The sequence below is a fragment of the Canis lupus genome, chromosome 3 (genome assembly GCF_048164855.1).
Source record: "Canis lupus baileyi chromosome 3, mCanLup2.hap1, whole genome shotgun sequence".
NCBI classification, from domain to species: domain Eukaryota; kingdom Metazoa; phylum Chordata; class Mammalia; order Carnivora; family Canidae; genus Canis; species Canis lupus.
Window position 1 is genome coordinate 52,678,994 of NC_132840.1, and position 1,146,508 is coordinate 53,825,501.

Genomic DNA, 1,146,508 nt, shown 5'->3' on the forward strand with positions numbered 1-1,146,508 from the left:
GACTGATTAGACTGCCTGTTCCACCTCCTGATGAGTATTTGATCAGAGGGAAATGACTGATAGCACTTCAGAAAGCCCAGCAGACAAGTGAAGACCAGAAGGCTGGGATGGGGTATGTTGGCAGCAGCAAGAGAACAGTCCTCCTGCTCCACATCAAAGGTGCTCATAAGGATGTATCTTGCAGCTGGTCTGCTGGATTTCTGCACTCCATATTTAGGAAAATTGTCCTCAGCAAAATATTTTTTATAAGAACAGTGCAGAGCCATAGGACATCCTTTACAAATTACTAGAGTAATACAAAATTAAGTGATGTAATTCTCCCCAGGAAATAAATGAGGGAGAAAGTCAAGATGGAAATGCACAGTCAGCACTGCACTGGGCTAGATACAGTATATTCAAAAGGTCGGCCAGGGAACTTTTGCCCTCAAGGAAGTTCTAACTCAGTGAAGAAGAGAAAGTACGAATTTAGACTCTACTGTAAGAAAAAAAATGTGATGTGATATGGTGAAGGAACAGGTTAAGTGTGGCTGGAAGAGAAAGACAGTGTCTCTGGGTGAAGCAGGTGCCATGTCAGCTATGTTGCAAAGGTTGATGGAGGGAAAAGCACTTCTGAGAACAGAGATACTGGCAGCTAATATGCAGAAACAAGGAATCCCTGAGTATGTGTGGCAAAGAAGGAACGTTCAGCATCACAGTAGCATAGAGTGCTAGAGCTTCAAAAGAGGGCTGGATCCTGACTATAAAGACTTCAGACATGGGCTGTAAAGACACTGATCATTCAGATGATGGTGTCCAATTAGAGTGATATCATGATCAAAGATCTGCCTCAGAGAGACTGCTAATCACATGTGGGATGAATGACTGAGTGAAGGCCTAAGTGTTAATACCAGTGTCAATAAGATGGTTTACAAGGTGATAGTCATGATGATGATAACTAGGTTGAGTGCAAAAGCAGTGGTAAGCAGCAAAAGGAAGATGAAAAAAGAAATTCAGGATCTTCGGGTCTCTTTTACTCTTCAAAAAGTTCTTTACAACTTTTGGAATAGATACTCTCCTTCCTGAGTCTTGGATTAAGAAAAAAACAACTGTATCATAAAAAGGGTTAAAATCTTGCAAAAAAAAAAAAATCACACAACTACTCAGTGGTAGGAGAGAAAAAGAAATTAGAAACTAGGTTCCACGGACTATAACTTACCCCTTATCATTTGTCATCTCCCTTCCCCCAAATCAACCGAAACGTCATCAAAGAAGCCACAGTTTTATGTTGTTTGTCCCAGAGAAAGTGTATTTGCATCCCTAGCATTGGCATCTACATTATCAGAACCATAAGGCCAAACCTCTCTGGAACAATATCCATTATCCAAATCCCCTTGTTCACTAATGTGGTGATGTGATTCGCATAACAGCAATTGGTTCTACCCAAGTATACCAGCCACCACCCTGCAACCTCCCGAAGGGCACCTGGCTTTGATTATTTGGGGACAAAAATAATCTCAGCTTGAAGAGAGTTCCCAATCACAACTTTCTAAATAACAGACACCAAAATATCCAATACTCTAAATAGATGGTATCCCCCCTTCTTTTTCTCCAAGAGGCAATGGACAAACGTCATAGTGCACCATGGTGCCAAGAACGTGTTATGCTTCCCAGATGCAGACTGACATACTACGCAAACTATTTATGAAATTTCTTTGGAAGAATCAAGGAAAATAACAGCCTTGCCCCCACGCCCACCATCACCACCAGAGTTAACTGGAGTAGCTCTGCTCAGAGTGACAGGGAGAGCAGACTTGAGTGCTAGGGTGTGGTTTGGTGCAAGGGGACTTGTTGTCTGTCATTAGCTGTGATTTTTCTTCCCCACGCTCCAAAATCTCCTTTTTTCCCATGTATCTTAAGTGATTATGCTATTGTTGCCAAATTGGATACAAGATTCCCTCTGACCTCCTCCCCCTCCCAGTAGCCACAAGGAGATATTACTCAGTGCAGGACCTAAGGGAACTACATATGGGGTCTTACCTCCCCCAGCCTCCCAACACACACACGTAAACATACACACACATACACAACACAGACACACACACACACACACACACACACACACTATGCCAGTGATAGACATTTAATAACTCATAGATGTTGTGGTCTCAGGAGAAAGAAGAAACTTAATCAAATACTATTTCATAAGAGATTTATTGATTCCATAAGTAACTGATCACTCGCTCCCTCACCACCAGCCTGACTCTCTGTAACCTCTTATGGCTGCTCTCAAGTAAAGGAATGGGGATGAGGTTATGATTTGGTATGATCTGCCCTTGGAACGCATCCTCCAAGGAAAGGTTTGTATGGACTCTGGGTATCTCAGGATCATCCTACCCCCACTTGCCAGTCACCCCTGGGAAACCAAACTGTCAGGTGAATGAAAGATAAGAGAGGAATCTAGGGTCAAGCAAAGGGATTTCCCAGGAGGAACTACTGCCAATGCTGTCCCCTTTCCATCACCTATACTGGACTTCCAAGGGAAGGGAGGCGATCTGAGCATTCTGTTTGGCTGGTTGCTTAGTTCCTATAGAAACTTTCCTGCCAAGGGCTTAAAATTAGTACCAAAAAAAGACCCCTACACAAACAAGAAACATTTCTTAATATGACAACAGTGACAATGAATATAAGGAATGGAAAGAAGAGAAATTTATCATCTCATCTGGGGCAGTCTTGTTCAACACTCCCTCTCTCCCACTGCCAGCATCATCACCAAACCTACGCTTTATTCTTTAAGAAGTGTGTGAGGTTCCTTTGAAGTAGTAAGAAAGTCAAGGGTAGATGGAGTTCAGATTCATTTCAGAAATGCTGTGTTATTTCACCCTTTCATATCTTGGAGAATCACAATACATATTTTAAACACACAAACTTATCTGAGAAGTGATCCAGTAAATAAACCTGGCTGTTTAACTCTGCTGTCTAAGCCAGAAGCCCTCCCTGCCCTGGCATCCCACACTCCATATCCTTGACATGTAACACATGAATCATGTCAACCATAAAAGTAGAGTCTATGAAATACTTAAGGAAACAATGCTCTAATAATTTTAAACTAATTAAAGTTAATCCCTAATTGGGGAACTAAATCCTAATCCTCAATCTACACAAAAACAGCAAGCCCCCTTTCGTCACCACGAATGGTGGTAACACACCATCTGATGCACACACTGCCACCAGAAATGCTCTTGTCTTTAACTTCTAACCTAACCAATTAATAATTATGATCCTATACAAAGAGAATCCATTTTTATGGACAAAGACATGTAAAGAATGTGGAATCTGATATTTTCACACAAAGAAACCCAAACTCAGAATTGAGCCTAAATAGGACATGACAGAGTCACTTTCAGCAACACATTCTCTCTTCCCACAGTTCTACATAAACCTATGTGACACATCTTTTTCCGTCAGCCTGTTATTTCCTACCTCATGCAGTATTGTGAAAGTGGCCACTTATCTCCACTAACAGAACCCACAAGACCCACAAAGATAACATAAAATTTTTAAACTACAGAGAAATTTGGTAAATATTAATAATTCTTTTCTTGTCATGGAAGATTGAAAACCACATCCCTTAAAGACTCCAAGTTAGGAGATTCCAGCAGGAGTGTCTTTAAAATTATTTCTGTGACTCCCTAAAAGATGGCCAATGAACTGCACAAGACAGGGAAATAAGTGTACCCTTATCTACCATATGTAACCTCCAGGAGTTTCTAGGACAAGGAAATGGGACTAAGTACACAAGGCTCATGTTTCTAAGAGACTAAAATGTCCACAGAAAGGGGTCTGATAACTCAAGGATGAAAGCTTCTAGAAAGATTCCTTCTCCTGACTATGACAAGTTACCTTATATCTGCCACTAATAACAACTAGAAATGCTAGGTTTGGTGGGGATGAGGAGGAGGGAGAAGTAATCTGTTAGCAGGATTCCAAGAGCTACCAAAGGGATGAGCCAAAATCACAAGGAGAAAAAAAAGACTCAATATATTTGATACTTTATAAGCATCATTGAGACGAAAAGCTAAGCAGTTAATTGGTTGAGGGGAAAGGGTGAAGATCTTATATAATTTTTCAAATGCAATGTCTACCAAACGGTCCAAAAAATCACATATGTGAGGACACAGAATTCAAAGACTAAAAAGAGGGGAAAAGGATAATAGAAACAGATTCACATCACACAGAAGAATCATCAGCTATGGCTTCTAAAATAACTAACATTAACATGGCCAGTAAAACATGAAAGCTGATGAACTTCAGTAGAAAACTGAAATCCGTGCGAAAGCAATCGAATGTAAATTCTAGAATTATAAAAGTCATTCCTGAAATTAATAACTCAATGTGGGTTTAACAGCAGGCTAAGCACAGCTGAAGAAAAAACACAGCTGTGCTCCCATCCTGACACAAGACAAGACCACAGAAAGTACAGAGAAGAGTATGAGACGTGTGGGTCATGAAGAAAGGTCACGTGTAACTGAAATCCCAGGAAGAAAGAGGAAATAAAATGGACCTGCAATGTTATTTAGAAAGTGAATAAAAGAAAAATTTTGAAAACTGGAGACAACAAGCCACAATTTCAAGAAACGTTATCATATCCAAGTAAATTACAACAAAGAAAGTTATTCCTTGGCTTGTCTTGGCAGAGCTGCTAAAAACCAACAAGAGACAGAAAAGATAATCTTTCCTGAACAGGATGAATAAGATTTACAGATGATTTTTGAACAGAAAAGAAAGAAGTCAGAAGACAACAGATGGCTGTGTCACAGATGACCTTGTACCAGCCACCAATCCCACAGAAACAAAGTACTGTGTTCCAATTACCAACCCCAGGGAAGCCTCTCAACACTTGGTATCAGAGTCTCTGAGGAACACAATGCTGCCAAGCCCTGGAGGGAGCAGCACTTTGCTGACACAGAATAGAGACGATAAGATCGGATTCAAAAGCAGTTATCAGTGCCCGATGGCCAGCAGGTTTCTTCCGACAGGTGACACGGGACACTGCTTCCACACGCTGCCCTCATGCCACAGTGGAGAGAGCTCTGTCCCTCCCTAAGGAGGAGAGATGTACACTGGAGTTGGTGAGGTGCCATATGATACATGTGCCTTAAGCAGAGTGAAGGGGCACCCCTTGAGAATAAAATGGAGAAAAATACAGCCCCACACAAGGCAAGAAGCCCAGCACAGGCTGCGTGGGCTCTTTATCTCTTGGAAAGGAAGGATGCCAAGCCGCAGGCCTACCCTGACACAGCTCGACAGCAGGGATGGCAACGTGAGAACACAGGACTGGCTTTCCCAACAAATATCATCCTTTAAGTGCTGAAGGAAAATAACTGCCAACCCAACAGATTACCCTGTGAAAATATTCTTACCCCCAAACACCAAAGATGAGGTGAAGAATATTACAATCATCTGTCACCAATGGGACTGTTTTAAAAGAAATACTGAAGGAAGTTCTTCAGGACAAAAGGAAACTAATCCCAGAAAGCAGGTAGGAATGAAGACCAACAGAAAGAGTATGTATATACATATATCTGGGTAAATCTAAATTAATATCTGCTGTATGATACAACAGTAACAAATCCTTCTGGAATTTTAAATGTGTGTAAATTACAATACATGAAAACAACATAAGAGGGGGGAGGAATCTTATGAAGAAAGCAGTGAAAGAATCTATCTTTTAATACACTTATACATCAAGGAAGTATGCTTTTGTCACTAAGTGTAAACAATAAAGAAAGAGTAAATATATATAATAATTATGATACATAATATATAATTAATAATTGATAAAGGAGAAAAATGGAATAAAAATGCTGATATGACCACAAATAGAAAACAAAGGAAAAATAACAAATCCAAATCAATGGGACATTTAAATACACCTCCTTCGGTAACTGATTAAACAGATTTAAGAAGTTAAAATACAGGAAATTTGAACAAGCTTGACTTATTTACATTTATAAAACACTGAATTCAACAACTGCAGAATGCGTATTTTTCCAAGTTCTCACAGAGTATTGTAAAGTTAACCTGTATGTGATCTGCTAGCCCATAAAAGAAGTTCCAATGAATTCCAGAAACCTGAAGCCATGCAGTATATGTCCTCTCAGTTCAGTGGAATCACATTAGAAATCAATATAGAGATACAGAATAATACCTCAAAGTCTTGGAAATTAAGCAATACTATTATAAATAATTAATGAATCAAGAAGAAATAGGAATAGAAATTAGGAAATACATGTAGTAGAAGATTATAAGGAAACAGTATGTCAAGAATAGGCTACTGCTAGAGTAGTCCTTGCTTGGAACCATAGCTTTGAAGACATATATCAGAAGAGAAAAGGGCTGAAAACCAGTGACTTATGTCACCATCTCAAGAACATAGGGATAGGAGCCTGGCTGACTCAGTTGGTAGAGCACACAACTTTTGATCTCCTAGTCGTGAATCTGAGCTGCACATTGGGCATGGAGCCTACTAAAAAAATAAAAATAAAATTAAAAAAAAAGTATATAGGGATAAGAAAGTATATTAAACTCAAGAAAGATAGAAAGAAAAATGTGTCTAGGATTAAAAAAAAAACTGATGAAATAGAAAACAAACATAATCAAATAAAGAAAGTCAAAAGCTGTTCCTTTGAAAAGATGAAAACAACTGACAAAGAAGCAATATAGCAAACACAATTGATCAAGAGTAGAGAAGGTATGAATTTTCCAATACCAGACCTCAAAAGGGGGGTCCTAGAGATCCTACAAATAATCAAGGAATGGTAAGTGAATATTTTTGAACAATTATGTGTAAATACACCTGAAATTTCAGACAAGGCACATTCCTAGAAAAAACAGTTTACAAACTGGCATAAGAAGAAACAGAAAATCTAAATAATCCTATATCTATTAAAGAAATTGAATCCATAATTTAAAACCTCTCCATAAAGAAAACTCCAGTCTCCTGAGAGCTTCATTGTCAAAATCCACCGAACGTTTAAAGGAAGAAATTAACAATTTTAAACAAAATTTCTAGAGACTAGAATAAAAAAGGGAACACTTCCCAACTGATTTTATGAGGCCAGTATAATCTTATTACCAAAAAACCTGGCAAGGAAACTACAAGTAAGGAAATCATAGGCCAAGATCTCTCATGAGCAAAGTTGCAAAAGTTCTAAACAAAAGGGTAGCAACTCAAATTCAGCAATATAAAAATAGTACACCGCAGCAAAATTGGTCATATTCCGACTCTTAAATGAGTCAGTTTAGCATTTCAAAGTCAATCAATGGAATTTTAAAAAATCATTTGATCAACTAAAAAGATAACAGAAAAATATTTTGGCAAATTGAATTTAAATAAAAAAATGAAAAAATAAAAAGATATAGAAAAATCATGTGATAAGTCTCAATATCCAAGGATGATAAAATGTGGTACACTGGAAATAGAACACAATTTTCTTAGTCTGCCGAAAGATATCTACAAGAGAAACTACATCAAACATAATACTTAATGACAAAATGCTTAAAGGTTTTCCCTTCATATCAAGAAGAAAGCAATGATGTCCTCTCTCGCCATTTCTCTTAAACATTGTACTAAAGATCCTAGCTAACACAACAAAAGAAATATTATTCACAGAGAGCAGGGCTGTCTGTGTGTATAAGAGATCCAAAAGAACCTACAGATATGTCATTAAAATCAGTAAACAATGGGATGGACAGCTGTGTGGCTCAGTGGTTACGTGTCTGCCTTCCACTCAGGTTGTGATCCCAGGGTCCTGGGATCAAGTCCCACATCGGGCTCCCCACAAGGAGCCTGCTTCTCTCACTGCCTATGTCTCTGCCTCTCTCTGTGTCTCTCATGAATAAATACGTAAAATCTTTTTTAAAAACCCAGTAAACAAACTTAGATGACTTAGATCATCAAGGTCACTAGATACAAATTCAATACACAAAAGCACATTGTATTTCTATTCACTAGCAGTGAAAATTAGAAAATTAAATGGTATGTATCATAACAGCACCAAAAAAAATCAAACACCTGCAAATAAACCAAATAGAAATGTAAAAAGCTACTCAGAAAAGTACAAAATATCACTGAGAGAAATTAAAGACAGTCTAAGTAGTAAGATAGAGGGATATACGATGTTCACGGATTTAAATGTTTAAAATTAACATGACAAATAAGTATATTCTCTCCAGACTGAGCTAAAGATTCAATATGCAATATACCAGCAGGTGTGGGTGACATGAACAAGGTGATTCTAATGTTAAAGGCCAAAACAGTCTCGAGGAAAAAGAACAGGGTTGGAGGATTTATACCACCAGATGTCAATGTGTGCTGTAAAGCTGCAATAAGTACAAGAATATGGTACAGGCATAAGGACAGATAGTACAATGGAATAAAAGAAATACACACAGATACATCATGCACATAGAGAGAAAAAAACTTGATTTATGATAGAAGTATCACTTCCTAGGAGTAGAGAAAGGGTAATCTTCTTATTAAACAGGCGCTGAGTCAATAGGATATCAATAAGAAAAAAATGCATACCAAGCATAAAAATATATTAGAGATGGATCATAGGTCTAAATATGAATAGTAAGAGTATAAGTGCTTCACATTACTTCAACCAAATGTAAAAATCTTAATTCCAAAAGAAAATAATCATAAATTGGATTACATTAAAATTAAGAATTTCTGTTCATTGTTAGGTATTTTAAGAGAGTAAAACGGCACATGGAGAGTGGGAGAAAATATTTGTATGCATATACCCCATAAAAGATTTGTCCAGAACACATATTTTTGTAAAAAACCTTCAAATCAATAAGAAAAACATAAGTGACCTCCAAAAATGGCCAAAAGATTTAAACAGGTGGGGCACCTTGGCGGCTTTGTCACTTAAGTGTCTGACTCTTGATTTTGACTCAGTTGTGATCTCATGGGTCTTGAGACTCCATGCTGAATGCATGGGGTTCTCTGCCTCTCCCTGTGCACCCACTCTCTAAATTAACCAATTAATTACTTTTTAAAAGATTTTATTTATTTATGCATGAGAGACAGAGAGAGAGAGAGTGAGAGAGAGGGAGAGACACAGGCAGAGGGAGAAGCAGGCTCCTTGCAGGGAGCCCGACGTGAGACTCGATCCTAGGTCTCCAGGATTACGCCCTGGGCTGAAGGTGACGCTAAACTGCTGAGCCACCCGGGCTGCCCACCAATTAGTTACTTTTAAACAGTTTCTTTACAAAGTAGGGTATTTAAATGGCCAATAAATATATCAGAAGTCCGTTCATTCATCTTCAGGGAAAATCAAATTACATCATGGTAAGGAATCACCACGCACCACCACAGTAGTGACACTGGAAAGACTGACACTGAAACAAACAGAAGTCTCGTATACAGTTGGGGTGAGCATAAATTCATGCAATGACATAAGAACTTCTACATTACCTCCTAACACTGAAAACATGCAAATCTTCTTACCTAGCAAATCTCCTCCTAGGATACATGTGTTTATGTTCCTGCCCCCAAAAAAATGTATAAAAATTTTTCTGGCAGTCATAGTTAAAAACAGAAATCTCAGGGTGGTGAGATTGAGCCCCACACTGGGCTCCCTGCTCAGCAGAGAGTCTGCTTGAGATATTTTTTTCTCCCTCTCCCTTTATCCCTCCCCCCCCAAAAAAATACATAAATCTTTAAAAAAATGTAAAATGTTGGAATTTAAATAAATAAAATTAAAAATAAAATTAAAAAAACAGAAAGTGTTCATCTATTGCAAAAGAGACAAATGCACTGAGTTGTGATATGTTTATACCGTAGACAAATAGCATGGAAAACGAATGAACTGCAAACATGTGTAGCAAAATGGATGACTCCTGCAAACATAATGTAGGCAAAAGTAGTAGACATTAAATATACATGTCATGATTTCATATAAACTTCATGAATTTGCATGTCATCCTTGTGCGGGGACCATGCTAATCTTCTCTGCGTCTTTCCAATTTTAGTATAGGTGCTGCCAAAGGCAGCACATATTCATATAAACTTAAAGCTGGGCAAAACCAATCAATGATGGCAGAAGTCAGGACAGTGGTTCGGTCACCTTTGGGGAGGAAATGGTAGCAGTGATTTAAAATGAAGCCAGTAAGGTTGGGCAGGGACAGTTGGAGTGAACAGCTGGAGAAAGGCTGGCTCCTGATGATAGAGCTGGAACCCTTCACCCAAGCACACCTGACTCTACTTCCCTCTACTGCTGGACCTCTCAATTCCATGAGACTTTAGTTTCAAATGAGTTGTTGCCTTTTTGTACCAGTCTTGACCTCTGACTGAAAGCCAGCTCCTGCCAGAAATGGAAACCTGGAAAGATGGTTTCTCTCCAAGTATGAAGGTGAGAACAAAGTGGTCTACAGATCACCTAACAGAGAGAACTTTCAATCCAACTGTGGGAAGGTTCTATGCTTCTATGGGCCTGAGTTTCCTTATCTTTGAAAGTAGAAGCTTGAATAGGGATGGGTCTAGTTTGGGATGTGGACCGGATTTGGTGTAGCTGCAGGAAGTTAATACTGCCTCCACCAATACCTCCAAACCTGCTCCGTATCTTACATCCTCCCCCTCGAATAACCAATTCGTGGGACCAACAGACTCCTCCAGGTTTAACAGAACAGCCTCATTTTTAGATATTAAAAGTCCAATCTGAACTAATATGAAAACACCTATTGTGCAGCTACATCAAAACATCTCCCCTTATGTAATGGGTTGAATTATGTTTTCCCAAAAAGAGATATGTTGAAGTCCTAACCTTCAATATTTCAGAATGCAGCATTATTTGGAAACAGAGTTGTTGTAGATGTTATTAGTTAAGATGCTGTCATGCTGAAAGATGATAGGCCCCTGATCCGATGTGACTGATGTCCTTATAAGACTATGTGAAGACACAGGGAGAGAACGCCATGTGGTTGTGTTGCAGAGAAGGCAAGGATGTGTCTACAAGCCAAGGTATGCCATGGATTGCTAGTGACATCAGAAGCTAAGACAAAGAAGGGAACAGATTCTCCACTGGAGCCTTGGAGAGAGCATGGCTCTGCAGACATCTCGTCTTCGGATTTCTGGTCTCCAGAACTGTGAGAGAATGGATTTTTGTTGCTTTAAACCACCCAGGTTGGTGGGTCTTATGAGGGCAGCCCTAGGAAAAGAATGCACCTCCCACCGCTCAGGCCTGTTCTGCTGTTCCTCAGACCAACAGTAGGGAAGGGGAAACGAGCACTTACAAATGAAAGTGGTCACCTGATGGATGTCTGAGCTTTCACTGCATGCCTTTCCACAGTACACCGCTCTGTCTCTAATGTACTCCTGCTCTCCTGCCCTGGCAGGCAGGTCCCTGACCAACGCCACTGGAAAGAGCACTGCCAGGGATCTGGACCACACAGGATCTGATAGATCTTGGGTGGTGGGGGCGGGGAGCAGTTACGTACTTTGTTCATTCTCCTGCTTGTTCTTTGGCTACTATTGGAGAAAGTGAGTTCCAAAGCATGGATGGGGTTAGAGAGTCTTAAAAGAGACAAGAGAAGGTGACTGTGCCGCTTACACAACACGAAGAACTCAAAAGCTCTTCGTCCATCCTGGCACTGTCTTATGGAGGGCCTGATATGCCCCCATTAGGTTAAATAGTTATATGGGCAGGGTGGAGGGAACATCTTATTGGATGACCTAGATGAGGGACTGGCTGGCGTTTTATTTTTTAATGGGGTGCGAGCTTTGGCTGTGGGACCCCAAGCAGACCGGAGGGGAAGGGGGAGAAGTCATGGGAGCAGCAGGCATCTTTGGTGGTGAGAATGATTCTGCAAAAGGAATCTAGAGAATCAGAATCCTGGCAGGGATCTGTTGGCAGATTAAGTTGGAGAACTTCACTTTTAGGTGAAAGAAAGGAGCAGGGAGGCTTGTTTTTCTGGAGTTTGCCAAATATGCTCTGGGTGGGGGCCGGGGGGCTTCAACTTAACTCAAAACACATTTCTTGAACTCCTAGTAAGCTCAAGATACTACACTGAGGTTTAGCTACTAAAGGATGATCCTAAAGGATGAGTAGATACGGCCCCTGCCCTTGAGATGACCCTTTCCATCCAGTAGGGGAGTGTGAGTCATATTTCTAACTCAGGATGTGAGGCAGAGTGAGAGAAGCACCACTGCAGAAGTACAGACAATAGCTCATGCTTACAGTGAGTGCTCAGCACGCACCAGGCACGAGGCTAAGCAGTTTACGCCTATTCATTCTTTTTACGCTCGCCACCACCTCCTTGTGTTATTATGATCCTCATTTTACAATGAGACCAGAGAGGTTAAGTTACCTGCCCAAAGAGCACAGTCAGCAGGCAATCTGGCGGAGATCTGAGTATCTATCGATCAGGAGACATCCTGAGCCCACATGCCACATGCTGAACTAACTCTTGCAGAGTATTGCTCCCAGCTGGCAGGAGTGGAGGAGCTGGGACAGCTCCAGTGGCAGAGCATGCCCCCCGAGAGGCGCTCTGAGGCAGGGGTAGGTAACACGGGCCCTCCAAACTATGCACAAGGGAGGGCCTCCCTCTTCATGCTGGGACCCTAAGTGTTACACAGCATCTAAACATAGCCTGCCTAAGACAACACCAGTAAATAAATGATCAATGGCCAAAGTCCCTTCTATCTCCAAGACCACAAATCCACAAAGCTTAGAAAGCAAAAGCCATAGGCCATCAAGGAGCCTGTGGTCCCTCTTCCACGACAAAGAAAGCTAAGAGGTCCACGGGGCCTCTGTGGAAGCTACTGTATGGATGAATCTGAAGATCAAATCATTGAAGTGATCAATCTGTGACTTCAAGTAATAACAGTCGACATAAAAAAATTGTTCATTTCTGACCCTTTGTCCAGTGTTAACCCTTCCAGGTAAGTGTTACACTAGCAATCTTTTTACGTTAGAGGATTTCATAAGGTGTGGGGGTGAGGAGAAATGCAACATCACCTGATTTTAAAAGTGTGGGTCAAATATCCAAAATGCATCGATGAAGATCATCGGGCAGAAGGAAAGACACAGAAAACCAGAGACTGTGACTCCTCTTCGGTGCCGTTTGGTCCAAGACCAGCTCTGGTTTGAGGAGGGGAAAGGAACTGTTAATTCCTTATTTTTCCTCCTGGGTCGAGGACCCAGTACCACCACAGGGCTGACATTAGCTCCAGCTCTTTATTTAGTAAAGTGAAAACTCCACGAACATTCTGGCACTAGGAGACAGGAGTTGGCTCCTCCAAACAGAGACCTCTGCTATTTAGGGACTCTACAAAACAGAAAAAATGTGTATTACCAAATAACTATTTAGAGAAAATATTGAAAAAAAAAAAGATCTAGAGAGAACTGTTTGTTTTAATATGGTCTGTTTACAATGCATTATTACTGGACTGCAGAGTATGTGCTAACGGAACAAAAATGCATTTGCATTTTTTCAGGGTCAAAATAGCCATGTTCAGACAGCATACAGCAATCTCTCTCACAGTTATTTTTCTTCTCTTTTTCTGGCATTTGATAGATTCTAGAAGTTCATCTAACTTGACCTCTGGCTAAACTGCCATTATTGCTGTGAAAATATATTCTCCCTCAAATGAGGCCTCCTTTTCAAGTAAGGAGTCAGTTTCTCCAAGCCAATGGTCCTCAAACTTTAATCTGCACCAGACATTCCCAGGTTTGGGAAAGCACACATAGGGTCCCATCCCTAGATTTTCTGATTTTGTAGGTCTGGGGTGGGGCCCAAGTATTTCCTGCCTTCCAAGTGCCCAGGTGATGCTGATGCTGGTGGTCCTAGGACCTCACCCTGAGACCCGCTGGTCATGGAGCGCTGAGATGATCCAGAGATGAGAGTGAGCAGGCTATCTGACTGTCCTTGGGAGAAATGGCCCTTCCTTTTCCTCCCCGTGATAACAAGGCAGAAGACAACTCTCTGGTGCCCATGAAAGGACAATGAATACTGCCAGAAAAACAGAACCAAGTTAGAGATGAAGAGAATCTGATTCTGCTGGCAACGTTGGCACCCCTGCATGGAGCTGAACCCCAGCCTTAGCAGTTATGCGAGTCAATGTATTTGCTTTTTTTTTGCTAAAGGAGGCTGGATTGTTTATTGTTTGAAAGAAAAGAATCCTGAATCGGTCACCTATTATCTGGATGTTTACAGCACAGGGTCCTTCCACTTCTTTCATTCTCCTATCCCTCACTGTTGCCAAGGGAAGACCTCTGGCACAAATAAGTTATGCTCCCAAGTCTACTATCTATTCACCTAGTTTTTTCAGTTATTAACCCAACTCAGGAACATCTTCCACTCATGCTCACGCTACCTGACTCCCAACTTCATTTTTCTGGCTTAAGCATAGATACAATTATACACTTCTCTGCTTCACTCCCTGGGTTGCTCTCACTCTGAAGCACAACATCATGCAAATATATGTCAAGGGCAGGAACACTGAATATCACTTTATCTTATTCCTATAAAGTTGAAGGGCTCTGACTACTATGCTTTGCACTCTTGATTCAATCTACTTGGTCAAAAACACTAGTGAAGTTAGCCTTTGAGTATCTCCGAGGTTTCTACAATAGCAAAGTTTCATGACTGATCCAGAGACCCGTCTAGCCAAACCCTATTGCTGAGAACATCCTGGTACATCCTAGAATTTGGGATAATTACCCTAGCAATCTTGCCACATGAATGGGTGTCCACAAAATGTGTAAGATCCCAAGCACAGTATGTTGTGTCCTGGAGGGACTTGATAAACATGAAATTTGATTGTCATTTAATCATTAAATAAGCATGTCCTTAGTGTCCACAAAATACACGGCATTCTAAATTCATAGTGGCATAAAAAACAAATACCATCCTTTATCTTAAGGAACAATGCAAATTAATATGAAAGATGACCAAAATACTAACTAAACAGCGAGGAAGCATGAACAAAGGCAAAACTATTAGTTTTTTAACAAAGTGCCAGAGCATATATCACCAAATCAATGCATTATTCAAATATCCTAAAGAGCCTCCCACTGTTTACTTTGTGATTCTTTTTTGGAACTGTCTGCACAGCCAACCTACACCATTCATATTTGTGGCAGACACAGCTGGTGACCTACCCCGTTCGCATTTTATCCCCACCATCAGAACCCCTATTTTGGAAGTGAATGTGCTCCTATGCAGGCTATAGATCATGACTGGCCCGATCCAGTTGTGACAAGCCTATCCCCTGCTTTCCCAGCATTCTTGCAGACGAGATGGCAGTATGACCTAGTTCTGACCAGCAACACTAGAGCAATTCTTGGTTTTCCTGTTAAACAAGGAACACTCTGACATAACTCCTTATTCTTCTGCTTTATTCCAGCCTGGAACATAGGAGTGATGCCTGAAGGTACCCCAGCCATCTTGTGACCCTGGGGCAGCACCCACTGAGTGAACAACCAAAAGAACTGTGCCCGATGCCAGCCCTGACGTCACAGAGCAAGTGAAAGCCATGCCAGCAGCCTGAAACTTCTTAACATGTCAGAAAAAAATGAATCCGTTTGCTTTAGCTACCCTAAGGGGATTTTTATATTACTTGAAGCTGAACACAATATTGTAAGTGATAGAATGATATAGTCTCATTATTTTTTCTAAAATAGGTTCCATGCCCAGTGCGGAGCCCAATGTGGGGCTTGCACTCACAACACTGAGATCACAACCTGAGCTGAGATCAAGAGACGGATGCTAAACCGACTGAGCCTTGCAGGCACCCCTGTAGTCTCATTTTTTATTAATCAGGTGGATCCAGCAAACACATTCCCCAAACTTTAGTCCAAATCTCTTTAGGCCGTTCCCAGAAAGTATACCCTCCCTCAAAGTATACTGAGGGCAGCAAAAGGAATATTGGCAGCACTTAATGCAATTTTACAAGAAATTTTGAGAGCTGTTTTAAACTATGGCAATTTTGTGACAGTGAGAGGCACCACTAAATGGAATGACACCCCTTTGGTTAATACATTTCATTTGAAAAAGAGTCATGTGAATCCCACCTTATATATGTTATAACTAAAACCAAACGCTGATTAAAGGCATAGTAGGAAGGTCAAGGAGTAGAATTGTTAATTACCTTCTTAGCTTTAGCTCAGCTTTCAAGAAAAATATTTAATTAGCTTAAAACCATCTGTGAGGGGTGTTGAGTTAAATTTGGACTCTGGTTCATTTTCATTCTCTCTCTTCACAGCAAACGTTGAAAATCATTTTGGGGTTAACATCCAGTATAACCTGTGTTTTAGGTTTTCACCAGGAGATTCTAAAACTTCACTAGATGAAGCTAGTTTGATGTTTTATATGCTTTGTCACACAATTTTATCCTAACCTTGTGGTTCTTTCTTTTTATTAGTGTGGAAATTGAATTATTTAGTCACAGATATTTTGGAAAATACAAAATGAATTTTGAGGATAGATCACTCCACATTCCCCTCAGAGCTATCACCAAGGAGTAATTTTTCAAATAACAAAACAGTAGAAAATTTAGAGTTCTGATGGCAAAGAATGGCCTTAAATAAATTCTGGGAGTGGTAGAGTCATATGGAAACCTTCAAATAACTAGAAAAAATATCAGAGTATTCATCTGATCTCAAAATGCAGGATAACTAAGCATAAAATTAAAAGAAGAAACTTTAGGGGCCCTGGATGGCTCAGTCGGTTGAGCAGCTGCCTTCAGCGCAGGGTCCTGGGATTGAGCCCCACATTGCGTTCCCTGCTCAGCAAGGAGTCTGCTTCTCCCTCTCACTCTACCCCTGCCCCTGCTTGTGCTCTTTTTCTCAAATAAATAAATAAATAAATAAATAAAATCTATAAGGTTAAAAAAAATGAACTTTGGAAGAAATTAATAAATATGACTGCATTATAAAAATATTTAAACTTCTATATAGCAAGAATTACAAAAATTAAGAATAATAACAAACTAGGAAAACAACTTGCAACAAATAAATTAGTTGGGAGAAAAAAACCCCACAATATGGTATTATAATCAAGGAAAGGACTAGGCAAGGCCATACATGTGAATTAGAGCTGAGAAGAAAAAATACAAGTTAGCAACAAGCACTTGTTTAATAAATGCCAAATACCGGGATAGGGCAGTGACCAAGAAGCTCCACCTCTGATAAAAGCAGGTGATAAATTTGCTTCGACGTGGATGGAACTGGAGGGTATTATGCTGAGTGAAATAAGTCAATCGGAGAAGGATACACATTATATGGTCTCATTCATTTGGGGAATATAAAAAATAGTGAAAGGGAATAAAGGGGAAAGGAGAAAAAATGAGTGGGAAATATCAGAAAGGGAGACAGAACATGAGAGGCTCCTAACTCTGGGAAACGAACTAGCGGTAGTGGAAGGTGGGGGTGACTGGGTGCTGGGCACTGAGGGGGGCACTTGACGGTATGAGCACTGGGTGTTATGCTATATGTTGGCAAATTGAACTCCAATAAAAAATTAATTTATAAAAATTTTTAAAAAGGAAAAAAAAAAGGCAGGTGATAAGAACAGGTGACAGGTAAGAAGTTTAGATGAGCACCAGCTGATGCATGGAAGTGTTGAGTTACTACATCGTGCCCCTGAGAGTGATAGAACACCGCATGTGAACTGGAATTACAATAAACACTTTAAAAAAAAAGTATGGGGGCATCTCGGTGGCACAGCAGTTGAGCATCTGCCTTCAGCTCAGGGCGTGACCCCGGGGTTCCGGGATGGAGCCCCACGTCGGTTCCCCGCAGTGAGACTGCTCCTCCCTCTGCCAGTGTCTCTGCCTCTCTCTGTGTTTCATGGCCTGGGGGCGGGGGGGTGGGGGGACTGTCCGCAGGAGGCAGGTGCCACCTGAGAAAGCGTGAATTAAATACACAATGTAAAGTTAGGTTCTAAGAACAAGCCACAGAGGAACAGAGCGATGGAGCTGAGTGATGGGAAGGATGACATACACTCCCAAATACGTGCAAAAACACGATTAAAAAGCAAGAGGTTTTTAAAGAGAAGTTACCCCATGGAGTTCCCTCCCTCCCTCTCCCGGTTCTCCCCTCTCCTCCTCTCCTCCTCCCCTTTTCTTTCCCCCTCCCTCCTTCTCTGTCTCTCTCCTCACTCTCACCCTCCCCTTCTCGCCTTCCGTCTCTCCCAGCCCCCTCCTCTTCTTCCTCCCTCCCTCTCCCCTCTCTTCCTCCCTCTCCCTATCCCACCCCTGCTCCCCTTCTTCTCTCTCCCTCTCTCTCCTTCCATCTCTCCCTCTGTCTCCCCCTCCCTCTCTCTGAATGTGTGCCCTTGGAAACCCCCATCACCATTCATCCCCCATTTACACCTCCTTGGCTACCAGCCCACTAGAATATATCGAGCTCGCTATAAGGGGCTCCTGTGCTTTCGCTCCGCAGTACTGTCCACGGTTTGGCATGGAGCAGCAATCACTTTGAGGCCTTAGGACATGCCTGAATCAAATCTGTCAGTTACTGAAATAAATTGTTTAGCCTGTCTCACCCTTAAGTTATGGCTGTGCAGAAACCTGTAAAGATGTCTTTTGTATCTCAAAATATCGTTCACTTGCAACAAGTTTCATTGTGTGAATTGTGATCCTCTTTGTATAAAACTGAAGAGGAAAGTTTGAAATTAAGTGAAATGATTTAGGGATCCCTGGGTGGCGCAGCGGTTTGGCGCCTGCCTTTGGCCCAGGGCGCGATCCTGGAGACCCGGGATCGAATCCCACGTCGGGCTCCCGGTGCATGGAGCCTGCTTCTCCCTCTGCCTGTGTCTCTGCCTCTCTCTCTCTCCTCTGTGACTATCATGAATAAATAAATAAAATCTTTAAAAAAAAAATAAGTGAAATGATTTAGGTAAAAACAGAAATCTGTAAAATCTGCTGTAACCACATTGGGTACATATGTATGCATGTTTGTGAATATGTATGTGAATGTTTGCTCCTTCATAACTTATGTACAGTATAGCCTTCAGGGGTAAATATTGTGTAATTAAAATATAATAGAGATTGGGCTAAGTTATCCAGATTTGTATTTAAAAAGGTAGTTTTTGAAGGGAAGGATATTTCGACTCCAATTAAACAAAAGAATTCACCAATTAAACAAGAGAAAGAGCAGAAATAAAAATTGATATAATACGATAAATAAAACCTCCTGCTCTCGATTTCAGGTCATGATCCCCAGAGCCATGGGATAGAGCCCTGTGTGGGACTCTATGCTGGGTGGGAGACTGCTTAGGATTGTCTCTGCCTCTCCCTCTGCCCCTCCTCCTTCACTACTGGGGTGCACACAATCTCTCTCTCTCTCTCTCTCTCTCTCTCTCTCTCTAAAAAAAGATTCTTAAAATAAAATGAGGGGCACCTGGGTGGGTGGCTCAGGGGTTAAACACCTGCCTTCGGCTCAGGGCGTCCTGGGATGGAGTCCTGTATCAGGCTCCCCAAAGGGAGCCTGCTTCTCCCTCTGCCTGTGTCTCTGCATCTCTCTGTGTGTCTCTCATGAATAAATAAATAAAATCTTTAAGAATTATTAAAAAAAATTAAAATGAGCAAATGCTATTAAGCAATATATACAAAATAATTTCTAAATCAAGCAAGTTTGAATTGAGGACAAAGAAAACACTGAACAAGACTAAGGAGGCCACTTTATATTTACAAAGAGTAAAGCTCTTCCACAGTAAGCTCTTCCAGTAATTAATAACTATGCATCAAATAAGAGAGCATTAAAATCATAAAGCTGAACCTATTAGGAATACAAGGAACAAATACATCTGGTAAAATATTTTAATTTACCTCCCTTAGTTCAGGACATATTAAATGGACAAAAGTAATTACTAAGGATAGTATAACAGTAACAACGAAAAGCTAAGATAGACCTAATTGCCAAATATCCAATTCCATAATGTAGAAACAGAAAATAGATATTTGGAAATGCTCACAAAAACTGATCCTAAAATAGCCCACATTGAAATCCTCATCAAATTCCAAAATGTATTGAAATTGTACTTAGTCCTCAGACCTCTCTGTGCAATGAAAGAAAACTTAACACAAAATGTTCACAGAATCTGAAAGAAGGACTTTGATGCACATAGTTTATTTGGGAAACAAGACAAATAGGAGGAAGTAGGGAAAGGGAGAGAAAAACTGCGTGGGAAATGAAGGAAACAGCAGATGTGAGTTTTCCTGGGGACCCTCTAAGGAATCATGAAGTGTGTACCTCAGAACTTTCCCATCTAGGGAAGAGGAAGCTGGGGGATTTATCCACTGACTTCTGTCCTTTGTCAGGTGCAGGGAGCTCCAGAGGCTATTTTATCTGGCATTGCCAACTGACCTACAAGACCTGAGCCACTAGAGAAATACCTTTAGGCAGAAGGGGAAAGTTGTAGCTGGCAGCCGAGAGGGGAGGCTGCTCACGTGCACACCTGTCCTCCAGCTAAATTACTACGTGCTGGGTACACCCTAAGCACCACCCCCCTCATACCTCTGCATAACTTCCTCCTACTCTTGAGTGCTGGTGGAACCAGAGACCACGCCAACCAACAGAATATGGCAAAGGGGATGGGAAGCCACTCCCATGTTGAGGTTTGCTTAGGTTACGTTTTATAGAAAAGGTGAAGGGGTTTTGCAGACATAATTAAAGTCCCAGACTGCTTGGATTTAGTCACGAGGGAAATTACCTTAGGTGGGTCGGACTTAGTAAGGTGAAAAATTCTTTTTTTTTTTTTTAGTTTTTTTATTTATTTGAGAGCGCCCACCCAGCAAGCAAGAACATGAGTAGGGAGAGAAGGAGAAGCAGACTCCATGCTGAGCAGGGAGCCGGATGCAGGGCTCAGTCCCAGGACCCCAAGATCATGACTGAAGGCAGATGCTTACCTGACTGGGCCACCCAGGTGCTCCTTAGTGAAAAATTCTTAAGAGTGACTGCACCATGCTGAAGTCAGAGAGATCCCTCCAGCTGACCTTGAAGAAACAAAAGTCATGTAAAGTGTGAGGTGAGCCCTCCACCAGCTGACTTAGTGACTGTGGCTTTGTGAGATCCAAACAGTGATCTAGGTCTGAACTCCTGAGCCACAAAGGCTGAAAGATAACAGTACCTGTTGTTTTACATTTGTGATGATTTATCACACAACACAGAAAACTAATATGGGATGTGAGGCATCAACAGTGTCTTTTTCACTGGAGAATAAGTCATAACACCTGATTCTCTGGTCTGAGCATCATCAAAGCTGGAAGCACAGATCATAGATGTTAACAGCAATGAAAACACTATGAAAACCCATGGGTCACACCTTCAGCAGTGCTCAGAGCAAAATTCACAACTTCATCGTCTTATGTTGATGAAAAATAAGAAACAAGGGATGCCTAGGTGGCTCAATCTGTTAAGCATCTGCCTACGGCTCAGGTCATGATCCCAGGGTCCTTGATTTGGGCTGGGATCATGACCTTAGGGTAATGAGATCAAGCCCCACATCATGCTCTGCACTGGGTGTGGAGTCTGCTTAACCTCTTTCACTCCCTCTGCCCCTCTCTTCCTCCCCTTCCTCTCCAAAAAGAAAAGAAAGAAAAAAGAAAAAAAAGAAAGAAAGAAAGAAAGAAAGAAAGAAAGAAAGAAAGAAAGAAAGAAAGAAAGAAAGAAGAAAGAGAGAGAGGAAGGAAGGAAGGAAGGAAGGAAGGAAGGAAGGAAGGAAGGAAGGAAGGAAGGAAGGAAGGAAGGAAGGAGAGAAACTAAATATATTAGGATTCAACTCAAGAAGTTAGGGAAAAAATAACAAAATTAATTTAAGAAAAGCAGAGAGAGGGAATTAGCAAGAAGGGGAGGGATATTGTAGAAAAATAAAATAAGGGGGGCCCTTGGGTGGCTCAGTCCAGATAAGTGGTTGCTTTTGGCTCAGGTCATGATCTCAGGGTCCTGGGATCAAGTTCCAGCTCAGGCTCCCTACACAGCTGGAGTCTGCTTCTCCCTTTCCCTCTGCCCCTCAGCCCTGCTCTTGCTTTTACTTTTTCTCTCAAATAAATAAATAAAATCTTATAAAAAATAAGGAAAAAGTGATAAAACTAAGAGGCAAATTTAGGAGGTAATTCCTTAAAAAGTAAAGGAAAATACAACTGGAAGTGATCCTAAGCAGGGGGAAAAAGAAAACCACATAAATGTACAAAAGATGAGAAATTCACTGAGTTTATTTTCATAAACACAAATGCAGAGAAAATAAAAAGAAGAAGAAACTATTGTCCTTTGCTTGACACAATGCAAATATATTTGAAAAGGTGAATTAAATGAAGTTCAGATAGGAAAATACAAATTACCAAATGTGACTCTAGAAAAGCGTTAGAAGGACACTTGGGTCTAAAGCTCATGTTGGAGCAGAAATGGGTTGATGGCAAGGGCAGCAGGAGGTGAATCTGGAAAGCAGGAAAGGACTCAGAACCACCTAGTAAGCCAGGTAAGCAACTTTAGATTTGACCTTGGTGAATTCAGATTTGACCTTGACCTTCAAGACCTAAAACCATGTGATGTGGAACTGAGCCACTTCCCAAGGAGGGAAGTGATGGGATCTGATTCTGCCCTTTCAAAGGATCACTCTGGTGAAGAAAAGAAAACAAAACAAAACACAAAAATCAAAATGGAACAATTACAGTGGGAAACAGACACAGTTAATAAATAGCCCCCTTCCTATCACAATAAAGTACTCAAGATAATTTCACAATATAATTGCGTTAATCCTTTAAAGTTGAGTTCCGTTTGCCATTTTAATTGTTCAAGACAAAGAAAACTAAGGCTTCCAATTATTTTTATGAGACTGGACGATTGAGAAATAAATACCACAAAGATAGATAAATTTCATTTGTGAACACTGATCTCAAAATCTTACATAAAATGTTAGGACACAATAGGATATTAAAAATTGATGCCCAAAATAAGGAGGGTACATGATGAGATGAGCACTGGGTGTTATAGTATATGTTGGCAAATTGAATTTAAATTAAATAAATAAAGAAAATAAAAAATTGATGCCCAAGGTCAAGTAATATCAGGAATAATAATCAGAAATAATCAAAGAATAATTTGATATTGGGAAATTATTAATATATTTCATTTTATTAATAGCTCATCATGAAAAATTATGTGATCCTCTTCAAAGATTCTTAGAATGGGATAGAAATAGGCAGATATGGATATGGTATGGACATAGATACAGATATAGAAAAGTACACCATGAAACCTGGAAAGAAGGAAGTAGGGGCACCTGAGTGGCTCAGTGGTTGAGCATCTGCCTTTGGCTCAGGTCATGACCGCAGGGTCCTGGGATGGAGTCCCACATTGGGCTCCCCACAGGGAGCCTGCTTCTCCTTCTGCCTGTGTCTCTGCCTCTCTCTCACACAAATAAATAAAATTCAGAAAATAAAAGAAGGAAGTAACTTTATCATTATTTGCAAATGATATGAGATTGCATGCCTAAAAAGCACAAAAGAATGAACTTCAAAACTATTTTTTAATTGAAGTATAATTAACAGTGTAGTGTTAGTTTGAGGTGTACACTATAGTGATTCAACAATTCTATCCATTGTTCCATTCACATCAAGATAAATGTACTATTAATCCCCTTTATTCACCCCTCCCCCTACCACCTCCCTTCTGGCAACCACCAATTTGTTCTAATTAAGAGTCTGGGTTTTTTGTTCGTTTGTTTGTCTCTGTTTTTGTTTGCTCATTTGTTTTGTTTCTTAAATTCCCCATATGAGTGAAATCATATGGTATTTGTTTTTCTCTGACTGACTTATTTCACATAGCATAACACTCCCTAGCTCCATCCACGTCATTCCAAATGGCAAGATTTCATTCTTTTTTATGGCTGAATAACGTCCATTATATATGTATACCACCTGTTCTTTATCCATTCATCTATGGATGGACACTTGGGCTATTTCCTTATCTTGGCTATTGTAAATAACACTGCAATAATAGGGATGCATATATCTTTTCAAATTTGTGGTTTTGTTTTCTTTGGGTAAAAACTCAGTAGTGGAATGACTAGATCATATGGTCATTCTATTTTTAATTTTCTGAGGAACCTCCATACCATTTCCACAGGGGCTGTACCAGTTTGCATTCCCACCAAAAGTGCACTGTTTTGTTTTGTTTTGTTTTGTTTTTCACATCTTTGCCAACACTTGTTATTTCCTGTGTGTGTGTGAGGGGGTTAAAGATTTTATTCATTTATTCATGAGAGACACAGAGAGAGGCAGAGTCATAAGCAGACTCCCTGCGGGGAGCCCGATGCAGGACTTGATCCCTGAACCCCAGGATCATGACCTGAGCCAAAGGCAGATGCTCAACCACTGAGCCACCCAGGTGCCCCTCTTGTGTTTTTTACTTTAGCCATGCTGACAGGTGTAAGATGGTCATTGTGGTTTTAATTTGCATTAAAAATAGTTTTACTATTGCATTAAAATAGTTTTTGTAAAACTATTACTAACAATAAAAAATAAAACGGTTAGATAAAAATTAATATAAATAATGGGTTTTTGTATATTAGCCACAAAAAAGTAGAAAACATAATTGAAAACGTATTTCACTTCTAGTAGTAATGAAAAGAATAAAGTAGCTAGAGAATGGTGTGATTTAAAATATGCAAGATCTAGAAGTGCCTTGCTGGCTCAGTCAGGGAGTGTGTGACTCTTGATCTTGGGATTGAGTTGGGACTCATGTTGGGTGTTCATTTTATTCAAAAATAAAAAAATAAAAATCTTGAAATATTTAAGATCTATATAAAGAAAAATTTTAAGTGAAACTGATGAAGTTTTTTAAAAATTGATTAATGGAAAGTTATTGAATAGGATTGCTCAATGTTACAAAGATTTCAAATGTCCCTAAATTAATCTATAATAAATGCAACAAATGTTAAAAGCAGCGTTTTAATAACACTAGAAAATATGTTCCAAAATTCATATAGAAAAATAAACATGCAATGGCAGCTGGAACACTTAAGCAAAAAAGAATGGGAACCAGGAAGGCCACACTGAAAAAAAAAAAAAATAAACCATGGTAATTGCAATTATGGGGGGCTCATACTTGAATACACAGGCAGATCAAAGGAAAAGATTGGGGAGTCTGTAAATCAACCCAAAACATACGTGAGTTTCATAAGTGACAAATATAACACAACAAATCAGGGCAGAAGAAAATGAACTCTTCACCAAATGGTCATCATAACCAATCGCAGAAAGAAAAGACATATCCCTACTTCACTAACACCAAAATCAATTTTAGATGATCACAGATTTAAACATTAAAAAACTAGAACGGACATGAGAAAAAACTTTAAATAATCCCAGAATGAGAAAGACTTTCCTAATTATGATCACCCCCCCTCCCAAAAGCCTGAAAGCGCTTAAAGAAAAGATGGAAAAATTTGACTAGCATCAAAATGAAAAGTTCTAAAAACAAAAAACTTAGGAATGCTGAGTGGAAAAATACCATAAACAAACTCAAAAGACATACGACATACTGGGGAAAAAACTTGTTCATGCTTATCACAAAGGGATCATTCCGTTTCTGTATAAACGGTACACACAAACTACAGAAAAAACATGTGTAACTTTACTTAGAATAATAAAAATGCAAAATTAGAAAACCAAGATACATTTACTTCCCTTGTATCAGAGAGGCAAAAATAAACTTTGGCCGCGCTCTGTGTTGGCGGGCATGGATGTTGGCATGGGGTCCAGCACAGGTGTGAGGAAACAGGTACACTCCAGCCTCGGCGGGTGGTGGTAAAATAAATCATGACCTCCATGGAGGGCAATATGGCCATAATCAACAAAATCACGACAAAATTACATTACCCCTGGGTCCAACTTGCATAGTAGGTACGAAATGATGCGATTGACTTATTCCATAGAATGAGTATTTGTTGAAAGCCTACGATGTATCAGTCCTATTCTAATTGTTGAAGATAAAGCAGGAAACAAAACAAAATCCTTCCTGTATTCAGGAAGGACATAATCCTTTTCTCTTTTTTTTAAGGAAGGAAATAATTCTTGGTGAAGGCATACCATAAACAAATAAAAGAGACCAATACAATAAATTCTGGTTCATGCACACAATGGAATACTCTAAAGCTATTTTAGAAAGTGAGGCAGCTCTGTATGTATTGATATGAAAGATATAGCAAGTGAAACAGGCAAGGTTAGAAGCATATGCACAGCATATTGCTATTTGTGTAAAAACAAGAACAAAAACCCTCCATACACACATACACAGAGGGACACACAAGAAGCTGGAAATTGTAGCTGTCTCTGGGTGCCAAGGAAATCAGGACTGGGAAAGAGACATATTTTGCTAGATATCCTTTTGTTCCTTTGAAATTATGTGCCATGGACATGTATTAAATATAAAATAATGCATGAAAATTGCTACCAAAAATATAAATAAATAGGAACGACTGAGCATACGTGCCCAAACAAGTGTTAATTCTGAGTATACTGTTATGCTAAATAATAGGACATTTTAAAACCATAAGGAAAAGAGAATGCAAACATACAAGTATAAAGTGTTCCATGTTTGTTTGTTTGTTTTAAGATTTTATTGACTTATTCATGAGAGACACACAGAGAGAGGCACGGAGACATAGGCAGAGGGAGAAGCAGGCTCCCTGTGGGGAGCCTGATATGGGACTTGATCCCAGGACCCCAGGATCATGCCCTGAGCCAAAGGCAGATGCTAACCACTGAGCTGCCCAGGTGTCCCTCCATGTTTCTTCTTAAATTCATGCTTGCAAAATTCCAGTTCAACTTCTAGTCACATGTTTTTGGTTGATTCTCTGCTCTTCTTTGAGTCAATGTATTTTCAGGGTCTGTGTGATGAAATGCTACCATAGCCTGCACGTGGTCACTTCATTGTCACCATGGCTCTGTCCACCAGCAGAACTCTCAATGCACTGGGCTCTTCATTTTCCCCTTGTGTCTCCAGATGACCAGAGTAGATGGAGGGGCTCCCTGGGTGCCTCAACTACTGCCCAAACCCTGTGGTTTATCTTTAGCCCCTTCCCTAGCTCTCTAATAATGTTTGAGCAATGTCATTAGGATTCTGCCAATCCCAGCTCTTTCTACTGAGTCCTTTATAGCCATCAGATAGATCACTGTTATGGAATGAGTGTTTGTGTCTCCCCGCAAATTCATAAGGTGAGTTACCCAAGAAGGTAAATAACCCTAATAAGGTGAAGAACCCAATGTGACGGTATTTGGAGATGGGGCTTTGGGGAGGTAGTTAGGGTTAGATGCAGTCATGAGGGTGAGGCCTGCACAATGGGAGTAGTGCCCTTATAAGAAAGACTGCCGAGAGCCTTCTCTCTTTCCCACAAAGAGGTCACATGATTACGCCGCAAGCCGGCAGGTGCCTACAGGCCAATGAAATTCTCAGAATGAAACCTACCTTGATCTTGTACTTCTCAGGCTCCAGAAGTGTGAGAAATGGGCTTCTGCTGTTTAATCCGCCCGCGCTGTGGTGTTACGTCGTGGCACTCTGAGCTGACAAATACAGTTTTCCCTAATTCAGCCGCATGACTGTTTCAAGGGGCCAGGCCATTCGAAACACCATCCACTCTGGAGAAGGAGGTGGTGATGTAAATGAATTTAACGCCGCTGAACTGTACCCTTAAAAATGACGAAAATGGTAAATGTTGCTATTTATTTTTGTACCACACGCACACAAAAAAGGCATCGAACTCATTTTCTCATTTTAAACTCAATTACCCCACCCCATCCCTTCCTTTCTTGCTCAAAAGACAGACGTGTCTACAGCCTCTCTGTGGAATAAGATACTATAGGAAAGATGCTCATCGCATAGTTATTTAACATTTGAAAATAGAACTTTAGGGGAAAAATGTAGGCATGGGGGTTGCAGGGTAAATGAACCGTCACACTGTAAGTTAATAACCCCCAGGAATCCTGAAAGCTATTTTAAAACATTGTATTAAGAGCCCTGGAAGAATTTGTGATGAAGATCAAATATACTAGACCCTTGGAAAACACAATTCCCAGTTTGTCAGCTCTCAAAGGCAAAGATGCTAGAGCAGCCACACTCTTCAGAAACGTAGGAGAGAGAGAGACAAAGGGAATGTCTGGAAATGGAGTAGAAATTAGAAAAGCAAGCAGGACATCAAATAAAAAGTCTCAGAAAGGGGCACCTGGGTGGCTCAGTGTTGAGCGTCTGCCTTTGGCTCAGGGCGTGACCCCGGGATTGAGTCCCTCATCGGTTCCCCGCAGGGAGCCTGCTTCTCCCTCTGCCTGTGTCTCTGCCTCTCTCTGTCTCTCTCATGAATAAATAAATAAAATCTTTAAAAGTGAGAGAGAGAGTCTCAGAAAGAAAACTCATCTCCTAGAATCTTAAGGCACCCCTGTGATACTAGTCACTGGGGTCCGCTTGAAATAAACTAGCCTTTGGCTAGGTGCTTGATCTTACAGGTGACTCACTGTAAAGTGTTCATAAGTTTAATATGTATGTTTCCCCATATTTTACGGCATTTAGGTGCCTGGATACCAGCAGATCCTAGCTCCCGGTGAAAATTTCCATTCTGCAATGTGTCCTCCTCTGTCTCACTACTTCAGGGAGGTAGACTGGAGAGGTATAGGGTCAGAGAGAAGTGGAGGATCACATGTGGTCTGCAGTCTCCAGAGGGCTGTGTGGCTAATGTGCAATTTGTATTGGGGAAATTCGGAATGCAAGTCACTGATTGGCGCTGTTATATCTGGCAGATATGTGACTTCTCTGCACCTCAGCATCCCCAGCTTTGAATTGTGGATAATATTAAATAATGCCCCACCCTGGTTGTGTGTGTATGAGGATCCCATACATGGGATGCACTTAGTGAGAGGATATCTTGAGATATTCACCTCTGTACCTTCCTTTCTCCCACACTCCTGCTCCCTGCAGTGGTCAGCCACCAAGGGAAGGAGCACTGTTACAAAAATGAGAACCAGGGATGCCTGGGTGGCTCAGTGGTTGAGCATCTGCCTTCAGCTCAGGTCGTGATCCTGGTATCCTGGGATCGAGTCCACATCGGGCTCCCTACAGGGAGCCTGCTTCTCCCTCTGCCTGTGTCTCTGCCTCTGTGTGTGTGTGTCTCATGAATAAATTTTTTAAAAATCTAAAAAAAAAAAGGAGAGAGAGAAAAAAACAGAAATGGTCAATGCTTGTAATTTTGACTTCCAGACATGTTGCTTTGGGAAGCCTGGCTTGGAGTGGGAGAGGTCAGTGGGAAGGAAGAGGGATATGTCCACGAGGGAACAGCCTCGTACTATGCCCTTTGCGATTGTAAAATACAGACATAAAATCATGGGATACAAATTATCTCACTTAGCACCAATGAAAATTAAAAGGTCTCTAAGTCTGTGACACCAGAAGACCAAAAAAGTTGAGCTATTAGCACAAGGCTTTGAAAATATCATGTACCAAGCCATTTTTATCTTGTTACACACATTACACATATAACAGTATTTGCAAGGCATTTACCTTGAACTTATGGGGAATTTAAACATTAAGCCAGTTCCTTTGAATATTCTTTTCTTGCCATATTTATACTTTATTCCGTGGCTTGTCATCATAAAATTCAGTAGTTCACTTACCAACAGCTTTCCTGCCAAATTCTACTGTAATCGCAGTGCTCACTTGTTACATTTGTGCTATTTATCCCTGAGTTCATACTATTCACTTACCTGTTTGAGATAGAAAGTTACATTGAATCATTAAATGAGTTAGAATTAATTCATCCAGTGTAAAAAAATAAATAAATAACTTGTCAGGTCCTCTTGGGGGGAGGGGGAATCTCATTTCTTCCAAGTTCAATTATAGTAGAAATAAATTTTAAAAGATTTTTATTTATTTATTTGAGAGAGAGAGAGAGCACAAGCAGCGGGGAACAGCAGAGGGAGAGGGAGAAGCAAGTTCCCCACTGAGCAGGAAGCCTGGATACAGGACTCGATCCCAGGACCCCAGGATCATGACCTGATCTGAAGGCAGGTGCTTAACCTACTGAGCCACCCAGGTGCCCCTAAAAGAAATATTTTTAGACACAACCCAGAATCTTGGTGTTTTCTTCAACAAATACACTGTATAAATAGTATTACCTATTTTAAAGTCAGTGACTTATCTGTAATACCCTTAGTAAAGCTTTTATAAGTTATTAAATTTATATAGGGTAGTGACCATCAGAATGAGACTTTACTGTTCAAAGAGCACATAAAAGTTCCATTATGAGCTAAGTTTTGACCTAAGAGTTAAGGAAGATGTGGGGCAAAAGAACTGGTTGAGAAAGAAAATAATTGGCAAAGTAATGTATGGAGGCAAATGTATGGAGGAGCCTGGGAAAGGAAACCAACCTAGGGGCACCTGGGTGGCTCAGTGGTTGAGCGTCTGCCTCTGGCTCAGGGCGTGATCCTGGGGTCCTGGGATAGAGTCCCGCATTGGGCTCCCCACAGGGAGCCTGCTTCTCCCTTTGCCTGTGTCTCTGCCTCTCTCTGTGTCTCTCATGAATAAATAAATAAAATCTTTAAAAAAAAAAAAAGAACTAAAGAAATGCAGACCTTGGCAGTTAAAAGTTCTCCCATTTCATAGGAAACTAGAGGGAATCAAGGGAACCACCAACCAGGCAAAAGAAACAGGCAAAGCTTCATGACCAACCAGGGAAACAAGCTTATTTTCAACCTTTTGTTTCCAACCGCATGTGGCAACTGAGTGCTCACAATAGCACGATGATTTGGGGCCCACTTTTCTCCCCTGTCCACTGAGGATGGAGACAAAGACTAGTTCTTCATTGTATGCCCCATGAGACAAATACAAGAAAGGAAAACAAACCCCAAAAAAGGCCAAACAAATTATTGCATTCATTCGATTAAATGTGAGGGAGCATCTACCACAATGAGATGGTACAAGAATTTACCATCTACACTGCAGTGTCTTAAGTATGTTAACAGATGCAAACACCCCAGACATGGAAGGACACAGAATGAGTGGGAGTCTTAGTGGGATGAGCATCCTGGGAAAGATGATCTTTGAGGAATTCTTGAAGATTTTGCAGGGGTTACACAGGTGGCTGGGGGGGGGGGGTGTCCATGCACCTGTGAATAAAATGCACTACACAATTTGGGAGGGAGATGACACCCAAAATATAGACTGGCCCAGAAGTTAGTTGACATGCCCTGGGTTTAAATCAATGAAAATTAAGCTATGAGAGTGGAGGAGCTGGTCGCTGAAAGATCTTGTACTTATTTGGCACTTCTGCAAGCCAAGCCTTGATTTCTCGAAGCAAAAAGATGTGCCCTAGGGTTTGGGGAAATTAGGTGTGCATGATGAATGCCCAAGTGAAGCCCTCTCTCGATGGACTCAGAAGCACAGAAGGGGTATCAGGACAGGGGGACCTTTGGAGCTGTCTGTTGCATCCATGCCCAGAGCAAATGCAATGATTCCAGAAGCGTGTTCAGAACCTCTCCTATATAAAGCAGTGGGTTCGATGACTTCCTGCCAGGAAAGCCCATGGCGCTCTTTAATGCACAAAAATGTTTCTGTGCACTGGTTGCAAATCATGAGCACTTCTCCCCAACTCACCCACCACCATGCCCAGCCCCGGGCAGCCTGCAACTGGGCACAGCCACGCTGATGGTAACGACCACACTGTCCCATAGAAGCCCCAAGTCAGACAGCGGGTAGGTAAATCTATTCGCTTTAAAATCTAAGGGTTCTTTTCTTGTTTTTAATCCTCTGCTAACTGCCCCGCAGGAACAGATGTTGTTATTCTGAGCCTGGCATATTATTGGAATGACTTAACAGCATCTTCTGTTGCCAGCTCATTGTGTTTAGGGTTCGAAGGCTTTGCACTGTTTCCTTTTCTTCTTTTGATTAAAACGATGTGCCAAAAACCATATAGAAATCAGAGACCGTGAGCCTTCCAAGACACGGCCTTTGCAGGAGCAGAGAAGTTTCTCTGAATAGCAGCACCCGCTCTCTCCCTCTTCTTTTTTTTTTTCTTTTCTTCTTTCCTTTCTTTTCTTTTCTTTTCCTTTCTTTTCTTTTTTTCCCTTCCCCTTCCTCCCCCTTCCTTAGAGCTGAGTCTTAACGCGTTCTCCTCTGGTGCAACTTGATGACATGCTGTGTGTAACTGGCAGTGACAGGGGGTCGCAGAAGTGGGGAAGGGACAGGCTGCCACCTGGCCACAGCCTGGAAGTTGCAGATCCCAGGTGCACTTCTCAGCTCTAAGCAAGTGAGCTTCTGTTTGTGTAGGAAGCACCCAGGATGACTCCTCACTTTATCTCACTCTGTGTGATCTCTGCTGTTTTCCTGAAACATTCAGCTCACTCAGGCCATCTTTGGCATTCCCAGTTTCAACACAGATGCAGGTGGTGTATTTCTCCACCAAAAGAAACAACAACAACAACAACAACAAGCATGCTGGCACAATGATAAGTGGCCACTGACAGCTCATCTGGGAGGGTGACAGCAGGGAACCGTGGGGACCATGCTGAATGGGAGTGAGCTTCCTGTCTGAAGTGGGCAACCGCCACCCTGCTTTAGCCAAGTTGTGTTTGGTGGCACTGGCATGTGGACACAGCTTGAGCAAACCTTCCCATTGTTTTTGGAGAGAAGCCAAAAATTCTTATTTCTAGGGGAAATACACTGGATTTTAAATATTGGGTGTTTTGGTTTTGTTTTTCTGTGTTGTTTCATTTTTATCTTGTTTTCTTGATGATGTTTTGGTTATAGCTAAGTCCACTACTGCTGAACAGTTTTTCCTACACATATATTACATATTCTTGCCCTATATTATAGGCCCCTTCACATATATATATTTTTTGTATCATCTATTGTTCCTAAAAGTGGTGTTAGGTACATAATACATGTTCAACTAATGCTTGGATGGTGGAGGGAAGGATGGATGAATGGGTGAGGAGAGATGGATAGACTGGCAAAATAAAGGAACAAAGGAATGAGCAATTTGCTAATGGTATCACTCAGCCGATGAAAATGGATGGACACAGGAATGGGGAACCCTAAATTCTGGCTTATTTTAGATTCCATTTAATTCAATCAAGTTAAGTGATATTCTTAGAGATTCATCAGAATCCATATCTGGACTACCCCCTATTCCTTTCCCCTACCCAATCAGGAAACTACTTTGATTCATTACTTTGTAAGATGATACGTACAGAAATGTTTACCATAGCAATGTTTAAGGGACAAAACTAGAAACAAAGTGAATGCAGCTCAAAAGAAAAATGGTCACGTACACCATCACTACATCTACGTGCTGGTGTATTCACACAACCAATGCAAATCATAAATTAGAGTGATCCCCTTGACTTGGAGGGGCTTCCATAAGGTATAACTAGCGGGGAAAAAAATCAAGATGCAAAAAAGTGTGCATAATAGTATACCAATTTTTTTTTTTTTTAGTATACCAATTTTTAAAAGTCTAACCCCCAATATATGTGTGTGTGTGGTTTGGTATATATGTAATCAGTTTTGAATTATATGGGTACAGAAAAAATATGACATACATATATTGATATTTTCATTTAGATTACCTTATTGTGGAAGGCTAATGAAGGCAAGCATGTGAGGTAAACATGAAAAAAAAAAATAGGGAGCTTCTTTTCCAGCCCATGAGGAAGAAAGGGAACCAGAAAAATGAGCTTTATTCCCAAGTATATAGAAATTTAGGTTGCTCCTGTTGTACAACTGAACAGAATGGTGCACACTTTGGCCTGGCGACACTTTGTATGTTCATGTAACCAACTACATTATTCTGTTTTACATTAAAGACACCATACAGAAGTCACATGGACAATGGGCCATGCCAGTAGGACTGTATCTTATGCGCATGTCATTTTTTTCAAACATAAATGCTCTACTGTGTCCCAAGGGTGCAGAAAATGCTAGTTGCTTGAAAAAGAAGATACTTTGTTTAATGCTTATTCCTTTACCCTGTAGAATTATGAGCTCCAGTCATATCGTCATGGTGGCGCTTGTTGGAACAACCCTGTGGCTGGGTTCCCTCTGTGTCTTACACTGTGCCATCCTCTTTCCCACCTGCAGAAACCTTTACTCTGGTCCATCCTTTGTTTCCCTGGTAACCACTCAAAATCCTCTTGTCACCCAAACATCCCTGACTTTATCAACTTGTGAGAAGTGAGATCTTCTCATTTTGTTTACCCACCTGAATCACAGTGCCCCCTCTATTTGGCTGGCAGGGAACTCAATCTTTGCTCTGAGTTAACCTAAATATTGTCTGATCAGCTTAAATCAGAGGTTCCCACAACTTCCTGCTTGGATTTGACTGATTGCTGATTCAGAACTTAAGAAACTCCTTTTCTCCCTGCATCACCGGTTTGTGATAAAAAGGATCGCAGAGAGCAGGTATAGGGAAAGGGCATGGAGTTCCACAGCCTCTTTGGGTGCACCACTGTCCCCAAACCTCCATGTGTTCACCAGCCTGGAGGTTTTCTATACCCTATCTTTTTTTTTTTTTTTTTTTAAGATTTTATTTATTTATTCATGAGAGAGAGAGAAAGAGGCAGAGAGGCAGAGACACAGACAGAGGGAGAAGCAGGCTCACGCAGGACCTATCCAGGGTCTCCAGGACCAGGCCCTGGGTTGAAGGCGGTGCTAAACCGCTGAGACACCTGGGCTGCCCCTCTTTTGGGTTTTTTAACAAAGCTTCATGACATAGGTACGATTGATTAAATCATTGACCAGAGAGGTTCAGGAGGAGGGGAATGAAAGTTCCAATCTTTTAATCACTTGGTTAGCTTCCCTGGCAAACAGCCCTCATCGTTGGGTGACCTGGGGGCTGTCCAAAAGTGGCCTCATTAACGTAACAAAAGACCCCTTTATCACTCATCACCTAAGCAATTCCCAGGGTTTTAGGAGTTGTGTGGCAGGGGCAGGGACGAAGACCAAATATATATTTGCTATTCTAAATCCCAGTAACATATCTCCATTTTCTGTTTTTAACATAAAATAGAATGATACAGTATATTACATCACACACACACACACACACACGCGCGCGCACACACACACACCATGTATGGCCTGGTTGAAGTATGCACAATACTAATCAGAGGTGTAAAAAAATGCATAAATAAAATAATCTAACTTTATGCTTTGGAATTTATTTCATTTTGCCATCAGGATGGCTGAGGATGGGGGTTTGTGGCATTGGGTATGGATTTTCCCAGAATTGACAGTTAGTATACTTTTGCTGCTAAGTCTTTACTTAGATCCCTATTGCTTTGTGGTTAGTTCCTTTTCAGATGCTCAGGTGGGTTCTCTCCCCTAAATTTTGGTTGCTTCTGGGCCCAGTTCAGTCTGCCAAGTATCTTTCTATCCCTAAAACTCAGTGGATTACCTGTCTGTATTCCCAGAGGGAATCCTCAAGCTCTATGTAAATGAGTCAAGGTGGCTCCACTAGCAGCAGCTCCACTGGGGTCAGAGGGATGGGGACCCTGGAAGACAAATAAAAGGAGATAACTTCCCTCCCCAGTAGCATGTACATCCCAGATCCTTCCCAGTTAAAATACCTGGTTACCCACCTCCATTCAAATTAGAATCTTCAATTGTACAAAAAAAGTCCCATTGGGATAAATATTCAAATTTTAGAAGGCTCATATTTGGGGATGATTATTATGTAATCCATACATATACAGTCCTAGTGAAGTGAGGGGGGCAGAACGAGGGAGGATGGGGCTCCAGATATGAAAATTCTCTGTATTATCAGTAGAAAGAGTAAGCTTTCCAGGGGCTTATACCCCTTCATGAGACCGTAGATGCCGTCCCATAAAATTGCACTCTCAAACACTTGGCCTATTGAGTAATACACACACTCATACATTTTACCCCAAATATTATGACCCTGTTTTTCACCAAAGGCCCTGAAATCATCTTAAACTATGCTGGAACATAAAAACATAACAAGATTACAACTGAGCAATATGGGAGTCCCAAGAGTTATTAATATGTCTAAAGAAGAACACCATATAATGAAAATAAAGTAAGAAGAACATAAATAAGGAATGTTTCTAGAGAATCAGGCACAGCTGAGCAGGGATAGTCATACAAAACATCACACACACCAGCCTGTAACCTCCCTGGGTCTAACCTACTTTCTCTGGAAACTACTTTTTGAAGCATCTTTGGAATTGCACCTTATGGCCTAGAATTCTCAGTTTAAACGGTGCATTAATGAATAATCAGAAAAGCCCCTGAGAAGCTGCCTGTGTGATCATTCACTGATAAAACTGGAAAAAGCCAAAACGTCCCTAAATGCGAAGATTCAAAATTCCTAAACGCCATATTCCTCAACTAGCCAGAGAAGACAGAGACAAGCTAGGAGGCAGATGTAATTCTTTGTTATGCAACTTTGGCCAAAGTATCCATTTTATAAACTGCTAACCTTCAGAGATAAGAGAGTTATGAGCAATAAAGAAGGCTGGGGAATCCCCGAGGAAATTATTTGCTAGATATCTCTCAGAAAATTGTAAAAGCAGCCAATGCACAGAATGTGAGGGAGCTATGTAGACGTGAGCAAAGCTCATGATGTTTCTTGAGAATGGAATGCCTCTCTGAATGTGACCTTGAGAATTCTTGGCCAAGACAGGGTTGCCCTGGGAAGTCCCTGGGCTGGGGACACACCTGCACTTGAGGCCTTGACAAATTTGTCATGCCAGCCTTCCCAACCCCTAGAAACCCAGCACTGCCTTCGTGAAAGCAAGTACATTTCCCCCATGCCTTTCTCCACCACCAAAGCTCATGCTGGCAACCCATCTAGATAGGGGGATGGATTTCACCATCTCTCTTACTGCTCTACTCTGCAATTGGGCTGGAAGGCAACCAAAGACATTTGGCCCACAGACTATAGTTGATGGACTTCTGAATGAGAGACAGAATAAATGTCCAGGTACTTAGCTTGGACTTGAAGATGACTGCCCACTCTCATACCCTTTCATAGTCTTCCAGACCATCATTCCTTTCAACAAACAGGAATCAAGTCCCCGTTATACTGCAGGCACTGTGCTAAACAGTGAGGACATGCAGGGGACAAGCCAAAGTCCCTGCACTAAGGGGTGAAAGTCCCTGTAGTCAAGTGCTTACTGTTATAAAAAATTAAAGACACTTTGTATGATAATAGTAGAAACATTTGTCTAAACCCATGAAATGTACAACCCCAAGAGTGAACCCTAATGTAAAATGTGGACTCTGGATGATGATATATCAATATAGGTTTATCAGTTGTAAGAAAGGTATCCGTCTGATGGGCATGCTGGTAACAGGGAGGTGATGCACGTGGAGGGGGGCTTTGGGGGTATATGAGAAATCTCTATACCTCCTGCTTAGTTTTACTGTGAACCTAAAAGTTTTTTTAAAATTACTTAAAATGTTTTTAAATTAAGATTATCAAAAAATTTTTAAATTAAGATTATCAACTATTCATTTCACTGATAATAAGTACTATAAAGAAGACACATGCTGAGCTATTTCTTTTAATTTAAATTCAATTAGCCAACATATAGTATACATCATTAGTTTCAGATGTAGTTTCCAGTAATTTGTCAGTTGCATATAATGCCCGGTGCTCATCACATCACATGCCCTCCTTCATGCCTGTCACCCAGTTATCCCATCCCCCCAGCCACCTCCACTCCAGCAACCCTCTGTTTGTTCCCCAGAGTTAAGAGTTTCTTATGGTTTGTCTTCCTCTCGGATTTTTCTCCATTCAGTTTCCCCTCCTTTCCTTATGGTCCTATGCTCTCTTATATTCTACATATGAGTGAAGCCATATGATAATTGTCTTTCTCCGATTGACTTATTTCACTCAGCATAATACCCTCCAGTTCTATCCACATCGATGTAAACAGTTGGTATTCATCCTTTCAGATAGCTGAGTAATATTATATACGTGTGTGTGTGTGTGTATACACACACACACACACACACACACACCACATCTTTATCCATTCATCTGTTGAAAGACATCGTGACTCCTTCCAGTTTGGCTGTTGTGGACATTGCTGCTATGAACACTGAGGTGCAGGTGCCCCTTTGTTTCACTACATCTGTATCTTTGCTTTAAATACTGGGTTATTTCTTATTATATCAGTCTACCTACCCAGAGTGCAATCTCCACTCCTCTGTTTTTTCCATTTTTACCTGTTCTTCAAGTCTCTACCAAAAGTCCCATTTCCAACCCAATTAGCATTTCCAAGCTAATTCAGGCTGAGGACAACCATAAACAAGCACATATTCTCCATCCTCATGGGCTCACTGTCCAGTCCCCAAGAATTCTCCTCCCTTGAGCTGCAAGAGTTCTGACTGTAATAGTAGTCATTGGGTCTACAGTATTAACTGATGCACGCTCTTTGCAAATAAATTTTGAGAGGTGGTTCGTTGCACATCACACTTTCTATCAGTGCCTGATAGAAGGGAGTAGAAAAGTAAGAGGGACAGCAAGCAGGAGCTTTGAATGTTCAAATGTAACAAATAGTTGACCAAAATTGGTGTCATAAATACAGATGGAGGGTAAATAAATTTTAAAAGTGGGTACAAGGAGATCCTGTTATTTAGACCAGGAGCTGGTGAACTTTTTCTGTAAAGGTTCAGGCCAACAGTTGAGACTGTGTGGACCACACAGGGTCTCTGTCCCATCTCCTTCCACTTCTTCCTCCTTTTTTGTTTTTTTTTTTGTTGTTTTTTTGGGTTTTTTTTGACAACCCTTTAAAAATGTAAAAACCATTCTTAGACTACAAAAAAGCAGGTTGTGGAGTTAGCTGTTTGCCAGCCCCTCATCTATGCAGATGAGTAATATAATGAAAAGCTGTTGGTTATTCCCACCTATTTAACCCGAGAGGGCTCCAGGGAGGAGGTGGTGGTGTTTCGAGCTCTTGAGTGAGAGCCGAGACTTGGCCTGACGGTGAGGTAGCAGGAGAGCAGAATGACCTAATGGAAAGGAGCCGGGCTGAGAATCACAGTGCTGGCTCTACTGCTATCTGTGTGGCATTGGCCAAGTCACCCCTGTGCCTCCAGTAACTTCTGTGAGTTATCGCCATGAAAAATGAGTAGAAAAGCAACTCATTGCAAGAATAAGATGAGATCATATCAGAGCCCTTTGGAAACTGACAAGCATCCCAGCAAGAGACCTTGATAAAATTAGTAAAAGCCAAAAATGTAAGCTACACTTGAAAATCTCAAATTCGAAATGTCACATTATTTAGCTTAGCGAGAGAGGAGGCAAAATGTGCGAGTCGGGTAGGGTTCTTTATTGTACAGCTTTGGACATGACAGCTATTTTATAAGCTGTGAGCCTTCAGAAGATAATAGAGTTGTGAGCAATCAAGACAGCTGGGGATCCTTGAAGAGGAAACACGGGGACCATCGGTATGACACCAGAAGTGTACAGAGAAGCTCTAACCCCACAGAAACTCCCCCTTGGCAGACTGCATAGAGGATGCCCTGCATCCTCGACTTGTTCTTTTCTCTCCCAGCACAGAGACAGGGCTGCTAAGAAGACTGATGGAGTGGACTCAGAAAGACAGCTGGTGGAGTACCCACTCAAATTTGCCGCATGACACAAAGTGTCATGGATCCAAATGATGGTGAGGATGCCCTTCTGACCTTCTACTGGCAGTCTTACTCAGTGTGATGGGTTGAATGGTGTCCCCCACCCCCAAAAAAGAATATGTCGCAATCCCAGGCCCTAGTACCTCAGAATGTGCCCTTACTTGGAAGCAGAGGGCCTACAGAGATTATCAAGTTCACATGAAGTCATTAGGATGGGCCCAAATCCAATACGACTGGTGTCCTTATAAAAGGAGAAATTTGGACACAGATGGACATGCGCAGAAGGAAAATGAAGTGAAGAGACACAGGGAAATGTCATGTGAAGATTAAGTTATGAAGTGATCCAGCTCTGAGCCAAAGATCGCCAGCAAAACAACCAAAAGCTGGGAGAGAGGCCTGGAACACAGCCTCCTCTGCAGCCCTCAAATGGAGTCAGTCCTGCCAATACCTTGACTTCAGATGTCTAGCCTCCAGAACCTTGAGACGATAACTATCTGTTGTTCATGCCGCCGAGTTTGTGGTACTTTGGATGGCAATCCAAGGAAATGAATATACTCGGGTACTCAAGACTCGTGACAATGGCAGCTCTCTCTTCATTGCATGAGGAACCCCCTTTTGAGGCAACCAGAGTACCCCTCTCCCAATGCCATTCACATACAGCGAGAGGAATTCTGAGGCAATACCAACCGGAACCAATCAGGCTGCTCACAATTTCCAGGTCCTTCACAGTGAATACCAGCAAGTTCCAATGGCTGGGAGTCCCTGAGGCTCCAGGTCTGCCTCCCACACTGATGCATGTTATGGTGAAAGCAAAAGTCTCAACTTAAATCCTAGCACACATGAGAATGCATATTGATGTGCAAAAGCAAAAGCAGATGTACAACTGAGTGAACTCTCAGCCCTCTGGGACTCCAGGCAAATTCTAAGATTCTAGAGGCAGAATTTGGCTAAAGACATACTCTGATCAGGAGATGGAAGCCTCCATCAAGGGATGGACTCAAATCTGAACCAAATCCGGGTCTGGAGGAACCACTGCAGAAGGGACTCCAGGAGCACAAAACCTGATCTGGAAAACAAACCCACCAAAGAAACTGCGGAAATTACTAAAGCATCACCTCCTGAAGAGATGTTCACACAGACAGTTTTGTTATCAAGTCAGTTGAAATTTTCAAGGAACAGATAATCCTCATGCAATATAAACTATGCCTAAATAGTAAAAATAAAAATTTAAATGGTCACTGCAAGTAAGGATCAGCTTGATACTAAAATCTCACAAAGATAGTACCAACAAAAAAGAGCTATAAACCAAACCCATTATGAAACAAACTTCAAGATGCTAAATAAAGTAGCAACCAATTGAATGAAACTGTATATTAAAAAAATCCTCCATCAGAATCAACTTGGGTTATTAAGGAATGCCGAAATCTTTTTTTTTTAAGTAGGCTCCACACCCAGCATGGAGCCCAACTCGAGGCTTGAACTCACAACTCTGAGATCAAGACCTGAACTGAGATCAAGACCCAGATGCTTAACCAACTGAGCCACCCAGGAGCTCCAGAATGCTGAAGTATTTTAATATCAGGAAAGCAATTAACAAAGTACATCAAATATAGATGTGCAATCATTTCAGCAGGCAGCAAATAGGCACTTATTAGAATGCAGCACATCTTCAGAATAAAAACTCAAAGAAAAGTAGAGACAGGAAATGCTCTTCTCAACATGGCAAAGATAATTTGTCTCAATAAGTCAGACCCTAAGAGTCAAACACTGGACACTTTCCTATCAGAATCAGAAGAAAGGCAAGAATGTTTGCTCTCACCATTATGATTTCACATTTTAATGGAAACCTGGCCAATTAAATGAGGTATATGATGGAAATTCATTATAATCATTACAAGGGAACAAAACTATTATTAGAAATATGGTCATAGAGACACCTGGGTGGCTCTCTGGCTCTCTGTGTCTCTCATGAATAAATAAATAAAATCTGTAAAAAAAGAAATATGATCATATGCATAGGAAATATAATGAATACTTAGCTATTAAAATGTAAGAGTCTTGGGTGCCTGGGTAGCTCAATCGGTTAAGCATCTGCTTTAGGCTCAGGTCATGATCTCAGGGTCTTGGGATCAAGCCCTGTGTCCAGCTCCCTGCTCAGTGGAAGCCTACTTTTCCCTCTCCCTCTCCTACTCCCCCTGCTTGTGATCTCTCTCTCTCTGTCAAATAAATGAATAAAACCTTAAAAATAAATAAATATAAGAGCCTAATAAAGTGCTCAGGTAATATATATAGACACAAAAATCTGTAGATTTCCCACAATCCAGCCATGTGTATTGCATAACATAATGAAAAGACTTATATTCACAGTGACAAAAAATGCAAAATGTTTTGCATAACAAAAAGTATAGAGATTCTATATGAAGAAAACTATCAGCTATTACTGAAACCTATGTAATCAGTGGCTTAACAGTACTCTCCACCTCCCCTAAGTGTCACAAGACAAGGGGCCATGTCTCTTTGGGATCTTAATTAGATCCTCAAATGGATAAAATGGGACACGTACATATTTGTCACTAAATTATGCTGAATTCACGAACAATGCCAAAATCTCAAAGGCCCCAACAAAGGTTTTTTGCCCATTCACATGATTATTTTTTGTTTTGTTTTTAAGATTTTATTTTTATTCATGACAGACACAGAGAGAGACAGAGAGGCAGAGACATAGGCAGAGGGAGAAGCAGGCTCCCTGCAGGGAGCCCGGTGCAGGACTTAATCCCAGGACACCGGGATCATGCCCTGAATCAAAGGCAGATGCTCAACCACTGAGCCACCCAGGTGCCCCCACATGACACATTCTTGACAGTTTGGTTGTGGTGATCCATGTTGACTCCCTCCAGGAACTTGGGATGAGGAGTAGCCCCTTATCTGGATGTGATTTTGTTACAACAGAAAATAAAGCAATGAGGTCTAAATAACAGCATTGATGTTGAGTTTAATAAGTTCTTTATAGATCTTGGAAACTAGCCCTTTATCTGATATGTCATTTGCAAATATCTTCTCCCATTCTGTAGGTTGTCTTTGAGTTTTGTTGACTGTATCCTTTGCTGTGCAAAAGCTTCTTACCTTGATGAAGTCCCAATAGTTCATTTTTGCTTTTGTTTCTTTTGCCTTCGTGGATGTATCTTGCAAGAAGTTACTATGGCCGAGTTCAAAGATACAAATGCAATGAAACGCCGGGACACCTGCACCCCGATGTTTATAGCAGCAATGGCCACGATAGCCAAACTGTGGAAGGAGCCTCGGTGTCCAACGAAAGATGAATGGATAAAGAAGATGTGGTTCATGTATACAATGGAATATTACTCAGCTATTAGAAATGACAAATACCCACCATTTGCTTCAACGTGGATGGAACTGGAGGGTATTATGCTGAGTGAAGTAAGCCAGTCGGAGAAGGACAAACATTATATGTTCTCATTCATTTGGGGAATATAAATAATAGTGAAAGGGAATAGAAGGGAAGGGAGAAGAAATGTGTGGGAAATATCAGAAAGGGAGACAGAACGTAAAGACTGCTAACTCTGGGAAACGAACTAGGGGTGGTAGAAGGGGAGGAGGGCGGGGGGTGGGAGTGAATGGGTGACAGGCACTGGGGGTTATTCTGTATGTTAGTAAATTGAACACCAATAAAAAATAAATTAAAAATAAATAAATAAATAAATAAATAAATAAATAAATAAATAACGGCATTGAAAGCATGGTGCTCAGATATGGCACATGGTGCTTCTGATCACATTCCATTAGCCAAAGCAAGTCAAGTAACACAAAGTGATCTCTTTGAGGTGGGAAGGACTATCTCCTCACAGGGAGAGGCACACATAATTTAAAACAATTCTCAATAAATACCTACTCAGTGTTCAATGGGGACCTATGGAAGGCGTCTTCAGTGAATATATACTGACTAATTAAATAAAGGAAGAAGCAAAACTCCAGTGTAACATACCTGCCCTTTGCAGCATCTAACAGAACACAACTAAAGAAGTATTGAAAGACACTTCACTGAGCCCAATGATGAAAACAGAGAAAAATGCTGTTGGAAATGCAAGGAGAAAGACAAAACCACCGTTATAAAGGGAGTCACCAATACAATATCTCCAGACTTGGTCACCACCTCAGATAGACCAAACACACATAGTCACAAATGTGGAAAAACGAAGTATAAAAAGATGTTTTCTACATCGGAAACTAATATGCCACTATATGTTAACTAATTGGAATTTATTTTATTTTATTTTATTTTATTTTATTTTATTTTATGTTAAGATTTTATTTATCTATTTGAGAGGGAGAGAGTACAAGCAAAGGGGAGGGGCAGAGAAGAGTGAGAAGCAGGCTCACCACTGAGCAGGGAGCCCAATGCAGGGCTCGATCCCAGGATCCTGGGACCATGACCCGAGCCAGATACCTAACTGACTGAGTCACCCAGGTGCCCCAAGAGTTTAAATGAAAACTTTAAACAAGATGTTTTTATATGATTGATTTAATAGGTATACATGGAGCTTCAAATAGATTCAGTAAATACATATTCTTTTCAAAAGCCTTATGACATTAACAAAAATTAATTATATAGTAGGCCATACAGAAAATCCTGATAGTTTTCAAAAAGTAGAAACAATGCAGACGGCATTCTCACACTCTGTAATCAGGAGATAATAAACCCAGAAATTTGTAACAGAAGAATTTTTTTAAAACACTAGACATATTAGACTCTCTTAAATAACTCTTGAGACAAAGAAAGAAACCAAAACTACAGGTATAGATGATTTTTAAAATTGTAACAGTAAGAACAGAATCGTAAAATATAGGGGCTGTGACCAAAGAAATACTAAGAAAAACTAGTAACATTGCGATTTCATAATTAAACAGAAAAGAATGTGAACTATCCAATTCAGGAAGTTGAAAGAGCCCAAGAAAATAAATCTAAAACATGTGAGAGGAAGAGAGAGACAAATATAAAAAGACTTTTAAAAATATATTTAGAAAACTAAAAAGCCTGTAAACGGATCAGTAGAGAACCTTGTAACTTTTTTAAAAATCAGCATAGAACCAGTTCTGGACAAGGCTAATTGCCCAAAAAGAAAATCATCCAAGCCCACTTGTTCAAGAGGCATATATCATTTCTATATCAGAAAAAAACAAATTTTTTAAAAAATCAAGAGCAACAACACAATTATGAAGCATCAAGAACATAAAAATCGGGATCCCTGGGTGGCGCAGCGGTTTGGCGCCTGCCTTTGGCCCAGGGCGCGATCCTGGAGACCCAGGATCGAATCCCACGTCAGGCTCCCGGTGCATGGAGCCTGCTTCTCCCTCTGCCTGTGTCTCTGCCTCTCTCTCTCTCTCTCTCTCTGTGACTATCCTAAATAAATAAATAAAATATTTAAAAAAAAAAAAAAAAAAAAGAACATAAAAATCAGCAGTACCTGGGTGACTTAGTGCTTGAGTGTCTGCCTTTGGCTCAAGGCGTGATCTCAGGGTCCTGGGTTCGAGTCTTGCATCGGGCTCCTCACAGGGAGCCTGCTTCTCTCTCTGCCTATGTCTCTGCCTCTCTCTCTGTGTCTCACATGAATAAATAAATTAAATTTAAAAAAAAAACATAAAAATCAATGATATCAAAATTGTGAAAAAGATTATTTAGAATGTGTATTATTAATAACTATATGCTATTAAATTTGAAAAGTAATCATTTTCTCAAAAAATTCTATTGAATTTCTAAAATTTTTTTCTATTAAATTTCTATTAAAAACTTCCTAATAAGAGGACAAAAAACTTCAACAAACCAGTAAAGATGAAAGAGGATGTGTGTGTGTGTGTGTGTGTGTGTGTGTTTAATAACTAGTCTCCAAGTGGCACCAGATGCAAATAATTTTACGGATGAAATGAACTTTCAAACTCTGTAAACGTTCAAGGAGCAAGGACTTTGTTCCAAAATATTACAAAATAAAATATGGTATGCCGCAATATTTACTTGATGGGATGGGCATGCCCATGTTACAAATTTATAGTCAAAGAAGTTCCCTGCATGACACAGAGAAGTGCTGAGCAGCTGTCAGAAACACAGAGATGTAGATGGGTCCTGAGCATAGAGGGCTTAATTTAAAAAACTAAAAAAAAAAAAAAAAAAAAAAAAAAAAGTTTGTGGTGCTAAGAAAAAAATAAAATTTAATTTAAAAATTATAAAAAATGAAAAGTAAAAAAGAGCATGAGATCCATTACAAAATAAATTAACAATACATATTGCATGATGGCAATATCCATTTTCAAGGGAGCCAGTCGAATAAATATACTTTTAAAGTCTCACAATATTTGTTTATGGGGAAGAGAGGGAGAGAACAGAAGGTGAGTAGAAGGTAGGGATAAATGAGAATAAACAGGCAGACAAATAAATAAATACACAGTGGCGTCTATCACAGAAAATAATATATCACCACATAAAATATGGTGTCTGAATGATTCAACCCTCTACACCAGAGATGATCTAAAAGGATGAAAAAAGAAAAGGAACAATCAAGAAAATCATAGATGAAATCTGCCTTATGAATATAGATGCAAAATGGTAAACACTGACCAACATAATACACAAAGGCAAGATAGAGTTTATAACAAAATTAAAGTATGGCTAAGTGTTTAAAATCTAGTAAGTTAAAAAAAGAGGAAAAAATATATATAATGTCCTTGATAGATTTAAATGAGCATTAAACTATTTTTCAACATTTCATGCTGTTTCAAACTTCTGGAAAAAGTGGGATATTTACTTAAAATGACAATATGACCTATCTTGGACCGATAGACAATATCACACAGAATAATAAAATACCAGAAAGATTTCCATTAAGCTCAGACACAACATTAATAATATATTCAATATGAAATCAGTGCATGTGTGGAAAACTAAAGAGAACCAGCTGAACATCTATTAGAATTAATAATAAGTAGTATAAAAAATCAAGTTATCAAAGTATTTAATAGTGTCAACATACAAGTTCTTCCAAATTTATGGCAATGCTAACTGCAAATTTCATGCAATTCTTTGAAGAATAGTATTGGAGGGAATTCATTTGGAAGATCACATAGAATCACAAATGGACAAGACTGGGCAAAACAAACATGATTTGTAATTGTACTTAAGTAAATTAAAATATTAAAAAATTATAAATATTCTAGACGCCAAACAAATTTTAACTCATAGCTATTGAAATAGTAATATGCTCCAAAATAGGTCAGTGCCAGAGAATAGAAAGCCCAGAAACAGCTAAGTAGAGAGTACAATTTGGTACACTCTTTCTTGACTGTAATATTTCTGATATCAGGATGTGACTCAAGAATTCCAGATTGCTCTGGTTTTAAATAAGAGGTGAATCTCACAATCGATTGCATCTGAGAATCAAGGAAATCAATTGTATGATATTCCAAATCAGTTGAGAAAGAAGGACTAGCAGACAAATGGCTCTGGGACAAAGGATTACATTTTTGGGGAAAACTATAAAAGTTAAAGTCTTTCCTTATGTCATATATCAAAAGAAATTCCATATGGTCTAAAAAATAACTTTGAAAAAAGAAAGAATAAAAGACAAAGAGAATGCAAATATCCTTATTTTCATCAAATGAAATTATGTACCTGAAGAGCCTGTAGTAGATATGAGCCATTTTTTGGCCTCCTAGCAACTACTCACACCCTCCAATGATGAGAAACTTTGTCTTTGCGATGGTTGGGTGGCTCAGAAGTTAAGTGTCTACCTTTGGCTCAGATCATGATCCCAGGGTCCTGGAATCGATCTCATATCGGGCTTCCCACAGGGAGCCTGCTTCTCCCTCTGCCTGTGTCTCTGCCTCTCTCTCTCTGTGCTTCTCATGAATAAATAAAAAGAAAGAAGAAAGAAAGAAGAAAGAAAGAAAGAAAGAAAGAAAGAAAGAAAGAAAGAAAGAAAGAAAGAAAAAGAAAAAGGAAGGAAGGAAGGAAGGAAGGAAGGAAGGAAGGAAGGAAGGAAGGAAGGAAGGAAGGAAAAGGAAGGAAGGAAGGAAGGAAGGAAGGAAGGAAGGAAGGAAGGAAGGAAGGAAGAAAGGAAGGAAAAGGAAGGAAGGAAGGAAAAGGAAGGAAGGAAGGAGGGAAGGAAAAGGAAGGAAGGAAGAAAGGAAGGAAGGAAGGAAGGAAGGAAGGAAGGAAGGAAGGAAGGAAGGAAGAAGAAAGAAAGAAGAAAGAAAGAAAGAAAGAAAGAAAGAAAGAGAAAAGAAAAGAAAAGAAAGAAAGAAACTTTGTCTTTATGTGACACTGAAAAAGAGTCCCTCTTCCCATTGCAGATACCATAAGGTGCTCAGTAACACCAGGATGGTGAAATCAAGTATTGGTATGCCCATAAAATGAACTATGGTACACCCTTACAAATCAGATTTTGGAAAGAGCTAAATGTGTAAGAAAATGTTCAGTATATAACATTTGGCTAAAAAAAAAAAAGAAGTGGGATGTGATCACATTGTAAAAATTTATAATTGCACATGCACACACATACACATGCAAGTATAAATGCGCATATCTTCGAAAAATGGGTAAAAGGAAAAATTGCAAAAACATAAACTGTGTATGATGGAATAACAGAGTTCGGGGTGATTTATATTGCCTTTTAATATTGTTTTCCAAATGTCACCTGAATCTCTTCCTCATCTGCCCGTCCCCAAATAGATCAGAGAAGTCACTGACCCAACTGGCCAGCAATTTATAATAGTGCCCATGTGCCAAGCTATACTCAAATGGAGATAAGAGTTATTAGCTGAATAAATCAGATTCTCTCTCTGAAAGCTTGGAACTGGGAAATGTCACACAAATGGTATGCATAAAGAAAGGCCCCAAAGGTAGAACAGGGCCATGTGTGAGTCACAGCAAGCCGAAATGAGAAACCACGTGTGAGAACAATGCTCATAGGTAAAAAAAAAAAAAAAAAAAAAAAAAAGGACGTTGGTAATCAGTTGTGGGAAGAAAAGAAGACATGGATTAAAGGGAACAACACAGACACTAGAGATCCATGAACTTCAGCTTCAGGTCCTATAGATGCTTTGGAGGTAACACTGGGGGCCTAAGACCCAATAAAATTGTGGCTATTGGTTTTAGATGCTTATGAAACATTTTTCTCCTTTTGATCTTTACAATTAGAAAACAAAATAGCATACAACAGAGGAAATGAGTACCTTTTGTACAAAAGATTAAAAAAAATCTATAAACCCACTAAAAAAGACAGGAAACCCTCAAATGTTAATGTTAATATTGGTTATCTCTAACACTGGTGATGGAATTACAAGTGATATATTTTTTCTTCTTTACACTTTTGGCATTTTTTGAGTTTTCTGCCATGAACATATAATACTTTTATAATCATTTGCTAAACAAATAAATGTTATTTTAAATGGCATGTGTGTGAATATGTTCTGTTGACCTTACTCTGATAAAAACCTTCATAAATTTCACCACTAGTTTCCTTGCTGAGCAAAGACCAAGACCTTTGCTGATATGCATCTATTTCCCACATTTTTTACATCTAAATAACCAAGTGTAATTGTTCTGGGCCAAAGTTTGTATCCAAGGTCAATAGATTTCCCCTGCTGTGCCTGAGTGGATCCAACATACTTAGAATGGTCACCCACTGACTCATCCAATAAGTATCAGTGTTCTGGAACAGGAAATATGTATCCATCTGAGCAGTGAAGGCATCTGTTTACAGAGTAATCAGCTTGCTCTAAGAATCTTTGCTAAATAATGCTGTAGAAATAGGGCTTTACATCAGAGTAGCCCATGTGACACTCTTCTGGCATCAGGCCCATTCCCTTCAGAGTTCCTTCTCACTCCCCCTCTTCCAAAGAGGAGAAGCAATACCAACAGACAATCTAAAAAGACAGAAACTCAAAGAGGGTACTCCACGCAGAATTAAGGGTTCAACCTCTTTCTCTTGCTCCAAAAAACAGCACGCTCCCCCTGCCCAGACCCATTCTCAAGTCCCCACAGTGTGTCCTTGATTTTTATCAAATATTCTCCTCTTTGGGATGCAATGGGCATAGAGGACGCTTGAGGAGGCTCTTAAACCAACGTGGGTGAGATCTTGGGCAAAGCATTGACTCTTGCTGACCTTCAATTTCATCTATAAAATGAGAGTGTTGGGGTGATCTGGAATGTTCCAGCAGCTCAAAGATCTATGTATAAGAGTCTATAAAAAGAAGCAGGGCCTACCAGGGAGGACACAGATGCCATGATGCTTCCCAGGCCTGCTGTCTCTGGGAATATTTGAAGCAACCCGGATGACATTCCTATAAACACAGATACCCCTTCTTCAACACTCAGGGAAGCATCTCCTTGTATACTCTCGACATCCTTTGCCTATGGATTTGCTGTGGAAAATGCACTGCTGTGGCTTGACAGTTCGCTGCATTCAGACAGCCCTCCAAACTCTGGGTTTTGATCTTAACGAAAATTTTTGATATGTGTTTTCAAGACACAGCTAGCAAAATAACTATCTGGTTCTAAAAGTCCTGAACTTTAAAAGGCTTCTCAAGTACCAACTCATGCTCCAAAGATAAATTTGAAAGGAGTGGAGTCGAAATGAATCATAAACATGTGGATTAAATTTCCCACAAATACCCAACCTTTTGAAAACTGAGAGAAATATGCTGGGAGGGAAAAAAAAAGTCTTAATTCTACAAAACTCAAAATCATCTCTAAAAGAATGAGACATTTGCCAAATGCTTGAGTAAAGGGGGCAACGCATCAAATTAATCTCCTTTGATCTGGTCGCAGTTGGGATAATCCAAGTGGCTATTTGCTGTGTTTTGCAGATCCTTGTGAGTGCCTGCCATCATGAGGCACAACCCTCGCATCCCTGATGATGTGTGAATACAGAGCTGCAATCCCACCCTGGTGCATGGCATCCCACTCTGTTCATCAACCCCAGAGCCCCACTCATCCTGGGGCAACTCTCAGAGCCATAAGGGTCAGATTGGGTCCAGATTTCCAAATCCAAGATCACTAGGGATGACATAAGAAGACGAAATAGCACTTTCAGGTTTGGGGATTTTTAGGAAATGCTTGCCATACCAATGCTGTGGACAAAAATGAACACGTTCAGAAGCTTAGCTCCCACTCTCATCGAGGCTCCAGCTCTCCAAAAATCTGGGCTTTCATTGCCACTGATATTTTCTGTTTTTACCTATAATTTTCCCCTGCAGACCTTATTCTCCCCCACATATACAAACTACCTACATAACTTTATTTTTTCCTTACTAGCAAACTACTCACAAGAACTTTCCAGAATCTGTTTCTACATTCTCTTCAAGCACTCACTACCAAACTTCTGAAATCAGGCTCTTGCCCCAGTATCTCTCTGTCATTCACGTCACCTCTTGGAAGCAGTGGACACGCTGGACCACTGTCTACACTGTGAAATCACACTGCTCGCTCCAACCATCCAGGGTCTCTGGCATCTTGCCCCAACCCATGTCTCACCCATGTCTCCTACCACACATATCACTCTTTCCCTACTGTAGTTTACTGTCTGAATAAATTGGACTTCCTCCTGCTTCCTTTCCATACCAGGGGAGTTCCTAGCATAGTAGGCTCGCCCTTACCTTCCACTGGCACTGGGTACAAATCCTACCAATTTACCCAGATCGCCCTCAAACGCCAAGAACCTGATGATCGTTATTAATTTGCACTCTCTCCCAACAAAGTGCTAACACCCAAACTCCAGCACACTGCATTTTGGTATTTTCCCTCATTTACAGCTCTTATCATATCATGTTAGTTATTTAAAATTTGTTTGAACTCCCATATCATTGAGAATGCTCCTGAGGACAAGACCATTGACCCTTATATTTTTATATCTCACCAACGGCCATGCATTGCGCTTTGCATGTAGTGGGGTCTGTTAAAAGAAGAGAGTCCCTTCTGGGCATCAGCCTCCTCATCAAAAATATTGCCAGGTTTAGTGAAATATGCTTTAAAGTCACTACCAGCATAAGAGTTCTAAGATTGAATCCAGCCATCCCTGCTGCAACTGGAAGCTGGGATTTCAAGTGGGAATGCGGATTTGAAATGACGTAACAAAGTAGGAAAAAAAAAAAAAACATTGAGATTTGAGGTCCACTAATAAATACTTCATTAGGGTTCCCCCTGTCCTTTCATACTGGCACAATAAAGCAGGCCTCCCTAAAATTAACTGTGCTGTTTTGTTGAATGAACAACACACCCCAAGTGGACAGGCAAGATAAGATGAGATGGATCCCATTCCCTGCAAAAGCAATGTCTCTAAATAGCCTCAAATCGATTTCCTAAGAATTAACCTATAAAAGTTGTTTTTTAAACCTTCCAGATAGACCCAGTCTATTTTATAAACACTTTCTCAGATTTATGTCTGGCCTATAAAAACCAGGCTGGGCCTTTGGTTGAGGGCAGGGAGAATCATATTTGGCTCCAATACCCTGGAGCTACACTATAATGCTATTTGCTAAGCCAATGCTGGGGGCTCTTCCTTCTAGGTAAAACTTCCTTATAAGGAGGTCTTTTTTTACACTTCAATAACTATCCCCACTTTGGAGACCATCCAAGATGGATTGTCCATATATACCTAGCTCTATAGCCAAGAGAGATATAGTGAGGTCCCAGTTTATTTAGACAAAGCTTTGATAACCAGAGTCAACTATTCTTTCTCAGCCCAAGGCTTACAGTGCAGCCAAAAGTCTGCAAGGAGCACATGCACTCATAAAACATCGAGTTTTGTGAGCACTTGCGAGAACTGTCACCTGTAAAACTGCACAGGTATATCCTGCCTGAGTCATCTGAGTTATAAGAATAAACTTGAGATCAGAGATGGGTAGCAAGTGTAAGGTCTCCTAATAAAGCCACAGTGAACACACTCAAGGTTTGAGGGGAAATAAGCCTGTCCCCGCTCATCCCGTAGGGATCAAGCCCACAGGGCATTTTAGGGGTGGGAAAACAGAGGACACGTAATTGCTAGAATGACAAACATAATGTAACTGAACTCCCTTCATCTAGAGACTCTTTCTTAAATTCTGGCCTGCCTTGTTCATTTAGAAAGCTTTAATCAGTAATCGTGAGTCCTGAAAAGACATGTTTTTTGAAGCAACTCAGCAGAGAGAACTTGAACCTCACAGTGGAAAATAGGGTCAAAATGGAAACTCTGGCTCCAGATTTAGGTGGCATGGTGAGCCCATGCCCCAACCTTCTCCTCCTGCTCCCAACCCTGGAATTGGGAGAAGAAAATAAAATCGTTCAAAATTATACTAAAATACAAGACCTCCATAGACCAGCAATTGCTAGAAAATATTCAGAGAAAAGGCAAGGACATTTAAGCAGCAAAAGGGGACAGGACAGGAAAAGTCTCCCACTCTCCACATCCACCGCCCCACCAACCCCCTCACTGTCTGGTTCAAGTGTTAAGACCATAGCTAAGCCTGATTTTTTCACCTGTTCTCACCCACCAGGAACAAACATGTCATGCCCACCTCCCTGTGGGTCAGAGTCCCCTTCACATGTCCGAGCTAACACAATCCATTAGCTCTGGGGCTTTCCCCCACATTCACCATTCTCTCCAGTCTGATCCAATCCACCAACTTTCTCCACATTCTCTCTGGAACTCCCGAATTTTAGTCAAAAGCTCTCCTGTGTCCTGAATCTCTTCTCTGAAAGCCCTTGCCCAGTTGAAACTCTGGTGTCTCTCTAGCTGATGCCGGTATACTTCTCTAACTCCCTCAAGTGGCTTTTCTCTCCCTAAATCCACATGTACCAAGACCCAAAAAATAGAGTAGGAGACTTCCTACTTCCATTGCCACTTTCAAAGCATGTTTCGTGCTTCAAAAATCCAAATTTTATGTATGGAAGGGCATGGCAACTCTTCTACCATCTTCGTCAAGATGATTTCTTATTGTTTTCTCTTTTGCTAACTGTATGAGTTGAATTATTAATTCATTCATTTTCCACCTTTCATGTTTTTTCCCATTATATAAATCCAAATCTCATATGTTTTGGCACATGTTGCAATGATTATTATGTGATTCTAATTATTTCAGAATTTTCAAAACAATCTCTTCTTTAACGACTTCTTGTAAAATGTATGTAGTTTTCAAAGAAAAAAAGATTTTTATTTTTACTTTTTAAAAAGTAAAGTATCCCTCTACTGCACTGCAGTATCCCTCTACTGCAAAAGTATTCCTCTACTGCACTGCAGTAGAGGGATATACTCTGTATGTTTTCCATTATGTGGTTTGTATAGTCAGTAAACATAAGGGTTCTGTGTGCTTTAAAAAAAAAATTGGGGAAATTTGTGTCCAGAAATATGTATTTTGACATTAAGTCATCTTTGTTAGTTACGTTTTTCATATCTGGTATAGCCTTCCTAATATTTTGTCTTCTTTTTCATTAGTGTCTGATAGAGATATTTAACATCTCTTACTATAACTGTGAATTTGTTAGGTTTTTTTGTGTGCTTCTGCAGATTTTTTTCCTTATGTATTTGAGTCTAGATCATTAGGCTAGGATTGCTGTATCTTACTGGTGATTTTTTTCACTTATCATTCAGTACAATCTTCTTTATCTACATCAACACATTTTGCGTTATAATTAATATTGTCTAAGAATATCACTAACAAAATTTCCTTTTGTTCAACGTTTTTCTGGTACATGTTTTACTTTTCTCCTCTTAATTTTCAATCTTTTTTTCTCCTCTACTGATTTTTATTAAATGGATTGTTTTTCATTTTCCTTTTCCCCTTTACTAGCTTGAAAATTGTACCTTATGTTTCATTCTTTCAAATACTTAAAATGCATATTTGACTTTAAAAAAAAGTCAGTCAAAATCTCTATCCTCCAGGTTATGAAACAGTTCAGTTCTGATCTCCCTCCTCTCGTTTGCCATCTTATTGTTTAGCATTTTAATTTCTCTTTGTTTTTAACCTTTTCCTCCAAATAAGTCTTGTTTATAAGTGAATACTTATTTAGAGTTACAGAAATGTTCACCAATTTCTTTCATTCCATTATAACTCAAGTCCCTCTCTAATGTTCAATTTTCTCCTTATTGATGAACACATTTTAGTGGTTATTTCAGGCAATAGTCAGTAAGCTTTCTTTTGAAAATGTTCTCATTTGGCTCTCACTCTTGAATGATACTTTTTGCTGGGTATAGAATTTTACATTGGTGGTTCTTTCCATTAGCCAACTGCAGGTGTAATTACATTGTAATCTCACATATATTGTTACTTATGAAAAGTCTACTGTCACTCTTGTAGTTGTTTCTTTGAGAATATTCTTTCATTCTCTGACCATATTTAGAATTTTTCAGTTTTACCTCAATGTGTCTATGTATAAATTGTTTTTTAATCCTACTTGGGACTCCATATATTATTTTAATCTGAAGATTCATATTTTGTTTTATCTTTCTTTTTTTTTCTTTTTTTTTCTTTTTCTTTTTTTTTAATTTATTTTTCATTGGTGTTCAATTTACTAACATACAGAATAACCCCCAGTGCCCGTCACCCATTCACTCCCACCCCCCGCCCTCCTCCCCTTCTACCACCCCTAGTTCGTTTCCCAGAGTTAGCAGTCTTTACGTTCTGTCTCCCTTTCTGATATTTCCCACACATTTCTTCTCCCTTCCCTTATTTTCCCTTTCACTATTATTTATATTCCCCAAATGAATGAGAACATATAATGTTTGTCCTTCTCCGACTGACTTACTTCACTCAGCATAATACCCTCCAGTTCCATCCACGTTGAAGCAAATGGTGGGTATTTGTCATTTCTAATAGCTGAGTAATATTCCATTGTATACATAAACCACATCTTCTTTATCCATTCATCTTTCGTTGGACACCGAGGCTCCTTCCACAGTTTGGCTATCGTGGCCATTGCTGCTATAAACATCGGGGTGCAGGTATCCCGGCGTTTCATTGCATTTGTATCTTTGGGGTAAATCCCCAACAGTGCAATTGCTGGGTCGTAGGGCAGGTCTATTTTTAACTGTTTGAGGAACCTCCACACAGTTTTCCAGAGTGGCTGCACCAGTTCACATTCCCACCAACAGTGTAAGAGGGTTCCCTTTTCTCCGCATCCTCTCCAACATTTGTTGTTTCCTGCCTTGTTAATTTTCCCCATTCTCACTGGTGTGAGGTGGTATCTCATTGTGGTTTTGATTTGTATTTCCCTGATGGCAAGTGATGCAGAGCATTTTCTCATGTGCATGTTGGCCATGTCTATGTCTTCCTCTGTGAGATTTCTGTTCATGTCTTTTGCCCATTTCATGATTGGATTGTTTGTTTCTTTGGTGTTGAGTTTAATAAGTTCTTTATAGATCTTGGAAACTAGCCCTTTATCTGATATGTCATTTGCAAATATCTTCTCCCATTCTGTAGGTTGTCTTTGAGTTTTGTTGACTGTATCCTTTGCTGTGCAAAAGCTTCTTATCTTGATGAAGTCCCAATAGTTCATTTTTGCTTTGTTTCTTTTGCCTTCGTGGATGTATCTTGCAAGAAGTTACTATGGCCGAGTTCAAAAAGGGTGTTGCCTGTGTTCTTCTCTAGGATTTTGATGGAATCTTGTCTCACATTTAGATCTTTCATCCATTTTGAGTTTATCTTTGTGTATGGTGAAAAAGAGTGGTCTAGTTTCATTCTTCTGCATGTGGATGTCCAATTTTCCCAGCACCATTTATTGAAGAGACTGTCTTTCTTCCAATGGATAGTCTTTCCTCCTTTATCGAATATTAGTTGCCCATAAAGTTCAGGGTCCACTTCTGGATTCTCTATTCTGTTCCACTGATCTATGTGTCTGTTTTTGTGCCAGTACCACACTGTCTTGATGACCACAGCTTTGTAGTACAACCTGAAATCTGGCATTGTGATGCCCCCAGATATGGTTTTCTTTTTTAAAATTCCCCTGGCTATTCGGGGTCTTTTCTGATTCCACACAAATCTTAAAATAATTTGTTCTAACTCTCTGAAGAAAGTCCATGGTATTTTGATAGGGATTGCATTAAACGTGTATATTGCCCTGGGTAACTTTGACATTTTCACAATATTAATTCTGCCAATCCATGAGCATGGAATATTTTTCCATCTCTTTGTGTCTTCCTCAATTTCTTTCAGAAGTGTTCTATAGTTTTGAGGGTATAGATCCTTTACATCTTTGGTTAGGTTTATTCCTAGGTATCTTATGCTTTTGGGTGCAATTGTAAATGGGATTGACTCCTTAATTTCTCTTTCTTCAGTCTCATTGTTAGTGTATAGAAATGCCACTGACTTCTGGGCATTGATTTTGTATCCTGCCACGCTACCGAATTGCTGTATGAGTTCTAGCAATCTTGGGGTGGAGACTTTTGGGTTTTCTATGTAGAGTATCATGTCATCGGCGAAGAGGGAGAGTTTGACTTCTTCTTTGCCAATTTGAATGCCTTTAATGTCTTTTTGTTGTCTGATTGCTGAGGCTAGGACTTCCAGTACTATGTTGAACAGCAGTGGTGAGAGTGGACATCCCTGTCTTGTTCCTGATCTTAGGGGAAAGGCTCCCAGTGCTTCCCCATTGAGAATGATATTTGCAGTGGGCTTTTCATAGATGGCTTTTAAGATGTCGAGGAATGTTCCCTCTATCCCTACACTCTGAAGAGTTTTGATCAGGAATGGATGCTGTATTTTGTCAAATGCTTTCTCTGCATCCAATGAGAGGATCATATGGTTCTTGGTTTTTCTCTTGCTGATATGATGAATCACATTGATTGTTTTACGGGTGTTGAACCAGCCTTGTGTCCCAGGGATAAATCCTACTTGGTCATGGTGAATAATTTTTTTAATGTATTGTTGGATCCTATTGGCCAGTATCTTGTTGAGAATTTTTGCATCCATGTTCATCAGGGATATTGGTCTGTAATTCTCCTTTTTGGTGGGGTCTTTGTCTGGTTTTGGAATTAAGGTGATGCTGGCCTCATAGAACGAATTTGGAAGTACTCCATCTCTTTCTATCTTTCCAAACAGCTTTAGGAGAATAGGTATGGTTTCTTCTTTAAACGTTTGATAAAATTCCCCTGGGAAGCCATCTGGCCCTGGACTCTTGTGTCTTGGGAGGTTTTTGATGACTGCTTCAATTTCCTCCCTGGTTATTGGCCTGTTCAGGTTTTCTATTTCTTCCTGTTCCAGTTTTGGTAGTTTGTGGCTTTCCAGGAATGCGTCCATTTCTTCTAAATTGCCTAATTTATTGGCGTATAGCTGTTCATAATATGTTTTTAAAATCGTTTGTATTTCCTTGGTGTTGGTAGTGATCTCTCCTTTCTCATTCATGATTTTATTAATTTGAGTCTTCTCTCTCTTCTTTTTAATAAGGCTGGCTAATGGTTTATCTATCTTATTAATTCTTTCAAAGAACCAACTCCTGGTTCTGTTGATCTGTTCCACAGTTCTTCTGGTCTCGATTTCGTTGAGTTCTGCTCAAATCTTTATTAACTCCCTTCTTCTCTTGGGTGTAGGATCTATTTGCTGTTTTTTCTCTAGCTCCTTTATGTGTAAGGTTAGCTTTTGTATTTGAGTTCTTTCCAGTTTTTGAATGGATGCTTGTATTGCGATGTATTTCCCCCTTAGGACTGCTTTTGCTGCATCCCAAAGATTTTGAACGGTTGTATCTTCATTCTCATTAGTTTCCATGAATCTTTTTAATTCTTCCTTAATTTCCTGGTTGACCCTTTTATCTTTTAGCAGGATGGTCCTTAACCTCCACGTGTTTGAGGTCCTTCCAAACTTCTTGTTGTGATTTAATTCTAATTTCAAGGCATTATGGTCTGAGAATATGCAGGGGACAATCCCAATCTTTTGGTATCGGTACAGACCCGATTTGTGACCCAGTATGTGGTCTATTCTGGAGAAAGTTCCATGTGCGCTTGAGAAGAATGTGTATTCAGTTGAGTTTGGATGTAAAGTTCTGTAGATATCTGTGAAATCCATCTGGTCCAGTGTATCATTTAAAGCTCTCGTTTCTTTGGAGATGTTGTGCTTAGAAGACCTATCGAGTATAGAAAGAGCTAGATTGAAGTCACCAAGTATAAGTGTATTATTATCTAAGTATTTCTTCACTTTGGTTAATAATTGATTGATATATTTGGCAGCTCCCACATTCGGGGCATATATATTGAGGATTGTTAAGTCCTCTTGTTGAATAGATCCTTTAAGTATGATATAGTGTCCCTCTTCATCTCTCACTACAGTCTTTGGGGTAAATTTTAGTTTATCTGATATAAGGATGGCTACCCCTGCTTTCTTTTGAGGACCATTCGAATGGTAAATGGTTCTTCAACCTTTTATTTTCAGGCTGTAGGTGTCCTTCTGTCTAAAATGAGTCTCTTGTAGACAGCAAATAGATGGGTCCTGCTTTTTTATCCAGTCTGAAACCCTGCGCCTTTTGATGGGGTCATTAAGCCCGTTCACATTCAGAGTTACTATTGAGAGATATGAGTTTAGTGTCATCATGATATCTATTCAGTCCTTGTTTTTGTGGACTGTTCCACTGAACTTCTTCTTAAAGGGGAATTTTAAGAGTCCCCCTTAAAATTTCTTGCAGAGCTGGTTTGGAGGTCACATATTCTTTCAGTTGCTGCCTGTCTTGGAAGCTCTTTATCTCTCCTTCCATTTTGAATGAGAGCCTTGCTGGATAAAGTATTCTTGGTTGCATGTTCTTCTCATTTAGGACCCTGAATATATCCTGCCAGCCCTTTCTGGCCTGCCAGGTCTCTGTGGAGAGGTCTGCTGTTACCCTAATACTCCTCCCCATAAAAGTCAGGGATTTCTTGTCTCTTGCTGCTTTAAGGATCTTCTCTTTATCTTTGGAATTTGCAAGCTTCACTATTAAATGTCGAGGTGTTGAACGGTTTTTATTGATTTTAGGGGGGGATCTCTCTATTTCCTGGATCTGAATGCCTTTTTCCCTTCCCAGATTAGGAAAGTTTTCAGCTAGAATTTGTTCAAATACATATTCTGGCCCTCTGTCCCTTTCGGCGCCCTCGGGAACCCCAATTAAACGTAGGTTTTTCTTTCTCAGGCTGTCGTTTATTTCCCTTAATCTATCTTCATGGTCTTTTAATTGTTTGTCTCTTTTTTCCTCAGTTTCCCTCTTTGCCATCAACTTGTCTTCTATGTCACTCACTCGTTCTTCCACCTCGTTAACCTTCGTCGTTAGGACTTCTAGTTTGGATTGCATCTCATTCAATTGATTTTTAATTTCTGCCTGATTAGCTCTAAATTCTGCAGTCATGAAGTCTCTTGAGTCCTTTATGCTTTTTTCTAGAGCCACCAGTAGCTGTATAATAGTGCTTCTGAATTGGCTTTCTGACATTGAATTGTAATCCAGATTTTGTAACTCTGTGGGAGAGAGGACTGTTTCTGATTCTTTCTTTTGAGGTGAGGTTTTCCTTCTAGTCATTTTGCTCAGTGCAGAGTGGCCAAAAGCAAGTTGTATTGGGAAAAAGAGAAAAAGAGAGGAGAGAAAGAAGGAAAGCAAAGAGAAAGAGAAAAAAAAGGGAAGAAAAAAAAAGAAAAAAAGAAGAAAAAGAGAAAGAAAAAGAAAGGAGAAAAAAAGGGGGTGGGGGAAGGAAACAAATCAAAAAGCAAAAAAAAAAAAAAAAAAAAAGAACCACGGGGGAGTATCTTCTGATTCTGTGTTCTTTAAGTCCCTTGGCTTCTCCTGGAAGTTGTCAGTCTAGCTGGTGTTCTGGGGGAGGGGCCTGTTGTGCTGATTTTCAGGTGTTAGCAGTTGGGGGAGCTGCTGTGCCCCTGCCTGGTGCAGGGCTCAGTGGGGGTTGTTTACCCCGTGAGGCCGCAGGAGGAACAGCCCCAGTGGCGGGGCAGCTCTGGAGCCCTGGATTCAGCTCCGGCAGGAACTCCGTCTGCAGGGCCTGGAGGCTCCGGGGCGGGGCCGCTGATCTGCTCAGCTGGGGCAGGAGCGTCCTTGCTGTCCTGGGCCCTCCCGGCCTCTGCCTGTCCCGGGGGAGGCGGGATCCTGGGCTGTGTCCCGGCGCCCTGTGCTCCGGAGCCTGCGCTGGTGGATTCGCGCTCCCGGGCGGCGCAACCCCCTCCGCGGAGCTGCTGCCCGAGCCCCCCGAGCTGCTCCAGGAACCGCGCAGCCCCCTCCGCACGGAGCCTCTTCCTCTGCCCGAGCCCCTCCGAGCTGCTCCCGGGGCCGTGCAGCCCCCTCCGCGGAGCCGCCGCCCGAGCCCCTCCGAGTGCGCGCTGCAGCCCTTAGGGAGCTCGGCGCACTCTCCTGGGCGCGCAGTTGCTCTGTTAGTGTCCCAGGGAGCCCGAGGGCATCCCCGCCCTCCTGGGTCCTGCTCCAACTCCCTGGAGCCCCTTTCCCCCGGGAAGGTCGGTGCAGCTCCTGCTCCTCCGGGACGGGGCTCTCCTGTCCTGGGGACACTCGCCCCGGCCTCAGCCCGGCTCCTCGCGGGGCCCCTCCCCCTTGGAGGCCTTTGTTTCTTTACTTCTTTTTCCCCGTCTTCCTACCTTGATAGAAGCGTGAACTCTTCTCACTGTTGCATTCCAGCTGGTCTCTCTTTAATTCTCAGGCCGAATTCATAGATTTTCAGGATGATTGGAAGGTTTTCTAGGTAATTTGGTGGGGACAGGTGATTTGGGGACCCTACTCTTCCGCCATCTTGCTCCTCCCCCCTTGTTTTATTTTTCTAATCTGAAAAAGTCTCCACCATAGTTTTGGGTTTTTTTAAAATCCTGCCTCTCTTTCACTGTCAGTAATTTCCCCTTGGGATACCTATTAAACACATGCCAGTCCTTCTCATTCCAAGTTTTAACTACCTTTTTATAATTTTCATCTAATCATATCTTTGTGCCCCATTCTGAGTGGTTTCCTCAGATTTGTCCTCTAAATCTTACCAATTCCTTATGTTTTGGAGTTTTTTTTTAAGTTGCTATATTCTTCATTTCTTAAGTGAAATCAGTTGTTTTCCAAATCTGCCTGATTTGAAGAATGTCTTGTTTTTTTTTTTTTAATGCTTCTCACTCCTTCACTTTTAATAGATTTAAACATTTTTATTTTATAGTTTCAAATTTTCCTGTGTTTTCCAAATATTATAATATTATGTCATCTGTTTAAGTATTTGCTTTTAAAAAAACACAAAAACATTTGAGTGCCTACTAGGTGCCAGGCATTTCTCTTGGGACGTGGAATGCATCAGTGAACAGAATCAACAAAATTCCCTGTCTTCATGGGACTCATATTCTAGTGGAAGGAGAGAGACAATGCATAAGATATATGAAATACATAGTATGTCAGATGATGATAAAGCTAGAGAGAAAATAAAGCAGGAAAGGTACCCCTTACTTACTTACTCCTTACCCCCAGGTAAGGAGTGAAGGCTACAATTTAAATAGGGCTTTCATGGAAGAGAAACATATAAGGTGGAGAACAAGAACAAAAGCCCTGCAGTTGTTAGAGAGGACAGTCCTGGCAGAGGAGACCATGAGAGTAAAAACCCTAATACAAGACTATTCCTTGCCTTTGGGGTAAAAATAATGATGCCAGTGTGGCTGGAGGAAAGGGAGCCAGGAGGACAGTAGGAGATGAGATCAGAAGAAGGGCAAAACTGGCATCAGAACCCCTGGAAGGACTTTGGCCTTTATCTTAGCTAATACTGGAAGCCATCAGAGGAATCTGGTTAGAAGAGTGATCTGATCTGATCTATAACATCAAAAGATAACTCTGGCCACTTCGTTGTGGAAAAACTGAAACCAGACAAGGTCAGAATCAGGGAGACCATTAGGAGCAATTGCAATAACCCATTCAAGACATGATCATGGCTTGGACCAGGACAGTATCTACGGAGAGGGTAAGAAGGAGTCAGATAATGCATATATTTTAAAGAGAGAGCCAACAGGGACTTGCTGAAAAATGGGATGTAGGATGTGAGAAACACAGAGACGACTCTCTACTTATCTCATCATCCAGAGATGACTCCAAAGGTTTTGGTCTGAGCTGTTGAAAGGACAAAGTTACCATTTATAGAGACAGGAAAGACTAGAGAAGGACAAGGTTTGGGGGAAGACAGGGAGTTCATTTTGGATGCACTGTATTCATTATCCATTGCTGCAGAACAAATTGCCCCCAAATTTAGCAGCTTGAACAATAAACCCTTATTATCTCACAGAGTCTGAAGTTTGAGAATCAGAGCTCAGCTTACATAGTTAGTTCTACTTCAGGATAGCTCATTAGAATGCAGTTAAGCTTTGACAGGGGCTGGAGGCACCACTGGGGCTGGAGAGTGTGCTCTCATGGTGATTCTATCACATAACTGTGAAGTTCATGCTGGCTGTTGTTCACAAAGCCTCCAGGCTTTGCTGCCTGAGCTGCCTGAGTGTCAATCTGGCTTCCTCTAGAGCAAGAGACCCAAGAGAGGGTAAGAGACAGCAAAAGGAACTCAAACAAAAAAAAAAAAAAAAAAAAAAAAAAAAAGGAACTCAAACAGAAGCCAAAGTGTTTTTACAACCTAGTCTCAAAAGTGAAATAACATCACTCCTGCCATCCTGCATCCATCACACTACCCAGCTCCTAGTGGGGTGTGTGTATGGGGGTGGGTATTGCTCAGGTTGCAAATGGTGGAAGCCTGGATCTTCAGGGCCATTCTGGAGGCCAGCTGTCTCACACACTTTTCACTCAGAGTTCTTCTCAGATGCCTTAGCGAAGTTGTCTTGAAGGTAATCTGGACTTGAGAACCATCCAGAGTTAAGAGGAGAGAAGGTCCAGGCTGATGTCATATGTGTGGAAGTTAGCAGCATAAAGGGAGTATTTAAATAATACCATATGATATCACCTAGAGAATGAGTAGGATTTATTTTCTTTAAGCATATGCAGACTCTCATAGTGTACCATTTTCCATTTCCCCTGTGGATATTGTGCCATGAATTGCAATACTATCCCCATGAAGCAGTATGGGGTTTGTTATGCCGTAACCTTGGAGGTTCCATTCCTTCTAGAAGAGTTTTTATGTTCATTACTTGGCTTAGTCTTCTCACATGAAGTGATCTTCTATAACTTCCATTTACATGGCGGTGCAAGCCTGGGGTTTGACCTTCAGGTACAGCCTCCTTGCTGCTTTCCCAGATAGTAGCTGGAGAAATTTTCACAAATGAGTAGACCCTGGATCTGGGCTCTATGCAGGAAGATCAGCTCCAGGCCCCCTTCAGTGAGTGCTGCCCATCTTACCTGCCCTGCACAGGCAATACACCAGCCCTCGGCCTGGGGCCTTGTATGTGGGGCTTGCTGCACCTGTCCACTCCCATGTAATGTTCTAGTCTAGATATCTTTTAATTTCTCTCATCTTGTGACTTCTTCCTCTTTCTTTCAACTTGGCTAGAGATTACAAAATATCTTTTATAATAATTTATTCAGAATTTCTATGGATTTGTGACACGAAATGGATGTCTTGTCTAAGTCAGGTAGATCTACCAATTTGTTGGCAAATGTTCCATGCACTGCTTTACTATTAGGAAAAAATAACAATGACAAATCTAAATTTTCTTTGTCAGAGGCTTGATAAAACACTATATTTCTCTCTATCAAAATTCTACTAACCACCATTCTCCCTATGTAATTCCCAGACACCATCCTAAGTGCTTCCCACCCTAAAAAGTCCCATTTCAAAAATTCTTTTCTCATAATCCCTTCCCTTTGCTAGTCTAGAATTAGTAGTGATTTGCTCCTCTGAAGTCACTTTAAAAAGAAGAAAGCTAAAAGCCTAGAAGAGATATTTCAGCCCTTCTATGAAGCAGACTTTGGTTCTTTTGTTTTTTTCTATTCAAGTCGTATATGTGTTGAAATTTCTTTCATAAACTATACTTACCCAAAACTCTACCTTTTTTTACATAGCTATAAATGGTAAGAAAGTTTCTTCTATCAAAGGTTTGAAGACAAAACACAATGAATAGGAGTTTAACCTTTTATTCAGCTGAGAAAACATTCTTTTAGTTTATCATTAGGGACAAATGATCTTTTATCTTCAAATCATGAAAAAAAGAATTGTGAATCTACTTGGGTAATTAGAGTCTCTTTGGATAATGGAATAAAATCTCAAAGCCCATTTACAAATGGCAGTAACCAAGCATCAGGCCTGATGCATAATGACCATGAGCTTATCTCCCAATCTAGCCAATCATTACTTTTCAACAAACTATCACAAACTATCTCATTTTAAACCAATCTCCAAAAAGGGGGCTCTCCTCCTCTTTGAGGCTGTGCCATGTCATATCTGCAGAACTTTGGGGTGTGCTGGCAACCTCCTTTTGTGGCCCTAACACACCTAGCACCAGACACAAAGGAGAGTCCCAGAGTTCAACTGTAACTTGAAGCCCTCTAGGCAGCAAAATACCAGAAGAAGAATGAAGCAAGGGTCCAGAGCCCACCCCCCTCCACTCCCCACCATGCATGCTCCTGACAAAAGTCTCACCATGGCCCCATGCTGCTCCAATGGACTCAGTATCACAGTCTGCCCTAGACTACTGCACATTGGCCTGTCTCTCCATTGAAGTCAGTCACTGCAGGAAGCCCAAGATTCTCCAGGGCTTCTTTATCCCTCATCACACCTCCTCTCTGGACATCCCTGAGCCCGCCCCCACCTCTCATGCTTCCCCACCTCCCTACACTCACCCAATGCAAGTAAACTCCCTACATCCTGAACCTTCTGAACATTCCCACCCCCTTCTTGCTGTAACTAAAACTTGGCTCACCCTTAAGGGCAGAGCTTTCCCTATGGACCTCCAAAGTGTTGACCATACTCTCGTTCATGGTGCTCATGCTGCTGGTCTTGAAGGTGGGCTTATATCCTTCCTGCTCCCCCAGACTGTTCCTAAGCCATTGTCCCTCCCTCTTCCCCAACACTCTCAACTGCAAAGCTCATGTCTTCAGATTTTACCACTGGACAGCCTCCATGCTTCAGTCATCCAGACTTCAAGAATTCCTGGGTATTATACCATCTAAGTTCATGGTCCTTCCAAAACCCTGGTCTCTCATATCCTTATTCTCCTTGTCTCCACGTACTGTCCCCTGCCTTTTATTAGCCACCCACTTTATGGCTATAGACATGGTTATTACCTAAAACTATACCCACTCTCCACAATGCTAAGTGGCTTGACTCTCTCATGACTGCCACTCACTTCCCATTGACCTGATGGCTCCCTCATGAATGGCACCTACTTCCCAGCTCATTCTTTCCAATTACCCACAACTCCAACAATCCTGAGACTCCACCAGAACCTTAGCTCATTCATCCAGTGAATTCTCTCTGTCCCTCACTCTATTCTTGTCCTTACTTTTACCTGACTTAGATCCTACAATCCTACAGCATAGAGGGAGTATTTAACTAATACCATATGATATCACCTAGAGAATGTATTTGTATATAACCTCAACTCCTTTTCTTCTTTTCTGTTTGCTAATTGCCCTCTTCCCCTTTTACCAATGCATCTGAACATGGCTGGAGGAAACACCCCATCATGATGACCAGAGTTACCTTCAATTAATGGCCACCTATTTCAGGTGGGTGCTCGGTACTGCTCAGCCATTCACCATACTCCTACTCCTGTAATCCAGACATGCTCCTGTGTACCTTGGGGACCCTTTCACATCATCACTCTGTCTTCTTCTTTCTTAAAAACAATATTTTATTTATTAATTTACAAGAGACACACAGGAGAGAGGCAGAGACACAGGCAAAGGGAGAAACAGGGTCCCTGAGGGGAGCCCGATGTGGGACTTGATCCCAGGACCCTAGCATCATGCCCTGAGCTGAAGGCAGATGCTCAACCACTGAGCCACCCAGGTGTCCCCATCACCCTGTCTTATTTTTTTTTAAGATTTTATTTTTTCTTTATTCATGAGAGACACAGGGAGAGAGAGGCAGAGACACAGGCAGAGGGAGAAGCAGACTCCATGCAGGGAGCCCGACGTGAGACTCGATCCCAGGACCCCAGGATCACACCTGGGTTAAAGGCAGACGCTAAACCGCTGAGCCACCCAGGGATCCCCGCATCACCCTATCTTCAAATCTTAAACATCCTCTTCCATTCTCTGCTAGTGTCCTTGCTTCTAATTTGTCTGACAAAATAAAAGAAACAACACACCCCCAAAAAAATTCTTCTATACACTTTTACCATCCCCTTTTCCAAACTACTTATGTCTGTACCCATCTAAACCTCCTTTCCTCACCTGCCTTCCTGTTAATAATGAACTAATTGTACCCTCCAATACAGCTAATCTTGATACTGATCCCACAACTTCTCACCTATTCAAAGCCATCACTTCAACAATTGTGCCATCTCTCCCCACCATTAATTTTTCCCTCTCTACTGCCATCATCTCCATCAGAATATAAAGTGCTATATTATCTTCCTTTAAAAAAAAAAAGAAAAGAAAAGAAAGAATCTCTCCCTTGACTGCATTCACCATCAGTTATGGCAAGTTTTCCATTTCCTATAAAGATAAATTCTTGAAGGAATTAGAGACACTAAGTATGGACAATCCCTCTCTCAGGCCCTGTTGAACCCACTATAACCTGACTTTTATTCTATTTACTCCCACAAATGCCTATATGACAGTCACTAGTGATTCTCACCTTGCCAAATCCCATGGCCAGTTTCCAGCAGCTGTCATACTGGCCACAGATTCCCCCACCCCATCCCCAAATACTCTTCACTTAACTTTATGGAATCCACTTTCTCTTGGTTTCCTCCTGCTCTGGTGGCCATGAATGTTCATCTCCTCTACTTGTTCTGCTCTAAATTCTGAAGGACCCAAGGGTTCATCCTGAAACAGAGCTGGAGGATAGGAAAGGTTCCACCATCAAATATGATGGTTCCACCATCAAATATGATGGTATATATAGCCATGGTTTGAGATTAAATCAATTAGAGAACAATCAGAGCTGGAGGAGAGGAAGGATGGTTCCCTAATTGATTTAATCTCAAACCATGGCTATATATACCATCATATTTGACAACTTCTTGAACACTAGGTTCATATCTCTCAACACCTACCTGCTACCTCTACTTGGACGCCCCAAATCATCTCAAATTCAACACGTCTTAAATCAAACTCTTATTTCTATCTCAGCAATACCTCTTCTGCCCACTTCAACAAATGACAAATCCAACCTTTCAACTGCATGAGCCAAAAGCTTAAGCATCTCTTTCAGCCTCTTCTTGCTCTCACATCCCATATCCTATTGCCTCCACAATCCTATTGGCTCTTCCTTGAAGATGTGTCCCAAATCTGACACCTCTCCCTCTGCTTCTATCACTCCAGCTCTGGTTCAGGCTGCCATCAATTCTCCCCTGAAATGGCCCCCCTCTTCCAACCTCACCCTCTCTATTTGCAACAGAATTGTTAGAAGGATGCTTACAAGATGTGCACCCAATATGATACATTGCTACTCCAATCCGCCAATGACTCTCCAGTTTACTTAGAGGGAAAACCCCATAATTTCTTGGATCCTATCTTCTGTTTCTCTCATTCTCTCTCTCAGTTGACTTCCATGACATGGGCTTCTGTTGTTTGTAGAACATGAAGAACATTCTCCCAATTCTAGTCTATGCCTGGAAAGTGGATATCTGCATGGCTCACTGCCTCAGTTACTTCAGGCTCATAGTCAAATGTCACTTTATCAGGTCTCACCTAACCATTCATATAAAATATCAGCTCACCAACTACTTAACTTTTGTTATGAGTTGAATTGTGTCTCCCAAAAATACATTCATTAAGTCCTAACCCTTAAGTGAATGTGACCTTATTTGGAAATAGGGTCTTTACAGATGATCGAGTTAAGATGAGGTCACCAGGGTGGGCCCTAATCCAATATGCAATACGACTGATGTCCTTATAAAGGGGGAAATTTGGATTTAGAGGCAGAGGAGGAGCACCATGTGGAGATTGGAGTCATGTTGCCACAAGCCACAGAATGAACAGAAGCTAGGAGAAACGCCTAGAACAGATCCTTCCCTAGCATCCTTAGAGGGACCAAGACACTGCCAACTCCTTGATCTTGGAATTTTGGCCTCCAGAAATATGAGAAGATAGATTTCTGTTGTTCAAGCCACTCAGTCTGTGGTACTTTGTTATGGCAATCTTAAAAACTAATGCAATCTCCTCAGATTTCTTTCTTTATCTAGACCACACAACCATCTGATTTTTAGTGAATTCCATTTGTTTACTGACTGCCTTCATCAAGAATTATTTCCTTATTGAAGACAGGAAGAACTATATTCTCTGATATATACATAAACATATACACATATATATGTATTCCCAGAGCCTAAAAAGTTGCTGGCTATGTTCCCAGAGCCTCAAAAATTGCTTACTGCCTAGACATGCTCAATAAATATTTGTTGAATGAATAAATATGGGAAGGAATAAATTCCTTAATCAAACATCAACTGCCTCTACTATGTGATGCGCTGAGCTGAACACCGTGACTTCTTTGTGAATAAGACAAGGGAAATGTGTTTGGAGACAGGCACACATTCTGTCTCATACTTCATTCCACCTCAGCTTCTGTATTTTTCTAAACTCCTTAGTAATTAACCTGAGGATTCTTCCCCCAAGCAGTCACGCCTCGATTATCTTTGCTTCCAGACTAGACCAATCATTTCCTTATGGTATGAAAGAGGATAAGACCCGAGAATTCTCTTATTTTTATTCTAAATTGTGTCCCAGGGCATTTGTGAGCAAATTAATCTCAACGAACTTCCTTTTCATTTCTGTTAAATCTTTAACTGACCATTCCCCAACCAGACTGCTACCCTCCCCACACATATTGTATGGGTTTAAAGTATTTTTCTCACTCCTTCCCCCCCTTTTTATAAAAGTTTAGCTTTGCCTGCAAATTCTCCAACCCCTTAGTTTCTGAAATCCCTGCAAGATTACTGGATTAAGATTCAAAGATGAGAATCTGGTAAAAAGAAATACTCTGATATAAACTTGATGAAGAGTAAGAGAAATGTTGCCAGCCTTTTTCCATAACTGTTTCTTCTCAACTGAACTGCAAGTTTGCAACTTGGTTCCTACCCTCCAAGAACTCTGGGAAAATCAAATCCTAAACCTAAAAAGACTTAGAAAGTCTCAAGTTTTAGGGATCCCTGGCTGACTCAGTTGGAAGAACATGTGACTCTTGACCTCAGAGTTGTGATTTGAGCCCCACGTTGGGGGTAGAGATTACTTTAAAAAAAAATCTTTTAAAAAAATCTCAAACTTTAAAGTCAAGACAGTGAATGTCAACTGCCATACCCCAGTTGTACCAGCAACTGGTGAGTCATATGTTACCATTTATTTTTTCTTTTCTTGGCTGAGAAATCATCAAAGTGTCTTTAACAAGGAAACATCCCAGTACAGACTCTGAGAAAGGCATTCCTTAGAATCCAAACAAAACATGTTCCCTTCTCCAAGCAGCTTTCCCAGATTGAATCTAAGGTAAAGAGCCCTCCCTCTGAAGTATACCAAAGCCACTGAATGTGAATACGTTGGACTCAATGACATCTGCCCTGGCCACCATTTTTCTCTATAGGCAGTACTGCTCTTTCTAAATAAGAAAAGCTTTGAAAGATGAAGTCATTATACTTTTAAATAATCTTCACAGTGCCTTTTACAGCATTCAATAGACTCCCCAAAAAAAGATCTGGTAAGTGAACCCAAGAATAGAAAAGGTAAGACTGAAGGAAACAGATCACCTGACTATCTCAGAAAAAAGGAAATTGTGTTCAGAACTTGGGGCTTCCTGAGGAGAGATATTCTCACTACTGCTCCAACACCTGCTCATTTCCCATAATCCATTGTGTTCTTGCTTGGCACATTTCACAGAGGTTAAATTCCACCACTGCAAATCCAGAAGACTCTCAAATATCTCTTATACTATAATTTTGAAGCAAAATGCCTAAGTTGCTCGAGTGCTATCACAAGCAGCCTCCAGTCACAAAGGGACACAGCTAAGCACCCCCTCCCCAAAGCAAGAACAACCATAGCTGAGGAATGAGAACATTCTAGGGTACCTGGACTCACCATGTGAGGTAAGGTGAGGGTTTCTAGAAGAAGAACCAGTCCCTGGCTCCCTCTCTCTTAATACCTTCGATTTCAATCTCACTTTTCTGACTGGGTAATGTTTCTTTTAGGAGAAAACATATCTACCCAACAAGACAGTGAAAAAATGTGTTCAGTAGCAGCACTATTTACAATAACCAAAAAGTGGAAGCAACTCAAATGTTCAACAGATTAATGAATAAGAAAAATGTGGTATTTACATATAACAGAATAGTACTCAGCCTTTAAAAAGAAAGGAAATCCAGACACCTGCTCCAACATGGATGAACTTTGGGACATAATGTTGAGTCACCAAAAGTCACAGAAGGAGAAATAATGCCTGATTCCATTCAGATGAAGACTACTCTACCTAAAATAGTCACATTCATAGAAATAGAAAGTAGAGTGGTGGTTCCAAGGGCTGGGGGTAGAGGGGAATGGGGACAGTTTCAGTTTTGCAGGATGAAATGAGCTCTGGAGGTAGATGATGGTAATGGTTGTACAACAATAAGAATATGCTTAATACCACTGAATTGTGCATGAAAATATGGTTACAATAGTAAGTTTTACATTTTATACATTTTGCCACAATTAAAAAAAATTTAAGTTGGGTTCAGAAAAAATCCCAATCATTTCTGATCAGGAAGCATATGAAAGATACCATGAATCCATGAATGAGCTTACATTTTGGCACCTCAACTGGACCTCCAAAGTCAAGTAGAAGTCCACCAGGTGGAAGTGTTAAGGAGAAGTACATCTCAGGAAGAGGGGGAAAGAGAAATAGAAAATGAAGCTGCTTAGGGATCCATGGGAGTCTACACAGCTAGTATGGATAGTCCATGTGAAGAGCTGATGGGAGGAAAGAATGGAAAAATGCACCCAAGCAAGAGTGTGGAAGACTTTTCATAGTAGAAGTTTGCACTTTCCTCTCTGAACTAGATTCTCCTCCAAACCTCAAAGGTGTACATGGCTCCCTATGTGAGCTCTCACAGCCGTTGAAGGGGTCATGCCTCCAGTTAGCTTAAGAGTGAATATGAATGAGGCCTAATGGAAAAAGCTGCTGCCCATAAAAGCCACAAAAGAGCCCTCGTTCAGCTCCCTGATTTCTCTCCTGCCTGGCCCTGCTCCAGACTTTTCCAAATTATCCCAAGTGACCCCTTACAAGAACTCCAAGTCTGGCAAAGAGTAAACGTGGTCCTGCTTAGACAACCAAAAGAAAAGCACTAATAGCAGATCTCTTGGCAGAGAGCATGGTTATCCACGGCCCAACCTATACAGGGAGAAGGGCAGCCTGCCCTCTGGAGAGAACTGATAAGGGGTCATTGTGGGGTGAAGGCCAGAGTTGCAGCACACCCAAATAGGCCAGGCCTTTAGTGCATACACTGTTTGGGATTCAATCTTTCCAAAAGCCTAGTGGAAAACCTGGCATTCTCCCCACTATACCACCATCTTTCTTAGCACATTTATTGATATTGCACTGATATTGATGGTTATTCAAGAACATTCATCTCCCCTTTTAGCCGGTGACTTCCTCAAGGACAGAGGCTATTTTGTTATCTTTCTATTGGTGGTACCTAGAAATGTGCTCAATAAATTCAATAAATGAATAAGTGAATGGATGAATGGAAGGGTGAATGGATGGATAGATGGATGAATAAATGGATGAGCTCCCAATCTTGAAGGTAGCTTTCTCTTGCTGATATCGCCCTCTCTGAATAAGACCTTACTTTACACAATAATGTAACTGTTGAAGTGAGAATATATGTGGACTTTCCAAGAGCTGATGCCCATTAGGTGAGAAACACTGGAGAATCCCAAATCACCTTGCCCAAGTACAATGGTAGTGAAGAGGTTAGTTCTAGAATGCTTGGGAAGTTCTGCAACAACTCAAAAGGTACCTTCCCCTACATAGAGTGCTTGGAATACTCTAGGGATCTTTAGGGTCTTCAACTATTATTGTTTCTTAAAGAGCTTCATTGTTTACATGTCAAATCTCAAAAAACAGCGCTCTTGTGTCTTAGTTGTACTGGCTTTTTGTTCTCATTTTTCTTCTTGCTTCCTGTTAAATGCAACAGCTGAAATGGAAATAGTGTTCACCGAATAATAATGATGACGATCTGTTGCTGCTGTAGCTGATGATGCTAGGGAGCATTTATTAAGCATTGGCTATATGCCAGGACTTTACAGTGTTTTATATGCATTATCTCATTTATGCCCCATAATACTTAAGAGCTGCTATTATTGTTCCTACTTTATAGATGAGAAAACAAGAATTAAATAATTTGCCCAATATCATACAGCTGGTAAGAAATGGATTTTTATCCAGTTTAGTATGGTTGAAAATTTTTCTAAGCTAGACTTCTTAAGTCGGATGGAAAGTGTCCCAAGAGCTATTAAGTCTTTCCAACAATATCATGTCCATCCCCTTTATATAAGGTTGCATCATTAACCAACACAGCAAAGATTAGTGATTAAAGATTGGTTGTGGAGTCATGTGCCCTGGGTTCAAGGCCTGACCCTGTTGTGGAGTAGCCTGTTAGGCTCTCAGGGATCCCATTCCCTTATCCATAAAATGAAGATTTAAATAAAAACTCATTTTAATGATTGAAAGTGATGATAAACGGAAAGTGCTTGGCATACAATAAACAATGATTACATGTTAACTGTTAACTTTACTCTCAATGGTACCAGGAATGTCACAGTAGACTCTGTCCAAGAGAAGCTCAAATAGGCAAGTCTCCAGGCCAGGCAGGTGGATGAAGTCAAGACACTGGTGAATGAAACACCTCAGTACAGCAGAGTGGTGGGCATCATTATTTACTAGGGTTCTGGTGATATAATTTATAACATTCAAAGATAGGAACGGATTGGATTATCCCTACTACACAGCCCCACAGTGCCGCACAACTCCGGAGGCACCATTCTCAGACTAGAGCGCGCCCTGTGAACTACACCTACCACACCTTCATCTACGTGGACCACACCTGCCGGACTTGCGCAATGTGGGGGGCCTTCCAAAAACCTTCGCTTCTCTCCTTGTGTGGCTCATTCATATCCAAAAGCCGATTGATTGCCTTGGAGAAATCAAGATGCACCAGCAACTAGGATTTGAGTCTCTAGTTCACCACGTTCTTTAACTTCTCTGGGCCTTGGATTATTTATCTTTACAAGACAGATGGTTGCAATTGTACAAGTCCCGTACAAGTAATAGGAGGATTCAGTGAAATGACTATGTAATATGACCCATAAAAGTTTGGTGATAGTACTAGTAGTTCCGTACGAGATTGTGTTGCTTGTTTCCCCACTGTTCAATACAAGATCCGTTAACCAGAAGGATTCTAAGCAAATGATGCTGAACTCAGAACGGGTCTTGTAAGTTGTACACCTTGATCTTACGAAAAGTTATCCTTGTAAGAGTCCATCTTTCCCTACCCAAAGTTACTCTCTTAATTATAATTAAATTATAAATAAAATAACATTATAAAACATTAAAATTATAATATGTAAAATTATAAATACATCTTAATGATAAATCTTAATTGTAAATAAAATAAAATTACAAAATGTATTAAATACAGGGATCCCTGGGTGGCTCAGCGGTTTAGCACCTGCCTTTGGCCCAGGGCGTGATCTTGGAGTCCCGGGATTGAGTCCTGCATTGGGCTCCCTGTATGGAGCCTGCTTCTCCCTCTGCCTGTGTCTCTGCCTCTCTCTGTGTGTCTCTCATGGATAAATAAATAAAAATAAAATCTTAAAAAAATAAAGCAGTAAAAAAATAAAAAATAAATAAAATAAATTTAAAAAACAGTAATTATTTTAAAAATATATATTAAATACAAATGTATTAGGGGTGCCTGGGTGGCTCAGTGGTTGACCATCTGCCTTTGGCTCAGGGTGTAATCCCGGGGTCCTGGGATTGATTCCCACATCGGGCTCCCCACAGGGAGCCTGCTTATCCCTCTGCCTGTGTCTCTGCCTCTCACTCTATGCCTCTCTCATGAATAAATAAATAAAATCTTTAAAAAGTAAAAATAAATAAATGCAAATGTATTAAAATTATATTAATATAAACATAGCATATAATAATATATAAATAATATATAAATGGTAATAAATAAATAATATATAGAATTATAAATAAATGAATCTTAATTATCAACAAAGCCATCCAGAGTGTTTCCTGTGATCAGGGTCTCCCACGTATCTAACACATAGTCATGTTTTCTTCCTATTAAGCAAAGAAGCGAGGTCCTTGGTCACCTTGAGGAACTTAAGTCACCTCCACTTCCATAAGACGAAATCAGAGAGGTAGACAAACCATAAGAGAGTCTTAATCATAGCAAACAAACTGAGGGTTGCTGGAGGGGAGGGTGGGGGGATGGGGTCACTGGGTGATGGGCATGAAGGAGGGCACCTGATGTGATGAGCACTGGGCGTTATACGCAACTGCTGAATCACTGAGCTCTACCTTTGAAACTAATAATACATTCTATGCTAATTAATTATTTTTAAATAAAATAAAAATAAATCATCCCCACTTCCAGCATCCTCACTGCTTTCTGACTTCCCACTAACCCTAGCTCAGAAGCTGGGCTTGTAATAAGGGTGGCATTAAGCAGCTCTGCCTCCCTACCCCTGCAGGAGCAAGCATCTCCCACGATAGGGGCCACAGGGAACATGTGCTCTGCCCAACCCCACAGGTCCTCCTCCCTGTCTGCTTGATTCTTCAAGATCCCTGGTCTTGCTGCTTCTCTGTTGGTATCTCCTTTGACACTCCCTTCAAATGCAAAACACAGCTTCATCTTTTGTGGTTATGATCTTTGTTACACAACCAAAGGAGCACGCACAGGGCCAAACACAGGCCTTTAGAGAAAGAAGGTGACCAGATTCCAAAGTCACCCCATTTCCTCTCAAATCCTACCAAACCACCCCTGCAGGTGGCATTCCCAGCTGATGTTTCCTGCACTTGCAGGTGTAGATTTTCTCAGAGGGAGAAGTACCCCCTTGTTTCTTTCAGAATTATATTTGTATTACTTTCTGGATGACTATAAAAGTTTACAAGGAACTCTTCCTTATGCACAGATTTTAAAAATTCTCAACGATGGGTTAAACCTGTCTAGTCACATACGCACACCTTATCTTAAACATTTAAAACATTCTTAGTAAGGGGGCACCTGGCTGGCTCAGTCATCATCATGACTGTTGATCTCGGGGTCATGTGTGTGAGCCCCACATTGGGTGTGGAGTCTACCTAAATAAATAAATAAATAAATAAATAAATAAATAAAACGGTCTTAATAAAACTTTTAATTTTTCTAATGAAAAGAAGCCCTTAAAAAAGGAAAGTGTGGTGGTAGTGTTGTTGCTGCTAGTGATTAATTTGCTGGCCTTTCTTCCTAAGATCCTCATAACTCCACTCTTCATCCATACGTAAAGGAAAATTAATACATGCTCTTCAGGGGAGTAGTGACATACCCAGAGAGGTTGACTGTACTAGAATCTCTGTCACTAAAATAGAATCTAGATATGAGCTGTTACTGTCACTTGGCTTCTGGTTTGTAATTTTAGCACTTATCAGGGTCCAGGCTCTCCTTGGCAAGGTCTTGTAATTGGGGTACACTGCCACCAAGTGGTGGTAAATGCCATGCTCACATGAAAAATAAACCTAATCTGTGCCTGTGACTAATGGGCCATCTATTCAACAAATACAGGATATGAACCATGCATTGTCCACCTCTGAATAGCAAAAATATGAGTCTTTATCAAAATAGTTGAATATTGGGACACTTGGGTGGCTCAGCGGTTGAGCATCTGCCTTTGGCTCAGGGCATGACCCCCGGGGTCCTGGAATTGAGTCCCACATTGGACTTCCCACAGGGAGCCTGCTTCTCCCCCTGCCTGTGTCTCTGCCTCTCTGTGTGTCTCTCATGAATCGATAAATAAAATCTTTTTTTAAAAAAATTGTTGAAAATTGTAAACATTTTTTCAAGATAATATAAGACAATTTCAGAAAGAAAGAAATATGTGTGGTAATGACTATCATTTAATTCCACACAGTTATTGAGCATCTACTGGTTTTAAGGACAGATACCAAAGACAAGCAAGACCACAGGCCCTGAGCATCAGTAATTATGTAGATATGTACCCAAATAACTCAACAAACATTACCAAGCACCTATGATATAAGGGCTATAAGACAGAGAAAGGTAAGATTGATTTGGACTGTGAAATGTAAAGCACCCCCCAAGAAGACAGAAAATGGTGCATGGCTTTGAGAAATGGGCAATCTTTTGAAAAGTCAAAGTGGCAGAGAAGGGCGCTGTTAACAGAGGTTCTGATACCACTGAGGCTCAGAAGTGGAAAGTAGTTTTGGAGAAGGTGAACCCGGACAAGTCAATTGGAGCAGGCATGGGGACAGCCTTGAGCGCACATTAGGAAATATGGATCGTCCACCATATGCAATGGGGAAGAGAGGAGTGCATCCTAATTTCACTAGGACTCTAAGCTTTTGCAGAGTCTTAGTTTTCTGGGTGCTCTGAGATGTGTGGAGAGGTAAGAAGAGAAGACCAGGAAGAGAGCAAAGGATGGAAAAAGGTGGGAAGGTGGATGACCCCCTCCCCAGCTGTCAGCTGCCTGGTTATTAATATCCAGGAGCCATTGATTCCAAGAGGCCAGGTGACAGTTTGAGCTGCCTCAGGTTGGAGTCCTCAGAATGGATTTCTGCAAGACAGCAAAGCCTGAACACACAATAGCACATTTTAAACTGCTTCCTTAAGTGGATTTTTGAGACTGGCTTCAGTAACCAGCTTTGCAAAAATGGCAATGGACATGATGTCATAAGGCTGATGGTTCAAAAAAAAAAATGGAGAAAAGCATTGTTCTCGTTGACATTATCCATGACTGCATTTGCTGCCCACAGTAGATGAAGGGGGCATGCTCTCTGGATGGCAGCTGGATGCCCTACGCAGTGAGGATGGCGCCTCTGGGGGCAAAGACACCAGATGGTATCTGAACATCTGCTCCCTCGCCCCACGGTGCCCCTGTGCAGCGGCGGTGCCTACAACCTGAGGCTTGATCAACACCCAGAAAAGTCAGTGTTGTTTCCTGAGAGTCTCCCCCCATGGGAGAGCTTGGGTGAGGTTGTTTTAGGTAACAGAACAGTCTTGAAATCAGAAGACCCCCCTCCCATTTCCTGTAGGATAACCTCAGCACAGGCGAGCCCCGCTGGAACCCCCAGGACCATCCCTTGTCCTGCACCCTCTTCCTGCAGAGATTCCTGCAAGAGCCATGCAGAACCCTTTGCTAAGGGAACTCAGGCTCTGGGAACTGGGCTGAAGGCATCCTGGAGGAGGAGGAAAAATGGGTGCATGCTTCTTAGGGGGATCATGTGCGGGTCCCTGGACGGGCTGCTGGGGAGGGACGGCTGTTGGCAGTCAGATGAGCTCCCTGAGCTGTGTGAGCTCTCAGCCTGTTTCCCCACCTGCTAAACTGAGGGCACGAATGTGACAGCTCATGGAGCAGGACAGGAAGGTGCCGCAGGAGATTCCGGTGAGCCCCGCATTAGTGTTCACTAGAACTTCGTTACATCCAAGGGACGTCACGGTGGAGGTATACTGGGGAAAGGTGGGCACACCTGCCGCCTTGCTGCCCCTCTGACGGGTAAGAACAGAAGAAACCACCAGGCTGGCATGAGTTTGTGGTACACATAATGTTTTCCACAACCTATATCTGCCCACGCTGTGCGTGTAAGGCAGGGGGAGGATGCAGCTATGGGGTGTATCCTTTATACTAATATCCCAGATTCTAGGATATTAGAATATATCCTACCTCAAGATCCCTGCAGGGAGGGTGCAGGGCTCTTGTACATCACCCCCTCCCCCATGCCACCCTGCTGGTGTTTCTGGGGGTCGCCAAGGGGTGTCCACCATGTGATGTGCCCAAGTTGTCAGCTAACACCTGCTGGGTCACCTTCTTCCCCTCCAGCGGGTGGCCAAGGGGGAGCTGCATCCAGGGACCCCACCTCCACCTGCTGCGTCCTACATAGGCAAGCTTCCTCAGCAGGGCACTGGCAAAGTAGTGACAGGTGCTCTCCCCAGAGCCCATGCTGGGGAGGGGCTGCCCCAAATTCCCTTGCAGGAGGAGGCAGCATGCCTCTAATGGCAGCTTAACCAGGACTGTGCAACCTTTAACCCTCCTGCAAAGCAGGGATGGGTCCCCTCCTTCACCCCTTGAATGTGGGCTGGACTGTGATTACTTGGCCCAAGAGAGTGTGTGAATGTGATGTCATTCGGGCCTGTGAGAGGACTAGCAGCTTCTGCCGTGGCCTTTCGGGCCCCTGAGCTCCTGCCATGTCACAGCATGACCATCCTGCTGGTACGACCACACAGAGAAGCCCCAGAGAAAGAGGGGGGCTCAGCTAAGCCAAGCCATCCAGTCACCCCTTGCTGACATGCTGGGGATGTGAATGAAGCCATCTCAGACCAGACGAGCATCGCATCCACATCCAGTAGACGCATGCCACTTGAAACACAAGCACCTCTATCCAGGCCCTGCCCAACCTCCAGACCCACACAGACCCTGAGAACTAATAAAACCTGGTCGTATGCAAGCACTGAGTTCTGGAAGAGCCTTCATCAGGTGGCAACAGATAATCGAGCCCACTTCTCTCCCTGCCTCATCATTCTGCTTCACACCAACAGTGAAGCGGTTTAGTTTGTGTCCTGACTTAACGACTTGATTTTAGGTAGCTAAGGTTTAATTTTATAGCCACAACCCCCACTAGAAACCCACACTTTGCCCCTGACACCCCAACCAGGGAGACAGTGGGCTAAGAAATCCTATGCTCAGAATCACCCCATTTCTCTAACAATGGAGAATCAAGGCCACAAAGAGTGTGGCCAACCCTGGCATTCCCTCAGGATCAATTTGCTTTCTCTCCAGAGGCCCCTCAGACTCTTACACAAAGGCTCGTACCAGTACGGGCTGCGTGGCTGCAGATTCCACAGCTCAGGGGTAAAGCTGAAGCCTTGCTACGTGTACTTTCCCGTCCACTGGCAAAAGGCAACATCTTAACAATGTCCCAGGCTTTCTCTGGATCCAGGGAGGCTCCAGCTCCCCACCACATCTCTTTGTAAGAAAAATTAGGCGCCTCTTAGGCCTCTTTCCTCCCGATGAGCCTGGATTTCAAGGACTTTAAAGGGTGCTGCTAGCACAGTCCAGGCCGAGGGTTTTCAATAGGTTTTGGCACGTCAGCTGAACACGTTGGAATATTGTCAACACAGATTCTGGAGCCGCTCAGGGCTGTGCACGGGGGCTGTAACAGGTCAGATAAGATCTGTCTGGCATGCATTCTGCATGCAGGGAAGCATGAAGTCCTCTTGATTCAATTCCTGTCCATTTTGAGATAAATAGGGGATCTGAGTAAATAAGATCTTTTACAGTCACTTAGAGTTTGGTGATGCAGAGATTGACAACTGTATATCAAGTTCACTCCGTTTGGGGTTCCTGGGCCTAGACACTTACTAGATTAGAACATGCTAGCATTTCTTATATGGGCCTTTTAAAGTTTTTTTTTTAATTTTTAAAAAGATATTTATTTGTTTATTCATGAGAGACAGAGAGAGAGAGGCAGAGACACAGGCAGAGGGAGAAGCAGGCTCCATGCAGGGAGCCTGATGCAGAACTCGATCCCAGGACACCAGGATCACACCCTGAGCCGAAGGCAGACGCTAAACCGCTGAGCCACCCAGGCGTCCCTTTTAAAGTTTTTATGCTTTACTATCAAGTCAGGGTGTGTATTCACTGAGAGGCCCTCAAGATCCACCCTCCCCTCAGTTTCCCAACCTCCAGCCAAGGGTTCTCTTCGTTGGACTCTGACTGCTGGATATTGAAAATGCCAGAGGAGATCTATGCCAACAATGGCACTGTGCTTTCGGGAGCTTGACAATACCTTTCCTTCTATGTGAGCAATTCTGTAACCAATCAACAAGTCATTTTTGTTTCTTTTAATCAGATGCCTGGGTACTGCTTGCTGCTTGCAACCCAAGAATTCAGAGGCAGAGCACCAGTCGAAAGTCCATCTGGGCATATGTTACTTCCATTTCTGATTCCTTCTGTTCCAGTGTGAAAGTTAGATAATATGAAATATGATGTGTTTTTCCGCTGATGGTTATGTAACAGGATGTTAGATGGGATATTTCCTGTTGTCTCGGAATTTAACAGACAGGACCCCAAACTGGAGTCAAAGAGGTATAAAATATTATGCATTCTAAAAAGAACCAAAAACAACCAGAAACCTCCCTCAGAGCCTGTTATGGGACAAAGCGGCCGTATTAACCATGTCTTTTATTTTCTGTATTCTGAGGCTTTGTCATCTTGGGGCTTTGCTGGCCATGCAGGGACTCAGTTCTTAGGGATACCAAACACTGTGCCCCTGAGTTGATCATTCAAATGCAAACCAACTCATCCACCCAGGGGCCACACTCCCAACTCTTTCTTCTTTTAGAGGCTCATGCTCTGGCCATGTCCACCTGCCCTAATCACCCCAGGGCCAGGTACGAGACAACTAGGGATAGTCCTTGTGCCCCAGAGGCAGCTGAAACTATTCAAACTGGCCAATCCTGAGCCTGCTCACCCTGCCTGATCTATTCCCTTCCATAGAAACCACAAGAATGGCTCCTGCCCACAGCTCCCCCTTCTCCCTCTGGCTCCTGACGGACCCTGGTGCTCCCAATATGGCCCCATGTGCCATGTCTTCTGTTTCTAGGGAATCTATGAGCAGGATAAGCTTCCAACTTCATGACAGTCATTTCTGGATCTGCATGCCTTACTGTGCCTAATTAAAGCAAGTCTCAGGTACCCTTAAAACACTGGCCTTGCTCCCCAGTGACTTGCCGCCCTCCACTCCCTTTAAAAAGAGAATGAGAAGAGAGAGGAGATATGTAGATATATGTGTCAACAGCCTCATAAAAAACAGAGAAGGGGAGAGAATCCAAGACAATCTCCTACAGTAATAATAGGAGACCCCAGGAAGGAGATCCACCATCCCATTCTCCAACTGGGGATCCCCAAACTTGACTTGTTAAGCTGCACATGTGTCTATCTGGATGAGATAAAAGAGACCTGGAGACAAATGGAGGAGAGAGATCACAGAGGAGGCCTCAGCCCACTGCTGGGCATGGCCAGGACACATGTTTCCCATGGGTTGAGTGGACACTGGAATGCAGCTGGGCTTGGGCCATCTTTCCGGTACCCCACCAAGAAGGCTGCCTGCCAGGCGAGCGGACTTTAATAATGGAGCTGATGAAGAATGGACATCAGTCCGGAGCCAGAATGCCTGTGTTAGGGAAACGGGCAGTAGGGGAGGCCCCACAGGGTGTTCCAAAGACTTCAAGCAACACCCCCAAGACAGCCAGCATTTGGACATCTGCCACCCACACAGAGCTCATAATTGGCTGGTCAGTGTCAACCAGAGGAGCAGCAGCAGAAGCCTGGAGAAGACTATAGATGGGCCCAGCTGAGGAAAGTATGGGGTAAGGGGAAAGGGGGCTGGGAGGAATTTAATGACAGAGGGGCAACAAAAAAGGAGCTTCTGGGAGCTTCCTATTTCTTCATCTGGTTTACACAGTGTGTTAGTGAAAACTCAATGAACACATTATAATGTGTACACACTTCTTTATGTAGGTTTTTCTCCAACTAAAAATCTACTTTAAAAAAAAAAAAAAAACTAAACATAGGACACCCAGAATATATGCTCTGCCCAAGGACCCAAGGACGAGTCTTCCACAACTCACTCCCTTAACCACGTCCTGTTGACTCTCCGTCTCTCTGCTTCAACCTGAACAGCTCTAACACTGCCCTCAAAGGTAAAACACAGGCATCACTTCCCCCAATCTTTCTGGGTGGTTCCTTCTCCAGCTTTGGGGGTGTTATTTCACATACCTGAGCTGCTGAGCCCTCACCTGAGACTCAGGGTGATTCACTGCTGGGAACTGACAGGGCTCACCAACTTTGTCTCCACCCTCATGACCCCTGTCCTCTGCTACCTGGTGTCTAATGTCTGAAAACCATTGCTTTCGCTATTTTGCCTTAATTTTTCATTGTTTCTATGGAAGGGTAAGCCTGGTACTCATTACTCCATCGTGGTCAAAGCCAAAGTCCCTGGATCTATGGTTAACCAAGTCATATCTAATTCAACGGCATTTTTAAGTGAATTGACTTTATCATATTCTTTGTAAAGCTTCTTAATATGGTTTTCACACATCAACAACCCTTCTTTTTCATATTTCATTATTTTGCATGATAAGTACTGGTGACATAACCAAGTGTGAGAGTAAGTGATTGACTCTGGTAGGAGCAGAAGTGTGCAGGTGCCACCTGAGCTCACCACCATTGTCACTGTGACTTCCAGAGAGGATGAGGACTATATGTGTATCCCAGGAGTCTCCTGTCATGAAATCATTTTTGTGCATGTTCTTTTTGAATCACCTGAGGAACATCCACAAGATGTTGAGTTTTATTTATTTTTTTAAAGATTTTATTTATTTATTCATGGAGACACAGAGAGAGAGAGAGGCAGAGACACAGTCAGAGGGAGACACAGGCTCCCTGGGGGGAGCCTGATGCAGGACTCTATCCCAGGACTCCAGGATCACGACCTGAGTCAAAGGCAGATGCTCAAACACTGAGCTACTCAGGTGCCCAAGATGTTGAGTTTTATATTCAAGAGAGATGTCTGGCCTGAAGACATTGATTTGGGCAGTTCTTTGCATACAGAATGTAGTTGAAGCTGAGTATAGAGGCAGCAGAAACAATGAAGAGGGTGGAGAATGAGGAAAAAGGAGACTAAAGGTAAAATCCATGGAGCACTGACATTTAAAAGACAGGCCAAGGGATGCCTGGGTTGCTCAGTGGTTGAGTGTCTGTCTTTGGCTGAGGTTGTGATCCCAGGGTGCTGGGATCGAGTTCCACATCAGGCTCCCCTCAGGGACCCTGCTTCTCCCTCTGCCTATGACTTTGCCTCTCTCTCTGTGTCTCTCATGAATAAATAAATAAAATATTTTAAAATTTTAAATTAAAAAAAGAATGAAGAAAAATCACTGAATATAGCAAAAATATCTATATTTATATAAAGAACTGACCAGTTCTCTTCTCTATCAAGAGAATCTATATCTCCAATTACAAATTGGAGAATCTATATCCCCTTGATAGAGAAGAGAACTGATAAGTTAAAAGCATGTGTTATTTCAGAAAATAAGAGAAAATTTCAGGAAAACCTCTAGAATGTCCTCAGTGAGCTTCAAGAGCACATTGCATGTATATAATTAGAGGAGAAACAGAAAAAAATCTCAAATCAGGAAAAAATACTTGGCAATAAAAGACATAAACATCAATTTAAAAATACAGTGGAGTAAGGAGCAACATATTACATGCTGAAGAAAACTAACCAGGGAATTAAAACCAGCTCAATAAATCCTCCCAGGATTTAAAGAAAAGGACAAAGAGAAGTTCTAGTTAATGTACTGAGGGGGGAAAAAGTATAAATACTGGAAAGGAGGAACAAATTACCATAACTTGAAGATTCCATAATTGTCTTCCCAGAAAATCTAAAAGCAATAGCTAAAGAATGATTCAACTGATAAGGTGATTCAATAAGTTAGCTATTCACAAAATGGTTTAAAAATATTTAAAAAACTGAAAAAGATGAAAAACCTATGAGGTAACAGTAAACATAAAAATATATATTCCCATCCCTTATCAAGTAAGTGCTTACCAAAACCACATAATGTTTATTACTCAGCAAATCAGCAAAAAATTAAATAACTCATCAGTGTTTGTCAAATGTGGTTGAAATCAGCCTTCTTACAGATTGGTGGCAGGAAGATAAATCTACATAGACTGTAGGCAATCAGATAACATGTTTATGTGTTTTAGAATTTTTCCATATCTTTTGATCCAGCAACCCAACTTCTAGGAATTTATCATAAGGAAATAATCATAATCATATACAAATATATAGCTACTATGACTGCCATCATGATATCATGGCCCTGGTAATAATGGTGAGTTACTGGAAACAACCTAAATTTCCAACAATAGAGCATGGATTCAATAAGTTATAGTATATCCATATGATGGAATAATGTTTACCCATTAAGCTATTATGGCAGAAAAAATTAAGAAAAGAAAAAAATATATCATAAACTATGTAAAAATGACTTCTAAGAAGCCATTCTAAATGACTCCATTGCTTACCTATCTCCTGGAATTGTATACACCAAAATGTTAAGGTCAAGATGGTGGACTCAAAGATGAGAGCATGAAAATATATGTCTGTGCAGATTGGAACTCACAGACTTAGGAGGAGCACAAAAATATGATTATCAATAAGATATTAGGGTTGAATATAAAACCTTTCAGAATCTTGCTGAATTTTTTTGTTTAAGATTTTATTTATTTATTCATGAGAGACACAGAAAGAGAGGCAGAGAAACAGGCAGAGGGAGAAGCAGGCTCCTTGTGGGGAGCCCGATGCGGGACTCAATCCCAGGACCCCACGATCACGACTTGAGCCAAAGGCAGATGCTCCACCACTGAGCCACCCTGGCATCCCTTTTGTTTTTTCTGTTTAAATATTGGTTGAATAAGTAAGTTGCTAGATAAGTTACCTGACCAGGAGAAATGTCCTACACTTTCATAGCAGATGAAAACATCCACAGAGCTTAGCCGAATGTAGGCCTAGGGAAGAGACCCTCAGTTCTCTGTGTTTTCTTGTGTTCTCTACCCACCCTGCTCCACTCTCACCCTCATTTCTCCTGAAAGCCACAGAAGCTAGATTATCTTCATTTGTACATGTAGATGCTGGGTGTAGGAGGATGATGGCATTTAGAGCTGATTTGTTTGGTACAGCTAATCTGCATCACCCTGAATGTCTGACAAGAGAAGCACGTTCTTAACTGAGTGCCTTTCACTTTCCTCGTTAGAAGTGGCACATTTTTTTTAAGGATTGTATTTATTTATTCATGAGAGATACAGAAATAGAGACAGACACACGGGCAGAGGGAGAAGCAGATTCCCTGCGGGAAGCCCAATGCAGGACTCGATCCCAGGACCCCAGGATCACGCAGTGAGCCGAAAGCAGACGCTCAACCACTGAACCACCCAGGTGCCCAAGAATTGACACACATTTTGCTAAAGGATCTGGATTTTATTTATGTGATATAGCCTCCACCCTGTCTTGCATACCTGGGGCAAAGCAGCATTCAGCATCAGTCAAGGTGTCTTAGCAAGGGCTGCAGGAAGACATAAAGCACCGCTTTAGAAAGCCACCAAAGGGCCACTTGGAAAGGATTTTACAAAGCACAGAGCACATTCTCAGAGGACTACCTCCTTTTACCTTTGCTTGTTTACTCTGGGTTTGCATGTGTACTAACTGGATGCTTCCACTCAAAGACAATTTATTTACCTCGTGGACAGAAGTTTAAGATGACTCCATTTGGGCCATCAGAAATCATTCGAGCAGTTGGTGCTGGAGGGAAAACCCGCATCTAGTTTGGGCTTCATGCCAGGAGCCCAGAATTTGGGGTCTAGGATCTGTTCCACTACAGTGTGATTCCACAGACAGATGGAATGCAGTAAGAACAAATCAACACACCCCTGGGTCTTAGAGGTCAAGAGGAGAACGAATAGTCTTTCCCTCATTAAATTTTTATCCCATAACAGGAGAGCATAACCTCAATTTGCTTTTGTGCTTCCCATAATAAGCCTTCTTGTGAAGAGTGAATTCAAATGGGCAGTGAACATACCCACTTGACTTGCAGGCAGGTCTGTTTGTGTTCTGCACAAAATTGTGGAAAGGGACATTTCCGAGCCAGGAGTCAGCCTGTTCTATCCCATCAGTGTCCAAGATAGAGCTGAACAGACTCTCCAACACTTGGCTTCTGCAAAAGGGCCATAATCAGGCCTGCTCCTCAGGAGTGCAGACAGACACAGCAGTAAGGCCCCTAGATCCAAGAACGGCTCTTTTCCACCAACGTCAAACACGTTTCACAGCTGACCTGCCAAGAATGTGGATCCTGCTTCAAGATACACAGTCTGAGACAGCACACGGCAGCCAAAAGAGAGAATCTCCATTGAGCCTGCATTCTGGTATATCCCCTACAGATGGACAGTGTGTATACGGACTGGCAAGGATCCCAGCCCTTGGCCTCAAACTAAAAGTTCAGGATTACTTCAGAAGTAGATGAAAGAGATAAAGCAATGCTTCCAAATATGCCTTTGTTTTCCATGGGGATTTGGAAAGTGCAGTTGAGGGAGATTCTCAGGTCAATTCCTTTATGAGCAGTTTGACCAGGACAGGTCCTGTGACAACCATATATTCACCACAAAGAGCACATAGACACCCAGGCTAGGGGAATCGCCCTGGAGTTCATGTGTTTAAACCTTTCTCTGACCATATGTATGTCCTCTAGATCTGCTCTGTCAAAAGGAAGGGCAGCGTGGCATATAGAAAGAACACTACACCAAGAGTTAAGAAATTTAGAATTTCTGTGTGCTTGGAAAGTTTATTTTGTCTTGCTTAAAGTCAGTCTTCATATCCTTAAAACAAGGGGAGAGAGGGATAGTTCTGAACCAGAGGTGTCCCACAAATGTGATGTCCTCTAGTTTTTCCTGCCTCAAGGATCCAAGAATAGGCATTCCCAGCAGACTGCAAAATGTGGTGCAAAATGGCACTAATCCTCAGGCTGGCGGAAAGCCCACTGGGGGTGGCATCCAGACCTTGTGTGACAACGGTTAGTAGAAAATCATTTGGGTGGTAGGCGATGGGGATGGGAAGCACATTCTGGTCCTTCTCCCTGGGTGCCACGTTCCCTCTCCACTCCCAAACTAGAATACCTGCCAAAATGAGCTAAGAGAATGAGGATAAACTTAGTCTTAAGTGTTAATGTGGCTCACCACCCTCACCATCATCTAGATCTACCCTAAGTAGCCAAGGATTTGCTCCTGGGCTCCAGCATTCTTTGCTCCAGTGAAGCTTCTTGCTCACTGTTTCTAGATATGAACCTCCTGATTTCCATTTCTGGGCTTTCCCACATTAGACTTCACAAATCTGCAATGCCTACCATTTCCTTCACCAACGAAATAACAGAAATAAGCACGCCTACTTATGAAAAGAAAATGCACACCCATGTTAATAATCAGAAAAAAAAAGGTATTAAACATACAGGAATAGAAAACGCAAAGGCAAACACTATCTAACAAATTTCAAAATCACAATGAAATGAATCATTTTAGGGGCACCTGAGTGGCTGAGTTGGTTAAACGTCTGCTTTCAAGTCAGGTCATGATCTCAGGGTCCTGGGATCGAGTCCCACATCTGGCTCCCTGCTCAGCGAAGAGTCTGCTTCTCCCTCTCCCTCTGCCCCTCACCCCACTCATGGGCATGCTCTCTCAAATAAATAAATAAAATCTTTTAAAAAAAGAAATGAATCATTTTACTTTTCTGCATTACCCAAAATTCTGACAATATAAGATGTAGAAGATCATTATAGACAAGTAATTGAAAAAATTTTTGGAAAAGTTTCTTAAAAATTTATCTTCAGGGGCATCTGAATGGCTTAGTAGAGCATGTGACTCTTAATCTTGGGGTCATGAGTTCAAGCCCCACATTGGGTGTAGATTATTTAAATAAATAAAACCTTAAAAAATGTATCTCCAAAAAGACATTAGGTCCAGGTGGGTTTTTTTGAGTGGATTCTTTAGAACTTTCCTAGAAAAAAGAAAAGAAAAAAAGAATTGTTCAAACCCTAGAGAATGGAATTATGAATTACAAATTGCTTAGCAATTTAATTCCAAAGAATAGAAAAGAGAAAGGGGAAAATAGGAACATTACAATGGAGGAACCTAGCAAACACATCTCCACCAAGTGATGAGGGTTCATATTTCCAGGAGTGTCATGTACCCCAATTGGGGGAAATTCTTCAGGATACTCAGCCAGTACTCTTCTAAACTTCCAAGGCCATTAAAAACAAGAAATGACTGAAAAATTATCACAGAGCACAGAATAATCACAGACCACAACTCCGTGGGAGACACAAAAACTCACTGCAATGTGGTACCATGAATTAGAAAGAGATCCTGAAATAGAGAACATTAATGGAAAAAGGTAGAAATTCAAACCATGACTGTAGTTTAGTTAATAGTAAGATTTCATTTTTTTTTTTTTAAGTAGGCTCCATACTCAGTGTGGGGCAAGAACTCACAACCCTGAAATCAAAACCTGAACTAAGATCAAGAGTCAGATGCTCAACTAACTGAGCCACCCCCGTGTCCCAACAGTAAGGTTTCTTAATTTTGACAAATTCACCACATTAATGAAAGAAACTGGCTAACAGGCATACAGGAACTTTCTGTATTTTTATAACTGCTATGCAATCTAAAATTATTCCAAAACTAAAAATGTAAAGGAAACATTAAAGGGGGAAATGGTTATGATTATATCCATAGACATGGGGGAGATTGAGGAAGAACTTCTACAGGCTGTGGCTTAGGTGCTCAAGAGATCTAGGAGGTACAACTATGCTCTACAGAACTCTGATCCATGACTTCAAGGTAGCAACTAAAGATGGAGGTGCGTAGTGAGGGTTATGAGGATAAAAGCACCATTTGGGCTTCCCCTATTAAAGAATGAAAACTCAGGAACATCAGACCAACATCAGTTCCAGTTTAGGAACTCAACATCTAATTAGTTCTAGTAAGTGTTTTTTCTTTTTCTTCCTCTGCCAATTTTCATCAAGGCCAATCCCAAGTCACTTACAAAACGTGTATGATTTCTGGCATGCTCATATCAAAACTGACATCTTACAGGCCCCCAGGTGGAAAACTGCAGCACTCTTCTGCCTCTACTGGTGCCAAATGCACCTCTGCCACAACTCCCTAGCTATAACTGCTAACCTGTTTGCTCCCACACACACACCTGCTAGCAGAAGCTCGCTTTAACACATTCAGAGAATAATACCCTTTATCCTCTCCCGCAAGCCATGCGATCCCTCTAATTACAGCCAACTCATTTTTCACCATAATCACCAGCCACTAAGAATATAGTTGCTTGGTTCCTGCCAGAAACCCACATTCTGCTTCAGCACATACATTCAACTGTCAGAAAAAATTGTGAGAGACCGTTGAAATAAGCAAATGAGTTTTGTGAGCATCCTTTCAATCAAACACTAAGTACAGCTTCCACTCCCTTCTACAAGAATCTGTGCCATTCATGATCACAGAGCTATTGTACCACTTGTGTAAGTACAGCAAGTGATCCTTTACCATAGAAAAACAAATGAATTTTGTCCGCTAAAGATGCCCTTGAAGGGCAGGTGGGTGGCTCAGTTGGTTAAGTGTCCCACTCTTGATTTTGGCTCAGGTCATGGTCTCAGCGTTGTAAGATCAAGCCCTGCATTGGGCTCCTCACTCAGCAAGGAGTGTGCTTCTCTCCCTCTCCCTCAGCCCCTCCTCACTCTCTATTAAAAAAAAAAAGTTTTTTGTTTTTTTTTAAGATGCCCTTCAGTATTACTCTAGGTATAATAGCCAGTTTGGCACCTATTAGAAAATTTATTTTACTATTTCCCATGCTTACATACGTGTGTGCTCTGAATACCCTCCTGAGCTGATTTAGTGCTCTTATTGGTTTGTTACTCACCACAAGCTCGTGGCATGATGAGCAATGACCTTGAACTGAAGTATGACTTGACACACCATGCCCTTCATTCTAGGCACGCAGTTCAATAATTAGCCCCAAAGAAATTATAGAGGGCTCACCTGGATTAATCCTGTTTCCACTACAGTGTGTTCTCTGGTTTGCACTTATCAGCCTGAAGGAGCTGAGTTTCGTATCAAACATGTGATCCCTGTGCATCTTCTCAGCGTGGTAAGTCATGATGTTTCAACATGCAACATGCCCTGAAGTCTGCTGAGGTGAAGAGCGTCACCTCTTTCCTTCACAGCTACAGTCCATTTTCTTAGCTTCCATAATACAAATCCTCTGCTGACTCTAAAAATGTCAAAGATTATTTGAATGTCAAATTAGATATTTTTGACAGTGCTTTTTTTAAAGATTATATTTATTTATTTATTCATGAGAGACACAGAGAGAGAGAGGCAGAGACACAGGCAGAGGGAGAAGCAGGCTTCATGCAGGAAGCCTGACGTGGGACTCGATTCCGGGTCTCCAGGATCACGACCTGGACTGAAGGCGGCACTAAACCGCTGAGCCCCCCGGGCTGCCCCTAACGGTGCTTTTTGAGATACAACACATTCACATGCAAAAAGCTTCTGGGTCGGGGCCCCTGAGTGACTCAGTTGATTGACCATCCAACTCTTGATTTTGGCTGAGGTCATTATCTCAGGGTCGTGAGATTGAGCCCTGAGTGGGGCTCTGTGCCCAGTGTGGAGTCTGCTTGAGTTTCTCTCCCTCTCTCTCTGCCCCTTACCCTGCTAATGAATGCACTCTCTCTCATTCAAAGAAAAAAAAAGTTTCAGGATCCATTATATCTCAATATGCCTTTTCACTACTTTAGAAAACTCTCATAAATTTCATGTGATGTCCCTTTTGGATTTTGGCCTTTCCCCCAACTGTCTGATTTTTTTCAAGGAAAGATATACACTTCTTTCTTAAAGGCACCACCATCAGTGCCTGGGGAGCAATCACTCACACTGGGATGTCATCACCCCACCAGGCTCTGTCTTTTCAATCCAATGAGACTCCCCTAATTACAGAGGGGCAGAGCCTGTCTTTACAATCCAGTGAGACTCCCCTAACCTGTGACCTCTCACCTCCCTGAGTCTCAGTCCCCTCCTCTGTAAAACAGGGCTAACAGTAGTACAAACCTTATAGAAGTTCTCAGATGTTTAAATGAGTTAATATACATACCAGATACACAGCTAACTCTTTAATAAAAGGTTAACCATTCTCATAGGAACTGCCATATGATACAATACCTCTAACTTTCCCATTTGAGTTGATTTTCTCTTACTAGAAAGACAGGTCAATGCAGCAAAGGGAAATCTTCCCATAGGCTGTCCCTAAGACTTCTGTCCCTAAGACTGCTTCCTGGTTGAGTGAAAAATAAATAAATTTTGTAGCTAAGACACCTCCTGACTGAGGCTTACACTTTTCAATCAACTATTTTTAGCAGAAACTTATTGATGAATCTGCCGGCAAAGCTTATATTGAAGACAGTAAAAAAATGCAGCCCCAAAGTGACTCAGTCAGCTGCCCAGCATCCACATCTACCTTGAAGCTGCCAATTATACCCCTGATGTTTTTTCTGGAAGATTCTTCTTTTGTTTAATAACTCCAAGTCTGACTATTTCCCTTGGCTTTTTAATCAATACTATGTATTTCCAGCTAATCTACCCCTACCTGCCAAAATTATCATCTTTAGGACCTCATTTCTCATTTCAGGACCTCACAGGGTGCCCTGATGCCAGGGACACTGCTGCTGAACTCCCTGCTGGGGCTCTGGGTCAGGGCCACTCCTAGACCAAGCCTGTCCCTCCGCCAGGCTCTCCACTTGCCTGTCATCCTCCTCTCCTGGGCCCACCTTCTCCGACCTGCTTGTCTGCTCACATCTGCCTCTAGAATGCTTGTGGTGCTGTCCTCAGGCCCTTACCCATCCCCTTCCTCTCTACCTATGCATCCAACCAAATCCAATGCAAATGCAACAACTCTCCAAACCAAATGCAACAACTCTCCCAGAAAGGGCAATGGGACTGAGGCAGACAGGAGGAACAGATGATACAAACAATTTGTTTTATCTTCTCTACTCATAACACTTCTGACACCAAATGCACGGGAGATCTCCCCATATCAACCAAGTCTCCTACTCTCCAGACACCAGCTGCGTGCCCAACGATTCAATTCATTTCTGACACTGACTATCCAGAATGAGCATGGACCCCCCAGGTCAATGGCATGACCCTGCAAGACTGCACCCCTCCCCCAACTCCGGATGCTGGCATAAGTCCCAGGTTGTCACCTATATTTAATGGCTGGCTATAAAATCAGCATTTCCTTGACTCCACCCTCAAGTTTGATAATTTGCTAGAGCAGCTCACAGAACTCAGGGAAACACTTATGTTAATGAACAGTCAGATGAAAAGGGTGAAGTGTGGAAGGGTCCTGAGCATAGGAGCTTCTAGCTCATGCCATTGGGGTGTAGCACATGGATGCATTCACCAACCCCAAGATCTCTGGAGCCTGGAGTTTAGGGATTTCTTAAAATGGAGGCTTCATCATGTAGGCAGGATCCATTATTGACTCAATCTGCAGTGCCTCTTCCCTCCCAGGATGACAGGGGTGAGGATGAAAGTCCTAAGCTTCAAATCATGGCTTGATCATCCTAGTGACCAGACCCCACCCTTAAGGCATCCAGGAGCCCACCCGGAGTCACCTCCTTAGAACAAAAGTCACTCCCAAGACATTCCAAGGGGTTTAGGAGCTCTGTATCAGGAACCAGGGTCAAAGACCAGATATCAGAACCAAAGATGCTCCCTAGCACCACATCACTCCAGAAATTGCCAGAGTTTTAGGAGCTCTGTGTCCGGGGGCAGAGACCAAAAATGTGTATTTCTTATTATGTCACAGAGGGTCAGCAACTGAGGCAGACTTCAGTGTAAGTTGTAAAAGAGCAGAGAAAAGATCCAGGCCACACAGCAAGGATCAACAGCCTGGGGGCTGAGGCCAAGAGAGAGACACCAACCATTTCAGCACTGACCCTAGAAGCACAGATCATGTGGTCATCATCAGTCATTAAGGTGGGGAACTCTTTCTATGGAATGTGTTCTGGTTGAGAACCGGGTGATGGATGGCAGGTCTGTGTGTTGGGTCAAGAGTCTACTTCAGAGGGGCAGAGCTCTGTCTTTACAACCCAATGAGACACCCCATCACCCACTAAATATTCCTTTCCTGTGTGCACAGAGCACTTTGGTTACTCTTCTAGGACATTTTATTGTACTGGGATATGCTATTTTTTCCTTCATCTGTCTAGGATTCTGTGAAAAAAAGAGACTACATTTTTGCTTACTTGGCCCCGTCAGTGAAAAATTCACTTAGCTGCAAGTGATAGAAAAGATGATTACAGTAGTTTGAGAAGTAGATGTTAATTTTCCTCATGTAATAAGAAGTCTGGAGGTAGGTGACCTGGGGGAGTTACTTGAATCCACCCTTCTGGCGACCTGCATTCTTTTTCTATCTTTGTTTTTTATCAACCTTAGCATCTTGACCTTTGTCCTCATGCTATGATCTCAGGGTCACCAAGTGGCCACTGTACCTCCAACCTTCCAGGCCAAAAGGCCTCTCTCTCTCTCTCTGTTAATCAAGAAAGTAGAAGATTTTCCAGAAGTCTCAGCAAGAAGGTATCTAGTCCTATCTCATTAGCTAGAACTCTGGGTTAAGGCTATCCCTAGACCAAGTGGTAGCCAAGGGGACGAAGATCATGGGTCACTTTGAGACCTGGAATGAGGCTCCCCTGCCATGACTCAGAATTGGTTTTATCCAACCATAATTCTGAATTTTACATCTTGGGACTGGATCCTGCCCTTTCTGAGATCAAATGATCTCTACCACCATGCATCCAAGTGGGACAGCTAACATTTATTATGTACTCACTACATGTCAGAGGTGGTTCTCAAGCAGTGACATGAATTCCTATGTCACCCTCACAATGACTCTCTGCAGGTCAATACTATCATTAATCCCTTCTTGCAAAGGAAAGAAATGGAGGTGCAGACATGCAGAGCAACTCCCCCAGGCTGGGCCACAGACCTAGGAATAGAAAGAACCCAGGCCAAGTGACTGGAGAGATGGTGCTTGTAGCTACTGTGCCCCACCACCCTTCATCCTCTCTCCCATGTGGCTCAGGGATCCATAAAGCTGGTTGAATGAATGAATGACTAATGAATCAATGGATATGCCTTTTCTCAGAAGAACCTCTAAGGTGCAAGGGGCTCCCAATGCTGTTTGAAGTCACTGTTCCCCATTCGTCTTCTTAACGGGGTCAGAGTGTTATTACATGCACAGGATTTATGTCAGTTCATTGTGCTCTGGGGGAGAACAAAAAATCTTGACTCTCTTGCTGGGTTTCCTGCATAATAGGAATGAAGAAAAAAGGAGTCTGCAGAAGTCTGAGCTTTATCAGCAGACTGAAGTAAAACAACTGTACTTACATGCACGACGTGGGCCAAAAAAATGAACAAAATGCAAAGCATGTCCAGACCTCAGCCGAATCCTTGAAAATTCTAGTAGCATGTCCCAGGCCCCATTGGAAAAGGAGGGGAGAGGGGACATGGGGTCATCGGAGATCAGAGAACTGAGTTTACAGACACTGTCCCAGCACAGGACAAACTCACAAGCTATAGATGTAGGATGCCAGACTTCCAAAGGACAATTGAGCGATCCTGCCAAACATCTCGATATTTTGTCTACCCGGTGCAAACATCTAGACTGTGAAGGACTGATTGAATTGTTCTGGTTTCACATCGAGATTTGGCACGACAGCAGATATAGTACAGTCTTCCTAAGAACTCCCAGAAAACACTCAGACTCTGCCTCTAAATGGGGACCCAGGACCAGTCTATGCATCCATCATTCAGTTTGATAGATATAAATAAATATGCAGTGAATTTCTTCTCCTGTAGGGTTGCCAGGTTTAGCAAATGTAAATGCAAGATGCCCTGTTCAATTAGAATTTCAGATAAACGGTGAATGGATATTTAGTATAAGTATGTCCCAAAAGGCTGGCTGGCTTGCTTGTTTTTTGTTTTGTTTTGTTTTGTTTTTGTTTTGTTTTGCAAATGCAGAAAACCAGATACACACAGCTGAGATGATCTAAATTCTTCTTTGGTGTAAATGACTTTTTACATGAAGATGAAAGGATGAAGGCCATTATGGGACCGTGATGTTCACTACAGCCTGGATTCAGCAGTGAGGTTGACCAGGTCTTCTGTCCATTTCAAAGAAATGTGGCTAGAAAGTGGCACAGCCACAACTCCCAACTGGATGTTCAGATTCTATGTCAAGGGCTGAACCCATTCCACCTCATTTCTGCTCACTTCCCTACAGGACAAGTAATGCCTTGAATATGTGACCACACGTGGCAGCTGACATCTGTACAGGCAAATGGCCACATGCAAGAAGCATTCACAACAGGGTAGTCGGGACAAGACCACAGGTACTTGGGGCACAGCTTGGCAGCTGAGCCAGGGAGGAGGTGCCCAGCAGGTACTTCCCAAGGACAACAGTGGGGCAGAGTGGGCTGTCAGAAGCACGCTGGCTCTGGGCAACTGCTTTCCACCGAAATAATTTTAACTTCTTAAAATCCAACTAGAGGCGAGAAAACACTCGACTCTTCACATCCTACAAGGTCCTCCTTGCTAGGAGAAGAGGGTGCGTTGGAAAGCATTATTCCCCCCAGGAAGCAGAATGCAGAGTCCAGCACAGGGCCCGTGTGTGTGTGTGTGCGTGTGCGTGTGCGTGTGTGTGTGTGTTAAATAGCCATGGACACCTGCATCACCTTCCTTGGGTCTTCCAGGCCCAAGTGCATCCCCTGGCTTAGAGGAGGAGCCACTGAGGTTGGCCAGTGGAGCAGAGCAATGCTCTCCCTCTGATAAGGAAGCACAGAGAGCCCACACACACACACACCGCCCCAAAGGAGGAGGCCCACCTTGGGGCTGAGATTAACCCTGAGAGCTGAGCTGGGAGGAGCGAGCTATTCTGGGAGTCTGATAAGGACAGGATTTTCCATTTTCTCAGTGTGAGCAGAAGCCAGGCCCCAGGTTTGAAAGTCCTCATACTTACCCATTGTTTCCTGTGCGATTAGATTTCATCACGAGAGAATTGTGTTACTTTCATTCAAAAGCCAGGTGGGGATGGCACCATGTCTGGTTTCTGCCCGCCCCTCATGGGGACATTTGCTGAGCATGCCCTGTGCATTGGACGCTGTGGCACCCTAGTGCATCCTCATGACACCCTCCCAGAGGGTGCAATGGACACAATGAAGCAGGAACCGCTCCCCCCTTCACCCCCACCCACAGTCCATGCCCCTCCTGCACGGGAGAGAAGAAACGGGCTTCTCCGAGTGCTGGGGAGAGCAGGATGGAGCACACTATGGGTCCCACCTGCTCAGGGATCTCGGCACACCCTGGAAACAGGAGGAGATTGGTGGGGGAGAATGAGGGGAACCAGCCTGTAGCTCCTTCAGAATGCACACGTAGGTCAGTGGACGGCAGGCAGGGTGCCTGCTTTCCGCATTAGCAAATCGTGGCCGTGAAAGCAAATGACATTCTCCCAAGAGGCCCACACCCTACAGAGAGCATTCTATTTCTATCATTTCTTTTTTTCCCCACTCTGGGTGAGTTTTGTGCACCCAGTTTATCCCTCCAGCCGCAGTGGTCTTGTTTTCCATTCCTGGAATATGCCAAATGCATTGCTGCCCAGGAACAACTGGCCTTGCAGCTCCCTTGGCCTTGAACACTCTGCCCAGATAGTTCAGAACGGTCACCTCTAGTCCTCTGAGTATCAGTGGCCTCCTCGGTGAGCCGTCCAGAAGCATCTATATTAAGGCACCAAAACACCCTGAGTCTCTCTCCATCTCATCCCGTAGTTTCATCCGTAGCATGCTCCACTCTCTGATCTTACTCTGGTAATTGATTTTATATTATTGCTTATTGACTGTCTGTCTTCACTCCTCAACTGGAACATAACTTCCGCTGGGAGGGAGTTGGTCTGTCTTGTCATCACTATGTCCCCAGTGCCTTGAACAGTGTATGGCACCAAGATGGCACTCGATAATTGTTAACTCAATGCTGTTTAATGAATGAGTAACTGAATACAAATACCCAGCTCCACCCACAAAAAAAAAAAAAAAAAAAAAAAAAAAGGAGGGGAAGAAGGAAGCACCCACAGTGATGGAGGTGCTGTTTTGGAAAGCAAAGAGCAGCTTTTCACCCTCAAAACATGACAAAAAGACAGGCAAGTGGTGATGGGGGCTCTTGGAAGACACCTGTGGGGAGCACAGGATGGGCAATCCCGGGAGGCCGGGCCCAGGAGTGGAAGGGGAAGACAGGAAGGATGGAAGGAGCCATCACTCCATCGAGAAGGATAGGACGGATTCTGTCCCCGTGGGCTGGGGGGCCGACCACCTGAGCCCAAGCACAGGTGGAAGCTAAGAGTCAGGAAGGCCAATGGCCACAGGAAAATTGGGTCCTCCTGGCACAGCCACTTGAACGTGGAAGCCAAAACCCAAATGTGCACTATGTCCCATATCTGCCAGTGGATTCTTCCTCCCCTTCTCTCTCCAGTCCTGGCCAAATATGACCCGTTGCTCTGAGCTCTGGAGACACAGGCTCCGCGTGAGTAGGAACATAGCAGCTATTAAAAACAAAGAGGTTCACTGTGACCAGGAATGCCATTTTCGCTGTGCAAATGCACCCCAGACATCACTCTGCAGCAGCTCTCTCTGACCGGGATCTGTGTCATTCTCCATGGAGTCCCGCCTGATTTACACCCCTAGGCCATCAGACACGGATGTCCCCCACCACCACCACCCCGAATGCATTATCCCCCTCGGAGCTATTTTTCTTTCAGGAGGTATGTCTCCACTCCTAGACTCGTATCATCATAGGATAAGCACTTCAATGCGTTAAAAAGCAAAGAGAAGAAAATATCGGAAATTTCAATGAGGGAGAAAAAAATGTTTGGAATCTTGGAAATACCACATGAGCTACCTACAGGTGGTGAGTGACTGCCACGGAATATGACTTGCATACAGAAGGAGCAGCTAGTTAATACAAATGAATCCAATGAGCAGGAGGTGGTCGCTGGGCACAGGCCAAAAGCCTGAACACCCCTGGCAGGGCCTGCTGCCCCTGCCACCTGTCCTAGAATAGTGGCTACCCCAGGAACACGTCCTGGCCCCGCCTCTCACTCCTCCCTGCTTCCCCATGACTGTGGCCCATCCCCCGACTGTCACACTGATGACTCACACATAAGCCTTGAACCCAGGCTCTGCTTCCAGGGCCCTGCAAGCTGAGACACCCAGGAAGGAGGAAAGGTTCCAGCTGGCTATCCTTGGGCACATCACCTCCTCCCTTCCCTGGCACCATTGTGTCCCCACGTCCTCCGGGCTTCCAGATCAGCATCCCAGTGCAGAATGTCCACCAGCACACAAGTCCCCATCACCAGCCCAGCTCTGTGTTTTCTGTTCCCAAAGTCATTTTTTTTTCTGCATCAATCCATTCTGTCTTCTTTGTCTTAGCGTCTAGTTGCTGCTGTAACCAATGACTTGGGCTCTGTGGCTCAAAACAACCAGAATGTACTATCTTATGGCTGCAGAAGTCAGAAGTCCAAAATGGGTTTCCTTGGACCAAAATAAAAGCGTCAGCAGTGCCATGCGACCTCCAGGGGCTTTAGGGGAGAATGTGTTTCCTTGTCCCTTCCTGGTTCTAGAGGGTTCTGAAGTCCTTGGCTAAAGTCCCTTCCAGAAGTTAAAACATCCCCAACCTCTGTTTCTGTTGTCACATTTTTTCTGGCCTTCCTGCCTCTCACTCTTCTTCCATCTCTAAGGACCCCTGTGATTACATCAGGCATATTTGAGTAATCCAAAATAAATGTAGCTCAACATCCTTAATCTCAGCTGCAAAAATCTCTAAGCCCCAGGAATTAACATATTCACACACTCCTGAGACTAGGACTTGGACATATTTTTTTTTTTTTTTTTTTTTTTAAAGATTTTATTTATTTATTCATAGAGACACAGCTAGAGAGAGAGACAGAGACACAGGCAGAGGGAGAAGCAGGCTCCATGCAAGGAGCCTGACGCGGAACTCGATGCCAGGTCTCCAGGATCAGGCCCTGGGCTGAAGGCAGCGCTAAACCGCTGAGCCACCCGGGCTGCCCACAAGAACCCTCCTTAAGAACTTAGAACCCAGTGGTTAGATTTCAACATATTAATTGCCACGCAATTCAAATTCATCTTTTTAGGGAGCAGCTTCTGGGGACTATCCCATTCCAGAAAACTAACAATATGTTATTTCTTTATATATTTGCAGGAATTGAGATTTCCTAATCTCCATTTTGCTCTCCTCAGGTTAAAACAGCTCTCAAGATCAAGACTCTTCACCTCAGGAGCGCCTGGGTGGCTCAGTTGGTTAAGTGTCTGCCTTTGATTCAGGTTGTGATCTGAGTCCTGAGATCGGGTCCGCTCCCTGCTCACTGCTTGTGCTCTCTCTCTCTCTCTCTCTCTGTCAAATAAAGAAAACCTTAAAAAAAAAAAAAAAAGACATTTCACCTCAGATCTCTTATTTTCTTCTCTTGCTGCAATGGAATTGAAAAACAGCCACCACCTCCTTATGCATAAACATTTTTCCTACATGTAAAAGTCATGCCCAGAATCACAGAGTTTAGGGCTCGAAGTCCCCATATGGATTGTATAGTTCATCTCCTTCATGTCTCAGAGGAGCAAATGGAAGCCCAGAGGAGAGAGGGTCTTCTTCCCCCAAATCAAGCTACTAAGTGAGTCGTCTGCTTTTGGAATCCTCTCCTCAAGGAGAAATAGTCCAAATTCTGTTCATGTTTTTTTGTTTGTTTGTTTTGCCCACCATTCCCACCATTGCCTTCATCTCTTTCGTTATTTTTTCTCCTTCTTCTAAGTTTCCTTGACCTGTTTGCAAAGGCCAGGTCTTCCACACAGGCTAACAACACCCGCGCTGTCCTGGCCCTCGCAGCACCACCCCGCACACAGCTGTGGAAATTCTTCTCTCCCAGACCACATTCCTTGGCAAGGCTGCGAGGCGGGGAAGCTGTAAGGTGAAAGTCTCTTTTCCCTCCTTCCAAGCAGACACCGGCTAAGGGTGAGTTGGGAAGCCTCTGTTTCTTGTCGGGATGCCCCCTGTGGTCAACTGCAGAAGCCTGACCATTGGTCCATGGATGTAAGACACCGCACAGGGGCTGCGGTCTCTGAGGCCGGGAGGGCTGTGAGGGCAGCAGGTGCACAGGGTCACATCCCAAGAAGTTAACGCGTCCGTGGGCTTCTGCTTAGGTTATCCAAGACGGTTCCCCATCATGCCCATCGCCTGACCCTACTTAATTCCCTTGCATGCTAACCTCGTTCACGTATTTATATTTACTGTTTTTCCCTGTTTCCATTCTCCCCATTAGATTCCTCCACACACACTCATATATTTTTTTTTTCATTTTGGTGCACCTCACCTTTATCCTCAGGTGTGCTTCCCTCATGATGGTAAAGCGGCTGCCAGCTGGGGCAATGGAGGCTTCGTGCTTCCTCCTTCACTTCCACAGAGGACCCGGTCCCCCCAAAAGGACAGGTGCTTGCACTCTGAACCAATCCCTGTGGCCGGAGGAAAGCGATTGGCCAATCGGTGGAGGGAGGGGGCGGGGTTTCCTAGACTTGCTAATTCCAAGAGGGGGCCCAGCCCTGCAGCAACAAGTGCAGGGTTTCCCAAAGGGCCACGGGGGCTGCTGACTGGCAGGGAGAGGAAGAGAAATGGATGCCAAACGCATAAGCAGTGAACATCCACAGCAACCTGCCAACGCCACCTGCCTCCTGACTACACCACTGTACCTCTGGTTACCCAATTGGCTGTACAGATTCCTGGCCAAATTAAGAGTCTATGCATACACATATTTTATCTTCAGTAGTATAATTTCTTCTTTTTTTTAAAGCAAAGAACTGATTTTGAGAGACCTCCAAACGCACCTAAACTAGTGTTACGAAAACTACTTTGGGGATGCTTGGGTGGCTCAGCAGTTGAGCATCTGCCTTCAGCTCAGGGAGTGATCCTGGGGCCCTGGAATTGAGTCTGGAATCGGGCTTCCCACAGGGAGCCTGCCTCTCCTTATGCCTATGTCTCTGCCTCTCTCTTTGTGTCTCTCATGAATAAATAAATAAAATCTTATTAAAAAAAAAAAAACCTACTTTGAATGGCCCTATCCATAGAGACCTACAATGATGCACAATCTTCAAAGAACTTTTCCCAGATTTGAACTGTAAGTTCATTAGGGCAAAAGAGAAAGGCAGTCTCAGGTAGGAATGGCTTTTGCAGTATTCAGAAACGCTTTCACCTTTAAAGCATTAACAAAGTTGATTTTGATTTAGTGGGGTGGGGGGAGAGAAACTTTTGGCCACGCTGCTCCACAAGAGGGATGGATCAAGACCCATCTGGACAATGTGTTCAGATGGAACAATTTTTAGACTGCCTGTGTGTTTGGGGGGGGGGGGGAAATGAAAATGTGAATTTTATCAAGTCTGAGGATTTTAAGTTTTCCAGGTTCATATAGTTTTATTTTTTTAATTTTCCATAACTAATTTGTAGATATGTTTCTGTCCTGGATTTGGAGTATTGGGATAGATAAAAAAAAAATCACTGGATTTTTCTCTGGCAACAAAAGTGTATAAATATTGAATTGAGGTACAGACATTTAAAAGGTTTGCGGTGTAGTGCACTTTAAAAGGTTTTGATTTAGGGGCACCTGGGTGTCTCAGATCTGCCTTCAGCTCAGGCTGTGATTCTGGGCTCCTGTGATCCGGTCCCACATCAGGTTCCCTGCAGGGAGCCTGCTTCTCCCTCAGCCTGTATCTCTACCTCTATCTCTCTGTCTCTCATGAAAAATAAAATCTAAAAATCAAAAAAATAAAACGTTTTGATTTTAGGGGTACCTGGGTAGTTCAGTGGTGGAGCCTTTGGCTCAGGGCATGATCCCAGGGTCCTGGGATCAAATCTCACATCCAGTTCCCCGAGGGAGCCTGTTTCTCCCTCTGCCTATGATTTTATAGTGCTGTTAAAAACTGTTATTTATGCTTTAAAAATAAAAAATAAAAGTTTTTATTTTTTTTTTATAATTAGAATGTTAGGGCTAAAAGGGCTTCATGAACAGGCTCACCTTTTCATATTGCAGATGAGAAACCTGAAATGAAGTGAGGTCTCCCCAACACCTGGCCCAAAGCTCTCAACCTCACCATCCTAATATACGCCTTCCTCCTCTGGGAGACATCTTCTCTGGGCAATACCATTGTAAGGAAGTTAATCTGTGCTCCTGGGTTAACCTGAGCTAAAAGCTTGACATAGTTTTTCTCTAACACACTGGGCACATATTCTACTAGTGACTTTGTAGAAACACAAAGGATTAATTTGGCAGGAAGTCTAAACTCTGGTCCCCAGTGGAATCTCAGACATTCCACACAGATATTTTCTAGCATGAGATGTTCCTCCAATGGTTCTACCTTTCCCCTCTATGAGCACAGCTCCCTGTGCTTTGGCGGGTGCATATCATTGCCATACTAGCCCTGACGGAAAATCATCAATGGTCTCAAGATCCACAGCGAGAACGCTCTCACTCCTGCAGTGTCCTTGGAGATCACAAGCTCCAAGACATGGAAGTGGGCCTCAAGCGGGTGGCGGGGGCCCAGCGTCCGACAGATGGTTTGATCAGAGAGGTCAGGGAGGAAGGGCACTAGAGGGCAAGACTTCTGGACATGTGAGGCTCACTATGTGCTGGGAAAGAAGCCAAGAGGCAGGATATGTATCCTGTTGGGAGAGGAAGGAGGGTCAGGGCTGTGACTTGTCTGTGTGCCCAGCCAAGGTGTGGGGCTGGGAGGGGAGGTAAGCAGGATTGCCCCTGGGGACCAGAGACACAATATGGGGGTGAGGGAGTGGGAGGCAGTCCTCAGTGATGGGGCACAGAATAAGGGACAAGGCTGGAGGATCAAGAGTCTTTGGAGAAGGAAGTTTATATCATAACTCTGATGAAACAGTAAGGACCTAGACTGAGGTAGGAGTTGCAGGAAGCAGAAGCTGAGAGATGAATTTCTCATCTGTTTGTGACTCCCCAAGTCCTTTACCATGTCTCCCTATGTTACAGGTTGAGTTGTGCCCCCCCCCCACCAAAAGATATTTTGAAGTCTTAACCCCCAATACACTGCATGACTTTACCTGGAAATAGGGTTGTTGCAGGTGTAACCGGTGAAGATGAGGTCAGTCTGGAGAATAGTGGGCCTATAATCCGGCAGGACTGGGGTCCTTATAAGAACATAGGAGTTTGCACAATGAGATATCCTTTTACACCAGTGAGAATGGCTAAAATTAACAAGAAAGGAAACAAATGTTGGCAAGGATGGGGAGAAAGGGGAATCCTCTTGCACTGTTGGTGGGAATGCAAGCTGTGGACCCACTCTAGAAAACAGTATGGAGGGTCTTCAAGAAGTTAAAAATAGAGCTACCCTACAACCCAGCAATTGAACTACTGGGTATTTACCCCAAAGATACAGACATAGTGATCTGAAGAGGCACCTGCACCACAATGTTCACAGCAACAATGTCCACAATAGCCAAACTGTGGGAGGAGCCAGATGTCCTTTGACGGATGAATGGATAGAGAAGATGTGGTCTATATACACAATGGAATATTACTCAGCCATCAGAAAGGACAGATACCTACCATTTACATCTACACAGATGGAACTGGAAGATATTATGCTGAGTGAAATAAGTCAATCAGAGAAAGAAAATTATCATATGGTTTCACTCATATGTGGAATATGAGATATAGTGAAAGGGATTATAAGGGAAAGGAGGGAAACTGAGAAAGGAAAAATTAGAGAGGGAGACAAACCATGAGAGACTCCTAACTCTGGGAAACAAACAAAGGGTTGCAGAAGGGTAGGTGGGCTGGGGGATGGGGTACCTGGGGGACGGGCACAGAGGAGGGCTGTGGGATGAGCACTGGCTGTTATACTATCTGTTGGCAAATTGAATTTAAATAAAATTAAAAATTAATAATAAAAAGGGGCGTTTGGATCTGGACTCACATGGAGAACAATATATAAAGACACAGACACAGGGCTGTATATATACAGCCACGTGAAGACATAGGCAGAGCTCGGAGTGATACTTCCCCCATGTCCAGGGAAGCTTGAGACCCCCCAGATGCTGGAAGAGACAAGGAGGACCCTTTGCCTGAGGCTTCAGAGGGATCACGGCCCTGCTGCCATCCTGAATTTGAGCTCCTGGACTCCAGAACTGTGACATAATACATTTCTGTCATTTCAAGGCACCAGCTTACAGTATTCTGTTACAGAAGCCCTGAAAAATGAACGCATGCTACTTCTATGAATGCTCCATCTCAGGCAGCTAAAGGAGAGAGAAACAAAATCAAGATATTTGCAACCAGCTTTTAAAGTAATTAACCAAATCGACCCAAATATCTGCTGCCCCCACAGGGCAGGCTTTACTCTGGCCCTTCAGCAACTCTGATACCCAAGTGCTTCAGTGCGAGACAGGATAGAGCTTTCAATATTCGATTTTCCTAAAGAGGTCTTTCTCCCTAAAATCTTTGCTCCTCTGCTCTCTTAATCCTTTTATACTCTCAAAGTAATTAAAAGCATCTAAATGTTGCAGAACAAGTTCTCAGAAATTCCTGATGAATATCTGCATATGGTGATTTGTCACCTCTGTTTGAAAGTTTCTATCTGTTCTATCTTGGTACTTAAACAAGACTTTATTTTAACAAATGTTGCAAGATTTAAAAACAACAGAGGCTTGCAAATATGATCAAGGAATGAGAATCTATTAAAAAAAATAACCAACCACAGAGATTTGGCTTGACCATCACAGGAAGAGATCTGACAATAATTCTGTAGGTTAAAAGAGATGGTGCTTTATTTCCCTCTTGCGTAATGGTCTGGTGTGAGCGCTCCAGGTTGGCAGGCAGTTCTATTCCAGGTAGTCATTCAGGGATATAGGTTCCTTCCTTTCTGTTGCTCAGCCCATCCCCTAGGACATTAACTTCATCTGACCACAGGCGCAGGTGACAGGACAGTTTTTCCCCCCCAACTCTTTTTGAACCATTACTTTTGTAAAACATAAAAAAAAGGAGAGGGAGGAAAAGGAGGAGCAGAAGGAGGAAGGAGGAGGGAGGAAGGAGGGGGGAGAAGAAGGGATGAGGGAGAAGGAAGGAAGAGAAGGGAGAAGGAAGGAAGAGAAGGGAGGAGGAGGGAAAGGAGGAAGGAGGAGTGAGGAAGGAGCAGGAAGGAGGGTGAGGGAAGAGGTGGAGGAAGGAAGAGGAGGGGTGAGGAAGGAGGAGGAGGGAGGAGGAGGGGTAGGAAGGAGCAGGAGAAGGAGAAAGGAGGGGTGAGGAAGGAGGAGGAGGGAGGAGGAGGGGTAGGAAGGAGCAGGAGAAGGAGAAAGGAGGGGTGAGGAAGGAGGGGGAGGAGGGGGAGGAAGGAGGGAGGAGGGATGAAGGAGGAAGAGGGAGGAGGAGGAAGAAAGGAGGAAGGAGGGGGGAACAGGGAGGAAGGAGGCAGGGAGGAAGGAGGAGGAGGGAGGAGGAAGAAGGAAGAGCATGGAGGAGGGAGAAGAAGAAGACGAATTATTGCCAGAATGCTCAGGTATAGCATTAGGGGACTGAATTGATATAAACATCTAAATGCTTTTCTATATTTTAACTAATCCCATCGCAAAGCGGTGACAGTTTATGCACCTGCTGTGTCCCACAGATAATGAACAACATTATCCCAGCTGTCAGGAAGGAGAAAAAGTGTGTCCCATGGTGCATACCGCCTCCACTCACATCCACTGAAGACTTAGTCCCGTGGCTACATCCAATGACAGAGGAGCGAGGGAACGGTCATATAGCTGAAGGGCCGTGTGTCCATCTGGGAGACTATTGACACAGAAGAAGAGGATGGATTACTGTGCACCACTGCTTGTCTCCACAAATCATCACAAAGCACCAAGACAGAGTACATTAGAAGCTCAGTGAACTGAAGGGTAGAACCAAGGAAATTATTCAGGGGACCCTCCAGAGACAAAGAGATGGAAATATAAAAGATGTGCTATGGGGCACCTGAGGGCTCAGTGTTTGAGCATCTGCCTTCAGCTCAGGTTGTGATCCTGGGGTCCTGGGATCGAGTCCCGCATCGGGCTCCCTACAAGGAGCCTGCTTCTCCCTCTGCCTGTGTCTCTGCCTCTCTCTCTCTCTCTCTGTGACTCTCATGAATAAATAAATAAAATCTAGAAAAAAATTAAAAATTAAAAAAAAGATGTACTATGAGTCCTGAGAAGGCCCCATTGAATGGAGAAGAGATAATATTTAAAGCAACGTAAACCAAGAATTTTCTAGAACCATTGACAGATACCCATGCTCAGATCCATAAATCACAATGCATCCTGCCCTGGGCCCTGTTGTAAGGCTTTATATAGCAACGCATGTGATCTGCACAGCGACCCCATATGTAAGGTATGGTTATCATCACTATTTTACAGAGGAGGAGATCCCAGGCACAGAGAGGGTAAGTGACTTACTTGCCCGACGTCGCACAGCTAGCACGGAGCAGAGCTTGGTTTCCATCCTCTTATCACAATACTATCCTGTATTATCTCTCAAAAAAAAAAAAAACTGTTTTAATTACAACCACAAAGGCAATGTTAAAAAAAAAAAAAACATGTAGAATGGTTTTATTTACATTTGATAATTTTTTTAGAAATGTTTTTCTAGGTCAATTAACCTAAGTAAGATTCCAACCTGAATATTAAATTCACACTGCTTGGAAATATCGTAGAATTGGTGCATCTTTCCAGAACTTACCACCCCCTCATCCCCCACTGCAGAAACCCACTCCAAGTGATAATAAACAAGAAAAAGGGAGAGAGAAACCTTTATGTATAGTGAAACTAGGAAGTGGCTCCGTCCCACACCACAGAGTCCAGACACTATGTGCTCTCACCCAGTTGTAAGGGAGACCACGGGCCAGGCCACGGTTGCACAGCTATTCTTTGTGACCACAGGGAAATACCATTTTCTGTGGCCCAAGAGGTATTTCAAAACACCCATCTTGCTTCACATACCGGAGACGGAAGCACAGTACTTCCCACTTCCTCGAGGCCTCTCAGGGCAGCTCCCTGCTTGGCTCTACGAAGAGCCAGGCCACAGGGAAAGGGCAAGGCTCCCGCCCAACCCCCCTTACCAAGAAGCTGGGCAACCCCAGGCAAACAGCTTGACCTCTTGGAACCTCAGCGCCCCCCAGATGTAAGTGAGAAGCCTGATGCAGACTTTCCCCGAGACTCAAACCTTTCTCTCCTCACACCTGGAGACAGAGATGGCTGGCACAGGAGGGAGAAGAGGACCAACCTCTGTAGCTGCATGGGAGGGGCTGGGGTGAAAGCTCTGCCCTCCAGGCTTTCATCCCTTCCCATAGACTGGCCCCGGCAACCCCTCAGACTCCTCAGAGCAGGATGAAAACCCTGTTTCTATGATTTCTGACATCCTCTCCAGCGGTGATAGCTGATGAGTCTCTCAGGAGCCAGACAACCAAACAGTGGTCTCTGCTCTACTCTTTAGTAAAAAGAATGTAAGGAGGATGGGGGGGAGGGAGGTGGGGGGTGAGAATGGGGAGGGGGAGGAGGGAGGAGAGAAAGGAGGATGGGGAGAAAGAGTGAAAAGGGAGAGGAGAGACAGGGAGGAGGGGGAGGAGAAAGGGGAGGAGGGAAAAGGGAGGGGGAGCAGAGAGGAGGAGCAGGGAGAGGAGGGGAGGGAGGAGGACACAGCAAACGAAGCACTCCAACAAGAGCCACAAGTCATTTTCAGGCTTGAGCCCAAACAAAATCTGACAGCTGTCTGTGTCAGTGAGTAATCAACACGAGGTAACTGACCAGCACATTCATTAACAAGAATTATGTAGCCCTATCCCTTTTATGCCCCATCCTATTAAAATGTCTTGCAAAGAAAGCAGCATTGCGGGGGGGGGGGGGGGGGGGGGGGGGGGGGGGGGGGGGCAGGTCTCACCTGGGGAACAGGCCCGGGGAAGTCAAGAGCCCATCGCTCTGAGGCCCGAGCAGGCCAGGCTGACAGCTCTGGCTCAGACCAAACAAACATGTCAGCAACTCGTCTCTTCCACCTGGAAATTTATACCGGCCTCTGCGTAAGCAAATCTGAAGAAGACCAGCAAACTGGAAACATGGAACAAGAGCAAAAACCTCTTTCATCCCGAGGGCAACAAAATAAAAAGGGCTGCTTTTTTTTTTTTTTTTTTTTTTCAGGGCCCTAAGGAAAGAATTACTCCCTCTAAGCGCTCAAGCTGACATTTTCATGAGAAAACAAACTGGGGCAATTCCACTTACTGCTAGCAAATGCTGAATGACCTGGAGGGACAGCTAACCGGGATCTGCACAGACGGCTCCCCTCCTCACCCCAATCCCATCCACAGACGTTCCCTCACCCTTCTCTTCCTCTTCCCTATGTAATCCCTAAGGGGTGCCTAGGACCTTCTGTTTATTTATTTGGGGTCATTTGGAGAGTGAGTTTTGTGTCTGCGTGCCATGTGTTTTTCCTCGATGTCAGTAGTAAATTAATTCCTACATTTAACTTCCACCAAGGGCTGTTTGGGGGACAGGCCACACTAGTGCAGCAGAGAACAGCTGGGCAGTTCCTCCCCGAGGCACCATCCTTTCCCGGAATACACCTGCCGGAGCCCCCACCCCCCCATTCCCCTACCACACCGGGTGCCCCTCACCACTTGTCCCCATCACCTGGCACTGTTCTCCACTCCCATAGCCATGCTCAGTTTCCTCCACTGCGTCCAATCCAAGATCTCACCCATTCTCAGATGTACGGGGCTTTGAGAAAGAAACCCCCTACCCATAAAAGGTTGACACTATGTTCTCTCTCTCTCTTTCTCTCTCTTTTAGATTTTATTTATTTGGCACAGAGAGAGAGAGAGTACGGACAAGCAGGGGGAGTGGCAGGCAGAGGCAGAGGGTGAAGCAGGCTCCCCATGGAGCAGGGACCCCCCCAGTGTGGGACTTGATCCCAGGACCCCAGGATCATGACCTGAGCCGAAGGCAGATACTTCACCGACTGAGCCACTCAGGCATCTACGTTCTAGACACTATGTTCTCTTAACATTCAGAAGTGCTCCAGAAAAGAGTTCTTGGAGAGACTGGGTGGCTCAGAAGGCTAAGCATCCAACAATTGATTTTGGCTCTGGTCATGATTTGGGGGTCATGGGATCAAGTCCTTTGGGGGGGTTCTACGTTCAGTAGGGAATCTGGGATTTTCTCTTTCCCTCTCTCTCTTTGTTTAAGAAATAAATCTTTAAGAAAAAAAAATAAAGAGTTCTTTTAAGGCTTATGTATACAGAGAACTAAAGCATTTATTGCTCTTGCACCTACATAAAAAGGAAACTATGTGCTAAATTAACTGATCATGGGGAACCTAGGTGGCTCCATGGTTAAGCATCTGCCTTTGGTTCAGGTCATGATCCTGGGGTCCTGGGGTTGAGTCCTGCACTGGGCTCACCACAGGGAGCCTGATTTTCCCTCTGCCTGTGTCTCTGTCTCTCTCTGTGTGCCTCTCATGAATAAATAAAATCTAAAAAAAAAAAAACAAACAAACAAAACCATTCATTCATTCATTAACTGATCATGCTCTTTCTAAAGTCTCTTTATGTTGAGAGTGTGGCACTTAGGAATCTCTTTTCAATTCTGAGTCCTCACTGTCCACGTTCCTTCACATAGTCCATCCTCCATGACCTCGAGAGCGTTGGTGACATGAGGTTTCTTTCTCAGTGGTCTCTGAGATTTTCTTGTGGCTATGGACATGCATCCTGCAATTTACAATGTAGGTTCTTTCTTGGTTGAGCCAGGTGTCAATGAAGGTTTGCAGAGGAAGATTGAGATTTATATTCCTTTCTCAAAGTGGCTCTCAAACTGTCCTTCCATACCATCATAAGCCAACAGTGTGATTCTCACATGGGCAGTGACACCAGGTCAGGACTACCACGTGGCCAGAAGTGACCATAAGATGCCCTCCATGCTAAGACTCATCCCAAATTCAGAAATGGGAGCGCGTGTGTCGCAGCAATGAGAAAGTATGGGGTACACGCTGTTTTCTCTGGATGTTCTCTCCCTACCCTTCCCTAGGCCAGCCCTCCTGATCTCAAGGGTGTCATTCTCCAGTGGCCTTCCTCCTGCACTCCACATTGCCCTGCCTCAGACCTTGTGTCTCAATCTGCAATTACACATCTACAAGTGTGATTACAATAACACAGGAAGAATAAATCATGTCTTGAAAGAACAAGTGCGTGAATTCCTGCAGGAATTTGCATGCAAAAGTCTAATTTGTGGTTCAGTTTTTTCCAGGTATAGAGAATGAACACAATCGTCATCATTTATTCATAGATGTTTGAGTCCCTTTATGCAGCGTGCATGGGCGGGGAGGCAGATAATAAGCAAAGATTGATATGATATATAGTAGGTAGTAACAAGCTGGGGCACCTGGATGGCTCAGTGGTTAAGCATCTGCCTTTGGCTCAGGTCATGATCCTGGGGTCCTGGGACTGAGTCCCACATCAGGCTCCCCACAGGGAGCCTGCTTCTCCCTCTGCCTATGTCTCTGCCTCTGTGTGTCTCTCATGAATAAATAAATAAAATCTTTTTAAAAATAGGTAGTAAGTTACATCGAAAGAGATGAAGCAGGCAGAGGGGCTGGAATTATAAAAAAGCTACCTGTGATGTGGTTACAGTAAGGCTTCTTAGTGGGTGATATTTGAACTAACCCCTAAAAGAGGAAAGAGGAAGTCCATGGAAGTCCCTGATTGGAAGAGCATCCAGGTCAGGGCGGGAAGGCAGGGGCCTGGAGTTAGGATGATCTGGCATGTCCAGCAGACTGCAAAGGGGCTGATGTGAGAGAAGCATCGTGGCAAGGAGGAGAGTGTCATGAACCATGCGAGCAGGGTAGCCAGAGGGCAGATTTTCAGAGCCTGGCTGGCCACCTAATGAGCACTTTGGACTGGTTAAACTGGCCAGGTGTCCTGGCATGTGCCCAAAGATCCCTATAACTCAACCGTGCTGGTTTCCTGTGGTGATATCCCCAATAGTAACATGAGTGAGCCTCCCTGCTCTCTTTTCATATCTCTTCATCATTGGCTTGGATCCCTACCTGCCCACAGCTCCTTGGGGTAAGAGGGTCTGTGCCTTGAGGTACCTTCTCGCAACCAACACCAAACAAGAGGCACATACAGGACACAATGACTACAAAGAAGGATTTTTTCTTTGTTGCCTTTTTCCTCCATGGAATCATGCCCTCGGGACTCCTTGTTCCCCTGGCCTTGGATGAAATTCAAGGGGAAGCCACAGATACTCATTCATTCCCACGTGTGGATGGAAGAGTGGCAAAGACACGACGTCCAAGAGCCTGAGGGATCGAAAGATTGCTGCAACTCATCACTGCCATCGATCGGCCAGAGGAGGCCTGATGGCAAACCTCTGAGAATGGCATTGTATCTAGGAGAGAAACCTCTTTCCTGCCCAGGTGACCTCAACAGCCTGCGAAGACTTTCAGACATGGACAACCTGTCCAATACTCCCACTGAAGAGCTGACAGCAGGGTTGGGGCTGCAGGGCAGACCCAGGTACAAGCTGATGAAGGGAAATCACACGAGCTATGCCTTTGGAAGAGTCAACCATGCTTGCACACTGGCTTATGTGTTCTTTCAGTTTTCAAATGATTCTAAACAAACCCAAATTTATATTTCTATATTTAGCAGCCCCCAGCTTGATTCTGATCCTGTCTGGAGACTGCATGGCCTCCTGCCAATGGTTAAATTAGTCTGTGGGACATCTATTGCTCTGAGCTAACCGATGACCATGCGATATTTTTAGCAACTGTAATATAATGTTGGTAGGACCGTGCATTTTTATGACTTTGTAAAGCAATCTCTAATGCGATTTAAAAGTGACGTCTTTTCTTAACCCGATGAAGGCCACAGCCCCTCTGTGAGAGGCGTGAGAGAAGTGGACTGGGTCCTTGCTTATTGAGAGAAGCAAGAGCAGAGGATGGCCCGGTCAGAAGTCCCTCCCACAACACATTGGGCTCAGGCGGGATTAATACATGGAGCAGTGTCTCTGCTCCTCCTGTTAAACCTTTCCATTGCCACACCTGCAAAAGAGACAAGGGAGATGTCCTCACGGATGAGAGCCCTCTCCAAAACAGCCATGCCTGCATGCCCTGAACAATGCACCGACTGCACTACAGCTGCCCGATCCATCACTCACATGCCTTCTCCAGCTCCACTGACCGCCGGTCCCTGCACAAGCCCAGCACCTTCGCCCAGCCTGGCTTCCCTCACACACTCTCTTCTGCTTGGATGCTGTCACCTCATCTCTGCCTTTCCAACCCAGCTCACTGCCTTCCCTGAGGAGGATCCCTAGCAGAACTCAACAATACCCCCGTCAACACTCTGATCCCAAGATGAAGTCTGCTCAGACTGGTGAAAAAAAAAAGATTTTGCATAAAGACCAAAAAGTGGGTGAAATTACATGAATGAATGGTGTGCAACGTCATGCTGAGCAGGGAATAATATGTCCTGTGATACTCCAAACAAACCAGGGTGACCGGGTGACAGGCACTAAGGAGGGCACTTGACAGGATGAACACCAGGTGTTGTACTGTACGTTGGCAAATTTAATTTAAATAAAAAACAAAACAAAAAAAGAACAAAAAAATGTACAAACCTTTTTGGAAAAGTGATATGCTGATAAGTAAGTTGAAGAGTATGCACACCCTTTGACAAAGCGCTTTTTCTTTGTGACTCAGCCTTTAAAACCAAATCGCAGCAGGCCATGGGAACATGCCAACTTGGGTCTCCACCGGCCACTGCTAGAAGGGGCACAGACGGGGCAGTGCCCTGTGTCAGGGAAATGGTTGCCTGACTGCGCAACAGGCATATTACCAAATCATACTGCAGTCCCTTAAGAGACTGAGTCCTTAGAACTGGAAGGATTTTTCTGATGTCTTTTTTTAAAAAAAATGTTATTTATTTCAGAAAGAGAGAAAGAGTCTGAGCAAGCATGAGTCATGGGGAGGGGCAGAGAGAGAAGCAGACTCCCCGCTGGGCAGGGAGCCCAACATGGGGCTCGATCTCAGGACCCTGAGATCATGACCTGAGCCACTCAGGCGCCACCCCCACCCCGATGTCTTGTTAAGTATGAAGAACAAGTCATAGAGGAGGAAATGAGGAATGATTGCTTATTGTGTACAGGCTTTCCTTTGGGGGGGGAGGGGAGATGATGAAAATATTCTGGAATTATGTAGTAATGGTAGTAATGGTAGTTGCATAACATGGTGAAGATACTAAAAGCCACTGCATTGTACTCTTTAAAATGACTGAAAGGGGGAATTTCATGTTCTGTGTATTTTATCTCAATAGGAAAATAGCTAGTAAATCCTACATATGTGTATCATTTTGAAAGTGCTGCTCTTGGGGTTCCTGGGTGGCTCAGTGGTTGAGCATCTGCCTTCAGCTCAGGTCATGATCCTGGGGTCCTGGGATGGAGTTCTGCATCAGGATCCCTGCAGGGATCCTGCTTCTCCCTCTGCCTATGTCTCTGCCTCTCTCTCTCGTCTCTTAAGAGAAGAAAGAAAAAGAAGAAAGAAAAAGAAAGAAAGAAAGAAAGAAAGAAAGAAAGAAAGAAAGAAAGAAAGAAAGAAAGAAAGAAAGAAAAGAAAAGAAAAGAAAAGAAAAGAAAAGAAAAGAAAAGAAAAGAAAAGAAAAGAAAAGAAAAGAAAAGAAAAAACAGAGAGAGGCAGAGACAAGTGCCACACCATTTTCTTTCTTTTCTCTTAAGAAAGAAAGAAAGAAAGAAAAAGAAAGAAAGAAAGAAAGAAAGAAAGAAAGAAAGAAAGAAAGAAGAAAGTGCTGCCCTCAGAATTCCTTCTTAGTAAAGAAGGCACTTGGTATTGATGAACGTGTTGCAAGAGGAGAACCAACCCTCTGGGGAGCCCAGGGTTTCAGTGGAAAGGAAGGAATCTCTCCGAGGGGAAAAAAAAAGAAGAGGGTGGATGGGCCTCCCAGCAGAGGCTGGATGGAGATTGGGGAGGAAACTAATCAAACAGGAATGTTTTAGGGAAATTCTAAAGGCTGAAGAATATAGTCCCTCTAGGTGCCTTCACAAACCCTCAGTAAAGCATCACAGGCTTACTAATTCTGATGCATACCTAACGTGTTGTTTTCTTGTGGGACCCAAGGAAGAGCACAAGGCTTAAATCAAGATCAAGGTGAAGCCAAAACCAAGTGAGCCCATGGAGACAGGGAGGACAAACTTCAATGGGTTGCGCTGCTCTAGAATCCTGTTCCTCTGCACCTCAGTTAACCAACCAGGGGCACACCTGTTCCATGACGACAGGGTTGGGGTCTCGTCCATCTTTACGGCCCCTGCAGTACTCAGTACAATGTCAGGCACATTATGAGCATTCAATAGGTGTTTATGGAATCAGATTAACTTGGATACTTTTAATTAAGATATAATTGACATATAGCATTGTGTAAGTTTAGGTGTATGTGTATTGATTTGATACATTTATGTATTGCAACATGATTACCACCACAGTGCCAGCTATCACCTCTCCTACAACACACAATTATTTCTTTTCTCTTTTCTTTTTTGTGGTGAGAACATTTAATCTATCCTCTTGACAAGTTGAGGTACATAATACAATATTGATGACTATAATCACTATGCTGTGCACGACAATCCCAACACTGATTCATCTTCTACCTGCAAGTTTGTATCTTTGACCAACACCTCAAAATCCCCCCTGCCCACCGCCAGCAACTACTATTTCATTCTCTATTGCGATGAGTTCAGCTTTTTTAGATTCCACATATTAGTGCGCAAGGCACACAGTATTTGTCCTCCCTGGTCTGATTTATCTCACTTATTGTAATGGCCCCAAGGTCACCCATGCTGCTGCAAATGGCAGGATCTCCTTCTTTTGCATGGCTGAATAATATTCTATAACATATACATCCTCTTCATTCATGAACAGATGCAGGTGGCTTCCATGTCTTGGCCATTGTAAAATAATGCTGCAAGAAACATGGGAGGGTAGATAGCTTCTCAAAATCCTGTTTTTATTTCCTTTGGATATATACCCAAAGTGGGATTTCTGGGTCTTACAGTATAGTTTTATTTTTTGAGCAATCTCCATATTTTTTTTCCATAGTGGCTGTACCAATTTGCTTTCCCACCAACAGAGCCCAGGGTTTCCTTTTATCTACATCCTCACCAACACTTGTTTCTTGTCTTTTTGATGATAGCCATTCTGACAGGTGTGAGGTGATATCTCATTGTGGTTTTGATATCCATTTCCCTGATGATGAATGATGCTGAGCATCTGTTCACGTGCCTGTTGGCCATTTGGATGTGTTCTTGGGGAAAACACCTATTCAGCTCCTCTGCCCATTTGTATTTTTTTAAATTTGATTTATTTATTCATGAGATACACAGAGAGAGGCAGAGACACAGGCAGAGGGAGAAGCAGGCTCCTTGTGGGGGAGCCTGATGTGGGACTCAATCCCACGACCCCAGGATCATGACCTGAGCCATAGGCAGACGCTCAACCACTGAGCCATGCAGGTGCCCTACCCCTGCCCATTTTTAATTGGATTATTTGCTTTCTTGTTATTGAGTTGAATGAGTTATCTGTTTTGAATATTCACCCCTTATTACATATATGGGTTGCAAATATTTTCTACCATTCTGCAGACTTCCTTTTTATTTCATTGCTTGTTTCTTCTGCTCTTGCAGAAGCTTTTTAGTTTGACATAGTCCTGCTTGTTCATTTTTCCTTTTGCTGCTTATGCTGCTTGTGTCACATCCAGAAACCACTATTGCCAACATCAATGTCAAGGAGCTTGTTTTCTTCTAGAAGTTTTTATGCTATCGGGTCTTAAGTTGAGGTCTTTAATCCATCCTGAGTCAATTTTTCTGAGTGATGTAAGAGTGATATGAGTGATACAAGTCCAATTTCACTGTTATGCATGTTATTGTCCAGTTTTCCCAACACTGTTTGTTTAAAGAGACTGTCATTTCCTCACTGAGTGTTCTTGGCTTAAGATGTATTTTTCTTTTCTTTTTTTTACATTTTTCTAATCCAGAGATAAGTCAAGAGCCTACTGTATTGACAGAGTTAATGCCCATCTCCCAAATCAAAGGACTTTAAAGTCTCTGTCCAGTATTGTCTCAATAAGTCTCCTTTGGGGACTTTTCTCTGCCCAGCTTTGTCCACTGCAGAACCAGGCACATCTGTGCAAACACAGACCTTCATCTTGTACATACCTGTGGGAAGAAGGTCTATTCAGGCCACAAACTGGCGTGTTTGGAAAACTGTCATGGCCCTGGCAGCCAGCATGGGATTGATCACTTTCCAGGCCAGATTCCTCTCCATCCTTGTGTCTCCTTCCATGCCATCCCAAGATTTGCTCTCTGCCACCCCAAGACAATGGCTGCAAACCACGCCTATACACAGATCACATTTGGCCTCACACCACCTAGAACAAGTTTAAAGTCAAGGTAACAGTCTCTGACATCTGCTTAGCTCTGTACATTTTACTGAATTCTTTCATGGGCAGCATCACTGTGATCTCACAGTAACCCTAAGAGGTACAGAGGGCAGGGTTTATTAGCCCCAGGCTTGGGTGATCAAACAAAAGGTTGGAAGGTTGAAGATGCAGCAAGCAGGCAAAGGAACTCTTACTCAGGATCTAAAGCATATGGAAAGTTTTTTCATGTGAAGTCAGTTGTCTGGGGAACAGAATCTACCAGTTCAAGCCGATGTACTTGTTCATCTGTTTAATTACTGTCCATTTCTTAATCTTCATATTTCTCCCATTTGGTACACTGTTTGACATAAGAGTAAGCCTTACTGAATATTTTAGAATTTTAATAAATGGCACATTTGCTTCCCCTCCCCCCAAAAAAGCATACTATCATTTTGTAACGATAAACAAGTAAACAATCAAAATACAGTTTTATAATTATGTTAATTTGATGAAAATTTGTTGGGCACTTATTATATGTCAGGAGCTGGAAAGAGAGAGAGAGAGGCAGTTATAGTGTGGAATTTAAGCAATGCATGAGAGCCTGAGCACATGGAATCCAATCCCCGCTCTGCTATTTTAGCTTTGGTACTTAGACAAATTATTGAATGTTACAGAGTTTCAGTTTCCTCCTCTGTAAAATGGAGACAAATAAAACATACTTCACAGTATAGTTGTGAGGATGATATTAGTTGCTACATGTAAAAGTTTCAGAGTGGTGTCAGGTCAATGGGAGTTTCTAAATAAATGTTAATATCACTATTATTACTAATAGGAATCCACCATGGAAAGGGCAGAGTCTGCAACTGGAGAAAAACTCAGATTTTTAAAATTACAAACTTAAATTCTGTGATTTTAAAAATAATTAAAACCCACATACATATTATGGTCAATTGGTTTTCAATAAAGGTGCAAAAGGAATTTGATGAGGAATTGAGAATCTTGGGCAGCCCTGGTGTTGCGCCGCCTGCAGCCTGGGGTGTGATCCTGGAGACCCAGGATTGAGTCCCACGTTGGGCTCCCTGCATGGAGCCTGCATCTCACTCTGCCTGTGTCTCTGCCTCTCTCTCTCTCTCTTTGAATAAATAAATAAAATATTTAAAAAAGGAATTGAGAATCTTTTCACAAACAGTGCTGGAAAAACTGGGCATATATATATGCCAAAAACAACAAACAAAAACCTACCTTGATCCTTACCTCCCACCATACAAAAAATTTACCTCATAATGGACCACAGACCTAAATGTAAGAGCTAACATGACAAAACTTCATCCTAAAATGATCCCTCATGCCCCTTTGCAGTCAACCCTCTCCCCCGACCCCCTCCCCATATCCTTGACAATCATCATCTGTTTGCTTCTGTCACTACAGTTTTGCTTCTTTTTAAGAATGCATGTAAAGTGGAATTACACAACATCGAGTTGAGTTTTTTGTGTCTAGCTTCTTGGTTTAGCAAAATGGTTTTGAGATTCATCCCATGTTCTTGCATATTTCTGAAGTTTGTTCATTTTTACTGCTGAGTGGTATTCCACAGTACGGATATAATGCAATTTGTTCATCTGTTCACACAAGAACACTTAGATTATTTGTATTTTACAGCTATTACAAATAAAGCTGCTGTGAACATCTGAGTGCAGGTCCTCGAATAAATGTGATCTTTTCATTTGGGTAAATACATGTTCGTCAGGTAGGTGACTGCTCATGAAAAACCGTTAACCCATTTTCCAAAGTGGAAAACAATTTTGCACTTCCATAGCCTCTAAGCCAAATTGGGAGGAAGATGAGGACAGGAAGGACCGCTTAGCTAACCTCCAAACTTCTGAGCAGGGGCACATACAATGTCAGACCAAGCAAAAGAGCAACCTTTATTCCTAAAACAAGACTTCAGGAAGACAGAGGCACAAGTAAAGTACAGAACAAACAAATACCCACTGTCTGAGGCCAAACCAAAGGCAGGGCCTCCTGTTGGCTGGATCTCAAAACATCTTAAACACAAGCTCACATTCTTCATTCATGCGCTCACCCTTTGGCATACAGAATTGCAAATATTTAGGGAACAAGAGGATGGGGACTATTGTATATACAGACCAAGGGCCCTCCTCCTGAACTATTTCCACTTCATGTGAGTATTTAATTCATATTTGCCTCATTTGTTTGAATTCATTAGACAGAGACTGAAGTTACAATGAAATCTAATAGTTCTATAAAATGCTAGAGGAAACACAAATAGCGGTGGAGCATTCTGTAAAAATGTCTCCTTGCAAGTCCTTCACTGACCACATCAGCCATAAGGCCACACAGACCTGCACACACAGGGCTATTTATCCACTCAGCAGAGGAAAGAGAGCACTGTGTGCTGGACAGGGCTGAGGGCAGGCAAAGGGACTCAGGCAGACCTGGACATCCTGCTGGATATACACATGGTTGCAGATTGTCAGGCCAGAATCTGCAGGTGGCAATAGGCTCAGAGTTTAGACAGACTCCACAGTCTAGGGTAGGGCTTTTTAAGTGACATCCTGCAGAACTTTGAGGTTCCTCAAAGTGAACATGAGGGGATAAAGGGCCACTGACTACACTTTCTGGCCTTCAACCAAAGTAGCTCTGCTTTTAGGTGTTTTATATATATTGAAGTTTGCACAAGATTTTGTTGTTTTATTAAGAAAAAAAAATCTTGCTTGAAACAATTTGAAAATGACTAATGCAGAGCAAGACCCAAAAAGAAAGCCTTTACAGAGGCAGAGAGGTAGCATACATGAGTAAAGCAGGCTATGAAGCATATCAAAGGGAGTGGTGGGGACGGTGGCTAATGTGAATCCTCTAATAAGCAGCTGCTACTTGACTCCAAAGAGGTAGATACTTCCATCCATGTCAGGGGCAGAGGTGCACGAGTGTGTCCATATGGATCAGACATGGGCCACAGGAGGGAGGGGACTTTCATAGCACCTCCTACATACTGTTCCAGAAACCTGCCTACAGAAGCATGAAGACCTTGGCCAGAGGTGGGTAGTTAAACCTGAATTCCTAAGAGCTGAGGAAGGAACCATGAGCAGCCGCTGAAGTAAACATAGCAGATGCACCACAAGGAGTATATTTGAATATTCTCAGTACAGACCTCAGAGAACCCACAAATGAACTTCAGGAAAATGAGTCAGCTTTGCTCATCTACTAACTTGCTACAGTTGGAAGTTTTCAACACTCGATTCCATGAATACCAGTCATGTTAGACCTTTCTGGCCACCATCTTTCCTCCATCCCCAATTCAGACCTGGAGGGTCTTCTGGAAACTTCAGCCAGGATGGTAGGGCAGGAGGAAGAGAAACGTTTCCCACTCACTCCCTACCCAATGTAGATACACACACACACACACACACACACACACACACACACACCTTTCATAACAGGCATGGCTGGGCTGGGAGAGAGGATGGAAAGTTTAACCTTGAATATATTTGGAGGCCTTTTATTTTTTTTCTCAAACACTGCATTGGTTTAGATATATTAATTATTAAAATAAAAATACTCTTGAAGCTAAAAATGATCAAAGGACTTTTCAATTCTTAAGAATGAGCTGGCTGACTCTGTTGGCCACCCAGGACTCCACCAAAGTGTGGAGGAGCCCACATCCCAAGGGAGCTGAGGGAGAAAGAATAAAGTTGTTAAAATAGTATTTTTTAAAAAAAATATGGGTTAAGGGAAGGGCATTCCAGACCTTGGAAATAGGATGCCCAGAGATATTAAAATGTGAGAGTTTGAAGAAGAGCAGGAGGGCTCAGGTGACCAAAGCTAAGAAGTGAAAAGGGGAGATGGGGCCAGCTTGCAGAGAAGACTTGTTGGTGTTCTGAAGTGTGTCCTTTATTCTGCTAAGGGAAGGAAGTTCTCTGAGGAAGCAGAGATACATTCTCTCAGGTACTTTGAGAAAAGGCACCTGGGGACAGTGTGGACAGACTAGAGATCCTCCCTCTGGAGGTCATTACAATAACCCAAATGAAAGATGAAGGCTTCAGTTATGACCCTTGTAGTGGGGATGGAAAGAGGACGGATCTGAGAACCTCTCAGGAGGCAGAATTGATGGGAGCCAGCCCCTCTTTGGACGGGAGGGGTGGAGGAAGAGAAGGCAAGGATGGCCAGTCCTTTGAGCCTGAGCAACAGGGAACTAATGGTGCCAATAATCTGGATATGAGACAGAGGAGGAGAAATGAAGCAGGAAATGATGAGCTCAGTTTCAGACGTGGTGAGACAGGACATTCTGGGGAGGACATGTGAGAACAGATGGAAATCCCAGTCTGGGAAATGCTGAGAGGTCAAGGCTGCAAGACCAGCTCTTCTCTCCCTGTTCCTCATCCTCCTCAAGGGGATAACTCCAGAATAAGGTGCTCGTCCACACTTGTAAAATTCTACCAATTATTTCTTAGCACATCTTAGGGGTAGAGGAGAAAAATGGATCTCCTCTTAGCATTTTCATTACATTCATTCTAAAATTATACTCTCCTGATTTCCAAGGACTTCCAGTGCTTGGTGTTGATATATAACCACATAACTTCACCCTCTGTATATAAGGCTGAATTACTTACGCCTCTTCCAGGGCTCACTCCTGACATGGGATGTCAAACAGAAATAGAACATGCATCTCCTGCATCTGGGGGTGAAACCTTACAGAGAATTCTATGGGCTGCAATAAATAATCCCTGATGTTCCTGGAAAGGAGCTTTGTGCGCAGACAAGGTAGGGTCACTGCAGATTTATGAGTGCGTCCTCAAGTCCGCAGGCTCTACACAGCTCAGGCCAAGGCCCTGACAGACAGTGGGAGGTCCGGGAGAAAAGCTACACAAGGACAGCTGGTCCCATGGCTGTGACACCTGGGCACCTCAAGAGCTATATTAACAGAGGTCCCCATGTTCTGGCTTTTTCACTGCTATGCTCACTGCCAGAAAAAGAGCTTGAGGTTTATACTGAAATCTGAGTGTCTTCGGACAGCCATTCAAGTCTGATACCAAGAACACTGGGATGCATGTGTACTGTTGCAAATCAATGTTTCTTGGCCACTCAGCATACCCAGAGCTGGCCTTGGATGAACTGGGTGTGGATGAAGATCACCTCCCCTCCCTGTCCTTGACCATTTTTCCTAACTGGTTTTCCTTCTCTCATTCACTTTCACTCTTTCCCCAAATTTTCCTATAAAAACCCCTTCCTTCCCCATGGGCATGGCTGGGCTACATTACTTTACCTCTGAAGACCTTCATTTTCTCACCTGCAAAATGAAGGTGTAAGACCAACTGCTCCTCAAACTTGAACATGCAAACTATTCCTCTGAGGCTGTTGATGAAAAACAGATTCTGATTTGGAATCAGAATCCTGTGGTAGGGCCCAAGATTCTGCGTTTCCAAAAAACTCACAGGTGATTTCAGGGCTGTTGACCTGCGAAGCTCACTCTAAGCAGGAAGAGGAATCATGATGGCAAAGAGTCCTCACCTGCAGGGCTCTCTTTGATTATGTCCACTCTGCACTTGTAAAGGCTGCTCATAGAACTGGGCTGGGAGTTCTGGGGATGCATCCAGCCCCAGAGGAGGAAAGGGAATGTGGTTAAAATGCATTCAAAGAATCCCATCGAACATTTGCCTTCAATGGAATAAATGATCTCTAAGTACCCTTACGAGTCAATGTTCTAGAACATCTGTGACTCTCTTCAACAGGGAGCATATCTTAAAAGTGGTCCATGTATGAAAGAGTCTAATGGACTCATTGGTGTCAATCATGGATCATGGAAGAAAAGCTTACAGAAATAAGGAGAACAGAAATCATAAAGACAAAGGTCAACAAAGTAGGACCAAAAAATTGATAGTTTTGTATAAACTAAGAAAAGTTAGTTTATATAAAAGGCTAATGAAAAAAAAAAGGCTAATGAAAGAACTAATATAAATTTATATATATATATAAATTTATATAAAAGGCTAATGAAAGAAAGGAGAAGTAACTATGGACATAGAAGATATTCTAGGAACTTTAAAATAATATGAACAGACACCAACAAATTTCAAAACTCAGAAACAATGGGCAACTTGTTTAAAAAGTATAAAATGCAACAACTTTAATATGAAAGACTGGAAAATTTATTTAGACCAATAATGCTTGAGAAATTAATAAAATTTTTAAAAAGCCTTCTCTCTAGCCTCACCCAGACACAACGCCAGGCCCCACAAGGATTGACAGGTAAGTGCTATCAAATGTTCAAGTAATAAATAATCTTCATATTATAAGTTGATCCTCCACAACAAAAAGATTGTGTTTTTTTAAGAGGGGAAAAATATAACCTTAATACCAAAACCAAACAGGGACAATACAAGGAAAGAAAATCATAGGCCAATTTCACTAATGAAAAGAGGTGAAAATCCTAAATTAAATATTGACTAACAGAATCCAACATATATTTCAAAATAATTCATCATAATCGATTTATTCCAGGTGTTGAAGGATGATTCAACATTAGAATAACTATCAATCTAATTCACAAAAATTAACACAGAAAAGTCAGCTGATTGTCTTAATCAACGAAAAAGCATTTCGTATGTGTCATACATTCTCATTACAAACATGCAGGGACCACCTGGGTTGCTCAGTGGTTGAGCGTCTGCCTTTGGCTCAGGGCGTGATCCCAGGGTCCTGGGATCAAGTCCCACATTGGGCTCCCCACAGGGAGCCTGCTTCTCCTGCCTATGTCTCTGCCTCTCTCGGTGTGTCTCTTATGAATAAATAAAAATCTTTTTTTAAAAAAGCAGAAAACAGTGATGTAAAGAGGCTCTCAAATTGATAAAGTTTACCTTTCAAAAACTATAGCAAACGAAACAGTTTATAACAAATACTATAGCAGAGCAAATGGAGGCTCTTTAGGAGGTAGAGAACAAAGCATATGTGTGTTGTCATCACTACTGTTTGCCATGGTTTGATAGGTCTTATCTAATTCAAAAAGATAAGAAAGAAGCAGAAGATTGGAAAAAGTAGGACTTCCTACTATTTGAAGAGGCTCTGCTCATTTACATAGAACACGCAAAGTAATTAAACTACTAACTGTTTACTGAACAGATAAGTAAATGAATGAATGGATGGGTGGATGCGATGGGATGGTTCAGCAGGATTCCCAGACATGAGCTCAACACATGAACACAACAGTGTTCAAAAAGCACCTTCCAGGATGGCAGTTTGAGAAGCTCCAATGTCTTAGTCTGTTGAGGCTGCTCTAACAATACTACAGACTGGGTAGTTTTTAAACAACAGAAATTGATTGCTCACCATTCTGGAGGCTGGAAGTTCAAGATTGTGGTGCCAGTGTGGTCAGGTGAGGGCCTCTACTCAGATTGCGGACTCCCTGTGGTACCCTCACATGATGGAAGGGGCTAAGGATCTCTCTGGAGCCTCTTTTATAAGGCGCTAATCCTCACTGTGAGGATCATGATTGGCAATTAGCCAACCCAATCACCTCATGGTTGGGATTAGCCAACCTAATCACCTCCAAAAGCCCCCCCATCCCCTTTGGGAGTTAGAATTCAACACATGGATTTGGAGGGGGGACAAGTTCAAACCTTAGCACTCTCCCCAGTAAAACAACCACAACTGGTGAAAATTATATAAACAATCATCGAAAGTCTCTGGAAATTGTCCTAAAGGCATATGGCAAATGGAGAGACATCTATTCAAAGAAATCTAAATCTCAGTAACACAGCGAGAGTCTGTATTTGAGCCATGACCCACTCCTTACATGCCCATCCCCTCTAGCCCAGTGGAAGAGAAGTTCTACTGTGGGAGCATGTGGCCAAGAAGACAGAGCTCCCTCTTGCCCAGCTCTCATTGTGAGGGTACAGTTTACCCCCAGGAGTCACAGATTGCCAGCACACAGCTCCTTGTTTCAGAAATTCCATTGCAGGAGGATGAAACCCAGAGGTCTGGGGGTTCCCTTCCTCCACCCAGCATAGCAGTGCTCCATCATCAAATGGAAGTGGTATGAGTAAGTTACATGAAAAAGTAGCCCAAATGCCCATGGCCCCTATTCCTGCTACACTACTTTCTCTAGATAGCCTTATGGGGGTGGGGGAGGGAGGAGTGAGGGGAAACCCCTATGATCAGCTAAGAGAGAGAAAACTCAGGCATGGTTTGCAGATGATTTTGCCTGATATATATACGCCCCAATCCAAAGTGGACAACAGGAGTTCCACTTCCTGAGACATCCCTGAAAGATGGTGGTGACGAGAAATCCTCTTGGTGGTCAGAACTTTGGGCAATGCATCTGACTGTTCATTTTTCTTGGAAGGAGAAATGGCCAGAGGTAAGAATCTATACTGATTCATGAGCTGTGACCAATGGTTCGGCTAGATGGCTAAGGACTTGGAAAGAACACGATTAGAAATTCGATGATAAGGATGTCTGAGGAAGAGGTATGCAGATATAGACTTTTCTAAGTGAGTAAATAGGTAAATAAATACATGCATGCATATAATACACACATAAAATGTATCTTATGTGACTGCTCACCAAAAGGTGACCTTGGCAAAAGGCTTTTAATAGCCGGATGGATGATGGATGGATGGATGGATGGATGGATGGATGGATGGATGAACTATTCTATGGACACCAGTCAGTCTCTTTCCTCAACCACTCTTATTATTGCCCAATGGACTCATGAGCAAAGTGGTGACAGGGATGGAGGTAATGCACTCAGTCAACAACAGGGACTTCAATTTGCCAATGCCAGCATGGCTACAGTCATCACTGGGTGCACAATATGCCAGGAGCAGAGACCAAACCTGAGTCCCTGATATGGCACCATTCCCTGGGGTAAGTCATTCATCAGCTTGATTGCATCGGACCATTCCCATCACGGAAGAGGAAGCATTTAGTTCTCAGTGTAATAAACACTATGGATATACGTTTGCCTTCACACAGTGCTTCTATAAAAGCCACCATCCTTGGACCTACAGAAGGCCTTATTCATCATCATGGTATTCCACACAGCATTGCTTCTGATCAAGGAACTCATTTCACAGCAAAAGAAGTAAAGGGTCCACGCTCATGGATTTGTTGGTCTTTTCATGATATTCTTTGTCCTGAAGCTGCTGACTTGATAAAATGGAGGAAGTCACCTTTGGAAGACTATTATGACACCAGTTAGGTCATGATTCCTTGCAGGGTTGAGGTATCCACATCTAATATACAGTGCTGTCTCTCTAATAGCCAACATTCATGGGCCCAGGAATCAAGGGGTGGAAATGGACATGGCAACACAACACTCACTCTTACCCCAACTTCTACACTAGCTAAAGTTTTGTTTCCTGTCCCCCTGATCTTACGCTCAGCTGGTCTAGAGGTCTTAGCTCCAAAGGAAGGAATGCTCTGACTAGGAACTATGACAGGGATTCACTGACCTGGAAGTTAAGACGACCAATCGACCACTTTGAGATCCTCATGCCTCTGAATCCACAGGTGAAGTGGGGAGTTACTATCCTGGCTGGGGTGATTGATCCTGTCTCCCAAGGATACATGATTTAAATGATTGGCTGTGGATATTAAGCAGAACATGAAGGAAACAAGACCATGAGAGGAGTAAGGGACAATAAAAAGATAAAAAGATGGTAAGATTAATGGGTTGAAGTCCCACGGGGTCAAAGTGTGGGACCAGAGCTCTGGTCCCACAAAGGACTTCACTGTTGCTGTCATTCTCACATTAGAATATCCTTATTTCCATTCTAAAGAGGAAGATCAAAATGAGTATTCAAATAAATACATCAGATGATGTCAGAGGGTGATAAGCACAAGCAAACAAATAAAGCAGGGTAAGGGAACAGTCCTGGCAAAGATGAGGGGCTGTTTCAAACTTGTTGGTCATGGAAGACCTCTGAGCAATGGAAGTGTACCCTATGCCCAACATCTCCCCTCTCTAGTAAGCCCCAAACCCACTTCTGCATCTTATCCCACCCCTGCCAGATAACTGTGCCTACTTGTTCACTGGGAAGTAGTACCTAGCAATAAGTACCTTTATTTTTCCTCAGTCGGCCTCCAAATGTTTTCTGTTTCTCCAGTCTGCCTGCATTTCCTCCAGGCTCCATGAATGGGAAGCCTCTCTCCTCATAAAGTACAACCTCGCCAATTTTGGTCCTTACCTATTATATTTGATCTTCTCCTGACTGCCCTGGTTCCTTCTCTCTTGCCTTCAAACAACCACAGATCTTCCCACGATAGAAATGAATATTTTCTGGAACTCTGGTGTGTCGCTTGGGAATACTCAGAAATGGACCTCAACCCGAAGTCTCCTCTCCTATAAAATGCCAAGAGTCCATAGTATGGACTGTTTGTATCCACCTGAAATTCATATGTTGAAACCCTAATTCCCAATGTGCTGGTATTGGGAGGTGGGCTTTTGGGAGGGAACTAGTTTTAGATCAGTTGACGAGGCTGGGTTTCTCACGGTCAGATTAGTGGAAGTGTAAGAGATACAATCTCTCTCTGTGTGCCCTGTGTCGACACAGCAAGAAGGTGGCTGTCTACAAGCCAGGAAGTGAGCCCTCACCAGAACCAGATCTGCTGGCACCTTGATCTTGAACTTTCCAGCCTCCAGAACCATAACAAATAAGTGCCTGTTGTCTAAGCCTTACAGTCTAAGTGGCCCACGCTGATGAAGACGGTCCATGAACCTGTCCCCCTCCTGTACAACCTAGCTTCTTCCCCGACTTCCTCTTTCTTCCTTCTATCCCTGATCTGTATACCTAAGTGAGTTTTCTCCCCTGCCTCTGCTTCTCTTCCAACTTTCTAGTTCCAAGACTCGTTCCATTTCCCCTCACAACATCTCTCAAATCTGTTCTCCCAATTCTAGTGCTACCGGCACCACGTTGGCCCCAGCCCTTATCATCTGAGGAATAAAAATCTCTGACAGCCTCCTAACTGGCCCCTGACCTCTGGCCCACCTTCCTCTAATCCATCCTGCATAAACTAATCTTTCTAAGCTCCTATCTGGATCCTTTCCTGCTCAAAATTTGCTTGTGTCCTGCCCATGAAATTCCAGACTAAGGAGTTTAGATTTGGGCCTGGAGACAAGTCCTTGCAAACACACCCTCAACCCACTTCTTAGATGTGTTTCCCATTACCCACCCCCTCCCAAGAACTCTTCTGTTATTGTCTGACCTTCCCCCCAACCACCTGCACACACACCCCGCGTGCGGGACGGCTGTCTGCCTCGTGACATCTGACCGCCTCAGGCACCGCCTCCTGCCTCATAATGGCTGTCAGACTTTGTGGTGTCTGAGTGCAATATGTCATCGTTTACAGGGTCTGAGCTCACATCAACATTTTGGACCAAAAAAAGCACCCCTGAATCCTCATATTTAAAATCAGGAACTGGGCTGACTGTTCCCTCCCAGAGGGAATCTGTAAGTTGCCCAAAGTCAAACAGGGATAAGCAGGTTCAAATCATTTTTACTCCTTTCCTAGCACCACTTGCCCCCCCATCTGCTAGCTGTTTTTTTTTTAACTATAATTAACATACAATGTTATTTTAGTTTCAGGTGTATGGTGTACTGATTGGATGATCCTATGTTTCTCAGTGCTGCCCATAACAAGAGCAGTCAGCATCTGTCCCTAAGCAACATATTGCAATCTTACTGCTGATGTTCCCTCTGCTGTTCATCTCTATGACTTATTTCATAACTGGGAGTTCATAGCTCTAATTCCCCTTTACCTCTTTCACCCATCCCTCCCGAACTCCCCTCTGCAACCACACTGACTTGCTTTTGATATCTGTGTCTTCCACTCCTGCAGAGTACTAAGCATCGTTCTATGCACTGGACGTGCAGCAATGAACAGAACACATGGAAAGCCCTGCCCTCACTGAGCTGACATTCTGGAAGGAGGAGGTGGTCAGTAAACAGAATAAGGAAGTAGAACACACAGAATGTTGGGTGGTGAGTGCTAGGCCAGGGGGGAGGAAGTGTGGGCAGGATGGTGCTGCAGTCTTTGAAAGAGAAGTGAGTTAAAGGTGCAAGGGTGTAGACGGGGAAGGAGGGGAGTGGGGAGCTCTGCAAGCTCAGGGGTCAGCACAGGGCAGGCAGGCAACATGGGAGGGAATCGGAGAGCATTCCCGGACTGCTCATGAACAGCAAGGAGGTCCACAAGGCCAAAGCTGCAGGGTCAGGCAGTAAAGGAGGAGTGGTCAGAGACCTCTCTGGGGACACCGCTGGGAAGGACAGCCCTCAGGACCTGAGGGAGAGGGGACACTCTGGAAGTCCTGCAGCCAAGGACCGGGTGGCACTCCTGGGACAAGCAGCAGCACTGCTCTGCCCCTCTGTGGAGAGTAAGCTGTGAAAGTGCAGGGGCGGGAGGTCAGTGGGAAGCATGGCAAGAACCAGAGAGAAGAGGATGATGGGCGGGACCATCACAGGAGCAGCAGAGGTGGGAAGTGGTGGGCTCCAGGATTTGGCTGGAAGGCAAGGCTAACTAACGGATTGGCTGATGAATGTGGACAATGAGAGACAGAGAGGGGTTCAGGGCAACTCAAAGGTTTTGGCCGAGCAGATGGAGACACGGAGTTGCCCTTCACCAAAATAAGAAAGTCTTTTGGAGAAACAAGTACAGGCCGGGGGGGGGGGGGGAGATAAGGAGCTCAATTTTAAATAACAGAACATGAGATGTTGCACAGGCTTCCAAGGGGAAATGTTGTGTAAGAAGTTAGATAAATGAGCCTCAGTCCAGGGGAACGATCCAGGTTGGAAATAGAAATGTGAGAATTGTCCATTTATAGGGGGTTCCTAGAGCTCTGAAACTGAATGAGATGATCCAGGGAGTACGCATGGGCACGTGTGTGTCCTTATTCTTCTGCATTAAGGAAAGTTTCTTGAAAGCAATGCCTGTCACCTGTATTTTATAAGAACTGTGTCTACGTCAGGGCAGGGTATATATTAAACAACACCTTTTAAGCTCCTGCTTTTTAAGTGAGAATAAAACGTGCAACACAAATTCTTTGGCCGAGAACTTGGGAAGACTGGGATTATTTTAAACTATACACAGACATGCAAGGAGGAGTAAATTCTGCCCTGCTTGGAAACTGACGGGCTTGTCACGAGTGCTGATGTTTATCAGGTGATTTGTTGATGATCTGGAAAATAAAACAAAAAGACCCTGGTGTTCAGATTACCAGGGACTTGCATGACTATGAGCAAATAGCTTCTCCTCTCTGCGCCTGTTTGCCCAAATGCAAAGAGGAGGAAATGGAACTAGACAACCCTTAACTCCTCCTTTGTCAGAAACTTAAAAATCTTAACCTTTCTGGGAAAGTTTGTTTTTTTGCTATCTGGCTCCCCCAAGCGGTCAATGGGGTGAATGCAGCTCGCATGTCAGACTATTAATTGGGCCCATGTACTGATCATTTAGACACTGTGGTTACTGTTTTAGATGCATTATCTCATTAAATCCACACCAAAGCATCATGAGGCAATCATGTTTTTATCCCCACCTGACTGAGGAGGACACTGGAACTCTGGATTCACGGGTGCCACAGTTAAGAGACGATCCAGGACTCACACCCAGGAAGACTGAGGGCACAGTGTGAACTCCCGACCACTGCGCCCTTCACGATCCATCGTATCCGAGGGTAAGAATGGATGAGCTGCCAAGACCAGAAAAGCTTTCTTGGTGTTGCCTCCTCACCAGGAGAGGTTATAAGTATCTACTTGCCTGTGGAGAAAGTTGAGGAGCCTTTCTGCTCCCCTCGCCTCGGGTCAGAAAGGATTTCACCAGCCTGCTGAGGCCTCTAGTGAACCCAGAGCCTTGCCCACATGATCAGCCACCTAACACAGGCCTCTTAAGCCATCAGGACTGGAAGGAGTATCATCTACTGCTGGTAGTTGCTTTGGATCAGTGTCTACACGGTTTTGATTAGAAAGTGCGCCAAGGGACACTCAGGAGGGACACTCGGAGGCTCAGTGGTTGAGCGTCTGCCTTCGGCTCTGGGGGGCGTGATCCCAGGGTCCTGGGATCGAGTCCTGCATCAGGCTCCTCTCAGGGAGCCCTCTGTGTCTCTGCCTCTCTGGGTCTCATGAATAAATAAATAAAATCTTTAAAAAAAAAAAAAAAGACCTTTGCTTTGCTTGCTTCTGGGTAGTTTTGGAGAATGTTTTTGAATTGAGGTTCAATTAAGTGACTGAGACCAAGCAACCAGAAAGGGGCTGAGCCTGGAGAAACCCAGGTCTTCTGAAGCCGTATCGCAGTCTTTGTCCTCTCATGTGCTGCTGCTTAAAAATTAGTTTTTTATTTCAGTAAAAATCACTCATTTGGGTATGCACTCCTCTGAGTTTTGACAAAGCACAGTCGTGTCTCCAACTTTCGACTCCTCTCCCCAGTGCACCTGCTCTTGTGTGCTTTCCAGAGTCTTTGGGTAGCTGCCTCTTGAATTCTGTCTGGCGCTCTTGGCTGTCATTGGAAGGAGAGATGAGCTGCAGTGGGCATCCTCCACGTTGCCGGCCAGAAGCCCTTGGGGTGGTTTTGGCATTTTGGAAGGAACAATGGATTTGCTCATCAGCTGGGCTGTGTAAAGAAGAGAGAACTCATCCTGCTGGCCCCAAAGCAGGTAGAGTATTGACCCTGGCAGGGCTCCCAGGGAAGAGGACACTTAGAAGCAGAAGCTTCGGTAGGACTGGGGCTCAGACATTAGCCCTGCAGGTTGCTTGGGGTCCGTGGCAGCTCTAGAACCATCAGACTGGGCTTGGAAGGAATTTCACCTTCTACCCCCTGCTTCTAGGCCATGGATTTCTGTTCCTCCACGAAGAAGAGCACGGGCTTTCTGTGTGGATACTCTCCACCTTGTAGCTCCTGCCCCTTGGACTCTGACTTGCCCACATTGTGCACAGCACACTTCCCCTAACGGGGACACCCCATCCCTGTGCTTCTGTTCAGCACTGGTTCCCACTGCCACCTGCTTCATCATCTCAGTATCTCCCTGTGCACACTCCTGACAAGGAACAAAACAATGGGTTTCCTCATCTTTCTACACCAGGCCCTGTCATGGGTTAGCCTAGGGCTGGGCTGACTTTCCATAGTCCGGGTAACTGTCACTCAGTGGGAGAGTGGAAAGTGGTGTTACTTTTGCTGTGGGCTGAAGGCATGTCATCTGGACGAAACACTTTGTCTAGCAAGACCAGGATTGCCAAAGTTCTTCCCCTCCTACTTTTGCATTACTGTCCCCTGGTATCTTTTAAAAATATGTTGTGAAATATTTCAGATAAACAAGTGTATATAAAATATGTGCCTTTTAAGGAATAAAGCATCAATGTATCTATCCCCTGTAATCCCACTTAAGAGACTGATTGTTAATACTATCTTAGAGTCATTGGTCCTTCTGTGTCTCCTTCCTCTCTGCCCAGAGAAAAATCAATATTCGATTTCTTTTTAAAGATTTTATTTACTTATTCATGAAAGACACAGAGAGTGAGGCAGAGACACAGAGGGAGAAGCAGGCTCCATGCAAGGAGCCCGATGTGGGACTCGATCCCAGGATCCCAGGATCACGCCCCGAGCTGAAGGCAGATGCTCAACCTCTGAGCCACCCAGGTGCCCCCAATATCCAATGTTTTTAATTAATCATCCTTTTGGTTTGCCTAAAAGTTTTCCCACATCTGAATGTATCCTTAAAATAGGTTTTCCTTGGTTTTATCTGGTTATGAACTTTATATAAGTAGATTTACAGTTGATATAACCTTCTGTGATCTGCTTCATACATTCAGTGTTAAACTTTTAAAATTCATCCTGTTGATACATGTGGGAGGCTTTCACTTTCAATTCTTTATAATATCCTATTATTATATACAGATATATCATAAAAGATTATATATAGCTGTAGCTATATGTATCTACAGATGCATGGTTATACATCTGCTACTGGTGGACACTTGAGGGTTTCTGGGTTTTGTTAGTATAAACAATATAGACATTCTTATATATTTCTCCCGGTGGATGCTGGCAGAGCTTCTCTGGAATATATGCTTAGGGAGGTTCTGCTAGATTGGAAGTTATCATCATACTCAAATTTACTAGGTTACAGCATTTTTTCCCCAAAGTGTTTATATCAATTTATACTCCCAACAGCAGCCAATGAGAATTCTCAGAGTTCCACATCCCCACCAATATTTGGCTTTGTCCAATTTAATTATGGACATTAAAATTTAAAAGTTTCTAAGGCCACAGAGCATGAAAATGGTATCTCTATGGTTTTAATCTACCATTCTTGAATACCAGTTACGATCAAGCTTCTTTGCATATGTCAATAATCTCCTGTTAAAACACCTGCTAATGCCTTTACACATTTTTTAAATTGGGTTGGTTGTACTTTCCTGATTGAGTCATAGGAGTTTTTATATATTATGGATGCCTCCAGTCATCAAAATATTATTTTCCATTGTCTTCTAAAGCTTTAAAACTCTGCATCTGGAATGGATGTTTGTGTACAATGTAAAATTAGGGCTCTAATTTCAGTTTTTTGTTTTCATCCTAAAGATCTATTCTCCTAGAGCCACAGTTTTACCTCTTGCCACAAGGAATCCCAACACCATGAAGATCAAGTTTTTGAATATGGATGAGTTTGGTCCTAAGGTCTCCATTCAGTTTCTCAAACAATGGAATGCAGAATGGCCCCCTCTTACTTACTCTGTTCTCTGGAAGATGTGACAAAGTTTGCAATTCTCTGTTCCATAAATATCTGGGAAAACTAACCCTAAAACCAGGTATCCAGTATGATGTGTTTTTGAAGATTTTTCAAACTAGGTTTCATTGACCTTAATGTATCAGAACTAATAATGATTTGTTTAATCTCCACATTAGGTCCAATGAAAACTATCACTCCCTCTTCAGTCCTTTTTTTTTTTTTCTCCAAGATTTTATTTATTTATTCATGAGAGACACACAGAGAGAGGCAGAGATACAGGCAGAGGGAGGAGCAGGCTCCCTGTGGGGAGCCTGATGTGGGACTCAATCCCTAGATGGAGTGGGGGGGGGGGGGATCACGACCTGAGCTCAACTGCTGAGCCACCCAGGTGTCCCTCCCTATTCAGTCCTAAGCCGATGTTCACCTTTTCTTTCTTTATACAGTAATCATGCTAGGGATTAACACTTTTGTTGCCTTTTTCAGAGAAGAAATGTCGCCTCTGTTGGTTCTCGCTACTGAATTTTGTCTGTAGATACTCCACATTCATTTCTGCTCTTCATTTTTTCTTTTCTTCTATTTTCTTTGGGTTTCCTCTGCTACTAAACAAACAAAAGTTGGCATACACATAGAAGACCTAAACAATGAAGTGAACAAGCTTGATCTAATGCACCTAGAGAATTCTGCACTCAATTACAGAATATATGTGTTTTTTTTTTTTTTGTTTTTCAAGTAAAGACTGACATTGAAAAGGAAATCACTGACTGGCTCTTTAAAAAAGTGTCAAATTTCAAATACATGCCACGTGTATCATCAACTGTAACTGCAGTGTAAATGAATTACAAGTTAATAAAGAAAAGATATGTGGAAATTTTAAAATATGCTGTTGAATAACTCCTTGAGTAAAACAGGAAATCATCATGGAAATGTAAAGAAAGCCTAAGACAAAACAATATAATGAAACCACCACATATCAAAATGCATGCAGCTCATCAGGAGCTGGTTTTAGAGGGAGGTACGGAGCCCAACACGCTTACGTTAAAAAGAATAAAGTCTCAGAATCACCAGTCTGATGCCTGTGTTAAGAGGTTAAGAGAGAAATAACATAAACCTAAAGACAAGAGGTATGAAAATAAGAGTGGAGGGGTGCTGGGTGGCTCAACTGGTTGAGTGTCCAACTCAGGTCATGATGTCAGGGCTGTGAGACTGAGCCCCAGTTGGTCTCCATCCTGAGTATGGAGCTTGCTTTAAAAAAAAAAAAAAGAAAGAAGAAGAAGAAAGAGAGAAAGAAGAAAGAAGAAGAAAGAACAAAGAAGAAAGAAGAAGAAAGAACAAAGAAGAAAGAAGAAGGAGGAGGAGGAGGAGAAGGAGGAGGAGGAGGAGAAGGAGGAGGAGGAGGAGGAAGAAGAAGAAGAAGAAGAAGAAGGAGGAGGAGGAGGAGGAAAGGAAGGAAGGAAGGAAGGAAGGAAGGAAGGAAGGAAGGAAGGAAGGAAGGAAGGGAGGGAAATAAAAGAGAGCAGTAATAATAATCACATGTTAACAAATGTAACAATATAGATAACACAGGAAAATCAAAACTTCCAAGAACTGATGCAAAAGAATTCTCATAAATTATCTTCTAAAGAAACTGATACAGTAATTAAAAATCCTAAGAAAACATCAAGCCAAGATAGTTTTATAGGAAAAGTTCTAAAAAGTTTTCACAGAATAGATTATCCCAATTTCATGTATAAAACTGGGGTGATCTCTTCCAGACAAAAGAGAGAGAAAAGCTCTAATTCATCCTACAAGGCAAACATAACTTGATTTAAAAAAAAAAAAAAAAGTTGCCTTACAAGAAAGGAAAATTATAAGCCTGTATCACTCAGGATTGTGGATGCAAGAATCTTAAACACCACCAAGCTGTGTTTATCCTAGTTATCAGAGCGGTTTCAAGGATGGTTGAGTATTAGAGAAACAAGTAGGTGTAATCCCCAGATGAACACGTTAATCAGGAACGCTGTTGGTGGTGTCCACGGTAGAATCCTGGCAGAGGGAAGCCACTGGCACTTTCTTAGCCATAGTTGCCTGCTTCTGCTCACATGGTACCTAAACTTTGGTTATTAACTATTGACTGTGTGTGGTCAGCTGAATCTATATCTGCCTCCTTGCTTTCAGCAGAAATACGCCACGGATATAGAAATCCAATTTATTTTGCATCGTTCTGGGGGAAAAAAATCATTGAGGCTCAAAAGAATGAAGTGCTATCTTCAACAAGTGTGAAAACATCAAGATTATATGGCTTTTTAAAAATTGTATTTATTCATGAGAGACACAGAAAGAGAGGCAGAGACACAGGCAGAGGGAGAAGCAGGCTCCCTTTGGGGAGCCCAATATGGGACTTGATCCCAGTATCCCAGGATCACAACCTGAGCTGAAGGCAGACGCTCAACCACTGAGCCCCCCAGGCATCCCATATGGATTTTTTTTTTTTTTTAAATAACAGAAGAGCACTATCACTGCATGATGGCTATGATGACCCTATCAGTGGGCCACAGGATGGCTGAGATTGGCTTCAGATAACTCACTGCCAAGTATGGGAAGAGATAACTGTAAGTGAACATGATTAATGCCGCACAGAGATTAGAAAAAAACAAAAGAAGTGGTTTGAGCTCAGAGTACAGAATTGGGAAGCCCTCCTAGAGGTTGTGCCATTTAACTCAGGTCTTAAAGAATGACTAGGTGCTCTCAACAGACAAGCGGAAAAAAAGGTTTCAAACAGGAGGAAGTAGCTTAGACAATAAGAAGGCACTGAAGAGCAGATAGCAGGTTTGGTGAATCATGAAAGGTCGTGCCTGGCACAACAGATCTGTAAAGCAAGCCCAGTCACCCAAGCCAGAAAACATCTGCCCAGGCTCCCCGACCTCATTCTTTACCCCACACATTTCACCAAGAACCATTGAGCTAAATCCTTTCCTCCATTTCCAATCCCTCCAACTTCTGCCTAGAATACTGCAAGTTTCTTTCTTCTTTCTCTTCCTTTCTTTTATTTCCTTCCTTTTTTCCTTTCTTTTTTAAGTAGGCTCCATGCCCAGCATAGAGTCTAATGTGGGGTTTGAACTCATGATCCTGTGATCAAGAGCTGAGCTGAGATCGAGAGTCAGATGCTTGACCAACTGAGCCACCCAGGCACCCTGATATTGCAAGTTTCTTAATTGGCCCTCAAATCTCCCCGAATCTTCCCCTACAAGGTCACTGAAGTGATTTTTCTGAAGTACAATCAGGCCAAACCATGTTGTCACTTAGAATCCCATATGGTTCTCCAGCACACAAGAGAAGAAATCCATCCTTGATGTGATGCACAATTTGAGGTATGATTAAGACCCTGTCCACCTTTTCAGATTCATGCCCTACTCCTGAGCCTTCCGGACTCTTCACTGGCTCTGTGATAGTGGACAGATCTAGTCCTAGTTACTAGGTTACCAATCACAGAGAGCCCACTTCCTTACCTTTAACATGGAGATGAGCGTTTCTACCCATGTGTTCAGGATTAAATAAAACTATACATCTAGAAACATAGAAGCTTGGCCTTCCTCTTGCATATTAAAGACTTGTAAACAGAAGAATGATGCTATTCTATCAGCACTCTAGAAAGACGAAGGGTAGTAGTGGGGATGGATTGAGGGAGAACAAAACCAGGGTGAGGAAGATCAGCCAGCAGGAGGAAATACACGGTGAGAAATGAGGGTGTCATGTCAATGAGAGTAGAAACAAAGGAACTAGAGCAAATTAAGGGACTTAATCTAAAGGACTTGGTTCCTAAATGGAAGTAGAAGGCAAAGAGAAAGATGTGAGAAAGCAGGTTTCAAAGAAAGGCCTTGACATATTCATGAACAGAAGCTGAATCTAATTAGTTCTTATGTTTTTTCTGCCCTCACTTGAAACAATGCTCCATGCTTTGACACTGGATTTACTTTTATAGAAAAGGGCAAAAGTGTGCTGGGATCCAGCCTGGCAAATCAAGAAACAAAGCTGGGAAATGCCATTTGGGATTAAAAGTGAGCAGGGATGATTGTGTAATGATGCTTCTAACCCAGATGCTTGAAAGGCATTTTTCCAAAGAAACAAAACGTTCTCACCAATGGTTTCATGGACTAGAGTTTATACAACTGGCAGGAATCTGAGATGTATGTAACACATCTTAGCTTTAAAAAGAAACAAAAAAACAAAGCCTAGCTACTTTATAAACACATCTTCCAATCTGTTGCATTATCAAATAGGAAACACATGGTTTCACCCGAAGATTCCACAATACATCAGGAGACCTACAGTTTCTTGAACACTGCTACCCTGCCTGTGGGACTGTCTCCCTCAAACACGTGTGTTCACATTACATCTGGGTAGAAGAGCTTAGAAAAAAAAAAAAAATAGAAGTCCTGTTTTGCAGCTCTTCAGCAAAACGTCCATGCAGATAGAAATTTCAAATGCAGATAGAAACTTGATTCCTTCTACGTTATCATTACTCAATTGTGACTTTACACCATGCTACTCAGGCTGACAATTTTAGATTGGCAGTCACATTTTACAGTTAAAAAATATAATACACTTTGGTATGTCCTCAGAAAAACAAAATTTAAAACTTGCTAACGCAGGAATTGCGTTACCTTGCAATGATTTCAAGGTTTGAGGTGAGAATTCCTGGATATTCGATTATCAAAGAATTCCTGGATACTCGTTTATCTGAAAGAAATACATCAATTTAGAAAATGTATGGAGGCTGATGGTTTACATACTAACAGTATTCCTTATACACACAGTCTCAAACCAACTTTTCATTACATGTGTTTCTAGGAATGTACTCTTAAGAGAGTCACTCAGGCTATTGGATTTTCCTTCAAACCACTTCATGAGGTATTTAAAGGAGTTAACAAGTTCAAGACCAACAATTTTTAGGTTTTCAAGCCCTCACATCCCAAGGAACAAGCACAGAGGCTATAGATATGGCTGGTGCCTCCAGCCGTGGCCAAGAGCTGGAGACACAAACCACTTTGCACCTCCGAGACAGAGCAACCAGTGCTCTGGGCCACTTTCGGGAACCTCTGTGTCCTGCGTCGACCCTTGTGCAGCTAAGATAGATGGACAGAACTAGGAAGTAAAAAGACACTTTAATACTAACTCAAAGCCATCTTTGGTTCCTCTCCTGCTGAATCCTCATTATCAGTGACTGCCCCTTGAGGTCATCATGCTAACAGGGACATGAAGGTGGCTATCCTGAATTCTCTGGTATGCTGTGCCTGAGGATTAGGATTTAGAACTTCTCTGGTTAGTTCCAAGGCACCCTCCTTCCTCACACCTGCCTTTATATGGGCCACGCAGCCCTAATGTGGCCCCCAGAACCTCTGATGTCAACTTATCCCCAAGACAACAAAGGTAGCCTTGGTCAGGTTTATGAACAGAGTAACTCCAACTGTAGCTGGAGACACTTGTACTTCTCAACTCCACTGTGTTTCTTTAATGGCAGTTTTTCAATTAATGTAATATTTCCTACATGTTATTGACTTGGATTTGAATCTTAGCCCCCTCCCCTACCTGCTACTATTATCAGAGTCAGAAGTTTATTTCTCTCAACCTTGTGTTTTCTCTATCTAAATGGGACCCTACAACCCGACTTTGGACAGCTACAGTCAGGATCAACAGAGATAAATGACACACGGAGTCTCACAGAGCATGAAGCACATAGTCTACCTATTTCTCATGACAGTCTTGCAGAGCTGGGCTCTAGAAGCACCACAGGGTAGCCTTTCCCCTGGTAGCTAAGTTGTCACTGGAGAGGTCAAGGAATCTACAGGCGGGTCCTTGGAGCATGTTTGATACTTACCGCAGCTGGTTCTGGAATGATTATCTCCTGCATCTCAGGTCAGGCTAGAAACAGGCACAGGGTGAGGTGCTGAATCTGCGTATGATCAATGAGCCAGGATTTGGTCAACAACGGAGAGGTGGTAGCGTTAATAGGTAAGTTCAGTGCTGGAGCTTCGAAGCCCTTCTTCAGGCTTCCAGAGTTTTTTGCTCAGCTCCATCTCTCCTCTTCCCCCTTACCCCCACAAACCTCCCAGGTCTGACCTCCTCAGATCTTTGACCCAGAAATCTCCTCCTCATCCTCTCTTAGATAGTGGGGACTGCAGTCTGAGCTGGTGTCTTGTGCCCAGCCAACAGCCACAGCACCAGGAGCAGAAAGCATGGCAGGAAGCCACACATCAGGCCAAGGCAGGCTGGGTTCTTGAGGTCGTGTAGCTCCATCGTGTCACAGGTTGAAGAGTGGTACCCTCTTCTTTTAGCATCCAGAAAGTTGGGGCAGCTGAGGACAACCAACAAAGGAACAAACTTGAAGAGACTGCATCACACCTGCTCAGGCAGAAAACAAAGCAGGTGCTTCGAGGTTACGTCTGTATGTATAGGGGAGGAATAAGCAAAGAGATACAACAACCACAAGACGGGGAGGAGAAAAAGAAAGGAGCCATAAACACTTCCAGAAGCAGAGAATTCTTCCCAATGTGAAATGCACAGATAATTTAATGGAATTTACTTGATTTTTCCCTCTCAGGGTCTGACTTCAGGAAATCAAATTACAAAGTCATCATCACATCCTAAATTTATTACAACTGACCTGCAGGCAAAAGGATAGAACTATTACATAAACACTTCGATTCCATGTATATATCTTAAATAGAGGAGGAATTCAAACAAGAATACAGGATAAAATATTCCAAAGCTCCAAGAAGCAGCTATGTTACTGAGCTCCATTTTTACAGACAAATAAGGCAATATCCCTGCACATTAGCTTTTTGATAATTTTTATACATTTTTCTATGGTACAAGAGAAAAATAACCAGAGCTCACAATGTACAGTTCTTACACTATTTTCACAGTTTGTGAACACTATACACCCTTTTATTTTAATAAAGATACATTGTAATAAACTCCTTGCCCTTAAGTTTATAGTTTATAATAATCTATGATTAATACACTAAAATTGCCTTTTGATGTGGTCATCCACACAACAGAACGGTCAGATTAGCTCCTGGACAGTCAGAATTGCTTTTATCCCCATGTATATGATGGCAAAGTGACTCTATGCTGAGCCAGACGGGAAGCTGACAGCAGAGCAACAGGTTTCCTCTTGAGTCCCCGGGAGCAATGGAGGATGATGGCTTGGTGTGGCCGAAGGAAAACGTGCAGCAACGCTTCCTTTCAGAACATGGGGAAGTCTAAGATTTAGGAAGTAGGGGATGGGGGAAAATGAGGGAAACTAGGCAAGTGGACCAAAGCGATCAATCATTTCTGCATTCTGAAGTTTACAGGGATGTAACTTGAAACAGCACCGTTCTCCCTCACCTGTTTTATAGCGTTTGTGACGGTTGCCTTGGGAGGAGGCACACAGCAACACCTGCCAGCACCCAGTTCTAATGGCACCACCTGCCTCTCAGCCCGTGGCTGCTTTCTATCCTGTGTGCTCGAACCACTCACAGTGCTGCTTAACTGTCACACAAAGCCAAATGCTTGGTGCTTGCGAGGCCACAGCGAAACCTAAAGGGAACCTAGCTAATGAGTACATGAAGAAGCATAGCAACAGGCAGCATATTTAAATGGCCTCATCACTATTCTGGGGTGGTCTGGGGGCTTGGGGTTTTGTGGTGGCTGTTGTTGTTTTAGTAGAATTCCTCTTCTACATTCCAAATGTACATTTAGAAATGTACATTCCAAAAATGACAGTGACCTGCCAGAGACTCTCACAGGCAATGAGCTTCTCTAAAGGACTGCCATTTCAGGCCCTCATCTGGTCAATGTGTCTCTAGAAGATGCATATTGATCACCTACCACATCAGTGGGGCCCCACATTTCTCAGCCTTTTAAATGTTATGGCATAGGGGGGATCTGGGGCTAAACATCCCTGGTAATTAAAAAGGGCTTTGACATAGGGAGGAAAAAAGGCAAAATATTGGGATTAAGCAAAAGTCACAGAATGGCAACAGACCAGACGGGCAGGCAGAGGGATTCAGAAACTGAAGATCTGGGCCAGTAAGGGCAAAAGACTGAGGTTTGGTCTTGTGCTGCCTACAAGCAATCTCTATGCAATCAGTCAAGGCACATCGCTTCTAGCTGCTTCTCCCTGTGAGTGAGTTATGATGGCTAAAGTATCAGGCTTGGGACCGAGGGGGAAGAAACATCTGTAAACTTTGCCTTCAGGACGTTTCTCTTCTTTCAGTCTGGGTGGTTTGTGGCAGACGGAACGTCAAGTTGGCAGCACACCGAATTTTGAGAATGAAGATTCTTAGGATCAGCACCTTCTTTGACAAGCGGCAGACTCCTGAGTCTTCCCGATGAAGAGCAGAAGGATCAGTAAAGGAGAAAAGAACACATTCTGTCCTGTCTCAATATTTCAATGTCCCGCCTCTTTGAACGTAACATGGTTTTTGGTAAAGATAAATTCATTCTAATTTAATGTGATTATTTCAAACAGGAAATTTGGCTAAGCAAATCGATCCCCGAACATCGACTGTGACGGTAAAGCAACAGAATATCAAATCAGTAAATCTATTGCACTTGGTGAAGAAAGTAAATTCCTCCTTTGTCTCCCAGCTCCAGAAGACCATGTGCCTCGTTGGCTGCGCCAGCTCTTCTCACTCAAGCCCAAGTCTCTATGTTCAGACACAGTACATCCATCACCGCGTTCTTCTGGCATTGGGAAGTCTGACAAAACACCATTCCAGTAGCTGCTTCTCCAGGTTTCGAGTCTAGAAATGAATTTAAGATGTGATCTAATCACAGTCGACAAATTGATCGTACTGACTTCCACATTTCATGAATATGTTCATCACAAAAGAGCAGGATGAGGTCTCTCTGACCAGCACTAACACTGCATGGTCACTCGGGTATCACGGGGATGCATGTTCTAGGTGACGGGAGTATACAGACATGATGGAAACGAACACCAATCTTATTGCACATGGTGTCTGGGCGAGCAATAAAAACACTGTGATACAGGATGAAAATTCTTTACGTCTTGCTTCCTCTCAGCCCTTTTTTCTCGAGTCTGACGTAGCAGCGAGATCAATCAACGTACATGGGAGAGCTGGGAGTAGCTGGCATTTGATCCAGGATTTTACAAACATAGCAGGCAACCTCTACGGTACGTTCTTCATACATCAAAATAAAGGGATGTTTCTGCAAGAAAATTGAACAGAGAAAAAGAAAAGTAAAAAATCAAAGTTCATATCAGAGCCCACACGGAACTTTGCCAATTGCGACAGGGCATAGAACCAGAGGCCCCAACCACATGGAGCCATACGATATCGTAGCACCAGTTCAGAGAGGCAAGCAGGGAGATGTGTTGGTGGGTGTGGGTATGCCTCATGTGGAAAAGCTGCCCTGGCAATGAAGTCGGGACACTTATCTCTACACCAGGGAGTATTTGTCGAGGCAGAGAGCAGAACTGATCCTCAGCCCAGAACACAGGTGGAGCCTCTGCCACCATCTGAGAGCCAAGAAGAGCTGCACGAATACTGGTCACCATTCCTCTTGGGACACAGACATAAGCTTCAACCTCCCCTTTGCCCACATATAGCAAGAGGAACTCCAGTTCTTGAGACCCCACTCCAAGAGGCTTAGCAGAATGGCATCCTACAAGCTTCTGCCCTGTTCCCTGCAAAGCGTCTTGCCCCATGTCTGAATCACAAAGCCACCCCTTCACATCCCTTCTCCATCAACAATTTTTATTCATGGCTTCTCTAAGTACGCTGCCTGGGTATCTTTAGTCATTGCTGGCACTGACCACAGGTTTGACCTAACACCCTGGACTGCTAGACAAGCGGGTCTTTCCTTAAAATATTCCCACAATATTAGATTACAGTATCTTCTTCACTGCCAAGACCGATGCCACATCTGGGACTGCTTACAACACCCAAGTCCCAGGGATGAGTGAACTATCAAAGAGACGGGAATTTGCTGTGTGATGTAAATTTGTGTAAGAGCATTTCACGAAGGTAGAAGCAGCACAATAAAGTCCTACGGGTATGTTATTCATACACAGACGGTGGTGGAAGGTGGCTCCTTAAAGAGAGTGTTACAATTCTCTGGTGTAATTTTTATGACCTGTTAAGGCCAAAATTTTTTCTGAGAATCCAGCTGGTAAATTGGTAGGAAAATTATAACTTCCAATTTTCTCTTTCCAAATATCTGTTTTGAACATTTTTTAAAAATTATTCAGTTAGGTCAACCTGTTTGTTTAGGATAGAGAGGACCGTTACTTGCTTAGTGAACTGGCATGGTAAGAGAATTCACAGTGAGGAAATACCTAAAGTTCCCCCCAAAGTAAAAAAATAAATAAAATATAAAATAAAATAAAACAAAATTCCCTAAGTCTCACACTCACCAGAAGTTCTTTATACTTTGGCCTTTTGGATTCATCCTTCGTAAGGCTAAAACAACATAAAAATACCATTATTAAAATGGAGACACAGTTACCCAAGTATTTTTCTTTTCACAAGTGAAATACTACAAAGAATCAAGCAGTTTTTTTCCTTCAGATACAAGAGTAACAATGAGGACAACCTGCCAAACATAAAAAACACAAAAAAATGAGACAAGTATCATCTAAGGATTTATCGTGAGGATATTCAGTGTAGAAGCATTAGTGAAAAATCAGAAACAAGTTGACTACTGAAAATCGGATAAATTATGGCACAGCCACTTGCTTTACAGAATACTACACAAATATATGAATGTGCAAGTATAAAATTGTGTGCATGTGCACACATGCATGCACACTTTCTAAATATATACAGGAGTATGTATAGAGACACTACCAAAGAGAAACCAGAGTCAAGTAAACTAGAGAAAAACCTTATAAATTTATCCTTAGATTTTTAAAATGTTTGTACTCTATCTCAAAATCCTGTGTTCTCTGGTCCAAAAGTTGACGACACTACAACCTCACTACGGACTATACTGATTTACTGAACCCTCTGCCTGATTATATTGCCCCTTGAATCCTACCTTGTCTAATAATGTTGCCAGAAGTATTTTTACGTTGTTTATATTTATCAGATTTGTCTTAGACCATATCTTAATCACCACTCTCCTCCAACCTCAACTAAATTCATTTTTTTTACTATCAAAAGTTAATTAGGGGCACCTGAATGGCTCAGTTGGTCAAGCGTCCAACTCATTGATTCTGGCTCAGGTCATGATCTCAGGGCCGTGAGACTGAGCCCCGCATCAGGCTCCACGCTCAGGGGAGAGTCTGTTTGAGATTCTCTCTCTCCCTCTGCCCTGACCCTCTTCTACTCAGGCTCACTCTCAAATAAATATATTTTTTAAAAACTTAATATTAGCAACATAGTTCACCTATTTCTAAACTAATTGCTGTGTTCTACACTCCGCACCTTCTGTGCTACAAAGAATTCCAGAATGCAGGGCTTCCCCCAGCAGATAGTTGCCAGCCTCTAAAGGCTGACCTCGGCAGAAAAGAGCCACCTTAGCTCCTCTGGGGCAGCTTGAGCTAATGACTGCTCCACAAAGGGGTGGAGAAATCAAGACCCTCATCCACGTGAGGCCAACCTGGGAGGGCCATCCCAGCGGCAAAGCTTGCTCTGGGGTCAGCGGAGGCCTTCACCGAGAAGGCAGTATAGCCCAATGTTGCCTCACTAGCTGCTGATCCCACAGTCACCACCACCTCATCAGCATCCTGTACACTGTTCTCTGCCTTCCAGGGAACCAACACGCAGCACTCTTCTGTTAGGTTCACTTTCCTTCTTGGCCATGTCTACCTTCTCAAATAATCTAGGAATGGGAAACTCTTTAGTCTTTCCATTCCTGAAAAAAAAAAAAAAAATCTGTATTTCCTCCTTATTCTGAAAAACTGAATGCCTCGGTCTAAAACTTTAAGACAAGGTTAACAATGATTTTTCCTCCATACTCTGGGGCTAGGACTCATTTTCTGGCAATTGTGGTTGCTGATAACAAGCTGGTGGCCGTCTAATTAACTACTCTCCCTCACAGACATTCTATCTTCCTGCTAATTTATACTTTATCATTGTTCTGCACTTTTATTTCAATGCATTTAGGTATAAATTTACCTTGATTTAATCCTACATCATACAGAGACTTTAGTTTCAGTCTGAGAACATATCTTAGATCACTTCTCAAATGCTTTTCACTACTGTCTCCCATATCACTTCTCCACTTCCAGAATTATCTCATCATTTTCACTACATTTTCACCTTAAAAGTCCCCATTCTATTCTCCTTGGTGCTTAACTGCTCTCTGCTACAGTCTAATCTGTGGCATGCTGGGAAATCCCTAGGCCTATCTGCCAACTTCCAATTCTGTCCTCAACTGTTTCTGGTCTAGAGTACATCAAATCTGCTGTCCTTTGTAAAGATAGCTATGTTTTCTCATTTCTAAAACTTCTATTTGTTTCATTGCCGTTTTACTTCTTCCTCAGTTTTAACAGAACGTACCCCTTCATTTCCCTTCATTTGTACATCTTAAAGATACTTATTTTATTTTGAACTGTATTTTAGACTATTCCATAAACTCAGCTTGATTTAAAGTACATTCACATTCTGTTTTACTAGTTGCTTTTCTTAGCATTAGACTCCATGTATTTTGGAATTTTGGTTTGTGAGGTATGCATGGTTATCTGTACATCAGTTTAACAATTCTCTGAGCGCCTACCAAGTACTATGAGCAGCTAGAGATACACAGAACAGTGTATCTGTGGCATTCACTGTGGCTGCTTATTTTCGGGTCCACCAATATAGAACAAGGTCCCATCACAGCTCCCTGAAGTTCCAGTCCCCTGCTGATATTAGGATTATTACAGACCTGGTCCTTTGGCTATCTATGTCCCCGCTGTTCCATAGCCCTGCAGCTTGCCAGGCCCAGGCAGCGGCTGACATGGGTATTTCTCTCACTCCCCAGATCCTGACTTCTAAACAGCTTGATGCTGTGGGTCCCCATCCAGAAAAGAGCACTTGTGGAACTTTGATGCTGCAGGAAGTAAGGCCCCAGCTGCCATTGACTGCTTCTAGACCTGGAGAGAGCAAGGGCAAAGCTGCAGACCTCCAGAGTACGTTTTACATACTTCCATCACATCTGCCATCGGTACCGATGTTTATTTTGTAAAGCTGCCACGACTTTTTGGTTTTCTATTTTTCCATGTCATTTAATGGAGCAAAAAGCTGTGCCAAAATAGAAACTCATAATGCCATGTGAGTAGAAATGGTTAGCCAAATTATTAACACTGTCTTCTGTTTCAGAACTGCTGTTGCCATTAGTAATCATATTAATCCCAAATTAAGCCCTGTGCTACCATTAAGATAGCCACCTACCAAATTCATTCCAATGAAATAACATTTTAAAATGTATTTCCTTAGCCACGTATCAGGTGCTATCATTACCACAATGGACAGGCAAACATTTCCATCATCTCCGAAAGTTCTGCTGGCAGCTTCAGAGCCACTTTTCGGTTTACTGCTCTTCCCTTCGATTTCACCGAATCTGCTTAATCCAGCTGCTGAGTTTTTTAGTTTATGCTTTTTATTTCTGGATGTTCAATTCATTGTTTTGTAAGTTTCTGTTCCTTGCTTGTATTTCCAAGCTTCTTCATTTCTCTTTAAATTTATGAAAAACTTTTTTGTTTCTAATTATTCCCATATCTGAAGTCCTCAGATATATTCCTGTGACCAGTCGTTTCTACTAATTCTCATTTCTTGTATGAATGTTGGAATTTCTTCTGAACAGCTCATATTGCACTTGACTTTATCTTTGAGAATTCTTGGGTACCAGCTTGAAAGATCTGGTCTTGCTCTGCCAACTGAGTCTGTCCAAGCAGCAACCTCTTACAATCCTTACCTCCCCTAATTCATTTTAAGCCACTTTATTTTTTAATTGAAGTAGCATTGACACACAATGTTACACTAGTGTCAGGGATACAACACAGTGATTGGACAAGTCTATACATCATTATGCCATGCTCTCACCTGTCACCATACAACACTATTACAGTATCACTATGTTCCCTATGCTGTACCTTTCATCTCCATGACTTATTCATTCTACGACTAGAAGCCTGGACCTCCGACTTCCCTCCACCCGTTTTACCTATTTCCCCACCCCCCTCCCCTCTAGGAACCATCAATTCTCAGTATTCATGGGTCTGCTTCTGCTTTTTATTTATTCATTTGTTTTAGATTTCACATATAAGTGAAATAATGGCATTTCTCTTTCTCTTATTTCATTTAGCATATCCTCTAGGGCCATCCATGTTGTAACAATGGTAAGATTTTCTTCTTTATATGGCCAAGTTACATTCCACTACATATATGTATGTGCCCATCCACACACACCATACACCTTTATCTACTCATCTATGGATGGACATAGATTGCTTCCATATCTTGGCTATTGTAAATAATGTTGCAATAAACACAGGGGTACATATATATTTTTGAATTAGTGTTTTCATTTTCTTTTCCTAAATAGTAGTAGAACTACTGGATTGTATGGTATTTCTATTTTTAATTTTTTGAGGAACTTCTATGCAGTTTCCACAGTGGATTCCTACCACTAGTGCATGCAGGTTTCCTTCTTCTCCACGTCCTTGCCAACACCTGTTATTCCTTGTCTTTTTAATTCTAGCTAGTCTGGCAGGTATGAAATGATATCTCCTTGTGGTTCTGATTTGCATTTCCCTGATGACAAGTGATGTTGAGCATCTTTTCATGTGCCTCTTGGCCATCTGGATGTGTTCTTTGGAAAATGTCTATGCAGGTCCTCTGCCCATTTTTTAACTGAATTATCTGCAGTTTTTTCGTGTTGAGCTGTATGAGTTCTTTATATATTGTGGATATTAACCCCTTATCAGTTATCTTACCTCCTGTAAGTCCTGATTTCACTTAGTTTTAGAACTCTGTTTTGTACAAACTGTTACATTTAAAAAGATACCATAATATTTTATCCAGTATTTTAGTAGTTTCGGTGCAATTATTGTCCAAGATTGATTCCACCCTAATAACCTGAAGTGGTCACACTTATCATTCTATAGCTGTTTCTTCACTCTTCGGGTATTGCTCTCATTTTGTATCTTTCTTCATTGGTGTGTACATTTATATGTGCCTGTGTTTTAAATGAAAGCTTATCAAGTTTTCTTTATCTCTGAAATGCATAGGAAAACAGCAAAATCTTACATCATGCCTAGACATGACTTTTTTTTTTTTCCTTTTGGTTAATTTGGTCTGGTATTTTAATTTAAGGACTCAAGTTTTTCTTCAAGTAAAGAAAAAGTTCATTTTAATTCTCTATTATCGGTTAAGTGGAATCTCCTGGATTTTTTTTCTCCAAATCTCTCATCAATTGTCTTTTATCTTTTTGTCCCTTTTATCTGCAAGATTAACTCAAGGGTATTGCCTACTTCATAGATTTGGTCAACCTTGCAATACTCAATATGCTATGTACCACCACTTCCTCCCCCTTCAATTCAGAAACCATGTTTTGCTACTTGAAAACTCTTCCTGAATTCAAATTAGTCTATTCTCACCAGTTTTTTCCCCCTGATTTCTTCAGTGGCACATTTTACAAGAGTTTATTTGAATTTTTCAGATTGATACAATTCTCATCTTCATTTTTGTTTCCTCATGCCCCAGGGACATCAATGCTGATCGGACACCACAAGCTGATCCTGGTCACAGACCTTGGTGACTGTGAGAAAATGGGGAGAGCTATCTCTAGAGCACCATCCCCTTGCCAAGGGATTCATTTCTTGGGTTTGTTAGAGCAGCTTCCACCGTGCTCCCCAGCCTCTAACCAACATAGTGTCTTCGCTATCTCTAGCAAAGGCAGGAATGAATACTGCCACAGAGTCCCAGCCATGTCTGAAACCCACTATGGACAACACTCCCTTCAAGATGTTTTTAGGAATCAAGATTTGATTCCTGGCGGCCTGTCCCCCAAGCTGCCTCCTGCTGCAGGGCCTCTGTGCTAAGCTGAGGAATTTCTGTGCCGGTCTTACACCCTCCCTGTAATGTTATCCCTCTGCATGTGGCAAATGTGAGACCAGTCACCCCATCCCTGAATTCAGCCTTATCTTTCCAATTTCACAAGAACTCAAGGATAGTACTTCTACCCTTTTTCAGAACAAATAAAGACTTTTTAAAAATTCCATTAATGACTTAAATAGGAAGTTAAAGCAGGGAGGAATGTAAACTGTGAGCTGGTATCATCACTTTGGCCTCTAAGCCCTCATCTCCTTTTTATTCCTTAAACAATCTTTTAATTGAAGCATGTATTCAGAAAAGAACACACGTCCTAAGTGTGGAACAAAAATAAGAGTAACAATATTTGACTCTATTACCTTTTATTCATTCTTGTCTGCTTTTTCAGTTTCATATCAATGAAACCATACATACTGTTTTATGTCCTCCTCCTCTTACTCAGTGCTGTCTGAGATTTACCCCTGGTGCTGAGTGCGGCGACAGTCCCATACCTGATGCCGTATACTGCCGTGTAAACATTGCGAGAACTTACAGTCTACTGTTGACAGATGCTCTTATTTCCAGCTAGAAGTTATTACAAATCTGCGGTTCTGGACATTATTATCATGTCTTGTAGTGTGCCTCTGTTGGTGGTCACCGAGTATACTAGAGACTTGAACTGTTGGAGCAAAACGTATGCGCCAGCTGTATTCCACCAACTCTGGGAGGTCCTGCCACAGCTTCTCAAAGAGACTGCGCCAATTTACATGTCTGTAAGTACTGTAAGGGACTTCCAGTTGCTTTAGACCCTCGCGGTACTTGAATTCTTTAAACTGAAGTCATTTCTGGTGACTAGCTGGCATTTCATCATAGTTTTGATTTGCGTTCCCCTGGCATCTAATAATGCCAAATGAATACCCTTTCATATGTTTACTGAACTCCTGGATATCATGTTTTTAAGCATCCTTTCACATATTTGGCCATTTTGGGTTGTCACTTTCTTGTTTATAAGTGTTTTCTACACATGAACACTCTCATTCTGAATGAAAATCCTTTTTCAAACATCTGTATGGAAAGGACACTGCATGGGTTGGCTGTTCATTCAATGGTATCTTCTTAATCAATGAACATTCTTAATTTTAATGAAATTGAATTTTATCTCTTCTTTTATGCATAGTTGCTTTCTGTGAACTGTTAAAGAAATCTTAATCTACCCAAAGGCCAAGAGAATATGTTCCCATATCATCCATACATGTTTAACTTACACAACTGAAGAAACTCAGTTTGGCTGAAAAACAGCTCAAGGGGAGGACTAAGAAATGTGGCTACAACAATAAACCCCAGCCAGATCATATTGGGTTTGGAAAGCCAGGTTAATTTAGATTTTATCTTTTTAGGGCCACACGTAGCCTTTGGACCAGGGCTTCCCAATCTTTTTTTCCTTGTTGCCCCTTCCTTCCTATGAAATTTAAACACTGTATACCTGTTTCTATTCCACAGTAGCCCTGTGGAGGGCTGCAAACCATTATGTTATCCAAGAGTATCCAAGAGTTTCTGCCTCTCCAACAAAGTTTTGCCCCCTATGGAGTGATGATATCACACTGTTAAAAATGCATGCTCTAGGACAGCTTTAAACAAAAAGTAACATGATCAGATGTGCATCACAAAAATACAACTCTGAAAAAAGAAGAATGGTTTGGAACAACATGATATTGGATTATGAGGAAAACCACTAGAAACCTGAACAATCCAGGTCAGAGAGGATAAAAAATGCCCCCAGGACAGTGGAAGGGAGAATGGACAAGTGTGGAGAGCTGACAGGAGCAGGTCATAAAAACAGATGTACTTCTGACTACAGACCCAGATGATCTGGGATGAGATGGAACTATGGACCTTCTCAGAGAAAACAATGCGACACTGATGTCTATACCCATTACCTGTAGGGGAGAATTGATACCAAGGGTCACAGAAATAAAAAAATACACAAGTACTAAACATATTTACAACAAAACCAGCAAAGAGATGAAGGGATTAAGAAGAAAGCAACTCTGGTGGTAGTGTCACAGGTGAGCATTTTAGAAACTACTATGCTCTATGACTCACATACATTACTTTAGCCAAATTGCTTCATTAAAATGGAATATATAAAATCACATGTAATTCTATAAATTGTAGATCTGTGTGCAAAGGAACAAAGAGCCAATCTGAGTCCTCCTAATGGCTTTCTAATAGAAAACCTTGAGGTATTCCTCTTCCCCCTGGAAAACCAAAAGGAGAATTTCATCACAGAAAATGAAATATTTTCTAATTATATTTTTTAATTACTTGAATATTTTCTAATTATTCCAAAAGAGGGCAATGTTCAACCATGAAATATAAGTCTTATAGGAAAAGAAGAGGGAGACACAGCAGTCCTGGCAAGAGAAAAAGAAAAGTATTTTCAAGAATAAACACATCCTGGGATGCCTGGATGGTTCAGTGGTTAAGCTCTGCTTTCAGCTCAGGGCATGATCCTGGAGTTCAAGGATCAAGTCCCACATCAGACTCCCTGAGGGGAGCCTGCTTCTCCCTCTGCCTGTGTCTCTGCCTCTCTCTCTCTCTCTGTGCCTCTCATGAATAAATAAATAAAATCTTTTTTTTAAAAAAAAGAAAAAGAATAAACACATCCTACTTTTACATCATGTTGGATAAATTATCAAAAATATTCAAATGATAAGAAAACAGGCTTCATTTAAAACACAGACTGAAATAGTACAAAGCACAACTGCATTCCTGTCATATCTGCACATATTTTTATGTTCTACACACAAAGGTGCACACATATACACACACCTGTGACAAGGTACACAAACACCACCAGGTGTTGGGTGCACATTTCCCATGGAATAAGGTTTCAGAGAGCCAACACACAGCCTACCAGCTGGGCTTTGGGCCTGGCTCTACTGCACATATCCCACCAGGTTACAAGCTATGTCAGAGTGGAGATCCAACCCTGCAATTACAGTCTGACCTGGTAGGGTCTTGACTTAGTAAAAGCTTCCACGTGATGCTAGTACAACTTCACTGTTAGAACCACATCAGACTAAGATGACTAGTCTCACCTGGGTTGTATTTCTAGTACAAGGCACTAGAAATCTGGAGGCAGCAGCCTCTCCACCACCTCACATCTGTTTTTCATCCAGTAAGAGTAGTAGAATAAAAGAGTGATGCTCTCCATGTCAGCTGGAACCTTCCAGACAGCCACAGTGACCCAGAGTCCCAGCTCAGAAGCAGAGTGATTAGAAGAAGCTCCACTTCCCCAACAAAAATGATCAATGCTGCTGAAATTAAGGAAGCTTTGCTGTACTCACTACATGGATTTTGAGAATCTGGAAATCGATTACTCACCACAAGTTGACAAAGTTGATGAAGCTTGGGGAGAATTCCCTTTCCTCAGAGTTACTCAGCTGTGGAGGGTCCCCTTTCACGACTTGTGTGAGTTGATCGAATACACTATTCCACTTTGGATAAGGAAACCGGCCTGTGGCTAACTCATACTAAAGAGAACACGGAGGGAAAAGCAAAATAGATGGCATTAGTTACTGCTCCTCACCAGAACGCCCACACTGAAAATCTGAATTCCAAGCAAAATTCTTGTAAAGCTTTGAATCGAACACAGATGAGGGTGAGGTAAAATTTTTGCAATTATTCAGGCTAAGTGGAAAGGGTATTTGGAAATCAAGATAATATGGAAAACTCTATATCAACTGAGTTCAAGACTGGGACTAAAAGGAAACACCAGATTTAAGCCCAGACGATGTCACCGCCGCACAAAGGCTAGGGTAGCCCTCGATTCTGATTCCTTTGTATGAACCATACTAGAAGGCTGGTTTTATTTTTTATTTTTTAAAAGATTTTTTATTTATTTATTCAGGGGGCGTGGGCAGAGAAGCAGTCTCCATGAAGGGAGCCTGACGTGGGATTTGATCCCGGGTCTCCAGGATCACACCCCAGGCTGCAGGCAGCACTAAACCACCTTGCCACCAGGGCTGCCCGTGGAAGGCTGGTTTTAGAACTTTCTTGGTACAAAGTATGTATAATCTGTAGTTATCTGAATGGAAGGCCATGGGCAGCTCCCATGGCGTAGCGGTTTAGCGCCGCCTGCAGCCTGGGGCGTGATCCTGGAGACCCGGGATCGAATCCCACGTTGGGCTCCCTTCATGGAGCCTGCTTCTCCCTCTGCCTAGGTCTCTGCCTCTCTGTGTGTGTCTCTCTATGAATAAATAAATAAAATCTTAAAAAAAAAAAAAGAATGGAAGGCCATATCCAGAATGGTAGCCAAATTCATTTTTAATGTAAGTGAACTTTCAACCAACAAAAGCCCAACCTGAGCTCAAAAGAAGCAACATGCAAATTCTGTTCTCCAGCATCCTGTGGTTACTACAATTTCAACAAGCAGATGTTACTATAACTGAAGAAATCAAGTTTGGGTCAAACCCCAAATGCTGACCCCCAGTAACAGTGTTCAGGACAGTATCTTTAAACCAGGCCAAATCATATCTGGAGAATCTTACAGAAGTATGTCCCAATGGGTCAAAGGTCAAACATATCTGTGGACTATATTCTCATCTTTCTCTCCCTCTGTTCTGAGGATAATGAGAACCGAGAATCTGTTGTTGTTGTTTTTTTTAAGATAGGTCTAAATATACAGCATGGCCCCGATGAGCCCCATTTTAGGGGCACTGACAGGTGATTGATATGGGATGGGGACACCCAAGTTCATCAGAAGAGACAGCATCCAAGAGATGCTGTCTGAGGACACTGTTGCGAAGCTTTTTCAGTTTAGGACTATTTGATGGTGTCGATGTGGTCAAATATTAAATTACTAGATTATACAGTGAAAAGAAAGCTGCCAAGCAAACCTAAGGGCTTCCTCCAATGGGAGACTGGGGTGGGAAGGCCTTCCTCACCCTAAGATGGCGCCCTCAGCTCACCACTGTCCCCATTTACACACACACACATACACACACACACACACGCCTTTGTGAGAGCAGGCAAGTGTGCTACACACACAGAGAAATTCCATCCTCTGGCTGAGGTTACTTTTTGATATAAATACAAATGCTTGGGACAAAGTAAACCTTATTGGTTATTCAAAACACTAGGAATACCTTCATCAGATTCATTCTTGAAAAGGGGTGTTAATAAGAAAAAGAAGCAGTAAAATGCACCATATAAGGTGAAGGACTGAGGAACTTAGACAAAATTTCATGCATTTCTTAATTTTTCTAACATTATCCATATGGAAAATAAATTATGAAGCAATTATAAGTACTGAATACCTTACTTCTAAACAAAGTTTAGCCAGATATACTAAAAGAACTTGCTGAAAATGTTTCTGCTAAAATTTTTCACAGAACAAAATTCTGTTTTTATGATGAAATAAATATGCTTTTGGGGATCCCTGGGTGGCGTAGCGGTTTGGCGCCTGCCTTTGGCCCAGGGCGCGATCCTGGAGACCCGGGATCGAATCCCACGTCGGGCTCCCGGTGCATGGAGCCTGCTTCTCCCTCTGCCTGTGTCTCTGCCTCTTTCTCTCTGTGTGACTATCATAAATAAATAAAAATTAAAAAAAAAAAAAAAAAAAAGAAATAAATATGCTTTTGAAACAGAACTGGCTTGAAACAGAATCTGTCTGTACAGGTGTTTCTGAATCATGAGTGTCCTTTATATGCACACAGCTGGGTGCCTCAGCAGGAAGGTACAGGTCATGCTATGGGTCTCTGGACCAGTCACCACACCTAAAAGATGTCTATGTTCCATGGTCTCTCTTAACTAAACAAAGGGATTACTTCTCTCCTTTGGTCAGTTGGCTTCACAATAAGAAAATACTCCAGGAGGTATCATCCATCCCACGTCATAAAGGAAACCAGATGGAGTCTTCTGCAGAGGAGAGCTATTAGCCTTCAAACTCTTTGTACAGAAAATTCATTAGGCCTTTCTAGGTGACTCACCAGGGGAACTATGGGTCTCATCCATAGGAAGATCTTAGGACCTCATAATGCCAATGAACAGATGGAGATCATTTAGGAAGTTACAAAAAAAACCTCTTTGCTCCAAACTGGTGTTACCTTCATGCTGTGGGACCTTATTAAAAATGGCAGGAAATGAAAAGTTTGGGGCTGCCTACCAAACAGGACACAGCCCCCTCTAGTAATGGGAAATTCACACAGTGTACCAGAAGATGTCCAAAGTCAGAAAAAGGCCACCAAGCTATGATAAAACACAGAAAGCACCAAAAAATAAATCTAAAATTTCAAAACAAAATTCAATAATAAGGAAGTAATAAGCAAACAAAGATACTTTTAAGACAGAAGGAAAATTTCAATACAGTCATAGGTGAGAAGTCTATTATATCTACTTTGTTGCAAATTAAGTAGCTTTCTCACTGTTCCTACTCAGTGTTGTTTTAAGGTAGAACTTTTACTAGGATGATCACCTAGGTAGTTTGTGTTCCTCCAGAACTGAATTACTTTCAGCTCACTCATTCATGACTTTTCTATTCAGTGAGCAGAAGATTCCAGGTAGAAACTATTTTCATGCACGTGAATTTATATACCTAATACACATGCTGCACAGAGTGTTACCACACACACCACCCACACCTGAGGTGGGAGGAGCCAGTCACTGCTGCACTGACTACAGGTGAGCTGCCCTCCCCCTGTCCTTGTCCCTGGTATGGTTGCTGACTCCTAATATCTCTGGCCAAGAGACCCAGAGTAACATCAAAGAGCATGCATAAAACCTTGAGGTACACTGCATAAAATCTTGAGGGGGACCATCAACTGGTTTGAACGTTAGAGTAAAACATATACTTTATTTCAACAACTAGAAGGCACAGTCCCTATGATTGTAACCATAGGAGAAAACTAAGTAAAAGTCAAAGATTAGAAGAGGAAGGGAAAAAAGCAGTTCTTACAAGGGGTGGAAAACTGATAAAATTTTCTTGTAATTTTAAATTTCCTACTACACTATGAAGACGAACATACCAATGTGATCCCCAAACTCCAGACATCAGAGCGGACGTCATATCCTTGTCGTGATGCACTCGGGTCTATTCTTTCAGGCTGGAACACAAAGAGAAGTCATGGTCATTAATTATGCATACTCTCAAGGAGCAGGATGGAAGCAACAGCTGGGTAGGGAGCTGAAATGCCGGCACACTCCTAGAAGAATCCACATCTAGAGTGAGACTTGGAGTAACAGGAAGCCATTATTATACTGAAAACCAACAACAACGACAAAACCCAACCCAATGGCCACCTCCATACAAGGAACACACAGCAACTCTTCTAATTTTTCCCCCTAAGGACTCACCAGCATTTACAAACCGGAAGCTGAGAACAAAGAAAAAAGGAAGAATACTGGAAAAGTGAAAAAAATAAAGAATTACAGGGTCAGATTAGTAAGCAAGTAGTGGTAAACAGATTAAAACAAAACACTAGGTCTTCTCCATTTCACTGAATAAGATCACACCACAATATATCTGAGATACAAGAGCAAACATGAGCTAAATTCATTATAATTATTCCATCCATTCTTCATCATAAAGCTAAATGCATCACTATGCATATCTTTAAGGATATCTATTAATCATTTTTAACCAAATTAAGGTACTGTCAAATATATTCTCCTATTATGCTAATAGCAAAATGTGTAATCTCTGTGAAGGGAGCATTCTTTACATTTCCTTGAAATAAGGATCATTATTTCCCTGAAATAAGGTATAGAGAAAAAGAGAACCAGTAGCACAGAGCTGAAAATGGTCCTTAGCTAAGCAAAAATTACTGCTATTGAAAGAAATGTCCAGAAGTATAAGCACTGACTGTGTTATAATCTCTGCCTCTCGGCAACAACTAGTTTGGAAACCTATTTTACATAATTTTTGTTTTGAACAGGGTACTGTGACTGCATAAATATTCACTGGAAGCTACTTAATTTTTAGTTGTAAAAATACATATTTACTTGATAAGATACATATTACATAAAAATTCCAGACAATCCACCAAGAAAGGAAAATACTCTGTACAGCAACAGAAAGACACACATTTTTCTCAAGCTCACGTGGAACATTCACTGATAGAGACCATGTGTGGGGCCATAAAACACACCTTATTTTTAAAAAGAGAAATCATACAAAGTATATTCTCAGATCACAAAGTCACTAAATTAGAAATCAGTAACAGAGTTATCTGGGAAATGCCCAAATATTTGGAGATTAAACATACTTCCAAGCAACACACCTATCACAGAGGAAGCTCAAGAAAAAGTGAATAAACAAAAACAAAACTCTGCACTAAATGAAAATGAAACAGACCTTATCAAACTTTGGGAAATGCAGTGGGAGTAGTATTCAGGGGGAAATTCATAGCACTGAATGCAAATACTAGAAGACAAAAGAGATCACAATCAATACCTCATTTTACAGCTTTAAGGAATTAGAAGAATAAGTAAAATAGACAAAAAAAAAACAAAAACAAACAACAAAACAAACACACCACACACACACACACACACACACACACACACACACACACACACACCAAAAAGACAACAAAAACCCGAAAGGATTCTTTGGAAAGATCAACAAATTTACAAACTCTCAGCTCCACTAACTGAACAGAAAGGACAGACAATCAGATGGCTAAAATCAGAGCAAAAGTGGGGATATGACTACTACTCTTCCAGAAATAGAGGAAATGGACACTTGAAAATGAAACCTATCAAAAATAAGAGAGAAATCTGAATGGCCTTAAAATTACTTTTTCAATGAATTTGTTATTAAGAACCTTCCCACGAAGAAAAGCTGAAACCCAGGGACACCTGGGTGGCTTAGTGGTTGAGAGTCTGCCTTTGGCTCAGGGCGTGATCCCGGGGTCCTGGGATTGAGTCCTGCATTGGGCTCCCTGCAGAGAGCCTGATTCTCCCTCTGCCTGTGTCTCTGCCTCTCTCTGTGTGTCTCTCATGAATAAATAAATAAAATCTAAAAAAAAAGTCAAAACCCAGATGGGTTCTGGTGAAAACTCTTTCAACCATACAAGGGAGAAATAACACCAGTCTTACACATATGTCTCTCAAAAAATGTTTTATGAGTCAACATAATAACTTACAGAAACCTAAGAAAAACATTACTACACAATTCATAACCCTCATAAACACAGACACAAAAATTGTTAACAAAAATATGAGGAAATCTAATCGACAACATGTGAAAAGAAAACAATCATGACCAAGTGGTGTTTATCTCAGGAATACAATACTGACTTAAAACTTGAAAAAAAAGTGATGTACCATATTTACAGAAAAATGAAGAAATATATCATCATCTCCATAAATGTAGGCATCTGACAAAATTCAAAACTCAGTTCTGAGCACACTAAGAGAAAAGAAGCAAGCTTCATTTCACAAAGGGCGTCCAAAAATCAGCAAGAGCAATCATATTGACCTGTGAAATCCAGAACATTCCCTTTCTAATTAAATATGGAACAAGGTACAACTTGTATTCAGCATTATTTTGGAGGTCCTAGCCAATACAAAAAGGTAAGGGGTGGGGGGAGCCACTACCTCCACTCACAGACACTTAAGTTTTTTTGTTTTTTATTTATTTATGATAGTCACACAGAGAGAGAGAGAGAGAGAGAGGCAGAGACATAGGCAGAGGGAGAAGCAGGCTCCATGCACCGGGAGCCCGACGTGGGATTCGATCCCGGGTCTCCAGGATCGCGCCCCGGGCCAAAGGCAGGCGCTAAACCGCTGCGCCACCCAGGGATCCCGACAGACACTTAAAGTTCAACTGTTTACACAGAAAATCACTACTAAAATTAATAGTGAAACTAGCAAGGACACAGGGCACAATGACAAAATAATGCAAATCGTCTGTATTTATCAACAAAAAAATACTGGAAGGGGCACCTGGGTGGCTTAGTCAATTAAGTATCTGACTCTTGATTTCAGCCCAGGTCATGATCTTGGGGTTCTGTGATCAAGGCCCACGTCAGGCTCTGTGCTCAGCATGGAGTCAGCTTCTCCTTCTCATCTGCTCCTCCCTTCTCTCTCAAATAAATAAAATAAATAAAATCTTTAAAAAAAGAGAGAGAGAGAGAGAAATACTGGAAAATACATTTTTAAATTCCATTTACAATAGTAGCATCAAGAAACATGAATTCCTTAGGAATAAATTTAAAAGGCACACAAGGGTTCCTATACTGAAAACTACAAACACTGCTGATAGCAAAATGACCGAGAAACAGAAACAGCAGGTACTGAAAAACTTGGTAATGCCAAAATATCCACTGGTGAATGGATGAATAAACTGTGGTCTATCAGTACAATGCAGAACTTCTCAGCAAAAAAAATAAAATAAATAAAAGAATGAACTAACACAACAGCATGGTTATCTCTTAGACATTATGCTGAGAGAAAGAAGGCAAGACACAAACCAGTATATAGTGTAAGATGACATTTAGATAAAACTGGGAAAAGCAAATCCAATTACACAGAAAATAAGACCAATGATCTTTTTTTGGTGACAGACATCAATCAATCTCTTGATTGATGAGGCAATTACATGAATAACTACATTTCCCAAAATCTGAAGTATATATGTAAAATGGATGCCTACCATTTGTGGTACTGGTGTTTATTCTGAAACTGCTGTATGTTTATGTCAAAGAGGTGGAATTTCTAGCATGTGTGTGCTAAGAAAACTTACCCAACTCCTGTAAATAAGTCAAAAAAGGATTCCACTTCTTTTCATTCATACTGGAGCACTGACAAGCCTACCCGAGGATTATTTATATGTCCTTTCATTTTGCTTGATATTTATTATTCATTAGGGCCAGATACTTAAGTTACGTGATTACCTGTATATTTTTGTCCATGAGGGATGCAAATGATTTCTGTCTAGAAACCCCAAAGTTACTTCCTTATGGACCTGGAGATGATTGGCAGAACTGTATTTGAATGAGCCAACCCATCCTGGCATTTCTTCCTCAGGGATCATAAATATTGAATTACACAAATGTTCTTGAGCTAGTCTCACTACCATCCTGTCTGTCCAGTGTTCTTATGAATGAGTTCAATGTATTTTAGACAACTTCTTTCTTTACTTGTATGTATAATATTTTTAACATTTTGAAAATTATTCTTTGATAGGAGTAGATATTTAAGATTCATGAAATTAATTAAAGACCCTGCATCCTAAATCTAAACCCAAAGTACAGGCTTGAAAAACAAAAAGCTTTTTAAAAATATTAAAGTTTAAAGGAAAACATCAACTCGGAGAATAGGGTATGTAACATTAACAAAAATAGCAAAAAAAAAAAAAAAGATTAAAACAATTTTATATCCAAATATGTATATATGTATATAAATAAATATATAACTCAAGTTACACTGTATTGGAATATATAAAATAAAAACCAAAAAATAAGGAGAAACTGACAATAGTAATAGTAATGTTTCTTGGATTAAAGAGACAAAAAAAGAAGTGTTGAATAAATGTAATTAATAATACAGAGCAGGCTTTTTCCAATATTTCATTTTTAATTGATCATTGATCATGCTAAAAAGAATCTCAGTATGTCCCAAAAGGTAGAAGTGTACAGGCTAAGAAGCTTTGAAAGGAATAAGAGATTTTTAAAAATCAGTGAAACACTTTGTAGTGGTTAGCTATGATGTGTAACAAATTATCCTAAAACTTAGTAGCTCAAAACAACAAACGTTTATTATCTCACAGTTTCTGTGAGTCAGGATTCAGGGATTATTTTTGATGTGTGGTTCTGACTCAGTGTCTCATGACTGTACTCAAAATGTTGGGTAGGGCTGACTTTACTGGGTCTGGAGATTTATCACCAAGTTCATTCACACGGTTCCTGGCAGGAAGCCACAGTTCCTCACCACATGAGTTTCTCATAAAACTGCTTATGTGTCTTTACAACATGGCAGCTGGCTCTCTCCAAAGTGAGCAATCCAAGAAAGAAAGCAAGCTACAATGCTTTTTTATGACCTACTCTCAGAAGGGACACAATGTCCTTTCTGCCATATGTTCTTCATTAGAAGTGACTTGCTAAGTTCAGTCCATGCGTCATGGTCTCCACCTTTTAAAGGGAGGTGTATTAAAGAAATAGACAAATTTTTAAACTACCCCACATTTGGATATTAAAAACATTCCAGTAAATAGTTCTTACATCTAAAATTAAAAGCAACTAAGAAGATAAAAATATGTATGTGTATACATGTACACAAGTACACGGCCTACAAGTATATGCTGATGCTGAGGAAACAGTAAAATTTCACAGGTTTTCAAGAATTCTCTATATTTCCTCAAAGACTCCTGGTTAAGATGGATTTCAATCTAAAAGAATGAAAACTATGCCAGCACTAACGTTATGAAGTCTTGGGAAACTGTTTTAAACTTGAGGTCAAAGATGTTTCGCTCATGAGATAATCATTAACTTTTTACCATATGAATAAAGATGGAAATTTTCCCAATTTGATTGTTTAAAGCCAGCATAGCCCATGTTAAACCTTCACAATGTGAACTATAAATCAATCCCACTTAAACACTGTCATGCAGATATTATAAATATTAACATACCAAATGTAAAAATATATTAAACATATAAACTATGAGCCAGGTAGGGACTATTTCTCCAACACCAGAATGGATCAACCACAGGAAATAGATGTTACTGTGATAGTCATATCAGCAGCAATGCAGGGAGAAACATTTCCTCATGGACTGAATGATACCAAAAAGGCATTTAATAAAATTTTAACAGCTGTTCCAGATTCATTCTGATCTCTCTCACACACATTCACACACAGAAATTCACACAGAGTTAAATCAGAAAAAAAGCATTTGCTTTCAAGACCAAGAAACCGCAAGAATCCTACTATCAATATTGTCATTCAACATTGATCTAGATGCTCTAAGCAAAGCAACAGAAGTGAATGTGAGAAAAGTAAATACACACACAGGTATGAGAAATATCAATAAATACAAGGAGGGTCAAGGCAAAATTATTTGCAGAATGGTACCTTGAGTACCATCTGAAACCTATTCAAAAGTGAGGTAGATTAGTAATTTGGCTGGTTATAAAATTAACATATCAATCTAAATAGCTTTCCTCTGTATATCAGCAATTATTAGGAAAACACATTACATTTAAAATAGCAACAAAAAATTGTCTTAGCACCCAAGAACACAGCAGGGAACAAACACTAGAGTCTCAAAGGGCTCACCATCTAGTCAGGAGGAGAGATACATAAACTAAAATAATCAGGTGGTGATAAGGGTTACGAAGCACAGCAGGGTCAAGGAGGGAAGACAGAAAGGGAGGGTATTATTCAGATGTGATGGTCCATGAAGGATTATCAGGCATGTGATATCTGCTCCAAGACCTAACTAAAGTGAAAAACTGGCACATTAAAAATATTCATAGGGGAAAGAGTTCAAAGCAGAAAGAAAAGACCCCGAGGTAGGAATATTCTTCCATATACATATGGAATAGAGGTCGGTGCCATGGCCAGAGCTGGGCAAATGAGGCTGAAGGTAATATGAGGGCAATTCAGAAAGATAGCTGAGGGCAAGATCACATAAAGCCTTAAAGGACCATTATGAGGATTTGGGGATGAGTGTTAAGCAGAGAGATGGCACAGTCTGACAATGCTTGGAAAGGACAACTGGCCACTATGTTGACCACAGACTGCGTAGTAGAACAAGGTTAAGCAGGGAGACCATTCTGGAGACTACAGAAATCAGGCAGGTGAGAAATGTAGGTGGCCGGACCAAGGAACATCCATAGTTTTTAAGAGGGTGGGTTCTATGCCTTGAAAGTAAAGCAGACAAATGTTTGTTTATGGGAAGGATGCAGAATATGGAAAATAAAAGGAAATGAAACTTCAAAGTCTGTGCCCTGAGCAACTGGAAAGAGGAGTTGATATTTACTGAGATACAGACCAACAGGGGTTGGCAGGGAGGGAGCCCCCAGATCTTGTAGGGGGCAGAGAGGTGATATGATGAGGTCAAGAGCTTGGCAACGGACTTCCTATATTAATCACTTCTATAGGATCTCAGAATGGTTATAAAGTAGGAAACCAGATACTTGACTTTGGAATTACAGGTGAGATGTGGGCAGGAAAGAAGTTATCACCATTCACCATACCTGAGGATCCACGATGTGACAGATGCTACACTTTGATGAACAAAAGAAGCAAAGTATTAATCCTAAGGATTGGATGAATTCTCTAAAAAAATTTCAGTAGTTAAGAGAAAAAAAAGAGATTGAATGCTCAGCCCTGGGGCATACCAGTGTAAGGAGACTGGGAAGATGAGAAAGCCCTAGAGAATCAGGAGAGATGGGCCAGGCAGGAAGGTAACCAAGAGCAAGTAATGTCAAGAAACTAAGTGACAAAAGTCCTTCAAGAATATAGTATTTCAAACATTACAGGAAAACTAAGGAAGATCATGACTCAGAATTCACCAGGGGCTTCAGCAACATAAAAGACAGTGTTCACTCTGATAACAGTAGTTAAAATGAGGTGATGGGACAAAAGGACCCACGAGAATGGGTTCAGAAAGAATTAAAGGAGAAAAAGGGGGCGGCTGGGTAGCTCAATGGGTTGAGCATCTGACTCTTGATTTTAGCTCAAATTTTGATTTCAAGGTCATGAGGTTAAGCCCTGCTTTGGACTTGAAAATAAAAAACGGAGATAAAGCACACACAGTGGGTATAAACAAGTATTCAGAAATGACAACAAAATTTGAAAGAACTTATTAATAAATGCATACAGCCTGTTGGAAGGAAAAATTAACAAGAAACATTAAGATAACTGGAGTGGATGGAGAAAAACAACATATTCTTCATTGAGAAGACTCAAGAACATAAAAATGAAATAACCAAAGGAATTTCTACATCTAATGAGATGCCAATAAAATTCCTGAGTTACTTTTAACAATGATACACCATTCATATGAAAAATACAGAAATATGACACAATGCAGTTCAGAAACACTCCCAAATCCAAGGATTTAGTGTAAGAGTATTAAGTCCCAACAATGGAGTTTGAATAAACAGATAATTAAAAAAAAAAAAAAAAAAAAAACTCTTATTCTATAGGTGAAAAGGATTAACAGGGCACTTGTTGCTATGATCCCTGAGTAAATGCATAGAATTGCTGAGTCATTATATTGTATACCTGAGACTAATACTACCATATGTTAATTATTCTTGAATTAAGAAAAAAAAATTAGAGCTGTCTGCATGGCACAGTGGGTTGAGTGACCAACTCTTGGTTTCAGTTGAGATCATGATCTCATGGTCATAGGACTGAGCCCCACATCGGGCTCTGCACTCAGTGCTAAGTCTGCCTCAGATCCTCTTTCCCCCTCTCTCTCCCTCCAGTTTATAGTCTCTCTCCCTCTCAAAGAAGAGGCTCCCCATGGGAGCACAATGCGGGACTATCTTCTTTTAAAGATAAATAAAATCTTTAAAAGAAAAGAATAAAAAACAAATTCAGAGTTTAAAAAAATTCTTAGCTGGTTAACCATTTATGGGCAGAAAAGTTATACTCTTCCCTTTGATAACACACCAATACCGATCACAGCAGGATTAGAAACCCAAAGCATAAAAAACAAGAGCCTAAACTTAGGTACTCAAATGTGACTCTGCAACCATGTCTAATCTTGGTATAAGAAAGATATTTCAAGATATGCTAACAGCCAGAAACCATAAAGGTAACACCAATAAACTCACCACATGGAATCTTTCTACTTCTGTAATTGAACCACAAAATTATGTAAAAGTTCAAGACAAGGAACAGCTTCTGGGAAAACATATGTAACCTAAACCTAATAAGAAAAGGGTTAAAATTCTCATATTTTACATCAGTACAAAAGATTGGCATCTTCATAGAAAAATGGGCAAAGGTTAATACATAAAAGTGGCCAAATGTAAGAAAAAATGGAGAAGTATCTTTCTCAATGATTTTAAAATACATAACAAAAATCCCAGCAAATTTTTCACAAATCTCATTCTGACCTATCAACTCAACAAAGATAAAACCGTAACCCAGAATGATACCTATTTAGAAAACACACCCTTTCAATCCTGCATTGTTTTCCCAAAGGTATCAAGAAGCATGCCCCTTTTATAGCCAAGGGAAAACAGAAAAGAGTTGTGTAAAGACACAGCTTAAAAATTTTGCAGCAGTATTTAGAATAACAAAACACTTAAAAAACCATATGCAGGCAAAAATAGAAAGCCAGTTCATTTTTAGTGGCTAAATTCATTATATATGAAGATGCATCGACCTGGAAACATGCCTGCAAAAGCCTACAGAGCAGATGAAAAGCATATGTGCAAGAGAAAAATACATTTACATAAAAATGTAGGAGGACATATGCTCACAGCAATTTTTTCTCTTTATGAATGAATGATGGGTAATTATTTCTCCATTTTACTAGTCTGCATTTTATCTTTTATATATTGAGCAGGGACATAATCTTCCAATAAAGAAACAGTTATAAAAAATACCACATCTATAATACTATCAATAGTAGAGTTCTCAAACGTTGAGTTATTTCATTTGACATTTTATTTATTTTTTTAAGATTTTATTTATTATTTATTTATTTATTCATGAGAGACACACACAGAGAGAGAGGCACAGGCAGAGGGAGAAGCAGGCTCTATGCAGGGAGCCTGACATGGGACTCGATCCCGGGACCCCAGGATCATGCCCTGGGCTGAAGGCGGTGCTAAACCGCTGAGCCACCCGGGCTGCCCTCATTTGACATTTTAAAAACAGGTATAATGCAATGGGATTTCAAAGTCACCAGGAAGGGAAAATATCAAGCCACTGAGGATAAGCTGTTCATCTCAAAGTTACGGGTACAAACTAAAACTTTTCTGTGTAAACTACACAGAAAAAGTGACACATGAGCATCATTTAAGAATGTGCATGTATACACATATGCACTCAAGAGAGAAAATAATCCAATCTGGAATCTTTCCCTGAATATTCCAAAATGTTTTACTAGGCAAAAAATATTAAGAATCTATAAAAAATTCAAAATTAAGGTAGAAAGCTCTTCTAGAAAAAAACCATCATGAAGGTGTCTGGGTGGCTCAGGTAGTTAAGCTTTTGCCTTTGGCTCAGGTCACAATCCTGGGATCCTGGGATGGAGCCAAGATCCTTGGACTCCCTGCTCAGTGGGAAGTCAGCTTGTGTTCTGCCCCTCCCCCATCTCATGTATTCTCTCACTCTCAAATAAATAAATAAGATCTTTATAAAAGAAAAAAAGAAAACCATCATGGACTTAATGCCCAAAATGGGGGTAGGGGAAGTCTGTTGTTTTCTAACATTCAGAAATAAGCATTCAAACTGCTAAACAAAGAAAGGATATTGGTTACTCACTCGCAAATCCCCATTTCCAAAGATGACAGCAGTGTTATCCATGGACAGTTGTTTCCTAAGCTTGATTTCTGTGAAGTTAAAATTCTCAGAGACTGTGCACCTCAAGCACAGTCGCATTACTGGCCCAAAGAAGGGTGGCCTCCAGTTGCTGTTCCTTTAAGGGCTTTCCTGAGATATAATCCACACATGATACAATTCACCCACTTGAAGCACTCAATTCACTGGCTTTTCCTATATTCTCAGAACTGGGCAACCATGATCAGAGTCAGTTCCAGAACCCTTTCCCCACCCTACACTTTTGGCCACACTATCTGCTGTACTGCAAACTCCCTCCACCATCAGATCTGCTCATCTACTTTCTATTGCTATAGGGAAACCTGGACTTTCATATGAATAGAATCATAGAGTATGTGATCTTTTATACCTGGTTTCTTCCACTTAGCATGTCTTCAAGGTTTACCTACATCATAGCATGAATCAGTACCTCATTTTTGTTTAAGGCTGAGTAATATTCCCTTGTACACAGACCACCTTTTGTTTGCCCATTCATCCACTGATGGACATCTGGGCTATTTCAACCTTTTGGCTATCACACATTCATGTAGCTGAGTGCTATAAACATTCATGCACAAGTTTTTGTATGGACATGTGTTTTTATTTTATGAAAAACATTTTTCTTGAAATAAAAACACATTATTTGGATTATTACATACTATACACTATATGTATTGTTTTTCTTTTATTTTTCTCATTTAAAAAATCTTTAAACCAAGAAGAACAGGGATCTAATTGATTGACAAAGCCGTAAAAGCAATAGCTAGCCACCCTGAAGAAAACTTATTTTTTCCCAGTTGAAAAGCCTGAGACAGTTACAGCATTTATGATACTACAGAATAAACTGTTTTCCATAGACTAGAAGCTCTTCCAGTTATTAATAAGCATGCCACAATATGAAGTGGGTCTCACTGACGAATATTTGGGGAACACTAGATTTAGAAAAGTTGTTCCTTATTGAGATTTTTCTCAGTACTTTTAATTCCTGTGCTGATATACACAATGTATCTATACCACTAAAAATGGCACATGGTAGCTCCCAGTTAACTGACCCTACAAAGTTTTCTTGACAAACCTATAACATGTCATCCAGAAATAAAAATTTTAAAAAGCCACTTCGTACACTATCTCCCAGTTATTTGAACAGGATTAGTGTGAAGCCATACTACCTTCATTAAAAGTGATATATAGAATGACACAGCAACAAAAGCAGAAGAGGTAACTCCAAGGGACCATCCCTCCAAAGAAACATGAAAAAAATAAGGAAAAAAACTGTCATAGCCAACTCTGTCAGAAATCTAAAAAAAAAAAAAAAAAAAACCAGAAGTTTCTAACAACCAAGCAAACAGTGAATCAAGAAAAAGCCAACTTAAAAGTGGTAAGTAACATTTGCAGCATTTTGACTTGACCTCATCCCAATCCCTGCTCCAGCTCAACAACAGTCTTGAAGATGGTAGCCAGCATTCCCGGGGTCGGACCCCAGACCCTGGGCCCAGAGGGAAGAGGAAACAGAGCATTAAGAATTGTGTTTGTTCCAACTTGTCTGAGGGCAATGAAGAAAATAGGTGGTGGTGCACCCGCCCCTCTTCTGCCTAACTTGGAACACACTCAAGGCAGAAAATCAAAGGACGTTTCTCGAAAATGTCATAAATGAATGACCCGTGGATGGCTAGTGTGGAAGATGAAGACAGAGATATATTAGAGAACCAGAGGTTAAGGCAGATTTGTAAACAGTTGAGTCAAGCAGGAGTGCCCAAGCATAGCCAATCTGCAAAGACTAGAATATTTGGTGTTTTTTTCCTTTTGTTTTGTTCATGTTTTTTTTTTCTTTTTAGGTCCTGGTACCCAAAAAAACCTAGGGAAACTAAAAACAAAACTGTCAAAACACTAGCTGAACACAAGCTAAGAAAACGGACATCAGAGACCACATAGGAGTAAGAATACAGCCTCTAAAAACAAGACGGTTGGAGGAAAAAAATCACTAGAGAAACAGCTAACATCTCACAGAAAGGAGCCAAACAAACCACAAATAGAAGAATCGTCACATTTTATTTCCAAAATTACAATTTAGTTCCAAAATCACATTTTATTTATTTATTTGAGAATCTCAATAGAGAGATTAGAATAGAGGGAGAATCTCAAGCAAACTTAAGGGGCTCACTCTCATGACCCTGAGATCATGGCCTGAGCCAAGAGAGTCGATTGCTCAACCAACTGAGCCCAAGCACCCCCAGAATCACCACATTCTAATACGCAAAATGTCCATTTCTCACACACACAAATACAAAGCGTGCAAAGAAACTAGAAAGTATGACCCATTCACTGGAGAAATGAACAGGAACAAGAAACTACCTGAGGAAACAGACATTGACAAAGTCAGATAACCCGGATGGAATAGAAAAATTCTTCAAAGCACACAAATTACCAAAACTGACTCAGAAGAACTAGAAAATCTGAACAGACTTGTAACAAGCAAAGAGACAGAGTTTGTAAGAGAAGCCTCTCAACAAAAATAAGTCTTATAGGGGCACCCGGGTGCTCAGTGGTTAAACATCTGCCTTTGGCTCAGGTCGTGATCCTGGGTTCCCAGGATCGAAACTCACATCGGGCTCCCCAACAGGGAGCCTGCTTCTCCCTCTGCCTATATCTCTGCTTCTCTCTGTGTGTCTCTCATGAATAAATAAACAAAATCTTTAAAAAAAAAAAAAAAAGAAAAAACTCTTATAGGGACTGGTTAATAAGTTCTTTACCAAACATTTTACCTGAATGGCCTTCCAAAGAGAAAAAAAGTGACCACCATTGTTTTAGTCTTATATACAAGTGGAAAATGAAAATTATATCCTGAAGAATCCAGCTTTTTGAAACCAAAGAGAGAAACAAATTACAGGTGAATGAATGTGTATTTCCAAATTTGTTGAATAGAGATCAAAGGAGGACACAAACATCAACAATTTCTTGATGTTGATGAGCTATAGCTTGGTCAGATTTTCAGGCCTAATAGGCTATATGTATTTTAAGAGGAGATTAAGCCAGGGTTTGAGAAATCCCCAAGATAAGTGAATTGACATATTTTAGAAAGAATTGCTATGAAATGAGTTCTTACTTCAACTATTAATTAAGACTAAGTATCTTACAAACTAATACAGATGGGCTCCTAGCACAGAAGAAAAGGTAGGTACAAGAGGAAATGCTCCTCAAAGACAGGGAAGCTGGTGTAACTTTTTAGAAGTCTCTTCATGTGTTGGAGGACTGCAGAGGGGAAGCATGTGAGGCTAGTGGGTGAAGGAATCCTTTGAGAATGAAAAGACCATCAATTACTCATCTGGAGAAGAGGAACAAAGAAAAAACTGTGAGAAAATGAATTTCTATTTTACAAATGTCTCAACTGCTTAAAAGAAAAAAAAATCATCTCTATAAGCATTACCATTAATGAAATAACCTAACAGGATGTGTTTTGTAATGTGACGCAATACGAAGTACCCATCATCTATGAAATATCCATGCTGAAAAAATTTATAGCCTGACATTACTCATGAGGGAACAATAATCAGACAAATCCAGAATGTGGGACATTCTTGGGAAATCTGTGTGTGAACAAGGTGATGTCATGAAATTCTTGTAATTATTTTAAGTTTCTGTTTTAGGTGTGGTGATGGTATTGTAGTTATGTAGAAGAGTGCCCTTTTTTATGAGAGAAACACACACCAAGTGTTTAGAATGACATTCGTGATATTTGCAACTTACTTTCTCATGGCGCAGAACACATACAGACACATACATCTGTGTGTTTATACACACACACCTCGATGAGGGAGGTGGGAAGGTCCCAAAACGTTAACATTGGCAATTGGTTTATGCAAACACTTGTGTTTCAACTCTACATTATTTATACACCATTATGTTAAATAATCCAAAAGAAATATCACAATTCCTAATTCCTATAGACTAAAGACAAATAATAAATCTTAAATAAAAGACAAGATACATTTCTGTGTTTTCTGTCAAGGTACATCAAGAAGAGTCAAGCCACCACAAGGCTGGTAATAAAATGAATGTCAATCACTCTTATCCATCTATAGGTCTCAGAAAGACTAGAATGGACAGAAGCATTTCATTTAGTTCAGTAAAGATTAGAGGTTGATTCCAAGGTTGAAGAAGCTTAGCAGGGAAAGAAAAGCCCTATACCACCTGGGCCTGTGAACCTTATTTCTACATAAAAATTGAAAGTCTACTTCTTTCTTAAAAGTTACCTGAATTCAAATATTCAGCTCTAGTTGGTCTGCAATTATATTTTTTAAACCTGCATAAATCAGGGACGCCTGGGTGGCTCAGTCAGTGGAACACCTGCCTTCAGCTCAAGTCATGATCTCAAGGTTCTGGGACTGAGTCCCCCCATCCTAATGGACTCCCTGCTCAGTGGGGTGCCTGCTTCTCCCTCTCTCTCTGCCTCTGCTCATGCTCTCTCACTCTGTCTCAAATAAACATAAAAATATATATATATTTATATATAATATATATGTCTTAATATATAAATATATTAAAATATATTATATATATAATGTAGATACATTATATATATCTTAAAAATATATATATGTATATATATCTTAAAAACCCTGCATAAATCAAACATAATTCTTAGTCAATGTCCCACTGCACAAACACCTGGTCACCCTTAATACTGTGATAAGCCCTACAAGTCCAGGTAACAGCTTCTAGTTCATTCTCAGGGTACATTTACTAAATGTGTAAATTATATGACTTCCCAAATGCTGCGTGTATAACATTTTTATTTCTTACTTTTGAAATTGTTGTTCCATTTAACCCTAATTATCATGATGAGCCCAAGGCCTTCCAAATTTTCCCAATAATCTGCCTGGACAGTCAACATCCACAAAGCCCAAACTTCATATGAAAGTTTCTTTTTGTACAAACATACACACATGCACAAGCACACACAAATCCATAAAGACCACAGCCAAAACTACTGACAGGAATGCCTCAATAGTCTGCACAGCCTATTTATCACCACTTAAGAGCTGTGTACTAGTCCCCAAAGAATCACAGCCACATTAAGGAAGACACCAACATCTAGGGGAAGCGCTTAAAATATAGACACTAAATTTCTAAATACAGAGATCAAAATCCAGCCTGTTGGAACAGCATATGTGTACGTGCTGGGGTAAGAGGAGTATGACGTGTAGAAGGCTAGGGTAAGTCTATCTCTCTGAGGGGAAACAGGCTCTAGGTTGGCAAATACCCAAGATTTCCACCCTTGAATCTTTCAGTGTGCTTCATCCACCTCTAAGGAAGGGACCAACAATATTCAGAACATAGCCTCAGATTCTGTAAGACATACTAATTCCACTAGGAACCCCGGAAACTCCAGTCTCCCATTCTTCTCCAACTAGAAAAGAAGCATCAGTGACTGGCCTATAGACCACATTATCCATGTGTTAATGGGTGATGTGGACGCATGATCCGTAGTGTCCATGATCCTACAATGTTATCTACAACAGTCAAGTGAGCATGTGGAGTGTTGGAAACACAGAGGCCTTCTGAAAATTAACCAACCATCTGGTGGATGAGTGGAATAAAGAAATACAATGAAACAGGAGTTCACTGGTGTAATATCAGAGTTTCACAGAGAAGCTAGAACCTAAGTTTGGTTTTTAGGACAGAGAAAAATATTTAGTATGGTGAAACTGCATGACCAGTGGTAGACCCCTTAGAAGGAAAGCACCAAAGGGCACAGGCTCTCTGGGCAAAGACTATCAACCAGGAAAGTCTGGCCTTTGCACTTACTGCCATATATGGCCTACACCCGGCATCTCTTGTCTTGGCAATGGAGTCCACCAGCTGTCCACTGATGCCAAAGTCACAGAGCTTAATATTCCCACTCCTGTCCAGAAGAATATTGGAAGGTTTGATATCTGCAAGAGAGAGAGAAATGTCATTTCAAGTACAAGTGATCGATGAAATGAGCTACATTCTGAAGCACGTTAAGCAAAAATACCAAAAAAACCTTAGACTAGATAAGTGATCAGGTCCTTAAAAATTCAGATATAAAAGAAGATGAGGAAAAATGAGAAAACAGTGGTCTGAACACCAATGTTTAAAAACTCAGTATCAAAAATGCTTCATAATAAATGTAAGCATTCTATAATGCTTTGTTTTCATGGAAAGATTTATATTCATTTACTTGCTTCAAATTCATTACTTACTGGCCAAAATATGAACAATGAATTTAATCTACAAGAGTATACCAAGCTACTTTAGAGTAGATCAAAGACTAGCCACCTAAATGCAAACTGTACAAATTATACATCCACAATTTAAAGTTGAGTTTTATCTAACTCAGGAAAGTATCCAACCCAGTACATCTACAAGACCACAGCTTTGGGATCAGAGAAGCAAAGGTTCAAAACCTGGGTCCCAAATCCACAGCGTGACCTGGGGCAAGCTCCTTGACTTTGACTCAGCAATCATAATTTCGTCATCTACAAAATGAAAATAATTGCTAATCCATAGGGCTCTGGAAATTAAAAGACCTAATAATACAGTATCAGACCTTTATTTGTATTCAATAAATCCATCCATTTAATAATTATTTCTCCTTGAGAGAGATTTTTCTGACATTAGATGACTTCATCAGGTTTCCCTAACCAGCCCTTTCTTCCAGTTGGCCTTGAGAAACCAGATTCATTTTCACACCTTCTAAAGTGTGTGTGCTTACTTTCCTGTCAATTTGAGAAAGCCGAAATCTCTTCCATTTGCTTCTCCAAGGTTTTATAGTCTTGATAAATTGGGCCCTAGGCTTTCACCCCTTCTTCACTGACAATGAACTCAATGCCACTATGTGTTAATCCACTGTCTGGCCCATTCTCTCTCTTTGCTTATGAAGCCTCTATCCTGGTCTCAATGCTTCTATCCATTTCATTGTCACTAGCATGGATCAGTGAATAAAAAGGATACAAATAGATACAAGATACAAAAATATCTGTAACTCAGAAGGGGATGTACAAAAAAAACCTGAAAAGGTCTCCTGCCATCACTGACAGGGCTGCTTATCAAGCATCTATCCTACCACCCACCCCACCCCTTCCAGTGGAACCTGTATTTGATTTTATGGAAGTATCCCCTTTCTTCTCTGTAGCTGCAACCATACCTCTCCAAATGAGGGACTGGCTGGTCCAATTATCAGGGTAGCCTGATGCTCCTTGCCCAGAACCAGTTTAGGGTAAGGGCATGAAGCAACTCTGGTGAATGAGGCAAGAGAATACACCAGAGCAATGTACAGAAGATGTCCCAGCTCCTATGACAGCCACACAGGAAGAGGAAGAGCTTCTCCAAGAGGTATCATGTCTACATGTGACACTGGGGACTTGCTTTGGTAGTTATCACCCTGAGGATGGAGCCAAAAAAAGGGTGCTTGAGCCCTGAACATACTGTCCTTAGAGCTACCCCATCCTTGGACTTGTTAGGACAGATAATCAATTTCCTTGAAGTTTAAGGCAGTTAACTATAAGGCAGTAACTCATGATCAAAAGGACTCTTCACTGTAGCAAAAGAGCTAACTGATCCTAATAAAAAAGACTGCTATATTGGGGCTCCTGGGTGGCTCAGCTGGTTAAACATCTGCCTTGGCTCAGGTCAGGAACTCAGAGTCCTGGGATTGAGTCCCATGTCAGGGCTCCCTGCTCAGCAGGGAGTCTACTCCTTTTCCCTCCTCCCCTCCCATCACTGGTACATGCTCTCTCCCTCTCAAATGAATTAAAAAAAAAAAAAAAAAAATCTTAAAAAAAAAAAAGACTGCTATAAACTCATGGTTTTTATTTTACTAATAGGAAAACCCAAGTTATTTTTGAAGCTTTTCCCTTTTATTCAGCTACTCCTCGGTCACTGTCTTAGTGCTTTACTGTGACTGGCAAGTATCTCTAAAGTAACTGTAAATGCCCTAAAGGTGATACTACTTTCATAAGTGCAAAACACAGCCAAAAAGGAAGGAAAATCCCAAAAGCAGAATGCAATGAACTACAAGAAGAACAAAATCATTTTGTTTATGGGCCTAACTCTACATGACTTTAAGCCAAAAGAGAAAAATAAGCCCACCTAAAATGATTTTTAACAAGCATCAGGGCAAAGTAAAATTAAGTGAAATATTCTGTGGTTCAAGGTTAACTCATTTCAGTAGTCCTGAGTCAACCCCAAACTAAAACTACTTAAATGTGCCAATTACTAATTTCTGTAACCATGTTTCTAATTTCTAGAAACCATGTTTCCTAGAATGTGAGTCTTTTCACTTCTGCGAATATAACCTTTTACTTTCTGCCCTATTTATTGTCAGGCTGAGTCTCACACTGTCACATATGGTCTTGGGTTTACCCATTACAAGTATCTTGAGGACCAGGAACCTGCAAACTTCTTCAAAGCCACCACCCCACTGCCCTGAGTCTAGCAGAGCAAGAAAGACAGCAACTATTTAATCTATTAGCTGTTTTAATTTCGTGATTCCCATTGACTTCCAATAAATCTACATCAAATACATCAAATCCTGACATTTGGACCTGTGCCCAACAAGGTCAAGATCACTGTTCTCACAAGTACAAATGCTTTAGAGGAATTTCAATGTACAATAATAATTAAAGCATCTCTATTTGCTAAATGTCCTCTTAAGCAAAGAAGAAACACCTGTCTTAAAATGCTCAAGGTACCACCCTCCAAACTCTTTCAATGTCCCCAGGATCACCTTCGTGCATATTTGTATACAAAGAGAAACATTATCTATTAAGCAAATAAATAATTATTTTTCAACTAAGAGTAATAAAAACCTTGCGGCAAAATCTATTTCAATTTGTAAACTTGATATACTAACAAGTTAAGCTGAAATTTATAGAATCTCAAAGGAAAAATACCCTAAATTAATAACAAAGTTTTACGGAGAAAAAAATAGTAATAGTGTCAGGGTACATATGTTTTACTAAAAATAGAAATATATCAGAAAAGCATACACAGGGACATTATAATTTTCAATAATGTTTTCCTATTAATGAAAAATATTAATCTCTTTAAGGAAAAATATTAATTTCCAACCTATAAAAAATAATTCATACCCACCTCTGTGAATGATTTTCAAGTTTTCTTTTAAGTGGTTTAGTGCTTTCACAGTCTAAGGACAAAAAGCAAAGATAGGATAAACAACCAATATCCTTTAATCCCACAGCACACAGTTCATCATAGGTTAACAGCCTTATAGCCGTTCACATTCTTGTAAGCTTAATTATGTCAATATTCTGTCCATTTTTTATGTTAACTAAAGATACTAATTATTTTAGATCTTCTGAAAATGCAGTTGTTTTTACATGCTATTACCTGACAGCTAAAAAGAACCCAATAACTTATAATTTTTTAATAAGTCATTACAAAGTTGTACATTACTTGCATCTTCAAATTTTTCAAGAATGGAAGTAATTCAGTACAAAAGAGTCCAGTCTGATTCCATTATCAATTCTATCAGCTAATAAGTCTTTCCAAATTTCCTCCGTTTCTCATAATTATTCATTCACCTTCACTCTGTGCTGAGTCTTCAAAGTAATTTTGGCAAAGTCAAAGTATCTGTTCAACAACTATGGGAATTTCTGCAGAATTTACATTGTTTAATCACTGCTTGTGGCCAGAAATTAGGCATTTCTTCAGAAATATAGGGAACAGGGGCTTGAATCGAAATTTCTACAATCTCAAAGAGAACTGAAGAACAAGCCAACCCTTTGCTATCAAATGGTCAAGTCTCTGCTCCATCAAGCTGCTGGGTGTCAGGAATGCTGAACTCGTAATTTTTCAAGTAGCTAAGGCCTTTTGTGTTTCTTTGGGTCATTAATTAGCAAAAAAGAGGTTTAGCACAAAGTAATTTTAAATGTTATGCTTAATAGAAAGGATGATCACCAAGTCTAGAAACATAGGCAAATATGTAACAAATGATTTATTTGTGTGTCTACATTACACTTACTGCAATACACAATAAAATAATTTTGTCTATGATTTCTAACTTCATGATCACCCTGGTTAGAAACAGGATTCTGGGGCAGCCCAGGTGGCTCAGCGGTTTAGCGCCGCCTTCAGTCCAGGCCATGATCCTGGAGATCCGGGATCGAGTCCCGTGTCAGGCTTCCTGCAGGGAGCCTGCTACTCCCTCTACCTGTGTCTCTGCCTCTCTCTCGCTGTCTCTCTCATGAATAAATAAAATCTTAAAAAAAAAAAAAAGAAAGAAAGAAACAGGATTCTGGGATCAGGTTGCCTGAGCTTAAATCATTTGCTACCTACAACTGTATGAAGTTCAAAGCAAATTAATTACTTAACCTCTCCATGCTCCAGATCTGTCATCTGTAAAAGGGGTTACTATTCACCACAGAGAGTTGCTATGAAGATAAAATGTCATAAGATCTTAGCCTGATGCAAGTAAACATTCAATAACCATTAGCTACTGTCATTATTCTACTATTGTTGCATTATAATTATCATGAATAGTAAAAGTTCCAAGATAATACTGGGTTTGGGATATTGGACAGAGAGAGAAGACAAAATTGACCAATATAAAATGTCATATATCTTCCCAAGAATAAACAAGTTTCTAGAATTACTCAGTTTCACTTTATAAAATCATATGAAAGGGTATATACTGTAATGTTAAGCTCATAAAATATTTAAATTTATGTACCAATCTGGCTAAATAAATTAAAATATTAACATAAATCTTAAGACCATTATGACTTTAATCTGATTTTTTAAAGTCCAGTTATACACACACACACACACACACACACAGACACACGTAAGTTTCACAACTAAAATACAGTTCAGAAACTGCCTATGGATTTTTATATTAACCCTTAATGATCAAATAGGATCAACTGGCAATCAGCAGACTATACTGGAGGTGAAGGATGTAAGAACAAAGAGGCAGGAACTTGCATGCAACCAGAATTTCTACTTTACGGCTTCCTATAAAACTTAGCTTATACATCTACTAACCTATGTCAATGTCATTAGCTCAGAGTCTCAAGGCTTTCTAAGAATCTTACTAATTTTACTCCATTGAAAGGATTTTTGTGAACAACCTTTGCAACTAAAAGATTCAGAGGAAGAAAAACGATCAGGAATTCACTTTGAAAACTACAAACACATGTGTAAAAGAGTACCTCTTTTGTTTTTGGTACTCTGGTAAAAGTGAACTGGCCAAATCAGCAGCAATGTTGGTTACTGAAACTGCCAGTCAAAAATTTCAATAGCTTAGAGTGGACCACTCAAATCTTAAACCACAGGAAAGACACCCTAAGAATTTCAGTGAAAGGACTTGAAGGGACTGCTGTGATTCTGATTAATTTAGAGATAATGGTGAGAACATAAGCAATTTAAAAGTAGTTAGAACAACAGGGCTAAAAGGAACAGAAAATTTCTTTTTCTGGTTTTGTTTACAGCACAATCTACTATGATTCATTGTGATTTTAATGAACAGAATATTGTAGTTTTTACATAGAACATATTTTGAAAACTGTTCTTATGACTTGTACTAATTACCCCACAGAAGTGATTTTTGTCTGTCTTCCTATTACAAATGATTTTCCAGGAAGGTCAGCAACATTCTGTGAAGGACATTCTGATAGGTGCATTCAAAACTCCAGAAGCATCTTTATATAAGTATATACAGAAGGAATAATTTGAAAACCAGGTACTTACTGCTAAAGTGATTTTGCCTAAAATTTCTTCTGGAATAACATCATCTAATACACTATATACATATTTGTAAAACTTATCAAACGAGGTAGACATGAGTTCCATACAGATCCAACAGTCACCCTATAAAATAACAAACAGCTGTTATTCCTTTACATCTTAGTATTAAGTACTATGTTTCCTTTACTTAAAATAGAAATACAATTAGAGAAAAAGCAATCTTCTTCATCTTTTTTTTTTTAATCTTGCATTAGAGGGAATTTTTGGTTTTTATTAAAGCCCTGGCCAGAAGAGTCTCCTCCTGTGTAAACACAAACTTATTTATTCAACTTCCCCACTCTTGACTGTAAAGTCAGGGATGGTCTTATTACATAGAAATTTTTGTGCTTTTAAAAATATATCAAATTTTGCCATAATCAAATACAAACATAGAAAATATGTGGGAAACTGTTTACTGTCACTAATAAAGAAAAGCAGATTACAGGAATCCAGAGGTTCTATATAAACTTCTGAAATTAGTAAGAAAGGAAGAAAAATACACAGAGCAAACCCAATGTCTCAAATCCTTGCACAAATGCCCCCTTCTCAGGTGGCTGACATTTAAAATGCAGGTCATTTCACTCTTAGCATCCCCTCACCCTGCTCTGTGCTGTCTTGCCCTGAAATTTTATAATAGAAAATATAACTTGTTATGTTTGTCATCCAGCTCCCTTAACTAACACACACTCCACCAGCACAGGGGCTCAATAAACATTCCCTAGATGAATGAATGCTTGCCATAATTAAACTGAATCATCCAAACACTGTTGGTAGCATCACAATGTGTTTTAAACCAGACAGAAGGCAATTTGACAATAAAACAAGAGAGACAGTATTTATACCCTTTGATACAGTCATCTCATGACTGGAAATCTAATTAAACAAATAGTTCACAAATTCCAGAAAAAAAGAAAAAAAAAAAAACAGAAACAAAACTCAAAAGCATGGAACGATCTCACAAGAAGGAATGGAGTACTATTAAAGGGATTATCTAATATTACTGTTACTTGGAAACTACATGGTTTGTGAGAGGTATGCATGAAAAAACACAGCATATGAGCAGATAGCCCAGTTACAACGCTCAGAAAGGATGAGTATGTATGAACAATCGCCACAAAGGACCTTACAAGCGTGAGAACAGATGCCAGGACTATGATAAAAATGATCTCAAAAGAGTTTGCATGTTGTTACTAATTTACAGGCCCAGCTGTATCCTTGGAGATTTTTGACCACTAATCTCCCACCTGGATAATCATGTAGGAGGTTAATGCCCATTAAGGTAAGAACGGCCTGTGTAGAATGACAATCCAATCAGCAGCAGAGCCATGAACAGAACAAAATCCAGTTGCTCCCAACAACACATACAAAGCCAGGACACTGTCTCACATGCAGGAAACACACGCTGCGCTGAATATGGAGACCAGCACTCTGAAGACAGGACGGACACCCGCTAGAGCATGCATGTAGCTACATGGCTTCACAGAATGCTTATATATTTGACACAGTGAACTTCTACTTATATTTAAGTCTGTGTTCTCTCTCTGTGGCTCCTTCTTCTGAGTGCTCTTGCAGATAGACACTCACAAAAGACTAGTAACATCCTTCACCCAACACAAACACTTGAATTTATTTGAAGCTAAAGACACCATCTCAATAGATGCACTAGAATTTTTTTATTAGAGCAAAAGAGAGTTGTGGGACCCCCTCAACTCCTCATCTAGGAAACATGGCTGCCCCACCATCCTCAACAGAGTAGGACAAAACTCAAATGAGTTAACACATAAAGTACAAAATAAAGGGTCTGGCAGGTACAGAAAATGAGGGTGGGGAGGAAGGATGGAAAACAGGAAGGCAACTAAAAAGAGAGAGACAGACATGGAAGAGGGGAAATAAAGGCAGGAACTAAGTAGAACTTGGGGGCAGGGGGGGAGACGGACAATGCTACAATCAGCTCCAGAGAGACCGAGAGAGATCTCTGTGGTTGCCAAGGCACATAGCCTAATGTGAACTTCTGATTTCATCTGGCAGTTCCTTTTGACCATAACTGAGAACAGACAGCAGCAGCAGTGAGCTGCTTTTGAAAAAAACAAGGGGGGTGGGGGTGGGATGGTTTGAACTGCCTCAAAAAGCAACAACAGCAACCTTATTTTCATGGTCGAGCACAAGAAGGGACACCCACACGACTGAAATATGCAAAAGCAGAAATCACTAAATACGGGTTTACTGAAAAGAAAGGTGGAGGATGATGAAAAACTGAACCAGTAAGATCAAGATAAGTGTTCCTAGAGACAAAAACCAGATAAAACCACTGGCTGCTTAGACATACCCACTCAGAAAATAAACTGTTTAAAAAGACACCACTCATGGAGCACCTGGGTGGCTCAGTGGTGAGCGTCTGCCTTTGGCTCAGGGCATGATCCCGGGGTCCTGGGATCGAGTCCCACATTGGGTTCCCCACAGGGAACCTGTTTCTCCCTCTGCCTATATCTCTGACTCTGTGTGTTTTATTTATTTATGAATAAATAACAAAATATTTTTAAAAAAAGACACCACTCACAATACAAAGAAAAATTGTAAAGCTCCTAGGAATGTATATAACAAAAGAAGCAAAACGCTCATGACAACATGTATAAGATATGACTAAAGACATAACAAGTGACCAAAGAAAGAGGCAAACAATGTGAAGACACAAGATCATAAAAGTGTCAGATTCCCCTAAATTAGCTTAAGAACTCAAGTAAATTCTAATCAAAATTATCATGTACCTGGACAAGCTGATCCTAAAACATATAGGAAAGTTGAGCCAGGGTGCACGGGTAGCTCAGTCAGCTGAGCATCTGACTCTTGATTTCAGTTCAAGTCATGATCTAAGGGTCGTGAGACTGAGCCCCACACATCTGGCTCCACATTCAGTATGGAATCGGCTTGGGATTTTTCTCTCTCTCCTCTGCCTCTGCGGCCACACTCACATGCACTCTCTCTCTCTCTCTCAAATAAAGCAATTAAATTTTTTAAAAGAAAAGTAGAGCCAAGAATGGCCAAGGCATTTTTTTTTTAAAGATTTTATTTATTTATTCATGAGAGACACAGAGAGAGGCAGAGACATGGGCAAAGGGAGAAGCAGGCTCCTCGCAGAGATCCCGATGCGGGACTCGATCCTGAACCCTAGGGATCACGTCCTGAGCCAAAGGCAGACACTCAACCACTGAGCCATCCAGGTGTACATAGCCAAGATGATTTTAAAGAAGGGAGCCTAGTCTACTAGACAAAGATTTTTTTATAAACCTGTCACAATAAAAGGCAGTGGTATAAAATAGAGAGGGAAGTAAAAATACCAACAGAACAGATTCAAAAGCTCATGCACACATGGAAATTTGAAAGATGATAAATATAGCAAAGCAAACAGTTGCAAAAGCATGGAATATTCAATGAATGTTGCTGGAACCACTGGCCTTCCAGATAGAAAAGAGTTAATTAGGTAAGTACCTCAGATCATTCACAAATAAAAATACCAAAAAAAAATCTCAAATGGATTTTTTTTTTAAAGTTAAGGCTTAAAACTTTTTTTAATAAGAGTTCTTCAGGGTAGGAGACTTATTTCTTCTCCAAATCACACATGAAAAGAATAAATCATGAAGAGTAAGATCCGCTAAATTGAACTCCATTATAATGGATATTTCCGTATGACAAAGGATACCATACTGTAAGTTCAAAAATAAAACAAAAGCACCTACTTGGATAATAATCAAGAATTAGTACCCTGAATACTAAAGCACTATGCTAAATTAATTAGGCAAAGACAAAACTTAACGGAATAATGGCAAAGGGATATTGATAGGCAATTTACAAAAGACCTGAACACATATGTAAAAAAATTATGTACCTTGTCAGTAGTAAAAAAAAAATGTCATTTTTAAAAATTTTTTTATTTATTCATGAGAGACACAGAGAGAGAGAGAGAGAGAGAGAGAGAGGCAGAGACCCAGGCAGAGGGAGAAGCAGGCTCCATGCAGGGAGCCTGACATGGAACTCAATCCCCAGTCTCCAGGATCATACCCTGGGCCAAAGGTGGCACTAAACCACTGAGCCACCCAGGCTGCCCGAAATGTCATTTTTAAAAGTAAGATACCACTTCAAACTCACCCAATTGGCAAAAATGAAACATTTAATAATACCAAACGTTAGCAATGAGATCTATGTCAATAAATGTTTCTGGGTTGCCCAACAACCACCTCCTCTTTGTTATTTACATCATGCCCAGCTGAAACTACATATCCCAATCTTATATAGAGAAGGGCAGCCAGTGAAATGTCAACACAGTCGGCTGATGATTGCAGAACAGCCTTTTTGGTTCTTCCCACTTCTCTTCCTTTGTGTGGACATTACAGCTGACCTACACGAGCCAACCTGGACCACCAGGGCAACCTTAACAATGTAAACCACAAACTCAGTAAGCCACTAACAGGTTCCAGTACTAACACCCAAATACTATTCCTGATATGGAAATCCTCATTCTTATTGGTAGAAACAGAAGTTAGCACAACTGCTGTGAAGAGGAATATGCCAATATAAAGTTGAAAACAATTCATATTACTTAACCCAGCAATTATATTTCTAGGCATATGCTATACAGAATCTGTAACCTATGTTGTTAAGGAGAAATGCAAAAAGAAGTTCATTTTTACATCCTTTATAACTGCAAAAATGAGAAATGACCTATATTAGGATTATTAAAGAAACATTAAAAAATGGTATATTTAATTATAGAATACTACACAACAGTTAAGATAAATTAACCAAATCAGGGGTGCCTGGCCAGCTCAGTCAGTAGAGCATCCAACTCTTGATCTCGGGGTCATGTGTGTGTTTACTGGGCATAGAATCTACTTTAAAAAGCCAACAAATAAAATGTTGGGTCCACTGTGATTCCCCTCTAAGTGTCTGTACGTTCAAACTACTTCACAGTTTAAAAAAAAAAAAAAGCAAGAACTACCTTAAGAAACTAAAAACAGATGAGCAAATTAAGCCAAAATATGCAGAAAACAAGAAGAGTGATCAGAATGAAAAAAAGAAAACTTTTCTTTAAAGATTTTATTTATTCATGAGAGAGACACAGAGAAAGAGGCAGAGACATAGGTAGAAGGAGAAGCAGGCTCCCCACATGGAGCCCGGTGTTGGACTTGATCCCAGGACCCTGGGATCACAACCTGAGCCAAAGGCAGATGCTCAACCACTGAGTCACCTAGGTGCCCTTGAAAAAAATTTTAAACAGAAAAATAATATAGAAAATTAATGCAACTAAAAGCTGGCTCACTGAATGATGGATAAAATTGATAAATCTCTAGCCGGACTCATCAAGTAAAAATAGAGGAGATGCAAATTACCTATTAAATTGTCAATTAGTTTGACAATTTAGATGAAAGAAACAAATTTCTTCAGAGAAACAAACCACCAAACTTTATTCCAGAAGAAACATAACTTGAATAGAAAACTCTGTCTTTGAAAGTAACTGAACTTGTAGTTGAAAAGCTTCCCATAAAGAAAAGTCCTAATTCAAATGGCTTCTTTGGTGAAGTCTACCAAACATTTACAAAAGAAGTAATACCAAGTCTATATAAATTTTCCCAGAAAGCTGCAAACAAGGGAGTATTTTCCTACTCATTCTATATGGCTAGCACTAATATACTGACATGAAAGCCAAACAAAAACATTATAAGAAAAATACGGATCAGTATCTCTGAAGAACACAGATATGAAACTTCCAAATAAGGGCACCTGGCTGGCTTAGTCAATAGAGCGCACAACTCTAGATCTCAGGGTCATGAGTTCAAGCAAGCCCTACAATTGGCATGGAGCTTATTCAAAAAAAATAAGTAATAAAATTTTAAAAACAGAACTTCAAAATAACATTTCAGCAAATTTAATCCAACAATATATTAGAGTGGTAATACATGATAATCAAGTAGATTTATCCCAGAAATGCAAGGTTGGTTTAACATATGAAAAGCAACCCATGTAACTTACAATATGAAAAAAAGAATTTAACATCATACAATCACCTTAAAGATGTAGAAAAAGAATGGGGGAAACTCTAACATCTATTCCTCATTAAAAAAAAAAAAAAAAAAAACCTCAGCAAATTAGGAATAGAAGGGCACTTCTTCAACCTGATAAAGAATATCTATGAAAAACTTACAGCAAAAAAAAAAAAAGAAAAAGAAAAAGAAAAAGAGAAGACTACAGCTAACATCGTCCTTCCTGATGAAACCCTAAAGATCTCCCTAGGATCAGAAACAAGACAGGATGGCCACTGTCACTGCTTCTATGTACTAGAGGATCTAACCAGCACAGTAAGATAAGACATAAGTAAATAAATGGAACCCAAACTGAAAAGAACTCTCTTTATTCACAGACAACATGATAATCTATACAGAAAATGTGATGGAATCTACAAAAAGCTACAAGAACTCATAAGTCAACTTGCACTAGAATGTCCTAGGGGCCCTCTGGGTGGCTCAGTCAGTGAATCATCTTCCTTCAGCTCAGGTCATGATCTTGGGGTCCTGGGATGGAGCCCCACACCAGGCTCGGCGGGGAGCCTACTTCTCCCTCTCCCTCTGCCCCTCCCCACTTATGTTCTAGCTCACTGGCTCACTCTCTAATAGATAAAAATCTCTAAAATTCTTTTTAAAAAATTAAAAGGGGGGATCCCTGGGTGGCTCAGCGGTTTAGTGCCTGCCTTCTGCCCAGGGCATGATCCTGGAAACCCGGGATTGAGTCCCACGTCTCAATCTAGGAGGACTGAGTCCTCCTGCAAGGAGCCTGCTTCTCCCTCTACCTGTGTCTTTGCCTCTCTCTCTCTGTCTCTCATGAATAAATAAATAAAATCTTAAAAAAAAAAATTAAAAGGAATCAAGTTTAAAGACCAGCACTACCTGATCTTAAGACTAGCTGGAGGACTCAAGACAGTGTGGAACTGATACAGAGACAGAACACAAACAAATCATTAGAAAAGACTAGCTAAAAAAAAAAATTAAAAAAAAAAAAAGGACTAGTCCAGAAACAGACCTACACACCTGGGGTCAACTAACTTCTGACAAAAGAGCAAAAGATATCCACATGTAAATAGTAAACATTAATCCATACCTCCCTACCATATAAAAACGAACTCCAAATGGATTATAAATATAAATGTTATCTGAAATTATAAAAGTCTATAAGAAAACATAGGAGAAAATCTGAGTGACTTTGAGTTAAGCAAAGATTCCTTCTTACATACAATATCAAAAGCACAATACATTTTTTCTTAAAAAAAAAAACCAACAACAACAAATTGGCCTACAACAGTATTAAGAACCTTCATTTTTCAAAAAAAAAAAATGTTGTTAAGAGTATAATGAATAAAGTCACACATGGGGGAGCAAATACTTGCAATCATATATCTGATAATAAACTTATATCCAGAATATGTTTTTTTTAAAAAAACTCCCAAGGGGCACCTGCGTGGCTCAGTCAATTAAGTGTCTGACTCTTGGTTTTGGCTCAGGTCATGATCTCAGGGTCATGAGATCCAGCCCCACATTGGGCTCCATGCTGAGTGAAGAGTCTGCTTGAGATTCTCTCCCTTTCCCACTATTCTTTTCCCCTGTGCTCTTTCTCTCTCTCTCAAATAAATAAATAATTTTTTTAAAAAATAAAAACTCCCAAAACTCAAAAAGAAACAAAAAAAGCTTTTTAAAAAATAAAGTTGGAAGAGGAACTTCATCAGAGAGGACATATGGTTGGTAAACAGGCACCTGAAAAGCTTTCAACGTCACAATCCATCAAAGAAACAAATTTAGGGGTGCCTGGGTGGCTCGGTCAGATAAGTAGCAAACTCTTAACTTGGGCTGAGGTCAAGATTTCAGGGTTCTGGGATCCAGCTCCTTGCGGGACTCTGGCTCAGTGGGAATCTGCTTCTCTTCCTCTCCCCTCTGCCCCTCTCCCCACTCATTCTCACACATGCATGTGTGCACCCTCTCTCTAAAATAAATAAATCCTTAAACAAAATTTTTTAAAGACAGTGAGATTCCAGTTTACACCAATGACAATGGCTAAAAATTGAAAAGACCATCCCAGGTATTAGAAAAGATGTGGAAGAAAGAGAAGTCTCATACATTACTGGTGAAGGTTGAAAATAGTACAACCACTTTGGAGAATAATTTTAAAAAGTTAAATATTCACCTACCATATGATCCAGCCATTCCACTACCAGCTATTTACCCAAGGGAAATGAGAGCACATGTCTACTCACACAGTTGTATACAAATGCTCACAACAGTGTTATTTGTAACAGACAAAAACCAGAGACAATCCAACAGTCCCTCAGCAGGAGAAGGAGTGAACCAATCGTACATAGCATATCCCCACCATGGAATACTACTTCCACTACTCAGCAATATAAATGAACAAACTATTGACACACACCACAGAAGGAATTAAAAAACAATTACATAGAGTAAGGAAGATAAAACATACATACTGTACTATTCCATTTACATAAAACTCTAAAAAATGCACATCCACCTACAGAGGCAGAAAGCAGCACGGTGGGAGCAGAGAGGACATGGGCACAGGGAGTGGGAGTGATGGAAATGTCCACCTTCTTGATTGGTGATAACTGTACAGGTGTACAACTTGTTCACACATATGGAACTGTACCCTCTCAATACGTGCGTTTTATCATATGTTGATGTTCCCTCAATAAGGCTGTGCTTAAACTATGCAAGAGGAAGGAAAGGAAAGAACATAAGCAGTAGCAGGGGGAGAAAGGGAAGAATGCACTAAATTCAGCTAATATCAGCGCCTTTTACATAACCCAATGACCAGCTTTAGTCACCAGTTACTCAGAATAGTATCTCCTACACTAGAATTTCTCCAACCTCCAAAGATACTCAAAGTAAGGGCTTCTGTGCTTTTAAATTCTGAAAATCTATATATTAAAGGACATTTTTAAAGTGATTCTAGGTTTCAGTTCTGATAAACGGAAGGTGCGGACCTTTAGGCAAGTTACAGGCTACAAGTTACGTTTATTGTTCAATATTGTGAAGCTCTTCATTTTTCTGTCTTCAAAGTCTGAAAATGAGTTTAGAAACCTGTGCAATTAGATGTCTTAATAACTTACCAACATCAAATCCAAGTTGTACTTTGGGCTTTTTATTTGAGTTCAGCTCCATTGTAGAAAGAAGTATAAATGGTTGGAGACAATCGCAAAAAACAAGTTTCCAACTTAGGTATTAAATATTATTCAGTCATTGCTCTGAGTAAAACTATGGAACTTGCAGAGGCTCAGTGATTACCCAAGAGCAAGATTCATCTCTCTACAGAGGAGCTGCCAGGGTAAGAAAACTAACATCTCATGAGCTCTCTGATTGATAGCTGACTGAAGCAAACCACAAGCTGATGTCTTACGGGCATACGTATGATAAAACGAAATGTCCTGGAGGGTTCCTCACAGGGACAGTAATTAAAAGTCATTTGTCTTCCTCATAGTGGTGATTAGGTGAGAGTCCAGATTACATATGTTCATCTCCAGTCTTTCCTTTCATAAACCCAGAATTGTGTGTCTATTACTAGAACTGAAGATCACGTTGCCAAAAAGATTCTTTTAAATGATCAATCTCAAAAGAAAAATGTTTCTCTAAACCCTTATTAAGTCTGTTTAATATTTTTAACCTTTGTAACCTCAGGAAACACACTCTGCCTATGCATTCTTTAAAGGTGAACTTTTGGCTTCTAAACTTTTTTTTTTTTTTTTAATCCAGAAAGTACCTATTACTTCTTGCAAGAGGGTGGAGAGAGTTCATGTTCACCTGTCAGGGCATTTTGCAACTTTATACAACTTAACTGTGCAGATCCTCAGCCTCCATCAGATCATACTCAAAAATTGTAGTCCTGTGAAAAAGTAATTATTATTTTTTATTTTTTTTGTAATTATTTTTTTAAATGAAGCTGAAAGTTCCTCATCCCTAGACCACTTGTTCTATAACAGAAAGAACAGTGAGATTTTTGTCCCTAAAGTCCCATCTCTGCTACTTCTTTATGTGACTTTGTGACTATACTGACTATGTGACTATAGTGACTATGTGACTATGTGACTCCCATCCAAACAGTCCTCAAACCTCAGCCTCCTCTCTAATTAATTTAGAGAGGGAGAAGGGGGATGATGCCCCCGAATGCCCTGAGACCATTACAAAGAGAATATATATGAAAACTGTAGAATAGTCGACAGATGTTTGTGCTTACAGCTGCATTATCTCAACTCCCTTCCACCTCCCTGAGATATTGACAATGCATTTTACCCTGCTTCTCAGAAGAAACAATGAAGACACTGTTCAGATACTACTCCAAGCTTTCTGTGTTGTTTCCAATATTTGCAATTCTGGGTGTCACTTACTCTGCCTTCTTTTCATAAAATCAGACTTCTACACTGAGTAGGCTGGGGTTATACATCTAATACTGCCTAAAGGAATGATTAAACAATGAACATGAGACATAGGCTGGAGTACCTGAGCTCAATGGAGTTGAAATACAGCTAAGATAGGGCCAGTAGGAGCCTCAAGTGGCAGAGCTAGAAAAGCAGACTGTGGAATCCAGTTGGGACAGACTGTAGTTCAATCCCTAAGTAAGTACTGCTCTGCATAAGCTCTGAAGAATAAAATGGCCAGAAGATTTAGTGATTATAAAGACTAAATCAATGGTTTGGGAGAAGGGAGGAGGAGATGGCAAGACTCTTGTGGAACATAAAGAAAAGTTCCAGATTCATGATCTTACAGACAGCACGACTTTATGATACACTTAGGTTCAGGACAGAGTATGTTCCTGAACATACGATGTATACTGTCACAACGTACTACTGGTGTGCTATGGTGAAGGAAGACAAATCCCGTGTACCCAGTCACAAAAACGAATATTCGAGTCATAACAAGTACAAGGACAGAAGTACAAAGAAACTAGAGGAGTCTAGAATTAACAGTAATTAATTACTGATTCAACAAAGCAATGGACCCTTCCACCTACTAGAGTCACCTCTTAAGAGCACAGAAAAACAAATCAATAAAAACAGATGTACTGAGTAGGGAATTAATTGACTAAGCTCAAAGGTCTTCTCCAATTTTAAGACTTCAAAAATTTCTAGTCAAGTTAAAGTCAGGTCTGTCTTACAACACAGTATTTTTTAAGTCAGGAAATAAAACAAAACCCCCAAGGCTACATCCCCGCTTTGTGATCCAGTCCCAGAAAAAAAGAAGGGAGGGGCTTCTCACCAGCTCATAACGGCCCCACTAGCACAAGCTCATCCTAACACTTTCAAAATGACAACGGTGTTTTATAAAGAGTATTAAAAGTGTGTAAGGGATCATTCAGCCGAAGTCCCACTCACCTAAGTAAATATCACAAATGTGTGAGGACTGGCCAGGATACCCGTAAGTGTCGGATTGGGGCCCAGCTCCAGCTCCAGCTCCACCCACACCCCCTGCCCTAAATCCCTTCCTTCCCTGCCTCGGGCAATGAGATGACTGGAAGGACTACACGGGTTTGACAGCCAGAGGCAGAAGTGATACCCTGTGTCAGGACACGGAATAACCAGGGGCCAAAAGAAGACACATGACCCTGAGACCATGCAGTCTCTACACAAAAATCCAGATAACAAGATTAGCTAGAAGAATTCCTAGTATAACTAGTGAATTTCCATATGGGTTGCACTGAGGGTTCTGATGAGGGTGAGTAAATGCTTCCATTAAAAGCAGATACAATTAATGACAGAAATAAAGATAAGTTTTTAAAGGGGGAGAGGGGACACTGAGGGAGTTCAAAGCCAAAACAGAGAAATCTCAACCTATGGCAAAGGGTTATTCAGAAGTTAGTGGATTTGTCAGGTTCTTAAAGAACAGAAACAATAAGTGAAGAAAGGAAATATGCGGATTCACAAATGACAGCCATAAATACGTATTTTAAAAGCCTGAGATTCACCCCTTAACCAAGGAATAATCAGTGCTGGAAATAAATGTGTGCAATCTCACACCTATATACTAAAATATTCAGAGATCAGCTTATTGCTAACGTCTGGCAATTAATGAAGATCAGAATCTAAGCCTGCCATCCTCTTATTTATTCCAATGAGATAGTTATTCATCAGCTAAAACCCCAAATTGTTTATTCCTACCTCTCTGAAGAGTGCACCATAAAACTGAACAATGTACGGGCAATCACTACTCCGCATTACTACATCCAAATCCATAAGAAGCTGTTTTTGTTCTTTTTCATCCACTGTTGACCGAATTCTCTGGAAAAGAATGACAAAAGATGTCACAAAAACATAAAACAATGTTAGAAACCCGAGAAAAACCACTACCACAAGACTGAAAAATTGCTAAGCAAATGTCATTAAATACTAACCAGACATAAAAATTATCATCTTCCTTAGACTTTTATGAGAACAGTTTTTATCACAGAAAAACAAAATAGCACTTAGTATCTTTAAAAAAAAAACAGCACTTAGGAATTTTTTAAAGGACACAGGGCTTTTTAACCACAAGCATCCACTGATGACGTTGGCAGTTATATAACAGAAGTTCCTAAGCAGTGAAAATTAACCCTCACATGCAAATATAAAGAGAGGCCTAACGAGCTATATTTGAAACAGTTTTTGTGTGAATAATCAGCTTCACAGATACCTTTACTGTATGGAATCTAGGTATTCAATGCAAGAACAGCTCTCCTCACTCCCTGGCAACCTTACCCCCCACCCACCCTCCAGCATCCTCATTCACTAGAGATGGAAAATGGTCCAGAACAGGTCAATGGGAATCAGTGCAGGAACAGCACACAGACTACATTCCCGGCCTCCCAAATCCTATGCTGGAATCTCCCCCATCACCACATTTTCTATAGTCAAGAATAAAAAGTTCTCCCTGACTCTCCACCCCAGGGGTCAGAATGGAGGGCAGTAAGAACATGGTGAAGAAACTCAACAAATGAGGAGAGAGAGGGCTTTTTGTCTATTTCTAAACTGATGAGGCTCCGTTCTCTGTAAACGGCAGACTTGGGGTTTACCCCTAACCCACCTGTACCACTTCTCTGCATGCTTCTAAAAGATTAACACAAAAAACTAGTACCTCCACCTCCCACAACCCACTGCTCCCGCCCCCAGCCCCAGGAACAGTAGAGCGCATGGAGACACTCAGAGGGACGGTTCCCACTGCACAAGAGAGAGAGGAAAGAATCAAGTTCAGAAAATATAAAACATGAATAATGAAGTTATAGTTTAACATCGAGGCATGCAAACAACTTTTTTCTCATAAAAAAAAGTTCACAATGTCACACCGCGCCACTGTGTACAACACATAGTACATACTTACAAGGCAAGTTAGTATATCAAAAAATACACAAGGTGGCATTTTGTCTTCCAAAGACTTCAAGGTATCTGTCCTCAATGTTCTTGAAAGGGATGAAGGCAGGCAATTAAATTCTTGGGCCCATTTTACAGAAGAGAAGCCAGAGGCACAGAGAGATACAAAAGATGTATTCCATGTAACATGACAATAAGCACTTGCAGAAGGAACAGAAGCAGGTTCTTTCATTTTCCTCTCTCCCCACAAAATGAGGCATTCCATATATTTCAAATACAAACACATTTAATTTTGCTACTTGAAATTTATAGCCTGCTAGCTATAGTACTTCATACCAAGTAAAATTTACTAATTAGCATCTGTCTTGTATGCACTGATTTAAGACTTTTACACTGAATATCACTAACCAGATAAACAAGAAATAAATAACAAATAAATAAAAAGAACAAAAAATAATGACAATATAAGACTAATCTTTTAAAGTTAAGAAAAATTTCCTTCTTTCTCTCATTTATATACTTTCATAGTTTGGAGATTAATGATCTTTCTTTTAAATCAACATCAGGCTAATATTTGCTCAAAAACTATATTTTTAAAAAGTTAAAATAGTCCAGAGATTTTAATTTGTTATTAGTTGAAAACCATGACATTGATAATTTTGGTAAGTATTTTAATTACATTTATTCCTGTTTTTAAAACAATAAGCTTAAAAGGATAACTGTGAAAATACTAGTTTGGGAAGGCAATTTTTTAAAGAAAAACTTAATCTTATATGTCTACATTTGAAAGACAAAGAGCTGGTGATTAGAGACAAATGGGAAAGAAAAAGGAAATGATACTCTGGAAAGATTTCCACCAACTGAAGAATTCTCACTATTAAAAGGTTTAAAAACTTTGTTTTTTTCTATTTTCACTTGTACAGATCTCTGGGCAAGTATAAATACACTAACATTCACACTCATAAGACACTATTATAAAAGATGTCCTCTTTCCTAGTTTGTTTCCCCAAACTGGTCATAGGGTTTTCTAAATTTCCATTTGTACAAATGCTTGTATTTTAACTACTGGAAAGCATATTACAGCCAAAACCTTAATAGTTAACATCAATAACTGACTCTTGAACCAATTCTTTAGAACGAATTTCTAAAAATATTACAGTAGCTACAGAAAAGACACATGCTACTATATGGACTAGAGGCCTGACTGGAAGTCCCAGTATTGGACTGGTATCTAATTCTCAATCCTGGGCCGGATTATCATGAGCCAGGATGGAGAGAATTCCTGCCACAGCTCAAACCTTTGAGCTCATCAATGTGGCAGTAAAATCTACTCATCTGTAAACTATTCTTTAAAGCCACTACTAGTACAAAACAGAACACCGGGCCACTGGATGACCTACTGGTCTACCAGGAAATTGATTCTGCTCTTGGATACTTGTCAATGGGTTAACACCTCTTCGTGCTCTCTGAGCATCTGGTCCAGGGGACAGGAAGTGTGTAGAAGAGAAGCTGCTGGGAAGGCACCAGCATTGTTTGGGACTGAGCAAGTAGCACTAACTCTTCATTATACAGAAGTTTTAGGGTTATATTGCAACATGTATTATATGTGAGCACTTATAAAATAAAGTAATTCAAAAGGCCTAAAGGATTCAAAAAGGGGATTAACCACAAGCACATGTCTACAGTAATGGTTACTTCAAATTAGTTATTTTAACTCAATTAATTCAATAAATGTTCAAACTGGAGAATACTTAACAATAATCAATAACTCGAAATAATTCTTAGTAGCATGAGTCACAGCCAGGGAAGTTTCTCTAATGGAACAAAACAATGTGTATGGATAAGATTTTTACACTGGAAATAAGTACAGCCAGGATTTTCTAATACTAAGGGAGAATAATCATATAACATGGAACACATGAACAAGAACAAATTTCCCTTCCCTTTATGAAACTGTTCTTGGGAGCTTCCCTTCTCCTGGCTAGATGAGATGCTGCCTGATTCATCAATCATTTCATAAAGCCAACTAAATCTTCAAATTAAAGAGAGAAAAAAAAATGCTTTCCTTAATAGAAAGAATGGAAAATTGAAGCCCAAAGGTGACACCAATTATACATAAAAATCTCTCATAATTAGAATGTTCAAAAGGCAAATGTATCGATAATGTCTCGAATCAAAGAAAACTTTTATTTATATCAATAAACTTGAAAATTAAATAAGACTTTGAGTTTGTGTTCAGAAACACTTTTTTTTCCTCATAAAGAATGGGGTTGAAAAACTCACACAAGATGACAAAATATTTAAGAAAATTATCTCAAGAACCTTAAGTTTTTTTAAAGTTTCATTTTCAACCAAATATCAGAACTCATTAAAATCACTAATTTTTTCATTATGGGATTATTGAGCTCTTTTATTTGTCACTATTTTATTTCCTTAGCTCCTATTATAACATGCCCTTGAGACAAATTATACTTTTTCAAAATCAATCCACACCTCTTTTCCAATAATATTTTCAAATTATCACAAATTTTACTTTATTGGAACAAAATATAGGGCAAACACTTAAAATCAAAACAAGACTTGATACCCCACATTAGAAGCTGTTTTCCACAGTGAAGAAATTGATATACTTGAATCTAAAATAATATTTTAAAAATTATTGTCCAAATTTGTATTCAAGGTTGCTTTATACTCCAAACAAAAGCAGGTAAATGCCAATAAAAACAGCATGTAGCTACAGATCAGCAATGCCAAAATAACTCCAATGAAAACTCTTTCAGACACAGAGGATAAACTGAATACCTGGTTCTCTGTTTTTATTAGTGTTATGCATGGTTCTTATGCAATTAAAAATAAAAAAAAATCCAGCTGCACCTGGGTGGCTCAGTTGGTTAACTGTCTGACTCTTGATTTCAGATCAGGTCATGATCTCAGAGTCATGAGATTGAGCCTCGCAGCAGGCTCTCCATGTAGGACATGAAACCTGCTTAAGATTCTCTTTCTCGATGAATGGATAAAGAAGATGTGGTTTATGTATACAATGGAATATTACTCAGCTATTAGAAATGACAAATACCCACCATTTGCTTCAACGTGGATGGAACTGGAGGGTATTATGCTGAGTGAAGTAAGTCAGTCGGAGAAGGACAAACATTATATGTTCTCATTCATTTGGGGAATATAAATAATAGTGAAAGGGAAAATAAGGGAAGGGAGAAGAAATGTGTGGGAAATATCAGAAAGGGAGACAGAACGTAAAGACTGCTAACTCTGGGAAACGAACTAGGGGTGGTAGAAGGGGAGGAGGGCGGGGGGTGGGAGTGAATGGGTGACGGGCACTGGGTGTTATTCTGTATGTTAGTAAATTGAACACCAATAAAAAAAAAAAAAAAAAAAAAGATTCTCTTTCTCCCTCTCCCTCTGTCCTTCCCTCATCCCACTTGCTCTCTCTCTCAAAATCATTAAACATTTTTAAAAATTAAAAAAATTTAGAAGTCCACAGAGCTTCACGTTTTTAAAACAGCCAATCCAACTCATGCCATTGGCTGGAGCAGCCACACACCCAGGTACTAGGAGTTCCGTATGGATTAAGCTACAGTGATAGAAAGTTGACAGATTCTATAAGACAAGCTCAAAATTTTAAGTTAGAAATTGTCCTCTTGCCCTCTCCTACCTCGTGCATAAAACAAAATGTCCACTCTAACAACAGTCCAAATCATGCAGACAAAATACCAATAAGTGGTTGAAAGGTTGCTTTCCTTCTCTCTGCACAACGTGGCATCTGGAAATCATTGGTAAATTTAAATGTTGGCAGCTTATACTTGGCCTTCATTTGGAATGCTCAATGTTTAACAATTTAAATTTAAAGCATAAATACTCCTTTACTGATAGTGAACAACTATTTAAATGTGGCGTAGTTCCAGATGGCCTCTAAATACATTGGGACCTTCACAATGAGATGATTCTTGCACATTATCTCCAAACCCTGCTAACCCAACCTCCCCCACACAATTTGTTGGTACTCATCAGGAATGAATGGATAGGGATAAAACTAACATAAGTAGGAAGAACTTTCCAGTAGATTAAGACCTGTTTTTCTAATGGAAAGGGATTGTGGGAACTATTCAAACTACATTCACTTAAGGACTGGAGGTAGGAAGGGCAGAGAAGCAAAGGAGATGAATGGAAACAGGTAGTGTACACCCTCAAAGAAACCATTCACCTCTTAAGAGATATCAGGACCGTATTAGCGTCACTGTTTATCTTCGTTTCCTAAATTGATTTTCAAGGGTCAGAAAAAACATTCGGGAAGGGATAAAAGGAAAGTGTCATGATGACCCAATCGAAGTTGGGAGATAAGGCCAAGATGGCTCAAATGTAGCAGAGAAAAAGAAGAAAGGCTGACAACACAATGGCTAAGGGACAAGCTGTAGGGGAAGCAAAATAAGACAGGCCCACAGGGTAGGTCCTTAGAAGCAGGTCAGCAAGGAACTTTTTGCCTAGGTGTTATATAAATATCCAGCTGCTACTGGTGCTCACCACTCACTCTGACTCAGAGGTAACCCTCCCATCTCCACATCAGAGTTCTCAAAGATATCTCAGTTGCTGGAGAGGCCAGGCATATACCAAAGCACTAGGGCGTACCTTGAAATGACCCAGTCTGGTCTGCCTGGGTCCTGGTGTGAGACCTTCTGATTCTCACCAAAAACTGAGAGATCCTCCTACCAACTCAAGATGTAAGAAAAGGTCAGACAGATGACAGGCTCTATGTCTTGGACAATGTGGGTGTGGGGAAGGCCCTCTGGGTTATCCGATTCCATTTCTGCTCAGAAAAGGGGAAAACAGCTCATCAGATGCTCAAAAGACTCAGAACAAGGCAAGACTGATGACAAATCATAGGTGCTCCTGATTAAAAACAGCAGTTCCACAATGTGTGTGACAGATGCAAGTTCTAGGATCAGATCATTCCAGGCAAAAAAAAAGATACAAGTCATCTGCAAACGGATCAGGAATCAAGACCTGGGGAGAGTCCAGGAATGAACTTTAGAAAGGCGGACTTCAAAACAATAACACAAAGACACTTACAAGATATCTACTAGTTCTAACTGATACTCGTGTTTTGCTTTTGTTTCGAAATAGAGAAAATATCTGGGAGGATGAGATGTGGGGAAACAGAAGAAATAGGGTAACTGATGTGGTAGGGCATGATCTCTAGTCCCAGCAGGTAAGAAGGTCTCTAAATTCTTGAAAATTCACATCAGGTTTGTGACGGGCTCAGCTGAGGGTCCAGAAGGCAGCAGAACAAGGTCATAAGAGCAAGGTTGGAGACTCATACCCCTGCTGTACATGCTTATCTTCAGCTACTTAGGGTACATTAGGAATAAGGTACAACTACTCAAAGTGAAGAGAAGTGAGTTTGCCAGTAAGAAATTAGGGCATGGATACAAGACTGAGCAAGCTGATGGGTTCAATGACCATACAGGAAATCTGTGGATACCTTTGAAGATTATCTAGGAACTTATTAAGACAATGTGACATCAGATAAAATGATGCCAGCTATTAGTATTTTGGCCCTTCTAATGGCAAAGTGTCACTCTCAACTTGCCACCAACCTACATGGGAGCCCCAGAAGGCATATACTCTTCAACAATACTGTGGGGGATCTGCATTACTGGCAGGTGGCTAAAACTCATCTCCCTGATTGTGGCTCATTCCTACCCATAAGCACCCATCAGCATCGAAAGTTACTAAAACATTAGGATTCCGTGTTTCAAGTAATTGCCAAATGTCTTGCCAGAGTGATATGATGGCTAGAACCACCACTCCCAGGACAAGAATGAAACCAAAAGCTCCCTGTGTTGACCTTTTGTACCAAGTGGACACTGATAAATATCACCCATGCAGAAATCCTAGAACTAGTACATGAGCAAACAGATCATGAGGGATCGCGGGTGGAACTCTTCTCCATAGGAACTATTTCATTTAAAATCAAAAGAGGAAAAAAAATAATAATAATAAAAAAAAATTAAAAAAATAAATAAATAAAATCAAAAGAGGAGGGGCATCTGGGCGGCTCAGTTGGTTAAGCATCTGATTCTTGATTTTTGGCTCAGGTCATGGTCTCAAGGTCCTGGGATCAAGCCCCATAGCAGGCTCCACGCTCAGCAGGCAGTCTGAGATTCTCTTTCACTCCCTCTTTGTCCCTCCCCCCTTAAAATAAATCTTTTTAAAAAAAATCAAAAGATGACAAGAACAAGGATTATCTTAACTGATACAGTTGTGAGAGTGATATTTTGAAAATGTGCCCTGTTCCTGGACTCTACAAACCCAATACTGTTATGCCAGAAGTACACCTGTTCATTAAGGATTCCTTGCTAAAGAACCCTCCTAAGGTTAGTATCTGTGAATAAAAGATGAAGGGGAGTCCACTGTCAATCAGTAGCTGACTTCAGGCCAACCTAAATCAGTGATGTGGGGGATAGGAGAGCAAGGATCACACTCAGATCCCCAAGTGCCCCCCAGTGGATCCTCACAAATATGCTGCTTTCCCAGAAGAAATGTGCAGAAGTCAGTTCTAATACAAAGCTGGAAAACCCCAGAAACCACTGCAGCACATCAGTATGCTATTATCGCCTTCCTCTGGGATGCAGGAAATCTCAGGCATTCTTATGTTCCTAAGTTCAAAACAAAGATTCTCTATCCCACAGATGCAGCAAGACTCATCCCTGCTACAGAGGTTCATCCTTAGCTGCTAGTCTTCTAGATAGATCACATACAAAAATGCTCACTGTTTCTGTCTCATAATGCCATCACTAATGAGGTCAAAGCAGATAGCAACATTAGCTGAAACAGTTTAAAAAGCCAAGTATTTGGAATGCTGATCACAGATGCAAAACCGGTTTTCATGTCAAAGAGTAGCAAATCAAAAGTGTCTGTTAAATCAATTGTTTTAAATTATGAAAACATGTTTCCACTACGGCAGGAAGAAAGAATACTGATTCTTAATTGCAAAATCATGCAGGTCTTTAGAATCAATTTAATGAATTCTCAATTGTATCTTAATCAAATTAATTAACAGTAGTACCTCTTATTCTCCTCACTGAGGATACTGAGGCCCATTTAATACCTTCTGCATAGGCTCTGTTATGCATCATCAGAAAGTTTGGGAGATCAGTCCCAAAACATATGGCGTATTTATTACATCATGGGCAGAGCTGCCTGAGGGCAAAGTTAATGGGACAAGCTTGATATGTCTTGATTAAGGATGGTATCATCATCTTCCTCTTTACTAATTACATCACCCATATACAAAGGGCACAATCTTAGCACTAACATTCTGCAAGGGCCTAAAGATCATAAACGACAAATCAGTACCCGTGACACTAAAGTGACATATGAGAAGACATCTGATGTATAACCAATTTTGGAGACATGGCGGGAAGACCACAACAAAAATCATATAAAATATGGAGTCAGATGATCCTCATCTAGAGTGAGGTGTAATAAGGTTTTTCTCCAAATTACTACTAGATAGGCTGAGGTATAGATCCCAAAGCTCTTCTTAGAGTTCATGTCCTATGAGCAGGCAAGGTTCCCATCTCCTATCCCTTACACCAACCAAAATAGTACTATTTTATTTATATTATTTATTAGGGTCTACATACAATTTCATTAACAGAAAGAGTCTTCAGTGTGAAAACAGGAGAAAAAAAAAAACGAAAACAAAAAAACCCCACACATATAGAGGAGTTCCAACTATAAACAAGAGACCTGACTTCAAAACCAAGGCTGACAGGAGGACAGCTCTGCCACATTCTTTGGCTCTGCCCAGTCCTGGAAGCATCCACTTAGACTTTTCATCTGCAACACCACAATGTTCAGGTGACTTTAGGAAGCATACAATAATATGGCTCAGCCAACTACGGATTTCTTAATGAAGCCACATGGTCTAGCCAATTAAATCAGAGCGGAAGGTGTTGGAATCCAGTCTCAATTCAAAACCAGACAGCCACGACTTCTGTGTCCCACAAGTGATCTGGAATATCAAACATGAGCGCTGTGGCCTTTCAAAACCCAACAAGATTGCCTAACAATACACTCTATACCATGAGAAAGGAGCTTTTCAAACTTAAGGCCACTCCTGTCGACTATCTTTCCAGTGTTTTCAGAACAATGTGCAAGACCAGTTTTAAGGACTCAAATGAACCTCATCCAATAAGGCTCACAGTTCCCACCAAAATCATTCAGTCATGGAACTTCTGGTAGAAATGGCAATGTGTCTGCAGTGGCAGGGAAAATGAGCAAGCTGTCCTTTGCCGACCCCTGCGTTCCTATACTTGCAGCACTGTCTGCCTCAAGATGGAAGCCCCCCACACTGCTCAGGCAAGGGCTGAGCTAGGGGCTGCTGGTATGGGTGGGCGGAGGGCTTGGAAACTTCTCCTCGGGGCAGGAGGATTAACCTAAGTCTCAACTGCAGATCAAGGACACGGTAGGCAAGATCCAAATACCAAGGAGAGGCAGGATTGCAGGAATCAAAATCAGGTTACCAGCCCAGGATGGATCAGGAGCCCTCAAATCAACACAACAGGAAAGTTAGAAGAGTAGAGAAAAACCCTTGAGGGTTGAAGTAATAAGACAAATTAGGGCCATCACCAAGAAAGGGAAATCACCTAAAACCCTTCACCCCGCTAACCAGGCTGACCAAGCACCTAGGCTGTCTCTTTGATTATCACACATGACTTCTCAAGTAGAAGACTGAAACCTCATCTGTAAATATCAATTGTGACAACCTCAATGTGACACCTGCCCATACCCACCCACCTGCCCAACATCAGTTCCGCTCGCCCGTGACATGACAGCTTCAATCCAGGGCCACCCCTCTAAATATCAATCCCACTGCCTTCCATCTGTAGGGGCATCCATTTCATTCCCTTCTATTCCCTTATTCCCTCTCATCTGCATTCTTTTCTTTTTTTTTTAAGATAGATTTATTTATTTATTTATTTATTTATTTATTTATTTATTTGAGAGAGAGAGAGAGAGAGGGGGGGGCAGAGACACAGGAGGGAGAAGCAGGGTCCATGCAGGGAGCCCGATGCGGGACTAGATCCCGGGACTCCAGGATCGCGCCCTGGGCCAAAGGCAGGCGCTAAACCGCTGAGCCACCCAGGGATCCCGCATTCTTTTCTACTCTCCCCTGCCTACAAGCCTACAGACAGACACATGCATATCTTCAAGAGTCAGTAGACATGGTCTTTGAGGAAACGACACGGAAGCTGGGAGTCTAGCATGGAGGCAGGATTTATGCCACAGGCAGGGTCAGGTGGAGGATACACTGTCAAGTCTTGAAGGCTCAGAGTCATTCCTCCCTCTGTTAGCAACCTGTGTCCATCATACCATTCCATTCCAGCCCAAGGGCCTGGACTGTGGCCTGGAGCCACTCTTTCTAATGCTTTTCTCCTGTGTCCCTGGACTTGCCCTGACATGCCAATTGTGATCATCTGTGGACCTGACTTTACCGGACATTACTTCCAGATCCTGAATTTCTCTGACCCTAGCCCAGAAATCTAATCCTGACACCTTCTTCAAACATTTGGTGTGAATGTTAGGCCTCTGCTCATTACAATAAACCCTGGCAGGGCGCAAACCAGACACCTATTTTACTCTTAGAGGATAGGGACTGTGCATGTCTAAATTTTTTCATTCGGTGGTTATTCTACCATCATGCAAAATGGGACATTAAATAAATGTTATTGGCATGGGATGCTGATCGAAGCCTGACATACCCAACCAGAGTCAAAGGTCATCCTTACTGCAGTTTTAGAAAATCCTATGGCAGGAATGGTTTTGTCCTCGGCAGCCCCGTGACTCAGTCCTTCAAGCACTTAGACAAGCCAGTCATAACACTCCCACTCGCAGAAGAGTCAGACCTGTTTCCCCAGGTGGGTGCATAATCTAAACCAAAAGGTCAGAATTTCCCACGTCTTGGGTCCTAATGCAGAGAACCTCACTGGCAGCTTGAAGAACTGTCCTCGGGCCAAAGGTCATGAGATCTTACATATGCTGTGTGTTATCTGGCTGAATCTGATTACATCCTGATTTTTAAATATGTCTTAGAGATCACTGTTTCTGGTAACTAACAAATCATCTTTCTAAGCCATTTCTCATGTGTGGCAAAATAAATTTGGGGAAGGGCTCCCTCAAAACTAAAAATGAGGAGGAATAATAATAATAAAAATCAGGCTGATACTGCAGTTCAGTTTTGTAGATACTGAAAGTAAATCTTAAGGGTAATTTATTTCCAAGGTAAGCTTAATATCTAATACAGTAATCCTTGACATTAAAGTGCACATTATAAAACACTATATAAAGGTGCATGCACTTCAAGTGCATTTCTCAGTTTACCAACAATTGGAAAACTCACAAGAGCATGAACCAGTCTCCCACCCTTAAATCTCTATAGTCCTTGTCTCAAAGCTAGACACGGCGAGTGCTTAGTCATCAAGCTGTCTACATGGAAAATATCAAATCGAACTCCTTAATCACACACTGACTCTGTGTGTGTGTACTTATCAATCTGGTCTGTGTGCCTACATGACAAAAGAACAAACTCTAGAGTGTGACAAAAGGCTAAGCCTTTTCAGAGAGATCAAGATACGCATTTAAAAATCGTAGTGGATGGCATTTATGAGTCACCAAATTGGTATCAAACTTTAATGTCAGGATGCCTGGGTGGCTCACTGGTTGAGTGTCTGTCTGCCTTTGGCTCAGGTCATGATCCCAAGGTCTGGGGATCGATCCCATATCAGGCTCCCCGCAGGGAACCTGGTTCTCCCTCTGCCAGTGTCTCTGCCTCTCTCTGTGTGTGTATCTCTCATGAATAAATAAAATCTTTAAAAAAAGAGAACTTTAATGTGTTTAACTTTAAGGAAAAAACCCTCTTCAAGTATTACATGATGTCATGGAATCCAATGCTATCATTACCCTCCCTGCGCTAAACTAAGATGCTGACTCAAGAAGTCAAGGTGATAGGGACACCTGGGTGGTTCAGCGGTTGAGTGACTGACTTCAGCCCAAGACGCAATCCTGGAGTCGCGGGATTGAGTCCCACATCGGGCTCCCTGCATGGAGCCTGCTTCTCTCTCTGTCTATGTCTCTGCCTCTCTCTGTGTCTCTCATGAATAAATAAATAAAATCTTAAAAAAAAGAAGATTTGGAATACTTATTACAAATTTATTTAAAAAAAAAATTCAAGGTGTTAAAGGTAGACAGTATCAACTGGCAGGCACAGATGTGACAGCTACCAATCCATAGGTCCCATGACCACCTCAGAAGTACTTCTGAAGAGCTGGGCTCTTTGAAGGCATTCCGACAGGACTCTCAAAATAAGGTCAAATTATAAGTGGCAGACAATAATTTCCTATTATTCACTCTTAAGTTCATTCAAATTTTGAGTCAGCATCACACAGTTCCAAACGTTATCAAATTAAGAAACACTTTTTTCATAAGGGAAGGGAGAGGAAATGTGTGGGAAATATCAGAAAGGGAGACAGAATGTAAAGACTGCTAACTCTGGGAAACGAACTAGGGGTGGTGGAAGGGGAGGAGGGCGGGGGGTGGGAGTGAATGGGTGACGGGCACTGGGTGTTATTATGTATGTTAGTAAATTGAACACCAATAAAAAAAAAAAAAAAAAAGAAACACTTTTTTCAAATCACAATGAAGTACCTTCTTTCTTTACCTGAAACCCTACTGACCACAGCTCAAGTCTATCCAGATTACTAAAACAGATTATGATGTTGATCAACATAGTCAAGCACAGACTGAAAAAACTAAGATGTAATTATTTAAAAGTTATTTCCCTAGTATCTGGAAGAAAGTTTAGAAGTTTAGTTATATATGCTACCTCTCCCTTAAGACCTAGCCAAGTAAAGGCAGATATTGCACCGATAGTACATTAGAGCAATGCAATCCTCATCCAAAAAAATCTCAATAAAGTGACTTTCCACTTACACTGCACTGGCACAAAATAAAAATGGAGGAATCATTTCACATTCCAAGAAAAACACTGTTTTATTTCAACAGACAATCTGAAGCAGAGGTCTTAGCCTGTGCTGCTTTAGAGATCCACCAGGTATATGCAAAATCTTATGTATGAATGCATCATCCTATGAAAAAAGGCTATTGGTATCAGCATATTGCAAAAAAAACTATGACCAACCACAAGGTTAAGAACCCATAAAGAGAAACATAAAATTTTTCCCCACCATTCATTTCTCATTAGGTTCATATGCCCCCAACAAACAGAAATGCTCAACAATGAAGGAAGCAAAAAGGGTCAGAGTAACATTTTGCACAGGATAAACTTCAATACAGATAGCATTTCATATTAATGTGATACAAATCTGCTCCCAAAAGTCAGTTATGAAACTAAGGCTCCTCCTCTATCAGGCCATTTGACAAACTCTCCAAATAGGGCACTGATGGGGAGAGGATTAGCTCTGATGGTCCACAGACCTGTTCTCAATTGGGTAAACTAAGGCATGACTAATGTACCCTGAGAATTTCAATTTGGATAAGGGAATGACCACATCTCATTCACCCTTTATCTTTTTTACACTGGCACCCCCAACGCTGTCGATTTTCCTGTGTCGTCGTACAAGCAGAAAACATCTGTTCAACATCTAAACACACAGATGAACACATTACAACCACATGGCCCCCATGAGCATTGGACATAAATCATTAGTTTGTAACAGGCACCAACTGTACCTGCCAGGTACAGTCTATAGGCCCATCTCCATTTCTGGCCATTCTCGATCTTTCTTTTCTTTCATGAACATATTAAGTGGCACGCACAGCACTCACAGCAAGGACAGAAGGCGACAACATTGTCACGAGGGAGGCATTTCGATACAGCGTTCAAACCAGGGAACAGGGCAGTACTGAGCGGAGATGAACTAAAGCAACAGGAGCCGAGCCGGTCAGGACCGAGTAAGGTTGAGGTTAGTGGCAACAGCATGTGTGTGGTTTCCAAGAAACCCTCAGTAAGACTGCTGTTAGCCCTAGCCCCGCACCCTGCCCAACCCAGTGTGCTGCCTCTTCTTCCAGCTCCCCGCCTGGCTCGGCGCAGCACTACCCTGATCCCAGGGCTGCAGCCGCCCAGCCCGAACTCACCTGGGCAGCAGCAGGGCCTGAAGTGTAAAACACGTTAAAGCATCATGCCGGACGTGCGGCCAACATGCGCGCTTCGGACACTTGTGTTTCCAGGGTGATAGAGGACGTGCCACTGACAAGACAACCTCGGTACGAAACACCCTCAGGGGGGTTGGAGAGACAGTTTTACAGACACCCGTATGTACCACACAAGCAAAAACAGAACGGCAGGGGTACCACTGCACCAAGAAACTGCCCCCAGTGGATGAAAGCACCAGAAAGAATGATGGGCATCACCTACTTTCACCGCCATTATTTGCCCACTTGGTTTGTGGACCATTTTGTTGACAGAACCATAAGCTCCTCGTCCAATTTCTCCAAGGTCTTTCAAGTCCTCCGCAGTGAAATCCCAGTGCTGCTCAGGGGAGATCTTCAGCTTTCCTGATGATTCAATGCTGTGTGTTCTCAGTCTCTCTCTGTTAAAATATCGGGAAGCAATTTTTCCACATTTTAAATAGGTTTTGACTTTTTTTTTCCTTATAGCTAGCACTGATGAATGCGTGAGAAAATGTCTTTTTCAAGTTGCTAACACAGTCTGACCTCGAGGTTTGGGGGGTTTGTTTACGTCGTCTTGGTTTTTTACACTCTGAACTAAGAAAGGCCTAAATTTAGGGAGGCAATAAATATAGCTTTAATGAGATTCAGAAAACCAAGTTTCCAGTCATTAAAAAAAGTGATTCCGTAGATAAGTTTTCATTGCCAAATACAAGATCTTTTTCAAACTCTGTAAAACTCCATTATCAAGTGCAAAGTCCCAAGAGCTACAAACCTCACATCCAAAAAGTTCTATCCTACCTGACCCAACATGAATGACTCTCTCGGTCTTCAATCCTTAGTACAGATGCTCCTGAACTTTGCTGCACGTCAGAATTACCTGGTGAGATTCTTAAAATCCAGATGGCCAGGTATCATCTCATGGCAATTAAATCAGAGTATTGGGGGACAGGAGTCAAAAAACAGTAGTTTTAAAGATTCTGGGTGATGATTTTAGTAAAGTTTGAGAACTGGCACCTTACCATGCTGCCCTGTTCCTGATAATGCCACGCTGAAGCAAGGGGACAATTAGATGAATAGCCAGCTGGCTTTAAGAGAAAAACTGTCATGTACTATTCAAATCTGAATCTTTCAGCCTAGATACGGCAATGAGGTGAAAAACAAATGATTCGTGGACAGAAATCTCGATACAGATTTTCATTAAATTAAAAAAAAAAAACATCTCTGGGCAGCCTGGGTGGCTCAGCAGTTTAGCGCCGCCTTCAGCCCAGGGTCTGATCCTAGAGACCCAGGATCAAGTCCCATGTCGGCCTCCCTACATGGAGCCTGCTTATCCCTCTGCCTGTGTCTCTGCCTCGCTCTATATATATCTCTCTCATGAATAAATAAATAAAATCGTAAAAAAAAAAAAAAAAAAGACAGTAAGTCTTAAAAAAATAAAAAAAATAAAAAAAAAAATCTCCAAAACTCCAACCTGGAGATCAAAGTATTAACTTGTAACTATGCTATGTTAAAAAAAAAAAAAAAAAAAAAAGCAAATCCAGTGAAGAATGTAAAGACAATCTCTTTTCTCTTTCTCTTCCTGCCCCCACCCCCAGACACCAATGTGTAGGAAAGAACTGTATCAAACTAGAGTACAAAATAGATAAAGAAAAAGATTCCACTGAAGATCATCTACATTTTGTCAGTTTCGTATTAAGTGGTCGGACTCTCTTTAAAATCTGATCTGGTAAGCAAGAAAATTTTAAATGCTTGGGTATTTTATTTTTCTTCTCCCAAAATTTAGAAATGTTTTTTCAGGTTAGTAGAACTGCTTTTTGTAGCTACTCTTAAGGTTCTCAAAATATGCAGAATTTTAAAATCATTTCCCCACAATTACAGTATATACCAGTATTAATAATAACCATGATTCAAGGTTATAGCTCAAAGACTAATAAACTTTATCTAAATAATCACGTAATGAACCAGCATTCCAAATGCCAGAGTCCCAGACCATAAGCCATAATATCAGCTTTTTTTCCACACAAGTTCTTTTCTGTTTATAACATACTTTCACCAGTCGAGCCCAGTAACTAATTTTCTTAGTAATCTTTTTCATGATGTAGAAACAGTTTAACACAAAGGAGCTCATTTGCAATAATTATTGTTCTATGATTGCTGGCAAGTAAACATTATCTCTATGGCTCACTCAACTTAATCACTGGTGAAACATGTAGCACCAGCCAATCGCTGAAGGTAGCTGAAAAAAAGTTAGTTAAAATTATGTGCAAATCAGAAGCAACATTTTTACATTATTCACGAATTTACAGCACGTAGCAGACAGGCTCTAAGATGATCCCCATGAGCTGCACTTCCCCAGGATTCACATCTCTGTGGAGGCTCTTCTCCCTGAGTGTGGACGGGACCTGCAACTTGCTTCTAACCAATAGAATATGACAAGGGATGTCACTCTCATGGATATACTGAGATAGCATTTGCTGCTAGCATTCCTGAGAAATGAAGTATTTCACTACTACATAAACCACGGAATAACAACAGTTAAAATATTGTCTATACCATGAGATCAATTTTTAGAATTATGGAATATCTTGTCTAATCATTTACCTTACTATAGCTTGCTGTGCAGTTTTTGGATGAGGTTCTTTTTTTTTTTTTTTTTTTTGAAAGTGAGTAGACTGACAGCAAAAGGATGCGAGTTATCTTCCTGGGCTAATGTAAATGTTCAAAACCTGAGTAAGGTGACAGACTCATAACTCTGAATATAGAAAAAGCAAATGAACTATACAGTACAGGGGTAAATTGTATGGTACATGAATTATATCACAATAAAGCTGCTAAAACAAAAGATGAACAGCAGAATGTGGCTATTACCCAGAGTCCATCTTCTCATTTAACAGAAAAAGTTGTGGAAACCACAGAAAAACATGCTATGGTTTTGCCATCATGAAGGCTTATTCACGGAGTCCCCACTCACACCAGGCTGGTAATCTTTCCTATGAAACTGAATCCAATTTCAGTTATTGTTTTAATGATCCAACCCTGATGGCTTCCAAAGAAGGACTGGACAGAGATGCAGCACTGTGGTGACCACACCAAGAAGCCTGAGCTGACCCTCTACCATTACACTAGAGCAGTCAATCACTGAGGCAACTGCAGCAAGTGCCCAAAACCTTGACCACAGTTTTTTATCTTGGGCCAAGTATGTCAAACAGAGTTTAAGTGCTACTTCTACTCCACAGGGTCAAAGATTCCCAGTCACTTCGTTATTACTTTCTTACCTGAAAATTAGTTCAGCACAACTCCACCAACCTGTAAATCAGCCCCAATGCCTCCGTCTCATCAGTAATTAAGTTCAGACTATGACCTTTTATTTACTCTTACATTCATCCCTCTAAAATGTATGTTAAGTGTTCCACATGAGCAATTCTTAACTCAGACATCTCTCCATTCAAGAAACAAGCAAGGGACTGAGGTTTCAAGTCTCAAATTCACCCAAATCTCATATAGGACAATCCTCAGACCCGTATCTAATCATGTACACAGAAAAGTCCCTACGAAAATCAGTAACATTCTACTCTGGATTTAGAGGTCTTTAATATGAAAACAAGTCTCTGTTGTAATAGGACTTGTAATTAGACTATCAAATTATACACATCCCAGTTAAAAAGTTAGTTATACATTTAGACTTTTTAATGCCTTACAGATCACAAATCTGATTGAAAGGGCACCTCTCTTGGACACAGTATTTCCAACAATAGCATTTGGGGATAGACATTACCAGGGAAGCTGTTCAGATAGACTGATGTCACAATTAAAATGTTTTCTCCTGTATAAAGGTAAGTAGAACTTTAGTGGCAATAATAAACTTTGGTGAACTCTACAAACACCAACACAAAGGATTAAAACCACAAAAAAAAAAAAAAAACACAATAGACTTAGTTAACTGACTGAAATCAAATTTGGAGAATCAATACTTGGACATGCTGCATCTTACTACCATATTCACTCATTAACATAAATAGGTTGGGTTCATGTCCCCTGTGGGTAGTATGCTCACGTTCCTCTTCTGAAGACTCTATTCCCTGGCTTTGTAAAGGGATGCCGCCTGAATGATTGAAAAAAAAAAAAAAAAAGAAAGAAAGATTTTAGGGATTACCTCTCTCAATTGTTTAAGGAAACACTTTCCCCTGCTCCATGCTTCATCTTTCCATGGAGAGAGATCGGGTCTCTCATCTGAGCCCTTACTGACTCACCAGCAAATATGTGAGAAGAAACTGAACACACACTTGGTTCAATTTCTGTCTTTTGAAGACAGCCTTCCTATAGAGAGCATACATATGCTCCAGCTGTCCCTCCACCATGCCTTGTAAGACGTTGCCACTAAAGGGATGGGTAAGCCTAATTATGTGAGGCCAAGAGGAGTTAGCAAACTATTCTGGCCTCAAATGCAGAGCTATATTTCCAATTTTATCAAGAATATGATAAATCTGGGGGTGCCTGAGTGGCTCAGTCAGTTAGGCATCTGACTCTAGGTTTTCAGCTCAGGCTCAGGTCATGTCTCCAAGTCATGGGATCGAGCCCTGCCTTGGGTTCCACCTCACGTGGGGAGTTGCTTGGCATTCTCTTCCTCTTCGTTCTCTGCCTCTCCACCACCCCCCGCACCCCCCCCCTGCCGTGTACATGAGCTCATTCTCTCTCTAAAATAAATAAATAAATTATTTGAAAAAGAAAAAAATAATACCATAAATCTTATAACCTGGGATCCCTGGGTGGTGCAGCGGTTTGGCGCCTGCCTTTGGCCCAGGGCGCGATCCTGGAGACCTGGGATCGAATCCCACGTCAGGCTCCCGGTGCATGGAGCCTGCTTCTCCCTCTGCCTGTGTCTCTGCCTCTCTCTCTCTCTCTCACTGTGTGCCTATCATAAATAAATAAACTTAAAAAAAAAATTAAAAAAAAAAAATCTTATAACCTCCCTATGTCTGGCTCCTGCATCTCTCAATTGGCGCCAAATTCAAATTGAAAGGAGGCTTCTTCATTTTTTACCAGACCTCCATATAACCAAAACCCAAGTTTCAAAAAATTTAACAAAGGATTGGATAGAGAAAATGAAATGCAATCATGCAATTCCTAGGGCTCAGAGAGAATAAAACGATTTCCATGTGACCTAAACACTTCCAGGTGCTTTCAGGCACCAAGAATTTCAGAGCTTTGCAACTGACCCTATAACCTATAATCAACTCCCTTTAAACCCCTTGCAGAAGTGCACAGAAGTACAAAAAAAACAAATATTTTTGGTGACCTGAGTTATACCTGTAGCTTCAAAGTCCTGGCTTATGCCACTTCTAGAAAAAGTTCACCAAGAGTCTCAAGGGCAATGAGGAGATCATGCAGTCTGCTGATGGCAATTTCTGTCCTAAGATACAAGTTCTGTCCTAAACTGAGTAGTTTTCTCTCTAGAGAAAAAAATATATGAACAGTAGAAAACACACTCATGTAGAAGGTTGGAGAAAAGTAAAAAGCAGCAATGTAAAACTGCCTGTAGCTATACTCTTTAGGATAAAAAAGGTCTCCTGATTTCTCATTGGGATATCACTTTCTTCAGAAGAGGGACTGTGTTTTCTCAGCAATAACTTCTAAATCTCTCATTTTCCCAGTTCTCTATGAATAATTTTATACAGAGTATCCCTAGCTGTATTCGACGAATGCTCCATAGGGTTCTAACTTCAAGGGCCTGATGATCCACCCAGGGAAATGAGTCAGCAGCCCCTCTGGCAATCACTGCCAGCTGTCACCCAACACTCTCGTCCTCTGCTCCTTGCTAAGATCTTCCTTTGCTGGGGCAGAAATATATCCATCTAAATACTATACTTCGCCACTGCTGTGGAATACATTATGTTCCCTCACCCCCCCCCACCCACCAAAATTCATGCCAAAGCCTTAACTCCCAGTGACTGTACTGGAGGCAGGGCCTATAAGGAGGCAGTTAAGGTTAAGTGAAGTCATAAGGATGAAGCTCTGATCTGACAGGATTAGTGTCCTTATAAGAAGGACACCACACAGCTGTTCCCAGTGGAGAGTCTCTCCCCCACATTCATGCTCACACAAGGAGGTCACCTGAGCACCTAGCAATATGGCGGCCACCTACAAGCCAAGAGAAGAATCCTCAGAATGAAACCCAGCTTGTGGGTACCATTGGAAATAAATTTCTGTTGTTTAAACCACCCAATCTGTAGTATTTTGTTATGATGGCTCAAGCAAAGAAACCAAACTTCTTTGCATTTAGAAGCAGTAATACAAATGGAATATTTAAAAGGAGCTGACTCAGTTGGAAGGAAGGTCTTTTTTTTCTTTCTCCCTCTTCTTCTTATTGCCTGGAATGTTGGTGATGACTAGAGTTCCAGCCACCCCCAAGGCCCTGCAGAAGGGAAACCATGTATTGAGAATGAAGGAGCAGAATATTAAAGGTCTCTAGTCTGATGATGGTTACAGCAACCCTAAGCCTGCCTACTGCCAGACTGCATCTACAGAAAGAGAAATAAACTGTTTTATTCAAGCGATTATTTGTCATGTTTGTTTATATGCAAACTGACTCATTTCCAGCTAACACAGCCCCTAACACTATTTTATTTCCCAGAGACAGTCATAGAAGGAGGATTCTAGCATCTGGAAGTGGTGTGGAGGGAGGAACAGGCAGTAGTTTGGTCACCATGATGACTGGGATGTGCTATGAGCATTTAGTGGCTAAGGGCCAATGATACTAATTGGCTTCAAATCCACAAGCCAGTTACAAACAAGCCAAAAACACTTCTCGAATAAAATCCTTAGCTCTGGTATCCTTGATTTCTTAGGCCCCATCTAAATCTCATACCTTGTCTTTCATGGTCCCAGAGACTAGCAGTTCCACACTTAGGCAAACAATACACACACAGAGACAGAAACAACTGACACAGATCCTATGGACATTGCAAATAAGTGGAAAAAGTGTGTTTTTTACAAAACACACAGGATGATGGGTGGAAAGCTTGGATCTACGTAATACAGACCTTATGAAATTACAATTTGATATAAAGAAATTACTTTTTGAACTCGGGATTATCTTGTTACATGAAAATCTGAAAAATCTGAAAACTGTAATTCCTGAGCCCACGTGCCTACACTGAAGTCCTTTGTGTACCTTCTTTGATGGCTGGATCCTCTGGATAGAAATGACTGACTTGCCCAGTTACTACTTAGCAAACACTGAATCATTGCCACTGCACTTAGCTATCATCCTTTCACTGACACAGACTAATTTATAAATTTCTGAAATCCTACAGATTCCCAAAAAACCCCCAGAAAGTTGTGACATAATGTTCCAGAGCATTCATCAGGCTGGGCACTGAGAAAGCTTTATTTCTATCTTAAGTGTCTAATAAAGCTGCCTGGGGCTTTGCACATACGTAAGTGGACCTGTTTTTTGAAGAATTACAGTTGGCACAGCCAAGGTTACCTGGGGTAGCTTTAGCCATACCTTCCACCCCCACTCTCTGCTAAATCCAGCATTTTGTTGTACTAAAATTCAGTAACAGGACAAGTACTCAAATCTTTTTCCAACCAGACCATGTCACCCTAAGTCCCTCCTAAAGCCACACAGGTAAAAGATAAAGGAAAAATGGAAAATTCAATCATAATCCAGAGAAAACCATTCTTTGCAATTGAGCATATGCCCTTTGTATCTTTCTGTACTACATGGATAGCTTATAAAAAGAGATCTCACATCTATTGCTTTATAGACTTCACTTCGTATGTTTTTGACCTATTAGCCATGACCTGGTTCACATGGTTACTGTCGTGCCACAGAGCCAGTCTGCCCTGAGTCAACAGGCAGCGAGTACTCAACAGTACGAGCAGCGAGTGCCCAGGGAGCCCAGGCAATAGCACCCTTTCCCTCATGCCAACCTGAAAGCAGAGAAGAGTGAGATCATTCTTTTCAGTTACATTTTGATTTCTTACCCTTAGAGTTGGACATTTTTTGCCATTTGATGAACAAGTGTTTCTTCCTTGGTTAACTGCCTGATGGAACAACCCTGAGTTCTCCTTGCCCAGCATTTGTTTTGCTATTGCTGCTTCTGATAGAAGTCCTTTATTAACCTATCAATCAACTCTTGGTCCAGCATTGTAAATATTTCTCCAAGGTGTCATCTACCTCCCCATTCTATTTATGAATTTATACATGTAAAAAATTCAAGGGGCACCTGGGTGGCTCAGTTGGTTAAGCACCAGATTCTTGACTTCAGCTCAGGTCACAATCCCAAGGTTGTAGGATTGAGTCCCATGTTGGGCTCCACACTCAGCCCAGGGTCTGCTTGAATTTCTCCCTCTCTCTCTGCCCCTCCCACATACTCTCTCTCTCAAATAATTTTCTTTTTTAATTCAGAAATTTGTATGCTTTCAAATCAATCATTCCGTTCCATTTTTTTCTCTTGCTGTCATGTAGTATCACTTAAGTTCACTTCGGAGTGTGATAATGACTTCATTCTACCACAGCATTTTCATTTTCCTGGCAATGTCTTCTTTTCTCATCTATCACCCTATCAGTAATCCTGTCCCCTATTTATCCACATTTGCTCTCTCCTCAAGATTTGCCAACCCTTTTTTTTTTTTTTTTTTACAAACACCGTGACATTTACTTCTACTCTATTAAGAATGCTGGAAAAATCATATTCAGAGATGCTCTTTCTCAAAGTCATGAAGATAGTGCTCCCTAGTTCCCTAATTTCTGCAGTCCCATCTCACAAGGAGAATCTGTGTGGTACTTGTGCCTGGGCTACTGCAGAGTATCAGCACACAGACTTATTCTCACACTTGAAACAACTAAAAAAAAAAAAAAAAAAGAAAAAGAAAAAAGACATGGACATCAGACAACAAAGGGCAGTGAACACTGAGACAGGAAATACACAAGGAGAGCCCTATAACTGCCCCCAGCTTCCTGTCTGAAAGGACTCACAAACTTTGATGGGGGTCAGGGGATCTAGGCACATCCTGGAAATATTCTTGTGTTGAGGAGATGAATCTGAGCATCTGAGGAGACCAAAGTAGATATAGTACGAGAGGCAGAGTACCGGGTAAGAGAGAGCCGCACAGAGAACCTCACAGATGTGCACAGAGCCGTCCTTGGTCAGCACACTCTTAAAAGAACTTACACAAGCCTAGGGGGAAGAAACATCCAAAAGGATTAGAGGAAAAATACCCAGGCTGGAGCAGTACTCAACACCCACCAAAACTCAAATGTGAGACCCAAAGAATCCAACTATTTCCAAATAACTTGACCAAAGACCGAAGCTTAAAAATATTTATAAGAATGCAAACAGAGGTGTCTAGGTGGCTCAGTTGGTGAAGCATTTGCCTTCGGCTCAGGTCATAATCCCAGGGTCCTGGGATTGAATCCCCATATGGGGCTTCCTGCTCAGCGGGGCCAGCGGGGCTTCTGCTTCTCACTCTCCCTCTGCTCCTCCTCCCACTCATTCGCTCCCCCACCCCCGCCCTCAAAAATAAATAAAGGGACACCTAGGTGGCTCAGTGGTTGAGCATCCGCCTTCGGCTCAGGGCCTGATCCCAGGATCCGGAATCAAGTCCCACATCAAGCTCCCTGCAAGTAGCCTGCTTCTCCCTCTGCCTATGTCTCTGCCTCTCTGTGTCTCTGTGTGTCTCTCGTGAATAAATAAATAAAATCTTTAAAAATAAATAAATAAATATCTTCAAAATTTAAAAAAAAATGCAGAAACATCCAGCACCCAACATCTGGCCTGCAATCTACAACTCACCCAATATGCAAAGAAGCAAAATAACATGACCTGAGCTGAATAGAAAAATCAATCACTTCTAACTGATTCAGAAATGACAGGGATGCTAGAATTATAGACAAGGACATTGAAACTGTGATGATTACTGCATTCTCAGTTGTTCAAGAAACTAAAGGACAGAGAGAATGTGTTAAACAGACATGGCATATACAAAAAAGAACCAAATCAAATATCTAGATAGAAAAGCTACAGCAGGGTAGGAGGAATCTTTGGGATGATGGATATGTTCACTATCTTGCATGTAGCCATGGTTTCACAGGTGTGTGCATGTAAAACTTGGCAACTGTACACTTCAACTATGCACAGTTTATTGTATGTCAATTATACCTCAATAAATTTGATAGGAAAGAGAAAAAAGAGAGAAAGGAATTGTCTTTGAGCCTCACTCTTCTCCTGTGAGAGGGATTTATCTATCACATGTCTATAGTTCAAACCATGTCCATACTTCTAGCCCCCAAGGCTCAGTCTATTACCCATCAGAGCACACACGACTCCAAAGGCAATTCTCTCTTGATCTCCTTGATCTGGAATACTGTATCTTCAACTGACAGTAGCAAATGTAAGAATGTAATCCTCAATCTATATTGCTGCCACGACTCTTCTCTGTGTCCACCCACAATGCTACTCAGAATGACCACACAGTCAGATAAAATGTGCCTGCATCCATCTCACCTCCCTCCTCCCATATCCTCTCCATAATTATCTTCTGGTAGTTATCAGTGAGGGGAGAGGGCACGAAAGGGGTAAAGGTGCTCCGTCTTTGAAACTAACAGCTCCGAAGAGGCCACATTTGTCCTGCAGTCTGCAGGAATGATGTACGAGAAACCCTCTGTAAATTTTTCTTCACTCCTATAGAGATCCTACATAGAGTTTAGCATCAAATTGTCTTAATTTTCTGTGTTTCATAGATTCATCCTTGTTTCTTAAAAAATATTTGAGCAGGATGCTGCTACTCTTACATCATTTTGTACTACAAATCTGAAAATGCTTTTACAAAGTCAGAACTTTAGTCCCTGAAGCAAAGAAGAAGGAAAAGTTTTAACTACTTTTCATTCACAACCTGTAACTATGGGAACTGTCACGTAACTATGAAACATTCTCCAGCTTACTTTTATTATTGGAGGGGGAGGATAATATTTATCCAAACAAGTGAATGAGAAAAAAAAGATTTAATAGAAATAAATTTTGTTAACAGACATTTAGGGACACATGCTATTTTATATAATATACTTACCTGAAACCGAGGGCATTATTTCAACATCTCATAATACTTAAGTTTTAGCTTGTATGAACTATGGTCAAACTAGCTTAATTTAACACCAGTCTAAGCTTTAACCTTAACTCATTCTATTTCCTTATGTATACTCTAGATGCCAAGAGAAAAATAAAAGGTTAAAATCTAACTGCAGTTGAATTGGAATCTTTCTGTGAAGCTATTTAAGCTGAAGCATACAATTCAACATGTGTGGTAGTTAATGCGCAAAATCTTCTATGAAAGGGAGCAAGAAGAAAACTTTCATCCCCACAGCTTCCAGATGTCTAAATCTGGTGTTCCAGATGTACCCAGTCACAGACTAACAATGCAATCAGAAAGGAAATAAAGTCTTCATCTAGTCTTGTCCTACAGAAAACTCGGCCTGAAAACTCTGGCTTGGGCCTAATGTTCCTCCTCGGTACCCAAGGATGCTGACATCAAGAAACACCCAGTCCACGGCAAATTCCTGAACACAAATTGCCTTTGTGTTTGTTTCTGTATTATATTAGGCCAGTTTGACACTGCTTATTCTTGGTGTACCCTAATGTGGATCCACTTCTAATCATTTTTGCTTAACTTTCTGATAATTACCTCCATAGGGTCTAAATCAGAGGTTTCCTTTAAGGGGCACAGGTGAGGATATGAACAATAGGCCAGGGTCCCTCAAATGACAGAACAAAGAGGGTTTTCTCTGCAGATCCGGCATCCATGCTGGAATCCTTTGTCTACTACTTGATTCTTCACCTTGGGCATGTATCACTTCTTAAACATTCCCCAATACACCCAGGTATGCTAAAGGAAACATCCCAGGGAAGCAAAGACAGAGGTCTACCCCCCATCACCCCAAGCTTACGAAGGCACTCAGCTCATAGAAGAACATCACAGACCTCTCCTGCCCAGGCCACCAATTTGTATTCTCCCACAATGACACAGATCCCTCCACCCAGAGTCAAGTCTCACATTCACAGCTCTGTCCACTTGTGTATCCAATCCTATGCTGCCACCCTTCCACAGCATACAAAGTCTACTTATTTTGAGTCACACATATAGTGCCCACTGTCGTAATCTAGACAAGAATCTAATCCCTCAAAACCCTGATTCCTTTGGCATCAACTGTCTTTCATTAGAATGCCTATTGGGTTTTGAGGGTAGGGGGTCAAGAGACACTGATATAAGGCATTAGACTCCACCCTTCATTAGTTTCCCATGAATATTTTGGTCCTTTTTCTCCTGCGATATTCTAGAACCACTCCTACTCTGCTACTTGTGTTCACATCACAGAGGCCATCTGCTCTGATTTTAACTGTGCCTGTCCCATTCTGTCCTTGAAAAGTGAGTGTGACACCCTCTCTAGCAGGTCATGTCTATTGGAGAGCAGGTGCTCCATAGGTTTCCAAAGGACACTTGCCAGGCGCTACCTACTGCTGACATAAGACCATGGTCTGAGAAGCCAAAACCCAGACCTTCAATACCACATGCAAAGGGCTGAACTGGGGACCACCCCCCCACCAATGCCCCTTAACAACAGATCTGTCCATTTGGCACCTCAGAAGGTGACCTTATCTTTACAGATATAATTAAGATAAGGATCTTGAGAAAAAGTCATCCTGAATTAGAGTAAGCTCTAAATACAACGGCAAGTGTCCTTTAAAAGACAGAAAAGAAGACGGAGACACAGGGGGAGACAGGCAGGGAGACACAGGCAGGGAGCCACAGGGAAGAAAGCCAAGCAAAGACAGAAGCAGTGACTGGAGTCATGCTACCACAACCCAAGGAATGCCAGGAGACACCAGAGCTGGAAGAGGGGAGGATCCTCCTTAGAACCTCTGGAAGAAGCATCGCCCCGCCAACACCCTGATTTCGGATTTCTGGCCTCGAAAACTGCAAAAGAAGAAATTTCTGTTGTTTTGAGCCACCAAATCTGTGATCATTTGTTATGGCAGCCGCAGGAATCCAATAACCATCTAAACCACGAGTCGTCAAACTTTTTCTGTAAAGAAACAGACAGTAAGTATTTTAGGCTTTGCCAGCCAACTAACTATACAACTCTGTAGCAACAACACAACCAAACAGGTATGGCCGTGTTCCAATAAAACTTTATTTACCAACACTAGCAGCAGGCCCTCTCTGGCTCCTGAGCTATAGTGTATGTACTACATGATCTAAATGACATCTATCATTTAAATGACCTATGTCACACCTATTCCTTTTTCATATCCCTCCTGTTTCAAATTTATAATTATTCTCTGGAAGATTAGAAACTCCAGCCAAGTACCCAAATCATGCAGTTTTATTTCCAGAATTTAATCTCGAGATGTATTTTGGGCTTTTTCTTAAGCACCACCCCCACCCCCACCCCCACCCCTACACACACACACACACACACACACACACACACACACATCAACAGGCAGTGGAATCAGGGGTCTGATAACACTCCTGAGACTGTCTCATCACATAGGTAAATAAATGCACTAAGGAGGTAGAAAAGCTCGAAGCCTTGGGCATCCCTCCCATCTACATATCCTTCAGCAAGTAACAGATAATTACTTTAACCCATTTCCTCTTCCTGGACATGAGAACTTGATTCCCCAAGCCTGCCTGTGCCTACCGATCTTCCTTTGATAAATAAGTATCTCCTTGTGCCCAGAACCTTCTATTATCTAATTAGCTAGACGTGTGTTTTCTCCCCTTCTTTTATTACCACATTCTTCTTCGTTTATCTTAATCTTGATTTTCTCCCAATGCTATCAAACAAGTCTCTCTCTCCAAATTATTTATTCCTCCTCCCTTTCCCCTAAGCATCCTTGATTTTATCAAGCCAGTACACTAAAATGCTTCAAGCTGCTGTACGTTCTCCTCAGCATATATCTATATATATAACTCGCAATCCTCCTTAGACAGGAAAATAAACAGAACACATACCCTGCACACCACTGCAACTGTTCTTCTGTGTCCGTACTGTTAGAATCTCTAGATGAATACTGCTTTATGCATCCTTCTGCAATGCAGCTCTGTTAATTCCGGAAATTTCCACAGTAAACCTGGTCTGTCAGTTGCCATGGAAACTGCCTGCTTCCTGGCACTACTCACAAACTGAGTATCTTTGCTAAGATTTAAGATGAGGCAAAAGGAAAAACTGAAAAAAAGGAAAGATGTCCAGAAGAATTGCTCAAATACCCCAAATATAAAATTTCAAATTCTGCTCTTTGTATTCAGTGAACAGAAGATACTAAATACATGAATCTGCAGTGCTCTGAAGCAGTACTGATTTATGAAGCAGAAAGCAATTTTTTACCACTAAGGAAAAGGGGAATATTTAGAGAGTGTAAGATAAGCTTCCTGTTTGTATCTTGCTGTTCCAGATGGCATATTTCCTACAAGCTGAACGTGTGTCAGCTGTACTGAGGGTTTACCGTTAGAACAGTTTTTCTGGGCTATGTTTCTTAGAATGAAAGTTAAGAAAACTGCCCAAAACCAACAGGTTATAGATTTTCTTAAGATCCTTTCCCTGTTTGGGCCCCAATCTCCACTGGTAGCTAAAACGCTCCCCACTAGTATATAAGAAATCAGATCCCTTAAAAGTGTATCTCAGGAGTAGGAATCAAGAAAGGCACCTTACCAGTACTCTCAGAATGTTAGATATAGCTGACCATCATCCCTCCCACCTGCCCTTGGAAACAAGGCTTGGTTTCTATGACATCACACCTAAGGATCTGCTTCCTACCTCTCCAGCATCTTTGTATTCTTTGCCTATAGCTCCTCTTCTACTCAACCTCTACATGTTAGATTTTGTGGCGGCTCAGCCCTGGATCCAATTCTCTCATCAAGATACACTCTCTTCCCAGCCAATGTTAGCATCTACATGCTGACAATTCTCAACACTTAATCTCCAATCTGCCCTGTCTCCTCTGGGTATCAGTCATATTGCCAACACCAGAGTGTGTGCTGTATTACCTCCTTAGCCTAACAGTATATTTCATGGGCATCTCAAATTTAATGTATCTCAAGCTGACCTCTTGCTCTTCTGCGTTCTCACCCACAAATGCTCCACACCCTGTGGTCTTCATTTAAGCAATGGCAACTAAACCCACCCATCATTCAACCCAGAATTCTGGAAGTCACTAAGAATACCTTTCCCTCTCTACCATCCACATTCAAATTGTTACTGACTTTTGTTAATACTACCTTCAAAATTCCTTTGAGACCTGTCCATTTCCCTCTACCGTCGCTGTCATCAACCTAATACCATTATCACCCAGCTACACTACTACCACATAGCCTTACAAGGACTCCTGAATTCCTTTCCTGCCTCCCTCCAATACATACTCTACATGGCACTCAGAATTACCATGCTGGGATGTATCAGATGGTGTCACTTGCCTGCTTATAATCCTTCCACAGCTTCCCACTCACTCTGAAAGCCACCTCAACTCATTACCTACAAGGCCCCATGTTATCTGGCCCACGACTACCTCTCCACGCCTAAATTCACTTTTCCTTCTCCTTCTCTTTATCAAATTGGGGCCTTTTCAGTTCCACAACAAGCTGAAGCTTTCCCACCTTGCTATCTTACAACTTCAAATACATGCTATTCCCTGCACTTGGAACATTCATCAGTCCCTTCCCCAAATCTAGTAAAAACTTGCTCCAGATTCAGAAGCCTTCAAGGACTGCCTCTTTACCACTGCCATTATAAATTATGGTCTCATAGCTGGCCCTCTTCCTTCAATAGCCTGTATAGTATTTATAATTATAAACACACACACATATTTACTGAATGTATCACCCCTAAACTGTAAGCTTCATGAAGTAGCAAACAGCATCTCTTTTTTTTTCAACATGGCATACACCCAGTGCCGACCACAATATCTAGCAGATGGTAGGCATTTAACAACACCTGCTGAATATATAACAGAATATGTAAGGGTTTGGTTTCTGACAGCTATCAAGTCAGTTGCTCCCAAAGTTTTGGTGTACCCCCTGGGCTCTAGGAGATATCCCTATAACTATCCCCGAAGGTCCCCCTTTTTTTGCATCCATTCAAGACCCAAGATATGGAGGAACACACCACTTACATATGACCTCAGCAGCTACCAGGTCAGGAGAAAAGGCAACAGTAACCATCTGTGTGAACCTGCAATGTTTCTCTGTATCAATGGTCCTCAGTCACAGGCAATTTTGCATTTCATGGGGTCCTGTGTCAGTGTCTGAGACAATTTTGGTTCTTACTACTCAGAGAGAATGCTGAAGGCATCTAATGAGTAGAGTCTAGAGATACCAGTAAGCATCCTCCAATGCAAAGGCCAAGCCTCCTATAACAAAAATTATCCAACCTAAATCTCAGTAGCGCCAAGGTTGAGAAGATAAAGCTATTTTCACAGTCTCCTAAAACAGGAGTAGGGCCAAAAACTGTCAATCTGATAAGGCTCAGACATTATGTAATCAGAGAAATGTAATATTTCATGGGGTGCCTGGCTGGCTCAGTTGGTAAAGTATAGAACTCTTGACCGCAGGGTTGTAAGTTCAAGCCCCAGGTTGGGTATAGAGATTATATAAAAATAAAATGGGGGCGGGGGGAAAGTGTGTGGGGGAAGTGCAGTCATTTCAACATCTAACTCTTGGTTTTGGCTCCTGAGATCCAGCTCTGAGTTAGGCTCTGTGCTCAGTGCAGAGTCTGCTTGAGTTTCTCTCCCTCTCTCCCTCTGCCCCTCCACTCCCTGAGCTCATGCTCTCTCTCAAATAAATAAATCTTTAAAATAAAGAAATAAATGGTTATCAGTAAAGAACTAATTAAATATATAGTACACTTACACAAATATAATGAAAAGATATATATAACTGACTTCTAAGAATGAGTAAGATACATGCTAATTTAGAAATATCATCAAGATCTACTAAGTGAAAAATCAAGCTACAAAGTAGTGTACTAAATAGGTTTTTGAATAAATATTTTCAAGGATTTATATCAATTATTATATATTTTTATTTTGAACAAGTTTTTCTCTAAGGACATATTACACTTAACAGGGTTTTTTATCTTTAGAGAGAAAATAGGGACAGCATGAAACTTACATTTTAGTTTATAACTTTCTATATCAATTAAATTATCTCACCAGAGCATATATTATTCATTTTTTAAAGGGTAACATGAGCTATCTGGATGGTAAGATTATAGGCAATTTTGGTTTTCTTCTTTAAACTTTTCTGTACTAGAAAAAGAAAGAAAAAAGGAAAGGAAAGGAGAGGCAGGGGGAGGGGCAGGGGCACTGAGTGGTTCAGTTAAATGTCTGCCTTTGGCTCATGTCATGATCCTGGGGTTCTGGGATCAAGTTCTGCATCAGGCTCCTTGCTCAGTGGGGAGTCTGCTTCTCCCTCTCCCTCTGCCCTCCTTCCCCCTCCTGCATGCATTCTTTTTTTCTCTCTCTCTCTCTTTCTCAAATATATAAAATCTTGAAAAGGGGGAAAAAAGAAAAGAAAGAAATACTAGTAAATTTTTTTTTAAGATTTTTTTTTTTTAAGTAATCTCTACATCCAACATGGGACTCGAACTTCCAACCCCAATATCAGGGGTTGCATGCTCTACCAGCTGAGCCAGCCAGATGCCCCCTTAAAGTACAATAAAGACAACATTTCCCCATACTTTTTCTAGGGGCCTCCAAATACTCTGGGGTCCACCACACCTGGTGTGACTCCACAGACGCTACAGATTAATCCTCAGATGGTATTTGATAACTTCTTAAGAATTTCCTCTAGGCTTATATCAAGCATCATGACAAGGGAAACCAAGTGGGCAGAAATATAATTTGTCACACTACTGTTATATGGGCCTAAGAGCTGAACTCATTAAAAACCATGTTCATATACTTATCAAGTGACTGTTGAAACATATAGGTGCTTTGACAATAAGTACAAAAAACCACAGGTACAATTCAATGAAAGTAAATGATATACACCTAATTTTTACTGTTATTCTTCTGGCTTTTTATTTGCAGAGATTCTTTTCTTTCTTTCTTTCTTTCTTTCTTTCTTTCTTTCTTTCTTTCTTTCTCTTTGCAGAGATTCTTTGCTTTTTCTTTTCTTTCTTTCTTTCTTTCCTTCCTTCCTTCCTTTCTTCCTTCCTTTCTTTCTTCCTTCAAGATAAAAAGAGAGCACATGTACAAGCAGGGGGGAGGGGCAGAAGGAGAGGGAAAGAGAATCCCAAGCAGGCTCCCAGCTAAGTGTGGAGCCCAACACAAGGTTCAATCTCACAGCCCTGAGATCATGACCTGAGCCAAAATCAAGAGTAAGATACTTAGAGTCAGACAGGCACCCCTCTGGCTTTTTTTAATTGAAGTGTCATTTTCGGGCAGCTCTAGTGGCGCAGCAGTTTAGCACCGCCTGCAGCCTGGGGTATGATCCTGGAGACCCGGGATGGAGTCCCACGTCAGGCTTCCTGTATGGAGCCTGCTTCACCCTCTGCTTGTGTCTCTGCCTCTCTCTCTGTCTCTACGAATAAATAAAATCTTTTAAAAAAAATGAAGTGTCATTTTCAAATAGTGAGATACACAAATCATAAGTATACAGTTGGCTGAGTCACCAACTATACACACCCTTGCACCTCAAACCCTAACAAGATGTAGAACATCCCATCACCCTGGAAAGTTCTCTTGAGCCATTCTTGTCTGTCCCCTCGAGACACTGTTCTGATTTTGATCACCAGAAGCTAGTTTTGTCTAGTATTTCATATAAAGTTTTCTCTTATGCCTGACTTCTGCTCACCATTTCTGGAGATTCGCCAATGCGATTGCAGGCATCAATATTTTGTTACTTTTTATTGTTGAAAAGTATTTCACTGAGTAATATGCCACAAGTTGTTCATCCATTCTTCCATCACTGGAAACCTGGGTTGTTTCTAGTTTGCGGGCTCTTATGAATTAAGTTTTCATGAACATTCATATACAAATCTTTATGAGGACATTTTTATCTTAGGTAAATATCAAGAAGTAGAATTGCGGAGTTATGGAATCAATGTACGTTTAATTTAGTAGGTAACTATCAACAATTTCTCCAAAGCGGTTACCATTGTCTGCTTCCCCAATAATATATGAGAAATCTGGTTATACCACATACTTGTTAAAAATACTGTGTGGCCTTCCAAATTTTATCCATTCTGGGGGGCGTGTAATAACGTCAGATTATAGAAAATACATATATTGGTCTCTGTCCCCCACTCCCAGCACAGAACTCCTAAAATCCTTGTAATTTCCTGAGTGCTAAGAATAGTAGCAGCTCTCTTGTTCTAAACAGGCAACCCTGGAAGGCTCCTGGGCTGGTCACCACAAAGACCAAGCAAGCCAGAATCAGAAGTTTGGAATTTTCAGTCCCATGCCCCAGGGAGGGGAGAGGGGCTGGAAATGGAGTTAATGATTCATCACACCTACGTGACAAAGTCTCCATAAAATTCTAACGGTAAGGAGTTCAAAGAGTTTCACGTTGGTGGATACATCAGCAACTGGAGGGTGAGACACCCCAACTCCCCAGATGTTCTGGGGCTTAGGACCCTTCCAGGCCTCACTACATTTATCTCTTCATCAGGCTGTTCATCTGTACCCTTTATCTTGTCCTCAAACTGGTAAAGCTAAGTGCTACCCTGAGTTCTGGGAACCACTTTAGCAAGTTATCAAACCCAAGTTGTTGGAACGTCTGATCTACAGTCAAGTTGCCAGCACAGGTGACAACATGGGCTTGGCTGGTGGCTAAAGTGAGGAGCAGGGGAGTCTTGTGGAACTGAGCCTGTCCCAATGGGATGAGATGCTGCCCTGGCACAGTGTCAGAACTGAGGCAAAGGGATCCCTGGGTGGCGCAGCGGTTTAGCGCCTGCCTTTGGCCCAGGGCGCGATCCTGAAGACCCGTGATCAAATCCCACGTCAGGCTCCCGGTGCATGGAGCCTGCTTCTCCCTCTGCCTCTCTCTCTCTCTCTCTCTCTCTCTCTGTGTGTGTGTGTGTGTGACTATCATAAATAAAAAAAAAATTTTTTAAAAATTTAAAAAAAACTGAGGCAAACTGTAGGACACCCAGCAAGTGCTGGAGACTTGCTTGCTGTTCTGGGGACAACCCCCACCCCCCGCCCCCATCTGGGAATAAGAAGTGTCAGAGTGAAGTGATCTGTGGGAGACACAAAGGAGACTCATGGGGGAAGAAACACACTGAACCAAGTTCTTCCCTTTACACAGGTGGAAAATCTGAGGTTTTTTCATTTGTAAATGTTATATCTCTTTGTGGTTTTAATTTGCATTCCCTAATTACCAATGTTGTAAAGAATATTTTTCATGTACTTATTATTTACTCCTAAACCTCCTCTGTGAAATGCTTTAAGTTAAAGCATTTAACTTAAACTTACTTGTATTTTTAATTGAGTTCTTTGTTCTGTGTTGTACTTCACTATATATGTTAAAGGCTTTTGTTGATATATAAACTATGAATATTTTTCTCCCAGTTTATAGCATGGCTACTTATTTTTTAAATTTCTGAAGAGCAAAAATTTCTAATTCTGGTTAAATCTAATTTATTGATTTTTAATGGTTATGTCTTTCTTTGTCCTGTGAAATAAATATTTGCCAGGGGCACCTGGGTGGCTCAGTTGGTTAAGTGTCTGCCTTCAGCTCAGGTCATGATCTCAGGGTCCTGGATCTAGGGCCAAGTAGAGCTCCCAGCTCAGTAGGGAGTCAGCTTCTCCCCTTCTCTCTGCCTCTCCCCCTGCTCATGGGTACTCTGTCTAAAAAATAAAATCTTTTAAAAAAAATTTTAAACAGAAACTTTTGAGGGAATCCCTGGGTGGCTCAGCGGTTTAGCACCTGCCTTTGGCCCAGGGTGTGATCCTGGAGACCCGAGACCGAGTTCCACATCAGGCTCCCTGCATGGAGCCTGCTTCTCCATCTGCCTGTGTCTCTGCCTCTCTGCCTCTCCGCCTCTCTCTCTCTCTCACGAATAAATAAATAAAATATTAAAAAAAAAAAAAAAGAAACATTTGGGATGCCTGGGTGGTTCAGCAGTTGGGCCATCTGCCTTCAGCTCAGGGCGTGATCCCAGGATCCAGGATCGAGTCCCACATTGGCTCCTTATGGGGAGCCTGCTTCTCCCTCTGCCTGTGCCTCTGTCTCCTTCTGTGTCTCTCATAAATAAATTAATTAAAAGAAAAAAAGAAATATTTGCCTATGCCAGATCACAAATGTATCTTGATGTTTTCTTTTAGAAGCTTTATGAATTTTTGCTTTTTAGGACTATGATCCACCTCAAACTAATTTTTGCATGTGGTATGAAATAGGAATCAAGATTTATTCTGTTCCACATCTTTTTCCAGTTGTTCTACTGCCATGAAAAGTCTATCCTTTTCTCCAGTAAACTATACAGACACCCTGGTCAAAACAACGGACTCTATGTATGTATCTATCAAACTTTCTTTCTGTTCCACTGATGTATCAATGTATCCTAACATCCCCCCACAAAGCCATTACTAAAGCTTTATAATAAACCTTGAAATCAGGTATAAGTCTTCCAATTTACTTTTTGTTGTACAAAATTGCTTTTGGATATTCTAGGTCTTCTGCATGTTCATATACATTTTAGAATCATTATATCAAATTACATATTTTTTTAAATTTGCTGGAATTTCTTTGGGATTTCAGTGAATCGGTAGATCCATTTGGGAAGAACAGATATTCTAGTAATGCTGTACTATCCAAGTCACAAGCATGGCATCATGATCCATATAGACATCAATTTCTCTCAGAAATGTTTTATACCTTTATAGAGAAGTCATGCAATTGTTAAATTGATCTGCAAGTACTTTATACTTGTTCACAGTACTACAATCATGTTTTACCAATTTCACTTTTCCAAGTATTTTTTGTAATTGATTTTGGAATAATGACCACATATCCTGTGACCTTGCTAAAGTCATTTAATTATTCTAATAATATTCTCTAATTAGGATCTTCTGCATTTACAATCATATCATCTAAACCAAAAGAGAGTGTTTGCTTCTCTTTCCCATCTTTATGTCTTTCTTTTTTTTTTTTTTAAGATTTTATTTTTTCAGGAGAGACACAGAGAGAGAGAGAGGCAGAGACACAGGCAAAGGGAGAAGCAGGCCTCATGCAGGGAGCCCAATGCGTGACTTGATCCCAAGACTTCAGGATCACGCCCTGGGCCAATGGCAGGCGCTAAATCGCTGAGCCACTCAGGGATCTTTCTTTATGTCTTTAATTATTGTTCTTACTTTATTGCACTGGGAAGGGCCTCCAGTCTAAGGTTGAATAACTTTGGTGAGTGCAGATGTTCTTGTCTTGTTAGCAATTTTATGGAAAGTATTAAATCTTTCATCATTAAGTATGATATTAGCTATAGGTGTTTCATAGATATCTTCTAAAAGGCTGAAAAATTCTCCTTTTCCTACTTTAAAGAGAATTTCTATAATGAATGAATATTGAATGTTGTCAAAGGCTTTTTCTGCATCTGCTGAAATGATTACATAATTTTTCTCCCTTATTTTGTTAATGCAGTAATACTGATAATTTTTCAATGCAAAATTAAAATGAATCCCATTTTGTTGTAATATATTGTCTTTTCTATATTATTGATGGATTCCATTTGCTAGTATCTTGTTAAAGATTTTTAAGTGTATGTTCATGAGGGATAGTGGTCTGTAGTATTCTTTTGTAGTAACATCCTTGTCTAGTTTTGATATCAGGGTTATGTTTGCCTCATAAAATAAGTTTGAAAATGTTCCCTACTCCTCTATTTCCCAAAAAACTTGTACAAGCTTAAGCTTAATCTTATTTCTTATTTTAACATTTGATAAAATTTAACAGGAAAACCATCTGGGGCCTCAAGTTTCTTTTGTGTGAAAGTTTTTAATCACAAATTCAATTGTTAAACAGACACAGAGATATTCAAGATTTTCTATTTCTTCTTGAGTCAGTTTTGATTACTTCTATCCTTCAAAGAATCTGTCTCCATCATTCAGGTTACTGAATTTTTGACATAAAACTACTTAAAATATTTCCTTATTATTCATTTATTGTAGTGATATCCCTTCTTTCATTTCTGACAGTGCTAACTTGAGCTTCCTCTTTTCTTTAATCAGTCCTGTTGGGGGATCATTACTTTTATTGATCTTTCCAAGAAATGACTTTTGAATTTACGCATTTCCTATTTCATTGCTCTCCATTCTTATCTTTATTATTTCCTTTCTTCTACTTATTTTGTATTTCATTTGCTCATCTTTTCCTAACTGCCGGATGTTTTTGCTACTCTTTCCAGTGATTCTGTGTTTATGCCTTGCCTAGGCATTTAAATATTTGGGAACAATATCATCACACTTTCTGTTTCTTTCTGATTCATTCAGAATCTGTAATCATTCCCTCAAATGAGTTTAATTCATGCTCATTTCTTTTTTTTAATGCCTAAATTAAGAAACAAAGATTTAGATGACTAGTTGTAAAAGAAGTAATGTTTGACATAATTCTTACTATGTCAAGAAGCTTAATTTTAAAAGCCTACTTAATGAAGAGATTTGCAGATAAACAGTCATTAGTCTCCCCTCCCGCCTCAGGCAACAATGAAGCAACAGAAAGGGATTTTTAAAATACTCAAAATTCACAATGTAAAAGAGACTAGAAAAGACCACACTAGATGAGAAGTTGCAACATATTTTTGGAAGATCAAAGGTAAATGAACATGTAACAAGGCAGAAAAAAGATGTAAAACTAAAAATTGCCTGCAAACATAGGATACCAAAAAAGTAAGGTGACTTGTACTGTGGAAACTCAGAAAAAAGTTCAAGAATGAAAAGCATCAGTTAAGGATGAGGGGTGGGGGCAATCCAAAGGCAATATTGAAATCTACATAAATGCAATTAGATCCCTGGATTCCCGAAACCAGGTGATAATCTGTCCTCTATGTCATTTGATAAACAAGGCTATATATATTCTAGAGAAACTACCAGAAAGGCACTGGGCACAAAAAAGAAATGTAAAGTGGATTAACTAAAGCCTATATGACAGAGATATACGTAGCCTCCTTTGCTTAGATCTACTGCAGAATTATAGCAGCCTAACATACATGCCTTCTCTCAGCAACCCAGGCTAATCCCCTCCTCACTCCACCCCCAACACGGGGAGGAAAAGGAGAGAGAATTGCCCATGAGAAAAGAGAAAAAAAACCTCTAGATCTGACATTTGGGGATCTTCCAAAGGAAACAACTGAACCTCTCTCTTTTACCGCACCATGAATTCCACCAATCAAATCACAAAGTTTCCAATCAACTTTTGGAGGTTGCCTCATTTTGTATGTGTGTGTGTGTGTGTGTGTGTGTGTGTGTGTGAGTGTGTGTGTGTGTGTGTGAGAGAGAGAGAGAGAGAGAGAGAAAGATACAAACAAGGATCAAAAAAGACAAGAACAAAAAAGTGAAAATACATAGAAAGTTGAAGGAGAGAAAAGTTTAAGAAAACTAAGGGCTCACACTAAGAGGTCCAAAGCCTATAGTGGGGTTCCAGTAGGAGAGCTCCTGGAAAAGGGAAAATGAATAGAATAAGAGAAGAATAAATCACACATTCTACAATGAAAGACAGTGGTTTAAAAGAGACCACACCAAGAGCTCAGTGGAAGGAAAGAATAAATGATGAAGAGAAAAGAAAAGGAGAATAAAACCAAAGCAGAAAAATGAGATTTCAACACAGAGGGAAAAAAACCAACACTACAGTCATCCACAAAGGGAAAAATAGGTCATATTCCAAAGTTCAGGAATCACAATGGCATATAACTTTTTTTTTTTTTTTAAGATTTTATTTGAGAGAGAGAAAGAGAAAAAGAGAAGAGGAGCAGAGACAGATAGAGGAACAAGCAGAATCCATGTTGAACACAGAGCCCAACACAGGGCTCGAGCCCACCACCCCAGATCATGACCTGAGCAGACATCAAGAATCAGACGCCCAACCAACTGAGCCACCCAGGTGCCCTGGCATAGAACTTTTTAATAGTAACCCTGAAAGGTTAAAACATAAGAGCAAGTAAAGCCTTGAAAACTCTGAAGAACAATTTCTACCCCAGAATTCCAAGGCCAAAAGTTATTAATGTATCAAAAGGGTTAAAGGCATTTTCAGACATGCAAAGCCCCCAAAACCATACTTACTAGGAAAGAATACTTATATCAAGAAGCCATTGGAAGAGATAATTCCTCAAAATGGAGGGAAACTAAAAACCAAAGAAAGACAGACATGACATCCCCAAGACAGGGAATCAAAGCCAGGAGAATAATACAGGCATTCACAAACCAATGCCAATAGGTATGAAACAGGCCTAACATGCAACCATTCCAGATTACAGTAAGATTATGGTTGGATAGACAACTCTTAAAAAAAAATAAATAAAAAAATAAAAAACCTGAGTGCTGATTTTCTTTTTTTTTTTTTTAAGATTTATTTATTTATTATAGACATAGAGAGAGAGAGAGAGAGAGAGAGAGAGAGAGAGAGAGAGGCAGAGACACAGGCAGAGGGAGAAGCAGGCTCCACGCCGGGAACCTAACGTGGGACTCGATCCCGGGACTCCAGGATCGCGCCCTGGGCCAAAGGCAGGCGCTAAACTGCTGAGCCACCCAGGGATTCCCTGCTAAGAGAAGATTTACAGTGACCCATTAAATGGGGCAATTATTAACTCTGAGGAAAATAAATTTGCTCAAGAACAGTAATGTAATCATACTTAGTCATAAGGGATAATAAAAAAGAACACTGAAAAGATATGCTGTCTCCTTTAAATAGTATAATTCCTTATTAACAAAGAAGTTTCCAGAAATATGCCTACAATACAAAGGCAAAGGACCTCTATAACATTCTGAACTAAATCGGAACTCAAAGTCTTGCTGCCAGAAACAGTTGAAAAGCTCATGAGAAACAAAGAAATCAGACATTTCTCTAAAGAACAGAGCTTTGCAGCTCTATAGGTTAAAGAATCAGGGACACCTTCCAATGTCAGCTTGTCTCTGATTCAAGAACAAAGATGCTTTAGAACATCACAACTAAATTCATTTTTAGTAGACAAGCAACTCAACAGCACTTACTATTAATTTCTTTAAATGTTCCAGAACTAGCATCAGTATCTCAGCTATAAACATCCATCTTGAGGAGAATTATACTAGTGAATCTCGGGGGGGGGAGGGGCCTACACAGATAATCAGTTCAACCACAGCTATTACCACTATGTTCTGTTGAGAATCCCATCTCCCATGAATCTCTAGCTTAAGAAATATACCACAACCATTAGGTGAACCAAGTTAGGATGTGGGACTGAGGAAAAGATTAAATACCTCTGAATTTTAAGAAGTAAAATAATGTAAGCTCTACAAAATGATCTCACTCAGCAGGATTATTCACTAGAGTCAAAATGTAGAAATACTCAAATATCCATCAACATATGAACAGATAAACAAAATGGAATATATAAATACGTTATTATTCAGCCTTAAAAAGGAAACTGTGATACATACTACACATGGAAGAGTGTGAAGACATAATGTTGAGTGAAGTAAGCCAGACACAAAAGAACAAACATTGTATAATTCTACTTGGATGAAGTGCCTAGAGTGACCAGATTCAGAGATGAAGTAGAACCAAGGCTGGCAGGAATAGGGATAGGGAGTTAGTGTTTAACAAATACACATTCAGTTGCAGAAAACAGTCCTGGAGGTAGATGGTAATGGTGGCTACACAATTAAGTGAATATACTTAATGCCACTCAGCTGCACACTTGGAAATGGTTAAGATGGTAAATGTTATGTTATATATACCTGGAACAGAGAGTCAGAAAGAAAAAGTTTGCAGCAGTAAATCTAAACCAGCCAAAAATTAAAAGATCCCATAGTATTTAACACATTTGGTGTTTTAAATTTTGGAGTACTAATTTGTAGCTACAAATATTTCTACCATGACTGCCATTTTGTGAAAGTGCTCTACCACAGAAGTATAGAGATTCCAAATTACTACCAATGCATTTAAAAACGTCAGAAATGGGGAAAAAAACTTTTAAGCTCATGTAGACTCATGGTTTTCACACTTAGGAGTTAACCAGAGATGTCCTGGGGGCTATTTTAGGGAATGAGGGCAGTCAAGACTACAGAGCCTTCTCCCACCTCAGAAACACTTAGCGTATGAGGCTTGTCCATAACATTTTATGGGAAGAAAGTAGCACAAAACCAGCTTAATTCTTTCTTTCCCTCCTTTAATTCACCATCTAAAATAATGAAAGTCATGGGGTGCCTGGGTGGCTCAGTCAGTCAAGCATCCAACTCTTGATCAGGTCATGATCTCAGGGCAATAAGATAGAGCCCCAAGTCGGGCTCTGCACTGGGCATGGAACCTGCTTAAGATTTTTTCTCACCCTGCCCCTCCCCTCCCACTCCCTCTCTCTTTCAAAAAAATAAAGAAAAGAATGAAAGTCACTATTCTAATTCAACACCTGAATTGACATCAAAGTGCTAAGTGATACACTCAAGGTCAGAGAGATGATGATGATAATGCTGAGCTAGAAACCAGGACTTCAAAAAAAAAAAAAAAAAAAAAGAAACCAGGACTTCAATATTAATTAAAATGGTTAATCCAAAAGAATAAGCTTTAAAATATAAGGTATCCATAATTTAACCAGGAACAATGGCTAGATAACTTGTAATTGCTATTCTATGCTTTACAATAAAGCTCTACTGAGTAGAGCTATCCTGAAATTAAGAACACCACTAGTTATTAACGGGGGACTTTAAAACTGTTTCCTAGATGTTCTATAGCACAACTGAGCCTTTCCGTGCTCGAATGTAATGAAGATAAAAGAGATCCCAGAGATCTTCTTGGTCTCAACAAAGAGATTCCTTTAAAGTTAGAATATATGGCTTCAAAATGTTTAGCTCAAGCCCCAAAATGCATCTGTCCTCATCGTTATTTATTTCAATTACCAGCATTTAAGCTAGTGTTTCTTCTTATATAATTCTGATATGTTGTAAAGATAAAACAGCTCTTCTTTCAGGATAACAGTTGTTATCCAGGATAACAGTTTGGTATATTCCCAATGATTCAGTGCACTGATGGCACTTGCACATTACCCAGCATGATGAAAGCACAGATCTAATAGTAGAATATCTAACTTCTGTTCCTGTCAAATTTATATAAAGAACACAACTGTAGCACAAGTCGGCCACATTTACAACAAAACCCCTGAGGCATCAGAGAGACCTAGAGCACCTACAATACGCAATCCTGACAGAAATCAAAAGGTGGCCACACATTTTTCCTTTAGCTTTGCCTTACACTCTTTATTGTTACAGCTTAATCTTTAATTTAAAGAGCCAAAGGACAAAATGTTAACACCTGCTACATCCAGGTAGTAGGTACAAGAGTCTCTATTACTTTTTTTTTTTAATGTGTAGGAAATATTTTATAATTTTAACCAGTGATAATTAAGAACCTGTGTTTCTGGTTCAGGTTATCTCATTCTCTAAGGACTCATGGGAAAAGAATGATGAAAAAAAGAAAAACAATGAAGAAACAGATTTTAGCAAACTTCTGAATGTCTAAAAGCAGACAAAAATGTGCAAAGCAAAACTAATCAACCCCCAAAGAAGGGACTCCAAAGTGTCAGACTTACCAGCCATCTGTACTAGAGGACCTTGTTTAGATCTTGCTTCAAACCATTTAAAAAATGGTTTTTATGAAGTAATCTACTTATATGATGATATTAAAGAATTTTTTTTAAAGATTTTATTTAGTTATTCGAGAGACAGCAAGAGAGGCAGAGACGCAGGCAGAGGGAGAAGCAGGCTCCATGCAGGAAGCTCAACGTGGAACTCGATCACGGGTCTCCAGGATCAGGCCGTGGGCTGAAGGCAGCACAAAACCGCTGAGCCACCCAGGCTGCCCAATATTAAAGAATTATTAATCTTACTTATTATTTAGATGTAATAATGGTATTGTGATTATGTTTTTAAAAAGGAGCTCTGAGGCACCTAGGTGGCTCAGTGATCAAGCATCTGCCTTTGGCTCAGGTCACAATCCTAGGGCCCTGAGATCAAGTCCTGCATCGGGGTCCCCAGGGGGAGCCTGCTTCTCCCTCTGCCATGTCTCTGCTTCTCTCTGTGTCTCTTATGAATAAATAAATAAAATCTAAAAAAATAAAAATAAATAAAAAGGAGTCCTTATCTTTTAGAAATACATATCAAAATATTTATAGGTAGAAAAATGTCTGAGGTTTGGTTAAAAAGAAGGAAGATAGAGGAACAGATAAAACCAATCCTGGCCACATTAACTACTGGAGCTTCTAAAGTTGATTGATAAATAGGTACAGAATCATCTATCACTGTCTAGTTCTGGATATATTTGCAACTTATCATAATAAGCAGTTAAAAAAAAAAAAGCAGTAATGGGGCACCTGGCTGGCTCAGTCAGTGGAGTATGCAACTCTTGATCTTGGAGTTGTGAGTTGGAGCCCCGCAGTGGATGCAGAGATTACTTAAAAATCAAATCTTAAAAAAACACAAAAATCACTTCATCTTCTTTAAACTTGAACCCTGCCCATCACTTAAAAAAAAGAGAGAGAGAGGGCAGCCCGGGTGGCTCAGCGGTTTAGCGCCGCCTTCAGCCCAGGGCTTTATCCTGGAGACCTGGGATCGAGTCCCATGTCAGGCTCCCTGCATGGAGCCTGCTTCTCCTTCTGCCTGTGTCTCTGCCTCTCTCTCTCTCATGAATAAATAAATAAAATCTTAAAAAAAAAAAGAGAGAGAGAGAGAGAGAGAGAGAATTTCCCTTAAAGGAAAAAAAGAAAAGAAAAGAAACAGTAATAGAGAAAGTCCTACCCATAACACATAGTACGAGGGGAACATGCAGCAGAGGCAGAACCATAGAGAGGATGCAAAGTCGAAAGCATGAATGTCCAGAAGCAGAAGTGTTCATTGAAATTCTTTCTGTAAGAAAGGTCTAGTAAGTTCTTCCCTTTCTCTCTACCTTTCCCCTAAAATAGAAAGAGAGCATGTCTTTAAGGAAAAGAAACATACTATCTAGATAAAAGAAGGCCTTCTAGGGTGAATGTTGGCCCTATTCCTCCTGGCATCTGAATATTCCTGGCCTAACAGCCAGCTCTCAAACCATTCACAGAGAAGTGGTCAAGTCCACCAGTTGACCACCTATACCAGAGCTACCAATCAGCCTTCTAATCTTCTTATCCTCAACTATCAATGGACAAGCAAGAATTAAAAGACACATGAAAAAAAATTATAAATTATAAATGAAGAAAGAAAAGATAAATGAAAAACTGACCCTTGAAGAAACAGATTGCCTAGCAGATAAAAAAGAACTTTAAAATTCTAGATTTTACATCCATAAGTTAAAATCGACTACCAAAATAGAATATTTCATTAAAGGATCAGAAAAAAAAAAAATGGACACCTAGGTGGCTCAGTTGGTTAAGCATCCAACTCTTGACTTTGGCTCAGGTCATGATCTTAGGGTCTTGAGACTGAGCATGGCATCATGCTCATCTGTCCTGGGTATGGAGCCTGCTTAATAAGATTCTATCTCCTTCTCATTCTGCCCCTCCCTCACCCCCCCCCCCACCCTAGTCACACAAGGGTTGAAAAGAAAAAAGAAAAGAAAAAAAAGAAAGAAAAAAGAAAAGAAAAGAAAAGAAAAGAAAAGAAAAGAAAAGAAAGAAAAGAAAAAGGAAGCAAGCAGACAGACCTAGGATATAGAAAACAGAGAGATAAAAAGTATGAAAAAAAAAAAAGTCAAAGACCCAAGAAATTTAGAACGTCCAATGTCCAAACAGAAGACTAGGAAAAACATGAAGGAATCAATCAAAAGCAGAAATTTTCTCAGAAACAGATACATAAATCTTCAAACTAAAATGGTTCTTCCGTGCACAGAAGGATGATCCAGACCTAGATCTATCTTCATATAACTACAGAACACCAAGAATAAAGAAAAAATTGCTGTTTCCAGGGATAGAAATTGGTAATCTGTAAGTAACATCTCTGCTATAATTAAACAGATCTACACACATAGTCCCCTAAACTTATCTTGTACTTCCACACACCAGAATGCTATTCTCCCTTCTCAAAGTGGCTTTCAAAATCCATTTCAAATCTTGTTCTTCTGTGAAATGTTTCACCCAAGTTATTTATCCTAAAGTGATCTTACCCCCGCCTGCACCATTCATTTGACATTCAATCTGTATTACCTTATGCCTCACTTCTTGAATTGCTATGCCCAACTGTTATTTCTTAGAATTTTATTTAAACTGTTGGTTCTCAGAAGATAAGACACAGTCTTAAAATTTTATTTTTTTTAAGATTTTTTTAGATTTTTTTAAATTTTTATTTATTTATGATAGTCACACAGAGAGAGAGAGAGAGAGGCAGAGATACAGGCAGAGGGAGAAGCAGGCTCCATGCACCGGGAGCCCGACGTGGGTCTCCAGGATCGCGCCCTGGGCCAAAGGCAGGCGCTAAACCGCTGCGCCACCCAGGTATCCCTAAAATTTTAAATTGTCTACAGAATCTGCACCCAGGAGACATCAAATGCTAGATGGATGTGAAAGTAGTTCCTGGGGCATATCTTAACTTCATTAGTTGCTTACATTCATCATATCTTTTCAAAATTTATGAGCAAGTTTTCTATTTATATCTCTAACTAAAGTTCAAGGAAATTTTAGAGGAAGGAAATACATATAAGTGACACAGAGGTATCTTTTTTTCAAACACTTACATACTGCAATACTGTTATATTTTCTAATTGCAAACTACCTACCCTAAACAGTGAATGACAGTGGTTTTTAGTGCCTGATGGTACAACTCAGAGGAAGAAGACAAAAAGATCCCTTTATGAAAGGGGGTAGGGAAGTAGAGGAGATATGCTGCCCTGAGTAGTGAAACAATTATCTTCAACCAATAGTTACCTGTCCCTGATACACATAGTAACAGACCAGTGCCATAAAATTCAAAGTCTAGGTCTAACATTTTAACATATCAAAATCAAAAGATTCTACCATAAAGTAAAAATGCTTATTACCATGTCCTCTCAAACTTTTAACATCTGCTGGGAATTGACAAAGGATAGGAAACCTAGCTGGTTATAGGAATATTATGAAGTGGTAGAATAAAAAAAAAAAAAAAGATCAACTCAAATTTTGGAAAAAAAGTTTTTTTTTAACCCAGTTTACTGTTCAGGAAAAAGAAAAAAAGATTTGTCCATGAATTCCCTAATACATGATACTCTCAAAGGAAGAGGGTACAAATGATATAAATGTTTTTGCAGTTCAGGTGTCCAAGGGGACTTTTAAAAAAAGAAAGAGAAGGAAGGAAGGAAGGAAGGAAGGAAGGAAGGAAGGAAGGAAGGAAGGAAGGAAGGAAGGAAGGAAGGAAGGAAGGAAGGAGAAAAGAGAAAGAAGAGCGAGCTACTAAGTTTGGCAATAACTACATATCCTTTATATGTGGTTCAGCTAGCAACCAAGGTAATAGACATGGACCATGTTCAAGAATTAGTTTTGTACTAGCTTTCACTAGAAATTCTAGGAAATGAGGAAGGAGGTTCTTTTAAGAATGTTTCCTTGCCACCAGAGCTTTGACTAATTAAGAGGTACTAAGAGTTTCCTTCCTAAAAAAAAAAAAAAAAAAAAAAAAAAGAGTTTCCTTCCTCAGTATAGCCCCCACTTGATGTTTCAGAGGAGGTAAAAAAGCTAGACTCTAAGCTGATGTCTGACAACAAATCTCATTATGAACACCAGTCTAATAAAATTAGCAAACACTATTCCCAGGCAAGTGAACTGTTACTTCAGTTTTTTATTGCTTTCAAGTTACAGGCGAAAGCCTAATCACATACACACACACCTCCACATTGCTCCCTTCTACACATCGATGTTTTAAAAATCACAATATATTTTCAGCATTCCTATTGTGAGACACACTGCCTTCTACAAATTTGTTACTGTTTGTAAATACAATGCATGTCAGACATCATGAGGAAAGGAAACAGCAAGAAGTGTGCCTTTGGGGGGAAGCATGAATATATTTGTAGTCTAATTAGGCTTGAATAAAAATTATTTTGTTATAATTATTAAAAACTACAAGATGATATATTCTGACCATTTTTTTAAAACACCTTCCACCATTTGCTTTATTGTTCTTGATACCAGAAGTAGGTAAAAATTATCTTTATGAACATGAGTATAAATGCAAACCCACTGGCTTTGACTTGTTTGTGTTCATGATAGGTTTTGGGGGGTAGTGGGGAGGCATCATTATTTAATACATCACTGCAGTTCAAGAGATCTACAAATATCATTCTGAAGGTATTATTTTAAAGTAACAGATGTTTCTAACACTTTGACCTTCAGCAAGATGCTAAAATATCATTTTTGTATTTTAATAAAAAATATTTAGGGAAAATACACACACACATAAATAAATATATATATATATATATAAAATACATTTTAAAAGTAATCACTGACACCTATACACCAACATGTACATGTACTCTCAATTTACTGTGACATGGAAATCTTACAGGAATGTCATTTATCCAGAAAGGGTAAATGACACTCTACTTTATCACCTGGTAAGTGGGGATGATTTGTGCAGATCTACAGAGGAGAGTAATGTTTCCTAATTACCACTTACAATTTAACTGGAGATCCAGAAGGACAGGTCTAAACAATATTCTCAGAGTTCAGCAAGAGAAAAATTGAAAAAATTGAGCTGGATCTTCAGCTCTTTTCCCCTTCAAGTAAACTTTAACAAAGAAAATTGTGTTCACCTACTTCAGACCACAGAATCAATAGCTTTCTAATTAAGTTCAAGTAGTAATTATTTCAAAAGGCCCATAAAAGATCTCTTCTCAGCCTTTTGGCTAAGACCAAGTGTCAAACGGCCCATAAGACAATGGAAATACCAATTCCTTGACTTGGAAAAATTCATAAAATACAATAACTTTAAAACTTCTGCTTGAGTTGAGCCTTTTAGTTGATTACCAGGAATACTCACATGTGTGGGTTTTGAACTCCTGTAGGGTTGGGATTCAGAGTAAACCTTGCTGTAGATTTGAAAGGTGGATTTGCAAAATTCAACTTCAGTGCTTTGCGTTTACCTAAGAAATAACAAATAAAAAGTAAAAGTTTCAAGTACTATAAAACAGACACTAATCTGAGGGCATAAGAAATTCACACCAAAAAGCAGAAAAAATTTGTTTTAACATATAGTTAATATCATATTTTGAAAGGCAACAAAGAATTTCTCAGCTTTAAGATAAAGTAAATAAAAAGGATCTAAAGTTATTATTAACCACAAATCACCCATTATCTTCCAAATCAATAGAAAACAATGGTTCAGGTTTATATCGTTCAGAGATGCTAACACTTTTGCAAAAGAAAACACCACTATAAAAATCATTCACTTTGGCAGATACACTGAAAAATACTAAAATATTACCACCTTTCCAGGGTTACACTTCAACATCTTTATTTAATAAAAATAATTTTCCCTAAAATACAATATTAACAACTGAGTAAAGAATCTGAAGCAGTCTGCAATCATAACTAAAAAAAAAAAAAAAAAAAAAAAAGTCACGGCACTGCCAACCAAGTTCATAACACAGGTATTTCAAATAATCATTTATTTGGAGCCATTTCTTTGGGATAGGGAGTAGGGAGGGAAGGTAACAGTGTTTTATATTATACAAACAAAACTTGCCCGGTATAGAAAAGCCAGAAAATTCAGAAAAGATAAAAGACAATATAAATATACAAAATATTGTATATACTTTTTTTTTTACATTTCTAAGTCCAATTATCCCCAAATAATCATTGTCTCCTAGAAACTACTTTCTATGCATACACATTTTTTTCTCTACAATTCAAATCAGACCACAATATGTTTTTTAACATGCTTTACTCACTGACCATGTTTCTTCTATGTCTATAAATCTTATAAAAACATTTCTTTGGGATTTTACTGAATAGAGACTTTGTAACAGAATTGGGTTTTTAAGCACTGTAGTATATCTTTTTCCAGAATACACTCTTCACAGTTTATTATGCCTAATTCTACCTTCTCCAACAACACCTCTGCAATCCAAATACTTTCCCATCCCAGTGGATTTGGAATATGTATGAAGGGACTCATTCTGCTCAGCCTGGTGCTTTCAATGAGATTTGCAAGTTTGAGTGTGCCAAACATACCAGTTGGACAGGACTGTAGGATAAGAGCAGAAAGCTCCTGGCTGTGACTCCCGGATCGGCTCTCAGGGATGGGCCTGTCTACAGGATAATGAGAATTCCCAAGAAGACCAGACACATCATTTTCAGAAGTAAGAATATTACAACATGAATTTTCCATGTAACCCGCCCAATTCAGGTACCAAATATTTATTTTAAACTAAGTTTTATTTGGCAGCAAGTAGAGGAAGGGCATTCAACCTATACATGCAAAAGGTACTCTTCTTAAACAGCAAATTTGGCTCTACAAAAAAGCAAACTTTCGTAGCAAATTTGGCTGTATTAAAAAGCAAACTGTATATTACCAAAAAACAAAATCTAAAAAAACAAATTTTAAGTGAAAGCTGGGGAAAATCCTTCCAATACAAAATGAGAAGAACTTTAAATATATAAAGACATCACACAAATCAAGAAAAATAGAAAAATTGGCAAGGGTATGAACAGTAAAGCAAAACTGAGAAAAAATTATGAAAGGCATTCACTAACAACAAAACAGTTTAAAGTTTTGTTCATGTGAGGGGCCTCCTGGGTGGTTCAGTCTAAGCGTCTGCCTTCGCCTCAGGTCATGATCCTAGGGGTCCTGGGATTGAGTCCCACATCAAGCTCCGCTCCCAAGTGGGGAGTCTGTTTGGGATTCTCTCTCTCTGCCTCTGCCCTTTCCCAACCCCCCTCCCAGGCACCCGTTCTCTCTCTCTCAAATAAATCCATAAAATCTTTTTTAAAAAGTTTTGTTCACGCAAAATTGGCAAAACTTAGGTCTCATTTTATACATACAACAATTTTTTTCCAATGATAATGTGACCAGGTAAAAAAAAATCACTAGTACAAAATGTTGCTGGTAAAAAAGGAAATAGCATAATTTTTTCTGATTGAAGGTTCAGCAATATACAAGAAAAAACTTTTCATGAAGATGCTCTTTCACTTCTTAGAAATTTGTCTTCAGGAAATATTGAAAGTGCCCCCCTCAGCACCTGTCACCCATTCACCCCCAATAGACGGGATGAGCACTGGGTGTTATTCTGTATGTTGGCAAATTGAACACCAATAAAAAATAAAATTTAAAAAAAAAAAGGAAGAGCAAGCAACAACAACAACAAAATAAAAGGAAATATTGAACAGCAGAAGACCGTCCCCAGGCCCTGCAACTGAAAGGAAACTGCCCTGCTGGATTTGGAAACTCCTTGGAACTGCTGCCTCCTTTCTTCCTTCATTGTTCTCCTGTTTTGAATGGGTATCTCTAGAACTGGTTTCCAATGCCTGACCCCTGTGTTTTGGAACCAAGTAACCCGGTCTTGTTTCCAGTACAGAGGGAGAGGAATTTTATGTCACAATGGATCATACTCTGTCTCACTCATACCCGACTTGGATGATTTTGATGAGCAGAACTGATGGTGTCTAGATCAGACCTGGATTCAAGCTGATGCTATAATGAGCTATGGCTCTGGGGGAACACTGGAGCAGGGTGAATGTACGTACTTGGTACACGGGACAGATATGTACTGTAAGTGAGATATAAGTGAAAATGGTGGCCTTCAAAGATACCAGGTCCTAATCAATCCCTGGGACCTATGAATGTTACTTTATAGGGCAGAGTTTCTAGAGATAAAATTAAGGTAAGGACCTTTGTAATCATAAACCTGAATGAACTCAATGCCCACAAATCCCCCAAATCAAAAGGTGACCACCTTTCACGTGGTGTGTGAAAGGATCGTGAAAACACCACGATCTCTATATGGTAAAAATCTGAAAACACACCAGGATCAAAGGCAGGACAATAACAGAACAAAGAATCACTGTAAAAATCATCCAAAGAAAAACACCAAAATTGGCCCTTTATTCTAAAGCTCAATTTTTTTTTAAGATTTTAACTATTCATGAGAAAGAGAGAGAGAGCTAGAGAGAGAACACAAGCAGAAGGAGGGGCAGAGGCAGAGGAAAAAGCAAAGCCTGTTGAGCCAGGAGCCCAACGTGGAGCTCTATCCCAAGACTCTGAATCATGACTGGAGCCAAAGGCAGACACTTCACCAACTGAGCTACCCTACCCAGGTGCCCCTAAAAGCTCAATCTGAGGGGACAGTGGCTCACTAACCTCTGCAGGCAGATAAAATCTATTATGACAATTAAAGCTTACTCAAACGGTTTCCTCGAAAATAAGTATTTATATAAACACACACACACACACAGATTCTCAGCACTGCCTTCACATTTAAACAAAAATAATTTGGGGCCTTTAAAGGACATTTCCTGCATAAATGAACAAGCACACAAATGCAACACAATGTGGCTTACATAAGTTAGGTGTGAACACACTCCACATTTCAAAAGCATCTGTGACTATCTTGAACACTGTCCAAGCATATATTCTGATCGTCCACCAACAACACACACTAAACAATTCTATAAAAGTTCACAGCCTAAGAAGAGATGACTCAGAGCCTAAAACTGGGGGTGTAGGGGGTGTAGGGTAAGATCAAGTTACATGGGCTCCTCCAGCAGGGCTCCCCAATCTCTGAAGGATGATCACTTTGAGATGAACTCCCAAGGCAGTCATGGGAGGAGAAGGAAGAGCCCAGAGAGTCAGTCAAGGGTGAGATTCAAGGAGAGACAGAAAGACTCAGCTTTTGCAATACTTCAGAGAAGCTACCTCTGGCTATTTGCAGATATGAGCATTTTCTTTCTTTCTTTTCTTCCCACGCCCCACCCCCTACCCCCAGCATTTCTTCTTCCTCCATTCACTTTCTCTAAGTAAGAACCTCTATTAGGACTAGTTCTTCTCATTTTACTTCTCTTTCTCAAGGGCCCCAGAAACCTAAACCCTAAAGGCAACTTGTCACTACACACTCAGTTATTTTTAATGACAAAACAACAGGCAAATGCTTGACATGAGAGCAATGTGGATTTTTTTCAAAACCCCGCAACAGCTTCCATGGGCAGTAAAGAGAAAGGGCAAAAGGAAGGAAGTGATACTATAAATGTCCTGTGGAGATTTTTAGAAGCTAAGAGATTAAAATATTGATCAAGATAGATTACAAATTTGTGATTATAATTTCCCCTTTGGTGAGACTGTCTACAAATAATCAATTCCTAACCAGTCAGCAGAGATAAACAGAGTCTCCCCTTTATCTACAGTATGATAGAAACCAGCCATGATCCAACATCTTAAACTATTCATATGGAAGGAGTTTCCTGTGAGAGAAGATTGTCTTTGTATACTTAAAAACTAAGGTCAGTGCCTGATACAGAAAATGCTTTCAAATGTAGTAGCTTGGTCCAAACAATCAATTTCACATGGATAGCCCCAGACATTCAGATGTGGGGTAAATTAGCTAGAATAAGTTTCTGCCATCTGTAACCCAAAACCCTGACTCTTAAGGACAACAGTATCTATCCTCATCCCATCATACTTCCAAGGTACTGCTATCTCCCTTAGGTAGGACTGCCCAACTTTTCTTAAGCTGTGGGCTCATACAGAATATAAGGATATCTGTTCAACACACTGGGAGGATCAGAATCACAGCTGGTTCAGAGGCTGAGCGAAGGGGCTCAGCAGCCTCATGCCCTGCTCTGCCACTCCAAGGACCGGGGGACTGACCTCTCTGCACTACCCTTGAAGTTCTGGTTTCAAAGCTGGGTCTTAAGAAAACATCTAGAAATTTTAAACAACCTTTCCCACATCACCCATATCCAACTTTTTCCTCAGACTTCTCATGAGAGAAGCAGTTCCATGGATGGGATCTTCAAGAATATTCCAAACTAGGATTCTGAAGAACAAGGATTTGTTCAAGCATATGCATACCCACTAAGGCCCGGGCATGTGTTTTGCTCTTATTCTGTCCAGCAAGCAGCTCACAAACTCATGGAAGGCTGAAGGTAGAAGGAAGACATCTTTCAACTTCATTTAACCTTAAGCAAGCAAAGAGCCCAGAATAATTCTCCCTCCACCAACTTCACAAGCAATACAAACCTTTAACCTCATTTTCCATAGTCAGCTAAGCTGACCCAATAGCTGAGTTCAACCTTTGTCAAAAATTCCATCCAAGGGCCACTGAAAGTCTACCTACCAATCAACTACGGAAGAAGACCACTCTCTGCAATCTAGGTTACCAAAAACATCCCACCCCAACCTTCCACAGATGAGGAAAAAGTAGCATTTCCTAAGCACTATTTCTCATTTCCAAAACATCAAAACCAGTCTGTCCTCAGAGAGACACTATGCTTACACGGGATCCACCTTGTCATCCTCTCCCATCCTTCTCAAGCCTGTTCCCATCACCAAATTGTGAACAATTTTCTGTCCTAAATGTTTAACTCTCATCTTTCAATTCTACAAATCACCTGTAATAGGGAGCTACAGCAAAATAGCAGTTCAACAAATACTTAGTGAAATCCTAAAAAGAAATAAATAAAATAAAATAAAATAAAATAAAATAAATAAAATAAAATAAAATAAAATAAAATAAAATAAAATAAAATAAAATAAAATAAAATAAAATAAAATAAAAGGCATGCCAGGTGGTGCAGCGGTTTGGTGCCGCCTGCAGCCTGGGGTGTGATCCTGGAGACCCAGGATGGAGTCCCACATCGGGCTCCCTACATAGAGCCTGCTTCTCCCTCTGTCTGTGTCTCTGCCTCTCTCTCTGTACCTATGAATAAATAAATAAAATCCTAAATAAATAAATAAATAAATAAACAAATATTTAGTGAATTAGAATTAGTCGTTTTGTTTTTTTGTTTTGTTGTTTTTTTGTTTTTTTGTTTTACGAACATTGCACTACCCACTCATATAACCTAGTGGGCTTAATTTCCTTTATATCATAGGAAAGCAAGATTCTGCTACCCTTACAGTCAGGATCTGAGAACCAGAGTCTTCCCACCCAACCTGTAAGAATGGAGACCATCACTAAAATATTGTAGCCAGTCTACATATCTTCAACACCAATGATTTCTCCAAATCTGAAAAAATAACAGTAAAATTTCTTATTGTTGAGGGCAATAATGATCCCTGAAGGATGTGCAATTGATGCATCTAGAAGGTGGCTTTTTTGATCTGTTAATGGATCACTATTGGGTTATGTGGTAGATTATCACCAAGATAGCCACCAATGAATCACCTCTTTACAATGTGACTTTGCTGACCCTCCTATCAAGAGATGGAGTCTATTTCCCTACTTCTTGAATAAAGCTGGCCTTCAGACTTGCTGTGATCCCAAGAATAGAATAGAAAGGTTGTTGTGGGACTTCTTGAGCTAGGCCTATGAGGCCTTACAACTTCCATGTTCACGCTCTTGGAAAGCACCCAAGTCTAAAGGTGAAGCACCTCAGGCTAGTTTCCTTGATGATGATAATCTACATCCAACAAGAGGTTCAGAGACCCGAGCCATCTCAACTGAGTGTAGTCTCCACCAACAAGACCTACTAGCCAAATGCAGACACATGACATAGCTCAAGTGAGACCAGTACAACTACCACCCAACTAACAAGCAAAATCATAAAAATTAAACAGTTGGTCTTTAAAGCCATTACTCACAAGCCAAAGGAGCTAGGGAGGAATCATCAAAATGCAGTAAGAATCATTCCCTCCTGGGGTGCTTGGGGGGCTCAGTCAGTTAAGTGTTTTGCCTTCTGCTCAGGTCATGATCTCAGGGTTCTGGAATCTCCTGTTGGGCTCCCTGTTCAGTGATGAGTAGGCCTCTCCCTCTCCATATGCCCCCTCCCCAGCTCATGTTCTCTCCCTCTCTCAAATAAATAAATAAATAAAAATCTTAAAAAAAAGAAAATAAAGAAAAAATCAGTTCCTCTTAAGGAACTGCCTCAGGAAATCCCTGCCCCCAGGAGGGATTTCCTAGAACCAGCATAGGAAAAAGTGAGAAGTGGCACTACAATGCTCAAGTTGCTCACAGAATACCTTCAAGAACAGGAGTGACTGACCTACCAGCATTCAGAGCATCCTACCAGGGGCAGAAGGAAAAAGACTGCCTGAAATTCTTATTTTCTCCTTTGGCTCTAATTCTTAGTACCTCATTTTCAAAACAGAGTATCCAAAGTCACTTGTTAAATTATCTGCAATCACTGGTTATAAAATGAGAAACACACAATTCCAACTATGCAACTTTCAATTCAACAATCTCAGACATGAGGAATTAAAGTGGTTAGACAATAACTTACCCTCATTCCCTTCTCTACCTCTATTATTAGAGTGGTGAGTGCCCTAACTTATTTGATAAGCTCAAGAGAATAAGACAGGAAGGATATTAGACTTGGAATCAGAAGAAATGAATGACTTTGTCCATTCCAGACTGGGATCTCAGACAATCTTAAGTATTAAATGGGTCACCGCCAGCTAATACTATATTGTCCCTCTCCTCTTCTAGTGTTTGATACAAAAGAGTAAATAAGTTTCAAAAATTTCTAAAAAAATCTCACTTAGAGCTTTAAACTCTTATCAATAAAACACTGTTACTCATCCATATAGCTAAACATGTTTGGAAACTGGATTGTTCTGCATTAAAGAAACAATAAATAAATAAATAAATAAATAAATAAATAAATAAATAAATAAATAACTGGATTGTTCTGAGTTAAAGAAACAGTAATATATATATGTATATATATATAATATGCCAGTAGATCCTTTTAGCACACAGTTCAACACTTTTGTGTGCAAGATGGATTTTAGGATAGTCCAATGTAATAACTGACATAGCCACAGATGCAGAAATATCACAGTTACATACAAGCTACAGATGAAAAGACAGATAAGGCAGCTGACCTATCCACAAAGACTATTTTGTTTGGTATCCTAGCAAAATTAAAAAGGAACGTGGTAGGAGGAGGCTAAATGGTAGAATTAGGGGAGGAAAATTACTTCTGCTGGACACTAAATGATTACCACTGAAATTACAATAAAGGTAAAACAGGGATATTGCTGTAGTCTGGTAATTGACACATCTATAAAACCAAGATAAAAACAGTCACTTATCTGGTGTGTGATGCTGTGGTGAGGATTCATATAGCTTAAAAATGCAATGGCTGGTAAATAGTAACTATGAAAAAATGGTAACTATTGTGATATTTATCTATATGTATTAAAACCTAATTGAAAATTTAAATTATTAAATTATCTAAAAAGGGGAAAACTGGGGGGGGGGGGGAATGTGTCTGATATCCTTTAAACCAACAAAACATCTGAGCAACAAAGAAAGAAATTCAGCTTGCTTGGTAGATTCCTTTTAACTCCTGTGCCAATAAAAATCCCTGTTCTAACCCAAAGCCAGCAGCCCAGTGGTGTACAATTAGAAGCTAGGAAAACCAAGATGGAGTGGTAAAGCCAGTCTACCAGTCTTGAACTCAGCTCCACTACTTATTACCTATATATTCTCGGGCACAATCCCATTTCTGCCACATAGGATTAACATATCTTCCTCAGAGGGGGACTGGCAGGGGTAAAGGAGTTTCTGTGTAGGACAGAGTTGGCCATCATTCCTTTTCCCTACCCTGTACTATCAATTGTGTCTGGGTTTACGGTGGCAAGGTCCTGAACCAGGGTGGCTGATCACTAATACCAGCACTTCTTAAACATTAAACATTTTACTCATCTGATATGCTTGGGCCTCAGAGGCTCCGCTGCCAAAAAAAGAACCTAAATAATTCACTCTCAACCTTGCCAACTCTGGCAGATGCCACGCACAGCTCTCCTCGGGTAGAAAGGTTTCTGCAACCTGGAATATCAAGGATTCTGTCATTCCTCTACCAACGCCTGAAGGGGCACTGCTCTGACCCAAAGGCCTAACAATTTCTAGCAGATGCCATGGACTCCAGGCAAAGGCAAGAGAAACATTTTACTTGTTGGAGACTGTATTTTACTATGAGACTTTGGTTAACAAAAGTCTTCAAGCAGAGTTGAAGGCTGAAAAGTCCCCAACTTGCTCCCAAAGTGATCATCCAACAAGGAAGAAAAAAAAAAATTTAATTCATTTTCAACATAGTAAAATGGGGAGTTTAACAAGTTTCATGGAATGGAGCACACAATATGCCCTAACATCCCAAACCTAACATTAGGAACTCATACTGATTCTTTATTCTGATTCATTAACCATCAACTCTGACACTGATTATATGCCCCTCTATGGTCACCAGGAATTTTGCCTCAATTATGCACAATGTCACTATTATGAGTTTCTATAGGAAGCCACACCTTTAAGCCAGCAACTACTTAAAGCCAGCAACACCACCCACTTGGATCAGACTCTGACCCGGATATCTACTACCAAGTAAAAAAATATAATTCCCCAGGCTAAACTTGCCAAGTCCTGATTAGTCCAAACTCTGCAAAAACACCAGCTAATTCAGGATTACCAACACAGCACAAATGCCAACGCTTTATTGAAATAAACAGGACATGAGATGCTCCTCCACACAATCATGCAGATGGAATCAACAGATTGTCAAGTAGAACCTGGGCTTTGGATTTCCATGGTCCTCCTTCTCCTGTGAGGTCCCCAGGTTTAGCCTTTGTCTAAACGACATAGCCCCAGCTGAAGTCACAACCTTCTGAAGTGACAAGGGTTGGGGGAAGGGGCGCGTGGATATAAAGGACTTGCTGATTGATCTGACAGCAAATATCCCAATTAGAAAATAAACAAAGAATATGAACAGGTAATTAACTAAAGGAAGGATACACATAGAATCCAAAAAAAAACCCATCCAATTCTTCTGGTCACCCACAAAATTAAAATTCAATTTTTGCCTCTAATACCACGTACAAATAAGGAGAATCCCAATATCAATGTTAACAAGGGTATGAAGAAGCAGGTAGTCTTTTCAGGACTTTTCACAGCAGTACTTTTACATCTATTTGTGGTTATATGATGTCTACCTTCCCCACTACACTCTACACTCCAAGAGCCCAGAAACTCTATACCTCACTTGCCTCCATGCCTACAATTATACCTGACACATAAATCCTTAATGTCTGTTCAGTAAACAAATGAATGGAGCCCAAAAAAGGAACAAATTATTGCTGTGAATATAAACTAGACCACTTTCTGGAGGACAGTATCTTCCAAACATCTTAGTATGTCCTTAACAATTAATTAATTCAGTAACTCCATTCCCTTAGAAGTCACCCTTTCAGAAGTTAAAGATTATGCAAAGAAAGTTAGATGAAAAATCACAACAGGTGATTTGGTGGAATACTATGCTACCATCAAAAAAATCATATACCAGGCAGCCCCCCGTGGCGCAGCGGTTTAGCGCCGCCTGCAGTCCGAGTTGTGATCCTGGAGACCCGGGATCGAGTCCCACGTCAGGCTCCCTGCATGTAGCCTGCTTCTCCCTCAGCCTGTGTCTCTGCCTCTCTCTCTCTCTCTGTGCGCGTGTGTGTGTGTGTGTCTATGATTAAATAAATAAAATCTTTTAAAAAATAATCATATGCCACCAAAAAAGAAAAAAAAAAAGACTACTGAAGAAATGTAATAGTAAGGATCCTTTTTTTAAACAAGCAATAAGTAATGCGTCTAATGAATTATTTTAGTAAAGTATATGTGCATATGATCATTTATAATGCACACATAGGTCATTCTCCAAAAGTATAACAGGTGATTAATTCAAGGTGCTAGAATTGTGGGGTGATTCTTTTTCCCACTTTTCTGTGTTTCTGGTTTTCTACATTAAGCATTTATTTTGTTTCAAGTATAATCTCCCTGCTACTTATACCAGAGGTTTCTAAAAAGAGATCTGGTCTCTAAGCCCAAAGGTACTAAAGCCTAGAGAACAAGTAAAATGGCCTTAAAAATACAAATACGTACTTTCATGTTATCTGCTCACACAACTTGGGATATTTCCATACCCCTAAAATCTGATAATGTTTCACAAATGATATCTTTAGAGATTTTTTTTTAAGGTGTCTGTAAAGGCTAAAGTTAACAATATTTTAATCTCCAACAAAACAGGAAACGGTTATCCAACACAATCCCCTCCCTCCAAAAGTCATGTGCCAATGATTTTGGAAGCACGGCCTCCATGGGAATCTGAGAGTGGGAATTCCAGTTACACATCCACCTTGAGAAGGTTCCAAATGGGTACCCAAAAGGTGTCATCCATTACTGCCAGTACCCCTCCACACCCAGTTTAGGGGAGAAGGGAAAGAATGTGCTAATAATTCTGAATTCTTCATTTGTCCCCAGCTTGTATAGAGTTCCCTTTTATACCACTGCCCTTCACAACTCTCTTCATAAGGCAGGCCTGACCTGGAGGATCCCTAGGTGGCTCAGCGGTTTAGTGCCTGCCTTCGGCCCAGGGCATAATCCTGGAGTCCTGGGATCGAGTCCCATGTCGGGCTCCCTGCATGGGGCCTGCTTCTCTCTCTTTCTCACTCTCATGAATAAATAAATAAAATCTTAAAAAAAAAAAAAAAAAAAAAAAGGCCTGACCTGGGGACACCTGGATGGCGCAGTTGGTTGAGTGTCCGACCCTTGGTTTGGACTCAGGTGATGAACTTGGGGTCCTGCGGTCAAGCTCTATGCTCAGCACAGTCTGCTTGAAACTATTTTTCCCTCTCACTCTGCCCGTCCCTCTTCTAAAATAAATAAAATCTTTAAAAAAGAAAAAAAGGAATGACCCACCACCCAAGTGCACTCCCTGCAGGGAGCCTACTTCTCACTCTACCTATGTCTCTGCCTCTGTATGTAACTCTCATGAATAAATAAAATCTAGAAAAAACTTTAATAATAATAAATCTATGTCATGCCTAAACCTAAAACTCAGCCAAATTCACAGGGCATGTTAAACCATAAGATAAGAACATATTAACAGGGGTCCCACAGAGACAAGTGAGATATAACTGCTAAGTTGATCAAACCAACAAAACTTGCTACACAGGATGGTCAATAATCCTTTCTTCTGTGATATGTAGGCCGTGTAGTGACCTCTGCCTCTGAATCAGAGTCCTTGACATTCTATTTACACTCTTCATCAGCTCCCCAAAGTTTCATATTACTATCCTACCATGCACCAGTAGCAAGGTATTAGGATTTCTGGAAAATCATTCACATGACAGACTCATACTTCCTGGTAGCCATCTTCCTAGTGGGACAAGGCACGTAACACACACACTTATGAAAACTGGGTCAAGGAAAGTCACAAGGCTTGTTCTGCTTGTCACCAATACCCCAGAGCCCATGCAATTAGCTTCCAGCCCACCTCACTGTCCGACAGAGACACACATCATAACACAGCAGATATTCTCAGAACGGCTGTCTTGAATTCTAACAAGGAACCAAAGGAACCCAATGGTGTCAGGCCATGTTTATGCTTCCTGCCTGGTAAACCCCACAACATCCTATCACTACCATTTTCACTTCCAGCCCCCCCATAAATGAAACAAGCACATCAACCATATTTTTTTTTTTTTTACTATGCCATCAGTATTGCTTCACTCAGTGCCTCAAATCTTTTCTGTATGCACCATAATGTGAAGGAAAGAACATTTGTGCAGCACAGTAACAGAAATACAAGTCTGTTCTTGGCTAAAGGCCACTGACTCCAGCTCTAGGCCACAGGCCAAGGCAAACTACATTTCAGCTGACAGGTAAGGTATTCACAGCAGCACCCAAATTGAGGAGCCACTAAAACAACCAGATTGGACTTCTCCTTTTTGAAGAGTTTACTTAGAATAATATTAACCATAAAAGAAGTCAGATTTTTGTCAAATGTTAACTTCTTTCCTTGTCTGCCTGAAATGCCAGTGAGAACTCCCACCAATCATAATTAACTTTTCCAGACTCAATGGTACATGAACTTCAATAACAAGTAGGGTAGGATAAAGAAAACTATAAGACATAGATAATTTAGCATCATAGTGAAGGTACACCTTTGGTCCTAGGAGATGGAGCATATTGATCTTTTTCACAACAGAAAGTCAACCATCTGCTGCCTTAATGGGACCAGTTCCCATTCTTCTTTATAGGTAAGTGTAGACTAGCCCTCCTAGAATACTTACAGATTCAAAGCTATGGGTCTATTATGTGCAAGGTAGAGTTGCTACAGTGTCTATGACATAATAAAAAATATACTTGGTACTTGTCCCAGGTACCTAGCACAGAGCTCTTACAACCATTGGAATAGTCCAAGTGATAGAAGAGTCTTTTGTTACTCATAACAAGCCCCTTTCAACCAAACCAGAGATTATGCCAATATGGTGACAGGGGAGGGGGACTCCCCAACAGGCACTACTGCTAACATAACTTTCAGGTCAGGGGGGCTGGGCTCCAGAAAAACCAACTTAGTGATAAGAATAACTTTTAGCCCCACCCCTCAACCTACAAGGAGAGGAGAAGGGCTAGAAATTGAATTCCCTCCCCCAATGGCCAATGATTTAATCAACTGTGCCTACAATGAAACTTCATAATCAACACCCCACCCATGACAAACAAGGACTTCCAGGAGCTTCCAGGTTGGTGAACACATCAAAGTACTAGGAGGATGACATACACAGAGAAGGCATGCAAGCTCTTCACTCTCTCTGTCTCCATACCTTGCCCTATGCATCTCTTCCACTTGGCTGTTCCTGAGTTGTTTCTTTTACAATAAAATGATAAACATAAGTAGTGTTTTCCTAAGCTCTGTGAGCCATTCTAGCAAATAACTGAACCTGGGGGTGGAATCCTGGGAGCCCTCTAATCCATGATTGGCCAAGCACAACTGGGTACCACATTTGCAGTTGGATCTGAAGTGGGACAATTTTGTGGGGCTGATCCCTTTAACTTGAGGGACCTGAAGCTAACTCCAGCTAGATACTGTCAGAATGGAACTGAATAGGTGGACACCCAGCTGACATTAGAAAATTTGAGAACTGCTTTGTGTCAGAAAACATTAATGTCAAAATTTGAAACAGAGAAGAATATTAAATCAGTTTCAAGGAATAAGTATTTTCTTATTTCCACTAATATTTATGGCATATTGGGATGCCTGGGTGGCTCAGCAGTTGAGCGTCTGTCTGCCTTTGGCTCAGCACATAATTCTAGGTCCGGGGATCGAGTCCCAATTCAGGCTCCCTGCTAGGAGCCTGCTTCTCTCTCTGCTTGTGTCTCTGCCTCTCTCTTTCTCAGGAATAAATAAATAAATCTTTAAAATATATATACCTGTGATTGATTTTTTATGCTATTCAAATCTATAACCAAGCTTAAAAAACAGTAAAAAAAGAAAAATACCCCAAATCAATTAGAGATAAAAAGTGGGAAAATATGGTTTACAAATATATTCTCTGTCATATATCAATAGTCAATTTATAAAATGAATGGACATGGACATAACATATTATCAATTTATTAAGTTGACTTAGGAAAGGTCTTATTAGAGCAAAGAATGAACATACACGACATTAGGCTAGCTCAGGAAAATCAGATAGAGGATCTTATTTACTTCTTTTCCTTTCTATTTGGCTCCACAATGGATCACAGTTAACTTTTTATTGCAAGTTGACTTCTCTCTGGTCTCCAGGAAACACTTGACTCCTTTACCCTATTGCCCAATTCACTTATCCCAAAGCAAAAAGTTCACACCATCGTACCAAATTTCACCTGTAATAACTTTTTTTATTATTATTATTCATGGGAGACACAGAGAGAGGGGCAGAGACATAGGCAGAGGGAAAAGCAGGGTCCCGAAGGGGAGCCTAATGTGGGACTCGATCCCAGGACTCTGGGATCACCTAAGCCACCCAGACGGTCAACCACTGAGCCACCCAGGTGCCCCTGTAATATAATTCTTTTTCACCATATGTCCTTAGGAATCCAGAAAGGCATAGGCAGGAATCAATTTTGTTCATATACATAATTTTGCACAGATTTTCATTCAATTAAGACAATTTGGAGAGCCCTCAAGTAATCTTTTACCACTAAATGGCACTCAAATGACAAGAAGTCTGACTTTTGCTGACCATTTGTATTGATGGAGAGACAACCTGCATCCCACATATGAGCTATTTACTGCTGCAAAGCAGTGGAACATAAGCCTTCTTCTTCTATTATGAAGCCTGCACTAACGCGGAAGTAAAGCCTTATTTCAAAGATAATCTCCCCAATTCTAAAATACCGTTAGTAGCTCAACAATAATTTAATAACTGCAGAGAAGGGGGAGAAATCACACAATATCATTTTTAACTAGTCATCATTTATTGATATGACAGCCTCTCTCTTCAGGATTATGGTCAACATTTGAATATACGCATTCTTCACATGCAGAACCTAAATATTCATCTGGATGACTTCCGACAACTGGTAATTAGATCTAACACTCCAGTGATTCAGTACTTCTCAGAACAGCACCTGGCACATCACAAGAATGGAAATATTGCTTGGATAAATGGGTTTCCCAAGCTCGAGTTTTGCTTCATTTTTTTTCTCATTAATCAAAATATGTATAACTATAAATTAAGTTCTCTGAGGAAGTTAGCCAGAAGCTTTAGCTAGAGAATTTCATGACACATAAATTAGTCCACCATCTTCTAGCTTTCGAAAAGATGTTTGGTGCTTTGTGGGGTTTTTTATTTTTACTTTTTTAAGATTTTTTTAAGTTAATCTCTACACCCAACGTGAGGCTGGAACTCAAAACTGCAAGATCAAGAGTCATGTGCTCTACTGACTGAGCCCACCAGGTGCCCCAGATATTTGGTGTTTTTGGTCTCAGGTTGCATGACATGTGACAATCTTCTGTATATTCAAATGATTTTTCCATTTCAGTACTGCATTATACTATATATGTATATTTCTAATTCTTAAATAATAATTTGTGATCTAAATCAAAGGTGGAAAATGAGTAGGCATCTTGGACACAAATCTAATACTATCCACGAACAAGCAATAACGATAACACTATTATATTCCTCTCATTGTTAGTATCTGCAGAGCTTCTTTGGATCCCACTGAATAATCCCTCCCAATTTAAAAAACATTAAGATGTGAGTAATACTTCTGTTTCTCAGCAAACATAATTAAATACTATTTGTAGCCTATAAATGTATTCTATAAATTGTGGTTTTCAAAAAGGTAGAATGAAGTAGGATTAATTGAGAGAGTGGCAAAGAGAATATGTTATATCCCTTCTGCTTCCTGAATATATGGTCCACAAGAGTATTTTGATGGCAATTTCTCCAACTGGTTATTTTTTTTTTTGGTATTTTTTTTTTATTGGAGTTCGTTTGCCAACATATAGCATAACACCCAATGCTCATCCCGTCGGCCCCCTCAGTGCCCATCACCCAGTCACCCCAATCCCCCACCCACCTCCCCTTCCACTACCCCTTGTTCATTTCCCAGATTTAGGAGTCTGTCATGTTCTGTCACTCTCTCTGATTTTTTCTACTCATTTTCTCTCCTTTCCCCTTTAATCCCTTTCATTATTTTTTTATATTCCCTGTATGAAGGAAACCATATGATGATTGTCCTTCTCCGACTGACTTACTTCATTCAGCATAATACCCTCCAGTTCCATCCACATCGAAGCAAATGGTGGGTATTCATCATTTCTAATGGCTGAGGAATATTCCATTATATATAGACCACATCTTCTTTATCCATTCATCTTTCGATGGACACCAAGGCTCCTTCCACAGTTTGGCTATTGTGGACATGGCTGCTATAAACATTGGAGTGCAGGTGTCCCGCGTTTCACTACATCTGTATCCTTGGGGTAAATCCCCAACAGTGCAATTGCTGGGTCGTAGGGTAGGTCCATTTTTAACTCTTTTGAGGAACCTCCACACATTTTTCCAGAGTGGCTGCACCATTTCACATTCCCACCAACAGTGCAAGAGGGTTCCCCTTTCTCCACATCCTCTCCAACATTTGTTGTTTCCTGTCTTGTTAATTTTCCCCATTCTCACTGGTGTGAGGTGGTATCTCATTGTGGTTTTGATTTGTATTTCCCTGATGGCAAGTGATGTGGAGCATTTTCTCATGAAATTGGGTGAGGCCAAATCAGCTGTAGAACATCATAAAGGGGAGACTGACAATTTAGTCAATTTAGTTGCCTATCTTGTAACTAAACAGGAACAGTGGAAAAGGAGAGCCAGTTAAGACACTGTTGCTACTGAAAGGTGAATAATGACACCTGTTGGACAAGACAATACTGTCACTGAAAAGATAATTGCTCACTGGAATGCAAGAAGTTCCCAGGTTTTTTTGTAAACTGGATGAGAACTCTTACTTACTTCTTTTTTTTTTTTTTTTTTTTTAATTTATGATAGTCACACAGAGAGAGAGAGAGAGAGAGAGGCAGAGACATAGGCAGAGGGAGAAGCAGGCTCCATGCACCGGGAGCCCGACGTGGGATTCGATCCCAGGTCTCCAGGATCACGCCCTGGGCCAAAGGCAGGCGCCAAACCGCTGCGCCACCCAGGGATCCCAACTCTTACTTACTTCTATTCTCACTAAACTCCCTTTTGATGACTAATGCTGGCTCCCAAGTAATCGGAAGGCAATGCCCTAGAGGATGTGATTCTAAGCACTGAAGAGAAATTAATAAGCAGAGCCGGACTCTGGTTTTGAATTATCTTAATTTTGCAGAACTGGTCTCACATATCCACTGATTCTTCAGCCTCACCAAAAAACGTCAATAATTAGTATTGGACATCTTTTTTAGTCACCTTCAGAGATGGAGAGATGTTAAAAAGTAAAAAAGAATCTCAATTAAAAAAGAGGCTGATTCATGTTCTAGGGTATGAAGAACAGATACATTTCCAGGCTCAATTCTCTCAAAGTACAGAAAAACACAATAAACATCTGGGTGTATGTGTGTGCTCATAGACACAGACGTTCATGTTCTTCAACATTGGTGAAGTTACGTCAGAGATGATTAATGCTTCATTTAATCAGCATTCAGTGGTAGGCCTAAAAACAAATGCTGGTTTTTTGGCTGAGTATAGCTACTATTTGCAGGGCCCACAAATGTTTGCCAGTATGAGTTAACCAGACTCTAACAAAATAATTTAGACAAAAATCAATGATCGTGGCCAAAACCATCAGGTGAAAAGCTGATGGGGACCTTTCTCACTGACAGCACCTAAGCCCAGTGATTAATCTCAATAAGAGCTACAATCAGAAATTCATATCCCTCCTGATGTGATGCAACAAGAAATACACAGTACCACCTATAAAGTGTTACTGCCAAAAACTTGAATCTTTATGTGATCAAGCCTCTATCTCCAACTGCCAATTAACAGGAGCCACAGGGCAAAGAGAAACCTGTAAAACACTAATTACTAAAAGGATGTAATCAGCCAAATCCAAAACGTGCAAAATGCTACAAAATGCATGACCCAATTTTTTTTCAAGGAATAAATGGCAAGGGGAAAAAAAGAGACAAGGGAACCACTATAGACTTAAAGAGACCTAAGAGACCTATCAACCAAATGCAGTATGTGTGGACCTCGCTGAGATCTAAACTTGGAACAAACAAATCAACTGTAAACAGGCACCTGAATGGCACTAAGGAGATATGAACACTGAGTGGCTCTCTGGTAATAGTGTTTTATTTACTTAACAGTGTGACAATCAACTGAGGTTACGCATTTAAGAATCCTTATCACTGAGAAGACATGGGACCGACACAGACTAAATCATGAAAATCAGAACCAGCTCTCAGATACTTCAGTGGACACAGGTGGAGGAAGGAGAACACAGGATAAGAGTGGCCACATGCTGGTAACCACTGATGCTATGCAATGGGTACGTGGGGGATTGGTGATACTATTTCATATTTGTGTATGATTAGAAACTTTCATCCAAAGTTTTCAAAAATTAAATTGTGTTAAAGATGGAAGAAAGAACACTGAGGGACATAAATCTTTGCCAATTGCATCAATGTGCTGTTAAAAGTCCGTATACAAATCCATCCTCACGCAGCGCGTGGCTACACCACCTTGTTCCCTGACTCTCATGTCTCATCTTGGTCGGCGGCTCCCTGGACACACAAAGTCATTTGAGAATCCTGAAGCAATTCATTCTCTGCATCTGTCTAGGCCAGAATAATATTTTTTTTTTCATTAAACAATTTTCTCCTAGTGGTAGATCCCCTATGTCCTAACTTCAGAGATAGAAGAGGGAATCTTTCCAAATAACATTCAGCCAGGCTTATTAGATAGCACTATGAAACTCTCCAGGGCCAGAAAATCAGAAATGATACACATGATGAGTCCAGATCTCATGGCTATTTGCAAAATACAAAAAAGCTTAAAAGACATTGGCTTAGAAAATCAATCTTATGAGCACCCCTGCTTTCTTTCAAGAAATAATAAAACACGATGGTTTATAGCATGTCGACTGTGACCAGAGCAAGGTCACACAGTTCTGTCACTCATTAGCTGGATGACTTCGGAAGATTTACTTATTAATCTTTCTGTGCTCCTGTTTCCTCCTCTATAATAGTTATTATACCTACCTCATGAGGTTTTAAGAATTAAAGGAGTGCTTGGAATGGGGTTTGACACATAGTAAATGGGTTACCTATTATTATTATCATTTCTGCCAGTCCATCTCTACACGTTCAATCTCTCAAAGAATATAAGCACCCTCAGAACAGGCTCTAGATTGAATTCATCTTTTAAAGACCTCAGTGCGCCTCTTATCATTAGCACCATCTGCTAAATGTTACATTTGTTCCTCTGTTTATTTACCATATACGAGGATCTCTACAGGGAAGGGAATATGCTTGTATGTACTTGATTTTCATTTCTGATTAATGTTCACTTAATTCTGCCTAATGAGAAGATGAAAACCAACCTGGGTGTTATAAAAGTGACTTCTAGGACGCCTTTTCATCTAGACACTTGTGTCTGGATTTTGAAAGCACCTCATAAAAATCATGTCGTGAGAATCTCAAGTAGTTGCTCCACCTTGTTTGAAAACCATCACCCTAAATTTATAAGCTAAATTGAAAATCACTTTAACTGGAGATTTAGTTAGGAATATGCAAAACTTTCACATCATTTCTGCCCTATAGCTGCCCAACCACAAAAGTTTTGTCAAACAGCCCAACACTGCTAGTAGAGAGAAGTTCTACAGGCAGATGAAGGCAAACTTTCTGCACAGTGGGATTATCACTCATTTTTTTTTTCTTGCTCAAAAATGTAACACATTAAGCTCTTCCAAAAGATTTTTAAGGTGCAACAGCTATTCAAAACCTTCCCTCTCCTAGCAACAAACACCATTCCTCAGGAGGAATTAATGTTCCCATTACTTTCAAGATCAAAGATAATTAGGCAACATTCCCCTTGGAATATTATAAGGCATAAAGGGATTACGTGAACCTTGACTCTGACTATACCACTACTGCAATTCTTGAGCCATTTATATAAAAGCTGTTTCCAAGCAGATGGATTTTCCACTGGCAGTTTATCATGGTCCACAAAGATAGTGATGAATATCCTAGATGCTAGTCAGGCTTATGGCAAATCCTATACAAGTCTCATTTTTCAACTAATTTCTGCATATAAATTTAAAATATAGACAAATAAAATATTAAGTCTATATAAATTTAAATAAAACTTGTAAACCTCCCATAGCAACATTCTGTTTCCTATGACTGCTGAAAAACTTAGCTGAGTTTAATAAATTCCAAATGAGGGCAGCCCAGGTAGCTCAGCAGTTTAGCGCCTGCCTTCAGCCCAGGACGTGATCCTGAAGACCTGGGATCGAGTCCCACGTCGGGCTCCCTGGGGGAGCCTGCTTCTCCCTCTGCCTGCGTCTCTGCCTCTCTCTCTGTATCTCTCATGAATAAATAAATCTTTAAAAAATAAATAAATAAATAAATAAATTCCAAATGATGAAATTTTAGCTGTTAGGGATAGATTTTTGCTACATAAAATAGAAAATTAGAAATTTAATCAGTTGAATTTTCCAAGTTCTTAATTTAATTGCAGGATAGCTTGACTCTCTCCCTCCACTTCTTCCTTTGCCTGATTTTCTACATGCTCTACCTCTAAATACACTCTTCCCGCCCACCCCCCTTAAATACACTCTTGTGCAAAACATCATCCTTTATAGATGCTTTTTACCAGGTCAATAAACTTATTAATGACTTCCTCAAATTTCTGGGAAGATTCACAAAACATCCTTCCTCCTCTTTATGGTTTCCTTTTTATTATTATCAACTTAAAAACAATTAGGGACACTTATTGTAAAAGAGTAGTTTCACAATTAATGAGAATCTGTCATTAGGATACCTCCAGTGTTTCTCCAAATACTCTGATGTGCAGTGTTATCAAAAGCAATCACTACCTGTAATCCAAATATTAGTGATTTCAAGAATAAAAGTCAGCTATGAAGCACATAAGTTTCTAAAAAAGATCCTGTTGTTTATGCAAAGTTTCCCAAGTAAAACAACTTTTGAAAGTCACTAGAAAAAGTTTTCAAAGCTACCAAAATAGTAAAGGCTACAGAAAAGCTACAAGGCTCTACTCAAACTTGTCTTTAGCATTCAAGAACTCTATAGCATGGGCTCCTTAATAAGTCATCATTGTCATCCAAATAGGAAAATCAGAACGCTAATACACTAGGGTACATCTGACACCTATAAAAGCACTTCTCAAAAAGTGTTTTCTAGGCATATCTCCCCCTGCCAAAAAAAAAAAAAAAAAAACAATTTTACAAAGCAAAGCAAATCATATTCTAAAGAACTGCCTTTAGGTTAGCTGATTAAAGCCATCAAGATATCATTCAAACTTGGTCAGAAGCCACCTAAACACCTTTAGAAGTACAAAATCATTATCTCTAAATGCTAAATGATGAATTAATCAATCTTCTCAATTTAGGCACTCTAAATAAGAATATTTTTTTCCTCAAGTACTCTTATATTCAGACATCAAAATAATTTGACAATCCAACAGTGTTAAATACAACACTGCTGTCTTTAATTATAACTTCATTTATTTACTTTTTATCTCAGATGTGTATTATCTTAAATGAATATATTTAGAAAGCCAAAAAGCAAATAAATGCAAATTATAATTGATTTTAAAAAGTCAACCATGAGGTGCAAAGTGGATTTTTATTGAATTTCCATAAAAATCTGGTTCCGAAGTTAAATATGCAATCTCACACTGTGTGTGTAAATACCCCCACACACGTTTCCAATAAAACTCCACTAACTTATAACAGGCAATTGTAATAAACTAATTGGAATAGTGATGTAACAATATAAACAAAAACTATGTGAAAGTCAAACAATGGAGAAAATTAATCCTTCAGAGCTTCCATTAGTCATCAGAATCATCTTACAATAAGTCTTTCTGATTTATGATAGAGAATTGAACATCTGAAGCAGTTGTACTCACTCACGTACTTTTAACAATAATCCAGTTTTGTGCTATTTGCACCCCATCCCCTCCTACAGCTACTATATAACAAATATTCTGTTTTATTAACATATAAATATTCTTAATTAAACATAAGTTCTGATGATTTTTGGAACACCCTTAAAATGAAACAGAAGATTCTGGCACTAGACCATGCCCTATTAGATGAGAAAAGACTATCTTAGCGATTTCAAGAACTTTATTTTTAAAGATATGATGACCACTTTTAACATAAAGTTAATGTCTCAATTTCAAATGTAAGACTGTCTATAAATGTTAGGAAAGCGTACTTTAATTTTTAAGGCAGGACCAATCTTGGAAAAAAGTTAATGTATGTAAGCAAGTGAAAACTTAAAGAGTTTAGTACAAAAATAAGTGCTGTCAACTTGGAGCTGGCCATACCTACCAACATCCCTGCTCCAACCCTGATATGGGTGCTCCTTCACTGGAGTGTTCCATTGAGGTTCCAGCTAGCAGACAGCTCTGCTTCATTCCAAAGTAGGGCAGGCCCACCATTGGATCTCCAAGCCACGTTCTCCAATCAGGAAAGCAGTCTCATGAGACCCACTGCAAACCACAACCCCATCCCCATGCTGTTCTTTCTCGTGACACAACAGCAGAGAAAAGGTGCCCAGGACACCTCTCCTACACTACCTCTTCTTGGGTTCAGCTGCCAATCAATCTATAGTATCGGCAGCTGAACGCTCAGAACCAACCCCAGATCAACTCAAGTCCACTACACTCTGAGCCCACTGAGGACAGGGACCTATTTATTTCTGAACTAATCATTTCCCCCTCTTTATGTACCAAGGGGTCCAAAAGGTGATTTGTAAAGGAATGTATCAAACTGTGCTGAATCCCAAAAGCTGGAAAACAAAGATAGAGGGGAATGAAAAAGGAGATGTGAGGAGTAGCCAATGTGAAGAGGTAGGGAAGACAACCAAAAGTGAGTATCAAAGTAGAAATGTATACACCTCCTTGTTTGACTCTTCCATGTGGACAGCACTGCAACTCTGCTGTTTCTGTAACAATGGTAAAGGGACAGAACCACTTAGTCTGAGGGCACCTTTAATCTAGCTACAGAGCTTTTCAAGGACACTGCTACATAATTTTAAACTTAATAAAATCAATACATTTCTCTTGCTTTGTGTCCACAACTGGGCTAAATTAGAAAAAAAGGGCAACAATGTGAACGCAGCTTTAAATTTTAAAAATCTCAGGAATTTTCTTAGATTTTGTCAAAACATAAAAAATTACATGAAACATTAAATATTTTGTTAAAATGTAAGTGAAAGCTAAAAATTATCACAGTAAGTGTATTAAAATTAAAAATAGCATAAAATAGAAGTTGTAACTTCATTATATATAGATGTATATCATATATGTAGATTTATCACTGGAAGGAAATCACATATTATTAGTTAAAGGTAAGAGAAGCATGATAGTAATGAAACAAAAAAATTTTTTAACAAAAAATATTTGTTTTTTTGTTAAAAAAAAATTTTAAGATTTTATTTGAGAGAGCGAGTGAGAGAGTGTGAGCACAAGCTGGGGGAGGGGCAGAGGGAGAGGGAGAAGCAGACTTCCTGCTGAGCAGGGAGCCGGATGTGGTGAAGCTCGATCCCAGGACCCTGAGATCATGACCTGAGATGAAGACAGACGCTTAACTGACTGAGCCACCCAGGTGTCCCTAAAAGAATAAACCTTAAATGATCTTAACACAAAAAGAAATAGTAACTATGTGAGGTGAGGGAGGCGTTAACTAACCTACTGTGATCATCATTTTGCAATATATAAGCATATGAAATCGTCATACTAAATACCTTAAACTTACGCAAATGTTATATATGTCAGTTATATCTCAATAAAGCTGGGGGGGTAGAATGATGTATATCAAAAGGTGGTCACCATTCTTCTTTACTCTGAATAAATAAGAAGATGAAACTAAGTTACATAATATTTTGGGATGCTTTTATGTTAACTGGAGAGTAGCCTCCTTGAGTAAGGATTTTTTTGAAACTGCATTTATACAAATGATATTTAAGTTTAAAATGCATTTGTTTTAGCTTTAAAATTTTGTTTTTTAATAGGAAACTTAGTCTATATTCTATAAATACTAGTGTCCTAAAATACAACATTAGTCTCTATTATGGAGTAGAGGGAGGCAGGAAGAAGAAACAAACTTTGTTTCAAAGAAAAAAGTAAAAGTGCTCTAAATGTATGGTTCAAATAAATGAATTTTAAAGTATTAAACCTCTGAGTACGGTTACAGACTTTTCACACCATGATATTAAAAGGGAACTTTCAGGGTGCCTACGTGGCTCAATTGGTTAAGCATCTGCCTTCGGCTCAGGTCATGGTGCCAGGGTCCTGGAATTGAGCCCCGCATCTGGCTCTCTGCTCAGTGGGGAGCCTGCTTCTCCCTTTCCCTCTGCCTGCTGTTCCCCCTGCTTGGGGACCTGCTCTTTCTTTCTGTCAGATAAATAAAATCTTTTTTAAAAATGTAAAAACAAAACAAACAAAAGAGAACTTTCCTCAATCTATAGTTTAAATTATGGTTAAAGTCCAAATACTTCTGTATATTTTTTATAACTAAGTCACATGAATATCTTTGTATACCTATAAACATGTTTCTAAACCTAGTCTGCTTACTGTACCTATGTACATCTCAAAACTATATACACTTGATATCTATACACGTTTCTCTATACCTACGTACGTTTGAATACCTGTATCTTTCTATTCCAATTTCAAGTGAAAACAAGAACAATTTACAATAAAAAATATAACACAAATTTTTTTTTTTTTTTTTTTTTTTGTATTTGAAAAAGAATGAGAAATGGAAGCTCTTTTAATGTAAAACTGCCATGGTTGGTTAGTTGAAACAATAGTGGACACATTCCCAATACCAAGATGAATATGGAAAAAAAAATAAGTAGCATAATATCATAAAATTTGTAGCTTACTTTGTGCCTTTTCACAGAAGTTTATCTGAAAGCCTAAAGTAAAAGAGATAAGTTCCAGTTCATTGACTGTAAACCAAACAAACCAAAATTAGAACATGACATTACATTTCTATATTACATTTGAATAAAACCAATTCAAGAACAGTTCAAATCACATAGCCCCCACCATCACAGTGATAATTGTAACATATGGCCTTTCTTTAAAAAGTCAGCTCTCTCTAGGGTAGAAGTACTTTATTAAGAGGAGTTGAAGTAAAGATTAAATTCTAAATTCTGCCATTACTTTAATTTTTCACATCTATTAGATAAATAGGACAGCTACTAGCCCCTGGAAGTCAAGAGTAATTTTTTTATAATCTTGTCAATTTTTTCGATCTACAAATTCAGAACATATTACAGGTTACTTTTATCAACTCAAATGAATGACTGAAAACTATTCATGATTAATTGCTATCCGTGATTCAAAATCTTCAAAAGAAGTTCATAGATTGTGAAGCCTAAACACTCAAAGCAACATTTTCTAATCAATTTGCTAACTTCAAGCATAATAAGACAATGAACTACTGAGGAGGAACTGCAACCCTCCTAAAGGAGGGCTGACAAGACTGTGTCCTCCCTAGGAATGAGAAGGCAGAGCAGGACCTTAGAAGTTACAGAAAGAAAACCTGTGAATTCTCCTTGGGAAGTAAACTCATGTCCTAAATCCTGCTGGACCTGGACCTGGTCCTACCTTATGCCTACATTCATACAGGTATAATTTCTTGTAAAATACACCCAGTAAAATAAGCTGTTTATGACAAAACCTTCTCAAAATATGCTCTCACTACTTCAGTTTAATTGGGTGAATGTCTGGTTTTCTTAGTCTACCTACACCTGCGTTTATTAATGCTTTAGGAACTACACGGAGCAACTCGGATCATTCAAACTTGTATTTACACAAATGCAATCAAAACTCAGAAGAAAAAAGCCAGGACTAAAGGGAGGATGTGTTTAAGTAGTCTTTCCCATCCAGTTACCAAAATGCTTAAGATGCTATGATAAAGGGGCACCTGGCTGGCTCAGTGGTTGAGTGTCTGCCTTTGGCTCACATTATGATCCCAGAGTCCTGGGATCGAGTCCTACATCGGGCTCCCTGCCTGGAGCCTGCTTCTCCCTCTGCCTATGTCTCTGCCTCTCTCTGTGTGTCTCTCATGAATAAATAAATAAAATCTTTTTTAAAAAGTAAAGAAATGCTAAGATAAAGATCTCACCTATAACGTGCAAAACCTGAAAAATCTTAATGTAGCTTCTTTGCCCAGAAGTGACCTACTGCTCACTATGTAGTCACACAAAAGACATCACAGGAGGGAGTGGGAATGGACACACTTTATGGGCAGAAGTCCAGGGGGCAAACCTGGAGGCAGCCACCCCTCAAGCTAAACTTGCTGCCCCATCAGATGCTCGGCAGGAAGACTTCAGAAAGAGAAAAGTCAGAGAGCCAGTAGTCTTAAAGGCCCAAAGCAACTAAAAGCCAGCAAACCTCCTGCTGGGCAAAATGAGGTGAGCACAGGTCCAGGAGCAAAGGAAACCCGCTCTCTGGAAGCAGCGATAATACACAGAGGGCACAGGGGAGCTTTAGCCATGGGTCAGAAGCCTCTCTCCCACTACCCACCACCACCACCAACCACCACCACCACCAACCACCACCACCCCACACACACACACCCTACTCCCAGGAGAAGGAAGGGAAAACTCCCGTGGACAATTGGGAAGGAAGCAGATGAAACGCTGAAACCAGTTAAGTCAACACTCTTCTTTTTCAGCTCACAGGTTGCTACTAGGTAGCAAAAATAAATGGTGGGAGGAGGGCAACAGAATAGCAATACCAAGGCAAAGGGAGCAAGGAAAATACACTTAAAGGTACAGGAAAAAGAAGGAAATCTGTCTGCACAATCGCAGCTTGATTCCTGAAAAACACATCGTTCCCCACCGCATGGAAAGATGATCGAAATAGGCACTTGCAGCAACTTTTTCAAGGCATGTTATGTTTCAGCTTACCAAAGATCATAAAATTTATAAAAGGGAGAAACAAGAAAAGTTACCAGTTATATCTGATATGCATTCATTGTCTGACTTTACTAAGAAGTGACATTAATTGGCTCCCCTGATGTTTGCCGGTATTCCTGAAATCTGGTTAGGTTCCTCCCAGGGAAAGTATCCACCTTCTTGGACACTGGGACACTAGGCTATGTCTGGGAAGGGCTGTGGTGGAATGTAGAGCCTGAGGTGGGGATCCCCATGCTGTCTGGAGTCCTTCCCTTTTACCTCTCTCAGGGGGACGTGGAATGAAAGGAGAGAGACTGGTTTTGTGTAGGTGAAGCTGGTCTGATGGGGAAGGTGCCACAATCATTGCTCACCTGACGGAGAGACCAGCAATAATCACTGTGGTAATAACAACCTGCATCATTCCAGGCTCTATGTTGGACATTTTAGATATTTTAATGGTCACAAAGCACTTTTGAGTATTGCTGTTCTGTTTTATAGATGAGAAAACGCTGCTCATAGAGGTTAGATACTTGCCCACAGTCACAGAGTTAATCAGCTGCACTCCCTGGATGTACTTGGGCTTCCCCCAAACAGGCTGGAGATGATAATATATAGCATTTAGTTATAGAGCCAACGAGTAAATGAGGTGGTCATTGGCCACAGGCAGGAAAAAGAAATGGCTTATGAGGACTGACAAGATCTCAAGTTAAAAACAACTATGGAAAGGATTTGATCTGTATTTATCAAATCACGAATGGTTTTGGATGATGCAAACAAGCTGTGATTAACTCAATTTAAGTGGCTCCCTTTTAAGTTTGAGAATGGTGAAGCAAGGAAAGTGAAAGGAAACACAGCAGGAGTGGAAACCACTCTAAGTACAATGCACACACAAATTTTGGGCAAGCCAAGATAAATCTTTAGATGTTAGAGCCATAATGATGTACTCTGAGTAACTTTGCAGTTGAGGCCACTTGCCACAATTTTGAGGTTGAACTTGGGAGGCAGCAAACAACTAGACTCTTCATGCTTGTGTCAGAAGGAAGACTTGGTAGCTTGCTCTATAGGCCTGACCCAGTAAGGCGGCTCTGATTTTCTTTGCACTAGGGTGGCTCCATACTGTAGTTCATCATGGTCCATTGGCAGCAGTACCCATGCTTAGGATGTCCGAGGAATTGGAAGGAGCTGCTGAGGAAGTGGGAAACCACTTAGGCCCCTGCCCTGCACCTTATACTATCGACCCAGAGAAGGGGACTGGGTATATGCAAAACCCACAGGAGCTGTTAGGCTGGCAAAGTAGGTGCAGACACACTGTTTTCAGATTATAAGATAAGATTACCTGATATTATCCTTTTTTTTTTTAAGATTTTATTTATTTATAAATAAATAAATAGGAGCAGAGGGAGAAGCAGGCTCCATGCATGGAGCCTGATATGGGATTCGATCCCAGGTCTCCAGGATCACACCTCGGGCTGAAGGCGGCGCTAAACTGCTGAGCCACCAGGGCTGCTCTTTTCTTTTCTTTTCTTTTTTCTTTTCTTTTCTTTTTCTCTTCTCTTCTTTTCTTCTCTTTCTCTCTTTTCTCTTTCTCTCCCTTCCTTCCTTCCTTCCTTTCTTTCCACGTAGATTTCCAATCCAAAACACCTCCTAATTCAAAATGCTACCGTCAACCCTCCAGCGAGTTTAGAACTCTATAACATAAAGGAGCATCAGGAAGCAACAAAGCTCCAAAATCAACCCAAACATGGCTGGCTGCTTAGAGCTTCCACCCCCTGGCTGCACCCTAAAATAATTTCCCCTTTCTATTCCTGAATCTGCATCACTTCTGGCAAAGATTCTTCCCTCAGACCTGAATGGCTGAAATGGCTTTGAGCTCAGAGAACCTGTGTGAACCTGTGTTACTGAGCAATAAGAAGAAAGGCTACCAGTCACATAAGTGGGTTAAAAGCCACCTCGTCTAGGGTAAATTACCTTATTGAATGTTAAATTCCCTAATCTATGAAAGGGGACTATGCCCACCTACCCTTACAGGGTGCTTATGAGCATCAAATTAGGTAACGGCAGTGAAAAAGAACTGTGTTAACTATTAATTTCCCTTCTTAATTTTAAATCTGAATTAAAGCTTCCCTGATTGTGTTACTTGGGCCAAAATCTCTATCTCCAAGAGATGGAAACTACAGAGGAAATGACCTGGGTTATGTATGAGAGTTTCTTACATTAGGTAAAAGAAATGGAAAGAAAATAAAGAACTTTACCAAAAAAAAGAAAATAGGACTCAAAATACAGGGTTAACTAATACTCCATCTCAAAACGAGTTTCAGTACACATTCACTCAAAGGTATGTGAGAACAAAAGGAAAGTATCAGGCAGCCCAGGTGGCTCCGCGGTCTAGCGCCGCCTTCGGCCCGGGGTGCAATCCTGGAGACCCTGGAGACCCGGGATCGAGTCCCACGTTGGGCTCCCTGCATGGAGCCTGCTTCTCCCTCTGCCTGTGTCTCTGCCTCTCTCTCTCTCTCTCTGTCTCTCATTAATAAATAAAATCTTTAAAAAAAAAAAAAAAAAGAAAGTATCTTGAAAGCATTGCTTTTGTACTTTTTCTCTCTTAATACTAGAGTTGCTCTCATTTTTAAGAGAACAGAGAAATGCAAGGTGCTTTGAGGGGGCCCAATTTGCTGAGCTGGACTTTGTATCAGGTTATGTGAAAAAAGTGTTAAAGGAATAGTACTGAGCACACTGGGGAGGGAAGGCAAGCAATTCTAGGGTTTGGAACTATATCAATTGTATGCACAATTCAGTTCTTTAAAATCCAGGTAAAGGCATCTTCCTATGGCTCTTAGAAACCACAGACTAAATGGCATGAAATAGTCAAACAGAATCGCAAATGGGGCATTTCACACATATTTTATATACTTAAATATTATTGAGAGAAAAAAAGTATATTGATATTAAATCTTCTTTTCCTAATAGACGTGTGTTATTACACCTGAAAGTTCTGTTTTTTGTTTTTTTGTTTTTGGATTTTGTTACTATTTTAGAATACCTAACGTACGTTACACATTACTTTCAGTATACAACTTAATGATTCGGTATTTGTACGTGTCACAAAATGATCACTATAATGAGTCTAGATAACATCCATCACCATACACAGGGGTGCCTGGGTGGCTCCGCAGGTTAAGCGTCTGCCTTCGGCTCAGCTCTTGATTTTGGGGTCCTGGGATTGACCCCCATGTCGGGGTCCCTGCCCAGTGGGGAGTCTGCTTCTTCCTCTCCCTTGGGCCACCCCCCCCCCCCGCTCTTTTCTGTCTCAAATAAAAATCTTTTTAAAAGGGACGCATGGGTGGCTCAGTGGTTAAGCATCTGCCTTAGGCTCAGGTCAAGATCCCAGGGTCCTAGGATCAAGTCCTGCCATCAGGCTCCCCACAAGGAGCCTGCTTCTCTCTCTGCGTATGTCTCTGTCTCTCATGAATTAATATCTTTTTTTTTTAACCTTTACAATAACTAATATCCATCACCATACACAAAGAACTTTTATTGTTGTAATGAGAACTTTCAAGATTTACTCTTTGGAACTTTCAAATATGCAATATAATATTAGTAACAATAGTCGCCATGTTGTACATTATTTTGTGTGTGTGTGTGTGTGTTATAAGCAGGCTACACTCCTAGGATGGAGCCCAACATGGGGCTGGAACTCATGGACCCAAGATCAAGACCTTAGTTGAAATCAAGAGCTGGAAGCCTAAAAGACTGAGCCACCCAGGCACTCCCATCTGAGTGTGTTTTTTAAGGAGATCAAACTATCATCTTTTTTTTTTAAGATTTTTTTATTTATTTATTAGAGAGAGAGAGAGAGAGAGAGGCAGAGAGAGGTAGAGACACAGGCAGAGGGAGAAGCAGGCTCCATGCAGGGAGCCTGATGCAGGACTCGATCCTGGGTCTCTAAGATCATGCCCTGGGCTGAAGGCGGCGCTAAACCGCTAAGCCACCAGGGCTGCCCAAAAACTATCATCTTTTTGCTTAAATTGATATTTATAAATTGTTCAGGTGGAGGTAAATAGGCAAGGACTAGACTAGCCCAGAAGTTCTGTTATACATCTACATCTGAGACCCTAGAAGAAAAAAGGAACGACTGCCTACCTAGAACAGCTCATTAAGAGAATCAGAGGTACCTACAATGTATAACTATTTCCTGTAACAAATACTTTACAAATGCCTTCATGTTTTTCAGAATCAGTTGTAGATTCTAACTATTCTAATCACATTTTAGATATTGTTTTAAAAACAATTTCTCGGGAAAAAAAAAAAAAAAACAATTTCTCGGGACTCCTGGGTGGTTCAGTGGTTGAGTGTCTGCCTTCAGCTCAGAGCATGATCCTGGGGTCCCGGGATCAAGTCCCACATCAGGCTCCTAGCGAGGAGCCTGATTCTACCTCTGCATATGTCTCTGCCTCTCCCTGCGTCTCTCATAAGTAAATAAATTTTTTAAAACTGACATTTCAGGACGCCTGGGTGGCTCAGCGGTCTGCCTTCAGCCCAGGGTGTGATCCTGGAGTCCCTGGATCGAGTCCCACGTTGGGCTCCCTGCATGGAGCCTGCTTCTCTCTCTGCCTGTGTCTCTGCCTGCCTCTCTCTCTCTCTCTCTCTCTCATGAATAAATAAATAAAATCTTTGAAAAAAAAAACCTGACATTTCTCAGCTACCCGAGTAAAGTTTATAGAAGTTTTATTTTCCCCCTAAGTATCTAAAATAAACTTCTTGTGTTTATGAGATCTTTAAAACCTGTACATTTTAAGCGACTAGTAACTCTAGCAAGTAAATAACCATGTCTATTAACGATCCTTATACACTTATAGTTTATAATTTTCCAAGCACTTCTGTATGCATTAATCAATAACGTGATCCTCATAACAGCATTGCCAGGTAAGTTTTATCACTATTTTAACAGATGAGAAACTCAGAGTTCAGAGAAGGTGAGTAATCGCCAAGTCACAGAGCTTGTACATGATTGAGCAGTTTACCTGAATCCAGGTAAAGACTCATCAGGAATATGCTTAAAGGAGAGGCTCCATAATGAAAAGTAGAAATCCACAGATTACTGAGAAGAGTAGGACCCAGCAATAATGAAGCTAAAGAAACTGTGTAGTGGATCATGAGGGGTTAGGGACACGTCTACTAATAATGAAAGAGACCATTAATGGCATCCTTACAAATAACAGCATTGTTGCTATTAACAATGGTGATGGCTGGCATGTATCACATCCTTACTATATGTCAGGCCCATGCTCTACATGCATCCTCAAAGAAGCTGTGACGTAAGCCTTATTCCTACACTCTAAATGAGAAACTGAGGTCGGGAGAGGTTAAGTATCTTGCCCTGGGTCACAAAAATTTTCAATCCTGATGAGGAGATTCAAATCCAGGACCCCAGAGCTATGACTCTTAAACATTATGGTATAAAGAAAAGAATGCCTCCTAACTTGGGCCACTCCTGAGCCACAAACCTCAAAGCTATGAAAAAAAGTATATGGGGTTATCCAGTGCCCAGCACAGGGCTCATCACACAGAAGGACCTGAAATGTATTCCATAATGCCCTACCACTAGCTGTTTGAAGGGGGAGGGGCCATTAACACCTCCCAGGAAGGCAGTGTGTTGGGGCGGCAAGGAGAAGCAGACTGAGGAAGGGGAGGGGGGATATCTACTAAACAGTCTAAGGATCTGAAGTCTGATCTAAACCTGAAGGTCTCTAGAGTAAATGAAGCATGAAAGGCCACGCTCTAACCATATAAAACAAACAAAAAGGATCCTAAATTGCTGGTAAGCTCACGGTCTATAACCTGGACTGTGCTAGACAACATCCTGAGACAACATCCTGCGACTTTCAAGTGCTTCTCTTCATTCTGAGTAAGCAAAACAGGCTAAAGAACGAGATATAACTAGCAGTTTCCTGTATCAATCAAGGCTAGACATAGTACTGGTAAAGGAAAAACTCATCAAGATTTCAAAGAGAAGACTTATGACCTCTTTCTCTCTTTGGAAATAGGTTCGGCTTGTTAGAAAGTTTAGTTTACTAGGCACTGAATCTCAGGGATGGCGGAGAAGAATAGAGAACGTCCGAATGATGCCCAGCCGCAAGGACTCTGTGCTCCTAGAACACTCCAAGCTCTTTCTTTCCCACTTTGGAACCTTCATATACACCCTTTCCCTCTGCCTTTAGCACAGGCGTCATCTTTGCACACAGGTCTTCTTAAACCATCTCATCGAAGCAGTCTACCTTTCCCCGTTATCTTCCATCACTAAACCCAGCTCGTTACCTTCGCAACACTTTTTCCTCCATTAGTAATCTTTCTTATTTACAAGCAGAGTGTCTTCCCTCCCCCATCCCGTCAGGAGTGTAAGCTCCACCAGGAATGAGACTGCCCGATTCACTTATTTCTCTATACCTAGTGCTACAGTCTATCCCAAGGCGCAGGCAGATGCTCAATAAAAAAATTTTCTGAACACCAACAAAATAAATGTATACAGCTTCTTCAAACTACCAATCTCCCTACCCCTCCTTCCTTGCCAAAACAAACACAAAACAAAAAATAATGCAAAAACTTGCATTATTTTTATAAACTTTGTAGGTCACCCATTTTGCACAAGCAATACGATCCTAAATTGTCATTTTGCTGTTTCATTTCCCCACCAGCAACTACTAGACTGGAAAGCTGTAAGATCAGGAAATCCATGTTTTACTTCGTCTGGATAGTGTGCCGTGCAACATAGCGGCATCCGATAACCAATTCAATTTTAATTAATTATGAAGGCCTGCACAGAAAGTGTCCTCCGAGCTCTGACATCATCCTGTCTATATATCACCATTCTTTATGTGTATTAAAATTATCTCACAGGGAGGGCAACCGGGATTTAAAAAAAAAAAAAAGAAAATAAAAGAAAAGAAAAGGCATAAAATCCTGTCTCTGCTTCCGGAACGCAGACACTCTCATAAACACGAAACAGCCAGTCGATGTGGAACCTCCCAAGTTGTGACACCCCTAGACACACGGGTCAGCCGGGCCAGAGAGCCCCTCCGGACAGCTTTCCATCAAGGGGTAACCATGGCGACGCTGACCACCGAGGGTACCCGAGCGGCTCTGCGAATCGTGTGACCCAAGCAGCGAGCGGAGGTCGGCGAGAGATTTCTGAGATTCCCGGTTTTAAAAATAACACTACTCCTCCAAATTCCACAGGAAACTTAAGGAAATGGCCCCCGACGGGCTGGGGCCTGGGGCCTGGAGCCGATCTCAACACCGCCCACCGCCACCGCCACCGCCCCCGCCACCGCACCCACCCGCGTCAGAGCCGCGCGGCTCCGCCAGCGCACCCCGGCGGCGACGGCCCCTCGCGAGCAAGCGGCGCGGCGGCGCCCGGACCCTGCACTGCCCCGCGGCGGCGGAGGCGGCGGAGGCGGCGGAGGCGGCGGAGGCGGCGGAGGCGGGTCGCGCGCCGCGCCGCCGTCCACCGCACCCCGGCACCTCGCAGGTGGCCCCGGCCGAGCGCCCCCCCCCCCCCGCCGAAAGTTCGGAGGCGCGGCTCCCGCAGGCGCCGGCCGGGAGGGCAGCTCCAGCTGCGCCCCCGCGGGGAGCCAAGATGGCCCTGCGCGGGCCCCGCTGCGGCGGCGGAGGCGGCGGAGGCGGAGGCGGAGGCGGCGGCGGAGGAGCGCCGGGGGCTGGGGCTGGGGCTGGGGCTGGGGCTGGGCTGGGCTGCGCGCGCCGCCGCCTCGCCGCCTACCTGCCGGCTCTGCTGGGCCCGGAACGGCGGGCGGGGCGGCGCCAGGTGAGGGCGGCGGCGGGGGCGGCGGGGGTGGGGGTGGGGGCGGGGGCGGGCCAGGTGGGCCGGGGCCGGGGCGCGGGGCGCGGGGCGGCCGGGCGCGGGCGGAGGCGGGGGCGGGGGCGGAGGCCGCGGCCCCGGGCCTGCGCGCGGGGCCCACCCGGGGCCGCCCGGGCGCGCGGCGGGAAGCGGGAAGCGGGAGCGAGGTCGGGCGCGGGCGCGGGCGCGGGCGGCTCGGGCGGCTTCCTCCGCGGGCTCCGGGGCGGCCGCGGGCGCGGGGACAGGCCGCGCCGGGGCGGGGGGGCGCCGGGGGGGGGGCCGGGGTCGCGGCGCTGGCGCGCTCCTTACCCTGCATGCTGCTGACGGCCGGGTGGCCCGGCGCCGGGGGCCCCGCGGGGCCCGGGGTGCCGCCGCCGCTGCCGCCCCCGGAGCCGCCGCCGCCGCCGCTCGGGCTCGGAGCCGCCATTGTTGGGAGTGAGGAGCCGAGCGGCGCCGCGGCGGCTGCAATGCAGCAAGCTCGGCCTCTCGCACGGCCGAGGGGCGTGGCCTGCGCCCGCCGTGGCCCCGCCCCCGGCCCGGCCCGGCCCCGCCCCCGGCACGCCCCCGCCCGCGCCTGACGCGGAGCCCGGGCCAGCTGCGGAGCCGCAGAACCGCCCCGAGCGCGGGCGCGGGCGCGGGTGCGCGACCCCGGGCGGCGGCGGGGGGCGGAGCGCGGGCGGTGTGCGGCCCGGGAGCGAGCGTGCGCGCGGCGCGGAGCCTCGTCGTTCCCGCAGAGGACCCCAGAGGCCGAAGAAGCCCGTGTTGGGGCGCCTGGGTGGCTCAGTGGCGGAGCGTCCGCCGTTGGCTCAGGCAGCGATCGTGGGGTCCTAGGATCGAGTCCCACATCGGGCTCCCCGCATGGGGCCTGCTTCTCCCTCCGCTTTTGTCTCTCTGTGTCCCGTGAATACGTAAATAAAATCTTCAAAAAAAAAAAAAAGAACCCCCATGTTGGGGGGCACTTGACTGGCTCAGATGGTGGAGCATGGGACTCTGGATCTCCGGGGTCGTGCGTTCCAGCTCCATGCTGAGCATGCAGCCTACTGAAAATAAAACAAAAACAAAAACACCCACCTCCCTGCTGGAAACCTCAGAACCCAAAATCAGGGCGGTAAAGCTGAAAACGATCCCAGGGGTCGGTCATGCTTCCTGTCTCGCCTCTGACGTGGCACGTCCACAGAGGAGTTGGCCTCCAGCTGTGATTCCCTGTGGAGCTCCTGTTAAGCTCTCCCTAACACCCCAACTCTCTATACTGGCCTGGGGACTGCCAAAATATGCTCTATGGACTCATCCTGAAACTATGAATCAGAAGCTACATTTTAATAACATCTCCCGGCAATTTGTATAGACCTTAAATTTGAAAAACAGTGTCTTTTTTTTTTATTTTTATTTATTATTTATGATAGTCACACAGAGAGAGAGAGAGAGGCAGAGACACAGGCAGAGGGAGAAGCAGGCTCCATGCACCGGGAGCCCGACGTGGGATTCGATCCCGGGTCTCCAGGATCACACCCTGGGCCAAAGGCAGGCGCTAAACCGCGGCGCCACCCAGGGATCCCCTGAAAAACAGTGTCTTAAGCACCCAACACTCCCTGGCCTCCCAAAATGCACTGTTTATGTCATCATCTTCCCCTTCACACACACTGGGTTCCCTCTCCCACTGCCTCTGCACCTTATAAGACCAGGTGTGGTCATTATTATGGACTGCATAAAACGACAACCTCCCCCCAAAATCAGGTTTCTTCCAGTGCTTTGCACAGAGACTTTGATTTTAGGAAGGAAGCAGCTAAAAGCAGAAAAATAGTCCTTGGTGAGGCTAAGAGTTTCCAAGCCAACGGAAATGTGATTGGGAAGATGGAGACCTGGGTCTCTGGGCAGAGGTAGGTCTTCCTATAATAGAATGACCAACAATACAACTTTGCAAGTAATCTAAACCGTGGAGTTGGATGTTCCTTGCCCTTTGGAAGCGTTGCACAATGTACACAACGTCCTCCTTCCATGTGGACCTTGTCTGTGCTGGAACTTCCTCAAAGCATGCTGTAAATGTGTCCTGGGTCAGAAGAGCCCTGCCTTCTTGCTGCAGACCCAACTTCACCCTCATCATGATTGCTCGGATGCTAATAGTGGCTGGAGAAAGGGCTTAGGAAAAGTAAATTGGGGAGGCAATAAAGAACAGTAAATAAATATTGAAGAGAGCAGGTAAATGTACTTAAGATGTACTTAAGGCTTTCAAATTCAACTCTGCCTCAGAACACCCCTTCTAAGGGAAGGGGTTTGGCTGAAGCAATATCTCCAAGTCTAAGTCATTATATGCACTGCTGAATCCCCATCTCAGAATCAGTAGCCCATCTTGCTCTTGTGGGTCCTGAGGAATCCAAAGGTGGGGTCCTTCCAGGGGAAATCTTATGAGAACTGGAAAGAAAAGGTTCCCATCCAGGCTGTCTGGTCCAGGTTACAAGCTAAATATTCTGTCTACGTCTTCTGCCTGGTGCTCATGGGAAGAGAACAAAATGACAAAGAAAAGGAGGATCTGTGGCTCCTTATCATTCTCTCCTTTGAAGGTGCAGATTGTAAGATGGCCCCCTCTTCTTTGGAGTTTATACTTTTGTGCCTGGAGGGGCTAGTATCAAAAAGCAAATGAAGAAAAAAAAAAAAAAAAAGCAAATGAAGTTCCTCTTTCAAACTATGATGACAACTTACCAACAATTAGAAAAGATTGATGCAGAAGAAGGAGGGACTGCCCTTCCCACGCAATTGTTTTGCATTTCCATTGGCTTGGCCTCTTTGGCATATTAAGAAAAGGCATCCACAGCCCTATAGTTTTGCTGACAAATGAACTAAATATAGTATCTTGTCATCATCAGGCTCCAGATGCAGCATGACCAGATACAAAATAGTTCTATTTGAGCAATTTTCAAACACTTTCTTCCAGTATCTGCCAGTAGGGTTCCCAACCAGTTTCTGTTGTCTAAACGTCATTGTTGTATGTGTGTGTCATCTCATTTCTCATTTCCAGCTCTTTGAAGATTGGAGTGGTGCCAAAAAAATAGCTTGGAGGACTTTTGGTCTCCCCATCCCCATAAATACCGTGAGAATCCCACTCCCATTCTTTGATGTGGGTAGTTGATTTATTTACAGTCTTACTATATAAAGTGCTACAGCCCTCTTTTCCAATTATACATATTTCTTTAATAAAGCTTGTTGTTTCTTTGATAGACATTCTAAAGGCAATACTAGTGATTATACAACTACTGGGAAGAGTTTTTTAAAACATACAGTTTTCCAGTATTATTTTAAATTATACATAAAAAGTTACATTTAGGATTATGCATACCATCAATTACGTCTGCATACTGGCAAAAACGAGGAACAATCTTGATTTGTTCAAACTGACACAGCTATAGGCTTTTTTAGTTTTTCTTTTTTTTTATTCTTTTTGGTAAAGATTTTATTTATTTATTTCAGAGAGAGAGCACTCAAGCTGGGGGGACAGACAGAGGAAGAGGGAGAAGCAGACTCCCCACTGAGCAGGGAGCCTGACACAGGGCTCAGTTGCAGGACTCTGGGATCACAACCTGAGCTGAAGGTAGACACTTAAAAGACTGAGCCACCCAAGTGCCCCTGCTTTTAACTTTTCCTTATGCTCATATTTTTCTTATATTTGTGTTTTATTGTTCATTATAGACTGAACTGTGTCCCCCCCCCCCCCCAGAGAAAATAAAACTATGTATAAGTGACTGTACTTGAAGACAAAGCCTTTAAAGAGGTGATTAGGGTAAAGTGAAGTCATATGGGTGTGCCCTAATGCCATATGTCTGATGTCCTTTAAAGAGAATAAGACACAAACACACACTGGGAAAACTGGGAAAATGCAGGGAAGAGGCAGTCATGCACAAACCACGGAGAGAGGCCTCAGAAGACACTGATCCTGCCTACAAGTTGACCTCAGACTTCCAGCCTCCAGGGCTGTGAGAAAATAAATTTCTGTTATTTGAGCCCCCCAGTCCGTGGTACGTGGTTATGACAGCCCTAACAAACTCATACATGGCTTAGAAAATTAATTCCTTAAAAAGATAACTCTTTAAGTAATAATAATAGTAGCTGGCACAATCTTTGGGGAGAAAACAAGCCCATTAGACGGTAACTATCAATAATTCAAGAAATTCATGGGGCACCTGGCTGGCTTGGTCAGAAGAGAATGTAACTCTTGATCTTGGGGTGCTGAGTTCAGGCCCCATGTTGGGTAGAGAGATAACTTTTAAAAATTAATTAATTTAAAAATAAATCTTTTTTACAGTTCACATTTAGAAGAGCTCCTTGAGAAAATCCCCACATGAGTTTGAAACTCTTGGCTCCTCCATGTAATGACATTTCTATGTCATTAAAAAGGATAGGAAATAACAGATTAAGACCATTGCTTGTCCTTCTCCCTCTGCTCCTCCCCTTGCTTGTGCTCTCTTTCTCTCAAATAAATAAAATCTTTTATTTAATTTTTTAAAGATTTTTATTTATTTATTCATGAAAGACAGAGAGAGACAGAGAGACAGAGAGAGAGAGAGAGACAGGCAGAGGGAGAAGCAGGCTCCATGCAGGGAGCCTGACACAGGACTGCATCCTGGGTCTCCAGGACCACACTCCGGGCTGAAGACGGCACTAAACCGCTGAGCCACCGGGGCTGCCCTATGTAAAATCTTTTAAAATAATAGTAATAAAAGAATGGAATCGGGCAGCCCGGGTAGCTCAGTGGTTTAGCGCTGCCTTCAGCCCAGGGCCTGATCTTGGAGATCTGGGATCGAGTCCCACGTCGGGCTCCCTGCATGGACCCTGCTTCTCCCTCTGCCTGTGTCTCTGCCTCTCTCTGTCTTTCTCTCATGAATAAATATATAAAATCTTAAAAAAAAAAAAAAAAAAAGGAGGGAATCACCTAGGGTACAGCCATGCATGGTCCTTACAAGCAATGACATATGTTGTTGTGGATTTACATGAGACTGCGCAGGCATCTCTAGCTAAGTCGAGATTTTAGGATTTAATAATTACTTAGGGGAGGACAGTGTTGTTTTTGTTTTTGAGATTAAGTAACAATATCTGGTTTGAATTTAATAACATTGTTTTGTTTCATTGTGTTTTCTTGTAACAGCTTTGAGCTGTAATTCACCATACCATATAATTCACCCCTTTGAAGTGTACAGTTCAGTAGTTTTTAGTATATTCAGAGTTGTATAGCCATCACCATCATCAAATTCAGAATATTTTCATCACCCCCAAAAGAAACTCCACACCCTATGCAGGTGCAGTCTCTTCCAATTGGCCCCCAACCTCCATCACTCCCTGGGCTTTAGACAACCACACTAATCTTTCTGTCTCTGTAGATTAGTATATTCTGAACATTTCATATAAATGAAATGATGCAATATGTGACCTTTTCTATCTGACTTCTTTCCCTCCACATAATGTCTTTAAGCTTTAGCCATGTTGGTAGCAAGTATCAGGACCTCATTCCTTTTCGTGGCTGGATGATATTCTGTATGAATATACTACATTTTGTTTGTCCATTTGTTTCTACTTTTGGACTATTGTGACCAATGCTGCTATGAACATTTGTGTATAATTTTTCTGTTTACATATGTTTTCAAATATAAAAGTATGCACCTAGGAGTGAAATTGTTGGGTCATACGCTAAATCTAACCATTAACCATTGAGGAACTGCCAGATTCTTTTTTCTTTTTTTAAGATTTTATTTATTTATTCATGAGAGACACAGAAAGAGAGAGAGAGAGAGGCAGAGACACAGGCAGTGAGAGAAGCAGGCTCCATGCAGGGAGCCTGACATGGGACTCGATCCCGGGACTCCAGAATCATGGCCTGGGCTGAAGGCGGTGCTAAACTGCTGAGCCACCCAGGCTGCCTGCCAGATTCTTTTCCAAACTGGTGGCACCATTTTACATTCCCTTTAACAGTGTATGAGAGTTCCAATTTCTCCACATCTTAGTCAACATTTATTATTATTATTGTTGTTGTTGTTGTCATTGTTGCTGTTATTAGTAGGTAACATTGATTTGAGTATACATCTGGAGCATCCACTGAAATGCATCTAGCAGACATTGTATATTTTATAAACTAGACTAAAAATAAAATCAGATGTTCATTTCAAGAAGAGCTATCACAACACAAACTCTTGTGATCACAGATCAGTTACTTTGGGTATAATCAGACCACATTAACTATATGACTCAAGCTCATGAAATTGTGCCTTTCTCCAAGAGGTGCATACAGAGCTGTTGACTTATTCTAACCATCAGAAATCAGTAACTAAACTCTATTAGTAGTTGATGAAGCAATTTATCAGCAACATAGATTAATTGAGAAATTATTGCTGGACACATAGGAAATTCTGTATTTTTGGAATGTTGAAAAAATCTAATTACCCAAAATACACTCTCCATGGCATAAAAATGTTAATGCGCAGGAGAGAAGGTGTCACAAGAATACAAAGTCTGAATTAGATTTTATAAAAAGACAAAGTAGACACTTTGGAAAAATGTAACTTACCTTATATCAGTCAGATATTTTGTTAACACTAAATACATCTATGAAAAGTACCCCCATTGAACCCCAGGAACAGTTTATATGTTTGTTTATAATAGCTAAATGCCAGACAAACTTTTATTTATTGTTTGTTATTTTTCTTAAACACTCTCTACCCCCAGCATAAGAGTTGAACTCACAACCCAGAAATCAAGAGTCACTTGCTCCTCTAACTGGGCCAGTCAGGTGCCCCAACTTTCATTTAATAGATAAAGAGCACATAAACTAATAAATGAGCGTCAACAATGCAATAGAAAAAAAAATGAGTAGGGATGCCCAGGTGGCTCAGTGGTTGAGCATCTGCCTTCAGCTCAGGTCATGATCTCGGGGTCCTGGGATTGAGTCCTGCATCGGGCTCCCTGAATGGAACCTGCTTCTACCTTTGCCTGTGTCTCTGCCTCTCTCTCTCTCTCTCTCTCTCTCTCTGTGTCTCTCATGAATAAGTAAGTAAAATCTTTTAAAAAATGAGTAAATGATAAATATAGATGGCTTATAAACCAATGATTCCAAGTCTCATTCACATACTAATATGCATTAAAATAATAATATATAATATTTCCTTAGAAATTTGACAAATATAAATACATCAGAGAATATGTTTTTCTATTTTTTAAAGATTTTATTTATGTATTTGAGAGAGAGAAAGAGCAAGCAAGAGAGAGTAGGGGCAGAGGGAGAGAATCTCAAGCAGATTTGGTACTGAGGGCAGAGCCCAACTTGGAGCTTGATCTCACAACCCTGATAGTTCATGAAACATATAGGTGCATTCTCATATCCGTTCAGAGTTGTAAGACTTTCACATGATGCTACATCAATATTTGTTATAAACAGCCAATTTGGGGGCACTGTACTGGGTCAGTGGAGAATGTGAAGTTTGATCTATGGGTCATGAGTTCGAGCCCCATTTTGGGTGTAGAGATGACTTAATAATTAAATCCAAAAAAACCCTAAAATTTCATAAACGACCAGAAGTTTTACTCCATTCTACCTCCTTTTATCACCTTCATGTCCTTTTATCATCCTTTTCCTTCCTAACAATCATCTCCATTTCCCCTTTCTTTGTATTTTCCTTTAAAAGAAACAAATCCTGGGGCACTTAGTTGGACTGGACTCTTGATTTTGGCTCAGGTCTTGATCTCAGGGTTGTTGAGATGGAGCCTCCCTCTCCTTCTCCCTCTGCCCATCCCCCACCTCATATAAATAAATAAATTTTCTAAAAAAATAAATACACATTCTAAAAATCCAGACTATCTCCTTCTTTCTCCAAACTGTGGTTTCTAAACCTCTGAATTTGTACTAGATGATTTGTTGTGAGTGCTGTGTTGTCCTGTGCAATATAGAATGTTTAGCAGCATCTCACCCTGCCCCCAACTTCTACCCAGTAGATGCCAGGAACACCAACATCCCCACATCCCCATTGTGACAATCAAAAATGTCATCAGACCCTATGTCTCCTGTGGACAAGATCTCCCCTGGTTGAGAAGCGCTTATTTAAGCTTTCTTTTTATAAAAAAATTTTTAAGATTTTATTTATTTATTCATGAGAGACACACAGAGAGAGGCAGAGACATAGGCAGAGGGAGAAGCAGGCTTCCTGTGGGGAACCCGATGCAGAACTCAATCCCAGGACCCTGGGGTCATGACCTGAGCTGAAGGCAGATGCTCAACCACTGAGCCACCCAGGTGCCCCTGATCTAAGCTTTCTTTAATGTGAATTTGAAGTACATTTTCTTAATTTATTATATTCAATAATGGGAATTTAATTGATCCACTTCTTTAACTCGGGAGGATGGAAATGAACATTTGTCATTATTATAAAATCTAAATAAAGTTACTTTTTTACTTTTTTTCATTAAACTTTTGTTTTAAAGGGTCTCAAAATTCTGTGATAGATTTTTGGTTAAGCTGTTTCCATTAAAAGGTACTGATTTTAAAAACTAATAACTTAAAACTGCCACACACGCACACAACAAAACAAATAGTCCACAAAACATTCTCCTTTCCTTCTGAAGATTTTATGATGCATTGTTATCATTAACCAGTCTTTTACTATTAAACTTAAATGGCCAATTGACACAAAGAGTTCTGAGACCGTTCTTCCACCACTGATTAAGACTAGGGTGGCAGGTATTGGGGATAATATTCATTTAGCCTTCTGAGCTTTCTGGGCAGACTTGGTGACTTTACCAGCTCCAGCTGCCTTCTTGTCCACTGCCTTGATGACACCCACAGCAACCGTCTGTCTCATGTCATGAACAGCAAAACAGCCCAGAGGAGGATAGTCAGAGAAGCTCTCAACACACATAGGTTTGCCAGGAACCATATCAACAATGGCAGCATCCCCAGATTTCAAGAACTTGGGACCATCTTCCAGCTTTCTTCCAGAACGGCGATCTATCTTCTTCAGCTCAGCAAGCTTGCAAGCAATGTGAACTGTATGACAATCCAGCACAGATGCATATCCAGCACTGATTTGGCCTGGATGGTTCAGGATAATCGCCTGAGCTATGAAGCCAGCTGCTTCCATTGGTGGCTCATTTTTGCTGTCACCAGCCACATTGCCATGACGAACATCTCTGACAGATACATCCTTGACATTGAGGCCCACATTGTCCCCAGGAAGAGCCTCACTCAAAGCTTCATGGTGCATTTCAACAGACTTTACTTCAGTTGTAACATTGACAGGAGCACAGGTGACCACCATGCCAGGCTTAAGAACACCAGTCTCCATTCGACCTACTGGGACAGTACCAATACCACCAACTTTGTAGACCTCCTGGAGAGGCAGATGCAAGGGCTTATCAGTTGGATGAGTTGGTGACAGACTGCAATCCAGAGCTTCATGCAGTGTGGTTCCGCTGGCATTCCCATCTTTACAGGTGACTTTCCATCCCTTGACCCAAGGCATGTTAGCAGTTGGCTTCAGCATGTTGTCACCATTCCAACCAGAAATTGTCACAAATGCTACTGTGTTGGGGTTGTAGCCAATTTTCTTAATGTAGGTGCTGACTTCCTTAATGATTTCCTCGTATCTCTTCTGGCTGTAGGGTGGCTCAGTGGAATCCATTTTGTTAACACCAACAATGAGTTGTTTTACACCCAGTGTGTAAGCCAGAAGGGCATGCTCATGGGTCTGCCCATTCTTGGAGATACCTACTTCAAATTCACCAACACCAGCAGCAACAATCAGGACAGCACAGTCAGCCTCAGATGTGCCTATAATCATGGTTTTTTTTTAAGATTTTATTTATTTATTCATAGAGACACACAGAGAGAGAGAGAGGCAGAGACACAGGCAGAGGGAGAAGGAGGCTCCATGCAGGGAGCCCGATGCGGGACTTGATCCCAGGTCTCCAGGATCACACCCTGGGCTGCAGGCAGTGCTAAACCACTGCGCCACCGGGGCTGCCCTATAATTATGTTTTTGATAAAGTCTCTGTGTCCTGGGGCATCAATGATGGTCATATAATACTTGCTGATCTCGAATTTCCACAGGGAGATATCAATGGTGATACCATGTTCATGTTCAGCTTTTAGTTTATCCAAGACCCAGGCATACTTGAAGGAGCCTTTTCCCATCTCAGCAGCCTCCTTCTCATATTTTTTTAATTAATTAATTTATTTATGATAGTCAGAGAGAGAGAGAGAGAGAGGCAGAGACACAGGCAGAGGGAGAAACAGGCTCCATGCACCAGGAGCCCGATGTGGGACTCGATCCTGGGTCTCCAGGATCACGCCCTGGGCCAAAGGCAGGCGCTAAACGGCTGCGCCACCCAGGGATTCCCCTCATATTTTTCGATAGTTCTTTTGTCAATCCCACCACATTTGTAGATCAGATAGCCAGTAGTGGTAGACTTGCCCAAATCTATGGGTCCAATGACAATGATGTTCATGTGAGTCTTCTCCATTCCCATTTTGGTTTAGATTTAGAGGTGGTTTTTACAACACCTGTGTTCTGGTGGCAAACCTGTTGTGAAAAAGCACTTTTTTACTTTTGACATGACCCACAATAATGTTTTTCTATGGGTTGGGGCCACACACTCCTAGACAAAGAAAAAGATTTCCTATTCATCATCTGAATGAAACTGGACAAGTTCATTAGCAAGTTCATATGGAAAAATAAACTGAAATAGTCCCCCACAAAAATCTGAAAAAGAAGAAAAATAAGGGAATTTAGCTCTGCAAGATATTAAAATCTTTTAAATCTACAACGAATAAAATTGTATGGAGCTGGCACATGAATAGACAAACAGATGGGACTAATTAGGAAGACCAGAAATAAACTCAAATGCTTATACAAATATAGTATAATTAGAGGCGCCTGGGTGGCTCAGTCGGTTAAGTGGTTAAGAGCCTGCCTTTAGCACCTCAGGGTCCTGGGATCAGGCCCCACGCCAGGCTCCCTGCTCAGCAGGGTGTCTGTTTCTCCCTCTCCCTCTGCCCATTTCCCTGCTCATGCTCTCTTTCTTTCATAAATAAAATTCTTTAAAAAAAAAATCACAAGGGGCACCTGTGTGGTACAATAGGTTGAGTCTAACTCTTGGTTTGGGCTCAAGTCGTAACTTCAAGGTCGTTGAATGGAGCTCTGCTTCAGCCTCCATGCTCAGTGCAGAGTTTACTTAGGACTCTCTCTTTCCCTCTCCCTCTGCCTCTCCCCACCTCTCCTCTTTTTCTGTCTCTAAAATAAATAAATAAATCTTTTTTTAAGGGGGGAAAAATCACAAGGAAAAGAAAATACATTTACAATACTGTACTTTATTGGGAAAAAAAATCAGGTATAAGTCAACCCGTGCATTTCAAATCCATGTTGTTCAAGGGTCGACTCTATGTTTTCAGGCACATGGAGGAAATCTTAGATCGTTGTTCAGTAGACTGCGAAAGAAGTCCAGATCCCACTTCAGGGTCAAGTACAACCCTGAATCCTTGTTTTCCGTCTCCCAGATGGGACTTGAGATTCTAACTCCCTCCATCCCTTCTTTTGCTCCCAGTCCACACCGGCTGTGATCTAAATAACTCTACTGCTCCTGTCATGTTTTCCAGGGCACTCAAAATTTCAAATACCATGTTCCCAATTTTGAACCATGAGATGTGAATTCTGGTTCTGGAAATATAGTTACAGTATACCTTGGCTCAATTTTGATCTATTGACCTTGACCAATTCCTTAGTATTTCTCTCTTGGGAGTTCCCACCACCATGAAATACATGAAAATGGAGAAGAAAAGTTCCTAGATGCCTACTTCCTCAGATGGATGAGCAAGATGTTAATGTATAAGGGTGCTGACCAGGAATAAGGCTCTGACAAGGCCAGTGCCCTGCCCAGTCTGCAAGTACTCACCCCTGCTTTTTCCCAGAGTACCCCCAGACCCTCTGGCCAGCAAAGCTCTCAGGCATCCCCAATGGGCTCTAAGACCCAGAATCTAAGGTGGGCATCATTAGCCTCTCATCTCTTGTATTATGGATGATATTCCTGAGCAATCCTGTGCAAATGTCTTCAGAGGTCAGGTAGTAAAGTACTGTGACTAGGTAGAGATTTGATTTAAAGGGATGATCAGGCTTACGGTGAGAGAGAAACATGCACCATAAAAGGCATTCACATTCAAAGAAAGAATTGTTAAAATTGTGCTTGCAACATGAAATACTGGCTGCCAGTTTGCAGCTCCTGGTTTGGAGGATCCACACTGGCATCAGAGAGAAGGGATCTTGGGTAGCATTCTAGAACCTATAAATAATGTATTCCAGGGGGGCCTGGGTGGTTCAGTTGGTTAAGCCTTTGGCTTAAGCCATGATCTGGGTCCTGGGATGGAGTCAGGCTCCCTGCCCATTGGGGAGTCTGCTTCTCCGTCTCCTCCTGCCCTTCCCCTCTCCACTCTCTGTTCTCTCTCTCTCCCTCTCTCTCTCTCTGTCTCAAATAATAAAATCTTTTTAAAAAAGAATACATTCCATGCCTACCTAATTATTGGTAACAATCTCCTTCCAAGATGGGCTCTTTTCTTTCTCGTGCCTTTGGCTACATGCTGTTTCTTCTGCATGTCTCCGTGGGCAACCCAAATCTCTCTGTGGTGACCCTCTTCAGGACTTTCTAAGACAGGCTACCACTGCTGATTAATTTCATTTTCTCTCTGTTCTCCTAGCACTGCATAATGAAGAGGCTACATTCGGCGGGGGGGGGGGGGGGGGGGGGGGGGGGAAGGGAAAGTCTTTTTTTTTTTTAAATTGAACCCTGGTGTTGGGTTAATCCCAACTCTTTTTTCTGTGTGTTCTCCACTGTTCAGACCCTTTAGGCTAATTTGCAGTGACAGATGAGTCACCTGTCTTGCTATCTCCCCAAGGGAAGAAAGAGCTTGCTTCTCTTATTGATCTAGGAGACCTTCAGGAGTCACCACATGCTCCTGGATGCTTCTGTCAGAGAGAGAAAAGTTCAATCTGGAAAACCCAGTGCAGACAGAAGCTCAGCATGGGCAGATGTCCAGCCATCCCTAGCATCAGACAGCAGGGACAGATGGGGCTTCCCACTGTTCAATGCTGATGGGATTTTTGGGAGTTCCAGCCATCAAGAAGAGGTAAATGTCACAGGCATAGCAAGGGCAAGGGCTGGTTGTCCAATGTTGGCAGGATCATCAGCTCAGCAAAAGGTCATGCAGCCTAAAGCAAAGGAAGAGCATGGGTGCCAACAAGCGACCATGCAAAAAGCAGAAGTCAGTGGGCAAGAGGTCAAGATGAGGCACTTTTGGAGACCTGAGAAGGAGAATTGTGGGTGGCGGAAGGTTTAAGGGGGTCTGAGTCCTCTTACTCAATCCTGAAGGTTGTTACCTGAATAGAACCCTCCAGGTTTTCAAGGGGCCGTGGTCAGTTAATGAGATGAAGAATCACTCATAGTTTTTCCAGATCTGCATTTTTTCAGAAAAAAAAAAAAAAAAAAGGCTGGAGTTCTTTTTCTGGCATGAACTGAAATTCAAAAAGGCATCAACATATATATAGAGTCTCCATCAGGTTTGAGTCCAACATTCAGTGAATTTTAGACCCAACTCTCTCTCTTCATGGCAGAAACTGGAATCTTAGTATCTACAGGGACACAGATTAAGCTCAGAAGCACCGGCTGACCCTAAACAAACAGAAACAAAATAAAATAAAGCTCGGGCCTGTCACAGGAAACTGCATTAGCAGGAGATAGATGGGTATCTCTGTGAGAGGACATCCACAGTTTTCTTTGGGAATTACTTGTAATCTTGAAGAAATAGACAATATTTATTACACAATGCAGATTGTCATATTTTACATAACTAAATTCATTTAGTTGAGACTTAACCTCATTTCTAATCATTCCAAAGTGTTTTTTTTTTCTTCTTCTCAGATATTTGGGCATTATGTAGAAACTCTGTGGCAAAAGGGCTTATGCTCAAATATAATAATTTTTTATTACCATTTTTTTCACAAATCCATTCTAAAATGGGTGGTGTATAAATATTAGGATACCAGTAACAGTGAGATTTTACTACATACCAACCAGGCATCATCATGGGCATTTTACATACATCATTTCAGTTAATTCTCTTAACAATCCTAAGAAAAGGGACACCTGGATCACTCAGTGGTTGAGTGTCTGCCTTTGGCTCAGGGTGTGATCCCAAAGTCCTGGGCTCGAGTCCCACATCGGGCTCCCTGCATGGAGCCTACTTCTCCCTCTGCCTGTGTCTCTGCCTGTCTCTCTCTGTCTCTTTCTCTCTCTCTGTGTTTCTCATGAATGTATAAATAAAAAATCTTTAAAAAATAAAAAATAAAAAAATCATATATCCAGGGACTCCTGGGTGGCTCAGTCAGTGAAGTGTCTGCCTTCAGCTGGGCTTATGATCCTGGGGTCCTGGGATCCAACCCCACATCATCCGGCTCCCTGCTTCTCCTTCCCACTGCTTGTGCTCTCTCTTTCTCTCAAATAAATAAATAAGATCTTTTAAAAAAAATCATATACCCAGAGGTGCCTGGGTGGCTCAGTGGTTAAGCGGCTGATTCTTGTTCTCAGATCAGGTCTTCATTTGAGAGTTCAAGCCCCACGATGGGCTTGAAGCCTACTTGAGGGGGAGAAAAATCAAATACCCAGGTCCCACCTGTCAGAGAATCAGATTATGGACAAAGGCAAGAAATCTGGACTTAACATGCCTTCTGTGTGAATCTCATGTGTGCAGCCAGGTTTAAGAAGCCTGATTTAGAGCAGTGGGCTTATGGGCTCTAGTCTTTTCTAATGAAGCACTCTTTACCAGTTAAAAAAAATTTGAGGATGAGGAAGCAACTATCTGTAGTTGCATTATTCATAAATAATAAACATGTGCTATTTTGCCTTTATATTCTATATTATAAAACATATGCAAAGTAAAGGTCAAGGAAGGCTGAGGTGAGAATACAAAATATTTGAAAAATATTTTTCTTATTGAGTAAAGTTCTCATAAAAATATAATGAACTGGCAGCCCTGGTGGCCTAGTGGTTTAGCGCTGCCTTTGGCCCCAGGGTGTGATCCTAGAGAGCCAGGATGGAGTCCCATGTCGGGCTCCCTGAATGGAGCCTGCTTCTCCCTCTGCCTGTGTCTCTGCCTCTCTCTCTCTCTCTCTGTGTCTGTGATGAATAAATAAAATCTTAAAAAAATAATGAACAATAAAATAAATATGCTGCATTCTCTGATCAAATCCTGGTTTATACTGTTGTTGTTGTTGTTGTTGTTTTAATGCTGTGTTGTACAGAGACTTGTCAGGTCTGGTTCTAAGTTTATTTTTGACATTAGTTTTAGTAGTTGCCATAAGTGAAAAACCGCACAAAACCTCCAAATGGAAAAAGTACATCACTGGCAGTACATACTCATTTTTCAGTACCATCTGCTAATTAAGCAAAAGTTTTTGATGAAATGGGGCAACTTGTTTCCATAGTCCCTGTTTTAAGTCAGTACTTCCTGCAAACTAATTGGAAGATACAATGCATTAAAAAAAATAAAAGAAAAAAAGATTTTATTTATTTATTTATTTATTTAGAGGGTGAGTGGGGGGTGGGGCAGAGCAAGAAGAAGAGAGAGGATCTCAAGCAGGCTCTAAGCTGAGCATGGAGCCTGCTGCAGGGCTTGATCTGACCTAAGCTGAAAGCAGGAGATGCTCAAATGACTGAGCCACCTAGGTGCCCCCAAAACATTTTTCATCAGACTTAGTACTTGATAGGATATTGTACAGCGTTGGGGGGCCTGGGTAGCTCAGTCAGTTAAGTGTCTGCCTTCAGCTCAGGTCATGATCCCAGGATCCTGGGATCAAGTCTCACGTTGGGCTCCTTGCTCAGTGGGAAGGCTGCTTCTCCCTCTGCTGCTCCCCCTGCTTGTGCTCTCTCTCTCTGTCAAATAAATAAATTTTTTTAAAAAGGATATTGTATGACCTTAAACATTGCTGAAAAACTATCTTCATGTTCTGGATATATATTTTTCCAGGATATATTATATATACATAGTTATATATATTATATATATGTTTGTGTATACAGCCTGTATGTAATCTCTATATATGTATAATTTATATATATTTAATAATATGTATATATACACTGTCACATTACATACATATTTACATAACATATATATACTTATATTTACCAGTGTAATTATATATACACATGTATATATATATATCCTTACATACAGCATATATAAGTAAACATATTTTTGTGTATATAAGCACATATAGTACATACAAGTATACATATATAGTTAAGGCAACATTCATCATGAATAATAGTGGATATAAATGTATATTTCTAGGGCACCTGGGTGGTATCCAGAGCATGGACCTTCTCTTCCCTCAGGGCACCTCCCACACTATGACCCAAGTTGCTCAGCATATGATAAATAAGGGGACAGTTCAGTCCATCGTATTCAATACTCATGGAACTGAGATTCTTTCTCATCTTTCTGGCTCTGTGGGTTTAGATGTTTAAAGACATCTGCCTAAGCATGCAATGACTTCTTTATTTTTATTTTTTAAAGATTTTATTTATTCACGAGAGACAGAGAGAGGCAGAGACACAGGCAGAGGGAGAAGCAGGCTCCCTGCGGGGAGCCTGATGGGGGACTCAATCCCAGGACCCCAGGATGGTGACCTGAGCTGAAGGCAGACGCTCAACCGCTGAGCCACCCAGGCGTCCCTGCAATGACTTTTTATACTTAAAAAAAAAAAATCATAGATCTATTTGATCTATTGACCTTGACCAATTCCATTTGCTCAGCGCAAATGGTCAGCATTTCCATGAAGCCTCCACTGGTGCCCTCTACTTCCTTAAACTCAAGTCAATGAATCTTCTGTTGTTGAAGTCAACATCCCTTTTCAAATCCCTGTTTCTAGGTTTTGGTAAATTGTTAATGAGATAACAACTGATCTGACCCACTACAATCTCATGCCATTTAACTTCACCATTACATTAATTGCAAATTTTTCTCATAAGTGAAAGAAGTCTCCAGAAAAATTCCCATACCTACAAATATCTGTGCTAAGCATTGGTCTTTGAAATCCTGAAGCTGCAGAATGAGAACCCCTTGTTTAAAGACATCTTATGTCCTCAGGAATGTGGTTTGGTTAGAGAAGCATTAGGATTCATCCGCAGATTTTTTTTTAGAAGGACTCAAATTTCTCCAATCAGGTCTGTGGTCCCTCGTGTCACCTGTAAGCACACAGGAAGTCCTCTTTAGCCCCACCTGAAGCTTTCTGAACATCTTAAAGACCTCTTTCAGGACACCCCCTATAACAAAAGTGATATGTTAGGATTTCTCACCAGGAAAAAAAAAAAAAGCAGTTAGCATTTTCTTAAATACTCTCTAAATAGCCCCTAGAAGACAATGTGGCTTCCGTTTGCCATGAGTTAAATCACTGTTTGCTCCAATGAAGTCAGTAGGTTACAGACCACATCTTGATGTCACAGGGAAAGCACTAAGACTGGTTTCCGTTCCAGCCTCCCTTCCTTGCTCAGTGCAAATGGTCAGCATTTCCATGAAGCCTCCACTGGTGCCCTCTACTTCCTTAAACTCAAGTCAATGAATCTTCTGTTGTTGAAGTCAACATCCCTTTTCAAATCCCTGTTTCTAGGTTTCAGTGAATTGTTAATGAGATAACAACTGATCTGACTCACTACAATCTCATGCCATTTAACTTCACCATTACATTAATCGCAAATTTTTCTCATAAGTGATCTCCCATAAGACTCCCAAACCTTACACGATCTCTTTGAGCAGTGTGTCCTGGTTGCCAGGCTCTAACCTGGGGCATCGTGCAGCAGAGAGAGGCAAGGGGGTGAAATTTTGAGTCAGAAAAATGTTTAAACGTAAGATCAGCAACTAAATGACTTTGTGGCTTTGAGTTAGGCACGGGCCCCTCCAGATCACAGTTTTCTTATTTCTACAGTGGGAGTGTTGTTGAAAACTAACCTCTGTGCTCTGGAGCCAAAATATGTAAAGTGAAGACAGAGTTTGGGTGTAAAGAAGGAAGATAATTTATTACTTTGCCAGGCACAGGAAGCTGCAGCTAAATAACACCTCCACGACGACAAACCTGCCCAGGGCAAAAGGCTGAGAGGTTTTATAGGAAAGTACAGGATCTGGGCAGTACCACAGGAATCTGGAACATGCTGCCAGCCGTGTGTCACGTCTTCCAGGGGATCTCATGACTAACACTGCCACCTGCCATCAGAATCTCTTTACTGAGTATACACTGAGGTCAGCGAGGTGTCAATAACAATACCGAGTTCCTAGAACAAAGGATTCTACAGAAAAATGAGTGAAGGGGATGTGAGGGAGGCTTCAAGAGTAGGGAAGACACAAACGTGTTCAGTTTAAAGTCAAGCCTTGATGAAGCACTAGTTGCTCCAGTTTTTTTCCATCTTTATTTCCATCCATCTTTACATTTCTATACTGGTTTCAGGAGCAAGAATATTTGCTGTGTCTGCTTGTCATGAGGACTGGGCTTTTCCTTTCAAAGTGAACATTTTTTAGTTTGTAAAAATCCTAATTGGCTCTGCAATTTTGTTGTATCCTTCCTTCCTTTTCTGCCCATAATGCTTTTCATTTTTTAAATAGTTTCTACTTCTTTTACTCTTTGAACAATCCAGAATTCTTTTTTCTTTTTTAATTTTTATTTATTTATGATAGTCACAGAGAGAGAGAGAGAGGCAGAGACACAGGCAGAGGGAGAAGCAGGCTCCATGCACCGGGAGCCCAAACGTGGGATTCGATTCCGGGTCTCCAGGATCGCGCCCTGGGCCAAAGGCAGGCGCCAAACTGCTGCGCCACCCAGGGATCCCACAGTCCAGAATTCTTATTTAGAAATTTCTTTCAGGGCAGCCCGGGTGGCGCAGCGGTTTAGCACCGCCTACAGCCCAGGGCATGATCCTGGAGACCCCGGATCGAGTCCCTCGTCAGGCTCTCTGTATGATGCCTGCTTCTCCCTCTGCCTGTGTCTCTGCCTCTCTCTCTCTCTCTCTGTCTCTATGAATAAATAAATAAAATCTTAAAAAAAAAGAAAACCCTCTTTAAAATAAATAAATAAATAAAAATAAATAAATAAAAAAATAAAAATAAATTAAAAAAAATAAAATAAATAAATAAATAAATAAATAATAAAAATTTCTTTCAAATTGAGGTGCTTGGCCTGCTCAGTCAGTGGAGCGTGCGACTCTTGTAAGTTCGAGCCCCACGTTGGGTGTAGAGATTACTTAAAAATAATTTAAAAATCATTGGCTGCTTGGGTGACTCAGTCAGTTAAACGTCTGCCTTCAGCTTAGGTTATGATGTTGGAGTCCCAAGATTGAGCCCCGCATCTGGCTCCCTGCTTGCCAGAGAGTCAGCCTGCCTCTCTCTCTCTCTCTCTCTCTCTCCTCCTGCCTCTGCTTGTAGTCTCTCTCCTAAATACATACATACATACATACAATCTTTTTAAAAAAAATCTCAGATTGGTCTATGATTTCTAATTTTTGGGGTGCAGTTTCTCTCATTTAAAAAAAAAACTGGTGACAGTCCTTTTTGATGGATTGCTTTTGGTGAAGCTTATAATTTATGACTTTAAGCTTCTCTTCAGTGAAGAATGTTTTCTGTGGGTGCTTCATGTGGCCTAAATTGGAGTACCCTGGGGTTTTATCATTCAAAGATCAACCTTTCCTCTGCTCAAGGATACTTGTTCAGTAGCTGTCTCTTCTCTCCCATGCACTGCAAGTTTGTCCTCCCTGCTGAATCATTCCGCTCAGCATATAAACATGCTGTAAATACCTCCTAATTTGTCTCATTTTTATATTTCCCTTTATAGCAAAACTTTTTGAATGACTTGTCTCTATTTGTTGCTCCAGTTTTTCTCTATTGAAGCGCTCCATTCGGGCTTTCTCCACCCTCAGCTACTCTTGTTAAGGTCACCAGTGATTCCCTTGTTGCTGAAACCAAGGGTCAATTATCAATCTTCATTGTACCTTCTATCACTAGCTTTTGATTCAGTTAATTTACTGACTCTTTCTCTTTTTTTGAACATTTTGTACACTTGGGCTCCAGGACATCACTCTTTGTTTTTCTCCTCAGTGCTCCTTGATCTCTCTCTCTCTCTCTTTGATGGGTCCTCCTTATCTTCTTGACCCAACATGTTAATGTGTCCCAGGATTCCTCATACCTCTTCTCTTATTTTCACTCATTGTCTCAGGGCTTGGGCATTTGCTATTTCCTGTGACTGGAAAACTCCTCCAGATATCCTCAAGCTTTGCTCCTTCAGTTCAGCTCTGGGTTCTGTGTTGTTTTATCAGTTGTCTTATCAGGTAACTCTTCCCTGATTGTTCTATTAAATTATATTCCATTCCTAACATTGTACATGCCCTCTCACATTGATTTAATTTTCTCCACAACACTTGCCATTATCCAACATGTTTATTATTACTTGTGTATCTAATTGTCCAACTCTTTCGCAAAACAGAAGTCTTCTGAGGGCAGGAACGTTATTTGTTTAGTTCACTGTTGGATAGCCAGGTGTTGGAATAGTGCTGGGCACAGGAGGCATCTGAAAAATATTTGCTGAATGAGCGAGTGAATAAATTAATGGAAATAGATTATATTTTTCCATAATTTCCTAAACTGAGGTAGATATCTCCCAACTTTTAATATATTTCGTTGTTCGGTCTGTTCAGAAAGAAGGGAAATTTCATGCTTCACCTCAAGTTGTCAGTTTATTTTTATTTTTTAAAAGATTTTTAAAATTTATTCATTAGAGAGAGAGAGAGAGAGAATATGAGTAGGGGGGAGGGTCAGAGAGAGAGGGAGAAGCAGACTCCCCACAGAGCAAGGAGCCTGATTCTGCACTTGATCTCAGGATTCTGGGATCATTCCCTGATTTGAAGTCAGACGCTGAATGGACTAAGTCACCCAGGAGCCCCTTAGGTTGCCAGTTTATAAAGAAATTGTTAAAGTACTGAGTGTCACTTCAATGTCAAGGAGCCATCTATCAGCATTAGAGTTTTTACTCTGAGTTTCATGGGTTCTGAGGGTGGGCTTCAGAGCTCTGGGAACTTCCTGAATTGGTGTGGAAAATGTCATATATGTGTATGGGCATTTCCTTGGGCAAGGATTTATAGCTTCCACCAGATTCACAAACTATCTGTGGCCCAAGGAAAGGTTTTGAATTTGAATTACTGTTATCTTCCTTGAGTACTGAACAGCTAAAAGCTTCAATGTTGAAGATGAGAGCACATCATCTCTTTCCAAATCAGCTTATCTCTTGACTTTCCTAAAAGTAATGCCCTTTGTGTCAGAAGAAAGAGCCACTGAGGTATCTCTTTAAATTATTCCTGATAGGGGCACCTGGTGGCTCTGTGGTTGAGCATCTGCCTTTGGCTCAGGGTGTGATCCTGGGATTCTGAGATCAAGTCCTACATTGGGCTCCCTGCAGGGAGCCTGCTTCTCCCTCTGCCTATGTCTCTGCCTCTCTGTGTCTTTCATGAATACATAAAAAAATAAATAAAAAATAAAATATTCCTGATAAATCGCCACCCTGCTGTTCAGGGACTCATAAAGTAGCATTGTTGACAAGTCAACTTTAGATAAATTTCCACTTGGGTTAAGCTGAAATAGTTTTCACATGCTGGGTCTTGTTCAGGCCCTGGGACCTAGAAGAACACGTTAAATCCCTTTTCCACTGGTTAGTATTTCAGATCCTCCTTCTTCCAAAGCCTTATTTCTTCAGAGGAGGTGTCTCCACTTCCTCTACATGATGTGAGCCAGGGCAGCTCTTGTTTCTGAGCGCTTCCCCAGTTTGCCAATCACCCAAGATTGAGCACACATATGATACACAGTAGGAGTCCCATCTCCCAGATTTGGATTTGATACTTGTATCAGTGCTGCTGAGTTTCAAAATGACAGCTGTGTCCACGTGCAGGATGGATGTGAAAAAGAGACAGAGGTGGAGAATGGGGGTGGTGTCTGAGAAATGAGGCAAAATCATAGCACTTCCAGACTTCTGATGACAGGAGGGGAGGGAGGATGATGACATTCTTGTCCAAGTAGAGCCTGGTGAGGAGGGAGACAGACGAAGGCAAAGTTGGGAAGACAGGTTAGCTAGTACCTCGCTGAATTCCAACATAGGGAAGTGGGAAGAAAGCGCCCAGGAAACGCAGAGTTGGTGTGAGTTAGAGCTGCAGGACAGAGGGAGACTGGGGAAGCCTGGGTGGCTCAGGTCGTGACCCCGGGGTCCTGGGATCAGTCTCGCAGGGAGCCTGCTTCTCCCTCTGCCTGTGTTTCTCACGAATAAATAAAAAAAATCCTGAAAAAAAAAGAGAGAGAGAGAGAGAGATGGAGGAAATGAAATGCCGCAGAGCCCAAAGGTAGGGGAGGGGAGGGAAGGGGGGAGGAAGGGCAGCCAGCGAGGCCCCTGCCTAAGCACCTGCCGTACCTGCAGGGTCGCAAAGGCGTGGGGCCGGCACAGCGTCTGCTACGGACCAGGGAATTACCCCGGTGGATCGTCGCAGCGCCTGGCCCAGAGGAGGGCCTCGCTAGCCCACCGCTCGCGGGCAGGCGGAGGAGCCAGCGCACCAGGCTGCAACCGAGGAGCCGAGGGCCGGCTGCGGGGACCAGGAGCCCGCGAGAGGGGCGGGGCGACGCGAGAGGGGCGGGGCGACGCGGGCGGCCAATCGGAGCCCGCGCCCCAGCGCCGGCCCCGCCCCGCCGCCCGACGCCGACGCCGCCGGCGCGCGCAGCTCCCCCCCTCCCGGAAGTGCCTCCGGAGCCGGCGCCGCGGGCCGAGGTGAGCGCGCCCGGGCTGGGCGGGTCTGGCTGCGGCCGCCCGGGGTCGAGCTTGGCGGGGCCCGCGTTTGCTCGGGGCTCGGCCGGCCCCCGGGGAGCGGCGGCGGGGCTGGAGGACGCGCCACCCACGGTCTCCGGGGGCGCGGGGACGCGGCGGGTGCGGAGGAGGGGCAGCGGGGCCCCTCCAGCCCCTCGACCCGGCTCCGCGGCCCGGAGCCTGAGGACCCCGCCGGACTCCCCGGGCACGCACGCCCCTGGACCCGCCCCGAGGCCGGCCGCGTCCTCCGCCTTCCGCGAAACGCTGGGACGGAGAAGGCCCTCCGTGGGCCGATGCGCGGAGCGTCTCTCCCCGGGGTGCGCGGGTGGAGGATGCCCGGGTGGGGAGCGCTGCCCCGGCCTCCGGGGCGCACAGTGCCGGGAGCGCCCCACCTCGGCGAGTGCGACAGCCCCACGGGCCCGCCCCCCCAAGCCCCCCAAAGTTGGCAGCTCGCCTTCCCGGAGCGCAGGCCTCGCTTGGAGCAACCTGGGTTCTCGCGCGGCCGCCCCTTGTGAGCCAGGGGGCCTCCTAATGGGTCCACGATGATGCTTGCCTTGCAGGGGCATCGTGAGGACTAGAAATGGCATGAGCAGGGCCTAATATGGAGCTGACACGTAGTGCTGGAGCAATAACTACTCAGACGCTCCTTGGAGACGGTAAGGCAGGAGTGTCTTCGGGGGCGGGGCTGCTGCGACGCGGTTTTGCAGGGGCAGGGAGCGGTTTGGGGGCTGCGGTCTGCAACAAGGAGTGGAGAATGCTAGCGGGGGAGCCCGGGGGCCGGGCCGGGCGGGAGGGGCCGTGGATGGAAATTGACATCACGGGTAGAGGGAAGAACCCTGAACCCACTGGACTGGGTTTTTTTTTTTTTTTTTTTTTTTCCTCTGAAGGCAGGCCTGGGTGAGAAAGCATTTGATCAGATATCCGGGCTGGTCAGATACCATGGTTGCTGTAGCATTTGGCCAGCTAATCAGAGGTGACGGACTTTCCCTAAACTGGACTCAGTCAGCCAGGATTCTTGCTAAAACGGGACTAGAAGGGCCAAAAGGCCAGGCCTCTGTGGGAGCCTGGCGAAAGTTTGCTTAAGGAAAGAGTGTTTGTCAGTAGTATGTACACAACAAAGAGCTACTCGTATGCATATGTATAGTAAGTATGCTTACCTGAGGGTGCATGTTGAGTTCACTCTCGTTTGTTATAGTTTTATTCTTTTAAGATTTTTTTTTAAATTTTTATTTATTGATGATAGTCACACAGAGAGAGAGAGAGAGGCAGAGACACAGGCAGAGGGAGAAGCAGGCTCCATGCACCGGGAGCCCGACGTGGGATTCGATCCCGGGTCTCCAGGATCGCGCCCTGGGCCAAAGGCAGGCGCCAAACCGCTGCGCCACCCAGGGATCCCCTCTTTTAAGATTTTTAATTAAAGATTTTATTTATTCATTTGAGAGAGAGAAAGATAGCGAGAGGGAGAAAGCATGAGCAGGGGGAAGAGGGAGAAGCAGGATCCCCGCTGAGCAGGGATCCTGCCTAGGGAGCCCAACTCAGGGCTCCATCCCACGACCCTGGGATCACAACGTGGGCCAAAGGCAGATGCCTCACCGACTAAGTCACCCAGGTGCCCCTATTTGTTATAGTTTTATTTATTTTATTTTATTTTATTTTTTTTTAAGATTTTATTTATCTGAGATCCCAGGGTGGCGCAGCGGTTTGGCGCCTGCCTTTGGCCCAGGGCGCAATCCCGGAGACCAGGGATCGAATCCCACGTCGGGCTCCCGGTGCATGGAGCCTGCTTCTCCCTCTGCCTGTGTCTCTGCCTCTCTCTCTCTCTGTGTGACTATCATAAATAATAAATAAAAATTAAAAAAAAAAGATTTTATTTATGCATGAGAGACACACAGAGAGAGGCAGAGGGCGAAGCAGACTCCCTGCGGGGAGCCCGATGTGGGACTCGATCCTGGGACCCCGCGATCATGCCCTGAGCCAAAGGCATACGCTCAACCACTGAGCCACCCGGGTGTCCCTGTCACAGTTTTAATCACAACTACACATTGGGGATCACTTGAAATGTTTTTTTCATAGTAGGAGCAGATACTCATGAAATCATGGACTCTAAACTATACCCTCTGTAAAGTAATTGGGGAATAATTGAGACTTTTTTTAAAAAAGATTTTATTCATTAATTCATGAGAATATTCAGAATATTCATATATTTTGTTCTGTTTTTCTGAAGAACTCTGGTTAATACATTGGGTCTTGCTTTATTTATTTATTTATTTATTATTTTAAAAAGATTTTATTTATTCATGAGAGGCACACAGAGAGAGAGAGAGAGGCAGAGACATAGGCAGAGGGAGAAGCAGGCTCCATGCAAAGAGCCTGACATGGGACTCGATCCTGGGACTCCAGGATCATGCCCTGGGCCAAAGGCAGGCGCCAAACCGCTGAGCCACCCAGGGATCCCCTTGAGACGTTTTTCTTAGCATTTTGTTTGGGTGGAATTACTGAAAGCAGATTTAAGTATTTTATATGATTTATAATTTTCCCTAAATGTTACCTGAACTGCTCTCTTAGTTCAGGAAGCAAAAACATTTGAGTAAGTCTACCCATCTGTCTCCTGCTATCTGAAATCTTTCTACTTGTTATTTGAAACTCAGGAAAATTGATTTAGATAATGAAAGATTTTTATTTATTTTAAATTTATTAAAGTTTTATTTATTTATCTTAGAGCATGAGGGAGGAAAGAAGGAAAGAGGGAGAGAGGGAGAGGGAGAGGGGGAGAGAACCCCAGGCAGACCTTGTGCTAAGCGCATAAAGCCAAAAGCAGGACCTGGTCCTAGGACTCCGAAATCACCACCTAAGCTGAAACCAAGAGTTGGCTGCCTAACCGACTTCACCACCCACGCACCTTATTTAAAAAAATTTTTAAAGTAGACTCTGTGCCCAGCAACTCGGGGTTTGAACTCACAATCCTGAGATCAAGAGTAGGACACTTGGGGCACCCAGTAGTTCAGTCAGTTAAATGTGTACCTTGGGCTCAGGTCATGATCTCAGGGTCCTGGGATTGAGCCCCACGTGGGGCTCCCTGCTAGTGGGGAGTCTGCTTCTCCCTCTCCCTCTATCCCTCCTCCCGTTCATTTTCTCTCCCTCTCTCTCAAATAAATACATAAAAATTATTTTTTTAATAAATAAAAATCTTAAAAAAAAAAAAGAGTAGGACACTTGACTGAGTCCCCCAGGTGCCCCTTGTTCAATTTTTTAACATATTTATTCAAAACTACATTTTTTTCTCTAGAGCTTTAGTGATCACCTATACATTTTGATAATGTGTTTTCACTATTAATATGAAAACATTTTAATTTTGTGGTGCCTGGGTGGCTCAGTTGGTTAAGTGTCTGCCTTCTGCTCAGATCGGGATCCCAGGATTCTGGGATCTAGCCCCACATCTGGCTCCCTGCTCAGTGGGGAGTCTGCTTCTCCCTCTACTCCTCCGTCTCCCCCTGCCACTCTCTTTGCTTGTGCTCTCTCAGTCAAATAAATAAATAAAATCTTTTAAAAAAAGGCAAAACATTTTAGTGTCCACTATGATTTTTTTCTTTGGCCGTACGTTGTATTAGTTATTTAATACATAGATGTATTAAATAACATCTAGATGTCTTACTGGTTTCTAATTTCATTGCACTGTGGTCAGAGCATACATTCTTTGGGATTCTAGTCTTTTGAAATTTATTTATGCATATGATCTGCTCTGGTGAATGTTTCATATGACCTTGAAATGAATGTGTATTCTGTGGTTGTTGTCTGAATGTCTGTTAGATTGCGTTGGTTTATAGTGTTCAGATTTTCTGTAGCCTTACTGATTTTGTTTGTTTGTTTGTTTGTTTTGGTCTTCTCATTGTATCAACTGTGAGGATTTGTCCCTTTAGACCTGATACTAGGTGTATATACTTTTAGGGTTTTGTGTTCTAAATGATTGGACCCATTTATCATAATGAAATGTTCCTTTTTCTTTTTTTCTTGAAGTCTCTTGCCTAGATACTAATAAAACCATACCAGGTTTTGTATGCTTGCTGTTTGCATAGGATATCTTTTCCCCATTGTTTTGTTTCTAAACTATCTGCATCTTTATGTATTAAATATCTCTTGTAGACACCGTATGGTTGGGCCATTTCTAAATCTGGCAATCTTTATTTTATAATTCAGTGTTTAATCCATTTACATTTAATGTGATTACTGATATGATTATTAGTCTATCACATTGTCTTTTTTGGTGTAGTCCCAGTGGCTTATTTTTGCTTTTATTTCCTTTGCCTGAGAAGATATATCTATAAATATGTTGCTAAGGGTGTCCAAGAGATTGCTGTCTGTGTTTTCCTTTAGGAGTTTTATGGTTTTGTGTCTCACATTTAGGTCTTTAATCTATTTTCAGCTAAATGTTGAGCATGGTATGAGAAAGTGGTCCAGTTTCATTCTTTTGTATGTAGCTGTCCAGTTTTCTTAGCACCATTTACTGAAAAGACCGTCTTTTCCCCATGGTATATTCTTGCCTCTTTTGTTGTAGATGAATTAACCACATAGATGTGGGTTTATTTTTAGGCTCTCTGTTGTGTTCCATTGATCTGTATGTCTATTTTCATGTCAGTACCATACAGGTGTTTTTTTTTTTTTTTAAGATTTTATTTATTCGTTCATGAGAGACACAGAGAAAGAGGCAGAGACACAGGCAGAGAGAGAAGCAGGCTCCCTGCAAGTCCAGATGTGGGACTTGATCCCGGGCCCTGAGATCACACCTGAGCTGAAGGCAGATGCTAAATCGCTGAGCCACCAGGCATCCTAGTACCATACTGTTTTAATTGCTATAACTTTGTAGTAGATCTTAAAATCCTGGGACAGAGATACCTCTAGTTGTGTTCTTTCTCAAAGATTGGCTTTGGTCATTTGTTGTCTTTTGTGGGTCCATGCACATTTTAGAATTATTTTAGTTGAAAAAAAATTTTTAAAAAATAAAAAAATAATTATTTTAGTTGGGTGGAAGTTACTATTATTATTTCCATAGGGATTACGTTGAATCTGTAGTTTGCTTTGGGTAGTATGGGCTTTTCAAACATATTCTTTCAGTCCATGAGCATGATATGGCTTTCCATTTGTGTTGTCTTCAGTTTCTTTCAAAAATGTCTTCTAGTTTTCAGAGTATAGGTCTTTCACCCCCTTGGTTAAATTTATTCCTAGGTATTTTATTCTTTTACACGCAATTGTAAATGGGATTATTTTCTTAATTTCTCTTTCTGCTATTTCATTATTAGTGTATAGAAACATAACAGTTTTCTATATGTTAATTTTGTATCCTGCAATCTTATTGAACTCATTTAACAGTTCTAATCATTTTTTTGATGGAGACTTAGGGTTTTCTGTGTATACTGTTATGTCATCTACGAATAGTGACAGTTTTACTTCTTCCTTACCAGTCTGAATGCTGTTTGTTTCTTTTTCTTGTCTGGTGAGTACAGCTAAGACTTCTAGTACTATGTTGAATAAAAGTGGTGAATGGACATCCTCGTCTTATTCCTGATCTTAAAGGAAAAGCTTTTAGTTTTTTTCCACTGAGTATGATGTTAGATTCAGGGTTTTCATATATGGCTTTTTAAAAAAAAAAAAAATGTGTGTTCTCTCTAAGTCTGCTTTGTTGAGAATTTTTATCATGAATGGATGCATTCTGTTGGATGCTTTTTCTGCATCTATTGTGATGATCATATGGGGTTTTTTCCTTGCTAAATGTGATGTGTTACATTGTTTTATGAATTGAGGTGAATGATTTTTTTAATATATTGTTGAATTTGGTTTGCAAATACCTTGTTGAGGGTTTTTGCATCAATGTTTATCAGAGATAATGGCCTGTAGTTTTCTTTTTTTGTGTCTCTGTGATTTTAGTATTAGGATAGTGCTGGTATTGTAGAATCTTGAAAGTTTTCCTCTTCCATGTTTTGGAATAGTTTGAAAAGAATAGTTATCAACTCTTTTTTAAATGTTTGTTAAAATTTGCCTGTGAAGCCATTTGATAACTGGACTTTTGTTTGTTGGGAGTGTTTTGATTACTAATTTCATTACTAGTAATTGTTTCATTCAAATTTTCTATTTTTGAATCAGCTTTAAAAGGTTGTATGTTTCTAGGAATTTATCCATTTTTCCCCCCTAGGTTGTCTAGTTTGTTGGTATATAATTGTTCATAATATTCTTTTGTAATCTTTTGTGTTTCTGTGATTTGAGTTGTTACTTTTCTTCTTTCATTTCTGATTTTGTTTGGGTTGCCTCTCTGTCTCTTTTTAATGAATCTGGTTAAAGGTTTATCAATTTTTTAAAAAGATTTATTTATTTTAGAGAGCACATGGGTATAAGTGGGGGAAGGATAGAGGGAGAGAATCTCCAGCAGACTCCCCCCTGAGTATGGAGCCCAATGCAGGGCTGGAGCTCAGGGCCCTTTAGACCTTGACCTGAGTTGAAACCAAGAGTTGGGTGTGTAGCTGATTGAGCCACCCAGGCACCCTAAGGTGTATCAATTTTGTTGATTTTTTTTCAAAGGACCAACTCCCGGTTTCATTGATCTATATTATTGGTTTTTTTTAGTTTCCATTTTATTTCTTTCCTTTTTTTTTTTTTTTAAGATTTCGTTTATTTATTTATTCATGAGAGAGACAGAGAGGCAGAGACACGGGCAGAGGGAGAAGCGGGCTCCCTGAAGAGAGCCTGATGTGGGACTTGATTCCAGGACCCCTGGGTCATGCCCTGAGCGGAAGGCAGATGCTCAACTGCTGAACCACCCAGGTGTCCCTCCATTTCATTTATTTCTGCTCTAATCTTTACTATTTCCTTTCTTCTACTGGTTTTGGGTTTTGTTCTTTTTCTAGCTCCTTTAGGTAAGGTTAGGTTGTTTAGTTGAGATTTTTGTTTTTTAAGTAGGACTGTATTGCTCTAACTTCCTTCTTAAGAACTGCTTTTCTACATCCCAAAGATTTGGATCCATTGTATTATTTTCATTTATCTCCATGTATTTATTTCCTCTCAGATTTCTATTTTTTAAATTAATTAATTAATTAATTAATTAATTAATTTATGAGAGACACACAGAGAGAGGCAGAGACACAGGCAGAGGGAGAAGCAGGTTTCATATGCAGGGAGCCTGATGTGGGACTCGATCCTGGGACAGGGATCATGCCCTGAGCTGAAGGCAGATGCTTAACCGCTGAGCCACCCAAGCGTCCCTCCTCTTTGATTTCTTGATTGACCTATTCGTTGTTTAATATCATGTTGTGGAATCATTAATCCAGATTTCCACATCCAGTAAAAACATCTTTCAATGTCCAATAGGACATTGTGGATGGCACATCGTAGATGCTAAGGATTCTGTTATCTCTCTCTGAAGAGTATTGAGTTTTGTTCTAGCAGGTAATTGAGTTACTGACACATCATCTTTGACTGGAATTAGCTTGGTTTTATACCTTGTTAGGACAGATCTCTAGAAAGCCCGAAGTGTATCCTGAGGCCTTCTAACTTGATCACACTAGACCAATAGGCTGGGTTTCCTCTGTCGATCTTGTTGAGGCTTGGCTTTAGGCTCTCTTAGGGCAGGTTTAGAGTAGGTCTTACTCTAGGGTGTGGTCTTTACTCCTGACATGTGGCCTTTCTGGTATCTCAGGATGCTTTGTGTATTAGTGAGGTCTCCTTTCTCAATGGTCAAAAAATCCAATATTTCTCATCACTGATTAGCATTTTATATTTCTTTTGCTCTTAACCCTGTAGCAAGTGTGTTTTTGCATAGTTTCACCATGCCCATGTGCAGTCCAGCCCTGGGCTTACAGGGAAACCCCACACAGACTTTCCATTTTGCTTGAAACCTTTTTTTTTTTTTTTAAGATTCTTTCTTTCTTTCTTTCTTTCTTTCTTTCTTTCTTTCTTTCTTTCTTTCTTTCTTTCTTTCTTTCTTTTTTTTTTTTTAATGAGAGATAGAGGCAGAGACACAGGCAGAGGGAGAAGCAGGCTCCCTGTGGAGAGCCTGATATGGAACTTGATCCCAGGACCCCAAGGTCACGCCCTGAGCCAAAGGCAGATGCTCAACCACTGAGCTACCGAGGCATCCCATGTTTTCTTCTTCTTTTAAAAAAAATTTTTGTTTATTTATTTATTATATATATATAGACAGAGCACAAGCAGTGGGGGAAGGGCACAGGGAGGAGTAGGCTGAGTAGGGAGCCTGAAGAGGGACTCAATCCCAGGACCCTAGGGTCATGACCTGAGCTGAAGGCAGATGCTTAACCAAGTGAGTCACCCAGGTGTCCTTTTTAAAATTTTAAATGATTTTCTGATACAGGATAAATTGTTTGAAGTGCTAAGGATGAAGACATTCCTTATTATACCTTAGGGAAAAATCAGCTTTTGTTTATTAATCATGTATTTATTAGAGAGAGGGAGCATGTGTGAGCAAGTGGGGGGAGGAGCAGAGGAAGAAGGAGAGAGAATCCCAAGTTGACTCCATACTGAGCACAGAGGCCAATGCAGGGCTCCATCTTATGACCCTGAGATCGTGACCTGAGCCAAAACCAAGAGTTGGATGCTTAACCACTGAGCCACCTAGGTGCCCGGAAAAAGTAACTTTTCTTTTTCTTTTTCTTTTTCATTTTTTAAATTTAAATTCAATTAATTAACATATACTATATTACTAGTTTCAGAGATAGAGGTCAGTGATCCATCAGTTGCATATAACACTCAGTGGTCATTATGTCACATGCCCTCCTTAATGCCTGTCACCCAGTGACCCTATTCCCCCCTGCCCTCAGAAAAGCAACTTTTAAAAGCTGGAGTGTTATACCATCTCTGATTAAGCCAGACAGATTAAGTGATCGGGTTTGTTTGCTTCCTCATTTTGTTTTTATTGTTACAGTTAGTGTCTTGGAGAAATGATGATCTGTTTGTAGCTCTTTAATAACATTCAAGGATGGACCCAGTGATCCACTATTAGGATCATATTCAAGAAAGTTAATTAGGGGATCCCTGGGTGGCTCAGAGGTTTAGTGCCTGCCTTCGGCTCAGGGCGTGATCCTGGAGTCCTGGGATGGAGTCCCACATCAGGTTCCCTGCCTGGAGCCTGCTTCTCCCTCTGCCTGTGTCTTTGCTTCTCTCTCTCTCTCTGTGTCTCTCATGAATAAATAAAATCTTAAAAAAAAAAGTTAATTATAAATAGTACATGTATGATAGTACAATAAACATTTGTAAATACTGTCACTTAATATTTCTTTTCACTTAGTTACTGTCTTCTAAATTTTTTTTTTAATTTTTATTTATTTATGATAGTCACAGAGAGAGAGAGAGAGAGAGGCAGAGGGAGAAGCAGGCTCCATGCACCGGGAGCCCGATGTGGGATTCGATCCTGGGTCTCCAGGATCGCGCCCTGGGCCAAAGGCAGGCGCCAAACCGCTGCGCCACCCAGGGATCCCTGTCTTCTAAATTTTTATACCAGTCACTGTAAAATAGTGCTCACTTAGTTCAAGGCCATAGGAATGTTTCTGAGGTAGTCACTCTTTGTTCTAAGTCTTCTGTAAGCCGAGGGTTGAAACTTTCAGTTGTGACAAGTTTTTCCTAAATTCCCAAATAGTCCAGTTTTCTTTTTTTATGTATAATTTTTTAAAAAAGATTTTATTTATTTGAAACAGGGAGAGTGCACAAGCAGGGGGAGCAACAGAGAGAGAGGGAGAAGCAGGCTCGCCACTGAGCAGGGAGCCAGATACGGGACTCAATCCCAGGACCCTGAGATCATGACCTGAGCTGAAGGCAGACGCTTAACCAACTGAGCCACCCAGGTGCTCTCCAAATAGTCCAGTTTTCCATGTGGCACTCAAAAGAGGTTACCTAGAAATTTCATTGCACCTTTTGGGGAAAAATTAATTTGTTCTCTTTAACCTCCTATTTATTATGGAAGCATCAGATTATTTCAACGTTAGCTTTTATTTCTAGGCTATGATATCTTTGTTCAGCTTTACTTTCTAGTCTATAGACTTCCATATGCAGGTAAGGAAGTGTTGTGCAGAAGAGCCATTTGCTTGTAAGCCAGTTAGTGAAAATGCTTCCACTGATGCATTTTATTTTTCTACTTGGTTGCGTGTTTGAAGAACGAGAGAGAGAGAGTGTTGTAAAGCAGTTAGCGTGAGGATGCCGGTTTAGATACCGTATGAGCTATTTGCATGGTGGCTTCAAGTTTATGATCTTTCTCAGGTGGGTCATGTGCATTTGTTCTTATTGATAACGTGTCCCTCTCCTCTCTCCAGTACTGGCTTTCATTCCCTCTCTAATGTACCTGTGAGAACCTCAGTGAAGACTTGGTCCTCCCCAGAGACAGCTCCATCCCGGAAACACTTCACCAAGAAGGACTTGCCAAGCCGGATGATGCCTGTCGAGCTGGGACAGGCCTTGCTCCTGCTGCCGCCGCCACTGGCAAAGGCCGAGGACTCCCCATTCTCTGGACCAGATGCCACTCCTCGAGGGGAGCTCTCTAACCCCGAGACTGCGCGCCAGCTCTTCAGGCAGTTTCGTTACCAGGTGATGTCTGGGCCCCACGAGACTCTGCGACAACTTCGGAAACTCTGTTTTCAGTGGCTGCAGCCAGAGGTTCACACAAAGGAGCAGATCCTAGAGATCCTCATGTTGGAGCAGTTCCTGACCATCTTGCCCGGGGAGATCCAGATGTGGGTGCGGAAACAGTGTCCAGGCAGCGGAGAGGAGGCAGTGACCCTTGTGGAGAGCTTGAGGGGAGACCCCCGGAGACTGTGGCAATGGGTAAGTGGAGGGTATAACTGCCAGTGGTGCGCAGGGCTCCTCTGGGGTCTTACCAGGTGGGCTGTCTTTTTTCTGACTTCTCAGTGCATGTGATTTTCCACACTAACAGTCGATTCTCCAATTTACCGATACCAGTTAGGTGTCTTAAAGTTCATTTCAAATCTGACACTGATATTCTGGGGTCGGCAGACCCAGTAGGATAAGGGTCAGCCACACAAGACTGCTCCCATTTCAGTCACACAGGCCAGATGTGCTTAAAACTGACTGGCTGTACATTTGGAGGTTCCCACCACCCCCTCCTCAGGTTTGTTAATTTACTAGAATGGCTCATAGAACTTGAAGCAAAAACCACTTATACTTACTGGTTTATGATGAAGGGCATGTTTCAGGAACAGTCAAAAGGAGGACATAGGGATGGCATAGGACTTTCATGGCATGTCGGGGCACACCATCCTCCCAGCACTTCTGTGTGGTCACCTACTCAGAAGCTCTCCAAACCCCATACTTGAAGGGATTTTATGGAGGTTTCATTACTTAGGCATGCTAGATCAACCATTGGCCATCGGTGATTGAAAATCTCCAGCTCTTCTCTCTTCCTCAGAGGTTGAGGGTTGGGGCTGCATGTTCAGTCCTCTGATGACCTGAATGGTTCCTCTGATGACCAGCCTCTCTCCTGAACTGTCTGGGGCCCTCTGAGTGTCACCCTCCTAGCCTAAACTCAGTGAGCCCCTAAGGGGGCTCACTATGAATAATGGAAGTTGTCCTGTCACTCCTGTCCCTGAGGCAATTCCAGGAACCTGGGACAAAGACCAAATACCTGTTTCTTATTATACCACATCAGTATATCCACATAGCTCACTGAGTTCTAAGACTCTCTGACTTAATGCTTTCTCATCATTGCAGATAGAAGATAAAGTCTCTTATCCATTCCATCTTTATACTAACATGTTTAAGAAGTTTGAATTTTAATTGACAGAGATTATCCTGTAGAAACACATGATTAATGGCATGTTCAGGGCCTCCCAGGCCTGATTCAGGCCTCAGCCGTTCTACATCTCTTAGGAGGTTTTCCTCACAGGTTCCTGCTGGTTTTCTATTTCCCTGCTCCATGTCCCTAAGGACTGCCTTCTTATATGCTATGGAGCATTAGCTTTGTTTCTTTTAGAGCTCCTCAGTCTGAATCTTTCTGTAATTCGTCATATGTGGTCTCTAGATCAGCATCCAGGTTCTAGGACAGGAAATCTTATCAGAGAAGATGGAATCTGCAAGCTGCCACGTGGGGGGAATGGAGCGCCATCTTGAAGTGATGCCTCCAGAGCTGGGACTTCATGACTCGACCTGCAGGCCTCTGGAGCCACCAGGCCATACTGTGAAAGAGGAGTGTGACGTGGAACAAGAATTAGGTGAGGGCCAGTTACTTGTCATGTGCCGTACTCTCTCGGGGAATTTTGGGGACTATGGTTTGTAGGCCTAAGAGTGAGTTGAAAATGACACACTGCTCAGATGACAGTATCTCTGGAAAGTTTGGAAACATGGTGGACCTACTGAATCCCTCTGATGTGGAGATTCAGTCTGTGAATCTCCTTTATGACTGGGCCAGACCAATTGAATTTTGGTTCTGAGGCAGGGGAAAGAAGGGAGGAGGAAAATACGGACAAGACTATTTGGAAGGTTGGGGGGAGTTGGAATTTGTTAGAGAGGTAGGTAAATACGAGTCTTGACATCATGGATGGTGGGACAGGCATCAGGTCAGTTCTCATTTGTGACGATTTTCATCTGTACCCTCTGGGGGTGGTTTGCAATGACTTCTAGAGTCTTCAAACTCTGTTCCTCACTTCAGTGATGGCTGCTGCCCCACCTCCTGCCCCACCCGAGGAAAGGCTCATCAGAGACCAGGACTTCGGAGCCTCCTTTCTCCAAGCAGCATCTCCGGTGAGCTGATTTCCCACCCTGCCTCTCTCACCCCAGACCTGGGCTGGAGGGTGTTGGTAGTTGGGAGGATGGAAGGGGTGCGTCCTTAGAAGCAGAGTAGAGGGCAGCCCAGGTGGCTCAGCGGTTTAGAGCTGCCTTCAGCTAGGGCCTGATCCTGGAGACTGGGGATTGAGTCCCATGTCAGGCTCCCTCTGCCTGTGTCTCTGCCTCTCTCTCTGTATGTCTCTCATGAATAAATAAATAAAATCTTTTTTTTAAAAAAAAAAAGCAGAGTAGAGGACAGCCTTGCAGGGACAAGAACAGTACCCACAGAATGAACCCTGAGTCTCGCAATTTCCCCTGGGGCAGAATGTTGAGTAATCATCTCGATGATGGATCTGGGTCCTGGAAGAAGTGCCCTCTTGTTTCTCCTTTTCCTGTTTTTCGGGTTATGCTGAGAAAAGGCTCTGTTTCATTTCCTGGTCTAGGCCTCGCCCATAGGAGTCCATCTGAGCTTTTGAATGGTTCTGTCTAATGTGGGGCAGGTGGCCTCCTCCAGCCACTTAATTCCACCATTATGGAAGCCTAATTGACAAACAGTAAACTACACGTATTTCGAGTGTACAATTTGGTAATTCTCTGACACAGACACACACGTGTGAAACCACAGCCACAGTCAGGATGATAAACATACTTGTTATGCCCAATGGTTTCCTTTTGCCCTTTTGTGGTCCCTCACTCCTTCCCCGATCTTGAGATCCTGAGGCCACCACAAGTTGCTTTCTTTTACATTTGTTAGTTTGCATTTTCCAGAATCTTACGTAACACAGAATCATGCCATCTCTGCTCTTACCTTTGTTCTTCTGCATGTATTGTATTTTTCTTGCTTTTCACGTTTTTTCAGTGGTTTTTAACCGTTGGACTATGATGGACCTTGGAGTCATTTTCTTCATGTTTCTTGCTTGGGATTCTTGGATCTGTGGGTACATGGTTTCCAACAGATTTGGGAAATTTTGGCCAGTATTTCTCCGACAGTTTTCTGTCTCCCTTCCTTCTCCTCTTCTTTGTGGACTTTGAGAATAACATCTCCACGGGCTGTATATAATGATAACGTGCAGATATATGTTAGCTCTCTTGAGGTTGTCTCAGTCTTTCCTACACTTTCTTGAACATGTAGGGTATGGCTGTACCATCTGTATTAATGTCCTTGTCTACTCATCTATCACCTGTATCATTTCTGAATCAGTTTTGATGGTTTGATCTCATTTTGAGATGTTTTCCTGCTACTTTTTATGTATGCCCAGCAACCTTTGATTGGCTCTTGGACTTTGTGAATTTTACCTTGTTGGGTGCTGGGTATTTTGACATTCCTATAAATGTTGTTGGGCTTCACTCTGGCATATGGTTGAGTTACTTGGACATAGTTTGTGTTATGGCACCAGCGAAGCCTTTAGTCTAGGTGAATTTCTCCCACTACTGAGGCAATACCCTTGTGTGTCTTCTACCTGTTGCTGCTTGATGTACAAGAGTTTCTACTCTGGCTGGTGGAAAATAACTGTTTTTAGCACTATGCAAGCTCTATTTCCTCTGCTGCTTTTGTGGGATCTTTCTCAGACTTGTGGGGGACCCTCTGCACATCTCTGGAGCTCTCTCTCTGTTTAGAAGACTCTGGTCTTCTGCCCTGTTAACTATAACTGCCTTCACCTCCCCAAACTCTGAGCTCCTTCTGCCAGCTTAAGGGGGAAGGGGCTGCCTGACTCCACCTGGCTCCCCTGCTTGTGCTTCTTGGGGTGCTCTCTCCAGGCAGCAGGTTTGTGGGCAGTGGCAGGGCTCACCTCATTTGTTTCCTCACTTTGAGGGATCTCTGCTTTGTTCTGCCTCTTAGGTGATGACTGCAAACCATTGTGTCATGTATTTTGTCCTATTTTTCAGTTGCTTGAGGCGAGAAGGTAAATCTGGTCTCTGTTACTCCCATCTTTGCTGTAAACAAGTTTGGAACAGGTTTATTTTGAACATGTAGTTAACAATTCTGAAAAGTTGCGTTTGATTAAAAATAAAGTTTTTCTGGAACGAACCTGTATACCTTGAGCACAGCATGTTTCAAACCTTTGGGGAAGCCTTCTTGGGACTTGCCTCCTGAGGTACTTTAGAGTGAAGGTAAAGGGAGGGAAGCCAGTAAGTAGGTGGTGTTTGATGTGATGCTCAAGCCAGGTCTGAGCCTCAGCTTCCCAGGCAGAGAAGGGTAGGAACCAGGATACCGACTTTACAGTTTGCCCTGAGGAGAGGGACAGGCGTGTCCAGGAGAGGCACAGATCTTTTTAATGACTCAAGGGTACCTGTCTTCCTACTTTCCAGATACCTGGCAACCAAACTGTTAGGTAGGGAGTTTTGTAGTCAAAGGATTTGGGTATTCTGTGAAATATTTCAAGCAGACATGGAGGCTTATTGTTGCTTCTGTAGAAAGTACAGAGTATCCGTATGAAAGGCATATACAATTTATGAACAGAGTATCCATATGAAAGGCATATACAATTTATGAACTGTGTTTTAACTAGGAGAATTAAGCATTGACTGTACAAAACATTTACTATGACTTGCTCTGGGTACTGTGCGTGTGTTTCCCTATATTGCACAGACAACTGATAGCCACTCAATCCAAACAAAGGTCATTCCTATCTAATCCCAGTATCCCTGCTCTGAACTGTAACAAAAGCAGTTTGCATCAGAAGGACCATGATATTTAATGGATGCTTTGATAATTGAAGGTGATATTGAAATAGATGTAATCATGTCCTCTGATCTCTTTTATAAGTTAGGAGCCTCGTGAATAATGCCAGAATAATGAAGTAGCATCCCTACACAGTGCTTCTTCATTGTTAGAACCCATGACTGAGTTAGAGCCTCACCAAGATTCAGGGACATATTTACTCACATTCCTGTGTTTTCAACCTGGAGAGGAATAGTGCAAACTTGGGCAAGTCAGTTGTGCAGTGTTTCACAGACCCACAAGGTGGTGCTGTCTTCACACAAAATCCGGATTGCTTTTTCATTAAATTCTATACTTCTGTCCTTCCAGAATAGGAACTGAGATTTTTTCCCCCTTTCTTAATATAAAAATGAGAAAAAGGCAAGATGGATGCAGTTGTGTCTTGTGTAGATGTTTATTCATGAATCCCTAGCTTCTTGGCAGGCAGTTCCTTGAGTGAGGTGGCTTCATGTGGAGGTATGCTGTTGAGAGCCCTCCAGAAGCATCTTTTCAGAGTTTTGAATGAGCTGATAGTGGCGCTTGGGGATTTTGGTAGCTGCACTCTTGGTTGACTTGTACCGTCCTTGGGAGCTCCTATTCTGGTGCCTACAGAACTGGCCGTGTGTCCAGCAGGCCAGGCAGCCGAGCAGTCACTGTGCTGGGCATGCCTGTTACTCTGCGGTGCGGTCCATGTTGTCTGATCAAAAAGACCGAGGGATCCCGTATTCAGCAGTGTTTGCTCAAACTGGTTATTTTCAGAAGGTTGTTAAAATCACTTCACTCACAGATTAACAAAATAAGCTCACAACTCAAGGAATTTCTTTAACAATCAAAAGTTCTAAATTAAAATTCAAATTAAAAGTGTAGTTATAGTTAATACTTAAGTATATGGTGAAATCTATTTAAGTCACTTTTCACATTTTTTTTTTTAAAGATTTTACTTACTTTACAGCGAGAGAGAAAGAGCTAGAGCATGAGCGGGGTGGGGAGAAGAGGGACAAAGAATCTCAACCAGACTTCCTGCAGAGCACAGAACCCTATGTGGGACCTGATCTCACACCTTGAGATCATGGCCTGAGCTGAAATCAACAGTTAGATGCTTAACTGATTGAGACACCCAGGCATCCCTGCTTTTCACATATTTATCCTAAAAAAAAATCCAAGCCATCTAGCTTTTAAAAATTTTTGCTTAGTATTTGCTCATTGCAGACTTTTTGGTATCTTTATTCTTTCTCAGGTCTTTCTGCTTCTCTTTGATGTGCAGTGGGGCAGGCTTGATTTAGGATGGAGAATGGTTTCCCTGAGTGTACCATGTGTCAGAAGAGGATCTCATTCTCGTCTTAGTTTTGCTCCTCATAGCTGTCTATTCATGATAATAATGGATGGCTATTGACTTTGAGGTTCCTAAAAGTGCACAGAACCCCTTAATTCCCTCCTCAAACCCCTTAGTGGGGAGTCTAGGAGACCTGTAGACCACTTGTAAGATAATAATAGTAATAAATATCACTTTCTGAGGAGTTATTTGCCAAGGGCTTTGTTTCCCCCAAACAACGTATCTGGTGCTTACTCTGTCTTGAGCATTGCCCTGGGGACTGAGAAAGTACAGTGGAGAGTCCTTTTCTCATGTAGCTCACATGCTAGTAGAGGCAGCTCTTAGATACTTGTGCATGTGTGCGTGCTATGAAAACAAGTGACGCTTGCATGATGTGTTCAGTTTTGAGTTTTGTACTATGATCAGGTGAGGATGAAGACTCAGAAAGGTTACATAACTTGCTTAAGATCACACAGGTAGCAGTGGCAGGGCTGGGACCTGAAACCCTGTGTGTCTGACTCCAAGGGCTGGGCTATTTATTAATTACACTGCTGCACAGACTGAGTCTAGTCAGCACCTCAGTAGAAAGATCGGGATTTGAATTCACTGGAGGAGACTCCAGTTAGGCAGTGTTCCTAGTTTCCTAGGAAAAGAAGGGCATGTTTTGGGGATCATTGAGGCATACCTTGCTCCAGAGAACCCATTGATTTTCTATTCAGTGGGAGGAAAAGTGGGCTAATGTTAGACCTTAAACTCAGAACTGTTGGGGGATTTCCAAATGTGCATGGGGGGCAGCATCTGCTCTGAGCCCACTGATCTGTGTCAGACAATGCAGCTAGCTTCCCTGTGGGTTCTTCCCACCTTTTTGCTGATTTGCATTTGCATTTCCAACAAATTCCCTTTTAATTTTTTTTCCCTCTTGAATTTCCAGATTTTAATGAGATATTGGGACTATCAGGCTCCTACCATTCAAAGATCTCTATTATAAGCACTGAGTTAAAAAAAAAAATACAGTGTAGAAAAGGCCTCTGTGTCCTTCACTCTTAAATATGTGCAAATGAAAATAATCCAGAACTTAAACCTAAATGTTTTCTAATGAGGGCAAGAAATAGTGACGAGGAGGCTATAGCTTTCCCCTTGGCCTCTTCTGGTGAGCCACCTCCCAAGATTCCTTAGATTGTTGTCTTTTTTTAAAGATTTTTATTTATTTGAGAGCAAGCAAGTGAGAGCACAACCAGTAGGGAGGGACAGAGGAAGAAGCAGACGCCCTGCTGAGCAGGGAGTGCATGTGGACTCAATCTCAGGACCTTGAGATCATGATCCAAGCCGAATGCAGATGCTTAACTGGCTGAGCCACCCAGGCACCCTTCCTTAGATCTTCTGATGACCAGGCTTCTAGGGCACATTACTGTTTTGCTCCAGTTCCCTCTAGGTGGGGAAGGCTGGCTCACAAACCTGCAGTGGAGTGATGGTATTGTGTGCTTTCTAGGAGCAGTGGAGGCACCTGGATTCCACTCAGAAGGAGCAGTACTGGGATCTCATGCTGGAGACCTATGGGAAAATGGTCTCAGGAGGTGAGGGCGTGCATTTGTCTGATGTCTGTCTGTTTAATTTACATTAAACATTTCCTGTGTCCCTCTAGAGGTAGCTGCTCCACTTGAAGTTCCCTGGATGAAGGGGAGGGCATTGGGCATGTTTAGTGAGAGCTTCCTTGTATTGGAAGGATTCCGTGTGCCTCGAACTGTTATGGGTGCATTCCATGTGGTAACTCCCTAAATCTACAAGATATATGATGGTTTTCCCGTGTTAGAGATGATCAAAGTGAGTGTCAGGTCAAACCATGTGCTCACTGTTACGTAGCTTGTAAGTGCTGAGTTACGACAACTCAGTGTGTCCTACTGAGTCCATGCTCCAGGCCGCTAACCTGCGCTGTCTCAGCCAACCTTTGGGGGGACTCATTCAAGAGCCTTGCACCAGCCTGCCAGGTGGTGTGGAAGGCAGACACCTCTTAACATAAGTGTTTTGAGGGATCTCCAGATCCTTCATCTTTCCCCGTCACAGTCAAGTTGCACCTTTGAAAGACACAGCTTGGTCCCCAGTTCTCCCCATTCATCTTCCTATTCTCTCTCTGTGCTAGGCATTTCCAGTTCCAAGTCTGATCTGACTAATTCCGCAGAGTATGGGGAAGAACTGGCAGGATTGCACCTTCATGTCAGCGAGAAGATCCCAAGACCCACCCTCATAGGTGAGCGATCTTTCGTTGGGTCTGAGCCGTTTCTGACCTCCTGTCATTGAATTGGAGGTGGCAGGGGATGTACTAGGAACTGAGGTTTGTGCCCTTGTCTGTGATTGGCCGTGATCTGGTTGGTCCAGTGAGAATGCTGAGGTTGAGTCTCCTCACGTCTGGTGTGGGGCCATTGATTCATACTAAGTCATCGTGGAACACAGACCACACATTGGACCTGCTGCCTGCAGTCTTGTGTGCCATGACAGCTTGCTTTCTCAGAGCGAGTTAAGGTTAGGATAGATTGATACTAATCCAGGTATGAGTTGAACAAAAAGGTGATGTGAAAAAGGCAGCAGTTACTGCTCTTCCTGACTCTTGTGTTTTTCTTCTTTCTTTATTCTGGTAGGAGTGAAATGAAGATTAATTAAGACAAACATGTTTAAAAAGAAAAACATGTTTAATTAATCTCTAAGCACTTAACATGCACTAGACAGCAGTGGTGACAAACACTTCCTATAAACCTTGTATTTTAAGATCCTAGAGGAAGAAATGTGTGACTTTGTTCTGTTGTAACATAGCAATCACCCTTTGTTCGTGGCACTCTGTTTAAAACATTGCAGTTATGTAACACCTACCTGTCATGCATACCTGCACACTCCATCCCACAACACACCCTTCTCCGTAGACAAAAGATCCTAGAATTAGAAGAAGAAAAGGACCAGGGATGACAATTTTATGACAAGTCATTCTTTCTCTCCAGTGGGATCAAATTAATTATGTTCCTTTGCTGATATGCTACAGAAACAGCAAGCATCAAATGAAACAGACGATTTTTAATTCTAACCGATGTGTTTATTGTACTACTATTTCACAAGGATTCCTTTGGAGCAATATTTTTCAAACTGCGTTTCATGGCCAGTGTATTGTGAAATCCTCTTCTAGGTTGCAACCAGCATTTAAAAAATTGCAATGATAAGACTGTAGAAAATGCCAGAATGCAGATAGACACTATCAGATGTCAGGATAGGTAGCATTTCAGGAAATTTTTGTTCCAAATATGTGTGTATGTTCTGTATTTCAGTATAAACATATTTCTTACAGTGGGTGGCAGACAAAAAAGTTTGAAAACACTGCTTTAGTGGTTGTTGCAGTAGGATTTTTGTTTTACTAGATTTTCTTTTCCAGAGCAGTTACAGGTTCATAGGGAAATTGAGTGGAAGGTACAGAGATTTCTCATATGCTCCTCTGCAGTGGGATTTTATTTGTGATATATAGTTCACATATCCCTACTCATTCTTTTTTTTTCCCCCTCCTCCTTCAATCCACCTGCCAGCATGGTCCCATTAGATCTTACCCTGAAAGAGACTGTGGATAGTCTATAAAGCTAGCCTGCTTTCATAGAGCAAAGAAATGCTACTCTTGGTTCTTGAAAGAGAGGATATATGGGAAGAGAGGCCAGGGAAGTAGGCATGTCCAGGCTGGATTGGAAGGGAGTGTGTGAGGAACCCTGTGGAAAGTTGATGCCAGAGCCAGGGGTACAGGGATGTGCCCTGGACTCCTGGGGGAACAAGTAACAGGACCAGAAAGGACTGGTCCTGTCTTAAAGACACAACAAGTTAGTGATGCCTGGGTGGCTTGGCCATTTGGTGCCTGCCTTCTGCCCAGAGTGTGGTCCTGGAGTCCTGGGATTGAGTCCCGGGATGGAGTCCCGCATCGGGCTCCCTGCATGGAGCCTGCTTCTCTGTCTCTGCTTCTCTCTCTGTCTCTCATGAATAAATAAATAAAATCTTAAAAAAAAAAAAAAGACACAACAGTTAGCCGGCCTGCCAGACCTGGACTCATATCAAGGGGGCAAAAGCATCAGGAGAGCACAGGTATACTGTTTGTTTGGCCATATGGAAGACTAGCTTATAGTTAAAGCAGGTCAGCAGGGGAATAAACCTCAAGAAGCCACGTACTCACTGCTGATCAAAAGTCCAAGGTATTAATAAAAAAAATAAATTGGGGGAAATGAATCATTATTACTTGTCTGGAAGAATACTGCAAGAATACAAGAGTCTTGGAAGAATGTTTCATCAGCATTAGATCTGTAAATGTTGAGAGTCTTACTTGAGTCTAGCTGGTTCAGTCAGTGGAACATGCCACCCAATCTCTGGGTCCTGAGTTCGAGCCCCATGTTGGGCGTGGAGCCTGGGTTAAAAAAAAAAGAATCTGTCATTTTAGAAAGTCAAAGTCAAGGATCCCTGGGTGGCTCAGCAGTTTAGTGCCTGCCTTTGGCCTAGAGCGTGATCCTGGAGTCCCGGGATCATGTCTCACATCGGGCTCCCTGCATGGAGCCTGCTTCTCCCTCTGCCTATATCTCTGCCTCTCTCTGTGTGTCTCATGAATAAATAAATAAAATCTTAAAAAAAAAAAAAAAGAAAGTCAAAGTCATTAAAATGATGGGATACTGATATAAAAATAGGCCCACAGACGGATGGAACACAAAAGGGAGTCTCAGAAGAGATGCTGGTCTATATGAGGGTTTAGCATGTGATGGAGGAAGAGGCAGCGCAGGCCCATGCATGGGAGGAGGGTTCTTCACAGAGCAGTACTCTTAAAGAATCAGTTTAAATTTGATGAAAAAGATATGAAATATGAAAGTCATAATAAGGAAGAGAGTGAATATTTGATCCTCATCTGGGGTGGGGAATATTTTATCAGTATAAAAGCCACAGATATGGAAACGACGAATACCCACCATTTTCTTCAGTATGGATGGAACTGGAGGGTATTATGCTGAGTGAAGTAAGTCAATTGGAGAAGGACAAATATTATATGGTCTCATTCATATGGAGAATATAAAAAATAATGAAAGGGACTATAGGGGAAAGGAGAGAAAATGAGTGGGAAATATCAGAGAGGGTGACAAAACATGAGAGACTCCTAACTCTGAGAAACGAACAAGGGGTGGTGGAAGGGAAGGTGGGCGGGGGGAAGGGGTGACTGGGTGACAGGCACTGAGGAGGGGCACTTGACAGGATGAGAACTGGGTGTTATACTGTATGTTAACAAATCGAACTCCAATAAAAAATATACAAAAAAAAAAAAAAAGCCACAGAAGAAAACTGTTAAGGAAAAGATCATAGTAGACTGGAGTATTTTTAAAAATACCTGCCCCCATGACTTACATTTATACATAAGTAACCCCAAGCAAAGTTAAGGTACCAAATTGGTGAAAAATATTGTTTATTAACATGTTGGGTAAATGATTATTTTTCTTAATATAGAGTTAGTGCAGGTTAATAAGAAAAAATGACTTTCCCAATAAAAAAAATGGACAGCAGTCTTAGGAAAAATAGCTCATAAATGTGAAAAAAAAATGCATCCCTTATTAACTAAGGAATTAACCCCTTTCTAACAGTGAAAAACTATTTCTTTGCACTGCTCTCAATGGCCAATATTTTAGAAATATTCAGGACTTAAGTATGGAACAGTCTGCTTCGCTCAGCCCAGGTGCTCACTCCAGGGGATGGTCCTCCTGGAGATGGATTCACCATTCAGCATCACGAGCCTCAGAAACAGCATTCAGGCCAGGTAACAGGGTAGCAACACTTCAAGGAACCTGGAGTGGTCAGAAATGTGGGCCGACATGTATGAAGAAAAATCGCAGCATTATCTATAGTAACAAAAACACAGCACACAACTTCAGTTTCCACAGTAGGAGAATTCCTTCAGTAAATCGTATGCTTAGTATTGTATGTTTATGGTGACATCTCCATGATGGACCATTATTCAGCTTTAAAATGATATTTATAAAGACTTCTCTAAAGACAACAGTGCCTTTGTCATTTGAGAGGAATGTGTTGTAAGACTCTGTGAATTAACAAGTCAAGATCTCCCTCATTAGCAGATTCCTGGGGTCTCTAGCAGATAATTTGAAGACCTTAGATCTGTGGGAAGAAAGTTTTTTATAAAAGTTGGAAACAAATTCAGCCACCAAAATAAAAGCCTTTACTATTTGTATCATGTAGTGGTAATAACCAAAAACTTACGTTATGAGAAGAACGACATTTCAACTGTTAACTCGAGTTAGTGAGGCACAGGTGGATGGATGCTGCATTCAGGCCCAGGCCAAGGGTCCACTTCAATGCGACAGCCTCTCTGTGCATTAAAGCCACAGTAAAGTGACATTGTAATGCATTTCCTAAGTTTTACGTTACCTGTAAATGGGAGAATCCATGTGGAATTCATAAATCTGGCCATTTACAATTTAAATGCCACAAAGTCAAGTGTGGAACTGTGTAGACAGTATGGTATCAATTATGTAAAGAAAAAATAAAACATTCACATACATACATATGTATAGTTTGAACAGACACCATAGGAGAAGTATAATCGTGGTTGCCACCTCTGAGTGGTTTGATTGAGGTTGATTTGGTTTTCTTTCTGTTTTTCTCTCCAAATTGTTTTTAGTGATCAAACTTAATGTTTTATGTATAAGCAGAAAAAAAATGACTCATTTTTCAAAGTAACACCCTTATATAATACACTTGTTTTTCTTGGGCCTCAAATGCACACTGCTGGGGTCGCCTGGCTGGCTCAGTTGGTGGAGTGTGCACATTGAACAATTTCAAATCTTCTTTCTTTCTTCCAGGAGACAGGCAGGAGAATGACAAAGAGAACCTGAATTTGGAAAATTGTAGGGGCCAGGAAACTTCCGACGTCTCCTGCCAAGTGTCAGGAGAGGCACCTTCGCAGGCTTCCTTGAGTGGCCTCCTCAGTGAGGATGAACCGAGATGCTTTGGAGAAGGGGACAGTCTCCCCGAGGCTCTGGAAAATCTTCAAGGTGAGGGGCCAGTGGGCCAGCTCTCGCCCCAAGGAAGGAATTCTGGGAAACAGCATTTGGCCAATCCCCATCCAGAAGAACTGTCCCTGTTGTGGCTGGAGGAGAAGAGAGAGGCCTCTCCGAAAGGGCAGCCAAGGGCCCCCATGGCCCAGAAACTCCCCACCTGCAGGGAGTGTGGGAAAACGTTTTACAGGAATTCTCAGCTTGTTTTTCACCAAAGAACTCACACCGGAGAGACATACTTTCAGTGCCCCACCTGCAAAAAAGCCTTTCTGCGGAGTTCAGACTTTGTGAAGCATCAGAGGATCCACACAGGAGAGAAGCCTTGTAAATGTGATTACTGTGGGAAAGGCTTTAGCGACTTCTCAGGATTGCGTCATCATGAGAAGATCCACACAGGGGAGAAACCCTATAAATGTCCCATCTGTGAGAAGAGTTTTATTCAGAGATCAAACTTTAATCGGCATCAGAGAGTTCACACAGGGGAGAAACCGTATAAGTGTTCCCGCTGCGGGAAGAGTTTCAGCTGGAGCTCGAGCCTTGATAAACATCAAAGATCCCATTTAGGAAAGAAGCCCTTTCCGTAGGCAGGCTCCCATAGCCCAGTTCTGGCCCTGGGCCGTTTAAAAATACTTTGTGCCATCTGGAGAAATTGCATCTCTTAAAGACCAGCCCTGTTCTCTCTCTCTCTCTCTCTCTCTCTCTCTCTCTCTTTTTCATGGATTAGAGAATTACCTGAACACGGCTTTGGACTGGAAGGACATGTTGGCCTCTGGGTTGGCTTTTGTGTTGGCTTAATTTCTTCTGCATCAGGAGAAAGAACAATCTTCATCTTTCAGCTCATCTCTTGTTTTGAACCCCTTGGGGAGAAAAACGTATCACTTGGAGTTCCTGTTTTACAAGTGCTGTCTGGGGAGTGTTTAACTGGATCAGCTACAGTTGCTGCTCTTGGGAGGGGCCTCAGGTCAGCACTTTGGGGATGGGGGTCCTAGAGCAGGTCTCCTGTTACAGTAGGGGCAGTGGACAGGGCCAGAGAGCTTGCACGTGTTGTCAGATGGGTGCAAAATTAACTTCAAATGTCCCTCGTTTTATAAATAAACTTCTTAAAGTCGCTCCCTGTCTTATTTGTGTCTATAGCGTCACTGTGTTTTAACTGTAACTCAAAGTGCATTTTCCCATAGAAGACTCTAAATGGTGGTTGAGCTCCTTCCTGATCATCCCGTACTCACCGAGTTTATCACTCAGTTGAAGAGTCAGGAAGTTGCTAACCTGGTGTCCAGGTGTGAGAGCTCGGTTAGTGCTGGGCATTCTTTCAGGTAAGTGTATCATCCCTGGTGTCTTTCTTTTTGTGTGTGTGAGGGGATTAATTTATTTGAAAGAGAGTGTGAGAGAGAGAGAAGGGGGGGGAGGGGCAGAGGGAGAAGCAGGCTCCCTCCCCACCTGAACAAGGAACCGGATGAGGGACCAGGACCCCCGGGTCAGGACCTGAGCGGAAGGCAGGCACTTCACCCAACTGAGCCATCCAGGCGTCCCTAACATGATCTTCATTATCTCATTTTGTCAGTAGATATTAGGAAGCGGTCAGTAGTATTGACCTACTTTCAGTTGTGTCAGGTGTGACGTGTACCTAACCTGCCCACCTGTCCTTTCTTGAAAATCACATGCCCCACAGTGTCCTGCTTTCAGAGTGGTTTCCACCTTCCTTCTGTCTTGTCTGCCCCCCCCCTTTTTTTAAATTTTATTTATTTGAGAGAGGGAATGAGCAGGAGAAGGTGGAGACTGAGCACAGAGCCCAGTGCGGGACTCGATCCCAGGACCCCGAAATCATGACCGGAGCTCAAGACAGACGCTTCACTGACTGAGCAACCCAGACGTCCTTCTTGCCCACTCTTATTTTACTCTTCTGAGGACCAGGAAGGATGAGGCTCATGAGGGCAGAGCTGTGTCCTTGCAAACAGATTAATATGTAGGCATGGAACCACAGGTTGTTGGCAAACCATGGCAAGTATGTTACAGGCTGATGAGAGACAAAAGTCAGATTGGAATTCCTGGGTTCCAGAGGAATTTGTTAACTGTCTTATGGCATGGAGGTGAGGAGGAAGCCCCTTGCTAGGGGGTATAGGAGCCACAGGCCAGAAAGTAGGAAAATCATGGAGGAATTAGCATTTGATCTTGTATTCAATAGAGTGTTGGGATTTTATGTTTTAGATCGCAGTTCTTCAAATGTGTTCCCTGGACCGGCAGCATTGGAAGTTGTAAGGGATATATGGGATTAAGGATTCTGGAAGGAGTACTGGGCCCTCCTGGACTCTTCTTAGCAAACAGACCTCCCTCTAAGAGCTCTTTACAGGAACTGTGGAACTCTTTGGGGTTCCGGGGAAAATTTGTTCCACCGAGAAAAATCTAGAAAATTGTTAGGTTAAAAAGCTTTAGGGGAAGGGTTTCTCCACGGATCCCTCTTAAATGATCTGAAGGATGATACAGGTACAAGGCGGCAACCTACCTTGCTCACAGTTGTGTTCTCAGGAGATTGATTAACTGATTGAAGGCATGTGTGAATTAATGAAGGATAAATATCATGTGTGTACTTCCCTTATCCTCGAGCCATGATCAGCAAAATATGGCCCACCATCTGTTTTTGCAAATACGTTTTACTGCAGCCCAGCCACACCCATTTATTTATGTGTTGTGGCTACTTTGAGGCTATAGTGGCAGCGCTGAGTCACTGCAACAGACACAGGCCCTGCAAAGCCTAAACTATTTGCTGTCTGGCCCTTTGCAGAAAAAGTTTGGTAATCCCACATCCAGAGTACTGTCTCCCAGACCATAGCGTGCATTCATATCCTTTCACCTCATATCATTTTCAGCTTGTCAAAATGCAGACTAACTCGGGGGTGGTGTTGATGTGGCTAATCCATGGAGTAGCTGGGAGCTAGAGCACAGAGTTTACCAGCATGAGGGCTCAAGCGTTTGTGGTTTGTTTCTCTTGGTCTTAGGATCGTTTATGACTCTGTCACTCTCAAAGCTGGGACCAGACACACTTGAAGAGTCAGTCACTTTATTAGGAAAGGTGCAGTGTTATGGAATGCTTCTCCCCTAGTTCCTGGGTCTATACTCTTCCAGCACCACCTTACTATAGGCACTTCTCTCCAGGTTCCCTGCAAGAATTCTACAGCATTGTGAGTACGTATGATTCCTTATCTTCATGTTTGTGTCTCCCCTCACCCACTTGTCCTTCTGGGCAGCCTCCAGCTCAGCCTTGTTGTCTCAGTGGTTCTGCAGAAAGCTAAGTCTGGAGAAGCAAAGCAACTCCAGCTAGCACCCACTTCGATGGTTTCTCCTTAGTCTTCAGGTTGAAAGTCCACACGTAGGTGGGTCCCCGCTGACAAGTCTTGTACACAGGACAAGGATAGACACTGCGGTGGTCCTGCTTATCTGCAGGAATGGCTTTGATGAACATCACAGGCATGGGCGGTGTCAGATCCTTCAGCTTTGCGTCTGTAATGATCCCAGCCTGAGGACAAGAACAGGAAAAGAGCCAGCTTAGATCAGACCCAGAGCCCGGCCAGCCAGCCTTCTGTCCAAAGACCCAATAGCTGAGAGGCTGGCAAGGCTGGCTGCCTTTATGCTTGCTGCCTTACAGGTTCGCTCAACAATCCAGGACAGAATGCGTCTGAGATGTAGAAAACATATTTCTACTGCTTTTCAGCCTAAATCACTTTTTGAAGGAAAGTTTTACAAGTTGTTATGTGTCACATACAAATTAATCCCTTTGAAAGTTGAGTCTTTTTAAATTTTTTCATCCATTCATTTCATAAGCATATTGAATGCAACCGTTTGCCAGATGTCATCATGCCAGGTGCTAGGGGTTTATTTTTTTTTTAAGATTTTATTCATGAGAGACAGAGGCAGAGACACAGGCAGAGGGAGAAGCAGGCTCCCCGCGGGGAACCCCATGTGGGACTTGATCCCAGGACCTCGGGAACACACCCTGACACTCAACCACTGAGCCACCAAGGCATCCCTCTGCTAGGGTTTTAAAGATAGATAAGGCACAGCTCCTGCCTGCAAATGCTTTAGATTTTTAAGAGTTTGGTTATGTCCTGTTCAGTTTTATATGGGACCTCATCCTCTCACAAGAGTGTTTTGACTTTTTGAGCAGGGCTATGTTCTATCCCTACTCATGTGATAGGGACCTAACTATTCTGTAGCTTTCTAGTTGGGGCCTCTGTGGTTTTCTGAGAGTCCCATTAGAGTAATCTAGGACAGTTTTTTTTTTAATTAATGAATGGATTTATTTATTATTAGTCCCGAGAAATGTTCTGAAGAACAAAAGGGTTCCTTCATCAAATAAACTTGGGAAAAGGTGTTTACCATACCCTAGGCTTGAAGCTTTATAGTGCACACTAGTACACTGAATATAGGAAATCCTAGCAATAACGGAAAGCGATGAACTTTATTTAACCTGGTGTTCCCCAAACTTGTTTGACCACAGGACTCTTTTCTTGGCAATCTATCTATTTCCCACGACAACATACTTTGGCAAATGTTGATACAGAGTGATTCACAAATTCCTTGCTTTTGTCCTGGTGATTCACAGCCCCTTCTACTATGGATAGGACTTGGCTCATTTTCCATGAAATTTGTTTATAGGGAGAGAATGTGCCTTTTTGGTTCTATTAGAAGCTGGTATGAGGCATGAAGAGTACTAGAACTTAAATGGTGGGGACCCCCTTAACCCCAGCAACTGAGTGTTTGTGGCAGGGAGTGGAAACAGGGGTAGAACTTTTTTTTTTTCCTCATATACCATAAACACCCCACACGTTTTTTTTATTTATTTATTTATTTATTTATTTATTTATTTATTTAAAAGATTTTATTTATTTATTCATGACAGAGAGAGAGAGAGGCAGAGACACAGGCAGAGGGAGAAGCAGGCTCCATGCAGATAGCCTGATGCAGAACTCGATCCTGGGACTCTAGGATCACGCCCTGGGCCAAAGGCAGGAGCAAAACTGCTGAGCCACCCAGGGATCCCCAACACCAAACCTTTTAAAATGTACAATTCAGTATTGTCTAATGTACAGTCATCACTTTGTAATTCTAGAACATTTTCATCACTCCCAAAAGAAGCTAATCATTAGCAGTCACTATTAGTAGTAGGGTATTAATATCTCCAGTTATTATGGTTGAATTCTCTATTTGAACAGCATATTTGTTTCCATCTCTTAATTTTCAGCCTATTGTGTCTTTGAATCTAAAGTGTATCTCTGGTAGACAGCCTATAGTTGTATCAAAAAAATCCATTCTGCCGTTCTCTGCCTTTCAACTGTAGTGTTCAATCTATTTACATTTAATGCCATTACTGATAAGGTAACGCTTACATCTGCCACTTGACTCTTTGTTTTCTATGTCCTCTTTTTTTTTTTTTGCTTCTCAATTTCTCTTTTGTTGCCTTCTTTTCCATTCAGTAGAGATCTATTTTAGTATACCATTTTAATTCCCTTGTCATTTCTTTTACTATATTAAAATTTATTTTTTTTGTGGTTTCCCTAGGGATTACAATCAACATCATTGTAAAAAAATCTACTTCAGGATAATACCAACTTAATTTCAGTAGTATACTAAAACTGTATTCCTATATAAGTTCCATTCCTTCTCCTTCCTATGCTCAAAACCTTGTGTTGTTTTCATTATACAAATAACATCTTTTATGCTTATCAGCACAGATTTATGGTTATTGCTTCTTGGACTTGTCCTTTGAATCAGATTAGGAAAGAAATAAAAGATACAAACTTTTTTATATTTACATATGTAATTATCTTTGCTGGTATACTGTTTCTTCATGTGGATTTGGATTATTGTCTTGTAACTTATTTCATCCTGAAGAACTCTCTTAAGTATTTCTTACAGGTCTCATCTGCTAGTGGTAAATTCTCTGTCTCTCTGTCTGTCTTTTTTAAATAGGCACCACATTCAGTGTGGAGCCCAGCGCAGGGCTTGAACTCATGACCCTGAGATTAAGACCTGAACTGAAATATAGAGTTGGATGCTTAACCAACTGAGCCACCCAGGCACCTCACCCTTCTCTTTTTCCTGAGAATGTCTTGATTTCTCCTTCATTTTTGAAAGATAGTTTTACTGAATATAGAACTGTTGGCTGCTCTTTCAGCACTTTGACCTTTCATTCTGCTGCCTTCTGGCCTTCATGGTTTCTTAGGAGAAATCAGCTGTTCATCCCATTGAGGACCCCTTGTATGTGATAAATTGCTTTTCTCTTGCAGCTTTCAAGATTCTCTCTTTATCTTATAATATGTCAGGTGTGGGTTTCCTTTCCTTTCCCTTTTTCCCTTTCCTTTCCTTTCCTTTTTTTCTGATGGGCTTGAACATATAGCCCTGAGATCTAGTCCAGAGCTGAGATCAAGAGTCGAATGCTTAACTGACTGCCTGAGCCACCCAAGTGCCCAAGGTATGAATTTCTAAGTTTATCCTGTTTGGATTTTGTTGAGATTCATGGATGTATAGATTATTATTTTTTTTTAATCAAATCTGGAAAGTGGCCATCACTGCTTCAAATAGTCTTTCTAGCTCTTTCTCTCTCTCCTCCTTTTGGGACTTCCACTATGGGGATGTTGGCTTTCTTGATTTTTCTCAGGTTTCTAAACTGTTCATTTGTCTTCATTCTTTTTATCTTCCTGCTTGTCAGATTGTATCATCTCAATTGATGTACTTCCAAGTTGGGTGATTCCTGCCTGCTCAAATCTTCTGTTGAATTTCCCTACTGAATTTTCATTTAAGGTATTAATACTTTTCAACTCCAGAGTTACTATTTGGTTTTTTAAAATGTATTTTCCTCCCATTATTAATATTCTCTATTCAGTGAGACATTGTTCACATACTTTGCTTTGGTTCTCTGAACATACTTAAAATGGCTGATTAAAAGGCTTTGTGTAGTATGTCCCACTTCTTTTTATTTTTTATTTTGTATTTATGATAGTCACAGAGAGAGAGAGAGAGAGAGAGAGGCAGAGACATAGGCAGAGGGAGAAGCAGGCTCCATGCACCGGGAGCCTGACGTGGGATTCGATCCCGGGTCTCCAGGATTGTGCCCTGGGCCAAAGGCAGGCGCTAAACCGCTGCGCCATCCAGGGATCCTCGTATGTCCCACTTCTGAACTTCAGGAACCATTTCTTTTTTTTTTTTTTAAGATTTTATTTATTTATTCATGAGAGAGAGAGAGAGAGAGAGGCAGAGACACAGGCAGAGGGAGAAGCAGGCTCCATACAGGGAGCCTGACGCGGGACTCGATCCTGGGTCTCTAGGATCATGCCCTGGGCTGAAGGTGGCGCTAAACTTGTTGAGCCACCTGGGCTTCCCAGGAACCATTTCTTTTGACTGCTCCCCACCCCCCCCCTTTGGTTTCTTTGAATGTCTCATGATTTTTTGTTGAAAACGTCAACATAGGGTTTGTTGTTGTTGTTTATTTAGTAACTTCTTTTCTGAACTGATTCTGTAAAGTCTGTCTTTGTCACATATGACTACTGAAGTGGCCTGCCCAGTTAGCTGAGTGGTTAGCAAGTAACAGGACAGAGATTTTCTTAAACACCTGCATCCAGTAAGTCTCTCAGTTTTTGCTCAGGGGCTCTGCGTATGAGTTGGGCATGCCTTCAGTGCTCAGCAGGGCGGTTTAACATTCTGGCTTAGTCTTAACTTCCTGCTTGTAAAGAGCCTCCAGGTCAGCCAGAGGTGAGTTTATAGCCTTCTTAGGTCTTTCTTGAGCCTGTGCACAGCCCGGCACATGGGTGTGGCCTTCTAGGTTTCCAGGGCCATGTTGGAGGTCATCTCATGCTCCAGCTTCTCTTTTTAAGCTTTTTGGTTAGCCTGTTATTTGCACTGTTATCTAAAGGATTAAACAGTTGTCTGACTGTTTTTAGACAGAAAACAGTAAATGGCCCTTGGGGGGGAAAGGCTGTTCCCTTGCGTGAGCTCTAACTCAGGTCAAATAGAGACAGACTTATAAATGGGGGTTTTCCATGAAATCAACAGGTAGGGGAAAATAATGACAGTTTTCTGGGAATGGAGCTTTGAAAGAACTACAACTCCATTTTGCCTCAAATGGCTGGGAGGCTGCTGTTTGCACTACGACTGTGGCATGTTGGTTCTCAAGGCCACCACAGAGTTGGTGGGGAAAGAATAGAAACAGAGCAAGTTAAAAGGCTGCCCAGTAGGGTGCCTGGGTGGATCAGTTGGTTAAGTATCTGTCTTCAGCTCAGGTCATGGTCCTGGGGTCCTGGGATTGAGCCTCACATTGGGCTCTCTGCCTAGTGGGAGTCTGCTTCTCCATCTCCCTTTGCCTGCCCCTCACCCTGCTCATGCTCTTTCTCTCTGTCAAAAAAAAACAAAAAACAAAAAACAAAACAAAACACCCCACAAAACTTTTCTTTAAAAAAAAGTCTGCCAAGTGTTTCTTCTTAGTGAGAGTTGGATGTTTTTCTTCACAAAACACTAAAAAGCTAAAAGCCTTTGGTTGATCTCTAGAGTTGTGTAAAAAAGTGGGTTCTGACAATTTTGGGCCAGTGTTATGATTTTATGGAGGATATTTTTGGACATTCTTACTCTTACCTTTGCTGATGTCTTTCTAGGAGCAGAAACAGAACAAGAGTTCTTGGTGGGCGAGTATTGCTTTTTGGGAAGTTATTATGAAGAAACAAGGTAATAAAATATTGGATAATTAGATGATTAGAATCGGTGTCCTTTCCCCTTTCTCCCACAGTGCCAGTGCTCTTTTGAACTTCTTCCCTAATTGCTCCAATTTTTTTTTTTTTGTATTCTAGTTCTGGCCACCCAAGGCCACCCTATACCTAATATAATCTGTGTGTGATCCCCACTGATGGAATCTTGGACAAATGTTAGCATAGAGAGGGGGAAGGTAGCTTCCTTCTCAAGTTTCAGGCTGTTTAAACACTGTCTTGCTTTACTGTCTTCTCTGTTGGCCCTCAGTTGGTTTCATAGGGCTGCTGTAACAAGTTACTATGAATTTGGTTGCTTTAAACAACAGAAATATATTTTTTCACACTGCTGAAGGCCTGAGTCTTAAATCAAGGTATACATAGGGTCTGCTCCTTCTGGAGGCTCTGAGGCAGAAACTATCCCATGCCTCTCTCTTAGCTTCTGGTGGCTGCTGGCCATCCTTGGCATTTCTTGGCTTACAGATGTATCACTCCAATTTCTGCCTCTGTCCTCACAGGACATTTGCTTCTGTGCTTCCAATATGGCCTTATAAGGATTCCAGTCCTTGGATTTAGGGCCTGCTCTGCCCTAAGTGTATAGTAGAGTATAACCTCATCTTAACTACTTATATCTGCAAAGACCCTATTTCTAGGTAGGGTCACATTCTGAGGTTCTGGTAGAATTTTGGGAGTCATTGTTTAATACAGCTCTATGTGTATTTATATGACCTTCTATGATATTATAGATCTTCTAACAGTTTTCTCCCATTAATTCGATACTGACTGCTAGGAACAGTTAAGTGTCACTTACCAAGCAGGGTATTTGATTAAGCACCTCTTCCAGGTCATGTGTATAACAAACATAAACTTGTTCTAGAGTTATCCATCCTTGCGCATGTCATTTATCCCAGCTAATCTTATTGTGACTCAAATTTTTATCAGGCTTCACTGAGGAATCCTTTCAGAATGCCCTGTAAAATAGCATCTACTGGACTCCCTTTGCAGACAGGGGCAATGTAAAAGGCAGAAGGGATGCTGGCCTTCCTAGAGCTCAGGAATGAGGAAGTGGCCGCGGGGGGTGAAATGATATCCCCCGGTCAGCCAGTAGCAGGGATAGCCAACTCCAACACCTTTGGAGCACTCTCTGTGTGCCAGGCACTATTCCAAGTGCCCCATATAGTAACTAATTTAATTTTTGCAGCCTATATATTTTCCCATTTAGCACTCGAAGAAACAGATTTGGAGAGGTAGAACCATGTTCCAAGGTCATAGCGGCAGTAGATGGAGATGCTGGGATCTAGATCCAGCTGTTCAGTTCTCGAGCCCTTGCCTTTAATTACTATACTCTACCCACTCTGTGAAGTCTGTGCTAGATGTGCCATCCCTGGCTGCATGAAAGTGGCTTGATGGCCTCAAGGGAAGGACACCTAGGTCAGAAGATCCCGGGACATGCCTTTTCGTGATCAGACTCAGTGGAGGCAACATGCAATTTAATCAGCCCACAGAGGGTGCCCTGAGGCTCACCCCAAGATTTACCTGTATGTCCCAGCGAGCGCCTTCCATGAAGAGGCCATGGATGTAGGCCCCTTCCCGAGGAGGGCTCTTGAAGTCCTCCCTGTTCTTCTTGGTCACATCACATTGCAGGGCCATCTTGTCCAGGGGCCACTCGTTCTTACGGGCCGTGGACTGCATGATGGCGGTCAGGAAGGACTGGGGGTTGAAGAAGCCTGTCAGCCACACCGTGGAGGGCATTGCAAAGTCTCCTATCCAAGCTTCCAACTCTTTGATTCGGTTGAGGAGGTCCAAAAACCAGGTTCCCAGGCCTGCTGTTGAAGGGTAGGCTCGCCTGGTCCAGGACTCTGGCACTGTGTCTAGGTATAGGGCGTTCTGTAAGGTCTCCATGTCACTGGTCATGGTCAGCTCCCCCTGTAGACAAAGAGCAAGAGGGCAAAGAGTGAGGGGGCAGGAAGTCCCTGGAAACAACTGGCCTTAGGGACCTCTGACTCATGGCACACAGGCAGACAGATGACAACTCCAGGAGTGGTGCTGACACAGTGACTGTCCCTAATACTTGACTTGCAGACTTTAAAACTTTCCCTGCTCCATGCAATCAGAGTCTACACCTGTCTACTGATAGGAGTCAACGTCCACTGTGGACCCCAGACCACCTGTGGGTTCCCTGCTGCTTCCACCAACCGTAAAGCATCGGTTCTCCTCCAGCCTTTGCAGCAGCCCTGCAGGCTTCTGTGCACAGCTCAGAAGCACAAGAGGCCCAAGCCTGGGAGATCTGTGTCCCCCCAAGTCAGGGATTTCCTCCAGAATCGAGGTATTGGATACAGGGTCACCTTGAAGGAGCCCTCTTCCAACTACTGGATGAACTTTGTAAAGAAGGGTTACGTTGAAAACCATTGTTAAATTTGATTTTGTAACTTTGGTTATGACAAGGATCTCTAGCAATTTCTTTAAGACCCCATTTCTAGTACAGTGGGTTCTGTACAGGGGTTAGAGTACTCGACAAGCCTCATGGTATGGACTGAATATATCCCTTCCCCATGCACCCAAATATGTATGTTGGAATCCTGACCCACAGTGTGATGGTATTAGGAGGTGATTGGGTCGTGACGTGGGGACCTCACGAATGGGATCAGTGCTCTTGCTATAAAGGAGACCCCAGAGAGAGCCCCCTCACCTCTTTTGTCTTGTGGGGGCCCAGTAAGATGATGGCTGGCAGTGAACCAGGAAGTGGGCCCTCACCAGACACCAGATCTGCCGATGCCTCTGGAACTGTGAGAAGTAAATTTGTATTGTTTTTAAGCCACCCAGTCTGGTGTTCAATTATAGCTGCCTATGTGGACTGAGGCCGCTCGGCTTGCCTAAAGTGCAGACTGCTAAAATGGAGAGACCTCAGTGGAGCCTCGAGTCACCTTGCCTGTGGGATGGGAGACTGCATTGTGTAGTGCTAGGCCCAAATCTTTCTCCTAACTCTTGGAACTGTTTAAAAAAAAAAAAAAAAAAAAAAAAACCTCTCTTTAAGAGGAACTTATTTCGGGTCCTAAGTGACAACTAGAAACTAACCTTCTGACCCCTGATTTATAGGAAATAGATGAATAACTTCTTTATGAAATTCACAGAGAGACTGTTGCTGTTGCATATATACTTCCTATACCATGGAGTCGAGTGGCTGGGCTATTTTCAGATATAAATGCTGTAATATTTTTTTAAAAAGGAAAACAGCCCCAGCTATTCATTGTTATGCGCAGTTTATAACTTAGGTTTAAATAAAGTTTCCCTAAAAATAGCTGATTTTTTAATAAAATAAGTATCAAAATTTAGTGCAAAGGGAAAAAAATGAATTCAAAGCCTCTTTTTTATGAGATCCTGTCTGTGTAACTATTTCTTGCCTTATACTATCTAGGAACTTCTTTACAATGATAAATGAGGGTGGACATTATTCTTGTTTCAAACTTAGAGGAAAAAAATTGTCTTTCATCATTAAATGTGGTCAGTTTTTCTTTGATGTCATTTATTTAGTTAAGTTCCTTTTCTTATTTTTCTGATATTTTAAGTCAAGGTTTGGTATTAAATTTTGTTAATTTTTTTTCATTTATGAAGATAATCCTATTTTTTTCTTATGTACATTCATGTTGTGAATTCCACTGATTGATTTAAAAAAAAAAAGATTTTGAGAGAGTGAGAGAGAGGAATGTGGATGGAGGGGCAGAGGGAGAGTCAGAGGATGAAGCAGACTCCTCACTGAGCAGGGCTTGTTCCCAGGACCCTGAGGTCATGACCTGAGTTGAAGGCAGATCCTTAACCAATTGAGCCACCCAGGTGCCCTAATCCTTTTTTTTTTTTTTTTGTTATTATGGTTAATCACATTGATTGTTTTGTGAATATTGAACCACTCTTGCATCCCTGGAATGAATCTCACTTGATTGAAGTGGATGATGTATATAATGTATTGTTGGATTGGTTTGCTAATATTTTGCTGAGGATTTTTAAATCTATGTTCATCAGAGATGTTGACTTTTTTTTTTTTTTTTTGTAGTGCCTGTCTAGGTTTTGGTATTAGGGTAATGCCATACTAGCTTTATAAATGATTGATCTATTACCTTTATGTTTGCTTCTACTCATGAAATTTAAATAATAACTTTTATTTCTAATTGTATCCTTTTCTGCTTAAGTCTCTTTACCATTTCTTATATGGGTGGTTTAGTGGTGATGAACTCCTTTAACTTTTGTCTGAGAAGCTCTTTATTGGTTTTTAAATTCCGAATGATAAACCTTACCAGGTAGAGTATCCTTGGTTGTAGGTTTTTTTCCTTTCAGCACTTTGAATATATCATGCCAGTCCCTTCTGGCTTGTAAAATTTTCCTCCCTCCTTCCCTCCCTGCCTTCCTCCCTTCCCTCCCTTCCTTCCACACAGGGTAGCTGGATGTGGGGCTCCATCCCATGACCATGTGATCATAACTTGAGCTGAAATCAAAGGTCGGATGCTTAACAGACTGAGCTACCCAGGTGCCCTCTGGCATGTAAAATTTATGTCAGAAACTCAGCTGATAGCCTCATGGGGTTTCCTTTGTATATAAATAGTTGTTCTCCTTTGGTACTTCTAAGATGCTCTCTTTATTTTCAATCTGTGACATTTTAATTATTATGTATCTTGGTGTGGACCACTCTGAATTCATCTTGTTAGAGACATTTTGTGATTCCTGGACCTGGATGCCTTTTTTCTTCCTAAGGTTAGGAGAGTTTTCAACTATTATTTCTTCAAATAAAATTTCTGTCTCTCTCTCTCTCCTTCTTCTGGGACCCTTATATTGTAAATGTTTGTATGCTTGATATTGTGCTAGAGATTGCTTAACCCACCCTTATTTTAAAAATTCTTTTTTCTTCTTTTTTTCTTCAGCTTTAGTACTTTCCATTACTCTGTCTTCCAGCTTGTGGTTCTGCTTTGACATCCTCTAACTTAATGTTGATTCCCTGTAGTGTATTTTTCATTTCAGTTATTGTGTTCTTCAACTCTGTTTTTCTTTCTTTCTTTTTTAAAGATTTTATTTATTTATTCATTCATGAGAGACACACAGAGAGAGAGGCAGAGGGAGAAGCAGGCTCCCTGCGGGGAGCCCAATGCAGGACTCAATCCCAGGACCCTGGGATAACAACCTAAGCTGAAGGCAGATGCTCAACCACTGAGCCGCCCAGGTGCCCCTGATTGTTTCTTTTTTAATAAATTCCATCTCTTTGTTGAAGTTCTCACTGAGTCTGTCCACTCCTCTATCAAGTCTGATCAGCATCTCTGTGATAATTACTTTGTACTCTTTATCAGGTAGATTGCTTTATCTCCATTTCATTTAGTTCTATTATCTGTGCCCCCAACCCCCCCCCCCCCGCCCCTGGCCCCAGTTTGGTTTTGTTTTCTCTTATTTGGAGCATATTCCTCTATCTCCTCATTACTGTCTGTGTTTGAGTCTGTGAATTAGTTGGAACAGCTACTTCTCCTAAACCTAAGGGAAGAATATTGTGTAGGGATGTCCCCTGTGTAGACTGCATGTGCTTAGTGATTTTGACTGGCTGACTGGAGCTGTAGTGGGTCGGGGTGCTCCAAGCTGGGCCCTCCCTGCTGAGGTGGCTAGAGCTGAAGTTAGGTGCAGGCTAGGAGCCCCTGGGGTGCAGCACCCAGGGGACGCCCTGGTGAGTCATCTAGAGTTGAAAGAGGTACAAGCCTGGGGTGTTCTGGGATGCTTTGTGCCCATGTTGCCTTGGTGAGCTGACTAGTAGTAGCTTCAGTAGATGCTGTCCAGGGGTGTCGTGGTGTGTGCCTTACGGGGGCTGCCTTGATGTGAGGACTAGACCTGTGTGACTGGAGGCCTGGAGCTCACTAAGGCAGCTGGCCATCTAGGGTCCCCAGACCTTGCTGTCATCTGTGCTGTCACAGTGGAGGAGATGGGCACTGGGTGGCTCAGTCAGTTGAGCGTCCAACTCTTGGTTTTGGCTCAGGTCATGGTCTTGTGGTCATGGGATGAAGCCTCATGTTGGGCTCTGCACTCAGCACAGAGTCTGCTTTATATTCTCTCTCTCTGTCTCCTCCACTCACTCTCTCAAGTTAATAAAATCTTTAATAAAAAAAAAAAAAAAAGGTGGATCATGAACAGTGGCACTCACCCAGGCCTCTGACGCTAGAAGAAATTTCCAGCAGTTCCCTCACCATTTGGTGGAGTAAAGCTGGTTCCTTTACATTCTATCTGCCCTTTTAAACTGTTTTTTTTTTTTTCTGTGCCACAGGGCAGACAAATCTGCCCCCAGGCCCTCAGTACTATTCCTTTCCACTGTACCAAGGCCCTCTATCCAGTCAGCCCTCACCACTTCTTCAGGAGGAATTGTTCTATATATAGGTATGGATTTGGTATGACCCTGGAGAGGGCTGAGTTCAGGATCTTACCATGTCACCATCTTGGATCCTTTCCTCCTCCCATCTTTTAGGGTTGGTGACAAATTCTGTTATGATTTTCCTTTATCTGAAAAGGTCTTGATTTCCCCTTCATTCCTAAAATATTTTCTCTGGATATAGGATCATACTCTATGTGATACCTCAGGAGAGGGAGATGGCATAAGAAGTCTGCATATGGATTTCTCTTGACTCTGCTGTGAATTTTCCCTTCATGATCCAGCCATATATATATATATATATATATATATATATATATATATATATATATATATATTCATTTATTTATTTATTTATTTATTTTTATTCTTTAAAAAAAAAAGATTTTATTTGAGAGAGAGCGAGCGAGTGCACATGAGCATGAACGGGGGAAGAGCAGAGGGAGAGGGAGAATTATACTCCCCACTGAGCAGGGAGCCCAATGCTTGGCTTGATCTCAGGACCCTGAGATCATGACCTGAGCTGAAGGCAGATGCTTAAGTGACTGAGCCACCCAGGTGTCCCTGTGCGTGTATTTTTACTGTCCCATTGTAACAGTCTCAGTCAAGTGTAGAATTGTGTGCTGAGATCCAATCTTCAAATGCAGAAGTGATCTGGGGACAGGATCTCTGACACAACAGTGTGTTAGATCTTGTTGGTTTGTTTATTCTGACAATTCTAATCAGTACTTTGGACACTTAGATCATTTATATTTAATGTAATTATCAGTATGACAGAGTTTAAATCTACTTTTTTTTTTTTTTTTTTTTTTACTTATTTCATTGGCTGCTCTGGGTAGGGGTTGGCACATTTTCAGCACAGTGTCAAATAGTAAATACTGTAGGCTTTAAAAAAAAATACTGTATGTGTGGGAAATATCAGAAAGGGAGACAGAACGTAAAGACTGCTAACTCTGGGAAACGAACTAGGGGGGGTAGAAGGGGAGGAGGGCGGGGGATGGGAGTGAATGGGTGACGGGCACTGGGGGTTATTCTGTATGTTAGTCAATTGAACACCAATAAAAAATAAATTAAAAAAAATACTGTAGGCTTTCGAGGCCGCATGGTCTCTGTTGTAGCTACTCACCTCGTCAGTCTTAGCACAAAAGCAGCCATACACAATGTGTAAATTAAATGATTGTGGCCTTAGTCCAGTAAATGCTTACAAAAACAGGTTGTGGGCTGGATTTGGCCTGCAGGCCATTAGTTTGCTGACCCCTCCTCTAGGATTTACGTATGTCTCTTTACTCACAGTCTACCTTCAAATAATATGCCACGTCACGTACAATGTAGCAGTTATATTCCTCCCTTTCATTTTTATGCTATTGTTGACATACATTTTGGTTCTACATATGTCATAAAAAGCCCATAGTAATTATTATTTTTGTTTTAATTTATTTATTCATGAAAGATCCAGAGAGAAAGATGTAGAGACACAGGCAGAGGGAGAAGCAGGCTCCATGCAGGGAGCCCAACGTGGGACTCAATCCTGGGACTCCAGGATTATGCCCTAGGCAGAAGGCAAGCGCTAAACCGCTGAGCCACTCAGGCTGCCCCTTATTTTTGTTTTAAAAAGTCAATTATTTTTTGAAGATTCTTAAGTGATAAAAAAATGTCTTTAATACTACTCACATATTTACCATCCATGGAGACAGTCATTTCTTTGTGTAGATCTGGATTTCCATATGGTATCATTTTCCTTCTGTCTGGAGCATTGCTTTTAACTTTTATTTTAGGCCTGTTGGATATGGATTCTCTTTGTTGTCTGAGAACATGCTTATAGCCATATCTCAGAGATATTGTGGATTTGGTTCTAGACCACTGCAAGAAGCTATATATTGCAATAAAGCAAGTCAAATGAATGTTTTGGGTTCCCAGTACGTGTGAAAGTTAATGTTTACACTGTAATCTATTAAGTGTGCATTAGTATTATATATGAAAAAACAATGTACATACCTTCACTTAAAAATAGCCATCATCAGGGATCCCTGGGTGGCGCAGCGGTTTGGCGCCTGCCTTTGGCCCAGGGCGCGATCCTGGAGACCCGGGATCGAATCCCACGTCGGGCTCCCGGTGCACGGAGCCTGCTTCTCCCTCTGCCTGTGTCTCTGAGCCTCTCTCTCTCTCTGTGACTATCATGAATAAATAAATAAAATCTTTAAAAAAAAATAGCCATCATCTGAGCTTTCAGCAAGTACTCATCTTTTTGCTGGTGGAGGGTCTTGTCTCATTGATGGCTGCTGAGTGTTCAGGGTGGTGGCTGCTGAAGGCTGGGGTGACAGTGGCAGTTTTTGAAAATAAGACAACAGTGACGTTTGTTGTATTGATTGACTCTTCCTTTCACAAACAATTTCTCTGTAGCTGCAATGCTGTTTGATAGCATTTGACCCAAATTGCAGTCCATCCTCTCAAACCCTGCTGCTGCTTTATCAGCTACATGTTTGGAATATTCTCAATCCTTTGTTGTCACTTCAAAAATTTCATAGCATCTTCACCAGAAGTAGATTCTATCTGAAGAAACCACGTTCTTTGCTCATCTATAAAAAACAACTACAGGGATCCCTGGGTGGCTCAGTGGTTTGGTGCCTGCCTTCGCCCCAGGGCATGATCCTGGAGTCCCGTGACACGTCAGGCTCCCTCCCTTCATGGAGCCTGCTTCTCCCTCTGCCTGTGTCTGCCTCTCTCTCTCTCTCTCTCTCTCATGAATAAATAAATAAAATCTTAAAAAAAAAATAGAAGCAACTCCTCATCCATTCAAGTTTTATCATGAGATTGTAGTGAATCAGTCCCATCTTCTGGCTCCACTTCTGATTCTAGTTCTTTTGCTTTTTGTACCACATCTGCAGTGACTTCCTCCACAGAAGTCTTGAACCTCTCAAAGTCATCCATAAGAGTTGGAATCAAGTTCTTCTAAACTCCTCCTATTCCTACTATATCCTATGGTTGATATTTTGACTTCTTCCCATGAATCACAAATGTTCTAAGTGGCATCTAGAAGGTGAATACTTTCCAAAAGTTATCAATTTACTTTGTCCACATCTATCAGAGGAATACAATCCATGGCAGCTAGAACCTTGTAAAATATATTTCACAAATAATAAGACTTGGAAGTTGAAATTCCTCCTTGATCCATAGGCTACAGAATGGATGTTGTGTTAGCAGTCATAAAACCAACATTAATTTCAGGTACATTTCCATCAGCACTCTTGGGTGACCAGGTGCATTGTCAATAGGCAGCCATATTTTGAAAGGATTCTGGTTTTTTTGAGCAGTGGGCTTAAAATATTCAGTAAACCATGTTGTCAACAGATGTGCTGCCATCCAGGCTTTATTGTTCCAGTGAAAGAACACAGACAGAGTAGATTAAGGACAATTCTGAAGGGCCCTGCAATTCTCAGAATGGTAAATGAGCATTGGCTTCAACTTAAAGTCACCAGCTGCATGAGCTCCTAACGAGAGAGTCGGCCTATTTAAAGCTTTGAAGTCAGGCATTGACTTCTCTCCAGCTGTCAGAGTTCTAGATGGCATCTTCTTCCAACAGAAGGCTGTTTCATCTACATTGAAGATCTGTTGCTGAGTGTAACCACTTTCATTAGCTCAATCTTTTGGAGAACCTGCAGCTTGCACCTTTATGTATGAAGATGATTTCTTTCCTTAAACCTCCTGAACCAACCTCTGATAGCTTCAGACTTTTATTCTGCAGCTTCCTCACCTCTCTCAGCCTTCATGGAATTGAAGAGTGCTCGGGCCTTGCTCTGGATTAGGCTTTTACTTAAGGGAATGTTGGGGCTGCTTTGACCTTCTATCCAGACCACTGACATTTATCCACATCAGTAAGACGGCTGTTTCACTTTCTTATCATGTGTGTGTCCACGGGACAAGCAGTTTAATTTCCTTCAAGAACTTTTCCTTTGCATTCACAACTGAGCTAACCATTTGGTGCAAGAGGCCTAGCTTTTGGTCTATCTTGTCTTTTAACATGCTTTCCTCACTAAGCTTAATTGTTTCCAGCTTTTGATTTCAAGTGAGAGACATGTGACTCTTCTTTTCACTTGAACACTTAGGAGCCACTGTCGGGGTTATTAATTGCCTAATTTCAATATTGTTGTGTCTCAGGGAAGAGGGTGGCCAATGAAGAGGGTGAGGGACAAAGGAATGGCCAGTCAATGGAACAGTCAGAACACATAAACATTTACCAATTACATTTGAAATATTGTGAGAATTACCAAAATGTGACACAGAGAAATGAAGTGAGCAAATGCTGTTGGAAAAAACGAGGCCTATAACTTGCTTGATGCAGGTTGCCACGATCTTTCTATTTGTAAAAAAAAAAAAAAAAAAAAAAAAAAAATGCAATTATCTGCAAAGCTCAGTAGAGTGAAATGCCACAAAGTGAGGTACGCCTTTATTTAGTTTTCTTTTTGTGCTAGTCAAAGGGTTCTGGGTTTATTATTATTTTTTAAAGATTTATTTATTTGAGAGATGGCGAGCAAGGTGGGGAGGGACCGAGGGAGAGAGAATCTCCAGCAGACTCCTCACTGAGCAAGGAGCCTGGCATGGGGCTTGATCCCATGATCCTGAGACCATGACCTGAGCTGAAATCAAGAATCAGATGCCCAACCGACTGAGCTGCCCTGGTACCTCTCGTTTTCTTTTTGGCACTTTTCTGTTAGCACATTCATGCTATCTCTCCACTGTCTCCAGTTTGCATAGCTCCTTATGAGAAATCTGCTCATTTCTTTCTTTGCTCCTTTGCATATACCCCGCCCCTATTCCCGCCCCTCACCCCGCCTTCTTTACCCTTGAGTTTCACTAAGGGTGAAGGGTACCTTTACATAGTTTTCATTAGGTATATTCTGCATAGGCTTATTGAGCTTCTTGCGCCTATGGGTTTATAGTTTTTGTCAAACTTGCAAAACTGTGGCATTTCTTCAAGTGTTTTTTCCTGACCCTTGCCCTCGCCTCCATCCTCCTGGGACTCTAATTACATATATTAAATCACTAGATATTATCCCACAGGTCCCTGATGGGCTGTCTACTTTTTTCCAGTATTTTGCTTTTCCCCTCACTTTGGATAGTTTCTTTTGCTATGTTTTCATCATCTGTAAATCTTCCAAACATCTCATTTTTCATTCAGCTATTATATTTTCCATCTCTGCACGTTCCATTTATATGTTCCATTTGTTCTTTATCAGGTTTGTATTTTCTTCTGTCTCCTAAACATATACAGCAAACTTACGATCATGTCCTAACCTCCTTGTCTGTGAATTCCATCATCCCTGCCATTTCTGGCTCCTTTCCAATAGGATCCACTTTTCTCCTGGATATAGATCATATATATTCCTGCTTCTTTACATGCTTGTAATTTGCTTAGCTTATGTCAGACACTATGAATTTTACATTTTTGAGTGCTGGATTTTGGTCTATTCCTTTTAACAGTGCTGGAATTTTTTTCCCCTGCAGTTAATTTACTTGAAATTAGAGGATCTGTTGGAAGTTTGTGTTTCAGCTTTGCTACAGTGGGAGTACAGACCAGTTTTAGTCTGAGTTCAGTTTAGCCTGCTACTAGGTTGATACTCTTCTGAGAATTCTCTTTGATATTTCCTGCTTTTTTAAATTTAAAAAAATTTTTATTTGTACTCCAGTTAGTGGGAACACAAACACATATTCCCAGCTCTATGTGAGCTCTGAGATTTGTTCTCTGTTCCTCATGGTTCCTTCTCAGCCTTGGATGGTTTTTTCCTCACTCACGTGTAGAGCAGTAGCCAGCCAGAGTCTCGAGGGGAACCCCTGTGCAGATGTTTGAGGCTTTTTGTCTGGGCGGCTCCCTGATGTAGGCACTCTGCTCTACAAACCCCGCTGCTTTGGCCTCCACAAGCTCTGCTCTGCACATCCTCAGTTCAGTAGAACTGTGGAGCTCTTTGCTGATCTGCAGCCCCGAAACTGCCTCCCCATAATAAGCTCGTACGATGAAGGGAGCAGCTCTCTCCTTCCTTTTCTGTCAAGTATCACAGTTGTGTCCTGACACATTTTTTTTTAAGATTTTATTTATTTATTCATAAGAGACACAGAGAGAGGCAGAGACACAGGGCAGAGGGAGAAGCAGGCTCCATGCAGGGAACTCAATGTGGGACTCAATCCTGGGTCTCCAGGATCATGCCCTGGGCTGAAGGCAGCGCTAAACAGCTGAGCCACCTGGGCTGCCCTGTCCTGACACATTTGTCCAGACCACTGGAATGTACAACACCAATAGGGAGCCCCAGTATAAACCACGGACTGTGGGTGATTGTGATGAGATGGTGTAGGCTCCTCAGTTGTAACAAATGGACCACTCTGGTAGGAGATGCGGATGAGGGGCAGGCTGTATGGGAGCTGGGAGTATGTGGGAAATCTCTGTACGTTCCTTTTGATTTTGCTATGAACCTAAAAACCACTCTAAAAAAATAAGATCTTAAAAAATATGCGATTCTGAATTTTAAACACTATTTGGAAATCTGAAATCATTTTGATAGAGAAACATAAAATGTGTAACTTGGCTTTCTTAAAACTTTCTCACATCTGCTTATAATCTGATGTTAATTCTTTCTGACAATGCTTTTACATTTGCTGATTGAATGTGGAAGTGACAGAGCCTTCGAGAATGTACTGTCTCTGAGGTTTTGCCAGTTTGAGAGTGAAGAACAGTTTAGGAAAAGAGGAAACCATTCACCTTGTAGTTAGGTGTCTGACGTCAGTATTCCCATGACCTTTAGATGAAGTAGAAATGACTCACATTCATTGTAGGGGCTGAGAGGGAATGAGAGAGAGCCCCACCACAAATTCACTAAGTCAGAGTTGTGTCCCTTCTTAGGAGAAGAGGAAAGCATAGATTCTAGGACAGCATTTCCTGGAAGCTGTTCAGAAAACATCAGTTTCTTGAGGTGTTTCCAGATCAGTGGAGGCTGGGGTGGGCAGACAGGAAATTTCTGGCCATGCTCTGGGCAAGTGGGCCCTTCTTAAAGGTCCAGCTATACTATCATACAGAAACCTGTTTACATTTGTTCAAGCCCAATCTTATCAAATTCCTCAGATTCGTAGGCTGCAGTCCACACCTAAGGACTCTAACCCCTGGAGGGCCAGGAACTTCCATTTGGAAAGGGTACCTCTGTTGGATCTGAAGCAGCTGGGTGCTCTGGGCTCACAGCCAGGCAACCAGCATTCAGTCCAGAGGGCGTCAGCAACACCCACATCCTCTTCCTCGAGGGGCTGCAGGCTGCACCCTGTCCTGATGGTCAGTTCCTATCTGCTTTTTCTTCCCAATGAAGGTGGCCTTTGCAGCCAGCTTTCATCTGTCTGTAACACAGGAGGGGAGGTGATGGGGACGGTGGTGGGAATGACATGAGCTGCACCCCTTCCAGTCTGACTTCCAGACCAAGGGTGACCACAGCCCATCCAGCTGGGTGTTCTGACGGTGCATTGGAAGACGGAAGGCACATGGGGCAGGGCGGCTGCCTGGTGAGCGGTGACTGTAAGTCGTCAAGAGGTTCAAAGCAAGGCCCTGTCAGACCTGTGCTATTAAGTCAGAACAATGGATCAGAGTAAAGAGTTGAAATGGTTAGTTCTCCAAATCAGCAAGCTGGACTTCAAGTTTGAGTATCCTTTACATATTTAGAAACAGAGTTTGTTAATTGCCACTGAAAGCCTAAGGGAGAAAAGAAAAGTCTGATGTCCTAAAACATTTGAATAATCAAAAACGATTCCCAGGGCACCTGGGTGACTCAGCTTAAATGTCTGACTCAGGTCATGATCTTGGGGTCCTGGGATGGAGCAGCGGGGAGTCTGCTTGTCCCTCTTGTTCTGCCCCTCCCTCTGCTTGTGCTCTCTGTCTCTCTCTCTCAAATAAATGAAGAAAATCTTAAAAAAAAAAAATTCCCAGCCCTGCCCAGTGTGTAGGCTGGCCAATCATTCCAACTAAGAGAGCACTAGCACTGCTCAAATGCGATATAATGCAAGCTGCAAATGTGAGTAACGTGTGTAATTTTAAATTTTCTTGTAGCCCCCTATAAAAAATTAAAAAGATGAACTTGATTTTCATAATATATTTCCATTGAACTCAATATATCTAAAATGTCAGATATCTTAATATGTAGGTAATAGAAAAATTAATAGGATATTTTATATGTTTTTGTCTTATTGAAATATGGTGTTTATTTTTACTGTTTCACAGAAATTTTTTCTTTTAATTCCTGTGTAGTTAATATACAGTGTTATATAGTTTCAAGTGCACAATATTGTGATTCAACAATTCCATACATTTCTCAGTGCTCATCACGGCAGGTGCCCTCCTTCATCCTTTTCACCTATTTCACCCATTCCCCCCACTCTGGTCACCATCAGTTTGTTCTTTATAAGTTAAGGGTCTGGCTTTTTGTCTCTTTTTTTCTTAAATTCCACATATCAGTGAAATCATATGGTATTTGTCTTTCTCTGACTTATTTCACCTAGTATTATTCTCTAGTGGCATCTATGTTGTTGCATAGACAACAACAATGGCAAGATTTCATTCTGTTTTATGGCTGGATAATATTCCATTGTATGTATACACCACACATTCTTTATTCATCAGCTGATGGACACTGGGGCTGTTTCCATAATTGGGTGTTACAAAATGATACTGGTCTAAACATAGGGGTGCATATATCCTTTTAAATTAGTGTTCTGGTTTTCTTTGGGTACATACTCACTACTATGATTACTGGATCATATAGCAGTTCTAGTTTAAATTTCTTGAGGCTCCTCCATACTGTTCTCACAGTGGCTGCACCAGTTTGCATTCCCACCAACAGGGCACGAGCGTTCCTTTTTCTCCATGTCCTCGCCAACATCTGTTGTTGCTTGTGTTGTTGATTTTAGCCATTTTGATAGGTGTGAGGTGACCATCTTATTGTTTTGGTTTGCATTTCCCTAATGGTAAGTGATGATGAACATCTTTTCATACGTCTGTTGGCTATCTGCATGTCTTCTTTGCAGAAATGTCTGTTCATGTCTCCTGCCCATTTTTAATTGGATTATTTAGATTTTGGGTGTTGAGTTGTATAAATTCTTTATATATTTTGGATACTAGCCTGTTATTGGATATGTCATTTGCAAATATCTTCTATTCAGTATGCTGTCTTTTAGTTTTATTGTTTCCTACCTTGTGCAGAAGAAGCTTTTTATTTTGATGAAGTCCTAATAGTTTATTTTTGCTTTTGTTTCCCTTGCCTCAGAAGACATATCTAGAAAGATGTTGTTATGGCTGATGTCCGAGATGTTATTGCCTGTGTTCTCTTCTAGGATTCTATGCTTTCAGGTCTCACATTTAGGTCCTTAATCCATTTTGAGTTTATTTTTGTGTATTGTGTAAGAGAATGGTGAAAGAAAGTGATCCAGCTTCATTCTTTTGCATGGAGATATCCAGTTTTCCCAACACCATTCGTTGAAGAGACTTTTTTCCAAAGTATAATTTTGGTTCTTTTGTTAAAGATTAATTGACCTTATAATGGTGGGTTTATTTCTGGGCTTTCTGTTCTGTTCTATTGATCTATGTTTCTGTATTTTTTGCCAGTACCATACTGTCTTGATCACTACTGTTTTGTAGTATATCTTGAAATTTGGGATTGTGATACTTCCAGCTTTTTCATTTTCTTGTGATTCTTTCCATACAAATTTTAGGATTGTTTTAGTTCTGTGAAAATGCTGTTGGTATTTTGATAGGGATTGCATTAAATCTGTAGATGGCTTTGGATAGTATGGACATATTAACAATATTCATCTTCCCAATCCATGAGCCATTTGTTTGTGTCATCTTCAATTTCTTTCATGAGTGTTTTATAGTTTTCAGAGTATAGGTCTTTCACCTCTTGGGTTAAGTTTATTTCTAGGTATCTTACTATTTTTGTGCAATTGTAAATGGGATTGTTTTCTCAAATTCTCTGCTGTTTCATTATTAATATGTAGAAATGCAGTGTATTTCTGTGCACTGGTTTTGTATCCTGTGACTTTACTGAATACCTCATTTACTGAATTTATCAGTTATAGTAGTTTTTTGGTGGAGTCTTTAGGGTTTTCTCTATATAGTATCACATTATCTGCAAATAGTGAACATTTTACTTCTTCTTTACCAATTTGGATGCCTTTTTAAAATTTTTGTCTGATTGCTGTGGTTAGGACTTCCAGTACTATGTTCAATAAAAGTGGTGAGTGAGCATTTTGTCATGTGCCTGATTCTAGGCGGAAAGCTGTCAGTTTTTCAGCATGGAGTATGTTAGCTCTGAGGTTTTCATATATGGCTTTTAGTATGTTGAGGTAGGTTTCCTGTAACTCTACTTGCGGAGAGTTTTTTTTTTTTTTTTTAATTGCAAATAGATGTTGTATTTTGTTGTGCTTTTCCTGCATTGGTTGAAATGATCATGTGGTCTTTATTCTTTCTCATATTTATGTGAGGTGTCATGTTGATTGATTTGTGAATATTGAACCACTCCTGCATCTCAGGAATAAAGCACACTTGATTGTGGTGAATGATTTATTTACTATATAGTTGGATTCAGTTTTCTAATATTTTGTTGAGAATTTTTGCATCTATGTTCATCAGAGATATTGGCCTATAGTTTTTTGTATGCACTGTCTTAATAATCTGGTTTTGGTATCAGGGTAATGCCAGCCTCACAGAGTGAATTTAGAAGTTTTCCTCTCTCTTCTACTTTTTGGAATAGTTTGAGAAGAATAGGTATTAACTCTTCTCTACTGTTTGATAGAATTCACCTATGAAACCATCTGGTCCTGCACTTTTGTTTTTTAGGAATTTTTTGATTAGTGGTTCAATTTCATTGCTGGTAATCGGTCTATTCAAATTTTCTATTCCTGATTCAGTTTTGGGAGGTTATATGCTTCTAGGAATTTATCCATTACTTCTAGATTATCCAGTTTATTGGCATATAATTTTTTATAATCTCTAACAATCCTTTGTATTATTGAAATGTTGGTTTTTAGTTCTTCTCTTTCATTTTTTTAAAGATTTATTTATTTATTTATGATAGACACAGAGAGAGAGAGAGAGAGAGAGGCAGAGACACAGGCAGAGGGAGAAGCAGGCTCCATGCCAGGAGCCCAATGCGGGACTTGATCCCGGGACTCCAGGATCGCGCCTGGGCCAAGGGCAGGCGCCTAACCGCTGAGCCACCCAGGGATCCCTTCTCTTTCATTTCTGATTGACTTTGAGTCCTCTCTCTGAGAGTGTGTGCATGAATGGGTTGAGGAGAGGGGGATGGAGAGAATCTTAAGCAGGCTCCATGGCTAGCATGGAGCCTGATGTGGGGCTTGATTCCATGACTCTGAGATCATGACCTGAGCTGAAATCAAGAATTGGATGCTCAACTGAGTCACCCAGGCACTCCCTCACTCTCTTTGTAATTCTACTAAAGGTTTATCAGTTTTGTTGATCTTTTCAAATAACCAGCTCCTGGTTTTATTGATCCATTGTATTGGGTTTTGTTTTGTTTTAGTTTCTATTTCATTTATTTCTGCTCTAATCTTTATTTCCTTCCTTCTAATGGTTTCTTCTTTTTCCAGCTCCTTCATGTGTAAGGTTAGGTTGTTTGAGATGTTTCTTGCTTCTTGTGGTAGGCCTGTATTGCTATAAACTCCCCACTTTGAATTGCTTTTGCTGTATTCCAAAGATTGTTTTTTGTGTGTTGTTGTGTTTTCATTTTCATTTGTCTCCATGTATTTTTTTGACTTCCTCTTTGATTTCTCAGTTGATCAATTCCTTGTTTAATAGCACATTTAACCTCCATATGTTTATGTTCTTTCCAGATTTTTTCTTGTGATTGATTTCAGTTTCATAGTGTTGTAGTCAGAAAAGATGCATGGTTATGACTTCGATCTTTTTCAATCTGTTGAGACTTGTTTTGTGGCCTAATACGTAACCTGTCCTGGAAAATGTTCCATGTGCACTTGAAAAGAATGTGCACTCTGCTGTTTTAGGATGGAATGTTCTGAACATATCTGTTAAATCCATCTGATCCAATGTGTCATTCAGAGCCACTGTTTCCTGGTTGATTTTCCGTTTGGATGGTCTGTCCATTGATGTACATAGTGTGTTAAAGGCCCCTACTATAGTTACTATTGATTACTTTTTTGTTATTAACTGTTTTACATATTTGGGTGTCCCCATGTTGAGTGCATAAATATTCACAATTGTTGGGGTGCCTGGGTGACTCAGTCCATTGAGCATCTGCCTTCGGCTCAGGTCATGGCCCTGGGGTCCTGAGATTGAGTCTCGCTTTGGGCTCCTTGCTCAGCAGGGAGTCTGCTTCTCCTGCTCATGCTCTCTCTCTCTCTCTCAAATAAATAAACAGAATCTTTAAAAAAATATTTACAATTGTTTTATCTTCTTGTTGGATTGTTCCTTTTATGAAGTGTCCTTCTTTGTCTCTTGTTACAGTTCATTTTAAAGTGTAATCTGTCCAATATAAGTATTGTTACCCCAGCTTTGTTTTCAGATCCATTTTCAGGATAAATGCTTCTCCATCCCTTCATTTTCAATCTCCATGCATCTTTAGGTCTGATATGAGTCTCTTGTATGCAGTGAATAGATGGGTCTTATTTTTTTACTCATCCTGTCACTCTGTGTCTTTTGAATGGAGGGTTTAGTCCATTTACATTCAAAAAATCATTCATAGGTATGTGTGTATTTATTGCCATTTTGTTACTTGTTTTATGGTTATATTTATTCTCTGTTCCTTTCTTCCTTGCTCTCTAACTGTAAGTGACTTTCTTTAGTGATATATTTGGATTCCTCTCTATTTTTTGCATATGTATTACTGGGTTTTGACTTGTTACTATTAGGTTGTTGTGCATCAGGCTATTGTGCATTTGGTTAGTGAGAGTCAGTACCTTTGAGCGGTCAGCTTGTGGTACTCAGAGGACCTGTCTTCACTGTGTAAGGCAAGGAGCCAGATGTCTTACTGTGGTGAATCTGTCTCTGTGGAAATGTGGTTGTGGCAAACCAACCTCTCTTCGGTGTCCATCCTGTCTTCTTCTACCACTTCTGTGTGCTTTGAGCTCCTACAAGTCTTTGGGCTTAGCATACTGTGCCTCTCAGTTCAGCTGGTTCTCTGTGGGTGGTAGCCTTATGGTTTCCCATGCAGCCAACTATGAACAGCTACACATAAAAGTTTATCATAAATGCTAAGGGTATTGACTTAATGATTTAAAAAGTTAGACGTCTCCTAACTTTGGTGCCCCTCTGGACAAAGTGTATAGGGGTCGTGTGAGTTGCCCCTGTCCGCTCCTAGAACTTTAACGTGGCTTTTTTTTTTTTTTAACGTGGCTTTTAAGGAGAACCAGAGTCAGAATGTCCCCCTGCCCCCTGCCCTCTGCCATGGGAGCTGCCATGGGAGCTGGTCAGCATAGCCAGCCACCCTGTCCCAGAAGCGGGCAGTTGCTGACCCCTGTCCCTCCCCTGCCAGGCTGTCCCCTCTGCTCCTTCCTCTCCTGTCTCTCTCCCTCCCCTGAACTCTGTTACCAACCTCTGCACACTCCTTTTCCCATCCTGTTCTTCCACCTACTTGTCTTAACCTCTGCTTCACAAACGACCTCTGGTCAGAATCACTTGGCTGCTGCTTAAAAATAACTGTTTCCAGGTCCCAGCAGTGGATCAGGGACATGTGCTGGGAGTCCCCCCCAGGAGTCCGATGAGCAGGCCTGTTTGGGGAGGGACCTATCCTAAAGAGACTGGGTGTAGACGGCACCGTTTCAAAATGCCTCTTCTCCAGCTCCCAGGGGCACTGGGAGAAAAAGGCCTCCTACAGCTGTCTTGACTGCTCGTGGGTGCCGTCCCCTCACCAGCTGTTGAAGCTCACCACATCACGCTCGCTCACCTGAGTGGACCTTCTGCTCCGGCCAGAGCAGGGTCAGGGTGCCTCTGCCGGCGCCTCGGGAAGATCCTTCTCCTTGTCCCCCCCTGCTGTAATCCCACCCTTCCTCCATGGCCAGTCTATGCCGCTTCTCCTCCAGGGCCTCCCCTGATGCTGCCCACTTGTTCCTTCCTTTCTCTTCCTGCATCTCCCTGCTGGCCTCGTATCATGCTCTGCCCGCGTGCTCGCTCTTCTGACACCGTCATCGTGGAGGTCACCAGAACGTCGCCTGCACCCTCCAGCATGGCTGCTCAGACCCGCCCATTTAGCACATCGGTCAGCTGTGCCTGAACTAGACCGAGAGCAAAGAGGAAGCTCCTTGCCCGCCCCCTTCGTCTTCGTCTGGGCATGCTCTGTGATGCGTGACACCCGAGCACAGCCTCGGCTCTTGGAAGAAAAAATGAGTGAATCAGAAGCCAGATGGTAACAAGCTGCACCAAAGAGCACAGACTTGATAAGATAAGGTTGCAGCAAACCTCCTCGAGGTCACTGCCAGTAGAGACCGTGCCTCTGGGATGGAGCCATGTGACCTGCAGACTCCTTCCTCCTTTACACGTGAGATGGTCCTGTGGCATTTTGTATTTCATTTGATTACAAGCTGGTACATAATTTGGAAACATTTCCATGTACTGTCTTCAACATCACTTCTGTTTGTCCTTCCTCCTTACTTCATCTATACTGGGGGGAGGACATTAATAGATTAAAAAAAATGCCTACCAACATAGGTTTTGCAGTCTGTTTTGTAGTTTCTGGACCTCGGGGCCTGGCTCGGCTTTCTGTGCCAGCTCCAGAAACTGGCCTCTCCCCTTCCCTCTGTCTGGGGCCACAGTTGTGTTAAGGAACATGCCCATGTCAGTGGACGACGGTCCCCTTCAGCTCCTGAAAGTCAGCGGGATCTCCCGTTTACCTGTCACTGGAGGCGTGGTGATACCACTGCTTCTCCACGAGGGTCTGGGCCAGGCACCTAACATAATTACCTCCTGGTCTTTAAGGTTCACTCATCCAAGGAACTGGTGGTCGAAATAGGCTCCTTCATTGCTCAAGAGCAACATAGAGTCTGTGCAGGATCTTGGACCTTTCCTACAACCCTGACGTAAGAGATTAAAATCCTTTCCCCTGATAGGGTGGTGATAATTATCAGCTCTACTTTGGGGTGTTTACTGTATGCTAGGCATCGCTCTAAACATACTATGTACATTATCTGACTTAATCCTTTGCCCATGCCTGATGAAGTAGGACTGTCATCCCTGTTTTACAGGTGAAGAAACGGAGACACTGAGACCTAAGCCACTTTAAGGCCACACAGCAAGGAAGTGCAGGGGCTGGCTGGTGACCCTGGGGGGCGTCCAGTTCTAGAACCTGAACCGCATCCAGCATTCTTTTGCCCCCACCCTCCCCACGAAAGCAACTTATCTTATGTCAGTAGAAGACACCAGGCTGTCACAATGTACTCTTGCTTGCTCCTCAGAGTACGGTGTCCTCAGGCAGTGTGCATATGCTGACCCGCCATTCTAGCATATTCTAACTTCAGTACAGCTTCCGATTTTATAGAACCTTGGGTCTTAGCCTCCCCACAGCCCAGCCAGACCCTGGTTTCTGGGAGTGACACCTTCTGGAGCATCCAGATTGCTGTAGGACAGCTGCCCAGCTCCCAAGTCCCTGGAAGCCCCCCTCCCCCAGGGGGTCCAGCCGTGTCCTCTGGCAGTGCCGCTTCCCACCCAGACCTCACACAACTCACCTTTAAGCCAAGATCCAGCTCTCTTAGTGAGCGCTGGATCTCCCTGGTGAGGATGTTCATCCGTTCACACTCCTGGAAGGCAACGACGATGTAGGGGGTGCGTTCCTCCACTTTGGCCATCAGCTCTGCCATGTTGAACTCATCTGTCACGCGCTCCAGGATTTCTTCCAGGAGGGCCTTGACCTGCCCCACAACAGGAAACACAGGGTTAAGAAAGGTTTCTGACTCTCCAGGACTCCATTCCCCTGTGATATGGTGATAAAGAGGCCAGTCATCCAACCCCTGGCCATACTCTTGCCTACTTGCTTAGGTCAGCTGGGTCAGGGCTTGAGCACTGCCCACAGAATGGCCTCTCCAGAGGGTGACCAGCTTAAAAAGAGAACATAGGTGTCTTCTCGAGAATCAGGAGTTGGGAAAATCCAGAGGCCGACCCAAATTAGCTGCGCAGATGAAACTGGAAAGGCATAGGATAGCCTAGGATGGTCATTTGGGACCATATGAACCTGAAGTGATGAGCAGTAGTGATGAATAAGTGTGTGTGTGTGCGTGTGTGTGTATATGTATTCCATGAGGCTGCACTGCAGTTTCTGTCCTTGGGTCCTGGAACAAGCATCCCCATCTATCATGTAAGCCTCCTCCCAGCCCCATGATTCCTTTTACTGCACAAACTATCAGCTAATTAGACCAGGGGAGCTAGAACCACCAGGGTGTCTTGCCTTGAAAACTGGAACTGAAGCACTGAGATCCTGGGTTATTTAGGGGCAAGTACTTGGAGGCTGAGTCTGCCATTTTGAAGCAAATGAGTAAGCCTGGGAGGTCTGTCAGCAGAGAAAGAAAAATGGAGCAAGTGCAGACATAATAGAACATGTGGCCAGCATGGAGGGGGGTGGCGCCTCCTGGATCATGAAAGCTTGGGCTCCAGGAGGACCTGATGGGATGGTTGTTGTTCTGCTCGTCATCTCCTATAACAGGTCCCCATCTCCACTTGTGAAATCCCTTCCCCATTGTTTTGGGGTACAGTCATGGGGCCCAATCCTCCCATGAGCAGAGTAGGCCAACAAGATCATCATTCCCAGGAGCACTAAAATTTGAATCTCAAGCCTGATTCAGGGACAGAAAGTGGCTGGAGCTACTGATGGAAGTGCCCTGAAAGGACATTCTTCTTTCTCCCTTGGATCCTAGAGCCCCTGGGATTTCTCCATCCTTTCTTAGGTTGATTCCTTTGACACAGTGGGCTATTTCTTGCCTATTTCAGCTAAATTAGTCTCTTGCTTGCAACCAAAACCCTTGGCTGAGTTAATACAGTTGTGATGTGTTAGCCACATGAGTGTAAGCAAGTCATCTAGGCCTCAATTTTTTTATCTATAAAAATTTCCAAGAGCGTCTTTCTCCACCTGCCCCCCCCTCCCCAACTCCCAGGGCTGTTGCAAAGATCAAATCAAGTGAGCTGATGGATGTGGTGGCATCTGAAAGCTATACAGAGCTACAGAAGGGATTATTAATATTCACTTTGCCTTGTATTGTTAACACACAATACACTCTCCAGGAAAAAGGCTGATATCTGAAAAAGGAAAGTAAAACCTCATCTCCCTGTCAGAAAGGGGTCTCTGGTGCTGTCACAGCAAAAACCAGAACAGAATTTTAACGGTACCTGAGAGGTGCTGCTGGGATAGAAGACTAATGGCTAAAATTATATCATCTTACTTTCTATGGAGCTGAATTTGAAGAAACAGCCCTACACCCATGAGCTGCCATTCGGACATTTGCACAAAGAGATGAAAAGATAGTCTGGAGGCACTCTCCCAAAATACACAGACCATGGAGAAACAGAACTCTGTCCTGATCAGGCTGAGCAGGATTTGGAGACCAAGTCTGAGGACATAGAGGACTGCCATGGAAGGGAGCAGGTGCACAGACACAGAGGAGCTGAAGATGAGGAGGACTGCCATGGAAGGGAGCAGGTGCACAGACAGGATGAGCCCTGGATAGGGGGGACTACCACGGAAGGGAGCAGTACACAGACAGGAGGAGCCCAGGATGGGAGGACTGCCTGGGAAGGGAGCAGATGCACAGACAGGAGGAGCCCAGGATGGGAGGACTGCCTGGGAAGGGAGCAGATGCAGACAGGAGGAGCCCAGGATGGGGAGGACTGCCAGGGAAGGGAGCAGGTGCATAGACAGGAGGAGCCCAGGATGGAGAGGACTGCCATGGAAGGGAGCAGGTGCAAAGACAGGATGAGCCCTGCATAGGGGGGACTACCACGGAAGGGAGCAGGTGCACAGACAGGAGGAGCCCAGGATGGGAGGACTGCCATGGAAGGGAGCAGGTGCACAGACAGGAGGAGCCCAGAATGGGAGAACTGCCTGGGAAGGGAGTAGATGCAGACAGGAGGAGCCCAGGATGGGGAGGACTGCCAGGGAAGGGAGCAGGTGCATAGACAGGAGGAGCCCAGGATGGAGAGGACTGCCATGGAAGGGAGCAGGTGCAAAGACAGGATGAGCCCTGCATAGGGGGGACTACCACGGAAGGGAGCAGGTGCACAGACAGGAGGAGCCCAGGATGGGAGGACTGCCAGGGAAGGGAGCAGCTGCACAGACAGGAGGAACCCAGGATGGGGAGGACTGCCATGGAACGGAGCACGTGCACAGACAGGGAGGAGCCCAGGATGGGGAGGACAGCCATGGAAGGGTGCAGGTGCACAGGCCGGGAGGAGCCCAGGATGGGAGGACTTCTATGGAAGGGAGCAGGTGCACAGACAGGAGGAGCCCAGGATGTGGAGGACTGCGGGCCGGAGCAGGTGCACAGTCAGGATAAGCCCAAGATGGGAAGGACTGCCCAGGGAAGGGAGCAAGTGAGCAGACCGGGAGAAGCCTCAGACAGGGAGCACTGCCAGGGAAGGGAGCAGGTATACCGACCTGCGGGAGCCTAAGGGCTCTTCAGGTGAAAGAATGGGCTGCAAGGAATGTGGTCTAATTATTTCCACAAGCAAACTGCTCTGCCTTTTTTTTTCCTGACAAATAAATGCTTACCCTAAAAATCTAAGCTTCACAGACAGTTGTAATATTAGGAACCAAATCCTGTTACAATCTTGCCTCTTCCCTCAAAGAGGAGCAAGTCACTGGTAACTGCTTCTGTCTTTGTTTAGAGTCCCCGCAGATATCCTCTGAGGCACAGAGCGGTGTCTGTCACCTGTCCTAACTACCTTCCTTGTCCCCGCTGCAGCCTTCCCCCTTCCTCTGCACCTCCCTCTCACTAATGCAGTCATACTACACTTGCTTTTCACCTTATAATAAATCCTGGACACATTTTCTTGTTAGAACCTAATTGACCTGCCTTTTTAAAACATTGCATATATTTTATATAAGTACTGTGATATATATACTACGTATCATGTATACACATATGATAGTATAGAATATATTATTTTTTTAATTTATTTACTTTTGATAGTTACAGAGAGAGAGAGAGGCAGAGACACAGGCAGAGGGAGAAGCAGGCTCCATGCACCGGGAGCCCGACGTGGGATTCGATCCCGGGTCTCCAGGATCGCGCCCTGGGCCAAAGGCAGGCACCAAACCACTGCGCCACCCAGGGATCCCTAGAATATATTATTTAACTGTTTGGGCATACCATAATTTGTGTCATTTCCCTTTTTGATGGATATTTGCCCTGTTTATCATTTGTACCAGTATAATTGATCCTGTAATAAATACAGCACAAAATCTGCACACTGTGGAGCGTTTCCACAGGTTGCATTCCTAGAAATAGAATTACGGTTAAAAAAAAAAAGGGGAACATTTTACATTTTAGTAGCTGTTGTTCTGGAATTGAAACCTTCATCCCCAGAGAGTGTGTTCTTACGCCCTCACCACTGGATGAGATCACTTTTAAAACTCTGTACCATCAAGTAAAAAAGGATATTTCACATACCTTCATGTAGTCGGGAGTACAGTGAGAACTGTGCTATTTTTACTGGCCTGTCATGTTATCGTGTGACTCTGTGTCCTTCTGTCCCCTTCTTCTGTCCTCTCTTCCTCTACCTGTCAGAACTCTTCATAGTTTAATAAGATCTGCCCACAGCCCAGTGTCTGTGTGGCAGAGATTCTCCTAGCTTGTCTTGGACTTTGTTCATGGTGTTTTTGGGTTTGCAGATCTTTTAAAGTTTCCCAGTCATCACATTTGTCAATCTTTATAGATTCTGAGTTGCTCTTTAAGAAGAGGTTTTACAATGCCTTCCTCTTTGTATGATCATAGAAGTATTCACCCAAGTTATCTTTCAGTACTTTTGATGTTTTCATGTAAAATTCATTAAAAATGCTTAAATGGCTCAGTGGTTGAGTGTCTGCCTCCAGCTCAGGGCATGATTCCAGGGTCCTGGGATTGAGTCCCACATCAGGCTCCCTGCAGGGAGCCTGCTTCTCCCTCTGCCTGCCTCTCTCTCTCTCTCTCTCTCATGAATAAATAAGTAAAATCTTAAAAAAAAAAAAAGCTTAAATGTAGCCATCTGAAAGGTACTGTGATGTAAGGAGTCAGGCACCTGTCTCACTTTCTTCCAGATGACCAGACACTCATTCAACACTAGCGAGATTCAGTAGTCAAGGACAAATGGGGGAGATGCTACTGCATCCCTAACACTGAAAGGGTGTATGTCTGAGGGGGGCCTGGAGCCAGTGTGATGGGCTGGGTCATGTCCCCCTAAAACTCACATATCCCCCAGTACCTTAGAATGTGACTGTGTTTGGAAACGGGACCTTTACAGAGATGATTACATTACAAGGAGGCTGTAATAACGTGGTCCTAACTCAATCTGACTGGTATCTTTAGGAAGAGGACATTTGCACGCACAGAGACAGCAAGGGCGCATGAGCCCAGAGGGAAGGTCTCAAGAGGCCACAGGAAGAAGACTGCCACCCACGAGCCAAACAGAGAAGCCTCAGGAGAAAAGCGACCCTGCTGACATCTTGATCTTGGACTTCCAGCCTCTGGAACAGTGAGAAAACACACTTTTGTTGTCCAAGCCTCCTGGTCTGTGGTACTTTGTGGTGGCAGCCTAGCAAACTAATATGGCCAGGTACCCCCCCAATAGCAGCAGGCTCATCTGCCTAAGAGAGGCATTTGGGGCTGCACAGCAGTTCCAGCTCAGGTCATCAGAGGAGCCCGTGGTGTCCTGGAACATCCAAGCTCCCCCCCACTTCTGTCTCTCCTTCCCAGGTGCCTGGCAGCCCAGGGGCGTGCTATGTCCCAGGTTCTCATCCAGATGCAAGCAGGCAGGGGAGCAGATTTGTGCAGGTGCCACCTCTGGGCTGCCGCCAGCTTGACAGTAAAACACGTTGTCTGCTCTGGCTCTCTGCCTGTCCACTGAGCGACTGTGCTGGGGAGAAGGCACACAGCACAGGACAAGGCGACCACACACCAGGCATACACACACACACACACACACACACACACACACACACACACGACGCCTGTCTGCACTGTGTGATGCCCATTCACTTCTGCAGCATCATTTCTGGAGCTGGACAAGGATGAGGCCCCGACGGGAACGAGAGGCTTCTTTAAACCCTGCCTGAAGAACCCTAAATCGATCCCGTATAGAGTCCTGGACTCGCTGTTCTTTTCTTTTCTTTTCTTTTCTTTTCTTTTCTTTTCTTTTCTTTTCTTTTCTTTCTTTTCTTTTCTTTCTTTTCTTTTCTTTTTTCTTTTCTTTTTCTTTTCTTTTTTCTTCTTTTCTTTTCTTTTCTTTTCTTTCTTTTCTTTTCTCTTTTCTTTCTTTCTTTCTTTCTTTCTTTCTTTCTTTCTTTCTTTCTTTCTTTCTTTTTCTTCTTTCTTTTCCTTCCTTCCTTCCTTCCTTCCTTCCTTCCTTCCTTCCTTCCTTCCTTCCTTCCTTCCTTCCTTCCTTTTTTTCTCTCTCTCTTTCTCTCTTTCTTTCTCCCTTCCTTCTTCCCTTCCTTCCCTTCCTCCCTTCCTTCCTTTCCTCCCTTCCTTTCCTTCTTCCCTTTCTCTCTTTCTGTATATTTTTTTATTGGAGTTCAATTTGCCAACATAGAGTATAACACCCAGTGTTCATCCTGTCAAGTGCCCCCCTCAGTGCCCGTCACTCAGTCACCCCAACCCCCGCCCACCTCCCCTTCCACTACCCCTTGTTCCTTTCCCAGAGTTATGCGTCTCTCATGTTTTGTCACCCTCTTTGATATTTCCCACTCATTTTCTCTTCTTTCCCCTATAATCCCTTTCACTATTTTTTATATCCTCCATATGAGTGAAACCGTATGATGATTGTCCTTCTCTGATGGACTTACTTCACTCAGCATAATACCCTCCAGTTCCACAATGTTACAACTAGAACAGCTTTTCATCCTAGCTGGCTTGGGGTCTGGGTGACATAACATGTCTTCTCTTCCTTTTTGTTCTCAAATTCTATCTTAGGCATCAAATAGTGGGATTGGCTGAGTAGTGTGATTTAGAGTAGCTTTCTGGGAGTACGCTCACCTGCAGCAAAATCACCAGGGTGCATATGCCTGCGCTTGACCCTGGACCCCAGAGTCAGAATTCCAAGCTTCTGGCCTAGTCCTGGGGCGTGTTAAGATCTGAGAGCAGGATGGCACACTTGACACCTTTGGATGGAAGGAAGTCCAGCTCCTTCAGTATGAAGTGGGTTGTCCTCCTAAAAGCAATCCCCGAAGCTTTCAATTTGGTAACTGCCCAGCTTCCTAACCTTTAATCTTCCAGGTAAATTTCCTTGTAAACCCAGTGGCAGCTCAGAGGAGGGAATCCAGGTGGTGCTGTGGATCAGAGGCAGGCGCCGGGGAGGTATCCTGTGGGAACCCAGGTGGCTTGTCCAGGGACAGATTTCACTGGGCCTCCTTCCTCTTCCATCCTGTGTGGTGCGTGGTCCAGGAGCAGAGCCCTCAGACCACCTGATCTCTAAGGTGGTGCCATCTCACCTCTGTCTGCCTTAACTACTCCATGGTTCCCCTCTGCCTTTCTGAAATTTCTGAAAGTCCTGCGCTCAGCAGCCCTTACCTGTGTGCTGGAGGACCTCTGATCCAATGTTGTTTGCACAGAAGGCATTTTCGTTTTAAAGAGTGACCAAACCAAATGAGCATCTGGTTGGTGCAGTGAGGGTGGCACTCATTAAGTACAGCTGCCCACTGGTCACCGCTCGGTTTGTCAAGGAATCGCTAGGTCCCTTTCTAGCTCCCCTGCCCCTCCACTGTTCGGCCCTGTCTTACTTCCCTTTGGCAGGCAAGTGGGATAGAAATAGTCTTTGGGGAACTAGAAAAGCAAACTGTGAAAGCCAGTGGCAGGGACCTCCTATGATTCACACAGACCCCTGGCCTGTGGGTCAAGGCTGCACCGGCCACAGGTGAGGGGAAGGTGTGCACCATGTGGTCTGTGCTGCCAATGTGGCCAGCGGGAGGAGCATCTCACTGTGCCATCCTTGGGTGCCCCAGAAGGATCTCTGGCAACTCCCCCTCCCCTCCACATACCTTTTCTTCTCTGGTGGCCCCTGCTCTGTCTCCAGCGTGGCTGTCCCGGGGCTGCAGCTCCAGCACGGTGCGGAAGAGCTTTTCCGACGTCTGGGTCAGGAAGCCGATCTCAGCGTTGGGGTGGAGGCCATAGAGGTAGGGCGATTCTGCAGGCAGCTGGGCATCGACGTACTGGAAGTCAAGGACAGGTGCACTTAAACACAAACCGGGATGAGTGGGCCACCCACTCTGGTTCGTCGTCTGGGATGGGGGGCTGTCTGGGGGCCGCAGCAGGCCTAAGGCACCTGCCTCCCTGCTCACTGGCACTGGCCGTCGTGGGCATGCTCTCCACCTGGCACACATCCTGTCTGCCAGTCTTGCCTTGGCAGCACCTGTCTTTGTGTGCCAGGCTGGCTTTCCAGAACTTCCACGCCCACACAGACATTGTCTTCTTCAGGAAGCTTAGAGGACTTTCTCCGTCTCCAGGCTCCCTACTCCCTGGTCTACACCTGTCCCTCCCTCCACACACAAGGAGGACTTCCCAAAGTGCTTGAGAAATACGGACGCCTACCTAGTGTCTTACTCAAGACACTCCTAGGATCCCAGGCCTCTCGCCCTTAAATTCCTTTTCTCTCTCCTCCATTTATCTAAATCAGAGGTGACAAACCTAGATGCAGAATAAATGTGTGAATCGAGCTTTGGGACAAGGCGAGTTTTGCTGTTAATCAGGAATTCCTACCTCTGGCAAAAAATTTTTTTTTTAAAAAAGATTTTTTTAAAGAAGCTTTTGGGGATCCCTGGGTGGTGCAGCGGTTTGGCGCCTGCCTTTGGCCCAGGGCGCGATCCTGGAGACCCGGGATCGAATCCCATGTTGGGCTCCCGGTGCATGGAGCCTGCTTCTCCCTCTGCCTATGTCTCTGCCTCTCTCTCTCTCTCTCTGTGTGACTATCATAAATAAATAAAAAAATTTAAAAAAAGAAGCTTTTGCACAGCAAAGGATACAGTCAACAAAGCTAAAAGACAACCTACAGAATGGGAGAAGATATTTGCAAATGACGTATCAGATAAAGGGCTAGTTTCCAAGATCTATAAAGAACTTCTTAAACTCAACACCAAAGAAACAAACAATCCAATCATGAAATGGGCAAAAGACATGAACAGAAATCTCACAGAGGAAGACATAGACATGGCCAACATGCACATGAGAAAAGGCTCTGCATCACTTGCCATCAGGGAAATACAAATCAAAACCACAATGAGATACCACCTCACACCAATGAGAATGGGGAAAATTAACAAGGCAGGAAACAACAAATGTTGGAGAGGATGTGGAGAAAAGGGAACCCTCTTACACTGTTGGTGGGAATGTGAACTGGTGCAGCCACTCTGGAAAACAGTGTGGAGGTTCCTCAAAGAGTTAAAAATAGACCTGCCCTACGACCCAGCAATTGCACTGCTGGGGATTTACCCCAAAGATACAGATGCAGTGAAACGCCGGGACACCTGCACCCCGATGTTTCTAGCAGCAATGTCCACAATAGCCAAACTGTGGAAGGAGCCTCGGTGTCCATCGAAAGATGAATGGATAAAGAAGATGTGGTTTATGTATACAATGGAATATTCCTCAGCCATTAGAAATGACAAATACCCCCATTTGCTTCGACGTGGATGGAACTGGAGGGCATTATGCTGAGTGAAGTAAGTCAATCGGAGAAGGACAAACATTATATGTTCTCATTCATTTGGGGAATATAAATAATAGTGAAAGGGAATAGAAGGGAAGGGAGAAGAAATGTGTGGGAAATATCAGAAAGGGAGACAGAACATAAAGACTCCTAACTCTGGGAAACGAACTAGGGGTGGTGGAAGGGGAGGAGGGCGGGGGGGTGGGGGTGACTGGGTGATGGGCACTGGGGGAGGCACTTGACGGGATGAGCACTGGGTGTTATTCTGTATGTTGGTAAATTGAACACCAATAAAAATTATTTTATTAAAAAATAAAAAAATAAAAAATGATTTTATTTATTTATTTGAGAGAGAGCATGTGTGCGCGCAAGAGAGAGCACGAGCACAAGCACAGGGGAGGGGCAGAGGGAGAAGCAGACTCCCTGCTGAGCAGGGAGCCTGACTTGAGATTTGATCTGAAGACCCTGAGACCATGACCTGAGCCGAAGGCAGATGCTTAAGCAACTGAGCTATCCAGGTGCCCCTGGCAAAAATTGTTTGAATTAAAAAATGTTTTTAATCGTGCCATCCAAACAACGCATCCCTATGGTCAGTCATGGCAGGCTGTCCCTAAAAAACCATCCCTCGCTTTCTTCTCCAAATGTTTTCTGAGGGCCCCTTCCAGGTCTTTCCATTACTGTGAGAAAGTGCCCCTCAAGGTCAGCTCCTAAATGGATGTTGATTTCTTGGTGTATCCTCTAGTCTAAGTAAAAGATGGCTCATTCCTCAAAGGCCAACTAGTGTGTTTATTCATGTATTGCTTCCAGCCTCCAGCACACTCCTGAACTCTTGGTAGGTGCCCTGGAACCATCCACTAACTGGCGGATTAAAGAGAGATGTAAAGAAGATGAAAATCTCTCAGTCCCTGGGAAGTGTGCCAGCCTCGCTGCTGCCCTTCCCACCTCGAGCCACTTGTCGGATTGTCCCGCAGACACTAGAGGGCGCTCTTGCACAAGTTTATCGGCTAAAACCCTGATGCCTTTTGGTCAAGCAATTTTTTTTTTTAATTTTTTTAAATTTTTATTTATTTATGATAGTCACACAGAGAGAGAGACAGAGAGAGGCAGAGACACAGGAAGAGGGAGAAGCAGGCTCCATGCACCGGGAGCCTGACGTGGGATTCGATCCTGGGTCTCCAGGATCGCGCCCTGGGCCAAAGGCAGACGCTAAACCGCTGCGCCACCCAGGGATCCCCTGGTCAAGCAATTTTTAAAAATTCCTTGTATTTTCTTTAAGTAGTCTTGCTGTTTGAAATTTCTTTTCATAGGTTCAAGTTTTTCTGGATTGAATGACTTTGGTAGTTTATCTTTTTCAATTTTATGGTTTTTTTAAATTTATTTTTATTTTATTTTTATTTTTTTTTAATTTTATGGTTTTTAAAGACATATTTAAGTAATCTCTACACCCAAAGTGTCGCTGAACTCAGGACCCTGATAGAAAGAGTCGCCTGCTCCTCCGACTGAGAGAGCCAGGCACCCCTCAGTTTAAATTTTATGAATTAAAGTTTAAAGCTTTTTTTTTTCAAGTTTATAGTTAATGTACCCATGACCAGTATTTCCCTTGAGTTTGGTATTCATATTTATTTTAGGCATGTTCAAAAGTCAAGCAATCATGAAGGTTTTTTAAAAATAATCATCTAGGGGCACGTGGGTGGCTTAGTGGTTGAGCATCTGCCTTTAGCTCAGGTCATGATCCTGGGGTCCTGGGATCAAGTCCCACATCGGGCTCCCCACAGGGAGCCTGCTTCTCCCTCTGCCTGTGTCTCTGTCTCTGTCTCTCTCTCATGAATAAATAAATAAAAATCTTTAAAAAAATCTCTTAATATATCTTCCATGGCAGGCTAAATAAGTAAAAATGAACACTTTAAAAATAGCTGCGGTCATAGTAAAATGAGAACTCAAAGTAATAGTACAGAAGAGCTCCATGGGAATGTGTGTGTGTGTGTGTGTGTGTGTACATGGGCGTGTATGCACGTAGTTTACTGCAGCCAAGAAAGAACAGGAGGGGCAAATGCTCTGTCTGCAAGGTCATGTCCCTCTGAAGATATTTGGAATCACTAATACAAACTTTACCCAAAGTTGGCTAAGTTCTTAACCTGGAATTTTGCTCCTAATGGCTTTGTCAATATCTTGGATGAAAGCAATCAAATGAATGCCCCAGCTATTATGTGTAGAAAAGAGCAACAAATAGAAATTATTGAACCAAACATCAAGAGTAGAAAGATCTCCAAAAAGCTCAATTGTATCACGAATTTGAGGCTAGGAATCCCACAGCTCTTAAATCGAACAGGACAAACTTGGGGCTGAGAACCACACTCCATCTAAGCTCTGTTCTGTAGGCCATTCTTCCCTGGCCCTGTGTGAGCATTCCTTGTTCTGCAGGGCAGACTTGAAGGAAGACCCAGGTATGAGAAGAGCCTTACCTGATGGTAGCCAGTATAGTCCAGGTTGCCCGGGAGTGGGAACCCTGGTGCCAGAGACAGCTCTCCTTCTAGCATTTCAGGTCTGATGAATTCCTCCAGATAGGTCCTGCAGAGCCTCCTGTCCCAGTCATCTGTGATATGGCCTCCGTACATGATCTCTCCAAAGAGGTAGCGCAGATCATCATAGGGGACCTGAGAGGGAAGAAAGACCTCCGCATAGACATCGGGTCTGCCCTGATGTGTGGGCAGAGTGTAAGCCACAAGATGGGATGCTTCTCAAAATTAGAAGCGATATTTTATTCATCTGCATAGCCCTCAAGTGCCCAGCAGAGTCAGGCACGCTTGGGAGCTTGTTAAATGCTTAAAAATTCCATCCCAGGGAGAGGAGAGGCAAGCTGCCAATCCCCTTGCACCTAAGCCTTTCCTCTTTCATGGTCATTAGCTTTGGCAATGAAGTCAGACTCTACTGACAAGTCCTTAGTCCTTTCCATGGGTCAATGTCAAATTGAACAAAGTAAGGACTAGGGTACTTTTCTGATTCCTACCATTACTTACCATGTGAATTTATGGTCTCCTTCCAAAGCTCAAAGTGAATTAAATAGAGCATGTAAAGTCAAGATACTGAAGTTAGGAGGGGAACCTCTTGGGGAAAGCCTTGACTCAGGGCAGAAAATGAAGAGGTGGTGTTATGGGGGTGAGCTTCCCAGGACCCTAGAACTGGAGGCAGAGCGATGACTTAGGCATCTGGGCCTGATTCATGTTTCCCACCAGGAAGAGGAGGGGGCCTTGCTGATGCTATATTTGGTCTATGAACTAAAAGAGCCTGGATGGTCTAAACATTCCCATAAATGGAAGAGCGTGGGTTGTTAATCTAAGTTTTCTTTGAAATGCACGTATCAGACAGAGAATGAGGGAGATAAGGTGTAGGAATAATTTGGCTTCTTCAACTTTGGTCAGATCATGGCTATGTGAGGAGCTGTGTGCTCCAAGAGAAGTTCTGTGTTCTTGGCTAAGTAAACTGGGAACTGGTATCAGGTGAGCATAGGGCCTCTTCTACCAATCCACAATGCCCTATAATGCTTCAAGTACACAGGGGTGATCTGGTGGCTTCTGGGACAAAGACTCAAGGGATGGACTCACACCAGTCATGAGTCACTGGTTTGCTTTGCTGAACTTTCTTGGCCCTAACCTCACCATGGTGTTCTTATTGGCCTCATGCTGGTCCTGGGCTGGCCTTTCCTTCCTGTTCTTGGAGAGGGTGTAGACTATCCCCAGCGTGTGCCTCTTCTCCCTGTGCTGATGCTACATCATCATCCCTCCTGGCCTATCCTCCCCCTCCCCCTGCCTTCCCTCCGCTGTGCTGGCAGGAAACTCTACCTTTGTGTTGGCCTCTAGGAAGTTGTAGAGCACATTCACAGAGATGGTGAGGTCCCCAGTGTTGAAGGGGTAAGAACGATTCCATCCTTGTGGCCCAAACTTCCGTCTCTCTGCCACCACCCCGTGAAAGTAACAAAGAGCAAAGAGGATGCTCTTAAACTCCATCTCCCGGGAACACATCTCCAGCGTGTCCTGAAAAGAAAGTGTTGCCTCCAATGTTAGCACAGATCTGCTGTTATGCAGTGTGGACCAGGGTGTGGGTTATGGTGCCTGGAAGTTATATCCTGGTTAGGTTTTAAGCTGCAATAGGACTATAGATTGCATTGTGGGTAGGCATGGGCTTAGGGTTTGTGGGGACCTGGCAGAGGGGTTGCGTTCTAGTTTAGAATCTGAGTTAAGGTTTAGATTCAGGTTATTACAGGGTTTGGTTTGCAGTTAATGTTTGTACCCATGAACATGCCAACTAAGTTCCCAAGCAGAACTAATGGAAAACACGGTTGTGGGTCATGAGAGTCGCATCTGTCATGAGTGTCATTTTGTGCTGAGGTGTGGGTGGGGACCCCTACAGCATTATTTCTGATTTCGCCCCTTCCTGCCACACCATGCTTTTCTTGCCCATCATGGACCAGAGTGGGTGTAATCAATGTGTGAGCCAGGAAGAAGATGAGCATCAGAGCCATGAGAGGAGGAGGAATACTGTGCCCTTCACCGTGCCAACTGCTCCACTAAACTTACACAGGGGTGACTGGCCATGTGGCTGCAGGAACAAGAGTGCAGAGAGGTCCTGGCTGTAGCATGTAAGGCAAGGGAAAAAGTGGGTCTCATCAAGAGGGATTAAAGAAAAGCCAGAAGGAAGAAATGGAAAGTGAGAGAGTGCAGAGGAAGGCAATGGGCTTGTATGTGGCAGATTTAAAGGGGGATGGTGGTGATAATGTGGCAGAGGGGGAAAGCCTGCATTTTGAAGGGGTGGTAGGACAAGAATCTCTAGATTGCCTGGAGTTAACAATAATTTCCTCTGAGTTAGACCCTTTTTGATCAGAAAGGAACAAGATGTTGCAACAGAGCCTGAGAGGAGCACTCAGAAAGCTCACGTGAATCAGATTGGGTTGAGTCCTGGCATTTTATCTGAGAATTGGTCCTTAGACTTTGCTCATATGGGCAGGAAAAGCAGAGGAGAACAGGACCAGTTAAACTTTTAGTAGATCTTATTTTTTTCCATAATGAACCCCAGGATGGTCTCTATCTCTCTCTAGATATATTAGAGTCACCCTGTGCCTTTGTTGGGTACCATTTTTGGCACAAAGCTATGGATGTGAAAGGTCAGAGGTGGTACAGAAGACAGAGTCACTGCCTGGTGCAGGTGACAACTTAATTGCTTTCTGGGTGGAGCTGTTCTCTACAGACAGGATGCTACCTTTGCTTCCTTTGTGACTTCCTTTTTTTATGAGAGAGATACTTTTTTATTTAAAGATTTTATTTATTTGGGGGTGGGGGGTAGAGAAAGAGAGGAGAGAGGAGAGAGGAGAGAGAGAGAGAGAGAAAGTGAGCACGAACAGGGAGTGCAGCAGGCAGAAGGAAAGGGGGAAGCAGACTCCCTGCAAAGCAGGACCCCAGGATCATGACCTGAGCCAAAGGCAGATGCTTAATCAACTGGGCCCCCCAGGCATCCCCCTTTTGTTACTTTTGACTTATTTGAAAAAATTGGGCCTTGATGAAAAATACCTCTAAGTACCAAGACAATGAGTCATACATCAAGATGCGGAGCCTGGTTGACAGTGGCCCACTCAGACAAAATCAGAATAAAATATTCATCCCCAAACAGCAAGGCCAGTGGGGATAAAAGAGCTCAGTTCTGCCATTTGTCCCTTAAATGGATAAAATAGGACTCTGAAGGAAGAGAGTGAATAATAGGAGGTATTAATCTGGCCTCTGTTCTAGGGCAGTTGTAAAAGCAGAATGGAACAATTAAAACACATGTGAGCAATGAATATACTCATAAATCTATCTCTCTTTCTCAGAATGAGTTACTGAAGATGGCTATAAATGGCCCAAAACCCAAGTGTGGTAGGGCTGGCATAACCAGAAAAAGCCTGCATCCCTTGGGATGTGTTTCCCTGGTTATCAGGGACAAAGGGCTTGCAAGGGACAGAAACCCATGAACAAGAGGCTGAGAAGTTGAAGCCAGAAGGTGGCTATAGATGATAATAATCCTACTGAGGCATAATATTGTAATATTAATTACTAGGAGACACAGCATCAGAGACATCTGCTGCCCTTCTCCCTTGATCTGTTCAAGACCTTCAAGGCAAAAGATCTGAGAGTGGTCTCTTCATTGTGTTCTTTGATAGAGCTAGAAGACTGAATCCCAGTGCCTTTTTTTTTTTTAAGATTTTATTTATTTGACAAAGAAGGCATGAACAGGGGAGAGGGGCAGAGGGAGAGGGAAAAGCAGACTCCACCAAGCAGGGAGCCTGACACAGGGCTCGATCCCAGGACCCTGAGATCATGACCTGAGCCAAAGGCAGACACTTAACATACTGGACCACAGAGGTACCCTCCAGTGCCTTTTACTTTTCAATTATGAATTAAAAAAATTCCTGGTAGAGTACACAACGAAAATTTATCTTATTAAGCATTTTTAACTGTACAGTTCAGTGGCATGACGTGCGTTCACACTGTTGGGCAGCCAGTGCCTTTTCAGGGCAGAAAAAATGGGTTTGCTTGGAACCAGCTACTGCCTTCTGGACAGAAGGCTGTAGATTTCAGAACTAAGAAGGTATTATTTCTCCTATGTGGAAAATAAAACATAGAAAATTTAGACGTTTTGACTGCTGGTACAGAGTACTTAGGAGCTTAGTGAAGGCCTACTTAGGAAAATAATTTTAAAGGAAAGGAAAAAAAAAAAGGCCCCTGGATAAGAAAGCCTACTTTCTACTCCATGTTGCAATAGGCAGGTTGCAGCTTAGTGTTCTCAGAGTTGACAGTACAATGGAATCTCCCGGAGGGCTTGTTAGAACACAGATTCCTGGGTTTCTAATTCAGTAGGCCTAGAGCAGGGCCTGAGAACTTGCATTTCTAACAAGTTTCCAGGTCCTGCTGCTGCTGCTCCTATTCCAGGGAACCACAATTTAAGATCCTATCATGTGGTTACGTTCCATGTCCAGATCCCACTTCTGACACCTGGGTTATCTGAACCCTGGACACTCAAGATGCATGCAGATGGCAGCAGGTCTCCTCTGAACATGAGAGTCAACCCCCTGCTTGAAGACAACATGCTTGGCCAGTAAGCGTGTGGCTAGTGTATCACACCAGGTAGATTTACAGCAATGCGTCCTCTCCATCGCGGACTCTCCCTGAGCAGTAGACTTGTGCAACATTTCCCCACACCTCTTGTCGAAGACAAACCCTAGGCTTGGCTCCCCCGGGTGTACCCAAGAACTGACAGCTGGGCTGTACTTAGAGGGCAGTGGGAAGAGGTCAGTCACAAAGGGGACACATTGTGCTGCAGCTCATCCCCCTCCCCCCTTGTGGTTGGATGCACTTCTACCCAGTTGGGTCAGCTAATTGTGAGGGGCAGTGCTCTTCTTCCCTCCCTCCCAGGGCTGTACCTGAGTGAAGTTGTCCAGGGCCTTGTGCAGGTTGGCATGCATGCCTGTGGGGGGCTCGTTGGTGATCTTAATGGAGTTCTCCAGGATGCCCTGTGGGATGATGTGGCCCTCAGGGGAGGGCGCAGGCTCCGCACTTATGAAGACCCTCAGTTCTGGGTGGCTGTTCTCACTGTGCTCTGCCAGCTTCTTCTCCAGAGTGCCGAGCCACTTGGCCACCAGGTGGATGTTCTAGTGGGAAGGAAGACCCCCCCCCCCCCAGTGCAGGCATCTACTTAGTTTCGTTAGTGGCAGACAGTTTCAGCAAGGTAGCTGCAGGAGGGACGTGGCCTTCTCTTCAAATAAAGCTCATCACAGCAGGTACCTTTGGGTTCCCAGTGATGAGACCTGCCAGTATCTTGCGGTTGGACCCTATCTCTTGTTCTCCCAAGTCTCTCGAGCACACAGTTGTTACACTTGACTCCTGTAGGGCTTCTTAAAACAAAGATTCCTGGGTCTAGGGTGGGGCCTAAGAATCTGCATTTTTAACAAGTCCCAGGCACTGTCCAAGATGCTGGTGTGTGGGCCATACTTGAAGAGTCAAACACACCATGCAGACACCCCAAATCCAGATCCCCATGCCTGGATGACGGAACCCTGGATACTCAAAACTGGGGCCCGTGGACCAGCAATGTGGGGACTACCTGGGCCCAGTTTAGAGATGCAGACTCTTTGACCCTACCCAGATTTCCTGATTCAATGCATTTTAATAGGATCCTTCAGTGATTTATATGTGTGTTGAAATTTGACAAGCACTGATTTAAACTTCTAGCTGGCTCTCTTGAGTCCTCTCTCCAAACCATTCTGTTCATTGTTGCCAAACTTATCTTCCTACAACAAACGGAGGCATTACTGCTCAGACACTGGGAAGGCTTCCTACTCCAAGCCCAGGTACCTCTGTCTCGTCTCTGAGCCCATTTCCCCACACCCCAACCTCCCCGTGATTCCTATCTATCTGTCTCTCTGTCCAAACCTACATTTATTTCTCAACAATACTCTGCAGAATGCACCATTCACTTTGGCAAGGACTGCTTCTTTTGCCATATGTTTCATTATGATGGACAGATAAAAAGCTCCTCGATAAATCTTTGAGGAAGCCTGCTCACAGAGCCTTAAGTACACTGATCAGCACTGAGCACAGTACTTGGCCACAGCAATCTGGTCTCTGGGTGCTTGCTGCTTTCTCTTCTATAAAAGGAGAAATAAAAGTAATATTGGCCATACTTATTTCACGGGGTTGCTGCAAATAACCAAAGGTAATGGATTTGCAAGGGCTTTGCAGACTGTAAAATGCTATGTAAGCGTTAGGAGTGGCTGTTGAAATGAACATTTGTTAAGGAATTCATTTATAATCACTCTGTGGGAGCCACGTCTTCAGTGGGCTGCCTGGAAAGTCAGGGCTCTGTTAGCGGGGTGGTGCTATCTCTTCTCTTGCGTTTCTGGAAAAAGAGTCCCGGGAAAAGGCAGGTTCGAGAGAATGACAGGAAAATGGAGGACGAAGGTCCCAAACCCTGGGTGGCTGTTCTCAGATGTGGCCCAGTGACTGGCTGGGATACAGACGAAGTTCTAGGTAATCAAAAACCGGGATGGGATGGGAGTGACCTTTCTTGCTTTGTTTGTTTTTCCTTGCATTGATTTCTTCATCGATTCTGTTCCCCAGCAGGCTTTTGTTGGGTGTTTACTCTGTTCGTGGTGTAGGTGGTGTGCTGGGTGCGGGAAGGGGACTAAGGAGCAGGCCTCTCCTTAAGGAAACGTAGCAAAGGACACAGTCATAACCTAAGTCACTGCAGCACAGCCAGGGCACCCTAACGGAGGTTGCTGTAGGCCATTTAGAGGAAAAGAGACGTGGGCCACTTGCTTTGCCCCAGCCCCAGCTGCCCTGCAAGTCACATAAAGCAGGGACATGGGGTGGTCAGTGAAGTTACCAGTGACATGTGTGCTGTTGTAGTCATGCGTGTAATGGAGAACGCAGAGGACAGCAGAAGGGCACAGCAGTGGGAGGTTCTGTGCTACGTGTGGGAAGAGGTCAGCCCGTGAACAAGACCCAGCTTCCGAGGTCTTCAGCTGGATACCCCCTCCCTGAGCAGGTGCCCAACAGGAATGTCAGTGGAGCTATTAAACTAGAGAGAGTGGCAGAGGCCTGCAAGGGGCGAGGAGTCGTGGGGAGGGGTGAGGATGTGAGGACCATGGAAGAGGGAAGGAGAGAAGATCATGCAGGGAGACGGGCAAGGGTGTGGAAGGACAGGAAGGAGAGGGGAAGAGAGGACGGAGGAGCCCTGCGATGGTTATGTGAGGTCCAGATGGGTGTGACCCCGATCAGGGCAGAGGGGGCCGTACCTGCAGAATAACCCAGTGACCCTTCTTAGCAGCCAGGTCCAGCGCAGCCTCCGCCACTACCTCCTGTCCTTGTCCCAGAGACACGTTGTGGAAGTTCCTGTTGTTGAAGGTGTATCCGAGCTTTTTACCTGAAAGGGGTATGGAGTTGTCCTTATTACCTCTCGTGTCCACGATCTGTGTTGGCCTGTGCTCATAAGGAGATGCCCGTCTCCACATCATCCTCCAACACAGGTGTACCTGAACCCACGAGCTGCGCACGTGAACCCTCTTCCTTTCAGGAGTATGTTGTGGGGTGGGGGATACATCTTCCAGCTTTGTGCTCCCAAACCAAAGGAGGCACTCGTTTGGGCTTCAACCCTCCTCCCTCACTAAATCCCCAAGGATGAGCACAAGTGCTGATGCCCTTCTGTGCAGCTTCCATCTGAAGCCTGGGCATCGGCCCACTACCCTAGAGGCCGAGATGGCCCCCAGATGAGCAAGCATGTGGGTTTGGTTCTTTCTGACTTGTTTTGTCCTCTGAATATGTATTGTACCCCCCAAACTCTACTGGGAGGTGTGGTTGGTAGAGGCAGGACTCAGGTAGTTCTGGCTTCCTGGACTCTTATTACCCCCCACCCTCTATTTTTCCCAACAAACAGAGATGTTTTATCTCACCATTATGCATGAGTGGGAGCAAAGAGAAGCAGAAGGTAAGACAAGAAAGGGCTTGGCTGTTCAGGTGTAGATGTTCTGCATCCTGGGAGGGGTGGCTGGTATTGGGGATGCAGCAAGGGAGCTGCTACAGCAACACACATCACAACCATCTCACTGGGTGTTCTGCATGCCCAGGAAAAACTTTACCCAATGCAATTAACCTTAATATAGAGACCAGCCCTCCTTGGACATCAGCTATGAGCCCCTTACAATAAAGTTTAGAGAAGTTACATATTATTCTTTAGACAAAGGATCATAAAAGTGTATGCTACCATGAAGGAATCGTCGAGCAATTTTTCTCTAGGAAAATAAAGTACAGGAGGGAAAAGAGAAGAAATAGAAGGATAGAAAAAAGATAAAAAATATGTCCTTAAACGTTTCTTTTCACAGGAACTGAAATTGAAAATGCAATTCGATACCTGTGCAAGAAAATTGAAACAAAGCTGTCAATACTGGATATTTCTTTTAAACACAAGAAAAGGTACAGAGTATCCTTTGCAACTCTGTATAAGACAAAGTGAGATGACTTTTTGTAGCGAGGAAGAGTTATTAGAGATTCAATTGAGATGAACCCAAGAAACACCCTTATTAAACTATAAATCCTTACTGGCAATAGATCTGATGTCAGCTTTGGAAACTGCAATATAAACAACTTATTCCAGAGAAAATACCAGGATAAATGCTGCCAGGATTATTAGATACTCTCAGTGAGGTTCCTACCCACAAAAGAGCCGATTTCTTTTCTTTGTCGGCGAGATGCAGGAGAAGAGGGCTCACTGAAGATTAGTTTGCAAACTGGGACTGCAAAGACTGTCCGGGGCAGAGTCTGGCTTGCTCAGGCTGGGATCAGCTTGCATTAGTCTAGGCTTGAGGTCTAGTCTAGTCTAGGCTGATGATGAGGCTGACGTGGAGATGTTGAGAAAGGGGAAGTGTTGATGGGACTTACAAGGACTGAACGCTCAGCCCTGTGATGTGCCAGGGCAACCTTGTGGGGTCCTTCCATTTCAACCCTGAGGTTCTCGGGATGCCCTGCCAGGTCATCAGCGAGCCCCTCTCACCAGCCACGTCCTCTTGGGTTCTCACCTTCATGCTGTTTTGCACCCTGGCTTCCATGCCCCCCACTCCCGCTACCTTTAACTCATCTTTCCTTTTCTGATCTTCTTTCCCACTCTCCACCACCAGCATGGTGCCCATTGTAAACCTCCTTCCACACCTCCCAAGTATGCTTCCTTGACCTCCTGTCTCTAAGGACATGGCACCTTCCGTGGCCCTCTCCCGAACTCCACGTACCTGTGGGGCTGGGGGGAAGGGGAATGTTTTTCTAGCTGACTCTTGCCACTTGCAGGTTATTTCTTCCCATCCCTGTCTGAAACCCCCTTTTCTTTTAAAGCATGTGCCACCTGGCTATATTATCTACTAACTTCTAGGTTCTCTGCCTTCCACCAACTTCCCAGTGAGATTCATTTCTATTAGGCTCTATGGAACTGGGTTCAAAATCTTGCGTACGTCCCATTTCATCATTTTTCAGGTAAACCTCAATGTCACAATGGAGGACTCAGGCAACCTCCAGCCTCATGCTTCATCATCTTCAAAGAACTGAACTCTATTCACTCTGTTACCCATTCCCTGTGGCTGCACCAGGACTTCACTATCATGGAGAACTGTCCCCCGTCAGACGCATTCTTCATTCACATCTACTCCTATCCCTTTCTACTTTCCAGGCTGTTCACTCTGTTTCTCGCTCCTTACCTGTTATTCTACCTGTGAAATGTCCAGTCCATTGGCTCTTCTATTTTTTCTAATCTTCACTTTTACTTCTTTCTTATTTTAATATGGATTCAAGAATCCTTAATCTTAATGCTGATCTTACAAAATCCTCAACTCCGGCGCCCTTTCTACTTCTGCACCACCCAACGTTTGCTGAAGTCTCCATCTTGGATGAATTAACAAGAGAGGATGGGAAAGAAACATTCAGTGAATTGGAACCACCCCAAGTTCATGATTCGCACCCTCAGCGCTGTTTGGCAATCTTTCCGTATGCCCAGAAGTTGGCTGTACTGCCCATTCCCTTCTTCTTTTAAATTTCTCAGGAGGTCCCACCCTACTTACTCCCAGCAGCTTTCTTCACTCCTTGGGAAACATATGCCATGAAGCGGGAACCCCTTCAATTCCTTACCATTTTATCTGCATGCCTGCACATCCTCATCTCAATGGAAGAGGTGTCCTCCCTCTGCCTTTCACTCTTCTGTTCCCTAAATCCCATCTCTCTTGTATCATCAACCTTTATCTCCTTATTCACTCTCCCACTCCCTGGCACATGAACAAATGAGTCTCTCCCAATAGGAAAAGTAATATTTCACACCAATCTTGAAGCTGTTCACCAAGACTGCACTTTCTCCAAACCTAACCAAGATCCAATGGACTGTTGAAGAACAGAGAATAGGACCAGGAACAATGAGAAAGAGGCTGCATGCAAAGTGTTGATAATCTGACCACAGGAACACTAAATTGAAAACTGTTCCTTTGGACACACCGGGTAGCAGGTTTGCAAAAAAAATCTAAGTGAGTGGGGCATCTGGGTGGCTCAGTGGTTGAGCGTCTGCTTTTGGCTAGGTTGTGATCCCAGGGTCCTGGGATTGAATCCTGCATCGGGCCCAGGGAGCCTGCTTCTCCCTCTGTCTGTGTCTCTGCCTCTCTCTCTATGTCTCTCATGAGTGAATGAATGAATGAATGAATGAATAAGGAAATAATCTTTAAAAGAAATTTAAGTGAGCTCATAGTCCTGACCAGTACTTTGGAGAGAGAAAAAGGAAGGAGTGGAAGGCAAAGGTGGTAGATATGGCTTCTTCTTGATCACAACATGGAAATGACAGAATTATTTGTTAAAGCCAGATAACTGAACAAAGGAAGAAAGAGACAGAGCAAGATCAGGCTAGAGTCAAGTGAAAGACCAGAGAAGATCCCTGTGAGTTTGGGTGGAAAGGGGAGTCCTGGTTTGGGAAGGCCAAGGATGAAGCTGTGCTTCGAAAGGACACAAAAAAAGGAGTAAGCTGAACTGCCCTCAAAGATCAGAGGAATTATCATCTTCTTTCGAATGCCACACAATTCTACTGTACTTTTAACATTTCAAAGCCTTTTCACGTCCGAGACTTCATTTCTATCCTACAGGAGCCCTAGGAAGCAGGTATTATGGGTGATTGGGAAAAAAATGGATGATTGCTTTTAAAAGAAGCAAAGACGAGAATAAATGTGCAAATAAGGGAGTATGGCTCATTCAGGAAGGAGGTGATGAGGAAAGAGAGAAGGAGGGCTACATTAAAGCACTTAAAGGGATTAATCTGAGAAGGGAAGATGGAAAGTGTGGGGAGGGGGTGGATGGTGCTAGGTTTTGTGTTAAAACAGAAGCCAAGGAGAGTGGATGGAGCTTCCTCTTGCTCCCTGCCTTCTCCTCCTCCTCCTCCTCCAAAATTGTTGAAGAAGGGAAATCCTGAAGGAGACTAAGAGACACAAAGGTGCCAGAAAAGCAGAGATTCTTGATCAAGGGTCAGTGGATGAGCTTTAAGGACTAGAGAACTCCTAGGATCTTAGACAGAACTTTGTGGGTTCACTGCATCTGGGTTGGGGGGTGTTGGTGGAATGAAGATGAAGCAACAAATCTTTCATTTGACTCGCAGGTAGGTAGATAGGTTGATTCATTCATTCATTTGGCTCCACGCCCAGCTTAGATTCCATCACGGGGCTCGAACTCACAACCCTGAGATCAAGACCTGACCTGATATCAAGTCAGGTGCTTAACCGACTGACCCACCCAGGTACTTCTGACTCTCAGGTTTTAAAACCCTACTCAATATTAAGAACTGCATGTTGAAAATTAAGGATAAAGAAATGAAGGGGTTAACATAAATCACAAACTAAAAAATGGGACAGCCACGCTTTGTAAGAGTCTACGTGGAGTAAAACAGTGAACTGCCTGATACACAGACTCTGCCCAAGCATAGAGACAGTAATTTTAGTTAATAAGTTGGTGCTTGGGAGAGAGGGGAAAGTGTGAGTCAGTCATGTAGATTCCAGACTTGAGAAGAGGAGCCCATCAGGCAATCTGATTTGATTCAAGATGCAGAAAGCATGGCTGTCACCAGAGTATATGTTCTAAATGGGCAAATTAGAAAATAAATCAAGCCATCAAGAAGGCAAGAAGGAAGGGAAGGGAGAAAAGGAGGCACAGGTGCCTAAGTAATCTGTAGTTGATGAACAGCCATATTACCTTTGGTAAGGAAATATGTGTTAAGATTAATAATGTATTCAGAGACAAATAACCAATATAGATCAGGGAAGGGTCAGCATCCCTGAAATGACAGAAAGCCTTAAAGTACATGATGGAATAGATGGAGGTCAATTGGCAAAGAACAGCAGGAAATTGCTCATAAACAGTGTATATGAAAGCTTCCAAAAAGGAAGACACTGAATCAAAATGAGGGAACTAGATTTTGCCAACATGAAAGGAATAAAACCTTTGGAAGATGGGAGGAATATAGAACTCTATAAAAGGGTGAAAATCAGGAAAAACTCAGCTACGACAATTTTTAAGATGTTCATTTGTTAATTCACTCAACAAATATTTCCTGAGCACCTTTTCTCTGCTAGTTATGCTTCTGGGTACTGATTAAAAAAATGATAAGGACACGGTCCTTGACCTGAAGGACCTTAGTGACAAGCAGGTATGCAAGTATAAGTTAAATTATGAAAGAAGTATTTAATTAGAAGTGTATGGAATGCTCTGAGGCACATACATGTATAAGAGGGAACCAATGGTCTTACAGGGAGAAGGTCAGGAGAGGCTGGTACCCACAGGATGAGCAGGTCCTGGACTCTCGAATCATTGGGGGGAAATATTTCAGATCAAAGAAATCTCTTGTGAAAATGCCCTAGGTCAGGGAGGCTCATGGTGTGGCTGAGGATCTAAAGGGACTATGTGGCTTGAGTAGAGTGAGTGTGGGAGAAGCTAAGATCCAAGGCTTGGCAGAAAGGCCAGGTCATGTAGGCTACATAGATCATGTCAGTGGTACTGGACTTTACCTTAAGAACAATGGGAAGCCACTAGACAGTTTTAAGTAGGAGAGTGATACAACTGGATTTGAGATTTAGCAAGATGTTTTGGGTGCAGAGTGGCAAAAGAATGCAGGTAGGGGGAGAAAATTGGGAAGTTGGGAGGCTACTGTGTCAGTCCAAATGAGATCACAGTGACTTACACCAGGGAGGCAACAATGCAGATAGAAACAACGAGACCAAAAAAAAAAAAAAAAAAAAAAAAAAAAAAAAAAAAAAAAAAAGAAACAACGAGACCAATCTGAAATGGATTTAGAAGGCAGAATTAATAGGACTAAATGTGGTGGGTGATAAAGGGAGGGTCTAAAGTTATTGATTCCAAGGTTTCAGGGATGAGCAACTTGGTGAATGGTAGAGGTAATTACCAAGAATAATAGAGCAAAAATTTCCGGAGATAAAGATATACCTTTTCCACTTAAAATGGCATGGTGAGTGCTGAGCAGATGTTCATTTATTTGTTAACTAACTCAACAAAGACCCACACCAACCAAACACAGCTCATGGTATTTCAGAACACAAGGTAGAGAGATGATCCTAAAGTTTCCAGATAACCAAAAAAGGAGGGAAAAACAGCATCCTACTGGCATGTGACCTCAACCCAACATGGCTTCTTGAAGACAGCCAAGCAATGTGGGCACATCCTGAGTAAAAACCATTTTGCACCTAGCAAAACTACTGAAAAAGTAGATGGGCAAAATTAAAACCCTTTTAGACACCCAAGGATTCAGAAATTCTACTTCCCATCATTCTTTTCTGGTGGTGCATGCTAGCAAAACTAGGGTGAAAATTGAAGATAAGAGACATAGGATCCAAAAATGATACTACTTAACTAGAATATAAAGAAAGCCCCAAGATGGCTAACGTGAAATTTATCTATTTCAGAGCAGAACATAAGTGGACTCTAGGTAGAACATTTTCAAGAAGGATAAAGTAGGTCCTAGTCAATACATACAATAAATAAGAAATGTGAAATATTAGTGATAATGGCAGAGGAGGCATTCATTTCTTCTCCCAAGAACAAGGAAAAGACATTCAGAAACTCCAGGAAAAACTAAAAGCTACATAAGAAAATCATTATCTAAATATGAAGCACAAAAAAAAATTAAAAAAAATAAATATGAAGCACACTGAAATTTGATATGACTTTGAAACTCCATACTGAGAACATTCTTCTTTATGAGAACATTCTTCTTTGAGAGACTCCTGAAGATAAAGACATTGGATCCATGAAGAAGGAAATGTAACCCTAGCATATTTATTTGCCTTTTCGGTGACTATAAGTGTATATCAATTATGACATAAATGCTATTGGTTTTCAAATATAGTTAACTTGTAGACTAGGCATGAATAAAATTAATGACAACAGAATAGAATGAATATATATTTATCCTTGCCTATGGAAAAAGTAAAGCACAGGTGATGCAAGTTGGAAAACTGAAGTCTCAGCTTACAGAGGGTGATGTCAAGTGAAATGATCTAGAATTCACAAAATAAAAAATGAAGTTTCACTAACACTGTTTAAGTTAACATAGCCAATAGAGGAAGTAAACCTTTTTTAAAGTTTTATTTACTTATTTATTTGTGAGAGAGAGAAAGCGCATGAGAGAGTTTGAGGGGAGGAGTAGAAGGAGAAGCAGGCTCCCCACTGAGCAGGGAGACCAACCTGGACTTGATCCCAGGATCATGACCTGAGCCAAAGGCAGATGCTTAACTGACTAAGCCACCCAGGTGCTTCTGCAAGGTTAGTTTAACTTCCAAAAATCAATTAATGTAATATGTCAACAGAATAAAGGACAAGATGATATCATCTCAATGGATACAGAAAAAGCATTTGACAAAATCCAACACCTTTTCATGATAAAGAAAAAAAAATTCAACAAACTAGAAGGCAACCTGGTGAAGGCAACCTGATTAATCTGATGAAGGGTAGCTATAAAAAACCCACAGCCAACATCACATTTAACAGTGAAGACTGAATGATTTTCCTCAAATATCTAGAACAGGCCAAGGATGTCCAAGATTGCCATTTCTACTTAGTAATGTGCTGGAAATTTTAGCCAGGTCAATTAGGCAAGAAAAAGAAAGAAAAAGGCACCCATACCAGAAAGGAAGAAGTGAAACTATTCATAGATCACATAAACTTGTATCTGCAAAAAACCTAAGGGATTTATGAAAATTATTGGAATAAACAAGTTCAGCAAGGTTGCAGGATAGAAGATCAATATACAAAAATATACAAAAATCACTAGGAGTGACTATTCCAAAAATGAAATGAAGGAAAGAATCCCACTTACAACAGAATCAAAAAGAACAAACCTCTCAGGAATAAATTTAAAGAAATGCAAGGGGATTAAGAGAACGCTTACTGTGATGAGCACTAAGCACTGTATAGAAATGCTGAATTGCTGTATTGTACACTTGAAACTAACATAACCCTGTATGTTAATCATACTTCAATTGAGAAAAAAGAAATGCAATACTTGTACACCCCAAACTATAAAATATCAATAAAAGAAACTAAAGAGATTAATAAATGGGAAGACATTTTATGCTGATGGATCAAAAGACTTAATACTGTTAAGATAATACTTCCTAGATTGATTTACAAGGAATATTATCCAGCCATAAAAAGGAATGACAATGATATATGCTACAGCTATAACATGGATGAACCTTGAAAATATGTTTTTTTAAGGATTTTATTTATTTGTTCGTGAGAGACACACAGAGAGAGGCAGAGACACAGGCAGAGAGAGAAGCAGTCTCCTTGCGGGGACCTGATGTGGGACTTGATCCCAGGACCCCAGGATCACGCCCTGAGCCGAAGGCAGATGCTCAACCACTGAGCCACCCAGGTGCCCCGAAACTTGAAAGTATTATGCTAAATGAAACATCAATGAAAGACCCTATAATATATGATTTTATTTATAGGAAGTGTCCAGAACAGGCAAATCTTTAGAGACAAAAAGTAAATTGGTGGTGGGTCAGGGAGGACACAGGATGGCATAGGAAATCTAGTTTTTTTGTTTTTGTTTTTTTCTGGGTTTTTTTTGGTGGTGCAGGGGTAGAGGGTGGGACTCAGAGAGACACAAATCTGCTAAAATTAGTTTGTGGTGGTAGTCACATAGCCCTGTGAAAATATTAGCAAGCTTTGAATCATGTACTTGAAATGGGTAAATTATATTGAATATGAATTACATCTCAATAAAGCTGTTAAAAAATGTGGCAGAAAGTAGACAGTCTTAGTGGGCGGTAATGGGGGTTAAATTCTTATTTTTTTATATCAGGGAATATAAATAGTTATCTAGAATTGAAAAATTTAAAACTAGTGATACAAAGGGCGCCTGGGTGGTATAGCTGGTTAGGCGTCCTATTTTTGGTTTCAGCTCATGACCGGAGGGTTGTAAGATGGAGCCCAGCATCAGGCTCCGTGCTAGGCATGAAGTTGGTTTGAGATTCTCTGCCCTCCCCCAATTGCTCATGCATGCTCTCTCTCTCTCTAGAGTAAATAAATCTTAAAAAAAAAAAAAAAACTAGTGATAATAAGATTAGTAGGAAATAGAGAAGCAACTACCAGGACTAAATTCAGAAATTGGCAAAAACAACCCTCCAAAACCCAAAGAACAAATGTCTGGAAAGGGGATAGGTTGGGAGGGTGCAGCTGGGCCAAGAACTGTTGCTTCTCATTTATAATTATTATCCATATTTTAAAAATATGCAAGTGTCACTTGAAATTACTAGGAGACTACAAAAATATACATAAAATTAGTAAAGAAGATAATTCTTTCCCCCCTATAGATCTTATCCCTTCTTTCTTTTCTTTTTCTTTTTCTTTTTTTTTTTTTTTAAAGAGTGTGGAGCCCCGCATGGGGCTCAATCTCATGACCCTGAGGTCAGGACCTGAGCCAAAACCAAGAGCCGTGGGCTTAAATGACTGAGACACCCAGGTGCCCTAATCTTATCCATTCTTTAGGACTGACTCAGCTCATCTCAACTACCCCCCAAGCACTAGGCACAGGCTGTGGAGTCCTTCCACTGCATAATGGAGAGACTGCTCTTAGAGCTGTATTACCTGGGTTGGGCTCTAACCCATCAGGTCTTTTTTCTTTCTTTCTTTCTTTCTTTCTTTCTTTCTTTCTTTCTTTCTTTCTTTCTTTCTTTCTTTCTTTTTTACCCATCAGGTCTTTATGTAACTTTGCAAAATGTCATTTTGCCAGTGTTATAAGTTTTGATTAGCCATTCATTCGCTCATTCCTCCATTTAATGTCTATATTTCTTGAGTACCCATCCCAGAGCTAGGAACTGGGGATACTCTGATAAAAAGATACCTGATTCCAAGGAAGCTCTCACTCTCTTAAGAAGACACAGTAGTCACTAGACAATTACAAAGTGATGGACATAAAGAAGGGCATTCTAGGAGCACATGGGAGAGGAGCCTAGAATCTTGGAGGTCAACAGGGCTTCCTGGATGTGGTGACACTGAAATCGGTATCTGAAGGATGAATAGAGGCTAGCCTGGTGAAGGGGATTCAGGAGGAGACATAGCAGGCTTGGGAGAATGGTTGCCATTTAGAAGGCAAAAGAGAGGATTAGGGGAATATAGGCAGAATAATAGACCCCCAAAGACGTCCATGTCTTACCCTTGGGACTTGTGAACATATGACTTTACAGGGCAAAGGGGACTCTGCAATGTGAGTAAATATAGGGCCTCAAGATGGGGACGTTATCCTGGATTATCTCAGTGTGCCCAATATAATCACAGGAGTCTTTCTAAGAAAAGAGGGAGGCAATAAGACCCATTTATGATTTCTTATCTCCAGAACGGTACAATACCAAGTTTGTGTTCTTTCAAGCCTCCAGATTTGTGGTAAACCATAATAATGGAAAGAAGGCTGGAGAAATAGGGAGGGGCGGGAGGATGAAGGTCCCTGTGAGACACAGTAAGGAGTTTGGACTTTATTTTTAGGGCAGTAGGAGCCTTGAAAGGTCATACTTGTGTTTCAGAAAGATCGCTTCAGCCAAAGTAAGGGGGAGAGGGTGGGTGGGCAGGCAGGTGGCAGGACAAGGTCTCCTCATGAATGTGCGAGTGTGGACTCTTCCCTGTACCCCTCTGAATGGTCCTTTCTCTGATGATGATCCCTGGTGTTGGTTCAGCAATGACCCTGACTTCTCTATGTCAGTAAATACCAAGCCCTGCATGCTGAACTTTGACCCAAGAAAAGAGAGACCAATGGACACAAAGAGTGACCATTCATGGTGCAGTCTCAGCTCCCAGAGGAATTTTTCTCACCGTGATTTTCCACATCCTTCAGGGGGTCCACCCCTGGAGACAGGATAAAAAACATGGGTGTGGCTGGTCCTGATTCCTCAAACGAGGTCACAAAGTCTGGTGCTCTTCCTGCCACATATTTGCTACCCAACTTCTCCTCAACAAAATCTCTGTGGGAAAAGTACATGCACATGTATCAATCACAAAACCACAACGCTTGAGAAATGGGGGCCTACAGAGATGGAGGGATGCACTCAAGGTCATGGCCTTGGTAGGTAGTTACAGAGCTGGGGCCAACTTCCGTTCCTGGGTTGTTAGGTCCACACTTAGCACCTGTGTCACTAATGCTGGCCTGCTGTCCTAGGTCAGGGGTCGTTCTGAATCCCCATCCAACTATGCCACTCCTCTGTGAAGCCTGCGTGTCCTGTCACATGACCATCATCCACCAGAAGAATGCCAGGATCAATGCTTTCTGAAAGTGCGCAGGCAGCTAAATCCTCCATGCTCCATATCCCTGTGGTGTTCCTTCCCTACTCAGGATTTAAGGCCTCCTGCCCTCCTATGCTCTCGCACCCTCATATTCATCTTATCCCACTTACCAACGTTCCTTTCCAAACTCTTCCATCTTCCATGTTATGCCAACTTTGCAGCTGCAACCTCTTATTGATCACCTGGCCCAACTCTTGGCTCTAACTCTTCCCCAAGGACACAGTTCTCTCTGTTATCTCTTCAGCTGATTTTTGGTATTTTTTAAAAAATCATCCCTTTACTCAGGGTGCTTGGGTAGCTCCATTAAACATCTGATTCTTAATTTTGGCTCAAGTAATGTTCTCTTAAGATTTTCTCTCTTCCCCTCTCCCTCTGCCTCTTACCTCCTTTCCTGCATGCACTCTCTCTCAAAAAAATTAAAATAAATAAAATATAACCATCCCCTTACTTTCTTTCACTTCTTTCCTATCCAGTATAGACTCCTATCCAGTAACCTTAAAAAAATGAAAAACAACTTCTTAAGGGACAGCTGACATGCCATAAAACCTATTTTAAGTATACTTTTCAATAATTTTTGATAAATTTACTGAATTGCACAGCCTTCACCATAATCTGGTTTCAGAACACTTTCATCATGCCAATCAGATTACTCCTGCCTACTTCAAGAATTCCTGTTCCTACCATCCAGCCCCAGGCAGTGACTAATCTGCTCTGTCTCTACAGATTGTATGACCTATGACTTCCAGTTATTATCTCCCCAATATCTTCCTCTCCCCTTGCTTAACTCCTGCCCCCACATGCCAACTTGAACTGAGCTATGCTCTGGACCAACTTAACTCTAAATCTACACTTGGGCTGTTGATGTTGCTGTGGAGAACCATCCTATGGTGAAGACTGGTACCATTATAAACACAGGATCTTAACTAGGTGGGATCTGGTTGGCCTTCTCTCCCACTTGTCACAGATTCTATTTAAAACTCTGCATTTTCCTCCAGTCTCCAACCCTGCCACCTCCTCTTGCACATGGCACAAGATGACCATGCTTCCTCAGAGAAAATAGAAGTCATCACATAAAGTCCTCCTCAATTTTCTGTCATCCTTTTACCACCTCAGCTATAGCCACAGCTCTTTCTCTCTCCTTTCTTTGTGGTTGGAGAGATGTTATTCCTCCTATGGATGACCCTTCCATTCATTATCTGGGTACCATCATCTCCCACCACTTCAGGTGTGACCAGCATCCTTCTCAATGCTGATATCGATGAGCACTTTTCCCCCAAATCATCTACTTAGATACTAAGAAAATACATGACAAACACAGAGCAATAGGCCTTATGGGATTTGTGATGTTGGTACAAATGCTCCTGTTACTATGAACACATGATCTTTGAGCTCAGTTCTGCTAATCAGGCCATGCTGAGACTGCCCCATGCACACTCAGGGGCTCCCCACTATCCTGTGTCCCGTACCGAATGGCGTAGGTCATCCGGTCTGATCGCATGGCTCTCATCATGCAGAGGCGCTGCAGGGCTGTCTTGTTCTTCCACTCCTGTGGAAACTTCTCCTTCTCAGGACATTCCGATTCCACAAACTTTTTCCAGCTCTTGGCAGATCCCTCAATGTCCCGATCCAGGTTATAGAACCCTTCCATTGATGAAAGTGCCTGAGAAATTTTAGAGAATCTTGTTTTGAAATGGAGTTTATCCAGAAAGCTATCATTTTCATTGCATTTGGTGGGGGGGGGGGTGTTCAAGGAACAAGATAACAGTATGGATAGGATTCTGTCTCCTTCATACTCTTGTCTGGAATCTTGGATCTTTCCCCCAGCTAAATTCAAGGAAGTAGAAGGGTATTGATTGTTACCTTCAGCAAATTGCACCACTAATGTGCAAGATTTAGCAAATAAAGTGTTTAGATTATTAGTAGCAGCAGAAATTGAGCAGCACCTGCCTGCAGGGCATTGAATGGAAGGAGGGACAAGAAGGGTTGCCATGAATTTTCTGGTCATGGAGCCCAGACATTTTAAATCTCTGACTCCTTCCTTTCATCTCAGTACTCATTCTGCTGGCAACTCCTGTCAAGATCTCTCTCGAGGTGTCCTTAGAATCATTGACTTTGTGTTAATGCCAATGCTAAAATTTACATGAGTTGCCTGTTTCCAGAAGAATAAAGCCCAAATGCATAACTTAGTAATCAGATGTCTTCATTTAGGAATTCCTTCCAAACCAGCCAATGAATCGGGTATCTTGCTTCCCTTCTACTCTGTCCAAGAGCATCTGTGGCCAATCCTAGAACTGTGCCAGACTCAATTCTAATTCAGCTCTGGGTTTGTGCTGCTTTCACCATCAAGAGGTCCTCATTCTTTCTTCCCCCAAATTCCACTCCTTCCTTTTCTTGTACTGGTCATTAGTATGTGTTAAGGCCCCAGAGGGTGTTAGAGTCCTGTTCATAATCAGCACCCTCTCTCAGGCTCATCCTCTTTAGCCTAGAATACAGAGCCTTCCCATCCTCCTTGTGGGCTACTTGGAACTATTTATAGAGTGGATCTCTTTAATAAAGGGTCTGACTCAATTTTTAGATGTTTGATTGCTGACAGCTTTAAAGTTTTATCCTTCTCTCTTCCTTTTCTGTTCCACATCTAGGCAAGCTGATAAATGAGTGTTGGCACTCCCTCCTCTGGTGCTGGAGGAAAGTTGTACCATGCAAGCCCTTGGGAATACTCACCCTGGCCCCAAACTTATACTACCAAAAAACTCCAAGGTGGTCTCCTTCCCTGGCTCTCTCAAGCGATTTTTAGACTGCTTGGGAGCTCCCTTGCTTTCTTGGAAAGACTCATTATGTGAGTAATAAACCTTTAATATTCTCTTGGTATGTGTGGCATCATCAATCTTGACATCAGAACTAAATTTTAATGGGGGTTCATCCCATCGCCTGTCTTCAGAATGCTCGCATAAACATTAGTCACTTGGACATGTACCTGCAATCTCTCCATTACTACTCAACTCTGCTTGAGTGTTTGGTCTCTTCAATGAGATGAAAAGCTAGACTATGTCCAAAGCACCTACCACAGTGCCATGAATTTTAAGTATCCTAATAGATTCTTGTTATTTGAATTCATCCATCCATCCATCCATCCATCCATCCATCCATTCATTCATTCATTCAACATTTATTGAATGTCTACTACATGCCAGGTACTTGGCAATACAAATGAAAACCAAAAAAGACACATGCTTTCAAGGTGCTAGCAATCCTAAGTTAAGGAGAAAGAGGAGATGAGGGAGGCCTTAGTGGGTATGTAGAATTCTGCTGGGCAGAGACAGAGGTAAAGAGAAGGGAAGGGCATTTTGTAGGGTGGGATCAACAAGAGTTGAAGTCTGGAAAGAGAAGAGTGTAGGACATGCCAGAGAGCAGTGTGACTGTAGGAGAGGAGTCCTCCGGGTAAACAGGGGCAGAGAGAATTGGTGAAGGACACATCCTTAACCTGGCTTGCCTAGGCTCGTTTCCCATGTGGATGAACCCATGTCTTGCCTTTACTTGCTCTTTCACAAGAAGTCCATGGCCCCCCAACTTCACTCTGGCCACTTTGCAAAGGATATGCATCACTCCTACTGAGAAGTGGGGAGGAGCCGGATGTAGGATGGAGGAGCGAGTGCCAAGAGTTGAAGGTTCTGGTCTCTGCACCCCCTCTTAGGAGCCTCTTGTGACTCAGAGACTGTTTTTAAACCTTTGTGGCCTTTGATTTTCTCATTTGGAAAATGAGGCCAAGCAATCCTTGTCTGCATAGCGCATATTCTAATGCAGATACAGTGCTTTGAAGACTATAAAGCCCTCCCTGGTGCTTTCTTGGGGTTCCTACAGTTATTCAATTGCAATTGCTGGTTTACAATCCTGCCAGTCACTTCCCACAAGACTGTGAGTTCCCTGCGGGCAAGAACTTTCTTAGGTGTCTTTGTATGCCTCAGGCTTTGCAGGCTGCCTGGCACTTAGAACGTGCTCAATTAATAAAGTTTGACATCTGCGTGGCCAGCAGGAGGGCTCTTGACAGGCTGAGAGAAGCTGCTGCTGCTGTAATTACTTCTCTCTGGGCTGAGGAACTGGCTCCCCATCTTCTTCCCAGCCTGTATCACCATTACCCCTTCTGCAGGCCCATTACCCCCTCTGGTGACACCACAAAACAGAGCAAATGACGCTCTGATGAGTGTTCCCAGCTGCCACAACTTGGGTCTGGGACACACTTTCTTAAAGCTCTGGGTTGAACACAATTGCAACATTTAATCTTCCAAATGAGGGAGAGGGATTTCTAGCCTTCTAATAAGCTAAGTGGAAATGACTAATTAACCTAATTACATTGGACTGCGTAGCAAAATACAACTGTGCGAAATTGGCATCCAGAGTGGTGGTGAGAGGTCCTTTTCAGAGGCTGACAGTGGCGTGCATCACAGATGAGATTTTTGTAATGAAGAAAGAGCATGCCTATTACCTTCAAGTTCAGCATTTGATGAGACTTTAAAAACAAAAATCCTTACAAAGGATAAGAATAAAAGCAATATTTTATCATAAAATTTCACTTATTACCTGCTTGTTAATTCCTTTGGGGGAAACATGGCAATCAACCTTCCTCATCAGATATAATTAAAAGAAAACCCATTTTTTTTTATCATGTCCTATTCAATCGTATTTGTTAATTTAGGCTAGAATCCAACCGAACACTTAAAATGAGCATTTATCAAAGGCTTCAGCGATGTGCTCTACACACTGTATTTTGTTTCAGCTGCTCACATCCAGTCCTGTGCTTGAGTTGGACGGGTCTGGACTTGGCCTCTCCACATAACACAACTCACAGAAAGAGAGAAAGCTTCATGCATTTGTAAAAGCCTTTGAATAGCCAGATGAGCCTCGCCCACAAAACCAATCAGAAAAAGCAAAGTAAAGCAAAGCAAAGCAAACAATATGTTTTGTGCAAAGAGAAATGGAACTCGGTGGCATAGTAGCTTTTGAGTGGAGTAACGTAAAATGAAAACAGTAGGGAGCGTCTTGGAATCATTTATCCTTTATGACTTTTGCTGCAGAGTGCTTTGTGGGGAAAAATAGAGAAAGGCAACTGGACTTGATCCAAACTCACAATTCCTCAACGTATTTCCTTCAGTGGACAAATTCCATCAGGCACAACGCAACCAAGGTGTACATATACCCCATGACTGCATAATTAATAAACATAACTCTTCTGGGGTGAGTTGTGTTCCCCTAACTTCCCATACCTGTGGATGTAATCTTATATTTGGAGATAGGGTCTTTGCAGGTGCAATCCACGTAACATGAGGTCACTAGAGTGGGCCCTAAGCCATCATGACTGGTGTTCTTATAAGGAGGGAAGATGCAAAGACACATAGAGGGATCACAAACCAAGGAATACCTTCCCACTGGAAGTGGGAAGAGGCAGTGGAGGATCCTCCCCTAAAGGCTCTGGAGGGAGAATGACCCTGCTGACACCTTAATTTCAGACTTCCAGACTCCAGAACTGTGAGAGTACCCAGCCTGTTGTTTCTGTCATGGCAGCTGTAGGAAACCAGTACAGTAGCCACAACCACTACTGCAATCCTCTACTGTCTCTTTGATGGAAACCTGTGAGGTGGGTATGATGACTGCTATTTTGCAGGTAAGGAAAAAAAAAGTTCAGAGGAATAAGATAATATGCCAGAGGCCACACACACTCAGACTTGAATGTGAACCCAGGAATGTCTGACTCCAGAGCCTGTGTTAACCAGTCCACCATTGCTCCAGTTCTGCAAAAGGGCTCCCTCAGAACTGATTTCCAGAACTGATTTTCTGTAAGGTCATTGGACTATGTATGAGTCACTCTTCTCAACTCTAGGTAGTCAATGAGCAAATGAACTATGGCTCATGTGACTGAAGAACTGCATTTTTTAAATTGCACTTAATTGTAATTATTTTAAAATTTAGATTTAGAAACTGGAACTTGCTTTAGCAACTGGAAAACTTTTAAGTATGTTTGGAGCGACTGAGGTATATGAATCAATGATTTTAAATCTAGGTTTTATGAAACCTAAATACATATCAAATAGGTTTTTTTTTTTAAGATTTTATTTATTTATTTATTTTTTGTTTTTGACTGTGTCCCAGTAAAACTTTATTTATGAAAACAGGGAGGTGGGCCAGATTTGGCCCATGGCTTACAATTGGCTCTCTGATGTATGCGGATTTCTTTATATATATATATATTTCTTTTTTATAAATTTATTTTATTGGTGTTCAATTTGCAAACATATAGAATAACACGCAGTGCTCATCCCATCAAGTGCCCCCTCAGTGCCTGTTACCCAGTCATCCCCACCCCCCGCCCACCTCCCCTTCCACCACCCCTAGTTCGTTTCCCAGATTTAGGAGTCTCTCATGTTCTGTCTCCCTCTCTGACATTTCCCACTCATTTTTTCTCCCTTCCCCTTTATTCCCTTTCACTATTTTTTATATTCCCCAAATGAATGAGACCATATAAAGATTTTATTTTTAAGCAATCTCTACACCCAAGGTGGGGCTCAGATTCACAATCCTGAGATCAAGAGTCACGTGCTCTACTGACTGAGCCAGTCAGGCTCCCCTTGAGAATTTCTGATGAAAATTCAACATCTGAACTGAAATGAACTATTAGTATAAAAAATACACATAGGAATTCAAATACAAAAATATAAAATATATCATTAATAATTTTTATAATAATTAGATATGAAATGGTAATTTGGCTACCCTACGTTAAAGAAAATACATTATTAAAATTAATTTATTTCTTTTTACATTTTTCAATGTGGCTACCAGAAGATTTTAAATTACATATGTGACAGGCACTATATTTCTTTTGGACAGTGCTACTCTAGAGTATATCAATTCATTCAGATCCTATGTAGCTTAGGAGAGTTAATGGTTTTCTACACATCTCCACAAATCTCTGCCTTTGTTATAGTTTTTCTTAGGCATTTTGGAACTTTGTTATTTTGGTTGTTATTGTGAAAGGAGTTCTTCCTTATTTCTTTTCCGATATATTGTTCCTCTTCTTACTTGCCAGATAGGGTCCAGAATGACAAATGCAGTTAATAAATGAAAGTCAAATCACACCTTTATATTTTGGCCAGGGATCAGCAAACTACGGCTTGTAGACCCAAATTGGCCCACCACCTGTGTTTGTAAATCAAGTTTTATTGGAACTCAGCCATTTCCATTTGCTTCTGTATTGTGTGTGACTTTGCCAGAGCTAAATAGTTGTGACACAGTCCGGCCCTCAAAACATAAATATTTACTGTGGGACCCTGTACAGGAAAAGTTTGATGAATCCTGATTTAGATACAGCCCCAAAGTTGCTTAAAAGATTAGCATCAGGCTCTGAAAAAGGAATTAGAAAAATATTTTGGGCAATGGCAGCATGAATAGAATTAGTCTTGAATTTCCTAAGATGGTCCCTTTGAAGAGAAGAGCATGCGTATAAATATTAAGTTCTGAGCTTCTGTTATAAAGTAAATCAAATTGAGTGGCTCTTAGGGGAATTATGCTCTCTGAACAAGCCAGTCTGCAAAGGTTACATGCTGTAGGATTCCATGTACATAACATCCTTGGGAGGATAAAATTATACAGAGAACCGATTAGTGGTTGCCAGGCATTAGGTGTTCGGGGAGGCAGCAGGTTGTTCTGATTATAAAGGGCAATATAAGGGATCCCTATAGTGGTGGAATTTTTGGTATCTTGACCAGAGTGGTGGTTACATAAATCTTCACATGTGAAAAACTAAACACACGTACATGCACACGCACACATAAAAACTAGTGATATCAGAGTAAGATTAGTAGATTGTATCAAAGGAAATTTCCTGGATAAGATGCTGCCTGATACAAATGCAAGATTTTATCACTGAGGGTCACAGGGTACAAGGGATAATTCTATTATTTATTATAACTGCATGGGAATTTATATTCTCTCAAAATTTAAAAAAAATTGGTAAGAAAATATAAGGAGGAAACGAACCAATCCTGTTACTTTAGACTCCATCCTCTGTTCTATGAACCATGTATAAAATGCAACAAACATGGAAGATCACGAACAGGTTTCATTTTGTGTAGATGCCAGTGCTCCCAAGGCACCAGCACCTGCTGCGTGTACTCATGCAGGTGTGGACTGACAGCTGCCCACGCGGACAGCAGGCCGGGGCTCTGCAGTGGGTGGTCACTTAGTGCTTGGCATCGTGTCACATTCCGTCAATGCAGGCATGCTCCCTCCAGAAAGAAGCTTATACTTTGTGATCTTTTCCTAGAATAATGTTCATAGGATCCCAAATAAACTAAGCTATACAACATGGCAGGAAAATGGGCTTTGCGTTCAATGAGAACAGATAACACCTACCTTCCAGGTGAACATGAGGATAAAACACATTTCTAAGGTGCTCAATAAATGTGAGCTAGTATTAACCACTGAGGATCCCAGGCTGGAATGCTTCCCCCACTTTGAAGCTGAGTTAGGACTCACCTGGACGTGCCTGAAGAGAGCTCTGGCATCTACCTGCTTCCTGGAGCCCCTCGCAGCACCCCCACGCCAGCCCCAGGGCCTCATGGAGGAGCCCACATTCCAGCCCTTTTGGCAGGTGAAAGGCAGCTCCACTGAGGTAGGGAAGCTTGTAGGATCTTACCATCCCTCCACATCCTGGAGAGGCAGAGCCCTCAACCCACACACACCTGCTCCTCTGCAGAGCCTTCCCAGTGGGCCCGGGAGGGGTGAGCTCTGCTGTGGGGAACCAGGTAAAGGCAGGCACCTATGTTGTTCCATGCTTGAACCCCCGAAGGGAGACCCGCTGACTTCCTGGGGACAAGTGTCAGTGGGAAAAACTCCAAGAGCTGAGAACTTGGCTTCTTTCTGGGGACCCTTTCTACTGACCTTGATGCTACCCCAGGCCTGATGGGAGAGGAAGCCCACGGGACTGGTGACGCCTGTCTGTCCTGGAGATCGAAGTAGGAAATCCAGCTCCGAAGCATCGATTTCCTGGTTCACGAGGAGGATCTGCAATGTGGAGGAGCGGTACCCGGTTTCTTTAGGTGTGGTAGTCACAGGGTTCTGGAGATCTTGGGGTTAGCACTCAGGGTAATTATTGCTACTTCGATTCCTGGAGCTTGCCCATCAGTTTCGGTTGTTAAAAGGGGGTAGAGTGGAAGAAAGTGCATATCCGTGCAAATCACTTCTGGGTGCATTTGTATTCGCTCCAAATATCAGGGTGACTTAAAATGCACACAGTCGGGGCACCTGGGTAGCTCAGTGGTTGAGCATCTGCCTTTGGCTCAGGTTGTGATCCTGGGCTCCCGGGATCGAGTCCACACTGGGCTACCTGTGAGGAGTCTGCTTCTCCCTCTGCCTCTCTCTGTGTCTCTCATGAATAAATAAATTAAATCTTTAAAAAAATGCACGCAGTGAATGACTAGGTACATTGGTTAGCAAGCATTTCATGTCAGTCCTAAATGCCATGGAGTATATCCCTGCAATCTAGTTGAGAAGATGACACATAGGAGAATGTCAAAGTCACATATGGATATACATAAAACAGAAATGCATAAGTGAATCAATAATGCCAAAGGGGTTCCAGAATGGAGTGGTTGGCAAGCTGGGGTGGGGAGATTCATTTGATTAAACTTTCTATGTGTGGTTTTGAATTGAGTGTCAGAGAAGCTAAAAGGTACGACTATCTAGGTAGGAAGGGAAGGTGCTCCAGGGAGGGGCCAAGGAATGGGCAGAGGCTTGGAGGGGAAAGTTAGTAAGGTGTGTGCAGGGGAGGGTAGAGTGTTCAGCTCGGCTGGAGCTAATGATTCACACTGAGAGGTTCTGGGGACATTGTCTTCCCCCTTTATTTTATTTATTTTTAAAAAGATTTTATTTATTCATGACACACACACACACACACACACACACAGAGGCAGAGGCACAGGCAGAGGGAGAAGCAGGCTCCACTCAGGGAGCCCAATGTGGGACTTGATCCCGGGACTCCAGGGTCACGCCCTGGACCAAAGGCAGGCGCTAAACTGCTGAACCACCCAGGGATCCCTGTCTTCTCCCTTTAAATGGTGTTTTGTGCTATGAGGTTACAGTATGGGAATGCTCACTAAGAAATAACAATTTGGAAAATTTGAGGAAAAGTCTCTAAAGGGGAAAAAGCCTATAAATAGCAGTCGAGGTGGAAAAACCCTGGTAAAATGAGCATAAAATATTTATGTTCTTCTCTCCAATCTTATATGGAGAGAAGAGCAAAAGCTAGAGTTGGAAGCTCCTTGGAGGCCTGGGGGCAATGAGTGGTAGGAGGGAAGATAGTTCATGCTGGAACTCAAGTTCTCTCTTTTTTTTTTAAGTAGGCTCTATGCCCAGCATGGAGACCAATGTGGAACTCGAACTCACGACCTTGAGATCAAAACCTGAGATCAAGAATCGGATGCTTAACTGACTGAGCCATCCAGGTGCCCCCCACCAAAATTAAGCAATCTCTGTGTCCAATTTGGGCTTGAACCCACAACCCCAAGATCAAGAGTTGCATGCTCTACTGACTCAGGTACCCCACATTCTTTCTATGATGCACACTCCTTTGGGCTGGAGAGGGAATACAGTGGTAAGGGGGGAACAAGCCACACTAACAGTCCCCCATGAATTCAGACTTTGGAACACACATAGGGAGTCAGCTCAGAAGTAATCACAGTCCATGTGGTGTTTACAATTGGAAGAGGCCTTAGAGATAATCTAGTGTATGCTCCTAATTAAATCATGGAAAAAATTCCCAATCCTAAATGATTAGAGGGATAAGTGCAAGAAAATAAGTTTTCGTGGCTTTTTGTTGTTGAGAATAGTGGAAGGTAAGGTTTTTAAAAAGTAATACTGGAAGCCCCTGCTGTACCTAGACCCTTGAGAATTAGAGTCCTTAAGGAACTTTTTCAAGGCAAAGGCTGCCATAGCTATGGAAAGACATTTGCAATTTCTTATTCCATGGGAAGTTTGGGACACTAAACTCGCATCTCTAAAGGTAAATAAATAATGAGGGATGCTGTAAATTTCTTATAGCATCTCAAAAAAATTTAGTTATTGGTATGACCATCGAGTTCCATCATTAGTGCCAGTTTGGATTGATGGGTAGTGGCTGCCGGAGGGCTATGCTAAGGCGGATCTTAGGTCATCCAAGGTAAATAAGAAGTACAAGAGTTGATGAGTCATGGCTGTCATGAGTGCGACAATGGCGAGGCAGCATGCATGCGCCATAGTGGACCTTCTTGTCCGATGCTCTGCTTAGAACCAAATAGTCTTCATATTCTCTGGCAAGCAATATGAAAAGAAGAAACTTTCTTTACGCCTGCTGTTTGGATACTGGAAAATGACCTCTTTTCTAGAAACGTCTTCAATGCACTTTTACCTGAAAGGTAAGCTGGGCAAGATAGGTCAGCTTATCGCACTCGAAGAGCCCACGGGTGGTGTACTGGTACACAGAGAAGGTGATGCTGTCTATCAGATTAGTCACGCGCTTCTTGAGGCTCTCATCTGGAGCAGCCTTCTCCACAGCTTTCTGGAAGACGATGCTGAATGCCTGGGGGCAGGAGGTTGGACACTGGTAATTAACACAGCTCTCTTGATATACAACTAGTAGACTTACCTGTGAAGAATATTGCAATCTGCCAGCCACAGACATGTTTTCCCAGCATATCCTGCCAAGAAGGGACTGTGGCAATAAGACAACATGTTATTAGCTCTCTTAGTTTGCTTATATGAATTATTATGTTGCAGGGAAGTGGGCAAAGCTATGGGGCATATTGACAAAGAGCCTACAGTTTTGACCAGTGAAAAGGAACTATCCAGTGGCCAAAATCATTAAATTAGATCCAGTATGTTTTGTTGGATAACAACCCTCAAAAAGCATAAACACAGCCAACAATAACCAGTTGGGATTAATGATCCTATCCAGTAAATTCCAGAATTCTTGATGGTAGAACCAAAATGTGTTGGACAAATTTGTTGTCCTAAAGAGACCCTTGTAAACATTGTAGGCACTCAGAATATTTTTAAATTAATTATTTTTCCTTTTAGGAATGATCAGAATCTTGCGTTTATTTTTTTAATCTTGCGTTAATTTTTTTCCTATTAACTGTGCAGTCATTTGAGAAGTCTGCTAACACATTTCTTATTTCTTGATAGACCCTTCCTGCAATCAGGGAGCAGGAAGCATAACCTGCTTTGGCTACATTTTCTTTTTTTTTTTTAACATAAAAAATATATTTTATTTATTTATTTGAGAGAGATAAGCAGGTTCCCCACTGAGCAGGGGAGGTGAAGCTTAATCTCAGAACCCTGAGATCATGACCTGAGCCGAAGGCAGACACCTAACCAACTGAGCCACCTAGGCGCCCCTTGGCCACATCTTCTAAATACTAAAGCTTTTGTATGAAATACAAATTTATATGAATCAATTTTTCATTATTTCAATCTTATATGGCATTTATAAAAATAAATACCAGGAATGCTGCATTTTGAATGTGATATGTATACAATGAATCATTAAAGACAATCAAAATCAAGATATAATTGGGCCTTTTCAATTCATGGCTGTGCAGATTTCCAGTCTTTTCTCTACTTTCCTTTGGTAGCTTCAAAAAGAAAAAATAAAAAGTCTTAGGTCTTTCTAACACCAGGTATTTGAACCTCAGTGGAAATCATATGAACTTTGTTGTCTCGATATTTCCTCATTTGCAAAATGGGGGGAAAATATGAATTCTATTTCATAGTTCCATGCTATTTCTCATAAGTGAAACCTTTGCAGGCTTCCTTCTTCATTCAGTTTTTTTTTTAAAGATTTATTTATTTATTCATTCAGAGAGAGCGAAGAGAGAGGCAGAGACACAGGCAGAGGGAGAAGCAGGCTCCCTGCAGGGAGCCCGATGTGGGACTCGATCCTGGGTCTCCAGGATCACACCCCAGGCTGCAGGCGGTGCTAAACCGCTGCGCCACCGGGGCTGCCCTCTTCATTCAGTTTTGATGATCAGAGCAACATCTTTGGACCACCCTCATCCCAATCCACTGGGATGTTTACCCGTACCTGGTAGGATGGGGGGATTGGAAGAACAGCTAGGTAGAGGCGGATCATGTCCCACAGCTCCATGCAGAGCAATTTGGGAACCTTTCATCTGCAGAGCAGGTCTGTAAAGACCACATGGGTAGCTTTCCTCTGGTGGTTAGAGTGGCTTTTTTCCCCCTAAAACTATCTTTATCCAAATGACAGCAATCAGTAAATAATTTCTAGTTACTAAGTTTAAACAAAGTGATTCACAAGTCAGGAAAAGATCTAAAGAAAATTTAAGGACCTAGGTACACTTAGCATTTTTTTTACACTCAGCTAACTTTGGCTTTCTTTTCCTTTCCATTCTCAAAGGGCCCTTGTCCTGCTCTTACTTCCAGCATCTGAAGAGCCTGGTGCTGTGCTGACCTCTGCTTCTACAACCCACTCCTGGGGTCTTCTGCTGTGCGCACAGTCTTATGCTGCCTCCAGCTACCCTTGATGCCTTTCTCCATCGCGCCTTGTGCCTTAGGTATGTTTCCTTTTTTTTTTTTTTAAGATTTTATTTATTTATTTATTCATGAAAGACAGAGAGAGAGAGAGAGAGAGGCAGAGACACAGGCAGAGGGAGAAGCAGGCTCCACGCAGGGAGCCTGACGTGGGACTCGATCCTGGGTCTCCAGGATCACACCCTGGGCTGAAGGCAGCACTAAACTGCTGAGCCACCCGGGCTGCCTGATATGTTTCATCTTGTCCTTTTTTTTTTTTTTATTTTTTTTTTTCATCTTGTCCTTTATCAGATTGTGGGCACCCTGGGGATGGAAGTCAGGCCTCAGCACCTTTCTTCTCTTCCCCAGAATCTAGCCCAGCTCTTCACCTGTGATGGGCACTGGAGAGATTTGTCAATGAATGCGTCCTACCTAGTGCCCTGGAGAGCTTAGGCAAATCATGAGAGATGCTCCAGACCAGGGATCTCAAACTCAAACTCCTCCAGGGGCCAGATGTGTAAGACCCAACAAGGAAGGGGTAGGGAACGTGGCAACATGGAGGTACACCACCATCTGGGAGCAGTCATCCCTCAGCTCCAGCAAATCCATGCCATGTGGAATGTGAGCTCAGGGCTGCCAGATCTTACAGACTATCAATGGAAGGCCAGATATCTGGTTTTATATGAAATCTCCTGACTTCAAGGAAGGTATATGAAAGCCCTCTGAAAATAGGCCAGGGGGCCTTCAGTTTGAGATCAGAGCTCTGTGCTCTTTGCTTCTATGTGATTCTTCCTTTCTCTGTCTCTCTGAGACATGTCATTCCTCCAGCTGTGTCCTTCCCACATAAGGCACAGGATGGAGGGAGCTGGGTCTTCCACCAGTCTGCAGGGAACACCAGAGAGGTGTGATCTTTCTTAGGACATCCTGAGCCCCTGGAAAGTGAAGTCTCATTAACCCTATTTTGGCTGAGGTTTGAAGAAGAATTATAATCACATGGGTTCCATCTTAACCATGTTATTCCAAACTTGTTCAAGACTGGCTCTTGAAGAGTTTTTGCTTGAGTAAAAGCAAAGAGACACATTGGAACATATTTGCACTCAAGACAATTTAGAAGACTGGGATGTGCAGCTCCTGCCGCATTGGGCCATCTGTGGTTTCCCTACTATGAGAACGCCTCTCCTTTCTCTGCCTAGAACAGCAGCTGTAAAATCCAACCTCAGACAAAAGCAAAGACCATGGAGACTCCTGTGGTTGGCTTTTCTTCAAATCACGCAAGGCTTCGAAGTGCACTCTTGTTTTGGTGCCTCTGAAGAGTGGCTCAGCGGTTTAGCGCTGCCTTCAGCCCAGGGTGTGATCCTGGAGACCTGGGATCGAGTCACAGGTCAGATTCCCTGCATGGAGCCTGCTTCTCCCTCTGCCTGTGTCTCTGCCTCTCTTGCTCTGTGTGTCTCTCATGAATAAGTAAATAAAATCTTAAAAAAAAATAGATCTGTTCTCAGTGATCAAGCTGGTTGGCAATTCTTAGTAACAGTATGGGGGCCCAAAATGCAACCCCCCCCCAAATAGCACTTCCAGTGATGAAACCAGCCTCTACTGGGATGCTTTTGCTGCAAAATTTACGTTTCAAAACACATATTTGCATGGGTTTCATTTTATTTCTTTTCAACTACTCTCAGTACTAGGGAGCGATCTTGCAGTTATTAGGCTTATCATGCTAACTTTCATATTGTTTAAAAATGTTTCATAATTCTTTCATCTGTTGAGAGAGGGAGAAAGAGAATCTTAAGCAGTTTCCACGCCCAGCTTGGAGCCCAATGCTGGGCTTGATCTCACGACCCTGAGATCGTGACCTGAGCCAAAATCAAGGTCAGACACTTAACTCACTAAGCCACCCAGGCACCTCCCAAACCATAAGATATTATAAACACTTTTTATGTAATCTGCGGAGACTCAGTTGAGGGAAGAGGACCCAGAAATGGTAAAATGGCATCTGCAATTGAATGGGCCCCAGGTCCTAGAGACCTTCTGATTTCTCACCTGCTCACCCCCATCTCCACACCTTGGCAAACCCCACATGGCAGTTTACCTTCACAGAATGAAGTGTGTGCTCTGAGTGTGTGTGTGTGTGTGTGTGTGTGTGTGTGTGTCCATCCTCTGTTAAGTCAAAGAGGTTGTTTAGAAATGCTCCCCTACCCCTAATGCCTCTTAGGGGCATTAGGTAAACTGTGGTCTTTTTGGGAACACCCTAGGGGAGAAAGATATACTTTTGACAATTCACTTAAAATTTACAGGGCTTTATTTTTTCATGAGTAAGTTAAGTTTAGTCAGCATTTACAATTTGCTAACGTCTTTGGTTCAGAAATATTTCAGCAAGCATAAAGCAGTAGCTTTGAGGATATTAGGATAATAAGAAAAGTCATTTAAGGTTGGACTGCTATTATTGCCTGCCATGGTCTTTATCCGGTATGAATGACATGCACATTTGATCATCCCTCTATCATATGTTAAGGTCTTTGGCAGCAGGGGTCACTTCTGATATTTCTTGGTCCCCTTCCTTGCATTCAGTAAGCTCACACCCACCATGTCATCTGTGCTGAGTGTGTGAGGCTGTGGCATCTCCCGTTCTAGCCAAAGTGACCCATGAGTCCTGAACGACCCAATTAAAGAGATGAGGACTGTAATGTGGGTCTGAAGGCACTGTAGCTACTCTCCTGGATTTGATCTGAAAGACCTGCCACAGCTAATGAAGCACACAGATAAGCTTTCACAGAGAGTTGTTGGCTCTATTACTATGATTATGCAAAGAACTGCAGGTGTAAGTCACCTTGAGAGAAAACTGGTACATGGGGTGGATCTTGCTGAGGTCATTCATGATGAAGTAGAGCAGAGAGGCACGGGCAGCTGCTGGCCGGTAGTGCTCTCGGGCCTCATTGATTTTCACTTCTGTTACCTTGGCCTCCTGGACCTGTTAGGGAAGGAAATAGTGGTCCATTGTTCTAACCAATCCATTGGCCTGGCCTCTCTGTGTCAATACGCAGGTGTCTGTGTGGAGGGCAGGGTGGGTCTGGGTAGGGGTAGCCGCTAGAAAGTTAGGAAGCTGGATGTTATTTTTTTAATCTAATTTTTTTCAGAGAGAGAGAGAAAGAGATAGATGATAGATAGATGATAGATAGATAGATAGATAGCAAGCTTGTGCATGTGTGTGGAGCTGGTGGGGAGGGGCAGAGGGAGAGGGAGAATCTCAAGCAGGCTCCACATCCAGCGAGGAGCCCAAATCTCACGACCCTAAGATCATGACTTAAGCCCAAATCAAGAGTTGGGCACTTAACCGAGAGAGGCACCCAGGTGCCCCATGCTGTGGTATTTTCTTAATAGCACTTGAGTGAGAAAGGAGGTGACATATTCCATCTTTGATGAGGGTGAGAGTGCCAGCTCTTCCAGTTGGGAAGTGTGGGCCATGTACACCTCTGAGCTCCATTTCAAATGAGAAAGATTTCATGGAAAAAATATGTAAATTGAAAATAAATAAACATATACATGTGTATGTAGGTGTGTGTGTGCGTACATATATATCAATCTGTTAGAAATAAAACAGAATTCCAGGCATGAAAATCCAGTGAAGACAGCATAATGGAATGTTCTATTTTAATTTTTATGAAAGAATTAATATGTAAATTCACAAAGAGGATCTTTCATTTTTTGAAAAAAATTTAATTCCAGTGTAGTAACATTCAGGGGCATATTAGTTTCAGTTGCACAGTATAGTGATTCCACAACTCTATATATCACCCAGGGCTCATCATGAAAAGTGTACTCTTAATCTTCATCACCCATTTCACTCATCCCCCTCCCCTACCTACACTCTGCTGACTATAAGTTTATTCTCTAAAGTTTAGAGTCTATTTTTTGGTTTCTTTCTTTCTTTCTTTGCTCATTTGCTTTGTTTCTTAAATTTCACGTATGAGTGAGATCATATGGCATTTGTCTTTCTCTGACGGGTTCACTTAGCATGAAAGTCTCTAGATCCATCCATGTTGCAAAAGGATCCTTTTCAATGGAATAGTTTGTTTTCAGAAAGTTTCTTATTACAGGGAAAAATGAGAAAAGAGACCTTAGTGTCAGAGAGGGATTCTGAAAGAACATGCCACTAAATACAAACCTTAATATGACCTGCCTTATACTTCAGAAGAATGAAACTAATTATTATTTGTGAGAATCTCAGAGGAAGAAAACCCAATGATTCCTTTTGAAGATGAGCTTATGATAAACAATTACAAATCTCAGAAGGAAGTGTTACCAAAGGGGACAATCAGAAACCTGAACCCCAGAAGGATTAGCATCCCAAGAGCTGAAGATCACTGAACAATCTATAACTCACTCTTAACTATTTCTGTTTAAAAGCAGTAGAGATGAAAGAAAGCATAAAATCAGGCCATTATAAACAGGAAGAGGTATTACTTGAAGAAAACACACACAACTAACTAGGACTTCTAAAAATAAGAATTCAGTTATTTAAGTGAAAAAACCAGTGCACGGGTTAAATAATGGACTAGTGTTAGAGAATATGCAAGCTAGAAGACAGATCTGAGAAAATTGGAATAAAAGCAGCTCAGAAGAAAAAAAAAAGCAGCTCAGAGAGAGAAAAAAAGATGAAAAATATATAAGAGGTTGTGAGAGATGGCAAACAGAATGAGAAGATTCAAAATACATCTAACAGAGATAAGTAGAGAATAGAGAAAGGCAACAGTTGGAACTCTAATTTTTTTTTAATTAAAAAAATTTTTTATTGAGTTCAATTTGCCAACATTTAGCATAAGCACCCAGTGCTCATCCCACTAAGTGCCCCCTCAGTGCCCGCCACCCAGTCACCCCCACCCCCCACCCTCCTCCCCTTCCACCACCCCTTGTTCGTTTTCCAGAGTTAGGAGTCTTCCATGTTCTGTCTCCTTCTCTGATATTTCCTACCCATTTCTTCTCCCTTCCCCTCTATTCCCTTTCACTATTATTTATATTCCCCAAATGACTGAGACCATATAATGTTTGTCCTCCGATTGACTTATTTCACTCAGCATAATACCCCCCAGTTCATCTACGTTGAAGCAAATGGTGGGTATTTGTCGTTTCTAATGGCTGAGGAATATTCCATTGTATACATAAACCACATCTTCTTTATCCATTCATCTTTCGATGGACACCGAGGCTCCTTCCACAGTTTGGCTATTGTGGACATTGCTGCTAGAAACATCGGGGTGCAGGTGTCCTGGCGTTTCATTGCATCTGTATCTTTGGGGTAAATCCCCAAAAGTGCAATTGCTGGGTCGTAGGGCAGATCTATTTTTAACTCTTTGAGGAACCTCCACACTGTTTTCCAGAGTGGCTGCACCAGTTCACATTCCCACCAACAGTGCAGGAGGGTTCCCTTTTCTCCGCATCCTCTCCAACATTTGTGGTTTCCTGCCTTGTTAATTTTCCCCATTCTCACTGGTGTAAGGCCTGGTTAGTACTTGGATGGGAACTCTAATATTTGAGAATTTCCCAAAATTGATGAAAGACCAGAGCTCTTCAAAGAAGCAATCAACATCAAAGAGAATTTACTATCAACAGGCCCTTGAAGAAATAATTATTTGCTTCAATTAGAAGATTGAATCCAAAAGGAAGAAATAAGGTCTGAAAATTTCTTAAATATATGGTTAATCTAAATAACAAAGGCCATAAACAATGGCCACCTTGGAAATAGTAGGTGGAACTTAAATATTATAAAACAGTAACAGAAGATGGAAAAGGATGATCAAAGTAAGTCTAAAGTCCTTATATTTGTTTTGGAAGAGGTGAGATATATCACTTTATAGACTTTGTTAACCAATGTATATATCATTACATCATATATAAAATGAAATATAGTTTATATGTTTATATATGTAACATTTTTATATTTATATATAAATGAATATATTCATGTATAAATGAAACAAGATTTACCAATAAAATAAGAAAAAGTAAATAACTTTAAAATCAGCAAAGGATAAAGAGGAGAATAAAGAAAAAGCAAGAAAGGAGAAAAAATACACATGGTTGATAGAAAACACAAATTAAGATGATAGAAAGAAAGTCACTCTATCAATCATGTTAATAAATGTAAATCGGTTAAATCCAGGAGTTGAAGACAGAGTCTCAGAAGGGGATGGACTGAACAAACATACAATTACTCAGAACGGTGTTATCATAGATCCATTCATTCAGGCTCACCTGGGTTCTTTTTTTTTTTTTTTTTTTTAATTTTTTTTTATTTATTTATGATAGTCACAGAGAGAGAGAGAGAGAGAGAGGCAGAGACACAGGCAGAGGGAGAAGCAGGCTCCATGCACCGGGAGCCCGACGTGGGATTCGATCCCGGGTCTCCAGGATCGCGCCCTGGGCCAAAGGCAGGCGCCAAACCGCTGCGCCACCCAGGGATCCCTCACCTGGGTTCTTAATGCCATCCATTCACTGTTTCCTGAGCCACCTTTCATTCCTATTTCAGCAATTGTAAACTTTCACCCCCCTCCCAGCTGCCTACCTCACCATCACTCATTTTATTCTCCGTGGATAAACGTGACCCATGCTTTCACCATTTAGACAGAGACCAGCAGGAAGAAATCTCCATTTCTGCTTCTCCTCTGATTCCTTTACGTTTCTGTCTTCCTAGATCTGTTGCTTACATGGATCCACAGAATGTGGATCTCATTTCTAGACTCAAGTTTGCCCCCAACCCCTATCATACTGAAACTAGCTCTCCATCTTTTTTTTTTTTTTTAAGATTTTATTTGAGAGAGAGAGAGAGAGAGTGAGAGAGAGCGCAATCAGGGGGAGTGGCAGAGAGAGAGGGAGAAGCAGACTCCCGCTGAGCAGGGAGCCTACTGTAGGACTCAATTCCAGGGCCCTGGGGTCATGATCTGAGCTGAAGGCAGATGCCTCACCCACTGAACCACCCAGGGTGTGATCTAGTTGACTCAGGAATCCCACCCCACTTGACTTTCTACAAGGAATTTGGGAACATGGTAAAGCTAACTAGGAATTCTGACTTTTTTTTTTTTTTTTCAAAAACTTGGGACTCAGAGACCAGGACGAGGGCCTTGCATCCCAACCTCAGCTGCCAGGGCAGTTTTACCTTCTTCTCAACTTCAGCGGCAGTCTGCTTGGTGGTCTCCAGGTTTTCCACTAAGACCGTGTCCCCCAGGAAGTTCCCTGATGCTGACGAGAGGCGAGACAGCAGGTTGTCTTCTAATGTTTTCAGGGTGATTTTGAACCCATTCTGCTGCTTCGTGAGATCTGACTGCAAACATCAAGTAAGGGGGAGTCAGGTGTAGAAGCCCAGAGCATCCTGAATAAATGCATGCTATGGGGTCAAGGTCCTACTTTGGAGGGATGAAGCAGGAAGCAGGATAGCGGGAGACCAGACAAGCAGGTGAGTTGAATCCCAAATGCACCATTTATTAGCCGTGTGACTCGGGGCCAAGTTGCCTTCTTTTTTTTTTTTTTTTTAAATTTATTTTTTATTGGTGTTCAATTTACTAACATACAGAATAACCCCCAGTGCCCGTCACCCATTCATTCCCACCCCCCGCCCTCCTCCCCTTCTACCACCCCTAGTTCGTTTCCCAGAGTTAGCAGTCTTTACGTTCTGTCTCCCTTTCTGATATTTCCCACACATTTCTTCTCCCTTCCCTTATATTCCCTTTCACTATTATTTATATTCCCCAAATGAATGAGAACATATAATGTTTGTCCTTCTCCGACTGGCTTACTTCACTCAGCATAATACCCTCCAGTTCCATCCACGTTGAAGCAAATGGTGGGTATTTGTCATTTCTAATAGCTGAGTAATATTCCATTGTATACATGAACCACATCTTCTTTATCCATTCATCTTTTGTTGGACACCGAGGCTCCTTCCACAGTTTGGCTATCGTGGCCACTGCTGCTAGAAACATCGGGGTGCAGGTGTCCCAGCATTGCATTTGTATCTTTGGGGTAAATCCCCAACAGTGCAATTGCTGGGTCGTAGGGCAGGTATATTTTTAACTGTTTGAGGAACCTCCACACAGTTTTCCAGAGTGGCTGCACCAGTTCACATTCCCACCAACAGTGTATGAGGGTTCCCTTTTCTCCGCATCCTCTCCAACATTTGTTGTTTCCTGCCTTGTTAATTTTCCCCATTCTCACTGGTGTGAGGTGGGATCTCATTGTGGTTTTGATTTGTATTTCCCTGATGGCAAGTGATGCAGAGCATTTTCTCATATGCATGTTGGCCATGTCTATGAGGAAGCTCTGTGAGATTTCTGTTCATGTCTTTTGCCCATTTCATGATTGGATTGTTTGTTTCTTTGGTGTTGAGTTTAATAAGTTCTTTCCCTCTTCGCCGATGACATGATACTCTACATAGAAAACCCAAAAGTCTCCACCCCAAGATTGCTAGAACTCATACAGCAATTCGGTAGCGTGGCAGGATACAAAATCAATGCCCAGAAGTCAGTGGCATTTCTATACACTAACAATGAGACTGAAGAAAGAGAAATTAAGGAGTCAATCCCATTTACAATTGCACCCAAAAGCATAAGATACCTAGGAATAAACCTAACCAAAGTTGTAAAGGATCTATACCCTCAAAACTATAGAACACTTCTGAAAGAAATTGAGGAAGACACAAAGAGATGGAAAAATACTCCATGCTCATGGATTGGCAGAATTAATATTGTGAAAATGTCAATGTTACCCAGGGCAATATACACGTTTAATGCAATCCCTATCAAAATACCATGGACTTTCTTCAGAGAGTTAGAACAAATTATTTTAAGATTTGTGTGGAATCAGAAAAGACCCGGAATAGCCAGGGGAATTTTAAAAAAGAAAACCATATCTGGGGGCATCACAATGCCAGATTTCAGGTTGTACTACAAAGCTGTGGTCATCAAGACAGTGTGGTACTGGCACAAAAACAGACACATAGATCAGTGGAACAGAATAGAGAATCCAGAAGTGGACCCTGAACTTTATGGGCAACTAATATTCGATAAAGGAGGAAAGACTATCCATTGGAAGAAAGACAGTCTCTTCAATAAATGGTGCTGGGAAAATTGGACATCCACATGCAGAAGAATGAAACTAGACCACTCTCTTTCACCATACACAAAGATAAACTCAAAATGGATGAAAGATCTAAATGTGAGACAAGATTCCATCAAAATCCTAGAGAAGAACACAGGCAACACCCTTTTTGAACTCGGCCATAGTAACTTCTTGCAAGATACATCCACGAAGGCAAAAGAAACAAAAGCAAAAATGAACTATTGGGACTTCATCAAGATAAGAAGCTTTTGCACAGCAAAGGATACAGTCAACAAAACTCAAAGACAACCTACAGAATGGGAGAAGATATTTGCAAATGATGTATCAGATAAAGGGCTAGTTTCCAAGTTGCCTTCTTAACACATCAGTGACCTGGGCTGGGTTAACCCCAATCCCTTCTCATAGAGGTGTCGTGCTACACTTAGCACAATGATAGTACACAGCGTGTTCACTAGATGGACACTATTTGTGTGCCTGGTCAGAGGGTAGAGTCAAGTTTTCCTTTTCTGGAGGGTCCCCTCTATTACCACTTTACTGCCCCCAAATGAATGGCTCTCCTGTAGATGATCTTTTCTTGGGAAAAAAAATCAACACAAAGTTTAGAAGTTTAGACAAGCTCATTGCAGGAGCCTCCTCAAGGTCAGAGTGGGGTTCTGGTGTCCAAGCTGACCTTCTCTCATCTTCTCTTCCTGGTGATTCCATATCCAAAAGCACGGGACACTAGTGGGAGGAAAATGTAACGTCAGGCAGCTGTGATTTCTTTGCCATTGTACTGCCTGGGATGATTGGTTTTGATCCCTGGAAAGAACACTCTTCCTGTTGGGAGCTCCAGCCATAGCCACTCTGGTCATCCTCTGTTTCTTAAAAACACCTATCACCTCAATCTTGCTTTTTGTCCAGGATTCACTGTTCCTTCTGCTGGGAATGCTCTGTGTCCAGAGGCTTTCAAGTCATTTAAGGAGGACCTCAAATGTCACCTCCACACAAACTTTTTCTTACTTCCCTGGTTTAAATTAGCCCCCTGGCTCCTGACTATCATGTTGCTTTATTTCCTTGAAAAGTCTTGTCACAATGTCAAATGACACCATTTTTGTTGGTTTACACTTATTTTTCATGATCTTTCATTAGACTGCAAGCTCCACAGGGGTGGGAACATGGCCCACCAGTCCATGGTGTTTTGCTATAGCAGCCAGAGTTGACTAAGACACTATCCTTGCATGGCTGTTACTTCTGGACTCCCTGTGTGGGCCCAAGCATGTACAGAGCCCTGGGCTCTCACCTCTGCTCTTGGTGACAAGGGTTTCTGTTCTCCCATCGGCCTTGTGCCTCTCTGTTCTTCATCTTGCTCTATTCTCTGTTTACCAACTTGACACTTGGGCAGCTAAATGATATTGGCCAACCCCTGCCACTCCCCCAAAGTCTAGCAAAGACCATGCTGTTCAGCTCCAGGAAAAGCCACCTGCATACCTCTCCCAGAACGGGGAGCGAGATCTAGTGGCAGAACATTTTCTGCCTTCCTTCCTTGATGGGTACCCCACGTACCTTCAGCTGCTCCAGGTCTGGCCTCTCCATGCTGACCACAGCTGCCAGCAGCTGGTCCTCCAGGCCATCCCGGGTCACCGTGAAGTTGATCAGGGTAGCCTGAGCCTGCATTTCGGGCTGGTAGTGAGGATTGGCCAGTTTGGTGTGAAGGATAAGCCGGAACTTGGGATTGTATTCACACTCTTTGTCTCCGATTTTAATGAATCTGGAACATGAAGGGTCATGTGAATGAAGTTGGGGTACCTTCCTGTGAGATATGGTCGGAGATAGAATTCTAGATTTTTTTTCTTGCAAGATCATAGCAAACAATATTGCCATATGCATATTCCTCCCAAGCATGTCCAGATTGAGCCCTAGGATCCCCGTTTGCCCTAATATGGGGAACAGGGATGGTGGATGTAGAGATTACTGGAGAGCCATTCACATTGTAGTCCAAGCAGGTTAGTATGCTATGAAACATTCCCAGCAGATGGCAGTAAAGTGTTTGCAGAAGAGGCCACCATCCGTTTGCACAAAGGTGCTGTACCACTAGCAAGAAGAGGGTGCATTTCTTTTTGGATCCAGGCTGAAGTGTGTGAAAATGGTTAATTCAGGAAATGAGTGCATGCTAAGGACACGGAAAGGCAATTGATGGCCTGGGCAGTGGGTGAAGCCCTGGGGTGAGGCAACCGTCCATGATAATACCCTCTGTCTCTCCCTCTCTCTCTTCTATGTGCCTGTTGCCTCTCTCTTTCCTCTCTCATCCCCTTCCTTCTGCCAGACACTGTCTGATCACCGGCCCCCAAAGCAATAGGAGCTCATCAAATGGACAGAGAACTCAGTTCTTGGAACCCAGAGGTCTAGCTTGGGTATAATGCTCATGCCTACAAGTTGGTGTGCATTTTGACCACTTCCTTTCTAAAATTCCTCCAAAATAGTGCACCATACCCATGCAGGAGGGAGTCACGGAGGACGTGACTGATGGGAGCAAAGTTATTCCGGGAAAATTTCTCTAGGAGTCAAGGGCAGCTAAATAGTCCCCATGTGGAAAAGAGAAGGGGGTTTGTGCTGCAGGGCGCCCCACAGCAGGAGTTGAGGGGGGATGTCTTGGGAAGAGTGGATCTGCTCACGGTCCTATGAGCCAGTTCCTCTGGAAGGTCAGCGAGGTGGCTGGGTCTTACCGTCCTTTCTTGATGACTTCTCTCCCGAGTAGGGGTCCCAGAACAGGATCAATGGACTCTTCCAGGTTTTCAATCAGCACCACATCTCCAGCTTCCAGGGCACGCTCTATGGTTTGGAGGTAGCTGGGGAGAGAGTTGGGCAGTATGAGCCTTTAGCAAGGTACGGATCCACAGGAATGTAACGGGATCCCCAGGAAGTGTAATGGGATCCACAGGGAGTGTAACGGGATCCCCAGGAGGTACAACAGGATCCCCAGGAAGTGTGACAGGTCCACAGGAAGTAAAATAGGTCCATAGGAAGTGTAATGGGATCCACAGAAAGTAAAACAGGATAACTGTGGCCTCTGTGGCCAATGTGGAGGTGCAGCTACCTGGGATGACTTCAGGGGTCTTGTTTGTCTCTATTTAAGATGAGATTTATGTGATCTTACACAGTTTCAGAAATAAGGAAAAATGACAAAATACAAAAAAGGATACAAGAATGAATGTGACCCTTCCATTGGTCATTTTGGTGTTTAATGGGTATGCTTGGATAGATGATATTTTCAAGTTGATTTTATTACATATGATTTATTTATAATTTAATTTGTATTTGTATTCATATTTATTTATTATTTGGAGGTTCCTACAGCACATTTGTTTTATGATTTGGTTCTTTTTTTTTTATGATAGTCACACACAGAGAGAGAGAGAGAGAGAGAGAGAGAGGCAGAGACACAGGCAGAGGGAGGAGCAGGCTCCATGCACCGGGAGCCCGATGTGGGATTCGATCCCAGGTCTCCAGGATCGCGCCCTGGGCCAAAGACAGGCGCTAAACCGCTGCGCCACCCAGGGATCCCTGATTTGGTTCTTATATGTAAAATGTGTGGGAAAAATTTGCCAGGTCATCAAATATTCTTCTGTAACAATTTTCTGTGACTGGATGTTAGGCTGTACTGATAGATCTTAATTTATTTAACAACTAATAATCAAACCCAGGTTGTTGAGAATTTTTCAATGTACCTAGAGTTTAATACATATGTTAAAAGGTTGACTTTCTCTAAACAGACTGGTAAGTTTGATATGACTCCAATTCAAATTATATATAACAGACTACAGAAATGGACCATAAATCTTAAAGTTTCTAAAATAATAAGGATGGAAAAAGAAGTAAAAGCTCCTGAAAAATAAGAGGAGGGACTCATGTTAGCTGATACTACAGTATTTTATATACTTTGAACAATACAGATATATAGGAAGAATCTGAAAAGACATCATCTACCAAAAGGTTAGGAGAGTTCTTTTCTGAATGATAAATTATAGGAGTTTAAATTTCTTTTATTTTGTAACACCCCCCCCCTTTTTTTTTACTGTAATACATTACTTTTTTTTTTTTGATGCACTACTTTTGTAATGAGAGATACCACAATAAATGTTGCTAAATATAAAGCTAGGTGATTAGAGGCTGGTGTAGTATTATATAAATGGAAAAGAAAAAAGACTGCTTAATGAAATAATGTAGAGTAAACTGTCATCTCTAATTAATTGAGGAAAGGACAGAGAATTTAATAAATGGTCTTAGAACAATGGCTAACCACTTGGAAGTGAAAATTAGGTCTGTATGTTCTGCAGTACCCTAAAATATATTTCAGGTGATTGGATTTCAATGTAAAAGGAAAAAAAAACCTACAGAAAAACCTAAAAAATCTAGGTGGATATTTATATGATTTCTGGAGAGAGAAAGACTTTTCTAAGCATTATCTATAGAAGAAATGGGTGACATATCTAGCTAAAAAAATCTCTCAAACGAAAAAACCCCCAAAACCATCATGTGTGAAACCCCACAAATAAAATCAAAAGGTAAATGACACACTTGAGCAAATTTCCATTGATATGATGGAGACCATACTTAACAATCTTAACACATATTGTGTGTAACGTTTACATTCAGATAATGGACAACAAATGTAGAAAATCATCCAAGAGAGAAGTGGATGGACAGAAACAAAGAATTAATTGAACACATACTTATTGTGGCCTTACTATGTATCAGGCACTGTTTTTGGTGCTAGGGATAGAGGATGAACAAAGAGGAAAATACACTCATATCCAAGATGCAGTTGTTGGCCAATTAGAAAGAATTTTTTTTGGAGAGAGAGTGACAATATGAGTGGGGGGGTGGGAGTGGCAGAGGGAGAAAGAGAGAATCTTGAACAGGTTCCATGCCCAGCACAGAGCCTGATGTAGGGCTCGATCTCACGACCCTGAGATCACGACCTGAGCTGAAATCAAGAGTCAGTTAACTGACTGAGTCAAGTGGGGGCCCCTAGAAAGGAATGTTTTGATCAAAGTGTGGGGAGAAGGCCAGGATGAGATTATTCTGACCATGACACAGATAAAAATATACCATGGCGGGCCCTGGGATTCATTTCTCCTCTTATCCTCTCTAGAAGAAAGGATCCATTCTGGTAGTTTAGATTCACTTTAACTATTTTGGTAGCACCGCGTGTTTGATTTAAACAATGCTTGCTGATCTGGACCTCTGGGCAGCTACGTTTGGGATGTGTCACCAGAGCAGCAAGCCTCACCTTGGCGGCTGTAATGCTGGAGCAGAGAAACCTTGCGTTTCTGAGGACCACCTGGTTCAAACACTGCCTCCATCAGTTTTTTAAAAAAAACTTTAATAAGTGCATAAAATCTCAAAAATATGGCACACTCTTGCAGATATTAGTTTGCTTCTGCAAACCTTAATTTCCCTGGATGTGAAATGGTACCAGTAACACTAACCTCATCAGTTGTGCGGGTTCAGGAAGGCATTTGGGACGAGGCCCCCAACACCAGGACTGGCACATATCAACCACCTCACCAATGATCTCTCTCCCCCCCACCATCCTATGCTCATGGAGCCTGGTGGCACAGAACAAGAATTAAGAACTGAAAATCCGAAGCTAAGTTCTAGCACAGTTAATGAGGCTAAGAGGTGGGAGATGCGGGGGCCTGGGGCCGTGAAGTGCGGTGGGTGCTGGATAGACAGTCTCAGTATCATTCATGTCCCTTTGGGTAGTAACTCCCCCACCGCGTACGTGGGAGGCCACATGGCAGGTGCAGGGGCTCCCGTGGGTTCGCAGCATAACTGCAGTGTCCAATCCTTCCCCAGGAGAGACAGTGTTTGTGTTTGTCCGATGGGGCTGTGGCCCAGAGGCAGGAATAATGGGTAGAGAAATGGACTCTAGGATGGGCTAAGACAGGCACTTTTTGGAGGGAGACTTTGCAAAACACAGAATTTTACCCCCCAGTGGAATGTGATGCCCGGGGAGGAAGCGTCCAAGGAGAGATGGGAAGGGGGATGCCAGATGGTGGAGGCAGGACTCCTGATGGGTCCGGGAGGCACATGCGCGCACACACACACGCACACACACACACACACACACAATTTCTCAAGACGAAGAAGAGCAGAGACTCCATACCCACGCATCTTTCACTGAGATTTTTCCTAAAATGGGAAGAGAATCAGGAGAAACCTCATGGAGGGAACAAGAGGGTAGAAACAACCCACTGGGGCTGAAGATCTGCTCAGGACTATTTTTTTTTGTTTCCCTCTGCACAACGGACAAAAGTGAGAAGTGATGTGCTCAGCCACCTACCCTTTCTGACCAATCTGGGTGACCCGGAGGTTTTCGCCGTATTTGGTCTTGATCCACCTGCTGCCTTGGAGCTGCGGGTCAACCATGAGCGGCCAGCGCTCGCAGTTGAGGAGGATGGTGGCATTCTCCGTGGACATGCGGTCTGCGGGGAGGCCCTCGTTGTGCCAGGTCGCCACGTCGGCATCGTCCGTCAGCATCCTCAGGGGATCCAGGGTGGGGGTGACTGGGATGGGGACCTGATGAGCCAGAAACATGGCACGTGCTCAGGGCAGAAGCCAGCTTTCTCAGCCAGGGGTGGAACACCCAGCAGCTCCCGAAGACACAGCACACCTCCTTCAAAAGCAAGATCAAAATCCCCCTGGAAGGTGCTTTTCTGGCTGTCTGATTATTTCTGGAAGCAGGTTTTATTTCTTAAAGTCCCGAGAGTCTTTTTCTCTCTTGATGGATGAACAACAGCAGAGCTCCAGCCTCTGTGACCCTTTGTTCCTTCGTATATTCACCTAAGTCGAGTTTCTAGCGTGGATTATACGTGTATTCCCAACAGCCTCCTCTCTGCCCTTGCTCATGTTAACAGGGTCACTTTGCTCCCGCGCTCTGATGCTCCTGCAGGCTTCCCGGAGGAGGCCCCGGGCCTGCTGGGCTTGCCCCTGCCTGCCCCAGCCCCAGCCTGCACCACCCTTTCTGTTCTGTACCACACACTGGCGGAGGCCCGGCCTGCCAAGAACTGGAGATGCTCACCTCCCTCCCAGCCCAGAACGCCCCTCGCTTCCAGGGTGGCCCGCAGGACCTCTCCCTGCAGGCTCGTCCGCTGGTGCCCTCTGGGAAGCCTGCCATGATAGCATCTCCAGGCCTGAGGATGCCTCTCTCCTGGTTCCCCTCCTGGCCCCTGTATGTGCCCCTGACCCCATCTTTTTCTGTTAACCTGTCACAGCTCATTCAATTCTTCTACAGCTACTATTTTTTTTTTTTTTTACTGGGGACACTTTTTTTTTTAAATTGGGGTAAAATTTGCATAACTTAAATGAACCATTTGAGAACACACGGTTCAAGGGCATTAAGTACCTCACAATGTGGGGCAACCATCAGCTCTCTCTGGCTCTAAAACATCTTCTTCACCCCAAAAGGAACCCCGTACCCTTTACTGATCACTCCTTGTCTCCCTCTACCCCTAGCTCCCAGGAACTTCTAATCTACTTTCTATGCATTTCCCTATTCTGAAAACTTCACATAAATGGAGTCGTTTGACATGTGGCCTTTGGTGTCTGGCTGCTTTCATTTCGTGTAATGTTTCCAAGGTTCACACACATGTAACCCCTGAACTTCTCCATCCCTCTCTCCTTTGTGGTTTGTCTACCTCATTACATCAGGAAAGCCTGTCCATTCCATCCCCTTTCCTTTCATCTCACTCACTAAGAGTGACGGACGGCAAGCCCTACACCATCAAACAAACCTTGAGGGGCACCTGGGTGGCTCCATGGTTGAGTGTCTGACTTCGGCTCAGGGCGTGATCCTTGGGTCCTGGGATTGAGTCCCTCATGGGGCTCCCCACAGGGAGCCTGCTTCTCCCTCTACCTGTGTCTCTGCCTCTCTCTCTGTGTCTCTCATGAATAAATAAATAAAATCTTTTTTTTTTTTTAAACCTTCAAAAGGAAGATCTGGAAGTTCTTACCCTGGGATCAGGAATGTATTTCAAGTTCATTTTAGGCGCTAAAAACCTTCTCATGAGAAGGAATCCATAGGTCTTACCAGAGTGCCAAAGGGGTCACGGCACAAAAGTGCTTATGAACCCCAAACAAAGCCAGAAAAATCTCCCTCAGGCTGCCACTGAGCTCCTCACCTTCATTCATGCAGCCAATGGCTGTCCTTGTAATAATTTCCTTTCCTACTGTGTTCAAGATAAACAACAGCTTTATTTTTATTTCCTAGTGCCATAATAGCATGTACGTATGTATTTACACAATAGCTTTTATTTTTATTTATTTATTGTCAAGATTTTATTTATTTATTCATCAGAGACAAAAGCTATTAGTCCTCTCTGATAGCTTTTGTATCACTATTCAACAAATCATCAAGTGCCTCAGATTTTGTGTGCTGATCTGTGGAACCAAGCACCAGCAGAGAATATGGGTTTTATGTTCTGAGGATCTACCTACAAACACATTCTAGAATACAACTCTTCCTGCATGTGGTGAACTCTTGGGGTGACTCTTAACAGCAGCCACTTTTCACGCATCTAACCCCCTCCACTGGCCTGTGACCTTCCTGTGGGCAGCCTGGTCCTAGACTCTTTTGTCCTCCTGTCTGGTGGAAAGGGAGGGCATGCGGAACCCTCAGTGAAGATTCGTCAATCGAGGACTACTAGTGATGGGAAAGTGGACAATGCGAAGGATTATTCTGGCTCTGGGCAACCACCCTGAACCCTTTTCAGCCAGGGACCAGCAGGGCCCCTACTTATTAATCTCAGGAGAGATGGAGGGGTTGGGAGCAAAACTCACCTACTTATACTAGGAGGACAAGCTGAGTACACTTGAGAGAAGTAGACAGAGCTGTTTGCATAAGGGGGTCTGTGAGCCACGGGCACAGAGTGTGTAGCTCCGGGGCCCCGTGACAAGGTCCAGCATCTGAGAAATGAGCCTTGGCCCCACTGCAGCTCTGAAGTTTGACTCAAGAGCAAGGAGACTGAGGAAACACACAGAGTGCCTCTCGGGTTTTATGGTTTCAGGACAGCTGGGAGGGCAGTGGACCAGGGGTGCCCATGGGAGCCCAGTTAAGGTGGCCCAGAAGACAGTGAATGGCAATGTGGTAGAGTAGCATGGAAGGACATGGTGCATATGTCACACTCCTAGATCCCAGAGATCCCTAGGGACACTCGGGTGGGAGGGAGTATGCAAGAAGGAAGAAGGAACTAGAAGGCCTGGATGGTTATTGACATGTGAGCTCACTGCTAGCCACACGCTGGGAGAGGGGAGTCAAGAGAAATTCAGCTGCACATACTTCCAGCTGGCTCAGGTAGGGTCTCCAGGTCCTGTCCATGAGGCTCTGCCGGTATCGCTTTGTAAAGAAGCCCAGGTATGAGACGAAAGCTGTGGTAAGTAAGATGTCTCCACATAATTTGCTCTCCTGTTGTCTGAAGTTCTGCACAGCTTCTGCCCACCTCACGTTTTCAGAGGCAAGTCCTCCCACCTACGATTTCAGAGACCAGAGAAGAGAGAAGGCTTATCATTCCACAGGCTATACAGAGACCCTTGGATTCAGTCATAGAGAATGCATGGTGTACGCTTGACACCAGAAGGCTGGAAACATCGTTTATGTGGCCCTTTGATCAACGGGGACTTGTACTGGCTGCACACACACTCGGTCAACAAGCCTCTGCTCTGTGCTATGCGTCATATGGGCCGTGGATGGATGACAGGTTTTGAGTGCAGGCTTCCAGGCTCTGCCCTTTATGGGTATAGAGGCAAATACTACCCACCTCGGAGGGCTGTGGAGAAAATTAAATAGGATCGTGTATGTTAATCACTTAGCACAGTGCCTGGGCTGCAGAACTTCCGAGAAAATTATGCGCCTCCCCCTTCTCCTCACCAAATGCTGGGGATAGGAAAATAAATAAAATCACTTCCATGTGCTATAAATAATTCACAATGAGTGGGCAGACAGACAGGGCAATTAAGACACAGAGTTAGAGGGACTGAAACACTGGTGTGCACAAAGTACCAAGATGGCGGAACCCATCCTGACCCTGCCCACACCACTATGGTGTGGCACATCTTTTTGTGGGGACTCTCCTCTCCGGGGAGGAGAGGCCTCCTTTCCAGAGAGGACTGTTAGGTAATGAGCTGAGTCTGTGTTAGGACTGACCCTTCTTTCTTCCTTGAAAGATGATATCATAGAATGTCTCAGCTGGAAGAGACCTTGAGGTTGGCCAACTGAACCATTCCCATGCCCGTTTTTAGATTACACAGAAAAACCCAAGAGAGTCGAAGTATCTCGCCGGAACCTTCAGGCCAGTGGAAACAGGGTTGGCTTCAGAGCCTGTAGACCCTGCCTGCTTTCCAAGAGGACCAATTCAGAAAATGCTTCGGCCAGGCAAAGAACGCTATGCTAAGTTCTGGAAACCACACAGAAAACTGCATGGAAGACAGACCAGCTAGGAGGCCTGGACATCTTGCACGTTTGCAGAGGAGCTGTCTCTAAATCACATTATTCGGTCCAAATGACCATTTCCAGGCTATGCAACAGTAAGTCCAACAACTGTAGAGACTCCTGTGGTAGAGACCTTTCCTCTCAAAAGCATGGCTCAGTTCAATCATTGTCGTGATTCCTTTCCTCTTAAACTAGAAAATCTGGCTCCATTTTAGAAACAAGTGGTGGCTGGAATCAAAGTACAAAGGTATTGAATCTACCTCCCTTCACTGGAGACAAAGGTGCTGGAAAGGCTTTCTATTGAAGAGAAATCATACCCAGTGGACACTGCTTTGCAGGATCTTAGATAATTTAGGACAAGAAATATAAGCCACGGGAGATTAAAAAAGGCTATGATTTCTTTGACATTCCTTTCATCAAGAGTTAGTGCCTGGGGGTGCCTAGGTGGCTCAGTGGGTTGGGCGTCCCATTCTTGGTTTCAGCTCAGGTCATGATGTCATGGTCTTGGGATCGAGCCCCACATTGGGCTCTGTGCTCAGCACAGAGTCTTCCTGGGATTCTCTCCCTCCCCCTCAGCCTCTCCTCCCATGCTCTCACTCTCTCTAAAATAAATAAAATCTTAAAAAAAAAAAAAAGAGTTGCTTCCTATATTCCCCCCTCCCTTATCCTGTGACCACTTTGGCCAACAGAACACAGAGCAAGGGATGTTGTGTTGGCTTTTGGTCCCAGGCCTTAAGAGACTGGGCTCTTCTACTTACTGTCTCTTGGAACACTTGCTCTTGGAGCCCAGAGTCCCTGTGTTAGATGTCTGCATACATTGCTGGAGAGGCCTCTCTACATGGAGAGAGCTCTGCCCTTCTGGAGGCTCCTGCCAAGGTGCATGTGACAAACCAGCCAGCTCCTGGCTGAAGAATGCTGAGTGGCCCCTGTAGGCACCATCCAGAGCAGAGGCTGTCAGGTGACACCCACATTCTTGACCCGCAAACTTGTAAGGGGCAACAGAATGGTTTTTGTGTTTAAATCACTAAGTTTCTGGGTAGTGTGATAGCAGACATCCACAAGACAAACACCCTCACATTTATTTTCTTAGGGAGGCCAGAGCCTGTGTGTATATGTTTGTGTGTGCACATGTGAGTATACGCACACGCATGTGGGCAAGGTCAGCTTACAAATGCTCAGAGTCCAGAGGTGTCATTCTTTACTGTCTCTGTTCCTGACCCTGGTCACACTATTATTATTAAACATCACACAGTAAAGAGCTGCAGAGCTTGCCTATCAAGTGGCTCATTTTGTCCTGTAGGGTTTCCTCTGGTTGATGTGTGTATATGCACATAAACATGTCACGTCTCACCCAGCTGTCTGATAGATCAAGGGCTCCCATCCTCCCAAACCTCTTTGTAGAAAAACTCTCTTGACCAGACCAGGGCATGCATTCACACTTCTCAGGATTCAGTCCCTACATCCCAGCACATTTTAATATCCACCCCCACCTCCGCCCGCCTCCTAGCACATTTTAATATTTTCCCCCAAGTCAAAGCGGCGCTAAGCTGTGCTCATCTATTTTGCACCTCACTGGCACTTGACAAGCTCAGCTAATATAATTAAGGCTCAGGCTGCAGAGTCTCACACTCACCAGACGATTTGCAAGGGAGATGGTGCCTGCGGTCACTTCAGCTTCTTGCTGACATTTGAGTTTGTCGGCTGTTGCTTTCTCAAACTTGGCTGTGAGTTTGGCCAGGTTTTCATTAAGGTGCTGTTTATGAAGGAACACAAGGTCTATCAGTAACTCCAGCCCCCTGGAGAAGGCAGGGCAGAGAAGGAAAGGCTGGCAAATTAGGAGTGATCTCAGGCAGAGCCCTGGTGGAAGCCCAGGCTGGTCCTGACCCAAGGGAGGTGAGCTGAGCTTTCCTACCTATGTCCTTGGTGCAGGGACAAGAGGGATGATGGACATGGATGGGGGTGCATAAATCCTCTCTCTCCTTATACTGGGGAAGAAGGGGCTGCAGGAACATGCCCCAAAAATGGCAGTGCTGCTATTAGAAGCAAAAGTGTACAGAAGCCTAGGGTGGCCTGAGAATGGTCAGAAGGATGCCAGGGTCCTGGGAGGGATGCAAAGTATGTCTACTGCAGCAGGTCTGTGGTTTGGGTTGGGCTGTGTGCAGTCTAAGACGGGCTGTGTGCAGTCTAAGACATCCCTTTGCTTTCAGATCCTAGGAGTACAGGTAACTATTGCTTAACCTCATCTGTTCTGTCCAATTACCCTAAAGTAGAGGGACATTTTGTAAGAAGACATGGTTTCAATGTTTTCTAAATTCATCAAGAGTTTAGAATTGAGGTATGTAGCTTGTGTTGCCTCCAGAATATATATTTTATACATCAAGACATAGGGATGCAGGGTAGATACCTCTGAATGTGTCTCTTGTCTATGCAATAACTGGAATTCAGGCTGCTTTGTTGGCCATTGCCATGTCCCAAGAGAAACAAATCAAGGGCCAAGTTCATATAGCCAAGCAGTTTGAAAAGCAGGTGGTGAGCCATCCAATTGATGATGGCAGACTGGCCACACTCATTTACCTCCTCTCTTTCCTGAGACTTTTCTAAAATAATTATGAAACAAGTGAAAACATCATAAATCCTTAACACTGAGCAACTGTTGAGGGTCATTGAAGAGTAAGAGATTCCAATCTATGTATGGCAGACTGGACTCATAGAGGAGTGGAAACTGCCAGAGTAGGGAACAGGAAGCTACAATACAGAGCGGGCCTCTGTTCACCAAAGAGGACATGCACTGGGGTTTTGGAAACATCAGGTGTGATGGAGGGGGATGATGAAAGTAAGGTTTGTTGGAAGCTGGCAGATCCTCTTCCCCCATCTCTACCCACGTGCCCAGTGTCCAAAGTCATCAGGCGTCCATGTCACCAGCAAGAGATTCAATAGTGGCAGAGAGAAAACACCACATTCTGGCAATAATGATGCATTCAACATAACTGACCCCAAAAACAAATTCTGCCAGTTAGTCAGCTCTGCTCCTGCCTGGGAAGCTATAACCAACTTTTGAGCACTGCTCTTATAAACATGAAAGGACAAGAAGCCATTTGATGAAGCCTAGATAAGGTAAATAAGGGGGGAGGAAAAAAACACCTTAGAAAAGATTACTTTAGTCAAAAGAGGGCAATAAAGCATAAAATCCTTCATGAGTAGGTTCTTAGGAAGATTGAAGATATTTCATTCATAAAACAAGAAGAGAATGCTAGCAAAAGGAGCAGAGAGCAAAAAAAAAAAAACAAAAAAAAACAAAAAAAAAAACCCTGTTGCAGAAATTATTATTCTTGTTAATGTAAAAAAATAATAAATTCAACAGAAGGGTTAAAAGATGACTTTGAGGAAATCTAGAAAGTATAAGAAGACATAGTTAGTGACTGAGGAAACAGGACTTATCAGAAAGTCCAATATCCAACGAATGTGCATTCTAGAAAATAAGATCAAAAAGGAAACAGAGGAAGACTACCAAAGAAATAACATACAATAATTTTCCAGAGTCAAGGAAAAGAAGTCTCCACATGCTGAACACAATGAATCTTAAAAATGGCAGCTAAGCACATCAGTACAAAGTTTCAGACACCAAGAATAAAGAAAAAGGAGCACCTGTGTGGCTCTGTTGGTTAAGTGTCAACTCTTGATATTGGCTCAGATCATGATCTCAGGGTCATGTGATCGACCCACATGTCAGGTTCTGTGCTGGGTATGGAGACTGCTTGGGATTCTTTCTCCCTCTGCCCCTTCCTCCACTCATGCTATCTCAAGGGGGAAAAAAAGGAATAAAGAAAAAAAATGGAGGGATCCCTGGGTGGCGCAGCGGTTTGGCGCCTGCCTTTGGCCCAGGGAGCGATCCTGGAGACCCGGGATCGAATCCCACATCGGGCTCCCTGCATGGAGCCCGCTTCTCCCTCTGCCTGTGTCTCTGCCTCTCTCTCTCTCTCTCTCTCTCTGTGACTATCATGAATAAATAAATAAAATCTTTAAAAAAAAAAAAAAAGAAAAGAAAAAGAATGGAAAGACTTCCAGAAAGGTAGAAACACAGTGCATTGACAAAGAAATGGGACCCTGACTGCTTATGAGACTACTCACTTAAGAAAAGGGTAAGGCATTCAGTGTCCTAAGGGGGAAAAATTAGCATCAGAATCCAGTACTCAGCAAAATTGTCAGGTCAGTTTAAAAATCAAATAAAGGCATTTCCAGACCAAAATCATTCAGAAAATTTACCTCTTACTTAACATTTCTGAGAAAGTTACTTAAGAGTGAGCTCCAGCAAGCTAGAGAAGAAATCAAGGAAGGAGAAAGCAAGTGATCCAGAAGTCACTGGAACCAACCTGAGACAGCAGTGAACATGTTCGCTCTCCAACACTGATTGGAGCTCTGAGTCTGGGACAAGAGAGGAAAGTCTTGGAGGCAAAAATGGAAGTGGCAGGATACTGAATTGCATGGAGAGTTTAAGAGTAATTGAGGCTAAGCAAAAGGAATTAATGGCAGAGAAAAAAAAAAAACGAAAGGCAAGTAGAAATCCCAGGGGGAGGGGGAAAGATTGCATTGAAAAAGGAAATGAATTAAAAGTAGAATTGTTTTAAATAAGAAGCAGAATCAGACCTATACAAACAGAGAATAAACTGATGGTTGCCAGAGGGGAGGAGGGAGTGGGCAAAATGGGTGAAGGGGAGTGGGAGGTCCAGGCTTCCAGTTATGGAATAAATGTCAGGGATGAAAGGCACAGCATAGGGAATATACAGTCAGTGATATTGTAATAGCGCTATGTGGTGACAGGTGGTAGCTACACTTGTGAGCATAGCAGAACATATAAGCTTGTCACATCACTGTGCTGCCCACCTGGAACTCATAGAACACTGTGTGTCAACTACCCCAAAATAAAAAAGAATTGTTTTCCTAATCACCTTTTTTGGATCATTCAATTGTTACGTATAAAAATAGTGATTTTTATGTGTTTATTGTATATCCTTCACGTTTTCAGAATTTGTTTATTAGCTCAAAGAGCATTTTGTGGATTGTTACCTAATAAATAATAAAGAGCAATTTTCATAAAAAAAAGGAAATTGTACTATTTAGGTCTCCTAAGAACAATACAGGCAGGTTCATAGAATGCAAATGGAATTGACTGATTTTTCACCCTTCCCCATCAGCCAGTGAACAGATCATGGGACACTTAATTTTGGTCACAGGACAGAATGAAGATGTTTTGAGTCTTGGTGATTCTAAAGCAAATGTAACAATCAGTATTGATAACTGAAGTTGGACTGTGGGAGGTTGGAGAAAGCTGAAGAAACAGGTAATAATCTTATCTTGAAAACAGGAAGTTCCAGGGAAGCTGCCTATGTGCTGGAGCAAGAAATACAAGTTACATTAACCTGAAGTAGTTGTTATGATGATATCGAGAAGACATGCATATGAACCTCTTAGAGCCCCATCCAGCAGAAAGTCAATCTTCCTGCATAAGGTACATCAAGAAACAGGGATGTCAACATAGTATGGGTGACATTCAGATGAGCAGGGGCTGCGGGGAGATGATGTGAGCTGGTCGGATGAGTCTGGCATTGGAAAAAGAAAACTGGCGTTGGTCGGGACCTATGACAAAACTGGATGGATAGGAAGGTGCTACTCAACTCTAGGGTCAGTTCATGATGTTTGGGAATCTTCTGATTTCTTTAAGACTGGCCAGAAATCAGATTTTTATGAAAATCTCCTGTTGATTTAAATACTGGCAGTTAATGAAATCATTTACAAAGACCATGTGTGTGCCAAATGAAACTCATTGAAGGCACTAGTATAAAGGCTCTGAGTAGCATGACCAGTCCTTTGAAACAGACACAAGCATGCAAAGGGTCAGAGACTGTTGTTTCTCATTAGATACCTTTCTCTGATACTTTACTTATGTGTCAGTATATGCTCCATGAAAATGCCTTGCTTGTTTTTATTACTATTATTTTTATAAATCATAACATTAATATATGCTCATGATAGAAAAAAAGAAGACACCTATAAGCACACCCATCCAAAATATACCACCCACATATAACAGCCACTACCACTACTCATGTTTCATGTATTTTATAATCTGTTTGGAAATATGCTTTTTTTTTTAACTTTATCTTGAATATAATATTCTTTCCTTGGAAGTATCCTAAAATCCTAAAAATAAGGCTTGAGGACTGGAGAAGGCCGGCGACGGCCTCCATGTCACAGAGGGAAGAATTTCCTCGCCTGGGTTGGCTTCCATGTTAGGGTTGGGTGTCAGCCCGTCTTCTCTGTCCTCAGTGGTGGAGTGTCCGAAACTCTCGGGATGCCGACGGGCATGTGGGTAAGCAAAGCATGGAGAGGAAGTTGTTCGAAGCAAGAATACATTTTTTCAAAAAACATTTTGGCAGAAAATAAGTGTCTTCCTAAGGTAGCCAAGTATTTGAAAGATATGCTTGTTGCTTTCACAGGTTGAGTGGGCCCATCATGTGAATGTTGGCTACTGAATAGGTATCAACATTTTGAAAACATTCCCTTTGCACCAAATGTTCCCTTAGTTAAAATAACTTGAGTAAAAAAAAAAAAAAGTCCTTGAAAATGCAGTTCTTAAAATGTTTTTTCTGGGAGAAACTGCAGAATACGAAAATTATCGGGAGGCTTTTTCCCTTAAAAATTAGTCATGGGGATGTGATGGTGCTCCTTGAAGAGGGCCAGTGCTACAGTGATTATCACCTGTTCTAGACTGACCCTCGGACATCTGGATTTATAAAGCAAGCATGCTGAGAGATTAGCTGCTTCACCAAAGTATCTTTTCTTTGGAGAGACATGGGTTGCAAGGTTCTTTGAACCAGCCACAGAATTCAATCTAGCAATCCATAAACCCATGTTGTGTGAAGCGTGCGGCATATCTGCAATTTTACTTCTAATTTGTAAAACCCTTTCTACCATCATGACTAATTTGCAGCAAGAATCTTATTTGCCTGGGATGCATGAGCGGGAAGGAAAGATCCAAGGAATGGTTTGGGATTGAACTTGATGACAGGAGTGCCTGGTCCCCAGGGCTTGTGCACACATGTGAGAGCATGTGTAGAGGGAAGAGGGGGACAGGGGTAGAGGTAGCGCAGCAGTGGTCATCGTGGCCATGGCAGTGGCCCCAGCGCCACGTGGGCTACGGGCCAGGATCTGCAAGTATGCCCTCCTTTTGTCCTCGCTGTGTTCTCATTAAGCGAGATGTTACTGTGTCCATTTTGCTTCGGGAAACTGAAGCTTGGGCATTTTATTTATTTATTTTTTTTTAAAAAAAGATTTTATTTATTCATGAGAGACACAGAGAGAGAGGCAGAGACACAGGCAGAGGGATAAGCAGGCTCCTGGTGGGGAGCCCGATGCAGGACTCGATCCCAGGTCTCCAGGATTATGCCCTGGGCTGAAGGCAGTGCTAAACCGCTGAGCCATCCGGGCTGCCCAGCTTGGGCATTTTAAAGACCTTTGTAAAGGTCACACGTCCATAAATGGTACAAGCTTGGATTCCATTTTCAACCACTCTGCTATCTCATGGGGTCCCGATTTCTAATCTTGCTTTGGTAGCACCTATTTTAAGGGCAAAGGTGAAGTTCAAGGGGACTCTCTCCTAAACAGGTGTAGGTCCACAAACACCCCATTCCTCAGCCCAGAGAGAGGCAGAGCTGATCAAACCATCACTGGGAGGTTAATAAAAGCTAATGACCCTCCTTGTTTTAGATTTATGGTCAAGGGACCACCCCCCAAACCATAATGTACTATTGCTTCTAAAAGCTTTCACAGAACAGTATAGAGAATATAAACCCAAAGGTCTGGTGGATTTATCTCGTATGGACTATACAGTATTCGAGGAAGAGGAAATGGTACCTCTCTTGAAAAATCAGGAGCTTTGGCATCCCACTTTGGTTTTCCTGCCTCTCTTTAAAAACCAGGATGCTGGGGCACCTGGGTGGCTCAGTGGTTGAGCATCTGCCTTTGGTTCAGGTCGTGACCCTGGGGTCCTGGGATCAAGTCCCGCATCGGGCTCCCCACAGGGAGCCTGCTTCTCTTCCTCTGCCTTTGTCTCTGCCTCTCTCTGTGTCTCTCATGAATAAATAAATAAAATCTTTAAAAAAATAAAATAAAAAACCATAAAACCTGGGCTGCTTAGGCGCTGGGAAATGGGGGAGTGTGTGGTTTGCACAGAGGCCACCTGGCAGGGCAGGGGTCGTGGTCAGGGCCCTCCAGCCTCACTTACAGCAATCTTGGCTTTTACGGCTGCCAGCTTCTCCTGGGCGGCAGTGAGGTCCGAGGTGGCCCTGCTCAGCGCCTGGCGCTTGGGTTCCACGTCACAGAACACTTCGTAGAAGCGCACGATGTTTACCACCCAGGAGCAGAGGCCCGCGGCCGCGTAGGACTTGGTGGCCACCAGCTCGGGGTTGAAGTCCGGGTCCTGCAGGTACGGCCGGATGGCCTTGAGGCAGCTCTCGTGAATGTGCTCCTTGTCAAAGTTGATGAGGGAGTCCAGGAAACCGTCCACCTTGGCCATGGTGACCTTCGCGGCCTTCCAGCTGCGGTCCTTGGGCACCCTGCCCCCGGGGGCCGTGAGGGTCATCACCGCGGCCGTGACGTTGCTGACAGCTGGAGGGGGGGCCCCGAACGACTTCAGCTCGGTCAGGTTGGTCTGAGGACAGAGGAGGAGGCTGTCAGGAAAAACACGAATGCGCCACGAAAGCACGTGGGTTCTAGAATGACCATTCTGAAAAGGCTGCCTTGAGGCCCATTAAGCCCTCTGAATTTTAAATGTCATGACTCATCAGAGGGAAACGAAAGCTACTCCCCCCAGTGGCTTCAGACGCGCCCCATGGCGAGCCCAAGACTCGGCTCCGTTTGTTCAGCTCTTTAGCGGACTCGCTGCCCATTAGAAACACACAATTATTTCACATTCAACAGAAAAATAGCAGGATGCCAACATACTCTGAAACAGGCAGCATGCCCTGAATAAAAGATAAGGTTATTATAAATTAATTTCCCATCTTGGATCGAAGAGAATAGCCCTGTAACCCAACAAATTTTGTTTTTTTCTTTAATTAAACTTCTTTGTTCCATGAGCCTGTTCTAACTACACTTGACTGTCCTGACGTTTTCTGCCAAGAAATAATTCAGCCTGGAAGCCGGGCATAGTCACTGCCCCTGCTTGGATGTGGGTTTGTCCTCTGCTCCAATCACCATTTGCACTAGGAAAATAGGGCCAAAAGGGTTGGCCTTGGCATGTCACTTCGACTTCCCAGGCCTCTGTGTTTCCATCTGTAAATTGGGAGTAGGGGCACCCTGGATCTATGAGTGAAGCTGTGTCATACATGCACGTACAGTTGATTTCAGGTTTATTGCGACCATCAGTGAGTACCATGTGACCTCAAAAGCACTTGCTTTTTGGGAATGATTTTATGGGGGGGGAGAATTTTTTTTAAAAGATTTTATTTATTTGAGAGAGAGAGCACAAGCAGTGGGGAGCATCAGGCAGAGGGAGAGGGAGAAGCAGACTCCCCACTGAGCAAAGAGCCTGATGTGGGACTCAATCCCAGGACCCTTGATCATGACCTGAGCCAAAGGCAGATGCTCAACTGACTGGGCCACCCAGGGGCCCCAAGTGGGGGAAGATCTTGATTTTAAGGATTAGGTCGCCTGTGCCAAATGGATTTGGGGTGCCCTTGGGCCTGGAAATCTACAAATGAGGGGGATTACTTCCTGCACCTAATGGAGGCACCTGGGAAGATGCTCCATTTGCTTCTGAAACTATTTCCACATTTGGTCGTGAAAACCTGTTGGGTGACATGGGCAGTGGTGGATAGAAGGACACTATACATAGGATGGTGTGCTAGCATACCTGCCGTGGTGGCCTCCACTGGGGCACAGGGCGCAGGGTCAGAAAATATAATCAGAAACAAAACCCCATGACTTTAAACCAGTAGAAGTTCAGCATGAATTAAGAAGATATAAAAATGTACGGAGATGAAATGGAATTCTACAACCCAGATACGTCACTGTTAATATTTCAGTGTGATTCCTTCCAGTCTTTTTTATATTTATCGCTCCCGATAAATTAATCATAACTTTTTGGTAGTAGTGACCAAAGACCAAGTACAGAGGGGACTTTCTCGCTCATGTCTGTGATGGGGATGAGCTTGGAGCTGGCTGTAAGGACGAGTGGAGCTGTGTTTGGAGTGTCTACGGGCTTTCTGGATCTTCTCTTGTGGCTGCTTCTCCCTGTGTGTGCTTCTCTTTCGTGTAGAAGCTTCCTCGCGTTGCAAGGCATACGACCTACCTCTCTGCCCTCACTCTGTGCTACTTTCTCCATGTGTCACCAAGCTCCAGCTACGGTCACCTCCTCCCAGCACATTGACTGCCAAGCTCATCCCCAACTCAGGACCCCTACCTGGACCACTTCTTGCTAAGCTTTTTGCATGGCCCGTCCCTTCTCATCTGTCAAGATCTCAATTTAGAGTTCAGATGTCTCCCACTCGGAAAGACTTCCCCTTCTCATCATTTCCTAGCAGCACCCTGATGACCTGCAGAGAACCTGGGGCCATCAGAAATGATCACTACTCTTTCCTTATTGAATTTCCATCTCCTCTCCTTCGTGACAACAGGGATGGTCTCATCTATCTTGTTAACCACTGTCGCTCTGGTCCCAGGAATCGGCATGCAGCAGGTGTTCATCAACACGGGTGTCCAACAATCGCCTGGAATTAGTGGGGGTCAGCAGCTCAAGGTCATGGCCATCACTTTGCACCCAGGAGGGACTGAGACCTTTTCTCCAATGCAAGTGGAAATAAAAATGTCCATGGGACAGGGTGGGGGTGGGGTTGCCTGGGTGGCTTAGTTGATTAAGTGGCTGCCCCTTGGTTTTGGCTCAGGTCATGATCCCAGGGTCCTGAGATCGTGTCCCATATTGGGTTCCCTGCTCAGCCAAGAGTCTGCTTGAAATTCTCTCTCTCCTTCTCCTTTTGCCCCTCCTCCCACTTGCACACTTACTCTAAATCAATCAATCTTTGAAAAAGGGGGAGGAGCAAGATGGCGGAGGAGTAGGGTCTCCAAATCACCTGTCTCCACCAAACTACCTAGAAAACCTTCAAATTATCCTGAAAATCTATGAATTCGGCCTGAGATTTAAAGAGAGACCAGCTGGAATGCGACAGTGAGAAGAGTTCGCGCTTCTATCAAGGTAGGAAGACGGGGAAAAAGAAATAAAGACACAAAGGCCTCCAAGGGGGAGGGGCCCTGTGAGGAGCCGGGCTGAGGCCGGGGCGAGTGTCCCCAGGACAGGAGAGCCCCGTCCCGGAGGAGCAGGAGCTGCACCGACCTTCCCGGGGGAAAGGGGCTCGCGGGGAGGTGGAGCAGGACCCAGGAGGGCGAGGATGCCCTCGGGCTCCCGGGGACAGTAACAGAGCAACTGCGCGCCCAGGAGAGTGCGCCGAGCTCCCTAAGGGCTGCAGCGCGCACGGCGGGACCCGGAGCAGCTCAGGGGGCTCGGGCGGCGGCTCCGCGGAGGGGGCTGCGCGGCCCCGGGAGCAGCTCGGAGGGGCTCGGGCAGAGGAAGAGGCTCCGTGCGGAGGGGGCTGCGCGGTTCCAGGAGCAGCTCGGAGGGGCTCGGGCGGCGGCTCCGCGGAGGGGGCTGCGCGGCCCCGGGAGCAGCTCGGAGGGGCTCGGGCAGAGGAGGAGGCTCCGTGCGGAGGGGGCTGCGCGGTTCCAGGAGCAGCTCGGAGGGGCTCGGGCGGCGGCTCCGCGGAGGGGGTTGCGAGGCCCGGGAGCGCGAATCCACCAGCGCAGGCTCCGGAGCACAGGGCGCCGGGACACAGCCCAGGATCCCGCCTCCCCCGGGACAGGCAGAGGCCGGGAGGGCCCAGGACAGCAAGGACGCTCCTGCCCCAGCTGAGCACATCAGCGGCCCCGCCCCGGAGCCTCCAGGCCCTGCAGACGGAGTTCCTGCCGGAGCTGAATCCAGGTTTCCAGAGCTGCCCCGTCACTGGGGCTGTTGCTCCTGGGGCCTCACGGGATAAACAACCCCCACTGAGCCCTGCACCAGGCAGGGGCACAGCAGCTCCCCCAACTGCTAACACCTGAAAATCAGCACAACAGGCCCCTCCCCCAGAAGACCAGCTAGACGGACAACTTCCAGGAGAAGCCAAGGGACTTAAAGTACACAGAATCAGAAGATACTCCCCGGTGGTTCTTTTTTTGTTTGTTTGTTTTTGTTTTTGTTTTTGTTTTTGTTTTGTTTTGCTTTTTGATTTGTTTCCTTCCCCCACCCCCTTTTTTTTCTCCTTTCTTTTTCTTTCTCTTTTTCTTCTTTTTTTTTTTTTTTCGTTTTTTTTTTCTTTTTCTTCCCTTTTTTTTTCTCTTTCTCTTTTCTTTCCTTCTTTCTCTCCTCTCTTTTTCTCTTTTTCCCAATACAACTTGCTTTTGGCCACTCTGCACTGAGCAAAATGACTAGAAGGAAAACCTCACCTCAAAAGAAAGAATCAGAAACAGTCCTCTCTCCCACAGAGTTACAAAATCTGGATTGCAATTCAATGTCAGAAAGCCAATTCAGAAGCACTATTATACAGCTACTGGTGGCTCTAGAAAAAAGTATAAAGGACTCAAGAGACTTCATGACTGCAGAATTTAGAGCTAATCAGGCAGAAATTAAAAATCAATTGAATGAGATGCAATCCAAACTAGAAGTCCTAACGACGAGGGTTAACGAGGTGGAAGAACGAGTGAGTGACCTAGAAGACAAGTTGATAGCAAAGAGGGAAACTGAGGAAAAAAGAGACAAACAATTAAAAGACCATGAAGATAGATTAAGGGAAATAAACGACAGCCTGAGGAAGAAAAACCTACGTTTAATTGGGGTTCCTGAGGGCGCCGAAAGGGACAGAGGGCCAGAATATGTATTTGAACAAATTCTAGCTGAAAACTTTCCTAATCTGGGAAGGGAAACAGGCATTCAGATCCAGGAAATAGAGAGATCCCCCCCTAAAATCAATAAAAACCGTTCAACACCTCGACATTTAATTGTGAAGCTTGCAAATTCCAAAGATAAGGAGAAGATCCTTAAAGCAGCAAGAGACAAGAAATCCCTGACTTTTATGGGGAGGAGTATTAGGGTAACAGCAGACCTCTCCACAGAGACCTGGCAGGCCAGAAAGGGCTGGCAGGATATATTCAGGGTCCTAAATGAGAAGAACATGCAACCAAGAATACTTTATCCAGCAAGGCTCTCATTCAAAATGGAAGGAGAGATAAAGAGCTTCCAAGACAGGCAGCAACTAAAAGAATATGTGACCTCCAAACCAGCTCTGCAAGAAATTTTAAGGGGGCCTCTTAAAATTACCCTTTAAGAAGAAGTTCAGTGGAACAGTCCACAAAAACAAAGACTGAATAGATATCATGATGACACTAAACTCATATCTCTCAATAGTAACTCTGAATGTGAACGGGCTTAATGACCCCATCAAAAGGCGCAGGGTTTCAGACTGGATAAAAAAGCAGGACCCATCTATTTGCTGTCTACAAGAGACTCATTTTAGACAGAAGGACACCTACAGCCTGAAAATAAAAGGTTGGAGAACCATTTACCATTCGAATGGTCCTCAAAAGAAAGCAGGGGTAGCCATCCTTATATCAGATAAACTAAAATTTACCCCAAAGACTGTAGTGAGAGATGAAGAGGGACACTATATCATACTTAAAGGATCTATTCAACAAGAGGACTTAACAATCCTCAATATATATGCTCCGAATGTGGGAGCTGCCAAATATATAAATCAATTATTAACCAAAGTGAAGAAATACTTAGATAATAATACACTTATACTTGGTGACTTCAATCTAGCTCTTTCTATACTCGATAGGTCTTCTAAGCAAAACATCTCCAAAGAAACGAGAGCTTTAAATGATACACTGGACCAGATGGATTTCACAGATATCTACAGAACTTTACATCCAAACTCAACTGAATACACATTCTTCTCAAGCGCACATGGAACTTTCTCCAGAATAGACCACATATTGGGTCACAAATCGGGTCTGAACCGATACCAAAAGATTGGGATTGTCCCCTGCATATTCTCGGACCATAATGCCTTGAAATTAGAACTAAATCACAACAAGAAGTTTGGAAGGACCTCAAACACATGGAGGTTAAGGACCATCCTGCTAAAAGATAAAAGGGTCAACCAGGAAATTAAGGAAGAATTAAAAAGATTCATGGAAACTAATGAGAATGAAGATACAACTGTTCAAAATCTTTGGGATGCAGCAAAAGCAGTCCTAAGGGGGAAATACATCGCAATACAAGCATCCATTCAAAAACTGGAAAGAACTCAAATACAAAAGCTAACCTTACACATAAAGGAGCTAGAGAAAAAACAGCAAATAGATCCTACACCCAAGAGAAGAAGGGAGTTAATAAAGATTCGAGCAGAACTTAACGAAATCGAGACCAGAAGAACTGTGGAACAGATCAACAGAACCAGGAGTTGGTTCTTTGAAAGAATTAATAAGATAGATAAACCATTAGCCAGCCTTATTAAAAAGAAGAGAGAGAAGACTCAAATTAATAAAATCATGAATGAGAAAGGAGAGATCACTACCAACACCAAGGAAATACAAACGATTTTAAAAACATATTATGAAAAGCTATACGCCAATAAATTAGGCAATCTAGAAGAAATGGACGCATTCCTGGAAAGCCACAAACTACCAAAACTGGAACAGGAAGAAATAGAAAACCTGAACAGGCCAATAACCAGGGAGGAAATTGAAGCAGTCATCAAAAACCTCCCAAGACACAAGAGTCCAGGGCCAGATGGCTTCCCAGGAGAATTTTATCAAACGTTTAAAGAAGAAATCATACCTATTCTCCTAAAGCTGTTTGGAAAGATAGAAAGAGATGGAGTACTTCCAAATTCGTTCTATGAAGCCAGCATCACCTTAATTCCAAAGCCAGACAAAGACCCCGCCAAAAAGGAGAATTACAGACCAATATCCCTGATGAACATGGATGCAAAAATTCTCAACAAGATACTGGCCAATAGGATCCAACAGTACATTAAGAAAATTATTCACCATGACCAAGTAGGATTTATCCCTGGGACACAAGGCTGGTTCAACACCCGTAAAACAATCAATGTGATTCATCATATCAGCAAGAGAAAAACCAAGAACCATATGATCCTCTCATTGGATGCAGAGAAAGCATTTGACAAAATACAGCATCCATTCCTGATTAAAACTCTTCAGAGTGTAGGGATAGAGGGAACATTCCTCGACATCTTAAAAGCCATCTATGAAAAGCCCACAGCAAATATCATTCTCAATGGGGAAGCACTGGGAGCCTTTCCCCTAAGATCAGGAACAAGACAGGGATGTCCACTCTCACCACTGCTATTCAACATAGTACTGGAAGTCCTAGCCTCAGCAATCAGACAACAAAAAGACATTAAAGGCATTCAAATTGGCAAAGAAGAAGTCAAACTCTCTCTCTTCGCCGATGACATGATACTCTACATAGAAAACCCAAAAGTCTCCACCCCAAGATTGCTAGAACTCATACAGCAATTCGGTAGCGTGGCAGGATACAAAATCAATGCCCAGAAGTCAGTGGCATTTCTATACACTAACAATGAGACTGAAGAAAGAGAAATTAAGGAGTCAATCCCATTTACAATTGCACCCAAAAGCATAAGATACCTAGGAATAAACCTCACCAAAGAGGTAAAGGATCTATACCCTCAAAACTATAGAACACTTCTGAAAGAAATTGAGGAAGACACAAAGAGATGGAAAAATATTCCATGCTCATGGATTGGCAGAATTAATATTGTGAAAATGTCAATGTTACCCAGGGCAATATACACGTTTAATGCAATCCCTATCAAAATACCATGGACTTTCTTCAGAGAGTTAGAACAAATTATTTTAAGATTTGTGTGGAATCAGAAAAGACCCCGAATAGCCAGGGGAATTTTAAAAAAGAAAACCATATCTGGGGGCATCACAATGCCAGATTTCAGGTTGTACTACAAAGCTGTGGTCATCAAGACAGTGTGGTACTGGCACAAAAACAGACACATAGATCAGTGGAACAGAATAGAGAATCCAGAAGTGGACCCTGAACTTTATGGGCAACTAATATTCGATAAAGGAGGAAAGACTATCCATTGGAAGAAAGACAGTCTCTTCAATAAATGGTGCTGGGAAAATTGGACATCCACATGCAGAAGAATGAAACTAGACCACTCTCTTGCACCATACACAAAGATAAACTCAAAATGGATGAAAGATCTAAATGTGAGACAAGATTCCATCAAAATCCTAGAGAAGAACACAGGCAACACCCTTTTTGAACTCGGCCATAGTAACTTCTTGCAAGATACATCCACAAAGGCAAAAGAAACAAAAGCAAAAATGAACTATTGGGACTTCATCAAGATAAGAAGCTTTTGCACAGCAAAGGATACAGTCAACAAAACTCAAAGACAACCTACAGAATGGGAGAAGATATTTGCAAATGACATATCAGATAAAGGGCTAGTTTCCAAGATCTATAAAGAACTTATTAAACTCAACACCAAAGAAACAAACAATCCAATCATGAAATGGGCAAAAGACATGAACAGAAATCTCACAGAGGAAGACATAGACATGGCCAACATGCATATGAGAAAATGCTCTGCATCACTTGCCATCAGGGAAATACAAATCAAAACTACAATGAGATACCACCTCACGCCAGTGAGAATGGGGAAAATTAACAAGGCAGGAAACAACAAATGTTGGAGAGGATGCGGAGAAAAGGGAACCCTCTTACACTGTTGGTGGGAATGTGAACTGGTGCAGCCACTCTGGAAAACTGTGTGGAGGTTCCTCAAACAGTTAAAAATAGACCTGCCCTATGACCCAGCAATTGCACTGTTGGGGATTTACCCCAAAGATACAAATGCAATGAAACGCCGGGACACCTGCACCCCGATGTTTCTAGCAGCAATGGCCACTATAGCCAAACTGTGGAAGGAGCCTCGGTGTCCAACGAAAGATGAATGGATAAAGAAGATGTGGTTTATGTATACAATGGAATATTACTCAGCTATTAGAAATGACAAATACCCACCATTTGCTTCAACGTGGATGGAACTGGAGGGTATTATGCTGAGTGAAGTAAGTCAGTCGGAGAAGGACAAACATTATATGTTCTCATTCATTTGGGGAATATAAATAATAGTGAAAGGGAAAATAAGGGAAGGGAGAAGAAATGTGTGGGAAATATCAGAAAGGGAGACAGAACGTAAAGACTGCTAACTCTGGGAAACGAACTAGGGGTGGTAGAAGGGGAGGAGGGCGGGGGGTGGGAGTGAATGGGTGACGGGCACTGGGTGTTATTCTGTATGTTAGTAAATTGAACACCAATAAAAAAAAAAATAAAAAAAATAAAAAAATAAAAAAAAAATCTTTGAAAAAAAAAATGTCCTAGGAAATGACCTTTTTTAGTTAGACGGGGCTCCTGTAGCCAATGGCTACAGGGCAGGCAGATATGGTTCTACTAGGAGGAACACAGGATGGAAGAAACAGTTCCCAGTTGGCAGACAGAATTTTGAGCGAGCAAATATCAGGCTCGCACTCTTGGTTTCTCTACCCCACTCCTGCTATCAGGCCCCTGTGGAGGCCCTTTGCTGCCTTGACCTTGACCACTCTCCCAGGTGTCTGCCTGAGGAATTTGCTTCTTCTTCCAGTTTCCACCCAAACTTCTCATCTCGAGGCTCATGCTGATCCCCTTCCTTAAAACTGCAACCTCCCGCCTCCTCCAGGGCTCCTCCTTGCTCTGTGCTTCCTTTACCTCTGTCCTCCAGCATCTGACATGTTCTGACACATTGTACAATAAAGAACTCTGTCATCATGCTTGTCTCTCACCCCTCACTTGCGCTAGGATGTAGTCTTCACAGGGGCAGGATCTTTGTTCACGGATGCATCATGTGCACCCAGAACAGCCGATGAGTCCTGGCTGGGTGAACAGATGAAGGACTAAAGGTTCACGTCATTGTGCATTTGGCAAATGGGGGTGCAGTGGGAACAAGACAGGCAAAGCCCTTCTGCTCATTCAGGTGGAGAGACAGGCAACATACAGGGATCCACCTTTGGTGTTTGGGATAGCGAGAAAGTGCTTAACCCCCCCCCCCCCCAAAATGGAAACAAGGCTAATAGGATAGAAGATTCTTGAGGATTGATTTTACCCCTTGAGGTCTGGGAAGGCCACTTTGGCAGGCTGACATTTGAGCTGGGGCATCTGCAAAGGGGCTGCTCCAAGCATGGGGATCTGCAAACTTGGCCACTCTATAGAGTGTGATCAGGAGGGTGATAGAGGTGGGAGAGGAGAGCTGGTCAGGATCCAGACAAAAAAAGGGAGCAGTTTGATTTCATTCTAACATCAAGGGGAAGCCACTGGAGGGTTTTAAGCAGGGGGTGAAATGATGTGGTTTTGCTTTGAGAGCTTGTTGTGGCAGGGCAGGCTGCACAGTTGTTCAGGCAGGAGACTGAGCCCGGGGCCAGGGCTGTCCAGTGGAGGTGATGAGAGGTGATTGGGTTTGGGACATATTTCAGAGCTAGTGTAGGCATAAGTTTTAAAAAGAGGCATGAGGGAAAGTTGCTAGTTATTTTCGAACAGAATTTTTAAATTCAGCATATCACCAGATGGATGAAACAATTGATATCAAATATCAAAATCACTATGAAGCTTTTCATCTTTGATCTAGGGTTTCATATAGTTACGTGAATAGTCTTACATAGGGAAAACTAGCCAGTTGGCAGTATGGTAAATTTTATTTACTAGTATTTTATATAGGCGTCTTACACCACTATTCATAAGTTAGATTCACCTGAGGTTTTATTTTCTCATGCTCTATCACCTTTTAGTACCAGGCTTATCACATAACACAGGCCTTAACAAGTCCTGTAGGAAAGAAGTCTATTTAACTTGGAAACACTAGAATTTTCCCAATTATTTGATTATAAAATCTCCTTGCTAATACTGAAAGTCAAATGATAAGGAGGAAAGATTTATGATATATATACCAGGAGATTAATAGTAAAAATTTATAAAGTAGTAATAATTTATAAAGTAAATCATTTACTATGATTTAATAAGAAAAGAGGGAAACTCTCTTACAAGAAAACGAACAACAAAAGTCTGAATAAGCAATGGGCAAGAGAAATCTAAATATTTGAAAAGATGCCCAAATCTCATTAGAATGAAACCAACCATAATTTGAAAAAAAAAGTGAAAAATGTTTTGCTCTTTTATTTAGACAAGTTAAAATGATTGAAAATGTCTAAGAATGTCAAGGATATAGGAAAGGTGATATTCAAAACTATAGACAAGAATCACCTTTTTGGACAGAGACTGGTTATTATTTATTTAAAAAAAGAGCATATTGTTCTAATAATAAATCTTTAAAAAAGGAGGTAGGGGGTGCCTGAGTGGCTCAGTTGGTTAAATGTCTGACTTGATTTTGGCTCAGGTCGTGATCTCAGGATCGTGAGATTGAGCCCCATTTTGGGGAATCTGCTGAAGATTCTCTCTCTCCTCCCTCCATACCTCCCTCGCTCGTGCTCTCTCTCAAATAATACATAAATCTTTAGAAAAAAGAGCATATTGTTGATAAGAGCTTCCTATTGCTTCTGTAACAAATTAACACAAAGTTGGAGACTTGAAACAACACGGATGTCTTAGCTCCCAGCTGTGGAGGCCAGAAGACCTCAAGTCAAGCTGTGGGCAGGGATGGTTCCTCCTGGAACCTGCTGCGTGCCTCTTCCAGCGACTGTAGGTTGGCCTCATTCCTTGGCTTGTGTCCCCACATCATATCCACTTTTGCCCCTACTCTGCTTCCCCCATCACATTGTATTTGGGGCCCAGCTGGATAATCTCCCCACCTCAGTACCCTTAACTCAACCACACCTATAAAGTCACTTGTGCCATAAGGAGCAAAATTCACAGGTTCCAGAGATTAGGATGTGAATCTCTCTGAGGTGGAGGATGCATTATTCAAGTCTGCCATGTCATTCTACCAAACAACTGTACTTCTTATTGGCCCAGAGAAATAGTTGTGTATGCAACAAAGATCTATGCACAGGGATATTTATACTGGAAAAAAAACAATTAAACACTCAACAATGGATAAATAGCAAAAAAAAAAAAATGGGTAAAATTATAGCATGGAGTCCTATGAAGCATTCAAATTCAGTGTATGTACTGGCATGAAATGGTCTTACTTCATGAGAGAAAGTAAGTTGGCGTTACCCATTCATATTTAAAATATGACATATTTTATATGTGCATTTGCACAACTAAAAATGCATAGAAAAATTGCTGGAATGGATATGCCCCAGATGATGATGATGATGATGATTATTATTATATTATTATTTTTGATTTTTACTTATTTATTCATAAGACACAGAGAGAGAGAGAGGCAGAGACACAGGCAGAGGGAGAAGCAGACTCCCTGTGGGGAATCCAATGCGGGACGTGATCCTAGGACCCTGGGATCATGACCTGAGCTGAAGGCAGCTCAATCACTGAGCCACCCAACCATTCCATGTCCCATATTATTCCAGGAGTTCTCTTGGGAGAGAAATGGGGCTATAGTGTAGAAGAGGGTTGACTTTATATCCTACTCCATGTATTCTACACTATCTGAATAATTTTTTAGAAGATTTTACTTTTTTATTTGAGAGAGAGTGCATGTGCGATTGAGCAAGGGGAGGGGCAGAGGGAGAGGGGGAGAAAGAGAGATAGAGAGAGAGAGGGAATCTCAAGTAGACTCTCCACTAAGCACAGAGCCTGACGTGGGGCTTGACCCCACAACCCTGGGATCATGACCTGAGTTGAAACCAAGAGTCAGACGCTTAAGCGACTAAGTCACCCAGGTACCCCATGAATAATTTTTAATAATGAAAATGCCATTATATATTATTTGTAAAATAAAGTAGCAAGCTCATGGTAAGAAATACATAGGGAACAAATAGAATATTCTAGCTAAATTTGTCAAGGGGAAGAGGCCATGAAATTGCAAGCAAAACCATTCCTCCACTAAGGCAGGAAAAGTTACACTGGATTTATTTCAGTTTAGCTATAAAAGTGAAATAAGACTGCCAAAGCAAAGACTTACTACCAAGCTCAGATTTACAGGTGTTCTTTATGCATTAACTACAGATTTATTTTTAAGCTTGAAAACTATAAGAAAACAGGGAAGTGGTCAGGAAATACAGGGTCCTGTGAATGCGGACGGTTTGAGGATACTTCAGGGGTCCTTGGGTCCATGAAGCAACAGCGCCCTCACCACGTGCAGTACAGGCTGATCCATTCCACTTCACCAGGTGTGGGGCGAGGGGGACGGGTGAGATGGGTGGAAGGCGTCAAAAGGTACAGTTGTAAAAGAAATAAGTCCTGGGGTGACTACAGCTAACGATATTGTGCCGTAGATTTGATAGGAGAGGAAATCATAAAAGTTCTCATTGCACACACAAAAATCTATTAACTATGTGTGGTGATGATGGATGTTAACCTGACTTACTATAGCAATGATATACCATGACTATTACATGTCACTTATACCACAATTAAAAAAAAATGCTGTCTGAGGCCCCCCTCACGCATCCTGTGATCTGTAGACTGTAAACAATGGTCCACAGGTAAACTGTGCAGTGATGCCATGGGCTGTTAACGATCTCGGTCAACCCACCTGGAAAGACTCATGGTCAGATCACTTTTGGAGGAGCCCACTCGTGCACCATGGCTCAGAGACTCTGCACCTTTCTGCACATCCAGGTCTCTGCAAACACTGCTTCCTTCTGGGATGCTCTTCTCTACTCCCTCCTCCATCCAGTAAAATTCTCTTCCTTATAGTCCTTGCTTCATGGGCTTTCTCTTCCCTAGTTCCTACCTGGCCAGCCAGTTAGCCATGTCATCTTCTGAGCTCTTGAGCCACTGAAATTTTAGTATATTTCTTCTCATGTAATGCATGCAGGGAGTTTACAAACTCTGAGAGGGCTGCAGGTCTTGGAACAAAGCACATGCCTGATAGACTCCAACTCCAGCTTTCCAGAAGCCATGCTTACAATTTCTTCTGCTTCTTCTAGATTTCACTCCTTATTGATAAAGAACATGCCTATGTTGCTATATTTTTTCCCATTTTATTTGCAGTGGCAAGGAGCAGAGGAGGAGAGAGAGAGAGAGAGAGAGAGAGAGAGAGAGAATCTCAAGTAGGCTCCTTGCTGAATGAGGAGCCTGATGTGGGGCTTGATCTCATGACCCATGAGATCATGACCTGAGCCAAAATCAAGAATCAGATGCTTAACAGACTGAGCCACCCAGGCACCTTCTTTTCATTTTAGACTTTAGCAAGTGTCTTCCTACTTAGAGTATGAATATTTAGCTATGTTTACTGTCCTCTTTTCCCTCCTAATTATTATGGTTATATCGAATTTTTAGTTAATGTTCAGTATGATTATGACATGATTGTAAATATTGTTCACCTTGGGTTACATTTTCTTTCTTGTATATTCTGAGGGTTTTTTTATCTGAAATTAGTTAAGTGCTTTTATTACTTGTTCTTTGTGGGAGTAAGTTTTGGGCAAACACCTGACGGAACAGGGTGGGGGTCTTCTTGGGGGAAGAGCACTTCACATAGTGCCGACTGCTTGTTCAGAGGCCTTGGAGTGGGATTGTGCTGGAGTGTCTGAGACACAGCAAGGCCAGTGCAGAGGAGGTGGTCAGGGTGACAGGAGGAAGACAATCATGTTGTACCCAGAAGGGAACTGGGCAAAATTGTAGGGTCTCGTGGGCCACTTTGGATTTTATTCTGAGTAGGATGGGAAGCCAATGGAAGATTCTGAACAGAGGGGTGATGTGGTCCAACTGCTCTTTTAAAAAGATTACTCAGGTGGGGGCACCTGAGTGGCTTGGTAGGTTAAACCCCCGACTCTGGATTTTGGCTCAGGTCATGATCTCAGGGTCCTGAGATCAAGCCCCGTGTAGGGCTCTTCTCAGTGGGGAGTCTGCTTCTCCCTCTCCCTCTGCTCCTTCCCCTGCTCTATGTCTTAAGTAAATAAATAAAATATTTTTTAAAATGACTCAGGTGGGTCACCTCTGAGCTACTTTTCATACATTCTGTCATTTTATCCCTATGATAACCTAATGGGAGTTGTGTCACTGTTACCACCCTTGCATAGATGAGGAAACAGGCTGAGCAGAGAGAAAATCATGCCCAGAGATACATCCAGTGAACAGCACAGCCAGTATTTGGACTCAGCTTATTTTAGGAAATCTAACCTCCTGTGTCAAAAGATGTTATGAAAGGCACCTGCCTTATTAGTAAGACACGGTCAGCAGACAATTCACATGTGTGCGTCAGTGAAGTTGTCTTGTGGTGCATGATCAAAGAATCAGAAAAGGGTGACACTGATCTAGAATGTAAGTTTGAGCTTTAAACACAGAGAGGGTTGAGGCAGGAGGAAGGGTGGTGGCATGGAGGGGTACACAGCCTCACCAGTGTCCAGGAGGTGCAAGCGGATGCCACCGTCCAGGGATGGGAGAAGACTGGCCTGGCCCTGCTACCAGGTTCAGGCTGAGAAGTGGTGGCATAACTGGGCAAGCCCTGCAATCCTAGTCCATCCCTCACAGTACCCAGTTTCCTAGTAGGAAATCTGGTGATTTCTCCTGATGGGGGGTCTCTTTAGGGCCGCTTAGGCCCTCAGTGCCTTAGCCTTTAGAGCATAAAAAATAAAAAGCCCAGAATGCATAATTCTAGAGTTCTTCATAAAAAATCCTTGAACGTGGGACACCTGGATGGCTCACTAGTTCAACATCTGCCTTCGGCTCAGGTCATAATCCTGGGGTCCTGGGATCGAGTCCTGCTTCGGGCTCCCCGCAGGGAGGCTGCTTCTCCCCCTGCCGGTGTCTCTGCCTCTCTCTCTCTCTCTCTCTCTCTCTCTCTGTGTCTCTCATGAATAAATAAATAAAATCTTAAGAATCCTAGAATGCAATCATCTCAAATTACAATTTATATGTAACTGTATGCCACAGGCTTCTACAGCGTTCCTAATTCCGTTTTAGATTTGCTGAAGCCCGAAACTGCTAGATGTTACCTTCCAGGGTGACGCAGGAGAAGAAAGTTTCAGAAGGCTCGTGTTTGCATCTCAAATGTCTCACCTGCACTAAATATGTCAAAGCATCAGGCAGGTGGAGATGAAGAGAGGCCCACTGGTGAGTGCCACCCACCCCACCTATAAGGGAGGATGTAGGGGTAAAGTTTGCGTGACACAGTGGCCTGGGGTCTAGCTCATACCCCAGAAATTGAGAATGCGGGAGAAAAGCTGGCTAGTTGCCCCCACCACGGAGCGAGGGAGATGGTGCTGCAGGGGTGGCTGATGCCCTCAGTGCATTTGCGGGAAAGGAGGCACAGGTGACCCCATGGATCAGAGGTGAGCTCTTGCTCAGGGGAGCCAGCACAGGTTGTCTTAGATCTCGGCCAAGGGGCAAGTGAACCGCCAGACTCCCAGGAGGAGAAGTCACCATGTGAGCATCCTAACACAGACAGGGTCAGCTTTTGGGGCCCCCTCTGAAGCTTGCTCCCTGTGATTGGAGTCTGCTCCTTTCTCTTCCCTCCTTCCCCCTGCCCTTCAGCCATGGTTATCCAAAAGGGAGAGAAGCTTAATCTGTGAAAAATAAAAGAAGCAGCTAATTACCATCCCCCTAGTACACACAGACAGGGATACATCTCAAGGGAACCCAAATAAAAGTACCCCGTGAATACATCTCAAAGGTCACGCTTGTTGTACCAGATGGTTACATATAGGACTTTAACTGACACATGGCTACATATTGTTGATATTTGAATATCTGCTAATTTTGTTTACATAGCGTTTTTTTTTTTTTTTCTTTTCATATTTTGGAGCCAACATGTGTTTGAGTCTCAGGTCTTAAGAATTTTCTCAGGGCTTTATAAGGCTCGTGTGTCCTGTCGTATGTAATGGGTAAAATGACCATGGGCTACGGAGCTGAGTGTTTCTGGAGCTGGACTGTGAGGGTGTGAGTTTAAGCCTGGCTCTAATAGCGAGTCTATGACTCTGGGTAAGCCGATCTTCCCCTCAGGGCCCAGGCTTTGTCATCTGTGAAGTGGAAGGTCTGGAACACTGGGCATCTCCTGTTCTGACTGGTTCTCAGACTCAAAGGCCTGGGATGTCGTTGGTACTCTGTAAAAGCCTGATAGATCGTCAGTGTAAATGAATGTTTGCAGGGGTACCTGGGGGGCTCAGTGGGTTAAGCGTCTGCCTTTGGCTCAGGTCATGATCCTGAGGTCCTGGGATCGAGACCTGCATCAGGCTCCCTGCTCAGTGAGGAGTCTGCTTCTCCCTCTCCCTCTGCCCCTCCCCTTAATTCATTCTCACTCTCTCTCTCTCTCTCAAATGAGTAAATAAAGAAAAATCTTTAAAGAAAATAAGCGAATGTTTGCTTAATGAATAAAGCAGTGACAGCTGGATCCTACCTTAAGCCTCCAACTTTGCCCTTGGATCTTTTTAGGGCACCAGGGTACCAAGCTGTCTTTGGGTCACAGGGGCTACTTCCTGCCACCCCCACCACTGTGAGAGGTAAGCAGCAGGACAGATGATCCTCTTACCTTATTGAGGGTGTTGAGAGCTGCCTGGGCGGCTGCAAGTGCTGGCTCTGCTTTGGCCAGGTCCTCCTCACAGTCCTTCTGCTTCTGCTTCACCTCCAGCATGATGACAGCCACCTTCCGCTCCTCCTCGTCTGCAATGGCTTTCTCTCGGCTCACCTTTTCTGTCTCTATGCCGACCACCTGAATCAGCTTGTCCGCATCCTCATTCTTTTGCTTCAGCTCTACTTCCTGGGCAGCCAGCTTGGCCTTCAGGTCATCCACCTGCAGCAGAAAAGCACCAGGTGGTCCTGGGGCTCTGACCCTGCAGAGAAACATGCCAACTCCCGACAGGAAGGGGCAAAGCTGAGCTCTCATCTGGGACCAAGAGCCCTGGGACCAAGGCACACTGGACTCCCTCTTCCTCCTCCCTCTACAGTAGACATGGTAAGAGATTCTAGGCAACACATGCCTTGACTTCTCTTTCCCCTTGATGCTTACATGACCTAGGCTGCTTCTCACTGACATTGCACTTGTATCTTATAAAACTCCATGTGTCTCTCATGATGCTTTGCTCATAGTGGGCATGTTATAAAAAAAAAAATCAGTCATTATTTAATTGAAAGTGGGCAATGTCTGGTATGCCAAGAATTTTGCAAGCTATAAAAAGTGAGTTATCTACTGCACATCCTGAGAGATCGAATGTGTGGACAGACAATGGTCAGTAAATGGTAAAAGTAGAACTCTGACCCACAACCGTGACCCTCCTGGTGCCCAGGAGACCAACAATAACTACAATAACTAGCTCAGGAAGCCAGCCTGCTGTCTGTAAGTCAGATGAGCAGGAAGTTAGATGCCCACCTCCAGAACAATCCAGGAAGACAGACAAAAACCTCAGTAACAGTGGCTCCAATGGCCAGAACTCAATTAATAGTCGACAACTTCCTTAATTCTTTTCTCTGGTTCCAACGTAGGACCAACCCGAGAAAGTCGAACACGCTCCCCTGACTGCTCACATAGGGCACCCCATTTCCTAGTGCCCACCCCCAGCTTCTGCAGGCCACCAGCCTTCCTCAGGACACACCCGATACCCTTCCCTTTCTCCCCACCATGAAGCTCTCCCAGGCCTCTGCGGCCTTTGAGTCTCGGCCAAAACTGGGTGCTGATGGCTGCCTCTTTTGCTAGAATGAGCTCTGAAGAGAGAGCATTTGTTGCTTCTTATTTGGTTGGTCTTTGTTTATGTCTACAATCCCAACAAGACAGATGTTGGCCAAGTAAAAAGGGGACTGCAAGAGTCCCAGTGGCCCAGACCAGAACAGAACTGGCTCTCCATCCAGCTTCCATATTCCATATTCATAGTCTTTTTGGAGGAAATACTAAAGTGATAGTAATACCAGCATGTCAGAAATCACCTATTTCTCGAGGAGGGATGGTTTTCTCTGTACATTCAGGTCAGTGGAGGGTGGTGGTTCTCAGAGTGTGTTTCCCAGACCACCAGCAGCAGCATCACCTGAGTAATTGCTAGAAATGTGAATTCTCTGGCCCACTCCAGACCTCCTGAACCAGAAATTCTGGAGGTGGGTCTGGCGATCTGTGTTTTAACAGGTCCTCTGGGTGATGCTGATGCAAATAGCCACCTGGGTTTGATAGTCACTGGCCTGGTTTTATGGCCCTTTTACATGCAAAGAGAAGACTCAGATTTGTTTATTTCTTGGAAGTAAAAAAGCCACTTGTATTTGCAATATGGCCCATAAACTTTACATGGCAGGATGACCTTCTATCTCTCATTTTTCTGCAGTCTATTTTCATACAACAACCAAAGATTACTTCAGAGCTCCTGGAACACGTTAAAGAGATTCAAATGCTTTATGATGCAAAATGCATAAAGGGAAAAATAAAACAGAGGCTTAGATGCTGCTGATAATTCCCTTTTCGCGGCAGATCAGAAGAAAAGGAAAGCAGAGGGAGAAGAAAAAGAAAGCTCTTTAATTTTGTTGTATTCATGGAAACTGGAGACTTTTTGTTAACCTCAAATGAAGGCCTGCTCCCTAGAACGAGTCTTATATGCCCGTGCTGGAAGGTTAATCCATTTCTATCTCCCGTCGTTCAGCTGCAGGGAGTTATTTCTACAAGGACAAAGATGCAATTGTAAATCAAAATGATTGAACCACATAATCACTGCAGTCAGCAAACACACCAGTAACTTTTTGTTCCTTTTTAAATCTTGGGAGATTTGAGAAAATTGGAGAGTTGGTTTTGGGTTTTTTTTTTCCTGTTGTCATTTGTTTGTTTGTTTGTTTTGCTGATTGCAGATAGGGTCTATGACCTCAGGTCCAAGGTCACCAGCATTGTGGAAGGGAGCTTGATAGCTCTTCAGCTGTGACTTGGAGGGTCCCTCCAAGACATAATGGGGCCGCTCCCCAGAGAGGGCGTAAGTCAGGCTCATTTTATGGCTCTTCTTCAATAGAACAGGACGTTGAAATAGGTCACGCTAAAATTTCCTCTTCCTTTTTTCCTTATTCAAAGCATTCGAGCCCCTCTTTGGCTTTCTTCCTCTTTAGGCACCCCACCCCCTACCCCTGGGATAGGAGGATCAAGAGGGAGAGCATCACAAACAACAGAGGAACCCTTTCCACCATCTTGTCAGCACCATGAGTGTTTTTGGGTGGGGGTGATGTCAGCTGAGTGGGGTGACAAAAGGCTGGTGGTGAGACACTCTCCCTTCTTCAAGGACCAGGAATATGATGCTAAAGAGAAAAGCGAAACTTCCTAGGCCTTTCCCCCTCAGAACCACAGAAAGAGGAGAGAGAACCCAGGATAATCAAGAGCCATCCCTAGTGTGCAGAAGGCTGGAGGCCCAGAGATATTTTCCTTCCTACTCTGAGTCCCTCTGGTCACCTACCATGTTCTCATATGAATTCACACCTCACATAGGCTATTCTCTTAGAGTTTTCCCATCTGCCTGCCTAATAAAACCTTCTCATCCCTGTTCTGGATACAGAGTTTGAATTTCCTCTGGGGAACATTCCCTTCCCAAGTCCTCATAGTTTGGGTGGAGCCGACTCCAGTGGTTGGCCTTGGAACCTCACTTGGTCAAGAGAATGTCCAAGTCACAGAGGACGGTTCAAGTATGGGCAAACCAATGATCTGAAGGGGCCAATCAATCAGAGCCACTGAACATTTATCCAGGAATTTGGCAGAAAATCCAGGGAAAGACAAACTCCTTCTTACAATAGGGTTGCAAAGCAAAGAGAGTGTAGGTCTGTGGTTGCCAGGGCCATGGGGGTTGCTTCCCTGAACAGGGATGCTTACTGAGGATCTAGCTCCAGCCCTGTCTAAATTAAGCTCTGTCTCTGAATTTCCAGTTATCTGAACCAACTTGTTTTGACTAAACCAACTTCAGTTGGATTTTGGTCAGCTGCCATCAAAAGGATCCTGATAAATATATCACATAATCTCAAAAAAAATTTTTTTTCTCTCTCTCTTCCCTTCTCCTCCTGTCTTTTCATTTCCTTCCTTCCTTCCTTCCTTCCTTCCTTCCTTCCTTCCTTCCTTCCTTCCTTCCTTCCTTCCTTCCTTCTTCCTCTCTCTCTCTCTTTCTTTCTCTCTCTCTCTCTCCCTCCCTCCTTCTCTCTCTTTTTAAATGTTAAGTGAACTTGAATTCTTTTTTTTTTTTTTTCACTTGCAACCAAGAGTATTGATGAGCATATCATGGTAAATTATTGAACCTGTCGACTTTAGGTAAGTTTGGTGGCCTGAGATTATTTGAAACCCCAAAATAAATCGAAGAATCTCCAGACAGACTTGAAGAGTAAATTGTAAAGGCAGGGAATTTGTAACAACATGTAGGCCTTTTATGAACATTTCTTCAACCCAATAGCCCCCCTTCCTCATGAGGACTCCTAATCCAGAAGTGAAGCTGAGAGTGGGTTCTGAAGATGCCAGGAGGGGACAGAGTGAGACCCCCAAGTCAGAGCTGGGAGTTCTGACTGTGTCAAGAGAAGGAAGAGAACAGAAGTGATGCCAGCTGTGAAGCTTTCATCTGAGGCAGCAGCAAAGACAGACCGTGCCACCCAAAGACCCAGCAGAATCAGCCACTGTCAGCAGAGCCAGTGAAGGGCTCACCATACCATGTGGCTTCATTAGCTGCTTCTTGAAACCACCACCACCACCACCCAGATGGGAAGGAGCAAAGGATCCTTCACAGGGAAATAGTTCTGGACCAGAAAAGTGGCATGCTCTGATTTATATTTTGAAAGGATCACTCTGACTGCTCTGTTGATGATAGACCAAAGATGGGCAAAAGGAGAAGCAGACAAATGAGTTAGAAAGGTACTATGGCTGCCTGGGTTAAAGACGCCAATGGCCCAGATCAAGGGAGTAGTAGCATAGAAGGTGCACGGTGGTGGGATTCTGGGCGTATCTGAAGATAGGGCCAACAGCGAATTTGTGTTTGGATACAGGGCATGTGAGAGAGAGAAATTAGGAGAGTCAAGGACAACCCTAAGTATTTGGCCTGATGGGCTATGCGAGAGGTTGCAGTGAAGCAGGTTCAGGTTGGGGGAGACATTGTAGAGTTAAGTGTATTAAAACAATCTAAGTGAGAAGTGTCTAAATCAAGGCATTGAAAACAGGCTTACAGCAAGAGAGGTACATGTGAGAGATAAATAGAAAAGTACAGAATTTGTTAATTCTTAAATGAGACAAGGAGAGGAATGTAAGGTAACCCCCCGGTTTCTAGGTAAGTGGGTAGATGAAAGCACTACTCACTGAAGTAGAGAATCTTGAAGGAGAAGAAACCAAAATTGATGCCAGGACTGGTAGAGCTTGGTTCACCTACGGTATAACCAGTCTTCTTCTGGGATGATCGATAATTGCCAGAGAATAGGGGAGAGGAGGGAGAACAGGGGCTGCTAGGGGTGACAGTATTCTGAGGGTACCATAGGTGGGGGGAGACTGGAAGAGGAAAAAAGTGACAGATGTTAAAAATAATCTGGTAGGACTGCATTCTGGGATTCTATCTTATGCTGTTTCCTAGAAGTTCAGAGATTGAGAGTACTAAAAAGCACTGGGAGAGAAGATGCTACCTTTCTACAAGATGCCAGGTAAACTGCTAGGGCCTTGGCTGTTTGCATCTGTGTCCCTCCATCTGCCCTGAACTTCAGCTCTGGGAAGGGGTGCGGTCACAGCACACAAGGAAACGGAGGAGCTTCGTGGACAATTGTTACCTGTCATCAGTAGACAAATACCAAGTTTGAACAGATCTCACCACACCTGAGGGTAAATGAAGAAAAGGAAAGGGTCTTTGTAGAAATACGGAACAAGGAAGAGAAAAGCATCTAGAAGACTAAGAACAGAGCTCTGAAAATGATGCATTACTGAATCTAGAAAAAACATCAGGGAAGCAGTCTGCCATCATTGGTAGGATGATTTCTGTGACACAGTGGCAGGAAAACAGGCCGGAAGAAAAGAGCAATAGGATGTGTTTGAAGGGAAAAAGGATGAGATGAGGAAGGGCTGTTAGGATATTAAAAATGTAAGAACATAACTAAAGTCTTCACTGGATGCACAAGCAGCAGAAACAATATTACGCACTATTAAATTAGAATTGTTGAGGATAAACGTGAGAAGCTTTCCTAGAACAAAGAGGAAAAAAGCCAAAAGGATGAGATCAATGAGTGAGAACATAATAGATACAGGTTGCAGAGAAGCCATCTAGCAAATCATTGCTCTTTGGAGGAGAGGCTAGAGCAGATGAACAAAACCTGATAACAGAAGAAAAATGGCCTGAGTAGAAGAATTCTATGTGAACAGATTGCAAGGGCTCATTGCATCCCATGAAATGAACTGAAATCCTCTGGACATATTACAGCTATGATTCAAGACATTCAAGTGGGGAGAGAGGACAAGTCAGAAGAAGCAAATTCAACAGTTATTGCAAAGGTAAAGCTCTGAAGCAATGATGACAAGCAAAAGGCTTAGAGATTGACAGGAATGTGTGATGCCTAAGAATTGATAATGATTTTAGTTTTGTGGTGCAAATGCAGCAAAACTACACCCCCTTCCTGACAGGCTGGCTCTGCTAAAAGCAAACAAAGCACAGAAGGGAGCCATGAAGGGACTGGCAATGTTTGATAGGCATGAGCAGGGGCAGAGAAGTTGCTAGAATCATCCCCCAATTCTCAAGGGAAGAATGGGAAATTGAAATAAACTTGTTCCCTTTGGAAGAGTAAGTAGAAAAATATTAGGAGGACAGGCCCATGGGGGCCTTCTTTCAACGGCCTACCACTTAGGAATATAAGAAGAAATGCAAGAAATGAGACAGGATTTCAGAAATCAGGTTCCAGTGGTGCTTTGATGGATGACACAGCAAGACACAAAGAAGCAAAAGAAAATTGGGATATCTCTACAACATCTCTCCCAACCATGTATCTCTTTTGGTTTTGAAGATGGAAGGGAAGCAGACTGGAGAGGAAAGGATGTAGCAGAAGAGAAGAGGGGTAACAAGCAAGAGGGAAGGGGTGCTCCAGAGGATTCCATCAGTATGTGGGAGCAGACCAGATTGGAAGCTGGCAGTGTGCCCTTCTGCAGGGAGAGCTTGGCCTTAACTTTTGGAATGGTTTCTGATGACACCATTGGAAAACCATACATGATTTTCAGGCCTGGACTGTGATGTCTTTGGTTCCCTGGAAGGGGGTGCTCTCCCCCGCTGCCCCCCAGTGCCCTGCAGGCAGGAGCGAGGAGAGACCATCACCCACCTGGGCAGAGGTGCTGTGAAGCTTCAGCAGCCCGTTCTCAAGACGCTCCATTTTGGACTTGAGCTCTTTTCTGTTTCTGTGCAGCAAGCTCTGGTAGAGTCTGATGAACTCCAGGAACGATTTGGGAGTTGTATAGTTGTAGCGCTGCTCATTGCTCAGATAAGATTGGGATGTCTGGTTGACACTTGTGTGGACAAAAGCCATGAACTTGCTAATCGACTGCTTGACTGTGGGCTAAGATTGAAGAGTGGGAAATAAAAAGACTGTCTGGACATGAAGACTGGAGGTGATGTTTGCCTCACCTCACTCATCCCCTCCCTACATGGAAAGTTTTGCTCCAACAACTCTCTCCAAGCCCAAACTGGAACCCTGAAACTCTGGACATGGAATTCTTTGTACCTGAGGTGGTGAGGACCCCTTGAGGAGTGTCTTCTTTGCCCTCTCACCTCAATGCCTTCTGTGTTCTGCAAGAAGCGGAGGCTGACAGACTCCAGTGCCTGCTGGGGCCACTCATGGAACCAGTTGATGGCCGTGCAGTTCACAATGGCTGGGAACTTCCTGCTGCGGACTCTCAGCTTGTTCCCCACAGGGGAGAAACAAAGAGTCACCTGAGAAACAGAAGGGCAGGAGAACCAAGAAGGTATCAGAGAAGTACTCACAGAGAGACAGATATGGCTTTGGGTTTTTTATTTCCCAGAAAGTTGGGAAACACATCCAGCAGAGGAAAAGTATTGTCAATAATAGCCAGGCTTCTAGCCAAGAAATTAAGAATGCTGGGACTGCATGAGGCAAGAGGGAACTACTGCCCTTGGAGCAGATGAGAAGGGCAGCCTTGCAAAATTGCTCAGGCTGAGAAGGGCACTCCACCCTCCCTGCCCACTCCCAGTATAATCAATAAGGATGACTGTGTCCAAAATATCATTAGAGGCTCTCAGGAACCATCTTTGGTCCGCCTACCCCGGGCAGTAAATCCTTCTATACCTTCAGTTGTCGTCGGACCCGATTTATAAAGAACTTCCAGCAGTTCTCTCTGTTGTCAACCAGACCTTGGCTCTTGACCTCATTCTTCACACTGCTTATGATATTTTCAACTTCATCATCAGAGTAGAGGTCTGGGATCTCTCCTGAGAGAAATGGAACACAGATGGGCAGCTTTGGCATCTCTCTGCATGATGCAATTGGACACAAGAGGTTATCCAACCTTGAGACACAGAGCCTGTGATTTTTTGGCCATGTCCCACCACTCTTGCTGGTGGAATGGACAAACACCACATCTACTCCAAACCCAAGGCAGGGGGAGGGACGATACTTTAAAGAATGGGACAGGGTACATGGTATCCTTTTGTCCTGGGCCAGCAGCTGGTAGCACAAGAGCTTTCAACTCTCTTTACTTCTTTTGCCTAAACTATTTATTTACTAACTACTATTGGTAAAAATTTTGCCTCTGAGGAGCTTAATATTTAGTAGGAGAAATAAAACAGATGTAAAATACCTAGAAGACCACAAGTGAAAAGAGCCATGAGAAAAATACAGATAAATCCACATATCGATGAAGAATGAGCTATCCCTTTCTATTAGAAAAGAAAAGGAGAGAATAAGATTCAGGGAATCTAGTATATGATAAATATGGCATCTTTAATCAGCGGCGAAAAAATGAACATTTAATACATGTATTAGGAAAGCTAGGATCTGGAAAAAAACTATTTGGATAAATTCCAAATGGATCAATACTTAACTATATATATAAAAAAAGAACTATAAAAATGGCAGAAGAAATGAGGAAAATACTTTTATAACCTTTGAGTGGGGAAGGCCTTCTTAAGTGTAACTCAAAATTGGTTCTACACAAATCTTAAGATTATTTGTTCCAACGCTCTGAAGAAAGACCCCAAATAGCCAGGGGAATATTGAAAAAGAAAACCAGAGCCGGGGGCATCACAATGCCAGATTTCAAGTTGTACTACAAAGCTGTGATCATCAAGTGTGGTACTGGCACAAAACAGACACACAGATCAATGGAACAGATTAGAGAATCCAGAAATGGGCCCTCAACTCTATGGTCAACTAATATTCGACAAGGCAGGAAAGACTTTCCATTTGGAAAAAGGATAGTCTCTTCAATAAATGGTACTGGGAAAATTGGACAGCCACATGCAGAAGAATGAAATTAGACTATTCCCTTACACCATACACAAAGATAAACTCAACATGGATTGAAGGTCTAAATGTGAGATAAGAATCCATCAAAGTCCTAGAGGAGAACACAGGCAACACCCTTTTTGAACTTGGCTACAGCAACTTCTTGCAAGATACATCCATGAAGGCAAGGGAAACAAAAGCAAAAATGAACTATTGGGACTTCATCAAGATAAGAAGCTTCTGCACAGCAAAAGAAATAGTTAACAAAACTAAAAGACAACCTACAGAATGGGAGAAGATATTTGCAAATGACGTATCAGATAAAGGGCTAGTATCCAAGATCTATAAAGAACTTATGAAACTCAACAGCAAAGAAACAAACAATCCAATCATGAAATGGGCAAAAGACAGGAACAGAAATCTCACAGAGGAAGACACAGACATGGCCAACAAGCACATGAGGAAATGCTCCGCATCACGTGCCATCAGGGAAACACAAATCAAAACCACAATGAGATCCCACCTCACACCAGTAAGAATGGGGAAAATTAACAAGGCAGGAAACCACAAATGTTGGAGAGGATGTGGAGAAAGGGGAACCCTCTTGCACTGTTGGTGGGAATGTGAACTGGTGCAGCCACTCTGGAAAACTGTGTGGAGGTTCCTCAAACAGTTAAAAATAGATTTTTCCTGTGACCCAGCATTTATACTGCTGGGGATTTACCCCAAAGATACTGATGCAGTGAAATGTCAGGACACCTGCACCCCGATGTTTATAATAGCATGTTCACAATAGCCAAACTGTGGAAGGAGCCTTGGTGTCCATCGAAAGATGAATGGATAAAGAAGATGTGGTCTATGTATACAATGGAATATTCCTCAGCCATTAGAAATGATGAATACCCACCATTTGCTTCAACATGGATGGAACTAGAGGGTATTAGGCTGAGTGAAATAAGTCAGTCAGAGAAGGACAAACATTATATGGTCTCATTCATACGGGGAATATAAAAAATAGTGAAAGATTAAAGGAGAAAGGAGAGAAAATGAGTGGGAAATATCAGTGAGGGAGACAGAACATGAGAGACACCTAACTCTGGGAAATGAACAAGGAGTAGTGGAAGGGGAGATGGGCGGGGGCATGGGGTGACTGGGTGACGGGCACTGAGCGGGGCACTTGACAGGATGAGCACTGGGTGTTACACTATATGTTGGCAAATCAAACTCCAATAAAAAATATACAAAAAATGTGTTCAGAACACTTATATTAGTTCACAGTTGGGCAAAATCGTCTATTTTATATGCCGATTTTATAGTATTTAATATCTCATGTAATTGATTAAATACTGTACTAAAAGTGAAAAAAAGAATAACTCAAAATTGGCATATTTTTAAAAAAGATAAATTAGATACATATAAATGGATACATTTTATGTACAAATATAAATTTTATGTAAAATTCTTTTATATATATATAAATATTATCCAAGCTTTAAAAAAAGGAAATCCTGTCATTTGCAATAGCATGGTGGACTCAGAGGGCATTACATTAAGTGAAATAAGCCACAAAGAAAGAAAAACACTGCATATCACTTACATGTGGAATCTTAAGAAAGAAAAAAAAGTCAAACTCATAGAAACAGAGTAGAAAGTAGTTGCTGGGGGCTGGGGGTTGGAAGAAATTGTCTGATAAAAAGGCACAAACTTTCAGTTATCAGATGAATAAGGTCTTAGGATCTAAAGTATAACATGGAGGTTATAGCTGATAACACCAAACTGTATGATTGAAATTTGCTAAGATATAGAACTTAAAGTTCTCATCCAAAAATTTTGAACAGGTGAAAAAAAGAAAAAAAATTTCCTCTGATTACAGTTAAATACTTAATTTCTTTAATATGTAAAGAAATTCTCCACAAATAAAGGAAAAAGTTAACAATACAATTGTAAGATGTGGTGACAGATACGAAAAGAGAGCTCATGGTATGGAAATATAAATCTCTCTTAAATATTTGAACAAATTCTTTATCTCACTTGTAATAACAGGAATGTACATCAAAACTATGTTTACTTTTTGGTTTGTACAAATGAGACTGGCAAATATGAACACTCAACCTCACTTGTAGTAATAGAAATGTACTTTAAAACCATGCCTTATTATTTTTACAAGATTGGCCAAGTTCTGAAAGTTAAATAAAATCCCGTGTTAGTGAGGCACTATATGATGGATATATCTTTTAAAAGATCCTAACTAAATATGTAAAAATAAATATATGATAATCAAGTAACATTTGTCCTAGAAATGCAATGATGGTCACGTCTTAGAGAAATCTATGAAAATAATCCACTAAATACACTAAAGAGGTAATACAATATTACCATTACAAAGACACATAAAATTTCCAAATACTGTGAGCAAACTAGGAATAAATAAGAGTTCTCTTAATCTATAATAGATGTCTATTGCAGACCCAAAGCAAACATACCAAATGATGAAATACTAGAATATTCTCTTTCAAATCAGGACCAAGACAAGTATAACTGTTATGTTTTCTATTCAACATTACACAAGAGGTCCTAGACTATGCAAAAAAATCAAGGAAAAGAAAATGTATAAGAATATTTAAGGCAATAATTAAATTACTATTGTTCAAAATCTAATTTTCTACACAGAAAATCTAAGAGAATATACACATAAACCATCAGGACTCACAAGCATGTGTTCAACAACAAGCTTGCTTGATACAAATCAATGTTGGAAATAAAAGGGAATTTCTGTACTTAAGACAAAGAAAGTTACTTTACTTTTTATATCTTTTTAATTGTTTAACAAAATATTTATTGGGGATCCCTGGGTGGCTCAGCAGCTTAGCACCTGCCTTCGGCCCAGGGTGTGATCTTGGAGTCCCAGGATCGAGTCCCACGTCGGGCTCCCTGCATGGAGCCTGCTTCTCCCTCTGCCTGTGTCTCTGCCTCTCTCTCTCTCTCTCTCTCTGTGTCTCTCTTAAGGAATAAATAAAAAATATAAAAATATTTATTTTAGAGGATAGGGGAGAGAGAGAACACAAGTGGGAGAGGCAAAGAAAGAAAGAATTCAAGTGGATTCCCCACTGACCATGGAGCCTGATGTGAGGCTCAATCCAAGGACCCTAAGATCATGACCTGAACTGAAACCAAGAGTCAGATGCTTAACCAACTATGCTACCTAGGTGCCCCTTTCATATTTTTTTAAAAATATTTAATTATTTTTAAGTAATCTCTATACCCAACATTGGGCTTAAGCTCATAAGCCTAAGATCAAGAGTCACACATACTACTAACTGAGCCAGCTAGGCAACCCCCAAAAATGTTACTTTAAAAGTTAGGATACAAACAGAAACTATGAGATAGGTAGTAATATATGAAAATATGTGCAAGATCTTGGTATAAGAAGTGTAACATACCCCTGAAGGGCATAAACAAAACCCTAAATAAATGGAAAGAAAAATTGTGCTCAGGGGAGGATGACTCAATATTACCCCCATCATAAAGATGCAATTCCAATAAATAAAAATCAGATGGTTTTCTTTCTTGATCCTGACAAGCATACTCTAAAATTGTATACAGAGGAGCAAAGGATAAAAAACAGCCATGACATTTCTGAAGAAGAACCAGAGGGATGGACTTGCTGTACCAGAAGTCGAGTCTCCTTATAAAACTATGTTATATAAAACCATGTAAAATTGGTATGGGCCAAATGAATAGAACACTGAGGGTAATAACTTAGAAATAGTCCCAATTATAAACAAGAAACTGATGTTAAATACTGGTGTGCAGCCATGAGATGGATTAATCAATATGTGATGTTAGGATAATCCATTATTAAGATTAAAAGTTAAAGGAACGCTATATAGAAATAAATTTTAGGGGCACCTCGGTGGCTCAGTTGGTTAAGTGTCAGACTCTTGATTTTGGGTCAAGTCATGATCTTAGGGTCGTGAGACTGAGCCGCAAGTTGGGCTCTGTGCTCGGTGGGGAGTCTGCTTGAGATTCTCTCTGTCCCTCCCCCCTCCTACTCCCCTACTTCTCTCTCTTTCTCTCCCTAATAAATAAATTAAAAATAAATTTTAGGTGGATTCAAGACATAAATATGAAAAGTAAAACAGTAACAATTTATATTTTTAAAGATTTCTCCATATATTTTAAAGAGAGAGAAAGAGAAAGAGTGGGTAGAGTGGCAGAGGGAGAGAATCTGGAAACAGACCCCCATTGAACATGGAACCTGACACAGGGCTCGATCCCACCACCAATGAATGGAAATCAAGAGTCACTCAACTGACTGAGTCACCCAGGTGCCCCCAAAACAGTAATCATTTAGAAACAAAATGCAGGAGATAACTTTTATCATGTTGGATAGAACAAAATTTCTTTTTTTTTTAAAGATTTTATTTATTTATTCATGGAGAGAGAGAGAGAGAGAGAGAAAGAGAGGCAGAGACACAGGCAGAGGGAGAAGCAGGCTCCATGCCGGAAGCCCGATGTGGGACTCGATCCCAGGTCTCCAGGATCACGCCCTGGACTGAAGGCAGCGCTAAACCGCTGAGCCACCAGGGCTGCCCCTAGAACAAAATTTCTGAAACACCACAGAGCATTAAAAAGAACTGTTAAGTTTTACAGCATTTAAACTAAATCAGCATGACAAAAGTCAGATGCAGACTTCAAAAGGTACTTACAACCCATGTAATGAACAAAGGGTTAGTATCCAGAATATACAAGGAACTCTAATCCATAGGAAAAAGAAAACAAAAACAAAAAACAAAAACGAAAAACAAAAAAACCAACATAAAACCCCAAGAGCAAAAGGGCAAACCACATAAACAGGGAACTCACAGAAGATGAATAGATAGTAAACCCTTGAAAAGATGCTCAAGATCACAAGGAAAAAGGGAAAGAAGATAGTGAGATTTCATTTCACGCCCATTGGCAAAAACCAGTAGGTCAGGGAAAGCAGTTGCTGGCGATATTGGGAGGAAACAGGTGTTCATGCACTATTGGTCAGAGAGGAACTGTACACAGTCACTCTGGACAGCATCCTGGCACTTTTTATAAAGTTGAAATGCACATACCAGACAAAAGAGCAATCTATGTTTTGGGTACCTATCGTAGAGAAACTCTTGCCCACGCACACTGGAAGTTTCTACTTTGCAACATCATTCATAACTACACAGGGGTGGGGATTATTGCTTTCTGTGTGGCTGGAAGAATTTGTAAGGAAATCTAGAAAACCGTAAAGGGGAGAAAGTAAATGTGGGTGGTGAGAGCATGAAAACTATGAAGGAGAGTCAGAAATTGGGAAAAAAGAAGGGACAGAGCAGGGTTCTGAATCAGAGGCTGTGGGGCGGGGACTCCTGGCTCAAATGGAAGAGTTGGTCTTGGGGAGGAGAGATGGTTATCTCAGAGGAGAGGAAAAACTTATACAGACATGGAGAGGGGCTGTGGGGTCTAAGGACAGTTGTGAGGATCACACTAAGCAACCAGGTCTTTTTTTATAAAAAAAATTTATTTATTCATAAGAGACACAGAAAGAGAGGCAGAGACATAGGCAGAGGGAGAAGCGGGCTCCCTGAGGTGAGCCCAGTGCGGGACTAGATCCCAGAACCCCAGGATCATGACCTGAGCCAAAGGCAGATGTTCAACCACCAAGTCATCCAGGTGTCCTGGAACTGGGTCTTCTCAATGAGAGAAATTCCCCCATAACTGACACAGAAATGGGAACATCATAGAAATGCAGGAGGTTGAAGAAGCTACTGGGGCCACCCTACCCATGTTACCTCCTTGTGGACTTGGATGAGGTCCTCAAAGGTGGGTGGCTTGGCAAACGGTCTATAACTAATTAGAGTGACGGGAATTCTGATTTTATATCACTGCAGCTGTGGCACTTCCTTGAACTACTTTATCTGAAGGAAACTCATGCCAGCTTCCAATACATTTCTGGCCTTCATAGTCTGACCACACTAACCCAGGCAGGAGTTCAGTAAGGATTTTATACTAATTAGACTTAATCGTTTCAAAGGTCAAAATGAAAAAAAAAAAAAGGATTATCATGAAAGCGATCACTTACTTTCTTCCCTTAATTGGACAAACTTGATTTAACTCCCATTCATTAAGCTATTTTGTAGCATGCATATAAAACACTCTGAGCTATAACTTGTTAAAACTAAGGTCTTATTAATGGAACAACCCCATTCTGTCTCATTTGATAAAAACAGAGGTCAGAGGAAACTCTAAGAAAATGAAATAGTATTTAGCATGTGTTGGGAATTAAGGAGTTCAGAGAAGTTTTAAAAAGAGCAACAACACTCAGATGGAGTTGACATGACCCATACTCATCCAGGTTCAGGAGTTGACTGTATTCCTTCTTCCTTCATGTCTACGCTGGTCTGTATTCTTTTTTTTTTTTTTCCCTCACGTCTCTGATAATCTGCATTCCTGTCTCTGTTAACTTTAGAGCCCTCCTGCGAGGACTTCCATTCTTTCTTTCTTTCTTTTTTTTTTTTTTTTAAGATTTTACTTATTTATTCATGAGAGACAGACAGAGAGAGAGAGAGAGACAGAGACAGAGACACAGAGATACAGGCAGAGGGAGAAGCAGACTTCATGCAGGGAGCCTGATCCTGGAACTCAGGATCACGCCCGAGCCAAAGGCAGACACCCAACCGCTGAGCCACCCAGGCATCCCCTCTTTGGTTTTAGAACATCTGTAATAGCACGGTCTGTATCCTTTGCCTTTCTATTATTCAAAATATGGGAGACCTAGGTTCTTTTTTTTTTTTTTTTTAAGATTTCATTTATTTGAGAGAGAGAGAGTGAGAGAGAGTGAGAATGAGCAGTGACTCCCTACTGAGCAGGAAACACGATTCTGGGACTCGATCCCAGTTCCCTGGGATCATGACCTTAGCCAAAGCAGACACTTAACCTACTGAGCTACCCAGGTGCTCCAGTTCTGTTGATGTTTTATGTATAACATACTTGAAATGGAAAGTCCAACTATAGTCTATAGGCTAATCTGGCCTGCTGCCTCTATGTGCACGGCCTGGAAGCTAAGAATGATTCTTACAATTTTAAATGGTTGAAAAAATTAAAATAATAACGCTTAATGACTTGTAAAAATTATAGGAGATTCGAATTTTACTGTCCATAAATAAAGTTTTATTGGTCACAGCAGCAATCACTCATTTACATATTGTCTATGGCTGTTTTCCCAATAAAACAACAGAGTTGCATAGCTGTGACAGAGACTATCTGGTCTATAAAACTGAGGATATTAACTTTCTGACCCTGGATAGAAAAACAAATTTGCTACTCTGGTTTATGTGATACCCATAGGGCTGAGAGGCTGAAAGCACCAGGCCATTGGAGACTTTCTCTGTGCTCTAAGGATGTTGCTGTCTGCCACTAGGTCCCAAGAGCCCTTAAGAAGAAGGTCCCCAGATGGAACGTAGTGCCTCTGATTTGGGAGCAAAGTCTGTATCTTCAAGTTGTTCCTCCAATTTCTCCTGACAATATAGCTGTCATTTATTGTGTGACATAGGTAGTTACTAAAAGCAGGGGATTGAACTGTGGAGGGGATTTGGAGACGTGAATAGAGGCAGAGCCTATTTAAATATTTGAAAAGTTTCCTCCTAAGGCCAAAATTTGGGAAACATTATTTCTGCCTCCAATTTGTGCCATCATTATTGTGCCCTGATACTTTCCAAGTCAGACTCATCTTCTCTGTGCTCCTGTGGGATTTTCAGAGGCCATAACTGCTTCTGGAGGAGGAGATCCTTATAGTTTTAAATGCTTCTGTTAGTTGGAGCTTGATGACAAAACAGATGACGCTAAGGTAAGGCTCTGGCCTCATTTTTCCAGAACATTTCTCTGGCCTCAAGGGAAAGAGAGAAGGGGAGTGTGGTGGCTGTTTCAGGACCTGTGCACCTCACTCTGCATGCCTGAAAGCCATCTCAAAGCACATGTGCAACAGTGATATCTAATACATAAGACAGCACATCATTCTCATGATATCACACACCTTAGTTCAACAAATTCCTCCTGAATACTAATTATGGGACCAGAGATGTGGTAACTATTGACAATATGAATGATGGAGGGTTATAATTCTATCAGCATTGTTTTATTTCCTAAATTGGGCAGTAGTTACTTAATCATTTTCCTTTTGTATCCCTACGTTATTTAATAACAAAAAAAAATCGGGATCCCTGGGTGGCGCAGCGGTTTGGCGCCTGCCTTTGGCCCAGGGTGTGATCCTGGAGACCCGGGATCGAATCCCACGTTGGGCTCCCGGTGCATGGAGCCTGCTTCTCCCTCTGCCTGTGTCTCTGCCTCTCTCTCTCTTTCTCTCTCTCTGCGTGACTATCATAAAAAAAAAATCAACCAATGACAGACAATATAGTCTCTGCCTTTTGTAAATTTACAATGCTGTTTCAGTACAATGGTGGTGTGTGCAGGCATGGAGTGCTGTAGAAATGTGGAGGGGTTTTTCTCACTCTTAGGGGTGACAGTGATCAGTGAAGATGTTCTAGAGAGAGAATGCTCAAGATAAATTTTGTGCTATGGATAGAAGTTAATCCGGACAAAGGAGGAGAGGGCATAAAGCTCAAAAGAAATAGTATAAGGATGTTAAGGAAGTATAGTGTGTTATTTCAGAGAGTTAGGAATTACTAGATCATAGAGCAGGTCAACAGCAGGGTATTTTCTTGGATTTTTCTCCTGCGTTTAGTTAGAAACCAATGAAGAAACTATTTTAGAAAGACCTTTTGGAAGCAGTGAGGAGAATGGATTAGAGGAAGTACTGCCTAGGAGGTGGGGGATGAGTTAAGAAGTGTCTATATTTATTGGAGTGTCTGGGTAACTCCGTTGGTTGAGCATTTGACTCTCAATTTTGGTTCAGATAATGATCTCAGTATCTTGGGATTGAGCCCCGCTTCAGGCTCTGTGTTCAGCAGGGAATCTGCTTGAGGATTTCTCTTCCTGTCTCTCTGATCCTTCCCCCATTTGTGCTCTCCTTCTCTCTCTCAAGTAAATAAATAGATCTTTAAAAAAAAAAAAAGAAGTGTCTACATTTGTTGAAACAACAGATGAAAAGATCAGTGGTGTAGTTACGATAGCTATGATTTGGATTCAGGAATGGCTAGCTAAGGGGTAAAATGGGTGGCAGTTGATTATCTCTTGGGTAGAGATGATAATGGAGAGGTCAGTAATATAGGAGAATGCACAGGGACATAGTCTCAAAAACTTATGTGGAAATTTAGCACCATGTGAAGGAAAGGAAAGAATGATTATTCATATCCTTTGGCATTTCTGTTTGGTAGCCGGAGAGCCAACCAGGTGCTGATTTAAATTTCCACATCTGTGGTTTGAGGACACATCTGGTGGAGATCATAAGTATTTTCAGGGGATCTGGTGCATGCTGGATGGCTTCTCTTTTTGTCCCACACTTTGTCTTTTCTCTTTCCAGGGAGACTGGGCCAGATCTCCATATATGTAAAGCAAAAGTGGCCCATCAGGATATGTAGTTCTGGGTCTTATGGGAGAATAACAATCCAATAGCAAGTCTGTTATGAATATTTCCAGACTCCAAATTTTCTTTTCTTTTTTTAGAAAGAGAGTGAGTGAGCACACATATGAGTGGGGGGAGGAGCAGAGGGAGATGGAGAGAATCGTGAGCAAGCTCCATGCTCAGTGCAGAGCCCAATGTGGTGCTTGATCTCACAGCCCTGAGATCATGACCTGAGTTGAAATCAAGTCAACTGCTCAATTCACTGAGCCACCATGCACCCCCCACATTCCAAATTTTTATGTGATGGGTGAAGATTACTAACACATCAACTCTGGATCTAATCATTTTAGGATTCCGGATGATGAGGTGATCTTTTCATGTTCTATATACTGACAGGATACTGGCTCACATATGAAAAGGACAATTTGGTTCAGACATGGAGAGGCACAGGACTTTTTAACAAGGGAGCCCCAGCTGGTTATAAACTATTTTGATGCGCCACATAAAGAGTGTATGATACTCATCTTTGAGTGCATCACTTACCGACTGGAACACGGGAGCTTAATAAGTGGATCCTGAATATATGAAGAAATGGAAAGTGATTTAGTTTGGGCCAGGGAAGAGAAATGTTAACTTTGGAGGGAAATTTAAACCTTTTGAAAAGCAGAAGGAAAATCCCAACATAAGATCCCAAAATAAAATAAAGTATGAAACCTGGCAGAGTTTGGAAAGGAAGAGACACCACACCTGGAGCAGATGAGGTTGTCTCAGCTTAGACTGCAGTAAAATGGACTTTCTGGAATGTGTGAAAGTTGGAGACAGTTGTGCTGTACTAAAAAGCCAGGGAATGATTCCATTTCCTCCCTTGAGATTAGGATTGGGCCTTGCTGGTTCTGAGTTTGGTTTAAGAATGAAGAGAAGACATATTTTATAAGAATTTCTTAAATACTTGGGTTTGATGGCCAGTGTGCATTCTTCAGGAATTATTATAAAATAGGGCAATAAGGATATAGCAAAATCTGGACTTATCAGATTCAGGAAGGACTAGATTTTCACACGTAGTTTCACCAGCAGCTACATGATGCCAAGGTGGGGCTCTGGCAGCCGAGAGAAGTGATTCAAAGATGTTTCCTTTGTTTCTGATCTGTATGGCCACCCAACTTCTTAGGCAATTATGTACCTTTTGCTAATTAAGCTAAGAACTATACTTAATTTTTAAACTTTGCATGGAGGATTTCTTCCTGTCAATCTGTAATCCAACTGAGATGCAACTGGCATAATGATAGGTTCTGAAATGTTTGGTTAGTGTCAGAAGTGGGATTCAAGCACTGAATTACCATTAGAGTTTGATTTTGGAAATGGCATCAGGAAATCAAGGAATAAAACAATGAGCTAAAGGAGTGTGAGAGGAAGCCAGAGAGCCTATGGCATCATATTAGTAGGATATGGAGGAGGATATTTTGGGGGGAGAGTTGAATCAGTGGAATACACTCACTGTACCTCTATCTCTAAACTAATAGGACTTATGGATAACTAGAGAGGGATGAGCTCATGGCAAGGTAGCCTGACACAGTGTCACAGTCTGCCCTGTGTTATCCAAGAGTGGAGGGATTGCACAACCCCACAAAATTGAAAAATGAAGGGGGTGTGGAGGTCCTGAGGAATTCCTGAAGCCCTCTCTGGACTGGCAGTCAATTAATTTCTAGCAAATTATTTATTTGACAGGGAAAATTAGAACTAAGATATGCTCTAGTTCTCCCTGTCAAAGTGGCTAAGAACAAAGAGAGGAATATCAGAGAAGTATTACTTCTAAGTTCACCTCCATTTTAATGGGTGTATGTAAATCTTATTTTTATATAGAAGATTTAAAGGAGGAATATGAACTTGAAACTTCATGACCTTGGAGCAAGCTGATTACATTATGCTCTCACTGGGCAGGGCTTCAGAAATTCATTTAAACTTGAGAAAGTTGTCTTCTAAATGAAAAATTAAAAATACTTAATTGATAAATAAAATTTCAATTGGTGAATGCATATAAATTTCTGTGTCTCAGACATTATTTTAGGAGAAGGTGACCTGGCTGGAATGAAGCCAACCAAAATACAGAGTGAGGCTGGCAACATGTCTGGTTTTTCCAAGGCCATAAGTTTTTGGAAACACAATTTTTTACCTTTTTGGATTGTTTTAGAAATTAAACTTTAGGGCACAAGGTGGGAGCACTGTTGGACACCTCATTATTTAGTAAAATAAAAGATGAGGCAACATTGTAATAAAATACTGCTGAGGAGGGATCCCTGGGTGGCGCAGCGGTTTGGCGCCTGCCTTTGGCTCAGGGCGCGATCCTGGAAACCCGGGATCGAATCCCACGTCGGGCTCCCGGTGCATGGAGCCTGCTTCTCTCTCTGCCTGTGTCTCTGCCTCTCTCTCTCTCTCTCTCTCTGTGTGACTATCGTAAATAAAAATAAAATAAAAAAAATACTGCTGAGGAAAGTGGTAGGATGTTAAGACAGTATTTAGATTGAAGAAAATGTATTGGGTTGGAGAAGAAAAGGAATAGGAGCTAGTAAGGTAAACTTCCGTATATAAAGTAACTTTGTAGTAGAAATCAGTATAATGCTTACAGACAGCACAGTAAGGACCTTGGGACTCTAATCCTCATCAGAAGCAATCCAAAGATTGCACATAGAGCCTGTTAGTACATGATCAGGACAAGGGACCAGCGGCTCTTCATGGGTGATGGCAAAATGACCTAGAGTATAAGCAAACAAAATTTGAAGCAGACAATGATTAGAAGCAGTGACATTGCTAGGGATTGCATGGGATAGACTATGGAGAAATATGCTGTGATCACAGTTCTGGATTTCATAAACTAAAAAGAATTCAGTTAGCCAGTCGAGGGGGTGGACTGTGGATACCAGGGCTTTCAAACGCTGAAAAGCTAGAGGCAGAAATTTTGTTCTGGAACATCTGTGCATTGACTCTGTTCTTAATCCAGATGAAGAGGTAGTTTTGCAGATGCCAAATTTGGTTTAAGAGCCAGGAAAGCATATTCTAGGTTTAATGAATATAAATGCAAAAACACACACCTCCCATTTCTGTAAATGCATTAATTCAAGTCCTCTATTGTCTTGTACTCTTGGGTATATATACTTATATATATATCAGGTTATGTTTATATATATGCATGTGTGTGTGTGTGTGTGTGTGTGTGTGTGTAATTTTTTTTTACCCAGAATGGTTGACATAATTCCTAAATAAATAAGGATAGTAAAGTATCACAACTGAACTTTCCAATGAAGTCCTATATTTTACTGACAGAGCCCCAGGATGGTTGACAGATTTTTGGAAACCAAGGAAAACCATTTTAGAGATATTCTACATTTTCTATTGCTTCTACTTTGCTTGCATCAGGTTCTGAATCCTTGACTAAATTAGTAGCCTAATATTGCCCTATTGTGTGCAAATTCTCTGTGTATCTTCTTGCCAATATCTAATATACCTGAAATACTGCACACATTCTAGTTTCTCTCTGTCTTGAATATGGGAAGGGAACAGCACCTTCTCTCTGGGCTCAGCAGACCCTTAACATGTTTTTTTCCCAATGATCAGATCTAGTTCCAGTAAGAGAGCCCCGAGATTACTGTCTGTTTGCAATGAAAGGATAAGGCACATCACTGACCCTAGAAGGGTCTTAAAGAACCAGTCCTCTATCAGGACCTAGTTCTCTGGATCTTGGAGCACTTTGGAATGACTCTGACTCCAGGGGGAATCTACATTCAAGTGCAAAGGGTTTCTTACCAGATGCCAGGAGATCATTGATGAGCACAAGGAACTTCTCATCAGCCACTTGGGCGTCGGTCATGAGAAACACTGTGCTGAGATTTTTCAACCCAGTTTTCAGACACAAACTGGCCAGGTCCATCTGTAGAAATTATCAATATTAGAGATCTTTGGGAAGATGGACTTATTGAAAGAGGTCCCAAACCCACTCTTTAGGAATGGGATCATTTCCTCATCTACTTTAATGGGAAACAAAGCAAAACAGCAATGGAAAGTTAGGAAGGAGTGCTATTTTGTACTGACAAGTAGGGAAATATGGTCTCAATCCCAATAGAGGTGGACAAGTAAAATTAAACATTGTGATCTTTAAATCATACAAACACTGTGGCTCCTGTATGAGCTTTTGGAGCTCCTGCTTTGTGCAAAGAGGTAACAGATTTCCAAAGGGACAGAGATAGTCCCTGTTCATCTGTGTTACTTATATCATCATATAAGTGAATTACCTGCCCCAGAAGGCAAGCAATTGCTCTTGGTCTTGACAGGAGAGTCACGTATTTGGGGCTACTGATCCGGATGATGAATGTGTCTTATGCTAACAGTGTCTTGTGTTCTCATGACTCGCTCCAGCAAAAGCTTTGTTTTGGAATAAAATATACTAGGGAACACGCACACACACACAAGATCATCTGTTAGGAAATTATATCCATTCAAAATTGCAGGTGGATGAAGTTTTAGGCTTGGATGCCAAGCCCCGAATTTTTCCAGCTTAGTCAATCTTGGTTCAATCTCTCTATCCCTCTCACAAAGCTCAGCCATCAGTCCCTGATCTTGCTCTTCTCGTTTGTACCACTCAAAGCTCATTTTGAGAGCCTCATGCATTTCCTTACAGCAAAGCTTTTTTCATGTCCTATATATAATTCCCCTTTAAAGTTAGTGAACTTCTTTTAATATCAACCGTTCTCAACCTTATGCATTTACAGAATTAGCTAAGATAACGTTTCTCAACTCTCACCGGAACCATCTGGGAGATGCTTTGAAAAGTCTTGATGCCCGGGCCATTTCTCAGACTAGTTAAGCCCAAATTTCTGGAGGGTGATGCAGGTGTCAGCATTATTTGAAGGGGATTCTGGTGTATAGCTGAGGTTGAGAACCTAATACACTAATGTCTTAGATCATTCTGTAAGTAGGTAATTCTCATATGCACTATCTTGTTTACTCCTTTTTTTTTTGACCACTGAAGATTGATCTAACATGAAATTCGCATATGACCTTAGATCCAGCCAGTCATTGAGAGGCTGAGCTGTGGTTTCAGAGCAGTGAGCACCCCTGGCTGAGAGATTATTAAGCAAGTGGGTAGGTCTGGCTCCATGCTGGCTGGAATTCTCCTAGGGACAGCAAGTGCAGCATCCTGGTGGAAATTACATCAGGACTCCTGACCTTGCCACAGCTATAGGCAGGCACAAAAGGGAGGGGACTTCAGTGACCTCTGAAGATCGTATAAATCCGTTCCCCCCTTTCCAGAGCATGCAGCATGGCTGCTAAGTGCTTAATGTCTAGAACCAGGAAATGTCAGCTCCCACTACCTGGTGGTTACTGGAACTGTCTTCTAAAATACGAATTTCTTACAGAACTTGGGCAGACTGTCAGAATTCCTTCAAAGCCTACCACAGCTGTGAGGGAGCTGGGTGCTAAATTTGACAGAGATGTGCCTCTGATCTAGTGAAAGCCAAGGCTATGCAGATGGAGCTGAAGTAGCAGAGGTTTTACAAATGCATGCCTGGGTCTAATGAGAAAAGAGCCCCTTGTGTCACCAGCCCAAAACTGAAGAAGGGAATGGCCAGTCCCTCATGGGGGGGTTCTGAGCAAGGGGAGTGAAGAGCTAATGAAGGGTGACAGGGAGCTGTGGGTGATTGGAGGGGGAGCTGTTTCTTACCTTGAAGTCCTGGATCTGGTAGCCTTTCCGCAGCGTGATCTGGAATACATCCATGGAGCTGATGAAAGCCGCAAGCCTTGTCAGACTCTGCTTGCCGCTCCCACCCACACCGACCAGCAGAGCATTTCCCCGTGGGGACTCCAAGATGCGGTTGATGTGACAGCTGCAGAGAAGGAGCAGAGGCACGTGGCTTTGATCAGACTTTCCTCTATGAGGAGCAGGTGCCATGGTCCAAGTGAGAACTAGAACCTTGTTTGGAGGCATGTCATGGGCTGAGCAGCAGGAAACAGGAGTTAAATTGTCCCCACACCTGGCCTCACCTTCTTGCCCAAATGGGTGGAAGTCCCTCCTGCTTTTTGCTAAAAGCCAAAGCTGGTGGCAAGTGAACTAGTGATAGTGGAGGAAGAGTTCATGGCAGCCAGGCAGGACTGGAGGGGACCCCGACTCACCCTCTAGCCTCTCCTCCAGCTGAGCCTGACTCTGTCATACCTCCCACAGCACTTTGCCTCACCTACTTGTGCTTTTAGGCAAGACAAGGGGGCAAGAAAGAGAGAAAAGTGAAGAAAAAATTCAAGGGAGGCCAAAGAACCAGCAGGAACAGAACTATTTGTTCCTCTAAAGAGAGAAGTAAAATTCAAGTCAGCAGAATAACAGAGAACCCTGGACATTGATGCCCTTGTAATGAATGTAGGTTCTTGGTGTCAACCTACAAGACACCCACTACCTTGGCTTCTGGATTCATCCCCTTTTAGCTATATTTGGCTCTCTCAGTACCCATATTCCTGCCCAGCAATGAGGAAAGATTCCCAGGCTCTGGGCTTAGACTACATCCTGCAGAAGACCCTCCACCCCCTGTCTCACCAAGCCTTCAAATGCTGTTCCTACATCAGGCTGTCCATAGACTCTTCTCCAGGTTCTTCATTCCTCTTAGAGCTATGTATGTACCTTATGTAAAGTAACTACATTCTTTATAAAAATAACTCCTACTCTCGTTCTTTTCTCATCTTAAAAACAATAACTGGGCACCTGGGTGGCTCAGTGGTTGAGTGTCTGCCTTTGGCTCAGGTCATGATCCCAGAGTCCTGGGATTGAGTCCCACATTGGCTCCCCGCAGGGGTTCTGCTTCTCCCTCTGCCTATGTCTCTGCCTCTCTCTGTGTGTCTCTCATGAATAAATAAATAAATAAATAAATAAACCTTTAAAAAAACAATAACTACTCATCGCACAAAATACAGAAATACTTATGATTCTACTTACTGGACAGCAATGAACACAACTGACATTAACTCTATGCCCTTCTGGACTTTTTTCTAGAGTCTGTGTGTTTACAAGTGTGTATATGTGGGTATATACACTTATTACATCTGAAAGTTTGATATATATCTATCCTATTTTCAAAACTGTGTTCACATTGTATACTAACCAGTGTTTTGAAATCACTTTTCCATTTAGCAATATTTAATATTTTCCTACACCACTGAGTACTCGCTAAGCCATGCTTTTAATGTGGAACAACAGAATAAATTCCTTGTCTGCAATAGCCTGCTATTGGATATTTAGGTTGTTTCCAACATTTTCCAGTAATAAATAATGCTATGTAAATATTTTTCGTTCTCTCTGTCATCACGTCCACAGGACAGATTCCTAAAAGAAAAACTGCCAAGTCAAACAGTAAGACAATTTTTATGGCTCTTGAAACATATTGAAAAGCTACCTCCCAGAATGATGGCACCAATTTATCAACTTCTTGGGTAGAATTGATCAAATGGCAGGTCTAGTATTTTTTTTTCTTTTTTTTTTTTTCGGGTCTAGTATTTTGAAGGGTAAGACCATGTTAGATTGTGTGAGTTTAATTAGAATGTGTTAAGTCAGAAAACTTGGGAACACATAGCACAGTGATCAAGCCACTGTGAAGAAATGGATAAGGGGGACGAAATTACAGGTGTCAGTGACCTTGGAATTGAAGAAATGAGCAGAACAAGAATGCAGGTGGAGTCAAACAATCAGAGTAGAGCATACATCTGAGATTAAACTGTGTAGGCTACAGTCCTGTGTCTGCCTTGTGTTAATGGTATTATGATGACAAATAACACATTCACATTAAGCAAAAGGCAATTGGTGGATAGAACAACTTAAGGGCAGTTATACCAATTTAGAGGAAGGGCTGGGGTGGGGTGGGGAGAGTTTGGATGAGTGGGACTTGACACATCAACAAAATATGAGCATGTAGGTTGTTACAGGGCTCCTCTTGACCTGTGGCTTGAGTTTTCTTACTATTGCACATTTCTGACATACACTGGGTCTGATATGACTGGGTCATAAGCAGAATCAGTAAACTAAATGTTTGTGGGTCCTCGATGCCTCTTCTCTCCTGTGAGATATATTTGCTACTAAGAAGGAAACCCTAGCAGGAGTGCAGGTTAAGTCAATAATGCCCACCTACTAGCAGGTAGGAAGAGTCTGGGCCCCACTCTTGTTAACACTGTGTTTTATATATATATTTTTAATTTTTTGCCAATTGAATGGTTGAAAATATGATTTCAAATTTTATTTCTTTGATATCTAGGGAATTAAACACATTCATGATTAAGTATATATTTTTTATTTTATTAATTTCCTTTTCATGTCCATTGCCCTCTTTTTAAAAAAGTTTTATTTATTTAAGTAATCTCTATACTCAGCATGGGACTTGAGCTCATGACCCTGAGGTCAAGAGTCACATGCTCCTCTCTGTGCCACCTAGGTGCCCTGAACGCCCACTTCTTAACTGAACTGTTCTAGATTTGTAAGACCCCTTTAGGTGTGTTCTGAAACATCCCTCCAATTTGTCACTTTCACCTCTCAGTTTTAATGTGTTTTTGGATGTGTAGAAAATTCTGGCTTTCTGGATTTAAAATTGTAAGTCACTAACTTTTTGTAGTGAAAATTAATTCCCCTAAGTATTTAGGCATTATTTATTGACCTATGCTTAGTTCCTTTATGGTTTTGCTTTTCCCCTTTATAATTATTTAATTGGGATACTTTGACTCTGTCTCGTATCAGATAGATTTACACTTTCTCTGGCTCCCTTATTAAATCCTAGTTTTGAGGCATCAGGAGAGTGTGTATACTCATCTTGTATCCTCTATAGTCCCATCACATTGAAGGTAGTCAATAAATTTTGGTTAAACTGAAACAGAACACGTACCTTATAGTCAGCATCACATCTGGGAGGATGTACACAATTACACATTATGCTAGGAGAAGGACTCAGCAGTTTTGTGTCTATATTAGGGGGTGCTGGACTCCAAGGATAAAAGAGAAACTGAGGTGCTAAGGCATCCGGGTTCTCTTTGGAGGAGAAGTTCACCTGGGTTCTCTGGGCCACCCCACACCCTCTCTATTCTGGAAGGCCTGAACTCAGTTTAACACGGTTCCTGCTATTCAATATCTAAATGGGAAATGCATCATTAGTTCTTAAGTTCCCAGAGAAGAATGGTTCAGTCTGCAACTGTCAGCACTGGACTCCAGCTGGGGATTCATTAACAACCTCTGATGAGGGCAAAGGACTCTGCATTCAAATTACAAAATTTTAAAAAAAGATCAATATTCTGAAGGGCTCCTGGGCGAGAAAACCAGTGCAGTCTAAGTTAAGCCCATTACTGAATTCCTGTGAGATTAAAAACAAAAGCTAAAGATGTACCACAGCACAGCTGGAGGAAGGAGGCTTATTGAGGGCTACAAAAGCACACACATATGCACGCACAATGCATACATGTGTACAAACATGTATGTATGCACACACATATGTGCATACATATGCATATGTACGTGTGTACATATGCACACACATGTGCACACACATGCCCTAGAGAATGGATAAGATACACAAAGGAAGGGGCACAAGATAAGGACATCTAATGTTCCTTTTTTGTTAAGTGACGCTAAGAGAACAAAAAAGGCAGAATCTCTGTGGGAGCCAATAAACAAAGCAAAAAGATAAGGATTATGCCAAAAGCAGGGGAAAAGAGTTGGTGTGAAACTTTAAGGAAACGCAGAATAAAAATTTGCTGGAATGGTGAAGAAAATCAGCAAGAGAGCAAAATGGTACCATGAAGGACACAACAGCACAAAGAAAAAGCCTAGCATCTATGGACTGCTCGTTAAGCATGAAGTACTGTGCACACATAGCAACAACCCTACAACATAGACATTCTCATTATCCTCACTTCCCAGAGGAGGAAACTGCAGCTCAGGGAAGTTCAGTGTCCTCTGCCGAACACCACAGCCAATGAGTGGCAGACCCAGGATTTGAATGTGGGTCTGGCTCTGTCTCTAGAACCTGTGCCCATAACCCCTACTCAGTGCTCCATGGTTGGGTTCAGCATAAAAGCAGCAGGAAAAATTAGCAGACCAGAGAGCTGGCTAAGAACTCATGTGGTAAGAAGAAAGAGCTAGATGATAAAATCAAAATGAGAAAATGAGTGAAAATATCAGTGAGGGTGACAAAACATGAGAGACACCTAACTCTGGGAAATGAACAAAGGGTAGTGGAAAGGGAGGTGGGTGGGGGGTTGGGGTGACTGGGTGACAGGCACTGAGGGGGGCACTTGGTGGGATGAGCACTGGGTGTTATGCTATATGTTGGCAAATTGAACTCCAATAATAATAATAAAAAAAAAACCCAGTGAAAATATAGAATTGTAAAAAAAAAAAAAAAAAAAGAGCATAAGCCTCATTGCACCTATGAACATATACCCTTATCTTGGCCCCTCGACCAGCCCTGTGGGTTCCTGAGGGGTGCTACAGCCTCCATCCTGCTCTGCCTCACCCTGCTCCCACCCTGGGTATCAGAAGTTGGACCTCCCTGGAAAGAATCCTCTCTTCCTCGGGCATCGTGGGCAGTGACATGAGGCCACGAATCTTCTGTCACTCTTAGGTCTTATGTTTCTCACTGTTGGTAGACATTCCATTTTCTGGCATAAGGGGGGTGTTTCTGCTCTATGTGTCTGGTAGAGGTAGCAGAGGGTCAAGAGGCCCCAGGGGACAGGAGTGGGGGGGAGGGGAAGAGAAAGGACAGAAGGGGGCAGAAGGGGATAGATGGGGAGGGGAGAGGAAGGCAATGCAAAGACAATGTCATGGGGAACTGATGTTTTTAAACAAGCGTACATGAAATTATATGCCCAAATATACTTTAATCTTGAGAACTGCCTCCCCTTATTTTTCCATTGCTAATGCAGCTCAGGCTTCTCTCTGAAAACCATCTTCAGGGCCTGTTAAGGAGCCTTGGGAGACAAGCCAGTCTTTACAGCCTTATTTTTTCCTACAAACAGTATTAGTCTGATCACCCATGTTGGAAAATGCATTGACCAAATCACTTGCTCTTCTCCCAAATTTAATTTATCCTGAAAGGACAGAGATTTGTCTCAATTCCAAGACTATGACACAGGGTCTGATAGCTGTTTAAAAGGAAGGAAAGTGCTCACTGAAATTTTCTGAGGTTCATGAACAGATGTCCCCAGATGCTGGTCCTGGCCACCTAGTATGCACCAGACACTGTTTTGGGGATTCAGCGGTGGGCAAGACCGAGTCTGCACACAAGGAGCTCACACTGGATCGGGAAAGATGGAAATGCAGACAAGGAAGCACCACAGTGTGATGGCTGAGGGCGAACCCACTGGAGCCACAGTGTGCAAGTATAAGCTTTGGCTTGTCTATTTCTGGGGTGTGTGGTGCTAGGCAACTTCTTCCATATCTCTGGGTTATAGCCTCCTCATTTGTAATATAGGGATAAGAGCAGACTCTACTTTCTTCAGGGTTTTTGTAAAGGCTAAATGAAGTGATGTGTGCAAAGGTCTACACACCAGGCCCATAGTGAGTTCTGTGTTCAGGGTAGCCTGCATGCCACATCGAATGCTGCCCTTCCGGAGAGGTCTTCCTGACTGCCCTATTTAGAATTGCAATCAACACCCTCCCCACTCTCAACCAGCACCCTTCCACCCTTCCTTCTCTGTTTTTCCTCTACGTCATTTACCCTAAATGACATGCTAAGAATTTTTGTTAAGTACCTGCTATGTTCCAGACACTGTCCTAGGTATTAGGGATCTAGCAGTGAATAAAACAAAGGTCCCTGCACTCATAGTATGCCTAATCCATAGATATTTGTTGGTTGGATGGATGGATGGATGGATGGATGGATGGATGGATGGGTGGATTGGTGGGTGGGTGGATGAATGGGGGGATGTATGTAAACAGAGTGATTAATCATGACAAATGCAGCAGAGCAGTCAAGTTATATAAGGTGAGGACCCAGCGTGACAACTGACTTTAGCAAGAAGGGGCTCTGTGGTGACTGGAAAAAAAAGCTTCTTTGTTCAATTGGTAAGAAATAGATCAATAAGAGAATGAGAAGTGAGAAAGCATGACAAGTATAGACAACAATTTTGATGAGTTTGCTGTGAACAGAAGCAAAAAAGAAATGGTGTAGGAGATGAAGATGATGTGAGAGTGAAGGAATTGTTTATTACCTTTGATAATAATAATATGGCAGGTTTGTAGGTAGATACATATGATAGAAATTACTCAAGTAATGATGATGGGACAAGAGGGGAAAGAAAGGAGGAGGGAGGCAGGAGGGAGAATGAATAATTTAACTTCAGGAAGGAGTCAAGTCACTAAGAAGATGCTAAGAGATCAGATCCAGGATGTACATGGAGGGATTGGCCTTAGGTAGGAACAGGGAAGGTTCATGTACTGAAATAGTAGAGAAGATACAACTTGTGGGTGGCATGCAGGTGGGATGCAGATGGGCTGTTAGATTTGATGGCAGGGAAAGAGAATTCTCTTCTGGCTGCTTTCACGACCTCAGTGAAGTAAGAGATGTGCTCATTAACGGGAAAAAGAGAGATGGGAACTAGAAGCTTGATAAAAGAAGAAAAATGTGGGATGCAATCACCACAGGCAGGGTAAGAGAGCAAACTGCCCACGGTAGTGGAGGTGGGTTTCCAGCCAAGTCAAGGGCCCATGTGATATACGTGGCTGAAAATCTGAAGCACACCAAGCCCAAATGGTGGTGGTTTTTCTGCAACAATCTTCAGAGGGTTGGGACCAGGTGTGGAATAAGACAGTTGGGATTAACTAGAATGGGGTTAAGTCACATGAACATAAGGCCAGGAAAGTTAGCGGAGCTTGTACCAGGATGACGAAGTTTATGGTGGTTGAGGATAGCAAAACCATGGTAGGTAGAAGGGTGAAGGAGTCTGAGAAAGTGGTTGGCTCCATGAAATGAAGTCTTGATGAAGTTTAAGAGTAACTGGAGTATTTTTATTTGGGAAAATATGGAAGGACCTTGAAGTGAGATAGTCATAGATGGAGAAAGTCAGACAGAGAAAGACGAATACTATATGGATCTTACTTATATGTGGAATCCAAAAAAAAAAAAAAAAAAAAGAAAAGAAAAAGAAAAAAGAAACACAACAAACACACACATAGAAACAGAGATCATATTTTTAGTTGCCAGAGGTGGGGGAATGGGGCTGAAGAATTACATAAAGGTGGTCAAAAGGTACAAAATACGAGATATAAGATAAATAAGTTCTGGGGATGTAATGTAGAACACAATGACTATAGTTAACAATACCATATCATATATTTGAAAGTTGCTACAAGAACATATCTTAAAATTCTCATCCCAATGGAAAACAAACAAACCCCGTAACCTGTGAATGACTGTTAATCTTACTGTGGTAACCATTTTGTATTTTACACCTATGTCAGATCATGATGTTGTCCACCTTAAACTAATACAATGTTAGATGCCAATTCTATCTCAATAAAACCAGATAAAGAAAGAATATCTGGAATTAAAAAAACAGAGCAGATGAGTGGAAGGGTAGGAGGTACATGTCAGAGAGTAGGCTTGTGGAGATGGGTTCATCACTGATGACAGAAATTCTAGGGTAGGAACATGCGAGTGTGTGCCTGAGAGGGAATAGAGGAAATGACCCCTGGAGCTAATGAGGCCAGGGAGCAGAAGGACCAGGTGATACAAAGATGCCCACCATGAAGAAAGATATAGTTGAGGAGGGAAGCTGGTCCAAGCACTCAGGAGAGTTGGTAAATGTTGGGGAAGCAGTCAATGTCAGTAGATGGCAGTGACAAGGCGAGATGGTGAGTATGAAAGTCCAGTTACTCGGGCTTTTGAAGAACTGGGGTTTGTGAAGGATAAGGGAGGGGGGTGGTTTAAATGGGCCAACGAAATGAGATGGGATAGAAGGAAGGTACTTAGCTCTTTCTAGGTTCTGGGGTATACCGAATGGAGAAGAAAAAAGAGTTTTCCTCAACTCAGGGGTCAGGGAGGTTTCACTTAGAATCATCAATGAAGGGGAAGCTCAGAGAAATTGAAGATGAGGTGGGTTGTGCTGCTGAAGTGCATGGGAACCAGGGGACAGAGTGGAAAGATTCTAGAAGGCAGAGAGGGGTGGTAGACATGACTCAGTTGGGAAATGTAAGGAGCTGTTTTGGGACAGCATCGGTGTGAGTATAAATCATCTGAGAGGCTTGGTGACTACTCTCAGTGACTCAATGATCCTTAAAAGGGTATTTAATTTTTGACATATGTGAGCATTTAAACAAAAATCTTCAATCTCATTAATGTAAAGTTGGCCCTCAGACTCGTATGAGGTAGGGATGCAGGTCCTGAGCTGTTCTGATATCTCTTTTATGATCTCAAAATTTCCCTTGGTGTCACTGTGGTCATGCTTAGTGATGGTAAATGACAGGGAAATAAATCCAGTTCTGCCTCAGTTCAGCAGCCTGCTGCCCCCCAGGGCCGGTGGTAGAAGCTGTGACTGCTGCTCTATGAGTCGCCATCTTGATTTTCATGGCAGGAGCAGCTCTGCCTTCCTGGTTTTATCAAGGTTGGGACATCTGACATTGGGAAGAAGACATCTGATGTTGGGAAGAAGAGACAGTTGAGGAAAGGCAAGAACAGAAGCACACTTACACATGGCGCATGGCATCCTCAAAGAGAACCAGATCCATGACTGTGTTGACTTCATTGTGGTTCTCTAGGGCTTCCACCAGAGTTTGGGTCAAAAGTCCCCACGACTGAACAGGCATGTACTTTGGTTCACCAATACCACTGGCAAAATGGCAATACATGTTCAGGCTTTGGGTCTGCTCCACAGTCTCATCAATATCCTGGGGGTGGAACACAGACATAAGGATCCTCCCTGCTGAATCAATTCTGATTCCATACAGAATGAAGACCCTCATTTGCTTTTTTCTCTCTGAACATTTCTTGCAAATTAAATATCAGTGATGCTTCTAATACTTCCTTTTTCCTGAGAAGCTCTTAAAAAGTAGATGTTTAACATTCATTTACTAGCTCCATGAAGTCATGGGTGATGTTTGTTATTCCTTGCAGGCTGAGGATGGGAAATGGAAGGTACTTTTCCCATATGCATAGTAAGAGCCCATGTCTGGATAGAGGAGCAGATGGGGACATACGGATAGATTTCCCTAAGCAAGGGCTCTTTCACCACTGCTGGGTGAAGGGATCCATGTCCCAATGGCCTCATCTCCTCCACAACCATTCCAACAGGTCTTGGTTCCCAATCCACAGCAGCATCATAACATCCTTTTCTTTTTTCTGTGAGATAGACACTATAGGCTGCCAGTGTCTGTCAGTGTTCTATGGCTCATCCCATAGAACTTGATTTCTAAAAAAAACATGTCATGAGCCATCCTTAGATGGCTGGTTTGTTTATGGGGATACTGATAATCTGAAAACATTCACACTAAAGCCCCCTACATATAATATTTTCATAAATATATGAACCATGTGTGTTAATTCTTGCCACAGGGCAGACCTTAATATGTTTAATAAAAACCTAGTACAACTCAATTAATTTAAGAGATAGGGTGTCTGTGTCTCTTTACTACGAATACACCCTCTAAGTATCAAAGAGATCAAAAGCTAATCTCTTTTTTACTTTAGAAAGGAACTATTTACTTATCAAGACCCAATCCTGGGGGCACTTGGGTGGCTCAGAGGTTGAGCGTTGGCCTTTGGTTCAGGTCATGATCCCAGAGTCCTGGGATCAAGTCCCACATGGGGCTCCCCACAGGGAGCCTGCTTATCCCTCCGCCCATGTCTCTGTGTCTCTCATGAATAAATAAATAAAATATTTTTTAAAAGACCCAATCCTGGAGACTTCAAAAGGAAGAAAAGTGGTAGAGGAAGTAAGTCCAAGAACTAGCATGTTTTCTAGTGCCTAAGTAGGAATTTATACCAGTATGAGCAACTGTCCCCATCTGCCATTTTTTCTTCCAAAGTTCTGACTGAGAGAGACACCTGGGAAAGAGTAATCCACATGCTATTTATCAGCAGGGGCATTAGTCACTGTAGGGTTAGCTCTGTAAGCCCATGGGACAAGATTCATCAAACCTAATGGAGGGTAAGTAAGGATGACAGTCCTATCTATAGACAGACCAGGATTGCTATCTGGTTTATAAGAATGAAATAGAAAGAGTTAAATATCAAAGAGTTATATAGTTTGAAGGTGATCTCAGGGCCATGGAAAGCCATTAAACTATTCTGGTTTTGCCACACATTAACCATAAATGTCTGGAGACCTGGATAAGATTTAATGCAAGGCAAGAGATCCATTCTTGCTTGCTGCAGAAAGCATGTGGGGAAGTGATGTGGGAATCCATTTACCTAGTTTGAAAATGGGCTAATATATTGGGAATGGGTCCTGATAGAATTTAATTTACACTAATGAGCTAGCAGAGGAATGACTGAAGATAGTTCTGAAAAGCCTGCTCTACAAAGACTCTTTGATGAACAAAACAACGTGTCTCAGATTTTATGATCAGAGCCAGGCTGTGCAGGAGGGAGACAGAAAACCAACCCGTGCAATGAATCAAAGATTTCTTAATAGCGACACCACATCATACAAGGGCCACTTCTCAGAGAACTTTAAGATTTAGTGGTGGAAACAGGATTGTATCATTTCCTTGGTGAAAACTTGGCAACTTTTCTTTAATACCGATATCAAGATTCAATGCAGTCAAAGGTACTTATGGCTGGCACTTCAAATATTGTTGGGGAAGGATGAGGTCAGTATTAATTATATCTGGGTCTATGAGCAAAAGAATGTGTTCTTAGGATACAAATGCACATAGAACCTCTATTTCAAAGGCTGAGTGTTGTTACTCTAAATTGCCAGCTCAGATAGATGGGAGAAGATAGTCAAGGTTCGTTTGCAGATCTAACAATGAATGAATGAGTTGGCAAATTCTACAATGCTCATAGGGCATCTAAGATGTGGGAGTACTTAACATTGGGGCAGAGAAAAATGATAAGTGGAGGAATTTCAGGGTGTTCATACTAATAAAGAGCAGATTGAGATGTTACTTAAAAGTGCTGCCAAGGGGTGCCTGGTAGTGCAGTCGGTTGGGTGTCTGACTCTGGATTTTGGCTCATGTCATGATCTCATGGTGGTGAGATTGAGCCCTGCATCAGGCTCCATGCTCAGTGTTGAGTCTGCTTGGGATTCTCTCTCTCTGATCCTCCTGCTCATGCCCTCTCTCTCTGTCTCTGAAATAAATAAATCTTTAAAAAGAAATGCTGTCCATCCAGAAATACATCCAGAAGGCTGTCATGTAGGTTGGGATGGACTGTAAATATCTTCACAGGTAGACACAGGATGGTATCAGAAAAAAATATGGAGTGAGACCTAGCAAGGTGAGCATTGGGACAACATCATGCATTTAAATAAAAGTTTTAATTATTTCTAAGTTCAAGAGAGGATAAGTGGTATGTGTGGAAAACATGGAGGTTTGGCCAACTTTTGGAAAGCTCAGTGCTAGTTGTGGGGTAATTTTGACACAAAGAAGTGTAATATGATCTTAGGCTGTGTTAATGTATCAGTGCTTCCCAAGGCATATGGAATATTTGTTCTGCAAATTATTAATAGGTTTTATCAAGGGAAAAGAGTTTTTGGGTTTCATACATTTGAGAAATGATAAATGAATTAGGGTTATTCAAGATTTTTAGGGCTTTAATGTGCTGAAAACACTGTGAATTCCCAAGGGATGGGTAGAATATGAAATATTTCTCAATTTATTTTATCATGGATATTTTCTTTTCAAGAAGTATATTGTAGTGCAACGAGTTAGTAGGGCAATTTTGGGAAATGGTAACAAAATTATAGTATATATAAGAGGCAATGATGATCTTGCTTTTTGTCAGACCCCAGTTAGGTTGTGTAATGAAAGTCAGACACCATGATTTCAGATTGGGGAACTAATGGAAAAGCAATCAAAATGATAGCAAATTTCTCTGGGTTTTAAAACAAGTGATATCAGAACTGGCTAAAAAAACAGAGGCTATTTGGTCTGAAGAAAAGAAGACCTAGGAAGGACAAGGCAAATGGTCTTAAAATATGTGAAAGTTTTTCATGTAGACCTAAAATTACTGGGCAAGGAAATAAATTTTAGATCACTATTAGAAAAAAGTTCCAGCCTTTAAAATTGTTCAAAAGTTTCCAAATTTCAAAATTGTTCCAAATTTCCAGTCACGAATAGCTCCAAAATGGAACCCTTGGGAAAGATGAGGGTGGGCAATTTCAAGGACATTGGAGTGTCCACTGGAATGACCAATCTGAGAGATGTTACCAAAAGGAGTCAGTATATATTGAGGAATTGCAGGGTGCCTGGGTGGCTCAGTGGTTGAGCCTCTGGCTTTGGCTCAGGTTGTGATCCTGCGGTCCTGGGGTCAAGTCCTTTATCAGGCTCCTTGCAGGGAGCCTGCTTCTTCTTCCTCTGCCTATATCTCTGCCTCTATGTCTCTCATGAATAAATAAATAAATAAATCTTTAAAAAAATAATGAGGAATTGGATCAGATGATCCCCACAGACCTTCTTAACCCTGAGATCTTATGATTAATTGGTGCTTTTACTTGTCTTAGCATTTTTCTTTTTTTTTTTTCTTAAGATTTTATTTATTTATTCATGAGAGACCCAGAGAGAGAGAGAGAGAGAGGCAGAGACACAGGCAGAGAGAGAAGCAGGCTCCATGCAGGAAGCCTGATCTGGGACTCGATTCCAGGACTCCAGGATCACACCTTAGGCCAAAGGCAGGCGCTAAACTGCTGAGCCACCCAGGGAGCCCCCCTAGCATTTTTCACCTCAGCAAAATAATGATAGATTTTCTTTCCCTAATCTAATCTGTAATTTACCCCTCCATTTCATGAGCTAGATTTTATCATTTGGGTGATTATCTGCATAATAATTATTTTCAAATGTAAAAAAAAAATTGGCAGGGTAATACTCACATCATAAATTTTCTTGACCACTTCTGTCTGGATTTTATCAAAAAGATCAAAGTCCTTTTCTTCCACCATCTTATCCCGATAAACTCGATTTGATTCATGCAGATAGAGCTTTACTAGGTCCTGTGTGGATTTTACACATTCCACTGAGGAGAACAGGATGCCCTTTAAAGAGAACAGACAAAATGTAATGTGAATTACAATTATCAAAAAGGGGGCTATCTTGAAAAACCCCAAGGGAACCCCTCAAATGGTTATACGCCAAGAGTATGAGTGAATCACAAATCTATTTTGTCCTCACAGAAACTGGAGCCCAATTTCAATTTCCTCAACCCCTGGTAACTGCTTACCAGAAGCAGAGGCAGAAGTATGTAATCTCTGAAAGAGAACAGCATCATCCAAACACTCAAATTATCTGCACATTTAAAAACTCCTCATGTCTGGCAAGCAAACAAAAATTACTGGGAGTACCAGAAGATACAACCAAATCAAGAAAAAACTGACCCACAGGAGATCTAGGTATTGGAGTTATCAGACATAAACTTTAACAAAACTATGATTAAAATGACCAAGATATTAGAGGACATCAAGTAAAGAATTTCATCAGAAAACTGGAGTCCTTAAAAATTAATCAAATGGAAATTCTCAAATTAAAAATTATCCTAATTACAGTTACTGAAATTAAGAACTAATCAGTGGGGTTAACAGCAGAATAGACGGAGCTGAAAATAGAATTAGTTTACAGGAAGAGAGAGTAGCACAAAATATTCAGCTTGAATCACAAATAGAAAAAAAAGAAACAGCATAAGGGACATATAAGACACAGTGAAAAGTTCTCATATACATGTATTAGAATACTAGAAGAAGAGAGTGAAGCAGAAGGAATATTTGGAAAGATATTGGCTGGGACTTCTCTAAAACTGGGGGGAAAAAGGCAACTGAAAAGATATCCACCCAGATTCAAAAGTGTTATAAACACTAAGCAGGATAAATACAAAAATAGCACATCTTGGGCATAATAGTGAAATTTCTGAAAATCAAAGACAAACCAAATCTTAAAAGTAAAGAAGTAAAAGAAAAAATGTGTGTACTGCATCAAAGGAACAGTAAGACTTGAGAATTTCTCAACAGAAACAATGGAAACCAGAGGACAATAAAAGGACACCTTCAAAATACTGAAAGAAATAGCTGCCGACCTAGACTAGCAACCTTGCTGCTAAACCCTCTTCCCAAAATTCTTTAAAAAAATAAGAAACAAATATACTTTCAGTTAAACAAAAACTGAGAGATTATTTTCTGGTAGATAGAAGCTACACTAAAGGAGTTCTTCAGGCAGAATGAAAATGATTCCAAATGGAAGAATCAGAAATGCAACAGGAATAAGAACAATGAGAAGAGTAATATGTGAGCAAACCTAAGTAAATATTGATTTGGGCACCTGGATGGCTTAGTCAGTTAAGCATTTGCCTTCAGCTCAGGTCATGATCCCAGGATCCTGGGATCAGGTCCTGCATCGGGCTCTCTGCTCAGCGGGGAGCCTGCTTCCCCCTTTGCCTCTGCTGCCAGCTTGCACTTGCTCTCTTTAGTGCTCTCTCTGTCTCAAATAAATAAAATCTTTAAAACATAAATATTGACTAAGACAGAAATATTAGTGTATTATAATTTAATACACATATAATTATATATATAATAGTGCATTGTATTTATAGCTTAAGTTTCAATATACATTGAATTTTAAAAGTAACAATAGAATAAAATTATTCTAAGACCCCTGCAATATATGGCAATTGAGAATGTACTAATTTATAAAAGAAAAAGGGATAAAATGATGCATTTGGTAACCATTAGATGAATGCTAAGATGTATGCTAAAAGAGGGAGAAAATAAAAGAATAAAAAATGACTAGTTTGATGCAATACAAAACATGAGAGGAAAGGAAACATAGAGTATGGTAGAACATACTGAAAACAAATAGTATGAAGTAGATTTAATCCTAAATATATTATATAAAATAACATCAAATATAAATGAACTAAATATTTTAATTAAAAGACTATGATTATTAGGCAAGATTTTAAAAATCCAACTATATGTTGCTTATAGGAGATATACCTTAAACATAAGAAAGAAGAGGCTGAAATAAGAAATTGGAAAACACTATAGCATGAAGGAATTGGAAAAAATAGAGCATGAAGATACTGACTAAAATAATGTGGAATAGCCACATAGCTCCACAAAACTGACTTTGAAGCAAGAGCCAGTTTTAGAAATAAAAAAGTATAATCATTTCTCGGCCTTTTGGCTAAGATCAAGTGTAGAAATAAACAAGTATATTTAATAAGAAAAAGGTCAGTCCATTAGGAAGATATACTAATTCAAAATGTGTGTGCCCCTAATAACATAGTTTCAAAATACATAAAGCAAATATGACATAAACAAAAGGAAGAATGGACATGTCCACAAATGCAGTGGGAGGTTTCAGCATATTCTTTCTTAGAAACTGACAGAACAAGTAGTCAAAAAAAAAAATCAGTAATGATGTAAAATATTTCAATGGCATGATTTACAAGCTTGACTTAATTGACATGTTGATTCAACTACACTCAGCATTTGAAGAATGCCCTATTTAAGAAGTGCACATTGGTCAGATCTTGGGACATAACATGGATCTCAACAAATTTCAAAGGAATAAAGTAATTGAGTATATTTTCTGACAACAGTGGAATTAAGCTGAGCATCAACAAGAGAAAGAGAACTAGAAAATCTCTCAATTTAAAAAAATAGAGCAATATACTTCCAAATATCCCATGGGTTAAAGGAGAAATCATAGGGGGAATTAAGGAATATTGTGGAGTGAATGATAATAAAAATACAACATATAAAAGTTTGCATAGTAGAGTGTAGGGCACAGTTAGTGATAAAGTCATAGCCTTAAAATGAATATTTTAGAAGAGCTGAAAGGCTGATGATTGATGACACAAGTAGCCATGTCAAGAAGTTAGAAAAAGGAGAACCACAACCCTAAAAGTGTAGAGAGATTATAAAGAAGAGAATGATTATTAATAATATAAAAGCGGATATCAAATAGAGACAGCAAATAAAGCTAAAAAATCTTATAATATTGATATACTTTTCAGTGTCTTTGAAAAGATTAGCACAATTGATAATTCCATAGTAAGGCTGATAAAAAGAGAAAAAGAAAAAATCAGAAATGGCACAAATAATATCCAATAAGAGGACATAATGTCAGACACACAAGCATCTAAAAGATAATCACAGGATGTTATAAATGATTGTATGCCAATAAATTAAAAATTAAGAACATCAATAACATCACAAATGACATGGAGAAATAGAAAATCTGAATTGTCTAATGTGTACAAAAGAAATTAAACTCATAACTTAAGCTCTTCCACAAAAAAACTCCAGATGGTTTCAGCAGTAAATTCTTCTGACATTTAAGAATGTTTTACAAAGGGATTCCTGGGTGGCACAGCAGTTTGGTGCCTGCCTTTGGCCCAGAGCACGATCCTGGAGACCCGGGATCGAATCCCACGTCGGGCTCCCGGTACATGGAGCCTGCTTCTCCCTCTGCCTATGTCTCTGCCTCTCTCTCTCTCTCTCTCTGTGACTATCATAAAAAAAAAAAAAGAATGTTTTACAAAGTCTTCCAGAGAGTAGGAAAAGAAAGACCACTTTCCAAAGCATTCTATGAGGAAAGGAAAATTATAGGACAATCTTATTAACTGAGGTGCAAAAAGTATATTAAAAAATAGCAAATGGAATCTAGCAAAATATAAAAGGCTCAACATGCAGCAATTAAGTTAGGTTGATCATAGGAATGCAAGGGTGATCTAAGATTCAAAAATACTGTAATTTATCACATTTCCAGAAACAATGAGAAAAAAATTATATAATTATTTTAAGAGCTACAGAAAAATCGTTTGTTAAGTTTCAGCATACATTCAGAGTTAAAATTCTTAGGAGACTATAAACTGGTAGAAATTTTATTAATCTGGCAAAGAGCATCCACAAAAAGTAAGCATCACTCTTAATGGTCAACTATTAAAAGCTCTTCCCCCTAAAATTAGGAACCCAGCAAAAGGCCACTCTCATGACTTCTCTTCAACCTTGCATTGGCAGTCATAGCCGGCACAATAAGGCAAGAAAAAGAAATTATAAGATTAAAGGATTGGAAAGAAAGAAATTATTATCACCAGTATTTATTTAACCAATTTAACATGATTGTATATGTAAGTATAAACATCATATTGAACGAAGTTACAAAATAATATTTGTCATGGAATTCCATTCTGATAACATCCAAAAATAGGCCCAAAGAACTTAGGGTGTTAGAAATCCAGGTAGTATTTACCTCTTGGAGGGGAGAAAAAAAGAAAAAAGAAAAAACACAGATGAAAGGGGGAAAGAAGAGAGAGAGAGCTTTAGGGATATGGGAATGTTCTATTTCTTGATCTGAAGATCTTATTTTATTTCTCGTGGCTAAGTAGGTGGGATGACTTTGTGATAATTAACCAAGCTGTGAGCTTATGACTTGTGTACTTTCCTATATGTATGTTACACTCGATAAAAGTTTATTTTTCAAAAAGAAATTCCATTAGGTCCCTGTGGCCCGATCCACACCCATATCTCAGCCTCCCTTGTTCTCACTCTCCTAGGTGTCAGGCATGTACGAGATGCAGTGGGTAGGAAGAAGTACCATCCAGGAACCCTGACTTCTTGGAACCCTGACACCGTGAGGTGTGCTATGACTTGGAGTTTGTAACCTGGGGAAAGCCAAATGCTCAGTTAAGGACTGAGTCGATGTGAGCACGTCAAGCAAAAACTCTGCATCACCTTGGTTACGAGTTGCATGGAGATGGGAGCGGTTAATAAATTCTGCTACTCGGAGCTCTATCAGATTGTGTCCTGATCAGGACAGTGAGGGATGTATGGAGAAGGTCTGAATTACTGAGCCTCGAGTCAAGCCGGGTAAAGGAAAGCAGCTTGTTCTCTAGGCAATGCCTGTCTTCCAGCAGGCATTCAACTACCCCCCTCAGTGCTTCCATCAGGACTTCAGACAAGTAGGCAGGGAGGCAGGCAGCGGAGGCCATGGTCAAGCTGTAAGCCTGAAACTCCCTCTGGAGAAGGGCGGTGGGCCGTGTGGTTGCAGGGAGGCAGGGGCTCCAGTGGGGGATGCACTTTCCCACCGTTGTGGCAGGTGGCTGACAGCTGGCAGGCTGCAGCGAGGCCTGGATGGCACATGGTGCTCAGGGTGAACAAGAGACCTCCCTCCATGCCAATACCTCCCTTCCTGGCTCTCCCTTGACATTGCAGGGTCGCCACTGAAACAAGGTTGGAATATCACGGTGAGCATTTTGTAATGTATATAAAAGCTGAATCACTGTGTTCTACACTTGAAACTAATAAAATAATATGGCATGTCAACTACACTTTAATGAAAAAAATTAAAAACAAAAACAAGGCTGGAATAGAGCCGTCCTTCCTCAGAGAGCCTTTGCCGCTCAATTCCCTGCAGCGTAGAGTGGAACATTCTCGCTTTGGATGTCAGTGCTGCTGTTTATCACTTATGTGATCATATTCAAGGTACTCAGTGTGTCTATGGCATAATGTTGTCATTTCCAAGTTGGAAATCATTGGTTTTTGACCCTGCACAATTATTCCGAGGATTATTAGCTACTAGACGTGCAAGGTCTAGGACTGCGCTCAGTAAATGCTAGCTATCATTACAGACCAGTGTCAGACTTTGTGAGGGCCCACTGTGGCCTCAAATAATCTTTCCAGTCTCCCCTCTCAGCGACCCCCTCCACCGGACTCTCCATTCCCACTGAGCTGGATGCTTGCTATTGATTGGTATAGACATTGTCTATACCTTTCCGTCTTCATGACCATTCATGCTGTCATCCAGCTGGTGACTTCCCTGAGCCTACCTTAAATTTGGATAATAATGTGCATCCCAAAGTGTTGACATGAGTATACATCTCAGAGGGTGCAGGTGACAAGGTGTCTGTCCAGGTAGGAGCTGCGTGCTTCTGGTAAAAGAGACTTAATGCCCTCCCCACTTCAGCTTCTGCCCTATGAGCAATGTAGATTTGATCCAATGATGTTAACTCCCTTTTCTGCATTTGGGAAATGTAGAGGGTGACACCCCCACCTCACCAAGCTGCAGTGAGATTTAAGGGAGGGGGTGTGTGATAAAAAGGTCTTTCTCAATTAATATTTAACATATGAGAAATGAGAGTGGGCATGCACAAGCTTTGTTATCGTCCTGGCCTCACGGCTACAATCTGCAGGCTTCACAGGCTTGCAGGGAGTCTTTTTGCTACCTTAACTATCTTATACTTGTTCTCCTCCTCAGAAGTGCAGATGAGAGGGACAGAATGGTGTGGAAGATAGAGGGCCTGGCCATGAACCCAAAGACCCAGATTCTTGTTCCCATTCTTCACCTGCTAGCTGTATGCTCTCAGGAAAATATATAGAATCCCTGGGGGGTCCTGTGTCCCCTCATTTTGAGCAGTTAATGTTTATGAGGTCCATGACTGGGAGGGCTTTCCTGAGCCAGTTTAGGGGTGTTCTCAAAGACCTGCCCTCATGTGGGGCTTAGTGTCTCTACCTTTAGGATCGGCCATTCTGGAGCACAGTTGCTAGATCTCTGAACTCATGTTTAGGAGATTTCTGCATTTTACAACCCAAAGTCCTGGCTGGACCATGCAGACTCTATGCCCTCCGGGTCTGGACCTTTGCTAATCTGAGCTTCCCCAGAATCCTACCTGCACATTTAGTGCCCTGGGAAATTAATTCCAAATACTCCCTATGGAAGGTCATGCCTCACCCCCCAATCACTGTGACTGTCATTTCCCTACAGGTGCAGCCTCTGCTTGATGTAAGAGGCATGCCTCCTCTATCGCTATAGTTCAGGGCTATCTTGGGGAGGAGTCTCTCTGAAAAGCAGTTTCAGCAGATTCTTGTCCAGGATGGGAAAGCTGTGGACTCCACCCTGTGAGGATGGTGTACCTGACCAACAGGAAGAGGGAGTCGGACTTTGCTGCATTGCCATCAGGATGTTTTGACAGCAAAGGGTCAAGCAATGGAAAGCAACTGGCAGACAGACCATCACTATTCAGAAGAGCAGCTGGAAGCATCTTGAATGGCTGTGACCTGGAAAGGAACCTGGAATTTTAAAACAGAGGCTTCCCAGGGGCTGGCAGATAGTATCTTAAGAGTATTACGACATGGCTTTTTTCTGGAAGTGGATCTATCCTGCAAGATTCAGAGGACATTCTTTTTGATCCCAAGAACAATGGATATAAAGCCAGGGCCTGCAAAGTAGTTTTCTCTTGGCGTTCCTTCTTATGCACGCTGGAGTCATTATATAACATTTTGTTCAAGATGTTGAGCCTTCTCCGACTCAAACGAACCAACTTAGAAACACGCCCTGGGAAATGATGTCAATGGCAAACAGAACTCTACCTGGCCAATGTCCTTCCTCTCGGATCCCATGGCATCCTGTTTACCTGTTTATGATGCTCACAGATCCATGTGAACTGTGCCTTTGCCTGAGGGTTTGGTGTTGACTATTGTTTTATTAAGAATGGAAGGGACTGGATCATCACTAAGCCTTCTGGGGCATCTTGGAGCAGATGGACTCACCTGGAAAATGTTGGCAAAGTCTCTGAGGTTGAAAACGTAGTGGAATTTGATCGCTGTGGGTAGGAACGTGGTGGCGATTTTCTGGTGGAAGGTCAGGGCCAGGCTGATGAGCTGGGGGCTAGATTTCTGCAGGGACACTGGGAAGCGCCCAAGCATTAGATGCTGAGTCAGGATGGTGCCGTAGATGGATGCCAGGGCATCTGGTCCCGGGAAGGAGAGGGCAAGTATACTGAAGTGGCGCTGCGCAAGGGAACAGGCATGTGAGTTAGAGTCAGAATCAACTTTTGGGCATTTGGGTAAAACAGCAAATAATTCTTATAAGGGCTTGGGGTTCTATATTCTGGTCACACTCCTCACACTGAACCAAAACAAAGGTTGAACCTAAATGACTGGGGGAGTGATGGGCTTTGGGCCTTCTGTTGAAGATGCCAATAGGTAGTAGGAAGAGAACGGAGCTGGAACTCAGAGCATCTGAGTCCCAACCAGTATTTGATACTTAAGATCCATATGACCGCAGGAGAGTCATTTCATCTCACTGAAGGTTTTCTACTCTGAAGAATGGGCTAAATCAGGTGGGCTCCATGGCCCCTTCCAGCTCAAAAACCTTCACAGGTCTAGGAGGGTCTTTGTCTCTCTAGAAATGCAAATCAGCATCCTGTATGATTTGCCACTTTAAGAGGCTGGATGGGGGAAGGGACAGTTATTACTTATCATTGAGTGATATCAGCTTTGGCGAGGTAAAATTTATTTAAGATTTGGGTACCATGGTTCCTCCCATACCTGAAGCCGTGGGTTGATGGTGAAGCTGCCTGCAGTGGGATTCATACAGGAGACATACTGCACATTCCTGATCTCCTTCAGGGACAGCTTATTCCGATCATACCTGGAACAGTCAGAAACCATGGTGAGAGGTGGGTGAGGGCCCAGGCAGGTGAGTGCCTTGTCAAAGTGAGGACGGATGTGTCCTATCATTCACTTGTTTGGGTAGTTAAAAAAAAAAAATCTAGATCCATTGGTAGAGAATGAAAAAGGACAAGAGCCTGGGCCAAAGTCCTGAGGGATCCAACATCTACGGAAGTAGCATAAGATAAAGAAGCCGTAAGGATGGACTAAGGGGTAGGGGGGAAATGAAGAGCGTGAGACACCCCAACTCACACCCTGTGAGTTGTTCTGAAAGAGACAAAGGCTGTGAAGGCATGTAGGCACATGTGCACTACACAGGGTGTGAGCTGTTAGCACCTGCGTACATGTTCAGAGCTATAGGACCACGGTGGGGGGAGGGGGGGACAGGAGTGGTTAGCTCTGCTTTGGGGGTTTAGAGAATGCAACTTTTGAGATGAATGTTGAAAAAGAAAGTAGGCATTTTTTTGGGGGGCGGGAAGTGCTCAGGATCTTCCTCGACCACACTTCCTATGTGGGCATTAAGACCCCTGTCTGAAAGAACACCCCAGAAACAGAATTTCGTGAGGAACGAGGTTTGCCATGGGGATTCTCATTTAGCACCAGCACTCAGCTGTGGTCTGTGCATCCAGGGGAACAGCCTTCGGCACTGCCTTAGGCCTCCCCCCACCGCCCCATGGGCCCCAGTCCTTTTGTATGGGTGTTCTTACCAGTGGCCATAGTCCAAATGCTGCCTGATGATGGTATGGGGCTGCACGGTCCCATAGGCATCCACCTCGGGCATGTTCATGTCATCAATGAAATAGATAAGCTTCTTGTTGCCTGGGGGGCCATAATTTCTTCCAGCCTTCTTCTCTAGAGGCTTTTCCAGGACAGCTGAAGAGATGAGTCAGTTATTGAGGGAGGGAGGTCCCAACCTCAGATGTCAGCACTGAGAAAGAACAGGTGTCAAGGGCAGGTTGACAATGACACAGCATGCACTTGCCTGCAGACAGCAGCAGTCACTACCAGATCCAGACCATTCTATGGGAACAGAGGTGAAGCTGGGAATCACCTGGAATCAGCTAGTAGTAAGGGCGACTGCATCACCCAGGCGTTCAACACCTGGCTGTGTGCCCTGTGTCAGGTACGATCTCATTTACAAATGCCTATGATCTCATTTAATCCTTGCAATGTCAGCACAAGATTAGTAGTATCATCCCATTTTACAGATGAGGACACTTGATGCCCAAAAGTACAAGGTACTTTTCTAAGGTGAAGCCAGGACACAGGTCCAGAGCATATATGTTACAGAGCCCACACTCCACTTACCTTACTTGCTGTGGTCCCCAGGTTTGCTTATAGAGTAGAAACAGAGGAAACCTTCAGTCTCTACCTGGTACTCTAGTCTCAGGGAAATCTACACACACACATGTCCTGGCTAGAGCCGGCTTCTCTAGCTAAGACAACATGGGGGCACAGAAGCTGTGGCTCCCATAGCAGGGTGGGTGGAGGCCCTTTCCATGCCTGGGGGATAAGACCTGGGGGCTACTGGACAGTTTGTCAGCAGAGTTCCCGGAGAATTCACCTCCCTGACAGGGAATGGGAATAGCCACCCCAGAGAATTTCCCAGAAGCTTTCCAGCATTGCAAAGGGCTCCTCCACTGCCTTTGGGTTATCAGGCTCCTAGCAGAACATCTCGGTGCCTTTCTGGAGACTTAGCTACAGACTGTCTTCTAGAATTTTTTCTTCAAACAGCACCGCTGTCCAGCCTGACAGGACTTGTTTAGGACAACCTTGAGTGATGGAGTGGAGATATATGTACTTTTTTTTCCCCCAATAAAGCAATTAAATATAGCTTGCAAGAACTGACACTTCGGGGATCCCTGGGTGGCTCAGTGGTTTAGTGCCTGGCTTTGGCCCAGGACGCGATCCTGGAGTCCCGGGATCGAGTCCCATGTCGGACTCCCAGCATGGAGCCTGCTTCTCCCTCCTCCTGTGCTCTCTCTCTCTCTATCATGAATAAATAAATAAATAAATCTTTAAAAAAAAAAAAAAAAAGAACCGACACTTCTTATTACAGCTGGAAGCTCTAAGAACCATCTGATTCCTTCTTTTGAAAAACAAGTTTGTAAACAAGGAGAAAGTGTCAATAGACATTTGGAGGTGACAGATAGGAAGACAAGTCCCTTCAAGAAGCTTGAATATTCTAATTTTCTGGTCCTGAGTTAAATTAAGTGTTTCAAATATGAATTAGATTTAAATTTAATTAGCATCAATTAACATACACTATCAACCAATTAATCACCCAACACCTTTTCCCCCCTAAAGATATAACAACTATATATGAGATCTGTCAAAATGAAATATAATTAATGGGCTGCCAAGGACATGTTTTTGAGAACAGTCCTTCTAGGAGGAAATTCTCTTCTTAGGGAGACTTGTTTTCTTTTCCCCCTCCCCCAAAGCAGTGATATTCAAATCAACCCCTGGAATGAAGCAGACCCCTATAATTTGGGTTGATTAAGCTCTTTATGCTTCTAAAGGATTATTGAGGAGAAAAGCATGTCAGTTAGCAAGAAGTGGGCTTGGAATGTGGTGGATCATCCCAAAAGGATCATGTGGAGTCCTCCAGGGAGGGAAGACCCTTTCAGGAAAGACATCCAAATTTTTATCCCTATAGGTGGCCAAGCTCTGCCCCAAGTTACATCTTGGATGAAATGGGGGTTCAGTGATCGTTAACAGACAGAACTGGAGAAACAGAAGTGGATTTCAGTTTTAGCAAACATGCTGGTGAAGGCACTCAACACATGAGAAGTGTAAAGGATCATGATTTTCCCCCTGCACTTCTGGGTCCTGCATTGTTGTAAACAAGGTCTGAGAGTCAAGCCCATTCCTGGCCCAGAGTTCACCCGCTCCATCTTTTAAAAAAACATATTTAGTTATTTACTATTTAGAGGAAGTGAGTGAGCACAAGCACGAGTTGGGGGAGAGGTGGAAAGAGAGGGAGAAAGAGAATCTCAAGCAGACTCCCTGGTGAGTGTAGAGCCTGATGTAGGACTCGATCTCAGGACTCTGAGATCACGACCTGAGCCAAGAGCAAGAGCTGGATGCTGGGCAGCCTCGGTGGCTCAGCAGTTTAGTGCTGTCTTCAGCCCAGGGCCTGATCCTGGAGACCCGGGATCAAGTCCCATGTTGGGCTCTCTGCATGGGGCCTGCTTCTCCCTCTGCCTGTGTCTCTGCGTGTCTCTCGCCTCTCTCTGTCTCTCATGAATAAATAAATAAAACATTATAAAAAAAAAAGAGCTGGACGTTTAACTGACTGAGCCACCCAGGCACCCCCATCGGCTCCAACTTACTGAACTTCTCCGTATGGACTGGCCTGGCCCTCAGCCTGTGGCCATGTCCTGCACTAGTGGCCCTCTGCTTTAATTCATATCACTCCTTCTGCAATATTTCAGCATCATCATACACTCAAAGAGCAATTTCAGTTTCAAAGTGGGTTCCCATCTGTTCTTGTTTCACTGTCCCCACCGTGACCACCCTTTGCCCGTTGGCTCCCACCTGCTAGGTACAACATCCTCCCAAATGACCTCCTTGCTTTCGCCCTGGATCCCTTTACTCTATAATAGTCTCAAAACAGCAGACAGGAGTACAATAGTAAGATGTAAATCAGCTCATACCTCAGTCTCCTGCTTAAAACTCACCTGGGGCATTCTATCTCACCTGGGGCAAGAGCCAGTCTGCTCATGTCCCCAAATCTTGCGTCTCTGTTTTTCTCTCCGATGCACCCCTGTCCATTCTCTGCTCAAGCAGTCCTGCTCTCATACACTTGCTGCCACGGGGCCTTCGCTCTGGCTGATGCCTCTGCCTACAATCCTTTCTCCCAAAGGCCAGCACAGCTTATTCTCTCACTTCCATCAGGCATTTATTTGCTCAAATGCCATTTCTCAATGAGCCCTGCCCTACACAAGGGCTAAAATTAACCTCCACTCCCTGTGCCTGCTTCATTTTAAAATTTCACTTAAAGTGCTATGTATTCATCTTATGTATTATGTTACCCCCTCCACACTATAAATTCCACGAGGACAGGGATCTTCTTCTGGAACCGCAGAGAAATGTACTAGAACATTACCTAGCACACAGTAGGGTGTCTGAAAGATACTTATTAACAAATGAATGAACTTTATAACAAAACCCATGAATGGCAAAGAGAGATATATTATCATGATTTTGTAACTAAGAAAACAGACACTGACACTGAGGAAGGTTGCCAGCCTTGTGGGAATTAGGATCCAGGTCTGTAGATCCTGATTCTAGTGCTTCTCTCAGGGAGAGAGCCTTTGGATGCCTTCACACCACAGTCCCTGTCTAAGGCTACCCTGGCCATTCCCAGCCTATAGATTCATCAGGTCTTTGAACTCAGAGCAGGGTGTCCATTCACTTGTGGTGCATCACTAAAGACCTGGTACTCTACGGAGTTGGTGATATGCATGTATCACTGAGCAGCCCTGCCATGTATTAAAAATCTTTTAACAAATGAGAAAACTGAGGCTTAGAGAAAATCCAGGGCTCTATTCGGGGTGTTACAGCTACTGAATGGTCAAGCCAGGACTCTAACCTGGGCCACCTGGGGTAGCTGGTACTGCGAACCACTTGAACATTTTCACAACACGGCTTCTGCCCTTGAAAAATGCCCAGTTTGGAGAACTCACTGCCTGACCACACTTTTGACAGAGATCATTAGTAATTAATCATGTCTGACTTTGTAGTGATGTTCCTTTTCTTGGAAATATTTCCCGTCCACATTATCTAGTTTCTCATGTGTTAAGACTTTTCCATTATATTGGAAGGGCTTTGCATTTATTCTTTCCAAATAGAATGTCCTCTGTATGATTGTAAAAAGAACACATATTCATTATCTAAAGATTAATAAACACAGAAAATCATAATGATGAAAATGAAAATTATCTGGGATTCAATCACCTCACAGAAGCTATTAGTTTCAATATTTTGGTGCATTTCAACATAGTCTATTCACTCTGTTCAATTTTCCCTTTACAAAATCAGAGTTATATTGCATATTATGCTCATATATATATGTTTTCAATCCAAGTATTGTACACTTGATCTTAACCAAAAGGTTGAAGAATGATTCAATCCAAGTTTTGTAAATATCATTATATAATAACATATCCTCCTAAAATATGATTTTAATTGCTGCATTGTGTTCCATAATTTGGAGGTACCAAAATTTATGGGATGGTTTCTCCATTGTCTGAAATGTATGCAGTATTCCATTTTTTTAATACTCTGAAACTACTCTCACTCATCCTGAGCAGAGTGCTCTGCCCATGAGGTGACGAATTTTTCATGATTTCATTTTGTGTCATCTCCTTTTTGAAAGACAGTGAGGCAGGTGGACAAGAGCTGCCTATCTGTAATGATGTAAGTGTGATGATGCTCCTCTGAGGTTGACAGTCTAATCAGATCTATTCTGGTCCTGTCCAACCTTAAACTTTTAATGAATAGTTTATGGAGATCTGTATTACACAAAGATTCAGATGCCTGAGCTCCTATCTAATTAGTGTAATTAAGCACTCAAATATTTGTTAAACTAATAATTTAAATCACAGGTGGATGGTAAGAGAATTCCAAATTGTGAGGCACATCATCTTGAACCTCCTCTTTTGATGCTGCAAATATGAGCCCATTGATGACTCAGTCCATTTCTTAGCTTCTCCTTTTTCCCTTTCTAGACCATCCTGTCTATAGGTCCCTGAAAATTCCTTTAGTTTTAAAAATTACTTGTATTTTCTAAAAGAATGAGAATAGGCTTCAAGTATTTGGAGGGATATGAAACACACCAATTATGAGACTAAACACAGATTCCAAAACAATACAGGAAAAGAAAAATATTTGGACTCATCATCTAGGATGACACCATTATAGTAACCAAATAAAAATGTATTGCATGCTGCTCTTTATGAATTCCCTACCTGAAATCTCAGAGCTAAATCTGTGTTTAATTACAGCAACCATGTCATTCTGGATTACTGGAACAAATCCACCTCTCGGTTGGTATGAAAAAATTTTTCCAGGCACGAAATTCTAAAGGGCATGTATTATGGATACTCACAAAAGAAATACCAGGGTACAGAATGGGCATGGTCTTCAAATGGGTTTCACAGGAGATCTAAAAGTTACTTAAAATGATTTCTTATCATCCTGACCCTCAACAAAGCCTGAAGGTGGATCGTTAAATTGAAGCTCAGGAAAGGAAACGAAAGCAATGCAGTGGGTTTGTGGGGGTTTCAGGAGCTGGGGGAATGGGATGTGCGTGGGTCCCTGCCTTCCTCAACGTGAGGTGTCGGTGTTCTAAATCCGTGCTCTGGGCAGCTTTTGGAGAGAAGTCAATAGAAATCTGACATCTCGATGAATACCTGAAGGGCCTATTTTATTTACTATCAAAGGGAAAGATATCCATGTGCTCTAGATATCAGATGAATGGAAGCAAAGTTGGCATTCTATTATGGAAAACCAGAAGCGGGACTTACAGTCTTCTTATCAAAGCAGAAGGCGGCTGTAGCTCGATGAAATAAGATAGCTTGGCTATTAACTCATTGTGTGACTTTCAGGGAAGTCACTGAACATCGGTAAGCCTCATTTTTCTCATCTCGCAAAAATGGAGACTATCAGATCTGTGTTGGACACCATTTGCAAGTTCTTTCTTTTTAGTCACTTTCCAACTGGGGTGGCCAGGTTTCAAATAGCAAGACACACACATAAGCCATTGGGGGATCCTGGAGAGCTGTCATTTCCTGACCTGGGCACTACCTCTCCCCTTCATCTTTTTATTTTTTTCCATTTGGAATGCAGATGTGATGGCTAGAGCAGTGGTCATCCTGCCACCGTGAGGAAGCAGCTAAGAGAATAGATATTATAGCATTGATACCATTGAGCCATTGATTTAGTATTAGCAACTGCCTACCTTAAGACTTCTTGTTGCATGGAAAAAAAATGTTCATGTCATTACTGTCAGATTTTGTGCTGAGTGCAGATGAAGGCATTACTGACACTGTCTCATTGGATGGGGAGGGTAAAATGAACCAAAGGGGTAAGACCCTTAGCCCAAGATTTGGCACAGTATAAACATTACATAAAGCACATGCTATCTACACTGGTGAGCCATATGAATGCTTTGGAACACAACCCATTTGTTTTTTTTTTTAAAGATTTTATTTATTTATTCATGAGAGAGAGGAGGGGGGTAGAGACACAGGCAGAGGGAGAAGCAGGCTCCCTGTGGGGAGCCTGATGTGGGACTCAATCCCAGGACCCCAGGATCACTGACCTGAGCCAAAGGCAGATGCTCAACCACTGAGCCACCCAGGTGCCCAAAGCCCTACTTGTTCTTAAGAGAGTATTGGATCTGCATTTAGAAAAGTACTTGGTGGAGACCCCAGAGCTGGAAAAAATGAAAGACAGGAGCAGTGCAGAGAGTATCAAGCAGGTGCCTCCTTCTATAAAAGAAAGTCTCATTTTGAGAAATGAGGCATTTGATGGGCTAGCCAGATGAGTGAACTGTAAAATATCCCCCACAAGCCCCATGAATTGACCTGCTGGGCTGAGTCACTGCCTATTTGAAAGTTGGAGACTTTCTTACCAAAACATTTTTGTTTTAGTATAGTTGAAGTAAAGCCCCCTTTTGAAGCAGAAGAGTTTTGCTTGTGTTCCTTTGTTTTGGCAGTCGGGGCTTCGAAATTATTGCATGGTATTTATAGATTCTTAAATTCAAGAGGGATTTGATATTATTATAATAATAGCTTTTGTTTACTAAGCCCTTATTGTATGCTAGGACTCATTCTGAGCATTTTACATATTTTGTCTTGCTATTCGAGAATGAAAAGAATGAACTGTTGATATGCTGACAACATGGGCAAATCTCAAAATCATGCTGAGTGAAAAAAGCCAGACCAAAAAAAAAAAAAATAAAAAAGATAAGAGTGCATATTGTGGTTCCATTATAGACAATTCGAGAAAATGTAAATTAATCTTTTGTGACAGAAACAGGTCAGTGGTTGTCTGGGCACAGGCAGGGTGGAAGGGTAAGGAGGGGGAGGAACTTTCAGAGGTGATGGATATGCTCATTATTTCAACTGTAGTGATGGCATCATGGGTGTGTAAATATTTCAAAACTTATCAAATTGTATACTTTAATATGTGCCATGTGTTGTATGTCAATTATAACTCAATAGTGCTTTTTAAAAAGGTAAAGTGTCAAAAAAATCTGCTATCTTTAGTGGGAAAATGGATAAATAGGCTGTGATTTATTCACACAATGGAAATCTGTGCAGTAGTAAAAAACCAATGAAATAGATTTACATGAGGGGACACCTGGGTGGCTCAGTGGCTGAGTGTCTGCCTTTGGCTCAGGTTGTGATCCTGGGATCCTGGGATCGAGTCCTGCATCAGGCTCCCCATAGGGAGCCTACTTCTCCCTCTGCCTGTGTCTCTGTCTCTCATGAATAAATAAATAAATAAAATCTTTGAAAAAAATAGATCTACATGTACTAAAATAGACAATGATTAAAAAAGTAAGTTGCTAAAGGAAGTTACAGTATGATATATATTTAAAATATAACTACAACACAGCATTGTATATTTTTATGAGTACATATATGTACTAACAGTAAATTTGCATCTTTTCATGTGTCTGTTGGCCATCTGGATGTCTTCTTTGGAAAAATGTCTATTCATGTCTTCTGCCCATTTTTTTTCTGCCCATTTTTTTAAATTGGATTATTTGTTTTTTGGGGTGTTGAATTATGTAAGTTCTTTATATATTTTGGATACTAACCCTTTATCAGATACATCATTTGCAAATACTTTCTCTCATTCCATATGTTGCCTTTTAGTTTTGTTGTTTCCTTCTCTGTGCAGAAGCTTTTTATTTTGATGAAGTCCCAAGAGTTTATTTTTGCCTTTGTTTCCCTTGCCACAGGAGACATATCTAGAAAGAAGTTGCTTTGGCTGATGTCAAAGAGGTCACTTTCTGTGCTCTCCTCTAGGGTTTTTATGGTTTCAGGTCTCACAATTAGGTCTTTCATCCATTTTGCTCAACATCACTGATCATCAGGGAAATATAAATCAAAACCATAATGAGATATCACCTCACACCCATCAAAGTGACAAAAATCAACAACACAAGAAACAACAACATCCTTGTGTTGGTGAGGATGTGAAGAAAAAGAAATCTCCCTGCACTGTTGGTGGGAATGCAAACTGGTGCAGCCACTGTGAAAAACAGTATGGAGCATTCTCAAAAATAGAACCACCCAAGATTCAGCAATTGCATTACTAGGAATTTACCCAAAGGATACAAAAATAATGATTCAAAGGGATACGTGCATCTTGATGTTTATAGCGGCTTTATCTACAATAGCCAAACTATGGAGACAGTTTGGCCACCAACTGATGAATGGATAAAGCAGATTATATATACATATATTCTCTCTCTATATAGAATAGAATATTACTCAGCCATAAAAAGAGTGAAATCTTGACTTTACAATGATGTGGATGGAGCTAGAGGGTATAATGCTAACTGAAATAAGCCAATCAGAGAAAGACAAATACCATATGGTTTTACTCATATGTGGAATTTAAGAAACAGAACAAAGGAGCAAAGGGGGGAAAAAAGAGATAAGAAAACCAAGAAACAGGCTCTTAGCTATTAGCTATAGAAAACAGATGGTCACCAGAGGGGACGTGGGTGGGAGGATGGGTGAAAGAAGTGATGGGCATTAAGGAGCACACGTGATGAACACCCGGAAGGCTGTATGGAAATGCTGAAATCACTATACTGTACACCTGAGACTAATATTACACTGTGTGTTAACTGGAATTTAAAAACTTTTAAGAAAAGGCATTAATTTGGAATGACACACATCAACTTTAGTACTCAAAGAGGGGCAGGAAGGAGGATGGGGGTGGTGTGCTGGCTGTACTTGCAACGCTAAGATTCACTGCAAAAATGATACAATTTTAATATCTATGAAACCTGGGTGGTGGGTACATGGGCATCTGTTATATTATTTTTCTGTACTTTCTTGCATGCTGGGAAAATTCCATAATTTTTAAAAAGTTTAAATAATTCTCCAGTTCTCTGTTAGCATCTAGTTCCCCCTGCCAGGGCACCTGCTGCTATCAATTTATTGTATGTACTTCTGGAGATATTCTAAGTATATATAAGCATAGATATGTGAGTGATATATATATATATGCATATTTTATGTACCTCTTTTTTGTTTTTCCTTCAAATTTGTATTTAAGTTCTAATTAGTCAACATAGTGCAATATTGGTTTCAGGAGTAGAATTCAGTGACTCATCACTTACATACCATCTCCAGCGCTCATCACAAATGCCCTCCTTAATGCCCACCACTTATCTAGTCCATCCTCCACCCTCCTCCATCAACCTTCAGTATGTTCTTTTCTTTTAAAAATTTATTTATTTATTTATTTATTTATTTATTTATTTATTTATTTATTCATGAGAGATACAGGGAGAGAGAAGCAGAGACACAGGCAGAGGAAGAAGCAGGTTCCATGCAGGGAGCCCAATGTAGTCCCAGGATCACAACCTCACCCTAAGGCAGACACTCAATCCCTGAGCCACCCAGGCGACCCTCTTTTTTTTTTTTCTTTTAAGTAGGCCTCAGGCCCAGTGCAGAGCCCAAGGTGGGGCTTGAACTCATGACCATGAGATCAAGACCTGAGCCAAGATCAAGAGTCGGACGCTCAACCAACTAAGCCATCCAGGTGCCTCTTGTTCTGTCTTTATATCTTTTAAATATGACATTTTTGAGAGCACACAATATACTCTGTTCTGTATCTCGCTTTTTTTTGTGCAACAAAGCTTTGAACAGAGTTCCAAATCCATTCAGAGAATGTCCTCATTCTTTGTAATAATGCTTCACATTTCATCATATAGATAATTAGGCTATTCCCACCATGTGCCACTACAGACACGTTATAATTGCACATTTTGCACACCTATCTGGGTGTACTACCTGCCGTTTGATGCAGACTGCTTCACAATACATCCAATTTTTTTGTAATTATGCAGGGTCTTGAGCATGACCCGCAATGAAGACACTTGGCTGAGAAAGTGGGTTGGGATCAGGATGTGGGTGGGGGCATCTGCCTCTTGTTCAAGGCCAGAATAGTTACCCTAGGAGTTCTTGTATCTCCTTTTTGAAATTCTCCGTGTCCTTTTGGATATCAGGTTTCTTGCTACCACTTTTCTAAGTGTCATTGGCATCTTTTCTCCTGCCATTTTGTTGTTTCTAAAATGTTTCAGGGGCATCCGAGTGGCTCAGTTGGTTAAATGTCTGCATTCGGCTCAGGTCATGATCCCAGGGTATGGGGATCAAGCCCCGCCCGAGTCGGGCTCCCTGCTCAGTGGAGAGTCTGTTTCTCCATCTCCCTCTGACCTTCCTCTGTGCTTATGCTCTCTCCTCTGTGTCTCAAATAAATAAAAATCTTTAGAAAAATAAAATGTTTTAGGCTAAGAAGCCAAATAAAGTTGTTTGGACTGTGACCAAATCAAGAGGCAGGAGGTTCCCGGGAAGGGAATTCAACATTTTTTTCAAAGTCAAGGGTATGAGCTCTGCTGTGTGGACTCTTGGGGCATTTATCCTGCTACCCTGGGGCTCTGGGTGACTCCCTGGTTCCTTGTTGCTTCTAGATAGGTTAGGTTAGAGATCACTGCTTCATCCATCCCTAGTGTGGAGGATGGATGGGACCAAGAGGCCACTGGGAAATTCACAAGATGCAGAAGCATTGTGTCTAGATGCAGTGAGGGGCCAGTATCATTCTGGTTCCATCTGATGGAAGTCTGACTCTTAAATAATTCTCTGTGCTTCAACAAGAGAGAAGGGGAAAATCCTCTGGCTTAGGGGCCCAGAATAAGAGAGAGAGGTCCAGGCAGTGCAAACAGCTCATCTCCTTTTCCTTGATTATGTTTTGATTCATTATTTAAGGTACTTTAAAAATTTTTTAAATTAAATAATTAATTAATTATTTTTTAAAGATTATTTATTCATTCATGAGAGACACAGAGAGAGAGAGAGAGGGAGAGAGGCAGAGACACAGGCAGAGGGAGAAGCAGGCTCCATGCAAGGAGCCTGACATGGGACTCGATCCCTGGTCTCCAAGATCATGCCCTGGGCTGAAGGCAGTGGCACTAAACCGCTGAGCCACCCGGGCTGCCCAAGGTACTTTTTTTAAACTAAGAACCCTTATAATAGGATCCTAGAAAACAACTCCTCCAGAATACTCGAATGGTACCACTAATGATAACAGTACTAACAGCAAACATTTATTTCAGTTTTCAAAGTATTTTCTGGCCAGGGTGGCAGTATAACCTCACAATTAAGAGCACAGGCTCTGAAGTCGGACTGTCTGGGGCCAAACTCCATCACTTACTGTGTGGCCTACGGTAGCTTATTTAACTTCTCTCTTCCTTGTGTTTCTTATCAATAACAGAATGATAATGCAAGGCCTTATTTCATGAGGCTATAAAGGATTAAATAATTTAAATGTGTGTAAAATTCCAATCCTAGGTTGGTGCCTGACATATACTTGGTGAATATTTGATAAATGCCAGTTGTTGATATGAGCAGAGAGGTAGTAGCATAAGAATTGGAGTGAATGGGCAGAACTGATAATCTGATCAGTCACTGGACTCTAGGCTTACAAATAAGTGAAGAGGCATGTCTTTCCATGAGCAAGAAACTCTGGAAGGTAGACAAAACAGTGTTCAGACATGAGCCAGCCATGCATGTGAAGTCTGCTTGCAACCACTGCAGCGCATGAATGTGATGTGGCCAGGCCATGATGGATGCGGCCAGGCCATGCAGATAACATGGCGTGCCATGATGGTGGCTAAGGTCTCGCGGAAGAAGGCTGCAGCTAGTGGTTTACTGGAGCTGCCTCTTGAGAGCTGATTGTTACAACTGAGGTAGTTCTGCAAGATGGATTTCTAAACACAGTCATTATTTAAACAGTAAGTTCAATAACCTTACTAGTTAAATTACATTGAAAACAAGGGTAAAGATATTTAAATATCATCACATCTGAATTATTTTACCTCACTTTACCATAATCTGTGCTGCTGAAGCTATTTCTTGTCTACTGTATCTGGGAAGTGGAAACACCACGAAGGGTGAGCTACTGCCTTCTCTGTTCACGGACATTGCACTGGCAGCTTGAAATTGGTCGCGGTGAGGGTATTTACGCTACAGAAGTTGGGACAGGTTTGGTTGCTCATGTAGATTTCAGAAAATGCTGGATTAAAAAATATTAATCATGCAGATTAAACTTAAAAGTGCCTCATGCCTGTAGCTGTTTACACTGTGAGGAGCAACAACAACAACAAAAATGGCATCCTCTTTGGCCATTCAGACAGAAGATGCTCATGTCACTGACCAACTAGTGAACTCCTGACATGAGTCCTCATCATGTCTCGTTGTCTTACTTGTTAATGTTAACATGGGAACTCTAGTCGCTTGCTGGGTTCCGACTGGGATGTGGAACATTCCTGAGCCCAACAGGGGAGGAAGCCCAGAGGCTCGCTTGACAAAGAGGTGTAGTAGAATCTCTCTGTCGGGGTGCCAGGGCCTAATGGCTCTGAGTGGCAGGGAGCAGATTAGTGGTGCCCCCAGCAGCACATGGAGAAGGGCCAGAATGGTCGGGAGGAGGGAGAGAAGTGAGCTGTTCTCTATGCAGGAGTCAGGGACATGGAATGCGCCAACACTGAGCTGACTGACTCTGGGGTTCTTGCTGAGGGGGGCCACGGAAGGTCTGGGTAAATGAAGCCAGTCTAGGCTGAGCAAGGGACAAAGTGAAGCTTGTTTTGCAAGTCTGCTGGCCTGAGGCCTGGATGTCGGACGGGCGCAGTGCCAGGCTCACATTCTGCATGCTACGCTATGGCTTATAATCACCAGTGTGTGAACAGCCCGGAGCACGGAATTCCTGTCAGTGATTTTGCATTTGGGGTGTGGGCATGTGTTGGGGTCTCACATGGGAAGCATGGCCGAGTTATGGTGTAAGGAACAAGAGCAGGGTGCTCCCCAGCCTTGCAACCCCTCTCATGTTGTCAAGAGCCTGGCTTGGACACCTCGTCAAGAGGAAGCTGCTTCTAGAGTTAATGTGGTGAGTGTTTCTACATAAAAGGAGACCCTACTGTTAACAAGGGTCAGGGAGAAAGTGGTGCTGGCAAGGGGGAAACTTTGTCAGTGAGCCTCTGACCCTGATGCCACACCTGGAGGACCCATGTTCCCTCGGGAGCTCAGCACGTCAACTCCCAGTGGAAATCACCTACTGTGTGCTCAGAAGACCGGATGTGCCCCACCAACCTTGCCACTTGATGGCTGACCTTGGGCAATTTTTACCCAAGCCTCAGTTTTCCTATTTATACAATAAGAAGGGTGAAGGAAATGATCTCAAGAGATGCTTCGAGAGCCAGCAGTCTACAAGCCTGTGGCCATCCTTCTGTGGGTGTCAGCTTTCCTTGGCATCAAAGTACTGAACACTGTTCTGTATTGAACTCCTGGCCCAGGAGGGACGTAAGAGACCAGGGAAGAATGTAGGAGATGGGATGAGAAAAAGTATGGTGCTAAGGGTGCTGGAGGAGTGAAACAGAGGTGCCATGGAGGAGAAAGGAAGGGGCAGGAGAGGAGTGTGGGCACAGGGGCCAAGCAGGTGCCCAATGCTTTACTCCAGCTCCATGTCAGGGCGTGTAGCCACTCAGACACCCCCACCCTCCCTTCCATATGCCCCAGGCCCTCACCTTGCAGCATTGCTGACGTGGTGTAGTAGTTAAATGGCACGTGTTTCACCAGGTGTTCCTCAGTGTCGAGGCTGGCCAGCTTGCTTCCCACCAGCACCGACTTGCCCGTGCCTGCGGCTCCCACCAACATGACCGGCCGCCTCAGTGCCATAAGCCGCTCCATGAAGTAGCACACTCGGATGGTTTCACTTGTGTGTACCAAACAAGCCTGCAGGGAGAATGTGATGAGTGTGCCAGGGGCTTGTGGGAGAAACAGGTGTGTTGCAAAATGTTCTGGAGTATTTCTGAAGAGGTGTGGTGGTGCTGGCTCCCTATGCCGGGCAGGAGTGACTTTGGTCACATGCACAGTAAGACCATTCCACGACTCCATTCTCCTGGTGGAGAGCATCTCCTCCCTCCCCTGCCAGCTCTGTCTGCCTCCCTGCGGCTGCTCTGTTGTGTTTGAGAACCTTCTGCCCTGCCGTGTCCCCTGCTCTGCCCCCAAGGAGGCTGGTAGAGTCTAATCAAGTTGCCTAGTCTTTGGGGGAATCTGTGGCTTTTTGCACCTAAGATTTCCTCCTGAAAAGTGTGCAGCTGGGGATGACTGGCTCCTGCAAAGTTAAAACACTTGGACACCAATAAGGGGCTGGCACTAAAGCCACTGCAGATCCTTGGCGCCACTGTACATCCTTCGGTCACTCGGCCACACTCACCTGCAGAGGCATCTCGGGGTCAAATTCAAACTGGGGGATGAGCTTGGACCAAGGCTCAAATTTCTTTGTCTCTGGGTCTATGTAGTAGTCAAAGATGGTTCCCTGGGAGGGGAACTTGATGGTCTTGAACTCCATCAGCCACCACTTGCTGAACTCTGCCCGGTAGTCCACAATCTGCCCAAACAAAGCAATCAGGAGGTGGGGCTCTCCAGAGCTTCAGAATCCTGGACAGGCTGCCCTAACATCAGGCAGGTCAGGGTGGGGAACACGGGGAAGGATGATGCTTCCCTGAGGATCAGCCCTGACAAGACACAGTGGCATGGGGGCCAGCCCTGAGCAGGTGTGTGTGCCACCCCTTGACCATGTGGCTGAGCTGCCCTGCCACTGTGCTAAGTGTCCTTATGGGGTGCAGGGAAGGGGGTGTACGAACAGAGAGGAGACTGGGGGCTCGTGACCATAAGATGGGCAAACATGGCCAAGAGCTCCTGAAGAGATATATGGACCCCCATCCTCCCAGGCTGCCGAGACTCAGCAATTCTGGGGTGACGGTTGGGGATGGAATGAGTAACATGGTGGCCATTGACATCTGGGGGTACAGGGTGGTGGAGTGAGAAGAGCCTCATTTCTCTCATCTATAAAATGAGCAACCTAGAAAAAAGGACTTCTAAGGTGCCCTCACAGAATTTCTAAAATGTAGGACAGCAAAGACAAAGCCTTATTTTGTGTAATTTACATGCGTACATATTAGATCATGTATCATACATATTACATGCATACACATTAGATCAGGAGTCCCTCAGGATAAGACTGTGCATCCCATGTACTCACATGGTCTTACTGTGTCCCAGCCAAAACATCCAACACATATGCACATGTGCATGTGCGTGCACACACACACACACGCACATGCACACACCCGCCATAGCATACCCACTTACTACTGGCAATAAACCCATTCTTTGAACATACAGACCTAGAAAAAATTCCAAAAATGAAAACTTAAAAAGAGACCCATATTGGACATTTTAGGACCTATTCCTGGAGGGCAGAACAATGATGGAGTTGGAAGTCTGGACAGACAAACAAGCCCGCCCTGTGGCAGTGAATCTGGATTTGCAGAGAGTGGCACTCCTTGTTTTGTCACCTACTGGGTAAGTAGGATTGAGTTCTTTTGCCCTATTATTTATTTTTTTAAGTTCTTTCTTTTTTTTTGTTGAAAGATTGTTTTGAATTCTTTTACTTTAGAATGAGAACAGAAACAAGCCCTAAGAGACAGACGGCTTTGCTTGCTGTTCTTCTGATCTGATTTCCGATGAAGGGGGTGCTCTGTCCTCTTGATACTGTGCTCTGCGATCAGAAGCCTTGGAAAAGCTCATGGATAAAATCCTTCAAGACTTTTCACTTCCTATAAACAACCTGGTTCTAGATTTATATGGAAAATCCAAGGCAAAGGCCACCTCTAGAAAAAAGGAGGTTGGGTGTATCTTCTTTCTCTACCTCCAGTTCCACCTTGAGCTCCTTGGTCAGGTAACCAGCTACACTGCCCGTTGGGCTGGACCAGCATCATCTCCTTCCCACTACCTGGCACTTGGCCTCACCTCCATTATAATTGGACACTAAAGACAAGGTCACCTCTGTTGAGTCAGCCAGCAGCTCTTTCTCAGTTCAACTCTTTGGGTGTCTCTTCAGCTATGACCTTTCAGACATCACAACACCTTTGGATTTGGACAGTCCTGCCGCCCCCTTCCTGCCTTTGAACTTGATGACACTAAGACACATCTGTATATTTGTAAAAGAGTTTGGGCTGTAGCATCATCTCATCTGATCCTCACCATGCTCTGAGTTACCCTGGCTAGTACAAATTTTTCCTATTTTATATACTAAAAGACAAAAACTCAAAAGGATGGCCTCTGGAAGCCCACGGTGGAGCTCGGAGTTGGACTCAGGTGTTTGGTCTCCCGAGCTGGTGCCCTCTGAGAGACCATTTCCTGGGACCCCTACAAAGTATTTAGTGACAACCTTCTTTTTTCCTTTGGAGCTTCTACTCACGTACGGGCTGCATATTGAATTTCTGCTTTAACGACAGCTTTACAAACATCAGCACCACTGTGTGTGTGTTCTCGAGGTGGGTATTTTGGCCAGCTTCCTATTTTTCTACTTACAGCATTATTTTTGGTGTTTAGCTTGAATGCAGCTTGTGGAGGGGTCTGGGGCATTCCCTGCTGCTAAAAGCTTTCTTCCTTGTCTTCTCCCCATGCGCTAGCATGGCTGCCTACAGCTCCAAGTGCTCCAGAGCCCAGGATGCCTGGAGGGATGCTTTCTCCTGGGCTTTTAAAAAGAGTTGAGTGGATTTAAATTTATACTGAGATAGAAAAATTGACCAAGTGTCTTCATCCTGTTTCCCTGCTACCTGCTAAGCACCAACATGGTGGCAAAGCCCAGAAGTGGTTGCTGTCTGACATTTGAGCTGCTGAAAGGTCACAGCATGCATTTGATGGAAGGCAGGAACTTATGTTTTTGGGACCTCTGTATTTTAGTTAGGTCCCGTCCAGCCTGTGGATTCCTTGTCTCGAAGGGGAAAGGGGCTCAGTCAGTTAAGCATCTGCCTTCAACTCAGGTCATGATCCTGGGGTCCTGGGATCAAGCCTCAAGTCGGTCTCCCTGCTCCTCCCTAGGCCCTGTCCCTCCTCTTCCTGCTTGTGCTGAAATGAACAAACAAATAAGTAAATAAAATCGTTTTTAAAAAGTGAGGGACAAGGATGGAAAGCTGTCAAAGAAGCTGTCACAGAGAAGCTCCAAGGACCAGGGGACACAGTGTGAAATTCTCAGATGCCTCAACCCCAGTTCGGGCCTCCCTCCCCACCCCGCCCTCAGAGATTCCCCCTTTCCCACCAGTGTCTGGCCCTGGAGAGGGAGACAGGGAAAGGTATGCATCCCAGGAGCTTGTGAGAGCTGCTTTCTGCATGTGGACCACCAAAGGACACATAAGGGAGTGAAGGGAGGTAGGATGGATGCTAACAAGCAGGGCCTGTGGAAATGGAATATAAATTAATTGTTAATTCTAAATTAATTCTCCCTCACCACCATTCTGGATTCTAGAATGTGGCTTTGCCCTGGGAGGCTGAAACTTTCTACCTCTTTCCTCGAAAGAGCCCCAGACCAACCCAGACCGGAAAGAGTAAATCATACCTCTCCACTCATCACAGCTTGGTTTGATCCCTTGCTGTGAGGGGGTACCAGACTCCTGCTATGAAACTGAGTATTTATGGTATGAGAATACTAATAGTAAGCATGTACGTGTGCCAGCACAGTTTTAACAGCTTTGCATGTATCTGTGCCAGATGAGCAGAACAGTATCCCTTCCTGTAATCCTTATAACTGCCCAGGAAACTGGGCACCACTGTCAGCACCCTCATCCAGGTGGAGAGGGTTGAAGCGATTGCCCAATGTCCCCCAGGTAATAAGTGGCAAAATTTTAATTCAGACCCAGAGTTTATGCCTCAGCCCCTATGTGACCCTGCCTGATAGCTGAAGTCCTCTGTCAAAGGCTGGCTTGTCTAACCTTGAATATGATGTTTCCAGATAAGGAACTTCTTATTTGGAGGAAACTAAACCAAGGAAATGTCTGGGGAGGGGCACCTGGGTGGCTCAGCTGGTTAAGCGTCTGCTTTCAGCTCAGGTCATGATCTTGGGGTCCTGGGATCAAGCCTCGCATCATGCTCCCTGCTCAACAGGAAGTCTGCTTCTCCCTCTGCCTCTGCCTGCACCAGCCCCTCGCTCTCTCAAATAAATTAATAAAATCTTTCTTTAAAAGAAAAGTCTGGGGATATAGGAAGGATTAGAGAATAGGATGCCAAGATATTCCAAGCCAACAGCCCTACCCCCATACATGAGGCTACAGCAGCCAATACCATGATATAAATACTGACTTGGTTTCCTACCCCTAGATGTCCATGAACTTTTGGTCCAAGCTTCTGTGGGCAGCTCTGTGTTTTGGGGGATTGGGGATATGCTGGGTAACTCTGGCCTGGTATGGAGTCGTATATGCTTGTTCTGGATTACTAAAGGGATTCCTCCTTCTAAAGGCTCTACAGCACAGCATCATTCCCTCTATAAAACATCCATTAGCTTGCCAAATAGTATACCTATACCTCCGTTTGTTCCAAAACATTTCAACTTTCCAAGAAATCAGGATATGTCAGCTCAAAAAGCAATCGCTCAAAACATAGCCTGAGCTCATCTGTCTCGCTCCAAGCGGCCCTTTCATGGGGACTGACGTCTTTAGTAGAGCAACGAGTAGATAATAGATGGATGCCTTCATGTTAATTCTGATATTCAGCGGTCCTCTTTTCCAAATCTTGGCTGGAAGTTGGGTTTTTGCCTTGGTGGACTTGCACATGGGTGTCAATGACGGCCCCTCCTCTTACCTGATCTTGGATCATTGCTCCACCAAAAGCCCAGATGGCAGCAAACACAAAATACAGCTCATAGGTTTCCTTGAGGGAGTCCGCGGGGATGTCCTCCTCGGTCAGGAGACACTCGAGAAGGTGGCACAGCATCTGGACCATGCTCTGTTCTGGGATTGGAATTATCTTCTTAAATCTGCAAAGACAGACCCAGATATGCTTTATGGCACCAGATTTTCTATTGTGGAGGCTTGCTGGAACCTACTTGGTTTTGGTGGAACTGTGGCCTCTCCGGTTCTTTGGGATTGCATGGGGCTACCTAAGCCTTTACTCTCATCAGCTCCTCACCAAGAAGGGCCTGGAGTGCTCTGAGAAGGTTCTTTCTCATCCTCCTTCCCTCTGGTACTCTCCCCATCCGCTCTTCCCTTCTTTGAACACGAATGCTCCTCAGTCCTTGGGGAGCACAGGCCACTGTGACAAAATGGGGTGAAATCTCAGGGTCACAATTTCCTCAATAGTCAAGGTGGGTCCAGGGCTGATCTGGTCCTTCCACTCCTTCATGAGGAGAGGTTCCCTTGATTCAAACACAAGAGAAACATTTTCTCTGGAACCAGCGTCTTACTGGGGAGCAGGGAACACAGAGTGGGCCCGGACAGATGCTTATTTTATATGCTTGTGATTTACTTGATCCCTTTGCCCTGACCTGGTTTTTGCAGTTTTAATACTGGATTTGGAGGTTTTGACTGAAAGGCAGGTAACAAGAGATGCACAAAGGTGCATCTATGTGTGAGGGAACAGGAGTGTGTCCATGTGTGAGTGCACACACATGGGTAACTCTCATCCCATCATGTGTACAGACACATACACACATGTGCACACATGCAGGCATTCTCATTCCATCATGAGTACACATATGCACACGCACATACTCATGCCACCATGGGTACACCCATGTGCCCATGCATACATGCACTCTCATCCCACAAGTACACACACAGGCATGTACACACACACAACCCCATCCCACCATGTGTACATACACACATGCATACACACTCTCATCCCACCATGAGTACACACACATGCATGTGCACACATACATTCTTATCCCACTTACACACACATGTGTGTGCCCACACACACACACGCTTATCTCACCACATGTGCACAGTCACACACACGCTCCATCCTCCACAGTGTCTTGTGCTTGATTCTAACCTAGCAGCAATCCCTAAAGCAGTACCACTAGGAAGTAGTCCCGCAGTCTAGGCATTACTTCCATGAGCAATGAGCAAATTAAGGCCTTGACAGGCTTTCCTTCATTTCTTCAACACTGATTTGTAACATAAAGTTAAAGTCCAACTATCTCAGGCCTGGTTCTGGGTGAAGCACAGAGGCAACAGATTCCCGACAACCATGGGGGCCTCTGGTCTCCTCCAAGCGGATAGAGAATCAAAGTGAGAGATGCTGGAGGGGAAAGAAATTTGCATTCAGGGCTTAGAGGAGAAGCCTTGGTGTGCAGGTGCCCCCTCTCCACAGGGAAGGTAGGCTCTGGAGGTGATCATGTGCCTCTGCATTACTGGAGAACGACCAGGAAAGTCATCAGTGTTGACCTAGATTTCATCCAGGGGCGGGAGGAGAACCAGCCACATAAGATGGTTTTGAAGGAGCAGTGGGAGACAAAATAAAGTTGCTTTATCATCACCCCTTATGAGGCCTACTCATTCAATATAAAAATTATTATGTGGGGACACCCCACAGCTTTGTAGGACCAGGGCCACGGAATGCTGGCATTAGGAGGCCAGAGCCTTGTTACTGAAAGCTGTGGTGCCCAGGGCACAGCATGGAACCTCAGCCCCTCGTCTACAGATGCTTTGTCCTCTTAGAAATTCCATGAGCACTCAATGCCACCCTGTGTGGGCACCATAAACCACAGACGTGTTTCTTTCTTGATGGCCACAGGGTTCAGACATCGGGGGGAACTGCCTCTGGAGAGACAGAAGTCCAGAGGCTTCTGCGCACACTCATACACTCACACACATGCTCTCTCTCTCTCTCTCTCTCTCACACACACACACACACACACACACACACACACTGGTAAGAGTTTGGCATCTCTTGTCCTAAATGCCCAGAGTGTAAATGACCTAACATTTGGCAAAAGGCTCTATCAGACAAGTGTCTCAGGAAACGATAAAGGACAGAGTTGTGCTTGCTATTTTCTGAAAACCTTCCCTTCCTGAATCATTTTAACTCTGCCGCCCTGGCCCACCTGAGGCCACTTCCCTACTTCACCTGCTGCCAGGGCTGCTTGCTTCATCTCATTAGATCCCAAGGCTTCACAGAGCCCACAGGCCACAAGAGGCTGAAGGCTTTTCAAGGGTTTCTGAAAATGTGGAAGATCGGGAAAAGAATTCTTGGCCCCCAAATACAAGAATTATCAAAGCAAAATTAATAGATGTCCAATTAAATATCTAAAATATGTAAAATAATATCTATGTCAACTACTCACATGCAACTTGGGTTTTAGTTACATAAAATTCATTCTTCACATGGATGGATCGTGGCTGGGTAAGGGGCAGGGCACGTGGCCTCCTGCAGCCTGCAGGTCCCCTTCCATCTCCACTTCCACGCTTGCCAAGCTCTGCTCTGTCCCATGCGCAACAGATCAGGGAACACAGAGTCCGGGATTGTTTTGGGTGGTGGCCTTAATTTCCCAGAAACATGATCCTGATCTTAACTTGGTGAATGTTCAGGAACTATTGACTCCTGAGTCATGCCTTCACTAGCTGGTGATTGGACTTGGCTGAACTCTGAGGCTGGGTGACTGATTCAGAGAAGGATGCATCAACTGGGCAAGAAAGTATAAAGCAGACACAGGTTCCAAACCTCGAACCTCCCTCTGCAGGCACCTGTAATACTCCTGCTGTAATAAGCAAACTTCTGGGTAAGAGTACTTGGTCTCTTGTGTATGGGATACGTGGTCAGCACTTACTGCTTTTACTTTTGCAAACTCAGAAGAGGAAGAGTAAACTCTCAGTGTCTAGAGGAGCAGGACTGGTTGAACGACATGTTACATCTGGTCCTGGGTTATCTGGGTGAACGGCGGGCCCCGTTTGTCACTGATGGGTGTCATCGTCACCTCCAGGTCTGTTGAACTGGCGTGTGTATCGTTTGCAGGAGGGTCAGCCATGGGGCCTGCACATTGAAGGATCTCAGGATTGTCACCTCATAGCACAACCCACAGGCTCTGGATACACCCATGTGCACATGCGGAAGTCACTTTATATTTTCCTTACAGAACATTAGCGGGACATCAGGTGTGAGCCCATGAGCTCTTTACTGTCTCTTGAAATCGTTAGCTTCCTTATTTCCTGGCCTACCTGGTTCTGAGCGTGTCCAAGCACGTTGGGACGTACTTGTCAAACAGAATGGTTAGGTTGGCTCTCTCTGTCTGGATTTCCCTCTTGTCAATCCAGCTGCTCACCGGAGGGTTCCATCCCAGGTCTGCTGGATTGAGGTACAGGATTCCTGGGAATACAGAGAATTCTGTTCAGTGAAGTCTCCACAGATGACAATATATTCTTCACCCGCCCCCTGAAAGCAAGTTACTCTCTGTGTGGGAAATGTACAGAAGACTGGACTTTAAAGAAATGGAGACCCAGCCTTGATCTGAGAGCGTAAGTAGGTTTGTATTGGGACCAGCTCCAATTGACTGCTAATAGTTGATGGCAAGCAGGGTTGAGAAGGATCATATGGCCAAGCCTAGGCTCAGGAGGTTAAACGGCGGCCCCTATAAGGATATGACCATGTCCTAATCTCTGGAGCCTGAGAACATGACCTCACTTGTAAAAGGAGCTTCCCTTGCAGATGTGATTAAGGATCTCGAGATGAGATCATCTTGGATTATCTGCGTGGGACATTTACAAGTGTCCCTGTAAAAGACAGAAGAGGCCAGACACACAGAGAAGGCCGTGTGGCTGAGGAGGTCAGGGCACGGGGAGGGTTATGGGGCCACAAGCCTAAACTGGATGATGCAAGGCTGGATTATCCCCCAAAGGCTGACAGCTTGATGTTGGAATCTGGCTTCCAGAATAGTGAGGGAATATGTGCCTACTGTCTTCAAAGCCACTGAGTTTGTGGTGATTTGTTACAGCAGCCCTAGGAAATAAATAGAGAGACAATTCTCCCCAGGACAGCCTATGTGGGTCCTTGAGAAGGAATCCGATGTGACGGTGGAGATCAGACTCACTTTCCTTACACTGTAGTCTGGGCCAATCAGTCTGGCAGTGGAGTCAGAGGTGAGTTAAGGTATAAAGTTGCCAACGGTCACCAGGACGTAGTTAGAAGTGCAGGGATGGTCATCTCTGTTGACAATGATGCTGGAATTGGCCTAAAAGTAGCCTCATCCGAGGCACTTCTTTTTTCTTTTTAAAGATTTTATTTATTCATGAGAGACACACAGAGGGAGGCAGAAAAATAGTCAGAGGGATAAGCAGGCTCCCTGCAGGGAGCCTGATGTGGGACTCAATCCCAGGACTTCAGGATCATGACCTGAGCCTAAAGTAGACACCCATTCACTGAGGCACCCAGGTGGCCCTTCTTTATCCGAGGCACTTCTGTGCAGAACCCAGCTATCCAGCTCTGGGGCCTTTCCCTTCCCACCTCTGGACTAAGAAAATCCTATGGCTCTTGCCTTAGAGCACCTGCTCACCCTCACAGACATGCATTCAGGCTGAGATGCAGGCCAGAGTTCCGCAGGATCGATGTGTGGCTCCTGTTTGGAGCTTCCTTCAGAACCAGCCATGTCATATGTGATGCTGGAGGCACCTGTTTTCAAGTGAGGCGGGTTTGTGGGTTTTCTCCTTTCTTGGGCCATACCTGCTCTGGAGACAGTTGCTGGTGTGGCCGTGCGCAGGTGGCTGATCTCGAAGAGCAGTCTCATTGTGGGATTCAGGGGGATCCTCTCATTGCTTGCCAGGGTCAGGACCTGGAAATGGGGAGGGACACACCAGGGAGGAAGGAGTAAGGACACATGGCCAGCTGGGGGCAGGGGGCTGGATTTGGCTGATCACTCCTGAGAGGGACTAAGGATGATTCTTTTCTTCTTTACAAGTATTTTCTAGATTTGCTACAAGAATCCTCTACCTCTCTCCCTGTAGCCCATCCACCTCCATCCCTGTGTGTGCAAAAAATGAAAAAATAAGCTTTTTAAAAAGTTTAAATGGAGGTCAGTGATTTGAATGAGCAAGAACATATTGGAATAACAAGGCTATTTTTAAAAAGTGTTTAGGTTTCATATTACTGTTTCTTTTAAATTAATCCTTCTGGGGGGCACCTGGGTGGCTCAGTCATTTGGGCATCTGACTCTTGGTTTGGGCTCAGGTCATGATCTTGGGGTCCTGAGATCAAGCCCTGTGTCTGGCTCTATGCCTGGCATGGAGTCTGCTTGTTCCTCTCCCTTGCTCCTCCCTCTGCTTTCTCTCTCTCTCAATCTCTCTGGAATAAATAAATCAATAAAATCTTAAAAAAAAAAAAGTATGGATACTTGGGTGGCTCAGGGGTTGACTGTCTCCCTTTGGCTCAGGTTGTGCTCCTGGGGTTCTGGGATCAAGTCCCACATCAGGCTCCCTGCAGGGAGCCTGCTTCTCCCTCTCCCTACGTCTCTAAATTTAAAAAAATAAATAAAGTAGTCCTTCTGGGGAAGGAGGTGGGAGGGTGGGCAAAATGGGTGAAGGGGAGTGGGAGGTACCAGGCTTATAGTTATGGAATGAGTCACAGGGATGGAAAGGCACAGTGTAGGAAATACAGTCAATGGTGTGTAAGAGCATTGTGGGGTGGCAGATGGTAGCTACCCCTGAGGGGAGCACCGCCTAACAGAGAGAGCTGCCTAATCACCATGCTGTGCACCTGAAACTCTTATCAGATTGTGTGTCAACTACTCTTCAATAAAAAATAAGTAAAGTAGTCCCTCTGGGAGAGCACACATTTATTTTAATGATTCTGTCAATGCTGAAACCATCATAACACTTCTAATCCATGTGTGCTTTCTGAACAAATTCAGGAAGCAGCTATCAGCTTAGTGGCCACTTTACTGGTGTCAATTTTCACTATTTACAAAAAATAAAATATACTCTCCATGGATAATGGTTTGTCACTGGTGAGGGTGGCTGACAGGCTCTGTCCTTATTTATAAAAAAGGAAAAACCCAAGAAAAAAGATTTGAATGGATGACCTAAGATTCCCTCCAGCTCTGAATATTAAATTCATCTCTCTACAGATGATTCTGAAGACAGTTACAACTATGCTAAAAATGCAGGATTGCAGGCGCATGCACACACACACAGTAGTTATGTGATGAAGTTGTTAATTAGCCTTACTGGGGTCATTTTGTAAAATACACATATTTCAAATCAGCACATCATACACCTTACATTCACACAATGTTATATGTTAATTATATCTCAACAAAGCTGGTAAAAATTAAAAAAAAATATAACACCGGCTTTCAACCAATTCCTTACTTGAGACCAGCCCTTGTATAGGATCGAGATTTCCAAATGCACCAGAGAAACTGGTTTCCTAGATGATGAGGGATGGCCTGGGCCTTTCTTTTCCCCCGTGATACCTTGTTATCATCCATGACGGTGTTCAGAGATTCAATCCACATCGGATCTATGTCGCCATCCAGTAAGATCCACTTGGGCCCGTCGTGGGTGATGTTGGCAAGCTCCCGCATGACAGACGAGAAGAGTCCTGAAAGGAACCACAAATAGCTTACCAACCACCTCACCGTCAATGTTCTTTTTCATCAGACAGCCCCTCCCTCTTAGCTATAACGTCCAGAAGAAGGTGTAAATGGAAAAGACAGGTCAGAACTGGATTTGTATTTTGATCTATCTAAATCTGATAGCGAGTGCCAAGGTGCTCCTGTCTCTGTGCCTCCCTCTGGCTCTTTTTAAGAACATCAACAAAACAGCAACAAAATCTGATAGTACTGGCTTAGGGGACGAGGGACCCGGAGAACCATTTAAACAGGCAACTGGGACATGATGGATTTACATAAAATCTTAATACAATTTTTTATTTTATAAAAAAAAATTTTATAAATTTATAAAACTTTTAATTTTGGGGAACCCTGGGTGGCTTAGTGCCTGCCTTCAGCCCAGGGTATGATCCTGGAGTCCTGGGATCGAGTCCCACATCAGGCTCCCTGCATGGAGCCTGCTTCTCTCTCTCTGTGTCTCTCATGAACCAATCAATAAAATCTTTAAAAATTTTTTTAATTTTTTAAAAAGATTTTGTTGATTGGTTCATGAGAGACACACAAAGAAGGAGGCAGAGACACAGGCAGAGGGAGAAGCAGGCTCTCTACAGGGAGCCCAATGAGGGACTCAATCTCAGGACTCCTGGATCATACCCTGAGGTAAAGGCAGACGCTCAACCACTGAGCCACCCAGGTGCCCCTACATAAAACCTTTTTAGATAAGATTTCATCCTTTGTGATGACAGCCCAGGCTTTGAGAGAAGTTCCCAGTGTGACTTTCACTGGCACTACATGGGATTTGTATCTTAATTTGGATAGAATTGATTTTTATGATATTAAGCTTTCCCTACTGATAATATGATATGTCTTTTTTTCATTTATTCAAATATTACTTTATGCTCCTTAATAAACTTTTACAGTGTTTCTCATGTATCTCTGGCTTAAAAGAATTCTTAAACATTTCATAGTTTTATTGCTATGGTGAATTGGATTTTTTTCTGTATTTCCCTTTTTTAGCTGGCTAGTAATCATATAGAGAAAAGGTATCAGATTCTGTGTATGCTTAGTTACTGTTAGTAAATTTTCATATTAGCTTTTGTGATTTTTTTTTCAAAATGTCTCCTGAATTTTCTAGGTATAAAGTTGTATAATCAGCAAAACAATGTTTTTCCTTTCCTCTAATACCATGTATTCTGTTTTCTTGTCTTATTGAATTTTCTAGGATCCCAAGCCAAGCACTGCTGAATAATAATGTTGGTAACGGCTCCCCCTGACTTATTCCTGATTTTAATGGAAATGGCTTTAACCAATGGAATGGTTCCTCATCATTCAGAATGCATCCCCCTCCCATTTTGGGTTTTAGATAAAGATTTATTTATAAAGATTTAGATTTATCATATTTAAGGGATTTCCATATATTCCTATTTTACTTAGATTTTTAAAATTAGAAACAGCTCCTGAGTTTTTAGGGTCTACTGTTGAGCACATGATTTCCTCCTTTAGTTTTTCAAAGCTTTACATAAAAACTTAAAAAAAAATCATCTATGTATCCTTACATTCTTAGATTCTACTTAGTCAAAATGTACTTTTATTTTTATTAATATAGAGATGTGATCTCCTTGCTGATGTTATTCAGGATTTCAGAAACTATATTATTAAGTGAAATTGGGCTCTTTCTGGTTCTACAGAAAGGTTGATATCAAGATTATTCTGGATTCATAAAATGAATAGAAAGGTGTCCTTTTTCTTTTATCATTTTGGGATTTCTTTTTTTGCTACTCTTTTTAAATTGTCCTCTTCACTAGTTTATCCATTTTCTGCTTCTTATTGAAGTAAATTTTGTTAATGTTATATTTTGCTAAAGGACCATTTTTATTTCTTCTAGTTTTCCAAACATGTATCATATAATTAAGTGATCTCTTCCATTTTAATCTTTATCTGCTGTTATTATGCTAATTTTTACTCTTCTTCCACCATCAAGTATGATCATGATGGACTTACTAGCCCACCTTAAAAAAAGAAAAAAAAAAAAAAAGAGGAGTTTAGAGCTTTTCTTTATTGGTCTTAGGCATGCCCCATTGGTTTTTGTATGTTCTTTTTACTCTTCCAAGAAGGGATGCAATGGTTTTTTTTTTCGTTTTTTCTTTCATCCAAGGGTTAAGTGAACGTCTCTTGATTTTGGTCATTTTCTTGCTGTTCTTTTCTACTTCTTTTGCTTTATTATCAGGCAATGTGGCCTGTAAATTAATACTTTTGAATTTATTACAGTTTCTTTGGTGCCCAACTAAATTTCAAATTTTTGTAAATGTTCCATGAATGTACCAAGAAAGGAATATTTTCTACTTATAAAATGCAAAGTTCTAAAACTGTGTTCTATTGAGTTTGATGAAGTATTTCTCAATTTCTCAATGACTATCCTTATTTTTCTGTTTATAGACTCTGTCCAGTTTTGAAAAACACATAGTAATATTATCCAGTACATTTCTATTTTTCTCAAGTTCCCCTAAGATTTTTTAAAAAGTTGCCCTCCATCTACTTAGAAGCTCTCTTTTTTGGGAATGCAGATTTATGATTATAAATCTTCTTTGTTAATGTCTTGATATTTGATGAATACTGTATACTTAATAAAATTTTAATTAAAATTACAATACAGATTAAAGTTTAAATTACATTATATGTGCTTGAATTTAATATGGAATAATAAGTGCCTGAGACTAGCCAAGAAAATTACAAAAGGATATTGAGGAGGAACTTATGTCATTAGACACTAAAGTGTTATAAAACAATTGTGAACAGAGTAGAATGACATTCATATAGGATTAAATAAAGAATGGGACAGAACAGAAAACCCAGAATCAGATCTCAGCATATATGACAAGCTGGTACTTACATTCAGAGGGAAAAGATGGTTTGCTTAATAAATGGTCCTGGCACATTCAATTACCCATTTGGAAGGAAATATGAAGTTGATTCTCTACCTTACCACATACTAAGCCCCCAAAGAAATACCAGATGGATTAAAAAATGTTAATATAAAAAGAATCTTCAGGACCAAATTTATGATACTGTATATATAGCTGAAAATCAGAAAGAATGATAAACTAGATAGAAATCCCAGATGCTAAAGAGAATGGACAGACATAATTTCCTCTTAAAAAGTACATGGTTGGGGTTCCTGGGTGGCTCAGTCATTAGGCGACTGACTCTTGATTTCTGCCTAGGTCATTATCTCAGGGTCGTGAGATCGAGCCCCACATTGGGTTCTGTGCTCAGTGTGGAATCTGCTTGGGACTCTCTCTCCCTCTCCTTCTGCCCCTTCCCCCTGCTCTCTCTGTCTCTCTCTTAAATAAATGAATAAATCTTTAAAAAAAAGTTTTTTTAAAGTATTTGGTAAATATGCCATGAAGTGTCTGTAGACAAATAGTAGATAGGAATAACCATTAAGGATGCATATAACAGATAATGGGTAATATCTGTGCTAAACAAATGGATAAGAAAGAGGGAGGCGGGGCAAGATGGCAGAAGAGTAGGGTCCCCAAGTCATCTGACCCCACCAACTTACCTAGATAACTTTCAAATCATCCTGAAAACCTATGAATTTGGCCTGAGATTTAGAGAGAACAGTTGGAATGCTACAGTGAGAAGAGTTCATGCTTCTATCAAGGTAGGAAGATGGAGAAAAAAAAAAAAAGTATCCAGTGGGGGAGGGGCCCCTGCGAGGAGCCTGGCTAAGGCTGGTGGCGGGCTGAAGCCCCCAGGCCTGGAGAAGCAGGGACTTTACCAATCTTCCCGGATGGAAAGGCCCTCGCAGGGAGCTCGGGCAGGATCCCAGGAGGGGCAGTGGAGCCCCCAGGCCCCAGCGGACTGGGAGACTACGGTAGTTACTGCTGGAGCTGACTCCAGGGCTAGAGAGCTGGCCGCTGCCACTGTTGTTGTTCCTCCTGATGTCACCTTGTGCCTGGGACTGAGCGGGGCTGCCAGGGAGCAGGGGCTGCACAAGATAAACAGCTCCCATTGAACTGTGCACCTGGCAGGGGCAAGGCAGCTCCCCTAAGTGCATATACCTGAGAGTCATCACAGCAGGCCCCTCCCCCAGAAGAGGCCTGGAAGGCCTGGGGAAGAGCTGGAAGGACAGGGGAAGAGCAAGTTCTTAACCAAGCAGCTCTGGAAAGCTCCAGGGGAAGTTGAGGGACTTATAATATATAGAATCAGAGGATACCCCTCCTTGTTTTTTGTTTGTTTGTTACCCCCCTTTTTCCTTCCCTTTTTTCTTCCTTTTTCTAGTACAACTTGTTTTTAGCCACTCTGCACTGAGCAAAATGACTAGAAGGAAAAACTCACCACAAAAGAAAGAATCAGAAACAGTCCTTTTTCCCATAGAATTACAGAATTTGGATTACAATTCGATGTCAGAAAGCCAATTCAGAAGCAAAATTATAAAGCTACTGGTGGCTCTGGAAAAAAGCATAAAGGAATCAAGAGACTTCATGACTGCAGAATTTAGATCTAATCAGGCCGAAATTAAAAATCAATTAAATGAGATGCAATCCAAACCCTCCTAACAATGAGGGTTAATGAGGTAGAAGAACGAGTAAGCAACATAGAAGAAAAGTTGATGGCAAAGAAGGAAGCTGAGGAAAAAAAGAGAAAAACAATTAAAAGATCATGAGGAAAGGTTAAAGGAAATAAATTAAAGCTTCAGAAGGAAAAATCTAAATTTAATTGGGGTTCCAGAGGGCGCCGAAAGGGACAGAGGACCAGAAAGTGTATTTGAACAGATCATAGCTGAGAAATTCCCTAACTTGGGGATGGAAACAGGCATTCAGATCCAGGAGATAGAGAGATCCCCCTCTTAAATCAATAAAAACCATTCAACACCCTGACATTTTATAGTGAAACTTGCAAATTCCAAAGATAAAGAGAAGATCCTTAAAGCAGCAAGAGACAAGAGATCCCTAAACTTTATGGGGAGAAGTATTAAGTTAACAGCAGACCTTTCCACAAAGACCTGGCAGGCCAGAAAGGGCTGGCAGGATATATTTGGGATCCTAAATGAGAAGAACATGTAGCCAAGAATACTCTATCCAGCAAGGCTCTCATTTAGAATAGAAGGAGCTATAAAGAGCTTCCAAGATAGGCAGAAACTGAAAGAATATATGACCACCAAGCCGGCTCTGCAAGAAATACTAAGGGGGACTCTGTAATAGAAAGAGGAAGTCCAAGGGAACAATCCACAAAAACAGGGACTGACTAGGTATCATGATGACACTAAATTCATATCTTTCAATAGTAACTCTGAATGTGAATGGGCTTAATGATCCCATCAAAAGGCACAGGGTTTCAGACTGGATAAAAAAGTAAGACTCATCTATTTGCTATCTATAAGAGACTCATTTTAGACCTAAGGACACCTACAGCCTGAAAACAAATAGTTGTAGAACCTTTACCATTCAAATGGTCCTCAAAAGAAAGTAGGGGTAGCCATCCTCATATCAGATAAATTAAAGTTTATCCCAAAGACTGTTAGAAGATGAAGAGGGACACTGTATCATACTTAAAGGATCTATCCAACAAAAGGACCTAATAATCATGAATATTTATGCCCCTAATGTAGGAGCTGCCAAGTATATCAATTAATAACCAAAGTAAAGACATACTTAGATAATAATACACTTACACTGGGAGACTTGAACACGGCGCTTTCTGCAATTGATAGATTTTTCTAAGCACAGCATCTCCAAAGAAACAAGAGCTTTAAATGATACACTGCACCAGATAGATTTCACAGATATTTACAGAACTTTATATCCAAATGCAATTGAATACACATTCTTCTCAAGTGCACATGGAACTTTCTCCAGAATAGATCACATACTGGGTCACAAGTCAGGTCTTAACTGATACCAAAAGATTGGGATTGTCCCCTGCATATTTTCAGACCATAATGCTTTGAAACTAGAACTAAATCACAAGAAGAAATTTGGAAGGATTTCAAACATGTGGAGGTTAAAGATCATCCTGCTAAAAGATGAAAGGGTCAACCTGGAAATTAGAGAAGAATTAAAAAGATTCATGGAAACTAAACGAGAAAGAAGATACAACCATTCAAAATCTTTGGGATACAGCAAAAGCAGTCCTGAGGGGGAAATACATCATAATACAAGCATCCATCAAAAAACTGGAAAGAACTCAAATACAAAAGCTAACCTGGCACCTAAAGGAGCTGGAGAAAGAACAGCAAATAAAACCTTCATCCAGCAGAAGAAGACAGTTAATAAAGATTTGAGCAGAACTCAGTGGAATAGAGACCAAAACTGTGGAAACAGATCAACAAAACCAGGAGTTGGTTCTTTGAAAGAATTAATAAGATAGATAAACCATTAGCCAGCCTTATTAAAAAGAACAGAGAAAAGACTCAAATTAATAAAATCATGAATGAAAAAGGAGAGATCACCACCAATACCAAGGAAATACAAATGATTTTAAAAACTTATTATGAGCAGCTATATGCCAATAAATTAGTCAATCTACAAGAAATGGATGCATTTCTGGAAAACCACAAACTACCAAAACTGGAACATGAAGAAATAGAAAACCAGAACAGCAATAACCAGGGAGGAAACTGAAGCAGTCATCAAAAACCTCTCAAGACACAGAAGTCCAGGGCCAGATGGCTTCCCAGGGGAATTCTATCAAATGTTTAAAGAAGAAACAATACCTATTCTACTGAAGCTGTTCAGAAAGATAGAAAGAGATGGAGTACTTCCAAACTCGTTCTATGAGGCCAGCGTCACCTTAATTCCAAAACCAGACAAAGACCCCACTAAAAAGGAGAATTGTAGACCAATATCCCTGATGAACACAGATGCAAACATTCTCAACAAGATACTAGCCAATAGGATCCAACAGTACATTAAGATTATTCACCATGACCAAGTGGGATTTATCCCTGGGATGCAAGGCTGGTTCAACACTCGTAAAGCAATCAATGTGATAGATCATATCAACAGGAGAAAAAACAAGAACGATATGATCCTCTCAATAGATGCAGAGAACCATTTGACAAAATACTTATCAAAACCCTTCAGAGTGTAGGGATAGAGGGAACATTCCTCAGCATCTTAAAAGCAATCCACGAAAAGCCCACAGCAAACATCATTCTCAATGGGGAAGCACTGGGAGCCTTTCCCCTCAGATCAAGAATACGACAGGAATGTCCACTCTCACCACTGCTATTCAACATAGTATTAGAAGTCCTAGCCTCAGCAATCAGGCAACAAAAAGAAATAAAAGGCATTCAAATTGGCAAAGAAGAAGTCAAACTCTCCCTCTTCGCAGATGACATGATACTGTATGTAGAAAACCCAAAAGACTCCAACCCAAAATTGCTAGAACTCATATAGAAATTCGGCATTGTGGCAGGATACAAAATCGATGCCCAGAAATCAGTGGCATTTCTCTACACTAACAATGAGACTGAAGAAAGAGAAATTAAGGAGTCAATCCCATTTACAATTGCACCCAAAAGCATAAGATACCTGGGAATAAACCTAACCAAAGAGGTAAAACTACAGAACACTTCTGAAAGAAATTGAGGAAGATACAAAGAGTTGGAAAAATATTCCATGCTCATGGATTAGATGAATTAATATTGCAAAAATGTCAATGTTACCCAGGGAAATTTACACATTTAATGCAATCCCTATCAAAATGCCATGGACTTTCTTCAGAGATTTGGAACAAATCATCTTAAGATTTGTGTGGAATCAGGAAAGACCCCGAATAGCCAGGGGAATATTAAAAAAGAAAACTAGAGCTGGGGGCATCACAATGCCAGATTTCAGGCTGTACTACAAAGCTGTGGTCATCAAGACAGCATGGTACTGGCACAAAACAGACACATAGATCAATGGAACATAATGGAGAATCCAGAAGTGGACCTTCAACTTTATGGTCAACTAATATTCGACAAAGCAGGAAAGACTATCCACTGGATAAAAGACAGTCTCTTCAATAAATGGTGCTGGGAAAATTGGACAGCCACATGCAGAAGAATGAAGCTAGACCATTCTCTTACACCATACACAAAGATAAACTCAAAATGGATGAAAGATCTAAATGTGAGACAAGAATCCATCAAAGTCCTGGAGGAGAACACAGGCAACACCCTTTTTGAACTTGGCTACAGCAACTTCTTGCAAGATACATCCATGAAGGCAAGGGAAACAAAAGCAAAAATGAACTACTGGGACTTCATCAAGATAAGAAGCTTCTGCACAGCAAAAGAAATAGTCAACAAAACTAAAAGACAACCTACAGAATGGGAGAAGATATTTGCAAATGACGTATGAGATAAAGGGCTAGTTTCCAAGATCTATAAAGAACTTATGAAACTTAACAGCAAAGAAACAATCCAATCATGAAATGGGTAAAAGACAGGGACAGAAATCTCACAGAGGAAGACACAGACACGGCCAACAAGCACATGAGGAAATGCTCCACGTCACTTGCCATCAGGGAAATACAAATCAAAACCACAATGAGATACCACCTCACACCAGTGAGAATGGGGAAAATTAACAAGACAGGAAACAACAAATGTTGGAGAGGATGTGGAGAGAGGGGAACCCTCTTACACTGTTGGTGGGAATGTGAACTGGTGCAGCCACTCTGGAAAACTGTGTGGAGGTTCCTCAAAGAGTTAAAAATAGACCTGCCCTACGACCCAGCAATTGCACTGCTGGGGATTTACCCCAAAGATACAGATGCAGTGTAATGCCAGGACACCTGCACCCCGATGTTTCTAGCAGTAATGTCCACAGTAGCCAAACTGTGGAAGGAGCCTCGATGTCCATCAAAAGGTGTATGGATAAAGAAGATGTGGTCTATGTGTACAATGGAATATTCCTCAGCCATTAGAAATGACAAATACCCACCATTTGCTTCAACGTGAATGGAACTGGAGGGTATTATGCTGAGTGGAGAAGTCAATCAGAGAAGGACAAAGAATGGTCTCATTCATTAGGGGAATATAAAAATTAGTGAAAGGGAATAAAGGGGAAAGGAGAGAAAATGAGTGAAAATATCAGTGAGGGTGACAAAACATGAGAGACACCTAACTCTGGGAAAGGAACAAGGGATATTGGAATGGGAGATGGGCGGGAGGTGGGGGTGATTGGGTGATGTGCACTGAGGGGGCATTTGGTAGGATGAGCACTGGGTGTTATATGTTGGCAAATTGAACTTCAATAAAAAAATAAAAAAAAAAAACAAAAAACCCCTAAATAGATAAGAAAATAAAGAGAAATAAAAATCACAAAAGAGCCAATTACTAAGGCCAATAAGGAGGAAAAGATGCTAAGCCTCATTAATGGTGAGCAAAATACAAATGAGGGAGGCTGCCCATTAAGTCCCCTTCTTCCAGACCTCTGAATAGAGACCTTGAATTAGAATCCAGGCAGTTGGATTCTGATGCAGTTGGATACTGAGGTAGGAGGCACTCATTCCAGAAGCCACATGGGTTTTAGAAAGGGCTTCTGTCTGCTCAGAGTTTTCTTTTTAGTTCTCTCCCAGTGACAGTGTCCCTTACACACATTTACCAGTGATTCTTACATATTGGAAGATGACTTTGGGGTTTACACCAAGTGAACAGTGGTTTGGGGCCCTCTGAATCCCTATAGATCCTGGTTCTAGGACCCATCTGAGATGAATGGCGATGAATATTTTCATCCAGGCTCGGAGGCCCCATCACTGGCATCCCGTATCTCCCCATCAGTTCTGGGGTGTGCAGATAGGAACAAGTGCCTAACTGTGGGATGCTAGGCCATGCTGTGCCACACCTTTGGGAAGGAGCTGTGGAATTTCTACCCTACTCATGTGTTAAATCCACTGCCAGGCAACGTAGGGACTCTGACTTGTGCTATGCAATCACAGAACCATAGTTGAGAATGCCCTCTCTCATAGAGCAGCTGGAAGGGTCTCCAAGGAGAGAGAATATCCCAAGGGCTGAAGTTCCCTTGCAAGCCAAAACTGGGGTCTTCCTTTCTTTGATTCATTTCATCTCCTTCTCCCAGTCCTAACAGATCAGGCCAGTGTTCTTCCCTCGGAAGTTCACCCTTGGATGTGGATTCAAGCCTGCCCATGGGGCTCAGGATAGCAAGAATTTTGTGCCAGGGGTATCCTGCTCTTACCATCCTTCCATTCTCTGGTGGCCGGATTGATGATGCCAAAGAGTTCATCGTTTGTGACTGCTTTGGGGTTGAGGTCAGCCCAGACGGGGCGGCGTTTCATGATCTGGTAGGTCTTGTGTAAGGATTTCAGCACCTGAGACTTTCCAGTTCCGGCGCTGCCCACCACGAACACAGAGTGCCGCACTGCCAGGAGCTCCTCCAGCTGGACTACCTGGGGAGACACAAAATTCAGCCAAGGGGATCAACTCACTGACATCCCAACTGCTCTCTGTGCACCAGGCTGGTATCTGAGGTGAGACCTGATGTCAACAGAGGAAAGGTTATTTCCCTCCAGATGTGGGGGTCCCAAATGTGGGGGCAACATACTTATTCATCATTCAGTCAGATAATTACCAGTCACCAACTAAGTGCTGGAGAGTGTACCAGATGAGGGAGATTCTGAGAGGACTCTTCTGCCCTCCATGACCTTACAGGCTAATGGGGAAGCATAATAATTGCTCTGATCGAGGTACGTATAAAGTGTGATGGGAACAGATAGGAGGAAACGTTTGCTTTTGTACAGGTAACAGGAATAAGAGAGGCTTTGAGAGGAGGGGGCATTTGAACTAGGACTTTAGAGGTGAGTTGCCAAGAAGATGAATCAGGGGATTTGGAAGCAGAGGTATTAACAGCACAGAGCCTTGTGACAGAACCCTGATGTGGTTGACCAGATGGCCTAATGAGCCAGGCATCAAGGAACTTCTTAGGAACAATGGTAGCACTGAAGGTCTTATTACTCTTGTCCTGGCTTGCCTCCAGGCTTATCTTTCCACACTGTTGTAAGACCCCATTTATAGAAATGAAAATCTGATCATGTCACTGCCATCACTTTGTCCTGTCAATGGTTCTCCATTGGTGATGAAATCCCAAATCCTTAGATTGGCTTACAAGGCCCTTTTGCAGATTGGCCCAACCAGCTTCCAGTCTTCTTGCTCATCCTGAGCATGCACATCCCAGGTAGACAGGTGGAGTTCTTTAATGATGTTCTTCCTGAGTTTCCATCTTTCAAGATATGGCATCTTGTTCAGATGTTACTCTTTCTCCTACCGCCTTCTGGCCAAACCTACATATGCCTTAGTCTGCAGTAGATGTGACATACCTATATCCTGGTACTCATCAACCTTGCCATGGTTACTCTCCTTCCTAGTAGATCATCAGCTCATTGAAGGCAGGGAGGACTGGATTTCTTATCTTTTTATTTCCAGTGTCTAGCAGAGAGTCTGGCACATACTAAGCATTGACCAGATATTTGCTGAAAATGTGAAGGATGGCTAGAGAAGCTGGGTGGCCCCTATTGTGAAAGGTCTTATACAACATGGGCTAAGATATTTGAACCTTAATGTAGATCAAGCATATTTTGCACTGTAAAATCCATACTGGCTGAGAAATGTGAATGTAAGAGATAATGTTCTGGATTGTTGACAGTCTGGTAGGAGAGTACAAAGATTTTTATTTCTTCTACATTTTAAAAAAAATGATAAAAAGTAACTTCTCTATTTAAAAAAAATTAAGTGATTCAGGTGTCAAAATGAAATTCTAGAGCTATATAACCAGGGAACAGGAGGAGAGCGGTACTGCTCAGCTCAATATGAAGGTAGCAGATGAATGGTTGTTTGGGGAACAAGATGATTAGTTTCCACCATGGCAAGATAACTTCCTGAGATACTGAGTTTTGTTTTCCACAGCATCATTATTTTTCTCTTCTCTCCTAAGCTCTTGCTGTTCCTCTGGTTCAGAGCCAAAAAGCACCCAAAGCAGATTTTGGTTTTGTCCTTCTGGGACTTAACACAGGATATTTCCAGATAAGGATGAGGGAAGCATCAGGAAGGGTTTTGAGTGGAGCTGATATCTAAGCTGATATATGAATGAAAAAGAGCCCCGTGAAGATCCATGGGAGACATTCCAGGTGGAGTGACAGTGAGTACAAAATCATCAGGTTCAGGCTGTAAGCTTGGAGAGCATAAGATCAGCTCAAAGAAAGGTACTGGGTGGGGGTGGGGGGGACAAGTATAAGATGAGATAAAAGAGATAAGCAGGGGTCAGCTATGCAGGAATTGGTACTTAGAATTTTATTCTAAGTACAACAAGAATCATTGGAGGATTTTTAAGCATGAAATTGGCCTGAGGGCACTGCATTAAAAAAATGCAGGGGGAGGGAGGGGGGAGGGAAATGAAGGCAGTACTATGGTTATTGAATGGAGACTACATTATATTCCTAGATTTTTTTTTTTCCATGAACAGCTACTGACTGTTTCCCTGATCCTGAAAGCCTTAAAATCACTTTCTGGTTCCATCTAACTTCTTTTCATTCATTTCAATAGCATTATTGAGATAGGATTCAAGTACCATAAAATTCACCTTTTGAAAGTGTCCAATCCAATAGGTTTTGAGCCTATTCACAGGACAGTCCAAATCATTACCAGTATTAACATATTTTCTTCACTCCAGAAGGGAAAACCATACCATTACACCCCCGACTCCTATCTCAGCTCTGAGCAGCCCTGACTGACATTCTCCATCTATTAAATTAGACTATTCTGGACATTTCATATAAATAGATTTAGAAAAGTATGTGGTATTTTGCGAATGGCCTCTTTCACTCATAATGTTTAAAGGCTCATCTGTGCCATAGGATGTACCACTACATCATCCCTCCTTAGAGCTGAATAAAATGCCATTGTGCAGGTAGATTGCAATTCGTTTATCCATTTATCAGCTGATGAATGCATTATTTCTGTTCTCTATTATGAATCTATCAACTTTTGACAGTATCTTTTGTAAGGTAAATATATAAGTATCCCTATCTTTTCCTTTATCTTTCTTTCTCCTATCTTCTACCAGACACATTATACCTTTACACTGGTATGTTTGATATATTTATATTCTGTTCTGGTCTTATATTTAGACCTTCTCTATTTTTTGCGATTGTAAGGGTTGAAGACGGATCATGGCTGACGTTTTTATGGCTGTGGAGATTTTTCATGACAGAAGAAACTGGTTGCCTGGAACCCTTTGTGTTCTCTATGGGCCTAGTGTCATGATTTGACCGAGGATATTCTCAGCATCAAGCCAAGGTCAAATGGAATCAAATAAATCTTTAAAAAATATATCAGGTTATGTTTACTTAAAAAACTATGTGGACCATGATTTTTTTCTTTGGGTGTTCTTAATTGCTTTTTCTTTTCCTTTCTTTTTTTTTTTAAGATTTTATTTATTTATTCATGAGAGACACACACACAGAGAGGCAGAGACACAGGCAGAAGGAGAAGCAGGCTCCCTGTGGGGAGCCCGATGCAGGATTCAATTCCAGGACCTTGGGATCATGCCCTGAGCCAAAGGCAGATGCTCAATTGCTAAGCTACCCAGGCATCCCTCCTTTTCTTTTTGTTAAAAGAAAAGACACATGCTTCAGTCCTCATAACTGAGAAGTTTAATAAAACACATAAAATAGATCAACGTTGATCTATTTTTGCTTTGGATGTAACCATTTTTGAGGTCTTTTCGCTGGACACTGTGGACTTCCTGCCCTAATTTGGATTGATTGCTTTCTAGGTCCAGTGACAGCTAAAATGCTAGGACTTTTTTTTTCTTCCTGATTCTGGATTTTTTGAAACTCATTGCATTTTTATTTTTCATCTTCATTTTTCCATAGTATATCCTCAAATAACTTCTCAAAAAGATGCATAATATGTATTGATATGTATTGCAGGATTATTATAATAGCCAAATTATGGAAACGGACCAAGTATTCATGGGCTAATGAATGGATACAGAAGATGTGGTATATATGCAATGGAATATTATTCAGCCATAAAAAAGAACAGAATCTTGCCATTTGCAATGACATGGATAGATCTAGAGAGTACAATGCTAAGTTAAATAAGTCAGTCAGAGAAAGACAAATACCATATGATTTCACTCGTATGTGGAATTTAAGAAGCAAAACAAATAAGCAAAGGGAAAAAGAAAGAGAGAAACCAAGAAATAGACTCTTAGCTATAGAGAACAAACTGATGGTCACCAGTTTGCAGAGGGGAGGGGAAGTGTGATGGGTGATGTAGGTGATGGGGATGAAGGAGGGCACTTGTGATAAGCGCCTGGTGACATATGGAAGTGGTGAATCACTGCCTTGTGTACCTGAAATGAATATTACACTGTATATCAACTGGAATTTAAGTAAAAACAAAAACAGACACCAAAAAAGGCAAAAAATAAAAATAAAAAAATAAAACAGTAAAAAGGGAGTGCTTAAGAAGTAAAATTTAGGACTCTTTGGTAGTATCTTCAATTATCTTCGTTGGTACAGAATTGGTTTTGAAACCATTTCCCTCTGAACTCTGAAGGAATGTTTTCCCCGTCTTCTAGTACCCAGTATTCATGATGAGAGGCCCCCACGTCATCCTGAACCTCACCCTTTCCTCGGGTCCCCTGTTCCTACCTCCTTGGTCCATCACCCAACCAGGAAGCTTACTGTTTGCTCTTGACCCCTGACTTCTGAAATCCCATTACGATGTGTCTTTGTAAAAGTCTATTTGAATCCACTCTTCAGTACTGACTATGCCCCTCCAAACTCCTGTTTCTCCAGTTCTAGAAAGTTCTTTCTAGAATTCCCATTGGTAACATGTTGCACAGAAATCAGTCCTCTCTATATCATCTTGACTCCTGGACTGTCTCTTTGTGTATTATATACATTATATTTTGTTATGTACACATTTTATATCTACATATAGACACAAGTATCCCTATCCTTATAAAACATACACATTGAATAAAAATAAATATATACATAAATACATTTTTAAATTATACATACACACATAATTTTGTCCTGGGGTATTTCCTGGACTTTACCTTCCAACCCTCTCTTTGAATTTTATATCAATGATACATAGAGCTCTTTATAAATCTCTGATAGTTCTTTTTATTATTTTTTTGGAGCATTTCCTTCCCTTTTTATAGGTATTTCTTATTTCATAAGAAGATTCTCTTAATTTTTTTTAAAGGATACTAATTAGAACTTTCAAAATGTTCTCTTCCTTATTCACATCAGAGTCAGCTGCTGTGTGCATGTGCACGTGTGTGTGTGTGGGGGGGGGGGGTGTCTGTGTCTGCCTTTGTCTCTTGAGCTGTTGCTTTTCCCAGGATCTGGTGAGCCTCAGGTTTAAATGAAGAGCTGCACTGCATTTTCCAGGAGGCAGGGATGGGTGGATATGCCCACGGTGCCTCTCCAGGATGAGAGCGCATGCATGTGGACAGACGTTGGACTATGTTCTTTCACTTGTGGGTGAGTCAGCAAGTGACTGGCCTCCAGGCTGGGGGTTCCCAAATAGACCAGATGGGCTATAAACTGAAACACCAATACTCCAAGAGCAGTCATAGTTTCCCCCACAAAGAGTTTATTAGATTGTCTTAAACTTTTCTTTCTTGCTGCAGGTTAAAGACCTGGCTGTACATGCTCTGTCTTCGTAGCAATTTGAGACCAAAATGGGGAGCAGGGCAATGTGTGTTTGGGCACCTGTGTGGCTCAGTGGTTGAGCATCTGCCTTTGGCTCAGGGTGTGATCCTGGGGTCCTGGGATCAAGTCCCACATCGGGCTCCCCACAGGGAGCCTGCTTCTCCCTCTGCCTGTGTCTCTACCTCTCTCTGTGTGCTCTCATGAATAAATAAATAAAATCTTAAAAAAAAAAAAGGAGACAAGAATATAGGGAGTCAGGTGGAAAAATTACAGGGTAAACTGACTTAATGATCTCCCCCTTGGCCATTTCCAGTTCTCTTTCTCTCCCCTGCCCTCCTTCACTACCAACTCCAAGGCTAAGGCATCACCAGGGTTCAGTGGGGCAGACTGGCTACCTCTAGGGCCCTCCTCTCCTGAAGCCCCTTCTAAGTGGATTCTGGCCCTCCTACCATGCGGGATCTGTCAACCCATTTTCATCCTCTTTCCAGGAACTGACTGAACTCTCCCCTTCCAGTTTCTACACTTCAAATTCCTTTTTCTCAAAAGATGAATTTATAGTATTGCTTTTAGGGATCTCAGGATGACACCTGAAAGCAGAGCCTCACTAGGCGTTTCTGATGAACTTTGAGGAGGTCAGATGGACAGCACGAATGAAAAGCCAGTAGAAAACACCATCTGTCCCAAGAGCCTTTAACAGGGAGTATCTGTCTTAGCAGAGGAGCAGAAAGCAGTCATGAAAGGAGAGAGAGAAAGGAGGACACAGAATGTGCACCAACTGACAAACAAATAGGAAAGGTAAGATTCTGAGTAGGAAAAAAATGCAGAAAATGGGGAGGTAGGGTCACGTTGCCTTAGCAGACCAGAGTGTCTGGGAGGATGTGGGCTGTTCTGATGGCAAGTCCTCAGCCCCAGTGTCTTGGATATCAGGAGCCTCGTTTGGGTTTAACTGCCCTCCAGAGAAGGGGCATCTCTTAGGATTGGAGCCTTTAAGAGGAAAGCACTCAGTCTGGCATTCAAGGCCCTTTATATCATGGTCCCATATTACCCTTTGAGTCCTATTGTTCACTACCTGCCCCCATACCTTTCTCCCTAGCAATGCTGGATTTCTTGTTGCTGCATGAACAATCTCTGTGTTTCTCCATCCAACTCTTCACCAACCCTTGGCCTCTACCTAGAAGGCCCTCAAGTCCATCTCTACCTTGACAAAGTCTATCCTCTGCACTTGGGAGGAGGGAGGCTGGGTGTGGGGATGGTGGACAGGCAAAACCAATCAGAGCTGGGAAGGACCAGGTCAACATTTTGTTTTCCTCTGTGAAATGGAAGCTCAGAGCTAGAAGCAGAAGCTGATTTGCATACAGCCAGGGCTTAATCTCAACCGACTGTATTGTATTACATTCTAGAAAGGCCTCCCAGAGTGGTATAGAAGGAATGTGCCCCCCAGCTGGTAACCTCCTCAAGGGGGAGCAAGTTGTCTCTCATGAAATGCTCAGTGGAGTATCCTGTAGAAGTAGTGGTGGCCATTGTCCTCATCTATAAAGTGCCTCATCTGCTCCATTGACCTCACGGGTTGTGGGGAGTTCAGACAGGATACATAACATAAAGGCAGTTGTGAACTTCTATGGTGGTGTTCGTAGGATCCCCAAAGGTATTACTGCACAGGAAAAAAATCTATCCATGTCCTCTGTACATCTCGGGGTGGGGAATGTTATTCTGCCTACCGCCCTCAGGTTTTCTTGTGAGAAAAACTTGTCCTTGATCACTTCAAAATGTTTACAAGATCAGAAAAATGCGTAAGAACCAACATGGCTTCCATATTGTACCACTGTCAGTTCTCTCTAATCATATCTGAAGTAATTCACAGGAAAAAAAATATGTGCTAGAGCAGAATGGACTGGGACTTAGTTCTCTATTGGATCATGAGCTTTCTGATGGTAGGGGTGCCATCTTTCCCTTGTATTCCCCACCACACATTCCCCATTGTGGGTGCCCCAGTAAAGAGCTCTTGAAATGAATTATTACTAGGTAGATACATATTTATATATCTAAAGCAATCCTTTGGATTAAGGATGACCCATTATCCAAGAAAATCATTAAAGGACAAAAAAATCTTGAGAGGGAAACCCCCAAATACCTTGAGTACAAAGCTGTCCTCAGCCTGGAGCTTCAGGTCCACCACCGCCTTCCTAACCAACGCTTCAAAGTTGAGGTCTCTCCTCCGAGGGACATCCAGGGCAGGAAAGAGGTCCCCAATCAGGCCCATGAACACTGGTATGTCATCGGTCACGATCTTGGGGATGTTGAAATCTCGCAAGGAGCGCATCAGGACTTGGTCCTCAGGGCGGTCAGGGTCTCCTCGCTTCAGGGATCCTGCCACCACCAACACAGACTTGATGGCCCGCAGGCCCCAGTCATAGTGATCCTGGAAGGTGGCACAGGTCAGGCAGGTGTGCTGAACATCACATGCTAGTGTTTATAAAATTATGGTTAGGTTGGGGATGCCTGGGTGGCTCAGCAGTTGAGCTTCTGGCTTTGGCTCAGGTCATGATCCCAGGGTCCTGGGATTGAGTCCTACTTCAGGCTCCCTACTTAGAGCCTGCTTCTCCCTCTGCCTGTGTCTCTGCTTCTCTCTGTGTCTCCCATGAATAAATAAATAAAATATTTTAAAAAATTATAGGCAGGCCACTTCTGAGGCCAAGCTGGAAGCTCAGGAAAGGACCAATGACACGGAAGGTCATAGTCATAGATCCCAGCTCTTGGTCTGGCATTAGCTACTTTTCTAACTCTGATGACAACAAAGCAGCCCCAGAGCATACAGGGGGCTGGGAGCCAGGGAAACCAAAAAGAACCACTTTCAATGTGTCTGGCTACTCCTTGCTCATTTAGAGAGTGGAAGGGTATCTAGGGGGAAGCCACGTTAGCTCTTAGAGATGGTCGAGGCTGAGCTCACATGCTCTACACCCAGGAGGCCTTCAGACTCTCTGAGAAAAATAGTTAAAGAATAATTACTAGTAGCAGGGTGCCTGGGTTGCTCAGTTGGTTAAGTGTCTGCCTTCTGCTTGGGTCATGATCCTGGAATTCCGGGATTGAGCCCCATGTTGGGCTCTCTGCCCAGTGGGGAGTCTGCTACTCCCTCTCTCTCTCAAAAAAATAAATAAATAAAAAATCTTTAAAAAGAAGAATTACTAGTAGCAACTCGTAAAGGCAGCTCCAGGAGTTTAAGCAAGAGGCAGGGGTGCTTAGATATAAAGTGGTAGGAAGAAAATGAGATGGATTTGAGAGATATCCAGAGGGTGAAACGAATAAGAGTTCATCCACGATTAGACATAGGGCTGCAGGGGTGAGGATCAGCTGGGAGATGGGCTTTAGATGCTGAGCTGGAGCTGCTTTTCCTGCATTCAGGGGGAGCTGTGGTATAGCTGCTGAACATACAGGTTTAGAGTTCAGAAGAGAGGTTCAGGGTGGATTTGTGAGTGTCAGTCTCTGGCCGGGAAGTCAGTGGTGGTGGGGAACCGACCGATAATACAATGAACAAGGGGTCTGGGAAGCAAGGAGAAACAGGAGAGGTTTTTAAAGAAATCCACCTGGGACAGATTTTATAGGGCTGAGTGCACCCATGCTATGGCAGCAAAGGTAGTCCTAGTAAGAGAGCCCCGAAGGGAGGAGAAGCTTTAAATTCGGAGCTTTTACTATTCTTATGGGCACACTGACTCTCTGTGAGAAGGCTTTCATGTCTCCCTACTACACTGGGCAGAGTGGGGCAATTACACCTGACAGGTGGTCTGGCCAAACTAGAGAGAGTACCTGTTTAGAGAGCAGCTCTTTGCACAACTGGTAAAGGGTGATGAACTTTCTGGCTAATGATCGTGCTTCAATGAATCCTTCTGCCACCAGCATGATCTCGCAGATCAACTCAAAGTCTGGAACCACCATTGCACAAGGCCTGTGAATGGGGAAACAGAGGGTCAAGATGGTTTCCCAACCACAGTTGAAGGGGTGGGGGTGCTTGGAAGACAAGTGACCCTGGCTGAGATCATGGACAGAGGCATCTGTGAGTATAAACACTCAGCCCTTACCAATAGTTTCATCTAAGATTTCTAATTCAGGGATGAGTTGACAAAGGATAAAAGACATGAACTTTCTTGACCAAGGTGACGGATGATGGTAGCAGGAAGGGGCAGGGGTGGGGTTACAGCTCATCTTGTAACACAGGCATGGCTTGGTCAAGCTTTAGTAAGTAGTAATTTATTCGGTCAGTTCCTTATATAATAGATTAGGGGCTAAGGTTGAGGAATTGGGTCTCTCCTGGGGTCTACAAGGATCTACTCCTCATTTTCAAAACGTATGTCTCCTCCAAGCCTATACACTTGGGGCTCATTCTGTGCTTATGCGCATAAAAATATAAATAAATATCTAACGCTGAGGTCTAAAGTAAATACCTATTAACCCCATCTTGCCACAAAATGCATATATGAGGGGTGCCTGGGTGGCTCAGTTGGTTAAGTGGCTGACTCTTCGTTTCGGTTCAGGTCCTAATGTCAGCATCAGGTGATTGAGCCCCACCCTCAGGCTCCATGCTCAGCACAGAGTCTGTTTGGAATTCTCTCTCTCCCTCTCCTTCTGTTCCTCTCCCTGCCCATTCTTACACAAGCGCTCTCTCTCTCTCTCTTTCTCTCTCTCTCTTTCTCTCCCTCTCTCTAAGATAAATAAATAAAATCTTGTTAAAAATGTCATATATGGGAATACAGAGGGGAATTTTTATCTATAAGGATTTACTGTGACTTCCCCCCCATAGCCTAGAAACATTTGATTTTTAAATTACATATTTTTAAAATTAATTTATTAAGTCTATAACAGGAGCCTAAGGTTGTTTACATTTCTTTAACCACATTTTCCCTACACCAATGCAAAATTTTCAAAAGCATATCATTCAAGAACATTTTTCCTCTAAATTTGACAGAGTATTCAAATTCAAAGGAGCAACCACACACTTAGAATCTCAATTATTTTGCAACCTGAACTAAGGTTAAGTATGCATTCATACAACAGAATGCAATAGGGCCATGGAAAATAATGCTATGGAAGGAAACTATTTTGTGGCATGGGGAAAATATTCGTTAACAAAGGCAGGATACTAATTTATATAGAGTCTTATGCCAAGTGTGACAAAGAGATACCCTGCCCACCAGATATTGGAAGGGAGAATGCCAAAAGGTTGTAACTATCTCTGGATGACAGCATTCAAACAAGAGGAGCAGAGGTTCTGGAGGTGGACTGTCTGGGCTCTAACCCCTGTTCTGTGGCTCGCTACTTGGTCTGTGAGCGAACCTAGTGACTACGGTTCCCACCCTGGGCAATTTGCTGCCCTATTTTCTCCCTGCACAAAGGGTGATACTAGTAGCACCCACCTCACTGGGTTTTGTGAAAATGAAGTAACAAAGTAGATGTTTGTATTTATTGTTTTTTTTTTACAAATATTTTTCTCCCTCCCCTCCCAATTTTCTGGATAAATGTTCCCTTTAAATTTGGGGCAGGGGGGTGGTGTGGAAATGTAGAGTTGTTCTTACCAGGGTGATAATCCACTTGCGTAATTGTTTGTAAATGCAAGGCTCACTTAATAAATACTTTGTGCAAGCCATGAGCAAGTGATATTCCATGCCACCCTTTCAGGCAGCCTGGTGATGTTCCAATAAGCTCTTGGCTAACATGGGCACTGGCCTGGGTGGGGGGGGGGGGGGAGTATGTCCACACCACTCCTGTGACGCAGGAATTTGCCACCGCATAAGTGCACAGGGACCGGACTGAGGGACGAAATGCACAGGGACCTCTCTAGGGGGCTCCTGGACTTCACGTCCCCAACAGAGCAAGGGCTCTGGCTCCCAAGAGGAAGCTGACCTCTGTGTCACAGCTCCTGAGGCCTCTCTGTCTTAGATGACGATCCAGGAGGTGGAAAAAATCAGAAACCACGAGGTACCCTTTTTGGTTGGGCTGAAATCTCTTTCCTGAGAAAAAGAACGGAGACTCCCTCCAGCCCCTTCTAGAAAATGGATTTGTGTTTTCTTATCACAGTAAAAAAGATGTAAAAGCATGGCAATATCCACTGGTGGCAAAGGTGAAATAAAAGAGGTGTTCTTGTGCATGGCTACTAGGAGCATAACTTGGCACTAGTCTTTGTAGAAAGCAATTTGTCAGTGTGTATCAGGAGCCTTAAAAAGTGCCTCCCACAGAACGTAAAGACTGCTAACTCTGGGAAACGAACTAGGGGTGGTAGAAGGGGAGGAGGGCGGGGGGTGGGAGTGAATGGGTGACGGGCACTGGGGGTTATTCTGTATGTTAGTAAATTGAACACCAATAAAAAATAAATTAAAAAAAAAAAAAGTGCCTCCCTGTTAACTCAGTGATTCCACTTCTGGGCAGCTAGCCAAAGAAAATAACTATGCATAGAGAAAAAAAAAAGGACTTATGTACAAAGATGTATATTACAGCATTATGTGTAAATTTATTTTAAATGTTAGAAGCATTCTTAATATTTAAATATGGGGGACCACTTAGTGATACCTGATACCATGGACTGCGCACTTGGTATAATAAAACGTAGTCATGAAATGAAATTTCTTATGAATATCTAACAGAAGAGATGATTTATGATAAGATTATGATAGAGTATGAAATGGCAAAAAAACAATAGGAAGTGTGTGTAGACCACAAATGCATGACTTTAAAATACTCATATAGAGGAAAGCAGAATACAACAGAGCAAGAAATAATTTTACTGGTGATAACGTTAAAGGTGGTTTTATAAACTCTACTTTTTTATATGTTATAAATTTCTTCCAATATGTGTGCCATACATTTTCAGTGGAGAAAAACAGAAGAGGCTTCTCTCTTGGGCCCTTGCATGGGGCAGAGCTGATGCTCACCTGAAAAGAGCCTTGAGATTCTCTGGAAGTTCCGTGCGGCCAGCGTAACCCGGGTTCATGGTGATGAAGATCCCCACCGAAGGTTCCAGGCTAATCTCCTCCCCAAGGAAGTTGAATCGTTGTTTCTTATCTCGGATTGCATCTTGAATGCTTTTTACCTGGTGAATGAGTCAACAGAAAAGGTCTCCACTGTGCTCCGGGGGTGGGGTGGTAGATAAGGCTGGGAAGCATGGTTATGCCCAGTGCAGACACCTGCTCTGTGGCCCCTTTCACTGACGGATGGGCACAGTGACTGCACCCTGGACCCTCTGCTAATGAGCATGGGGTGCCCGTCTGAAAGAAATCTGGTCTCCCATGCCCATGTTTATAACAGCAGTGAAGGGGTCAGGCGTGAACAGCGAACAGGTGTCTAACCCCACTGACCTCCCACCAGGCACCGTTCTGAGTGTTTCTACATGTTAATTCATTTGCTCTTCACCATAACCCTTGAAGCCCATTTCTCTATGATGAAACAGAAGCACTGAGTGGCTGGGTAGCTTGCCTGACCTTGCTCAGGTCCTAAGTGGTGGGTTCTGGACTTGAATCCAGGCAACTTGGCTACTGCATGATGGATAGAACACCAGGACCTACCCCCTAGGCTGGTTCTAAGGATTAAATGAAAGAAAGCCTATGAAAAGCTGAGCACACAGAAAATGCTTAAAAACAGCAGCTAACACAGAAATTGTTACTGTGGTCCTCAGCCTGGCTTACTTCCTCAGGCTACGTCTCTAGAACACATGGCATAATCACAGTTCACCCCTTTAGAGATTGCACATCCTTAAATGGCAAAGCGAGACTGGAGCCACATCCCCAAGGGCTATGAGTACCTTTCAAAAGTCAGACTTTTGTCTTAAAGGTGTGGATTTAAGCTGAAGCTTGACCTGGTCAGCTCTACATTCTAGAATGCTCTTACAGCAGTGAGGAGAGGGACAGAAACGAAATCCCCATTTTCACACATGGTGCTTTGGAAAGGCATGTGCAACAATGATGAGCGACAGCAAGAGTGAAGATAAGAGGGGCACGCTTGTTCAGGGAGGCCCCAGAGTGTATCTGAGTATCTCTAGCCATTCGGGGCTCCTGAAAGCCGAGGGGCCAGTGCAAGGTCTTGAAAGAGCTCCAATCATGTTGCCATGGGCAGGTGTTTAGAATAGTTGAGGGTTCTGTGCAGATTGGGCTGTAGGGGTGTGTGTGTGTGTGTGTGTGTGTGTGTGTGTGACAGAGAGGGACAGATATAAACAGAGAAGGACAGACAGAGCTGGAGGATTTATGAGACATACAGACATGGAGAGACAGCAGGAACCTAAGTAAAAGAGAAAGACACCAGGCAGCTGGACCATCCTCCATGGAGTGGGGCTCTCCCCAGCACCTGGCAGGGCAGCACCCACCAGAATGGGTGACAGGTCTACAGGTGACAGGTGAATGAGGATTCAGCTCCTTTCTCAAAGTGAAGCTCTAAAGACCAAATGCATTTGAGCTCATGGAGTTAGAGACTAAAATTTCTTTTCTGCATAGAGAATGGCAATGCTGTGTGTCAGAGGTGATCTCCAGCACGGCACGCACAGCCTCCCCATCAGCTTATGAGGGTGGTGAGGAAGGGGCTCTCCCCAATGGTCCCAGTCCTCCCATCTATAAAATACACCAAACGCTCATCACCATCTTATAGGGTGGGGAAGGGAGTTTCATTGCCATTTACTGATTGCTTTGATACCCTTGGGCGAAGGCCAGAGCCCAGGACCGTTTTTGCTTCCCTCCTGTAGGATCTGAGGCCTCTGTCCTCCCATGTAAAAGTCTGTAGGGGGTGCTCCTGAGGCAGAGTATGGAGCAGATGCAAGGCCACAGTTAACGCTGGGGCATCAGTGCTAGTAGCAGGCTCTGTGAGCAGGGGGCTCTCCTGGGACAGGACAGAAGACTGTGTGCCTGGCACCTTCTCATCACCTTAGTGGCAATCAGGGTCCATGGGGATGAGTCACTGCAATGCAGCGGGTGGGGTCCAGGAGGCCCCAGTAAAGTCCAGAGGTCCTTCAGGATGTTGGGAAGAGGCAAGAGAAGCAGGTGGGCTGGGATCACATGGATTACACCGCAAGCCCAGCAAGGGGGATTCTCAAACACAGGTAGGCATAAACAGATACCAAAGGGGCCAGGTCCACTCTTCACTCAAGGGGGTCCATTATTTCTCTGCTAAAAAATCATCACTTTAAAAGATTTTAAACCCACAGGGAATAACAAAAAGAAAAAGAATAAATGACGTTTACCGACCACTTGGTATGTACCAGGCACTTCTCTGAGTATTTTAGGTGAGTCATCCCATCCTGTGAAGTCCTCTCAGTAACTGTACGAGATGGGCAGATCCTCATTTTATAGATAGGGAAACTGAGCCAGAGGCAGTTAAGAAGCTGTGCTGCAGTTATGCAAGATGCCAGGTTTAGGGAGGCTACGACAGGGGTATGTGGGGACTCTATGCTATTTCTGTAATTTTTCTATAAGTCTAAAATTGTTAAAAATAAAAAGTTGCAAGAGAAAAAAAAAGAAACTTGCCAGCTGTCTAACAGTTGGTAAGTGGGGCAACCCAAGTTACCAACCAGGCAATCTGGTGCCAAAGCACATGCTCTTATTAGCCACTTCCCCAAACCTCCTTTTACCAGGACACTGTGCCAGCCACATGGCTCCTCATCGAATATATACCTTTCAGGGGAATTTTGTTTTACTCTAAAAATAATCATGTTATAATTTAGAGGCATATGTTTCCACGAAGTAAGAAAAGTGTATTTGCCACTCGCTAAAGAAAACAAACAAACACAAAACGCTATGTAGAAACCGATGTTCTTGCCTGAGGGTGACTGTGTACCTGTCCTCCCCAGGGAACATCTGGCCACAGCTGGGGACATTTTTGTTGTCACAAGTAGTGCGAAATTTCTGGAATTATCAGGCTCAAGGCATTGAAAATGCCAAAGTTGGGAAAACTGTGGTCTGCAGAATGTCTTCCCAATGAGGAAATTGAAGGTAAAAAAGTATAACTGATTTGTCCACCATTCCACGGCTTGTGGCCCTGGGGCCTCCTGAATTCCCATGCAAATTCATAGCCCCCCCACCCCACCCCAGATTGGATCACCCAATCAGAAATTCTGGGGTGGGGTCCAGCTAACTAGTAAGCCCTGGGATTATAGTAAGCCCTGACTAGTAAGATCTGGATATCTGCCCAGTTCAAGAACCACTGCGGTCCAGTTAATTCTTGTGTTTCTGCTCATCCTGGCTGCTGCCCAGCTGTCCCCATCAGAGCTGCATATAGGCCCCACCCCCTCAGTACACCTGCTTCCTCCACTCCCTCTGCCCCACCTACCCTGGGGAGGAGGATGTGTCTCTGTGGCCTGCTAACCTAGGCTAACCCATGCCCCACAGCCTTCCAGATGTTTCCCTCACTTGCCAGTCCCCCTCTTAGCTCCAGTTCTCAGCATTTGCTGGACATGAGAGCCACATGGACGTGGTTCTTTCAAAACAAAAGTGTTTCTCTTTTCAAAACCAAACCTGATGCTTAGGTCCTGTCCCAGACCAATGAAACCAGAATCTTTGGGGGTGGAGACAGTGTGTTTGTGCATTGCTATGGGCACTTCTACTGTGTCACCAGGGTTGAGGAGCTGGAACCAAGGGCAGCATGTCCCTAAATTTAGTACGAAACCCAGGGGATTGTGCAGAAATGCAGACTGTGTCACAGCAGGGCTCTGGTGGGTCTGGATCTGCATTTCTAACAGGCTCCCCGGGGAAGTTGAGGCTGCTGGCCCATTAAGTGCCCCAGCCAAGAGACCCGACTGCCCCCTTCCCATTTCAGGACCCTCCACTGGCCCTTAGCCAGATGGGCTCACTTGCCCTTCCAGCGCCACAGTCTTAATCATCCCTCTCTCAGGGAGCTCGCTTTCTGCCTGATGCTTTAGATGGGTGGGTAGGTTTTACCTCTATCTCAGGCCAGCCCCATATCCTGCACAAGCCACGGTGTGCCTGTCTGACCATGAGAGCCCAATGGGGTATCTTAAGAATGAGGCCTTTCTCTTCCAAGACTGGAAACTGGTGAACACAGAGGGCTCCAGCCCTACGTCTTCCCGCCCAGGCTGGGGCCTTGTATCAGACACACTCATGAAGGGTAACAGTCATAGCATCTTTCTTGTAGGTGATAGGTTTTAAAGAGGTCATCGGCTAGCTCTGAGCTACCTGAACCCACTCAGCTTTTTCCTCCATGCCCCTTATGTTCTAGGGAAGTAAGTCCACTCTGTGGTCCAGACTTTGCCCCCAAATGCCATGTGTTATTAAAATCCTGCCTGGCTCACTCCATGCTGCTCTCTGCAAAAAGCAGATTGGAATCTGCTGCCTTCAGGAAGTGCAACCCACTCACCACTTTTTACATTAAAAAAAAATTTCCGTGTTTTTACCTTAGACCTTACGCTCCTCTATAAAGGGTGTTACATGGGAAGCTCCCTTGGTTCTGAGACTCTAGCATTTGGCACTCTGAGTCCTTGGAACACTGCTATGGTGACCTCCCAAGACCTTGCTAACCGATCTGCTGCTTCTAGCTGCTTCCTGCCTCGGCCCAGCACCCTTGTGCCATGGGGAAGGAAGGCACATGGCAGAAATGCCTGGCCAGGGAGGCTGGAGGGAGAAGGTGGTGGAGTGTGTCGTGCTGACACATGCCCTCGGGCCCAAAGGCCTAGTGAGCTGATTGCAATGGTATTGGCAAAATTCTGGGGGAGGGGGAAGACTAAGTAGTACTTCATACATCTTTAAAATAGCAGAGTAATTGCTCTTGGAATTGTCCCACTTATTCCCATCGTATATGTAATTCTGCTCAACCACTCTGACAGAGACACGAAAATACCCACCTGCAAGAACCCCGGAGCACACGCACTTTTGTAGAAGTTACTGGGAGAGGAACCCAGACAGGCAAGGAGCCGGGAGGAGGAGAGGGGATGACGAGGGAGAGTCACAGCTGGTATGGCTTTGGAACCAATATGCCAGCCTGGATGGCTGTGTGAATAATATTTTTTTTTTTTAGCTGTGTGAATAATTAAGTGTAATTTTCTCCTTGGGTGGGTATAGGATTTTAAGTGGAACAGACTCAGATTCTGCCCCGACTATTGTCAGACCACTTGTTTGAAACGATCTCTCCTACGGGTATGCTCCTAGCCTGGAGTGTGAAAGCACCAGGGAATTCTGGGTTGAATTTATTTCATTTAATTCCAGAAGCAAAAAGGAACTGACCTTGCAGAACCTGCTAGGACATCCTATTGGGCAGCTTCAAAATAAGGCGAATTCACATTGTTTATCTCTTGTGCACTGGGGACAATGGCTATTGAATACTGCCTCGTCAATTAAGACACTAAGTTTGGGAAGATGGTCTGAGGTTGGGCCAGCTGAGGAGTGAAGGGTGTTGAGGAGGGTGGTGAGACCTGGGTGTGGACCCTCTTTCCCTGCCCCATGTCTCCTGGTCTTCCACTGCCCTTCAACCTGTGTTCTGCAGTGCTCAGGTAATAATAACAGTAACCACCACCACCATCATCATCATGACCATCATCATTACCACCACCATCATGGTCCCCATCATCATCATGGCCACCATCACCATCATCTTATCACCACTATTTTCATACCATCATCATCACCACCATGACCATCATCACCATGACCATCATTATCATGACCATTATCACCACCAATATAACCAACAGCACTACCACCCCCATCACCACTAACATCACCACCACCACTACTACCACCACCACAATCACCACCATTACCGCCACCACAATCATCATAGAGACTAATATTTATCGCATGCCTACTAGCTGTAGGGCTTTAAATGCTCCACATGTATTAACTTATTAAATAATTATTACAACCGCATCTAGTAGGTACTATTATTAACCCTCTTTAGAGATGTGGGACTTGAGATATGGACTCACCCAAAGTCACACAGCTGGTAAGTGGCAGAACCAGAGTTGAACACTGGCTGTGTGGTTTCAGACATGACCTACACACATGACCACTTCCCCACCCCCTTGCAGGGTTCACCCCACCCTACAAGAACCTGTTTCTTTGAAGATCCCAGTTACATATGGGATTGCTCCTATAATCTCTGGAGCCCAAGATGAACTCTATGCTGATCCTACTTGGCTCTCACTGCTTCCTGCTGCCTCTTCCCCAGGCTCCTTGGAGGGACACCGTGAAATGGCCCTTTGGCAACCCCACAGCACTGAGCACTGTATTGGGTCCACCATAAGTGGTCCTGGATTTCAGCAAGGGCAGTCATGCCAGTGCAACCTGGCTGGTGAGGACAAGAAAAGCCCTCTGCAATCTGGGGCCAGTAGCCAGAAAAGAAGATGCAGAAACTCCTAACAGCAGAGATGAAAGAGCGGGACTTTATAGCATGTAGAATAACAGAAGATGGTGGGCAAGAAGTAGAAAGGATGGGTGGTATATGAACTGTCAGGTATCTGCAGTGGAAGAAACAAGGAGGAAACTCCAGGTACAAAATATAATTATAATTATAATCCCAATATCCAAGGCTACAAAGAGCTTATGCTTCTGTCCCAACTCTCAGAACCATCCTAGGCCTAGAATTAGTACTCTGAGAAAGCTCTATTTTATTCGTGTTACTCCACACCTTCTTTCCCCAAATTCACACAGACCTGGAAGAGGCATTAATCCTGGTTCTTCTAAGTTATGAAGTGACCACACAGAGGTGAAGCAGTCAGTGGCATGCTTTTTGGTCCAGCTCCCAAGTTGTTTCCTTTTGTTTTGTTTTTTAATGAGTTGCCAACTTTCAGAAACCTGGAGTTTTTGTTTTTTTTTTTAAGATTTTATTTATTTATTCATGAGATACACACACACAGAGAGAGAGAGAGGCAGAGACACAGGCAGAGGGAGAATCTGGCCCGATGCAGGAAGCCCGACATGGGACTCGATCCTGGGTCTCCAGGATCACACCCTGGGGTGAAGGCATTGCTAAACCGCTGAGCCACGCGGGCTGCCCTGGAGTTTTTTAAATAAAAATCTGGACTTTCAGCTTCTCTTTAAAATTCAAAAAATCTGGCAAACACTGACATATTCTGACAAGGCAGAGGCGTGCTGGTAAATGTTTAAGAACCAGCTCACCGGGAAAACAAAATGCCCCTGATTTGTAGGATTTGCCACTTTCTGCTGGGAAAATGCTCCCATCACTGCTGATTTTAAGCCACCGATGTGAGAGCACTGAAATGCTCGCAATCAGCTCCCATGAACCATGCTAGTCAAAGGTTTCCAAGGGAGTGTTCTGGCCACCTATTCAATTTACTGCTGCTACCAACTCCTATCGAATCAAATAATCCAAAAGAGGGAAAACCATACATCACCATTGGGAATGAGAGAAGGACCCACAGTTTCGCAACTTGTGAGGGCTTCACCAAGAAGCAGTCCAGACAAGAATCCATGAATGAGAGCACCAATCAGCTGCCCATCACAAGGGATGGAAAGCCTGACTACCTTGGGGGGAGGGCAAAGTGAAGGGACCCTGCAAAGCCTCCCAGCCACTTATGGCTCCCAGTGCCAAGTGGAGGTGAAGGTGAGCCATGGAATCGGTAGATGGTGTGAGCTCTGCCACTGTTCCACCTCGGGGTGGCTTCAGCACCTGCTCACGGCTCCAAGTCCAGCCTTCATGGACAGAGACAGCATGTTGCATGGGGACATTATGTTGCATGGGGACAGCATGCTGGGTGGTGGTGGATAGAGGCTAGCTCCTGCCCCGTATGCACAGGCCAGCGGGAGGGGAAGAATGCTCCTTCGGCCAGTTTCCCCACCGAGGACCACCCTCCATCTGCAGCAACTCCCACTTCCCCCCCTCTGCTGCCCTTACCCTTAGAAAAATGTCAGTTGAGCTAAAATTTTGCCTTGGCCCTTCATTTGGGCCTGAAGGCTTTAAACCAAAGCCTAGGGGAACCAAGGAGTCCCTCATAGCTCTGCTTTTCTTTTTCTGTACTGTATACATCCTGCTCTGGAAATAAAGGCAAATGACAGGAGGAAAATTATATGCTTAGGCCACATGGAGCCCAGGCACAACCTGGGAGCACCAGTCATGCCAGCATCCCAGGCGCCATCACCACATGGCTTCCTTCACCGCTTGGTGTCCTTATGTTGGCTTTGTCTTGTTGAGGTGGTGGAGTGGGTGGGCTCTGAAACGACAGGCTCCTCGGCGGGAAAGAGGAGCACCAGTTTACTGGAAGGAGCACAGAACGGGTGCTGGCAAAGGCTGTGCTTCACCAGGGTGATTGAGGCGCCTTGGGGGAGGCCATGGGGCTCGCACTGAGGCCGTGGCCCCAGTCGGAACCCCTGTGAGAGACCCCTGACATCCTGCAGCCACTGACTTTCCCCACTGCTCAGCCCCTCTTTAAAACCATTGCCAAGCAGAGGGCAATTTCCCCTTCAGAAACATGCAGGGGCTCTCTGCCCCCCAAAGTAGGTACAACACACATCACAACATTAGAGCCCATCTACCTCTCTGGCCTGATTTTCTTCTCTAGCAGTTTATCCCTTAGACACCAGTATCTGTGTCTATACACGCCCCTGGTTGTATGGGAGAGGGTGCTGGGTTCAAGGCCCAACCTCACCGCTTGCCAACATGTCCTTGGACAAATGACTTTCCTCAGCTGGTCTTTGGGAGCTGGTACAGAACAGACTTTCAACAGAGGTTTGCTCACTTTTCCCTACAGATCCCTCTTTCCACTTGCTTCCTCTGTCTATAAGACCCTTCCCCTTAATCCAGATCGTCTCCATCTAATTTTTTAGGTCTAGCTTCAAGATGGCACATCTAGCAGCCTTGCCCTGTACTGTGAGTCAGGAATCTGATCCCTTCTAAAGCCCTCAAGAGTGCTTGTGCCCGTCTCAAGAACTAAAGTTGTTTTATGAAGTTAGGGATCTGCCCTAATCAACCGGGGACACTTCACCCTGGTTCTGAGCTTAGCACTCACTCTGCTGTAGGTGCTCAATAGATGAGATGCTTTCTGGAGAAGTTGGAAGACAAGCGGCATATTTATGTAAATGTGACCCGAACATGACTTCCTTCCATCAGCAACATTCACCCTGTGATCCTCACTTTACTGAGCTTATCATCACATGATGAAGTCATTTCCCATCCTTTGCATGAGAGATCCTACCTTTGTATGATGAGATGAATTGGCCCAAAGGAAGTAGAGCAGCTTTCCCAGGCTCGATTACAAAAGGGAAGACCTTTCCAAAGTCCATGGCCTTTCCAAGAAGCCAGGCTCTGCTATCTGCCTTGATCCTCCCCTCGCCCACAGGAAGCAGGTGGGACAGGTCACAGAGGAGAAAATGGAGTCCACAGCCAGTGAATGGATTCACCTTGGTAGGGACTCATGGGATCCCCATATCCTGCCCCGGGGCCAATTCTAAAGAACAGAGGAAGGGGCTTGAAGTCCAAGTGGGAAGGGAGACACAAAAGTGGACGAGCAGAGGTTGAGAGCAAGAGGATGTAGATTGCCACAGTGCTTGGGGAGATGATCACAGGCCTCCCACCAACTTGTGGCCCCCATACCTGCATGGCTACCACCGACAAGACTTCCACAGAGATTCGGTTAAACTCATCAAAACAGCCCCAGGCACCAGTCTGAGCGAGGCCTTTGTAGATGTTGCCGCAAGACTGCAATGAAATGTATAAAGGTTAAATGGCCCTCTGTGCCGGGCTCATCATCACACATGGAAATCAGCTTCCATACTTTTTGTGAGAGATACTTCCAGTCTCCTACCGACCGCTGGTTTGAAAAACTCCTATTAAAATTTCAAGGGCAATCACATTTTTGATGGCTGAGGGTGCCAACATAAGTCATGGGATCAAACAGAACCTTTTCAAGACACTTAGACCAAAATCCCTTTAAAATGTCATTGGGCTTGTGATACTCTTGATTCTGTAGCTTTTAAAATAGCAGGAAATGAATAAAATATTGTTTTTTTTGCACCATAGACCCCCCCCCACACACACACACAAAAGCCTTCTATTCAGCATTCGGCATGCGCTGATAGAAAAGTTTATGTCTGTATCTTCAGATCTGTGCCCAAATGCCCAGGGTGATAGGAAGCTGTAGATGGACGGGGGACATGATAAGATCTGTAGAAAGTGAATGACAGGTAAATATTTTCAAATGAGAGCAAGAAAGGAATTTTCAAAGGGAAGATGGCATATCTGTCCTAAAAATAAAAACCGCCTGGGCGTTCAACGTGAATAACTAAACCACAGAGCAAATACAGAGGGGAAGGTGACAGGGGGACACTCTCAGGGTCACTGGCAAGGAGACATCGCTGGAGTGCTGGGGAAGTGGAAAAGTCTCATTCATTTCTGTAGTGAGTGTTTGCTACCCATCAGGTGTGTGCACAGCTTGTGCGTTAGACACAGAAGGACTCAGTCTAAGAACTCCTAGCTGAGCTGTAGAGAGAAGGCATCCAGACAGAGCAGGTCAATCGCTCCATGAGCAGGAGTTCCAGTGGATAGAGTAAAAGACACAGATGTTAGGGCGTTCAGAGAGGAGCAAAGGAGAGCACTTGCTAGCAAGCAGTGTTGCCAAAGGGATGAATTTCAGACAGTATTACGACATTGACTCCCAATGTTTATTTCACAAGATGCCAAATCTGGGAGACAGTAGATGTTCCTTGAAGAGATGGCATTTGGGCCGATGAAGTTCAGGAAACACCACATCCTATAACCCTCTTTTGCTAATTTACAAAATCTATTAGAACTTTTTTAAAAAAGATTTTATTTATTTATTCATGAGAGACACAGAGAGAGAGAGAGGCAGAGAGAGACACAGGCAGAGGGAGAAGCAGGCTCGCTGCGGGGAGCCCAATGTGGGACTTGATCCTAGGACCCCAGGATCCAGGATCACACCCTGAGTTGAAGGCAGACACTCAACCACTGAACCACCCAGGTGCCCCGACATCTATTAGAACTTTAGGGGGAGGAAGGAAGAGTCCTGAACAACAAAATTCAGTCAATGTTTTATGGCCAGGATTTTTCATTTTCCTTATGTGGCTCCTGGTTTTCCCAGGATGCACGCTGGCGAACATTCGTGTCAGGGACAGAACACAGGAATAGAATTCTAAAAGATCGGACGTGCTGGTATCTCACAGGACTGTATGATACCTTCAGAACATACACTGTGGATGTTGCCTTATTAGTATCTGTATAGATAGAATGGAAGGGGGTAAGGGAAGTAAATATTGCAGGCAAAGGATGAGCAAAATCATATGTCTAGAGAAAAAATAAAGGCATCATTTGGGCTGGTGAAGTACAAAAGGAGGTTGTGGTTATAAAAAGCCTTGAATTATTAGAAGGGACTGTGAAGGTCCATGGAGGCTTGGAGCAGAGGAAAGAATGATTCAATGAACGTTTTAGGAGAACCAATCTAACATCACCTAAGCTGGCGTGGGAAAGGATGGAAGGATAAGCCCCACCTTTCATTAAGTTCCCTGAATTAATGGATTCCTCTATTCATGCTATAGTTTTCTCTATTGTTCTTGCTCTGATCTGTGTCTTCACTAGGCTGAGCCAAAGCTTTGCACAGTCCAGACAAAATACGGATAGACCCCTCTGCTCATCCTATACCCTCAGAGGAATCGATGGGGGATTGGGGTTCAGTCGTAAGTTTAGAAAGAATCGAATAAGATGGCCTTGGTGACTCCCTCACCATGGGGCCAATTCATCTATTTCTGTTTTGCATGCCAGGCCTAACTTTGAAGAAATCCTGATTATCTTCAATCAATACACCAGGTCTTCTCCATCTAATGAGTGCATCCTCCAAAATGTCCTTCTGGGGAGAATATCCATATCAGCAATGCTGCCTTTGCTCAACTATAGAAAAATCTAGAAACTTAATCCTTGAAGGTTGAGTTTGTAGGAAAAAAATACTTTCTTCTTTTAGGCTAACTTAAAGAGAAATATTAATTTTTTTTTTTTTTTTTTAGAGAAAGAGAGCTTGCACGTGCATGCACATGCCCAAATGAGGGGGGCGTAGAGGCAGAGAGAGAATCTTAAGTAAGCTCCACACCCACCATTAAGCCTGACTCTGGCCTGGATCCCGCAACCTGAGATCATGGCTTGAGCTGAAATCAAGAGTCAGACACTTAACTGAGTAAGCCACCCAGGTGCCCTATTTTTTTTTTTTTTTGAGAAGTAGTACTTTAATGTGTTCATCAATAAAAGCAACCATGATAAAATTTAGACTGTGTAGAATACGGGGAAGACAGCTGTCTGGCGTCTGAATCCTCATTTTGTTTGCTGGCTATGAGCAAACACAGTGTTTGAGATTTCTGCAACTCTTTGCACAGCAAAATTTTCTGTACAAGAGAAATTATTAAAGTTATAGCAGATGAATCTCATTTAGAGTTCTATAGGTTAGCTCGTAGTCTCTAAAATTATTTTTAAATTAAATTTATTTTGTACCCAATATACCATGATTTATAGATATAAATATTTAATCTACTTAATGCTACGGTTTTATCTTTTCCCCCACTCTAAATTTATTTACATGTCATCCTATTTCAAAAGGGACTTAAGATAGTTCACCAAAATAATACAATAGAACAAAATAAAAATAATGAAAAAGTGAGAAGATCTTATTACACTTAAAAAAAAAAGAATTTATATGACATCTAGCAGAACATTGCTAGCTAAGAAGTGACCTATGGGCTTCTTGTTTCTCTTGCTTTTCTCTATGACACAGAACCTGGAATACATTTAAAAAGTAAAAAATGGTGAGCACCTGGATGAAGAACATTGGCCTTACACTTGTCCTTTGTGGGCATCACTCGTTAGGAGTGGAGGTTAATCTATTCTGCCTTCAGAAGTCACACCTGCCCTTGGAGGATATTTTGTCTTTGTAGAAATATTGGGAAAATGCCTACTTTTCCAGAAAAGCACAAATATGACTTTTATGGGAAGATTTCATGTTAGCCACTTGGGAACCTTTCTGTGGTTCTAGGTCAAACAGAGAATGTCAGCCTTTGGATACATGCTCAGCCTCCTCATTTTACAGGTGACTAAAAGAAGCTCCCAAAGTGAAGTAACCCATCAGTGGTCACAACACTCACTGGTGGAAACTCATCTACAGTGAGGTCAATGCGCTCCAGGGATAAAAGCCTCAGGTCTCCTGGGACCGAGCGAGCAGAGACCTCTGTGCCCGGGCCTCTGGGCTGGGCCAGGATGGCATGGATGAACCTGGTCCCCAGTGCGTGCTGCCACCCAGTTCCTAGCTCCTCCTCCAGCTGAGGCTGTACCTTGTAGTCCATCTGCTCGGAGCAGTTGAACACATACACCATGACACCCAGCGCTCGGCCCAGGTCCTTGGTGGTTTCTGTTTTGCCTGTGCCTGCAGGTCCTGCTGGAGCTCCACTCATGGTCAGGTGCAGAGACTGGGTGAGGGTGATGTAGCATCTGTCAAACACAGGAGTGCATAGATCATTCCCAGGATTCCATGTGGTCCGACCAAGGACTCTGGCCCTGCTGGGTCCTGGGGAGACAGAGCTCAGGTTCCAGGCCATGGGAGACCTGACAGCTCCTGTAAAGGAAAGCCAGGGTCCCCACTCCCGTCTCTCTCCCACAGTGCTGTGGGGAGAACTCTCAGAAGGTTCATCTAATCACAATGCTCCCTAGGGGCATCGCTGGCTCTCTGCCAGGCCCCTTCTGATCTCGCCCCTGCTGACTTTTCTAGCTCACTGCCCGTCTCTGCCATCTCTCCAGCCCTAGTGCCCTAAGGTACCTTCGTGGAGAGCTATTTTCACGTGCCCATGCTGTGTTCTGAATGTTTGTGCACCCCAGCTCCCCAAGACATATGGTGAAACCCTCACCCTCCTTAATACCAAGACCCTGAAATCAGGACCTGAGCCAAAACCAAGGGTCAGAATCTCAACCAACTGGGCCACCCAGGTGCCCCTTATTTCTGGTACTTTTTAAAAAGGACTTGCATTTCTATTTAGTTGGAAATGTGCCTTTGGGTTATAAGCACATAAAATGATGCTCAAGACCACTGGTCATTAGGGAAATGTGAATTAAATCCACAATGAGATACCATGATGTCAAAAGGACAGACCAGAATAAGTGGTGGTGAGGAAGTAAAAAAGGTGGGAAACTCACCCACTGCTGATGGGGATGAAGATGGTACAGCTACCTTGGAAGACAGTTTGATGGTTTCTTAAAGAGTAAAGCTTACTAGGGTGCCTGGGTGGCTCAGTTGGTTGGGCGTCTGACTCTTGATTTTTCTGCTCAGGTTATGATCTTAGGGTCATGGGGTCAAGCCCCACATCGGGTTTCCAGGTCAGTGGGGAGCCTACTTGGGATTCTCCCCTCTGCTCCTCCCCCTGCCCATGCGTGTGCATTTTCTCTCTAAAAGAAATAAATCTTTTTTTTTTTTTTTTAATAACGTAAAGCTTTCCATATGAGTCACTAATTCCCCTTCCAGGACTTTACCCAGAGGAAATGAGCATTTATTTTCAGACAAAGACTTAACACAGGAATGTTGCTAGCAGCAATATTCTTAATGCCAAGAAACCAGAAACAACCCAAATATCCAATGGTGAATGGATAAACAACTATGGGATGTACCTGTGCAGAATATTATTTAACAATATAAAGGAATGAAGTGCACAAACGTGTTACAAGAAGGGAGAACCTTAGAGGCATTACACTAAAGCCAAAGAGGTCACACGCTAAATGTCACATATTGGATCATTTCATAATGACATGTCTGGAAAATACAGAGACATACAGTGGATCAGAGGCTGCTTGGGGAAAGGATATGAGATTGACCACAGAAAGGGTGCTGGCAAAGTTTAAAACTGGGTGGTGGTGATGGTTGCACAACTCTATTACTAAATTACTAAAGGTCATTGAATTGTACCCTTGTTTTAAGATTATATTTTTACATAATTTCTACACCCAGTGTGGGCTCAAACTCATAACCCCAACAATCAAGAGTTGCACACACCACCAATGGAGCCAGCCGGGTGCCCCTGAATTGCACACTTGTGACCAGTGAGCTGTAAGGCACAAAATTATACTTCAGGAAAGCCACTAAAAATGTGCCATGCCACTGGCCTAGCTTTTTAATACCTTGCAAATTAATGCACAGGCTCTCCACCTGCAGGCTGGCCTGCGAGGACCTGAAACCCCAGACTAACACCCTGCATGCAAGTTGGTGATTATATCTCCACTAGAACCAAAATGGGTTTGAAAAGACTTGAAGTGAGTCCCAGAATTCTCCTTTAATTGAGTGAAAAATTCCTGTACATATTTCAGCCTTTGTGTATGAAACCCAGGAAGGCAGGTGCCCCAGGTGGAGAGAACAGGTGTGCAGAGTTGCTCTTCTGCCTGGACTTTGCCTGTGTGAGGGAATGTATTGCCTCAGCTCTTGAGGGGAGGTGTAGTTAACCGCTGGGGAACTGGGATCCCCCCAGCCCAGGCCCCCGGTGCCTCACTTTTCCCTATGGACTAAGCTCACATTAGAGTTGCTGACCTGGGGCATGGACCACAAAGCTATGACAGTCAGGACAAGGGGCGAAAGCTCAGTCATTGTTACCATTTGGAAATGTTTCCTTTCTCAAATATCTCCAGCTAGATCTTCACAGAGGTCTGCATGCAGCTTTAGCCATAGCTGCCCTCGTGGGCTGAGTTCTAGCTCCAGACTGGCCCTAGTTCCTTCCACTCTCCCAGCCTCAGGCTTCTTCTAGAACTCTCTGGGGCCTGCTGCAGCCCCGTAGGTCCCAGGAGGAAAGGCCAGAAGACTGGTGGAACTCCGACCCCCAGCCAGCTCTCCTTCCCACTCTCTCCCACTCCTTCTTGTCCCATGCTGCCTTCTCTGCCAGCTGGAAGGCAATCCCAGGCTGCTTCTCTCTGGAGCTGTGGGACTCTCAAGGAATCTGGGAGTCCAGAAGCACAGAGTTTCACAGGAACAGAATTCTCACAGAAGACCCAAGAATCTCTGGAAAGGATGAGTGAAAATATCAATGAGGGTGACAAAACATGAGAGACACCTAACTCTGGGAAATGAACAAGGGGTAGTGGGAAGGGAGGTAGGCGGGGGGTTGGGGTGACTGGGTGATGGGCACTGAGGGGGGCACTTGGTGGGATAAGCACTGGGTATGATGCTAAATGTTGGCAAATTGAACTCCAATAAAAATAATTAATTAATTAACTAATTAATTAAAAAGAGATTCTCTGAAAAGAAATCCTTGGAACTGGGTGTCGATCTCTTTTTGGGCCTCTACTGAGCTCACAATTATCTCCAGGAGGACTCAGAGGTGAGAGGGGGAGTGCGAAAAAAAACAAACAAACCCCCCAAAAACATTTTTCTTTCCATAAGAACAGAACTGTAGAGCTAGAAGGGATTTCTGAGATTAACTAACACCCTTATTTTAAGGATGGGAAGCCTAAGGCTCAGGAAAGAAAGTGGGCTAAGGTGTTCTAAATAACTAAGGCAGGGGCAGTGGCGCTGTAACTTGGTTTCCCTCTTCTACGTGGGAGTTGCCCTGATGTCTGGGCCACTGGTCAGCAGGCTGTCCCAGGCCTTAGGCTGTCTCAGGCCAGGCTCCTACTCTAAAATTCCATCTGGGATCTTGCCAGCTTGTCCGTCTCTATAAACATCAAGCCAGCTATTTAACTCTGCACCTGTTTGCACAGAGGAGGGTGGCTCATGCTATCATGGGCCAAGGCAAGGACTCTGGAGTTGGAGAATTAAAAACATCACCTCTACAAAGTGTTTGTGCAACTCGACCAGGGTAGTGAAACTTGGTGCCTTATAAAAGGTGTCACTGGCATCCATCATGTAGTCTTTGCACCAAGAAATTTAGTATGTTTGCTGCTTCAGACCGATAGCCATTGTGAGAATGACCAAGGACTCCTTTCAGAGGGGTTCTTGCCTGGCCAACTGGCCGCCAACATGGATCTGGATCAATTTAGTCTGGTGGGAACCACAGACCCTTTGGTGTCAGGACAGACCTCAGAGGTCTGGTCTCTTCACCAAGTCAGGCTCTCTCCCATCAAATCCTTCCAAGAGGGGATGCCTGGGTGGCTCAGTGGTTTAAGCGTCTGCCTTCAACTCAGGGTGTGATCCCAGGATCTTGGATCGAGTCCCTGCAGGGAGCCTGCTTCTCCTTCTGCCTATGTCTCTGCTTCTCTCTCTGTGTCTCTCACAAACAAATAAATTTTTAAAATCTTAAAAAAATTCCTTCCAAGAGGACTATGTAGTCTTCATCTCCAGTGGGACAGGATTTTCTTATTCTAGAAGTCAGTTCCCTCCACAGTGGGCTGGTTGTAATTGTTTGAAAGGATTTCCTAATATCAAGCTGAAGGCAGCCTTGTTCTCTTTGGGCAAATGACTTCTATAGGTCTTATTCTTATCTTCCCTGGCAGGCTTTTGTACAGATAAGATGAGACAAAAGATAGGAAGGTGCCTTGAAAAGAGAAGGCCAATCTAGGTTTAAGGTATTATTTTCTAAAGTAACAAACATATGAAATGTAGCTTTTCGTTTTCAATATGGTTGTTCATTTGGCAGATTAAAGAAAACATCAAAGCCCATGCGTCTTGATTTCTGCTATAAATAGCCTGTTGCCATCCCAGAAATGTGGTCTGACTAATCTTAGAGCTGGTGAAATCATAGTTGGTTTGTATTCACTTTCCACTGCTTTCTAAGAAATCAGCATAAACTGAGTGGCTTAAAATAACACTCTTTTAGGACCTCACTGTTGTAGGTCACAAGTCCCGGTGGCCCCTCCACAGAAGGTCTCACAAGACCAAAAGCAAGGCTATTAGTTGGCTGGACTCCTGTCTGGACACTCTGGGGAAGAATCTGCTCCCTAGCTCACTGGAGGTCTTGGCTTAATTAGGTTCCTACCAGTTGCAAGACTGAGGTCTTTGTTGGTTCCTATTTGCCAGGGGTTGGCTCAATTCCTAGAGACTTCTCTACCATCTTCGCATATGGTTCCCCCACCTTTAAAATCAACAATGGCATGCCAATTTTTTCTCATGCTTCAAATCTCTCTGCTCTCCTCTTCTGTCCTCAGCCAGGAGAAAGCCCTACTTTCAAGGTCTCATATGATTACCTTGGGTCCTTCTGAATAATTTCCCTCTTGCCATAAAGCAAAACGTTACCGTGGGAACGCTACCATCATATTTGTGGTTTTCACCCAGACTCAAAGGGGAGGTGATCACACAAGTGAAAAGGTCACTGGGGACCACATTCTTAGAACTCTACCTACCACATGGTTCAATAGCCGTAACTGCTCAAAGCGAGAAACAATATCAATAGAAGACAACTGTCCTCAGCATCAACCTAAAACAAATCTGCCACTCTTATAACATTTTAATATTTAAATTTTGAACGATGTCCCCCAATTCTAAGATCTATTCCTTATGCCACTTGGTTGTGCGATCCCGCTTCACCTAGTGCTCACCTTTCTCTTTGCTCACACTAGGTGGTAAATATTGTTCTCAAAACACAACAAAAGAACTGAGAGCAATGGCTGACATATGATCTCTTTAGCAAAAATAAAAGCATACCGGGGAGCCTGGGTGGGTCAGTTGGTTAAGCATCCAACTCTTGATGTCAGCTCAAGTCATGGCTTGAGCTGGGATCAAGCGCACTGGGTCGTGGGATCAAGCCCTGTGTCGCGCTCTGGGCTCAGTGGGAAGTCTGCTTGAGGATTCTTTCTCTCTCCCTCTGCCCTACCCCTATCTAAAATAAATACATAGGGACGCCTGGGTGGCTCAGCGGTTAAGCATCTGCCTTCCAGCTCAGGGCATGATGCTGGAGTCCTGGGGATTGAGTTCCATATCGGGCTCCCCGCATGGAGCCTGCTTCTCCCTCTGCCTATGTCTCTGTTTCTCTCTCTCTGTGTGTGTCTCTCATGAATAAATAAATAAAATCTTTAAAAAAATAAAAATAAATACATAAATCTTACAAGAAAGTAATAGCATGCCTAGTTACAAAACCTGAGTAGTTATAATAATGCTTCATATTGTGTGTATATCTCAAATATTATTGGACATTCCAGAAGTGCCTTAGGAAACAGGAACATCAAGACTAAAATTCTAGGATTTTGAACAGAGGGCAGTCAATGGGCAGAATAGGAGACAAATTTGTTAAAATCCATTTTCTCCTATACATGAGTGAAAAGAGATAAAAAAAGATATGGTGATATTAAGCAAAGATTTCTTAGCTGTAATATCTATAGCATGGTGCATAAAGATTGACAGATTGGACCTCATCAAAATTACAAACTTCTGCTCTTCGAAAGACACCATTAAGAAAGAGAAGAGGTAAGCAGGAGACCAGGATACAATACTTGCAAACGTGTGCAACATCGCCAAAGACACAAAGGATTCTTACAACTCAGTGAGGTGACAAAGAGATCAATCAAACAGTAGGCAAAAGATGTAAAGAGGATTATGAGGAGATCTGCAAATGGCCAAGGAGCAAATGAAAAGATGCTCAACATCATTATTAGGGAAATGCCAATTAAAACTCAGAGGAGATATTACTTCACACCCACTCAATGGTTATAATATATGAGACAGACAATAACAAAATTCTTGAGGCTGTGGAGAAATAAGAACCCTCATACTCTGCTAAGTGGGGGTGTGAAATGATTCAGCCACTTTGGAAAACAATTTGGCAATTTCCCAGAAAGTTAACCATAAAACTCCTATACCACCCAGAAATTCCCCTCCTAGGTATGTGCCCAAGAGAAACAAAAACTCACATCGACACAAAGACTTGTTCACAGCAGCATATTTATATAATTATAATATTTATCAATGGGTGCCTGAATAAACAAAATGTGTCCTACCTATTAAAAGGGATATTATTATTCAGAAATAAAAAGCAACAGGGGTACCTGGGTGGCTCAGCAGTTTAGCACCGCCTTCAGCCCAGGGCGTGATCCTAGAGACCCGAGATCGAGTCCCACGTCAGGTTCCTTGCATGGAGCCTGCTCCTCCCTCTGCCTGTGTCTCTGTCTCTGTCTCTCTCTCTCTCTGTGTGTATGTGTGTGTGTGTGTGTGTGTGTGTGTATGTGTGTGTGTCTCATGAATAAATAAATAAAATATTAAAAAAAAATCAAGCTCACTGGACTCCAAGATGGGCACAGGACCCAAACGGGATCATCAGAGGCCCTTGAAGGAATCAGACCTGTGGTGCTGAGAAAGAGGGAAGGTCTCTCTTCCTCTTGGACCAGGAGTCGCAGAGTCATGGGTGTGGAGACTGCTCTTGCAACCATCCAAAGAAAACCCATGCAAGAAAGAAGTCAACACTCCAAAGAAAGCAAAGCCATTACTGGAGAACATTCCATTGTTGGTAACTCCTTGTCTGGGCCCCAGAACTGCTACACAGAGCAAGCTAGACTCAAACAGGTCCTCCTTCTGTTTATGTTAGTTTGGGTTTGGCTTCTAGCACTTGTAACCAAAAATGTTTTGGTAAAGACATTCACCCTACTCACTAGTCAAAAAATTTACCAAAGAATGTTAAAAGGTTAAAGGGAAAAATAAAACAAAATAAGATATAGGTGAATATTAAGCCTATCTTGAAATGGCAGGGGCTTTTTCTAAACATAAAATGTGCAATGACAGTTATAAATAATTCACAAGAGAGGATAATCTAATAGCTAATACACACATAAAAATGCTCAAGCCTGTAATTAAGGACATCCAAGTCCAAGTGAGATACCACTCTGACTTATAAAATTAATATTTTTAACAACAATACTTAATGCTGGTGAGGATGTTGTGAGATGAACATCCTCGTAAATTGCTAGTGAGCTTGGGAACAATATTTGTTTCAAGAATAATTTTAAAGTATGTGTCATCTAATTATCCTGCCTCCTGGAATCTCTCCTGGGGAAATAATGAGAAATACAGGAACAAATTATTTATAAGCAAGTTCACCACAGATTCATTTTTAATAGTCAAAGCTCAGGTGTGACTGAAACATTTTGTAATATGGGTATGGTACATAAATGATGGGATACTTGTAAAGAGGAGGTAGGTCAGCTCTTAGAGTGTTTCAGAAGAATGTTTAGAGAATATGCATGTGATACAATATTATATATTAAAAAAAGCAATATTTGTATTTTACATGAAGTATAGGATGGCAATTGCATTTTGTCCAAATCTACAGGCAGAAGGAAACAGACCAGATATTAACAATGGTTATCTCTGCCTGACTTTATGGTCTTTGTTTACAGAGTACTAAATTTTCCAATAAAAATTGCAGATAAGGGATGCCTGGGCGGCTCAGTGGTTGAGCATCTGCCTTAAGCCCAGGACGTGATCCCGGAGTCCCAGGATCGAGTCCCACATTAGGCTCCCTGCAGGGAGCCTGCTTCTCCCTCTGCCTGTGTGTCTCTGCCTGTCTATGTCTCTCATGAATGAATAAATAAAATCTTAAAAAAAAAAACTTGCAGATAAAAACTTAGAAAGCGCAGAACTTTTGCTAGCCATGCCTTTGTCTGGCAAATCACCTTCAAAGACTCTTGGGTCAATTATACCTCACCTGCCTGCAGTAGTTCCTGAGAAATTAGGAGGTACTCAAACTCAATAAGTGGTTGATTAGAACCTTACTTAGCACAGCACAAGGCTGAAAGGGGCGGCTGGGTGTGAAGGTGAGGGAAGGGGAGTTGAGGCGGAGGAGGTCATCCAAAGGTTGAGAAACCACTTATGTGAATTGCTTTTGTTCAGCCTGAAAAAGCATTTCCATTTAATTCTTCAGCTTAGGGCTGTTCCAAAGTCCTGCGACAGCAGTGGGGCCATTGTACCCACTTATATATTCAGGTCCTATCCAGGCAGTGGGAAATTCCAAAGAAATAGGCATAATCAGTCGGATGTACTGTAATGCGGGGATGCTTTTAATGAATGTGCAAAGGTTGTATGGATCAATTGTCCATTTGATTAATTCCTCTGGCAGGAGAGAATTAAATGTACTTATGCTACACACCAGCAAAGGCTGAATGCTCTTTAAAATGTGATTTTCTGTGCTAAGGCCAATTTTTTCTTTTTCTGGGCAAAACAGTTCTTGAGATAATAATGGAAGTCAATGAGAAAATGGAATTTTACATATAAATATTCACTACATACCACTTTGTCAGAAAAGCATCTAAAGCGCAAAATGAGGTCAAGGTCTATATAGCATTCACCATTATTTGCAGTAAATCTTCCTTTCTAGTTCTTACTAGCATCGTTGCCTAGGAGGGGTGATAAATTCCTGTTTCCGAAATAATTCCTTGTCAAAGCTTTACCCTCTCCCTCTCTAGAAGGTGTCTGGCATTAGTGTACTGGAGACTTCTAAGTCCATACAAGGCAATTATCGTCTTTGACCCTTGGGTGGGTGTGACAACCCAGGGAAATGGAAAGTCTTGCACTTTTTATCACTTGGAATGATAACGTCTAATATATCCTTGGAAAGGAAGGAGGTATACTCTGACAGGTACAGGGAAGCTAGGGCACATACTCAGTCTCAGAAATCATTTCACTGAATTTGTCCAAGGAGTGAAATTCTTGGATGCCTATCATGTACCCAACATGGAGCTGGGTCCCTCAGGGTAGAGCAGTGAGCAGATCAAAGTCAACATTACCATGGACCACACAGTCTAGGATAAGGGGTGGACGTTAATCAAAATGCTCAAATGTATAATAACTTCATTCTTCTGTTGTAAGCAATATAAATTCCCAAACTATTAGCTTATATTCCAAGGCTGGCAGAAAAACTCACTGCCAAAGAGAATCCTGGACCGGACGGAGCTTCTAGCTATGCAGGGAAGGTGTCTCACTGAGATTCACTGTGAAGACAAAGACACAGGAGAGGGTCAACTCTGAATGAAGCTTGAGGAAAACTTTTCCTTTGATCCACACTAAATGAGTGCCTCTAATGGACTGATCCACGTGAAGGCCAAGTACAACTAACTTAGTCTAAGATGCCCAATCCCCCCTCACCCCAGGATGTAGTTGCCAACACTGTACCAGCAGCAGAGAAAATAGCATCTCCCTCTGAACAGACATCATCTGCCTTTTTCCCTCAGCTGGGACAGAGAGGGGTGTTGGTCCCTAGGTCAGAGCAGAAGACAGAGATGCTGTTCCTCCTTCTTTGGGAGCCACAGCACCGGGGCCTGTGTGGATCCCTCTTCTGAGTCAACCTTCTCTTTGATTCTGTCTGTTCTCACCATCTGGGTCTTCAATATTCAACAACTACTCATTCATTCAACAGAAGGTCTACGAGGTGCTGGTGACACAGCAACAAACAAGGCAGACAAAGCTCCTTGACTGCAAAGAACTTATATTCCAGAGGGGATACAGCCAACAAGCAAGCAAGCAAGGGCTTTGCAGAATGCAGGAAATGTTAGGAAGAAAGTAAACAGAGAAATGTTAGGAAGAAAGTGCATGTGTGGTGTGGGTGAGGCTGGATTTTAGAGAGAGCGGTCATGGCAGGTGTCCTCGGAACTGAGGACAGAACGAAAGATGAGAAGGTGACAATGGAATGGTGAGCATGAGGAAGGCATTCCAGGCAGAGGGAACCTCATGTGTAGAAGGCTCTAATTTAAGGGGATTAAGGAACAGAGAGGTGGCCAGTGGGGCTGGGGTGCTGGGGCAAAGGTGTCGGGTGATTGGCAGGAGTTGCTAGGTCCTGTGGTGAATTCAGATTTTAGTCCAAGTGCACTGACTGGAGACAGTGATGTGACCTCTGCAGGCTCCCATACACACACAAAAGACAAATGCAAGAGTTACCATGGAAAGGTTTGAGAGGGTCTCATTCCAGACTGGGCGGGAAAACGAATGAAAGAAATGAACAGCATGGGGGTTGGGGGGAGAAATGAATCATGAAGTTTCCCTCTCTAGATGATGCTGGGATTTTCCCACATCCCAAATTCATTTCATGAGCACCGTTATTCCATTCACTGTTCCTTGGAAATATATCCGAGGATCAGACCAGGATGTAGGTGGCAACACTTAAAACAGGCCAGAGAAAATTAAATAGAAGCTGGCACCAATTCTATGTAGCCATTCTGACCATCACAATTTGTGACAATGTCTTTGCTATCTACAAGTCACTCATTTTTTAAAATATTTTATTTATTTATTAATGAGAGACACAGAGAGAGGCAGGGACACAGGCAGAGACAGAAGCAGGCTCCCTGTGGAGAGCCCGATGTGGGACTCAATCCCAGGACCCCAGGATCACAACCTGAGCCAAAAGCAGACACTCAACCACTGAGCCACCCAGGTGTCCCTGCAAGTCACTCGTTTAGAGTGAGCCAGCCATTCAGGTATGCAACTCATTTCAGAGAAGAAGGGATTTAGTGCTCAATGGAATTATAAGGGAAAGGGGATGCTCTGTTAGTAGAATTTACAGAAATCTCAACAGAATTAAAATATCCTGTCCTCTCTCTCTCCTTTGCCCAAGCTGTGCTGTCAGATAAATCTCCATAAAATACAGTTTTCATCGTTTTACTCCAATGAAAAGTTTTCAAGGGTTTATCACTACTTACTGAAGAAAAAAGGTACACTGCACACTTTATCGTCTGACTCTTACCCACCTTCCCAGGCTTATGACCAGCTACATACCCCCTAAGTCAAGAGTGTACCCCCCTTCCAGGAACAGGTCTCAGATTCTCCTTTGCACGTAAAATTCCATTTTCCAGAATGCTTAGCAGCAGCTCTGCAGCTTCTGGGGATCCCAGACCACAGTAACAAGTAATGGATGCTGGTAGATCCTCACACCAGAGACAGTGACAGGCTCACAGATTTCTGTACAAGTTCACGGACGCCCTGGCAGCCATTCTACAACCTACTGAAAGGCTGTTGCGATCCTACACTTCCTTCCAGGTCCAGATCAGATACCACCCGTTCCCAGGTATATTTCCAGTTCTCTTCTTCCCGTGTTGGGTGGGATCCCTGGTGCTTGGAGCACTCATGGCTAAATCATTTGCTTGGAAATCTAAAGCAAATGGCTTTGAGTCCTATTTTGCACTATAGCCCTGGGAGTTTTCCCTCTTGTGCTATTTAAATATTTATCTACAGATGTCTTATTTCCCTCACTGGAATTAGAGCCGAAGGGCAGGAAATGTTTTAATCACCTTTGCATGCCCCATGGCCAGTTCAGTGACTGGTACAAATTCATTTGTAAATTAATATGAATGACAGAGGCTATGGTTCTCCAAAAATTGTACGCTCTTTCACAACAGGGACTACCTGGCTTTTATCTGACTCCCAGAGTAAGAGCTGCTCAGTAAATGTGCCAATCAATTGATAGGAAAATAGTAATAGGATCATTTATGGAGCACTTACTATATACTGAACTCCTTATGAGCATTATTGTCTTTTGTCCTTACAAACCCCATGCGAGGTGTGAGTTACTATCTCCATTCCACAGATGAGAAAATTAAGAACAAGAATTAGGTCAAGTGTTTCAAGGTTGAAGAGCTGGTATGCATTTAGAGCTGATGTGAAAATCCAAGTTTATATGACTCCCTAGTAAATCCTCAAAAAAAAAAATCACAGTCTGCTGATTTGCTCTGGGGTTCATTCTAAGAAGGGCCCTGCCCTACATCTTTTCAGTTTTATTTTTACATGTTTTGTGTGATCTGCCCTCCTCCCCGCTGACAGCTCTGTGGACAAGTAGCAAATGACAGTGGCCTTGACCCTGAATGGCTTGAGCCAGACCACAGTTGGGTTCTCTGCGAGGGGCTGACACTCATGTTCACCTGTCTGTCAGAGGTGTGATCACCAGGCGAGGTGTATTTCCCAGGTACTCATAGCAGTAGAGAAACTGTGCATCACAGATGTTGGCAAAGCAGTGTTTGGCCTCATCATCCCAACGATGCCGCAGCTGGGACAGCCAGAGGAAGGACTGAGCACTGTCCACCTAAAGAGAGAATGCAGAGTGGGGGTGGTGGGTGTGAATCCCTGTCCAGAAGGGATTGGCCACAAGACACACGGGGCTCTGGACAAGCTGGGTGTTGTCTACTAGTCAAGAGTAGATGCTGCACCCACCACAGCATGGTGTAATCAGAAAGCTGCTCTGATTACAACTCATTCTCTGGGTGCAGCCACCATGACCCTCTCTCCCAGCTCTCTGGCCAGTGCAGCGTGTGGGACCCCCACACTTGAGCTGTAATGAGCTTTTCCCTTATCCCATCATTAATGGTGTAGCTGCCCACAAAGAGGGACATTCCTGCGTGTTTGGGACTCACCTTCTGAGCAATCATCTTGGCTACCACATCCCGGGCATGCACATCAATGGTGCATATGGTCATGATCTTTTGCCGGTCCCCTTTGGAGAGCTGCCCAATTAGCATGGTGATAAGGGTTTTGAGCTGGGCCACTTGCTTCTTGAAATAGTCCTTCATGGCGTTCTCGTAGCCTTCCTCCAGCCTGGCAAAGGCAATGCCCACCTCTGTGGTCCACCAGATCTGAGTGCAAGTCAGGGCCACCTGTGGCAACAAGAGTCACTTTGTAAAGCCATCACCAGGACCCGTCTCCAAAACCAGCTCACTCATCCATCACACGGCGAGAATCAGAATGTAATTGTATGGGTGACATAAGCCCCCTCTCTCCCTCTTCCACCAGCATTGACTAAGTGAGCCACTTGCTTCTATCTCCTTGGAGATGTGAAGTGGTTCCAAGTGGGGAAAGCACTTTCTACTCTTGAAAAAAAATGAATCGCTTGTATGAAAACAACCAAAGAGCCACTTTGGTCAATGTCACTTGGTTTTAGAAATTGCTATGCTGATCTTTCAATTTTTTACTCCCCAGGCAAAGCACCTTTCCTGTGCTTTGGAGGTCAACAATACATTGACTGAACATCTCAACAGCTCTTGGTCTCTGTTTTGTTCTTCTTGGACTTCTTGTGATCTGAGTGTTCTAGCTTTGTGAGCCACCGATGATCACTTGTAGCATATTTTTTGCTTGTCCATAACACTTTTGCTACATCTATTTTTTGGTTCTTAAAACCTATAACCTTGAAAAGCCTGCTCTTGAGAATCAGGCAAATTACAGCAAAATTCAACATGGTCAACGGGATTTGTGTTTTTCAGAGATTCAAAATAAATACATGGAAAAAGGGATTCGAATGAACATTTCTTCTGTTGGATGAGCAGCTTAGTATGGAAAACGCATAATTGTGATTATTCATGGTGGAGAATTTAGATACATTGATCATCTGTCTTATCATTTGGTTTGGGAGACATTGCTCTAGAGATCTGTCACAACAGCAGAAGGCAACACATTTTCTTGCCTCAAAATTGTGATTCAGGTAAAGAAGGAATCCTGAGAGGAAGTATTCCTCTTGTGAAATAGAGAAACCCATCATGTTAATGCAACATTCTCTAATTTATCCTATTTTGCCTTTGGGTACAGACACACAATCCTGCCTGTGCTGTGATCTTGTTGGGATGGTATGAATATGACATGCCAACTGCACAGTTAAAAGAATACTTCTTCCCTTCAGCACTACCGACTTACTTCTCATGTCTTCTGTTTGTCTGCACTCACTGCCAACATTTTCCCACCTTCTCCCATCTCCGCCCCCCTACAACATGACACCACCTGGCACTCCACTGAAATGGTCATGCCAAGTTCATGGACATGCCTCAGCTTCTTTATTTTGCCTAATATCTGAATGCATGGCATGACTGACTCTCACCCACTACTGACAGTTTCTTTTTTGGTTTCATTATGGCCATCTCATGGTTTTCCTTCTATATAAAAGCCACTGTTTCTCACCTTGCTTTACAGGCTCCTCCTTGTCAAACCTATCTTTGATGATGCTCAGATTTGCTCTACATCCTCATCTCAGGCTACATATTTTCCAGGGGTGGTCCTCTCTACTCCTATGGCTTCAATTATGAGCAGATATCTGCAACCCCCAAATATACCAGCCTTGTGCCCCTAACAGGGAAGGCAGAAGGGTACAGTGCAGCCAGAGTCATTTAAACAAGTCTCATTAGTTCATGCCTTTCTCTCATCGCCCTCCTGAGAAGCCTGGAAAGTATTCAGATCCATCTCAGAAGCAAGTCAGACTCCCTTGTGAGATGAGAACTGGCTTCGAGTTTCCTCTGCGGGACCTACCTGCTGCCTCTCACTCCACCCCCCTTCATCTTGCTGCAATCACACTTGGTTCCCTAACCACAGGATGCTTTTCCTTGCTTCTGAGCCTCTGTGCATAGTCCTCCCCATGTCTGAGTGCTTGTTCCCTCCATCTTTAACTTCTTTGCTCCTACTTCAAATCTCAGCTTACATGTCGTATCCTCAGGTGGGGGGCACCGCTCCCCCACCCCCCACTCTGCCCCCAGCTAGCTATGTGCTCCCAGAGGACCAGGTCTCATTTGTAAGCAACTGACTTCCCACAGCAGTTGGTAAGCTTCAGTGGGGCCGAGTTATGATGTCTTATGATGTATCATTCCCTGTTGGAGGTCTCCTGTGCTCAGCAAAGATCTTGGCAGACTGGTGCAATGAGTTGAATGGTTTACATTTTCCCCCTGCTGTAGCCAGTGAGGGTAAAAATGGACAACCCTTGATTTTCCAAGGTAATGGCTAGAGTAGGTCATGGCTGACAACTCCCCTGTTCCCTCATGCTCGAGCAGGCTCTCCTAACTGAAGGACTTAGTGAGTTTGAGGCCTGGTGTCCCCTGAAGGCAAGGAGACCCCCGAGGGAGAGGGTGTAGCAAAAGGTGGCAGCCCACAACAGTCCTGGTTAGAATACCTGAGCTGGATAGTCAAAGAGCCACTGTTCCCTTGGCTTTTCTTCATAGGCAACCACACCTTCAGTCATCCCATGCCTCACTGTGGCCCTCATATGGGCAAGCACACGGTTCAACCATATTTCTACCTGAAAGAAGAACTCTGGGTGAGATGCTGTACTCTGAGGAAGAAAGTATCACTCACCCCGAGGGAGTGAAGAAAATGTACAACCCCAATGGCTGCCAGAAGGCAGAGGGAGATATTTTGTTTCTAAACCCAGGACAGTGATCAGTGTGAGTCAGGCTCAGTTAACAACAGGTGGACAGGCCCATTTGGAACACACTGGACACAGTAGCAGGTTGAGGGGAAATTTATTCAAGGAAGGCTTAATCTGGGTTGAGCAAGGTCAAGAAGTCACTGGGTTCTCATGATCTTGTCCACCCCAAGGATGGAGGAGTAAGCCAATGTTATCTTTTCCAACTAAATCCTTTTTGTTTTTTTTTTTTTTTAAAGATTTTATTTATTTATTCATGATAGTCACAGAGAGAGAGAGAGGCAGAGACACAGGCAGAGGGAGAAGCAGGCTCCATGCACCGGGAGCCCGATGTGGGATTCGATCCCGGGTCTCCAGGATCGCGCCCTGGGCCAAAGGCAGGCGCCAAACCGCTGCGCCACCCAGGGATCCCACTAAATCCTTTTTGGTCTATAAATGGACAGATCTGGAATCAAACTCCAGGGTCCTTCTCATAAAACTGAGAATGTGTGTTCATTTCCTGGAATTAGATTTACTTTCCAAGAGACATGTAGATAAAGGTAGAATACTGTAAAAAGATTTTTCCTCCAGGTATAATTTTGGACTAGACTAGAAACCCCAGGGACAATGCTTTGTAGGATCACTTAGGATAAACAACAAAGAAGGGCTTATACTTTAGTGGTGATGGGAAAGAATAGGAGGGAAGTTTAAAGAGGGAATCATCCCATGTTTTGTGCTGCTCGAATTTCACACGGGAGACTTGGAAGTAGTAGTTCTTGGAACGGGATGGCATTTGGCTTTCCCAGGGGTAGGGCTGCAGGAGGACCCTGAGCTGTATTTGTACAGAGAAATGACATCTCGGGGAAAATGGTTGATTTCAAAGAGCATTTTCTCCAGGGAAAGATGTTAGTGTGCCAGACTCCCCTGTGGGGTGGCCCAGGGGTTGTCATGTTAAAGTCTCCTGGTGCTGCTCATCATTTCAAAATCCTTTTCTTGTTGACTTGGGTAGTTGTTTATGCACGTTTTATTCCTCCCTGCATAGGTCTCTGGTTAAGAAAGATACATGGATATTGACATGTGTCCTTGTGGGAGAGAGGAGAGCAAGTAGTAGGAGCTTCTCCCAATGTTGGTTCAAGTCAAGAGAGGCTGGCAGGCCCAGGGCACAGACAGCAGGTCTGGCCCAAGGAGGAAATGGCCATTCTAAAGGTTGAGACTACCTCTATCTGGATACAGACACTTGGGAGGGAACCTGGATGAGGGAAGGAGGGAACAGGACTTTGACTCCACCTGACCGCTGCAGTCACAGGGCTCGCTGAAGGCCACATATTCTCCTTCCTTGCTGTACATGCCGAGACTTATCTTGGTTGGTTTTTCACTGGTGTCCAACTGGAACTGCATCTTGGCCATGTTGTCGAAGAGTTTGGAAAGATGGCGCTGGACCTACGAAGGGAAATGAGGCCAAAGGATTGGAGGATGTGTCAGGAAGAGGCTCAGTAGTACTGTTTGGAGGTCTACTGTGGACAGCCATTAGAGATTTGGATACCAAACATTTGGAGGGAAGCGTGGGACAATGGTGGTATGAGGTCAGAACCAACTGAATTGGGTAGAAGTGGACAAAGGAATGTAAAATGAGTGGGCATCCCATACTAGCCACAATCCAGTGAAGCTACAGAAGTTTGATTAATGTCTAGTTGATCTAAATAGGAACAACCTGGAGAAAAAAAAATGGTTAATTCATAAATTAATGAAGCAGTAGATGGGCAGACGATAGCCTGCAGAAGGTCAGTGGTGACAGTGGCCAGTAGAAGAAGTCACCAGCTGTTGGAACCCCTCAGTGCAGCAGACCTATATCTGGAAGATCTAAAGGAAGGCAAACATGCTCACCCCCATCAGAAAGACTGGCCACACCAGGACTTCTCACCTTTCATGTTATCTCATGATACAGAGGCCCTTAATAGTAATACCAGTAGGAGGGTTGCCAGAGAGCCACACCATGGTCCTGAGGTGAGGGAGATGGCAGGTTGGAAAGGGGAAAAAAAAAAAAGTTAGTTGCTCTTTGGTAGAGCTTTTTGTAATATAGGGCCTTCAGCTACTACTACCCTGAATTGTAATCCTAAATCTATAACAACCAGCTCTCTAGTTTAGGAGAGGAGAAATCTACATGTGTTGAAGTAAACTGTGAGGGTGCTTGAGGAGATCCCACCCACAGGACCTGGGATGAGTATCTTGATGGGATGGATCCTTCTTTATCTGAGAGACAGAGGGAGAGAGGAGGGAGGGATGAAGGGTGGGGGAGAGAGAGGGAGAGAGAAGCTTTAATAAAGGAAACAGAAGTAATTATGAAAAATGCCATCTTATTTTCAATTAAATGAAAGAAATATGAACCCTACAAAATATGAGATGAAGATGAATTGGTAGTGGAAGGAAATAACACAAGGAAACAAAAATACTAAAGGATCAAATTGACACAAATGAATTCAATATGGCAGATGAGCTTGAGAACCTATGGAAGAATTCCAAGGAGAGGGGTAAGAGAGGAAAATCTGTATGAATGTACACAAATATATATGAATATGTGAGGGAAATGTATATAGCACAGAGAATATAGGATGTCAACTTACAGAAATATGATGAACCTGAAGGGGAAAAAATCCAGATAAGTGGGATAGAAATATTATTTTAAAGCACCCAGAAAGAAAACTTTTCCAAGATGAAAGGCCTGGTTTTCAGATTGGAAAAAAAACTCATCATGTGTTGGGAAAATGAACAAAGCAAGTATATAAATGTATGCAAACTTTCTAAAATTTAAATTTTGATCTCTACAGAGATCCGAATAGAAAGAAAGAAGGCTACCTAGAAGGGTTTGTGGCAGGGCGGGAGGGGGGCGGTGCGGGTAGCAGGTAGACTTCAGATGATGTCTCAGAGCTACATCTGAGGGGATCCGAGGAGAAACTGCTGTGACCCGTGAATTCCAAACTCATTCAATCACTCACCTGTAAAAACTGCTGAGAGTCCCAGATACAGAAAGAATTGGGGATTAGCCTACCATGCTTCATCTCTCAGGTTGGTGAGGAGGGGGGAGCTATTTAAGGATTTACTCAAATCAAGTGAGAAATAAAAAATATTTAGAATGAGTACAGTCATGTATAAAGGGTCTGGCAACAATCTGACTTTTCCTATGCATGGAATTAATGAATGTATAGTTACAAAACAGAATGTTAGTGTGATAACTGTTTCAACTCCACCATACCTGGGCTACTCTGTGATCATAAAACAGAAATGGGGCTTTAACTCTAGGGATAATCTGTCTTTAGTACTTGCTACTCATCAACACACCCAAAACATAAATTCGGTAAGTTGGAGGGTTAATGACAAAGACAGAAAGCTAATGCATGGGAGCCATATTTTGGCTCTGTTGGGGAAGCTCGCATCCATTGTTGGTGGTGATCTCAAAGCCTAGAACTTCTATAGAGGGAAATAGGGCATTATCTAATCGACCACATAGCACTTACCCTTTGACCCAGAAATCCCACCTCTAGGAATTTACCTGGAAGACAGACCTCCAACAATACTAAACCCAAGGCTATTCAATGTCGCATTATTTGCAATTGTGAAATAGTATAAACTACCTTTGGCCAAACAGTAGTGTAGTCCATGGTGTGTAATGCAGGTGTATTAAAAAAATGATATCTTTAAATTGACATGGAGTGATTTCCAGGATACATTACTGCATAGAAAAACTGCATTCAAGTCTACAGACCACACTACCTTTTGTGTGAGAAAGGAGGGTAAATAAAATAGATGTGTGCAAACGTAAATGCTCATCTGCTCATTTTTGGAAAGAAAAACCAGAAACTAGTGGGACTGGTGACCTACAGAGAGTGGGTGGGAAGAATAGGAGTGGCCCTTCCCACATACTTTTTTGCATAAGTTTGACTTTTAGAATTCAACATATTCAAACAATCCAATCAACAAGGATGGGAACAAACCCCCAAAACTCAAAACAAAGAGAAATAAATGAAGTTGACTACACTTCAAATGAATAATGAAATCACACTGAACAGGAGAATAGATGCATCTAAGTAACTTCTGAATGTGGTGCTTTGACTGGATAGCCTCACAGGACAAGTAAAGAACTGGAAACAAATCTTGAAGTCTTATTAGAGTGAGAAGTAAGGAGAGCTACAGGAGCACACAATGCAGACATCATACCTCCCTCCCTCCCACTGGTCACTGGGGAGACTCAGACCTTTGGTCCAGGACAGTCATTCTCAAAGTGTGGTCCCTAGACCAGCAGCATCACCTGGGAAATCCTGAGAAGTGCAAATTCTCCAGCTCCACCCAGACCTACATAAATCTGCATTTTTATAAGCCTTCCAAGTGATTCTGAGGCACCTGAGAGGCCCGGTGACTCAAGTTTGAGAACCACTGTCTACAACACCAAATGTCAATAGTGCTTCAATTAGTTACTTTAAGAAGGACAAAAAAATGCTTATAGTACAGTGGTTCTTTTACAGGTGAAGGAAGTTTGTCAAAGAGAAGGGACACCGAAGACTACATGGCCAATAAAATGGCTAGAACCCTCAGTTTTGAGCTCCTCATATACACTCTTTCCACATAAATCCCTAAATGTCGAGTTAATACAACCCTCAGTCTTCTCTCCCATGGAAATTTTAGCTTTAACTTTGGACAGGAACGTACTGGACCTCTCTTTAGAATCAGATCAAAGGCGTTCTCTGTAAAGGCTTAACGCCCCCTCCATTTTCACAGCTTCCCCTTCAGGGGATAGTAGCCACTGTTGGGCTGGCTGACACCTTGAGAAACATAGTGGTGGGCATAACGGGGAACCTGAAACCCTCCCCACTGGAAGCCCATCAGTTCTTCTAGACGTTTCCATGAACACTCCCTCAGCTCACCTGTTGCGGAGCTGTGCCATTGGAGAGGATGTCTAACAGGTCAGAAGAGGACAGAAAGTAAAACCTAGGGAAGACAAGCCTTTTGGTATCCAGGTACTCCGCCAGGGCCTTCTCACACAGGTATAACCTGAGAGCAGAGACACAGCATTTCCTAATTAGGTTTGCTTAGACCCACACCCCCCTGTCGTGCATAGATATGACCTAAATGTAGACAGCTGCAGGATATGGAATGCAAAATCAGTGCAAGAAGCACAGGTATTTGCAAATGTAGATACTAGTGCATGTCCACCCAAATAAACACCTAATACCCCACATTATCTAATATACAAGCAGATCAAAACACACAAACACACATACTCGCTCACTTGGACAGTCAAAGAAAGTAAGGATCTTGGAGACAGAATAGGAAGAAGAAAACATCTCACTCCCTGGTACAAAAAGGGGCAGCAGCCAGCAGATCTTCACCTGCTCTGAAGATCTTCCAGTTTTTCATAAAGACCTGGTTTGTTGGTGGCTTCCACTACATTGGGAGTCTTCTGGGCATCATAAGCTAGTTCTTTAAAGTCAAGGTCAATGCCTTCAAATCGTTTAGAATCCTGAAATAAAAACATGAGGAAAAATTAACTATTACTTTCTTGGACTTGAAGAAGATCCCTCGTGCAGCAAGTCAGAAGCAGAAACCAGTTCTGGGGATGTCCAAAAAGTTAAGGAAATATCCTTAGCTTGAAAGAGTGGTTCCTGAACATTTTGGTTGTAAAACCCCTTTGTGTTTTGAAAAATCACTGTGGAGTGCAAAGAGCTTTTGTGTATGTAGGTAATCTCTATGCATGCCTCCGCTGGAAGCTCAAGTGGAGAAATTTTAAAAATATTTGTTAATTAATTTATTTTAGTTTTTAAATATCTATTTATTTATTTTGAGAGGGAGAGAGAGAGAGAGAATCTCTAGCAGACTTCCTGTTGAGCATGGAGCCTGGGACTCAATCCGACATGGGACTCAATCCCACGACCCTGAGATCATGACCTGAGCTGAAATAAAAAGTCGTATGCTTAACCAACTGAGCCACCCAGGCGCCCCTGTTGATTCATTTAAAAAATAACAATGGTAACACAACATGTTCTTATGCAAAATAATTGTATTTTCACAACAAAATAATTTAGAGAGAAAAGTGGCCTTGTATCACTTTTTCCCTGCAAAAAAATTTAATGTCTGACTTAGAACATGACCAGATTTTCTTTTCTGCTCTGCATTCAATCTGCCATGATGTTAGGTAACCTCTGGAAAACTGCCCTGTTGTGTGCACGTAAAAATGAGAGTGAAAAAGACAAATAACATCTTCACGTTATTACTAAGACAGTCCTGACCTTGAGGATCCCTTATGAAGCTCAGGGTCCAGGGACCACGCCTTGAAAACCACTGGCATAAAACACATATTTTCTGCACCAGGTGGACAGTGGATCCAGTGTTTGCCCTGGAACGCGCAAAAGTTGATGTAACTAAAGTAAGATGTTCTTCAGCAAATATCATATCAGATTAATTAATTAGGTATCATCATTTCCCTTAAACACACAACCACTCAACAGCATCATTGGAATGCCCGAGATAATAACATATGCAGGCTTTAGCCCCAAACCTGGCACCTGGTGAGAACTCGTGGTATTATTATTATATGACAACAATCATAACAGTAAGTGCTGTGTGCATTGTTTAATTACATCCCTAACGTGGGTACTGGTATTTGTCCCAATTTATAGGAGGAAACCAGGGCACAGAGAGGTTAAGTAACTTGCCCAAGGTCCCACAGCTACAAGCCTCCATCACCCTGCCCCAGTCTGCTATAAACCTCTGCAATCGATGTCCCTCTCCCAAGAAGATTTAAAAATAGGACAGCAGGGTAAATTATGATTACTCAATGAGGTATTTCATCCCAGGGAAAGATGAGAAAGTATCAAGGTTATAGATGTGTTGGAAATATGGAACATAAATGCTCCAATGAGAAGAGCTGGAAAGAAAATAATAATTACACAGAGAGCAATTATGTAAAAATGCATATATATGTGAGGCCAAATTGGGAGACATTCACATTGAGTGAAAATAGTTACTAGTTAGGGTGTAAGATTATGACCGATTTTATTACATTTTTAAATTGCCTCTGTTATTGTACTGTTAATACAAGGATAAATAAACGCATCCCCATATTTCATACGCCAACCTGCACAACTGTTGAGAAGTTAATGATACCGATTCCTTCTGATGTGTGGCTGAAAGTTCTCAAAAGCCTCCTTTAGAGTCTCCTCTTCTGCCCTCACCTCCTAATTAAACCTGCTCTTCTTCAATCACTAGTGCTGGAGAGAAATAAAATCTGGCTTGTTTAGGGTGCCTGGGTGGCTCAGTGGTTGAGCATCTGTCTTCGGCTCTGGTTGTGATCCCAGAGTCCTGGGATCAAGTCCCATATTGGGCTCCCTGCAGGGAGCCTGCTTCTCCCTCTGTCTGTGTCTCTGCCTCTCTCTGTGTGTCTCTCATGAATAAATAAATAAAATCTAAAAAAAAAAAAAATTGAGCTTGTTCAATTTGGCCTAATGACAACATCTCTATCAAAATTGTTTCCGGCTATTTTTCATCCCTAATGCAGATGTACAACCAGTAATCTGCATTAGGGCATGAAATACGCTTTTGTGGGATGAGCTAGAAAAATAACGTTTTGATGGAATGCGCTTTAACTTTTAAGTGGGGCCTGAATGACGTGTGACATTTTGGAAGCAAACTAATTTGGAAGCAGAGAACTCAATGTGCCCAAGGGAGACTAGAAAAATGTCTGCAAAATAAAAAAGTATGATAAAATAAAAAGAAAAAAAATGTTTAATGAATTAGAGTCCACCAAGAGGTGGGTAAGCTAATGGCACATTAATCAGGACCAATTAGAAGGGGCAATCAACCACAGGGAAGGTAGTAATGAGAAGAATGCATATTTTCGAGAAATTCATTGGTTAGGATTGAGCAGACACTGGTGTTGAGCACGTGGCACAGGCCAGAAGTGTACAGAGTGGCTCCCTGCAGAGAAGGAACCTGCCTTTGCCCGGAAACAAGGCTCTCTTCCAGCCACTGGCTGCATTCTAATTATCTGGGGACCAACTCAGGAGCAGCTTATCCCAAACTGCGGTAGCCAGCAGTTCCTGCTTCCTTTCTTTTGAAAGCATTGAAAACAAGACCTTGGGGCACCTGGGTGGCTCAGTGGCTGAGCATCTGCCTTTGGCTCAGGGCATGATCCTGGGGTCCTGGGATCAAGCCCCACATCAGGCTCCCCGCAGGGAGCCTGCTTCTCCCTCTATCTGTGTCTCTGCCTCTCTCTGTGTGTCTCTCATAAATAAATAAATAAATAAAATCTTAATAAAATAAATAAAATCTTAAAAAAAAACCCAAAACCAAACCAACCAAAAAACCAGGTTCTCCTTTTTCCCCAACCCGTCCAGGGCAAACTGGTGAGCATTTCACCTTCTCCAGTTCCCTCCACCTGACTTTTGGTGGCCTGGCAGGCCCATGGTCATGGGAGGTGCCTCTGAGTGAAGCCAATGGCGAGCTGGTGAGGAAAGGTCTAGAGGACGTGGGATCTGGGAGCTGCTCCCTCGACTCGCCTAAGGGGACAGAGAGAGCAGGATCTCCTGGGCAGGTACCTGGGGCAGCTGAGCCCGGATATCTTCGGAGCCGATGAATATACTCTCCAGATGCGACCATGTACGCTGCACGTCGAACCAGGTGGAGATGACGGCATGAGCCGTGGACAGCTGCTTCTGCCAGCTGGACACTTCCTCCAAGAAGAAGGCAATGTGCTTGGACATCATTAGGTTCTGTAGCTGCCCTTGGTTATCCTCCAGAACCTCGATGAGGTCCTCGTCTGACTGCAGCTGGGGGACGCCGGTCCGCGGGTGGGGCTCATACTGGAATTCCATGCCAGCCCAGGTGGTCTGCAGCTCCTTCAGGGTCTTCTCCATGGCCATCTCTTTCATGGCTTTGTCCACAATGTCCCGGACCTCGTCCTCAAAGTGGTGCAGCCGGAGCTGTAGGAGGTGTGCCAGGGTGGCACCCTCGCCCATGGTGAAGCTCACACCCGTGGCCCGCATCAGCTGCCTCCAGTGCCGCTCCCGGACAGCTGGGTTCTGCAGCTCGGCGACCGCCCTCAGGGAGGTCAGGGTATTCAACACCATGCTCTCCAGGCCCGTGAACGCGTCCCAGGCCCTGACCTCCTTGTCCAGGTTCCGAATGTGCCTGGCAAACCGTTTACACTCCCCGTCCAGGACCTCTACGTTGACCTCCTTCCACAGGGTGGTCTCCCAGGCTCGGATGCTGGAGGTCACCATCCCAATGGTGTCCCAGAGCTCCTTCAGCTGGCACACCTCCTTCCTGCACTGCTTCAGCTGCTTGTAGTCGGGAACGTTGACCTCAAACAAGCTGGCAACCTCAGAAATGGAGGCCATGGTAGATTCCAGCTGCTGGATCTCTGTGTGCCTGGCATCCAGAACTTGATGAGGGTCAATGCTATCAAACCTACAAAACACAATGTGTTCCTTTGTGAGTACGGCACCCAGGGGCTCATGTCCGGGAATCACCAAAGTAACACCAGTTCAAATCTTTAAATGCTTAGTGTTTTAGCACAGGCAGTAGTTGTCAGCAAAGCCTTGGAAGAAAAGGCACTTAGGGCAGGTTGGAGTGGGGTGAGCAGAGCCAGCTGGAGAAAAGGCAATTCCAGGGGAGCACCACTCTTGGATCTTTTCTTCACATCTGAGAAGGTAAAAGGACTTCTTTCATTTTCCACCACCCCCTGCCCCCCTCATCCAAGTGTAGAGGGGACCACCCATCTGTCTGAGATTCTTTTAGACTCTGCTTCCACTTGTTGGCCTCTAGAGTGCCTGACACAAGAGAGCACTGTCATGTTCCTGTCGGTGCTATAAAGTCACAGCTCTGGCCAGAAGCTACAAGTTGTAGGTGGTCTCTAAGTGAGATAGCTGGCACTTAGAAGCCCAGCCCTCAACCTGATCTGGCATTACTCCCTCTGGGGCACCAGTTCTCAGTCTGGGTGGCATAGGAGAATGGCCTGGAAGCTCTGAACAATCTCTATGCCCAGGCTGCTCCCCAGTCCAATTAAATCAGACTCTTCAGAGGTGAGACCCAGGCAAAGACATTTTCTTCAAGCTCTTTGGGTGGTTTCAATGTGCCAGGTTGGTGTCCTTGACTGTGGTGAAGCTCATGCTGTGCTGGTGGCCTCCAAGAACTTCCAGCAACAGCACTTTCCAGTTTGGGAACCATGGGTAGGGAACCTCCAAGATCAAGCACAAGGCCCTTACCTAGTCCCTCAAGTCAGGCTCTTCATCTTCTTAAGTCACCCCTCCACCTCCTCGGGGCCTCTCATTCTGGACCCGACTGCTCTAGGCACTGTATATAGCTTTATGGTTCTTGCTCACACTTCTTCACCCTCTTGTCTCCAGTGCTCATGGCATGTACCCACTGCCCCTGACCCTTACCCACTTTATGGTGCTACCTCCAGACCTGAGGGCCTGGCATAGCTTCTCCTCCAACATGAGGAGCTCTCCTGGCTAGCTTAGTCTATAGAGCATGAGACTCTTATCTCGGGGGTCAAGAGCTTGAGCCCCATGCTCGGTAGAGAGATTGCTTAAAAATTAAAAAAAGAATAAAGAACTCAACATGCAAAGGAATCCACGTGGGCAGATAACACTTCTTTGGCCAGGAGTATGCAGAATCGAGGTATTCAAGGAACCTCTCATTTTCTTCTCCTAAACTCCCTTCTCCCCATCAGCAATCTTCTTTCTGTGTGCTTGGAGGACTAGATGTTGGGGCATCACGACTTCAGGGTGAATACCGTGTTCCTCTAAAATCAGAACAGGGCAGGAGTGCCTGGGTGGTACAGTCAGTTAAGGATCTGACTCTTGGTTTTGGCTCAGACTGTGATCTCAGAGTCATGAGATCGAGCCCTGGGACAGGCTCCACACTCAGCATGGAGTCTTGCTTGAGAGTCTCTCTCCCTCCCCCTCTACCCCTCCTGCCCATACTCTCTCAAATTAATTAATTAAAAAAATAAAATCAGAATAGTACATCATGGGGTTCATAATTAAGGGGAAAGCTGAGAGGAAGTGAGTGCCTTGAGCATTGGTCATGTCCTCCAGTCTATGACAAGTGTGTGCGCGCCCACATGTGTGTATATGTATGGATGTGTATGTTGGTTGGGTAGAGGGATTTGGACGGGAGGAGGAATACAAAGTCCTTTTCTTGAACTGCCTCTTCTCTCAGTTGTCTTTAGAAATATTTGACTTGACGGATGGAAAGTAATCCTAATTAAAGTCATTTACCTGAACTGCTCGCCACTTAAGCCTAATTACCATGCAACACAATAACAGTTATGCATACCATTAAATTAGTGTCAGATTAACTTTGATGCTTGCTATGTTTGATTCTGCTTGTTTCATCTAAATAGTTTTTGGCTTGTGTGCTATGGTTGTGCATTTATATCTTAGGAGAACAAGACTGAACATCATGGCACATCTTCTCTGTTCTCTCACTCCCAAGTGTTCCAGAATGGAACAGAAGGGTGAAGTCCTCGGAGCTGAAGAGGATCCTTTGTCTCTATAGGCAAGGAGCTTTCTCCTCTATGAGAACAATGGAAAAAGAACCAGAAGGAAAGAAATATAATATCTCCATGGCAAGTGGTCCAGAAGGAAAGCTTGTGTGTGTACATGCACAAGTAGTCCTTCTATTTATTCTTCATTTCCAAAGACTAATTGTCAGGGTATGTAGGTTCTACTTTTTATCCAGACTGGAGTGACTTGGAAAGTGAATTTCACCCCTTGCTGTACAAGATCTACCAGACAAACTCTAAAAGCCCACATTCTGTTTAATTCATTAATGGGGGATAATTCAGGGATAACATATGGGTAAGATGTGAGCTCTTAGAGCGTTTGGAGTGTACGCAGAAGAAAATAAGTGGTCTTTCCCACCATTCTTTCCTTAGCACATGTGAACAGCCTTAAATCAATACAGGTTCCTCAAATATCTGGAAGAGGTGACCATTTGTCAAACCTATTGGAAACTTCATCTACCTTGTGGCATAATTTTTGTTTATAGTTCAAATTTGTGGACCTTCATTTCCTGGAGCTGAGCACACATAAAAGTTAATTTGGCCTAAGAGGTGAAAAGAATCCCTAGGCATAAGGGCAGGTAACCCTCTTCCCATTTTAAAACTCTAGTGCACCTTGTCAGGATATGCACAGACCTGATTAATGTGCCTAATAAACTGGAAGCAGTTCTCCAAACCCTAGGGGAATAGTACAGAAGAACAAGAAAGCAATAGGAGGGAAGGGGGTGTAGTAAGTCTTTAAAATTGAAATAATAATGCAAAAGTATTTTAATCTAAAAGAGAAACGTCAGGCAAGTCTGGATGAATATAACTGAGAGAAATGGAAATATGGTACCCATGCGTGTGATCTCGGAAAAATGACTGACTTAGACCTGACCTGCTCACCTCTCACATTCAATCAATCCTGCCAACTCCCCTCCTAAATCTCTCCCAGATCCATTCTCTCTCCATTGTCATAGCCACTGCCTGTAGTCCAGGGCTACTGCTTCTCGCCCAGGCTGCTGCCATCTCCCCATGGGGCACCTGGCCTTGAGTGGGTCTTGCTCCATCCAGTTCTTCGCAGCCACAGGACAGTGGTGTTTACACTACATTGTCCTCATGCTTAGGCTCCTCAGTGGCTGATCATGGCCAAGACCTGGAGGCGTGACCCACTCCATTCTCACTCCCATGTTAGTCCTGCATCCCAGCAGGCACAACACATTCTGCTGTTCAACTGTTTCTTACATCCTCACTCTTCTGTGCCTTTGGCTATTTTGTTTCGTTTGCCCAGAATACCCTCCCCTCCCACTCGTCTTTTTCCAAATGGCTAATTTGCATTTTCCCATTGGCTCAAGCACCATCTCCTACAGGTTTGAACTGCCTCCTCAGGGGACCTTCCAATTGGCCACCCAATGACCTCATCTGAGTACTCATGGTTGAAATCATTCCTGACTTCAGGGAATACGTATTATCTTAATATCCTAATGCTTAACATCATTTTTCGGTGACTCCATTGGAAGCCTGAATCAAGTGAAGGAGTCAGATTGACTGGAAGAACAGGGTCAAGCTGAACTAATGATGTGTTTTAGGGCACCGATATGTCCATGGGAGATTTGGGGACTCATAATGTCCTTTACTCTGGCTGCTGAAGAGACAACACGTACTGCTCAAGGGAGGCAGAGGTTTGTCTTTCCTCATGTCTGCTGCACTGGGCTACCTGGAAAGCCTTGCTTTCTCTAGCTGTCACTAAGATAGTACCCAAATGGAAGGTGTCTTCATGAAAGCTCTGTCAACTATTCACAGGTTCTGGTTGCCAGCCAGCTGAATACACTGATGGTCTTCACTGAGCTGGAGCTCACTGACATCAAGTGCTTTGGCTAAGCGACCCCTGGGTAACCTTGGTCTTGATGTGGGGAAAATGACTGGATGTCATGGCATCATTTCTCAAGGTCAGGAAGACTGCATTCAAGGTCAGGAACACTGAGCCAGAGAATGCCACTAGGAGCCTGGAGCATTCCTTTCATCCAAAGGGGAGAATTCCTCTCCAACTTTAAGAGTTCTGGAAGGTCCAGAAAATCTTGAGTGTGACAATTTAGCCAATTACTGTGAAGTGAGGAGCTCAGCTAGGAATATGCTGATACAGCTCAGAATTAAGAACTCTGAAAGAGATAACTCTTGAACATGAAGAACCTCAACCCAAGCAAGGGGACATCACCCAGCACCTGACAGGCTGCAAGAGCCTAATGAGACACTCACTTTCCTTTCCCTCCTCAAAGACAAGATCAACGTGAGCTTTACCCACATTATAATCAGGAACGGAAATTTGCACTCACAGAGGAATGTGCCAGGGTCTGCATTTTAGAAATTCACAAAGGATCTAAAAGGAACCAGGATTAAAATCCTTTGCTACACACACAGTGCCTTAAAATGTCAAGCATACATATCCATATACACCAAACTAAGAAACAAAACAAGGAATGAGTTGATTCACACTAAGGTTCCCTTCAGCACTCAATACCCAATTCCGCTGTAGCCCTGATGTTTTCTTGACAAGAAGAGAAACACATCACAATTGAAGTGATGTTTGGCTTTCCACGCTGCTGTGAGCAGTTCTTTTCAAAGTATTCTCTTGCAAAGATTCATCTGCATGTCAAATTAACAGATGCGAATTTGGAAAACCCAGCTAAGAGAAGCAATATCCTCCCAGCCAGCAGATACAAGTGCTAAGAAAGTAAAAACAACCAGCTAGCACATTCAAAAAACACCACCAGCTGATCAATACACATACAGGGTATAACTATGAAGGAGGGACATCATGTTTCCAACAGACACACAAAATCACACCAGTGAATGCGTGTCATTTGCTGTCAAGTAGTTATCAGAAATCCCTTCAGGAAAATATTTCCCCCAGTATCTCTGGTGTTCCTTTTTTGGAAAAAAATTTTAAGGGACAGTTGACGCAAATATATTAATGTCATTGCTTTCATGGCTGTTGCCGTTGGTGTGATATTTAACACTAGGCAGTATTACTCAGCTTGATAACCCACCTTCCTCCCCAGCTTTGGCTCTGCATGATTGGTGTTGAATTTCTAAAAATTCAATTGCATGTCCAAAGGAGAGTAAAAAAAAAAATATGTCTCAGACTCCAAAAGAACAGTCCCAAAAGGAGTTAAGCCAATGTCTAGAGCAATAGATATTTCCTTGGAACAAGGGCATAGCTCCAAAGGCAATTATTCTAAAGGGATACAGACTCATTTGGAATTACATGCCCTGGCTTGATTGCTTGAAAGAGAACCAGTTACTTCCCCCTTGGGCAGCAAGTCTCAAACTTGGCTGCCCACTGGAATCACCTGAGGAGCTTTACGAACTACTACTGCCAGGTCTTGTCCCCAGAGAATCTGATTTAGTTAGTCTGTGAGACAGGCTGGGTGTTGAAAATTTTAGAAGCACCCCAGGTGATCTTCATGTGCAGCCAACATGGAGCCCACTGCTTTGGTGTCTCATGTGATACACACACTTCCACCTTACACAGAGCTTACCCATCTGCCCTTCCCTGCCTCTTAACCCACTCCTGTTGTTCTCTCAAGCCCCAAGTACAGTAATTGGGAGATAGGAGCTGCTGAATAAATGTTTGGTGAGTGACTAATAAGAACAGGTAGGTCCTTCCTATGTGCCATGATGGGTGACCAACGTTCCAATTTGCCTGAAACAGGGGCTTCCCTGAAAGTGTGACTTTCAGGGCTAAAACCAGAATAGCCAAGGGGAAAGTGGGGTGGGTAGGCATCCTAGTTAGATACTACAGTAGACACTTGCAAAAAATTATTTCTTTAATTCTATCAACAACCTTACGAGATGGATACTGTTATTAACCTCATTTTACAGATGAGGGAACTAAGGCACGACATTGGTTTTCAGCTTTATTTGTTGCTCTGACGTGTTGTTTCCCCATGTAGTACTATTTTTTATGGGTAAGTACCCTTAACAATTAAAATATTACAATCAAAATAAACAATTACGTAGGGTGTTTTCCATTTCGGAGTTTTCTAAGCTTGTCTGTTTTAAACTGTTGAGGAAGACCCAGCAGGAAGCTCAGCTAGGGAAGCAGAAAGCCAGCCATGGAACTGGAGTGAGGGAGAGTACCCATCTCAGCTGGCACATCAGCAGACATGGGACCCTGAGAACCAGCTTGTTCTGGTTGGAGCCCCTGGTCCTGAGCAGTGGATCATGTGCAGACCCCAGTACACTTCTCCAAGGAAGGATTTGAGCTAAACTCATGTGTGTGTGCAACGGGGACACATGTGAATGGTGCTGCCTGGTCCTATAGTTATTTTAAGTAAAGACCGATCCCCCGGGATGCCTGGGTGGCTCAGTAGTTGAGTATCTACCTTCGGCTCAGGGTGTGATCCTGGGGTCCTGGGTTCGAGTCCCGCATCAGGCTCCCTGCAGAGAGCCTGCTTCTCCTTCTGCTTGTGTCTCTGCCTCTCTCTCTCTGTGTCTCTCATGAATAAATAAATAAAATCTTTAAAAAAAAAAAAAAAGACCGACCCTTATCACAAGCGGGGAGCATTACTATGAGAAAGAAATCCATCACCTCGAATCCTTCCCTCAGGCTTCCAAAGTGCCTCAAAACTATTTCCAAATTCTACTAGGCACTTTTTTAAAACCAAAGGAACACAGGTCTGTGAGAATTTAGAATATGAACAACTTTGTAAAAAACCTTGTGATTTGATCACACACAGCCCCTTTATAAACTTGAAGACACAGAGCTTCCAGACTTCTGTTTCTAAGGCAAGGTGTCATCTTGTAGAGGCCAGGATGGGATTCTGTCCACGTCAGCACCAGGTGCTAACCAACAGACTCAAATGGGAGGGAAGACTTAGCTAGTCTTTATCTGCTAAAAGAACTCAATAATTCAATTGAAAGACCCTCTATAAAGCCAAGCGTCGCCATGTTTAAAAGAAAGGAAGCAGCGCCAGCAACGTAGGCCCATACCTGAAGGGGGCTTCCCTGCAGAACTGCTCCCGGAACTGCTGTTGTTTGATGTCAAAGGCTGAGCACCTCTGGCGGAGGACGGCCACTTCATTTGCCTGCAGCGGGGCCACCTGCTGTCTCACGGTGACTGCCACCTTTTTCGCGTTGCTCCACTTCTCAGGCAGCTCCTATGATGAAGACCTCCCTGTGGTTAGATCCACACCGTGCTCTCTCTCCCCGCAGACCTGAGGCTGGATGGTACCCGGATGTTTTCATGTCTACTACAAGGCCATGATGTCATATCATGGCACTGAAGTAGACATGACATTCGGGTACCAGATGTGATGTCATGGCACTGTGTGCCTATTCCCTGCAGCTCCCCTCCCCTGACCTGTCTCCCTGGTCGCCTGCGGGCCTGCCTATCACCTCCTTCTGAATGCACCATGTTCTTCCTGCCCTCCACCTTGAACCTGGTAACCTGTGCCCTTCTATTTTCTCAGAGCACTTGATTATTTTCTTTTATGCCTCACATCTCCTTAGTCCATCTTAATATCTCTCAGACTTGCTTTTTTTTTTCTCTGAATAAAAAACTTGGCTCATCCCTAAAGGCAATTAAACCCAAAACACTTCATCCACATCAATTGTCCCATCTACCTCTGGCATCGGACTGCTTCATGTTTACAGAGTTTCCAGAATGTACCAGAGGGCACATATCTGTCACACAGAGAGTTTAAAAACACGAGCCTTGGGGCCTCACCAAGCCCTGTTTCTCATTTACCTGACCTCACCTCACCCAACCCAGAAACTTTCCCTCCATTTCTTTTATTCAGAAAACAAACTTCGTACTGACCTCCAGTTGCTTAAACACCATTTCTGGCAATTCTTGTTCGTAGGTCTTCAGCAATTCAATAGTCTGCTTTAAGGGTTCAAACATCTCATCAGTGCTGCTCTGCCTTTCTTTCAGGGCCATAAGGTGTCCCATAACCTCAACCAGTCCTTCGAAATCTCCTTTTTCAACTTTCTTGAGCATGCCGCTCTCGCTGTTTTTTATAAACACTTCAAGGTCAGCCAGGCTAAGCAGAACAAACAGAATGTGAAGAAGCATTTTCCCTTCCACTGCTCAAAAGGAAGATTTATTTCCCTAATAATAACAGCTATTACTGTGGAAAACTTCCCATGTGTCCAGCACTCTGTGTAGCCGAGCCCCTGATGGTGAGAATATGGTCCTCTTCAGAATGGCCAGTTACAAAGACAGAGACAAGGACCCCTGTGCTGGAGGAGACTCAGGAGATGGGATGTGTTACTGGGACAATAGGCAAAATGTGAGTAAGGTCTGTTCATCAGTTACTAGTTGTCTACCAATATTAACTTTCCAGTTTTGATAACTGCATTACGGTTATACAAGATGGTATTACTGGGAAAGCTCAGTGAAGGTATAAGTGAACTCTGAACTATTTTTGCAACTTCTTTTGCTAAGTCTGACAGTATTTCAAAGTGAACTTTTAGGGCACCTTGGTGGGTCAGTTGGTTAAGTGTCTGCCTTTGGCTCAGGTCATGATCCCAGGGTCCTGGGATCAGGCCTACAGAAGGATCCCCACTCAATGAGCATCTGCTTCTCCCTCTCCCTCTGCTCATGCTCTCTCTCGCTCTCTCCCTCTCTCCCATAAATACATAAAATCTTAAAAGAAAAAAATTGAAAATAAAAAAATATTATGGCCTCTAAAGTCATACCACACTTGGGTTTAATTTGGACACTTATTAGATGGCCAACTCATTTAGCACCTCTGCATCTCAGTCTCCTCACCTATATGATTGGTAAAATCATTTCTGTCTCACTGGTTCTAGTGGGCATAAAGTAACATTCAGTCTTTATTTCAGAAATATTTATTGAGCATCTATTACATAAAATAGCTATATTAACATAACAAGTATTTGAGCCCAACCATGCTTCCAGGTGCTGAAGATAGAATGCAAAATGAGAGAAATAAAGGCTCTGCCCTTATCAAGTGTACATTCTAATGGGAAAAATAAATAGGAAACAAATTGAAACAAATCGATGAAATCAATTGTGTAGTTTCACCTGGTGTTGAATGCTGTAAGGGGACAGAGACTATGGAAAGTCCTATTTTCTTGCAGTGGTCAGTGAAGGCCTTTCTACTGAGGTGATATTTGAACAGAAGTAGAAATTATGGGAAGGAATGAGCCAAAGAAAGAAATGGGAGAAGAGCTGTTGAGGCAGAAAGCACAGGATGAGTAGAACCTAAGTTCAGTCTGATGTGTTTGAGGGACAGGGGAAAGGTCAGAGGGCAGAAGCATATGAGGAACAGGAGGAAGCATAGAGAGAAGGGAGATGAGAGAATCAACATGGGCCAGACACTGCAAGGTCTTGTTCCCAGGGTAATGAGTTCAGGTTGTGTTCTAAACATAACATTCTGAATAGGAGAATGGCATGATTTAACTTATATTTTCAAAAGCTCTGTAGCTTGAGGAGGTGATGATGATGGTGGCATTGGAAGTGGAGAGATAAGAATGGAAGCCAGGAGGGCATTTAGGGACTCTAATGGTGATCTGAGTGACAAAAGATGATGATATTGACTTTGGCCTGGAAGGTGGACATGAGGAGTGGTCAGGTTTAAGATAATTTCACAAGGAGACACTACAAGGCCTGCTGATGGATTGGAGGAGAGAAGTGAGGGGACGAGAGAAATCCTTAACAGCTCCTGATGATGGGGTCAATGATGATGCCATCCATATAAGGATATGGGGAAAACCATGGGTTTTTTGGAGGGAGAAAGAAGAAGAGGTAAAAGTTTTAAATATACTATGTGTAAGACACCTCACAGATACCAGACACCTAGGGGAGATATCCATCAGTCAGTTGAATGGAAGTCTTGAGCTCTGGAGAGATGAGGCTGAAAATATAAATTGGGTAGTTATTGGCACACAGACATATTTAATGTTGGGCTGATATCACCTGGAACAGGAATGTAGAGAGAAAGTTCAGGATTGAGGTATCAGGAATGTTAATATCTTGCCATTTAGAAGAGGAGAGGAGCCCAGCCAGAGATCAAGACGATGGATCCAGTGAGACAGAAGCAAAACAGCAAAGGCGAGGTATCCTGAAAGCCACAGGGAGAAGTTGTTTGGGGAAGACGGAATAATCAGCTGCCAAATTCCACTGAGGGGTACGAGTAAGATGAAGATGATGACCACTACAGAATTCGGCCATGTGACCATCACTGGTGTTCTTGATGAGAATGGTTTTGGTGGAATGGTCTAGGAAAAGCCTAACTGCAGAGTAACCTGGAGAAGAAGCTGGAGACTTTTGTTTCTAGCTGTACAATGCACACAATAATATGGATAAATAACCCTTCTGCTGAAACAACAAAACTGCTTAAACATGGGGCACCTGGGTGGCTCAGTGGTTAAGCATCTGCCTTTGGCTCAGGGCATGATCCTGGAGTTCTGGGATCAAGTCCTGCCTCAGGAGGAGGAGCCTGCTTATACCCTCTGCCTATGTCTCTGCCTCTTTCTCTGTGACTCTCATAAATAAATAAAATCTTTGAAAAAAATGCTTAAACATATATTTCAACAACATTTAAAAATGTGTCACTAAATTGGCATGAAATTAAGGAATCTTACCAGGCTGAAGCAAGCACTAAGAAAGGTTCAAGTAGTCTTCTTTTTTTAAAATTTTATTTACTTACTTGACACACAGAGAGAGCACGCACAAGCAAGGGGAGAGGGAGAAGTGGACTCCCCATGGAGTAGGGAGCCCAATGTGGGGACTCAATCCCAGAACCCTGAGATCATGACCTGAGCCAAAGGCAGATGCTTAACCAACTGAGCCACCCAGGCACTCTAAAGCAGGCTTTCTATGATGGTTTCTACTGAACCTTGAAGACTATGAGCTGCTATTTGGATTGCCTCATCGGATGTGGGGAACTGGTGATGCTGCCTGGGGCCTACATGAAGTGAGGAGGCTGTTAAGAAGCCAAGTGTGAAACTGTGACACCATAAGGGCAGAACAAGAAATAAATTCACTGCAAAGAAAGGGCAAGTATGGAAACTTTCTGCTTTAGCCTGGGCACAGGTGGACCCCTGCAAGTGGAAATGCAAGTGGTCTGGGGTTGGGAGGGTCCCTTGATGACAGGCAGAAACAAATGGAGGAATGCAGACTAGAATCCAATCCTCAAAGGATTCCCACAGACAAAATTCCAAGGAATATGATTTTTACAACCAAAAGTCATGAAATGCACAAGGAAAAGTCACCATGAGTAGGAGCCAGCAGAATCCATGAAATTAAACCTGCAGAGATTTCAAATATTGGATACTCAGAATATAAAGTAGCAATATTTAATATATTTTTAAAAACAAGGGCTCCTGTTAAGTGTCTTGCTTACTTGTTTGTGACCCATATAGCAGGAAAAAGTGCCTTCCCTATAGTTTCTCAGACTTCAATTCAGACTGATGAGGAAAAATAACTTGAACCTTCTGAGCACAATATATCAGTTAAGACAGAAACGCTCTCTTTAGGAATCCCCTTCAGAAGCCTAAATAAGCTCTTACAGTCTCAGTAGGTCACAGCCACTGCCCCTGACCCAACTTTAAGTTCAAATATAAATTCAGCATTGCTTGAGTCAGGAATAGAGGCAATTTTAGAGGCTCTCCAAATATACCCAGAACCTGTGTTTCTGCATGTTCCTTTGCTCTCGGAGAAGGTAGATTCTGAGAAGTGGCAAAACTTACTGGAAATTACAGGCTGTAATGGCATTACTTTGCGAAGAGAACCATAGCAAAAGCCTCTAATATGTGTTTTAGCAATTCAAAAACTATCATACTGTGCTACATTGATGGGCAATTCCAGGAGAAAGAAGCTAATCATTGGGGTAGGTCTTTATGTTACCTTTAATCTATGGCAAGGAGAAACAAAATATTTTCAAATTGACAAATCAGAAGTTGTCTTAAGATCATCCTCTAACATACGTTGTCTAAAACTCAAAAACATGATTAAAAGGGAAGCCTCAATATTTGAGCAAAGAACAAGAAAATACAAAAATGAACAAGCAGAATTCTAAAATAACCAAATAGGTCTAAAACTGGAATGTATACATTAAAATTTAAAGCCCAATGAATGGATTAAACAGGAGATTTAAACAAAGCTGAGGGAATCAGACCACTGTATGATAAAAGTGGAGAAGTTATCCAAACTGCAGTGTAGACAGTTGTAAACTAAGAAATTTGTTAAATAGGTGGATGATAGTGAAAAAAATCTTACATACGCTTACTAAGAGCTCAGAAGAGAGGATGGGCAAGATGCAATCTCTGAGATCTTGGCTGAGAATTTTCTGGAATTGCTGAAAGACAATGTAAGTTCAAGAAAACTAAAAAAAATTCCGGTGGAATTAATATAAAGAAACCCTCAAGGAGGGCACCTGGTGACTCAATCACTTAGGCATCTGCCTTTAGCTCAGGTCATCATCTCCAGATCCTAGAAAACAACTCCATGAGCTCCCTGTTCCTGCTTCTCCCTCTCCCTCTGCTGCTCCTCTCCCTCTGTTCCTCCCACTCCACTCATGCTCTCTCTCTTTCAAATAAAGAAAATCTAAAGAGATCTAAATCTCTCTCAAATAAAGAAAATCTAAAATAAAGAAAAAGAAAAAAGGAAACCCTCAAGATACTTCTTTTTGATACCTTTACCAAAAAGGAAATAAAAATCTCAAAAATAGCTTATCAGCTTCAGAGCAAAGGTAGAGTTTGACCAAACCAAAGCAAAAATCAAAAAGCCCCCCAAGCCCCAGACTAACGGCTGACTGCTCAGAAGCCAAACTGGCATCCAGGACATGGAAGAACAATGCTTTCAATAAACTCACAGAATATAGCTGTTATCCTAGAATTCCCCCTTCTACAAAACCATTTCCCCCCAAGTACTAAGGGGAAAATACACACCTTTTCAGGCAAGAAAGAATGAGAGTTTCATCAATAGACTCAAAATGATGGAACTTCTAATGAACATAACTCAGGGAGTAGAAAAAAGCAAAGAGCAAAAATGTTGGTAAATTTAATTAAATTTAAATAAATTTAAATAAACACCAAGTGTATAAAATGAAGTGGAATTTGTGGTGTTTAAATAAATAAGAGAAAACAACTGAAATTACTGGGAATAAGAATATAATTTGATGAATGAATAGTTGAGATCAAAGTACTCTAAAATCTTTGTATTAGTTGTGAGGAGAGTAACAAAACCAACTAATTCATTTAAAGATGCTTATTAAAACAGCTGTGGTAACCAGTAGACCTAACAGTAGATCTAGATCATATAACATCCAAATTAGCAGAAGGGGAAGAACTGGAATAATAATAATAATAAAAACCTCATAAAATTAAACCCAAAAGGAGGCAAGAAAATGAAGGAAAAAAAAAAGAATAGAAAATATATAATAAAATGGTAGCAGAATATATATTAATGAACAAAACTCCCCAATTAAAAGATATATTAAGGTGAATAAAACATTCAGTTCTATGCCAATTATTAAAAAATCTTACCTAATATGAAGGCACAGAAAGATTAAAAGCCAAAGGATAAAATGAGAGATACCAAGCTAATATCATACAAAGGAAATTGGTTTAGTTATATTAATATAAGACAAAACAGACTTTAATATAAGAAATATAGCTAGTAATAAAGAAGATTTTTATGTGTGGCTGAAAGTTCTAATTTGTCAGGAAGATATAAAAAAGTCAAACTCTGTATGCTCATTTAACATAACCTTAAAATATATGAAGCAAAAAGGGACAGAATTACAAGGTGAATTGACAATCTACCATTAAAGTGGAAGGGTTTTTTTTTTTTTTAAGCTTTTTATTTTAAGGAGGTTCCATGCCCAATGTGGAGCCCAATGCAGGGCTTGAACTCATGACCCTGAGATTAAGACCTGAGTTGAGATCAAGAGTTGGATACTTCACTAACTGAGCCACCCAGGTGTGCCAAAGTAGAAGATTTTTAATATAGCTATTTCAATAATAAATAAACTAAGCAGAAAAAGAAGACAATGAGGATACAGATTTGAAAAAAATAATTAACAAGTTTGATCAAATAGTCCTGCACAGAACATTCCTCCTCCCCCAACAGTTCTAGAATACATATTCTCTTTAGATGTGCACAGAACATTTACAAAGTTGACCATACTGTCCAGTTTAAAACAAACTTCAATAAATTACAGAAGCTTATTATATATATCACCTTCTCTGACCGCAATGCAATTGTTAAAAATTCATAACAAAATATAACTGGAAGGACTTCCCAGGAAGATGGCAGAGGAGGAGGACCCTAGGCTCACTTCGTTCCATGATACAACCAGATGGCACTCATGTCAGAAATCACCCGAAGACTGGCAGGATAGACTCCACAACTAAATGTAGAGAAGAGGCCACAGAAAAGAGGGTAGGAAGGGTGGAGACAAGGTCAAAATTAAATGAACTTCCCCAACCAGCCATGGGAGGGAGGCAACCAAGGGCACAAAGGAGGGAGAGAAACAGACCTCCCACACCAGGGAACCCACCCAGGGAAAATGAATCCCCACAACGTTTGCCTTTGAAAACCAGAAGGGCTGAATGTTGTGAGTTCTTACAACCAGTGGGACTTAACACCTGGAATTTTTAAAAATCTGTGGGCTTGGCTGTGGGAGAGAAGGGAAGCCAAGAGGAAATGGAGTATCTGCCTATAAAGAGACAACACAACAAAAAGCCCATGGAGATACAGTAGGGAAGCAGCACTTTGAAAGGTGCCTGGAGCATGTAGGAGGGAGAGTTATTTACTAATCTCAGAGCATGTTCTAGAGGGATAGAAATTGCTGGGTGATTCCTCCAGAAACAAAGGATCTGGCAGGTGCCACGTCCCTCCCCCTACCCCCAGCATGAACACATAGTGACCTGCAGGACTTGCTACCTAACTTGCTAGAACTGCTGTCCCACCCTCATGCTGTGCTTCCCACAGTCCATCTCTCTGGACAGCCCACCTTAGTCGGCACCACAGAGCCCCTCGCCCAGAGGAATTATAAGGTGCAAAATTTGCTATCGCAGTTGTGCCAGTGCACTGCCACCACCATGCTGTGCTTTGGTTACTATCCTCTCTAATATGCTCTTGCCCAGAGCCCATACAAGGTGATGCCACGGGCCTGGCAGTATGCAAGCAGCCCATACAGTGGTCAGCAACACTCCAAAGTGACTTCTGCCCTAGAGAGAGGGAAGGATAGCCACACACACCAGAGGGAAGGATAACCACGCATACCAGAGAGGGAAGGATAACCACACACACCAGTCAGACTGTGGCCCCAGCAGTGGGATGGAGGAAGACATTGGGTCTGACTGAAGGCCCTGCCCATCAAGAAGATTCTCAGGGGACAACACAGGGAAAGCACAATGCAGTTTGGTGCTACTGCATCTCTAGCAAATGCCTGATCTGACTTGACTCAAGCCCAAGAGATCCCAAGATTGGCCCACTGACACCACAGGGACCAAACCCTGTCCACAACAGGCAAAGAGTCAGAGCAGATGAATGGACTGAAGGAAAAAGCAGCTCAGCCACAATAGCAAGGCACATACATCACACATAGGAGACACCCTGAAGCATCATGTTCTGGTGAACAGAGGACACTGCACACTACAGGGCACTACAGGACCTCTTCCCCATAAGGCCACTATTTTCAAGTGCTGGAGACATAGCTATCTGCCCTAACACAGAGAAACACAGATCATTAGATAAGAAGAAGAGACAGAGAAATATGTCCCAAATGAAAGAACAGGACAAAACCACAGCAAAAGACCTAAGTGAACCTGAGATAAGTAATATGCCTGATAGGGAATTTAAATGATCACAAAGGTACTCAGTGGACTTGAGAAAAGAGCAGAAGACATCAGAAAGACCCTTAACAATGAGATAAAAAAGAACCAATCAGAGATGAGGAATGCAATAAATGAAGTTAAAAATATACTATATTGAATAAACAGCAGACTAGATGAAGCAGAAGAATAAAACAACAACCTACAGGACAGAGGAGTGGAAAGTCATCAAGTTGAGCAGGTGATAGGAAAAAAAAATACATAAAATGAGAATAGGCTTAGGGAACTTAGTGACAACATCAAGTGTAATAACATGTGCATTACAGGGACCTTAGAAGGAGAAGACAAAGAAAAGGGATAGAAAATTTATTTGAAGATTTAATAGCTGAAAACTTCCTGAATCTAGAGAAGGAAACAAAAATTCAGATCCAGGAGGCACAGAGATTCCCCAATAAAATCAACCCAAGGAAGTTCACACCAAGACACATGGAAATTGAGATGGCAGAAAGTAGTGATAAAGAAAGAATTTTAAAAGCAGCAAGAGAAAAGAAGGAAGTTACATACAGGGAAACCTCATAAGGCTATGAGTTGATTTTTAAGAAGAAACTTTGTAGGCCAGAAGGGAGTAGAAAGATACATTCAAAACGCTGAAAGGAAAAAATCTGCAGCCAAGAATCCAGCAAGGCTTCCATTCAGAATAAAAGGGGAGACAGAGTTTCTCAAACAAACAAGCATTAAAGGAAATTATGACCACTAAACCTGCCCTATAAGAAAAGTTAAAGGGGACTCTGAGTGGAAAGGAAAGATCATAAGAAAGACTAAAGAAAGAAGGAAGCACAAACACAGTAAAAGTAAGCATATCTGTAAAAAAAACAGTCAAGGGACGCACAAAATAAAAGGATGTAAAGTATGACACCATATACCTAAAATGTGGAGGGAAGAGGAATAAAGATTAGGTTCAAAAATAAGTGGCCATCAACTTAATATAGAGTGCCATATGTAAAAGATGTTATATACAAACCTAATGGTAACCACAAATAAAAACCAGTAATAAATATGCAAAAAAATGAAGAGAAAGGAATCCAAGTATATCATTATAAAAAGCCCACTTGTCATGAGAGAAGAGAGAAGAAACAGAGAAGCACTACAAAAACATCCATAAAACAAGTAACAAAATGGCAACAAATACATACATATCAATAATTACTTTCAATGTCAAATGGACTAAATGCTCCAATCAAAGGGCATGGGGTGATGGAAAGGATTAAAAAAACAAAAACAAAAAACAAAAACAAGATCCATCTCTATGCTGCCTACAACAGACTCATTTCAGACCTAAAGGCCCATGCAGCCTGAAAACAAAGGAATGGAGAAGCATTTATCATGCAAAGGGATGTGAAAAGAAAGCTGGGGTAGCAGATAAAGGGCTAGTTTCCAAGATCTATAAAGAACTTATTAAACTCAACACCAAAGAAACAAACAATCCAATCATGAAATGGGCAAAAGACACGAACAGAAATCTCACAGAGGAAGACATAGACAGGGCCAACATGCACATGAGAAAATGCTCTGCATCACTTGCCATCAGGGAAATACAAATCAAAACCACAATGAGATACCACCTCACACCAGTGAGAATGGGGAAAATTAACAAGGCAGGAAACCACAAATGTTGGAGAGGATGTGGAGAAAAGGGAACCTTCTTACACTGTTGGTGGGAATGTGAACTGGTGCAGCCACTCTGGAAAACTGTGTGGAGGTTCCTCAAAGAGTTAAAAATAGACCTGCCCTACGACCCAGCAATTGCACTGACCCAGCAATTGCACCCCAAAGATTCAGATGCAATGAAATGCCGGGACACCTGCACCCCGATGTTTATAGCAGCAATGTCCACAATAGCCAAACTGTGGAAGGAGCCTCGGTGTCCATCAAAAGATGAATGGATAAAGAAGATGTGGTTTATGTATACAATGGAATATTACTCAGCCATTAGAAACGACAAATACCCACCATTTGCTTCAACGTGGATGGAACTGGAAGGTATTATGCTGAGTGAAGTAAGTCAATCGGAGAAGGACAAACATTGTATGTTCTCATTCATTTGGGGAATATAAATAACAGTGTAAGGGAATATAAGGAAAGGGAGAAGAAATGTTTGGGAAATATCAGAAAAGGAGACAGAACATAAAGACTCCTAACTCTGGGAAACGAACAAGGGGTGATGGAAAGGGAGGAGGGCGGGCGGTGAGGGTGAATGGGTGACGGGCACTGAGGGGGGCACTTGACGGGATGAGCACTGGGTGTTATTCTGTACGTTGGTAAATTGAACACCAATAAAAAATAAATTTATTATTAAAAAAATAAAAAAAAGAAAGCTGGGGTAGGAATACTTATATTGTACAAAATAGATTTTGAAACAAAGACTATAACAAAAGACAAAGAAGGACATTAGATAATCATTCAGGAGACAATCCAACAAGAAGATTTAACAGTTGTAAACACTATGCAGCCAACATGGGAGCACCCAAATACTTAAAGCAGTTAATAACAAACATAAAGTAAATTAGCTATAGTCAAATAATAATAATAACAGGGACCTTTAACATCCCACTTATAACAACAGATAGATCATCCAAACAGAGCATCAACAAGAAAACAGTGACTTTGAAAGATACATTGGATCAGGTGGATTCAACAAATAGAGTCAGAACATTTTATCCTAAAACAGAATACATGTTCTTTTCAAGTGCACTTGGAACATTCTTCAGAACAGATCACATATTAGGGAACAAAACAAGTCTAAACAAATTCAAAATCAAAGTCATTCCACATATCTTTTCTGACCACAATACTATGAAATTAGAAATCTACCACAAGAAAAAAAATCTGGAAAGGGCATAAATACATGGAGGTTAAGTAACATGCTACTAAGCAATGAAAGAGTCAACCAAGAAATCAAAGAGGAAATCCAAAAACCCATGGAGATAAACAAAAATGAAAACACAATGTTCCAAATCTTTGGGATATAGCACAAGCTGTCCTAAGAGGGAAGTTTATGGCAATACTATGAGAAGCAAGGCAAAACTCAAACCACCCTATACCAAAAGGAGCTAGAAAAAGAACAAACAAAACCCCAAAAACAGTAGAAAGAAGGAAATAGTAAAGATTAGAGAAGAAATAAATGGAAACTTAAAAAACACACACAATAGAACAGATCAATGAAACTAAGACCTGATTTTTTTAAAATTGATGAACCTTTAGCCACTCATCAAAGAGAAAGAGAGAGAGAACTCAAATAAGCAAAATCAGAAATGAAAGAGGAGAAATAACAATGGACACCACAGAATTATGAACAATTATAAGAGAATATTATGAAAAACTATATGCCAAGAAATTGTACAACCTAGAAGAAATGGATAAGTTCCTAGAAACACGTAACCTACCAAAACTGAAACAAGAATAGAAAATTTGAACAGACCAATTACCAGCAATGAAATTGAATCAGTAATCAAAAAACTTCCAACAAACAAAAGTCCTGGACCAGATGGCTTCACAGGTAAATTCTACCAAATGCTTAAAGAAGCATGAATACCTATTCTCAAACCATTCCAAAAAATAGAAGAAAGAGTACCAAATTCATCTATGAGACCTGCATTACCCTAATACCAAAATCAGATTAAAGACACCACAAAAAAAGGGAAGTAAAGGCCAATGTCTCTGATGAACTTAGATGCAAAAATCCTCAACAAAATGCTTTTAAACCAAATTCAACAATACATTAAAAGAAAATCACTCACCATGATCAAGCAGGATTTATTCCCAGGATGCAAGCGTGGTTCAATAATTGTAAATCAATCAGTGTGATACATTACATTAATAAGAGAAAGGATAAGGGGAACCTGGGTGGCACAGTCAATTAAGCATCTGACTCTTGGTTTCCGCTCAGGTTGTGATCTCAGAGTTGCGAGACTGAGCCCTGCATCGGGCTCCATGCTCAGTGGGAAGTCTGCTTGAGATTCTCTCTTTTCCTCTCCCCCACTACCCACCCCATTCCCCCATGCATGCACTTGGTCGGTCTCTCTGTCTCTCTCTCCATCTCTCAAATAAATAAATAAATAAATAAATAAATAAATAAATAAATCTTTTTTAAAAAATGAGAGAAAGGATAAGAACCTTCAACAGTTGAAGAAAAAGCATTTAACAAAGTGCAATATCCATTCATGATAAAAACACTCAACAAAGTATGTTTAGAGAGAATATCTCTCAGCATAATAAAGGCCATATATGAAAACCCACAGCAAACCTCATATTTAATGGGGAAACACTGAGAGCTTTTCCCCTAAGGTCAGGAAAAAGACAAAGATGTCCACTCTCACCACTTTTATTCAACACAGCACTGTAAGTCCTAGCCACAGCAATCATGAGAATAATTAAATAAAAGGCATCCAAATGGTAAGGAAGAAGTAAAACTTTCACTATTTGCATCTGACATGATACTAGCTATAGAAAATTGTAAACTCGCCACCAAAAAACTACTAGAACTGATACAGCAAATTCCATAAGGCTGTAGGTTACAAAATGAATGTACAGAAATCCACTGCATTTCTACAAATAATGAAGCAATAGAAATAGACATAGACAAATAGATATTACATGATCAAAAACTGGAAGAACAGTATTGTTAAGATGCCCATGGTACCCAAAGCAATCTACAGATTTAATGCAATCCCTATCAAAATACCAACAGCATTTTTCAAAGAATTGGAACAAATAATTCCAAAATTTGTATGGAACCACAAAAGAGCCTGAATAGCCAAAATAATCTTGAAAAAGAAAAACAAAAGCTGGAGGTATCAGAATCCCAGATTTCAAAATAACCTATAAAGCTGTAGTACTCAAAACAGTATGGTACTGGCACAAAAACAGACACATACATCAATGGAACAGGATAGAAAGTCCAGAAACAAACTCAAGATTATATGGTCAATTTTTGACAAAAGAGTCAAGAATATGCAATAGGAAAATGTTCAACAAATGATGTTGGGGAAACTGGACCACTTTCTTACACCATACACAAAAATAAACTCAAAATGGATTAAAGCTCTAAATGTGAGACCTGAAACTATAAAAGTCCTAGAAGAGAACACAAGCAGTAATTTCTCTGATATCAGCTTTAGCAACATTTTCTAGCTATGTCTTCTGAGGCAAGGAAAACAAAAGAAAAAAAACTATTGGGACTATATCAAAATAAAAAGCTTCTGCAGAGTAAAGGAAACAATCAACAAAACTAAAAGACAACCTACAGAATGGAAGAAAATATTTGCAAAGGATATATGTGATAAAGGGTTAGTATCCAAAATATATAAAGAAGTTGTACAACTCAACACCCTAGAAACAAATAATCCAATTAAAAATGGGCAGAAGGGGCAGCCCGGGTGGCTCAGCGGTTTAGCGCCGCCTTCAGCCCAGGGCCTGATCCTGGAGACACGGGATCGAGTCCCATGTCAGGCTCCCTACATGGAGCCTGCTTCTCCCTCTGCCTGTGTCTCTGCCTCTTTCTCTCTCTCTCTCTCTCTCTCTCTGTGTCTCTTGTGAATAAATAAATAAAATCTTAAAAAAAAAAAATGGGCAGAAGACATGAACAGACATTTCTCCAGAGAAGACAACCAAATGGCCAAGAGATACATGAAAAGATGCTCAACATCACTCATCGTGAGGGAAATACAAATCAAAACCGTAATGAGATTCCACTTTACACCAGTCAAAATGGCTAAAATCAACAACACAAACAACAACAGTGCTGACAAGGATGTGGAGAAAGGGGAATGCACTTGCAGTGTTGGTGAGAATGCAAACTGGTGCAGCCACTGTGGAAAACAGTATGGAGGATCCTCAAAAACTTAAAAGTAGAACTATCCTGTGACCCAGCAGTCACACTACTGGGTATTGACCCCCAAAATAAGAAATACTAATTTAAAAGAATATATGCACCTGTATGTTTATGACAGCATTATTTACAATAGCCAAACTATGGAAGTAGCCTAAATGTCCACTGATAGATGAATGGATAAAGAAGATGTGGTTGGTATATGTATATAATGGAATATTACTTAGCCATAAAAAATAATGAAATCTTGCCATTTGCAACAACATGGATAGAGCTAGGTAGTATAATGCCCAAATAGGTCAGAGAAAGACAAATACTAGATGATTTCATTCATATGTGAAATTTAAGAAACAAAACAAACAAAGTAAGGAAAACAAACAGACAAACCAAGAAACTGACTCTTAACTAGAGAGGACAAACTGATGGTCACCAGAGGGAAAAGGGTGGGTGGGGGAATGGGTGAGATCGGTGATGGGGATTAAGTAGAGCATTTGTCATGATGAGCACTAAGGCATAGAATTGTCAAATCACTATATTGTACATCTGAAACTAACACTGTATGTTAACTGTACAGGAATTAAAATTAAAACCTTTTAAAAGCAGGCTCCTGAGGGGTTCAGTCAGTTAAGCATCTGCCTTCTGCTCAGGTCATGATCTTGGGATTCTGGGATCAAGCCCTGAGTCAGTCTCCCTGCTTGGTGGTGAGTCTGCTTCTCCCTCTCCCTCTTCCTGCTGCTCTCCCTACTTGTGCTATCTATCTGTCAAATAAATAAATAAATAAAATCTTTAAGAAAAAAACCTTAAAAAATATCACTAGAAGAATCCAATGTTTGGAAATATTAAATACATATAAACACATCATCATGGGTATTAAAAATACTTAGAACTAAATTATAATTTTTTAAAATTTTTATTTATTTATGATAGTCACAAAGAGAGAAAGAGAGAGAGGCAGAGACATAGGCAGAGGGAGAAGCAGGCTCCATGCACCAGGAGCTCGATGTGGGATTCGATCCCAGGTCTCCAGGATCGCGCCCTGGGCCAAAGGCAGGCGCCAAACCGCTGCGCCACCCAGGGATCCCTAGAACTAAATTATAATGGAAATATCACATGCTAAGACCTGTGAGATATAGGTAAAACTGTACTGAGAAGGGAACTCATAAATTTAATTGTTACATTAACAAAGATGGCTCAAAGTAAATAAGCAAAGTATCAATCTTAACTTAGCCAAGAAGAAAAAATAAATCTAAGGAAACAGATGGACATAATAAACATAAAAGAATAAACTATTGAAACAGAAATTAAATTATAATAAAGAGGATCAATGGATTTATAAGATGGCTCTTCGTAAATCCCGGCAAGATTAATCATAGAAAGCACAAATAGAAATGAATAGAAATGAGAAGAGCAACATAATCATAGATTCTGAGGAGAGTAAACAGATAATATTATGAATTTTATGACAATAAAGAATTACATGAAGTGGATATGTTCCCAGACAACTATGACTTAAGAAGGAATAGAAAATCTTAATAACTCTACAACCATTAGAGAAATTATAGGTAAAAATCTCATCAGAAAGAAAATACCAAGCCCAGATGTTCAATAGGAGATTTAAATCAAATCTTCAAGGATCAGAGAATTCCAATCTTACCCTAACTCTTCCAGAGAATAAACAGGAAGGATTACTTCCTAACTCATTTTATGAAACTAGCAAAACCACAGAACAAGATCAGAGAAAGTATGACAAAAGAAAAGTGAAGGCCAATCTCAGTTGCAAAGAGAGATACATCAGCAATAAACAATGTATTTGCAAACAAAATTAATCAGTGGATATATTGGAAAAGATAATACTTTGTTGGGCTTTTCTCAGTAACACTCAGTTGGCTTAATATTAGAAACCAGTATATTCACCAGTATATTAACTTAATAACCAGTATACTAACTTAATTTCGATGCAAAAAAATGAGAATTATCTTAGCAGAGTTAGAAAAAGTCCTTCATAAAATGCTCTATCTGTTTGCTACGTCCCCGTAACAAACTAGGAATAGAAAGGAATTTCTTGAGGGGCCCCTGACTGGCTCAGTTGGAAGATCATGTGACTCTTGATCTCAGGTGGGTTGTGAGTTCAAGCCCCACCTTGGGTGTAGAGATTACAAAAAGTAAATAAATAAACTTAAAAAAAAGAAGGGAACCTGTTTAATTGCATATATAGAAACCATAAAAACTCATGGCAACGGGGGGCGCCTGGGTGCCTCAACAGTTAAGCTTCTGAGACTCTTGGTTTTGGCTCAGGTCATGATTTCAGGGTCATGGGGTCAAGCCCTACATCAGGCTCCATGCTTAGCATGGAGTCTGCTTGTCCCTCTCCTTCTGCTCCTTCTCCTGCTCTCTCTCTCTCTCTAGTAAATATTTAAAATCTTTTTTAAAAAACTCACAACAACAAATATGCTTAGTGGTAAAATGTTATAATATCCCCTTTAAGATCAGACAGGATAAGAGCACCTGTTTTTACCACTTTATCCAACATTAAATTGCAAGACCTAGCCAATGTAGCAAGAAAAAAATAGTGATAAAATGCATTTAAAAATAAAACCTATCAACACTCAGAAGGAAGAAATAAAACTATTATAAATTTGAAGATGATGACTATGTAATAGCAAATACAAGAGTGCACAGATAAATTATTGCAATTAATAAGTTAATTTAGCAGAGATGCTTGATACAAAATCAATAAACAGAAATCAATTCCATTCCACAGAAAATACAATTTTAAAATATAGTTTATGCTAGAAGCCTAAAATTGAAATACCTCGGAATAAATCGTAAAGACACAAGAATTATTTTAAAGGTAATGATGACAAAATTTCATCGAAAGACATTAAAGTGCATAGAGAGGGGATCCTGGGTGGCTCAGCGGTTTAGTGCCTGCCTTTGGCCCCGGGCACAATGCTGGAGTCCTGGGATCGAGTCCCACGTCGGGCTCCGGGCATGGAGCCTGCTTCTCCCTCTGCCTGTGTCTCTGCCTCTCTCTCTCTCTCTCTCTATCGTAAATAAATAAATAAATCTTTTTAAAAAAGTAAATAAATAAAGTGCATAGAGAAATGGAAAGATGACCTGTTCGTGGGAAGGTACACTCAGTGATCAGGATGACCACTGTCCTCAAATTGAGCTATAGTCATTGCAATATAATAAAAATCCCAACACATGTTTTTCTCCTACAAATGGATTTTTAAATTTATGTAAAATAACAAGGGCCAAGAATTGTGGAGGCAGTCTTAATGACAATGAACAAGGCGAGGACTTTACCTGCCAGATATCGGGATTTATGACCAGACAACTAGGACTTTGTCATACAACGCAGTGGCAAACAAATGGCTACATAATGAGAAAGATACAACTATAAACCTTTTAGGAGAGGGTATAGGAGAACATCATTAGGACCTCAAGGCAGAAAGGGATTTTTTTAAGACAAAAGAATGCAACATAAGGGAAAAAGAAAAAGATGAACACATTTGGCTACGTGATGTGCAAACATAGCGTAAATGCGGTGGAAAGGCCACACAATGGGAGGCTGTATCTGCAATATATACAACTAGCACAGGATTAGACTGAGTATATATCAAATATCAAAAAAAAAATTCTAAATATCACAAAGGAAAAAATAAAATCTGATAAAAAGTGGGCAAGAGCTCTGTAAGGGCACAGAAGAAACACAAAGTCACCAGAAACATAAAAAGAGGAGCCACTTTATTCATGATCAGAGGAATACCAAATATGGACCACAGTGAGATACCACTAACCTGATGTGATTGGAAGGCACCTTAGAGGAACCCGGTCATTGTCTCCCTTCAGGGATAAGGAAATGGGGTCAAAGGATGAGAATTCTGCACGTTTATGCTGTTTCGCCGGCCTGCGAGGATCTTACGAAGCTGTGCCTGGTAAGAGGCACCTGGTCGCTGTCATCACTACATCTTGAATCAACCATGTACTCTGATGCTGGCTTTTGGGGTCTTACCCACCCTGGAGGGACTGCCTCCTCTCCCATGGCTGGCTGACCAGTTCCTAAAGGTGGTAAGTGACTTGTCTTTGCGCATGCTTTTCATATGCAAACCAATCAAGCCAGAATTCCTGTCTCCAACACCTCCTCCATCTGGCTCCCACACTCCACAGACCACTATTCATTTGCTCTAATCACTCCAGGGCCACAAACCAAAAAACTAGAGATAGTCCCCCTGGCCCCAGAGCCTGTTAGAATCATTCAAAAGAGCCAATCCTAATCCTGCTGACCCTCTCTTAACTATTCTGTTCCATGGAAACCACAATAAAGGTTCTTGCCCTCGTTTTTCTCATCATTCCTTCTGCCTGTTTGACCCCTACTGCCTCCCCGTGTGGCACACAATGTGTCTCATTGTCTTAGAATCTATTATTATAACCAAATACCTTTCCAATGGCAGTCATTTTCCATCAAGTCTCTCAGTTGGCCATACCACACGTAAATAATAGTAAGACTGACATTTTGAAACATGTCTCTGTGTCCTTGGATGGCAGACTTGCCGATGGAGAGGGACCATGGAGCAGCTACATTCAGAGACATCTCTGTTTCTGCCCTGCCTCCAACCAGTACTTCCCTTCATTGCTTCTCAGGTCCTCAGTGAACCAAAGTTTTTGTGAATGTGGAAAATTGGCCCCTTCTTAAAGAACACCGGGCAAATCCCTTTAAAATATCCCACAACACTTGCCTGGAGTTTCCTAGAGTGGAGGACCATCACACTCTTACCAAGTATCTTGGAATTCATCTGCAGATAAACACATCCTTGATGGGGGCCATTTCCTTTCTGCTCCTAGTACTAGATCACTGAGCAAGGCAGCTGTAGCATTAAGTAAGACTACCCCCCAAACTCAAGGAAGGGGTCAGGTTGGCTCCCCTGTGCCCACAGCTGACACACCAAAAGCTTACGGCTGTATAGAGGGATCGTGACTTCTGGGTGGAGGTGGTAGTTGAGATTTTTTTTTTTAAGATTTTATTTATTTGACATAAAGAGAGAGCACAAGCAGGCGGAGCAGGAGAGGGAGAAACAGGCCCCCTGTGGAGAAGGGAGCCTAATGCAGGGCTCTTTCTCAGGACCCTGGGATCATGACCTGAGCTGAAGGCAGATGCTCAACCAATTGAGCCACTCAGGCGCCCCTGTAGTTGAGACTCTGACAGTGGCAGATCTGTGGGGACAGGCAAAGGGGAAGTGACTGGGGGACCATACATCAACCTATTTACCCAGAGACCAATGCTCTGGATGGGAGAGCCTGGCACTGGATAGTCGAGGTACACAGGGGAACAGACCATTGCAGATCCAGTCTGTCCATAGCTAGAGTGGCAGAGACAGGCACTGGGAGTGTGAGGATTTAGTGACTTCCACATTGCACAGCTGGATAATCTGAGACAAGGAGCAAGTGGCAGAAATAAAATCTAAGAGGTCCATTAGACCCCCTTCGCTTCCCAGGCTTAAAGAGATTTCACAGCCAGGGTTGCAAAGGGAGCTCGGATCTGCCATTATTGCATAGAACGTTATTTACCACTTACTGAGTGCTTTTCACACCCTGGGCACCAAATGGAAAATAAAACAAAAAGAGGCCATGTCTGGTAAACCGAGGGAAGGGCAGGACTAAAGTTATCACTGTGTCTAAGGGCCTGGAACCTCAGCCAGCTGTTTTAATTTTTAATTCAACCACTGAACCCCTTGGGGAAGAATATGAAAGGGATGAAAAACATGGTGCCCCCCCCCCCCGCAACTACTTGGGATGCTGGAAGAAACTAGAACAACACTATTACCTGTCAGTGACATAGTCAACAAGATGCTGTTTGAACATGAGGCTCCACCTCTTAATTATATTTAGCAGAGATGCTTTAAGAGGCCGGACATCAATTTTCATCCAGCTATCAAACGTTTTGATGGGCTCCAGTCTACACACTTCTTCATAGAGCTTTTCATAGGAGTCAATCTGTGCTTTAAACTGATGGAGGAGAGGAGGATTCTCTGGGATGCCATCTTCTGCATGGGCTTCCATCTCCTCGGGGGTGAGGACATGCCCATACAACAGAAACTGGCTCAGAATCTCCTTCCGGTCCTCCACATAGAGGTAGGAATATTGGCTGAAGGTGTCCCGATAGCCACAGCAGAGGGCCATCATACCCTGAACCCTGTCCAGAAGCTTGGTCCTCATGCTCGCCAAGTGGGCCATGCCCTCTATGTCAGCCTGGTGGGGGCGGGGGCGGAGCAAGACAACACACAGGTTACATCCGCACTCGGCAATAAGTTTGCAGATTGGGCTGGGAGGCAGGGCAGTTGAATACACTCAGTACCTGGTAGTGGGGCGAGCCAGTGTGTGGGGAGAGCCGTGGCATCAAAGACGATACTCCAAAAATGCTAGTAATAAGCCCCTCAATAGCGTCATAGAAGCCACCCTTCACTCCATACTCCAGGGAGGGAGAGAAAACTAATTCTGGTATGGCTAAGCTCAGGTGTGCTTCAAATATCGGAGTGAGTCCTGTCCTGCATTCTGAAGAACAAGGGACGCATACACACAAAACAAAGAATGGTTAAAATGGGCAAAAGGCAGTACCCATTTTGAAGGCCCTCAGAACACTTCTTTCCCTGCTATAAGCTTTTCGGGCATAGGAAAATAGAAATACAAAATTTGCTAACCCCCCAGAAAAGGTGAGGGTAACGGTCTCTCAGTGTTTATCAACAGGGGAGCCACTGACATTTCGAATAGGCCAATTCTTGCGCAGGCCTGTCCTGGGCATTGCAGGACATTTACCCTCCTGTCCTCGGAGAACACATCCCAGGGACTGCTCAGCCCAAGCCAGTCCCCTTCCACATTCCCAAATGCCTGGGTCAGGGGAGCGAAGGGGGGCGCAGTATGGCCTCTGGTTGAGAACAGGTTGATTTTGCCAAGCTAATTTCTTAGAAACAGCTAATTTCTCCTGAGACACAACGCCTGCAATTCCACTGGTAGCCACTAGGCGACCTGTGGCGCCCTTGTCAGTAGTTGGCGTTGGCAGGAAAAACAAAAACAAGTTACCATCCTGCCCGTTCTGATCTTCCAGGAAGACAGAACGTCTTTTAATTCTGTAGCTCTATAGTGATAAAAAATTAAAAACTGTATAAATAATTAACAGATCCCTGATTACTTGCTAGACTAACTTGCCTCGCTGAATTTAAATCAAAATATAACAGGGAGCAAGATGTTGCAAGTACAAGATTGGTGCTTAAACTTTTATTAATAACCGCTTATCTTCATAGGTCTCCTTGACTATGGCAATATTTGGGAGACCGTGATGTGCTGGATGCTGTGGGTGGTGGAAACCCATTCGAATCCGTTACCCTCGTTCCTCCCTAGAGGCTGCGGTAAGAGTGGCCATGTGGCTGCCTTTCCCAGCCCTGCTCTTGGTTAGGTAGGCAAGAGGACTGGCTCACCAGTGGAACATGGAGAATAGTGATGGCTGTCACTTCTGGGCTGTGGCCCTTGAGACAGCAGGGGACCCATCTGTATGCTCGCTCTTTTTCCCCTGCTCATGGATGAGAGCCTGGATGTGTTGGTGGGACCCAACTCAACCACAGAAATGAAGACAAGGCCCTAGAATGTGGTGGAACCACAGCATGGTGGGAACCTGTCCACTAACCTGAAGCACTCTCCTTAGCCTAGAACTTAGGAGCTAGATCTCTTTGTCATGTAAGCCACATTATTGATGGAGTTTTGGTTACCGTAGCTTCGTCATTCACCCCAAACCGAAATAACTGTGGGATCCTCAAAGATATGTAAGACGAGAGCCTTGCCTTCAAAATTGTGGGAATGATAAATCTGCATTACTAGATTAAGATGTGTCCCATTAAGTGCATATTTAACTTAAGGGAATGAACAGAAACTACACTACTCTCATAGAATAGTTTTTTAAACCACCTATAATATTAGGCTTTGCATATGTGCTCCTGCTATATTCTGCATTACTCTCTGTATGAGATACTGATCATTTAATAGATCGGGTTGCATACAGTTTATAGGATATAGAAGACTCATGAGACCATTCGGACTATGTGAGATTTCTGTTCCCTGTGCTCCCGTGGGAACCTAATCCCTATGTTCGAGGCAATGACGTCATCATTACCACACAAACCAGATTATCTTGGTGGTTCCACCACCTGGGTCAAGTCGGTCACCTTGGGAGTTAAGAGGGGGAAGAGCAATTCTGCTAGAGGGGGTAGCATCTACCCTGGGCAGGGTTTGCATTCTGAGAGGTGACAGTGAGTTCAGCCCAAGCCAAGTGTGCTGGGGCATCGTTCTGAATCTTCTAGAGAGGTCTGAGGCCCCCTGAACCTCCTACCCTTGAGGAGGTTTGGTTGGTTCTCCAAGGTGGACACTGTTGGCACTGCTCCCTAGGAGCCAGTTCTCCAATCTTCCTGCCCCACTGGCTACTTGAATCCAGGCTCTAGAATGTGATCCCCACCACACCAACTACCCCTGAGCCTGTTTCCTGCTGCCTAATCTCCTTGATTTGGAGCACCCTTCAACCTTGAAAACAAAGACCATGCCTCTGATCTCAGTGACCCCATCTACCGAGACCACGTGGGGTTTGCCCACTTTCACTACACCCAGCACTGAGCCTTGCTTCCCTCTATTCTCAGCCCAGGCGCCTGCACATAGCCTCTTATTGGGGCTGGGTATCTGGACATGGATCTTGACCTACCCATTTTACCACTGGATTTTCTTTCTTCTCTCAGGTTGGACTTGACGTCTTAAAGTCTCATCCCCACCTTCATCCTCTGGCTTCCAACTATTCACCCTGCCTTTCCATTTTGATGAATTCTTCAATGCAATGCTTACTAAACTCCTCAGAATCTACCAGAATGTGAAGATTTAATTCAAATTTTGCCTGAACCCTTCTGTTCTTTCCATCCCATCACTTACTAGCCAAGGTCGGCCCTGTGTACCTCAACTCGGTTTATCCAGCACAATTTAAAGCTATTTTTTTAAACAGCTCCAGAGAATGCCCATGACCTTCTTAGCATTCCTGTTCCTTGTGACAGTGACCTCATCCACAGCTTGCCTGACTCTTTTTTCCACACAGAAAAACTTCTGTTAACCTGGCGACTACAACCTCCCTGTGTTCTCAAAAGGCTTTAGAAATAGAGAACATTAGGCTTGAAGGCACAGAATGTCCCCCTCTCATTGCCATGAACCAAGTCTGGATGAAGCCGCCATTACTAACTGGGCTTCATCCTCTTTACTGAAACTTTATTTAGATTAAATTGGCATTTATGTTTTTGCTGTTGCTATGGGCCTCACTATCTTAGAGCCTGGCGTACCACCTGAGTTTTAGACAGAGAGACATCTTTCCTCTGGCAACAATTTAGAAACTCAACACCTTGGCTATTTTACTATATACAATTCATAAAATATCCACAACATTTTGGGAAAAGTCACTAGGCACTTGGTCACACTCCACTGTTATTCAACAGGTGGTATTATTATCTTCTCAGGGATAATGCACATCCATAAGCCAGTAAATACCAGTGTTTTCCAGGAGGTACTTGAGGGAGCACTCAATAGCAAGAAAAAACCCATCCAGCAACATCTCATCGATGTAGTTAACGTAAGTCTTCCAGATATTAGAGGTTGGGTCTGCCACAAACAGACCTAGGTTTTCCTACAAAAGAAAGAAGAATGGATTTAAACCATGTTTAATAATATGGAAAGCCTGGTCTAATTGTCATTAATGGGAATAAAAATAACACTGTGGGGGGAAAAAAAGCATTCTTGTGAAAAGTTTGCTATTACACATATATCAAGTCCATTCTGTCTAATGGGTATGACCACTGATTGAAAGGAACAGAGTTGATCCATGAAGGGAATATAGAGTCTCATCCCATCCCCAAGAAAAGAGGATGGTGACAGACCACTTTCCCAGGAAAAATGGGCCACAGGGTGTGATTTATAAGTGTTGATGGATGTGCTGTGGAAGAAGCTATATCAAGGCAGAAGTTAGGGCAGAGAGAGGAAGGGACACTATGGGGAAAGGGCTTTAGGATTCAAGGCATGTAAGAAATTCGGGGTTCAAACAAGTATAGTCTTTCCAAGCTAGTCTTTAGAAATGAGCTGGAGTGTTTTGTTTGGGGCATTTACTATTAAAAACCATCATATTGAGTGACTTAGAAGATGCGTATACCTAGGGGACCCCTGGATGACTCAGCTGGTTGAGCATCTGACTCTTGACTTCAGCTCAGGTCATGATCTTTGGGTTGAGATCGAGCCCCACATTGGGTTCTGTCCTAGGCATGGAACCTGCCTAAGATTCTTTCTTTCCCACTCCCTCTTCCTCTCCTCTTCTTTCCCTTTCTGAAGAGAGAGAAAAGGGACACCTGGGTGGCTCAGCGGTTGAGCACCTGCCTTTGATTCAGGGTATGATCCCGGGGTCCAAATTTGAGTCCTACATCAGGCTCCTTCAGAGAGCCTGCTTCTCCCTCTGCCCATGTCTCTGCCTCTCTCTCTCTCTCTCTCTCTGTCTCTAATGAATAAATAAATAAAATAAAATATTTTAAAAAAGAGAAAAAAAGAAAACATACACATAAAGGGACACATGTGTGTCCCCTCCCCCTCTCCCTCCCTCCCTACTACCCTCATCTGGTAACATGGCATGGACACACACACATCCCACTTACTCATCACCATTTTCATTATCAAGCCTTCTGACATCAACTTTCCATTTATCCCATATCTTCAAAGAAAGTGGTAACTACTTTGCAGAAGTAATTTTTTAGGCCACTCATAAATTACCTCTACAGACATTACCATGTATAAACCCCCCCTAGATTAAAAAAAAAGAATCTCATGATCCTGTCTTTATGTGACAAAACTCTAAAATTTCTAAAATGCATTATATACCCCTTTGTTTCCTCAGCAGATATAAGATTTTCTCAATGATTTAAAGCCTATCATCATGCAAATCATAGCATGGTGACAGTATAGAGTTGCTCTCGGATGTTATTAAGTGCGTAGGTCTGTTTGCTTCTTTATTTTTTAAGACATTTAGTTTTTATGACTGCCTGTATCGTTGTTTTATCTCCCCCCTAATGTCACACTCGTAGATGGCTATCTCCATATTTTGACTTTTCACCTTAGATCAGTGATGGTCTAAGGAGCAAAAATGTTGGAATTTCTGTGAACTAAGAATAAGTGGGTCAAGTTTCTGATTGTAGCCAAGACAGCAATGAGATCAGACCTACCCTTCTGCTACACACAACTATAGGATTGGATAGAAGAACAATTCTTCCGGGGCAGCTAAAGGACAAGAGCACAGTGATGTGATCCTTTAGGGAAGGGAAATCCTCATGGTGAGCTTCACAACCACCTAGCTTTCTACCTGGAGGCACTTTCCAAACCTCAGCTCAGGGAAGTGGACCATGATGATAGCATCCTTCCTGCTGGGCAGAAAACAAAACAAAACAAAACAAACAAACAAACAAAAAACCCAGCGACTAGAGTGTTCAGGACTATGGAGACTGTGCAGTCTCCTTGAATCTTTGAATATTAAGCTGTATATCCTTAAAACAGATTCTGTAAGGCTTGGCAGAGAACAGTTGTGGTAAGCTGCACAGAGATCATGTGGTCATACAACACTGGACAATGTTTGTGATTCTATCAGAAATAATAGGGGTGCCCGGGTGGTTCAGTTGGTTAAGCCTCTGCCTTCAGCTCAGGTCATGATCCCATGGTCTTGGGATCAAGTGCTGCATTAGGCTCCCTGCTCAGGGGGGAGTCCCCTTCTCCCTCTCCCGCTCCCTCTGCTTGTGCTCTCTCTCTCAAATAAGTAAATAAAATCTTTAAAAAAATTATGAAAGACTTTATAGATAACCTAGGAATCGTGCCAAGACCCCAGAAACACTATGCTTTGGAGGTTAGAACTGCCCTAGAGTAAGGCCTCCTTAGAACCACCCTCACAAAGCTTAAAATTGAGCCTCTACAGGAACAAGCTGATCCACCAGTAGGTTGAGTAGTTGAGTCCTACATCAGGCTCCTTCAGAGAGCCTGCTTCTCCCTCTGCCTAAGTCTCTGCCTCTCTCTCTCTCTTTCTCTCATGAATAAATAAAATAAAATCTTTAAAAAAAAAGAGAGAAAAAAGAAAACATAAACATAAAGGGGCACATGTGTGTTCCCTCCCCCTCTCCTTCCCTCCCTCCTACCCTTGCCTGGTAACATGGCATTGTCTGCCAAACAACACAACCTCTTTAAAGGAAATAACAACTCAGTTCTAAAGCGGTATCCAATATGACTAGAACATAGCATAAAAAATTACTAGACATACAAAGAAGCAGGAAAGCATGATATTTAACTAAGAGAGGAAATAATCACCAAGAACAGACTTAGCAAATAACTGCCCTACCAATCCTGGAATGTATCTTCCTCAGACTTATCTTATGTGAGAGAAAAATAAACTGTTGTCACATCAACATTAAAAAAAAAAGACTCCGAAAATAAAATAGATGTTGGAATTAGCAGTCAAGAATGTCATAATTTGATTTAAAAACTCCTCAAATTTGATGAAAAATAGGTTCAAAAAGCTCACAAACTCTGAGCTGGGTGAACAGAAAGCAAACTGATTCAGGCACATCTCAGTGAGACAGAAAACAAACAAACAAACAAAAACACAAAGACTAGAAAAAAAGAATCTATTAAAAGCAGTCTGAGAGAAACAATACATTACATATAGAGGAACAAAGAAACAAATTAGGGCTGGCTTCTCAGAAACATTGGAGGGGAGGAGGAGACAAGGAAATAATTTTTGTAAGAGAAATAAAACTGTCTATGCTGATTTCTATATCCAATGAAACTATCCTTCAAAAAAAAAAGTGAAATAAGGACATTTCAGAGAAACAAAAAGTGAGAGAATGTGTCATTGGCAAACTGGATCTGTAAGAAAAGCTAAAGGGAGTTCTTCAGGCTGCAGAGAAACGACCACAAGTGGGAAGTCAGCTTTTCAGAAAAGAAAAAACAAGTTTGGAAATGGGGAGTATGTGGGTGAATATAAAATACTATAAATACCTTTTCTTGAGTTTTTTTTTTTATTTTTTAAAAGATTTATTTATTTATTTTAAAGAGAGAGAGAGAGAGTGGGGGAGGGACAGGGAGAGAGGGAGAGAATTCTAAAGCAGGCTTCCTGTTGAGCATAGAGCCTGACTTGGAGCTCCAACCCAGGACCCTGAGATCCTGACCTGAGCTGAAATCAAGAGTTGGTCACTTAACCGACTGAGCCACCCAGGTGCCCCTTTTTCTTGAGTTTCTAAAACAAAAACATATAATACTCTGCAAGGCCTGGGATTTATTGTGGGATTTACTTAACACGCATGTACACTCAACAGTACAAAAGTTGCAGGGGGGCTTGAACTGAACCATAGGGTGGCTAGGTTCCTATATTTCACAGCAAAACTCTAAGTTGAAACATACTAAAGTCCAGAATGACCACTGTAAATGGATGGGATGACTATGCAACATGATGGAATGCCAATTGAGAAATTAGTATAGGAACACCTGGGTGGCTCAGTGGTTGAGCGTCTGCCTTTCGCTCTAGTTGTGATCCCAGGGTCTGGGGATTGAGTCCTGCATTGGGCTCCCTGCAAGGAGCCTGCTTCTCCCTTTTCTATGTTTCTGCCTCTCTCTGTCTCTCATGAATGTATGAATGAATGAATAAATAAATAATCTTAAAAAAAGTAGAATAGAATATTTTTAAAATAGTTAACAACAAGATGGTAGGAAGGGAAGAACAGAAAAGCAAAACAGACATGAAGCAAATAGGAAATGGCGAGATGGTTAGGTAAATCCAATCACAGCATAATTACATTAAATGTAATAGTCTAAACATTCCAGTTAATAGGCAGAGTTGTTAGGGATGTAAGTCTCTACTATATTGTCTACAAGAGAAGAAATTTGATTCCAAAGAAACCAACAGGTTGAGTGTAAAAGGGTGGGAAGATGGGCAGTGCAAAGTAGGAATGGTGAATCTGGAAGGCAAGACTACAGTATTAACAGGTCAAGGGAGTATTATGAGAAATAAAAAGTCAATTTCATAAGAATGAAGTAGTCAATTCCTCAGGAAGTTCAAATAATTATAAGTGTGTTCGTACTAAAAAAGTGTCCAGGGACACTTGGATGGCTCAGTCGGTGAAGTGTCTGACTCTTGGTTTCAACTCAGGTCCTGATCTCAGGGTCATGAGATCAAGCCCCACATAGGGATCCAGCTCAGCACAGAGTCTGCTTAAGACCCTCCCACTCTCCCTCTTCCTCTGCCCCTCCCCCTCCAAATAAACAAATTATTTTGAAAAAGAAACAAAGGAGCATCAAACACTTGATGAAAGCTCTGACCACACTAAAGTCTTAGACAAATCATCCAGAGTCACAGGCAGAGATTTTAACCCTCTATCTTCAGTAATTGGGAGACTAAAGGGGCAAAAAACTCAGAAACCATCCAGAAGATCTGCACAATACTATCAACCACTTTGAACTAACTGGTATTTATGGGACACTATACCCAACAATGGAAGAATAAACAAATTGTCAAGTGGACAAGGAACATGCAATAAGGTGGATAGTATTCTAGGTGTTGGAACAAGTATTGGTGTATTCCAAATAATTCAGATCTTAGAGAGTATTTTCTCTGAACACAATTGGACTGAACTCGATGCCAATTTCATCAAGCTAGCCAGAAGAGCCCCAAACAAGTGAAAATCAAACAATGCACTTCTAAACAACCACTGAGTTAGAGCATGAGTCACAAGCAAAAAAAAAAAAAAAAAAAATTAAGACTGAATGACAATGGAAATGAGGTGCACAAAATTTCTGGAATGCAACTAGAGCAGAGCTCATAGGGAAAATTATGTCAAATGCTTGTATTCAAAAAGAAGAAGAAAGGCTCAAAATCTATACCCTAAGTTTCTGTCCTTGGAGGCTGTCCCCATGAATAGGTGAGCATCATGACCCCAAATTAAGGAAAGAAAGGATAAAGAACAAAGAATAGAAATCAATGAACTAGAAAGCAGATAAATAAAATTAACAAAGTCAAAAGTACAATACGTTGCTTGCTTCAAACCATAGACAATCCCAGATAGCATCTGTGACTCATTACTGATTTTGTGCGTGAGATCAACCTGCCAGAACTGGCCCATGTAGGGCAGCTGGAGTAGAGCTGAAGCTGGTGGCCACTTATAGCTCCCTTCCATGGTCTGGTCTTTGATGGCAGACACGAAGCTGCCCTGATCATAACACAGGGCAGAGCCTTCCTGCAGGAAGTACAGCCGCCCGCACTGTTTATTCTCTTTACAAAGGCAGGTAGAGAGGCCACGGTCATCTTTCATCTCCTCAGGCGTATAGAGCCAGGTTACGGAGGTGCTGCTGGGGGTTCACATGGGCTGTGTGGAGCAAGTCGGGGCTGGTTAGTATAGAAGATAATTTAGGGTTTGGTACTGGGCATGGCCTTCTCTCTCCTTGAGGTTTGGTGTGGGACTTAAGTCATGCGGGATCACCATTAAGACAGTATTAATTTTGACATACTGATACCAGAATGTGCCTTTCCTCTCTCCCTATCTGTTAGCATCCCTGAAGGTAGAAGGCACAACCTCTGTTGATTGTCTTAGTTTTCAAATCACTTCTTGCACCCAAACACACTTCCGGATGCTCCCCCTTGGCCAATGGTATGTATATCTGAGAGGCTGGTTATTACCTGAACAAGGGCATGAATCTGAAGTCCAGATTCTTTGATGAGATTGTAGTATTTTTCCAGCTGATCATGCTGATCATCCATGGAAAGAAGGCATTCCCTTTTTCCATCTTTTCTTTTAAATATTGGAGACACCCATGTTTTAATGATGTTTTGAATCTCTTCCACATTGTCTTTAGCCTTCTGAATTCTTTGTTCGAGATCACGGATGCTATCAGTGATTTGAATGACATAATCCCAGATGCCTGTGCCCCCAAAGAAACAAAATTAATAGAAATAGCTAAAGGTCTAATTGCTAGAAAAGGTAAGGATTTAATATTTGTAGGTTTTAAAAGACTTTTACCTGGGTAGGTTGAACAGCCCATGCTTATCATAACCCTCATAAAGGAGGGAAAGAAACAAAGAGGTAATGCTTACCAAACCAGTGCACAAAAGTTGGCACAGTTGCTGGGGCATAACCAGTACACCATGATGATTTCATTTGGGTTAATGAACCTTATTTTTCTAAGCACTTTTGCTTTATTAAATGTTGAAAATACTGTTCCCTCTTGTATATAACATACAGTTCTAACTCACTATGACATTCTAAGACTTCTGAGTTGACCATAACTTTCTTTTGAAACTTCAACTCTTTTGAGTTCAAGGGAAAATTAATCTCCCTCCCCTGTGATTCCTCATGCTTTATTTTTAACTCTATGATAGCTTTTTATCACAGCCTGTCTTGCACAATTTACAGTTGTACATGTCTGTGGTCCCAACTAAGTGTGAGCTCTTTGAGGGTAGGAGCCATGTCTCATACACCTCATATCCCATATTCCCCCCGAGTCCATCACACAGTATCCTACAAATGTTAATCCATCAATGAAATTAGTACTGAATTAGAGGATATATGAGAATTAAATGCATAGTACCCTCATTTAAGAGGTCTAAAGTTTAGGGGTGCCTGGGTGGCTCAGTCAGTTAAGCATCTGACTCTTGATTTTAGCTCAGGTCATGATGGGTCATGGGATCGAGTCCCCCACTGGGCTCCATGCTCAGCAGGGAGTCCACTTGAGATTCTCTTCTTGAACCCTCTACCCTTCCCGCTACTCACACTGTCTCTCAAATGAGTAACTCTCAAATAAATAAAAAAAGATGTCTACAGTCTAGTGAAGAAAAGTAACTCATAATATAGTAAAAGCCCTCATTCACAGTGTGCCCAACATATGCTGGAGACCACGGGAGGTGTCATGCGACCTCTGAGCCTCCTGCAGCACATGGTGGCAAGATTTTCTAAATCTACCAATCATATCCAAAAGAGAAGGAAGAAAAGGAATACTACCCTTCTTGTCTTCTCTGCTTTGAGTGTGTGTCTGAGAGGGTAGGCTTGTGTTTCAAACAAAAACCAGACTGGAGGGGGATCATTCATGGTTCTATCAACTTTATCAGGATCTTAACCCCTGACCTCCCTCCCTCCCCTGGATTCCAGGCGGTGCCCTGTTACCTTCTGTTTTCCAGCTCAGAGTCTCCTCTGCAGCTCTTAGGTGGAGGTCGATACCCTGCAGCTCTTCCTCCACTAAGGGAAATTCCACCTCTATAAGAGTTTTCACAATTTTATTGTACCAATTTGCCATCAGCTCCAACTTAGCCACAAGCTGCCGATAGAATTCCCTGGAGGAGAACAAGACTGCTGCTGTCTCAGGAACATGCTGCTTCTGCCTGGGTTCAAGATAACTCATTTCCTTCAGCACGGAAATCAGCTGGAAAGGAGAATCCACATTATGTGGCTGTGGTCAGTGGCCATGAAAAACAGCAATCACCAGTCAAAGATAGGAAAATCCCGGGGCCCCCAAGCTCCTTATGGGGCCCTTCTTAACTTTTGCTTCTACCTCTTTTGCAAATCTAGAGAAGGAAATTTGAGTTTTAGGCAGAAGGAAGAGGACTCAGAGGCAGCAACAATCATCGAGTGCGTAAACCCCAAAGAGCAACTGCAGAAAGGTGGCCTCAGAGACAAAACAGGGCTACCTTGATGCTTTTGGGTATATGACTGACACAATGATGGGTTCGTGCTGACAGAGTCTGTTAGTTCCCATGGAGGAGCGAAGGAGTGCGGGAGGGGAATCACCTGGTCTGGGCCAGCCCCGTGCCTGAGAAGCCTCGAACTCAGACTCCTGGTAGTCTCCCCAACCAGGTCACAAGCACAAGAGACACTGACAATTGAGAGGCGATGCCCCATTGTACAACTTGGGATCATCAGATATGATCATCTGAAATAGCCCTTCACTTCCATAAGCCTGCATTGGTGTATCTTTGTGTCTTAACATATGAGAAATGGAAGTACCCGCACCTCTCGGAACATCTGTGGGTGCTACGTTGAGTGGAAGTACACAAATGAGAGGCCAAGCAGATGTGGTCCAATGGAAAAAGGAGCTTTCATCTGGGTTTTTAGGCATCCTGGTCTTCATTCTTTGTTTATACTTTTTAATTTTAATTGAAAGAGAGACAGAGAGAGAGAGAGTCAGGGAGGAGCAGAAGGAGAAGAATAAGCAGACTCTGCACTATATGCAGAGCCTGATGCAGGGATTGATCCCACAACCCTGAGATTATGACCTGAGCAGAAATCAAGAGTTAGATGCTTAACTTACTGAGCCACCCCGATGCCCCACCCCCTTTTATTTATCCTTTTACCTCTGAACCTATGAGGACTAGTATATATAGGTAGGTGCGACAAAACAGATACCAGGCCATAGATTCTGCCCCCCTCTCCTTCCACTCCCCTTTCCTGACCTCTGCAGGGACATCTGGGCTCCTAGCTCCCCTTGCAGTGGTTCCAGACCAGTGCTTCACTACTGCCCAGCCAATTCTCCTCAGGGTTTAGGCAAATGCTAACCATTTGGCAGGACCTAGGCCTCCTAGTTTATTTTGAAATCAGCTCAAGGTAGATATTAAAAATTTAAATGTAAAAACTGAAAACAAAAACAATTAAAGCCTGGAGGCTACTTATATAATATTGAGGTGGAGAAGGCCCTTCTAAACATACAATAGGAAATAAAAGATAAAATTTATAAGTATGAAATATCATTCACATAATAAAATGGCACACCTCAACTGGTAAAAAACAAAAACAAAACAAAACACATATGCAACAGATTTTGTAATAGCTGACAAATATTTCCCAAATATTCTAACAAATTCAGAGGAAAAGAGAGTATTTCCACTCCAAAATGGGAGAAAGACATGAATAAGCAATTTGTAAAAGAAGAACTATAACTGGCCAATGAACACATGAGAAAGTTCTACTTTGCTAGTGGTCAGATATAAACTAAAACAATGTTGAAATATTATAAATGTACATACATTTATAATATATTTTATTTTTACTATGTTATATTTTTATATATTATATATTATATTTTGTTTTATTTTTATTATATATTTTCATATTTAATTTATATATATTTAATATTTATTACTGTATTTTATTTCATTGTAAGATGCCTTCAATAGTAAGATTCACCATTATTTCATATCCAACTATGGAAGAAAGAAAAAAAAATATGGCATGTTAAACTATAAACACATGCCATTTTTAGAGATGCTAAGATGTTTTAAAAAAAGTGCATCCTACAGTCAATGAAATACAGATTGATAAAACTAGAAGATAATGTAAATGTCCAATGATAGGGAATTTAAAATAATTTAAAGAAATAATTTATAAAAAAAATATTTTTCACCCATATAATTCCTATAATGGCCACAAAGGGGCAAATCTGATCATGTCCCTCTAGAATATGTGTGTTTCTATTCATCCTTATTAGGACTGCCATTGTCACATTGCTCCAAGCAGGAGCTAAGGGATGTTTGCAGCTCTTCCTTGACTTGTATGTTTGGTTGTCTCCCCTTAACTCACTTTATAATTCAGGTATTAATTCCCTCTCCCCATTTTTCCCTTCTTTCCTCTCCCCCCTTGCCTCCTATTACCTACAAACACCTATAAAGCACCCACTACATGCTGTGCATTGGGGCAGAGAGAGTACTTGCTCTGGAGTATACAGAAGAGGAGTGGTCCATCCCCCATACCATCCTGAGGGCTGCTGAGTTCCTACAACTACTTCAGCTCAGTTTCTGGCTCTCTATTGCTGCATTCCTGGAGAACATGCCACTGAGACAGGAGTAGGCAAGGGCTTTTAGCTCCTTGTAGCCTATACTTTTAACATTTTTTTTCCCCATATGCTTCCTGATGCGGGCTGGCTTTTGATTTTCATGTTTCTCCAGCTTTACGCTCTCCATGCTGCCATAGTCCATAAGGACTTTCTGCTTTTCTGATCAGCTAGAGCAGCATCTCTCAATCTCAGTACTACTGACATTTTCAGACAAAATCTCCTGTTTGTGGGGTGCCATCCTGCATGTTGTAGGAAGTTTAGCAGCATCCTTAGAATCTACTCACCCTACACCATTGGCATTCAGTCCATGTTTAGCAACGCAAATTACTTCCAGGGGGACAAAATTGCCTCAGTTGAGTATCCGTAATCTAGAGTTTTATTTCCAAAGCTACTCCAGTGTGATTTATCATATATGATCTAATAAAGATACATCTCTACATGTTGAGGTTCCAGCTCCCAACTAGCTGGTGGGTTCCTTGAGGGCAGGAACTGGATCTTATATTTGGTTGGCCTTCTCATGTCTAGTCAACAGCCTTCATGTGGAGCATGCATTCAAGGCAGGCACAGTCAACTCTGTTTGGTACTAAAAGGTAATGCTGTCACCCCCTCTGTCTAAGGATGGGTAGTAATATCTATTCCTGTATAGATATACCTTCTGGAATTTCAAACAGTGCATATTTAGAAGAGGATATTGAAACTTGCAGATGAGTTCATCTTGAGTGTAACTGCCAGTCTAACTTTGTGCCTGAAGCCAAGTTCATAATAAAGCTATTACCACACAAATGAAAGGTAAAAAAAATGTTTTTTTTCAATTATATTCTGTTGTGCAAAATCAATGCAAATTTATTGGCCAATCATGGAGAATAATGTGGACATTAGACAACCTAAGAAAACACCACACCTCAGGATTCATTCCCCGGGAGGAGATCCAGGGTAGAAATTCTTTTCAGCACCTTCTATATTCTTATAAAAAGCCCCTTTGCCTTGGAGATCAGTGGAGTTCAATGAGTCTCTTGAGGAGCCCAAAAGGAATTTTCTGCCCCCTGATTTACCTGGGGGCTAAAGTTGACAGTGATCTGCTTTGTCTCAGGGTCACGTTTCAGAAGTGGCCGGGAAAGGTTGTATTGGGACTTCTCTGACACTGTCTGACACCAGTCCTCATAAAGTCTTGCCTCGTACCTGTGAGAACCAGAGACAACAGCCACCTGTTATGCACCCTTCCAGCACCCAGCAACGACCAATTGAAGACAGAGATATCTTAACAAATATGCAACCCAGGTATCTAAGTACGTACATACACATGTGTATATCATGAGCTGAAGATATTATTGGTAAAATACCTGAATCCATTCTTTTTTCTTTTCTTTTTTAGATTTTTGTTTATTTATTTAAAAGGGAGCAAGAAAGAAAGCATGAGTGGAGGGGTTGGGAAGAGCAGAGGGAGAGGGAGAAGCAGATTCTCCGCTGAGCAGGGAGCCTGACACAGCATTCACTCAGGATCCTAAGATTATGACCTGAGCCAAAGGCAGACACTTGGGGCCACCCAGGTGCCCCTTCCTGAATCCATTCTTAAGTCAATAACTCAGCCAGACACATCACCTGCAGGTAGCACCTCATTTCGAAAGGTGGCACAGCTTAAATGACAGGAGAGCAGAAAGAAAGGCTCCAAGCAATCTTTTCAGGGCAGAAGGGGAGTTGTGACCACTCTCATTAAATCCTGGAAGAACTTACTGGCTAAGATTTGCTCTCATGCTAATCTTCATGCAGCTCAAGACGTCCCTTGCTCAGTCATTAAACACTGACTGGATGCCTACCATGTGTTGGGCTTGAGGGATAACATGGGGAATAACACCCCATGGTAAATGCAGCTAATGTGTTGGAGCACAGGTAAGCAGAAAATACAGGAGTACAATCCTGGAGAGATGTACCGGGCATGAGGCCTCTCATGGCAGGGGTGAGTGCATGATGAGAAGAACACTAGGAAGGCTTCATGGAAGAGGGGCCACACTGAGCTTTGATGGAGTGTCAGAGGACCAGGAGAGGTAGGACAGTGAAAGGGAAATGAATGCTCCCAGTAGAAACAACAGCACAGCCCTGGGCAGAGGTAGGAAAGGGTGGACTGTGATCTGGGGACACCTGAGACCACAGGGGGCAGAGGTCAAGGCTGGAGAGGGAGGCAAAAGCCACGAGGAAGAGATGAGAGTTGGGGGGAGACCCTAAGAGGCCCCCCAGCCAGAGGATGTGCCAGCATCATCGGATCTGGGATTTGCTAACCATGGGGCAGTAGAACCTGTACCCACAGAAGACTTAACTGTGGCTTTAGAGCAGGAACAGCTCTGAGCCCATGCAAATGGCAAATTGTCATTCTTACCATTTCTGTGTCAGAGGACACAGGACATATTTATAAAACTCATCTCCTCTTTCTGCAGCACCAACTGTTGCTTTCTGCTCAGCGAGCAGCTGCTGTGATTTTCCGTGACACTGAGCCCCACGCCATGAGGAGCGCCCTACTTCCTCCAGCTCTGCCAAGTTCACGCTCCTCACAAAACCAGCCTGAAAGTGTCTGTAACTAGAACGGAGCTGCATCTCCTCCCCAGACCCTGGGTTGGTGACCCCAGAAGCGCTGTAATCACAGGCATTGCAGTTACATCATAAGACAGAGAGTGGCATTTGGCAGCCGTGTGTGTGTGTGTGTGTGTGTGTGTGTGTGTGTGTGTGTGTGTTGGGGGGGGGAGGGGGGCCTCCGGGTTTTTGCTGCACAAACCCGGAGCCACAAAAGGCCTCACAGGGTGGGGGGCGTGCCATTTGCAGAACAATGCAACCCCAGAAGCCACTTACTTTTCCAGCAACGAGAGCATATCTTCATATTTCTGGGTCATTCGCTTTCCTTCGGCAGATTCCATGCAACTGTCCCCACAAAAGAGAACAAGAAACGGCACCAGTTTAGAAGAAGCCAACATAACCATCTAAGTAACAAACTGCAGCCTGGAAAGAGACTGAATGGTTTTGGGGGCGGGTTTCCAAAGGCCCCTAAAGGAGCCTACCTCCTTCCTCAAGAACATCACCCACCGGCCACCAGAGGGCAGCTGCAGTTCCTGAAATGCTCGCCTCACCACACCCCCCCCCCCGCCCCCCGCCCCGGGGGGGGGGGGGTGCAGGGAGAGCAGGACACAGCTACCCCCCACCCCTAGCCCAGCCAGTCCAGTGTGAGGAAGCGAAGTCCTTCCAAAATCTAAATAAAAGGGAAACTGAGATATGAGAAGAAAATTCTAGATGCAGCTTTCTGTATTTCGGGGAAAAAAACTGCATATAACATTATGCCTCATAACAAAACTATATAACATTAAACAATGTTTTATATATGTGTGTATATACATATATAGTAGTGTATGCACATACATGTGTATGTTATAAACATACATATATAACATGTATGTGTATCTTTCTCCTTCCCTGAAATCCTTCTAGGACACGTGATGACAAGACCTCCTACTCATTGACATGTCTATACAAGGTTCCTCTCTCACCTCTTGTGCCCCCAAATGTGAGCACACCGATGCACACATGTGCATACACACACAACACACACTCAGAGGCTCCGGCGGGGATGCTGGGAGCCACAGAGGAACAGAAGCTGAGTCCAGCTGGAGGCCCATTACCCACACCACTACCTGGTTTCGATGCTCCTCTGCAACCCAAAATGAAGAGACCAGCCTCCAGGAGAATTGAAGCAGCTGCCACTTTCAGAGCCTTCACACGAACTGTGTTGGAGGGTCTGTTTTGTGTGTGTTCTGCCGGCAAAGTGAGGCAGCTTTTTGCAAAGACTTTAAAACACCCACTTGGTCTTTACCAACAAGGTTTCTTCATCAGGTCTCTTGAGCTTACGGTATAAACCCTCAGGTACGCAGAGTAAGCATTGGATTTCCTGGTAGGTTTTCCCCCCTCTACTTGCTTAGTTCCCTTTCCTGGTGAATGAGCAGATGCACCTGTCGAGGCAGCAAAGAGACGTGGAAAGGGCTTCGGACTAGGTGGGTGCCCTCCCTCCCCCCATCCCAGTCTTCCCCTCACGAGCTGTGGGATTTCTGCAAACCTCCTAACCCTAGATCTCAGTTTTGTTTCTTGGAGAATGAGGCCAGAGGGGAGAGCGGTTTTTCACACTGGGCCCCGTGCCGGTTGCCTGAAAGTTTGATAGGTCACAGGAGTAAGTGCATACTTCCCATAGGTTCTACTTCTCTTCGTGGTAAGGAAAGTAGCCAGTTTGTATATACAGTTGACCTTCAACAACCTGTTGGGGAGAGGGGTGCTTCAGAGACACCAACCCCCATGCCAGCAGAAATCCGCATGTTAACTGTAACTCCCTAAAAACTTAACTACTGTTGACTGGAAGCCTTCCTATAATGTAAAGAGTCAATGAACACATATTTCCTACATTATTGCCTTATATAGTGCATTCTTACGATAAAGTAAAGAGAAAAAAACGGTAAGAAAATCATAAGGAAGGGAATGCATTACAGCACCATAAAAACTCTGTCTAGGTAGTGGGCCCTGTGCCCCCCGCCCAAGATCTATCTTCTGCTTCAGCAGTGTGTGCAGGGAACAGACCCCGCGCCACACCTCCTTCCGGCCTCCCCACCACCCTCCTACCTCTTGCCCAGCCGCAAACTTTGAACCATCCTCTCAGCCACCTCCTGCCTGCAGACCCGCCAGCACCAACCACAAGCTCCCGGGTTCATCAGAAGTACTCCACGTGGTCAGCCTGCACCTGCAGACCTCCTTCGCCTCCCTCCTTCCAGGCTTCTATGTCTACTGCAGTGATGTAGCTCTGGAGAGCTGGGCCACTTCTACTTGGCCAAGAATGCTCAAGAGTGTCCAGCATCTCTTGAAGTTGCAAAAGCCACGCCTTAGCTGCGCCTCTTCTAGAACACGCAGGAGCCATCCCCGATGGGAAGGGTAAAACCTGTGGTGCCGTGGAGGCTGCCAGGGAGGTGGACGAGAACCTGAACCAGGTCCCTCTGGGTCTGCTGGCCCTGGGCTCTGCCCATCAGACTTCCTCCCCGCTCCTCGTGAGTCCTGAAGAACAACTTCCTAGAGGAGCAGGTGAAACTCAAGAAGATGGTGGGCACTTGATGCACCCAGACTGGGCTGGGCAGGTGGCTCCTCCTGTGCCAAAGGCTGGCTCACTCTCCAGCAGGACGAGACTTGCCTCCCGGACCCCTCTGGCATCCCCGTGGTGTCAGGACTTCGGCAGGAGCCTACCTCTCCCTGCAGCTACTAGGCAGCTTTTAACCACCCTGGAGCCCTCGCCCAAGCCCTGGACCAAATGGAAACTAAAACTTTGTAGAAAAAAAAAAAAATCTGGGCTTAAATCAGCTGTATAATATAGGGTACAGTACAAACGTGAATTCATTTTTAAACAAAGGGGACTTTTGGGGGGAGCTGGAGAGGACGCTTTGGAATGTCAATCAGATCCCCCCTCCAGGCCCAGGCCCTCTTACCACTTCCCATCTCCCTTGGCCATCGATGCTGGCTGCTGACAAAGCGCAGCTGCCTCCCTCTTGGGGGAACAGCTGCAGCCAGAGAGCCCCTTGCCCAAGATCATGCCCCTCCCCTGGGACAGCCCACATCCACGGGCAGGTTAAGAAGATGGGGGCTCAGCAGTACTTGGGGCCAAGCCTCTGTGGCTGGGGACTCCCTGGAAAGGGCTCTGGGCTGGGACTCCTGAGCCCTGGAATGTTCCAGTTCCTTCTGGGCTCTCTCTGGGGCTGTAGGCCTATCACCTCATTTGCTTCTCTGAGTTTCTTCCTCTGCAAAACAAAGAGCTCAGCTAGCTCAGACCAGATCAGCAGGCCTGTGTATTTGACCTGTGTGGAGTTTGGGGAAAGGTGAGGTACTTGCTAATTCTGAAGTTGGCCACTTTCATACACATCGTGATTTTCAGCTTCTCTTGGAGTCAGGAGATTACTCACACTGAGCCTGCTTTCCTGCTGGGCAGCCCTGGATGGGGGGTGGGGACCCCTGCTGGACCACATCCTGGCTGTCTTGCATCATCTTCCCAGCAGCCTCTGAAAGACTTCAGTCTTACCACCTGGGCCAGAGGGGCTCTAACGCCCCCACCTAAGGCCAGAACACCTGTAAAGCCCGTGTCTCAACGCTAATTTTTCTGTTTGGTTTGCCAAAGCTGAGAGCCCTCCACGAGGTTCTTTAGAAAGAAGATTTGAAAGACGAGGGTGGCTCAGTGGCTGAGCATCTGTCTTCAGCTCAGGGCATGATCCCAGAATCCTGGCATCAAGTCCTACATCGGGCTCCCCACAGGGAAACTGCTTTGCCCTCTGCCTATGTCTCTGCCTCTGTGTGTGTGTGTGTGTGTGTGTCTCTCTCTTGAAAAAAATAAAATCTTTAAAAAAAAAAAAAAAAGAACAAAAGAGGGGTCACTGAAAGACTGCCCTTCCTTGAAGCATCCTGAACAGATCCTGCAGACAGCTCTCCCTCGCATCTAGCTGCCAAGGTGCCTTGACCTGGCTTGGCTTCTAGGTTCAGCTGAGTGGTAGGCCAATGGTTTCCAAACCTGGTCAACTGTTGGAACTGCAGGAGGGAGCCTGCTAAGGAAGCAGGTTCATAGATTCGGATTCTGTGCAGTGGGAGACGAAGCCTGGGAATCAGCATTTAACAGGAGCCCAAGGTACTCTAATAGGCAAAGTCCTTGCACCATGCTGTAGGAAACTCTGGGCTTCATTATTTTCCAGCAACCTTAGGAGCCAGGCAACACTGTGTCAGAGGAGATATGTTGGTCGAGCCCCACTGCTTGAAAGCCCCTGACTAACGTACCTCTAGAAACAAATCTCATGGAGCAAGAAGAGGCAGCTGGCCATCCTTTAAGCTTCATTTAACACCAAGGGGCCCCCAATCGGTCCAAATGTATCAATCTCTCTACGGAATGTTTGTGCCCTCTTACCCCAAAATTCACATGTTGAAATCCTAACGTGCAATGGGATAGGATTAGGAGGCAGGGCCTTTCAGAGGGCCTAACCAGGCCAAGAGAGTGGAGTCCTCACGAAGGGATTTGCAGGGAATAAGAAGAGGCCCCACCGGGGTCCCCTGCACCTCCTATCCTATGAGGACCAGTGAGAAGACAGCCTCTGTAACCAGGGCGGGCCCTCCTCAGACACCGAATCTGCCTGCATTGAAATCTGGGAACTTCTCAGCCTCCAGAGCTGTGAGGACCATCTCCGATATTCTGTATAAACAGCCCAAGCGGGCTGAGATGCTGGAGAGAGATGAAGAGGATTTTCAGGCCCAAGGTAAGTGAGTTGCGTGTCTCCAACACTCAAAATCCAGAGCAGGAGCTAAAGCCCAAGACAAAACTGCCTCTCAGGGACCAGTTACTCACGGATGTGCAAGGCGTCTGAAGTTGGTGGAGGGACCCTGGATGCGCTGCCTCAGCTCCTGCGCCCAGTGGAGACCCCCGGCCATGGCTGGCATGTTCTTGTGCGTGGAGGAGAACCCTGGCGGGGCACAGCACAGCCCAAATGAGCCAGGCCCCGCCCAGGAACACCTCCCCCCAGTTACCTCCCCAGTCCTGTCTCCATGTGCTAATGTCACCCTGGGCTCACACTGAGATGGGGGCTCCGGGGAGATCACCGTGTGAGCAAGGAGTGACCTTGGGCAGAACACTGCATGGGGGCGGAGGACAGGTGTTCCCAGCCCGGCTCTGCTGCTCACTGGCTGTCTGACTCCACGCCACTGACTTTCCACCTGCCGCACAGCAGTAGCCCCTGGGGGCTCCTTAAAACTACTGATGCTTAGGAGCACCTGGGTGGCTCAGTGCTTGGGCGCCTGCCTTTGCTCAGGGCATTATGCCAGGGTCCTAGGATGGAGTCCTGCATCTGGCTTCCTGCTCAGTGGGGAGCCTGCTTCTCCCTCTCCCACTTGAGCTCTCTCTCTCACTCTCTCTCTGTCAAATAAATAAATAAAATCTTAAAAAAAAATACTGATGCTTGGACCCTGCCTTCACCTTTCTGATTTAATTGGTCTGGGCAGGGCCTGGTCACTCATACTTTTAAATGTATGTAATACCAGAGTGAAAGGGAGCACCTAGGTGGCTCAGTTGGTTAAACGTCTGACTTGTGATCTCAGCTCAGGTCTTGATCTCATTGGGAGAAGTTCCATTGTACATTCAGGGTTGAAAACATGACCTTAAACAGAGAACTTAATCTCTCTGGGTCTCAGGTTTTTTTCACCTATAAAGTGGGGATAATATCTTCCCTGCTTAATTTCCAGGATTTCTAGGAGAATTCACTGCAATTATGAATAAGACTGGCTGCATGGACTGTGAGCCACAAGACCAGAGTTGGCACAGTCTGGATAGTCTGACTTTGGCCCATAAAATTGGCTTCCTGGCTCATAATTAGTTGTCATGGTTGAACAAGTATTAGATAGATTTCTTGATTTCATCCTTCCTTCCTTTCTTTTCTCCTTCCTTCCTTCCTTCCTTCCTTCCTTCCTTCCTTCCTTCCTTCCTTCCTTCCTTCCTTCCTTCCTTCCTCAGCTGAAAGATTTGGTGAGAACAAGCCACTGCTTCTAACTAGCAACCAGAGCTAAATAGCTGTCTCTGCCTTTATTTTGCCACAGACCTCACCACTCCCTGTTGTCTTACACTCAACACAGATCTATTACAGTTACTTTCTCCCTAGCCTCCACGATAGGCAAAATTCTATGATGACACCAACGACCCTCATGCATACATAATCCTCTTCTTATTAGTGTGTGAGGAACCTGGCTACAATGAGAAATCACTCCTGTGACAATGTTATGTTAGATGGCAAAAGGGAAATGATCCTGGGTGGGCCTGACTTCATCAGGTGAGTCCTCTAAAAGCAGACTATTTCTCTGGTTGCAGGAAACAGAAGTCAGGGATGGGAAGCAAGCATAAGAAGGATTCGGGGTGCCACTACTGGCTTGAGGATGGAGGCAGCCACACAGCCTTGCCACATATCTGGTCACTAAATGGTCCCCCCAGCTGGCAGCCATCAAGGAATTGCAAATCTCAGGCCTACTGTCACAAAGAACTGAATTCTCCCAACAAAATAAGCTGGAAGGTGGATTTTCTCCCCCAAAGCCTCCTGATGAGAATTTGGCCTGACTGACACTTTGATTTCAACCCTGAGCACTCAGAATGGGAAAAAAGCTCCATCAAGCTGGGCTCTGACCTACAGAATTATGAGCCAAAAGATGGGTGTTGTTTTATTTAAGCCACTAACATCACATTATGTCCTGGGATCCTGGGATTGAGTCCTATATCAGGCTCCCCACAGGGAGCCTGCTTCTCCCTCTGCCTATGTTTCTGCCTCTCTCTGTGTCTCTCATGGATAAATAAGTAAAATCTTTTTTAAAGAATGGAAAAATCACACCTTGGTATGATAGCACCCTTGGTCGGGCGCCTGACAGCTCCTCCCTCCAAAGGCATGGCTGATATAGTGTTGGAGGGGATCAGAAACTTTTCTGGGGCATGTAAAAATTTATTGTGGTATGTCAGAGACTAAGCAGTATGGCAGCAATGACCAAGGGTCAACTGGTACATTATGCTCGGGTCTCAACCAGAAGCAGTTAGGACTTGACTGCTCTGGGCCAATCTCAGCCCCAGAGACAGGGAAATGCTCAGTTCAGTGAATTCTACAATTACCCAAGATGGTCTGAGATGCCAAGCAAGAATGTCTTGCTTTCTTTTCCAGGAGGATATCATGGGTCCATCTTGGCCATTTAACAGATACAAGAGGAGTGAGTTGCACCCTTCCAGGCATCACAACTGCCCCATTCATATCCGCTGGCAGCAAACCTACCAAGTTCGGCCTCTTCCTGGACACGCTGACTGTAGATTGCCCTCACTGTATCCAAGTCTTTGATGAACATGTGGATGAGCAGCAGGTATTTTTCAGAGGCATCCTGTGCCACCAGCGGTCTTTCCAGAAGTTTCCCTGCTATGTCTAGCAGCTGCAAAGGAGGCAGAGAGAGAAGAAGAAGTCACAGTTTCAACCTTTCTAAAGTCACATACATCTTGTTTCCTGGCTTTTCTTTCATATGTCTGCCAACAAAAGAGGGTCAAAATTGTTATTGTGACTCTATCAGTAATTATGAATAGGTGGGTATTCATGGTTGTTGTTTTTTTTTAATTTTACTTATTTATTTGACAGAGTGAGAGAGAAGGAACACATGAGCAGCGGGGAGGGGCAGAGGGAAAAGCAGACTCCCCACTGAGTGTGGAGCCCGATGTGAGGCTCGATCCCAGGACCCTGAGATCATGACCTGATCCAAAGGCAGATGCTTAAATGACTGAGCCACCCAGGTGCTCTTCTCCTTTGCTTCTAAATGAGGAGTCCTGAATTACCCACTGAACCCTCATGTGTTGAGAGAACCTGAATAAAAGACCAAACAAAGAGAAAACTAAGGATATCAGAGAGGTGAAGTTCTCCATTAAAAAAAAGACTAAAAACAAAGGTGGAGGGTGAAGACGGAGACAAGATAAAACAGTTAAGTGGGTGTCGGGGAGAATGTGGAAGGCTAAAATTTGAGGGTGGGAGCAAGAACAAAGTTTCAGAGAGAATTCTGGAACTAATTTCTGAAATGAGTTCAAATGCTTGGAGAGGAATCCTACTAGTGCTCCCCTATGAATTAGGGAGCCACACTATTTATTAAAGGTCATTCATATCTATACTTGATGGCTAATGAAGCCTGGCATGCTGGGTTACCTGATAACCTGGAATAGCACAGACTCATCCATCTGAGGTTTGAGCCTCTTCTACAACTGTCCCAGTGGTCATCGAGGCTACCTGAGGATATTTCTGATGACTGGAAACTTACCCACTTCTCAAAGAAGTCCACTTCACCTTCTCAAGAAGTCCATTTCACCTTTCAATAGCTTTCACAGAAATCTCTCTCCTCCACTGAGCCAAAATCTGCTTCCTGGTAACTGCCACTGATCAGTCCTGGATCTAATTCTTAAGCCTTTACAGAGTAAGTTCCTTTGTAGTTAATAAAAGATCGATCACATGCTATGAAAGTGTCATGTCTTATGACTCAGAATTCTCAGTGTGCAGCCATTTGTCTACTCATCATCCTAAGCCTCCTCCCTATTCTTGTTCCATTTTGCTCCTTCCCTGTTATACAGGGCAAAGGTAGAGTCTTCTTATTCTAGTTGCTAGTAGCTGACTGCTATAACCAGTTACGTAGGGTTTTCTCCAGCTTCAGTCAACCATGCAGCACTGGTTAAATAGCAGGGTAGAGCAGAGCCATGGATTCAGGGTGGGGACCATAGCAGGCTTCTCCACTTCTAATGGCCATTGTATTGATAAGGCCCAGAGAGAGCATTCCAGAATAAATTCTTTTTTAAAAAAGTTTATTTATTTATTTAAGTAATCTCTACACTCAGTGTGAGGCTTGAACCCATAACCCCAAGATCAAGAGTCTCATGCTCTTCTGTGGGAAAGAAAGACCAAAAATAACAAAGGCTAGAAAGGAACAGAGAAGATCTGCAGAAACAGCAACTTTACAGGTAATATAATGGCACTAAATTCATATCTTTCAATAATTATTGTGAATGAAAGTGGACTAAATTCTCTAATCAAAAGACACAAGATATCAGAATAGATTAAAAAAAAAAAACAAGACCCATTGATATGTTTACAAGAGATCCCTTCTAGACCCAAAGACACCTCCAGATTGAAAATGAGGGGGTGGAGAACCACTGATCAGGCTTATGGACATCAAAAGAAAGCCAGAGTGGCCATACTTATATCAAACTAGATTTTAAACCAAAGACTATAATAAGAGATGAAGAAGGACACTATATCATAATAAATGGGTCCATCCAATAAGAAGATCTAACAATTGTAAATATTTATGTAAACAAATATCTAACTTGGGCGCAGCCAAATATATAAATCAATTAATAACAAACTTAAAGAAACTCATTGATGATAATACAATAATAGTAGGGGACTTTAACACTCTACTCATAGCAACAGACAAATCATCCAAAGAGAAGATCAACAGGGAAACAAGGCCTTTGAAAGACACACTGGACCAGATGGGACTTCACAGATAATATTCAGAACATTTTGTCCTAAAGCAGCAGAACACACATTCTTCTCAAATGCACTTGGAACATTCTCCAGAGTAGACCACATACCAGGTCACAAATCAGGACTCAATAGTACAAAAAGACTGAGATCATACCATGCAAATTTTCAGACCACAACACTATTAAACTTGAAGTCAACCACAAGAAGAAATTTGGAAGGACCACAAATACATGGAGGTTAAAGAGCATCCTAATAAAGAATGAATGGGTCGACAAAGAAGTTAAAGAAGAATTTAAAAAACACATAGGGGCAAGTGAAAATAAAAACACGACAGTCCAAAACCTTTGGGATGCAGCAAAGGCTGTTCCTAAGAGGGAAGTACTCTGTAATACAGGCCTTCCTCAAGAAACAAGAGAAGTCTCAAATATACAACCTAACCTTACACTCAAAGGAGCTGGAAAAAGAACAGCAAATAAAGCCTAAGTCCAGCAGAAGAAGGGAAATAATAAAGATTAGTGAAGAAATCAATGATATAGAAATTACAAAAACAGTGGAATGGATCAACAGAACTAGGAGCTGGTTCTTTGAAAGAATTAACGAGATTGATAAACACCTAGCCAGACATGTCAAAAAGAAGAGAGAATGGACCCAAAAAAATAAAATCACAAATGGAAGAGGAGAGATCACACCAACACTGTAGAAATACAAACAATTTTAAGAGAATATTATGAGCTATTATATGCCAACAAATTAGGCAATCTGGAAGAAATAAATAAATTCCTAGAAACATATAAACTACCACAACTGAAACAGGAAGAAATAGAAAATCTGAACAGACCCATAACTAGCAAAGAAATTGAATCAGTAGTCAAAAATCCAACAAACAAGAGTCCAGGGCTAAATGGCTCCCCAGGGGAATTCTACCAAACATTTAAAGAAGAATTAATATCTATTTTTCTGAAGCTGTTCCAAAAAATATAGATGGAAGGAAAACTTCCGAACTCATTCTAGGTGGCTAACATTATCTTGATTCTAAAGCCAAAGACCCCACTAAAAAGGAGAATTATAGACCAACGTCCCTGATGAACATGGATGCAAAAATTCTAAACAAGATACTAGGTAATCAGATCCAACAGTACATTAAAAGAATTATTCACCATGACCAGAGTGGGGTTTATTTCTGGGCGTCAAGGGTAGTTCAACATCTGCAAATCAATTAATGTGATACATCACATTAATAAAAGAAAGGGCAAGAACCATCTGATCTTCTCAATAGATGCAGAAAAAGCATTTGACAAAATACAGCATCCTTTCTTGATAAAAAAAAAAAAAACACAACAAAGTAAGGATAGAGGGCACATACCTCAACATCATAAAAGTCACGTACAAAAGACCCACAAAAGACCCACAGCTAATATCATCCTCAATGGGGAAAAACTGAGAGCTTTTCCCCTGAGGTCAGGAACATGATAGAGGTGTTCACTCTCATCACTGTTGCTCAACATAGTACTGGAAGTCCTAGCCTCAGCAATCAGGCAATAACAACAAAAAAATAAATAAGAGGCATCCAAAAAGCAAAGAAGAAGTCAAACTTTCACTCTTCAGAGACAATATAACACTCTACGTAGAAAAGCTGGAAGACTCCACCAAAAAATTGCTAAAACGGATATAGGAATTCAGCAAATTTAGGATATAAAATCAATGCATGGAAGTCTGCTGCTGCATTTCTATACATCAGCAATGAAGCAGCAGAAAGAGAAATCAAAGAATCGATTCCACTTATAATTGCATCAAAACCCATAAGATATCTGGGAATAAACCTAACCAAAGGAGTAAATGAAATATACGCTGAAAACTATAGAACACTTATGAAAGAAATTGAGGAAGACACAAAGAAATGGAAAAACATTCCATGTTCATGGATTGGAAGAACAAATATTGTTAAAATATCTATACTACCCAAAGTAACATACACATTCAATGCAATCTCTGGCAAAATAACACCAGCATTTTTCAGAGCTCAAACAAACTATTCTAAAAATTTGTATGGAATCAGAAAAGACCCTAAATATCCAAAGGGATGTTGAGAAAGAAAACCAAAGCTGGAGGCATCACAATTCCAGACTTGAAACTCTATTAAAAAGCTGTAATCATCAGGGCACCTGGGTGGCTCAGTGGTTGAGCATCTGCCTTGGGCTCAGGGCATAATCCTGGTCTCGGGATTGAGTCCCACTTAGGGCTCCCGCAAGGAGGAGCCTGTTTTTCCCTCTGCCTGTATCTCTGCCTCTCTCCCTGTGTCTCTCATGAATAAATAAATAAAATCTTTAAAAAAACAAAACAAAGGTGTAATCATCAACACTGCATGGCACAAAAACAGACACATAGATCAATGGAAGAGAATGAAGAACCCAGAAATGGACCGTCAACTCTATGATCAACTAATTTTCAGCAAAGCAGGAAAGAATATCCAACGGAAAAGAGATAGTCTCTTCAATAAATGGTGTGGGGAAAATTGGACAGTCACATGGAGAAGAATAAAACTGGACCATTCCCTTATACCATACACAAAGATAAACTCAAAATGGATGAAAGACCTAAATATGAGACAGGAATTCATTAAAATCCTAGAGGAGAACCTAGCAACCTCTTTGACCTCAATTGCAGCAACTTTTAACTAGACATGTCTCCAGAGGCAAGGGAAACAAAAGCAAAAATCAACTATGCGGGACTTCATCAAGATAAAAAGCTTCTGCACAGCAAAGGAAACAACAAAACTAAAAGACAACCTACAGAATGGGAGAAGGTATTTGCAAATGACAAAGGGCTAGTATTGAAACTCTATAAAGAACTCATCAAACTCAACACTCAAAAAACAAAAATCTAGTTAAGAAATGGGCAGAAGACATGAACAGATGTTTCTCCAAAGAAGACATACACCTGGCCAACAGACACAGGGGGAAAAAAATGCTTCACATCACTCTAATCAGGGAAATACACATCAAAACCACAATGAGATCCCACCTCACACCAGTGAGAATGGTGAAAATTAACAAGACGGGAAACAATAAATGTTGGAAAGGATGTGGAGAAAGGGGAACCCTCTAATACTATTGGTGGGAATGCAAGCTGGTACAGCCACTCTGGAAAACAATATGGAGGGTCCTCAAGAAATTAAAAATAGAGCTACCCTACAACCCAGCAATTGCACTACTAGGTATTTATCCAAAGGATACAGAAGTAGTGTTTCAAAGAGCATCTGCACCCCAGTGTTTATAGCAGTAATGTCCACAATAGCCAAAATATGGAAATAGCCCAGATCTTAGATGTCCATCAATGGAAAAATGGATATATACACAAAAAATGTGTGTATATATCATTATATACTATTTTATATATATATATATATATAACAGAATGTTACTCAGCCATTAGAAAGAATGAAATCTTGCCATTTGCAACAATGTGGATGAGCCAGAGAGCTTATTATGCTCAGTGAAATAAGTCAGAGAAAGACAATTATCATGTGATTTCACTCATATGTGGAATTTAAGAAACAAAACAAGTGAACATAGAGGAAGGGAAGGAAAAATGAAGTAAGATAAAAACAGAGAAGGAGACAAACCACAAGAGACTTAACTATAAGAAACAATTAGGGTCACTGGAGGGGGGGTGAGGGATGGGGTAACTGGGTGATGGGCATGAAGGAGGAACTTATAATGAGCACTGGATGTCACATGCAACTGACGAATCACTAAATTCTACATCTGAAACTAATAATACACTATAGATTAACTTGAATTTCAATAAAATCAAATTAAAATTAAAAAAAGAAGAGTTGCATGCTCTTCTGCCTAAGCCAGCCCAGCCCCTCCAGAGTAACTCTCCTGAAAAGTATTTTTAGGTCACTGTGTTTCTTTTGTTTTCTTTAAGATTATTTATTTATTTATTGATGAGAGACCCAGAGAGAGAGGCAGAGACACAGGCAGAGGGAGAAGCAGGCTCCATGCAGGGAGCCCGATGTGGGACTCGATCCCAGGACCCTGGGATCACAACCTGAGCCGAAGGCAGATGCTCAACCACTGAGCCACCCAGGTACCGCCATTGCTGTGTTTCTAGAAAATCATTAATTATCAACCCGGGAAGCCTAGTCCCAACCCCCCACCCCCACCCCAGTCCCTTGCCCTGGTTCGCCCACAGTACCTCTCTGCAAGATTGACGGGAATAATTATTCTCCATGGGAACAAAACAGTGGGAAGAGGATCCTTGCCCTCCACCACTGAGGGTGGGGGTGTGAGGATAGAGCCCAGCAAGAGTACCCCGACCTACTGCACAAACCTTAAAGGCATGCTCCAAACCAGGGGCATCATCGAAGGCTTGGCTGAACACAGTCCCCAGTCTTCGGTCAAGATCTTCTACTCTCTGGTTAAATTCAGACACGTCATTTTCAAATTCCTAAAGAGACGTCACAGGGTCATAAGACAATGATTTCCTCAAGGCCAATCCCACTGTGCTCTTTCTGACAAGCTTTATACTTAAAGTGGCTACACCAAGGATTTATTTTTTCTTTTTATAAAAAAATTTTATTTATTTATTCATGAGAGACACACAGAGAGAGGCAGAGACACAGGCAGAGGGAGAAGTGGGCTCCCTGCAGGCAGACCCATGCAGGACTCCATCCCAGGACCCCAGGATCACGACCTAAGCCAAAGGCAGACGCTCAACCACTGAGCTACCCAGGAGCTACCCAGGAGCCCTTATTTTAATTTTCTAAACATCACCTACCCACACAGACAGTGACCCTATTATTGCAGTATTTGTTTTCTTAGGCACAAGGCAAAATGGTAAAGCGAGTGGGATGGGAGGTTGGTCACTCCCTTTCTGGGCCCCTCTATGACCTCCTGAAGTCCAGGGCCAGCTCATGTCACTCCAAAGTCTACCTCAGCAGCGGCAGCCCCAGCAATGAGGCTCTTCTGTTCTGACCACCTACTTTCCCTCCTCCCCCAAGTCAAAATCCTTTTTTTTTTTTTTTTTAGTGTAAATAAACTAATCTGGCCACTAGGAGGAAAGCTAGCTAATTAAGCTAATACCCACTATTTCTTCTAAGTATGCTTTAATTGGTTAAGAGGCAGCTAGCCATTGTTTCCAAGGTTGCCAAATTTAGCAAGCAAAGGTACATAGAAGATACCCAGTTAAATGTAAATTTCAGATCCATGATGAATAGACACATATTTTGAACTTAGGCACACGAGTTTCTCAATTATTTTATTTTACTGGGCAGTCCAAAGTGTGTTCTCTTTCTTAGGTTGCACCAATTTTCAAAGAAACTCTGTTAACTCAAATCTCTAATCTGTGCCATCACTATTATCTGTTATTCCTGCTGCACAACACTGATGCATACTCTTAAGAAAAGACAAGAATAGAAAAGCACAGCATTTTCCTCCTCTCAAACCCAACCACATTAACACTATAGTAGGATTTGGTGTGTTCTTAATTTTATCATCTGGTGGGGAAACACACAGTATATATGCTGTTTTGTTACCTGCCCTCCCCCAATTTTTTTCCTACTTCAGACTCGTGGAATTTTTAGAAAGTGCCATCTTCTATGTTTGGCCAACGCATCTCCCACTGTCTGAAGGTGCTCAGAGCAGATTTCTGCTCAATTTCTTTCTCCTCTTCCCCCCAATACTCTTGCAATTCCTTCTTCTCCCATGATTCAGCTATTCCCTTCTCGGGGCATTCCATTCCCTGTTTCTGTACTGACCCTTCTGCTTTCCCCCCCCCCCCCTTTCAAGCTCGGACTCACAAGTCTCAGATTTCCCAGGGCTACAGGTGACATGTGGGCTCCTGGGCAGCTGGAAACTGCAACTCTGGCCCTTTCCTCCTCTTGAGGACCCTCTTGAGCTCAGAACAACTCAGCTCCTGCTTGGCTCACCCCTCTCCAAGCCACTGATGAAATTCTGTCCGGATGTGCCTGGCCTCCCCGGAGCACTCCCCACTCCAAGCCAATAGCTTTGCCATCTGCAGGTCTGCACCCGCCTCCACTGTCATCCCATGCTCATCTCAGCGGCTCGGAAACCCTGGGTACCATCAGCAGTTAGAAAAGACCCCTCCTGATCTTTCTCCTGACCTAGAATAACTGCGAGTGGTCTCTGTGAAAACCCCTGGGGTCACAGGGCCTAAGGAAATACACAGGGAAAATGTAAGCAAACACCCAGACCTTACTGCCCCGGGGCCATCTGAGAAAGAAGCAGCTCCCAAGTCTGCCTTTCCAAGCCTCACCGTGCTCTGGGGGTCCAAGCAGTCATAGGAAGACTCTTCGAAGACCCTGTACAGCTCTTGAAATTCACCATGCATTTGTTGGACCTGCTGACTTAGGGCGTTTCCTCGGATTCCACTAAACTCAAGCTTTCCCAGTTTGTGGAAATCCAGGATTGTCTTCAGGAGATCCTGTAGGGAGCAAGTCACAAAATAGTTAAAACAGTAACAAGAAGGGCATCTGTGTGTGGCTCAGTGAGTTAAGCATCTGCCTTCAGTGCGGGTCATGATCTCAGGGTCCTGGGATTGAGTCTTGCTTTGGGCTCCCATCAGTGGGGAGCCTGCTTCTCCCTCTCCCCCTCTCCCTGCTTGTACTCTCTCTATTTCTCTCTGAAATAAATAAAATGTTTAGAAATAAAATAAAAATAATAACAACAGGAACAGCAGTAGATAACACATTAGTACAGGAAGTGCTAGAAACCACGGGGGTGGTGGTTGCTTAGGAAAATACGAAGGCTGATTAGTATCGGGACCTTATTATTAGATTGGGTTGGTATAAATAACTCCTGGTGAAACTCACACAGCCAAGAGAAAGGACACGTAAATAAGATTCACACAAACAAAAAAAAATCAAATTTATACTTCAGCCTCTTTCCGGGTTCTTGGATAAATAATAAAATATAACAACATTATTTGCATGATTGGTGGCTTTACTTCCAATTTTTAAAAAAATCAATTTCAAACGGAACAGGCTGTCTGGTTCTAAAAGGACAGCTATCATAGGGCATATTGATGGAAAGTGGGTCCTCCAAATAGTTCTGAGGACAAACCAAGAGGTAGACACCAACATTCCCAGCAACCACTCCTGCTGAGAAAAGTCCCGTGCAGGGTTCTTTTGCAAGAGTCAGCAGCACGAGACACCATGTGGACAGCTGGGGGACGGTGGGCAATTACTTGACATTTCTGTGTTGGGTTTCTTCATCCGTTAACAGGATAATAACAGCGGGAGTGAAATAAGTGAAATAAGTCAGTGCTGGCTTAGGATTTAGGCCAGTGCCTGGCACACACCTAATATGCAGTAAGTGTGGATTACTGTCACTGTAGTCGTTGATGTGCAGTGTCCCGGCCGTGCTCAGAATTAAGTGACAGGTGGACCCTCCCAAGTCCCCAGAAGCCACTTCATCGGACAGGAGTCCTCCTTGCTAACAGGACAGACTGGGTTTTTCTCTCACGAGGACCCACCCATCTGAAAGCACAGAACCTGCAAATCGACTTTCTCCACATTACAACTTCCCATCTAGGCGTGTATGTCTTTAACAGGAGAGAAGAAAATAATCATGACCTTTGGGTGGTTTTGGCAAGCATTTGGTGTGGACCCTCGGGAGTGGGGGTAGGAGGCCTTCTACCTTCTACCCTGAGAGAGTCTGAAGGGCAGGTAGAGGGAACACTACGTCACAATGCAGAAGACCCAGCGGGTCCTGGTTCCATTCCAGGAAATCCTTGCTGCCAGGGGCCACCGCCAAGGGCTGACCCATCAGCCTAGTGAAAGCCTGCCCGACTCCTTTCTATTGCTGGGACACCAAGTCCAGCAACAGTGACAGAGGCACCAGGAAGTGCGAAGTGGGGCTGGTTTGCCCCATGTTGCTAGGAGGGCCCCTTGCATCCTGGGGCAGCCCATCTGACAACCTTTGTGGTCGGCTATGCTCAGGGTCAGGCATGAAAAAGAGGAGAGAACCAGCCAGGGGGAAGGAAGACACACACCCAGACTGGCGGTCTTATCTCTGACAGTGGGAAATGGGGCAATCTTTACTTAAAAACCCGTTTTGACTTCATATACATGGAGGAAAACAGAAATGAATTTGATTTAAATGAAATTGACTTAAATAGTAAATCAAATCATTCAAAAAGTGTTTAGTTGTAATCAGTGTGATAGGAGAAAGGGATTTGTGTGGTGGAATGTCACCTGGGTACTTATCTTTCCTAATTCCGTGGAAGTCAATTTCAGTTTTTGAGGCAAAGACTCTCTAACCACGTTAAAAGACAGATGCATCTCGATATGCGTGATTACATCGGAAAACGAGACTGTGTTTTGTGGCACTGTTTTATTCTCAAGAATACTTGAAGCATGGTCTTGGGGCCCCAGAGGTACCACGGTACCTTCAGACCCTGGAAGAATCCTCAACGCTGAAGAAATATTTGTTGAATGAAAAACTAGGGACACCTGGGTGGCTCAGGGGTTGAGTGTCTGCCTTTGCCTCAGGGCATGACCCCAGGGTCCTGGGATCGAGTCCCACATCGGGCTCCCTGCAGGGAGCCTGCTTTTCCCTCTGCCTGTGTCTCTGCCTCTCTCTCTCTGTGTATCTCGTGAATAAATAAATAAAATCTTTAAAAAGAGAAAAAGAAAAACTATACAATCTGTAAGCTTGCACTGAGCTACAGCACCTCCAGGAGAAGATGACAGGTGGGCAGAGAACCTATGAACCAGCAACTCAGGAGCAACTGGAAAAAATAAGAAAAATTAGACAAGAGAAGAGCATTCATTACATAGCACAATGGAACTGTGCTTTTAAATGTTTGAAGGGCCTGGGTCGAGTGCAAGGCAGAAGCTAGCATGGTCCTAGGCGGCTGGCACAAACCAGGCAAAAGAGGGGACAGGGCAAAAAAGTGGATTTGACCTCAATTTGTAGATTGCATCTTGTATTTGACCATGTTGGGTTATACGAAATGGCAACGTCATGAGGTTCCACCTAAGAAAGCAGCACCGTCTAACACCTAGAAATGCCCAACTGTAGAATGGGCGTTGAGATAGGTAGTGAGCTCTCCATCAGGGCACGGATTTTAGTAGAAGTCAGACATCAGAGGCACTGTAGAGCAGGTTCCTGAATCAGGCGGAATCAGGCGGAATTGCCTCCCACTGTCGAAACAGATTCATCGTAACGATGGCGACTACAGCTTTGATTCTTTTTTTTTTTTTTCATTTAATAGCTTTTTTTATAAATTTATTTTTTATTGGTGTTCAATTTACCAACATACAGAATGTGGTTTATGTATACAGCTTTGATTCTTAACATGATTTGAATGTCAGTTCCTTTCGTTGTTTATCTAGAGGTCCTCACAACACAGATAAAAGGCCATTAAGGCCCATGTGAGGCTTCAATGACATTGAAGAAATATCCATTTTTGCTCTTCAGGCCAGTAGACACATAAAGTTCACAAGCTTGGGACCAAGGGCCCAAAGGCCCTGGGCCCTACCACCCTGGTCTGCCATTTCCCAGCTACATATAAAGCAACACACTTCACCTTCCTAAATAAACCTCCCTTCCACGTGCGTGCACACCACGTGGTGGGCTACCACCTGACTTGCCCTGGGCCACCGTGTGTCACAGCGAATGTGCTGGTGTGGCTTCAATATGTGGGGCCACTGTCATGATTTACCATCACGCTGATGTCACTAGAACAGGTTGGTGGGCAGGAGAGGTCTAACGGCTGGATAGACAGCTGCCCCCTCCCAGCCGGATCCCCCAAAGAGCCTGGGGTCCCAGGCAGGCAGCTGGCAGACTGGGTCCCATTCCTAGGAACAACTGAGCAAAGCTGAATAGGGGGGAGGGGGAGGGCTCCATCTGCGCTGTGGCCTGTGAGGTGTGGAGTCAACCATGGGGATGAAGACCAACCCCGCAAACACAGGCCCGTTTTGGAAGGAGAGGTCACGCCACCCGATCTTAAAAGAAATGTCTTCAGAATTCATTAAGGGAGAGCACAAAGCAGGCATTCATAGAGGAGAATCTCAAAAGGTCGTTGGGTAAAAGTCTGTTTTCTTTACCTTTCGACAGTGGCTGACCTTCTGCGGCTAATGGTCTCCTGCGCGGTCCCAGGCTCGGGCCTGGCTGAAAGGGAAGCCGCCCCAATTAGGCTGGGGATGAAGGCAGGCGGCAGAGGGCTGCAGATGGTAGAAGGAGCGAGGAAACTCGGTGCATATTAGGTCAGCTGATTACCTCTCTCCCTGCTAATCACCTCGCATAAAGCCTCAGCAGGAAATCATTTTGTCTCCAAGTGAATCACAGCTTTACAGCAATTTTATAATGAAAGAAATGAGGGTTCTCTCCAAGCTGCTTAGGACATTGCTCGGAAGGAAGAGGCTGCAGGCAGAAACACAAACAGGGGGTCTGCGGCATCTCTGTGGCCACAGCACAAAAATGAAATGTGTGGAGGGTGTGTGTGTGGGGGGGGGCGTGCATGCTATATGTGGGAGCATGTATGCACGTGGTGTATGTGTGGGTTTGGGGTGTGTATGCACGTGATATGTATGCATACAGTGTGAGTGCGTATATGCATGGGGGTGAGTGTTTGGGGTCTGTGCATGTATTGTGGTGTGTATTCACATGGTGTGTGTGTGTGTGTGCGCATGAGTGTGCACTGGAGCACCCAACAGGAAGGTACGGTGAGGGATGGAATCAAGAGGCAGCTGAACCCCTCTTTAGCCCTTTGAATTTTGACTGTTCAAATTGCAAAGCTGGCATATACTTTTGGGATTTCCTTAGGAAGTCCTAAAGTCAAATAAATAAGGCCCTCTCATGGAAGGGGGGTTATAATTTGACCCAAATGACTTATTTAGAAAAAAAGATGTGGGGATCAGGTGGTAGAAATAGGGTCCCAAAGGGCAGAATCAAGCGAATGAGGGCAGAAGAAAAGCACAAGATCAGTCTGAAACCCTCTCAACACAAGGAAGGAAGCAGGACAGAGGGACAGGGACCTTCAGACTCCCTGCTGGAAAGACAACATGCCCCTGGCTACAAATCCCAACCACAGCTCCCTGCGCGGTGTGACTGGGCAAGTGAATTTATGCGTCACACTTGGTGAGGGCATTGGTACTTAGCTCTGGCTGGAGGTAGGCTGCCAAACATGTTAGTTCTTGATTTTCCTATTCTTCCCTTCCCTCCCCTAGGGTTGGCTCTATAAGAGATTTGCTGTATCCTGGTGAGGGGGAGGAGGGAGAGGAGGGAGGGCAAGGGAAGTAGAGGGAGGAGGAAGGGGAGGAGGCAAAGGGGGAGGAAGGGAGGAGGAGAGGGGAAAGGGAAGGAAGGAGGGGAGGAGAAGGGGGGTTGGATGGTAATCTGAGAACATAATCATTCTGCGCTCCGACCTGCAGACTCCGCTCAGCAACTTCCAGCCCTGCAGCCCCGTCCTCGCCCTGCCCCCACTCTTGCTTTAGCGGGTGCCCAGAGGGAAGAGTCCATCTGCACAATAAAACTTTCTCGTGCAAAAGAGCGAAGAGAAAAGCAGTACAAATCAGAGGGGGGAAAAATCTAAGGGAACCATGGAGGGGAAAAGCCAGCCCTTTTACAACATAACCCTGGACATAGCCACACAGAAGGGTGAGGGTACGGATGTCATTTTATTAATGCAGCCTCGTGTTATTTGTTCATTGCCGCCACCAATGTCTCGGTGGCCACGTATTAGAACGGCAAGACGAAGAAGGTGAGATTTCTAGTAATTCTTGCTGGAGAGGAGCAGATTAATCCCATTTCAAACAGGCATTGATCACAGAAATACATGGGGCCACATGAAATATACTCCCAGAAGAAAAATAGCCCCGCAGCCTCTGCACTGAGCCGAGTAGGGGAGCAATGGGGGAGCCAGAGGGCAAGGGGATGCGTCAGAGCTAGCATTCTGGAAATGGAGATGAGAAACAGGGAGGAGGAGAGGAAATGCTAAGGCAGGGTAGGGGCAGCCATAGGAAAAGGAATAGAAATACGGGCTGAATACAGAGGTGAGGAAAACAAAACAGGAAGAATTAACAAGAGGAAGGCAAGAAAGAAAAGAAAGAAAGAAGAGAGAAGGGGAAGGGGGAGAGGTAGGAAGAAAGGATGAAGACAGAGGAGGTGGGATCTGACCTGAGAGTGGGGAGGTAAGCCAGAGCCAAGGACAGGAGACGGGGAGAGAAAGGGCAGGAGGACGTGATGTGGTGACATTCAAGCCATCCTCTAGTTAAACTGGGGCAACTGCTTTGTATGCATCCGTGCCCTTGATTCAGAAAGCAGGAGCAGCCTTGTGAGGGTAATGACTCCGGAGAGACTGGAGGCCAGCACTGCTTGTGTTTACCGACGCCCAGCAGATTAGATGCCCTAATGTTAGACTAGCTGTCTATATGCAAAGTCACATCATTAGCATGTGTGCCCGGGGCCAAGGCCCTGCCCGCAGTCCTGAGAGCCTGTGCAAGGGGGTGGTGGCCCTGATTCCACCTTGGTGGCCTGGGGCCGGGCACACCTGGGCCTGGGCCGAACAGCAGGGGGAGTGGTTGCCCCAGAGAGGAAGGGATGAGAAGAGGGGACATTTGGGCAAAGCTAGAGGTCAACCCTTTGTACTCCCCAGGATCTGGCAAAGGATTGAAGGGGTGCCTCTTGTAAGATCCGGCTTCTGGCTTTCTCAATTATTCAGTTTTCTCTGTCTCCATGCCCTCCCCCGCTCCTTTCTGTGGAGAAGTCCTACTGGAGTTTCAAAATTTATTTCCTCGTGCGCTCCCCACTTTCTCAGAGCCCCTCTGGGGTAGGGAGCCCCTCTTTCCTCCTCTACCAGGTCACACACAGATTTCACTTTTATCGTGGCATTTAATAGAAACCCCCTACCCAGTGACATTTCCTGATTCAGTGTCTGTCCACCCCCGGGTCTCCCCCATTCATCCCCCTCATTGCTTACTCCCGCAGCACCCACCTGCACCATGACCAGCCGCCCCAGGAAGCCATCCAATCGCACAAAGACCAAAGCCGACTGGAAATCCCACTCCTGGACTTTCTGGTTCTCTTTAAAGTAAGTATGCAGATTCTCCCTCCTGTCCTGGAACACCTGCTTGAAGAAGTTTAACGTGTCCATCGCCACTTGCAGTTTTCTCTGGCTCTCCTCCACCTCGCCTCTCAGGAGGCCCTCTGGGCTGAGATAATTAGACGCCTACAGAGCAAACAGATTATGGGCGTTTAGCAGGCATGGGTGCAGGACACCCTACGATTTCTGTCCATCCCACCCCTCCCCCCCAACTCCAAACTGAAAAATTGTCCAAGCAGCACTTTTCAGAAGCATACTGTAGGAAACCCCTGAATTCGCCCTCAGTTCCACAGGTGGGCTGGGACCTGGGCTTGAGCTGAACTGTCCAGGACTAGCCCGGAGGTGACCTTGGTTGGGCCGGCTGGGGCTGGGTATGCATTCTTTCTACAGTAAAGCAATTCAAAAGCAAGAATTCTTTGAACCTGTCCCCAAGAGCCTTGAACCTAGGAGGTTATGAAGCTGAAGCTTCACGGCAGCTGCCGTCACCACCACAGGTGGGGCAGAAATAACACATCCCTGTGACATTACCTGAGGTCTTCCTGTCAGCCAGGGTGGAGCCAGCCTTACTTTGGGCTTTTGAGGTACACAAACCCATAAGTTATCTTTTTGCTGTTGCTACTTTGGGTTGGATTTTCTTATCCTTTCATCCATAAGAGTCTTGGCTGACAAACACGCAATGATGGAAGGGTGCTGGTCTAGGAGTCACACAGCTGGTTTGGGTGATCCTTGGTGACTCAGTTAACCTCCTCGAGCCTTAGCTCACATCTTTAAATATTAATAATGAATTAATAAGGCTCTCCCTGCCCATCTCACAGGGTTCATCTGAAAGTGGCCAAGATCTTGAATGTCACAGGCTACAATGTGCTCCAATAGAGGTTAGTTGTTACCAATCACTCTTTATATATGTTCATTGTTTTCTGAGGGTCACAGCTCCTTAGAGGTAATTGAAGCTAATTTAGGAGGCAGATTCCCCCAAGCCTCACTAAGGTCCCTAGTTCTGTTTACAGATAGACCCCTTGAGGTTTATGCTGTGCTGGCTGGAGTTGCAACAGAGTCCCTAAGAAGGAGGAGGGTGAAGTGTGTGGTCCACGAAGCTGTCTCTGTGTAGCTCACAGTCACAGACTAGCACGTGGAGGGCATGAGCACATTGGTTGCAGCTTGCCAGCTTTTGAGATAGGTCCTCTTCTTTTTTGCCATTACACAGAGCAGGTCAGTAACCTGCCCAGGCACACACAGCTAACAGGTGGTGATGCAGAATTTGGCACCAAGGACGCCTGGCCCTAGAGGCAGCATTCTTACCTATTGGGCTTTGCCACCGACCGTGGGCACAGATCACAGAGGTTGAAACCCACCACACCCATCCTTTGCCTGACCCTGGGTCGTGGGCAAAGGAGAAAGGAAGACTGGTCCTCCCACGTATTCCTGAACCATTGAAAATGTCTTTGTGGCTTATTGGCAGTGACGGTAAAATAACTGAAGTGTGATAATCCTTTGGACCATCATTATTTCCCTGCCCTGAAAAAAATACGAACCCTTTACTCCTCCCTGCGACCTGGTGCCAGCCAGCAACACCTCCTACCCCCTGGGGAAGGCTGCCAGGAGTCCCGGATGCCTGACCTGCTGGATGAGGAGGTTGCAGATCTCTTGGAGCAGCACGGTGAGCCGCCCCGGAGAGCGGTAGGATGCGCATGTAGCCCAGATGAGACAGACCACGTGGAGCAGAGGCTGCAGCTGTGGCTTCACCTCGGGAAACTCCAGGCTCTCGAGGATCTCCAGGTGGTGGGAGAGTGGCATCAGGTGTATTCGGATGTCCTGGGCCTCTGCCAGGGCTGGGAGGAATGGCAGGGGGTCACCCTCCCTGCTTGGGGCTCATACCCACCCAGTGGAGCCCTGGTGCCTGGGAGCAAAGGATCTGTGGAGCAGTGGCTATGATTTCTGGGCGGCTGAAATAATGGTCCTAGAAGCATCTCTTACAAAAGTCCTGCATCTGGACTTCTGCTTGGCTCTGCTAGCCCCAGTTGGGTGCCCGATGTGCAGAAGATCCTCTGCTGCTGCTAGGTCCGAGACCACGAAGTAGGTGACGAAGGACAAGCGTTAGAGTCAGGAAGACCTGCCTTCAAATGCTGCCCCTACCATTTCCCTGTGGCAGGACCTCAGGGCATGTTCAACCTCTCTAACCTCAGAAATAGGCTGAACAGGGGCACCTGGGTGGCTCAATGGTTGAGTGTCTGCCTTTGGCTCAGGTTATAATCCCAGGGTCCTGGGATCGAGTTCTGCATCGAGCTCCCTGCAGGGAGCCTGCTTCTCCCTCTGCCTGTGTCTCTGCATTTCTCTCTGTGTGTCTCTCATGAATAAATACATAAAATCTTTAAAAAGAAATAAAAAAATAAAGACACAGTGGTTGAGGGCTGGCTCACCCAGTCCAGGGTGCTATCTCAAACTGGCTCCTAAGGCAGGTGAAAAAAGACATGAACAAAGTTAGGGTCCCACTTCTTAAAAACTATAAATATGAACAGCCAGTTGCATGGGGATGCCAAGTGCTTTGCTGGTCATTCGTTGACAACAGGCTCTTTGGGGACAAAAGCCTTTATGACATGTAGCATTTGCCAGTTTCTGGGATATAGATATTGCCCACCAGGTCTGATTTCTAGCTACCAACTGGACTTCTCTGAGCGTTGGGAGTGGGAAGTTGGTAAAAGTTGCATACAGCAGGCTCTCACAAAAAACTGCAGGCCAGTCCCAGCTGGCTCCTGCCCACCACTGGACACTGACCTACACATGTTGATTGGCAGCCAGGCTGTACTATGCCAGCCCTGCCCCCTGGGGGCCAGCAGGTCCGTCTCGTGCAGGGACCTATTGCTTCCCTGTGGCCCAAGGGTCTTTACTGCCTGATTCACTTCTAACCATTTTGTTCCCACACTGTTTCCTCCACCTTTTTGACCTCCTTCTTTCCTTCCCACTGTTCTCCAATTCATGCCCACCAATCCAGGACTATTTCTTTTCCTTTCCCTCTCTCCAGTCCACCAGTGAGCCAAACAACTACCCTGATCATGACCAATACGAGTAACACACATAGTGGGTCTTTCTAGGATCGAGAGAGACAGATGCTCTGAAATTAAATTAGAAATGAGAAGACCAATTACCAGCCTCTAAAATCTTTTTAAAAGCAATTTTAAGTTGTTATTTTTAAGTCTGCACCTACCCTGAGGTCAAGAGTTGCAAGGGCCACCAACTGAGCCAGCCAGGTGCCCCTCTAAGATCTTTTTATTCTCAAGAAACCTCATCAAAATTTATTTTTTTTAAAAAAAGATTTTATGTATTTATTCATGAGAGACACACAAAGGGAGGCAGAGACACAGGCAGAGGGAGAAGCAGGCTCCCTGCAGGGAGCCCAATGCGGGACTCGATCCCAGGACCCTGGGATCACGCCCTGATCCAAAGGCAGATGCTCAACCACTGAGCCACCCAGGTGCCCCACCCCAGCAAAATTTCGAACCAAGCCTTTGCCTAACTCCTATAATCAAAATTCATTTGGGGCACCTGGGTGGCTCAGTCATTTAAGCATCTGACTCTTGACTCTTGGTTTCAGCTCAAGGTCATGATCTGAAGGTCATGAGATTAAGCCCCCCACATCTGGCTCTGTGCTCAGCAAGGAGTCTGTTTGATATTCTCTCTCTCTCCCTCTGCCCCTCTGCCCTGCTAGCTCTTGCTCTTTCTCTCTCTCAAAAAAAATTCCTTTCCTTGCCTCATCGGAATTCAGTTATACATTTCAAGGATTTCTAATTTTACTGTAGTGTTCATCTGTTATTATTATTATGGTATTGTTTCTCATTTCTATCATAACCAGTGTTAAGACTCCACTGCAAAGAGCTTTCTGAAGTCCTCCTGGGAAACCAAATCTTTCATGACTGTCAATCAATGAAAATGATTACAGTCTATTAATCTATTAATGTGAAAAATATATTCGGGGTTCTAAATAACCAACTCGCAAATATACTTTCCCTGCATGAAGCTTTATTTCAGAGCTTCACATTCCAGCCATCTGCATGACTCTTTTATGACAGGTGTCATGCCTGCACATCCCATAATATTACTTACTTTGTGCTTCTAAGTTGACTCACATTTTAACCTGAATAAAATCATACAATGTGAAGACTTCAAATCACTACTCTGAATGGAAAACAGGTAATATCACTTGCCAAAAACAGTCACCCTTTAACACAGTTTCAAAATATACCTGTCCATACGTCTCTCGCAGCCATCTGTCACACCAGTAGTGGTTCACACACACTTTTGGGGACACCTGTCCCATTTGAGCTGACTTATAAATTAGGAAAAACTGTTGGTTTTCCTTTGGGGCACAAAATCTCCCAGTGAAGCAATAAACAGGGATCCTAAGAGGGATTTGGTGGAGCCATGCCTATGATAACGTCTTAGGCCCAAAAGGACCTCGAAGACTAGCCTGTTATGCAGATCACCTCTGTTGTTCAGGACACATCAGGAACCCCACCTGGAACCTTTATTTCTACAGCTGAGGGGTTTCCAAGCCCCACGCCATGACAAAGAGATGGTGGGGCAGGGGACCCACCAACGGGCTCTGGACGCAGGACACACCCCTCTTTCACAGAGCAAATGTACCTTGATTAGTTTTCTATTTTGAACTTACATGGAAGATTGTACTGTGAGAAAGAGTTGTGATGGGGAAAAAATGTTCGAAAAATCACTGTTTGGATTAAGCTTAAATTCCATGACATCGCGAACATCTTCAAAAGCACATTCTGACCTCCAATGCCAAGGGCTGGAGAAAGTTTGATAGGAGAAGGGAAAGAAGCAAAGTGCACGGACAAGGGGAGAGGGGTGAGGGAGCCCTGGAAAAAATTTACCTACTTCTAATTATAGACTTTGTTGGCTTTGCAATTTTGACAAGGGCTGATCTTGTCTGGGGCTCTGACGGCCAGGAAAATTGCAGTCCCATCCAAAAGCAGGAAGAGAAAAAGCAGAATGGAGCTAGAAATGGAACAGAGACTTCTCGAGGAGCTAGGACTAGAGGGGCCCAAATTCTGGAAGTGAGACTCCAGCGTGCATGGGGACAGCACACTACAGTCAATAAGGTGCTTCCACTATCTCATCCCACAGCCTCCCAGGGACACCTGCGTGGGAAGTGTGAGCACCACAGCCATGGTTACACGCTAATGCCCAGAGAGGTTAGGTGACTTTGCCAAGGTCACAAAGCACTGGCAATGCAAACTGAGTCCAAGGTAGCTGCTTTCCTGTTTCTGGACTTGGCGTTCCTGCCACCAAGCTATATGGTGTCAGGTTGGCCGGTTTGAAGAACCGTGAGCTGTGGAAATCAGAGAGAGCAGATAATGCAGCACTCCATGAGAAATTTGACTCCGATGTATTTATGAACATACTTGCTGGTTCTCACCTGCTTGGACGTCTCTGAACATGGCTTGGAAAGCTGCAAAGTAGCTGCTCTGAAGCTTGTCCAGGAGCCTGGCCATGCCCCTCACTTCTATCATTCTCAGTTGATTATAAATGTATTCCAGATCCTCAGACCTACAACACCATGGAGAAGGGTGAGTCCAGATGGACCTCTGGGAACCCGGGGCATGCCATGATGACAGAGACACTCAGATAGACAGAGAGAGCCCTGCTTCCAGCTGCTTCCACAGAAGCTGGCTCCAGAGCCATGGAAGAGGGCATCTGTTCCCAGAACAGTGAGGGCAAAACCTGAATTGGGAAGGTTTGAGCAGGTTCAAAGGGGCAGCTCCAGGAGGTAGCAGTGGGGAACCCTGCTCTGACCATCTGGTGGTTCAGGAGGGTGGCAGCTGGAAGTCATTAGCTCTTGCAGTAAGGTGCAGGGTGGGGTGAGAGAGGTGTCAGAACACAGCTGCCGGAGATGGACCCGTAGCAGGTCAGAAGAATGGTCAGAGATGGGACCAGAGGATGGGGCATCTGGGCATGGTCCTATGACACGGACTCTCTCCATTCAACGTGCAGCACGATGATAAATAGAAGAGTGGAAGCAAGGGAGGGGAAGACCAGAATCAATGGTCGGGCCTTTCTGGAATCCTGTGGGTCTGGGACACTGGAGGGGATGGGCTTTCCAGCCCTGCTAGTGATCGCCAGGGATTCAGGAAAGGCCATTCTGCTGGCAGCCCACTGCCAAGGCCCCTCTCTTCCTCTGGATCCTGACAAAAAGCGTGTGCACACAGCTTTGACTGGTCCAAGGAGGAGGTAGCAGATGAGCAGAAGCAAACCATGAAAGGGAGTTCATTAATTTTACATTGGGTTGGGCAGCCCAGGTGGCTCAGCGGTTTAGCACCACCTTCAGCCCAGGGTGTGAGCCTGGAGACCAGGATCCAGTCCCATGTCAGGCTCCCTGCATGGAGCCTGCTTCTCCCTCTGCCTGTGTCTGTTCCTCTCTCTCTCTCTGTCTCTGTCTCTCTCTGTCTCTCTGTGTCTCATGAATAAATAAAATCTTTACAAAAAATTTTTTTTAAAAAGTTTACATCGGGTTGAAGGAGCCTTTGAGGAAATAGCTCAAGAAAGGAGGGAAGTCTATTGAAACCCAGGGGAAGTGTGCATCCTCCAGGGCACAGGAAACCCATATTGACCTAAACAGTCAATGCTGCCTACCCACTCCAGGGGGGACAAGGAGCACCTGGGGGTGGGACCAGATCAGGGGCTGCCCCTTACCCCCCACCTCAGGCCACTGGTCCTCTGTAAGACAGCTACGCCCCAGGGTCTGAGCATGTGCCTACCTGCTCTTCCAGAACTCCAACTCCACCTTAGGGGTGGGGCTCTCCCCTTGCAGGAGTGCCTGGCCCGACTCTCTCTTGAGCACCACTTGGACTTGGCGGCTCCACTGAATCACGGCCGACTCGAGGGCGTAGATGATGGACTTATCTGTGCAATCCAAGCTGTGAAAGACACAATGAATCTCCTAGGATACTGGAAATAACTCCAGGTGTCCCCCAAACAAAAGTCCAAGGCTTTAAAAAATCGGTGGGAAATCTGACCTAGTCTGGGTATTCTCAACTTTTATTGGTTGACAGCCTCTGATGTGGGGGTCAATAAAAAAAAAAAATTTGGATCCTCTCTCGTCAGACATGTATACATGATTATTTCAAGGTTTGAGGATTCACCAATATCTTGGAGTCTAATCCAACTGGGCCTTTCTGTCAGTGCAGGAATACACTGGACTGCAGCACTTGGGTGGCTCTGTGGTTGAGCATGTCTTCAGCTCAGGGTATGATCCTGGGTCCTGGGATCGAGTCCCACATCGGGCTCCTGCATGGAGCCTGCTTCTCCCTCTGCCTATGTCTCTGCCTCTCTCGGTGTGTCTCTTATGAATAAATAAATAAAATCTTAAAAAAAAAAAAAAAAGGAATAGGGCAGCCTGGGTGGCTCAGCGGTTTGGCGCCACCTTCAGCCCAGGGTGTGATCCTGGGGACCCAGGATTGGGTCCCACATCTGGCTCCCTCCATGGAGCCTGCTTCTCTCTCTGCCTGTATCGCTCATGAATGAATAAATAAATAAAATCTTTTTTAAAATGTTTTTTTAAAAAAAGGAATACACTGGACAGAAAATATTCGGGTGACCATCCACCCCTTGCTTGAGTGTCACCAATGTCACCCAGCTTCCTACTTGATAAAGCAGCGCGATCCTTAGTAGATCAACTCGTCCTAGGAGAAAGCTGGTCTCCACACTGAGCCACATTGACCTGAGCCGCATTGACCTCTCTGCCAATTCTCTCACTGGGTCTTAGTTCTGCCTTTTTCTTTGCATCCCTTAGTTTTTGCAGCACGAGGAGGTAGGCTCCATCCTCCACGAGGCACAGAATCAGCTGTCTGCAGCCCATGGGTGATTTCATTATATCCTCACTTTTCCAGAAGGCTGGGGGAGTCAGCATTCCCCCTCATAGAGCTTTTCAAAAATCACTAAGTGAAGAAACCTCGAGGTGTTTCAGAAGGGATTAAACATCCAGAACGCATTTTGGTGGTCTTTCCACAAAGCCTTCATGGACAGCTGTTCATGCCAAGAACCCAAGACACAAGTGACCCAGAAAGAGAATCTATCACCCGCATTTTCATGCCAGATACCCACCTTCGCTTAATTTAATTAAATTCATATTTGCTGAGCGATGATACAGCAGAAGCGATTATGGAAGGTATTGAGAGGAGAAGATACCGCCCTGAAATAACGATCCAGCCTTCTGGGAAATTATCAAATTTGAACAAAGCGAGACCAACCCAGTAATGATTATATACACACACACGCTGAATGTTATTATGTTAAAATATAAAAGGAACAGGAAAAGGGTAATTTGAATTTATTTATTTCAAAAATTGAATATTTTTATTAAACCGTGTTACGTTTTCTAGTTAACTGGGAAATTGCTTCAAATTATATATGTAGCAAATTACTTCCAATAGCGAAAACTCATTATAAAGTACACTAGCATCCCATGCGTTACTTTTTCCTCAAGATCCAATCACAGCCCCTGAAAATATAAGTGATGACAGTAATACACTTGCAAAATACTGGCAAAAGGGCCGACTGTGCTCATGCAGGAAGGTGACCTATTGCCACAGACGTGCTGGATAGAAGATTAATTTATAATTTTATATATATATATATATATATAAAATTTATATAATACAGGCTGGTTTCAAAGAAAAGGAAAAACAAATCTCTATGGGACAGAAATAAAGCTATCTCCTCCCCTAAAAGGAGAAGAGGCAAAGAGGCTGGGGTTTTAATGCCTACCCAGGCGCAGGAGACATGGACTTCAAGTCTCGACAAAGCCAGATTTGTTTCTATTTGGGAAAAAAAATCCCCAAGACCTGATGGAAATCTCCAGCTGCTGGGGGAGCAGGGTGTGGAATCTCAGAGTTAGTTCTGTGACATTATGTGCTGCGTAAATGCTGGGAAGAGGCACGACCGTCTCCCAGGCTGGACCTGGGTCTTTGCCAAGGATGAGACACTGTCCTGATAAGCAAAATAGTGAAATCAGTGTGGCTGCTCTCGGGCCTAAAATAATTCTGCGCAGAAAAAAAGGCCACGTTGCCATGATAGCCTTCAGACACTCTGGGCAGGGGGACCGGGGCAAGTGTGGTAATCTGCAAGAAACACAGTCTGGGGATGTTGGCAGACAGAGCAGACAGTGGGCTTGTATGTGAAACAATTCGAGGTGTGGAGACTGGAATAGAAAGGTCATAAAGGAAACATGGAGATAAACCAGCATCTCCCCTGTCTCAGAGGCCCAGATGGCCAGGCTGGCGCTACTTACATGGTCCCGCTGGGAGAAGCCTCAAACTCCAGTTTTGCTGCGCCCAGTGGGAGAGGAAGCAAAGTTTTCCCCTTCACTTGCTCGAGGATAACCAGGAGGTCACACTGGAGGCTGTGGGCGTGCCGCTGGACATCCTGACGGAGCACGTGGGGCCAGTCCAGGTGATTCTTCTCATTGGCCAAAATGGGGATAACCACCTGAGACAGAGGTGCATGGGCAACAAGGGTGGGCATCCTTCTTCTGACACCTTAATGAAAGACTATTGAGATAGGCCCAGATGGGGATGCCTGGGTGGCTCAGTGGTTGAGCATCTGCCTTTGGCTTGGGGCATGATCCCTGGGGTCCTGAGATTGAGTCCCACATCGGGCTCCTTGCAGGGAGCCTGTTTCTCCCTCTGCCTGTGTCTCTGCCTCTCTCTCTGTGTCTCTCATGAATGAATTAAAAAGAAAAAATCTTAAAAAGAAGAAAAGAAAGAAAGGCCCAGAAACCGTTTTGCAGGCCCCCGTGCTGTGGGGCCTACTATTTTAAAAAATATATTTTATTTTATTATTTATTCATGAGAGACACACAGAGAGAGGGAGGCAGAGACACAGGCAGAGGGAGAAGCAGGCTCCACTAAGGGATCCTGACATGGGACTTGATCCCAGAACTCCAGGATCACTCCCTGGTTCGAAGGCAGGCGCCAAACCACTGAGCCACCCAGGGATCCCCTGTGGGGTCTACTATTAAGAACCAACAGGATGTAGTGCCTTGATATCTGGTAAAATGACAGGGTCCCTGCCAGCCAGCGGATTGCCTCACACAAGCTGATCCCATCTTCCCACAGGAGCCAGTGCACTCCCACCCTCTGGATCCCACCAAGCTCATCTCCCAAAGCTTCTGATGGTTAACTGCATTCCCAAGCACACCCCCTGAGTGACACAGCACCCTCCTCTGTGCTGTGGCTATGTGTGACTTATAAACTGCTGTCAGCCTCCTGTGTCCAGCGTGGTGTGCTCAGCTACTTCCAGAACTCTTGGGAGGGAGCCCTTCCCTCATTTTCAGGGTGAATGAAAGGGATTGAAACCATCGCAGGGGCTCGAGGCAAAGTATAGGACAAATGTAAGTAAGGATGCCCATCTGTCACCAGGTGGTATGACGGGGCATCCTACCTATAGGGCAAACACTAGTTGATTTTGGTCATCTGGTATGGTTCTTCTGGGTTTTGTTTTTGTTTTTGTTTTTTTGGTGGGTTGGGGAAGTACTCATTTCTAGATCCAGATGGGGGACATGAACAAATCTGAGCCAGTGAAAGCCAGACCAAAGTCTGTCATCTGAACTTTTTAGTGAAGAGGACTTTCTCTCTTCTCCTAGTCTGGAACAATTGTGGTCATCTTGCTACCATAGGGACCTTGGAATAGGGTCAATACAGGGAAGGGGCAGTTCTTAGATGGAGAAAGACCAAGTCCTATGACATCATTCGAGCTCTTGAATCAAGCTGCTCTTGAATCTCCTGAGCTACTTTAAATGGAGGTTTTGATCACTTGCCATTTAAAAAGTCGTAGTTAATATAACTTACTAGGAAATGCTGCCTGTCAAATCTCACAGTTAATGGAAAGAATAGCAGGAAAAAAACCCCAGGAAATGTAAAAATTGAGTAAATAATGAAAATAAAGACTCATTTGACTGGTTGGGTCCTATATATGACCAAGAAGTCCATGTGGCTACAAAACAGAGCACCTGGACCCAGCAGGGGAAATCTAAGAGGTTGACTCTTGCTTGGTGATTCTGGAAACAATCGCTGAACTGAGAATTTACAAGGACAGGTGGGCAGAGAGTACCAACAAATGAAATGTTACAAATTGAGCTCTACTCATTCGTGATAAGAAAAGATGCTCTCGGACCCAAGGCAGAAGACCTAACAGGAGAGAAAGAATGAAGAATATTCCTAGGATCTCAAAGGCAGGAGCCATTTCTTATCTGGTCTTTAAAAAAAATTATTTATTTGAGAGAGAGAGAGAAAGGACATGAGTGGAAGGAGCAAAAGGAGAGGGAGAGAGACTCTCAAGCAGACTCTATGCTGAGTGCAGAGCCTGACCCTGGGCTTGACCTCATGACCCTGAGATCATGACCTAAACTGAAACCAAGAGTCAGATACTTAACCAACTGTACCACCCAGGCGCCCCTTATCTGGTCTTTTTATAGCCACCATCCTCTGGAGGTTCTGGCATATAGGAAGAAAAAGTGGGAAGTGGGCTCAGAATGGATTTTTGAGGGCTTTGAGTGGTAGAAAAATAATGAATATGAACTATTTCTGAGACAAAAAGGTACTCATTCATTTATTCAATGAGTATTTGTTGAGCATCTACCGTGTGTTGGTAGTGCTCTAGGTGCTGTGAAGGTATATCAGTGAAGAAAACAGATAAGGATTCCTGATCTCACAAAGTTTATATTTTAGGGGAGAGTCAATAAACAAAACATTCTGCAAAAATAAAGTAAAAAGGGATGCCTGGGTGGCTCAGTGGTTGAACGTCTGCCTTTGGCTCAGGTTGCGATTCCGGAGTCCTGGAATTGAGTCCCGCATCAGGCTCCCCCCACAGGGAGCCTGCTTCTCCCTCTGCCAATGTTTCTGCCTCTCTCCGTGTTTCTCATGAAAACAAATAAGTAAAATGTTTCGAAAATATTTAAAAAAAGAAATAAATAAAGCAGGTGAGGAGGACCAAGAGTGTGGGCTAGACCGATTATAATGATAAATCAAGTGACAAGTAACTAAACAAAGATGGGAGGATAGGGAGAGTGCTATGCAGATCCTTGGGGGAAGTATATTGTAGATAGAAGGAACAGCCAGTGCAAAGGCTGTGAGGTGGGAGCCCTGCCTAGTGTGATCAAGGAGTAGGGAGGTTTGTGAAACTGGAACTGGATGAGCAAAAAGAGTAGAGGTCAGTAAAAGGGGACAAGACCACATGCAGCCCTGTCTATGGGATTTTGATTTTTTACTCGCAGATGAATGGAAATCACTTTGCGGTTCTGAGCAAAGGGAGAGAAATGGTCGGACACATTTTTTAGTAGAAGTGCTCCAGCTTATGTGCTAAGAATAGACTGTAGGGGGCAAAAGTGAAAAGGGGGATGGGTTGGCAAGTCCATGCTATAATACAAGGACAATGGCTTGGCACCTAGGGGAATGGAGGAGATAGTAAGAGAGGGTTTGGTTCTACATACATTTTGAAGGCTCAGCCAATCGGATTCTTTTTTTTTTTTTTTTAAGATTTTATTTATTTATTCATGAGACACACAGAGAGAGAGGCAGAGATACAGGCTGAGGGAGAAGCAGGCTCCATGCAGGGAGCCTGATGTGGGACTCGATCCTGGACTCTGGGATCACACCCTGGGCTGAAGGCAGGCGCTTAACCCTGAGCCACCTAGGCATCCCTCCAATCGATTTCTTAATGGATCAGCTGTGGGGTTGTGAGAGCAAAAAGAGGCATCAGGATGACTCCCAGGTTTGGGGCTTGAGGAAGAATGGAGCTGCCATGAACTTATGTGGGGAAGAACAGGGTAGAGTACATTCTTGAAGGGAGACCAGGAATGTGTTTTTGACACATTAGGATTTGATGCATCTGTTGGACTTCTAAATGGAGACATTGAGTAGGTAGTTGGGATTTCAGAGAAGCAAAGGCTGGAGATGACAAATGCCGTAGATGTCAGATACAGATGGTCTGTGAAACTCTGCAGGTGAATGAGCGCTCCCAAGGAACTGAGGTCACATAAAGAAGGCAGGGTGTCCAAGGAGTGAGCCCAAGGGCTCTCCAAGGTGAGGGAGTTGGGAGGAAGAGGGAGTACCATCAATGGAAAGGAGGAAACCCAGAAGACTGGCGTCCTGAAAACCAAGTGAAGAAAGGGACTTCCAGGAGGAGTGGGTCATCAGGAGCCCTGCTGAATGCTGTTCACAGGTCAAACAGGAAGAGGACTAGTAAAGGGTCATGCCATTTAGTCAAGTGGAAGTCACTGGCAATGCTGACAAGGTCTTTACTTTCTCTTCCATGCAATATGAGGATGACTGTCAGCTAAAACAGGAAAGGAAGGGGGCACAGCAGGAACAGACACATGTTCTAGACATTTTGCTGTAGAGGGGATCACAGAAATGGGATGATGGCTGGTGGGAGGATCGGGATTTACCTAGTAGAAAAGGGAAAAAAAAGAATATAGGAGTGAGGAAAGAATTGTTGGTATGACCTCTTTAAGGAGGTCAGAACAGACGGGATTCAGAGCCAAAGTGGCAGTTTTAAGTCTTGAGGTTGCCATCAGATGACAGCAGACAGTCCACCTGTAGCAATGGATGGGATGGCAGAGCAGGATGAGTATGGATATTTGGCAGATGGGATGCAGGGAAGCATTTATGGAAGTTTTCTTCTATTATTTCCATTTTTAAAATCCAAGTAAGAAGCAAAAATGTCAGAGTGAGGCAGATAGAAATTTTGGACATTTGAGGGGGAAGAAAAGAAAGTGTGTAAAAGTGATCTAGAAAAGCAAGAAGATAATTGGAAGTTTGAGGTGTCAGCTGGGAAGCATAAAAGGCCTATTACAGGTTCAGGGCCATGAATTTTAAGTGGAATATGTTGGTTTTTCTCAGCCCCACTGACTTCACGGATGCGGGTATATGGAACAGACAGAGGGTTGGCTTTCATCAGAAGTATGGTTTTGCCAAATGAATATGACAAAACAAGCAGAGGCCAGTGAGTCAGAAGCTTAGGCAAGGGAATGATGATGATGCACCCAAGCTGGGTGGGGGAAAGCGCATGGGTACTGAGTCAGACAGCGGGAAGGTGGCAGGATGGATGGATGGAGACCCCAACAGGGATTGCAGTAGTGGGTCGTTGTGGGGAGTGAGCTGAAAGATGAGAGTAGTGGTCAGAGAAAGAGGTGGGTGAAATTGGATCACAAGGGAGGGGGTTAGTAATGTAAGGTCTGGGAATGGCCACAGGAAGGGTTGGGGAAGGGAGGGAGGGGGACAAGATCACCAGGGGAGGAAGGTTCAAGGATCCCAGAGGCCTGCTTATTGGAAGGATCATTCATGCGTCTACTGAAGTCGCCATGTGTTAAGGCAGGAGAGATGTTGGAAAGAGTCACTATGAGCCGGGGGCAGTGTCATCAGTATATGACACAGCAATGAGGGGACAGGGTGGCTTCGTCTGGTGACATATGATCCAAACTGAGGTTTTTCAACATGAATCTAGAAGCAGTAAGGGGGAGCGAGGACACCTGTCCCAGCTCCCGGCTCAGAGATGGAAGGGCTGGGGGGAAATATAGCTCTCCTCCAGGGAGAGCAGGGATGGGCAAGATGATGAGGATGGGTTAGAGAAGTGAGGACGCTTTCAAGTAGGAAGTCAAGTGACAATAATTCCTGTCCCTTAGGGCATGCCTACAACCTAGTACACTATTGCAAGTATCCTAATATATTATTTCTAAATTTCATGACACTCCTGCAAGATAGTTAGACCCTGACCCCAGAGGTCACGTGACACATGCATTTTCCAGAACCAGGATTCAAACCCAGGCCCATCAGATCCCACGTCCCATGCTCCCTCTCTAAATACACAGAATTTCAAAATAGCATCCAAGTCTCAGAGCTCAAAGAAAGTCACCTGGCAGCAGTGAGTGGTGTGGCTGGGAGGACGAAGACAGGCAGCAGGGAACTACTTACTAAGTTCTGTCAATTCCGAGAAACATTTCTTGGATGCATTTTTTTTTTAAGACCCTGTACTAGGGTAACAAAATGATGCTGAAATTTATAGCTTTCTTCCTCTTGCTGACATCAACCACCACCACCCCCAACAGCGGAGGGCTTTTCTCAGCCATGTGGGCTCCTCTAGCTTGAGTGTCACTCTGCGGGGTGTGGGAGGAAGAGGGGAGCATGCAGCCAGGGGCCAGGCTGGTCCACAGAGAGGGGAGAGTGGGCAGGAAGGGGAGGGTAGGAGGGGCTTAGGGGATGGGAGGTGAACAGGGAGCTGAAACAGTACAGGATCAGCTTCTGGATGTGTAAGGAAGTAGATGGGAGATGCTGCTACAGGCTTTGAGAAATGCTAAGGCCTGAAGCTATTCCAAAAATAATTTTTGGGGTCCCTGGATGGTTCAGTCAGTTGAGCATCTGACTCTTGGTTTAGGCTCAGATCATAATCCCAGGGTCCTGGGATTGAGTCCTGCATTGGGCTCCATGCTCAAAGGGAGTCTGTTTGAAATTCTCTCTAAAATAAATAAATACATCTTAAAAAAAATATAAGTGTACCTTGTACCTCAGCTTCCTAGTTTCTCAGGCCTGTGGATTACTCTGTTAATGAATGCTCCTTCCTTCTTTCCATCCTCCCTCTCTTCTCTTTTTAGCAGAAATGGTAGCATACTATAGTTCTACACCTTAAAAAAAAATTATCTTAAATGGCAGCACTATTTACAACAGCCAAGAGGTGAAAGCAACCTACACATCCATCCATGGATGAATGGATAAAGAAAGGGCGGTGTATTCGTACAGTGGAATAGTACTCAGCCTTAAGAAGGAAAATAATTCTACATCATAATTCATCCATGCTACAATCGTGGATGAACCTCGGGGACATCATGCTAAATGAAATAAGGCAGTTACAAAAAGACACATATTGCATGATTCCATTTATATGAGGAAAGCAGAGCTATCAAGTTCATAGGAACAGAAAGTGGAATCGTGGGTGCTGGGGCCTCAGGAGAGGCAGAGTGAGGGAATTGTTTGGTGGGTTTAGACTAAGTCATGCCGGATGGTGGGAGTTCCTGGGGACTTGCTGGCCAACAGTGTGTGTGGTTGGAGATATTGTACTGTACACTTGGAAATTATTGGGAGAGTGAATTTTATCTCCTGTGGGTTTTTATTTGCCACAATAAATACAAATTAACTTAAGAACTCCTTCCATAGCAATCATTCCTTTTAACTATAGATAGACCCTAATTCATTCACCCAGTCCTCGATAGATAAACATTTGATTTGTTTCCAGTCTCTTTTGATACACCCATGAAAATTCTGGAGCACTTGAGAGTTTGAACTATTTCAAAATTACTTTGGCTTGCTGGATACATTTCCTTGGTGGGACACAACTCTGAGATAGGCCCGCTGTCCCCCACACGTACTAAGTGTAGTTCCACATCCAAACCGTTGTGCAATCTGCTCCTAGTGCCTTGAAAGTTACCTTGATGTCTATGTCCCCTGATCCTTCCTCTTGTTCAGGAGCCGGTTCAACACTGGCTCTCCAACCACACACATGTCTCTCCTCTGAACACAATGGCACTTCCTTCTATCATCATCATTCATGCGCGGGATTTGATCCAAGCTTGGACCTCTGCAGTGATGGTGTTCAGACGATGCACGGCAGTAAAGCCATTCCGGTTGTTAAAAAGATTGAAATACATCCCTGTCTCCTGAGAAACCTGGCTTCTCGGGGCCCCTCCAAGGGGTGACTGTCATGCATGCCCCTTCCCTGAAATTCTCCCTCTCCAGAGCTTTCTGATAAAGCATATCTGGCCCAGCAGAGAGCCTAAGGACCTAGCTCCAGTACTGCAGCCAAGGTCATGTGAGTTCTAGCTCCACCCCAGTCACAGGAGTTTTAAATATTTATTAAAAGAGGATTAACTGCATGGGTGGGATCTCATCTTCTCTTTGTTTGGTATTCCTGAGAGCCTCCATCACACAAAATATCATATAACTGGTACCCCATTAGTATTTGTTTTACAAGCTGCAGGATCCAGTGCATCAAGCCTCCAGAAACACACACACTCAACTTACAGGGAAATTTACTCCCAGTCCAGAAAGTTCTAAATGTCCCAAGAATCTTGCCTCTGCAGAGCACCCTCTCTGAAACCTCCTGTACTCTCCAAGCTCTGGCTGCGGTGTTCTAGAAGGATGTATAACCCACGTCTCCGGAGACCTTCCTCCCTCAGCTCCGGGTGGACGGCTCCAAACGCCTGTTGGACATTTCCAACCGGATGCCCCAACTTCTCATCTTGGCACAGGGCTGACAACTGGGTTCATGGATGTGTGGTTTAGGGATGAGATGAAATCAAAACCAAACCCCCTTCGCCTTTGAGTCCCCTCTGTGGGTAGGCACTGTGTGTCGATGGCCTTTTCCCTCCGCTGCCTTACTCACCCCACTGAGATGCCCTGTTGTTCGCCACGACCTGTCTTCCCTAGTCTCGGCCCACAGAGGGGGTTAAGAGATACTGCGCCTTAAAAAGTGGTCAGGGTTAGCAGTCTTTACGTTCTGTCTCCCTTTCTGATATTTCCCACACATTTCTTCTCCCTTCCCTTATATTCCCTTTCACTATTATTTATATTCCCCAAATGAATGAGAACATATAATGTTTGTCCTTCTCCGACGTAAAGACTGCTAACTCTGGGAAACGAACTAGGGGTGGTAGAAGGGGAGAAGGGCGGGGGGTGGGAGTGAATGGGTGACGGGCACTGGGGGTTATTCTGTATGTTAGTAAATTGAACACCAATAAAAAATAAATTAAAAAAAAAAAAGTGGTCAGGATCCAGCAGGCAACTTCAGTCTGGCCTCCCCCTGACTTTGGCTTGTGCCCAGACCAGGACTGACACGAGCCTGAGCCCCTCCGCTGCTTGCTCCAGCTCCCTCGCACTTCTCAGGGTGCCCGGGCTTCTTCCTCCGCATCCCCTCCGGCCGTGCCCCGCCCTCCGGCCCCGCAGCCCCATCCCCTCCGGCCCCGCCCCCGGCCCCGCCCCCTCGGCCACACCCCTCCCTGCCCCTCCCCCCCAGCTCCCGCCCGCTCCGGGGCCGCGGGGTCACCCGCCCACCCTCACCTCGGAGAACATCGCGGCCAGGTGCTGCAGGGGGGCGGCGGGCAGGTCCCCGCACAGCACGGCGCCGCGGAGGCTGCGGGGCCCCGGCGGCTCGGGGCCGGTGCGCAGGAAGAAGAGCCCCTTGGCGCGAGGCGGGCCGGCCTCGGGCCCCGTGTCCAGCCCGGGCCGCACCGCCAGGCCCCCGGGCCCGGGCCGCACCACCAGCAGCAGCGGCGGCCGCGGGCCCCCCGCAGCCTCGCGGCCCAGGAAGGCGTGCAGCAGCCGCTCCGCCTCGGACGTGCCCGCGCAGCGCTCCCAGACTCCGGCGGCCGGCCGCAGGCTCCGGGCCACGTAGGCCCCCAGGAGTCGCAGGCGCGGGTCGGCGGCGCCGCGCCCCGGGTCGCCGCTCTCGGCAGCCCGCGCCGCCCGCTCCTCCGCGCCCGGCATCGCGCGCCGACTCCCGCCGACGCCGCCGTTTCCCTGGCGACGCGGACGCGGCCGGGACTCCGCCTCCGCCCCCCTCCTATTGGGCAAGAGACTCCTGGCCCCGCCCCCTCGCGGCCGCACGGTAGGAGAGCGACGCCGAGGCCAGGGGGCGGGGTCGCGTCGCTGTTGCTAGGAAACGGGCCGCGGCTCCTATTTGATGCCGGGTCTCTGGGCTGCAGGTGCTCACCCGGGACCCCCCCGGACAATCGATGGTTTATTGACGGGGTGCGTGGAGGGCAGCGCGGGGTGTGAATGCTGCTAAGGGCCTTGCTGCCGAAGGTCAGAGTAAATTCCTCAGAGGACTCCAGACGCTGAAAATATGATGGTTCTCCCACCTACTCCCCAAATTGTGCAACTCACACTTGAAAACAGGATCAAATCGTAAAACAGACGTAAGCGGATTCAAGGAAGTTTTGTTGCTTTTCTGTGTGAACTTCAATACTTTAAAAGGCCGTGGATGGGGCTACCGAGCATTTTGAAATATGCTGGTGTGGCCGAAGAATTGAGTTTTCTTTCTTTTTTTTTTTTTTTATAATACATTTATTTTTTATTGGTGTTCAATTTGCCAACATACAGAATAACACCCAGTGCTCATCCCGTCAAGTGCCCACCTCAGTGCCCATCACCCAGTCACCCCCCCACCCCGCCCTCCTCCCCTTCCACCACCCCTAGTTCGTTTCAGAGTTAGGAGTCTTCCATAGAACTGAGTTTTCTATTTAATTTACTATTTACTATTAAATTATAGTTTAGTTTTAGCTCAGTTTCAGAATTTCCATATCCATAATTTAAAAAAAAGGTGGGGGGGGGGCAGCCCCGGTGGCCCAGCGGTTTGGCGCCGCCTTTGGCCAGGGGTGTGATCTGGAGTCGCGGGATCGAGTCCCACGTCGGGCTCCCTGCATGGAGCCTGCTTCTCCCTCAGCCTGTGTCTCTGCCTCTCTCTCTCTCTCTCTTTCTGTCTCTCATGAATAAATAAATAAAATCTTTAAAAGATAATAAATAAAAGGTGGGCAGCCCTGGTGGCTCAGCGGTTTAGCGCCGCCTTCAGCCCAGGGTGCGATCCTGGAGACGCGGGATCGAGTCCCACGTCGGGCTCCCGGCGTGGAGCCTGTTTCTCCCTCTGCCTGTGTCTCTGATGAGTAAATAAATAAAATCTTGTGTGTGTTTTTTTTTTTTTTAGTGTCCTGTTTTGTTCGTGCCTTGAGTGTGCGCTCAATCTGACACATGGGGACTCAAACTCAGATTACTGTGATTTACATGAGTATGGCTCCAATCAATTCTTAGATGCATGAAAGTGTGTTTATTTATTTTTTAAATATTTATTTATTCATGAGAGATACATAGAGAGAGGCAGAGACATAGACAGAGGGGGAAGCAGGCTTTCTGCAGGGAGCCCAATGCGGGACTCCATCCCAGGACCCCGGGATCACAACCTGAGCCAAACGCAGATGCTCAACCACTGAGTCACTCAGGACTCCCTAAAATTGCTTTTAAATATGCAGGATGTTCAGAGTCTGCGAGATACCTGGATCTTATCTTCAAAAAAGAATGAGGTGAAGCACCTTTCCTGACTTCAGAAATTATTATTTGTCACCTGCTGAATCCCTCTTCATTATAGGAATATAAATAGCTTGGCCCTTTGCATCATGTAAGGGGAGAATGGGACACGGACAGGGACAGCCTGGCAGCATGAGAGCTGCAGGTCTGAAATGAGCTCTCCCCTTGCCCTACCACCCTGATTTTAATCAATCAGAAACTGCAGAATTTCTGGTAAAAAAAAAAAAAAAAAGAAGAAGAAGAAGAAGAAAGAATGTTGTAACAGGCTTCAAAAGAACATTAACAGAATAAGCAGTTATCAAAGGGAACTCAGCTAACAAGAACCCCTCAGGAAAAGTTGGTAGCTAGAAAGTAAAATGATTGACTTCATAATAACCAGGGCACAGGAGGTGCTATGATGAAAAATGTTCACAATAGAAAATGAATCTTTATGTTTGTAAAGAGTGTTTTATCATTGTTAAACAGTAGGAAGACCAACTGTGAGTAAAGGGACAAAGCAGAGGCACTAAAATGAGTTTATTTTTTATTTTAAACATTTAATTTATTTGCAAGAGAGAGAGTGAGCACACATGAGTAGGGGGAGGGGCAGAGGGACAGGGAGAGAGTGAATCCAAGCAGACTTCCCACTGAGCACAGAGCCTGACTCAGGGCTCTATCCCAGGCCCCTGAGATCATGACCTGAGCCAAAAACAAGAGTCGGACACTCAACTGACTGAGCCACCCAGGCAGCCCACACTTAAATAATTTTAAGATGAATATGATGATTGTCATTGCAAAAAAACCATCAGGGAAAGATAGAAGTGTTGGAGGCTTCTTACACATATCATAGTTTTGTAGAGTTTTTATTTTTGCATAGAGGAAAGCATGATATAATTTATTTTTTAAAAGATTTTATGTATTTATTCATGAGAGATACAGAAAGAGAGAGAGAGGCAGAGACACAGGCAGAGGGAGAAGCAGGCTCCGTTCAGGGACTCGATCCCAGGTCTCCAGGATCACACCCTGGGCTGAAGGTGGCAATAAACTGCTGAGCCACCCTGGCTGCCCTAAATGTGTGAATCCTGATCATGTTTTATAGAGCGAGTGAAATCAGAGCCATTAACTTCCTGTAAACCCTTCAAATAAAGTTTCTACTACCCCAACCGTGGCTTATTTTGCCTTTCATCCTATTGTCCTTTGCCCCAATATACATAAAAATAGAAACCCAGGAACCGATAGAGATGACTTGAGGATGTGTATCTGAGAGAGAAGGCTCCTGAACACTGGCAATCCCAGCTTTCCCTTTTTTCCCTCTAAAAACACACCTTTATCTTAATTTTAGAAGGAAGTGGGGGGACAGTTAAATGGGGTTTTTTGAAAGCAACTGACATCAAGTTTATATTGTATAATTACAGTAAGGGAAGTAAAATAACAAATGTGTTAGCTATCTATTACTGGGTAACAAATGACATGACAAGTTAGCAGCTTAATAACACTTATTATGTAACATAGTTTATGATGACTTAGGAATTTGGGTGCCGCTTATCTGGGTGGTGCTGGCTCGGGATCTTTCACAATGTTTCTTCACATCACAAGATGTCACCAGGGGCTGCATCATCTAAAGGCTTGACCAGGTCTGGAGGAGCCACTTCGAGATGGCTTGCTCCCATGGCTGGGAGTCAGAGCCATTGGGTACTTGATGTCTTCATAACATTATGGTTGGCTTCCCCTAGACCAAGTGATCTAAGAGGGAGCAGGCAAGACAGAGGCCACAATGTCCCTCACAGCCTAGCCTTGGAAGGACACACCGTCATTTCTGCAATAGTCCTCATACACAGATTCACCCTATTCAGTTTGAGAGGGAAGTGGACCAGGATGTGAATATCAGGGGACAAGAATTATTGGTGCCAGCCAAGAGGCTGGCTGCTACAGAGAGTATTAAAGACAATACTGAATTTGTAAAACTATTCAGATGAAATTATTTCCCTTTTTAAAAAAAAAATTATTTATTTATTTTAGAAGTAGGGAGGGACAGAGGAGAGAGTTTTAAGCAGACTCTGCGCTGAGTGTGGAGCCCGACCTGAGGCTCAGTCTCACAACTGTGAGATCAGGACCTGATCCAAAACCAAGAGTTAAAGGCTTAACTGACTGTACCACCCAGGTGCCTTTATTTCCATTTTTTTAAATTAGAAACTGAAACTTCCTTCTATGAGCATAAGTTTTTCTTCATAGCAGATTTTTTTTTTACTTTGTGCAATCCCTATTCAACACTTTTTAATAATGATCTCTTTAAATTCTAGACAGTCATCATTGGCAAGATTTTGTTCACACAACCAAGCACAATGCAAAATGTAAAGCCTTTACAATCTTTCAAAATTTAGCAGTTGACATTATGTTTACAGAATCTAACGGTCCTTTTCTTCATGGACAAACACAATGTTGAAATTTCTCATGATGCTGCTAATGGATATTGAATCTACATCAACCATTTCATATCAAGTATTCAAAACAATAATGAAATTTTATTTTATTTATTTATTTGAGAGAGAGTAGGAGAGGGACGAGCAGACTCCATGCTAGCACAGAGTCCAACTCAGGACCCTGAGATCATGACTTGAGCTGAAATCAGGAGTTGGATGCTTAACCAACTGAGCCACCCAGGCACCCCATGATGAAGTTTTGAATGAAAGAGCGTGCATGTGTTGGTAGAGTAGTCTCCTTGCAGCCATCTTAGATGCCACTAAATGAAGAAGTCTGATGCAAATGGGCAGATATATCGGAAACATGTGCCAAAGGAAAACTCAAGCTACCCAGAACTCCATTCTGGAGGCATGTATAGAATATTAATTGTTTATAAGAGCAAAATCATGGGAAACAGACTGTTTACCAGTGATAGAACAGATAGATAAATTGTGGTGTATGCCATTCATCTAATAAAATACTATACAGCCGTGAAGAGGAAATGAGCTGTAGCTGCGTATATTAACACAGATGGGTTTCAAAAGCATAATGTTAAACAAAAAGGTAAGTTGCAGATAAATGTATCTTGTATTATGTTTCTTAGAAGTTTTAAACCAAACCAAACAAACAATATTTTGTTAGACAGGCATACACACCAAGTAATCTGGAGAAAAGTCAGGGAACTATTATCATAAGATTCAGATTTTGATTGCTGCTCAGAAGTGGAAGGGGTGTGGGATGGTGGGAGACACACAGGGGTCTTTCCTGTCCCTGGTAATGGTTTATTTCTTCACCTGGCTTATGGGTTTTCCTTTTACTATTCATTCTTCTTAAACCATACTTATGTATCCTATACATTCTTGTGTATGTATGAAATACTTCATAACTAAAAAAATAAAAAGGGGCATGCCGTTTCTTGTACTCGGAATGTTGTGCCCAAAAATAGTTATGTAGAAAGATCCATACAAATAAACATGATTGCATTTTAAATACAACCTCATGGGGGTACCTGGGTGGCTCAGGGGTTGAGCATCTGCTTTCAGCTCAGGGGGTGATCCTGGGGTCCTTGGATCCGGTCCCACATCAGGCTACCTGCAGGAAGCCTGCTTTTCCCTCTGCCTCTGTGTGTCTCTCATGAATAAATAAATAAAATCTTGGGGATCCCTGGGTGGCACAGCGGTTTGGCGCCTGCCTTTGGCCCAGGGCACGATCCTGGAGACCGGGGATTGAGTCCCACGTCGGGCTCCCGGGGCATGGAGCCTGCTTCTCTCTCTGCCTCTCTCTCTCTCTCTCTATCATAAAAATTTAAAAAAATTGCATTAATAAATAAATAAATAAATAAATAAATAAATAAATAAATAAAATCTTAAAAAAAAAATCTATCCTTGCATGAACTTCTTCATCCCAAGTAAAAATTCCTCCCTTTATGCTAATAGCTGCCAAATCTGTCTCCAGCCCAGGACTAAGTAGGTATATCATTTAGGGCAATATCTATTTTCCCTCAAACCTCTGTAGAAATCCCTTTTTTGAAATTTAGTGTTGAAGAGAAGTCTGAAGCCAGCCTGATTTTTGTTCCTTGGTAGGTAACATTTTGAAACTACATAATTGTTTAAGGCAGTTTTTTTTCTTCCCTTTTTAGTTCTGTGATTTAAAGAAAAAAAAATGTTTTAGGATATAACTAAAGTCCCATTGATTTGATTTTTACCTAAATTGTGAGAGTGCTTTCAGTTCTCATAATGATGGGTTTCTTCGCAGTAGTAAAGTGTTCTATGGAATCTTTGATTATTACCTATTTTCTACTTGCACTTTCTGGTCGGCTTCTCTGGTAATGTAAACTGAAAGTGTGCTCAAAATTACAAGTAAGGGATACATTTTGAAATACTAATTGAGGTTTTTTTTTATTTTTTATTTTTTATTCCTATATGTTTTGATGTTGTCCTGTGGCTCTCAACTCACTGAGTTAGTGACATTTAATGCCTCAGGGGAGTGTGGATACAGCTTCAAACAGTCTATTGAATATCTGAATAGTTTTCAAACACACAACAGAGACAATAGTCTTGAAAGCCATGCTATTTCTTTTCTTTGATTGTAAGAGCTAAGCACTTAAGAGGGAAAAAAGGTTTGTGTGGTATTGCTCGTTTGTTTTAATTGCAGGAGTCAGTTTTGAGAACACAGGGCACACAGTCTGGAGACTGAGAGGCTAGAACATATGTGCTAACCTGTAGATGGATAATAAGCACATTTCCTAGTGAGGACACATAATGGGAAGGAGAGCCACGGAAGCAAAGTGGAGGATAACTTAGATAATCTGTAGAATTATTAAGCCTTTCAGGAGAGTCCGAGGAAGGGGACAGGACATGAGAGCTACTACAGAAATACTAGGGTGTGCAGGAGAAGGGGGCACTTGACCCTGGCTTCCCAGGGAACCCCTGGTGTTAGTGCAGCAATGGATGAGAGCAGGGTCTAAGGAGAGTAAGCAGATAGCAGACTTTCGATGCTGCCTTGCCTTAGCATGTTCAGGGGACAGAGGTGGATAGTTCCCAAGATATTTGTTGGATGGCTAAGAAGAGCATAGAAATGCTTGAAGGGTCCGCCTGGGGCTTAGCTGAGAAGGACGAAGTCTATGTACCTGTATCACTTAGAGGCTTGGTGAATGACAGTGCATGGTTACCAGGGCCAACTATACCAGATGGTTTATATCTCGGTGAGGACATAGGACAGTTGTAGATCCTCTCCTGATGACCAGAGGATACTTAAGTTCCTCTGGGATCTTCCAGCCCTCCCCAGAAGAGGGTAAAAGGAAAGAATCCTGACTAGCTTATACAGACATCAAGTGATTGGATAACCATGAACTGGCAAGACAGTTTTCTACTGACAGGGCATAGGGACGAATGAGTCTGGGCTTGGTCAGAGCCACTCCAAGATTTATGGAAATTAGGAGTTTCTTATAGAAATCAGACCTTAGGGGCACCTGGGTGGCTCAATGGTTGAGTGTCTGCCTTTGGGGCATGATCCTGGGGTCCTGGGATCGAGTCCCGCATTGAGCTCTCCGTGGGGAACCTGCTTCTCCCTCTGCCTATGTCTCTGCCTCTCTCTCTTGAATAAATAAATGAAATCTCTAAAAAAAAAAAAAAAAAAAAAAGCCAGAAAGAAATGAAATCAGACCTTCCATGACTGTGGGAAGAGCAAGGAAGTGAAGTGGGGAAGGTCTGGAAGATTGTAGCTGGAGGATCAGAGAAATCGTCATAGTTTCATAACCACGGAGAAGGTACTTTTATCGTATTTAAAGACTATTTCCTGCCTGCGGCTACACACCTCCCAGAATCCAATCTCCTCCAGGGCCATCTTTTAATAAGAGTTTCTGTTTCTGAGGGTAGAAAGATGATGAGAATAGAAAGTGTGTGGTAAGATTAAACTGTATGCTATAAGGGGGTAAAATATTGGTCACGTCACATGGTTACTGTCACAGGTTGGTAAACTATAGCCTGTGGGCCAAATCCAACCCAGCGCCTAATTTTTGCAAATTTAAATCAATTGGAGGGGCACCTGGGTGGCTCAGTGGCTCAGGTCATGGTACTGGGGTCCTGGGATCGAGTCCCGTGTTGGGCTCCTCATGGGGAGCCCGCTTCTCCCTCTGCCTGTGTCTCTGCCTCTATGTGACTTTTTTCCTACACTACAAGGGTGGAGTTGAATTGTTCAAGTCTACACAGATAGAATAGCCCACAAAACCTAAAATACTGGGGAACCTGGGTGGCTCAGTGGTTGAGCGTCTGCCTTCGGCTCAGGGCATGATCCTGGGGTCCTGGGATCGAGTCCCACATCGGGCTCCCTGCATGGAGCCTGCTTCTCACTCTTGCCTGTGTCTCTGCCTCTCTCTCTGGGTCTCTCATGAATAAATAAATAAAATCTTTTTTAAAAAGTCACTAAAATATTTACCTCTCTCTGGAAACAAATTGACCAACCTCTAGTTTATTTTTATTGATTTTTAAAAAATAATTTATTTATTTGAGAGAGAGTGAGAGCACAAGGCCAGTGAGGGGCAGAGAGAGAAGCAAACTCCCCACTAAGCAGGAAGCCTGATTTGGGGCTCCATCCCGGGACCCAGGATCAGGACCTAGAGCTGAGTGAAGGCAAGTGTTTAACTGCCTGAGCCACCCAGGCGACCTGGCCAACCTCTAGTTTAGATTAGCTACTTTCAGGTCTTTTAGTTGGCAGGAACTCAATGTGGAGAAGGCATAAAGTTGTCTTAGTCTCAAAGTCAAAATCAGAATGGGTTTGGTGGTTTCCATATATTTTAGAGTAAAAAGTCCATCTTTCCAGATTGTGGAATCAGGCAAATCTTCAGTCACAGCTGTGAAAGTGAGGAGAATTCTTTTTTCCTGTTCTCTTATTCTAGTTATTCTAGTGAGAAGTTGGGAGAGGTTACATTAAATGTCCCTAGCTAGATATAATTTTAAACAACATAATGTGCTTTCTCATTAATGGCTATTGATGGCTCTTTTTTTAAAGATTTTATTTATTTATTCATGAGAGACAGAGAGAAAGCAGCAGAGACACAGGCAGAGGGAGAAACAGGCTCCCTGCAGGGAGCCTGATGCAGCCTCAATCCCAGGACCCCAGGATCACAACCTGAGCTGAAGATGGATGTTCAACCACTGAACCACCCAGGGGCCCCTGGCTATTAATGGTTCTAACTGCATTCTTTTTCTCTCCATGACCCAGCCTGTTCTGGGGGCTGTGGAGGTAGTGATCTTACACTTCTGAGAGCAGGAATGCATTTGCCCATCATTTATTCTGCGTGCCTTGGGGATGCAGTGATGGATGGGCTATCGTGTTGTCTTCAGAGAGAACAAGCCATTTAGTGACAATCCAAAAGGGCAATGCTAGAGGCTGTCTACTTTCTGAATCTAGTCAATCTCTACACCGCACTCAGCCAGTTATTCAAAAGTCGGCAGAAAGGTGGTTTGATGGACATCGGTTTTGTTTGTGTTTTTACCCCTGCATCCATTCATTCACCCTTCTTCTAGAAACTGTTACCACGTTTTCTTTGGGGAAAATACCTCCACCCATGAACCGCCTTCTACCCTAACCCCAGTCGAGGTGCTCCTGGTAGGGTTCAGTATCCAGCCCTAAAACTGAAGTGTATGACCAAACTAACCAGACCTTTCTGTCCCCTCTCCACCCCCATCAGTGTGGCACTGGGCTCGTGATCCCATCAGAACAGTGTCTATAGGAGATGTGAAGGGCGAAACTTCACCCTCTCTATAAACCACAGCACAGGCCTAGCTCTTGATTTCTGCCCTGCTTTTGAATGAAGGCAATACACCAGAAATTAATATGCATGGATTTCCCTGTGTTTGTCCACCCTTCAGTGTTTAATTCCCAGAAGGATGAGAGAAATACTTGCTCAATTAAATGAGCGAAACAATAGCAATCCTCGTTTGCTTCTCACCCATAATTGTCCCACAAAAATGCACTATGAAGAGTTGATGAAGCTCTTCATTAAAAAAAATGAATCCTACACATTAATCATAATCATCTAAAGGGTGTAACTGTACATTTTCCACCCAGGATATAGTCGGTGGGGGCAGAACAAGGAAAGCTGCAGAAAACACACCTTCTCAGCAATCTCTTTTGTGTGATTGTGGGAGTTCTTGGGTCTTGGCATGAACTTTAGTTCTTGGATATGATACTCTAGATTCTGGAAGAAATCACACTTCTGAGAAGCTTGAGGGAGCCAACCCTTCCCATGGAAACGGGATCGTAAATTTGTGAGATGCATGCTCCGTCCTGACTGCATGAGTGAACCAAGTAATAATGCATGTCTTATCAAACCTCTGAAAGATTGTGCTCCTCTCTGAACTGGTCAGTGGGGGTCAGGTGGGATGGGGAGGAGGGGGAGAAAGCATCGTGATGAACACTGGCTGCTGTTCTTCAGGGGCCCCTGGGGTTGGGAAGAAGAGAAAAGATCCTTGATGCCTTGCCTAATAGCCATTGTCTCTCAGATCAGAGAGAACTTTCCAGATTCTTTCTGCTTACCTCCAGGAAAGTGGGAGATCTCAGCTCCTTCTCAGTGTCTCTCTGTCTTTGGAGCTCCAGCCCTGCCCCTTGCTTCCTAACCAGAGATGCAGAACCAGATGGACCAGCTTACACCCAGGAGATAAGGGGTACGGTCCACAAGGGGACCTTCCAGGGGTCGGAGATGAGTGTACCTGAGGTGTGCTGTCTTCTCTTCCAGGGCTTCTCAGCTGCAGCCACATGTCACAGTCACCAGGGGATTTTTAGAAGTCCCAATGCCCAGGCCCACCCTGGGGTCACTGAAGCAGTATCTGGGGGATAGGGCCTCAGCCTTGGGACATGTTGAAATATCTCCAGGTGATTCCAGGGTGTTGCCAGAGCTGAGAACCATTGTTTTCTGGGGAACCCTTCCTTCTACAGGGCTAAGGGCATGGGAGAGCTAACTCCCCCCTCTCTACCATCACTTTTGATTCTCTGTGTTTCTAGATCTCTATCTCTTTTCCAGCCCACTCCCCACCCACCACCCCCTTCTCATCCATTCCTCGGCTTCCACCTCTTTTTCTCTCTTGGTTCCTTCAGACATTCTTATTTCCAAGAGTCTGGAGGGATGATAGACACACTCTCAAAGAAGCCACCCTTGCCTCTTGCCCCTTGAGGGCCCTGTAGATACTGAGGCCAAGGTTGAAGTAAAAGAAAGAGCAACAGCCCTCAAGTGGGAGGCTGACCCCAGCCCTATATAAACCCCAGAGTGGGATGATTAGGCCTGGTTTGCTCTAGGTTGGGCCAGTGGTTCTCAAAGTGTGACCCCAGGCCATCAGCAGCACCTGGGAGCATGTTAGAAAGGCAGATTCTTCATCCCTGACTCAGCTCCACCCAAAAGGAAGCTCTGGGAGTGTGGCTTAGCAGTGTGTTTCAGAGGACTTCCAGATGATTCCAGTGCATGCTGAGGTTTGAGACGCAGACTCTGTGGAGGACTCCTCACAGTCCTCCACCTTGGATAAAGGAAGTCTTCCAGACATCTGGCCTCACAAGGGCTGGGACCTGTATTTTTCCATGTAGATAATGCTACCTGCTGAGAGAAACAACCCCAAATCTCTGAGACTCTGGAAATAAAGACCACCTAAAAGAGAAAAAGCAGAGGCTCTTTATTCAGAGCTTGCTGTAACAAGGGAGTTAGTCACTGTCTGAGACAGGAGGAAATTTATATAGTTAATCCCTCCTCCTCCACACACACACACTCAGTATATTAAAATAAGTCACAACCTCTTCTAACATTTACTGAGAGCTTACTCTGTGCTCAGCACTGTTTTATGTGCTTTACATGTATTAACTTATCTCGTCCTCACAAAACCCTATGACTTAAGCACAACTGAAATCTCATCTTTGCAGATGAGTTGTCTGCAGCGTGAAGAGTTTAAATATAAGGTCTCAGAGAGCAGTGGCCTGGCTTCCACAGCCAAAGCCCTTAGCACTCTCCTATGTTGCCTATTGGCCTTAGTGGGCAGATTTCCTCCACATGAGTTTTCAGGAGCAAATCATGCAGCCCTCTCTGATGAGCTTATGGGGAGCTGGAGCTAAGCTTAACTTCTGTGGGGAAACAGAAGAGAATGATGGGTGGGCCTGGTGTGGCCTAGAGGCAAACCCAACTTCCCCTGTCTTAGCTTGACCTGTATCGTCCGATTCTGAGAGCAGGATCAAAGACACGATCACATGGCTTTGAAGGGTGAGCTGCTCACTTGACTGGGCCTCAGAGGGGTCAGAAGAGATCTGGCAAGGCAGCCAAGGAAGGAGCAGAGAACTTGGGGGAACTTCTCTGACCTATTGCTTTCATTCCATGGAAAGGATACCAGTGCCCACTGATTGTCCATAGGCTTGAGTGGAGCCCTTAAGATACCAGGGAAGACAGGAAAATGTCTGGTCTCCAAGAGAGCAGAAGCTCACAGTAACTCCCCGGGCTACCTCTCTTCCTCTTTGCGTACCCTGAATCCAAAGAGGAAGGCCTCTGATTTTGATTGATAAAACTTCCAACATAGTATTTAGTCTAGTCCAAAGTGAACCCCAGGGACACCCTTTCTTCACACACCCAGGGAAATCAAAAGGGCAGTGATTTCTTCCAGTGGAGAGAGGGGCCGCCCAGCTCAATGCCACCATGGCTGTCTATACCATGCTCCCCCATCTTCCCTCCAACACCACTGCCCAACCCACATACTTTTGAGGCATATTTGTTCACAGGGTTGGATAAGCAAGATGGGGATGGAGCGTTTTTTTTTGTTTTTTTGTTTTTTTTTTCTAAAAGAAGGACAAGCCATCTTTTTCTCCATTTGGGCTTTTTGTGCTTTGAGAGCTTCTTCCTGGTTGATAGAAGTTGACCTGGAGCTGGCCTTGAACCAAAATTGATTTGGTCTAAGACATCTGACACTCTGATTAAACCCTGGACTTAGGAAGAGTCTCTCCCTCTTTTCTTCCCCCAGCTCTTAACTAGAGAAAAAAAAAGAATCTCCAGGGTAGGGGATCCCTGGGTGGCTCAGCGGTTTGATGCCTGCGTTTGGCCCAGGGTGCGATCCTGGAGTTCCAGGATCGAGTCCCACGTCAGGATCCTGGCACTGAGCCTGCTTCTCCCTCTGCCTCTGCCTCTGCCTCTGTCTCTGCCTCTCTCTCTCTCTCTCTCTCTCTATGTCTATCATGAATAAATAAATAAAATCTTTAAAAAATAAAAAAGAATCTCCAGGGTGCTCTAAGTTCATGAAAATTCCACGTGGCCCTCGACAATCATACATACCTCTCTACTTTGCTCTTGTTGCATATATTCCTGCCTGAGAATCTGTGGTGAGAAGTGAAGGTTTGAGGGAGAGATTTAGATGTTTGGGATTTGGTGTTTCATCTTTCTCTTTCTGCTGTAGTTTGACATGATTTTAATTTACTGCTACACTGACTTTCTCTTGGTGACACAGCTTCCCAGGGGTCTCAGAGCTGCTGCATAGTGAGAACAAAGACTAGTCCAGCTCAGAATCTTTGGGAGTTTTGCTGACCTGTAAGGAGGGCATCGTGGAAATAAGCACAATGCCATCTCAAGGCTAGCTCAGGGAAGTAGACTTTGTCTGAGGTGTATATAGATTATACTCTGCTTATACTGTTCAATAACCCCTTACGTAGCCAGCACCTTTTAGTATAAAAACCTATGTCCTATGACTTACCAGGAAGTGGGATTACCTTCCTAGTTTTCAATGTCCAAGGAAGGTGTTTATTTATTTATTTTTAAAGATTTTATTTATTTATTCATGAGAGACACAGAGAGAGAGGCAGAGAGAGAAACAGGCTCCCTTAGGGCAACCCAGTGTGGGATGCAATCCCAGGACCCCGGGATCACACCCTGAGCCAAAGGCAGATACTCAACCACTGAGCCATCCAGGCGTCCCAAGGGAGCATTTCATTTTTAAATGAATTAGTTGTCATCATTTTAAAATCTGTGTACTTTTATCCTTTAAAAATATAAAAAGATAGGCCACTCTGGGCTGGCATTTCCACACTGTAATGATTGGCTGCAAGTGAGAGGTGTAGCACCCACCCCCTCACCTTGAGATGGGGCTTATGCTCTCAGAGTTGGCATTGTCCTCACTACCCCCTCACTACCTCTTAATGCAATGAACATACATAATGTTAGGCTAAGAGTAAACATACCCTAGAAATTGTGTCTCCTCATAGGCAAGAGTACTTGTCTCATAAGAGATATAGCAGGGAGTGACAGGGGCTGGGCAGACCAGCATGCCCTCTCCAAGGGGAACAGCTACCACTCATTCATCCCTCTGGCCCCTGCTTCAACCAATTCCCTCATTACAAATGGAACTAATACATTCTCTGCGTATTAGAGAGTGATACACATACTGTCCTGGAAAGGAAAGAAAGAGGGGGGCAGCCCCGGTGGTGCAGCGGTTTGGCACCGCCTGCAGCCTGGGGTGTGATCCTGGAGACCCAGGATCGAGTCCCACATTGGTCTCCCTGCATGGAGCCTGCTTCTCCCTCTGCCTGTGTCTCCGCCCCTCTCTCTCTCTGTGTCTCTGAATAAATAAATAAAATCTTAAAAAAAAAAAAAAAAGAAAGAGGGGCAAAAGTCAGAGCAGGCTGATGGCACACTGCCCTGTAAGGTGGGTATGCAGCTGTACTCCTATTCAAGTCTGAGTCTACCCAATCTAAACCAACCTCTGTATGATGATTGGAGCATCCCTTCATGAATGGAGTTCTGCTGCAGAATGGCTACATTTGCAGTTGGTTAAGCATGTGGCTCTTGATCTCAGGGTCATGAATTCAAGCCCCACACTGGGGGTTGGGCCTACCTTAAATTAATTAATTAAAAAATTTTTTAAATAAATTTTATTTATTTGAAAGAGAATGAGAGAGCGAACATAAGCATGAGTGGGAGAGGAGAGGGAAGGAAAGAGAATCTCAAGCAGACTCCATGCTGAGTACAGAGTCTTGGGTCTCAGTCTCACAACCCTGAGATCACAACCTGAGCCAAAAACCAAGAGTCAGACGCTTAACCAACTATGCTGCCTAGGTGCTCCAAATTAAAAAAAGATATTTTTTAAAAATAATGAGCCCTCTAGCCCTACTTCTTTTAAAAATTAGAACCATAAATTCTATGTTTCCCATTTTAAAAAGTAATGCATGCTCATTAAAGAAAATTGGCAAAATGCATAAAAGTAAAAGGAAATTTAAAAATTGCCTAGAGTCACCACCACTGTTGTTAATAATTTGGGGTAACTTTCTTCCACTTGTTTTGCTGTACACACACACAAACGCAAATGCATATGTATGTGTGCATATATATGTATACACACACACATATATATTTATACATAAAATGATCTTATGGCATTTATAACATTGCATATGCTTATGATTTTCTAGATATAAAAGTAATATATGCTCATTATAGAAAATTAGAAATGATCAAAAAAGTGAGCACCTATAAAGAAATCACTGCAAGTCAAAGTCCCACCCCTAGTGATAACGTAACTGACTTGTTCAAATATTCACTTACCTACCCATTTTATACATACACACAATTCGGATTTTCTAAGGCATAGTATATCCAGAATAATCACAGTCCTGCATGGAAGACAAATAGAAAGGCAAATATTGTCTACTGCTCGAGCATTTATTAGCCTACATATCTTTTTGAACACATCATGATATGGATTATTCAGTGGGATTTTTTTTGATCACCAGAAAATTGCTCAGAATCCTGAAGTGACCACTACGTTATGCTACATAACTAAAATTTTAAGGATGGGGCTAAAGTTCTGATTAGGTGGCTCTCTGGGCACAAGACCCCCATGCTGCTCGCTGGCCTCCTTGCCGTTAGCGTGAATTTCTCCAATGCATTCTCTATAGTAGAGCTCCAGGGATTGCTCTGAAGCAGAGCTGGGATTTTGCCCTCACACTGCTTCCTATAGCCCCTCAATGGCTTCTCCTTGCCCTTAGAGTGCTAATGGGGGCAAGCAGCAGTCCCTGCCAGGAAGAGTGAAGACAGTATAAGTTCGCTCACACAGCTTTGGAACAGCACCTCGTGCATAGTGAGCTTTGAATTAATGTTCACTATCATCACCATTTTTTCTACTGCCTTCATTCTCTCCCTGTGGGACGTGGGACAAGCTCACTGGGAGCCCCAGATGCCTGTCATTAAGGTCCATTTCCTGAGAAGGAAGACGATTTCTCTTTGTAAGTTTCCATTTGAAAATGAAGGAAAAGGACTTTAATTCGTCTGTATAATTGTCCGAGTCATGTGTCTACACCAGTGGCTGGCGTGTGGTTGGAGTCTATTACCAGGAGGTGCTGTGGGGTGGGGGTGGGAGGTTATGATTATTTGTCTTTTTCAGCCTGACTAATTTCACTTAGTGTAATTTAATACCCTCTAGGTCCATCCATGTTGTGGCGAATGGCAGGACCTCATCCTTCCTTATGGCTGCTTAATAATGGTAATAACGATGTGTTTATCTTTATAACCATTATGTAAAGCAAGCAAATCCTGCCATCTCATTAGCAAACTTTATTCCTTCCTCCCACTCCCTGCTTTTCAGATTATCCTTTACCCATTTCCATCCTGTCTTTCTCTAAGCTTTTCTGCTCCTGATGCATAAAAGCCCAGTCTTCTTGGAGTCTAGCCAGGATGTCGCATAATTTCCCATTCCAACAATTTTAGGATCCTTTTTTGAATTTCCTTTTTTGAATGTTCCCTTTTCCTTAATCTGGGGTATTTTGTAAAGGTCCCATGCATGGTGTGCTTATCTTTTTAAAAAAATTATTTGAGGGGCACCTGGGTAGCTCAGGGGCTGAGCGTCTGCCTTTAGCTCAAGTCGTGATCTCGGGGTCCTGGGATCAAGTCCCACATTGGGCTCCCCACAGGGAGCCTGTTTCTCCCTCTGCCTGTGTCTGTCCCTCTGTCTGTGTGTCTCTCATGAATAAATAAATAAAATCTTTAAATTATTTGAGTGTAGTTGACACATGAAGCTACCTGATTGTCCAGTGTATGATGTTGTCAATGAACAACTCCATATGTTAGTTGTGCTCACTGCAAGTGTACTATTTCAGTATCAACAACTATTCCATATTCTGTGCTTTTTATCCCCATGACTTATTTGTCCCATAACTAGAAGCCTGGATCACCCACTCCTCTTCACTCATTTTGCCCATCTCCCCCCACCCCTGTGGCCACCACCAGTTCTTCATATTCATAGGTCTGATTCTGCTTTTGGTTTGTTCATTTGTTTTCTAATGCTCCACATACGAGTGGAATCCTATGATTATTTCTTTTTCAGTCACATTTCACTTAGCGTAATACCCTCTAGGTCTCTCCATGTTGTGGCAAATGGCAGGAGCTCATCCTTCCTTATGGCTGCCTAATAATGATGTGTTTATCTTTATAACCATTATGTAAAGCGAGCAAATCTTGCCATTGCATTAGCAAACTTTACTCCTTCCTCTCACCCCCTGCTTTTCAGATTATTCTCAGAAAATGAGAAGTCATTTGGTAACTTGTTAGCTTAATAATATGCCCACTTCCGAGGCACTTGGCTGGTTCAGTCAGGAGAGCATGCAACTCTTGACCTCAGAGTTGTAAGTTTGAGCCCTATGTTGGGTGTTGAGTTTGCTTAAAAAAAACACAAACTTTAATAATATGCCCACACCCTTATAATAACAATTCCAAATAAATGGGAAACTAAAGCCTGGCTTTAGGTTCTGGTCAGGCTTACTTTGGGCTGTCCAGTGTCAGTGGGAAAGGGGGGCTTTGTCTCTGTCTCCCCTGTTGATGCTTCTCTTTCTCCTCCCTGTTTCTGAGGTTTCCTCTGGGTCTGGGGGAAGGTATACAGGTGTGATAATGCAACCGACTAATAGGCATCAAGACCTAGTTACCTTCCAATAAGCTGGATGTTAACAAAATCTGCAAAAAAAAAAAAAAAAAAGGTAAAATAATTCCACTCTTCTATTTTTTTTGAAAATACAGTTATTTCTGATAAAAAATATATTCTTTATTAACATATCATTGGGGGATGCCTGGGTTGCTCAGCAGTTGAGCATCTGCCTTTGGCTCATTGCATGATTCCAGAGTTCCAGGATTAAGTTCTACATCGAGCTCCCTGTGAGGAGCCTGCTTCTCCCTCTCCCTATGTCTCTGCCTCTCTCTCTGTGTCTCTCATGAATAAATAAATAAAATCTTAAAAAATAAACACATCATGGGTTTATTAAATGATTTAATCGATAAATTTTCAAATGGTCTCCATTTAAATTTCTAACACAAAAAGTGTGTATAGATATGTTGCACTCAAGGAAATCTCTTTGGGCATCCTCAATAATTTTTATTTTTATTTTTTAAAAGATTTTATTTATTTATTCATGAGAGACCCAGAGAGGGAGGCGGAGACACAGGCAGAGGGAGAAGCAGGATCCCTGAAGGCGGCCCATGCAGGCCTAGCTCCCAGGACCCCAGGATCATGACCTGAGCCAAAGGCAGATGCTCAACCACTGAGCCACCCAGGTGCCCCCTCGACAATTTTTAACCAAAACAAAACTCTTTGGGATCTTCAATAATTTTTAAGTGTGTAAAGAGGTCCTGAGATTAAAGACTTGAGACCAGTCTTGGAAGATGTTGGGTCTCAAGTACCAGCTTTAAAATGTATCACCATGGGCAGCCCAGGTGCTCAGGGGTTTAGCGCCACCTTCAGCCCAGGGCCAGATCTGGAGACCCAGGATCAAGTCCCACATCAGGCTCCCTGCATGGAGCCTGCTTCTCCCTCTGACTGTGTCTCTGCCTCTCTCTCTCTGTCTCTCATAAATAAATAAATAAATAAATAAATAAATAAATAAATAAATAAAATCTTTAAAAAAATAAATAAAATGTATCACCATGACTCAGATATGCAGCTTTTGCTCGTCTTCATTTCTTTTTCTTTCTTTCTTTCTTTCTTTCTTTCTTTCTTTCTTTCTTTCTTTCTTTCTTTTCTTTCTTTTTTTTAAATTTTACTCTTGAGAAACAGAGAAAGAGAGAGAGAGGCAGAAACACAGGCAGAGAGGGAGAAGCAGGCTCCATGCAGGGAGTCCGACGTGGGACTCGATCCTAGGTCTCTGGGATCACCCCCTGGACTAAAGGCGACACTAAACTGCTGAGCCACCCAGGCTGCCCTCCTCTTCATTTCTCTGTAATGGCGGCTATCTGTTGTTGTGAGCCCTGGGATACTCAGTCTTCAGAAATATCTTTCAAATTCCTACCCAGGACACACATTGTCTTCTGGGGATCACTTAGGGGCTGGGGGCCTGGGGTTCAAGGTAGGGAAAGGGCTCACTCTCTGTAGACCTATCTTGCTACCATTTCCATGCTGCCAGACCAGGCATATGTTGGCATAAAACATTCATCAAAAATGTTCCTCTTGGAGTTCCCGGCAGGAAGCTAAGCAGACACCCAACTGCTCCCAGATCCTCCAACTTATCCAGAGGATTCTGTTTTCCACCTCCCTCCCTTCCCAGTCTTACTAGGCCACCGCATGGTAATGGTACTTTCTCAGAGATATCTATGTCTTACTCACTTCTCTGATTCTCCTTGAATTTCTCCTCCAGGAAAGGAAGATATTTCTCTCTTTCCTGCATAGTAGGGAAGTACTCCTCCACCAAATCCCATACATAGTCTATTCAGGTTCCTAATCAAGCTTAGATCATTGATACTCAGAGGTCAGCTTGCAATATCAAAGAAAACACTTCCTTTCCACTATGTTGCGCTTGCAATTACACAAGAATTTTTGCTACTGTGAGCTTGATAAAAGTCAATTTTGAAAGTCAAGGTTGAACAAAGATTTCTTTTTCTAGTCTCTCTACCTTTTCCCTAGGGGCAGAGTAGATGGAGGGTGACTGTTGATGTATGGTCTGGTGGGGAAGATAGTGGGGATAAAAGGAAAGACGAGGAACCCAATGCAGTTTAAAATCATCACCCTGATTATGTAAAATTGTAGGGACATATTTTAATGTGATTTCACAGAATCCACTGTTAGTCTAACTTGTTTGCTGCCTTCTCTGGGGCCCTGAGGGTGGAGCTAAAATGTACATGCGTTGTGGGATGCTTTCTCGACACTGAAGGGATATCCCACTGTAAAGAAGCTGCTCTATGTCTAGGCCTAGCCTACATTTCATCTTCTAGAAACTGCCTACAACTCCAGGGGCAGATGATTGTAGCCATTTCAGATTATGTGATCCAGGTTTCTCTGACCATGGCTATGGGACCAGGGATAGATATTTGGCCCCAAGTGTGACAGGTTGCCTTTTCCAAGGATGGCCATTAGCAATATCTTCCATCAACATGCTTTTCTTATCATGTAAGCTTGCTATGCTCCCTTTAGACCATAGAACCCCTTGAACCTGGCTAGCACTTCATAACTCTTCTACCTGGAAAATGCACTATGTGACTTCTGAGACTACAGCACATACAGATTTCACCTGGCTCACTCTCAATATCTCCCTTTTGTGCACATTCTCTCTCTTTCTCCTATCTCAAGATACTTGCTCTTAGAATCCAGCCACCATGTGATAAGGAAGCCCAGGCCATGTGCAGAGGACACATGTAAGCATTCCAGTGAATAGCCCCTGTTGAGGTCCCAACCAAGAACCAGCATTAATAGCTGGACATGTGAATGAGAAAGAAAGCTTTGAAGATTAGTTCCAGCCTAGCTACCACTGGACTGCAATCCTATAAGGGATCTTGAGTAAGGACTGTCTGGCTGAGCCCAGCCTACTCTCAGAATCGTGAGAGATTACAACAATAAATGATTACTGTTGTTGATGCTATTAAATTTAGGGGGTGTTATCATGTGGCAATAGATGACTGATATATAAGGGGAGTCATAGCAGAGACTTTCAGGTTTTCTCTCAGGAGTTTTGGAACTGGGGCACAAAAACATTGTGTCAGCTAACCATGGGGGTGGGGCCAAGGATATTGTATAGACATAACTGCCGAGGATGTCATTTCAGTCAGGTGTGACCATGTGTGAAGGGAACCACATACAGAAGGAATAGAGAGTCTATTTGCAGAGAGCAGGAAATGAAAAGGGGGTTTTTGCCTCTGTAAATTCCCAGTCTTTTGCTCTCAGCATGTGGCAACTATGGAGGTCATCAATGCCACTTGCTGGATGTTTCCTGTTCCCCATCTGTCTGGAATATCATCAGATCACACTTCCTGGCTCCCTTGCAGCATAGTGGGACTGTGTTGCCAGATCTGACCAAGAAGCTCTGAGCAGAAGTGATAAGTGTCCCATCTTGGCTGTCCTTTCATTGTCCCTGCCAGGCCCTCCCAAGCTCTCTTCCTCCCCTGCCATGGTGGCAGGTGATGGTACAGATAGTGGCCTCTCCTACTTCCTCTGAATAACAGCAAGTTACTGATCCCTCCTTCTGGAACTTTCAAAGCACTCATTCCCAACCTCTACTTTTCCTAATTTGTCCACTCCTAACACACTGCAGTCCAGTGAGCGTCCTTCCTTTTCTTAGAATCTTGAAGGAAAAATCTTTCTTACTCCTTCTTAGAGGTTTGGGCCTTCCTTCTCATGCTCAACCAGGGAGGGGAAGGATCAGTGTCCAAAGTGACGAAAAGCTATCTAAGACTCCTGGCATTCCAGGAATCCCAGCATGAGTCTTCTCTGGCTTTGGCTTGTTGTTGATGGTATAGTTTCACCTTATTTATTCAGATCTTAACCGATTTGAAATTAGTGACAATGGGGATAGGCTAAATTGAGGTTTACCTCCAAGAATCAAAGAGAAAACATTGAACAAATTACCAGAGTTAATGGTATTTAAAGAGGGAGATTTAAGCTATTTAAGAGGAGAATCTTTTAAAGTATTTTAGAAATACCATTTAAAGCATATTCAGAACTCTGATCCATACATCTTGGCCATTTTTATATTGATTACACCTTATTCTAACCTGTTCAATTAAAAAAAGACCTTCTTAGATTTTTATATTAGGGGACATGTTGCTAGTCTAATTTAGTTGTTATAGGTATGTGTAAGCATTGTAATTATACTTCTTTTAAAAAAAATTCTCCAATTCAGAATTGTGTTTTTGCTTGGGTTTCTTTTCTTTCTTTCTTTCTTTCTTTCTTTCTTTCTTTCTTTCTTTCTTTCTTTCTTTCTTCTTTCAAGATTTTATTTATTTATTCATGAAAGACACACACAGAGATGCAGAGGCACAGGTAGAGGGAGAAGCAGGATCCCTGTGGGAAGCCCGATGCAGGACTCAATCCCAGGACTCTGGAATCATGACCTGAGCCAAAGGCAGGCACTTAACTGCTGAGCCACCCAGGTGCTCCTTGGGTTTCCTTTCCATCATGAATATTATACGTGTATGTGTATTTGCTTTGGTCATCATAGAGTGACTGTAATAATGATTGTTATAGTGAGCGAGGGACACCTCAGAATATGTGTGGTTATGTGTTATTAAGTATTAGAATAGTAAACAAGTTTGTGACTTCGTTTTAGGTGAGGAATCCATTTGTAGGAGATAATAGAAAGATTTTTATTTTTAAAATATTTATTTGGGAGCAGGGGTGGGGGTTGCAGAAAAAGATTCCCCACTAAACAGGGAGCCCGACACTGGGCTCGATCCCAGGACCCTGGGATCATGACCTGAGCCAAAGGCAGACATTTAACCAACTGAGCCACCCAGGTGCCCCAGAAGGATTTTTGAATATAAACTCCACACATCCAACGAGAAAGGTTTTAATTACAAAGGAGTCAGGCAGTTGGAAAGAGACTATAACTCGCTGTAGGGTCTAGGAGCTATTGGAGGTGTTGAAGTCGGCCAAAGACCATGTCCTGTTTGGCAACACTTTGTTTGCTGAACCTGAGCCCACCAGTATCTAGGTTATGATGGAAATTCAGAAACACAGAACAACAGATGACCTTAGCAGCAACAGTGAATATGTGCCAAAGAAAATAATATGAAAAAGCGAGTCCAGAGAAAGAGGGTTTTGAGCAAGACTCCAAATCTAATCAGTTTTCATGGTGCAACTTGATTGTTTGGTTTAAATGGCACAGATATTCAACCATCAGTACTCTAACCACCTATGCTAACTACAGGAATTAACTGTAAAGTCAAACTAAGACCTAATGTCTAAGAACAATAGTGCCAGAGTAGATAAATATGGATACAAAGTTATAACTTCAAATTCTGCTTTGAATTCCTGTACCTTGTCCATTGGCACTGATCCTCGGCCTACCTACCTACATTTCTCGGTTCGTTGTTTTTAAAAGCATTATTAAGGCTTAATTTGAATATCATAAAATCCACCCATTGTAAATGTAGAGTTTGGTGATTTTTAGTACATTTATACAATTGTGGGCATCACCCTAATACAGGTCCCTCATATGCAGCCAATCCCTGCTTCTGCCCCCCCTCTCCAGTGGTCTACATCCCTCCATTTTGGTTCTATGTTTATAAAAGTAAGCATGTGGCTACTTTAAGAGACACAGGTTATGTTGAAACGGCTTTATTTTTTTTTAATCCATAAATATCTGTTACTGACAAAAGTGGAAAAAATCCTTAAGACTAAATCTTACTAAAGTGATACCTGTTTACAGTACATATAGAATGTGCTTTGACAAGTAAGTGGAATGATGAGATCTGTACAGAAACAGCAGGTGCAAGAGCACTGCTCATCATGAAGCTTCCTTACGAGGAACAGAGAAACTGTGCAAAGGTACAGATAGAAAGGTACTTTTCGTCAGTACTACCATATAATAAACACGGAATCCATAAATTGGGCTAATGCATATAAATGTTCATTAATCCCCCCCTTAGGAAATTGTGTCCCCAAACTAAAAATATTACAGTAAGAATTGCTTTTTATTCGAGAATTTCAAGAATTCTTTACTACAAAATGTCTAGTTGAGTTACAGAACTAGAGGAATATTTGCCACTACGAAGCCAATGAATGAGTCCTCCCATGGAGTGGCATTGCAGGGGGTACAGCAGGAGTGGGCAGCAAAGGGGAGCATGGGGTCTTCCTCTCCCTCAGGAGGGAGAGTTTTAAGGAAACATACAACGTCGTTTCTCTTCCTGATGGGAAGTTTGATGTGTTTGCTGATTTACAAGACGGGTTTGATGATGCAGACTTGTCCTCTTAGTTCTCAAGCTTTCACCAGGAGGACGGTAGTGTCATGAGGAGGGACTAGAAAACTCCTAGCCTGGGGTGAGCGTCCACCTCCTAGCAGCCCAGGGGTTGACACCTCCCCCTCCTCCAGTTGGGATGGAGCCTGGTGTCCAGACTCGGTCTTCAGGACACAGGTTCTGGAGTGAGATAGAGTAACATCCATTTGAACACAGAGCTTTTGCCATGTATTCTCCTCTGTGGCTTGACATGCATTTCCAAGCTGTCCTCAAATACAGACTTTACACTCCTATGGGCCATGCTCTGGACCCTTCTCCTCCAGCCTGTCCTCTCTCTGAAATCAGAACCGCCTCCCTCCAGCTTCAAGGACCACATTAAAATGAACACTTCCAACTCAGAATTCCCTAATGACACAGACACCCAGGATGAATTAGACGTGTCTCTGTGAGAGGGCTTTCATGAAGAACTCTGTTGGTAACCTACTGAATGGGTAGGCCCTTCCACCTGCAGATATGAGGGCATCCTGGGTGGCTGAGACCATGGATCCCACCTCAGGCTCTAGTGAGGAGTCTGGTGACTGCCTAGAGCATCTGAGGATGCCACCATGGGGCAGGCATAATGAGGTTTGTGCAGCTCAGTTGCGGTGGGGAGAAATGTGAAGAAAAGAAGGGGGTGCCAATGTGGAATGAAGGCCCTAGAATATAAGAGCTGGATGAAGCATCAGCGCTCATCTAGTCAAAGCCCCTCGTTTTACGGATGAGAAACTGAGGCACTGAGAGAGATCGTGACTCATCCTTGGTCACACGGCAAGATGGAGACAAAGCCAGGGCCAAAGCCATGTCTCCAAGAGCCTCAGCCCTGTGCTTTTTCCTCCTGTAATATGCTGCCTTCTGAAATTAAATATAGAGCCCAGGAAGACATATCTTTCATATTGAATCTGTCATTAAAATGCTGCATTTATAAAAAATAACATTTGAACCCTGAAAAATACTTCATTAAAACCCGACAAGCTTCCTTGAAAATACTCCAGAGCAAAATTTCCCAGTTTTGGGGAGGATGGTGGAGGAATGTCTGTGGGAGGTAACATGTCAACCCTTCTCAGAGCAGGTGCTGCTAGGGTCCAGGTCATCAGAAGCCCCTTCAGATGACCTTGAGTCAAATCCACGGTTGCCTGTGGATGGAATCTGAGGATGAAAGGCTGGTGGCAAAGTATCTGGGAAGAAAAATGGATTGTTTGGTGGCAGGGCGATTAGAATGGATATTTCTCCATGCTTGGAGAGTCATGATGCTCTCCCATCTTTTGACACAAAGGGGAAATCTGTGACACACACAAGCAGGACAGGCGTAAGCAAGGTGGCACAGTGGCCGAGAGCCATCAAGGATATGAATCTTTGGCCAGAGCAGGAGCCTTTGGGCTCATGGCAGGTTGGGCAGGAGCTTCAGGGGACTTGCCAGCTGCAGGAACCAAAGCTGACCTTCCAACCATGACATCTCTGACAGGCCAGCTTCTCTCCCTACCCTCCCAAAGATCAGAGGGGTAGAGCTTTTGGCTGCATGGCCCAGGCATCATCTTATAGGGACAGGAGGTCAAGGATAAACTAAGGAGGCAAGCAGAAGTCTTGAAGAATGTCTCCTTCTTTGCTTGTTTTCACTGAGGACTCTAAGTTTTAGAATTATGGACTATAGCAGGATAGAGAAAAACAAATTAGAGATGGAAGGTGTACGTGGAGGAAGAGGACAGGGCCAGGGAGATGAGAGGAAGGAAAGACTGAACCGGCATAGAAGATTAAGGTTAAAACAAGAGTTTCTGGGTGTGAGAGTGGAAAGAGAGGAGAAGTTAGGATTAAGGGAAACTCTGGAACTTTCTAGAAGGCAGACCCATCATCCAAGACGCTGGGAAGCCCCAAGGGTAGAACCCCAGCTAGGGGGGATAAAGGAATTCCTGGGAAAGCCTTTGTGACTTATGAACTTATGAAGCCAAGAGTTAACTGGAAGAAGTAAGACAGGGAAGGTGGAGGGGCATGAGAGATCGGGAGGTCTTCACTGCCATCAGAGGAGGAGACCCGTGAGGAGACCCATGAGATCCTTCAGGGGAGGAGAGGGCCTGTGTAGAGCCCCATCCATTCTCATCAGAGCAGTGGAGACACACAGAAAGAGCGAAACAAGCAGAGGGAAGTTCAGGGCCCTGGGCTGCCCTTGCCGGGAAAGGAGGGCTTTCGTTGTGAGGATGGGGTAGCCCCTCTATGTGTGCTAGTGGCCACCAGCCTGATGGGGCTGGGAGTCATGATATCTGGATTCCCGCCCAGAACCTTCTCTTCTCCACTGTGTGAACTTGTCTGGTCATGTGGCTTTGCTTGTTCTCTGAGCGTGGGCGGGACAACTGAACAAATGAGATATTTCTGTATCCCTATTGAGACATAATTTTATGGGTTTTGAAATGAAGAACTGCATTAGAGCATGTTTGTAGACTTCATTTTTTTTCCTTCCTTGCTTCCTTCCTTCCTTCCTTGCTTCCTTCCTTCCTTCCTTGCTTCCTTCCTTCCGTCCTTCTTCCTTCCTTCCCCAAGTGTGAAGCAGAAGAATCATTTAAACAAAGTAAGCATTTAAGCGTTGGGTAGAATTTTCTGATCTGACTGACACCAGAGGTTTTAAACTGGACGACAATAAGGCTGAGATGGGAAACACTTTGGAATCAACCTATCAGACAGCCCCTGAGACAGACAGACCGACAGACAGACAGACAGGGCAGTAGAGAAGCATCATCCTGACGCCTGGAGAACTTGGTGCCAAGAAGATGCTTCAGACCTCAGGGTGAGATCGGGTTTGTGGTTCACGGTGTATGTGTGTGCAGACACCTGGGGAGGGGATTGTCACCCTTTCCCCTCCGTACCAACAGGCAGCCTTCGAGGAGAGGCTGGATTGGAGGGCATAGGGTTTGGGGGGGACCAGCTGTGAGAGACACACCTTGTTTCCGGGAGTGGCCAACTGCTCCGTGTAGATTGGTTTCCAAACTCTCATAAACCCTTGGGGACCAGCCCTTGAGAAGGTTTATGTGTTTGTAGAGGAGGAAAGCAGAGTGATCCCTGTCCTCACAGCCTCCCGGTTCCAGTGCTATCCCAGGGCAGAAGCTGAGATCTGTGTCTGTCACCCCCAGCTTAATCCCCTCGTGATGAGCCTTGAGGGGGAGACAAGAGCTTTGGAATTCTTGAAATAAGTTAGAGGACTCAGTCGATTGAGTTTTCTGTGGATTGTAGACTTGGTGAGATTAAAAATTCCCAGGGCTGACACTGGGGCGTTCCCCCTGCCTGACCTCCTTTTTAAAGGACCATACATGCCGTATGCAGAACCAGGGGAACCTAAAATCCCAGGTTACGGTCATTGCTTGGAGTCTGAGTGTGGTGACAGTCACTTTTTTTTTTTTTTTTGTATCATACCTTTTACCCAACAGTCTGGGGCTGATTCCCCTAGCCCCAGCCCAAGGAAGTGCCCTGGCCCTGAGAATGGGGGAGCCCCTTCTCTCCCCCCAGGCTCTGGTCTTGGGGAGGTGGATGCTGCTTAGCTCACTGTTCACTCTCCAGGGGGCTGTTACACCCTGCCCACTGCCCACTGCCCAGGTTAGAGGCAGAAAAGAGGCTGAGGTGGACTGGCAGGGGTGGCCTCCCGACAGAGCTGAAGGCTTGGATCTGCCTGGTGCCCAAGTGCCCCCTGCAGGGGAGGGATGGGGAGCTGCCCAGTTAACCCCTAGACCCATAGCCTGGAGTAAGTACCACTATCTGTGCTTGCTAATGGGTCTCTGTTGCTTTGTTCCAGAGGAGGCACTGGTCTGAGTAATGGAAATGCAGGGGGGAGGAGGCAGAGAGAGCGAGCATTGAACAGAGAAGGAGCCAAGCAGGTGGGCAGTGGTGGGGAGAGAGGGATGGGCAAGGCGCAGGACCACTGCCTCGGGTCCTCCTCAGCTGGGCCTGAGCCACCCTCTCTAGAAGCCTCTGCCTCAGCCTGCCTGACCTGTGCAGTGGGAGACAGGCAGAGAGCCTGGGGTGATGGGAATGACGAGCCCCTGAGGCCCAGGGCATCACAGTGGCCCTCCCCACCCTCCGCTCTCTGGCCTTGGGCAGACGCCTCTAGGGAGCAGAGCAAAGGAGGGGAAGGCAGGCCTGAGTGTCGGGTCACAGTTCAGACCTAGAGGCCTGGAGGAAGTGTGGAAATAGGTTGCCGGGGAGGGCACCCCAAAAGTCCCTGCACCCCACTGTGACTCTCCTCTGGGTGGGCTAGAGCAAAGCCCCAGAGAGCTTTGCGGGAGGGGGGCGGGGGGAGGGGCTGGGGCGTCTGCAGGTGGGGCAGCCAGCTCGACCCGGGCGGGGTTCCCAACACTGGGGAGGCAGCTGAAGAAAGGGAAGCCCTCCCTATCCTGGGTCTTGGGGGAGGGGCCCCGGGAAGGGGGGCGGGCCAGAGGGGGTCCACGAAGGAAGGGCCATTCAGTGGGGACCAGAGATTTCCAGCAGGCAGAAGAGAACGTTATTGTGCTTATGGACACAGCAGCTCCCTGGCTCTGAGAGAGCGAGCAGGCAGTTTGTAGGCACTAGAAGATTTCTGTGACGCGGTTGTAGGTAAATGAATGAGACCAAGTAGCCTATTCGGTCAGCCCATCGACTGCACCTGCTGGCCAGTCCAAACCCAGGCGGCTTCGGACCGAGGTCAGGCCAGGGTCTCTTGGCTGACGGAACCCGCAGCTGAGCCCCCGGGGGTGGGTGGGGAGGGGGGGACGTGGGGCTGAAAGGGAGAGAGTGGTGCTGGGGGTGGGGTGGTTGGGGCGGGTGGGGAGGTGGGACTGGGGCCTAGCCCGTCTGTCTCCTCACTCCCCTCGATGCTTCCGGAAGAGTGAGAGAGCTCGCTCGAGATCCCAGGTCCGAGGGTGCTGTGCCAGGCAGGCCACCGGGCTGTGTCCCCCGGAGTATGGCTTTCTGGGCAGAGGCGGCGGCCCACCCCCACCTCCCGCGGAGGGGAGGCCCCGCCCCCTCCCGCGGCCCCGCCCCCTCCCCCTCCGGCCCCGCCCCCTCCCGCGGCCCCGCCCCCTCCCCGCGGCCCCGCCCCGCCAGTCACACGGTGACTTCCGTCTTGCTGGCTGTGTAGCAGGTGTGGTGGCCCGGGATGTAGTGCAGCTGCTCCACCGTGTTGTGTCTGCGGGAGGCGAAGGCCTGGCGCTTGGCGGCCGTCTGGCTCTTGCCCAGGGTGGCATAGGAGTTACTGGAGGCACTGGGATGGGAGTGCATCTTGGTCATGCGGTACCGGTCCAGCACGGGCGTGGACACAAAGACGTCCGTGTGCGAGATGGCCCGCGACAGGGACTGCTCGGGGAAGGCCGTCCGCTCCGGGGACAGCAGCGGGTCCTGGGAGTGCAGGCGCTCCGTGGACAGCAGCTGCTCGTCGGACAGGATGCGGTCGTAGGGCAAGCCGAAGTCGTCCGGCAGGCCCCGCTCTGGGGACAGAACCCTGTCCTGCGACATGGCCCGGATGGGCCGGCGGGGTCGCTCGCGGGGTAAGGGCTTCTGCTGGGACATCTGGATGACATTGAGGGGCAGGGTGCCACGGGCGGCCAGGTCAGGCAGGTGCCGCCTCCTCATGTAATACTCATCAGCTTCCTTGTCAGCTGGAGAGAGAGAGAGGAGAGAGAGAGAGACAGTGAGAAGTCAGTTGAGGTGACACGAGGACTAACCCCCAACTCTGGAGCCCCGACAGGTGGAGTGCTTCTCCACCAAATGTGCAGAACCAGTCCCCAGAGATCTCCTTAAATGCAGATTCCGATTCAGACCTCCTGGCCTGGAGCGGACCTGAGAGGCTGCACCTCTCACCAGCTCCCCGGCAATGCTAATGCCCCTGGCTCAGGGTCGCTTTCAGTTTCCAGGGACGCAGGTGCCCCCAGAAGGTCCCCAGAGAGCTCGGGGCAGAGTTGATGGCAAGGCCGAGCCCCTGAAATCCTGCTCCAGAGCTATGTCGACCATACCACGGTCCTGAAACAGAACGGCTCCGGCTAAAACACTCAAGAAGCAGCTGGTGGCCTTCCAATGAGATTTGGAGCCTCTCTCCAAGGAAGCTGGGTTGCAGAGCCAGACTCCTGCTACAGTCAAGTAAGATGCTCCAACCAGGAGGCACTTGTGGAAATGCTTAGCTGGTAACTTAGGAACATAGTAACACCTCCTCTGAAGCAACAGCCAGTGCATAGGAAACAGTTGCACAGGCCTCAGCCCCACTCACACAGAATCAAGCCTACAACCACTTCACATGTGCCCACAATATGAGCAGGCCAGAGCCATCCTCTCTGTGGACCACATTCAATGCTCTGCCCTCTGTCCATCCAGGAGGCCCTCCCACGCTCACACGGACTGCTATACCCTTGAACTTACCTCGGACACACACCTGCCTGCTTTGCCCCAAATTTCAGGAATGAGGCTTCCTACCATCCTCAAAATCTCTGCAGGATGTGGAGATGCTGACTGCTCCACACTTTTCCCAGAGGATCACGGGTGGGTAAACCTTGCCTCCTTCTTCCCCACCATTCACCAGATTCCTCAGATCATCAGGGACCCCCACTTCTAGCCACAGAAATTCACTATTTCACCATGGAAGTGGCTGAGTAGATCCACGGGATGAACTCCATCAGGGTAGGTTACCCTGTAGCATCAAGGTCAAGCAAAGGCTCAGCCCCGCAGTTGGGTGGTCATTAAAATAGACCCATGGGGACATGGAGGCAGAAGGTCCAAGGGTCAGAAAGCTAGGAAAAAAGAGCTCTCTGGCCATGTACCTTCTTGACATTTTAATGGGTCTCAAACCCACCCATGTCCAGAGTCTTCTTAGATTCACATGGCAGAGCCGAGGTTACTGCACAAAATGCACTCGATGAAATGAGGTGCATGCATGGGAGTCTGGAATCTCAGGTTCTTAAGACAGTGTTGGCTGGGTTAGGGAGGGAGCTAGTTTCTGGGCCCTTCAAAGGGAAGTCTCTGGTGTGTGTGTGTGTGTGTGTGTGTGTGTGTGTGTGGTCTCAGAGAAAGCTATGGGACTGGTAGCCTCCACTCCAAGATAAGCTAGAGCTTGACGAAGGCTCACTGTTTGAAGGTGGCAGGTGCTGGCTGAGGCTGGAGAAGGGCTTTCTCTTGCAGGTAAATGGGTACATGTGTTGAAGTGCTGACTCTCACAGAAAAGTAGATTTGAGAATTCCATGGCCTCTGTCCTATGGGTAAGTAGATCAATCCAAGGATTCCGTGGCCTGTATTCTATAGGAAAGTGGATCTGAGGATTCTGTGGCCTCTGTCCTATGGGAAAGTGGATCCAAGGGTTCTGTGGCCTCTATCCTATGGGGAAGTGGATCCGAGGATTCTGTGGCCTCTGTCCTATGGGAAAGTGGATCCGAGGATTCCGTGGCCTCTGTCCTATGGGAAAGTGATTCCAAGATTCTGTGGCTTCTATTCGATTTGTAGGCAGATGGATTCAGGCCACCATAAAGAACAAACACAGGGGCTTCCCATCCTCTTCTTCCAAGCTATACCTCATTCTTTATTCTCAGCACTCCACGTCTGTCCCCTCAGGTGCAGAGCAGGAGAGAAAAACATAGGATGATGCCACAGAGGGCCCAGAGGCAAAGCCCAAGCCCGAGAAACCCCCACTTACTTAGCCTCTTCAGGGATGAATATTTGCTGGGGTGGGTCTTCACTGCTGACTCATAGGATGGGGGTAGGTGGGCCAAGTTCTGGAAGGAGCGGGAGAAAGAGAGGTCATAGGGCTCCGTGGCCGATGTCAGGATGTTGTTCATCCGTGGCTTCTCTGCAAAAGAAGGGAGGGGTGCATGGCATTAGCCAGGACAAAGGGCAGGCAGGGCCAAGGAAGGTCCAGATTCTATCTCTCCTCATCCTGCTTTCCTGGCCCCCCCGCCACTGTGCTAGGACACAGGTGGTGCTGGTGACTCAGTTTCCCTCATACCCAGTTCCAGTTGTCTACAAGCCTAGTGGCAGGTGCTGTTTTAGCCATGCTGGGGAGTTGCCCTTCCTTTAATGGCAAACTCCTCTGTATCTGATGAAGACGTATGCCTGATAGAGCTGAGGGGGGTCATAAAATTGTCTACTTTGGTGTGAAAGTTCCATCTTTTACCTCCTAGCTCTCAGGTTCAGAAAAATCTGAATTTGAAATAGGTAGAATGACTGGTCTTGTCCACAGACCCATAGACCTGGGTCTAGGACCCCAGCTCCACTGAGACTCCATCCCACATGGCCCATGATGTCATTCTATCCCTCACATCACCGCTTCTGCCTTAGACCTCCCCAAGCCCTGAGCCCCACAAGTCACTGTGAGCTCCAGAGCCATTTCTTCCTCCTCCAAGCCCTCCCCCTGAAGCCCCCTTGGCTATCTCTGAGCCACTGGAGGAAAGAATGTAGACAAAATGCTTAGCACATAATTTCCTTTTTCTCCCTCCTTCCCTTGAGCTAGAACCCTGAGATTCCAAAATCTGAAGAGAGAGAAGGGAGTGTATTCAATGCCAGACTGGAGGGGGGGGGGGAGGACGGGGGGGAGTAGTGGAAGAGAAGATGTGCAGGTGATGAGGTGGATGAATAATGAGGTGAATGAGCTGAGCTGGGCTCTGTGGTTGGGGCAAGAGAGGAGATGCAGGTATGGGCAAGGGAGTGGTTGAGAAGGAAGGAAGCAAGCAGGCCTTGCTGCTTGATTGACTTGCTGTGTGTCAGCAAGATGTCAACAGGTACTGCTGGAGAAACAGTGGTACCATTCCCCAATATGAGGCAGGCAGGTGGCTCTCTCATTGTCCCTCCCTCCTCTTTGGTTTGGGACCCCCAAGAAGGGCCAGGCTGTGGCTCCCCTGCCTCTTGGCAAAGAGAATGCCAAACTCTGGAAGTCAGGGATTCTGTGAAGTAGGAGACAACGAGGAGCACCGCTAGACTCGGTCCAAGGGCAGCCTTGCTACAGGGAACTCCCAGCTTCTCTATCCTTCCTGCCTTCACTGGTCCCCCCAAATACTGGAGATGAAGCTAGGGGAGCCCAGCCAATAAGCTGGTGTTCATGCCAGCTTGGTACATATGTGAGGGGGTGAGGGACGCTCTACATCCCCGAGAGATCAGAACATGCTGTACAGAAGAGCCTCCCTGGCATGGATCGGGACAGATGCCAGGAAGTGGAGTGGGCAGGAAGCTGGGAGCACTGCTATCGGAGCTGGGTAACAGCCACTAGTCCCCTAGCTCTCGTTTCTTCACTTTTGGTGATGCTGGGGAGGATGAAGCTCCCCTCTCCCTGTTGGTATCATATTCCCACTGAGGGCACAGCTCAGGTCACCCGCATCCAAACGCAACATTTCTGGATGCTCTTACCAACCCCCACTTCGCCCTCCCCACTGTTCTTCAGCTCATGCTGCTGAGCCAAGGCCAGCTCTTTTTTGTCTTCTGCCTCCACCATGACTACCCCTGTCTTCTTGTTCATGCGCTCTCTCCTAGTGCCATGCCCTTCCTTACTCATCTTCTGTCCAAATTCTCTCTTCGCTCAAGACTCTTCGCTATGGCAATGTCACATCTTCTCAGCCCGTGGTGATATCTGGTCTTCAAGCCCCTATTGCTTTTCCAGGCAATCCCACCCAGTTGAGTGCCTATGTGATCTCTAATCATTTGACTTGAGCCAGTCTTGTTGATCGCCAAAGATAGCCATATCCTTGACAGCAAAAACTTGCTTTCTAATTGGTCTGATGCCTCCATAGTGTTTGGCCCTAAATAAGGATCCAATTAATGCTCTTTGGTTAATCAAGTTGACACAGGACACATTCCCCTTTAATAGTCACTCTGCTAGCTCCTGGGGGAAAGTGTAGCCTCCAAGAAACAGATACAGAGAAAACTCTGCTTCTACCAGGCTGTGAGTTGCTCAAGGTCAGGGACTAGATCTATCTACCCTCACCTCCTTGTAACAGGTGGAAAAAGAAGACAGGGAGAGGAACAGGGAAGAATGGCTCTTCCTTCTGTCCTCAGGAGGCTGTGCTTGTGTTGGCCACTTCTGGAGAAAACCAGCTGCTACTTATCCTTCCAGAATGTTCAGGAGCAAGCAGAGCACTCCTCGCTTGCCTCTTCTGGCTCCTCTTCCTGCTGCTGCGTCATCACCATGGGCATCCCCCAGGCTCTCGGCTTCTGCCTTCTGCTTTTCTCTTTCAGCCTTCTCACACAAAATGGGCCCCCCCCCAACTTCCAGGGCATCTGTTCCTGCTTCCAAAGCATAACTTACATCTTCAGCCGTAACCTGACTCCAGACTGCATGTCTGCATTTCTAGCTGCCTGCTGAGTCATTTTTCTTAACTACCCTATGGTCCCCTCCAGCTTTAGAGGTCCAGATCCAAATTCACCATTGACAGCTTCCTCTCCTCTATGCCCTAGCTGCCTTCCTACCTCTTCAGATTGCGTCCCAAAGAACCCCCACTCTTCTCATTGATCATAGCTTGGCATTTTATTCACAGTTGACTCTCATCAGCCATATTCAGCGAGTCACTACTCCACCACGTTTCATATCTGAACCTTCTGTCTTTTCCTATCGTCCACATCATTGCTGGTAACCTGCTGCTTCTTAACTGATCTACAATGTCTTCCAGTTCTGGTTTATCCCAGATCCCGCAACCGGAAATGGCTTATTAAACTATCGCTTTCATCACAAATTTCCACTAGGACCCTAGCCCTAGAGGGGGGGCCATGAGAATAGTCCAGTTCTGTCCTAATTATGATGCTCAACACCTCAATGCTGACGCAGAGCATGATCTCCCAGGAGAGTGGTCAATCTCTCTGCCAAGCGAGCTGCAGATTTTATCTTTGAGTTTCTTTCTCACTAAAATTTAATGATGTTTTCACTCCTTCAGAGCAAAGACAGAAGGATGACTGATAGCTCGTAATTTACATGGCTGTCTTATGTTATACCAAGTTTCAAGCAGGTACCAAAAATAGTTTTCCTCTGCAGTTCCAGATGTTAAAGTTGCAATCTGGCAGGAGGAGGTTATGAGAAGGAAGCGTGGTTTTGTAAACCTTTGGAGCCATGCTCCTGCTCCTAAATTCTACAACCTGCTGCTTCCTCACCCTGCCAAGGGGCTACCGCTCAGGTCCCCCAGTTTGGTTTTGAGTGTTAGCAAACCTTAACTGCCCTGGGGTGGATTGATAGAATGTATGCCAAGTCACATGCTATTAGTAAATGGTACCACGAGCAGCACTGGGCAAAGGAGAGTGCTCACCCCTTGCTGTGAACATATGGAATTTATGACTGCAAGAAGTGATCTGGATCGCACATGAGAATGGGGTAGGGAAGGGTCTCACTCCTTCCCTTTCACAGTGGAAGATCACTCCAGTTCCAGAGGTGGGACATGAGGGGACAACGGTCTAAGCATGGGACTGAGCCATCATGGGCTCCTTGCACCTCCTGGGCTTCAGTGAATCATGACCATATGTCTGATGCCTGATGGACATCAGTCATCAGGATGGAGCCAGTAAGAATGGGGATGGACTGTGAAGTGCCCACAGCCGTCTCTCACCATGTGTAGGGGTCTGGGCAGCACTGCTTAAAATCGGGTGGTTATACTGATGATCACCTGGAAATCATAGAAAAGAGAAGTTTAAAGAAAAGTTCAGGCATTCCATTGTCTCTCCCACACAACTCTCTTGACCTCTACTAGGCTTCTCTGAGTCCAAGGAAGCCCTTCTGCAAAGCCTGGGCCCTTTGATGCCCTGGAAATGTGAAGGGCAGGAGGCAGTGTGTTGGGCGCATAGAACCTTCCCCTGCTACTGGCATCTCTCTCCTTCTCTGTCACCATGGAGACCCACCCACATCTGTACCTCTGGTTGACCGGCAACAGAGGTTTGTTGGGAGCGGAGGTGGGTGGAGAAGAAGGTTGGAGACTAAGGGGCATTTGGCAAGTAGATACGCATGGGGTGGGAAACTGGGTAGGGGAAGTAGATCCTTTTAGGGGGAGGAGTGTTTTAGGGTGGGGTTAGCCAGAAAGAGAATGCCCTTTATGGGGCTTTGGTTTGTCCTGAGCCTTTGTTTACACATGTCTGAGTGCAGCCCAAGATGGGGCAAGCTGATGTGAACTGTCCACTGCTTGGGATCACAAGCCCTGGGTTCTAGGCTCTGTGCCTCTAAATGACACAGCCCAACATTTTGAAAGCATTTATTTTTGTTATAAATGCAAAGTCCACATGGATTGAACAAGTCACAAAATTAATAGAGTCCCAGTTGCCAAAGCCCAGAGTTCCAAGGCATTCTGAGGGCTCCTAAAACTGAATGCAGGTGTGATTTTGCCACAAAAGCACTCTTCGGCCCTGTGTTTTTACTTCAACATTGTATTTTTTGCATCTGATTTCAACTAAAACAAGGGGAAAAGGAGGCATGAAGTCCTTGCTTTAGTTTATCTAAACCATGATTTACAGTCATGCCATCCTCTGGAGGCTCAAAGATCTGCTTCTGTTTCCTTACATATTGCTTTTGAAACCATCTTTTCTACCCCTGGCATTGAAGCCTCTGGCTGCTCAATATTCAGCTCCCTCACCAGATCCTCTTTCTTCTCGTATTTTCGACATACTGGTGTTTCACAAAGGCTCTACCTTCTTGCCCAAACTGATAGTTCTCAAATGTACACCTCTCGTTCCAGGTCCATCTGGTCTGTAGGGTTTAATTATAAATAGCTTAGGGACATGTGTTGAAATTCCTGCCCTTAGCCCAAACCACCGTGTCCCAAATTGACCTGAGCATTCTCATCGTTTTATTGTCCAATGGTCAAGCCTCTGTCTGGCTGTTTCATGGGCTTGCAATGTAGAACCCCAGTCATGGTCCATCATTTCCCTCCCTTTACCTACCATCTCTGAGACCCCAAATCCTGTTCTTAAGCCACCTCCGAAACCCAGGCCCATGATCTATCTTTTCATCCAGATTCTTCTTAGCTCTAGTTCCTGTCCATTTCCAAGACACTGGGTACTCCTACTAGGCAAAATTTCCCCTACCCATGGAATCATCATGACATCATTCCTTTGGTTCAGACCGTCCTCTTTAAATAGTCATGGACACCATCCAATGGGGGCGTGGGTTTGAGCAGCAAGCCAGAATTTCTCACATCACAGTATTCTTTCCTCCCAAGACAGATTATGAAGTTACATCCAGGGGAAAAACTTTTTCCAAAGGTTGTATCAATTCTACACCAGACCTGAATTTAAGCAAGAGGAGAGAATCCAGGAAGGGAGATAAAGAATATATATATTTCCCTTTTTGCTTGTCTTCCAGAGGCAAGGAGAAAACCGGTGTCACTGCTTTCTGTTATTTATTTATTTATTTATTTATTTATTTATTTATTTATTTATTTATTTTGGTTTATTTGTTTTTAGGCAATATGGCAGCATCAGAGAGATAGTTGCAACAAATGGAAGAGCCCAGGTGGAATGGTGGAGAGTATATGTACATATACATATGAACATTTAAGTTCCTTTTCTTTGCTACTATAAATATGCTGCGATGAATAGCATCATACATTTGTTATTTTGCACAAATAGGAACACTTCTAATCTTCCATTTTAGAATCTAGGTGCCACCGAAGAAAGCGGCATCGAATATGTTGGCAAATTGAACACCAATAAAAAATACATTTATACATACATATAAAAAGAAAGCGGCATCGATTCAGGTTCAGTTAGTCATTCTTGGTCACCAGCTGTGCTCTGTGTTTTGTGCTACACACATAAATTTTTGAAAACTAATATTCATACTGATTTTGATCTGAATCTATGTTACTGGGCCACCAATTTCCAAATGGTAAAAAAAAAAAAAAAAACCTTTAAATATCTCATTTGAGGTGGTCCTGATACTTTTTCTTTACAGATGAGTTTGCAAGTAGGATAGAGGTCTTGCATTTAGATATTTTGTTTACAAATGCAATGCTTTTCCTTTTGTTTGAATCAGTACTTTGAATGTTTTGCTAACATTCAATTAAGGAAAGAAATTTAAATCACAAAGAAGAAAATTAAAACTGTCTTAAACTAACCACCATGACACTTTATATTTTCTTTTGTTTCTCTCCCCTTGTAAATTACTATGTGTATGTTTACATTCAGACACACACACACACACACACACACACACAATATAACAATGAATTACCTTTTGCATTTGTCATTTTGCACAAGTGAGAATCAGCTGTCAGCTCTAAAATTGGAGAAAAATACGATGATTTAATCCTATTTGTGCAAAATAACCAATGTATGAGGTTAGTCATTGCAGCATCTTTATAATAGCAAATAAAAAGAACTTAAATGTTCATATGTATATGTAGATATACACACATAGATAAATACATACAGTTTCCACAGATGTAAGTGTCCCAAATATACTACTTTTAATCTGTTTCCTTTATACTTAATGGACAATCTACCTTGAATATATTTTCACATTTTGAAATATTCCTTGAAATATTTTTTTTAGATTTTCTTTTTAATTCATGAGAGTCACAGAGAGAGGCAGAGACACAGGCAGAGGGAGAAGCAGGCTCCACACAGGGAGCCCAATGCGGGACTCGATCCCAGGACCCTGGGATCACGACCTGAGCCAAAGGCAGATGCTCAACTGCTGAGCCACCCAGGCATCCCTCCTTGAAATATTTTATATGGTTTCACAATAGTCCTTTCTTTAGAATAGTCTATAGTATATAGCTAGAACTTAAGCATAATATGTTTATTTCATAGATGTAGTTAAACATTCCCCTATTATTGTATATTTAGAATGTTTTAAAGTTCAGTAATGTTACACCAAACAACCTTGAACACCAATCCCTGCCATGTCTTATTTCCTTTGGCAACTAATGAAAAGCAGTCTTTCTAGGTCAACACACTGTAAACTGCCCAGCCAAGTGATGAAATGGATTGACAGACTGACAGATTTCCTCCTACTGAGCCATTCGTCTCTTCCTGGGAATTCTCTTATTTGATTTTGGTGTCATAGTCTTTCATTAAAACACTGGATTCTATTTGTATATATTTTACTTATAAATTTTTGAAGATTTATTTATTTATTTGAGAGAGAGAGAGACAGAGAGTACGTGCCAGTGAGGGAAGGGAGAAAGAGAATCTCAAGCAGACCCCACCCCCACCGTGGTAAGCATGCAGCTGGAGGGGCGGGGCTCACTCTCACAACCCTGAGATCATGACCTCAGCCAAAACCAAGATTCCAATGCTTAATCAAATGTGCCACCCAGGCGCCCCTTGCATATGTCTTATTTAGTTCATACATACTCATAAAGTTTGTCTTTTTCTTGTGCATCAAGTTAGTGCATCCAGATAATGGTTTTGTTAAGCCAGCTGTATAACATTCCATTTTTCTGTGTGCCCTGAAACTATTAATATAGCACTTGAGATACCTGTTCTTTGGAAGTTTGGAGGAATGCAATAATAAATATGTCTGGTGTCTTTGGGGGGAACTTTTCTGTTAGTACCATAGTAGGATGATGATTTATTGTTTCATTGACCGCACAACAAAAAAATTGGGAGATGGATGTTGTATCCATTTTTTAATAAAGATTTTATTTATTTATTCATGAGAGATAGAGAGAGACAGAGAGAGAGACAGAGACAGAGACATAGGCAGAGGGAGAAGCAGGCTTCATGCAGGGAGTCTGATGTGGGACTTCATTCCGGGACTCCAGGATCACATCCTGGGCCAAAGGCAGGTGCTAAACTGCTGAGCCACCCAGGCAACCCTGTTGTATCCATCTTATATCCAATTTAGAGTTAGGGAATTTAGAGTTAGGGAAACTGAATTTTGCAGAAGTCAAATAATTGGCTTAACAGGTGAAGCCGGGGTGCACACCCAGGCGAGATGGCTCAAAAGCCCACATCCTTAACCATTATGCACACTGCTTCTCACACTCGGCAACATTTTCTTTGCATATTTACCCATTCAGTTTTCCAACTCTAAATTCAACTTGTAATTTCTGTTCTTCTTAAATATATCCATCGGATATTTGAAACTTTATTAGTTTAAAACTATAACATCCCCCCCCCCCAAAAAAATCCTATGTACATGAAATTCCAACTCTTTTCTTACTCTTAATTTTCTATGTTACTGTTTTCTAGATCAGTGATTTATTCATATTATTATTCTTTTCCCAAGAATAATACCCCTTATACATATACATATCAATTCTTTTCTTCTTTCTCTTTCTTTCTTTCTTTCTTTCTTTCTTTCTTTCTTTCTTTCTTTCTTCTTTCTTTCTTTCTCTTTCTTTCTTTTTCTTTTGTCTTCAAATCTTTATGCTTTTGGCCTTGTTCATTTCTACCCTCCTAATTTTCTTTGGTTTGGTTGGTTTTTGTTTTCTCATTTCTGGGCTCGAATCTTTGGTCCATTTACTTTTCCTCTCTTCTGTTAATATGGTCTTTAGCTCTGATTTGTCTTTGGCATTTTCTTGTGAGTGTCGATACACAATGTTCTTATTGTTGCAATGTCCTAAATGATCTGTAATTGCAGCCTTCATTTTCCCTCTGACCCAAGAGTTCTTTAGTAGAGTGTTGTTACATTTTGAAGTGTTTGGGTTTGTTGGTTTGAGCTTTGGCCCTTAATTTTCTTTTATTTTTTTTCTCTCTTTTTTTTAAGATTTTATTTATTCATGAGTGACACAGAGAGAGGCAGAGGGAGAAGCAGGTTCCTGTGGGGAGCCCAATGCAGGACTTGATTCCAGGACCCCAGGATCATGACTTGAGGCATATACTCAACCATTGAACCACCTAGGTGCCCCTGGCCCCGTCTTATTGTATTGTGGTCAGAGAACAGGGCCTGTACACTTTCTGCTTTGGGGAATTTATTGATATTTCCTCTGTAGGATACCATAGGATCGATTTTTGTAAATGTTTCGTGCGTACTTAGAGAAGAGGTATATTTTCTTTTTGGAGGGTACAAAATGGGCATATATCTATTCAATCAGACACATGAAATACATCATTCAGTTCTTCTCTATACCAATTCACTCGTTGCCTACTTATTCTGTCAAAGAAGGAGGTATGTGTATGTGTTAGGGTCTCCCACTATTTTGTGTTCCTGTCATTTTCTCTTGGTATTTGTCATGGGATTGGTTTTATGTGCTCCCAAGCCACATTATTCAGCACAAAGACGCTCATGTTGCTTACATCTTCTTTGTGGCTGTCCTCTTTATCAATGTGAAATAATCCTTTCTATCCTATGTAATGCCTTTTTTTTCCACCTTTAAGTCCTCACGATCTGATGTTTATATTGCCAACCCAGCTCTTTTGTTTGCATTTGCCTGATAAACTTTGCCTATCCTTTTATATCTAACCTTTCTGTGTCATGTTGTTTTATACTTGTCTCTTGACAGAGCACATAGTTTTTTAAAGAAAATCTGCCATACTTGCTTTGACACTTTGCAGACTGCTTTGAGAGCTAGAAACAAGTCCTCTTGCTTAGAAAGCTGTCCTCCTTTCTTCTTCATTTTTTTAAGATTTATTCATTTGAGAGAGAGAGAGAGCAAGTAAGAGTGAGTGGTGAGGAGGGGCAGAGGGAGAGAGAGAGAGAAAATCCTCAAGCAGACTCTCCACTGAGCGCAGACCCCAACTCAGGGCTTGATCCCAGGACCCCGAGATCATGACCTGAGCTGAAACCAAGAGTCAGACGCTTAACCAACTGAGCCATCCAGGTGCCCCTCCTTCTATTGTGGCTCCCTACCTTCTGGCTATAGTTGTATGTTAATAGAGGCCAAATTCTAGGTCATGGTTGATTTGACCAGGTGTGACTGTCATGCTCAGCCTAGGCCAATTAGAGCTCTTTTTCCAGAAATTAGGAATTATAAGGGAGGTTTGGTCTCTGCATGGCTGGACCCATGGCATGTAAACTATGTAGCTACGGGCAGTCTCATAGACTTGGAAGAGAGAAGGTCAGCCTTTAGAGACTGTGGCACATTATATTTTACAAAAACAGCCACGGTTCTAGTCCCAGAACATTCCCAGTCCCCCATTAGAGGGAGTATCCTCTTCATCGCCTTGAAACTGGAAGGCCTCCATGATTACGTTAGTGAGCACAATGCAATAGAATACTGTATGACTTCCAAGCTAGGTTGCCAAAGGTCATATGGCTCTCACCTGTCTCTCTCTCTCTCTCTCTTTTTTTTCGCCTGTCTCTCTTGAGGCACAATCAACCTTGGATCTCAGCCACCATGCTGTAAACAAGTCCAGGCCACATGCAATGGCTATAGGTAAGGGCTGGCAGCTCCAGCTGAGATAAATGTTGCCTTCATTGTATCATTTTCTATGATGAAAAATTTTTTTAATTTTGAAATTATAGATTCACATGCAACTAAAAGAAAGAATACAGATATCTTGTATACCCTTTAGCCAACTTCCTCAGTGGTCACATTTTACAAAACCATAGGCTGTATCAAAACCAGAATATTGACACTGATGCAGTCAGGGCACAGAACATTGCCATCACTAGAAGGAGGGCTTCTTATGGCTCTTCTATAGACATACCCTCTTCTTTCCTGTACCCACCCCCTCACTAACCCCTGGTCACCATTAACCTGTCCATCATTTCTATACTTTTATAATTTCAAGAATATTATATATATGGGATCTTACAGTATGTAGCCTTCGAGATAGGATTCTTTTCATCAAGCATAATTCCCAGAGATCCACCAGGTCATTTCATGTATCAATAGCTCAGTATTTTTTATTGCTGAGTAGTAAATATCCTATGATCTCAGTAACACAGCTTAACTATTCTTCTTTTGAAGGACATCTGGGTTGTTCTCAGTTTTGTTATATTCCAAAGAGAGTTACTAGAAACATTCATGTGCAGATTTTTGTGTCAACGTGTCTTAATTTTCTAGGATAAATGCCTAGGAACACAACCACTGGATTATGTGGTAGTTATATGTTTAATCTTTTAGAGAATGTGCTAAACTGTCTTCTAGATTGGCTGTACCATTTTAAATTCCCACCAGTAATGAATGAGTGATCCAGTTTATCCACATCTTTGTGAGCATTTGGTGTTGCCACAATTTTTTATTTTAGTCATTTTTAGTTAGCTTTGATAGCTGTATAGTGATATCTCATTGTGGCTATAATTTGCATTTCCCTAATGGCTAATGATGTTAAACATCTTTTCATGTGGTTATTTTTCATCTGTACATCTTCTTCAGTGAAATGTCTCTTGATTACTTTTGCCCATTTCTAATCAGATTGTTTACATTTTTCCTATTAAATGTGGAGACTTCTTTTTATATCCTAGATAATCATTACTGGTAGGATATGTGGCTTGTAAATATCGCCTCCCAGCCCATAGCTAAGACAAACTATGTCATCCTTTTTAACAATCTTTTGCAGAACAAAAGTTTTAATTTTGATGAAATCTAATTTATCAGGTTTTTTTTTCTTTTAGAGATTGTGCTTTCAGTGTCAAGTCTAAATCTCTTTTCCAAGCCCTAGGTCCTGAAGATTTTTTATTTTCTTCTGTTTTTTTCCCTCTAGATGTTTTATGTTTTACATTTAAGTCTGTGATCCACTTTGAGTTATTATTATTTATTTATTTACTTACTTATTTTAAGAAAGAGAGAGTTGGCAGGGAGGGGCAAAGGGAGAGGGGGTGAGAGAATCCTAGCCGACTCCGTGTCCACACAGAGCCTGACACAGGGCTTGATCTCATGACCTTGACATCACGACCTGAGCTGAAATCAAGAGTCTGATGCTTAACCAACTGAGCCACCCAGGTGCTCCATTTTGAGTTAATTTTTTATACAAAGTGTGAGATTTAGGTTTAAGTCGAGGACTTTTTTTTCCCCTCTTCTTTTCTTTCTTTCTTTCTTTCTTTCTTTCTTTCTTTCTTTCTTTCTTTCTTTCTTTCTTTCTTTCTTTTTTTCTTCTTTTCTTTCTAATGGCCAATTACTTTGGCGTCATTTCTTGAAAAGGCTCTCTCCTCCATTTAGTTGCTTTTGGATATGTGTCAAAAAAAAAAAAAAACCCAGTTGGATATATTTGTTTGAGTCCATGTCTAGGTTTTCTATTCTGTTTCATTGATCTACATGTCCTTTCTCTGCCAATACTAAACTATCTCTTTGTTTTCATTTTCAGAAACAGTCTTTTGTTTTTATTGAAGCATAGTTGACACATAATGGTACATTAGTTTCAGGTGTACAACATAGTGATTTGACAACTCTATATGTTATGCTGTGCTCACTGCAAGCATAGCTCCCATCTGTCACCATACAACACTATCACAATGCCATTGACTATATTCTCTATGAATACAAATAGTATAGATCAATGTAGCTGTATATTTCTTGAAATTGAGTAGACTGATCCCTTCCAGCTTAGTTCTCCTTTTAACAGTTATTTTATCTATTCTAGCTCCTTTATGTTTCCATATAAATTTTAGAATAATATGTTTCCATATAAATTTTAGAATAATACTGGCTATACCTACAAAGACTCTTGTGAGGACATTGATAAGAATTTTGTTAAATATGTATATTATTTTGGGAGAATTGATAGGCTCACTCTGCTGATCTTTCCATCCATGAGCATAGTATGTCTATTTATATGGTGTCACTTAAATTCCTTTGACAATTTTACTATATTTTAAAAGTTATTTTCTTAGCTATTGCTCTAGGGGTTACAATATGCTCCTTCACTTATTACAATCTTCAGGACTAATTTACTCCCAAAAGCATATGGGAACTTTGCCCCAATATTGCTCCAATGAATCACCCTCCCTTATACTGTCATTGTCATATATATTATCTCTCTATATCTATCTATCATCTATCTATCTATCTATCTATCTATCTATCTATCTATCTATCAATCATCTATCTATCCAATACTCTGAAAATTGACCAAAAAGTATACAACAATCTGAGAAGCACTTGTATTTAAGAACTGCCGAACTTCAGGTAGGATAGTGAGAGTTTCTGACATTCCTCCATATATATGTGTATATGTTATACCCAATGATTAGTATTCAAGTTATTGATATACAAAATTCTATATCTTTTCAAAAAGTTAAGAGAAGAAATGAGAAAAATATGTATGGAGTTTATCACATTAATAATGCATTTATCATTTCTGGTGTGTTTCATTTCTTCCAGTGAATTTGAATTACTGTCTAGTATATACTTTTTTTTCAGGCTGTTAAGTTTCTTCAGCATTTATTTATTTATTTTTTTCTTCAGCATTTCTTGTCAGTCAGATGTGCTATCAGAGAATTTTCTTCATCTTTGCTTACCTGAGAATGTCTTTATTGCACCTTCATTTTTGAAGGTTAATTTTGCTATTATAGACTTCTTGGCTGACAGGTGTTTTCAGCACTTTGAATGGGACTTCCCAACTACCTCTGGCCTCCATTACTTTAGATGAGAGTCAGCCATTAATTGTATTGGTTCTCTTTTGTAGGGAGGGCTGGGGTGTCACCCAACACCCCAAATCCAGTGAGTCCCTTTTGACCTGACAGTAGCACAGGTGCCAATACTCACAGCCGTCTCCATCTTGGTGAAATCTGTGCAGTCTGATCTGGGGGGAGGCCAGGAGAATCCCAAGACTGTCATAAACTCTTCACTCCTACCGTAAGTTCATCAGTTTTTCAAGCACAAATGCTTTTCAGATGTTGTAAGCTTTTTGATTGTCCAGAGTACTGAAATGGCTTTTTTTTTAAAGATTTTATTTATTTATTCATGAGAGACACAGAGAGAGGCAGAGACACAGGCAGAGGGAGAAGTAGGCTCCTTGCAGGGAGCCAGATGCAGGACTTGATCCCAGAACCCCGGGATCACTCCCTGAGCCGAAGGCAGATGCTCAACCCCTGAGCCACCCAGATGCCCCTGAAATGGCTGCTTTTATTGCTTTTTTTTTTTTTTAATTTTTATTTATTTATGATAGTCACAGAGAGAGAGAGGTAGAGACACAGGCAGAGGGAGAAGCAGGCTCCATGCACTGGGAGCCCGATGTGGGATTCGATCCCGGGTCTCCAGGATCGCGCCCTAGGCCGAAGGCAGGCGCCAAACCGCTGCGCCACCTAGGGATCCCGAAATGGCTGCTTTTATCAGTTCTGTCCAGCTTCATAGTTACTTTATGGGGACAGGATTTGTTAATGGTCTCAACGGGCCACGGCCAGCTTCCCCTAGATGCTTGACATACTCTCCCCAACTCCCTGTTTCTCAGCCAGGCTGATGTAGTCTCTCAAGTAGCCTAAGACCTCAGTGCTCAAAGAGATGCCAGGATGGAGATCAGGAGGAAAGGGGAGTCTGACTGGGTCCTCAGTCTCTTGGGAGCATGAAGATGCTTTAGAGTCTTTCAGTATTAGTAAAATCCCAAACACATTTTAGACTAAACATTTTGTATCCAGGGAAAGTGAGACCTGTGTCCAGATTTCATACACACTCACACACTTTAATAATTAGAATATTGGCTGGAAAAACTCATTTTTTGGTATAGAAGACACATCCTAGGAGCACTTAATAGGTTCCAAAGTTCCTTTACCTTGAGATCAAGGGAATTACTTGTTATTAGCTGAGACATTATCGGAAATAGAGAAAGATTCCACAGGGGGCTTTTTGCTAGCTTTGCCTTGAGTGCAAGCTCAATGGCTCTCCACCTCCACTGGGTGGGGACTGGGCAATGGTGATTCCATGTGAAGACCATCTTGTGTTCGCATCAGAGCTGGCACCCACTGAGTACCTCCATGACAGTGTTCCCAAAACTGGCTCCCGAAAATCTTGTGGATTCCTTGGAGGCACCTCAAGGGCTCCTGTTTAAAAATAGAGTCTAAGGGTACCTGAGTGGCTCAGTTGGTTAAGCAACTGTCTTCAACTCAGGTCATTATCTTGGGGTCCTGGGATCAAGCCCTGCATCAGGTTCCCGACTCAGCGGGGAGTCTGCTTCTCCCTCTCCCTCTGCCCCCTGCTTATGCTCCCTCTCGCTCTCAAATAAATAAAAATCTTAAAAAAAAAAAAGAATAGAGCCTAGTGGGTGGTGTTTTAGCACTGCCTACCCATCACTACTCCCCTACCCTCGACCCTTGCCTCATCCAGAGCAGCATGGTTTCCATCTGTCTTCTATATTGGTCTTCTACCTACAATTTCACTTGAACAGTTGCAGTCTTTAAAAGTGTAAAAATCAATGGATCAAATTTGGCTACTTCATTTTACAGGTGACACAAGAGGCCCAGAGAAGTGAAGTGATCTGCCCAGTGTCATGAAATTGGTGGCAGATAAAGGACTAGGTCATAGGCTTTATTTTTTTCACGACATATCATTATCAGAAAGCTTTCACATTATTTAAAAACTCTTGTGTTCTCCAGCAGAGGTTCCAAGGAGCTGTGATTTTCTGGTTGCTCTGCCCCTCTTTGCTGGCTACACTTGGCTGTCAGTGTGTATCAGGCTTTCCTGAAATACATCCTCTGAATTCTGGGGGTGGGGAGAGAATGGAGAATGGTTCTGGATCAAAGCAGCTTTGGATCTTACAGACTGCATCTTTCCTTTTGGATATTCACCAGGCATGACAAAGGGAGATGAAAAGTCTAGTCATAAATCATCCATCTTATTAATTACTTGACATGGAGAATTTTTTTTCACCTAACACAGTTAGGGTACAGACAGGAAACAGATACACATCCAGTTGGGTATTTAGGGGGACTTTAATAAAGGACTATTTGCAAAGATATGAGCAGAACATAGGGAACCCATAAGGAATAGTGTGGTACCTTGGATGAGGAAAAGTGAGGGGCTTTATTCAAAGTGGGTCTGAGTAGTGAAATAGGGCAGTGGCTCTGGAACCCAAAGTGGGAGGGAAGTTGTGTGGACAAGGCTCCCTGAGCTTTGGTTGAGAGCTACAGTCAAGGGCCCATGAATGTACCAAGAGGTAGTGTAGGAAACAGGTACCCCATTGTCATTCTCTTCCATTCTTTTATCTTTCCAGTACTCCCCATTTACTAAAGCCAACTGACATCCATGGAGCAAGATAGCCCCACAAAGCAATCCATAAAGGCTAGCACCCAGAAGACTGACTAGGGTATGGAGTCGATATGGAGGGTCAAATAGAAAAACTTTCCAGCATAGACTTATTAACTCACTCTGACAAATGCTTTAAGTTCATTCTGAAGATGGTCTTTCAGGGGCACTTGGGTGGCTCAGTCTGTTAAGGATCTCCCTTCAGCTCAGGTCATGATCCCAGGGTCCTGGGATCAAGTCTCGCATCAGGCTCCCTGCTCAGCAAAGAGTCTGCTTCTCCCTCTCCCTCTATCTGCTGCTCCCCCTGCTTGTGTGCTGGCTCTTTCTCTCTCTCAAATAAATAAATAAATAAAATATTCTTTATTTTAAAAGATGGTCTTTGGAGGCAGATGGTGTTCTAGGTAATGGATGGAGTTTTGGGGTGTGTGGGTAGCTAGGTATTGATGCAGAAGGAAGACAGAACTCATGATGTACAAAGAATAGGAAGGCTAATAATCCCGAGATTTTGCCTGGAGCTCCTCTCCACGGCAAGGTGCACACGGTCTGCTAGATTTGGCATCCCTGTCTCTCCCTGGACTTATCAACGGATTGCATCTCCTCTCCCTCAATCACCTGTCTCCCCCTCCCCCTCTCCCTTCAGGGAGTCCTGGGCCTTGGCACAGTGCCCAGTCAGGTCCATCAGCCTCCTGATGGATTGAGCTGGATAACATAACAATTAATTAGCGCTCAGGACTCATCGATCGATGCGCTGACAAGACTATAAAGTGACAAAACAATCTCCATCTGGGTGCCAAGGCTGCTGGAAGGGAGCAGAGAAGTAGGGCGGGGCCCTCCACTCCCCACCTGCTGTGGGCATGTGGACCATGGGCAGTTAACTGGCCTCTTAGAGTCAGATCGTCCCCCCTCACCTCTGCAGCCATGAAGGTGCTGTTGCTGACAGTGGGTGTCCTCACACTGCGGACTGGTTTAACAGCAAGGGGACTTGGCCAGTTTCCTCTGCGGAATCAATAAATCGAGGGCATGTATGTGTGCACACACACTCATGTGCCTGTGTGTTCGCTCGTGTGTGTGTGTGTGTGTGTGTGTGTGTGTGTGTGTGTCTGGAAGGGGAGTCAGGGGAAGAGAAGGATGATAAGGTGTTGGACCTCCTTGGGGACAATTCAGTGGCAGATGTAGCAAAAGGAACTTCTGTCGCAGTGAGTCACAGAAAGGTTTGTAGAGGACTGATAATACCCAAAGTCATAAGCGATGGCTCCATCCATGGGGATCTTGAAATAAAACAGAGGTAACACGCACATTGGTTCTAGATTCTCAGGTCTTGGGTCCCATCGCCACATGCTGGAATTGCTAGGATAACCTCCTGATTTCCTTCCAGGTTCCAGTCTCTGGTCCTGGGGGGTCCGCTTTGTACACTCCAGCCAGATGAATCATTCTTAAATGCTAATGTCACCCTTGCCATTAGCATGCAAATATCACAAACTACCAATAGGTTAAAACTTAGATGCCTCTGGAGCATATTTTTTAAAAGAATGTCCTAAAGATTCACCCAAGGAATTCATTAAAAACTTCTGGGCCCTTCTCCCCACCCCATGAATTATGATTTAGTTGATCTAAGACCAGTTCCAGGAATTAGCATTTCAAAAGCATCCGGGTGATACTTCTGCAGCTGGAATTGGGGATCCTCCCCCCTGAGGAATGCTGTCCCATGTCACTGCATTTTCAAAGGCGTGTGTGGTCTAGGACCGCTTACGTGCTGTCCCCAGCACCCAGCACCACTTCAGTGCTCTGCTCAGAAACATCTTCCACCGGGACTGGTCTCCCTCTCCTTACCTCCCTTCAAACCCTTCCAATCCTTGAAGATAAAATGCTAGTGTCATCTTCCCAAAGTCATCCTCAGGCCCTTCCATGAGTGAGATCCTTGCCCTTCTGATAACTGATAAATTTATTACCATCACCATTTGCTCCATCACATGTAATTTTGCCTTTTCCCTTCTCTCTCTTTCATTCACTTTTTCAAAGATGACTGAACACTTCTGTGTGGGAGGCGCTTCTCCCCAACTATGAATACATTGGAAATTTCTGGAGGTGGGGATCAATCACACGTCTTTCGTGTTTACCTTCACCAAATTCTCTCTGGGCTGGGCTCCTTGGAGGCACTTGTGCGGGTTTTCTTTTTTCTTTTCTTTTTTTTTTTTTTTTCTGGATGATGAATGGATGAGTAAATGAATCAAGTCTTGAGGCAGAAGAAAATGGGCAAGAGGCCATGGTGATGATACTTGATTGCCTGTCCTACTTTCTATGTTCTTGTTTTTCACCCTCTCCTTCATGCTCAGAGTGGCAGATTTTCTGGGCCTATGGCCAGGTTTGAGGGTTGTAATATTTTAGATGTGTCTCAGTGTTAAGTGTGTGTGGAGTAAGACACCCCTGCTTCCCTACCTCAAATCCAGCCCATGCTTTCACTTCTTGAGGATTAGTTGCCCTTCTAATGCAACATCATTCTTTTAATCTTGGTGGTATGAAGAGGTTAAAGTAGGAGGGCAGGCCTGTGATTCATGGTGTCAGAAGGTGGTACTACTCCCAGGCTTCCTGGCCAGTTGCCAATGACATTGTGAGGTCATAGATTCTTGTGCTCCTCTCCATTTACACTCCTCCTCCATGTCTCCATCTTCCGTTGCTTCAGAAGCTTTGGCACAGGGTCCCCTGGGTCCTACACCTGGGAGTCTGGCTTTGTGTGAACACCTCCCCACTTCGAGCAGGGATTTTAATTTTCAAGTCAGCCTGACTTGTCATGCCCACACAGGAAAACAACATGTCTTCTCCCAGCTTCACTTAAAAGGACAAACTTTAGGTTTCCCTAGGAGAGCTGCCTGCCACCTGCCGTGATCCACTTCTTCAGGACAGCTTCGGCTCACTTGAGCCTGGAGGCACCCGAGCTGTGTTTGTTCTGCTGGTGGTTATTGTAATCACCACAAGAGGAGTATTTACTGTCCCTTCTGTTTCAGGGGACTAATCATACTCCTGGCAATAATGACTCAAGCAAATCCCTGAGAGCTATTTTAAATCATACCCGTGGAAAGTCAACCTTGGAATGCCCTGGAAATACCTGGGAGTGGGATGAGATATAAGTGCTAGGGATGTGATGGGGGGGATCTGGGAGATGGTGGGGTAGCCTTGGCCTCTGACAGTGGGCCAAGCTGGCACATCAGGTGGGTTCTTTAAAGAGGTTTCAGACTTGGGGCACCTGCGTGGCTCAGTGGTTGAGCATCTGCCTTTGGCTCAGGTCAGTGATCCTGGGGTCCTGGGATCGAGTCCCACATCAGGCTCCCCACAGGGAGCCTGCTTCTCCCTCTGCCTGTGTCTCTGCCTCTCTCTCTGTATCTCTCATCAATAAATAAAAAAAAAAAAGAGGTTTCAGACCTCTGATGTTCCCTCAGAAAGGGAAGTGTGGTGAGAGTCTCTGGCAAATCCCAGACTCTCCTCGCCCCCACCCACAGGCACCCCTTCCTACAACTGCCCTCCAGTAGTGCTTGGTCTATGCACCTAACCCATCTACCAGGTGACACAAAGTAGCCCAATATCCCAAAAGGTGACTCTAGTTGAAATAACTAGAACAGAAGGACGATTGGTATTTAGAGGGCATGCAGTCTTTTGGGAAACCCCAAAATATCCTAAATGAAAAGTAGGTTACCAGAGGATCTGTATCCATCCTGTAACTACTATGAGCCATGAGTATATCTGACATAGTATCATATTTTTCTTTAAGAAGTGGATTTTTTTTTTTTTGGTGATCTGGGTCCATTTTTAACCTTCACATTTGTTCTGGACATTACAATACCCACAGGAAGACACTCTAAGCCCGGTACCTGGCCCTAGGAACCACGTGCATTGCTATCTCAACACAAATGGAGTTTTTCTGTGTTTGGGCAAAGATAATTTTTTTTTCCTGTCTGCTACTATTTCTTGTGTTAGACACTTAGTATGCTAAGTAATTTACAAGTATCATGGCCCTGAAACCTCACAAAAATTCTGTGAGGTCATTTACATTTTATAGATTACACTCGGTTGCCCAAGATTTCACAGAAAGTAAGTGGCTGAACCTGGATTCAAATCCACGTGTAAAGGCTCCAAACACGGTGCCATTTTGCTAGAATGTGCAAATACGAACTCTTCTACAGCCATCAAAGTGAGATTGAGTTTCTAGGGGGAATCTTGGTTCTTTGGATTTACACACTGGTAATGAATGGCTGATACTTACGAGACAAATCTCACGCAATTTCTGATCTACAGGACCTGTCCTTACACCTGCCCCATGTGGCTCTAGGAAGGCTGTCCCCGACTCAGCCGAGAGCAACGCAGCCCTTCCTTGCCCTCGCCTTTCCCCAGCGATGGCAACCTTCTGGCTTCCCATTGCAGCCCTTCTGTCGTTCACCAAAAAAGCCACCATCCAATCAGTGCGTGTAACTCCGCAGAAGCCAGCCACACTGCTGGGACACAGGAGACCTGGCGTTCAGGCAGGGAGTGCACTCCTGCTGGGGACCATCGTGCAGAGCCCTGCTTCCAGGCAATGAGTCATAACCCTCTAGAGAACATTGTAGGCTAGCGGTCCTCTGCTGTCTCACGCCTACTTTCCTGCCCAGGACCTTCCTAGAATAGTCCCTGCACACAGCCTCTTGCTGGGCTCTCCACTGAGTTCCAACCGGTTGGAATCCCAGAACTCTGATTCCTTCTCCCTGTTGGCAACTTGCTCGGTTCTTATCCATCCTGAAGACCAGCTGAAAGATGACCCCCCTCCCTGCAGCCTTCGCCAACCCCTCAGCTGCCAGCGATCGTCCCCACTGTGAACTTTCCTACACTCTGTAGTTTCTTGGGGGTGGGGGGTGGGGCTTTACTGCTTTCTACGTTGTGTTATCCAAGACACAGGTACACGCCTAGTATCTTATAACACACTGGGTCCTCGTGATGGCAAGCAATAGACCATTCATCTTCATATCTCCCAAGTTAACAAACATAGAGCTTTCACTCAATAACCATCTACTGGATGGATGAATGGGTCCACTGTGCTGGGCACCCAGGGAGATGTGAAGGCAGATCTGACACTAAGACAACCTTAGTTGTGGACAGTAGGTGCCCAATAAATGTTTCTGAATGAGATAATACATGTATGATTGCAGAGGGTACACAAAATATCTGGAAGATTTTCATAGAGTATAATTAGGGAAGGCTTCATAAGGAAGGTACATCTTAAACAGGTTCTAAAAGAGATGTGATTTTGGACTGGGAGGATGGAAAATCAGAGAAAGGCACTTCTTGCATGTAAAGGAGGGTTGAGGTCAATCAGTGGGGGAGGGGCTGGCAGCACAGATGGTTCAGATCAGACGGAGAATGAGCGCTGGGGAAGGCAGCGATACAGGTGGCTGGAATGAGATTAGGGCAGTTTTTACATTTATTAAAAAAAGATTTTACTTATTTATTCATGAGAGACAGAGAGAGGCAGAGACACAGGCAGAGGGAGAAGCAGGCTCCCTGTGGGGAACCCGATGTGGGACTCGATCCCAGAAGCCCAGGATCACACCCTGAGCCAAAGGCAGATAGATGCTCACCCACTGAGTCCAAGGCAGATGCTCAACCACTGAGCCACCCAGGTGCCCCAGGTCAGGACAGTTTTTAATGGCAGATGGGAGACTCCCTGAAAAGCTGTTGATTCCCAGACAGGAGGGTGAGATGACAAAAGCTTTATTTCCTAAGGACTGATCAGTGGGGAAGACTAGAAAGAAAACCAGTTTGGACATGTTGGGTGCTAAAGTTGGCATCCCCTCGAAATGCACTTGTTGGATTCCTACCCCCCAGTGTGATGGTACATAAAGGAGGGACCTTTGGAAGGCGATGAGGTCATGAGGGTGGACCCTCATAAATGAGATTAGTGACTCACTAAAGGAGACCCCAGGGAGCCCATAGCCCACTTTCTGTCAGGTGACAGACAAGGAGAAGTTGGCAACCTGCACCCAGGGAGGGGGCTCACACCAGGACCCGACTGTGCTTTCGGTGGTCTTGCACTCCCAGCCTCCAGAGCCGTGAGAAGCAAACCTCTGCTGTTTGTAAGCCACTTGGTCGATGGCACTTAATTACAGCCAAGGGACTAAGGAACGTACTGTGGAAATGCAGGTGGGAAGTCAGGGAAGCTGAACCATCTCTCAGATTCCTTGCAAACTGAGGTGTCCACAATTTACGGTGCTCATGTTTCATGAGCAAAGAGGGCCACGTAGAAGATGTAAGGAGGGGCGGTAAATACTTGATCCCATTTCTTCATTGGGGGACTCCTTCCTGCTGGCACTTGGCCTCCACGCCTCAAGGAGAGAAGACAGAGCTCTGCTGAGATGACAACTACAACCCAAAATGCTGTCTCTCACGCAATCTCTCGGATCCCTAAGAGGGTGCCCCGGGGCTCTAAGCAAAAGGCGAGGAAGAGATGCTGCGTCCTGTCCTCTGCTTCTTCCAGAAAGGCCAGTCACCTGTACCAACACACCCATTTGCAGGTACTGCATGCCCAGTGGAGTATTAATCCCTCTGATAGTTCAGATAATACCCTGGAAATTACTGTGGGCTGACAGTTGGGATATATGTGCCATGGGGAAGGGGAGAGGGAAGAACTTGCATTATCCCCCTTTCAGAGACGAGAAAACCGAGGCGCAGGGCAGTGCCTTGCCTACTGGCCAAGACAAAGGCTGGTGAACCCACACCTCTGGCTGTACCGCCACCGTCTTAACCCTCACTAACCAGATATGAGCTGCTGCTTGTTCACTGGTGCTTCACGGCCGATCTTGTCACCGGCACATGCTACTCACATCAGTTACTAAGACAACTGAAAAGGCTTCGCTGGTCTCCTGGGAATCCTGACCGTACGAAGAACGCAGTCAAATAACAGCCACCAGCTGATATAACCCCAGGGGGGTAGAAAGGATAATTAATAAATTCCCCACCTGGCGTCCAATTCCACCGTGAAGCAGGTTCCCTTGTTAGGCTGAGAAAAGTCTGCCGTCATCAGAGTTCAGCTCCCTTGCCATGAAAAGCATCCTCGCTTTGTTTGCGAGAAATCCTCACATGGCTTCTTTGCCTCCTGAGTATGGGAAGCCTTCAGCAAAGAACATCTTAAATAAATGACTGGCCTTGACAACAGACACGCCAGGGATGGGGCTGGACCTTCTACTACGGTGTGCTGAGATGTCCCGTCAAGTGTGATAAAGCAGGAGGGCCTGAAGGCAGCTGTGTACTTGTGTGCTCAGTTACAGGCTCCTGAAATCTCTAGGAGCATCTCCGTCTCCCCTCTGAAAACGGCTCAGGTTGTGACTGCCTCTAATTCTCTAAAAACTATACAATGGATGCATGCAATTGTTGGAAGGTGAGAAAATAAAAAAGAATGAAAGAAAGACGTGTATTTTTACCCCCTCCAGAAAAAAATGGGATAATGCTGCATAAGCTGTCCTGATTTTGCACGGATACAGTACTGTGACTATTTGTCAAAGTCAATCACCAAGGCTTCTGTGCTGATCCTAAATGGTAGCTGAGCACTCAGCCATACAGAGGTGTCATTATTGTCATTGGTAAACTTGTTTCGTTAACCACTTTCCTGTGGTCAGATATTAAAGTTAATTCCACTTCAATGGTTTTAATTTTTTTTTAAGATTTTATTTCTTTGCTCATGGGAGACACAAAGAGAGAGTCAGAGACACAGGCAGAGGGAGAAGCACACTCCCTTCGGGGAGCCCGATGCAGGACTTGATCCCCAGACACTCAACCCCTGAGCCCACAGGTGCCTCTGAATATTGTATTTTTTAAGTAATTTCTATACCTAATGTGGGGCTCAAACTCACAACCCCGGGATCAAGAGTCGCATGCTCCATGACTGGGCCCGCCAGGTGCCCCACACCCTCTGATTTTTTTTTTTTAATCATTTGTCTTTTCATTTCATTTTTTTCAACTCACATCAAATTCTAATGTAGTCAAGCTTATCTGTATTTTTCCTCTACAGTTTTGTCTCTCTGGCAACTTATTAACTTAACCATTGGGAAAGCAGTCGTTGAGCAAGACCCTGGGCCCCGGCGCTTGGACATGCTCAAGATGGACACAAATATCGTGTCTCCTGTTCTTTTAGGGTTTCACTTCTGGCATTTTAATCTTCACTATACATGGAATATAGTGTGTTATGTCACGAGATAAGAATTTAATTTATTTTAAAGTGGTTCACTATTGAGCCTAATGCAGGCTTTCCTCACTTTTATGCAAATACATCTTAATCCTATCCCCGAATAAATTACCCACCAAGGAAGCCGAGGAGTTTGGCAGCGGCTAAGCACACAGACTATTTAGATCAACGATAGTGAGGAAGGGCTGCCCTGCGAGAGGTCTGTAGGGTGAACTCACAGCCAGAAATGATGCCATGGTTTCCAAGTGGTTTGATACAAGGAGGCGAAATCAAGGTTTTGACTGGGGATCTAGCCTACAAAATATCAAGCAACAGAAGAATAGGAAAGAAAAGGACAGCTGAGCTAGATCAGGTAAGGCAGGTCCCCACCAGGCTGCTGGCAGTGGGTTCTGTGGCCTGAGGGCATCTCCTTGGGATTTGGACCCCAGCTGGGTGCTTCTGAAAGTCCCTGCCCTGCCCCCAGATTCTCCCCCTGTGCATCTAAGTGCAGAATGTTCTTTACTCTCACCCCTGTGCCCCCCAACAACTGTCTATGTCTCGGTGCTTTCCCTGTCGACCCCAAATCATCACACATGCGAATCCATGCTGCTTTTTCTGGTACCGCTCACACGTCCAAATCATTACATTTTTCTTTTAAATCGCTAAAGATCTAGCAGCGCAAATGTCCATCTGCTTTTTCACATGTGTAGGTATGTACATGGTAAGTCTCATGTGTTACTAGTATTTCCTAAAATGAACAAATTTAGATTTTAGCTTAGAATTGCATTATTATATTTATAGATTAACTTAGAGGGTAATTGAAAATCTTCCCATTCAGGGACATGGTCTATAGACCCATCCCCCTTTATTTAAATCCTTTATTATGCGCCTTAGTAAATATTTGTTGTCTTCTTTGTAGAGATTCTGTCTATTTTTATATAATAACATCTATTTACAATAATTTTTTTTTTTGTGACAGTGGCTCGAAGTGCCTGGTTTTGGGAAATACTATCAAGTGGCTAAAAATAACTTAGGGAGTGTTATGACTTACCAAAAAACACTGTGGAAGTAACTCCCTGGGACTTCATCATATTTAAATTTTTTTTAAAGTTCTGCACCTTAAAAACCAAATGAAACAAACTGATGAACCAGCAATTTATAGTTACCAAATAAACCTAGAAGCTTGCAGAGAGATCTGGCAACTAGATCAGATAAAGTGGTCCAATTTGAGGGTGCAAGTAACCCAGGGATGCTTATATCCCGAATGACAGCAGGCACCCACCTGTCTTTCTAAATGCGGGCAACTGCCCTGATGTTTCACCTCAGGCTCCTTTTTAGTTAGAGTCTGGTGATGATTCCTCATTGTACAGCTGAGTTTTACAAAGAATTTAGAATCGGCTCATTCAGAAAAAGTGTTTGCTTCCAGGGCTGCGTGGGGACCACTCTGCAAGATGGGCTCTGCTTCTCACTAGCTGCTTGATCTTCATGAGCGCTCCAGGTGAGATTCCACCTGCCTGGACCAGGGGGAAAGTGAATCCCATCTTCCAGGAGGGCAGCTCTTTACCACCCCATGTTACAGACCTATCCCTTTCCTGGACATTTTACCCAAAGGCTAAGCCAGCTTCTCACTTGAGCAGCCGTAGTAGATTTGAGTTTCCCAGGCCAACGATTCATATGAAGAATGGTGGATGCTACTCTTGGCCAGTCCATCATGACCTCTGGAATGTGTCTTCCTGTTCTGTGAGGAAATCCATACAGAAAACTAATAGACTACATATGAATTTGATGGGCTTATGGGCAGAAATCAGTTAAGTGTCAGGCCTTGGGGTTTCACACAAAGTCTTGGTTCAGATGGAAATATAAAAACCGTACTGTAATATTACTATAGGAGTCAGTAAAAAAATCTCCAGTTAAGTTGGTTTGAATTTTGTCCTGTTACTACTCTGAGTCTATAGCTAGATCACCTGTACACATGTATTTTCACCCATACAGGGATGAGAAGGATGATTATCCTTTTTATACTGAATACATTTTTTACACTGTTTATCTATTAGATTATTAAATTAGGAATTGCCTGATGGGAAAATTGGTCTTTTAAAGGTACTTTGCCAGAAAGAATGACAGAGATCCAGAGTTGGCAAACGATGGTCTGCGGGCCAAATCTGACCCACTACTTCTTTCAGAAATAAAGTTTTATGAGAATGCAGCCACATTACTCACGTATATATTATCTATGCCTCTTTCATGCTGGAATGGTAAACTTGAGTAGTTGTAAGAGACGACAAAAGGCCTGCAAAACCTAAATATTAACTCTTTGGCCCTTTACAAAAAATATTTACCAACCCCTGACATAAGTCACCTTCTAATGTTATTATTTTTGGCAGGTTGTTCCTAATCCTTATCCATTTTACCTAAATCTCATATAAATTATCTTTTTTAAAAAGATTTTATTTATTTATTTGAGAGAGTGAGTGAGGGGAGGAGCAGAGGGAGAGAGATAGAATCTCCAGCTGATTCCCTGCTGAGCTCAGAGCCCACCTCAGGGCTTGATCTGATCACCCTAGGATCATGACCTGAACCTAAATCAAGAGTCCGACACTCAACCGACTTCACCACCAGGCCCCTCAGAGGAATTTATCTTATTCATTTTCTGAATTGTTTATCCCTGAAAAGTACCATGATGTGGCAATGTTCAAACCAGAAACTCTGTGTTGAGAGTTTTACTTTGCCTGGGGCGAGGACGTGGCTGAATGTGTTCCCAAAACTTTGCAGGCTGAAATGGCCTCGTCCCCTGCTATGTGAGATACAAGCATGATGCTCTGGCCGCCCACCCCTGTACCTGCGTGGAACAGGTGGAAAACAAGGATGTCCCTGGGGACAGTCTGTGGGCACATCTTTGACTCAGGGCTGTTATAAACGAGGCTAGCATCCTTGCCAGGATCCCAAGTTTTCACAAGAAGATGCAAACTTTTGGATGCATTGCCTATTACATGATGCCGAGTAACTGCACTGCCAGAAGTAGTAGTCTCTCACTACCATGCAATATTTATCAATAGTTTGCTTGAAAGAAACCATGTCCGGGGAGAGTTGGAGGGAAAATATATGAGCCATTGACTCATCCTGGTGTTTGAAACCGCATCTGGGCCGAATCAGCAGACAGCAGGGAGCTCACGGCACAGTGTCATGCTGCGGCCACATACGTTTACTGACAGCAGCTCAGCTCTGATACCCTCCGTCTACTGAAGGTGGTTACGTGAATCAGCCCCGTGAAACTCATCATTTAAGATAATCTCGTTTATTACATCACAACATGCCCTTGCAGGAAAACACTGGGAGAATTTAGCTTGATCCTGACACCAATAAGCATATCTCTCTTGGCTGATGGACATAATTCTATCCTACAGACATTCTGAATTGCATGCCCCAGAAGATTCTGTTTCTCTGGCTGGCTGCTGGGATGACCAGATCAAACATGTAGGCAGTTCACACTGTATGGTTTACCCTCGTTCCTGCCTTTACTCGTCCCCTGCTTTTGTCTTACTTTCTCTGACATTCTCTTACTTCCCATTTCTGCTTTTGCAACACTCAATTCCCTCTGAGACAAGGTGAACAATATGTAGAGAACAAAAATCCAAGGAAAGTAGTTATGGCACACACCTGCTGGTCTTTGCATGTGTTAGACATGAGAGAACCTTCCACCTCTCATTCCAAGGTTACTTTGCAAGACAGTGATTTTTTTTGAATATTATTTATTTATTCATTAGAGACACACACAGAGAGGCAGAGACACAGGCAGAGGGAGAAGCAGGCTCTCTGCGGGGAGCCTGATGCAAGACTCGATCCCAGGACCCCAGGATCATGCATGCCCTGAGCCAAAGGCAGATGCTCAACCACTGAACCACCCAGGTGCCCGCAAGATGGTGATTTAAAAGCAATAGAGAACTAAACCATCTCTAACCCCTTTTCTTTTAAAAGGGGGACATGGTTGGAACTGGAGGGTATTATGCTGAGTGAAGTAAGTCAGTCGGAGAAGGACAATCATTATATGGTTTCACTCATCGGGGAATATAAAAAATAGTGAAAAGGATTATAGGGTAAAGGAGAGAAAATGGGTGGGAAAAATTAGAGAGGGTGACAAAACATGAGAGACTCCTAACCCTGGGCAACGAACAAGGGGTAGTGGAAGGGGAGGTGGGCGGGGGGTTGGGGTGACGGGGTGACAGGCCCTGAGGGGGGCATTTGACGGGATGAGCACTGGGTGTTATACCATATGTTGGCAAATTGAACTCCAATAAAAAAATATACAAAAAAGGGGAGAGAGTCAAAAACGAAATTCAGATCATAGAAGGAATGCTGCAAAGCACTAAAAAAATTAATGTAAAATAAAAACTGCCTATAAGCCCACTACCCAGAGAATTATCTTGTATCTTAAAATCTGTTACACTCATCTGTTGTCCAAAAAGTCTGTCTGCCTCTTTTTGTCTGTCTAGGACACTCTTTTTTAAAATTCTGGACCATATTAGCCTACAGAAGGAAAAGAAAAAAAACCAACTTGTCTTTCTAGAATACTTATTTTTCTGCCCCACTTTGCCACAGGCTACTGTCTGATGATTTCAACTGTTGCCATTTCATAACTGAAGAGAAAGGATCCCGTCTGTTTCTCAGGAGTTTGGGACCCTGTGAACCAAATGGCACAAGTGTGACCCCATCGTGTGTTCAAGCTGAAAGGTCTGCATATTCTTTTCAAAGGGTTCATGACTGGAGCTGCTTACTGGTACCACCACCACCACCACACACACACACACACACACACACACACATACACACATCCAGTAGGTAACTGGTTGGAGAACAAAGCAGGTAAACTGGAGCCCACTTTAAATATCTAAGCATCCCGGGGCACCTGGGTTTTTCAGAGGTTGAGCATCTGCCTTGGGCTCAGGGCGTGATCCCGGGGTCCTGGGATCGAGTTCCGCATCGGGCTCCCCACGGGGAGCCTGCTTCTCCCTCTGCCTGTGTCTCTGCCTCTCTCTGTGTGTCTCTCATGAATAAATAAATAAAATCTGTATTAAAAAATCTAAGCATCCCGCTTTCAAAGCAGGCGCGCACACAACATCACATGGCCATAATTAGCACAATTAGAGTCAGCCTGACCCTTAGCTGGTGGCCAAACTCCAAGCCACAATTTGGACTTCTTGCTCCAGCTCTGAGCAGGTGCCACCACCTCCCGCCATCCTCCATGGGTGCTAGGCACCTTTATCTCCCTAGCTCACAAGGGAGGCATCTGCCCGCTTCTGGAGCGATCCTTTGGCATTCTTATTCAGCTAGACCTGAAGTGTCTTGCCAGACTCCCTTTGCAGACTTGAAACCTCCTACAGACGACGGGAGGAATAAATTGCCAGAAATGAACACAGAGAAGCCACAACCCTTGTGCAGCGGCAGCAAATACAACCGGAGCAAACAGGATGCTTTTCTACCTTTTTGATCCTTCTTCTTTTTCTTTCTAATCTTGCAAACCTCCCTACTCAGTTCTAGAACGTGCCGATGCCCACCATCTGGGCTTGCTAACTGACAGGCTCAGTTGGTGGTGCCCAGAAAACTCATCATCTGACTTTTTTAGAGGCTCAGAGAGTGCTCAGCATCAATATCCTGGATGAAACCAGTGTAAACATGTGCTGAGAGGCTGTGTTTAAACGTTGGTAAGAATATTCGAAAGAAAGAAAGAAAGAAAGAAAGAAAGAAAGAAAGAAAGAAAGAAAGAAAGAAAGAAAGAAAATCCTGTTCAAGCAAAGGATACGACTTGTTTTGGAAAATGGCTCTGAAAACAGGGAATTTGAGGCAATCTGCGATCTCAAGGCATGTCTGGGAACTTGATAAGGCAAAGAAGCTTCTGGAAGCCTCTATGTAAAGCATTATGGCATGCAGTTCAGGATACAGAAGTCCTTGTTGCAAATACTCCACCGGAATGTGAGATCAGAAACACAGGCTGAATAATGTGAAATATGCCATCTACTAATGAGACAGATGCCATTTCTGATCTTGAGTTTTTTTTTTTTAATACTCAATGTAAAAGCCACATCTCTCTCTCTCTCTCACTCCCTCTTCGTTCCTCCTCTCCTATTCTCTTCAAAGAGACAAAAGACAAGCAAGGAGAGAAGAGCTAATGTCTGCCCACTTTCTCCATAACTACTTTTTAAAAAGCAGCCTTTGCAAGAAAGAATCACTACAAGTTTGTAGTCAGTAACTCAAATATCAGCTGCAAATATTTTTGAAGTCAGGCTGACAGAAGCCTCAAATCCCAAGAGGATTTTGCCTAAACTAAGAATGAGGATAAGGTGATGTGAGGGATTTGGGAAACAAAGATACCAAATCCATACTTGTTTTTTATTTTTTTAAACAAAAATCTTGCTTTAAAGCACACAATATATATTTAATTCTGATCCTTAAAAACCTGCTCTGAAGGGTAATATAATCCACCCATTCCTATCGCTTGAGCTCAGCAGACTATTAATAAAGAATTCAATTTTTGTTAATAAAAATAGGGAAAATTCAGGGTTGCAAACTTCCAGAAGGTGACCAGAAAAGTCTTAATCTAAACCCAAGCTTTACAGCTAAGACATCGTGTCCCATGAGGACCTCATACCCCAATCTGTCATCTAAGGATTTATCGAGTGTACCGTGCATGTCCCAGGTGGACCCTACCAGGGGGTCTCTAGAACACAGTGGTGAATCAAGGAGATGCAGAGCTTATACTCGTGGGATTTGGGATTTATTGACAGTGACAGATAAGAAGGAGTTAACAAACATAAATAATTACTAATGGTGACAAATTCTAAGAAGATAACGAGACATAAGGGATGGATGACAACAGAAGGTGGTGTTTATTTAGTTAGGCTGATCAAGGAAGGTGCGGCTCTCTGAGGAAGTGATATTTATGCAGCGGTCTTAAGGATGAGAAGGGCCAGCCATGGAAATGGACATGGGGTGAGGAGGAGGAAAGCGGAAGGAAGTATGTATGTTGTGTGTATGTATGTGTGTGTGTGTGTGTGTGTGCACAAAAGCCCTGAGGCAGGAAAGAGTCAAACCAACCTTAGTGCAAGCACAATTGAGAAGCTGAAATGACACCTGTGGCTAGAGCTCAGAGGTTGAGGGCAAGGAGCAGAGAGGCTTGAGATGAGGTTGGAGAAGAATCAGGCCTCCGGTGCGGTGAGAAGACTACTACCATAGCCCAGCTCAGAGAAGACGTCAACTGGTACCAACGAGGCAGAGGGCATGGGGACAAGTGGAACGATTCAAGATGCGAGTTTGAAGGGGAGATGAGGATTTGCTGATGCATTAGATATGGATGAGGAAGTGAGGCATGCCACTCCGATCTGAACAGCTTGACCTTCGCTGAGGTGGAGACGAATGGCAGATGCCATTCTAGTGTGCTCTTGTGAACTCATTGAGTGCGAGGTGCCTTCAGAACGCTGAGATGGTGATGTCAAGCAGGCAGTGGGGTTGACCGGTCTGGGGTTGAAGGGAAACACCGAGACGAGTTCCCCTGGAGAAAGGAGTGTATCCACTAGGAGAGAGAAGGTCCAGGGGACAACTGAGGAACCCTTGGCCTTCATCCCCAAATGCCAGGGCCTGACACTGAGGGGGCAATCAGGAGGAGAAAACAGGAGAGCGTGGTGTCATGGAAACCAGACAAGCAGGGCATCTCAGAGGGAGAGCTTCACGTCGCTGAAGCATGCAGCTCACTTCCTGAGAACTGCATCTGCAATCATGTATGTCAACATGACCTTGGCCAGAGCAGGTCAGGGAAGCAGCGCCAGTGTGGTTGTGAGTTGAGGACCTCACTGGAGATCAGAGTGCGGAGAGCGGGTGTGCACAACTATTACTCTTATGATTTGTAACTGCGGCGAATATGCATGACATACAACATGCCATCTTAACCATGTTCAAGAGCACTGTTCAGTGGCCAGATGTGCATTCATAGTGTTCTGTCACCACCCTCCATCCCTGGAGTCCTTTTTGTTTTCCCCAAACTGAAATTCTGTACCAAGTAAATAACTCTCCATTCCTTCCTCTGCCCCAGCCCCAGGCAACCACCTTTCTTCATTCTGTCTCTATGGATTTTACAGTGGGGCCACACAGTATTGGTCCTCTCGGGACTGGCTAATTTACTCAGCATAATATCCTCCAGGCTCAGCCATGTGGAAGCACCTGTCAAATGCCTTTTGTGGTCTGGGCACCTGGGTGGCTCAGTGGTTGAGTGCCTGCCTTCGGCTCAGGGTATGATCCTGGGGTCCTGGGATCAAGTCCCACATTAGGCTCCCTGCATGGAGTCTGCTTCTCCCTCTGTATATGTCTCTGTCTCTCTCTCTCTGCATCTCTCATGAATAAATAAATAAAATCTTATTTTTAAAAAAAGCTTTTGTGGTCTTCCATCAACAGACACTTGGTCGTGTCCCATCCTGGACTGTTAGGAATCACGCTGGGCACCCATGGTGCATAGACACCTGTTGAGCACAGTAACAGGGGTGGAAGCTGGGGAGGGGTGAGATGTGCAGTTAAGATGGGGTGTGTTTCATTGCGGTGGTGGCTGTTCCCCAAGCTGAGAGAAACCAGAGCATATCCGCATGCCACCAGCAGTGATTCACAGAAATGCTGAGCAGAAAGAGGGACATGGCAGGAGCAGGGGGGCGGAGGCAGGGGGGAGGAGTGACCAGGCTCTGTGACAATGCATGAGTGGGGAAGCTGGACTTGGGCTATTGGAAGTGGCTGGACCTTCCTCTGTTGAAGAGAAGGAAGAAGACTTGGCTCCGGATGCAGCCACTTTAGCAGCGTTGACAGCGGGAAGATAAGAAGTCTCCCTGGAATGGCTTCAAATTTCCCCCTGAAGTATCAAACCAAGTTTATCAGTTGAGAGCCCAAAGATGGCGGGGGGTGGGGGGGGTGGGGGGGGGAGGGGGGGTGGGGAGGGGAGTTTAGAGGAGGGAGAAGGTAGCAAATGATCACCTTAAAGGAACATTTCTCCATCCTGGCTGCGTGTTAAGAGGCACCTGCAGAACCTGCAAGAGATTCACAGCCCTGCCCCCCGCCCTCGTGTGGTGGTTGTGACGTCCTGGGTCTCGGGTGGGTCCTGGGCTCTGTAGTCTTGACCATAGTTTAGTTGAAAAGCGACATCGTTTTCAACCACAGTTTAGTTTACAGTTAGTATCACTAACCCTGTAGTTAGCTATAGTTTAGCTCCCTAGATGATTCTAATGTGCCCCCCAGGCAGAGGATGGCTGTTTCAGACTGGCAAAGAAAGCTTGTTAGTGAAAAATAATAGGATCGTTGGGGAGGTTGGACCCCAGTTTGAGATTTGTGATCATAAATTTTAAGTGAAATGAGCCCATACAGATTACAGTGTGTGTGTATTTGTGCGCATGTGTATTTCCTGACTCACCAAATCACAGCCCAGCAACCCTCTGTCTTCAGCCTGTTTCCCTTTAAAAAGTACTCACTTAAGAGCCCATCTCTTTCTCATTGTTGGCTTCTACCAATCATAGTGAGAGCTAATGTCATCATGTGCCAAAAACGCTGGCTCTCTCTTTCTCTCTCTCTCTCTCTCTCTCTCTCTCTTTTTTTTTTCTTTTATTCATGAGAGACACACAGAGAGAGGCAGAGACACAGGCAGAGGGCGAAGCAGACTCCCTGCGGGGATTCAATCCCAGGACCCCAGGATCATGACCTGAGCTGAAGGAAGACGCCCAAACACTGAGCCACCCAGGGGCCCCTAAACCCTGTTCTAAGCGTCTTCCATCTACTAATTCCTTCTGTCCTCACAATATCAACATCTCCATTTTACAAAGAGGTAAATGAGGCGCAGAGATAAAATCGGTCACATAATTAATGTGTGACAATGGTCGAGGGTGGGGATTTCAGACCGTGAACTCTGGGCTTAGACTCCACGTTCTTGACCATGGACAGCACACGCCACCATAGTGTGCACATTCTAGACTGTGTACCTGCAGCCCTGGAAACAGAACAGAATCCTCAAGAATGAAGTTCAGGGGTGGGGAGGGACACCCATTCACAGGGTTGGAGGAAATACTTTGATAAACTCTCTGGCAAGGAGGAGACCCCACGGAGTGCAGGGGCATGACGGTCAATGAAGGGTGGATCTGGGGGCTGCTGGGATTGGGGTGCATGGCCATTGAGGTGAGTCAGGATGCATGCCTAAGGGTGGAGCTGAAATTCTCAGCATATTATAGGAGGAGGGTATAAAGAGGAGCCAGGGGAGCTGGTGTGGGTCAGGGGAGCTTTGGCACACAGCTAGGTCTGAGGTGGACTTTGAAACCTTACTTTGCACATCCCCATGGAATAGGACACTGCCTGCCCCAAGGGCATTGGTGTAGGCGGATCATTTTGGGGGAAGGTGGACCAGAGGCTGCTGTCTACAGCAAGATTGAAAGGGTGGAAAGCACACTAAAGGTAAAGGCAGTTGTGTCTGGTTTATAGCGCTAGGGTGCAGGCTACATCGTCAATCATCTTATGGCTACCTACACAGTGAAACTCACTAAATACAGAATTACCTCCTCAATCCTCCATACCAGTTTCTCCTTCTGGCTTCTAGACTTTTGTCAGGAGTAGCAGGTTTCCCAAACTCAAAGACTGGGGACATCTCAGCACTGTTTTTGAGGGTAATGCCTTCACCGGAAGGTGTTGAGTTTGGGTTGGTCTTGGCCGTACCACAAGTGGAGATTTTTATCATCAAGTACGAAAGTTTAGAACAAGCATCAGACCAAGAACCTTTTAACACCCTCTTTTAGACACAGAGACTAGCCCTTGGCTGGGAAGAATCCCAGTGATGTCTTTCCTGAGACATTTGACCAACAAGCATGGGCAGGTACCAGGAGCCACCATTTTGATAGGTTTAGTGGTAGGATGCAGGCTTCCCACCAGCTCCCTTGAGCAGATTTTCAAATATTGAGGAATTTTGCAAGCTGGTTGTTCAGCCACAGGTAGTTGGACAGCTATCATAATGGGAATATTTACACCAGCAAATGTGAATATCAGGGCTCTCTCTCCATGGTATCCCCTCTCCAACTCCCCAAGCCAGTTCACCAGCATATCCCTGAATGCCTGGTTGGGATAAACCACTGTTACCTTCATCTGGAACCTAATCTTATTCCATCCCCATGAATGAGCTCACAGGAGGTTGACTGTTGTCTAGGGTCATTGGCTGGTGAGTAGCAGAACTGGAACCGGGGCCTAGAGTCTTAAACTGGAGATCTGAAGATGGTGTGGAATTAGACCCTGAGGTACTCTACAAGGAATCTTGGCATCTGCTGCCGACACCTGGGCTGGTGGGGCAGATACTTCCAGAGTTTTTCATCAGAGATCGTTACAGTAAAGGTTGAGGCCTCACTTCTGAGACAGTGCGATGCTTAAGAAAATGCTCAGCTTATAAAAAGATTCGGAATTATCAGTGGGGAATCCTAGAGGAAATGATGGGGTACTTACAAGCATCTTCATGCTAACGACTGAGATGATGTCGTAATACTTAAAAATCCATATTTGGAGAGAATCCCTGGCACTCCCCTGAGCTCTCTCAGTTGGAGAGATGAAAGATTACACAGAGAGCTCTGGACAAGGGGAGTTTCAAAGCATACAGTCAGAACATAAGTCTCTGTGTCATGAAGAATTGGAAGGAAATAGGATCTTCCTCATAGACCAGGAGCTCCTGACTAAGGGCAATGCAATGGAAGCTTCATCAATGGAGACTTCTTTGCTGAGCTGATGCATGTACCCCCCAGCTCCTGGGATGGTTTCTCTGGTCGGGATCTGGACCCCTGATGTTAGGGAAATGCTGGGGCGAAGGCAGCCTTTAGCCAATGTCTGAATGACAAGATGTATATCACGCCCATCCCTGTGTCTCAAGGTATGATCAACATTCCACACTCTGTGCTCCCGGGTTCTCTGTGGGGCCAGATGGAGGCCCTTCTCCAGCTGAGCCCATACCCTTGCTCAGCTTTCTTCCCCTGTCCTGGTCTCCTTCCTTACCTCCTTTCCCTTGAAAAACAAAACAAAACAAAACAAAACAAAACAAAACAAAACAAAAAAATGCCTCCCAAGAAAACTCTTGACCCAAGAATCCCATCTCAGCCTCAGCTTCTAAGGAACTCAACCTAAGGTGAGAAATTCTACTGTGGCATCCAAGAAATGCAGAGTCTTAGTGGTTATGGGAAGCACCTTTTAAGGGTTTTCCTGGCAATATCACACCCCCCTTCCCCTTGACATACAAGTAGAAGGATTTGAGGGAATTCCGGGTCTTCCTGCTGACTTCACAGTCCCTAGTGGAGACACCACCACCCTCCGCAGTCTCTAAAGAGGTCTAGAGAGATCCATGTGCCACCTTCGCAGCTCCCTGTGCCACCTTCGCAGCCCCCTGTGCTACCTGAAGGACCAGCCCTCCTTCATCTCGGCAACCCCCACCACCACCACCAAAAGCGCAGAGCCAAGGACGTGGGTGCACACTGTTCATTTAGGGGATAGCCTCTAGGATCGAGGTAAGGAAGGGAAACAAACCTTGTATTTAGGGATGTGTGCATGGAGGCTGCAGGACATGTGCTACGCACAGGGCCCTCCTGAGAAATGTGCAGGGTCCTCCAGGCCTTGTGCATGGAGGCAAGAGCTGCCAGAGCACTCGTGAGCTGGCTCTCGTCCCACACTGGCTGACTGTGAGCCCTGGGGGCTGACCTCTCTTGTGTCTCTGGGCATTGGCCACATCCCATAAGACGTTTATGTAAAGCCCAAAGATGCACATGGGATGGATGCTGCCCTTATAAGGGAGTCTGAGGTCGCACAGAACCATCCCAAGAGCTGAGGCTGAGCAGCTGGACCTGGAGGCAGAGACGGGCCAAGCAAGCAGAGAGGTCTGCCCTGGGCACCCACTCCATCATCTAAAAGCTTCTTAAAAAACAATTCCTTGGGGCACCTGGGTGGCTCAGTGGTTGAGCATCTGCCTTCAACTCAGGTCGTGATTCTGGGGTCCCCGCATCAGGATCCCTAGAGGGAGCCTGCTTCTCCCTCTGCCTGTGTCTCTGCCTCTCTCTGTTGTGTCTTTCATGAATAAATAAATAAAACCTTAAAAAAACAATAATTTGCGTCTCTTGGTTCCCAGGGCAGTGTTCTGCTTACTGCACCCCAAAGCCTTCATCCTTGTGCCTCTGGCTTATCTGCATATCCAGGACTGGACTGGATGTTACCAGCGGAGAAGCAGCGTCTGTGTCTGGTTAAAGCAGGAGTCTGGTCTATGCTCCGCACCTGCATGGTGCTCTGCATGCCGAAGGCGCTCGGGATGGGCTTATGAATTTACAATCAATGAGGGGATCGTGCACTAGAGTGTTAGATTGCATCATTTTGCTGTCTTGTGACCTAATTTTACATAGCTCTGAAAGTTTAGGTAACATTGGGCTCAACGATAACAAGCATGACAGTCCTAACGGAACATTTACCTGAACCTTCGCAGAGCACCAAGGCTGGTTTCTAAGTGCTGTTGGTGCACTATCTCATTTCATACTCCGGGCCCTAGAAGAAGGCGTGAGGGTTGGGGGATGGTGGGCTCTTCCGCCATTTAACAGATGACAATACCGAGGCCCGAGGCAGGAAATGAACTTGTCTGAGGTGACGTGTTTTTAGAAGATGGCAGAACTGGGGCAGGAAATTCTGGCAGAATGTTCTAGAACCTGACCCTTAGCACCAACTCCAGCAATGACAAGCATGATAATGCCTGCTATGTGGGGCGCTGTTTGCAGGGGCCAGGCCCTCTGCTTAGTGCATCCTAGCACACCAGCTAGATCCTGCTATCTACACTCAGTTGGGAGACAGACAGAAAGTATTCATCCCAACCCAAGGTGGCTGGTAAGCTGTGGGATCTGGTTTCAACTCTGGTTGAAACCTCCATCTCCTAAATGTCTGTGCTGTTTCTACTCTGGTCCATATATGAAAACAGGGGTCCCTGTTGGACACATTCTGAACCTCTGTACAGGAACCAGGCGGGCTGAGCAAGGATTATACTCACCCCTCTGGTGGATCCCAGGATTTTGGGCTTAGAGTGCTACCTACACATTCACGGGCTGTGGGCCAACCCCATCGCTCGGCAAGGTAGACCAGGCGGCTGGTGCTGCTTGGGAAAATTCTTGTCCAACCCAGGAAAGCCTTGAACTAAAGCTAGAGCAGAAGCTGATGCTTCTCCTCCCCCACCCCACCCTACCTGCCGCCTGCTTCCAGGACTCACTGACCACTCAGGCACCCAGGTTAGGGGGTGGGCAGGTTATGCTACAGTAGCCTCGTTGGGGAACCGGGACCCTGTAGGGAAGGTATGCCTCAGGGAAGGCTTCCTGGAGAAGGTGGTGTCTCATCTGTGGTTTCAAGAAAGAATCAGAGGAGCGAGTTTTGAGGAAGGGGCAGTGCGTGATGTGGCTGGGGGACAGGGATCCCCAGTTCCCCTGTGTCCCTTGAGGGCTCTGCTCTGTGCAAGCTGCACACAGGCAGCGTGGCTTCCCTCCCCAACTCCCCCCTTATGTGCCTCTCACTCCACACAGACTCCCCTTCTCTCCTCTCCGGCATCCTACCCCATGTCTGCCGCTTCCTTCACAGATTCCTGCTTTCAGAGCTTCTTTTCCCCCCAAGGCATAAGTGATCAACTTGTTCCTCCACCTAGAGCAATGCACACAAAGCATCCCTCGGACCGTAGAACATTAAGAAGCTGTGCTCCCTCCCTCCTCATCCTGATTTCTGCCTCCTGCCACACTGGCTTCCTGTCTTCCACCCCAGAGTGGGACACCTCCCCACTAAATCACTCCATTCCCTATGGGGAAAGTCTAGCCCAGTGCTTCTCACTGTCATGTGCTGGGCATTAATGCACTTGCTCTGGTCTCTTGTAGGGCAGCCTGAATGACCTTGAGGGGCAGAGTCTCCAGGCAGGCAGTGGGTACCCAAGGGGAGAGGAAGAACATCTCTGTGGAGCCAGCAAGCAGCTCCCCACAGGTGTGAAACAGTGCTTGCTCTGCTCACACTCCCAGGAAGTTGGGCAGCCTCTGGGGCATTTCCACAGCTCTCTGTCCCCGTCAGCCACACGCACTTGTGGGGAGCCTCCAACCAGATGGCAGAAGCCAAAATACTTTAGAGATGGTGAAGGTATGACTGTGCGGGTATGGCCGTGTGCAATGCCATAGCTGACCACGGGTGTGTGCCTTTTGAGTGAATCAGACTACATTTCCCGCTAATGGGCTTGGAAGGTAAAGCCTGAGGAAAAGCCTCTCCTCACAGTGGCCAAGCATCTTCTGTGCATGCTTGGGGTGTGTATACACTTCCAGTTACAGACCTTGGCTTTCACACACCATCTTTGATCCAGATTCTCTGAGAAAGTGAGTTTGTGTAGGCATGGAGTCTGAATCCCAACCCTGCCCCCCGCCCCCGTCCCCCCAGCCTTTGAGAGTCAGTCAATGTTTTATGCCGTCAGACCTCCCTGGGAGGATTTTAAGATGGTGCTATTATCCCATTCAGGTATCAAATCTTGTCCCCAGTGCTCATTATTCCTATAAATGAGGATGATTGAGTTAGACTCTTTTAATGTGATGCTCAGACAAATGAGTGCTTCATTGAGACTTAGTGTGATCTGATCACCTGCAAAGGAGAGTCCCTCAGAGAGGCAAGGAGCCAGGCAGACTGCAGGGGAGACAGAGGGAAGGGCATTGGGAATCCCAGTTCATGTTTTGGGGTGGGGAGAGTGGGAAGGGGATGGTAGGGATCAATGGGAAGGCTGGAGCGGACATGGGCCATGTGTTGGGGATGCTCAGGACTGGGGAGAAAAGGGGATGGATGAACTCAAGGGCTTCCATTTTTCATCCAGTTGGTTCAGCCCCCAGCATGGAGTCATCCTCGATTATTCTCCCATCACACCTCCCATCTGGTTTCTCAAACAACATGTAGGTTGTGCCGTAAAGGGCCCATATCCAGAGGATCGGCTCTGCTTGTGCTCAGAATAACACCTACGCTCTTTAGCATGGCTTATGGCATCCCATCTCCTTGGGCCTCGTCTTCCCCTCTGAGCCCTGCTCCTTCTGTTCTCTCTCATGCATGTCTCCAGCCAAGCACACCCATTTTTGTAGTTTGAGCACGGCTACTCCATCCCCACCTGAGAGCATGTGTCCATGGCGTTCCTCTGCCTGGCATTCTCAAGGCTGATTCTCTTCTGTCACCTAGCTCCAAGCACACATTTTCCTTCCTCGGGAGGGTTTCCCTGACTCCGTATCCAGAGCCTAAGCCATGTCGCCCATTTGTTCCCTGTTGCCTTGGGACCCTCATCACAACTTGCATCTGTGTTATTTGTGTGCTTACTCATAGTCTGTCCCTCCCATTGGAGGATAGACCCTTTGAGGGGAGGGATCATATTTATCTTGTTCATGCTTGTACACAGCTACCTAAAAAGAGTGCCTGGTACATACAGTACACCAGTGCCTGGTGACTCAATCAATCGGTATCTGCCAGATGAATAAAAAGGAAGCCATAAAAGCGCATAGCCAGGGAGGAAGCAGAGAAGGGACAAGCCCTCCAGACACCATGTCTTCCATCTTGAATGGAGCACCCACCAGTGAACATCACCTATGGTGGTCATGACTGGGGGCCAGTGGCAGGGTAGACATAGGGATGTCCAAGGGAGCATTCCTTAACCACTAACAGACCTAGGCCAGGAAGGCTGGCTTCACTCCTTAACAGCAGGACTACATCAAAACCTTGGGACAGGTCTGTCTTAAATGAGTGAAATTCCTTGGGTTTGGGATGCCTGGGTGGATCAGTGGTTGAGCGTCTACCTTTGGCTCAGGGAGTGATCCTGGAGACCCGGGATTGAGTCCCACATCAGGCTTCCTGCGTGGAACCTGCTTCTCCCTCTGCCTATGTCTCTGTGTCTCTCATGAATAAATAAATAAAATCTTAAAAGAAAAGAAATTCCTTGGGCTTTTATGATCAGGGAAGGGACAGTAAAGTAGGGGGGACAGACAGCCTCCTCTTCATGATGGAAGAGCATTTCTCCAGGTGAAATTCTGCAGAGTGGTCTAAAAAGTCCACTGAAGGCGAGGGGCCATGGACCTTCCACCAGTACCAGGAAGCTCCGAGTGCCAACAGCCGCCTCATTTTCTGCTCTGCACTTTGAGATTTTGTGCACAACACACATACACCTGCCAGGCCTGTGAAGTCAGACTTCCTCCCCTCTTCTTCCTTCGTACATGAGCCCCCTTCTTACCTGCCAACCTCGGGCATAGGTGCCAAGAGGCTCACGGACCTTCCAGGGTCATTGGGAACTTCTGTCCAACCCATTGCCTTTGGGTAAAAAGAACACATGCCTCCATCCCATGTAAAGGAGTTTTCCCATGAGGTTTAAAAATCGCCAGAAGTCACCGTGTTCATTTGGTTCTGCTTTTATTGCACCGTGAACATTGGTACAAGGTTAAATACACAGCGAGGTAGGTACCAGAAGGTTGCAGAGGGCATACGTGCGAACAGAAGGGGTACAGAGGGGCTGACAGGGCATGCAGATGCACAGAGAACGCAGCTCAGAGGCACAGGGTGCTGGCTACATCCGTCGGGTATGCATTCCCTCATGGGACACAGGCAGAGAGCGAGTGTCAGCTGATAAGCATCCGCCAATTAAAATTCGGCCATTGCTGTTAATATCTTTGACAATGACCACAATATGCAGAGTCTTATTACATCTAAGGGCAAAAGGTCTGGGGAACCTCAAAGACTTTTCTAGAATGGTCTCAAAGGCCGGGCTTGGAGAAAAGAAGCAGGTAGTTGACCACAGAGATAATGAGGCCAGGAGAGCTGACGGTCAGGCTGATTTGCGGGGACAACGGGGGGTGGGGGTGGTGGAGGGGGGATTGGGATTCATCAAGAATCTCAGTGACACTAAGATCAAAGGCCCTTCTCTATCCAGACGCTGCTCCCCCGGCCCTCAGACCCATCTCCACTCTTTAGCCCTGCTAGAAAAATATAGGCATTGAAAATGAACCAACAGGAGCCTCATGGACCATCTTCTTATAAATATCTTTTAAAAAAATATTTATTTATTTACTTTAGAGAGAGAGCATAAGTGGGAGGAGCAGAGGGAGCGAGAATCTCAAGCAGACTCTGTCCTGAGTGTGGAGCCTGACATGGGCCTCGATCCCATGACCCTGAGATCATGACCTGACCTGAAACGAAGAGTCAGATGCTAAACTGACTGAACCACCCAGAAGCCCCTATAAAGATCTCTTATAAATGTGAGGACACAGGCACAGAGGGGAAGAGCAGCTCCTATAAGGTCACATGGGTCATGACGTGGTTCAGCTGGAATTCCAACTGGGGTCTGTCTGGTCCCACAGGCCAGGCTCCATCCACTCCCTCCTCCCTTCCCCCTTCCTCCTTTGTTTCTTTTTCTTTCCCTAATTACACTCCCTAACTGATTCTCATTGAAGATGAGAAAGGATGAGGCATGGTTATGTTGAGGTCTGAGGGATGGGATGGTGCGGGGGACCAGCCCAAGGAAAGCTTGACAAGATGCACCCCTTGGGCTGAGCCTTAAGCACAGAAGACAACTTTCTAGTTTGTGTGAGAACTCCAGTGTCCTCAGTATGACCCACCTGTGGATTTCCACTTGTATAGGAGAGGAAGAAGAGGAAGAGGTGAGTGATGGGCTGCTAGGCTAGAATCAGTAAGAGTTCCCTACCCATCGTCCCTATTCCCTTCCACACTTCCTTCAGCAAATGCTGTCTTTATTAAGCATCTCCTGGGAGCTGGGGATTAATATATAAAGAAATAAAGTCCAATACTTGCTCCTCGAAATCCAGGCTAGGAGCGCAGGTCCCCAGTGGAGAAATGGGCTTTAACAACACTCAAAGGTAGTGCTGCATGGGCCGGAGCCCGGTAGTGAGGAAGAGATGTGGGAAGAAGGTGAAGAGGAAGGCCCCGTGGAAAGAAGGAAACAAGAAATAAGGTAGCTGCAGGGATGAGAAAGGGGGAGGGAGAAGTCTGATGAGGTGAAAAGCTCAAGGTTGTGGGGAACATGGCTGATGACAATTTGTGGCCAGCTTCAGAACCAAGGGGAAGATTTTTGGATAAACATTTGATAAGAGGTGATTGGTTCCTGAAGGAGCACTTCCCTGGTGGTTCGACCAACACACTGCCATATGCAAGGCCAGCAGCCCAAAGTGTCTGGGGAGCCTTCTCTGTCCACATGCAGTCCAGCATCCTGGGCTGATGCTTCTTAGCCATAGTGCTCAGCTGCTCGGCTCTTGCTTGGACCACTGCAGTAGCCTATCCAACAATTGTCCTGTTCATTTGGATATGTCCACAGCCTGCCTTTCTCCTCACAACAGCCAGAGTGATTATTTTAACCCACAAATCATACTTCATGAAAATCAGGGCACGTGAAAATGACAGCTGAGGCACAAGAATTAAGAATTTCTAGAAGCAATCTCAGAACATGCGGCAGGCTGGTCTATTAGTGCAGGCTCCTTTTCCTTCATCTACTTCTCCTGCCCATGATGCTCTTCTCTCTTCTCCTCTCTCCAGGCCAAGTCCTCAGGGCATCCCCTATCAGAGTTGGTCCTGAGAAGAGACTCTAAAGGGGCTTGGCCTAGGACCGGGCTAGAATCCATACTTTAGTGTCTACAGTTAGGGGAGGTGGCATGCAAATTGAATCTTGCCCTCACCAGTATTTCTTTAGTCTTCATTGTTTTAAAAATTATATACAAAATCTGGATTCCTGATTTCTCTTGAAAAATGAGAAGATGCAGTCCCATGGGATCTGTATTCCCACATGGAGATAATTGGAGAGAGATCAATAATTGGTTGGCTTCTTTAAGTGGGACTGTGGTTTCCAGTTTGCCATGATCCTCACCACTTTGTATTGTTTTCCACCTGGCCCTGTAGTCACTTGAGTTTACAACCTGGGCTAGTAATTTCTTTTTTTCTAGATTTTGTTTATTTATTCATGAGAGACACAGAGAGAGAGAGGCAGAGGGAAAAGCAGGCTTCCCACAGGGAGCCTGATGTAGGACTCAATCCCAGGATCCCGGGATCATGCCCTGAGCCAAAGGCAGATGCTCAACAGCTGAGCCACCCAGGCATGCCTGGGCTAGTAATTTCTGTTAATTTTACTCTATGGTGAATCCAAATCAAGACAGTAACTCTTGGAGAGGTTGCTTTAAGCCTCATCTATGATGAAGGGTGTTAAAGGAGTTTCAGGTAGCAGAAGACTGGTTGGGGTAAAAACAGTGGTAAGAGAAGAGGCACCCTTCTGGGGATCTGGAAATCTCACCGGGTTGGCACATAGGGAAGGCCTGTCAGTTCCCAGGAGATTTTGCCTGGAGAATCTTAAATTTTCTTGCAAGTAGAGTGTAAGTACCAGGACAGCAGGCACCATATCACTTCTGGTTCACAGTAGGCCATCAATAAATAGTTGTGGAATAGATGGATGGATAAATGGATGGATGGATGATGGATAGATGGATGAAGGGGAGGATGAATGGATATAGATGGATGAATGAGAGAATGGACAGATGGAGGAATGAATGGGAAGATGGAGGATGGATGAATGGATAAGATGGCAGGATGAAAGGATAGATGAATGAATGGGAAGATGGAAGATGGATGAATGGAAGGATGGATGAGAGAATGGATGGCTGGATGGATGGGAAGATGAAAGAATGGATGAATGAATGGAAAGATGAGTGGGTGGATGATGGAAGGATGGATGGGAGGATGAATGGGAGGATGGAGGATGGGTGGATGGGTGGATGGATGGATGGATGGACGAACAGATGAACAGGTGGACTTTCAGTTGGAGCTTCTGGTCTTCTTCTGGCTTAGTTTGGGGGAGGACCAGACAAGAAAGAGGGGCCCTGGGAAAGGTCTCTGGGAATCTACCAGATGCAGCCTCCCTTAATAATTGATACTACTTTCCATCAGCTTTAACTGTGTGATTTAAAAGTCTGGGCCGCAGCCAGAAGAGCACAACTGTTACACATTTTATAGATAAATCAACCCCCTGATGGTTTAAAACTAAAGGGATGGGGAGAATGCAAACCAAAAACATATGAGCCAACATGCTCACTTAATTCTTGGAGGGATGGTGCGGTGGCTGTGCCTGTGTCAGGGACAGCAGACAATGGCTGAGCCCTGGCAGTCTGCAGTCTTCATACAATATGGCCAGGCCAGGGGCATACCTAGGGGATGAAGATGTAGGCAGTTGCCTTGAGAGGAGCCTTGAGGGAAGATCCTGGATACAAGGCCCCTCTGTACTAAAGTCTGCCAATCAGCACTGAAAGGAGGTGGAAGGAGGAGGGCATGCATTCTTTGTGCAGACACCCAGGCCAGCCATGACCCTGGCATGGGCAAGCCTATCTTATCTTTCTCCCCCCAGCCCCTACCCTTCTCTGGAAACCTGCCAAGAGTCCCCAGTTCTCTTGGCCTCTGTGGAAGTTGGTTCCAGTTGACACCATGTGCTGGAGCACACCACCCACAGAATGCAGCTCATTCTATGACCCCCAAGGGAAGATGGGGAGGAAGGAGAGAGAAAAGGAACTGAAGTGCCTGGTAGAGAAGTCAGCCTTCCCAAGGTAACATAGCTTATGAATGATGGAACCTGGCTTGCTCTGATTCCAAGACAATGCACTTGATAGACTTGACAATGGACAAGAGGCTTTCACCCTGGGGTTGGATTTCTCCCAGACAGGGCTCCACAAAGTCTACTAGAGGCAGGGCAATCAAGTCATTCTGCTTTGCCCAGATTTTCCTGGTTTTAGTCCTGAATTCCCCATGATCCAAGGTACCTCTCATTCCTGGGCAAACCCAAAATGGTTGTTCACCCGATCAGAAGGTAGGTCATCGTCAACCCCATGATCCTCCATTTGGCTGCATATTGGGTGCTTTGAACAATATTAATGACTGGCTTCCAGCTCCAGACATATTATTATAATTGATCCAGACTTCAACCCAAGAACCAAGTGTTCTGAGAGCTTCCCAGGTGATTCTAATGCACGACCATGTTTAAGAGCCACTGGCTTAGCCTGAGGAATCTGCTTGACATCACTGCTAGTTATGCTCAGCTTCATCTGTGTCCTTGTGTAATATGGTGATTTATAGTAAGAAATATATACATTTGGTTTTCATTCCTCTTTCCAGCACAGAGCTCCTAAAACCTTTGGAATTTCCTAACTCCTGACAGTGGTCAGGGTGTCTGTTGTTATGTTAGAGAGGTGACTTTTGGACCTCACCTCAAGATGGGGGTTGGCTGCCTGGAGAACAGACCATGGGACTAGAGGGTTGGAATCTCCAGTCCCATCCTCTGACCTCCTGGGAGGGGCAGAGGGGCTAGAGATTGAGTTGAGTCACCACTGGCCAATGATTTAATCAATCATGCCTATGTGTCATGAAGCCTCCATAGGAACCCAAAAGGACTGGATTCAGATTGCTTCTGGGTTAGTGAGGACATGGAGGTGCTGGTAGAGTGGCAGGCTCAGGGAGGGGCACAGGGACCCTGCACTGTTTCCCCATACTTGGCCCTGTGCCTCTCTTCCGTCCAGCTGTTCCTGAGTTATCTCCTCTCACAATAAATTGGTAATGTAGGAAGGAAGGTGCTTCTCTGAGTTCCAAACTGCTCTAATAAATGGACCGAATGCACGGAAAGGGGTAGATGGAGTCTCCAATCTATAGCCACCTGGTCAGCAGCACAGGTAACAACCTGGGTTTGCAACTGGCTTCTGTGGTATGTGGGGCAAAGTCTTGTGGGACTGAACCCCTAACCTGTGGGATCTGATGCTACCTTCAGGGCAAGTGTCAGAACTGAGTTGAACTGGGTGTCAGAATCTTATCCTACTATGGGTCCCCATTTCCTACCAAACTAAGTATCAACCCCTCAGCCAGGCATACAAAAGCTCCCCCAACCCCAGTGGCTCCAAACTGATCTTCTAGCCCTATCTTTCTTCGATTCTTTGATGTGTTCACTTCATTCCAGCTGAGCTTATTCCATTATTCTCAGCAGTTTCCCCTGGAAACCCCAATGCAAGAGCTCCATAGACCACACTTGGAGAAAACTTAAGTTCCCTGTCACCTTCTGAAGCTCCCTGTTCACTGGAAGTCCTGTGGGTGTGCAGGGGTGGTGCATTTTTACCTACAGACACCTTCGCTCTTAAGTGACCGGTGATTTCAGAAGCAGACAGGGGACCAAGGATTAGGTTTGGATGGTGCTTCACTGCAGCAGAGGATCCGGGTAAGAACACCAAATAATCATAGAGTGAGGTGGGAAATAGGATTGGGAGTCTGAACAGTGGATTATTATTATTATTATTATTATTAAAGACGCCATTTATCCATTTGACACAGAGAGAGAGAGAGAGAGAGAGAGTACAAGCAGAAGGAGTGGCGGGCAAGGCAGAGGAAGAAGCAGATCCCTGCTGAGCTGGGAGCCCGATGTGGGGCTCGATCCAGGACCCCGAGATCATGACCTGAGCTGAAGGCAGACGCTTAACTGACTGAACCACCCAGGCACCCCTGAGCAGTGGATTCTAACAGGAAGAGGGTGGGACATGGGAGCTAATGGGGGTGAAGGAAGAAAAATCCCCTCCTCCTGCCCCCCTGAGGGGGGTAGAGACCCCCAGTCTTGTTCAGCAAGTGGACTGTGACCCCCATGTGCCCGAGATGGCCCCTGGCTGATCCCCGGTCTCCAACAAGTGAGGACTGCCTCATGTGTGTGCAGCCTGACTACCTAATTCGTATTTTTCCTAATTATCAGATTTAATCACCACCTCTCTGATGAAATAATTTTTGACTCAGATGAGAAATTAGACTCAAATGAGAAAAAAAAAAAGAACAAGCAAGAAAAAAATACAAGGCACAGAATGCAATACATGGAATGTTACAATTACTTTTCTGTGTAGTGAAGCATTTATTTCCTTTCCCGTTCTGACTGAAGCGCCCCAAGGCCAGGGTTTCTGAGAGACCCTTGCACTTCGGAGCTGTGTAGGGTTGGGGGAAGAGCCTAGGTGCTTGGAGGTCAGTGAGCCTGGGCACATCCAGCCCTAACTTACTGCTGTAGCTTCAGTGCCTATCTATATGGTACCCTGTGCCTGGGCCCCCCACTGATGGGTCAGAGGTGAAGAAGCTGTGGCTTCTCTTAAACCACAGGAGTTTGGGCGGGTGGAAAGTGTGTGTGCTGGGGAGCGGAGAGGTGCCAGGCAAGAAGCAGGTGCTTTATCTCCTTCCAGGAATCATGTTTGGCTGGCCAGCCAAGTAGCCACCATGAGAAGGAGCCGACCCTGCTGTATTGATGAGGCATTGGTGGGGGTGTGTCCCCCGAACTCACAATGCTCATTAGTCAAAGCTTTCTGAACATATTTGGTGCTCATGGAAAAGTTTAATAAATGTTAGTGCTCGGAGGATCAGGGAAGGGTCCAAGGCCTAATGCACAGAGTGGTATGTTGCAAGGGGGAAACGGGGCAGAGAGGAGACGAACATTTACCAAGCATTGACCACGCACCATGCTCCATGCTAGACACTTGCCTGCATTTCCTCCCTACAACCACCCAGTTTTAGGGATGACAGCTGAGGCTTTGAAATACACCTGTGAGAGGTTTAAACCCGCAGACTTTCTGATTCCTAAGCCAGACCACCTTCTAGGGACCCATCAAAGCTTTGGCAGCTTGCCCATCATCATTGTCACGGTTTCTGTGAGTCAAGGTTAGGGTCGTTCATCCAATGCTGTTGTAGCCATTGGTACAACTGGACCTCGATTGAGGAAGAAGTTAAGCATTTGGAACCTTCTGTGACCTTTCAGCACCCCGTATTTCTCACCCATCTTTGATTGGGCATTCTTGGAAAGGCCCCAAAAAGAACATGGAACTCCAGGCAGGACCCCCACCCTCTCCCCACACACACCCCTCTCCCAGATGGAGTGATTGGACTCTAATCACATCACACTTCACTTCTCAAAACCTTCCAGAGTTTCCCTTGAACCTCACAAAATGAGACCTCAATCTTTGAGTTAGCGTGGGCTTGGTCGGTGGGGCCTCCCAGCCCTTCCTCCCATCACTCCTTCATATCCCAATCAGAAGGGATGCTGCCTGGGCTCCATTTACTCAAACTTCTCTCCCTGGCTACACCCAACTCCTGGCAAAATCCCCACATACAACCGTTATTCCATGCAAGGGTTCGTGGTTCCTTCTATAGGTGACAGGCCTCTCCCTCCAGGCGGCTCAGTAAGTTATGGGGCTGAGTCTGTCCCTAGGTCCCCACTGCCCTCAACCCCTAGCCTGGTTCTTTCCTAGAGAGTCTTGATGCTGGGGAGACTCTCCCCTAACAGTGAGACAGTGGCCCTGAGCTAACGGGACCCCAAAGAAACCAGGGGTCCTGGAGGCTCTCCTTCTGTGCTCACAGGCCGGCATCTGGCCCGAGGCCTGAGTTTGAGTCTTGCATCTGCACTTGGCCTGCATCTCCCCCCAGGGAGGCCCAGGCTCAGTATGCTGCACACGTTACAAAGCTACTGGGCAATGCCCTTTCTTTTCATTGGGCCTCAGCTGGCTGGATGAGGTCATCAGACCTGATCCTTTTCCTGCAGAGGAACATCCTCCTGCCACTTCTCAGCCGCACACAAATTCATCAACGGACACTCCTCTTGCACCCCCTACCCCGCTACCAACCCCGCACGATCTGGGTCTAGGGGAAACGAGACGGGAAAGGTCAGGAAGGCAGGCCGCTGAGTCCAGGTCTGCCTGCCAACGGCCGGGAGCCAGGCCGCCCCACCACCACCACTCCCCCACTTCCTTCTGCAGCGAATACAGATCCAGAGTCACCACTGATGGAGCCTCTCCAGAGTGTGGCGGGGTGTGTGGGCTCAGAAACCACTGGAGCAGAGTGTGAATAATGGGAACTGCTTCTGACTTAATTAGACTCCCATTAAAATCACACTCCCTGAAGCTTGCAGAGGCAGCAGGGAGGCCCCGGCCTCGCTCCTCTCTGACCTGGGATGCTCTCGTGCCAGCCAAGTCCAGGCGTCCTCCCCAGGCTCTCCATCCTCCTTCCTTAGCTCTTCCTCCTCTCTGTATCTGTTCCTCCCCACCCCCCCTAAAGTCACAATTACCCCCTCCCCTCTGCCTCCTACTCTCTCCGGGGGACCCCACGGCACTACAGCTAGGCGGCCACCCCTTGTCTCTGCCAGCACAGGCCAAAGCCGGGGCATGCTCCCATCGTGGGAAAACCAGAATGGATGGTGGAAAGACGACTCCTCCACTCAGGCCTGTGCATGTCCCACCCCTTCTGATGAAGACGAAATAATGTAATGGCTGGTCTTGTTTGCACGTGGCTGAGGACAGAAGGGAAGACCATTAGAGGGTTACAGATGGAAACACTTCTCTCTGGAGACTCCTGAGCTGGGGCATCTAAGCTCAGCGCTAGTGACATTTGGGGGCCAGATGACTCTGTTGTGTACGGGGGTGGCTGGGCGGGGGGGGGGGCACTGTGCTGTGTGTTATGGGACGTTTAGCAGCACCTCTGGTTTTCCTTCAGTAAACTGGCCCCTTTCCTCCCGTACCGCCCCCCCCCCACCCCCAGTTAGGTCAATCAAAGTCTCCAGGCATTGCCAGATGTCTCCAGGGCAGCACCATGGCCCCGATTAGAGAGCCACGGTCTATGCCCAGCTCACTTAGGCATCTGTGTGATTGAAACAGAAGCCCACCAGCCTCAGTGGTTGAGTCCCAACCCTGCCACCTCCCCACCCACCCTGCTTCCTAGCGCCAACCTTCAGCACACTGAGGCTTTCTAAAGTGGCATTTTTTGTTTTGTTTTTGTTTTTGTTTTTGTTTTCTTTTCCATTTGACAAATGGGGCCATTGCTTCCTTTATGGGGATTAATGTGAAGAACAAATGAGATATAAACTATAAAGTATCACATCCCATTACGGAAAACGTACTTAAGGACCACACTATGTTATTATTATATGCAAATAGGACTAAACCTATATACTCAAGGGAGAGTTCATTTTAAGCGATGATGGATAAGAGCACTCCAGAAACTTGGTTGATTAGATTGGGAGATGTGTGAAAAATCATTTAAATGGAGGAAGAGACTCAGCAATCAGGGTGGGAGAAAGAAAGAGGGGGGAAAAAGCCACGACAACAAGCATGAACAGAAAAATTTCCCTAAAAGTCAGGGTAGCTAAGAGACGAACAAGTGGTCTGGAGCGGACTGCTCCCTAAATGGAGGCGATGATTTAGGGAATCAATGAAGGGATCACAGAGCTCAGGGCTATGCTGGGGTGAGTAGGAAAGCTTTTAGAGGAGGCTCAGCTAAGGCAAGGGTGAGCAAGGAAAAGACCTGCGTGGGAAGGATGCAAGCCAGGAGGATGGACACACCCAAATTAGGAACATCAAGCAGCTCCAGAGACCGACTCGAGCAGCATGAATACCCACTCACTCTTGCTTCCAAGCACCTCCCATCTCTTCCTCTGGAAGAGAAACCACGAGTCCCTTGTTCTTCTCTGAGGAACGACCCATTTCCCCTTCTCTGTCCACGTGGCGTCAGGAGGGGCCATGAATATAACATCCCCTCAGCAGCAGCAACAGGCTCAGGGGCAGCCACACAATCAAGTGAGGCTAATCAGCGACAATGAGCATCAGGCCTGGGACTTCTGAACACATTGCTTGGAACACATTCTTTCTCTGTGGGAAGTGCCAGCCTGGAAGGATGTGAGGGAGCTCGTGTGAAAACAATGCCGGCACTGAACAGAGCACAGCAGAGAGATGGACAGAGATAGGTTGCTGACGACACCAGCTGCACACCTGGATCCAGCTATGCCTGAAGTCCATACCCCAAGCATTTTCAGTAAAATGAGGCCACCCATTCATATACTTTTTTTCCCCACTCTCAGTTTGAGGTGGGCTTCTGAAGATGCGAGCGTTCTCAGTAACGCAAAGAGGCAGCGTGGCTTAGGAATCAGGAATTCTAAGTTTGGCTGCAGGTACCCATCTCAGCTCTCTGATATGAGGACGTTGAACAAGGTGGTGTTGAAGGATCCTCCCCACCAGTAAAGGCAATGATTCAGACCATTCTTATCGCCAAACATTCTTAATTGCAAATAGCACTAAGATTTCCATAAGGCTAGTCGCTGGATCCTGTTCGGCAATGTGTGGGGCTTCTCATGGTCTGTCCAGACAGCTGAGGGCTCCCAGGGCTGGCTTTGGGCAGAATTAACATCAGGAAGGTTTTTCTCCATAGGAGATAGTTTTGACTGGGTTCTTGGGTGCCAATGCCCTGATCAAAACCCAAACCGATCCAAAGATAGACTTTCACCCTTTAGTCTGAATGAGATCTGAATAACTTTTGAACCTAAGGCAACATGGGCCAACATCTGGTTGGGCTTCTTCTGTTCACTGAGAGGCATTTTATGGCCCATAAGGCAGCTGGCCTGATGGAAAGTTATGACCAGTGCCTGCTGTCAAGAAGGGTCACATCCCTAAGACCAGACTCCAGGTTCCCGGGAGGGGGCAATACAAGCTAATTTCATTGCAAGCTGGAATCCTAAAGAGACCGGCAGACAGGGTATTTACAAAAGGGTCCTGGCATCAACTGAGTGCTAAATTGAAATGTTTCTAGCCTTAGAAAGAGTCGGGGGCATTAGTGCACTCTGCCTGGGCTAATCCTATTATTTGGAATTCTATCATCCGGTTCTTCTGGCTCAAGCCTAATCTCAGGAGTGAATTAGCGCAGGGGCCTGCTTTTCCTTCCTGCTGTCTACACTGGGGTGATATTTCCTGCGTACCTGGATGGTGGCATTAGAACAAGAACACAACCAGCTCTCCCCTTGCCCCACATCCTACCAACCAAATCCCACCACATGCCCTGGGGGCCCTGATCATGGTGGACGGTGATCAACCAGCAAGCCAGGTTGTTTTACAAACAGTGAACATTTATAATTTCCAACCTAACTTACAGACTTCGACTGGCCCAGTGACTGTCATATCCTCTGGGCAACCGAGCGGAAGAACTGCTACACCTGGAAGCTCCACTCATCATTCATTCATCTACTGCCATGGCTCTTGGTGCCTCCTGGTGGGAGATAAGGCGATGGTCCATCTGTACTTTTGCAAACCCATACACATGTGCACACAGGGCTTCCTGTGTTTTCCCTAAATTCAGGCTCTTTGTCTGCAAAAGGCTAGAGAGTAAATATTTTAGGCTGTGTAGACTACATATGTTCCCTTTCACAAAGTCCAACTTGGCCACTGTGATCCGAAAGCAACCATGGACAATACATTACCAAAACAGCAGGGTTATGTTCTAACAAAACTTTATTTACAAAAGCAGATGGTACTGGATGTGGCCGGCAGGCCTAGCTGGCAGACTGCTGAGCTATAAACGCCAATTGTGCGGATTGCCTCAGTTTACCAGCGTTAACTTAGTGACGCCAGTCTGCCTCCCTTCCATATTGGGGGTGGGATCGCTACCTTCCCAGGATGGTATGTGGACAGCTGATAAAGACAAGCAGGTTATAAAAGATGGCCCCCTGAGATTCCTCCCAAAGCCCAGATGCCAGACTGAAGGGTGAATGAAGAATGATGGAAAGTTCTACCTCAGTGGGTCCGATAAGGGTCTCACCTTGGGTGCTGTCTCTCCTGGCATGGAAAGGGTCCTTAAAGATCACGTGGCCCAGCCCCCGCTCGGGGCTGGGGTGTCTGGCAGCCTGTCTTATTGACACACACCACTCTGTACTGTGTATTTATCCATTCACCTCCTTGCGTATTTACCTCGGGGATGTTTCCTAATCATTTGTTGAATATTCGCCAACTAGGTGTCTGGCCTTGTGCTAGGCATTCCAGGTTCAGGGGCAAAAGCCATAGTCTCTGGCCCCAGGATGCTTACAACGGAGTAGGAAGAAAGAAGAATCAACAATCACAGTACAACGTGTTAGGTGCAGCGCTGGGGGTGAGCAAACAGTCCCACAGAAGGAAGGACAGGTAGGCTTCCTCAAGCACTATGGCAGACTCCAGAGGCCAGTGATACTGAGACCCCATCTCTTCCTGGGACAGAATTCCAGAGTAGAATTCCAGAGCCACAGGAAAGGACCGGCTCACCTCTCAGTGACCACTTGAGTGCCATGGGGCGCTGTTCACCTGCTTAGAATCCCAGGGAGCTGGTGGCAGAGGCCTTGAAGCACATTTGGAGGAACGCAGAGAAGCCCATTCAAGGAAGAAGAAGAAAAAAAACCAACCCTCCCCCTGTTTGCTTCTTACAGCAGTTTTTGTTTATCTCATTAACTCGCAACCTGAAGAACAGGACCATCTGGCATGCGGGCATGTTAACAAGATCATAAATTAGGAGGAGAAATGAAGCCAGATTTCCATAATGGTCGCAAGACAGAAATCAACAGTGCCGGGATGGAATTTGCTGGGAAGGTAGGGTGGGAGGGAGCTGGAGCAAAATGAAAATGCCTTAGCACATCCAGTCTGAATGAAAAACACAAATCCAGAGTCATTTAGAAGGAGCGTTTTAGAAAAAGTGCTGGCAAAGCATCTCTGCTCCCTGGCAAAGTCTCTCTACCGCCTCTCTCTCTCTCTCTCTCTCTCTCTCTCTCTCTCTCCTCTCTCTTTCCCTGGCTCCCGGTCTTCCCCGAGGACTGGGGCCAACCTGATTCCCCTTGTTCTCCTAGGTCACGATTACGATTATTGGATTACCGTAATAATCTCCCCAAAACGCCCCCTTGCTTCTCATCCGGCTGAGGAAGGGTTGCCCAGGGCGCCAAGGCCATGTGCAAGGGCCCCAAGCTCCGGGCTATCTGTGTGTCTGTAGATTCCGCGCATTTCCTGGGACCCTATGCCACGGGCTTGGCAAACACAGAGCCGGCGGGTGATGATTAAGGGAGAGGCCTTCCCCACCGACGGCCTGGATGCTGAGTGTGCCCAGCCCCTGTGCACACACACAGCGTCCTCCACTCTCATGGCCCATCAGATGGTTCCTGGCTTCTTGAAAGAGAGAACCTTTCCCCAGCAGGTGCACCCCTCCATGTGGCAGCTCAGGGGCCCTTCCCTTCTTGGGCCACAGCTTGCCCTGGTCCTCCCTATGCCTCTCTGTGAAAACGAGTCTCGTCCAGGCACCTTTCCCGTCTGTCCAACCTATCCTGATAATGAAAACACTCTCTTTTAAAAATGTGGGGGAAAGGAAGATAATTATGTGCTTGTACCTACAGAAGAACATCAGGGAGAAGGGTCTCCCCCTTTTGTTCAATAGTGGGAGACCTAAGGTATGCTAACCCGGAGCCACGATGGAGAAGAGGCTGATAGTATGAGGGTAAAATAGCCAACTCTTTTGAGTGGAAAAGCAGCATGCTGATGGATTCACTTCGATGAAAGTATGTGGCCTGAGGTTCCAATACTGCCTGCAAATTTATCTCTGCTCAGTTTCCTTGTGGGCGGGGGTGTGTGTGTGTGGGCAATTCATTGATAAGTTTTTCAATTTTTTCCATGATTTTTCACCAATTAAAGCTTTTAAATATTCTTAACAAGTCAATTTTGGTAATATTTGGTTGCCTAGAAAGTTGCTCTCTCTGTGTGCATAAGAGATTTTAGTTTCTGTATCTGTGGTTTCTTACCCTATTTCACACCCCACTTAGGTGTATTTGTTTAAAAAATAGTTTATGTATTTCAAAGAAAGAGAGCAAGCACGAGGAGCAGAGGGAGAGGGAGAAGCAGACTACCCCATGGGCAGAGAGCCCAACGTGGGGCTCAATCTCAAGACCCTGGGATCGTGACCTGAGCTGAAGGCAGATGCTTAACTGATGGAGCCACCCAGGCACCCCTACATTTGTGTACCTGTGTCCTTCTCTCTAGTGACTTCTCATTAACATGGACATCCGCTTCATATATTTTATGTGTATTCTGGTGAAGTCACAATTCTAGAGTCAATTCCTCTAATTGCGTCTGCTTTGTGAAATTTTAAAAAATCTTCATCAGTTAAGCCCTGCTAACTTCCAAAGATTTCTCTAATTGTATCTTCCTACATTCCGATACAAATAAGGGACTCCCTCGTTCTCATTCATTTTTGTTTGGTCAACTCACTGACATTTTCTTCAGAGGCCAACGTATGGTCCAATTTTGTAAATATCCCGCGGTCACAGGAAAAGAAAATATTTTGACTTCTTTGTAGGTTAGTGATGTCAATATTGAACTATTAAATATTTATGCAGATCACGATGGCCTCATTTGAGAAATGTTCCTCCTTATTATTTCTGTCAAAATTTCTCTTCAATTCCAACTACATTGGCTTTATATATTTTGATGTGCTGTTATTACTTATTTACTTATTTTGGAGAGATGAGAGAGAGTGTGCGCATGTGTACATGCACAGGTGGGGAAGGGGCGGAGGGAGAGGGGGAGAAAGAATCCTAAGCAGATTCCATGCTGAGCACTAAGCCTGACTCAGGGCTTAAACTCACCACCCTGAGATCACGAGCTGGGCTGAAATCAAGAGTCAGGCGTATAACAGATTGAGCCACCCAGGCACCCTTGCTGTGATGTTATTATGTGCACAAAGAGAGAGGTCCACTAGCTCTCCATGTGGATTATTTACTTGGTCAATAAAAAAATGAGTCCACCCTAGAAGTGGTTTGGAATCCTACACACGACTCCCTTTAAAAAAAAATTTTTGTAGTTATTTGTATCACTTGGTATTTTTCTGTCTAGCTCTTAAAAAAAATTTTTTTTACAAGTAATTAAGCTGTAGGTGTATTTCTTCTAGGTAACATAAAGCAAAGTTTTATTTTTGGAACCATTATTTCTTGAAAGCCTGTATTTTAACAGAGGAGTTAAATCCATTTATCTTTATCTCAGATTTGATTTGTTTGTTCTTATTTCTGCATATTTCATTTTTTATTGTTTGGGTTTTTTTGTTTGTTTGTTTCTTTTTTGTTTTTGGTTTTGGTTTCTATGTTTCCTTGATTGTTTATTTCCTAGCATTAGTTTTATGAGACCATGTTTTGGTTTCTCCCCTAAAATGTTAATTTTCATCCTATAATAATTACTTTCGACTTGAGAAATATTGTCAAGCCCAAGTCTTTTATATTATCAAAATCCATAACAAAACTATCCTCGATGACATATACATATGGGAGGAAGATGTTACCAAGTATTTACATTTCCTTCCCTTCCCTCCCAGACTTACCTGTTAAGGGCTTTCAAATATTTAGCCCCCTGATTATTGACCAATGATTATCCTTACAGTGTCCCTCCCTTATTTTCCTTTCAAGGATCGTATTTACATTGTTTTGTGACTGCACTGACAATCATTATTTAGATCTGGACTTGTGACTAGTATCCAGGGTCCTTGAGCCCAGTGTCCTGTCTTGGGAACTCTATGACTCATTTTTTTTTTTTTTTTCGGTTGTCAGGTATGCATTTGCGGAATCTCTACAAATCTGAGGGAGCCTCTGTATTGTCTGGACAAGTAAACAATACCTTGGTGGGTTGGTGTGTTTTTGCAACAAAACATTTCCCTCCCCTGAGTGTGGGGCTGGCCTCTCCCTCTCTCTCTCTCTTTCTCTCATGTCTCTGACTGTCTCTCCCTGTCTTTGTCTTTCTCTATCTCTCTGTCTCTGTTTGGCTTTGTAGCTATTCTCTCCTGGAATTCACATCATCTGCATCATGGAGATGTCTGTGGCAAATCTAACTGGTGATCCTTTGTAGATAGCTTTTTTTTTCTTGTGTTTCTTTTGTCTTTGTTTTTCCCCTGCCTAGACACTTGTTGAATCCTTTCTTTAATTTTCAAACTAAAAGGAAAATAAAGCATCGGTATATGTCTTTGTGTTGCATATTTTCACTTAATTTTCCTAGAGGGGTCTCATCCCATCCACTCATTCCCATCTCTCTAAATTCAAAGAAATTTGGGGGTGCCTCAGTGGCTCAGTCAGTGAAGCATCTGCCTTCGGCTCAGGTCATGATCCCAGATCCTGGGATCGAGTCCTACATCGGGCTCCCTGTTCAGCGGTAACTTTTCCCTCTGTCCCTCCCCAACTTCATGCTCTTTTGCTCTCTCTTGCATATAAATAAAATATTTAAAATTTTAAATTCTCTCTAATAAATAAATAAAAAAATAAATAAATAAAACAAATAATTTAAAATTCTTTCTAATAAATAAAATCTTAAAAAAATAAATTCAGAGAAATTCTTTTACTTTCTCCTATTTTATCCTTGTAATTCAACTCATGTAATAAACAACAACAAATGAATCTCCTTTTCTCTCCTTCAAGAACTCCCTTTACGGACATGTGGATTTTTAGTCTTTGAACTCAGGTTCCAAATACGTGTTTTCTGGCCACCTCCATATGTGGCTTCTTTTTGCTTCAGCACCTGGACAGCATTTCTGGCTCACCTTTCATATTCCTTTGGCTGTTTCTTGTGGAATGTGTTTGCTCCTTGACATTTCCAGCGGTGACATTTGCTCTTTATCTCCTTTCCTTAACCTATCAAGGCCTTAAAAAATGTCCCAGTCTGTCATCATAATAAGATGACATCATAATAAGATGACAGACTGAGACATGCTTATCTGCTTTATCTCATATTTTATTAAGTGAATGGCCTCTTCTATTTCAGTGAAAATAAATGACATATTAATATGTTTCTGAATATTTTTAAAATCATTTTTTAGGGACGCCTAGGTGGCTCCCCAGAATCAGGGGAGAGCCTAGTGGACCACAGCCCTGTGACTCCAGGGTGAACCCGGCCAAGTTCAGCCTCTCCTGACATGTCTATGATGATGGCCCATCACCTGGATAAAGTCCTATTCATTATTGACAGTTCCCACCCATTTATTCAATAAATGTCAGTCTGCTGATCCATCCAGCAAGTATTTGAGTGGGAATACCTGCCAGGCTTAGCGCTAGTTGCTATGGGTATGACTGAGAGAGAGAAAATAAAAGGTCCCCTCATCAGGCTTTCATTTCAGTGGGTCAAACACACTGAGGAGTCCCCAGTTTGGCACAGAAGTGACCAACCCACAGGATGATTGCAGACTGTGGTAAATGATGCAGAAGCTTCCATGGGTGCAGGGGTTGTTCCTTCAGATCCAGAGGTCAGGGAAAGCTCCCCCCGCCACCTACCGAGGAGAAGACCCAGAGTGGAGCCATGAGAGGTGACAGGAAGGCCATCACGTGAGAGAAAAGAAAACAGAACATCTGGCTGGAGCAGAGTAAGCATGCTGCTATCTTCTGCAAGCTCTGCAGATTCACTCTCAGGGGCTCCCCTCTGTGGACCCCAAATCCTCCACTACTCTGGTTTCCATTGGGCTATCCAGTGGGGATCACCAGCAGGAGATGGGTGAGGAGAGCAGGATAGTCAGTTGGAGATATATTTCTCCCAGTTTATGCCTGTGTGGGTCACTGCAGGTGGGCTCCAGCTCCTATAGGTGGCCTTCCTATACCTTCTCTGACTTCTGGGACCCACCTTCCCCTCACCGCTCTATGTCAGGGATTGCAACAGCTCCCTGCCAGTGCCACCACCCTAGGACTGCGCTATCCCTCTTTTTAGTTTTAAAGATTTATTTGAGAGAGAGAGAGAGAGAGAGACAGTGAGAGAGAGCATGAGTAGGGAGGAGGAGCAGAAGATGGAGAGGAAGAAGCAGGCTCCCAACTGAGCAGGGACCCTGACACGGGACTCAATCCCAGGACCTGAGATCATGACTTGAGCTGAAGGCAGACGCTTCACTGACTAAGCCACCAGGTGCCCCTGATTGCACTAACCCTTGTTAGAACCCCTAACCACACTCACCCTTGTGGAACCCAGTGCCATTTGCTTCCTGCCAGGAGAGAGAAGCATGAGGGGACATTGCACACCTGTCACGGTCAAACAGAAGACTGTTCTCTGCCCACCCTTCCATCCACGCACATCTTCCTTCAATGCCATGCTGTGATTTCACTGATTACTGAAGTGGATCGCTGTCTCCCCCGCCCAGATCTGCCTTTTTACTCATTTTCCTCTCATTTCATCTGCTGTTGGTGGAGAATGAGGAGGGGATGCCTGCTCATTGGAAGGCTGGCTTGTGGCCGGTCTTAAGGAGCCTGGGTCATCATCCTTGTGGAAGAGAAGCCAAACTGAGGGCGTTGGCGGTGGCCTCTGGGTCCCCTGGAGGGCAACACTCTTCTTAAAAGGAAGTTTCCACAGATCCTCTGGGGACTGAGTTCTCGAAGGAACCCTCCCGAGAGACACCCTCACCTCCTAGTTGCTGGGTGCTCATAATCGGCCACTCGGAACACAGAACTCTGAGCAGAGAACAGAGAGATGCCTTGAGGTGGTCCAGCTGTGTGAACAGAGGCTTTAACCACAGACAGCGGCTTGACGGCCACAGGGAGAGGTTCAGCCAGAGCCTGGAGGTCTGGTGCTGAGGCCAGGCAGAAAAAGCAACCACTCAATCTGGAGCCGAGGCTCTGCAGGGCCATCAGGGACAAGAGGAGGAGGGTAGAGCTCCAGAGATTCTGAGGACACCTCCCATGGGTGAGGCCTGTGTGATCAGGTGATCCTTACCCAAATGTGGCAGGACACTCTCAACACCTGATCTGGTTTCCTCCTGCTTAGGGGTGTGTGCGTATTAGTTTCCTCTTGCTGCTGTAACAAACAAGCACAAGCTCAGTGGCTTCCAACAACATCAACCTATTACCTTATTGTTCTGAAGCTCAGAAGTCGGAAATGGGTCTCTCTGGATTAAATCAAGATGTTTCAGGGCTGTGTTCCTTCTGGAAGCTCTACGGGAGAGTCTGTACCCTGACCCTAAGAGACTGCCTCCGTACTTGGCTTGGGCCCCACCCAACACCTTCAAAGCTAGCCAGTTAGCACCTCCCGACCTTGCTATTGGACATGCTCCCTCCTGCCTCCTGATTATAAGGACCCTTGGGATTACATTAAACCCACCTGGGTAATCCAGGATAATTTTCCCATCTTTTAAATCCTCCTTGTCATGTAAATACCATATGCACAGGTTTCAGAGACTAGGATGCGGACATCCATGGGACCATTATTCTGCTTACCACAGGGGAGACTCCTACCCGTGCCAGAAGCTTGCTTCATCCTGGAGGGGTGGGGGGGCACTGGGGCCCCAAGAGTTGCCTTGAGAGGAAATGGTAGAAGCTATAATATCTCCATCAGGAGAAAATGCTCACTGGGGCCTTGGGAACAGCCTTTCCTGCTCAGGGAGGTTTGGAAAGGAAGGACATCCTGGCCTGGTAAGTATGAACCAAGACTCAGTCAGGGGGCAGTGACAGACATCCAAGCCCAGTCCTGGCTCTTGACTCCAGAAGGTTGGCTCCCACAGTCAAATGCACTCTCAGCCCCCAAACCCAAGCAGGCTCAGGATGGGATCCTGGGACTACTGGGGCCAGGTAAATTCTGAACTTCAGTGGGCCCATGTATATAGTAAAGTCCTTCACAGCTGGCATAGGGGTGACCCTACTCTCTTCCCATGACAATAACCAGCATTCCAGACAGGAGCCTCAGGGGAGGAGGGAATGGGTAGTTTGTGGTTGCAGCTCATGATATCACACTGCCCCGTCTCCTTGGAAGATGAATGATGGAACTTTAGCTCTGCCTTTTGCAGATCAGGCTTGGACTGGCCCGACAAATCTAGGTGCTATTCCAGCATTCCTCTGGGAATGACCCTGGGGTAATAGGGGTCCCCCCTCTCCGGAGACGAGAATGAGCCTGCAGCCCTCCTGAGTTCTCACTGTCCTACTAGAATCAGGCACAGTAACCCACTCTCCTGTATGTGTTTGCATGCATCCTGCATCCTGTGAATCCCATCCCTGACTCACATGATATGAGGGTCCTGTCTGCGTGTGGCCCATCCTTCTGGAAGCCAGCTAAAGTACCTGAACAGACAGAGACTCCCCTGCACTCCAATCACACACAGGACAGGGAACCCGGGGCACTCCTGTGGACACGTTTCAGGAAAGCAAGCAACAGCTTTTGAGGAGAGAGCCGGCCTGGGGAGCCAGAGGGCTGTGCATGGGAGCAGACCAGGGAACAGAGGGAAACGGAGTTGTAAACTCATCTCCCCCTGATTTGCTGAACTGGGAAAATTAAAAATATAAATTAAATAATGCATCTGTTCTCACAGGTCCCTTCGAGCTTTAAAATTTTATGCTTCCATAAGCTTTCGGGGTAAAGAATAAACCAACTGCTAATATCAAGGAGCTTTTGAAAGCTTTAAAGGTCTTAGAAGCTGTATCTAACAGGAACAAGGATGTTTGCTGCACACATGGGAGGGTCTAGTGGGAAAAGTGAATACTCGGCTCTCCATTATCTGAATGGAGGCTTATCCAAAGCAAGCCCAGCTTTCGGGCACTTACACTGTACCTATTCTGCCCAACTAAGCCCTCGCAATGCACAACACGGACACTGTTTTCCTCTTACATCAACAGGAGCTCCAAGAAGAGGCCCCTAATCCATTTCATATCCCCACTCCCCCAAGAAGTAAGGACCACCTAGGACGGAGCCCAGGTCCTCCCCCTTTTCTGGTCCTGCAGGAAGCTCAGAATTGCATCACATTTGGCTGCCCCAACGTTGGGGACAGGTCCTTTCCTGCCCCACCTTCCTCTGGCTGCTTTTCACTGATGTATGACAAAGTCCTCTGCCATCTTTTTGTCATCTAATAGATAACAGGGGGACCGGAGGAGTCTTTGAGGACCATTGCCACAACACAGCCAAGGTGACAAAAATTAGAAGCGATCTTTGAAATCTACAAGCTGAGGAAAGGGTGGTCTGTATTTGAATTCAAACACCTATGTGTGTGTGTGTGTGTGTGTGTGTGTGTGTGTGTGTGTGTGACCATCTGAGGCTAGAGACCATCCCTAAATTGTTCATTACAACCTGAGGCCAAGAGTAGCACCTGCACTTAGTAGATGCTTAACAAACACTGAATGAATGAATGAACGAATGAATGGGGAGAGGAATAAAATCATCATGCCCACAGAAACTAACTCTGAACAGCTTGCAAATACATCTAGGCAGTGGTGCCCTCATAAGATTGTCAAAACTCAGCAGGAAGAGGATCCAAAGACATGATCCTTTGTTTATCAGGTATTTAAGGATCTTTAGGAAAGGGGAAAAAAATAGCCCGAGGGGGGAGAGATGGGGTGAATGCCTAATTTCCATAAAGGAGTCAAGAGTCAGCAGGCAGGAGGAGGGACAAGCCAGGCTGTAGAAGGCCAGCCCAGGGGAGATGGGGGGTGCTGTGAGTATACCCCTATGGAGGGTAGTGGTCAGGAAGTTCCTAGGATCCATGATCTGACATCCATTTAGAAACTGTTTCCTGGGGCATCTGGGTGGCTCAGTCTGCTAAGTGTCTGCTTTTGGCTCAGGTCATGATCTCAGGGTCTTGGGATCCAGTCCCACATCCACCTCTCTGCCCAGCAGGGAGTCTGCTTTTCTCTCTGCCCCTCCCCCACTCATTTCCCCTCTCTCTCAAATAAAGAAGTAAAACCTTTTTTAAAAAAGAAACAAACTGCTTCCTGCTCTCTGTTTATATTTTATCCTCCTAACTCCAAATTTTCAGAAGAGTCAGAGGATGTACAGTCAGGATGTCTGACATACCAGCACGTGATGTAAACTGTAGGGTGATGCAGTGCAAACACACCCCTGTGACAGGTTGCACAGTGGTCCCCTAAGGATGCCCCCCCCCACAAACAGCCGTGAATATGGTATTACCTTGCATGGCAAATAGGAACTTCACAGATGTGATTAAGGACTTTGACATGGGGAGATTATTCCAGGCACCCGAGGTGGACCCAGTTTAATCACAGGGTCCTCATTCAGGGAAGCTGGAAGGTCAGACTCAGAGAATGAAACAGAGCTTGCAGTCGTCTGGTCACAAGTCAGGGTGTGCAGGCAGCTTCTGGAAGCTGGAAAAGGCAAGGGAAGGGATTGTTCCCATAGAGCCTCTGAAAGGAACTGATGCCTTGCCGGAATCTTGATTTTAGCCCATGGAGACCTACTGTGGACTTTGAACAACCAGAACTGTAAGATAATAATTTGTGTTGTTTTAAGCCACTAAGTTTATGGTAATTCGTTACAGTGGCCATAGGGAAGTAATATCACACTGCCCCATGAGAGCCAGGAAAAAGCTAACTCTTTCAAGAAGTCAGGCAGGTGGGTGAACGGCAGGGTTCTGGTGCATATGGAGGTAGAGTGTGCTGAGTCCTGATCCCCTGGACGTTCTGGCTCAGTACCAGGTAGCTTAACGTGGCTTCCTTTCTTCCAGCTGAATTCCACCTGCATATCCCTGTGTGGGCACGAGGGCAGAGGGGCAGGAGAACTAACACACAAATCCTGTCCTCTCCATCATCCATCCCCACCAGTATCCCCGACCGGTGGGTCTGATGACTGGACTGTCCTGCAGAAAGGCAGGTCCCGAGATTAGAGAGCCAGGTGGGACCAATGTGCAGTCCTGCCCATTTTATTGACGAGTCATTGGCATCCGGGGAAATGACTTGTCCAAGCACAGAGCACTAGTATAAAGCAGAGGCGGCATCGGAAACTCAGGCTGTTCATTTCCAAGTGTGTCCTTTGCCCTTGACATGCCCTTGGCAAGAACTGGGCCCCAGCGCACAGCTGGCTGCCTGACTTCCCACCCGAAGGCAATGTCCCGCTGAAATGCTCAGGTGAGTGAGCAGGTCTGGGGTGCCCATGTGATTATCCGAGCCCACAGGGCCATCCAGTTTCCTCTCTCCGTGGCTACAGACCCTTGGGAACCAAACAGTGGCAATACCTGTAACTGAGTGGGTCACTTCAGGGTAGGTACGTCTGGTTTGGGGGTGCTGGGAGCTGCCACCAACCTAAAGGACAACTTCCCTCCTCCCGGAATATTTCCTCCTTCGTCAAGTTCCCTGACTTGGGAATTAAATTAAATGTAATTAAATTAAAGGAATTTAATTGAATTGATTAAAGGAATTAAATCCTGGGATTCCTTCCCTGATCGCCCCCTCGGATGAAGACCTCTCTGGCTGGGGGAGTTTAAGGACGTGCGGGGTCCTACATCAGTATTCTTGACTCCATGACCCTCATGTTCCCCAGAGCTCTGTTTCATGAGAACCTTTTTTGGGGCGAATTTTTAAGCGCTGGGTTTGAGGTGGTAGTGGAGGCAAGGTCTCTGTCATTAGAACTGACAGCAACAAAACAGCAGGACCCTTTGTGAACGCTCTCTTCTCAGAGAGGAGGTGTGGAGATCACGTTTGCATGGGATGCCAGGCCCAGGAGTGGTTGTGGGAACTGTAGAGACACGGGGCTGCCTTCAGATAATCATGGCTGCATGACCCAGCATGAAGCTCAGCATCAGAGCAGGGGCCCAGGACTCGGGCAGAGAAGAGAGAGTATGCTGGCTCTGGGGGTGCCTAGGCAATGGGGCTGAACCAGGAGAAGCCAGGGCGGGTGTGACTCCAGCATCACAGAGAAGCTTCCAGATCCCCTGGGGGCAGGTGGCTAGGACAGCTCAGCTGGGAAGCTGAGAAAATTGCTGGCCAGGTCCAAGTGATGGGTTTCTGCATCCCGCCCATATGTCGACTTCCTGGATCCCACAAAATGCCCCTTCCCTCCCCTTAGCTGGATACCATACCTGCTCTTCCCCCCCATCCCTACAGCAGCACTGCCCATACTGGAGGCTGAGAAGACTGAGTGGCATGTCTTAGGAAGCCTGCCTGCTCTTATCATCTCTTCTGCACAATGCAGAAGGCCTGTCAACTAGATACTGATTTGGGGAAACCAGAAAACACTCCTCAAAAAGTAAACATTGCAGCTGTAAATCATGTCCTTAACTTAGTGCAATGTTTAAAAATATGCATTAGGTGCTTATTACATGTAGGAGACAGTAGATAGTAAAAAATGCTTTATGGGGCCTTATTCTTGTCCTCCAGGACCTGATAATTTAACATAGGACATATGCCATATATATACATATGTATATATATCTGTGTGAACAGCAGCAATGCAAGGCTGAATATGAGAGACACAATAAATATTAAAATAATTTAAAAGACAGACACAATTGTACTGTCTTCCTGTGCTAAGTAAGACCCAAATGCCTGCTGGGGTCAGGCAGCTGGACGTGGGAAGAACTCTGTGTTGGGAAGATGGGGAGTGGACTATTGGGCCAGATCTTGCAGGAGATGAATTGGGAACAGTTGGAGGCCAAATGGATGAAGACTATGAGAGATGGTCTGAGAGGTTCAGTCTTTTTGGTGAATAACAAGGACAGTGGAAAGTATGTTAGAAAAATAGAAAACACCAAGCAGTGGCTTTTGGATTCCTTCAAACAGACGACCTGCACAACAGTCAAGCTGGTTCCTTGTGGGTCTGGTTGTTAGCATTCCTTCCCCAACTATGGGACATTGAGCCTTCTGGGTTCCTTGGCTTTCTTCTCCAGGGAACAAACTATGACCAGGGGGAGGTACCATACCTTTCCTGAGTGATAAGACTGGAAGCTCACTCCAGCAGGATGGGAAATGGAGTCTTTGTGCCCTGGCCCCCAAATCTGTGAGAAACATGTTCTCTTGAGGGATGGGCTAGGTGGGTGTGGGAGTTGGGCCAAGCATGATATTAATGATGATAGTTCCTCCAAATAGGAGGTGAACCCCATAAAATCTATAGATCACATGGCTTTGAGTGTAATATAAATGTAAAGAAAACCCTTTGCACCATCTTTAATTATATCACTTTATAGGTGCCCGACGCATGTATATGTACAGAACGTACAAGCCAAAGATTTTCCCCATCCTTATGCCAAAAGTGCATAAGGCTACAACCTAAATGTCCATCAGCTGGTTGAATAAATGATGGCACATTTGTACCATGAAGTACTATGCAGTTATTAAAATAAGAAAATGGTAGATCTGAGTGAGCTGAAAAAGAACATTCTCCATGTCATAGGATCAAGTGAAGCAAGTCCCAGACCATTATGGAAATCATGGCTCAGTTGGTTGAGCATCCGACTTAATCTCAGCTCAGGTTTTGATCTCAGGGTCGTGAGTTCAAGCCCCACATTGGGCTCCACACCCAGCGTGGAGCCCACTTAAAAGAAAAAAGATATGTATGTATATACTCAAGTAGGCATGCAATAAAGCACAGCAAAATGCTGGAAAAGATTCTGTAAAAGGCACCTAAGTCATGGGGGGTTGGCATGGAGAAGAGGCCGCCATTCCTACTCCTTTCTGTAATCATCATAAATGGTGGGATTTGAGGCAATTTTGTTTTCTTTATGTTCTGTGTGTGTGTTTTTTTTTTTAAATAAAACCCCTTTAAAAGATTCGTGAAGGGTTTGCACTATTTAAAGGAGTCATTTAGTGGCATGAAGAATGACAGCTATTATTTCTTGAGTGTTTGCTATATGCTTGATATCCGTCAAGGTCCTCATGGGCTGTTCTGGCTGGGATACTGCTCCTAAACAATCCCTAGGAAAAGGGAATGATGGTGTCCTGTGTTTAGGATTTTCATAGGGCAGATTTACAGATCATGGGTATATCATTAGACTACTCATGGCTATGACCAGCTCTACAAGAATAGCATCTGAATTTACTGTTTCACTCTTCATCCTACCTGGAGTATATAATATGCTGATTACTAAATACATTTCTTTAAAAAAAACCTATATATTGCCCCACTGGTGTTTCATCAAAAACCAAAAACTCTTGATTGCATGAATTATATGAAATTTTCTGAATGGGAAGGTGAGCTTTAGTGGAGTACGTGACCTAAAGTTGAAGATCTCTTAATCTTCCCTCCCTTCCTCCACTCTTAGCTTCTTTCCTTCCTCCTCTTTTCCATTCATCCATTCAACGTTTCATCAATCCATCTATCCATCCATCCACCCATTCATCCATCCATCCATCCATCCATCCATCCACCTACCCAAGTATTCACCCATCCTTCCATCTTTCCATCCATCTACTAATTTAACAAACATTTACAGACTGCATGCAAGGGAATCTGTTGGGAACAATGCAAAATACTAAATAGTATCATAGAATTCTCAAGGAACTCAAGACTAGCTCTCTGCCACTATGACGTGGCTCCTAGGCTGGACAGATTAAAGATCACTGTTATGGAGTGGAGGAAACCCATTCATCCCACCACATCCCTTGGGGGGATGGAACCCAGGAGCCTCTACACAGAACCTCTAGGACTGTGGCCCAGGATTCCCAGGGAGGTGGTAATCTGTGTATCTGGGGAGAAGAGTATGCTTGGGAATCTTTTTTTTTTTAAGATTTTTATTTATTTATTCATGAGAGACAGAGAGAGAGAGGCAGAGACACAGGCAGAGGGAGAAGCAGGCTCCATGTAGGAAGCCCGACATGGGACTTGATCCCAGGACTTCAGGATCATGCCCTGGGCCAAAGGCAGGGGCTAAACCACTGAGCCACACAGGGATCCCCCCTATGCTTGAGAATCTTGCACTAGGTTGGGACACTGTAAGAATGGGGAGCATGCCTGCTTTTGATCTTATTAAGAAGAGACACAGGCTTTAGGAGTCTGAAGAAAGCTTGTTTTGTTCACCTGAGAGGTTGGTGTCCTGCACTAATGATGTAGCCAGGGATCCCTGGGTGGCGCAGCAGTTTAGCGCCTGCCTTTGGCCCAGGGCGCGATCCTGGAGACCCAGGATCAAATCCCACTTCGGGCTCCCGGTGCATGGAGCCTGCTTCTCCCTCTGCCTGTGTCTCTGCCTCTCTCTCTCTCTCACTGTGTGCCTGTCATAAATAAATAAAATAAAATAAAATAAAATAAAATAAAATAAAATAAAATAAAAATTAATGATGTAGCCATGCATTTGTGGGAGATCTAAGCTAAGAACATTGGTGAGCCTGCTGGTGGGAGTCCTGGGGGGTTGGGGAGGTGGTAGTGCGCAGTGAAGTGCAGCACCCAGAGGCTCTCTACAGTGGGTGGCAAAGGACTCTCAGCAACAAGTCCCCACAGGCCTGGAGGATCAAAGTAGAAGAACAGGAGTCTCTGGTGACATGAGAGTCACGGCTCTGGCCTTCCCCCTCTCTGAGGCCATGGCACTCTCAGGCACAGATGCTTCACAAGTCTCCAGGGAAGGAAGGTAACTGTGATACCAAAGAAAGAATACAGGATCTGGCACTAAAGACCTGAGTTCAAACTCTGCCTCTGCCACTTAGTGACCTCACTGCCACAGGCATGCAACTCAGCCTGTATCAGCCTCTGCTTTCCTGCAGGTAGGACGGGCGGTCTAGAGGATTACCTGAGAAAACCGTGGGGCAGCACCTGGCATGAGTGCTTTGTATTTATTTCGGTGTGTGTGTTTGCTGCTGAGTGAGGCTTTTATCCAACTCTGGATTGCCATCAGCCTAGTAGCGCTGGAACATGCTGCAGTTCAAGAGTCAGGCAGGTTAGAGAGCTCCCCATGCTCCTAGCAGGTGGCCTGTCCTTCCTAGGTGAACTTTTACATCCTCATCTCAGCTCCTCTGCTTCTGGAGCAGAAGCCCTGAAGCAGGATCCACTTTGTCCCCAAGGGGACATCTGTCATGACTGGATACATTTATGATGGTCATAACTGCGGGGAGAGAAGGCTACTGGCCTCTCTTCGGTGAGGGCCAGGGATGCCACTAACGCTCCAACACACAGGACAAACTCCCATGACCAAGAGTTATCCCTCCCCACAATGTCCATAGTGTCAAGGTTAAGAAACCTCGCTCTTGAGTCAAGAAGTTAAGACACTGATGCCCAGGCAGGGAGAATGAGGTATCTTGAGGCCAAACCGAGTTGTGGATGTCAACAGCACCCTTCCTGAGATCTGAGCTGCAGACAAGCTTGTTTACTAGAGACCAAAATGATTATTTGAATGATGATATCAAAAACAACTGACCCCTGGCATCTTCTTTACCATCTCAGAAATGGCGGGACCGGCCAGATCTGAATCTGGAAGCCTGAAAGATTGCAACAATGCTTTCCCCTCTTCTCCTCCTCCATGGCCCTACTCCACTGCTGGTTCTGGCACTCCAAAGTACCCTGTGATTCCACCTGCTGCCCAAGGCACCCTACTCAATCTCAATTTCACCATCCAGCTGCCTCTTCATTGATGGATTTTTCTGCTCCCCAACTCGCCTCCCTGGAATTTGGTCCCCAGAGAGCTGCCAAAGTGATCTTTCAAAAAACATCACTTTAATTCACGTTGTGTCCACTGATTCAAACTCTTCCACTGCCCCTTGGGATAAAGTCCAAATTCCTTGATGTTCTCCTCCTTGGAGTTCTGTTCCTAGAATTAATCATGTTCTCCTCTCCTTGGAGGCCTTGTATGTCTCATTCTACCTATGCAGATGGCCCCTCCTATGCCTCACTCAGGCTCCTAATCTCCTCTCCCAGTGGAGAAGACAATCGTGATCCCTCCAAAGAGCTCCACCTTATTCTCCTCCACATGTCCCTGTTATCCTGTCATCACATGCACGCAATGTGTAATGAACTCATTGATTTTTTGACTTATCCTGTATCGTTGCCCAACACAAGGGCATGACCCACGTATCCAACGTGCACTGCTGTATCCCCAACATCTAGCACAATACCTAACGCCGGGTGTTGTAGTTGACACTACATTGTCAGGTCTATTCGTTGTCTTTGAAAGGTGGGAAGTAAATGGAAGCCCTCATCGAGGGTTGTCTGACCATTGGCACTGAGAGTGGTGGTGGCCGAGAGTGGATACTGCTAAGAGTATCACCCACTGGCAGCTGGGTTAAGACTGGAATTTGTGATCTTGGAACACAGACGGACCTCTTGGGCCATCGTGGGGAGAAGCCCCATCCTGGTAGTATCCTCAGCCTGCATCATAGCTAGATAAGCCATTCAGCCTCTAGAGCATGCTTTACAGAGCAGAGAATCCCAAGGACTCTGTCCTCCCCACCCAGGGCAGAATAGAAAAAGGAGGGAGGAGGAGGCACCAACAAACTTTAGTCTCTGTTCCCTGTCGTTGTGGTAGCTTTTCTCTAAACTTACTGGTCTCTTTCTTTTTTTCTCCTTAGCATGGCTTTGCCTGATATATTTTTGCATTTTCTTAAAGCTCATTAATTTCCAGTGGTCCACAAACATCAACACAATTGTAAACCGTGTCCTTATTTTCACTTTCAGAGGTAGAGTTGTACTAACTAAACTTTCTTATCTTCTGTATTCTTGGTGCTCTTCACATTCACAGCCTGGCTGAGCAGGTTCATAAGCAAAGCCCGCCACCCCTTTCCTCCCCATCTCCTCTGTGGGTCTCCTATACCCCGGATCACAATCCACGTGCCTTAATTACTCAAGGACCAGAAACCAGCTAAGAGTCAGAGCCCACTGGGGTTATTCAAACCAGCCAGTCCTAAACCTGATTACCCTGCCTTCCCTTTCTGGCTGAAACTATGATAAAGACTCTTACCCATGTCCCCGGGCCCCCTCCCCTCAGGTCCCCCATGCCTCCTGACCAGCCCTGGTGCTTCCCCTATGGCCTTGCATGGCCTGCTGTGCCTTCTGCTTCTAGATATCTGTGAGTATAAAAACTTCTTCCTTTGCCACAAATATTTCCATCTCTACATGTCTTACTGCTTATACCTCCCTATGAAACACATCCTAAGTACCTTTTAAAACAAGAGTGTTTTCTACCGAACTGTATATCAAAAGATGATGTTTTTTGGTGGATTTTTTTTTTTTAGGTTTTATTTGTTTATTCATGAGAGACAAAGAGAGAGAGGCAGAGTCGCAGGAAGAGGGAGAAGCAGGCTCCCTGTGGGAACGCCAATGCAGGATTTGATCCCAGAACCTCAGGATTGCGACCTAAGCTAAAGGCAGACACGCAACTGCTAAACCACCTAGGTGCCCCAAAAGATGATGTTTTCTAACTCATAAATATTTCTATTTTTAACAGGTGCAACACGTGCTTTTTGGATATACCAAGGGTTCTGGTGAAGACGGAAACCATTAGATATTCACTTGTGAATTAACTGATAAAATTCTATGCTGAAAAAAGAAGCCCCTCTATGTTGCAAGCACTCTTGTTATTGCAGTGAGAATCCATTAATTATGGCTTTTTGTCATCAGATGATTTAGAGAGTCATGGGCTGGTCAGCTCTATGAGGGCTCAAGCACGCTCTGGGGGCCAGAGCAGAGCCCTTGTCAAGGACGGGGGCTTGGCCTTGAGCAAGCCTAGATGTTTTGGTGGTCTCTCTGGCTCCTCTTCCTCACACACCTTGTCTGGTGAGTTGTCAAAGAGTCCTGGAAATACTCCAAAGGGAGACATTTAAAACTTCTCTCTCTCTCTCTTAGCCCCAGGTGCAAGAGTTGTTGGGTTTCTCTGCTAGACTTGGATCCATCGTTTTTACCGAGCAGATCGGATTCCAGAAGCTGCTTCTGGAAGACCGTCCCAGAGTGTAAATGTCCCCAACTGCCAGGCAGTGGACAAGTTCTGCCTTAATACGTCTGGACAAAATCCCTCGTGTGGCAGTTGGTGTTCTTTGCTTCCTTTTCGGGCCTGATTGAACTGGGCATCGCCATCCTTCTTGCAGAAAATGTCCGCAGACTTGCACATTGTTATTTGTTCTCCCGCACAATATATCAAACAGATGGCTCATCCTCTCCTCCCGGGTCCTATTTTCTGGGCTTTAATCATGTTTGTTGCTTAATGCTGGCCAATCCACTGGGCAGCCATTTGTCTGAGACCTGCAGGACCGGGGCTGTCCATGGTCCCTCTTGAACTCATCCGGGTTCTGGGATCTGATGAGCAATCACTCCCAGCAGCAGGCTGGATATTAAACAGCTGGGGCTCTCTGCAGCCATTTCGGGGAGACTGGCCCAGAAGACCAGGAAGCAATTTCAGAGACAAGAAACAATTGCTTCAAAGACTCCGTCCAGTTCCCTCGAAGGGTTCTGTGGCTGAATGCAGGCAGATGATGAGAAGGAACGAGTTGAGCTCTGTATTTCATATCCAGACTCTCCTGCTCCCATTATGTCTCACTTGCATCACCAGCTTGTACAACAGGAGCCCGTCCCCCAGACTAGGTTGTGTGGACCCCTAAGAGAAACCCCTCTCTCTTATCTCCACATCCTGAGTAGCACAGAAGAGATAACACACAGGCTGAGCCCAGGCAGAGAGGGCTTTCATTCCATCATTCACTGAGCATTTACTGAGCATCTACCACATGCCAGGCATTGTGCACCCACGGGGGTGAATGTGGAGGTGAGTAAGATCCACATCCTGTTGAGATTATGTTTAGCAGGCAAATGGACACATGCACATAACCCCTCAAAATCCAGGGCAGGTGGGGACAGACGCGGTGAGAAGGACACGTTAATATTCGGGAGGCAGTCCAGAGGAATACAAGATTAATTCCATGTAGGACAGGGTAAGGCTTCGTGACGGATGAACAATTGGAATTCGCCTGGTATTCGCCTGGTGTCTTCGGCACCACGACTCCACTGAGTTCCCACAACAACCCAACAATGTGGGCAGGATTATGCCTATCTGTCAAGTGGGACGTCAGGGCTCAGAGAAGTTGGGGGACCAGCTCAAGGCTACCCAGAGGGTAGATGGTAGATGTGCATGGAGCCTGGCTAAGTCAAGGAGTGGTGTTGTGCCATCCTGTTTCTTGGGAGAGCAGGGTGGGCCAAGAAAAGGCATCACATATGGAGCAGATTCACCAGTGGATGCAACTGGGTGGCTCAGTCTGTTGGGCAGCCAACTCTTGATTTCAGTTCAGGTCATGACCTTAGGGTCTTGAGATCAAGCCCTGCAGAAGGCTCCACACTTAGTGGGGAGTCTGCTTAAGAATTCTCTCTCTCCCTCTTTTTCTAAAAAATAAATAAATCTAAAAACAGAAAAGACACAAAGATAGTTTTAGCCCTACACAAGGGGACTTGGTCCAGTCTGAAGGTTGCGGCGACTGCTTGCATCCCTGGTGCGGCGTCCTCTGGGAATACAGATCTTTCCAGCACACAGCCTCATCCATCCTCGTTAGTGCACGGTCGGCTATGCTCAACAGGCACGCCACAGAAATAACAGCTCCTCCTCGGTGTCTGTTTCTGTGGGGTGCAGAGCTCACTCCTGGGCCATTCATATTTCTTTATTCCCTGACAGAGGAGGGAAAGCAAAACACCTGCAATGCGGGAGGCGGGGGGCTGCTTACCAGGCCCACTGACGAGCTTATTAGCAAGGCCAACCACCTCTCACTATTTCATCTAGGGAAGAACGTGATGGGCAGGTATTTTTTCCATCTTACACACGAGACAACGCCTGAGAAAGTTCTGGTATTACCCTGGAGAAATCCACTGGTTTGACTCAAGGTAAGACTTGCAAAGAACTTATGACAATTCTTAACGCATGCTACGGGCCCAATGAACGCCTCATTGTCTTGTTGAGGATGTTGCACTTGTCAAGCCTCAGTACAAGGGCTGTGACTGTGGTCTGCACGGGTGGGGGTGTAATTCAGAAAAGGCTCTTCTGGAAGACTCCCTGTGGACTAAGGCAGGATTGCTGAGTGGGATTAACAGCCCCAGGGGAGGAGTGCATGGCTGAGGGATGAGTGACAGAGACTGCAATAGGGGATGAGTGAAAGGGACAGCTGCCACAGACCAGGGAAGGCTGCGTGCATTACAAAGACCGCACGCAGACGAGGGGAGAAGACAGGGCCCTATGGAGCGTTTTTTTTTTTTTTGGCATCATAAATATTCAGTTGTCCACCATGAATACTCAATTAGGCAGAGATTTGTAGAGAGGCCCTTGATGGAGCTAGAACAGACAGGGGAACTGATTTCTTCTATGAATCTCCCAATATCGAGGGGACATATGGCACAGCAGAGAAATGGATGGGATTGTAGGTGGAAGCAAAGGGCTAGAAGCTTCATGGCAGAGAAGCAGGTGATTGACAGCTGGCAGGAGCTGAGGGTCCACTAGAAAGACCTGAGCACAGTGCTCAGTTCAACAGCCAGGCTGTACTGTGGGATTATGGGTTTTATTATTTCCACTTGTGTGCAACTGTCTACGGTCATCGGGGGGTGTTTTCCTGCTTCGCAGGTTCTTATAAAATCACAGAGATAGAGCACCCAAGAAAACCTTAAAGGCACACCCCGTCTCTTGCTGGCCTTAACTGCAAGTGAGGGATACAGCATGACCCTGGTGGGGACCAACTTCCCACAGTAGTACATCCTCAAGGCGATTCGCTTTGAGGACTGGCTTCTGAGGACAATTTCATCGGAGCCCTCATGGCTCCAGGGCGATGAAATAAAATGTGTGAAGACCAACTGTCTTGTCCACTCATCATTTTAGGGATGTAGACACCAGGAGCCAGAGAAGGGGAAGAGGCTCGTCTGAGTTTGTGGCAGGATCCAGGCTGAGATCCGCTCTGCTCACTGAGGTTTGTAAAGAAGGATGGTGTTCATGGGGCCGTGGCCAGCAGCGAGCAGGTGCCCATTGGCAGGTGCCTCTGTGGGTGACCCTATGTGATGACACTCTGGGAGTGGTTCTCTCAAGGTCCATGATGCCATTTACATCTTCTCTTTCTTCTTTCCAGTGTTCTGTCTCCCACTCATCTGCTTTTTAAAAATGTCCATTTAGTAAATGCCTCCTGCATATACCATCACATCTTCCTGACTGGTATAGTAAAGATAACCACTGGAGGAATGCCTGGGTGGCTCTGTCGGGTTAAGCGTCTGCCTTCAGCTCAGGTCATGATCTCGGGGTCCTGGGCTTTCAGCAAGGAGTCTGCTTCTCCCTCTCCCTCTGCCCCTCCTTCCCTTCTCTCTCTCTCTCTGTCTGTTATAAATAAATAAATAAATAATAAATAAATAAATAAATAAATAAATAAAATCTTTTAAAAATAATGATTATTTTTTTTAAAAAGAACACCACTGAAAAGGTGAAGTGATGGGTTTATGTTTATGAAGGGTTTTTGGATCATGCCAGTTGGAGATTGTTAGCCGAGGGGGAAGAGACTTGGGAGAGTCTTAGAGACTGGAGGAGGTGAGCAGGCGGGAGGGAAGGCCCTTCTGTGTTTGGATCTCTCTGTCAACCAGCACTCCTGTGTGCTCAGCAGGAGACAGTGGGGTCAGCTAGCTCTAAGACGAAGGGGATCCGCAGATTATCTTCAAATGAGGTTTACTGTGTTGAGTGCAGAGGAACGTATAGCAGCTTTCTGATGACTAGAAGGCTCCCTAAGTGGTACATGGTTGGAGACACACATAGGACCATGCACAGTGCTCTGCTGCGGGGGTTCACCCTTCCAGAACAGAATGGGAGCTCTCTCTCATGGTTTCCGTGGAAGGTGAGGCTGTCCGGGGTTGGGGAAGAACCATCGCTCCTTTTTTAAAAATATATTTTATTTATTTATTCATGAGAGACACACACACACACAGAGAGGCAGAGACACAGGCAGAGGGAGAAGCAGACTCCCTGCGGGGAGTCCAATGCAGAACTCGATCCCAGGACCCTGGGATCATGCCCTGAGAAAGAGGCAGATGCTCAACCACTGAGCCCCCCAGGTGTCCCAAGAACCATAATTTCTGGGCTGATTCGGAGCAAGCTGTGAAGCTTCCATGCTCTGTTCTCGTGAGGAATGTTGTTCACCAAGATGCCTCTGCTTGTGCACGCACTTCCCTTCACGCAGACTCAGGGAGTGTCTGCCGAAGGAATGAAGACATTCGACCTCCTTGAGAGAGTGGAAGCTCCCTTCTCACTGGTTTGTTCCCCTATACCACTTTTTAACCTGAGACTTTCGGCTTGTTCCTGGGGTGCACCAGGCACCGCAGCAGGGGTTTTCTGAGCCTAGACCCATTTGGTTCTAAACCTATGTCATCCCAGATCGAATCTCCACAAGCTCCCCCGCCTTCGCTTTTTAGTAAAGTCACCAGTATAGGCTGCCATCCTTGCATTTATTCATCTATCCAATCACTGAAGAGTCTTAAATCACCTACTATGTGCCATGAACTGTCCTAGGTGCTAGTGACAGCTGGGATGAGCTTCCCTGCTTTAAAGGAGAGCCTAGGGGCACCCGGGTGGCTCAGTGGTTGAGCGTCTGCCTTCGGCTTAGGGTGTGATCCCAGGGTCTTGGGATCGAGTCCCACATTGGGCTCCCTGCAGGGAGCCTGCTTCTCCCTACATCTCTTATGAATAAATAAATAAAATCTTTAAAAAAGGGGGAGTGCACCTGTTTTTGTTGGAAAGACAGAGATCACAAATGGGTAAACTGGTTTTTAAGTAGAAATATTTCTATGATTCATAGAATTAATTATACAATTTAAAAAAAGAGATATTTTTATAATTTGATATAAAAGTAACCAATCTGTCATATAAGTGCCACAAAGGAAATGAAGGCTCTCTGAGAAGGTATCATTTGAACTAGGGTGCAAAGAAGCTGGATTCCGAGAAGAGCATTGCACACAGGGGCAGTGTGTGCGCAGGTCCTGAGGTGGGCGAGCTCTTGGGTCGTCTGGAACTCAGAGAAGCCAGCGCACTGCAATAGAGGGAGTGCATGAGGGGAGATGTAGGCAAGGAGGCCAGATCACCAGGACCTCTGAAGGCAAAGTGTAATGGGACATCCCCAGTGCAGTGGGTTGCTGATGGCAGGCTTGAGCTAGGGGAGTCATCTGATCAGAGAAATGTCTTAAAAGAATCACCTTGGCCACTCTATGGGGAATGGGTAGTAGGGGGAGAGGGCAGAGAGAATGTGGGACCTGAGTGGGCCGCTCTGCAAGACCTAACAGTGACTTCTGTCAAGGTGGTGGCAGCAAAAATGGACAGACGTGGGCCCTTGGAAGCTACAGTGTGGACGCGAAAGACTCGCCAAGGAGGTGAGCATGGGACCTCAGGAGAGACAGTGATATGAACCATTTCTAGGTTTTGGCTTCGAATGTCAAATGGATGGCAGCCACTCAGGAAAACAGTTTGGCTAATTATTAATTTCTACCAGCCGAAAGAAGTTACTGGCTTGACTTACAAAATTAAACAAAAATATACCAGAAATATACGACCTGGGTGGCTCAGTGGGTCTTGGGATCGAGTCCCACATCAGGCTTCCCACAGGGAGCCTGCTTCTCCCTCTGCCTCTGTCTCTGTCTCTTTCTCTGTCTCTCTCTCTCTCTCTCTGTCTCTCATAAATAAATAAATAAAATCTTTAAAAAAAAAAAAAGAAAAGAAAAGAAATATACCAGATGACCCAGGAATCTCACGCCTAGGTATTTATCCAGGAGAAATGAAAACCTGTCCAAATAAAGACTTATAGCCTAAATGGTCTTCAGTGGGCAAATCAGCATAAAACACACCGGGATTCATATGAACCCTTAAGCCCTGGCAGTCATTGATCTGCCCTGTGTCCCTGCAGCTTCAACTTTTCCAGAATGTCCTATTAGAGGAATTGTGAGTATGAACCTTTGGAGCCTGGCCTCTCCCCCTCCACAGAATGCCTTCGAGGGTCATCCTCACTGCTGTGTGACTTAATCGTCCCTTCCCTCTTATCGTGGAGTAGGTTTCCAGCAACGCCTCCACTGAAAGCCAATTTCAACGCATGTAAATTTAAAAATACACTTGACACGTGTTTTGGAATAGAAAAGGGAAAAGAAAAAAAAAGCAAGGGGGCAGAAACGGAAACTTCTGTGTGTGGCTGTACTACGTTTGGAGGTGAGGAGGATGGTGGCAGCAGCAGGGAGACGGGAAGCTATGGCTCAATGCTGAAACTTCTGGTTTAGAGTCAGGTCAGAATGAAGCTCCAAGGCAGGTTGGCTGGGCAGCAAGGGAGCTCCTCTGTCCCTCTGAGGGTCTATGGGAGGGGAGAGTGAACTGTTTGATGGGGAGGAATCGGGGGCAGGAGTGAGGGCTGGGGACACAGCAGAACCTGACCTCCCTGAAGCTGCTGCCCCAGCTCCCTGTCACTGAGGGTCTGCTCTGCTCTGTGGCCGCCACCCCCGTAGGGTCAGCCTGCCTGGCAAGTGAGCTTTGGGTGTCCCCAGCTGGTCATCTGCTGCCCCCCATGCCAGGTCTCCCCCTGCTTGGGGCTGCCTCTGAGGATCTCTGGCCCTCGCCAATATTATTAGCATAGATTCGGGAGTCATCACCAGAGGAAAGGAAGGGCTGGGAGGAAATGAATGCTGAGGCCAGCCTGTGCTCTCAGGTCCCTGGAAAATTCAGTGTTTCCGGGAGACCTAGAGCCAGACTGAGGGTGGGGAGGAAGTGGAGAAGGAAGAGAGGGGATGGGGGAGGAGGAGAGGGAGGAAGTAGAGAAGAGGAGCAGAATAGGGAGGAGGATGGGAGGAGGAGGAAGAAGATGAGAGGATGAGGAGAGGGAGAGGAAGAAGAAGAGGAGAAGGAAGGGGGGGCAGGAAGAGGAAGAAGAGAGGATGAGGAGGGGGAGGAGAAGGGGGAAGGGAGGAGGAGAGGAGGAGAGGAGGAAGAAAAGGAGAGCATGAGGAGAGGTACAAGGGGGAGGAGAGGGAGGAAGAGGGGAGGAGGAAGAAGACAAGAGGATGAGGAGGGGGAGGAGGGGAGGAGGACAGGGAGTCAACAGGGAGGAGTAGAAGAGGAGAGAAGGAGGAAGAGGAGAGGATAGGAGAGGGAGAGGAAGAGGAGGGGGAAGAGGAGAGGGAGGAAGAGGGGAGAGGGAGGGAAGGAAGAGGAAGAAGAGGAGAGAGTGAGGAGGGGGAGGAGGGATAGGTGGGGAGAATGAGGAGGAAAGAGGCTGGCCCCACAGTCTTGCCTATTTTTTTGTCTCCCCCAACATCACTCAGGTCTTATGGGGCTCCTAGTCTATCCGGCAGAAAAGCATCGGGCATTGCAGCAGATTTCTACAACCACTTCGACAATGATCCTTTCTCCAAATTTCTCCTCTCGGAGTGTGGTCCCCTTGTCTCCCTATATTTTAGTTCTTGGTTGACTTTTATTGTAATACTCTTCGTTGTGGATGAATTCTGCTCCCCTCAAAAGACATGTTGAAGCCTGGACACCCGTTAGCTGATCTGGAAGGAGGGTTGTAGGGGTGTAATTAGTTAAGACAAGGTCATCATGCAGTAGGGTGGGTCCTTGGTCCAACATGATGGGTGCCTCCAAAGAAGGAAGAGAGTCATTGGAGAGAAGACCAAGGGAGGAGGGAGGCAGAGAGGCCTGTGGCATGTCTACAAGCCAAGGAAGGATGAGACAGCTGGCGGTCACCAGAAACTAAGACACAGGTAGGGATCCGATCTTCCCTCAGAGCCTCAGAAGGAGCCCAGGTCTGGAGACTTCTAGAACAATGACTCAAGAAATCTGTAGTTCACGCCACAGCGTGTGGCACTTTGTTACAGCAGCCGGAGGAGACTAAGATGCTCCTCCTTCCCATTTTGTCTCCTCTTCTGTGGTCTTTCCACCCCCACTCCCTCCTCCCACAAGACCCACCGTTTCTTTACCCTGATCGCTGTAATGAAGTCTTCCCAGGCCTCTGTTTCTGTTCTTAACTTCTCCCTCAACTTCCTACAGATCGTCTACCTCAGTGCCCATATACATTTTGGACTTCGTCCTAAACTAAAATAATCCTTCTCTCCACCCAGTTGTTTCCAAACACCCTGCTTTCTGCCACCTGCCACTGTCATGCTTTCCCTCACCAACACCTAAGATTTTTGATGACTCTGTTCTATCCCATAAGTGAAACTTCATGATCTGTCACCTTTTCTCTATGTCCCACTTCTTACCACCTTGACTCGAGACCATATGACTGGATCGTTGCTATCAGAGCCCACTAACACATCCTTGGATCCAGTCTTGCCTCTTCTTAGAGGCCATGAGCTCAAGGAAACTCAGCTTTCACCCAGCTCGTTGCTCATCAGGGGCCTGCAATGGTCAGTGCATCTCAGACCAGCTTCGGGTTGCCCAGCCTTAGTGCCACATCTGGCCCATCTCCTGGATGGCCACTCTACTGCCCGTGGGCGTTTCCACCTCTCATGTATGGGTTAACATCATGGCCCTGGATTGAACACATGCTTCTCTCCAGAGCTACTGACCCTCGGCCAACACTGTGGGATGTGTTCACTAAAGGTTAATGATGTTCTCTAACCAGGGGCCCGTGAGCTATTGTGGATAAGGATGCATTAGCCTGCCAGCATTGTTTAGTAATAATAATTGGAATTATAATTGGTAACTGTCTTTAGTACAGGCTGGGGGTAGACGTGTGGTTTCAATGGCTAAGGCTGGTCACATAGTACGGTGCACCTATATGACTGGCTCACTATAGAGAGGCCCCCACCATGAACAGACTTGGGCTTCCTGGCACCTGGATGTTTTGCATGTGCGCTAGTGGTGCTTCAAGACCTGGGGGTAATGGGCTTCCTGTGTGTTAGCCTGTACTTGAGACCCGCAAGTCCCTTTAAATGCATATCCTTCTCCAGCTATTGCTGTGTTACCTCCTTACCCAGTAATAAAACTGTTCTAAGAGTCCTTTTAGAGACTTTGACCATTTAAGGTGACTAGTACATAACAGATGTAGGCTTTACTCATGCCTTTCTTTCCTTTTTTTTTAAAGATTTTATTTTTAGGATGCCTGAGTGGCTCAGCAGTTGAGTGTCTGCCTTTGGCTCAGGTCATGATCCTAGGGCCTTGAGATTGAGTCCTGCATTGGGCTTCCTGCATGGAGCCTGCTTCTCCCTCTGCCTGTGTCTCAGCCTCTCTCTCTGTGTCTCTCATGAATAAATAAGCAAAATCTTAAAAAAAAAAAAAAGATTTTATTTTTAAGTAATCTCTCCACCCAACGTGGGGTTCGAACTCACAACCTCAAGATCAAGAGTTGCATGCTCTACCAACTGAGCCAGCCAGGTGCCCCCTCATGAAATGTCCAGTCTATTTCTCCCCCTGTCTACCCCACATCCGATCTCATCCCCTCCAAAAAGTCTCAACCACTATCTTCTTGTGGCCTAAGGGGGCTTTGGTGCTTGGTTTAATTAATTCTGCCATCCTTAGGCATCACAGTTTAACTAACAAGAAGCCCGGGTCCAGCCAGGCATTAGCTATACAACATTTGGGAAGTGACCTAACCCTGAGTTCCCGTTTTCTCACGAAAAAAAAAAAAAAAATATATATATATATATATATATATATATATATAGATGCTAATGCCTAATTCCTACCAGAAGGGATCATTGTGTAATCTGGACAAAATAATACAGGAAAAGTGCCTGACATTCAAGACGCAGGCAGGGACGCAGGCAGGGACGCAGTAAACACTAGCTGTCACTTCTCTTCCTGTATATCCTCTCTCTTTCCACTGAGCCACCCACATGCCCTCTTTTCTCTTTCCAAAGAGCCTGACTATAAACTTCTCAGTAGAAGGAATCTTGTTTTTGTATATTGCACAGTGTCCCCCAAAACAGTAATCCTGGTGGGACACAAAGCAGAGACTCCAGTCACAGAATTCAAGACAGTCAGAAGAAGGCTCAGGCATGACGTGCAGAGTGTGTTTTGGTGGAGGCAGAGTCTCGCTGCCCTGAGAGGACTCATCTTTTGGGAGCTCCCCCTCTCCTCATCTCTTTACTAGGACAATCAAAGAGTACTTTCAGGCACTAAATAAAATACTGTAGGCAAGGTCCCCGTTGCTTAGGAGGGATGCCATAAATTATGAGGTCCCCCTTCTGCTACTCTTTTTTTTTCCTTCTGCTCCCAGGTCGCTTATGAATGAGGCAGTTATTAGAGTTGCATTGTGTGCCCTGGCACACCAACTCCAACAACAGTCACATCAGAGAACATGAAGTGTCATTGGAAAGTGACAGTCACCAGAATCACAGGGCTGCCCGAGTTCACTGCCCCTGGCTATTCTTGTTTGATAAGCCTTCTGCTGGTTTATCAGCTCTGCAACATCCCAACGTGCCCCCTCGCCCACCACAGGCCACGTCCATCGGCAGCAGAACGTGCCAGCCGTGAAACACGTGGATTCAGAGTGCAAGAAAAGGCGAAGAAGGAAAACTCATTGGAGGACATGTTGCCAAAGTGACTTTTGGGAATCCATCACAGAGGACTGAGGAGGAAATCTGTCAAACGAGCCAGGATACCAAATACGAAGAAATATGAAATGCCTGCCTCCTCTCTGGAAAGGTTTAGAGGGAGGAAAAAAAAAAAAAAGAAAAATCCAACCCACAAAACCAACCCTGCAGAGGCTGGAGTGGGGCGAGCTGTTAATGAGTCTGGCATTAAGAGATTTGTGTTAACTCAAGGAAGGTGGCTTCATTCCCAGGTTCTATTCAGCCTGTTTGGGGGAGCAGTGGGGGGTCTTCTCTGAGGTCAGCAGCCATTAAGCTGAAATATTCAACTGTTCATTATTCCCACAGATTACACCACTTTCTCCAGAGTATTCTGGGAACGAGACAATTGCCCCACATTGGCTGAATTAGCCCAGCCCTAAATTTCTGAGGATATTGCCTTTTACTGAGAGGCCTTCTCCTCAGAAAGCTGTAAATGCTGTAGGTCACTCTGGTTCCAAATGTCACCTTGACACCATTTTTGTGTGTGTGTGTCTGTGCTGAAATGTGTATTGTTTATCATGCCTGTGGCCTTATTTACATCTGAAAACAGGTCATTGTTACGGAGGCAAACCGAATGGCTTCACTTCCTTTGGAAAAAGCACGATGGTGCCTGGTTTGAGAGAAGACTGGGCTCCAAGACTCCTATAGAGTCTCCACAGGAGCAAGATCCCATTGTCAAGACTGGAAGCACCTGCTTCTTCGGAGAGTCACCTGGAAGAAGCAAGAAGATTCCAGAAGCCAGATCTCACTGGAGTCTCCCTCAGCTATAGGAGACTAGCAGGCACCTATTAGTCTTGTTTTCAGACCAGGAACCCGCAGTTCAGAACTCAAGTGATTTGCATGAGATCACAACAGCAAACACAAGATGAGAAACATCCTGAGCACCACATCAGGGAAGCTGGGTCAGGAGAGGCTGGATCAGGCTGCCGGTCAGAAACATCTAGACAAAAGGAAGAGAACACTGGCCTGCTTCCTAGACTGGACACAACAGGGCACTACATCTCCCACACTTCTGCCCACATATGGATTTCAGCTTCACCCGTCTGCTGTAATTTCTTCTCATTCAATATTTGCCTGAGAATGTTTTTGCTGACAGTGGCCTTTCTGGGGAGGAGTGTTGGGGAACTGGATTAGGAATGTTATATTCTAAAGGTCAGAGGCACAGTAATTAACATGAACATGCTGGAATTGGGGGCTGCTGCTGGGTCTAGGTACCTCTCAAGGCTTCAAGTCTTTGTCTTCGAAAACAGTCCCAGTGTGGATGGAGGGTGTGCATGTGTGTATTTTTCTATGCATTTTTATCAAGTGGCCAGATTCGTGTGGCCACCACCAGTCTGCTGATGCATGGTTCCATCCAAGCACAATGCTTTGGCCTACGCTCATGCTCTTGCCTCTGCATGCATCACTCTCCCTGCTTCCCCGCCTTTCCTCAGCTTGACCAAAGCCTGCCCATCTTTCAAACCTCACCCCATTGGTCATCTCCCTTAAGAAGCTTGGTCTGGGGGCACCTGGGTGGCTCAGTGGTTGAGCATCTGCCTTGGGCTCAGGTGGTGATCCTGGGGTCCCGGATTTGAGTCCTGCACTGGGCTCTCTGCAGGGAGCCTGCTTCTCCTTCTGCCTGTGTCTCTGCCTCTCTTTCTGTGTCTCTCACGAATACATAAATAAAATCTAAAAAAAAAAAAAATTGTAGACTTCCACTGCTTACCATGCTATAGCCCTCCTTGTCAATCTATCGGTACCAGCTCCCCGAGCCCTTGGGCTCTTCGAGATCAAGGACAGTGCTCTCATACCTCTGCACCACCAGCACTTAGCCTCGTGCCTGGCACACAGTAGGCACTCAAGCACTATTTCATGAGTGCACCTGAATTTTTACAAACAGTAAATGTCCCATGGCCGAGGACAAAACCAAACACAAAGCAACACTGTCGTGTAATTAGGATTTAATATATTAGACGAACACTGGCATATCTGCATCGCTAAAACATATTACTATCAAATTAATCAGAGTTATTTTGCAAAGGTGTGTGTGTGAGTGTGTGTAGCGATTCTTTTGCATGCAACTACAGCTCTTACTTCAGGACAGTTAAAGACTATGCTGATTCTCTCCTAAATACTTCCACTGAGTTGTTTTTTTTTTTTTTTTTTTTAAGCATTACACTTTCAGCTTTATTAAAGACCATTTTTTAAAAGTTGTTTTAAAATCACCTCTGCAGGGGGGCCTGGGTGGCTCAGTTGGTGAAGCGTCTGCCTTTGGCTCAGGTCATGATCCTAGGGTCCTGGGATTGAGCCCCACGAGGGCCTCCCTGCTCAGTAGCCTGCTTCTCCCTCTCCCCCTGCTTGTGCTCTCTCTCTCTCTCCCAAATAAATAAATAAAATCTTAAAAAAAAATAAAACCACCTCTCAACACTTGCATTTTCTATAAAACTGTCACACCCTGCCTTCTAATAACTCAGCTGCACCATGCAATGAAGTGATCTTAGAATTGGATACCAAGAAAGTCACGGACTCCTCCGTGGAACTGGTAAGGCTCTATCTTCCAAATAACCAGATGTGTGTATATATATATACACCCTTCCCCTCACTGAGCCACCCGGTGCCCCAGCTAGCTTGTATTAACTATTACTACCAGTGAGGGGAGGGGCAGTATTATATTATTATATCAACTGCTTTCTGACTGCCTCTTATTTCTCCTGAGAATTGTAAACCTCTGCTGCTTCTTCCCTTGGCGTAAGCCTCCTAGGGCTGTGTTTGAGAAGCTCCACCCAGATTTACGCCTGCAGCTAGAAGCTTCTCTTGTGGTAACTTTAGATTTGGAGTTCAGTTTTTGTTTTTGTTTTTATCATCATTGTGATTTTTGTTTTGTTTGGGTCCAGAGCATCTGCATCCACAGCACCCATCCCTCCTGGCTCCCAGGTAACGAGGGATCCCCTGCAGACCTCCCTCTGTTTGGACTGCTCTGGAGGACCAGCAGTGTCACGGGGATTGCTTCCATAACCCCTTGAGACGGCGTTCCTGTGTACTGTATTACCCATGGGCCGTTTTCATGAAATATGGTAACAGAAAAAGAAAATTCTTTATGGCTATTTTCATGAAATATGGTTACAGGAAAAAAGAGACAAAAACTTAATTTTCTTCTTCCTTTTCTTTTCTTTTCTTTTTTCTTTTTTGAACAATAAACACCTTTATTACATGACCGAAGAGAGAAGATTTATTTGCCTTTCTGGGGCTTTGATTTTCCTGAGATAGAACTCCAGCTCCCTGCCCTCTAGCACATAGCCATCTGCACGGCCACACTGCCTTGGTCTCGAAGCGATGCATGCGAGAAGCTTGCCCTGCTGGAACTGCTCCTCCAGAAGACTGCTGATTTTGGAATTCTTTTTCCTTTCATCATACTTCTAAATTTTCTTTGATGATTTTTTTATTTAAAATCTCTTCCTCCTCGGGTGTCAGCTTGGCCCCCTTCCTGCGTCCCAGGGGCAATGCACAGTGGGACTCGTATCACTGTCAGTACAGTGTGCTGTCAATGTGCACGATACAGTTCTTCACCAGGGTCTTGGTGCGGACCAGTTCATTGTCGGATGCATTATAGACAACATCGATAATCCTTGTTTTGTGTGTACAACACTCCGAGCCCCAGGAGAGGTTCCCCACGTCTAGCCTCAAGGCTCGATACTTCTTATTGCCTCCCCGGACTTGAATTGTGTGTATGTGGTGGGGGCCAATCTTAGTATTGGCCACGGGACGTCCCAGCTCATGCTTCCGCTTCTTGTGGTAGGGCTTGCTCTTGCCCCCGGCTCTTGGGGCGCTTGTGTCAGTTGTCCCGAGAGATGCCTATCGCTCTCGGCACTGACTGTGAAAGAGATTCTCCTTCCTTTTCTGATCTAGACTTTTCTACTCCCTTTTATTTCCCATTTTTTACTTGTCCCGTATGGGGTACGATGTCACAGATCCTTTACAGAAGGAAAATGCGCTTCCCTGTCTGGTTCAAGTGTTTCGGACCTCGTGACCTTTCTTGACCTGACCCTCCCCTACCTACCTGAACTGACATTCTTTCAGGTCTCAACAATTTTATCCTATTATTGCTTCTGTTGCAGCACAAATAATATTTCGTTGCAATTGTTATCATGGCTGAGAATCGCCCCAGACTACCAGGCAAGCTGCATACACTTTATGTGCTTTGGTTTCTTTTCCTATAAAATAGACATAATAATAGCCTCCACCTTATAAGGGTAGGATGGGAGGCCTGACACACCGAGCAACCACTTAGCGAATAGCTAGCTCATATTTTGTTTTAAAGACTTTATTTATTTATTCGTGAGAGACACAGGGAGAGAGGCAGAGACACAAGGAGAGGGAGAAGCAGGCTCCTTGCTGGGAGCCTGATGCGGGACTAGATCCCAGGACCCTGGGATCACGCCCTGAGCTGAAGGCAGATGCTCAACCACTGAGCCACCCTGGTGCCCCAGCTAGCTCATATTAACTATTACTACCAGTGAGAGGAGGGGCAGTATTATTAGTTCTAATGCTCCCATTGTTAGCCGTGCCTGGTACTTACACAGTGTAAGGCTCAGTAAGCATTTGCAGAGTGATGCTGAGTGATGAATGCCTACGAATATGTGATCCCCCTCTCCGGGCAAGGGGCATCACACTGGCTGCCCATTTCTGAGATGGGCAAGTCAAAGCAGACATAATAAATGGGTGGAGCTGAAGGGGTGCAAACTCCTGGCTACGTGCTTTGTGCCAAGAGCTGCAGCCCTTATCTGGGGGGCTCAGACACTTGCAAGCAGAAGGAAACTCTTCATATCCCAGGGTGTCCTTCAAGACTCCTGAAGACACAGCTTCTTAGGTTGGGCCAAGCACATGTTTCCAAGCTGCCAAATGCAGCCTCTGCTCAAATACCTAAGACTGTGGAGGAGGGAGTGCGCAGAGTTCGGCGTAATCTCAAGTCCTCCAACTTCAACCTGACCTTGAGCTAGTTATTGGCTTTCTTTTCCCCCCAAGAAGTGCCAGGATGGGACAGGATGTTGCCCTACCTCTGCTCCCACCCCCTTCCTTGCAGGCACGTGGGTGAAAGTGCTAATGAGCAGGAGCCCGGCTGAAAGACAGGCTGCAGGTGACAGGTGACACATTATTACACTGGACACTCGGTTCATCTGATCCTGGCACTGCCACGCTGCCTGGGACCCACAGTACCCCGCAGACTCCTGTCCCCGGGGCCCCGTCCCAGCACCCCTGGGGTGGGGGTGTGGGAGCTCTGTCTATTGGAGGGTCCCATCCAAAGCCCAACTCCCATTCCTGGACTCTTTTAGCATGGGCAGTACCAGTGACCTGTGTGTGTGTGTGTGTGTGTGTGTGTGTGTGTGTGCGCGCGCGCGCGTGCGCGCACATGCGCAACACCGGGCTAAACATTTTATGTCTTATTTTATTTAACCCCAAAGACTGTCTTTCTGAGGGTGGTATTGTCAGTGGCCCCATTGGCAGGTGCAGAAAACGAGGCTCAGAGAGGTTAAGTACATCTGCAAAGGTCACGCAGCTGATGAAGGCTGAGCTGCTACAAGAACTCAAGACTCAGAGCCTCTGCTCTCCATGGTGGTGTTTCTTCTGCTAGTGTCTCAGGAGCAGAGCTCTGGGGACAGCGAGGTTTCCAGCGGGAAGCAGGGGACACATGGGCAAGGAAAGAGCCAGAAACGTGAGAGACTCTGCTGGAAGGCAGGTTCTAGTGAGGCAGGTCCAGGCTGCTCCAGGGCAGGATGATTCCTTGCTGGCTGCCCCGAGGTCAGGCCCCATCCATGTGACCTGGACGTGACTCTCCATCTCTTTAGCTATAAAACAGGGAAAGCTGTACGGAGACCTGGCAGTGTTCTGAGCTTCCAATGCCAAAATGTTGGTGGGCAGCCCCGAAGCCTGGTACCAAGGTTCTGAGGGTTATGATGGTGCTGGAGATGACACTCTAGGCCCAGAAAGGGGGCAAACAGGGGAAGAAAGGCCCCCCCACCCCACACATACCCAGGGAGACCTTCTAGAAGTTTCTGCAGTTTCTGCATTCTGGCTTTGTCCCTGGTCCACCTCCAAGGAGTCCTTGTTAGGAACAAAAGGCCTCCAGTGTTCTGTGGTTCTGCAAAGGTGAGCTGGCCTCAGGCCTGCTCGCGGCCCGCAGAAGCCTCCCTTAGAAGTTTCTAGTCTGTGTCCTCCAGTGCCGGGCCTGTGGCATTCATCGGGGGACCAGCCACAGCTGTCACAGTCCACCCAAAGGAGGTAGTGTGAACAGGTGGCAGGGTGCTGGATATATGCCAGCTTAACGTAGGGAGAAATGTCTCACATACGGATGGAGGGTGGCCGTGAATATATTTTGGGGTTGAAATTCAAGTTCACGATGACACTTTGGGCATCCCACCACTCCACCATGTACACATCCACTCTGCAGAGTATTTTGGAGAGTAACTTTAGGTGTTCGGTTTTTTGTTTGTTTGTTTTTCCTGTTCTTTACTATTCCTGGAGACTCAAATCAGAAGTGACTCAAAATCTGTAATGCCGCCCCTCCCTGGGGTCTCCGTGGGCTCGAGCTCTGGCTCATCCACGGATGAACACCTGACTCCTGGTGAGGTGGCCTGCCTCACCTGAGTGCAGCTTAGGTAGTTTCAAACCTTTTGTCTGCCAGAGTCCCAAAGATGTTCCTGTCTCCGACGGTTCTAGGTAGGCCCATTTTTAAAGGATTTCTGATACCTCTTTGGCAGGAGAGACCGTCACACCTTCCATCACTATGATCTCTTTTGAGCTCTGCCTCTCAGGGGTAGCGTGAGGTATTTCAAGCAAGGTAGCCTGTGAGAGGCTCCTCAAGAACCTTGAATCTGGGCTCCTGCCAGCAGAGGACCTGGGGAGGATCTCAGGGAGGGAGGAACACCTGCATTCATCAGAAGCAGTGGAAGCTTGGTGAGAAGGTGGTGGTGGGCTCTCCTCCTCTCTCATTTTCTGCTGCTGACCTCTGGACATCACCGAGTCTTTCCCCTTCTATCCTTTCCCACTGAGTGGCCCTGTATCTCCAGACCTGAGCATCCTATCCAGCCTCCTCCCTCCCAGGCTTGCAGTAGAGCAACATCTGGGTCTCGGAAATAGCTAGGACAGCAGAGGCAGCAGCAGGAGTGGCCTTAAGATTAACCAAGGAACCACCATTCACTGGGGGGCTGCTGCCCTATCTCAGGCATCTGCTCCGTGTTACCCACACCCAGCATCACTGAGCAAACCGCTGCTTAGACAGCCAGCTTATTGCAACCTGCAGGAGGGAGGTGAGCCAGTACCATATACATCAATTGCCCCAAGGCCATTAAGATCCAAATCCAGAGCCGTGTTCTCTACCAGGCCACCCTGCTCCTGCATTTGCACCAGAGCTGCTAGAATGCCCAGAGAAGGCAGGGGAAGGGTGGGGGCACTGGCCAGCAGGGACCAAGGGCTGGTGGGCTCACTTGCTACAAATCGTATCCTTCTCCCGTATCCCTCCTCCTCTCAGAGAACCCCACAGAAGTCACTGGACCGTAGTAGCTGTTGACCAGAGTTCAGTGCAAATTGTGACATAGCAAACACTAGCTTCGAGTTCCCACCGGTCAGCCTTGTAGCTCTGCACCTCTTTTTCTCTTTTTCATAGCTCCTCAATGAGAGAAATGTCTGTAGGGCAGGACCCCAGTCCTGGTCTTTCTGGTTTCTTGCTCAGCACTAAGCAGGTACTTGATAAATATGGAATGAAAGAATGAATGAATGAATGAGTGAGTGAGTGAGAGAGGGCCATCTAGCTGTCTCCTGTGCAGTTGGGATGCACGCCTCACCATCCTCTGCCCCGCTGTCTTTCCCTTCCCTTCAGCAAAGTACAAGAATGTCTGAATCACCAAATAAGGTGAATCTATCTTCTCAGTAAAGAACCAGAAAATCTGGAAGGCTTTCCAGCTGTCATCAGACCATAAAACCCTTTCTCCCCAGGGAGCAAAAAACTTGAAACCAAAAGAGAGACAGAAGGAGGCAGAGTTGCCTTCAGCTGTTTCCAGAAGCGATTGCTCAGAAGGGAGTGAAGCCGAGGGTGGAAGGAGGAACTCGTGCTTGTTGAATGCTCCTAGGTAGGTGCAGGATAATTTCCCCGCAGCTTTATTTATGTCACACCCATCCTATAGATGACATTCAGGATTAGCTGGACCCGGTGACTCAGCCCATGTGACAATGTCTCTTGTCTAAAGCCACACAATTAGCAAGTTGGGAGATTCAGGATCCAGCACGGGTATGCGGGACTCCATTGCGCACAATTTTCTTTAATTTTCTGGGGATCTAAGAGGCCTCTAGTCTTGGGAGTGTGTACGCATGAAGTCTGTGGCTCGCCACTGCTGACTCCTAGCGTTGCCTGTGTTCTCTTTGGGAAGGAGAAAAGCAAGCAAACAACGTGTGCCTTCAGCCGGGCGTGGTCAGGAGTGCCGCTGCCCAGAACACTGGCTCCTCCGCTGGCAGTGTGTCCACCCTGAGGTGCTCTGTACTCTTCTTGGAGCTCAGCATCGGGCACTGCCGACGGTCCACCTGGACCCCTTGGGTCCCCTCCACGCCTCCTGTGCACCTGTCCCCCATGCGAAGCCTGTTCTTGCCTCCAACGGACATACTCACCTCTCTTCTTGGAAGGATTTTCTTGGGTGCAGAGGACTGGAAATGTCTGAAAATTTACACGCCCCTCCAGCCCCAACCAAGCCCTTAGCCAACCACTGCCAGGTCCAGAAGTAGCAAAGCCCAGCCTCCAGGCCAGCACTGCTCTAGGAGTAATGAACACCCCAGGGTCCCTGTGAGACCAGTCCTTGAGACTTTGCTGAGATTTTCATATTTCCTTCCCTGCTTCCCTCACCTGGCCTTGAATCCTCAGCTCAGGGTTAGCTGACCATATAGGACTTCTGCGGTGACATAATTCGGTCCTTAGTCATAAGCATATGTAACAAACTAATTCTATTTCAAAGAGGCTATTAATCTTGTTGGAAAACAATGGGCTAGATTTGACTCACTTTCAGGGACCAATGTGACTATATCTGGAGAAGGAGCTTTACTTGGAAGGAGGTAATATAGGCTGAATGAGGTCATAGGGTGGGGCAGGCACCCGACTTCCATATAGGAAGAGGAAGAGACACCAGAGCCCTTTCTCTCCCTGGGTACATCCACAGAGGAGAGGCCACGTGAGGACAGAGCCAGAAGACTGCTGACCGCCCGCCAGGAAGAGAGCTCTAACCAGACACCCATCCTATCCAGCTGGCGCCTTGATCTTGGCTTTCCAGACTCTAGAATTGTAAGCAAATTAATTTTTGTTTAAACCACCAGTGTTTGCAATTTTGTTATGGCAGCCTGAGCAGACTTAATATAGTTACTAATGGCACAGCCTAGTTTCTTTTTATTAATTTTTAAGATTTATTCTTTATTTTAGAGATAGAGTACGCATATGAGCAGGGGGAGGGGCAGAGGGAGAAGGAGAGAGAATCTCAAGCAGACTCCCTACCAGGTACAGAGTCCAATGCTGGACTCGATCTCACCACCCTGAGATCATGATCTGAGCCGAAGTCAAGGGTCAGATGCTCAACCAACTGAGCCACCCAGGCATCCCAACACACTCTAGGTTTTTAAACATCCCTTGATGTCTAGAGAATGGTGAGGGACAAAACAGTTGGTGAAAATAATGCTTAGGCCGAAACACATCACTTATTAATGAATTAGCTAGTAATTAAACAAAGACCATGGAGATTGGCGATGCAGGGATGCCCTTAGGGAGCAGTGCATGGTGAGAAAACTTTGCAGAAAAGGTGGCAAGTAAGTATGGCAGGAATCTTCATCCACCCTGGCCCAACCTGCAAGGTTCAAACGTCACCATAATAAGTGACATCACTTAACAAATGACAAGAGTCATTTATGGCAATTTCCAATCTTATCATCACCAGCCCCACCTTCAGCAGTGTCAGCTCCAATATCTCAGAGCCACTGTCAAGGCCCTGTTGGTTGCTCTGCAAACCACATCCACCTGCTCCTAAGGACCTGGAGGTTTAAGGACTCACTCACACAATCAGAAAGTGAGTAAGGGAGATAATGTGACACACCGGTGTTTAAAACAACAGGCAAGCACATGGAGTGGAGTGCATCTGGGGCCAGGAGAAAAGGACTCATTTGGTGAATCCACCTATTTGGCCAACGAAGAAATCCATCCTGCCATGCCAAGTATGCTCATGGATTAGAAAAGTCTATCACCATCAGCTTGAACTGAAGATGTAGAACAAAGGAAATGTGTTACCACAAAAGAAAAATGCTAAGCCAGGGCAGCTGACACTTGTGACATTCTACCTCTGGTTTCAGGCACAGTTATGGAGGATAGTTCCTCGCAAGTGTAGACTCATGCTAAGTCTCCAAGCCCCTAGGAATTCTTAGTTTTCGCCCAATGGCAGCCTGGAAGGGTGGGGGGGTACATGGTTCTGGGACAATCCTTGGCCAACAGGAGATAAAAGCCAGTGGATAGGTCACCCAGCAGCCTCATCCTTTCAGTTGACAATTCTGGGTACTTTGCAGAGATGTCATCTTAATCAACCCCCTGCCGTCTGCAGTAGCACCTGACAGTGCAACCCTCTATTAGCTGTTCTCTTTTCTTCTCTTGTCTTCCTGCCCCTCACTATTGCTTCCTTGGAATAACCTCCCCGAAGCCAAGACCCTCCTTTCAGGGGAAAAATCAAAGGTAGCCACTCTGTAGCCACATGTGTATTGTACACAGGAGGTGAATTTTCTCCCAGGACTGTTAGCTTTAGTTGGGTGGTGGTCATTACACCAATAGCCATCTGTGAGTTTGATCTCATGGTTGGAAAGGCCAGATTTCCAACGATGGTAACAACTAAGTTGAAAGTTAATCTTACAACTCCATTAGTTTCTTCCAAAGTCTAAAATAGGTGTGACTCAGTGCCTGTATAAGTCTGAGGCTTGAATAACAAGGATTTATTTCTCACAAGGGAAAGCCTACCTTCCAGCAAGGTAGGTGTCATATCCTAAGGCCTCTTCACTTGGCTTGTAGGTGGCTGCCATCTTGCTGTGTGCTCATGTGACCTCTTTTCAGTACACACAGGAAAGAGACAGAATGAGTTCTCTCATGTCTTATTAAGGGTGCTAACCCTTATAAGACCAGGGTCCCACCCTCATGACCTCATCTAACCCTAAACATCTTCCCAGAGCCTCACAAAAAGTATCATGACACTGAGGGTTTGGACTTTGATGTGTGAATTTGGAAGGACACATTCACTCCATAATAATCCCTCTTCAACAGCCTCCAACTGTTTCAATCTTTAAAATCTGTGAAAGAGGGGCTCCTGGGTAGCTCAGTGGTTGAGCATTTGCCTTTGGGTCAGGTTGTGACCCCGCAGTCCTGGGATCGAGTCCTGCATTGGGTTCCCTGCAGGGAGCCTGCTTCTCCCTCTGCCTGTGTCTCTGCCTCTCTCTGTATGTCTCTCATGAATAAATACATTTTAAAATATCTTTTAAAAACTATGCTCTCTTGAGCTTGTGTTTTGAGTGGAGTAAGTGAACATAAGGACAAGAATGGCTGAAGGTCATTCAGTCCATGGGAGGCACCCTCTAGGGGGTCTTGAGTCTTGAGTATTTCTCAGCCAGGATCTCCATCCTCCTCTTTTATATTTTTTAAAAGGTTTTCTAAATATAATCTTTTAAAAAATATATTACAGCCTTATTGAAATATAATTCACATACTATATAATTCACCCATTTGCAATATACAACTCCTTGATTTTTCGTATATTCACAGAATTCTGCAACCATCACCACAATCAATTTTAGAACATTTTCATCATTGCAAAAAAGAAACTCTGTACCCATTTGCAATCACTCTCCATTTCTCCCGAGCCCTCCAGCCGTAGGCATGCACTACCCTATGTTCTGTCTCTACAGATTTGCCTCTTTTGGACATTTCTTATGAATGGAATCACTCAAAATGTGGTCTTCTGCCACTGGCTTTTTTCACTTTGCATCATGTTTTTAAACTCTGTTCCCTATTGTAACATGGATCAACCTTCCACTCCTTTTGTAACTGGATACAATTCCGTTGTATGGATATAGTACATTTAATTTATCCATCCATCAGTTGATGATTGGGTTTCTCTCATCTGTTTTTATTACCTACCCGATGTCCTTCCAATAAATTCCTTCTCTACTTAGGTTAGGCAAGGTGGGTTTTCCTTGCTTGAAGCTAAACCACTGTAATAGACACAATTTTCTGTAGATAATATGTATTTCAGATGCGGTGACTCTAGGGTTCAGGTGGTATCCAGGCCTGTGGTTCATTAGACTTTAGCCTCTCATACAGGATTCTCTGTGAGGTAGGCTCAACATGAACATTGGGCAGCAAACCAGAACTTACAGATAACTGTACATTTGGGATGTCTACCTAAGGGTTCCCTTTGCACTGTCTCTGAGCAGGCATCCACCTTGCCTCTGATCCCAGGCGCACTGCCCACAGCCAACAGCAGAGCCCACCCTCTGCACAGGTGTGAAGTCACAGGAATCTAGCTTAACTTCCCATTCTTTCAGCATCTTCTCAATGGACCATCCTTTCACCACCACAGAACCTTTATTCATCCTCTCTTCTCTGACCTTTAATGTCCATCCTCATGAAAGAACTTCGATCATTTTGTTCATTCTTACAAGCAAATCTGCTTTTAGGATCCCAGAGTTCCTGAAGGGCACTCTGGGTGGCAAGGCATTTCAAACCAGTTTGCTCCATCTATCAAAGGAGGAGCAAGAGTGGTTGGACATGGTAGTGATGTTTCAATTGAATTTGTCAACAGAAGCAGTTCTTCAAATGGATCATGGATGGAAACTGACAATGTAGATGAGGCCAAGGAGGAGCTACTCTGGTTGTTTGTTTGTTTGCTTGTTTAGTTAAAGTACCTAAATCCACCTTGGAAGATGATGCTAGAGTCCCAGCCCCAAGCTCTGGTGTGTCTGTAGACTGAATAATTTGGGCTTAAGGAAATTTGCCGCTGCATGGAGCAGAAGAGGGAATAGCTCTCGGGTAACATCAATCCGGCTGTGGGGTCTCCTGAAGAAATTCACAGGGTGGAAGCTTAAAGAAGAAATAACTCCTAAAATAATCTTACACTTGAAAACAAAGAGGCAAAATTAGGAACCCATACTGTGCAAAATGTTCCTCCCTTAGGAAGGATGCTTTTCCCTTGGACCAAGAGAAAACTAGACTCAGTACATAACTTAATGTGCTACTTCTCTGACTCACTTGATATACTCTGATCTTTGAGCAAAGTCTGATGTAGCCACACAACCTTATGTAAAGGGGGGGAGGTGTCCGTTAACAGGGAAGAGCCACAAGGGGGGTCCTGCTGTCACCTACGTGGACACGGCAGCCTACCAAGGGACCCACGTCCATCCAGGATTTGTGCAAGTGAGCAGCTTTAAGCCAGGCTGCAACTCCTCAAGGTATGGAAGGCAGAAGAGAGGTGCCCACAGCCAGAGGAACCAGCTACTGTGTTGGAGACCCAGGCAGCATAAGAGAAGCCAACCGCACCTCCCAGTGGAAGAGCGCAATGGGGCCATGACGTTTGTGATGCATACTAATCTATGCTTGGGACCCTCCCTAAATTGTTCCAAACCTTGACACGCAACCTTGGGTCTACCAGTCCCCAGCTGAGCAGAAACTAGCTTAGCAAATACCCACTCCAGCCACCAAGGCTCCTCGGTGACAAGGATGCTGCTCCACTTAAGCTTCTTTCAAAAGCCTCTTGCTGAGCTGTGTGTGTCAGATCAGGCTCAGAAAGGGATAACACTGCTTGGGCTCTGTTCGTGCTCTTTGCTGTTCCAAAGCAAGGAGAGTCCAGAGCGAATGAGGTGGCGGGGTTCTTACCCTGCCTGTGAGTCATGCCGTTGCTCCCTCTGGTCCTGATTTTAGCCAGTTGTGCTCAGAAATAGAAGGCTGCCAGGATGCAGGCACTGTGGGGCCCAGGTAACTGAGGTGAAGGTGAGTGCCTGCCATGCCCTCACACTAGCCGGCTGTAAGCCAGAACCACGGCCCCTCTAGGGGCAGCCTCCACACCCTCTTCCTCTCTGCTCCTTCATCTTCTGTCCAAAGACACATCGGTAAGGAGGGTTTGAATCGCATCCCCTCCAAAGCTCAGTGACTCCCGATGATACAAGTTTTTGTTTTGTTTTGTTTTAAAGATTTTATTCATTTATTCATGAAAGACACGCAGACATAGGTAGAGGGGGATGCAGGCTCCTTGCAGGGAGCCCGATGCAGGACTCGATCCCAGGACCCTGAGAAATCACACCCCGAGCCAAAGGCAGATGCTCAACCACTGAGCCACCCAGGCATCTCCCAAAACACAGGTTTATTCCTCGTGCATGCTACATAGCTACTGTGGGTTGGTAAAGGGGTGGCACTAGAGAGTCTGTACATCTGCCTCGCAGGGACTCAAACTGCTGGCGCCACAGCAGAGGGAAAAGAGGGGTCTTGTAATCAAACACTCGAGCCTGGAAGTAAGACACTGCTACTCACAACACATGTGCCAGAACTGGTCTCCTGGCCCCGCCCAATCACAAGAGTAGTATAAAGTACGGTTCTCTGATGGGCCAGGAGTGGACCAAACTGGAGACACTCAACCAATAGGCTCATGACTATGCTGAATGGAAAAATGAGCTTTTAGAGACAAGAACCAACTGCAGTTGTAACCTCATCCCTTCCTCACTGTGTGATCATAAGCAAATTCTAGAAGTCTGTAAGCTTCACTCAGATTCATTCAACAGGGCACAAATAACTATTAGCCCCCTTCCCTCCTTTTCCTATTCGAATCCCTAAACATGGGTAACCATCTTGAAGGACATGATTTAATAATCACTTTCACCTTAAAGGGCAAACATAGATAATAACTTAATTTTATTGATTCCCTCCCCCCAGTTCCTATGAGATGTATTTGCATTTTGATGGACAAAGTTCAATTGGGCAGATGGGCTTTGAACTCCATAGGATGCAGCCTCTGACATGAATCCCATGATTCTCACCCCCAGTATCAATCCCCTTGTGGGATCAACCTCCTCTTGAATGTGAGCCAGGCTCAGGGACGTGGAGAAGTGATGGGCATCACTTCTGTCACCCTCTCTCTTGACTGCTCTGATGAAGCAAGCTGTCCTGCTGTTGGGAGCGGCCCAGGTGGCAAGGACTAGACGGTGGCATCCAGACAACAGTCCCCAAGGCACTGAATCCTGCCAACAAATGCTGATTGAACTCAGAATTGGGTCGTCCACCCATTGGGCCTCAGGCTGACTGTAACCTCAGCCAACCCTGTGATTCATTCTTGTGGGAAACCTTTAACTAGAGACACATGGGAAAGCCACGCATGGATTTCTGACCCGCAGCAACTGTGAGGAAAATCAGTGTGTGCTGTTTTAAGTCACGGAGTTTGGGAATCATTTGTTACACAGCAATAGATAGCTAATACAAACCTAGCATTCTGCTAGGTGGAGAAGCCATGAATGCATAGAATATATCTCCTGCTTGCAGAGACAATCTTGCTGCCACCAGCCTGTCCCCACCCTCAGTCTCCCTTCTTTCAAGCAGGGACAGTTTTGTCATTAAACCCTGCCTAGCCATACTCACAGTGGGCTGTTTTACAATACACGGGTGCCTCCCTTGACCGCAGACTTCCTTAGAACTGATTAATTTTGCCTTAGCTATTTCAAAGGATTGAGTACATCGCTGTTTTCCTACCTCCTTTTGCAGTTCTTTTATCAGGAGACAGTGTGCTGCTTTATCAGGATAAAATCCAATTCTGGAGCCAGATCACCTGGCATCAGGATCAGTCCCCCTACTTATTAACTGTGTGCCTTTGGGAATGTTGTCCCAATGTTCTTTAAGGGTAAAAGGAGGATAAAATAGCACTCAGGGTTTTCTGAAGGCAAAACGAAGTATTACACGTAAAGAGCACAGCATAGAGGCTGGGAGAGGAGAATGTACTCCATCGAGGTTAGCTACCTCAATTACAGACTTCATGCCTCACTTGACAGGTGGAATATTTAGTATTTGATGAACTGCTATACTATGCTGTCACTAGTCTCTGCGTTTACACTCAATCCAAGGCAGGAAACTAAGAACAGCCAGGCCAGGAATGGCCCCAGGTCAGCCCAACTGTATGTGCTGCTCCCTCTCCCTGACCCAAGATGGCAGGACACTGCACAGGAGGATTTTATCTTGCTTCACTCATGTGGTGGGCTGGGGTTCTCTGTTCTCTTCCCCTCCTATTGGCCCTTGGACCACGCACTTCTGATGCAAAGGGAGTCCTTTCTCACATGAATCCCCATCAGTTAGGTCATGAACACAACTCGTGAGAGGCAGGTTGTTCAGAAGTATTTGGGGAATGACTGATGGATGGATGGCTTAACTAATTAGCCCATCAACTTGAAGATGCTTCACTCTGAACAGTGAGGCCTAGGGTGGGTTGGGACTCGGCCCTGCATCTTTGAGGGTGTCATGGGAGCTGACAGGAGAAAGCTAATGAGAGAGGGGTTCCTCTGGATGTTTTGACTGAAAAGTAACCTGAAGAATTTTTTTTTTTTTTTTTTTTTACATGGCTCTTGAACACATTCCGAATTCATAACAGAGCACCAAGCTGCTTCTGGTAAAATCCTTATAGCTGCAGCAGGGTTGACATGGGAGGGACTGCAGTGGTTTCTGTGGGTTGTTTTCTGGACACCAGGAATGTGTGAGAGGAAGCTAGAGCAGACAAAAAGATGAAGGCAAAGAATCTGGAATATCTAGACCAACAGATAAGGAGGGAGGGATAGGGAAGTGCCTCCCCAGACCCAATTTGTTACTCTCCCGCATGTCCATGGTCACTAAGGCTCTATGGGAATCACAGACAGCAAATGTTTCTTGTGTAACCATTATGTACAAACATACCTATTTTTATTTCTAATTATTAAGGTGGATCTATTTTAGGTTTACAAAGCTTTGAGAATGGTTCAAAGATGGATATAACGTTTTTCTTGCAGTGTGGTGAAGAGAAAGGATTTACAGACTCCAGGGTCCTTCTTCTGCCAGAGGAAGAGTTGTTGTTGTTGCAAAGTTGTTCCTCGTCCTACACGGTGCCATTCTTCAGAGGTATACAGAGCTCCCCAGTTAGTAAGATGTCATGCTCTCCCAAAAATTCTAATTCTGTCATTCTACTTAGAACTCACTAGACTCCATCTTTCAAGCCAAAGAAGCCTCTCTGTCTACTTTATGAATACTGGAGTCTGAAAGCCAGTACACATTTGTCCTCGCGTGGCCCCTTTCTGTGCTTCGAATGGTCCACACTTTTCAGGTTTCTCTCTTACCTTTGTCGTTCTGTATATACGAGACTTAACATTCTTAAGACTGTCCTCACTGGGAAACCACTCCTGTAATTTTGCAGGTTGTAGGGGACATTTGATTTACCATCTGATAGTCATCTTCCTCCTTCTGGTGACCACATCCTGGTTCCCACTCAGGAACTGGCATCCTCCGCCACTCCCCATCCATGTGGCTGAAGTGAAGCTGCGCCCATCCCATAGTGGGAGCTCATTCACCTCAAGTAGATCAGTACATAACCCACAACCCTGTCTACAATGACTGGCTCCATGTTGGGCTCAGAACTCTATCAGAGCTAATGAGACACAATGAGTGTTTTCACTGGGGCTTCGGGGAAAGCGATTTTGCTTTCCTTGCAGAACAGAAAACTTAGAGGATTTAAGGGCTGGAGCTGCTGTCACCATCTGGCTACAACCACCATCTGGCCTACCACGTGACGCCTGAGAATGAAGCCAATGTAACTAAAGACCCACTATGGAAGATTAAAAAGAAAAAAAACAAACCTGGGGCACATGGTAGTATTTTTGAGCTCCAGATCTAGTTGTGCCTCAAGCTAGACCTAGCCCTGAGTTTTTCATCTTACACAAACCAATAATTTGTCACTGTCCCTACACCAGTTTGGATTGAATGCTCTGTCACTTGAAGACAAAGGAATTCTCACTGATACAGCTGCATTTAGTGAAAACCATTTTTATGCCCTAAAATGTGGCCATCTGAAAAGTCAAAGGAAGCAGAACAAAAGAATGCTGGAAATGGAAAGGATCTCGTCGAGTGACAGCTCTGACCCCATTAATTAAAAGATGAGGAAACAGAGTCAGAGCAGGGATGTCTGTGCATGTGTCCACATAGTTGCTCAGTTAGCAGAAGCAAGGGCAAGATCCAGATTTAACATCTAGCTCTCTTTTTCACCTCTTCCCATTTATTTATTTACCTAATTTGAGAGAGAGAGAGAGAGAGAGAGAGAGAGAGAGAGAAAGCGTGAGCTCACAAATGGCAGGGGAGGGGCAGAGGGAGAGGGAGAGAGAGGATCTTAAGCAGGTTCCCTGCTGAGTGCAGGGCCTGACACAGGGCTCGACCTCACAGCCCTGAGATCATGAACTGAGCTGAAATCAAGAGTTGGATGCTTAACTGACTGAGCCACACAGATGCCTCCATCACCTCTTCCCATTTAGACCGGAATGGACCCATTGTTTACAAGGGTGAGTATGTTTCCAATCCCTTTCAAGAGCTTACCAAGGTGACCCACTTCTCTTTCTTCCTCCCTCTGTTTCTCCTTTCCTTCCTTTTGTCTCCTAGTGGATGTAGATTCTTTTCTTTTGATACAGATTCCCTTTCTCATTCCTTCTGCTTCCCTTCCACCCCATCTAGAAGTAATGATGATCTCAAATGTAGCTGTTACTCCCCTACATTGCTTTGTATTCTAAATGTAAGAAGAAATACAAAAAGAGTAGATACTTCATTGTTGGGCTTCATAATTTTATGTCAAAAATATTCTACATATCCTGTTGGACCTTGCCTTTCTCACTTAGTATTATTAAGGTTGATGGAGGTAGATTCCTTCGTCTTTATTTGTGCAAAACTGTATTTATTTTGTCTCACCTCCTGAGTGACTTAGCTGGTTATAGACAAACTGATGGCGATAGTGTTTCGTCACAGCGTTGCCTGGTGTAATTATAAATATTGAGAAGTCTTCTGCTAGTTCAAGTTTTTCTCTGGGTAAGGAACCTGTCATTAATTTCTATCTGCTTTATTTTTTTAAAGATTTTATTTATTCATGAGACACACAGAGAGAGGCAGAGACACAGGCAGAGGGAGAAGCAGGCTCCCTGTGGGGGCCCCGATATGGGTCTCAATCCCAGGACCCCAGGGATCACGACCTGAGCCAAAGGCAGATGCTCAACCACTAAGCCACTCAGGAGTCCCTTCTATCTGCTTTAAATGTGACCTAAGTTTAGAGTTTTGATTATCTCACTTGCTTGAAGTTCAATTTGTTTCTCAAATCCATGGATTTAAGTCATTTATCAATGGTGGAAAACATTTTATCATTATCCATTCAAAAACTGTTTCTCCCATATTTTCTCTGTTATCTTTTCCTTCTGTAACATATAACATATTAGTTATATGTGGGATTTACAGATTTTAAACTATTTAGCCTAATTCTCTCTTTGCATACTTTTGTCTCTACTCAGCATTCTGTATAATTTCTTGAAATGATTTCCGATCTACTAATTCTCCCTTTGGTGGTATTTGATCTATTATTTAACTTCAACACTGGGTTTTTAAATTTCAATTGTGATTTTTCCACATCTAGAAGTTTTGTACTTGATTCTTTTTCAAAGTTACCTGTTCTTTTTTTATAAAATCTTAATTTTTTATGAATAAAATAAATCCTTTTTCTTTATATTTTCAATTATTTTAAGGACACTTTTTACATACTTTTCCAGATTGTTCTGTTCAGGTTCTGGAAGTCAAATTATTGGATAGCTTGGCTGTATGGTGAGCTGATCTTTTATGGGATGTTCCTTCTTCCTTCAGAAATCTCAAGGCTTGCCTTTCCCTATATTTCTGTTTTTGCCTATACTGAGCACTCTAGTTGTATCACTGTCTCAGGATCAGTTTTTCTGTTTTATTTTTTAAAAGATTATTTATTTTAGAGAGGGTTCAAGGGGTGGGGTCGAAGGAGGGGAGAGAGAGAATCTCAAGCAGACTCCCCACTGAGCATGGAGCCCAACACGACTCAATCTCATGACCCTGAGATCATGACCTGAGCTGAAATCAAGAGTCAGACACTTAACTGAGCCTCCCAGGCACCCCAGTTTTTCTGTTTTATGATGTAGTTTCACCCTGGTGGTTCTCTATAACTGCCCAGCAATATAAAATCAGACTTCAGACCTCTAAGAAATGCATTCTGGTTTTGATTTTGCAGAAAAAACTTTTTTTTCCCAACCAGATGCAGACAATGAGAGAAAAGCTTCCTTGTTACTGCCCTGTGATGATGGGTATATATATATTTAGGTATAATATGGATACAGTCCTTTGAGGTCCCTGATTCTATGATTCCCACTTTGCTCAGGCTTAAGGTTTGGGGTCCTTTTTCTGTGTGGAAGAAAAAAATTTAAATCCCATAGATTACTGGCATAAGAAAAGCACTCTTTTCCACCTCCCAAGAGTAACTGCAAAACCAGTCTATACATTTACTAATAAGGTTTTAATTTCTCTCTGGAAGCATGGACTTCCCCTTCTTTCAAATTCAGCCATGCACTTTATTTGTATTTCATCCAGAAACTTTTAGTATGCATAGTGTGAGGTTATCTTAGTGTACGTAACCCAGTGTAACCTCTCTGGATACCCTTGGCCATGTCTTTCCACTGATGGTATTTTTGAGCGTCTGTGAAGATCTCTTGGCCCAACTGCACTCTTGGAGGTGGGAAAAAAATATCTGTCTCTGTGTCCACCTTTGTGGTGTGCCACTGGCTTAGCTTACTATGGTCTCTGCAGTGCTTGCTCTAGGTCCCTCATCTCACTCATAGGCATGTCATGTGCCTGGATGTGCATACCTCTTGGCTCTACTTCCTCAGCTATCCTGCTGCTACCAAGGCATGAGACACTATGCGGCAATGTCCTGTCCAGCTGGCCTTCCAGTGAGGCTTCAGGTGAAGAGATGGGGAGTGCCAATGGCTTGCTTCCATCACGGGCTTGGTCTGAGTTTGGTGGCTTGTGCCATGGATACTGCTTTCCTAGGTGCCAGAGATCTGGCTTCCTAGGTGGCTATTGGAGGGCTGAGGAGGTAAACTCCCAAATGCAGGAGAGCTGATGCCTCCTGGGACAACTATGACCAAAGAGAGACCACAGCTAGCATAAAAATTATTCTCTCTTTCTCCTTCAAGATGGATTATTAAAGTTTGCAGTGGTTTCAGGTGGCCTCCCTAAAGAGAGACCAAGCAACCCGCTGTGCTTATTCTAAAAGCTGCGATATAACCCCTCAAATGTGCTTTCCTGCCTTTCCAGAGTCACTTTTGTTTTTTCCACACTCCCAATGACCACCCTCCACCCCTCGTCGCTAGAGTTGGACTCCCCTGTATACTGTTAACACCTAAGAATATGCCTTCAGCTCCATTTTTCTAGGGAATTCAGACTGAGATACATGCTTGCCATCTTATGGAACCTGTGGCCCCTCTATCCAACCAGGCAAAAACTGGGGGAAGGTAGAAAGCCTCTCTGAGAAAAAGGTACATTCCTTCCATTGTTTTTGTTTTATTTTGTTTTTATGGATATCAGCCTTGAACAGTCTCTCAGTCTTTCTACCCCGTGACCATATTGTATCTTGGTACTGGACACGGGCAAAGTGGAGAGGGTGTGCAGAAATAGCTTGCAGTATAAGAGCCGGGCAAGCCCTCTTCTAGATTCATGCTATGGGCTGCACGTCCTTGACTTGTACAACCCCTCCTTTGGCTTATATAATAAAGTTTAACAGTGGACATTGATGGCACCTGAGAAATCCCCCTGGTGCTGTTATTTCCCCCTTCTTTTTGTTGAGAAAATTATCTTTTCCAGCCATGCCTCTCTGCTGAATCTGCAGGATACTTCTGATAGTAATCTTCATTTTAAATTGGAGGCTCTCTAAAATTTCATTGTGAAAACAATGTCCTTAACATAGTGCTTTATCACCAGGAAAATGCTACATGGAAACATTTAATCGTAGAATCTTAAAATTGGAGAGCCAGAGGAATCCCATGACAATGCCTGACATAGGGAGAGATTCGATATTCATTAAAAGACTGGACACCTTTATAGGAGAAAACATAAGATGGTGAGAAGGCCTAGGAGATGAGGAATGCAGAGACATGGGATTTAGCCCTGCCAGCAATAATCTGTAGACTCTCAGCAGGTTATTTAACATAACATGCCTGAAATTAACTTCGGAACACTATTCCTGTGTGTGGAAAAATCCCAGGAGAGGCGAGAGACAGAACCTTGCCTCCTACTACAATGCTGTAAGGCAAGAGACTTTGCTTTGGGTGGTGGCAGTATCAGCTCGTTCTGGGGCCAGTGGCAATCGGTCCAGTTGTGACAAGAGCCATGCCAACCATGCTCTCCTAGTGGCATGTTACAGCTGCAGCCCCTGCCCCCCACTTTCCAGTGATTCCTGGATAGTTTCTTAGCCTGGATCTTCAGCGTTGCTATTCAGCCTGTGAACTACGTGGTATCACTCCAATATGCTCCTTTTCTAGTTAACTTACAGGCTTACTTCCTGCTGCCTTCAGCCAAAACCCTACAAGTAGAAGGTTCAAAGACTCCTCCCTTGTTCTTAAAATCCCACAAACTGCTTTGTAATCCTGTGGACTCTGCAAAGCATGTTCAGCCCCATGATCATATTTCATCTTCAGAATAACCTTATGCGAATGCCTCGTTACCCCTCTTATGTGTATGGGAACAAATGCTGGTTGCGGGGGTCAATGGTTGGCTTGGAATTGTCCTGATGGGGCAAGACTTGTGCCCATTTGGATTTCATGTGGTTGCTTTAGGTCACCAGTGGAACTGTGCATGGCCAGATAAAAATTAGATGAACGTCAAGGAGGGCTCCAATATGAAGCGTGCTTTACAATTATTATTGCTGTTTAATATCAGGGAGATCTCCCTGGATCTCCACCAGGGAGAAGGTGGCAGAAATGTAAGATAAAAGCACATCTGAATTCCAGCCCAATGTTCCTCTATACCCCCTCTCTCCAAAACAATGTTTTTGTTTCATTATATTTATAGGTTACTATTTTGGTACTCTTTTTTTCTACAGGTGGTTTTGGCATAGAAGTAAGAGGTCTCTTGGCCGTTTGAAGAATTCAGATTTGTTCATGGTGCTTTCAACAGCCACACAAAAACATCTCCACCTTGCCCCAAATCCCTAATGGTTCAAACGCTTGAGGTCATCTGACCATAATAGTGATCTAACCACATCTATTAAATGAATTGATGATTGCAATGGAGAATCTGCTCTGAAATTATCCCAATACCTTGAAAATTGTCCTAATGGTACATCTTTCTTAGTTCCTGACCTTCCTGCCCTCTCTCCTTGTTAAAAAATGTGACTTAATCACATCGCTGGACATTCCTGGCAGCCTCCCATCTCCCGGTAAGACGGCAGAAAAGCCAGGTGAGCAGAGAAATGGAAAGACGGGTGGCACCCCAATTAGTAGCAACCGCTGAGCAGATGAAAATGGAATAGAAATAAAATGCTCTCCACTGACCAGATAAACAACACTCAAGTAGTTAAAAAGGGAAAAGAACAAATCCATCATAAACTTTAGAATGCGGTGGCAACAGTAGGTAGACAGGGTGTGAGAGAGATGCACTTCTTTCTTCATCAGACTTTTCAAGGAGCGAAATGACTGACAACCTTGACCAGGGACATGCTTATGCTCTAGCAGGAAAAGTGGGCACAAGGTAGTAATAATCACAACAACAAACTTATATTTAGATAGCACATTATAGTTTGCAAAGTGATGTGGGCAGAGAAGTTATTACTTCTCATTGGTATATAAGGAAATAGCCTCCAAGATGTTAAGAGACTTGCCAAGCATCACACAGCTGTTAAGTGGTGAAGCTAGGAATCAAGCCAAAGTGTGTGTGTGTGTGTCTGTGTGTGTGTGTGTGTTGCAGGGCAGGATGGGAGGGCAAAGTAATAAGGGAGGGCTGAGACGGGAACATGGGAGAAAATGTTCAACAGAGAAGTCTCTCATACAGTGAGACAGAACTAAAAATAATGATACTAATCAAGATTTATTTATTTATTATTTGATAGAGAGAGAGAGAGTGAGAGAGAGAGCATGCGAGTGCTGGGGGAGGGGCAGAGGGAGAGAATGCCAAGCAGACTCCACGCTGAGTGTGGAACCCGACATGGGGTTCGAGCTCATGACCTTGAGATCATGACCTGAGCCGAAACCAAGAGCCAGATGCTCCACCAACTGTGCCTCCCAGGCGCCGCAGGAGTGATACTAATAAAATATCCACCCTGATGAGACATTGAGAGAGTGGATCCTGGCCAAGGAGAGATGGTACAAATCATGGACCATCGTCACTGGGACACCAAGACATTTACAGAGTTTAAAAAAAAATCTTCATAAGGATTTAAAAGAAAGAAAAAAAGCATTGTCACAGAGCATAAAGAACCGTAACATATTTCACTCTTTTTTTTTTTTTTTTTTGGAGATATTAGTGACATACTCAGTCCTATTTCCTACATTTGGAAGGCATTTGCTTGCTTGTTTTCAATTTGGAGGATTAAGGAGGGCGCATGTGTCTGTATACCACCTGTACCCCTGCTCACAAGATAGGGGAGGGCATGTTGATATTTGTTTCTTGAGTCTTTCCCCTTGTTGCCTTTCCCTTAAAAATAACCAAGCTAATTCCTAGATCTCCTCGCTGATCAAATAATAGATGCTGAATTTATTCAGATGGGAATATACAACCTGACTTAGATCTGTTATTTTACTTCCACAAAGACCCACACTTTAGCTCAAATTCTAGAAGTTCTATTCCTACTGTGACCAAGTTGCCAGCAGTTGACTTTCATAAAAGATGATATGAGGGAACCCTGGGTGGCGCAGAGGTTTAGCGCCTGCCTTTGGCCCAGGGCGCGATCCTGGAGACCCGGGATCGAATCCCACGTCGGGCTCCCGGTGCATGGAGCCTGCTTCTCCCTCTGCCTGTGTCTCTGCCTCTCTCTCTCTCTCTCTCTCTATCATAAATAAATAAAAATTTAAAAAAATTAAAAAAAAAACAAATCCTAACTCTTAGGCTTATCATCTGCATAAGCTTAAATAGTTTGGTATCTCTGAGATGCAGCTTTTATAGCTGCAAAGTGGAGACACAAAGACCTACTTCCAGGGTTTGTGAAAGGGTTAAGTCAGACATTAGAAGGACTCACACAAGATAATCCCTCCAGAAATAGCTGTTTCCTCCCCTAGTTCAATATTCTTTCTTGAAAGAAAATTTTCTTTCTGGCACCAAAAACATGAAGTGATATCCAAGCAAGGATACAGCACACCTTTGTCCATAATCAACATACACAAAGAGCCAAATCAATGCTCTTTGGTCTTCAAAAGCTAACACATAAATTATGTTTCTTTAGGTAAACAGACATGGGAAATCCAAAATCTCCATTTATTTCAGTAATTGCTATACCCCATGTTGGGCTCGAACTCACACCCCCAAGATCAAAAGTCACCTGCTCTTCCAAATGAGCCAGCTGGATGCCTCTACAAGTCCTAAATCTCTAAAAGCAAAGCCATTTTCATTCAAATTGAAAAGAATCTTTGGAAGGATGGGGAGAAAATGATTTGAGAAGAATTTTTAGAAGGATGGGAAGAAAGTAATTTAAAAACATATGAGACATGGTATGCATGAGTGGGATTGGAGATCTCTACTAGGTCTACTCTCCTTTATGAACTCTGACCAACCACAACGAGATCAGACTGACTCACAACCAAACTGTACTTCCCATCATCCAGTACGTAGTACGTGCAGCCAACAAAGTGGACTGTACTGCCATCTCAGAGGGCCATGATCCAGACTGCACTATCCAAAAGGCTCTGATAAATTGTGCAGTAAAGCAACAAACTTTCAATGTCAATGAGCCCTACCTTTTATAAATTTATTTGACTGTGGTACCCTTTTTGCTCATGGGACACCTACAAACATATCATAAAAGTAATATTCTGTACAACACGGCTTGGGAAACACTAATCTGTTGGATGACCAAAACTGTAGCACAGGGACAAAAAACAAACAATAAATTAATAGCAAAACCCACCACAAACTCCTGACCTATAAATGTAGATTGATATGCAAAAATGACATCGCTAATGGAAGGCTTCATTAATAACGATCTTGTTTACACCTTGTACAATTATTGATAATCATCCGGCTTCAGTAATAAATTCTCCTTCACTGAACAACACCGTGGTCATTGGAGTCCTGTGTAACTTACATGTTTGTTTGAATTTTGAGTGTTTCAGCTCTCACACAGGCCCAGGCTCGATCAGTCCAAGACTGTCAGCTGATACTTAGGAAGCATGAATTCTTTTCTAGGCTTACTCATAATTACCTTTGCAGCATGGATTATAAATAAGTAGAACAGGGTGTGTTCTCACGGTTAGGAGCAAGGGCTCGTGGCCAGACAGAGATGAAACTGAATCCTGATTCTCCAGGCATCATCTTGAAAAACAATCTGGTAGACCAATGTCTCATACTCATCAGATGGAAGCATGGGGATATTTCTTACTTGGTTAGAGAGTTTGAAAATTAAATCAAATTGTGCCAAATACGTCGCCCCTGACCAGGCACATAATAAGTGCACAAGAAATGCTATTATTTTATGAACTTCAGATCATGAACTTATTATTAAGTTTTTTTTCTTTGTGAATAACAGCCTTCTTTATCTTCAGAGTGTGTGTATAAGTGTATGTGTGTGTACGTGTGTATATATGTGTATATATATAGTGTGTATAAGTGTATGCGTGTAGACATGTGTATATGTGTATATGTACACATATAGTGTGTATAAGTGTGCATATGTGTACTTATATAGTGTGTATACATGTATATATAGGTACACCTATAGTGTGTATACATGTGCATATATGTATATATACATATATAGTGCATGCATGTATATGTATATATGTATATACATATGGTATGTATAAGTGTATGCGTGTGTATACATGTATACATACATATATATGTGTATACACATGTGTATACACGTGTATAGACATCTATATGTGTATGTATATATATGTACATATATAATATCCCTGAAATGCCAATGTAGCCAGCAAGTTCCTGTATCCAGATGATTATTTACCTATATGCTATTTACAAATCATTTGGCTTTCAAATAAATATCCTTAGGGAGAAGTATTATTATATGCAGGGTTTTGAAGGTCTCCTTTCATACCTTATCACAGAGTATGTTTCTAGGGAGAGCTACCAACACAGCAGGGAAGCGAGGTGGCCCTTCTGTACTCACAGATACTTTGCAAGAATTAGCGCTGACATTTCAATGGCAGGGAGGGGGTAGTAGCAGAAAGAAAAGAGGCATATTGTCTGTTATCACTCCTCCTCCTTTAACAGCTCAACAGGAACAGGGTTTGAGGGCTGCCTGGGCCAAAATGAACTGCTTCAAGGGGTATGTCAGTAGAAATTCACTGAGGCTGTGGTTTCTGACAGTCTAATAGGGATGCTGGTCCGAAAAGAACTTTATTAGCAAAGTCAAGGATGGGGGTTAAATGATACGGTGGGTACCGCAAAGTGCTTTATCCCAGCACTCTCTCCCAGCACGCCCTTTTCCCTGGCTCGTCATTATTACAGGGTCTGGTAAAGCCTACAAAAAAAGAAAGAGAAGGGGGGAGAGGGAGGAGAGAGGCAGGAAGGAAGAAGGCAAGTTGCCAGTTTCAGTTTTGGCTAATGACTCTGCCCTAGATGAATGGCCTCCCCTCTCCAGCCCCCCCTGAGGAGCATATCTCTGGGCTTTGTGACTTTGCAGTGACTCCTATCAGGAGGGCGGGGATCTGTTTTTTTCCAGCTTCTGACTGCCAGATTTGCTCTGGCCAGCAGATGACACAAAGTGATGGTCCCGAGGCCCGGGCTCAAGAGGCTTAGGGTGCTTCTGCCCTCTCCTGGAAATGCTGCAGGGGGGGCGGGCAGGACCAGCCCAGGTGAGCCAGTGGAAGGATGACGAGCAGGTGGCCAGGTGCTGATCCTCCAGAGGCTGATCCACCCTGCTGACACACTAGGAAACCCCACAAAGAAAACCCCTGCCCAGTCGAGCCTGCCCCAACTGCCTCCCCACATAGACATGAGTCCAATGAATGGTTGTTGCTAATGTCCTGGTGTGATGGTCTGTCCAGCAGCAGAGAAGTGGTTCAGAAGCAGAAGTGGGTATGAGCTGGCAATACTCTTCTCCATCCTTGCTCTTCTGTAAGAATGCGAGGACCATGTGACAGCTGGAACTTTCCAGCCATCAAGCAGCCCTGAGGGGAAGAAGAGGCTTCTTTTTTTGGCAGGTAAATCAACTCCTTTTAGTATAAGGGCTGGTTTGCTGTTACTTGCACTCAACATAATTGCAACCAGAAGAGTGTGTTACTCAAAGTCCGAGTGGAGTTAGGACAGTCAGTGATGGCAGGTGTAGAATGGTACAGTGGCCTGGGGGTGCAGAATCAAAGGGAAGCCACTAATTCACTCATTAACTTATTCATTCATTCTTTCACTCAATCATTTGAATAGGCACTTGGGCTTATCTGCACACCTGCTAGTGGAGGGAGCCAGGCGGATGGGAATCCTATTCCGAAGGCTCTCATAGTTGGGAAGGATGTGGAAATAACCTATCCTACCTACCTCCAATAAACCCCACTCAGGACATCTGTGGCAGGCTCCTCGTTCCATGGAGTCTCCCCCTAATTGTTAGAAAGTGACATCCAGCTATCCGGTAACCTGCCTACTTACTGCTTTCACCCACTGGTCAAAGTCCTCTTTTCTAGTGCTTTCCACATTGCTCCTGTGAGGTATGCATAAGGACAAAGGGGATGGACACAATACTCAGTGGTGGGACTGCCAGAATGGACTCGGACATCAAGCCATAGAGCCAGTTTTCAGAAGTCTAGATCTTCAAGACATGATTTCCTTTCAAAACTCAAAAACATGCAGGAGAGCTTAAACAGAATTATAGTTTTAATACATTATATTTTTCCTGAAGGCCATACACCACATTTTTCCAGAGGCTTCCATACTCTATTCCTGAGGAAATAAGACCAATTTCACTCTCAATAATATTAATGGTTGTTATTTATTTAATACCTACAATATGTCAGGTGCTGTGCTGGGCACCTCCTACATCATACAATTCCCACAACAGCCCTATGTGGCATGATTTTCTTAACATCAAAATATGGTAGGGGTGGGGGAAGTTCAGAGATTTGAACGGATTCTTTCTCAAAGTCTCAAAGCCAGGAAAGTAGGAAGGCTATTTACCCACAGTTCCATAGGTCTCCAAAGCTCATCTTTCCACTACAAGTTGCTGTTAAGAAGCAACAGCCTCACATATTTAGAGACAACCTTTTTCTTAACTTCTTTAAATATCCTTGTGGGGGTAAAGGAAACTAAGAAAACCACGTGCCCTTTTCAAAGGGAAATCATAATGTGGTGGGCATTCATTAGAGAAAACAGAAGGGAGAGGTAGAATTTTTCTGCTTCTTCCTATTTTTTTTTAAGTCCCCACATCTCAGAAAGCCTGGAGACACTTGAACACACCCATTGGGATCCTATGGGGCATGTGTGTGGTAAATAAAACTTAAAGCACCCAGAATAAAATGAATGCTAGTCACCTGACAAGGTCAAAGAGGAAATAGGTGTTGTTCCCTCCAAGATGGAGAGGTGAGACCGGTGGTTCTCAGACCCGGCCAATGCAGGAGAACTATGTGGATGACTTGCAGAAACCCAGAATCCCAGGCCCTATCCCTAGAGTTTCTGATCAGGAGGTCTCAGATGGGGTTTGATAAGGTGCTTTTCCAACCTGTTCATAGGTAGTGTTGATGGAATAGGTCCAAAGGCCATACTTTGACCATTACTACCTCCAGAACTAGGGCTAGAGCCAGTCAGACTGGTGTAGTGCATGCTTGGGGCATCTAGGACCTAACAGATGCACCAGGAAAGACTAATTTTATTCTACTTAGGAAACTTCTACATAATCAGCAGGGTTATTATTGAAAGGTAGTGTATTGGGGTGACCCACTTTCAAACAGGCCACGGGGTTTAGAGTTAGACCTTCCCATAACCCTAAAGCTAACTGGACCTGAGCTCAAATACCAGCTCTGCCCTTTGGGAACTGTGCAAGGTTGGACAAGGTGCTCAGTCTCTCTGAGCTTCCTTTTCTTCATTTGTACCTAACTTGTAGAGTCATTATGAGTCTCAAAAAGACAAAGGTGAAGGACCTATGGGCACGATGTGATGTCTGTGGATGGATATTGCTTCAGGGAACTGGGCAAAGTCATCCAGCCTCTTCTATGATGGTGTTGATCAGGGATATTCATGCTGCAAAGGTGAGGTCAGAGCCAACTTAAGTTACTCCTTCTTGGTAACAGCTGCCACTGTGGACTGTAATGTCAGGGAGTCAAGGCTGGTTTAAAAGAAGGTCTAAGAATCAAGGAGAGTTCTTGAACCTCTGGAAGATTAAAACTCCTGGGTCTTAACCCACAGCTTGAGGCTATGCCAACAGAAGGGGATAAGGAGAGCTGAACTCTTCTACCAACCTAAAGAATTCTGTGAGCCTAGGACTTCTTACCACTCTCTTTCCAACGCTATATAAACCTTTCATCTTGATGCCCTCTGGACTCAGAGAAAGGAAGATGATCAAAGATATATGTATTAAAAGCAATGCATTAGGTCACAACCATTGGTCTACCCAGGTCATTTGTGGTGGTGTCATGGGGTGGGGGGAACTCTGAGCCTTTATGATGTCATCCAAACATGGTTGGGATGATACTCCAAGAGCTCCTTTCTCAAACCAACAGAGGGTAATCATAACTAGTATTCCCCACAGATTGGTATTGGAAAGGCAAGTTGGTTACTGCGTGACCTAATTGGATATTTAACTTTTAGATTTTATACCAGCTTCTTCAGAAAGTTAAAGTTATTTTAGACACTGCAACTATAATGACACAACGATACATGGGTCTAATGAGTAATTTTATCAAATTAATTCTTTCTGAAAGAATACATTTTTATGCTCAGAAAAATCACTCCAGCTTTTTTTTTTTAATGTTTTGATCTTTGTAACTAATTTTAAAGATCACACTGTGCTTGTTCCATTTGCTCTGTGAGTCTTGCCATGGCCCCAGTTAAAAGCAATAACATTGGAATGTGACCAAGGCCCCAGTCTTTAGTCTCTCAGTGCAGCCTATCACCCTGGATGATTAAAGTCACTGGTTGAATTAACTTTCAGAATCTTCGGTTTTAATATCATAGCAAGGAAGACAGCTGAGCTCTTCCAAGTAAGAATCATCTGAATTAATCATCAGCCTCCAACCACATCCCACCTGCCTTGATCAATGGGCAAATAATGGTTTGTACACTGGGGAAGTGTTTTTCTGGGGTCAGTAATAAATGAATGGCTTCAATTTCCCGGGGGCTTGTGTCAAGCTCCTTACAATTTGACTTCGTGCCTGGTAAAGAATTTCATTCCTAGCTAACACATCAGCTGAGACATATCCTTTGAGGGCATGATACTTGAATAACATATCCCTTGCACCCATCTTCTTGGGTGAGATTGTATCTTAAGAAGCATAATTTAATTTTATATCCTAGTTCTCTTTTTTATAAAAGATTTTATTTATTTATTCACGAGACACATAAGGAGAGGCAGAGACATAGGCAGAGGGAGAAGCAGGCTCCCTGCAGGGACTTGATGAGGGACTTGATCCAGGACCCCGGGATCACACTCTGAGCCGAAGGCAAACGCTCAACCACTAAGCCACCCAAGTGCCCCTATGCTAGTTCTTTATAACAGTGGTTCTCAAACCTAAGGGTGTGTCTGAACTCCCTGGAGGGCTTATTAGGACACACATTTCAAATCCACACCCCAGAGTCTCTGACTCAGGAAGTCTCGACTAGAACCCAAGAATGTGCATTCCACCAAGTTTCCAGGTAATGCAGATGCTGCTTGTCTGGGCTACACTTTGAGAACTGCTGCTTTCAAGATACTGATGCTTTTTTCTTTTTAAATTAAGTTCTAATGGTTTCCCACGTGGGATAAAAGGTACAGAGAAGATGGAAGCTATCTATCGTAAAGTCCTTACCTGGCTGCGTGTTTCTTTCGCAGCAGGGTCTGCTATGGAGAACTTTGTTCAAAATATCAGCTCCTACACTCTCCACTAACTTCAGAGATGGAAAGAGACAGTATGTCTACTTGGTCTGAGCACATCGCGTCATACTTGTTTACAGACGTTGGGGAGACCACATCTTGGAAGAAATAGTCGTGCAAAAAGATTGACTCCAAGTCCTAATTTTTCAAATGTGACATCACCAAGAAAATGGTTCTCACAAAAGGTGCAGAAACTCCAGGAATGAGGGTAAGTTCATTTCACAGGAAGGTCCTTGGCTGTGTGCTAACGATCCCTCACTCTCATTTTCTTCATGGGGGAAGGGGATTGGATGCACCCCAGAGGGCAAAGGAGGGGGCCTTAGCTTCCTGGATGACCCCAAAAGAACCATTAAGTAAGGACACACAGAGATATCATTAACAGGAGTGTGTGAGACTCAGAAACCACCAGCCTGAAACCAAAATCCTGATTCTGGCTTGCCATTCTTCTATCCAAAGGAAATAAAATTCTAGGAAAACGGCACTGTTCTCACTGTGAAAAAAAGTGTTTAATTTGCATTTATAGATAAGTTGCCCACTGAAGGTTCCTAAGTCTCTACTTCCTGACAGATGGGTATGTCTGTGTGTGTGCGCGCGCGTATTTGAGAGGGAGAGAGAGAGAAAAAAAAAGTCAACTGGGTATACCTAAGATTTGGGGACTGCTGCTCTAATAGGATGGAAGACCTGATGGTCTATTCTGTTCCCAGAAATCAAGTTAGGTTCCTTGTTTACTAACACATGAACTGTGGAGTATGTTAAGAGAGTCATACTGAGATATATGATTGAAGTTCTATTCTAGAAGAATCCCACCCTCTAGGGCAGTATAGCAGTGAAGAGCGCAGAAACGAAGCTAGTCTACCTGGTTCCAGTGGAGACTCTCCATTTACCAGCTGTATCGTCTTGGCCAAGTTACCTACCCTCCCAGAGCCTTAGTTTACCCACCTCTAAAACCGAGATACTAACAGTACTCCTCTCATGGGGCTGTTCTGTTGAGTAAATGAGTTAATATATGTAAACCACTTAGAGGATGCCTGGCACATAGAAAATGCTATATAAATACTAGTCATTATTATTTATGTCCAAATACTGTGCCATCCTTCTCCTTTTGTTCTATGCAAATTCTTCATGCTAATGCTATTTGGATTGGCTAGCATCCAAAATTTAGACTTCTGCCATAATTATCTACATATGGCAGCAGGATCATTCCAGAACCACCCTAATGACTTTGATTAGAACCAATCACCTGTGCCTATTTACACAGCAGAATGATTGGCAGGGTTTTGGAAGGACTGGGTATTCCAATTATACTCTTGTTGAGTATGGACTGGTTTGAGCAAATATGCCAGTCAGAATCATGCTAAAGCAGATCAGTTTCTGTACATTTTATGTAACCCAATAGAAAAACCGGGGGGGGGGGTGCGGAAGAGGAGAGGAACTATTGGTTTATTCAATAAATGTTGTTTGAGCCTCTGCTATGTTATGAGCATTGTGCAAGATGGTGTACATTGAGAGGTGGGCACGCCACTCCCACTCTCAAGAAGCTCAGTGTCTGATGGGAGAAGCAGATTAGAAAACCAGCAAATACTGCACAATATACTGAGGATTATAACAGGCATCGCCATGGACTGCTGGGAGAGCACAGAGGTGCCTAGAATTGCAGTGCCTATCTTGGTGTGGGGAGGTGTGGTCCTCCCAAAGCCTAGAAAGAGCTGAAAAACAGGTAGGAGCCAGCCATGCCAACAAGGTGGGCAAAGGCATTGTGTACCAAAATTCAGAAACACAGATGACATTGAAGAAGGTAGAAGATGTAGGGAATCAAGATTCTAGTTCCTTAGGGTTCTTTTTTTTTTTTTTAAAGATTTTATTTATTTATTCATGAGAAACACAGAAAGAGAGGCAGAGATACAGGCAGAGGGAGAAGCAGGCTCCCTGCAGGGAGCCCCATGTGGGGACCCACATCCCAGGACCTCGGTATCATGACCTGAGCCAGAGGCAGACGCTCAACCACTGAGCCACCCAGGGGTCCCAATTCCTTAGGATTCTTAAGGAACAACCAAGGAGTCTAAAATGATGGGAAGTCAAAAGTGGAGGGATTGTGTAAGAGGTTAACCCCATCCACCTAGCGTGTCTATGTACTGCACAGTTGTGTAAATGTACAACACAGTCTTCTCCAGGAGACGGAGAGAAGCCAATAAACCATTAACTGACAATCGAGAATTAATTTTCTATGCAAAGAGAGTGTACTGGATGTACAGTCTTTGCTTATATTGCTACTGGTTATCTGTAGAAAAGGATACATTTCAAAAAGCTCTTCTGTGATGATAATATGTATTGTCTAGCTATCTGGAAAAAATATGCAGTGCCCAGCTGGTTGGAAAATAAATATTTTGGAGAGTAGGTAGCAGGTCCAGGGTTGGGATGGGAGCTAAGCAGCTGAACATGAGCCCACTATGCTAGGAAACAGACCCACTATGCTAGGAAACAGCTCCTGGACCAGTGGATCTCAACCGGGGCTGCGTAAATGTATCATGCAGAAAGATGTAGAAATTACGATGTGCGGGTCCCAGCCCCAGGAACTATGAATTTGTTGGTCAGGGTTCAGCCTGGGCAACGGGATATTTAAAAGCTCCCCCAATGAGTCTCACGTGCACTCCGTGTCAGAACCCTAACTCTATAACTTTGGTATCTCGAGTTTGTCCTTGGACTAGTGCCAACCCCCCGGGACTTGTCAGCAATGCTGTGTCACGCCGCCCCCCCCCCAGGTCTCTGGATCAGAACCTGCGTCTGAACATTAGTGGGAAGGTTTTCGTGGAAGGCCTGCACAGTCCCTTCTGATTGCCTTGGGAACAGATGGAGAAAAAAAAAAATGAGCCCAAAGGTGAGGTCATTCTTGTGCTGTAAAATGACTCACAACTTCCATGTAAGTCTCCGGAAAGGATAGGTGAGAGGCAAAGAGGTTAAATCTCCTTGTGCTCATGTGTGTTTGTGTGTTTGTGTGTGTGTGTGTGTGTGTGCAGTGCAACAGGGCATTACTGTGCATCTTTGAGCATCCCTTGGCTGTTATGAGAACATCTCTCCAGTTGAGAGGTCCCTGTGATTCATGCCTCACTCTGCCGCCCCTCAGCGTCTGCCTGCAGCTTGTAATTGGTAGAGAGTTCCAGGCCTTTCTAAGCAGTGAGAGGGCAGATGGAGGTGGCTAGCCAGACATAAGGAGATAGCCAGGCCAGTTAACTATAGGCATTTTCTTTCCTCTTCCTCTGCAGAGAGGCAGTTGGAAGCACAGTGGTATCCGAGCCAGCATAGCGCTGGGCTACAGAGGTATGTCCCTAGGCTCCTTCTGGTTTTTGGTGGGGGGCCAGATCAGGACCCTGCTCCAGATGCCCTGGGGCCCCTCCTTGCCCAGGTAGGTTCTTGGCGATAGACCATTCCACTGTCTAGCATGGGGTCAAATGCACAGAATGAACACGTGAACACATGGGTGGATGGGTAAGGACACTGTTCCTAGGGCAACTACCCTTCTTTCTCATCCAAAAGAACAAAGAAATGAGTCTCAGAATCACCTGTGCCAGGAGCTTTTTACTGAGTCTGGCTTTGATCTTTCTAGAAGCTGCTCGATATTTTTATTTTTTCTTTTGACAGAACACCTCGCTTCTTTGGCTGAAGTGTATAATTTCCTACCTAGCTCTCAGGGGGTGGGGTGCCTCAGCCGTCAGGGAGAAGGCAGGTGTCAGAGCCTCATGTGCTTGAGGTGTGGCCTCAAGGCCGGGGCACCCTCCTTGCCATCCCTGCCTTGGGGTTTCCAGGTGACTGTGGCCCTGAGTGGCCCCAGTGGGACCTGCCTAGGCCTGACAGGAGGCCTCTGGGAATACCACTCTCCCCCTCCTTTCTCTCTGCGTCCAATTACCCAGGGAGGGATCGGACAGAGAACATATTTAGAAAATGTGTTCATTGTTGCTTTTAAAAATCTCCTCTGTAATTAGGTACTCCGGGGGTAGTCAACCACAAAAAGCCACAACCAGGGCTGTCAAGTCCCATAAAACAAAAGAGAAACCAATTAGTCAAAATGGAGACGAGGCTGGCTGAGCACCAGCACCTGTCTCAGCCACCCTACGCCCACATCCACCCGAACCGCAGTCCCAACTCTGGCAGGTACACTCTGCCTGGGCCTTTCCAGAACCGCATGGGGTGGCCGGGAGGGCACTGAGTCTCTGACCCCTCTCTCAAGAAGCCCTGTTGTCAGTATCAGGGATGGCTGGTTTCGTCATGCTCCACTACAGAAACTTCCAGAAGGAGTCCCCAAACCTGCCAGTTGCAAGAAAGGTAATCTAATCAGATTCTTGGTATTTTGTGCATCCAGGTGGCTCCTGGGAAGTGTCTGCCCATGGGAAGAGACAAAGGGTGCAGGGACCTGCATGGACCCTATTCTGTTCCCTGACAGCTCCTGAACTTTATCCAGTGAAATCTGAGTCTTGAGAGTGATTGTTCTCTGAGTGATTCCATTAAGTGTGAACTTCACGTAGAGCATTTTATGAAGCCCCAGTTGTGTTAACATGACCACCAAGAAGCGTGGGCTCTCAGGGGCCTCCCTCTCTGGGACCCCAAGCTTCATGGGATGAGTTCTCTTGCAAACCTTCCTCTCCATGAGAGAGCTGCTTCGGGGCTCGAGGTTAAGGGTAGGACGCTGTGAGGCAGGACACCACAGTTATCTCCATGGGGTGCAATTACCAGCACTCCAAATATCTGTATGACCTTGACTTAAGGGAAGAATCTGTACCTTCCCATTGACACCTTCACTTATTCCCTTACTGATGCTCACCTCAGCTCCTTAGAGTCGTGGCCTACAGTTTCCACCCAGAAGTGACACATCCCATACTATCTACTAACTGGCCTGACTCTCCTTCCATCCCACTGCAAGAATACATCTTTGCTATCCTGAAGCTTGGCCACTTGTGTGGACCAATGGCAAATGAGCGGAAGTCACTAGACCTTCATAGAGGTGGGGCATGTAAGAGCTGGTGGGTCACTTTTCCCTGCTCCTCTTCCCCTCCCACATTAGCTGAGAAGGACAGAGTTTTAATTGGATAAAACAACTCTGAGTGAAGACTGTGAAGGTGTATTCTCTCATGAGATCTAAGAGGCACAGAACACCCCCCACTAGGTGAGGGAAAGGGGCCTGGGGCCAGAAAGCACAGAAATAGGAGAGGTGAGAACTGTATCTCAAAAACTGTACATGTTGGGCACCTGGGTGGCTCAGTGGTTGAGAATCTGCCTTCAGCTCAGGGCGTGATCCTGGGGTCCTGGGATCGAGTCCTGCATCGGGCTCCCCACAGGGAGCCTGCTTCTCCCTCTGCCTGTGTTTCTGCCTCTCTCTGTGTCTCTCATGAATAAATAAATAAAATCTTTTAAAAAAAGGCAAAAGAGAAGGGCTTTGGGATATTTGGCTAGGAATGGTGCCAGGAGTCATGCACATTAGGACATCCTTTATGGGAAAGTTTTAAGAAAGAGAAAAATAGAGGGTCAATACCGCATTTGGAAAATGTGCAGGTTTGTGGGGTGAGGGAAGGGTAAGTATACACGGAGAAGGAGGCAAAAAAAGGCATGAGCAAAAGAAGCTCTAGTCTAGCGTCATGAGAGATGATTTTCAAGTAAGAGTGGGAAGTCCATAGTATCAGATTCTGGAGAAAAGGCAAAAAAGAAGAAGGAATGGAAACTAAGAGAAGTTCTTAGATCTGGAGATTGGTTTTGTATCAGAGACCTCTGACAGTGGCGTTTAAGCTAGTTCTTTGCCTGAGAGTTGCGTCATCATCTGCTTAAATGTCTCACCTTCCATGCGGCCCAACATTGCCATAAACGTTATTCTGAATCTGGGCCATCTGGGTGGCTCAGAGGGCTGAGCATTCAACTCTTGATTTCAGCTAAGTTCATGATCTTAGTGTTGTGAAATCAAGCCCTGTGTGTAGCTCCTCAGTCGGTCCAGAGTCTGCTTGAGATTCTTTCTCTCCCTCTCTCTCTGCCCCTTCCTTCCACTCACATGTACACACATGCAGACTCTCTCTCAAATAAATAAATAAATCTCTTCCCCCCCCACCCCCCCCCGCAAAGTTCTAATTCCTGTTCTCCTGTAACTGCCACACTAGTAAAATGAATTTTATAATCAACCTCAGTTCAACCACTGAGGACAGGGGTGATGACATAATTTCATTGCTGTCAATGACATAATATTTAGCCCTACATACAATTAGTAAATTCATAATCACCAGGTAGGGCTTTCCAGAGTCAGCAGCAAAAAGAGGCTGAGCACTGTGGCTGATCAATAAGATGCTGCTCACTTGTGTAGCTTTATCCATGCACCTGTACATTCCATGAACCCTGTCCATCTTTCTGTTGTATAACACAACTAAAAGTTTTACAATCACACAGATCTGGCCTTAATACCAGCCCTGTTATTTCTAGAGATGTGCTCAGCACAGCCAGAAAACAGAAAATGCCCCCATTTTAAATTACTTTTAAGAAAATATAACAAATCTCAGAAAGTTGTCCTTCCATTCCTGCTATGAGCCCTATGGAGAACAAAAAGAATCTGGAATAAAATATGTGGAAGAGAGAAGAGAGGAGATTGCAGCAGGCCTAAGAACATTCTAAAACTACTGTTGGAATAAGAAAGTTCACTCCAGGTATGAAAACACTGAAAAGTGTCCTGGTAGGTCAGAGTAGTAACTACGTGTAAATCAACATAGCAGTTCTCTATAGCATTGTTTTTAGACAAGAAGAAGCTCAAAAGGAAGACAGAGAAGCGCTTTGGAGATTGGCTAGTAAAGGCAAAAAGAAGCCCAGGGATGGGGAATGGGGTCCTGTAAGACAAAGGAAATAAGATTCTCCATAATAATAATGCCAATTAGAGAAACTGTACTTTCTATATTGATAGAAAAGGTTACCATTAAAATAGGAATCTTCTACACTGCCCTGTATCAAAGAAATGGGTAGAAAAACATTAATAAATACATACAAGTTGGGATCCCTGGGTGGCGCAGCGGTTTGGCGCCTGCCTTTGGCCCAGGGCGCGATCCTGGAGACCCGGGATTGAATCCCACATCGGGCTCCCCTCCTCCCTCTGCCTGTGTCTCTGCCTCTCTCTCTCTCTCTCTGTGTGACTATGATAAATAATAAATAAAATTTTTTTAAAAAATACATACAAATCTTTAAAAAACCAAAATGAGAATCCAAACACCCCTACTGGCAATAATTTTCTTCCAACTCTACCCAAAAGAAATTGTGAAGAAATTCTGAACACAACATGCTAAAATGAATTAAACAGTCTTAAATACATATTTGTAGTCATAAAAATACCTTGGAAGAGAAATTCAAAAATTAAAAATAAACAGAAAAAAATGAAAGAGAATACAATCCAATCATGAAATGGGCAAAAGACATGAAGAGAAATCTCACAGAGGAAGACACAGACATGGCCAACATGCATATGAGAAAATGCTCTGCATCACTTGCCATCAGGGAAATACAAATCAAAACCACAATGAGATACCACCTCACACCGGTGAGAATGGGGCAAATTAACAAGGCAGGAAACAACAAATGTTGGAGGGGATGCGGAGAAAAGGGAACCCTCTTACACTGTTGGTGGGAATGTGAACTGGTGCAGCCACTCTGGAAAACTGTGTGGAGGTTCCTCAAAGAGTTAAAAATAGACCTGCCCTACAACCCAGCAATTGCACTATTGGGGATTTACCCCAAAGATACAGATGCAGTGAAACGCCGGGACACCTGCACCCCGATGTTTATAGCAGCAATGTCTACAATAGCCAAACTGTGGAAGGAGCCTCGGTGTCCAACGAAAGATGAATGGATAAAGAAGATGTGGTTTATGTATACAATGGAATATTACTCAGCTATTAGAAATGACAAATACCCACCATTTGCTTCAACGTGGATGGAACTGGAGGGTATTATGCTGAGTGAAGTAAGTCAGTCGGAGAAGGACAAACATTATATGTTCTCATTCATTTGGGGAATATAAATAATAGTGAAAGGGAATATAAGGGAAGGGAGAAGAAATGTGTGGGAAATATCAGAAAGGGAGACAGAATGTAAAGACTGCTAACTCTGGGAAACGAACTACGGGTGGTAGAAGGGGAGGAGGGCGGGGGGTGGGAGTGAATGGGTGACGGGCACTGGGGGTTATTCTGTATGTTAGTAAATTGAACACCAATAAAAAATTTAAAAAAAAAGAGATAGAAGAAAAAGACAAATTGAAGACTAAAATGCAAGAGGCCAAAGAGAGAACGGAATCAAAATAAAACTTACCAAAAAAAAAAAATAAATAAATAAAACTTACCAAAGGTACTGAGGAAAGGTAAAAACACAGCCACATTAATGAACTGATGAAAGCAATGAGAATTAGAAAGTGGTGCACTGGAGGACAGGAGAGAAAACATAGCAGACCTATAATTAGGGTCCCTTAAGAAGAAAGACAAAACTGGGCAAGAAAACTAATGTATAAAAACATAATTCACTAAGACTACCTTTAAATTAAAAGAAGTTCTGGTGGTACATACTGAAAGAGCCGAAAGGTACCTGGGAAATGGACGAATGATCACCTCTGGTGCCAAGGTAAAACTAACAGACTTCAAAGATAAAGAAAAAATTGCTCAAGCCTCTCAAGCATAAAGATCAAATAGCTTACAAAGTCAGAATCGAACTTTCATTAGACTTCTCAAAAAATAGTATACAATAGTGTACAAAGGCAACAATAGAACACCATTTTCATAGACTCAAGGAAACAAAGGGCGAACCTAGAATTTTACAACCAAACTTTTGTTCAACCATCAAGGCTACAGAACAAGTTTCAAGGAATAGAGACTTAGGGAATTCTGTATTCATGAGCCCTTAGGCAATCTATTGGAAGATGAACTTCATCCAACCAAGTGATGACTGGTTAAACTTCAGAGGAAGAGAGAGAGAGGTGGGGGAGAGAGAAAGAGAGAGAGAGAGACCTTTGTCAAACTAAAAGGTTAAAACTCAGGTGGGTAAGAGGGTACAGGACTAATGTACAAGTGGTATTTATGTGACAACCAAAAATTGGGAGAAGAAAGTAGAATAAACATACTGATTGTTGCATAGGCAAAAGGCAGAAGTTAAAGAATATCAATAAAAAAACTAAGAAACCAGATTTTTTTTAAAAAGTTACATTTGAACACATGGGACTAAGAAGCATTGAACAATTAAGTACAAAGGTAACTACTAGCAAAAATAAAAAACCAAAAAACCAGAAGAACCCCACATAATAACCAACTTAGATACCAAGATTTTAAAAATAAATTAAATAGGAAAAAATACTACCTTGTAGAAAACATTACTAATAAGCTAGGTTCGGGTGCACTAGGATTAATTCTTTCAAATCTTCAAAGCCGACACAGTCCTAATGCTATACACATAGCTCCAGAGCATTGAAAAGGAAAGGTAATTCCCAATTCCTTTAACAAAGCCAGTGATAGGGGCACCTGGGTGGCTCAGTAGTTGAGTGACTGACTGCCTTCACCTCAGGGCATGATCCTGGGACCTGGGATCGAGTCCTGCATGAGGCTCCCCACAGGGAACTTCTTCCTCTGTCTGTTTCTGTCTCTCTCTGTGTCTCTTATGAATAAATAATATCTCTAAAAAGAAAAGCCAGTGGTATTTGCTTTAGTAATGATGAAACTAAAAGACACATAAAGACAGTACAAGAAAGAAAACTACAAACATCATTCATGAATAGTGATAGGAAAATACTACATGAAATATTAACAAACAGAATCCGATATCATATTTGGAAGATAATATATGACCAAGTGGGATTTATTCTATTTATTTATTTATTTATTCTATTTATCTATTCTATGCAAGACTGAGTCAATGTTAGGAATTCTGTCAATATTATATACTACATTAATAGATTTAGGGGAATAATCTAAGATTGTATCTCCATAAATGATGAAAAAAAACTTTAACAAAATTCAATGCCTATTCTTGATTTAAAAAAGAAACTCAAGAGGAATCAAGGGATACTTTTTTTAAGAAAAAGATTTATTTATTTATTTTAGAGAAAGAGAGAGCGTGCGAGCGAGTGAGCGAGCGAGCAGGGGAGGAGCAGAGGGAAATAATCCTCAAGCAGATGCCCTGCTGAGTGCAGAGGCTGACGCAGGGCTCAATCCCTGAGGTCATGACCTGAGCTGAAACCAAGAGTATGACGCTCAACCTACCAAGCTACCCAGGTGCCCCAGGAATCAAGGGATGCTTTTAACATGAATTAATCTGAACCAATTATCTATCCATCTATCCATCCATCTTCTACCTACCTACCTTGGTCCTGAAGACAGTATCTTAATGGGAAAGCATTTTCTCTAACATTGAAACGAAGCAAGGCTGCCTTCTAGCACCACTAGTATTCAATGCTCTACTATTAAGCTAACACAATCAGGAAAGGTAAATCAATTAGAGGCATAAGGGTAAAGGAGAAGCAATAGTACCTCTATCTGCATCTGACATAATAGTTTATCTGGAATGTTAATGATAAAAATAATTCAAACAACACAATAAATCACTAAGGCAGCAGGATATATAATTAACACACCAAAAAAATCAAAGGCCTTTATATACGCAAATGCAACCAGAGGTCATAATGCTAGAGAAAACCCAGTGACAAACAGCAACCAAAGTGTTCAGATACTTAGAAATAAACCTAATAATATCTGACCCTGGACCAGGGAAAACGTTTCTCCTTTGCTGTAAAGGACAGGGGTGGTGCACTGAAATAAAAGCTGCAGACTAGTTAATTGTATTCCATCAACATCAATCTTCTGTTTTGATAATCATACGATGGATATGTCAGAGAAAGTTTTTGATTTTAGGAATTACATACTTAAGTATTCAGGGGTAGAAGGCCATCATATCTCCAACTTATTCCCAAATATTTTTTAAAGACCTACATATATGTATTTTTGGAAAAAAATATAAATGTATATATGTGATGCTATATATACGCATCATATGATGTTAAAGATGTTAAATGTATACACGACATGTTGTGTATATATATATATATATATATATATACACATAGAATGATAAAGCAAATGCAATAAAATATTAAAATTTGGAGGATTTGGAGGGTATACAGGAATTTTTGCACTATTTTTGATACTTTTATGTAAATCTGAAATTATTTCTAAATAAAAACATTTAAAGGATAAAAAGGCGGCAGTAAAAAAGCAATTAGTATATTGATTTTATAAAAATGATGTTATAATAGGATGGATTCTTAAGCAGCCATTGGTGGGGGTGGGAGGAGGCTGATCTAGATCTGTATGTGCAGGTATTGAATGATATCCAAGCTGTATTAAGTTTAAAAAATAAGATGAAAAATGGTGACTATATTGTATTCTTCTTCTCCTTCTTTCCTTCTTCTTCTTCTTCTTCTTCTTCTTCTTCTTCTTCTTCTTCTTCTTCTTTTCTTCTTTTCTTCTTTTCTCCTTCTCCTTCTCCTTCTTCTCCTTCTCCTTCTCCTTCTCCTTCTCCTTCTCCTTCTCCTTCTCCTTCTCCTTCTCCTTCTCCTTCTCCTTCTCCTTCTCCTCCTTCTCCTTTATTTAAAAATTCATGTGAGGGGCACCTGGGTGGCTCAGTCAGTTAAGCACCTGCCTGTGGCTCAGGTCATGATCTCAGGGTCCTGGGATCCAGCCCTGCATCAGGCTCCCTGCTCAGCAGGGAATCTCCTTCTCTTTCTCCCTCTGTGCTCTCTCTTTCAAATAAATAAAATCTTTAAACAATAAAAATAAAACACATATGATTGCAGCTGTAAAGAGTACCATGATACAAAGAAATGAAGAGATATCAATTCTTGTAGAGGTCTAAGGGTGCAGAGAACAGCTCTGGAGAGGACTTGGGTCACAGGAAACTGCCTACCTTGAGTTTTAGCACACACACAAGTCCCGAAATATCAGGACTAAAAGCTATCTTGTAGAAAAGTTTACCAATAGAGAGACACAGAGCCAGAGAGGTGAAGGTATTTTCCCAAGAACACATTCACTTGCAACAAATCAGGTCTCTCAACTTCCACTTTAGTGTTGTTTCAATTCATTCATTCAACCATCCATTCACTCATTCATTCGTTCACATTATCCACTGAACACCAATAGTGTCGTGCCAGACACTGTGTTAGCCGTGAAGAACACACAGTAAACATCTCCAGACATGGTGCCTCCTCGTGTGGTTAATGGCAAAGACAACTATCAGGCAGGGAACTATACAAATTAAAAAAAAAAAACTGTTTGAAGGATACAGGGAAGGAAATATAAAGAGTGAAACTGGAAAATATAATAGAAGGTCTGAGTTCCATTCGATGGCCAAGAAGTCTAACCTGCAGAAGGGAGATTCCAGCAGAGACCTGAACAATGAGTAGATTGGTCTGATATGGGCCATAGGAGAACTTTCCAGACAGAGGAATCATCTGTGCAAAGACCCTAGAGAGGGAAGAACAGGAAAGAGCCCAATTCTGATTAGAGAGCAGTGAAAAGCAGTACACGGGGACCAGACAGTGCCATCCTCACATATCATGTGTTTGTTCTTGAGTCACGGTGTCAATAGATGGACAGAGGAAGTAAGGAAGGATAAACACAAATTGTCTTTTAAGAGGAGTTTTGAACTCAGGATTTTTTTTTAAGAGAGGAAGGGAGTGGGGGATGGGCAGAGGAAGAGGGAGAGAGAGAATCGTAAGCCCAGCGTGGAGCTGGATGCAGGGCTCGATCCCACGACACTGAGATCACCATCTGAGCCGAAATCAAGAGTCAGACGCTCAACAGATGGAGCCACCCACGTGCCACTGAACTCTTTTTTTTTTTTTTTTTTTTTTATGATGCAGAAGTGCTGTTTGGAAGCGTCAGGGTTAATATTTAAGACTCCGGCTCCAGTAGAGGGCCTTTGAAGTTTTATAAAGCAAAGAGTGACAAGAGGTCTGAGCTTCAGGTCAGGTTAGGTATATTTAGGATCAAATGAGGTTAGAATAAGATCACCCTGGCTGCTCAGCAGAGGACAGGATGTGCGGGGCAAGAACGGATCTCCACCTGCGAGGTCTTTGAGAGTTGTCTAAATGGGAAGGGAGGGAGTCATGGATCGAGATGCTGGGTGAAGAGGGGAGCAAGCAGGGATACCTGGGGGGGCTCAGTTGGTTAAGCATCCAACTCTTTTCTTTTTTTAAAGATTTTATTTATTTATTCATGAGAGACACAGAGAGAGGCACAGACACAGGCAGAAAGAGAAGCAGGCTCCCTGTGGGGAGCCTGACACAGGACTCGATCCCAGGACCCCAGGGTCACAACCTGAGCAAAGGCAGATGCTCCACCACTGAGCCACCCAGACATCCCAAGCATCCAACTCTTGATTTCAGCTCACGTCATGATCTCATGGTTGTGGGATAGAGCCCCACATGGGCTCTGAGCTCCGTGCAGAGTCGGCTTGAGATCCTCTCTCTCCCTCTCCTTTGCCCCTCCCCTGGCAAAATGCACACGCACATGCTCTCTCTTTCAAAATAAATAAGTAAAATCTTAAAAATAGAAGAAGAAGAAAAAGAAGGAGGAGGAGGTGGAGGAGGAAGCAAGCAGTGGGCAAGGCCAGGAGATAAGAGCAGAATGGAATGGCAATGCACTTGGGTGTGAGTGGTGAGGCAGGAGAGATCCTGAGGACAGCACGCAGAATTCTTCTACTTAAGCCCCCGAGAAGCCAGGGGTGCTACTGGCTGAGGGCCCCTGGCCTTCATCTGCACAAACGTAAGTTTCTGTCAAATCTGCCACGATTCAATCTGGGCGCAGCTGGTGTCCATATTTCAGTTGAATGGATGTGGGGCTCGGGCATCTGTGTTCAAGTGCTCTTAACAAAAAACCCAAAAACCATTATGCTCCCCCAGAATTACTCTCCCAGGGCAAAAGCGAAAGGATTCATTGGCAAGCAGATGATGAGAGCAAGCGTCTGACAGCCATCCTATTCGAGGAATGAATACTTTATAAGCTTTGGCCCCCGTGAACCCAGTTGCACGTTGATGCATTGCCAGTGGAAGGGCATTCAGGTAGGAGCCACGAACCATCTGCAGTTAACCTCGGGGAAAAAAAAATTATCTCCCTCTAACATCACGCATGTATCCTGGGGGTCTTCCTAAATGTACTGTGGAGTGTGGGCAGGAGATCCAGCCACTCTGGGAACACGCAGGGGTGTTCCACGTCAAAGGTCTCCTGGGGGAGAAAGCCAACTGCCTGACTCGGTGCTGTGGTTCACATCAGGAGGGGTCTGTTCCTGAGATCACCCCCGAGTATCAGAGAACAAGGGACCTGACGAGCCTTCAACACTCTGGCTTGCTCGAGGACACAGGCCTGATACAGGGAGACTTGCAGGGCTTGAAGTCGGCAAACCCACGGATGGGATGGAGCAGGGGGAGCGGAATCTCCATGGAACACTGGCTCCAGGAGCTCTCCTCTGATTCCCTCAGCTCTGCTGTCTGCTACACCGCGACTGATGCACAGGGAGGATGCTCTCAGTTGGAGAAATAGAGGCAGGGAGTGGACTCTAAGTTTGCTGCGTCCATCTCTACCCAGGGAGTCAGTGTCACACGGGGGCCTGCTTGGTGTGTGCTGTTTTGCTGAGTTTTATTCTTTTTTTTTCTAATTTTATTTATTTATTTATTTATCTATCTATCTATCTATCTATCTATCTATCTATCTATCTATCTATCTATTTTTAAGACTTTATTCATAAAAGACACACAGATAGAGAGGCAGAGACACAGGCAGAGGCAGAAGCAGGTTCCCTGCAGGGAACCCGATGCGGGACTTGATTCCAGGACCCTGGGGTCATGCCCTGAGCCAAAGGCAGACGCTTAACCACGGAGCCATCCAGGTGTTCCTATTTATTTATTTATTTATTTATTTATTTATTTATTTATGTATTTATTTATTTATTTATTTATTTATTTATTTATTTATTTATTTATCTATCTATCTATCTATCTATTTGAGAGAGAGAGAGGGAGAGGGAGAGAGAGGAGAGGGGCAAATGGGAGGGAGAGAGAATTCAATCAGACCCCGTGCTGAGCACAGAGCCTGATGCAGAGCTTGATTCTGAGATCAGGGTCTGAGCCGAAAAATCAAGAACCGGATGCTTAACTGACTGAGCCACCCAGGCGCCCCTGGCTTTAGTTTTATTCTCAAAGACAGAAGAGTAGAAAGGGATAGGATAAGATGGGTGAGGATAACCAGCTGGAATTCTGACCTCAACCTGTATTTTGTCCCTGGCAGGGTTTAGGGCACTGCCTCCAATCTACCTCTCAAGTGTCATTTCCAGCCCCCATGTCATTCCCATGGCCCCCATCACTTCCCTGTACCCCACTAAAGCGGTCCTGTGCCCTGTCACACTGGCATTTCCATCTCCCTGCCTCTGTTCTGAGGGGCACCACTGCCTGCCCCACTCTTGGCTTGTCACAGTCTTCCCGCTCTGCGAGGACCATCCCAACTCCCATGTCTTATAGAAGGGCCGGTCAGGACTCCTTCACTCAGAGAAAAGGTTTTCCTCCCTTAAATCCTGCCCTCCCCCCAACTCTCCTTGGGATCTATTTTATGGCACTTCCCTTTTGGCAGAGTCGAAATTTCCAGAAGCCAGGCACTATTGTACTCATCTTGGCCCAACCTGAGAACTAAGCTTCACTGAAATGGACAAAGCCCTGTGATGCTGACATCTGGGACAGGTCACTCGAGTCTGATGCTGACATCTGGGACAGGTCACTCGAGTCTGAATCTGCAAGATGCAGTAGGCTCAGGGTGGAGCCCAAGAGTCTGTGTTTCAAAAGAGTTCCTAGGAGATGCCAATGCGCTGGCCCTAACGTTATCCCCTGAGGGGTAAGATTCTTCAGCATTTTAAGCCACTGACAATATGAAGAGCTAACCCCTGCTTGAGTGCTTAGAGCTCTGGAGTGTGTTATCTCACACGATCTGCACAGAGCCCTGTGGGGCAGCTGGCACTATTACCTGATCTTGGAGATGAATGTCATAGAGGTCAAGGTCACATGCCTAGCAGGTGGGGAAGCTGCCGCTCGTAAATGAGCCTGTCTGACATGAGTGGCCCTCTTCTTCTCACTACATTCCTTGTTAACGAGGGAGGTTTACATCACTACCTGGAGGTCGGTAACACTGAGGCTGAGGCCGTGAGTCTGGGCAGGAAGGGCTGGCATGCCATCATCCTGCTACGTCTGTAATCTGCCCAGAAGCTGAGTCATAGAATTATATGGTTACGTGCCAGAGACTGGTGCCCTGAGAACAGAGGTCATCACTATTCTGTCCACCATGAAACCCTGGCAACTGTGGATTGAGAGGCTGCCTCCTGGCCACAGACTCCCGCTTGGCATAGGGATGGCACTCCCAGAACCTTCCCAGACCCGAAAGCCCCATAGCTTAGCTGTCAGGGTTCCTGAGACTCTTGGCAATAAGCAGTGGAGAAGGAGGGAAAGCCAATGCCAAGGGCTGGCTCCTGAGAAGGGGAGATTCCCAAGTTGGATGACTAGTCGGTGCCAAGACCAGTGCCAGGAAGAGGGTGCACTGGCCACAAACCTGCTGCTGAGGTCAACGTGGGCCATGGATCATGGCAAGAGAAAACTCAGATCTGGCGCTGGCAAGCAAATACAAAACAAGCAGAGAGCCCAGAGGAGCCCAGACCTCTGGCTGAGCATGCCAACCTCTGGGAAAACCAAAGAACTTGACCCTCTACCGTCTCCCAGGGAACTTCAACGGACCACTGAGATTCGGGGGTGCTCCAGGCTTCCTTTGGGCCTCCCTACCGGCTGAGCAGAAAAGGAATCAGGCTGGCAAAAGCTGAGGACTGATGCTTCCCTGATTTCAATGTACGGACAAGACATCTCTCTTGCCTCCCTGCTGGAGACTACGGGACATCCACCTGTATCTGGGCTCCTCGTCTTCTAAGTAGAACATCCATGTGCCCTATAGGTGAGTCAAAATGTCCCAAGGCAATTTCCCAGTGTATCCTGACCCCCTTTTTTGCCCTGTGTCGCCTCTCCTCTCCTTACACCAGCCCAGCTGACCCAAGATAGCAGGCCCACAGACAAGTATTAACCGGGATTTTTTTCTCAACACCATGATTTACCAAGGTAGCATGAGCTGGATGACAGCTTAGATGCCACATGACCTGTCAGCATGTGCTGTTTCAACCCAAGCACTGCCCTTAGAACGAGATGAATCTAAAAGGACGGTCCACTTGTGAACTGACATTCTTAAGAGGCTCCAAGTGGGCCTCCTGATGGCAAACAGGATGGTTCTACCTTAGAAGTGGACCCTTGGATGGCTCAGGAAGTTGGCTCTGGTGGGTACCATGCTCCTCGGCTCCATCTGCAAGGTCTAACTGCCACCAAAGGGACGTAACACCCTTTCTGGTTCCTGAGGGACGGGAGAGGTCATGGGTGTTCCTGTTCGCTGGACCAACATACAAAAGGGGGTTTCATGGTGAATTCACAAATGGAAGCATCCAGTTGATAACTCCCCAGGGTATGGTCCTGGTTTGGTTCTGCTTTATTTCTCCTTGCTGGATCAGCAGTGATGCTGAGCAATGGATTCACCAGGCGAGGATGACCTTCACCCTTCATGCAGACCTATCCCTGCTTCTGGCGCAGTCAACATTAAGCAATTAACAACTACATGAGGTAGACGCCATGCAACAAAGTAGGGAATCGCACTGATGCTGCGTGTTTTCCTAAGCGTGAGGCCTAGGTTCAGCCTGTGTGTGCGGGACTGAATCACGCGAAATGCCACCGGATGAGGCCGCGCACAACACAGTCAAAGGCTGGCTCTCGCTATTAGCCATTCATCGGGAGGGAACAGGCAGAGAGGAAGCAAAGGGCACTGTCCCACGGTACAGAGCAGAAGGATCCAGAGACAGCTTGACTCAGACCCAGAAGCCAAGAGCTCCTCCCTGCCTGGCTCCCACTTCTTCTCACCCACCCTGGCCTCTGGAGAAAGTACAGGGAAGAAGGCTCCCAGGTGGCACATGGGCTTCTCAGAGACCAGTCTCAGGCAGGCCAGACCCAGCCTCCTCTAGCTCTTATTGTACTTCCCAGGCTCTGTGTTGCCATGGAGACCAGATGCCTTCTGAGCTCTGTGCTTTATCTGGAGTCCAGCCTTCCAACACCTTGGCTTAGGGAAGCCCACTCACTCCTCCAGATCCTAGACTATGAAAATAATAAAGCTGGATTTCTTTAGTCAAATGGTTCAGGGGTGCCCCCTTGTCACAATCCACAGGATGGTCTGAAGGCTTTTTGCTCAAACCCTGTTGTGTGTGTGGGGGGTGGCCTGACTGCCCCTTCTTCCTTTTCTAGAATCGAAGACCTCATTTCGAGCCCTGGGTACCACAGGCAACCGTAGCAGCACCCAGGGTACACTGTCTACAGCCATGGGGGCCCTGGATAAGTGGAGGTCTGCCCCTCAGCTCAGTTTTCACTGGTCCCTCTGCTTTGTTCAGAGCCACTCCCATGTTATCCCTTGGGCCCTGTAATGACCTAAAGGTCTCCCACCTCTTACGCTCTACTTCTCAGTTACCACACTGACCACAAGGCTCTGGTCCTCTCTCTCCCCTGCCCTGGCCCCTTATTCCTGGTAGGACCTTCATCCAGGCCCTTCACTGGCTAACACTTGCAGGCCTTCTGTATATTAGGACCTCATCCCTGGCTTCATCCCATGCTCAAGGGACAGGTCCACTGGCCCAACCCCATCCCTCTGGATCACTGGTCTTCGTCCTTATATCTGGGGACTTGCAGCTGGGGTGCCATCCCCCACCATGGCCCTCATTGCTGAGACTCCCAAACTGGCATCAGGATGGTCACTTCCAGCTCTGATCTCAGGTCTTCTCTAATGCTCCTACCTCTTCTGTGTGCAGCCTATAGCCTATACGCTTCTGCCTTACCTCTGCCTCAGACCCCATGGAGAGTCTGGCTGGGCAGTGGTGCTAACCATAGCCAGCCCGGTCTCCAGGTAGCATCATTCAGACAGAATGAGATCTGCTCAGGATCTTTCTGCAGGGCCTGGAATGGCAGCAGCTTCTGGCACTCTGGTCTTGTCTATGTCTCCTAGCTGATTTTGGGGATGTCCCAAGTCCTCTGAGCACCTGGAAGCCATGCAGAGGCCAGCCCCAGCCAGCAGCATCCTCAGTCTGCATCTCTGGGCCCTGGAGATGGGTATGGAAGATGCTCTGAAGCCACACTGACTGGGGTTTCTCAAATGTCCTCATTAGGGTGACAAAGCGTGCGCATTTGTCCACGACTGAGGGGCTTCTTAGGACACAGGCTTTTCTGTGCTAAAACTGGATCATCTGGGGCAAAGTGGGTTGGTCGACTACCTTCATCCTCGCTCACAACTAATGATCTTGCTTCTCCAAATCACTGAGCACCAATGGCATATGCCCACCTGCATGTACCTGGGGCCAAATGTTCTGCCTTCCATTTGTGGTGGATTTCTCTGGCGGATTTTGCTCCTGGCTAAGATCTACCATCTACGTGGTGGATCCGATCTGCTCTTGCTCATCAAGGACACCACCTCTGAAACACCACGCTCCCCAACCCACATACATCATCAATTTCCCCTTCTCTACTGGACCATTCAAATCAGCACGCAAATGCACCGTGACTTCTCCAGTCTTAAAACAAAACACAACTCTCTTCCCATCACACTTCCCTCCAGCCCTGCTTCACATTAAAACTCTAGAGGGTTGTCCATACCTGCAGTCTATCCTTTTTCTCCCATTCTCTTATTTTAAAGAATCGTTTATAGCTTTTTATCATGGGACATTTCAAACGCATCCCCCCAGAAAGGATAGCGTAATGACGCCTGTTCTTCTCATCACCCAGTCCGCCCCAATCGCATAACAGCACAGCCCAGGCATCATTCATTCTCTCTTGCCTTCATCAGATACACATGCGCCTCTTCCCTCCAACTGCTCCTGCCAAGCTCACCAATGACCTCTATGTTACCAGGTGGTACCCAGTAGTCGCTGCTCAGGCTTCAGCTCATTGGACCACTCTATGGCTTACCCAGTTGATCACGGTCCCCCTTGGGCACTCTTGTTCTGTTTTCCACTCGATTTCCAAGGTCCCACACTGCCCTAAATTGCTTGCTTCCAGGCTATGCTCTGCATGTTGGGTGCCCAGTGGCTCCCTCCTAGAGCCTTGCTCACTAGGGAAGTGTGGGAAGTGACACTCTCCCCAGCTGACCTCGTGTCGCCTCCTAGGTTCACCCATCACAAACCCCCACCTGTATATCCTCAGCCTAAACTTCTTTCTTGAACCTGACATTTCTGCATGGATGCTTTGATTGAAATAAGCATCTACAACTTAATAGGGAACCAGCCTGGATTCACATCACTCCCAACCTCTGCCTAAACCCTATCCCTCCCGCACACTTCCAGCTTCCTAATGTCTCAGGCCAAAACCATTTGGTCTTCCATCTTGCCCAGAAAGGCAACCAGATCCTTAAATGGCCCGCCCTGGCCCTGTGTGGCCTGGGAGACCCCTCCCCCAAACCTCTTACCTCCTTCAGTCTGTGCCCAAATGGCACTTCTCTCTGAAGCCTTGTGGGTGCTTTTATGAACTGCCATCTCCCTCCCTTTCTGTGTCCTGTTTTGTTCCATAGCTTCGAACCCTACCTGACATGCTTCACGTATTTCCTTCTTTCGATCACTTCTCACTGGCCTGTAAGTGTGTCTGCTGTATCTTCAGTGGCTAGTACAGTGTCTGGCACAGAGCAGGTGCTCCTCATATGCGCTACCCTGAAGGCATGAATGACCAGGTGAGCAAAGTGTCTGCCTCTTACAGAGGGGCCGTTACTTTGGAGCTCCTACCTTTTAGCAAAGTCTGTAGGGATCCCCCTCTGTTCCAAACTTACTCACTCTCTCATACACACACATGCACACACATCCCTCTATCCGGCTCCTGGCATGATGGAAAGGACCTGGTAAACAGAAACATCAGAGGAGAAGCAGACAGGAACCAGCACATCACTTTCACCATGCAAACTGCCCAAGTGCAGGAGACAGCCTCAGTGAGCACACACGCGTTGCTGCCATGGCGGCCCAAAAGGACCTTCCCTGGCCCGGCCTGGGACACCTTGGTAGAGATCATTTGGATCCATGTTACTGACACATGGAGGATTCTGGACAGAATTCTTTGTAGCTCTTTTGACCAGACTCAAAAACGGGCAGCCCGACTGACATTTTAACCAAAATGCTGAAGTAGAATAGGGTCCCTAGGGTCCCTGTAAGTGTGTTCCTTTGGACAGATCCTGAAAATTGATCTTAGAAGACTACACGTCCTTTCTTTCTTTCTTTTTTTTTTCTCAAGATTTTATTTATTTATTCATGAGAGAGACACACACACACACAGGTAGAGACACAGGCAGAGGGAGAAGCAGGCTCCATGCAGGGAGTTCGATGTGGGACTCGATCCCAGGACTCCAGGATCATGCCCTGAGCCTAAGGCAGACACTTAACCACTGAACCACCCAGGTGTCCCTACACGTCCTTTCTAGAAGGACAGCCGAGTGCTCATCTGCGAGTGGTGTACTATTCCTGGTCCATCTTTTTGTGTGATTTTCACATCCTCCAAAATGTGTGCATCTAATAAGAACAGCCACTGGCCATGGAGAGCTTGCCATGGGCCCCTCCTGTGGAATCATTGCCCATCGCTGCTCTGGCCCCTTCCTTGTCCAAGAGGAAGGATGTGCAGTGGTTGGGAGCATGATCTTCGGAAATAGGTCTGGATTTAGAATAAAAGTAACTATTTGACGTTCATCTGTGCAAATTACTCAACTGCTCTACTTTGAGTTTTTCTCCAGCAAAATGAGGATAATGAGAGCTCTCCCATGGGATCATCATAAAGGTGAAAATAAGACAGCATACGTCAAAGTGCTGGTGCATAGTAAATATTCAGCAAATAGGAACTTTTATCATTGGGTTTTCATTGTGGCAGCTAGGGGGATGCTCTGCTTTCCTCCAGACTCCTCTGGGGTGCTACATGGGTCTGGGTGATTCTGTCTAAAGAACAGAGGTAATGGTGTAGGGGGAACTTGGGCTAAACTATTGGTCACTCTAATAACATCTTCCTTGACCTTGACTTCCACTTAGCCTAAGGGGTGAGTAAGCAGGAAGTAAAAGGAAGAAATCAGAGTAGTGGACGGTTAACTCCTTGGAGAAAATAAGGGAAAAAGTAAGAATTATAGAAAGTGGAGCACATCATTCAGTTAGTCCTGAAAAGGGGGCATCAGTACAAAGTCTGGTACCTGTGAGCTTAAGGCAGTGCTATGCCCCCTGGGAGGCTGACCAATGGCTGGGTGGCCTCCTAAGCTAAAATATGGGGTTTCATAACAGGATAGGGATGGAACAGGGGGCTTTTGTGGTTACAAAGCCCCCAAGGTCAGAATTTCTGTTCTTTAATGTCTCACCTTCACAATCCCATTAATCAAAAAACAGCCCCTGGTGTAGGCTTTGTGTCAGAAGTTTTAATTGCCTGTGTACCCATGGATCTCATTCTAAAGCATCCTACTCTCTGTGGATCTCATTCTAAAGCATCCTCACCCTCAACTCTCTGAATTTGAACAAGCCACCAATGAAGCTAGAGTGCGGCTCTCTCCCCATGATGCCTCTGGGGCCTTTGAAATGGTAGAGAGGGATGGAGGCCTCCAAGCATCCAAAGATGCACTGTCTAGAATAGGGGCCATCAATGCACAATTCTCAGATATCACAGTCTGATAGAAATATATTCAAATTTGGATGATGCAAGGCAGGGCAATGGTATGACCTTCTAAAGCAGGAGTTTGCTACCCTGTTGGTTCCAAGTGTTGCAAGTGGGGGCTATACAGTGGCCAGGTGCCACCAGAAGGCCTCAAGCCAATGTAGGAAGAAGAGAAAACAGGGATAAAGGTAGAGGTAGCAGAGTAGAGGGGAAGCCAAAAGAAATACATAGAAAAAAAAAAGGAAGAGCATAAAACCCAGGTGATGAACATGGCCCCATGTTCGATGCCTGTAGGGAGTTACCTTCCCAAGTGTTTCCATGGGGCCGCTGTGCTTATAGGTACTACTCAGAGCTGAACTCGGTTGCTCTGAAAGAAGGCAGGATGGAGCTGAGCCCTTGTCCTGAGATCCAGACTGTGCAGGGAGAACGAGTCCTCATATTGGAAAGAGATCCCTGTTTCCAAAGCTCCTCCCCCAGCTCCAGTTTCCCCACTCATGAAACTCTAGTTATTATCTAAATAGGAAAATACACACAAGGTATATCCCTGGAGGGGAGAGGACGTTTCAGAGACCTTGATAGGAAGGGAATGATCAGCGGGATCCTGTGAGGGTGATGACTGGGGTCCCATGTGCTCGCAGGAAGGCTGCAGGAGACTTGGACAAGCTAAGATCTAGGAACTCAGTAGCAGACACAGCAAAGCCCTACACCCGAGGCAGGGTAGAGCCTCCCGGATGAAAGCAACCCAGAGGACAATCAAGGACAGAGAGTTGCCTTTATGTTGCTCTGATGGGGGTCTAGTCTGTTTGGAAGCAACCTGGTGTCCACCGTCAGATAAATGCCTGATCTGGCTCCCCTCCAGCTCTGGTCCCAGGTCCTCCTACTCTTGTGCTTTCCTACCCTATAGGAAATATCTTGTGCTATTCACACTAGCCCCCTTCCTATTTCTCGATGCTGCAATAAAGCTTCTACCTCAGGGCCGCCTCCCTATCGCCTCTGCCTGGGATGCAGGTCTCTGCCCAATTACCGCCTCCCCCATGCTGCCTTTCCCGACAAGAGCGGCTTCCTGCCACAGCATTCCCTGCCCTGCACCTGCTTGGGGTTTTCCCCATGCTTGTGTCGTCAAGGATTTATTTCGTCTGCTTCCCCCAGAAGAATGGGAGTGTTGCAGAAGCAGAGTCCATTTTGTTTACTTCTGAATATTGCTTGGCATCTAGCAGGCCTCATGAAATATTTGTTGAATGAGCATATGAACTCAAAACCATAACATTTGAAGAGTTCTTTTATATATATAAATATAAATATAAATATAAATATAAATATAAATATAAATATAAATATATATATATATATATAAAGTTCTTTAGATTGAGCTGTTTGGTGTTTCAGGTTGGATCACCTATAAGGGTCCAGGGTATGCGTGGGAAACCACTGCAGTTGGGAAGGCTTGGTAAGAGCTGCCATGTTCTGGGACACCTGGGTGGTTCAGTGGTTGAGCATCTGCCTTTGGCTCAGGTCATGACCCCAGGGTCCTGGGATTGAGTCCTGCTTGGGCTCCCCCAGGGAGCTTGCTTCTCTCTCTGCCTATGTCTCTGCCTCTCTCTGTGTGTCTCTCATGAAAAAATAAATCAAATATTTTTGAAAAAAAAAAGAGCTTCCATGTTCTGTTTGAAAAAGTCAGATCTGTAGCTCTGCCCCATGGGTTGTAACAGTGTGGTGTAGCCAACCTCCAAGATGGCCTCCAGGATCTCTGGCACCTGATGCTTCCCCTTTGTGTAGTTCCCATCCATCTGGAAGATATCTGGCTCATGTCACCAATAAGATATTGAGAAAATGCTTAGTCATAAAAGACATTTGGGCTTCCTTCTTTCTTTTTCTTGGATCATCCACTCTGGGGAAGCCCGGCCACCATACCATGAGGACACACAAGTAGCCTGTGGAGCAAACGTGGTGGGGGAGGAACTGAGGCTTGCTGCCAACAGCCAGCATGATGTGTGTGGATGATCTTGAAAGCAGGTCCTCCACCCCACTTGAGCCTTCAGATGATGCAGCCCCTGCTGGAATGTTGACTGGAACCTCCTGAGAGACTCCAACCCAGAAGCATTGAGCTCAGCTGCTCCCGAATTCCTAACCCACCCAAACTATGCAAGATAATACATTTATTTGTTATTGTTTTAAAACGTGATGTTTCAGATCTGTTTCATTAGTTGCGTCAGTGAGAGGTAATCATCACAGAGCAGATGACGTGGGGGCTGGCTGTCCTAGCTTTGAGCTAACAGGGGTATGACTAAGAGCGTGTCTTTTGCTGGTTAACCGTGCAGCCCAATTCCCCTTCTGGTCCCAATTTGATATCTGCAACTTCGAGTAGCCACAAATGCCACCTGTATCCTCAATAAACTTTATTTAGACACAAAGAGACACAACAGAAAATACATACACAGATACAGATTTTTTTTTCTCTATAGGATGAACAAACATCACATAGGGAATTTAAAAAGTAGTTGCATGGAATGTAAGAAAAAATTGCAAAGGTCCTTGTTCGCTCACACTTAAAACAGACACATATTTCAGAGGAAGACAGGGATACAGCATCCCTACAACAGAATTCACAGTTGATCTATAACAGTACACAGGTGTTAGGAAGGTAATCAGAGGAGTCAGGGATCCGGTTACTCTTGATATGACAGGATGCTCACAACACTAGGAGGACTCTTTAAACAAAAGACAGAATCGAGGATTCCATACCCCCTGCACAGATGCTCTGCAAGCTGTCAGCTAGGTCATAAAGCAGCTCAGCAGAAATGCCACGTGAGCGTTCATCTTGAGGCTTGAAGGTCTGCGTGACCTCTACCTTTGCGTCTCCACCCAAGAGTTTACATAGACACACTTAGGACACTGAAACTCTCGACATGCAGCACGCTGGCTTCAAAACCCACAGTACAGAACATTGACATCAATTTATAAAATGTGGTTTAAAAAGGAAAACGGGTAAGAGCCAAGAGGAGAGCAAACAGTTTTCCAATGGTGTCACATCCGCTGGTAGTTTCCCACCACGCTGCCTGTGGTCCCTCCCGCAGGAGCCCTGGCCTTGGGGTCCCGCTCCACACCAGGGGCGGGGCAGGAGGGATGTCTCGTGCAAGTCTATAGTCCTCTAAAGGCACACCTGTGACCTGCTGGTCCCTCCTGTCAGGAGCCACGTACGTTACCAGGATAAGCTGCCACGGAACCACCCCTGCTTTTCCCCTGTCCCGGACAAGCCTCTGGCCTCCACCATCATCTTCACATTTCAGATCGGGGCTCCCTAGGCAACCTGTGTGTTTTAGTAAAAAATGGTTTCCACTGTACCCTTCGTGTGTCCTCTTCCTAATGTGACAAATCCAGATGAGATGAAGTTATGGAGATCAGGTCCTCCACTTCGGTAAGCATCCTTCCCATAATGTCCTGCAAGAAGATGGGGCAGAGTTACCTGGCAGACCCATGGCAGCAAGAGCAAAGCAAGCCCTGCAGCTCCAGCTCACCCAGTAGGAAGTCAGTTTCAAACCAGCAGCGGAGGAAGCAGGTAGACGCCATCAAGAAAAAAATATATATATTATTTTATAAACATATATAATATATATTTCAAATATACACACAGTATATATAAAAACTATATATATATCAAGTATATATACAAGTACATGTGGGTATATATACATGTGTATGTATATGTGTATATATACATATATATATATACATATATATATATATATAATTGCACAACAAAGACAAAAGTTATAGGAAGGATACACGGAAAGCAGAGGGACAGGAGTCCACGTGGCTTGATTTTGGCATTTCTGACCGAGTGCACCAGAACATCAGTGGATTTGCCCCACCATCCTGTCCATTGGCCTAGCTTTTCCCCTGTTGCTCCTTCTGGCCTCGCTCATTTGTTTTCTTTCTTTCCAGAGCATTAGGCTGGGGTCTGTCTGTCTGGTCAGGGCTGCTCTCTATGTGACAGTTTATGAGTCCCACCACACCCCGTGGAAACACAGCCTCGTGGCTTCAGAGAGATCTGGCATCAGCCGATGAAGAGGGACAGGACGGTGGTTGTAAAACACCAGGCAAATATTTCCTGCTTTCCCCTCTTGACTTTCTGTAATAAGACCTTATCCCTTGTCGGTCTCACGCAGCCGTCTACCTGTGGGGCTGGGCTGAGAAAACGTGCAGGTGCATGGGGCTCCTGGGAGAAGAAATTAAAAACGAAAAGAGAGTATTATTCTGCTTCTGACATTCCAAACAGGATTCCGCAATGCTCTTGAAATACAGGTATGGGAAAGAAAAAAGGACTCCATGATGTCATCCTGAGGTAGAGACAGGAAAATGAAGACAAGTCATATTTTTGTCATGTTGCTACAGGAGCACGTTAAAAGCTACTTAGAAGTAAGACAGTGTGCACAACTACCCAAGATGCAAGGTTAAGTTAAAATGTGGACAGAAAATGAGGTGCCTGGGTGGCTCAGTCAGTTGAGCATACAACTCTTTGGTTTTGGCTCAGGTCATGATCTCAGGGTCGTGAGACTGAGCCCCATTCTGGGCTCTGCACTAATGTGGGATCTGCTCGAGATTCCTTTTACCCCCCTGGCTCTGGCCCTCCATCCCCTTTCTCTCAATGCTATATTATATATGATCACAATGCTGTAAAAAAGTCAAACCAGAGCTTTAAAAAAAAAAAAAACTGAAAGAAAACACAACTGATACTGCCAACTGCCTTCAGACAATTAGAACCTGAGTCTTATTTCTTCTCTCTTTTCAATGGTTCCATATTTTCCAAGTTTTTTTCTTTCATAATATAAATAAGATAAATTTCTAATAAAAAAACGCAGGGTAAATATAAAGACAGCCTAAACACATTTTTTCTTAAAAGGGTGCCCTCTGCATTAGTAGAGCTCAAATCTAGGTGCATGTTGGAACCAACTGGAAGCTTTTAAAAATGTGAATGTCCAGACATGACTCCGGGGATTCTGATTCCATTCATTGAGGTCTGGGCTTAGGCAATGACATTTTAAAGAAGCTCTCTAGCTGATTCTAATGTGCCACCAGAAAAGAGAACCACTGCCCTGGGGTAAATGGAGAGATAATCTAAGTTCAGTTTGTTCAGTTGGTTCAATGAACATCTGTTGGACCCTCGGGGGTGCTTGGTACCACCCACTATCTAAGTTTTGAGCTCCAGAGCCCTCCCTCTGATGAGTAGAATCTGGCTGGCCTGATTCCTTCCTTCTTCTCCAACACCAAGAGTCCTCAAACCGGAGTGTGCATCAGCAAGGCCAGGATGGGAGGCTGGGCCCCTGGACAGCTCAGTTGTTTAAGCACCTGCCTTCGGCTTGGCTCATGATCCCAGGGTCCTGGGATCAAGTCCCACATCGGGGTCCCTGCTCAGTTGGGAGTCTGCTCCTTCTTCTCCCTTTGCCCATCCCCTGGCTGGTGGTCTGCTCTCTCTTGCTCATTCTGTCTCTCAAATAAATAAACAAAATCTTTAACAAAGAAAAGAAAAGCCAGGAGGGTATGTTGACATGGACTGCTGGACCCACTCTCAGAGTTTCTGATTCAGGAGATCTAGGACGGGGCTCATGATTTTGCATTTCTATCAAGTCACCTGGTAATGCTGATGCTGTCAGGTCCAGGGACCAAACTCTGAGAACTGTCCGAGCACAACAACTTGAGAGGATTTTGCCATCACTTCTGTTGTGCCCTCCATACCCACTCCTCAGGGCGTACAACCTGCTATGATGAGCCCTATTGTTATAAAATACTGTGGTCACAACCCAGAATTTGACAGAATAGAATTACTGGAGTTAAAAGGACTCTGCCCCTACCCCAAGCCACGTCACAGCTCCAGAAACCGTCTCCAGTACCTGGAGAAATGCATCTTCTTTAGGGATGCAGGGGTCGGGAGGGTGGGTTGTGCACTGCAAAGAGAGAGGGACCTCTGTCCTGTATGACATGGTCACTTTCTCCCTACCCCGCCCCCAATGATGGCAGAGCAGGACCAGGAAGTGACAGTTCCAAAGTGTCATAAATTTGGACCTCATTAATTCAGAACCGGTGATGCATCCTGCAGAATTTGGGCTGGTTTATTTTTGTGCTCTTTTATAAATAAAATTTTTGATACACGAATCAATACCAAGGACGATGAAACATAAAACAGTGCCTGTGCCACTTACAAATCATTCTTATCTGTCAGCTGGAACAATGTCCCTTGGGACTGAGCAGTAGCCTAGGCCTCCAAGGCTCTGCTTGTCTAATGAGTGACTCAAGTTTTCTGATCACCTACTACATGCCAGGCAGTGCCTCTGAAAACACAGCCTCAGGGTTGGTTTGTTTTGTTGATATCGCAGTAGTGAACATTTTGTAGCATAGTGCGGGTTAAGAGATTTTTCACATGTACCATTTTCTTAAAATTTAATCACCAAGATAGTTGCCTACTATCTTATTATGCCCCCATTTACCAATGGAAAAATGGAAGCCAAAAGAAGACAACAGTTGATGCTAGCTTCCAGTTCTTCTCCCTTCAAACCGTGGCTTCCTGCACCCCAGGCTCCTTACTCCCCACAAGAGCTTCCATCCTGCACCCCAGGCTCCTTACTCCCCACAAGAGCTTTGAGAAAAAGCCACGCTCCCATGTTTGTGGAGCTGGTCAGCCATAACCCTGGCTCCAGAGGGCACCCCTCGCCCAATATTTGTACAACTCTGACACCAGCCACTTCACTCCACGGTCTGGATGGTCACAATGGCAGAGTTGCGACTCTTCTCTGACCCTTGAACCTGGTGGAAACACTACTGATTCAGGAGCAGTCTATGGTGATGAATAAGTTCGTAGAAGTTGGGGCACAAAGGAAGTCGAGCGTCAACATTGAGGCTCTGCGTTGAGTAAAGGCAAGATATGCTGAGGTGTCAGGAACAAGAGCAGGTGACAGGGGCACCTGGATGGCTCAGCGGTTGAGCACCTGCCTTGGGCTCAGGGCGTGACTCCAGGGTCCTGGGATCGAGTCCCACATCGGGCTCCCTGCAGGGAGCCTGCTTCTCCCTCTGTCTGTGTCTCTGCCCCTCTGTGTGTGTCTATGAATAAATAAATAAAATCTTTTTTAAAAAAAGAATTCTATAGTCGAATCAGCTTGGAAAATACTGAGTTACGTGAAATGAAAAGTAAGCATGAAAACCAAGTCTAAGGACCTGTCAATGAGCCCCACGTCTCCCAGAGCGCTTACATTTCTCAAAGGCATCTCTCAAGATGCTTGTTGGGAAAGCTGCCCATGACGCTGAGTGGGAGAAGTTAGGGTGATAGCTTCAGCTTTTGCTGGAGCTGTGGTCCTCAAATTTGAGCACCTCAGACTCACATGAAGGCACCCAGATTACTAGACCCCAGCCCCGGAATTCCTGATATACTAGGTCAGAGGTAAGTTCCACGACTGACAAGTTCCCAGGTGATGCTGCCGATGGCCACAGGTCCAGGAGCCACACTCTATGAACAAATGTGTTAGAACAACTGACAGATCTCCCTTCAGCTGGATACAAGGCCAAGGTTAGGAGGTCAAGATCCAGAAGGATTCACATTCTGTCTCCAGAGGAACAATTAGTTTGGCAGGATGAGAGGAAGGATCGGTAAAAGCAAAGCCCTGTGCAGGTGGATGGGGTGAACAGAGGGAGTCAATGTCTCTTCTCTTCCCTGAGGATGTGTACAGTCCAGCAGCTGAAGAGATGTGTGATGAATGAGTATCCAGACATCTTTAGACATAACACAAAGAACCATGTCCTTCTCCGTCTGCAGCCACCACCATAAGTCTATGCCCTCCTGCCTGCCATCGAGACAGGAAGCCAAACAGTACTCGGATCAAGAGAAAGAGTATTTCCAGAGAAAGAGCCACACGTCCAGCAGAGAGCCTGGCAGAGGTAGGCGAGAGCTTTGCAAGCACCCTTGCTGAGCAGCATGAGCACACCCATGTTGTGGTGCAGACAAACGCACAGCCCTGCCAGGAACGAGAATGGTTTCTGGCTGCAGAGTGCACCTGCTACCACCTGCTGAACCCTAACGGTGTGATGCAGCCCCTGGCTGGATTCGCTACTTTTAATTCTGCCATTGGCTCTCTCACCATCACCAGCATCCTGAAGTCTGAAAGTCACAGGGGCAGCACTAAGGTTCAAGTTCAACTGGCCCTCTGGCAGGAGAAAGCTCAAGAGAGGTCTGAGGCTGAGTTCTGAGTCGTGCCATGCTGGTGGCTCTAGTTAGGGCAGCAACTTTGAGTGACTACAGGGAGTTTCTCTGTTAGGAAATGTGCTGCAAGAAACAGGAAGGGGAAACATAATATCTGAATGGTGATTTCAGTAACATTTAAGAGTGATTGGCATCTGTGAAATTAGATCAATACCCAAGGGAGGAAAAGAAACTGACCAGGACAGCTGTCCTGGGTTGCAAATATGGCCAGCGGACTGCATCCTGAAGGAAATCAGTACAGTAAATCCTAATGAAAGAGATACTCTCTCAGTGACAGGTACTCGGTGGCAAAGAGGACAAAGAGACAGAAACGATGGGAGAGGAGATGGAGAGAACGATTCTAGGCACTTCCATCAATTTCCAACAGTATTCCCAGAAGAGACAGAAGGGATCATTCAGAAACAACGATTAAAAGTTAATTTTCTTTTCTTCTGAGCAGATGGGAAGACTTTAGTCTTCAGATCAAAAGGCAAGATCAAGCATCACACTCTGCATTAGAAGTGACCAAAATCTAGATATACTCTGATGAAACGTCTTTTAAAAATATGAAGGAAATAACAAATTAATTAAAATATAAAATTAAAGGAAGATGCCATTTTCATGAAACTCTTTAAAAAGTTGGGGAAATGGGGCACCTGGGTGGTTCAGCGGTTGAGTGTCTGCCTTGGGCTTAGGTTGTGACCCCGGGGTCCTGGGTTGGGACCCCGTATCAGGCTCCCCACGGGGGGCCTGCTTCTCCCTCTGCCTATGTCTCTGCTTCTCTCTGTGTGTCTCTCATGAATAAATAAATCAAATCTTTTTTTTAAAAAAGGTGGGGGGGAAAAGGTGAAGCAACCTTTTGAAGAATTTTGAGACTTTTATTTCCATAGAGACAGATACTGCTCACAGAACACACCCTCTGGAAGCAAGATGACAAGAAGATTCAAACCTCTCTGCATGTCTGTTTCCTCAGATGCAAAAGAGAAACAATAATAATACCCATTTCATTGGTTGTTGAGATTAAATGAGTTAATACATATAGAAGGCATTCAGAATAATTCGAAGCTTGCTAACAGTTTGGAGTAGAGATGTTTTGATTCCATTCTGCCAAAAGGTACTAAAGATAATGGAAAGAAGGAAGAAGAGAAAAGAAGTTCCACAGGAGGAGAAAAATATCAGACTTAACATCTAATAGAGGTAGAATGATTGGGGAAATACATATACATACGCAGAGAAATACAAAAAAACAATAACAAACACAAACACAAAAACCACATGTTCAAAGTGGGCTGAAGACCTAAGTGTGAAAAACTAAACCTTATACTTCCAGAAAAAGAATAAAGGCCATTCCATTAATGATCCCAAAGTAGGGAAGGATTTTGAAACAAGGAGCAAAAGGTACAGACTAAAGAGGAAACAAGTGAGCATTCTTAAAAAGCGAGGGGTCGAAAGCAGTCGTGAAACTGCAAATCAAAGGCTTGAAACATATATTTTCATTAATAACTAAGCCTCATAAAGAATTCCAAATTAATAAGCAGGTGAAAAAAAAAAACACAATGGAAAATGCAGGCCAAAGAGATGAACAGGCGAGTTGCAGCAGAGAAGACCCAAAGGGCCGATACACATAAAGTGGTGTTCAATCTCACAAGTAATCAGGGAAATTCAAATTAAAGCCATAATGAGATATCATTTCATACCCAGCAGACTGGGAAGAGTAAAAATGCCTGACACTAGTGTCACGGATAAGCGGGAACAAGAACCCTTGAACACTTCTGCTGGGAGTGTAGATTGTACAACTGCTTTGGAAAGTTGAAGACGGATATTTGATTGAACCAGCAAATCCCCCCCTTCAGGTAGATAAATCCTCACACACGAGCATAAGGAGATACCCATGAGCATGTTCATATGAGTATTGTTTGTAATAAAGACAAGTGGAAGGGGCTCAATATTCCTACCAAGAGAACAAGTGATAAATAGTGCTATACTCCTATGACGTAATCCTATGCTACAGTCCAACTGGAATGAACCAGAGCTCTGAGTAGCAACTTGGAGGACCGTCTGTTATAATGTTGAGTATACTAAGCAAAGCGAGGAAAAACAGGATGCCATCACATAGAAAGAGTTATGAAACATGCAGTGCAACACTCTATACTGTTTCAGGATATGTGCATATGTAGTATGAGCACAAAGAGATTCAGGGAATGATAAATACTTCAAAACAGATATTTCTCGAGGTAGGGAGTGAAATGTAATTGAGGAAGGAAGAGTAGATGAGGTGCTTCTATATTTTCTTTCCTACATTGGGTAGCTGGGGACATAATTCATTGCTAAAGAATTCTTTATTTTATTAGATGATAGATGAATGCATAGATGATGGATGGATAAGTAGAAGGATGGATGAATGGGTGGGTGGATGGAAGGAAGGATGGATGGATGGATAGATAGCTAGTTTTTAGTTAAGTCACTATAACCCAAATATTTTATTCACCACCAAATTGTTCCTCAACAAGAAAGGAATCAAAGAATCTCCAGTTTTAAGAACTCAGAGACTAAAATACCCACAAGTTCGGGACACCTGGGTGGCTCAGTGGTTGAGCATCTGTCTTTGGCTCAGGGCGTGATCCCAAGGTCCTGGGATCAAGTCCCACATTGGGCTCCCCGCAGGGAGCCTGCTTCTCCCTTTGCCTATGTCTCTGCCTCTCTCTCTGTGTGTCTATCATGAATAAATAAATAAAATCTTTAACAATAAAAAATAAATAAAATAAACCCCACAAGTTCTCCTTGGGGGGAAGGGCGAGGTGCCCGATGACAATGTCTGTCCAGCAAGAAATAAAACTATAGAATTTCAAAAATCACAGATGTATTTATTTATAATTTGCAAGCAGTACCCAAATCCCAAAATTCATTAAGAAAAGATTGGTAAGTTAGATTACACATTTGTATCATTTAACGAATTGGCTTTTTTTGACAGAAATAAAGTTAAGTGGTGCTGGATCTGCCCTGGAAAATCTGGTACGCAGACGGAGTGACCAAAGTGCATTATCGTGATGAAATAAAACCAAAAGTAGCCTCCGTGGTCAGAGAAACAGCGCTCCATCTTTAGAGCCTGCTTGAAATGCACAGCATGTGCTCAGAACAGACAGGGAGCTGGTCTCTGAAAAGCCGAAATGGTGCTAAGGCCCTGCGATACAGCCACTTCACTGCTGAACTTCTCGGTGCAAAAAAATGTGACACAGACAGAAATCAAAACACATGATAAACTCTGGGAAAATATTTCCAATACACGTGAGAAAGGACTTTTCCCTTTGTTCAGAAAAAGCTCAATTATACTACTACCAATAACACCCTGGAAAAAATGCACCTAGGATATGAATAGGTAATTCTATCCCTCGGGAAAAAAAAAGAAAAAAAAATTTTGAAGGCCAGGGTATATGTAAAAAAAAATATGATTAACCTTGAGTCACAATTAAGGAAATGCAAGTCAAAAAATAAAGGACCTCTCTAAAAAACTAGTTGATTTGGGGACGCCTGGGTGGCTCAGACAGTTAAGCGACTGACTGTTGGTTTCAGCTCAGGTCATGATCTCAGGGTTGTGAGATCAAGCCCTGCGTTGAGCTCCACGCTCAGTGAGTCTGCTTGAGATTATCTCTCTCCCCCCTCCCTCTGCCCCTCCCCCTCCCTGCCTCAAAAAAATAAATAAGTAAATCTTTACAAAATATGAAATAACTTGGCAAAATTTAAGTAGTGCATGACACCCAAAGCCAGGAGGAGGGGTTCTGTCATTGCGGCTGGTGGAGAGCATAAAGTAGTGGTGTTTATGTGAAGGACAAGCCTTTGATTTGGCATCTCACTGCTAGGAATGCACCCTCCACATATGTCTTCAAGTCTCCCCGTAATACATGAACCAGGCCGGACAATATGGCATTAACTATAGTAGTTTCTGGCAATGGGCAGCTGATTAAGAAAACCAGAATCCATGCCTGTGGTGGAAAACCATGCAGCTGTTACAAAGATGATGTCAGAATTCATGTGCAGATGTAGGAGGATCTCCAAGAGAAGATTAAAAAAAAAAAAAAAAAAAAAAAAAAAGCAAGGTGCAGATCAGTGTTTCAGTAGGAACCTTTTTGTACAAACAAGAATGAAAATAATACAGGGAGGATATATTAGAGAGTAGAGTGGTTTATATGAACAATATTTTTTTTTTCTGCAAGTAATTATGCCCACAAACTACTAAAACGTTCTTTCCCTTGGGGAGAGGTCCTGGGATGAAGGAAGGGAGGTGTTCACCTTGGAGTTTTATTACTTGTTCTACTGTTGGAACTTTCTACACACGTATATGTGGTATTTTTTTTATTTTTGTACTATTTACACAGTTCATCTGGGATTAGGGAGTGGGATCATGGGCCATTCTTTGTTTTTCTTTTTTGTACTTCTTTACATGGGGGGGAAAAATCTCTAATAAATGTCATTTTATAAAAAGAAATACAAGGGCCAGGAAGTGAGAGGGGCCACTGTCTCCTTGTGTAAATGACAAGGCATTTATCAAACACAGATTCTAATACCCACCTGGCAGGAGGGTGGTAAGGATTAGATGAGATCCTGGGTATAAATCATTTCGCCTAATACTGTACACCAGTAAGCCTCAATAAATGGGAGCTGCTAGTCACATAAAGACTATAGTCTTTCCTCTTTCTCATGCAGGGATCTCTGCGGAGTCCGCCCTGAGCTGACCTCAGGCCAGAAGGAGTCAAGAGTAGAAGGAGCTGGACAGAGCCTGGACTCTGCAATCTTGCCTGAGGGCTCTTTCTCAGAGACACCCCAAAGCTCCTTCTTGTACGCAAGAGCTCACACCCACTCCACAAAGGGGAGTGGGCTGGGAGCCAGGAGGGCCTCTGTTCCACCATGCTCTCACTTTTTGCTAAGCGAATGAGGCAGCTCTGAGCTCGCTCCACTGAGGTAAACTGGGGGCAGGCCAGGTCTAATTGCAGATTGCACTGACAATGACTATTTACTAGGCGAAAAATCTCGAGAGAGCAGCTACCAGGAATGCTTTATTTTATGTGTCAATTCTAGTGCTTGCTCACACAAGCGCATGGGGACAGTCTCCTCCAGAGTCTGTGGAGTTAACAGAGCTGTTGGCAAGTACTTTGGCAGTGCCACAGATCTGCCCTCTGGCGTCTCCCCTCTGCAGACTCTGTAGCTGGGAGACCTGGGGATGGCCACCAGGTACGTAGCCCACCTGGTGGAGGCCATGGGTCCCCAGCTGTGAGGACCCAGGATCCGCAATCCTGGTTGTTTTGGGAACCCCCCTGCCCGACACTCTCACTTGACAAAGAAGGAAATACGAACCCAGAGAGGGTGAGTAGAGGCATTCTCAAGGTCACACAGGTTGATAATTTCAGATACTAAACCTCAACTCTTGACTTTCAAGATGGCACTCTTCATCCTATCATTCTGCTTGAAGAAAGCAGAGGCTCTCATCACATCTCATCACAAGCAGGGTAGGGTGGGGAGCATAACCTAGAAATACATCTTGATAACCACCGCACTGAAGGCCAATCCTCCAGAAGGTCACTCCTAAAGCAGCCCCTTCTGATTCAAATTAATGTCCTTTGAACCATCAGTTTTGTTGGTTTGGATTTAGGAAAACTGGCACTTTGTGCTTGAAACCAAAACAAACAAACAACAAAAACATGAAGATGTCCTCTATAAAGGTCTCCAGCTGCGGCCAAGGGCAAACTCTAGGTCAACCTTATCCACTGCAAGAGGGGAGCTCTGCTGCGGCCTCCTGTATATCATGCTGGCTTTGGGGTAAGATGCCTTGTTTCAGAAAGCATTACGTGGCTCAAATATAAAAGTCTGAAAACCACACCTCTAGTGCATCCTAATTATTTCCCAAGGGGATGAGAGAGAGGATTACTTGATGGTGACATTAATCTTCAGAGATTTGGAGAGGGCTAAACCCTCTCCCCCCCACCCCCACCACTCCCCGCCATTGAGATAGAATCAGAGAATGTTCCAACGGAAGGACTTCTCAAGGGCACCTTTTCCAGCCTCGATATTTGCAGACGAGGAAACTAGTGCTGGGGAGGGAAAACAGATAGCCCAAGGTCACTGGCTAAGGGCTATGACCACACTCTGCATCTTCCCACATCAGGGCTTTCCCTAACGTACCAAGCAGCCCACAGCCTCCTCCCTGCCCCCGGAAACGGTACAGAGGTTGGTTTCTATTTCAGGGGACCCCAGCGCACCATTTAGTTTCTCCTTGGATGCGCTGGCTATAATCCCCTTGGAAAAAAGCCCAGAGTCTAACCAAATCCCCGGCTCTAACTGCGATCCCCATTTCAGTTCTGGCTCATTCCTGAGAGCAGGACCCTGGCCAAGAGTCCTGAAGAATTTAAGTGGAAGAAAGGATGGAGGTGCTCTCCACAGTGATGGAAGTTTCTCCTTGGTCACCAAGTCTGAGGACATTAGTGCAGATTTACAGTGGGGTAGCCCGGGGTGGGGGGCATCTGAGACCCCCTTTCTTCTCTTGTTTCTTGACCTCTCCTCATCCTGTACAAAAAAACCCACTGAGGGACACCTGGGTGGCTCAGTGGTTGAGCATCTGCCTTCGGCTCAGGGCGTGATCCCGGGGTCCTGAGATCAGGTCTCACATCAGGCTCCCCTCTGGGAGCCTGCTTCTCCCTCTGCCTATGTCTCTGCCTCTTTCTGTGTGTCTCTCATAAATAAATAAATAAAATTAAAAAAAAACCCACTGAGCTTCCTATGAGTGCATCCAAACTAGTGAGGATAAATGAAATAATGCTGAAAAGCTCTACCATCTTATTTTATTGTGCTCCTTTACGCAGAGACATTGGCAATGAATGCCTTTTATTATCAAGAGGGAAATATTTGAGGAAAATATTATCTCCACTTTGCAGATGAATAAACAGCCACAGAGAGGTTGAATATACACAATCAGAGTGGCTGGCCTGTGATTTAGGACAGAACCTAAATTCTCTGTCACCGTACACACTGGGGCTTCCATTCATTCTATCATGCTTCTAGGAAAGCCATGCTTCCTGCAGCTGCCCTAGGGCCCTACCTCTCCCAAAACACCTAAGAGAGACCCTTCTGACTAAGACAGCACAACAAAAAATATGGGAGAGGGAAGAATTTTAGAGGCTGTAATCTTTCGTCAGGCTTCAGCTCCTATGGGGAAGGCAATTTAATTCATGGACTATTCTATATCTGCGAGAAACTATTGATGAGAGAGAGAGAAGGTTCATATTCAAATTCGGGGCTTTCTCACACTGATCTGGGTTAGGCATTTGTCACCACAATGAATAACACAGCTTGGCAAAATAGGAGATAAGAAACAAAATGGTGAACTTTAGGCATAGGGCATAGCGTCACCTCAAAGTTTATGGAGCTAACATCATGTGCGACTCCACTCAGAGGTGTCCTTCTATGGACAAAGCAAGACTGCCCGCTCTGGGTCCCATGGAAAGATCCAGGGAAGCCATGATAGTGATAGACGTGGTGGGGAGAGGGGTGGCCTCACTGGGAGCTTGACATACTCTGATCAGTCTCTAGTAAACTCTCTTGCCAGATTTTGGGGGGTAGGATGAGACAGACTCCTGTGAAGAGAACAGAGAGCTAGAGGAGGTGCAGAGATGGGAAATTATCCGCATGAACTTCCTCCCAACACCACCCCCTCTTGGGGGTGAGCTCCTGCCACCTTCCCCTGCTCAAACCCATGACTCTCAAGGACAGGGTAGGGATGGGAGTGGATACATCCAAGAGGCAAGCTGTTGAACATGCCTCCAATGTTCCATGTTTCCATTTGGTATGGTCAATTTACTAGTGTGTACCCACGACCCAGTCCCATGGTCCACTCACAAGGGCCACATGTCCTGCTCCTCTGCCACACTCCTGTTCCTACCCTGCCCTCTGTCCTCAGGCACTTGGTCTTCTCCATTCAGTGGGGGGTTGAGGCAGAGGCCATGACCTTCCTCAGGACTGCCTGGCTATGTACCTTCCCTGCAGGTCCTGTTCCTCCTGTGTGGGTCCCCAAGTCTGGATTTTGTAGGTGGGGTGGTAGGACCTCTCCGTTGGCCCTTCAGCCCCGCAGTGGGCTGGTCTGCGCTGCCATTTGCCCAAAACCTATGCCACTCCTTATAAATTCCTTAAACCCTACCTCTTTCTTTTTAATGACACTCATGCTAAAATGTTCTCAAATTACCCCTTTTAAGAGTGCCATCTGTTTCCTGCCAGACTCCGACTGATACACCATCCATCACCATCCTGGGCCTTCTTCCCTCCTTAACTTGCTCAGATGCCATGGTCCATCCTTATTATCACCCTGACCTCCAACCTTGCCCACTGTGCTCACCCAGCAAAACCACCAGTGAAGAGAGCTGACCAGCTGCCATTTTGTCACTGTAGGACTTTAGGCAAATTACCTGAACTCTCTGAACCCTCATTTCCTCATCTGTAAAATGAGCCTAGTAATCGTACTAAAGGAGGGTTTTGTGATAATCAAATTAATGAATACTTACCATATTATAAAAAGAATCCAGGACAGTGCCTGGGATATGTTTGCCACTCTGTTTGCCATTATTATGACCAGTCTCTCTTAGGATGAATAACCCAAATTCTCAGATGGCACCTCAAACCCTTAGGCAATTCTGCTCTCTTTTCCTGCAATGTTTACTCTTCCACTTTCTGAACATCCTTCCTGGGTTTCTCCTGGCTCCTGGAACCTTCCATACCTGCTCCCTATACCCTTCAACTTGACCTTGACTCATACTCCAAGGAGAAATTGGAACAGTGAGAAAAGAAGGTGTGATTTACAGATCTCACCCATCCCCTCTCTCTGTCTTCCCTGCTAGTAAGTGAAATAACTTTAACATCCATGCCTCTCCACCTTCTCAAGGACTTAGCTCCTGAAACCACGCCCCCTCCTTCTCAAACACCACTTTCTCTCAGTCGACAGGCTCATTCATTCATTCCCACTTCAAATTTTCCTGACCCTCTGAATGCTAGACACAACACTCTCCCTTGACCCCACATCTTCTGTGTCAATCATGGCCCATTTCCCACCATTTTGCAGTGGAGGAAACTGAATCTCAGAGTGTTGAGGGTTCTTCTTCCTATTCGTATATCTCCTTGGGGGATGACCTAGGTCTTAAAATGGTTTTTTGTTTGTTTGTTTGTTTGTTTATAATTTAACAGAAAAATAGATGCTTTGGACCATAATATGATACTACCACACACCTGCCAGAGTGGCTTACGTTCAAAAGACACAACACACCAAATGTTGCTGAGGATATGGAGCAAATAAACTCTCGCACACGTTGTTGGTGTGGATAGAAAATGATAAAACACCTTAAAAAACTTTTTGGTGGATGCACCTGGGTGGCTCAGTTGGTGAAGCATCTGCCTTTGGCTCAGGTCATGATCTTAGGGTCCTGGGATCGAGTCCTGTATCAGGCTCCCTGCTCAGTGGGAAGTCTGCTTCTTCCTCTCCCTCTGTCTCTCTCTCTCAAATAAATAAAATCTTCAAAAAAAAAAAAACACCCCTCCAGAACTTTTTGGTAGTTTCTTCTGAAGGTAAAGGACTCCTGCTCTACACCCCAACAATTCCATACATAAGTATTTACCCCAGAAAAGAATCAGAATCCATGATCAGAGATGTGCAAGATCTACTGCAGCTTTACTTTAAAAGAGTAATAAAAAAAAATGGAAGTATTCAGAATGCCCAACAAACAGCTTGAATAAATAATATATTGTGGAATATTAATATACTGTGGAATATTCATGAAATGAATACTATACAAGGCAGGACCTACTGGCCAGTGTAACAACACAGATGACTCTCATAAAGATGATGTTAAATGAAAAGCCAGACATAAGCTAGAACGTGCTGCAGCACAAAGCTGAAGCCCAAGACCAAATTCTTTTGAAAAAGACTCCTGAAGAACAGACAAAGCCATTTGATGATGACAGAGGTCAGAAGAGTGGTTACCTTTAGGGGTTAAATACAGACTGGGAAGGAGTCTAGGGACTCTTACAGGGTCATGAAAATATTCTGCGTTTTTATGGGGGACAGGTGGTTAGGGACAGTTGGGCGGGTAGACAAGAGATAACATAATCACGTGAGACATCATTGACTTATATACTGAAGGTTGGTGAATGTTCTATATTTTACGATTTCTGTTAGATATCAATTTTAAAAACCCATGCATTAGGGACCCCCAGATGGTTTAGTCGGTTAGGTGTCTGCCTTGGGCTCAGGTCATAATCCCAGCATCCTGGGTTTGAGCCCCGCATCGGGCTCCCTGCTCCATAGGGAATCTGCTTCTCCCTCTCCCCCTGCCTTTCCTCCCATTCATATGCTAGCGTTTTCTTTCTTTCTCTCTCTCTCTCTCTCTCTCTCAATAAATAAATAGATAAATCTTTTAAAAACTTAAAAAAAACATGCTTTTAACTTTTGCACTAAATGGATTCTCATTTGTCCCCCAATTATACCGACCCCAAAAGGAGGCAACTATTTCTTAGTATCCCAGATTTAACTGAGCTTACAATCCAAAGACCATCAGGGCTGCAAGGCCACAAAGAGACCTGCCATTAGGCAAACGAGCAAACAGATCAGGAAAGAGAAAGTGAGGTGTCAAGCTCCCAGCACCCAGGAAGGGCAGGTGAGTCTGCTACCACCCACCACCCACCACCCACCACCCACCTCCAAGCCCAGTTATTGCCCTTCCTTCACGTGCACTGCCCCGTCCCTGCCATTCTTCTGCAGAGACTTAGGATGTCACTTCAGGAGAGCTGACCTCGTGATAATGAGCAGCCCAGCAGGCTTCCTTCGGAAAGAGGGAATGCACCCTGGAGCGGCAGAGGAGGCAGGGAGAAGGGATTTGGTGTAAAGACTGGAAAGAAGAAAGGCATCAAAGCAGAAGCTTAAGCTCTGTCTCTAATGAAGTTGTAGCATCAGAGCTGGCCCTGGCTGCCCGGTGAGCAATGAGGGAAGTAAAGCCACACTATGTTTGCCAGGAAGGAAGCAGAGCATATTCATCTCAGCAGCCGGCCTGGAGACACTTATTCCACTAATAAACTCAGTGCAACAGCTGACAAGAAGCTGAAGGCCCCCGACCTCTTCTAAAGGAGCGATTTAAGTAAAAAGAATGGTTCTCACTGTAAGGGGAAGTCAGGCCAAACCCAGGAGAAGTGTGATAAATCTCTAGGTCGAGGAGAACCTCTGACCCATAGGGAAGGCCGACTGTTTATAAAGATGCTCATCACCTCTGATGTGGCACTTGGTGGCATGCTTTCCATAAAATCTCATTTAATAGAATCTTTGAAACAGCCTCACGAAGGGTAGATTCGTTGTTCCCATATGGCACCTAAGAAAAAGAAAATCTGCCTTCGTTTTAGATAATTTGTCCCAAACTACACAGCTAGTAACATAAATAGGAAAGGTTCCAAAGAAACATTATTTTATCCCAAAGCCTGCGGTCTTCTGGCAGCATCGAGCTGCCATGAGGACATAAAGACGTATTTATATTGCAAGAAAGTGGAATTTGTGGAAGCATCAGCAGGAAGGGGAGTAGAGGTCATGTTCAAGAGAGCTGGACCCAAGGAAGTTGGACGTGATGGCCAAGGATTTCAGCTCAGTGGCAAGAAGTAGAAATAATACTGTGCTCAACAGTCTAGAGCAGCCACCTGGCCATCTCCCCAGGTGATTGGTCACATGTGGCTCGTGGTCTGTTCTCATCAAGTGCAGAGGGGAGAGGCCCCTGAATCTGGCTGGCTGTGACCCGAACCCATCTCTGAGTATCCACGGCACCCGCCGTGCTCGTTAATTATGTGTTGAATTAATTAATGAACAAATTAATTAGTGAACAAAGCCAGTCTGTCTGTGTACACATTTTAATAATCTCAAGTTCTGAGTCATGGGACTTCCTGCTTTATCTGCACCTAAAGGAAGTGCTGAGTTGTTATGAGACCAGGGAAGGGCCAACAAGAGGAAGGGCCAGCAAGAGGATGAGCAAAACCTCCCCAACTGCTTTTGCCTCCAGCCAGATGCCTCCCACTAACTATCCAGTGATCCCCTGGGGTCAAAAGCCAATCCGTGCAGATGGACTTGAACCCATATTCATTTATTGACTCACTCAATGGGGTGCTGGGTGAGATTAACTTTGAACTTCCAATCTTTGCCCCGGTGGGGATCCAAATTTTAGGTGCCATGATAGCTTAAAACAAAATAAGTTAAATTAAACTCATTTTTATTTAAAAATAAGTAGAGGAACACCTGGGTGGCTCAGTTGGTTAAGTGTCTGACTTGATTTTGGCTCAGGTCATGGATATTGGGGTCATGGGATCAAGGCCTATATCGGGCTCTGTGCTCAGTGGGGAATCTGCTTGTGATTCTCTCTCTCCTTCTCCCTCTGCTCCTCCCTCATTCTCTCTCTCTCAAAAAAAAAAAAAAAACTTTAAAAAAATCTTAAAAAAAATAAAAATAAAAAATATTTAAAAAATAAAAATAAGTAGAAATAGTGCATACATGAGATGTTTTGAAAATGTTAATTGTCCTCACCCTAATGTACCTGTGATTTTAAAACAATTCAAATGTGAATCATCCATATGGGAACTAAAAAGCTGGTGCACTGAAAAAATAAAAAGAAATAAAATAAAAAGCAGATGCGTATGTCTGAAGTCTATCTGGGAAAAATTAATGTAAGAGAAGAGGCAAGTCATTGTGAAATGAAAGAAAACCTGAGACGCCTCGGTGGCTCAATGGTTGAGCATCTGCCTTTGGCTCAGGGCGTGATCCCGGGGTCCTGGGATCAAGTCCCACAACAGGCTCCCCATAAGGAGCCTGCTTCTTCCTCTGCCTGTGTCTCTGCCTCTCTGTGTGTTTCTCATGAATAAGTAAATAATATCTTTTTTAAAAAAAAAAGAAAATGTAATATATTCATAGAATGGGATATTATTCAGCCTTAAAAAGGCTGGAAATTCTGACATGTGGTACAGCATAGTTAAACCTTGAGCACGTTTATGCTGAGTGAAATAAGCTACCCTCTAAGGCAAATACTGTATGATTCCATTTCTACGCGGTCTCTAGAGCTGTCGGGTCCATAGAGACAGAGAGGAGAGGAGGGTGGTGGTTGCCAGGAAGGAGGGGATAGAGAAAATGCATGGTTACTCATACAATGTTTTGGTTTTATAAGATGGGGAAGTTCTGGGGTTGGATGTCAGTGATGAGTGCACAGCAATACGAACACACCTAACCGTACACTCAGAAATGGCTGAGATGGTAAATTTTATGTTGTGCCTATTTTACTGTAATTAAACATTTTTTATAAACACTTAATATTTTTGGAGCACTTGATTGGCTCAGTCAGTGGAAGTGTCCATCTGCGGCTCAGGTCATGATCTCAGGGCTCTGGCATCAAGTCCCTCATCAGGCTCCCTGCTCATCAGGGAGTCTGCTCCTCCCTCTCCCTCTGCTCTTCCCCCTGCTTGAGCTATCTCCCCACCACCCCCTCAAATGGAGAAGTAGAAAATCTCTAACAAAATAAAATAAACAGCTAATATTTTCAGTATATATTAAAAAGCTCTTACAAATAAAGAAGAGATGAACTTCCTTGGAGGGGGGGAACTAGTCTGTGGACATAAACTGGCAAATTGGAAGAGAAATATAATGGAGCGGTATCTCTTTAGGGTAATATAATGATATATAATAAGAGCCTTAAAACATGCACACCTTGTGACTTAGTAATTCCACTTAATAGCAATCCATCCAAGGGAAATAATTACACACATAGCAGAGATTTATGTGCAATGATTATCATCACGGTATTATTTATAATAGTGTAAAACTAGAATCAAGCTAAATGGGATCAACAGGGAAATGGCTGAATAAATTATATTACTTCCAAGGCTGGATGCCACAGAGTCATCGTCTGCTGCCTTTTTTTTTTTTTTTTTTAATTTGTGAGAGACATAGAGAGGCAGAGACACAGGCAGAGGGAGAAGCAGGCTCCCTGCGGGAAACTCGCTCCCAAGACCCTGGGATCACACCTTGAGCCAGAGGCAGATGCCCAACCACTGAACCACCCAGGCACCCCTCTCTGCTGCCTTTTGAAAAATATTTCAGTGCCTTGAAAAATTCTCATGAAATGACATCAAGTGAGCAAAAGGTTTATAATGAATATATAAAGTGTTACATCTTTGTAAAAAAGGGGGGGCTGGGGGGAGACCATGGGGCAGAGGACAGATACCTCAGTTGCTCCAAGGACCCCGTTGGGATGATGAATAATTTTCTACACTGTTCTGTGTTTTCCAAACTCTCCTTAATGGGCAGGTGTTGCTTTTTTTTTTTTTTTTTAGAATTAGGATTATTCTGTATTTTAAATGGGCCACGTTATAAGGGCAGGGAGTTGTCTTGAAATTGAGCAATAAAAAGATTTAATGCAAACTGTCCACACAGCCTGCCCTCACTGCTGCTGGCTTGTACCTGTGCGGTGTCCCCATCTCTTGCCACTGCCCTTCCCATGGAATGGCACAGTGGTGGGGCGAAACCCTGGTGCCCCAACGGGGCTTCTCTCCAGCCCTCACTCCCTAAGCCTGGGAAAGCCAAGGAGGCCCTTCCTTCCCAACCCTGCAGATTGCTCCCCTGCATGGCATTTACAGGACAGGAGAACCATCCGTCCCCCTCTCTCCCAACGAGGACTTTGCTGGGCCTCTGCAAGGGGACATAGCGGCGGGTGGGGGTGGGGGGTTTGGGTCCAGGAGTCGGCAGCTGGTTTGCAGCACTCCTGGAATGCGCAGGAGGATGCTGTGCTATTGGCAGCAAGCCTGGGGCGGTCCCCTGCCCAGAGGCAGCGTCAGGGCCAACAGGGACCAGACAGATGGACACAGACCCCACAGCTGTCAGCCCAGGGAAGAGGCCTCCTGATTCTCATTTAGGGAAAATTAGCCATCAACGCCCTCGTCTCTTCGGGTGTGAACTTTAAATAAGACGTTCCAGCTGAAGTGGGTCGAGGAAGCTATTTCGCTGTGGCTGGAAAGAGAGTAATTGTGTAGGATGTTTGCCTCTGTGCAGCAGAAGCTCTGGGCTCTGGTTTCATGCAAGCGAGACAGGCCAAGGAAGAGAGAACCCAGAGGCAGTGAGCTGGAAGCAGCTGCTTTCCCACGGCCTCATGGAGCTGGGGTTGGAGCAGCCTGCTGCCCACCCGTGTGATGGGACCTGCCCAGGCTGGCGCTTGCATCTCTGAGTGCCAGAGGGCCTGGCTCAAGGCAACGAGTACAATGTGGATTCTGTGCAGGTCTGCTCAGATGTGTGGACCCTGCTGGGCTGAGCATCCCCCGTTTCCCGGGCCCAACTGCAGACACAGGCTCCCGCCCGCAAAGGGATGCAGCATCTGAACTCCTCACCCTGGCTGAGAGTGGCTGGAGTTCTGTGAAATTGCTCTGGTCCACAGGAATAAATGAAGTCGGTGTCTCAACAGAGACACCTGCTCAGAGGTGCCGATGTGCTTCGATGGGAGGTAGTCTGCCTGAAGCTACATCAGGAAAACAGCAGGGTTGGGAAGCATTAGAGTCAGGAGCGGAGGAGTACCTGAGGCCAGTTTAGCTCCTCGAGTCATCCAGGCTGAAATCCCAGTGGGCAGAGCCCAGGCCTGCCAGAGAGGTGCTCAGCAAACAGGAACCCTCCTCAGGATGCCTTGAGCATCTGCCTTCAGCTCAGGGCATGATCCCGGAGTCCTGGGATCAAGTCCCGCATCGGACTCCCCTCATGGAGCCCCTGCCTGTGTCCCTCTGCCTGTGTCTCTGCCTCTCTCTTGCCTCTCATGAATAAATAAATAAAATCTTTTAAAAAACAAAACAAAAGAGGAACTCCCCTCTGATCCTCTACTCCTTCCCTAATTGCCCACAACAGCACTAAAGGGTGTCAGTGTACTCGCATGACTGGGGAGAAACCAGATTCAGAGAGATTAAGCCCATCACCCAAGGTCACCAGCTATGGAATCCTTCGAGTCCATCACCCTAAGGAATTCAGGTGCTGGTCAAGGTCATGAGTTTCAGCAGGAATTCAAAGGCTAATGTAGGACCAAGGTGCAAGTTTGAAGCTGTCTACACTCCCCGTTTGAGGCTGTGCAGAGTGTGACCACTCAGGACAGAGGCAGAGCAATGGAGTGGAAGCCACAGTAGCCCTGGGCTCCCCTTGGCTTAAGAAGTCCCTATTGGGGGGTTTCCTAACGTGGGGGGCACATGACCAGCCTCATTGTCAGTATTGGAAATGATGGGTATTTTGGAATAAAACAGCGTACATCAACGAAGAGAAGCATACAGTTGGGAACATGGGTGGTTTTTACAGCCTTGAAGGATTTCCATTTGATGAAGCTAAGAAACTTAAACCCCTCTCTTTGCTTCAGGGCTTGAGAACAGAAGGGCCAGTGAATAGCCCCTGGGCTCTGGCCTCTCCCCAAGCTTTGCGGTGTGGGGAATTCTAGGGTAAAGTGCTCCCAGTTGGCCTATCTGGAAGGGTTTGCCAAAGGGCTTCGCCCTAATGTGTTAACAGTTAAGGGCTTAGAACACAAGGCACCTCCTGTAATTCCAGGCGTTCGATGGCAGATAATGTCCTGACTAGGGGTCCCTTTGTAGGGGGTGGGAGTGTGTGTGTGTGTGTGTGTGTGTGTGTGTGGTGGGGAGTTGGTTATCTTTTCATTTGGCTCCACATCACGACCCTACTTGGCTCCCAAACAAAGCCGGCTGCCGGCGCTTTTAAAGAAAGTTCCATGATTCAACAGATTCCCATCTGAAGGCTCAGTGGCACACAGACTGGGAAGAAAGAGAGCCTTCAGCCCCCGTTCATTTAGAAATGGCTCTTCTGTTTCCGGAGGGTAGGAACAAATGAGGAAATCACTGTGTGGGGAGGTGGGGGGGGGAGGCACGTGCCCACAAACAAGGCACCGACCATCTGGTCCTATTAGCGGCTGTGCCCTCTGAACCGCACCCCCTGGACTGAGAGACACAGCTGCCTTGGCTGATGTGTGAGCACTCCAGACCTTGTCTCTCTCCCCCTGCCCCATGCTTCCGGTGTGACATCAGAGGCGTGAACAATACTGTTGAGATGTGCCTCTTGGGCTTACCCCCCTCTGCTCTCTGCCCCTTGGTGGAGGTCTTCGCTGACACAGAGAGGAGGAGCCTTGGTGGCATCTCTGCTGCCCCCACACCCCCCACCAGGCTCTACCTCTGTGGTGGTAGCAGGTGCAGAAGCAGCACCGGTGGACGGTAGGAAGACTCTGACGTTCAAAGCATGGTCCTTGGGGCAGCAGCATAGGCATCCCCTGGGAGTTTGCTGGACATGCAGAATATCCACTCCAGCCCTACTGAGTCAGCATCAGCAGCTGAACAGGTCCCCAGGCAATTCCTATGCACCTTCAAATTTGAGAGGCTTTAGTGTAGTGTAGTGATTCTATACTGGGAGATCCTGCCCCCCTCGGGTGACATCTGTCAATGTCTGGGGACATTTCTGGCCATCACAACGTGGGGGCCGGGGGATGCCCTAGGGAAAGGCTCGAGAGGTTGACAAATATTCTGACAATGTACAAGAACAGCCTCCTGACAACGAAAAAAATTCTCCAGTCCAAAATGTTCATAATGTTGAAGTGGAGAAACCCTGGGGTAGGGACATTCTCTCACAAAAGGGGAGATTCCTGGGGCTCTGTACCCCTTTCCCTGTCTTCCTCAGGGTTCACCTGAACTGATTACTTAAACATAAATTTATATAATAGGCCCAGGACAACTCGATAAACAGATGTCTCCTTCCAACATTCAGTCCCAGAAGGCAAGAATGACGTCCTGCATTTCAAAGCGACATTAAAATCTAAATTATGAACAGATAAATGATCTTTCCTCCATTCCTCGGAGCATCTGTTTCTCCCTTGTGTTCAGCATGGTACCCTCGGAGTACATGATGACGATGCGTGGGTCCCCCGTGGCCGTGGGCAGACCTGTCACGTGTTTTTTCCTTCAGCTGGAGGCAGACTGCATTGGACTTGGCGTATGTCTTACCCAAGCCCAGCCACCTGCCTTCCTTGTTGGTTGGAGCGACCCAACAATGGTTGAAGCCTATGAAGCCAGGATTAATGTCACAAGTGGTGAAGAACCTTCCCAGGGTCATGTTCTGGAGAAACCAACCGAAGGTCCTCACCGGATACCTAAATCAATCATTACATCTTAAAGATTTTATTTTTTGGTAAACTCCACACCCAGAGTGGGGCTCGAGCTTAAAACCCTGAGATCAAGAGTCGCACACTCCACCGATGGAGTTGGCCAGGTGCCCCTGATTCTTCCCTCTTGTATCTCAAATCTATCCTCTCCTCCTGACGCCCTCTATCAATCATTTCTTACTAGACCATTAAAATGTTATGCCTACTTTATTTTTTTCTGCCTTTAGTCTACTCTCTCCTTATTCATTCATCACACAGGGACTTGCTGGCATAAAAATCTGGCCATGTCATTCCCTTGCTCAAAATTCCTTAATGGTTGGCTACTGAGTAAAGGCTAAATGCCCAATGCCTTGGCAGGACATAAAATATCCTGCCTCCATCCCATCATGCACGTCTTTGAACATCCAAAAACCAAGGTCATGTGTAGTTTTCTGAAAAAAAAAATTATCCTGGATATCTCTACATATTTTTGTGCATTGTTTCTTTTTCCTAGGACACGAAATTGTTAAAGAACCTACTGATGAGAATCCTATTCCTTCTTTAAGTTTCAACCCCAGCCTCACCTCCTCTGAGAAACCTACCCTGATCTTTCCAACACATACAATTCTGCCTCTTTCATGACTTTAAAAAAAAAAATTATTTACTTATTGGGGGGGGAGGGAGAGAGAGAATGAGTTGGGGGAGGGGCAGAGGAAGAAGCAGACTCCCCACTGACCCAGGAGCCTGACAAGGAGCCTGATCTCAGACCCCAAGAACACGACTCAAGCCAAAGGCAGATGCCCAACTGATTGAGCCACCCAAGCACCCCCTTATCACTTTTAAATCAGGTCTCCATTATAGCAATGCTCAATATTTATTAGTTATTTTGTCTCTACATCTCCATTTCCATTAGACCCTGAGCTCCATGAAGCCAGGGCCTATTTATCTTTGGTTATCCTCATCCCTTGACATAGGACCTAATAATATTGGTAGCTCATGGGATGCTTACTGAATGAAGAAAGCATTTTAGGGAGATGAATAAGCCTGTGCCATGTGGTTACAGAACAAAGGCATACTGCAGGTCTATATAGGACAAGCAATCAACAATGATCCATAGTTCTTTGGACCTGGAATGGTTGGAAATGAAAGCATGGGGTGGGTGCCTGCGTGGCTCGGTTGGTAAAGTGTCTGCCTTTGGCTCAGATCATGATCCCAGGGTCCTGGATTGAGCCCCACATCAGACTCCTTGCTCAGTGAGGAACTTGCATCACCTACTTCTCCCTCTGCCCACCCCCTCTATGCTCTCTTTCATTCTCAAATAAATAAAATTTTAGGGAAAAAAAAAAAGAAGTTGGAAATGTAGGGACAGTCCAGGGGCAAGCAGTGGATTTGAGAAGGATCTTCCTGGAGGTGAGAAAAGAATAGGATAATAAGGGAGAGAGGAGGAGCAGACAAATGTACAAGAAAGGAACCTTTGGGGAAACGTCTTTTTAAAGGATGGGCCCAAAGAAGAGGAATCCCAATGACAGAGAGCTGTTGGAAGAGTAGGCATATAATGGAGGCGGCCATGTTGATAAAGGGAAATCAAGAGGACAAAACTCAGCCTACGAAGATGGTTAACAGCTTCAAATACAAACAAACAAATAGATTAAGGACTGAAGAGGAACCATCTCATGTGGTAATTAAGTAGTCACCGGGGCTCAAAAGTGGAGTGATTTCAGAAATAGCAAAATGACACTGGTGGCTGTTCGAGGTTAGTGACTTCAGGATGAGAACAGTGGGGGATTTGGACCAACTGTAGGCATCTCCAGGTTGAGCTTTTAGCAATGGAGCAGGTCAGGAGACTGAGCAAGAGATCAGAGCACTGATGCTCCCAAAAATGAAGGCAAAGGGAGAACTGTGTGACCGGGGTTGTCACAGAGAGAACGGGACACCTTGCGTAGGCAGGATCACAACAACAGGTGACATCAGTGGCTCCTGGGGCCACTTCTGCTGCAGAGTAGCCTCTTTTCTAAAGAGCAATGCTGACTGAGCTTCCCCTCTGTGACCAGAACCGACCCTTTTTATGGACAAATTCCACATGTCTATCGTTACCTGTTGGTGAGGTTAGGTTTCCTTTTTTTGATCAACACTAGCATTTGGAGAAGTGAATGGTTCATATTCACTTGATCCACACCGTTCACAGCTCTCAAATTTGGCTCATGTCATGCCCTGACCTTGGTCTTGCAGAGGACACTAACTTGGTGTTTGTGTCTCATCATGGCAGCCCCAACCTCCACGCCACCAATGACTTCCCTGTTCTTCCTTCTTGATATGGGGTAACCAGAGTCACACAGAGCTTTTCAATGAAACCAGTCATGAAAAAAAAAAAAAAAGGACATTGTTTTTCATGGTTTTCATAAGCCACTCATTCCTACATTGGGGGACAAAGGAAATGCCAAAGAAACATTTAGTCAGAAAGGCAATATATGTTTCGGCATTCTCTTGGTTCCTCTTGGCTCTTGTAGGACTCTATTTAGATCTTTGAAAAAGAAGGCACAGTGCAGGGGATTTAACTCTGGGTTCATATACCACCTTCTTGACAGTTTTAACTTCCTACATGCTTCATTTTTGCCTGCTTCAAATCCATTGACTTGAAAATTTTAATGTGAATAATCATTCTCTCTCACTCTCTTTTTACCTGATCCCATTTCTTCCCTCTCATCAGAGATCAAATTTAGCAGGGAGTTGAAGCTAAGTGGCAGCTGTGTAGGCATTTGGAAAGCACTGGGTCTTTGTAAATAAAGCAGTTGCCTCTAGACCTAAACATCCCCCCAGGCTGCTCAGCTACAGGATTCAAGTCCAGGGAGACACAGCCACTGGCATCTGCAGTTTCCAAAGTGTTGACCCATAAAATCCATACCAGGAATAACTTCTGTTGTTACCATGTAGGTGGGTGACAAAAGCCCTCTTCGAAGGACTATGCACCAACCAAGAACAGAAACGATGCCAAATCATCCTATACTGGAGTATTTACTCCAAAACCAAGGAGTAAAGGATTTTACTCTGAAATCAAGGAATGTGAGAGCCACAGGTTAAGCCACAAGCTTATGAATGGTTTTCTTCCAACCCAACGAGAGCCACAATATGCACAAATTAATGCTGATGGATGATAAGCGAAGGCATGGTTTCATTGATGATTCAGGATGGAGAGACATGGTGCGGCGATTGGGTGGTAAATTTACAGGGTGGTACTTTTAGAAAAATTGTTACAGCTAGCCAAAATTTTCCACTTCCTTACAAGGAGCCAACAACAAAAGCATCCAGCTGATGAGGTTTCCCCAGTGGCATAACATTAAACAAAAGGACCCCAGACCACACATGGCCTTCAACTTGTCTTATACCACTGGTACAGCACCCCTCTCTCTGTGACATCTCAAAGTCTGCAGATGTTACTTTGGAGAGAAGTACACCTACGCTTGCCCTGCCCCGGTGAAAGCAAAGTCAGATGAATGGGATGAGCCAAAGGATAGTCAAGTCTCATGATTTGAGTTCTGATGTTTATTCCTATGTTTGTTCAACTCTTTTCATAGGTGTGAAAAATAAGTTGCTCACAAGATAATTATGAGGTTTGGAAATGAGCAATCTTGATACAAACGTGAAACATATATTCTATTTTACTACTTAGGATCTTGAGCGTCAAAATACACAGACTGGGTAGACTGCCAAATAGAGGCCCCCAAAGAATTGTTTCTTTCAACGGACAAAGGGGGAGGAAAAAACAAAAAATAAAGCAGCCTGATCAGACATCACTGACTACCAACAGAATCAAAGGAATAAGCCTTCCCTCACCCATTCAGAACAACAGTGTGGAGGCACGTCAGGATCACAGACTATTTTAAGAGAAACCATGTGATTATATATTTGTTTAATTAAATATTGGTATTGAATAAGTACTCAATCGTTTTAAGCACAGAGGGTGGGAAGTGTCATTAGCTAACCAAGAATTGTCAAGAAAGTCTTTGAGGCCCACTTTAATAATAGGCAAAAAATTATTCATAGTTATCATATCCACAATCTTGTAGGTATAGAGTTATATTAAGTTCTGGAGAACTGTTTATTATCTCTTAAGGAGATATAACACTCTTGTGCTCACTTATATAAACAAATAACTTACAAGTTCCTTTCTGGTCCCATAAAAAGAGCAAAGCTAAAGCTCAAGCCTAGCTCCTGTCCAGGCCATCACAAATGTCAAAGTAATGCGTTCCAATTAAATGCAGGTTCACTATACATACTCCCAACATGTGGAGGAAAAGAAGACATATTTCTCATGGTACTATCGTGCAGAGCCACTACATTCTGCAGGCAAAATAGAATTTTACATCCTATTATGAATCACCAATTGGTCTGAAAAAAAAAATCCTGTTTCATCTCAGAAGTGAGCCCTTTGTTTTGGTCTTACATATACCCACAGATCTTTCTTTATAGTTCAAGTCAGTTCATGGAAGAGGAGCACAATGGGTGGTGGGGGATAGAACCCTGGGAGTACCAGGCCAGATGTGGCACTGAGTGTCCTTTGCTGGCACCAGATGAGGGCTCTCAAGAAAAGAGTGTCGACTTTTACCTCTGGGCCTGGGTGTCTCTTCCCTGAATCCACCTTCATCTTTGCCGATAGGTTCTGGATCTCTCCTTGTCTATCCATGACGCTTTCATTTTCTTCACCACCTGCTCCCTCCTTTCTCCTTTACAGTCAGATCGGGTTTCAATTCCAACTTACAATTTACTCTCATATTGACCTTTGGGCAGGTCATTTCAGATTCCTGAGCTACTGTTCCTTTATCTATGAAATGGAAGTAGTAAGATCCATCTCACAAAGCTATTGTATTATTAAGATAATACATATGGAATATGTATTTAAGTGATTTAAGACTGACCTCCACAAACATGCCACAAACATACAGTGGCCTATAAACTTACGAAATGGAAAGTGGCCATTTGTCTTCCAAGAATAACTCATCATAACAAACGATATATATCATGTTAGGTATTCATGAGAATATCATCAGTATATTGATTATACAATGAATACGCTATTGAGTACCAAATGAATATATTCATTATGTCCAATGATATATATTATGTCTTTCATGAATATATCATGGTAAGTATATTGAGTGTATCACTGAGATTCAAATAAACATTTCTGCTCATTGCATCAAGTGACACTTATATGAGCATAAGTGACAATTATTTTATTGTAACAAAAATAATATTCTAGGCTACCAAAGACAAGCATAGAATGGTATACTATTTGAGGAAATTCTTTTTAGTCTCCTTCAGTTATTTCTAGTAAAACAAATCCAGCAACATGTAAAAAGGATTGTACATAATAACCAAGTGGAATTTATCCCAGAAATGCAAGGTTGGTTTAACATCTGACAATCAATCAACATAATACATCATATCAATAGAAAAGGACCAAATACAAAAACAACACACAATTGTCTAATATGCAGAAAATGCATTTGACAAAATTCAACACTCTTTCATGATAAAAAAAAACTCTTTACAAAACTACAGATAAGAGGACATATCCTCACTTGATAAAAAATATCTATGAAAAACTCACAGCTAACATTTTATGAAATGGTGAAGGATTGCAAGCTTCCTTGCTAGGACTGGATAAAAGAGAACAAAATTACTCACAACTTCTATTGTGCTAGAGGTTCTAGCCATAACAATTGGAGAAGAAAAAGAACTAAAGGCATCCAGATTGGAAAGGAAGAAATGAAACTATCTCCCTTTTCAGATGATGTGATCTTTCATATACATATCCCTAAGAAATCCACTAAAACGACTAGAATAAAAGAGTTCAGCAAGGTTGCAGGATATAAAATCAACACACAAAATCACAGTTGTATTTCTATACACTAATAACTTCGACCTTTGGGCAAATTACTATGACCTTCCTGAGCCCCTACTTCTTCAAATAATCAGAAAGTGAAATAAAGGCAGTGATTCTATTTATAGTAACATCAAAAATAACAAATATAATGAAGAGATGCAAGATCCTTACCCTGAAAACTAAATATTATAAAAAGAAATGAAAGAATACCTTAATAAATGGGAAGACATTCCATGTTCATGGACTGGAAAATTCAATATTGTTAAGATGGCAACATTTTAAACTGGTTTATAGCTTTAAAATGTAATCTCTATCAAAATTACAACGAGCTTTTAAAAAGAAATTGACAAGCTGATTCTTTAAAGTGCATATGGAAATGTAAGGAACCAGAATAGCCCAATCTTGAATAAAAGAACAAAGTTGGAAGACTCAGAATTTCTGATTTCAAAACGTACTAGAGAGCTACAGTAAATGAGACAGTATGACATAAGATCAATGATATAGAAAAGAGAGTCCAGAAATAAGCCTTTATGCTATGGTCAACTGGTTTTCAACAAGGAGGCCAAGAAAATTGTACGAGGGACAGAACAGACTTTGCAACAAATGGTGCCAGCACAGCTGGATATCCATATGCAAAAGAATGAAATTGGCTCATAAATCTGAATATAAGATCTAAAATTATAAAATTCTTAGAAGAAAATATAGAAGTAAATCTTAGTGAGTTTGGATTAGGCATAAGCTTCTAAGATACAATACCAAAAAGCACAAGCAGCCAAAGAAAAAAATAGATAAAACATATTTCATCATACTTAGAAATTTTTTATTTCAAAGGATAGCCTCAAAAAAGTTAAAAGACGATCTACAGATTGGGAGAAAATACATGCAAATCCTACATCTCATAAGGGGCTTGCATTTACATAAAAGAATTGCATAAAAACTCTTTCAATTAAAAAATAAAATGGCAACCCAATTAAAAAACAGACAAAGAATTTAAATAGATGGGTCTCGGGATACCTGGGTGGCTCAGTGGTTGAGTGTCTGCCTTTGGCGCAGGGCGTGATACCAGGATCCAGGATTGAGTCCCACATCGGGCTCCTTGCAGGGAGCCTGTTTCTCCCTCTACTGTGTCTCTGCCTCTCTCTCTCTCTGTGTCTCTCATGAATAAATAAATCTTAAAAAAAATAAATAGATGGGTCTCTAAATAACATACAAATGGCCAATAAGCACATGAAACAATGCTCAATATTATGACTTATTAGGAAAGTGGAAATGGAAACCCCAAGGAGATATCCCTTCACACCCACTAGGAGGATGCTACCATCAAAAAAGATGAATAGCAGGTATTGATGGGAATGAAAGGAGACTGGAACTCCCACTCACTGTTGGTGATACAACCACTTTGGACAGCAATCTAGCTGTTCCTAAAAACATCACACATAGAGTGACCTCATGACCTAGAAATTACACTTCTAGCTATAAACAAATGAAAACTGAAAATGCACGTTCGTGCAGAAACCTGTGTGTGACTGTTCATAACAGCATCACTCATAATACCCCAGAAGCGGAAGCATCCCAAATGCCCACCAGGTGAGGAGTAGACAAAGTGCCACACAGCCACATGATGGAATATTACTCAGCCATGAAAAAGGACGGTCTTTGAAAACATTATGCTAATTAATAAGTCAGTCCCAAAGGACCACATATAGCATGAATGTATTCATATAAAAAGTCCAGAATGGGCAAATCTATAAAAACAGAAGTCCTATGGCCAGGGGTGCAGACGGGAGCACACTGTAGAGACACTGCTAATGGCAACTGGGTTTCTTTGCAGGTAAGGACAATATTCTAAAATTGATTTTTATCAATTTATTGAATTTAGTTTAAAAACCACTGAACTATATACACTTTCAATTTGTAAATTGTACAGTATGTACCCTATATCCTGATAAAGCTGTTCTTAAAAAAATAATGGCACCCTATCAACCTGACACATCAATTCTGCAGAGTCAAAATCCAGCATCCGTTCCAATATGGATGCAATGAAGGGTGCCATTTTTGATGTGATAAGGGGCAGGTTTGGGACCTTCTGGTGGCTAAGACTGGAAAAATCCTGCCTCCTCTCACCTACTTTTTTTATTCCATGTGAGGTTCATGATGGGCAACAGTGCATGGAGAAAGATCCTGCCTTATTAACTTGGCTTATGCCAGAAACCCCATTTTAGGATTTTACCCTCCTAAGCAGGGCTGAGATTAGGTCTTACCCCAACACTGGTTCCCTCACTGGGGCTCCCAGACCAGTGGCACCAGTATTACCTGGGAACTTGTAAGAAATGCAAAATTCTCAGGCCCACCAAGAGTCCAGGAATGAGATTCTCTGGAATGGGGTCCAGGACCCCGTGTTTTAACATGCCCTTCAGGGGTTCTGCAAGTTTGAGGACCACCGTGATAGCCAAAAGCCTAGGAGACCCAGGTGTCAGAATCTCACAAAAGCCTGGGCAGGTCCCCCATACAGGAAGGCAAAGAAAACACTTTCATTTTTATGCATGAGTCTATCGACCATTTCTTATGCCCTGTCTCACGTTCTCCTGACCTTCATCTTTGCTTGGGCAGGGAGTTATGGTGGCAGCTGGCTGACTACACACAGGCGTGTCTGGAGAGAGCCTGTCACTGCAGCTGCTGCCCCTGCCACCTCTTGCCTTCTGCCCCAGGGCTTTTGCACTGCTACTCAGCCCATCAAGGCACCTGCAAAATCAGAATGAAGGCATTTAACCGCCTCTGGGTACAGAATCCAGGAAATAAATGGTCCTCAGCTCAGCATCTCAGGCGGACAATTTCAAGGCCCATGTTCTCAGCAGGATAGAGTTCCTGTTATCCACTGTTAAAACCAATTCAATAACTTCTGGATTAGCCTCCTCTCCTTCCCTGTTTATTTTCTCAATCCTCCACCCTTGGGATGGTGCCACAGAATCAACTGCCGTACCCGAGGCCTTGTTCCAGGCTCTGCCTCCTGGGGGAACCCGAGCAAAGTCACTGATCTCATAAGCATGGAATAGAGACGCCCGGCCATCGGGCCAACCACATCTGTTTCCCGCCTCTTAGAGGGGATACAGGAAACAGTGTGAAGCTTAGCCTGGCTTGAGAGCAGAGGCGGGGAGCTCCTCTCTTCCTCTTTCAGAGGTCTGCATTGAGATGATGCATGGATTTTAGTTCCTAGCCTACAGAAGTTACGAATTTGTCTCCAAGCTGCCGTCCCATCCAAGATCCAAGAGGAAGATGGGCATCGGGACAGGGGAGCCCTGGCTTGCTTCACAAGCCAGCACTACCCAGAATCGGTTTACACATTCTCTGTCTTTGGCCACACGCAGGTGTCTGGCCTGTAAAGTGAGAGGCTCAGACAAGGAACCCCAAGGTCTCCCCAGGGACCAACGATCCCAGGTTGTTTCCAGAGAGACGCACAATTCGCACAGCCTGAAAAATACAGAGGACGTGGGTGATGTACGTCCTCAAAACCTACATCAGACAGGGGCTTGTTCTGCCCCTGCCCCCCCAAAAAAGCTGAACATTCCAGAACCACGACCTTGCCTGTGATGTTCACAGCCGGTGTTCACGGCCCACGCCTGCACAGAGCAGCCCGCAGATAAGTATCTGTGAGAGTCTGAATCTTCCCATGGGGAGAAAAAAAATTAAAATTCTTATCGGAACACTGGTCTGTCTTATAGCCTGGCAGGTGTGTGTGTGGGGGGGGGGGGGCTCTTGGCTGCTTTTGGGGCAGTTCCATAACCTGTACTCACTACTAGAAAGGTGTTACTGCTCTGCTGATGGGAAATGAGATTTTGAAAAATCATCTGTGCTCCTGGAAGCACCCCACCCCCCCACCCTTCCCCCTGCCACCACCCCAATATCCTAGACTGGTAGCTCCAAGTCTTTCCTTTCTCTTTGTACCTCCAGCCTGCTGTTCTCATCCATCCTCCCTCCCTTCCATCCCTCCCTCCCCCTGTTCTCCTCCTCCCCTTGGTCTCAGCCTCTACCCAATGGATGGCTCCTCCTTCTCCCCTTACCCCCACTCAGACTGCCTGTCCCAGAGGATTTGAGCTTTTCGGTGATTTCATATTTATGTAGCTTAAGGCTGCAGCTCCACAGATCTCGCTTTTCTGGCAGACACCTCCTCCTCTCTGGGCCCTGGAGTGGCTGCAGAACCTCTGGAGGCTGAGGTCAGCAAGGAAAGAGCTTCTCCCTCCCCACCCCTCTGTTTCACTTCAAGAGCAAAATGAGCAGGGAGGTCATGCAAGAGGCTTGATGAAGAGGCGCCTGGGTGGTTCAGTTAGTTGAGGATCCGACTCTTGATTTTGGTTCAGGTCATGATCCCAGGGTTGTGAGATCAAGCCCCATCTTGGGCTCCACGCTGGATGAGGAGCCTGCTTAGGATTCATTCTCTTCCTCTCCCTCTGCCCATCCCACCCCCTGCTCATGTGTTTTCTCTTTATCTCTCTCCCTAAAAATAAAAAAGAGCCTTGATGAAAATGAGCCAGAGACACAGGATAGCCTGATGCACACCAGCTTCTGGGGAGAGGTTCGGAGAGGATGAGCTGTAGGAGGCTCCCATCTCTGGGCTGCCCCACCTCCTCCCTACCACCCAGGCTGGCCCAGGACTCCTAGATCCCTTCCCCACCCCTAGGCCAGGAGCTCTGCAGCAGCCCCTCTGGTGGTGTCCACTGCCTGCCACACAGCTGTGCTCCCTCCTCCAGGAAGCCTGCACATCATGGGGCACATGCTCCTTGGAGTACAAGAGTGAGGATGGAGGACACTGTGGAAGTTACCTAACCCACTCCCGTGGCTTCAGAGCCAACCACATTTAAAACCACATTAACAGATGCAAAGCAGTGGCTGGATGGTCCTTGGGCAGGGATCTGCTGTCTCCCTTGGAGACCTGTATCTGTGTCAGCCAGTTCTCACTCCTGGATGGTAAGGTTTGGGGGTTCAGCACGCTGCTTTTCAAATCCATTCCCCTCATCCTAGACTCAGCTGGCACAGGGACCCAATAATACCACCCCCAGAGGATGCATGAAATCCATTTTTAGAAGGAAACCATGCGTCTAACTAATCAGCAACGAAATATCCACTCTTCCCCAGGATTACCTGTCCTAAATGAGATCACCAGTGCATTCTACAGGCAAGGGCACTAAAATCACAAAACATGGAAGAAAGGAGCAGCTCTAATGTTCAAGCAGGCTGGTGGCTATGAGCGCGGACTCTGTAGTTACAAATGCAACTCCTAAAAAAAAAAAAAAAAAAAAAAAAAAAACAAATGCAACTCCTCCTTGGGCAGGTTACTGAACCTGCCTCTGTTTTCTCATCTGTAAAATGAGCCTAAGAGGAGCATCTACTTTATAAGGTCATTTTGAGGATTCAGCATCGACATATGACAAACTCAGCCCCAGGTCCCCCAAGAGATGTCCCCAACTCCATTCCGAACATCTGCGAGTGAGGGCATCTCAGTCAGAGACACAACCCACAGAGCTCCCCTGGAAGGTGGGGCAGGACTGTCCCTGACATCCACCAGTTACCCACAGGAGAGACTTCAAAGGAGTCTTGGGGCGACATCTGTCTGGCCAAGCGCCATCTCTGATCCTACTTTATAGCCCTACCCATCCCCAATCCAAACTATATCCCCCATTTTATTCCTTTTTTTATCTCCCTAGAGACAAGTTGAGACAGATGGTTCACAGGCGTCTCCTCCCACAGGTCACATGCATGCTCTAGGTGGGAGCCCCAAGAGAACTGTCTGTGATTCCTGCCTTATTAGGTGGCCCTCATGGGACTGGGGTGTCATGCCTTCAGAGTGGGGATGATATTGGAGAATCTGAGCTGCCATCACAGCTGGCTCCTTTTGTGCCAGAATGTCTGCAAAGATGATCACCAGTAATTCCTCCCATCCTGGTACATGCATGAAGCTACTCCACCAAGAGATGGTGTCTGTTTCCCCTCCTCTTGAATCTAGGCTGGCCTTGTCACTTGCTTTCAAGACACACCTTGAAGCAGAAGCAATGCTGTGTCAGATCAGGGTCTAGGCCTTTGAAAGCCTGGAAGCTTCCTGTAACACTTCAGCTGCCACATAAGGCAGCTTAGCCTAAACTACTGAACGATGAAAGAACATGATGGAGGGTGGTCCGGCCTTCCCAGGCCTAGATGAGCCAGCCCCCACCTGTCCCATCAGCTGAATGCAGCTAAGGAGTAAGCTCAGGCAAGCCCAGCAGGAGAATCGTCCAGCCAACCCTCAGAACTGTAAGAGATAACCAAATGTTGTTTTAATTCACTAAGTCTTAGGCTCGTTTGTTACGCAGTGATAGGTAACTGACACACTTCACCAATCATTAAACCACCAGCTAGGTTCAGCTCATATGTACCCAAGCTCACAATGTATCATGCTCATTCGATCACTGAGCATTTGTGTGTTCTCAATTTTTAAAATGGTAGAGGCAGCAATGTACAAGAAGGTAAAACACAGGTACCCAGTTTCATTACCTAATTAGCTTGACACAATTACAACAGTAGTTGGCTTTCTATAGGTCGTCCCTTTATTTCTCCCCTGGGTCTCACTGCTGGCCCTCCTTTCGCAAAACTTCTTGAACGTCCCTGTCCTTCCCTTACTGTCTACCTGAGCTCCAGTTCAAATGTCTTTCTCAATTTTCTTAACCTGTAAAACCAGGCACTTGGGTGGCTGGCTCAGTTGGTGAAGTGTCTGACTCTTGGTTTCAGTTCAGGTCATGATCTTAGGGTCGTGGGATCGAGCCCCACATCAGGCTCTGCTGAAATGTGGAGTCTGCTGAAGATTCTCTCTCCCTTTCCCTCTCACGCTTTCTCTCTTTTTCTAAAAAATAAATAAATCTTAAAAAACAAAACAAAACCCACAAAACCTGCATAACCTTTGAGCCCAGGTTGCAAATCTTGTACAACCCCAGGTCAGAACTCTTCTCTCTCCATGGCCTCCGAATCCCAAAGATGGAGATCCCTCCCTGGGCTGCACTCCCTCTGGCTGGATCTTTTGGCCTCACCTTGCACCTGAACCCTTAACCTATAAAGTCACACACTGCAACACAAGTGAAGGGAGGAAGAGTGACTCCAGAAAACCCTTCTAGATGTGGCGGCCTTTGTGCTTTTTATTTATTTTTTTATCCTGCTTTATGGTGAGCAGAATATTCCTATTTCATTCTGCTTAAATATCCATGGTGCTGCTATTTTCAGTTATCCCTCAAAAACTTAATTATACATACCAATGAAAAAATTTTGTAGAAAAATTAGAAATCACAGACCCCCAGTAAGGGGGTGAAAACCTCACAATCCTATCACTTTGAAATAACTCTAGTAAATATTTGGAAATTACTGTTTCAGGTCTTTTACTCATATTTAAATAATCACAGTGGAAACAATTTGATCATGGTACATACACTAATTTTTAATTTGTTTATTCCATTCAGTGTATGATGAACAGACCTTCCTGTCAACACATATGTGTTGACAACATACTTAATGGGACTGGGGGGGCAATTTCATGCCCCATTGCCTTCCACTGTCCGGATGGACCACACATCTGTTCTTTTTCTTTCTATGTGAATCCCCTATTCCTGGGTATCTAGATTACCTTGCTTGTTTGTTTGTTTAGTATTTTAAATAGTATTCTAAGTAACATAAATGGATGTTTGTACCTTTATGCACATCATTCAATTAATTCAATAATCCCCATTGTTGTACATTTAGGTTATTCCCAGCTTTTCAGTAATTTAATCAGGACATCTTTTTCATGCATCTTTGCAGTTTCAGTACTAATTAGGGAGGGAGCAAGATTGGTATTGTCTGTGATAATTTAAAGTCACCTTGAGCCACAAATCACAAGATGGCCAATTAAAAGATGGATAAGCCTCCTGTTAAAAACCTTCTGGGACTAAGGGGACTTGCTTGGCAGTCCATGGCTCTAGGATACAGATTCTGGATTGCTCTCCATTTGCAGATGCTCCCTGACCCATCACTTCAGGGCCAGAGGTCCGAACTGTTATGTAGCTGGGAGAAGCAGGGAGATGGTGGTACCCGAATAGCATCTTCATAGCAGAAGGATGCTGAGCCCTCACCTAGTCTATGTGGAGCTACTGAATGCCATCTTTCCATGCACTCCACACACTGCTGAATACCTTATCCAGACCAGATAGGAGTCCAGAACACTATTCTCCAACAATGTATCTCTCTGCACTTTTCCTACAAGGGAGCCCCAAGGCAGCTCCTGATCAGTTCCTCTTGGGGTTACTGCAACGGTTCCTGGGAGTGACACCTGCAATCTCCATCACTCCTCCTCTGAGATTTCCCAAAGCTTGGAACCTGCTGCCCCCCTGCTCAATCAATGGCAATGGTAGTGCATATAAACACTTTCCGTAGCAGGCACTATCAAATGCATGAATGGAGAAATAAATGGCTGACCCACAATTGTTACAGGTTAGATCGTTCACCGGGTGCTGGGGCAACAAGGATGAAGCAGGTGGGGCTCCTCGTCCTGTAGGGATCCCCATCTGGTGGGAAAGACAGGCAAATCAACAGTAAGACAGCAGTGCGGGGCAGACAGGGGACCAGGGGACCAGGTAGGAATGGTGTGAGGAAGGAGCCCAGGGGGAGCCTCACTGCACCCGACCAAACAGAGCCAGCCCACAGCTGATAACCTACGAGCTGATTCTCAAGGGAAAGAAAAGGAAGCCCGTCGGAGGGACAGAAGTGGTACAGTCCCTGTGTCTTTGTGCTTCGATGGAGAAGCCCCGTTCCTGGGAAGAGCTCTGGCTCTCTGTGGCTGATACTAAGGACCCACTACACTGCATCTCCGGGCTCCGGGGTCTCAGTGCAGCAGCTGTAATGGGCAGTTCTCTGCAAGTTGCCAGCTTCCCATGTCAAGTGTGCCAGATGTCTCTCTGCCTTCCTGCCTCAGGGCTTTGCACAAACGCATGCAACCCGAGAAGTGCAGGGAACTGATGCACCAGCACACCAGGAGCAGGTGGCCAGTCACCCACCTCCCAGTAGGGCAATCCTGAGGCAAGTTTTGCCTGGGGCTGCAGACAGGTCTAAATCTCAATTGCCCACAGATAACCAGCTCGGGTGGGCATGCATCCTGTGACCAGCTTTTCCTCTTGCTTGCTCCCTGGCTTCTGCCCATGGATCCTGCCACCCCCCCACACCCCTGCCCCTGGCCCTTCTCAAAAAACTTCCTGTAGCCAAGTTCTTGTGTCACGCTCCACCTTGAGGAAAACCCGAAGCAAGACACAGTCTGATACTCCCTGTGATTCTGGGGTTCCAAAGAAGACTTGGGGCTCCGTCTCAGATTGAGGAAGCCAAAGGGGGAAGAGTAAATGAGTCCATTCAGGGTTTAAGTTTGGCTCATCCTGGTGCAAATTCACACACCTCTCATCTGAGCTCGCACAGACTCCAGCCCCCCCGAATTTGAGGAATCCTAGCGTGTTCTCACCACCTCTGTGCTGCCTGCCCTGGAGGAAGTTTTCTGATGCTGGAGCAGCTCCTGCACAGATCTGCTTAATGACTTTCTGGAAAAAATCAGAGGTGACACGAACACCGTAGAGTATCACAATGTGCCAGCTCTGAATCCCTGCGCCCTGGGCGACAGGGGAAGGACAGGACAGATGGCAAATGTCAGGCCTTTAATTGCAGGAGGCTCCTCGGAGAGGGGCAGGGAAGGGCTGTGCCCCTGGCTCACTTCCTGTCTCATCCCTGATGGAATGGGGGGGGGGGAGGCGGTAGGGGGGCATGGTGACCGCTTCCCGTCCCCTCCTCCGCCACCTTCTCAAGTCCCCAGGTGTGGGACATGGAGAAGCCTCGTCAAAGTGTGGATATCCTGGGGTGGCAGGTAAGGGGCTGCAGGTGGTCCCCATGAGCTCAGTATTGGGGTCTCAGCAGAGCATCCGCCCTAAGCCATGTTGGTGACAAAAGTGTCTACATCCTTCACCGTGCCCACCCTCTCTTCCTCCTTGCAGCTTTCCTAGCTGTCCCTCAAGCACAACCCACATCCACATTAAAGTTTTTAGGCATGGGACACCTGGGTGACTCAGTGGTTGAGCGTCTGCCTTTGGCTCAGGTCATGATCCTGGGGTCCTGGGATGGAGTCCTGCATCGGGCTCCCCACAGGGAGCCTGCTTCTCCCTCTGCCTGTGTCTGTGCCTCTCTCTCTGTGTCTCTCATTAGCAGATAAATCAAATCATTAAAAAAAAAAACAACAAAAAAAAAACGAAGTTATTTAGGAAAAAAAAAATACATAGGAACCAGAACCCTAAAATGGAGAGACTTATGGAATTAGCTAACATTTCATAGCACTCACTGGTTTTATAAGGCGCCATGTGCAAACATCATTTGGACTTCCAAGTGATGCCGGGTAGGAAACAGCATCATGATAACCCTCCCCTCCATCCCTCCATTCATTCTACCAATAATGAGAATGAAGCTCAGAGAGGTTTCATGACATTCAAGTCACCATTCCCAGCCCCGCCCCCATGAGTTCAGTTGGCAAAAGAAGAACCCAAGCCTGCCTCGCTCTCTCCTCTACACGCACTGGAACCCACACACCCGGCCCCAAGGCCCCCTTGCTCTGCTCTGCCACGAGTCAGGTAGGAAGAAGGTCCGTTCTCATCCACCCACTCGTTTGTTCACTTGTTCACCCAACATGGGTTTGTTGGCATCCCCATGCAGTCGGCACTTTGCGAGGCTCCAGAGTACACCTGAGAGCAGCAAGCATCTCGAGGGACCCATGACATGGGGGTGGGTGTTCAAAGACGGGTGCTCTTCACAGGGAAGGCCAAGATGTGTTGGGGCCACCAGGATCCTGTGAGGGAACCCTGCTCCCCACAGGGCTGAGTGCAGGAAGGATGGGCACCCTGTGAGTCTGACACAGGGCCCAGGGCTGCCTCTCTCGCACACTACCCGCGAGCTGTTTCCACTTACAATGCTTCTCCCATCAAAGGTGAGGTGTTTCCACGCTAAGCGATCCTCCGATTCTCCATGCACACCAGGTGGGTGTCCTACCATCCACTTCAATCCTGGTGCCATTTACCTGGATGTAGCCTCAGACCTGTGCGACCCATGTCCATCCACCCTGCCCTATGGGAGCCCAAGGGGCTAGGTCTGTGTCTAGTTTTTAACTGAAAAAGAACAAAGGAAGCTTTTCAAAAGCTTTTTTGGGGGGGAGGGGATCCGCAGATCTGAGCTAGGCAATGATTACAGTACATGCTTATTCCAAAGCTTCCGGTTAAAGAGTTCATCATTTTATCCAAAGGGATGGACAAAGAGTAAGTTGTCCCCAGTATCTGGTGCCCAGCATGGCAGAGAACTGGTGTCAACCCACAGGAAGCCCCCAGATGACTCAGCCAGCTGAGGGCAGAGGTGTCGGGGCCACAAGGGGGATAAACAAGTCGCCGTCTCCCCCCCCCCTTTTTTTTTCAGCCCCGGCTCTTCTGTGTCTTGGTGCCAATGAGACAGGTAATGTTCCAAAGAGGATGTTCACTTGTCTTTGCTTCTGTGGAGAAGGGGGAAAGACTGTGGTGTTTGGGGTAATTGAATCCGTAAGTCTTGCGGTTAAGTGTGTGGAACTAATCAAGGTGAGCCTGTGTGGGAGAGAGGGTGAGGGAGGGAAGGGGGGAGGCAGATGAGATAACGGGGGAGGGGGGAAGCTACTGAAGGTAGGTGTGCACCTGCGCAGAGCTCGGAGGGCAACGGGGACAGGTGCGGGGTGATCTGAGACTGCAGGTCTGTGTCTGGGAGCAACAGCTGGAAGGAGAGCAGTGCAGACATAAAGAAGTGTCCCAAAGGCTGTGTGCAGTCTCTGATCAGGCATCTGGTTTAACGCACGCCACTGCGTCTGTGGTACCGTTTATATTGTTTCTTCTCACATAAAAAGTAGTATGTGGTCCCTAGAAACAGCAAGCCACAGAAAACCAGAGTGAGGAAGACACGGCCCATGGACCCACCTTTCAAGAACACAAGAAGCAGGCCTAGCTTTTTTTTTTTTAAGATTTTATTTATTCATGAGAGACAGAGAGAGAGGCAGAGACACAGGCAGAGGGAGAAGCAAGCTCCCTGTGGGGAGCCTGATGCGGGACTAGATCCCAGTACCCCGAGATCACACCCTGAGCTGAAGGCAGATGCTCAACTGCTGAGCCACCCAGGTGTCCCAAAGTCCCCGGCTTTGAAGATTCATCCAGATGCCCCAGGGATGAAAGAGGGGCCCGTGAAGCCCAGGCAGGGGTTCCCAAGCAGGTGCCTCCCCTACATCCCTCTGGACAGGAATGTGTCATCCCCCCCATCAGGACCGCCCGCCGGCCAGCTTTTCTACACAGAACCACCACCTGTCCTCCTAACTTGAGTGATCCCTTGGTTCGCTAGAGCCTTGGACTTACTATTTTCCAAGACAGAGCCCATCCAAGGATGACTTTACACTGTTTCTAAGGAAGAAAAATGTTTTCTCCTGGTTCACAATCTCAGGAGCCTGGGGTACGTCTCCACTATCTCCTGCCCCTGGGTGCCAAGCAGAAGACCACTGCCAGCCCAAATTTCATTACTTCAAATATATAATATTTTTAAAGTTATCTCTTCTTTTCCTTTTTTATTTGAGAGACTGAGAGACCAGAGCATGAGATGGGCAAGGGGCAGAGGGAGAGGGAGGAACGGACTCCTCGCTGAGCAGAGAACCCATCGTGTGGCTCAATCCCAGGACCCCGGGATCACGCCCTGAGCCAAAGGCAGACGCTTCACCCACTGAACCACCCAGGTGCCCCTTTTTAAATTATCCTAAGTGACGAGATGCTTACTGAATTTTTGAACCTTGTCTGTACAGTCCCATAATCTGGCAAGGTGCTCTGGGCATGGTTGTCATTGTAGTTTCTGTTTTTTGTTCTTTTTTCCTTTTGTTTTTGCCCATAACGAGAAGTGTCCTGTTCACATGGGCAATGAGATTTCCCAAAGCTAACGGTGGAAACCCAGGCAATGTGTTTGCCTCTGTGATGCCTACTTCTCAGAACTGATGTGAAATTGCTTTAGGGACAGCGCTAATTTCTGCTGCTTCTCCCATTTTGTTGTTTGGGGTTCCCCCCCGCCATGGATAATTTCTCTCTTTCTCCCTCTCTCTCTTTCTCTGATCTCTAGCATTATCCTTAGAATTTTCCGAAAACAACTTAACGTGCCAGCCTCACTGCTGGCAGATTTTTCTTTTTCTTTTTCTCTTGACCACTCTCATTTATCTCTTTGTTTGTAATTCCAGTATAGCTCACATACAGAGTTCCGTTGCTTTCAGGTGTACTATATAGTGAATATAAGGTAGAGCGACTATAACATGAATATAAGTGAATAGAATGACACAAGACTTTTGTACATTACACAGAGCTCGTCATAAGTGGGTTTCTGAATCCCCATTCCCTATTTCCCCCAGTCCCCGACACATCTCCCTTCTGGGGGCCATCAGCATGTTCTCTGTACCTAAGAGAACATTTCTTGGTTTTAGCTCTTTCGCTTTCTTGCTCGCTCTTATTTTTTCCCCTTTGCTCGCTTGTTTTGTCTCTTAAATTCCACATGTGAGTGAAATCATACAATACTTGTCTTTCTCTGCCTCACTTACTTCCCTTAGCATAACATACTCTAGCTCCATCCACGTTTGGCCAGATTTTTCCTTTTTTTTTTTTTAAGATTTTATTTATCTATTCATGAGAGACAGAGAGAGAGAGAGAGGCAAAGACACAGGCAGAGGGAGAAGCAGGCTCCTCACAGGGAGCTGGACCCTGGGATCACGACCTGAGCCAAAGGCAGACGCTCAACTGCTGAGCCACCCAGGCTCCCCAAGTCAGATTTTTCCTGATGGGAGTTCTCCTCCACTAGCGCTGGCATCGCCCAGCACAGAGTGAATGGGCATGAGGCTCTCATTTGCCTAGAATTGCCACCTTGGGGAGCCACTCCAGCCTCCTTGTGTAGAAAGTTCTCCTTGGTCCAGGTGGTTTTGACAGGTGGCTCCCACTCCGGCCGCCTGATGGGTCCCGCCAAGCAGAGGCCCCCATTCCCCTGAAACGGGCCAATCCAAGACAGGCCAACCAGGACTTCAACCAGAATCCTGGAGCCTTTGCTGGAAACGTAAAAGGAGCATCTTCATTCTCCTCTGGAATGTGAAGCTGTCAGGATTATGCATTTGGGAGTTGTTGGGGGCCATGTCCCACATGTGGCAGTGGCCTGCCCAAGAATGAAGTAAAGGCAGAGACTGGGAGACAGAGAAATGGGGGAACTGAAGACATCACACAAGCACCCTGACCCAGGTGCACCTGACACATGTGCAATGAGCCAGTACACTTCCTCTTGCCCATACCCTGCTGTAAGCAGGTTTTTTTTTTTTTTTTTACCCGCCTCACACTAAGAACCCAGACCAGGACAGCGGGATTCTCTCCTGCCCCCACTGACTGGTTCACAAACACTTTCGGAGCAGAAACAGTACACAAACAGCTGTGATAACCAGCACACCCGTGGCCAAGGCTCTTCGGACGGCACCCACTCCCCAAAGCCTTTTGTCTGCTGGGGACTCCCAACACGCCATGTGCCACCGCTCATCGCTTTGCCCCTTTCTTGTTTTCTGGACCCTGCAGGGAAGAGCCAGGGACAGAAGAGCCAAAATCTGTCACCTGGGAGACAAGACGGATGTCCAGTCTGTCAGGAAACTGATTTCTTCCCTCCTTGAACACCGTCCACTGCAATTTTAAAACACACACAGGGGCGCCTGGGTGGTTCAGTCTGTTAAGTGTCTGCCTTCAGCTCGGGTCATGATTCCAGAGTCCTGGGATCGAGTCCCACCTCAGGCTCCCTGCTCAGCGAGGAGTCTGCTTCTCCCTCTCCCTCTCCCCCCTCCCCCTGCTCATGCACACTCTCTCTCTAATAAAGAAATAAAATCTTTACAACAAAAACACCCTACATGCAAACAAGAGTATGGGAGCACAAAGATGAGCTCATGTGCCTGCATCATGTCCTCAGCATCCACGGAGCACTGTTTATTAAGGCTTTTTTTTTTTTTTTTTTTTTTTTTCATTTATTTATGATAGTCACACAGAGAGAGAGAGAGAGAGGCAGAGACACAGGCAGAGGGAGAAGCAGGCTCCATGCACCAGGAGCCTGACGTGGGATTCGATCCCGGGTCTCCAGGATCACGCCCCGAGCCAAAGGCAGGCGCCAAACCACTGCGCCACCCAGGGATCCCTTATTAAGGCTTTTTTGTTTGTTGTTGTTGTTGTTGTTGTATTTCTTTAATCATTATCACCATTATTGTCACTATTCATATTAGCAGCAGATTCACATTTGACCATTCACTGTTCTCTCTGCCAGGAACAACCGGGCCCCTCAGGCAGGTGGCCTGAAGCTCACTCCAGTGAGTTCTTCATTAAAAACATCCACACGCCTCCTTGGGGGTGACACTCTACTGGGCACCCCCTTCTCGTCACCCATCACCCCACCCTCTGATTCCTGTTGTGCTCCTCCATCCTACTCATCCTGCCTGACCTACTCTGTACCTATTTGAGAACTGTCTGTCTCTCTCCTTGAGAATATGAGAATATGAGCTCCGCAAGAGGATGCTTCACGACTTGCCATTTTTGTTGAAATTTCTGCCACATTGTTCTCATTGATGGTTTTATACTTTACAAAACACACAACACACATACATATGTGCACCTGAACACACGATATATTGGGTGTTTATTACTAAGTACCAGGCACCATGCTAAGCATTTTATCCATAGGAACTCACTCAATCCTCAAGAAAATCTTGGAAGCCGAGTATACCATGACTGCTCCTACTTTCTGATAGGGAAACCAAGGCACAGAGAGGCTAATTAAGTGCTCTGGGATTATGCTACTAGTCAAGGTCAGAACCCAGGCCTTGGGGGCACCTGGGTCATTCAGTCTGTTAAGCGGTTGAGCATCTGCCTTCAGTTCAGGTCATGATCACAGGGTCCTGGGATCGAGTCTTGCATCGGGCTCCCTGCAAGGAGCCTGCTTCTCCCTCTGCCTGTGTCTCTGCCTCTCTCTTTGCATCTTTCATGAATAAATAAAATCTTCAAAAAAAGAAATAAAATACAATAAGCTGCCTAACAGGTGCCTGGGTGGCTCAGTCCATCGATTCTTGGTTTTGGCCCAAATCATGATTTCAGAGTTGTAGGACTGAGCCCCATGTCGGGCTCTGTGTTCAGCTGGAGGTCTGCTTGGGGTTCTCTCTCTCTCTCTCCCTCTGCCCCTCCCCACTTCCCAAATTAATAAATAAATAAAATGTCTTTTCTTTTTTAAAAATATTTTATTTATTTATTCGTGAGAGACCCAGAGAGAGAGGCAGAGACACAGGCAGAGGCTCTCCCTGTGGGGAGCCCGATGTGGGACTCGATCCCAGGACCCCAGGATCACGACCTGAACCGAAGGCAGGCATTCAACCACTCAGCCCCCAAGGCGTCCTCCAATAAAAAGTCTTTAAAAAAATAAACTGCCTCACTAAAAAGAAGCCAGCGAGTTTTTTTTATCACTATTATATATGCCTGAATATAGGAAAATGTACGTGTGCCTATCTTTCTGGAATAAGTCCAGATGGAAGGAAGAGCTTCAACTTACTTGCCTTTTGTCATGAGTTTTAGGTCTCTTTACTATGGTGTCTCTGGACCCAGACTGGCTTTACTGCTGTCACTGCTGACAAAGGTTTCACCTCACCAGTAAAGCAGACAGAGCCCCTCTCTCTTCCTCTTCATGTCCCGAGGCCTCTCTCAGCTGCAGCACTAGGGGGTGTTTTGGTTTTACCCTCTTATTTCTCTGATGGGGAAACCGATCCTCAGGGAGGTGAAATGCCTGGCCTGAGATCACCCCACTTGTGAGCTGCATTAACAGTGACAGAGGACACACAACTGCAGCGTTCTTTGCAAATCACATACACACCCGGTGCCACCAGGCTCTTCCACATGAGTGTGCGTTCGTGGCACGTGCATGATGTAGGAATAATCCCTGAATCCCAGCTGAATCTGGAAGTGAGAGAACACTTACTCTGGTCCCTGACCCTGTGCCCCGGGTTTCAAACAGGTGCATTTTTGACTCATCTGTCCTCGACATCGTTTATGTGAATGTCCACAGCAGGTAGACAATGCCCTTACACTTCCCAAGTGCATTCCAACCTGGGGCTCCTCCTGCCCCCATCCAGAGTGGGGGCCGAAATGCATGGAGGTTCTAGGGTGAGGTCACAGTGGGATGCTGATGCTATAGATGGAGATTCCAGTGTCAGAAACAGGGAGTTGAGTTGTTACTTTTAGGGGAAGGTTTTTTTGTGTGCTTCTCAGTTGGTTATTTGGGGGGTCTCGTTGCCTGGGATGGTTTCCTGGGGTCCCAGATTGCCGTGGATGTGTCTCCGTTCTCTGCTTAAGTAGTTCAGCACACTCATGGGTGGTGAGCCCACCTCGAAGGCCCGGGGGTTCGCACGCGGAGGATGCATGACCTTGCCAGAAGGTTCTCTGAGCACACAGCCCTCCAGAACCAAATAAACAAAGAGAGGCAGAAGGCCTAGGATTCAGCAGGTTGGGGCACTGGCCAAATATGGGTCATGGATGAAAAAGGAAATGAGCCTGGGTCCACCCACCCCCAACACTGCCCTGTTGGCAATCAACTGGGAGACTTATTACCTCCTGGCTGAGGGATTCCCCCCTCCTCACTTGCACCCCTAGTGGTACCATGCATCCCGGATCCTGAATGTCCTGCATGTAGGTGTGAAGGGGAGAGGGTGCCTAACTCGTCCCCTGGCTACGTGTTCAAGCCTTTCGGGGGCAGTGGAGAGGGTGACTTCTCAGAGGTTAGCTAATCCTCCTTCTCGTTTCCTGGCATTGTAAACTAGAGATCATGTACAGCCATGGCCATTCGGAGCAGGAAAGACCCCTGGAGGTTTTCTAAGCCAACCCTGTCATTATACCCCAGAGAGACTCTGGCCCTGAGAGGAAATAATTCTTCCAAGTTTAGCGACTCACATCAATGTGCTTGACGTCAAGCTTTTCTTTTTTTCTCCCCCCCCCCACCACCCAACAAGGCACACTCTCCTACAATTACTTTGCTTCTCTAGACTATAAAATATAAAAAGTACACAGGGAAGATTTATCATCATTTCTCTTCCTAATTTTTTTTAAGACAGTCAGAAAGCCTCTGCCCCCTTATTGTTGGGATAAGCCTCCAACCATAAATACAGGCTTCATTCCATCCGGGGTTGTAAAACTAGCATCCACCTAGAGCGCCTGTCTTGTCAAGTGAGCGGCATCAGGGGCTGGGATTCCAGATGGAGCCGGACAAGGAGATGACCATTTCTGGGTCACCCAGCTGCCCGATGCCCTCGGGTGGCCGCAGCAGCAGGGAGGGTAACCTAGTTTGCTTAGGAAATATTATAGATGTCCCAGTTTATCCGATGCAGTCCTAGAAAAGTATTGGCACTGCCCTGTTTCTGCAGCTCTCGTGCAGTTCAACCTGACAAAGCCCCACCGCCCCTTCTGCTGGATCAGCTGACACCCAGACCCTGGGGTCCCCGATTCCATGTATCACCACCTCGATGTGTCCCTAATCTGCATTTCCCCTAAGGGGCATACTAGCCTGGATTGAGCCTGATACGATCAAGGCCTGGTATCAATCCTGATATGTCAAGGCTGCCATCTGAGAAGGATGGCACAAATCTCGGGGACATTGAGACCCTGCTGGGTGAGGACCTGGGGCCAGTAGCTGGGACTTCAGGGCTTGTGACTGGGTGGCCAGTCTGCTTGGCTGCCTGAAGCAGAAGTGCTGCTAATGGGGAGATCTGGGCAGAAGCCTTAGGTGGGGGGGCACCTGGAATGTGGCCTGGGTACTAGTTATCCCCATGGCTCCCAAGGGAGTAAAAATCTCAGCATCAGAAGTGAACAGGGGCTCCTGGGTGGCTCAGTGGTTGAGCATCTGCCTTTGGCTCAGGTTGGGATCCCAGGGTCCTGGGATCAAGTCCCACAGCGGATTCCCTGCAGGAAGCCTGCTTCTCCCTCTGCCTGTGTCTCTGTCTGTCTCTCTCTGTGTCTCTCATGATAAATAAACAAAATCTTGAAAAGAAAGAAAGAAGAAAGAAAGAAAGAAAAGAAAGAAAGAAAGAAAAAGAAAGAAAGAAAGAAAGAAAGAAAGAAAGAAAGAAAGAAAGAAAGAAGAAAGAAACTGACTACTCATCAGGAAGCCCGACCCCTGACTCCTGGAAGCTCCAGGAGGGCAGAGCCTCTGTCTTATCTGACTCACTGCCTGGCCCCAGTGCCCAACACAAGCTACAGGGCTGGGGCCGTGTCCAAGGGCTACAGTCTGTGCGGACAAATTCACGTGAGTTTCTTCTTTTCCCTTTCACGCCAAAGACAGCTCACAGAGAATTTTCCTTCTAGGTGCTGCCTCACTTGCACGAATCTGAGGAGAGATGAAAAACCCAGCACCCAAGCTGAGAAGAGCTGCAGATGGGTGGGCACAGATTTCCGAGAGATTCGGGGCCAGAAATGTAGAAACGTGGCTCTTCTTGGATTGGGGTTTCCAGGAAATAGGAACGTGTCTACCGTAGGCTAGGCGTGCACCCTGGTGGGGGGCGGGTGTTGGGGGGGGGTCAGGGGAGAGAGGTCAGGGGTATCCTCAACTGTCTTACTTGGAACAGCCTTCCTTCTGTATTTGATGTTCATTCTGGGATCCAGGATCCAGATTTCAGGCAGCAGTAAAAAGTTAACGGAAAAATGGGTACACTGTATAGTGTATGAATTATATCTCGATAAACCTGCCTAAAGGGGTGCCAGGGAGGCTCAGTCGATAAAGTGTCTGCCTTCGGCTCAGGTCCCAGGGTCCTGGGATGGAGCCCCATGTCGGGCTCCCTCCTCTGTGCAGAGTCTGCTGCTCCCTCTGCCCCTCCCCCGGCCCCGCTCATGCTCTCTCTGTCTCTCTCTATATATCCGAAATAAATAGATAAAACTTTTTCTTTTTTTTTTTTTAAGCTGCCTAAAAAAACTAAATTCATGAAGCTCAGGTTGCATCAGGACTGTGGATAGGTTGGTGGACAGGCAAAGTAAAGCCATGCCTGGGTCCTTGGAGCAGAGGGGTGGGGAGGGGAGGAGCCGAGAGGGGAGGGGCAGGTAAAGGATGACAGGATGGACAGGAGAGACAGGAGAGAGGTTTGTTGAGCTGTAGCACATGACAGCCTGGCCAGAGAGGGCAAAGACCACAGGTCCAAGTTCCAGCTCAGCCACTAACGAGTACCCTGACCTTGAGCAATCCCTTGAGCAATCTCCGGTTTCTCATTAGTAAAATAAAGGTGCTTGGATGTGATGAGTGCCAGCTTTCCATTATTCTTTGGCTTGGGAATTATTTTAAGACAAGCTAATGAAGTTTGGATAAAATTAGAACGGTATGAGTTTTACAGAACTCACCCTGCTCTCAGTGACAGATTAAGGAACAGAGTGGAATTCCAAGAGCCTCTGTGAATTTCCTGATGAAGGACTCGGGGAACATTGGATCCTGTGGGCACAGGACTGGGGAGGACTGGTTAACCTGACCTGGAAACGCTGTCTCAAAAACAATGTCAGTGAGTCATCCTATCTCTTCTCCTGGCCTAACTCTCCCTCAAATCTCTGAATAATGCCCTAAAATGGAAAGAGACACCTCAAGATTAATACCCTAAAATATGCATCTTACTGATACCCTCATGCCCGATGTGCCCTGTAAAGAATGGACGTGGAGCAACTGGCTGGCTCAGTGGTTGAGCATCTGCTTTTGGCTCAGGTCGTGACCCCGGGGTCCTGGGATCGAGTCCTGCATCAGGCTCCCTGCAGGAAGCCTGCTTCTCCCTCTGCCTGTGTCTCTGCCTCGCTCTGTGTGTCCCTCATGAATAGATAAATACAACCTAAAAAAAAAAAAAATGGACCTCACTCAATATTTTAACAAGGAGGCTGAAAATCTTCCGGTAAGATATCTAATGAAGGCATTCTAGTAGAAACCTGCCATTTTACATTTGGATCAACCCATTTAGGAATACAGTGAATTCTGCCCAAGTGGGTCAAATGCCTTGGGTTAGTATCTCCAAGAAGCAAATGACGTATTGCACACTGATTAACAAAAGTTAACTTTTTGATTCTAGTGTTAACTAAAAAAGGAACTACTAGATTCTCATGCCTCAAGTCCTTGGGCTCCACTTCCCGTACGGCTCGTTGTGAATTACAATTTCTGGGCAAGATGGAAACCCAGCGCTTTGAAGGTACCAGAGAAAGATGAAAAGCAGGAAGAAACTAGTGAGGGTATGACCCTGGAAGAAAGAAAACCGTATCTGGAAAAGTCTATGTTCACACTGTATTTGCCCTGCGAGGACCCTTCCCCACCCAGAGCACATGACACGATATGCTTCCAGTTCAAGTAGGGAGCCAATGTTTCATTGGCCTGAGTTGGAGGACAGAGTCTGGGATTCCCAGAAGAGCTGAAAATTGAAGAGAGAGAGAGAGCCTAGAAATGAGGAAGCTGCAGAAGGTGAGACTACCCCCCAAAATCTGCCCTGAAACTCCTTTCAAATCCTTGGCTGCCCCTTGGGGCACATGGGTAGCTCTGTTGCTTTAAGCATCCAACTCTTGATTTCGGCTCAGGTCACGATCTCAGGGTTCAGGGATCGAGCCCCGCATCTGGCTCCACATTCAACATGGAGTCTGCTTGGGATTCTCTCTTTCCCTCTCCCTCTGCCCTTCCCCACACTCACACTCTCTCTGTAAAATAAATACAATAAAATCTTTAAAAAAAAAATCCTTGGCTGACCGCCCCCCCCCCCCCCATGCAGGCAAGCCTGTTAAGAGGCTGGCAGGGCAACAAGAGGTTTGAAAGTTAAAGGTGAGGGGCACCTGGGTGGCACCATGGCTCAGCATCTGCCTTCAGCTCAGGACGTGATCCCTGGGTCCTGGGATCAAGTCCCACATCAGACTTCCCGGAGGGAGCCTGCTTCTCCCTCTGCCTGTATTTCTGCCTCTCTGTCTCTCATGAATAAATAAATTAAATATTTTAAAAATAATAAAAAATAAAATAAAAGTCAGAGGTGAGCAGGTTTCAGCTGCAGCCCACCCACCTCAGGGGGCTTTGAATTTATAATGTGAGTCCCACCAAGTCAGAGAAACTTGGTAAACATCTCATAATTTTTAATGTAACAGGAGACTCGAATTAAGGGCAAAACCAAGAGGGACTTGCCCATGGAAGCTCACAGAAGTGAGCTTCCCTAAGTTCATGATCCACCAGGAACCTATCTAGCTGCTGGAACAAGAAAGAACACTTTTGGGAAGACGATAACACAATTCAGAGTCTCTACAATGCATCATGCACAACATCCAGCATGTAGTAAAAGAATCACCGTAAATGCAAAGAATGTTTAACCAACGTTTAAGAGACAGATCAGCTAAAGGAAGCAATTCCAGAAATGACCTGGATTTTGTTATAACAAAAAAGACACTCTGTAATGTGTTAAAGAATCTTCAGAACAAATTGAATATAATGAGTGACAAGATGGCAAGTCTCAGGGACAGTTCGGTGGCTCAGTGGTTAAGCATCTGCCTTTGGCTCAGGTCATGATCCTGGGGTCCTGGGATCCTGCATTGGGCTCCCTGCTCAGTGGTGAGCTTGCTTCTCCCTCTCCTCCTTGCTCCTGCTGTCTCTCACTATCTCTGCCACCATCTCTGTTTCTCTTTCTCGAATTAATAAAATCTTAAAAAAAAAAAAGATGGCAAGTTTCAAAAGAGATCTGGAAACTGTGAAAAATAAACAACAACAACAACAACAACAACAAAACAAAAACAAAGAAGAAAACCCGAAACCTATGAGGTGGCTGAGTCATCTGACTCTAGGTTTCGGCTTAGGTCATGATCTCAGGGGCGTGGAATCAAGCCCCGCGTCTCTCTCCCTCTTCCTCTGCCCTTCTCCCTATTCACACTCCTTCTCTCTAAATAAAGAAAAATATTTTAAAAGAAAGAAAGAAAAAGAAAGAAAGAAAGAAAGAAATAAAGAAAGAAAGAAAGAAAGAAAAGAAAAAAAAGAAAAGAAAAGAAAAGAAGAAAGAAAAATCCTAAACCTAAATGAAATCTAAGCCTATGCCCAGAAACAGCAGGAACAGTGGGGAGGGGGAGAGAAAAAAAGCATAAAAAATCTTAAAAATACATATGAGATCAAAAATTTAAACTACAATTGAGCTTGATAAAACACAAATGAGGACCATAATGAAGCAGTTAGTGCCAGCCTAGCCTTCCTGCTGTAAGCAACTATAAAAGTGAACAATGTACGAGGCCTCCATTTCAATCCTAGAGAAATGTACGAGATGAGGCCCATGCTCACCTAGCTTTCTATTTTTTTTTTAAGATTTTATTTATTTATGAGAGAGACCAAGAGAGGCAGAGACACAGGCAGAGGGAGAAGCAGCCTCCCTGCGGGGAGCCTGATGCGGGACTCAATCCCAGGACCCTGGGATCATGACCTGAGCCAAAGGCAGATGCTCAACCACTGAGCCACCTGGGGGTCCCAAGATGCTGCCAAACTTTAAAATAAAGACTTTCAAACAGCTATTATAAATGTTTCAATACTGAGGAAAAACTGAGTGATAATGAGTGAATAGATGAAAATCTCAGCAGAGGGGTACCTGGGCAGCTCAGTTAAGTGTCTGCCTTTGGCTCACGTCATGATCTCAGGGTACTGGGGGGAGCCTGCTTCTCCCCCACCCTCTGCCTGCTGCTGCTCCTGCATGTTCTCTCTGTCAAATAAATAAATAAAATCTTTAAAAAATAGAAAGAAAGAAAAGAAAATCTCAGCAGAGAAATGGAAACTCTAGAATCAAGGACCCAAAGGAAATTCTACAAATGGAAAAAAAAAGAAATCTAAAAAAAAAAAAAAAAAAAAAGAGTTGTGCTTAACAGCAGACTGGACATACCAATAGAATTGGCCAGTGAACTTGAAGACAGAGCATGGGAAATGATCTAATCTGAAAACAGAGGGAAAAGCTTTAAAAAAAAAAAAAAAAAAAAGCATCTCAATTACATGTGGAATTCAAGCAAACTATCACCTGTGCGATTGGAGTCCACAAAGGAGAGATGAGAATATAGGGCAGGGGAGGGGAAAAAAAAAAAAAAAAGAATAAATATCAGCTACATTTTTCCAGATTTGATTTAAAAAAAGAAAAAAAAAACCACCTATACAAGAAGTTCAGTGCCCTCTGGCAGAATAAATTTATACATCTAAAAAAAAACAAAAAGACACTAAAAATAGACACATCTTCATCAAGCTGCTAAAACCCAAAAACTTAAGAAAAAGACCTTTAAAAGCAGTCAGAGGGGGAAAATGATAGATCACTTATAAAAGAAAAAAAAAAGGAAGATTACTGTTGATTTTATTGAGAAACACTGGATGCCATGATGATGGATAACATTTTTAAAGTGTTCAAACTTGAGGTGCCTGGGGCAATCGGTTAAGCATTCGACTCTTGGTTTTGACTCAGGTCATATCTCAGGGCCATGGAATTGAGCCTTGCGTCAGGCTCCGTGCTCAGTACAGAGCCTCCTTGAGATTCTCTCTCCTTCCCCTCTGTCCCTCCTCCACTCACGCACATGCTATCTCTAAAATGAATAAATTATAAAAAAATAAAGTGGTCAAACTTAAAAATAACACCAACCTAGAGTCCCATAAACAGTACATACCTTTTAAAAATGACCACCAAGAAGGTGAAACAATCGGACCAAGAAAATAACATAGCACTGGGTTATAACCCAAAGTATGAAATAAATATCCCTAAGTCTGTATTGGTATAAATGGAGAAGAGACAAATCGCCCACACAGAAGATTCTGAAACTGTTAATGGAGATATTCGACTCTCAAAATCCCCAAACAGTGTAACATAAGTTTCATTTCTTTTTTTTTCTCTCAAAGATTTTATTTTTAAGTCATGTCTACACCCCACACAGGGCTCTAACTCACAACCCCAAGATCGAGAGTCTCATGCTGTACCAAATGAGCCAGCAGGTGCCCCACAAATCCCATTTCTTAAATGTGGGCTTCACCAAGAGAGTGACTTCCTCGCACAGAATACAGTAGAAGAAGATGGGGAAAAAATCACTTTACAGTGGAAAAGCCACACAGACACTACCTAAGATGCCGGGTGATCAAGATTTACATCGACATCAGGACTCCCAGTAATCGTGCAGACCCTTGATTTGATGGGAGGAAAACGAGCCTTGCCCTCTGTGGCTTCCCCTACGAAACACACAACCCCAGTCTAGTCCTAAGAAAAGCACCTGACAAATACCATTTGAGTGACATAATATGAAATGCCCAACCTGGCCTTCTCGAAACTGCCAGAGGCATCCAAGGAAGGAAAGTCTGAGAAGTGGTCACAGACTAAGGACACCTGACTATTACAGGGGATCCTGGAGCAAGGAAAGGACATGAGGTACAAACTAAGAAAATCTGATAAAAGCATAGACTTTAGGGATGCCTGGGTGGCTCAGTGGTTGAGCATCTGCCTTTGGCTCACGGCCTGATCCCGGAGTCCTGGGATCCAGTCCCTCATCGGGCTCCCTGCAGGGAGCCTGCTTCTCCCTTTGCCTGTGTCTCTACCTCTCTCCGTGTCTCTCATGAATACATACATAAAATCTTCACACACAAAAAAAAAAAAAAGAAAGAAAAGAAAAGAAAGAAAGAAAGAAAAGAAAAGAAGAAAGAAAAGAAAAGAAAAGAAAAGAAAAGAAAAGAAAAGAAAAGAAAAGAAAAGAAAAGAAAGAAAAGAAAAGAAAAAAGAAAAAAGAAAAAAGAAAAGAAAAGAAAAGAAAAAAAAGAAAAGAAAAGAAAAGAAGAAAGAAAAGAAAAGAAAAGAAAAGAAAAGAAAAGAAAAGAAAAGAAAAGAAAAGAAAAGAGGGATCCCTGGGTGGCACAGCAGTTTGGCGCCTGCCTTTGGCCCAGGGCGCGATCCTGGAGACCCGGGATCGAATCCCACATCGGGCTCCCGGTGCATGGAGCCTGCTTCTCCCTCCCGGTGCATGGAGCCTGCTTCTCCCTCTGCCTGTGTCTCTGCCTCTCTCTCTCTCTGTATGACTATCATAAATAAATAAAAAATATACTTAAAAAAAAAAGAAAAGAAAAGAAAAGAAAATGTCATTCTACCAAAGTACTAAGTAGAAATTTCAAACTCCAGGGGCAGAAAGAACCTTAAGCCCTAGAAACAGTAAATAGGCAAAATGCAGAAAGACTTATTTTTCTCTCTTCTGTTGCATTCTTTAATTGACTGAAGTAAAAATAAAACAATGTAGCATGGAGTGGAGAATATACATAAAAGTAAAATTCATGTCACCAAGAGACAAAAGGATGAAAGAAGCATAAAGGAGTTTATTATTATAAAGAGCTTACATTATACATGAAGGGTATAATATTAACTCATGGTAGTGGTAGACACTGATAAGTTAAAGAGGTATATTGGAATGCCCAGAGCAACCACACACAGAAATTATTTAAAGATGTGTATCTGAAAAAAGCAAAACAAAACAAAACTCTAGAAGAAATAGGATAGAAAAGAATAGCAAAGAACAAAATAACAGAACTTGATTTAAGCCAAAAAAACACAAAGGAGAGGGGGAACCAAAGACCAAAACCAGAGAGGCCAGAACGAGAACAAATAGCAAGATGGTAGAGTTAAACTCAAAATGAAAATAATTACAGGGACGCCTCAGTGGCTCAGTAGTTGAGTGTCTGCCTTTGGCTCACGGCGTGACCCTGGGGCCCTGGGATCGAGTCCCACATCGAGCTCCCTGGGGATAGCCTGCCTCTCCCTCTGTCTGTGTCTCTGCTTCTTTTTCTGTGTCTCTCATGAATAAATAAATAAAGTCTTAAAAAAAAAAAAGAGAAGAGAGGATTACATTAAATATAAGTTGAGTAAATAATACTTTCTGACTAGCTAAGAAGACAAGACCTAGATGCCCTTTAGATATTAAACCATAGGTTGCAAGTTAGAGGACGGAGAAAGATCTACCATGCAAAATATCGAATCTTTGATCAATCTTATTGGCTGCCAACCTGGAACTTATTACTCTCATCTTCCTTCTCATTTACCTGCCTTTTCCAAAGAATCTGGGAAAGCTAATCATTCCCTTTCCTGGCCTCACTTGCAGCCAGGAGTGGCCATATTGTGTAGGGCTGGGCTATAAGATGTGAATGGGAACTTCCTGGGGCTGTGTTAGCTTTCCTGACATCGAGGATATGTGTTGATAAAATAAATCAGCCTTTATCTCCATTGTCCGTGCCTTGAATGAAAACATGAGGCTGGCGCTATGGCAACCATCTTGTGACACGAGGAAAAGGCAAAGATAATGAAAAATACAATCTTAAAAAAGAAAGAAAGAAAGAAGCACCCTTGACACTTACAGAGTGTGCCAATACACTTCCAGAAAAAAATTTATGAAAAATTTTTAGTATCAAGTATTGACTATGTTCTAGCACTAGGGACATAAAGAGAAAATAACTACTTCTACTCTTTTCCCATACTTCAGAATTTGCCTAAGCTCTTGCTTTCTAGTGTGCTTCTAGGCAATCCATTATCAGGATTGCTTTAACACTGCTGTTACTGGAACCCATCTATTCACCTGCACTTTTTCCCTCCTTTGCTGCCCCGATTAGTGAAAGAATAGAAACGTACTCAGATTTCTGTCTTCGGTACCTAAAGATGCAGCATCTACTCAATTAACATCAATGAAGTATTTTAATGGATTGATGAATACATTTCAAATAATTCTTATATCCCCACACGTGGAAAAATCCATTGAATAATCACAGAGCCATCATGTCATTCATTTCCCTTCCTGTTGCAAAGGGGACTCAGACACACATGACTTTCTTACATGAGAGTGTTGATCTTAAAAGTGGGAAGGTGATCCTTAATTGCCAACCTTTCAAGGAAAACAACAGTAGCATGAAAAAAAAAAGGAGTGGGCTAAACACACCGAAGGATTCACAAAAACAGCTAACTTCAAAAACAATAAGCAACTTTAAAATAAATTAAATTAGTTCCCTCCGAGTATATTTGAGAGTACATCGTACATATAAAAATAACTGTAAACTGGGGCCCCTGGGGGGCTCAGTTGGTTAAGAATCTCACTTTTTTTTTTTAAGGTTTTATTTATTCATGAAAGACACAGAGAGACTAACTCTTGATTTCGGTTCAGGTCATTATCTCGGAGTCATGAGATCGAGCCCCGTGTCAGCCTCCACGCTGGGCGTGGAGTCTATTTGGGATTCTCTCTTTCCCTCACCGTCTGTCTCATGCCTCAATGGTTCACATGCAGATTCTGTCTCTAAGAAATTAAGTAAAATAAGATAAAATAAATAATTAAGCAAGCACACATCGTCATGAAAAAGAAGTTAATTTCCTGGAAAATAAAACATAACAACAAGGGCAACAACAACCTGAGGAAGAGCCAGCACCAGTGCCAGGATAGCTTATGCAAGGCTGAAGTTCAATTTACTAAACTATAGAGACAAGAGTCAGAAATTAAAATTGTGGGATGCTTGGGTGGCTCAGCGGTTAAGGGCCTGCCTTCAGCTCAGGATGTGATCCTGGAGTCTCGGGATCGAGTCCCACATCAGGCTCCCTGCATGGAGCCTGCTTCTCCCTCTGCCTGTGCCTCTGCCCCTCCCTCTGTGTCTCTCATGAATAAATAAATAAAATTAAAAAAAAAAAAAAGAAAATTGTGAGAGAAAAGCGAAAGGCCATTGTAGATGCATTGAATAAAATCTGGCATCCATCTACTGAGAATTCCAGAAGCAAAGAAACTGTATGAAGGAATGAAAACAAAAATCCAAAGCTAAAGTATGTGTATAATAAAGATATAATGAGTACCTTGGGAAGATAGTCATCATTCATTCACCGAGGCAGTTCACACATTCTATTCTTTGATGGATGTTTATTGACCGCCTACTGTGTGCAGGAAATGCAATGAGGAACAATATAGGTACAGTCCCTGCCCTTATAGAGCTAATCTTGTGGTGTACTAGGAAAAATGGACATCGTTCCCAAAAGGACACACTAGATGTACAATTGTAATTCTGATAAGAGGATGAAGTATAAGTGAATAATACTATAGCAGTGTCAGGAAGACCCCCAGGGAGCAAGCTCCGTATGTTCACATCCAAAGGACATTGAGATTTACTTAAGCAGCGAGTGGCAGGATGGAGTATTTGCACAACAGCATTCTAAGAAGAGGGAAGCGCCTGTGCAGAGGTCCTGTGGCACAGCGTGTTAGGAAACTATAAGAAAGCCAGTGTGGTCAGAGCTCAGGAAATAAGGAGGGATGTGACATATGTGAATCCCAAGTCCAAAAAAATCAAATATTGCCAGCTTCCAAAAAAGCCAAGTTAATTTACAAAGAGAACTTGATATTCTACATCTTGACTGCAAAACGAGGTGTGAGAAAACAATGGAGCAGTAACTTCAAAGTGCTGAAGTTCAAATGATTTGAATCTAATTTAAATGTGTTAAGGAAGTGATGTTGAATTTTTAGGAGGATAACGGCATTGTGCTTGTTTCCCAAAGAAGGTCTTTATCTTACTACCTCTCGGAAGTAAAATGCTCAACTGAAATATTTACTCTCTTTAGGGATGAAATTATATGATCTCTGGGACTTGCTTCAGAAGAATCCTGGGTGGGAGTGCGAGGCGGGCGTGGGGGCAGGCGGGGTACAACAGGAGTAGCTGGGAGACCCAGACAAGGGTTTTGTCATGCAGTTCTCTGCATCTGTGTATGTTTGCAATTTTTCCATAATAAAAACGTAAAAACCAAATTCAGTTAAAATCTAGAATAGTGAAGTAAAGACATTTTTCAGAAATACACTCATAGGCTTGCCACCTAAATACTCCACCTGGTTTTAAAAAGAAAGAGAGACTCAATCCCTCATTCCCCACCCCACCCCACCCCCAAAAAAAAACAAGGAAGGGAAGGCAAGCAGGCTAGCAAAGAAACCAGTGAATAGAGAAAATTTAAATAATTATACTGTGGCTATGAAACCTGTTCAATTATTTGTTTCAAAGACTTTTAAGACATAAACACAAACATGAACAAATTATATACATATATATGTATATATGTATACACAGATATTCAATAAACAAAATAACAGAGAAAGGCAGAAAACAAAGAACCAAACAAAGACAAACTATGCACTTATTATTAATAAGGAATCAGGACTGGAAATATTCTATCAGATAACAGATAATACAGAGTAGAAAAAAAAAAGGCAGCAAAGAGACAAAAAATACTATGTTTTGGTAAAAACTACAGACCAAAGAAATGATAGCAATCCTGATTTTTTTTTTAAGAAAAGGAAATACACCGGAGAAATATTGAAAGCAAAATGCAACAAAATAAAAGGGAGTTTGAATAAACCACAATCATGGTGAAAAATATAACTAATTCACCAGGATTTTAAAACTCTAAGACAGAAAGAAATACATAGGATATACACATCATGCATAATGAAACTTACAAATGTGCATGGATAGCAATCAAACCTTAAATATATTTATCCCAAATATCCATGAAGTATTTAGGAAAATCAGTCACTAAGCCACAAAGAAAATCTTGATAAACCTCACAAAGTAGAAGTCATACAAGAGGCTCATCCTCAAATCAAAATTAAATATTAATAAGTTAACAATTTAACAATGACCAAAACAATGGCTATCTGGAATATTTTTCTATTTTTATTTAATTTTATTTTCTAATGATTTTATTTATTTATTTATTTGTGAGAGACACAGAGAGAGGGGCAGAGACACAGGCAGAGGGAGACGCAGGCTCCCTGCGGGGAGCCTGATGCAGGACTCAATCCCAGGCCAAGTCCTGAGCCAAAGGCAGATGCTCAACCACTGAGCCCAAGGCAGATGCTCAACCACTGAGCCACCCAGGTGCCCCTATACCAATAAGCTTTTAAAAATTGGATGAAATAGACACAACTGGCTCTGAATATAATAAAAACTAACCCACCAATAACAATAGAACAGTGAACAGATGCCCAGATCATTTTATGACCTAGTTTGATCCAACTTTTAAATAATACATAACTTCCCTGTTATCTAAAACACATCAGAGCAGAGAAAAAGACTAAAAATTTTTTTTCAATTGTTCTTTGAGTCTAAATGATAAATGCCTTGTAATAAGTACAAGAGAAGTGTCAGGCTCTGTTTGGTTTCTCATACCAAAACCAAGCAAAGATATTAAGAAAAATGAAAGTTTCACTAATCTCATTTGTAAATTTCAACGTAAAAAAAAATCTAAATTAGACGTTAGCAAACTAAATCTCAGCATAATAATACAATAAAGCATCAAGGCCACAGTGAATTTATTCCAGGAATGCAGGGAAGCTCAACAGTGGAAAAAACAAAGTAAGTTATATAATTCATGACATTAGTAAAAAAGAAAAAGCATATGACTGCCGTCCTAGGTGTAGAAAAAGTCATTTTTTTAAAAAGTCATTTTTCAGTAACCTGAAAGCAAAAGGTTTATCTTAATGACAAATCCCAAAAGATATTTCTGTAAGGAGCACTTGTTACCACCATAATTATTTATCTTTTTAAAAAGAAGTTACAATCAATGTACTAAGGAAAAGCAGTAAGAGAAACAAATATTGAAATAAAAGTGGTATAACTGTCATTTTTAAAAAAGGTTTTATTTATTTATTCATGAGAGACACATACAGAGAGAGGCAGAGACATAGGCAGAGGGAGAAGGAGGCTCCTGGTGGGGAATGATGTGGGACTTGATCCCAGGACCCCTGAATCATGACTTGAGCCTAAGGCAGATGCTCAACCTCCCAGGCGTCCCTAATTGTCATTATTTGTAGATGATATAATCACGCAGAATATCTAAGGCAATTAACTGAACCGCTATTAAAACATAGTGAGAAAATCCAACACAGTGAACAGATAGAAGAAAAGCATAGCAAAATATCTTTCCTATATCCTGGCAAAAGCCAGTGAAAAATAAGTCCATTTATTTAATAACCAAAATGATGACATGTTTTGTGATAAGACACAGATGAAGTATCAGAACCCTGTGATAAGAAACTATGTAAACTTTGCTAAAGAAAGTCAAAGAAGGAAGAGTCTGGAAAACCAAAATGCATACCAGGTTACTGGACAGGAAATGTGAAAGCATCTAAAATATGCCAGTTCTCCCCCAAATGGTCTTTTCTTAAAAAAAAAAAAAAAAACTCATTCTTTAAAAACAGAACGTGACAAGTGGCTTACATAAGTTATCAATGGCAAGTGAATGCACACAAACCACCACTACACTCTGTAACAGAACATGATGATGGGAAATTTGTATCTCCAAGATAGCAAAATATCGTACAGAGCCCCAACTTTAGAAGCAGCATGGAATGACATCAAGGTTCACGGAAAAAAAATATACACACAATAGAACTTTTCTATCTTATTTATACACCGAAGTCATTTCCAGATTCATTTTAAAATCCAAGGGTTTGGGGGCACCTGGGTGGCTCAGATGGTTAAGCATCTGCCTTCGGCTCAGGTCATAATCTCAGCGACCTGGGATCCTGCTTCTCTCTTTCCCTCTGTCTATGCCCTGCCCTCCCACTCATGCTCTCTCTCCTGCACTCCCCCCCCCCTCAAATAAATAAAATCTTTAAAAAAAAACAATGAAAATAAATTCGGTGGTTTTTTTTTTTTTCCCAATCTAAATCTGGAAAGAGGGTATCCCTGGGTGGCTCAGGGGTTTGGTGCCCGGCTTCGGCCCAGGGCGTGATACTGGGGTTCCAGGATCGAGTCCCACATCAGGCTCTCTACATGGACCCTGCTTTTCCCTCTGCCTGTGTCTCTGCCTCTCTCTGTGTGTCTGTCATGAATAAGTAAATAAAATCTTTAAAAATATGGAAAGAAAGTGTGCCTTATAAATTCGTAAAAGGGAATATCTCCCCTAAATGGTAAATAAGGAAGCTCAGAAGCAATAAAAGAAAAAAGATGGACAAATTGCCTTCCTGAAAATTTGAAATTTTGATACTCCGAATCATGCAATAGGTTACAACCAACTGTGAAAACAATATTTGCAGTATATATAGGAACCAAAGGGTATCTGCTACCCAGAAGATAGCTAAACATCAATGAGATCAATGAAGGGGAAAAAAAACAGTCACTTCCACCCACAGGGCTGCCAGTGAGAGCAAAGCACAGAATGCAGTCTGAATAGCTCCCCCTGGAGTTGTGCAACATGATGATTCTGGTCTAGAACATCATTACTTGTCAGTAGGTGAATATTACCAATAGCCTCCTACCTGGCTCCCAGATTCCTCTCTTATCTTCCTATAATCCATATTCTGTCTGGCCACAAAAGGGATTTTTACATTTTTATTTTCAATAGGATTGCATTGATTCTCCACTTAAAGCAGCAGATAACCAGTCATTTAGAATAAAATCCAAAAAAAAAAAAAAAAAAGAATAAAATCCAGTTCCCTTCCGGGGCCTGGCCTGGTCCTTCTCTCTCCTCCTCCTCCATCTCTGTGCTCCCTAGGATTTTGCACACTGTTGCTGCTATTTGGAAAGATTATGGATCCCACCACTAATCTCAGTCTCCAATTTGTGCTCTCTCCCTAGCCAGCTCCTTCACAGTTAGGTCTCAGGTAAAACCCTGCCTCTCCAGAGAGGCCTTCCCCAAATGTGACAGCAAAAGGCAGGTACTTACTTTCTAGCTTAGCTGCCTGGTTGTTAATTTTGTAGTTTATTTCCAATGTGTGATAATTTCATCTGTCTTGTTCCCTAGAACATAAACACTGACTAGTGCAGAGAACAGAATCTGTCTTGCTTACTCTTATATCCCCAGCAGCTAGAGAAATGGATAGTATGCAGAAGATGCTCAATTAAAATGTCACTGAATGTTAAAAAAAAAAAAAAAAAAAAAAAGGAGATCACATGAATAAGCAATTCATTGAAGAAATAAAGCGGCATTGAGCACATAGAATTCTAACTAAATAGAATGAAATACAACTTTTAATCTATCAAATGGGGGGGGAGGAGGATTCTTAATATTCAGGTTATTGAAATTACATGGAGAAGTGCATTATCACACACAAGAGCAAGCATAATGATTTTGGAGGCATTTTGGCTTCTCCTAGTGATATGCTAGAATCAGCCCGAACTACCTTATGCCCACTCTCAAGAAACCATAGTTAAATATTCAGGGGTTGGAACGCCTGAGTAGCTCGGTGGTTGAGCGTCTGTCTGTCTGCCTTTGGCTCAAAGCATGATCCCAGGGTCCTAGGATCAAGTCCCACATTGGGCTGCCTGCTTGGAACCTGCTTCTCCCTCTGCCTATGTCGTGGCCTCTCTCTCTGTGTCTCTCATGAACAAGCAAATAAAATCTTTTAAAAAAGAAATTAAAATAATAAATAAATAAATAAATAAATAAATAAATAAATAAATAATCAAATAATCAATCTGGGGTTTTCTGAGAGCCATCCTATCTCAAAGTTGGCCATCATGGCAGTACAGTTATTCCCCACCACCTCCTCCCCATCTCCAATCCATGGTTTCAATTATTCACAGTCAAAGGTGGTCAGGAAGCAGTTCACCTTCCTTCCAACATATAGTCAGGTCATGGGGCCTAAGACCACATCACAATCCACCTCACTCCATCTCATCACGTAGGCATCTCACACCCTCACAAGAAGGGCCCGTATACTACAGTAAGATACTGAGAAGAGACCATGTTCACATAAGTTTTATTAGAGTCATCGTTACAGGTGTTCAATTTTATTATGACTTACAGTTGTTAATCTCTTACTGTGCCAAACCGATGAGGTTAAACCTTATCATAGATATGGATGCATCGGAAAAAAATATGATATAGATAGGGGTCGGTACTATCCATGGTTTTAGGAATCCACTGGAGGGGGGCGTGTCTTGGGACATATTCTCCTTGGATTGAGGGCAGTGGGTACCTACTTTATTTTCACCATGGAAATCAGTAAATGCTTTAAATCATATGGTTGTTTCTTTTTCTTTTTTTTTTTTTAAGATTTATTTATTTATTCAGGAGAGACACAGAGAGAGAGGCAGACACAGGCAGAGAGAGAAGCAGCCTCCCTGTGGGGAGCCCAGTGTGGGACTAGATCCCAGGACCCTGGGATCACACCCTGAGCCCAAGGCAGATGCTCAACCAGGTGCCCCAGATGGCTATTTCTGTTTATTTGTTTGGCAGCCAGCATGGAAGCATACTAATGCCTTTACGTATACAAAGGAAAAATGGGCATCATTTTGGCCTAGTATTCCTGCAGAAATCATGGGGAGTGCATGAGGAAGAAAGACATTTAAAAAATAGACAATCTAGGTCTCCTAGATGCGCATGAGTAGAGGAATGATTAAAATGCATTCCATATTATAATATAGTCATTTTAAGAGACTGAAACAGATAGATCTACAGATACTGCCACAGCTTATTGTTGAATAAATAAAGGATTTGGGGGGCATGCATATTATCTCATTTTAACAAATCGCATATGCTTGCAGTATATCATTTTACATGTGTTTGCTCAAGGTCTATTTGGATGTGTGCCAAACTGTTGGAAGTATCCATTCCTTAGGACTGACGGAGGGGTGGGGGAAGGTTTTGCTCTTTAATTTATCCATTTATAAGCTGTATGCATTTCCAGAACTGTAGTGAATGCTATTTTCAGGGGAAGAAAAATGATCTCAAAAACTTTCGGATTCAAGAGGGAACCAAATTGTAATTACAGACTATTTAAAAATTGTGACAATGCAAATAATGCATGGCAAAAATTATGGAATATGGCAAAAGCTGTAGTAAGAAGGAAACTCATAGGTTCGTATAATTTCATTACTAAACAACAACAACAAAAAGCATGATAATACACTAAGCCTTTGAATCAGGAAACCAGGATTTCTCAAGGAAATCAAGAGAGGAAAATCAATAGACAAAAGCAGCAATTATGAATTTAGAAAATACATAAAGTATAGGACACCTAGTTCTATGAGAAAATGACATTAAAACTGGTGCACTTTATCCGGGAGGCTACTGACCATGAAGGAACTATCCAAATTAGTCCTCTAAACATGAAGTTTTGGAATTTCTCAGAATGCGTCAGAGTTCTGCTATTTTTTTTAAAGATTTTTATTTATTTATTCATGAGAAACACAGAGAGGCAAAGACACAGGCAGAGGAAGAAGCAGGCTCCCTGCAGGGAGCCCGATGCAGGACTCGATCCCAGGACCTTGGGATCATGCCCTTAACCACTGAGCCACCCAGGTGTCCCTTTGAATGTTTCGCATTCCCTGCCTCTGTTCTTGACCCTCCTAAGCAGCAGTTCTGGTCATCCGGTACCCCTTACCTGCACTATTTTCTTCTGTAGGCCTTGCCCTTATGTGAAGTTATATTATGCACTGGATTATCCATGTGTCGTTCATTGACTTGAGCCAATGGCAGTGCCGTGATGAGGTCGCAGACTTTGTTGTGCTGGCTCAGCTAAGTCTACGGGCCTAAAGCAGTGCCTGGCACACAGCGTCATTATGTGAAGTTACGTTATGAACAGGAACATTTGTCTACCTCTTAAAGTCAAGGAAACTTCAGGATGGCACAGACATTTTGCAGACAGCCAGGGTGATGGGGATGGCAATCCGTTCCCCCTATTTTCCACGGGAGGACAGCAGCCCGACATGCAGGTGGCCAGGGGCGCTGCATTTTCCATGTCCCAGCCTCCCTTGTCGTTAGGTGTGCCCAGGCACCTGCATCTTACTCGAGGAGAGTGGCGAGAGTACTCCATGCTACTTCTGGTCTGGAGCCAGAGGCACAGAAGTTCCTCTTCCCCTCCCCCTACCCAGAAGCTGGAGAATGCTGGAGCCCAGCTTTGGCCACGCAGAGGGCAATGCCTTGACATCTCTGAGTGAACGAATTAATGAACAAACCTCTTCTCCTGACATTTCTGTTCTGCATGTGGAAATAGGAAGGGAAATCCAAAACCCAGACAGAGCACGGGCACCCATCTATATTGGAAAGAACTGCAGAATAGGGTAAGAAGCAGTGCTGGTAAAGGGAATTAAGGAAGTCATCCCCCAAATCTGGGGCACAGCAGATGCTTGCAGAAGGAGCGTCTGTACCCCTGATTGATTGATTGATTGATTGATCGATTTTTAGTGCCTTTTTTTTTAAGATTTTATTTATTTATTCATGAGAGACACAGAGAGAGGCAGAGACACAGACAGAGGGAAAAGCAGGCTCCCTGTGGGGAGCCTGACACAGGACTCGATCCCAGGATGATGCTGTGGGCCAAAGGCAGACGCTCAACCGCCAGGCGTCCCTGTACCCCTGATTTAATGAAGAACTGAAGCTATGGACAAGCCGCTCTATACATCGATGATGCTTCAGGGCACGGTCACTTAGCAGAATCCAGGGGTCATGCCCAAGGGAGTAAAAACCCAGCATCAGAAGTGAACACAACAAGGCATCAGAGAGTGAGCCCCCACCCCAGGGGAAAAAAAAAAAAAGTGAGAGACCCTAGGGAATGACCCCGCCCAGGCACACAGGTGTCCTCCTGCCTCCGAAGATGAAACACAATGGACAGATCACTAATAAAATGGGTTCAGGGTAGAAGAGACACGGGTTCAGGGTAAGAAACAATCCAGTGAGTCAATTCAAGTTACTGCACAAACCAATTTGCAATAGGAACCAACTAGCATCTGATTGTCCCTAAATGATGAAAGCCAGTTGCGTATGATCTCTGCCATCAAACACTCGTTTCAAGAACTCCCCCCGTGGACGGCTGGTGCTTCAGCAGCTGGGACCAATCTTTGGAAGCTCAGGATCAAGTTAAGGTATGGAAGAGACAGCCTACACGTTTCCTGAACTCATTTGTCGCTTGGACCCTCGGGTCCCTGCTCCGAAAGGTTGTCTGCTGTCCCCTTCACAGCTGTCACCTGCTGGAAGATGACCCCCACTGGGGCCACTTATCAAACAGGGCTGGCTGCAGCCTGAGCCTGGGGCAAAGATCAGCTGTTGAGATCACAGAGTTTCTTCATGAGAGAACAAATCACGCTGGACAAACCTGATTGCTTTTCGGATCAGCTTGTGAAATGAGGGGGCTTAGCCACCACAAGCGAGCACCGTTATCTGGGGGCAGGGGGGTCAGTGAGGATATTTAATGAAATGCTCTGCAAATTAGACTCGGGAAGCCTGAGATGTTTGGCTTTAGAGACGGGAGGATGAGAGGGTGCCCACGGTGGCCTTGTGGCCTTGGATGTAGAGAGGAGAAAATCCTGCTCCTGGAAAAGTCATTTGGCTGCACCGGGGTATGCTTGTAGGGGATGGGGCGTGAGGGCAGGGCACAGGCAGCCATGTGTGTTGGGGTCAAGGTGATGGAATTCGGGCAGACCTGTCCCTCTAGCTGTGTCATCTCCATTCAGCATCTCTGCCTAGACAGGATCTGCCAGGAGCCTGAGTGAAATTCAGAGCAGATGACTATTCTCTCTGGATTTCAGGTTTCTCGGTCTGTAAAACTAGAGCTTGGATGAGGCTTTCTGGGGGCCCCCACCCCGCTTCCATGATAAAACTAATAACCTGCACATCTAACTCCCTTGTGCCTCCGTCCTTACCTCACCCTAAGGCAGACTCTCAAGACAGCTCAGTCTGCTGGACGACTTGAAGGCACTAGGAGAACAAGAACAAAACATGTGTCCTTTTTCAAGAACACCTCTCTCATTTGCTTGTTAACATTAAAAATTGTATAATAATTTTACCTAAATTATTCTTATCTGTAAATTGGGGGCGTGGACCAGGACCCATCAGGGTCATCTAACCCCGTGTCAGAACCTGTTTTGGCCACTCCGTATACCTAAGCCCCATCCCCCAATATTTTTCTACAGGCAGCATGTAGCATGAGGTGAAGTTATATTAAGAATCTGAGTATTGGGGGGCAGGCACCTGGGTTGCTCAGTTGATTAAGCATCTGCCTTTGGCTCAGGTCAGGATCCTGGGGTCCTGGGATCGAACCCCAATGCAGCTCCCTGCTCAGCGGGCAGTCTGCTTCCCCCTCTCCCTCTGCCATTCCCCCTGCTTGTGCTCTCTCGCTCTCTCTGTCAAATAAATAAATAAAATTAAAAAAAAAAAAAAAGAATCTGTTTTTCACCTCCTCACTTCAAGGTAAACTCTATGAGGCACAGACTTGGCACAAATAGTCTGAGAAATGGGGACTGCTAACTGTCCATGAAGATCCACTCCCCCCACCTTCCGTGGGAGAACTGCGGCCTGACACACAGGTCCACTGCCACCCACTGTGGCCATGAGCCAAAGATCTGACCTAAGGAAGGTGACAAGAGCACCCTGTGCCACTTCTTGTCTGGAGCCTGAAAGACGGTGAACCTGCCTCCCTCCCCACTCAGGCTTCCCTTCTTCTGAGTATAAGCTGGGAAACTGGGCTGGAGCCCCGCGCTGACTGTGTAGACCAGGAGAAAGACTTCATGAAGGCAAAGAAACAAAATGAAAGGAAGCCGGGGACCCCAAACCTTCACCTGGATCAGAAATTTAACGATGTGAGCAACAAGTCATTTGTTGGAGCTGTTCGTTACATTTTATGGATTCTTTCTTAAAGCAACTTAGATTCTAACTGACATAGAGCATACAGCACTAAGCATTATGGCACCGCCTTAATGGTTATTTTGCAAATGGGGGAGGGATAGAAAAATTTTCCAGAAACAGGGGTGGGGAGGCACAGGGTTGGGAAAGCCATCTGCTACTCCAGCCTGCACATCAGGAGAGAGACTGGTTTCTTCAAAGTCTCCCTCAAAGAGCTATTCAGTCTTCTAAGTCCAGCTAAACCATCGATCCTTCTGGCAAAGATTGACTTAAGAATGCAGCCTCTCCTTCCCACCTAACTACTGTTGCAGATGCTCCGAAGAAGACAGCCACCACTGAGAGGAAAGAGAGAATATAGGTCCAAAGAAGCAAAGATATGAAGCAGACTTAAAAACTATCGCTAGGGAACCCTCTTACACTGTTGGTGGGAATGTGAACTGGTGCAGCCACTCTGGAAAACTGTGTGGAGGTTCCTCAAACAGTTAAAAATAGACCTGCCCTACGACCCAGCAATTGCACTGTTGGGGATTTACCCCAAAGATACAGATGCAATGAAACGCCGGGACACCTGCACCCCGATGTTTATAGCAGCAATGGCCACAATAGCCAAACTGTGGAAGGAGCCTCGGTGTCCATGGAAAGATGAATGGATAAAGAAGATGTGGTTTATGTATACAATGGAATATTACTCAGCTATTAGAAATGACAAATACCCACCATTTGCTTCAACGTGGATGGAACTGGAGGGTATTATGCGGAGTGAAGTAAGTCAGTCGGAGAAGGACAAACATTATATGTTCTCATTCATGTGGGGAATATAAATAATAGTGAAAGGGAATATAAGGGAAGGGAGAAGAAATGTGTGGAAAATATCAGAAAGGGAGACATAACGTAAAGACTGCTAACTCTGGGAAACGAACTAGGGGTGGTAGAAGGGGAGGAGGGCAGGGGGTGGGAGTGATTGGGTGACGGGCACTGGGGGTTATTCTGTATGTTGGTAAATTGAACACCAATAAAAAAAAAAAACAAAAACAAAAACAAAAACAAAAAACTATCTCTAGGAAAGATTAGTGAGTGTGGTTACTGGAACATAGGGCGGACAACACGTAGGTAGACCAGAAAGCCTACTAAATCTTTTGTGTGAATCGCATCACTAAAAAACACTGGACCTGTGTTGGAAAAGCCTGGCTGTTTCATGCCTTGAACCACCACCAAGGCCCTGACTGTGGACAAGGAAACAAGCGGGAAAGCTCTCCGTCCTCCAGGGAACACCCTGCCCAATGCACTCTCACGTGCAAACACAGAGGAGATTGGATAAGGAATACCCATCCAGGGCAGGGGTGGGGGGCAGGGAGGGCAGTCTGGGGGTAAATGCAGTGGTCACAGTGCATGTGGCCTTGGATAAGGGAGTTCTTCCCAGAGGGCAGAATCAAGGTCTCAATCGGAAACCTGCCCCACTCCCAAGGCAAAGGCTCTTCATGATTCCCACCCAGTAGAGTCCCATCACAGCTATGGACCAGCTCTGGTCTCCCCTTCTTCCCTTTTCTGAGTAGAACTTGTTCTTGTGATTTTTTTTCCTGACTCTATGTCACCACTGTATATTGTGTGGAGACAGGAAGGGAGTAGACGGGGCAGAGGAAGGGCTGCAGTAATGGGGAGGGCTTGGATCATGTGTCTAGACCTCTGGACTATGAGCAGACTCATCCAGACCTTGGGAAAGGAGAAGAAGTGCTCCGGGTCCAGGGACCCTGAACCCAGGGCTGGATGTGCCAAGTGACAAGACTTTGGGTGGCTTTCCTTGGGGCAGGGCTGAGCTTTCTGTTTGTAAGAAGAGGGGTGTGCACAGTTGTGTGGTGGCCTGGAGACTGCCAGCTGCCCACCAGGAATGCCTCCCGACACATGTGAGCAGAGGGGACAGCCCCACACCCAGACAGTGGGCTGCAGGAGGTCACCTGCCTCCTCCACTCAGGCTCATTCCCCAGAGGGCCAGAGCGCAGATGATGCTCTGACCCACCTTCAACCACACAGAAGACCGTCTAGATTGACGGAAGGGTAGAGCCACCCGTCAATCCAAAATCGGACTGTCAAAAAAGAGAGAAACTTCCAGGGGGTTTTCAGATGCATTACGCGGCGCGGGGGGGGGGGGGGATCTCTCCATTAAAGTGGTGTCGCGGGTAACCCCAAAGAGGCTTCATGAGCCCATTCCAACTGACCATGCAGAATCGGTGAAGGGTCCCAGACATTGTCACCTGGCTTAGGGCTTTCCTGCCCCCCTCAACCCCTGGGGGCATGAGCTGCTTTTTGGCTGGTTTCTTTTAGCTCTGTTCATCCCTATCCTGTGCATTGCCAACGGATCTTAGACATTTACTTAAACTCACTGAATCTTGGGTCCCTTACCTGTTGAATATGAACATGAATTTGAAGAGGTCCAGGGGCGCCATCGGTTAGCTCACAGCACATACATGAATATGGATTCACAGTTAGGGCTGGTTGGAGGTCCATAAAATAGCGAATTTTCCCGAATGCTGGCAATTCACTATCCAATGCAAACGATATACCCCCAACGAGGTTGGTCTTAGGAACCCTAGTTTTCATATGACATGAACCACAAAAGATATTAGTAACTTGCCCAAGGGTAAGTGCTGGCAAGTGCTTTGTGTAACCAGAGAGGAGATGTGACATACATGGGAGAGCCCCGAGGGCCCCACCACCACAGCCGGAGGTGACATCCAGGCCTGTGCCTCTCTGAAGCATGTAAAGGCTGAACAACACGGCTGTCCATGGACACGCACGGTCTGAGAACTTGACCATCACCACACCTGTTCTTGGTTCCCTTTGGTCTTTGATCGACTGGTCAGCCAGCAGCCAGGCAGGAAGGAGGGGGGCTCTTGCTAGTGGCCAAGGGCCAGGACATCAGTGTGGCCCCTGCCAGGAACAGCTGTCACGGGCCCAGAGCTGGGGTCCCCCAGCAATCAGCCCTAAAGTGAGCCCAGAAGGTTCCCCTGAGCTGTTCTGAGCTCTTCTCGCCTCTCCTCCACGCCTCGCTGATACTCTGTCCTGTGCCTCCTCAAGGAAGAACAGTCCCAAAGGGCAGAACTGACTGTGGGCTGTGTTTCGGCTGCCAGCTTTGCTCATCGACTCCTCTGACACCCCGCCCCGGCCTCTAGCACCCCCTCCTCACTTCCTCTCCAATCAGCTCAGGATGCCATCCCAGCACACACACACACGCCTTGCTTCTCTCTGCTGGCTCCTTCGTAGCATCCGGGAATAGGGGTCCCCTGTCCACCTGGCAGAGACCCCACCCTGGAGGCTCAAACCCTTCTTTTGATAGCAGAGGGGCAAGGACAGCACCTGCAGGGCAGGCCGGGAAAAATCACCATGAGGCCAAAACCCAGAGCCAAGGGAGACGTGTGTCACTAAGTGGGATTTCTCCTGCTCTGTCTGGATCCCATCACTTACCCAGAAAAATGCAAACCACCCAAGGAGGTTTCCAGAAACATGCCCCAAGGCTCAAGGGGGCTTTCCATTCTCAGTTATCCCTTCGAGGAATTAAGAAGGTCCGGGGAATGCATGCACGCACCAGGTCATTCGGTGTGAGTACTCCCCAGGACCTGTGGAAGACCAGTCCATATCAGGCAGCTTCCTGATATTCTGGGGCTCCCACCCTCCGCTTCCTACATCCCCTTCATCTGACTGAACAGAACAGACCGAGGGAGAGAGTCTGTCATCTTCAACCCTCCTCCCTGTCCCCACTTGTGTCCCTGAGCCCTGAAGGCCAGCTCAGGATGCTCCTTGGAGGAGCCAGCCCCACCAACAAGCTTTATTTCCAAGCTTTCGTTCTGCAGGCATCGGAGGCAAGAGGAGAGTGGACTCAGGGATAGGGACTCCTTGTCCTCCATGTCCTGGACATGATCCCTCCCCCACTCCCCAAGCTCAGCCTCTAGCAGATGGGGTTTCCCGACTGCCTCTCAATAGGGTAAGCAGAGACGATGCTCGCACACACTCATGACCATGCAGGCCTGCAGGTGTACCGCGGCACTGCATCGGCATGAGGCCTTGCTCGGCCCCCGTGAAGGGTTGTCACACCCCTCCTTCCCAGGAGGCCCCCCAGGACCCATGAAGACATCTCCTGCTGCAGAACCTCTCGCCAGGAAATGACAGAGTCCTCAGCTTCTGACTGAACTCCAGGAGAAGCTTGTGGAAAGTTCTAGTTTCCATCAAGAGGCTCTACTGTCAAACCTCTGCCTCTACTCCACCTGGATTAATCTCTGCTGCTTTTTCCTCCCCTCCCCCTCGTGCTACTGCTATAGCAGCCTCCAGCCCCTGGGTATGGCTGCTGTCACTGAGAACACTGACCCTTGGGGCTGCTTTCTGGGCCCTGGCCATCAAATGGCTGGGTTAGGGGCCATGTACAGATGCCCTAGGACCTGAGCATTGCTATCATTCCTGTTGGATGCAAAAGAGGCCTTGGACCAGCCCAGATGTTCTACAGGCACCAAACCACTCGGGCTGGTTCCTGGACACCTGCTTCCCTTCTTGCCCCCCCCACACCCCCACCACCATCTAAAGCATAAAGTCGCCCATTTGGGGTACCATTGTGTACAGAGGGAGATGCACAGCATATCCTCTGGCGGGTGTGCAAAAGAGAGCATAGCAAGGACAGGCCCTGGATTCCAGCCATGGGTCTGCCACTCACTAGCTGTTGGCCCTTGGGCAAATTCATCATCTGTAAAATTAGAGGTTTACACTGCATGAACTCGAGAAGTGACTTCCAGCATAACATTCCATAATCTATCTCGCTCCCGCCACTTCTTACATTCCACTGGCAGGACGCTGAGCCTGACAAACATTTTCAGGATGCTCTGACCGCAGGCCCAGGGTCCAGCTCTAAGACCCTACGTGCCTGCAGAGGGAAGGGCACCCCTATAGCTCAGAGCTTTCCCTTAAGGGAGACATCTTTCTTCAGAAGTGCGGTACCACGTTCTTGTCCCTTCTACTGGTGCAACCTTGACTTGGGGATCCGTAAGGACACATCTAGATGGCTGGAACCCGTGTGGGGAGTGACCACACTCCTCCATGAGATGTGATGTTCAAGGAGGCCCCCAGACCCACGAAGAAACTAGCCAATGTGGAGGATATTTCTAGAAGCTGCCCCCAGCTGTTGGAGGCAGGGAGGAGGGGACCGACAGGGAGATGTCGACTGAGGATGCTCAGAAGAGGAGAAAGGATAATTCATGCACGGTGTGACCTGAGGGTGGAAAGCCATGGCCGCCGCAGGCCTCTGGCCAGCACCCCTGCCAAGCAGCGGATTAGGGAACTATTGACCCAGAATGTAGCCATTGCGTGGACTAGCACTGTAGGTTGTGGCAAAGCCTGGCATCCCCCAAAGAAGTGGAAAACTGGAAAGACAAATCAAGGTCAGTGTCTACCATCCCCTCGGACTGAGATAGAATCTTCCACCCCCTGGGCAACCTGAGGCTCTGGGGGATGTGTGGTTAATGGTCCCACAGGCTGCAGGACACCCCAGGGACAAGCAATTGAGCTTCCATATGAGAGTCTAGGGTTATCAGCCCAAACCCCCACAACATTACAGGCCACAGTGAGGATCCCAGCAGCACATGGGCCTCTAAGGAGGAGAACCCGGCACCCTCGGGGAGGCTCTGACACCCAGAAACAGGAAATCCCAGGATGAGGCTGTGGATGGAACCCCAGAAGGCCTTGCTGGGACTTTCTTTGGCTTCAGGCCTTGCAAACACCCTTTAAAAGTGTTTCCCCCGCCTGATACTGAAGGCTGTTTGTTTTCTCTCCTGGGTGAACATGTTGTGATTTTCTCTCTTTCCTCCTGATGCAGGGCTCAGCGATTTACAGCATGTTCTGGAAGCCAGGGCAGATGGGGCGGGAAGGTGGAGCCGTGTTCTTCCTGTGGGCTCCACCTCCCTCCCCCACTGCCCAAACTCTGAAATCAGCCACTAACAGTTCAGGAAGAGCTGTGATTCCCGGCCAGCATGCCAAGGAATCAGAAGAAGGGGGCTGCTTTTTCCTACAACCATCTTCTCTTAAGCTAATGTTTACGCCCACAGTTGGTGAGTTATGACAAATGGCCCCGAACTTGCAAAAAAACCCCACCAAAACCCAGAAATTCTCTCCTGAGAGGGGCACACACAGACTGCTGCCACAGGCGAATTCTCTCACTCTCGCCAGAATCACAAGAGTTCTGGATGTCAGATCCAGATGGGGCCGCAGAGACCCCACACTGAGAATGGCGCCAAGGCTTTGTCATGTGGGGTAATTCACATCAGTTAGATGGCGCTGCCTGCAACACAGTGTTGAGAACGATCCTGAGGATGCACCTGGATTCAGAAGGAGGGTCAGCTGCTGATGTTCTGTGGGCATAAGAGCAAGAGGGGTGGCTCCCACACCATGTGGTGGCCGCTCCTGACTCTGCAGAAAGGGGGGTGGCTCAGGGCAGGACCACACTGGTTGGTCTCCCGTGCCCTGGGCTTCTGTGCTAGACAGAATGATGGTCCCCAAGGATGTCCATCTCCCAGTCCCTAAACATGTGAGTATGTCACCCTACAGGGCACAAGGAACTTTGCAGATGAGGTTAAGCTAAGGATCCTGAGACGGACCTACTGCAGTGGGACCAGTGTGGTCACAGGGTCCTCGTGAGAGGGAGGCGGAAGGGTCTGGGTCAGAGAGTGAAGGCGATGGCATGGCAAAAGCAGAGGTTGTGGTGAAGCAATCTGCAATCTGAAGATGGGAGGAAGGGGCCGTGAGCCAAGAAGCGCAGGCGCCTTCTAGCAGGTGGAAAAGGCAAAGAAGCGGGCTCTCCCCTTAGAACCTTTTGAAGGAACCAGCTCTGCCAACATCCTGACTCTAACCAAGCAGACCTTAGTTTGGACTCCCGGCCTCCAGAACTCTAAGAGAATATGTCTGTGTTGTTTGTAACTACTATGTCTGTAGTAATTTGTCACAATGGCAACAGAAAGCTAATGTGGCATATTACTTCTTTTCCCCACCTCAGCTCTGTCTTTGGGAAAAAATGTGATTGATAATAGTATCCAGCTCAGATAGAGCTGTCCGGACAATTAAATGTAATGTAATATATGTAAAGGACTTAGAGGAGCATCTGGCACTTAGCAATTCTCAATAAACATTAGCTAAAACTCTGGCTGAACTGCTTTATTTTACTCTGGCTGAACTGCTTTATTTTATAGAAGATAAAAGTCCAGACAAGGAATATGATGCACTAGAGGTCACAATGACACAGGGAAATGTGCTTGTCGTTCCTACCTCATTACTAGTGAGCAGCTCTCTTCTTCACAAAAAGGAACGTGGGAGCTATAGAAGATTCACCTCTTCTAGGTCATAGGAGGACATGGGGTCCCATTCTGTAGCTCACTGGTTTTGTGCTGTCCCTGGGCAAACCTACCATCAACAAGTTGCCTTCAACAGAAGAAGATTCTGGGCTCCATCCTCCCTTCCAAGTCAGCAACGAGTTCCATCTCCTTAACTTGGCTGCCAACAGTGACCTTGGCACATGGTTTTCCCACTGGGAGCAATTTGCTGGATGTTCTTAATTCTCACTGAGGCTTCCTCTGGTCTCCCACTGACCCCAGGGCTCCTAACTCAGAACCAGAACCTATCCCCACAAAATCACCACACGAACACCCCGCTGCACCACCTTTCGGCAGGCCCACCGGCTCTAGCTTTCCCACTGCCACACTCCTCAGCCTCGACCAGGATGGATCCCATGCCTTCTCACCGGCCACCAGCCCCACGTCATTACCCAATGCCCACTGGCCCAGGCTGCATTTCAGAGTCTGTCATTGTCAGATCTGCACCTCAAACACTCTCGGCGCTCTTGCCGGGCCTCCCCGCCACACTCTCCTGGGATAGTCTAATTTGGTTCAATCGCTCTCTCTCTCCTCCATACCTGCACGATCGGGCTTACAGGCTTCACTGTAAACCCATGGCCCCACATCTCCCCTGGGCGCTCGGTGTGGTCAAGCCAGCCCTCTAATGGGCACCCCAGTCCTGAAGACCGTCCCACATCTCTGGCTCCAGGATTGGAGGCAGTAGGCACGTAGGTGCTGGGATGAAGCCACCGGAGTTCAGATCTCCACCCCCACCCCCTACCTAGCCGCTGTAGGGTCTCAGTGGAACAGCTAAAGCTCTCTGAGCTTCAGCATCTCACCGGTTCTCCAAAGGCTTAGGTCAGTGAATACATGTAAAGAGATCATAGCAGAGGCTGGCAAGGAGTCAGCCCTCCCTAATACACACAATTACTATTCTTTCTTCAAAACTCTCTGGCATTCCCTCCCGTCAGCTGAGGACCTCACCTCAAAAGATGGGACTGTTCTTGCCTTCCAGTCTTCAGATCTACAAATCCTCCAGTGCTCACATCCTCTTTGTCTTTCCTCCTGCTGCCGGGCAGGAACTGGGCCCTCTGGCTTTACCTGGGGAGCCTGTGCCCATTTGCCTGTGACAGGAATGGCTCTGGACACCCCGGGCTGTGTTGGGACAGATTCTCGACAGCTGCCTCTTCCTTCTTCGATGGTAAGAGAAACTTCAATTTGAGCTGACTACATGCTCACTGAGAAAAACTACTACAGGCGGCTGTGTGACCACGTTATGGCATCTGGGACATGCTGCCAAGTGATGGGTGCAAGCCCCGGGACATGACCTTGAAAGGACAGGGCCGGCTGCTCAATCGTGATTGCTAGAACGTGGGTATGGTGGTGGTGAATCTGGCCCCGAAGTCCAAGGATCCCAGAGTGGAGGATTAGTCAATCCGAAGATCTAGATCCTTGACCAACCCTATGTAACAGAACCATCATTCCAGCCCTAGAAAGCTCATCTTAGAATATCTACTTGGAAAGGACAGAGTAATCTCCCGTTTCATTCAAGCTTTTCAAGCATTCAAGCATTACCCGACGTACCCCATACACAGAGCCAAACTAATCAATACGCACCTCTCCGCTCATCCATATGCCTGGCTTCTCTAGGACCACCACACTCAACTGTTTGCCCTCCCTTCCACCTTCCTTCTCCAATCTTCTATTGGACTGAGCACTTCAGCACACACACACATTCTGGGAACTTCCATCAGCACTAGACCCATGCTTGACCCTGCGTTCCCTCCAGCACCGTTTCTTCAATCTCCTTCCAAGCAAAACTTCCTGCAAGTGCCATCTATATAGCTCCCCCTTCTCATCACCCACCTCTTTGAACCAGGAAACCCAGACTGGCTGGAGCCCCCATAGCCCCACTGACACCGCTCTTTCTGAGAATGTTGATGACCCCACAATCCACCCCAATGGGGGTGGATTCTTGTTCCCATCGTATTTGACTTTTCCAAGGCTTTGGATAGGATGCAAACATTCTCCTCTCTGGCTTCTAGAATATCATACTCTGGATTCTCTTTCTGCCTTCCTCATGTGATTCTGTCCAGGATTCTTCCTACCCAACCCCAAAGCATTTGGGTGCCTCCCTACTTGGTTGCTGGCTCTCTTTCCAAGCTCAATATTCTCTTCCTCCAAGAAATCACCCCATCACTTTCATGACTCCCTGGGTGCAAATGACTCATGCATTTATATTCCAAGACAGGCAGCTCCTGAGCCGTCCAGACGCTGACCCATGCTGCATACAGGGCAGCTCTAACCGAATGTCTCAAAGAGAACACGTCCACTGTGATCTCAAAATAAATGTCAACTTTAAGACCCACTGCATGGGGCTGAACTGTGTCCCTCCCTTACCACCCCCAAATTCAGGTGCTGAAGCCCTAACACCCAATCCCTCAGAATGTATGTGACTCTGTTGGGACATGGGGGTCTTTAAAGATGATATTAAGTTAAAACAAGATCTCTAGGGTGGGCTTACATGCAAAATAACTAATGTCCTTCTAAGAGGAGGAGGTTCTGGCACCAAACAGGCGCATGTGAAGAGGGAAGGCCACATGGAAGAGATGCAGGGGAAAACCAGTCATCTTCAAGTCAAGAAGAGAGGCCTCAGAAGAACCCAACCCTGCCAACACCCTGATTGTGGACTTCCAGCCCTTAGAACTATGACACAACACATTTCTGGTGCTTCAGCCCCATCCCGGTCTGTAGAACTCTGCTGTGGCAGCCTGAGCAAACCAGCATAGAGGCATTTCCGGAGCACTCAGTGTAAAGAAGGTATTTTCAGAAACTTTCTACCATGTGGCTGTACTCTAACTGTGTGCCCAGCTGGTATGGCTCTGATCATTTCCCTGCTTGCTAATTGACCACCTCTGCCCTCATCAAACCATAACTCTGCAAGAGCAAGGGTCTAACCACCACTAACTCGCAGGCCTGTTATGGGCGCATGGCATGCAGGAGTCCCTTAGGAAGTACCCAGTGAATGAACGAACACATGACTCTACACTCCAGCTTATTCTAAATAAAACCCAAGAAAGAAGAGGAACGGAGGAAGTGAAGGGGAGGTACCAGTAGAATAAAAATAAGCTAGATATTTTCCAAATCGCTGGAGAAGAGGCAAAAATAGAGGGGGTGGGGTGGGGGGTGGGAATGAAAGGAAACAGGAAGGAAGGATTTTTTTAAAAATAGAAAGATGGGAAATGAGTGACATAAAAAAATTATGAACCAAGTGTATCGGTTATCAGATAAATACATGTAGGCTTAACACCTCCGTTATAATAAAAGCCACTCACATAGAGACATAAAACAAAATGTTAAGGTAAGCTGTGTGAAAGAGATGTACCTAAAATAAAGTTACGTGAAAAAAAATCAACAAGGGGAACAAGCAAAGTTATACAAGAAAAAAGGAAAAATGCAGTCAGGGCTGGGAGGGTTAATGTCACAGAGAACAGGATTCAAGGCAAACAGCATGGAAGAGAAGAGGGTATAACCCACTGTGGCCACAGAAGCCCAAGGAGCCCTCACACATCAAGCATTAAAAATATACGTGTATATTTTAGATATCATAAACCATAGTAAATTGCCAATATTTAATTCCCTGACCTATAAAATCAGCTATTTCCTATATGTGTGATGCAAGGAGAAATAAAACACAATCGCAGTAGAAGAAATGAACCCACTGCTATCAACTCTGACATGAATGAAAATAAATAAGGATGGAAAAGATCTGAATAATATGACTTTCATTATGATATGTTGACTAAGAATGATAAACAGATACTCTCAAATGCCTACATAACATTTAACAAGAATTGATCATATGATATGCCTCATATATACAAAAATAAATTGAAAATTTCTAAATTTAGAACCAATACTGGTCACATTACCTAAAATGCAATGAAATTATATGCTGATAACAAAATATAAACACACCAAAAGGCAACCCAATTGAAATTTAAGAAACAGGGACACCTGGGTGTCTCAGTGGTTGAGCATCTTCCTTTGGCTCAAGTCGGGATCCTGGGGTCCTGGGATCGAGTCCCACCTCGGGCTCCCTGCGGGGAGCCTGCTTCTCCCTCTGCCTGTGTCTCTGCCTCTCTCTGTGTCTCTCATGAATAAATAAACAAAATATTTTTTAAAAGTTTAAGAAACAAAGTCCATCATAAAGTCCTAATCTCCAAAGTCTTACAGATTACTTCTTGGGTAGAAGTCATCTTTGAGTAAAGGTGTAATTCAAATCGCAGATATTTAGAACATACCAGTAATGAAAATATTACCTATAAAAAGAGACAAAAATTCAGCTATAGCTACGCTTAAAGAACTTATGCCTTCGAGTTTTCTTATATTTAAGAGGCAACAATAAAACTTAAAGAATCTGGAGACCAAGTCCAATATGCGCACCAACGGGTTCTATGAAACAACTAATTAAGTCTCTGGCAACCCCAGTCAGAAGCAAGAGAGCACAAACACCCAGTGATATAAAAGAAAAAAGGTATATAATTGCTGATCCAGAAGAGCTATTTTTAAATAATAAGAGGCTGTTTGCAGCTCTATGCCAACGAACTCAACAAAATCAGAATGATTTTCTTTGAAGGTACAAATCGCCAATATGAATTCAAGAACAGATGGAAAACAATCTGAGAGTTGCAATAATCGTGGAAGAAACAGGAAATACCACTTAACAAACATATACAATCAAAATATATGTATTATATATTTTATATATGTTATGTTTTGTATATTGATAGTTATATATTTTATATTTATATTAAATTGATATATATTTATATTTATTATTGTTATATAATATATATAAATATATGCAAGTATTTATATATATCTTAAGATCTATCTTAAGTTTCTTGCCCAGGGCAAGGTAAACGCCTTCAAAGTTTCCCAGCACAGAATACATTAGGCAGGGGTGGAGGAAGACAGGCAGGATGGAAAGGAAACGCTCCAGGAGTGCCTAGGTGGCTCAGTCCATTGAGCATCTGACTCTTGATTTCGGCTCAGGTCATGATCTCAGGGTCCTGAGATCCAGCCCCGAGTCAGGCTCTGCGCCCAGAGATGAGTCTGCTTAAAATTTTTTCCCTCGGCCCCTCCCCCTGCTCGTGCCCATGCTCTCTCTCCCTCAGATAAATAAAGTAAGTGAGGGTGACAAAACATGAGAGATCTAACTCTGGGAAACGAACAAGGGGTAGTGGAAGGGGAGGTGGGTGGAGGGTTGGGGTGACTGGGTGACAGGCACTGAGGGGGGCACTTGGCGGGATGAACATTGGGTATTATGCTATATGTTAGCAAATTGAACTCCAATAAAAAAATAAATAAATAAAAAGTCTTTTTAAAAAAAGGAATATTTCAAAGAAAGAGTCAAAATTATTATTACCACCAAATGATATGAATACAGATCTAGGCAATCCAAGAAAATCAACTGGGAAAAAAAAATAATAAAAAAACAACACTGAAACTAATAAGAATTTTCAATAAGGTTGACAATTACAGAATAAATGGACAAAAATTAATCTTTTATACCAGCAGTAATTAGTCTGGGCAGGATAAAGAGAGAGAAGAGAAAGGCACTCCTATTCACAATTATGAAAAATTATATTAAACACATGGTATTTTAAAGGAAGTGCGGGGAACTGGCATGAGTAAGATTTAATATATCTACCAGAGGACATCAAATTCTCATTCTTGGACAGGAATTCTCGGTATTATAATACAAATTCAACTAAAAATAATCTATTGTATAAAAAAAAGCAGTCGAAAATAAGAACTAGCTCCATTGTATTTTTATTTTGACAAAATAATTCTAACATTTATACAGAAGAATAAAAATAAAACTGCAAGGATAATTAGACAGTCTCCTGGATTGCTCACGGACTGTGTAAACGAGTATAACCGAATGGAAGGAAATTTAGCATTTTAGAATAAAAGTCTTTGAAAGCATATGCAACCAGGGCACCTGGGTGGCTCAGTCGGTTGAGCGTCCAACTCTCAGTTTGGGCTCAGGTTGTGATCTCAGGGTCTTGGGATCGAGCCCCACATTGTGCTCTGAGCTCAGCAGAGAACCTACTGGAGATCCTCTCTCTCTCCCTCCGCCCCTATCCCTGGCACTCTCTTCCGAAAAATAAATAAATCTAAAATAAATAAATAGGGATCCCTGGGTGGTGCAGCGGTTTAGCGCCTGCCTTTGGCCCAGGGCGTGATCCTGGAGACCCGGGATCGAATCCCACGTCGGGCTCCCAGTGCATGGAGCCTGCTTCTCCCTCTGCCTGTGTCTCTGCCTCTCTCTCTCTCTGTGTGTGTGACTATCATAAAAAAATAAAAAAATAAATAAATAAATAAATAGATAGATAAATAAATAAATAGAAAACTTACGCAACCTTTGACTCAGCATGGCTTCCTTCAGCACTTTATCCTGGGAAGACCATTACCTAGGTGTGCAACCAGTCTTGTCAAAGTTACTCACTGTCTCATTATTTGTAATAGGGTGGAGAACCAGAGCATCACCTTCTCTGGCCACCACCAGGGCCCCTGCTGAAGATGTCACACTTGGGACTGGGAATGGGCCAGTAACCTGCTGGGTATTTGGTGATGTAAGGGTCAGTACTGCTAATTTCTTTAAGTGACCTAATGCTATTTGTGGATGTGTGTTCTTCTAAGGGTCTTTTTCTGTTAGAGACTCACCCTTAAATATTCACAAGTGAAATGATGTAGTAGTGGAATTTGTTTCATAATAACCTGGATAACACCGGGGTGTAATGCGGGGGAGGCTATAGATGAATAACATTAGCTATGGGTTGACCATTTCTGGAACGGGGTGATGTCACATGGGGGGTTCATTATTTATACTCTTCTACTTTTACATATATTACAAATTTTCCAGAGCAAAAAAAGGGGGAGGCTGTTAAAAATGACATACAGTGGGATGCCTGGGTGGCTCAGTGGTTAAGTGTCCACCTTCAGCTCAGGGCATGATCCTGGAGTGTCGGGATGGAGTCCCATATCGGGCTCCCTGCATGGAGCCTGCTTCTCCCTCTGCCTGTGTCTCTGCCTCTCTCTCTCTGTGTCTTTCATGAATAAATAAAATCTTTTCAAAAAATGACATACAGTGTATACTTATTAATAGGTACAGATATTTATGATATATAGATGTGAAAGGGTTTTTTGAAACACTACATAGAGCAGAACCTCATTCTAAAACTTCAGGTATGTATGCAATTAGAGACCAAAATATTATGCCAGGGATTCTGAGTCAGATTCTGAGTAGTTTATTTTCTCATTTACTTGCTGCACTTTTACGTTTTTCTATATACGAGGATGTTTTACTTGCGTGATACAAATTACTAAAATTTCAGAGGAGGGAAATTTCAGAAGAAGCCATATCCATCAAGAGCACAGACTAGTTACATCTGCTGGCTAAGATGCCTCCTTCCTCACATCAATAAACTCACACTGAAATACCTATATTAGGTATATAAGCATTCGGCATAGCACCTCTTGTTTTCCATCGTTCTAATACACATGAGGAAATTCCTTCTCCTGAATCCTGCTTCCAAGGCTCAGTTGCAGTGCTCTGCACCTGAGAGATCCCCAATTCATGCCATTTAAATAAGTGAACCAACTATGATATGCGGGACAAAATGTCCTGGGGTCCTATTGGGGTTTGAAAAGCCATTTCACCAAATGAAAGAGCCTGTCCCTGGACTGGGTTCCGGTTCCTTTGCAGGGAAACTGATGTTGCCCCCGAATTCCTGTGGAACATCTCTCTCCCGTTGACAGACACGATCTTCCTTGGATACGCTGCAGCAACATCCAGACACAGAACTTTGACAAAGGTCGGGATGATGGGAATGCCAACCAACCGGGCATTCAAGCCAAAAGCTACACAGGAGACAAGAGGAGCTAACTGTAATGTGGATGAAGGGAGGAGAGGTATCCTAGAGGGCTTCCTGAAGGAAGTGGCACACCCTGTAAACTGGAGGAGATGACAAGGATTCTGCAGGTGGTCAAGGGGGAGAGGGAATTCCTAGCAGAGAGAATGGCATCAACAGTCTTGGAGTTGTGTGAGCTCGGGATGCGGGGCTTGTGCCCTTTACACCTGTCTTCAGTAGAGAGGGATGCACACATGGTCCCTTTGTCAGTAACAAGGCCTGGTCAGGAGGGGTGTGGGGTGGGCAGGTGTGGCGGGAGAAGGCGGGAGGTGACCCCACCAGAGGACCAGACCTCCCCTCTTTGAGGCACCCTTGCTCCTGCAGAGGCGGCCAGTGGCACAGTTCAAGGGTGCATTCCCACGTGAAGCCTCACCTCCCGGGACAAGGAGATAGGTCCCAGCCTCCCTCTCATTCCAGCAGTGGTCACGACAGCCACCGGCTTCTACAAAATGCCAAAGAGCTGCTACCCAGCCACCGTAATGCCCCTGTTGGCCACAGATGTTTTGTTTTATTTTGTTTTTTCTAGTAAGCACAGACCCGTGCAAGCGTGGGCACATGGGCTCACATGCTCTGCAGAAAAGAGGGACCTCGCTCAGATTAGGCTCTCATTAAATGTGTATTGTGCACACCGAATGCACTCCCCCAGCTAAAGGTCCCTGAGCTGCCAGTCAGACTCACTTTTTTTCTTTAAAGATTTTATTTATTTATTCATGAGAGCCACAGGGAGAGAGGCAAAGACAGAGGCAGAGAGAGAAGCAGGCTCTCTGTGGGGAGCCCAATGCGGAACTCGATCCCAGACCCCAGGATCACGCCCTGAGCCAGAGGCAGACGCTCAACCGCTGAGCCTTCCAGGCTTCCCATCAGATTCACTTTTGAAAAGGGATCTGTATCCTTATTTCTCACCAAGAAATAACCCCCTCCACCCTCGCCTTTCTCCTTTTGCAGACACAGGCTTTTCCCACTGCAAGAGAAGATCGGCCCCTCTCAGGACATCAAGTGGCGACGGGATGTGGGACGCATCGCACCCAACCCCCGTGACCTCCCCCCACACACACACATACAAGAAGTGTCATTTTGCAACACGCTAGGAGGCAACAATGGCAGCAACTCTTGCAAAAATCATGCACTGCCTCTCGGCCTTGGGATGAGGATGCCGTCCCCATCTGCCCGACACACCAAATGGGACATGTAAATCCAATCCCAGCGAGTGCAGACTTCCAACATCCATGCATCTGAGGTTTCTCCGATCAAAGTGGAACAAGCAGTCGCCCCTCCTACCCTGCCCCCAAGACACACAGAACCTTCTCTGTGAAGACTGACTCCTAAGAGGCTCGTGTGCACATGAGCATGGGTGCCAATGAAACCTCCGTGGGTATTTCTCAGGGCAGTTTTTTCCCCTGGTTGATTTCATATGCACAAAATGCCACGCGGTCGCGGAATGGCACCACGTTGGGCATCCTGAGCTCACAGGGTCATCCTGGGGTAGCGCCTCCTCAGCCACCCTCACTTTAGTTAGAAGTAGAAGGAAAGCAGCATGGACGACTGGATGATGACGACCTGGATTGAACGCATCACTAAGTTTCTTTGCTCTCGGGTTCTTCCCTCGAATGAGGGAGACAGTAATATTTGTATCTCACGCCTGTGGCTGAGTTTAAAACAGGACCATGTCAGTGAAAATGTCAAGTGTTGAGCAAGTATAGTACAACACAAACGGAGTCCTAAAAAACAGAATGGACTCCAAGGGGCCTCCCACTCAGTTTATGATAGAAACGTTTGTTACAGTGAGCACACAACCCGAAGCCTCTCCTCAATGAGGAAGTCCCTTCTCAGCCCATAAGAAGACAGAAGTGTACCCAAAAGACAGAACAGATACTGTGAGTTATCCACCCAACAGTCAATGCATCCTCTCCTTCTGTGCTAACAAAACACACATTCTTTAAGGCTGCAATATGCCCTGCTAAATAGCGGCCGCGAGCTCTGCTCTTCCCCATTCCTGTTGCCTGGAACATAGATGGAAGGCCTGGGGTTGAGGCAGCCACCTTGCAAACGTTAGGCAGCAAGAAAGGTGAAGACAGAAGGTGGGAAAAGTCTGGTTCTCTGGAGGCGGTGCTGAGCGGCTGAACCCTCTCCAGAAATGATCTATCTTTGGACCCCTGGCTAGGTTGGAAAATCAGCCCATATTTGTCTCACCCACAGTTGGTCAATCTTCTATTACTTGAAGTGAAGCAAAGCCCGAGGACACAAGCGACTTCTCCCACTCTCTACTAGGTAAAAAAGATGGTGACGGGGTGGGGGTGGTTTGAGGTGGTGATATGGGAGACAGAGTGTTCTAATGAAGGTTTTTTTTGTGTGCCAAATAGAAGAATTTCTTTTTTGTTTTTAAGATTTTTATTCATTGGGATCCCTGGGTGGCACAGCGGTTTGTCGCCTGCCTTTGGCCCAGGGCACGATCCTGGAGACCCAGGATCGAATCCCACATCGGGCTCCCGGTGCATGGAGTCTGCTTCTCCCTCTACCTGTGTCTCTGCCTCTCTCTCTCTCCATGACTATCATAAATAAATAAATAAAATCTTTTAAAAAAAGATTTTTATTCATTTACTCATGAGAGACACAGAGAGAAAGAGAGGAAGAGACACAGGCAGAGGGAGAAGCAGGCCCCACGCAGGGAGCCCAACGTGGGACTCGATCCCAGGCCAGGACCATAACCCGGGCCGAAGGTGGCGCCAGACCGCTGAGCCACCCAGGCTGCCCAAATAGAAGAATTTCTAAGTAAGAAATGCTTGGAACCACTAGAAAGGCACTAGAGAACAACAATCCACCAAAAAAAAAAAAAAAAGTCCCTTTATGCCAGAAGTGCCAACCACCCATAAAGCCCAAGCTCCAGAATTATACAGATCATTTTCCACCATGCCTCTCTAATACCAGTAGAAATAGAAGAGAAGCTCCCCCATAGCACAGGACAAAATTGGAATTTCCTTATTGGCCACTAAAGTTTTATTATTGAAATCCAAAACTGCACCTTACTTCCATTATGTGCTCTTTCCCTGTTCCAACAGAACCTGGGGGTTTAGGATCTGCAATACCACATGGCATCTTTCCATTCCACCAACCTTTTACTGAGTCCCCAAAGCATGGCATTGGGGCTGTATGCCTTGTACAGTATCCACTGACACCATTTTAATGTAATGAGCTTATTCTCCTGAATTCTTTTTTCAAAAGAACATAAAGTAAGCACGTGCATGAGTCTACTCAGGATAGGGCTTCCAATCGACTTGATTTCAATTTGGTAGCAGACAAATGAGTGGCTGAACTATAAACAGGGAAAGGATGGAGAAATTAAATCAGAAGACCTGAGTTCAAGTTTGGGTTTTAATACCTATGGGCTGTGTGATGATGGACACACATCAAACTTTCTGAATCTTTGCAGAGAATCACCTACGAAATTAAAATAATTATTCTTCCTCAACAGACCGAAGTGATGATTAAGTGATTAACATTCAGATGTATTTGCTTTTGTAGAGTGCTATCTATGCAATGAGTTTTATTACATATATTGTCTAAAGGGACAGTAAGGAATGGTTCCTATTTTTGTGGGGACGTCTTACAGAGTTCAGTTACCCTGAAGTGTGCCTGGGGGGAAAAAAACAACCAACCACCCCAGATGTTCTGAACCAAGTTCAAGGAGTCAGGCACTCTATCAGATCAATTAAACGGTCCTGGAGCCAATTATATATAAATAGCAGGACTGTTTCTTAATGTAAACCAACGTTGAGCTCTGCACCCTATAAAGCAGAATGTGGAAGGTGGCTTTTGGAGAAATCCGGGTGAGTGCATCCATCTAAATCCCAGTTTATAGACTCAGGGTCTGAGTGAGGAGGCATGTCCTTGCACCTGCGGCTTCACAGGTGCCCCCTGGGGTGGCGGATGGGGAGATGCTCAATCACCTACATTTCTAGATTGAAATGGCCGATGCATGGTATGATAGTAAATAAACAAAATCATGTTAGTTCAAATTACTTGCCCTCTTGCCCTTCCCTACCCTCTGCATTCTTGGCTCTAGAACTCTGATGTCTGAAATCTGGGTAATAGGTGAACAAGAGAATTTTAAAGAGTGAGAAGGGTGAGGCGATTTACATAATAAAGAGTGGGGGTAGACCTGCAGAAACCAGTGGGCTGAGACTGGGGGAGTTTTGTGAGAAACCAGAGAGCTTGAAGAAGGAGCTTCTTGGATACATAAGGTACTGACAGGAAGATGAGAAAAAGGTTAAAAAAAATTTTTTTAGGGATGCCCAGGTGGCTCACTGGTTAAGCATCTGCCTTCTGCTCAGGGCGTGATCCCGGGGTCCTGGGATTGAGTCCCACGCATTGGGCTCTGCTTCTCCCTCTGCTTATGTCTCTGCCTCTCTCTGTGTGTCTCTCATGAATAAATAAATAAAATCTTTTTTAAAAACATCAGAAGAAATTTAAAAATGACAGTAAAGCAATTAAAATTTTTAAAGAGTTTTAAATTTATTCATGAGAAACAGAGACATAGGCAGACGGAGGAGAAGCAGGCTCCATGCAAGGAACCTGATGCGGGACTCGATCTTGGGAATCCAGGATCAGGCCCTAAGCCAAAGGCAGACGCTCAACCACTGAGCCACCCAGGTGTCCCAAATTTCTTCTAATTTTTAAAATTTTTAAAAATTTGTTGTATATAACAAATATTTCATGGATCCCATTGTTTTTTTTTTCCTTCCAAAAACCGAGTAAAAGACGTGTATTGTTTTTAATCATATTTGGGTATTAGTTGCTTCTTCACATGTAACATCATGTCAAGACAGCTGGCTATCTGGGAACCAGAAACTTTAGCAAAGTCTTAGTGTTTTCTAGGGATGCTTGTCTGTTTCAAAAAAGAAATCATCTCAACAGCTCTACATCCATTAAAGATAAACGTTTAGCTTAAAAATCTTAAGACAATGAACAAAAGTCCAGGCTCAGATGGCCTCACCAGTGAATCCTACAAAAATTCTTCCAAAAAATTAAAGCAGAGGGAAAACTTCCCAATACATTCTATGAGGGCACAACTCTATCGATACCAGCAAAACAAATAAGAAAACAGAACTGTACAACAATATCCTTCATGAACATAGAAATGAAAGCTTTTTTATTTTTATTTCTTTTAAAATTTTTATTTATACAAAAAACTTCTTTTTATAAAAAATATTTTATTTATTTGACAGAGAGAGTGAGAGAGAACACAAGTAAGGGCAGAGGCAGAGGGAGAGGGAAACTCCCCACAGAGCAGGGAGCCCAACATGGGGGGATCAATCCCAGGACCCCAAGATCATGACCTGAGCCAAAGGCAGATGCTGAGCCACCCAGGCACCCTGATACAAAAACTTCTTTGCAAAATTCTAAAAATCAAATCCAATAATCTATAAAATGATTAAAAAATCATGACCAAAAAAGGCTTATTCCAGGAATCCAAGGTTAATGTAACATTTGAAAAACCATCAATGCAATTCACCATATTAACAGACTAAAAAGGAAAGCCATATGATCATCTCACTAGATACAGGAAAAGACAGAAAAATAGACACAATCCAATATTCATTCCTGATAAAAACTCTCCATAATGAGATGCCTGGGTGGCTCAGTCAGTTAAGCATTGGCCTTCGGCTCAGGTCATGATCCCAGGGTCCTGGGATTGAGCCCTGCATCAGGCTCCCTGCTTCTCCCTCTCCCTCTGCCTGCTGTTCCCCTTGCTTATCCACTCGCTTGCTTGCTCTCTCTCTCTCTCCGTCAAGTAAACAAATAAAATCTTAAAAAAAAAAAAACCAAAAAACCGAAACTCTCAAATTAGCATTAAAAGGAAACTTTCTCAACATGATAAAGGTTATCTCCGAAAAATGCAGCACACATACCATATAAAAAACTGACCACTTTCTCATTAAGATCAGGAACAAAATTTTCCCACTTTCATTCAGTATTATACAGATGACCCTAGCCAGTGCAATAAGGCAAGAAAAAGAAAGGAAATGCATACAGTAAGGAAAGAAGTAAAACTGTATTAGAGATGACATTCATGTTTATGTAGAAAATCCTAGAGTCTATGAAAAAGCTACTAGAACTAATTGGGGAATCTGCAAGTTTGCAGGATACAAGGTCATTATATAAAATTAATTAGTATTTTTATATACTAGCCACAAGCAGTCAAAAATTCCAACAGTCAGCTGCTTTTGGCATGTGAGTATAAATGTGAATGTAAATAGCACTATCATTATGGTGTTCCCTGCAGGCATTTCCCTTTAACAAATCCCAGCATTTAAGACCTCCACATTCTGTCTCCAACCACCTTCTTTAACCTGTCCTCCTCCTATTTGCCCCCATCCCACCATAAAGATGCTACTCCAGAAAAGCAAATCTATCCTCTGCCCTATGAAAACCACTCTTTTTATCCTAATAGAGTTCTTTAATCCAATCCATTCCTACCTCAGCCAATCAACCCTCAGCTTTCAGAGCAAGCATCCAAGTCTTATCTACCGTTCTAGGTCATATTCAATATCTACTACCTGCCATGCTGTCTCCTTAGAGATCATTTCAGTCTTTGGCATGGTGCCTGGTATATAGCAGGGACTCACCAAACCCTAAGAGAATGAATAAACTTGCAGTATTCTCCTACTTGCAGGAATGCCCACACAAAACTCATGTGTCCCTCTCAATTCATGCTGGATCAAATGTTGTATCTCAGCCTTTTTCTACATAAGCCTCAGTCCTACAGATGATAAGTGAACTTCTCTTTAATCATAATTCTGTGCAGATTTTTAACTCCTTTTTTAAAAATTTGAAAAATTTTTATTATTTTTTTGTTTATCCATGAGAGACATAGAAAGAGGCAGAGGCACAGGCAGAGAGAGAAGCAGGCTCCATGCAGGAGGCCGATGTGGGACTCGATCCCAGGACCCCAGGATCACGCCCTGAGCCACAGACACTCAACCGCTGAGCCACCCAGAAGTCCTGACCTTTAACTCTTGTACTGCTATGTAAGTCTTCTGTGCACGCATCTTATTTACTCTAAGGGGATGGCATCCCATCATAGCACAGGATCAGTATTCAATCCATAATGGATGAACAAGTGGGTTAATGAATCTCAATCTACTTGGGGTAAATTTCCATCATGCGGCTCATACATCCCAGAGGAAATTTCAAAAAAAAAAAAAAAAAAAAAAAGATCTGCAAGGTACTTAAGCTGAAACTTTATGTGGCAACAACATAAACAGAAATGGTTCAGAGGCATGTTTTCTTCAGCGGCTTCTATTTAAGGTGGTTTACATGGGAAAACATCTTGCTCCTTCTCAGAGAATGACAAGGCTCAGAAGGCCCACCTGGTCCCTCTGACTCATGCAAGCCCACAGGCCAGAGGTTGCTGGCCGGATTCAGCTGAACCTTTATGGCTCTGAAACTCCTCGTGAACTTCTCTTATAGGAAAATCTAAGAAGGCAGGTGTTTGCCCAGAGCAGCCCTGAGAGAGTGAGCTGGCTAATGAAAACTAAAAATACAGGTCATTGCACTGATCTCTCTCTCTCTCTCTCTCTCTCTCTCACTCTTCTCAATCTCTGCGACATGACAGCTATGAATGAAAAATCAGAAGAGGGGGCAGCTCTGGTGGCTCAGTGGTTTAGTGCCGCCTTTGGCCCAGGGCATGGTCCTGGAGTCCCGGGATCGAGTCCCACGTCGAATTCCCTGCATGGAGCCTGCTTCTCCCTCTACCTGTGTCTCTGCCTCTCTCTTCTCTCTCTGTCTCAAATAGATAAATAAATAGTAAAAAAAAAAAAAAAAAGAAAAGAAAAATCATAAGAGGACTTGGAAACACTGCTCCGCTGGGAGGGCTAAGGGAACCTGTCTTTACAAGCTCGTGTAACCGCTCCTGACACTACCACACACAAGGTCACACATGTGTGACCCTGAACAAGTCAGCCAGCCTTTCTGAGCACCACACCTGTCCTCTGCAGGTGACAGGAAGGATAATCATATTATCTACTCCATGAGATTCCTTTCCAATTGTTTCTCGGGAAAGCCTCATGGACGACAAGGAACGACAAGAGCTCCCTTGTCCTGAAGCCTGTTTATTACACAAAACTGATCCAAACTCCATACTAACAATACCAACGTGGTCATTCTTTTTTATTTATCAATCATGTTGCTTTTTACTTATTGCCTCTTATCTCTTCGAGGATCCTGCAAGTAGACATTAGCATGTGCATGGAGGAAAAAAGAGGTCCAGAGAGGTGAGACAATGTCTCTGCTTGAGGTTGCATTGCTCAGCCACTCTTTCTATCACGATGGTGTTTCTCCACTTGTCCTAGAGCAGAAATCATGGTCTGATAGAGGCCCCTGGCCTCTGAGCTCATGCTGTCTCTTTCAAAGGACTGCAGGAAGGGCCTTCAGAGTCGCTCCAGGAGAAGTCGAGTCGGGGACCCAAACTGTTCACCGCAGGGAGGATCCAACAGCAAGCCTAAAACTTGAGTGCTTTAGCTTTTTTTTCCACGGAAAACACAGGGCTGTCCCTTTGTCACAGTGATGCTCACCATCTCCCTGTAAAATGACCCCCATCCCTCCAGTGTTCCCGTCCCCAAGCCGGGTCTGGTTGGTGATGTCTTTGCAGTGCCCCTAGATCCACCGGATGCCCTATCCGGACCCCTCCGAGGCCCCATTTCCTTTCATCTAATTCTTATGGGGAAAGAAATGCCACATTTATTAAAGTGCAGGCTTATCTATTCCATCACAGATCTAAGCCGCGGTGATAAATCCCCAAGCTAAACACATACAAAAGGAAATATGAAGCTTGAATACCGATCAGAATTGAGTAGCAGGGAGGGTAGGTGTGGGCTTCCACCCAGCTGCGGGTTGTCTTCCTCACCCACCAGAGGGTCTTCATCCAGAGGGGACTCTTGCTGCCTCCTTGCAGGGGCAGGGGGCTGGGCCCAGGCAAGGCCCACACCGACAGACTTTCTAGAAAGTTCTGCTAAAACCTCTGCAAACATTCTCTTTCGGAAAAAACTGGCCTCGTTGCATCTTATAAAACTCCTGAACAATCTAAATTGACTGCCGTCTCATTGTTCAGCAGGCATGGGCTAAGGGACGGGGCACCGGAGAGCCCCAAGCCCCCAAAGCTGAGTAGGACGCAGCCTCGGATTCCCAGGACCTCACAGCTGGGGACAGAGTTCGGAACCCTTCGACCTCACCAGAGGTTCCCCAAATGTGTTGGCGTCACTATCAGGGTAATGTTCTGGGGTCTCTAATGTTTTAGAGACTCCTGCAGAGCTTTCAGACAGTCTGGCAGAGGTGTCCCAATGGCCTGACCATCCCCTTAAGGACACAACTAATTGTCCTTATGGTGGGAAGTACAGATGGTGGCCACGGTGATACACCAAACCCGCTGGCTATGTATCCTGATGGTTTGTAGTAGAGAACGGCACACAGCCCCGGTCCCCTGCCAGGCCACACTATAACACTGATCACTAATTGTCCCTTATGAACCATTTTTCTCTAGTAAAAGAACTCTCCTATCTTAACTGGTCACAAAATAAAGACTACCTTGGCTAACGTGATGGAAGTGGGAGTGGTATGGCAACTTAAAGAAATGTGGTATGATCTTGGTCCTTCCTTCCTCTTAGAATGCAGGCACAGGGGCAGGTGCTTGGGCAGCCACCTTGGGCCATGACACGGAAGCCACATGTTTAGAAACCAAAGCAAACACATAAAAGGAGTTCCCTTACACTGTAGCGCCATATCATCCCTGCACTGACATCTTTTATAAGAAAGAGAAACTTCTCTTTTGTGTCAACAATTGTTATTTTAGGGACTCTGACACTTGTAAGCATACATATTCATGACTGCTGCACCTTGTCTAATGTATTAAATAAGAACATTCACTCCCTCATTGGCTTATTCAAGAAATAGTTTTTGAATACATACTGAGTGCCAAAAGATGTACACTAAGAATACAGTAAGTAAGGCAGACGTGTCCCAAGACACTTACAGTCTAATGGGTCATTAGTGGTTCTGCTTAGTTGTGGTGAGATATATCTATGGCTGATTTCAGGTCCTCATCACTGGGAAAAGGAAGTCTGTATATGTAGGGAGTGTGTGTTAAAGAGATAGAGATGGAGACAGAGAAACAGAGAGAGACAGAAAGACAGTGAGAGAGAGGGAGAGAGCCCAGATTCTTTGACTTTCCTTAGAAGTGCTGTGGCACTTCCACTGGCACATCCACTGGAGAACTGGACAGCCCAGCTCAGTGCATCTGTCAACACTCAGACTCTTCCTAATTTTCTTTTGGGTAAGAGTTCTCAGCAATTCATTCTAGGTCTTTGCACTTGCCTGGCCATTCTCATCAATTTTCTCTATCCAAAATTTTTGATGTCATCTCTGACTCCAGTCTTCCCTACATACCCACCATATAATCCATCAGCAAATGCTGTCATTTCTACTTCAAATAAATCCTGCACTCTCTGTGAGATACCAGTATTGTAACAAAGATGAATTTCCTGCATCGCATAAATGTTTCATGGTTATGTAAGAAAACATCCTTGAATTCAGAAGATACATGATGGAATAGTTGGGAGTGAAGAATCATATCATGATTTCTCCAACTTACTCTCGCATGGTTCAGTTCTGGTGATGATGACAGTGATGGTGCTGATGGTCATGGTGATGATGATGATGATGATGGTAATGACAATGATGATAGTGGTGACTATAATGATGATGATGATAGTGATGATAATGGTGGTGGACAGTAATGATGATGATGATAATGATGAAAATGACGGCAATAGTAATGATGATGTCAAAAGCCATGGTGATGATGATAGTGGTGGTGATAATTGTGATGATGATGGTGGTGATGGTGATAACAGTAATGATGATGACGATGATGATGGTAATGACGGTGATGGTGATGATGGTGGTGGTGATGATGGTGGTAATGATGATGATGATGGTAGTGATGACAGTGATGATGGTAGTGATAATGACGATGATGATGATGGTGATGAGAGTAATGTTGATGACGATGATGGCAATGATGGTGATAGTGGTGATGATGATGGTGGTGGTGATGACGATGATGATGGTAGTGATGATGGTGGTGATAATGGTGATGATGATGGTGGTGGTGGTGGTGATGATGATGATGGTGGTGGTGGTGATGATAGTAATGATGATGATGATGATGGCAATGATGGTGATGGTGGTGATGATGATGATGACAGTAGTGATGACAGTAATGATGATGGTGATAAAGATGATGGCGATAGCAAAGAGGATGGTGACAATGACGATGATGATGATGGTGACCATGGTGATGGGGACAGTGAGAAGGAAGGGGAGGAGGAGAGAGAGGGGGGCAAATGTTAATTACTGGTGAAAGACATGCAGGTATACCCTGTATCATTCAATCACTTCAAATTTCCCATTAGTTTAAAACTGTTCCAAATAAGAAGTTAAGAATAAATAAACACTGACACTGACTCTTTCTCCATCACTACCATCCTAGTCAAAGCCTCTGGCTCATCCCCAGGATGGTGCAGTAGCTTCCACCTCCTCACACATCTCCTCTCCTCCATGTTTGCCTCCCAGGGTCTATCCTCAACACAACAGCCAGAGGGATTATGTCAGATACAATTCAGGCCTCACCATTCCTCTGCCGAAAATCCCCACCACAGCCCCCATCACTCCCAGAATGAAACCCAAGACCCTACCATGGCCCCCAATGCCCTACCTCTTCAACTTCATCCACTACCATGTCTCTACTCTGGCTCTCTCCACACTAGCCACCCTGGTCTTCTCATCCCCCTAACACACCTGGCACAATCTCCCCTGTACCCTGCACACAGTCACATGTGGCTCATCCTCTCAGCCCTTCAAGTCTCTGCTTCAATAATCTGACTGGCCACTTGGGTCCCTTCTCCAAATCAGGCTTGTCCTTCCCACTTCCCACCACTTTCTACTTCCCTACTCTAGTTCCCTTTGATGCAAATATCATGACCCAATCTTATGTTGCAGGTTTATGGGTTCATTTCCTGTCTCCTACAACTGAGACTTCTTCGGTTCACTCCCACAACTTCAGTGCCTGGTCCCCCGGTAAAGGAAAATTGTTTTGACCTCTGTTTTGACCTCTGTTTTTGACCTCCGCTTTCTCCAGGTGCTGCTCATGGTCTATGGTCCTTGCACCTCTTCCTCTGGTTACCTCTCATTTTACAGATCCTCAAAGCCTCCTCTCAAGCCCCCTTGCAGGGTCCAGCCTTGCCCCAACCCCATCCTCCATCCTTAGCCCAACGAATGGAGGGGCCACATGGCACCTCCACACGAGGCACTCCATTCCTTACCACCCAAACAGCCTCCTGCCCTTATGTTTAAAGAAAAAAAAAAAAACAGGAAATTCCCCTGCTTGGAATAGCCTTCTCCAACAGGACACAGATTTCCAGTTTCTTCTGGCCTTTCCCCTGGTTCCTTCATCATGACTATCTGTATACAGGAAAGCCACAACCAACCTTTCCAAAGGAAATGGTCACCACTTGCCTTAGCAAACCACTGGTCCCTTAAGTATCTCTGCCCTGTAGGCTCTGGCCTCAGTTGACCTCCACCCTCCTCACCCATTTAATGCATTCACCCTTCAAGGAACTACTAGCTTGTGTTCTCCACATAAGCCACCTCCCTCTGGACCTTTCTGAGCACATGGCTTGTGATTCTGGTGGAGCACCTGTATGGCTGATCATCTTTCTACTGTAGAGTCTTGTCTTTCAGCTCCTGGACTTAAGCCCCCAAGGCCAGGACTGTGTCTTGCCCAACATCTCGCTTCTGTAGGACCTCACAGAATGCTCAATGAATCATGGGTGCCTAACATCTGGATACAGATGGCTCGAAGTCCCCTTCTCTTTGGTCTCCCACTAATCCTGTCCTCAGCTGGTGATGGATGTGGAGGCCTCTGAGAGAAGACCCCTACCACCCACTCAGGTAGAGCCTGGGACCCCTCACCCAGGGAGCCCTAATCTTTGCCAACTTGAGGACGCATGGCCACCCTCCCCCGAGGCCTGCAGTAATTTCTCTTCCCTGCCCGGGCGCCCTCTTGCTCTCTCGTCCTCCCTGCACCGTGCGTACTCTGCTGGTCCCTCTGTTTTGCCAACTCACCAAGGTAATTGTGAATTCTAACCCTGTCCGCAGCGCCTTGGCTCTCCCTCTGTCCTGCACCTCATTTTGGTAACAGCCAGAAAAGATTCTAAATCCTTCTGCTTCCTGGGCGCGGTAGGTAATTAGTGGGCCAGCTCAGTGACTCTCCCTGCTCCCCCAGCCATATGGTGAGAGCAGGCTCCGTCTGCCCCCACCCCACCCAGGCTGCTTCCCTGGCAGGAAGGGTGCAGGCAGGGTGGGGTGAGAGGGTCCATTCTGGCCAAGCCCCTGCGGTTCCCATGCAAGATGCGGCCCTCGGGGTGGGCAGAGCAATTGGAGCGCAGTGGCCTCCTGGCCCAGGCAAGGGCAGTTCCTCTGGCTTCTGGAAGGCTCTGTTCCCGGGCACACCCCTTTTTAAGGCAATCCTAGGCTGGGAAGCACCATTCGCCAACACCCTCCACCCCCAGGATCAGAACACAGGGGCGGCTTGCGCTTCGCTTTCTGAATGGCACTACATCCTGCAGTGGGAATGAATTCCCTCCGGTGACAAGCCTGGCACAGAGGACGGGACAGTGATTCAGTCAGTGGGCTCACCGGAGCTCTGACCCCGGGGATCACAGAATTCCAAGAGAAAGACAAAGCACTGTAGCCGCTAAGTGAGCTCTGGATGGGACAGAGTGGGCCAGATGCATGGCCTGCCCCTGCAGCCCCCAGCAGGGTGCAGGGATGAGACCCACGGGAGGAGGCTCCTAGAAATCACTGGGAGAGCCTCTCCTGAAGCTAAAGATGCCCAGAGGCTCCCCCAGCCCAACTTAAGTGCATCCTGGGATGAGTGGCTCAGCACTGGCCAGGTGGCCACTGTCATGGGGCCTCTTCCAACATCATCTACAAACCCCACGTTCATGTACAGTGACAAGCAGGAGCCAGCATTGACTCCTGGCCACAGGACATGTTTTAGGCACCTGCAAGGGGCTCCCCATGTCTGGTCTGTTCCTCTGATCAGTTTGATGTCAGGGCCTGGTCTCTGGGGAAAGGCTGCCTGCCCTCAGAGCCCATACCAGCCAGTCCCTCCTGGTTGTCTGACCTTGAACAAGATTCTGAAGCCCCCACACCTTCATCGGGCTGCTATAGGATTTAAGTAAGTCGGTGCATGGAAAGCATTTTGCAAAGCTCCATGCATGGGATGCCTGGGGGGCTCAGTGGTAGAGCATCTGCCTTCAGCTCAGGGCATGATCCTGGGGTCCTGGGATCGAGTTCTGCATCGGACTCCCCACAGGGAGCCTGCTTCTCCCTCTGCCTGTGTCTCTGCCTCTCTCTCTCTGTGTCTCTCATGAATAAATAAATTAAATCTAAAACAAAAAACAAAATAAATAAATAAATAAATAAATAAATAAAATAAAATAAAATAAAACAAAAAACAAAAAATTTCATGCATGAGTCGTTACGATCACCTAAGAGCGGGGCTCTTAGGCCTGTCTTGTGCCGCAACACTCTCCTGGCACACACAGGGCACAGGAGTGCAGGTGTCCACACACAAGCCAAGGGGGGAGCAGGCATGTCTCTGGATCTGCCCTGGATCTGGATTCGAGGTTCTCTCAATACAGTCTAAAAACAGCTGTTTCCAGAGGGACCAGAAATTTGGTCTGTTTGTGGACCACGAACGGTGTCAACCATGCTGCCCCCATGACTCTCTCACGTGACCTGCAGTCCCCCAACAAGGACTGAAGGGACGTTGAATGTGCCCTAATGGAAGCTCCGAGGATTGTAGGGTCTGCTCTGGGGCTGGACGGACTTGAGAAAGACCTCACAGCACACAGGTTATCAATGCATCAAATTCTCACTACAACGCTTGGAAGAGATACCATGGTCGTAGCTTACAGACCAGGAAACTGAGGCATGCAGAGGTTAAGTGAATCGGTCAAGACCCTACAGCCAGGAGGAGGCCGAGCTGGGCTCTGAGCTAAGCCCAACTCTCTGTAACGACAGGGAGCCCAGGGTGCTGGGGCACCAGGGATGACACCTGTTTCCATGGGAGTTCAGCTGACATTTGGGTGGTAAAGGGGGCAGGCACAGCTTGGGGAGAGTAGACAGAGAGTGAACATTCCAGACCGAGCGCAAAGCAGAGCATGCACGGGAAACCTGGATGGGCTCAGGAGGCCAGAGCTTTGGCTTCCACGGAGGGAGGGGCAGGAGGTCCACTCTAACCAAAGCCCCAAAGCTTCGGGGTGGAGGGGATAGAAGCCAGCATACCATGCCGAGAAGCAGGTGGCAGGAGAAGAAGTCGAGGCAGCAGGTAGAGGCAACTGTTTTGCAAAGTTCAGCTGCTGGGGAGAGAAAAGGTGGAGGGGTGCAAAGTGGAGGGGTCTTTGTCCTTAAGTATTAAGGTGGGGAGCAGAGCATGTTCACACGCCAGAGGGACAGAGCTCGTGGAGAGGAGGGGAGGGCATATAGGTCAAGGGGACAAAGTGTCTGAGGACCAGGAATACACAGGATCTGAGACACAAGTGGAAGCCTGAGCTTCAAACAGCAGAACGAGCTTGTTCACCATGACCTTGGGGTGTCTACACCTACAGAGACATTTTGAACCGTAAGTCTGTCATCAGTGGGGGAGGGAGTGCTGTCCATCCCTCCAACCGATGTGTCGCTGGTCAATTTAATAAGCACATTTGTACCCTATCACCCAGGTGAGGGGTAAACCCCCACCGCAAGAACTTCAGGGCCAAGGAAGACCCTGGTCTCACTCTGATGTGGTTAATTCATCAACCCTTGTTAGGGCCCATTCCACAGGCTGTAAAATCAGCATGAAGCAGCATCCTGGCCAGAGCTGCAGGAGAGGGAGGGAGGCCTGACATGTACGGAGCGCCCCGAGGGCTCACGGCTCTGGCTGGCCACTGACATCCCCCTTCACAGCATCTGGGTGTGGGATGTGTCCCCGTTCACGTGCCCCGTGGAAGGCGGCTATGGCTTCCAGAGCGAGGTTAAGAGCGAGCGCTGACAAACCACAGCCCCCAGGCCAAATCCTGCAAACCGCCTGTTATTGTAAATAATGGTTTATGGGCACGCGGCCGCCGAGCCCATCATTTACATATTACTATGGCTACTTCCACGCCACAGTGGCAGACCTGAACAGATGCCACAGAGGCTTTCCGGCTACAGAGCCTAAAACATTTACAATCTGGCCCTTTACAGGAAAAGTCTGCCAACCCCTGTTGGAGTGCTCTGGATGAAGGTCTCTGGGCTTGTCCAAGCTTGGGTGAGATTTGGAGCCTCATTTGCCGGATTCTGAAACCCATGGGCCATCATCCTGCATCACTCTGCTCCTTTATGCCCCTTCTCGTGAAGGAGAAAGTCACAGAAAGTTTTTTCATCAACTCGTCTTGTCACCAGAAATGCCAATTGTTTTCCTGCTTCTCGACAGAGCCCATTTCCCACTCCACTGCAATCAGAGTCATCGTATTAAAACAGAAATCAGAGCATGCTTGCATAAAGTCCACACTTCTTACCACAGCCTCTAACACCCTGCGTGGTTGGCCTGTGTCTACCCCGGCCACGCACCGCCTGCTCCTCGTTCACCATACTCGACACCCATGTCTGACTTCTGTGCTTTAAACGCGCCAGGTCTGCCTCTATCTTGGGGCCTTTGTACTTGCTATTCCCTCTGCCTAGAACATTTTTCCTCCAGATTTCTCCGTGGCTGGCTTCTGCTCGCCAGTTAGGTTCCAGCTCAAACACCACTTCTTAGGACCACACTATCAAAAGTGATTCCTTCCAGGGCTCCTGGATGGCTCAGTTGGTTGACTGTCTGCTTCTTGATTTCAGCTCAGGTCATGATCTCAGGGTCAAGAGATCCAGCCCTGTGTTGGCCTCTGTGCTCAGCAGGGAGTCTGTTTGGGATTTTCTCTCTCCCTCTGCCTCTTCCCCAATGCTCATGTGCTCTAAATAAATTAATTAAGTCTATTTTTTTTTAAGTGATTCCCTCTCCCCAGGGTTCCTTGAACACACCACCTGTCTGATTGTGTCTGAGCATTCAGCACACTCTGGAGTGATCAGATATTCCCTGTCTCCTTCAATACAGCGTAAGCTCCACAAAGGGTTTGTTTTGAAACTTGAACTCAAGTAGACTCTTGATGCCACTAACATCTGGCTCAGTGTGATTTTACATTTTCTGGGAGTCACATTGAAAGAATGAGAAAGGAAGGAAGGAAGGAAGGAAAGAAGGAAGGAAGGAAGGAAGGAAGAAAGAGAGAGAGAGGGAGAGAGAGGGAGGGAGGGAGAGAGGGAGGGAGGGAGGGAGGGAGAGAGGGAGGAAGGAAGGAAGGAAGGAAGGAAGGAAGGAAGGAAGAAAGAGAGAGAGAGGGAGAGAGAGGGAGGGAGGGAGAGAGGGAGGGAGGGAGGGAGGGAGAGAGGGAGGAAGGAAGGAAGGAAGGAAGGAAGGAAGGAAGGAAGGAAGGAAGAAAGAGGGAGGGAGGGAGGGAGGAGGAAGGAAGGGAGGGAGGGAGGAAGGAAGGAAGGAAAAGGGAAGGAAGGAAGGAAAAGGAAGGAAGGAAGGAAGGAAGGAAGGAAGGAAGGAAGGAAGAGGGAGGGAGGGAGGGAGGGAGGGAGGAGGAAGGGAGGGAGGGAGGGAGGAAGGAAGGAAGGAAAAGGGAAGGAAGGAAGGAAGGAAGGAAGGAAGGAAGGAAGGAAGGAAGGAAGGAAGGAAGGAAAAAGGAAGGAAGGGAGGTAAGAAGGAAGGAAGGGAAATTAATTGTATAATAATAGATTCTGTTTAATCCAATATATCCAAAAGACTATCATCCCAACATGCAATCAACTTAAGCAAAATTATGGAGATACTTTACACTCTCTTTAAAAAAAAAAAGTATGAAATTTCTGAGGCTCTGAAACATATTTCAATTTCAGTTCTAAGCACTCAACAGCCACAGGTGGCCTTGTGTCCAACACATGAGCCCCTGCACACTGAAAACAATGCTTCCCTACATTAGATGCTGCTCCAACTGCTTTCCACCCAAACTGCTTTAATCTCACAACTGTCTCAGGAGAGAGATGCTAGACCAGACGTACCAGACCCGTTTCACAGATGGGGAAGCCGAGGCAGCCCAGATTCCCCCGAAAAGTCTGGTTCCATAGTCTGTGCATTTTTTTAAAAAAGATTTTATTTATTCATGAGAGACACAGAGAGAGAGGCAGAGACATAGACAGAGGGAGGAGGCTCCCTGTGGGGAGCCCGATGCAGAACTCGATCCCAGGACCCCCAGATCACGCCCTGAGCTGATGGCAAATGGTCCACCACTGAGCCACCCAGGCACCCCTAGTCTGTGCTTTTCACCACCACCCTGATTGCCTTTAATCCTTGGCCGAAGGCACAGATGACTTAAATGGCGGAATTTCACAGAAAGGATCTGGCGTCATGGGAAAATGAGCGAAAACGAGAATACAAATGGGCAACGGCTCGGAGATAGACTATGTAGTGGTCTTGTTGTCCAGGAATCACAGCTGCAATGTCCCACATTCACCAGAGGAAAGCAAGAGAGGAAAAAATTGGAACCACCAAAACCAGTGTAGAAGACGGTGAGACGCAGGTCCCCACCCCCGGTGAGAAAGGTGACTCTTCCTTGCCACAGGAGCTTACTAAACTCAGCCATCTGCAGGTTCAATCCAGATGAAAGCCTTGGCTAAGAAGGAGGGGTGGCTGTGCTGAGGTCAACATAGGGAGTCGCTGACTGCCTGAACCCAAGGGAAGAAACAAATAGCAAAGCACGAAAACTGACCCTAAGAACCCATGTCGCTCTGCAATGTGGAGGAGCCTCACACCCACACAGGATAACGCCCCCGAGAGCATCTTTCTGACAGAATGTTCCTTGCAGATTTTATTTTCTGCCCTTGAGGATTCGGGCAATCTGGCCTGCGCTATTTTGCACACCTCATTGCTCACCCTTTCCGTCCAATGGAACTCCTGGGCACCCTGCTCAAGCATGCCAGCGTCTGTGGAATCCTGGGTCTCCCGTTCCCCTCTCCACACCCACACCCTGCTTGTCCTCGTGAGGATGTCTCCATGCCTGTCTCCATGCTTGTCAATTCCATTCATGGACCCCCCAGGACCCAACACGACATCAGGCACATGATAAGCTCCACGCAAACTATTTGGGAAGACAGAGTATACCATGCAGTGTACTTCCCTGGCTACCCTATCGTTTCACAAGTGAGAAAAAACCAGTTTTAGATGCCTCAAGACACAAATGCTTCCACGCCAAAAGCCTGGGTCAGCTGGAAGAGGGGCATTCTTTGTGAAGCGGAGATAAAGGACATCCTGCCGTCTACGTTTATTAACATGACGTGAGATATAAGAAATTGAAGCAAAATATACAAGTAACAGAAGAGAGACGCGAGAGCATGGTAGCAGAGCCCACCTGACTGGCAATCCTCTCTCTACCCATGTCTGCGTCTGTGGCCTCAGGCAGGGCCTCCCATCTCCCAGTCCTCAACATCCTCACCTGTACAATGGGAATGACTCTGATACCACCTCACAGAGTCCTTCTGATAATGCAGGGAAAGCCCAGACAATGGTGCCTGGTACTTGGTCTTCACCCCACTATAAGCACCAATTAATGTTCCTCCTGTTATCAAGGATGAGCAGTGCCTGTGCCTTGTCTTTGCTGCTGGCCTTGACTCCAAGAGCAAACTTTCTGGGTCTTTCAGGCCCTGCAAGGAGACAAGAATCAGAGTGGCTGGGTCTGTGGCCTGGCCTCAGCCACCCCCAGGCAGAGACCTGCAGGCAATGGCTGCAAAGAGCAAGGGCAAAGCGTGAGGGCAACAGAGGTAACCCAACATCTGGGTAAGCACAGGGAGCCCTCAGGAGGGACATGCCACGCCAGCCTGCTAGGAGCCTGTCAGAACCACATGGGCAGGTCTGGAAAGAAATTACGGCCAGGAGAACACTCGGAAGTGGCAGGGAATGGCCAGGGAGGCCCCCAGAATGAAAAGGCAGGTCCACGGTGGGCTAAGCTGGTATCTGTTCTAAGAGAACTGCTGAGACACAGTCACTGCTGAAGACCCGCAGAATAAGAGACAGATCAATGGAATCAGGAACCATGAAAGGGAGCAGAGGCAGAAGCCAGCCTGGCAGTTACCAGGGAGAAGGAGAAGGAAAAAAGCAGAGATAGAGGGACACAGAGGAGGTATGGCTGCTGACAGAGAGGACAGTTGTGAAGATGGTTGAAATGGAGGTGGCCACTGAGCAAAAGGTCAGGGGTCCCAGAGCCTGCGAGTGAGCAGGGAGGACTCACGCCCCAGTCTGCCCAGTGGCACAGACCACATCTCTAACTGCAACACTATGGGTCCGCCAATCTCACCACCGATCCCCTTAGAGCTCAGAGGTCGCGTGTGGCTGTGATCTCAACCTCCTATAGAACGAGACAGTCCTGTCACCCTGGGGATGAGACAAAGAAGAATCCCACTTCCCACGAGCAAAGTTTCTCAGAGTTCAGGGGTATGGCCTGCAGCCTTACACTGATCCCTGAACTGGGACTCTGAGCAGCCTCAGCTTCCCAGACTTCTGCAAAGGAGTCTTTCTCTAACTCTAAAGGAGTCTAACCCCCACCCCCGAGCCCTGTCCCTGGGGTTACAGCCTCTCTGCACCCAGCCAGGGACATGAAGCTTCCTGTCTCTAGCCACACTGAGCCATGGAGAACTGGGTCAGCCCCAGACAGGAGGAGAGAGCCAGAGGGTCTTGGTGAAAGGCCTGAGCACCAGGAACCAGGGTCTCCAGCTCAGCCTGCCACCGGGTGATCCGATCGCCAGGCTGTCAAAGTGATCCACTCCCCACTGGTGCTGCAGGGAGGGCCAGAGAAGGGACACGCAGCCTTCATGGGAGCTTTGTGGCATGCAGCTGCGTAACCAGTGCCTGCGTGCTGACTTGTGTGTCCATCCTAAGAAAGGACCTCACCAACAGGCATGTGTGCATTCATTCACAGTCACTGAGCACCCATGATCTCCCAGGCCATGCTCCTGGTAAGGGATGCCACGGCGAAGAGAAAGACAAAACCCTTGCCTTCATGGAGCTTGCACTCAGGTAGAGGCACAGACAACGAAGCAACGTGCCAACAAAGACACAGTGTGAGATGGCACAAGTGCCCGGAAGAAAGGAAGGCAGGGGACCAGGAAAGGCGGGGCCGTCTGAGCATTGGCCAAAGATCTGGTGATGGAAAGTTTCTGGCCAAAAAAGCAAAAGAGGAAAAGACCCCAAAGGCAAGCATGGACTCAACATGAGGAGGGACGGGGTCTGGATTCCAGCAAAACATGGCGAAGGTGGGTGGCAGGAGCGGCGAGGGGCCAGGCCATTCCGGGCTGCGACAAAGCGCCCCTCCGTCAGCTGCTCCCGCTTCACTCCCGGTCTCCACGAAGCTCAAACAGTCACGTCCCTTGGCTCGCTTCGCCTGCCATTATAGCTCACGGCTTTGACAAGAGACAGGATGACTGATTGCTCATTTATACAACTCACAGTGGTGTGTGGCTGGGACATAAATATTTATTTCCTCCAGCTGATGCCGCTCCTGATAAGGGGGAAGTTGGGGATCGGAACTCTGGAACCCCAACATGTGGCGTCAACTGGCAATGGTGAGGGATGGGTACCCCACTCTCCCCTGGCCTGCCCCCAGCCAGGCTCTTTAGGGCTGAGTCAGGCCGGGGGCATGCTCAGGCTCCACTCCTCAACATCCAAGAAAACCAAGCAAGCCCCCCACCCCCATCACCCCGCAAACCTCAGGGGCCCTGCAGCTCTGGATGTGGTGCATTTCCTGCCGCCTGGCTCTACCTGACCCTGCAGTCCATTCTTGTGCTGCTGCTCCTCCCGGCTGCTGCCCAGGTGTCCCCATCAGAACTGCAGACGGGCCCTGCCCCCTCAGTACACCTGCTTTCTCCACTCCCTCTGCCACACCTACTGTGGGGAGGAGGACGTGTCTCTGCGGCCCGCTGACCAGGGCCAGCTGGGCTCGACCCCGTGGGTCTAAGGCTCAACCACGTGGGTCTCGATATGCACCCACACCCCACAGCCTTCCAGATGTTTCCCTCACTTGCCAGTCCCCCTCTCAGCTCCAGTTCTCAGCGTTTGCTGAACACGAGACCCACATGGGAAGCTCTTGAAAAACACCAATATCCAGATGCCACTCCAGAACTATTAATGCAGAATCTTTGCAGGGGGTGTGGGCCAGGCATCAGTACTTTCAGAACCGTGCACATGACCCCATGGTGCGTCCAGGGCCGAGGCTTACCATGCTAAAGGGATCTTCTCCAACCCTTGATGTGCTTACCCATCATCTGAGGGTCTTGTTAAAATGCAGATTTGGATTCAGTAGTTCTAACCTACTCCAGGTGGGAATGAAGTCACGGCTGGTGCGTGGACCACACCAGCCATGGTGAGGGTCTGGGGGCTACCAGATTTGGGCAGTGAGGGATGGAAATGAACTTCCCTGATGTTCTACACCCAGACCAAACATCCATTATGAATCTCCCTTTAAAGTTGGGAAGGGACCTCTGGAAGAGTTCACTGAAAGGCTCTTCCGGAAAGAAAGAGGACTTTTCTAATGTAGGGATAGGAGCTCTTGTGCCTAAGAAAAATTACAGGATCCACCGTCTATTATAAAGTGTTTACTAGAATTAAAATAAAAATTCACAGGCATCTGGCTGGCTCGGTCAGTAGAACATGCAAGTCTTGACCTCAGAATTTTTCAAGCCCCACACTGGGTGCAGAGATCACTTAAAAATAAAAAGATTCAGGGGCACCCAGGTGGCTCAGCAGTTGAGCGTCTGCCTTTGGCTCAAGGCGTGATCCCAGGGATCGAGTCCCACATTGGGCTCCCCGCAGGGACCCTGCTCCTCCCTCTTCCCGTGTCTCTGCCTCTTTCAATAGGTCTCTCATAAATAAATAAAATCTTCAAAAAAAATAAAATTATAAAGTAAAATATTTAAAATAAAAAATTTTTAAAAACTTAAATAAAATCTTTGACAGAGTACCCAGTGCACAGTAGGTGCTAATAAATGGTGCGTTTGCTACTCATGCCCTCGTTGTTTGTATTATTAAGACAGGACTTACTCCATTTCCTAACCTAACCAGGCATGTTCTTTTGGCATCCAAAAACTGGAGAGAGCCCTACAAAGCCCTACAAAGCCACTTTCATCCTCAGAAGAGGCACTTGTGGGCAGGGGCTGAGCACAGGAAGGCGTGGGTGCAGGGGCTTTCATCTCAGATACAACCCCATGGACCCTGCCTGGTCTAAGAACACCAATGCCTTTGTTTTCTATCCTTTTTTTTTTCCACTAATTTGCCATGAGTTGTGTATATATTTCCTCCAGCCTGGCCACAGCTCATTCTGAATGTGTGCTATGAGTCAGGACCGGTCTTAAGAATTCTAGTTGGTTTAACTCAGTATATCCCGAAAACCACTCGGGGCAGCAGGTCCTATTAGCCTCAAGGGCAGGGAAGGAAACTCAGTCCGGGTGGCTGGCCAAGGTCACATGCATAGTAGGTCACAGGGCCAGAAAGCCAACAGGGGGATGTACTCAGAGCCCAGGCTTTTCCAGCGCTTCTCAAATGTCATCTGCTAAGTGATTTCAGCAAAATGTAGGTTCTCTTTTGGCAGGTGACCTGGAGCCCGCGATACCTCATCTCTCACAAACCTTTCCTGGCAGTGTTGATACTGCCAGTCTACGGACCTCACTTGGAGTAGCAGAACTACTCATGCTATGATGCCTCCTGCTATTTCTGTCACCATCCTCCTCCCATCAGTGGGTTGTTGATTAGATGGGTGACAAACAAAAAATCATAATAAACCTCCCCTCTGGACATTTAGGGCAAAGTTCTGCTTAAACTTCAGCTCCAGTTGCAATATTTTGTGGCAAAGGCTATGAGTAGCTACTTGAAAAAGCCATTGTGTGCATTATAAGCTGTAGGCGTTTGAGAGTTATGAAATTACTTTCAAGTGTCACCTCGATGGAGAGCGCTCTCTGGACCAGGGAAACAATGCCCATCTCGAAAGGCAAAGTGAAGGGTTCCAACTGGACAAACACAGGATGAATTACGGAACTAGAAGCTTTCCTTCTCAGATTACCAGGAGAGGATGTACACAGAAACCAGAAGAAATGACAAATCTTTCTGCCCAGAAATGCATTTTAAGAGCAAATCAGGACCATCTACTTAATCAGTCTGGACTCGGCGGCTGGGAACAAGCAGGCTGGTGAATGAGACAAAGAAAAATCAGAGCAGGGTGGGGCAGGGTACACCCTCAGGGGTGCTATGGATACCAGGTTGACCTCAAGTTCCAGGATCACAGTCAAGGTCCCAGAGAAATCTGACTTCACGCCATTGAGTTTTCAGGAAAACAAAAATACCCTCCTTAAACCTAGTCATAATACCAAGGCTGGAATAAACAGTGATGGATGAAAATAAGGATTAATTAGAATGGTACCTTTATGCGATTTCACACCAACCAGCGATTCTCAAACTTTGCTCCACAACAGAATCACCTGGGGAGATTGCAACACCCACCTCCCTGCCCTATGCTCAGGTTACATTCTCACATCCATTAAATCACAATTTCTGGGGTTGAGACCGAGGTATCCCTCATTTTTAAAGCTCCCTGGTTGATTCCAATGTGCAGACAAGTTTGAGAACCACTGGCACTGCCTTTCAGTATCCTTACTCATAAAATGAGGAATCTATCTGGACCAATGGTTCTTCACCCTGAGTGTTTGAATCATCTTCACCCTGAGTGTTTGAATCACCTTGGGAAGATTTTCAAAAGTAAAGATGCTAGCAGCATCCCTGGAAATTCAGGTTAATTTGTAGGGCCTAGGCATCAGCATATGTAAGAACTCCTAGGTGATCTAGATGTACAGTGAGATAGAGGACTACCGGTCCAGAAGTTTTTGCCAAGATTCCTTCCATTGCTTACATTTTAAGCATCTATGATAGCAAAGCTAAAAGCTAGACTTTTTGCAAGGATAGATCTCTCGTCTTTACTTTTAAATGAGGGATTTCTAACTTTGGAAGGGTCCATGAATTCCGAAATCATATTTAACGTGTCGGACAAATCCATATATTTATATGTATGTGCATATTTTTGAAGAAGAATGCCCTTAACCTCTATCAGATCCTCAAAAGGTTTAATTAGGATTACCTTAAGGGCAAGTATACAGTTTCTGATTTAATAAATTGGAGCAAGTTCAAGAATGAATGGAAAAGAAATTTGATCTCAGCAGCGCATTCACTACACTTTTGAATCTGCAACACCCTTCCTGGCACCAAGCGACTGCACATCCTCACTGCAGGTAAAGACATCCAGACTCCAGAGCCCATCCTCCAAATAGCGTTAGGGTGATGGATGTCAAGATTTCAGATCCAAGTATCAAAGTGGAAGTCGTGCCAAAGGACTGGGGTCAGTCCTAGGCAGTCTGGTCATGCTCACCATAGAAAATGACTTGCCCAGCTGTGCTTGTAAGGAAATTGTCCACTCAGCTCCTTTGGATTCGTGTTCCCAACTGGGTTAAGATGTTAGGGTTTTCTAGTACTGACTGTTGGAACCTCTATGCCTTGGTCTGGATTCTGGCTGTCTTTTCTTCTTATGTGTCCTTGGGAATATTATAGAACCTTTCGGTTCCTCTTACGAAATGGGGACAACAGAAGTACTTTTAAGACTGCTGTGAAGAATAAGTAAGGAAATACACGTGAAATGTTTGGCATGTCCCTTGGCACAGAGCAAGACCCAAATAAACATGAGCTATATTACTGTATCGCTGATGTTTTTATTATTATTAACATCTTACTGATTTTTGCCCAAGTCACTAAATTTCACTGGACTTCATTTATTGATCCATACGGTAAGAAAAAGACACCCTGCTTAGTTTCTTTCATGAGGTCATCATGATGACCGCTAGAATCCAGGCACTCATCATCCTACCCAGGGGATCTACAGAGCACAGGCCAAGGTCACCCTATAATACAGATATAATCCCTACCCTTGGGAAGTACGTCCTGAGATCCCAAAAGCTGGAATCTCTACAACTGATGGCAGCAATTTTTCATCACATAGCTGGAGTCCTGGGCAAATTAACCCTTCCCCCCACCACATGGACAAGTGGGTGATGACACTCCACAACGCCCGCTTCCTTTCAGGTAAGACAGCTTCCTTTCAGGTAAGACAGTATGCCAGCCACTCACTCAACCACGAATCAAGATGCCCTGAATCGTCAGCTCTCCTCCAGCCAGGGCAGTCAATGGCACGGTCTATCTGATGTCAGGCCCTCCCCCAGGAGACCAGTCCTCAGACTCGTCCACATGCCCACCTGCCCACTCAAGTCTTCCCACGGCACAGTGCAGCGCCCCCCTGGCCCACCAGAGCAAAATATCACCAAAACCTCTCACCGGCCCCCACGCCCCAACAAAGACGCAAGCTGATCGGCGCTCACTTACCTGGAGTCTGCTTGGCCGTACGCACAGGGGTGTAGTGGTTTTTGGAGGACGATCTGACCGGTGTGTTCTCTTTGGGAGAGGTATTGATAGCCGAGATAGTTTCTCTTTCACAGTGTGCTATGGGGATTGGTCCCTGTTGTCTTAAGATGTCAGCCAGAGCCCTAAACAAAGAAGAGATCACACAGTGAGATTCACAGAGCAGGTGTACACAACCACAGAGAGAGTTGGCTTACTTTCGTGGGTCTTTTGATGTACAGAACCAGAAGAGGAGATGCAGGCACAACATTCTGTTCTCAGTAGCCATAGCTTCATCTGGTGCTGGTCCTGGGAGGGGGTATGGAGGGGTGGTGGATGCAGAGTAGAGGTTGCCATCTCTGGGGGTACAAGCACTAAAGGGTGGTGATTATGGTTTCTGTCTTCAATTTATTTCACATGAACTCTTTCAAAATAGTGGCTACCCAAACACCCCCCTACACTGGGCAGATATGTGCACAGCTGGATAGCACCATGCCTCCACAGCGAAGGGCTGGCATCGGTAGCCTTGCCTCCAGCAGCAGGTGACTAATAACACAGGGACAATCACCCTCTTTGAAAAACAACCACCAGGTGACCCATCCTGTGTACTGGGGACCCAACACACAGCTCCCACCATCAGAGGAAGGCGCAATGGAACTACAAAGACAGGACATGCAGATACCACAGTAACTACATGACCACGTGGAGGGCGAGGACCGTGACCATCACTGGAGCTGAGAAGAGGCGACGATTACAAACACAGAGAGGAAAATACACACACAGTTCCCATCACTTGAGAGCTTACAATTTAGGCAAAAATCGCTCCCCCACCTGGTTTCAAACAGGAATCGCTCTGTGGGAGATGCCGTGACCTGGTGGGGGTGGCCACTGTTGATGGGAAACAGAGACAAGCAGGGACAGTCTGAGGCAGCCAAGGTGAGTGTGGATAAGCTACACGAGACCACCATCCAGAGAAGGAAGGCCATCTCAGGGCCAGGTCCCTACTTCTGGGTGCATCCCTGTCTTGTGCAAGCAGGGAAGGGACTCTTCCATCTACTCGGGGTGTCCCTGAGATGCAGGCAAGGCACCAGCTGCCTCCGGGCCTCCCCCAGCCAGCTCGGCCCACCCCCCGGCTTCATTCACCCCAGGACTCCAGCACTCGGCACTCTGCCCCCTTGCAAAGCAACAACCACAGCTGTTTAAAAGCATGTCTGAGAGTAAATTGTTGCCTTCCATTATGCTGCCTCTGACATGCTGAACCTTCCGAGGAGAAGAGCATCAACCTGGCAATCTTATCATTTACTGGCATTTATATAGCAATTTCAGATGTTCCAAACGCTTTTCCCTGGCTGGCGTCTCTTCTCTCAGGCTTTAACAGGAGGAACAGACACATGTCAGCACCCCCACCCTGTTCATTGGGGTGTAGCGAGCAGGGAGGGAAAACACAGAAGCTCGGGAGGTTGGTGAAGGAGGTTCAGGCAGACCCGGGATCCGGGTCAGGGATCTGAGATTCAGAGTGCGTGCATGAGAAGCATGCACCGCCCGAAAAGGTCAAGAGATTTGGGTTCTAATCCCAAATGAGCTGTTAAACTTTGGGCAGATCTGCTACTCTCTAAAATCCAAATTCAATCTTTTCTCCCCCAACAGCAAAACAAAGGGTTTAAACTAACATGACCCTCCTAATTAGATCTGTTCTCATTCCAAAATGTTATAAATATTTCCTATATTTCCTGCACCACATATCCATGCAAGTTGTCTTGAGTTCTTCGTTCCTCCGGTTATCAAAGACACTTTCCTACCATGTTCCCATGGTAAGAAAACAGGGAGCTTAAAAGTTATAACAGAAATATAGGCCAATGGAATAGAACTGAGAGCCCAGAAATAAACTTGTACATCTATGGTCAATTGATTTTCAACAAGGGTGCCAGGATCACTCAATGGGGAAAGAGCCGTTTCCCCTACAAATGGTACTGGGACAAGTGGCTAGCCACGTGCAAAAGAATGAAGTCGGACCCAAAATTCATACCATATGCAAATATTAACTCAAAGTGGATCATATTAGAGCTGAACCTATACACTCTTAGAAGAAAATATAGAAGTAAATCTTTGTGACCTCAGGTTTGATCTTTGCTTTGTTTTGACCTCAGGTTTGGCCTCAGGTTTCATACATGTGACACCAAAAACATGAGCAAGCAAAGAAGAAAGTGGAAATACTGGACTTGGCCAAAATTAAAAACTTGTCTGCATCACAGGGTACCATTGGGAAAATGTAACACAACCACCAAGAAAATGGGAGAAAATGTTTGTAAATCAGATGTCTGAGAGACGACTTATACCCAGAATATATAAAGAACTCTTACAACTCAACAATAAAAGACAACAAACAGCCCAATTTAAAAATGGACGAAGGACAGAGAAGATATTTCTTCTCCAAAGAAGGTGCATGTGAAAAGCAGCTCAGCAGCATGAGTCATCAGGGAACTGCAAATCAAAACCACAATGAGGCACCCGTTCGCACCCGCCAGTAGAGATATCACCAGGAAATCGGAAAATACCAAAAGTTGGTAAGACGATGGAGATATGGGAGCCTTCATTTACTGCTGGTCGGAATGTAAAATGGTGCTGGTGGAGAAATGGAAGCCTCCCATGCACTACTGATGAACAGTTGGGTGGTCCCTCAAAAGGTCAAACATGGAGTCACTCTACAGACCAGCAATTCTACTCCTAGGTATAGACCCAACAGAAATGAAAAGACATGTCTACACAAAACCTATTCATGAAGGTTCCTAGCAGCATGACCAATAATCGCCAGAAGGTGGGAACAGCCCAATGTCCATGGACGGACTGATGAGCAGATAAACAAAATGTGGAATACTCACACAATGAGTTATTTATTCAGCCTTAAAAGGCAATGCAGTACCGACAGATGCCTTAAAAACATCACGCTAAGTGAAAGAAGCCAGTCACCAGAGACCACATGTTATAGAATTCTATTTACAGAAAATGTCCAGATTAGGCAAATCCATGGAGACAAAGTAGACTTGTGATGAGCAGGGGCTGGGAGAGGGGAAAGTCAAGAGTGTTTGCTAATAGATACGGGGGGTTTCTTCTCAGGGAGATGAACATGTTCTCAAAGGATAGCTAGACAACCTGGGGAATGTACAAAAAGCATCGAATTGTACACTCTAAAATTTAAGGATGAAATTTTACGGTAGGTGCAATATATTTCAATAAAACTCCAATTACAAAAAAAAAAAGAGTATATATTATTTTTCTGTTTCTTGCCTCTTGAGTTTTTATAAAGACTCTCTGCTGCCTGTGAAGGAGGAAGGGGTCTTGAGGTTAAGTCTAGTGCTTTGGGGAGGCCAAGACTGAGTTTCCATCTGCACTTCTCCACGGTGATTTTGCTCATGAAGGAACGGGGGGATTTGGCAAAATCCAGAGACATTTTTGGCAGTCACAGCTGAGGAGGGAAGCGCTCTTGGCTTCTGGTGAGCCAAGGGTGCTACTAAACATCCCACAATACACAGGCCAGCCCCCCCACAACCAAAAATTACCTGGCCCACCAGTGGTGAGGTTAAGAAACCTTGAGATACCTGTGTGCACCACGAGGTGAAGCCAGTCCTTGATTAAGGTTCAATGTGATCAACTCTACAGAGGTCTACTGAGCAGCTCATACCAGGATCAAACACGGGGCTGGGCTCTGGGGCACAGTGAAGTCAGAGATGCCGAAAGGAAGGTCCCCAAGGAGTGGGCCTATCTGCTGGGGCCCTCAGTGTACCCTGAGGCCTTGGCACACAGCCCATCCATGTTACATAAGCACAGGGCCGAGTGAAGACCAGCCCTGATACCACTTTTGTAGCGTTTCAGCACCTATCCCCATGGTCCACACCAACAGTGTGCATGGCAATTTCAGGGGAGATCTGCCCCTCAGTTTGCAAGCCAAGGAGAATGCAGCAGAGATTCTAGAACAGAGTTCCCCTCTTGCAGGATGGGGGCGCTCTTGATGCCCATCCCCTGAGAAGCTCTGAGGGACATGGGCTCTGGAGACTCAGGGGTGGAGGGAAGATGATGCTTTTCTGAAGACCATCAGGCTGGGGAGATACTAGTGTGCTTCGGTCTGGCCTGTGGCTGGACAAGGAGTTTTAATCAGGTATAGCGATTGCCTCCTGAGGATGGCAATCTGCCCCGTATCCTTTCCAGATGCCCGCTTGGATGGGCTGAGCTGAGCAGCACAGCCAAGTGGGGTTGGGATGCGCTAGAGGCGTTCTTGAAGACAGAGGCCATCTGGGGGTGGGGGGGCTGCCCTGTGTTGTCCTCAGGAAGAGCACGGTAGCCAGGGACATGCTCCCAGTCCCCCTTCCCTGGCGACAGGAGAGGTGGCCTGAATTCCCAGGTGGCATCCTTGGGAGTGGCACCCTCTGGCAGCCCCCCTCACACCCCCTTTCCCTCAGCCCCTCGGCTCATGACCTCCCTCCTTGCTCCCATTCCTCTCTCCTCTTCATCTTCCATCCCCTTCTCCCCAGGGTGCTTGATAAATATTATTCCGGTTCTGCAACGTGCGATCCCCATCTCACCTAATTAATCTGGATGCGCCCCAGGAAATGGGTTAGGGCCTGAGCTACTTTCCAACGGCGGGAGAGAGAAAATCGGTCACTGAGGACCAGGGGGGTGGGGCTTGCCAGAGAGTGGGCGGCCGCTTCCAGGTCTTGGGGGGGAAGGGGGAGACAGACAGACCTTGGCCGATGTAGAAGAGGGGACAGACCAGAGGAGGGAAGGCAGACAGGTGGAGAGAGGAAGGCAGGGACTCAGAGCCACAGAGAGGCAGGGACGGAAGGGAAGGCTGAGGGGGAGACTGAGGGGGAGGCCAAGAAAGGGACACAGAGACAAGGGGACCAAGCAGGCATGAGTAGGTAGAGGGAGCAAAAGGCAAGGTGAAAAACAAAGAGAAATTCAGAGAAAGCATTCTGAAATGACTCAGAAGGTGAGGGAGGAGGGGGAGGGCCAGAAGGAGGCACTGAGGGGTGGGGGACAGGACAGGGCCAGGCAGGTGAGGACAGAGGGGCTTCCCAGCCAAGGGCCAACCCCACCTGCCCTCCCTGCCCTCTACCCCCCAGCAAGCATCACATTTAAGAACCTGAAGAATCTGGGATGCCTGGGTGGTTCAGCTGTTGAGCATCTGCCTTCAGCTCAGGGTGTGATCCCAGGGTCCTGAGATCGAGTCTCACATCAGGCTCCCCACAGGGAGCCTGCTTCTCCCTCTGCCTGTGTCTCTGCCTCTCTCTGTCTCTTGTGAATAAAGAACCTGAAGAATCTTGCAAGGAGGAGGGGGGGTTGGTGCCTGACTGACTCAGTCGATGGAGCATGCAACTCCTGATATGAGCATCATGAGTTCGAGCCCCATGTTGAGCCAAGAGCTTACTTAATAAAAATAATTTTTAAAAAAATTTTTTAAAGGCATTTGTAGAATCTTGCGAATCATCCTGGGCCTCCCTGCCTCCCTGCCTCCCTGCCCCCAGTGAGCCAGATCTGGGTATGTCTAACAAAAGCTCACTTTTTGCCTGAACTGCCTGCGTCACAGCCTTGGTCCACTGCTCCCTTTGGCGCACGGATTCCTTGGCTTTTGCGGACGTGTGGCGAGCAGGGGCGAGGAAATTAATTGGGCAGCAAATGGGAGTAGGGAAAGCGGTCGTCGAGAATAATTGGGCCGGGGACCTTCAGGGGTCCCCAGTAGCCACCGTCTGGGTCTTACCCATCGGCCTCACAGAGACATCCCCTGGCACCTGTGCGGCACTAACCAGGTTCTAGATGTGCTCACCTGCCTTTCCACTGTGACACCCACAGAAACCCTCTGCGGTTACCACCACCCCAATGTTTAACAAAGAAACTGAGGCTCCTGTGGATTCCGTGACCGGAACAGGACTGAAGAGAAATTCAGACCCGGGCCCAGGGGTCTTTCTGCTCATGGGGGCTGCCACTTACATTCATCTCACACCCCCATGCATGGTCCACCTCCACAGGGGAGTCCTCCTGGCCTCTCCAGCCGGGGTTGCCAATGCAGCAAATGGGCACAGAGAAAAACATTTGGGCACATTTGGGCACAGAGAAAAAGAGTCGGTAAATAAGGGATTCAGGTCAAAGCTGATTATTTATCTGCTTAAAGCCTCGGTTAATACTGTCAGTGAGCCCAAGGAAATGGAAGTGTGTTTGAACGTCTCTGAAGTGTTGCATTATCTGCATACCAGGGACCAGGCCCAGCCACATTTTGATGTGCTATCACCTTGCATCCAATAGACATGGAATCTTTCTAAAAAGGTGATGTGATTCCCCTTGATGGGGAAAAAATAAGACCTTCTTCACACCTCTGCTTTCTCATCTTGCCTGCTTAGGAAATAATTAAGCAGGAAAGGAAAGACTCCGGAAATTGACTGCTATCATTTATTGAGCAATTACTATGGGCCAGACACCAGGGCTAACCTCCCCCATCATGCACTGTACCAGATGATCCTCAAAATGACATGACTTGGTAGACGCTATTCAGAGCCACAGTTCGCTGATGAGAAAACTAAGATCTTGCAAGGTTCGCTCTATCGCCCAAAGGCACATGACTAGTAAGTGGTAAATCCAGATTTCACAGATGGGTTGGTTAAGAGGCAGAGGTTGCCTCTACACCACCAGGTGATCCATGCATCCATTCACTCGTCCCTCCAACCAACGGTCTCTGAACACAAGGTTTTAGAGAGTGTTCAATATTTAGTGCAAAAATCTGCCCAAAGGGAAGCCAGCTCCCGCTCAGCTACCTATTTCTTGTGACCCTCCAGAGAAGGTCATTGACATTAGCAGCTTGGAACGTTTTTACATTTTTAGCAGGCAACTGTTTTGTCCTGCGAAGTCCTGAGCAGAACACCAACGCACTTCCTTAGCCCCCTGCTCTGCTCGGGGCCACAGTCTTGCTCTACCAAACCCTTGACTTCTATCCAGCACTCTGTCCCCGAACTTGGTAGACTTTCCATCTGGGGAGCTCCAAGCCACAGAAATGCCACGGATAGGACATAGGCGATTCACCCAGCATCCAGGAAGTTCTTTTTCTGTGTCAAGGGAAGGCAAGCTGGCTGGCTTCGACCCCTAACCCTGCCCTTTCTCTTTCTGGGAGGAGCAGAAAAGCATTTCTGCTGTTGGGTAGGTATGATATAAGACCAAACAGATAAACTATTCGATGAATAAGCTATTCTGGTTAATGTTCTTATTCCTCAGGACTAATGAGAACACTCTTGATCTTGAAGAATTTTCTAAAAGCATTCCTGCCTAATTAAGTAGAATATACTGAATATAATTAATTTTTTTTAAAGAATGCAACTTTCTTCCATGAGAGGGCCACCATTCTAATCTTTAGTTCTCTTTGGAGAACATTAAGCAAAATGTAGATTATTCTAGGAAATGGAGTTATTTGTGTACAAGCTGCAGGACAAACCAAGGAAGGTTGTTTTTTTCAGGTTTTCTTTTTTTTTCTCTCTCTCTCTTTAAGTAAATCTCTGATGGCTACTTTTGTATTTCTCCTAGCAGCAGAATGCAGACATTCTATTCCAGTTAAATAGAATATTCTGGTTTTCTGAGTCCCAGATAATAGAGCTTTTGCTGGACACTGACACCCTGGGAAGCTAGCGTCCTCTTTGACCACATCCTCCTACCTGTTTACTGGTCAGTCGGGGCGCCTTTATTCTGCGAGATGTGCACTGCGGACAATTGAAGTGAATATATTTTTAATAAACACGGACCAAGGAGAATGGCTTAATTTAGTGCTTATCCCTGGTTCTCTCACAGTCCACTTGGAAAACACAGCTGCTGGCTTTGTGTGTGCACAAGACCGCTCTCCTCATACAGAGAGGCTCCAAATGGGTGTGGACATCTCCTTTGTTGCGGTAACAATGTTTGTGCATCTGCACTGAGCTGTTCTGGGGGTCTGAGTTGTCCTGGGCACAATCGGAATTCAGCGTGGCCAATAAACATCGCGGGACCCAGGGAGGGGAGGCTCGGCCCCGGCTGCTCTGTGCTGCAGGCAAGCAGGGCAAGTTGCTCGATGGGCACCTGTCCTAGGGCTGTGGCATGCCGGCCAGCCACGAGACGGGCAGAGCATGGCTGTGCCTCCTCTGGGGCCCCCATTCACCCTTCAGGGCATCTCCCCAACGCGCACCACTCCTGGCCTCGTGAATCATGTGCAGATTTACCCCGGAGTGCGAAACTGGGTAGCATCAACATTGAGCTTAGACTTTTCCAGAAGCATCTGGATCATCTGAGCACAAATCAAAGGCCTGGGTGGGTCAGATACAGCTACCACTTCGAGTTGGGCAAACAAAAACGTTCCCGAGATGTGTGCCCAAGCAGAGCCACTTGGGCAGCCAAGTGACAGGCAAGTTCACAAACGTACCTGCCACTGGTTTTTTGTTATTGTTTTTCTGATGTCGTTTTCTTGACGTGCCATAGGCACAGACCTAAATGTGTAGCTGAGGCAGGGATCCCTGGGTGGCGCAGCGGTTTGGCGCCTGCCTTTGGCCCAGGGCGCGATCCTGAAGACTCGGGATCGAATCCCACGTCGGGCTCCCTGCATGGAGCCTGCTTCTCCCTCTGCCTGTGTCTCTGCCTCTCTCTCTCTCTGTGACTATCATGAATAAATAAATAAAATATTTTAAAAAAATAAAATAAAAAATAAATGTGTAGCTGAGGCAAAATAAAGGTGGGATAGCCTCGTGGTTGAACCTGGGGATTCAGGAGCCAGAGTGGCCTGGGTTAGGGGGTAATGCTGGCCACTTCGTACGCTGGCAATCACCAGCTATCTGCTTAAGGGCCCCATGATTCTCTCTTTGAAAAAAATAGAGCTTAAATAATAAGGCCAAAAATAATGTCTACCTCTTAGAGTTATTACAGAGATTAAACGAGGTAATATTCGTAGAGCACTTAGAACAGAACCTGGCAACCAATGAACACTATAACAACCTCCTTGTGTCTGCCCAGGCTTGGGCTTTAGGACCACAACAGAAGTGTGGGTGGAAAGAGGGGCATCCCAGAGGGCTGATTCTATGATACCAGATGGGCAAAACTCGGGGTATGAGGAGCGAGCCACATGGCACACTATGGCCACGGGTCATCCTGGAAGGGACCACCCACATCCCATATTGTCCACTCGGGCCTAAGGACAGGAATGCATCTGGTCACACAGCAGTTTTCCCTGAACCCTCAACGTGGACTCTGAGAGCCAAGCGCAAAGAGAGTGTCTGTTCCTCTCTCCAAGGCCATCACAAACTGTGCTTCTGCTAGACTGCCAGGAAGCTTCGAGAGAGAGTACCACTGAAAAGCAAGGAGACTCACATCATGAACAAAACCAATCAGGATTCCAGCCGGGGCATGAAAGAGCAAAACACATGACACTAGCCAGGGCAACATTTTCTGCCAAGGATTCAGCTGGGGTTTTGTTCTTCATTCTTCCTACTTGCCTGTTTCTTTCTTTCCTTCTTTTTCCTTCCTTCCTTCCTTCCTTCCTTTCTTCTTAAAAAAAAAAAAAAAGGAATTATAAACATTATTGGTATCTCCAAGCTCAAGTACCTTCACACCAACACAACCAGCAGAAGAGTGGGGTATGCAAAAAGACCACCTGGCGTCCTCTCCATTTTAATTACTTAAGCCATTCACTGGATCAACCACATTAACTGAGCACCCACTCTGTGCCAGGCACTACTCTAGGCATAAAATACAGGTGTGAACAAAACAAGCAAACACACATGTCGTCCTGACACTGTGGTCGAAGAGATGGACGTGTGCCTAGCACTGGAGACCAACCAATTCCCCAAAAGCAGTCTTCAGATGTTCACAAGGCCCTTGAATGAGGTTCACGTTGCTGCTTTTGGAAATGTCACTTGGGGTTGTGTTAGAGAATTACAAGCCTACTTCTACGTGAACCACCTTCACCATACAGGCACAAACACTTGAATCCATGTCTCAGGAAGAGCGGACTCCTAACTAGGGATGTTTACCCAAGAAAAAGGAAGACTGGGGGAAGGGGGTGTGCACTGCCATCTTCATAGAGAAGTCTTCTTTGTCTTCCAGAAAGATACATTTCCTAGGGGTTGCCCCACTGGGTATGCCTCATGCCAGGAAGTCAATGCTGGCTCTCCATAAGAAGTAACAAGAGTTCCTAAGAACCTGATAAACCGCTTCCAGGAATAGAGGGAGGCCCAGCTCTCTCAATGCACATGTATGGGAGGAGGAGAACTAAAACACCCCCAAGTCCCTCCCACCCGAGAGATTCTGTGAGTTTAAGATGCTAAAAGCAAGCAATCACAGGAAGCCGTTTGCAGATAGCATTCTTACCTGACAGGAGAGTGTCAGGAAAATGCATTTTCACCCAAAGCTGTTGTATTTGAAGGTGCAGATGTACACTCACAGCTTGCATGAGCGCACCCACCAAGGGATGCTGAAATCAGAATAGGGATGGAGAAGCACACACCTCCACAACCTGACAGCCCCCCATCCCACAGCCAGGCTAACGGACCAAAGCAGAAACCACGAGGGTCACCCAAGGGAGTCACCCAAGGGAGTCACCCAAGGGAATCACTCAAGATCATGAGGACTGGAAGTGATTCTGCCTCTTATCTCAGCTCCCAGGAAAACCCTGAAGTCGGCCTCAGGCCCTGGTGTCCAGCTGCTCATGCTGCAGCAAGAGGGAAAGGTGGTGAACCTTTTGGGTTGTGCCATGGTCTATAACAAAATTCTCAAAACCCAAAGAGAGAGAAAAGTTCCAAATTCCAAAAACTCAGGGAAATACAAAAGAAAACAAGAGGGGCAATTAGCAGTAGCCCCCCAAGGGTATTTAAAAGGGACTTCAAAGCAGCCTAATGGTCAAGCATCACCAACTCAGCAGAAATGGGGGCAGGCTAATCCCAATCAATGAAACAGGAGTGGAAATTGTAAAACACTCTAAAGGAAATGCATTTTTACTGCTTCCCGGGCCATTGCAGGATTACAAACTAGGCTAGGGGAAAAAAAAAAAAAAAAAAAAAAACAGAAATTGATCGTTGGAGAGCTACTTCATTGAATAGATAAGAATGATTTGTAATTAGCATGCCAATCGTCTATGGAAGAGCCTGCTGGAAAAATCTGTCCTTCCGCATGGTATACGCGCCCTGCGCAATCTTTGCAGTCTTGTCTGGGCCATTAATCTGTTCATCACAGATTTTTATCCGACAGAGGAAAGAAAAACAACCTCACCCAGGTCCGATTTGGGTAAATTCGGAATTAGCAGAGTCTGAATCGATGCAGTTTAATGAAGTTACAGCAGGACAACTTCAGGAAGGAGAGAGCCAGAGGGAGAGAGCAAAGGAACACAACCAAACAGAAGTGAGGAAGGATCAAAAGGAGGACAGATGGGAGAAACAAGCAACAGTGGACAAAGACACCAAGAGGAGCAGAGAAGAAACATTTTAATGATGGGACTTGAAAGAGGGAGAGAGAAAAGCCGACAGATCCTCTGCTAGAGACCCGGTTTCCTTCAGGAATGCTTGAGGCTGGAGGGGGGGAAGGTGCTGGCATAGAGGTGGGCAAGGTGCTGGCTGCTGATTATCTGAAAACAAAGAAGCCGTGTGATTGCCCAGAGCATCAAGAGCCACCCCAGTCCCAAGTCTCAGGAAGGGGGATCATGGCCCAGGGAAAGTTCAAACAAACTTCTCTCGAGATGCAGTCCAAAAAAGAGAGAGAGAGTGCACAGAGAGAGAGTTGCTAGTCTCACAGGGTGGCTGGGATCTTGATTCTTCCACCAGACCCGGAGCGGCCACAGGGTCCCCAGAGGTGGGGATCGGCACCTGTTCCTGCCCAACCGCCCAGGGGTGACAGCAAGGGTCTGCGTTCCCAAGACCTCCACAGGGAGGGGACAGGTGGGCTCTGGAACACACACCACTTAGAATGAACAGCCGCTCCTCCTCCCCCTACGAGACCTCTTGGGTTCAAATCCCTCCTTGCTGGGGCAGCAAGATCGAAGGAAGATCGAAGAGGAAGAGGGGGCATGGTGGAAAGTGTACTTCCCAGAAGAGGACATTTGGCTCAGGGAGCCGCAAATGTGTCCAGAGGACAGATGTCCTAAGTAATGAGACTTTAATGCTGGAGCTAATAGGAACAGTACACGAGACCAAATGCCAAAAAAGCAAGGAATAATGAGTGTTTGGGAAGGCTGCAGAAAGCAGCGACTCCTCTCCCAAGCGCTGGGGAGCAGGGCCAAGGCTGTAGCCGCCTAGGGCCGGGCTGGGACTTGGCCTCCAGGGTCTCCAGGTGGGGACGGTGGCCCTGGGCAAGGAGGACCAAGGATTCTCCTGTTCCTTTGAGCAGTGTGGGTCTGAGCGAGGGTAGGGACTGGAAAGGGCGCCCAGGAATCAGCCCCCTCCCTGGAGCAAGCCAAGGAAGTTGCTCCCACAACCCCCTCCATCAGGTGAGTGCCCCTCTCTGGGCCACCTGGGTGGCTCAGCAGTTGAGCATCTGCCTTTGGCTCAGGTCGCGATCCCGAAGTCCTGGGATCAAGTCCCACAGGGAACCTGCCTTTCCCTCTGCCTGTATCTCTGCCTCTCTCTCTCTCTCTCTCTCTCTCTCTCTCTCTGCATCTCTCATGAATAAATAAATAAAATCTTTAAAACAAAAAAAAAAAAGTGAGTGCCCTTCTCAATCAGGGACACTGCCCCGGTGCCGCAGGCCAGGGTGTGCGAGCCCTGCCACTGACCCCCACCATGGCCGTGACCGCCACCACTGATCAGGACGACAGAAGCTTGGGAGTAAAGTCCAGGGGTGCTGAGGGTTCCCTGGGAAGCCTTCCTTGGAGACTGCCTTTCAGGACAGAGGCCCCGAGGTCACAAGAAACAAGAGAAATCCTTTGGAAAGACTGAAGAATTAGGAAGCACCAGTGAGCTGGCGGGAGCTCTGTGTGCCCCCATGCGGGGAGGGGGGTGGTGATAAATGGAGCTGTTGGGGAGCTGGAGGTCTCAGTAATTAAAACTGGGAATGGCCCGAGGTCCATCCTCACGCCCCCAGATCACTTCTCCCTGGCACCTCTATGACTCTGGAGCTGGGACTCTGTGCAGAGTTGGCCCAGGGATCTGCCAATACTGTCAAGGTTTGTTGTTTTTGTTGTTTCGCCCCTGGAATCAGGGTGTTTTGCTTTGCTTTCGCGTTTCCACCTTTTCTTCACGCTGCCCTCCCCATCCTCGGCCAACATAATCCATTCTTGACAACAAGCCTTTGCACCACCCTGGTGGCTTCATGCCCTGCAGGCACTGTGAGCGAGGCCACCAGCCCGGTTCTGCGGTACCCTGGTCTGCAGGGCAGCAGGCACCCCCATTTCTCACCGTGGCAACGCGTGCCAGGGCATGGGGCAGAGGGGTCTTTGTTTTCTCAGGGAACTTGAGCATCACTGACCCGGTTACATCTGGGAAGGCGAGAGCTTGACTGGCCCCCAAAGGAGATGGAGGCTGGTGATGTTCTAGCTGTGTGACCTTGGGGAAGTTACTAAGCCTCTCTGAGTTGATGCCCTCGTCTGTTCAATGGGCATCTCTCCCTTGAGGGTAAAGGAAAGATGCAGTGGGAGAGTCTGTCAAGTACACGGCAAGGCTCTGGGCACAGAGCAAGCCCTGGAGACGGGAGCGCTCCCGAGCCTCTCCCTACCACCTCCTTTGCTTCATCCACGTGACCTTGAGGCCTCCTCTGAGGCCTCTGGTCCTCCTTGGCGCCAGCTCTCTGCAGGTGTACAGGAAACAGGGCTGTGTAAGCATCTGGGAAACAGGTCTCCCCCGATCCCGACCTTTGAGCACAAGAAGGGGGATTCCCAGCCACAGAGCCGAGCTGACTCCTCCCAAGTGTCCATTTGGTGTCTGCAGGGGCCAGAGGCTGTGTCCCAGCCCACGTAGTGGGGGTGCCACCACCTGTCAGCTCCTGATGGAGAAGAGCAATGCCAGCCCCCGCTACAGCAGCACAGTGGCTGCTTCTCCAACTACATCAAGGAAAATTTAGTGACAAACAGCACCAGTGGCCCCTTATCACCTGCCCCTAAAATCAGCCCACCCCATGCTCACTCCACTTCTGTGATCAATCTGGTACAATAAGTGCACTCTTGGTGGGGGGGGGGGGTCTAGGGACACAGTAAACACACGGACCACGCTCACTGGAAGCTCCCCACCTCCCTGCGCGTGCAAACATTTCTGCCTCATTGATGGCTGGCTGGCCCCAATGGGGACCTCACGTGAAAGCCAGACTGCAGAGGTGATGGCATCCACATGCACCGGAGGGAGGCCGAGATGCAGCTCCAGCTCTGACCCCACGCTCGGCCGCATGCATCCCCAAGAAACTGGGTCCTTCTACCCTCAGAATCAAATTAGGTATCTAAATTGAGCTATCTGTCTGCTTATCTGGTGAACAAATGTGGGACATTCTTTCTTTTTCTTTCTTTCTCTCCCTTTCTGGGCAGTTATTTGAACTCTTTCTGGCTCATTCGACTCCTTTCTTGGAGCAGCTCCTCCACTGTCTGCCCCGACACCCCGACAGGACATGTGGCTGATTTTGTCGAGGCTGGTTATATCCCTCCACGTACAGGGTGGTCCCTGCAAAGTGGCCACCGTGGCAAGCCGGGCTCGGCTTGTGCAGGGCCGGCCGCCGGTTACTGGAACGCCTCTTCTGGGCTCAGCCTCTGGGGACAGCTGACGCGGCTCCTAGGAGAGCAGCTCTCATTACTGGAGGCACTCGTTCTCTCTGCAAATAACTGGCCGATCACCGAGTCCATTCATCGTCCCCGGCCCCGTGACTTATCGCCACTTACAAGAATCAGATCTACCCCTAAGAGGATAAAAATATGTACCATTACAGTCAGAATGACATGCCACGGGCTCTGAGAACACTTCTAGGAGGGGAACAATGGCCACATTTTCTGGAGAAGAGTCAGCACAGGGCCTCCCAAGGTGACTGTTCAGAAGGAGGACACATTAGGATACGTACATGTCCTGGTTCTTTCAGAGTTACAATCAGGTACATTGCAGGACACAGGCCCCAAGTTGCATACCATAGGGATGAGTCCCATAGAACGATGGGACCTGAATTTCCAGCTTCATTAGCCATCCTTCTCTAGACCCCTCACCTTGTACTCACCCTGTCCCTGGGGGAGCATGGTCCAGTGCAGAGAAGGGGGAATGTCAGAGGGAGCCATCCTGGAGGACAAACGTGAAATCCCCCTGCCCCCACCCACTGGGCCATGGGGTGCCTGGAGGTCTCTGGTGGTTTCTAGCAAACCTGAGACTCATTGAACCTGGTAGATGTCAGCATCCCCTTCCACCCCTCCATCTCCGGGATGGACAGAAAGCATCCAGAGACCATATCCTGAATTACAGAGGTAATTACAGAGGCCCGTGGTTTTACTGGGTGGTCCATTGCTGTGGTTCACAACTTTCGAGCTTGCACCGCATCCCCCTGCTTCGATGGGCTGTGTCACTCAGATCTCACTAAAGGATCGTGCTTAGATCAGGTTGGTGCCCCTCTGCAAAGGGACATGGAGGAAACTGCGAAGAGGATCGGCAGAGAAATGCTTTTAGGGGATGGTTGAACTGAATGAGGAATGATCCAAATAATGTAGGGAAGCAAGAAAGGGGAGAAGGCTATCACTCTCATCTCTCAACATCTGGAAGTTATCTGGCAGCGACTAAGAAACGGGTGTGTAAAGCCATTGTAGGTGCTCGCTGCACACCGGCAGAAGCATGCATGGGCCCAGGATGCAGCCTCTGCCCCTCCAAACCTTTCACCCCTGTTTCCTCAAGGGCTTCGAGGTCTAGCTCACCACCTGCTAGCTGGGGACCCCTGGCATTGTGATCTGGCCTCCCTGGGCATCGCCTCACCTATAAAGTCAGGAAGTGAGACTACATGGTTTGCCCATGACAAAAATTCTACAATTACCCTGACTACAAAATAGTAAAAAGAATGGTTGACCCATGAACGAAGCGGTGGGGGGCGGGGCAACAACCCCCTCCCCATGCAGGTGAAAATCCAAGGATAATTTTTGACTCCCCAAAAACTTAACTACTAAGAGCCTCCTGCTGATCAGGAGCCTTACCAACAACACCGCAGCCAACCCGTACTCTGCACGTTATGTGTCACATATGCTGTATTCTAACAATAAAGTAAGCCGAAGAGAAGAAAACGTTAAGAACGTTTACTGTTTACTGTTTACGTTTACTGTTCTGCACTTTATTTATTGAAAGAAACATCTCAGGGCGCATGGCTGGCTCAGTCGGGAAAGCATGTGACTCTTGATCTCAGGGTTGTGAGTCCGAGCCCCACGTCAAGCACAGAGCCTACTTAAAAAAACAAAAGGTAGAATAAAACTGAAAAAATAAATCTGCATAAAGGTAGACACGCGCAGTTCAGACCCGTGTTATTCAAGGGTCAACTGTGTTACTCTGCGTTTTCAGGATGTTTTGGTTTTACTTCTAGAGATAAAAGAAGACTAGACCGGGGGTGGGAGGCTGGGGGTACATGTGCAATCTATCCTGAACAGGGGTGAAATAAGCCGAGGGTCGGAGAGCCTCTGAGGGCTTGTGGGTAAACCCTTGCATCAAGCCGTCTTCCCCATCCGCACTACCTTCTAGAAACATGAGGTCAGAAATGTGACTCAGGGAAAAATAATGGGCTGGAGTTTCCCAAGACAGTGAAATGTTGAAGGGGTGGTAGGTGGGGATTCACATCAGAAGATATTTTAAAAACAAATTTAACCCAGGCTCTAATAGAATCCATCAGAGCCCCTTCCACATTGCCAATCTGAGACACTTTACCCACAAGCTCAGAAGGCAATTTTGTGGTTCAACAGGGTGGACGTCTTCAAGGGATAGAACCAGTATCGTTAAGTAAGACACAATGCGCCTGAATTCACTGTAATTTAAAAAAATGGATTATGCAGCATGCTGCACGGGGCGCGGGGGCCAAGGAGGGAGGTGAGCGGCGACGTCCCATGGCCAGCGGCTGGGTGTGCTTTCCAGCCTGCCATGGGGATTCTCACTCACTTTTGGAAAGGCAGCCAGAAAAGTGAAGATCTAAGGGCGATCCATCCCACCGGGTCCCGGAGAAGTCAGGCAGTGAGAGGGGAAAGGCTGAAACCTGCTTAGGTGCAGCTCCCTTCTATTCTGGATCCTCCTCGGGCATGTCTGCCCAGGGCTGGTGAATTAACCGCTTTCCATCAGCTCCCGTCTTCGGCTGTCTGAACCACTGCCTCCTGCACAACTGATCTGAATCAACTGCAGAATCAATCTGATCTCTTATTAAAACAGGTTGAAAACAGTGAATTGGACTTTTCTCCACCTGTGTCTCAGCAGCCTAGCGCTGTGGGGAATCTCTCGGTATGTTGGCAGCAGATTCCTCCTAAGGAATGCGCTCTGAGCCTGGGGTGGGGCTGTGGGTGGTGAACACAGACACGGGTGCATGCCTTCTGGGCTGGGGCGGGATGGGAGAGGACACAAAGGCAGCAAGCGACGGCCCAGGCAGGACTATCAAAGTGCCAGATTTCTAAAGAGTAGTTTGCACGGCTGAGCTGCTAAATCAAGAATGAGCTCTGCTGGCCTCCTGTGTCCAAGGTAACATCCACCTGAAAGGCTTTAGGGATTTGGTTTGAGGCATACCTTGCCCACGGCAGGTGAGTGGGGCTCATCTGTGCAATGAAGGCATTTGCATGTAGCCCAGGACCAGGGCACATCTGCTTCTCATCCCATTACCTTCCTCCCTTGTCTTTGCCTCTATCTTCCTGGTGTCGTTCTCTAGCCCCTCATCCAGGAGCCTCCTTAAATTCTTCTACAATTTCACTCCTTTCCCTACGTGCATTTTTTTTTCCCTTCCAAGGCAATAGAAAACACGCAAGGCTCAAGACCTTCGCTCCAAGGCAAGACGTTTTTTTCCCCTGTCCTTCCAACTGCTCTATTTGAAGTAAAAAAAAAAAAAAAAGTTGACTCTCTGTTTAGATTCATTACAGTGAGCTCACAGTGCCTCAAAAAATGGGAGTGTCTGGGGATGATGTGACAGTTCATTGCCTGGGAACCTAGGAAGAGAATTCACGAGATCTGCCAGCAAAGGGGTCCTGCTCTTGAAGTTGATGTGGTCTGTGAGCACAAAACAGGCCTCTTTGGGTTTGCCATTAATTTCTAAGAGGGGGAAAAGTGGAACAAAGTGTTCTCTTGATTCCTCTGGAAAGAAGCAGAGGAGCCTAAAGACAAAGGACCCTCCTAATGGTTGTAGGGTCACCTCCTGACACTTTTTCCTGGTAACATCTGCTGAGGTTCCTCTGCCTGAAACCCTGAGCATGACCCCCACCCCCACCCTAAATTCCTCCATCCCCCCCATGCCTGTACCGCGGGAGGACCCAGGGCATCCCTGGCTGTACCGCCTACACCTACAACACCCTAATAGTTTCCCGCCCCATCAGCTAAGTAGCCATTTCATAAAAGATCAAAAAAAAAAAAAAAAAAAAGCCAGAGTTTCTTGCTTGGAGATGCTCATCTCCAGGACACTAATGAATCAACTCTAGGCGAGGAGGAGGAAAGAGGTTTGAATGGTTTGAATGGGAGACAGCTCATTCGGGGCCGTTTCCTGGGAGAAGATGGACAGCCCCTCATGGAACAAACAGCCCCAGGAAGCACCACAAAAAGCGCTCACGAAGCATTAAACTCGGTGCATGCCTGTGGTTTCTCAATTGAGTCTCAGCACCGGGAAGGTGACTGGGGGAAGGTGAGGTCGAGATCCGGGTGGGAAACGGGGCCCCGGCTGGCAAAGGTGGGCCCCTCCACGCCCAGGGGCTCCCCAGATCCAGAGCACGGCTCGGCCTCTGGTCCCTTTGGTCTCCTCTGGCCATCTCTTCCTCCTCCCTGGGGTCCAGCTGATGTGACTCTGCTCATATGGTCGAATCACCAGAGAGCAGAGAGTCTCCCCTACGGACACTGGCTTCTCCTATAGAAACAGGATGGTAAGGTCTAATCACTTCTGGAAAAGACTAAATCTGCTCTTCCCTGCGGGGGCCAGAGCAGCAAAAGGAAGCCCAGCTCTAAGGAATGTGTGCCATGGGCAGGCGCAGGGCTGACCAGCCTGGGGACATAGGCGGAGGCAGATGGCTGATCTCAGGGCAGCAGCCTCCTTCCTCCTCACCCCTGCCAACCCTAACACAAACATCCCCTTCAATGAAGCATCTCTCCTCCCTCGGCCCCGGCCTCTGCCTGCCCAACTACCATCTCCAGAGAGAGGATCACACGTTGGAAAAAAAAAAAATCCTTCACCTTTTCAGAAAGGAAACGTCTCTGCTGAACTATTTCAAGGCACATGGAACCTAACGCACGTCCCACTTCCTCCGTGACCCCTGGAGAGGGTCCATCCTTTCTTTTCCCCACTCTCCTCCTGGGGAAAACTCATTAGGTGGGACTATTTATCTCTTCTCTTTTTCCTACTCAGGTTCCCAATGGGACCATCTGCACCAAACACTGCCTAGAATGGCAAGCTGTGTGACCTCTGAGGTGGGAGCCAAGTAAGACCAGTGGTGGTAACACACCCAGGAGTTGGGGAGCAGCCTGGGAGGGGAAAAGTCAGGATGGGACGCTGTTGTGCCTGAGTCATCCAAAGCTGGATGAGGAGGTGCCCTCCCCTGCCCCAAGGTCACTCGTGGAGTGTCCTCGAGGGATGGCGGCTCATGCTCTGTCCCCTTCCCCCAAACAGAGTCAGGCGTCGTCCCCTACCTAACAAGCACCAGCGTGACGGTTTCCAAAGCACTGAGCAGGCAATGCTACAGCTGTTGGAAGAGAAGCTGTGAACTGAATAAAATCAGGAGGTGAATTTGAGGGAGAAACATCCCATATTTACATCCTGGCCTAAAGCTGAACTCATCCTCCATCCATGGATCGCTTCCTTCCCCGGCCCCGAGGAGAAACTGCTCCAAAAGCCAACACCAGTCACTGAGCCACACACCTGTACACAAATGAGTCACCCTAGTTTGGATTTGGGGGAGGGGTCACGGTGATACAGAGGGGGGCAAAAACACTCAGAGGGACCATGACATCTCCAGGGTCAAGAGCCAGTAGAACAGGCCAGGGACAGCATCCAGAGCCCATCAGTATCCTGCCAGGTGATGAGGAATACATTTAGTAGGTGGTGGCAAGGTCAGGGCAGGGGGGGTGGGGGCTGCGGGGCTCAGTCTAAGAAGACAAAGGCTCAGAGAAGAAAGAAGCCAAGAGAAAGGTTTGTGGGAATCAACCAGCGGGAGGTCACATAGTGGCCAGAGCTGGGGATTGGGGGGGGAATGGGAGACCAGGAGAAAGTGAAGAGGAACAAGGCTCTGGGCCTGGAGGTAAGCAGAGGAGGGATAAGGACCAGGTAGGTACATCTGCTTCAGGAAGGTGCTTTCCCCACTGGCTATTCCTTCTCTGCTTTGCAAGGTGAGCCAAGAGGGAGAACCCTTCACCAGACCAGACCCAAAGGAGACACGGGGCTGAGCGCACACCATTTGTCACAATTCCTCCATCAGTGCCCAGGACCAGCCAGGCACAGAATCTCATCCTTCAGGATAAGATGGGGTGGGATGGGGCCCAGTGGTACCTTGGGGTAGTGGGTGAGGATTATTTTTTTTAAAGATTGTATTTTTTCATGAGAGGCACAGAGAGAGAGGCAGAGACAAAGGCAGAGGAAGAGAAGCAGGCTCCCTGCGGGGAGCCCGATAAGAGTGGGGGCGATCCCAGGACCCCGGGATCACACCGTGAGCTGAAGGCAGATGCTCAACCACTGAGCCAGCCAGGTGCACAGCAGGTGTGGATTATAAACGGGTCTGCTTTTGGAAACACCCAGTTCTGACCCTCAAATATGTATGTCAATACTGAAATACCCACACATCGTGTGCTTGACTCAGTAAGACCTGCCAGGGAGTATCATCTTTTCTCAACATCTTCAAAAGACGAAAAAAAAAAATCATGCCCAGAAATTTCTATCTGCCTTTTTCTCTCTTCATCAAGGTACGGCTGATTAATGTCCAACAGCAGCAAGGGGAAGAAGGCTTTCGGGCCGAAAGGATAATAAGCTGAGTGTAGAGACGAGCTTATGGTGTATAGTTCAGGGTAGGAGGGGCCTGCTTGGCTCACTCAGAAGCAGGACTGGTCTGGGGAAAGGGGTCGGGCGGGGGTGGGGGGTCCTGGTCACCAGGGCAGTGCCCACACCATGTGCCAAAAATGGACACATGTCCCGGGGCAGGATTTGTTCCCTGAAAGACTCTGCTGAACCAAGTCCAGCCATCCATCATCACGAGGGGACTGGAAGCAGAGCTAACTTTGCCTCCCCTGGGTGCATCGTTTGCTGACTTGTGAGGAGAGGCCGGTTTCCTCTTCTTGGGGCTCTGGCTTCCCTCCGGACTCACTGGGAGCCGGGGTGGTGGGCTGGGAGGCAGGCAGGGTGGGGCCGGGCACTACCATATCTTGAGCTCTCGGCATTAAGTTTTGGGAGGAGGCTGTCCCCACCGCCCCCCAAACGTGAGCAGGGAAAAGGCTGCCCACCAGGCTTAACACAGCAAGAATGTTAACTCAGAGGAGAGTTCTGCCCACAGGGTTTTAAAGAACAAGTCCTCCAGTCTCGGCCGGAAAATAAGCAGCCCACTCGGGCAGGAGGCAGTGAGGAGACACCATCTGCCCTTGGTCAACACGGAATGGATAAATCTCTACTCCTTCTTACCCGGGAGGCATCCCTTCTGCATCACCCCCGGTTCCACACCGAGAACATCCAGCTTATGCTAAATCACTTGGTACTCCCTCCTGTAGGCTTCCAACATTGTGCAACATCCCACACCCGAGAAGATGTGCTGCTTAGACTCAAAACACCAAAGGTTACGAGGAGCGTACCCCAGAGTGCCCACTTTGTCCTGAAAGCCGAGCCCGGGGCCCCCACCCCTACCCCCTGATCCGGGCTTACAGGATTTGTAAAATTCTTAGACTCAAACTTCATGGACTCCACGGCTCCTCACTTTGCCCGGTAATCCCCCACCACCACCACCAAAGCATGCGTTCTGGACTCTGAAGAAATGGTGAGAAGAAGCAAGCCGGGATTTAGCTGCCAGTCAAGGGAGCAAGGGAGAAACTGGTCTTAGAGGGAGAGTCAGAGCGAGGTGGTGGTACCCAGTGTGGAGGAGACAGGGGGCCGCGCACGTTAAGAGGGGCGCGGTGGCGGGAGGCCGGGGCCGGGCACCAGGACCGGGCACCGGGACCGGGCACCAGGACCCGCTCGCGCGCTCGCTCGCCCTCTCACCTGTGAATGTTCATTTCCCGCGGAGGGCGGTGGGCCTTGTCATAGGAGACCTTGGCGAAGACGCCGGCCACGATGACGAAGGCGATCACCCCGCAGGTGATGTAGACGGTGAAGTTGGTCTTGTCCTTCTCCGGGTCGTACTTGTTCTCGGGCCCCGGCGACACCACCTTGGTGCTGGGCGTCTGCACCCACACCGGGCTCTGGTAGTTGGTGCACTGGCGCTGGTCCAGCTTCTCGTGGCGCTTCTTGCAGCAGAAGCGGTAGTAGCAGGTGCCGCAGCAGTACAGGTAGCCGCTCTCGCTGTTGTTGCACTCGAACTCCTTGTCGTACTGGCCGCTCACGTCGTAGTAGCCCCAGCACGTCTCGTAGGTGACGGCCGCGCTGGCCGCCGCCACCGCCCCCGCCGCCCCCGCCGCCCCAGCCGCCGCCGCCGCCGCCCCCGCCGGCTGCCCCCGCCGGCCCCCCGCGTCCGCGCCGCCGGGCGCCCGGGCGGTGCCGTTCAGCTCGCGGCCGCCCCGGGCCAGGGCGCCCCCGGGCCGCCGGCCCCCGACGGCAGCGGCGCCGGCGCTCAGGGTCCGGTTGGCGGCGCGGGCGCGGGCGGCGCGGGCGCCGGGCAGCAGGTGCAGGGACTCCAGCGAGAGCAGCAGCAGCAGCAGCAGGAGGAGGCGCCGCAGCGCCATGGCGGGGCCGGCCGGGCTTCCGCGGCAGGCCGAGCTCGAAGGCGGCGGGCGGGCGGGCGGGCGGGCGGTCAGCGGCGCCGGGGCGATGGCGCCATCGAGGCGCGGGCTGCTCGGGCGGCTGGGGCGCTCACGCTGCGCGCCGGCTCCGCGCTCCCCCTGCGGGCTCGGCGCGCCTCCCGGGCAGCCCCATCCCCCGCGGGCGGCGGCGCGGCTCAGGCGGGACCCGAAGCGCGGCTCCGGGCGGCGGCGGCGGCGGCGTGGTCCCGTCCGGGCGGGCCCTGCGGGGCGAGACGGGGAGCCGGTCACGGGGCGGGGCGGGGCGGGGCGGGGCGGGGGCGCGCAGCCCTCGAGGAGCCCGGCCGGCCGGAGGGGCCCGGCGGCCCGGCAGCGCGCTCCCGCCGAGGGCTGGCTCTGGCTCCGGGACGGAGCGGGCTGCGGGGGGGCGCGCGGCGGCCGGCCCTCACTCACTCACCCTGCCCGGCTGCGACTGCAGAGGCGGCGGCGGCGGCGGCGGCGGGAGGGAGGGAGGGAGGGAGGGCGGAGCGCAGCGGCCGGGGCGGGCGAGCCGGGAGCCGGGAGCCGGGAGCCGCCGGCCGGCCGCCTGCACTAGTGCCGGAGCGCGTGCGGGAGGGAGCGAGGGAGACACACGCACTCACACCCGCACACGCGGGAGCGCCGCGCGGGGAGGGAGGCGGCGAGGCGCGGCGAGGCGAGGCGAGGGAGGGAGGGAGGGGAGAGAGGGAGGGAGGGGAGGGGAGGGAGGGCATCCGCTCGCCGCCGCCCACGTTACCCGCCCGGGCGCCCGGGGGAGGAGAGGGGCCCCTCTTCGCTGCCCCCCGCCCCCCGCGGCGCACTTGGAGCTCCGCGTCACCGGAGCCCCGGACCCCGCTGCACCGAAACGGCGAGCCCGCGGCGGAGGGGAGCGGGGGCCGGGGGCCGGGGGCCGGGCCGGAGGGTCCCCTCTGGAGCCGGCGCGCGCGGCTGGGCCCCGCCTCCGCTGCCTTTGCCCCGTGCGGGCCGCGGCCAGGGTCCCACCTGCCCCGAAGCCCGGGCGCTGCGCTGCCGGAGCGGGACTCCGGGGATCTGCGAGCCTTTGCCTCTCCCTAGTGGCGGCGCGCGCAGCGGAGGGAAGGCCAAACCCATTGCTACAGGTTCCTAAACTGAGACCAGGGGTCCAGGGGCTGGTCCGAGGTCCTGGGGCTGCCGGCGAGCTGGGCCTGTGCTCTCTTCCCCGCGGGCACTCTCCTCTCCCCCTCGCCCCACCCCCGCCAACCGCACTCCCGCGGGCACAAGACAACCCCAGGGCTTAGGCGGGTGGCACCTTTGATTGCTTCTTTCCGGAGCTTTTTCCGGAGCACTGGGTTAGAAAAGCTGCCCGAGCCCCTAAGCTTTTAAATTCCTGTACTGTAGGGGAAGGCGGGGCGGGGGGGGGGGGGGGGGGCGGCGCAGGGACGGAGGTGTTCCTGTGCGCTTGCTCATCTGATCCATGGAAAGAAGAGTCCCGGGTCTAACTCTAAGCCTTGAGGCCACCCCAAGAGGGAGTCCTAATCATCATCTTTGGCATGTGTCCACGGAGGAGATGGGGAAAATGAGAACGGAAAGCAGGGGCCCCTGCCAAAATTCTGCCCGTGTGTCCTGGCCTTTTGTTGCAAGTGCCAGTATGCTCCGTTTGAAGGCAGGGGCAGTTGTCAGAGTGTGGGCAGTAGAGACTGTCCCGAGGTTGTCCATTAAGTCTCACTCCTGCCGGGTCCAAGCCCCGGATTCCCCAGTGCCAGAAAGGCAGAGAGGCTCTGCTTGGAACTCACCGACCCCAGATTCCAGACACTAGAGGCAGATCCTGAGATGCCTTCCCTCCTTCTTCCTCGGCACTTCTTCCCATTCTCTCAGCCGCACCTCACCTGCCACTCTCAGTGCTTCTGTCAAATAAACAGGTGTGGAGAGCCTACACTCCACCAGGCACTGTGGCAAGTGGCGGGTAAAAGATGAGTAAGCCAGTTCCCCTCCATGGAGGAGGGAAGTTTGCAGAGAGCTCCGAAGGCATAAACAAATGTTTTCCAAGTCCATGGCCATGTCCCATGTAAAGATGGGCTCGGAATGCTCCGAGAGCACAGGTGTCAGGCTCCTCACTTAGCCTGGGGAGGGACAAGGTCAAAGGCAGCTTTCTGCGTGAGTTAATGAGCAGAACCATGAATGCATAATTAAGAATTAATCCAGCAAACAAAGGGGAAGGCCACTCACAGCAGAGACAAAACCGGAAAGACAGGGAGTCGTGGGGGTACGGGGGAGGGGGTGTGAGCAGAGGTTCAGCAATTGAGCATAGATTCCCAGGGAGTCTTCCAAAGAAAGCTGGCAGAAGGGCATTGTATCTCCTGCCAAAGAACTTGAATTGATTCTACAGTTGATGGAGAGCTCTTGGTGGGTTCCACTCAAGGGGAAGCCACGGTCAGATTTACACATTAGCTGGATCTCTGAGTCAACAGGAGTAAGGAATATTGCCTGGGAGAAGAGCAATCTGAAAGCTCTTCTGATGATCCAGGTAAAATCGGACAGAAGGCTCAAGTAGATTTTTGGTAGTCGGTGCCCATTAGCAGAGATGGCTAGCATGGTCAGAAGAGCTGGTTCATCACAGCGCTGGCAGTGGACGTGCTGAAGTGCCTTTAAGAGCCGTAAGTAGAGTTGTTCAGCACAAGAGCTTCAAGCTCAGGAGAGCAGATAAGAAAAGCATATGCGTTTGGGAATCCTAACGTAGGCGTATCCTTTTGGAAATCATAAAAACATATTCTTGGCCTTTATACAATGTGCAATCTTTTTCAAAAGATCTTATTTATTTATTTGAGAGAGGGCGAGAGTGTGCACTTGAGCAGAGGGAGAGGGAGAGAGAGAATCAGAAGCAGATTCTCCACAGAGTACAGAGCCAGACACAGGGCTCAATCTCATGACCCTGAGATCCTAACCAGAGCTGAAATCAAGAGTCAGATGCTTTACCCACTGAGCCACCTGGGTGCCCCACTATGGGTAATGAATTCGTTTCCTTCCTTTTCTCTTCCCTGAGCTTTCACCTCCCCTTCTTTATTCTAGAATTGCCGATTCCTCATCTGGCAGCTTCTAGCAATAAGTAGAAGCATGTCTTCCTCGTGTGGGACTCTAACAAGACTTGATAAAAAAAAAAAAAAAAAAAAAAAAAGACTTGATCAGTGGTACTGAGTAAGGGAAATTGCTTTGGTTCCTTAGATCACCCCCCCACACAAATGTGTTCTGAACCCATGTGCTCACAGATGGTAGCATCAGCAAACCCACAGAAAATAATAGTATCTCAGAGTTAGGATCTTCAAGTTTATTCATTCCAACCCTTACTGCAGTGCATTATATGCATATTTTTCTTAAGTTTTACTTATTTATTTTTTAGTAATCTCTATACCCAACCTGGGTCTCATACTCACTACACCAAGATCAAGAGTCCAGCTGAGCCAGATTTATTTTTTATATTATAAGAAATATAATGCAGAGATGTATTATATTTCTTATAGACATTTCTAGCCTTCCTGGTTTGCCCTTTCGTAGTTGACCATGTTGGTTGCAACCAACCAATATCCATTTGCCTACCAGCATCTATTTTTCTCCTTTCACCTGGTTTCACTACCTGAAGTGTTGACAGTATGAAAGTGTCCTTTCTCTGTGCGTTGAACTCATTAAAAAATGCTAGAGGGGATCCCTGGGTGGCGCAGGGGTTTGGCACCTGCCTTTGGCCCAGGGCGTGATCCTGGAGACCCGGGATCAAATCCCACGTCAGGCTCCCAGTGCATGGAGCCTGCTTCTCCCTCTGCCTGTGTCTCTGCCTCTCTCTCTTTCTCTCTCTGTGACTATCATAAATAAATAAACATTTAAAAAAAAATGCTAGAGAAGAGTTATCTTTTTCAACACCTACACCAACTTTAAACAGCCGGTCCCTAGGCTCAAGAAAAAGCAACGCAATCTCTTGGGGCTCTAGAGGGTAAATCCCAATTGGGTTAAGCCGACCCTGGGAATCCCATTCCCCTGGGACCCATGATTGGTTAAGAATGAACAAGTGATCCATTTCTGGCCAATAGAATGTGAGGGAAGTATTGGGAAAGTCTGGGGAAATTTTCCTTGCTCTTAAAAATTGTGGTAATTCCTCTACTTTGAGTGCTGTTTTTGTGACTGTCCTGACCTCGCAGGGAGGTGTCGGGTGGGGAGTGGGGGAACCAGTTCTTAGTATCCAAGCTGGTATTGACTCTGAGAGTCATTAGTGCTGCTCGATGCATCTCTCTGCCTTCCAGGCACATAGTAGAATGGCAATTCCTGGCCCATTTGTGAGTAGGAAGGCCGACAAATCGTGGGCAGAAATGATGTATGTGATTTCTGAACCGAAGCGTTTAATCACCACTTCAAGACACTCTAGAGTTCTCATTTTCTTCTGGCATGGTGATCAGCAATGTTCTATGTGGGAGGGGCTTTGTCAACCTGTAAGTGATAACAGTAGGGACAGCCCCACAGTTAATAAAAATGGTGCCCAGCCATGGACATGAAGTAAAAATATACTTTTTCTCCTTAAAGCTATTGGAATTGGATCTGTTACCGCAGCGTATCCTAGCTCATCCTGATTTATACACTGAAGATGATGGATGGAAGGATGGAAGGAAATTACTGAGCCACTCTTGGAACTATGCCCAGGGCTCTCACAACTCTGGTCTTCCAGTAATGGGAAATAATTCAATTCCCTTTTATTGAAGCCTCTTTGAATCCAGAGTTTCTCAAACATGCAGCCCAAAGCATCCTAATGGATATATCATGTCTTTTCCGTCTCTGTTTTGACTTTTTCTAGAGTTTCTATGCAACTTTGTGCTAATCCTACTACTTCTGTGGAATTCGGTGTCCTCCTCTAAAGTGGGGAGCTAAGTGGAGGGAGGGTTTCTAACAAGCAACCTCCATTGTATCTTCCCACTTTGAGTGCTTAACATGGTCCCCAAGTATAAGCATGGCCTTGTGGCCCTGCATGATCTAGTCCCCTTCTATTCTTCCAAGTTCCTGTTCTACCCTTCTCTCCCTCCAACCGTAATGGTGTCTTTGCTCCTCCTCAAAGCCTTTGCCTTGCTCACTGCCTGGAACCCCACTGAGCCCCAGTGGATGCAGGGTTTTTTCTCCAACCTCCCTACATGTCTACTCAAGCATCACTTATAGAAGTTCTCCTAAGGGACACCTAGGTGGCTCAGTAGTTGAGCTCTGCCTTTGGCTCAGAGTGTGATCCCAGAGTCCCGGGATCAAGTTCCACATCAGGTTTCCTGCATGGAGCCTGCTTCTCCCTCTGCCTGTGTCTGTGTGTGTGTGTGTGTGTGTGTGTGTGTGTGTGTGTGATGAATAAATAAATAAAATCTTTAAAAAAAAAAAAAAAAAGTTCTCCTAACCCCGCTGATGAAAATGGCACAACCACTACACCACTACCCACAATTTCCTCTTCCATAGTGACGACCTTCTCCTTGCCACGATGCATCATAGCATTTATCACTAATTGCTACACATTCATTTAGATATTTTTTACAAGTTCTCAGCGCACCTGGCTGGCTTAGTCAGAAGAGCATGTGACTCTTGATCTTAGGATGGTAAGTTCGAGCCCCACATCAGGTATAGCGATTACTTAAATAAATAAAACTTCTAAAAAAAGATTTTTTAAAGATATTTATTTATTTATTCATGAGAGACACAGAGAGGGGCAGATACCTAGGCAGAGGGAGAAGCAGGCTCCCTATGGGGAGCCCGATGACGGACTCAATCCCAGGACCCTGAAGGCAGATGCTCAACCACTGAGCCACCCAGGTGCCCCTAAAAAATTTTTACAAAATAAAAATTCTCTTTTCACCTTCCACTAGAATACCCACTCCTGCTTGAACTTTGCTGCTGTTTTGTTGACTGCTGTATTTTCAATGTCTGGAACAGTGCTTGGCACACAGTAGGCTGTGGTGGGCACAGAAGGACACATCTCCAGCTGTCAGCTCCTTTAGGGACACAGGCTTCTCCAGGAACACAGACTTCCTTCCCTTAGTGGCCCACATCCAATGACTAATCAAGTTGCAAGTACAAAGGCCTAGTTATTTTCGCCCAATGCAGACACTCTGATGGGCCATATTTTCTCCAAAGGTCCAGGCTCCCTGTGTTGGACCTGTGTTGAATCTGCACAATCCTGCTTCCTCCCCTAAAAAAGAGCCTGTCAATGTTTGTACCAGCATCTGCTTCAAGAGATCTGACCACACACCATAGGCATTCAGGAAATATGTGTTGAATGAATGAATGAATGAATGAGTCTATGATCCTCCAAGTTCCCTCAATGACATCCCTAAAAATGATGATACGGCTTTTGCTTTAGGACATCTAGTGACGAGTAAGAAACGATCTCCTAAGGCTGTCAATTCCAATGTTAGATAGTTCTAATGGTTGAAAATGGGAATACATTGCATGTTATTATTATTGCTGATAGGCAAATCAGTTTATTGGTTCATACTGAGCTTGTAGTTGATTAGAGTCTTTTTCACACCTGCACTAGGTACGATGACTGCTGACATCCATGTGGAACACTTCGTAGATACTTTAGCTGATTTTATGGAGCTGAGCCCATGATTCCAGCTTTTTGAGCATTTGGGGAACTCATCATCCTATGTATTATTTCTCCCCACATCCTTTCCCCCTTTTTTGAGCCAAGGTCTCAAACCTTGGCTACTGACCACTTGGGTACTGACCACTACTGTCATTCCACAGGGTCTGCATGGGATTCCACATGACCCAGATTTAAGCCTAATAGCACATCTTAACTCCTTATTCTGGAGACTCAGAGAAAGTAAGCCAACGGCGGAAGCCCATCCAATCAGATGAACCATGGGACTTGTGTGGTCAGGACCAAGAAAGATGATTACTCTTTCCCCTGGGAAGAGGTAAATATGGCACCATGATAACTATCTTGCCCTGAGAAGGGAGAACCCACAGCCGCTGAGGTCCCCACAGGAAGGCAGAGAAGAGAACCAGCAGGATACTGGGCTGAGCCAAGAGATGGAAAGAAACACAGTCTTACCGGCACCATTTGAACCTTGAATCTAGCTTAAGCTGAAGCCTGCCAACACCTGCACTTTTATGTTACCTGAGCCAATTTATCCCTACATTAATTAAGTTCTTTTTCACTGGATTGTCTTTCTGCAATTAGAAGCATTTTAACTGATATAGCTGATCCCACAGTTGATCCACATGCCTGAAGTCTTAAGTTGGAAGAAGTGGTTTTGCCCTCCTCTGAATGACCCCACACATGGCAGGTGAGGACTGGAAGCTGAGGTTGAAAGAAGCAGGACAGGTCATGCCTAATTAGAATTGTGGCATTTTAGAATTGAATGGACCCAAAAGAATTTATGTCCTCTGGACTCTTCTGAGCCTATATCTGGTCAGCCAGACATGTGAGCGTAGAAATGACCTCATATTACCTCTACAGGTAGCCTGGCCTAGGATCAAGTCATCTTTGTTTTCATTTATTCATTTTTTATCATTCATTCTATCAGTCTTTCAATGAATATTTAACGCGCCCCTCTAGGTGCTAGTTAAAATATGAACAAATAAATTATGCTTTCTGACCTGCCATCCAGAGCCCTGTTTGGGTACTCCTAGAACTACCTTCCTTCTACTACATACCAGATTTTATCTACTGTTTGTGTCCCTCCAAAATTCATACGCTGAAGTTTAACCCACCACATGATGGCATTTGGTGGTGGGGTCTTTGGGAGGTGATCAGATTTAGATGAGGTTATGAGGGTGAAACTCCCACCCCCAATGGAGCTTATACACTTATAAGAAGAGGAAGAAGGGTGCCTGGGTGGCTCAGTTGGTTAAGCATCCAAGTCATGATTTTGGCTCAGATCATGATCTCTGGGGCACAAGATTGAGCCCCACGTTGGGCTCTGTACTAAAAGTGGAGTCGGCTTGAAAGTCTCTCTCTCCCTCTGCCCCTCCCCCCAATTCATGCTTTCTCTATCTCTCTCTAAAACAAATAAAATCTTTTTAAAAAATAAGAAAAGAAGGAATACATGAGTGGCTTAGCAGTTGAACATCCACCTCTGGCTCAGGTCATGATCCAGGGGTCCTGGGATTGAGTCCCACATCAGGGAGCCTGCTTCTCCCTCTGCCTATGTCTCTGCCTCTCTCTCTGTGTCTCTCACGAATAAATACATTTAAAAAAATATTTTAAAAATTAAAAAAAGAAAAAAGAAGAAGAAGAAGAGGAAGAGGCTATGAGGACATAGCAAGAAGGCACCATCTGTAACCCAAGAGTGATCTCTCTCCAGACACCAACACTGCTGGCACCTTGATCTCATATTTCCAGTTTCTAAAACTATGAGAAATAGACTCTGGTTCTGTAATACAACCAATTGTTGGTATTTTATCATGGCCGTTGAAACTAATTAGGACACCAGAGGCTGAGAGGAAAAAGTACCTCTCTGGGAGGACTTCAGAAATGTTCTCTCCACTAGCTGAATATCCAGTAGCTCCCTGGGACACAGATTCTTAAAGGTAGGTCATGAGCTACACTGCCAGGAGGAAGCCTTAGCAGATTCAAAGGACCTCGGGAGATACTCTGGAAACATAATTGAAGAGTCTAGCGTGAAGACCACATAGGAGCTCAATGTCTTAACAGCTTCTTTTCTCTCTCTCTTTTTTTTTAATATTTTATTTATTTATGCATGAGAGACACACAGAGAGAGGCAGAGACACAGGCAGGGGGAGAAGCAGGTTCCCTGCAGGGATTCCAATGCGAGACTTGATCCCAGGACCCCAGGGTCATGCCCTGAGCTGAAGACAGATGCTCAACCACTGAGCCACCCAAGTGCCCCCTCTTAACAGCTTCTTGAGAAACATCCACCACCACCACCACCACCCCCTGCCTTAAGGGCCTGCTCTCCTATTATGATCATTTAGAACTATTAAATGTGATTTTATCCATATTTGTTGCAATCCTATTAGCAATGATAAGGGAATGTGTATGCACTCTTATACTTTTACTTCCAAATGGACACATTTAGCTACAGGGCATTGGATTCAGTCAGTCTTGTGGCTAGAACGGGTTGTAACCATGTCTCACATTATGACAGTCTTCTTCCATGCCCATGGCAGACATCAGTAATCAATTATGGAACCCTTTCCCATGGAGACCAGTCAGGGCCTCAGAAAGCCCTTCCATGCACAAAGCTCCACATGGCCAACAGGGTTTAACTGGAGTTGGAATGAGTACAAGGATATAAATCCTATTTGCCTAACAGCTCAGTGAGAAGCTACAGAATTGTCCAAACACAGTTCTATCACTTTATATAGAACATGGCTTGAGAATTCTGTTTCAATTATGCAGCCTTATTGCCCCAAACTGAAATATTTATGAAAGGAAGGGGGTGAGACCATGAGGGACACCAAGCGTCATTGGCTATTATGTGCTTTTTCCCCTGAAAGATGACACTGATTTACGACTAGAGGAAATAACACATTGGGGTTAGTTCTTCCTGAGAAACGTGAGATGAAGAGTGTGCCCAGCGAATGCCAAGGATAATCACCACACAGCCACTCGCAGATATTCATGTGCAAATTCTGTGCATCACTATTACATTTTCTGTTTGGTTGGAATTTTTTGACATTTTATTCAAAACCACCATGAACTAACCTACAAAAATATGTTTCCCCATAAAACTGAGCACATTAAACATAGATGTGATATTTTCTTGGCATAGGATTTGTACCAACCAGCATTCTGCATCAGTATAAACTCTCTTCTCTTCCTTCTATGTCCTACCTTTTAGTCAGTGCCTTTTGTGTCTATTTTCACCAGGGTCACCTTGAATTCTGTGTTCGACTTTCACAACATGCCATAGTCAAAAGTATCTTCAGTAGAATAAGTACACAGGATTTAAAACACACACACACACACTAAAAAAAAAAAAAAAAAAAAAAGGCTGGTGTGGCTTTTCTTTTTCCTTTAAAGGAAAAAAAAATTGAATTAACTAATTGGATCTAAGTCACTGATCTAATCTAATTGACTGAGCACAAATTGGTCATTAATACAGCCAAATGAATAAACAGCAATTCTTGATTCTGCATCAAGATGTAGACACTATCTGGATGGACCATCTGTTGGTTGGGTGCCAAGCTCAGGGTGAATCACTGAATAGACAAATGCCATCATTAAAATAATAGAGGTAACTGGGCTGAAAAGGACCAATTTTGTGATTGTTAACTCCTATCAATTTTCAAAATTACGAATTTGATCCTGGAATTACTTTCCAGTGGACAGACATCCACGCTGACCTCCTGAGCCTTAAACAGGACACGGAATAACCCCCACCTGCAGACATAACCAGGGCTAAGTTAGGGCCTGCTGGGGCCGGGTACCCATGAAAGGAGGGAGGCTGGCCCAAGGATGCTTGGCAAAGGAATTTCTGGAGATACTTGGCCAGAGAGCCCGAGAAACACTTATTCAACCTTTGCTTGATGGTCTGGTTTTCTAACTTATTTTGCAAATCTTAGCTCAACACCTGGTGGGCCTGTTCACTATAATACCTTCCTGTTCATTCCCTAACCCCCAGGCCCAACTCCATCTCCTAGAATCTCAAGCTTGGAGAGAGGAAATGAACCTCCTCCAAATCCTTCTCCAGGAGGAGTCGCTGGAGACTGAAGGACAATGTCATGGTGGTTTGGTGACTGGACAGTTGCAAATCAAAGAGAAAACCCAGGACCAGGGGCTAATTCCCACTGGGCCTAGTGTGATGAGGGCCAATGCCCACTTGGCTTCCATTAGCCTAACTTGTTTTGTTTTAAGATTTTATTTATTTATTCATGAGAGACACACACACAGAGAGGCAGAGACACAGGCAGAGGGAGAAGCAGGCTCCCTGCGGGGAGCCCGATGTGGGACTTGACCCCAGGACCCAGGGATCAGGGCCTGAGCCAAAGGCAGACGGTCAACCGCTGGGCCACCCAGGTGCTCCTAGCCTGTGTTATTCTCTCTGTGTCACGCTCCTCTTTTGGTCACCATCACCACCACCACCCCAGACAGATGTCATAAATACACATACTACGTGGGTGGCAAATCGTCATGATTGCAAATATCTCATTGAACATCATTTTTATTCTCTTTTCTTTTTTTCTTTGACTGTCCTCCTCGTCCTGCAGTTCCCTATCCTCTCAGGTTTTTATTTTCCATCAACGTGTTCTCATTTTTGCATCTACCTCCACCTCCCACCCCCAGGGTATTTTTTTAACACATTTAATTTCAGGATATGCCATTCCCTGTGAGAGAGAATGTATTCCGAGAGAAGGGAGGAAACTTGGCAAAAGAACCTAGGAGTTTGGTTTCAATTCTTATCTTCAGGTTGCTTATTGTCCTATTTCAGAGTTTCCTTATTTTTGCTCGATCACCTTCATGGAGCTGATATCATGGAGGACAGTAGTTCACAACCTGGGGACGATGGGAAGTTCAAATTATAGCAAAATTGTGTGTGTGTATGTGTGTCTGTGTACGTGCTATTTTTAGGACACATTTCATCAGACAAGCGAATTCAGACGCTAGGAGAAAAAAATTAGAACATTACTATAGGACGAAAAGCCTAAAACTTAAATTTGGGAGACCTGAATTCCAGTCCTGAGGCTTCTTTTTACTAGTTCAGCAACTAGTGTGTGTGACCTCCTGGGGCACAGTTCCCTTTGCTGTCAAAAAGAGAAGGTAATTCTGGCCTTTCGAACAACACAGGGTGTAGGGATCAAATGAGATCATGAATGCTAAAGTATTTTGGATGCTCAGAAGTTAAATAAAAGTGTTCGCTTCTCTTAGTCTGCCAAATCCCTCAGTTACACAAAAATATGAGGGCAAAAAGTAAAACCAAACCAGCCCTGGCAGCAAGGGACATGATGCTTCTGAGGCCACACATGTCCTGTATGATATTTTAGTCTTTCTGAATGCCTTACTCCCACATCCTGGCTGCCACCCAGTTTATTCCATCAATTATCTGGACATACAAAGAAACACGTTTACATATTCTGGTTTTGTTGTTTCTTTTTTCTTTTTAAGACTTTATTCATTTATTCATGAGAGAGACAGGGAGAGGCAGAGACACAGGTAGAGGGAGAAGCAGGCTCCCTACCGGGAGCCCAATGAGAGACTGGATCCCAGGACCCTGGGATCATGCCCTGAACTGAAGGCAGATGCTCAACCACTGAGCCATCCACGCGCCTCTTCTAAGAGATTTCTGACACAGCCCTGTATGGCATGGATTCTGTTACTGGCTCCTGGGAACAGTAGGCTTGGAGTAAAAGAAAGGACAGAACGATTCCGTATCTTCCCTCCAATGGAGAAGGGCTTTGACCCAGGCAGAGCCCGGGATGATTGTGCAATCTGAGACCAAAGTGAGCCCAGCTAGAAAATTAAAGAAAGAGCCAGATCAGAAGAGGCCAGAGTGAGGACCCAGGGGGACAAAGTTGCACTTTATTACCAAGAGAGTAACACTTTTTAATTGGTTGACACAACAAATAAAGAGGTGGCAGCCTCAGCTCTATTCTGATTTGCTCGCACACCAAATGGGTTTGAGAGAACAAGATGCTTCCCTCGCCTAATTTAGAAGTTGTGATGTTGATTAGAAAACAAAGGGCCACACGGGGGACCAAAATGTGAAACCCAAGGACACTTCTGATAACAACTGAGTTTATTAGAAAGTCTCCTTAAAGGCATACATAACGAACTGAAAATGACTTAATTAATCTGACAATTCGAAGTGCATCTTAGTCTTATGAAGAGGAAAAATCACCCTTTGTTGGATGCAGCAGGGGAAACACGGGTTGAGGAGGAACTGTTTGATTTTGAATAATTCCCATGTCAACTTGGTGGATTCCTCCCCAAATTTGCTTCCTTCCCTCTATGGCTCGGCCAATGCTACTCTGTCAACAAGCCCAGAACAAATACATTAGATAGCTAAAAATACTGCCTGCACTTCCAAAGGAGACTACCTGAAATTATGGGCATTTAGAACAGCATTAAAATTTTAAAACACAGCTTGCAGCCACTATATATTTTTTTCTTATTTTTTTACAATGTGAGCAGGACTGACCAGGTGGTAGCTAGACTTCTGATGGCAAATGTAAAACTTTTTTTTTCCCCCAGACTGGACCCAGTTCCATATTCTAGTTGATATTTATGGTTCCAAGCAACATTATTGATACATGATTATTAACTAAAGCCCATACCTTATTCTGCGTTCTTTAGTTTTTTCCCCACGGTGTCCTTTCTCTGTGCCAGGATCCCACCCAAGACGCCATGTTCCATTTACCCATCATGTCTCCTTAGGCTCCTCGGGACTGTGACACTTTCTAAGACTTTCCTTGTTTTTGATAACCTTGACAGGCTCGAGGAGTACCGGTCAGGTATTTTGTAGAATGTCCTTCAAGTTGGGTTTGTCTGATGATTGTTCTCATGGTTAGACTGGAGTTACCACTTTGGGAAGACCAATGAGGTGATGTACCATTGTCACCATATCAAAGATATGTGCTATTAATACGTTTTAACAACAATGATGTTAACATGGATCACCCCTGCTGGGGGAGTACTGTCAAATTCCTCCACTAAAAAAGTTTTTTTTTTTTTCCTCTCTCTTTCTATGCTGTACTTTTTGGAAAGAAGTCACCATGCAGGGATCCCCGGGTGGCTCAGTGGTTTAGCGCCACCTTTAGCCCAGGGCCTGATCCTGGAGACCCAGGATCGAGTCCCATGTCAGGCTCCCTGTATGGAGCCTGCTTCTCCCTCTGCCTGTGTCTCTTCCTCTGTGTGTGTGTGTGTGTCTCACATGAATAAATAAATAAAAATCTTTAAAAAAAAAAAAAAGAAGAAGAAGAAGAAGTCACCATGCACAGGTCACAGGTAAAGAGCAGGGAGCTAATTTCCACTTCCAAGGAGGGGTCACAGGTATATAAATTACTTGGTATTCTTCTGTAGAGGAGACTTGGCTCTTCTCCCCCACTTATCTATATATTCAATCATTTCTTTACATCAGTGTGAACTCACGGATATTTATACTTGAAGTTGTAATCCACTACTACATTATTAATTTTGTGCTCAAATGTTTTCTCCACTGGGAGATCGTTCCGTTTGCTCTTATGTCCATTTGGCATACATCCATTGGGTTTGTGCATTGTTGAGTGGTCTTGTTTCTCAGCATTTTCTTATTTTGGGGGATTATGAGACCTCAGGGCTAATGCACCTTTCCTGCCCCAAGCCTAGACTCAGTCATTTCCCCAAAGGAGTCTTGGTTCCTTTTATGAAAGGAAGAATGGCATTATTTCTCTCTGTTTTAAAAAAAAAAAATCCATTTATACCATTTTCTACCAATCCTTCCATCGTAACCATAACCTTACCATTCAGTACTTTTCCCCGAGTCTCTACTAATTCTTTTTAGTGCCTTCAGTTTTTTTTTGTTTGTTTTTTGTTTTTTTTTTAGATTTATTGATTGATTTGAGCGAGAGAGAGTGAGCATGCGGAGGGGGAGGGAGAGAGGGAGAATCTCCAGCAGATTCTGAGCCGAGCATGGAGCTCAATGTGCAGCTCGATCTCACCACCCTGAGATCACAACCTGAGCCAGAGTCGGATGCTTAACCAACTGAGCCACCCAGGCCTTTTTAACCCCTCTAAGATTGGAGACTCTCATTACATTTGGAGTCCTTTCTCGACTACCTCTCACTTTTCATTCATGTTTCCAGTGAACATCACGTCTTCCCCTCCCTGGAACCTGTGGAATGTCAGCTGTAGGTTGGAAAGAAGAGAACACATACAGAGGAATGCTAAGAGAAGAAGTGCACTCAAGCTATCTCTTGGGTGGCATATCCTTTTTAATGAATGCTGCTGCCAGTTCTCACTCTCCTGGTCAAATTAACACGACAAGAATTGTGCTGGCATCTGCGGCAGCAAATGGAGAGGAACAGCAGTTTAAAAGGAAGGGGTGACGGCTCCCCACCCCCAATCTGGGTACACGTTGGAGCAAGACACAATTCACACACAGATTGCCAGAACGTGGCAAGTCTACGAGTTGGAACTCAAAGGCGCCAGGAACACATTTCCTCCACGACTGGCAGCAATTCGTACTCTCCATCACACTGAGAGGCTTTGAAGAAGATTCTTTCTGGATGAGTTCCCTGCAGTCAGACCATAGAGCCAGCTCATGGGGAGCACAGGGCGGCAGGGGCGGGGGAGGAGTTGAGCACCCTCAACACCCTGCTGTTCGTTTCCAGAAAGAACAAGGATTCCAGGGAGTGTCCAGTCCCCTCTTCAGCTCCATCCTTCCTCTCTTGCCTCGTGTGTTTCAGATCACGCCCTCTAAGAAAGCCAGATGGTTTCCTTTAATGTTGGCTAAAAAGAGGGGGCTCTTGGGTGGCTCAGTGGTTGAGCATCTGCCTTTGGCTCAGATCATGATCTTGGGGTCCTGGAATCAAGTCCCAGCTCAGCAGGAAATCTCCTTCTTCTCTCTCCCTCTGCCCCTCCTGCCACTCATGCTTTCTCTTTCTCTCTCAATAAATAAAATCTTAAAAAAAAATTAAAACAGGATAGATGAAGGGAAAGGCCTCTTTCACAAAACATCACCTATACCCACCTACACCTCCTCCTTCCCAAATCCTGAGGCAAACGCCATTTGGGATTTATTATCTGTCTTTCAAGAGAAAAGGTATGTTTTTTAAAAAGATGTTCACATTCAGGACTATCTAATTCAAAACGGGTCACCTGACAGTCACAGCCTTATCTCTCGCTTCTCCTTCCCATTACTTCCCACCTGTCACTTAGCCTGGGTTGATGATAAAACTCCAAGCAGTGCTTGGAATGTGGATGAGCCAAGATGGCTCCTGTCAAAATGGAATAACTGGAATTAGAGACAGAGGTGGGGACTGAGGAAAGCATGCCGATTTCCTCATCGATTAATTCAGGATTAATTCAGGCCAGCCCAGGTCAAGGGGACCAACCAGAGAAATTAGCAGGAAACAAACACACCAACGGAAGTGGCAGTGGAGTAGATGCAAAACTGTTGAAAGGATACAAGCTAGGGTGTACACTAGAGATGGAGCACCATGGTTCTCAGGCCCAGGTGGGACTGGAAAAAAACAAAAACAAAAACACAAGCATGCTGGCAAAGCCCGTCTTGGAGCCGACCATAATCATGGGCAAGAGACTGTTTCCGAAGGAGAAATTTGGTTTGATGGAAGACTTCCCACCATGGATATCCTTTTACACTTTGCATTAAACAAATCCCAGATGGAGAAACAGAACATGGCCAGAAAAAAAAAAAAAAAAAAAAAAGAATATGGCCAGGAGCATAGAAGCCTCCCTCCCTGTCCCCTCTAAAAAAAACCTGAGGTTTTCATTGGCATCCTCTATTCAAGATTTTTTGTCCCGGTTTCGAAGAATCCCAAAGGGTTCAGTAGAACAGAATAGGGAGGGAGGAGTGTGTGTGTGTGTGTGTGTGTGTGTGTGTGTGTGTGTGTATTGGCAGAAGGAAGCTCTCTTGTTCCTGTGAAATAGGGACAAGATTTTTTAAACATTAATATGCGTTTGGAAGCCTTCTATGTATATGGCCTGCTCTCTATGTGACTCATGGTATAATACACCCAAGAAAGGAGGGGCCTGGCTCCCTGGGAGGGAAGGCAAAGCAGAAGCTTGGGACCTTCCAAACAGTGTGGTATGCAAGATAACCATGGGATTGAGAGCCAGGTGCTGCTGGGAAAGCACTGGTGGTGTGGATTCCCTAGCTCCCACTTGGCACGTGGTACAAGGCCAGCCAACAAGCTCCTGGAGCTTTAAGTACAGGAGGTCAGGGTGCCTGGGTGGCTCAGTTGGTGAAACATCTGCCTTCAACACAGGTCATGATCCTGGGGTCCTGGGATCGAGTCCTGCATCAGGCTCCCTGCTCAGTGGGGAATCTGCTTCTCCCTCTCCCTCTGCCCCTCCTTCCTGCTTGTGCTCTCTCTCTCTTTCTCAAATAAATAAAATCATATAAAAAAAAGTACAAGAGGTCTGAGTAGGTCGGGGAGGAATTCAAGAAAAACTCACTCGAAAGCAGAGAACAAGGGAAGGGAGGGGGTGCCTGGCTGGCTCAGTTGGAACAGCGTGTGACTCTTGATCTCGGGGCCGTGAGTTTGAGCCCCACGTTGGGGAAAGAGATTACTAAAAAAATAAATAAATAGATTTTAAAAACAAAATAAAAAGGGAAACAGAGAATAAGGAGACACCAGAAGAAGAAACAAGCAACATTATTTCCCCTTCTAGAATCTCTCACTTATATATAGTTACAGAGAATCACAGGGAAGCCTGCACAGCTAGGAAGGTGGGGGCACTGGTTGGGCTGCAAGCAGGTCTGGCTGGGTCCCCGGAGCTGCCTTCACACCCCATAGTGGTGTATGGCCACTGCTTCAAGTGCCATGAGGCCCACTGGGAGGAGGTTCAGGTGCCCACACCACAGAGCCTGAGAGGTGACAGCCTTGGGTGGGGATCCCATTGAGGATGTAGCAAAGACACATGGAACAATGCAGCATCCACAGGAGCAGAGAAGGGGTCAAGACAGCAGTGAGGCGGGCACCTGCATGGCTCAGTGGTTGAGCATCTGCCTTCGGCTCAGGGTGTGATCCCAGGGTCCTGGAATTGAGTCCCACATTGGGCTCCCCACAGGGAGCCTGCTTCTCCCTCTGGCTGTGTCTCTGCCTCTCTCTCTGTCTCTCATGAATATAAAAAAAAAAAAAAAATCTCAAAAAAAAAAAAAAAAAGGCAGCAGTGATGTACCCTGAGCTCTGACCCAGCCAAGAAAGGAAAGACCCCAGAGCTTTCCCCACAGCCACTGGCAGCAAACACCCATAGGACATCTGTGATGGGATCACGCCTGGGGAATGTGCTATGGGTTCTCTGGGGCAACATGCATGTGCCTCCACCTGCTTGGATCCTATGCTTTATCACAAAAGGGGTCAGGGAGTCATCACTGACCTTCTTTCGTGTTTTCCAGGCCACAGATCATTGCAGCCTTGCAGGGTGCTCTGGGCACATCCACGTCTCTCCCCACAGATGTCCTCTTCCAGAAGTAGGAAGTGCAGGTACCTCTGGCTCTTTCTCCCAATGTTGTTCTCCTTGAGTCTTCCCTGGGAGGGGCATTTTGAGCGGCTCAGTCTTTTGGGGTCTCTTCCCCGGGGAAGTGTGTGGGGTAACCCAGCTCTTTGGGCATCTCTGCCAGCAGCCTGGGCCCTCCAGGTCTCCCCCTGGTATCGTAGGACTAGGAAAGAGAGAGCACATCCCTGCGTCTTCACAAGGCTCCAGAGGAGCTGCTCCTGATTGTGGAGCAGTCGCAAGCCAGGGTTGGCTCCCTGGGGAGCTGCAGGCCCTCCCAGCCAGACTCCCTCCCAGCCAGAACCCCTCAGTCCTGCCTGAGCTAACTTGATAATCACGGGGCATGATGGCAGGAAGAGTTCCACTCTAAGAGACAGCCTCCCCCCAGAGCCTTCTCGGACCACCAGGCATAGAGATGAAGGGACACTAGCTCAGGTGAGCCTGGAAACAACACGGGCACCTACTGACTGGGATTGCAGATTGCCACTTCTCCTGGGGAACAGCAGAAGGGCTCAGCCCCCAGGCTAGGGACTCCAGTTAGCACAAATGACACAAGGACACCCTGATGCCACATGACCTTTTCTCTTCAATAAAAGCCCTCCTCTTAGTGCATGATGTCATTTCTTTTTCCTTTTTTTTTTTAAGAGATTTTACTTATTTATTCATGAGAGACACAGAGAGAGAGGCAGAGACACAGGCAGAGGGAGAAACAGGCTCCCAGTGGGGAATCCGTTGTGGGACTTAATCCCAGGACCCAGGGATCACGACCTGAGCCGAAGGCAGACGTTCAACCTCGGAACCACCCAGGCTCCCCTATAATGCCATTTCTTGTGACTATCTCTCGGCGAGGCCTTTCATCTCAGTTTTTAGAATTTCATGCACTCAGTTTGGACAGCTCAATGCATGGTCCCTTGCTTATCCATGACTGCTGGAGCTGGGATAGGTCAGGGGGATGCTTTCGGAGTCCATATTCACTTATCACATCACGTCGTAAATATATCAATGGAAAAATATTGATTGTATTACAAAGAAAGTAGGTTGGAAGTGATGTGTGGGCAAGGTGCCTGGGTGGCTTAGTCAGTTGGGCATCCAACTCTTCATTTTGGTTCAGGTCGTGATCTCTGGGTCTTGAGATTGAGCCTGGAATCAGGTATCACACTCAGCAGGGAATCTGCATCTCCCTCACCCTCTGCTCCCTCCTGCCCTTTGTTCTCTCTCAAATAAAGAAATATAATCTTTAAAAAAAGAAAGATGTGTGATCTCAAAGGACACTCATTGGGAAGGTCTCATATGTGTCCTAAGTGGTTAAAATGACCAGAAGACTTATATTGTGCCGATTTATATCAATCATTCTGCCGAAATACACACAGAACTCCATTCACAGTGGGGTAGTGGGAAGACTCTCGAACCAGAAGTCAAGGCAAGGTCCAATGTCCTTAATCTGTAAAATAGTCCTAACATCTGTACTCTCACTTCTCCTACAGATTGCATTAAGAGTGTGCATTTTAGGGCGACTGGGTGGCCCAGTAGGTTAGGTGTCTGACTCTCGGTTTCAGCTCAGGTCATGATCTCAGGGTCCTGGGATTGAGCCCTGCATCCAGCTCCACGCTCGGCTTGAAGTCTGCTTGGAATTCTCTACCTCTCTCTGCTCCTCCCACTAGTTGTCTCTCTCTTTCTCTCTCTCTCTCAAATAAATAAATAGATAAATATTTTTTAAGTGTACATTTTTCAGCCATCACACTTGAGGAATATGCATATCACATTTCTTGATTTTTTTTTCTAAGTTAACAAAAAAAGCAAATCTGATCCATTGGGTCTTATTAAAATAAATTTCTGTCCTATGAGAGTCATGGTTATGAGAATGAAATGACAAGCTATGGACTGGAAGAAAATATTTGCAAATCACATGTCTGACAAAGGAGTGGTATCTAGAATATATAGAGACTAAAAAATCAATAGTAAAAAGCAAAAACATCAGAAAATGGGCAAAAACCACAAATGGGCATTTTACCAAAGAGGATATACAGAAGGCAAACAAGCTCGGTATCATAAGCCATTAGGGAAACAAATAAAACCACAATGAGGTACCACTACATTCACATCAGAATGGATGAAATAAGGAATAGTGACATCACCAAATCCTGGTGAGGATGCAGGGAACCTTGATCACTTGTATGCTTCTGGTGGACTGTAAAATAGTATAGTTCATCTGAAAACATTGAGCAGTTTTATACAAAAGTAAACATGTGATGACAAATGACCAGCAAATGCACTCCTTATCCCAGAGAAATGAGGACCTATGTTCACACAAACACCTTGTCCATGAATGCCCATAGTGGCTTTACTCAAAATAGCTCCACATTTGAAAAAACCAAATGCCCTTCAACAATGAATAGGGAAGTGATAGTACAGCCGTATCTTGAAATACTGGCATCAATAAAACAGATCTAATTAGGGGCATCTGGGTGGCTCAGTTGGTTGAGCATCTGCCTTTGGCTCAGGTCACAATCTTGGGGGTCCTGGGATCGAGCCCCACATCAGGCTCCCTGCTCACTGGAGAGCCTGCTTCTCTCTCTCCCTCTGCCCCTCCCCTTCACTTATACTCTCTCTCTCTCTCTCAAGTAAATAAATAAAATCTTAAAAAAATAAAATTAAAAAAAAATTAAAAAATAAAAAGGAACTAATTAAGAACATCTAGGTGGCTTAGTCAGTTGGGTGTCCCACTCTTGGTTTCGGCTCAGGTTGTGATCTCGGCATCGTGAGATCGAGCCCCGAGTGGGGCTCTGGGTTCAGCAGAGAGTCTGCTTGTCTCCCTCTCTCTCTGCCTCTCCTGCTCACACTCTGTATCCCTCTAAGATAAATAAAATTGATCTTAAAAAAAAAAAAAGAGCTAATGACTGAAGTGCAAGAAGTAGGGATGCACCTCAATGGAATTATGCTGAGTAAAAATAAATAAATAAATAAATAAATAAATAGCCAGTTCCCAAAAATTTACACGCTGCATTATTCCACTGATACAATATTCTAGAAATAACATTATAGAGATGGAGAACAGATCAATGGTTGCCAGGGCTTCCTGACAGTGAAGGTGGGAGAGAGGTGGGGGTGGTTATAAAAGGCAGTAGGAGAGATCTTTGTGATGAAGGGAAATGTTCTGTGTCCTTGGTGGTGGATACATAAACCGATGCATGTGATCAAAATGCAAGAACTAAATATACACACAAGCACACACATTAATTCACACACTGAGTGCATGTAAAACGTATAAAATCTGATAGATCACAGCAATGTGAATTCCCTGTTTGTAATATTGGTCCTTAGTTTTGCAGGATGTTACCATTGAGGAAAACTGGATAAAGGGTGTATGGGATTATGCTGCCATAAAGCATAGCTTTAAGTCCAAATTTCATAAATGAAATATGAATAAATTCAACCTAGTGACAACAATAACAATAAAAGGTCTGTGTGGGGTTAATACTCATTCAGCAAAGTCAAAGACAAATGACAATGCGAGAAAACATTTGTAATTCAATAACAGATGATGAGTTAATTTCCTCAATTCATAAAGAACTTCTGGAGTTCAAAAAGACCACTAACTCAGTAAAAAAAATGAGCAAAAGGATCCCTGGGTGGCGCAGTGGTTTGGCGCCTGCCTTTGGCCCAGGGCGGGATCCTGGGGACCCGGAATCGAGTCCTACGTCGGGCTCCCAGTGCATGGAGCCTGCTTCTCCCTCTGCCTATGTCTCTGCCTCTCTCTCTCACTGTGTGCCTATCATAAAATAAAAAAAAAATTTTTTTTAAATGAGCAAAAGATAAGTGTAGACTGTTCATAGGAAAGGATAAGATGTCCCTCAAATACCTGAAAAGATAGGAACCACAGGGGCTCCTGGGTGGCTCAGCTGGTTAAACACCTGCCTTCGGCTCAGGTCATCATCTCAGGGTCCTGAGATCTAGTCCCGCAACCCCCTACCCCCCCATCCCTGCCAGCTTGTGCTCTCTCTCTCTCTCTCTCAAATAAACAGGTAAAATATTAAAAAAAAAAAAGATAAGAACCTCAATTATAATAGAAATGAAAATTAAAACCACACTGTCATACCTTTTTTTAGAAGTCTCTCAAAATTACAGAAGTGCATTACCTTTGACTCGGCAATTATAGTTCTAGGAATTTATTCTACTTAAATAGTTGTCCACATGCAAAATGATACACAGATGAGGTTATTTATAGCAGCACTTGTTCGAACAGCAAAACAGTGGAAACTACCTACCCTTCCACTGGGGAGTAGTTAAAAAAATAATAATGGTGCATTTGTGTCATTCAACCAGAAGAAGGTATAAGGAAGGGGTTTGTATGTTGATATAAAATTATCTCCCTGATAATCTGGTGATCGTTGGTAGCATCAGGGAGAACTTCATCTGAAGAGCACAAAGGTCTTTTCACCTAAAGCAATGCAATTAGGACACCTAGTGTCCAGTGACGTGGGCTGCCTTTTCCAGACCTGCCCCAGGAGACGTTGGCTAGGAAACAAAAATGAGCTAAGTGCCCGGCCTTATTGTTGCTGTTTTCTTAATCTCCTCTTAGATCTTAATGCTGGAATTAATCCTACCTGGGATCCTTTCACTGAGTGCATTTGTTGGTTGGCACTTTCAGGAGTTCCCTGGGATGAAATTTGAAATCCCTTGGGCCCCAGAGGGCACTCAGAGACCAAAGAAACAAGCAGACCATTTTAGATGGGTAGGTAGGCAGCTGCAAGATGAGTAGACCCGTAGATTTTTGCACCTACCTGCGGGGGAATCTTCTGAGTTTCTCTAGAGGGCTTGGTGAAACAGGATTTGATCACTTACACAGTCCAGATGGTCTCAATGACATGTTATGTTCTCATAAGGTGTCCTTCAAGCGGCTCCTAGGTGGGTGGAATGTACCTTCCAAAGACAGAAGATAGGGTGAGGAGCGTCAGATTGCCAGGGTCCAGCTGTCTGGTGTCCACCATGTGACCTCCTCCAAGGAAGCTTATGAGACATTTCCTGTTCATTTTTCCTTTACCAATGGAGTATGTAAGCAACCAGGGCAGTCCCAAGCGGAGCACTTTCAAAACTTCCAGGGTTTCTTTGTCCTTTCTGCAAGGCTAGGCCAACTCCAGGAGTGGATATGTATCTCTGTAGCTCTTCTGTGGCTAGATGCAAGATGCCTCAGTCCAAACCCCCACCAACACCAAGGTCTGGACCACAGCATTAAGATAAGGATAACTGCACTACTAAGGTGAGCAAGGGCAACCCAGGCCAACAGCTTACTGCTGCCCACTCAACCCCTTCCTCTCTTTAACTGTCTTCTTTTTGTGCAAGACCCTGAAGCCGCTTGCCCCAGAGAAGCTTGTTTGTAGTTACTCCTTCCTGAATTGTCTTCAGAGAGCCTCCCCTGTTTTCTGCTCTGATAGGCAAGAGAAATACCCAAGGAGGCATTACATAGAAGGTCACTACACCTTCTTCCAGTGTTGCCTGGAAAGCTGGCTGGATAGACTCTTCTCTGCACACCACTCACAAGCATAAATCTGTGTTTCTATTTCATTACCTTCTTTTATTCTTTGAGCAGCTGAGCTCAAAGTGGCAGTGGCAGAAACAAGAAGCTACAATGTCCACAGATGCATTCACAGAAAATGTAATAAAGCCTGGTCCTTGGGTCAGGGGGTTCATATCATTTGGAAAATAGTATGTGCCTGAGCCTCAGGATTAAATACATATATCACACTAGGGTTTAGCTCATTTGCCTAATATATCTGAAAATGACTCAATTCATTGCAAACTAAGATTTAGGAAGCTCGGTTTACAGGTTGACAAATTAGCATTTGTCTGTACATATTTCACTATTTTGCATAATTAATTCCTCCCCATAGTACACAGGCATTTTAATCTACAACAAAACCAGGCTCTTTCTCCTTCCCTTCCTGTTAGCATCATGTAAATGGTATTGATTCAAAAGATGCATATTCTTTTCCAAAGCATCCCCTGGAACATGACTGAGATTTTCATCCCGATCATTATCAGCTGTTTATTACCCAGCTTCCCAAATCTCATTCATAAAAGAAAATGAGAAAAGGAAAAGTTGAGTCATAGGAAACAAAGATAATACCAGTGAAATGGATTGGCCCGATTCAGATTAACTGGGTGTAGCAGCTAGTGTTACTAGGGACAGAGAAAAAAATCTAATTAAAAGTGGGTTTACAATACAGAAAATATCCTGATTCGTTTGCCTGAAAAATCCACAAGAGATTAGTAGCTCAAGGGTTTTGGGTTTTATTTTTCTCCTTTCAACTGTATTTTCTTCAGAGTGATTTTCTCCTAAGGCTGGCTTTCTTTTTTTAGTCTAAGATGGCTTTCGGAAGTTTCAAGAGCTACACAGCTCCAGCCAGAAAGAGACACCATCTTTATTCCCAGCAAAAGTCCTAAATTTCATTCCAACTGGATTGGCTAAGATCACATGGCAACACGAGCCCATCACTGTGCTTGGGCAGGACGAGTGCCCTAACTGGTTCTATGGTCTGTGTCTAGAACTGGATTGATATTCGCTTCCCCAGAACATGCATCCCCTACCAAACTTTGGAGCCGTTAGGAAGAAAGAAGCATCTAAGAAAAACCAAAATGTATTTACTACAGTTGAGGAAGGTGAATCTGAACTGGAGAAAAATCTGAATTCTAGAAGACCATCAATCTAAATTTCCTTTGAAATATTTTTACTGCAGTCTTATTTCCTTCATATATATACGTGCAGTAACTCAAATTAGTTGAACAAAGTGTTGACAGGCACTTACTTGAATGAATAGATATGGTTGATTGGCAATTAGCTTCTCAATTATATGTAAGCACACCGACTTTTTTTTAAGTAGGTACTTAAAAAGAATTTGCTCTTTGAACGCAGGCACACCAGCCATTTTATGAAGTACTGCTCATTTTTGTGTGCTTTAAATCTTGAGATCAGTGGGGTAGGAGGGGAGTGCCTGAATGGACAAGTAATACTGGCTTTTCCTCTTCCTCGGAAGTTTAGGCAAAGCAAAGAGCATGGAGATATAACTAGCAAAGAGTATGCTAGTGAGCGGGCAAGGATAACAGGTCTAGGTGTCCACCAGGGAAGTGTTTGAGATGTTCTAGTACAGCAACCGTCTTTAACAGGATGAACATAACCTCATAATTCCCACAGCAGTCTTTTCCCTGAGTGGAAATAGCAGGAAAGAGATGGTACTTACCAGGAATGACTGAGTCCTTCCACTAGAGTGGAACTTGGATAATTATACAGTTGCTGCCTTAGCAGAAATGGCCAGGATACATCCGAGGCTCCTTCTCTTTGCTGTTGGCAGACATCACTAATCAATCAATGCTCATTTTTCTGCTAAGCCTAGAAATGACTTCATGATCTCTCTTGACCTAGTGTTCCAGGAGGCCATTACTACTTGATCAGACTTGGAAATAGAGATAACACCTGCCTGATACAACGAATTTTAGCTTGATCCCTTCCCATTTTCATTTTCTGGGATGTTGCTCCTAAGGATGCAATCCATGTGGTGTGGCTCATTGGTTCTCCAGGCTGAACTGATGAATCAATGAATCTTCTTCGTGAAGTGCTCCTTCTCTGCTCCTGGCTCCTACAGCAGCATTTTCTGTAAGGATTATTTTAAAGCAATACTGGCTGTCCTCAAATCACTCATTTTGTTATCTGTGACCACCAGTGATTGGGTTATTTTGCCCTCATCTTTGGAAATACCATTTATTTCTACGTTTGGTGCTGTAGCCTTCTGCACCCCATTTAGAATAGGATGCAGGTACACATATCTCTTTTTTTATCCCATCTTCATCTTAAATAAATACATCCAGCTTTCTAGGTCATGTAAAGTTTATTTTGTATAATGTGAGCCTGTTATTTCTTGAAGTCAATACTCCACTTGCATCAAAATTTACTAGGGTGAAGTCCTTATTAGAATTGATATTTCTGGGCCTCATTCAGAAACCAAGGAATCAGAATTCCTGGTGATCTGACTTTTCAGTTGCTTTACAAGCGATTCTTAAACTCATTACAATTTGTAAATAAATACTACAGGAAACAGAGGTTTCTTGGGGGAAATCATGGTGAGCTTGCCCAGACAGAAGGAATCTTAAAAGCTTTTAGCAATGGCATTTTCTGAGTTCTATTGGGTTTTAGGTGGAGCTGTGTCTGATACTTCTTAAGCCTTCTCTGACTCATCTCTTATGATTCTTCTCTTCTGAAAGACAGACTAGAACACAGCCAGAGTAAGAGGCAGGCCAAGGGCACATTTGTATGGGACACAAGGAGTCATGCCATGAACATGTTACTGAAAATAAAACAAAATAGAGAATATTGTTTTTATCAGAATGCTCTTAGGAAGAGGCATGCATGTGAGTTCGAAGAAATGCTCTGATGAGTCGCTAAGGGAGCCTATTTCCAAGAAGCTTGTCCAAATAATAGTTATAAAAATAACAATCATACTGGTGATGATGATGATGATGATGATGGTAGTGGTGATGGTGGTGGTGATAATGGTTGTAAAGGTGATGAAATGGTTATGGCGATTCCTGGCCTTCTAAGGAGATTGGATACAGTGAACTGCACAGTGTTGATTTTGCTGCATGGAATGTTCAAGGTTTGGGCCACAATTGGATGCTGTAGGTGAGAAAAGAAGCTAGGGCCCAATGTCTGTAGCCTTCCATCATTGCTTTACCACATATGTGACCAGTTGTGCTTATAGATAAATGAACCAACAAATACTCAACAAAATTTTTTAAAGATTTTATTTATTTATTCATGAGAGACACACAGAGAGAGAGAGAGGCAGAGACACAGGCAGAAGGAGAAGCAGGCTCCATGCAGGGAGCCCGACGTGGGACTCGATCCCGGGTCTCCAGGACTAGGCCCTGAGCCAAAGGCTGCGCTAACCACTGAGCAACCTGGGCTGCCCCAAACACTCAAATTATATCAGCTCTATGAGGCACTGAATTTGTAACCTTCTCAGAAAACCTGTATGTTTCCAGGTGGCCTGTCAAAATTGCCCAACTCTGATTTTCATTCTAGGAAATTTTTCTTCCAGGTCCTAATCTCCTTCCCTCAAAAGTCAGCCCATGGACTTTAGAGACCACAGGATTCATGGTTTAAAAATAGAAATAGAAGCCAAGTAAGCACCTAAAGTCTGAAATAAAAGTTATTTAGGGAGGGAAAAATTCTTCCTCTACCCTTCAAGTTCTCACAGCTGGACTACAGATTAAATTTACATGAGACAGAGGAGGAGGAAGGCTGGCTCAGTCCGTAGAAACTGCAACTAGACTCTTAATCTCAGGGTTGTGAGTTCAAGCCCTACATTGGGCATAGAACTTACTTAAAAAACATTACACCCAAAAAATAAATTTATATTAGATGGATTAACAAGAGAAAAAAACAAAGTTTTGTTATGTGTGCACACACAGAGGCCCAATATTAAAACTGAGACCTGAAGAAATGACCAAGGTGGGGAGTTTTATACCTTTTTTTTTTTTCCAGATTGTATTTATTCATGAGAGATGCAGAGAGAGAGGCAGAGACACAAGCAGAGGGAGAAGCAAGCTCCCTGCGGGGATCCTGATGCAGGACTTGATCCCAGGACCCCAGGATCATGACCTGAGCCAAAGGCAGATGCTCAACCACTAAGCCACCCAGCATCTCAGTTTTTATACAAAATCTATGAAATAGTGACAGGAAAGAGGAAACTCAGCTTTGGGAGCTTCAATTAGTAAGGAATTCTGAGAAGAATTTGGGCCGGAGGAGTAAAAGAGTAAAAAGCAACAAGGGTTGTTTTTTTATGTCTACTTTAAATATTTGTTTTAAAGATTTTATTTATTTACTCATGAGAGACACAGAGAGAGGCAGAGACACAGACAGAGGGAGAAGCAGGCTCCCTGTGAGGAGCCTGATGCAGGACTTGATCCCAGGACCCAACTGACTGAGCCACCCAGGTGCCCCAGCAGGGGTTGTTTATACACCTTTTTGGCACTGAATTTACCATCTCTGGAGATAACTATGTCCCTAGTACTGGGAGGGCATCTTTTCCATGGGAGATTTATTTCCTGCTTTGAGGGGGATGGAGGAGGGTCTTTTTTTTTTTAAAGGATTTTTATTTTATTTATTTATTGTATTTATTCTCCCTCAGGAGGGAGAGAGAGAGAGAGGCAGAGACACAGGCAGAGAGAGAAGTAGGCTCCATGCAGGGAGCCCGACATGGGACTCGATCCCGGGTCTCCAGGATCAGGCCCTGGGCTGAAGGTGGCGCTAAACCGCTGAGCCACCTGGGCTGCCCTGGAGGAGGGTCTTGAGCTTCCTTCCTGCACAGGCTGGCTCTTCAGTAACTTTTATTTAAAATACTCAATATGCCAGGGCACCTGGCTGACTCACCTATAGAGCAAATGACTCCTGATCTTGGGGTTCTGAGTTCAAGCCCCACGTTGGGTGTAGAGATTACTTATAAATAAAATATTTTTAAAAATTAATAAAATAATTAATATGCCAAAACGGCACATTTTAGGGTCACCTGCCCTGGGCTCCTACATTTGCATCTCTGAAGAAACTCCTGATAAGCAGGACAAGCATCCAGAGGTCATAAAAGTCTTCCCATTTTGCATAGGAAAGTCATTTCCCAAATAGATCCTTTCTCTTCTCATCACTGTCTTTGAACTCCACCATACAACCCAGAGATAACACTTGCTTAATATCTTTCTACTTTGAAAGTTTATCTCATTTTTTCTACCTTATTTCTTCTACCTATTCAGACAAAAGTCAGTTACTTTTCTGGTATTCCCCCCACCATCACCACCAAAAGCAACTGTGACATAAAATACAAACTTTTCTTTTGGGTGGCCTGGCTGGCCTGGTCAGTAGAACATAGGACTCTTGATTTCAGGTTTGTGAGTTCTAGCCCCACATTGGGTTATAGAAATTACTTTAAAAAAATATCTCTAAGGGATGCCTGAGGGGCTCAGTTGTTGAGCTTCTGCTTTTGGCTCAGGTCATGGTCCCAGGGTCCTGAGATCGAGTCCCACACCAGTATCCCGGAGGAGAGCCTGCTTCTCCGAAACTCTGCTTGTGTCTCTCTTGAATAAATAAATAAAATCTTTAAAAAATAATAATAATACCTTTTAAAAAATAAACAAAATAGGGGTGTCTAGATCACTCCATTGGTTGAGAATCTGACTCTTGATTTTGGCTCAGGTCAGGATTTCAGGGTTGTGAGATAGAGACCCACATCAGGCTCTGAGCTCAGCGCAGAGTCTGAGTTTCTGTCTTTTGCCCTCTGCCCCTCCCCCTGCTCATGCACTCTCCCTCTAAAATGAATAAATCTTTAAATAAATTAATTAAAATAAATAAGATAAAATACCAACTCTTCAAATTCATAGAAATATAGAGGACTTACTTCTAAAACTTTCACACTGGCCTTAAAATTCTTTGTTATTTCCCTCCCCTTTCCCTTTTATGCTGTTTGAGTATGTGTGTGAAGGGTGAGGCCAGCCTTCCATCACTGGGCAAATGTACCACTGTCCCTTAGGAATACTCACTGAAGTACATTTTTGCATGAATTTCCCCCAGATAATTATTTTAATGGGAAGTTAGCAGATGGCACACTCTTCATGTACCTAGTACTCCTAAAACTATTTGAAATACACAGTAAGCCCTCTTGCCGTTAGGTTCTGTTTAGGAATTTAATAGGTTTCTGATTCAAGATGGTAGCCTGACCACATATTGCAACTCCATATTCTCCCAAATTTACATTAAAAGTACAGACATATGTCAGAACAGAGTAGGGGAAAAGAAATAGATACCTTTGGTAACCTTTAAATTTTGAGGAATATCTAGAGGATATGGTGTAGTTTTATCTGATTGACAGAGAAAAATAGAAGACACCACAGGCCAAGGCAACAGAGTTAAGCATTGGTTCCCTCAAAGGAGCCTAAAGAAGATCCAAGTGAGAGTCCCCCAAATGTAAGAAGGCTCTAGAGAGTTTTACTGAAGACCTGCATTTTAAGACTATATCAGTGGGTCCTTTTCTCCTAAAAAGATTTGCTATGGCTTTAATCCTCATGCCAAAGCTTGAGCTCTGCTTTTTAGAGAAAGGAGTTGGTCCATTGCTACAAGAAACGGCTTTGTAACAAACCACTCCAAAACTTGAAGGTTCAAAACAATTATGTATTGGGCTGCCTGGCTGGCTCAGTTGATAGAGCATGTGACTCTTGATCTTGGGGTTGTGAGTTTAAGCCCCAGGCTCAGGGTAGAGTTCACTTTAAAAAAATCTATGTTATCACCTCTCATCTTTCTGTGGGTTGACTGGTCTCAACTTGATGGTTCTCTCTCATGTCAGTACAGGCAGATGGGGGATGGGGCTGTCATCTGAAGATTTCCTCATTCATATGCCTGATGCCTGGGTGCAAACCATCCACGTGGCTCAGATATCTGGGGTCTGGTTAGCCACTTATCTCTTCATATACCCTCTCCATGTGGCTAGCTTTGTTTCCCATATTGTGATGATCTCAAAGTCTTTGGGCTTTTTACAGAGCAAGTGTTTTAAGAAATACAAAGTAAAGAGTGCCTGGATGGCTCCTTCAGTTAAGCATCTGCCTTCAACTCAGTTCATGATCCCAGGGTCCTGGGATTGAGCCCTGTATGGGGCTCCCTGCTCAGTGAAGAGCCTGCTTCTCTTTCTCCTTGTGCCCCTTCCCCCTGCTTGTGCTTGCTCTCCCCCTTTCTCAAATAAATAAAATCTTTAAAAAAAAAAAAAAAAAAGGAAGGAAGGAAGGAAGGAAGGAAGGAAGGAAGGAAGGAAGGAAGGAAGGAAGGAAGTGAAAGCTGGCCCAAGCCCTTCTTCACTTTGGCTTTGTACATAGATTCCTACAGACTCCAGGAAGGGGGAGATCAAACTTTCAACAGGAGAAGTAAATAAATGATTTGCATGCATCTTTAATGTACTCTAGGAGAGCTCTTGGTGAGGATGTTGGAGACAACAAAGGAAACAGAGCAAACCAGGGGATCTCTGAGTGGCTCAGCGGTTTGGCATCTGTTTTCTCCCCAGGGTGTGATCCTGGAGTCCTGGGATCAAGTCCCACATTGGGCTCCTTGCATGGAGCTTGCTTCTCCCTCTGCCTGTGTCTCTGCTTCTCTCTCTCTCTCTCTCTGTGTGTGTGTGTGTGTATCTCATGAATAAATAAATAAAATCTTGAAAGAAAGAAAGAAAGAAAGAAAGAAAGAAAGAAAGAAAGAAAGAAAGAAAGAAACAGAGCAAACCAGAAGCCTTTGTGGGCTCTGAATGTTCATGTTTGGTTCTTCAATTAAAGAAAGAGGCATACACAACTGCATACGAAATGCACACCAATTATCTGCACAGATGAAAGTAGCTCTTCGTTAAAAAAAAAAAAAAAAGCACTTGCTAACAAAGATTGTGAGGCATTAAAGAAAACTCAGAAGCATGAAAGAGAAAGCGAAGGATCAGGAAATACAAACTAATCTCAGAATGGAGAGAAAGAGATAATTCAAAGAGAAGATGAACTATTTAAAAACATTCTGATTTCTGCCTATAGGTTTGGGCAGATATTATAGCCACCAATTGAGAGCACTCTCTTTTGAAAAGGTACAGTCAGAGAACAAGAAAGAAATTTCAAAATTAAGATATTACTGTAAGAGTGAAGATTTCACTAGATGGGTTGAATGATGAATTGGACAGAGATGAAGGTTAAGTTTTTGATCTGGAAAATAAAATAAATTAAATCTCTCAGAATTTGGAGCCAGAAGATAAATAAAAGGCAAAGGGAAGTTAAGAAACACAAATCTAGGAGTCTTGACAGCAATCTAGTACACCTAGAAGAAAGAAAAGAAGCATGAGAAGGTAAAACATAGTTAAGGACACTAAGGATAATACAGTTCCCTGGGCTGCTAATAAAGTTCCATAACTAGACATGACTCTTAAGATTGAATATCTACTGAGTATATATAGAGAAGGATAATTAAGAAAACAACCCATAGGGACAGCTGGGTGGCTCAGTGGTTGAGCCTTTGGCTCAGGGTATGATCCCGGGGTCTTGGGATGGAGTCCCACATGGGCCCCCCCCCCCCACAGGGAGCCTGCTTCTCCCTCTGCCTGTGTCTCTCTCATGAATAAATAAATAAAATCTTAAAAAAAAAAAAAAGAAGAAGAAAAAAGAAAAGAATCCAGATAGAGACATATCTTGTTGAAATTTCCTAATTCAAAGGATAAAGTGAACCACCTTAAGGCATCTAGAGAAAAAAAGGAAGTCTCTGATAGGGAAAGATGAGCATACTGACATTTGTTTCTGGTTGGCAATACTGGGTTTTAGGTAAAGGAGCAGTATATTCAAACTTCTAAGGAGAAAGTATTTTGAGTCAAGAATTCTGTACCTAGGGGGATCCCTGGGTGGCTCAGCGGTTTGGTACCTGCCTTTGGCCTGGGGCGTGATCCTGGAGACCCGGGATCCAGTCCCCCATCGGGCTTCCTGCATGGAGCCTGCTTCTCCCTCGGCCTGTGTCTCTGCCTCTGTGTGTGTGTGTGTGTGTGTGTGTGTGTGTCTTTCATGAAGAAATAAATAAAATCTTAAAAAAAAAAAAAAAGAATTCTGTACCTAGCTAAACTGCCAATAAAATGCAAAGACCTCCCCCCCAAATGTTTATGGACAAACAAGGACCCAGTAAATGTGTCACCTGCATTCCCTATATGGGAAGGAAATGCTTCCAAAGTCCTATCACAAAATGAAGAGTAACTACGGGGGGAAGGCCGGCATGAAACACACAGAGCCAGGACAGCTGACTGTGATTCAGAAGTAGAGGAAACAAGAAAGGCCTTAACAAGAAATATTTTGGATGGGAGTGTTTGGAAATCATTGAGGAAAGATTGATTAATCTTTTAAAAGTTACAACAGCAAAAACGAGCTCAAAATATAAATAGCAAAACAAGAAAAAAAACACTTATAATCGCATGTGACAAAGGACTAGTATTCTTAGGATGGAGAGTACTTTTAAAAGATGATTTTTTAAAATGAGATGGAAATGGAAAAATGAGTAAATATCATGAATGGGCAAGTCATGAAAGGAAGGAAGGAAAACATAAAGAGTGACTGTTATAGACTTAACATCCGTATCCCTTCCCTACCAATTCAGACATTGAAATCCTAACCCCTAATGTAATGGATTGGGAGATGGCATCTTTGGGAGATAAGAAAATCCTTTTTTTTTTTAATGTATGTGTACAATGGAATATTACTCAGCCATTAGAAACGACAAATACCCACCATTTGCTTCGAGGTGGATGGAATTGGAGGGTTTTATGCTGAGTGAAATAAGTCAATCAGAGAAGGACAAACATTATATGGTCTCATTCATTTGGGGAATATAAAAAATAGTGAAAGGGAATAAAGGGGAAAGGAGAAAAAATGAGTGGGAAACATCAGAGAGGGAGACAGAACATGAGAGACTCCTAACTCTGGGAAACAAACAAGGGGTGGTGGAAGGGGAGGAGGGCGGGAGGTGGGGGTGAATGGGTGACAGGCACTGAGGGGGGCACTTGATGGGATGAGCACTGGGTGTTATTCTATATGTTGGCAAATTGAACAATTAAAAAATATGTAAAAAAATGAATGAATTGCACATCAGCAGTAGTTTCATAAATAAAGCACTATATAAAAATATTTTTATTTTTTATGTATTTATTTTTCTTAGATTTTATTTATTTATTTATTCATGAGAGACACAGAGAGAGAGGCAGAGACACAGGCAGAGGGAGAAGCAGGCTCCCTGAGCCGGGGGCGGGGTGGGTGGGGGCATATGGGACTTGATCCCAGGACCCCGGGATCACACCTTGAGCTAGCTGAAGGCAGATGCTCAACCTCTGAGCCACCCAGGCGTCCCAAGGGAGGTAGGAAAGCTCTGAGGATGGAGCCCCATGATAGGATTAGTGTCCTTATAAAATAATGAGCTCTTTCCTGATTTTCCACCACAGGAGGCAGAGGGAGAAGCCAGCCCCCTAAGAATCAAAAAACCGCTCAATCTATGTTTTTGTTTTTGTTTTTGTTTTTGTTTGTTTTTTGTTTTTGTTATAGCAGCCCCGAACAGACTAAGACAGCGACATTCTCTGAGCTTCCCACAAGGCTTGTTTCTGGAAATTCAGCCCGAGCAGGAGAATTCTGTTTACTGTCCAGGGCTCGTGCAGGTGTGTGGGTCAGGCTGAGAGGGTTGGGAAGCACTGATGCTCAACAGAGGCCCTCTGGCAGGGAAGTGACTACATGTAGAGGCAGGGAACATATTTTTGAGAAGCCGTCACATGTGTGAAACTGTGGGGAAAAAAGAAAGACTAAGAAGAATTTTTAGGAGGTTTGATTTTGCTAAGTTTTTGGGTTCTGTGTGTGTCTTTAATAATGATCACATTTGGGCACCTGGGTGGCTCAGTGGGTGAAGCGTCTGCCTTCGGCTTGTTCTTGGGTCCTGGGATCGAGTCCTACCTGGGGGAGGGTGTCCCTGCTCTGTGGGGAGTCTGCTTCTCCAGCTCCTTCTGCCTGCCATTCCCCCTGCTTGTGCGCTTGCTCTTTCTCTCACTCTGTCAAAAATATAAATAAAGGCTTTTAAAAAAATTATCACTTTTATTCCTCATTGTAACCTGGAAATCAGCTTGCTTACCAATCAGAACATGGTGAGCAGTGAGCCTCAATCAGGTTTATGTTTTTCCTTGGTGCTTCTAACCACATCGGTTGACTTGGCTTCCCATCCCTTTGGCCACAACGACGGCCGAATGTATGGCTTTCTGGTTGCTTTTGGTTATTAAAAGTCCAACCCGGCTTAAGGCTTTAACCAGATATCCTATTATAAGTTCTTTCCTCTCAATCAGCCTTAGGGCCTTGCAGCAGTGTGATGGGAGACCGTGGTCTCTGTCTAGTTTGCTCTCCCCACATTTCCACATTTCATTCCTCCAGGAGGGCACAGAGAAATGAGAGAGACACTGGAGATGACCTTACCTAACTGTCAGCTTGGTGGAGCATCCTGGGCTCACTGGGTCTACTTCATTCCATCCTGTTTCTGTTGGTCTCCAGAAATGTGGTGGCACCTGCCTAGAGGTATGCACAAGGTCCTGGGATAACATGCAGGTTCGTGGTGTCCTCTCATCACTACTACCCTCCTTGTCCTCCTTTGCACATGCTAGGGGTCTACCCCCATAACCTTGCTCCTGCCAGGTATGTTCACGCTTGCTCAGCCAAGCCCTGGGCTCGGCCTCACCATCTGTCTACTCTTCTAACTTAGGTGGTCCTCCAGTGATGCATTGGGATGACTAAGTGCCTCTTCTTGCTCTTAGAGGGCCTTGGAGGTATGGGATACATCCATCTCTCCTTTGTTAGACTCCCCACTGCCCACCGGCTAAGGGCTTCTCCTGCAAGCCTCCTTCTTTAGAAATCTCCGGAGAACAGGGCATTAGCCACTCAGCCCATATCACTCCCAGGGACATGGTCAGATTCTCACATGAAGCATGGCACACGCCCTGTCCCATTCCATGGTGGCTCCCAGTTATTTCTCGCAGGGACTGGGAATCTCCCCTTGGGATGACCTTAGAACCTTCTTCCCCACTTCTTTCTGACTTGGCTTTTTTTCTGTTTTGTTTTTTTGAAGGGAGAGGGAATAGCCCCTGTCCCCCCTGCCAACCCTGCCTCGTGAGATGGAGGAGTATCCTTCCCAACAGTCACTGTGTATCAAACATCTGACAGTTTTCCTTGCTTGTCCCTTTAATGGGGGAACATAGGGCTAGGTGAGGACAAAGCACAAGCCCAGGGCAGCACATTGACAAGTCCTTGAAACAGGCAGAGGGACATTCCTTTAGGGACTCAACTGTTAATACTCTGCTAAGGGCAGAAGGCAATCTTAGCCCAACCCCCAGAATCCTGTAAGTCTACTTTAATGTATAAAAATTCCTTTAGAAATTTCCTTTATCTCTGATCCCCGCCCCCAAGATATATGTTGGCTATTATCCCCCAAGCACATGGCCCACCAATACACATCTGAAGGGTCTCATGACTCACGTTTTATTAGATGGTAATAACTGACCTTTTCCCAACAATAGCTAGCTAGCCCCCTAGTTCCTGGAAACCTTGCTTCCAAAATTCCTTAGAGAGTATGCTATCCTCAACCCCCTCCCAACTCCCAGGTATACAATCAACCACCCCTCATAGGCTGGGGGCAGCAGCTCTTCCTGCCCCCAGGTCCTATCCCTGGGCTTTAATAAAACCACCATTTTGCACCAATGACGTCTCAAGAATTCTTTCTTGGATATTGGCTCTGGACCTCACCCCACCAAACCTCACCTAGATTCTAAAACTTCATCACCAAAAAAATAAATAAATAAATAAATAAAATAAAACTTCATCACCTTCTTGCCACAATTCCTGCTGGGGCACTGTGGTACAGTAGAGAGCCTCCCTTTCTGCCTCTGAATCACCAAACCACCCAGTTCCCAGTCCCAGCCCTGCCCGTCGGGCCCACCCCGGCCTAGCTAAGGCTGGAGGCTGCCAGGACCAAAGCCACCCTCCCCCATGCCAGAATGCTTTCTTAACGGGGGGCCATTCACACACCAAAATGGTTTCATTCGGATATCCCCCCTGCCCCCCCTCCTTTACATTTGAGAAGAGGAGAGCATTAATTAACATATGACTTGATGCAAAAACATAAATAGAAATCATAACAAAAGTCCAACCTTTAAAGGGTTCAAATTTAACATCTCTGAGACAGCAAGTGATTATTTTATCGATGCGTTTTCTCCACCAACTCTCACAACTTGCAGGTGTTAAATGAACTGCAAAGAATTTCTTCCTGCTTTCGAGTCTGCAATAGAAACATGCTAATGAGAATTAGCGGGGATTAATCGGAGGGGGTCTGGGAGAGGTTTGGCACAGCTTCCCGTATGGTCAATTTTCAGAAAAGCTGCCTTAATTTACCAGGGCCCCCAAGCTTATAAGTAAAAACAAAAAACAAAACAAAACAAAAAACCATCAAAATTGTACAAGCCTATATCCTTCACTACAAAACTACACACTTCTACTAACACACAAGTCTCAAAAATGCAAGAGAGAGTGTCAGTGTCAAAAGAGTCATTGCCTCTCCTCTAAATAAGTAAGTAAATAAATAAATAAATAAATAAATAAGAGGGTGGTGCTTGCACCTCATCCGTTGTTACTAGCATTCTTAACTTCAGTCTGGCAAATCATTTATTGAACCCCTACTATACCAGGCGCTTGTTACTGATCTCACAGAATTCATGGTTCAGCAAGGGAGGCAAATGGCCAATATGCCAACCAATACACATAAGCAGCCAAGATCATAAATGCCGGGCAAGGTGCTATGAGGATAAAGTAAAGGAGCAGTTGATCCTACCTCAGACACATGAGTGGGGAGGTTTTCAGGGAAGAGTGAAGAAGAGTAGTTTTCTGTGCTTTTTTTCTGTTTTAATGGAGGTGGGTCCCAAGCTGGCTCCTGCAAGTTAAGGTGTTCATCAAGAAAAAAGCCAGGAGAGTGAGGAAAGCATGAAAACATGGAGTCTGGAACATGTGCAGTGGGTCCATGGATGGCCGGGCAAGTCCAGCTCACAGAGAGGCTGGAAATGTCAGCTGGAGCTGAGCTGGATTTGTAGAACCTTCTGCACTGCACTGCAGATTCTGCTCTTTATCGTGCAAATAATGGAGAGATGATGGAGCTTTTTTTTTCTTTTTTTAAGAATGGGTGAGATTGGATCAGATTTCTGCTAATTTAGAACACGATTCTGTTGGTATTTGCAAAGGATGGATGGAAGGGTAGAGAATCTAAAGGTAGGAAGATCCACAAAGCTGAAATAGCATGAGACAGAAAATGCCCATTAGACCATGCTGGTGAGGACACCCAGGACAGCCGATTACCAGCCGTGTGTCCCAATTGGAATGGCCAGGATTCCTGATGATGGTGTGCGGTGGCTGGGCAGCTCTGGCCTCTGGTGAGGGCAAAGCAGATGCAGTTGTGCAAAGGAATGTTCCCAATGGTGATGACGCTAATACTTAGCTCCCCCTTCCTCTCTACACACCAGCCATTGGTTGCTAGTCTGGTTCTTGAACACCAAGCACGTTTCTGCTTCTGCTTTGCTCTCTGCTTGGGGTGCTCAGCAGCTTGGGTTCTTGTACCAGGGCGGGTCTTCATCCTGCAGGTCTTGTCACAGGTTTATCTGTGTCCTGCCACCATTCGTGGGTTGAAGACCTAACCCCCAGTGATGTGGAATGGGCCTTATTTGGAAAAAGGGTCATTGTGGATGTAGTTAGGATGTCAGACTGGAGCTCTGTGGGCCCTACATCTCATATGACTAGTGTTCTTGTAAAGTAGTGATATGGGAGAGCTTGGTTCTTGTCTCACAGAGTCGAAGAATGAATCTCATGGACACAGGAGTAAAGGGACAGAGTTTATTAAGTTTATTAAGTAAAGATACAGAGAAAGGGCAGCCCGGGTGGCTCAGCGGTTTAGCGCCGCCTACAGCCCAGGGCGTGATCCTGGAGACCTGGGATGAGTCCCACATCGGGCTCCCTGCGTGGAGCCTGCTTCTCTCTCTGCCTGTGTCTCTGCCTCTCTCTCGTTCTATGTGTCTCTCATGAATAAATAAATAAAATCTTTAAAAAAAAAAGATACAGAGAAAGCTCTCAGAAGTGAGAGGGGTCCCAACAGGGTTGCCACTGAGGGCTTGTAGGATTGGTCTTTTATTGGAAGCCTGATTAGGGGACAGCTCCCCGGTGGCACAGCGGTTTAGTGCTGCCTGCGGCCCAGGGTGTGATCCTGGAGACCCGGAATCGAGTCCCATGTCGGGCTCCCGGCATGGAGTCTGCTTCTCCCTCTGCCTGTGTCTCTGCCTCTCTCTCTCTCTCTCTCTCTGTGTGTGTGTGTCTCATGAATGAATAAATAAAATCTTTAAAAAAATAAAATAAAATATTTTTTAAAAAAGGAAGCCTAATTAGGGAACCTAAATCCTTTTAACATCTCCATTGATAGCACCACTGGGTCAGGACTAGTGATAACATCTTTAATGGCTTACTTCTTCTTTGGGGTCTGGTTATTATTCTTTGTTGGTCACAGATGATTGTCATAAAAAGATACCCTCCCTGCCCATACCTAGGGCAGGGTGGTCTGGCTTGTTCCTTTATCTCTGCTTTCCTTACACCTCAGCATTTTGGGGATTTTTGTGAGCCTGCTCCTGTGGCCCCATATCTAGACCTGCCTAGCCATTTGTCCCTAACTCAGTAGTGGTGTCAGGAGATGGGCGCATATGCAGATTGCACACCAGGTGAAGATGATTGCAGAGTTTGGGGGTGATGCCTCTCCAAACAAGGACCACTGAGGATTGGCAGCAAACCCCCAGGAGCGAGGAGAGAGCTATGGATTCTGTCTTGCGGACCTTCTTGATCTTGGAATCCAGACTTCTGGAAGTGTGAGACAGTGAATTTCTATTGTTGTGATGTTTTTAATTTGTGGCACATGACTTCTGCAGCCCCAGGAAACTAATACAGGTTTCAGCCCAATCAACTTCTAGCCATGACCTTCAATGCCCACGCAATCTAAAGTAGCGCCTCCCTGTCAACATCACCTTGCTTTACTCTCTTCACAGCGTTTAACATTTGCCTAAGTTATCTTATTAATGTATTTATGTACGTGTTTTATCTATCCCCCTTTCCCCACTCCCCCAGCTACACCCTGCCTCACCACCCTTAGAATGCATGGCCATTGATACTGGGGGGATTTTTCTTGACCTTTACTGTTCCTCTGGATTTTAGAACAATCTGGCAATGGTGGGCGATCGGAAATAGCTCTTTAATTGAATGACTGAGTAACTAAGCAGTGATCCATCTTGATATCAAAGCTAACTCTGATGCCAACTGTTGTGCCCAAGATTGCAAATCCGAGAAACCACCAAGGAGCCGACACCGATGCAAACGCACGAGGGTTTATTTGCAAGCTCGAGCTTGGGTCCAAGTGTACCTGACACAGCGGAGCAGGGACTTGGACCCCGAAGTGGGTTACAGCTGGTTTTTTTATAGGCTGGTCTAGGGGATTTTCAGAAGGGATGGAGGAATTTCTCAAGTTCTGTTTACATTTTGATATGGGGCTTTCAAGGGCATTGAGCTCTGTTCTCATTCTAATACGGGACTTTCTACCACGGGTGTGGGCTCTGTTGTCTTTCTTTTTTTTTTTATTTATTTTTTATTTGTGTTCAATTTACCAACATACAGAATATGGGATTACCTGCCGAGGACATTGAGGACATTCTGCAGTTTTCCCAATAAAGTTCAGCTCTTATTCCCAGGGGCCTAAGATGGCTGTACTTGTGCTAATGCTAAACTTGAGGTGGAATGGCCTTGATTTTTCTTGGCCTCCACACCAACTACAGCTCAAGGATTAATCAATCATCTGTCCTCTGGAAAGTGTTGGGTTTAGGAGGTTCATCTTCTAGGGAAGAATCGTCTGGATTACTCTTCACTCTGCCACCACCTGAGCCGGGATGACTTGAGGAGTGGAAACACCCGTGTAAGTCTCTTCAGGTGGTGTGGCTTCCACACAGCATGGCGGCCTCAGCACAGCTGGTCTTGAACAGTGGCTCAGGACTCCAAATGTGAGTGCTCCAGAGAACAAGCTGGAAACTGCATCGCTTTGTATGGCCCAGCCTCAAAATCACCCAATGCTATTTCCGCCTTATCCTATTAGTCAAAGCAGCCATTAGTCCATCCAGACTGAAGCAAGGAGGGGGGACACAGACCTCATCTCTTGATGGTATCAAGGCAAGATCATATTGTAGAAGAGGATGTGGGATGGTGGAATAATTTGTTGCAGTTGCTTTGGAAAATGGAGTTTGCCACAGATTCTTATGCTAAACCTGATTCTCCAAGAGATTCTGATTTTTGGGTCTCAGTCCCTGGTGGGAACATATTTAGGGGGTCCTGGGAATGCATATATTTTTTAAAGATGTTATTTATTTACTTGAGTTAGAGAGGGAGACTGGAGGAGGGTCAGAGGGAGAGGGAGAAACAGAGAGTCGACTGAGCAAGGAGCCCATATAGGACTGGATCCCAGGACCCCAGGATCACTACCTGAGCCAAAGGCAGACAATTAGCCCCTGAGCCACCCAGACGCCCCGTGGGAATGCATATTATTAACAAGCATCTCAGATGCTTCTGATGCTCAATTCCACAACCCCACTGTCTTAAGAATTCTACTTAAGGCCTGGTTGGTGTCTCCCGAGAAGTGCTACCGTGCGCTGTATGTGCACAAGCCGATTCATGTGCTCCCTCCAAGTATGGAAAATGTAGAGATACTATATAAGCCAAAATGTCGGGGCTCCCAAACCTATAAAAATGAGCTATAAAAATAACAATATAAAAAGATTTAAAAGGACTGTATTTACGTATAAATTTTGAAGTATCTCAGAGAAATTGCAGAATGAAAAAACCTAAATCAAATATTGCACTCTTACTAATGCAACTGTTCTCCATCTCTACTTAATGCAATTGCTAGTATTCTTGTCCTAAATTAGGGATTTCCTGAAATCCTTTTCCAGGATCAAAGACTTTTAGGGTGTACTTCTGCTCTCTGTAATTGCTGGGAATGATTTAAAAATCCTTCCGGCTGGCATCTTTTTAGAGGTAGCCAACTCAATCCTAGCCTTAATTTTTTTTTAATTTTTATTTATTTATGAGAGAGAGAGAGAGGCAGAGACATAGGCAGAGGGAGAAGCAGGCTCCATGCACCGGGAGCCCAACGTGGGATTCGATCCCGGGTCTCCAGGATCACACCCTGGGCCAAAGGCAGGCGCTAAACCGCTGCGCCACCCAGGGATCCCTAGCCTTAATTTTTTAATTAATTTAAAATTTATTAATTTTAATTATTTTTTTAATTAATTGGTTTTTGTTGTTCATTGTTCTCTGATTTATATCCACTCCATGTCCCTCAGATGATCAAGATACCAAAAACCAAAATGACCTCATCTATGTCAGCTCTTAGGTTATCTTGTTTAGAATTTGGGTTTTTCTTTCTATGGGTTGTAATTCAATTCCAAATCACTACAAGCCTTTGTAAGACATTACAACGGCTAGTAGCAAAAAATATTTAAATGTTGTTAACTCCCTGAAAAGATGTCTTTCCAGAATTTTTTTTAAGATTTTATTTTATTTTTATTTTTTTAAGATTTTATTTTTAAGTAATCTTTACACCCAACCATGTAGAGTCACATGCCCTACTGACTAAGCCAGCCAGGTGCCCCCAGAAATTGTCTTTGAATTGATTAGGACCAGAATTTGCCACCCTAAAATACGTCTTTTGGGCATTAGTATTATTTTAGGGGTTAAAAGTATAGTCACTGGGGCACCTGGCTGGCTCAATTGGTGGAGCATGAGACTCTTGATGTCAGGTGGTGCATTCAAGTCCCATGTTGGGCATCGTGATTACTCAAAACTAATAAAATCTTTTTTAAAAAGTATTGTCACTTTTAAGAAACAGCAGACGGTAGGAAAAGCTCTGAACACTGAGTCAAACTTACCCTTTTGTAAGAGACATTTACATTTATAAGGAAAATTTCCATTTGTAAAGGTGTTTCCCTTTCTGTTCCAGGAATAGAAGGATGACTAAGTCCCTAGAAACACTTATCAATGGAGAAGGCAAAGACGTAAATCTGCATAACAACTTAACAACTTTTCCCTTGTTTAGGGGGCTTTTCCTGATATCTCCCAGAACTGGCTCCCCACCATCTGATATATATATATATATATATATATATATATATATATATATATATATATATATAATTTTTATCTTTAGCTGATATTTAAAGATTGGCTTGGGCCATTTCCAAGAGTTATTCGGTTTTTCTGGGTCTTTCTGTGCATACAGGAGCTTTATGTGTTTTTTTTTTTCTTTATGTGTTATTAAGCTTCTGTTTGACTTCTTCTGTTGGTCTTTTAGTAATTGGTGGGTGGGGGGAAATCTCAGCCAAGAACCTAGAAGAATGAGGGAAAATCATTTCCCTCCCTCACAATTACCTCATTTCCCCCTCCACCCCCACCATCCTCAATTTTGTAAACATAAACTGAATATAGCGGATGAGGCCTTAAGTGGTGACCTGATATGGATTCATCACCGTTTTCCACGGGCAGGTGTCCTGTGCCAGGTACAAGGAATTGCTGAAGCTGGTTGTCAGGGGACTCAGAGTTAGATCCAAAGACGTCTCTAGATCAGAAACAGGGAGAAGACAGGTCAGATCAGTTTTGAAGACAAAGGGACGAGGATATGGGATGAGCACACACCCTCAAGGCCAGGAGGGGCAGGCTCAGAGCAGTTGCAGGGGCTGTTCAGAGAGCTTAAAGCAAAACCAGGTGAGAATAACAGAACAAGGTAGCCAGGAAAGTCACTAGTGGTTCTTTTGTTGGATAAGGTGACAGGGAGGAAGAACTTCCTCTGCCCTTCAAATCCTTCTGATGGGGGAACAGAGGACTAGCTGAGGATAAAGCACATTGACAAGTCCTTGAAACAGGGAGAGTGACCTTCCTCTATGGATTCAACTGCCTCGATGTTCACATTTTGCTAAGGACAGAAGGCAATCTTAGCCTGACCCCCAGGATCCTAGAAGTCTGCTTTAACATATAAAAATTCCTTTAGAAATTTCCCTTTATCTTGAAACCCCCAAGATACATGTTGGCGATCATCCCTCAAGCACATGACCCACCGATACACATCTGAAGGGTCTCATGACTCAGATTTAATTAGACAGTAATAAATGTCCCTTTCCCAACAATAGCTAGCTAGCCCCCTAGGTCCTGGAAACCTTGCTTCCAAAATTCCTTGGAGAGTACGCTATCCTCAAACCCCTCCCAACTCCCAGGTATATAATCAGCCACCCCTCACAGGCCCGGGGCAGCAGCTATTCCTGACCACGCGGGTCCTGTTCCTGGGCTTTAATAAAACCACCATTTTGCACCATAGACATGTCAAAAATTATTTCTTGGTCCTTGGCTCTGGACCTCACCCCACCAAACCTCACCTATAATTCCAAAACTTCATCACTTCTAGCAAGGACTAAGAATCAAAGTCACATCTGATAGATTAAGAGGAGAAAATCACATTTGATTGGGTGCGTATGTGGAATCCATACAGACATGTAAATTCCAAAGACAGGCAGAATGAGGTGTGTATGCCATTCTAACTATCAAGTGGGTAGGAGTCTGGGACTTCAAAGGGAAGGAATGCAATTCACAGGAGATGAAAGAGAGTTGGATGGTTGGTAAATGAATGTGTGCTGAGCCACTCAGAAAAAAATGGGACATAGATCCAACAGGCCTTGCTGGATTCCTTCCTGTCTACCTAGTTTGGATCAGAAGCTAGTTCTCTATGGTGATAGCTCTCCTCCTGGAGCAGGTCCTCTATCTGAATCTTTTAGGCAGTTGTGGGGGAGGTCAAGAACTTTGCCTGAGGCTTGAGGGTTTTGATCGCTTTTTAAATCAAAATCATTTTCATGACGCATCTTGAGGTGACCTGTCTTTGGCCCCTACAAAGGCATTAGCCCATGCCCTCCAGGCTTAAAGAAGTAGCTGGGAGGGATCCCTGCGTGGCACAGCGGTTTAGCGCCTGCCTTTGGCCCGGGGCGTGATCCTGGAGACCCGGGATCGAATCCCACATCGGGCTCCCAGTGCATGGAGCCTGCTTCTCCCTCTGCCTGTGCCTCTGCCTCTCTCTCTCTCTCTCTCTCTGTGTGCGTGACTATATAAATAAATAAAAATTAAAAAAAAAAAAAGAAGTAGCTGAGAGATGGCCCTTTGATGGTACAGTGACTGGGGTGCCTCTCAGGGGTGTCTGCTCAGAACCCATGAGGTCAATGCTCAGGACCCACCTCTTCTGGGCAACCTTGGCCAGGGATCCCTTGCACTGGTCCCTCGGCACCTCAAGTGCTGATGTAGGAAAGGCATTAATGTTCAAAGCTGATGGCCAAGAAAGAATTCTTGAGACATCTTTGGTGCAAAAAGGTGGTTTTATTAAACCCTGGGGACAGGACCTGTGGGCAGAGCTGCACTGGGGTCATGAGGAGTGGGCATTTATAAACTTTCAATTTCGGATGCAGTTAGGGATAACATAAGTTTCTAAGGAGTTTTGGAAGCAAGGTTTCCAGGACCTTGAGGGGGCTAGCTATTGTTAGGAAGAGGTCATTTATTACTGTCTAATAAGACCTGAGTCATGAGACCCTTCAGATATGTGTCGGTGGGCCCTGTGCTTGGAAGATGATCACCAACACGTTTCTAGGGGGTTGAGATAAGTAAGTTTCCAAAGGAATTTTTATAGGTTAAAGCAGACTTACAGGGTCCTGGGGATTGAGGCAAGATTGCCTTTTGCCCTTAGCAAAGGATCAACATCAAGGCAGCTGAGTCCCTAAAGGAAGTCACTCTGCCTGTTTCAAGGACTTCCATGGGCTGTAGGTAGTAAGGAAATTTATGTCAGTTGGCCAGATTCACAAGGCTTCCTTGTGCAACTCCTTGGCTCCCCAGAGCTTGGAACTCACACGGGCGGGGGTCTTCTGGGTCCTGGAGAGGTGGACATCCAGAAGGAGCCTTCCTGACTCATGTCCCTTGAACAAATTCATTAGAGCTTCAGTGGTTTGGGTAGTGATTGTAATCAGGGTCACCACTGAGATCACTTCTAGCTCTGCAAGGGATACTCCTCTGCAAATCTATATTGTTTCCCTCTTCACTGTGGCAGCCTGCATTACCTTTCCTGGTGCCCCCTGCTCACCACCTCCTCCTTGGTGGGATCAAGATCACCTCTGCTGACCTTGACCCTTGACACCTGCCTACAGTGCATCCAGAAACAGGAAGCGATTGCTAGATTTGCACAGCTGGCCTGTGATGGCTTTGAGCAGAACACCCGGGACTCCAGCATGTTGCTTCAAAAAACAGCCAGGTCTTCCTGTTCCTCTTTTTTTCCCTCTCCCGCCTTCCTCTCCTCTGACTCCAAGAAAAAGAGGTGGGCTCCTGAGGGTTTCAAGATCAGGAAAAGCTATGTGTTTGTGGTGTGAAGAGCTTGCAAGTGGCAGGAACTGCGGGCCAGACACAGCCATCAGAAGACTTCCTGCCCAAACTTGTCCCAGCAGACACACACCCACACCTCTCTCCCCTCCGGCCCGGAGCATCGGAGGGGTCATTCTGACTCCAAAGTGAAAATTGGTTGTTTGGTGGCAGCTCACAACAAGAGCCACTGAAGCCCAGCCATCAGTTACTGACATTATTGCAAATAGCAACTTTTTCTGTTGCAAGTAGAGCTGCAGATGAGCTGCTGGTTTCCAGCCGAGCATCTCCAACTGCGTGGGAATTGTTTGCAGGCTTGTGCCCTGCAGCCTTGGCCTCTTCCACCTCTTTTAGTTTGCTTGCCCTCCAGTAGGTCATGGTTGATGCTGGGGACCCCTCCTGGAACTCACCCCGGAGGACTGAAGTCACAGAGACCCTGGCATCTGCTGTTCCTTCTCTGCCTGGTGTGGTGGTTACAATGCTGGGGTCCGAAACTGCTTGAATTAAAAGAAACCCCGGCAAGCACCCCCTTTCCCGCTCTTTCATTTCACAGATGATGACACCGAGACCGGATAAATTAGGGGCTGGACTGGCATTTAGGAAAGAACCTAATTTAAGGAAGCAGAAAGCAGGTGGAAAGGAGAGCCTGCTATCCATTGAACTCCTTCTATGTGCCAGGTTTGAAACTCCCAATTTCATTTAATTTGCAAGTGGGGGATTTTTTAAAAAGATTTTATTTATTCACGAGAGACACACAGAGAGTGGTAGAGGCACAGGTAGAGGGAGAAGCAGGCTCCCTGCAAGGAACCTGATGAGGGACTTGATCTCAGGACTCCAGGATCATGCCCTGAGCTGAAGGCAGATGCTCAACCACTGAGCCACCCAGGTGCCCCATGAGTGGGAGATTTTATAAAGGAAAGCACTGGAACCCTCCATGGTCAAAGGACTTGACCAGTGTCACTTAGTGCAAAGTGGAGGAGCCCATGGGAGGTTAGCTGCCTGACCCCATTGGTTCTTCATGTTACAACATGATGAAACCATAAGAGTGGATTCCAGCAGATCTTGCAAGAACTTCCAAGTAGAGAAGGAAAGACCTTCCCTAAGGGGTGATGTGAGCTCACTTCCCAGCCCTGCCCAGCAACCACATCTGCTCTCTTGCTTTGAATTCTCCTCCCAACACAGGACTCACTGAGGTGTGCTTCCTGCAAGCATTGCAGTAGACTGTTGGACAGTCTCCATACCCGAGAGTCCTTGCAACCATGTGCAGTAGCTCAGGGGTGCAGTTCAACTCAGGTTCACGATTATAAATCCTTTTTTTAAATCTTTTTTTTAAAGATTTATTTATTTATTTATGATAGACAGAGAGAGAGAGAGAGAGAGAGGCAGAGACACAGGAGGAGGGAGAAGCAGGCTCCATGCCGGGAGCCCGACGTGGGACTCGATTCCGGGACTCCAGGATCGCGCCCTGGGCCAAAGGCAGGCACCAAACCGCTGAGCCACCCAGGGATCCCTTATAAATGCTTTTTGATGCTCTACCACAAAGCTGTGTTGCTAAAGGGAGCGAGAGTCCCCTGTAGTTTACCAAATAGGAAGCATAACTGGGGATTGGGCCTACCCCAAAGCCCTTTTCAAAGGATAGGGACACCTGGGTGGCTCAGTGGGTTGAGCCTCTGCCTTTGGCTAATGTCATGATCTCAGGGTCCTGGGATAGAGCCCTCTCTCTGGCTCTCTGCTCAGCAGGAAGCCTGCTTCTCTCTCTGCCTCTGCCCCACTCCCAACTTGTGTTTTCTCTCTCTCTCAATAAATAAATAAAATCTTAAAAAAAAAAAAAACAGACAGGAAGATGGCAATGTTGGTGTTTTAATTTCTGCCTCTGCCTTTCCAGCAAATGAGATTGGGGTAAGGGGGTGTCATAAGAAATTTCTATTTTTAGACCTCTTGATTCTTCCGATTTATGGTTCAAGATTGATTTTGCTTATTCTGGTCATTATTACTCTTCAGCTGCCTATGATTCTTGTCAGAATCAACCCAGTATTTGTTTCTGTAATTATTTTGATAATATCTGTCTTTGCCATCAAACCGTCAGCAGAGAGGATGTCAAGTATTTTCCCTGTTATACTCCAAGCCTCTAATACAGTTCCTGGTAGATAGTAGATGCTCAGTAGACACTTGCTGAATAGACAAATAAATGAGTGCATGAATGAACTAATAATTTATTTTTCTATCTGCCAAAATTGGGAGATGAAAAGAAGCCAAATCTTGTGGTTGTTTAGAATATTGAGTACAATACTTAAAGTATTCTTCTTTAGCCATTTGGCCTTAAATTTCCATACTCGTCTGTTTTAGTTATATACTAGGCATTATGGTTTCGTGGAAGGAGCATTGGAGATGACAGTCCTAGACTCGGCATTGGTCTTTCGGAAGTCACCTAGAACAACCTGCTTTACCCCTCCGACTGTCTCCCCACTTTCAATCCAGGGTGTGGGAGTCCATGAGCTCCTTATTCTTTTCTAGTTTAATACTCTGATTTTTTTTAAAAGATTTATTTATTTATTCATGAGAGACACAGAGAGAGAGAGGCAGAGACCCAAGCAGAGGGAGAAGCAGGCTCCCACTAGGGAGCCCAATGTGGGACTCAATCCTAGGACAACAGGATCATGCCCTGAGCTAAAATCAGAGACTCAACCGCTGAGCCACCCAGGCGTCCCTAATACTCTGAATTTTGTGAGACGCTATGAGCCATGTCAGATCAAGACATATTTTTGTGCTATAACTTTCTCAGATATAACAGTAAATATACTTTGCTTCTTAGCCGTGTTGCTGGATTCTTGCAAAAAGAAAGACCGACTCATATGCATAGTCCGAGCTTCTAGCTATTGACTTTCTACTTTGGTTGTGTTCCTTCCCTTAATCCCTGTCCACTGCCATGGAGGGCAGGGGACACTCAAGCCCCACATGGTGTTTGCATACACAGCCGGTCCTGGCTTACTCACTCCTCAGACACTTCCAGGTTTTCTGAGGGAGCCCGCTAAAGTTGGCCTGTTGCAACTAGCCTGCAAGACGCTGTTTCCAGAAGTGTTTTCCAGGAAATATTGGTCCCATAAGAGACTCCTTCAAAATGTTTGCCATTGTCCATGAAGTCTGGAAAATGTTGCCCTAATAGAGCCACTTCTTAGAAACTTACAGTGCTCTCAGCATATTTGAGTGTCTGGACATTGACACAATAAACAGATCTCTTCAACTTTTATTTTTATTATTATTATTATTTTTAGATTTTATTTATTTATTCATGAGAGACACACACACACAGAGGCAGAGACATAGGCAGAGAGAGGGAGAAGTAGGGTTCATGTAGAAAGCCTGACATGGGACTCGATCCCGGGTCTCCAGAATCATGACCTGGACTGAAGGCGGCGCTAAATCGCTGAGCCACCCGGGCTGCCCCTCTTCAACTTTTATTAACCAACAAAAATTTAACCAAATACATTTTAAAGACCCTATTGCCTTTATTAATTGATTTATGAATGGAGGAGCATCCCATCTAGCAAGTAGAGGGGAGCTCCAAAAGGCTACAGATAGGGAAAGGTTTTTAAGAGCAGAAAGGGGTGCCTGGGTGGCTCTATCAGTTATGCACCCAACTCTTGATTTCTGCTCAGGTTGTGATCTCAGGGTCGTGAGATGGACCCTGTATCAGGCTCCAAGCTTAGTGAGGAATCTGCTTGAAGATTCTATCCCTCCACCCCTTCCCCCTCCTCTAAAATAAATAAATAAATCTTTTTAAAAAGGGCAGGATAAACAGAAAAAAAGGATTATTTCAGGTGAGATCATCTTCAATTGGGGGAAAAAGGCTTTTAGCAGGTGGATTAGCTCATCTCCCTTTGGAGGATAAAGAGCCATCCCATGAAAAGGTTATCTCATTGGTGCTGACCACAAAATTCCTGACTGATTGGTTAAGACTATATTTCTGGGGGATTGAAATGGAGTTGGGTCAGGTATTAAGTCTTGCTTTAGTGAAGTGAGGTCTTAACCTAAGTGATGCCATTTGGGGACTGTGGTGTTCTTTTTAACATTTTATTTAATCCTCTTTGCTAAATGTATTTGACCATCAAAGCTCCATCTTTTCCATCTTTTCCTCTTCATAGCTCACAAAAGTCTTTCCTGCCACGCATTTATAGGAGACACTGAGATCTCAAAGGAAGAGAAAAGGCCAATGCTAGCCTGGAGCTAAATTTGCAGAGAAGATCAAGGTTGCTGCAAATGCCCTCCTATTTCACCCCTTGGACACTTCTCATCTTCCAGGGCCCAGAGCCCTCCTCACTGCCCTCTTTCAGCATTGATTCATGGACTCTGCTCCCCACTGGCTCATTTCATCCAAGTCAGGATGGGATCAGGGGCTATACTCATGCACTCATGCTATAGCCATAGATCCGATTGGGAGTTTTAATCATCTTCCAGGTGGACAGAAGGCACCAAGGCACTGAGAAATATTTAAGTACCTATTTGTGAAAAATCTACCTAAGGGCATCCCTGGGTGGCTCAGCAGTTTAGTGCCTGCTTTCAGCCCAGGGCGTGATCCTGGAGCCTCGAGATCGAGTCCCATGTCGGCCTCCCTGCATGGAGCCTGTTTCTTCCTCTGCCTGTGTCTCTGCCTCTCTCTCTCTCTCTCTCTGTGTCTATCATGAATAAATAAATAAGATCTTAAAAAAAAATCTGCCAAAGAAGCAGGAGGTAAAATCAAGCCAAAGACAAACGTATATGAAAATTATGTATTTTAGAATAAAGCACAAATTGGTAGGGAATGATTTGGCATTTTCAGTAGAGGACAAGAAGTAGTATTTTCCTAACATGTGATAAAAAAATATCCTTAAAGAGAGATTGAGGGGCACCTGGGTGGCTCAGTGGTTGAGCATCTGCCTTTGGCTCTGGGCCTAATCCCAGGGTCCTGGGATCAAGTCCTGCATCAGGGTCCCTGCAGGGAGCCTGCTTCTCCCTCTGCCTATGTCTCTGCCTCTCTCTGTATCTCTCATGAATGAATAAATAAAATCTTAAAAAAGAGAGAGAGAGAAAGAAGGAGAGAATGAGCTAAACAAAGAGACAGCAGGGTAAGATGAAAAAAGAGATGGAAGAGTATGGCAATGAAGATAATATTTTAAGAACAGTTGAAAAATATATAGGATCAATCCTGCAGGAAAAAAATAATCTAAATGACACAAAGAACAAATTGGAAAAATTTTCCAAGAATACATAGGAAGATGGGAAGACATTCCAAATAGCAAAGAAGAATACATGAGAGCAGAGAATGTAAACTCCGCATACAGATATTTTTCTTAAAGTGGAAAATGCTACAATTTAATTAGAATAAATAACCAAGGATATAGCAGAAGAAAATTTTCCTAGGATGAAAGGATTGGGTATATATAGCAAAAGCTTCATTGTGCAGTAAAAATGTATGTCATTTTCAAAAACCTAGAAAAAAAGAACTAGTCAAAATAGTAACGTGGTCCAATTTCGTAGGTGTAACCACCATTAACATTTTGGCATATTCTTCTGGCCTTTGCTTTTTTCATTGTTTATATAGGTGTGGGACCCAGGAAATTTAACAAAAATCCCCTACCTTTGGACAAGCAGAGCAGGACTGATTCCATTTTGTGCTGCACCCACCTTGTGCCGACCTGCTTAGGGCACTGCCCCACCCTAGTCAAGCCCAGGGCACACCCTAATGAGAAATCAGCTCAGTGATAAGCCAGTTCAAATGGATACTTTAGGGTAAAATGTAACTCAGTCGGCCACCTGCGAGTGTCCGGACCAGCATGACTGTGCAACTTTCTGCGTATCCCATTGGCCACTGGCCCCTATAAAGTTGCTAAGCCTCTTAGTCTCGGGTCCAAGTCCCTGATCCGCTGCGTCGGGTATACTTGGACCCAGGCTCGAGCTTGTAAATAAACCCTCGTGTGTTTGCATCGGTGTCGGCTTCTCGGTGGTTTTTCGGATTCGCAATCTTGGGCACAACAATAGGTATATTAGTATTTTCAAAAGAATTTTGGAAAATTCTATAAAAGGGATAAAAACTAAGGCATTTATTTCCATTTGGATCATTATAAAAGGACCAATGTGTTCTTGGGGAGTGGCATGACCATGGTGGTGGCAGTGGCAATTAAAACCAGGGGCATCTGAAAGATGAAGGGCCTTGGCCCTTGACCAGCTATACCTCTTCACTTAGGTATTTCCTTACAAGGGTTAATTTAGGAAGTTTCTAGAACAAAATTTTAGACTTTTTAAAAAAGATTATTTATTCATTTATTTGACAGAGAGCAAGAGAGCGAGAGAGCACAAGCAGGAGGAGAGGCAGGCAGAGGGAGAAGCAGACTCCTTGCTGAGCAGGGAGCCTAATGCGGGGCTTCATCCCAGGACCCCAGGATTACGGGATTACGACCTGAGCCAAAGGCAGATGCTTAAATGACTGAGCCATCTAGGAGCCCCCAAATTTTTAGATTTTGTTCTAGAAAGTGCTGACCTACCCCCAACGAGTTATGCTTATGGAAGAGGAGAAAGAACACAATATGGTGGTGGGTTACTTGATCGATTGTGAGATTGAATTATGGGTAGGCAGCTGTTGGAATGTGAATGTACAAATCGTGCCTTTCCTTGGGCATCTTTGGGGGATGCACTGATCACTGGATGTGCTGAATTGTCCAGAAATCTCCTTGATTTTAAGGTGGGAAGCAGAACAGAATGAATTCCTAAGACCCCTTTTTACTCTGTTAGTTTGTGTCTCCATGCTGCCATTGGATCCCTTCCCAACCGTTCATTCTAGTGTTCTGTCGCCATAATTAACATTGCTGTGTGGAAATAGCAAGCATGTGTGAAACCAAGGGAGAGAGAGCTCAGGTACTAATGAGCACATCAATTACAATAATGATAAACTCACTGTCATTCCAACCATTGATCTTGACATCACTCAGCTGTTGATTGCAAATGAGCAGAAGGATGGAAAAGCCTCCTTTTGACCTGCCACCCACTTCATCACCATGAACTTTGAGGTGTATGTCCTTTGAAGCTTTATGCTGTCCATATTTTAGACATGATTTTGATCATGTGCTGTAGTTTAAATTGTAGATACTTATTATTTAAAATTCCACCTATTTTTTTTCTGATATGAAAAGGAGCAGATACTCATTGCAGACACTTCTGGAAGGTACGTAATGAAGAAAAATTTTAAAACATCCAGATTCCCATCACTTAGACATAACACTTTTAGCATTTGGTGTATATTCCTGTACTATTAAAAAATCTTTATTGCCTTTCCTAGGTGGTAGCAGTTTTATAAACACTGTAAAAACCTAAAGACGATATATATAGTATACAGTATGCATATATGTTTATGTTTATGTATGTATGTGTGTATATTTATTCAGTTTTTTAAAAAGATTTTATTTATTTATTTGACAGAAAGAGAGCACAAGCAGAGGGAAAAGCAGGGAACCCAACATAGTACTCAATCCTAGGATCGTGGGATCATGACCTGAGCTGAAGGCAGATGCTCAACCACTGAGCCACCTAGACACCCTTATTTATTCATTTTTTTAATAAAATTGAATTATACACTATATTCTCCCATCATCATTGTTATTTGTTTTAAAATGTCTCCAGTTGCTTTGTGTTTATGTTTCCTTCCATTTTTCTATTACATACAAACCTGCAAAGAATATCCTTTTATCCATATCTTTTCACCCTCAATACATATTTCTATGGGGTCCATAAGGTCAAAAAGGCTCACATTTTTAAAATGTTGAAAAGTGTACATTTTAAACATTAACATATGTTTCCTTCAAGGGAAATACCCCAATCCCACTCTCACTACGAGTGTAAGAAATTGCCTGTTTGGACAATATCAGATTTTTTCAGTATCTTTAATATTTGAAAATCCAATGATCGAAGAATATCAGCATTTAATTCACACTTATTTCATGACTGGTGAGGCTGTGTATTCTTTTATGTGTTGGTCATTTCCACTTATTCTGTAAATTGCTGTTATTACCCTTCTGCCATTGTCTCTTGGACTGTTTCTTGTTTTCTTACTTGCAATACAGGAACACGTTATACATTATAGATTTCAACTTCCATGTAAGTTTTAAATAAACAGAACATTTCCACTCAGAGCATTTCCACTGAGCAATAAAAATACCAGCATAGGGACGCCTGAGTGGCTCAGCGGTTGAGCGCCTGCCTTCAGCTCAGGGCCTGATCCCGGGGTCCTGGGATGGAGTCACACATCGGGCTCCCTGCATGGAGCATGCTTCTCCCTCTGCCTGGGTCTCTGCCTCTCTCTCTGTGTGTCTCTTATGAATAAATAAATAAAATCTTTTTTTAAAAAAAAAGCCCAGCATATTGCTTTATGGAGAATTCTTTTTTTATTTTTTTGGTAATGAAAAATAGAGATTTTTTTACTTTTTCGTTCTGATGCTATATGCCAAATGTGTAAATAATTGAACTGCTACTAACAAATGGCCTAACAAAACAATAACAGATATCTGTTTAAGTGATCAACAAATTTTTCAAGAATTGTGAGGTGGACAGTATGGCATGAGAAAACGTATTTCCTGGAGAAATACATTTCCAAGAATAAACGTCCTTGCTGAAAGAAAGCTCTGCAGAGACAAATATCCCCATGGCTCTAAGATCCACCTGAACATAGAGGAAAGAACTAGATTCCTGGGGCACCTGGGTGGTTCAGTGGTTGAACATCTGCCTTTGGCTCAGGGTGTCATCCAAGGGTCCTGGAATTGAGTCCCACATCGGGCTTCCCGCAGGAAGCCTGCTTCTCCCTCTGCCTCTGTCTCTGCCTCTCTCTGTGTGCTGCTCATGAATGAATAAATAAAATCTTAAAAAAAAAAAAAAAAAGAACTGGATTCCTAATCTGGGGACCAAACTAAAAAAAGAAATACTTTCAAGCACTTTTTTATCTTGTAACAAGATTTGTGATGACCAGGAGGGAGACCTCACCAACAGCCACCCACACCTCCCCTATGTTGGAGCACGAACTAACCCAGTTTTCCTTTAGATGCAAATCTTGGAGTTTCATATCCAGAATCCAGATACTGGAAAAGGAAGAAATGGGTTGCTACCTATTTTCTTTTTTCATTTTGTTTTTTTGCTACCTATTTTCTTTTCTTTAAAATTTTATTTATTTATTCATGAGACACACACACACACACACACAGGCAGAGGGAGAAGCAGGCTCCATGCAGGGAACCCAACATGGGACTCGATCCTGGGTCTCCATGATCACGCCCTGGGCTAAAGGTGGTGCTAAACCACGGAGCCACCCAGGCTGCCCCACTACCTATTTTCAAGTAGATAAACTCACCCATGGCATCACACAGGTGTTCTGTGTGATGTGTTCTGCGAAGATTGTTTACAATCCTGGAGGAGATCCTGAGGCCCAGGAAGGATTTTAATTCCCACAAGTGCTGGCAACAGGATCGACCATCAAATTTGGGGTACTGCGAATTTTTGTGTTTGTTATTTTGGTTTGGGGGTGTGTTTTTTGTCTTCTTTTTTGGTTTGGTTTGGTTTTGTTATTTATTTATTTGTTTATTTATTTATTTATTTACCATCTTAGTAAATTTTGATGAGTAAGCTAGAGATTGTTCAGGGCCTGTGCCCAAAAGCTATTCAGTTTTTGGAGTGGGGGGAGAATGAAGCTTGCATGTATGTGTGTGTCCCTGCATGGCCAAAGTGTCTGTGTGAACTTTTAACTAAAGTATAATAAATAATCAGAAAAGTGCACAACTATCCAAATCAATTAATTTTCACAGACTGTAACCAGCACCTGAATCAAGAAATACTAACATCCAGGAGGTCTGGGTGCCCTACTTCCCTGACCTCTAACCCCTTAAATTAGTTTTACCTGTATAAGGAAGGACAAATTCTTCCTCTACCCTTCAAGGTCTTCTAGCTGAACTTAACATTTACATGAGATGGGTTCACAGGAGGAAAAACCAGAGTTTCATTACATGTATGTGCATGGAGTCCCAATCTTGAAATTGAGATGTAAAGAAATTGACCAAGACAAGCCGTTTTTATAGTTTTTAGACAAAGAGACACTACTTTTGTGAGGAATTTACAAGATAAAAAAAATAGATGCTTGGGGGCTTTAATCAGTAAGGAATTCTAAGCAGAATTGGGACTGAGGTTGTAGAGGAGGAAAAAAAAAGTAACCAGGTTTGTTTCTAGAACTTTCTCTACCTTAAAGTTCCCAACTTTCTTTATCTCCTGGGACAGGGAGGACACCTTCCACATTGGAATTTTATTCCTGCCTACAGGGGATGGAGGAGGGTCTGAGTGTTCTTGCACTTGCTATTTTAAGTAACTTTTATTTAAAATAATCAATATGGGGATGCTTGGGTGGCTTAGCAGTTTAGCATCTGCCTTTGGCCCAGGGAGTGATCCTGGAGTCCTGGGATCGAGTCCCACATCAGGCTCCCTGCATGGAGCCTGCTTCTCTCTCTGCCTGTGTCTCTGCCTCTCTCTGTGTGTGTCTCTCATGAATAAATAAATAAAATCTTTAAAATAATCAATATGCCAAAGTGGCACATTTAGGGGCAGCCTGCCCATGGCCCTATGTCTGTTGTTGTTGTTTTAAAGATTGTATTGATTTATTTGAGAGACAGAGAAACAGAGAGATCATGAGCAGGGGGGTGGGCAGAAGGAAAAGCAAACTCCCCACTGAGCAAGGAGCCCTATGCAGGACTCAGTCCCAGGACCCTGGGATCATGATCTGAGCTAAAGGCAGACACTCAACCACTGAGCCACCCAGGTGCCCTATTTTTGACTTCTATATACATAAAATTGTATATTGTATATATTTTTTACTTTCATCAGACTTTCCTTCAACATTAAGTTTGTGAGATTTATCTCCATTGTTGCATCTAATTGTACTCTGTTGATTGTCACTGCTGTGTGGTATTCCACAGCATGAAGGAACCACTGTTTATCCATTCTGTTGCTGTTGGGCATTTGGTACATATCCAATTATGGGCTATTCTGAGTAGTGCTACTATAAATGTTCTACTACATGTCTTTTCATGAACGTATATATGCATCAGAGTGGAATTACTCAGTCGTAGGATCTGTGTAGATAATGCCAAAGAATTTTCCAAAGTGGTTGTACCATTTTATCTGCCTAGTAACGGTGTATGAGAGTTCCATTGGCTTCCGATCCTCATTAGATATTTTAGGTATTTTATGTCTTTTTTTTTTTTTTAAGTGGGCTCCATGTCCAGTGTAGAGTCCAACACGGGGCTTGACCCACAACCCTGAGATTGAGACCTGAACTAAAATCTAACTGGTTGAGCCACCCAGGTGCCCTAGTCTTACTTTTTGATGTTGGCAGTTCTGGCAGGTGTATGGTAGTGTCTCAGAGTGGCATTGTGCATTTCCCTCATAATTCATGAAATCAAGAAACCTAGGAGGATTTTTTTTTTTGGATCACTGGTTTCTCTTTTAATGAAATGATTGTTTAAATCTTTTGCCCCAGAAACCATTATTTTAAGCAAAAGTGTCCACCTAGTTCTTCGCTCTTTAGAAAGATTTTACATTGTTTCCCTAAACCACCCTCACAATAATCAAATCACATGGGTGGGGGTGAGGTTAAGATACCAGTTTTACAGACAAGGAAAATGAGATCCAGCAAATGTAGATGAGTTATCTAGGGCTTTAGTGGTGGCAAGAACCCATCTTCCAGTCTTCATTCAGCTGACTCTTATTTTCTACCATATTGCTTGTCCTGGTCATGAACCAATAATGGGACACCATTGTTATGACGCTCCAACTGTGGTTGTCAGAGTCTGGTGGATTTAGAAGATTTAATGATAAATAAAGCATAGTTCATGCCACAAGGAAGGACTTTGCAACTGCTACTTATTGGTAGTCTGTGTTGTCTAAATTCATAGTCATTGTGTGTGATAACATGGACACAGTACCCCCTTCACTACTTTGTCATACCTTGAGAGAACCATCTCAGGAAAATGAAGGGATGGCTCAGGACCAAAATATTGGGGCTACGTCAAGTCCGGCCTGATGCTTGGGTTCAAATGCCAGCCCCACAACAAACCAGCATGTGATCATGGGCTAGTTGCCTGAACAAACCAGGATGTGATCATGGGCTAGTTGCTTTAGTTTTCTTTCTCTAAAATGGAGATAATTCTACTTCTTGATTTGTAGAGCCATCAGCATGGTTCAATGAGCTAACACCTGGAGGTCCTCCGTGGAGTGCCTGGCAAGTGGCAAGCACTATATATCACGTAAGTCAACAAATATCAGTTATGAAAATTATTATTGTACCCTGTGCTCAACCAACAAAGTGATTATGTGATTCTTGGGTGAAATTTTAGAGTCTAAGGATCACTTAGTCATCCGTTTCCTCTTTCCTTATGCTCTTCCTTCAATCATTCTTTTCCATCACCTCTACGTCTCTTTTCTTGAGTGAACTTTTAATTTTGTCCTCCATCCCCTTACAGACCAGGGGATATGTGAATTTTAAAAGACTTTCTGGGGATGTGATGCTCTAGATCAGCATTTCCAAAGGTGATATTAGGATCAGCCTCCTGGAGATGATTTAAGGTGGTGAACACACAAAGTATTGTATTACACTGGGTCATCTTGTGAAAAAGTTATAAACCTGTCTACCCCAGCCCTCTCAGGACCCCAAGGAGAACATTTCAGTGTCGTACCAGCCTGTTTGTGATGTATTTCTAATGATTGCTACTCCCATTTGTTTTTTATTTGGTTTGGATTTTAAAAAATAGACAACAGCCTGAACCAGGAAATAATACCTCAATGATCTCTAATAACATTATCTTACATATGTGCAATTTTCTTCATTTTAGTTCATTTTATATATGATACTGTTTTCCATTTAAAGTAATAAAGATGCATTCCTTTGGTTAAGCCAAATATCTGAGCTGATTTAAATAAAATCCCAAACATATGATATGGCCAAAAATTATGTGGGGTGTGAAAAAATTGCTTTAAGCTGAAGCAGTGTGTCTTTTTTTTAAAGTTTTTATTTATTTTTTAAATTTTTATTTATTTATGATAGTCACACAGAGAGAGAGAGAGAGAGAGAGAGAGAGGCAGAGACATAGGCAGAGGGAGAAGCAGGCTCCATGCACCGGGAGCCTGACGTGGGATTCGATCCCGGGTCTCCAGGATCGCGCCCTGGGCCAAAGGCAGGCGCCAAACCGCTGCGCCACCCAGGGATCCCGGAAGTTTTTATTTTAATTACAGTTAGTTAACATGCGATGTTTTGTTAGTTTCAGGTGTACAATATAGTGATTCAATACTTGTATGCATCACCCATTGCTCATCACGACAAATGCATGCCTTAATCCCCAGCCCCCCACCCGCCTCTGGTGACCATCAATTTTGCTAAGAGTCCGAAGCAGTGTTTCTTTTTTCTTTTTTTTTTTGAAACAGTTTGTCTTTGGGGCACCTGGGTGGCTCAATGATTGAGCATCTGCTATGGGCTCAGATCATGATTTGGGGGTCCTGGGATCGAGTCCCACATCAGGCTCCCTGCACGGACCCTGCTTCTCCCTCTGCCTGTGTCTTTGCCTCTCTCTCTCTGTGTGTCTCTCATGAATAAATAAATAAAATCTTTAACAAAGAAAGAGGAAATAATATGTCTTTAATAGTGACACATCAGCCTGAGGTGGCCTAGCAGTGGAGAAGTTCTTCCCCTGAAAAAGGAGCTCTGTCTTGGAGAAGAAACAAGAATTTGGGTTGGACAAGGAAATAAATTTAGTTTTGAGTGGTTTCTCTCTTTTCTTTAAAAGATTTTATTTATTAATTAGAGAGAGACCACAGTAGTGGGGAACATCAAGCAGAGGGAGAGGGAGAAGCAGGCTCCCTGCTGAACAGGGACTTGATATCAGGACCCCAGGATAATGACCTGAGCCAAACACAGATGCCTAACTGACTAAGCCACACAGGCATTCCATGATTTTTTCCTCTTCTTTACTATTTAACCCTGAAAAAAAAGTATTAATTTCTAAATAACTTCAGTTTGCTAATTAAGAATAATTCTTAACTCTCTGATTAAATTAGATGATGCATGTAAAGCATGAAAGGTAGTGTGTCTGACTCACAGTAGAAATTCAGGAAATGCAGTGATTTTATTGTAATACCACACCTTGCAGCTGACTGTCTTTCCCCCTTACTGTTTTGCATTCTTCAAATTCTGATCTCAGTTTCCAAAGATTTGGCTCTGGATTCCAGCACAGCCAATGGCATTTAAATACAGTAGCCCTCTGACAGATAGTAGGTGCTCTTTAAGGGCATTTTAACTGATCAGTTGATTAATTGATTAGGAGGCTTCTGGTAGTGCTGTGGTTAACAACTCCCCAGGGGGCCTGCACGGGCACATCTGTTTATTAGTCTACTCCAGACAAGGCTTCAACATTGTCGGGAGAGGCACACAGCATGATAGCTTGTCTCCTTAAACTCCTATTTTTGTTTTGTTTTGTTTTCCTTTACTTGGAAGAAGGGGGATTTCAGATGGTGAAACTTAGGTCTAAGGGATGAAAATAGGACATCTGGTCTACCTTGGGATGCGCTCTCTCTATGTTGCCCTCCTTGACTACTCAGGCGAAACGAACCACTCTTCTATGTGGAGCTATCTCCCCGGTTGTACTTCTAGTATGGCACTGTCACCCTGTTGCCAAATGGGAGGGAGAAAGGGAGGGAGGGTAGCTCTTCCTACTGTTCATGTATCTGTTTGTAGAGGAGTAGATTCCTACTCCATTGCATAGGGTTGGAAATCAGGGGAGGAACACAGAGCCACTCTCCACTCTCAGTCTTCCACATGAGATGAAGAGGAACAACTAGCTGAGTGGTGAGTCTGGAAGAAACCCAACATGCTTAGCTCAGCTTCTCTTCTCCTTTAGAACCAGCCCTGCCTGCCACAAGCATCCATCCTCTGTATCTCCATTCTTTTTTTTTTTAAGATTTTTATTTATTTATTCATGAAAGATTACAGAGAGAGTGGCAAAGACACAGGCAGAGGGAGAAGCAGGCTCCCTGCAAGGATCCCAATGTGGGATGTGATCCTAGGACCCCAGGATCACGACCTGAGCTGAAGGCAGACACTCAACACTGAGCCGCCCAGGTGCCCCTGCAGCTCCATTCTTAAAGCTGATGAGCCAGCCCCTCTGTGCGGGAGACCCCTGGTTGACAATCTTTGCTGGTAACCAGCAGTACTTATACCTAATTAGGAGAGGAAATATTAGGAAGACCATTGCAGGCACACACTGAAGCATTTCCTTCTAGCCCAGATGACTAAAACTGGGGTGCCCTCTACCTTAGGGGAGAGGTGTCAAAGCAGAAACAAAACAACAGAACCAACATTTTTGACTTTTAGACATCTAAAGCCAGGATTCAGTATATAAGACTAATAGGTTTAGAAGAATATGCAGAACTATTTTTCCCACTTCAAGACCAGATAGATACCATGTGGCTTGAGACCAAACAGAAAGGAGGTGAACCACAGAGAAGGGACTAGCCCTCCTGTGCCCAAGTGAGCACCATCTGTCCCTAGTACCACGGTGGCGTGTGAGAGCTGATTCACCACCTAAAGTTCTTCCCTTCCCATTCAAAGGAGAACTGAACATCCCGTATGCCAAGAAGCTGTGAGAATTTCCATTTCTTTGCCATCCAGTGAGTAATTTTAGTAGCTAGCTGCCAGAACATTGCCTGTTGATTCCGAGTGATGTCCAGCTGCATGTTGACACTCTGTTCAGCCTTCTTCCACTTTGCCATGTGGACTTCCCTGCTTGAATGATCCAGGACTCATGGAAGCTCTTTGAGATGGAGGTGATTGATGGTGGTTTAGACAAACAAATTGAATGATGATTGTTTAGAAGCAAAACCCAATATTCTTAAAGGAGGGCTGAGTTGGACTCATCTAAATTTCATCCTCAACTCGCCCCATACACACCACATTTTGTTTTACTCCTTTATATCATTTGCATCACCTAATGCAAAGGAATTGTGTGTTTAGAAAGCCCTAGATAAATACATCCTTGTTGAATTTAATGAGAGCTTATTTGCAATTTGATAATGGACCAATGAACCAATGGACCAATGGATCATGCTTCAGTACTGGTCATATTTCTGATACTTAGTTCCTAAATCATCTCTGGGTAAGACTAGAAGCAATTGATGTCTTTGTATCTTTGGTTTTAGGTCCTGAGGTTTCCATGTTAGGAAATGTAATTACTATTTTATTTTATTTAGAAATTTTATTTATTTATTTGACAGAAAGAGAGAGCACAAGCAGGAGGAGAGGTAGCCAGAGGAAGAGGGAGAAGCAGACTCCTCACTAAGCAGGGAGCCCATTGCAGGGCTTGATCCCAGGACCCCAGAATCATGACCTGAGCCAAAGGCAGATGCTTGACCGATTGATCCATCTAGATGCTCCATAATTACTTTGTATTTATTTATTTATTTATATAAATTTATTTTTTATTGATGTTCAATTTGCCAACATAGAATAACACCCAGTGCTCATCCCATCAAGTGACCCCCTCAGTGCCCGTCACCCAGTCACCCCCACCCACCGCCCACTTCCCCTTCCACCACCCCTAGTTCGTTTCCCAGAGTTAGGAGTCTCTCATGTTCTGCATAATTACTTTTTTAAAAGAAGAAATCAAATTTTAGAAATCCTCACCCAAACACAGTACGTGTATTGAAAAATAGTGATGGTACATGCTTTCCATTCCCAGGTTAGGATGTATTTGGAGAGGTTGAAACTCACAGATAGGTCAATAACAGCACAAAGGTTAATTTCAACTTTGAAATTTGGCAGATACAGGCTATGCCACTTGCTGCCTGTAAGACCTGAAATAATTTATTAACTTCTCTATCCTTTGATTTTTCCTTTGTGCAATGGGTATGAGGTCCCTTCTATAACAGAAAGTTGTCTTGATATTCAGTAAGGGGATATGTGTGGGGGCTTTGAAATGTGTCCAGTACAGAAAAAGCAATCGATCTATGGCAGCTACAATTATGCATAGATATAGCATACTATAATTTTTTTAAGATTTGATTTTTTTATTTGAGAGAGAGAGAGAGAATGAGCAGGGGGAGGGTCAGAGGGAGAAGCAGACTCCCCACTGAACAGGAAGCCCAATGCAGGGCTTGATCCCAGGACCCTGAGATCATGACCTGAACCAAAAGCTGATGTTTAACCGACTGAGCCACCCAGGCACCCCTTACTATAATTTTTTTAAGCCAGCACAGTCGAAGGTGCAAAGGTCTACTTGCTGGACAGCTAGGAGAACTGTCTACCTTTAGGTTGTGTGATTCCCTTTCCGAGGTGAGGGAAAGAGTATGGTGAGCCCTTGGAAGACCTCCCTATGAGTCAGAATCTCAAAGTGCAATCCCAGGCTCCTCTCATTGGTAGAACAGTAGTCTGGGCTATGCCTGAGCAGCCCTGGTCAGAAGCAGCGATCCTTGTGCTGGAACCACTGCATTTTGGAAAGCCTACCATCCGAGATGACAGAGTCTGTTGAACACCACAGCGCTTCACTGGGGAAAGATCAGGGACCTGTGGCCAAGAGTGAGCCTCTGGCAGGCAGCAGACTGCAGACATGGCTTGAGTCATTGCAAGCTCATTAATGCCATCTGCTCTGGCCATCTTGACCCGGTCGGCTGGAGAGGACGCCTGAGTTACCGACACCATGGAGACCTCTGAGGGAATGATTTTTCCTGCTGCTCGGCGGTTACCTCTTTATGGAAAGGACCTCCATGAAGTGGCATCCATTATCTTCTCTGATTAGGACCAAGAGGTCACTTCTATGTCACAGCTGGAGGTGTAGTGTAAGGATTCCCTGCCCACCAAAGCTTTAGATCTCCCCCTGATTCCTTACCCTCTGGGGTCACCATACCTGCTCCTTCCTACCTGTCCTGTATTTCCAACCACTGTCACTACTTTGAGTGGGAGGATAAATATAGGGACATGGTTCCCAGAGGTCACATAGAAATAAGATTTCTTGGGCAGCCCGGGTAGCTCAGTGGTTTAGCGCCACCTTCAGCCCAAGGTGCGATCGTGGAGACCTGGGATCGAGTCCCACGTCAGGCTTCCTGCATGGACCCTGCTTTTCCCTCTGTCTCTGTCTCTGTCTCTGTCTCTGTCTCTGTCTCTCTGTCTCTCATGAATAAATAATTAAAATCTTAAAAAAAAAAAGAAATAAGATTTCTTGCTATTTCCCCTAATCTTCATTCTTTATGCATACTTCCTCTCTCCTGAGCTTTTGCTCTTTTTTTTCATTCAAAAAATATTTTCTGAGTGTGACCTCTATGCCAGGTTCTGTACGCAATGTTGGAGATAGATAGTCATGACCTGGGCAGACAAGGCCCCTGCTCTCAGACACTATATATTCTATCATAAGGAGAGGGAAATATACAATGTGTAGACAGGATCAATTCAGATGTGGGAGAGGTGGTGTAGTGCAGCGAGTGCATCCAAGCTGCCTCTCTAAGCCACAATTGCTTTAGGTTTAATTTCTGATAGCTTCACCCCTTAGTTGAGTGACCTCCAATAAGTTACTTCCCAGTCACAGGGTGCTTACTGATGTGCACAATGGGGATTCTAAGAGGACCTTCCTCATGTGAGGCATTTGAGCTGAGATTTCATTGCTCACAGGCAGCCAGCCCCATGAAGAGCTAAAGGAGAACATTTTAACCAGAGGAAACAGCAGGTTCTAATGTCCTGTGCCAGAAACAAGCCTAGGGGATTCTTCTCTCAAAGGAAGGCCCAAGTGTCAGGTATATACTGAGGACTTTAAAGGCAATAAGCCCTTGGGTTTAACTTGGGGTTAGCCAGATAGGCAGGCACCAGTTCATGATCACGGGTCATGTGGAGAACTTTAGACTTTATTAGAATTGATGAGATTTAACCTCTACCTGGAGTGATTTCTCCTTACCTGGCCCCACATCTTCAAAACAGAAGCTACTGAAATTCTATTCCTATTTTAATAATTACTTCTATTATCCTTTTCTCTTTGAAGTCTTTCCCCTCTGACCTCCCAGAAAAATTAATTTCTACTTCCATGATGCTCCAGTCATCACCTTAGCTGTAGACAGACTTGTTTCCTGTATTCATGGTGAGGATCTGAGGTCAGGGGCTGAGTCCCATTCATTTTAGAACCTCCCAGTGAAGTGTGTGGCACAGAGAAATACTCTTTGAGAGACCGAGTGGATGAGTCTATGGATGAATGCTTGAATGACCTTGGGTCATACGAACTTGGGTCTTTTTTTTTTAATTTGTTTATTTATTCATGAGAGACACAGAGAGAGAGAGGCAGAGACACAGGCAGAGGGAGAAACAGGTTCCCTGTGAGGAGCCTGATAAAGGACTCGATCCCAGGACTCCAGGATCACAACGTGAGTTGAAGGCAGACTCTCAAACCTGAGCCATCCAGGCCTCCCGAGCTTGGGTCTTTTAGTCAGATTTGCTCCTTGAAAATCTGGACCCAGAAGGAATGAACAATCTACAGCCCAAGTAGATTTCCCATGGGGCAGAAAGAAGCCCTGAGAACAACAGGGCGGGTGGAGGACACACAGGTAGGAACATTTCGGAACTCTGTGTACTCTACCGGAGGTGACACTTCTTTGTCTTAGCTCTGACTCTAGCTATAAATATGTGAGCTTGGGGAATTCCTCGATAAAATCACTCCGTGACAATCACAGTGCTCCACTTATCCAGAAGTTAGACTTCTGGCAGCCCCAGTGTCTTTGACTTGGATGGAACAACACAAAACAAAAGTCCCAAAATGAAAATAAAAGTCAACAAAACCCCCCTTGACCCTCAAAAGAAACCCCCAGAAGTTCAAAACAACGTCAGCATAAGGAAGTGATGGTACAACAAAAAAACGTGACCCCAAGCCAGATTGCCTTCACGTCACGGCTCATTTATTCCCTTCCTTCTTGCCTCTCATATGTTTACTTCTTCCCCAAATGTTTACTGAGCATCTATGATGCATCAGACCTAGAGCTGCTGCTGGGGCTGAGCTGGTAAACAGGACGGATATGTCCCTGATCTAAGGGAACTTTGTCCTTGCTCCTGCTCACTGACTTTCTGCCCTCTTCCCGGATGCTAAAATAAAATCTTGAGGGTTCTAGGGCAGGTCTTGGGACCTCTCTGGCCCTCAGAGTCTTCATCTCAAGGGGCAACTATCCTTTCAACATTCAAGTGAGAAGCCAGCTCATCTCTCAGCCTCAGTGCTGTGGTATTTGCTACAACTAGCTGATGCCACATCCGCCAGCCTGCTACAACACCTCCAGGGGAGAGCTTTAAAGATTAAAAAAAAAAAAAAAAAAAAAAAAAAAAGGTCTTTTTTTAAATTTCTTTGATGAAGAGAGTAAATTTAAAGACAGGAAGAGAGAACTCTGTGCAATTTGATGGGATTCAGAAGCTCAAAGGCGGGTGAGTTGGTGTTTGGAACGATCTCTCGGGTCAAATCTAATTTTATCCAAGCTAATGTTTCCAAGCTCTGGTAATTGGTCACAGCACCACTACCAGCTCCTCATCACAAGGCAGTGAGTGCAGTTCCTGCTGTGCCTCCAGCTGAGGGGCCAGCAGCTGGCTTTCATCTCTGTGGCTCTTGGGGCTGGGGAACTGGGCTAGATTCAAACCTTGAAGGCTATCTGCTGACATGGCCAAAAGGATACTGCCCCTGGAGTTAAGACTTTGGTCTTCAGATCTGGGCTCAGAGATTTTTCTTCCCTAGGGCTTTTCCAGTTAGACTGGGCATTTTGTGGGACTGGTTTCCAGAAGACTTTGCCGTGGGAGGAGACCCAAGGGGAGACCAAGAGAAGTATGGGGCTGAGGAGAACAGGCTGCTGTCCGCAGGGAAGATGACAAAGAGAGACACAAAATGGCACCAGGGCTTCACACATAGTCATTTCCCTGACTTAGAGAAAAACATGAGCCTAAAGGTTAGAAGTCATGGAGAATTGCATGAAGGCCACAGGTGTTTGGGCTGGCAACATAGCTGGGGAGAAAAGGACCTGTGATGGTTAAGCTTATGTGTCCCCTTGTCTGGGTCCCAGAGTGCCCAGATACTTAGATGTTTCTGTGAGGGTGTTTTTGGATGGGAGGAACATTAAAATCAGTAGATCAAGTAAAGCAGATTGCTACCACTGAGGTGGGTGGGCTTCATTCAATCAGTTGAAGATCTGAATAGAACAAAAAAATCTGACCCATCTTCAAATAAGAGAATTCTCCTCCCTGACACCACTGAGCTGGGACATCTGCTCTTCCTTTTTTCCTCTTTTTTTCTTTCTTTTTAATTTTTTTATTTATTTATGATAGTCACACAGAGAGAGAGAGAGAGAGAGAGGCAGAGACACAGACAGAGGGAGAAGCAGGCTCCATGCACCGGGAGCCCGACGTGGGATTCGATCCCAGGTCTCCAGGATCGCGCCCTGGGCCAAAGGCAGGCGGTAAACCGCTGCACCACCCAGGGATCCCTCTTTCTTTTCTTTCTTTTCTTTCTTTTCTTTCTTTTCTTTCTTTTCTTTCTTTTCTTTCTTTTCTTTCTTTCTTTCTTTCTTTCTTTCTTTCTTTCTTTCTTTCTTTCTTTCTTTCCTTTTGTGTGTGTGTGTGTGTGTGTGTGTGTGTGCCAAAACATGGTTTTATTAAACTTGGGAACAGGACACCGGACATCTGCTCTTCCTGCTTCCACAGAAACTTGATGGCCTTCAGACTTGAACCAGCACATTGCCTCAGCAGATTTTGGACTTAGCTTCCATGATTGTATGAATGAGGATTAGAATGTCTTATGACAAATCTCAACAAATAATTCTTTATTTTATATAGATGTAGGTGTATTTATATCTGTGGATATAGATGAATTATATCTATATTCATCTATACATCTATACCTGTATCTACATAAAGACAGAAGTTATTAATTAAGATTGGGTATATCAAAAATCCTGTTGATTTTGATTCCGTTTCTCTGGAAAAACCAGACTAATACAGAGCACTATGTCTGCAGCAGACTCTTTTGCATTCAAGGGAAGTTGGGTAGAGAATCCAAATAAAGAATGCTTTGGAGTCCAAGGAAACCCTTCACTTGATAATCTGTTGAGTAGCCTTAAAATTTGGGGATATTTCCTATACCTCTGTTTTTTTTTTTTTAAAGATTTTATTTATTCGTGAGAGACACAGAGAGAGACAGAGGCAGAGACACAGGCAGAGGGAGAAGCAGGCTCCATGCAGGGAGCCCCATGTGGGACCCGATCCCAGGTCTCCAGGATCACACCCTGGGCTGAAGGTGGCACTAAACCGCTGAGCCCAGGCTGCCCCTATACCTCTGTTTTTATCTTCTGATCCTACCTTGGTAATGGGGGCTTTTGTATTTCTATCATACATATCCTTGGCACGTCCTCCCAGTTCAGAAACAAATATGGAAGATACCTCCCCTTCACCTCCTCCACTCATGCACATCCCAGATTCCGCCTGAGAAACTCTGACTCTCCTCTGGTCCCTGCCTTGAGGTGGACCATCCACACAGTCTGTGGGGATGCCAAGGGGATAGTTTTTAGCCATGAACTTGGACTTGTTCTGGGCTGTAGGCATAAAAGTGTGAGCAGAAGTAATTTTTGATATTAATTTCTTTCACCTTCTACCTTTCTCTTCCTCACTGAAGAAGAGGCTTTTCATTATAAACTTCCTATAAGGTGACAGTGGTACAGAGTGAAACCAAGAGTCAGATTCAAGGCATTTTTTTAAAAAAGATTTTTATTTATTTATTCATGAGAGACACAGAGGGAAGCAGAGACACAGGCAGAGGGAGAAGCAGGCTCCCTGCAGGGAGCCCAATGTGGGACTTGATCCCAGGACCCCAGGTTCACGCCCTGGGCCAAAAGCAGAAGTTCAACTGCTGAGCCACCCAGGCATCCCAGATTCAAGGCTTTTGAATTTTTAAATAATTGGGGGGTAAATCTATAGCAGATCTAGGAACTTGAATGCCTTTATTCTGAGAACCCGGTGCTGAAACAAAAAGTAGATGTTTTGAATTCTAGAAAGCTGGGTTAAAGGATCTTGAGGTGAAGCCTGGAGAAAGAGGGTAAAGTTTATCTGTAAACAATAGATTATAAAGAGAATTTGAAGAAAACTAAGTCCTGCCCTGAAAGGAGTACGGGCTTTTAGGGGTTTGGGAAAAGAAGGCAGGAGCTTCAAAGCATGCTTGACTTGGATAGGTCTCTACACCAATAGGAGCCATTGGACAGAATGATGGCCACGCAGCAGCTACAGCAGTGAGTCCTGGAGGGTCAGCGGCAGAAACCCCCAACCTGGGAACAGCAGGTGCACCTCAGCTGTAACCACCCCTGTGATGGTCTCTGCTCATGCAGGAGGGTACGTGTCCCAATCTCCACTCATACTCAGGCACTGCAGTCCCTGTCTCACGTCTGGAAAGATGAAGGAAAATGCTAATATTAACTGAGCACTTATCTAAATGAGATTAAATTTTAACAGCTATGAATGAATTGCTTTGAATAGGTAAGATTATTTTTTCAACCATTAGTAGAAATCAGAGTTTGAGACCTCAACCATGTCATTTCATAGGTAAAGTTTTGTGTTTTGTCTCAACACCCCCCTCTTTTTTTTTTTTTTTTTTACTACCGAATTTATTCCTGTCTTGATGTCATTGATGGGAGCAGCAAGATTTTGCTTGGCTGTAGAGATTAGTAAATCACAGTTCTGTGATGCCTGGACTTCCCTCAAGAGCGAAGCTGATTGGACATATCAGACAGGTTTGAGGGGGTCCTTCGGAAGCCAGAGTAATATGTTCACTCTCTCTTCTTTTTTTTTTACTGCCTTTCTTCATGTTAGCATTATGATTAACATGGGTTACTGCGATTTATTGAGAATTTACTATTTCTCAGTCATTGTGTTACATACTGTGCATTGGTGATCTCATTGAGACTGCTTTGTACCTCTTTGAAATAGATGCGATCTTCTCTAGTTTACAACCAAGCAAACTTTGGATATTTGAGATCCAAATATCTCTGACTCTAAGTCCCTTGTTCAAAAATGACTCAATTAGGGGCGCCTGGGTACCTCAGTCAGTTAAGTGTCTGTCTTCAACTCAGATAATGATCCCTGGGTCCTGGGATGGAGCCCCAAGGTGGGTTTCCTGCTCAGCAGGGAGTCTGCTTCTCCCTCTGCCCCTCCCCCGGCTCGTGCTCTCTCTCTCTCTCTCTCTCTCTCTCTCTTTCTCAAATAAATGAATAAAATCTTTTTAAAAAATGACTCAGCTACCCCGAGTTGAATTTGATTGAATGTCATGTATACTGGCCAGAACAATTTGAAGAACCCTTCCCTCAAATCCTTCTGATCATCAGAAACTCAATTAATAATTATCCTTCACTTTGGCTACCCATTGTCTGCATCACTTTCTATGTTTGAGAGACTCCCCACTCTGGGGTCGTGATGTGAGAACTATTTGCAATGGTTTTGGATGAACAACATTAGGCTTCACTTGGTACATGCTGCGAGGCAAGGGCAAAAGTGCCAAAAGGTCCATAGGTTGTCGATTCTTCTAGTGTCCTACCAAGACCTGTGCATGACCTGCCAGATGTACCACAGGGTCAGTAGTAGGAAAGCGGCCTCACCTCCTTTCTGCTTTTTCATTTTGCAGGGCAAGCTTGAGAGTGATTTTGGAGGCAACCAATAAACATTACAGACTTGGGAATCGAATCTGGGCTTAGCTGGGCCGGCTGTTGGCGGAGGTGCTGGGAAATGCCAGCTGGCTGGCACATGAACACTTGGAGGTTGGGATTATGTGCAGATTCTCCCTGTGGGGGGATGAGGAGCCCCCAGTCTTGGCTAGCTTACTGCAAGGCAAACCTGAGTCTCTCACGTCCTTCATGAGATAATCTCACTTGCCTCCAAACTCCAGGGCTCATTAAACAGAAATGTTTCCATTAGGGAAAATGTTAGGTCCACATGTGTGACACAAAGGGAAAAAATATTGTTCTGCCTCCACTTCTATTTGCTTCCTCGTTTTGGAAAAGTTGATATCCAGCTCTAGGCAAAATCTCTAAACCAGTCCTTTTCATCCAGGGGATCTCAATTCAGACAGTGAGCCCTGCTTGTTCCCAACTGATGGATGGCCCGCACTCAGGTACAGGTTTCCAGGTGCCAGGCTCAACCCCCGCAAGCAAACACATTCACTGAAGATGGGCAGGACCAGGGTGGGAATTTAATCAGCCCAGAGGAAAGACATGCCCCTCTCTTCCTCTACTCTGAAAGCCCTGGGATCTCCTGATAGGCACTTGCATGCTCTTCTCTGTGCTGCATGTCTGTACTCCCCACCCTGCCATATCTCCCCATCCTGCCATGTCCCAGCAAGGGAACCGAGGAGAGAATCCAGTAGGGATTATAGAGACCAGATGGTACTGGAAGCTTCCAGCTTCCATCTCAGAGTCCTGACTGTGATGGTTTATTCTCCACTCTGGCTTCCTGGATGCCAAGGGTACCAGAGAGAACTAGAATCATCGTTCTTCTTTTAGTGAGATCTTGCTGGGATGGTCCCCTGCAGTCAGCAAGGCTGCTCAATTGATAGGTTAGCATATTTCTCTAGGGTCAAAGGAATAATGCCATAATCCTGTTAATGGAGTCTGAATGACAGCTGCTTGCTGCTCCAGTGCTTGCAAATTCTTATTTGGAATCTGCCCCCACTTATCTGTGCACATGGTAGCAACATTTCTATCATCATAGGTTAGTGTTGCCTGATCTTGGACTCTTCTATGTCTGCCTTCTTTCACTTAGCATGGCATCCTGGAGATTCATCCAAGTTGTTTCCTATGTCCATAGCTTGTGCCTTTCTACTGCTGAGTAGTGTTATATGAACATACTAGCAACCATTTCTCCATTCTCCTGTTGATCAAAATATGGTTTGTCTTCCAGTTTAGGGTTATTCTTTTTTTTTTTTTAAGATTTTATTTATTTATGAGAAACAGAGAGAGAAAGAGAGGCAGAGACACAGGCAGAGGGAGAAGCAGGCTCCATGCAGAGAGCCTGATGTGGGACTCGATCCCGGGTCTCCAGGATCACACCCTGGGCCGAAGGTGACCCTAAACCACCGAGCCAGCGGGGCTGCCCAGTTTGGGGTTATTCTGAAAGAGACCCATATGAACTTTCTTGTATAGGTTAGGGTTTTTTTGTTTTGTTTTGTTTTGTTTGTTTGTTTTGTAGACATAGGTTTTTATTTTTCAAGGGTACATACCTAGGAGTCGAATTCCTAGGTGTATGTTTAATATTAATCAGCTTCTTTTTTTAAAAGATTCTAATTATTTATTCACAAAAGACAGAGAAAGAGAGAGGCAGAGACACACACAGAGGGAGAAGCAGGATCCCTGTGGGGACCCCAATGCAGGACTTGATCCTGGACCTGGGGATCACACCCTGAGCCAAAGGCAGACGCTCAACCACTGAGCCACCTAGGCATCCCTAAGTTGAGCCATCCAGGTGTCCCTAATCAGCTTCTTTTCTGCTAAACTTACCCTGAGTTGATTTGTGTCTGTGGCCTGCAGTGAATCACACCATCAACAGCATTGCCACCATGGTTAATTTTGTGGAAGAGCTTTTATGGAAGAGCATAAAATGTCAGGTACTCTGCAAAGTGTAGGGGTATGGAGGTGCAAAAGACTTAGTTTGGTTTTCACGGCTATCAGACTCTAGAAGGAGGACAACACATCTACACACAGAAATGTTTAAAATAAATGCAAGACAGCATGTGCTAGGAGGCTGAGAAACAGAGAAAATGCTCGTGAGTTCAGAAGAGGGCACACTCTCTGAGCCTGGGCTGTCCTTGAAAGGCATTTCAAGGATGTGTGTGTGGCAATGTACCTGGGAAGGATGACTCAGTTTCATTAAGGACATGTCAGGTGGTTTCAAGAACATCGGCTCCATGGCATACTAGATGATCATTAAAATTATAATTTGGGGTGCCTGGGTGGCTCTGTTGGTTAAGTGTTCGACTCTTGATCTCAGCTCAGGCCTTGATGTCGGGGCAGTGATTTGGAACCCCGCATCTGGCTCTGCACTGGGCACAGAGCCTACTTTAAAAAAATTATAAGTAGAGAAAAATTGTAATAATTTGAAAAAAAATTGATCAGCTATTAAGTGGCAGAACAAAACTCTCTCTGCCACGATTATGACTATACACTTCACGCTTATAGATGTGGGGTAGAAAAAAGCTGGAAAATAAACACAGAATAGGTGCAATTCTGGGTGACTTTCTTTCTTTCTTTCTTTCTTTCTTTCTTTCTTTCTTTCTTTCTTTCTTTCTTTTTATTCATGAGAGATGCAGAGACAGAGGTAGAGACATAGGCAGAGGGAGAAGCAGGCTCCCTGCAGGGAGCTCAATGCAGGTCTCAATCCTAGGACCCTGAGATCAGGACCCCAGCCAAAGGCAGGTGCTCAATCACTGAGCCACCCAGGATTCCCTGGGTGAATTTTCTTTTCTGTTCCTATTTCCTTTTGGATCTTGTTATGCTCATTACAATAACATTTTTAAAGCATTAGGAGCTGGGGAAGAGATGACTGTCCCTAGCCAGAAATTAGGAACATCATGGAGTTCAGAATGGACAAGTTGTTCATGAGCTTTTGTCTGAGCTAGGCTCAGACCAGAAATCAGGGCTGTGTTGACTGCAGGTGCCAGACATACAACATAGGCAAGCAGCCCACTCCTTGACTCAGAGAAGGAAATCTAGGGTATCACCTGAGAGGTGCAGGGGAGGGGGGACAGTGTTTGAACTCAATGAGGAAGGTGTTTGGTGGATGAGTCTTGGTGGCAGGGTGCCTGGGAGGCTAAGAGGAGTGTCACCAGAGTCAACTGTCTTTGCTCTGGACCCTTTGTCCAACAACATGTACCCAGCACTGCTTTTTTTTCTAGAAAAACAGGATCGGGGAGCTACCTGTCCAGCAGCCAACTGAGCTGTTTTTCCTTTTACCGTAATTGGCCCCAAACTGTCTAATAGGGATCTGGAGGTGCTCCCTTCCCTAGCATCCCATGGCACCATCAATGTGATCCAGGGAGAGCACCCTACATTTGAGCAGTTTGAACAGGGGACCCCACTTTGATCCAGATCAAAGAGATGAGCAGTTTCTTTCCAGATGAATTATTGGCTGGAGCAGGCTGTGAGGCACTTTGGTTTTTCCTAAAAAAGTTCTGAGAGGTGGGAGGAAATAGAAACTGTAGAGACCTCAAGCACTGGAGCTGGGGCAGTTTTCCTGGGTCACGTCATCTGGTAACAACTTAGGGCTTCTTCAGTTCTTGCTTCTGTCCCCAGGCATCCCAACTTGTGGCTATAAATGAGGTTGCATTCATGTGAATTGGATGTTGCTGAGTCCTGTCACTACCCACCCCTCCATCCAAAGGGAATTATTCTCCAGGGCTCTAGGGAATGCATATCTTCAAACTTAGCAGACCATGTCAAACAGCTTTCCAAAGTGGTTGTACCAACTTATATTCCTTATAAATTTAAAAACTAAGTGCTCCCTGTCCTCACCTACTTGGTGAAATCAGCCTTCCAGATTTTTTTTTTTTTTTTTTTTTTTTTACCATCATCCTCATGGGGCTGCAGTAGCTTTGCATGGTCATTTTAATTCGTGTTTCTATGATTTCTGATGAGACTGAGCATCTTTTTTATTTATTTGCCATTTGGGCCAAAAAGCCTGTTCAAGCCTCTTGCCCATTTTTCTGTTAGACTGTTTGCCTTTTCTTATTGACAGATAACAGTTCTTTATACTTTGTAAGCAAGAATATATTCTTCCAGTCTTTCTGTTGCCTTTCCATTCCTTTTTTTAATGGCAACTTTTGATGCCCAGAAGTTCTTAATTTTTTAAAGAGAGTAGAGTTAACCTTTTCCTTTCAGTTAGCAGTGTGTATGTGTGAGTGTGTGTGTGTGTGTGTGTGATGTTTAAAAGTCACCTACCCTAAGATCTTGAAGACACTATTCTTAGACATTTCAGTGTTTTATTTTGAAGACAACATATTCTAAATCCAACTGAAATGGACTTGGGTATGGTGCAGGAGGTAAGCACCAAAAGCTTCCTTTTTTCTTTCTTTCTTTCTTTCTTTTCTTTTTTTAATTTTTTTTTTTTGGAATATGAACATTCAATTGTTCCAGCACAATTTGCTGAAAATCCCACCCTTACTTAAGGAAGTATTACATTTGTCAGCTGTCAGCTATCTAAACACATGTGATTCCAGTGATTCTATTTCTAGGCTTTTTTTTTTTTTATCCCATTGCTGTCTGTCCTTTTCTTCAGGAATCTAGCTGTGTAATATTTCTTTCTTTCTTTCTTTCTTTCTTTCTTTCTTTCTTTCTTTCTTTCTTTCTTTCTTTTTTTAGAAAGAGTGAGTGCAAGTGTGTGTGTTGTGTGTGTGTGTGTGGGGGGGGAGGACAGAGGGAGAGGGAAAGAGAAAATCATAAGCAGGCTCTATGCCCAAACAGGGAGCTTGATGCAGGGCTCAATCTTATGACCCTGAGATCATGACCTGAACTGAAATCAAGAGTTAGACCCCTAAATGACTGAGTCACCTAAGCACCCATTCCCTTATAATAATTCTTTTTTAAAGGATTTATTTATTTATTTTATATATAGAGAGAGTGTGTGCAGGAGGGGTGAGGGGCAGAGTGAAAAAATCTTTTTTTAAAAGATTCTATCCATTCATTTGACACAGAGAGAGCACAAAGCAGGGAGAGCAGGAGAGGGAGAAACAGACTACTTGCTGAGCAGGGAGCCTAATGTAGGGCTGGATCCCAGGACCCCAGGATCACCACCCAAAATGAAAGCAGACACCCAACTGACTGAGCCATGCCAGTGTCCCTAGAGTGATAGATTTTTTTTTTTTTAGACTGATAGATTTTAAGCAGACTTCCTGCTGAGTGTAGAGCCTGTGGTGGGGCTCAATCTCATGACCCTGAGATTACAAAATATGAGATCATGATTGAGCCAAAACCAAGAGCCAGATGCCTAACCAACTGAGCCTTCAGGTGCCCAGATAATAATTATTCATATCAAGTTGAGTCAGCTTCCCACTGTTCACCTCTGAGAGTGTCTGAACTATCCTCATCATTTGCTTTTCCAGGTAAAGTTTAGGATTCGTTCCCAATTTTCCACCAAAAACCAAACAATGCAAAACAAACCTGAGATCCTATTGACTTTATCAATTGATCTAGTAAGAATTGATATCTTAAAAATTTGCATGAGACATCCCTTCATTTCTTTGGTTCTTCTTTAATTTCTCCTTTTACATTTTGTGCAGTGAAGTCTTATACAACTTTTGTTAGTTTGATTCCTTGGTATTTAATACTCCATTCTTTTGATGCTGAAGTATGGTATATATATGTCAATATTTTTCATTTTACACCAAGCACTATTATTTCTAATCTCAGAGGGAAACTCAATTTACTAACAATCAAATTTGCTATAGGTGTGTGTGTGTGTCCGTGTGTGTGTGTATCAGCTTAAGCAAGCTTTTTCCCATTCCTAGCTAGCTAAGACTTAGAAAAATATTTAATGTAATGAACAGATATTTAAACTTGTCAATGAATTTTCTGCATCTGTTCTTTTTCTCCTTTATCCTGTTGATTTGGTATATTATTGATTTTAGAATGTTTAATTAAACCATGCATTCCTAAAATAAACTCAATCTACTCATAATAAATTATCGTTTGTGTATATCACTGGACTTATCTTGCTGACATTTTCTTTAGGATTTTTGCTTCGCTGCTCACAAATGAGTATTTTCTCATATTGACCTTGTCAGATATTTGCATTGAGGTATTGGACCTTATAAAACAAACTGGGGACTAGTCTCTGTTTCAATCCTGGTGTAAAATTGTCATTTCCCACTGAAGCCGTTTCCTCCTGGAATTGTTTTTTTTTTTTTAATTTATTTTTTATTGGTGTTCAATTTACTAACATACAGAATAACCCCCAGTGCCCATCACCCATTCACTCCCACCCCCCGCCCTCCTCCCCTTCTACCACCCCTAGTTCGTTTCCCAGAGTTAGCAGTCTTTACGTTCTGTCTCCCCCTTCTGATATTTCCCACACATTTCTTCTCCCTTCCCTTATATTCCCTTTCACTATTATTTATATTCCCCAATCCTCCTGGAATTGTATCTGTGGGAATGATTTAAATTGCGATTTCATTTTCTTTAAGTTACTAGGCTATTCTTGTTTTCTGTTTCCTCTTATGTCATTTTTGATCAATAATGTGATTCTGGATCCATTTCATCTAAAATACAAAATGCGTCAGTATAAGGACGTTCAAACTTATCTCTCACTTGCTTTCTCATGTTTGTATGATCTTTGGTCATGTGTCCTATTTCATCTCTCACACTGGATATTTGTGCCTTCCTTTTCTCTTGATCAGTCTTACTAGGCATGTAGCAATTTTACTACTCCCTCTCTTCTGCCTCAATTTGTAGCTTTATTGATCCTCTTTTTTTTTAAGATTTTATTTATTCATGAGAGACACAGAGAGAGAGAGGTAGAGACACAGGCAGAGGGAGAAGCAGGCACCATGCAGAGAGCCTGACGCGGGACTCGATCCAGGGTCTCCAGGATCACGCCCTAGGCTGCAGGCGGCGCTAAACCGCTACGCCACCGGGGCTGCCCTATTGATCCTCTTTTGTAGACTATTTTCCATTTCAACAATTTCTGTTTTTATATTGATTTTTCTTTCTCCTACTTTGTTGAGATTAAACTTGTTATGTTTTTAGCTGATTTTTTCAAATTTCTTAAAATATGTACATCCCACTAGTTTGCGTGTGTGTGTTAAAAAAACACGTAACATGAAACTGATCAGTAGTGACATTTGGTGCATTCACAATGTTGCATAACTGTCACACTGTTAGTTCCAGAATATTTTCATCACCCCAAAAGGAAACCCTGTCCCTACTAAGCTGTCACTTTCTGTTCCCCCATCCTCTCAACCCCTGATAAACATGAATCGGCTTTTTGTTTGTGTGGATTAATTTATTCTAGGCTTTTGATATAAATAGGACTTTTTATGGCTGAATAATATTCTGTTGTATGGATACACCACTTTTTTTTAAAAATCCATTTATCCATTGATGGACATTTGGGTGACTGTGATCAATTCTGCTGTAAACATTTGTGTACATGTTTTCATTTGCACACCCATGTTCAACTGTCCTGGGTATATAGACTCAAGTGGAATTACTGGGTCCTATGGTAACTTTGCATTTAACTTATTGAGAAACCACCAAACTAACATCTACAGTGGTGACACCATTTCATCCCACTAGTTTCCTTTGTACATTGTTAATTTTTTTCAAAGATTTTATTTATTTATTTATTCATGAGAGATGAAGAAACAGAGGCAGAGACATAGAGGGAGAAGCAGGCTCCTGCGGGGAGCTCAATGAGGGACTTGATCCCAGGACCCCGGGATCATGCCCTGAGCTGAAGGCAGATGCTCCATCACTGAACCACCCAGGATCCCCAATAGTTTTAGGTTTATGGAAAAACATAGCAGACTCTACAGAGAGTTTATGTATGTACCTCCACACCTTCATATAATTTTCCCTATTATTAACATCTTACATTAGCACAACGTATACTGATGTACTATGGTGCTAATGTACAATATGCACATTTGTTATTACTGATGAACCAATATTGATATGTTGTTAATTAAAGTCCAGAGTTTCCAGTAGGGTTCACGTTTGGTGTTGTATGTTCTATGGTTTTGACAGATGTATAATAACATCTATCTGCTATTTCTGTATCACGTAGGACAGTTTTATTGCTTGAAAAATTCTCCATTTTACCTCATTCCACCAAAGTTTACATGCCATAGTTTTATTATCACTGGGTAAAACTTATTTTCCAACTTTTATTGTAATTTCTTCTTTTCTTTATAGGTTATACAGAAGTTTAGTTCTTAGTTTCCAGCCATTGGGAGGACTTTTAAGTACCTTGATTGGTTTCTACTATCCTTAAATTTGATCAAAGGACATATTTTATGTCCTTTCAATCTTTTAAATTTTGTGAATCTTGCATGATAATTTTTCATAAATGTTCCATGTGCCCTTGGAAAGAATATATACTCTTCAGTTATTGGGGGGAATATTATTTATACCTCTATTAGGTTATGTTTTCTAATTTCATTATTATAATCTTCTATAATTTTGTTGATTTTTGACCTGTTTTTCTAATAGTTATTGAGAGAAGTGTTAGTTTTCCACTCTGATCTTGGATACGTCTACCTACCTTTGGTTTTATTAATTTAACTGTATGTATTTTGAGTCTATATGATTAAATGAATACAAATTTACAATTGCTATATCTACTTGGGAAATTGAAGCTTTCTGTCATTACAAAGTATTCCTCTTTGTCTTCAGTAATATATTTTGCCTTATGTCTATTTTATCTTTTATTAGTTAAGTTACACCATTTTTGTTAAAAATTTGGTTTTGCATATTATCTTAGCCCATTCAGGCTATTATAATGTCAAAATCCCAAAGACTGGGTGGTTTATAAACAAGAGAAATTTATCAGTTGAAAAACTTATTTCTCACTGCTCTGAAAGCTGGAGAGTCCTAGATCAAAGCACTAGCAGATTCTGTGTGCAGTGAGGTCCTGCTTCCTGGTTCATCGCCACTCTCCTGCTGTGTCCACAAGGGGAAGAAGGGGCAAGGGAGCTTTCTGGGATCTGTTATCAGGGCATTAATTCCATTTATGAAGGCCTCACCCTCATGACTTACTCACTTCCCAAGGGTCCCACCCTCAAATACCATCACACTGAGAATTAGGATTCAACATATAAATTTGGTCGGGGGTAGAGGCGTTGGAGGGGATAGAGTATTCAGTTTATAACAAATATTATCTTTTGACCACCTTTTGTTTTGTTGTTGTTAAGTAGGCTCCATGCTCAGCTCAGAGCCCAAAGCAGGGCTTAAACTCACAACCCCGGGATCAAGACCTGAGCTGAGATCAAGAGTGGGATGCTTCACAGACTGAGGCCCCCAGGTGTCCTTCTTTTCCATCTTTTTATATTTAACCTTTTTGTATCCTTACATTTAAAATACACCTCTCAAAGGAGAACATCTTCTGAATCTTTTTTTTTTAAGGTTTTATTTATTTATTTATTTATTTATTTATTTATTTATTTATTCACGATAGACATAGGGGTGGGGGGCAGAGACACAGGCAGAGGGAGAAGCAGGCTCCATTCTGGGAAGCCGATACGGGACTCCATCCCAGGACTCCTGGACCACGCCCTGGGCCAAAGGCAGGCGCTAAACCGCTGAGCCACCCAAGGATCCCCTCTTCTGAATCTTTTTAACCCAGTCTGACAGCTGTTATATTTTAACTGGAATATTTAGTCTACTAATGTTTATTGTTTTTTAAAGATTTTATTTATTTCAGGGAAGGAGAGAGAGAGAGGGAGCACAGGCATGAGCAAGGGGAGGGGCAGAGGGAGAAGCAGACTCCCCACGTTGAATGGGTATCAAGCCCCAGGACCCTGGGATCAAATCAAAGGCAGATGCTTAACCAACTGAGCTACCCAAGTGCCCCTTAGTTTATTATAATTGCTAATACACTTCTGTTTCAATATTTAAGCCATCTATTTGCTTTTATTTCCTTTCTTTTTTTTTTTTATTTCCTTTCTTAAAAAATAATTTATTTTTAAGTAATCTCTGCACCCAATGTGGGGCTTGAACTCACAACCCTGAGATCAAGAGTCACATGCTCCGTGGACTGAGCCAGCCAGCTCCAAACCATCTATTTGATTTCAATTTGTTCCATCTCTATTGTATTCCTTTTCTCTCCTTTCTTGGCTTTTTTTTTTTTTTTAGATTTCATTTTATTATTCTATTTTTAGATATTAAAGCTTTGATTATTCTTTTAGTGTTTACTCAACATTCAATACTTAATTGACTATTAAATATTCATGTTTTATTAAAAGTTTATTAATTAAACTTTTAATATTTATTAAAATTCAATATTAAAATATAATATTAAATATTAATATTTGCTAATATTCATTACTACCTTATCTCTGTTCCAAGGAAATGTAAGTACCAGAGAATATTTGCTTATATTTGCTTAATTTATCCCCTTTTCATCTTACAAGCAATTTTTGTGGGTTTTAATTTCATATATATTTTAATCCTAATTTTATGTATATTTTTACATGTTCCATTGTGCTATATAGCTAATATTTATTTGCCCATAGATTAATCTACTGTTTATCTGTTGAATTCTTTTTTTTTAAAGATTTTATTTATTTATTCATGAGAATACACAGAGAGGAGAGAGAGAAGCAGAGACACAGGCAGAGGGAGAAGCAGGCTCCATTCAGGGAGCCCGATGTGGGACTCAATCCCGGGTCTCCAGGATCACACCCTGGGCTGCAGGCAGCGCTAAACCGCTGAGCCACTGGGGTTGCCCTATCTGTTGAATTCTTTTTTTTTTTTTTTTTTAAGATTTTATTTATTCTTGAGAGACAGAGAGAGAGAAAGAGAGGCAGAGGGAGAAGCAGACTTCATGCAGGGAGCCCGACGTGGGACTCAATCCCAGGTCTCCAGCCAGGATCATGCCCTGGGCTGAAGGCAGGCACTAAACCGCTAAGCCACCCAGGCGTCCTTATCTGTTGAATTCTTAATGTCACTTTTTACTCATTCTAGAATTCTTACTTAGTTCTTTCATATCATAATTTTTCAAATCTTTGTCAGAATTCTCAATTTATGTCTTTTATTGTCATGGCCATAATAAATATGCTTATTAAGTCTGTGTCTCATAACAAAAGTCTAGAGCCATGTAAGTCTATTTTAATCTTTGTTGTTTTGCTGAGTTTTGTTGATTTTTTGTTCTTGTGCTTGGGTGGTAGATGTCATATTGGAAAAAATTCCTTGTAAAAATAATTTACATGTGCATCTGCCAGGTAGTGGGTAGCATTAACGATAGGGTAATCAGAAATTACCCACAAGTGAAAAATGATCACAGACTCTAGGCTCCCACTTCTTGGGCTCTGTCCTTACCTGCATCCTGGCCAGAAACTTTCTGTGACCTTGGAGTCCTTCCTTTTCTTCCTTTCCTTCTCCCAGGAAATCAGCTTCCTGGGAGATTGATTTTTTAGATGAAGCTTTTCTAATGTATTCTTTGTTGTCATGAGGTGTCATAAAAACTCAACTATCTAGTTATAGCAAGTGTGTATATGTGTATGTATGTAACATATAGGTGTGTATATATAAGTTTACTATGTATATACATTCCTAGTGTAAAGCCATGGGTGGTAACTAAAAATTCACTTGCAGAAAATGAAGGTAAGTGGAAATCAATATTTTTTTAGTCACTCTATAATACTACAATGCTGTATAGTCATATATGTACACTGCTGGTTGTAGTGAGAAAGTCCCAAATCATTTTAAGATTTTTACCTCTTATGGTGTGCATTGCGCAATAAAAGATAATAAAGTTAGCTATCCCTGTTCCCAAATAGAGGCTGGCCAGAAGATGACAGCCCAAATATCAATCATGTTTTTTCCAAATTCATGTTAGTGCAGGGTGTGTTATTGTAAGACACACACACACACACACACACACACACACACATACAGAGTTTGAATTAAAATTCAAGGGTTTCGGAGCACCTGGGTGGCTCAGTTGGTTAAGTATCTGACTTTTGGTTTCAGCGCAGGTCACGATCTCATGACCCATGGGATCCAATGTTGATCCCCATTGGGCTCTGTGCTCAGCGGGGAGTCTGCTTCAAGATTCTCTCCCTCTAGGGCATTCCGGGTGGCTCAGTGGTTTAGCGCTGCCTTCAGCCCAGGGTGTGATCCTGGAGACCCGGGATCGAGTCCTGCATTGGGCTCCCTGAATGGAGCCTGCTTCTCCCTCTGCCTGTGTCTCTGCCTCTCTCTCTCTGCATCTCTCTGTGTCTCTCATGCATAAATAAATAAAATCTTAAAAAAAAAAAAAAGATTCTCTCTCTCTGCCCTCCCCCAACTCACTTGCGCTCTCTTTCTCTAAAATAAATAAATCAATCTTTAAAAAAATAATCCAAGGATTTCTGGGTTCATAGATATAGACCATACTATCTTCTGTAGCTACTTTAAGAAGTAAGGAATTTATGAAACTGTATTTAATCACTTAAATATTTGGAAAGGTTGGTAGAACACATTTTAGGCTACATTTCCAGAAACAGTTATGGGCATGGAATAGAAAGCAGAACCCATTACCTCTGCTATGTCTAGAAATCTACTGCCACCACTTTTCTCAGGAAAATGGATGATTCACACCTGCCTCTTAACTCACTTTCAAATCAGAGTCTCACTTGGGTGCTTCTGATTGGTGGAGATTCAATGAAGTTGCTTACTATTATTGTGGTTGATTTTACAGTACCGGTGCCTTTAAATCTAACACACTCTTATCATCTGCTATGGGAGAAAAAACACCATTCTTGTACTTGCCTCTAGAGCTTCCCTGAGTTTATGAATTATCTTAGGTTTCTTCTTGTTAATCCCATACCCTTCTTTTGTTGGCTCCTATCATGGCTGACATCAAAGGTATTATACATTGGCTCTTCCTTTATACTTGGGTCTATTTGAATCGGTGAGCCCATTTTAAGCTGCTTTTTTGAGTCTTAAGACAGAGTTTCCAGTGATTTACCTGAGTTCCACACACCAAAACCCTGGGAAAGTTTCTTCCATCATCAACGACCAACTGGAACTTTGAAATATTTCTCCAAACAATAGCACAATGCCCTCAGCCCTTCTGGCAAGGGGATGGTGAGGTGTTAATACTGGGATTTGTTAATAGGAGGCAGTGTTCTAGCATAGGAAAGCTCCCAAACAAAGCAAAGGGTGTTGCCTGGATGTGGGCAGCATGGTGGTACTAGCACAGCATCTATTGGTGCTGGAGAGGATACAAAAGAAGGAAGAAGGTGAATGAAACTATTATAATAAGTGGCTTTTAGACTTTTGAGACCCATGATACACCTCTCTTGCAGGCAGCAAAATAAAAGATATCATGATAGGTTTCTCTGCTTGCAAGCTCATGGCCACCTCAATGACTCTCTGGGTGTGGGAGGAGGGTGGTCATTAGACACCTGTGTTCTCAACATAGTACCCAGAAGCGTCTTGTTTCCTTTGATCATTTCCTATTCCATGCATGCACTATGTTTAGCACCTTCTGCATTTATACGTATGCCTGTGATCTTTTGAAGTTCTAAGTGCATGAATTTCTGTAAAGGTCAAAGAAATCTCATTGAATGTTGTCTTCAATTTGTAGGTGATTTTTTTCACTTGATAATAAAGACTTTTTAAAAATCAGAGGAAATGTCTGATTTCCTAGCTTTAGAAATTCCTTTCAAGCTTTAGAAATTCCTTTCAAGTACATTCTTCATATGTGCACGTATGTTTATGTATGTCGCACTACGCAACTCGGAGTGTCTTGTGTTTATGGATCGTGATACGTATATTATGAACCATTATTATGAAGTAATGATTTTTTTTTTAGAGAGAGAGAGAGTGTCAATGGGGTAGGGTGGGGGAGGGGCAGAGGGAGCAAGTATCCCAAGCAGGCGCCTCCCTCAACCTGGAGTCCAATGCAGGATATGATCTTATGACTCTGAGATCATGACCTGAGCTGAAATCAAGAGTTGGGTGCTTTCCTGACTGAACCACCCAGGTGCCCCAGTAATTATGTTTTTTATAGCATGAATGCTGAAATGACAAGAGGAGCAAACATCTAGGGCAGGGGGTCTCAACAGGGAGATGTTTTGCTCCCTGAGGACATCTGGCAATGTCTGCAGACACTTCTGGTTGCCACAGCTGGACTTGGGTGCTATTGGCATCTAGGAAGCAGAGGCCAGGAGTGCTCCCAAATATCTTCAGTGCACAAAACAGCCCCCCCCTCCACCCCCGCCAACAAAGGTTATCCATTGCAAAGTGTTAATAGTGCCAAGGTTAAGAAACTCTGTTTTAGGGACAGAGAGGTAGGCATGCCATTAATTGAACAAAAGTTTATTAGACACCTATAATTTTTCAAGACCTTATTTTGGCCATGATTCATATGGAAGCATAATTCAGACATATTTGGGTGAGCTCTGAATGTATTTAGTGAGGGTATGTGTGTGTGTGTCAGGTGGGGTCCCAACTGGAGACATTTGGAATGCACGGAAGAAGATGAACTGAAGAACTCTGCACAAAGGAGGACTGTAGGGAAAGTACAGAGGATACAATGGTGACCTGGGCTGGTAGCAGCTGAGTTGTTATCCTCCCAAGGCCCTACAGAACTAAGGTAGGCAGTAGATGCTGGAACCTGGAAGGGGATAGAGTCTCCTGGTGTCAGCTACCTTGAGGTGACCTCTCGAGAAAGAACTAGGGATGGAGCATCCCAACCTGCCTCCCACCTACAGTAAGAACCCCCATGGGCCAACCGGTGCTAGAGAGCTGGGTGTTGGCATGTGGCAAGGTGGGGAAGAATAGATATGCAGTGGGCATGGGGAAAGTGAGGGCAAACCAAAGGGATTTGGGCAAAGAGTTGCCCTACAAATGACTGTCATTTAAAGTGGAAATTGGGGGTATACCTGGGTGGCTTAGTGATTGAGCATCTGCCTTCAGCTCAGGGTATGATTCTGGGGTCCTAGGGTCATACCTTCCTGCAGGGAGCCTGCTTCTCCCTCTGCCTGTGTCTCTGGCTCTCTTTCTGTCTCATGAATCAATAAATAAAATCTTAAAATAAAATAAAATAAAATAAAAACAGAAATTGGGAAATGCCCCCCAAAAAGGCCCACATGGAGGGCTCTTGGGCTTTGGGAGGCACGGGAGAGATACTTTCCAGCTTGGCCGAGCTCCTGGAAGGCTTGGTAAGGGATGTGGCATTTGAGAAGCTGGCCTTGAGGAGTGAAGAGAGTCACGGACACGTCAGCCTCTTCCCACTTGGAAAGGTCACTTGCTGCTCTTACGTGCAGGGTGCAGGGAGGAGTTTGTGGGCAGGCCTTCCCAGCTTCACCATGCAGCTCTTTTCTGCAGCTCCCAGCTCCATCTCTGCTTCCTGGGCATTTGGCTGGGAAGTAGTTCCTGCTGGGCCATTTGTCCCTTGGCGTGGCTGCCCTGGAAAGGCCACCCACCCATGCGGCCAGTCCTTCTTCCCTTTGTGAGGCTGCTCCTCTGCCCTAGACACCACTGCCATGTCTAGCATACCTATCAGCTGTGTGATAAATGAATAATCTATCAGCCATCATGTGGGACTGTAGCAACACAAGGACACTGGGATGGAGAAGCCCAGTCACTAAAGCCTCTAAGAGGACTTCCACCCTGGTACATTCCAGGGAAGGACATTCAGTTTGTTAAAGCAGCCTAGGGGTGCCCTCATGGGGTTCCCTGGGCTCCTAGCTGTGCTCTCCCATAAGAAGATCTGCTTCTTATTGTGACTCCTCTCCTCCTGCTACTCTCCTGTCTATGTCTCAACTCTTGTTTCAGGAAGGCTGTCTGTCTGTCTTCCTGCAGGGACCAATCACCCTGGACCCACCTCCCTCCCTGTGAACAGCTCTGAGTCATTCCAAGTAGGGCAATGCCCCAGGCATGCCAAGTTCCACGGAGCCATCCAGGATCCATGTGAACCTTCCTGTTCCAACCCCCAAGAGGTCCCCATACCATGATGAATGCAAACTATCCTCTTGGTTCTATGGATTGCTCGTTGGAGAGCTATGAGGTTTCTTTCCACTTCCTTCTCCAGAGCACACACATCCACGCTTCTAAGTGTTAATTATCAGAGATATTACAGTCTAAATCCACGAAGTGGAAGAGAAATACCTTTCTAACGTCCCCACAGTTTTCAAAGCTTTGTCTCAATGCGTAATTAATACCATATGTAATTTACCTTTGAGCAGTGTAGGTACCCCCACCCTTCCAACCTGGGACCCCTAGGGCCTCTTGGAAATAAGAAATGGGCCCATTTTCCAGTTACATGCCTCTTAAAAACTGCTCTCATGCCTACACAAAGACCAAACAGAGGTTCTGCAATTACTTCTTGAAAATGCAAGATTAAATTCTTAGCCAAGGGCCATTCTTTCCCCCATACTCTGTGAAGGGAGTAGAAGAAAGGATGGTTGTATTTTTCTAGCAACATAAGATTTTATTTATTTATTTATTTATTTATTTATTTATTTATTTAATTTATTTCATAGAAAGAGAGAGCACAAGCAGCAGGGGATGATAGGGAGGGAGAGGGAGAAGCAAGCTCCCCACAGAGCAGGGAGCCCAATGAGGGGCTTGATCCTAGGACTGTGAGATCATAACCTGAGTCACCGAGGAACCCCGCAACATGAGATTTTAAATTGAAAGATAGGACTTGGAGCTTGAGAATGGATATTTAAAGTAGACAGAACAATGTGAGCAAATCCCATGGGTGAGAAATAATGTTCATAACCTATAGTTGGAGTAACCATTGCCTCATATGTGAAAGCAATGAATTGGGTGCATATAGAGCGGGTATCAAATTATTGATGGTGTTTAATTATTTCCTTCAAAGATGTTTGTATTTTTTAAAGGATTTATTTATTTATTTTGGAGAGAGAGAGAGAGAGAGAGAGAGTGTGTGATGGGAGGGGGAAGAGGGAGAGGGAGGAAAGAATCCCAAGCAGACACCCCACTGAGCACAGAGCCTGACACAGAGCTTGATCCCAGGACCCTGAGCTGAGATCAAGAGTCGGATACTTAACCAACTGAGCCACCAGGGTGTCCTGAAGACGTTGGTATTTTAAAAAATCATACGTAGTTGTTTTTAGAGAAGGATAGCAAGTCAACTAGAATAGAAACATAGAGTCATTGTGTTTTTCTACTTTTCTGCTCTTACTGGGGTTATAGGCAACTTTTCCATGCTCACTGGACAGTGGATCATGACAGCACAGGTGAATTCCGTAACTCTTTGGTCACTTTTTTTTTTAAAAGATTTTATTTATTTATTCATGAGAGACAACGAGAAAGAGGCAGAGACAGAGACAGAGGGAGAAGCAGGCTCCATGTAAGGAGCCTAATGTGGGACTTGATCCCGAGACTCCAGGATCACACCCTGAGCCAAAGGCAGACGCTCAACTGCTGAGCCACCCAGGCGTCCCATCTTTAGTCACTTTTGGTTATCAGATTAGTCTTGCTTTCTTTCTCTTAGATTCAGTATTATTTTATTTTAAATTTTTTAAAAAGATTTTATTTATTTTTTTATGGAAGACACAGAGAAAGAGACAGAGATACAGGCAGAGGGAGAAGCAGGCTCCCTGTGGGGAGCCTGATGTAGGACTAGATCCCAGGACCCTGGGATCAGTCCCTGAGCTGAAGGCAGATGCTCAACCAATGAGCCACCCAGACATCACCAGTGTTATTTTAAATTGCTAAATCCATAATCATTTTGTCCCCGTGGCCTACCTCTAGCTGCTTCCCGCACTTCAGAGGCTACACTGGCAGCTAGCAGCTTGAAATACAGAGGGCTGCATACACTCAGGCCATTGTTGGGGCCCAAGAGAAACAGTGTGTGATGTGTGTGCCCTTACTGGCTGCCCGGTGTGCAGGTTCTTCTATCTGTTGGCTGTTGTCTCTTTTCCAACACCAAGGGGCTCTGTGTGCACCATGTTTCCTAAGGAATGCTGGTTATTTCGCCCAGGACATTTGGGGTGTTTCAGAGAGCCCAGGTGCCTCCTCCCCCTACACATTACTCTGGATTTGTCCCTCGGTAGTGAGTCTTCCAACTCTTCCTCCCACTGCCCACTCCCGGCTGTCTATCCTGCATATCTTGTTGATGGGTCTCCCCACCACAATAGCAGCCTTGAAGGCTGAAGTGGCCTCCTGCCTACTCCCTGCCTTCTCAGGGAGTGTGTACATCCTTGCCATGCGACATGGTGATGAGCCCTGGCTCCCCCACCAGCATACTCTCCACTAGCTTAGCCACCCTCTCCTCTGCTGTCACCTCAGACTTGCCCTAGCAGAAGGCACTTGCCCAATCCATTTAGCTCATCAATGTTTAGACCAGATGACCTCCGGCTCCCAATCTCGCAGAAGGAGAGGAGGTTCTGGCATTTTCTATTTTGTGACTGATTTCCTTGGTAACTCCCAACTTTGGGGAGAAAAAGGCAAGACCCACTTTTAACAAACATGACACTCCTTCCAAATGCCACCTCCTCTCCCCAAGCCTTCCTTTCACAGTGCAGTTGTGTGTAACGAGTGGGTGGGTGGGTGGTCCTGACCAGGTTGAGCTGTATCGTTCGATGTGCCGTGAAGAAAGGGGGCTCCCTGCACACCAGGTGACCCTCTCAAGTCAGAATGTGGGGTCTTTAGCAACACCGGTTCTTTGTCGGGGACCTAAGAAGCCAATGCCAGTATTTGGCAACTGATAACATTTTGCTATGGCTCTGACCACCCTTCAAAGATCAATGGTCTCATTTGCATCCCCTTTGGCTTGGATGTCAAAATTGATGATGCGAATGCTCACCAAGAAGCCTGATGGGCATATTACTTACATAGCTGAGGTCTCTGGGGAGAACGGAATGTGCCTCTGGAGCAGATCCAAAATGACTTGAGAGATGGAGGGAAGGAAGCTGGCCTGGGTTTTCAAGGTGATTAAGAAATGAGGCCGGGATGAGAGTTCCCATGAAGGGTCAGGGCCAGGTGGAGTTGGAATGTCCCACTGGTGCCAAGGAAAGAACATGCAGACTTTCCTATCATTTTTCCCAGGAGTGGGGCCCAAGGGGTGGAAGAAGAGGTAAAGCTTAACAACTGTCTGCCATCAGAAGTAAAATGGGGCCAGAAACCTAATTGCAGTCATGTAGATACTAGAGAAAACAGTGGTCACCCTGTTCTCCAAAGTGGTCAACATGAGAAGCTGGGTCTGGTCCCCCAAGAGGCAGAAACCAAGGTGGGATTAGTTGTGCAAGAGTTTTGGGGAAGAATGCCTATGGCAAAAAAAATAGAGGGGACCCAGGCAAGCTGGAAGAGCAGTCAGACGGTGATGCAAGTTTGATCCCCAGCAAGGACAGAGGAAGAAAAGAGAGTTTGATGGAAAGATCCTTGACTGCCATGGAGTCCACAAAGAGGTCAGCAAAGTCTTTGTGCCAAGGTTGGCCATCAGAGGAGTCCCTGCTAGGATGAGGGCTGCCCATGTGGCCCTTCTGTACCCATGTCTGGGCTGGGACTAGACCATGGGTGAATGAGGGGATCTGACAACTCTGCAGTCAGACCCCTAAGCAGTGGTCTTTCCTGTAGCTGCAGGATGCGAGCCACTTTCTCATGGCCACCATCCGTGTTCGCCCACATGGCATGGCATGTTGGAGTGGCTTTCAGGTGAGCTGCTTCGCAGAATAGTATTGAAGCAAGGAAAGGAAAAAAGAATTTGATAAAAAAATTTTTAAAGATTTTATTTATTTATTTGAGAAAGAGAGAGAAAGAGTGATGGGGAGGGGGAGAGAGAGACAGAGAGAAGCAGACTCCCCGCTGAACAGGAAGCCCAATGTGGGGCTCAATTGCAGGACTTAGATGATGACCTGAGCCAAAGGCAGACACTTCACAAACTGAGCCACCCAGTTCCCTGAATTTGATAAATGTTAAAAGTACTCTTGACTTTTGACCAAAACACAGCCTCAGCCAGCTTGACTATCCATCTTAGTACTTCTCAAGGTTGGCTCTGTGTGGATTTGGCTATTGCAAAAAATTGATCTGTCAACCTTCACTTAAATGATAGCACGTGTTATCCTTAATAATATTCCAAAAAATATGCCACAGAATCCGAAGGCAATTCCAAGGAACATCCCAGGTACATTCTAAACAGCAATGACATAAGAATAAGTGCCCAGCTTTTGAAGGTGACTCCGCTGAGGAGGGCCATTTTCTCAGTATGTATAGGATTTCAGGGTAATAGTAAAAAACGAGAATAGCTCTGTTTTATATCTCCATTTCCTTGGGGTCTGTGCACAAGCAGATAGGTATACGCAAAGATTATTCACTTTGAGGCTGATGAACAGGATGCTTCCAAGGCTCTGTGCTTAATTTTGTATTTGTGTGTGTATATATACATATGTGTGTGTGTGTGTGTATTATATATATTATATTATACATGAGATTGCCAAATTTTATAACCCTTAGGACTTACAAAGTCTTCATCCCCCCAAGTGTGTGTGTTTGTGCTGGCACACCCCCATGTGTTTTTGTGTGCTTTCCTATGGCTCTCCTCCTCCAGCCTCACACTTAGATGCATATGGTTCTCCATATGGGGGAATGCTTTCCCTCGCTCACGTTTATAAATGTCTTCAGGTTGTTTAATAGAAAGAAGTTAAAGAGCATATCAGGAGGAAAAAGCCTGGTGAGACAAATCTCTGAACCAAAGAGAGGGATGGAGGAGGGACATCTTCCCCTCCCAAGGGCTAAAGCCTGAAGATTCCCATTGCAGGTTTGAGAGAGGGAGCTCTTCCTTCAAGCCACTAGAGGGCATCAGTGTGCAGACAATGTCTGGATGTGGGCAGGGTGCTGAGCTCCAGGGAGTAAGGAGTAAGGTGACTGTCACATTCCTGTAGGCACCAAGTCCCTTTTATTTTTCAGAACACATCTTCCTCCACTCAGGATGCTTCTTACTCGTTCCGAATCATCTCCTCCATACTCCTAGCCCCGCCCCGGGGAGGCCATGCACACCCCCTCCTCTAGGCTGTTGGGATTATCATCTCTGGGAACAAAGGTTAACAGAGGCCGGTTATCTTCAGGAGCATAGACTGGGAAGTCAGACGAGCCAGGAAAGGAACTCTGAACTGACGTCAGGAGACCTGGACCCAAGTCCCAGATCTGTCACTGGCTGTGTGATCTAGAGAAAATTTTGATGTGTGTATCTGTAAAAGGAGAGGGAAAGTCCTCTAACATTCCATGGATCTGTAAGAAAAGGACTAGATCTAGGAAAACATTCTCATGTGAAGGCAAAAGCTTCGTTCTTTCCAAGTAGGGCGTCAAAATGAGTGGCTGAAGAGCCTCATTCTAAAATTCTAAAACTGGCTTCCTTAGTATTGTTTATACTCCTAATGAATAAAATCCAAAATTTGGGACCTCTTGGGCTTCTGGGTGAACACATGAAGAACTTAGAAGTCATCTCTCCCATCCGCACCACAAGAGAAAAAATGAACAGCCGAAAATCAACATTTCTTCTTAGAGCTATCAGAATATTGACATCAAAGAGCAAAATGTCACCTCCAAAATGGACGAGACAAGACAGGCATCCAGAGAATCACAACTTACTGAGGCTGAAGCCCAGGAGAAGAGAACTCTGCAAGAGTCAATAACACCTTCCTTTTACCCACTGACCTAGTTCAGCATGTCTGACATGCAGCAGAACATGACAAGGGAGACTAAAAGAGAAATAAAGCAAACCAAAAAACAGTGCACAGATTGAAAAGACAGAGCAAGCCTCGGAACAAATTCAAACATGGCACAGATGCTGGAATGGTTAGACTGGGAATTTATAATGATGGTAATTCATGTGCTAAGGGCTCTAATGAGAAAATGGACACCGCGTAAGGACACATGGGTAATGTAAGTAGAGAGATGGAAACTCGAAAAAAAAAACTCAAAAGCAAATGTTGGAGATTAAAAAAAAAAAAAATACCCACCATAGCAGAAATGAAGGAAACTCTTGACGGACTCATCGATAAACCAGACTCAGCCAAGGAAAGAATCCGTGAGCTTGAAGACATCAAGAGACATTTCCAGGGAAAAAAGATTTAGAAAAACCAAAGAGAATATCCAGGGACAGTGGGACAATTAGAGAAGGTGCAACATGCGTGCCATCAGAAATATCAAATTAAGGTCTCCCTCTCTCATCTCATCATTGCTCAACCACCACCCCGATAACCACCCCTCTGCTCTGAAAACCCTGAGATTCACTTAAGAAATCATGTTTGTTGCTTGTTAACTCCTGACATCATCAAACCTTATTAAATTACCTCTGTGTAAAAGATGAAAGAGCTATGAAAAGAACCGCGTGGGGAATTTTGTCAATAATGGTAGAAGAACGTTGTACAGTGATATGTGATGACTTCACTCATCCTGGTGAGCATCGTTTAATGTACAGAATGTCAAATTACTGTGTTGTATACCTGAAATGAATAGAACGTTGGCATTGATTACACGTTGATAAAGGGGAGGGTATTTATTTAAAATTCTGCAATTTAGGGCACCTGGGTGGCTCAGTGGTTGAGCATCTGCCTTTGGCTTAGGGCATGATTCCAGGGTCCTAGGATCGAGTCCTGCATCAGGCTCCCCAAAGGGAGGCCTCTTCTCTGTGTGTGTCTCTGCCTCTCTTTCAGTGTCTCTCATGAATAAATAAAATCTTTTAAAAAGATAAAAATTAAAAAATTCTGCAATTTAGCAATTGACTTTGAAATTGAATTCATTGATCCAGATCTCGAACTGGCCCTTACATTATCTCCACTTCAGAGGTGGTGGCGTAAAGATGATGGACAACACAAGTGAGAACCTGAGGCAAGGGGAAAGAGGGCTGAACTGGCCTGTCTGTGACCTCCCGGCCTCATTAAGTTGGGCTTAAAGCCATCTCTACCTTCTCCCATCTTCTGCCTGAAGCCTCTACTCTTCAAGAGACAGCTCAGTCAAACCATGGCACTGGGACCAGTGAGAGCTCAGAGATATTTCTTCTTGGAGTAAACTACAAAGTCTTTTTTTCTAAGATTTTATTGATTTATTCACGAGAGACAGAAAGAGAGGCAGAGACACAGGCAGAGGGAGAAGCAGGCTCCCTGCAGGGAGCCCAATGAAGGACTCAATCCCAGGACCCTGGGATCACGTCCGAGCCAAAGGCAGATGCCCAACCACTGAGCCACCCAGGTGCCATAAACTGGAAAGTGCTATTCCGTTTCCAGGGGAGCGTTCTATGGAGTTGGAGAGGAGTGGGACCAGAGAGATTGGGAGAAACACTCCCCTGCCCTGCTTTTCCTCCAAGGACACTATATTGAGGTCTCCAGACTATATTCTTGCCCCTGTTCCAGTTCTTGTCTTTCATTTCATCACCTCTGCTGTCACTGGCCCCCCCTAAATGTCCCACCACCTTCCATCCTCAACGCTATCCTCTCTCCTGTCTCATTTGCATCGAGTATAAGATACACCCTCTTGAAAGTGACCTTCAAGGCCATCTGTGACCCATGGAGATGATCTCATGCTGCAACCCTCTGAACCTTTGCTTCCATGGCGTTCTGGCAGCACTGAGCTGTGTGCAGTTACCCAAAAACCCAAGGCATCTTCCTACACAGACTGTTCTGTCTGACCTGGAAAGAATTCTCCCCACTCTTTGGGCTGAGTCATCAACGTCATGCTTTCAAATTCAGCTCGAGTGTCCTTGAGAAACCAGCTCAGACCACATGCCTCTCTTGGGTCCTCCCCCATAACATGGGCATACCTCTGCCATTGGACTTGTCCTGGACTATAATTGCTTTTCTAGTGCCTAGGGGGCAAGGGTTATGATCCTTTCTCTAAACCTACTGTGTAGGGACGCCTGGGTGGTTCAGTGGTTGAGCGTCTGCCTTCAGCTCAGGTTGTGATCCTGGGGTCCTGGGATCTAGTCCTGCATCAGGTTCCCTGCATGGAGCCTGCTTCTTCTTCTGCCTGTGTTTCTGCCTCTCTCTGTGTGTCTCTCATGAATAAATAGAATCTTTATTAAAAAAATAAAACTATTGTCTAGCACGATCTACGGAACAGGGTCTGCTACATGAATACAAGTGTGGATGAGTTGAAAGAATGTAAAATTTCAAAAATAAGTTGTAAAAAAAGCAGGAGGGTGCTCGGGGGGCCCAGTTGGTTGAGCATTTGGCTGTTGATCTCAGTTCAGTTCTTGATCTCAGGGTCATGAGTTCAAACCCTGTTTTGGGCTCCAGACTGGGCATGGAACCTACAAAAAAAAAAAAAAAGAGAAGGTAAATGTGGACCATAATGGGGAAGAAAAGAAAGAAAACAGAAAGGTAGAAGGGAAAAGAAGAAGAAGAAGAAGAAGAAGAAGAAGAAGAAGAAGAAGAAGAAGAAGAAGAAGAAGAAGAAGAAGAAAGAGGAGGAGGAGGAAGAGGGAAATTTTGATATCCTGTCTTAAACATAAAAACTGGGTAAATTAATGTTTCAGTCCTGACTCAAATGATTAAGGAAATACTGCTTAAAGTGCCTTTTGAATCTTTTTTAAAAAATATTTTATTTATTTATTCATGAAAGTGAGAGAGAGAGAGAGAGAGAGAGGCAGAGACACAGGCAGAGGAAGGAGCAGGCTCCATGCAGGGAGCCCGACGTGGGACTCGATCTCGGGTCTCCAGGATCAGGCCCCAGGCTGAAGATGGCACTAAACCCCTGGGCCACCGGGGCTGCCCTTAAAGTGCCTTTTGAAAAGCATGTTTAAAAAATCTTATAGGTAGTAATCAGGAGAGCTAAAATGGAATATGTCACTCAAAATGCTAAATCCATTTATCTAGTTGGAAAGCAAAGAAAACCTAAATGGTGGAAAGCACAGAAAAAGATGGCAGAAGAAGGATCAAACATAGAGGTCATATCAATAAAAGCAAATGGATCAAGGTTCTCTGCTAAGAGACAGACAGACGGAGTCAAAACCCCAAACCTCTGTGTCTACAGTATACAACTTAAACAACCTAAAATAAAATGATCCAAACAGGCTAAGATAAAAGTATGGGCAAAACCCGTGACTGTAAGATTTTTTCTTAAAAAAGAATAAATATGGAAAATGGAGCTTTCCACATTAACAGAAGACAAAGATCTAAGGTCAAAGACCGTATATGAGATAAAGGTTTTTTGTCCTTTCAACTAGCTTGAATTTTTTAAAAATATTTTGCAATTTATTCATGAGAGACACAGAGAGAGAGGCAGAGACACAGGCAGAGGGAGAAGCAGGCTCCCTGCGGGGAGCCCGATGCGGGACTCGATCCCAGGACCCCGGGATCACGCCCTGAGCCGAAGGTGGAGGCTCCACCACTGAGCCACCCAGGCATCCCTTTTGGGCTGTTTCTTATTTTCAGTTCAACATTAATGTTAGCGGACATAAACTGACCTCACTTGATCAGTAATAGTGACTTTTTATAATGCCAGCAAATAATTTGGTGTAGTTTTAAAAATTATAATTACTTTACAACCATCATAGCTGTTCTCATTCTTCTGATGTCACAGCTTAGGGTCAGATCACATTTGGGGAGTGTGCCCACATCCAATTTATTGTATCAGTCAGAAATGTGCACATAGAACACACTCCCAACAGTGACTTTCAGGCAGTCAACAGCAGAGGTAGTGGTTTTATAATGTCATCAGAGGCTCAGGCTGTTTTTATTTTTCTGTTCTTCTGTTTTGGGGCTTGTGTTTTTTATCTGTATGGTCTCAAGATGGCTTGCTATGCTTTTGACATTGTATCCAAGTTTCAGGCAGAGAAAAAAGGAAGAAAGAAGACAAATAAGGAGGAAAAGGTAGAAGAACAATTTCCCGGAAACCCTTACCAGGTGCTTTTTTTAGGGGGTACCCTGTTACATGGCCACCTCTAAATACAAGGCAATCTATTGTTGCAAGAATTTTTATTTTTATTTTTATTTTTTATTTTTTAAAGATTTTATTTATTTATTCATGAGACACACACATAGAGAGAGAGAGAGGCCGAGACATAAGCAAAGGGAGAAGCAGGTTCCATGCAGGGAGCCCGATGTGGCACTCGATCCCTGGGACTCCAGGATCACACCCTGGGCGGAGGGCAGGCACTAAACCACTGAGCCACCAGGCGTCCCGTATTGCAAGAGTTTTTAGATAGGCACTGCCTGAACACAGTCAAGGTTTTGATATAAGAAGGAAACTTGATGGGATGAGCGCTGGGTGTCATATGTTGGCAAATTGAATTTAAATAGAAAAAAGAGGGACGCCTGGGTGGCTCAGCGGTTGAGCATCTGCCTTTGGCTCAGGGAGTGATCCTGGAGTCCTGGGATTGGGTCCCACTTTGGGCTCCCTGCATGGAGCCTGCTTCTCCCTCTGCCTGTGTCTCTGCCTCTCTCTGTGTCTCTAATGAATAAATGAATAAAATCTTTAAAAAAAAATAGAAAAAAGAAAGAAAGAAGTTGTAGAAACTGGCAAAGTAACCAACCGTGCTTTCATTATTAACACTATGTGAATAGTGTTCACTACTTAACCAGTAACACATTACGAGTATTTTTCTCTCTGGTACATATTTTTGTTTTGCCCGGAGTCAAAGTTTGCCTTATTATTCTTCTTTTGCTTTGTTGTTGTTGTTTTTTCTTTGAACTTGTGGCTTTTTCCATGAATATTAAGCTCTGTAAAATATCTCTCAACATTATTTCTCATGTTAAATCTGTCAGAAAATTTGGCATTTTGCAAACCCCCCCCCCTTTTTTTTTTCCAGGAGACATTGCTACTCGGGCCACCCATTCTATTCTAGTGAGTCTCTAGGCTTGAAGCCATTCTGTCCGCCAGGGACTGACCTTTGTCACCATCCTGGCAACTCTGTCCATCCACTTCCCCTACTTTCCTGAATCCTCTTTCATTTTCTTGAATTAATTACTGGATAATTTGGGGGGAACATATCCTCAATTGACTTCTGGAAAGCAAAAAGGGGGAAAGATGTATGGTTGCTACTTTTTTTTTTTTTTTTACACATTTTTGCATTTCTATTCTAGCACTTGATTGCAAATTGAAGTCTGGGGCTGGAGGTTGGAATAGGTTTCACTCAGATCTTTGCTGTCCAGCTCCTGCTGTTTTTAAAGTCCGATGCAAAAAAAAATAAAATAAAAAAAAAATAAAGTCCGATGCCATGCTGATGACTCATCCTTTGTGTGTGACCCCATCTCAGCTGTTTTGGGGATCCTCACTTTGATCCTGGGGTTCTGCAATTTCACTATTGTGCATATTGACATAAGTATTCATCTGTTGTGTTCATCCATTGTGCCGAACATCTGGTAAGAAGTTATCTAGAATCTCTAGTCCCCCAGTTCTGGAGAGGTTACTTTCATGGTTCCTTTGATAATATCTGCCCGTACTTGTCTTGATTTTTGGTTTTGGAAATTGTAATACAATTAGGAATGGAATTATCTCTTCCTTTTATTTCTTCCTTTTAACTAGTTTGATTGACACACAGTGTTATACTAGCTTCAGGTGTACAGTGTATTGACTCAGTGATCCTGTACGTTACTCAGTGCACACCACGATGAGTGTAGTCACCACGCAACACTATTACAATATTATTGATTGTGTTCCCTCTGCTGTACCTTTTGTCCTCATGACTTATTTACTCTATAACTGGAAGTTTATACCTCTTACACCCCTTTTATTTATTTTTTATTTTTATTTTAGATTTTATTTATTTATTCATGAGAGACACACAGAAAGAGGCAGAGATATAGGCAGAGGGAGAAGCAGGCTCCCAGCGGGGAGCCCAATGTGGGACTCAATCCCAGGACCCTGGGGTCACAACCTGAGTCAAAGGCAGACGCTCAACCACTGAGCCACCCAGACACCCCCACCTTTCTTTATTTTTGGCCTCTTATCTATTTCTTTATCATTCTGTTCTTCTTTCTTGAAGACCTTCTAACTTTCTTTTCTAGATCTTTGCTGAACTTTTCATCTTGGTTGTCACATTTTTAATTTTCAAAGGCTGTTTCTGGTCCTGCTTGTAAACAGCATCCCATACACACTTCAGAGATGCATCTGCATTTTCCTATCTATGAGGATATTAATTACACTCTCCTTCAAGTTTAAAGAAATTTAAATTCTTTTTAAAATATACTTTATTTATTTATTTGGCAGAGAGAGCAAAAGTGAGGGAGAGGATGAGGAGGGGGAGGGGCAGAGGACAGAAGCAGCTTCCCACTGAACAGAGAGCTGATCCCAGGACCCTGGGATCATGACCTGAGCCAAAGGCAGTCGCTCAACCACTGAGCCACCCAGGCGCCCCTCCCACGGGAAATTTATTTCCTGATTTCAGGGGGACAGAGATGGGTCTGAGCTTCCTTCCTGCATATGCTGGCTCTTAAGTAACTTATTTAAAATAATCAACCAGCCAAAGTGGCACATTTGGGGCCGGCTTGCCCTCCGCCCCCTTGTCTGTGTAGCAAAGTGCTGGGTAGGGGAGAGGATGTTAGATCTAATTGCTTCTCAAAGAAACTTTCAAATAATCCTCTGGTTGTCAACCCTAACTCACCTCTGGCTATTTTGATATTTGCTTTCTCCAAAGTCCTAATGTTTCCAGCACTTGGCTAGGCAATACTGACCTACCTCTCACCGGCTGTCCCCTTGCTCTGAGGGGCATGGACTTTCTCTCATTGCTAAGCCAGTTAATAGTCATTCACACTTATAAGTGATATTGTTTGGGGCTGTAGAAATCTGGTTTTATCAAAGATGAAATTTACTCTTCCCTTTCTCCTAGCTGTTTGCAATGGTGGTGAGAAGAAAAGGAAACCAAACCACCTCTTTTGTCTATGACTTGAAAACTAGGGGCCTCATTTTGTTTTGATAAGTCACAATTCACAGTAAATATGTAACGGACGCACACTTTTATCTGGGGAATAATGTTGCCTCAAAACATATAAAAGCAAAATATTTGATATTCGTGGGGAAATTGCCAGAATTAGAATGGTGGCAAGGAAGTTATTACACTTCCTTAAATCTTTGACAGATTAATAGGCAAAAATAGGGAGGTTGGAGAACTGAATAATGCCGTTGATTGGTTAGATTTTAGGGATATGTTTCCAGCTCTGTAACTTCACAGGGGATAAAAAGCAACAAAATACAAACCTCAGTCAGAGATCCAAGGACATATGAGACTGCATCTCATGATGAAGCTGGCATTTCAGATCGGTAAGTAAAGGGTACATTATTCAACAAATGGTGTTGGAAAAACTGGCGACTGATCTGGAAATAAAGAGAAAGAGACTAATGAATTCTGTCTTTTAGTTCTCCCTGTCGATTCTTGGCAGAGACTTGGACCACAGGGGCTTTTCCCAAACAGTCCTCCTTCCCTGGTCTTTCATACAATACCATAGGCTACTTTCTAAGAATTCTAAAGAATAAGCAGAATTCAATCATTTGGCTTCGTTTAAATGGCTGCATTATGTTGAAAGCCAAGAGACCCTCCATAATTCATCCCTACCCCTCCCCCTTAGTTGGTTGCCTTGGCATGCCTTTGGTAACTTGGATCTGTGTACTGGACTCTTCCACCGTGGGGGTTTGGAGGAGTCCCGCACATGGGTGGAGGAGGTTGGGAATCCCACATTATGGAACGAGGCAGCTGTTCATCTGCTAACCTTCAAGAAGTCCGCCCTGCTGTCTGAGGATTCTCGTGAGCTCCTCCTCCAGCTATTCCCTTGTCTACTGAGTGCTCCCAGCCCTGAAAAGCTCTTCCAGATACTCTGCCTTCTTTCTGCATGCCTCTCCCCCCATCCCATCTGGGAGACTGGGAATAGAATACTTACCAACTGTTCTCTCATTGTGTCACTGGCACCAACCAACCAGAATGGTCAGATATCAATCAGTCTAGAAACAGGTATAATTAACCAGTCAAACCTGTCCCTAACAGGTGAACCTCAGTGCTCCCTCTGCTAGAGACCACACCCCTGCAATTCTGCTAAGAGCCATTCCCCAGAACACCACTTCATTTGAGGTGTTCTATTCTCTCTTAATTCTTTACCTCCTTTGTCCCCTTGAACTTATTCTCATGGTTGTCCTTTTCTTCCCTGACACGTTGCCTGCCTGATGATAATTTTGCTGGCTTGATTTACCATAAAAGTCTCTTGAGCTCATACATTTCTGGAGTGGGGTGTAATTGGGGACAGATGCATCCACCAGCAGACCAGACTGGGTACGCCTAAGCACACCCCAATGGCTTCCCAATCGCGGGACTATCTTCCCCTTGATTTTTGTAAGGTAGAGCTCTCTTCCCAGCTACTCAAAATCCTCTCTCCTTTTGATTGTACCATTGTCTCCCTACTCTGAGAACACAGCTAGGTCTCTAGCATTTTGATGGTTGAAGAGCAAAGAGGGTAAAAGTGAAGAATTTCATAGGAGATTTAGGGCCAAGTCTGGATGTGGCCAGTATGCCTTCTACCCACATTTCACCAGCCAGAATTTAAAAGCATGTCTCTCACTCACCAGCTTGGAAGTCTGGAAAATGTAATATGATTTGTTGACAGAGGGAAGAAATGGCTCTGGTGAGCACCTCACCAGTTACTGCCTCATTTTGTCATCCCTGTCCTGCAAAGTGTGCTGTGTGTTCTAGGTTGGTGACCAGTCTATGATATTTCTAACTTCCTTTTTATGTAAGAGAACATTTTCGGGCAGCCCGGGTGGCTCAGCGGTTTAGCGTCACCTTCAGCCCAGGGTGTGATCCTAGAGACCCAGGATCGAGTCCCATGTCAGGTTCCCTGCATGGAGCCTGCTTCTCCCTCTGCCTGTGTCTCTGCCTCTCTCTCTCCCAGTGTCTCTCATGAATAAATAAATAACATCTTTAAAACAAACAAAAAAAAAGAGAGCATTTTTATTGGAGTAGTCATGTTTTTCTTTCAAGATAGTTGTCCTTGATATGCATTGGACTTTCCTGACCTTTTCTGACTTCCTGACCAATGTATACTTGCCTTGTTAAAATACAGATTTCTGGTACCACCTCCAGGAATTTTGATGAACTTGGACCCCATGGCCAAAGGACATCTGCTTTTTTATTTTTTTTAAGATTTTATTTTATTTATTCATGAGAGACAGAGAGAGAGAGAGAGAGAGAGAGGCAGAGACACAGGCAAAGGGAGAAACAGGCTCCATGCAGGGAGCCCAACGTGGGACTCGATCCTGGGACTCCAGGACCACGCCTTGGGCCAGAGGCAGGTGCCAAGCTGCTGAGCCACCCAGGGACCCCCTGAACTCAACTTTTTAACAAACTGCCAAACTGTTTTCTAGGTGGTTGTACCATTACTATGTTCCCACAGGCAGTGCATTAGGGTTTCAACACTTGGTGTGGTCCATCTTTTGGATTTTAATGGTTCTTGTAGATGTTAATTGTATCTCATCATAGTTTTAATTTGTATTTCCCCAGTGACGAATTGTGGGGGTTTTTTGTATATTTTTTTTATTGGAGTTTGATTTGCCAACATATAGTATAACACCCAGGACTCATTCTGTCAAATGACGAATTATGTTGAGCATCTCTTTATGAGTTTATTAACCATTCATGTAACTTCTTTGACGAATTGTCTGTTCAATTCTTTTGCCCATTTTTAATTGTTTTTTTTTGTCTTATTATTGAATTATATGTGTTCTCTATATTCTGGATAGAAATCCTTTTTCAGATATGTAATTAGCCAGTATTTTCTCTCCTGTGATTTTTTTAAAACTTTCTAAACAATACCATTTCAGAGTCATTTTTAATGTTTCATGAAGTCCACCTTATTAATTGCTAATTTTATGGATTATGTGTTTTTGATGTCATATTTAAGAAATCTTTGCTTAACCCAAAGTCATAAGATTTTCTCATAATTTTCTTCTAAAGTTTTCAAGAGTTTCAGCTATTAAATTTAGAACTATAATCCATTTTGAGTAGATTTTTGTTTATTGTGTGAGATAAGAATCTAAGTTTACCTTAAAAAATTATATCCAATTGCCCTAGCATATTTGTTGAAAAATAAATCATCCTTAAAAAAAACTATTGTGGCAAAATATACACAGCAGAAAATTTATAATTTTGGCTAAAAATTTTGAGTGTGAAGTTTTTTTAGTGTAGCTCATTGTTTTAGTACAGCTCAGTAGAAGTAAGTGTGTTTGCATTGTGCGAACATCACCACCATCTCCAGAATTATATTCATCCTCCAGAAATGATGCTCTGTACCTATTAAAATATAGCCCCCCATTTCTCCTTCCCTCCAGCCCCCAGAAACCACCTTTCTACTTTCTACGGATTCGAAAACTCTAGGAACCTCATATAAGGGAACTGTACAATATTTGTCCTTTTATGACTGGCTTATTTCACTCAGCAGAATGTCCTCAAGTTTCATCCATATTGTCACAGGTCCCAGAATTCCCTGCCTTTTCATGGCTTAAGAACATTCTATTGTATGGATACACCACACTTTGTGTATCCATTCCTGTGTCAATGGACACCTACGTTGCTTCCACCTTTTGGCTATCCTGTGTAATGTGGCCATGAACATAGGTATACAAATAACTGTTTGAGTCCTTTGAGTATATACCCAGAAGTGGAATGGCTAGGTCCTATGGTAGTTCCATTTTTAATTTTTTGAGGAACCATGATAACTGTTTTCCACAGCAGCTCAATTTCTCTGCATCCTCACCAACACTTGTTATGTTGTTTTTAAAAATAATAGCCATGCTGATTGATGTTATTATTATTTTTTTTGAGAGAGAGAGAGAGAGAAAGAGAGAGTGAGCAGGAGCTAGTGATGGGGGCAGGTAGAGAGAGAGAGAGAGAGAGAGAGAAAGAGAGAGAAAGAGAATCCTCAAGCAGACTACCTGCTGAGTGTGGAGCCTGACTGGTGGCTCAATCTCAAGACCCTGAGATCATGACCTGAGTTGAAATCAAGAGGCAGATGCTCAACTGGCTGAGCCACCTAGGTGCCCCCTCATTGGTGTGATTAAAAAGAACATTCTAGGGGGATCTGTGTGGCTCTGCATTCGGCTCAGGTCATGATCTCAAGGTCCTGGTATCAAGCCCTGCATTGGGCTCCCTTTCTAGCAGGGAGTCTGCTTCTCCATCTCTCTGCTCAAACTTTCTCTCTCAAAATAAATAAATAAAAAATATTTTAAAAAAATAAAGAAAGCATCCTTTTCAATTCCTTCCTTAAAAGGAAGGAATTTTTTGTGTGACTTTCAGAACCCCATATGGTCACATATTTCTTCCTAGCATTGCTGGTCATTCATTCAATCTCTTCTGCAGAACTCTTCTCTCCCTCCTGGTCTAACACATCAGCCCTCCTCCATTCTCCATCCTTATACCCCAGAGATTTTTTTAAAAATTAAAATCCATAATATTAATTCTCAGATATACCCTGAATTTACCTGCCTTCAAAAATCTCCAGTCCTGACCTTCACCTCAAGTTCCAGATTTGCATATACATCTGCCCAGTCAACATTTCCACTTTCATACCTTAATAGGCATCTGAGACTTTAACTATCCAAAGCACTTTCTTAATTTTCACCCCAATGTTGCAGATCCGCTTGTGCCTTTCTGTCCATAAATGGGGATAGCATTTGTGTATTCGCTCAAGACACATTATTTTTTTATTTAAAGATTTTAAAAAATTATTTATTTATTCATGAGAGATACAGAGACAGGCAGAGACACAGGCAGAGAGAGAAGCAGGCTCCCTATGGGGAGCCTGATGCAGGACTTGATCCCAGGACCCTGGGATCACGACCTGAGCCGAAGGCAGATGCTCAACCATTTAGTGACCTAGGCATCCCTTAGGACACATATCTCGAATTATCTTTCACCCTTTTTGTTCCCTTCTCCTCTCATCTTATTCAGCAGGAGGTCCCAACAACCTGCCTTAAAAATACATTCTGAATTGGGTTACTTTTCATACCCCATACTGCTGATGTCTTAGTCCAGGCTGTATGAGCATCTCACACAGACCTGTGATCTTGTTCTTATCAATGTCTCTCCTTCTGCTCTCTATTCTCCCCATGGTCAATATCACACACACAGAAGCCATAATACTCCCCTGAAAACATCAGTCAGCTGGGTCCCTCTTGCCCCGTGTCTTCCTGCAGCTCCCCTGGAGCCCACAGCATCCAGAGTCCTCACTGTGGGCTGCTTGCCTCAAGGCCCGTGAGAGCTCAGCTCTGGCTACTTCTCTGATTCTGTCACTCCTACTTGTAGCACATGGCCACACTGGCCTCCTTGTCCTTCCTTGCACTTGACGGGTCCTTTCTTGCATGGCCTCCTCCATCACTTCAGACAGGTCTCTAAACAAATTCTCTTTCCTCAAAGAGGTTTTATTCTCTGACTCTCCCTCATATAAATAGACACCTTGTTCCATCATACAGTGTCATTTTACTTCTGCTTCCCCCGCCCCCCAACCATCCCAGCTCTTATCATTTGCTGACTCAACATTATATTACTACTTGGCTATTTATTTTCTCCTAGTCCTTTTTTTATTTTTTTGAAGATTTTATTTATTTACTCATGAGAGACACACACACACAGAGGCAGAGACATAGGTAGAGGGAGAAGCAAACTCCCTGTAGGGAGCTTGATGCAGGACTCGATCCCAGGACCCCGGGATCATGCCCTGAGCTGAAGGCAGATGATCAACTGCTGAGCCACCCAGGCACCCTGAGCTTTGGCTTTCTGATTACATTTTCTACAGCAAAAAAATGAAATGTCAGTATAAACCCAGTGTCCTGACATGCTGGCCTCCTTTCTCTGTTAATACTTAGGAAATTTCCCTGAACACATTACTTTATCTGGCCTTCTGACTTGAAGTCATCCGCAGGGCAGCCCTGGTTTCCAAGCCTCTACCTTGATCTGATCTCGGGCTCAGCATCTGAGCCCTGCAGTGGAAGACAGAGCGATCCCAGGAGTGTTGCTAAATCGGGAGACGGGCCTCATTATTATGCATCCCCAGTAAATCCTAAGCATGACTTATGAGACTCCTTTTAGGATGATTAAAAGAAAGAAAGAAACTAATGAGAAGATCACACACTTCATTTGTACCAAACGTTTCAGGCGGTTTTCCTCCACGATGTTTATAAAGGAAACCCAGGGGAATGAGATGGGTCTCTGCATCTTGATACCCCAAGTCAGAGAATGCAGGAGGCCATCGATCGTAAAGAAGAATATGGGGTGTTCTGTAGAGCTGAAACAGAGAAATAAATGGTATGTGATGGGTGGCACTGTTTGCGTACATGCACACTCACAGTGAGTGGAGAGCTGATGTTGCAGAATAATGAGAATAAAGGCAAGTAGTGCTCAGGAAGTAAAATCTCCAAGAATTTTCCATTGGAAACCATTGCAGGGTTTTAAGCCAGGGTCTGATTGAACGAGACTTGCATGTTGGGAAGATCTCTCCAGCTGTGAAGCATGGTGAAGGCGGTAGAGGGGTATGTCAGAGATGTCAACACCAGTGACGAGGTGTAATTCATAGTAATTCAAGGGAGAAAGAAAAGTGGTGATATGGACAGAGAGAGACCAATTAAGGTAATAGAAACCACTTCGTATCCTGCAATGAAAGGTGCAGAGTGACATCTTTAAAAGAGTAGCTCACTGTTCTCCCTTGGAGAGATGGACAGAATGTGGAGAATTAACAGCTTGATTTATCTCTGCAAGCCCTGAAAACTTTCCTAAAGGACTAAGGTCCCTTCTCTGCAGATAAAATGAGCTCCTCCTTCCCCATAGGTTCTGACAATATGCACAGGGCTTTATGATGGACGTGACCTAAGAAGAGAGCTTTTCAGCAAGTTTTATAAACCTACTCAGAGTGAACCCTGCTCTCGGCAACTTTCCTCAACCGTAGTAAGGGGTGGATGCATACCTGGAGAATCCTTTATGACCCCTCCAAGCAGAGTAGTGGCCCAACCTGGAAATAACAAAAGTGAAGTGCAGACAGGTCACACCTGATGGCAGAAGCCTGGGCACAAACCCACTCTAACACCTCCTCCAAGAGCACTACACAAGCCCATTCTTCCCCAGGGTCAGCCCATGGACCTTGCACAGTCCTCCTTCTGAGCTGTGATTTCCTGCCAGCCAGTCTTTCCTGGCACGTATCTGACGGAATAAATTGTCCCAAACCCACACAGTGGAGGCTACTGAGCTTTTTCTTTTTCGGAGCAGAACTTCTTAGCAGATAGCAGCCCTATGTGATTATTCTCCATCTGCTAACGCCTCTCCCCAAACCTTCTTTCTCTGCTCAGCATTATGTCCTGCATCACCCCCCAGGCTCTCCTTCCAGATGGTTTTGGGTTGGGTTCGACCTAAGGGAAGTCTTGGCAGGAAATGGAGAAGTGGAGGAGACAGGGCAGGATGTGAGTCCCTCTCTTCCTCCCAGCTTGGGCGTCTCACCTTCAGTTTCCCCCTGGGACTGTCGCCCGTACCAGGTGGCCCCTCCTCTATTGTTCCAATTCCTCAGAGGTGGCAACAGCTTCCTCCTGGTGCTGATCCCTGGGTAATTCCTTCTCCCTTGTTGTGCCCTGCCCGCAGCCCACCTCCCTATAAGTGGTCGGCTCCCACATTTCTCTTCATCTGAACCATCTGCAATGAATTCGATTTGCTGCTGAGACTCTGACATCATTAGCATAGTTCCAGTAGATTGTACCCACCACCTGCATATTAGTTCATGGTGCTTCCCATCACATTGAACACCCTTGACTTGAACACTAGGGGTTAGCCATGGGCATTCACCTATAAGAGTTGCTCTTATTCCTTAAAACACACAACACACACACACACACACACACACACACACACACACCCTTTGGGATTCCACAGCAGTTGTGCCTCTTTTCCTTAGCTTAAAAGGGCTCACCTTGAAGTGGTCTTCACTCCCTCTTTGGAATCAAAGTGGAATACTCAGTGACATCTGAGGTCATATCTTTATTTTTCTCTACCACATGTCCAAAAGGCTCACATCCACGGGGAGGATTTTGGTGTGTTTGAGGGTGGGGATTGAATTCAAGATGAAGTGAGAGGTTGCATCTGATTCTGAACTACTTGGAACAGTGTCACAAAATGGATTTCATGGAGCTGAAATAGCTAACAGGGCTTTTTAAAGATTTTTACTTATTTATTAGAGAGAGAGAAAGAGAGTGCGGGAAGGAGCTCAAGCAGGCGGAAGGGTAGAGGCAGAGGGAAAAGCAGGCTCCCCACTGAGCAGGGATCCCGACTTGATCCCAGGACCCTGGGATCCTGACATGAGCCCAAGACAGACACAACCGACTGAGCCATCAGGCACCCCTCTAACGGATTTTAAGACTGTTTGCTGTGGAGTGGATGATGTGAACCTCTCATCCACATCATCCTCAGGACTGTCATCCTAGTTGCTAAAGCTTTTGAGAAAAGACATTACTTTATAGCTGTTGAAAGAAGTATGAAAATTCTTAACTTGTTAACATGGTAAAGAGCAGAGACAACATTCACGGTTGAGAAACCTTGGAAGCAGAAGAGGGTACATCCTGAGAATTAGCACAAATCGCAGGGAGCACTCGAGAGTCTCACAGGCTACGGAATTGATAGAAGTAGAGACAAATTATACAAGGGTATCTCCTCTGACACCAGAGATCTGCCTGCCTCAGTGAGCAGCACCACATCATCCAGTAAGTTCTACAAGCCAAACATCTGAGTGTCACCTGCTCACTGATGTAACCCTATAGCTCCCAATACATAGAGAATGCGGGCATGTGTGTTCATGTTCAATAACTATATTAAATATTTACTGAATGAGTGAATCCCTGTTTCCTCTCTCTCTGCCTGACTTGCTTCCTCCAAACGATACTATGTTCTAACTTCACATGTCTCTTAAGCCTATCTTCTCCTGGGGCACCTGGTGGCTCAGCAGTTGAGCATCTGCCTTTGGCTCAGGGTATGGCCCCAGGGTCCTGGGATTGAGTCTCATATTGGCCTCCCCGCAGGGACCCTGCTTTTCCCTCTGCATCTGTCTTTGCCTCTCTCTCTCGGGGTCTCTCATGAATGAATGAATGAATAAATAAATAAATAAATCCTTTAAAAACAAGACAAAGCAAAAAAAAAAAAACAAAACAAAACAAAACAAAAAAACCTGTCTTATTCTACCCTACCTACCTTAGGTAACCGACATCTCTCTTTTGGATAAATGGAGCAACCTCCTATCTAGTCTCCCTGATTGCAGGCATTTCTTTTCTTTTCTTTTTAAATTTCTATTTATTTATTTGAGAGAGAGAGCAAGGAGGCAGGGCAGAGGGAGATAGAGAGAATCTTAAGTAGACTCTGAACTGAGCCTTGTGAACAATAATTAAGGAAATCCTGCAAATCTACTGAAAGCCTGGAACGAGAGGGTGTAGAAAAAAAGCTCTAGGAGAGCTGGGGCTGCCCAACTGAGTGGACCATGCCAGTGGGTTGCAAAGCAGGCTTATCATGTAGCTTGTCTATAACAAGGACCAGGCTTTCCCTGCTTGTGGGGTGATAGAGGGGAAGAACCAAGAAAAACTCTTCTGTGTTGGGTGAAGTCTGAAGAGAAGCAAATGAGAGATCTTTGAAGATTACTCTCTTGAAAGACATTTCTTCACCTGGAACCAGTGATAAATCCTAGTGGATAGAGGGGAGAAGATGTGCCAAGTGGCTAGCGATGGGGCCCTAGAACTGGTTTTAAAGCCTGCAGGGAGCCCCAAATCCACCGCTGCTCCAGAAGGGGGCAAGAGCCAGGATCCCACTCATCCTGGCAAGATGGAGCCCAGCTGACCCTGTCTCCTGCTTTCCAGAAGATGCTTTGGCCCTGGGCCCTTCCAGGCTGACCTGTTTTCTATCAATAAACACATATCACTTGGGGAAAAAAAAAAAACAATTTCTTTTTTTTTTTTTTTAGCTTTTGGTTGAAGCAACTGGATCACTCAAATTGAGATGGCACTTTCAGAGTCAGAGGGACATGACCACAACCCCCGAAGAGCAGAAAGGAGGCAAAGCCACATGGGGTAAACATAATGGAGTCACCCAAATAGAAAAATCTCATGGAGAAAGCTTGTTCCTAGTGCTGTAATTTCAAGGTATGCAAATAAAACAAAAATACACACGTCGGTTTCCCTGATGGGAGTGCCCTGGAGTTGGATCCCTTCCCACTTCTCTCTGGACACAGAACAGGTTTGCTGGCCATTTAGACCAACAGGCCCAGGCAGATAGCGAGTGGTCCACAGGAGCATCCACCCTTTCACCTCGGTAGATTGATTCTTCCAGATTGATCTGAGTAAATTGAAGAAAGAGTAAACAGCAGAGCAAACGGTCACATGGAGCTCAGTCTAATATATATATATATATATATGTATATATATGTATATACATATATATATAATTACAGAAGTAAATATACAGACTTGAGAACTATAAATGAAAAATCATTGAAACATTAAAAAAAAAAGTTTAGATTGTATCAACTCGGGATTTGTTGTAAGTGGGACTCACTGGAAACAAGATAACAAGATAAAAGGTTAAACAGGAAAAGAGTTTGGCGCCTGCCTTTGGCCCAGGGCGCGATCCTGGAGACCGGGGATCGAATCCCATGTCGGGCTCCCGGTGCATGGAGCCTGCTTCTCCCTCTGCCTGTGTCTCTGCCTCTCTCTCTCTCTCTCTCTCACTGCGTGCCTATCATAAATAAATAAAAAATAAAAAAATAAAAAAAATAAACAGGAAAAGATTGTGAGAGACAAAGGGAAAAAGGTAGAATGGAAATAACTTCGTCCCAGAGGTTGTAACAGGAATTAGAAGTAGCAGGGAAAAGAAGCAGAGCTGCAAAAATTGAACTATGCGATGGGTAATTTTGCCGAAAATCGCCCGTAATGCAGAGAAAGGGAACAAAGAAATGGATGTGATCACAAATGACAGGGCAGGTGTAGGGCAAACAGAGCAGATTCCACAAAATAGATCATTGGCATTCCTGAAGAGGAAGACAAAACCAAAAACAACACATTTTCCAAGATCTGTGAAAAGAAAAATTCTTGGAATTTAGGGAAGACGCAAATGTCTGTACCAGAAGAATTCACCAATTCTTAGGCAAAATTAACAAAAAGAGATGTACAGCTAGTCCTAATATGGTGACAGTATGATTTCAGGAATACAGCCCACCATTATCTCCATGCCATGAACAGGTCAACTACAGCAGAAAAAGAAATTGGACCAATCTCAGGTTTTTCTTTAAAATTCAATGTCAAGTTGAGAGGACTTTAGGAGTACTGGGGAGCCCCCATCCTTGTAAAGCTGCCATTCCCATGTGACAATAGTAGATATCCACCAATGTAAGGGGTTATATGACCCAGGAACTCATCCTTAAAAGTCCACGTGGGGAGGTGAAAAGCCAGGAGATGAATTAAATATGCAAAGCTGATGAGGAGGGTAGTGATGCTCCACGGTGCTTGCTGGTGGGTGCTGAATTCATACACCGAGGGGTCATACCTAAACAAAAGTGGCATACATAGGCACAAAAAATAATGCAAATAATAGGGCATCTGGGTGGCTCAGTGGTTGAGCATCTGTCTTCAGCTCAGGGTATGACCCCGGGATCCTGGAATCCAGTCCCACATTGGGCTCCTTGAAGGGAGCCTGCTTCTTCCTCTGCCTGTGTCTCTGCGTCTCTCATAAATAAATAAATAAATAAATAAATAAATAAATAAATAAATAAACAAATAAATAAATAAAATCTCAGAATAAAAAAAACAAAACAAAAACAGAGCTGTCAGGGTGCCTACATGTCCTAGTTTCTGTAGGAATGTCAGGATCTTGAGGTAGAGATCCTATTCTATGCACCACACTTTGCTTATAATACCAAACACAGGGTTTCATTAACATTCAATGCTGCACAGCTTTAGTGGAATCAAGGTAATTGAGAAATGCACAATGCATTGGCAAGAGGACTATATGGAAGCAGGGAAACTCGAAGGGCCTTCTCGAGTGATACCTTCCTTCTCTGTTTCATCTTCCATTGCCTCTGCGGTCTCTCAGGGGAGTTGGCTAATGGAGGTGTGAAATGAAAGCCAACTGAAAAATCCAGACAGTTTGCCTTGTGTGCCAGTATGAGGAATGGAGGGACGAAAGCATTCTGCTGATTAGCTGCGTTCCTCATCTTGAAATTATTTATTTTGGGAGCATCTGGGTGGCTTGGTTAAGCATCTGCCTTTGGCTCAGGTCATGATCCTGGGGTCCTGGGATAAAACCCCACATCGGGCTCCCTGCTCATTGAGGAGTCTCCAACTGCTGCTTGTGCTCTCTCTCCTCTCTCTCTCTCTCTGTCAAAATAAATAAAATACTTTTAAAAAAACTATTTGTTTTGGCTACATATATAGCCAAAATTTTATATTACATATATGTATATATATAACATATATAAAAATAATCATATGATAATAAATATCAATCCACAAATAATTAATTTCCTTAAAATTTGAGTCATTTCTTTCATTCCCTTACTAATACATTTGCCTTCTTCTTTATCCAGTTTCTGAGGCAAATCTAACCCGATATTTTAAAATAGCTCAAAATGCAGCACCTGGATGTCTCAGTCGGGTGAGTGTTGGACTCTTGGTTTTGGCTCAGGTCATGATCTCAGGTTTGTGAGATCGAGCCCCACAATGGGCTCTGCACTCAGCATGGAGTCTGCTGGAGATTCTCTCTCCCTCTTCCTCAGCCCACCCCACACGCACCTGCTCTCTCTCTCTTTAAAATAGATAAATCTTTTTAAAAATAGCTGAAAAATAAATACGTGAAGCCAAAAATATAAGAGTCATTAAAATGAATTCAACATTTGTTTTAATCACATTTAATCAGGCTATTTGGGGGCCAGTACTGGCATATAAATGCATGGCAGGTGTAAGGGAGCCTCAGTGGATCCAAGAAACTTGAACCTTAGAAACTATGGCCTCGAAAATAAAGGGATGCAGATGTTAGTGAAGAATCAATGCTTTCTCTGAAACATTACAAAGGATGGGAGTACTGAGAAGGGGCAAACACTCCCCAATTCTCTTACATGGGAGAAATTGGATTCTTCGAAATAGAGATTTTCTCCCTGAAAAAAAAATTATTTAAATACAACTCATTCATTACATTAAAATTATTTGTGAGGATTTTTTTTTTTGAGAGATCAAATAAGAGAGAAAGTAGGGTGGGTAGAGGAGCAAAGGAGGGAGAGAGAGAATCTCAAGGAGACTCCACACTGAGCACAGAGCCCAAATTGATCTCATGGCTCTGACTGACCTGACCCCAAATCAAGTGTTCATTACTTACCTGACTGAGTTACCCAGGTGTCCCTATGAGCTTTTATTTAAAAAATTGAAGATTATTCCTTTTCTTTGTCAAATACCTTCAATCAGATCTTAAAAGTCTTTTTTACATGTGGGGTAGGGTGAACCATCTTGCTGGTTTGTTCAGGATTGGCTGGTGTCCCAGGGTGCGGAGGATCAGCGCTGAACCTGGGGAAGTCCTTGGTGAGTTGGGAAAAATTCACCACCATAACCTAAAGAGTCCCTGCCTCTCCCTTCATTGTACCTACAACTTTGCATCTGCTTATTCTTTGGATGAGCACGCAGACAGCTGGACCATTAGAAACATCACTTGCCAGCAGGGGCCACATTTTGTTCAATCAGGTCATGTACTCTATGATGAATTTGCCTCAAGCATAGGGCATCCTGAACAAAAACATCCTTTCTTTTGTTAGGTATCGAGTTGTGTTGGAGTAAGAGACACCTATAAATGATACCAAAAAAGGAGGGTTTGTGGGAGAGGCAAACAAACAAAGACATCCAGCACGTCAGAGTAGATCTTGCTTTTTTTTTTCAGGCTGATTTAAGAAAATGTCACGTGAAAGACCGGCTGGATTCATAGTTTGGAAGGTAGAAAGAATTTTTTCTTGAATTTAAGTACAGCTGATAGACAATGTTACTTTAGTGCCAGGTGAACAAGTTAGTGATTTGACAAGTTATATGTCAGAAGTGGCGCTACCATCCATCCTGTTATATCACTATTACAATATCATTGACTGGATTCCTTATGTTGTGACTTCTATTGTCATGGCTTGTTCATTCCATAAAGAGAAGTGAAAGTGTTGATTTCAGGTTTCTTTTTTTCTTTTCTTTCTTAAAGATTTTATTTAAGGGATCCCTGGGTGGCGCAGCGGTTTGGCACCTGCCTTTGGCCCAGGGCGCGATCCCGGAGACCCGGGATCGAATCCCACGTCGGGCTCCCGGTGCATGGAGCCTGCTTCTCCCTCTGCCTATGTCTCTGCCTCTCTCTCAATCTCTCTGTGACTATCATAAATAAATTAAAAAAATTAAAAAAAAAGATTTTATTTAATTATTCATGAGAGACGCAGAGAGAGAGGAGACACAGGCAGAGGGAAAAGCAGGCTCCCTGTGGGGAGCCCGATGTGGGACTTGATCCCAGGACCCCGGGATCAGGCCCTCAGCTGAAGGCAGATACTCAACTCCTGAGCCATCCAGGCATCCCTGATTTTGGTTACTTAAGAGGAAGTCAGTTGTCCCAAATCAGGACTCATTAGGATCGTCATCTTCTAGAGACAGTGGAGAAACACCCACTGGTTGTTTATATTATGGGAAAGCTAAGGTCTCTACCTTCTGGTAAGCTGGTAAAGAGATCAAATTTCCTTTGCGGGAAAATTTTTATATAGAACTGTGGCCAGGATGGGGCATTTGAGAGCCTGGATGGGGAAGAGATTGCCAGGAAGGTAACACTCAAATTGGGCATGGCAGAGACAGAGTGAAATGTTGAATCCTTGGCAGATACACCAGGATGGGGGCAGGAGACAGCCCTGGAGATGCAATGTGTGAGGGCTCAGGAAGGAGGGCAGGCTGTGTAAAGAGCCCTGGGGTGGTAGATGTGAGATATGGATAGGTCAGACATGGCTAGTACCTTCTGACATCATCTCCCACCTGGGTCCCCTTTCTTCCATGAAACAGGACGAAGAAGCTATTGAGAAGGTGCTCCCCTGCTGAGCAGCATCCCCAGGATAGGAAGTAGTTTCCTGCCTTGTTCTTCCCAACCAACTCTTTCCCAAAGGACTAATATGAAGTTGTGATTTATTTTTTCTTTTAATGTTTTATTTATTTATGAGAGAGAGAAAAAGAGGAAGGCAAAAGCAGGCTCCCCAAGGAGCAGGGAGCCCCATGTGGGGCTCGATCCCAGGACCCCAGGATCATGACCTGACCCGAAGGTAGTCACTCAACCACTGAGCTGCCAGGCATCCCCAAGCTGTGATTTATAAGAATATACTGTATTTGGTCTTTGACCCAGTTGCTGGCACCAAGTTCCTAAAACCTTTGAGATTTTGTAAGTAAGGAGAGTAATAAAAGAGTCTTTTGTAATGTTAATAGGGTGACTTTGGGGAAAGTCCTGAGGTTACCTAAGGATGGGGGCTGGTTGCCAGAGGAACCAACCCTGTGTTTAGAGGTTGAAACTTCCAGTCCCCTTCCCTGCTTTCTGGGGTTGGGAGAGGGCCTGAAGATCAAGTTCAATCACCAATGATCAATGACTTAACCAATCATGCCTACATAATGAAGCCTTCATAAAAACCAAAAAGGCAAGAGTTTCGAGAGTTTCCGGGCTGATGCACAGGTGAAACTTTAGGAAGTGTGGTGCCCCTTTGCCTCTCTTTCACCTGGCTGTTCCCGAGTTCCATCTTGTTATTAGAAGCCAGTGATCCAGTGAATAAAATGTGTCTCCGCATCCTGTAACCTGCTCTGGCAAATTAATTGCACCCGAGGAAGGGGGTTGTGGGAACTTCTGATCTGTTACAGGTGGGTCAGAAGCACAGATGACTTGCTATCAGTGTCCGAAGTGGGAGGATGGTCCTGGAGGCCGGGACCGTTACCCTATGGAATCTGACGTTACCTCCAGGTGGATAGATAGTGTGGGAATTGCGGTGAATTGTAGGTCACCCAGCTAGTGCTGGAGAATTGCTTGGCAGTGTAGGCATCCCCCACCCTCAACACGTCCACAGTGGTGCCCAGAATCTTCACTAGCCTTGAGGGTTGCCTCAGGCACTGCTTCCAGAAATCTGATATGTCACCTGAAACCAGCAAGGAGCTTGGTTATGAGGACAAAGGAAGAAAAATGCAGGTCTTTTAGTTTCGGCTCTCCTGCAAAATGTGGATTGATGAGCATTAGAAGGGAGTCAGAGAGACTGTATAGACCTAATGGCACCATGGCTTAATTATACCAACCCAAGTCTATTTTGAAAACAGACCTCCACGTGGCAGCTTCCTGAAAATGGTTCAAATGTGCAGTGTGCAGGTGGTCTAATTTTGCAAAGATGTGCGCCATGGAATTCAAATTAGAACAATAAGGAGACAGGATTGTGCAGGATATTTACGGTACTCTAACGTATCCGAAATGTTTCATTTTTAAAACCTCCAAAGCAAATGGCAAATGTTAACATTTGTCAAATATCAGCAGTGAGTGTACATGGATGTATGTTGTATTATTTCCTGCACCCTTCTCTGGATTCGAAGTATTCCTATAATAAACTGTTTAAGAATCAGAAATTTTAAAAAAATGCATGCCCCACGGAGTTAGTCCTGGCCGTTGAAATCAGCAGGATCAGGTAATGACCACAGATGGAAACCACCTCCTCCCTCCTATTCAGAGTTTTAAATCTTTATTGTGCCAGCTGCCAGAAAATGAACCGTGGGGTTTTTTTATTTTTTTATTTTTCCAAAGAGGACAAATTGGCAAGGCTTTTTCCTCATCAGTCTCAGTTTGCTTGGTTGGTATGATGTATTTTTTCTTGTTTGGTCTGTTTTGATTTAATTTATTAGAAGCTGGATATACCTTATCTTTACATGTATATTTTCCTGCCAGCACAAATTTGGCATGGCTGGATGTATGGTCTCCTTTCATGACCATTTAAACTTTACATATTCTGGTCATTCCCTGGAAGAAGCGGTAAATTGTTGGGCACTGATTGCTGTACAGCTGATGAGACCTTCCCTAGTGTCACAAATGGATGGAGTGATTGCTTCCCTATATAACAAATATGTTTCAGTGTATACAGGAAATGACTTTTTTTGTTGTTGTTTTAAGATTTTTACCTATTTGTTTGACAGAAAGAGAGCTCAAGCAGAGAGGAGAGGCAGAGAAGCAGCCTCCTAGCTGAGCAAGGAACCCGATGCAGGGACCTGATCCCAGGACCCCGGGATCACGACCTGAGCTGAAGGCAGATGCTTAACCAACTGAGCCACCCAGGCACCCCAGGAAATACCTTTTTTCAAAAAAGCATTTTATTCTAAATAATCTCCCCACCCATCGTGGGGCTCGAACTCACCACCCTGGGATCAAGAGTCCAACTGAGCCAGCCGGGTGTCCCTACCCAGGAAATATCTCAACAAATGCATATATCAAATACAGAACTTGATATCACTTTATTATTGGGAAAAGGAAATGAGCAACAAACAGCTTTAAGGAAGAACCGAGTCCAGAGTGTCAGAATATCTGGTACGCAGGGGCTAATGCACAAAGACATTTGATTATCTCATAAAGCACAGAGTCTGGGGGTGGGAAGGAGGCTCAGGACTGGTTCAGCCTCTCAGCCATCCCTTTCCACTTTTAGGACGTGCTGCCGAAGTGAGCACTGCTCAACCATCTTGACAAGGCCTGGGCTCTTTCTGTTTCTGCTCTGCCCACCCCAGCATAGTGGCTTGCCTCTCTTGTGGTTGTGATGGTTGGTGCAGCTAGGAGCATCATGACTGCTTTCAGAGGCAGGGCCCGGGGGAGATGGAGAGAGGTAGGGCACAGGGGAACAGAAAGGGAGCCTATCCTCACATGGCTCTCTTCTTTTGTCGACAAAGGAATAACGTTCACAAAATGTGTCAAGCAGACTTGATTTGTGATTCACTGTCCAGCATTGGTATGTTACGATGCCAAGAATATGTGGGCTCTTCCAGCCAACACTAAGCATTATATTGACAATGAAGAGAGTCTTTTTTTTTTTTAAGATTTTATTTATGTATTTATGAGAGACACACGGAGAGAGAAGCAGAGACACAGGCAAAGGGAGAAACAGGCTCCCTGAGGGGAGCCCGATGAGAGACTCTATCCCAGGACCCTGGGGTCACGCTCTGAGCCCAAGGCAGATGCTCAAACACTGAGCCACCCAGGAACCTCAAAGGGAGTCTTTAATAGAGATGTCCCAAACCCTTCCTTCCCCAGCAACTTTTAAGTAAAATGCCTTAAACCTTGTGTTTCCTGGGCCACTTTCTGATGGGGAATGGTAATGGTCCTCTAGGATTGTTTTGAAATCTAGGCTGAATAAAACACCCAGACATATCCCCCCCCACACCCCCCCCCCGACGAGGCCATTTAAGGACCTCACAAAACAATAAACTTCAATTTCGGTACACTTGTTAGCATCTATTGGTTTTTCATGTATGGCCTCCCCTTGACTAGAATCAGAGTACAGCTTGTTTTATTTTCAAAATAAAACAGACAAACATTATATGTTCTCATTCATTTGGGGAATATAAATAATAGTGAAAGGGAATAGAGGGGAAGGGAGAAGAAATGGGTAGGAAATATCAGAAAGGGAGACAGAACATAAAGACTCCTAACTCTGGGAAACGAACTAGGGGTGGTGGAAGGGGAGGAGGGCGGGGGGTGGGGGTGAATGGGTGGCGGGCACTGAGGGGGGCACTTGACAGGATGAGCACTGGGGGTTGTTCTGTATGTTGGCAAATTGAACACCAATAAAAAAATAAATTTATTATTAAAAAAACAAAACAAAACAAAACAAAAAAGAGGAAGAAACCTCCACTCTCCCTAAAATCTAAATCTATTTGTTTGTTGGGCAATCCAACAAATTGATATTTTGCCATAGGGAGATCTCCACAAATTGCAAATGTGGGTTTCTCAGGCTGGGGTTTTATTATAAGAGTTGCACATGGTCATGATCATGGCCATGGCTGGCCTCTCACACGGACAGTCTGCTTCTACAACCCTTCCACCTGCTAGAATAAGTAGCCAGGAAAATAGTAGAGGATTAATAGCTTCAACTGATCTTTCTTAACTTTGACTTAGAGACAAGACCAGTTCATGCTCTTGGCTCTGCCCTTCCCAGAATTCTCGTTCTTTCCTTTTTTCTGGTGTCTGTGGACAGAGCCCTGGATTAGGGTCCTGGCAATGTTCTCAGAGAACCAGAACTATAACAACCAAGGGAGTTTGAACTGGGCCATCCTTTCTTTCTAGAATGCTCTGATACATGTCTGTGTGTGCCTGGAGCTGTCCTTGGCTATAAAGGGTTTTCTGAGGTACGCTTGGAGATTTCCAGCTATAAATCAGAGATGTATTTGGTCCTATTTATTTTTCTCTTTGATCTGATACCACTCTTGGTGGATCAACCAGTGATCAGTTGGAGAAGCACAACCACCAATATATATATGCAATATATAACCAATATGTATATATGCAAATTCATAAACTGTAACTCTAACTATACAACTCTATAACTTTCTATTCTCTAAATGTATGTATATAATTGTATGTCATATATAAATCATTATTAACTTTATGAGATATGTGTCTATAATGAGATACAGGGACTTGACCTTGGATGCTGATTCAGTAGGCCCTGGATGGCTGCTGTCTTCACAGCTGATGATGAAGCTTGAAAACCAAAGGGCACAAAAGACAGGCCTCCGAGGAGGAAGGATGGGGGTAAAGTAGAGTAAGAATAAGTTGGAGACTGCAAGTGGGAGCTAGGCCATGGGAGCTGGGTCCATGCCCTTAGCAGTTCTTGATGCTACTGAGCCTGGCTGTGGTCATGGTGGTGGGGGGTGTCTGCAGAAGCTGGACCCTTCCTGGTGGAGCTGGAGTCGGAGAAGGTGGAGGGGGATCCGGGGAGGTTGGAGCAGTCCCAGCCTCTCAGGGATGAGGCCAACTGACAGAGCCGCTGCATGGCTGAGTGTGAGCAAGTATGAGCCACATAGCACCTGCCACTTCCCTTCCACTCCCGAGACCTCCCATGGAGTCTCTCCAGGACTCCCATGCCCCCTCACCAGAAACCCCCAAGAAGAGAAACTCTGGAAAATAGAGTTCAGCCTAGCCAAGTTGTCATGGCCCCAAGCCTCCACCTTGGATGAGCCCAAAGAATGAATCTCTGCTACAGAGGACTGAAGGATCTGATTTTTCTCAAATAGAGGGTGTCCTACTCAGATCACTGTCCTCACTAGCTAATTTTTTTTCTAAAAAGAAGGGCTAACAGATCGACTCAATGTAAGTGATATTGCAAGGCTCAGTGGTATTTGTTTTTTAAGATTTTCTTTATTTATTCATGAGAGACACACAGAGAGAGGCAGAGACACAGGCAGAGGGAGAAGCAGATTCCCTGTGGGGAGCCCGATGTGGGACTTGATCCTAGGACACTGGGATCACGACCTGAGCCGAAGGCAGAAGCTCAACCACTGAGCCACCCAGTCATCCCTTTGCTATTCTAAGATTAAAAGCTATTCCATGCTACATCTGAAGTTACTCAACTATTTTTAGTTCTCAAGTCTGTAGATACTCCCTACATACTTTTTTTAGTGCTTCATAAATAACTGTCTTACAAGAGGCTTCTTTGGTTATCCTCTTGTCCCCCAACCCCAACCAACACACACACACATCATTGCTCAAAGTAAGGCATCCTGGGTAGTGATTTTATTGAGACATACTTTGGCAAAGAAGCATGTCTGATTAGTCCTTCTTTAAATATCCTCAATTCAATTCTATCTTAAGCCATGTTTCTCTTTTTGTATTCTGATTTATTCTGTCTGGTTGTATTTTATGTGTCTTTTTGGGCTACCTTAAATCCTCCTTGGTACAAAGGGAGGGTAAAAAACATAAATAGTTAAATGTGCCGTCCTGGGGGATGCACTCAAGCTATATTATTGGGAGTAGCACTAACATTCAATGCAGGTAAAATAATGAGATAAAATTTGAGTTTAAGCATTAAGAAGCCAGAGGGGTAGCCATTAAAAGTGATGATCACAAAGACTGTAAAACTGTTTGCAGAAGTGTGCAGATGCTTACGGTGTAATATGAGTAGGAAAGCCAGGTGCAAAAGTGCATCTTCAGGACAGGTCCGAATAATTTACAAAATAAGACCGGAAGGAAATACCAATCTACTTTATTTTGTGCAGACCTAAGGTCTGCCGATTTGAAATGGTGTGATGTACAAATAGAATATCTCACTTTATAAATTGTGCTACCTGAGAGTATTCAGGAGATGTAAAGCACAGCCAGCACAAACAGAATAAGGTAATAAATGGTCCTTCACCTGTCACCCAGCGTCCACCACCAACTTCTGCTGCTCTGGTTCATGCCCATCTCCAGCTGTCTGCACTTCTTGGGTGACTAGTCATTAAATCTACTTGTATTAAAATGCATAATGTATGTTTTCGCCATCTGTTTCACCTATTCCTGCTGTTCTAGAAAGTTTCCTAGGATTCCCTTCTAGTTCACCTCTTTTTTTTTTTCATTTTTAAGATTTTATTTATTCATTCATGAGAGACACACAGAAAGAGGCAGAGACACAGACAGAGGGAGAAGCAGGCCCCCTGCAGGAAACCTGATGTGGGACTTGATCCTAGGACCCCGGGATCACAACCTGAGCCAAAGGCAGATGCTTAACCACTGAGCCACCCAGGCGCCCTCCAGTTCACCCTCTTATCCCAAAAAAGGAAACCACTGCTTTGAAGTTTTCCACAATAAATTAGTTGTATTTACTCTAGAACTTCCTTTACATAGAATCATGAAGGGTGCCTTGGTGGCTCAGTTGATTTAGCGCCTGACTCTTGATTTTGGCTCAGGTCATGATCTTGGGGTCCTGGGATCCTCCCCACATTGGGCTTTGTGCTCAGTTGGAGTCTGCTTGGGATTCTCTCTCTTTCTCTTCCCCAGCACCTCCCCCTACCACACTTGCTCTCTCTAAAATAAATCAATAAATCTTCAAAAAAATAAAATCATGAAACCATACCTTTTTGTGTCAAGCTCCTTTAGCTTCTCTGTAGCCTCAAATAGTAGCTCATTTCTTCTTTACCTCCTGAAATAAGTTGTGCAAATTCAGTGTTATTTCTTCCTGGAACATTTGATAATCAATTTACATTTTTAGTAGATATGAGGCTATTTTTGTGTCAGTATTGGTCATTTGAGTTTTTCAGAGGCCTGGCCAATTTCATCTGCATTATCAATTTTGTGAACATCAAGTTATCCTTAGTATTCTCTTTAAATTGTTTTGGTAATTATGCAATCTGTCATAATAATCCTTCCTTCATTTCTGATAGTGATCATTTGTGCTCTCTCTCCTTTCTTCTTAAGCAATCTTGCATGAGGTTTACCAGTTTTGTGAATCTTCTGATCAAAAGAACCAAATTTTAGCTTTGTGGATTGCTCTCAATTGCATTGTTTTCTGCTCTGATCACAATTATTTCTGTCTCCCACTTATTTTCAGTCAGTTTTCCTGTTTTTATTTTTTAAGATTTTATTTATTTATTCATGAGAGACATAGAGAGGCAGAGACACAGGCAGAAGGAGAAGCAGGCTCCATGCAGGGAGCCCAATGTGGGACTCAATCCCAGGACCCCGGGATCACGACCTGAGCCAAAGGCAGATATTGAACCTTTAAGCCACCCAGGTGCCCTTCCTGGTTTTTAGTCTAACCTCTGAAAGTGGAATTTTAGGGTTATTGATTTCAGGCCTTTGTTCATTTCTGATAGAAGCATTTAAAGCTATAGATGTCCCCCAGAAAGACCTAGGATGAGGGAGAGGGACAGAAAAACCAGAGCTGCACATTCTTTGGGTCTGCAAAAGGGAAGGGTGCTCAGGACAGCTCTTCCTTCTCGGAGGGGAAGAGCAAAGATGGGTCATGATGAAGGAAGGCTTCCAGATCTGCTGATGAGAAGCTGAGAGCATCTCCATGGGAGGAGCAAGCATGAGGGGAGAGAACCAACTGAGTGTGTGGGATGGGAGAGTGGGGAAGGTCTGAGCAGGAAGGAAACCATGGCATAGTCATCGCAGGGCGGAGAGGAGGTAAATTAGTAACGATGGGCAACAGACGCATCAGGCAGAAAGAAGGACTCACATGGGGGTAACAACTGTGATTTTAAAGCATTTAGCCTGGATCTGTGATTTGCTACATAGAGCTCAGCAGCTCCTGTGACAACATGGCAGAGCAGACATCAGAGTTCAGCCAGGACTGGGGTTTACCAGGTGAGCAAGACAGTGACGTCTGGGGCAGGTGGGGGAGGGTGGGGAGATCAAGGGGCTCAGAATATTTGCAAGGAAGTGATTAAACTCATAGCCATGGGTTTGTAGCTGGGAAGTTAGAAAAGTGAGGATAGGATTTGCAAGTCACAGTGAAATCAAAGACTTGTAGCATTGGAGGAGACCAGAGTAAAAGACATTGGGCTTAATTCTTTTTTTTTTTAAGATTTTATTTTTTATTCATGAGAGACAGAGAGAGAGAGGCAGAGACACAGACAGAGGGAGAAGCAAGCTCCCTGTGGGGAGCGCAATGCAGGACTTGATCCCAGGACCCCAGGATCATGCCCTGAGCCAAAGGCAGATACTCAACCACTCAGCCACCCAGGCATCCCTGGGTTAAATTCTTAAAGTTAGTTCTGAGGGGATGTGGTTACAGGGGGTGACAAGGCCTAGGTGTCACCATGGAAGAGATGAAATGATGTGCAATTGGAAGAGATCTCCAGAGGTTCTGTTTGTGTCACTGGCATGGATGTTCTGTCTTCAAGAGTGTTGGCTGGGGTACTGGTAGCCAGGAAAGGTGTCAGACCCACAATCTTCAGTGAGTGGTGGGGAGGGATTGGCAGGTTGATCGGTGGCAGGAAAATGGGGAAGAGGGTGAAAGATCTAAGAGTAGCAGGAATTTCAATTAAGAAAGGAGTTTTTTGCAGGATGAAGGGAGTAAAAGGTGGATTTGGGACATTGACACTGCTTCCTGACCCTGAGGTCTGTAGGGTGTGAAGGAAAACTCAGGCTCTGCTTGAGTAGCCTTTAGAGACACCAGGGCTTTCAGCATCAAATAAGGAATATCCCACGGGCACCTGGGTGGTTCAGTGATTGAGCATCTGCCTTCAACTCAGGTCCTGATCCCAGGGTCCTGGGATCAAGTTCCACATCGGGTTCCTGTAGGAAGCCTGCTTCTCTCTCTGCCTGTGTCTCTGTCTCTGTCTCTCTCTCTCTGTCTCTCTTGAATAAATAAATAAAATCTTTTTAAAAAGCCAAGGAATGTCCCAAGAGAAGACGGTAGTCGAAGGTGAGACAACTAGTCATAGAGGGGGAATTCCAGAAGATGGAACAACTACATGCTTTAGGCAAGGAGGATGGGTGGAAAGTTGACTTCCATTTGGAAGTGTGAAAAATGAGGACAGGGATGCCTGGGTGGCTCAGTCAGGCGTCCAACTCTTGATCTCAGCTCTGGCCTTGATCGCGGGGTCCTGAGTTCAAATCCTGATTTGGGCTCTGTGCTGGGCATGGCACCTACTGAAATAAAAACAAAAAATCAAAACCAAACCCACAAACAAAAAACTGGGAGGACAAGACTGAGAGAGGAAGAGGTGTGAGCGATGAGTTGAGAAGGGTGGTTAGGACTACAGCTGTTGGTGTCCACTATGCCCTGGAAAGTCTGTACGGACGGAGTGTGTATTAGCTTCCAGCAGCTACTATAAACAAGTTACCACAAACTTGCTGGCCAAAAACAACACAAATTTATTATATTATAGTTCTAGATGTCAGAAGTCCAAAATGGATTTCATTGAACTAAATCCAAGGCGTTGGCAGCAATATGTTCCTTCTAGAGGCATTTAGGGACAATGTATTACCAGGCTCTTCAGCATCTAGAGGCTGCTTGGTTTCCTTGGCTCGTATCCCTTCCCTCCATGTTCAAAACCAGCCATCGCTCTAGTTCTGACTCATCTGCTTCCCTCTTCCCCTTTTAAGGACACATAATTACATTGAACCCAGGAGGATAATCCAGGATAATCGTTTTCCTTTAAAGTAACAAATTAGCAACCGTAATATGGTTGTGTATTGGCTGTGTAACAGGACATATTCCCAGGTCTTCAAGGTTAGGATGTGGACTTCCCGATTCTACCCATCACGGTGTCTTCCCCAAGATGCAGGGACATGCAGAGCCACTTAAAGGAACCATGCCATGTGGCAAATCAGCAATTGCATGTTTTTTTTTTTTAATTGCTTGTTTTTTGACAAGAGGAGCACAGTGGTCCAAGAGCCTTCTAGGACCTCAACATCCAAGGATGGAACCATGATCTAAAGCAGTGGTTCCTAAACTAAGCATCTGAATCACCTGGAGGGTGTGTTAGAACGCAGAGTGCTTCCCCCACTCCCAGTCTCCATTTCTAATTTAGTAGGAATAGCCTGAGATGTACATTTCTAACAAGTTTTCAGGTGATGCTAGTGCTGTTGGTCCAGGAACTGCAACTTCAGAACCATTCCCCTAGTGTGTTCTTGCTCCAAAATTTCCGTGAATCAAGATATTTGTGCTTGTTCACATATGCGTGCGTGTGTTTTATTGGTTGTGTTTTTAGTTTCGGTTCAGTCTTCGACTTCAAACACCTCCTGAGTCCCAGCTCCATCACTGATTGACCATGCAACCTCCCTCCTGCTTATTCTCCACATCTGTGAAAGGGGGGATGGTGATGGTACCTGTTTCATGGGAAAGTTATGGGGATTAAGTGAATTAATAAGGGAAAGCACTACTAATGCTATAAAAGTGTTTGCTATTATTTAAGGACTTTATCAGCCAATAAAGAGGAAGAACTAGAGGGTCTTTGTAGCACAGAAAGTTGATTCAGAGAAGTGGTGACACAGGTGGTGGAAAGGCTGGGAAGCCAAGAACAGAAACAGAGGGAATCTCTGCTACCATAGAGTCAGGGACTGCCACAGGAGAGGTTTCCCGCAAGACTGGGGCTTTGGAGGGCATGTCCAGTAGAAGCGGAGTAGGGGATGACTAGGACAGGGTCTGCCAGCAAACTGTAGCTGACTGGCCCGCTGGTTTGCCCACGAATCATAGGAATAAAAAGAACAAAAGAAAAATCCTTCCCTACAGAGTCCCATGACCTCGGTTAACTGTTCTCTTTCAACTCAAGCATGGTTCAGGCAATCCCCATTCACTTCCCTCTTGGAACGATGAACAGTTAGAGCAGACAGCAAGAGAACATCTACTGCCACATGCAATCTGTGCTTGTGCTCACTTCTGCACAAGGGGACTTCACCCGCCAAACATACGCGAAAGCCTCACGTGGCTCTGAGACGACCGTGCAATGGGCCTTCCTAGGGAGAGGCCCTGTGAACATGTGGAACAGGCAGATCCTGGGTGTCTGGGAGCCCAGGAGAATGCAATGTCTGTCTCCCTGGTTTTCTGGAAAATGCTTTATTCCATTTTCTTCGGTTGGTTCCATGGGGTGCGTGTCACTGTCTACCTTCTGGTGTCTTTCAGAACCATGTGAGTGGTACTTGGAGATGTGCAGACGCTGGTGTCCAGACTGTTGCCCTCAGCAGGTGCCTGCTCCTGGGGCAGCTACCAAGTGGATCTGAGTGAGCTGGACCTGAACCCGGAATCAAGGTAGACCTACAGGCACACAGGCTGGGATCACCCCTTCCCACACATGGCCTCCTCGGATATTACCATTTAGAATACAAAATCGATATTTGTCTTCATCCAGCATTCCTGACCCACAGCTCCTAAAACCTTTCGAATTTCCTAAGTGACCAGAACCATAAAGATGTTTTTTGCTACTCATAACAACTACATCTGACTTCTGGGAAGCCCCTAAGGATGGGGCTGGTTGTGAGGGAACCAGCCCTGGGACTATGGTGTTGGAACCTTCTGCTCCCCAATCCTCCTCCTCCACCTGCCTCTAACCTCTGACCTCCAGGGAGAGGAGAGGGGACAGAAATTGAGTTCGGTCACCAATAACCAATAACTTAATCAACTTGCCCTATGTAATGAAGCTTCCATTAAGGTCCTAACTGATGGGGCTTGGAGAGCTTAGGATTGGTAAATGCAAGGAGGTGCTGGTGGATGGGGGCCCAAGAGGGCGTCTCCCACACCTTGCCTTGCGTGCATCTCTGTCATCCACTTTCTTCTGAGTCCTATCCTTTGTAATAAACCATCAATATAGTAGGTAAATGTTTTTTCTGGGGATCTGTGGGCCAGTCTAACAAACAATCGCACCCAAGGAGGGGGCCATGAGGACATGCATTGTGGAGCCTTGATGGCAACCTTGTCTTGAGACCAGTGTACGAAGCATACCGAGCCATTAACCTGAGGGGTGGACACCAACTCCAGGCCAATAGGGTCAGACTTCTGTTATATGTAGGACTCCAGGCTGGTGTCAGAGAACTGGAGAATTGCCTGGTGTGGGGAAAACCCACATGCCCTTGGTAACCAGGAGTATGGAGAGTATTCCATGAAAAGACAGAACACAGAGGTGTCTTTCTTTTATGCCTCCCAAAGTCAAATCCCTCTCAAGGTCAAATCGGGAGGAAGGGTCAGTGAGGGACCTTTGACTGAGAAGCTGGGGACAGCATCTTGAGATTCCCAGGCAGACAAGTGGAAAATTCCTTTTGGCCTGCTTTTTGGGGAATCTCTAAGCTTCCAAATGGAATCTCCTCTATCCAGTGGCCTGTTGTGATTGAAAGTAATTTCCTCCTCTCCAAAGATTCTGGAAGCCACTTTGTCATTAAGGAGAGGGAATGCAGGGATTCCTTGGGAAGTGTTTCACTTTTCTACGAGCCATCCACTTTACCACTACTTCGTCCTTTCCCGGCCTTGCCTCTTTGCACAGGATGGACTCACTAATTGCAGTCCACTCCGAGGGGCTGACTTTCCTGCACCCGAGCTCTGGTCTCTCATCGCTGGCTCTTTCCTTCCTGCAGCCAGCCAGCCTCAAGCATCTCAGACCTCCAGGGACCACATGCTCTGTCTCCCTACACACCTGAACTCCAACTCCGTGGCTGAGCTCACACTTGGTTAATGGTGCCTAAAGCCTGTCCATAGTCCCCTCCTCCCACTTTGACATTGGTCTCCTGCATTTCTTGAGACCTGCATTTTTTCCCTCCTGTTGCTGCATTTTTATGCCTGGCCTCTGGCCTCGTTCTCTTGCATGTTCTGTCATGAGCTGGTCACCTGCCTTGCCAGGAAAGGAATGCTTTTGATACTGACTCAACATATGTCTTGTTATTGATGCAAGGAATAAAGACACCTATTTTATACTCTAGTGTATAGGTTTCTCTTTCTGGGAGCAGAAAAAGTGTGGCAGGGCCTGTGCTGGGAACAAGGACACTCCTCAGAGGATAGCCATGGATCGATACGGTGAGATTAAGCCCATTATTATCAGCCCTAGCTGTTCAACGTTTATCACCCAAGAGCTTAAAAACATTCTCTTGCCTCAAATCTCATGCCAGGACAATTGAATAAGTGTCTCTTAGCATAGCTTTGGCCAAGGACCATGGAGTTAGGCTTTTCCTTTCTTCATTCAGGACACCTAGAATGAGGCCTGAAATCCATATTTTTAACTAGAATCTCAAATAATTTTAACTTTTTAAGCAAGACAAGGTGAGTTTAGTGAACACTAGCTGTAAGATCTGATCTCAAAACTTCTTACAGTCTCAGCCAAGCTAGAGAGCTCCAAATGTTCCAAAGTCTCTTGTCTTCTAGACAGGGCCCAAACCAGTTAGCTACGGAACCATGATAAGAAAACCCAAGACCATACAACAACAAAATTATTTTTTTTTCAAGATTTTATTTATTTATCCATGAGAGACACAGAGAGGGAGGCAGAGACACAGGCAGAGGGAGAAGCAGGCTCCCTATGGGGAGCCCAATGAGGGACTCGATCTTGGGCCCTGGGATCGTGACCTAAGCCAAAGGCAGATGCTGAACCACTGACCCACCCAGGCATCCTGCAACAAAAAAAAATTATTAAGGAACCTCTTGTACCTACATTTTTTGTATTTAAATCTTTTATTGGGTTTTATTTTTCCTAATATGCTAAGAAAAGAGTTATGGTGGGTTACTACTTTGCATATTACTTTCATTTACTTCTAAGATTTTTTGTTTTGAGAAACTAGAAGATGAGTCGGCTCACATTCTATATACTCTCTATTTTTTGTTAGTTATCTCTATCCATGAAAGGCCAGAGCAATACCTCATGAAGTCATGACTAGAGATTATGTGAAAAAAAAAAAAAAAAAAAAGAGCACAAACACTTTATGGGTGGTCACTTCTTTTCATGGTCATCTTCTTCTCACAAGGGAAAGTGAACAGTAGTTCCTTTGCTAGAAAGCCTCCTCCTCCTCCTCCTCCTCCTCTTTCCTCTTCTTCTTCTTCTTCTTCTTCTTCTTCTTCTTCTTCTTCTTCTTCTTCTTCTTCTTCTTCTTCTTCTTCTTCCTTTTCCTCTTCCTCCTCCTCCTCTTCCTCTTCCTCTTCCTCTTCTAGAGAGAGAGCACACAAGCAGGGAGGGGCAGAAAAAGAGAGAGAATGTTAAGCAGGCTCCATGCTCAGCACACAACCTAATGGGCTTGAGCTGAATCAAGAGTCAGAGGCTTAGCCAACTGAGCCACTCAGATGCTCAAGAAAGTCTTTCAATGGGAGATATGAACCTGTGTTCCTGATCTCACCTCTTTGACTCTGACTTTGAACATGTCATGCTTATCTATCTGCCATCTAAACTTTGGGAGAACAGAAGATAGGAAAAAGTAATCTAGGAAAGAGAGGAGGTTGGCAGGAATAGGGTAAGCTTGGGGATGGTGCTGGGGGCCCTTGGCACATGAGAATAGACAAGGAGGCAAAATGGGCAATACTAAAAGTGCAGCCAGGCATGGCTTCTTTCTAGGTCTTCACCTCAGCCTGAAGTGCCCAGGCTCCTCCATCAGCCTCTTGGGCCACATGCCTTGGACCCAGAGGGTCAATCCTCCTCACCTGACATCGCTTTGATCATGCCTCGTCTATCCTGCAGGGACAGGGACTTAGCTTAAAAGTCTGCTGAGCTGGTTCTCTTCTTGTCTCCGAGGGCATCAGTAACATTCATGAGATCTTTCCCCCTCATGCAGGGTTTCCCAAACTTATTAACACTGACATTTGGGGCCAGACAGTTCTGTGATGGGGACTGTTTTGTGCATTGTGGAATGTGGAGCAGCATCCTTGGGCTCTACCCCCTAGCTGCCAGGAGACCCTCCCCAAGTTGGAAAGATTAAAAGTGTCTCCAGACATTATCAAATGTCCACCAGGTGGAGGGGAAGGGGGCAACATTGTCCCCAGGTGAGAATCACGGCCTTGTTATACCCTCCCGGCTCACATTTTCTATCTTCTGCTCAGATAAAATTCAATTAAAATTCCAGAGAAGGAAGCCTTCTTCCAGTTAAAAATGCTTTGCAGAACCCCTGACATAAATCAGCACTGGCTGAGGGCAACACCTCTTTGATACCCTCTTGGAGGACCCTGCTAGACATAACCAGTCCTCCCTAAAAATTTTTATAGCTCTTTAAACTTCTTGTCACATTGTCTCTCATACTGTGGCTGTTCGCACATTGTCCCCATTAGCATGAAGGCTCCTATAGTATAAGCATCAATACAATTGATCTTAAATCCCCAAAGAATCCTAAGGCACAGTTCTTGAAACACAGTCACATGGTGGTCTTCCACTTGGCCAGCACAGACTCGTCCCCAGCGCCCATTCTTGTTGTTTTTTGCTGCTGGCAGGGAGAAGTCATCCAGGTGAGTTTTTCATATACACTGTGTGTATCTTGTGCTCAGGTGCTCTCATTCATTCCTCTCCCTGTCCCCAGATCTCAAACAGGCCTGGGCCTGATGCGGAGCTCTGGAATGAGTTCTTACATCAAGGTGTCCCCTGTTCCTGCCCCCTTCCCCCTCTGTGACTTACTCCTCCCTATGGTCTCCACCTGCCAGAGAAAAAGCAGCTGTAGGTCCATGGAGCTGGAATACAATTGTTTCTCAAAAGTTTGCTTTGCTGGGTGAGCCAGCCAGCACCAATTATTAAAAAACATTTTTCAGCGAAATCTAGAGCCATGGTGTTCCCAGCCTATTGGCAGGGTTCTCTCACAATAGAGCTTTCCTCCTATTGGCAGGGGACAGACAATGTGAAACACGGAAATTTAATATCTTCTCATTATGCAGATCTGATTTAATCAGAGATGAGGTTGAAGTGCAATAAAAACTATACTTTCATTAAGTTTATGACTTACAGACTGTATGTCAATTACTCTGTTACCATAGCCACTCCACTAACAGCCTCCGCGTGCTGGTTTCCCCACAGAGATGGGGATGGGAGGAAATGCATAAGAGATAGAATTTCCCATTTCACATCTTTTTCCCTGTGTTGGATGTTTCTGGAAAGGAGAAGATCAAGTTGCAAGAGTCTTGATAATTCCTTCTCAGAAGAAAACCAGTGAAGAATGAGAAGAAAAGGAGAGAGGCACAAGTCTTCTAGACTCTTCCCTTCCCGGGGTCATCCAACCCAGGAATACTGCAGCATGTGGGGCAGTTAGGTAGCAAAAGTGAGCAACTGGAGCCTGACTGTTGTCCACCCCTCTCTCCCTGGTTTGCCAGCATGATGGCCTATTCTTTACCTTCTGCTCTTCTCAAGGATTATAATATGATGCTATGCTTGAGGAAGAGGGCAGATGGCAGTTGGGCGAATGGTGGATTACATGGCTGGCACCCCTTCCACACTCTCCATGGGGCAAGAAGGCATAGGAATCATCAAAGTAAAATGTGGACAAGTTGCTGGAGGGAAGTTTGGCTGGTGGCTCCTAATATAACTGTCTCCACACTGCAAGACCCCATGGATACCTGGAGGTCAGTTCTACAAAGATGATGGGGTTGTAGTGGCTCCTCTGTTAGACATGACGCTAAGGCCATCTGTGTTAGTTGCCTGCCCAGTATCCATTCCCATTTGGCCTTACAGGCTATACTTTTACTTACAGACCACCCCACTGAAGCTGCTTACTCACCAGGTTCCCATCCACCTAGAGCTGGGCACGTGACATTTCTGGCTGATGACAAGTAAGTTTGGTACAAGGAGAGATGGTTTTTACTTTCTTGGTTGTAGCAGGTGATTTTTGTGCCTCCTACCACATCTCCTCCCACCCACCTCTGATTTCAGCCATGGTTGTGGTGAGCAAGCCCAGGCTTACTGCCATCTCAAGGGCATGCTATGACATTGCTTTGTTTTTCTGACTTAGAGTTTTCTTTGGAGTCACAAAAGTCCACTAACCTTATATCCTGGCGCAGTCAGGAAGAGCTGGGAGGTTAATGTCTCTGGGGTTAACCTTCAAACAATGGGGAATGGTAGCCCATGGACTAGTGCCCCAGCATCCTGTTCTTCAGGAAAATTCTACAAGGCATTCCACATGCTTCTCTAAGATCTCCAAGGAGCTGAGCTCCCTTGCAGCGATAGTACACCCTTTATTGGCTCCTCCTTACCTAACTCAGTCTCATTGTCCTATACTGTACTCTTGTTTCTTGGGGTTACCTTCCAGATTATATGCACCAAGTTTTTGTGTTAGGCTTTGCTTTTGCAGAAACCCAAACAGACATAGATACCAATCCAAACTTGACCATCCCCAAAGCAGGACCCAAATCTCTTCTCCATCCATTCTTCCCCCACTACCTTTGCCTTCACACATCCCTCTGTCTTCCTTCTAAGCTTACTGTCCACGAACAATAGTTAAACCTGCAGATAATCACTGCAAAGTGTTGCCTGCAGAGGGTTCTCCACATATGTCTTTTCAAATAAATCCAAGCTTCTCTAGGACACAGATAATGATTTATACTTCTAAATATTTCCTAGCAGTTAGTACAGTGCTGAACAGATGCCAGTGACACTCTACGACTAGTGCATGGGTCAGATTTGTAAAGTTGTGTATTCATTAAGCCATAGATAATAATGAAAGAAAAAAGGAATCTCATTTAAGGTGAAAACCACATTTGGCTTTCAAAATTTTCCTCCTTACTCAAGTGGATCTATCTAGCCAATAGATGTGTTCTGAAACCAAGTTACCTTTATCTCTGTCTTTCTCTTTTATCTCCTTGTCTTTAAAAACACAAAGTGGTATTTCTGAAAAAGATAAGTCCACTCAGCTGAATAGAACTAGATTGTGAGGTGTCTGTGATATTTGATTAACTGCAGTGTATAATTGGTGCCCTGAGAATTCTCTCTTCTTATCTGTTTCTTAGGTTTTATCCTCATGTTTAGCTCATTGGCCTTCCAATTGAATGACGATATTCTTTTGTCTGCATTGGCCTAATTTTCAACTCTAACTCTACCTTCTGCTGCCAGTCTTCTCTCAATCACAGATTCATGCAATTTTGGCTCCTTTCCCCCTCTTCACATAAGTGCATTCCATTCATACTTGCTCATTCATCTCACACAGGCTTCGCATTTACAAAGACAATTTTGATTTCACTTCTGAGACTCTAGGCAAACCATTGAATCTCTGAGCCTTATCATTAGGTCTGATGCAGAAATAATGCAGATAACTCAGTATAATGCCTAGGACATAGTAGGCACTTGGTATGTCATAGTTTTAATTTTATCACGATTGACTCTTTGATGACTATGCAAGTATCTCAAACACTTTGGGATGATTCTTTGTTTTTGTTTTTACTGGGGGTAGGGGGGAATATCATCGAGTGGTTAAGAATACAACTTTGTAGAGAGTAGACTCAGGCTCAAATCCAAGTTCTGTCAATCTCGAAGATGTCCCCAGTGATTTTGTTTTCCTTACAGTCATGCCCTTGTGTTAGGGGTTTTATCCGTTGGATCATGGCAGGTGTGTGGGTCCAACAGAACATAGTGGAAGTGCTAGTGTGTGACTTCTGGGGCTAGATTATAAAGGCATTGAATTTTCCACCTTCCTCTCTCTTGGATGACCCACTCTGGAGAAAGTCAGTTGCCATATTGTCAGAATACTGGAGCATCCCCTGGAGAGGCCCACATGGTAAAAAACTGAGACTTCCTTCCAAAAGCCAGCACCAGCGCACCAGCCCACCAGCCATGTAGTGTGCCATCCTGGAGGCAGTTCTTCCAGCCCCAATCAAGCTTCCAGATGATGCATCCCCAGCTGACATCTTGACCACAACTTCATGAGAGGTCCTGCGTCAGAAGTGCCCATGAAGGTACTTGTGGACACCTGACTTAGAAATTGTGTGATATGGTAAATTGTTATTACCATTGTAAGACCCTAAGCTGTGGGATAATTTGCTATGGGAAAACAGATAGCTAATATACTGCTTATGTTGGCAGTATGGGGCAGTTGCTTATAAGCCTTAATTTCCATATTTGCAAAATCAGAATAATAACAGCACTTACTCCAAAGTGTTAAGAGGATGCAGTGAGCTAGTACATGGATAGCAATCATAAAAGTGCTTTACACATAGGACTGCTCAGTAAGTAGCAGTACTGCTATTGATGATAAATATTTCCTCATCATATTGTGCATATGGCCCTGGTCTCTAAAGGTACATTAAGAAGCTGACCTCCTATGTACAGCAAATTCTGTCTACAAGAGAATAAACATCATCACAAAAGACATGCTTTTAGCTGATTTGGGAATCATCTGGGCTCCAAGGACCAGAGATCTCCAGGATCAAGGAACTCCAGAAAGACATAAGTGAAGAGGCAAAATATTCAACCATCCTTTGCCTTGTTAATGCACCTGTAGCGTCCGTCCGTACATTGTTAAATAACCACAGGTAACTGGGGCCCTGTGGTGGTGGATTAATCCCCTGCATTCTAGCAGGTAAAGGTCTCTGGCAGCCCAGCTCTAGAGTTGAATTTTCTTAAGGCTTAAACAACTTCAGAGAGTAGAAATATCCCACAGTCTTCACTCACTTGTTAATAAAAAGGACAGTCTTTTGGTTGAATAATGGGCCCAGCTGAAATTTAACCTTTGCCTTTTGTACAGAGCAATTGTAAAGCACAACAATATGTAACTAGAATACATTTGGAATTTCTCTACAGGGTAATCTGTAATTTAGCTGATTAGCAAGAAGTGTTTGAAGAGCCCCCTTTGTCAACTTAGATCGTGCAGACACCCAGCTGGCTCCTTGGTACAGTGCATGTATGGCTGCCTTCACAAGTGCAGTGCTGATTATTTCATTAGCCCCATCCCTCAGAATACCTCCTGAATGTAAGAGCTCCTAAGAGGCCTTTGGCTGCTGATGCTTCCACCGCTCCTCCTCTGCGTGGAAGATGCCATAAAATGGAGAAAAGGACTTTTCATCTCCATCTGTATTACAGACTGAGCATCTGAGGACCCCCTCCTTATTGCTCAAATGCACCCTGTAAAAATTTTAACTCATTACAACACATACACGATTTGAACACACTTGGTTTTACGAACATGTTACAATAACGATAATACGTGTTCATGGGTAGCTCCTTCAGAACTGGGGAGCAGAGGCTTCCACTTGTGGCTGAGTGATGGGTGCTGAGAAGGAAAGGAGGGTAGAACAGATAAATAAAGCCTACAGGCTCTAGGGTCACAGAGGTGGATCACTTGTTGCAGATGTGGAGCCTGACCTTTCATCAAGAAGCATAATGACAAAAAAAAAAGAAGAAGAAGAAGCATAATGACCTATATTTCGGGGCTCTCTGACCCATGCTCTCTGTGCCACCTCGTACAGCTCTCATCACAACACAGGGATGGCTGGAAATGATGCAGAGTCACTGCTTGTGGGCACCATGCAAGGAGCGCCACCTGTGGTGTCAGGAGATCTGTGCTCTTGTTTTGCCTCTGCCTCGAGCCAGCCAGTAATGTGGGCAAGTCATTTCCCTCTGGATTGTGGTGTTCAACAGGGAAAGTACAGAAACCTCTATCTGGTGCAATTTCCCAGCTTCTGGTATGAGTCAGAGAAAGGAGAAAAGCACTCAGATTTGAATGCCACTACATACCAAGCTTTTTATAGATACGATTTCATTTCATCTGTGTGCAACCTTGAGATAAGTATTTAGTCACTCTTTTTATAGATGGGAAAGCCACGCTCGGGGTCCAGCCACCTGACTCATCCCTCCCTCTGCAGATGGCACACCTCCAGCCTCTCCTCTGACCACCTGAGACAGAAATGCTTGCCCACTCTCCAGGGGGCATAATTGGTGCCTCCTGTCATGCCCTGTTCTCATTTCTATCATTACATTACAATATTTTATAATATTTTTGTTGAATACACATACCTCCCACTGGAGTTGGAACTCCTTCAGGGCAGACATTATTTTTGTTTATTTTTTTATTTTATTTTTTATTTTTAAAAAGATTTTACTTATTTATTATTTATTATTTAAATATTTACTTATTTATTTGAGAGAGAGAGAGATCACGAGAGGAGGGAGACTCCCCACTGAGCAGGAAGCCCAATGTGGGAATTGATTCCAAGACTCTGGGATTCTGACTGAGCCTTGGGAAGATATGTAACCAACTGAAGCCTAGGTTTATTTTTTTAATCACTACACCAAATTTGAGACTTGAACCCATGATCCTGAGACAGAGAGTTGCATGCCCTTTTGATTGAGCCAGCCAGGCACCCAGCAGAAACTCCTATGTGCCTTTGCATGACTAGGTTTTGCTTACTGCCTAGCATACAGTAAGTATTCAGTAAACATATTTAAGTAACATTTGTTAGATGATGTGTGTGTGTGTGTGAGTGTTTAACCTTAAAAATACGAAGACAAGTTAAGTGGCTTCACCACCCAAATAATAATAAATATGTTACATGTACATTATTAAAAAATATTCAAACAGCACCAAAAGTGAAAAATAAAAGTTTCTCTTTGTCCACTTACTCCCAGTACCTGTTCGTAAACATGTCAAACTGCAAACAAAAGTTTTTTTTCCCGGATATCCTTCTTAAAGTGTATATGTATACACACTTGTGTAAGCATACATAAATACATGAGTGTATATGTGTGTGTGCGTATATAGCCTTAGGATATGTATAGTCTAGAAAAAATTATATATATACATACATGTATATTTAAATATTTTTATTCATTTATTCATAAGAGACACAGAGAGAGGCAGAGTCACAGGCAGAGGGAGAAGCAGGCTCCCTGCGGGAAGCCTGATGCGGGACTCAATCCCAGGACCCTGGGATCATGACCTGAGCTGAAGGCAGATGCTCAATCACTGAGCCACCCAGGCATCCCAAATTATATATATTTACACACACATGCTTTGTGCGTATAAATATATTGATCTGTACTTGGCTTTTTCACTTATAGCGTAATTCAAAATTCCCCTATCAGAAGAGAGAGAGAGCTACATCATATTTTTATTCTATGCATCACTTTCTAACTATGCATAGCATTGTGTTTTGTGATATGAACAATTTCTTTAACCAGCTCCAACTCTTCAGCGATTGGGTTGTTTACTGTTCTGCCCCCCACACCAGCTGTTTGTACAATATCCATCCTTCTCCAAGCACCTTGAGGTTCTTCTGTGTTTTTATCTATATCTTGATGTGGACAGTGTTGATGACATTTACCTTGTGCCCTGTAAAAATATTGACAGTCATTTGTCTAAAAGCTTATTCTAAAAGCCAAAAAGCAACCACATGTACTTACAGTATTAAGACTATAGAAATGCCAGTTATTGCAGAGCCACAGAGTGGTCTAGGGTTAGAACGCCTTCTTTACACACTGTGATGTTCAATTTGAGGGCCAGCTGGTTAGGCTAAAATCCCCAATTATTCAATCAAACATGAATCCAGGGATGCCTGAGTGGGTCAGTAGTTGAGCATCTGCCTTTGACTCAGGGTGTGATCCTGTGGTCGTGAGATTGAGTCCCACATTGGGCTCCCCACAGGGAGCCAACTTCTCCCTCTGCTTATGTCTCTGCTTCTACTGTGTGTCTCTCATGAATAAATAAATAAAATTTTTAAACACACACACGCACACACACACGAATCCAGGTGTATTTGTAAAGGCATTTTGTAGATGTGATTAAAGTCCTTAATCAGTTGACTTTCAGTAGAGATTATGCTAGATAATTAGGGTGAACCTGAATCAATTACTGAGAAGTCCTTGAGGGCACAGCGGGGGGGAGGGCTCCCTGTGAAGAAGGGAAGTAACACCTGTGAATAGAAGCTTCAGTTCCCACCTAAGAGTCTGACCTTCCTTCCCTTTGGATTTTGGCTTTGCCCAGCCAGCCTACACATTGGTAACATCCAATCCCTTGCAATACATCTCAGTATAGATCTCTTACTGGCTTTGTTTCTCTGGTTGAACCCTGACCGATAGGCCCAAAGTCACAATTCCTGTAGCACTCAATGTAGACTCATTTCAAGCACCCAGACAAAGTGGATTATTTATTTCTTATACTTCGATAGCCTACATCTCTGCTTCAGATTATTTTGCTTCATATCTGGATTTAAGGGTTTTATAAAAAATATGTTTGCTTTTCCTTTTTAGTAAATCTCAATTTTCTTACTGAGAAACAAAATATATCCTTCTTTTATCATGTTGTTATAATCATCCAGCTGCTCCATCATTCTATTGCTTGATTAATTTCCAGTTTCTTTCATGAAGACATTCTTCTTAGACTTTGTATTTTCTGTTTAATTTTGGTCCACCACCCAGCTGTCATCCTGCAATTTCTTCTCTTTAACTTTCTCTGTTTCTTAGTACTTACATCTTCTCTTGTGGCTTCTACTTATGTTTTTCTGGACAAAGTAGTCCACCTCTCTCAAAGGGATCACAGAGTGGGTACATTTTACGTTTTTGCAAGTCAGGAAGTCTTTCCCTCTCCATCTCCTCTTGCCTCATGGTCAAGGTCATAGAATCTGGGTTCAAATTAACTTTCTGCTAAAACTTTGCCTTCTAACATTGAGTGTTGCTAATGAGAAATCTGTTGACTGGCCAGAGAGTTTGGGTCTCTTTGTCTATGACTTTCTCTCCCTCTCTCTTTTACTTTTAAGATTTCATTTATTTATTCAGGAGAGACACAGAGAGAGGCAGAGATGTAGGCAGAGGGAGAACCAGGCCCCCTGTGGAGAGCCCATTGCAGGACTCGATCCTGGGACCCTGGAATCACAACCTGAGCCCAAGGCAGAAGCTCAAGCACCGAGCCAACCAGGCACCCCAAAATCGGTCGATTTTGCACTGGGTCTGTGCCATAGATGGTAAGGCTGATTGGGAGTCTGTAGTGGGAGAGGCTTGTAGGTGAGCAGGTTGCTGTAATGTGAGCAGATGGGAAGAGGCTTGGTGGAGGGCCAACCACCAACGTTTAGATGACTTAACTCTGGTGTACTGTCAACCCCTTTACCTGCCCTCATTATTCTGAAGCAGTTTATTTCATTTCCTTAGAGAAGAGTCCTTTACTCCTTATAAAGTCACCAGAGGGCATATTGAAATTTCCCATTTTGTATCATTTTTTTAGTTGACACGTTAGCTGTTACAAGATACCCAAACATATCTGCGGATAGTGATAATTTTGCCTCCTCTGATTTTATTCTCTTGTCTAATTGCTTTGGTTAGAACTTCCAGAGAAGTATTTTAAAACAATATTGGTGCAAACAGAGTATCTTCTGTTTCTGACACTAATGAGCATTTTTCTAGTGTCTCCCCAGCAAGCAAGGTACTGGCTTTTGATTCTATCATTTGTTTTTTCGGCTTTGTTTTTATTGTTTTGTCTAGAATCCATGTTGAGTTTTTCAAATGACTTTTGGCATCCACCGTGATTATCACATAGTTTTTCTCTTTGAACCATTGTATTAGTTTCCTAGGGGTGCCACAACAAAGTGCCATAGACCGAGAGTCTTAACAATAGAATTTTATTGTCTCATAGCTCTGGAGACTAGAAATCTGAGATCAAGGCATCAGTAGAGCTGGTTCTCCCAAGGGATGTGAGGGAGAATATAGTCCATGCCTCTCCTCTAGCTTCTGTGGTTTGCTAGAAATTTCTGTCCTTTCTTGGCTGGTACATGCATCTCTCCAATCTCTGTCTTCTTCACATGTTGTTGTCCCTACATATGTATCTTTATGTGTCCAAATTTTCCCTTGTTACATAGATACCAGTCATATTAGATTAGGACCTACACTAATGACCTCATTTTTATTTGACTAAGGACACTATTTCCAAATAAGATCTCATTTGCAGATGCTGGGGTTAGGATTAGAATATCTACTGTGGGGACACAGTTCAACTCATGACACCATCCTTACACACATAGAGGGGAAAAAACCCACATAAGGGTACACCATTTGTTTGACATTTTGCTAATTTATTTTGATAATATGTCATTGAAGATTTTCTCCATTAATAATCATAAGTAAAGTTGGTTTTTTTCTTTGTGCTGTTTGTATCAGATCTTGGAATAAAATTTTGCATGACTTTGGTATACTGAGATTCTGTACAAATTTTTTCTTTTAAAGAGATCGAGAGTGAGAGCTGGAGAAGGGCAGAGAGGAGGGAAAGAGAGACTTTTAAGCAGTCTCCATGCTCAGTGTAGAGCCTGACATGGGGCTTGAACTCCTAAACCTGAGATCATGACCTGAGTCAAAATCAAGAGTCGGATGCCCAACCAACTGAGTCACCCAGGTTCCCCCTGTACAATTTTTTAAAATTCTTTTAAGTCCTACTATCTAGATAAGAATAAATAGTATTATTATACATTCTTTGAGGGTTAGGATAATGTCTGTGAAAATGTCTAAGCCTTTTGGGTGTTTATTGTTGTCCCTCAGTTCTTCCAATAGTGTCAGTGTATTTAAAATTTTCCTCTTCCAGAATCACTTTCAGCCATTTCTACTTTTCTAGATATTTATCCATTTCTTCCATTTCTTTCTGATTTATTTGCATAAAAGTGAATTGCTTTGCAGTGTTTTTATCTATGGTTTTTTCTCTCTATGATGTTATTTTACCAAATTTGTTGCTAATTACATACATTTTCTTGATCAAGCTAATCAGTGATGTATATGGTTTTTTAATTACTTAAAAAAATCCACAGTTCTTTTTTTTTTACCAAGTGTGATTTGTTTTTTGCTTTTTATCTGTACTAATCCCTTCATTCTGTAGATTTATTTCATTTTTAAACTTCTTGAGTTGAACATTTAATTTACTTATTTTCATTTGTTTTTATTTAGTAATGGAAGAATTTGCATCTTTAGATATTCCTCAGAGTGCAGTTTGTCTTTTTTTTTTTAATGTTTCTGCCCCATTTAAAGCTTCATGCAGTCAAATTCAATCTATTCCATAACAAAACTCATTATCATCATCAATCTGAGCATGACTTTGCTCATGTGCTCTTATTTCTCCTCTTTTTCCCTCAAAACCCATCATCCCCTCCTAGACACCCACTTCAGTGTATTAAATTTATATCTTTACATAACTGTGTAGCTCTAAAGATATTGTTTTCATCTTTTCCTTCTTTTTTTCCATTAAGCCCTATATTTTAAAGAGCTATCTGTATTGCTGTTTGTAAATATTGTTTTTTTTATAGCTACAATATATTACATTTTATACATAGTCTACATTCTATTTTGTTCCCCTGGTGATGGGCATGTAGGCTCCCTCCAACCTTGTGCTCCTGCAAACAATCTTGCAATGAATGCTGCCATAGGAGTCTCTGTATGGACTTGTGGGCAGCTTCTCCTGGGTACGGACAGGGTGCTGGATCTTGGGATATAAGCTTACTTAAGTTTGCTAAGTGCAACCAATTAGTTTTGGGGAATCACTACACTTCCACAGTAGGGCATGAAGATTCTTATTAATTCATATCCTCAGTAACACTTAGCATTGTCTAAGAGTCTAGATTTTTATCAAGCCAATGTGTGTAAAGGAGACCCTCCATGAACTAAGTTTCCATGTCAACAGCCACTGCCTCCGACCTTTCCAGATCCTTCTCTTCAGTAAGTTGGAAAACCTTTTCTCCATGGAGACTGACTGCCAATCAGTCCATGTATCCTGTTTATTTTAATCATCCCTTACCTTCTTGCTTCCTCCTGTCATCCATACCTAGCTTGAATTCATGGTTTGTCATTAGATTACAATCCCTCCAGCTCCCTTCTTGCTCTCTTACTTCATCATACTGCCTTGGTTATCCATAGCCCTAATGAAATTAATCTCTCCCCACATTTCATGCCTGCATCTCCTGAGCTGGATGAATGTGGTTGGAATAAGGCACACCAGCATGTTGATGAGTCTCATTTCAAAATTAATGATCATTAGCCTTCAATGGACCCTTCTTGCTGATCAGCCACTGTGCCATATTTTTCTAGTCCATCCATTGTCTCCATTCTCTTAGATGACTATTCCCAACATCTTCCTCTCTTCTCAGACCTCCAACAATTCCTTCATCATTCTAGTGTTGGCTGGTGTTCTTGTGTCCAACTTCATTGAGCAAAGGTCGCGCTCAATAAAGCTTCCACCAACATTACTTCCACAGACCTATGCCCATAACTTACTTCTTTTCTACAGTTATTATGGATGCGCTGTCTATTCATCAGCGAAGGCCAACTCTTCCACTTGTGAAAATCCTGTTAGCGCTAATGTCACTATATATTTAGAATCTGACTACTTCTCACCACCCTCACTGCCACCATCCTGGTCCAAGCTACCATAACAGTTTATTTCGAGACTCCTCATCAGTTCATGGCTTCCTCCTTATTACTCAGAGCATATTCTCAATGCAGCAGATGATGTGGTGCTATTAATATGGAATTACAGCATGGCATATTTCCATCACAAACCTTCTAGGGGCTTGCCATGTCATAGTAAAAGCCAAAATCTTCACTATGATGTGTCATGATTTAACTTGCCATCTCCTCTCTGAGCTCACCTCCCACCATCTTCCCCCTCATTTACTCCATTCTAGCAATGCTGGCCTCAGACTATTTCTGAAACACACCTGGCAGCCTCCTGCCTCAGAGTCTTGACACCTACTTTTTCCCCACATGCACAAATAGCTTACTCCTTGACTTCTCTTAAGTCTTCATTGAAAGTTTGCTTTTTTTTAGATGAGCTTCCTGCATAATGTTGGAGGTATGGATCCTCACGATCTAATGGTTCTCTTTTCATAGATAAATTTATACCATTAACTTTTACTGATATAAGATTTCTAAGACCTAAGGCTATCTTGCCACCTTTTCTTTTTCAAAAAGAAAAAAAATTTAGGGACACCTGGGTGACTCAGCAGTTGAGCATCTGCCTTTGGCTCAGGTCATGATCCCAGGCCCTGGGACTGAATCCTGCATCGGGTTCCCTGGAGGGAGCCTTCTCCTTTCTCTGCCTGTGCCTCTGTCTCTCTCTGTGTGTCTCCCATGAATAAATAAATAAATAAATAAATAAATAAATAAATAAATAAATAAATTATTTTAAAGAAAATTAAAAGAGAAGACTTTAAAAAGTCTTCCCTTTATTTCTGTTTTCTTGTGTGAGCTCTGTTTTCTCCAGTGGAGGAGGATGTCATCCCTCTGGTTTTAGAGGGTTTGTAGTCTGTTCATCTTTCTATGATCTCTGCTTGCTCTTTTCTTCTCTCTCATCCTCCCATTTTCTTGGAGGATCTTAACTTACGTATTTTCTCTTATGCATTTGTCTTCTGTTTTTTCTAAGTCATTGCTTGTTCCTGGAGATAATTAGCCCCCACTGATTATAATCATTCTGTTCTTCCTGTTTGTTTTTTTCCAGCCTCTGGTGGGATGGTGAGGGGCAGGTGGTAGAGTCTCTTTCCTCCAGCATTATGCGCTGCAGACTGGGGTGACTGTGTAGCTCTCCACCTACCTTTCAGCAAGTTGGGGGCAATGAATTGATTTTGTGAATGGTTTCATTTATCCTTTCTTTCACCCTTTCTCAACCTCATGTAGTATTTCTGTGGGAAGGGGCATAAGAGGAGGGGCTTCTAATACCATCATAATGCACCAACCTGTGCAGATTCTTGGGGTCTTCTCTCTTTCTCATCCTCTCCTATGGCTTAAAGTTTTTCAAAGATTATGGCTTAAAGTTCCTTTTATTGTTGATGAGAAGATTTTGTTTTTTTATTTATTTATTTTAGATTTTATTTATTTATTTGAGAGACAGAGTGAGAGAAACAGAGATCACAAGTAAGAGGGAGGCGTAGAGAGAGAAGCAGACTCCCCACTGGGCAGGAAGACTGATGTAAGACTTGATCCCAAGAACCTGGGATCATGGCCTGAGCCAAAGGCAGATGCTTAACCAACTGAGCCTACCCAGGTGCCCCAGATTTTGTTTTTTAAAAAAATTTAACTGTTCATCTATTATATTAAGTTTGGTGGAGGTAGAATTTATGATTTCGCCTGATTTTTCCCTTGTGTCCTGGAAGAAAATGAATGTCTTTTGGAGGAAACAGTGGGGTGAATTTGATGGATGCATCCTCCATCTATTTGCTCTATGTGGCACCAGGCCTGTGATGATGGCAGCTGCCAACCAGGAGCCCATGGTGTCTACCAAGTTTATTTTTCAGTCAGTTGTATGGTCTCTTGCAAGAAAAACATTTTTTTCCCCACAAGATAAGATAATTCTTATTCAATCAGTCTGTTGAGACATGAGAATGCTTACCATTTCTACCTACCATCCACAAAATTAAGAAAAGTAAAGATCGAGACCGAATGACGAGAAACAGGACTTGAACCAATTTGGGATGGCAGCTGTCTCAGTATTTCTCAGTGTGTGAAGACCATTGCTAGATGGAAACACAGCTGTTGCATCTAGCAGAGATCTCCAGTGTCCCTTGGGCTGATTTGTGGCTTGAGTCTGGCCTGCCCATGATGTCCAAATCAAAGAGCAGTCACTGTAGCTTTATACAGGATAGTCTCCAGCGTGAGTCTGTGCTAACAGATGCTTAGGGTGGTATGGCTTCCAGAGCTCAATTACTTCCTTATTGCAAGTCTGGAATAAAATTTCAAATCTCCTTCAGCATTCACTTTCTAATGCAGAATTTCTTCTCTTCAATACTATGATTTTCTCTCAGGACACCTGGGTGACTCAGTCATATAAGCATCTGCCTTCTTTCTGCTCAGGTCATGATCTAACAGTCCTGGGATTGAGCCCCAGGTCTAGCTCCCTGCTCAGCGGGGAATGGGCTTCTCCCTCTCCCTCTACCCCTCCCCTCCTTCCTGCATGCAGGCTCTCTCTCTCTCTCAAATAAATAAATAAATAAATAAATAAATAAATAAATAATATATTTTTAAAAACTTGATTTCTTTCCAAAACTTTTTTCAGCCCACATAAGGTTACTGGGGTACCTAATTTTGGGGAGCCTGATCCTCACCATGAATATTATTCCAATGATGGGTTTTGTAAAGCAAAGGAAATGTGTACTCCATTAAAATCTGACCAGAAAAGCTGGAGTGGCCTATCACTTCTTTTATTTCAACACTATATTATTTGAATTTAATAAAAGCTTACCTTTGGCCTTTAAAAAATGTTATTTTTAAAAAAGATTTTGTTTATTTGTTCATGAGAGACAAAGAGAGAGGCAGAGACATAGGCAGAGGGAGAAATAGGCTCCCTATGGGGACCCTGATGTGGGAACTTGATCCAAGGATCCCAGGATCATAACCTGAGCTAAAGGCAGACGCTCAACCACTGAGCCACCCAGATGCCCCTAAAATATGTTATTTAATTCAACAGTGCTGACTGTAGGGACTAAATATTTGTGGCCCTCTCCCCTCAAATTCATATGTTAGAGCCCTCAAAGTGATGCTATTGAGAGAGAGGGCCTTTAGGAGGTGATTGGGCTTAGATGAAGCTGGGGAGGTGGGACTCTCATAGTGGGATTAGTGCCCTGCAAGAAGAGAAAGGTCTCCCCTCGCCTGCCACCTGCTGTTTCCCTCCCCATGGACAAGCAGTGAGGAAAGACCATGTGAGCACCCTGGGAAGAGAGAAGACAGCCATCTGCAAGCCAGGAAGAGAGCTCCCACCACCACCCATCTGTTCTGGTGCTCTGATCTTGGCACTCACAACTGCGAGAAGAAATGAAATGTGTGTGGTTTTAACCACCCCGTCTATCGGACTCCATTACAGCAGCCAAAGCACAGTAAGACACTGACTCACATAAGCCTCATCAAGAGAATTCCCAAGCCAGCAGTCATGTGGCTTCCCTCCCCTGTCATACTGATTTTCTTAAAACCAACGTAAAGATTTACATTTAACACTATTTACATTTTATACTCGTATTCAGTCTTTTTATTTATATAAGTCTTAAATCTTTTTATTCTTCGCTTTGCCAAGGGTAGATCTTGGAAGTTGGAGAGGTGGGGGGGAGGTGTGTTCCCCGAAGAATCCCCATAGCCTATAAGAAGTGCAGTTTTGCATTGTCCTTGAAAATGAAAACTTTTGGGACACCTGGGTAGCTCAGTGGTTGAGCATCTGTCTTTAGCTCAGGTCATGATCCCGGGGTCTTGGGATCGAGTGCCACATCGGGCTCCCTGCAGGGAGCCTGCTTCTCCCTCTGCCTATGTCTCTGCCTCTCTCTGTGTGTCTCTCATGAATAAATACATAAAATCTTTTTAAAAGATGAAAAAAAAAGAGAGAAAGCTTTCCTAACTGCCCAAATGTGAGGGATGAAATGCAGATCAGAGAAGACAGATATAGTTGATGCTAAGTCAAGTTCATTAAGTCCTGGGTGTACTTCTCAGTTTCTGGTTGTGCATACACTTCACCCACCAATACTCCAGTTAGGAAGTATTCAAGCCATTTGCAGACTAAAGAGCTGACTTGCTCATCCGACTGTATGACTCTATGTTCTCTACTGTAGTAAATAAAATGTGATTCCGGCTGCACAAAGGGAGTGGTGAAAGGATGTATGAAGCGTATGCAGATTTGTTTCCCAGTCCTGGCGCCATGACCTCCTAGCAGTTAAACATCTCCAAGCATGGGTTATTTTGCTCTGTAGTCCCTTCCAGCCTGCAGGTCCTAGATTTCCGGTGTACAAATGTAAAGAGAGATGGGGTGTCCCCTGTCATCCTACAGTTTGATGCAAAAGGGTAGCTGGGCACAGGTGTATGGGAGCCCGCTCCCCACACCTCTCCTCTGCGTAGGAATAAGAAGCCGGAGGAAGGAGGAAGTGACTTCGGAGAACAGCCCCACCTGCTTTCTACCCCACGCCACCTGAGTCAGTTCCTGTTGCTGCCAACACATCTCAGCGGGTCCCCCCGATTTTCTGGGGGGATGTAAGAGAGATGTGCACACATTCCAGCCCCTTTCTGCTGACTCGGATGGCACAGCAAGCTGCAGGCATTCTTTTTTATTGCTGATGCCACTTCCTATCGAAACAATTTGGTGCTAATAAGCCCCTATAATAGTAAGCAATGGTTTGGCTGAATAATTGTCACTAAATACCATTCAAGGCTTTGTTGCTTCTTGGGCATATTGCTAATTATTCCGCATCTGAAATAACACCCAGAGGCCCACTGAATGCCAGTAAATAGGGTTTCTTCATGCTCCTGAAGCCCGAGGCTGGGTGTGATGAGGAATGCCAAGGTTTCAATGCAGTAGAAACAATGGCTACCTCGCAGTCTCAACTCCTACAAAATCACAGCCTTTTAAAAATTTTACAGAAGCTCAGAAAAATCAAGGTATCCGTCTTGTGCCAGAATTGGCGGAGAAGAGTGGTGTAGGTGAGGGTCTCCTTGGGGCTGCCCAGGAGGGCTTCTGGGGTGAACAGAGGGCTGGTATTGGCAGGAGGGGGCAGGGCGGGCAGAGTAGAACCACCAGGTCTGGCGGTTCCACCTGGGAATGGGATCGATGGTATTGTCCCCAGAGGGTCCTGGCTAGGAAAAGCAAAGATTGGTAATACAAGGATAGTAAATACTGGGGGGGGGGGGTAGGGAGGGGGTGAAGTGAGGAGCTGGGAATATCTATATCAAGCTCCATGTCACAGAACAGTCAATGCAGACTTTGTTTTTGCCTGATCAGGGAAGCAGGTGGTTTTGACTCCGATCTCCCCATCTGGTTGCACCCCACACCCTCAGTTTCTCATGTGCATAGCGAATGTGGCATCTCTCTCCTCACCCCCATGATGCTTCAGTTGGCCACAGGCTATGCTGGGACTCATGGGGACCCAAGGCAAGAGGAGCATAGGGTTACAGAATTAACTCCTGTTGTCACATGCGTAGAATAGCTCCACAAAGACAGTGATAGGAGAGAAGCTGGGGACTCCCAGACAGGGATGGAAGGCAGGTGTACAATTCCCTGTACATCTTTTCCTATAGGGTTATTTTTTTTTTTAAGTAGGCCCAATGCAGGGCTTGAACTCATGACCCTGAGATCAAGAGCTGAGGTGAGGGGTTCCTGGGTAGCTCTGTGGTTGAGCATTTGCCTTTGGCTCAGGGCATGATCCTGGGGTCCTGGGATCAAGTCCAGCATCTGGTTCCCTGCAGGGAGTCTGCTTCTCCATCTACCTATGTCTCTTCCTCTCTCTATGTCTCTCGTGAATAAATAAATAAAATCTAAAGAAAAAAAAACCTGAGCTGAGATCGAGAGTCAGGCACTTGACTGACTGACCCACCCAGGCACCCCCTTTCCTATAGTTTAAAATGATAACCCATATATGCATAATAAAAAATAATATTTAAAAATATAGCCTGTGCATGACCCTGGCCTATATCCATGACCGAAGCAGTTGGTGGACATGCACAGGTGAGAATACCCATAGGCACTGGGATTTTTCATATTTCTGCAAAATTTCCTCTCCACCCATCCATACATGCATCCATCCAATATTCTTCAATCAAATCTTTATTAAGTACCTGTTCTTTGCAGAAAAATTCCAGGCCTCCAAGATCATCAATTATTCTTATAAAGAAGGCTTCTATTCACAAGGAATTAAAAACTTGATAGAGGAAAGGAAGACAGGTTTGTGAATTATTGAAATACAGTTTGATAAGCCCACCCACCCAGGAGATGCAAGGGAGACTGGTGGCCCAAAGGAGGCGGGGCATGGAGGGAGGCTTCCTGGAGGAGGGGGCTCAGGAGGATCCAGGAGCAGCTGCTGGTGGAAACGACCTAGAATTCTGCTCCTTGGGACTTGGAAAAGGCTCCCATGCTCAGAAGAGATACCACCCAGCTCCAAATTGCAAATGTTCTTGACTCTGCGTCTTCCACCAAGTTCCACCCAAACTTTCTCCTCCAAACTGACAGTACCTTGGAAAATCTGAAAATACTCAACATCCTCCCTCCTTCCCTTTGCATTCATTCCACTGCTGTGCCCCTTCCTTTCCTGCTGCTCCATGAAGGCTGTTCTCTCCCGATGTCCACTTTCTGTCCTTGTGGCCAAAGCCATGGACACAGCCCAGTCCTCATGCCTCGGCAGCTCTTCGTGGGACCCTTGCTGCCTGTGCCTCCCCGCTCACTCCTGGGTTGCCTCCTATCTCCCTGCTACTCCTCAGTTTCTTCCTTTCTTCTTTTTTTTAAAGATTTTATTTATTTATTTATTCATGAGAGACACAGAGAAAGAGGCAGAGACACAGGCAGAGGGAGAAGGAGGCTCCCTGTAGGGATCCTGATGCAGGACTCAATCCCAGGACGCCCTGAGCTAAAGGCTGATGCTGAACCCCTGAGACACCCAGGTGTCCCTACTCCTCTTTTCTTAGTCACTTCTCTCCTGCATCCACGCCTCAAATATCAGTGTCCCTAAGCGCTCTTTTTTTAGATTCTCTGCACATTTTACTTCTCAATTTACATATTTTTTTCCCCTTGAGTGGTCTCAAATACTTGTATTTCTTTAATGACCATCTGTATGCTGACAGCATTCAAATCTCTGACTCCAGCCAGGCTTTCTCTCCTGAACCACAGACTCATAGATCCGAATTTCCACCCTGTGAGCAAAACTTACATCCAGCATGTGGATGCTACAGGAATCTTCATAGAGAGGGAATGTAAAAATGTGTAATTAATGTAAAAATGTGTAATTAATTTGGCTGGACTATTGAATCTAAAATCATGCCTAGTACTTCTGCCTAACCTTCCTTTAAAAAAAATTGTTTTTTTAATCTTTTTTTTTCTTTGTTAGACAAGTTTCAGGGATAATTATGAGAGAGGAATTTGGGGATTCACTGGCAAGTGGCTTAAGGCCTTACATCATTCAATATAGGGTATAATAAACTTTCTGACATCATTTAGGTAAAACTCAGGACAATTATATTGATTTACAGGTGCTGCAAATACATGTCAGTGTTTATACCACTTTATATTTTATATCCAATTATACACTGCTTTTTTTTTAAAGATTGTATTTATTTATTCATGACAGACACAGAGAGAGGCAGAGACACAGGCAGAGGGAGAGTCAGGCTGCAGGGAGTCCAATGCGGGACTCGATCCCAGAATCCCAGAATCACGACCTGAGCCAAAAGCAGATGCTCAACCGCTGAGCCACCCAGGTGCCCCTGCACTGTTTCTTAAACTAGCGTTTTTGTTGTTATTTGGAATGTCCTTCCTTCCTTCCTTCCTTCCTTCCTTCCTTCCTTCCTTCCTTCCTTCCTATTGAAGTATACTTAACACAGTGTTATATTAGTTTCATGTGTACAATATAGTGATTCAGCAATTCTAAATAGTACTCAGTGCTCATCACGAGAAATGTATTCTTAATCTCCATCACTTATTCCATCCATCCTCACCCCTCCTCCCCTCTAGGGGCCATCAGTTTGTTGAGGGTGTTTCTTGGTTTGTCTTTTTCCCCCTGTGCTCATTTGTTTTGTTTCTCAGATTCCTCATATGATTGAAATCATATGGTATTTATCTTTCTTTGCCTGACTTATTTCACATAGCATTATACCCTCTAGATTCATCTATGCTGTGGCAAATGGCAAGATCTCATTCTTTTTATTGCTTTTTAAATTAATGGAATATTATATATACTGTGATATATATATTTGAGACATATATATCTCACATCTTTACCTACTCATCTATGGATGGACACTTGTGCTGCTTCCATATCTCAGCTATTGTAAATAATGTTGCAATAAACATAGAGGTGCATATATATTTTTGATTTAGTGTTTTTGTTTTCTTTGAGTAAATACCCAGTGGTGGAATTACTGGATCATATGGTAACTGTATTTTTAATTTCTCAAGGAACCTCCATACTGTTTCATTCCCACCAATAGTACATGTGGGTTCCTTTCTATCCACATCCTTGCCAACACTGGTGTTTCTTGTGTTTTTGATTTTAGCCATTCTGACAGGTGTGAGGGGATATCTCATTGTGGTTTTGATTTGCATCTTCCTGATGATGAGGGAAATTGAACTTCTTTTCACATGTCTGTTGATCATCTGGATATCTCCTTTGGACAAATGTCTATGCAGCCCTCTGCCTATTTTAATCAGATTACGTTTTGAGGATTGTTGGCTTGTATCAGTTCTTTACATATTTTTGCTATCAGGCCCTTATTGCCTATATCATTTGCAAATATCTTCCCTTATTCAGTATATATTGCTTTTTTATTTTATTTTGTTGATGATTTGCTTTGCTGTGCAGAAGCTTCTTATTTTTATTTGGTCCCAATAGTTTAATTTTGCTCTTGTTTCCCTTGCAGAGGAGATATATCTAGAATAATGTTTCTATGCCTGATGTCGAAGAAATCATTGGCTATTTTTTTCTTCTAGGAGTTTTACTTTCCAGGAGTTTTTTCTTCTGGGGGTTTATTTCCTGCCCTGCCCTTGCATCCCTAGAATAAATCCCACTTGATAGTGAGGAATGATTTTTTAAAATGTATTATTGGATTTGGTCTGCTAACATTTTGCTGAAAATCTTTGCATCTATGTTCTTCAGAAATAACGGCCAGGGGATGGAGGCAGGGGAGAATGGGGAGCTATTGTTTAACAGATGTAAAGTTAGAGTTGCACAAGGTGAGTGAGTTCTAGAGATCTGCTGTGCAACATAGTGCCTATAGTTAACAATATGATATTGTGCACTTAATTTATTATGTTAAATGCCCTTAATACAGACACACACACACACACACACACACACAACCAAAAGAACACAGGGAAGCTTTTGGACAAGATGATTATGTTTATTACCATGATAGTGGCTCTGGTATCGTGGGTATATATATATATGTCCCAATCAATCAAGTACACAATAAATATGTGCAGTTCTTTTTATCTCAGTTATATCCTAATAAAGCTGTAAAAAAAAAAACCTGAGAAGGATATGTACGAAAGTGTGCAAAGATAGATATATAGGATTATCTTTTGTAGGATTTTCTACAAAAGTGCAAAATGAGGAATAATCTAAGTAACTCCCAATGGGTATTTAAAATGGGTGGTTAAGTAAATTGTAGTACATGTTAACTATTCCCATTCATCGCACCTAGGCATTCACTGTTTGGGTGGATGCCTGTGTGCAAGCACTGAGACTCTTTAAAGTAGGAGGCGGCAAAAATTTTCCTGCAAAGGACCAGGCAGGAACCATTTTAGGCTTTGCAGGGCAGACAGTTCCTTTCACAACTACTCTACTCTGCCCTTATAATGTGAAAGCAGTCATAGGCAAAATGTAAGTGAATGGGCATGCCGTGTTCCAATAAAACTTTATTGACAAAAACAAGAGGTGGACTGGAACTAACCTATAGGCTACAGTTTGCTAGCCCCTGATCTAAGGGCTTTCTTTCAGCCTCATAGAAGGTAGGACAAAAGTACCAGGCAGGGAATGCTACCAGAAACAGCCATCACCTAATGATAGGAGTTAGAGGATAAATCCTATAGGGTCCTTGCCCTTTGGTGGGTGAACAGCTTGGAGATTTCTATCAGGATTAAGTCTGAGCTGTCCACAGCAACGTGCTCATTGACATACCTTCATTGGCTTTCCTTCCTTCCCTGTCTCCTTCCACATTCCCCAACAGGCTTCCTGGTGATCACCTTCCTAACAAACCAGTTGAACTAAAATGTGTCTCAAGATCTGTTTCTGGGGGGCAACCCAGCCGAAGATGGTTGGTAAAAGAAGTGATACTAAGAAGCAGACCCTCAGGGTGGGTTTCTGAAATTGGATTCTTTTCCAACTGTAGGACTTCTGATGTTAAGGGGATATTGTTAAAATCCTTATTATTCTGTAGCTTACATGTACTAAGATCTTCACATATCGATATTTGGATAGAATAATAGGTGGAGGGGCACCTGGGTGGCTCAGTAGGTTGAGCATCTGCCTTCAGCTCAGGTCATGATTTCAGGGTCCTGGATGGAGTCCTACATCGGGACACACACACACAACCAACAGAGAAACTGCTTCTTCCTCTCTCTCTGCCTGCTGCTCCCCCAGCTTGTGTTCTCTCTCTCTGTCAAATAAATAAATAAAATCTTTAAAAAATAGGTGGAAAGGCACAGGCTTGTGAAGTAGCCTTGGTGCTTAAAAGGTACAGGCACAGCAATAAATGTAAGGATTATGGAGGTGGGTGTGTTGACTGCCATACAACCTCTACAGGAAGTAAAGAACAGGCTCAGGTCAATCAGTTGTCAGCTTAGGGCATGGTGAGAACACCAGGAAGTATCCATTGTCATCCGTAAAGGGCTTGTCATCTCCTGCAGGCAGAGGGAAGACTGTGCTAAAAATCAGGCCCAAGACTTCATTGTACGAACGGCGGAATTATAACAGAGGCTGAATGCACAAGCCTGGTATGTCTCCTCTGCTGATTAGTGAGAATATGGAACCACTTATTCCCTCTGAATGCTATAAATCAACAGAAGGGGATTTCTCCCCCTTGCTACTGGGCATCAACCTTACTGGCTGGAGCTCAGCAAATGGGATTCCTAAGGAGCACACCTTTTAAAAAAAGTCAGTTTGTCCTCCTCAGAGTCTGCCTCTGCTTTCTCTCATTATGTCAAGAGCGAGAATGAGGATTGGGATTCAGCATAAGTCAAACAGGGAAGTGCTATTCCTGTTAGGAGAAGAAAATGGTTATTTTCCAAAAGAGCTGCAGGGTACAGCTGGTGTGTTCTGGAATGACGTGAGAGAACATAGCTGGGCTTTGGAGGGTGGAGGACCAAAGAAGCTGAGCTATAAGTTTTGTAGTGGAAAGTTTATGGTACAAGCATACCCTCCAATGACTGTAGACTTTGCACTGTGAGGATAGTAAGGTTGTTGGAATGGTTTCTTTTTTCCTTTTTTTAAAAAGTAGGCTCCACCCCTAGCATGGAGCCCCATGTGGGACTTGACCTCATAATTCTGAGATCAAGACCTGAGCTGAGATCAAGAGTCAGATGCTCAACCGACTGAGCCACCCAGGCGCCCCTGGAATGGCTTCTTTTTGAAGCTTGGAAACAATGATGTTACAGAAAATGAAGCAGAGATGCTAGAACGGCCTTGGCAAAATTTTGAGGAAGATGTCAAGTTGTTAGAGATGGACATTTAATAGAGACCAGGCAGCCCGCGGTGTAACCAGATTCCCTGGGAGGCCCCAAAGTAGAGTGCCTTTACTAAAGGAGTAGAGAATGTGCTAGTGGAGGGGACCCCAGCTTTGTTGATAATCTCAGTGGTAGATTCCTCTATAGCCCAGGATTGATAGTTGGTGATGCTGCAGTGAAGCTAGGCTCTCCGTATCAAGTGGGAATGAGAGAATTTGAGAAGGGCAGATGCAAGGTGGTGGCTTGTAAACATCAGGGGCAAGGTGGGTTTAATGATCATAATGGACAGCACTGCTGGAATAACAAACAGGAGGCCTGGAGCTGCAGGGCTCTGTGGCAAAGAATAATAGACCATGGCATTACTAAGGGCAGCCAGCTGGAGAGCAGATAGGATAGTGCCTGGCTTGAATAACCAAAACGGACCAAGAGCAGATGAAAACAATGCTGACGTTGGTGGCCCAATGGAAGGTAATCCAACATCTGGCTTCCAGATTTGAGCTAGTTCTCAGATCCAGAATCCCATGATTGAGGGAGATACTAGATCCTCTTACAGAAACACCTACAGAGCCTCAGAAAGAATGAGTAGTACTAATTCCCCCAAACTTTCTCCAGAGGGACCTCTAGTGCAGAGGAGGAAATGCCCATACAGTGTGCACTGTACTATGCATGGCAGAAGGGAAGCCACCTACATATTTCAAGGGCAATTGGATACAGGGCTTGAGCTGACATTAATGCCAGAGAAACTGGAGCACCGTTCTGATGATCTAGTTAGAGTGGGTTTTTGAAAAACCAGGTGATAAATGGAGTCTTGGCCCAGGTCCATTTCACAAATGCCCAATGAGTCTGCCAACCCACACTGTGATAATTTTTATGGTTTCTGAATGCTTAATTGGGTTGGATATGTTTAGCAGCTAGAAGAACCCTCTCATTGGTTCTTGACCTGCAGAGTGGAAGCTATTAGGGTAGAAAGGGCCAAGTGGAAGCCCCTGAAACTGCTCAGCATTCCAGCCAGGACAGTAAATTAAAAACAGTAACTCATCCCAGCTGAAGTGGCAGAAATGAGTGCTTCATCAAGTCACTGAAAGATTGCAGAGGCGGTAGTTCCCATATCTCTACTTAACGCACTGACTCGGCCCTTGCAAAAACCAGATGGATTGTCAAGGGTGATGCTAAACCCCCTGCAAATGTAACCAAGCAGTAGAGTGAATCTCTCATGCTCTGTTAGGTGTCCCAGTATCTTCACTGGAACAGATCCACACAAATGTATGCTCCTGGTGAGTTGCTTTTGTATTGTATTTTGTCAAGGGATTGGCTCAACCCAATCTGGTGTGGACAGACATGAGACATTAGAGTGTTGCCACACCATAACCCCACTTGGGGTGCCCCTAAATAGTAGGGGAAATCCTCACAGGGGCCAGAGCTCAGAACAGTATACCAGGTCTTCAAGTTTCTGTAAAAAAGAGAAACGGTTTGAGATAGGGACATATATAGATTCCTCGGTGCTGGTGAATATCTTGGCTGACTGTCAGGGGCCTGGGTAGGGGAGGGAGGGCGCCTAGAAGAACACAAACAAGTCTGGAGAAGGAAAGAGGCATATAGTAGACATATGGAGTAGACATGGGTCCTTGTGTTTGTGTCAGTGACAACTAGAAAGCTTTACTGCTGACAGGTCACTGAAGAACCAGGTGAATGGGATGACTTGTGGATTTCAGCCAACCTCTGTCCTCAGCTACCAGTGTCTTCATCCATAATGAAGGGTACTTGCAGGCCCAACAGGATGAGCTCCTGACAACCAAGGCCAGCCTACCTACTGCTTCTGCTGATTGTCCTGGCCTACGAGTCACACAGCCCGGCACCGAGCCTGAGGTTGTCAGACTGTTTACCACTAGATGTCAAGTTGATCAGATTGGAACCATTCTTCCCTGGAAAGAACAGTGATTCATCCTGGTTAGGATTAGTACATATTCTGGGCATGGGTTTGCTTTCCCGACCATAGTGTGTCAGTCAGCATCACTATCCAAGGGCCCCTGGGATCCTAAGCATAACAGACCTATCTTTAGGCAAAGGAGGTGAAACAATGGACACATGATCATGATATCCAGTGGCCTTTTCATGTCCCGTTTCCCCCAAAGTGGCTTATGTAATAAAATTGGGATGACTTCTTAATGCTTAGCTAATGCACCAGTCTTGGGATGCTACTCTCAAGAGTTTGGGTGCTGTCCTTTGGGTGCTGGGATAACATATGCTTGAATCCAAAAGCAGTTTGGATCCACAAGCTGAGATCCTAAGTAGGAATGGCTTTTGTCCACATCTCTGCCAGGGACTCAGTTGGGGAAATTATACTTTTCTTTCTCCATAAAGTTTGGATTTTCTGGATTGGAAGTACTGGTTACTCATGCAGAAGGGACAGGTGTGCCAGGGGGCATAATAAGTGTTCCATTGATCCCAACGTGATGGCTGATAGCTGACTCATTGAGGCTTCTCAGCTCAGTGGATTACCAGGCAGCAGGATTTACTATATGATGGGAGTAATTGATCATGATTGTCATGAATTGGTTGGGACTCATGGATTCATTGGGCCACCTCCTGGTGCCCTTATGTGTGGTGATGATCAGGATCAGGCAACTTCAGAAACCCAGGTTTTACCAGCACCCAGGAAATCAAGGGCTCAGACTCCTTGGGGTTGGAGCCCCAGCTAAGGGTCCTACCTTAGGACCTGAAATTGGGACGTTGGAGAAGGAGATGCTGAATTGGGACCAACCATAGCAGAAGGGATTGGAGTTTATCTTATCAATGCTCTTGCTGTTAAGTCCTAGGTTTTTGTTTGTTTTTTGTTTTTTGTTTTGTTTTGTTTTTTAGAAATCGTGATCATGACTTCCTTAAAGGGGCAGTGTTGGGAAAGAATGAACTTGGAGATGTGAGTAGTGCCAAGGGTCAACTCTAGCACATAGTCTGCCCACCCCCCCACCCCGCCCTGCTCCTAGCTTCTTGGCACGCATGCGTCAACAGCGTGCAATAGCAAGCACTAGTGATTCTCCACCTTTGTGCTCTCTCTTAACCTACATTGGATGCAGCAGCCAGAGTGTGGAGAGTTTGCAGGAGCAGCCCTCAACAATAACAGATGGGAATTGGAGGATAAATACCCTTGCTTCTTTGCTCCTAGGTGGGATAGCCTGGTGCATGTTCCATACCATTTCCCAACTGTCCTCAGTAGGACTGGGTTCTACTGCCCAAAGCTGCCCAAAGTGTTAACCTGATCCTTAGTGCACCCCATACCATCACCTCCTACTTCTGTCTCCTTCTTCCCCTACTTGTGCTTCAGGGGTCACCTGCCAGATAAGCTGCTTGTACTCAAGCCCTTGTCTCAGGATCTGATTCTTCAAGAATCTATTTAAGCACTGATCCAAGGAGCACTGATTCAGTAAAGTAATGTTCATTCAGAAGTGATTAGTATCTAGAGGCAGCCGGGTGGCACAGTCAGTTGGGCGCCCAACTCTTGGTTTCCACTAGGGTTGTGATATCCGGGTCCTGAGGTTGAGCCCTGCATCAGTGCAGGGTCTGCTTGAGATTCTCTCTCTTCCTCTCCCTCTGCCCCTCCAGCTCATGCTCTCTATCTCTCTGAATAAATAAACAAACCTTAAAACAAGAAGTATTTAATATCTAAAACATAGCTATGTGCCCATTAAAAGTTCTGAGTAATGCAGAATTAGTCTCCCATAGCATATCAACCACAAGAGCAAACAACTCTATCATGTGTTTTAGCCAATACGTGCTAAAGGAAGATACAGGTTTTCTCAGGTTGAAGGCTGTAGGCCAGGCTGTTGGCTTTGCTCAAGCTCTCTCACTGCTGCTACTATGTGACTGTAAATACTTTCGACCGTGGTGGCCAGCAAAAGGCATGCAGGATGGAATGTCAGGAGCACCACAACAGATCTGGGAAGAGCATCGTAGCATAGGTTTTATGCAAACATCCAGGTATATCCAGGTGCCTTGAAGAAAATCGAGGGGGAACAGAGAGGTATAAAATTCCGCAGGCACTCAGAGGCTGGTGAGCATGCTTTTACTTTAGGAAGGTATCATAACCATCAATGTGTACTCCAGGGATCTGTAGCTAAACCCCTGTCCTGACTTCAATGAAAGGGAAGGGAAAGGAAAGTTTTTGTTAATGGGTTCAATATTGGGAACACATTTCTTAAGGAGCCTGTATGACAGTGATCCCAAGGGCTGATGACTAGTGAGAACTTGCATTTCCATAAAAATGGAGTGAGTAGTATATGTGTGTGTATCTACCATACAGAGTGTTCTTTGTCTATATGGACTGACATGGAAGGGGGTATAAGTCTTAACATGTGTGTTTATAAAAAGCAAATTCCTTTTTTTTTTTTAAAGCAAATTCTGTTAAAAAGTAAGGATTAGGGGCAGCCTGGGTAGCTCAGTGGTTTAGTGCTGCCTTTGGCCCAGGGTGTGGTCCTGGAGTCCCAGGATCGAGTCCCACGTCGGGCTCCCTGCATGGGGCTTGCTTCTCCCTCTGCCTGTGTCTCTGCCTCTCTCTCTCTCTCTCTCTCTCATGAATAAATAAATAAAATCTTTTTTTAAAGTAAAGATTATTTCTATACACAAGGAAATAGTATCATATTGGCATAGTCTGATTGGACATTTTACTTTTGCTCTCTGTATTTCTGGATAGTTTGATTTTTTTTTTATAATAGGTTTGTATTTATAGCTTGAAAAAAAGAATCTCTGCTCATCTTTTCTCCTGGAAACTCCCTAAAAACAACAAAGAGAATGAGGAACAGAAACATTACATGTTTGATGATACTGAGACACGTTCATTTCTTCAAACTACAGCTTGTGAATGAGGGTTAAGGCACATGGTTAAAAATCTCTCAGAGTGAGCGAAGATGCTGAGAGAGGACTCTGATCCCTGAGGTTTTCGGACGGAATAGACAGAGCCCAGAATTCTCAAGTGGGACTCTTTCTTGAGAAAAGTAAGTTTGGCATACACGAGTAGCAGAGTTTCCTGAAAGCTGGCACCATGGAATAGTGGAGAAGTGGGGCTGACCAGGAACTTAAGTGGACTTGCCACCTATGTGAAAACGTAGGGTATTGTGGAGGAGAAACCAAAAGGTAGGAAGCAACTTAAAGCTGCCATTCTGACCTGCTGGGGAAAATTAAAGGCTAAGTCACCCCTATCAAAAAAACTGTGACTTTCAGAGCTTCCCCGTGACCAAGGAGAGTTTCTGCCAGCTTACGGTAGGAGCAAATGTAAGGGGTAGAGTGTTTGGAAGCAGTAGACTCCAGGCTGCTTACTCTCCCAGCTCAGCCCTGCAGCTCCTGTCTCCCTGTCCAGCATCAGAAGAATGGAGTCCATGCCAGGAAGAGCAATGATCACAAAGAAGACAAGCAAACAAAGGCAAGTGGGGAGTAGGAAACCTACTAAAAGAGGGCACATCTTGGAAATGTTCTAGAACAAAGCAGACAAAAATTATTCCTGGAGTTCTATGTGAAAGAAAAAATAATAATACTCTACTTGGAATGGAAGCTCAAAGGAGAGATATAAGAGCTCAAGAAAGAAATGATGGAACGATGGAAAGGGATGAAGGGATGCAAAGTGGCAATGCAAAGTGAAGACATCGGGGAAACGATGGGGAGCCCCAGAAGCAGTGAGAAAGAACAGGAAATGCAGAAACACAGTCAAGAATATGCAAGATGGGATTGAGAAAATGGGGCAAAAAATGAATTTAACAGGCATAAAGAGTTTAAAAGACAGGGAAAGAAAATGAGAAACTAGATCAGGAAAGCTACTCTGAGAGAAGATAGGAAAATTTTGGTGCTTCCGGAGACTCTTCCTGGGAAGATGAAAAGGGATTGATGAAGGCTAGCAGTACAGAGTATCCTAATAAAGTTAAGGGAATTCAGTAAAGCAAGTTGAGAAAGAATTCAATCCAGACACCCTGTATTAGTTGTCTGTTAATACGTGACACACTGTCCCTGAACTCAATGGCTTAGAAAAATCAAACATCTCTTGTCACGTAGTTTCTGTAGCTCAGGGATCCCAGCCTCGCTGGGTTCTCTGGCTCAAGATCACTCACAAGGCTGCAAACACGGGGTTGATCTAAGTTGCGGTCTTCTCCAGGATGGGATGGGAGGACTCAATTCTAAGCTCACCCATGCAATCCTTCATAGGATTCGGTTCCTGGAGGCCTGTCGGTATGAGCATCTCTGTTTCCTCTGGCTGTTGGCTGGAGGCTGTCCTCCCAATCCTTGCCATGTAGTATTTCCATAAAGCTCCTCACATGTGACACCCAGGTTCCCTCCGAGCCACAAGTGCCAGATAAAGTACAATTGTTTGAATTTCGGATAACCATGAATCATTTTTTAGTATAAGTATGTCCCAAATATTGCATGAGACACACACTAAAAAATTATTCATGGTTTGCCTGCAAATTTCAATTTCCCTGGGCATCTGTAAGTGAATTTGCTAAATCTGGCAACCCTGCTCAGATGAGCCAGTAAGAGAGCTGAGGAGGATTAGAAAGGCAGAAGTCATGGTTTTTTTGCAACTCAATATTGGAAGATCCCATTGCTTTTATGAGATCTTCTCCGTTAGGAGCAAGTCACTAAGTACAGCCCACTCTCGAGGGGTGAGGACTTCACAAGGGCATGAACAGTAGGGGAAGAGATTGTAGTGAGGACCTTAGAAGGTCCCCAGTGTACACCCTACACACATATGCACATATGTGCACACACATACACACGAGAAAAGCAAATTGTATACACAGATGAATTAAAATCAGGTGTTGGTAACACCTATAGGAATACTCAAGCTATAAAACTGAAACAACGTCTGGAAAATTCTCAGGGCATGCCACTATGTGCCACTAGGAGAACAAAAAAAGGACAAAAAGAAAGTGTCTAACCTTCCAGTTACCCGAAGGGAAGGCTGGCCAAAAAAAGAAAGCAAATGCTATAGAGTGAAAAGTTTTGTTCTTGTTTTAAAGGTATTAAGAATAGAAAGGATGACAAAAAAAAAAAAACTCAAGATAATAAAAATATGGTAATTTGCTCATCAATAAATTTAACTCAGACACCTTTTAAAACATTTTATTTTATTAAAAATTAGCTGATTGTACCAGAAAGCACAACCTAGGAGAGGCAAAAATTGAAAATAAAGCAGGAGTGAGCAACAGAATGAACAAGTGTGTGAACCAATGAAATGAGTGTGAAAAATCATCATTTTGGACAGGAAAGGTCATTCATAGTAAAAAGGACATAGTTTACAATATAATGAGCATACACATTAAACAGAGAAGTATCAGTATTCCTATGGCAAAAATAGATGTTTTATTTTATTTTATTTATTTTTAATTATTTTTTTTAGATTTTATTTTTTTATTCATGAGAGGGAGAGAGGCAGAGACACAGGCAGAGGGAGAAGTGCAGGGAGCCCGAAGTGGGACTCAGTCCCAGGACCCCAGGATCACACCCTGAGCCAAAGGTAGACGCTCAACCACTGAGCCACCCAGGCACCCTTTTTATTTTACTTTTTTAAATTGGAGATTTTAATATGCTTTTCTCAGTGCTGGACAGATAAAGGAGAAGGAAACCAGGTAGTGATAGAGACACTCATGCAACACGATTAACATCTAAAAATAGGTCAGAGTAAAAAGGGGAAAAAAATCCACTGACCGAGGAACACTTTAGTGTAGAAATGGCATAAAGTATGTTTCCTGTGCACGAAGCAATAAAATATGTAAAATAACAGTCAAGTAAAAAACTTTAAAAAAAGCTCTACTATCTAGAAAATTTAAACTTTGTTAAAAAACTCTTTTGCCGGGGTGCCTGGGTGGCTCAGCTGGTGAAGCATCTGCCTTTGGCTCAGGTCATGATCCTGGAGTCCTGGGATACAGACCCATGTGGGGCTCCCTACTCTGCAGTGGGGAGACTGCTTCTTTCTCTCTCTCTGCCCAACCCCTGCTCACACTTTCTTTCTCTGAAATAAATAAATTAATCAAAAAAAAAAAAAAAAAAAAACCTCGTACCAATGAGAAAAGCAAAACCACCTCTTATAAAATAAGGAAAATAAAATAAAATAAAATAAAATAAAATAAAATAAGGAAAATAGTAAAAGATGACATTGATTTTGTTTTTTTTTTATTTTTTATTTTTGACATTGATTTTGATCAGTAGAAACAAAGTCTGTTTCCTCAAAAGAAGAAACATCCCCTTATTTAACACTGTTTAATGGGCTGCCCTTTGCTTTCTGAATGAAGTTGAAACTCTGTAAGGCCTATATGTTCCATTGTGTGTGTGAGGTGGTCTCTCAGATGGTCCCTCATGACATGTCACTTCCTTCTAACAAAGTGATGGATGTCACTTTTGAGATTAGGTGGGCTTTTTTTTTTTTTAAGTCCTGCATCAGGATCCCCACAGGAAACATGCTTCTCCCTCTGTGTCTCTGTCTCTGTATGTCTTTCATGAATAAATAAATAAAATCTTTTAAAAAAATTACTAGGTAAAATTCTCTACTCCCTAATTTCACATGGGGCTTTCACCAAGCAAAAGGGTCCCACTTTAAGTTTTTGGCCACACACTGAGCTTCTTCAGTCTTTGGCATGTGTGCAGTTGAATGATCTATTTCTGGGCTCCTTTACAGATGCATGAAATGCATTCCTTTTCATGGAAGAGATACAGAGTTCTGTATCCCTTCCTTTTGGTAACAGACTCCGTCTCACTGTGAGTCGGGTGGGGATGTCCATCAAGCACCTTCGCCTCCTCTAGCGTAGGGTTAAGCATATCAACAATGTAGGCCAACAGTGACTGCATACCCACAACACCTGGACACACTGATTGGTTTTGATCTGGACACAAGACCCAAGTAAGACCAATCAGAGCCCTTTGGGGTGAGGGGAATAAAAAACATTGCTTCTCTTCAAAGATCAAGAGTTCTAAAGACAATGAAAGCTTGAGGTTGCAGCCATGGGATTGCAGGCACAAGAGGAGGACAAAATGCTGCTGTTACAGGAACAAAACCTGAACAAAAATAAAAACAAGTAAATAGCTGAATGATGGGGAATGACAGTCAGAAAAAGAAAGAATCGTGGGATGCCTCAGCGGCTCAGTGGTTGAGTGTCTCCCTTTGGCTCAGGGCGTGATCCCGGGTTTCAGGAATCAAGTCCCACATCAGGTTCCCTGCATGGAGCCGGCTTCTCCCTCTGCCTGTGTCTCTGCCTCTCTCCCTCTCTGTGTCTCTCATGAATAAATAAATAAAATCTTTTTTTAAAAAAAGAAAACAAAAAGAATCATGACAATGTTTGAACCTCTGTAGCCATCCCAGGCTGAAGCTAGATCCACCCCAAGATACCTTTGCAACATGAATTGATTACTTTCCTTTCATTGCTTAAACTGGTTGAGTGGGTTTCTGGCTTTTTTAATTCAAAAAGTTTTGAGTAGCCCAGGAAATGAGACATGGTGGTTTCTATGGCATGAGACATCTCCTCTCCCAACACACAGATGATGTATGACTCCTGTGGAGGCAAAAAGCAGAAGTGGTGCCATCATACTGCTAGCCTGGAACCATGACAAGGACAGTAAGAGACCTGCATTCCTTCTACGCACTCTGAGGTTGAGGAGTGAATAAATCATCTTCCTTAACTCTATGAAAAATCCCTCTATCTTGGGCCCAAAGCAGGAGCCTGTGATTTCAATGTGAGGTCCAGGACACTCCTCATCTGGTTCTCATCATTCCTCTTTCTAGCTAAATCTGGTTATTGGTGCCAGCTACCACAGCCCAAGTCTGGCCAGAGCTGTTTCCTAGAACTGGGTCCAGAGCTTAAGATCTCCCCCAGGTTGTGCTTTGGCCCCAAATACTCATCTTTGTGCATTTCTCAACCGGGCTCCAGATCAGGCATGAATACATTACTGATTCAGTGTAGGGTTTTGTTAATATATTATTATGACCAAGGCCCATAAATGCCTGTATATTACTGAGATACCTATACGTTAGGAACAGAAGAATTACAATCAAAATAATCCTTACAGATGGTGAGCACCTGGTATGCCATGGTAGGGCTTCCTGGCAAAAGTAATAGGAAATGCAACATAGGCCTTTTGCAAAAGTTTCTTCATGCTCTGAATTTCACGTGATCAGGCCTCCAAAGCAGGCCCCACACTACTCACCCAACTGTAGGTACAGAGGAAGGAGGCAAGAAGGAGAAATTTATCAGTCTGCCCTGCCTTGTCTGCTCGCCATGCAAATACCAGAAGAGATGGCTCATGGATGCGCAGCCAATGCACAGCAATTCTTCCTGGTAGTAACTCTGGCCTAATATTTTGCATTCATTATCAATTACTTACTAAACACTTAATTATATATATATATATAATTGGCAAATATATATATTATATATATGCCATTCTGGGCATCGAGGATAAACAGGGTGGAAAAAGTTCTACTCTTACTGAGTAGAGTAGGCTCTACTGGGCTACTCTTATGTAATCATGGGAGAAACAGACTAAAATCAGGTAAGAAAATGAAAAGATACTTAAAATGTGGAAAGTGACTTAAAAGAAATTAACATGGCACTATGCTGGTGTGTAACTGACAGATGGCTGGAGTGGCTTAGTTGCCTCGCAAAGGCCTTCCAAAGGTGATATTTGAGCTAGATCTGATGAATGCAAAGTCATCTGTTGTGCAAAGAACCAGTCTAATGTGTTATTTCATAACAGCTGTAACAGCATGTGCAAAGGTTCTGAAGCAAGGAAGACTTTAGGACATTCTCAGTATGGCCAATGGGGCTGTAGCATGGAGGGTGAGAAGAAAGGCGCCATGAATGAGTTTGGAGGAGGGGTTAAAACCAGAGCATGTGGAGCTGACAAGGCCGTGATGAATACTGTCAGGATTTCAGAGTTTATTCTAAGAGCACTGGAAAGCCATTGGAGGGTACTAAGCAAGAGAGAGAGAGAAAGGGAGAGAAAGAGAGAGAGAGAGACCATTTGATTTATCATTTAGGAGGATTTCTCTAGCTGCCATGTAGATATTATTAGACTATAGGAAGGCAAAACAGGACACAGAGCAGAAAGTTAAAGCAGAAATCCTATTAGATTCAGACCCTGAGCAATAGAACCAGCAATTCTATTTGGGAGTGGAGGGGTTGGAAAAACTGGTTGCTGGACAAGAAAGTATGAGGAGAGGAGGAAGAAATGCACCTTCCACTGTCCTATGAGATTAAATGTAGACCCTTTACCTGGATATACAACAAAGAGACGGTCTAAGCTTTAAGCTCATAGTTTAACTTAATCTTTACAAAATCCCTTGGAAATAGGTATCTATCTCCCCATTTTACAGCTAGGAATACAAGTTTTAAGAGTTTAATTAAGGAGTGATGTCTTCAAGATGGAAGAATAGGAAGTCCTTAATTTCTCCACAGAAACACCAATTTAATGATAATATATGAACCAAAATACTTTTATGAGAAGTTCAGAATCCAGTGAGGAGTTTGCAGTATTCCAGATGACAAACACACACACACACACACACACACACACACACAAGAACACCCATACTGAAATGAGTAAGAAGAGCAACTTCACTACCCCCATTCCCCCGCCAGCCCCTTCCCCAAGCTGGAATAGGTCAGCACCAAAAGAAATCATGCAGCCCACCACTAGTCTCTTGCTGGGAAGTAGACTGGAGCATGCCTCCAACATTCTAGGTTTTTTTTGTTTTTTGTTTTGGATGCTCTCTGAGTGTCCAGTTTCTGTCCTGCTTCACATGGAACACTGACAGAACCAGCATAATTCAGATACCAGAGGGCAGTTTAAAAACAAAAGAAAGGGGATGCAACTTGGTGCACCCAACACAGCTACATAAGATTCAGAGAAGGAGGGGTGCCTGGATGGCTCAGTGGTTGAGCGTCTGCCTTTGGCTCATATTGTGATCCTAGGGTCCTGGGATCAAGTCCCATATCCCCCTCTGGGAGCCCGATTCTCCCTCTGCCTATGTCTCTGTGTCTCTCATGAATAAATAAAATCTTTTTTAAAAAAGAAAAGAGAAAAGAAAGAAAGAAAGAAAGAAAGAAAGAAAAGAAGAAGAAGAAGAAAAAGAAGAAAGAAGAAAGAAAGAAAGAAAGAAAGAAAGAAAGAAAGAAAGAAAGAAAGAAAGAAAGAAATTCAGAGAAGGTACAGAAACTGAGGCTTCTTTCCCAGAAGAAAGGAAGAGGAGTGGACTATGCTTCCAATGTCCTGGCCTCTTGGTGCACTGCCTGAGAGGCTGGTGTCTGTCATGTCTCATCCATGAACTGATGAAACCTGCATAGTTTGATAGGGATGGCTATGAAAAGGAGCTGGTGACTTGGTGTACCCAACACACTTCTATAAGAAGGAATTTATCTCAGTGTAATAAGAATAGAATAACATCATACTCAATGAAAAACTGAAAGCTTTTCCTCTAAAATCTGGAACAAGGCAAGGACCTCCACTCTCACCACTACTGTTCAACATAGTATTTGAAGTCCTAGCCAGAGCTATTAGACAAGAAAAAGAAATAAAAGATACTTCTTCCTTTTCCTAAATCAGGAAGGAAGAAGTAAAATGATCTATTTGCAGATGACATGATTTTATATGGAGAAAACCACAAAGACCACACACACACACACACACACACACACACAGTTAGAATAAACAAATTGAATAAGATTGCAGAATGCAAACTCCATACACAAAAATCAGTCGCATTTCCGTACATTAACAGTGGATTAGCCCCAAAGGAAATTAAGAAAACAATCTCATTTACAATAGCATCAAAAATAATAAAATGCTTAGAAATAAACTTAACCAAGGAGGCAAAAGATTTGTACAATTATATAATCTGAAAATTATATAATGCTGATGCAGGAAATTAAAGAAGACACAGAAAAATGGGAAAATGCCCTGTGTTCATGAATTGAAAGGTGTGATGTTGTTAAGATGTCTAGCCAGAGCTGATGGATGCATCACATGCATAATGTCAGAGAATAGAGTACGATGTCATAAAATTGTGTTAACCAGCTTGAGTTGTGTTTCTGCAATAATTCATATTGATTTCCCTACATGAAAGTCTTTCCCTTTCTCTCTCTCTCTTCCTTTCCTATTTTCTCTTGTGCTTTATGGCTCCCTTTTACCTTGCTTTTATTTCTTTCTTCCTCTGGCTTATAATCATTATTTACTTCGGGATTCCATGAATGGTACTTTTTCCTTAATCCCGAGAAAAGGGAGGATAGGAGGCAGAAGGCAAGAAGAGCAGGGTGGGAAGATCTGGGGAGGGAGAGAAAGAAGACGGAACCTGTGTGTGCTCCCCATGATAATCACAGGAACCACAAGGGCCTCTTGTATCCTCGTGAGATTTTTGTATACAAGGAATCTCAGTGGGGACACCTCAGTGGCTCAATGGTTGAGTGTCTGCCTTTGTCTCAAGGGGGTGATCCCAGGGCCCTGGGATCAAGTCCTGCATCCGGGTCCCCGGAGGGAGCCTACTTCTCCTTCTGCGTATGTCTCTGCCTCTCTCTGTGTGTCTCTCATGCATAAATAAATAAAATCTTTAAAAAAAATAAACAAGGAATCTCAGTGAGTAGGATAGTTGCTGTTGTCTAAAAGTTGAGTAAAGTTCCAAGGCCAGGAACAATAAGTTCTCATATTCTAGAAAAGACCTCCCAAGATGTAAAGACTCCCTCCAGAGCTTATCAACAGTTGGACCTGGCCTCACTGTCATCACCCACCAAAAAGGGAATCTTGGGAGGAACTTGCTTGTGGCTCTGTGGGGAGAATGCTATGATCTTCCTCTCCAGCTGCCATGTTTCACCCAACCCTAAATCAGTAGAGGGCCTGCAGCAAGGAACTATTGGCAGAGACTGCAGTGTCCACAGATAGTAGGAGTGAGACTTCATTCTGGTTGGCTATCTGCTTATGCTCTGTGCTCCTATGAGAAAGGTGTGGGGTGCCTGCATCAGGATGGTGGATGGTGGAATGGAGAGAGTAGTTAGTTGTGGAACAGAAAGCACCGGCTGGGGTAAAGGAGAGGCAGCACAATTGGGAATAGAATTGAGGCCTCCTGAGGCCCCCTTTCAATATCAGAAAGTGGCCAGAAAGCTAAGGGATCTGACAGAGATATTGGTAAGGGACACAAAAGGGAATATTGTCATAGCATTCTGAAGAAAGCGATTGGATAGAAAAAATCAATTTGTGTTTTATCTCACATTCAGCCCAAATTTGGTTAAAATTAGAGTAATAATCAAGAAAATGGCAGTTCATATTTATGGAGAGCTATCTGTGTGCCTGGGACAGCACAGAAACTGTCACAAACTTTAATGTGGACACCATGCTGAGAACACTGCAAGGACTTGTTGAGGTCCCCTTGCTGAGACTCAGTGTTCTGGTGCAGGCAGCCCTGTCACCATGACCATGCTCCTCCCCAAGGTTGAGATACACCACCACTATTTTCCCAGAGGTGTGTGCTGACACACAACAGGGCCTCAGATAGCTGCAGGTACATTGTACAACCTCAGGTAGCTGGAGTTATGTGCTACAAGCTGTAGTATGGGGGCAGTTGGAAACTCTGGCTTCAACAGGCTCATCCGTCTCATGCCAGAGCGCTGTAACATCATTACTTCTCTGGGACCCATGGTGTGAAAACAGTATGGTAAGCATTGCTACAGGGGAAAAGCAGAGGCTGAACTCACAATTAGTAAGCATCTGCTCTGAACCAGGTTGTCCACTTGCCGGGCACAGTGCTGTGAGAATCTCAAATGTTCTCTCTTTGATCATTCTAATAACCCTGGGAAGGAGAGACGAGTAGCTCCATCTTGCAATAAGGATGTTAGGCTCAGAGAGGGTCAGTAACGTGCTGACTGCTGTGTGTTTTGTATCCAGGTCTTAATTTATAAAGGTGACTGAGTGATGATACCAAGAGGTGAATGCCACTGAAAGAGAAGTTGAGGGTTACTCACAGTGCCCCCAGAAATGAGAGACATGATTTGCCATGGGAGGAAGACCTCAGGTTTTGGTCAGAAAGCATAAAGAGGAAGACAAGCCATGAGAGACTCCTAACTCTGGGAAACAAACAAAGGGTTACAGAAGTGGAGGGGGGCAGAATGGGGTAACTGGGTGATGAGCATTCAGGAGAGTGCATGATGAGATGAGCACTGGGTGTTATGCTATATGTTGGCAAATTAAATTTAAGTGACCTTTTAAAAAATAATTTAAAAAAAGAAAGGAAAGCAAGAGTGAAGGAAGTTTTGGAAAAGCAAGGAAGGACAGGATGAACAACTTAGAACTGGCTAGTTTAAATAATTTCAGCAGGGCCTTGAACTACACGGTGTTCCCTAGGTGCCTAGCACATGGCCCTAGGTGATTAGGGTGACTATTGCCCCCTGGGTTGTTCTGGCCAGGTAGAGGAGATGTGGCTCTGGGTTGGTCAGTCTGCGTATCAAAGGTATGCTCTTGGCCGAGACTTTTGCCATCTCTAAGAGTTGGTTAGCCCAGGGAAAGGCAGTCTCTCCCTATCAAGAAAAGTCTTCTATGATGTCAAGAGATCATAATATACAAAACTTTAAAAACACAATTAATACGCTATGAAGTTAGAAAGGGCTAGAGTTGGGATTCATACCTGGATCATCTCACTTTCCCTTCTTTATGCCATGAGATTGACTGTGGCAGCACTGCCGTAAGCACATGAACACCTATGGCAAGAAGGAACATCTGTGTTTGTCAATCCAAGTCCATTTCCAAAGGAGCTGATGGTGCATAAACTGTGAACTTGAAGATGGTAACTATCCAGGACCCATGTCTATTGAAAACACTCTTTATCATGTGTCTGGGATTTTCAGTGCTTTACAGGAAGTAGAAGCCTGGCTTCCAATGAGAGTCCCTAAGAAAGGAACCAGGTAACAGTGGCTCCTATAAGTGACCTGAAGCAATTTCTGGTGAGCAAACCCTGTCATCCTGCAGGAGGGAAAAAGCAGGTGGGCAAATTAAGCCAGCTTGGGGACACCTCCAAAGGTTAGATGGTTGGGCTCTTCCTCTTCTTTTATGTTTTGACTCTAATGAGGATCAGGAGTGGGAAGTCATATGGAAGAAGGGAAGCAGAACCTGCTGCCACCCCCTTCACAGTTACAGAGGACCAGAGACTAGTCCTAGTTAAGGAAACATTGAACTGAGTTTCAAGGGGGCAATTAGCAGATTCTGTCTCGTATGGGTGACAGATCATGAAGGACCTTTAACACTGATTTTTATTATTGTCGACTCAAGTAGAAGAGGTCCAGCCAGCCAGCCTACATTAACCTAATGATGTGTGCATTCATGCTCATATGCACATACACGCACACACTCCAATTACAGTCACACCATGACTGTAATCTTACCACCCCAGATCCTCAGGATGCCACAGAGGGCCAATCAACGTGAGACCCGCGATGTTTGACGAATTTACACAAGCAGCTTGAGAACAATACATTATTTCTAGCCATCTTCTCTCTCCTGGTAATCCTCTTTTATAATATTCCTTTTTGACATTGATTCTCACCTTCTGCGGACAGCTTTTGTGCATTCAGTCCTCTGTTCATTCATTCACATTCATTTATTCATGTATTCTTTAGACACCCAATGAGTTTCTTTTAATGTTCTAGGATGCAGGTAGGAACGGCAAAAAAACAGATAAGATGCAGAACTTCTCTGTGGTTGGGACACTGGTGTTTGGCTCCAGGAACGCTCTATTTTTCTGCTGGGCAAACATGACTCTAATTGGTAGATGTTGTGTTGTTTGTCATGCAAATGTGATTTCACTTCGAACAGGGTTTTAAATTGATGACTGAATTCATTATTTTTTTTAATCATAAAAGCCTTACATTTACACACACACACACACACACAAACACACACATGCTATATTTTCTTCATCCTCAAACATAGGCATTCTGCCAAACACTGATGGGTATGGCCATTCTCCTTTGAAATTAATTAAAAACACTTATAATTAAATAAATTTGATTTACAGCAATACTTGCTCTAATGCCAGTATTAACTTTCATGGTCTGGCTCTTCTTCCTTTCCATTCCTTTCATTTCATTTCAGGATCATTTTATGCTTTGAGGTTCTGAAGTAGCAGAAAAGCCAGAGCATTGACAGCCAACATTTGAGAAGCACCCATTTTCTGCCAGGCACTCTTAACACTTTCCACGCATTGCCTCAATTAATCTTTACTGCTGTGTACCTAGAGGGTATATACTGTATTACCTCTGTTTGCAGAAGTGGAAACTGAGGCACAGAGCAGTTAACTTTCTTGAAGTCATGCAACTAGTAATTTGGCAGAGCTGAGATTCATACCCACCCCACCTGGCCCCAGGACCCATTTCTTGGCTCCTATTCTGCACAATGTCGCAAAGCAGAAATAAACATTAATGGAAGGATGGAAGGTAAAGCAGTCCTCAGACAGGCAGAATTGAAAGATTTCTCTTTAACCTGAGCAGAAAACAGAAATTAGAATAACGTGACAGATAGGGTTGAAGCTTAGTGGAGAGTTATTCTTGCTTGTCAAAAGAAAATGCTTCCCCATGCAGGCACATGCTTACTGCAATTACACACATCTCATAAATTCTCCATGCTTATAGGTTTTAAAAATTATAAAATTTAGAAATCAAGGAGGAGCCAAATACAAAATTAACCTCAAATTACCAATGTAAGTGTCATGGGCCAGGTGATGCCTTGCTGAAACTAGATCTTTAAACCCTGGGTGACAATGGTCCCACCTGCCATAGGAAGGTCCTTTTGAGCACACACATACTAGACTACTTGGTGCTGTAGGACCTCTGTGTCCTCCTACTGGTTTTCCCTCCTAGGGCTTTGGGGAAACCTTTGTTCACACAGAGAGCCAGGGCATCACATGGCCTCACTTGCTGGGAATGCCTCCATTTTGTATAGTAGTATACTTAGTAACCTATACAGTAAAAGAGACTACTTACTGGAAGTGGGGGGGGATGGGACACTGAAATTGCATTGCTCCTAAAAAATGGAAAATAAAGGTAATAAAATGAGTTTTTCTCAGGTTCTCTCAGGGCCTATTTTATTGTGCTTGTCATACAGTTTGAACAAGCTTAGTATATCTGGTTTCTCAACCTATAGCAGATTGCAAGCAGCAAATTAAAAGAAGGGAGAGATACTGCCATAAGCTAGAAGAATGAAAAGATTAAGAAATGCCAGCTGAGAGCCAGGGAGAACGGTATCAATCATGGAGCCATTTAGCATCACCCCCAAGTTGCCCCCAATACAACTGGTCTCATTATAGAACAATACCACAACTGATGCTCCCAGTGATGACTCATAGAGTCATAAAGGAAAGCTAAGTGGTTTCCTTCATGCTCCGTAAGATGTCAGAAAATGTAAAGTGCACTAGTCAAAGATGTTCACTGAAAATGATTAAAGTAAGAAAGGGTTTCAGTGTTTAAAGGGCAAGCCCCCATTTGGAACTGGCCAAGTCCTGAGATGTGATGGTGGAGAATTGTTAAAATGATACTGTCTCATCTGCATGTGCTCTTTCTTAGGTTAGAATGTAAAGAAATTGAGAGCAGATCTGGAGACATATTCCTGGCCTTTGTGGTACCCAAGATAGACTGTTGTTCATGCCTTCATCATAATCACTGCATATTATTCCAGGTTTCACACTTAATGAATCCTCATGATATATGTACAGATGGTTCTGTAACCCACACCTTGTAGCTTCGTGTTATGGCCACTACATTTCCCAGAACCCCCTTGTAGTGTGTTTTTGGTTAGGGTGGGCCATAAGAGATCTTTTTTTATGCTAGATTTTGAGGGTGGATATGAGGCAGCTGCCATTTTGTTTTTATACTGTCCCACCTTGTCTCTGATCTGTGGACTCACCTTGTTGGCCTGGGCAGCCGCTATGAAATCAGCTCAAACTTCCCCTGGATCTTCCTTCATCTTCACCATCTCCTGGGCCAGGTGTGTGTGTGGCTGTGTGATGAAGAATGCCAGCCTCTCTTATAGGACCTCATTGAAGTTGGTTTGGGTTTGTCCTGGCAAGCTTCTATTTGTGTCCATGGATTCCAATTTATCCTTACTCTTTTCCACCTTATATCCACCTGCCTGCCCTGCAGATTTCAAATACCAGCATCAGGCAGGGAGCTAAGAGCCTCTTGGAGACTGTTTATCTAACTGCCACAATTGAATAAGGCCAGATCCTTGACATATATATTCTAGTGTGGCTCTGCTTCTGTGACTGAATTCTAACTGATTGATAAACCTTTCACAGATGAGAAGAGTGAACTCAGGAAGAGTGAGTAATTTGTCTGAGTTCTCAAAGCAAGTAAAGGAGCAGTACTCAGTTTGGCTCCAGCACTTGTGTTCTTATTCATCAGGTCATATGGTCTCTTGAATAAAAATTCAGAAAATGAATGAATTCAAGTAAATATAATGTCTGACATGGTAGGAGCTGCAAAGTAAAGAATTAATTGTCATCTTCTGGTATATCTACTTGATGACCAGATAGCCTGGTCCTGGCTTGGGGCAAACCAGCTGCTCCAGAATCTACTTTATGAACTATCATAATGGGATCCTTTCAATCCCATCTATGACTAAATGACCACCAGTCCAATCTGGGTAGAGCTATAAGCAGAGCTCTCTCCTCCTTTGAAAACACTTTTAGAAGTCTCTTCACTGACACAACTGTCTAGCAGAATGTGAAGATAAAGATAAACATGCATACATTAGTGTCGAAAAGGGCTCTGGGGCAGTGATTTTATTTTCCATTCAATGTGCTTCGGTTAGTGAAATACATGGCTAGTCATTTCTACTTAAAGTAACAATAGAGAAGATTAATCCAGACACGTCGCATCTTCTGAATAGAGCCATGTGATTTGCACACACCAGTGTTGCTAAACTTTAAAAAACAACTTGACATTCACTTTCATTTAGGATTTTTTTTTGTCTGTGTGTGACAAAGTCTTTACTTTTAAATAATTATTGGTACACTGAGGAATAACACGTAACAAGTTCTTTAATTCTGTCATCTAGTAATTTTGATTAAGAGAAGCTAAAAGTAGCCCAAACATTAATACTGGGATCCCTTGTTCTAACCCTTAGCCAGAAAGGACTGTTTGAAGGCTGGTTGTTGCTTCGCACAAGTGACAAATAACTATTATTGCTTTTATGTAGATAAAGCCCCTGACCTCCAAGAAAGAGATGGGGGAAAAATATTTCATCCTGTTTTTTCTTTTAAAAAAAAATGTCTTTTAACTACATCTAAGAAAGAAAAAGTATTGATATATATATTGCCTGAGCTACAAGTCTGTAGAGGAAAACAGACAATGTCTACACATTAAATTTCTAAGAAACACAAAGTACAAGAAAATATTTGGGTAAGCTCTAAGTTTGTATGAAGAATTTAGGCTTGTTATTCTCCAAAAAGTGAAGGCCCCTACTGTGTAATATACAGAAATAATTTAATATCTTTTCTCAAGAATGAAACTCAAGTTTCATGGCCTTGAACTCCTTCTCTCTTTGCAGGCACTATTGTTCAATTTCAGCCTGAGCTGCTTCTTTGGCCTACTTCAGCCATCAGATCTTTTGTTTGCAGACCTCAAACACCTCAAAGGCCCACTTCCTGGCCTGCAGCAAGCTGCTGAATGGACTGGCTGGCCATGGCAGTGGCCACTCTGGGATTGACATGAGTCTAAGATTTTTAAATGGAGATATATCTCATCCATCCCCCTGTGGGGATTTCAAACATCAAGGTAAATGCTCAGATCTGGATGTGAGAAGATCTGGGATCTAATTTTGGGTGTAATATGAACAGCTGTGCAACCCTGAGCAAAACACTTCACTTCTCTGGGCCTTGGTTGGCACATCTGTAAAAGGAAGGGTCTCTAAATTACCTCCACAGGTCATTAGCATTTGCCAGCCAGGTATAGGATAGTCAAATGAGAAGTTACACTTTCATAACATATGTTCCTCCCAAGAACATATGCAAAAATCGAAAACAGTTTGATCACATGTAAATCTAATCCCAAGGTGAGAAGAGCACTAACCCTTTACATGGACCTAAATCCTCTACCAGCTTTGCAAGATTCCCTTCTGGAAAACTGAATAAAATCCTATCTGGTTAATTCCTGAGCCTCAAGGAAGGCTCAGGAAAGGCAGGAAATAGGAATAGAAGGGATGTCTGTCTCTGTAATGTGAAGATCAGGTTCAAGTTGTTTGAGATGGTCCCGGGGATTACCCTAGTGGCTTCTTGTACCAAGAGAAATATGAGGTATTCATCTCTATCTTTAAGGAGCTTATGATCATGTGGTATGTGTATTGATGAAGCAGGATCTCAGAGTGACAAGAGCCTCAGACATCTCAAAATCAATGGGTCAGACTGACCTGCATCAGAATCACCCAGACATTTTGCTTAAACATAGCTTTCTGGGCCCTACTCATGAGTTTCTGATTCAGTATATTTGAGGTATGCAAGCAAAAGATCTGATTGCTGAAGTAGGCCAAAGAAGCAGCTCAGGCTGAAATTGAACAATAGTGCCTACAAAGAGAGGAGTTCAAGGCCCTGAAAACGACAGCTCTAGGATCCCCTGCACAGCTGCAGCAAGGAAATGGAGGAGACTCAGGAGACGATGATCATCCTCCAGACCTTCTTCCAGCAGAACAAGGATGAAGTCTTGCATAACCTCTTGGCCTTTGTGACACCTGAAATGCATGAAAACCATGAGTCAGGAAGGAAGGAGCAGCTCCATGCATGAATTGGCATTTTAAATGCCTTCATGGAATATACTTTAGCAAACTTGAGGCTATGTAATGTGAATGTCCTCATTTACTTATTCAACACCTACTTATGAAAATATGTTGAGATTCACTCAGGAGGGAAGCTGAAATATATGTTAAGAGCCCTGGAGGAATCCTTCAAGGTGGCAGGTGAGGTAAACAACAAAATGGTGATGGTTTAAAGACATACCCTAGGTTCTTTGACACTTCTTGACACAAGATGTGAAGTTCTACTTCCCCTCCCCTTGAATTTAAACATGTATTTAACAGCTCTGGCCAAAAGCGTCCAGCAGGAGAGCTGTTCTGGGTCCTTTGAAGCTGTGTTACCAAAATTTAACACAACTACCTTGTTTGCTGGAACATTTGTGCTGGAAACAATAAGTCCCACACAAGAAGTCTGACTGCCCCAAGGTTGTCATATTGAGAGGAGGTCCACACTATTTGTAAAGTATGTGCACAGGTATTCCAGTGGAGGTTTCCCAGCTGAGATCCTAGTTTGTAGCCAACATCAACTGCTGGGCTTGTATGTGAAGATGGTTTCAGATGGTTCCAGCCCTCAGCCATTGAGGCTTCCCAGCTAAGTCCCCAGATATCTCAGAACAAAGACAAGCCATTCCCATGGGGGACTGGACCCATAGAATCTGTGAGTATAATACAAGTTGTTTTAGACCACTAATTTTGGATAGTTTATCAGGCAATAATTGAAACAAAACACACAACCATGTCTGTTTTCATTGATCTTCATACTTGTAAACTAGAATCAGAGCATTTCCATATCTTTTCTAAATATCTGAATCCTTCTCTACTTCCTATAATCTGCTATCCTATCTCTTCTCTTTCCCTTCTCCCTTCTCCTCTCTTTTTTCCTCTCTCTTTCTCCAACCACTCTCATCTTCAGATATACTCAACTCACCTTGAACTTTGTTAGACTCTATCACCAGTTTTGGCCTTTGCCAGACCTGTGGTGAATATGCCACAGAAACAAAATGCAGTAAATCACATTATAATTTTCACACCTTGGGATCCCTGGGTGGTGCAGCGGTTTGGCGCCTGCCTTTGGCCCAGGGCTCGATCCTGGAGACCTGGGATTGAATCCCACATCGGGCTCCCGGTGCATGGAGCCTGCTTCTCCCTCTGCCTCTCTCTCTCTCTCTGTGACTATCATAAATAAATAAAAATTAAAAAAAATTTTTAATTTTCACACCTATAAGAGTCTAATCAAGGATAAAACCATCCCCCGTGGATGACTAGCTTATTTCAAAATTATTTGTAAAACCAACCTTAATAGTCCCGTGGAGAAATGACTCTGCCTTATTCATCACAGAAATGACCACAAGGCAATTTAGAGGCCCTAGGATTCTTACTTAACTTCTAATATTCTGTGTGGGAAACCTGAAGTGAATTATCCCTTGTGCGATGAAGAATATGAGTGATAGCTCTCATTCTAAATTAGGATGTTTTCAATTTTGCACTCAGATTAAACCTATGTGATGATCTAATTATCATTCAGATTTCCGTACTTTTTCCTTTGCTTTCCAAGCATAAAATGCTTACCACTTTAGTGCTCATGGAAGAAAAGAAAGCTTATATTAAAACAAAACGACCTCTAGAAGCTTGTTAGCATGCGAGCTGTAACCTGACACCCTCCAGTAGGTGAAGGGACCCTGATTAAGAGGAAGGCAGAGTTCAGCATCTGCGTCTGCCAAGATCATGATGTGTAAAGTCAAGGTCATGATGGAGTGAGAGAAAAGAGGGGCTGGGAATACTAACTTGCATCCTGTTGGTTGGAGTCATGGTAGAATGTAGAAAAAGGACCCCTTTTAGAGTACTGAAAGAGGAT

At 43.9% G+C, this 1,146,508-nt stretch overlaps 5 protein-coding genes, 7 long non-coding RNA genes, 1 other non-coding gene and 1 pseudogene across 29 annotated transcripts; 4 read left to right on the top strand and 10 right to left on the bottom strand.

Moving 5' to 3' along the window:
- Window positions 1-9,937: 9,937 nt before the first annotated feature.
- On the bottom strand, window positions 9,938-10,044 carry LOC140631362 (U6 spliceosomal RNA). The gene has a single exon (XR_012028988.1). It is a non-coding gene; the product is annotated as a U6 spliceosomal RNA (small nuclear RNA).
- Window positions 10,045-93,453: 83,409 nt separating this feature from the next.
- LOC140630603 (uncharacterized) lies at window positions 93,454-100,073 on the top strand. Its single transcript, XR_012028358.1, has 3 exons — window positions 93,454-93,591; window positions 95,897-96,005; window positions 99,921-100,073. It is a non-coding gene; the product is annotated as an uncharacterized lncRNA (long non-coding RNA).
- A 40,336-nt stretch (window positions 100,074-140,409) lies between these two features.
- MAP2K4 (mitogen-activated protein kinase kinase 4) lies at window positions 140,410-275,801 on the bottom strand. Of its 4 annotated transcripts, XM_072821098.1 has the most exons (12): window positions 275,661-275,793; window positions 265,478-265,510; window positions 239,934-240,036; window positions 206,027-206,201; window positions 191,386-191,505; window positions 179,148-179,267; window positions 176,532-176,583; window positions 173,220-173,347; window positions 156,929-157,006; window positions 153,288-153,436; window positions 144,299-144,344; window positions 140,410-143,091 (listed from the first exon to the last, which is right to left on the bottom strand). In XM_072821098.1, exons 1-12 carry the CDS (start codon window positions 275,776-275,778, stop codon window positions 142,978-142,980), a joined length of 1,236 nt encoding a protein of 411 aa, XP_072677199.1. In that variant the 5' UTR covers window positions 275,779-275,793; the 3' UTR covers window positions 140,410-142,977. The 4 variants fall into 4 exon arrangements, with proteins under 4 accessions (XP_072677199.1, XP_072677200.1, XP_072677198.1 ...); XM_072821099.1 differs by lacking the exon at window positions 265,478-265,510 and having other exon boundaries at window positions 275,661-275,801; XM_072821097.1 differs by lacking the exons at window positions 265,478-265,510; window positions 275,661-275,793 and adding an exon at window positions 241,127-241,298.
- Window positions 275,802-283,908: 8,107 nt separating this feature from the next.
- On the bottom strand, window positions 283,909-285,880 carry LOC140624959 (elongation factor 1-alpha 1-like). Its single transcript, XM_072812032.1, has 3 exons — window positions 285,708-285,880; window positions 285,324-285,528; window positions 283,909-285,150 (listed from the first exon to the last, which is right to left on the bottom strand). Exons 1-3 carry the CDS (start codon window positions 285,846-285,848, stop codon window positions 284,078-284,080), a joined length of 1,419 nt encoding a protein of 472 aa, XP_072668133.1. The 5' UTR covers window positions 285,849-285,880; the 3' UTR covers window positions 283,909-284,077.
- Window positions 285,881-298,104: 12,224 nt separating this feature from the next.
- On the top strand, window positions 298,105-323,195 carry ZNF18 (zinc finger protein 18). 7 transcript variants are annotated; one of them, XM_072821103.1, is made up of 9 exons: window positions 298,106-298,210; window positions 298,807-298,902; window positions 307,939-308,085; window positions 308,551-309,058; window positions 310,272-310,461; window positions 310,899-310,990; window positions 316,517-316,601; window positions 317,165-317,272; window positions 321,891-323,195. In XM_072821103.1, the coding sequence occupies exons 4-9, from the start codon at window positions 308,666-308,668 to the stop codon at window positions 322,667-322,669; spliced, it is 1,647 nt and encodes a 548-aa protein (XP_072677204.1). In that variant the 5' UTR covers window positions 298,106-298,210; window positions 298,807-298,902; window positions 307,939-308,085; window positions 308,551-308,665; the 3' UTR covers window positions 322,670-323,195. The 7 variants fall into 7 exon arrangements, with proteins under 7 accessions (XP_072677206.1, XP_072677208.1, XP_072677204.1 ...); XM_072821104.1 differs by lacking the exon at window positions 298,106-298,210 and adding an exon at window positions 298,375-298,563; XM_072821105.1 differs by lacking the exon at window positions 307,939-308,085 and having other exon boundaries at window positions 298,105-298,210.
- LOC140630606 (uncharacterized) lies at window positions 311,932-322,755 on the bottom strand. 3 transcript variants are annotated; one of them, XR_012028362.1, is made up of 6 exons: window positions 321,289-322,755; window positions 320,758-320,912; window positions 319,364-319,444; window positions 317,890-317,949; window positions 312,805-312,949; window positions 311,932-312,064 (listed from the first exon to the last, which is right to left on the bottom strand). It is a non-coding gene; the product is annotated as an uncharacterized lncRNA (long non-coding RNA). The 3 variants fall into 3 exon arrangements; XR_012028360.1 differs by having other exon boundaries at window positions 320,758-322,755; XR_012028361.1 differs by having other exon boundaries at window positions 317,890-319,041; window positions 320,758-322,755.
- Window positions 323,196-324,590: 1,395 nt separating the features above from the next.
- Window positions 324,591-661,483, bottom strand: DNAH9 (dynein axonemal heavy chain 9). Of its 2 annotated transcripts, XM_072821109.1 has the most exons (69): window positions 661,058-661,483; window positions 652,243-652,439; window positions 649,712-649,870; window positions 648,373-648,503; window positions 644,562-644,773; window positions 642,837-643,070; window positions 636,153-636,320; window positions 634,209-634,325; window positions 627,636-627,786; window positions 625,187-625,301; window positions 620,638-620,706; window positions 618,852-618,978; window positions 615,141-615,396; window positions 613,661-613,902; window positions 607,462-607,597; window positions 604,253-604,449; window positions 603,722-604,146; window positions 584,017-584,239; window positions 583,188-583,354; window positions 575,245-576,115; window positions 572,041-572,171; window positions 571,576-571,702; window positions 567,947-568,099; window positions 566,429-566,554; window positions 563,919-564,158; window positions 563,430-563,590; window positions 550,964-551,120; window positions 547,233-547,337; window positions 537,626-537,783; window positions 534,510-534,648; window positions 532,840-533,127; window positions 525,215-525,425; window positions 514,887-515,014; window positions 513,140-513,248; window positions 511,642-511,789; window positions 508,280-508,454; window positions 503,853-504,026; window positions 503,161-503,368; window positions 489,035-489,200; window positions 488,205-488,307; window positions 487,425-487,664; window positions 479,757-479,918; window positions 475,418-475,614; window positions 466,435-466,597; window positions 464,520-464,643; window positions 450,029-450,171; window positions 449,494-449,655; window positions 449,048-449,281; window positions 442,314-442,574; window positions 424,853-425,278; window positions 418,205-418,324; window positions 415,423-415,611; window positions 412,429-412,664; window positions 408,806-408,928; window positions 407,646-407,850; window positions 404,146-404,310; window positions 399,823-399,963; window positions 394,879-395,049; window positions 392,376-392,498; window positions 384,911-385,104; window positions 382,977-383,125; window positions 371,888-372,015; window positions 369,515-369,742; window positions 365,907-366,098; window positions 364,530-364,721; window positions 360,404-360,574; window positions 352,914-353,096; window positions 332,348-332,737; window positions 324,591-325,596 (listed from the first exon to the last, which is right to left on the bottom strand). In XM_072821109.1, exons 1-69 carry the CDS (start codon window positions 661,481-661,483, stop codon window positions 325,369-325,371), a joined length of 13,470 nt encoding a protein of 4,489 aa, XP_072677210.1. In that variant the 3' UTR covers window positions 324,591-325,368. The 2 variants fall into 2 exon arrangements, with proteins under 2 accessions (XP_072677210.1, XP_072677209.1); XM_072821108.1 differs by lacking the exons at window positions 407,646-407,850; window positions 408,806-408,928; window positions 412,429-412,664; ... (50 more) ...; window positions 652,243-652,439; window positions 661,058-661,483 and adding an exon at window positions 406,774-406,825.
- On the top strand, window positions 325,014-351,930 carry LOC140630608 (uncharacterized). Its single transcript, XR_012028364.1, has 3 exons — window positions 325,014-325,265; window positions 330,725-330,794; window positions 351,276-351,930. It is a non-coding gene; the product is annotated as an uncharacterized lncRNA (long non-coding RNA).
- Window positions 661,484-684,536: 23,053 nt separating the features above from the next.
- LOC140630609 (uncharacterized) lies at window positions 684,537-690,177 on the bottom strand. Its single transcript, XR_012028365.1, has 2 exons — window positions 688,138-690,177; window positions 684,537-685,352 (listed from the first exon to the last, which is right to left on the bottom strand). It is a non-coding gene; the product is annotated as an uncharacterized lncRNA (long non-coding RNA).
- A 63-nt stretch (window positions 690,178-690,240) lies between these two features.
- SHISA6 (shisa family member 6) lies at window positions 690,241-968,458 on the bottom strand. 2 transcript variants are annotated; one of them, XM_072821110.1, is made up of 6 exons: window positions 967,779-968,458; window positions 945,447-945,607; window positions 834,827-834,922; window positions 696,722-696,778; window positions 692,839-692,991; window positions 690,241-690,820 (listed from the first exon to the last, which is right to left on the bottom strand). In XM_072821110.1, the coding sequence occupies exons 1-6, from the start codon at window positions 968,456-968,458 to the stop codon at window positions 690,270-690,272; spliced, it is 1,698 nt and encodes a 565-aa protein (XP_072677211.1). In that variant the 3' UTR covers window positions 690,241-690,269. The 2 variants fall into 2 exon arrangements, with proteins under 2 accessions (XP_072677211.1, XP_072677212.1); XM_072821111.1 differs by lacking the exon at window positions 696,722-696,778.
- LOC140630613 (uncharacterized) lies at window positions 708,442-711,762 on the bottom strand. The gene is made up of 2 exons (XR_012028373.1): window positions 710,080-711,762; window positions 708,442-708,628 (listed from the first exon to the last, which is right to left on the bottom strand). It is a non-coding gene; the product is annotated as an uncharacterized lncRNA (long non-coding RNA).
- Window positions 751,561-754,244, bottom strand: LOC140630610 (uncharacterized). Its single transcript, XR_012028366.1, has 2 exons — window positions 753,176-754,244; window positions 751,561-752,504 (listed from the first exon to the last, which is right to left on the bottom strand). It is a non-coding gene; the product is annotated as an uncharacterized lncRNA (long non-coding RNA).
- Window positions 770,748-780,428, bottom strand: LOC140624268 (small ribosomal subunit protein eS8 pseudogene; annotated as a pseudogene).
- Window positions 804,358-814,068, top strand: LOC140630611 (uncharacterized). Of its 4 annotated transcripts, XR_012028369.1 has the most exons (6): window positions 804,366-804,478; window positions 804,671-804,826; window positions 808,636-808,885; window positions 811,437-811,552; window positions 811,938-811,992; window positions 813,032-814,067. It is a non-coding gene; the product is annotated as an uncharacterized lncRNA (long non-coding RNA). The 4 variants fall into 4 exon arrangements; XR_012028371.1 differs by having other exon boundaries at window positions 804,358-804,478; window positions 804,674-804,826; window positions 811,938-814,068; XR_012028368.1 differs by having other exon boundaries at window positions 811,938-814,068.
- Window positions 968,459-1,146,508: the final 178,050 nt, after the last annotated feature.

Bases quoted from the DNA above. Each gene is read 5' to 3' on its own strand.
- ZNF18 (XM_072821105.1), top strand. From the start codon at position 308,666: ATGATGCCTGTCGAGCTGGGACAGGCCTTGCTCCTGCTGCCGCCGCCA. The intron at 316,602-317,164 runs GTGAGGGCGTGC...TCTCTGTGCTAG, and splicing joins TGGGAAAATGGTCTCAGGAG to GCATTTCCAGTTCCAAGTCT. The intron at 317,273-321,890 runs GTGAGCGATCTT...TCTTTCTTCCAG, and splicing joins CCCAAGACCCACCCTCATAG to GAGACAGGCAGGAGAATGAC.
- SHISA6 (XM_072821110.1), bottom strand. From the start codon at position 968,458: ATGGCGCTGCGGCGCCTCCTCCTGCTGCTGCTGCTGCTGCTCTCGCTG. The intron at 834,923-945,446 runs GTAAGTGAGCGC...ATCTTCTTGCAG, and splicing joins TACGGCCAAGCAGACTCCAG to GACATTATGGGAAGGATGCT. The intron at 696,779-834,826 runs GTACAGTGGAAA...TATGATTTCCAG, and splicing joins AGGAAGAGGACACACGAAGG to GTGATCATCAGTATAACCAC.
- MAP2K4 (XM_072821097.1), bottom strand. From the start codon at position 241,283: ATGGAAAATTCATGTTGTAATATTCTTACTTCTGAAAATGATGTGTCT. The intron at 176,584-179,147 runs GTAAGTACCTGG...TTTTGTCCTTAG, and splicing joins TAGGCAAAATCACTTTAGCA to ACTGTGAAAGCACTAAACCA. The intron at 173,348-176,531 runs GTGGGTATGAAT...TCTCTCTTGCAG, and splicing joins CTTGAAAATCATTCACAGAG to ATATCAAACCTTCCAATATT.
- LOC140624959 (XM_072812032.1), bottom strand. From the start codon at position 285,848: ATGGGAATGGAGAAGACTCACATGAACATCATTGTCATTGGACCCATA. The intron at 285,529-285,707 runs GTGGCGCAGCCG...AAAAAATATGAG, and splicing joins AATATGAGGGGAATCCCTGG to AAGGAGGCTGCTGAGATGGG. The intron at 285,151-285,323 runs GTTTAGCACTGC...CCATGATTATAG, and splicing joins GCAGCCCCGGTGGCGCAGTG to GCACATCTGAGGCTGACTGT.
- DNAH9 (XM_072821109.1), bottom strand. From the start codon at position 661,483: ATGCCGGGCGCGGAGGAGCGGGCGGCGCGGGCTGCCGAGAGCGGCGAC. The intron at 466,598-475,417 runs GTAAGTGTGCTT...CCTTCTCTGCAG, and splicing joins GAGGATGCCATGCGCCATGT to CTGTCACATCAACCGCATCT. The intron at 385,105-392,375 runs GTCAGTAGAAAG...AAAATTTCTCAG, and splicing joins AGGCCTGGGGTAGCATCAAG to GCACTTTCATCAATGGAAGG.